A 1153433-nucleotide genomic window follows, 5' to 3' on the forward strand; every position below is an offset into this window, starting at 1 on the left:
GACAGGGGTAGTGAACCCACCCAGGCCACAATCACTACATCCAATCACCCTGCATGCCCACAAACCCACTAACAGGCTCACATCTCTCCCCCTGTGCACAGCCACCTACCCCTGCAAGGAATCACAATGGCACTACACCACCCACAATGCACCCCCACATCCCATGCAAAATGCAATGGCAACCCCACAATAGGATGGGCCAACAGGGGAATAAACTGCACAAAATAAGGCAGAGCTGTGCATCCTTATTTGAATTAGTACATTTAACATACATGTCCATTCCCCCCCACAGGCACCACCACCCATGCCACCCTGATGGAAAGGCCAAGGAGTGCCAGCGCCCCACATGGAGACAGAGGCCCCACTCAGGACACTGGAGAGGGAAGTGTGAACAGTGAGGAATACCCTTGCCCATCACACAGTCCTGGACTGTCACCCTCCAGCAGCCCCACCCAGGACACCACTTACACCCCTACCACCCAGGCACCAACATCAGCTCTGGCCAAACAACCCCACATCGGTGTCTCCAGGCCACAGACTGGTGGAACACAAGTACAGAGTCTCCACCTACTAACAGGAAGGATGACAATGGCCCCAGTACAAGTCGTACTGCCAGACCTGTGCAGGGGACACAGGCACAGGGGGCTAGGCCCAGTGGGAGGGTATCAGTGGCCCAGGGGGAAGCCAAAAGATGGATGCTGCAGCCAGGAGGTGATCTCTGAGGTCCTGGGAGCATACCACCATACACAAGAAAGGATGGGCCAGATCCTGGTCACCCTGGAACAGAGTCAAAGGCTGCAGATAGCCCAACATCAAGAGACTATGGAGCAGTTGGCAACAACTGAATGTCACCAATGCCACTATAGCAGTATTGCTGAAGCATCACTACCTAACCCAGTCTGAGACCCCCACAAACCAGGAAGCCCCTATCACTGCCCATGACACAGACCAGCCATCAACATCAGCAGCATCAACTAGACTGGTGTCACTGGCAAAGGACACGCAGGAGACCAACACCCCTACCGTGCAGCCCAGCACCAGACCCTCAAACGGTCCCTCAGAACCAGATATGGCACGGAAACACCTGCCAAGACCAAGGCCCTCACTAAGAAGTGACTCTGACATGGACTGTCTCCCAAGTGTGCCACTGTGCTACCATCCTCACCCGCCAATAGCAACATAAAAACCTGCAAGGGACAGATGGACCTATACCCACTGCCACCAATCGCTGAGCCCATGTACCTAGTATGGACATCTACCATTAGCCTACTCCCTATCTCTGTAAAGCAAACCAATGCATTTAGGAAAACAAATAAAACATATGTACACCAATTCGTATGTCCCCTGTCATAGTGATGAATCAATTGTAAATGTGAATGCATTTGCCAGTAAATTCCATAATCAGACCTTTATTGTAGGAATGGCACCCCACGCACAACATTGTGTGGAGTAAACAGAAATGTACACCATGTTTGTTTCCATGGGACATGCCACCTTATTCTCAAGGCAACAGTGTCAGTGACTAAAGACCCAATATCCCCATAGTGAATAAGTCGGACAGACATTATGCATTGCAGACAACATCATCAGTGAACAGTACCTCATAGTCACTGGAAGTATAGTTGGATCAGCTGGTTCCTGGAGTGGATATCTTCCCCCTCATCATTCTCACCATCACTCTCATCCCCTCTCAGAGGAAGCAGGTCTGGATATACAGCACCCTCCTCCTCCAGTAGGGGGATAGCTTTCCTCACAGCCATGTTGTGCAGCATGCAGCAGGCCACCACTATTCTACACACCTTCTCAGGGCCATAACAATTAGGGAATTAGGATAAACATTGGCTGTGGGAATCCTGCACCCATGCCCACTGTCACCTGAAATGAGCCCTTGGCCAAGAAATGGAGTACAGAGAGCACTTGCACTTCAGTAGGGATGGCATGCTGATTCCGATTAGCTGGTCTAAGTACTGGATCAAGCATGTAGCTTGTGGATTGTTGTACGATTGAGTGTGTAGTTGACAATGATGTGACGTTCCACCATGGTCTCCAAATCAACAAGAGGTCTGTACACAGGTGGCCCCTCCCTCGCCACGTGGGTCTGTACCTAAGGGGAGGAGAGAACACATGTGAGGGACACACATACACATGCACAACATGTTGTGTATGAATAATGCTGTACAATATGTAGGTTACACACACAAGTGATGTATGATGCACAACTGTAGAGACATCTATGAAGTGATACGTCTGGACTGTTGTGGGGAACAAACACTCATGCGGGCATGCGACTAAGGGTTGGGGTCCATAGGGCCCAAATAGGGCCCATGACCTGGAAATATCTGCGTCGTGATAGCAAAATGGCAACCTCCTGCCATCTAGATATGTAGCAGTGGAAGTGACTCCCATCCGCTGGCTGTTTTTGTTATGGCGTAAGGCAGTATTCACCACCCTGCACCTATTCATTGGTTAACATGGTTGCCAAGTCATATGGGCCACCAGAGGTGCAGGTGAGTAGGCAGATGATGTGCATGGATGTGTGTGATGGTGGCGGTTGGCTGTATGCATGTGTGGTCGGTATGTACCTGCACAGGCGTAGATTGTGTCGCAAGTACCGTGAGTGAGGTGGTAAAATGATCTTGCGATGTGTCCATCCCATAGGGAATGTATAGTCAGCGGTATCAGAAGGCTATATCCTGAACTCTGTTATTCTTTTCTGTGTGTCCCATACAGGTCAGTACCCATCAGAAGAGGGCACTCTGGCAGGCCATCTCCAGGGAGATGTGGACCCTGGGGGTCTACAACCGGCAGAGCACCCACTGCAGGAAGCGGTGGGAGGACTTGCGGCGCTGGGCCAGGAAGCCCTGCAAAGCCCAGCTAGGGAAGTCCTCCCAACGAGGGAGGGGTGCCCGTCGGACCCTGACCTCCCCCAATGTGCTACATTCTGGCGGTGGCATATCCAGAATTGGATGTGCGCTTGAAGGCTACACAGCAGCCACAAGGGGGTGAGTACCAACACCATTTCATGCCTCTTTGATGGATGTCTAAGTGTGCTGTAGTATGTATGCTGTCTAGTGCCAGGAACTCTGACAGGTGTCTACCAGCAGTCCTTCCCCCATGGGCACTTAGATGATTAGGGGCAGGTATGACAGTTCATCAGGTCCTTGTGTCATGTAGGAGAAGATTTGTAGGCTAGGGTTGTGGCCACTAGTCAGGGGCATAGGCATGACTATAGTTGTGGGTGCTGCGTGTTGGTGTGTAAGCTGGGTGGGAGTGTGTGTGCACCAAATTTGTACATCCATTCAGATATTTACAGATATCTCTCATGTTTTGTCTCCTCAACCCTGTACTCAGGGGCAACGGTGAGTGGGGATGCAGCGGCCCATTGTTCCAAGGAGGCTACCAACGCCAAGGGGATCAGTAGGTTGGAGGGCGAGGGGAGTACCACGGGGGAGGCTGCTACCACTGGAGGTAGTGACTCTGATACCTCCTCCGATGGGAGCTCCCTGGTGGTGGCGGACCCTAGTAGGCCCACCCATTCTGTGTCATCTTCTGCCACCCCCATACCATCACCGCCCTCCCAGTTGCTCCCCACCCAGGTGCCTGTGCCCGCTCACCCAGAAGAATGGGCATCTCCTTCGCCCCAGGCACCTCATCCCCTGCCCCAGTCAGCCCTGCTGCCCTCACGGATGAGGCTAGTGACCTCCTGAGGACCATTTCTCTAGGGAAGACAACCATCGTGAATGCCATCCAGGGGCTAGTATCCCAGATGCAGAATGCAATGCATACCTGGAAGGCACTCACGGTGCCACGTCTGTCCTACAGAGATCTTTTCAGGCGCTGGCCTCCTCTTTGATGGCAGCCAGTGTCCCTGGTCTTTCCGTCCCCCCTCCAACCACCTCTGCCCCTTCCAGCACCCCACTCCCTTTACCCATCCCAAGCTCATGTTCAGACAGCCATGCACACACCTCAACATACAAGAGGAACACACAGAAACACAAGCACCACACTTCCCACCACAGGCAGATACAGGCATGCACACAGCCAACAAACAAAAGCACACACAACAACATCCACTTCCCCCAGTGTGTCCACCTCTCCCGCCTCCCTGTCTGTCACCTCAACAGGCACACCCACAAGCACTGCACCTTCAGTCACTGCTGCTGGCCCCATTCTTGCAGTCACCAAAACATCTGACATCCAGTTATGCACTCCAGACACCACACCTGCACTCACCACAACGACATTGACTGACACATGCAGCACACTCACCAGACCTGCAGACACCCAGACAACATCTATGTACACTGGCAGCCTGTCATGTCCCACTGTGTACACCTCCCTCTTCCCAAAACACTCAAACTTGCCCAGACACTCACCCAACACACATCCACCACACCTCAGCATACTGTACAGGCATCTGCATCCAGGTCCAGCACACCTACACCAGTTAGAAAGCACTCCCTCTACCTCCACTCCCACACCTTCCTCCATGTCCACCCCAACAACCCCTAAAAACTTTTCCTGTCCTGTGTTGACCTGTTCGAACACACTGGCCCTCCCCGTCACGTCCCTAAACGTGCCCACCTTCTTTCTCTCTTCACTCCTTCCATGTCAAAGTCTGCCCCAGCCCACCCTTCCCATTCCCATGCCCCTTCCCCAGTGAGCAAGAAGCCCCGTGCTGGCCCAGGTCCATCTGCCACCCCCTGTTCCAAGCACGCTCCCCCACCTTCCAAGAGCAAACCCAAACCCCTCCACCTCCCAAATGTAAGCCCCCCTCCCAGACGTATGTCCCCACCCCACCACCCCCTGCACTTGTTCCCTGAGGTGCCTGGCTTCCCCATTGATGTACCTTTATGGTAGAGTACCATGTGCACATGTGGGAGTCAAGTTCAGGCCATTTGGGCCCTTCAGCCGTTTGATTGTGGGGGTGTGGTGTGCACATGTGTGTACTTTGGGCAGATTGTATTGGCCTTGTGTTGGGTAAGTACCTCTTGTTCTGGTGTGTATGGCTTGTGATGGTGTGAGGGGTTGGGGGTGAGGTGCAGGGTGGGTGGGGTCGGTAGGTGTGTAACTGTGCCCTTTCTTCCCTTGTTTAGTAGGTTGCAGTACTTACCGTCATCATCTCCGGTCAGCGGTCACAGTCGTGGAGGTATATGGCAAGGAGCAGCACTGGCATGATTTCCAAATCTCTCTCCATGTCTGCTTCGGCGTGTTGTGTGTGCCTTCGGTGAGTGTTTCCTTTTATTTGGTTTGTTTCCGCCAGGCTTTGCATGGCGGTGGTTCCTGCCCCGAAACTGATGGCGGGCTTGTGCTTCATTATGTGTTGTGCAGGTGGGTCCTTTCCGTCGGCTTGTGGGCAGCCTCTTCCATGGATGTCGGCACTCCTATGCTGGCAGTGAGTGGTTTTCACGCTGGCTGTTTCTCTTGTGGTTCATTATTTGGCAGTCCGGACCGCCAGCCTGTTTGCGGTAGTTACCACCACCGCCGGCTATGCGGTCTTCCCTGCCATGTTCATAATGACAATCTTAGTGTCAAATCATAGTCACTGCAAGTGGACAACAAATTTCAGTGTGAACTAGGTGAGAGGAGTAAGCTAGTCATCCTAGTGGAAATCAGTGCAACAGACACACCACTACGATCACACAGTGACACAGACACTCAGGTGAGTTAGAGCCACAAATTTGAATACTAGCACTGGGACAGAGACTCCTGTAGTGCTACACCCTGCAACATTCATATGTAGCATTGTCATGCAGCTGTCTGTGGGCACGACACCTTTGTTGCCAAATAGGACTGTTTGATCATGTATTTTCGATTTGAGGGTCATGCTATGGTTGTAGCAATTGCAGGACCATTGTCACACCCATGGCATTCCTGTCTGCCACAGATGTAGGTAATAACTATGTCATCATCATAGCTCACAGACACGCTACTACCATGGGATTGTGTGGGTATTGCAAGCTGTTAGGGATTTGCATTACACACCCTGCAATGAACAGAGTTAAATGTGTGTGCCATTACAAGACATACACACTTAAGGAATCTCCATGGCTGTGGACTCATGTGCATTTGCTTTGTCTACCTGCACATTGACTGCATTGTGACATGTATGTATTGCAAATACTCGTTGGCCTGCCACTGTTGCCATTGTACACTATTTGTCAATCCAGTGAGGGAGAAGTACATGGGCATAGACATAGCGTTCAGCACAGACACACTTGCTCTGTGGTTAGAGGATGCACCTGGAGTTGCAGGTTAGTGAGTGATGTGGCAAAGATGGAGCTGATGCAGTGCAGCCTCATACTGTCAGTGAGGAGCTGTACGCTAGTGGAACAGACTCTGCACATGTGTGTAGTAAGGGTGCAGTAGAGACAGTCTGTGACAGAACATGAACTTGCACATGGAACTGCCAGTAGTCTCTTCCCAAATCATGTTCAATCTACCTTACATGGCCTTGCCCAATGACACAAAGGGGCCAATAGGACAACATTGGTGCAGCACCTGGGACTTGAGTAATGAAAAGTGAGCACCGCCTTTGCATCATTTACCAACGCATATGCAATGCTTATTTACAAATAATGTATTTGAGGTTAAATTTGTGCTGCTAATGCGTAACACAATGATGCACGGGTGGTGCTACCCTCTCATGATTGCGGCCCCTAGTGCTGCCCGACATGATGTGTGCCCCTGACAACACGATGTGTGGGCCATCTACAGAAGACTGCACAGCATGGTATAAGGGGAAGTTGTGTAATAAAAACATGACACTCAGGTACTCAAGCTTGTCCTGCAAGGCACCCAGAGGCACTTTGTGAAAGAAATGTGGCTCAATTATAAGTCTGCAATGATCATGTGTTGATAAATCCATGACTAATGTGACAGAGTTGTCTTATGGTATCAAATGCCCCATATTCATTGCCCTCTAAGGCGGGTTGACTCCCTTTGCTAATATAATGACTGGGGCAGGGGTCATGTGTGTGAAATGTTGACAAAGTTGTGCTGTGCATACATTGCATCACTTTGTTGACACAATGCAGGGAAAATATGGTAGGCTGGCGGTGCCTTGGTGTTTCATACATGACACTATGCCAGGGCAGAGGTGATGCAATGGGCTGTGAAATGCGTGCCTTTATGATGATTGTGCAGGACTCATCAGACATCCGATCTGCATTGGTATCATTGTTGGACATGTGAACTCCAGGCCTAGACTGGCAAAGATACTCTTCATACTGGTTGCATACAACCTGTCCACCAGCATTGCATGCAGCACTCCAACTCATCTGTTACTGTCATTCAAGAGCAGTAAACAGTCAATAGTATGCCACTGGTAGACCCACTAGCAGTTTCGCCAATCTTGATACCAAGGTGATTGAGCAGATCCTGCTCCTTGGCCGCCAGATCTGCCCAGTGATGCCTCAGCTGGTGCTCATTCCTGCCGGTCTTGTAAATGCGCTTCAAATGGTGGAGCACCTTGCCCCACCGCAGCCACCTGGCCTCAGTCCCGTAACCGAGGATCACCCGGCCACCCATGTCAAGCAACATTGGGAGGTAGTGTGATACCAGCCATACAAAACCACCAAGCTCATCTCTGGTCTGTCTTCCCCCTTCCAGACATGCCGACTGAATTGACCCCAAAAAGTAAGAATGAAAAAAAAAATGCATTAAGAGGAGTGTGAACGTAGAATTCACGCTAAGGGCTCATGTGTCATTTTCTTTGCGTTTGTGGATGTTTTAGATGCATTTGTCTCATATTTTTTGACTCATTTCCTGATTGTGTGATTTTTTGCATTGTCCTTAGATGCACCCTGATCTACATGCATATAAAATGGACTGTGATGCAATGTGGCATATTGGGTATGGCCACATGTGGTAGTCCATGCAACAATGAGGTAAGGGTGTGATTGGTCTGTTCCACCAATGTGCGTGTTAAGGAATCAACAGCATGCAAATTTTTGCATGTCATGTGTGACAACAATGTATCCGCATATGTTTGGCATTCAATACAATGCAATAGTTCTGAAATTTGATTGTGTATTGTGTATTGGTATGTGATGTGTGATGTTGTCATACAGAGCATACTATTTGAAGTTGCATACGCAGGTCAGGCATTGTTGATGATGGGCAAACTATTGCTACCTAGGAAACGTGACCCAACATCTGTCTCTGTATTTGGATTTTGAGTTTATGGAGAGCTGTGTGAAGACAGCATATTTGCCTGACATGTGTACATCTTTGGTACATAGTGTGTATGACACACTCTGCCTACATTCCACCCTGAATATGGTCGGATCACATATTTTGGATTTCACTCATTGCATTTACCAATGCTTGTTGTTTTTGTATGGTGGACCTGCAGCCCTAGCTGCATATGTTCTCATCCATACTAATGTGCACACCACAGACGTGTCCATGCAATGAGTGAGGTCATATTTACCCTGTGTCAAGGTTGTGCCCCATGGCAGTGGCAGGACAGATTATAATGGATAGACTGCGCAGGCTAAACTTCTTCCATTGGTTAATATCCCTGGGCAAGTCATGATGACCATAGTTACCAATGATGTCCATCCCTCATCACACATGTTCCATGCAGCCATTGCAACTCTCACACTGAGTTGTGAGAGTGTTCAGTTCCAATATGACTTAATTTCTATTTTTCAAAATCCCCAACCTCAGGTGTGGGCCACTTGCATACATCCTATTGGGACATGATGTAGTTGGGTGTGATGAGCTATTGATTAGCAAGTTGGCAACGTGAATGTACAAAATATGTTGTGGTCCATGGATTGTGTCCTTCAGTCACATACCAGTGATAAGGCTGTAAATGATGTGTGTGAATGTGGCAGTACAATGTGTCACATCACATATGATGTCACAACATCACTTGTCAGATTAGTAACTGTTACATACTCCCTGAATTTAGAGTCACATTCCTATGGTATATGTAGTAGAGATTGAATAGACCAAAGCAGGATTGATTGAATATGTGAAGTGTTTATTTACAAATTCAACATGGTGATTTCAGTGGTTCTTATGTGTGAAGGTTGTCAAGAATTTGCTGTCTCCGTCGTACCCCAGCAGCTGTGTTGTGCTGTTCCCCCTCCATATCGTCAGCACAGTCCTCCTCCTCCTCCTCAGGCAGGTAAGCATCGTGGTTGTACATTGGCACATTCATTCGCAAATATATGTTGTGCAGGATGACACATGTGAGGCTAATTCTACACACAATGGGTGGGGCATAAAGAAGCCTGCCTCCTGTCAGGCCCAGGCATCTAAATCTAGATTTCAGGATGCCAAATGTCCTTTCAACCACATTGCGTGTCTGACGGTGTCCCTCATTGTAGGCATGCTCTGCTGCTGTGTTGGGATTTGCAAATGGGCTCATCACCCACGGCTGTATGCCGTGACCCTACTTGCTGCAAAGGATGAAAGATGTAAGTTGTTGTTAAAGCTTGCAACAGGTTTAGTATGAAGCACGAAAGTTGTCAGTTGGAGTTGTTTGTGACTCAGACATGAGTATGAGTATGACTTAGTGTGGTGTGAGTTCCTGGTCTTGGGCTACGTTTTACTAGCACTGTGATGTTGGACATGACAATTTTCGGAATTGGCTCAAGGACCAGGGACATATAATTAGGATTCCTAACTGATACTCAGTATGTATGTACCATGTGTTGTGTAGTGCATCTTTGTAGCAGTGTGATATCACTAGAGGGGACATGACACGTCCTTGCAACACAATGTTGTCAGTTGTAGTGACAACATGGTAGCCCTCTACAAAGCCTGGACATCCCAGCTATTTTGACATGTGTCAGTACAGATGAAGTGCAACACTTAGGCCCATTTTCATAAGTAAGTGACAGTGCACAACACAGCTCCAAAATTGGCAGCACTATGCAGGAATGCACCATGTGTAATATATTACAAGGCAACCCTTTGTTGGGCAATTTGCTCTTTCTGTGTGTGCAGCAGTATGCAGCAGGCATAGGTGGCACATTCATATGAGGTCAAATACCAGTCAATTTCCTTATTGCAATCTACAAATGCCACCCCTGGGGTGGTGTTTGATGTTGGCACTGCCTTAGGTTTCAGGTGGCACCTACATCTGAGTCAGCATCATCATGCTATGTATCTTGTGGTGACACACCTATGGCAACACACATTGCACGCCCCTTCCATGCAAAGTGCTCCATTGGAGGGGCCCCTATTTACAATGTGGCTTCAAGTCACAAAAGAGTGGTCATCCTCCAACTTTTACATAGAGTGCAGGCCATGACAATGGCACGATGGGCTCTTACATATGCTCCTTGGTGATATTGAGTGGCAGCTGATGTTTGTGCCAGTCATCCGGTGTCCAAGGGTGTGTTTCCCATTGTTTCTGGATGTTCAACATTACTACCAGTGTCTCTCCTATATTCCAATACATGAATCATCATTTATACTGTCAACACATGCACAGTGCAGGCCATGGATGGGGCTCAGCTACTTTGCAAATTTGTCCCATAATATGGTGCTTGTTAGGTCAGTGATGTCCTAAATGCTCCTACAGGGTCCCACTATAGCTTCCATGATCTGCACTGTCTAACAGTGACTCTGCCCCATGGTGGGCCATTTATTGTTTACAGTACAGAGATGATGGTGTTGTGGGTAAGTAAGTGGTGCATGTGAGGTGGCACTACAGTAAGTGTGGTGCCACTTCTCACAAATCTGGCACATAGTATGTGATGAACGTTATAATGTATTCTTATGTGTGTGACCAATGCATCAGGCAGATGTATATGCACACTACAGGTAAGTCAGGTATGTGTTGATGAGATGTAGTTGATATTGACACCAGTTGTATGGAATTGGATGTTTGTTCTGGCATAGACTTGCACGGCATAATTTAAGGGATATGTGCCTATGTTTGATTTTTGTTACATGAGCATGGTGTATGCCATTGACATTGCTGTGCTATTCTTTGTTTGGTGTAATGTGTGTGTGAAGTGTATATAGTAGCCAACCTGTGGGCACTTATAGTGGTTTGTGGACATTTTCAGTTAGCAAAGGGTACATGTCGCCGCCTGTCATTCATGTGGTGTGGCTGTCGGGTTGTGGGTGTATTACGTAAATGTGAATGTATGTGTTTAGGCTGTGCACTGACTGTGCTGTACTACAGTATGATGCATATGTATTGTTACCTGCACATCTGTGTAATCGTGGCCATGTATTTTGGAGGGTGTTCTGCTGCGTGGAGGCGGGATTTTAGGGTGTGGTGACAGACGGTGTCAAAGGCGGCTGATAGGTCTAGGAGGATGAGGGCTGATGTTTCTCCATTGTCGAGGTGGCTTCTGATGTTGTCTGTGGTGGCGAGGAGGGTGGTTTCGGTGCTGTGGTTGCGTCTGAAGCCGGACTGGGAGGGTTGGAGGATGTTGTTGTCTTTGAGGTACTGAGTGAGCTGAGTGTTGACGATTTTCTAGATGACCTTCACCGGGAAAGTGAGCAGGGAGATGGGCCGGAAGTTTTTCAGGTCCTTGGGGTCCGCCTTTGGTTTCTTGAGAAGGGCGTTGATTTCGGCGTGTTTCCAGCTTTCCGGGAATCTCGCAGTTTCGAAGGAGATGTTGATGGCTTTCCGTTGGTGTGGTGCGATGGCTGTGTCTGCTTTGTTGAAGATGTGGTGTGGGCAGGGGTCTGATGGTGATCCGGAGTGGATGGAGTTCATGGTCTTGCGGGTTTCGTCGTCGCTGATGTTGGTCCAGGAGGTCAGTCGGCTGGAGCAGGTGGTGTTCGTGGTGGGTGGGGTAGGAGCGTCCGGAGTGTGAGGGGAGTTAAAGGTGTCGTGGATGTCCGTGATTTTTTGGTGGAAGGCGGTTGCTAGGGCGTCGCATAGTTCTTGGGAGGGGGTGATGTCGTTGACGGTGGCGTTTGGGTTGGAGAGTTCTTTTACGATGCTGAAAAGTTATTTGCAGTCGTGGGCGTTGTTTTCTAGGCAGGTCTTGAAGGAGGATCTTTTAGCTAGCCTGATGAGTTGGTGGTGTTTGCATGTGGCATCCTTGAGTGCCGTGTCGTTGTCTAGAGTGCGTTCGAGTAGCCATATTTGCTTGAGTTTTCGGCAGTGGCGTTTGGAGGCTTGGAGGTCGTCGGTGAACCAGGTGGCTTTTTTGTTGATGTGGTTGTTGGAGGGTTTTCTGAGTGGAGCAAGGCGGCCGGCGCAGTCGTTGATCCATATCTTGAGGTTGTGTGCCGCAATGTTGTGGTCGGTGGGGTTGACGGGTGGTTTCTGGGCTAGCGCGTTGGTTAGTTGAAATTAAGTGACTATGTCCCATCGACGGCGTGGTGGTTGTTCGGTGAGGTGGTGTTCTGTCTGTTTCTTGAAGGTGAAGTGGATGCAGTGGTGGTCGGTCCAGTAGAGTTCGGTTGTATGGTTGAAGGTGACGTGGTTGCTTGTGGAGAAGATGGGGTCAAGGGTGTGACCGGCTGTGTGGGTGGGTGTGTTGACGAGCTGTGTGAAGCCGAGGTTGGCGAGGTTTTCGGTCAGGGTGATGGAGTTGGTGTCATTGTTGTTTTCGAGCTGAAAGTTCAGGTCCCCGTGGAGGATGTAGTCCGTGGAGGCGAGTGCGTGGGTGCTGGCCAGGTCAGCGATGGCGTTGCTGAAAGGTGCCCTGGGTCCTGGTGGTCTATAGATGAGTGTTTCTTTGAGTGTGGTGTTGGGGTCGGTGCAGACTTGGAAGTGAAGGAGTTCGGCGGTGCTGAAGGAGTCGTCCAGGGTGGTTTTGACTTTGAGGGTGGCTTTGTGGACGATGGCTATGCCTCCTCCGGTTCTGTTGGTGCGGTCTCGGCGCGCAACTTTGTATCCGTTCGGGATGGCTATGGCGATGTCGGGTGCTGAGGAGTCGTTCCACCAAGTTTCGGTTAGAAAGGCCACGTCCGGGGAGGTGGAGTTGAGCAGGTCCCAGACTTCGATGGCGTGCTTGCGTGCTGAGCGGGTGTTGAGGAGTATGCAACGGAGGTGGTTGGTCTTGATCCTAGGAGGTATGTGGGCTCTGTTGCAGGTGAAGCTGCAGTTGTGGCAGGAGAAGGGTCCATGCGTGCTCTTTGGAGAGGCCTGGAAGCAGGTGGTGTCTCGGCTGGTGTTAAGTGTGCGGAGGGTGTCGGCGTTGTAGCGAATGCTGACGGGGTGGCTGTTGCTGGGGCCAGTGGTTCTGTTGCTGGGTGCGGTCCAGGCACGGACAGGTGCAGACGGGCATGCCTTTGGCACGCCTTTGGCGCGCCACGCGGCTGCTGCCATAAGAGGAGGGGAGGGTGGGAGTGGCAGCTGGGAGGCGGGAGGGCCTGGCGAATGAAAGGGCTGGAGGGTAGGGCCGCAGGGGACACAGCGGCGGGAAAAAGGAGGCAACAAGGAATGGTGAGAAGGAGGGGGGAGGCGGGAGGGGCCGCAGGGGATGCAGCAGTGGGAAAAAGGAAAAAGGAGGCAGCAAGGAAATGGTGAGAAGGAGGGGGGAGGCGAGAGGGGCCACGGGGGACGCAGCGGTGGGAAAAAGGAAAAAAGGGGCAGCAAGGAACGGTGAAAAGGAGGTGGGAGGCTGGAGGGGCCGCGGCGCGAGAAAAAGGAAAAAGGAGGCAGCAAGGAACGGTGAGGAGGAGGGGGAGGCGGGAGGGGCCGCGGGGGACGCGGCAGCGGGAAAAAGAAAAAAGGAGGCAGCAAGGAACGGTGAGAAGGAGGGGGAGGCGGGAGGGGCCGCAGCAGTGGGAAAAAGGAGGCAGCAAAGGAAACGGGATGGAGATGGCGCGGAAGGTGGAGCGGGGAGCGACCTGTCTGCAGAAGAAGGGTCAAAGGTTGCTACCTGCTACCGTGCCGCGGCTGCCATAAGAGGAGGGGAGAGTGGGAGTGTCAGCTGGGAGGCGGGAGGGCCTGGCGAATGAGAGGGCTGGGGGGTGGGGCTGCAGGGGACGCAGTGGCGGGAAAAGGGAGGCAACAAGGAAACGGCGAGAAGGAGGGGGAGGCGGGAGGGGGCGCAGGGGACGCAGCAGTGGGAAAAAGGAAAAAGGAGGCAGCCAGGGGCAGCAAGGATCGGTGAGAAGGAGGGGGGAGGCGGGAGGGGCAGGAGGGGCCGCAGGGGACGCAGCGGCGGGAAAAAGGAAAAAGGAGGCAGCAAGTAAACGGTGAGAAGGAGGGGGAGGCGGGAGGGGCCACAGGGGACGCAGCGGCAGGAAAAAGGAGGCAGCAAAGGAAACGGGATGGAGGTTGTGCGGAAGGCGGAGCAGGGAGCGACCTGCCTGCAGAAGCAGAGTCAAAGGTTGCTCCCTGCTACAGTGCTGCGGCTGCCATAAGAGGAGGGGAGGGTGGGGGTGGCAGCTGGGAGGCGGGAGGGCCTGGCGAATGAGTGGGCTGGGGGGTGGGGCGGCAGGGGACGCAGCGGCGGGAAAAAGGAGGCAGCCGGGAGACGTGAGAAGGAAGGGGGAGGCGGAAGGGGCTGCAGGGGACGCAGCAGCGGGAAAAAAGAGGCAGCAAGGAAACGGTGAGAAGGAGGGGGAGGTGGGAGGGCCCGCAGGGGACGCAGCGGCGGGAAAAAGGAAAAAGGAGGCAGCAAGGAAACGGTGAGAAGGAGGTGGGAGGTGGGAGGGGACGCAGGGGACGCGGCGGTGGGAAAAAGGAAAAAGGAGGCAGCAAGGAACGGTGAGAAGGAGGGGGGACGCAGGAGGGGCCGCAGGGGACGCGGCGGCTGGAAAAGGAAAAAGGAGGCAGCAAAGAAACGGTGAGAAGGAAGGGGGAGGCGGGAGGGGCCGCAGGGGACCCAGCGGCTACAAAAAGGAAAAAGGAGGCAGCAAGGAACGGTAGGAAGGAGGGGGGTGGCGGGAGGGGCCGAAGGGGATGCTGCGGCGGGAAAAAGGAGGCAGCAAGGAAACGGTGAGAAGGAGGGGGGAGGTGGAAGGGGCTGCGGGGGACGCAGTGGCGGGAAAAAGGAAAAAGGAGGCAGCAAGGAAACGGTGAGAAGGAGGGGCAGGCTGGAGGGGCCGCAGGGGATGCAGCAGCGGGAAAAAGGAGGCAGCAAAGGAAACGGGATGGAGGTGGCGCAGGAGGCAGAGCGGGGAGCGACCTGCCTGCAGAAGCAGGGTCAAAGGTTGCTTCCATTTATGGAATGTGTATGCTTCTAGTTTCTGTATAAATGTTCTGTTGCTGCAGGTGGGACAAGTCGGACATGGGTGAAGTCCGTTGCCTTCGGCAGGAAGACCAAGAAAGACGGCTGTGACACACCAGCAACCAGTGCACCCGTTGTCTAGAATGAACCACTTGCCAGCATACCCAGGACAGCTAGCAACTTTGTGATAGGTGGTATTTTATGTGGTGTCTGCAGGCTGGATGTGATCTGAGGCTCAGTGTGGTGCAGCAGGCATAGTACAGCTTGCCGGTTGAGTCATTATGTCCTAATATGGTCTTTTCCCTGAGGCCAACGAGGGTTGTCCTGTTCCTGAATATCCTCTCCTGCCTTCTGCGTTGTCTTTGTGTGTGGAGTAGTGGTGTTTGTGGTTGCTGCAGTGGTGATGGTGGTTGCTGTTGTTGTCCTCTGCATTGTCTCCCGAGCTGGAGCAGTAACACTTCCATCTTGTCCTGTGGGTTGCCAATGTTGCTTCTGTGTGTTTTCCTTAATTAGTGGTGTGTGGGCCTCATTTGACGGGGTTAACGTAATTTTTTAGGTCTGCCCCCACCTGTACGTCATTTTTGCACAGGTGGATAAATATGGCACTAGCGGCTTAGAGTCATTTATGGACAGGAACGCATACCTTGCATCTCATTAGCGCAAGGTGGTTTCTTGCATCCCAAAAACTATGTTAACTCCAATATTTTGATGCTAGATAGGTCTAGCGTCAAAATCTAAATATGGAGTTAAATTTACGCTGAATTAGCATTAAAAAATGACACTATTTCAGCGCAATCTGAGTATAAATATGGGCTCCTCTGAGTCAGAACCAATGGGTGGATGCACAGAAACACACATGCACCACCCATGTAATGCCTCTGCGATGCAAGGGTTAAAATCCCACACAGAAAAATACAAACATTGATTGGCATGGCTTTTTAAATACCAACATAGATTTTATATCAGGGTTAGTCAAAAAATGGCACAACCTTGAGGCAAAATCTAGTAAATCTAGCCCCATTGTTTCGGTAAGTAATTCCTCACTCCACAAACCTCAAATACTTAAGCATTCAAAATTATTTCTGCTTGGTTTATGTCAGCTATGATAACATGTAAAATGTTCCTTCAGTGCGTTTAGACAGTGGACATGAATCTGACAATGCCTAAATAAATAAACATAGGGGCATATTTACAAGCCCCACCTTGCACCGCCCTCGCATAATCTGTTTACGCTAAGGCCATGTTAATGAGGCCTTTCTCCCGCACCATATTTACAAAGTGGCACAATGCTTGCATTGTGCCACTTTGTAAACCCTTGCGTCACATTATGCTAGTGCTAGGCATAATGTATGCAAGGGGGCGTTTCGACACAGAGAGACCCGAGAAAATGCTGCAGTAAAATGTACAACATTTCACTGCACCATTTTTATGCCTGCTCAGAGCAGGTGTTAAAATGACGCACCCATTTTAATCAATGGGCCTCCCTGTGCTTTGCTGCACTAGCATCAACATTTTTATGCTAGGGCAGCAAAACTCCCCAATAGCATCACAAATGTTAAAGCTATTGTCCTAACGACCGCCATGGTGCACTATATTGTAAATACGGTGCAACCATTGTTAGGTGGGGCAGGGGCAATGCAAGCAAGTGGCGCATGTGCCACTTTCTTGTAAATATGCCCCATAGTACACATAATATATCTTTGCCTTTTTGATGCTTCCAGTGGAATTAAACAATTTCTTTTATTTTGCAGAAAATGGGTGAAAAGGCTGATCAAGCCCTTGGTTATCCACCTTAATTAGCCTGTTTATGCTTTTCTCATACAGTGAACAGGCCATGGACAATATTTGTTTATGATAGGGCAGGAGTGCAAAAGGAGCAGCTTTGAAACTAATGACTTGTTAGTCAAACAAGTACATAAATATGAATTAAGCAGGGGTTCTATCATATTTAGGTGCACTGGCTCAACAGAGCTGAGCCTTTTAGGTCACAGCCTAACAGACAGGCTAAAGACATCTTGGGGACATTCAGAAAGCTGACCTAGCGATGCACTCTGCTTCTTGCTTGCTGTTTTCTGTGTAGTTTCTAACTCACATTTTCTTTTTTTCCATTTGCTAGCTTTATTTGTTTTAGACTGTTCAGCTTGAGTTCATACCTTCCCTTGCCCAAACCCTATTTACAGTATCCTGGAAAATGGCCTGAAAATATTGTTCTTATCTCATTACATTTGCGGTGCATTTAAAGACCAAGGTCAAATGACAGGCACTGTCTTCCAAGGGCGCTTGCTGGATACTGGAGGTAGGAAAGTTTTCTCTATCACACAACAACATTTACATGAACTGTGGAAATATTTCAGAATATATCAGAATAAGGAACACAAATGAAGCACATTTTTTGTTTTTTCTGGAGAGTGCTGGAAAACAAATACTTTAGTATCATACTAGGTGATGCAATTTCCACATATTTTAGTCTATGCGCTGTATAGTTTTAATAGTAAAACTGTATGTCTGTGCAAATGTAATGGTCATTTCAATTGAAAATGTGTTGTCTGCAATGGCAGTGTGCTAGCACACCCTGAATACTCCAATCTGTGCAACTCCACTCTATTCTATACCAATCCACACCACTGCACTCTACTCTCCACCACTCCACCTCACACCTCTCCACGCCACTGCACTCTGCACCATTCCACTATATGCCACTTCACACTACACCTCTCTCCTCTACCCTGTACCACTCTACTCTATGCCAGTGCACTCTTTGCCACTCTACTCTAGAACACTGCACTCTTTGCCACTGCACTCTTCGCCACTCCAGTCTAGGCAACACCATTCTTCTCTGCACAACTCCACTCAGCAACACTGCACTCTATGCCACTGCACTCTATGCCAATACACTCTATGCCAATGCACTTTACTCTGTAAAACTCAACTGTATGCTCCTGCACTCTATGCAAATAAACGGTACACCACTCTAATCTATTTACGCCACTGCACTCTATGCCACTCTACGCAACAGCACTCTACCATGCACTGTCGTAGGACTCTTACCTTGGGGTTAAGAGTGCATAGTGTAGGGCGGCAGCACCACTGAGTGTAGGTGACTGAGTTGGTCCCACAGCATCTGGAAGCTGTTGGCCTGACTAAAGGTGATTTGTGGCAGCCTAAAAATGTGACCCTCTGACTCCTCAGGGAAGTGGTGGTGAACAGATCATACTCATTTCTCTCAGTTATACAAAGTCTCACACATGCAAAGGCAAAGCCAAATAAGGAGATAAAAATGTATTTCAATACATTTATTGAAGTGATTGCATCCAATTTTGAAAAGCAAGAACTGAGATGATTAGGTAGATGAAACATAATGCAGTGATTATTGTTACCATTAGAGTGAAAAAATAAACAATCCCACCATTCTGGTACGATTATAAAACCTAGGGATTTCTACTTACAACCTAGGGGCGTATTATTAGGAGCCCCGAGCAGCTCCTTCCCCCACATTTGGCTCATTTTTTGGGACGCAATGTGGCCCAACGAGGCCAAAAACGCTGCGCCGTATTTTAAATACGGCGCCACCATGGTGGCGTTAGGGTAGCATTAAGGGGCGGAGGAAAAGTGGCGCTGCACCAGGTGCAGTGCCGCTTTTCATAAATCTGCCCCCTAATGTCTAAAACCTGGCAGCATAGTGGAGTTAGACTTTCTGCCTATCCCGGTCTATGAGAAGAGCCATGACTCCATACATGAAAGACAGGCAAGGGTCTGCCTGTTGTCTGTTGTCAGTCCTCCCAGTTGGCAGAAGAGTCACAGCCAAGATCAATGAAGCTGCAATGAAATGTCACATGACACAGGATGGCCATGACTGGAATGCCCTCCTTAGGCCTGTGTGGTGTTTATATCACAAATTGAATAGTGTGTACGAGTGAACATAAGTAAAGGAAGACAGTGGAGTCAATTTTGGATGCCCTTTTTCTGGCCTAGCACAAGATGGAGTGTTGGACCTGGGTCTCTCTGCAGAGTCACCCTGTTGGAAGTGCCCTTTCTGAAGGGTTATCCACAAACGTTTTGCCTTCCTCCTCCTATTTATCGGACCTTATTTATGTTTGCTTTAGCACTAAGGGCACTTTATCACTGCTAAAAACTGCTAAAGTGCATGTGCTCTCTCCCCTAAAACCTGGTATAATTGGCTTACAACTGTTTGGCATATTTAATTTACATGTAAGTCCCTTGTAAAGTGGTATACCATATACCAAGGGCCTGTAAATTAAATGATAATGGTGCGCCTGCAGCACAGATTGCACAACCCACAGAAGTAGCCTTTCAAACCTGTCTCAGGCCTGCCACTGCAGTGCCTGCGTGCTCAGTTTACTGCCGCATTAACTTGGCATTACAAACTACTTGCCAAGACCTAAACTCCCTTTTTCCTACACTTAAGTCATCCCTAAGGTAGGCCCTAAGGAGCCCTATGGGAAGGGTGCTGTGTATATAAAAAGATAGGACATGTACTTTTATTTTTTACATGTCCTAGTAGTGACAAACAGACTATTTCTTTTTCACTACTGTGAGGACTGCTTCTCTCATAGGTTAGCATTGGGAATTCCCTTATAAACCTATAAATGTGTTAATGTCTGATCCGAAAGGAGAGCATTGCCGTGTTTGGTATATTTGGACTAGTAGTGAGAAATCCTGCTTACTGGTGCAGTTGGATTTTACATTACTATTTTAGAGATGCCACTTTCAGAAAGTGTTTTGCAGCGTGACTCCAATCCACGTTGAGGGCAGAGTGACAGTTACACTTTGTGCAAATTGCCAGGCAGCCACAACACAGAAAGAGCTGGGGGTAACAAGAGAGGCATCTGCATCCATCTGCAGCCATTAATTGCCTGTATGTGCTGGCCTGCTGTCTACTCCCTGCTCTGTGCCCTGCGTGTTCTCCTTAGACTGGTGGCTGTTCCACAATTGGCACCAGGGTTCTGAGTCCGGCCCTCTCAGTCACTTTCATATCAGTGCCTGGTGAGTACTTTGTTAACTTGTAGCACAAAAGGAGCGCTTTATTATTGCTGTCAGAGCCCTGAACTTAGTGTGTGTCTCGAGCACTTCGTGCCCTCCAGCACTATCCCCATCAAAGTGTTGCCGATGGAGGCCGCCGTGCACCTGGAGAGGGAATCTAACTTTGGACCCCAATCCTAGAGGCACGCCCCTCTGGCCTTCTCTCCAAAATCCAAGGTAGTGCGAGGACCAGAGAGGGAATACCGATGTGCTGCACTCCTTCGAGGGCGGGCTGTCCATCAGTAAGGATGCTGCACTGAGTTGCTGAAAGCTACACCACACGCTCACGAGCAGCTGATTACTTTACACGAAGGGTGAGGACCCTGATAGGTCTCCCTGTGACATTCTGCCAGGTGTGCCCTCTCCTCTCTCCTTCCCTGGTGACCGGGCCCTGGGGCATTGCTCTCCAAGGTAGTGACTCTATAGCAGGCACATGGAGAGGTGGGGGATTGCTTCTGTGAAACTTTATCCGAAGTTATCGTAACGGGTGTAGTAGGTGTGCAGGAGTTCCTGTAGCCTACAATTCTTGTATAATTACTGTATAAGGTTTACTAGGAGCCCAGGTACACCGGCCCTATGTTTTCATGATGGTATCTGTGTTATGCCCCCCGAAATGCCATTACAATAATAGCACCCAGGAGATAATGTATAGGCTTGCTCTTAAATTATTACTTAACATGCCCTGATCGTAGGTTGTGTGGCATTTTTTCTTGCATTTCCAGAATATTGAATCATATTATGTATGTATGTATGTATATAGTATTTATAGAGCGAGTTCCGGCCCAAGGGCATCAAAGCGCTAACTAAGGTGAATCGTGCACACACTAAAGAGAGGAGGGAAGGCCAGATCAATGGTGTGGAAAAAGTCACGTCTTAACCAATTTTCTGAAAGTTAAGTAACTGTGCTCCTTTCTTAATTCCAGAGGGAGCGAGTTCCAACACTTTGCAGCGGCTACTGTAAAGGCTTTATCTCCCCATTTCACCTTAAAGGTACAGGGAATCTGAATGTTATAAGTTCCAGCTGACCGCAAATGCCTCTTTGGTCTGTACCAGTACAGTTTGGAGGTCAAATATTTAGAGCCGATCCCATGGGCGGCTTTGTGGGTCATACAAAGAGTTTTGAAAATAATCCGCTGGGCCACCGGGAGCCAATGTAGATATTTGAGGCTATCTCTAACAGATGCCGATCGTGGGAGGTTCAGGTTCAATCTGGTGGCCCTGTTTTGTATCAACTGAAGTTTATTTAGAGATCCTTTATCCAGGTTAAGTAATAACGTGTTGCAGTAGTCAAGTTTAGACATAACAAGAGCTAGAATGACTGTGATTTTCCATTGTCTTTGAAGATATGGAAAAACGTTTTTTAGCTTTTTCAAAATACACGTGCAGGATTTTACTGTATGGTTAACCTGTTTTTTGAAGAATAGGCAATCATCAAAAAGAATTCCTAAATTTCTCGTGGTGGTAACAGGATCAGGAAAGGTCCCACAGTCTTTAGGCCACCACCGCGGGTTCCACTGCTCCCTACCGTTTCTAAAACAGAGGATATCAGTTTTATCGCAGTTCAATTTCAGCCAGTTAGACTTCATCCAGTTGTTAACTGCTTGCATGCAATTGCTGAAACGGGCCCCCACTTCCACCCCATTCTTGTTAAGTGGGATGATCAGTTGCGTGTCTTCTACATAAGAAGTCGGGATAAAGCCAAAGGAGCGTATTATCTCCGCCAAAGGGGCGACTTACACATTAAATAAGGTGGGACTGAGTGAAGAGCCCAGCGGCACGCTGCAGGGCAGAAGGTAGACAGGAGATCTGAAATCTCCACAACTAACCGTCGTCCACCTATTGGTTAAAAAGGATTCCAGGAGCTTAAGGGCTTGTTCTCTGGGACCTGTCTGATATAAACATGCAAGAAGAATAAGAGGTGAAATGGTGTTGAAGGCCGCAGATAAATCCAGTAAGATCAAATATGCCCCCTGGCCCTCGTCAACCATTCTCCAAATAGATTCAGAAGAGGAGATAAGAGCAGATTCTGTGCTGTGTGATTTCCTAAACCTGTGTTGAGAGACATCTAACCCTCCTGATTCTAGCAAACAATTGACCAATTCTTTATTAATAAGATGCCAGAAAAGGAAGCAGAGCAATAGGACGTAAAATATTTAAATCTTGACTGTTTCCAGTTTGCTTTTTCTTGAGGGGGATCACAACGGTCTCTTTCCTTACGTCAGGAAAAATGCCTGAAATAATAATTTCCTGAAAAATAGGAACTAAAATGGGGGTGACCAAATCGGGAACCAGTTGGAGAATAGCAGGAGGACAGGGGTCCAAAGGGGAGCCGACTTAATTTCCAAAATCAATTTACTAATACTATCCTGGGAGGGAGTTTGGAACTTAGATAGCATGTGATGGCTAGTTTGGGAGTTTAATTGTGGCGTGATAGAGCAATCTGCCTTTCCCTCATAAGGGGTAAAGTTTGCATGAATGTTTTGAATTTTGCTTTTTAAGTGTTTGGCTACTTTGTTGCAAAATTCTTAAGAATTCTCCAGGTCAGGCATAATAGGGGGAGCAGATAGAGCATTGATAACTTTGAAAAGCTCTCTGGAGGAGTTTGAGGCCTCTTTAATTCTTAAGGTGTAATATTCTGATTCGCTTTAAGGCTGGATTCCTTGCACATTTTGAGTGTGCTCTTTAAATTATCTTGCTCCTTTAAAATGGGACTAAGGGGGTCATTCCTAGATTGGCGGGCGGCGACGGGAACCGCCAGAAGACCGTACCGCGGTCAAAAGACCGCGGCGGTCATTCTGAGTTTCCCGCTGGGCTGGCGGGCGACCGCCAGAAGGCCGCCCGCCTGCCCAGCGGGAAACCCCTTTCACGAGGATGCCGGCTCCAAATGGAGCCGGCGGAGTGGAAGGGGTGCGACGGGTGCAGTGGCACCCGTCGCGATTTTCAGTGTCTGCATAGCATACACTGAAAATCTTAATGGGGCCCTGTTAGGGGGCCCCTGCACTGCCAGTGGCATGGGCAGTGCAGGGGCCCCCAGGGGCCCCACGACACCCGTTCCCGCCATCCTGTTCCTGGTGGTGAAAACCGCCAGGAACAGGATGGCGGTAAGGGGCTCGGAATCCCCATGGCGGCGCTGCAAGCAGCGCCGCCGTGGAGGATTCCCTGGGGCAGCGGGAAACTGTCCCGCCGGTTTCCCGTTTCTGACCGCGGCTTTACCGCCGCGGTCAGAATGCCCTCGGAAGCACCGCCAGCCTGTTGGCGGTGCTTCCTCCGTCACCTACCCTGGCGGTCTATGACCGCCAGGGTAGGAATGACCCCCTAAGTCTCCAGCGACGCTCCTGTTGTCAATATTTTCTTTGAAGGAGTTTCAGGTCGTGGGAGAACCAAGTTTGACTGGGCTTCTTGGCAACATGTGGGGCACAAACCTTAAGAGGGACTAAATGATTTACAGCCATTACAATTCCCTGGTTGAAACAATCAAGCAGGGACAAAGAGTATGTGTTAGTCTTGTTCCAGCCGTGTTCTAGCGCCGGTCTCCGATATTCAGCTTTAATGTTTTTCAAATGCCTTATTAACTTGTTGTGGGGTTTAGGTGCAGGGGGAAGTTGCCTATGAATAAATTTAAAGATCAGAAGAAAATGATCCGCCCAACTTAAGGGGGTAGTCGTGAGTTCTAGCTGATCCTCGGTGCGAGCAAAGACCCTGTCTAAGGTATGTCCTGCTATATTAGTAGCAGTTGATACCTTTAATACCCAGTCCCAGGATGACATAAGGTTGAGAAATTCAACAGCCGAGACATTATTGATTTCATCAAAATGGATGTTGAAATCTCCTAATATAATGGCTTTCAAGGACATAACCAACGGTTCCAGCAAGTCAGTCCAGATCTGGAAAAACTTGAGGAGGGATTCGGGAGAACGATAAATCAATAGTCCTTCCGAGACTATAGAATTGTGATACAAAATTTTTATAAACATAGTTTCACAAACATCAGAAGGGAAGTTGGTGCAGTTCCAGCTGCATGCAAAATCTGAGCTACAAATAATGGCCAAGCCTCCTCCCCTGCCCGTTGTCCTGTCTATCCTGTAAAAGGGGTAGCCCAGGGGAGTGGCCTCAATAAAGTCTAGGTCAGATTCAGGTCTCGCCCAGGTTTCAGTAATGAACAGGCAATCGATATTGTAAGAATAGATAAGTTACCTAATTTCAAATTTATGTTCGGGGAGCGATCGGGCATTAATAAGGGCGTAATATATCTGTCTCCTACTTGCCTCGTAATTACCAGTATAGCTATTTCCCGGCTTGGCTCTCCTGTCATGCTGAGCTCTGTTCTCCTCCAAAGTGAGAGGCACTGGCATTTCCCATTTACATAACCTGCATTTCCAGGTAGCTGGTTTGCCAGGGGCCACTTTGTGCGGGCACGGATTCCCTGCAAAGCTACAAAGGTCTGTAGGAGTGAGAGCATCCAAATGGTAAGTATGGATATTGTCGCGTTAGTGCAGGCATAAATGGTGTCTGGACCGCTAACCAGGTGGATGCGGTCCAGAGAGAAAAACCAGAAGTCGGGCTCTGACAGACCCTACCTTCCGTGCAAGGCCATAATACCCTCAGCAAACAAACTTCCCAACACCCCCAGGTAAAGTCAAAAACAGCGATTAAAAGCGTCTAATTTGAAAAAAAAAAAAAAAGCATTTTAAAAAGTGATTGTAAGCACATCAAAGACACATAAAACATTAAAGATTAAAACTGGTTTGTAAAAAGTAAAAGTGAAAATAGCGGCAACACACGCTCACGTCTGTTACAGTAATGACAATGCATGTGCAACATTCATGACATGTCGCTTTTGGTCTAATAATATATATGTACAACACAGAACCATTTCTTATATAATCCTGTGTGGAGTCTCATTTATCATGTATTTACTGAACCACTGATGTGAATGTGTTGCGTAAACCCTTTACACATTTATACATCTGGGGATAAGCCTGACTGCTCTATGCCAAGCTACCAGGTGTAGAGGACAGGTTATACAGGTTGTATAACCCGTGTGTAACCTACATGCTCTGACTCGAGTGATGGTTTCTGCCTCACCTAGGTGCATACACTAGCCAAACAGAAATCCATTATTAACACCCCCACACTTTTGCATTTTTCTTTCCACTTTTTGCTGAAATCGTTTTTGTTGGCTTTAGGGCTGTGCGCACTTTAGTACTGCCAACCAGTACTACAGTGTGTGTACTTTCTCCTTTCAACATGGTTTAATTGGTTTAAACCAAAATTAAACATTTATTTTGCTTGTAAGTCCCTTATAGAGTGCTATACCACATACCAAGTGCCTGGTAAATTAAATGTTTCAAGTGGGTCAGCAGCACTCATTGTGCCAACCCCTTAAGTAGCACCTTAAAACACGTCCCAGGCCTGTCACTGCAACCTGCATGCAGTTTTGAACTGCCATGTCAACATGGGATTAGAATCCTCTTGCCAAACTTTAAATTCTGCTTTTCTACATTTATGTCACCCCCTAAGGTAGGCCCTAGGTAGCCCATATTGTAGGGTGCTTTGTAACTAAAAATCTAGGTATGTACTGTTATGTTTTGCATGTTCCAGTAGTGAAAAAACTTGTTTTTAACTACAGTGAGTCCTACCCCTCCCACAGGATACTATTGGAGATTCCTTATTATACTCAATAAGCTGTCATTTTCAATTAGGAGCAGGTAGCAATTTCATGTTTGGTGCTTCTGAGACTGTAATGATAAACATTATTTAATGGTAAAGTTGTCCTTTTCAGTACAATGTTGAAAATGTAACTTTTAGAAAGTGGGTTTTTTTCTGCCCTTTGTCCTTTTGTGCCTGTAGCCTGGCCTGGGTCACATGACTGCGTATAACTGACAGTTAAGACTTTGTGAACGTTTAGGCACCAGTTTTACTTAAAATATTATAAATTCATAACTCTGGCCCTGCTGATTAGATTTTTGTTGTTTTGGTGTGAAATAATTGAATAGAATTTACTCTGTTTTTCTAAACTGGTTTGGGATTTTTCTTGTGCTATGTTTTCCCTTTGTTACTGTTTGTACGCTGCTTAAATAATTCACATATTGCCTTTAAGTTATGTCTGACTGTTTTTTGTTCCAAGCTACTTCAGGCTAAGCACAGGTTGATTTGGTGGCTTTTTGTGATTTACCCTGCAAGGGAATGTGGCTATTGCTTGACCATGGCTCACACCCGACTCAACCAACCCACCTTTTCACATTGGTGGCAGCCCTGGGATCAGCACTTGTGTTTGTGGAGTACCATACAGTGATTTGTGCTACCAAAGAATCCCAGATAAATAATTTGACACCAGAATTGACCTTTTAAAATTGTTCTTGATTGGTCATGTTTTTTTCGAGATTCGATTCCTGCCTCACATTTTGTGTGTCTGCAACTCTTGCCTGCTAAGATGGAGTTGGGCATTGATGTCATTGATGGCTGAGCTGAGGACATTGTGCAGGGAGAGGGGACTGAAACTCCCAAAGGGTTATCCAATGTTTGAGTATCATAGCCCTTAGAGCCTGGGAGAAGGTCTGCAAAATGCAAGCTGCAGCACAGGATTGCCATCTTAATTAACCCAAATTTAAATTCATTTTCAAGGCGGTGCCTCTGATGTATAACAAAGCATGGTTGAGTATGCTTCGAGGCGAAATTAGCAGTTTCATATGGGCCTCAAAGGGAGTACCTATTGTTTCAAAGAAGTTAAGGAGGAAGAGAGAGAAAGGAGGGGGGGGGTTGGTGTTGCCTGATCTGCAATATTGTGCATGGGCCTTGAAAAATGCAAGAGAGTTATTGAATGAACCAGGGGACTCTGAGCTGGGGCAGATATTCAAAGTAATGGTGGAAATTAGCTACAGACCACAGCAGGGCTTCTTATATAAATTTGGAGCCCCATATGTTTTTAAAAAGTGAGTTTTAAGGTTTTGCACGATATGGCAAAACTGTGGTGTGCTGTTAGGAGAGTTACCAACCTATCTTATTACAGTAAGCATGCAACCTGGTTCACTGGAATGGATTAAAGACGTTCTGGCTGTACCCTTGAAAGAGGTATGGTTTCTGGAATGGGGGCATTTTTGAGATAACGGCGTTGTGATGTCATATGAGGGCCTCAATATAGAGACAGGTGGACGCTCTCTAGTTTTAAGTACCTTCAAATAATCAGCTAGATGAAGAAGGTGAAGGGTGAGGTGGGGGTCTCGAATGATTTGGAAGAGCTTTGTAGCAGAAGGCCCCTTTGAAGAATATAGTGACAAGATAGCGTTTGCTGGTAATGGACATTGCAAATGGTGAATTCACCTTGCCAGAAGAAGCATAGAGAGAACACTTGCCTGTGATACAGATAAAAGATTTATGGCAAGTATCTACTACACCTTTGTATGTTACAGTTAAACCCACCTCACTAAGGAGAAACCATTTGTTTTCAATCCATAGGGCCTTCTGGACCCCAGAGAAGCTGTCCAAACTGGGGCAAGGTAATGTGGTTAGCTGTAAGAAATGCAGTTTGGCTTCAGCTGATGATCTTCATATGTTTTTGATAGTCCTCAGCTCGCCCGGTTCTGGAAAGAGGTTGGTGAAGTAATAAGTGAAATTCTTTCCATAAATTGTCAGGTAAGCCCCTGTCTAGTTATTGTTGGGTGTCTGCAGGACCCACTGTTGGTTAATAGAGACGGCGCTAAATGTCTTTTTTATATGATTTTGCTGGCTAGGAGAGAGATCTGCAAAAAATGAATCAGAGTCTCCCCTCCATCTTTTTGGAGTGGAAAGATTCACTTGTGTAAAATTTAAAACTAGACATGAAGGAGAATAAGAAATACACATTTTGGGTTCCATTAAAAAGATGGCTGGAATGATAAAGGGAAAAAAAAAAATATATATATATATATATTTAGTAATTTCTGCAATGTCCTATGATTACACTAGTAGTTGGCCTCGAGACATACTCTGAAGGTGGTCGGTAAAAGCTGCACATATCAGAGACTTTGACCAACCCAGACAGGAGCCTCCTCCTCAGGGAGATTGATATTGAGCAAAAATGGTTCCCTCCTCCCTCCGTAAGATCCTTGGAGGTGACTCTCCTGAAACTGGCTGTTGTAGTGAATGAGGACAAAATAAAAGTTGCAGGTCAGGAGGATGATGAGGAGGAGGATGAAAGGGATGAGGTGGAGGAGAAAGTAGAGACTGAGGAGGGCTACTTTTCAAGAGCTCTGTGGTTAGAGAGAGAGAGGAGCTTTGCATCAGAATTGGAGGAGAGTAGGACACGTACAGGAGTGAGGTCCCATACTAGGCCAGCACAGGAAGCAGTGTGTGTGTGTTCCCCAGCCCTGCCCCCAAGGACCAGGGGGACAAGAGTGATGAAGGGGAGTGGCAGCTGCAGCTGGCCTAGCTGGAACTGGCTGCACAAGCTCAGAAGGTGGAAGTAGAGAGTACACTAGCCCTTTAGGAGAAACAACTAGCTCCAGAAGGAAAGAAACTGGTGGGAGCTCATGAACTGAGTTTGAGAGAGCTGGAGATATAGCTGAAACAAGCCTCAGAATCCAGAAGAAATGGTGACAGTGTTACCCCAGTGTGTGTAGAAAGTTGGCATTTTCCTGCCCTGATTCCTTTTGTGCCTGGCCTGGGTAAGACGACTGGATGTAAATGACAGTTAAGACTTTGTGATCTTTTAGCCGCTAGTTTTTAATAAAGACTTTGAGAATTCATAACCCCAGTTCTACATTTTTTCATTTTGGTGTTGTTCTGACATTAATTTATTAAAATTTACTCTAGTTTTCAAATTTGGTTTGGGATGTTTCTTGGGTTAAGTTTTCACTTATTACTGTTTGTGTGCTGCATAAATGCTTTACAGATTGCCTCTGAGTGAAGTATGATTGCCTTTTGTGCTAAACTACCCAGGGCTAAGCACAGGTTAATTTATTGACTTTTTGTGGTCCACCCTGCAAGGGATTGCTTGACCGAGGCTCACACCCCAGTCAACCAACAACCCAATTTCTCACATGGAGGATGAGGACTGTGCTCCCAGACAGTGGAAGTGTATTGCCTGCATTCCTGTAGCTGGAGGGTAGAGATCCAGGCATTGAAGTGAGGAGGATAGAGACAGGGCTTCCCTTTTCCAGGAGGCATTTTATTAGCAAGAAGCTGCTGATCAGTCTTCTTGAGCACTACCATTAGATGGATGGTAAAGGTGAGGGGTAGGGATGTATACATGTTGTGAAAAGTGAGAAAGTTTGTAGGAGAGGCATGCATTCTGTCTGTATCTGAATACTCCTTTCATTTGCCTGATGACAGGTGCACAAACCTCATACCTCTTTGTCCCTCTGTTGTGGGTGCTCCAGGTTGCAAACATCTGTGCCACCTCATTGAGAAGCCTTACTTTACACAAATGTTGTGTCTGAAGAGCACCTTGAGAAGGACACCCTAAACCGGTGCTACAATTTGAGAGAGTGGATCTGCATCCTGTCTAGAAGTTGTGTATACACAGACTACCTCACTGCAAATGTTTACACATACTGTACTATAGTATACACTTGCTAAGCTAAATGTTTGAGGTAGGCATACACAGCACCAGATGTAGATACCTTGAAGCAGACACTGTGCATGAACTTGCCTCATGTTATCATCATAATGGACGATTTACTCCATATTTCTATGATGACAGGTCAGGTGCTTACCCACTCTTCATTGATGGAGTTCCTAGGGTATGCCAGGAAATTGCCAGTGTCACCTTCTATTATCAGAAGAAGAGAAGCTATACGGTAGGGTTTGGGACCAGTTCCTAGGAGGCAGAACTTGCTACAGGATTTAATTTACTGTAATGATGCTGCTGATAGCGCCACAACAAAGATATAGGGGGCTACCTGCATGAATATTTAAGGAACAATGTCAGTGTTCAGTAATTGTGATGAATGTGATGGTAAACTACAGACTGGACCAATGGGTTTAGATTTTTAGGTATAGCTGGTGGCACTGATAATGACTTTAAATGTTCAGTGAAAGTGGTTTAAAAACTGTACATGTCTATATAGGTAGGCACGCTATATCTACTGTACAAATGCATCTTCCAGTTAATTCTCAAACTAGCGTTAAGTATATGGAAATAATGCAGTGCCATTACGTTGGCCACGTACGACGTATATTTGTACTGCTATCCGACGCTGTAAATACTCAGTAAATCAAAATACTTAAATAAATGAAAAAAAAAGCTTTTGCCAGATACCCCCAATGCAAGTGTATAAGATGGATAGCTAAAAATACAAGTAACCAGTTAATCAAAAACAACACAATCCTGTAGAAAATGCATAATATAGGACATAATCAAAGTTTTATTCAGGTTGACACAACACAGAAAAACATATTAGTTACAAAGGATATCTCGAGAGAGGATGCATCATATTGTATTCCTTGAAAAGAATGTGGAGGTGCTCTTGAAAACTATGGAATTCATCATTACATACACTGCGGTCGCATCACCCAGACAACAAAAAACAAACAATAAATAAGTACATAAATAAAGGTTCTTCTTACCCTATTAACAAACCCAGCAGTCCTAGCCTGACCTGAAGCTAGCAGCTGAGCAAAAACTGAGATATATGCTCGCTTGATATGCGGGATATTTGAGCATGAACTCTGAGCTTGTTGCGTCTCATACTTTATGAAAAATTACGCATTAGAAACATAAATGCCTCAATAATGCTTTGGCTATATAGGAGCTAGTTTTGCTTGGCAAAACAAAACTATTTACCATCATGCCAGGAAGTGTGAAAGCAACAGATCAATGGTACTACAAGGGCAAAGAACTACAGTGACATATAACGTATGTGACTTATACTGTGTGTTATATAAATATACAGATGTGGGAATAGGAAAAGAGAGGTGTCTAAAAATAACATTGAAAAATGTCTGCAGCAGTAGTAGTTTGAACACACACATCTTCCAGCTTCTTTTATCACGTATCACCACAGGACTGGTAATACTATATTCCGCTGTGCCATAATTTGACAAAGTAGACTTAGTTCAGGGAAGTTACGATAAATTCGGATCTTGTTCAGGACGACAATCGGAATTTCATGAAACAGGATCAAATATAGGCTCACGGTACTGTAGCTTCAACAAAGCACAAACAAACCCTGTGCGCTGTATACAACTGGACAAATAGGGATACTTTTTAAATTTACTTTTTGCATTCATGCTCTTTTTTTATTATATACTGTATGTTTCACCATTAGGCCCTGTCTGGCACCAGTCCGCAACTGTTAACAGTTTAAAAATCGAAGGGATCGCCAATGTTCGCCCAGAGGCAAAGGTGAAACCTGCTGGAACAGCTTCCTGTCAACAGGTCTGTGCCTACCATGGGAGTTATTTCAGGCGGGAGGTGAAGTTTTCTGGAAAAAGTCCCTTGTATGTTGGAATCTTTCTGAACTGAAGCCAATCGCACTCCTTGATCCCAGTCAGCCAGCCCGCTTCCTGCAGGAGAAAACAGAGAGACATTTCTTCATTGAGAGTGCATGTTATCCTTAGGTTTCACTGGATGCGTCACTGCAAATGATCACTAATGTTTTATCCAAAGGTATAGCCTTCTAACTTTATAGTCCGAGTGGGATGAGTCCTGCATGTTATTCCCATACGTTTTAACACCCTGAAGAGACATTTAGCAAACTAAAAGAGAGTCTTTTGATTTTGGTTTTGTTGACATAAGAATGTGGGCATTTTGAATAAGGGGCATGACATTTATTATAGTGCGCTGTTAGCAGTCAATACACTACTGTGTGGAAACTTATCCTCAAAGTGATATTAGGCTGAGTAAATGTGAGTTTAGCACGAGAATCCTGGTGTTCAGTGACCAGCATGTCAAAAGTATAGACTTTGGTGTTTGAAGAGAGAAACAAGGCATTTTATAAATAAATTTAAGGAAGTATTTAATTTCTCTCTGTAGTTGTATTTTCATTAAATGTGACTACAGGTGGCTTGAAGCCAACCCAAGACATGCAGATACGACCAAGCATATTCCGCAGACATTATACTGTTATTGTTTCAATTAATGAGATTTAATTGAATACATTGCTCTTCACAATCCTCCACGTCTCGGATTAGAATAATATTCCCTTGATAAACCCAACTGTTACCCCAATAATAAGCCCACAGAACTTGAGGAACACGTTTTCCTACAATGTTATCCATCATGATGAATAAAGGCCAAACGTCCTTATGCTGTTTTTTGACACAAGAATGGATAGTATTTGACACGTTCAGTAAACTCATGTTTGGTTCCATTTCAATAGAGCTGAACATAATCATTGTCTACCATTATTATGATTATCAACTAATTATTGGCGAAACTGAAATACTGATTCTTATGAACCTCTAAGAAGATAAATGTTCACAAACAAACGCATCATCCTTGATTGCCTCTTTAAAGCACAAATGATTTTATCTCTGGAAAGATATAATATGAAATATAAATTCGTTCACTTGCTTTAAATAATACATGAAACAAATAAGGATATCAGGCACTGGATGTGATATGCTGTATCCTGAATTCTATAGGACCAGCCCCTCTTGGAAATTTATTTATATGTTAATCACCAGTTTCATTGGGTTGTAGTAATGGCCTCTTCGTTTAATCCCTAAGGCCGATGGAAGAAACTGAAAAGCACACAAAAGCTTTCTTGCAACAGAGACAGGGTCAGGCATGAGGAGGGACCATTCTCAACCAAAGGAGCAGTTTCTGTTCCTGACCATTAGGTGATGCAAAAACGTAGGCTGACAAGTTATCAAGCAGCTGGCTCTCCTGCAGCTGGCACAGTCCCGCTACAGTCTTCACATGTGATTGAAGATAAGCCAGGCCCTGGGTCTCACTAGCAGGTGGGCACTTCTGCAGAAGATTGCAGTCAGCGATATTCTCCCACAAACAGAAGCCTCTCCTTGCACAGGACTGTCACATATGTTCTGCTTCTTGGGTACTTTAAATGCCACCTCCATGGACTGCACCATGCATGTGATCAGACATGCACAATTACCTCACACCTATTCACACACACGTCTGTGCATCCACCCTCCATACATTCTCCCTTTATGGTGGTTAGGGACCTTGGTTCAGGGAGACTGGTCAGTCCTTTTACACTGAAAGACCTGCAACTTAATTTTAATCATGAAGCCACAACTGCGAGTACCTCAAAGCATAGCTAGAAAGGGCAGTAGCCAGTCTCTGAAAAGATGTGTGCCCTCTGGGTAAGCCCTCTAGCTCAGACCGCAGAGCAGTGAGGTCTTTGGTCCTTTAACACTGAGAACCAGGAAGGGGTTCGGGATAGTTGGGCTCGCTCAGGAAACATAGGAGAAATCATAAGAAACCAGCAGGGGTCACAGCAGCATAGCTCTGCAGCGCATGCAGAGGGATTTCTATCCCAACAAGACCCAAAGCACAAACTTAGACCAGTACATGCTGCATGATATGATGACAATTTGGATAAGGTAAGAAGGAAAGTTTAATAGTAGGACATTTTCCTACTATGAAGAATATTGTACTATTAGAGCACGATGATAAAAATTGAAATTTATTTTTTCATGGAAACAAGGAGCCAGAATTGCCTGTGGAAGTGTTTGTGTTGTCCTAAGCAAAATAAATGTTGTGCCCCCCTCTAGCTTGGAAGCAGCATTTGATGCTGATGGCACCGTCGGCTGCTTCCTGGTGATGTTTTGCCCTATGAAGGGGCCCGCGGAGAGAGAGACGCAGTCTAGTCTCTCTGCGGGCGTTTTCGGGAGACAGGAAGTGGCGCGCATGGCGCCCCATTGGGTTATAGGTAAGTGGGGGCGGGTTTAGTTTAGGATTTATAAGGGGGGTGGAGGGTGGGGTTCGGCCTCTTCTCCGCGCCGAATTAGCGTGGGAGGGTCAAATTAGTTAAGAAGGAGGTAAGGAGGCAGGATTTTACCAAGGAGGGTTAGGCCGCGCTGGGGGCATTTGCTATAAGACCACCGACACGCGGGGCTAGCAGGAGGAACGGGGCGTCGTCGGAAGGAGAGGACGGCCCGGGGCATTTTGGACACACATTTTGAGACAGGGGAGGCCGCCCCCTTTGGGCAGTTATAAAATTTAATCGCCCGAACGGCGCGCATAATACGGGGAGGCCAGCTCCTTGGGCAAAAATATTTTCTGCATAAACGCGCGTGGAGACGCGCGTCTAAAATAGGCGGCCCCCTGGGGTTTTTTGGGCACCGCGGAAGACACGCAATACTAGAGCTGCAGGCACAGGCCTCGCCGACCAGAAGGCGCCGACACAACCCCGCGCGGGGCCCCAGGACAGCAAAAGGACATGCTAAGGAAGGGGAGGGCCCCTCAGGCAAACAAAAAAAATAATAATAATAATATATAATTTTTGAAAATCTGGGCTACAGGTTTTTAGGCAGCTGCCCACACCCCCAATACAGGGGATAACATAGGGATTTCCCAGAACACGGGTGCCAGCCAGACCAGGTACAAAAGGGAATAAAAAAATAATTAATTTAAAAAAAAAAAAAAAAAAAAAAAAGAGAAAATAATAATATATATAAATCTCATTTAATTATACAGAGATACATAAGTAAAACATCTAATAAGACCGCAGTAGAATAATAGCGGATAGCGACGTTGGCAACATGGCCTCAGGCCATGACGCAGAGGCAGTAAGGGCCGCACTACGCGTTTTAGGTGAAGCAGGCAGGGCGGACTTACTTAGACCAGGGGTCCTAGACCAAGCCTGGGTGGGGATGACAAGCCCCAGTAGGGCGGCATCAGGCCGGATTGTGGCTGCAATAGCGGCATGTGAGTCCCAGGACTCGGACGGGGAAGGGGACGAGGGACGGGTGGCCCCCGGGCAGGGCACAATGGCGCAGCACGATCTTCACGGGGCACAGAGCCCGTTGATGTTTGGTGGAGAGACGCAAGCCAATCAGGATGTAGGGACAGCCAGCGCGCAGGCAGGTATTGACCCTGCGGGCACAGGAGGCCACACAGCGGTGGGGGCCGGGGATGAAGGGCCAGGCAAGGATGCAGAACCACCCACACCGGGGCCCAGCGGGGATTTCGCCCCTTTAGATTTGTCTTACCATAGAGGCGAGGGCCCCAGCTCAAGTTTTTTCGGGGGGCCGGAAAAGAAAAGGGGCAAATACGCCGGAAGGCACAGGGGGGGCCCGGGGAGGGCCAAGTCAGCGCCAGGCCAAGGGGGGGGAAAGTAAAGGCAGCACAGGGAGCAGGGACCGCGGCAGACCAGAGCCCGCACACACATGGGACCTGGGACCAGGCGGAGACATGGGACTTGGAGGCCAGAATACGGGAACAGCGCAGAGGCCAGGTGGGCGCAGCTCTGCAAGGACAGGGATGAGGCACAGGCCCGCAGCGAGATAACCCCAAAACCCAGAGAGGCCAGAGGGCAAGCAGGAACACAGCAATCAGGGCTGGGAAGTGGAACATGGGTATGGGTGCCACAGGCAAAGGGGGAACAGAGACAAGAGGCTCGAGCGGCCGAAGGGTCAGTAGGCGCGGGGAAACCCGGTGACGCAGACGGTCACGGGGGCAAAAAGACAGCAATGTCAACGACATAGGTTGGCAAGAGACGGAGTACGCCGACTGGGAGCAATACGGCCCAAGCGGGTTGGCACGAAGCAATGGAGGGGTCTGCGGCGGCCTTCTCCACACCGGGGGACCACGGATACCGTCCCGATGACACGCGTCATGCGGGGATGGAAACAAGCGCAAGTACATCAACTAATACAAGAGATTTTGGCCAGCACAAAGGCCAGTGGGAAGGAGAGGACGAGCTGGAACTGGACTACGAGGAGGAAGGGGATGAATGGGATGATGGCGAAATACGAGATTGGGAGGTGAGCGCTGTGAAAAAGGGTGGGGGGCGAGGGCGCAAGAGCGGCGCAACCTCTTCGTGCTCTGTTTTGCAGGTGGCAGATCCGTTGGAAGGCCCCACGGGTGGTCAGCAGGTCACGCCGCGCGGCAGAAGCCTAAAAAGAGTACCAAGAAGTCTGGGAGACAGCGCTGGAGGTAAGAATTGGTGGTCAGTGTGGGGTGAAGGGGGAGGTACAACAAGGGAGGCTAACACAAGGAGGTCCATTGGGGTAGGAGACGGGTCAGTTCTAGAGGTAGCAGGCAATAGCGACATACAGAAGACGGTTGAGAACAAAGATAAAGAAGGCACAGCTACGATGGGTACGGCCACGACGGGAAAGGCAGATACGGGGGAAAAGACGGTAGAGGACAAGGAGGGGGTAGGTCACAAGAAGAGACTGCCGTACATGGGTTTAGCCATGCCACTAGGTTCGCATGTGGCCGAGAAAACAAAAAGTAAAATATGGAAACACGAATATGTAGATGTGTTTAAACTACTGCATAGGGACATACAGGCAAAGGAAGGGTCCAAAGAGGAAGAATGGGAACTAGCACGTAGGCCCCGGGTACCTATAACAATGGATAACTGGACATCGGCTTTTTTGATATTCGCCAGTATATACTGCGAGAAATACCCGGACAGGGCCATTGCACTTTTTAAATACATGGATATAATTAGAAAGGCCCAAATGCATTTTGGAGGGTTCGCATGGCTCAGTTACGATGAAGAATTCAGGGCCCGGGTGAGTGTCAATCCGGAGAAACCGTGGGGTGACGTGGACCCCGAATTGTGGATGCAATGGATGGCATCGGCGCAGACAGCGGCGTCCACTCACACTGTGAGTGGCCTGCCAGTGACTTACAAGCCCTTTCAAGCTTGCCCCGCCCATGGAGGGGCGGGCAATACCACTAAGACGACAGGGACAACGGCGGGGGCTTGTTGGAACTTCAACAAGGGTTTTTGTTCCAGAGCACAATGCAGGTTCAAGCATGACTGCTCCAAGTGCGGGGGCCGTAATCCAGTGACCCAATATTTCTCCCTGTCCAGCCCAGCTGAACAGTGAAGGGCTGCTAGAGGGAGAGGGGCGCATGGCACTACTGCGCCAAAAGGGTCCTACACCAGTTAGACTGGAATTTCTGTTGCCATGGTTACATATATACCCAGACATGGATAAAGCGCGTTTACTTGAATGGGGTTTTAGAGAAGGTTTTAGAATAGGTTACCAAGGCCCTAGGCAACGGAGATGGGCTGACAATTTGCGGTCAGCCAAAGAGCGCCCGCAGATAGTGCGCGACAAACTGGCAAAGGAGGTAGGTTTAGGTAGAATAGCAGGCCCATTCTCCGGGTGGCCAAGTGACACCTTGATGATATCCCCTTTGGGAGTGGTACCCAAAAAAGCACAAGGGGAATTTCGTTTGATACATCATTTGTCTTGGCCGGAAGGGACGTCTGTCAATGATTTCATTGCCCAAGGGGACTCTAAAGTAATTTACGCGTCAGTCGATGATGCGATAAAGTTAGTTTTAAAGTGCGGCAGGTTAGCGGAATTGGCAAAATGCGACATTCAATCAGCTTTTAGACTGCTCCCTATTCATCCAGCAGACTTTGACCTCTTGGGCATGCAGCTGGATGGCAACATCTATGTGGACAGGGTGCTGCCCATGGGTTGCTCGATATCATGTGCTCTTTTCGAGACTTTCAGCACCTTTTTACAATGGGTTTTTGTGAGAGCGAGTGGACACAGGTGGGTGACGCATTACCTAGACGATTTTTTATTCGTAGGGCCTGCGGCATCTGGGGCGTGTGGGCGGGCTCTGGACGCTTTTCAGAAGCTGGCACAACAGGCAGGTGTGCCTTTGGCTCCGGAGAAAACAGAAGGCCCCGTGCCGATTCTAACCTTTTTGGGCATTGAGCTGGATACGAAAAACAATTGGTCGCCAGGTTGCCAGCGGCAAAAGTGGGAGAGATACTAGATTGCCCGGCAGAGGTGCGCACTTTGCGCAACATGGACCTGAGAATGGCTCAGAGGCTTTTAGGCTACCTTAATTTTGCATGCAGAGTAGTTAGGGGAGGTAGGACTTTTTGTAGGTGGTTGGGACTTTCCATGTCAGGTGCCGTACTTCCGCACCACAGGATACGAGTATCATTGACATTACGAGAAGACATTAGAATATGGGAGATTTTTCTGAGACACTTCAACGGAGTGCCGATGTCTTTTGGGGAGTCGGACACGGTATGGCAGGTCCAAATTTTCTCAGACGCAGCAGGAGCAACAGGTTTTGGTTTATATTGGGACGGGAGGTGGTGTGCGGAGACATGGCCGGCAGCTTGGATACAACAAGGGAGAAGCATTGCGTTCCTGGAGTTTTTTCCCCTTTTAGTGGCACTGGCAGTGTGGGGACAGGAATTAGCTAACAGGACAGTGATTTTTCAGATAGACAATATGGCAGTTGTAGAGTTGGTAAACAGACAAAAAGCAAGGGACCTCAGAGTTTTGCGCTTTTTGCGCCAGTTCATGCTGATATGCTTGTCCTTGAGTGTTATTTTTAAAGCTGCACATATACCGGGGATATACAACGAGATTGCAGACTCCCTATCTCGTTCACAGTGGCGGCGTTTCCGCGAATTGGCACCTGGAGCGGATCAGAACAAGACTGTGGTCCCGGCAGACATCTGGGAATGGGGGGCTTGATGATCACGGGGCTGGTGGAGATGTCATTAGCAGTATCCATGCGGCATAATTACAGATTGGCATGGTTGGAGTTTCAATCTTTTGAACATTTCGGGGGCCATTTTTTGGCGCAAAGCCTGCCAATGCTCGAGGCTAGGACTAGACGTTTCGTGCTGTTTCTGATCGGGGAGGGTTTGTCTCCAGCGACAATTGGGGGGAAACTGGCTGGTGTGTCTTTTTATGGAAAACTGTTTTTCGGTTATGATCCAGCGCACAGTGATTTATTGGGGAAAATGCTGAGGGGGTGGAGCAAGGTTAGAGCGAGGGGAGATAAGCCAGCAAGAGAACCCACTACTTTCGAAATGTTGGTGGAGATGATACAGGTTTTACCAGTTTGTTGCAGGGATGAATATGAGGTGGGGCTATTTCGTTTATGTATGTTGTGGATGTTTTTTGGCGCTTTTAGAGTATCCAAGTTGTTGGGGGTGGGTAAAGAAATCGGGGTAAGGAGAAAAGAGGTATGCATGCATAAAGACAGGTTGGGAATATGGCTAAGACGGTCAAAAACTGACCAGTTAGGGAAAGGCAAGTGGATATGGTTGGAAAAAGGGGGAGTGGAGTTAGCTTGCCCGGTCGAGGAGTGGGTCATTTTCAAAGCTAGGTGGCCAGGGGCAGGTGAAGCAGGGGTTTTCATGTATGTGTCGGGGAAAAAGCTAACTAGTTACCAATTGTTACAAGTTATGAGAATGGCTCTTGGAAGGATAGGGCGGAGGGCAGGCGATTATGGAACACACTCATTTAGGATTGGCGCGGCAATGGAGGCGGCGCATTTGGGCTGGTATTGGGCTAAGATCAAGGCCATAGGGAGATGGAAGTCAAGGTGCTGTGAGCGATATGTTAGGCATTGAGGAGAACAGACAGACAGGTGGGGGGAGCTGGGGGGGGGGGTTGCGCATCCAGACAATCTGTTACAAAGTTTTTTCTTTACAGGCTGTGTGGCTGGGCCGGAAACGGGAAAGATGACGACATGGTTGGTCGGCCATTTATTCGTGCATTGGGTGGCGAAATTTGCAGAGAAGCAAATTTATGGCAGATCATTGGGACTGCCCAGCAGAAGCCATGAAGTGCATTGGTGGGGCAAGAGTGGTATGAGGTGGGGGAGCCTGCTCCCATGTATCACGGGTAACTTGCCACAGTGGGGATGCCCAGATCTGTTATTGATTCATCTGGGGGAGAATGATTTAGTGAAGCTATCGGGGCTCACTTTGATTCAATTGATGCAGAGGGATTTGGAACTTCTAAAACAAAAACTATATGGAACATGCTTGGTATGGACGGAGTTTGTGCCAAGAAGGGCATGGAGAGGGGCGATCAATCATGGAGCCATAGAGCGGGCTCGGAAGAAATTGAACAGAGCAATGAGAGTTTTCTGCTGGGCCCAAGGGATTAAGGTTTTGAGACATGGGGACATAAAAGAACAAGAACAAGTTTTGTTTCGTGACGACGGGGTCCATTTGTCACAGATGGGTAACGCGTATTATATCACAGAGTTGAGACTGATGTTAGAAAGTGTATGGGGTACGAATTTGTGTACCCGGAAATAAAAGAGGGTGGGGCAGAGAAACGCCTCACGGGTTTCTCTGGTTGGCAGGAGATGGGGGAGGGTGGAGAGCCAGGTGCGGGCTTGTCCACCCTTCCAGGGGGAAAAACAAGGAAGTGAAGGATCAGAGCGGGGAGGGGTAGGCTACAGGCAGGGAAGGCATGGGAGGAATAGGGGAGCATATAGGGTAGGAAAATTGAAGGGAGATATCTGAGGAGAAAATAAAGGAAAGGGAATTGTAAAGGTTAAAGTCTGTTTTAAAAGATGACACAGTTAAATGTTTTAAGTAATGTTGTTTAAACCCTGTTCTAATAAATTACCTTTTACACCAACAAGAGTGTCACATATGTATGTCCCGATGAAGGGGCCCGCGGAGAGAGAGACGCAGTCTAGTCTCTCCGCGGGTGGTTTCAGGAAACAGGAAGTGGCACGCAAGGCGCCCCATTGGGTAATAGGTAAGTGGGGGCGGGTTTAGTTTAGGATTTATAAGGGGGGTGGAGGGTGGGGTTCGGCCTCTTCTCCGCGTCGAATTAGCGTGGGAGGGTCGAATTAGTTAAGACCACCCACCCACCCAGCTTAGGAAGGTAGGGGGAGGAGAGGATAAATAGGTAGGGAAGCGCGGGCAGGTAGGGGCGGTTAACAGTCATTTAGGACAGGTGAGTTGAGAGAGATGGCAGGAGATGGGGGAGGGTGGAGAGGCAGGTGCGGGCTTGTCCACCCTTCCAGGGGGAAAAACAAGGAAGTGAAGGATCAGAGCGGGGAGGGGTAGGCTACAGGCAGGGAAAGCATGGGAGGAATAGGGGAGCATATACGGTAGGAAAATTGAAGGGAGATATCTGAGGAGAAAATAAAGGAAAGGGAATTGTAAAGGTTAAAGTCTGTTTTAAAAGAAGACACAGTTAAATGTTTTAAGTAATGTTGTTTAAACCCTGTTCTAATAAATGACCTTTTACACCAACAAGAGTGTCACGTATGTATGTCCCGAGAGCTGGCCATGGAGGTCAGTCCGGGATTTTGCAGGAGCAAAAACAAGCCATTTGACAGAATGGCGACTGCGATCCACTGCAGTATAATTTTTTTAAATAAAAAATATCTTTGTAAAATGGCTGAAGAAAGTTACATGTCCAATTACTGTTGGCGAGTTGCCTCCCACCTCGCTGTCAGGTTTATTAAGACGCAGGCGCACTTAAACATTTTCTTGTTAGAACCTGCAAATCACCCAGGTGACGTCTTAGAAGAGTATTGATTCACAATGTTTTCCAAACACTCTATTTAACCAAAAGAGACACCACTATTAAATTATACTGGGCTACCTTTAATGGTAAGTGTCAGTACAGACAGTTTCAACTGCAACGAAAACGAGCATTTTAGACTGTCAATAAGTGTAGAAAACTGGAAAGAGAAGTAATGCTCACCTCAAACATGCATAAGCAACAATATCAAAATACACAAGAGGTTTGCTACCTTTCAGATTACACTGCACAATTTTGAGTGTTTCTCATTTTAATGCATGCTCCAAGCCAGCCTTATGCTCTAATGCACTTTGGTACTAAAATGGAAGTTTACATTTTTCATGCCATTGCAGTGAAAATAAGTGTAAATCAAACCAATAACACGTTATTTAGAACAACCGTAATAATACAGTCACACTCATGTATTTAGTACTACGGCGCAAAGGTCAAATTTCATGTAATGACAACAGTATACCAAAATTGACATGAGCAATTGACTGTTTACTGTCTTACAATTTGCAATAACTCTCCTGATAGTCACTAGATCTCTTCAATGTGATTTTAGCTTATTGCACAAGTTGAATCCTTAGCATCATGGTTTTGTATAAACTATATATTTAAAGCAAATGCACATGGAAACATGACATATGGGAGGTGCATAGAATCTAATACGCTACTTATCACCTTTTATGAAGAGAGGGCGGAGCAGCATCATGCACCAGCGGCTTAACCTATTGTAAAGTAATGTCTCTCCCTACAGTTGGCAATAGTAATACATTGTGGATTACTCTGTGCATTTTTCTGAGTGTGTGTGTGTGTGTGTGTATGCATAAACATTGACAAAGGATGTGGTTAGCCAAAACGTGTCCGAAGCGGCAGGGTTCCGATTTCTAAAATAAGGTATTTGATGTTCAAGACTCCTAGAGGGTCCGCATCATCTTTCGGCATTGACCGAAGGTGGATTGAAATATATAAATAGATAGATAGATAGATACATAGCACTGATTTCTTTATGAAGATTATTGATATACCCTGGCAGAGTACTTATTTTATAGTAACAATGGATGTGAGCTCTCTTTACACTTGTATTAATCATGATCAGGGTATTGCTGCATGTAGACACTTTTTCAGGGATGACGCCATTTGTTATTATGACCATTCCAGGATGTTACTGGACATGTTAAGATTCTGCCTGGAGAATAATATTTTTCTTTTTAATGACAGATGGTATAGGCAAAGAACCGGGACTGCAATGGCAGTTGATTTGCTCTCATTTTTGCTAGGATTTTTATGGGTTGTTGGGGACAACAGGTAGTATGGACTGATGACAATGAGAAGTGGACCAAACATATTGGTGGTCATTATGACCCTGGCGGTATTACTACCGCAGGGCCAAAATGACGGGAGATTAATTGCTGGGATGTCAGGCAGGTGCGCTCCTAACTGTTTGTGACTTTAAAGGCTCCCTTGAGCTACTGGGCTGACGAGCTCTGGAGCAGGCACCAGCATGCCAGGGAAGAGGTACTGAAACCGGGGGATTTATGGCAGCATTCCCAGCACCCCGCAAATATGTTCTCTGCTGAAGAAGGGATTAACCCAGAAACACATGTGTCCAGAGATGCACAGTAAAGGCTGTACCTACTTAAAGGTGAAATATTTAAAAATTAATGGAGTTCGTTTTTTGAAGATACTACATCTACCATGATGCAATGGGGCAGATTAATTGCTGGGATGTCAGGCAGATGCGCTCCTAACTGTTTGTGACCAAAATGACGGGAGCACCGCCAACAGGCTGGCAGTGCCTCCCGGCGTATTATGACCGCGGCGGTTGCGCAGCGGTCGCACCGCTGGGGCCGGCGGTTTACCGCCACAATGGCCCCGGCGGATGTAATCCACCAGGGCAGCGCTGCCCAGGGGATTACGACACCCCGACCGCCAGCCTTTTTCTGGCGGTCTGAACCGCCAGGAAAAGGCTGGCGGTACGGGGTGTCGTGGGGTCCCTGGGGGCCCCTGCACTGCCATGCCACTGGCATGGGCATTGCAGGGGCCCCCTGACAGGGCCCATGCAGCTTTTCACTGTCTGCTGTGCAGACAGTGAAAAGTGCGACGGGTGCAACTGCACCCGTCGCACGGTCGCAACACCGCCGGCTCCATTTGGAGCCGGCTCCTATGTTGCGGCCATGATCCCCACCGGCCCAGTGGGGATCTCCAAATGGCCGCGGCAGGGGTGCGGCCGCATTGGCGGCCGCATGGCGGTCAGATCTTGGCGGGCGGCTCGTAATGACCCCCATTGTCTTTTGGACAAGGTTCATAGATGATCTTTTTATCATTTGGGACAAGATCAAAGATTCCTTTTATAATTTTTTTCAGGATAATTTAAAAAATGACCTAAATTTGAAATTTACTTATAAGATAGTTAAAGAGGAGATAGAACTTTTGCATGTTTTGGTCCGAATTGAAGAAGGGTCAGTCCATACTTCCTTATACTGTAAACCCACGGCAGGAAATAGTATTTTACATGGGCGGAGCTATCACCCAAGTAAACTGAAATGAGTATCTCATAAGGGAAGTTACTATGAGCTAGACTTAATTGCAGCAGTGCTGAGTCTTATTAGTTAGAGGAAACAAAAATGATTGAGAGGTTTAAAATCAGGGGGTGTCCTCACAGATTTTTGCAGATTGCAATAGAAAAGGCCAGACTAAGATCTAGAGATGATTTGTTGGTGATAAGGCAGTGCTTAATTTGTGCTTGTTGTTTCTAGTGCAGAGCACCAGCACTTACTTTTGAGGGCCGGTGCCTAATTTTCTGCCTCAAGCATTTATTGTGATCAAAAGACACATTTGAGAAACGCGAAGGAAGAGAAAACCAAAAAAAGTGTCACAAAGGGAGAGAGCAGAAAGCTGCAGGAGTGAGCCGTAGGGGCAGGGAGGGGATGTAAATGGATTAAAGAGGTCAGTGATGGCTTCAAGAGGTGTGCTTTGGGCACCGGCACTTTTTCATTTACAAATTAAGCACTGTGATAAGGGATAGGAAGAAGGATAATATGAAAAAGGTGAGGCTGATCACGACTTACAATGTAGATTCTGAAACAATCAGAAAAATGAATTCTAGACATTGGCATCTGGTTAAAACTGATTTTATGATTGGTTCTGAGTTATCACACTATGCATTAATAAGTTACAGGAAACTGCCATCTTTGAAGGATAGATTAGTACATAGCCATTTTACTACAAAGAAGGAATTTGGGAGTTGGCTGAAAGACCAGAAAAGATTTTATAAATGTGGACACTGTAAAGCTTGTAAGAACAGCAACAATGTAAAAAGTTTTCACCTTCCCAAAGGTAAAACTAGGGATATAAACAAATTCACCACATGTAGTAGTGATCATTGTGTCCATGTACTAAGTTATCCCTGTGGATTACTTTGTGTGGGGAGTACTATCTTTCCGGATGAGAAAAGGATTATAGAACATATGAGAGCCATCAAAAATGTTGATATTAGTTATCCAGTAGCACGACATTGGTCTCAAACCCATGATCGAAATGTTGACATGCTATCTTTTTATGGAATTGACAGGGTCACTCTAAGCAAAAGAGGTGGTGAGAGAGAGAAGAAGATTAGAATCATGGAATCTGAAATCATTATCCATCTAAATAGCTGTGAACCAGGAGGTTTGAACTCAGATGAAGAACTTTTTGTGCATATTTGAATTAGTGCAAACTGCCATCCTTTGAATAAAATTATGACACAGAGTTACAAGTTCATGATGTGAAAGATTTTCTAGAAACTCATTCATTATATGGCCACTTGGCCTTTATGTTATAATAAATGAAAGTGAGATTTATGCACCTTTACTCATTAATGACATCTGTCTGAAATGAGATAATTTCAAATTATCATGTAAGGAGTGCAACTTGATTGATATATATGTAAATGATGGGAATTGAGATTTATTTTTATTTTTTACATTTGTCTGAAAAATGAAATTTCCTTATTACATTGTCAGCACTACACTTATATATTTGTATATATTAATTGTTGACAGACATTTATGGGTTTATGTATTATTTGTTTCTAAATATGTGAAAATGTGAAAAGTATGTTTTCATTATGGAACTTGTTAGTCTCGTTCCAAGGAATTGATTTTTAAAGTGAGTTGGGCACAAGTGTCAATATGGCTTGGAAGAAGATTGTGTAGATCGAAACATGTTGCCAAAAAGGCATTTTTCTGGAACTCTGTGGAGGAGTGCGATCATTTGGTGTTTATGCAGATCAGCGTGGCACCTCGTTCACTGAAAAAAGCAAAGGCTACAGGGATGTTATAGTTATGAAATAGAATTTTAACAACACATAGAAATTCACTGAAAAAAAGAAGGTTATTGCATTTCCTAAATGCCCAGTTTGCATTTAGGAAAAGCATGATAGATGTGCATAGGAAATCGCATATAGGAATTCCTTATTTGTGATTCCCTATTCGGAGTCACAATTTTAGGGAATCGCTAAACTGCAATGCCTTTCATAGACTGCGATTCGCACCGTTTTCGAATGCAAAATATCTCGATACATCTGGCCCTTAACCTTTACATACTACTAAGGTGGGCGGGGCCAAACAGGGAAGCATCCGAGTGATTTCCACATGTGAGTACTCGTAGCAATTTAAAGGGAGAATCGTGCACTCTGCTCTCACCAGGACAGGACAACAAAGAATCCACTGGTCACAGCCACATACAGATAGCGCTCCAATAGATCAACCTGCAGTCAACTCCACAAAGGATTAAAGATTGTTTTTCAATATGGAATCTCAGAGAAAACACACTTGCTTTGCTTTTGCCAAGCCCAGGAATTAGGATCATTTGTCCTTTACAGAAGTAGAGCTTCAACAGGGGGGCCTGCTATGATTACATTTGTAGGTGCTTCCTTTTGAGGATTAATTTCTGAGAAATTACCATTGCTAAAGCCTAGTCCCAAGATGGCTCCAACACTTCCTGGTTGAAGTGTTGGCAGCCAATCAGAGCTCTGCATTTCCCTGCACCAGCTTGTTATTCTTCGTGAAGTTGTTGTGTAGAAACCACGGCCCTAGATATACAAATTTGGATTTCCTTACATTTCTCAACAACATCTAAACAGAGTTACACCAAATAACAAAAAACACAATGTGAGGAACAAATTTTTTCTTTCTGCAAAATTTTGTGTTCGAGATGTAGTCGCATTCCAATCTCCTATGGGAAACACACTTTTTTGCCCCCCATCTTTTTCTCAGCCCCCGCTGGACGAATCACCCCAAAACTTTCCATGAGCAACAAGAATTACTGAAACACTTTATTTAAAAAACCTTTTTGGTGAAGATCCGTCAAATGACGCTAAAGATATAGGCATGTCAAAAAATGCTTTTCCTATGGAAACACAGTCCTAACTATAAGTACATAACATATACCTATAACATATATATATCTGTTAATTACCCAGTGGCGGTCCCCCACTGGGTAGTTAAAGTTAGGTCAGCTGTTCCATACGAAAAGTGTTTTTTTTGTACTGCTAAAAACTTTGGCACCATTTGACGAATCTCCATGAAACGTTCCAAAAAGTTGCTACTTTTTCACTAGTTTGTGCATAGAAGGTTTCGGGTTGATCCATCAGCTGGGGGCCAATAAAAAAGGTGGGTACCAAAACGCAAAATCCACATGCATTTTCCATAGACTTCTTTAAGAAGGGCTACAGCAAAAACTGCTGGTTGTAATTACATCAAATTTGACAGGAAGCTAGATGTTGGTACACAGATTGAGCTTTTTGTGATTTGGTGTATATCCGTTGAGTGGTTTTCGTGATATTAAGGTTCAAAGCAATATAGATATCTGTACATTTGGGTTTAAGGGACTCTCGCAAGAGCTCCTAGGACCCAGTTAAAAAAAATAAAGTGTTCTGATTGGCACAGGGAGCTTTTCTCTCCTTGGGTAAATTTGCTCCTGAGGGAGTCAGACTCCTGTGAGCGCTGTGAGTAGCTGCCAGCAACATGAGAAAAATGTTATTGTCAGCCATTTGAGGACCTGATGACTTAGACCCCGGTCCTGAACAAGCAAATATATATATATATATATATATATATATATATATATATATATATATATATATATATATATATCATTATACCAGTTTAACACTAAGGTTAAAAATTGTGATGAATCCACTTTTATTTTCAATAACGAAACATCCCACCACCTAACACCTACGCGTTTCGACCTTCACGGTCTTGGTCACGGTAATTTGTTACTCCAAAACATGTGCCATTTATACTGTTCCACTAAGCTATGCCTTTATGTGGCATTCTGGGATCTGTAGTTGTATATGACATATCTAGTGCCATAGCATATTACCAATAAAGTAAACTTATAAAAGTGTTACTAATACAACTAAAAGAAGACAAGTGAATAAATAAATGCCCAGAATATTCAAAACAAATATGTGATAATACAGTGTAAATGAAATAAGCAATTAATTACTACTCCTCCATGCATGTTACAATGTATTCAAGATACTTTTATCATGATTTTTATAACTCATAATAAATAGAAAACAGCCACACTATAGTGTTCCAAACGCTACGGGGATGCTATTCCCCGTATTTTTAAGTTCCTGGTCGTCTATCTATGACTTTCTCTGAGTACAATTGGCTGCAGTTACTGTTACAATATCACAGGTGGCTGTATAATTCCTCATCGTAGTTAATTCCATGGGGCATCTTGGTTTTTAATTTGATGATATATTTGGACTCCAAGCGTCTTAATTTTTGTACCCTGTCACCCCCTCGTTCATGTTTATATATAGCTGCTATACCATAATATTTCATGGTCATCCAATTCAAATCTGGATGAGTTTTAAGATGTTTTGTTATGGCATAAGACATATCTTCATTTTGTACTGCCCTTATATGTTCTAAGATGCGCTTTTTTAAAGGGCATGTGGTACTGCCCACATATTTGAGACCACAGCGACATTCTAAAACATAAACCACAAAAGAAGTCTCACATGTGATTTTTTCTTTGATCACTAGATTTTTTCCTCTAAAATCAGTTACAAACTTTTTGTCACAGCCAATTTTGCATGCTTTACATTTTTTGCAACAGAAGAAACCCTTATTGCCGCCTGTTAGCCAACCGGCAGTTGTAGACGTCTCAAAATGACTTTTAACTAACATATTCTGTAAAGATGGTACTTTACGATATGTGATAGAAGGACACGTTCTGATCCGGTGTCCTATGTCACTATCTTTTTGAATTAAGTGCCAATGTCTTCTCAATACTTTAACAATTTGATGATGTTCTTTGCTATAGTCTAGAATGAGTCTAATCTCATCTACATTCTGTTCAGAATGTGCTGGCACATTGCTTCTTTTGGCCAGCACCTGATTCCGGATATTTTCTTTTGCCTTTGATTCCCCTAACTTGACAGATTTTAGTGTGTATCCCCTATTGATAAACCTCTGTCGGGTTTCACTAAATTTTTGGTTCATATCTTGTTCATCTGAACAGTTTCTTTTTATACGGATAAATTCCCCATAAGGGATACTTCTAATTAAAGATGTAGGGTGGAAACTGGTACCATGTAAGATACTATTGGTTGCGGTGGGTTTTCTATATAATGTGGTCTGTAATGTTCCTGCTACAATCTGTACTTGTACATCTAGGAATTCGATCCGGGTATCACTAAGTTTGTATGTAAACTGTAATCCTACGTCATTGTGGTCTTAAAACTTAAAAATACAGGGAATAGCATCCCCGTAGTGTTTGGAACACTATAGTGTGGCTGTTGTCTATTTATTATGAGTTATAAAAATCATGATAAAAGTATCTTGAATACATTGTAACATGCATGGAGGAGTAGTAATTAATTGCTTATTTCATTTACACTGTATTATCACATATTTGTTTTGAATATTCTGGGCATTTATTTATTCACTTGTCTTCTTTTAGTTGTATTAGTAACACTTTTATGATAAGTTTACTTTATTGGTAATATGCTATGGCACTAGATATGTCATATACAACTACAGATCCCAGAATGCCACTTAAAGGCATAGCTTAGTGGAACAGTATAAATGGCACATGTTTTGGAGTAACAAATTACCGTGACCAAGACCGTGAAGGTCGAAACGCGTAGGTGTTAGGTGGTGGGATGTTTCGTTATTGAAAATAAAAGTGGATTCATCACAATTCTGTGAGTGCGGCATTTTTAACCTTAGTGTTAAACTGGTATAATGATTTACGGGAATAGGTCCTTCCCGGATGCCGGCACCGACGAGCAGAGCGCGCTTCCTTTTGTGGATCTGTTTGAGCTTAATATATATATATATATATATAGGGGCAGGTTAGCGATACCCTGACCCTGTAGGCACCATGGGCAAAAGTTGCAGTGTTTCTGCAGGACCCCGTAGGGAATTGTAAAAAAAAACAGGCAGATGGGGCTTCACTCTGTACTATTAATGGGAAGGGAACATGCGGCCTCCGCTTTTCTAACTACGACAGACCCTAGACATCCCACCCCCTGCCTTCACAGCCGCCGGAGAGCCCAGGGCTGAAATGAATGTATATAGTGAGGGAGATCCGTGCGGCCCACCAACCACAGACCCAAGATTTTCAAAATGGGGAGGGGGGCTACGTATCCCCCTCCCTAAGATTTTAAAGGCCCTGGTATGCCCACTCCAGGGCACTGATTACTCAAAATGGGTAGTGGGGCACAGGCCCTCTCGGAGCCATTTATCCGCAGGGCCGGCCCACTAGCTAACATATTTTTACCTATCATTATTTCATAGGAATGTTAGCCTAAGCATCTGAATGGATTTACACCAAATTTGGCAGGCAGATGGATCTTGGTCCAGAAAGAGTACTTTTTATGATTTGGTATGAATCTGTTCAGTAACTGCTGAGCAAATAAGGCGCAAAACTTTGAATATTTCAAGTAATGGAGGATCCGTGCTGGATCCACAACAGATTTGGCACTCAACCACTCATTATGATTGGCTGGCCTCAACCTGAAGAAAAGTAGCGGCCACCATCTTAGGACCATCTTAGGATTCGGGAACTCCGTCAGGCAGGCTAGGACCTTGTGGGAGGTTACAGAGGAACCACCCCTTGGGTGAAATTAAAAAAAAAACATTTTTTGGGGTTCTATGGATCCACTGATCTATGTTACACACTATATGACACTTCTAGGGATTCACTCTGGAATGGCGGGCACAGAGCAAATCCTAAGAGGTGCATAGTTGGATGGCACATGGGTACATGAATCCATGGAAACCTCCCCTGCGATCCTCCTCCTCCCCCTTCCCCCTGAAAAAGGGAGTTGTGCACCTCTGGGGGGGTTTGGCCGCCTGAGGAGGTTGAAAGCAGGATGTGGCCACAAACCTGGCTCTGCAGCACATGGATGAATGCCATGTGTGGGGTGACTGCCTGCAGGGGGGGCTAGAGGCAGGTCCTGTGGCACGACCAAAGGCAAAAATAAAATATCTCTTTACAATAAAAAAAACCTAGAAATTCACTGACAAAAACAAAGGTTAATTAACAGCATAGTTACGTGAAATGTCCAGTGACAAAGTAATGTTTTGACTCGAAAAAATACAGAACACAATTCTGTAAATCTTCAATAATAGTTACCTCAAGTCACTGTAACTGTTGTTCTAGGGTAACTATAACTGGTGCCCTTGCCATGCATTGCTAATTACCCCACATATTACATCACTCTTGACTTCTTCTATGACATGATTGATAACATCACTGAAACGTGTGCAGCTAAATTAGTGATTATTCACTATATTCAATCTATATTCTTTATACCACTCATAACCCCTTAATCCCTTTTCCCATGACCACTTACACCTCACCATCATTTATCTCTTAATCTTGCTCATAGTCCCTTATCCCCTATTGCTTTCATCCATAGCCTCCTAACTACAGGTCCCTTACCCTTCAAATAGAACACCATACACCCTTTACCCTTACCACTATTTCTGAAAGCTTAACCATTATCCTTTCCCATTGCCATTACTAAAAGCTCTTAGCCCTTACATTGATGCCCTAATTCATTAACCCTTTACATTCTGCCCTTCCAGGTATCCTTTCACTCTTACCTCTATTCCCCTTACCTTTACCTCTTTGCCCAACACCCTTAAATGTAACCCCTTACCTTAAAACACCTATGGTTAATCCCTTATCTTTATAGCTGTAGACTGAAAATGTATTTGATCATGTGCACCTAAAATATCAGACAGTGGTAGTCATAATGTTGAGATCAAGGACTTCTTAGACATGATTCTGCATGCAATACTCAGAAACTTTGTGTGCGAACGTAGGTTATCAGTTGGGGTGGATGACAGATCACCACAAATAATATTGTCACTATCTTCTTAGGTCTGGTAAAGGTTTAAGTCATTTAAACTAGAGCTCAAACCCTGGTAGATATGTCACAGAGTAGACAGGCTTAACCTAGGGAAATCATTAAAGCATTAGAAGTGACACAACTGCTAAAAATGAAAAACACAACTCAACAAAAATCCCACTTCAATTTATACAAATAGACAATACATTAATTACTAAAATGACACCAAAACGACAAAAATCTAATAAGTGGAACAAGTGACAATGGGGGTTATTACAACTTTGGAGGAGGTGTTAATCCGTCCCAAAAGTGACTGTAAAGTGACGGATATACCACCAGCCATATTACGAGTCCATTATATCCTATGGAACTCGTAATACGGCTGGTGGTATATCCGTCACTTTACCGTCACTTTTGGGACGGATTAACACCTCCTCCAAAGTTGTAATAACCCCCAATAACTTTTAATGTTTTAAATAAAAATATTTCCAAAAAGCATTAAACACTATAAAGCTCATAAAGAGGTTAATTTTATGATCTTTCTTTGTTCAGTTGAATAGTATACATTTTTAGCAAAAGTTCATTGTCTAAATAATTTGTTTGTATAGATAGCCTGTTAGAGGTGAAGTACTCTTAACATGTTTCTATCTAGCATGATGGGCCCGTAATTGAAGTTTTTGTTATATGGATCATGTTAGGGCAGCTCGCTATAATTCATTAAGATTTCTTCACCAATAGGCATGTTTTTTAGACTTTCTTTAATGATATACACAATTATGAAAGCTTGTTTTTAAAAGTGTGTTTTCATTACTGAGAGTTATTGATTTTTTTAAATGTGTGCTTTTATGGTCGTACCAACCAAATAAAGAATTCACTGACCGACATTAACCACCAATGAGGGTCGAATAGTCATGGTAGATTAGGACATAGATGCTTTGAGGCGGACTGCGATAAAGTGAAGGTGGAGTACACTAACCAGGTTTGATCAGTTCAGAGATTTTACCTTTGCACTTAGTTTTGAAAATGAAAGTCAATGTCCTTCAGCGGGACAAAGTAGCAGGGTGTGTCTGAGAAGTGCTCTATGACGCTTTACATGCATTGGATGAAGTCTCAGTGAACCTGTTGGGAAATTAAAAGCTCACGTTGGGAAATTAAAAAATTCTCACAGAGAAAGTCCTCTCCCTGGTTGGTTACTTCTTAGCTCCTTCACCTGGTCGAGTTTTCTACATCTGGATGTAGTCACATTTTTGGAGCTCGGATACTTCCAGAGCGGTAAGGCTGCTAGTTAAAGCAGAAGAGGGCTTCACAAGGTTAAATGCTTTCTCCTTGAGGTCCCACTGAAATGGATTTGCTACTGCATAAAAGCTCTGAGCCGATGAAACCTGAATCTTCAAACCAACAGCAAGGCACCTTAGTTGGATCAACTTGGCAGGCTTTGCCTGGTCCTCTGGAGCTCTTTCTAATCATGAGGTCTCTAAGTACCAGGTTTTTCATGATGCTATGTGGAGTACACTTTGACACAGTCCTGGTGAGATGTCATAACAAGTACCTTCCGCTTGAGAGATAATAACAATTTGCTCAAAGAAGGAGGAAAAATTAGGTGAATTTATGAATCTCTTTCCCAGCCAATCTTTGACATCTGGTATTTTCACACTACACTGCTAAAGAACGTTTTCATACAGATACCACTTTGTCTATCCCAGTAGGAAGACTTTATAATTTGAAGGCAACTGTTAAGGGTTTTCCAACTTTTCATGATGGGAAAGCCATGTATGTGTGCATTTCGCTGGTCACTATCCTGCAGTTCATTTCCATCATCTGCATATCTTTTCTATTTTTATGCTGCCATTCCTTGGAACTATTTCTACATTTTAGGAAAGGGAAGGGTTCCCCTTTTTAGGTCAGAGCCTACCAGACAGCACAGTGTCTTGCTGCAAAGACATCTTGGAGACATACTGAGAGCGGACCTACAAATGCATTCCACCCATTGCTTATCATTGGCTTAACATTTTGTCTCCCACTTTTGCTTGCTTTCTATTTGCTGGCTTTATTTGTTTTAGCACCTCCAGCATGTCTTTGTCTTTCATCTGGAGCATAGCTTGTTACCTGTTCTCCGATTGGCTCCCCTTCGATTCTTTGATGAGTGCTTAATCTTCTGGAATTCTATATTTCTTTTTCGTGAAACTCCATGAGAGTGGTTGTGTTTTCTAGCTGTCTCCCCTACATGCTTTTCTCCCACGCCCTCCACGTCACTTCAGGCATCATGTGCTTTTGTGCTCCTTGCTCTCATTCCTCATTTCATGTGAATAGTTTGGCTCTCTGCTTCAGTCACCCACCATCCATGTGCAAACTTCAAGCTATCAAGCTGCCTGAGCAGTGTTATGATACGTAAATTCTCGGACCTGTTGATTTCATCCGAGGGAGGAAGGCATGTTGTTGTTTCACTGCTTGACTTGTTTTTCCATGGGTCCCTCATATTAAGATCCCTATTCTGTGCATCAGCCTGAGCACTAGTGATCACACATTCCTCCATTTTTGCTAGCTGCAGCATGGCTAATAGCAAAACAAAAGTGCTATGACGCAGTCAACGCTGTCTGCTTTATTAGCGCTTTTTTTACTTAGTTTTATTATTTGGCTTTTCATTGTTTTTAGACTATGTTGTACAGCTGTTTGACTTCAGTGCAGCATGCTTGAAAGTTTTTTTAAAAAGCACTATGACGCAGCCAGTGTTTACTTTGTCATAGCACTTCATGTTGACATTTTCAATCATCCTACACAGCAGGTGGGCTGATGTACAAAATCTCTAAAAAAAGATGGACAAAGCCAACAGATCTTGAATAGGCGAGACTTATTAGCTTTCAAATGTGTGTGTAAAATAACGTTTGATTATGTGTTGCTGAGGCCCCCCACACTCTTCCTGTGCCTCCCTTATGTGTCTTTCTTTTTGTTTCACAACCCATCTTTGTTGTTTTGTATATATTGCTGTCTCCTTTTTCCCCTGCCTGTTTTTGTTCCATCACTGTGCACCTCTGAGCCACCCTGTGCCTCTTTCTTGTATGCTCATGCTGCTCTGTGACTTTCCACACTGAGGAGCAGCCAGGGAGCTTTCAATGTATGATACTGCAATACAGAGCCTAATTTGTAAAACAAAAATGAGTGCCAGAGCCCGAAGCACTGCTCTGAAGCCGGCTGCCAGTGCTATAACATGTTACCACTTTGAAAATTGGGGCGTCCTAGTCTGGAATCCACCTGATGTCTTTTTAAATGACTACTAGACACTCCCTCCACCTGTATCTCTCTCTTGCATGTCCTGGCTGTCTCCCATTTTAATGATTTTCCATGCTTTGCTTTCTCCTTCTTTCCCCTTTGTTTGTTTTCCCTCTCTTGACCCAAGCGAAAAGGCACAAGAAAACATGCGTCCATACAAAAATAACTGTGAATTTAAGTGCTGAAATTTTAAGTTAAAGTGTTGACACTCGTACAAGCACCACAGAAACATCAGTCTATGGGGTGCTTGTGCTTGAATAAACATATTCTTAATTGAAACCCTTGAAATGTTCCCCTCCTTCGTGTTATAGGACTGTTTTTCAGTTTGCATTCAAATAGAGAAATCAAAGTTTAATCTTAAAACAAAATTATTTGTTTTGCTACAAAAAAAAACTTAATTTGTGGAATATGCATTCAAAATTATAATTGATATCATAGTTCACAGACTAGTGAGAATCTAATAAAGACTGGCCCCATATTCAATTTCTTTTTACATGTAAGCTTTGACATCAGACATTATTTATAATAAATTCAAATGACACTGGTCACCTCTAATAATTTATAATATAGGTACATTTCTCTTGCCAATATTACTGAACGTTCATGTAGCTTTCATTTTTTTCAGACACTGCAAATTTTGAAACATGCTCTACAGAAAAAAAGGGAAAATGCTCGCAAATTGCAACAGTGAAACATTGCTCTGGAAATCAATTTTGAGGTCTTCTGGAATTTGGCGGAACAAGCGCTGTCTTCTAATACTGGTGAGCATACACAAATCACTAGCTATAAAAACACTTTCTAAATTAAATTTGGCCTTTTTGCTCTACTTTTTAGATCTCGGCTCTAGATGGCGTGCATGTGCTGTCTCAAACCTATGCTTATAGCCTGCCCATTGGCTCCCCATTTGCTGGCACCATTGTCGCTCCATTTTTCGTTATTCCCATTTGACAAAGCCATGCATACATCACACCTCTTCCGGGTGATAAGCCCTCACCGAGAGTACTGTAACCCTGCGCAGCAGCCATTTTTTATCCATTATTTCAAGAGTACTTTTTTTTTTAAATGGGTCCCACCACACATGAAGAGCGCTGTTGATTTAATTAGACCAGAGTTAATTATTAACGTTCAAATCGCATGCTGCTGCCTTGCTCCTGCTTGCCCCGTGACTGCGCCCACAGGGGCGACAGCCACCGCTTTCACCTCCTGTGCCAGCCGCAACATGAAGACCCTGGCACTGCCCCCTACCACCGTCCCTGCACCTCGGATCTGCAAGGATGCAGCCAGGAAGGCTGCTGCTGTGCTTTTCCTCTGAAGGACTCAATAAAGCTTGTTCCTAGTTGCCAAAAGTATAATCGGAAAAACTTGTTACAGTTAAAGGGCCTCATTCTGACTTTGGCGGGCGGCGGAGGCCGCCCGCCAAAGTACCGCCGTCAGAATACCGCTGCGCGGTCAAAAGACCGCTGCAGTAATTCTGAGTTTCCCGCTGGGCTGGCGGGCGACCGCCAGAAGGCCGCCCGCCAGCCCAGCAGGAAACCCTCTTCCACGAGGATGCCGGCTTCAACTTTCGCCACAGCACCATCAATGGAGCCGGCGGAGTGGAAAGGGTGCGACGGGTGCAGTTGCACCCGTCGCGATTTTCAGTGTCTGCTATGCAGACACTGAATATCTTGGTGGGGCCCTGTTAGGGGGCCCCTGCAGTGCCCATGCCAGGGGCCCCACGACACCCGTTACCGCCAACCAGGTTCTGGCGGTCAAAACCGCCAGAACCAGGTTGGCGGTAAGGGGGTCGGAATCCCCATAGCGGCGCTGCCTGCAGCGCCGCCATGGAGGATTCCTCAGGCCAAGGGAAAACCGGCGGGAAACCGCCGGTTTCCCTTTTCTGACCACGGCTTTACCGCCGCAGTCAGAATTGGCCTGGATGCACCGCCAGCCTGTTGGCGGTGCATCCGCTGTCCCCGGCTCTGGCGGTCCTGGACCGCCAGGGTCGTAATGACCCCCAAAGTCTTTTAGCTGGTGTCTAAACTCTGATTGCTTGACTATAAAAGAGATGAGACGCTGGGAGATTAATAATCTCAACTTTCTCAGATCACACAGTGTGATCGAGTGAGAGGCCAGGATTAGAACTCGACTCTGTGTTGTCCCACTTTACCTAAACCTAGCATATCCACCATCCATACGTACAGCTTGGCGGTACTCTGTATATCTCAGGTCGTTCTTTACCCTACACACTTCCCCCACCACGCAGCAGCTGTTGTGGCCCCTAGCAGGATCTGAGACACTGCAATGTTTGTTTTGGGGTCAATAAAACAAAACACTGTTTGAGGTTAAGCCTTGGTATTATTTGGGAGAAAATGCAGTTCTAGATGCTCTGTCTACTTTATGGTAGAAACAGTACAATAACTTGAAGTAACCAGAAAGATAAATGCTGCTCTGTTCACTATACAAATGGAAAAGATCAAAAAGCAGAGGTTGGGAACAGTTTCAAATCGACTTGTCCAAGTGCCCAATTTCTGCTACTTCCCCACCCCCGTGTAAACAAACATTGGCAAAGACAATAGGTCTCAGCAATCTGAGAGCTATAGGCATTGGCAATGTTGATGCATTGGTGTATATTAAACAATACAAATCTAGAGCCATACACAAATAAATGTACTTTGCCAACGCCTATAGCTCGCAGGTTGCCGAGACCTACTGGCATTGTCAGTGCTTGTTTTACTTTGTGTTACTTTTGCACGATTCACTTGCATTAAGCAAATTTTGCACTATAGTGATCATGAAATTCCTTATCATTTATCCTTTTGATTATTTTCATTCTTTTACTGTGAATGCTAAGTTTAGGCACTCCAACTGCATAGTTTAAGTGTTTCACTGTGGACAGAAGTCACCCATTAGCCATGATCCACTATTTGGCACAACCTAGACCGTGCACCAGCATCTTTTTTATTTTTCCATAGTTCAATTTAGTTATATATCCATTTTTGTCCGTAAGATCAGGGCCGGCTTTAGCGCTAGTGGAGCCCTGTGCAACAGTCTTTTTTGGCCCCATCTCCCTCCCCATGTCCACCTCCTTAGATTCCCTATCTACCTCCCGGAAAATGTGCCCTTCATCTCTCCGTAGCACCCCGTCTTTCACATACATTTGTTTGTTTTAAAGCGCTTGTAAAGGCTGGCTTTACTAATCCAATCAGCTATCCACATCAAATATAGTTCAGTTATTTGCAGCAGGCATTTTAACTCTCTGAGCTAGTTTATTTCGAGTCAAAGCTGCCGCTAGACAAAACTCCCATCAATATCCCTAGCAGGTACATGGATCAAAATGCCATTTTAATTTCTTCCTGAAGTCTGGACACGAAAGGAACTTTTCAGCCAGGCTTTTAAATCAAAAGTTATTGCTAAATACAGTTGTTAGAAATGGGGTCTTTGGTTGGCAGTCAGGTTACCCACTGTCCAAGCAAGGACCCTCACTCTAGTCAGGGTAAGTCACACACAATCCAAATTATCCTGTGCCCACCCTCTGGTAACTTGGCTTAGAAAAATGTATAATATGTATCTGGGTATATGCAGGTCAAAACGATTAAAATTCAATAAGTATATGCTGGGATATCACTGAAAAGTGACATAAAGGTGGTCATTATGACCCTGGCGGTATTACTACCGCAGGGCCAAAACGACGGGAGCACCGCCAACAGGCTGGCGGTGCCTACCGGCGTAACCGCCGCGGTCGCACTGCCAGGGCCGGCGGTTTACCGCCACAATGCCCCGGCGGATGTAATCCGCCAGGGCAGCGCTCTCCAGGGGATTACGACTCCCCGACCGCCAGCCTTTTTCTGGCGGTCTGAACCGCCAGGAAAAGGCTGGCGGTACGGGGAGTCGTGGGGCCCCTGGGGGCCCCTGCACTGCCCATGCCACTGGCATGCGCAGTGCAGGTGCCCCCTAACAGGGCCCCGGCCAGCTTTTCACTGTCTGCATAGCAGACAGTGAAAAGAGCGATGGGTGCAACTGCACCCGTCGCACGGCCGCAACATTAGGAGCTGGCTCCTATGTTGCGGCCTCATTCCCGCTGGGCCAGCGGGCGCAAATTTGGTTTGCGCCCGCCGGCCCAGCGGGAATGTCTTAATGGGGGCCGCGGGAGTGCGGCCGCACGGCGGTTACCGCTTGGCAGGCGGCAGTAGCCGCCCGCCAAAGTCGTAATGACCCCCAAAGTGTCTTAAGTCTTTTTAAAGCAAACAAAGTCTCTTTGAAGCACAAAGTACCTGGTTTGCGTGAAAAATCTCCGCAAAGGACCGGAGAGGAGGAGATGCGTGGAAACAAAGGGGTGCGCCTCATTTTCTCAGGCCGTACACGGAGATGTGTCGTTTAGTTTTCACTCGAGTGGCTGTGCGTCGATTTCCGGCACTCGGTCATGGATCCTCTTCGGGGACGATGCTAGGACAAAGTCACAGGAGCTGCGTTGATCCGGTAGGCGGTGCGTCGAATTTTCTACCGCATGGCAGGCACAGCGTTGATTCCTCTCTGGAAGTCGGGCTGCGTCGTTCCGGCTCAGCAGAGCGTCGATCCGGTGAGGCTGTGTGTTGAATTTCTGGTCACTACGCTGGCGCTGCGTCGATCTCCTCATTGCAAAGTTAGGCTGTGTCGTTCCAGTTCGCGTGCAGTGAGACTTTCACCGCAGTGCAGGCTTTGCGACATTTCTGGCAGGCTGTGCGTCAATTTTCACAGCACAAGGAGTCCTTCTTGCAGAGATGAAGTCTTTTTGGTCCTGAGACTTCAGGGAAGAGGAGGCAAGCTCTATCCAAGCCCTTGGAGAGCACTTCTTCACCACAGCCAGAGAGCAGCAAGGCAGCAGGGCAAAAGCAAGACAGCAGTCCTTCACAGAAAGCAGGCAGGTGAGTCCTTTGAGTAGCCAGGCAGGTCATCTTGGCAGGATGCAGGTTCTGGTTCAGGAACTCTTCTCCAGGAAGTGTCTGAGTTGGTAGGGGCCAAATGTGCCTTTGAAGTGGGGGAGACTTCAAAGAGTGGCGTGGAAGTGCACAAGGTCCCCTTTCAGTTCAATCCTGTCTGCCAGGGTCCCAGTAGGGTGTGTGGCAGTCCTTTGTGCGAGGGCAGGCTACTGTCCCTTGACATGCAAGTATCAGGCCCTCCACCCTCCCAGCCAAGGAAGACCCATTCAAAATGCAGATGTATGCAAGTGAGGCTGAGTATCCTGTGTTTGGGGTGTGTGTGAGTGAATGCACAAAGGAGCTGTCAACTAAGCCCAGCCAGATGTGGATTGTAAGGCACAGAAAGATTTAAGTGCAGAGACATACTCACTTTCTAAAAGTGTCATTTCTGAAATATTAATATTAAATCCAACTTCACCAGTCAGCAGGATTTTGTATTACCATTCTGGCCATACTAAATATGACCTTCCTACTCCTTTTAGATCAGCAGCTACCACTCAAACAATGTACGATGGCAGCCCCAATGTTAGCCTATGAAGGTAGCAAGCTTCACAGCAGTGTAAAACGAATATAGGAGTTTTACACTGCCAGGACATGTAAACTACATAGGTACATGTCCTGCCTTTTGCCTACACAGCACCCTGCCCTAGGGGTTACCCAGGGCACATATTAGAGGTGACTTATATGTAGAAAAAGGGGAGTTGTGTGCTTGGCAAGTACTTTCAAATGCCAAGTTGAATTGGCAGTGAAACTGCACACACAGGCCTTGCAATGGCAGGCCTGAGACAAGGTTAAGCGGCCACTGAAGTGGGTGGCACAATCAGTGCTGCAGGAGCACCAGTAGCATTTAATCTACAGGCCCTGGGCACATATAGTGCACTCTACTAGGGACTTCTAAGTAAATTAAATAGCCCAATTAAGTATGATCCAATGTTACCATGTTTAAAGGGAGAAAGCATATGCACTTTAGCACTGGTTAGCAGTGGTAAAGTGCGCAGAGTCTAAAAACCAGCAAAAACAGTATCTAAAAAGTGGAGGGAGGCAGGCAAAAAATAGGGGTGATCACCCTAAGGCTGTCAGGTCTAAGAACAGTGTCCCCCTGAGGTCAGCCCCCCTCAATTCAGATCAGAACCCGGTGCGGCCGCACCCCCCTAAAGCTGGCCCTGCTTAAGATGGCCATTAAGTAACACTACAATGTTGAAACGCCTTCGACTCCTGTGCTTTCCGGATAGGGACTAGCTATTCATGCTAAAACAGCAGGCAAAAACCAAAATCCTGGTCCTTTGTTTTCCTTGTAGGCTGATTGTCTTTTATGCATTTTTAATATGCACCACCTCTGTGTGCTTTTCACTTTGCATTGCATGATCAGTTAAGCACTGAACATGTGACCTTAATTTAATCAATCCTATAACTATATGTTGGGGAGAACTGCTTCAAACTAAATAGAATTTAATGTTTCTTGATGTGTAATATGTAAGAAAGCTCTGAATGGATGATACAATGAGTCCATAGTGAACCATTATTTCCCGACAGAGGCTTGGTGAACAGTACCACTAGGTATGAGGTGAGTTGAACTCTCTCTTAATCTCCTCCCTTTACCCACAGAGGAAGACTGTACTATGTTGCCTTGTCATATGTGAGTTCGACATCAGAACAGATTGCAGGGTCATATATATATGTACTTATTGCTTGTGTTGCTTGATGTAATTCTTCAGACGTTCGACATTTTTAATTAAAGTTTTCAAATATATTTTCTGCGTTCACATCTCAGTGATCACAAAGAACTTTCCACTTTTATATATTTATGGACTTTATGGCCAAACTAATGTACATTGTACACACTGCTCATCGATATTATTCAGTGCACGTCTTTCCCAGTGATGTGACTAGGTCATGCCTTGTTGTTCTTTCTAGAGGTCTTAGGCACTAATAAGAGTAATGAGCAAACTATGCAGGTGTCCGCTTTTTATTATACCTTCCCTAAGCTTCTGAAGGCAGAATTTACAGAATGGCAGTATCTGGATTAGCGAACTAAGGCAGGGATAGGAAAAGGTAAATCATCCTAATAGATTCTTGGCTCCACAAGCCAGCCTAGTGGTAGAGTTCAATGCTTTGAGCAAAACCAAAGTAGACTTTTGGATGCTTGCCCAAACTGAGTTGCTGTAATCCAGCCATTACATGACTAGATTTAGGACGACCATGCAGATGCACAGAGGTTGAAGCAGATTTTATTGTGTGGTTTACATGTGGTGACATGTAAAGATGGTGATCTAGCCAGAATCACAGGGACTTCATCTTGAAGATAAAAGTGGTTCAGAAGTCAACAGAGTGCAGAGAAAGAGGATGGATTCTGTCTTATCGGGGCTGAGCTTTCGAAGGTTATTTGATATCCAGTTTTGACGTTCGGATGGCACTTTTTCAGACGACTAACACCATCAGAGGATGAGATTTTCAAATAAATTTGAGAGGCGCCAGAACACTGGGGGACAGTAACACCTGTATTTTGGGATTTGTAATTGAGGAAATTGACAAACAAATACAAACACTTTAATGATAGGCAAGACACAACCTCAGCTACCACATAAATACCCTAGTAATACCACAACAAAAATGTAAGGGCCCAGCTCCTCTACCTAAGAAGAAAGGTATTTATGATGAGGAAAAAGAACACGCAAAATGTTAAAAATATGAGCTTCATATAGTTATTCCACCAGAATACTGAGTAGAAAAATATTGTGGGGCCAAATTATTGCAGCCCAAATACTGAGGACAACAAAGCGACAAGGTAAGCATTTAAAGGTAAGTTTAAGTTCACTTTACTTAACTCAATGTATATGTGCCTTGACAAAATAAATATCTTCAAGATACAAAGATGTGCAGTTAAAAATGGTAAACATATACTAACCTACATGTACCTATTTTCTCAATACTTTCCTCCTCGATATTTAGAACTGAATGTATTGGTGCCACAATTTTTTAAAATATTTTCACATACAACTGTTGTATATACATATGGACTTTTTACATGGAGGAAGAGTTGTTTTAAACAATTTGACAGACTTTTGATGCTTTTAAGTTAGCCTTTCATTGGATTGTACAGCTGCACAGAAAATGGAAAATGTATGCATCCTTTGCAAAATGAAAAAGTATATTTTTCATATAACTTAGAAATAATATGAAATCCTGTTTCTATGTACCTGAAACCCCGCAGCCCAATCTAGACTGCAAAGAAAGCTGGTGGTAAATTTCCCTCTGACCTTGTCATCAAAAACAAAGATTATTTGAAAGGGAATGTGTTTGCTAATGGGAAAGTGCTACCACTTTTCCTACCACTTTTCCTTGAGAACCCATTCCATAGCTACTTCTCAACATTGTACGTTCATGGTTTCATGACGCAGGCTTGCTGAGTTTTGGTACCTTATGACCGTCAGCAGGATTTCTAGAGCTTTGATGGGGCTTCAGCATAGACTTAAGAGTCATTTAAAAACCCCTTATTGCATTAGAGCACAGTGTCAAAGTCTACTGAGAATAAATAAAAAATATGCTAATCCAACCAGTCCCTACTTGTGTCCTGCATTGTTGATGCTATTGCATTACCTGATCAGCTTCCGCCTCTGAAGGGATGACTAGCACAACATCTCCTCGTTTTAGGTTGAGCTCATCTGCATTGGCTGCCTCAAAATCATGTAGCGCCTCAACCTGTGCAGAAAATAAGTACAATTAGGGATTGATTCATTTTAAAAAAGTTTCACAAATATTTTACAACTGTTTTGCCATGAGGGAAGAGATTATTGCATTTTAATCTCTCAACTGTCTGTATGAAACAAAGCATACCTTCTGTTCTCTAAACGCAATTGATCCAGTTTTTTGTTAATTGATAATGGTATTAAAGTAAAAAATAAATAAATTGACATCAAGCATCTAAAGTGAAAATAACCCAAAATTGTTATAATATGTGCATCATTTTGCAACAGTCATCATTTTCCTGATACAACCTTTAACTTAATCCCACTGGAGTGTGTGGAGCACCATGGTGCGTTCAGAGTCCAACCATGGAATTCTTAGCTCGAACCATTCCCTTGGATTGCCCATACCACAAGTGCTCCATTGTCAATCTTGCTTGGTCATGAGGCACTTGGAGCTGTCAACACCAATATTCACTGAGGACTTCTACATTAGATATCTGAAGTGCCTTCAAATGTGTCCTGTTAGACATTTTCTTCTTCCAGAATTTGTTCAAAGTGCAAATATAGAAATCCTGGCTGGCACCAATGACTTGAGTTTGCTGTTTGCCTGTACAACTGATTGTTTCGTTTGTTAGGCATAGGGTCTCTCAGACTTTATTTGCGAGGTCTGTTTTGAAGCTCAGGCAAAACTAACACAGATTACATTTAGTGAAACCTGTCTACCTTTGTCGGTTCACTGCCGCGCAGTGAGGAGGTGCATGTACAGCTCCATACAAAACAGTGGCCTCTTTCATTCACTTTTTCTCTTTCCTTCTTTTGCTTGCTCTCTAAATACCTATCCCCTATAAATACTTTTAAAGGATATCTGCACACATATTAACGTTAAATGGAATTACATAACTGAAAGCATGCAGTATGTAAATCTAAAAATCTGCCAAAGTGTATTTTTTCTTGCTGTTATGTGAAGTTTCTGTTTTTCTTCACCTCTTTTTGGGAATCCATTCCTTCTGCTTTGACTTTATTTTTTTCTATTAGCTATCTTTGTGTCTCACGATAATTATACCACAATCTGTGATCTTACGGACACATCTACAAAGCATTTTTCCAGTCACAAACGGGCCGATTAGAGAAATACTTTTTGGGATGTCCAATGCCCAAATTGCGATTTGGTAACTTCTTACCGAATCGCAATTTGGGTTTTGTGATTTGGTATTAGGAAGGGGCGTGTTCAGGGCATCCCTTCCTAATACCGAATATGTATGAATGTTTTGTGATAAAAATTAGATCACAAAACATTTGCAGATTACCCACTATTTCAGATTGCTGGTAAGCCATTCACACGCAGGAAGGGGTGCCCACAGGACCCCTTCACCTTTGTGAATGCATGCAAAAATATTTTTTCAGAGCAGGGAGTGGTCCTGCAGGTCACTGTCTACTTTGAAAAAATGAAAAGAAAATTTGTCATGTCTCTTTTTGAAATGCATCCCATTTTCCATTAAGGAAAATGTGCTGCATTAAAAAAAACTGCTTTATCGCAAAGCAGTCACAGACATGGTGGTCTGCTGTCCTCAGTAGGCAACCATCCCTGTGAGTGCTGGCCATTCCCAAAGGGGTGGCAAACTGTGACCTACCTCATGAATATTGATGAGGTAAGTAATTTGCGACCCCTTTGGGAATTGAACACAGTGTGCTTAACATTTTGGTTTGCGACTCGCAATTTGAGATTCCCAAACAGATCGCAAATTGTGTTTACAATTTGTGAAAAAGCCAAGTGAGACAGAAGGTAGTTTATTACATTTATGAGCATTATTTATTTGTTCACCGTAATATCATATTTTTTGCAAAAGCCTGTAATGATCAATTTCCCAGTTGTGTGCGTTTTCTGAAGGCTTGCACTATAGAGGTATAACACCTAGAAAACAACAAATGATATTAGAAGGCCCTATATTTCTGCAAATGGGAAATAGTTCTGAATTCCTTAAATAAAATCCCTCAATATCAAAGAAAAAAAACCAGAATAAATATTGTGAATATGGGACCTGCCTGTAACTATAGCCTATGTGTCATAGCAGAAACAATATAACACTGTATTTCCTTAGCTTTTTGACTTGAAATCAGGAAAACTCCATTATTTATCTCGGAACATGCAAAAGACATCAACCAAGCCATGCCTCACATTAGATATTGTTTCATAATGAAAGATTATCTGTATCCAACTCAGCATATATATTTCATAAAAGTAGCTATGAATGTGTGTAATTATTGGTATGTTATCTGCCTACCTCTCAAAAACGAAGGGGCATATGTACAAAAGCAATAACCCTCCAAGTTGCAGAATCGTCCCATTACTGACCACAAAAATGATTTTACATATGTACAGAGAGCAAATTTCAATTCAGTAATATGTTACCGAATTGCAATTTGTGTTTAGCAATTAAGTATTTGGAAGGGGCATGTCTAGGGCGTCCCTTTCAAATACCAAATTGCAGTGCTATGTATGAATGTTTTACGACTGAATCACAGTTGCAAAACATTCATTGCTTACCGACACCTCCAGGGTGGCGGTAAACTTTCGCAAATCTGAAGCAGTCCCACGGGACCCCTTCTCCTTTGTGAATGTTGAAACAAACATTTTTTAAGGACAGGCAGTGGTCCAATTGATTTGAATGGAATTACTTTTATTTTTTTAAACACATTCCGTTTTCCTTTAAGGAAAAAGAGCTACATTAAAAAAAAGATTGGTTTATTAAATAGCAATCACAGATATGGTGACTTGTTGACCACAGCAGGTCACCATCCCTGTGATGGAAGCAATTCCTAATGGGTCGCAAATTGTTACCTTAATCATTAACATTCATGAGGTAGGCCTGTTGCAACCCCGTTAGGAATCGCTAATACTAACATGTATATTTTTGTACATTAAGAATTGCAATTTCCTAATTGCAATTAACAAAGAATTTCAGTTAGGTACTCACAATCCTTAAATTCGGTATATATGGCACTAAGCCACTGCATATAGCAGTATAAATGTATTGCATTTCAGAAAAAAGAGTTTAGCAACATTTCCATATAATGCTACTTATTAAATCACATGGAAATTAATTGTTAACTAAGCTTATATTTTTTTTCATTCTCAATCCCATTCCTGCTGACAGAAATGTCACCCCTTTTTGCAGGTTAACAATTTTCATATTTTCAGAAGACACCAAAACAGCTACCACCTTTAAATAAGCAAACACAGATTGTGTCAGTGCTGAAACAAAGCAACACACATGCTTACCTGCAATAAGGCTACCTTTGCTAAGGCCCGGGGGTGCAATGGTAGGTGTAGTCTTTGCACATTTTATCAAGTGTTTCCATTTCCCTTTATTAGTAAATCAATGACCAATTTTCAATGAGGTGATCTTTCATTTAAGCAGCTCAGTGTTCATTTTCCTGACATCATAATTTAAAATTTTCATTGTAATGTCAAAAATCTCAAAAATGTCCCCGCAATCCAGTCTGTGCATGGATTTTCAGTCTTTGGCTGCCAGCTTCACCTTTAAAGGGCCCAGGAACTGAATAGGGCACGACTTGGCAGGGCAGGAGTCTCAGCAGAGAGTCCAGGTGCTGGCAGGGGAAGTCTTTGATGGCTCTGAGACTTCAACAACAGGAGGCAAGCTCAGGACAAGCCCTTGGAGATTTCTTCACAAGCAGGAATGCACAACAAAGTCCAGTCTTTGTCCCCTTGCACAGGCAAAAGCAGCAACTGCAGGATAGCTCCGTAAAGCACAGTCACAAGCAGGACAGCACTTCTCCTCAGCTCTTCAGCTCTTCTCCTCGGCAGAGGTTCCTCTTGATTTCCAGAAGTGATCTGATTTTCAGGTGTTTGGGTGCCCTTCTTATACCCAGTTTTGCCTTTGAAGTAGGCCTACTTGAAAGGAAAGTCTTTCTTGTTTGTGAAATTTTGCCTTGGCCAGGCCCCAGACTCTCACCAGGGGGTTGGAGACTGCATTGTGTGAGGGCAGGCACAGTCCTTTCAGGTGTAAGTGACTACTTCTCCCCTCCCTCCTTGCACAGATGGCTCATGAGGATATGCAGGCTACATCCCAGCTCCCTTTGTGTCACTGTCTAGAGAGAGCTGCAAACAGCCCAACTGTCAAACTAACCCAGACAGGGAATCCACAAACAGGCAGTGTCACAGAATGGTTTAAGCAAGAAAATGCTTACTTTCTAAAAGTGGCATTTTCAAACACACAATCTCAAAACCAACTTTACTAAAAGATGTATTATTAAATTGTGAGTTCAGAGACCCCAAACTCCACATGCCCATCTGCTCCCAAAGGTAATCTACACTTTAATCATATTTAAAGGTAGACCCCATGTTAACCTATGAGAGGGATAGGCCTTGCAACAGTGAGAAACTAATTTGGCAGGATTTCACTGTCAGGACATATAAAACACATTAGTATATATCCTACCTTAAACATACACTGCACCCTGTCCATGGGGCTACCTAGAGCCTACCTTAGGGGTGTCATACCTGTAAGAAAAGGGAAGGTTTAGGCCTGGCAAGTGGGTACACTTGCCAAGTCGAACTGGCAGTTTAAAACTGCACACATAGACACTACAGTGGCAGGTCTGAGCCATGTTTACAGGGCTACTAATGTGGGTGGCACAACCAGAGCTGCAGGCCCGCTAGTGGCCTTTGATTTACAGGCCCTGGGCATCTCTAGTGCATTGTACTAGGGACTTACCAGTAAATCAAATATGCCAATCATGGAAATCCAATTACACATACATTTTACATAGGAGCACTTGCAAGTAAGCACTGGATAGCAGTGGTAAAGTGTCCAGAGTAACAAAAACAGCAAAAACAAAGTCCAGCACACATCAACAACCTGGGAAACAGAGGCAAAATGTTAGGGGAGACCACGCCAAGGATGCCAAGTCTAACAAAGTGTCACGCAAATACTTTACTCATTGCCTCTTAAGTTAAGCCTGACTCCTCTGTGCCAAGCAACCAGATGATGAGCACAGTTTAATTTAGGGTGTGCATCTAACTTAGCTGGACTAGGAATGTGGTCCATACTTGGACAGGGTGCATACCTCACCCCTACAATTCTAACTGATCCATCCTGCCTGTGAGCTGGCCAGTTTCCCTACACAGAATATCGAGATTTTTTAAAATGAACTGGTGGTCTGCAAGATCTCACTCTGGCATTTAGCTGTACCTTTGACATTACAAAACTGCTTTCTTCCCTGAAATACTTCAAAGGGAATCTGTGGTATTAACTGTTCGCTGTCTGTTTCTGGTTTGTCACTCTGAGAAGGGCATTCCCAGGCTTGTCAATGATTACCCTAAATACATTTTCCTCCTGCCCCTTCCTCAAGCAGGAGAAGGCCAATCCCATTCAAATGAGCTTTTTGCCTTGTCAAGGTTTTGACGTACCATTTGTACAGAAAACTCTTTAACTTGGCTGACTCAGGGAAATAAATCATCAATCATAAAGAATGAAGGAGCACACACATGTCCAAGTATATTGTCTATTTATAATCAGATACCTTTTAAACATAGGAACATTTACTTTAATCATTTTTCTATGTTAAATTATTACACATGTATATTTTGCACAGTTTTCACAAAAAGAGTGAATACAGTGGATAATTTATTTTTTGAAGCTTAAATAAATATGATGACTGCATAGAGTATAAACAATGGACTCTGCTGTCACCTTTGACATGCTACAGGTGCGCAGACACCAGGGTAAGTCAGACAATGGTCTTCCTTACAAATCATCCACTAGTGTGCACACACAGGTTCAGGAATAACCTGGTCCTCTGAAGAGAAGCTTAGAAAAAGTCTGTAGGTGGGTGAAGGCTTTAACTGAAGAAGCTGAGATCCAACCTCCAGCACCTCACCAAAGATCAACTGGCAAGAATCTCAACACATCCTGAATTCTAAATTCTACATTCCTACAGAACAAATAAAGTTGCATTACATAACCCCACAGCTTCTACTGCAGACAAAGGTCTTATATTTCAAAACCATTATTTGGGATAAGACTCCGGTAGTCGGTCTCACTCAATGGAGATCTAAGCATTTCAGATTGTTCAGAACAATTGCAATTGTCATTATCATTTCATTGATGGGTCCCAAAGAAAAAGTGTACTTCCATATAAAGAGTGAGTGATGCATTATTGTTACCAAAGTAAAAACAAAATGAAAAAAATAGTATGTGCTATTCCTTTATGCTGGAGAAACTCAGAACCCAGGAATACCAAGCAAAAACTGACATTCTTGAAGGTAGACATTGTGGTGTGTGTGACCTGAAATCAATGCACGATTACTGCTTTCCCAGGATGTTTGAGACCCAAATCTTTAATAAGAAATTAATAAGGACTGACTAATATAAAAATACGCTATAGTATAGGATCACAGCAAGAGGGAATATTAAGAGCTTTAAAAGGTGCCTTGGCGGTTTTGCTGGGTGTCACAAAGAGGTTGTGAAGATGGTGTTGCGAGGTTGTCTTCTCACTGATGCTACAGGTTACATGTGATGAGCTTGGCTGATTCTCCTTTGAGTTCTTAGTTGTTGCAGGGCTCATTAGCCAGTGCATGCTCCTTCTGAGGGTGGCCGTAAGTATAGAATTTATAGATGGAGTTGACTGCGAGACAAAGCACTACAACACCAAGAACGAGAGGAGGCAGATCTCATACATTTTATGGTAAATGTGTCAGTAACAAGGGACTCCTCTTGCTGGGATGGAGGAGTGTGGACAAAGAGATGAAGGGCACTCCCAGCAAGGAAGTGCTTTGAAAGCAGCACTAGAGGACCTGAGGCAGCCCAGTCTGAAGACACCTTACATTCATGCACAAAGTCATTCCACCCATGTGCAGAATGCAGACACCATACATAAGTTACGCAGGAAACTAAAATAAACCATGAAAATAACAAAGAAATAGGCTTTCATTATAAGAGTCCTGGAGCAATATCCTCCAGTGGGATATCAGTCCTAGCCATTCTGAGTAGCATGTGTTTCTATTCCCTGAATTATTGAGTATGCCAATAAGGGCTGCAACATTTCCAGGACTACAAATCCCAGGCTCCAGGCCTGGATGTGGAGCTGCTGGGACTGCAAACATCTGTGCAACTCATCCCTCGTCTGCCCTCCTTCTGCGCAAAAGCCTCCAGACCCCAGGCCCATGGCAGCCTTCCTGAGATACCCAATCCATACCACGTCTGCCACCCAATGTTTTGTACTTTTGTTGGAAGTGATGGTTGTGAATGTACTTGGGTCTCATGGTCATCAATCTGAACTTTGATAAATATATACAATGATTCTGGAATCCCCCCTTTAAGAAATTGGGTTGCTGATTGTGTAGGATGAGAGGCCAGCACGAGTAATAGGGCTGCAATTTCCTCTTACTGGGAACCAAGCACCCTATTGTAGCACTTGACTCTCTAAGGGTAGCAAAGCAGAGCAGTCCAAGGCCTACTCAGGGGAGGTGGTGTGGACTATAAATCACAATCCGTTGGCATGCAATAATAACACTCACTAAGTGATTGTCTAATCATGCTTTTTCTTTAGAAAAGGAAAATTACATTTATTACACATACCCTACTAAATACTACACATTTGACCCCTTAAAGCGCCATGACCCCACCAGTCACAGTACCCCCCCCACACACCTATACCAAACAGAACATAACAACAAGGTGGGAATCCCTTTAAATGAAGCAGGCCTATTGGCTTTGTCAGGGATCCGCACAATAACAGATGATAAGCCTACTGTCTTTATCAAATGTTCATCACATTACAAGTCAAATAATCCACCATCATTTCACTAGCAACCATAACCATATGTAAATGCAATCTATAATTGTCAAAAAAACGTTTCAACATTGATCGAAAATAGGTGTCAAAATTATACCATCAATAAACCACTTGAAATTAATATAACCTGTGTCTGTAACACACCTTCAAGTCATATAATATTGCTGTAAAAACAATATCTAGAGAGTACTGCATTCCGAGGTAAAGAGCAAAAGCTCCAGCCCAGCTCCAGCCCTCTGAGTGGTTTCAGGTAATGATGAAAATCCTGGGAGGTCAGTAGCGGCTAGTGACAAGCAGGAGCAGGTTTCGTAGTTCACACCTACAGGGAACAACTTTATAGCCCGGTACCCTGTGTCTCTGCATTTTACTGGTACACAGCACAACATGTATGTAAGCACAGGTTGTAACAAGAAAAGGTTAAATGAATGGAGGAAAATGGCACATACGCCAAAATCCCTATTTCAACTCATTCTCAACTTTCTTTCCAGATGTGTGAGATACAAGGTCTTTGTTGCGTGGCATCAAAAGCCGCCAAATCTGAACATAAGAGCTGGCACAACAAAGCAGGCATTATATATATAATTCTGAAACTGAAAGTCTTAAAAGTGGCATTCATGAAAGACTTTGTCGCAGATTTAGCAGAGCTGTGATCATGAAAGGGCGTTGGTTTAAATTATTTTTCCTTATGGTTGCTTTGTGTGCACACGATTGTATGTGATTCACAAGCTGGCATGTGATTATTTGAAAGCTAGATTAATTAAAAAAGAAAACAGCGCTAAATCTGCTCATTAGAATTCTACGTTTTCCACTGGATGACATTTAGGTTGCCTGTGACCAGCACTCAAAGACCGGCGGCTTAGGCAAACATTTCAAATGCAGGATGATGTACTTTTCCAAACTGAAACCAACTTATCAGAAACCACATTATGACTTCCTTGAGTTTGAAACATCGGAGATTCATGCCCTTTTCCAGCCTCATACATCTGCCCCCGTCTGACTGGAGCAGGATCAAGGCCGACTTGCTTATGGCTGTGTCTTTATCTTTGTAAAATTGTAATTTTTAGATTTGTGAATAAAAAAAACTGACCTCACCATTAAAAATGGCTCTATATTACAATTTTTTAGACACCAAACTCGAACTGTCTACCGGCTCCCAGTTATAAGTTACAGCGTATAACACATAATATGGTAACTCCAGTGTTATCCTATTGGAGAGTGAACTATTGCAGTAGTGAAAAACAAATGTAGGATTTTTTCGCTACCAGGACATGTCAAACGTGAAGGTACATGTCCTACTTTTTAAATAGACTGCACCCTGCCCTCTAGGCTGTTCAGGGCTTACCCTAGGGATTCTTATATGTATTAAAAAGGAACGTTTGAGCCTGGCAAAAGGTTTATTTTGCCAAGCCCAAATGGCAGTTTTAAAACTGAACACACAGGCTGCAATGGCAGGCCTGAGACGTGTTTAGAAGGGCTACTTAAGTGGGTGGCACAATCTGTGCTGCAAGCCCACCAGTAGAATTTAATGTACAGGCTCTAAATACCACTTACTAGGGAATTATAAGTAAATTAAAGATGTCAATTATGTGTAGCCCAATTCTACACAGAGGAGAAAGTCAAAGCACATTAGCACTGTTTTGCAGTGGTAAACTTTGCAGAGTCCTAAGGCCAGAAACAACAAATTCAGCAAAAAAAGTGGAGGGTAACTGCAAAACATTTGGGGGTGACCCTGCAGAGAGGGCCAGGTCAAACAGGCACTTTGGTGGGACACCACACACAATGTCACTAACTTCAGTGAAACATTGTTGAAACCTCTGTGCTTATCTTGTGCAGAAAGCAGCTCTTCGAAACAAATTCCTCTAAACCCTCCTCCATAAACTATACACAAATTGAGGAAAAAAATCTTCCTTGAGCACAACAGTTAGCTATAGAAAATTAAACAGACTTGTGCAAACATGGAGCCTCATTCACAAAGGTAAACCTACACTATTGTGTAAGTTTACGTTTTTTGTGAATTCACAAAAGATAGGGCAGGCCTATTTTTGTATCTGCAGAATTCTCTTCCCAGAATGTGGAGCCTCCTCAGTAGTAAACTTATTATTAATTTGTAATTCATGAATACCATAAAAGCGTAAACGTATAGAAAAGTGTAAGTTCACCATTGTGAATCAGGCCCCTAGTGGCAAGAATCTTCACCAGCTCACAAAGTGCAGCTCTCACCTCTATTCTCACCATCAAGTACATGTAAAAACTAAAAGAGGGCCTGAGGATTGCATCTTTATTTATGTACTGCTACATGCTGTTCAGAGAGGGACTGAAATCTGAGAGGGTGGGGATCCACAAGAGGACTTGAACAATTCAAACTAGATTGATCAGTTATTAAATTTAAAGAGGAAGGGGTTCTGTTTGCATCTTTTTAAATGGGGGGAAGTGTGCACTTATCTAAGGGCATTCTCCCCTGCCTTTCTCCAGCTGGTTCTGTGGGATTAAGATGGGAGACAGGCTCAATCCCATCCTCAAATCTTCAGCTTCCTGAGCAACAATGCAGGCAGCCAGTAGACCAGTTAGCACCCTCAATAGAACTTTGACAAAATAATGTGTTTGGATATCTGGGGAGGACATGCCTATCATGTTCCATCCACCTTTCAAGCTGGTAACTAATTGTATGCTGCCTGATTGTGGCAGGGTGAGAAGTCCTTCCCAAATGTATAACAAGAGAGCATTGTTCTTGTAATGATGAAAATTACAGATCAATAGTATCCATAACAGACACCTCAAGCCTTCACAGACACTGGATCACCCTAGTACCCTGGGACAAAGAGAACCAAACTGATCACCTCCCTCAATTATCTTAAGGGGTATACTTCCCTTTAACTTTTTACCTGGTGGGTGGCAGCAGTTGTGTAATTCTGGGTGCAGTAGTTACACCCAGGAGTGATGACAACTAGCCTCCTCTAATAAAGTAATTGTTAGACCTGACATGCCTTAGGGTGGTCACCCCTAACTTTTTGCCTGCCTCCCTCCACTTTTTGGACCCTGTTTTGCTGGCTTTTAGACTCTGCGCACTTTACCACTACTAACCAGTGCTAAAGTGCATATGCTCTCTCCCTTTTTAAACATGGTAACTTTGGATCATACCTGATTGGACTATCTAATTTACTTATAAGTCCCTAGTAATGTGCACTATATGTGCCTAGGGCCTGTAGATTAAATGCTACTAGTGGGCCTGCAGCACTGGTTGTGCCACCCACTTAAGTAGCCCCCTTAACCTTGTCTCAGGCCTGCCATTGCAAGGCCTGTGTGTGCAGTTTCACTGCCACTTCGACTTGGCATTTAAAAGGACTTGCCAAGCCTAGAACTCCCCTTTTTCTACATATACGTCACCCCTAATGTGTGCCCTAGGTAACCCCTAGAGCAGGGTGCTGTGTGGGTAAAAGGCAGGACATGTACCTGTGTAGTTATATGTCCTGGTAGTGTAAAACTCCTAAATTCGTTTTTACACTACTGTGAGGCCTGCTCCCTTCATAGGCTAACATTGGGGCTGCCCTCATACATTGTTGAAGTGGCAGCTGCTGGTCTGAAAGGAGCAGGAAGGTCATATTTAGTATGGCCAGAATGGTAATACAAAATCCTGCTGACTGGTGAAGTCGGATTTAATATTTCTATTCTAGAAATGCCACCTTTAGAAAGTGGGCATTTCTTTGCACTTAAATCTTTCTGTGCCTTACAATCCACGTCTGGCTGGGCTTGGTTGACAGCTCCTTGTGCATTCACTCAGACACACCCCAAACACAGGGTACTCAGCCTCACTTGCATACATCTGCATTTCGAATGGGTCTTCCTGGGCTGGAAGGGTGGAGGGCCTGCTCTCACACAAAGGACTGCCACACCCCCTACTGGGACCCTGGCAGACAGGATTGAACTGAAAGGGGACCTGGTGCACTTCTTAGCCACTCTTTGAAGTCTCCCCCACTTCAAAGGCACATTTGGTTATAAAACAGGGCCTCTGCCCTACCTCATCAGACACTTGCTGGAGAAGAAACCTCAACCAGAAACTACATCCTGCCAAGAAGATCTGCCTGGCTGCTCAAAGGACTCACCTGTCTGCTTTTCTACAAAGGACTGCTGCCTTGCTGTTGTCCTGCTGCCTTGCTGAACTCTTGTCTGGCTGTCAAAGTGCTCTCCAAGGGCTTGGATAGAGCTTGCCTCCTGTTCCCTGAAGTCTCAGGACCAAAAAGACTTCTCTTTTTCACTTGGACGCTTCGTGCGCCGAAATTTTCGACGCACAGCGTGTTCCGCGGCGAGAAAAACGCCGCACACCGATGCTGATCGACGCAACGCCTTCGGGACGACCGGAACTTCGATGCACGGCCTCACAAGGACAACGTCGCCCGACTTCCAGAGGAGAAATCGACGCGACGCCTGCCGTGAGAGCGAAACTTCGATGCACAGCCCCGCAGAACGACGCGCAGCTGGAAAACAAGCAGGAGAATCCACGCACAGACTCAGGACATCTGGTAATCCCCGTGACCCATAGAAAGAGACTGTCCGCGCGCCGGAAAACGACGCACGACTTCCCCGCGTGAAAAATAACGACGCAAGTCCGTGTGTGATGGGGAGAAATCGACGCACACACTATTTTTCCACGTATCTCTTCTTCTGCGGCCCTTTGCGCAGATTTTCCACTCCAAACCAGGTACTTTGTGCTTGAAAGAGACTTTGTTTGCTTTTTAAAGACTTAAGACACTTTATATCACTTTTCAGTGATATCTTTACAAATTCACATTGCAACTTTATTCGTTTTGAACTACAAGTATAGTGATCTTGGCTAACTGGAGCCCCTTTTTTGTTTAATGCTTTTCTATGAATGGACAAACGTAACTTGCATTGAGCTTGCAAGGATGATCAAGGTCACCTTTGGTGCACAAATCATTAATGTTATCTTTAATTGATTGCAAACAGATTTCTGTATGAATAGCAGCTTCTGACAGATAAACAATAGCGTTATCCTGGCCCAAGTTTTCTTCCTCTGTATTGTTATTTTGTATTCAGGACCTGTCTAAAGGGAATGCACAACTTTACCAATAGAGTTGGCTCTGAATGTGTCTGCCTAGCCTAACATAGGCACCAACCCCCAACAGTGCATTCTAGGAACTGGGAAAACCCTGCTTTATTCAGCATCATCTTTGAGGAGGGAAACTCTTAAACAATCTGAATAGATCAACTAATAATATAAAATGTCGTCCTCCTAAAGGATGGTGTAAATCTCCAAACACAGAGCGTTGTAGACCCTGTTTTGATGTATCCTGAGTTTGGAGTTGCATGCTTTTATTAAAGGCTAGGAATAAGAAACTGAAGCTCTGATGGCCTGCTCTGTTGTTGCAAATCCTGCATGGAAGTGCAAATCTATCCCCAGATATATAGACCTAATTACCAGGAATTACTTCCTACACCCTATTAGAGACCGCATTCACAAAAGCAGGAGAATTTAGTGCTTACTCTACCTGCTGAGCACATTCCCTTTCCTGTCAGTGTTTACTTTGCCTCCTCACTTTTCTGGGCAGCTCCACTTGTCCTTTGCCAGTACCAACTGCTTTAATGCAGTGTGGCATGAACACAGGGCTATTACTACCCAATGGTTCCTGGGTGCCACTGAAAGTTGTGTCAGAGAGCCTCCTCTGTAAGGCCCCCTGACACTGTCTTGCTGGACCTGATGGCTTGCCCTCTAGTTGTACCCAACAGCTTGAGCAGGTCGGGCTTAATACATGTCTCTCTCCTTTACCTACTGTCCACATTCCAATATCCTCTGCCTGATCTTTCGGTGCTACCATCTGCCCTGAAAAAGAAGCAACAGACTACATTTTGCAAAGTGATTTGGGTGACTAGATAGCCAAGATTAAAAATACTGGCAAACCCTAACCCAATTCATGAGATAAATCATGGTTTCCCAACCCCATTCCTCTTCACCAAGAACGCTGAGACCCTTGTAATTACTGCAGTTGAAAAAAACATATTTTCTTACAATTGCTTTACCTGTCCTGTGGACTTACTGCATAGTAGATTTAAACCCTCTGTTCTTAAAGTCTTAAAGTATAGCACAGCAATAGTGATCAGTTACTAATCATAAACAGTATGCATTATATTTAAAGTTGGCCAAGTACTGCAATTTTTTTATATTATGTTACATGGTGAGGAAACCAATTGGAGCACCAATAGCCATCGCTGCAGCACTGTGCAGGTGTGCAGGACCGAATGTCAGTATAATTTTTCTACAAGATTGCCAGATTTTGGATGGTGAGCACTTGTACAGGGTCATCAAGAGAGTAGATAGACAGTTTCAACCTAGGGGTTTAAGCATTAGTTGGAGAGCGTTGTAATAAAGGGCAGAAAGATCCACGTTGTGTCCCTTTGCTTGCCCCTTAAGAGCAATCCCAAGATCTGATATCAGAAGCAGATAACAAGAGATCTACATATCTATGTCGAAATATAGGTGGGTTAGGCCTAAACTGTTAAATTCCAACAAACCTTCCGGTATGAGTTTCCCACGCTCTTAAAGTCCTCAGGACTGAGCAGGCAGGAGGAAAATGACATAAATAAATGGCGATGCTTCTGGGCTGTTTATTGATAATGTCAACTTTCACTAGTAATTGGTGCATTTTACTTACCCCAGCATTCAGGCCCTCATTATGACTTTGGCGGTCTTTTTGCAAGACCACCAAAGCTGCTTCTACCGCCATATTTGGAGACGCATACGATTTCTGCCCTTTTACGGGTGGAAATCTGACCCCGTCGGCCTGGCCAAAAGAGGAAGAGAGGAGGTCCCACCGCCAGCATCGCCACGCCAACAGGACTCTGCCCGCCATATTACGATGAATAATACGACGTGGCAGTGTCCTGTATAGTAGTGCCATGCTGTTGGTGGCAGACGCCAGGACCCATCCTCTCCCGGATGACCACCTCGCTGAAACAGGTAAGTGGACCATCCTAAAGGGGCGTCAGGCGGTGTTTGGTGCATGTGTGTGCATGTATGTGTAGCAGAATTGGTGTGCGTGAGTGCATGTGTGTATGTATGTGTGCGTGGAGGATGTGTGTGTCCAAATGGGAGTGGAGGGGAGGAGGTGGAGGGGGGTGTGAGTGAGTATGTGTGTGTATTGGGATGCATGCGAGTGGGGGTGCATGTGTGCAAGTCTGCGAGTGAGTGGCAGTGTCTGTGGGCAGGTGTGCGGATGAGGGTGTATGTGTGCAAGTGTGCGGATGAGGAGGGGTATGTGTGCATGTATACATACTGTATGAGGAGGGGGAGTGTGTGAATGTATGCATGTGTGGAGGTGGTAGAGGTGTGCATGTATGCGGAGGGGGTGTGTATGATTGCGGAGGAGGATGGGGGTGTGAATCATTGCGGAGTGGGGGGCATATATGTGAGGGGGGTGTGTGTATGTCAGTGTGAGAGCAGGTGAGGATGTTAGTATGGATGTGTGCTGTGGGGGGGTGATAGAAGTGTGTGGACGGACGGGGGTGTCTCCATGTGTGTGGACGTGTGGGGGGGGGGTGCCGGCAACAGGAACAGAGATTCCTGTCGCCAGGTGTGTTACCGGCAGGGTTTTCGTGGTGGGGTGACTGCCGCAAAAAGCCTGGCGGTTTGCTGCCTGCTAATAGAGCTAGCAGCCTTAGGCCTGCCACCGGCCCAGAGGCGCTCACCACTGGCCGCTTCAGTGCGACTGCACCAGTGGGCTGGGAGATGTTGTGGCAGTTTGGCTTCGACCAAACCCCAATCTTGAAATGCGGCGGTCTTAAATGTCAGGTCTGCGGCGGTTAGACCACAGCCACGAGTTTGGCAGTCTCATGACCTCCAAACTCATAATGAGGGCCTCAGTGTTCAAAGTCTCATAAACGTTTTATAAACCTTTTTAACAAACATCTGAATGCAGTTTCTGATAAACTGCTTTTAAATTATGTCCATGGTGCACAACTAGTTCAACCAAGCTGATGTGGCAGGCATGAACTCCAGGCACACTTTCACTTCACAAGTCAGAGCTCATGCTGAAGAATTGCTTACAAATACCATATGTCTGTTAGACAGATTTATTTAAGTCAATAATGGCCCCAACATTCTACACAAGTGCCTACTCCTTCTTAGGACCTTAACTTGGCAGACGTATAATGTTTTTTATTTTGCGATTGAGGTCCTTCTAAAACACCTGTCCATTGTCCTCTTGACTGCTGGAATATCAGGTCTTCTAACTCACCCCTTAGATTAACACATGAACACACGTATGCACACACACACACACTTGATGCTGGAGCTATGGATTAATATTCCTTTCCTACTCTTGTTTGCAACTCTTGTTTACTTAGGGCCTTATTTACAGTTTGGTGGAAGGATTACTCCTACATCATAAATGTGGCTGTTATAATGGCCGCCGTATTACAAGTGGCATAGCCTAGAATGCCATTGTTATACAGCGGGCGGGATATCTGCCACATTTGTGACAGACTTAACTGTCTTCTAAACTCTACATGGGGCCCTTAGTCCATAATTTTTTACCTAAGTCCCAGAATAGTTAGAGCACAGTCCCCTCAGGGATTCACTGAATGTTATACACTAGGAAGTCCTGAGTGATAAGGCACAAACAAGCAATTGTCATCTGAGAATGAACTCAGGTCATCATCACCAACATGGACTAGGAGAATTGGTGGTTTGCATAACCCTATTGTCATTCTATTAACCAAGGCAATGCACACTAAAAACATAATATAACAAGCATTTGCAATGCCACGGGTCTCGCATTACTCCGAGTTAGAGCTATTAGCAGTTGTAAACTCCCAACAGAACTTTTTTTGCCTCATTAAATGTAAAAAAAAAAAACGAGTGCGATCGCGCTGCTAAACAAGCGAGATTGTGCTGCGAAAAATTAGATAAAGTAGTCCACAAACCAGATGGAAAACAGCGAGCCTCGTATGTTTTCGGTACTTGGTCGCTGCACTCGAGGAGGGCCAACCACTGGAAAAGGCATGATGTATGCATGCCTTCCATTAATGAAAGCAAGCAGATTTTAAAAGGCAAGCCCAGGAACCAATGAAAGACACTGACATGACATGGGCGGGGCTCCCAGCCCTTTTCTAACTACTACAGCGTCTTGCAAGCGCATGCTATGCAGGCTCAATCCTAAAAAAGAACCTTGAAACAATCATGTAATAAAAATACCTTATAGAGTAGGTTGGGTGGCATGTCATGTGATGCAGTGTGATCTTCACTAGGGACTGATGAAGCATGATCTACATCTTTTGAAGGCTCGGACTGGCTGACATCATAGCCTGAGATGGTCTTCCCTGCTGCTGAAACTGTGTGGTCATGGGCAATGCCGTCTACAAAATCCTCCTCGTCTTCATTATTTGAGGCAGGTTCTATGACTACGGAAGGGATTATTATTTTTTCCTGTAAGAAATAAACGTAGGTTAGTAAAGAGGGGAGTAAAGGATTATTTAATCAAGAAGATACTTCCTTGTAGTTTTGGCTTGAAACACACAAAAAGGAAAAACCGGTACCTTGCAGGTAATGGGTGTACTTCAACATTTACATGCATGCTTTTATCGGGTAAATCCAAAGGGCAGATTGGTATAAGCACTGAGTGAACTTTAGGGTGGTGACGTTTAAAGATTCAGCGGTGTTTCAGTGTTTTTCACACCAATTTTTCAGTTATTCCAGACTTTAGTTGCACTAGGGGAAATGTGGGTGCAAAATAATTTGGAATATGTTATGAATACCCACAAATTCATTGATTTGCAACTGTCCATAACCTTTATTACACACCCTCTTGCCTGTCCTCCCAATGGAATAAGCCTATTTCTTGGATGTCCTACTGTTGAGAAAGGTATATGCTTAGGAATGAGTCATGCTCTCGATTGAGATCCCTTTCCCATGTAAGACTGTGGTGCGCCCTACGTGAAGATCATGGGGACCTTGCCTATTGTCAGTATTATTACTCTTTGGCATGCTAAAAATATCACTTGATTTTATTTTAGGGATCACGGGAACCCTTAACGTTCACTTGCAAAGACATTACTTTTACAATGGGGTCCCACTGTGTTCTTAGCTGCATCGACGATGACCTGTTTTTTGCATGAACAGGAGCACGCGTACGCTTAGGGCATCATTACCACTATGGGACGCCTGGTTTAACATTTGTGTAAATCGTTTTAAAGGTTAAGAGCTGAAGTTTTATCGTGCAAAACAGTACACTTTCTAAAGTGTCTCCAGACTTGATAATATTGTGTAAACCATATATATATAATCTTGAAAGTGACCTAAAACGTAAGGGTAGCAGAAACATCAATATAATACTAGGAGACAAGACAGCCATGGTAGAAATATTTCCTTCCTCTTTCCAGCGCCCTCTACAGTAGTTACGGCTGCTGACTCTACGCGTCTCAAGTGGTTAGGAACACTTGCCATGTTCATGCCACCCCTCGCACCGAGCTGAATTACTTGCCATATTCGCACAACAGTTGGGAGGCCTAGGAGCTGCAGCTTGGTGTCTCCCTTGCCCACCACTCTTCAGATACTTTTTTGTTGTTTAGCTTAAGGCAATTAAACATTGATTTGGCTGAGGGAGTTCTTTTCTACTCCAGCAGTTCTGCCGAATAGCCAACACGCCTTGCAGCTCTTTACGCACAAAATATTAGCGCCTGTCTGAAGGGATAGTACCTTCTCTTAAATGGACCCATAACCCCTTACTTTTAAAATGCTAATTTTAAAAAGGATGGGTTGTTATCTGAGTCACTGTGGGTCTGGCCTGAACTGCAGCTTGCTTATACAATTTCACGAAGGGGACTGGAAAAGCGTTTACACTGGAGGGGCCCGCGGGAAGCAAGAGCAACGCTCTAGTCTTCCCGCGGGTCATTTCGGGAAAGGAAGTGACGGCGAGGGACAGGGATTGGGAAAAAGGTAAGTGGGGGCGGGTCTAGGGGGAGGAAATAAAAGGGGTTGGGGGTGGAGGGACCGGCCTCTTTGCCGCGATTCCCTCGCGCGTTTTAATTTGGAGACGCCGGTCCCTGGGGCTCTTCACTGCGGGTTTCTTTTTTGAAGTGCAGGTAGGGTGGGGCCCAGGGCGGGGAAGGGGTATGCGGGTATCTCCACTTGGGCAGTATTTATGTAGGCTGGGGCGCGCGTTTAGCCCGCGCGCCCCCCCCCCTCTCATCCTTCACAATTACGGGGGGGGCGGCCATACGCTCCTTTTCGAGCACCCCCCCCCCTTTTCACAGGAATCAGGGCACGTGTACGTGTTTGCTGGCCGGCCGGCCGCGGTAACAGGTGGCTGGTTTTTAAGCCACTGCGGACCCTGGGGGCCCCGCAGCAGGCCTTTTTTGTTTTATAGGCCCAACATATCCTTGATTGAGCAGCGGCCAGATTGTGCTGGCCCCGACCACGTGGGGGCCTAATATAAAATTAAAAAAAATAAATAAAAAAAATAGGGAAATAGGAAGAAATAAATAGAAATAAAAATATATATATATATAATTCTATGCGATAGACTCGGGTTTGGCTACTACAATTATCCAGGTGGGGAGCCTCACATCATTCAGTGGGGGCCCCCGCCGCCGGCCCTTAAGGCACAATTAAGTGATTTAGGGACAATACAGCCCCCCCCCCCAAAAAAAAAAAATATTACAATTTCATACAAGGAGGTTATCACACAAGGCAAAACCAACACACTATAGGGACTCCCCCACCCCCCCTTGCCAGGCCCCCCGCAGGACCCCACGGGAGGCGCCAGGTTACGCAGGGCCCACGTATCCTTTCTCAGCACGCCCTTTGGGGCCTGCAGCAGGGGGGTACAGGCAGGTTAGGAACTACGCCCTGGGATTTTTTGTCTTTACCTAAGGGCGGAGCGGCAGCTGGGTATGGGTTTCGGAGCAAAAGGGGATAAGAAGGCAGGGAGGATGGTGGTTTAGGCAGCGCGATGGGAGCCAGTGGCGCATACGGCCATGCGGCGCGCGGAAGGTCAATGCCAATGCAAGAGGTTGGCAGAAGGAAGGCGATACCAACGGGACGCAATACGGCCCCAGCACGTTGGTCAGAAGCGCTAGAGGGGTCTCCGGCGGCCTTCTCTACTCCGCAGGATCGGGGACAACACAGAGATGGCAGACGCCATGTGGGTCACAATGACATGTCTAATAACTACATGATGAGGAGTGGGAGTTTGAAAAACGGATGGATGTGTGTGAAGAGGTTTGTGTGGGAACTTGACTATGAAGAGGATCTGGAAGAATGGGAAGTGGGGGAGATCAAGGAAACAGAGGTTCACAGCACAAGGGGGAGGGGAAGAGGACGCAGGAGCGGCGCAACCCCTCTCTCCGTTTCTATTTTTCAGGAGCGGGACAACAGCAGTGGTCCACAGGAAAGAAGGCAAGAACAGGCACGGGGCCGAAAGGTTTTGCGGCCGGGGGCTGCACATTGCAGAGGTAAAGGGCAATGGTGGTTGGTTTGGGGGACGGTGCAAAAGGGGACGACACTCCAATTTACAAGTCGGTGGGGGTAGGAGAAGGTTCGATATTTGACACGCTAACAGGTAAAGATAAGAAAGGCGGGGAAAAAGGCACAGAGCTGCAAGCCAGAGGTACAACTTAGGGGGGACAAGGCAGCGGAGAGAAGTCAGGCACAGAAGAAAAGGAAGGGGGAGAACACAAGAGGAGGCTACCCTATAGGGGTCTGGCTATGCCATTGGGCCCACACATAGTGGAGAAAACAAGGCCAAAATATGGAGACACGAGCATGTAGACGTTTTTTAAAACTGTTACATAGGGACATACAAGCCACAGAAGGGTCTACGGAAGAGGAATGGGAGTTGGCCACTAGGCCGAGGGTGCCAATTAATATGGACAATTGGACATCAGCGTTTAATTTTTGCAAGCATTTATTGCAAGAAGTACCCGGACAGGGCTATAGCGCTATTTAAATACATGGACATCATTAGGAAAGCGCAGATGCATTTTGGGGGTTCAGAGCTGGAATGAGCATTAACCCAGATGAGCCATGGGGGGACGTAGACTCAGAATTATGGAGGCAGTGGACGGCATCATCACAATCCGCAGCAGCGACACATACGGCCAGGGGGTTACCAGTGGTATATAAGCCGTTTCAGGCACGTCCAGCCCCAGGGTGGGGGGGGACAAAGAACAACATTTAACACGACAGGAGTGTGCGGGAATTTCAACAAAGGTTTCTGCTCCAGACATCATTGTAAAAATGAAACATGACTGCTCAAAGTGCGGGGGTTGTCACCAGGTTACGCAATGTTTTTCACTCTCCAGCCCCTCCGTACAACGGAGGGCGGCAAAAGGGGAGGGACACAGGGCGCTACTGATCCAAAGAGGGCCTACGCCAGTGTAGGTTAGTTTTTATCTTACCAGGGCTGCGTATATACACGGATAGGGCAGCTGCCTTGAGTTAGCAGAAGGGTTTCAAGAAGGTTTCAGGGTCAGTGACCACGACCCACGGGTGAGACACTGGGCAGACAACTGGCGGTTGGCAAGGAATTACCACAGGTGGTAAGGAAAAAGCTGGACAAGGAACGGTCATTGGGCAGAATTGCGGGCCCGTTTTTTATGAGGGGCCAAGTCAGATTTTGATGATATCCCCTCTGGGAGTCGTGCCGAAGAAGGCCCCGGGTGAAATCAGGTTGATACATCACCTCTCATGGCCGGAGGGCACATCTGTGGACGATGTCATGGCAGCGTAAGACACCAGACTGGTGTATGCATATGTGGATGATGCCATAAATAAATAAATAAAAAAAAAAAAAAAAAAAAAAAATTGGTCAGGGCGTGCGGCCATGGGGCAGAAATGGAAAATGCGATATGCAATCAGCTTTCAGGTTATGGCCGATACACCCAAGGGATTTTTGAATTGTTGGGGATGCAGCTTGAAGGGGCAGTCTATGTGGACAGGGTCCTGCCCAGGGGTCGCGCGATCTCATGCGCGTTGTTCGAAGCTTTTAGCACCTACATGCAGTGGGTCTCTGTCAAGAGTAGTGGGCATTATGCGGTGACCCATTATTTGGATGACTTCCTTTGCGGGAAGGAAGGGTTCGTGGGGAGTGCCGGACGGCTCTGGAAGACTTTCAGGATATGGCACAGCAGATGGGACTGCCGTTGGCACCCAGAAAGACCAAAGGCCCCTCATAGGTTCTCACCTTTCTGGGTAGGGATTTAAGACTCCAGTATAATGATGGCCAGATTACCGGCACAGACAGTAACGGAGATCCTGTTTTTTCTTGTTCACATTGATAGGAAGTACGAAAAATCGATTCGAGACAGCCCAGAAGGGGTTGGGGTACCTTAACTTTGCTTGTAGGACAGTTAAAGGGGGGGGAGGACGTTTTGCAAGTAATTAGGGTTGTATATGTCAGGTGCAGTTTTGCCACACCACAGAATAAGTGGGTCAAGGGGACTCGGAAGATGTTAAGGTGGGAAATATTTCTGAAACAATTAATTGGGGTATCCAGGTGGTTCTGGGAAGAAGGGACAGTATGGCAGGTGCAGATATTTTCAGATGCGGCAGGAGCGCATGGTTTTAGTGATTTTAGGGGATGGCAGATGGTGCCCGGAGGCATGGCCAGCATTTTGGTGACAACTAAGGAGGAGCATTGCTTTGCTGGAAATTACTTTTTCCTTTCTGGTGGCCAGGGCAGTATGGGGAGCGCGAGTTAGCAAATAGGACAGTTTCTTCAGAACCAACAACATGGCTGTCGTGGATTGAGGAACGGACAGAAAGCGAGGGATGTGAAGGTTTTTGCGCTGGTTGCGCTGATTCAGGTTGCAGGGCTTATCTCTGAATTGTGATCTTTAAAGCTGTCCCTATACCAGGAGTTGTCAACGAGATTGCGGTTTCCCTGTCCCGTTCACAGTGGCAGCGTTTTTGCAACCGAGCGGCAGGAACGGAGCAGACCAAGACAGGGGTCCCCGGCAGACAAGTGGGAATGGGGGGTATGATGATCACGGGTGGGCGGAGATGTTTTTAGCGGACTCCACTCGGCGAAGTTACCGGCTGGCCTGGTTGGGGTTTTTTCCAGTTTTTTGAGCAGCTACAGGAAAGTTTTTGTCAGAATTAGAGCGGTGGGGGGTAGAACGGCCAGGGAACCCTTTGATTTGAGTCGTTACTAGAGTTGTTACACAAATTGCTGGTATGTTGCGCAGATGAATACGAGCTAGCACTTTTTCCGCTTAGGCAGGGTGGATGTTTTGGAGCTTTTAGTCAACCCTCACGGTTGTCAAATAAGGCAGCCGGGGTTTTTTGTGCACAGATCAAGGTCCAAGCTCACTAGTTTTCAGCTCTTACGAGTGTTGAGGATGGCTTTGGGACGTGTGGGCCGCCGGGCCATGGTTTTTCGGCACGCATTCATTTAGGTTTGGGGCAGCTACGGCCGCAGCGCATTTGGGTTGGGACTGGGAAAAAGATCAAGGCGAGACTCCGCTAGCGATCAAGGTGTTGTGAACTTTAAGTTAAGACCCGAAAGGTGGGGCGATACAGTTGGAAGGGTTTTTTAGAAGGGGGGGGGTTTGTTCTGTCAAAAAACACAGGTTACAGTTATTTTTCCATTGCAGGAGATGCGTTTGGTCCATCACAGAGCAAGATGGTTACATGGCTGGTCGGCCATTCATTGGTCCACTGGGCAGCGAGGTTCGCGGAGAAAACCGATATATGATTGGGTCCTGGGATTATCCAGCAGGCGGCACAAGGTGCTATGGTGGGAAAAGAGCAGAAGGCGGTGGGGTAACCTGTTTCCTTTCATCACTGCTAATTTATTGAACTGGGGATGTTGCGGAATTGTTAATCATACATTTGGAGAGGATGGCTTGTGAAATTGTCAGAACTCACGTTACTGCAACACATGCAGAGGGATTTGGAGATTCTCAAGCAAAAATGGCATGGTACATGCTTGGGTGGACAGAATTTGTTCCACGTAGAGGGTGGAAAGGGGCATTTAAGTATGGAGCCATGGAGCGGGCTCAAAGGAGTAAAGGTTTTGCTGGGCGCAAAAAAAAAAGAATTACTGAAACACGAGAACATTACAGAGCAGGAGGTTGCACTTTTCAGAAACGATGGTTTCACCTGTCCACAATGGGAAACGCATAATATTTGACAGATCCGAGATTGCTGGTGGAAGATTTGGGGGGAGAAAATTTGTGGATTACAAACAAGAAATGAGAAGCACTGGGTCGCAGTAGCGTGGCCTTTGTGGGGGTGGGGCAGCAAAACGCCAAATGGGTTTGTGCTGGTTGGCAGTAGATGGGGGAGGGTGGTGAGTCAGATGCGGGCTTGGCCACCCTTCCAGGGAATAAACAAGCAGGTGAAGGCTCTGAGTGGGGGTACGCACGAACCAAATGGGGCATGAAAGGAAAAGGGGAGTGCGTAGGGGAATGGAAACGAGATAAAGGTTTTGAAGGAGAAGGATGAGCGAGGAGAGGTTAATAGGAGGGCGTTATTAAAGTTACGGTTACGTTTGAAAGTTAATGGTTATGTTACTTATGCAATCCTGTCCTAATAAATGACCTTTTACACTAAAACAGCTGTCACTGAATTATTTCCCGAACAGTTGCTTGGAGGCCGATCTGTGCCTCGCGCCGGCGTGTATTGTTGTCTCCGCAAACTTGGGCCTCGATCATAACGGGTCTGTGTGGGCACTGAAGTGCGTAGACATGCCATTTGTAAATGACTGGGCAGACATTTGAAAATCATATATGATATTGAAAAAAATTATTATGACCTTACCTGAGGCACAGTTGGTTCTTGGCGCTCCTCCAATTTACTCTCAGTTTCGTGCTCAGCATTTTGAACGGGTTCCTGCTTTGACTCCTGCACCTGTTCTAGCACCTCCTCTGGCTTCGACCCTGACTCCGCCTCCAGCTTCTCGGCTTGCCCCTCTTCTGGTTGGCTCTCTGCTTCGAGCTCCCTCGCTTCTGTCGGCAGTTGTTCGTCATGCCTCTTGCTCTCCTCTTCATGCTCATCAGCCTTCTACGTAACAAAAGGTATACAGGAAATAACTATAAGCCGCTTAAAGTACATTATAAAATACTGCTACAACCATCAACCACTTTTCACTGGGTCTTGAACAAAGCCAACCTTATTTTACCCAACAGAGGTCTACATCAGCTGACAACCTCATGCTGTGATGGATCGACTTAGCTTTACATGTGATGGCAACGTTTCACAAGACAGTTACTCATAGTAACGTAGGTAAGAAGATACCACTACACAGTTTAGCCTTTCCAGTATAAAACTGAGATAAAAATCTTGTTTTTCTGAAATTTTAGCATATCAATGCACAAAAATGCATCATTCAGGCATACTCTTTGACTTTCAAAAATAGCAATAGTCTGGCTAAATGGGGAGCCATTAGCTGTAAATGGCTTTACAAGTTAAACATATTTTTCACTGCAGGCCGTAGATAGCTAATGAGGTGAGCACAGGATACGTCTTTTTTTAATTGTATTTATTTTTTCAGCCAATATAGTAATATCAGGTCAATATCAGGTCAATATCAGGAAGCTCAATGCAGGCTTACACCTGTATAGGTAAGTATGTTTAGTGGGACTTTGTGTCCAAAATTCCAGAAAACACTTCAGCTTACGATCAAATATTCCAGGATCCTAATAAAGACAAGATTCCCTTGTGAGAATGCATACTCTGGTGAGTATTACACAACAAGAATTTTATAGTGAGAGTTAGTCTTTTCTCTCTAGGTAGACATGCAGTAGCTTCCATTTGTCTTTGGAGCTGGAGTTGGGAGTCAACAGAAGGGTGTATGCGTCTGCAGCATCATTACAATATAAGCTGTCGCGGCTCGCTGTGTTGTGAAGGGGTGGGGCAGCACGCACGCGGACAAGATGAGATGGTCTGAAGATAAACATTAAATTATATTAAAAACAATTCAAAACAAACCTTCCTCGCTTCATCACCGCGCTGCCGCTCCTTCTTCCTGACAGGAGACACAGGCTCCCAGCCTGCCCTGTGGCCAGTCCTGACGCTGCTCAGAACAGCGTTAGGATTGGCTGGGAGCACCCAGACTGGGAGCCTGTGCCTGCTCTCTCCAGCCCGGCAACACAGTGAGAGAGACAGCTGGCCAAACATACATGCGCATGGAGGGGAGTGCACAGTGCACTCCCCTCATCCCTGTCATCCCCAATGCCCCACCCCTTTCACAACTAAACGATAATAAACATAGTTTGCAAAAAAAAGGTTGCAGCGGATGCTCCTGGTGGTGGGAGGGGGAGGGCGATGCTCCTCCTCCCAAGCGGAGTAGCTGCCTCTGAATATAAGACACCATAAACCAGCCCTTTATCAATAGATCTGGGCCACACACCATTCAAATTACAAAACAATAATTGCACCATTGCAGCATACTTGACAGTCAAAATCAGAAACTTTTTGATATAAGCTAAAAGAGCAGAAAGGCGTGACAGAGCTACTATGTGTTCAGTCATGTCTAATAGGATGGACAAAATGTCAAGCCAGTAAGTTAGTAACTTAAGACAGGTCCATGCCAAATGGATAGAGAGAGCCTCAGGGTGATGTAATCATGCACATCTGGTGTCATTGAGTGAACCAAAAGCTTTAAGCTTAAATGTATAAATTTGTAGTGAAGTAGTCAATGTCTAATAATCAATGAAATATCTCTCCGCCAGCACAGTTTCAAGATCAGCATTTGAATATTGTCTATCATGGAGAGTGCCTGTTTCTCCGATCCTAATCATGTCCCCACACATTTATGGGACTAATTGAACTGTCAGTTGTGTGAATCAACTGTGTGAGCGTTGTAAATATCCGAGGCTCTTGTGGACTGGCAAACTGTCTGCAGCACACATCTAAGTCTGAAAAGGAGTAACACAGCTACCAGTGGTGTGCCTCCAAATGCCTTGAGCTGAGAGACCAACAAAAAGGGTCCCTCCCTGTAGGTAGCATTCAGGTGTACCCAGCCCAGCTTAGCCATTAAGTGCAGAACCTTAGGTTCCAATGTAACTGGGATGTAAGGAGTATCAGCTCAAGGGAGCTCAGGTGAATATAAGGTCTCATGTTAGAGACTGTCATGCACGCACTTCCTGGGATGGGGTGATTTCCAGGTCAGCTGTTGTTGAGCCCTATGTACTCATCTTAGGAACTCAGTTGTGTGTTTCACACCATGTTGCATGGTTGCATTGGCTTTCTGATTTTCCCTCTATTTCAAACCCATTTTGGTGTTCCTCCACTCTTTGTTATTTTTCCATTTAGTCCTATAAGAGTCTTACTTGTCTGTGTTCAGCAACGTCCAAGGGCCTGGACCATATTTCAGGTCTGCTCCCGGCTCGTCACTGCTTCTGAAACTGCTAAACCTTGTTTCAGTTGATTCAGCAGCTGACCTGGTGATGTGTTTCACCACTCCCTGCTTAGTGCAGGAGTCTGGTCACTCGTCTCCCGCCTGGAACCCACAGGTTCAATCCAGCTGTTCACCCATAGTCATTACTCTGCTTATTGTGTGTAATCTGCTTCTTTTGCCTCAGTCGTTACTCTGTTCAATTTCTTGTTGTCTTTATGTGTATTGCCTTAGTTTGCTTGTCCTGCTTGGTTTTCCCTTCATCTGCCACCCTTCCCCCTGCCTGTACGGTTTTCTCCTGCCTGCACTCCCAGCCTGCCCTGCATCCCAATCAGCCTCTCCCTCCTCACAGTGCTACTTATGGACGCTATGGGGACCGCGCCCAATGCCTGAAACCATGGATCCTACAACACCTGGCACTACTCCAGAGTGCTGATCCATGCGCTCAAAATACACACTGCCAACCGTTCTTGCTGTTGCCTCTCTCCATGCTCCACAGAAGGTCCATTCACATCCTGCAACATCAGAACCTCACCATAATCAAGCACCGGCTTTCTGAAACCCAAGACAACACCTTGCCTCCTTCAGTGCATTTCGCTCTGCGTTCGTTCCCTCTTCAAACACGCCACAGAATTATGAGACACCATCACCTCCAGAGGTAGTCTTCCTCACTGAGACCTGGCTGAAGGGTACAAGAGCATCCACTCAGATCGCATAGACGGGATCATCATTATTCATAAGGATGCTCTCTCCTGCGGCACTTCAACCAAGAATGCGGCTCAAATCATGGAACACGTCCACTTCATGATCAACCTAGATCATAAAACTTCCAAAAAAGGGACCCTCACAGAGAGACCCCCTGGGCCATGACAAATGTCCGCAAAGCCATCCCCGAACTCATCAACACACAAGCCATCAACATTGAACACTACATTTTCCTCTGAGACCTGAACTTCCATCGTGACGACTCCAATGATGTGAACACCACCAATCTGCAGGACAGCATGAACATAATTGGACTCAACCAAATTGTCTTCTACCCCATGCACATCACAGGACACACACTGGACCCCTTCTTCACCTCGAGTAGCAGAGTCACCTTCTACCACACCTCAGTGCTCAACTGAACTGACCACTCCATCATGCACTTCACATTTGAATCAGACCGTTATAACACAGTCAGGCCAGCTCGCACCTCCGATCGAAACTGGGGCAAGATGTCCGAAGCTCAACGGTGTGTCAACACTCACTGCCCAGGCATCCCAACAGACAGACATAACCATCTGAAATTTCACCATGCGGATCTCAAACAGCGCAGACACTGTTGTCCCAATCACACCGAGCAAACCCAAAAACCACAGTTAGCATGCCAGTTGGTATTCACCAGTACTTAGAACCGCTAAACACAGGTGCAAACAACTCAAAGGTAGTGCTCTACAAATTACCCCATCGACCAATCCGCTTTCAAGAACTAACCCAGCCTATACCGCAAGTGCATCAATAATACCAGGAAATAAACCGTAACCAACCGCATCCCAACCAGCTCCAACTGCAGCAAGGAGCTTTTCAAGATTGTCAAATAATTCTCCAACCCATCCACATCGGAGAACTGCACCACCCCTTAACAGAACCTATGAACTCCCTCCCCAATGTTTTCTATTATAAAGTAGCCACCATCTACAAAAACTTTGCAACCCTCCATTGCCGACACCAACAATCTTCTGAGCTTCTCGACACCAACAGCCTCCTGAACTCCATGGACCCTGCCACCAACAGCACTATCACCAGCTGGAAACACCTTACTAAGCAGAACACCACCGACCGTATGAGATCTATCCACTCTGGATCACAGACGGACCCTTGCCCTCACCACATGTTCAACCTAGGCATCAGCACCATCCCCAGCAAACTCACTGACATCCTCAACTCCTCAATCAGCACAGCCACCTACCCAGAAGACTGGAAAAATACAGGTGTCAAACCCCTGCTCAAAAACCCCTCAGCCGATCCCAACAAACTCAAAAACTACAGGACGATCTCCCTGCTCCCATTCCCAGCAAAAGTACTTGAAAAAGCCATAAACCAACAGCCTACGGCCTACCTAGAAGGCAACAATCTCCTGTACACTTCACAATCCAGCTTCTGCTCAAACCACAGCACAGAATCTGCTCTGATCGCAGCCACAGATGACATCAAACACCTCCTGGACCAAGGAAACTCGGCAGCCCTCATCCTACTCTACCTCTCTGCAGCCTTCAACACAGTCTCCCGCCACACAATGTTCACAAGGCTCCACCAAATCGCAATCAGAGGAAAAGCTCTGAAATGCAACTCTTCAACATCCCGCTCTTCATCTCAGAACCCAAAGATATAATCTACAGCATCCCCCAGGGATCATCACTTAGCCCCACCCTTTTCAACACTTACATGACCCCCGGATGACATCGTCAGAAACCATGGACTCAACATAATCTTCTACACAGATGACACAGCTCGTCCTCACACTCTCCAAGGACACCTCCACAACGAAATCCAACGTCCACAACTACATGAACAATGTAGCAAAATGGATGAAGGACCGATGCCTCAAACTCAATACTGACAAAACGGAGGTACTACTGCTCAGTAACATTGCCTCTCCTTAGGGTGACTCCTGGTGGCCAGCTCAGCTGGGGCCCCACACCCACGAATCATGCCAGAAACCTAGGAATCATCATAGACAACAAACTCAACATGCAGCACTAGGTCAACATGATCTCCTATGCCTGCCTCCTCACCCTCCGCAAGCTCTGCAAGATCTTCAAATGACTCCCACCCAAAAACAGATGCGCCATCACACAAGCTGTCATAACTAGCCGACTAGACTACAGCAACGTGCTTATCCCGGACTCACCACTGTATTCATGAAAAAGCTCCAAATCATCCAGAACTCAGCCACCATACTCATTCTAGACCTCCCGAAAGGAATGCACATCACCCCCATGTAAGAAACCTCATTTGGCTCCCTGTACACAATTGTTACCAATTCAAGCTCCTGACGTCCACGTACAAATCTGTCCACAAACTAAGGCAAGCTTACCTCAACCACTGCATGAACTTCCACTCCACCAGACTCCTTCTTGCCGCCTCGCTCTCCCTCGCAATCACACCACAAATTTGCTGCAGCACTGACAGTGGTTGCTCGTACACATACCTAGCAGCAAAGGCCTGGAACACCACCCTCAACCTAAGATCATGCCCCTCCTTCCAGGTGTTCAGAAGACATCTCAAGACATGGCTGTTCGACTGAGGCAAACACAGCTACATTATCACGTGGATACCCTCACCAGTGATTAGTGCGCTCTGTAAATCTAATGATTGATTGATTGATTCAGTTGTTTTTTGTTCTTGCCATTCAGCTGATATATTACAGTTACTGAATTCCCTCTGTTGCCCAGATAGTCATATCTACCAACTATCATAACATGCAGACAGATTAGTGGCGTCCCTTGAAAAAGACAAAACCTTTGGGAGTAGGCTCCAATATGGACATTTTCTCTCTCACGCCATTCCCTGCTGCCCCCTCCCCACCCCCATTTCTGTGACTTGTGATACATTCCAAATTGCTCACCAAGCACAGATATCAAGGGTTACCAGGAGCTTTCAGCAGGCCTGCAATACTTAAACCAGACAGGCAGCCTTGTCCTCTGTCTCAAGGTAAGGCAAATACAGCAGCTGGTGTGCCAATAATAAGCAAATCGTGCTTGAGCACACAAAACTAGGGCTCAAAATAAGGTACTGAAAATCCCCCATTTGATGGGGCTGCATAAGGACCTCTCATCATATTCTGTTTTGTTTCCCTGACAATATTATTCAAATAGCATCCTTCTGTTAGTGTTGAAGAATGCTTTGATCATAGGCACTGGTATGTTAGTAAAGAGTTAAAGGTATTTGGTAATAATAATCATTTTGATGAGTGCTCTCTGACCCGCTAACAACGAAGGGTGGGACACCCATCTGTCTATCATATCATTTACTTCAGCCACCAGTTGCCCATAGTTATTCTTGACAACCTCAGTACTGTCGCAGCTAATTTTGAAAACCAGATCCCTCACCTAGTCACCGCAACATCCAGCTCAAATCAAGTCTTGGGATGTCAGCGGGAAAATCTCTGATTTATTTGGTTGAACTGGAGACCGGACACATCACCAAAACCATCCATTACACTAATAATGGAGTCTAAATTCTGATGTGGTAGTTTACATATAACACTAAATCACCTGCATAAAGTGACAGTCGGATACCAGTTTGCCAAACAATAAATCACATTACAAGTGGTATTTTCTTAACTTGCAAGTCAGAGGCCCTAGCATAATGGTAAATAATAGTGGGATGGTGCAACCATGTCAGGTACCCCTTGAGTTCAAATAAAATACATCATGTAATTATTTATTTTCACACAAAGTAAGGATATCAAGCCTTCATAGTCTCCCTCTAGGCGCAATCTCTACAGTGCTGCAAACATGCAATTTCAGTCCTGTGGGCAAAAGACATTCTCATTTTCTAAAGTGACAGCGCAGCTTTGTGGTCACGGGGTATTTAATGTTAGACTACAAAGAAGATGCTGAGACATGACATATAATAAAGAAGTCTAGTGGCTACTGTTTTACCAGTATTGGTGTATCAGTGTTAATTAAGCAGAGTGTTTGGAACGTACAAATAGTTGGGTGTTTATCTCATTTAAGCAACACAATTGCCTCACATAGTGTTGGGGGTAGTATCATTTTACGATGCACCTTTTCATACATGGCTCAGAGATGAGGGATTAGCAACTTAACATACTCATGGCGCTTTATCACTAGGCATGGATCTGATAGTGTTCATAATTTCCTTCACTGTGATAATTTGCGAAATTTGTTTTTTCTCGCTATCTTCTAGCCCGGTCAATGTAGTTCCGTCACAATAATTTCGGAAGTCAGCATTGCAGACAACAGACAAAGACATGTAGAGTAGAATGTAGTGTTCTGTTAAGGCCTTAAGGATTTCTTGGTTGCCCCTTACCATAGTTCCCAAAACTTTCCACCATCACCACACTATCATTAGATGTTTCTTATGGACGTTGGATGTTTCTTATGGATGAAATAGGGATGTTTCTTATGGATGAACATCCATGCAAGCATTATGCAAGACCTCTACCCCTAAACATGACACCTAACCGAAGGATAGCTATTCTGGAATCTGATTTCATGATCAGCTTCAGTTCTAAATTGTAAAAGCTTCTAATTTTCTTGCATAATGCTTCTTTACCCTTTGGGACTGTATCTGCTGCCCCCACCCATATAATTCCCTCTGTAGCTTCCCAAGCCTGTCTTGAAGGGAGTATATATGTATATACCCTTGATATAGGCCTTAATGGTATCCCACCCTGTGCTGGGCTCAGATCCCAAATGTAACTGGAGATACTGCTGAATGGTCTCTGACACACCTCATATATAAATACTACACCCAGTAGTGCCAGGGAAGAGAAGCGCCACCTCAGGTAACATATAAGGCAAATTTCCACATTCAGCATCCAAGTACATGCATGTTGAGCTAATAACCAGCAGTCAATGCAGGATGCTGCATCACTAGCCGAGGAGTAGTATGTGTAGTCTCTATACACAGGGTGTCTTAGGTGCCATATACCAACAAGATCCTTTTACTGCATTGTACGGGACACAGAGTTGGTCACAACTGAAAGGGGTTTCACCACAGTTGGAGACCTATCTAGGTGGGTATTCAGAGCTTAATGTAGCCCCCTACACCCCTATATTATAGTGCAAGGATCTGCTGTCAAGCCTGTAGTCTCAACTGTCTCAGAAATACAGGGTCATCTACATTAGGACAATACATATGAATGGGATTGATGTGTGTCTTAGAGGGAGCGGTTAACTATCAAATATTGACTTTTGATGTCTGCTCTCATGCTTTTTTGAGTTATGATAGGCAATGCAAACTAAAGGAAGAGAAAAAGTGATGTGACCTCAAAGTACATGCAAAGTTTGTGTCCCGGGTTAGGGGACAGATGCCTTTCCCGGAGGAGCACACCCTTATAGACTTGTGTGTGTCATTCTGTCATTTTACATTGTAGATCACAAGATGAACTATTGTTGTCCAAGAGTCATCTGCTATAACATAGCATCTGTTTTAAAAGTACACATTCACCACTTGGTGCATCTTCACCACTTGGCACATCTTGGTGTAGAACTTCATAGGTTTATTACTAGCTAACTCAATAGTGCTTATTTTACCAACCTTTGAAGGATGAAAGGATGAGTATCCCATTTGGGATTTTAGCTTGAGACCATGTGGTGTAACACATATTCCTGAAGTGGAGGCATTTGTTTATTGAGCCACTTGTCGCACCATGTATTGCTAACTACAGCTATGGTCTGACTAGTACAATCCTAAAAAGTATGCATAAGGCCTCATGACAAGATACATTCTTGGAATATTTGCAATCTAATACCTGTACCACAGAATATTACATGTTGCGTTCCTGATACCCTTCTATACTACTCTCACATTGAGTTCCCCAAACTTCAGTAAAATCTCCTACTATGGTCAATTATAAAACAGGGAGATAAGACTTAACAGGACAAATGAATATAAAAGTCAGTTTGAAATCTCAATAAAATGCAGCCTCTGTTTAGAGTGTCCATTGCCATCTATCTGTATATCTGTGTCACACTTTCCCAAGCAGGCGCTGCCTGGCACTAATACAAATGCCACTTAAAATGTCATCCTCACCCAAAGATAACTGAACGTGAGCCTTTGGCCATCACTTATTACCTCAGACAAAAGGGACATCAGGGTGTCCATGCTGTGGAGTATAAGATCCATTTAAAGTTCAAAGGCTAAATGGGTGGTCGTAATTACAGCAATAACAAAGCTACCTATCCCCATTGCCTTCTTCGTACATAGCCTTTTTGCTGTGAGGTCCATTCAAGACACTACCTGGCAGAGCCTCTGTTGTTACTGGAAATCCAGGTGATCCAGCTTGTCCAAATGTAACAGTCTTCCTGAAAAAAGAAGACTTAGATCATATGTTCCCTGCAGGTATAGCAGCACGGTAGCAATATTACTAAGAACCAACACCAACCCTTCCACCAAGCTACATAGTAAAAGTAACCAGGAGACTTGCTGCTTCTCCTGCAGTCACTATATAACAATGGTTCCAATCCTGTGGTCAGGGTCCGCGGAGCCTCCTCAGGGGGTTGTGACTGCTTAGAAAATGTAATAATTTTAACACATTAGGTACCCAGCTTTCAGTAATGACTCAGTGGCGGGTCCCCGGATTCCAGTAATAATTCAGGGGGTGTTCCCGGTATCCAGTATTGATAAAGTGGGGGTCCACAGAAGTTAAAAGATTGGTAACCACTGCCCTATAACATAGCAGTCCCTTGTATCTACCCTCAAGAAGCAATTAATAAGAGGTATATTATGCAGCACATCAGAGTACCATATCCGTTTGCCAAGATTCATAGAGGGCACTAATGATAAGCCAAATAGAAATCAACAGCCACATTATTTTAGACAGAAAAGGAGAGGGCTGTGATGCCAACGTTTGTGCTAATTTGAATATTCTTACGCATGACTCTATACTTCTGTATGTGACGTCTACAAAGCTATCACTGCAGAAATTCCAACATCAATACATGAACAATGAGGGCTCTGCAGTAGGTGGTGTGTTTTTGCAGGTTGACCTCATGACATCGGAGTGACATTTAATAAGTACAACACTGCATACGGGTCTCCAAATATATGGGCTTTCCTCTTGAAGGTAATTTTTAAGCAGGTCAAGTATAACATAGTCTTGTTTAACATGGATGTCGGTGCTCCTGTTTAATGAGATAAGTGCAGGAATCAGTTCATACAAAAGAGTGTTACAACATGCTCTGCTTAAGAAATTGATACACTGGTTGAGTTTGTGGAAGCCCCACTCAGGCAGCGCCACAATCCTTGTCAGGGTGAACCACAAAAGTCACTAAATTATCCTCTGCTTAACCCTCTGGTAGCTTGACAGAAAATCATCAGTCTTAACTTAAAGGCAATTTACAAAGTATTTTGCAGCACACAAACAGCAATAATGTAAAAACACAACACAAGAAAAATCCCAAACCAATTTAGAAAAATATACTAAATTAAAATGAATTAAATCATCCCAGAATTGAAAAAAATCCAATGGTAAAACTGGAGATATCGAATTTTAAACTTATTAGTGAAGATAGTGTGAAGAAACCATGACTTGGTGTTATCTGGTTGTGCTAGAACGGGGGAAAGCCACAAATGCAGGCAGATCACGACGGAGAAGGGTCATACAGAGACCTGGTTAGTCCCGCTGAGGAATTAACTTTTCAAAGCTGGTGCAAAAAATTCTGTTTATGTTGGAGGGGGCCACGGGGAGGAGGTTTTCAGCATGAAGAGCAGGTTGAGCATCGCAACAGTTGTTGCTGTACTGCAAAAAGATGGTGGTCACTGGAGCTTCGTGTTAGTGGTTGCAGTGGGCTGTCGTTGCTTTAGCACAAAGTGTAGGTCTCGCATTACCAGTCAACATGGATGGTCACTGCTGGCGTGAAGAACAAGTCCAGGAGGAGCTTTATGCTAGCCGTCATCATGAGCGGTCTATGTTAGGTGTGAAAAGGTCACTTTATGGTCAATAGAGAACTAAAGTTCTCGAATTTCACTTTTACTTTTGAAGGAGCTCTCACTAATGCCAGTTAAGGGCATGAACATCAATTCACCAAAATGCCAGGGGTAAAGGAAATGACACCACATGCTATTTCTCCCCAGATTATGTCATAGGCATCATACAACCTGGTGACATCACAGAAAGTGACATCATGTGACATTTGGCCCTCTATGAAGTCACAGGAAGTGACATTGCTTAATCTATTGACCCAGTGTCATCACAGGAAGTGTCCAGTCTGACCTTTGGTAAGTTACATCATACAATGAGGCTGGAAAATCTCTTGTAGATACAAATAAGATATTCCATGATCAAGCAAACATTTTTCAAATCCTCTTGAAAATGCTCTAGGATGGATTGAAGGTATCAAACAGTGTCTTCAGATATAGGGTTTAGATGATCTAGTATAGTTTAAGCACTTTTTAATACAACAACAGAAAATGTGCTGGTCACGCTGATATCACATTATCTTGCATAAGTGTTATATAATGTGTTGATAAGCATATAACACTCAGCACAAGTGTTGTTTGCCATTTGTTTTAGAAACTAACAGTACCATGTAATCAAAGCTCAGTCTTGAAAAGTAGGTCACAGTGCAATTTAATGCAGGCTATGTTCTGCCAGCAACTACTCATTCCACAACATGGTATACACCGTTCCCCAGGTGAGGAGCCGGTGCACCTTCCCATGTTTACTATTGTTCATTTTTCTACAGATAAAAATGGACATCACCGGTAGAGTAGTTTTATCAGTCAATAGTATGCGTGTTCCCTATTAAACACACCAAGAGTATTTTTGAGTGCTAATAAACCAGGCACCAGATTGATTGGAGAAAGGTTTGCTTGAGAGACAAGGGTTGTCTGTCAGGTAGAAAGATGCCATGCTGTTTCTGCACAGCTGATGAGACAAGACTAGTGGGTGTCATTACTTTGATGGCTAGAAACCAAGAGGCTAACAACATAACTATTATGCTGCTTCTGGTGTTGCTTGGCAACCCCTCAAGGGGAGAAGACACTGATTCAGCAGTAAACAGTTGTCTGTATGGCAAGAAGCTAAGCGCGCAGGCGTTCATATTTCCTGAAAGAGAATATTGTCTTCTGCCATGAGTACCTGTGGTTCTGAGGATGACTGGGCATCCTACAATGAAGAGATTGACCCTATGATTACAGGGAGTGCAGAATTATTAGGCAAGTTGTATTTTTGAGGATTAATTTTATTATTGAACAACAACCATGTTCTCAATGAACCCAAAAAACTCATTAATATCAAAGCTGAATATTTTTGGAAGTCGTTTTTAGTTTGTTTTTAGTTTTAGCTATGTTAGGGGGATATCTGTGTGTGCAGGTGACTATTACTGTGCATAATTATTAGGCAACTTAACAAAAAAAAATATATACCCATTTCAATTATTTATTATTACCAGTGAAACCAATATAACATCTCAACATTCACAAATATACATTTCTGACATTCAAAAACAAAACAAAAACAAATCAGTGACCAATATAGCCACCATTCTTTGCAAGGACACTCAAAAGCCTGCCATCCATGGATTCTGTCAGTGTTTTGATCTGTTCACCATCAACATTGCGTGCAGCAGCAACCACAGCCTCCCAGACACTGTTCAGAGAGGTGTACTGTTTTCCCTCCTTGTAAATCTCACATTTGATGATGGACCACAGGTTCTCAATGGGGTTCAGATCAGGTGAACAAGGAGGCCATGTCATTAGATTTCCTTCTTTTAAACCCTTTCTTGCCAGCCACGCTGTGGAGTACTTGGACGCGTGTGATGGAGCATTGTCCTGCATGAGAATCATGTTTTTCTTGAAGGATGCAGACTTCTTCCTGTACCACTGCTTGAAGAAGGTGTCTTCCAGGAACTGGCAGTAGGACTGGGAGTTGAGCTTGACTCCATCCTCAACCCGAAAAGGCCCCACAAGCTCATCTTTGATGATACCAGCCCAAACCAGTACTCCACCTCCACCTTGCTGGCGTCTGAGTCGGACTGGAGCTCTCTGCCCTTTACCAATCCAGCCACGGGCCCATCCATCTGGCCCATCAAGACTCACTCTCATTTCATTAGTCCATAAAACCTTAGAAAAATCAGTCTTGAGATATTTCTTGGCCCAGTCTTGACGTTTCAGCTTGTGTGTCTTGTTCAGTGGTGGTCGTCTTTCAGCCTTTCTTACCTTGGCCATGTCTCTGAGTATTGCACACCTTGTGCTTTTGGGCACTCCAGTGATGTTGCAGCTCTGAAATATGGGCAAACTGGTGGCAAGTGGCATCGTGGCAGCTGCACACTTGACTTTTCTCAGTTCATGGGCAGTTATTTTGCGCCTTGGTTTTTCCACACGCTTCTTGCGACCCTGTTGACTATTTTGAATGAAACGCTTGATTGTTCGATGATCACGCTTCAGAAGCTTTGCAATTTTAAGAGTGCTGCATCCCTCTGCAAGATATCTCACTATTTTTGACTTTTCTGAGCCTGTCAAGTCCTTCTTTTCACCCATTTTGCCAAAGGAAAGGAAGTTGCCTAATAATTATGCACACCTGATATAGGGTGTTGATGTCATTAGACCACACCCCTTCTCATTACAGAGATGCACATCACCTAATATGCTTAATTGGTAGTAGGCTTTCGAGCCTATACAGCTTGGAGTAAGACAACATGCATAAAGAGGATGATGTGGTCAAAATACTCATTTGCCTAATAATTCTGCACTCCCTGTAGTTGAGGCTCGACTAGTATGAAGAAGGTGGTTGACAGTGCAGAATATATGGTTTCTATGTATTGGAACAGGGCACTGGCAGCTCTAATGAATAGTTACTGTACCTAGGCTTGGTAGTCTTTCCGAGAAAAAAGGACTTGTTGGACAGCAGGTTTTTCTTTGATGGCAGGAAATCCAATAGTGGTCTCTAGTGACTGGCAATATGGTGGATCTTGTTTACAGAAACATACAATGGAAAGTGAGCAGGCGGCTCAACTTAAGATTAATAAAATGTACATTTTAGTCATACAAAGGAGCCCCTTTAGTGAGGGTCCTATGTCAACACAGGCCACTTTAATATCACATCTCCTTCCATGAATGCAAAAATATCATGAACACAGCCAACTCATAACAGAGCAATCTGAAAAACACCACACACAATAGTTGCTCCTGAGCTCACACCGACACACAGATACTCACAAGATACAACAACCCTCCTCAAACCTCATAGGTCAATACATTACAAGGCAATACCAATGGCAAAGAGTGCAATGAAGCTAGAACTATTGGTGCTGCAAGTGTTGTCACATTCTGAGTATTACAGTATTTAAGAGTTGTGATTGGTTCTTTACACTATGTATATTAAAATTATGATTTTATATTTCCCCATGCCAAAAGCAGTTTCAGAACCAATGGGAAGGGGCAAGTGAAAATAAAGGCGAAATGTGAGGCACAGCCAGTGAAACTGGAATGACCACATCATCAAATCTGGGAACTGCTAATAAGAAAAGAAAACAGGAAAACAGAGAGAAAAAGTGAGATGGTCACAAGTGGAAAGAAGTCAAGGTAAGTAGGCTGACTGAGGAAGCTGTAGAAGGAAGAGAAATGAAGGGAAGGAAAAGGAAGAAGGTAGAGGTAAAAATGCAGGCACGAACATGGGAGAAAAGAAAGAGAATTGTTGAAAGAGAAAATGAGAAGCTGGGATAAAGAGGGAGGATGGATGAAATATAAAGACTACAAACAGTGAGCCTAACGAAAAAAGTAATGACTGAAGCTGAAAAAGACAAGGAAGAGAGAAAACTGTCAGACAAAAGTTTCAAAAAGTAAAGCAGATGGGCAAACAAGAAAAAAGGAAGGCACAAGAAACAGAATGGAGACCAAAACTCTGAGGTTGCAAGTGAGAGAGAAGGAAAGAGTGATGTGAATGACAGAAAACGAGATGAAGGAGAAAGAAAAGCCGGGGTGCATGAAGAGAGTTGCTGAATTCTTCACACAGGGTAGCGGAGAATGAAAGGCTAGAGGGAAGGAGGGAAGTTTGGGAGGAGACACACTGCTATGTTACTCAGCAAATGACCTGCACATCTAATACTTTTCCACATATGGGCCTGTGTTATAAAAGAATGGAACAAGATATGGGTTATTTTTGGGGAATATGAACTGATATCTTTCCTCCACAAGAATGATGCTACTTGAGGAGCTCAGAAGTGGGTCTGGACGAGGGGGGCATTTAGGGAATGGGGCATTCCTTATTATGAGGTAAACACACTTATGTTCTTAACCATCTCCCAAGGTATCAGCTTGCCCATTTGTAACACACATGTACTGCAGAAGGAGGACAACAGTGCCACTGCTGAATTCAGGGATTTTCATAACGTTCAATAGGGAATTCAGAATCCCCAGTTGAAGTCGATACCTCTAAATAGCCAGGAATGGAGAGTGGAAGACAACTCTACAAATGCCTGGTCAGTGCTCATCAACAACGCAATATCTCACAGTGAATGGGCACAAACCTGATCTTAGTGAAAACTGATCACCAGTTAAAATAAATCTATAATTCTGAAGGTCTTTCAGCGCTCAGTGGTGGTCTGGGTGGTAGAGAAATAACTGCATTTTTCTTCTGACCTTTGCCGTGCGGGAGTTAGAAGTTGCACAACTTTTAGAACAGCATAGGTACTGTGCTCCGCTGCAGGTACTTGATTCTGTCAGAGATGAGTGGGAGAGAGGGACAGTAATTGCCCTTTTGCACAACAATTCCTCTGACGTGGCCCCAACACTGGAAAGCCATTTTCAAGCCTGACAATTCAACTTCTTTTTTAAATAAAATGTTGCTTTCTTCCCAAATCTTCTTGGTCAAACCTGTTGTTTTAAAGCATAGTTGGGGGTGCAGTGCACCCTGCAGTGTGCTCTGAACTGAGGATCTGGAGAGGAGACTGAACAGAGCAGATGTTTGTGTGCTACAGCCTTGATCTGGCAAACACCAAGAAAGTAGCCTGTCCATCACAGTGGTCCAAACTTGTATGATTCAACAAAGCAAGAACGGATTTGAGGTAGTCTTTGGTGCCAACTTGTTTGTGGTGGGCTGGATTACCTTGGGTCTATTTGCAAACCTCCATCCAACTCTCTTATTTACTAACAGGACAGAACAACCGTTCTATTTATCTTGTCAGAAAGCAGCACTTTTTCATGCGCCCATACTGCACAATAAACAGATATTAGGTGCACTAGCAGAAAGTGCTTTAGGTGGGATTTAAGGGGGCGTGGCTGTAGAAGCATAGCTAAAGACCCTTTCCAACTTGCCAATAATATTAAGGGCCAGGCTAAAATATATGTGAATACAATTCCTGTGCTTCACACAGAAGGTAACCTGACTAGTATTTGACGGTGAGCCGGTTCTCTGAGTTTTCTGTTATAACATTCATAAATATAAGACAACAATTGACCTATTAATAAAACAAGCTATACCTATTGGGCTTACCAATGCTTGTTAGCAGTATGAAAAAAGTAGTAGTAACAATGATTTTGTGGTGCATAATTAGTCTTGAAAGTGTTTCAATTCTGAAAATATGGCATTTTGAGTTAAGGATTACTAAGGTCTGTGTAAGGAGTAGTGTCTCATTCATTCCTAAACTCCCCTGGACACGACTTTCTGCTACAGTGTTTCACTCTGTTTTCAGACCCACAGAAACATTTTCCATCACATCTTTTTGAAAAATGTCATCTACATATCTTACACAGCATCTCTTTGCCCTTCAGCAATGTCTTTTCACTCTTGCCTTCTCTATGTCGACAATTGATAGAAATAGGGTCTCAAGTAGACAGAGGTATACACCCTTGTCCAAATAGGGACCACAATCCTATTCAGGGTAAGTTACACCACAATCCAAATGATCCTGTGCCCACCCTCTGGTACTTTGGAAAAAATAGATAATATTTATCTGAATAAAATAGTTAAAACAACAAAGATCCAATAAAAACAAGTTGAAATATCACTTTTTAAAAGAACCTCAATCCTTACAAACAAACAGTTATTTCTTTGTTACACACAGTACCTGGGATGGGGCTAAAATAGCGACACACGGAGACCGCAGAGGAGGAGATGCATGGAAAAATAAGGTGTTGCGTCGGAGTTTCTGGCGCAGCACAGAAATGCTTCATTTCTTTCTAGTCCAGGAAGATCCATTCAGTATGCAGATAAATGCAGATGTGACTGAATGTCCTGAGTTTGTGGTTGTCTGGATGAAATGCACAACAGAGCTGTCAACCAGCACAGACCAGATGTTGATTGGAGACAGGCTGTAACACACAGGTGGTTTTAAGTGCAGAGGAATGCTCACTTTCTAAAAGTGGCATTCCTAAAATAGTAATATAAAATCCAACCTCACCAATAAGCAGGATTTTCTATTACCTTTCTGGCCGTACTAAATATGAGCTGGTTACCCCTTTCAGATCAGAATCTACCAATCAAAAGAATACGAAGGCAGACCTAATGCTAATCTATGAAAGGAGCAGGCCCCACAGTAGTGGAAAACGAGTTTAGGAGTTTTTCACTACCAGGACATACAAAACACATATGCACCCTACATAGCACCCTGCTCTAGGAGTTACCTAGGGCCTTCCTTAGGGGTGACGTATGTGTAGAGAAAGGGGAGTTTAAGGCTTGGCAAGTACTTTTAAATGCCACTTCGAAGTGGCAGTGAAACTGCACACACAGGCCTTGCAATGGTAGTCCTGAAATATGGTTTAATGGGCTACTTATGTGTGTGGCACAATCAGTCCTGCAGGACCATTAGTAGCATTTAATTTACAGGACCTGGGCACAAGTAGTGCACTTTACTAGGGACTTATAAGTAAATCAAATATACTAATTGGGGTTGAACCAATGTTACCATGTTTAAGAGAGAGAGCATTTGCACTTTAGCACCGGATAGCAGTGGTAAAGTGTGCAGAGTCCCAGCAAAAACAGTGTCAGAAAAGTGGAGAGAGGCAGGCACACAGCTGGGCGATGACCACCCTAAGGCTGTCAGGTCTAACAACAATCTACCCACCCACGGCACTGCTTTTTATTTTCTTTTGGTGTTTTCCATAGTTCTAAAGCTGAGTACCTCTTTCACATGTTCCACCATTTACAATTGACACATTAGTGACCATTGCTTTGCAGAGAGGCCAAGAATTAGATGTGCATGTAGTCTTATGACCCACTTAAAGGCACTGTCAGAACTATGTGCTCTATTTAGCCTCCTCTCCATAGCTTTCACCAAGACACTTGGCGGGGATTCAGTTTGAAGTATGTATTGCACAAAACCATAAGCTGCATGAAAAAGACACAGCAGCCCTGTTCTTCAAACATTTTGATGCTGAGCCCCCCAGTGAAAAAAACATTGGTGCCCCCTCCAAACTTTTCACAATGATTCTATTAAATACAGTATGTCTACTCTTATTTGAACATTGTTGTTATGTTTTGTTATGGTTTTAAAAATGCAATCAAATACATGATGCCAAACATACTATTCTGGTCAGGCAGGCCTTAATAACATGTAAATGTACCTACAGTGTGATTATTAGAAGTGAGGGTGGGGGTTTTAAAGAGAATGTTGAGTCTCTTTCTTTTTCACATATACTCCCAGCTTGGATGTAAATGACAAAGCATGTTAGTGATGGCCCGTTTACTTTACTACTGCTCATTTTTTCAGCTTAAAACAAAGCCCTGTATTTAGCATAATGACTCTTTTGGCCAAAGCCTGGCACCCATCCTGGGATCACTTGAGGCCCCCCTAGGAGGGCCTGCCCCCTAGTTTGAAGATCCCTGCTTTAGTGAGCAGGGGGGAGTAAAACATGTGAACCATAAGCAGGATCTAAATTTAATTACCTTAAAGGTTGTTACAATCATTGTTAAGAATGCAACCAATCACTGCTTTTGCCCTTAGAGATAATGATATGAAAATAGAGACTATTAGGGACCCATTTCAAAGTCACCCCTTAAAGCCCTGCTAGCGGGAACCAGGCACCTAAAAAGGGACTTCATGCCTTGCAACACATTCCTTCCATTTACACCCAGTCTTCTTGCACTGTGTGCAGCACAGCCACCGATTGTGGACAGAGGTAGACATGCATTGAGATGAAGGCGGCTCCCTTTAAGGATGCATGCTTAGGCATTCCTTTTAAAGGTTTTAGTACTAAATAGATCATTTTATAGCTTCCTTCCTACCACTCATGTGTTAGTACTGAACTCCGGCCGTGGAGCTGGCCTGGGCATCCGCGACTTGCCCGGCTGTGAGCTGCACCCCACCAGGCTCCATTGGGCACTGTACACCACAGTACTCCCGTAAACGTCATCAAATGTTATAATCCCTCCAACTCTAGGCTGTATTCAGAGCCTCCCAAAAGTGAATGCTAATCCACCCTTCAGACACCATTTAAAATTTGATAGGATAAAGGTGTTGACACAAACACATATTTTGTTTAAATTAACGAAGAAATGAAAAGGAAATCTAAACGTGGTCCTTCAATATGAGGCAATTTGAGCTCTGCAGCTTGCAGCATGAGTTCTGAGCATTATCTCATGTAAAAATGTATTCAGACTTGTAGCTGCTAAATTGTCCACATATAAAAACAGCTTTGTTTATTAATTCGAGTTAAACTTAATGGGCGTTTCTGTCTGCAGGACATTGAAACGTGCAGGAAAATTATTCAACTTTCCTCTGCAGCAGAGACCTCCTGTATTAATTTAATTTAAATGTATATGTTCTTCCTTCCGCACGGCCTACCTGTGTGCATATTAACCGTGTGGCACCATCCTCCGGGGCTTGGTGCACAGACACAGCTTCCGAGACACGACTGACCACAAACCATGTTCCAGCTCTAACAGTGGAGCTGAAAATCCTAAATGCAGGGAGCAACTGCAGCAGGACTGCCCTACGCTCCCTGGTAGTAACATTCAAATCTGCATCAGCTCAGTGAGACCATCTAATACAACAATTATTATTTATGACAAAGTTGGGCCAGTGCGTGGTATTTTAATTAGTTCAATACATTTACTGGTGTCCTGACAAATGTCAATTGAAGCTGGGGTTGCAACTAAATCGCCAAGAGTCACAATAAGTTGCTTAAGGGGACAGGGCGTGGGGGGACATGTTGGGAATCAAGACTTAGGGCCAGATGTAGCAAAGGGTTTTTCCCATTCTGTGTCAATGGTAAAATGTGTTCGTACATACGGCCCTTAGTCCCTCAGAGGCCAGGAGCAGAGCTCTGGCAGGTCTAGGCGGGTCCTGTTGGTACTGGTGTTGGTGCTGGTCAGCTGGGCAGTTGCAGAGGCCTATGGAAGCTTTTTGTGTCCCTGTAGCTCACACAGGTCAGCCAACGGACCTTTAGAGTCACTCTGGGTAGTTTGAAATCAAGACAGACAGCAAGGCAATCTTTCTGGCAGCAGGGCAATCCTTCTCAGTCTTCCACAGGACCAGGGGCTAGATGTATCATTATCCCGGTGTGTATTTCCTAAATAGCGATTTGTAAGAAATCGCTATTTAAGAAATGCAAAATGGGATTTATGAAAATTGCGATTTGGTAATAGCGATTTCTTAAAAGTCGCAATCGCTATTACCGAATCGCAATTAGGGAATGGGACTCCATTCATCCCCATGGGCCTGCAGGCCCATAGGTGCGAATGGTTTTGCATTTCCGAATTTGAGAATTCCTGTTAGGAATTCGCAAATTAGGTAATGCAAATCCCAGGGTGCTGGGGGCCTGAAGCCCCCTTTGATGCTCCCCAAAAAATATCAGTGGACATGTGAAGCGCACACATGCCATAGAGGCATGTGTGTGCTACATGTCATTTTAAAATGCATTTTTAAAATTGCACATGGTTACCACCAAATTGGATTTGATGGTAATTGCATTTCCTAAATGCCCAATTCGCATTTAAGAAATGCATGATAAATGTGCTTTTGAAATCGCAATTAGGAATTCCCTATTTGCCATTTCCTATTTAGAGAATCACAATTTGTGATTCCCTAAATGGAGTCGCAATTTCAGGGAATCGCTATTTTAGCGATTCCTTGAAATTGCACTGCGAATGCATTTCATAAATCTTGAAAGGCATTTTTGCCTTCGCAAACGGTCTAATTTTGCGATTCGCACCATTTGTGAATGCAAAAAGCTTTGATACAACTCGCCCCAGGAGTGTTCTGAAAAATAGTTCTGAAGGTTCCATTTTTATACCTGGCGCCACCCTTTGTGTAGGGGAATTCCCTGACCTATTCCCAAAACTGGTTCTGGTCAGTCTTTCGCCTTCCCCTATTCTTGGCTCCAAACTGTCAAGGGGGACAAAGGCAAAGGCAGGCCTGGTATCAGGTTCCTTTGTGTGTGTTGTGGGCAAGGTCTTTTGAAATGTAATCAGGACAGTGTACAGCTCCTCCCCAACCATCCTGCCAGGAAGAGTTTCCCCCGGCTACACCCCAGTCTCATTGGTCACTGTCTGGGCTCAACATACATTCTTGATGGGGGAACCATTAACAGGCCCAGGCAGCTGGAAACTCCTAGAAAAGCTTCAGATATTTGAGGCAGGAAAATGCCACCTTTGTAAAAATGTTTAAAAAATATATATTCTAAAATTTGACTTTACCATTAAAGAGGATTTTAAGTTGCAATTAATTTGAATGCAAACTGCACATCTCTATCTGCTCCCAATTTGAAGGTAGCACCTAGTAAATGTAATAATGTAACCCACTGTTAGCCTATGGAAGATAGGCCATAATATAGTGAAAAAAATGACTTTAGGAGCTTTTCACTGTTAGGACAATTAAAACTGAACCACACGTCTTTTTTTTAAAATACCATGCACCCTATCCTAGGGGTGGTTAGGGCCTACATTAGGGGTGACATATATGTTTTAAAGAGAAAAGTTTGGGCCCCACAAAATGATTGGTTTGCCGGGTCAAAATGGTAGTTTAAAATTTAAGTTGAAAAACATGTTTTGAAGTGCTACTTTAATTTACAGGCCCTGGGTACATGGCATACCATTTACTAGGGACCTATGAGTAAATTAAATATTCAAATTTGAGGTAAGTCAATATTACCTTACTATAAAGAGGGATGTAAATACTGCAGTTAGCTGGGGTAAAGTGCACAGACTACTAATGCCAACAAAAATGAGTTCCACAAAAATCAGGGAGTGATAGCAAAACGTTTGGGGGAATATCATGCCAAGGATGTCAGGGCTAACACTCTGGATGAGAAGTCTGTATTGCAATAGATGGACAGACTGGGGAATCCTGGTTGGTTTTATGAAGCAGATGGCACTGGTGCTGCCTCTGACAAATATGGAAATGTGGTAAGTAATGTTCATCTATTATTCCTACCATTGTCATGTTCCACTGGTGAACAGTGACAATATATTTTCACATTGCACATTCAATGAAAGAACTGGTTTATGCTGTTACAGATGTAGGGGCAGATTAACAAACAATTAACATTTTAATCTTCATTTTTTATTTGGAATGTACTTTTAAACACTAATCTTGTTTTGTGCTAGAAGGTGTACTGTAAGTAACACAAAGCAGTGCTTTGTGCTGCTTTGCATGATTTAGCATTAGGGGTGTTTCATGGGTAGTATATAGACATTACCATGCAATCACCCATGGTTTTTCACACCCAGACCTTTCTACTAACAATAGTAAACACAAAAGTAGATGAGAGGAATATTTGCAATTTGTCTAACCACTGGCAATTGGTTGCATTCCAACTTATTGTTCTTTCTCCCACTATGCCACCTAAGCTTAGACCCAGCCATCTGCAAATCACTCTTGGCTTTGCTACAATAGGAACGGTCCAGTCCCTAATGCGAAGCCAGGACCTCACAGAGGTCCAGTTTTGCCATGATTGAGACTCATTCAAGTAGCACGTCTGGGCATACCCTTGCCACATAGGGCAGTACATCAGACACACAAAACATATTGCGAGCAGTAGTAGACAGGTTTTTGCCCCCCAAACATAGCATCCCTTTTAGGTTGGCATTAACTCAAGAAAATATTTTTAATTGTCCAAACTTTTCCAACTTTGCAAGTGCACTGCACTGTGCAGCAAACATCCAATGCAGGAAAAGCTTTAAAGTTTACCTAGGCATTTTGTATTGTAATGGTAACTTCCACACAAAACGTATGATAGATATGAAACAGATACCTTTGTTTTTTGTGCAAAGGTGTGTGCGTGGTGCTAGGCATCCTGATTGTGCCTGAATGCTAGAGAGAGAATAGGATGACACCATTTCTTATTAGATATAGCACTGTCGGGTTCTCTCCCTCTCACACAACTCAGAGCCGCAACTTTGGTTGCTGCACTGCATTGCTTGAGAACTTTGCAAATCTGCCCCGTAGTATCAGAATCTTGTGCAGAAGCCCAGACAGCTAAGGTCAGCTTTCCTATCACCTCACATTCTTTCGGAACATTATGTAATCTCTGGATTTTTAACATCAGCTGTTTATAGGGTTGGAAATTCACAAATGTGCAGGGTTCTTCCTTGGGCATATTTGTGTTGCAATAGGGTTACAGTGTACTTTTGAAATCAGATTCCCTCTAGGCATGTGAAGCATGTGCACGGAATGTAGAACGGTAGTATCAGCAGTGACTTAGCATTTTACCTCTCCCAAATGCATGCCTGTTTGTGTCTTGTGCACATCACTCTTGATGCGAGCATTAGAGTATTGGGTCCAGTGTTTTTCATGCCTGTGGATAAATATTTACCCTTAAAAAGAATGCCTATGTATCTGCCTATATATAGTCATACTTCCATTTTAGGTTGCTTAATGATGGCCTGCTCAGATGCTGATGACTGCACACACTATCATCAGGATCCCTCCTTGTTAGTTCAAGTCTATCAGACACTGCAAGCTGTCTAGTTGCGAAATACATACTGTGGACTTGCTAAGACCCTGAGTCATCCCACTGCTTGCCATTGGTTGACCTTATTGCCACTCTGATTTGTTTGCTTTCGCTTCTCAGTCAATGAATTGTCTTCCTCTTTTTGTGTAGTCCGCCCCCTAGAGCACCACCACTCGCTACCCTTTTGATAGACATGTATGTTTTGTTTGCTCAATTTTAGGGAACTATTTTTTTTAAGCAGTATGAGCGTGCATATTTTTTTCTTTGTTCTCCCTCGTGTGACCTCTTCGCCCATCATATTCCTGCCCTTTTGCACTTTCTTTAATGCTCCGCATCCCAGCTCCTGCACTGCTCCCCAAATCCTCCTGTTTTTTTTATATTTGTTTCTTTCATGAAGGGAAGAGTACAATAGTTGCAATATGTTATTGAGCCACTCCTTTCTCCCCAGCTTCATTGCACTCTTAGAGCCTCCAGCCAATTTAAAGTGAAGCACCCTTGCAAAGACACATGGAAGCAATTATGTGATTACCGTCCAGTGTATGGCTGCAGAGGGGTTCACAGGCATCTAAAGGCCTAATCACTGCTGCTTCTGTCTCCACTGGCGGCTCACTAGGTCCTCACTCTTTATGAAGCTGTAGTCTGCTGGCTTTGTGAGCTCAGTCCTTATGTACTTGCGCCCACTCTTTTACAATCAGACACAAGACTGCTCAGAATGGCGCCAGCGGTGCCCAACAAAGTGTGAAGGTTTCACAGATGATTCTCACTCAGGGTAGAAGCTAGAAAATCTATCCTCCCTCACCAAGACAAGAGGTTGAGCTCATTAAAGGGGTCAGCATCATTGCCGCCACCACTGCTGGGCTCAGGAATGTACTGGCAGTTTCCTTAATGACGCCACTGCTGTCTCCAAGAGAGAACAAACAGCCTGCTTTGGTGACAATACCTCAATAAAATACACAAAACAGGGAAAATTGTCTATTTACAAAAGACCTATTGTGTGCTTACTAAGAACCTATAGTGGGCTTACAGCCTGCTAATTGCGTACCTTAGGCTGGCTTTATAGATACTCCCATTTGATTGCTTCTTATGCAATAGATTGCCTTCTTTTTTTTGTATTTGTCCCTCCCCTGAAGTGTAGCCTTTTTTACTATTCTTTTGATTGGCTGCCTTATGCCCTTCCACTGCTCAGTTTTAGGATGTTACTTTTTTTTTTTGCTTTTTAGTTTAATTACTCCATAAGAGTACATGTGTTTTCCACATCTCTCCCTTGTGTGCTTCTTCTCCTGCCAAATATCACCTCCCCCACACCCTGTGTTGCTTTCTCGCTAGTGTACTCCTCTCTCTCTCTTGCGTGCTTTACCCCTGTAAAAATCACCGGGGCTCTGTGTGGCTCTTTTCCTTGTGCCATTCTTCCCTTGCACATTTTGCTCTCTTGAATGATGCTTTTCCCCTCCACCCCACCCTGTTCTATTTGAATTTTACTCTACCTGCCCACTCTCTATTGACCCACAACCTCTCCTCCATTAACCCCTTGATATGTTGATGTATATGACAATGTATGAAGAACTTGTGCCAACCAGTGACCTTATTGTATTTGCATAATACTGACTGTGAGCTCTTACGTGGATTGATGGCTCTCCCCGGGGTGTCACCTTTGTTATTTTTTTTTTAAATAATAAAGACATTTGGCAAAAAATATTTTCTAAGGACAGGCAGCAAATTGCGGTTGGCCCCTCTTCCTTACAAAAGTGACATTTAACTTTGTTTAATTTAATGATCCAAGTCAGATTGGTAAATAAAAAAATGGTGCTCATGCCCATTCATAGGCGCTTGTATATGTGGTGATGCTTGCGTTTACATTCATTATCATGCATGAATGCGCCTACAAAATGATATGGTAGGGACCATCATATCTTTTTTTAATTTTACCCAGTACTGTACAGCATCAGCAAACAATGTTTTTTACTGATGCTGCACAACTTTGGTAGCGCTACTATGTTCAAAAGGCAAGGCCAATTGACTTTGCCAATGCTTGTAGACATTATGCTTTCGGAAACAAAGCAATTTCGGTCTTCAAATCTAGTTTCCTGTACACCTGACACTTTCTCATAGCGCTTGGTGTATTGGACAGCCCTTGCCTGTTAATCCTATGGTTTTGATTTCTTTGTGTCTGGCACTACAGGAAGGTTCTGTATTATCTCAATTCCTGTGATTTTTAGGGTCAATCGCGCAAGAGCTCTGGACTGTTGTAATCTCTCTGTGGGCTTTTAACCACACCCACTCTTACTATTCTTTCTTTGTTGTGCTTGTCTTAAATGCTGCATTTTTATTGGTGCATTTTGTGAAATCTCTCTCCTTTGTGTGCTGAGTTCCCTCCTCAGGCGTTTTAACTAAGTAAATGCAAAAAGAACAAATGATGGACAGAATGCTGATCAATGTCAAACATTCACCCCCAGTCAAGAGATCTGGGCCTAAATCCATCTTTTTTTGCCACCCATGCCATTCCAGTTTGGACCCAGCCATATGCAAATCAGTCTTGACCCTGTTCCCCATGAGAACAGTCCAGCCCGAGCTGCCAAGCCAGGTCCTCCCTGGACTGGAAACAAGCATCCTAGGACCGGTTTCAGGGTATCACCCTTAATCAGCCAGGCTTGCTTGACTCCAGTGGCATGGGGAGCAGTTTTAACAATATTTTTGTTGGCTATTACACTATGTCACGCTTCCTCCTGTTATAGCGTGTGATGGTCCGTCCTCCGGTTTCAGTTTGCCTTTAATCCCAGCTGCGATCCTACATTCACACAGGGAGCCAATAACTCTTGCGCCTCCGCTCATGGCGGCGGCGGCGATTTGATTCGGCTTGCTTCTGTCAACTGTTTTGCTTTTCATTTTCAAGAAAAGTCCACTTAGGAATTTACAACGCTAATAGCTCTAACTCAAGCAAACGCGAGACCCATTGCATGGCAAATGCTTATTGTCTTTGCTGTTCAGATGTCCATGAGAAGGGCAGAAACTGTGCTAATCTCCTCTTGTCGGGGGTTCTGTTGGGAGGTGGTCTCATAGGGTTGTGATCTGTTCATTTAGCATTTTTTGGCTTTGCTAATGTGTTCCAAGTTTTTAAATTCCTGTAGTTTCTTTCTTCATATTTTTTCAATGTGTCTTGGTCTCAGGCATCATGAAATATGTCATTGCCTGCTTTCCTGACCACACAAGGTCAGGATATATGGATAACTAAGTTCTTGCATAAGTTGAATGTTCTATTGTCTGAAAATGTTACTAATACGTGGTTTCTTCCTCGAGGATGGAAGTGAATGTTGCAAGTGGGAAAGTTTCTTCCTGAGAAGAGAAGTTTAGACAGGATGGAACAATGAAGCTACAGATGAGATGGAAGAGGAAAAGTTACTGTTGTGAATATGTCCTGGTTAATGTGACGTTGTTGCATTTTAGGTTATCAATTAGAATTACTATTGGTTCAATCTTAACCAACCCGTGTACTGACCAATCATAAACTTTTTGAAGATTAGTATAACAACCTAAGTAGGATTTGTTTTAGTCAGGTTTTAGATGAGGAGAATTTTAGATAGAGACTCTAGAGATGAGATTTTGTGTTCAGGAGTTCCAGTTGATGGTTCGAGTCATACTAGCATTGTGGGTTTAGCTGTCGTTATGCCTGATTCGCTGAAGACTTACCTGATGGTGTCCCCTTGCTGAAGTAGACTACATGTTGTTGTTGCTTGGGTAATATATTGAATTGATAAGTTATATGTGCCTCTTTTGCTTTGCAGAAACCAGCTGCAACTTATAATTTGACTGCTGCATACTAATAATGTTTTTTTATAATAACCCCAATTAGAGTGATGTTCCTAAATTCGTCTTTCTAATTTTTTTTACATGAAGCCCAACATGTTGATGCTAATTTGTGGTTAGTGAGGGTATTAACTTCAATTGCTCAAGATTTATATTGACACTTTTTGATTGTTTGTACTAATGTATACTTTGCCATTATTATCAATTTTGGTGTTGTTGATCAGTGTTATTATTTTGGAGATTATTTGCTTGATTGTTTTGATTAAACTCAGGTATATAAGGTGTTCTAATCAGCCATTATTAATTCTATATGTTTATCATTTTGTTTGAGAATTATTTTGTGACATTAGCATTGTTAATTTAGGGAAATAATTTTTATAATTTTTCTTAATAAACTGGTGTGGTTATTGTTTGAGGTTCAAGATCTTTGATTATATTGATTATTGTTGATGATTACATTCCTCATTGATGACATCCCCCAATCCATTGTCGCTTCGATCCATTGACCTCTTGCGCAGAATCCACTATTCAGTTTAAGCAATAGCTAGGATTTCGTGACACTGCAGCATTTGCTTCAGCCTTCAGGTGCGTTGGTGCTTTTCACCTATTAGTAACACATTCTTTACACAAGTGAATTGTTTCATGGTCACATGATATGGCTTTACAGTGGCTAAGTGTTGTAGAACTAGTACTACTCCTATGGGGTATATGAGTTGTGCATGATTTATGGATGCTTGCTTCGTGGTGTATGCCCATGAGTTTGTATTGTTTGATATATTCTCATACTGTAAGAATTGTGACAAATAAGAGAGGTGGAGTGCGAACACTGTCATTCTTTTATGGGTAATCCACATTGCAAAAAATTCTATGCTTCCTCTTCCCAGTCTTTGGATCTATTCCTTCCTGCCTCTTCTGCAGTTCGTCTTTCAAACGAGGATTACCGTTAAATAGATTAGAGTTTGCCAACATACATTAAGCTGCAGACAAATGTCCACAAGGTTTCATGTATACAGTTGATGCTTAGAGTGCTTTTTTGTATCTGCTCTTCGTTTAAGGTCCGTTAATCATGCACTTTTGCCAGACAGAGTAACATCGGCTACACTGTTAAGAATCACTAAACTATTTTACATAGAGGTGCTCCCTTTTCTAACATTGCACCATGACTTTTATTTATCAGATGCTGATCCCGCTCACTGTCGCCTCCAATCGAACTCATACTTCCTTCAAACCTGTGCTCCCTCGTAAAACCTGCTGCTGTGCCCTCACCTCCTATTCCATCCTTCCCTAACAACCGAGAGATGCCCATGCAACCCTCACCATATTATTTCTCCATCCAGTGAGATGTACGTTTTTGATGGAAGATGTTTATATTCATAAGATTCCCTCTCTTTTCTTCATAGGTGGCCTTTCATATCAATCTCTTCTGTACCATCTTAGTACTTTTAGGTGGCTTATGATGGCAAAAGTGGTATACCATACTAGAACCAAATGCAACTTTGTATCATAGATAGAAGGCAGTGATGACATATAAAAAGAGCCTTCCCATACAAATGTCCCTGTGGTTCCTCAAGACTCTTTATGGAAATAAAGGACATGACTACATGCTTATTTCCTAATGTTCTCTCAAATTAATTTCATATAAGGCTTTTCTATTGATTGCTATTACGTCCGATTGTCTTATTGTCCTGGTAGGCCAATTAACTTTCTGAATTTTTTCTCCTGTTGATTTTCTAATACAGTCGAAATCTGTTATAAATCACACAAGAATGAGTAGAACAACAACATGCAAGTTACATACAGGCTCTAAAACAAACAGTGGCCTTTGCTTACCTCCTCCTAGTCAGTTTCACATAACATTCTTGATGGTTAATACAACATTTTGTAGGATAAGCTTCCCCTTTCTGTCCTCTAGTGCCTCTATTGTTTTATTATTTCTGACAACTGCTGTCTATTATCAAGTGTGCTTCACATCCAGGCTTGGCAGAATGACAAAATAGCTGTGACAATAGGCAAAATGACTAAATAGATGTGATTAAACGAATTACTATGATTTGGTGAAGAGGGTCACCCATCGTATTGATAACCTTCAACAAAAAAACCTTTTTTAGGTCTCCTAATCCTTCCACTGAGACTTTAACATTGTGCACAACCATTGTGGGTACTGCTATATTTTGCATCCAACTGGCACTGCACTCACCTTTGTGTATGAAACTTGACTTGTTACACTGAAGCAGATCAGCTGATTGAGCCAGGCATTGACCTCTCTCTGCAGACCTTGGCTGAGATGCTGTCACACTTCTATTCTTTGAAACCTGTGATACGTATATTCTTCTGTTTTAAAACTTAGAGCTGCTTACTAATGTGATCAGTGCTTTTTGGCCCCACATGTATTCTGATTTATAGGACACCGTGGTTGGAACAACTCAGAAGATTACCGGGTTCATCCTGCACATTGACAGAACAGCATTGGCACCTTCTCAGGCCTGCATCTTCTTCAAGATCTGATTGGTCATGTACAAGGGAGTGAGATCCTACACACTATTATATCTGGCCTAATAATTCACCATCTGAGGAGGCCAGCAGAGCAAAAAAAGCCGTAACATCACCAGACTGGAGATGATAAAAAAAGCACATTGACAAACCTACTGAAGCCATACAACCATGGTCTGCACAATGTACTTCAACCGATCAGTCTTGCACCATTCTACCTCCATTGTAGAAAAGAGCTGACAACATCTCGTTGCAAGTAATATCTTCTCCACCACTAATAAAGAACCCCTGCATTGCCCTTTCTTCCAGGGCTCGACTCAAAGAGAACTTCTATGATTCTTACTAAGCAGATCATCTTGAACTCTTCCCTAACTTGTACAGAGTATTTGCTATTTAATTCCTTCAAAAATGTACACATACATACAGAGGTGTCCACTGCATTCAGCTCTTGATCAGTTGTGCGTGTCTTGGTCCCGCTATGGATTTAAAGTGCGTTTGTTCGATCTCTGTTCTGAACATGTGAGCGCTACCGTAATGAAGGCCCGCCTCTGACCTTTCATTGTATCCTGATTACCATTCTACACTTTCAATCATCCTTTGCTAAAATGAATTTATCGCTCAATATAGGCAGGTCTGGGCAGTGCTTCTATAGTAAAGACCAACACTACGTCTCAGACAATCCTCACAGGAGGCGATTATTGACAGGGCTATAAACTGAGAATAATAGAAGCGAATATTATCAAGGACCAGCCAGGGTTCATAATATTGTAGAGGGCTGCTAGAGATCATAGAATAACCGTATACATCACTCAGCAGTACTTTGTTAAAGATAGTTTTCACAGCAATGAGTGATATTTAGCCAAAATAAAATATCTGTCATAATAATTGTCATGCGTGATTGATTCACAAATGTTGTGCAAACTAATTTTGAAAAAGTAAAAGTTCTTAAATTGGTGGAATCATCAATAATTTTACCGTTTTACATTTACTCATTGGAAGAAATAAATAATTAATGGGAATTGTAACATTTTTGTGAGGTGCGGAAAATAATTAATGGGGGAGACAGACTCTCCTGGGTTTGTGTGACAGCAGCAAATGAATGCAGGGGTTTAACCCCAGTGTATCTGTTGGTGATGTGGAAAATGGAGGACTCATACAGGCAGGTCTGGACTAGGAATCAAAACCAGCCAACTTCTTTCAACTTCCCTCCCTATCTCTCTCTTACCATCCATCCCTTCTCTATGTCTCTCTCTCTTTCCCTCCGCTCTGACTGCTCTCCTCTCTCTCTCCTGCCTACTACAAGTGATCTCACGAAAGTAGCAGAGGCGCGAGTTCTTCGAGCCTTCAAAAACTAGCCTCCAGCCCACCGGGGAAAGCCTTCAAATGAGAAATGTACAGTCTAGCCTTGACAACAGCTCTCCAGCCCTTTGCCTAGGTTATATCTCAACCACTTGAGCCCAATCTGTAGAACCAGCAGGAGAAAAGGATGGACTCTATATCATGCTGTACACCCAACAAGGACATTGGAAGGCCTAGCTCATGGGTATTCGCAACATTTTCCCAGGGGCCACAAAGTTTGGTCTGCTGTGTGACCGAGGGCCGGCTAGCAGAGTGGCGATCAAAGGGAGGAGGGGGGCTCTGGGTGGGGAGAGGTTATGGTGGGTGTAGGGGACAGAAAAGCATATAGATCTAATAGCTCAATCGCAAACTGTGAAACCGGAAAACCTGGCATTAATCCCAGCTTCCCCTCTTTACCTAATTGTGTGATCCTAGTCAGTTGTTTTGTTTCACCTTCCCTTTTTTTTCTTCATTATTGTATGCAAGAGGACCTCACAATGCATGGCTTCAGGATGTGCACTGAGCAAACCTTTCTCCTATGTTTAATTTAATAAATGATGAAGTTGTTCATGTATAATAGGAAATCAGGCCAATCAAAGAGTGCAGATATAACAACTGACTTGCCTCTTATTTCACTATTGGCATTGCTATGAAGGTGGGGTAAGAATTAATGTTTCTGAATTTATGTTTGAAATCTATCACTTAAAAAAAAAATACTTCTCCATGCACTGATACTATCTGATGTATTATGATGAAATGGTTTTGTGTGTTAATGAAATGCACTTTTTGAATTTTTAAGAACCCTTATCATAGTTGTAGACATTTGCTGCAAGATTTGTTAAAGAATTAAAATGTTCCTGCATTTGCAGGGCAACTTCCTTACTTAATCTTCAAATAATGTTTAAATAAAGGATTGCATGTTAATTTAACATCCTCTTAACATTGGTGCTCAGTCGAGTAAACAGCAACCTGGCCCTACTGGGGTCCTGGGGGCTGCATGTAAAGGTCAAAAGGGCCCCATGCGACCCCCGGGCCATACTTTGAGTAACATTGGCCTAGCTGGAAAAGAGCTTGTAGGAATAGATAAATGAAATACAGGACGATAACAGTGGCAGCACAGACTTCATACCGGCAAACATGCGGTGCAGTATTTACCTATGTAATTTACAGACTAGAAAGAGCAAACATCCACACTTCAGCTCTCAGGAAGGCACCCCATGCATTAGCTTTGCACCCACTCATGTCTTTGTCCCTGCCAACACGCTTACTGACGTGAAATCAATTCTCTTTATAATAAATCTTAAAAGGGGCTTACATTCTTCCCCCTTGCTTTCCTTGCTTGTCATTGGTTCTGGTGCTTGCCACTTACTTTTCCTCCGTTTCTATTTGCCTATTGCACTATTTCCTGCATTTACTGATGCTTGTTCCTAGTGTGAATGTTGTTATTGGTTTTCCGAGGCCCTATTAATGTGTTCATCCACTTTGGTTTCGCTGCATGCACTGACAGTGAAAGAGTAAGTACTGGGACTAGGAAATTATTGTTTTTAAAGCACTTAGAGTTACTGCTGCCGAACTAAAAGTAAAAACATTTGCTTCGGCCCTTTCTCCTGCCCACCCCTTCCTTCCCCGAATTCCACCCCACATCTCCAGTTTCTTCCAGCATCACATGCAGGTGTTATCCACATCCATCACCAGAAGAGTGATCCCTGAAATGTAAGCAGGGGCTCAGGCCATATGCTCCCAGGGATAGAGGAGACATTCTATTAACACTCGGCTTTCATTCCAGTGCTGTGCTGCGAGGGGGCTTTGAAGAGCCCGCCTGAGTCTGCCAGGGAGGCTGAGAAGCCGCACAAAGTGCATGCCCGGATATCGGAGCCCGAGGCATGGAAGTGGGGGTACCATGCAATGCATGAGCAGTGAATAAGTGGGGTTTATCGCATGTGACAACAGTGCGGAGCACAGCTTGAGTTTCATAACAAGGGCATCTTCTGAAAAGAAGGCCTGCAGTGAGGCATGCATGCCACGCATGCCTGAAAGGGGCATGCTGGCTGGCTTCTCGATGCTTGCAGTAGTATGATGTATTGAAATGTAGTGTGTGTTTCAGGTAGCGCATTTTCCGGGTGTACAGTTCCGGGGGTACAGGCCAGCATGCACACATGCGGCAGCAGGGTCTTGATGCACAGGTGGTACTCATCCATAACTTGCGGTGCCGCAAGAGCTGATGTTTATGCTATATTTTATTTTCTGGGTGTGCACATGAACCTCACTTTAGTTTATGCTCACATTGTTGCAAATGTCCAGCATTCTTGTCACACTACAATTGAGAGGCAATAGCTTCTCAACTCGCCCTGCGCCGACACTCAAAGTCAAATAACGGGGTAGATCTTTGAGGTGTACTTTATATGAACTAATTTGCACACCTACTCCTTATAATTGTAATGTCTATAAACAATTGCCAGCTTATTCTTAATCACATAGGCAAAACCATTGCATTTACCAATGCTTGTGTAACTTACAATGGACAGATACAGCTTCCTCATGGAGATGCCCTGAGGAAGGAGTGAGGCATGGGGCATTGCTTTTTTTTTAAAGGGCCATTCGTTTTTTTGGGACAGTTTCATTTTTTTATGTATTTTTTCTTTTATGAACCTCACATTTAATATGAATTATGGACTATAGAAAAAAATCCCCCTAAAATGATCTCATAAGTCCCTCCTCCTGCCCTCCTGCTCCCCCAATCCTTGCCATAGAGATTTAGAGGTGGGCCTGACTTCAAAATATTTTGCTTAGGCTGGGCACAGACCAAAAGAGTTGGAAGACCTCTGGTTTAAAGGGAATGGTGTCCCATAATTACTGTTACTATCTAGTTTTCAAATAATTTGCGATCGGGCAGCAGAAATGCTTGCATAGACATGAAAGGAAAGGTCTTTCCTTTCATGCCTCTGCCTGCCCCCTCCTCCTGAGTGGAAGCATGCTTCCAGCGCGATGGGAGGTGACCTCTGATGAGGTCAGCACGTGATCGCATGCTGATGGCATCAGACGTCACTGGGGAGTATCGAGGGGTTGGGGGTGGAAGGGGAAGCGATTCCCCTTCCATCCTTGGGGAGGCGTGGGTGGGAGGACCACGGGGGAGCACTCCCCCCGTGGGCCTGGTGCAGGACGAGCTGGGCTCGTCCTTGGCACACGGCAACCGTGGCCAAGGACAAGCCCAGCTCGTCCCAGGCACCCGAGGGGTTAAGGATAATATAATAAAAAGTCTGAAAAAAAGACAAAAAGGTCCCATACTAGGACATTCTCCCACGAAGCATTCTCACCTTTAAAATTTGAATTAAATTACAATAAAAAGCACCACACATTCACCACCTCCATCACAACTCGTTTGTACAGAGTGCTTAAATACTGATGGTGCTTTAGCATTTTAACAGAAAAGTTTTGACCAAAAATCCCCCGCAAAACTGAGAGCTGTTACATTTGTTACACCGGCATGTCAGTGCTGGTGCCAATGCAGCTCCCTGCATACTAATCGTACAGAAGGTCCAGGCCCGGGAGCTGGAAGTGAGGAGCCATTGTGGGAAGACACAGACTGAAATAGATAATTAGCAGCACTGCTTTGCATGAAAGTGGAAAAATGGTGTAGTGTCATTTTTACAGAGATTTGTGTGCTGATGATTATTTTACAGTTTACAAAAAAGATTTTAGCGCAATGCATAATTTTTCACTGTAGTACAAATGTATGTGGATCATCCTCCATTGCAAAATTTTATGTAATGACAATCCGTGAGGGGAAAGCCAGGTTAAATATGTAATTTTGCAGAAACTACACATTACGGACCAGATTTTCTTATAAACCACGGAAAGCAGTGCAGCAAATAAAGCTGCTGTGCTGCACTTTGTGAACAGGAGAGAGCACTTTGGGGGTGATTCCGCCGCCCGCCAAGCAGGAACCGCCAGAAGACCGTACCGTGGTCAAAAGACCGCAGCGGTCATTCTGGGTTTCCCACTGGGCTGACGGGCGACCGCCGAAAGTCCGCCCGCCAGCCCAGCGGGAAACACCCTTCCCACGAGGACGCCGGCTCAGAATGGAGCCGGCGGAGTGGGAAGGTGCGACGGGTGCAGTTGCACCCGTCGCGAATTTCAGTGTCTGCAAAGCAGACACTGAAATTCTTTGTGGGGCCCCCAGGGGCCCCGCGGCACCCCCTACCGCCATCCTGTTCCTGGTGGGAGACCCGCCAGGAACAGGATGGCGGTAGGGGGTGTCAGAATCCCCATGGCGGCGGAGCGCGCTCCGCCGCCATGGAGGATTCTCAAGGGCAGCGGGAAGTCGGCGGTACACCGCCGACTTTCCGTTTCTGGCTGCGGCTGAACCGCTGCGGTCAGAATGCCCAGCGGTGCACCGCCAGCCTGTTGGCGGTGCTACCGCGGTCATTCGCCCTGGCGGTTTTTACCGCCAAGGTTAGAATGACCACCTTTATCTACTAAGATGTGGCTCCATTCTGCTCTCTCCCTGCGCTGGTGCACATTATGCTGCATGCAACAAAGCAGACACCCTTTCCCCATAGCACAAGGGTGTCTGTGTTTATTTATTTTTTTACAGGAAGGGATCTCTTCCTTTAGAAAAACTATGCTTTAATGTGTTTCCTCTTTCTATGTGTACTGTAGAATGCAGCAAATGCAAAGAGGAAAAAAGAGGAGAAATTAAAATTAAAACATCTCTTCTCATTACCCTTGCCTCAAGAGGGTACCCGATGTGGGTGCACATTCCTGTCTATAACATTTTGTAGGTATGGATTTGCATCAAAACCCATGGATGGTTGCAAGGTTACGCCCATGGAACAATCCCTTGGTGCAGAGTAACACAAAGCAGTGCACTGGTGACAGCTTTGAGTTACATTGGATTGAAAATACCAACCCAACACTTTGCATCAGGTGTGTGCTAAAAAAGTAAAATAAACCCAATGTAAACCTGGGTCTGTTTGTTGAAATATCTTGCATACTTTGCTTACTTATTATTTTTGTCTGGTTTGCTTTGGTGCTAAGATCTTAAGCACAGTCGGTGCATTCTGATTTAATAGACATGGCTTTGCTTGGAATCCTCAAGGTATTTACTTTGTCCCTCCACTTTATGCTTCCATTCCATACATTATCAGTAGGTTTGCACTCTGTGATGCAAGCCATTTGGTGCTTATTTAAGTCAACTTTTTGCAAAACACCACCTCGAGACAAACGTACACCCACACAAAGCCTCAGTAAATCTGGGCCATAGTGTAGATATGTAACACAGTTATACATACCTCCCTGCTCTCTGCCTCGGCTCTCACTGGTGTCTCTCCTCCATCTGCTTCATTTGTTTTCTTCATAAGAAGGAAGAAGAAGACAGGCACATCAGCAGCAGAAAGATAGTATTAAGAGCATGGCGGTGCAAATAGATGATATCAGACAATGTCATGAATGGATGAATGGAATGAGAATGGTGAAGAAAGCAGACTTCTCTCACATCTATGCATAATCTGTCATTCGCACAACATGCTCCGAACCCCTGCAAAAAACACAAAGGAGTACTATGGAGTGAATGATGAAGTTGGTGAAGAATAGTGAAAAGGTAAACTATGGTATGCATGTGAAGATATGTTAATAACGTTTAAGTCAGATGTAGTATGAAAATGTTTCTTGCAATAATACATATTCTTAGGGGTGTAGTTTATGTACTGATGTATGTTTTAACAGTATATCACTGCTTTCTTAACTTGTACAGTTTTGAACATAGATGGCTTATGATGACTTGGAGCCAACATAAAATCACAGACTCACTGGTTGTGTGAAAATTGATATATTTTCCTTTGGATGCTTGCATCCCTTGCATCAAGCTGACTGCATTGTATCAAAATGCATACTTTCCTGTTTTGTGAATTAGGACACTCCTTTTACAAAATATGCTCCTGTCATCAGATTTTCTTACCTGGGTTAAATTTTCTTTCGTTCTAGTGCTCTCTGACCCTCATTACGAATTAGTTGGATATAGGTACAGAGATACTAGGGACAGAATCTTTTGATTCCAGATGCGATTCTTGCACCTAAATTCTTCGATTCCGATTTTGGCCCCAGTGTGGGAATCTGTTACCAGGTCCTTTTCTATGTGTATTCCAGGGACAAATCTGTGACATTTATCACTTTTAAGCCGGGATGCTGATGGTGATCAGAGGGTGTTGGGCAAGGGTGGTCAAGGTGTCTAAGGGCCAGATGTAGCAAAACTCCAAATTGCGAGTTGCAATTTGCGAGTCCCAGCGACTTGCAAATTGCAACTCGCAATTTGGAATGCAGAAAGGTGTCTCAGACACCTTCTGCGACTCGCTATGGGGTCGCAAAGACCCACCTCATTAATATTAATGAGGTGGGTCACAATTTGCGACCCCATAGCGAGTCTGGGCACTCACGGGGATGGTGGCCTGCTGGAGACAGCAGACCACCAAGTCCGTGACTGCTTTTAAATAAAGCAGTCTTTTTTTTTCAAAGTGTAGCCCGTTTTCCTTAAAGGAAAACGAGCTGCACTTTGAAAAAAAAAAAAAACATTTTGTTTCGGATTTTTTCTGGGCAGGTAGTGGTCCCTTGGACCACTGGCTGCTCTGAAAAAATATTTTTATGTCCAGTCACAAAGGGGAAGGGGTCCCATGGGGACCCCTTCTCCTTTGCAACTGGGTTACCATCCACTTCAAGTGGATGGTAACTGCAATTCCATTTGCGACCGCTTTCGCAGTCGCAAATGGAATTGAATTGCATTGCTAGTCGCAAATAGGAAGGGAACACCCCTTCCTATTTGCGAGTCGGAAATACATCTTGCGAGTCGGATCCGACTCGCAAAATGCATTTCTACATAGCAAAGAGGCATTTGCGACTCGCAAACAGCGATTTTTGCCGTTTGCGACTCGCAATCTCTTTGCTACATCTAGCCCTAAGTGTGCACCCTCAATATTGACACCAGAATAACGCTGGTACACAAAACTGAGCACAAAACATTAAAAATAAAATATCCATAAGCAAGTAGGCCTACATTTTTTATATCTAACTCTACATATATTTGGGACATATATAATTAAGGAAAATAACTTTGAAGTTAGGAACAGTAAATTGATACTTTCCTATATGTGCTTGCCTTTCAATATTTTGTCCCTTGATATTTTGTGCTCAATATTCTTGCACCAAGATATTCTGGGGGGGTGAGGGAAAGATTCAGTAGTACAAACAGTGTCTTCGTATCCTCTGGCCACCCTGGTGGGAGGTTTGTATATTCCCCCATGTAGTACTAGAGGGGTCATAGGTAGCCAATATGTGCCTGTTCCTGCAGCCCATATCCCTCTACCTAAATATATATATATAATTTTTTTTCACTGAAAAAAAAACAAAGGTTACAGGGACATAATAATTAGGAAATAGAATTTTTTTTAAACCACGGAAATTCACTTAAGAAAATCAAAGGTTATAGGAACATTTTAGTCATTTTAGTTAGGCTGACATTTTGAACATACAAAACCAAAGAAATTCACCAGTTATAGTTATAGTTACCTCAAGTGACTATAACTCATGCCCTAAGGTAACTATATGCCGCGGCCCCGCCATGCTCTGTTTTTTTATCAAACATTTTACTGCAAATATTACATTGATATTATCAATGATGTTATCAAAGTTGTCATAAGTGCCGTAATTCGTGGAGTAATTAGCAGTGCATGGCGAGGGCATGAGTTATAGTTATTTGAGGTACCTCTAACTATAACTGTTGAATTTCTATAGTTTTGTACACGTAAAATGTGAGCCTAACTAAAACGTCCATGAAACCTTTCTTTTTTTAAGTGAATTTTTATGTTTTTTTAATTCTATTTCCTAACTACAATTTCCTAGTAACCTTTGTTTTTTTTTCAGTGAATTTCTATGGGTATTTTAACATATAATAATTTTCAGTACTATACGGCAATCAAACCACTGCCGTACTTGGCCTTCAGCCGTGCGTGGTGGCAGTTGGCCACAGCGCATTTCTCTGCACTTACTGCCTTCTGTGCCTTACAGCCTGTCTCCAATCCAAGTCTGGGGTGTGCTGGATGACAGCCCTTGACTACCCTTGTGCATTCCAACCAAACAGTATCTGTATTCATCTGCATACTGAATGGGTGTCCCTGGGGAGGAAGGGTGGAGGGGCTCTCACTTATACTTCAAAGGTCAGTTGTCTAACTCCCACACAAAGGACTGATAACCCCCCACAGGGATCCTGGCAGACAGGGATGAGTTGAAAGGGGATGTTGTGTACTTCAAAATCACTCTTTGAAGTTTCCCCCACTTCAACTGCATTTTTGGGTATATATACTGGGTCTATGACCCTCCAAAATGTGACACTTCTGGATCTACAATTGGACTCTGTCAGGGGGACTGCCTGGCTGCCCAAAGGACTCATCTGGGCTGCTTTGATGGAAGGACTGTTGCCCTGCTTGTTGCCCTGCTGCCTGATGGCCTCTGACTCTGCCGTAAGGACTCTGCCTTCCCCACAAGTGCTCTCTAAGGGCTTGGATTGGGTCTGCCCCCTGTTCTGAAGTCTCAGGGCCTTAAAGACTTCACCAAAGAGAAGAAAATCCCTGAGCATCAGAAAATCAATGCAATGCCTGCAGAAACCGACGCAGTGCCTGCCTCACAGTGGAAAGCTGCATCGCTTACCGGATCAACCCAGTGCAAGCTCTTTCTTACTAGCGCGTCAAGGATTTTCAACGCATCTTCCCTGGGTGCCAAAATATCCCCGCATTAAAGTGAGGAACAAAGGCTGCGCTCCTGGAAATTGACACATCACCTTGCATCGTGAAAGAAACAATGCATTGTCTATGCCGCACTGAAAAATCCGAGGCAGCGCCTTATTTTTCAATGTATCTTCTCCTCTGCGGCCCCCAAGCGTCATTATTTTTCATGCAACCCAGATGCTGTGTGTTAAAAGGATACAATCACTGATTCTTAAGGAGTTAGACTCATTTAAACCTTTAAAAAATGATCTTGAATTGTGCGTATTTGATTTTGTTTGTCTCATTTTATGTAGATAAATATTATCTATTTTCCTAAACTGGTGTGGAGTACTTTTTGTGGTGTTTTTACTATGGTACTGCATGAACAAACACTTTACACATGGCCTTCTAAGTTAGGCCTGCCTGCTCTGTGCCAAGCTACCAGAGGGTGAGCACAACATAATTTAGGTTGTGTAGTGAATTACCATGACTAGGATTGTGGTCCCTACTTGAACAAGGGTGTATACCTCTGCCAACTAGAGACCCAATTTCTAAAAGGCAGTGTCTGTGGAACTGACCCCTATGGTGATGTTATAAAAATAACTGAAAGACAAAACTCACAGTGGACAAGAAACACCACCCATGGATCCTGGCGATCAAACGGGAGCAAGCAAGGTGGAACAACAAAGGTGTAAAACGAACTACAACCATGATAGATAAGGAGATATCAAAGAGGAGTGCTTAGCAATAAAGAAGGGGATACAAAGGGCACACTTAGCAGAAAGCAAGTAACAAACATACAATGAAATTAAAAGCTAGACAGTGGGAAACAGCAAACTAGGAACTGGAACAAAGAAAGGCAAGGATTGGAAAAATTAAAATACAGAAGGCGAGGTTCCAATGGAGCACAAGGTGTGCTGGTGCGGTAATCAAGGAAACACAGCAGACATAAATAGTTCAAGGAACAAGGAATAGCAGAGGTTCAGGAGTCAGGTAGCACTGCAGGGAGTGCTAGTTCAGGAACAAGGATTTGATAAGGCTCAAAAGACAAAGTAGCACCTGCGGGGAGTGCTAGTTCAGAAACAAGGAATTGCTACAGCTCAGGAACAGGAACAAAGAGCAAGGAATAAATACAGCTCAGGAACAGGAATAACTATTGCCCAGGAACTCAGGAATTAAGAATAACAAAAGCTAATGGATCAAGAGAGGAATAACTAAGGCTCTGGAACAGGAACAAGGAATAACTATGGCACAGAAACTTCTGGAAACAATGGTCAGGAAAAACAGCTACAGTAGCTACAGCTACAGTGACCAACACTGGGCTGAAGGGAGCTGAGGCTTAAAAGGGCTCATAGCAATCACATGCATCAAGTGTGTGCATGCTAGCAGCGGCCACATGTGTTCTGAATTCCTCCACCCATCCTCGGAGTGCAGGGGTGGAAATAAAGCAGTGAGCAGGGGATTCTAGGTAATAGAGTTCCCACAATAAGCAGACTGGATTTCTCAAAACCCGACATTGATTGGGAATGGATGGTAATTTGCAAATAGCATACAAATTGTGGGAAATCAGGATATGCATACAGGGGAAGGTCTGGAAGCTTATTAGTGCATTGGAAAATCCCACAATTAGGTCCCCTGGTGATGGGCACAAGAGCGCAGGGAGCGAATCGTGACAGTAGGAGCCTCTGGTCTTGACATACAATGTAGCTTTAACTAGTAATTTATGCAGGAAAGTCTTATTTTTTTTAAAGACACACAGGTGAGTTTTATCCCACTTTAACATTTGGTAATTTTTGTGTTTGCGTTCCCTCCCTGACAGCGGGTCCAGTGTTACCTCCAGCTTCCTCTTAAAGATGTCACAGTTCCTACAGGATTCTCAAAATCATTCTCTGCTTTAGCACACCATCTTGGATCACTCCCTCTCCCATTGGATCCTTCTTGAGTTTCATCTTCATTAACTTTTGCCAAGAACGTTTCACATTCACTTTGGCATTTTCTATTGTATTATCCATTTTCCCTTTGTTTTCTGGTTCTATTTAACTTCTCACTCAAGTAAAAAGGGCTGTTCGCAGTCAAGTATGGCATTTTACCTGTTAAGTATACTCTATTGGTTGATTTGGTGATTATGTTTTTTATTCTTATTGGTTAGCATGTTGCTCAGCCTCTTTCGATTTATAGTTTTTAACTGTTCTTGACAGCAAATTAAAGCAAGATAATATAGCATAACACTCACCTCCATTTCTTTAATAAAATTAAGACTTTCTTTCATAAATTACTAGGTAAATCTACATTTTGCTGCATATTGAGTGGTAGCATTATTGCATTAATTGCCCATTTAACACATTCATACTGTCTGAGCAAAAGTACCAGTTTATCAGGAGAACGCAGCAGTTAGCAAATCAAAAGTCACCCGTTCACCTTTGTTAATTGTCTTCCACTGCACTTTTTTATGGAATGCCTAGCTTTATCAGTTTATTTGGACACTTTTTGCTGAAACCTGCCCATTATGCAGACAGATGATCAATTATGTGGCAAATAGATAATTATTTTAAAAAGTGGCAGAACTGTATAATTCCAGTGGCCTGGTATATGTCCTTACACACAGAGAGCAAGTATGTCAAAAGATGTTGCAACAAAATCAATGCTTTTTAAGAGTATGTACTCTCAGGCATTCACTCACTGTCTTTCTTTAATTTGAAGGGGAGAGTAGCTTTACCTCTCAGCAGGGCCGGATACTTTGCCAGCATTTTTCAGCAGGGTGTAATACTTCAATTGAAAGAGAATCAGCACTTCATATTTGCAAGCATACTCTGGGACAGTGGACACCTGCACTTTAAGTTTCCAATAAAAGCACTAAACATAATTGTCCAGCTTTACAACCACTTATTACATGCCCGCAGGATCAGAGGCAGCTGCCCAACCAGCAGTGGTCAATGAGTGGCCGATTCTGAATGGTTTATGTGGTACCCACTCCCTATGCCCAAGTGCTCTCAGGATTTAGGGTTGGGGCCATTAGCCCCACATTCAGAGGAGACCTCCACACTGGCAGAGTAAGTACTGTAGAGTCAGTGCAGTGTACAAACAAAACAAAGGAGAACACTATGGATCTCAGGTAGAGGGTGGCAGAGCTAACCTAACTCAAGGTCCCTTATGGATCATCGTTTGGATGTTTGGACTCCATGAAAGCAAAAAAAACCTCTAGAGTGGCCCAGTCTAAATATCCTTTGACAAACAAGATATTCGGGTTATTAAATATAAAGAAGTGACCTCGGAAAAGAGGGTAGTTCTTCAGACCTAGAGGAGACAGACAAGCTGAAAACAGACTTTGTCTGGTCCCATGACGAAAAGGCACTGAGATGCTTGTTTCAGAAACTAGATAACAAAATCGTGGACTGGATTGCAAAGTGACTCTCAATGGATACAACTGTTGAGTAGGTCGTAACTAATCAGAGCATGCAGGCACGTATGTCCTGCTCTACCATCACCCAGAAACAACACTAGCGCCACAAAAAGGCATCTCACTTGTTGGCAGAATATCTCATCAAAGATCTGAAGAAGTTTGACAACATAAACTCTGAAGGAATCATGCTGTCTCCTTCTCTTAGCCTGTATTATCTTCAGTACTAGATGCACAATACACAAATCCACCAGAAATGACACCCTTGCAAATCTGACCAAAAACAAACTCTACTTCACATAGAAACTATCATACTGGAAGCCAGAATATAGCCTGACCAGAACCATGAAAAAGCAAAAACAGGTTCACAGAATCTGGAACATCATCCCCATCAATTTCAGATTGCTCCACCCTTTCTACAATACAGTATGGATCAGAAGACTCATCTCTTCAGAGAACATTACATATCTAAGCAGCAGGAATCATCACCCATGAACACACTGGCTCATTGTAAGCGCTCCTGAATTATAGCAATAGGTTAACACCTACGTACAATGGTTCATTGCTCTCTCACTAGGATCAGGCAGTGCAATACCCATACATGAACCAACACCCGTCTTTGCATAGTGTCTTACCTCCACAACTGCAAACATGCTGATTTTAAATTCATGACAGGCACAGATGGGCCTGGCATCCATCCCCGCACAATCGCATTCTGAGACAAATGTATTATGCAAACTAGAAGACAGTGACCTCACTCAAATTGGCACTTAATTAATTTTCATTGTCTTGAGCATTCTGATATTCGGAAATACTCAGAGTTCCCCAGCAATTTAAGTGAAAATTGGAAAAGTACAACTTACCCATTAACCAACGCACCGTATCTTGAAGCTGATGTTTCTGGATAAAATCACAACGTAATTTTTTTTACACTTATTTCCTATCATCCTTTAAATCATATCTTGTCGAATTTCTGGCAACTCTATCTTAAAACTGCAATGTGTTCAGAATCCAGAGAACTGTCTGCAGCGTTGCTATGGAAACCACACTTAGCTTCATCGTGTTGAAATGACTGCATTACACAATTCTCCTTCGAGCTGCCAGATCTTGACTCCTGGTGTTTAAGGTCCCTCAGATGCTGTAAAATATAATATTATATTTCTGGCATGACATAAAAACTTATTTATATGTTAATAAGCCTAGGCTTTTTACCTCTGGCACATATCTTTGTTCCCTTTGATATCCATGCCAAATAGGCGTGAATAAATCAAATCCTGAACCAATTGTTCCTTCTGGGAAGAGGGTGCAGGAAATGTCCACGAACTGTTTTTTGTATCTAATTATAATTTCCGAAAAAGGATGCCTTCAGTTGATTTATCACAATGAAAGAACTCTCGGCAATAGCTCACTAGTACAGCATGGGTTTGAATAAGTGAGCAGCATTCTCGATTCTATTACATCAACAGGTATAGCATACCATGCTTTCAACGGCAACCCCTGCAAGCCCCCTCTTCACAGTATAGTTAAGCTTCTTATCAGTGGCTTTGTTTTCCTATACCTACACACGATTCTGTGGGCAATCATGCATGTTCATGACACTGGTAAGACTAGAAGTCCTGGGATCTCAAGCCATTGGATCGGAATCTCAATTAAGGCGACTCTGTCGTTCATGCTTGAGTTAAAAAACAGTAACAATGAATTGGGCAATCTCAAAACCTTTTTTTCAATAAGCCAGAAATGATTTTTTGTTTATTATGCACGTTTTAAAGTTATCTTGATATCACCCTGCATGGCAATTATCTCAGCATCGTATTTTTTATTCTCTTCTTCTGAAGACATCAGGATTGGAGGAATGTTATGTAGCTTTCTTTCGGGATTGGTGTAACCGATGGCATCTGCTTTCCCCCGTGGCTGCTTGCATTGTTTCTTGGTGACATTTCCACCACCTAGAGGAAACGAACCCGTGAACACTGCAGCCACAGTTGATCTAACTTCCCTTGCTGGTGAGGTATCATACTTTTCCATCTGAAGTTCGTGATAACAATTCAACAGTGTAGCACTTTGAATGGTCTCTCTTGCACCTGCATCCAGTTTAATGGTCTGTGTATTGTCAATTGAACATTCACGTTACTGTTCCGCGAATGTTGAGAAAATCATTTATGGCATACTGAAATATTAGAGACTTGCATTCTCAGATGACCTTAAAACCTATATTTCCTCACACATGGAAAGAGTGCAAGAGAGGGCCCTATGTTTTTCCTTGTCACTCCGCCATATGGAACAGTTTGGCATATTCTCTTCATTGGTAGTGGAGGCTACTATATATAAAGTGGCAGGGGGCAATATCAGAATAATATAAAAAGAGCACTTACCTTATTTAGTTGCCACAACATGAGGGGAGCAGTGAGTTCTCCTGGCACTTCTTACATTCCAGCCTCTGCCAGTGTACACTTCCAGGGGTGCAGTGGGTTCTCCCTGCATCTCTTACATTGGCAGCCTCTACTACTGGAGACCTTGAGGAGTGCAGCGAGAGCTCTTACACTGCATTTATGTTTTAGCCTCTGCTGGTGGAAACTTGAGGGGTGCAGTGAGTGCTCATGGTAGCTTTTACATTCCAGTTTGCCATTGAAGGCTTCGAGAGGTCAATGGGCTCTCCTGGCATCTGATACATTCCAGCCTGTGCCAGTGGAAGCCTAGAGGGTGTAGTGGGCGCACTTGGGGTACATTTATGTTTTTAGCCTATGTAAGTGGAAACCTTGAGGGACGTAGTGATTGCTCATGGGCCGTGTTTACATTCCAGCCGATGCCAGTAGAAGCAGTGAGGGGAGCAGTGAATGCTCATTGGCAGTGTTTGCATTCCAGCCTCTTCCAGTGAAGGCTTTGAAGGGTGAGTGAACGCAACTGGAGTTGCTACGACACTCCACCCATAGACTGTGCTAACTTTTGCAGTGGAGACCTTCATCGGTGCAGCGAGTGCTCATGGGTACGCATATCTATTCCAGCCTCTGCCAGTGAAGGCTTTGAGTAGGCCAGTTAGTGGTAATGGCTGCTACTGGTGCAAGGTCCCTACCTGCCCACAGAGCCCCAGCTCTGGAACAGTTGGATTTCTCAGGGAGGTATGCAGGGCTTTCAAGCATCAGACCTTGCCATCAGCACCTTATAAGCGTTCCTTCTCGAGTCCACTTTCTAATGCCTAATCCAGGTTTCTCAAACCAGTAGCTCGTGAGCTACTGGAAGCTCTCAAGCTACCTGTGAGTAGCTCTCCTGTGTGCAGCCCACCATAATAAATTAGAATGCTTTGCTTGGTTAAATTAATGTGTACCAAAATTGAAAAGTGTGTATTTGAGGCCAAAATATGTGTATTTCCTGAACCCATAATTTCACAAATATATTTAAAGCTGATATTTATATGATAAATCATGCAGAATTGGGAGACTTACTACTAACATTATTCCCTTTCTGCTAAGGGCATTGCATCTGTGACTTTGATGTATTACCCTTATAGAGGTATTCTGAACTGACTAAACTTTTTTAGGTTTACCATAGCAGCACGCAAGCGCTGCTTTTCTGATGTGTTGGTATCTATGTGGGCTTTTAACCACACTCACCTCACGCCCATCACTTTCACTCGTTCGTGGGCTTGCCTTTCAAATATCCTTTGATGACATTGGTAGATGCATTACATTTGTCCCACCTTGGGGAGGTTTTGTTACCGCCTTGGGAACTGACCATGTTGCATGGATAATTGCACGTTTGTCAATTGTCTGATAGCCAGCAAACTTCTTTTTCCTTTTGTGTCTCTCCTTCATTCTCATGCTCATGGTGGCAATGGCGTCTTGAAGTGCCTTGCTTATGACAACTGTTTTACTTTTCATTTTCAATTTATGTGTCAAGAAAAGTCCAGTTAGGAATTTTCAACACTAATAGCTCTAACTCAAGCAAACGCAAGACCCCGTGCATTGCAAATGCTTGCTACACTTGCTATCACCATCTGGACATTGGTTGCACCTCATTAGTATCAGTTTAACACCCAAGTACAGCAATAATCAACAGAAAGGTGATCAGTCAACCTTTGTATACGACCTTTTTTCTCCATGTGAACAGATGCTGCTGTGGGTTTAGTAACTTTTGAACCATTTGAGCTAGAAACACATTTTTGTTAAAATTTGCAGATTATACCGTAGATGATCAATTATGTAGCATTTGTGGCAGATCTATAACTAAGCGAAAAATTCTGCCGCCACACAATCACATAATTCGAGTGGCCCTGTCCTTGATATGTGGTGAAGGGAGTTCAGGTTCATTCAAAGTGGTCAACTTTTTCTTTAAGTACAGCTGTCAATGTTTCCATGGAAAATAGAATTCAGGGCTTAGACCACCCTAAGATCACTGTTGGGGGAAACAGAGGACTTACATTTCTGAGCTGCCATCAATCTGGTCCAACACTTTTTGGATTTTTTCTAATTCATCCTATAGTTTGGGAAGTAAGTTTGGGTGGTTTGTCAAAAAACACAAAATGTCTTCAGCAAAGAGAGCAACATGAATCTGTTTCCCTGCTACCAATAAACCTGTGACTTCAGGCTTAGAATTAACTTTCTAGATCAGGTATTCCACTGATGGAGCAAAAATGGATAGCAACAATGGGCATCTCTGTTGCATGCCGCTTGCTTAAATTATCGGCTCTAAAATAACGGTTCCAAGATTTGGTATCTTTTGTTTGAAGGACTTTGACAGTTTGATAATATAACTGTTTGGAATTTGCATCCAAGGCTGGTGTTAGACCGGATTCTCTAAATTAATGCCCAGTCGGCAATGTAAAAAGAAGACTAATTGAGTATTATTCATAGAGGTCTTATCAACCAGATTCTGTGCTAGACATTTATCTGCTCTAATCTAGATAATATACCAAGTAAACAAAATGGAGAAAAAAACTCCTCTAATGCATTATGGGCAAGATTAATCCAGCATTACATCCCTCTGGTGTCACCTTAGCAAAACCCTAGGTAAGAATTGCTTTAAGAAACACATACTTTTTAGTTGTAGCAAGAAAATCTAAAAGTAAAATCAAACTGCAATGGGGTGTGTCAAACTGAAAATGACTTTCAAGAATCTCAGACACATTTCTCGTTCTTTGGGGTCTGAAACATTTAGCAAGCGTTGAGACAGCATCACATTGAGAGATATTGGATCTGGAATAGTAGGCAAATCATCTTTGAGTTTATGTGTTAAGTTGCTGAACCTAGCATGGTCCTTCTTTTCCTTATACAACTGGTCACTAGAGGGCTTTGACTTGTGCATATTGGATTTTTGTTGTTTTGGTTTACTTTATTCAGATAAATAGTATCTATTTTCCTAAAGTGTGTAATACTGTTTGTGGAGTTTTCACTGTGTTACTGTATGAGTTATTGCACAAATATTTTCCACATTGACTTCTAAGTTAAGCCTGCCTGCTCTGTGTCAAACTACCGGAGGGTGAGTACAGGATAATTTAGGTTGTGTTGTCACTTACCCTGACTAGGATTGTGGTCCCTACTTGGACAAGGTGCATACCTCTGCAAACTAGAGACCCAGTTTCTAACATTGGTGATCAGTGGTGAGGAGAGGACTTGTGTTAGTCCAGTGCCATATGACAGCTACACGTACACTACCTACCCACATTTGAAGACCATATCAATTTTTTTCTTTTTCTGCAAATTTCCATGCTTTGCATTTTTAATACATCCTATACATCATGTCTTTAGCTGGTTCCACAAGTGGAGACATGGAGTTTGAGCTGGCTAATCTGGAGTATTACACAGTTAACCAGCTTCAAAGCTTCTGTAAATGGATGGGAGTACCTGCCTGAGGAGCCATCTGCTGTAGTTAAGGGACACACTCACGTATTTGTACTGCCTGTGAGCGCAGGAATAGGTGTCTCGAGTCATGGCCTGACCACAGAGGAATGGAGAGAGGAGAGAGAATTCCAGCTGCAGTTGGCAAAACTAAAAACAGAGCCTGATAGGGAAGCCAAGTGAGCTGAAAAGGAAGCTGGAGTGGAAGCTGCAATAGCTGAAAGGGAAGCTGAAAGAGCCTTAGCTGAAGAGAAACTACTTCTGGCTCATGAACTGAGTCTAAGAGAGCTGGAACTTAAAGCCAGGCAGGCGGATTTCAGCAGTGATGGTGGTAGCATACATGCAGTACCTGATAGAGACAAGAATGTTTGAATACCCAAGGATTTGGTACCCAGTTATCTTGTGGGAGATTACATTGATAAGAGGTTTTCTGCTTATGAAGTTGCACTGAGGGTACACAGGGTTTCTGAAGAGCAAGTTCCAACACATTCCAACACTTGGGGGGGGGGGCACATCTAGCATTAGAGGTTGGGGACCAGACCAATTACACTCCCATGAAAGCCATTTTGATTGCCAAACTTGGACTGAGAGGTATCACGAAAGATTCAGGGGCAGTCAGAAGCTCCCTAACCAATCCTGGGTAGATTTAATTGATTACTTCAGTAAGGCACTGAATGGCTGGGTGCAGGACAAGACAGTCACTGATTATGTCAGGATGTACAATTTAATCCTGAGAGAGGACATGCTCAGTACTTGTTTTACAGAGCTGCGCCAGCACCTACTTGACAGTAAGCTGACTGATCTCAGGAGGCTTGCTGAGGAAGCAGACCTCCTGGCTAGGACCAGAGTGTCCAAAAAGATATCTGGGTGGGTGGGCACCCACAAAGATGGTCCGGGTTCCCACCAGATAAAAGGGGGGGGGGAGAAAAACTTTAAAATGAGTTCTCTAAAGGCCTCTAAAATAATTCCCAAAAGAGTAATGGTAACCAGTCTCAGTCTGAGTCTAAGAAGAAAGGGTTATTTGATCACAAGATAGGGAGGTTTGTACCCCAATGTATAGAATGCTTGAAGTAAGGTCACTCTAAGATACTCCAAATGTCCTAAGAGGGCACAGCCCCCCATTGGTGGGCAGACACATGAGTTGGCCAGTGTAGGGCTTGGGGAGCAGATAGTCCCAGCTAGTTTTGGTGAACACATAGATGTAACCCTAGTGACCATGAGGGATAAAGATATGGTGCCAAAAGCCCAGACACCTGCCAATACCTTCAAGTAAAGGCAGCGGGTCACCATTAATAGGCAACAGGTGGAGGCTCTGTGTGGCACAGGAGCCAGCATGACAACTGTCAAGTGTCATAGCGTGTCAGCATTCCACCAAGTCATATTCACCGACAATTCCACCAAGTTGTTTTTCACTACTGTGAATGCTGCTCCTCTCATAGGCCAGCAATCAGAGATTACCTTATATACTTTAAAGTGAAGATTCTGATCTAAGAGGTGTGGCATTGTCAGGTTTGGTATGGTTGGAATGGTACTGAGAGATCATGCTTACTGGTGAAGATGGATTTAACATTACTCTTTCAGAAATGCCACTTTTAGAAAGAAAGCATTTCTCTGCACTTACTGCTCTCTGTGACTTATAGCCTGTCTCCAGTCCCCATCTGGTCCTTGCTGGTTGACAGCTTCCCTTGTGCATTCCACCCATACAGCCATAAACGCAGGACACTCCACTGCATCTGTATTCATCTGCATACTGATTGGTCTTCCTGGTCAGGATGGGCTCTCACTTACACTTCAAAGGCTAGTGGCCTGCCTTCACACAAGGGGCTGATAAACCCCCACAGATCTCCCGGCAGACAGGACTGGGTTGAAAGAGGAACTGGTGCACTTCAAAACCATTCTTTGAAGTTTTCCTCCACTTCAAAGGCACATTTGGGTATATGTACTGGGTCTATGACCCTCTAACATCAAACTCTGGCAGAGGGCCTGCTGTGCTGCCCAAAGGACTCACCTGGACTGCTTTGCTGGAAGGACTGCTCACCTGCTTGTTGCCCTCCTGTCTGCCGGCCCCTGAATCTACTGGAAGGACTCTGCATTTCCCACAAGTGCTCTCCAAGGGCTTGGACAGAGTTTGCCTCCTGTTCTGAAGTATCAGGACCATCAAAGACTTCACGAAAGAGAGAAAACCCAGCGCACCTGCAGAAACCTATGCAGTGCCTGCCGCACAGCTAAAAAAACTGCTGTATGGCTTACCTGATCGGCTCAGCACCTGCTCCATCCTACCACCCTGTGTCTGGATTTTCCACGCATCATCCCTGGGTGTCAAAACATCCCTGCATCTCAGTGAGGAACCAAGGCTGTGCTCCCGGAAATTGATGCATCACCTTGCCATGTGGAAATAAACGATGCTTCGCCTTTGCTGCGCCGGAAAAAACCAATGCATGACTTTACTTTCTGATACATCTCCTCTGTGGCCCTCTGTGTTGCTATTTTTGACGCCTCCCAGGAACTGTGTGTTAAAAGGATACATCCACTGACTCTTGTGGATTAAGACTAATTTAAACCTTTAAAAAGTGAAACCTTAACTTGTGCACATTGGATTTTTTTCATTTTTGTCTTACTTTATTCATATAACTATTATCTATTTTCCTAAACTGGTGTAGAGTATGTTTTGTGGTGTTTTCACTGTGCTACTGCATGAATTATTGCACAAATACTTTACACGTTACCTTTAAGTTAAACCTGCCTGCTCTGTGCCAAGCTACCGGAGGGCGAGCTCAGGATAATTTAGGTTGTGTTGTGACTTACCCTGACTAGGACTGTTGTCCCTACTTGGGCAGGGTGTGTACCACTGCAAACTAGAGGCCCAATTTCTACCACTGCCCTCTACTTTTCTCACGTTATCAATCTCCATACTTGCCCTCTGACCTTATCTCTCAGTTCCCTGGTCTTTCACCTCATGGCTCTGTACTTTCCTTCTCTCTGATCCTTTTATTCCTTTCCTCTGTTCTTCTTCTCCCTTTCACACTATCATTTTTCTTTCTTGTCTATTACTCTATCATTTTGTTTTGTCATTTCTCTTTTCCTGACTTAGTTCACTCCAAACCTCACACCCTATCACTCTTTACTCTTCCTCTTCCCCAACAAGCAGTTTACTCTTACACCATATTACTCTGTTTGCACTTTCTCTTTCAAGTTATTAGCTTGTTCTTCGCTGTCTTGTCTTATCACTCTGTGCATTCTTTTCCATACCCATTACTCTGTTCCCACCCTTGTGCTTCTCCATTTTAGCACATCACTCTCCTTTTCTTCAGGGACTCATTGTGCTGTCGATTATAGTAAAAACAAATATTAATTTTATGCTGCAGTTATGAAATGTAGATCTACTTTTTCCTGTTCCAAACCCCACACAGCCCAAACGTCAAACCTCTGTTATCAGTCATGATAACGTTAGAAGTTGCTTCTGCTCACCGACCTCATTTATAATTCTTATCTTAAAGGCAAGGGAAGGGTTTCTGTTAAATGCAAGGCGGTCTGGGCTGCTGTGTTTCGCTCCCACCACTCTCTCTCTCAGCCTTTAACTACAACAGTGCTACATCATAGCTCCCCATTGGAAGTGCTTTTAATGTTGAGCTCTCCTCTCTCAAATTGACTCAAAAAATGGCATGTGCCAGAAATGCGTTGCTCATTGCTAGTTACTGAGCTGAACTGCTTTGTAACTGGATGGCTCCCCCTGCAGTCATCCAATCACAATGCAAATCAGCTCAAAAGCCTAGGAATTCATCAAGTGGGGTTAATTGTCCGCTCCACTACTCTACATGCTTAAGGCCTGCTACTTTTCTTTTCTAATATTACCAGATCCCCAAAAAAGAATAAACACTGACACAAGCCCACACAGGCGAAAATAAAAATCTGAGTGGATTGCCTATCAAAATAACTGCAGCTGTTGCAAGGTAGAATGGGCCCCCTTCCCTAGAAGAGGACAAGCCTCGGAAAGCTCAGGTGAGGCTCGATCTTGAAGCCTGGCTCAGCTCAAGTTCCTTTTGGAACCTTGAGCCCATAACGAGCTAAAATTTAATTTGGCATCTGCCTGCTTCCCTCCCTCTGCCCAGCATATGGTAAAAACTACCAAATGTGTAACTGGGGAACCAGGTCTGAGTCTCGCCATCGGCTCAAAATCCTTTGACTATGGACAAATAATTTAATCTACTGTGCCTATAAACAATGCATGTGACCCTGTGTAATGTAACTGGGGCTCCTGCAAAGCGTTCGGCAGTCGGTCGAGTTTGCGATATATGTTAGAAGTACACTAAGAGGTAAAAACAAAGCCTTAACATAAGGAAAGACAAATGGATAAATATTTACTGGCTGATTTGTACAAATTGAAACCAGAAAACTTAAATAAATTGTGGTGTCCCCGCTTAAATTGCCTGAATTAAGGCAAACCTTTTATTTCACCAAAGCTCTTTCTTCTTCATTATCGTGTATGAAAACACTTCCAAACATGTGAGTTCAGACTGCCACTTGTAAATAACTATCACTTTTAATAGGTACTTCTCAGTGCCACATGTTAAAGAAATACACTTGTTTGATTTTTTAAAAGGCTTTATCATATTTTTAGGTGATGTTTGTTGCATGATTTACATAGCAAAATTTTTCAGGGTTCGGATCTGGCATGGGCTCTAAGATCAGAGCTAGACCCTTGGTTGAACTTTGGCTTGGCTCTCCCTGTTGATTTGCTTGCTCGTCCACCTCTATCTTTCCCCTGTGGGCGCCGTGACTAATGCAATGGCTGCATCATTGATAGCATTGGTCCAGGTGCTGAAGAGTATAGTGCAGAATCTCATCAACTACACTGATGTATTTTGCTGCTACAAATCTATGGCCATAGTCTTGCAAGCTACAGGAAATGCGTATTCCACTTGTTGACAAGAGCCATTGGATGCTGGTTTTTGGAGGTAAACAGACACTTCCTCTATCTCCAGTTCTCCTGTTTTTATGGCAACAGGCAAAACAACAGAGGGAAATGCAGGTCATGCAAGAGAGAGAAAGAGACAGAGAGAAAGACAGAGACAGATAGGGAGAGATCGATTGAAAAGAAACCGACTGGAAAGAAACAGACAAGAAGGGAGAAGGGTCTGGTCGGAACATTTTAGCAAGGGTTTGTTTGAACATTTTTGCCAGGGCTGCTGGTGGTTCCCTGTCCACCTCTGTACTCCTCTAGACTCGCACATAGCATGAGAACAGAGGCAAGATTGCCTGGGGGAGCCTGTGCTAGTGTCCAGGGAGCCTGTGCTGGTGTCCCAGGGACTCCTTTGACACTATCAGAAAAGGAGCAAGGTGGCCAGCAGTAGCAGACAGGTACGTTTTTGAAAAAATTACTTTTAACTTTATTGTTTACCCCTATCCCAACCCCCCATTCCCCCACCCCCTTTGAGATATAAGACAGCCGCCTCTGCAAGATTGGCCAGGCTAGGTGATTCCATCACACAATGCCTTTGGATGATATCTAGCAAGAAGCATAGTGATTTGGTTAGACTTATGATAGCTGATGGCTGTTGGATGTGAATGAGAAAATTCCTTGAGTCCTGATGGGACCTTTGGAATAAATAACCAGTGATACATTATAACATCATGCAAGCTATTTCACTGTGAAGGATGTGGATATGGAAGCGGTTCCATAAATCAAGAATGGCAAACTTCACCTAAAATTTAGAGACACCTTCAATGAGAGTGTTTGCTGCTCTAGCTAAATAATGATTTCCACCCTGCCCAGGAGGCAAAGCACACTGTGAAACAAAATATTTTGGCTTCACAAGTCAAAGCCATAAAAGCTGCAAATGCTTGTGTCACATGTTCATGAGGGGCAACCGACTTTCTCATTACCAGCTAAATCGGCCTCGTGATTACTGCAAGTGAAGTATGTGCAGGAGCTTCAGTTAAATCTGTCACAAAGATACATATCTTTCTCAATAAGATTGCTTAACTTAGAAGTTGGAGTGCAAAGAATGCAGAGAGCTGAACTTTTAAAAAATATGTTTAAATGCCATACTAAGTAAAGCTGCCAGTCAGTTAGTTATTTTGGTTTATATAAACCATAAAAAGCTTCAAAACCCTTAAGTACAACAAATAAAAAATGTCCAATCACATAAACGAGTGAAAAGCAAGTAATCCAAAATGGATTAATTGATTTAGAGACCAACCTGACAGAAATTAAACATTTCATTGCTTATTATTGCCAACAGGAGACAGTTAGACAGTATATGAGTGACATCAGGTTGCGTGATATCACAGCATGTGACATCATGGTGCGTGACATCGCAAGAAGCACCACAGGAAGTGACATCACAGGAAGTGGCATTACAGCTCATAACCTCACAGGAAGTGACATCACAAGACATGGCATCTGATCTTAAGACCTCACACATATGTTTAGTAGATCTATAAGGAGTTCATTGGAGTGGATTGCAAGGTTTAGCAAAAGAGATTTTTTCATTGGGGTTGCACCAAAAAAGTGACACAGCCCCAATGCAAAATCCCGGCCTTCATTTCAACATTTATTTTTTTAAATCTCTGCGAGCAAATAAAATTAAACATGGAGAGACTTGGCAATACATCTGTTCCGCTTAATTGTTTGAAAAGACTGCATTTAAAAAATCTCATTGGGTTAAGGCACGTGCTGCAGAGATTTTCATATGCTCTGTAAATCTCAGGGAATAATAATAATGGGAAGATAACTCTGGTGGTTAACACATTTGCTGGATAGATGTGTGTTGTGTCTAGTCTAAGTTTTGAAACAAAGTAGCATAGAGGGTTAAAGTGTCTCCTGCAAAGCACATCATGGCAGATTTTTATTTTATGTAGATAGGTGGGCTACTGCTTTTAACACAGAGATCCTATTGTTACTTGCAGTTCATAAATTGCAATCCTTCTAATATAGCACAGTGAGCTATGAAGAACATGTGACTCCTACACCTTGTAACCCTCACTATCCTATGTAACACATCCTGTACATAGATTTACACTTATAAGATTTATTGTCAATGTATAATGTGTACATGCAATGTAAGGTGCTCTGACACCCTGCATTTGGATAAGTAGCGCTATAAAATAAATAAAATAGTGATATTAAAATTGCTATTTGTGTAAATACAGGAACAGACCAGCATGTCTGACATATTTACTGTGCATGCATATCTCCTATATCCAGGGACTGCCAAAAATCTAAATTCTGTCTGTCTTAAGTACCTGTGATGTGACAACAAGCTGTGTGCCTTTATTTCCCCTCCATCGCATTTGCAGGTAGGTGTGAGGCTCCAGAAACCCCCAGCAAGAACAAAACGTCAACCTTTGTTTTGACCCCAGTTCGAATTTAAAATAAAAAAATTGCACCTCACTTCTGCCTGCACGTTGCTGGTCAGAAGGAAAGCAGACAACATGCAGGTGCTGCTGAATGTGTAGTAGTATTTACACATAAAACGGGATGAGTTCAGCACATTACAGTGCAGCACAACTACTTGGCTGGGTGGACGGCATCCACCTTGAGAAAATAGTGGGTGGTCGCCGTGTACCCGTGTGTACCCCCTACTTTGGCCATTACTTTTTTGCTGTTATCCACTTATTTGAGGGTCACTTCCTTGTGTGAAATGGCTGATGAAGTGGGCAAACCTAAAATAAGCTTTAAAACAATTCCGGTCCGTCTTGACACAAGTTGTGTTAGTATAGCCGAACTTTTCTCTCCAAAACTAAAAGAAGCAATACATTTAGCATTATAGGATGTTGTAATCTAGGTCAAAGATCTTTGGCCTAAAATTGGTACAACACTGAAAAACACCCCTTTGGTCTTCTAAAAGCAAATCCTCCTATTGGTAAGAATGCCCAATCACAAAAACTTGGCATCAAACGCTATCCCTGGATACAAAAAGGCCCTCACATTGGTGACCGTTATGTAGCCTATGAACGTGTTCATGGGCTTTCTGTTTTTTGGGTCAAGGGTGATAAAATGAATTTGCTAGGCTTGGTTTCCAGCGCAAGATATTTCAAGCAAGACACCTTACTTGAAATCAACTCTTGGGGTCGATTTGATGTTTTCAGCAGGTGGAAAGCATTGTCTACATAAAGAAGGTAAGGTATATGTTTCCTATATACCCTGTTTGTGACCTGGTTGGCTCTTCACATCATGTGTAGAAACTGGTTTATGTAAAGCTTAAGCAAGCGTACAGCCAGAACAAACCCCTTGAGAATGCCTCTCATTGAGGTGATGAGGTAGGTACATTCCCCTGCTGTGCCCAAATAGACTCTAATTTTCAGGTTTTAAATGAATACTTGGAATTATGTTAATCAATGCCTGTTCGAGTCCCATGTCCATCATTATTCACCACAGTTTGAATTGGCTGAAACAGTCAAAAGCTGTAATTAAAGCTATAAAGACCAGATGAAAAGTGCCTCCAAAGACTATTTCAATAAAGTGACCAAAAAGACTATTCAATGCATTATTAACATATTTATCTACAGAGTCCAGCCTAGGTCTAAAAAACATTCTCTGTTTCAGCTAGGATACTTTTGTGTTTTGCCCGTGACTGGAGCTGTGATGTAAGAACCCTACCACTAACCTTGAAAGTTAATATGATCTTGTGTGTGTAACCAGTTCCGAAGGAATTATATAAAAAAAATACCCAACAGGGGTAATAACTCCACAAACTGTTGAGAAAATGAGTTACTAAAATAGCTAAGATAGAAATTTCTCCAACTCCGCTTAAGCTTACACTGTAAAATGTGTATGTTCACTCTGCCCAGGCTTTTACAGATCTACCAAGGGCTAGTTTTAAAATCATCCAAATATCCAAGCCACCTTTGTCCTGAGGGATATGATCAGTAATCTGAAATGACTGATATGCATCCAAAAACAAATTTTCGACTGCATGGGTTTCTTTGATTAGCAGGCTATAAGAATATTTTATCAAGCATACTCATTTTCCATTTGCCAATTTAGATTGTAAAGTCACATTATTCTAGGACATCAGCTGAAGTGCTTTGCTAAGTCCAGAACAGTGAGATGGAGCACTTTCAGGAATGGTGAGTTTCTCATTGCTACCAGGGTTCTCTGAAACATCAATATGGCCTTAGAACACGCCGTAGCGGGCCCTACCGGCCATCAAAGGCCCGCTTCCGCGTTAAAGGCCTGAGGCGAACATTGGAATGTTGGGAGCTCCATTGGACAATGGAGTGCTCTGGGCTCTTACTGGCTGGTAAAAGCCCAGAGTGTCAACATTCCAATGTTCTTTGTTCACAACAACAGCTGTGAACAAAGACCTCACAGAGCCCAAGGGGATTTTAATTCCCTCATGCTCAGTGAGGACTTTGTTTTATCTTTTAGAACATTCTGCCCTCTAGTGGCAGAATGTTCTAATAGCCTTATATCCCTTCGTAGCTGGGCTATACCAGCAATACAACTCCTGCTCCCTTGTTAAGGCCCTCACCTTCAGCTCTGGCGTTTAACTCTGGAGGGGGCCTTAAATGGCCAGTATAGCCTGCTACGGCGGGCTCTAAGGCTACATTAGAACACTGGAATGTTCAGAGCTCCATTGAAGACAATGGAGCATCAGTGGTCTATATAAACTGGTATAGGTCTGCTGCTCTCAACATTTCAATGTACTAATAACCAACCTCTGCCCTTCTTTTTCCTTGCCTTTCCAAAACAAATGGAGCGGGCAGGGGAAAGCGAAAGGGAGAGGCTGCGCTGCACGGCACACCAGAGCCTTCACTCTCCCTCCTCTCTAGCTCAGATTCATTGGGGCCTCAGAGGGAGGGAGGGATAGGTAATGCTGCTCAGCTCCTGGGTCTCTCTGGCTCAGCTGACCAAAAAAAAAGCAGTTTAGCTAAACTGGGGAGAACCAGTGGCTGACTTCAGCCTCCTTTCACAGCTCTTGCTGTGAATGTTCAAAAGCTAACAGCTGTGGCACTGTGCATGGCTCTTAACTGTTGAACAATCACAGCAACAGCTTTGAATCAAAGGCATTGGAGTTTCAGGGATTTCACCCTCCCTGAGCTCTGATGCCTTTGTTTTTATAATTAGGACATTCTGCCCTCTAGGGGTGGAATGTTCTAATAGCCTTTTAGCCCGCCGTAGCTGGATATACAGCCATTGAAGGCCCACTCCCTTGTTAAAGGCCCTCACCTCCGGCTTGGGCCTTTAACACTGGAGAGGGCCTTTAATGGATGTACAGACTGCAATGGAACATTGGAATGTTTAGAGTTCCATTGAAAACAAAGGAGTGACTCCAGGCTTATAATGGCTGGCTTAAGCCTTCTGCTCCGAAATTGCAATCTTTGTCTTCTATTCTTCCCTTTTTAATTTGGAACATTGTAACCTTTGTTGGCGGAATTCTCAAATAGCCTTATAGCCCTTCTGTCTTGGGTTATAGCTATTGTTAAAGGCCTTCACCTTCATTATAGGCCCTCTCCTTCGGTTCAGGCCTATAACTCGGGTTCAGGGCCTTTAACACCCAGTTTAGCCATCAGCAGCAGGCTTTAAGGCTATATGTGTCACACCGTTCCTGAAGTAACACAACCACAAATGTGTCAGATTTACCCAAATTTGTCTGGCTTACAACGTTGTAAAGAATGCTAAATTCTTTATAGCATTGGGGATTTACTATATTATCACTCCCGATATTGTGGGAGCCACTCTTTAAATATCAGAGAAAGGATAAGCTCCACCAATATTATTTGGCTCCCAGTCCTTATAGCCTGTACAGAGAAACAAATAAGTGGCTTTCATAATAAAGGATCTAAGTGTTAATTTCCAATAATTCAGAAAGACAAGAGAATGTATCAGATTTGAGAGCCCTCGTACATGTTTGGGCACATTCAAAAGTTTACTATTTACAATACATTTCTTAGCCTTGGGTAATTATTTGAACACTTTTAGAACACTTTGATATTTGTTTGGAATTATAACGGAAGCCAGTGCTACAGGCTTGATCTTTGTACCAAGAAACAAAGAAACAAAATGTGTTTGGCAATAGCAAGCAAATGTTTCTTGAAAGTGATGACGAGGTCACTTGCAGTAGAATTAACTGAGCTTCCAATGCACTCATGTCATCTCATCATTAAAAAATCATTAAAAAATCTGAAAATCTAATGCAACCATCTCCCACCTGTGACTGAAGCCACAAAATAGCCTTATTTTTCAGCGCACCAAAATCATCCTGTTGATACAATTTAACGTTGGAGCATTAGATAGCATCCTTCCATAAAAAGTTACCTGTGGGAGAAACGTGGATTTTCAAAATTAAAATTTGCTGTATAATTAAAGCTAGAGTGGGTTATTGCTATCACAAGCGCTGGCTTGGATCCAGCCTGGGGAGCATTAACAGAGCTCCCAGGCCAAATAAAATTGATTCACTCAGCGAATGGGATGTGATAAAAAACATCTGAAGTCTGAAGATAAAACATCATTGGTCTAGTTTTCGGCATCTTTATAACTAGGTTTTTGCTTCAAGCCTATCACAAGGTGTTTCATTTTTAAGCATCTGTCACCAAGTGAGGTGAACAAGGAGATTTTTTATAGTGAGGAGCTGACGGGCCTTGTAAAATAGTTGGAGCAGCAGGGGTCTGTCTACCTGTGACGTTCGAGGGAGGGGTCAAATATTCCAGGCCAATATTTTCGAGGACATGCCCCTCCACATCTAGATGGTGAGGAGCCCATCCACAGGCCATTTCCTTATAGGCATTTTGAGCAGCACTTATAGTTAGCTCGATATGTGTAATCTCCACATTGAACATACCAACTGCCTTTTGGAAAAAGGAGTCCAGGTGGCTATATTACTGCTTTTTTTGTGTTGTGTTTACATATTGCCAAGTTCCAGTAGACTTTGAGGGCTCTTCTAGAAAAATAGGCCAAAAAGGTGTTGCAAACCACTGTCTCTTCCTGTTTCTAACCAGTGTGGATGGGCCATCCTTGGCTCAGGCTCTGCCAGGTGTGCCCACACTTATCCTGCACATAGGACATAGGGAATACTTAACTCCTTAGAAATGTGCTGACTGGTGGAGTGGGCCCTCATACAGGGTGAAAAAACACTGATGGATTACGGGGTCTATAGTCAAACCTCAAGTTCTCCTAATGACTAAAATGCCCTCAGCACCTGAATAAGCATCCTGCACACTGGACGTCCTTAGAGCCTTTAATTATGTGCTGACTCTTGTGGTGGGTCTTCTACACTAGGCAAACTGGGTAAAACATCACTAATGAATTGTGGGCCTGTCATCACCCCTCCACTTCTCCTCACAAGTAAAATGACCCCAGCAACTGAATAAGCAGGGAAATAACTAATTCAAACTGAAAGAGCAGTGAGCCAGCAAGTTCTTACTAACATTTTGTAAAACGTTATTTAGCTCCAACCAGAAATCGAGAAAATCCCACCAGCAGGCAACAGCTTGAATTGATTCTAACGATTACTGGAAACTAGTGACAAAGGACATAATCAAGAATAAGTTGCTAATTCTTCAACTGGTAACAAAGGGCAATAGTCAAGAACAACATGTATGGGCTTTCAATTGTTCTTATTCCTACTAAGACGAGGGACCTTTGTCAAGATAAGAAGACACATCAGATATTCATCTGGCTTCTGGTGACATTAATGCCACCCTCTTCTTTACTCCAACAGCTTGATTCAACATAGTGTAAAGCAAGCCCAGGCAAAGCTTGTGACTTTAACAGTGGCCAACTGGGCCTATTTAAAGTTGATGCTCTCTTGTGGCCCTCCTTTTTGCTCACCTTCTTTAGTGCTTTTATAAAAAACAATACAGGCTTCCTCTATTTAAAAAAAAAAGTCTGTGCCTGTGCTAATTTTTTTAAAGGGAATAGAGTAAATCCCTCTTGTCTTTGTTGAATACAAGTTCTTAACTGTAAAAGCTAGCAGAATATTTCCAAAGCTTGCTAGCTAAAAATGATGCACAGAAGCCAGAGCACTCAAAACAATGTTCACAATAAAGATGTCCTCCAGTTTAGTTGGTTGTAGTGGACTCCTTTAATTAGTAGCCAAGGGAATCAAAAGAGATTGGCTGAGCATTGATCCATAAATACAGCCAAGTAGTCAGTTGAGCATAGTTCCATATACATAGCCAACACGTGTTTCGTCACAACAGGTGACTTTTTCAAGGCTATGAGACAACACAGTAAGTAGGGAAGTAAGTAAGGTCATTCACTAGTAAAATGAACAGGAAGAAGGGTAAACCCTGCTGACCAAGACCGTGGTAAGTCTTGTTCCTGGTCTATGTCGACCACATCTATGCAGGAAATGGAGTCCGACCTTCTTTGAAGCACTACCCTATGCTCTTGGGTAGTGGAGCATCTTACCGCATGGCACCATAACCCACCCCATGTTTGCACAATTTTCGACATGAACTACTGTTGACTATACTTGTTCAACGTGTAGGAAGTGCACCCCTTTCTACCACCACTACCCACCCCCTTTCTTGTCAACTAAAAGTTATGGCTCCTACCAGGCAGATTCATGTTCGGTGTAGACATTGATAGTATGTCAGAATATTCAGAAAATATATCTCCAAATATTTCTAAGTATTGTGGCCAACATATCAGCAACCAAATTAGCCTTTCTCTTGATGTTAAATCTAATAAAAATATTGTTGGTCATATATATACAGGAGATGGTGGCAAATTATGATTATTTGGACCATTATTTTGAGGGCAATGGGTTGGAAAGGTGAACAACTAGGACTTACTACCTTCTGACCCAGGCCACACATGACATTTTAACATTCTGCTGTATCTTCTCAGCAATACATAAGCCCCTGGTATGTAAGACTTAATAACTAATGCTATGGGTCAGTGATGTACTTCAGAGTTCTAGACTTATGCATATTTCTCTGTCATCCAGATAGCCATAAGCACATTTCAAGAGAGGTTTCTGGAAGTTCGTTGCTATTTAATTAGATTTCCAATCTTTTTAGAAGCATGCCACTTAGTTGTCTCATATCTTCTGTACGAATTCCCTTTAAATCGCTGCTTTAGATTTTGAGAAAACCAGGCAGGTTTGCGTTCTTGTAAACTTCAAAAAGACCAAAGAAAATGGGGGTTTCACTGGATCACTATTGGCTGTCTGTGTAAAAAAGAAGTGAAAATGGAAATGCTTAATTTTTGGTTAGCTCTAGACCAGTCATTAGAGAAAGACTGTTGTTAAGGATAATACACAAGACTAAATTCAAAGCCTGTCTCTTCATTGATGCCCCTCAAATTGAATAAAACTGACATAGATTTTGAGGATTACATGTTTCCTTCGCAAAAGGTGTAGGTCCTTTTCACTGGATTGCCACTAGACTGTTTCTCGTTAATTACACTCATAGGTATTTTGTGGTAAGAAAGACTAATCTGAGTTGTCTGTGTGATCTTTATACTGTCTTTAAGAGTGTTCTTGAAAACGTGGATTTGAATATTACTTATGCTTTTGAGTGGAACACTTAGAGCAAGAGCCAGACCCGGGCTGGATCTACTATCAACGACCTTGAAGCAATCATGTGGCAGCCCTTTATTTAGAAAAGGGGCTGTTGGCAACCTCATTTGTAGGCTACATTGACACCACCTTTTCTGTCAGACAACACACCTTCAAATCTAGCAGAAGGCCTAAACATAAATGCGCAATAATGTACACTTCAGCCTGGTGGACATGGCCCTGCTATCACAGAAGGCAGTTCTGAGAGTGACAGCATGTTACCAGCCTAATCAAGTGGTGCAAAAAGCCTAGAGAGTAGGAGGCACTAAGGACTAATATGTGCCCCATATGTACAAATATAGCAGCCAACATGTTGGTCTTGCATAACTCTCTTTATTTTTCTTTTTTTATTAAATGTGCCAATTTAAGTATTTTACCTCAACTTTTGGAAACATCATGACATCCTTCGATTATCATTTCTACACTGATGATAATCAAATCTTTGTTTCATTTCCTGCTTTTACTCCACTTATTCAGATGCAGATCTCAGAATGCTTTACACCCATTTGACAATGGGTGGCTGTTCTCTCACCCTTTGTGGACCCCTCAACATCCTGCCCAATCCTCTTTCTCTCACAAACCAAAACCTCAGCCAGCATCCTCTGCAAGAAACCTAGGGGGTTATTCTAACTTTGGAGGAGGTGTTAATCCGTCCCAAAAGTGACGGAAAAGTGACGGATTTACCACCAGCCGTATTACAACTCCATTATATCCTATGGAACTCGTAATACGGCTGGTGGTATATCCGTCACTTTACCGTCACTTTTAGGACGGATTAACACTCCTCCAAAGTTAGAATAACCCCCCTAGTGTTGCATTTCAACCCGTCAATAAGCACGGAAAAATGAATAAGGGTCAGAGCCAAAGAAGCCAGGTTTCAATTATTGCACACTCGAAAAATATGATCCAAATATCCCAAATCACACAGAGAAGACACTGATCTGCTCACTTTTCCTAAGCAAACCATACTACTGTAATTCACTACTGGCAGACTTCCCTATAATTATTTTACATAACTTGATAAAAAATAAAAGTTTTGCTACATTAACTCTTTTCACTCTCTTGAAGCACTATTTCTAAGTAATATTGAGCCAGCTGGTTCGCGCCAAAACCCAGAGCTGCATTCAATCGACTGATTATTGTTTTCAAAGTCAGAAATATATATTTCCTACACTACCTCACTACAATCGTGAGTCGGCACATAGAACACGACACCTACACTGTGACAACAAAAACTGCTAGCCGCTACCAATTCCCTATAAGCAGAATCGTGTTTCCATTAGGATCCAGAGGCCTCCAGTCAGCCCAACACTCCCCCCACCAGCTATACGCAGACCGACAATCTTACTTGTTGGAAGAAGTTTTTTATTAACACAACTTTTGTATTCTCATAGCATAAAGTCATAAATCATTTTCATAAAAACATTACACAAATATTTACAAGTCATGAGATACCAAATTAGTGACCATAAATCTTTTCTGACAGGATCCCTTCCTGTCCTGAGCCACCATTGGACCACACAAGTAACCCATATCTCACCTGTATCCTTAGTCCTTGGCCAGTCCCTCCCACCACCGGTGCGTAAGGGGAGCGTTGGGCCTCGAGGCCCCGTCCCCTAACGGGCCGCACTCCACCATGTTGGGGGGTGCTTTACCATTTGCAGTGCTAAATTTCTTCTGGTGTTTGCCAGTGCTCAGCACCAGCACTTATTTCTTGACACCCCCATATCTTTATAACAGTCTACCACAGTGTGGCACAGTCTAGTTTTAAACATCAGCACAAGTTTTCACAATACAAAATACATACAAATATTAATGTCAGCACTTTCAGGCCATTTGTACAGCTGTGGATGGCAAGGATTAGGCCATATTGTCACATCTGCAGGAGTGTGATTAAAAAAACCTGGCATTGGTACTGGCATTTGGCAGTGCTGGCAGGGATAGTGGGTGGTGAAAGCTGCAGTGGCCTCCTGAGAATCATCCTGGCCCCTGGCCCTTATTTTTCCATAAATTAAGCACTGTACAGGGACCACTACTCTGGAATACTCTCCCCGTTCAAAATCGTGTAATTCTTTTGCTGGCTTCCTTTGGAACTGCTCTGAAAGGACAGCTCATAGTACAAGAATCATTTTAGTTACTGTCTCTTGCAAAAAGAGATGTCAATATAAATATGTATTTATGCTTGTATATATTTTATGCAGGGCCGGCCTTTGCTCAGACTGCACTCTTGGAAGGAATCAAGATTGGTGCCCCTTCCTTGAGCGCATTTCGTGCTAGCTGTAGACTACAACTTGCTATATAAACAAATACCTAGAGCAAAATATTAACTGCTTTGTCTTTTCAAGTACTTTAGTTTTGCATCCCGGTACTTTTAGTCCTTCTTATAGCGAGGATAAAAGATGCATGTACTCAGGCGCGGACCCTTCGCTAGGGTGGAGGAGCGTTGCCCCCCACCCTCCGCCAGCAGCAGCAGCTGCAACCCTTTTACTAGAAAATGATAATAAACTGTGTTTATTATCGTTTTCTAGTAAAAGAGGTGGGGTCACTGGCTGTGACAAGCACTGGGGGGAGTGCACAGCACTCTCCCTCATTGCGCATGTATGTTTGGCCGGCTATGTCGGGCCGGCCAAACACACATGCGCACTGTGCTTTCTCCAGACCGGCACTGTGTTGCCGGGCTTGAGAGAGCAGGCACAGGCTCCCAATCAGCCTGGGAGCGCCCTGGCTGGGCGCTCCCAGCCAATCTTAACGCTGCTCTGAGCAGCATCAGGATTGGTCGCAGGGCAGGCTGGCAGCCGGTGCCTGCAGCAAAGGAGCGGTGCGGTGGTGGCGGCAGTGGCGGCAACAAAGCAGGTAAGTGCTTTTTTTTTTTATTAATTCCCCCCACGTGCATGCTGCCCCACTACTACAAAACACAGCGAGCCACTCCTGCATGTACGAAATAAAAAGAGAAACTGAAAAGCTTAATAGAATACCACTAAATATCTAAAACTAATTTTGTATTTGCAAACATATGAACAGAGTGATCTTCATGTTTAGAAAACAGTAATTAGAGGTTTGGGTACTCCCAACTGAGACCATCACTGTCCTATCCGACCTCATCTTCCTCACTTCTAGGTAAAACATGCCAACGGGAGGGCAAGGGCTTTGGTATTCTTTGGCTAGGTATTGGCTGTTTACTTCTCATCTTATCCATGCAGGTGCAAACTATTGGTGGGAGGCCAAAGGGGGTGAGGTGTGAAAGCAATGGGAAGGGGAGATGAGTTTAACCGGTTCTGTGCCGCGGACGTAACGGTTATGTTCTGCAGCACAGTGCTGCTGTGCCGAGGACGTAACCATTACGTCCTCGGCACACAGCTCAGAGAGAGCGCTCTCGTTCCCTCTGTGTGCTTCCCCCCACCCTCCAAAATGCAGGGATGGAAGGGGAAGCCCTTCCCCTTCCACTCCTGACCCCCCCCACCCCAGCTGTGACATCAGCGCGCGAGCTCGCGCTGTTTGTCACAGAGCCTCCCCCATCGCGCTGGAAGCTCAGCTTCCAGCGCGATCGGAAGAGAAATGCTTAGCATTTCTCTTCCGATCACATGGGGGAGGCCGAGAGAGGCTTCAAATGGAAGGAAATGTATTTTCTTCCCTTTTAAGTCTCTCTCTGCGTTTTGGCAGCCGAATTGAAAGCAATCCGGCTGTAAAAACGCCCACTAGACACCAGGGTTATATTTTTTTAAATGAAACTGGCATAAGGGAGCGACCCCTTGGGCAAGGGTCGCTCCCGGGGGGTCATTTTTTTTTTAAGGCCTTTTCTGCCCCCCCTGGGGGCAGATCGGCCTATTATTAGGCCGAACTGCCCCCAGAGGGGGCAGTAACCTCTAGGCACCAGGGATAAAAAAAAAAAAAAATGTTTTGTATTTTGCTTTAGGTGTGGGGAGCGACCCCTTAGGCAAGGGTCGCTCCCATAGGGGGCAAATTATATTTAGGCCATTTCTGCCTCCCAGGGGGGCAGATCAGCCTATTTCAATTAGGCCGATCTTCCCCCAAGGGGGGCAGAAACCACTAGGCACCAGGGATTTTTGTTGTTGTTGTTGTTTTACAGATAGGGAGCGACCCCTTAGGCAAGGGTCGCTCCCCTGGAGGGGCAAATTGTATTTAGGCCATTTCTGCCCACTTTGGGGGCAGATCGGCCGATTTTAGGTCAATCTGACCCCAAGGGGGGCAGAAACCACTAGGCTCCAGGGATCTTTTTTTTTGCGCAGTCACACAAGGGTCGCTCCCGGGGGTCATTTTTTTTTTAAGGCCTTTTCCGCCCCCCCTGGGGGCAGATCGGCCTATTGGTATTAGTCCGATCTGCCCCCAGGTGGGGCAGAAACCTCTAGGCACCAGGGCAATTTCTTTTTTGTTTTTTTTGTTTTCTTAGAGATGGGGAGCGACCCCTTAGGCAAGGGTCACTCCCCTGGAGGGGCAAATTGTATTCAGGCGATTTCTGCCCGCTTTGGGGCAGATCAGCCGATTTTAGGTCAATCTGCCCCCAAGGGGGGCAGAAACCACTAGGCACAGGGATCTTTTTTTCACGCAAGGGGAGCGACCTTGTAGGCAAGGGTCGCTCCCCAGGGGGGTGGGGGGGAATTTATTTTAGGCCATTTCTGCCCCTCCCGGGGTCAGATCGGCCTATTGTTATTCAGCGGTCTGCCCCCGGGGGGGGGGCAGAAACCTCTAGGCACCAGGGCTAATTTTTTTGTGTGTTTTTTTTTTGTTTGTTTGTTTTTTTAGAGATGGGGAGCGACCCCTTAGGCAAGGGTCGCTCCCCTGGAGGGGCAAATTGTATTTAGACCATTTCTTCCCCTCTTGGGGGCAAATCGGCCGATTTTAGGTGAATCTGCCCCCAAGGAGGGCAGAAACCACTAGGCACTGGGGATCTTTTTTTTTTTCGCCGTCACGCAAGGGGAGCGACCCCGTAGGCAAGGGTCACTCCCCGGGGGGGAGGGCAAATTTATTTTAGGCACTTTCTGCCACCCCTGGGGCCAGCTGAGCTAGAGGCCAAAATCCACAGGTAGGCACTTTTCAAAAAACACCTCTGTTTTCTGTGAACAAATGTGATGTGTCCACGTTGTGTTTTGGGCCATTTCCTTTCGGGGGCGCTAAGCCCACCCACACAAGTGAGGTACCATTTTTATCAGGAGACTTGGGGGAACGCTGGGTGGAAGGACATTTGTGGCTCCTCTCAGATTCCAGAACTTTCTGTCACCGAAAACAGAGGAAAAGTGTTTTTGGGCCAAATTTTGAGGTTTGCAAAGGATTCTGGGTAACAGAACCTGGTCCGAGCCCCACAAGTCACCCCATCTTGGATTCCCCTAGGTGTCTAGTTTTCAGAAATGCACAGGTTTGGTAGGTTTCCCTAGGTGCTGGCAGAGCTAGAGGCCAAAATCCACAGGTAGGCACTGTTTTCTGTGAAAAAATGTGATGTGTCCATGTTGTGTTTTGGGCCATTTCCTTTCGTGGGCGCTAGGCCTACCCACACAAGAGAGGTACCATTTTTATCGGGAGACTTGGGGGAACGTTGGGTGGAAGGAAATTTGTGGCTCCTCTCAGATTCCAGAACTTTCTGTCACCGAAATGTGAGGAAAATGTGTTTTGTTTAGCCAAATTTTGAGGTTTGCAAAGGATTCTGGGTAACAGAACCTGGTCAGAGCCCCACAAGTCACCCCATCTTGGATTCCCCTAGGTCTCTAGTTTTCAATAATTCACAGGTTTGGTTGGTTTCCCTAGGTGCCGGCTGAGCTAGAGGCCAAAATCTACAGGTAGGCACTTTGCAAAAAACACCTCTGTTTTCTGTCAAAAAATGGGATGTGTCCACGTTGTGTCTTGGTGCAATTCCTGTCGCGGGCGCTAGGCCTACCCACACAAGTGAGGTATCATTTTTATCGGGAGACTTGGGGGAACGCTGGGTGGAAGGAAATTTGTGGCTCCTCTCAGATTCCAGAACTTTCTGTCCCCGAAATGTGAGGAAAATGAGTTTTTTAGCTAAATTTTGAGGTTTGCAAAGGATTCTGGGTAACAGAACCTGGTCAGAGCTCCACAAGTCACCCCATCTTGGATTCCCCTAGGTCTCTAGTTTTCAAAAATGCACAGGTTTGATAGGTTTCCCTACGTGCCGGCTGAGCTAGGGGCCAAAATCTACAGGTAGGCACTTTGCAAAAAACACCTCTGTTTTCTGTAACAAAAATTGGGATGTGTCCACGTTGTGTTTTGGGCCATTTCCTTTCGTGGGCGCTAGGCCTACCCACACAAGTGAGGCACCATTTTTATCGGGAGACTTGGGGGAGCGCTGGGTGGAAGGAAATGTGTGGCTCCTCTCAGATTCCAGAACTTTCTGTCACCGAAATGTGAGGAAAATGTGTTTTTTTAGCCAAATTTTGAGGTTTGCAAAGGATTCTGGGTAACAGAACCTGGTCAGAGCCCCACAAGTCACCCCATCTTGTATTCCTCTAGGTCTCTAGTTTTCAGAAATTTGCTGGTTTGGTAGGTTTCCCTAGGTGCCGGCTGAGCTAGGGGACAAAATCTACAGGTAGGCACTTTGCAAAAAACACCTCTGTTTTCTGTAAAAAAAATGGGATGTGTCCACGTTGTGTTTTGGGGCATTTCCTGTCGCGGGTGCTAGGCCTACCCACACAAGTGAGGTATCATTTTTATCGGGAGACTTGGGGGGAACATAGAATAGCAAAACAAGTGTTATTGCCCCTTGTCTTTCTCTACATTTTTTCCTTCCAAATATAAGAGAGTGTGTAAAAAAGACATCTATTTGAGAAATGCCCTGTAGTTCACATGCTAGTATGGGCACCCCGGAATTCAGAGATGTGCAAATAACCACTGCTCCTCAACACCTTATCTTGTGCCCATTTTGGAAATACAAAGGTTTTCTTGATAGCTATTTTTTATTCTTTATGTTTCAGCAAATGAATTGCTGTATACCCGGTATAGAATGAAAACCCAAGGCAGGGTGCAGGTCATTTATTGGCTCTGGGTACCTAGAGTTCTTGATGAACCTACACGCCCTATATATCCCGCAACCAGAAGAGTCCAGCAGACGTAACGGTATATTGCTATAAACAATCTGACATTGCAGGAAAAAGTTACAGAGTAAAACGTAGAGAAAAAGTGCAGATTTTTTCACCTCAATTTCAATAAAAAAAAAATTCAGTTGTTATTTTTTTTAGGAAACTCTTGTAGGATCTACACAAAGTACCCCTTGCTGAATTTAGAATGTTGTCTACTTTTCAGAAATGTTTCTGTTTCTGGGATCCAGCATCGGTTTCATGCCCATTTCTGTCACTGAGTGGAATAAGGCTGAAAGCACATAAAATCGTAAAAATGGGGTATGTCCCAGTAAAATGGCAACATTTTGTTGAAAAATTGGGTTTTCTGATTCAAGTCTGCCTGTTCCTGAAAGCTGGGAAGCTGGTGATTTTAGCACCGCAAACCCTTTGTGATGCCATTTTCAGGGGAAAAAACACAAGCCTTCTTCTGCAGCCCCCTTTTCACATTTTTTTGAAAAAACCGAAATTTTCACTGTATTTTGGCTAATTTCTTGGCCTCCTTCTGGGGAACCCACAAAGTCTGGGTACCTCTAAAATCCCTAGGATGTTGGAAAAAAAGGACGCAAATTTGGCATGGGTAGCTTATGTGAACAAAATGTTATGAGGGCCTAAGCGCGAACTGCCCCAAATAGCCAAAAAAAGGCCTGGCACAGGAGGGGGAAAAGGCCTGGCAGCGAAGGGGTTAAACAAAGCATCTGCAGTCTTTGGAATTAAAAAAAATGATTAATTGCAGGATGGGATGGCTCTCTAGATCCATGTCAGAGGGCGAGCGCTGCATGATCTGCATGCAGACTGCTCCTGCGCCTCTCAGAAGGTCGGCCTTGGGCGTGTGCCCAGCTCGCCTGTGCTAAAAGCTGGCAGTGATTGCATGCAATATTATTATGATCAATGTAAGTAATGTTTTGATGACCACCTCCATCTGTACCCAAAACTGCTGTGTCCTTCGTCCTGCGTTTCTATTAGTATGAATAGCGTTCCTTTTCGAAGAGCTATGAGTCACTCAGTCAAATAAATACAAATAAAAAATATGTACTGTAACATCTCGACTGATGATTTTATAGCACCTGCGTTTTGCAGTTTGCTTTAAGCCCTTGTGCATCAAGAGATTAGTTCGTGTTTTTCCATTTGATTTTTTCTGCCAGAAAAAAAAAAATAGTAAAAAACCTTCGCTGGTTGCCTTCGCCTTTTAAAACATGATTTTTTAAGCTGTGAATTTACCTATGGTGTCCAATTTTCATTTGAAAGAAAATGTCTTCTTATCACGGTGTGTTTTCTGCTACTAGTTTTCAAACTACATGATTCTTAAAGATATGCAAGTGTGAATTTGCAATAAAAAGTGTCGGAGCAAGCCACGGTTTACCATAATCACCTATTACCATTTATGCTGTTGTGCTTATGTTAAACCTTCTGTGAAATTCCCGTAAGTGGGGCCGCCCAGCCAGAGCCGGGCTCGAACATCTGCAATGAATCAGTGCCCCAGCGGGAGGGAAGGCCTGGGCGCACTTAAGTCACAGAGAGATGTCACGGCGCTGTTCGCACAGCGGGAAAAACAGTGGGAGATGCCGGCAGCGCCGTGCGACTGCCACTAGTCACATTTCTATAGGAGGCAGAGATATCTCTGCACGAGGCCCTTCCTGTGGATGTGCTGTCGATTCTGGTTTTGTTATTTGCATGTTTAACTGAAAGTGATAAGGGAAATCGGTCTCTTATCGCTCTTTATGAAGACGAGAATGCAGAGATCATCTAGATCGCGCGAGCTGTCTGTACTTCATGGTAGAAGAATGATATTGACTATTGTTAAACTTCATAAAAAAAGATTGGAAGTCCTTCACTTTTACTCTGCAGAACAGAAAGTACTTCCCCAAAAATGTGCGTATCATTTACCAGAAAGTACTTCCCCAAAAATGTGCGTATCATTTTCCAGGTGAAAACGAACTCAACAGTGTATAGTTCTGTATTTACTTCTGCACAATGTTCTGCAAATGTATATACATATATATATATATATATTCAAGCTAAGATGGTGAGAAAAACTGAATGACAAAATATTGTGTTAGGGACCTACAGTTAATGACCAGATTTCATTCTTTACATTTATGTAGTCTGCGATTTATCAAAGGAATAGTAAAACTATAAATATTAGAATTTACAACAACACAAAAGCATTGGTCAAGCCAATAGGTCTGGCAGTTTCTCTACTGAGTGATTCTTCATTCAATAGTGAGTTTGTGTATGTTTGTGTGGCTGGATGAGTGGGAGGATGTGATAAAGAGTCAACGTTTGGATAGATGAGTGATTTTCTGGTTGAAGCATTGGCAAGTTCATTGGGGTATGAGTAGTTAAATATGTGAGCACACTTGATAGATGACTGGCTGAAGAGATTAATGACAGGGTATTGGTGGTTGGGGACGGGTTGAATAAATCTTATAGGCTGGTGCCTCAGTTCTATGTCAGAACATAGTTGACAAGTTATTGTTTGACCTTCATAGTGTCACTTGGACGTAGATTCTGTATTATTTACTCCAATGGTGCAATACTTTTCAAACTAATATTTATTGCACAATATTTTTGTCAGACAAAAATTTAGTCCAATGTATTTTGGTACTATGCGGAGGCCTCAGACAGAGGAAGTAAGGGTGTTATAAACATTGCATTTATATATATATATATATATATGTATATATATATATATATATATATACAGTATATAGGTGGTTAGCAAGACGTTATAGTTAGGTTCTGAATGTACTCATACAAAACCATCGAAATTCAGCAGTTATAGTTAGAGTTCTTTAAGTAACTCTAACTCACACCCTAAGATAGCTATAACTTGCGCCCTTGCCATGCTCAGTTTTCTTATCAATAATTTTTGCAAATGTTGTAGTGATAATATCAAAGATGCCATACAAGATCTCATCAGTGATATATTAGGTGGAGTAATTAGCTGTACAGGGTAAAGGCGCAAGTTATAGTTACCTTAGGGTGCGAGTTATAGTTACCTAAATGAACTATAACTATAACTGCTGAATTTCTATGGTTTTGTACGAGTACATTCAGAACCTCACTATAACGACTCTGTAACCTTTTGTTTTTTTTAGTGAATTTAATTTTTTTTTAACATAAAGCAATTTTAATTACTATACGTAGTTCCAACCCCCACTGCGCACAGCCTTTGGCCATGCGCAGGGGGGTTGATCACAAGCCCTTGCAGAAAAGCCCTTATAACCAACCAACCCCATGCCACGCATGTTCTTGGGCTGTGGGCAGCGCAGGTTGGCCACAGGGCCTGACTCTGTCAGTGTATCTGTAAGTGGGTGCATGAGTGTTTGATTAGCTCTGAAAGTGGGTGTGTGAGTCTGAGTGGGTGTGAGGGGGTGTATGAGTGTCTGAGTGGGTGTGTGAGTGGAAGCACAAGTCTCTGAGTGCATGTATGAGTGAATTCATTAGTGTATAAATGAGTCTGTGTTTTTCTTTCAAATATTTCAATATTCAAGAATAATTCATTAACATTTATGAATTTTCACAAATATCACACAGGGTGACGCAAAATTATGTTAAACCCATACTTTGCACCGAAAACACACCTATATCACACCCCTGGGGTCAGGGTAACTTCACCCTGACACCTTATGCCACTTTCAGTTTGGATTTTCACTCCCGGGGACTGAGTCCTGTGAATTTAAATTGTGGCCCCAACTTTGTAGTCAGGTTGCAGTCAGCCACTTGCAATGCTTCTTTTCGCATGTGTGTTCGTGAAAAATATGTGAATTTCGCACATTATTCGCGGCCAGAGATATACACATTAATTTGCCCTTCAATATCTTCAAAACTAATGAACAGATTCACACCAAATAAGCAAAACCCTAATCTGCATACCAATAGCTAGCTTTCTGTCAAATTTGGTGTAATTCTGTCCAGTGGTTCGGCCTTTAGTCGTGTCTAAAGAATCCTATGGACATTAACAGGGGAAACACAGTCTTTTTTGAGCCCCCTTTTTCCTCAGCCCCCGCTTGATGGATCACCCCAAAACTTTCCATGCGCAACAAGAATCACCCCAATACTTTTTTGGGGAAAATGTCATGAAGATTTGTCAAATGGTGCCAAAGATATAGGCAATTCAAAAAAAGCTTTTCCTATGGAAACATGGTCCTAACTATAACTACCTTGCTATGACCACCACTAGGTAATATATGTATATATATATTACCTAGTGGTGGTCAAAAGCTTTATATATATATATATATATATATATATATATATATATATATATATATATATATATTACCAGTAGGTAGTTATAGTTTGGACTCCAGAGTCCACTGTCAGAAAAATACACAGCAGAGTAGGTAGAGGAAGTCAAAAAGGGCAGGAGGACACATCTGTAAAATCCCTGCAGGAGATGCTGTTATTGTAAGTCACCTCTCTGACATCAGAAGCCCAGGCACAGCTTCTGTGCAGATTCCCACATATCTCATTCAGATTCCGTCCGCGAGATTGAGGATCCAAAAGATCCAGGTGCCTTTGAAAGAAGTTGCTCCTTCTCAGGCTTTTCCATCAGGTCAATGTTCTACTGTCGAAATGGAAAAGCATGAATTGGGCAATGGGACACAGTGCTTCATGCAACTGAGCCAAAAGCAACGGAAGTTGTGAACCAAGTCTAGGACACTGGTCCATGAGTCAGGAGACCTTGGTGGACGGTTGTCCACAGAATAATGAGCCTCCATCCACATCTGAAATTGTAACCTTTCCTCACTCTGCGTTGTTTTCACAAAAGGCAATAAAATCTCAACTAATTCCTCCACAATTAGTATTCTGTAAAGGCATACTTGTTTTCTACATTTGCAACAAGTCTGTATGCAGAGCCACACTGACCAAAACAGAATCTCAGAGTAAGAGAAAAGCAGTTGGAAATATGTAAATGCATGAAACAGACAACATTTTGCAGAAATGTGTACACTTTGCTAACTGTATTTCCTAAGGCAATACGTCTATTCAGAATTCTGTAAGTAAAACATTACTTTTGTAAACTGGTCACATACTCTTTTCATCTCTACACTTTCCATGGTGCATTGAAGTCCATTCAATAAAGAGGAAGCATTCTCTACAAAAGGTAAGAAAACTAGAAACATTAAATTAAGGCCTTACAACCAAAATCCTGGTTTCTGAAAACTCCAACAGTGATCATAAACAGGCTGTGGAATCTCAGAGACGATATTTACTAAAACAAAAATACACATACCACCTATTAGTTTTCCTTAAATGTTTTACAAAGCAGGCCTAACCTGCATTTTAAGACTGGTACAACTACATCGTTGGGCCTTGAATTGTTTGTCTGGAAGCTAGCAACACTGCATGACCAAATTGTATTTCCAGAACAATATTTATAATTAGAATCCTTCAATCTTGCTTATCGAGTCACCAAAGCACTAGGTTCTGAAAATCACACCTGCTCCCCTCTACAGTAATTTAGCAACCCTGCCTCTGTGAAATCCAATTTTCTACAAAGAAGAACATTAATAACCGTGTGATGACATTCAGACAGAAAAAAGGATAACTAGAAAAGGTCATGTCAAAAGACTGTGCACTGAAGAGGCCCCTAGTCAAAGCCTGTCATTAATTATTGTTCAGGGCAAATGCTATTGCCAGCATGGGAGGAGAGACAGGCCTCAAAATACCATGAAAGTAACAAGACAGGCTATGGGTTAAAATATCTGTAAATTGCAATCACATCCTGGACAACGAGTCCACAGGCATATATATCATCAGAGCCTAAGGTTAGAAAAGGAACTGGAAAGGTCTGTGCCAGTAACATTGTTTCTGGACTTTTCCAGGAACTCACCTGCTGTTAGTTTGCAAAAAAAGAAAACGAACCGATGTAAACGAGATACTTATGTGCCACACTACATTTTCAAAGGAGTACATATACACATGAATGTATATGCTCTTTTAAAAATGAGATTCACAAAAGTTTTCCAAGGGTACGCTGGAGAGCCTGTGATTGTAACTGGTTTCCGAATATAACTTGGTTTAAAAAACATGAGTACATCAGGACACTTGCAAGGTTGTAGACTGCTGGGGGTAAATTTTCAATTTTTTTTTAGTTGGGCCATTTGTCTATAAATCATACTAAGAAGCACATCAACGGCTTTTCAGATAGGTTAGCTGCTGAATCCTCATAGTATTACTGAACAGCACTGATTTACTTGAAGATTTTTCAGAAGAAATGATTCCAAGTAATCCGCAGGCCTAATAAAGGCAAAAAAAGCACAAGTGAAAGTTAAGAATGGGAAGAGCTAGAACGTGCATATGCTAATTCTTTTCTGGAGTTGACTTGCCATCTTGTGTGGCTAAGGCTCTTGATTTCCACTAACTTTCATAACAGCTGAGAGATATTGCAGCACTCCCTGCTCACTAAGGCGTATATTTATAATGCCCTAGCACCACCTTTCACCACATTAACGTCATTATTTTTTATGTTAACGCGGTCCAACGAGGCCAAATCCATGCGCCGTATTTACAGAGTGGCGCAATACATGCATTGCCCCAATCTATAATCCTCTGTGCTACATTATGCCTGCACCAGGCATACTGTATGTAAAGGGGGTTTTCATCTGTTAGGTGAGCCGGTAAAATGGCGTAAGGAAATCTATGAGATTTCCTTGCGCCATTCTTTACGGCACTTTTAACGCCTGCTCTAGAGCAGGCGTTAAAAGGGGGCTTCCAGTCTTTAGAATGGGGTCCTATGATCTCTGCAGGAGTAGCGCCAAAATGTTGGTGCTACTCCTGCAGAGTACATCAATGGCATCATGAGAAATGACGCTATTGCCCTCTACCCTGTGCCACAGTGTGCCGTATTTTAAAAACAGCGCACACAAGGTGGCATAGAGGGGTGCTAAGGGGCGCAGGGAAAGTGGTGCTGCACTCAAGCAGTGCCACTTTCCATAAATCTGCCCTTAAGTTTTATCCCTGGCTCATAACACAGAATAGCCTTTATCTTAATTTCTCAGTTGCATTCTGTTTTCTAAATTATATCAGCATTGAACACACATTGTACATCCAATAGCACCATCTCTCACCCCCCTTGAGAATGAAAATGTAAAAAAATAATGAATCAATGAAATGAAGCATAGTAATGGAAAAAATAAAAAAGGATGAAGTAATATGATGCTTTGGCAGTCAATGTAAATTATGCATCGAAGGAAACTCACCACATACTCTTCCGTTGCTTCTGTAGGTTCTGCAGCCTCCGCAGCCTCTGCACCCTCCGCAGCCTCCGCAGCCCCCGCACCCTCCGCAGCCCCCGCCTCAAGAGAAGTGGGCAGAGGTTCTGATTCATCAGTTTTTGCTTCCAACTGGGGAGTTCCTTCGTCAATCTTTTCAGATAGTTGATAACCAAAGTATAAAGAAGAACACATTGAAAAAAGATGATATTTGTAAAGTACTGTGGGGGCGGGTAGGAAAAAAGCAGGGGGTCAGAAAGCCTTTTTTGATAATGTTATTCCTCAACAAAATAGTTCCCTATTTAGACCTGGTTTTGTTTTAATCATGCAATGGTCATTCCGCAAACACTTAGTTCTGTTTGACATGTTAATGTATACATGTGAGATCAATGTCTAATAAATAGCGACAGAAAAGAAATAACGTGACAATACCTCCGTATTTTGTCATTGTAACGTGAAAACATAACGTGACGTTAGCAGTGCTTTGAAATGGAAATTTCGAAGTGCAGGCACTCAATGTTCTGAGTGTCTGTTTGCTCTTTAGAAGTGCCCGTACTTTCCCATTAAATTTATTGCAGTAGTTCTGAGAATTGCATGTACTGTCCCTTCCAAATTAAAGAAGTGCAGGTACTCAGTACCGGACAGTAGCTGCCCATATAAAGCACTGCGCGTGAGTCGTTCAGACAAAGTCAGAGAGGAACAAAGATGTTAACTGAATTGCCAGAAGGCTAGGAATATATAGTACAACAATCACAACATCAGGTGGAGTTACATTTCAGAAAAGTGAACAAAATTAAGCTGAGCCCACACACAAACGTAAAACAAACCTTCAAATTGCAACAGTAAATGTTAACAAATGGCACAGCACTACAGGAACTTTAAACATGTACCTTACATAATATTAGGCCAGAACCTTACATTGAAAGGCCTCAATTACACCTCAACTTTTATTTCCCTCCACTGGTGACATATGTTTGTCAGCTACGTTTGATTTGCAAGGCCTAAATAATCCATGAGAGAACTAATAATTTAGATTCCAGATGTAGTCATAAGAAAGGTACATCTACAAGCAAGCAACTGTTAAGTAAACAGTATTTCAGAGACCTTGCTGCCCATGCAAATAGAAGACAAAGGAAACCCAACTTGAGGTGCAGCTAACAGGCACCGTTCACAAGTATGAGTGGGAATGTGTAGTTTCTGGAGCCGTGGCTACCTAAATTCATAGAAATGTCTCCAGACCCTTAAAAGCTGAATAAGCAAGTGGTAAAGCCAACTAGATTTTCTAGAAAGTAACAGTGAAATGTTTAAAATAAAACTAGATGAACAAACTCGAATAAACCAGATTGGATTGCAAATTTTCCTTTGCCCATATTGGCGGACTTACTGTGCAGAGTCTGTCAAGAGTGTGCCCATAAATTGCCATATTTACGGACGGTTGCCAGAGTGATGGATGCTTCTCTGCTAAAGTGGCTGTATTCACCAATGACAGCTAATGCTCACTGAAATTCAATCAGCAAATGGGACATTGGAAATTATCTAGACATGAGGTTATAAAGTTAGTGTCTGCACCGGAGACGCCCTAACATGTTACTGTATATTGGTGTATGTTACAGATACTGTACCTAAATATTTTTGCAAGCACACCACCATTCACATGGAAATCTTTCATGCTGTAAACTGTTATGGAGTAGGCTGCAAGCTCGTAGTGCAGATAGATGAAGGAGCTATTGTCCTCCATTGTATAATTGATTGGGTGATTTGAAATTTTTATGAGCTAATTCCTGCATGTCCTTTATCAATGTACTCAATGTATTCAAACGTGGTAAATGGTTCTTATGGGACTATGGTGATTTACACACTTCAATGTAAATTCTTTGAATATATATGTTAAACCTGTCAGCCAGAGGGTGGATTTCCACATACATTTTTTTCTGCTTTGCCTCACTTTTGCTGATCTGTTTTTGTTGGTCTTAGGACTCTCTGCACTTTACCACTTCTAATAGTGCTAAGGTGCATGTGCTCGCTCCCGTAAAACATGGTAACATTGGTGTATCCACAGTTGGAAAGTTTAACTTACTTATACGTCCCTAGTAAAGTGCAATGTATGTGCCCATGGCCTGTAAATTAAATGCTACTAGTGGGCCCGCAGCACTGATTATGCCGCCTACTTGAGTAACCCTTTAAAGATGCCTCAGGCCTACCACTGCACAGCCTATGTGTGAAGTTTGACTATCAATGCTACTTGGCATTTAAAACCCCTTGCCAAGCCTTAGACTCCCCTTTCATTACACATACGTCACTCGTAAGGTAAGCCCTAGATAGCAGGGTGCTATAATTAAAAGGTAGGACATATACTTTTAAGATTTACATGTCCTGGTGGTGAAAAACTCTCAAATTAATTTTTCACTATTGTGAGGCCTACCTGTCTCATAGGATAACACTGGGGATTCCTTACTACATTTATTAAACTGTTATTCCTGATTGAGAAGGAGTAGACCTGTCATGTTTAGTACTTATGGAATTGTAATTAGAAATCCTCTTTAATGGTAAGGTCAAAATTACTATTACAAGTTTGAAAATGCTATTTTTAGAAAGTTTGCATTTTCCTGCTGTTAACCCTGTGTGCCTGCAGCCTGCCTCCTATACATGTTTGGTCTGGAGTGACAGCTGGTTTCCTGTATTCCCTCTAGACAGCCTCACACAAAGGAAAAGTAGGTGTGACTGAGTGACCATTTGCATGTTGATGGGTCATACATGGCAGGAAGGGAGGGACATGTACACCTGAATATGCAGTGTTCTGCTCCCACACAAAGGATTGCTTAACCCATTGTAGTGAGTCTGGAGCTAAGACAGAAAGGAAGGACTTCCTTGCACTTTAAACCCCTTGTTTGAAGTCACCCCCACTTCAAAGGCACCATTGGGTATAAGAAATGGACATCTGACCCTACCAACTCAGTACACTACTGGACCTCTGAAGAACCCTGCTGGGAAGAAGGACTGCTGTGCTGCTACTAAGACTACCACTCTGACTGCTGCTCTGAAAGAACTCCTTTTTTTCTGCTGCCCTGCTACCTGCTGCCCTCTGCCCTGCTGTGGAAAGGACTGAACCCATCTCACTTGAACTCAGAGTGACTCCAAGTGTTTACTGGCTTGCCTCCTGTTCTTTTGAAGTTTCACAAAAGACTTTGACCGATCATCACCTACAGCACCCAAACATTGCTTGCTGCAAGTCTTGCCTTTCCAAGTGGTGCCAGTCCATTCCTGGATCCTTGGAAGTGGGTTTTACAGTGCTGCAACTGCCAAAATCTACGCAGTGGTGCTGTTGCATAGTTGAAACTGATGCATCTCCTTTGACTCCAGCACATTGCTGCACGAGGACTTCACCTCACTGGCTGTGCAGCTCGATCACTTTGCATTGCCTTCACCACGAAGGGTTCACCGACAACGAATCTACAACATCTTGGATTGGAACCGACACATCACCTGCATCTTCCACATTAACGGAACATCTCTTCAAAGGTACTTTTGCAGCGGGACAAGCTTGGACCATGTATCTGACCAACGCTCCATTGCAGTCAGCCCAGACTTTCAGATTTGACATGGACAAGCACGACTAGATAGGCCCAGTTTGGTCTTTATGTTTCTAAGCACTATATTTGCAGATATCCTTTAAAAATCTGACTTCTATCTATTGGCGTTTTGTCATTTTGGTCTTGTTTTGTTCTTTAAAATAAACTCTATTTTTCTAACCAGGTGTGGTATCTATCTGTGTGGTATTTTTCCTGTTCTGCTGTTTCGAGTGTTGTACAAATACTTTACACATGGCTCCTAAGTTAAGCCTGCCTGCCCAGTGTCAAGCTACCAGCTTGTGAGCGCAGGTTTATTTATGGTGTGTATCTGACTTACCCTGACTAGGATTGTGGTTCCTCCTGGGACAGGGTTCATATCTCTGCCAACCAGAAACCCAATTTCTTACAAAATACTAAAGTGTTTTTTACAACCTAAAAACGGAAATCAGGGATGATTGTTCCAGTGCTTAGTTTATAAAATATTAAGTGAAGAATCTAAAAGTGTTTCTTAGGAATGTCCCATCCGTGCTGCCAAATGCCAGGAGTGAAAAATACATGAGGCTTCATCTCACCTCATGCCTCTTTCTACCTCCAAACTACACTTCTTACTGTTTTATTTTTTTCTGCTTTCGCCCTTTCTTACTTGTCCCCTCTTTTTTCAATTTCCTTCTTTCTCCTTTTTGTGCTTTTCTCTCTCTTACTCTATGATGATGAAACAACTCCTCAGTCCCCAAAAATAAATGCCCGTGCCTACCACGTGCAAACACTAAAACAAATTAAGCATTATTATGTCCCTGGATCAGTTTGTCCTTCTCTATGAGTTTTCTCTTTTAATGTTTCTATGCAAAATGCTTCGCATGACTACATATGCTAATGGTGCTTAAACTGCACCACGGCCCAGACTTCTGGAGAAACAAGAACTGTTCAGATTGTATTCTGTATGAGTGAAAGATCTATACACTTTTTTCAAACCTATCTTGAAAATAACATGCTGAAAGAGGATTCTGCCATTGCTTGGAAAGAGCAGTAAAGGGCCGGGGATTAGGATCTCATCAGACAACAGCAGCTGGTGTGCGGAGGTGAGGAAAGGATGGTTGTGTTTACAAATGGATTTAGCACCTTACATGTGGATTTACACTGCAAACCCACACTGTTAACTCATTGTGAATACTCATAAATATTGCTGATTTGAGGTTGATTCAGGTAACACTTTAATGTGATCCTTTAATAGACAACCCCTACTCTCTTGCAGAAAAGGAGAGCTAGTAGGGTCATAACTAAACCAAAACCGAAAGACTGATATACCTGCTACAATACTGCAAAGGCCCCTAATTTAACCCTATAATTTATGAATGAAACTAAATCTTGTTTTATCTGGACTCGATGCATCAACACTATATTTGTGTGGTAGTAAAACGTTGTGGTTGGGCTCAAAAGGACTTTGAAAATATTATCACAGTGGCCTAAATTTAGGCATGGCCCCTGAAGCAATTAATTACATGGTCTTGCCAGCTGCACCATTTGCACCCAGGGACCATTTACGTCATTGATCATCACCACTTTTGTTACATACACACAGAGATATCCTCTTGTATACCAGGGTGCACGGAAATTATGATAAAACAGTTGGTACTTGCATTCAGTGTGACTGGTACATTCTGTTTTGCACACTCCCTCACTGGGTCTCATACTATTGCAGTTGACTTTCTATTGTATAGTTTATATCTTTGGCTCACAGTATCATAGCTAGGATCTGCACTGAATACTCAATAACTGCGCTCGAGATGCCACTCTACTGCTTATTGCAGCACAGTATTACCAATGGCTCTTTTGGTGCAAACTGCATCACTGGGCACCACAGTGGGTTTCTACTGCATCCTCTATCACTGGGACCAAATTCTCACTGAAGGGTATGCTACTGCTCACTAGATCACTGGACCCCCAACAATTACTGATGAGTTCTCTGTTGCACACTGACCACAGGGCCCACCAATATTATCAACGGCTCTCTATTGCGAACTTCATTGTGGGGCCCCTCACTTCCTTTGTTGGGCTCTCTAATCCATGCTCCTTCTCTGGGCCTCAGACTTCAATTTCTGGACTTGTTACTGCACATTTCTTAGTAGGCCCCACTGTATCACTGTTTGCCTCCTCTGCATACTTTATCACTTGAGCACCACACTGCCCTATTCGCTCGATGCATTGGAAATATGCATTCAAATACTTTCATGATGGTGGTAAATGCTACACACTGAACTCTCTTGCACATTTTCAGTGCTTGGTTCTCCTCAGTTCAGTCCATTACTGGGCTTCCCCATTTCTTACAAAAACACCGGTGGTTCACAATGCTGCTCTGACCATTTACAGTTCCACTCTGTCATTACTTGGCTTTCTATTGTGCAGGAGCGTGCATGGAAGCAGAGGTCAGTCTTCATCCGATGGATCTTTTTAGTTGACTAGGAAGCAAGAGAATTAACAACATATTCACAATCGAACTTTCGTGGAGCCCATGTGGCAACACAATGAGGACCAGGAACTGGTATGTATAGTTCAGTAGGTTTATGACAAATTAGTAATCAGTCCAATATAGGCACATATCAATATCATATTATAAGGATACAGAATTAGAACTGGCAAGCTGAAGCGCCAGAATAGGTTCAGCCTAAGAGACATAAGGCATACAAAGAATACAATCACAGCAATATACATAGTAAGAAACAGAAATAGGTGTGCCTTAAAGAAATTCGGATCACCCTTTCAAACATGAACAGATTTAAGGGTCATCTGGTCCAGGCTCTGAGCTAGAATGGGAATGTTTAGAATAGAGGTCTTAAAGGATTTGGGAATAAAGGAAGAAAGCTGTCAGCATAATGAAGACTCCAGTAGACGTCTTCTGAAAAGAGAAATCAGTGTTTCGAATGAAGCTACACACTTGCAAAGTGAAAGGTAAGCAGAACCGTCTGTACCTCTCAAAGTTAAAAGGGAATCTGCTATGCTGCCTAATAGTGTGGACACTAATGTAACACCAAAAATTTCCAGGAACATCCTTATCTCTTAACTTGTCACCAAAACCCCAACTACATTTCTTTCTCACAGTGTGCATCTGCACACATCCCTTGATTTTCCATCCCACAGAGCTTGAATGACCAAGTTAACCTTAAGCACCCTCGTTCCTGATACATGATGAATAGAAGGCTTCTTCTGCTCATTTAGTCATCCTGTTCTTGCCAAGATTTCTCTTCTCAGGCCTCACTATCTCTAATATACAATATTTATTTCTCTAAACGCACATGCAAAGAAAAAGAAACATGTACAGCAAGGAAAAATATATTTTATTTTATGAAATAAAGGCCTTGTCAAGCTCAATTTAGTTAATTATTTTCAATGTGCACTTCGAATACACAATTATATGTGAACACATAATTTCAGAATAAATGCACAGCTTAAATAAATGAATTCATCATTACACGTGCAATGTACTTTAACAAACTACAGTAACTTGAAAAACAAATGTAAATATGAATGACAGCTATGAACCTTGATGTGAAGCTAAACATGAAAACACACACATATATAAAGCTCTAATTTCTACAGTGAATGAACCACAGTAATACGTTTTAGGTAGAATGGGGCACTAGTTCCCTGTTTCTGTAACTAAGCATCTAACAAGCTACCATATGCTGAAGCACACATGGAAGCGGAGGTCTGTTTTCATCTGATGGATCTTTTTAGGTGACTAAGAGGCAAGGTGATTTGGGTGATATTTAACCTTTATTCAAAATCCCTCTCTTATATTGTTCTTTTATGAATTAGAAGCTGGCCTCCATTCATACAATCCTGCAAAGTTCCTTCATAATTGAACGGTGAGACCCTTGCTTTGGTACTTCATTATACAGTGGAAGTTACATCTTTGGATAGACTGGTAGAAAAACTCAAAGGAAATCTCCCAGCCAACACTAGAGAATGATCAGCACTTACTATTATCTGCAAACTGTCTCCTGTGGAAGAGGGCATATTAAAGGGTTGTTATAAAACCCTGTAGTATTTTAAAGCATTTGTCTGAGGAACAGAGATGCCAATGGAACTGGCTATGTTGTGGTATTTACATGGGCAATAGATTCAAATGCAAGTATTTATTACCAACAACCCTGTGTTTCAGCAAACATGGTGAAATCTGAACAAGCAGCAAACATAAGGGGCCAAAGACAGGGAGGTGGTAGTGGCGAACATAAGAGCTAAGAGACAGAAATCATGAAGAACCTGGTAGTGGAAAATGAGAGGATGATGTGCCTGCTGTTTCCATCAGTGGTTGTGTCAGATAGATATTATAGAATAGTGGGGTGCTGGTTGAGGCCGGTGAAACCCTTCTAAAGAAGCAACCACAATTCTTGCCTGGGTGAAACAAAATCAAACCCCAAATTAACCTGTGCATAACCCTGTGGTAACTTGACAAAAAAGCCGAAACCTCCGCTCAGCCAACCTTGCCCTGGCCAACATCCCCCTCATCCATTGGAAATATCTTGGTGACCGCTCCTTCTCCCACCTCTTCGTCAAGTCCTGGAACAACCTCGTGCTCCACACCTCCCCTTCCCTGTAAGACTTCAAAAGACAGCTCAAGACATGGCTTTTCGACCTCCATCACCAGCTGGCAAAGGCTCACAGACTCCCACCAGTGCCTGGATACCCCTCGGGGTGACATGTTTGTGCACTACAAATCTCCTTGATTGGTTGATTGATAGATGGTGCCCACTTTGAAGTAGGAGAAGCTCCACCCTCTCCCTTACAGAGGTGTCTGGGATTCCGGCTTGGCTCCCTGCATGTCTGGTGGCACAAAAGACTAGTGAAAAACCCTGTGTAAGTCTTCTAAGGCAGAGTTTTTGTGATGAGCAAGTTTGGTGGGTTATAGCTCTGTCCTCTATCAAGCCAGAGCTGGCCCACCCTGCCAACACCTATTCCTTCTTTGTCTCACTGTCTGGGAGAAATCCACAAAGTCCATCTGCCAGCTTCACCTAGTCAGGTGACCCAGGCTGTAGGCACCAAATGGTTGAGACAATAAATGCCAAGAAATGCCAACTTTCTAAAAGTGGCACACTTTCAAAATTGTGACTTAAAATCCAACTTTACTGTTAGAAATGGGGTCTTTGGTTGGCAGTCAGGACATCAGAGAACAAAAAGCCAAATCACAAGACAAGTAGTATGTGATTACATAGTGGTCTGCATTGAAAACAGTAGTGTACACTTAATCACTGTATGTCAAGTACAAATACAAGTCCAATCCCACCGCTGCCGCCAATATTAGAAATGGGGTCTTTGGTTGGCAGTCAGGTTACCCCCTGTCCAAGCAAGGACCCTCACTCTAGTCAGGGTAAAAGAGAATCACCCTCAGCTAACCCCTTCTTACCCCCTTGGTATGTTAGCACGAGCAGTAGGCTTAACTTCAGAGTGCTAGGTGTAAAGTATTTGTACCAACACACACTGTAACTTAATGAAAACACTACAAAATGACACAACACAGGTTTAGAAAAATAGAAAATATTTATCTAAACACAACAAGACCAAAACAACAAAATCCACAATATACAAGTCAAGTTATCACTAAAAATGCAAAAGGAGTCTTCATGTAATTTTAAACACAATGCTAACACTGTTAGCGTGAAAATGTACCTTGGGTGCGTCAAAAATAACCCCGCACGGGCGAGTGGGCATCAAAAAGGGCTTGCGCTGCGTCGATTTCACTCAAAAGCGAGACCTTGCGTCATTTCTCCTTTGGTTGTGTTGGTGTGCGTTGTTTCTTCTCTCAGCAGGAGAGCGATGCAGCGATCCGGTCAGCACTCTCGGGTCGGGCAGACCCTTGCATTGTTTTTACACGCCCAGCGGTATTTGCGACACAAATTCAGCCGCACAATGGTCCGAAAACCACGCAGCGTGGGTTTCAATCTCACCAGCCTCCGTCAGCGATGCTGTGCACGTTTCTCCAGCCCCGGGCATCAATCTCCGGTTCGCGTTGCTGACAAGTGTCGATTTTCAGCTGTGAAGCCGGTGGCACGTCGATTTTTCAGCTGCAGATCGGAGTCGCAACGATCTTTTCCCTGCATGGCGTCCTGTGCGTGGATTTCTCACTCTTGGGCTGCCAGTTTCCCCTTTCATGGTCCACGGAACTAGATGGGCACCACTTGGAAGTGTAGGAGTCTCTCCAGAGACTCCAGGTGCTGGCAGAGAGAAGTCTTTGCTGTCCCTGAGACTTCAAATAACAGGAGGCAAGCTCTAAATCAAGCCCTTGGAGATCTTCACAAGAAGGAAGGCAACACAAAGTCCAGTCTTTGTACTCTAGCACTGGCAGAAGCAGCAACTGCAGGATAGCTGCACAAAGCACAGTCACAGGCAGGGCAGCTTTTCTTCCTCAGCTCTTCAGCTCTTCTCCAGGCAGAGGTTCCTCTTGGTTTCCAGAGGTGTTCTAAAGTCTGTGATTTTGGGTGCCCTTCTTAATCCCATTTTTCCCTTTGAAGTAGGCTTATTTCAAAGGATAGTCTCTCTTGTTTGTGAAATCATGCCTTGCCCAGGCCAGGCCCCAGACACACACCAGGGGGTTGGAGACTGCATTGTGTGAGGGCAGGAACAGCCCTTTCAGGTGTGAGTGACCACTCCTCCCCTCCTCCTAGCACAGATGGCTCATCAGGAAATGCAGACTACACCCCAGCTCCCTTTGTGTCATTGTCTAGAGAGAGGTGCAAACAGTCCAACTGTCAAACTGACCCAGACAGGGAATCCACAAACAGGCAGAGTCACAGAAATGGTTTAAGCAAGAAAATGCTCACTTTCTAAAAGTGGCATTTTTAAACACACAATCTTAAAATCAACTTTACTAAAAGATGTATTTTTAAATTGTGAGCACAGAGACCCCAAACTCCACATGTCTATCCGCTCCCAAAGGGAATCTACACTTTAATGATATTTAAAGGTAGCCCCATGTTAACCTATGAGAGGGATAGGCCTAGCAACAGACATATAAAACACATTACTATATGTCCTACCTTAACCATGCACTGAACCCAGCCCTTGGAGCTACCTAGGGCCTACCTTAGTGGTGCCTTACATGTAAGAAAAGGGAAGGTTTAGTCCTGGCAAGTGGGTACACTTGCAAAGTCGAATTTACAGTTAAAAACTGCACACACAGACACTGCAGTGGCAGGTCTGATACATGATTACAGAGCTACTTATGTGGGTGGCACAACCAGTGCTGCAGGCCTACTAGCAGCATTTGATTTACAGGCCCTGGGCACCTCTAGTGCACTTTACTATGGACTTACTAATAAATAAAATATGCCAATCATGGATAAACCAATTAACCATACAATTTACAAAGAGAGCATATGCACTTTAGCACTGGTTAGCAGTGGTAAAGTGCTCAGAGTTCAAAAGCCAACAGCAATAGTTCAGAAAAAATAGGAGGCAGGAGACAAAAAGATTAGGGATGACCCTGCATAAGCAAAAAAGTCCAACATTTACCATTAAAGAGGGTTTCAAATTACAAGTATTTAGAGACCAAACTTGATGTTCCCACCGGTTCCCAACTGCAAGTTATCACCGATTAAATGTAATAAGGTGACCAATGCTAACCTATGTGGGGGGCAGGACTTGCAGAAGTGAAAAATGAATACAAGAGTTTTTCACTACTAAGGCATGTAAAAGTTATAAGAATATGTCCAACTTTTTAAACAGACTGCATTTTGCCCTACAGGCTGTTTAGGGACTATCCTATGGGTGACTTTTATGTATACAAAAAGAAGGCTTAGACCAGGTCAACATGGCAGTTTAAATTTCAGACACAGGCTGCAATGGCATGCCTGAGACATGCTTATTGGGCTACTTAAGTGGGTGACACAATCAGTGCTATAGGCCCAATAGTAGTATTTAATTTACAGGCCCTGGTTACAAGTAGTACCACTTTACTAGGGTCTTACAAGTATACAAGTACATTAAGGGGGTCATTCCAATATTGGCGGGCGGCGGGCACCGCCCGCCAAGCGGAAACCGCCAATTGGCCGTTCCGCGGTCAAAAGACCGCGGAGGCCATTCAGACTTTCCTGCTGGGCCGGCGGGCGCCCGCCAAGGGAGCGCCCGCCGGCCCAGCGGGAAAGGCCCTGCAACACAGAAGCCGGCTCCGAATGGAGCCGGCGGTGTTGCAGGGGTGCGACGGGTGCAGTTGCACCCGTCGCAATTTTCACTGTCTGCTATGCAGACAGTGAAAATCATGCTGGGGCCCTCTTAGGGGGCCCCTGCACTGCCCATGCCAGTGGCATGGGCAGTGCAGGGGCCCCCAGGGGCCCCACGACACCCGTTCCCGCCATCCTGTTTCTGCCGGTGAAAACCGCCAGAAACAGGGTGGCGGGAAGGGGGTTGGAATCCCCATGGCGGCACTGCTTGCAGCGCCACCATGGAGGATTCTCCCAGCCGGGGGTAATCCGGCGGGAAACCGCAGGACCCGGCTGGGCGACCACCGCTTTACAGCTGCGGTCGGAATTCCACATGAAGCACCGCCAGCCTGTTGGCGGTGCTTCCGTGGACAGCCACCCTGGCGGTCTATGACCGCCAGGGTTGGAATGAGGCCCTAAATGTGCCAATTGAGTGTAAGCCAATTTGACCCATGTTTAAACCAGAGAGCTCAAGCACTTGAGCACTGGTTAGTAGTAGTAAAGTGCACAGAGTCCTAAAAGCCAACTAAACTGGTTCAGAAAACAGGAGGGTGAAAGCAAAATGTTTAGGCATGACCCTGCAGAAAGGTCCAACTCCTACGTTCTTTAGTGCCCTGGAAGGACAACTTCTGAGCTTCGCCCAAGTCCAACAGATATCCAAGCTGATTCTGTCTCCATCACTGGGTGTGCGTGACAGATATTCCAGCTGTTTGTAAGTCTCCATCAATTGTTAACTGTGACAGACAGCGCTGCTGTTTGTACATGTCAGCGGTTGTGTGTGATGTATAGCCCTGATGTTTGTAAGTGTCCATCAGTGATTGTGTGTGACAGATAACCCCGATGATTTAAAGACTTCACAAATATGTGTGTTTGGTTGATACCCCTGCTGTTTGCAAGTGTTCATCAGCTGTTGTATGTGGGAAATACCCTTACTGTTTTAAGTGTTCATTAGTGCTTGTGTGTGAGAGATAGCCCTGCTGTATATAAGTGTCCATCAATGGTTGCGTGTGCTACATGCCCCTGATGTATGTAATTGCCCAAAAATTGTCCTATGTGACAAATACTACAGGTTTTTGTCTGTGTTGGTCAGGGGTTGTGTGTCAGATAGCCCTGATGTTTGTGAGAGAGGGCAAAATGGAGCTTTGACAGTGGAAAAGAAGTACTCAAGGGAGACAGCTGGAAAACAAAAGCAGTCTCAAGGAGTCCCTAAGAGAAAATAAAAAAAATGTCTGTAAAGGTGAGCAATAGAAAGACACACGTAACTTGGATATGCTAATGGGACAGAAGACAGAAAATGGACAAAGGAAGGCATTGAAAAAGAAAGCAAATTAAAGTGACAGCAAAGTCAACCCATGGGAAGCAACAGGCACACTGCAAGTCCCTCTATGTTTATGGTTAGCCTACAATATGTATTTTGCTGTCCTTTCTAGTAGCTAGTTCTAAAAAGAGATTTGTCAGGGATCTCACCAACCATTATGTGGTGTTAACCAGATCAAGTGACAGCTAATTGGTCAATAGAGTAATATTTTCAATAGATTATGATGACGCAGTCAATAAAAGTAAAGCCATAGTACTTTTGCAAACACAGCTTTCTTCTGCCATTGGATAAGTTTGTGCTAAGCAACTACCATTAACAACTAATCATTTGGAGGTCCAGTGCGTGAGCTCCAATTGTAAGAATTGTGGCCTTGTAACCACGCCTACCACGCACCCATCACTTTCACTCATTTGTGGGCTTGCCTTTCAAATATCCTTTGTTACCATTGGTTAATGCTTTACGTTTTTCCCTCCTTGGGGAGGTTTTGTTACTGCCTTCCGGACCGACCCTGTTATACGAATAATTGCATGATTGCCAATACGTTTAACTGCTAGAGAACTTCTTTTTCTTTTTGCGTCTCTCCTTTGCGCTCATGGCCGCCATGGCACTTTGAGTAGGCTCGCTTATGTCAACTGTTTTACTTTTCAGTTTCATTTTAAGTGGCAAGAAAATTCAAATTAGGAATTTACAGCGCTAATAGCTCTGACTCGAGCAAATGCGAGACCCAATGCATTCCAAATGCTTGTTAAATTTAGACTGCACCAAACTCACCAAGTTTTGCACCACAGGCTGCTCTGTCTCAGTCGTGAACAAGGAAGTAGAAGCATCAGGCTACAGATAAAAAAACATCAGGAAAAGTGAATAAAAATGCAGAAATTCAAATGTAAAGAAATCACAAACATGTAAATACACAATATAGTGATGTCAATTGTTTTTAAATCGAATATGATAACATGCACCTTTATATATAAAAAAGATGAAAAAAGTAGAAAAACTTACAAAAATGAAATCTAAGCCTGGGTCCTGATAAATGTTTTTACACATGGAAGTTTATTTCCTAGAAACTGCTCCATAGGGGTCGCATAGTTCTCTGTAAAGGGATAGCCTAAAAATAACGTTTGAAGTGTTATATATAAATATTATGCATTATCCAGGCTAAAACTTTCTATGTGAATGGGATGTTTGGCCCACATGAAGTGTACTATGATACAAGGCTTTGTATAAAAACTAATTTGGAATGCTCACCTAGTAACCACATGAGACATTGAAGGGAATGCTGTGAAGCATCTTTAGAAAGTACACAAAGGTGTGTCTCTGTTACAATTGATATTCAAGTTTCTCCTACACGCTTTAACCAACTATACTGCAAACTCACATAAGGATAAAGTCATAAACTCCCAGGTCTTGGTTACATCATGCCTAGCCTCAATAATTCGAGGTTCGAGGCAATTACTTAGTGAATGGAGTGAAACTATCAGACGTAGATGAGTTGTATCTCTTTTTAGGTTTGGCATGCAATGGATCTTGAGACACTTAAGGTCAACATTTTGGGCCCAGTTTACAAAGATGCTCATGGGAGTAGCCATGACATACTCTTTAAAAAAGTCGTGGCTTACTATTGAATTTAAAGAGTAAATCGGGACTTTGTGGCTTACTTCCGGAACTCAGAATTAAGCCAGAAATACACCAAGAGCAAATCACATAGACATCTTTATGAATCTGGCACACTGTTTTGTGTACATTTTCAAAAGGGCTTTATATAACCATTGGTTTCTTTTTGACTCAGGGGCCCTCGGTCATTCGCTTGAGATATTGTTAATCAATTTGTTAATCAATCACAATACTAGCCCACAAAACTTTCATCTCACGTTATTTCGATTGGCTGTTTAGTTGTATTCTTCTGCCTCCAGTGAAATGCAATGAGGGACTATTTAACAGTTGAAAAGTACAGTCTGTCATTCAATACAGTTTGTCATCCACCACGCAGCTAATTCTTTATCTCATCCATGAACTGTACACACACAAAATCCCTTTGAAATAGTTGTGCACAGCACCACGCATTTTTATATTACATTTGTCATTGATCGAGCGAGAATGTCAAACCTCTTGACATTGCAAATGATTATTGACATCATTTCTACAGGACGCATCAGAAGCTGGTTAATGTAAATAGATCTTGAAATTTGAGTGACATAAAGCTAGGTGTGACTATGCCAAGGCTAACTGTTCTCGGGGGCAGTTCAGAGATAATCATAGATTAAAAGAAATTTGTGCTAATGTATGTTTGGTAATTAGTGCATTTTAAAAACTTCCCCATATGCAAGAAACAAGAGTTCCTTTTTGCAGCTAGAATCGTGAGCCATCTTTCAATAGCGTCATTTAACAGTCCTCATTGGAAAAGATGTAATTGCAGACATATTTAAAAAAAATAATGTATATAAAGAAAACACTAAATTATTCAGATGATTATTATATGATATTATATGCAGTGCAGGGCCTAAAAACACCATGATGGCTATTGCTCTCTGAAAGTAGCTCCTCTTACAGAAATGAAAAATTCTAGGGGGCTTCAACTTTAATAAGAAGAATGTAAACTACAACAGCTGTTAGGCCAGGGGAATTAGCCGTTGAACTGGGCAAGTTTTAATTTGTTTTTTCTGACTGCACATATGAAATTGTGGATTCAGACAAGAATGCAAAAAAAGTGACAATTCTCCAGAATGTATTTGTATGAGTTTAGATCATCTATTTAGTGAATGGATTCATTTTAGCTGTGGCATTTGTTGTCATTGATTATTTGCTTTTATACATTTCGGATACCTTTTTTGTACCATGTTTAGTTTTTTCGCAAATCATTTCTTCAGTCGTGATTTCCCTTTGCCATTTTGTCAGGGCAAATGTTTTAAATTAAATGTGGATATTGTGGATATTTAGGAGTTGACGCAAATTTACTGCTAAAAGTCACGCAGTTCAGTTTTGGGCAAAACAAACTTGCATATTCCCTGCGAGATTCGTGCTGGTTTAATAAACTGTGCGCCGAAAACGCGCCCGTTCTTAGCCAATTCTATATCAAGACCGGAGGCTCGGATTATGCTTTCTCTTTCTTTAATGAAAGTTTCACAGCAGCCAATTAAAACACATTTAAACAAAAAACAACATTTCCCAAGGTGCTCTAGTGTATAAGTCACATGCACCAATCATCCATAGTGACCTTAGTCCATAAAGTCATTAACCTCAAACGTCATATCCTCTTTCTTTGCTGCTTCGCAGCAGATAAGTAACTTTTCACTTTATCTAAAATCCATTATCTAGTGTACTGTTATATTGAAGTTTAAATTGTTAAAATTTCACTGGCGCCGTGAGTCCGCGCGCCTTAGAGTTCACTTTAACCTTTAGGTTTCGGCTTTTCGCCGAGTTATTCGAAGTTTATTGATTTTTACTTGTAAGCGGCTCGCGTTGCTCTGTGCATCTCGGCCGCCCGCCGAGTTAATTTTCTTTTATTGATTTTTTCCCTCGTCGAGGGAATTCGCTCTTGACATTCTTTTCTTTGTGAGCGCGCTGCACTCAGACGGTCTCCCGGCGAGTTAATTGTTTATTTGTGTTTCCCCGCGTGGGGAACCCGGGAGAGGACTGCTCGCTAGGCGCGCAGTCTGTTTTCTCTGGCAACCGATGTTGCCGAGCGCGTGCGTTCTGGACGAATTGATCCCATTCCCCTTTGCCTTTCCTTGAGATCGGTTCGTTCCAGAACAGTGCGTGAAGCATCGGGGCTTGCCTGGGGCAACAGCTCACCTCCTCCCTGACGCCCAGTGTAGGAAAAAAGCTATCTGGGTTGTAAAATGTATAAAAGGCTAAGCCTAGAGTGAATTAAATTTTATGTTGCAGGCATACTCCTCCTCTATCACAGCTATTTGTCACTGATATATATACATATGTTTTTTCTCTCATAGAATGTGGTTTTAAGCATATATATATTTATTTTTTGACCTACTATTTCGCCTGTTGGGGTTTTTTCACTCCCCCCTTTTATTATTTGTGATTCCTGGTACTGTATTTTATCATTATGGCTCAATGGAGCGACCAGGACGCAGGGTACTACCCTGATGACACTGACAACCAATTAGAGTTAAATTTGGTTGAAGCATTAGACTCCAGAGTGCAACAGTCGGTAAATGATGCTCTGGCAAGAGCTCTTGGCCCCTTTTCAGGCCAATTATTAGAGTACGCCCAAACGCAGGGCTGGAGGACTGGGGACCCCTCCCCCTCCTCCGAAGATACTGCTACACCTGTCCCTTCAAAATCCAAGTCAAAATCTAAGAATATCTCACAGGAGGACCCTGTTGGAGAGTTACATGCTGACATGTTTGATAAATTACGCAGGAAAAGAAGCGCAGAGCACAATTATAGCTCCCATCGTAATTTCTCCTCATCGGAAGACTCCGATGATCCAGATTCGGATGACATTACCACCCCAAACCTTAGTAAGAAATCAAAAACTTCCTCCACTACACCTCAAATTTTAGATTTTAATCCATCAGAGATCATACACCCTAGATCTTCGAGTTGGCTTCCAACCCCTGAGGTAGCACTTTACGTGCACGCAAACTTGAGGAAAGGTTTCGATAAAGAGGTGCGTTCCAGACTCAAAGCGGAATGCCCCAGACCGGCGCTAGATAACAATGTAGCGGAAACTCCAGAAATTGACCCAACAATGATTACCTTCATGAAGAAATATGCGAAAGATCCAAAAAAGGGTCTAGATAGATCCTGGCGCCTTTGCCAAGACAAATTACTAGACATGGCAGGCCCCTTGACAAAAGGAATCAGGCACCCCAGTGAACACTGATGTTTTATTGGGATGGGCCCAGAGAGCAGTATGCCTTTTAGGCAACACAAACTGTGCTATATCCACTGAACGCAGGAAATCCATACTGATGCGGATGGATCCTAAGCTAGTAGACTTGGCTTCCTCAGAAGCGGGACCAGCAGGTGAAGGTCTCCTCTTTGGCTCATCCTTTATTAAGGAACTGGCCAAATTTTGCTCTACCTTTTTGACTTTGGACAAGGCTCAACTGTCCCTTAAAAAGGTTTTTCGAAGGGGCCTTTTTATCAGGGCCGGGCGTTACGGAGGACGAATGCCCGGCCGAGGTGGCTATGTCAGTCCCCAAAATTACTATCCAAGGGGAAGAGGTAACTGGTCTGGAGATCAAGCAGACACCATGTTCTATCCTTCACGCCCCGTGGAGGAAGACCCAGGTTCCGCAGAGGGTACCGTAGAGGCCAGCAAGGAGCTATACAAGACGCCTCCTTTACCGGTAAGAATTATTCTACATTCGCAGGTTATTCTTGGGGGAAGAGTCAGTCTGTTTGTACACAAATGGAGAGAGATTTCAGGAGATTCCTGGGTTATTCAGACAGTGTCAGGCTTTCACCTGGAGTTCCTCAACACTCCGTTTCAACATGCTCCTCTGATAAACATGTGTTTTTCCCAATCAAATCAGAATTTTATAGATCTAGAGGTACAAGCACTGTTGGACAAAGGTGCGGTAACTTTTTCATCTCCACACCCTACCGGATTCTGCAATCCTATTTTTGTGGTAGACAAAAAAGGAGGCGGTCACCGGTTAGTATTAAATCTGAAAGACTTAAATTCTTGGATTGTCTACAGACACTTCAAGATGGAAGGGATTCACATGTTACGGGATATTCTTTTAGAAGGGGATTGGATGGTTCGCTTAGATCTAAAAGATGCCTACCTCTCAATCCCGATTTTCGCCCCCCACAGGAAGTATCTTCAGTTCCAGTGGAAGGGGCGTTGCCTAGAATTCATGGCTCTCCCAGTCAGCCTATCCTCGGCCCCCTGGTGCTTCACAAAACTCTTGAGACCAGTAGTGGAATGGTTGAGAACCAAGGGAGTTCGTCTTATCATATATCTGGACGATATCTTACTGATGGCGCAGGATGCAACAACGTTATTGACACACCTGAATTGGACAGTCAATTTACTACAGAAATTAGGTTTCCTTATCAATGCGCAGAAGTCATTGTTGAAACCATCCCAAACGATAGAGTTTTTGGGTTTCAGGATAGATTCCGTTCTCTCCCTATTGATACTTCCAGCTGCAAAAATTCGCAATATCAAAAGAGAATTGAGAGCGGCATTACTCAGCCCGAATATTTCTCTAAGGAGCATTGCTCGTTTAGTGGGTCTGTTAGCCTCATCCATTCAAGCAATATTTCCTGCCCCCTTACATTATCGGGCCCTCCAGAGATTGAAAATACAATATTTGAGGCAAGGTCTGAGTTACTCAGCCCAGGTTCCTCTGACATCAGAGGTCAAGGAAGAGATTCAGTGGTGGCTTCACCTCATGGAAGCGTGGAATGGCAAAGCTATTTTCGGATCTCACCCAGAGGTTGTCATAGAATCGGACGCCAGCCAGTGGGGCTGGGGAGCTCGTTGTGGTTCAATGATGACAGGGGGTCGTTGGTCCTCAACAGAGAAAGATTTACACATAAATTGCTTGGAGCTCTTGGCGGGGTCTTTCGCAATAAAGAGTTTATCCCCGATCAGGACAGATTGTTGCATTCTTCTAAGAATGGACAATATATCAGCGGTGCGATAGGTGAACAAACTGGGGGGAACGCGATCCAGAATTTTGGCGGAGATTGCCAAGGAATTTTGGCATTATTGCCTGAGTCACAGACTAGTGGTGTTGGCGGAGTATCTTCCGGGAGATCAGAACATAGTAGCGGACTGGAACTCCAGATATCTGACGGATCCCAGCGATTGGAAGCTGGATCCACAGATATTTCATCAGATTGTTCAGGCTTGGGGTATCTGCGAGATAGATCCTTTTGCGTCTCGCCTCAACAACCAGGTTCCGAAATTTTTCAGTTGGAGGCCGGATCTTCAAGCCTCGGCAACAGATGCTTTTCTTCAGAATTGGAACTCGTTCCAGTGTTATGCATTCCCGCCGTTCCTATTGATTCCCAGAGTCTTGGCTCAAGTGAGGAGGCAGAAGGCAGAGCTGATTTTAGTGACCCTGTTGTGGAGGTCTCAGCCGTGGTTCCCTATTGCCCTTCAACTGACATGTGCTCCTCCACTACTAATTCCTCCTCGTCTGGGCCTCTTGCTCAGTCCGGAGGGCCATCAACATCCCTTAATTGTATCGGGGACTCTAACTCTGATGGCTTGGAGGGTTTCAGGTCAAGATGGAAAGCCCCGGGAATTTCGCAACAGGCGGAAGGCTTTATCAAGCGAGCATGGGCAAAGAGTACCCACAAGAGATATGCTTCGGCATGGCGTAAATGGGTTAGTTGGTGCAATGGAAGAGATCTTAATCCCATGGGGTCAGGTATTGATATGATTATAAATTTTCTGGCTGAGTTAGCCTCTTCGGGTTTGGCTTATAGGACAATTAATAATTTTAGATCGGCAATTTCTTCAGGACATCCACCTATTGAAGGCAAGCAAGTAGGTGAACATCCACTAGTATGTAAATTGTTGAGGGGTATCAGATTTTCGAATCCTCCTCAGCCTAAGTACTCTGTACTTTGGGATGTGAATATTGTCTTAAAATTCTTGGATTCTTGGCCCAGTAACAAGTACTTATCCCGGAAACAATTGTCAGCTAAATTAACTATGTTACTATGTTTAGTCTCATGCAAGAGAGTCTCAGATGTGAGAGCTCTAGATCTATCGGGGAGACTTTATCCTCCGGAGGGAGTAACCTTTATTATTTCTAGAAGAACCAAGAACAATTGCAGGTCAGTAACGTACCCTTGGTTTCCAGATAATTCAAAATTATGTGTGGCACAGTGTCTTAAAGATTATGAAATGTCTACAGAAGAACATAGACAAGACATGAATGGGCAAGTATTAATTGCACTTCAAAAACCTTTTAAACCAGTTGCTTCGGCCACTCTTGCGAGATGGTTAAGATGGCTTATGAATGAAGCAGGCATTGATACTAGCCATTTTGGAGCTCATTCAGTAAGAGGAGCAATGGCATCTAAGTCTTTTATGTTAGGTTCCAGTTTAACGGACATTATGAAATCTGCAGACTGGTCGTCTGAAAGTAATTTTCGTAAGTTTTATCTTAAGCCTGTTTTGGATGTGGCCTCTGTTGTTATAGGTCAGCTTTGAACTAGCATAATCCGAGCCGCCGGTCCTGATATAGAATGAAAATTTTTCTAGCTTACGCGTTAAGAATTTTCAATTCTATTAAGGACACGGAGGCGAGGATTATCCCACCCTTTCATGAATATGGCTAATTTTATTGCTCTTAAAAAAATGTTTGATTCATTGTTACCCTCCCAAGTTTTATATTGTATAATAAGATGTGAAAGATATTAAATGGTTTTACCATTAGTTTGAAGATATTACCGGTTGTTTTTTTTTATTATTATTTGTTAGGAACGGATCAGAAGAATTCCTGAGGTTCTTTCCATCCTGTTGTCTACGTTCTTGGAAAACCGACTTGATGTTCAGTCTGGTCTCCTTCGTTGGTTTCTTCCATCCTAGATGAGAGTTGGTATCATCTAAAGACTTTGAGATCGTGAGAAAGGAATTACAGTTTTTGGTTGTTGCAAAGAAAGAGGATATGACGTTTGAGGTTAAGGACTTTATGGACTAAGGTCACTATGGATGATTGGTGCATGTGACTTATACACTAGAGCACCTTGGGAAATTTTGTTTTTTGTTTAAATGTGTTTTAATTGGCTGCTGTGAAACTTTCAGTAAAGAAAGAGAAAGCATAATCCTCGCCTCCGTGTCCTTAATAGAATTGAAAATTCTTAACGCGTAAGCTAGAAAAACTTTCATTACGGTGCACACACTCAGATAGCTCACCTGTGAGAATCCATTGAATGCACTGCTGGATGCCTAGGCGAAAGTGAGAATGACGACACATTGTGTTAAAGAATAATCATAAGCGTGTTCAGTTTTGCAGTCATGCAATGACAGAAAACAGCAGCCTTTGCCGGAAGTGTTTAAAGTGAAAGCACAGGATGGGATGTTTCACAAATCCTGAGGAAGAGCGGAAGTGCAGAAAAAATGAAATTGCAAGAGATTAACACAAACGGTGCAATGAAGAGCATTACGTCTTGTAAATGCACTGTTTTTGTGTCCGTTTAAACCATTTTTATAGTAATAGACTCGACATATATAAAAGCAGGACAGATTAGATCAGCACTTTACAACTTGAAAATCGTGATTTTGCACAATCGCATTTAATTTACGTGTATGTTCCATGACCTTTCTCAGGTTGGCATGCTGCTGTGTCCTTGAGCATTGTCTACAGCCCAGCACATGCTACCTCTCTTTATTAATTAGTTATGAATTTAGCTAATGTTTGATATCACGCGTCTCAGTCATAATATTGTTTCCTCTGCCAAGCATGCCTAGACAGTAACACTCAAGTTTAACCACTAGGTTATATGAACACCCACTTTATTTCTTTCCCATTAATATTTGTTTTGTGGTCAGAGATCTCACATATTTGACTGGTAAAATTATATATGAGAAAGATCCTGCCCAGAGGAGTCTATAGTTTGGACTCTTTTAATGAATATAATTGAGCAGAGTCATGTTACTCTGTGGGCGAAGACGAGATTTTTGTGCATTTATCCTAACCATCGTGCACTACTGAGTATCCTCCCGACCCTATCCGAGACAATGCCGTAGTGAGGGACTTGAAATCGATACCGGCATTGACGTCTGCGGCATCTCAAGGCCTGGTGCCCACTGGAGCCACCCTGTCATTGGAGAATAGTGGAGACCTAAAAGGTGTGACCCAGTGGTGAATGGCCGGCTGGAAGTGCACGCAGAGGAGAGCTGCGCGGCACATCTAAATGCCCAGAAGAGTTCTGGCGCTGAGCGTGGCAAGGTCTACCCCTGGACCTGGTCACAGGCGGTGAGTGGGGGACTCTCTGGACTTTTTGGGTCAGCTACAGGGAGGCCTGAATAGGGCTCTGCTTACCTCAGATCTGGATTGAGGTGGTGTTGTGCTGTTCCCAAAGGCTGTCCCCGTGCTACTGGTGTCCGCTTGACCAGCTGCAGCACGGGTAGGCCTTCAAGTTGGGGCTCCCCGCTGCTGCTGCTGACCTGCACTGGTATGAGGAATGTGCCTGACAGCACACCGCTGGGGAGCAGTATTGCCCTTGAGCTACCGCAATGTAGCACACTTTAAAAAAACGTAGCACCACCACGGAGAGCCTGAAAATCAACTAACTACATGACTGCAATGCTGGACTCACATAAATATAGATGTATGGTGGGTGAGCCTGTCTGCTCCTCGCCCTCCCTTCTAATTAGTATAATCAATGACCCCCTCAGGAGATCAATCTTGCCATTGATGCTGTCCTTTCTTCGTTACATTGAATAAAATGGATTGCTGAAACTGCTGCTAACAGAGCTGCTCATGCTGCTGCGCGTGGGGAAACTGAAAAGCGCAAGGAAGCGGGCCTTTACGTCTGCATCGGGGGTATCCACAGTTGCGCTGGGCCTATGACAATCGCGAGGTACTCTAGCCAAACAAATCATCACCCTGATTCTGCCACCTGGTATATTGCTATTGCCAATCAGCCTTCTGAGAAGAACATCAAGTACCACACAACTGATGAGCTGGGACTGGTTGTCCTGCTAAACCCATCATCCTGTCCAGTGCTGGCAAGCAGGTCCTAGTCGGTACAATCACATCAAGCTGGACTGCAGGAAGATCAACTTTACAATGGGACGTCTGCTCACAGGTACACAGACTACACCCCCAAAATCCGCTGGCGAACATGACAAATTGCTGGATAGCAATGACTCTACTAAAGCACCCACTTCCTCACTGTCACCCAGAGACAAGCTGGATGATGTCCTTGCAGCAGTAGGTACAATTGGCTCTATATTGAAATCCAGGTGCACATCCCTGGAAAGTAAAATTGATGTGGTCAAGGTGGATTTAACGCTACTACACACAGATCACTGTAACCTGGAGGATAAGGTACACATTGCTGAATCTGCGGTTGCCGAGCTGCAACCGACGACTCGCAAACTGAGTGAACGTCCTGGAGTGCCATATGGAGGATGTGGAGGGCCGCTCCCGTCATAATAATATGTGTGGTGGGATTGCCAGAGGCATCAGAGGGGTCATGCACAGATACATTCGTGGAATAATAGCTGAGACAACTGCTACCTACAGACTCTTTCTCACAGTTCTTCTTGTGGAGCTTGCTCATCGAGTACCAGCTCCAGGCCCTTGTTATTTTGCCTAGTACACTATAAAAACAGGAATGCTGTGCTCCATGAGACACGAAAGTTACAGGAGATCTTGGTAGATAACGCCAAAATAATGTTTTTTCTGGATTACACTATCATGGTGCAGAAAAGGCGCAGCTCCATTCTGGAAGCAAAGCGCTAACTTCGCGAACTTAACATCAGATACGCGGTCCTCTTTCTGGCAAGACTGAGGGTGATGGCAGAGGGGAAGACGCTGTTCCTTAAACTCCCCAGAAGATATAGGGATTCGTTTGGAGGGATCTGGGCATTCAACAGGTTGGATGCACAGGTAGGCGCGAGGACCCAAGGCAACTCATCTTAGCAAAGGCAAAGCAACCAACCCCAATAATGGTGCAATCTCTACATTACATCTGTACCCAACATGGAACGGATCATAAGAGAGAGGAGACAAGCTGTACAAAAGGCTGCAGCGTTAAGCGAGAATGGCCAGGGATCGGACGTAGATGATGGCATGAGCTGGTCAATGAGCGAAGATGGTTCCTCAAACACTTGTCTTTCTCGAGCAGATTCAACAGAGATTCCTGAAGTCACACCATAAACATCTGGTGTCATTATATGATATCTATAATGCTGTAAAACTATAAGCTGTTATTCCTCCTGTGAGCTCAGGGATACCAGCTGTGATGACTGCCATTGTAACATATAACTCACTTACGCTACATATCTTGCTATCGGAATGCTGTAAATGGCATGTTTCTTCTTCAGTTACAGGAACATAGGGCCCCCGGGGTAGGCTAGATGCCCGACCTACTTTTAGATAAATAGGATTATACTAGCAGGTTTTTCGATGATGGTCTATGTTGGGTGCTGGTACTCCTAATATGGACCCCTGGTTATATGCCCTTAATTGTAAGGGGAATCATCACATTGGCTGCCTAGCCCTCTCCCGCCATCAGTTCTCTCACAACTGATTACTTCCTAATGAGGTTGTTTCTCTCACAGGTTGGGTGGAGACACGTCGTTCCTCTGCTCTATTGGAATTCATAGTTAAATGTTATTATTACAAAAGGTTTATGTATTGATCCACAACTCTGCCTGGCCCAGACCTCCACTAGAAGTATTTTGTGAACACACTTTGCAAAGCTCTCTTTTGTGTATCTCTTACACTACGCCTGGTTCGCGGGCCACATACACCGTCAGCCATGACTCACTTAACATACTAACGTGGAATGTGAGAAGCATGCATACTCCTTGATGTCATTATTCAGTCTATTCCTACCTGAAGCGATGCTCCACACACATTGCACTGCTACAAGAAACTCACCTCATACATGCTGAAAGCGTTAAACTGCAGCTGCGATGGTGAGGGCAGGTATTTGCTAACAACTACTCCACCTATTCTTGTGTGGACTCATATTTGTCAAGGCTGGGACCCCATTTGTGGAGCAGGACAGGCTTCATACCCCTGGAGGGTTGGTATGTCATAGTATTGGACTACCTCTATGGCAGAACCCTACTTTTGGGTTCCCTATATGCCCCAAACTCAGACCAAGCCACTTTTTTCCTTTCCCTCTCAAACATGATATACTCTGGCTCATGGGAAGGAATTTTAAAAGTTTACTGAATACCACCCTTCACTATGACTTCCCCCGCTACCACACACAGCTGCATCATCCAATGCTCAAATACTAACAGAATGGCTATGTCACAGGGGGCTGGTTGATGTGTGGCAGTTCCAAAATCCAGACACAAAAGTATATTCCTTTTATTCCGCACCCCATAAATTACATGTTCGAACTGACAGGTTCATTGGTGCTTCATCACTACTTTTCTCTATTACACAAATAGACTACTTGGAACATACTCACTCTGACCATAACCCCCTATTTCTTCAAGTTCAGTGGTCGGCCACTCCCCCTCCTTTCACCACATGGCGCTTCCAGCCTTAACTATTGGAGGCTCCATCATTCAGAGCTTCCTCGGAGGCTAAGATTATGGACTACTTTGAAAATAATGCTGGCACCGCCTCTTCTAAGTTAATAGAATGGATGCATTCAAAGTGACATTGTGGGGACACTACCTAGGCATACAAGGGAAGACGAGGTTCCTCATTAACAGGGGCACTAAGTTAGAACACACCTCGTTGGTGCTGGACCCCAGAGCACCTGAAGAGCATGGAGATGGGGGCAGCTTTTGTCAATGAAGACTCAAACATATTACGCTACTAGAAAGATTGTACTGTTTAGGGACTATCCTATGGGTGACTTTTATGTATAAAAAAGATGGCTTAGACCAGGTCAACGTGGCAGTTTAAATTGCAGACACAGGCTGCAATGGCATGCCTGAGACATGCTTATTGGGGGTACTTAAGTGGACGGCACAATCAGTGCTATTGTAACGCCGCGCTCTGACGCGACGTCTCTTTCTGTCCTCACGGGTGGAACCCGCTACCGATATTCGGAGCGCCGTTCCCCGTGTTTTTTGACTATGCTTTCTGGGAAGCATATATTTCGCTTCCGGACGCGCTACACTTACTTGTAGCCTTTTTTCTTCTTTTGTTGTTGGTGGTGGGTTTTTTGTTGGTCCTTTTGCCTGTCTCTATCCATGTTGTGTCCATCTTGTCTTCTTCGTGTTTTTGTCCCAGCATGCTCTGTTTTTGTTTTATACTACTTCCTTTTTCCTATACTGGTCTATGGGCTTTTCCCAATCCAAGATGGTGTTACTTCCCTTTCCTGTGATGTCACTTCCCTTTTCTCAGTTTATAAGTCAGTCAGTCTTGTTCCTCCTTGCGTTGCAAACACTTCCTTCTGGTTGTGCTGTTCGCTCCTGTTCTTTGTTCCTGCTTTTTTGCCTTAAGAGATTTTTGCCTGTTCCTTGTTCCTGCTTTTGCTTTGAGAGATTTTTACCTGTTCCTTGTTTCCTGCCTTTACCCTGGATACTGCCTATTTTTGTTTCCTGTTGTCAAGTCCTGTTTTTTCTTGTTTTCCTTCAGGAGTTCCTGTTAGAGGTTTTTTCCCCAGTGTTGGGTTTTTTTCCCTCTGGGACTCCTTCTGGAGGGTACGGTCTGCTTTGGCGTAGCCTGTCAAGCGGCACCGTGGCTACTAGAAGGGGTCGCCCTTATTTGGGAGTATCCAGGACCTGTAGAAGACTTGGGGTTTTCGCCAATCCGAAATCCAGAGGTGAGAAGTCCAGTGCAGTACGTGACAGATTGCAACGCCAAAAGATTCTGCGTTGCGAAAGCGCCATGGAAGATCCACAGGGAGAGGCGTCAGAAAATGCTCAAGCCATGTTACAGACTGTCCAACAACAAGCCCAAGAGTTACAACAGTTACGGGCAGAGAACATTGCGCTACGACAGGTCTTGTCTTCCCGATCAATGGACATACCACCCATACCTGCTACTATTCCTCGATATTCCGGAGAGCCTTTAAAGATGAAGGAATTTTTGGATGCCCTGACGATTTTATTTGCTTTTCGTCCACTCCAGTTTTCTTCGGATAAGGCTAAGGTGTGCTATCTGATCAGCGCCTTGTCTGGTCCAGCGCTTGCTTGGGCGACTCCTCTGGTTTCTGCAGATGACCCAGTCCTGGCAAACTATTCCGCTTTCCTGACTGTTTTCAAACAAATGTTTGAGAGACCTGGGGTAGAAGCAGCAGCTGATGAAGCCTTACGTGACATTCAGCAGGGTAATCAGGATGTACTGCAGTATATAACCCGCTTCAAACAGCTGGCAGCTGAAACCTCCTGGGTAGAACGCACCTTCGTAACCCTTTTCCGCCGAGGCCTTCGTGAAGAAATTAAAGATGAGCTTGTACACTCTTCTCCAGCTTGTTCTTTGAAAGAATTAATGGATCAATCTATGAACATTGAGTATAGACTTCGAGAGCGCAAGATGGAAAGACATAGAACTAGAGCTCCATACCAGTCCGGTACCTTCCGTGTTAGCAGTCGGCGAATGGAAGATAGTCCACCTGAAGCCTCTCCACCTCCCCATGAAGAGCCCATGCAGATAGATCTGGTTCGTGGGCCATTGACGGAGTCAGAAAGGGAGGAACGACGATGAAGGGGACTTTGCCTATACTGTGGTAAGGCTGGCCACCTGATCTGTAGTTGTCCGGTACGTCCCTCAAGGCCTGCGGGAAACGCCAGCTCCCGTCCCCTGTAAGGAGGAAGGAGACGGGAGGAGCTGAAGTACCATCAATATGTTCCTCCAAAGAAAGCATGGCCACCCTGTTTATCCTCTCGGTCAAGTTACAAAGTTCACAAGATCAAGAAGAGCATCTTCTGGCTCTCCTTGACTGTGGAGCCAGTGGACTCTATCTGGATGAGACCTGGGCTACGAGTAAAGGAATTCCCATTTCCTAAAGAAACTCCTGAGCAGGTTCACACGGTGGATGGCTCTCCGTTAACCTCAGGACCTGTGGTGGCCTCAACTCCTACTCTTTGTTTGACATTTGGGGGGCATCAAGAACACGTTGCCTTTGATCTCATAGCCTCACCAAATCACATCATGATTTTGGGAATTCCCTGGTTAGCCCGACACAACCCCTATATCAATTGGGAAACACGAACTATATCCCTAACGTCTTCATTTTGTCAACAGAATTGTTATTCCACTACTTCTTATTGGACTCCAAAAAGGTCCTGTCAGTCAACTAAGGATAACACTAACTCTATCAATATTATCCAGGGGGTTCCAGATTGTTATCAGGAATATATCAAGATTTTTCAGAAACCTAGTAATCCGATTTTGCCACCTCATCGCAGTTATGACTGTGCTATTCCTTTGATTCCTGATGAAGTCGTCCCCTTCGGTCGAATGAATTCTCTGACAGACCAAGAAAAGAAGGTGCTAAGGGAATATTTAGATGACAACTTACACAATGGTTTGATTGCTCCTTCCACATCCCCCGCTGGGGCTCCTCTCTTCTTCGTCCCAAAGAAGACTAAGGATCTGCATCCTTGTGTGGACTTTCGTGAGCTCAACAGAATAACGATTAAGGATCGATATCCACTGCCTTTAATCAGAGATATATTGGATGCCATTCAAGGAGCCAAGATATTTACTAAATTAGACTTACGGGGTGCCTATCATCTCCTTCGGATCAAGGAAGGAGATGAATGGAAGACTGCGTTCCGTACCCCTTTGGGCACTATGAGTATCGTGTTATGCCCTTTGGACTGACCAATGCCCCTTCTGTTTTTCAACGATTTATGGATTCAGTGTTCTCTGATGTACTCAATCAATATGTAGTCATTTATTTGGATGATATCTTGATATATTCCTGTGATCCTGAGCATCATGTAGATCATGTCCTGCAAGTCCTGGAAAGAGAACCAATTGTTTTGTAAACCTGAGAAGTGTGAGTTCCATAAATCTGAAGTAAGGTATCTCGGGTTTTGTATTAATCAACACGGAATATCCATGGACCCTGACAAGGTCAGTGCCATATTAGATTGGCCTTCTCCAACGTCCATTAAAGAAACGCAATGCTTTCTCCGGTTATCAAACTTTTATCGTCAGTTTATTCATAACTTTGCCCACCTACAAAGTTTCATAGCACAAACAATTAAGAAAGAGAACCTGAAGAAGGGTTTCATTTGGACCAAGGAGGCTGAACGCGCGTTTCAAGAATTAAAGACAGCCTTTACCCAAGCGCCCGTGTTGCGTCATCCTGACAATACCAAGACATTTATCATCGAGACTGATGCCTCAGACAGAGCTATTGGAGCAGTTCTGCTGCAGAAGCAAGACAATGATGGATTGGAACATCCTATCTTCTATCCGTCTCATATTCTATCAGAGGCTGAACGAAATTATTCTGTACTGGAACGTGAACTACTAGCTCTCAAAGTAGCTTGTAAGGAATGGAGGCATTTCCTGATGGGTTCCAGAGAGCCTTTTGAAGCTAGGACTGATCACCGTAATCTCCAGTGTCTTCGGAGCTTTCAGTGTCGCAACAGTCGTCAGGCTCGATGGGCTTTCTTCTTTAGCCAGTACGATTTCGTGATCACGTACATACCTGGTTCCCAGAATTTAGTGGCAGATGCCTTATCCCGCAGATATCCTGACATAGCCCAGAACTCCTCTCCACATCTTATTGAGGCTAGCAGATCATCGGAGCTACTCAATCTTTTCAAGAATGCATTCAATCTGAGTACCAGTTTCTGTCTGCTTCAGAATGGGATAAAGTGACTCCTTTTTTGCAGAAGAAGGACAACTACTTCTATCATCAACATGCTCTTTTCCTACCTACCAAGAAAGTGCAGACAGAAGCCCTGAAAATGTGCCATGATTCTCCTATAGCCGGACATCGGGGTATCAGGAAGACCCAGGAGCTGCTTCATCGATCTTTTTGGTGGCCTTCGCTAAAGACAGACACTGAAACCTATGTGTCAGCATGTCCAGTCTGTGCCCAGACTAAGATACCCCAAACTAAGGTGGCAGGTTTATTAAGACCTTTACCGGTTCCTTCCGCTCCTTGGTGTACTCTATCCACGGATTTCATATGCTCTCTACCTACCTCCTCTGGTAACCAAGTAATCATGGTGACCGTAGATTCATTCACCAAGATGGCCCATTTTTCAGCCTTGAAGAAACTACCAATGGCCCCAGAAATGAGTCGTATTTTTCTACGGGATATTTTTCGCCTCCATGGTCTTCCTCAAGAGGTCATTTCGGACAGAGGGCCTCAATATGTATCACGTTTCTGGAGAGCCTTCTGTGCCTTCTTTAACATTGAGATTTCTTTATCCTCGGGTTTCCATCCACAAACGAATGGGCAAACTGAACGAGTGAATCAAGAACTTCAGCAGTATCTGAGATGTTACTGTAATGCCACACAAAGCAATTGGTCTGAATATCTTGCTCTTGCCGAGTTCTCCTATAACAACACAATACATAGTGCGACCAAGACCACACCCTTTTATTGTACTTATGGATTTCATCCGAGGACTTTCACTACTGTTTCTCGAACATCCTCTTCTGTGCCTGCAGTCACTCCTTTTTCACGACAGATCCGTAGAATCCAGGGCCTACTTCACACAACTCTCCTAGCTTCGAAACAAGCTATGAAGCGAAAGGCGGATCGTTATCGGCAAGCCGCACCTTTGTATCAAGTGGGCCACAAGGTATGGATTTCTACCATCCCGGTTTTCCACCAATAAGTTCAAACCACGTTTTTATGGACCCTTTCGAATTTCGCACATCCTGAATCCTGTAGTTGTGCGTCTCCACTTACCTCATACCTGGAGGGTCCATCCTGTTTTCCATGTGTCCCAGTTAAAACCCTTTGTTCCTGATCCTTACCATCGTCAGTTCCAACGTCCACCTCCTCTGTCTATCAACGGACAGCCTGAGTATGAAGTCCAGGATATCTGTGATTCCAGAATTTTTCAACGCAAGCTACAGTTTTTGGTTCATTGGAAAGGATACCCCCTCAGTGACTGTTCTTGGGAGGATGCTTCCTCCGTCCATGCTCCCCGTTTGGTTCGCCTGTTTTTTGACAATCATCCTGACAAACCTGGTGCCTCGGGGAGGGGACCTACTGTAACGCCGCGCTCTGACGCAGCGTCTCTTTCTGTCCTCACGGATGGAACACGCTACCGATATTCGGAGCGCCGTTCCCCGCGTTTTTTGACTATGCTTTCTGGGAAGCATATATTTCGCTTCCGGACGCGCTACACTTACTTGTAGCCTTTTTTCTTCTTTTGTTGTTGGTGGTGGGTTTTTTGTTGGTCCTTTTGCCTGTCTCTATCCATGTTGTGTCCATCTTGTCTTCTTCGTGTTTTTGTCCCAGCATGCTCTGTTTTTCTTTCATACTACTTCCTTTTTCCTATACTGGTCTATGGGCTTTTCCCAATCCAAGATGGTGTTACTTCCCTTTCCTGTGATGTCACTTCCCTTTTCTCAGTATATAAGTCAGTCAGTCTTGTTCCTCCTTGCAAACACTTCCTTCTGGTTGTGCTGTTCGCTCCTGTTCTTTGTTCCTGCTTTTTTGCCTTAGGAGATTTTTGCCTGTCCTTGTTCCTGCTTTTGCTTTGGGAGATTTTTACCTGTTCCTTTTTTCCTGCCTTTACCCTGGATACTGCCTATTTTTGTTTCCTGTTGTCAAGACCTGTTTTTTCTTGTTTTCCTTCAGGAGTTCCGGTTAGAGGTTTTTTCCCCAGTGTTGGGGTTTTTTCCCTCTGGGACTCCTTCTGGAGGGTATGGTCTGCTTTGGCCGTAGCCTGTCAAGCGGCACCGTGGCTACTAGAAGGGGTCGCCCTTATTTGGAAGTATCCAGGACCTGTAGAAGACTTGGGGTATTCGCCAATCCGAAATCCAGAGGTGAGAAGTCCAGCGCAGTACGTGACAGCTATAGGCCCAATAGTAGTATTTAATTTACAGGCCCTGGTTACAAGTAGTACCACTTTATTAGGGTCTTACAAGTATACAAGTAAATTAAATGTGCCAATTGAGTGCAAGCCAATTTGACCCATGTTTAAACCAGAGAGCCCAAGCACTTTAGACTGGTTAGTAGTAGTAAAGTGCACAGAGTCCTAAAAGCCAACTAAACTGGTTCAGAAAACAGGAGGGTGAAAGCAAAAAGTTTAGGCATGACCCTGCAGAAAGGGCCAACTCCTACGTTCTTTAGTGCCCTGGAAGGACAACTGCTGAGCTTCGCCCAAGTCCAATAGATATCCATGCTGATTCTGTCTCCATCAGTGGGTGTGTGTGACAGATAGCCCAGCTCTTTGTAAGCCTCCATCAATTGTTAACTGTGACAGACAATGCTGCTGTTTGTACATGTCAGTGGTTGTGTGTGATGTATAGCCCTGATGTTTGTAAGTGTCCATCAGTGATAGTGTGTGACAGATATCGTTGATTTAAAGACTCCACAAGTATGTGTGTTTGGTTGATACCCCTGCTGTTTGCAAGTGTTCATCAGCTGTTGTATGGAGGTAATACCCTTACTGTTTTAAGTGTTCATTAGTGCTTGTGTGTGAGTGATAGCCCTGCTGTATATGTGTCCATCAATGGTTGCGTGTGCTACATGCCCCTGATTTATGTAATTGCTCAACAATTGTCCTATGTGACAGATACTCCAGGTTTTTGTCTGTGTTGGTCAGGGGTTGTGTGTCAGATAGCCCTGATGTTTGTGAGAGAGGGCAACATGGAGCGTTGACGGTGGAAAAGAAGTACACTAGGGAGACAGCTGGAAAACAAAAGCAGTCTCAAGGAATCATTAAGAGAAAAGAAAAAAAAAATCTGTAAAGGTGAGTAGTAGAAAGACACACATAACTTGGATATGCTAATGGGTCAGAAGACAGAAGATGTACAAAGGAAGGCATTGAAAAAGAAAGCAAATTAAAGTGACAGCAAAGCCAACCCATGGGAAGCAACAGGCAAACTGCAAGTCCCTCTATGTTTATGGTTAGCCTACAATATGTCTTTTGCTGCCCTTTCTAGTAGCTAGTTCTAAAAGGAGATTTGTCAGGGATCTCACCAACCATTATGTGGTGTTAACCAGATCAAGTGACAGCTAATTGGTCAAAAGAGTAATGTTTTCAATAGATTATGATGACGCAGTCAATAAAAGTAAAGCCATAGTACTTTTGCAAATACAGCTTTCTACTGCCTCTGGATAAGTTTGTGCTAAGCAACTACCATTAACGACTAATCTTTTGAAGGTCCAGCGGGCTAGCTCCAGTTGTAAGAATTGTTGCCTTGTAACCACGCCCACCACACACCCATCACTTTCACTCATTTGTGGGCTTGCCTTTCAAAAATCCTTTGTTACCATTGGCAAATGCTTTACGTTTTTCCCTCCTTGGGGAGGTTTTGTTACTGCCTTCCAGACTGACCCTGTCATATGAATAATTGAACGATTGCCAATACGTTTGACTGCTAGAGAACTTCTTTTTCTTTTTGTGTCTCTCCTTTGCGCTCATGCTCTTGGCGGCCATGGCGCTTTGAATAGACTCGCTTATGTCAACTGTTTTACTTTTCAGTTTCAATTTAAGTGGCAAGGAAAGTCCAATTGGGAATTTACAGCGCTAATAGCTCTGACTCGAGCAAATGCGAGACCCAATGCACTGCAAATGCTTGTTAAATTTAGACTGCACCAAACTCACCAAGTTTTGCACCACAGGCTGCTCTGTCTCAGTCGTGAACAAGGAAGTAGAAGCATCAGGCTACAGATGAAAAAACATCAGGAAAAGTGAATAAAAATTCAGAAATTCAAACGTAAAGAAATCACAAACATGTAAATACACAATATAGTGATGCCAATTTTTTTTAATCGAATATAATAACATGCACCTTTATATATAAAAAAGATGAAAAAAGTAGAAAAACGTACAAAAATGAAATCTAAGCCTGGGTCCTGATAAATGGTTTTACACATGGAAGTTAATTTCCTAGAAACCGCTCCATAGGGGTCGCATAGTTCTGTGTAAAGGGATAGCCTAAAAATAACGTTTGAAGTGTTGTATATAAATATTATGCATTATCCAGGCTAGACCTTTCTATGTGAATGATATGTTTGGCCAACATGAAGTGTACTATGATACAAGGCTTTGTAAAAAACTAATTTGGAATGCTCACCTAGTAACCACATGAGACATTGAAGGGAATGCTGTGAAGCATCTTTAGAAAGTACACAAAGGTGTGTCTCTGTTACAATTGATATTCAAGTTTCTCCTACAAGCTTTAACCAACTATACTGCAAACTTACATAAGGATAAAGTCATCAACTCCCAGGTCTTGGTTACATCATGCCTAGCCTCAATAATTCGAGGTTTGAGGCAATTACTTAGTGAATGGAGTGAAACTATCAGACGTAGATGAGTTTTATCCCTTTTTAGGTTTGGCATGCAATGGATCTTGAGACACTTAAGGTCAAGATTTTGGGCCCAGTTTACAAAGATGTTCATAGGAGTAGCTATGACATATTCTTTAAATAGTCGTGGCTTACTATTGAATTTAAAGAGTAAATCGGGACTTTGTGGCTTACTTCCGGAACTCAGAATTAAGCCAGAAATACACCAAGAGCAAATCACATAGACATCTTTATGAATCTGGCCCATTGTTTTGGGTACATTTTCAAAAGGGCTTTATATAACCATTGGTTTCTTTTTGACTCAGGGGCCCTCAGTCATTCGCTTGAGATATTGTTAATCAATTTGTTAATCAATCACAATACTAGCCCACAAAACTTTAATCTCACGTTATTTCGATTGGCTATTTAGTTATGTTCTTCTGCCTCCAGTGAAATGCAATGAGGGACTATTTAACAGTTGAAAAGTACAGTCTTTCATTCAATACAGTTTGTCATCCAACACGCAGCTAATTCTTTATCTCATCCATGAACTGTACACACAAAAAATCCCTTTGAAATAGTTGTCCACAGCGCCACGCATTTTTATATTACATTTTTCATTGATCGAGCGAGAATGTCAAACCTCTTGACTTTGCAAATGATTATTGACATAATTTCTCCAGGACGCATCAGAAGCTGGTTAATGTAAATAGATCTTGAAATTTGAGTGACATAAAGCTAGGTGTGACTGTGCCAAGGCTAACTGTTCTCGGGGGCAGTTCAGAGATAATCATAGATTAAAAGATATTTGTGCTAATGTATGTTTGGTAACTAGTGCATTTTAAAAACTTTCCCATATGCAAGAAACAAGAGTTCCTTTTCGCAGCTACCACCGTGAGCCATCTTTCAATAGCGTCATTTAACTGTCCTCATTGGAAAAGATGTAATTGCCAACATATTTCAAACAAATAATGTATATAAAGAAAACACTAAATTATTCAGATGATTATTATATGATATTATATGCAGTGCAGGGCCTACAAACACCATGATGGCTATTGCTCTCTGAAAGTAGCTCCTCTTACAGAAATGAAAAATTCTAGGGAGCTTTAACTTTAATAAGAAGAATGTAAACTACAACAGCTGTTAGGCCAGGGGAATTAGCCGTTCAACTGGGCAAGAATGTATATGTATGAGTTTAGATCATCTATTTAGTGAATGGATTCATTTTAGCTGAGGTATTTGTTGTCATTGATTAGTTGCTTTTATACATTTCGGATACCTTTTTTGTACCATGTTTAGTTTTTTCGCAAATAATTTCTTCAGTCGTGATTTCCCTTTGCCATTTTGTCAAGGCAAATGTTTTAAATTAAATGTGGATATTATGGATATTTAGGAGTTGACGCAAATTTACTGCTAGAAGTCACGCAGTTCAGTTTTGAGCAAAACAAACTTGCATATTCCCTGTGAGATTCGTGCTGGTTTAATAAACTGTGCGCCGAAAACGCGCCCGTTCTTAGCCAATTACAGTGCACACACTCAGATAGCTCACCTGTGAGAATCCATTGAATGCACTGCAGGATGCCTAGGCGAAAGTGAAAATGACGACACATTGTGTTAAAGAATAATCATAAGCGTGTTCAGTTTTGCAGTCACGCAATGACAGAAAACAGCAGCCTTTGCCGGAAGTGTTTAAAGTGAACGCACAGGATGGGATGTTTCACAAATCCCGAGGAAGAGCGGAAGTGCAGAAAAAATGAAATTGCAAGAGATTATCACAAACGGTGCAATGAAGAGCATTACGTCTTGTAAATGCACTGTTTTTGTGTCCGTTTAAACCATTTATATAGTAAGGGACTCGACATATATAAAAGCAGGACAGATTAGATCAGCACGTTACAACTTGAAAATCGTGATTTTGCAGAATCGCATTTAATTTACTGTATGTTCCATGACCTTTCTCAGGTTGGCATGCTGCTGTGTACTTGAGCATTGTCTACAGCCCAGCACATGCTACCTCTCTTTATTAATTAGTTATGAATTTTGCTAATGTTTGATATCACGAGTCATAATGTTTCCTCTGCCAAGCATGCCTAGACAGTAACACTCAAGGTTAACCACTAGGTTATATGAACACCCACTTTATTTATTTCCCATTAATATTTGTTTTGTGGTCAGAGATCTCACATATTTGACTGGTAAAATTATATATGAGAAAGATCCTGCCCAGAGGAGCCTATAGTTTGGACTCTTTGCCCTCTTTTAATTAATATAATTGAGCAGAGTCATGTTACTCTGTGGGCGAAGACGAGATTATTGTGCATTTATCCTAACCATCGTGCACTACTGACTATCCTCCCCACCTTCCCGACCCTATCCGAGACAATGCCGTAGTGAGGGACTTGAAATCGATACCGGCATTGACGTCTGCGGCATCTCAAGGCCTGGTGCCCACTGGAGCCACCCTGGAGAATAGTGGAGACCTAAAAGGTGTGACCCAGTGGTGAATGGCCGGCTGGAAGTGCACACAGAGGAGAGCTGCGCAGCACATCTAAATGCCCAGAAGAGTTCTGGCGCTGAGCGTGGCAAGGCCTACCCCTGGACCTGGTCACAGGCGGTGAGTGGGGGACTCTCTGGACTTTTTGGGTCAGCTACAGGGCGGCCTGAATAGGGCTCTGCTTACCTCAGATCTGGATTGAGGTGGTGTTGTGCTGTTCCCAAAGGCTGTCCCCCTGCTACTGGTGTCTGCTTGACCAGCTGCAGCACGGGTAGGCCTTCAAGTTGGGGCTCCCCGCTGCTGCTGCTGACCTGCACTGGTATGAGGAATGTGCCTGACAGCACACCGCTGGGGAGCAGTATTGCCCTTGAGCTACCGCAATGTAGCACACTTTAAAAAAACGAAGCACCACCACGGAGAGCCTGAAAATCAACTAACTACATGACTGCAATGCTGGACTCACATAAACATAGATGTATGGTGGGTGAGCCTGTCTGCTCCTCGCCCTCCCTTCTAATTAGTATAATCAATGACCCCCTCAGGAGATCAATCTTGCCATTGATGCTGTCCTTTCTTCGTTACATTGAATAAAATGGATTGCTGAAACTGCTGCTAACAGAGCTGCTCATGCTGCTGCGCGTGGGGAAACTGAAAAGCGCAAGGAAGCGGGCCTTTACGTCTGCATCGGGGGTATCCACAGTTGCGCTGGGCCTATGACAATCGCGAGGTACTGTAGCCAAACAAATCATCACCCTGCTTCTGCCACCTGGTATATTGCTATTGCCAATCAGCCTTCTGAGAAGAACATCAAGTACCACACAACTGATGAGCTGGGACTGGTCGTCCTGCTAAACCCATCATCCTGTCCAGTGCTGGCAAGCAGGTCCTAGTCGGTACAATCACATCCAGCTGGACTGCAGGAAGATCAACTTTACAATGGGACGTCTGAGCACAGGTACACAGACTGCACCCCCAAAATCCACTGGCGAACATGACAAATTGCTGGATAGCAATGACTCTACTAAAGCTCCCACTTCCTCACTGTCACCCAGAGACAAGCTGGATGATGTCCTTGCAGCAGTAGGTACAATTGGCTCTATATTGAAATCCAGGTGCACATCCCTGGAAAGTAAAATTGATGTGGTCAAGGTGGATTTAACGCTACTACACACAGAATCTGCGGTTGCCGAGCTGCAACCGACGACTCGCAAACTGAGTGAACGTCCTGGAGTGCCATATGGAGGATGTGGAGGGCCGCTCCCGTCATAATAATATGTGTGGTGGGATTGCCAGAGGCATCAGAGGGGTCATGCACAGATACATTCGTGGAATAATAGCTGAGACAACTGCTACCTACAGACTCTTTCTCACAGTTCTTCTTGTGGAGCTTGCTCATCGAGTACCAGCTCCAGGCCCTTGTTATTTTGCCTAGTACACTATAAAAACAGGAATGCTGTGCTCCATGAGACACGAAAGTTACAGGAGATCTTGGTAGATAACGCCAAAATAATGTTTTTTCTGGATTACACTATCATGGTGCAGAAAAGGCGCAGCTCCATTCTGGAAGCAAAGCGCTAACTTCGCGAACTTAACATCAGATACGCGGTCCTCTTTCTGGCAAGACTGAGGGTGATGGCAGAGGGGAAGACGCTGTTCCTTAAACTCCCCAGAAGATATAGGGATTCGTTTGGAGGGATCTGGGCATTCAACAGGTTGGATGCACAGGTAGGCGCGAGGACCCAAGGCAACTCATCTTAGCAAAGGCAAAGCAACCAACCCCAATAATGGTGCAATCTCTACATTACATCTGTACCCAACATGGAACGGATCATAAGAGAGAGGAGACAAGCTGTACAAAAGGCTGCAGCGTTAAGCGAGAATGGCCAGGGATCGGACGTAGATGATGGCATGAGCTGGTCAATGAGCGAAGATGGTTCCTCAAACACTTGTCTTTCTCGAGCAGATTCAACAGAGATTCCTGAAGTCACACCATAAACATCTGGTGTCATTATATGATATCTATAAAGCTGTAAAACTATAAGCTGTTATTCCTCCTGTGAGCTCAGGGATACCAGCTGTGATGACTGCCATTGTAACATATAACTCACTTACGCTACATATCTTGCTATCGGAATGCTGTAAATGGTATGTTTCTTCTTCAGTTACAGGAACATAGGGCCCCCGGGGTAGGCTAGATGCCCGACCTACTTTTAGATAAATAGGATTATACTAGCAGGTTTTTCGATGATGGTCTATGTTGGGTGCTGGTACTCCTAATATGGAGCCCTGGTTATATGCCCTTAATTGTAAGGGGAATCATCACATTGGCTGCCTAGCCCTCTCCCCCCATCAGTTCTCTCACAACTGATTACTTCCTACTGAGGTTGTTTCTCTCACAGGTTGGGTGGAAACACGCCGTTCCTCTGCTCTATTGGAATTCATAGTTAAATGTTATTATTACAAAAGGTTTATGTATTGATCCGCAACTCTGCCTGGCCCAGACCTCCACTTGAAGTATTTTGTGAACACACTTTGCAAAGCTCTCTTTTGGGTATCTCTTACACTACGCCTGGTTCGCGGGCCACATACACCGTCAGCCATGACTCACTTAACATACTAACGTGGAATGTGAGAAGCATGCATACTCCTTGATGTCATTATTCAGTCTATTCCTACCTGAAGCGATGCTCCACACACATTGCACTGCTACAAGAAACTCACCTCATACATGCTGAAAGCGTTAAACTGCAGCGGCGATGGTGAGGGCAGATATTTGCTAACAACTACTCCACCTATTCTTGTGTGGACTCATATTTGTCAAGGCTGGGACCCAATTTGTGGAGCAGGACAGGCTTCTAGACCTGGAGGGTTGGTATGTCATAGTATTGGACCACCTCTATGGCAGAACCCTACTTTTGGGTTCCCTATTTGCCCCAAACTCAGACCAAGCCACTTTTTTCATTTCCCTCTCAAACACGATATACCCTGGTTCATGGGTAGGAATTTTAACAGTGTACTGAATATCACCTTTGACTATGACTTCCCCCGCTACTACACACAGCTGCATCATCCAATGCTCAAATGCTAACAGAATGGCTATGTCACAGGGGGTTGGTTGATGTGTGGCGGTTCCAAAATCCAGACACAAAAGTATATTCCTTTTATTCCGCACCCCATAAATTACATGTTGGAACTGACAGGTTCTTTGGTGCTTCATCACTACTTTTCTCTATTACACAAATAGACTACTTGGGACATACTCACTCTGACCATAACCCCCTATTTCTTCAAGTTCAGTGGTCGGCCAGTCCCCCTCCTTTCACCACATGGCGCTTCCAGCCTTAACTATTGGAGGCTCCATCATTCAGAGCTTCCTCGGAGGCTAAGATTATGGATTACTTTGAAAATAATGCTGGCACCTCCTCTTCTAAGTTAATAGAATGGATGCATTCAAAGTGACATTGTGGGGACACTACCTAGGCATACAAGGAAAGACGAGGTTCCTCATTAACAGGTGCACTAAGTTAGAACACACCTCGTTGGTGCTGGACCCCAGAGTACCTGAAGAGCATGAAGCTCGGGGCAGCTGTTGTCAATGAAGACTCAAACATATTACGCTACTAGAAAGATTGTACTGCCTGAACTATGCCACGCATTCAATCCACACACATGCTACAGCTGATAAAGCTGGACGACTCTTAGCGTGGCTTATACGTCAAGATCGACCTAAGCAACCTATACTAACACAATACTATGAAATGGGTTCTATCCTTTATACACAGCATGTTATCCATGAAGAACTTGCACAACATTACACTCAGGTGTATCAATCAACTACGGAAGCAAGTTTGGAAGCTTATGAACCTTCTTAGACAACGATTCCTCACATTGGCATTGACCAATATGTGGACCTGGATGAACCTATCATGCTGTTCGCAATTAAAGAGGCAATAACTGTGCTGGCCACTGGCAAATCCCAAGGCCCTGAAAGTTTACTGACAGTACTGTATAAAAAGTATGGGGCCCACTTAGCCCCTCCCCTACTGTCGATGTACAATGAGGCGGTATCTGTTGGTAGCCTCTCTGCCACCCAAAGAGAGGCGATGGAAATTTCCTTGACAAAGCCCAACAGGGATTCACTCCTTGGTGGCTTCTATAGACCACTGACCCTGCTTAACACTGACTATAAAATCTTGGCAAAAATGCCTGCGCAGCGACTGACTCCCCTGGTCCCATTATTAGTTCACCCAGACCAAAACAGTTTTGTCCCTGCATGGAACACCTCCTACAATTTGCATAGCTTCTTTAGAGTCATGACCTATGCCTGAAATGCATGGCCTTGTGCTGGGTGCCTGGTCTTAGACCTTGAAAGAGCCTTTGACTCATTGTGGAGTGGGAATACCTCTTTGCTGCACTATCGCGATATGGCTTACGCTCCAGATTTCTTCGTTTAGTGAAAAACTGCTATAAACCAGCCCTCTTATTAGAGTCCAGATGGGACCCTTTCTTTCAGACATCATTACTATACACAGGGGAACGAGACAGGGCTGCCACCTTTCTCCACTCCTATTTTCACTGGTGTTTGAACCACTAGCACTGGCCTTGCAAAAAGGAGGGATACAATGGGGCATTCCTCTGGGAGATGGGATACATGCAATATCTGTATATGCCAATGATATATTGCTTTATATAAAGGACACACATAATATGCACAACATGATCGCTCACACTCTAGCCGAGTTTGTTACCCTTTCCGGATTGCGTGTAAACAGTGCAAAATCATGCCTGCTCCCCTTTCTTCTGGATGTTCCTGACCCCTGCTTTACTCTTGGTGGAACATGATTACCTTGGCAACACAAATTCAGATACCTAGGAATACGGGTGTATCATTCCATGACCAACCTCTTTGAGGGCAACATAATTAGAGTGGTAACATCACTAAGAGCATTGATGGCCTTCCGGAACATACTGCCACTGGGTGAGGCAGGGAGAGTGGCATTGCTGAAGATGGTGGTTTTACCCAGTCTTTTTTATTTCTTTACAAATCTCCCTGTGTACATCCCAGGAGAATTTTTCAGTACATCTAGTAAACAGATGGGAGAACTTATTTGGCACAGATCAAGATGCAGGTTGTCAATAGTAAAGCTTTGTGCACCCTTGGATAAAGGGGGGTTAGCTGCACCCCATTACGAGCATTACTATCTTGCCGCTCAGATTCAATGGATAGCTTAGTGGATGGCAGTACTGTACCTATCAGCCACAGCCACATCGTTGCCTAGCTGGGAACTGCCTGCCATTTTTCATCTGTTTCACGCTTGCACAAAGGTGTGGGCTCCATATCGCTGCTTTCGTAGATGCTTACACATCACTAAACATGTGGTCCCTTATGCACCTGGACTGACACTGTTGAGCACACCGAGGCCTAGGGGCCTTATGACTCTAAACTAATTGACACCAATGCACACTGCAGGTGTGCACACACTAGGGGACCTATATAAGGATGTGGCATTGCAACATACGGACGCTCATGGAGGAGGATGGTCTACCTCTTGGACAATTTTTGCTTCATACCTTCTTACTCAATACGCAGAGAAGTCACTGGGTGTACTGGGGGGACATGTCCGCTGAACCACCTATTCACCTTAAGATCCAGTATTTGCATGTGGTGGGCAGGGGCAGATGCCTGACACACTGGTTTGCTGACTTGCTCCACTGCCACCCTGCTCTACAGCTCCTCCCCTTACAGCATCATTGGAAAGCTGATTTAACACGTCCCTGCACTGAAAAAGAATGAGCTACCTTATTGGAAGGCCCACAACAAATAATACATAATGCCCGCTTCAGGCTTATTTAACTATACATAGTGCAACTGGCTTATCTCAAACCAGCAAACAAATATATTTTATCACAGGGGGGAAGCGGCCTGCCCACGTCGCTCTCAAGTGGACGCCGATTTACTTCATGAGCTCAGGGTTTGCCCCGCTTACATGTATACTGGACCAGCATCCTTTCCAGACTCTCCGACTGCACGGAAAGACCTGACCTACATCAATGGGTCTCTTTTGCAGGAGAAAGAATCAAAAGGCGACCACTCACTTCCTGTACGTGGGCTTTATAGTGGCTAAGTGACTCATCACTTGCAGATGAAAATCCCCGGAATCTCCGGCGGTCCCAACATGGGAACGTTCGATGCTTAACTGGGCACAAGCAGAAAGCGTAGCCCTACACAGAGGAGACACGCTCGGAATGAGAACATACTCTATCGCTACCTACTGGGACAATATCATATACAGTATTCAATCTAATCATTCGCTTACAAGGGGCGGAAGCCTCGATACAATAATCAAACCCCCGGGAGCACAGACTACAGCTGAAGACACCTACTCTGTCCGTTTTTACGCCCCTCAAACATTCTTTTTGATCACAGTAGCAGCATTAATGTTGAATAGTAAACATCAGATGTGCAAGAAAGCAGGATGGGTGACAGGTAGATGCACAAAAGGGTTGTTAAGATGTTATGTTCGGGTTTTGTTGCTATATATTTATCAAATCATATGTATCTGCTTCTAATGTCAGCTATATTATTATTGACAACCCACCTTCATTACTCTTTATCACAGGAGGTGTCATAAAGTCATTCTGTTTGTTATGGGAGTATATGTAATGTGCAAACATGATCTAATTTCGGACCTAAGTTCTAGTGCTGTGCATGGCATACTGCCCTTCTGATATGTACATATAGTTGTGATTCATCTGTATTAATAAAACATGCAAGATTAACATATGATACTGTCAAGATCGCACGTCATCATGATACCTACTGTACAATATGATACCCACCACTTGATACGCCTTTGTATTGTAAAACTGGAAACATTTAATAAGTAGATTCAAACAAAAAATGAGTTATTGTTAAAACTCATAAGGAGTCGGCGTGGCATAGGCTGCAGTCAGAGAGTGCTCTAAAGAACACATGCCAGGAGGTTTGACTAATCTGAATTTAATGGGTGTGCTGGGTACTTGATTAACAGTACAGAAGAGACTGGTGATGAGTGCGACGGAAATGTGTGAGTGGTAAGCAACATATTAGTTTAAAGAGTAGGAATTTGCACAGAGCTTGTGATTGGACTATAGCTAGGGAATATGCTGTTGTCTGGTAAGGTGGTTTATACAGTGGCAGGTTACACAGTGCTTTATGTGGAGAGTTGTATAATCTTATCAAAGGTAGAAAGAGTATGTTGTGGGGTTTCCACCAACAGGCTGCAGCAAAAGTCCAATTTACTGGAGAGCAGTGCATTGATCAGCGGATTGACTGCATTGAAGGTGAGATACTGTCAGATGTTCTCTATATTTACAAGCTGAAGTGGTTCTCACAGAGATGGTTGCGGTGAATGACTAAAAGCTCGCGTTGAAGGTAAATTGTAGAGCAAGGTTTCTGACTGTAGAGGTTGGTGTTAATGTAGCAGGATGGAACATGAAATGAAACACAAATCAAGTGGGTGTCACTGATTCTGGGAAGCATACGATCTCAGTCTTAGTGGAGCTGAGCATTAGGGAGCAGAGCAACATTTGTTGTTAGAATCCAGGCAACAACTGACATTTTTTATTTTTACAAGAGATGAAGAACATGGAAAAGGGAGCACAATCTGGGTTTCATCCACAAATAAATTAAATGAGAAACCTGAGGAGGAAATTGTGTTCCGAGAGAAGTGGACAAGGACTATTAGAGTGATGGGTTGGAGACTGACATACATTACTGATCTTTATGAGGGTTATGAGGATGAGTAAAAGAAGTAAAGATTAGTTTAAAGTCCAGTGGTCTTCTGCAGAAGTGTGTGGCGAGTCATGGGTGTCGGAGAGTGAGTTGTTGGACAGAAGCTGGTTAAATAGTGAAGAACACTGGTGTGTCTGTGGGTAGAGTTTAAAGTCACTTATGACCATGAAAGAGGAGGGGGCTGGTTCTGAGTCAAGGACGAGTCAAGATTATTGACTAATGAATCAATGGCAACATAGGGCACAAGAGAATCAAAGTATGAAGCTCAAAAGTGCAATAGTTTTGTAATGTGCATTCTATAAAAAATAAGCATGGCTTTGTTGATGAAGAGGGTAACCAGAGTGTACTTGTGCGTTGAGTCGATATATTTTTCAGAGTAGAAAACGAAGTGAAGATGAGGGCTTGTCAGTGGCAGTAGTCAGTAATGTATTTATTTTTTATTAAAGAGTGATCATGAAGAGTATTGAGTGAATGGAGGTTTAGGATGCTTGTTTGTATTGACTGTTTTAAAGTGGAGTGGTGATACGGTTATCAGAGGAGAATCTATAAACAGTTTAGGGATAAAGGGCTGTGGGAAAGGACTGCTCGATTTCTATCGTGACCCTAAATAGGAATATACAGATAAGGTAAACACATGTCAGATGTTAAAGTAGCCTCTTAAAATGAAAGCACCAAAGCAAAGCAGGTCAAAGTTTACAAGTTGTATAAATAAATCTAATTGTCCAAATAAATACCAGTGTGTACAATTACAAGCCATCTTATTTAAAATTGATTTTCGTCATTTTGTATACACAACACATTTCCATACAATTAGGTATAATGGAGAGTGGAAAGAAGCAAGTGATGGCAACTAGGAGGCTACAACAAGGATAGGGGAGACATAAGCGAGTCTGTCTAGACTAAGCTACATGTTGGAATAGATACAATGTACCTCTTCTTTTTCAGCCTCTACTTCCAGGTACATTAGTCCATATCTCCGGTTTGCAATTTCATCTTCAGACAAATCTGAGCTGTTGGTCTCGTTGTCTTTAAGCGGAGGTGAGCTCGAGATGCTAAATTTCTTTGAATTTTCCATTGGAAAGCCAACCTGGGTACTAGCTAACTTCTCTTTTGGCCCAGCAAGATTATGGCCATTCGAATCCACCATTGATATCTGTTCTGAACAGACTTCCTGAATGTTTTTATGAGCAGTCAAGTTTCCATCCCCTGAGTACTGACTGGAATCTAGCACATCTCGACTGTACCATGTAATATCACTGAAACCTGTCCATGTGTGCTCCACGCCTCCTTCTGCTAAACCTTGTTGCTCATTGCAAAGGGTCCACTGGTCAAACTCAGCTGTTTGTTCAGCTGATAGACCAGCAACAGCCCAGGGGTCACCAGTAATGGATGGGTCCCAGTCAGGTGGCCAGATATGATTTGTATTAATACCCCAATTATTGGTTTTACCCCATCTAGAAATGTTAATGTTACTACTAGATTCCTCTGATAAATCTGGCACTGATGTTGTTACAAATACATCATCATCAATGTCTGACCATGGATTGCATAGGTTTGTAATCATAGTTTCATCTGATGCGTCTTCTACTTTAAATGGAATTGTACATTCTTTGATGCCTGTATTCAAGTTAACTTCACAGACTTTATCACTTGTTGGTAGGTTTTTGAAAATATTATCCTCACTTTGGCTCATTGACTCATGTGTCATAAAACAATCACCTTGGGCAATATGCTCTGTGTATCCTTCCTGTTCAGTTTCTCCCAATATGCTTCCCTTGCTAGCCATTCCTTGATCTATGTGCGTGCAGTCGTCATCACTTCTGATAGGAAATGCCTTCTTTGGCTCTTCCTCAGTTTTCTGGCCGTTTTTGACATTACATAATGTTGTTTTTATGTCACTCTTTACCAATGTATATAGTGAACTCCCACCATTGTCTCCACTAATTGCCTCACAGTATACCAATTTTAACTCGATGTTTTTTTGATATTCTGAGTCCTCTGCCCTACATATGCCATCTTCACTAAAAGCTAATCCTTCAGAGCGCCCTTCTTCTGCTCCAGTGACAACATCTGATATACTTATCTCTTCATTTTCTTGAAAAGGTATGTCGTTACGGGGCTGCACACTACTAATCTCATTATCTTCACTATCCACTACAGATGTTTTGATAGCAACAGGTCTAGCCTCAAGTTGTTCAGATTGATTTACACCTACCCCCACAGATTGCTCTTCCTTTTCATCTGCCTTTTCCACTTCACACTGGATTTCATCAGACAAACTATCATCGCCAATGGCAGACATGTCGGAGCTGCTCTCATTTTCTGTAGGTTGGTCCCAGTCAGCATATGCTACTTTTCTAATATCCAGATGCACTGGCAGTGATGTCCTCATCTTGCTATCTGCTGTGGTCAATGCTGTGGTATTGTAATCCTGCTCATATGCTGGGCCAGAGAGTATGATTTCACACAGAGGTTGCTCTGCTTCACCGGTGGGAGGTGATACAGTAATAGATCTTTTTGCAGCATTATCCTGGCCCACAGTGACACTCCTAGGGTTTAGACCCCAGGTGGCTGCCCCTACATCACTTTTGGATCTGCTAACAGTAACTTCTTTTGGCCCAGAGTTGGGGGGTTCCTCCAAGGCCAGGTTGCACATGGACAGACTTTTTGATGAATCAGGCTTTAAGCAAACAGAAAAGTAAAGGAAAAAAAAACAAGATGAAAGATGATGATGAATGTGAAAACAATATTATCATGTTATGTTAATATACTAATATAAGCTAGTTGCAATAAATAAATCGAATTATTCAAGAGAAAATAAACCTTTGAACTTCACAAGCAACAATATATAGGCAAGCCTTGCAAACACAGCAATGCAAGAAATCTGTAAGTCTATAGAAGGGCAGTTAGTAAGAGAATTATTTTATACAACAGCTGAACACGGTAAATAAGATCTGAGAACATACTTACTGGTTGAACAAGTTCATTGGTTGTCTGTATGGAAGAAATATATAGGATATGTGAGTGATAATCAAACAAGCTCTCCAGATCTCTCTCTCCCTCTCTCTCTCTCTCTCTCTCTCTCTATATATATATATATATATATCACACGCTGATTCCTTCTATTTAGAATGTTTGAACCGCACTCCAAAGTTGTTGTATGATTTTACATGCTTTAATGCTGAGCTCCATTAATCCGTTCAACAACACATCAAAAAGCCGTGATCTTTCTAAATAGTAGGAATCAGCGTGATAAATGACGGCTTGCCCGGACGTAAACCAGCACCACTACCAAAACGAAAGTGCGCCGTAGTACGCCACCGCAGCGGCAATGACGACAGTAATATATATATATATATATATATATACATATATACATTCACACACGTTTACACACACACACATACACATCTTACAGTTTTAAACCACAATTTCGAAAAAGCTCAGAAAGGAGTGAACTAAGCATCACAAGTTCAACGATTACACATTGAGGAATTTATCTGGAAGTTCAGGATGTAGGTAAATTAACTGATAAGTCGGGTGTGCTCTGGCATCAGTAATTGAGCATTTACCTGCTTGAGCTATGTGAATGCATACATTTACTGCTGAAGAGGCCATTTGGCAAAGAAACGTTAACACAAGTTGCACAATTCGAGCCCACTACACCCAAATTCCCCCAGTGGAATGTCTCCGATTTAACTGATGGCTTCCCAACTGTGCTTGGGGTCAGGCCTCTCTGCCAGTAGGGCCTGGTGTTCATTAATGCAAATATCCTGTAACCCTTAGGTCCAGCCTGCGCTAGAGAGTCATCATTTTTTAATACTTTTGTTTTCATGTCAGATCTTTTTAGGAGCTTCCCTGGAGTTTAATTTTTTGACATTAGTAGTATACAACGGTCTGCCACAGTACAAAAAAGGAGCCGATTCAAAAGATGTTGATAGTCGTAAAACAAACTTATGCGTGTAAACGTGATATGTGCACACACACAGAGTATGCATCATCTGCAAAGAGACGACCTGTGTAAAGTATAGACTTAAGTCACAGATATTTTAACTTTGTAAACTGTACGTCTCCAGAAGTGGCTGGGTAAAATAAATGTAAATTTATTTAGCACCCACACACTATTGATTTCTAGGTATTCACATTGAATGAATGCGTATTTTTTTCTTAACTATGCCGAAATGGATGAGGAGCTAATACTGCAGTGTATGAAGGCGGGGTTCAAAGTTACGTTAACAATATTCAAAACAGGATGATTACAATAAAAAAGACAACTGTACGATTTTCATAAGGGATGGCAAATTTATACTTTGCTGACATTTCACCCAGCAATGAATGAGTCGCCAAATTTTAATGGGAACTATAAGTTGCATGTATACTTTACGACGCACGAGTGGTAAGAAATGTGCAGGTATATTCATACAGTAATAAAGTACACCCCTGTGTACACTCACGTATACATTGGCTAGAGATCGCGGGAGGGAGCAGTGAGGAGGTTACTCCGTTGCCAGCTTGCAGGTTAAACTCAATTTTCTTACAGTTGAAACAGGCGTGAGATAGTGCACAATCCTTTTAGTATGTTTAACTCAGGTATATGCTAGATTTCCTCCAATAAGTTCCTACAAAAAAGATTTCTACTCTTGATCACTGGGGTGTGGTAACAGATTATCTTTGCCAGAATACTGTCTGATATAAATATTGTGTCATAAATATTGTCTACCAAAATATCGTCCCATTGTGGTTAGCAATAGAAAATCTATACACAGTGTTTGGGGAATTACAATAATGACAGACAATATTTATGTAAAGGAGATTCTGGTAGACAACCGGTAGTGAAAGCTTGAGATCTTGGATTGATAATGCACAATGTGGCTTGTGAGGTTTCTAGTTATTAAAGACGTCACCTGATGTTGGCTTAAGTTACTGTTCAAGTGACAGGATGTCTGTTCAGGGACAGAAGCAACAGATCAAATTATCATTGGACAGAATGCCCTCTTGCTAGCTAGAAGATTGAACTTTATCGACAGCACTGGGAAACATTAAAAAAGATAATAACTATCTTTAGCTATGTGACTTATCTGTGTTGTTCTCATTCGATAAGCTGTTTTAGTTACAAATGTTTGTGGAGCTGTTTGCCTTAAGCAGCTTTTTAGGTTCTGTCAACAGGGGGCCCAATCAGCATCATTATACTTTACACCTTGTAGATTTATTTTATTCGGCTGTGAACATAGGATTACAATCGAATGTAACAGTTGCAGGAATTCATAACTGTATTTCTGACAGACATAAATTCATTTGTGGGTGCAGAGTTCTGCCTCAATGGATAGGAACAACGGTTTGACAAGGTGAGGTTAGCCCTGGCAGACTGCAAATGGCCACAAAAATTTATGATTATTGGCAATCACAAACAACTCTCACTCCCCCTTCTTTTCCGGAGAATGTCGGATTTTTACTACAGTCAAGGAGTAACATAAATCCAATCCAGTTGGGAAAATGAATGGATTATCACCAAATCTGCCAGGGTGTATGGGGAAGAGTTTCTAGACAAGGAAAAAATATTTCCCTTCTAGTGGAAAAAAACCGTTAATTTTCACAGGGGATCCTAGTCCCCTCAGTGGGAACTAGGTCCAGGCCTACATGCAGATAGGGAGACCATGGAGTAAGCTAAACAGAAACAAATTTATAGCCACCCTGAACAGCCGTAAAGCCCAGTTCATGGACAGGATGGACCATGAAGCTATGGCTTTCAATGATTGGACAGCTTGGACACGGTTCTTCCTAGTAGGAAAAAAGGAGGGCCGCTCAGGAAAACCAGTGCACTATGGTTCACCCCCCAATTGTATCTACTAAAAAAAGAGTGCAAAAAGCTAAAAAGGAGTTGGAAGAAAGGTTATAGGGCTTCTTACCTCTCTGAAGTCAGGATCTCCTTTGGATCCTGCCCCTCCTGATATACTTGCTCAAGGAGCGGAAGCCATAGGTCCAGTTCTTACTGAATTGCTTAACACCTCCATCACTAAAGGAGTAGTGGACAGCTTATGGAAGCATGCGATAGTGAAACCATTGCTGAAAAAACCCAATCTGGATCCAGCAGTGTTGAAGAATTATAGGCCCATCTCCATTCTACCTACTCCTGCTAAGATATTAGATAAACACATCAACTCACAGCTCTCCACTTTTGTCGAAGCTAATACCCTCCTTCACCCCACCCAGATGGGCTTTAGACCAGGGCATAGTACGGAAACAGCGCTTTTAGCTGTCATGGAGGAAGCCAGGAAGTGCGTAGACCAGGGACATACCACAGTAATTATTATGCTGGACCTGAGTGAAGCATTCGACACGTTGACCATCAAGTGTTAATTCGAAGGATGAGGAACACTGGCATTAGGGATCAAGCTCTGGCATGGCTTACGTCCTTCTTAGAAGGTAGATCTTTTCAGGTTTTGGACCGTTCCCATCTTTCGGACAAACTACAGTATAAGTGTGGTGTCCCACAGGGCTCATCATTGAGCCCTATTTTATTCATTATATACATGGCCCCGCTAGCCTCACTGGTAGAGTCATTCGGACTAACGTTGGTGTCCTATGCCGACGACACTCTATTGGTCGTTTCCTTCTCTTCCAATGTGGTTCTGGAAGGAGCCACACTGTCCTCCTGCCTGCAAGCTGTCTCAGGTTGGATGGCTGACAGAAAATTGCAATTAAACGAGGAAAAGACGGAATTAATGATTCTGGGGCCAGAACCTAGATTAGGTACCCATCAAAGGATTCCCATGGCGCTGGGAGACCTTCCGCGCCCTAAGAAAGTGATCAAGAGTTTGGGGATTTGGCTTGATCCTCTTTTGACACTGGATACTCATGCTAAGCATATATCATCTACCTGCTTTGGCCTTCTCAGACTCTTAAGGAAGGTCTTTGCTATCCTCCCAGCCCTGGCAAAGAGACTCATTGTGTAGGCCACTATCCTGTCAAGACAAGAGACTATGGTAACGGCCTCTTTCTTGGCTCTCCATCTTATGTTAAGCAGAAACTGCAAAGGGTCCAGAACGCCGCTGCCCGGTTGCTGTTGGATATCCCTAGATGGTCATCCGTAAAGACCGGCCTTGTCTCTTTACATTGGCTACCCATCGAACAGCGGATAAAATTCAAGGCCCTATGTTATATACATAGGTCCCTTTATGATAAGGGTGCCCCTCTTCTGAAGAACCTTGCCACCTTCTACAGGCCAAATAGAGTTCTGAGATCTGCCACCTCCGCTTTTGCTACCCTACCCAAAATAAAGAAAGCCAAATGGGGCGGAGCCACGTTAGCCTTTCGGGGAGCCAAGTTGTGGAATTCCTTGCCTCTCAGCGTACGGTTGATGAGCCAAGAATATAATTTCCGGAAGGCTCTAACAACTTGGTTGTTTTAGATCTGTTATTGGATTTGCCGGGTTTCGGTCTTGGTCCATTAGCGCTGGGAAACCTTAGGGTAGCCATGTGCTCTATAAATGGTCTAATCTAATCTAATCTAATCTAGTCCGCCGGTATGGAGTTGTTGACTATGGAGAAATCCGCAGTGTGAATAGGGATCAATGGTAACTTATTGTGATAAACAAAAACATTGCCAAAATATTGTGTCAAAAATATTTTCCCCACAATATTGAAAAGGGCAAAAATAATGGAAAGGGCAAAAATACTTGTAATGGAAAGGGTAAAAATATCAGAAAAAAATATATCATGGGCATTAATATTATCAAAAAACATACAACATATTGTTTTTTCTAATATGTATACAGTTTAAAGAAGTGCATGTTAAATATTTTAATATATAGTATTTATTTAATGTCAAGTAAACAAATTCCATACATTTTTAACACTATGAGGGTCATTACGACCCTGGCGGTCCTGCCCCATCATGCCGGCAGTGGCGACCAGACTGCCGACAGTGTGGCGGTGCAGGACTGCCAAATTATGAAATCACAAGTGAACTGGCTGCATCGCAGCCAGTTCACCACTTATAGCTCCAAGGGGGTGGGACCGACCCCCTTGCCGAAGATTGACCACCTTCAACCCGGCGGTCCACCCAACACCTCTAGCGGTATTTTGAGTATCCTTACCGCCAGGGATTCCCTGGCAGCAGCCATGCCACGTAATCCCTGGTGGTAAGAATACTGGCAACAGAAATACTCATTCATGTCGCCACAACAGGACTCCCCAACTCCCCACCTCCTTGTAGGAGCTCCCCCACCCCCTGACCCCATCAGGAGCCTCCCACCCCCAAGCAGTGATGCCCCTCCTCCCCGATCCCTGTACTGACCCTCCCTCCCCGATCCCTGTTCTGTACCCCCGATCCCCGTTCTGTACCCCCACCCCCATCCACGTACGCACACACCACACTTGCACAGATGCACGCACACATCCACACTCACTCATTCACACACCCATGCACACACAGCCACACCACTCCCCCACCCCCGCATACACGCACACATACTCCTCCCACACACACGCATTCACACAGGCATACAGATACTTGCACACACACAAACACACAGAACACCCCCTACCATTGACACACACACACCCATTCACGCACACAACACTCAACATCCCCCCTCCCCTGTCGGTCGATCACCTTAATTGGTGGTCGCAGTGGTCATCCGGGAGTGAACGGGGTCCATGGTGCTTGCTCTGCCGCTAGCACCCCACCAACAAAACACCTCCACGCCGTCTACAATGGGCGGTGTTGTGGTGACATGGCTGTGGCGACGGAGCAAGCTCCACTAGACAGCTGACTGCCATAATATGGAGGTCTGAGGACCACCAACACTGGCGGTCATGTGGCGGGCGTGACTTCGGCAGTCTAAGAAAAAGACCGCCAAAGTCATAATGAGGGCCTATATCTATCTATCTATCTATCTATCTATCTATCTATCTATCTATCTATCTATCTATCTATCTAAATTTATATATATATATATATATATATATATATATATTAATATATATATTCACTGAAAAAAACAAAGGTTACAGTGCCGTTGTAGTTGGGTTCTGAATTTACTTGTACAAAACCATAGAAATTCACCAGTTATAGTTAGTTATTTTATGTCACTATAACTCCCGTGCTAAGGTAACTATAACTCTTGCTTTTGACCGCTAGTTACAGCGCTTCTATTCGCACACGCATTCGTACAAATTTGCAAATATTCACAATTTCTTTGCAGCCAGAGATCTAAGAATTAGTTTTTTTCCTGAATTTCTCATAAACTACTGAACGAATTTACAGAAAATAACCAAAAGCACAATCTGCATACCGAAAGGTAGCTTTCTGCCAAATTTTGTGTAATTCCATTCAGCGGTTCGGGCTGCAGTCAAGTCTAAATGTCCTAAGGGAATTAACATGGGAAACACAGTCTTTTTGACCCTCCCTTTTTCTCGGCCCCCCACTTGACAGAGCACCCTAAAACTTTCCATGCACAACAAACATCCCTGCACATGTTGTTTTGTCATGAGGAGTTATCAAATGGTGCCAAAGGTATAGGCAAGTCAAAAAACAGTTTTTCTATGGAAACATGGTATTAACTATTACTATCTACTGGTGACCGCCAGTAGGTAATTTATATCTCTATATATATATATATATATATATATAGACATATATATATATATATATATATATATATATATATATATATATATATATATATAGATAGATAGATAGATATATATATATGTGTGTGTGTGTATATATAAATTACCTACTTTAGGACCTCATTCCCATAGAAATTTTTTTTTTGACTTGCCTATATCTTTGGCTTCACGAATCTTCACAAAATTTTCCCAAAAAGTGCTCTCTAGGGTCTTGTTGTGCATGGAAAGTTTCGGGATGATCCATCAAAGGAGGGCCGAGAATAAGATGTTAATTCCCATAGACTCGTCAGACATGCCTGCAGCCCGAACTACACCATATTTGGAGGAAAGGTAGTTCTTGGATCATAGATCAAACCTTTGTTATTTGGTATAAATCCGTTCAGTAGTTTTTGAGATATTAAAGGAAATCCAAATTTGTGTATCTAGAACCGTGAATACTTCTCAACTAGTCCCTATCTTGTGCTGAGATTTGATTGGCTGTCAACACTTCAGCTAGGAAACCTTGGCAGGAAACAAAAAAGAAAAGGTGGCATGAAGGAATACCCTAACCCGCTATCCTCAGCCAAGGGGTCCCCCTGGGACTCTGCCAGGGCAAGAAAGTATTTTTTTTCTAATTCATGGCAAAATTCATGAATATTTGTGAATTTCACAGTGAAATAAAAAAAAAGAAATTGTAGTCTACCACACTTACTTTTAATTTTGTCCCCGGGAGGGTCAGGCCCCAGTGGCATACTTAGTTTATTTATTGGGGAGGGGGGTGCATGCCCCCCCCCCAGGGCTGTTAAAAGCCCTAGGTACTACCACCTCCTTTGGGCTATGTTTTACAAGTATGCAGGAAGGCCTGCACGGAGTCCCCTGGCCCCAGGGACTGCCACCTTCTTTGGGCTACAATGAGAATTAACAAGGGGATCCATGCAGACCCCAGGCCCTGGGGACCACCGCCTCCCCAGGGACAAAGAGATATGAAGAAAGAAGGAGGGGAGCCACGGGGCCCTGCTGCTGGAGTCATATATGGCCCTCCTGACCGTCACCACTCAAGGCTGGCTTCTGCTACCTCCCGAGGTACCCTCCCTTAGGAGGTAGCTGTTTGCTTTTGCTTGTTGGGAGCTGTCACAGTTCCTGCCAAGCAAAAATAAACATAACTCCACTCTCAGGAAGCGGGAGTGTTAAAAATGCCCCCGTTTGCTGAGAGCAGAGCTTTCATCTTTTTCCCTACCTCCTATCATTCAGACAGGGAAAGAGATGAAAAGATTGCTCCCTCACACCGGGAGCTGCATTTTTAGCAGCTCCCTGCATGCTTGAGCAATGTCAGCTCCTGCAGGAGTTGGAGAGCGGCTTGGGACCACGGTGGCCTTAAGGCAGCCTCCATTGTCCCCTAATCATTCTTAAGTTGTGTGCATGGCCAAGGTAAAACAAGTGTGTTTTCTCTGCATTTCCACCGCAAACAGTTACATGTAATCCTTGATGGAGGTGTTTGCAGCCTTGATTTTTTCGAGCGCAATATCTCATGTACTGTCTGTGATGAGTGGATTCTTTCTTGTCATCTGCTGCTGAGACTACAGATCATTTTCTAAACTTAAAGTATGTAATCTTGCCTAGAATACCGCCCATTTGGCTCCGCTCATATACATTACTGATATGCAACGTCTTCCCTCCCATTTTCCCTGGAGCACGTTTCTCGCCAATTTTGGAGACGCCTTTTTGATGCATGGGAATATGATCACATCTCCACCAAATAAAAAAGCATTTCATGAGTGCTGTGGGGTAGGGTGCAGGGCCTGGCTGCAGACCAGACTCTGAGGGCCAAACCCTGCTGAGCACATCAGAAGACATTGCATGGAATTGTGTTGGGTGGTTGTAGGCCACGCCATGCACAGCCGAAGACCATGTGTGGTGGTGGTTGGATTAACGTAAAGTAATTAAAATAACTTTATGTTAAAAAAAACTAAGAAATTCACTGAAGAAAACAAAGGTTACTGGGACGTTATAGTTAGGAAATAGAATTAAAAAAACGTAGAAATTCACTTAAAAAAACAAAGTTTACAGAGAGGTTATAGTTAGGCTCACATTTCAAATGTACAAAACCATAGAAATTCAGCTGTTTTAGTTAGAGTTATGTCAAGAAACTATAACTCATGTCCTAAGGTAACTATAACGTGCCCTCACCATGCACTGCTAATTACCCCAGATTTTACATCACTCATGACATTTTTTATGACATCATCGAAAATATCACTGTAACATTTGTAGTAAAACTATTGATGAGAAAACTGTGCATGGTGAGCGCCTGGGGAGGTGGTGGACCCTGGGGCATGTAGGGGGGTCCATGCAGCCCCTGCATGTTTTAGTACTGTAGCCCCAGGGAGGTGGTGATCCAGGGGACTTTGATAAGCTGTAAGGGGGGGCCTGTGCCCCCTCCTATATTTTGGAAATGCCCCTAGGACCTGGCCCACCCGGGGGCAAAATGGAAAGCAAGCACGGGAGACCCTGCTTGCTTTTTTTACAAGTCCACACGATTTTTGCTGTGGATTAAAAAAAAAGTTTTTTAGCCTGGGGCAGTGGTTCCAGGGGGACCTCTGGACCAAGGCTAGGGGGTGAGGGTAACAGTACTGTGGCCCCTTCTCTTTCTTTTTTCTTTTTTTGAGACTCTGTGAACTTCAAAGAGTGGTTTTGAAGTGCACCAGTTCCCCTTTCAACTCATTCCTGACTGCCAGAAAATCTGTGTGGCGGGGTTATCAGGCCACTTGCCTTTGAAGTGTAATGGAAAGCTCCTCCACCCTTCCTGCCCAGGAAAACCCATCAGTATGCAGATGAAGCTGAATGTCCTGTGTTTATGGCTGTCTGGGTGGAATGCACAAGGGGAGCTGCCAACCAGCACATACCAGACGTGGATTGGAGACAGGCTATAAGGCACAGAGAGCAGTAAGTGCAGAGGACTGCCTACTTTCTAAAAGTAGCATTTCTAAAATAGACAGTTTGAGTTTAAATTCACTAGTAAGCAGGATTTCTCACTACCATTCCAACCATACCAAACATGACAATGCCACTCCTTTCAGTTCAGACATTACCACTGAAAAGAATATACAAGTATCTCCAATGTTGACCTATGAGAGGAGCATGCTTCACAGTAGTGTAAAACGACTTTGGGAGTAGCTGGACATGTAAAGCTTACAAGTACATGTCCTGCCTTTTACTTACATAGTACCCTGCCCTGTGGGCAAACCAGGGCCTACCTTAGGGGTGACATATGTAATAAAAGGGGGGTTTAAGGTTTGGGAAGTAGTTTTAAAAGGCAAGTCAAAGTGGCAGTGTAACTGCACACACAGACCTTGCAGTACCAGGCCTGAGACGTGGTTAAGGGGCTACTTATGTGGGTGGAACAATCAGTGCTGCAGGTCTACTAGTAGCATTTAATTTACAGGCTCTGGCAACACGCAGTGCACTTAACTAAGGACCCCAACACTTGTTGAACGGACATGAAAAGGCTGGTGGAGAACAAGGTTGAAATCAGCAGGGCGGCACTGAGTTCTGCGCCACCCTGGCTGATTACAACCTGCACCGCTGTCAGCCGGTCGGGATTGGAGATCCTGGTGGGGACGGCAGTAGGTTAGCGGTAGGAGTATGTGGCGGTCTGACAGCCATCGCGAGGCTGGCAATCTTCTGACCGCCAGCCTCGTAATCAGGTCCTAGTCTAGAAATGAACATTTGCTACTTTCTTTGGGATTTGGGCCTTACGGGTTCTATTGACACAAAAAAGTAGCAATGTGAACCAGCAGGTTTATTTCTATGTGCAGGTGCTGATTTACTACTGCTTTTAATATATTTTTCAATGGAGAAAGAATTTCCCCTACACCCTCACTAAAGGTGGGTGCTATCTCTTTCTCCTACCCACCCTGGAAGGAGTTATATCAGCTCTGTGCTGGAGTGAATCTCCAAATGTTTCCATGGTTAGAAGGGTAGGATAATAATTTAGGAATGCCAACAAACTTACATATGTGTGGCCATTCTCAATCTTTCAAGGCAAGCCACACATTTAAATGCTCATTTCCCCACACCTTTAGTGGATTTATAGATATATCTCCTCACTCGTGGCCAAGCTATCTCCACCTAAGTTAATGAGCTTATTCCTGTCAAGAAATCCATTGTGATTTCCCGGCAGACATAGAAATGTTAGGTGTGGTTGTAAACCTCTGGTTACAACCACATTCACCTTTGTAAATAGGGCTCTATATGTATATTTCTGGCAATACATAGGCATTTATATATGTTTGCAAAGGTTTTAAGTTAGTATCCAAGAAACCTTTAATCATTCCTTACACATTGCTCGGGTGACACGACTACATTCATGCCTTTGTGAATTGTTTTTTGGGATGGCTGTAAGACAAATTCTACTTTTGTTTCCTGAAACATTAATTGTTTTCATTCACTTTGAAGCAGAGTCTTAATTCTCCCTTTCTGGGCACAGCATCTCTGTAGAAGCATTTTAAGTAAACTGTGTTCATACAGGAGGTTTGATAATACTGAAAGAATATGGGTTTTCTTTAAGACATGCAATTAAACTCCTCTATCTGTTAAACACAGTGGGGCAGATTTATCATTATTTTGCACAGTGCATCAAGCCACCTTGCCATGCTATCTGAAAGGGAAAGGGCAGGAATGTGCTGTATTTATCATTAAATGACTCATTCCTGTACTTTCCTTGCAGTGGCGCACAATGTGCTGCCTTGCGCCAAAGCAGGCCCCTTTGCACAAAAAAGAGGATCCTGTAGGAAATCTGTCCTGAACAAATCACAACCTGCCCCATGTCTCTCATGTGCTCACATCAATAGTGAAGTCTCTGGATAAATCTATCAACTCAATATGACTTTAGCTAAAAGTATTGTGGGTGTAGAGATACTCATGGAACCTGAATCCACGGTCACATAGTTTGAAATGAGAGACAAACATAATTTACCCCATTGGAAATTAAACTAAATTAATCAAGACAGATGAAAGACATAAATGTATTTCCTTTTTTGGACATCTAAATATAATGGCATTGAGCATGCAAAGCAAACTTGGATATTTACCACAATTTGTGGTACCATGAAAAGGATGAGATAACTAAACTAGGGAATGGAATTCTACTTTCAAGGTTCTGTTCCAAATGCCACAAAAATGACAACATGACAACAGGGATGCAAGGATATGAGGGTTTTATACACATTTTTCAAGAGCAATGAGGCCAGATGGGACAACCTAAGGAAGAAGAATGGTGAAAAATCGTGGGGTCTTTTACTACACCTTAATATTTTTGCTACTACTGGAAGTACTGGATGTAATTTTTTCCACTACTGAAGAAACCTTGAAAAACTGAAAAAAAGTTAGTAGGATGGGGTGGTGGCTGCAGCAATTGCACTATACAGATGAACTAGGCCTCCCACAAAAAGTCCCAAAACATCAATGCCTCTGCAACATCCCATATCTTAGTATGAAATCAGTGTCTGAGTTGAGGACAAGGAAGGAGTATGTTTCAAGTTCGGTCCCAAGTAATTGAATGATCAACCTACCAATCTGAACTTTTGGTGGCAGCAAAAATAACGAATCTGTATGGTAGAGAAATGGTGCTGGTCTGTTGACGTACATGGATGGCAAAAATGGCATAAAATAGTGGAACACTGCATTTAAAGAAATAACCCTATGTTAGGTAGCTGCGAGCCTGCCTCACCAGATAACAAGGGAATGATAGATTTTATGTTATGTCAGGAGCTTTAGAATGAATGATTTCCTGGGGTATCTCACGTGTGAATTTTTCCATTGACTTGAGCAATACTTGCGTCTGGCTATTTAGGAAATCAGCACTTAGAGGCCAGAGTTAGGGTTCATAAAAAGAGTGCAAAACTGGAGAAAGGTCTCACAATAAAGCCTGCTTAATCGTGACATATGAACCTAAAGTTTAAACTCAGGTAAGGTTGGATCCACAACTTTGAAGCCCTTTTCATATATGAAAACTATTTTTATATCTGCACCATCCATAAAATCAACAGTTCTGGGAATGGTTCAAATTCACAATGGTGGCCACAAAGACAAGTGGAGACCAATACCAGGTGATTATGAAACTGACACCCCAATATCAGAATTCACAAGAACCCTAAATTGTAGACAATTAAAGGCACCTTCATGCAAGACTGGTGGATTTTGTCTTATTAGAGACGATTGCAAGTGACGAATTCAAACTCGTTTACTATCACCATATATTTGAATGCCAGGATGAGAGAATATGGCACACTTAAAGAATTTTCTTGTAAATGGAAGTGAGTAGCAGGAATATCATGTCGAACCACGCCTCCCTAGAAAAGGCTACAAAGGCAGCAGTTTAGCTTAATTTCTCACCAATGAAGATTTTATCTCGGTGCACAATTCTTACAAATCATCATTCTTTGACACAGCAACACGCAGTGCAAGATGGGCTGCACCATTATTGGTTATCTTCTGACCAAAGTTGATTAATTACAAAGGTAGAAAACCTTTAAATTGTAAAGCAAAGAGGGAGCTAATGCAGTGCTATGTTGCGTCGCAGGCTATGGTTCAGCCTGCAACGCTTTAGGACATTTTAGGAATGCCGCGCCTCCAGTCTTGGTACCCTAGCTCCTATATAAGGGTCTTGATACAGTTTCCGCATACCCTAGGGGCAATATTCTTGCTGGTTCTTCTTCCCGTAATCCACAGCCTTGTTCCCAGAATGCCTGGGTAAAGTTTTGTTACAACATTCTAACATTGCAATCTTTTCTATCTCTTTTATTACTGTTTCCCTACCCAAGATGGATGTTCTTTTCTTCCTGTTACATCACTTCCTTTATATGGGTATGTAAGGGGTTGAATCTTTAATTTCCCTGCTCCTGTGTCCTCACTCCTGTTGGTGTATCCTGCTCCTGCCTGCTGTACCTTCATTCTTGTTGGCGCTTATCATTCCTTTAGGAATCCTTGGTGTGTCCTGCTATTTTCTGGAATATTCTAGTCTTCTGGTCTATTCCCTGGTCTTTTCTTTTCGCCCGCCTTTCTTTCTTAGAGTTCCTGCTTCGTAAGAGGCTTTCCCCTCAGGGTTTCATCCTCAGACAATGGTCAAACTGAACGCTTAATCAGGGGTTGGAACAATACCTCTGTTGCTTCTGCAATTCTAACCAAAGCGATTGGTCTTCCTACTTACCCTTAGCTAAGTTTTCCTATGACAACACTGTCCACAGTGCATCTAAGGCCACTCCTTTTTTCTATCTATACAGTTATCATCCAAGGACCTTTCCTTCTGTTTTACAGGACTCAAATTCTGTGCCTGCAGCAGACTCTTTTACCCAACATCTCCGAGCCGTTAGGCAAAAGATATATTCCAACTTGCAGGAAGGCAAAAAGTGAATGAAAGATACATCTGACAACCTTCAACGTCCTTCTCTTCTATATCAGGTTAATGATAAGATTTGGCTTCCCTAAAGATTCTTGCCTCATGGCCTGTCCCTTAACAAAATCAAATCAAGCTTTTATGAACCCTTCAAGATCACTCAGGTGATAAATCCAGTATCTTTTTGGCTACAGTTACCACATTCCTGGAAGGTACACCCTGTGTTTCATTCTTCTCAATTGAAACCACGTTTCTGATCCCTATATGAGGGTTTTTTCTCGAACTCCTCCAGTATTGGTCAATAATGTTCCTGAGTATTAAGTACAGAAAATCTGTAACTCTTCGTTCTTTAGGGACCACTTAGTGTTCCTAATTCATTGGAAGGGTTATCCTCCCAGTGACAGATCTTGGGAGGATGCAGACTCTGTTCATGCTCCTGTTCTTGTCTGTCATTTTTTCAGCTTTTTCCTGACAAACCTGGGGCCTCAGGAGGGGGACCTACTGTTGCACCGCAGGCTATGGTTCAGCCAACAACGATGCCCTCTTTGCCATCACTGTCCGTGGCGTGACCCGCAGTGCCTCCCTCTTCTCCTGGGGGACGCCGCAGTTCTGCATGGCACAATGCTGTGACTTTTTTGGCATCACGGATGCATTCTGTGACACCTTCCTATGTTTTGTGTCGAGCGTGCTATGGGTCTGCACGACGGCTTGTGGTTTAGTGTCTGACATTTTAGGAAGTCTTGGAACCGCTGCTCCTCCATAATACTTCTGGGGCCAAGATACACTTATCTCATGCCCTTGGGGTCATATTCTTGCTGGTTCTTCTTCCCATAATCCACAGTCTTGTTCCCAGAATGCCTAAGGTAACGTTTTGTTAAACCATCCTAACATGGTGCTCTTTTCTATCTCTTTCATTACTATTTTCCTATCCAAGATTGATGTTCTTTTCTTCCTATTACATCACTTCCTTTCTATAGGTATATAAGGGGGTGAATCTTTCATTTCCTTTGTGTTGCAATACTCCCTGCTTCTGCTGGTCTGTCCTCGCACTTTTTGGCGTGTCCTGCCTGCTGTACCTTCATTCTTGTTGGTGCTTCCTGTTCCTTCAGGAGTACTTGATGCTTTCTGCTCTTGTATGGAATCTTCTTGTCTTCCAGTCTGTTCCCTGCTCTTCTCCTTTCGCCTCCCTTCCTTTTTTGGAGTTCCTACTTCTTAAGAGGTTTTTCCCTTTGGGTTTTTTTCCTCATTGGGACTCCGTCTGGAAGGCACAGTCTGCTTTGGCGTTTCACTGTCCGCAGCACCGTGACTACAAGAAAGGGTCGCCCTTACCTCAGACACAGCAGAACCTTCAAGAATTGAAGTACGGAACTGTCCCAGCACACAAAAAGTGGAAAGAAATGTTCAGGTCGTGGCATGCTATACAACTATTCCGAAAGGAAACTACAAGCTTCATTCGTTTCCATATGGTGAGCTGACATGTATCGTCAAGGAAAAAATTGGGTTAAAAGCTGCCCGAAAGCATCAACAACTCGAGCCAGGTATTAGAAATGCAAAAGTTAGCAAAGTTTATCAGGAACAATATACATCAGCTAACGGTCTCTAAAATGAGGCTTGGTGTGAAATCCATATATTAATTTATATAAGGAATACCCTGAGTTAGTCGTGCCTCTGTTCCCCAAGCATGTTGTCGAAAGGCAAACTTCATTCTAGTAGTAACAATGGTGTATCATTATTTTGACAACAAATGATTGGAGCAAAAGCACAATGCTGGAAGCAATATGGTCTACTGCTCCATTGTGACTTTAAGGACTTTAATACAGCCATGTAAGTCTATGATGTTCGCAATGAAGAACAAAATTAGAGTTGTATTAGTGAGGGTACTGGCTTTTATAGGTTGTCAATACAGTCAACAGTTTTAATGTTTCTCTATGAAGGACACTTCCCCTGGCTGCTTAGTTGTAATCCTCCCCTACAGGGCAGGGAGGTTATCCTGCCAAAAGATTGGCAAGATGCACAGGCTAGGGTTGAAAGATGTAATGGGTGCCTAAGTGAGTGGCCCATCAATATTCACAGGAACATAAAAAAATCAATAGTCCACTCAGCCAAAGGAAAATCCCTGGGTCCTAACATGGATTCCCTGGAAGGTTTAAGAATTTGAACGGACTGTTGATTCTTCGACTATAGAGGGCAAAACTACAAGAAAGGCAAATGAAGTGGATATTCATAGGACGTGACATGAATGTGGGAAGCCTGAAGGGTGGAGACACCATTTCACTGCACAATGTTGAGCAAGCTTGTGTTCCTAAAATATCTGTGAAGGGAGCACTAAATATGATCTCAAAGAAAAGCTGCTACCAGTAGGATATTTTTTCCACATACTGCCAAGCAGCACGTGGACACAGGAGCAAGACCGTACAACCATAACTTTTAGTTGCTCACGCGAATAGAGGCTCTTAATGAGTTTGAAACCATTCCTCCCACAATAAATTGGTTAAGGTTGAAATAATCAGTAAGAGTTAAATTTAGCTGCAAATGTAAGCAAATTGAAAGCTTTTGATATGCTATTGCTCTGCAAAGTGAAGACAAAAGCCCTTATTATGAACATGGCAGTTTTCACTGCCGTGTTCAGGCTGGCGGTCATTCTACTGACTGCCAGCCCCCCCGGGATCCCGCCGGCCGCATAATAAACATTTTGCTGGGCCGGCGCCGGCCCAGCAGAATGCCTGGCCGGGACATTGCCGGCGGCTCCACATGGAGCCGCCATCAATGCCTCTGTGCGGCTGGTGCAGCTGCACCCATCGCGTAGATCACTACCTGTAAATTGGGCAGTGACCTGCGCGATAGGGCACTGCACAGGGGCCCCTGCACTGCCCATGCCAAGTACATGGGCAGTGCTGGGGCCCCCCGGCGGCCGCAGAGCACCCCTTTTGCCAGCTTTTCTCTGGCAGGGGAACCCACCAGGGAAAGGCTGGGTGCAGTAAGGATCATTATCCGAAGGGCTGCAGCGCTGCCCTGTCAGATACTGATTCCTTCCACCATCAGGCTGCCTGTCGGAGGTAGCCTGGCGGTGGAGGAGGGCCGCCTATGGTGGCCCTCAAGATGTTCATTATATGGCGGTTCAGCCCACCATGCCGGTGGTGGGCTTTTCACCTGCCGCCGGCATGGCGGGCTGAGCCGCCGGGGTTCATAATGACCCACAAAGTGTTATCCCTTTCCTAACATATGAAGGACTCTGAAAAAATCACTGGTTGCCAAGGGAGCTAAGTGAACATCCGAAGAGCCGTTGAATGCCTTTAGAAAGGGATCAGATGGTATAATAGCATTGGACATGGATTTTTCAACCACAGGAAGATGCCATAGGAGAGAGAACGAAGCATTCATTGGGTACGTGAACGGATTCAATTGAGCAAAGAAGGCCCAGATGTCTAAAAGCAGATCGGATAGAAAAAACAAGGCTCAGAGAACTTACTGTCAGAAATACTAATAACAGATATACAAGTAGGAGATCAGCATGTACAAGTTAATATTCAGGAGGCAATAGTATTAACTAAAATAATTAATTGAAGCGAGGTAATAAACTGAATGAGCCCAATATATTAATACAGTATTTGCACTGAGTAGGAAGTAGTGGGTGTAACAGTGTATTTGTAGCTTATCGATTATTAGTTTCTCTCTTGCAATAGCTTTTTTCCCTTATTTTTTCCTATGTATTCTGTATTTTATTTATTGGCCTGCCGTCACAACAAATACTTGGGTGTAGTTGCCCTTTAAACTGTTTGGTTAAGGTTGTGTGTTGTTTTCCATGAGTTTTTGTTTTTTTTGTAAATGCATGAAAGGCTCTTAGTCAAAACATTTATATAATGTCAAAAACAATCCATGGAATTGAAATCAACAAATCATACTGTTTTATGTAGATCTCATTATGTCCTAAGTGTTTCTTCTATCATGAAAACAGTATTCTCTTTAATGTGGACTGCTGCTCTTTGGAGCAAAATCCACACTAGATCAAGTACCTGAAATAAATAATGAATACCAAGAGGGACAGGCATTTGACTCAATTATCATGCAATTTTTTCCACTGAACACCACATTATGGGGCTCATTACGAGTGAGGAGGTCTATAGACCGTCACACTTGTGGTAGCTGTCTGGGCTACCACCAATGCGGCAGTCTGACTGCCACATTCCAACCACCAGCATCGCTAGAATCTTGGATCCCGGGGTTCTGGAGGTGGCGGAGATCGTAATCCGCCAGAGCAGCTCTACCCTGGAGAATACGACCTCCTTCTCCACCAGCCTTTTCATAGCGATCACACTGGCATGAAAAGGCTGGTGGAGAACAGGTGCTGGGGACCACAGGGGGGGCCCTGCACTACCCATGCACTTGGAATGGACAGTGCAGGGGTCCCATGCCCGGCATCATCACAATGTTCACTGTCTGCTCTGCAGACAGTGTACATTGCAAGGGTGCACCCTGCTACAGCATAGCATGGCTGCTACCGCATAGCCGCCGGCTCGATTATGAGCGGGTGACAATGCCTTTGTCTGTTTCCCGCTAGGCCAGCAGACAGAAACTTAGGTTTCCACCTGCCAACCTAGCGGGAAAATCTTAATCACTCCGGTGGGGAGGTCGCTGCGAGGGCGGCGGCCACTCTAGCTGGAGTTTGGCAGACAGAGTTTTCGTCTGCCAAACTCATAATGACCCCTTATATGTCTACCATTATAAACAGTTTCTTCCCTTACACCCTCTCCTAGCTACAACTAATGCTCTAGGGTTTTGGTGGATGCCTCCAAAGGAGATGCACTCACTCTTGTCTCATACACAGGATCACTTCAGTGACTGAACCAATACCCATCTGCTAGGATGGGCATCATTTGTGCTAATCTCTAGGCTACTGGGTCAGCCCTCACTCAAGAAAAATTTATCTGCTCATTCCAGTTAATAATTTGTAAAAACACGAAGTTTAACGTCTGTGAAGCCAACTATAGTTAGTTAGCCATGATAAGAGAAAGGATCCCACATAAATCAGATAATATTAAAACAGTTACCGAGAGCATACCCACATACGTAATCAAGGTTCAATAATTGTGGAACAGTAAATGTATATTTGTGTGTGGTTATTAAACAAAATGCAGCGTGATAATGACAGAGCCCAATCTCCAGAGCGTTACTAGCTTATTATTAAGATTAATTTGTCGTCTTACCGTCCAGAGATCCCATGGCAATGTCTGAAAGGTAAAAAAAAGAAAAGTAAGAATGAACCAAAGCACAATAAAGTTGTAACGCTTAAATTACACATTGATTAACAGAAACCTTTGGTTTATACTAATAGCAGCTAACTCAAAACTGCTTATTTAAAAATAGCCAAATGAGAAGCAGCTTGAAGAGTCCATACCACTACAAACACACAGATCCACGCTCCCCACAAACTACTACTTTGCTATTCTTACATCCAGTTATACAGGAACATGCACAAACATTCCAAACACACAATCAGGGGTGTGGCTTGGGAAAGTACGATTGGGTGGGTGAGCTCCAGATTCCAGTGGTGGCCACTTGTCAACGGGTGTGGCGGGGTGGGGTATATTTAAAAAAAAACACTTACCGAAATGTTGGGAGAGACGGTTCAGTCTCGTCCTTCGTCCTCCTCGAACTCCCGGAAGCACAAGGCTTCCAGACTCCCCTCCAATCACGACGCTGTTGTCAACAGCATGACAGCAGCATCATGATTGGTGTGAGAGCCCTGCTTCAGCGCTCAGACAGGGATTAGGGCCCAATGCACTTTCTCCTCCAGGCTTTTTAATACAGCCGGGTGGAGAAATGCAACACGGCCAGCCAAAGGGTCATGCACACTTATGGGCTCTCACCACTCTGCCTCCAGCCCTCCTTGTTACATTATTATCATTTTATTTTTCCCCACTGAGAGATTCTCCAACAATCACGCTGGCACATAATGTTAAAATACATTCCACTACAAGCGTGGTGCACAAGAGGTGCTTAAGGGGCAGTAGAAAGGGAGAGGAATGCGGATTGGTAGGAGTTCTATGTGGGAGAAAACACGTTATTTTGTGAAACAACCAACATTTTTTAAGTCTTTCCAAACAGAGATATGAAGCCTGTGTGTGTGCATTGTTGTCTGTGTGTGTAAAAAGTATTGGTGAAATCTGAGACACCTCACCATACTCAACTGAAAGCACCTGTACCCAACTATTTGTCACAAAATACATTTATTAGGGGGGGTGTAACACTCCAAACACCCCCTGAAGCTACACCACCACACACAATGTAAAAAGAAAAAAGAAGGGTGGGTATACCCCCATGCACTATTTCTCAACAAGCTACCTTCCAATACACTAATTCTGGATACTTTTGTCAATAGGAAATTATTGGCAAGTAATGCCCTAAATATAAAGCGGATTATATTTCTGTACTTCAAATTTAGATGTCAAATACATCTACTGGGCAATATATAACATTTTGACATTTGAGGAAAATATTGAAACGTCTTCCATGTGTGAAATAAAGCTCAGTGATCCGGGTCAGGTGGGGGATCCTTCATGTTTCTCTTTTTATTGTGTGTTTGAAATATTCATGAGTATTATGTGCATCTGCCTTATAATAACAATTGCAAACATCAAAATGTGTGCACATAAGAGATAATTCGTAATAAGTCTTGTGCACCTGTCACTAGAGTTATCTTTCTCTGACTGTAAACATTCGTATGTTTGCAAGCATAGCATGTACAAGATGGAAGCCTATAGTGGACAACAAGAACGGCTCATCCCGCACTTCGTCTGCTGTTTCTTTGTGTTTAAGGGACACCTGGAGGGAATGGTTTCCCTGTATCTATGTAGTAGTCACAAAAGTGTATTCTCGGAAGAATGAAACGGGTGCCCTTCTCAGAATGTCTTCTTCGCCAGCGTAGTTGGCTGGATTTTAAATATTTGTGGGATCCACTCACTACATTTGCAAATTGGCTCATGCCATATTGTGGGACCTGCAAATTGTAGCTCCCTTCCAGTTTATAAACACCTTTTGCAGACAGACCTATGGGGGCTCTGCGACTGTTGATGATTCTATAATGTGGAGCTCAGTGCTGCATGTTTTCTCCTGGTTAGGAACGAGCTTGGAACTTGATGTTCTGCTGTGCAGCTCTGATGTTGCTCCTGATGACCTTGCTTGTATGAAATCATTTATCCTGCTCAAGGTGTCTGTCATGAGATGCAGTCATATAACTGTAAAGTCACATTCACCAGCGACCGGTGGAGGGCTTCCTCAAGAAATTGCATCAAGGACAGGCATGCTGTGTTTACTCCTCCTGGTGGGTACACTCCATTCCTCGTAATTTTCTTTTTTTGTTAATCTTGTTTCTTTATCAGTAGTCCAGCCTACACACTGGATTGAGAGAAAATAGGGTAATCCTGAGCAAGCCCTGCGGCCTTGAACCTGTTACTGAGAGCCAGACTGCAGTCTGCCTTGCTTTTACCATCGAAACTGGTTACTTTCTCAGTAGAGATCTGCTGAACAAGAGATTATTGGGTGCCTTGGTTGCAACACATACCCATTTCAACTAACTGACATCACCTAACCCTAAGCAAGAAGATAGCCTTATCTTCCTGAATCAATTAATGCACTTCTCTGAACTTGATGTCAATAATCCATAGCATTGAAAATTGCAGAAGGATTGCAATTATCCATTTTATGCTACTGAATTTGTGGTAGCAATCATGGACAGTGGAGGTTTGAGAACATTCCTTGAACCTTTGTATGATGCTAGTAACTTCATTGCTACTGTATGATCTGTGTAGATCGTTCATCTAGTGTATGCTAACTGTACACAATGTTCACTGCCTGTATCATGGTATTGTGTTATATTTACATTATATTGTTTTTTATAGTTTATCAGTTTAACTATTTGATTCTCTCAGCTGTAAATGTGTTTTGATGTGAAAGTACTGTGCTCTCACAACTCTGGCTGAACATGCACATCATTATTGCTATTGTGGCAACTGTGTTCTACCATAACCGTGACTCTTTAAATCTCCTTCATTGAACTAAGCCTTACGTGCTCAGCCATATCTACCTGAACAGTCAAGGGGAGATACGTGAACTTTCTATTGCAGACTATGGCCCTCATTCTGACCTTGGCGGGCGGCGGAGGCCGCCCGCCAAAGTCCCGCCGTCAGGTTACCGTTCCGCGGTCGAAAGACCGCGGCGGTAATTCTGACTTTCCCGCTGGGCTGGCGGGCGGTCGCCTTCAGACCGCCCGCCAGCCCAGCGGGAAAGAGGCTTCCACGATGAAGCCGGCTCGGAATCGAGCCGGCGGAGTGGAAGCTGTGCGACGGGTGCAGTTGCACCCGTCGCGTATTTCACTGTCTGCGCAGCAGACAGTGAAATACATGTAGGGGCCCTCTTACGGGGGCCCCTGCAATGCCCATGCCAGTGGCATGGGCACTGCAGGGGCCCCCAGGGTCCCCGCGACCCCCCCTACCGCCATCCGGATCCCGGCGGTCGGACCGCCGGGATCTGGATGGCGGTAGGGGGGGTCGGAATCCCCGCGGCGGTGCAGCAAGCTGCGCCGCCGTGGAGGATTCAATGGGGCGGCGGTACACTGGCGGGAGCCCGCCAGTGGTGCCGGTCCGACCGCGGCTTTACCGCCGCGGTCGGAATCCCCATTGGAGCACCGCCGGCCTGTCGGCGGTGCTCCCGCGGTCCTCTGCCCTGGCGGTCTTTGACCGCCAGGGTCAGAATGACCGCCTATGTACTTTGAGCACATTTTTGAAGACTTTTCTCCAGTGCAAAGTCTTAAAAAATTATGCAAACCAGCACAAAGACTTCACAAAATAAAATGTATGTGCCACTAGATAGCCTGTTGTTACACCAGTGATGTGGCAGAGAGCATCAGCACCATATCTTACAATAGGTGGATTTGCAATGCTCTCTCCTCCTTGCACAATGCAGTGCAGCATCTCAGGTTGCTGCACCGCAATGAGTTATATTTTAGTAAAGGTGCCCATTACAGTCCTAGTTAGGGAGAACACCAGAGCTCTCACATTTGGTAATCTTTGGTTGTGTTTGTGACTGTGTGGGCCAGGGAAAAACCTGGAAATCCAGGGATGTCAACTGCTTTAAAACATGTTTAAAGGTGGAATATTTCATAATATCTGTAAGAAATTGGGTTACTGGTTGAGGGGGTGAACCCCTTCTCAAATAGCAACCACAGTTATTGTTGGGGTGAAGTCACAAGTAAACCCTAAATTAACCTGTGCTTATTCCTTGGGTAGCTTGGCACACAGTAGTCAGGCTTAACTCAGCGGGTCTTTGCGGCGGTTCTGATCCACCCAGCAGTAGCGATGCATCGGATCTGCTCGGGGCTGTGCTGCAGAGGAGATGCGTCAGTTCTGACGCATCCACAAAGGCTGGCAGAGCACCTTAGTCCCAATTCCACGGGTCCAAAGCTGGGATGGCATCACTTAGCAGGGTAGACTCACAGAGGGCTGAGTCCAGGTGCAGGAGCAAGGTTGTTGGAGCTGTCTGTCCCTAAGGCTCAAGTCAGATGCCGGTCCAGACCTTCTTACCCAGGCAAGAGGGCAGCAGGAAGCGGGTCAGCATAGCAAGGCAGTAGTCCAGTGGGGCAGTAGTCTGGCAGAGTTGCAGTCCTTCAGCAGCTCAGCAGTACTTCTTCCTGGGAAAGTATCCACAGGTCCAGAAGTGTACTGAAGTGGTGGTGTCTGACGCGCTGCATTTATACCCTTTGAAGTCCCCTGGCATTTTGCCTCTCCTGTCTTGATTCCAGACTAACTACATTGGGTATGCAGCCTTTTGTGTGGAGGCAGTACACAGCCTATTCAAGTGTAAGTCAGGCTGTGTCCAGCTGTTCCCTCCTATCCTGCCAGTGATGGCCCATCCGAACACACCTAATCTCCTTATTGTGTGTGGTTGTCTAGGAGGAATATACAAAGCTCAAATTTCAACTACACCCAGTCATGTGACCCAGTTACAGGCTACAGGCACTAAATGGCGAAGGCAGGAACCTGCCAACTTTCTAAAAGTAGTGTTCTCAAAATTGTAATAAAAATTACAGCTTCAACCATAATTTAGGACTTTTCATTACAATTCCAAAGACACCGAAAATATACTGGGTATCTACTCCAATTTGGACATTACAGCTTATTAAATGTAATAAGGTAACTCCAATGTTAGGCAGAGGCAGGCCTTGTTGTAGCAAAAAAACAGTTTAAGAATTTTTCACTACCAGAAGATGTAAAACTTTTAGTACATGTCCTACCTTTTAAATACACTTCACCATGCCCCTTGGGCTGTCCAATACCTACTGTAGGAATGACATGTTTATAAAAAGAGAAGATTTGGGCCTGGTAAAATGTTCAGTTTGCAAGGTCGACATGGCAGTTAAACTCCACAAAGTGGATGGCACAATCAGTGCTGCAGTCCCACTAGTAACATTCAATTTACAGGCCATGGGAACAATTGGGGATAAGACAATATTACCATGTGTTAAGGAGAGAGCACAAGCACTTTACCACTGGTTAGCAGTGGTAAAGTGCACAGAGTCCTAAGGTCAGCAAAAACAAATTCAGGAAAAAGTGGAGGATAAAGGCAAAAAAGTTTGAGGATGACCCTGCAGAGAGGGCCACATTCAACAATATCTGTGCAATATCACAGAAATGTTTGACTAGTACAATAAGGGCAAATCAGTTTTGTATTATCCTGCTGAAGTGCATCTCTCTATCAATGAGTGGATACTGAACTCTTTACCCAGTCTTTGTGATACTGGCAGTGATGATAACACGATCAATATTGAAAGGAGAGGCTTTTTCCAGCAATTTCCTTTACGAGAGATGCCTACTGTGCTGCCCGTGTGAAAGGTCAGCCTGGTTCTCTCAAGTGGGTATTTTGCTTTCATCAGTGGGGGATATGTTTGAAGGGTGTATGTGCACATCTGTTTATGATGTGGATTAGTGTTAGATCTAGGTTTACATTTGCTAATGTGCTGATGTAGAGCCTGATTCACAAAGGTAAACTGACACTTTCATACAAGTTTATGACTTTTTGCATTTCACATTTTACGAGTAGTATTTTTACAAATGCAGTGTCTGCACTCATGGTGGAGACTCTGCATGTAAAATGATAGGCAGTCGCAAAGATATTACTCATACATTTTTTTTGTAAAATTGCAAAAAACTTAAACTTATGCAAAAGTGTATGTTTATCTTTGTGAATAAGGCCTGTAGAGTGCATGGTGCAAGTGCGTGTGTGTGTGTGTGAGTGTGTGAGAGAGAGAGACAGAGACAGAGACAGGGACAGAGAGAGAGGAGTAGAGACAGTCTAAAGTGGTGGAAGACTTTGTATGGGGCTGTCCAGGTCTTTGTTGATGTAAAAGCATGCTCATTTGCATTTCTAGCCCTCCTGTCCCTAGAGGGTATTATAATGCTTCGCAGGGTGGGGCTATCACATCGTAGTCTTTGAAGTAGCTTCACAGTTTCTGCCAGAGTAATTTTAGCTTCACACAGTCATCTTTCCTCAGATACATTCCATATAAGATGTGCCCCGCTGTCTGGCAGCCAATACACAGTCTACCTGGGCTGATAATAATCAGCCTAGGAAAAGCTCCTCTTTTCCATGGCCCCTGCATGCTCTGATCATACAGTTTACATACATTGTGTGATTGGAGGAGCTCCTCAGAATTTGAACTTTGCAAGAGAGCTTATTGTTCAGCTCTACTGATCCAGTAACTGGTGCAAGAAACTCTGCTCTTGTTGGCTAGAGAAGTGTCTGCACACCAGTACAATGGAGAGGGACTGTTAATCAAAAGTAGCATCTTGTCTGACTGCTACCTTTTAATAAGACTCAGGAAGTCTGATCTGCGTCATTAGTGAAGTGCTGCTGGATTGCCTCTGAAAAGAAAGCCCCCCCTACTGTGGAGGAAGATGTAGGACTGTGCCCCACAGAGGAGCTTCCACCTACCAAAATAGTACAGAAGCCCATTTGCCTGTGATAACTTATAGTGATTGATGTGAGGTCTGCTCCACTTCAGCACATGAGGTTACTCAGCTGCTGCCTAGGGAGGATATCAAACCCTTTATCTGTTACATTATCTGCACCACCTAAGGCTCATGGGAAGAGTTCCACCTATTGTGCCTGTTGGTGAGCCTTCTTTGTCCCTAAAGCCATCTGCACTCACAGAAAGCCTTTGAGGGCCTTCCAATTGCCTCCAGGAGCCTTACAGGATGCCTTGGCTCTAACTGTGAACTGGAGAGGTAGATGGAGGAGTCCACCCAGAGTCTGTTATCATTAACTGCATCTAAATCCATTAAGTATTTCTGCAAAAATATTCACATTTGAACTCCCTAATTGTTGTCCCCCATCTTGTCTCCATCTTTATCGTCACAGAAGAAGTTGCTAAACCCTGTCCCCTTGCCACCTCTGCACTGTAAATTTTCAGATGCTACTGACAGTTTTCAATACATAAGGCTTTTTAAATATTTTTCATCTAATCAGTTATTCAGGTATATAGATGCAAGAACCATCTTTAGCCCTCCAGTGACTGACTCATAGGGTAGTTAAGTCCAGTAGTTTGTACCCAGACACTGCAAATCTCCCAACACCTCTAAAGTACTCTTTGTAGTTAGCCAGGCTTTGGTGAGTGCTACAGACTTTATTGGCCAGGTTTGTAATCATCAATTTGGTCATGAGAAACTTTGTGGCAGGTACACTAAAATCGACAAAAATGAATGTATCAGCACCTAAAACTCTAATCTATGTTGTGCAGAGAAGATATGTTTTCCTTCATGCGCAGCAAGGTGAACTATTATCATTTGAAGTGCACTTATCACATGATTGTTCAACCATCTGTTGTTTGAGTTCTGCATTCTTTGAGAAGGACTTGGGCTGACTCTAAAGACTTGAACTCACTAGCACACATGTGCCCTTGTTCCAATTGTAGTAAATGATCATTAAATGCAAAAAGAACAAATGATGGACGGAATGCAGAGCAAATCAAACTTTCATCCAAAGTCACAACGATCTGGGTTTAATCCATCGTTTTTTTGCTTGCTACGCCACCCCAGGTTGGACCCAGCCATATGCAAATCAGTCTTGACCCTGTTCCTCATGGGAACAGTCCAGCCCGAACTGCCAAGCCAGGTCCTCCCTGGACCGGAAACAAGCATCCTAGGACCGGTTTCAGGGTATCACCCTTCATCAGCTAGGCTAGTTTGAATCCAGTGTTTTCTGGGGTGACGTGGCGAGCAAAATAACAATGCATTAAACCCAGATCTGTGACTGGGGGTGAGTGTTTGAAAAGTTTCAACACTCCGTCCATGATTTTATTTTGTTTTGTGATTTTGCTTTGTGCTCCTTAAGTGGCAGGGGTATGCCCAGACGTGGGTCCCTTCCTTGCTGCGCCACTGGATTCAAGCTAGCCTGGCTGATGAAGGGTGATACCCTGAAACCGGTCCCAGGATGCTTGTTTCCTGTCCAGGGAGGACCTGGCCTAGCAGTTCGGGCTGGACTGTTCCTATGGGGAACAGGGTCAAGACTGATATGCATATGGCTGGGTCTAAACTGGGGTGAAGTGGCGAGCAAAATAACGATGGATTAAACACAGATCTGTGACTGGGGGTGAGTGTTTGAAAAGTTTCAACACTCCGTCCATCATTTTATTTTGTTTTGTGATGTTGGTAAATGGTCATTAATTCATGAGCCTGGGTTCGATATTTATGAAGTCGGGTTGCTAATCACAGTCATCTCCATTGATTACCATTAACAATAGTCTATTGTTTACAAATATTATACCAATTAATGCATAAGTGTTATAACAATATTGGAATCGGGTCTCTGGCTAGGAAGGAGCTAGAAATCTATGTTTTTCTTTGTTATTATTCCGTCTATAGTATTATTTCATTATGGGGGTTATTACAACTTTAGAGGAGGTGTTAATCCGTCCCAAATGTGACGGATATACCACCAGCCGTATTATGAGTTCCATAGGATATAATGGACTCGTAATACGGCTGGTGGTATATCCGTCACTTTACCGTCACTTTTGGGACAGATTAACACCTCCTCCAAAGTTGTAATAACCCCCTATGTGTATTAAAGTTATTTTCATTTTAAGAAGTGAAACACTGCTTAGGCATAAGGTTATTAAGGGTTAATACTGTGTAATATTGAATTCGGATGCCTAAAATTACACTACGTTCTTGAGTAAATTTCTAATTTTTGAGTAAAGTGTTGTTCTTTGAAATCCACCTGGGAACCCAATTACACGGTGGTCCCAGAACACCAGTTGTATATGACATCAGTTGTCATAACTGGAGACCTTCGCCTGCTCTTGGGCACAGGGAACTAAGTGCCTCAATATTTAGCTTCTTAGCAAAGTTATGTGAAAAATGTGACCACTATTATCAGCAGTCACAAAACAAATCATGAAGAAGAATATCCTCCCCGTCCCTAATTTCCTGAGGAAGTTGCCCTCACTCTTTTGCTTCTCTCACTTTCTGTCAAAGACCTGCAGTTGCTCTGCATTTCAGACTCCAGCAAGGCACTCACATGAAAACGTTGTTGTACATGCAGCCTCTTGGGCGATGCAAAACGTAGATAAACATTTCTTCTTGTGTTGACTATGTCTCCACTCCAGGAGGACAAATATACTTTCCTCGGTGGACATACTTAACAAGTATTCCTTACAGCGGTTTGATGTCACCACCTACTCCGAGCCGCTCAATAATGTGAGAAATTAAATCATGCTTCGGAATAGATTGTCCCTGTTATTAGCGGGCTGTGCTTTAGGCTTCTTTCTGAGAAATCTCACACCTCACATTCTATTTCTGGCAAGAGAACGAGAGTTAAGTATTGCGCCCTGAACCACACACAGGTATTGTGCGATGTTTCTCCTTTGAGAAATAAATTAAATATTTTATATAATTTAGAGGTAGTGAACTGTGAACCAGACTAATTGAACGGTTGGAATGATGTACATGGTTCCGGCAGTATGTTGTAGTTCGTTATCCTTTAAACCATCTTTCAAGACATCTAGTTCCCATACATTTTAACTTTTTCATTTTTAGGTCTCAGCTCTAAACGGACTGTCTCGAACCGAGACATGCGGTTTCTACTACATGGGATTCAGGCTGCGCCTAGGTTTCCCCTTTGCTGTCACCATCGTAACTCTTCAATTCTTGATCTCCATTCCTCCATGGCACGCATACCATGCATTGAGTACTCCCCGAGAGCACCAACCAACTACACAGCGGCCATTTATAGGTACTAATTTCAGGACTACTTTTTTAATTGTTTCATTGCTTAACACTGCTTTACACGGTGAATGCAGGCGCGCTCTCTCATCGATCTTGAAAGTGCTTGGGTAACAAATGTCCTAATGCCGATGTGCCATGCGGTGATCAGGCACATCCTTGAAGAGAGTGTTCTGTGGTTTCATTGGTTAACACTGATTTACACAGAGAGTGCAGGCGCGCTTGCTTGTAGATCTTGAAGCTGCTTGCTTGGCCAGTTTCCTGATGCTGATGTGCCATGTCTTGATCAGGCACGCCATTTATAGGATGGTTCTCTGGACTCTTAATATTGTATGGCCCGTGGTTCGTCAGTGACATATTCGACAAAGATTAGATGCGCACAAGAACACAAAAACAAACTTTGATACCCCACAGCGCTTCACAGACAACACCTCTCCGAAGTGGAAACATTATTTTTCTGTGTTGCTGGAACGTGCCTCTCAGCACGCCCCATCCGTTTTATATCCAAAACACCAAAATGCATGCGCTCCTCCCATTTTGAGCGTTTCGAGTTTAATTTTCCAACTGCAGTGTCCTTTCAGTGCTGCTGTAGCTGCAGCATTGGTTGATAGAATAACAGAAGTAGGCTTTGGGAGGCCGCGGGGTCTTTGCTAACCGCCGTGGTACCAGTGGCTGGGCTCATTACAGTACCGGACCCTTGCTGACTCCGTTGCCGAGCTTCTTTGTAGCACAATGTCATTTCAAGATCTTCGAAGTGAGCATGGCATGGCCTCGTTCATTCAAAATGTTTTTAGTTTGGTCGCTGGGTTGTTTTGTAGGTGTGTGAATAAAAAGCAAGGATTAAAATATAAAACCCTTGAGACGTGTGTGGGGAGGGTGGGGCTGTGGGTTATTGAATGCCTCGGGATGGTGTACAGTTACCGCAGTAACATAAGGAGCTCATTTATAAACTGAAGTGCAGTTTCACAATAAGCAAACTAAATGGTCAATAACTTATTTTCACATAGGAGTATGGAGCAGCGTGAGCTTGATGACTGCCAGGATCTCATCAAGTGCGTGTGTGGGGGTGGTGGTGGAGGGTCAGGCATCACAGACCATTCCTCTCGATTTGCGCAGTTGGAGGAGTCAGCTTTGTTTCCCAAGGCCTAGAACAGAGAGTTGTTTTTCCCTTCCATTGATTGAAGAGTTGCGGTCGATAACAAGCAGTGCGTCATTACTGTGTTATGGGGAGTGTTATAATAGCTGAAGCTAAGATGGGAACTGGTAATGACTCCTTGAGTAAACGCTACGTTTTTATGTCTTGGCTCTAGAGGTATTCCATGTCAGTGACGCAGTCCCTGCTTACATTCTACATGTTTCACTTCATCTTGCTTTCCCTAAGAGTATGCGGTTTTTCTGTAATTTTTTCTGCATGCAACATATGACTCTTGTACAGTACATACTTTGAACTGAAGTGCCCGAGAGGCAATATAAGTTTCTCACTGTGTCTGTTAGTGTGCCTAAAAGATTGCAAACCACATGCACGTCCAGTCCTTGGCCTCTCTACCGAGTGATAGTCGCAAATGTGGCATAGGATCCTACCATAACATAGCTAAATGACATTGCCATTGACAAAACCAACAGCTCTTGCATTGCCGAGACCAATTGGCATTCCCATTGCTTGTTTAACTAGTAAACAGTCTGTTGACAATAGTACCAGTGCTTAATTTGTGAAAAAGAGCATTAGTGCAGGGGCCTAAGGGCCAGATGTAGGAAAGTCCCAAATTGCGACTTGCAATTTGCGAGTCCCTGCGACTCGCAAATTGCAAGTCGCAATTTGGGATGCAGAAAGGTGTCTCAGACACCTTCTGCGAGTCGCTATGGGGTCGCAAAGACCCACCTCATTAATATTCATGAGGTGGGTCGCAATTTGCAACCCCATAGCGACTAAGGGCACTTAGGGGATGGAGGCCTGCTGGGAACAGCAGACCTCCATGTCCGTGACTGCTTTTAAATAAAGCAGTTTTTTTTTTTCAAAGTGCAACCCGTTTTCCTTAAAGGAAAACGAGCTGCACTTTGAAAAATAAACCAAAACCTTTTGTTTCGGTATTTTTTAGGGCAGGTAGTGGTCCATTGGACCACTGCCTGCTCTGAAAAATAATTTTTTGGTCCAGTCACAAAGGGGAAGGGGTCCCATGGGGACCCCTTCCCCTTTGCGACTGGGTTACCATCCACTTCAAGTGGATGGTAACTGCGAGTCCATTTGCGACTGCTTTCGCGGTCGCAAATGGAATTGCATACCATTGCGCCTCGCAAATAGGAAGGGAACACCCCTTCCTATTTGCGACTCGGAAATGCATTTTGCGAGTCGGTTCCGACTCGCAAAATGCATTTCTACATAGCAAAGACGCATTTGCGACTCGCAAATGGCGATTTTCGCCATTTGCGAGTCGCAAAGTCTTTGCTACATCTGGCCCTAAATGTATTAGGAGTTTGCTGTTGCTGGTGTAGAATACCAGGCTTTCAGAATAATTTGGCTGCCTACCCTTGATTTCCCCTCATGACTCTTTTCCCACCTCCCTTCACATCCTGTCTCTTTGCCTCTTGCAGGTACTTTTTGTCACTTTTTCCTATCTTTATTCTTCCTTCTTTCCCCGTTTCTGCCTTTATTTTTTCTTTCCCTGGGTCAAAGTCTGATAATAAAAATGAATAAAGTAGTCCAGGCCCTCAAAAATGAGCAGCAGTGCTTACCACTTACAATCGCTGGCACAAATTAAGCACTGGTAGGTACACAGGTGTGACACAAATGCTCATATATAAACAAACCAGCATCGAGTTAGATTATCCCATGTTAGTTTGGGTAATAGGATAGCCAGATTGGGCTGGTGGAGCTCACATTAAGTTAATTTAAATTCATCCCCTGTCATGTCTATAAATAGAATGATATCATGTCCACTATAAAGATCCCGCTCTTTGTGGTGAAGGTTTTGCCCTTGCACTGCGCAAAAGGCAGTCATGTATCTACTCCTTCAACAGCTCATACGCTACCCTAGTAACTATGACTTAATTAATAAGCTACAGATACAAAGGTTATGAAATATGGGACCATCTCCTGAACCCATTCAGTGCCCCAGTGCAGGAGGCCATGCACCCCTACTTAACTAAGTCATGCAATCCACAGTGCACATGCTAACTATTTAACTTTGTATTTGTTTGAGGTGCAGAAACTGCCGTTCAGAAATGTGCAGTGTGCTGGTTGGTATATGGAAAGGCCAAAAAGATAAATAAGCGGATGAAGGTGGGGACTCCTAACAATATCACTAGTAACATCAAAGGATACTTAGGAGGTCATTAAGAGTTTGGCAGGCGGCAGATGTGGCCCACCAAACTCTTCCTGCCAACAGACCCCCTATGCGGCCTGAACCCCTCCAGCCCTAATAGGACTTCATCAGAGAGCTGGCGGGAAGAAACAGTGTTTCCGCCTGCCAGCCCTGCGGTGAACAGGACCTTAACATAGACGACAATGTGGCAGTGCAGTGGGTGCAGTAGCACCCGTCGCGAATTCCACTGCCCATAACTCGGGCAGTGGAATGTGCAATGGGGCTGTGCATGGGGGCCCCTACACTGCCCATGCCAAGTCCCCAGGGGCCCCCAAGTCCCCCATTCCGCCAGCCTTTCCATGGCGGTATGAACCACCATGGAAAGGCTGGTGGATGGGGACTGCTAATCTCCAGGGCGGTGCTGCGAGCGGTGCTGCCCTGGAGGATGAGAAACCACCGGGACCGCCAGGCTGCCGGCTTGCGGCAGCCTGGCAGTGTTGGTGCTCAGACCATGGCGGCTCCACCGCGAGTCTGGCAGTCATGTGACCGTCAGACTCGTAATGACCATCTTAATGTTAATAGGGTTCAAGTCACAGATCCACCACCTTCATTAATTCAAACAGTAAAGTGCAGCTCTCGTCAAATACTCATATGATCATCAGATAACAGCAGCAATTAATTCCTACATCAATCATTCAAACTATTACAGAACTACTTATGATTTTATAAAGGGTTTCTATGCTGCCTCCCCAGGAGGAGGACAAGCGTTTTTTATTTTAATTTTATTTATATATTATTTATTTTAATTTTGTATTTTTAAACATTACTTATTTTAGCTTTGTCCCACACAAATGCTGGCACTTTGAAGTGTACAGTTTCTTCCTCCTCGCTACAGTGTTGCATTTTAAGCAATCTCCAATTCACTGTGGAGATGTGGCAGTACACTTGCAGCGCTTTGTAAGAGGAGTCTGAAGAAATTATATTTTTCTCTCCAAGAATGTACCTCTGTCATTGCTTTTATCAGAGTTCTGCAGCTTTACACTCAGACTGTCACTGGCTATAAATGAGAGGTCAGCCTTCATTATGCATCACAGCCCTGTGTGAGTAGCCTATATTAATTGCCATATGGATCAATGTCTTTTTTTCACTTTTGTATGCTCCAGTGTGTTACGTATGCAATGGTTTTGCTATCATTCAGTGTACTGGCGAGAGAGCTTGCAGGGTTCCAAAACCTTATTGTTGGTGCATTAGCTGTCAGATCTGCTAAGCAAGTGTGGGCCTCCTCTGCTATGTGCTTTGCCTGTCATCTTGTGACATTGTCCCTTGCAAGAGAGACCCTCTCTCAAATCCTCAATCAATGTTATGCGAAGATCTTTGCTTGGCCTTACATTTCTCAAAAATGCATATCAAAGACACTCATCTCTTAACCTTTCTTATCATTTTATGAGGAATGACACTTCTCACTGGCAACTCTAAGTGTGTTATCAGAATGTTGCTTTCTCGGGGACGTCTGTCAGATTGTTTTTTGGGCTAGTACTTTACCTTGTGATATAAAAGTCAGCAATTTATCACTGCAGTCTAGAAAATCTATGCAGTACAAGAAGTGCACCAGGGCAAAGATAAGGTGAAAGAGACAGCCAACAGCTTGCTGTCAGTAGGAAGAAGTTCCAAGATCTAAAGGGCCGCTGACACAGAAATGCAACCAGGTCACTACTGTTCCGCTAACTGCATATAATAGGATTATGAAAACAATGTGTGTTGTATAAACTCTTTCTAAGTAGGAATGGGTTCTCTCCCCTCCCCCTAACTTGTGTTGCAGCTGCTCACCTTGCAACAGTAGTTTGCACTCAGCTCTGTGTGACTCAGAATACACAAAGCTACTACAACCAGTTCCAACTGATCAGAAAATTGGATCCTTCCTCAAGAAACACACGTAAACTGGATACAAAGGGGGAATGTGGCTTGGCGCAGGATGGCCGGCTTCTCAAGAGCTCTGCGGCTGTCACAGGGAACGGACATGCCGGAGCACATATTAGAAGCGAATGTTGCTACCAATAACACGGGAAATGTCAGGAGAACTCTTGTGGACCCAACAGGTGCATTGCAGGGAGGATTCCCTTATTATCTGAGGCACATTTACTTCAAAGTTTTGGGTGGGCGCTGACGAGCCAATTGCATCCACCATTTTGCATCTTCATTCCTGTCATAAATGCCCCTTTCTGCTTAGTAAACATTGCCACTCCCTCAAAATGATTTTATAATTTCCTGAAATGAATTCAATGACTCAAGACATATTTTGAATATTACTCAAGATAGTTAATTTATATTTTCCTGCAAGTTTAAGATTTTTTAGGGAGGAATATTCCTTTGAAGATTTACTTTTTTTCAGTGAACTCATTATCTTACATATTCATTGTAATACTCATGGGCAGATCCAGGACTCTTCAGATATCCAACAATAAAACTAAGATTAACAAAAATTGAAACAGACTTCTGCTGTCTTACTCGTTCTCTGTTCTATCAAATATAGAGAATATATGGAAACTAGTTAAGACTCCGCCTCATCTTCTCGTAATTTGTCATCTGCATTGTCATCCTCTACTAATCAATTGTCCTCTAAACTTCCCATAACCTCCTCTACATCCACTAATACGAGAGCTAAGAAAGATCCTCCATCACCTATTAAAACAACAACTGCAATCTCCATGGAACCACTTCTTGAAGAAATTAGAGCGCTCAAGCCTTATATGGAGGAAACTAAAAAACAGTTACAAACATTAAATGATAAATGGTCACATGTGGAAGATAGAGTCACTCCGATAGAATGGAAAGTGGAGGTGCTCGAGGATTCTGCGAGGATTGTTAAGGTGCTGCAATCTGAAGTTGCATCTTTAAAGAAGCATGCCGAAGACATGAAGAAAGGCAGTAGAAGAAATAATCTGTGCATTTATGGCCTGGTTAAAGGAGTTGAAGGATTGGATCCCACACCTTTTTTTCAATCATTTTTGCCTAAAGTTCTTGATCTGCCCTCATTATCCCTATTGAATATACCAAGAGTACATAGGTTTGGCCACCTCTCTTATTTTTCTTCATCGTCTAAGAAACCTAGAGGAGTAACAATTTACTTTTTTGAATATTTAGACCTTGTCAAAGTTATTAAAGCTGCCAAAGCCAATGACCACCCCTTGTATTTTGCTTTATCATCTAAGAAACCTAGAGGAGTATTAATTTACTTTTTAGAATATTTAGACCTTGTCAAAGTTAATAAAGCTGCCAAAGCCAAGGGTCACATCACCTGGTCTGGTTCCAATCTCCTCTTCTCACAAAACTATGCCAAATTTATAGCGGACAAGTGGAAGAAATTCTTGGATATGCATCCGGCACTTAAGTCTCTCAACGCTCGATATGGTCTTTATCACTCCTGTTTATTTAAGGTGACTTATAATAATAAAACTAACATATTAGGACTCGGTTCACTTGCAGAAATGCATTGATACTTGCAGGGGTGAGACCATGAAGATTCACCAAACCATTGGATATTTGTTCTGCATAATGTTGGAATGTTAATTATTATTGCATCTCCGCTACTCCTATAGTTTGTCTCTCTTGTGTATATTAATATTACACATGATTTATTTCCTGAATGTTTGTTAATTGTCTTTCTTTTTTATTTTTCTACTCCTTAAATATTATCCATTTACACATCTGCCTTTGTGATAAAGTCTTGTACGGTCTGGTCTTCCCTGCTGTATCGGCTAATATGGAATTACAGTTGTGTCATCTTCCTCTTGTGGCTTTACCACCCTCATTTTTGTGTTTGTCCTGGAGTTATGTTTCTATTGCTGGCTATACCCTTTTGTTTATCTATTTTTCTCCTTTTAGTTTTTCCGTTTCCTTCTCAATCTCTCTTCTTCTATCTTCTCTTCTATTCTCTCTTCCTGATATATTCCTTCCATTCTTACTTTTTCTCTATATTAAATCTCATCATTGCCATTCCTATTAAAATTGTCTTTATCTATACTTAAATGATAGTTGAAATCTCATTGTTACATAGCATTTAATACAGATTTCTTGTTACTTGTTACTTCTTAGATGGCATTAAGAATCGTTACTTGGAATGTTAAAGGTTTGGGCTCTCCTATAAAACATAAAAGATTATTAACAAATGTATCTAAACTAAAAAGAGATTGTTTTATTACAAGAGACTCACTCATATATCTGATGCTGAAACAGCTAAACCTAAAAGACAATGGGTTGGACAAGTCTTTTTTCGTCGCCAGGCACAGTGAAAATTAATGGAACAGCCATACCTTGTCATTGGACATTCAAGTTATCTCTCAAGAATCAGACATTATAGGTAGATTAGATGGCTTATTATATCTCTATCTATTAACAAAATACCTCTAACAATTTTTAATGTCTATGCACCCACACAATCAGATAAATCATTTTGGCCTTAAATTCTATCCAAATTAATGTTTCTTATGGATAACTATTTAATAATTGGGGGTGATGCATCATTATGGATCCCTTTCTTGACCGTAATTCTAAATCTAAATTCATTCCATAATCCTCGTTTACTCCAACTATCCAAAAAACAGCGTTGACGGATGTTTGGAGAATGTGTAACCCTACCTTAGAAGAATATACCTTTTACACCCTTGCACATTCCTCTCAATCACAAATTGACTATTTATTTGTATCACAACACCTCATACAGTACATTTTGAGTTCAGAAATTGAATCTATTCTAAATTCTGATCATGCTCCTGTTATAGTAGACATAGATTTCATACCACATGGCCCGGGAAACAGGAGTTGGATATTTAACAATTTGTTGCTTCACTACAATAATTGTACTCAACTTTTTTGAAAAATTCATAACTCTATTTTTTATAGATAATGTTACATCTGAGGTATCCACTCAGACTATTTGGGGTGCATTGAAAGCAACAGCTAGATATTTTATTATTTCATATGTGACTAATAAGAGAAAATCTGCTTTCGAAAGATTACTTCAGGGAATTCCTATTTGCGATTTCCAAAGCACATGTATCAAGCATTTCCTAAATGTAAATTGGGGATTTAGGAAATGCAATTACCACAAATTCAAGTTTGGTGGTAAGCATGTGCAAATTTTAAAAATGCATTATAAATACATTTTTAAAATTGACATGTGGTGCACACATGCCCCTAAGGCATGTGTGTGCTTCACATGTCCGCAAATATTTTTTGGGGGACCGTCAGAGGGGGCCTTAGGCCCCCAGCACCCTTGGGTTTGCATTACCTAATTTACGAATTCCTAACTGGAATTCGCAAACTGGGAAATACAAAACCATTTGCACTTCTGGGCCTACAGGCCCATAGGGTTGAATGGAGTCCCATTCTCTATTTGCGATTCGGTAATAGCATTTGCAAATTTTAAGAAATCGCTAGTACGGAATCGCAAAATTCATGCATCCCATTTTGCATTTCTTAAATAGCGATTTCCTAAAATTAGCTATTTAAGAAATGCAAACCATGTCTTTGATACATCTGGCCCTTAAATACATCTTTTCCCATTCCCTACTTAATAAAATTTGGATCAAAATACGGAAATCTTCAAGAGCGGCTAATACGATGCAAGCTTTACTTTTTGTCTATAATAGACTATGGGTTACACCAATAGCATTACACAAAATAAATCCCACATTGCCCCTTTCTTGCTGGTCTTGTAATGTAGCACCCTCGTACCTTAAAGACATGCTCTTTGAATGTCCTTCCACACATCAATTTTGGGTACTATTGGGTAAAATGAATACTATTTTCAACACACATGTCCCCTTTAACTTCACAAATATATTCTTAGGGAGTCTTGCAGAAGAGTGGTCACCTCAACAAAATAAAAGTCTTATTTTAGACCTTCTTCTTACTGTTGCGTTTCATCAGATTACCAAATCTTGGAAGGATTCTTCCAAATTGTCCTTTCAGGCTTGGTGGTATGATGTTTTCTATAATCACAGACTAGATAGAGCTTATTTTACCCCATTATCTCATTCCATTAAGAGAAACATTCTATGGATACCTGTCACAAATTTCCTAAACTCTTTGGCTTACTCATCACATACTCATAATCCCTGAAATGAAGAATTCCCCATACCTCCATGAATAGCTTACTATTTTTGTTGGTAATCATCCTTACCATCTTAATAAAAATATATAGAGATTGTAATGTTTTTTTATTGCAATGATGTTGTATCTAAGTAATGTTTCAGAGAGAATGTTTTAACCCTTGTATCCTTCTTTCTCTCTTTGTTTCTTGACGCATTCATAATTCTTCTCTTTTCTCATACTGAACTTATCAATTGCATTTTTATAGTTTTGTTCTTATTCCAGTTGCTTATAATCTTTCTCTCTAAAATAATTTTGCTTGAAGGAACCTTAAAACATAAAAAAAAGGCAGCCCATTGATTGGTTCTCTTTTTCCCCTAGAGCCACTTCTTTATACTCCATCTGGATTGCCAGGGTATTGTAAGTACCAATGGAGAGAAAATGCATTGCTTTGACTGTCTGTGTCTTTGAACGGCAGTGCTGTCCCTGCAGCATCGAGTGGGTGACCCTGCACCATCTCTGGATCAGTATTTCATGGCTAGCATTTTTTACAACTTATAAAATGTCCTCTGTCCTGCATAAAGGCCAAAATCCTATTGGACAGTGGTTTATAAAACCATTCTGCTTTTAAGACCCCCACAGTATTAATTTTTCTTCACATAGGGCCTGATTCACGAAGATACATAACATGTAGTAAAGTTACAAGCATGGAGTCTCCACACTCAGGCGGAACCTTTGCACTAGGGGGGGAATCTCTACACTGTAGTACTCAGTGTGGAGATTCCACCCTGAGTGTGGAGATTCCGCCTCAAGTGAGGAAGCTCCACACTCATAACTTTACTACAAGTAAGTACCTTTGTGAATCGGGTGCATAATATTTAAGCTCTGCAGGGGACTAAGACCTACGTTTTCGTCTCACCCAAAATGTGCTTAAACACTTTGACAAGAATGCCTGTCACACAAACAAAATAAGATTGGCCTAAGGTTAGTCAAGCCTCCTAGACTGTGCTTGACATTCCATTTTAATAAAAAATACACCTTGTAATCACATTTTTGGAATGTAAGTTTATAGCATGTCACCACTGCGCTACATTTAAAAATTGATTTAAAGAGAATTGTATTCCTCCCTAATACCATTTGTATTCATGTGTGCTGGATTTTGCCACCTGATGCCGACAGGCCTCATTACTATTGAAACCCAGGATATATTATTAATATTATTCTTTTTAAATCTCTCTGATGGTGGATCCAATATACAGAAGAGAAAATAACTAATTTTTTTCTGTTTTGAAATTCCAAATTGTGGAATTGATATCTTGTTTCTAAATCATATTTTTTTAGTGGCTAAAAATACTTTATTTCAGTCACTTCAAACATCAGCCATTTAATGTCAATTAACTAAACACAAGAGTGGAACAGTCTAACTAGCACTTAAACTTGCCGTCTCTTTTCAATGTTTGTAAGTTATATACAACTGTATCAAGCTCAGTCTCACACTCAGGTGCATATTCCCCTTTGGTTCCTGTCTCTTTAATGGTCTTGGAAAGGATTTGAATGTGAGGAGAGAATGTGGTGTAACAGTCAGAGCTGCCAACTTTGGAACTGGGACACTGTTTGAGTCATGTGGTTGGGTCAACAGCCTGTCATTCTGGGCAAAGCACTCAATCCCCTGTGCTAAAAAAAATCAAAAACAAAATGGATGTGTCCTTGTTTAAATGTAAAGTGCTCCAATACCTTTGTGTCAACTTCATGCAATTTAAAACTGCAAGAAAAACTGAGTTGACACAGTGTTTCCAGAATCTCTCTATTCCATGAGTTAGCTTTTCCTGTGTAATTGTGTATCTTTTATTTACTAGCATTCATACCAAGTACTTCACATGCAGTTATTTTATATACCTCAACTATGTAATAAATAAAGTAAACACAAACATGTTGACAACTTGTAGGGCACACCGTAGGTCTGTTTATTGTAACTCGTGAAACAGAAAGCAATGTTTAGGTTTGAGATCACAAACTAAAGAACACTTGTTTAAAATTCTTTATAACTAGAATGTCTGGATCTCTCTGAGAAGCATGAAATGCCTAAGAGTACACTGTTTATTGAAGAACTCACACTTTAAATGTGCTGCACCAGTGTTGCATATGTACTTCGGCTTCTTGTATATGTTTTGTTTTAACCTAGATCTGGAGCAGTGAAGACAAGTGAAGGGCACCCACAAGAACACGGTTACTTCATATGGCTCCCAGGCGGGCACTGCCACCTTCACACAAGCACATGGTCCCCTGATATGGCTCATAATGCCTGTGAACTTGCCATATCACCCACTCAGACATAGAGACAAAGAGGCGGGTAAAAAAACACTAAATACACCCATTCACTTGCAGACACATACAGCCACTCCGCAGCCCGTCTCCCAATACACATTCCCTCTTGTTGCTTGTATTCATGTTGTGCATGCACAGCACTTGCACTGAACTTGGGAAATCTTGTGTAAATAAAACAAGCATTAGCAAAGCCAACAGGTTTTGCCCATGCAAAGTCTATTGGGTTTTTCAATGATTTTTTAGACATGTTACACAGCAGTGTGGGCTGATGTGCAACATGGTGTAAAGTAAAAAACAAACCGCTATATGACGTGGCCAGCTTTGACGGGCATCATAGCAAATTCTTTCTCTTTAAGCCATATTGAACAACATTCCGCTCTGCTGTGCAGCATGTCTAGAAACAAAGACAAAGCCAATAGATGTAGCATAGGCGAAACCTATTGGCTTTGCCAGAGCTTGTTGAAATATATTAGTACTCAAACTGATTTTGGCTTGATTCCTCACATCTCTGAAAAGCTGAGCTGTCAAAAGATTAATCAAGGGAAATCTTTGGACACCATTTGCCTTAGTGGAAACCAGCTGATATGAGTATTATTTTTTTTTGCCATAGCACACATCAAATCTTTGTGGACAACCCACACTCCTTGCTAACTGAGTGTGTTTCATGTGAGCTTCTGTGTTATATAGAATTGTTCATGGGTTGGTCTCAACAACTAAAAATGTAATGTGACACAATAGGTAGTAAAAATGATGGATTGATCTGTGAAGTGATTGACCGAAACAATACTTACATCAATGCATTATGTTGTGTGTCACTTAGCCCTTCATACCCATGCCCCACAGCTGAGGGGGCCTCTGAGATCAGCAATACATAAGTTAGAAGGGGAGTCATTAGAAACCTATACAAGCATGTTCTCCATCCAAAGATAGAAGTAAACACCTAACTTCATATTACTTTTCAAGCCTCATTCTGGGCTCTTCTCTGCCTCTCCCTGCAGTTTTTTAAATACCTGCTATAGTACCAGCCACTTTAGCTCTCATATAACTGCACTTTGCCATTGATTAACATAGTTTTTAAAAACTTGGGCCCATATTTATACTTTTTGACGCAAAACTGCGCTAACGCAGTTTTGCGTCAAAAAAATTAGCGCCGGCTAACGCCATTCTGAAGCGCCATGCGGGCGCCGTATTTATTGAATGACGTTAGCCGGCGTTAGCCGCCGGCGCCGTCTGGTGTGCGTTAAAAAAAACGACGTACACCAGGCAGCGCCGGCGTAGGGGGATATGGGGCTTGGGCGTCAAGAAATGGGGCAAGTCAGGTTGAGGCAATTTTTTCGCCTCAACCCGATTTGCGCCATTTTTTTTCCACTCCCAACCCCCATAGAAATGACTCCTGTCTTAGCATGTCCCCTGGGCATGGTCATTGGGCATAGTGGCATGTAGGGGGGCACAAATCAGGCCCCCCTATGCCACAATTTTTTTTTTTTTTTAAACTTACATGAACTTACCTTAATGTCCCTGGGATGGGTCCCTCCAGCCTTGGGTGTCCTCCTGGGGTGGGCAAGGGTGACAGGGGGTGTCCCTGGGGGCATGGGAGGGCACCTCTGGGCTCCTTCAGAGCCCACAGGTCCCTTAACGCCTGCCTTTTGCAGGCGCTAAAAAACGGCGCAAAAGCGGCCTTACGTCATTTTTTTTGACCCGCCCACTCCCGGGTGTGAATTTTGCCCGGGAGTATGAATCCGACGCACATGCCTCGGAGTCGATTTTTTAGACGGGAACGCCTACCTTGCATATAATTAACGCAAAGTAGGTGTCCACGCTAAAAAATGACGCTAACTCCATGGACTTTGGCGCTAGACGCGTCTAACGCCAAAGTATAAATATGGAGTTCGTTTTGCGTCGGAATTGCGTCAAAAAAAGTATAAATATGCCCCTTGGTTTCATACATCCCATAGTCTTAAAATATGATTCATTTTTTAAAAATACATCAGTTTTTTTCGATCCTGTGATTGTCTTCTCTCTATACTCCCCTTTGTTTTTGTTCAACTATCCTTTTCAAACGCATGCCAGTCTGCTATCCTCCCTCATTACCATGAAGGTTGCATTCACCTTTATTTATTTTGTTTTGTGTTGCAATTCATTATTAGGTTTTTAAGGTGGTGAAGGGATCAAATATTCCATACAAAGAAAAGAGTGCATGAACAACAAAAGCAACAGTGTTGCTAAGTTAAGTAACATACAACTGGTTGCACAAAAAAGAAGTCTCCAACTATAAGGTTTGCACAGTATATCCAACAGTTGAGAGAGGGGTGGGAAAGAATCACATAGGAGGAGAGGAAAAGAAGCAAAGGTAGGGCTTCCTCTCCATAACCCAATGGGAGACCACCCGGCAACTTTGCCACCCCAAAGACCTGATAGCTACAGCCCGAACCATGCATGTGGAATTCGGCAACCATCCAGCCTTTCGCCTTAAACCCTGGCCATCCCTACTGTCCTCTTGTGGCTCCTCATCCCCTGTGGGTGAGGAGCAGCGACCACACTCAGTAACTATGCTGTAAGAGTCAACAGGCTGCCTCTGGTCACAGTCTCATATCTTTTGCTTTCCACATGTCCTTATGGAAGGCAGAGGAAGATGTCAAGTGGCAGCATTACAGCTCCCATGTCCTCGTCTGCTTCCCTCCTACCTGTAGACATGTGAGGAGGTTGGGTACAATAGGTGCTTTCTAGCATCCATAAAGAAACAGAAGAAACTGATTGCACACTAGAGTTTCATGACAACAATTTACAATAGAAGTCCAAGGTTGTGGAATTACCAGAATCTAATGCATACTTGCGATATAGGCGAATGAGACTGAGCAATCCCCGGAGATGCGCCTTCTGGCTTGAAAGGGTCAAAGTCCAGGTCGAGTAAAGTTTCCTCCCTCTGTGCTTCAACTATGTCATTCTGTTCAAAGTAAAAATGAAAAAGTCACATGAGAAGATGGTCTTTCCGTGGTACCTTCTGTAATGTGTAAAGGCATGTTTGCAGGAAGCTGGCTTTTCATATACTATACAAAAATGAGGTATACTGTGCAAAGAGTCCAGGTATTACTTTATAAGTGGGCACGGGCTTGCTCTAGCAATATCAAGGTGCTCTCTTAGGAGGTAGTGTGGTAGAGTAGCCTTAGGCTTATCAGAGGGGAGTGTTAGACATTTACTACAGACACACAGTCAGTAAATGAGACACATGACTCAAGAAGGAGATCCACACCCATTTACAAAAATAACAAGTATCTTTACATATGCTTAGGTACAAGATTCAATACAATAAGGTAAGTACATTTTGCAACTTACAGCACCCATTGTCCAGGCTTAAGATGAGTATGAGGCAGGGTTCTAGGCCACACCAACAGGTCATCTCGGGTGGCACTGGGGCGACCGGTTGCAGTGGTGCAGTTCAGGTCTTTAGGTGCATTTATTAATAAATCCACCACTGGAATCAGTGCGGGTTTATTAATACAAGATGTTTGATTCTAAACATCCCTATTTTCAGTGAACCAATCCTGTAGCTGGGAAACTCGTATTTACCAGTGCCCAGCACAGGTACTCAAAATGGCTACCCTGAGCACTTAGGGCCATATTTATACTTTTTGACGCAAAACTGCGCTAACGCAGTTTTGCGTCAAAAAAATTAGCACTGGCTAACGCCATTCTGAAGCGCCATGCGGGCGCCGTATTTAATCAATGACGTTAGCCAGTGTTAGCCGCCGGCGCTGCCTGGTGTGCGTGGAAAAAAAAGACGTACACCAGGCAGCGCCGGCGTAGGGGGATATGGGGCTTGGGCGTCAAAAAATGGGGCAAGTCAGGTTGAGGCAAATTTTTCGCCTCAACCCGATTTGCGCCATTTTTTTCGATTCCCAACCCCCATAGAAATGACTCCTGTCTTAGCAAAGACAGGAGTCATGCCCCCTTGCCCAATGGCCATGCCCAGGGGACTTATGTCCCCTGGGCATGGTCATTGGGCATAGTGGCATGTAGGGGGGCACAAATCAGGCCTTACAAATTACTTACCTGAACTTACCTTAATGTCCCTGGGATGGGTCCCTCCAGCCTTGGGTGTCCTCCTGGGGTGGGCAAGGGTGACAGGGGGTGTCCCTGGGGGCATGGGAGGGCACCTCTGGGCTCCTTCAGAGCCCACAGGTCCCTTAACGCCTGCCTTTTGCAGGTGCTAAAAAACGGCGCAAAAGCGGCCATACGTCATTTTTTTTGACCCGCCCACTCCCGGGCGTGAATTTTGCCCGGGAGTGTAAATACGGCGCACATGCCTCGGAGTCAATTTTTTAGACGTGAACGCCTACCTTGCATATCATTAACGCAAAGTAGGTGTCCACGCTAAAAAATGACGCAAACTCCATGGACTTTGGCGCTAGACGCGTCTAACGCCAGAGTATAAATATGGAGTTAGTTTTGCGTCGGAATTGCGTAAAAAAAAACGACGCAATTCCGGCGCAAACGGAGTATAAATATGCCCCTTACTATGTTTGAGAATCGACAAAGACATAGAAGGGCATATCTGCCAATATGTCCACACATGTAATATAATGTACTCTCCCTTAGGGCCAGAAGGCCTGCTGTAGGGGTGACTTACATATACTGCATGTAGTGTTAGTGGGCAAGGCACACAGGCTGTGTGCCATGCCATGTTTTCACTTTTAGCTGCACCAAGACACACAGCCTGCAATGGCAGTCTGCATGTGTGGGGTCCCTGAGGGCGGCACAATACATGATGGAGCCCTTGGGACCCTCTTTAGTGCCCATGGCCTAGGTACCTGGTGTACCATTTACTAGGGACTTATAGGGGTGCTAAAGGTATTACCAATTAGGGAACAATTGAACAGTTTTAGGGAAAGAGATCTGGGACTGGGGCACCAGGTTAGCAAGAACCAAGTGCACTTTCAATTACAAGGCAAGAACTGTGGGTGACCATGCCAAGAAGGGGGCACTTTCTTACAACGTGCATAACAAACACATTAATATACAACCTGTAGAATGTATGTGATCTCACACAGTGTGAAATGCATTTGTATGCAATATATTATAGATCATGGCATCAGCACTGATAAAGTGGAAGTACTAGACTGCTAGCAAATACATTATTTGTGATCTACATTATTACGTCCCTGGCATAACATTTACTAATTCTTCTTCATATTGTATGTTCATAGTTGCTGAAAAGAGTGAAGGTCTGTGACCAAAAACCATGGACAGAGCACTGTTTCTGATAGGATAGTAGCTTTTTTTGCTGCAATACTTCAGCATAGCCACCATCGATCATGGCATCTTTAAGGAGCACAGTTTGTTTAACTGCTATTGACATGCTGGGAATGATCACCCAGGTAATCAGACTCTTCCAATAGACATTTAAATCATGGTCAGGCCCTGTTGTGAGCACCGCATATCCCTCATTGGAGGGATCAGCCCCTTCAAACCAAATTAACATTCTTTTTTATTTCTACCCACTTTCAAATTTCATGCAATCCTCACATCTGTCTCATGTCAGACCAAAGACCTCCTTCTCTTCAGGAAACTTCTCCAGACCTGGCTGTTCAAGCAGTAGCAGCACCTCCCCCGCCCCACGTTCTCCCCCTTCTCTCCTCAGCACCTTGAGACCCTCATGGGCGAGTAGTGTGCTTTACAAATCCCTGACTGATTGAATGATTGATGTCACCATCTAGCTCCAGGAATGGACCAATGGGCCTTTCTCTGCTCATCTAGCACAGCAAAGCGGCCTTGATGATATGCTTAGGGTGATACAAATACCTAACTAAAAACAATTAGAGGTCAAAAGACATTGGGTACTGTTTCTAGGGACCTGAGTCCATTATGCGAAGTGCTATTATTTTTTGTAATTGCCAAATAATGATTTATTAGAAGCCTGACACGCAACAAGTGATGATCATTGTGGGGTTTTGGAGAGGGTCTTAGAAAAGGTCCACCTGAGAAGTCTTAATGCCAGAACAAAGGTTCAGGCTATACAAAGCATTGGAAGGTATGGTGTTTGTGCTTTAACATTGCATCCATGATATTTTAGTCTAGTAACAAGAACATATGAATATTTTTTTCTGCCTCCTAGCTGCAAGATTACAAAATCAACCGCGTATTCAAATAGGTGTGTCCCAAATGTGAATTATTAGCTATTAAGAACTCTTAGAATGGTTTTTGGGTATAAAGGTTTAGTGGGAAAAAAAATGCAAAACCTACAGTTTTGCAAAGGAATTATCATGCAAAACTATTTCTACTTGACAAATGTCCACCCATAAATAAACAAAGTTTGTTACCATCCAAACATTTCACTGGCAACATAAAAATTTCACACTCACAAATGCTTATTGTCAAAAGATGTTGTTCTTCTTCCATCCATTCTTTTATCTAACATTCAACTCTTTAAAACTGGGGACCCTCAAGTTGAAATTTGTTTACGTTTCAGCTTTGTCTTGCAAAAATATAGGCTTAATGTCTATGCCATTGTTAGAAATGGGGCCTTTGGTAGGCAGTGAGGTTACCCCCTGTCCAAGCAAGAACCCTCACTCTAGTCAGGGCAAAGGAGAAACACACTTGGTTAGCCCCCACTCACTCCCTTGCTAGCTTGGCACGAGAAGGTAGGCTTAACTCAGAAACAATATGTGAAATATTTGCACCAACACACACAGTAATACAGAGAAAACAATATCAAATGGACAGCACACCAGTTTAAAAAAATAGGCAATATTTATCTAAATCAAACAAGACCAAAATGACAAAAATCCAACATGCACAAGTTAAAATATGAAATTTCAAAAGAATGAGTCTTACTCCATAGAAGACAATGGAAACGTTGATTTTGCACAAAGTACCTGGTTAGCGTCAACCAAAATAAAGCCTCACAGGCGAGCGTGCGTCAGAAAAGTCAGCAATGCGTCGATTCCTTCCTCGCAAGGGAGGCCATGCATTGTTTTTTCTCTGGTCGGGTCGGCGATGTGTCCTTTTTCTCCCTCCCAGGAGCGCAGTGCTTCGATTTCCGGGTGGGGCACATCGGATCCGCGTAGAGTTGGAATGACTTTGACCTCCGGGGCCATGCGTGGAAAATCCGGTTGCACGGTGTTAGAGAAACATGCTGCATGGGGTTTGTGTCGTTATCAGCAGCTGCAAGCAGGTGTTGTGCGCCGTTTCTCCAGCGGCGATGCATCAATCTCCCAACCACGATGCAGGTGGAGCGTCGATTTTAGCCACAAAGCTGGCGGCGCGTCGTTTATCAGCCATGTTGCAGATGGTGCGTTGAAAATTGCCCCGCACAGTGTTCTGTGAGAAGATTTTCAGCTCTTGTTCTGCCAACTTCACTTTTCAAGGGCTTGAGGACTGGATGGGACACCACTTGGCAGGGCAGGAGTCTCAGCAGAGAGTCCAGGTGTTAGTAGAGGAAGTCTTTGATGGCCCTGAGACTTCAAAACAGGAGGCACGCTCAGTTAAAGCCCTTGGAGAGTCTTCACAAGCAGGGATATACCACAAAGACCAGTCTTTGTCCCCTTTCACAGGTAGAAGCAGCAACTGCAGCATAGCCCAACAAAGCACAATCACAGGCGGGGCAGCTCTACTCCTCAGCTCTTCAGCTCTTCTCCTTGGCAGAGGTTCCTCTTGGTCCCAGAAGTGATCTAATTTTCAGGGGGTTTGGGTCCAATACTTAGACCCCTTTCTGCCTTTGAAGTAGGCATACTTCAAAGGAAAGTCTCACAAGATGCTGCCTTGCCCAAGCCAGGCCCCAAGCACACACAAGCTGTGAGAGAGCAGGCACAGCCCATTCAGGAGTAAGTGACCACTCCTCCCGCCACTCTAGCACAGATGGCTCATCAAGATATTCAGGCTACTCCCATCTCCCTTTGTCTCACTATCTAGAAGGAATTCACTAACAGCCCAACTGTCAAACTGACCCAGACAGGAAATCCACAGACAGGCAGAGTCACAGAATGGTTTAAGCAAGAAAATGCCTACTTTCTAAAAGTGGCATTTTCAAACTAACAATATAAAAAACAACTTTACTAACAGATGTATTTTTAAATAGTGAATTCAGAGAACCCAAACTCCACATTTCTCTCTGCTATCAAAGGAAATCTGCACTTAAATAATATTTATAGGCTGGCCCAATGTTAACCTATGAGAGAGATAGGCTTTGCAACAGTAAAGACTGAATTTAGCAGTATTTCACTGTTACGACATGTAACACACATCAGTACATGTCCCACCTTTAACATACACTGCACCCTGCCCATGGGGCTACCTAGGGCCTACCTTAGAGGTGCCTTACATGTATAAAAAGGGAAGGTTTAGGCCTGAGAAGTGGGTACACTTGCCAAGTCAAATTGGCAGTTTAAAACTGCACACACAGACTCTGCAGTAGCAGGTCTGAGCCATGTTTACAGGGCTACTCCTGGGTGGCACAACTAGTGCTGCAGGCCCACTAGTAGCATTTGATTTACAGGCCCTGGGCACCTCTAACACACTTTCTAGGGACTTACTGGTAAATCAAGTATGCCAATCATGGGTAAGCCAAGTACACATACGTTTTATATAGGAGCACTTGCACTTTAGCACTTGTTAGTAGTGGTAAAGTGCCCAGAGCACCAAAAACAGCGAAAACAGAGTCCAACACACAGCAACAACCTGGGAAGCAGAGGCAAAAAGTTAGGGGAGACCACTCCAAGTATGCCAAGTCTAATAGCCATCATCTCCTACTTCACACATTTGCCTCCTGACATTTTGCGACTGGTATTTGGAATTGAATGGAATTGATATATGTACTAATAGGTTTGTTTACAAAATGCCAAATCAGAGGAGCGGTCACTGAACAATCGGCCTAATTAATATTAATGTGGCAGGTCGCAAATTACAACTCCTGCCTATTCACTGCAAAAGAAGGGATGGTGGCCCGCAAGTGACAGCAGACTACCAAGCATGGGTTACATTTCAAACCTGAAGACTTTTTTTTTATCATGATTTAGTTAAAGTAAACAGAGCTGCTTTTTTTTTTAAACGTTTTTAGTTTTGAAAACGTTCAATGAGATTTGGCAGTTGTCCCCTGGTTCTCTACCTCCAACCCCTGGAGCTGCCACCCAATTTGCATGGCAAGAGCTCCAAAGGGTACCACTTACTTTTGTAAATTAGTTGTCACCCTAACCTGCGAGCTGGTAACGTATCAATGATTTACAACTGGAATTACAGTTGTAAATCATTGATATATAGGACACCAGTTCAGACTCTGGAATAGATGCCAAAAACATACCCCTTCCTAATTGTAAATCGGTATCCATTTAGAAAGTCATTTAGCGAGTCAGAAAAACCTTTCAAAATCTTTAATAGGTTTAGTACACTTCAGAAATGTTTTTAGCAGATGCTAAACATTTGATTTAGCAAATTGCTGGGTTTACAAGAGTTAAAAACATTAGTACATGTGACCCAATCCCTTCTTCCCATCATCAACATCTTCCTCTGCTTTGAGTGGTAACACACAGAAATATTATATGCATGTGACATCATCTGTTTCTACTCCTCCATTTCCAGGGCCTAATTGGAGTCAGTGATTGCAGTAGCATTCATTTTTGGAGACCGGAAATTTTGTTTTCATCATCAGACTTTGGCCCAGAATGATTCTGAGATAGGCAGAAAAAGAAACTCAGAAAAACAATCACAAAGAAAAAATGAGGGGATCAAAAAGAATATGCAAGAGTGAGATAATGGGCCATGAAGTGTACCATGGTGAATGAAAGAGGCATGAGGTGGAATCAAGAGTAGAAAGCCTTGAGGTTCAGCAATCCTGAGTTTCATCAGTGCCTGAGGCAAGCCTCTGAGAAAAAATTTGGCCACTGGCATTCTTTCTTTTACAAATGAAGCAATGCTTATTTTCTTTGGCTCCCAAATTCTGAATACCTCCCTCATGCGTTTTGTACCCATACATTAGCGTGCTTAGAAGCTTGAAATGCATTCTAGTGCCGCCTGACGACGTGCACCGAGTTTTTATCGTATCCTCCGAAACACTGTCCTCATTATACATGCTCCTTCAAGATTAGTAAAGGAATAAAATACCTCCTGCTGTACATTATAACGTTAATGTAAGCCACAGAGGAATTCCATAAACATATAGAGGAACGAGGCTAAAGGCGGAGTTCCTTTATAAGGTTATGGAACTCCAAGGTACTTTATCCCATATAATACATGGTCACACTATCACCTTTCCCACAAACCACTTGAATCGTGAAAAAGACAGCATGTTTGTTCACATGAGGAATAAAAATAGAAGTTCTAGTGCAAAAAAAACCACATCAAAACCTGTTAGAGATTTGTTCCAAAAACATATTAGAAGCAGTTCAATGCAAGCTCAGAATATGCCGAAATATGCAGAAATGTTCTGTATAATTATCTAAGAAATACAAAAAACTAAACATGTTCTTTCTGCTTGGCACTGCAACTTAGAAAAACAGAGCAGAAGGAAAAAACTCAATGTTTAATTTTCCATGCCTTAAATAGCTGCTTGGTGACCTGACCTGCCTTTTACCTGCATGCTGGCTCTGAGAACAGGCAGTGTGACATCAGAACTCAACTGTATTAAGTTATTACAGTTGGGCTCTGGTCTTTTCTTTATAATCGGCGACTAGGTGCATCACAAGTCACAGAATATAAAGAAATTAGAGATGGGCGTTTGTACAGGGATTTCAGAATGCCATGTACTAGGGCCCGTATTTATACTTTTTTTAGCGCCGCATTTGCGCCGCTTTTTGACGCAAAACGGCGCAAACCTACAAAATACAATGGGGGCATATTTATACTCCGTTTGCGCCGAATTAGCGTCGTTTTTTTCGACGCAAATTCTGCGCAAAACTAACGCCATATTTATACTTTGGCGTTAGACGCGTCTAGCGCCAAAGTATGGGCAAATAGCGTCATTTTTTTGCGTGAACGCCTTCCTTGCGTTAATGAGATGCAAGGAAGGCGTTCCCGTCTAAAAAAATGACGGCGACGCAAATGCGTCGTATTTATACTCCCGGGCAAAAATCACGCCCGGGAGTGGTCGGGTCAAAAAACCCCGCATTTGCGCCACTTTTTAACGCCTGGGTCAGGGTAGGCGTTAAGGGACCTGTGGGCTCAAAGGCCCGTATTTATACTTTTTGACGCTAAACTGCGCTAACGCAGTTTACCGTCAAAAAATTTTGCGCCGGCTAACGTCATTCTGAAGCACCATGCGGGCGCCGTATTTATTGAATGGCGTTAGCCGGCGCAAGCAGACCGGCGCTGCCTGGTGTGCGTGGAAAAAAACCACGTACACCAGGCAGCGCCGGCGTTGGGAAAAGTGGCGCTAGGGCGTCTTAAAAATGGTGCAAGTCAGGTTGACGCAAAAAAAACGCCTCCACCCGATTTGCGCCATTTTTAACGACGCCCAGATGCCATTTACATGACTCCTGTCTTAGTAAAGACAGGAGTCATGCCCCCTTGCCCAATGGCCATGCCCAGGGGACTTATGTCCCCTGGGCATGGTCATTGGGCATAGTGGCATGTAGGGGGGCACAAATAAGGCCCCCCTATGCCACCCAAAAAAAAAAAAAAAAAAATAAATTATACTTACCTGAACTTACCTGAATGTCCCTGGGATGGGTCCCTCCATCCTTGGGTGTCCTCCTGGGGTGGGCAAGGGTGGCAGGGGGGGTCCCTGGGGGCATGGGAGGGCAGCTGTGGGCTCATTTTGAGCCCACAGGTCCCTTAACGCCTACCCTGACCCAGGCGTTAAAAAGTGGCGCAAATGCGGGGTTTTTTGACCCGACCACTCCCGGGCGTGATTGTTGCCCGGGAGTATAAATACGACGCATTTGCGTCGCCGTCATTTTTTTAGACGGGAACGCCTTCCTTGCATCTCATTAACGCAAGGAAGGCGTTCACGCAAAAAAATGACGCTATTTGCCCATACTTTGGCGCTAGACGCGTCTAACGCCAAAGTATAAATATGGCGTTAGTTTTGCGCCGAATTTGCGTCGAAAAAAACGACGCTAATTCGGCGCAAACGGAGTATAAATATGCCCCAAAATGAGCCCACAGCTGCCCTCCCATGCCCCCAGCGACCCCCCCTGCCACCCTTGCCCACCCCAGGAGGACACCCAAGGATGGAGGGACCCATCCCAGGGACATTCAGGTAAGTTCAGGTAAGTATAATTTTTTTTTTTTTTTTGGGTGGCATAGGGGGGCCTTATTTGTGCCCCCCTACATGCCACTATGCCCAATGACCATGTCCAGGGGACATAAGTCCCCTGGGCATGGCCATTGGGCAAGGGGGCATGACTCCTGTCTTTACTAAGACAGGAGTCATGTAAATGGCGTCTGGGCGTCGTTAAAAATGGCGCAAATCGGGTGGAGGCGTTTTTTTTGCGTCAACCTGACTTGCACCATTTTTAAGACGCCCTAGCGCCACTTTTCCCAACGCCGGCGCTGCCTGGTGTACGTGGTTTTTTTCCACGCACACCAGGCAGCGCCGGTCTGCTTGCGCCGGCTAACGCCATTCAATAAATACGGCGCCCGCATGGCGCTTCAGAATGACGTTAGCCGGCGCAAAATTCTTTGACGCTAAACTGCGTTAGCGCAGTTTAGCGTCAAAAAGTATAAATACGGGCCAATGGTATTTTGCAAGTTTGCGCCGTTTTTGCGTCAAAAAACGACGCAAATGCGGCGCTAAAAAAGTATAAATACGGGCCTAAGGCCCATATTTATACTTTTTGACGCTAAACTGCGCTAACGCAGTTTAGCGTCAAAAAGTTTTGCGCCGTCTAACGCCATTCTGAAGCGCCATGCGGGCGCCGTATTTATGGAATGGCGTTAGACGGCGCAATCAGACCGGCGCTGCCTGGTTTGCGTGGGAAAAAACCACGTAGACCAGACAGCGCCGGCGTAGGGGGAAAATGGCGCATGGGCGTCTTAAAATGGGGCAAGTCAGGTTACGTCGAAAAAATCGTCTTAACCCGACTTGCGCCATTTTTTAACGACGCCCATCCCCCATCAACATGACTCCTATCATTGTAAAGATAGGAGTCATGCCCCCTTGCCCAATGGCCATGCCCAGGGGACTTCTGTCCCCTGGGCATGGTCATTGGGCATAGTGGCATGTAGGGGGGCACAAATCAGGCCCCCCTATGCCACAAAATATTATTAAAAAAAAAAAAAAAAAAACTTACCTGAACTTACCTGAATGTCCCTGGGGTGGGTCCCTCCAGCCTTGGGTGTCCTCCTGGGGTGGGCAAGGGTGGCAGGGGGGGTCCCTGGGGGCAGGGGAGGGCACTCTGGGCTCATTTTGAGCCCACTTGTCCCTTAACGCCATGCCTTACCCAGGCGTTAAAAAGCGGCGCAAATGCGCCGTTTTTAGCCACGCCCACTCCCGGGCGTCGCTTTTGCCCGGGAGTATAAATACCACGTAAAGGCCTGGGAGTCATTTTTTAGACGGGAACGCCTCCCTTGCATATCATTAACGCAAGGAAGGGGTTCACGCTAAAAAATGACGCACATTCCGGGAACTTTGGCGCTATTCGCCTCTAACGCCATAGTATAAATATGGCGTTAGTTGGCGTTAGTTTTGCGTCGAAATTGCGTCAAAAAAAACGACGCAATTTCGGCGCAAACGGAGTATAAATATGGCCCTAAGTATCATATTCCTCATAGGAGTCCGCACTCCAGAATGTGTTACATGAATGAGAAGTGCATCATGTAATAATGGCTGATGTCTAGGTGTTCTTTAAAGGTCGACAGGCATGTTTGTAATTATGTGATATATGGTTTTACCTATGTTGAATACGTGTCTCCAAAATAATGACTAAATAAACGAGTTAAAAAAGGTCGTACAGAATACGAGCGGATGTTCTGTTTTTCATCATGCATCCTCATAGCATGTTACACGCCTATCGCCATATTTCTGGGTCCGCTTTGCTAGAAAAGGTAGAAGGTGTAAGAAGAGACGCAGCATTACTTATTTTAGGGCAAATGTTGGATTCTCAAGAAAAGCATAACTGCGAACTGGAAATTAAGTGGCGAGATATAAATCATCCACACAATATTAATTTGAAGAAAAAAAACGGAATTAACATTTTGCTAGCATATCATCTGTCAGCGGGGTTTCAATGTTATTTCCTGGAGGTGCTGAACGTCATAGTGTGACCAGTCTGATTAAATACCGACTGCCACTAAAGAGGGAGTAATCAGAAATGGATTGACTTGTGAAACGTTGGTTGTTTCCGTTTTTAGACCCTGGAATGAAATCAGAGTGTTATTACCAGGAACACAAACCAATTAGTGCCATTATCCTCTGTAGTCACCACTTTTCCAAGAGAGAGCGAGTGCCGGAGCCATGATGTAAGTAACAAATGAGAAGCAGGTGAGTACAGCCGCTGTCAATTGCGATGGGATGCGTGCAGAGATGACCCGCAGTATGAAGAGAGGACAGAAGAAACGAATGAAGGTGGAACAAAAGAATTGTGCCAAAATGTGCGGTGATGATGGAGAGGGACAGACAGAAACCGGAAGAATTGTGAAAAGTGGAGGAAGAAGGAAAGATGAGGAAGGGGATACTATAGAAAGGGGGAATAATGGAAGGGCATGGAAAAGTGGAAGAAACAAACACAGAAGGAAGGAGGTGATTAGTAAGTGAGAAAATAGAGGAAAAGGGAAGCAATGAAGAGAGGAACGAACGAATGAACAAAAGTGAAAAGGCAGAAAAAGAGGATGGTGGGCAGATGGGAGACAGTGAAAGATTAGGCAGGAATTTTAGAAATATGGTAGAGGGAGAAAGGGAGGAAGAAAGGAGGCAAGAAAGTTAGGGCTGAGAGAAGCAATGAAGGGGTGAGAAAGGGAACATGGAAGGAAGGAGGAGGAACGAAAGAATCAATAAAGAAGAGACGGGAGAAGGGGGGACAGAAGAAAGAACCTCGTCACAGAACCTTAGTTATATGGGGAATCATAATTTCTGAGAGTGAATCTAACACATTTCGTGATATAAACAACTAACTGGTCACTAAAATAAAACAGTTTGCGGTTAGAAATGTAAGACTTTTGGGTAGGAAAACACACAAAGTTCTACTGTGGTAAGATTAGCATGACTCAAAAACGCATATGCTGGGTAGAGATAACAATGTACCCCAAAAGTACAATCCAAACAGGACATATAGGTCAGCCACATAGAGACTGGAGGAGAAGTGTGCACGATGGTAGTCCATTGTTGGATGTTTTCAGTGCTAGCTCTCTTGATTGCAGCAAGCTAATGACTTCTGGCTAGTCTAATCTTATACTAGTGAAGGATCAGAAGGTTAAGAAAAAACAGTTCATTTGTCGTATTAGCTGAAGGAAAATTTACTAGGCATATCAATTTCAATCTTGGTACTGCATTATGATCTTACTCCAAATGAACAACCCTCTGATAAGTTGATCACAAACCACAATGAGATAAATGTTTCAATAGCTAAAACACTCATAGGCTTATTTAGCCCTTGGCAGGCCATAATCCATTCAACCAGGGCAGTTTAGGAATTTATCCTGCTGCCCAGTCAGACTGCTGCCCATTGGTTAGAGGTCAACACCTGCCTGGCAAAGATCTCTGTGCCCTCAGGAAAGCTTCTGCTGTGGTGTCTCCTCTGAAAACACTGAAGCTTTGCAGTGTGGATGCCATGTTCAATGCAACTGCACAGCAACGCCTTTTCTTGCAAAAATAAAGCCCCAAAGCAGAAGTTTTTTTTTAAAACAGCAAAAAAATAAATGTTCTTGACAAGCTGAGAGATTTGTCCTAGCGTACGATGGCCATTTAACTGTTGTATATTTTAAGAGCACTAGGCTTTTCCTCGCAGTCCCAAAGTGGAACAAAGTACATTTGAATGAAACCAGTAAATAAAGTGGACAGTCTGAGGTACTTTGATTGATGGCCTGATGCAGCAGCGGCTCACTGGGGTTACAGTGGGCGGGGAGGGTGGCGCGCGTGTGGGGGGGGAGCGGAAGAGGTAATGAAATTTTAATTAATAAAAAAATAAAATGAACTTACCTCTGCGCCGATTCTCGCCAAACCGCTCCTCTCTTCCGTCCTGCAGGCAGGCACAAGCTCCCAGCCTGCTCTGAGCCAATCCTGAAGCTGCTCAGACCAGCGTCAGGATTGGCTGGGAGCACCCAGCAAGGGCCCTCCTAGGCAGACTGGGAGCAGGTGCAGTCTCTCTCAGTTGCCGGGCTGGAGACAGCCTTCAGCGCATGTATGTTTGGCTGGCCCGCAACGGCTGGTCACACATGCATGCACAGTGAGGGGAGTGCACAGTGCACTCCCCTCACTGCTCGTCACCCCATGGCCCCGCCCCTTTCACAAGCAAGGGACAATAAACATAGTTTATTGTCCCTTTCTTGTGAATGGTTTGCAGCTTCTGCTGCTGGCGGGGGCGATGCTCCTCCGCCCACACGGAGGAGCCGCCATTGGCTTGATGTCAGTTGGGTAGTTGGTCAGAGCTCCTCATTCGGTGGAGCCAATAGATGCTCCACCAGTATAAACATACCATTTTGCCTGACTCTAATTATAATATGCAAACTTGGCATTTGGTGGACAGGGTAGTCTGCTACATTTGGGACAGAGTAGTCTGTGAGCCAAACTCTAAATGAGACCTTAATTGTGAGTAATTTGAAGTGTTCCAATCCATGCACAACTGCTGTTTGCACAGGGGGCAACTTTGGTACTATATGGCATTGTCCTGCTCCCTTCCTAGTGCTGGGGTGCATTTTGTCAGGCGAGTGCCTCACACATACATTTCCACCATAGTGAAAGTTGGTGTGCTGGTTTGTAGCATAGTTTTTGCACTGGTAGAGTACCTTTCCAGTACAAAATACTATGCCTAAAGCAACTTTAAAACATTTCCTACTTAGGATGTGTGCTCTACAGTGCAGCACACTTTCATAGTCTGAAAGGTTTGGCTAAGTAAAAGCATTTCTCCAAGTTAACATCACTCTCAAAAAGGCATTATTTGTTGGAGCAAAACCATGTCTACTATTGTTAGTCAATAGGATTTTGCGTCCAAAACCATGTATGGTTGTATGGGAATGCCCAGGTACCACCAGGGGCGTAGCTTCAGGTGGGGTGTTTGGGGTGTTACACCCCCTCCCCCCAATAAATGTGTTTTCTGAAGAATAGTTAGGTACCGTTGCTTTCAGTCATGTACTGTGAGGTGTCTGTCGGATTTCAGCTGGCATTTATGCACACACACTAACAAAAACACACACATTCTCTCTCGTCTCTGTTTTGAAAGGCCACATTTTTTTTTCATTATTTTACAGAATATTGGCTTTCTCTTACTTAGTACTCCTAACAATTTGTATATCTCTCCCTTTCCACTGCCCCTTAAGTCCCTCTCATGCACCCTGCTTGTCATATATTGTATTTTAACATTATATGCCGGAGTGATTGTTGGGAAATCTGAAGCTCACACCCTTCAGTCATACTGACTAAACTATGTCTCTGGACCCTACACACATAATGCCTCACTGATGAAAAGTAATGCAAAGAAGAAGCGCAAATCAGTGTTTTGCGTTACTTTCAAATTTCACATTAAACAAGTTTTGCGCTAAAAAGTATGTTCAAAATAAACAAGCAGCACTTAGTATTAATTTCCTCATCTCTTATGCAATTGTAAAAGGGACAAGAAAACGTGGCTGCTTCTGACAGATTTCTTATTTACATTGCCAGCAAGTATGATCATTTTTTTCCCCTTAATGTTGTTCTTATTTAAAAGGCTGCTAAACATTACCTTTAACTCAAGTACATATTAAAAATGCAAGACTTTGACAGCTGCTCTCCATTGGACAGCCACAAATACCCACTCCGGATTTGCCAGCGGGCTGTCATGCTCTGTGTTATGAACCCTGATAATCTTAAAAGTCTAATCAAAGTATACTTTGCCTTGGCCCAACTATAACTTTTTTATGGTGAACCAAATAGCATCCAAGCACCATTAAACTTAAAAGAATTGCAGGAGTCTGAACAGAAACTCAAAATATAGAAATCAGTTAACAAAGTTGTAATGGGTTCATGAGCTAAGGCAAATTTGAAAGAGGAATGATTCCACAGCCTTGGAGCCTAATCACATAATTACCTGCTTTCATGAGTTTCAAATTGTGTCGAGTTACCAGACACAACCGTTCTATGGATTACATGCCAAGCATAAATCAATGGCACATTCTGTCAACTAGCTAATCGAGGACTCTCCCATTAAAATAACTGTAGATTAAACTGTTACATTTGGCCTTCATTTTGACTCACTGGAAGAGATTAGGGGTGGGCGACACCATCTTCTATGCCTGTGTGTAGTTTGAAGAGAATACTGTAAAAGAAGACTCTGTCACCTGCACATATCTTTTTCCGTGTAAATGCCTAACATGCAAAACCATAATTAGGCAATGAGCTACTTACTACGCCCACTCTATCCTGTTTTCAAGTTGCCTCTATCCCCATAGTACTTATTTGTTGGGCCACAATTCAGCGCAACCTCATCCACACATATATCCAAATTCATGAAGAAAACATAAACCTATGGGTGGATATTTACACCTCCCACCAAGCATACCTTTTTCCTATACACAAATATTCCAAATAGAATGCCTCGAAAGCTAGTACCTCTGGAAAGCTATTCTAGGGGCAGGTTCCTATGAGTACTGTTGGCAATATCTTATGAAGTTTTTCAAATATTTCTATTCCACCAGGACTGAGCCCCCAATTCATAACACATTTCTCTGCCTGGAAACCATTTTTCTTAGTGGTGAAATCCCTTTCCCCACACCCTGAACTAATCTGGTGATGACCCTATCCTGAAAGGGGAGTTATTCCAGGCTTTACCCGGAGTAAATCTCCAACCATTTCTAGGGTGGGAAGGGGTTGGAGAGACTTTTGAGAACGTCCAAAAACTTCCAACTGTCCAAATACTTTTGTGGACATCTCCAAACTTCCAAGGCAAACCACACCTTGGAATGCCCACTTCCCACCACTAAAGTGTGTTTTACTATCCTGGATTTCTCCTTTTTTTCAAAACAAATCTGCAGTAGTAAAATTATTCACATCCACCAGGAATTGCTGTGTGGATTTCTGGTGGGCATACATACTTTTACAACAAAATGTACCTCTCTGAATTAGACCCAAAATGTTTGCACTTCTATAGACAGTACCAGTGTTTAATTTATGAAATAAAATAAAGTAAGTGAAGGGCCCTAACGTTTTTCTTAGGAGCCCCTACAGACACAGCCAAATGCAAGCACTACCAAATACCTAGGAGGCTTTGGGGCAGATTTATCCTCTGTTTGTGCCAAATCTGCGTCATTTTTTTAGAGCACATTCTGTGCAAACCTAACTCCATATTTATAATTTGACGTTAGACATGCCTAACATAAAAATCTAGGAGTTTGCACAATTTTTTGGATGCGTGCACCTACTTTGTGTCAATGAGATACAAGGTAGGGATCCCCATCTAATAAATGGTGCTATCTCCATAGCCCCATATTTATCCCCTGTGCTAAAATGACGCATGGGTGGGAGGAGTGGCCAAATAATGGTGCAAAGCTTGCTTTGCGCCATTATTTAACTCCTGGGTCAGACCAGGTGTTAGGGGACCTGTGGACCCATTTTCATGGTTACACACCATGGAAATGGGTCCACAGGTGCCCTCCCCAAGACCCAGGAACACCCCCACCCCCACCAGAGGGACACCAGAGGATGGGCGACCCCATCCCCAGTAAGTCTGGCTAAGTATTTTTAATTTTTTCTGCCAACAGGGGCCCTAACTTGGGGCCCCCTGTATGGCACAGGGTGTAATGGCCAAGGCCAGGGGACACTTGTCCCCTGTGCTGGCCATTGGGGTGGTGGGCATGACTCCTGTCTTTCCTAAAACAGGAGTCATGTTTTTGGTGGTTGAGCACCACGAAATGGAGCTAGTCTGGTTAGAGGCATTTTTTTTTTGCCTCTAACCAGGCCAGCATCATTTTTTGACATACAACCCCCTCCTTCCCTACCTCCACCCTCACCAGCTAGTGTCTTCTTTTAAGACGCTAGCCCAAGTTTAGCACCAGCTTGCCCCATTCTTTTAATATGGCTCCTGGCTGGTGCTGTGGAAGGGTCCAAGCCAGCGCTATAGTTTTTGCCGTAAAACTGCATTTGTGCAGTCTTGTGGCAAAAAGTATAAATCAGGCCCTTTGTTTGGATTCTACCTCATGCCTCAATCCTCCTCTATATTAGTGCTCCTGTCTGTATGTCACAGTCTTAAAGGATATTTTTCAACAATGATTTCTCCCTTTGTTATTGTTTTCCTTTATTTCCCTCTCTTATTCTTTCTCTCCTCCCTATATTTCTCTGGGATGCCTAATGATGAAAAATAAATCCGAGCTCCTAAAATGAATGCAGGTGCCAACTATCTACCAGCACCTGCACATATTCATCAGTGAGACAGTCTCCTGGATGTGGCAGCTTGCAGTAGAATTGCTTGTCCCAGCTTTGTCACTGGCCAGCAGAAATGTATAGTAGTGGCATCACAAAAGTGTGTAGCTGATTATAAAAAATAAACATTAGGAAAAGCACGGGTCAAAGAGAAAAACAGAGAAATGGGACAGAAGCAGACGGTTTGCATGTAGGATCTCTCACATGGTAAATGTATTCTATAGGTGTATCCTTTGGCACAAGTGCTCTGTGTATTCTCTGTGGTGACCAAGGGAATAGAAAACATGTCTTTATAGGTAAAGGATCTCAAAAACTGACTCCAATATCTAACATAAACGTTTAGGGGTGTCTGACCTGTGACGGTGTTGTGACATTAATCTCTGGTACAAAGTTGTCCTCGAAGAAGCTGATGATATTCTCCTGTTGCAATTCCTTTGACGGTGTGAGTTTAGGAAGTGGTGGGACAGGCGGTCCTTTCCTCAGCTGAAAAAGAAAAGAAGGCAGTTGACAGGTAAAGAAAAAGAAAAAAATATGATGTATTTACTTAAAAAAACAAAGTATGGCAGAACTACTTGCTTCAACAGAATAAACACATAAGTGCCTATTCACAATGGCTATTTTGGAGTACGAAAAGTAGTCTTATTTTATGTTCTCTAAAATGCAGGTCACAAGTCCTCAGCCGGAGCTCTATGACTCTTCTATCTTTTCCTCTTTTCCATAACTGCACATAAGTATAGTATTTAGTAATACATTTTGGAGTGACAAGCGGAAATAGTTGGAAAATAGGGGCTAATTAATATAAAGCTGGGTGGGGGTTAATGGAACTTGAAGGAGGGGTTTGAGATTGGGCCTTCTAATATAAAAACACACCAGAATAAGCGTAAGGCAATTGCAATTCACAAAACACACATTGAAAACCGTTACAGTAGTACTTCTTACAAAACAATATCAAATACACTTAAGCTCAGCCTTGGAGGAATTCAAACGCCAAAATGGCCAACAACTGGTACTGCACCATACTCCCATAGTTATTGAAGAAGGCAGACTGTAACTCTAACACATAGGAAAACACATAAGATAAATTAAAATAAGGAACATTTTAAATTAAGCTTTATTTAAGTTAATTTCATGAATGCAGTTAATTCTTTAAAAAATAAAAGAGGTCAAATGTTAGTTTTAATGGACATATTCATAGTTTTAATAAAATTTAAAATCACAAATCAAATAACACATAGCTTAAAGCTAATGTTGTGACACATTCAACATAAATGATCCGGTAGATGGGAGAGAGATAATTAATATTTTTGAATTCATAAAATATATTGATAAAATTAAAAATGCTAAGTTTAATTGTAATTGTATGTTTTATTGCAGGTACATTGTTCCTTGTTATTCTGGTCTCAATACGAGTTAGGGTAATGTGTTTTAATATTTTTACATGAAAAAATGTTTATTTGAAAACAAACTTTCTTACGTTTCTGTATTGCTTTCTGTAGAGGGATATCCTCCCTGGTGACAGAGATCTCAATCCTATTGGTGGAGACCTCCACAAACAGACAGAAAGTAAATAATTCAATTTTTTGTCAGTTATTGTGTTGTAGGAGTCTCCACCACTTAATTTGAAGGGATGGAGCTTGTATGTCTACATCTAAGTGTAAATCAATACATGGAAATGGAGAATTCCATTTATGAGGAAATTTAAACCCACGCATAGGTATATTTCTACATTTGAGGAGAACTACACAGGCAAACTTAGCTTTACGAATAAGGCCCAACAGATCACCTATAAACTGCAATAATATCATAAGCATTCGTTTTGATGTGTAGAGAATAGTGTTTTTACTGCTACTAAAACGCAAATAATTAGTACACATCAAAAAAATATTAGTGCGTTTTCATACATATGGGGCCATCTTACAAACACAGTGCACTGCCCCGATCTGCGCCAGGGTGCACTTTTATGTGTACCGAGCGATGACAAGGGCAGTGTGCCATATCAAAGCAAATGTGCCTGTCAAAGTGCAGGCATGTGCCTATGCCTACATTGGGAACCGTGTGTTAGTGAAAGTTGGACGGGCTGTTAAAAGCCACTGGTCTGCCTTTAACTGAGGTGGCAGAACCACTCTCAGGTTTAAAATGGGGGAAGGGATCCCCTTGCAGATAACTGCAAGTTGCTACATCCACCTACAGTACTCCAGTAAGTGGACTATAGCACCTTGAGAGTGAGAGAGAAGAAAAGGAAAAGAGAGAGCGATACCCACATTTCTATAGGATCACAGGCAGCAAAGAGATACTTAGAAGCTGCAATTTCTACCACAAAAGAATTAGAGCCCATTGGAGAGAGCTATATTGTTTCCTGCAGAGTGAGTGGTAGCCCATACAGAGGAAAGTTATTATGCATCCTGTTAAGAATATCCACATGTCCTGAATCCTCCCAGCATATGCCAATTTTAAGTGCATTTTTGACCTAAAAAGACCACCTCTCCACTTAGAAAGAGATGAACAGAATTAAACCATTTTAAATGGCTATCCCTGCTCTTAAAGGGCAAGACAAGTCTGCGGTGTTGACAGTTTTACACAGGACTCTATTTTCAGATATAGCTCATACTTGCCATCCAAGCTGTGGAACCCCTCCAACCCCAATGCAGTGACAATCAAGCAAGATTGCCCCCCAAAGGCCCAGATTACTAATTGCACAGTACTATTGAGGTAGCAAGCTCCTCACTCGTAAACAATGGTTCCATGAGGAAAAACCACACATACTGTGCAATTATGAGCTAAACCTCACAAAATGTCGGAATACCTGTGCGGAACTGAATATACCGATCAAAAACTCCAGAAGGAATGCAAAATTCCATGAGGTTTAACAGACACATTTGCCACCTTCTCTAAGCAGGTGGGCAGTATGTGTAGGGGCTTATGCAAGGTGGTGGCTGAAAGATGGATGAAGGAAGCGGAATATGCTGACTGGTAAGGGGGAGCATAACATACTCTTCCAGTGTGTTTGTATCGGTTCATGTGAGGGTAGGAAAACTAGTCTATGCTCAATGAAGTCATTTCCTAAAGATATTTTACCAGATGCATTTTTAGTAAAATCGAGCCCTGTGTTCCTGTATTAGCAAAATGTTGATACAGGAAAACTAGGCCAGTGACGGTAAAAACATTTTAAAGCCATGCTCCTAAAATATTCAAGGTGCACCCTAAGCCAGAAAAGCATTCAAGTTCAGAGATGATTTATCTGATATCAAGAAAATAGTCCTGATGCAGAAGTGTGGATGCAGTGAAAGAGAATGGAGGATCCAGTTGTCTGACAAAAATTGTCTTGTGGACCTTTGGTTAGAGATGGTTATATGTGCAGTGAAGAAATGCATTTGTTTAGCCTAAAAGATGGTGGAGAACAGATAGCAAAAACTGCACTTCTGCCGTAGGTGGCGTGAGAAGGTGAACCTAGACTGACCATTCAATTCTCATCTCGCCTTTAATTCTGAGAAAAGGAAAAACAAGGACAATCTGTATTTTGCCAGTAGATCATACCCTTATTTCAGTGAAAACATTTTTCATACTTTTCCCTTTTTCAACTCCCTACTTTCCACTTTAAAAGTGATATGTCTTCATATTTCTATGCAGTTCTCAGGTGTATGAACATACAGTACGAGAAACTGCGGGTATTACGTATGCTTTATTGGTGGGCCCCATTATGTATGGATATGCTTTCTCAAATGAGAATAATGCTGTTGGAAAGGAGTACAAAAGAATATCAGGGAAGGAGCTAATTGCACAGCAATCCAAATAGAGACCATTTCTAAGCCGGGAGTGTTCAAGAATTCATTTTTTTCTTTGTTATTCGGTATTGTTTATGCCTTGGGGCTATGGAACTTGCAGATGGAACACCATATTCAATGCCTTTATGCATTTTCATGGTTCTCAGTTTTTTTGCTCTCATTTCCGTTTGGGGTTTGTTCTCAATGATAGTCACAGGTGATTGATATGCTCCTTAACAGAATAGACTACATAGGTACAGAGGGAGTAATGTCAGATAAGGACTTCCAGTCCTATTGAGAGTGACAAAATAACTGATCTTCAACTTAAGACACTAAACCGGCCTAACAGATGTATTTTCATTTCTTCAATTCCTAATGTTATTTTGCCTTTCAAGTAGAAGAGCTTGCTTTGTGCCAAAGATGCTCCTTTCAGTCTCTGAATTTATGTGTTCTGTACATTCTGAAAGTTACTTTAGAGGTGTGGGGCCCAATTCACAAAAACATTTGGAGTATGTAAAGTAATGCTGATCACATACTACAACGTGTAATTTACAAACCTATGACCAGAGATCACCAACTCTGCCTCTTCTAACATGTCTGCTCAGAAATCTCTGTCAGTATGGTAGAAATATCTGCACAAATAGGTATACATTTGTGTAGTAAGTGTGGGAGGGGCCTCGTGGAGTGGTGGACAAATGGGGAATAATTATTACAAAATGGGTGGGTGAAATACTGACTCAGGGAGGCCAGTTGTGAAAAAAATGATTTGTTTAGATATAGTACAAACAACCTTAGCCATTTCAAGCTCTCCAGCTCCTTCAGGCTCCAACTACTTCAATGGACTGAACTATAACATTTTGTTCCGTCACAGTTCCATTGACAGGTTCTCAGAATTCCAAACATCTCCCTCCTTTAATGACGGAAGGAAGGCCAAAACAAAGTCTAAGATAAATCAGACATAACATGTATAAGAACAGGCGTGAGAGCGATAGAAGCTAAAATATTATTCACAATGTATCATTTACAGCCAACAACAGGCACAATTACGCAATATCTTTTTGCAGGACCCACACGTGACACACCTTAAATTCCTGGAGATGTTACACGAATCACTGAAATTACTAGGCTCTCATTTAGTTTTAATCTCTTCTTTCCAGCACACAAACAACTGTACACTGTACCTTCTCCTTTAATACTTAAATCGCTCAACTACACCATTCACTTTTGGATGATATAGAGCAGTCTTTCTATGGCTAATGCCTTGTTTCCTTAAGGAACTCTTCCATTTCATTCGACACCAGTTGTACATCATAATCCATTAAAATATTCTTGGGAACACTTTTCATCCTGAAAATCACATCCAGAAATGTTATCACTTGCCTTGTTTCCACAGAATAATACCTGATACCTCTGCCTTCATGACAAAAATTTAAATGCTACCCATAACATATTTATACAAGCTGGACATTTTGATTGAGTCGATTATAACTAACACAATGTCTACTCATGGACCAGTAGGTAACTTCCTGGTAGTCATAGGTTAAACTCTGCACTTGGAAATTCTATCACTATTGAAACACTCCAAACAATTCTTATTGTCCTTTCAACTAATAAGCCCATGACTGCCTATCAGTACACTTCTCTCACTCTTTCTATGGTTTTTGAAATGCCTATGTGACTCTCATGAGTGACATCCACAAGGCATCTTCTAAAATCCAGGGGGAATGAATAAAGTTTCTTGTAACTCAAAGGTCATCCTTTAATTAAAGGTTACTCTTTATATTCCAAAAGCACGGGGCTCATCACTACCCATATTATCCCTTTCAAACCTTCTTTTGACTTAACCATGACCTGTTACGACACCTGAAAATCTTTCATTTCTCTCCTTTGTTCCTCTTCCTGTATAATTCCACCTGTATCCACACACACATTAATATCCTCTTCTGTTTCATTTTTAGTGCCCTTCATGTTTTAACCTTCATATTTTGAATCTTCACCACTTAATCTAGAAAACAAGTATTTGCTATGGGCACATACATCACTACAAATTCAAATTATTGAAGTGCAACCACTCATCTACTGTTTCTACTTCAGATGGCACCAATCCTTTTTAGTGAACACTTTTTTAGTGTTTTGAGGTAATTTTTACTTCAAGCCTATAGCCCCAGACACATGTTCTTAACTTCTGCACTGTCCACTGCACAGTAAGAGCTCTTTTCTCTACAACTGAATAATTTAACTTTGCTACCTTTGGTCTTTGTGAAATGAATGATATTGTTTACCCCGGTTTAAAACTCTGTAAACTTGGGGGGTTTTCCAAACTACTTTTCAATAACTCATATCCTTTCCCACAATTGTACTTTCAAGTAAATTATGTTCCCTTAGTCAACAATTTTGTTATGTTCTTGCTTCTCTCCACAAAGTGGGGAATAAGCTTTTTTGCAATATTCAGTTATCTGTAAAAATGTAACTGATTCATGGCACTGACCAACCCACTTCTTGGTCCAATACCCGCAGGAGTGATCATGTGCCCAAGGTACTCTAGCTCAGCTAGGTCGAACTTGCATTTTTCTGCCTTCAGGGCAAAGGCACTCACTTCAACATCTGAAAAGCCTCACGTAATCTTAGATTATACTCAACATTTTTACCACACACTGAGACATCATCTTGATGCATTTTCACCCCAATTATGGGCCTGATTTAGAACTCAGCAGACGTGTAACTCCGTCACAACAGTGGTGGATATCCCATCTGCCGAAATCTAAATCCCATTCTATCCTATGGGATTTAGCTTTTGGCAGATGGGATATCTGTAACCATTGTGATGGAGTAACTAGTTCGCCAAGTTCTACATCAGGTCCTATGTCCTTTAAAACCCCTTCGATAGGTCTTTGAAAAACTGAGGCTACATAATGTGAAACAAATGGCATCATCACAAATGTAAACATGAAGAATACTGATAAACGGTGTCATGTTTTGTGACCTGTAGTGCAGTCTGACCTTGTAAAAGTCAAAGTCAAATCCAGTGATTAACAACATTTCACCCCACTGAGAGTACAAAGCATCGCTCTGATGTTTGGCAGAGGATAGCAGTTGACTACAACACACTTGCCTAAGCATGTATGAGTGTCTGTCTAGGAATATATAATGAAAATGATTCCAAGATGTCCCTCAGTACCTGCATATGCATGCTCATTTATGACAGCCATCCTGTACATCTCACTGAGATTAATGTCAAATTAATTCAGTTAAATCTAAATTCAACCTGTATAAATGTATTTAATTTTTTATGATAAAATGAAGCTTATTTATTCATTGAGTTTAACTTTTTTAATCTAACAATACACTTACTTTATAAAAAAATACACTTTATAACTTATTTTTTAAATTAAAATATTAAAATCAATTTAAAAAATAACTTTTTAGCCAAGTTTATTACAAATGCAATAAAAATATTAGTGTGGGTGACTTTATTTTTGAAGTTTTGTTTAAAAATTATATCTAGAAAATAAATTAATTTACTTAAATTATATTACATTTCATACAAATGATGTAGAATTGATCGTGCTAAATCCCCTTTATGAATAGAAAGATTCTGTGGCCTGTTTTTTCCCAGAATCACATCCATCCTTAGATTTCCTTTAGGGGTAGATAGTCCCCAGCCACTCCTCCTTCAGAGTAACAGTAACATCTGTTATTTACAGCACAGATAAGTATTTAATACTTCAAAAATATAGTATTATAATTGTTATAACCCCTAGTCTACTGTCTCATTACCTTTTTATGGATATGGAGAATCCCTCCAACCCCTCTACTTTCTTTTTTCATAACTCTTCCAATACAACTTTTACACTAGGCTTTTCCCTTTTTCACCTTTTCCCCCTTTTTCACCTTTTATACTAAGCTGCCTTTTTACCCTAGTCCTCTACACCTGCTTGTACCCTAGTCCTCTCATCCTACCTCAATTAACCTGCTCAACTGTTCTTCTGCCCCTAGATTTAGTCATTTTATCACACCTATAATATTGTTTGCCTGCCTCACCTCTACCACTGTGCCTCTACCAGTTCTACTTCTACTACTGCCTCTACCCAAGTACATATACTGCTACTTAAAGCCAGTAACTCTAGCCCACCATACATCTTTGCATATTTCCCTCGCCTATACACTAGCAACTCAACCTGTGGCATTACTATAGTACCTATTCCCTACCTATATCCTTGTATTTTTACCCCTTCCTATACCATTGTTAATTTACCATTACCTAAAGTCTAGTACCGCTATAGATGCCCATACTAGTACATTTGCATCCGCCTATACCCTAATATTCCTACCAACACTATACCCTAATAATTTTAACAGTTTATCCCTTAGTACAGTGGTTCTTAACCTGTGGTCTGAGGGCCCTTGGGTCTCCAGAAGGCCTACTCAGGGGAGACCATGCCAGTTTTATAAAATTAAATAATATTAACAATAATGAATTAAAATGAAGAAAGTATATACAAATAAAGAAGCAAAATTAAAAAAACGTTTTCAATATTTTATGTGAATTTCAATATTTGAGCATTTGTTTGTTATATACTTGTTTTTTGCTTTTTGTGAACTATTTTGAGATTAAAAATCATAGAAATTGCTCAGGCCAGGGATCCACAGTTCCAAGTAATGACCCTGTAGGAGCCTCCATATTCCAGTAATGATTCATTGGGTGTTCGCAGAAGTCAAAAGGTTAAGAATTGCTGCCTTAGTACCTCTAACCCTAGCTGTATTTTAATACCCTTGTTTTCATCTTACGATCACTGCCAGTACATATAGCCCAAACCCTCTATGCCTGGTACTGCTATCCCAACCTCCACCCTATTACCTCCACCACAGCTTTTAACCATTACTCCTATAAAAACCCTTGTTCGTCATCCTTATCTCTATTACGTATGCCTCTTATTTACGTATTGCATACAGGCAGCTTTACAGGACCTATTTCCTACAATACAATACATAGATCGGACTTTGTGTGAGGACCTTACTAGTGATTGGTTGCTTGTCTTGTCTATCTCAGTATGATGCTACTGATCCAAAAGCTTTCCTCCCTATTCATATTTTTGTCAAGCTCCTGCTGTACAACTTCATCATCTTTGTGATTGTGTATTTTTTCATTTATTAGTTAGCTCTCTATTAGAGCATATGGCTTTGCTCAGCCTGATCCTCCGTTCACTCTCTTTCTGGTGCTTCCCTCCCCATGCTTGCTCTGTTACAATCCCATCCATTCCTGCCATGTTGTTTTATTAAGAGCTTTTTTGGGGGTACAGTAGCAGCACTTCATTTTCTACACTTGTCCGTTGCTCTCCTGTTCATCCCTTTCCTGCTTTACTGTTCTTTTACATTTTTTATAAATTTTTAGTGAGGGTAGTTCACTTCACATTTGTGTGGCATCTTAATGCATATTTCTTAATTTGCTGTTAAAAAATGGACATCTACAAAATCTAAATCATTACAGGATGGCTGTCATGAGTGAGGATGCATGTGAAGGTATTGGGAAACATCTTGGAAGTGTTTTGTCATACATTCCTAGATAGCCACCTGTACATGCTTATACATGCTGATATATAGCCGGACAACAGGGACTATGAAAAAAGTTCACATACAAAGTGGACATCCTGAAATACTTTTTCACAAAGTTTAAGTAAAACCATTCCAAGAATGTTGCCAAGTCTGGCATCAAGGATGGGTTGGGCCGTCGAGGTGCTCTGCCGGTTTCGAGGAGCTGCGAAGTGAAGCACTGGTGCCGTGAAAGTACATGAACCAGAGGCATTGCGTGGGTTCTGCTGGGGGTTCTGCTGCACAGAGGAGTAAGTTAGTTCTGTTAGATGCACAGGTGGGCTGGCAGGTCACCTTTAGGCCCACTTCCAAAGGTGCAGGCAGGGATGGCACCACTTGGATGACTAGGACTCATAGTTGCAGAGTCCAGGTGGTGGTTACAAATGAGTAGCCCTTGGAGTCACCCTTGGCAGTTCAGGTCCAGTCCTTCCCACCCTGATAAGAGAGCAGCAGGTCAGCACAGCAGGAAGCAGTCCTTCAGGGCAGCAGCCCAGCAGAGTAGCAGTTCTTTTAGCAGCACCGCAGTCCTTCCATGTAGAGTCTTTCATAAAAAGTACTGATGAGTTGGTGTCTGAGGTCCAATAGTTATGCCTGGTGCCTCCGATCAAGTGGTATAAGCTTCTAGCTGTTTCACTTTGAAGTGCCCAGGCTTCTTGCCTGCTCTGCCCTGGCTCCAGAATAACTACATGGGGGATGCAATCCTTTCTGTTAAGGTAGGACATGGCCTATTCAAGTGTAAGTAGGTATGTGCCCAGTGCTGCCTTCCCATCCTGCCAGTGATGGCCCATTCACTCACACCTAAGCTCTCTATTGTGTATGGCTGTCTAGGAGGAATACACAAAGCCAAACCGCTGACTACACCCAGTCATATGACGTAAAGACAGGCTACATGCACTAAGTGGTTAAGGTGGGAAAATTCTAACATTGTAAAAGTGGCATTTTCAAAACTGTCATTTATTATAAAAGAGAATTTCTCATTACAATTCCAAAGACACCAAACATGAACTGTTTACCTGCTCACGTTTGAAAGTTAAAGCTTATTAAATGTGATAAGGTAACTCCAATGTTATCGTATGGGATAGGTGGGCCTCGCAATAGTGAAAAACAAATTTAGGAGTTTTTCACTATCAGGACATGTAGTACTAAAAAGTACATGTTGGACATTTTAAATACATTGTATCCTGTCCTGTGGGCTGTTTCGGGCCTACCGTATGAGTGACTTGTATGTATTAAAATGGCAGGTCTGAACCTGGCAAAAGCTTTATTTTTCAAAATAGCTATTTAAAACTGCAGAAAGAGGCTGCAATGGGAGGACTGAAACAGGATTAGAGGGCTACTTAAATGTGCTGCACAATCAGTGATGCAGGCCCACTAGTAGCATTTCATTTACAGGCACTGGGTGCATTTAGTACCACTTTACTAGGGAAGAATAAATACCTTTAAGATGCCAATTGGGGATAAGACAGTGTTACAGTGCTTTAAGGAGAGAGCACAAGCACTTTAGCACTGGTTATCTGGACTAAAGTCCTAAGGCCAACAAAAACTAGATCAGGAAAATATGGGGCAGTAAGGCAAAACGTTTGGGGGAAGACGACTGTAAGGCTGACAGGTCTAACAATTTTTAACTAACAAAATCAATGGTACGAAAGAAAAACCAATTAAGGTTGGATTTACTAAGAATTCATGCAAAGCAGTGCAGCAAGGCAAGTTGCTGTGCTGTGCTGTGTTGTGTGAATGAGAGCTGAAGAGTTCCATATTTACAAAGATGCACTTTAGCACTGGTTAGCAGTGGTAAGGTGCATAGAGTCCTAAGGCCAACAAAAAGTAGAACAAACAATATGGAGGGTTAAGGCAAAAGGTTTGGGGGAAGGCCAGCCTAAAGGCTGACAGGTCTAATAAATGCCCCCCAGCTGAAAGAAGGGAAAACTACCCAACCTCTAGGGAATTCTCATCACTAAGGTGGATGAACCGGGATAGTCCATCAGCAGTGGCACGGTCTGACCCAGGACGGTGTTCCGTCATAAAGTCCATTCCCTGCATGGAAATGAACCACCTCAACAGTTTGGGATTTTCACTCCTCATTTGCATGAGCCATCTGAGGTGCCTGTGGTCTGCTTGAACCCGTAAGAGTGTCTTAAACAGGTGCATCTCAACTTCTTAAGAGCTAAGACCACATCAAAGGCCTCCTTGTCAATCGCACGCCACCTCTGTTTCCAGGGCAGAAACCTCCTGCTAATGAAAGCTACTAGTTGATCTAGGCCCTCCTCATTTAACTGTGCTAAGAAAGTCCAGTGCCATGCTCTGTAGCATTTTCCTGCACAATAAACTCGTTAGAAAAATCAGGAGCTTTGAGTACAGGTGTTGTACACATGCCCTCCTTGAGGGTGACAAAGGCTTTCTAACTGGCCTCAGTCAAGATCAACTTTCAGGGCTGGTTCTTAAAAGACTGCCCTGGTAAGGGGGCAACAATGGTGGCATATCCCTTAACAAACCTCCTATAGCTTCCTGTAGGACCCAGGAAGGTTCCCACTTCAGACTGTTTAGGGGTTTGCCAGACCAGGATAGTCTTAACCTTGTCCTGGAGGGACTGCACCTTGTCCCCGCCCACCAGGTGGCCCAGATATACCATGGAACCCTGCCCTATGTGGCACTAAGTGGCCTTGATAGTCAGGCCTGCCTGCTGCAGGGCCTGAAGTATCTCCTAGAGGTGGTACAAGTGCTCCTGCTGCCTAGCACCAACACAGGCCCCCTTGCTCCATGCTGAAAGGGTGTCTGCTTTACAAGCAGCATTGTATTCCTGCACAAAAGCAATCCATTTTCCTCTTTCTATGTGTGATGCAGAATTTATCACGCATAGAAAGCTGAAGTAATGAGGAGAGAGAAACACATTTCTCCTTTTTTACCATTCTGTGGTAGGTGTACAGATTTAACGCGATTCCAGCTTCACAAACCTTTGTAAATCTAAAATTGTGTGCAATCCATGGGTGAATACACAGGAATACCCATGCTCCACCCATACCACTAAGACTTCTAATGGAATGCAGCACAAGTTGCTGTTTTATGTTACATTTCTGTACAAAGTCACACAAAGGCCAAGCAAATGAGGCTTTGCAGAATTTAGAAATCACAAATAAGGCTTTGCGTTGCCCTGGGTTGTCTTGCATGACGAAATTGTGACACAAAGGCTTAGTAAATCTGGCCCCTAATGTTATACATATTCTGATAGAAGCTGAAAAAATATCTTGTCAAAAAACAATATGCTTTTTAAAGTACTTTTCAATCATTGTTTAAAAATTGTTTTTGGGTAAGATGTGCTTTGTGGTGAAGTTTGCAAAACAATGTTTTCCTCCTTGCACTTACATTTTAGAGGCTAAAGCAACGGAAATTAATCTTACAACTTAAATAGAGATTTTATAGATAGAGATATGTGTTATCAGGTTTATGAAATGCATGGTGTATAATGTAAAATAGCGTCCATGAAAATATTACATCCCTTTTATCCGACCACCATTGAACTGACGAAGCACTGCATCAATTGACAATGACAATTACTTCAACTTGCCATTGAATCAGCTAGAGCACAGATTAGCAGGATTTCCTCATTTATATATTTAACAGTCTTATATGTGTAACTATTTTTACAAGACTTATATTTTTGACTAATCTCATATTTCTAAAAGTCCTAATTCATCAGAATTGGATTAGAATAGTAAATATGTCCAGTCAACTTGATGGTCAGTCACTCTAATGTAGCTAGAGGTTATAACATACACTGAGCTTTTTACCTTGTTTGCTGCAAGGCCATCATGGAACAACTTCCAAGAGCTCTTTAATGAATAAGAGAATGAAACTTAGAGAAACTATCATGATGCTGACCCTCTGCATATTTTGCATGACTCATTAAAGGGCCAAATTTCAGAATAGGGCCTCAATTTACACATTGGTAACCTCCCTCTGTCAATGCACTGCTATCCACAACCCAGACACCAATTACAAGGCAGCGGTGGAGGCAGGCGAATCATCAATCTGAAGGCCATATCCCTGCTACTGCCTATGTCTCACCCAACCCCGTCTGTGTAAGTAACCTCCACCATTCAAGTATGGGATGGTGGTATTCACCACCCAATATTTTACATTGTCTCATTGGGCAAAATGAAGAAGGATCCGCCCCACTCTTCCTCCTTCCTGGGATTCAGGACATTTCTGGTGTGGTTGTGCAGGGTATTAGCTTGAGTGGCTAATATTCTACTGTTCAGAACTGAAAAACGTTCATGGTAAAATATTGGCATAATTAATGGGTCTTGCCTTGCCAATTCTTGTTCACTATAGGTATTGGATTTATCAACATCTGTCGAACTGTGGAGCAAGCACTGGTAAAGCCAATAGTGGCAGGCAACCATCTTGGATTGTATTTTTGTATGCATCCAATATGGCAGTCACATTGGAAATACCATCAATACACCGTTCCATGATGGCTGGAGAGATACAGGGAGGGAGAGAGATACTTCAAGTTACAGCAGTATTCAATGCCAGCACAGGGCAGATATAGAAGCAGGTAACAGGTAGTGACACATAGGTATTGTGCAGGGGGAATACCAAGGACATTTGGGGAGGTGATGTAGGGAAGAGAGAGAAACACACAGAGGAAGGAGCAGGACATGGACTTGGATTGAGTCTTGAAAGATCGAACAGCAGAGAAACAAACAGAAAGAAATATATATATATCCCTGATGGAAGCAGAGGAAGTAATTATTCAACCATAAATTAGAATAGAGAAAGAAGCCATCAAACCAAGAGCCGATATATGTTTCCTCTCCGTTTATTGCTTGCTCTACAAACGACATTGTCACAGAGTATTTTTCTCTTGCTGCAGAACGCATGAAAGGTGTATTAACAGGATGAAGTTTATATAAGATCACAAAGAGCAGTGTTTGGCAAGTTTAATCAGCTTTGAAACAAAGCTACTCATAATGTATAACTCATAGGGTACAATTGTCTATTCTACATTGCAGTCATACCCTCAGATAAAATTAGAGTTATCAAAAATACCACCATTCAATGCTGCCTAGCTATCAGTGCCTAATTTGTAAAAAAATAAAAATAAGGTCCCAAGATATTTCTCAGGAGGCCACTGGAGCTTGTACCACCTATTGCAGCGGCCAGAGCTGCCAAGTGCCAGTACTAATATAACTAGTAACCAACACACTTCTACAAGTGTCACAACCCTGTGTTTTCAAGGCCTCCAAAAGCTGTGAAATGGACTGGACTGACTGTTAGTATTAATTTGTATGTATGTATTTTAATGTATCCAGAGTGAATCCAGCAGAGTTTCATGTCCAGACGTCTGTGAGGCCTGGGACATGGCCTCTGACACCACCTGTTGCCTGTTGCTGCTAGCTCTATAAAGAGCTCCTTTGGGACCCACAGCATGGGAGTGAATTCAGTGGGACTTCATGTCCCAGAAGTCTGTGAGGCCTGGGAGGTGGCCTCTGACACCACCTGTTGCTGCTGCTGGTAGCGCTATAAAGTGCTCTTTTGGGACCCACAGTGTGGGAGTGAATTCAGTAGGACTTTGTGTCCCAGAAGTCTATGAGGCGGCCTCTGACACCACATGTTGCTGCTAGTGCTATAAAGCACTTCTTTGAGACCCACAGTGTGGTATGTGCACAAGATGTGTCCAGGCGCTGCCCGAGCAAAGACCTGGCCAATAGCAGGCTCATCTGCACCTGTCCGTGGCTGGTCAAGGCTGGGCTGGCCACACACTGGTTAGTGGTCTTTCCTCCTGCCATTTTGCCAAGTCTTCTCTGGGTGAGTGCCTCATCTTCATCATATCATTGACAAGCACAAAGCAACTGATTGGGATATAACCCCAGCAAATTGACCAGCATAGACAACAAGCTCGAGAGATCTGTAGAGGTGACTGCTAATGAGATTGCTTTAACAGAATTAAGGCTATCTATTGAACATGGGCAGGGTCCGGTTGCAGCACGTGGTAGCTCTACATTGGCCAGTAGTGCTTCAACTTTCGCTGTATTCGTTGGGGCATCTAAAAGTGATGGCGAGCAGCAGATCCTCAGCTGCAAAAATGCCCACAGTTGCCCCGCAATCTCTCCAGACATTCTGGATAATTTGAGTAACCACTAATTCCAGTGAGTATTAGCTCACTCCAAAACCTGCCATCAAGCACAAGAGGAACAGCCGCTGAGCGACTCAGCAGAAATTACAGTTTTCCTCTGCTAAACCCAGCAAGGGAGCAGCACTGTTTATAATGGGTTTGCCAAGCATTGAGGAGCTTTGTTAGAAATGTTATGCCTTGTTACAGTATCAAATTGGCCCGATTGTTGATCACCTGGCCCTCATAGGACAGCTTGTCATGTTGCTGCAAGTACCACTCGACCACAGGAGAAATCTTACTTCCAGCAGCAAAGACCGACTGGAATGTTACCCTCCCCCACCCCCACTTCCTCTACAACAGTGAGGTCTAGCATTTGTCCTACTGCTCACCAGTCTACCAAATTAACCACAGGGGATTCTTGTTCTGGCATCAATCCCCCAACTAAATTAGCAGGAGCGTGCTGCAGAGAGCCAAAGACAAGCACAAACAATGACAGCACTGATTATGCCTCTAACACCATGACACAGCATCTACCCCGGCAGCATCCCCTTATGTGTTAGACCTGCCAGGAATACCCCCCGTCAAGCGTAATCAAACTGAGTATTGGGAAAAGCTGTTTAACAAGGTCATCCACTGGCTTGGTACTCTCAAAAACTTTAATGTTAATGAATGTACTGAGATTCTAATGGTGGGCTAAGTGAGGGTCTCAACAAAAATCATAGAGGGAGATTGCATTATGGTAAATTTTAGACATCCATCCTGTGTGAAGAAACTATTAAGCTTCAATGCAGTGGGCCGATTTTCCACTGCCAATATTGTTTCCTTACTACTCGGGTACTTTTGTAAACTCACTCAGCGGCCAATGCCCCTCCCACCTCATGCGATAACACTCTGAAACTGAGTCAGCTTTGCCAGTATTGTACTGTAACAACAGGTACACAACTCTATCTGGCCTTTTTGAAGTTGACAAACTGGGGGAGCAGAAGTCATCGATGAACAAGGCTATGTCAAATCAGGTTGTGGATGTTTCTATACCTCCTATCATAAGCCCCCCCCTCCACTCCATCAGTGTGCATCCCTCATTTGAAAATCCAAAGCTGAAATATTCCATGTCTCCACTCAAAGATACATCTTCCAGAGTGGCAGTCCCTTGGAGGAGCACTTTACCAAAATGTACACAGTCCCCGAAACTACATCACAGTTTAGCCTGTTGAACAGTAATCATACAGATGGACAGGTTAACCTATGTGGAGTTGTCACTGCTAAACAACAGAGAGCAGGTGGCAAGGCACCTGGACTAGACAGGGACTCCATAGACTTGATCCAATGTAACATCAACCTTTGGGCCCCACCGCTGACTAATGTCCATAACAATCTTAAGCATTCAGCAGTACCGAGTTCTTGAGCTACATCCACTATTGCTCCCATTTTCAAGAAGGTGAATTGATGTTCGCCAAGCTGCTACCGACCCATCATACTGCTCGACTTTATACCAGGATCAAGGAGTGGGCTACAGATAATGCCATTATAAATTCCTGTCAATAAGGCTTTAGTAACCAGATTAGCACTATCGAGCAATGTCTAAACCTCAGGTTGATCATAGGCAAGTACACAATTACAAAGCAATCAGCCATATAACTGGCTTTTATGGATATGTTAATATCGTTTGAATGCGTCATTCGCCCTAGGATGTGGCAACTCCTTCTGTCATTGAGGATGGACATGGCCTTTGATCAGTTCTTAGCTTATCTACATGAGAACATGAAAGCCAGGGTACATTTGGGTAAAATGGCAACGTCTCCAAAGAAATTAACACCGGACGAGGGGTACGGCAAGGATGTGTTTGCCCTTTACTATTTATTTTATATATCAATTATCTTAGTACTCACCTCTCCTCTTGCACTCCACTCCCAATAATGCTATACGCTGATGATGCCGTGCTTAAGGAGCGTACTCCCAATGCTTTAAGTTCGCTGGTACACTCATTTGTACAGTTCATGGCCATATTAGATTTACAGACCAATTTTTCCAAATCTTATATCATTGTATGCGGCCTCAAGTGTTTCTGGCTTTCTAGCATCGCAATCGGCACAAACCACTTACAGAGCACCAGCACATTTTCTTATTTGACTGTTACCTTCGATGCAACAGGCTCATGGAGACCACATATCACTCAATGCAGAATTAAGCTTTCTAGGGCAGTCGGTTCTCTCCTCGGTCTCCCTCAGCCCTCAGGGGGAAGGACACTCTCCAGACTCCTACAGATACATGCAATCCAATGCATCCCTCTGGCCACCTACGGAGCTGAGATCTGGGGTTTTGTGGACTGTGCAGATTTACAAGTAGAGGAAACTTGTTTCTGTCACAAAGTTCTGTCTTTCCCTTTTTCTTCCTCCCACGTCCTCTGCCATATAGAGCTGGGTTTAGACTTTCTGAGCAACTGCATTAGAACTCGCCCTCTGATGTTGTGGTTATCAGTCTGGAGAACCGAATATAAAGCCTGTGCAAGGGTTATTAATTACACAGCCCGAGCCATCAGACTAAAAACAGAGGAGATAAAGTCCAATTGGGTGTGATCCAATGTTACCATGTTTAAGGGGAGAGAACATATGCACTTTAGCCCTGGTTAGCAGTGGTAAATGCTCAGAGTCTAAAAAACAGCAAAAACAGTATCTCAAAAGTGGAGGGAGGCAGGCAAAAAGTTAGGGGTGACCATCCTAAGTCAGGTCTAAAGGTCTAACATTTTCCTTTGGGCTTTCAAAGAAATCTGGAACCGATGTTGTGCCCTTGTGACAATTGATCGGGTCAAACTATGATGCACTTTACTAAATTGCTTTTAATCCCTTTTATTAAGTCACTGAATTGTCAGCAATGTGCCTTAGTTTTTAAGTTTTTTTCAACAACTTCTGATGATGGGGCTTGCTTTTATGTTAGTTCATTTCTGCCAGCCGCTGCGTGGCCCTGCAACTCTATGCACTCAGGATAAATGTTTGTCTTGCTGTTGTGATTTTTTAGGAGTTTTACCATGGTTTTGTAATGACTGTCATGATAATTTCTAACTGAAGTAATTACACGTGTATTTTTTGTTGATTTGTATCGTGTCTTCTGTGATTATTTTTATGGTTGCCTTATCAGCCGAATAAAGTTAATGTAAAATTAAACTTGAGCTTGTGCATTGAATTGCTAAACATTGCTGATGAGCTCACCACAAAAATAGACAAAACCACCATCAGTGATAGACTGCTATAAGTGTGAAGTAAATGCTGTGTTGGGCACTGCCAAACGCCGCCTTAAGTTAAACACTGCTAACTAGTTTACATTTCTATTCAGAGCTGACTAGCAACACCTGTGCACAAGAGGTCAAACCAGTTTAATGAATAAAAATTCCAATCACAAACACGCCTGTAAATACATTATACTCGTTCCTGATGCATGTAGATACGTTATGTTAGGTCCTGCTTTTGCTGTTTGTGCTCTCTGTAAGAAGTGAATAAGTGTGTGCGGAGTTTCAACTGTTTTTTTTAAATCTGCACAAACTGCTGCAGAAACCTTCAAACCTCGTGCGGTTTAAAAGTTTTTTTTCTTTCAGAACGTCCGCGCGAAAATCGCTATTTTTGATGGAAATTTACATTACATATGTCCTTGTTTAATGCTCGTTAGTAGATGTTTAAGAAATTTACTTTTCAGAAAAAAGACATATCTGGTTTATAAATGGGCGTTTAACTCTCATTGGGTTCCAAATGGCATTATGACTCAGGTCTAAATTTTGCTGATGCAGGAATTTGCCCCTTCTGTTTACAACACGTAAAACTTGCTACAATCCATATCCAAGAGTGAAAATGTGCATTTCCCAGAGGCATGGTAAATCATCAAATCGCCTGTACCTCTAAAATTCATGGAGCGCAATTTAGAATTGGGATCATATTGTACACCAAGTAATACTGTATCCTGCGGTATCTAATAAGAAGGCGTGCAAAATGCATCAGCTATTTGTGGCTCCATTGTGTTTTGCACCTTGGTATTCTTTTCTTTGCAATGCCATTGTGCATTAAAAAGACCTGCAACATGTAAACTTGCAGAGAAATATTCAGCATGCGTTTTGCAACATGAAATTATGTGTGAACTGTGCACTTCGTGTAAATGGGACTCCACAAGTCACGTTTGGTTTTGTTGGGTTCAATTAGCATCAAAAGTATCTTACTATGGGCCATATGTACGAACATATTTTCCCATAGACACAGAATGGGTAAACCCCTTTGATACGTTTTGCTCTATGTCTCAAAGACAAGCGTTACAAAGTCTGAAAGGGGACAAAACCGAGTATTATGAAACGTTGTGAGTGCACAAGCATCTTTACACACCTATGATTGTAAAGCTTTAAAAATAACAGCCTCATGCACCCAGTTCAGAAATCTACTGGTAATACATTTTTTCATATATTCCCAAGGTTGTATAAGCCTCGCCTTTACCTGTGATGGCGATTTAGGCCGTGCTGGAGCTGGTGATGCAGGTGCCAGAGAGTGGTTTGGGCTGGCTACAGGACTGGGAAGCGGCGAAGGCTCCTCTGGCGGTGACGGGGTCTTAGCAATGCGGAGTGGGCCTGAATCACTGTGGAAAAAGTCATATACTAGGTTTCATTATGCCATCAATGAATAATGACTCCCAGCAATTTTATTCATTAAAACTGCATCAGGCTAGAGAATAATTTATAGTTAATCAATGAATATGATAACAATGAAAGACCATTTTACATAATATGGACACAGTCGTGAAAACTGTGCGGTAACACATTCATAGCAGCACATTCATCACATGGAAAACAAAACAATTCAATAATTTTAAAAAAGCATATTTATGTACATTCTATTAAAATCGACAAAGCTTTCATATGTATATTCATATAATCTCATACAAACCCAAAAGAAACGAGCCATTCTACCAATACAAAAAGTACAAATATATTGTTGTGGTTTCCCGCTCATAAGCAAGTATAACATTATGTCATAATATATATCCTGAAAGCAATCTCATTGTTTACCATGTAATCAGTACATATAACAAAGCAGCCTACCAATCTCCATCATTACCGCTAAAAATGAGACAAATTTCATGGCAGTTGTGAATACCTTTTTCAAGAAATACATGAGGCAGCCTTTTTAGGTTGGGCATAGCAGTGTGCAAGCGCTGCTTTTCAGACATCTTGGTATATATTTGGGCTTTTAACCACTCCCACCTCACGCCCATCACTGTCATTTGTTTATGGGATTGCCTTTCAAAAATCCTTTGTTATCGTTGATAAATACTATGCTTTTGTCCCTCCTTGGGGCGGTTTTGTTACCGTCTTGGGGAGCAACCCTGTTACATGGACAATTGTACGTTTGTCGATATGTTTTACGGTGCACAAACTTCTATTTCCTTTTGTGTATCTCCTTCGCGAACACACTCATGGCGGCCGTGGCACGTTGAAGCGGCTCACTTAAGTCACTTGCTTTACTTTTCATTTTTCCTTTTGTGTGTCTTTTAGAGTTGCCAGACCGTAACCATTGTGCTCTTTGTATGTTTCATCAAGTTATTCACATTTGATTGGCCTGCTAAAACAGTAAATACTGCATATGATTCATATACATAGGGTAGTCAAGAAGGTTGTAAATTGTGCTCTGTCTGTCTCATGGTTAGTGATGCAAGACAGCATGAGAGGAAACACTGCCTGTTTGTACAGTGTGTTTAGTGTGGGATGCCACATCACAGGCAGAGACACTGGACTGCTTTATGGTGCTTAGTGTAGTCAGACAAAGACTGTAAACACTGGGAAGATACGGAGGGGGAAAAGCACTGACCACAAACCCTTCACTGCTTGCATCATGTGCTTAGTACAGGCAGACACCCAGAAACGGAGGAGACACAGCACTGAATGTTTGCACCATGTCCTTAACGTGGACAGGCGCAATGAAAAGCAGCATAGGCTGCACAGCTTGCACCGTGCTGCTTAGAGTGGATAGGCATACAGGGAGGAAATACTGCACTTTGCACACTATGTTATAATTGGCAGGTAAAATGTACAGAAGGAGGCAGTGCACAGGTTACAACATGGGCATAGACAGACAGGCACACAGGGGGGAGACACTGCACTGTGTGACCAGAGCTGTTACCTGCAGATATAATGGACCGGAGGAGGCAGTGCACAGGTTGCACCATGGGCTTAGTCAGACAGGCACACCAGAAGAAGATAATGAACTGTGCTAACTGAGTGCTTTTGATTGGCATCTATTAGAGACTGATGTTTTTACCTTGTGCATAATGTAGGCAGACAGGAGAGATTGCACTGTTTGTAACATGTGAACAGACACTCATGCACTGCATGTGACAGGCATTTCACACTACTTACATTTTGGAGACGTGCTGATTGTTATGTATCAAACAGAGACTTGTAACGCTCTTAGATCCTGGGTAGATGGATTACTTACTTTGGAGACCCTCGACTCATCTGTGTTTTCTTAGCCTCTCCACCACCCTCACTCACCTCACTCAGCTCTGTCATTCTCCTCTCTCATACTGAATTTCCACTACCAATAGTTCTCCAGATTTTTCGCCCATACGTTTCCTTCCTGGATCCCCCCTCCATCCCTTTTCCACCCCTTTCCATGCTTAAACAGTTATTTTTCTTTCTCTGCTGCACCTCCCCTGTTTTCCCAGTGTGTCTCTTTTGTTGCTCTTTTCTTCTCTCTCTATAATGAGCCTTCTCTTTCTGTGTCTCTGTCCACTTCTCTCTGCTCCTCTCTCTGTCTGTCCTCTTCTGTACCCTACACCCTTGTTGCTCAAGTCTTTCTCCATTTTTAGGTTGAATGGTTTAGGTTGAATGCTCAAGCGCTTTGACCTGTTGTAAGTATTGTGGGCTTTTGACCACGCCAACCTCACGGCCATCACTTTCACTCGTTTGTGGGCCTGCCTTTCAAAAATCCTTTGTTATTGTTGGTACATGCTTTATGTTTGTCCCTCTCTGGAGGAGGTTTTTGTTACCACCTTGCAGACTGACCCTGTTACATGGCTAATTGCACGATTGCCGATATGTCTGACTGTAAGCAAACTTGTTTTTTTCTTTTGTGTCTCTCCTTCTCTCCTTCATGTTCATGGTGGCCATGGCACTTTGAATCAGTTTGATTTTGTCAACTAATGTTTTACTTTTCATTTTCAATTTATTTGGCAAGAAAAGTCCAGTTAGGAATTTACACGCCAATAGCTCTAACTGGAGCAAATGCAAGACCAAATGCATTGCAAATGCTTGTTTTCTTCTAGGGGCTGGCTAGAAATGCTGGACAGATGAATCTCAAGTGAGTTAAAGATTCATTCCCTAATGACAAAATGTGCACTCCATTTGACAGTATTTATTGGCAGCCCAGGAACGTCTTTGCTTTGATCTGATATCTAGCATAGTTCAGATAGATTTTACCTTTCCATCTCCAATAATTCTCCAGGCAAATGGCTTGATCTGGTGCTTCTGTAATATCTAATATTGCTTTCCTCAAACCTCCCTTTGAACCACTGTTTTTGAGGTAATCTCCACACCATGACAGCATATTAGATGCACCACAAGCCTCTAAGAGAATATTTTACATGTCATAAGCATTTTATTACATTGTTAATGGCTGCATTGAGGATATTTTATAAACACCCTCTGAACTGCAGCACACTTTACTTGTCATTACATCTAGATTTCACACTAGATGAACCAGTCCAGAGGATATGAATGAGGGCTGACTGAATATCTATGTCTCTGACCCTTTCAGATATCTTTATTACATGAGAATGATTGGTGGAATCACAAAGCCGTTCACACACCTAAAAAGTGCACACATGGCTTGATGTTCACCAAGTGATTTAGGAAAGGTAATGTTGCACCCTTATGGTGTAATGATATTGGTCCGAAACTGTGGCCACAAAGGGAGGGAGTTGAAATTCCAGGGTAGGAAAGCACTGAGAATCAGGTGAACACCAACAAACAATGCATGGTTTTGGTTATTCGCAAACTTCTGAAAAAAATTTAGTGTTGCAATTTCTAAGAAGTATTCTTAAAATGCTGAATTTTACTCCAAATGTAGATGTCATTTCCTGATTTTTTCGGGCATTGGGACAAATTCATTTAAATAATCAAGTTTATCTTTCTCTTAGTAAATATTACAATTATAACATCTGAAAATGCTTCCTCATCCTGCTTTTCGTTTGTAAAAACTCTTCCCATGCTGGGGCAGTTTGTTCTTGTTCTACAGAGCACTCTTCAGATAGTCTACGGTACAGCTAATGGAAAATTCTATTGAATCTAACAATTGCTTATTTACATGATAACATCTATGCTATTTTATAGTAAATCTTGTCTGTGGTTATGAGAAATGGTATGTATGAATGTATGTAAATTACCCACACATTGCCTAAAATACTTCTTAGGCATACGAATGTGGGCTAAATGGTATAGCACCTGCCTAGCTAAAAAGCTGTATTTTTTCTTAGGCCTTCATTATGTATTCCAAGTGATGCAATGGCAGCTCCACATCTGGAATTCAAAATAGTGCAAATATGTTAATACCGGAAGGTGGGGATTAACAGACCATTATGAGCTCTTAACCTAAGAAGTGTTATGTAACCACCTGAATGTGCATTTCTTCACCCACTGATTACCACAAGTTATTCTGACATTTCTCTTGTGTTCTTACAGAACTTGGATCTGGTAGGCTGATAGCACTTTAAGCCCAGCGCAGACAGAACTTTCACATTAAAATTTGCAAAATTAAACTTAGGTGTTTAAGATGATTTATGAGTTTAACAGAACCAAAAAGTAAATCAGAGGTACAAACTGCCTTCTGTCATGAATACAAAGCATCACCATTAAAGCTCCAACAACAAAACTAACCCAAAGAAGAAACATATACCATTCCCAACAAACATACAACAAAAGTTATTTAGACTCGCTTCATGAACATGTACATACCTAGAGCCTTAACAAATTAACAATCACACTGCACTCGTCACATTCAAAAGTACACAGTTTTCACAAAAATGCTATAAACACTATACACACAGACAATTATTCATCATCTTACAACCATATCATTTTAAATGTACTCACAACAATAATTATTTTCATGAATGTTCACGAAATATACACTTAAAAAGCAGTGAAATTCTGTAACAATCTCATTTAATTAACAGTTCAATGTGGCAAAATAACAGAATATATGTGTAAAGAAACATAAATTCACTAAAATGCAACAGTTAAAATAAAGTTCTTAATACATCACATAACAATTGATGGCATATATCTTTTACAGTGGTACCAGAGTAGGCATGGTTGTTTCAAAGTTTCCGTAGGAAAGACATTCTTTGCTTTCGTAACAAATTTGTTTTTGTTCCAAGAACTCAAATGAATCTTTCCAAAAAGTTCATCTACTTTGGGTCTTTCATAGCAAGTTTCAGCCAAATCCGTTTAGTGGGGGCTAAGATAAGTGGGGGCCCTAAAGTGTGACATTGTGCTTTAATTCCCACGGGGTTCTTTGCTCTTTCATACAGTAAAACACCAAAGTTGCCTCAAAGTTAGCATTTACTCAAGGATTTCACTTTTTTAGTTTGGTCTATATCCGTTTAGTCATTGTTGAAAAATCAGCATCCTAAAGAGGTACTCGGGTTCGGCATGAAGAACATACATTTTAGAGACATCTTGACAGAAATGTTTAACTATCCCATAACGTTAGTGCTGTTTGACAAATATACATAAAATTTGGCAGATGGTTAGAATGTTTTACTTATTTTATTAAGCACTGCACTCTTAAAGGGCCGGGGTCAAACATATATATATATGCACTTCGAAGAGGTGGATGTGGGTGTAATATGGCAACAGTTCTTTAACCTAGATTTGCATATTTTTCATGGACCTACATTTAAAAATAAAACACCATTGGGCTTTTAGCTCCTGTGGTTCATTTTGAGGCTGCAGTACCAAACTTTGGTCTGTGAACCCATCAAACCACGGGGTCCATTAGACAAAAATGTTTTTAACTCTATTGTTCATTTTGAGTCTGCAGTACCAAACTTTGGGCTGTGGGCCCGTTAGCAAGGGGGCCATGAATAAACTACCAATCCAGTCTATGAGTTATGCCCTACAGCCAAGCTGTTCTACACATGTTTGACGGCTGTAGACATTAATTTTTGACCACTTTTTTTAAACTTTGCCCTTCACCAGATGTACTTGAAAGAGATGTTGGGCTCAGCTTGCTAAAATCCTATCAAATATCATGTCAATTCACTAACCAACACCAAAGACATTTGCAAATGGACACTTGTTTGACCCCTTCCATTTAACTCTGGCCCTTCTTGAGGATTTTGCGAGAAAGTTGATATTTTAAAAGTAAGCTGAAAATGATAAGGACCAGCCAAATTTAGTTCAGATCTGAGATGAGGCACCAAAGTTATAAGCATATCAAAGTTTTGTGACCAAACCTTCAAGTTTATTCTCCTTTGCTATATCTGCAGAAACCTAAATAAATTAAATGTTTGACATATTTAATGCTGATTTGTTTCACGATATCACAGTTTTTAGTAAATAAACAGTTTTTTGTCCCCTCATTATAATGTGCCCAGACTTCATAAACCAGCACATATTTGAAAACATTTAAGGGCATATTTATACTCCGTTTGCGCCAATTGTGCGTCAAAAAATTTGACGCACAATCAGCGCAAACGTTGCCCCATATTTAAACTCTGACGCCCGAGCCCGCGGACGACAAAAATCTGCCGTGTGCGTCATTTTTGGGATGCGGCAACACGCCCTGAGTTAATTATATGCAGGTTAGCCGTTCCCGTCCAAAAAACGACGCAAACGGCCGGGCGTCGTATTTATGCTTCCGGGCAAAAATGACTCTCGGCCGGGAGGCGGAGCAAAAAAATTACGCACAGCCCGATTTGCGTCAAAATTTAACGCCTGGGTCAGGGCAGGCGTTAAAATGGGGCAAACACACCTGTATTTAATCAGAACACACAGAACAAACAGCAGAGCAGCAGAGCAGCAACAGGGAGACATGGAGGTGATTTTTATCCAGCGTGCACGTAGACGCAGAGCCCTGCAGCAACAACAGCAGGGTCCCCAAAGGCAGCGCAGAAGGCAGGAGAGGATATTCCCCCCAAGAACAACCCTGCATGGCCTCAGGGAACACGACATCATACAGAGGTACCGGTTGAAATGGCAGGCCATTCAGCAGCTGCTGCGCAACATTGAACCGCAGTTGGCCCCCACTTTAGTGACACCCCGCACCATCCCAACAGAAACAAAGCTGCTTGCCGTACTTCACCTGCTGGCAAGTGGCTCGTTTCAAACAACTGGTGCCCTAGTTGGCAGAATATCACAACCATCATTCTCCGCATTTCTGCCAAAAGTACTGGATGCCATCATTCGCCTGACACCCCGCCACATCTGCTTCCCTAACACACTGCAGAAGCAGCAGGAAACAAAACAGGGGTTCTACGCCATCAGTGGCTTCCCACACGTCCTTGGTGCAATCAACTGCACACACGTACGCATTATGCCACCTGCTGCAACAGAACACCTCTACCGCAACAGGAAGCACACACATTCAAACAACGTGCAGGCCATAGTCGATCACCAGGGATTGATCAGCAACATCGTGGCTAAATATCCTGGGAGTGTACATGACTCATTCATCTTCCGTCACAGCACCATCAACCAACACTTCCAGGATGGACGGTATGGCAATGGACTACTTGTTGGTAAGTACAGAAACCTACTTATATACACACTGCACAGCAACCCTCTAGGACACACAACACATACACCACAACAGCAACATCTAGACAGGAACACACTGAGGTCCTTACATCACTAGCCATGTTTCTTAAGTCACCATTGAACCTGTCACACATTGGAATTTACTGTACAGCCTAATGTGAAGATATTAATGAGTGTGGTTGCCTAAATGACACCTTGCAAATTGTAGGTGTACAATGACCTTTACATTAATACATTGCATAAGTTTCAAGGTATGGGATGTACAGGGTACTTTGATATGAACGTGTTAACAACACTTCCAAATTTAAATGTGCATGGAACTATCATCTCACCCTCAATGAAGACACAAGGCCACCTGTATCACAAGTCACAATGCTAGAGAGGGAACACTGTACTGCAAATCCCAAAACATATTGATGACAAACGGTTAGCAGACAAACACTTGCTCAGCCAAGGAAACAACACAATGCAGATGGTATAGCCTACAAGTATAGGATGTCACATCAGTACACAAAAGAGTCACAGACAACACAAGACAACTACTGCCATTAAAGGTCTTTTCAATAGTGCCAGCTACATCTACATGATCCCATTCTGTGTTTTTCTTTCAGCTGATCAGGGGTATGGCATCCAGCCATGGCTAATGACACCATTTGGGAACCCGAGTACTGCTGCAGAGCGGGCATACAACGACGCCCATAAGAGGACACGCAGCATTGTCGAGCTCACCTTTGGGATCCTAAAGTCAAGGTTCCGCTGCCTTGAAATCACTGGCGGTAGCCTACTATATTCCCCCGAGATGGTCTGTAGGATCATACTCACATGTGCAATATTGCACAACATTTGTGTAAAAAGGAACATTCCCCTCCTCGAACCAGACCCATACATGCCTGAAGACGAAGAAGAGGAGGATGCTGGCCTGCAACAGGAGGGGGAACAACCAAACACGGCTGCTGGAGTGCGTAGGCGCCAACACATTGTAAATAATTTCTTTTCATAATTATCACCATCACCACTTAATGCACTATTGTAAATAAACACTGATCCCAAACACCACATCATGGTCTGGCCTATTCATTTCTGCCCACCTTTAGCTTGGAATATCTGAAGAAGAATGTTGTCTCATTGAGCAATAATTATATAACAATCATGACACAAAACTATACACCACAAATGTAATGGCCACCATATAATGGGCAAATACACACACAATGTAAATGACAGACATCCTGTACAGTTCACCTTTGAAGGGCAATAGCTGAGGACCACACATATGACTCACATACATGTAGTAAACATGGATCATCGCAGCAGATGGCACACAACTAAAACACCATCACTCAACTAGGGGAAAACAGGCCTCATACATCAGGCAGTTCACATGCTAATGGTTCAGGAACAGGAATGTAGGACTAGACTCTTGCCAACAGTAATTCAAACTACTTACTATCATTGCAATGACTATCTGTAACTAGAGTTACACATAAGCAGAACATACACAGCACAAGTGCTACACCTATGACAAGCATCCAGCACATCACATCCCATCTACATGTCAGCCCTTTTCTAAAAACATTACACACACTTGCAGCTGCTTACACCCCACCTGTCTGAAGAGGTCCCTGGAATGCAGATTTGTGTACACTGAGATTCCCTCATCTACAATCACACTCTCACAAGAGTCATCCAGTGTGCCACACCCTTTACTATGCCTACCATTGTCATACTACCATCTCAATGCATGGAACTCAGCTCATATAATACACTGGCTTGGAGTTTATAAGGCCTGGTACCACCTGTAGATTGATTCTTCTGTGAAAGGTACTGTAGGATATTTATCAGCGAATCCTATCTGACAGGACTAGTGAGACACAGATGGAGGCCACACCAGTGATCCCCTCCATGCACACCACCCAAATGTACATGCCCCGTCCCTGCTGATGCCTCCTACTGCATACATGTTGGAATTTGAGCTATTACATCATTAAGCTTTGACACTAATGTTGCCGTAGAAAACTTTATCAGGGTTCATGTGTCACCTTCAAAACAACACAGGACATACACAGTGTGACATCTCAACTGTGTACTGCGCCCTCTGACCAGTCCTAGTCAGAACACGTGATCATGTAATTACTGAAAGAACTTGCTCCTGATTGACCCAGCATCCTGTCAGCCTGACTGGCACCTGTCCGTGGGTCACTCTACAGATACCTGGGTTCCACCTATGGACCACACGTGCTGTCCAAAACCTCTTGTACCTCAGACAATTTGTCATTAGCCTCATCAATGTATACTCAAATACATAGTATTGCATCATCTGACTGTTATTTGCATCCGATTTGTGACAGTGCCCTTGAATAGCCAAATCTTGGCCCTTCCATTGTCTGGCCCTCATTAATGCCTAAACTACAAAGTGTGACAGCGGACCAGGACCATAGTGTATGTTGGTGTAAATGGCCTCCATCAAAACCAGCAACCTCGGATAATGTCCATGAAAAGGTAACACATATGAGGACCCTGACTGTTCAAACGCTGAGTAACATTTTTCAAATGATAAAGATGAGTCGTGTGTTGAATACCAGCCATTTACTTCTGCACAGAGGCTATGATGTTTCCTGATACATTACCATCCACAGAGGCCAACTGGAGTAGAAATGTTGCAATGACACATGCCGGATCCAGACACCTGAGACATTCTCTCACTCAGCACACCAAGGTTGCCCAGTTGAAAGTCTCATTACACGTTTTCAGTGACAGGGTGGGACCATCCACGTGTAGGTGACCATGTCCTCAATGGCTTCTCTCAAATTTTGCTACAAACAATACCCAATTGAAACAAGATTAGCTGCCAGTAACTCATGCAGAGACCTGGAAGTTACAGTGACAACATACACCCTGACAGTTGACACTGGATCAATATTTGACCACACACATAAACATGTACCATCCAATCAACAAATTATTTACAAGCAGCCGATCACAGTAGTGTCCCAGTTGTAACCTAGCAGGAAGAATGAAACATGCCACTAAACCAGGTAATGCATAAAGGGCCACATACATCAACAACCTATTTGCCATCAGGACATGAGGAATGTTGAGATTTAGCAAAAAATATCAATGCAAAATGGTATGTCAGATTTCTCCAAAGAATCAATAGGGCAAACGTCAAATGGGCAAATGGGATTACAGAATGGCAAACAGTGAATCATACACTATTTGCTTCCATGAGCCTGCTGCTGCAGGTTTAGCATTACTGAATTTGGGAAACCCTTGGATAAATTTGCAAGTCTGGAAGAGCAAACCCTAGGGTGCTGGGGGCCTAAGTCCACCTCTACTGCCCCCCAAATAGACATTATATATGCACATATGAATCACACACATGCATAAGGCGCATGTGTGGCCTACATGTCAAAAGGAAAACACATTTAAGATACATTAACTCGTAATTAGGACATGGTTACCCCCTTAAAAAGTGTAGGCGACAGTTGCAGTACCTATTTGGCCTTTATATAAGTTTGATTACCGTGATAAATGTGGACACATTTTTGCTAAGGTATACATCCTGGTATACCATTCATATTTTGAAATTAGCCATCAGCAATTACCCACATATGTGTACAATTATGAGTAATATCCATTCTGACCAATCATTACTATTGCACTGTGAATACCTTCTATACATCCTATAAGGGACATTTGCCATAGCTAACCCCAAATGTGTATCACTTTGCACCGTTTGGTCATGACAAAATTCTTTTCACAATTTGACAAATGAAAGACATATTTGTCATAATGCGTCATATTTCCACGCATACAGCTTGTGCGTCATAATTTTTGACGCATAGGAGTGCAGATAATGCTGAGTCAAAAAAATATCCTAAAAATATATATAATACTATCCAGCATTACATGGCCACCATTTTTTTCCATAATGCGTCATATTTCCACGCATACAGCTTGTGTGTCATAATTTTTGATGCACAGGAGTGCAGATAATGCAGAGTCAAAATTAATATTCATATTTAGATATCATAATTGCCAGCGGCTTAATTTTCAACTCTAGAACTGTAAAATAAGCCTCAAACAATGGACCAATGCTGAAAATATTTTTGACTCTGCATTATGTGCACTCCTATGCGTCAAAAAATCTGACGCACAATCTGTATGCGTGAAAAAATGACGCATAGTGGAAAAAAACGGCACCCATTTTATGTAGGATGTGATGTAATAGGATATCCTGTTTACAGAATCTGTACAGTGGGTGTACTTTCACTTTCACTTTGCAGTCTCAGATTATTCTAGACTGTGTGGCTGTGTGGAAAGTGTTCTCCTGTGTATTAGTGCTTTTGTGTCCAGTGTACCTTCTCAATTGTGCTTTTGTCATCATTGTCTTGTTGTTGAATACTGTCTGAGTCTGTGTTGTATTATTTTGTCAAGTCCAGTGTTTCATTTATTGTCTGTGGGAGTCTGTTGTGGGTAGTGTAATATAGGGGTTAGTTGGGCTCTTCTTCTTAAGTTTTCTTTGTTTTTCACTACTCTACCTTTCCCCATTTCCCCCTTTTCCTTTTTCTACAACTTTTTCCCCTTTGTCAGTGCTGACATGTCTGGTAGACCACGGCTTGCCAGGATGGGTGGGGAGGAATTGGGGGGATTTATATGGCTTGTTTGCCATTTCCTCCCACTCATGCTGGAGGCTGAGGGTAGGGTGATACAGGGGTATCACACGGAGGCCCGTAAAGTCCGGTGGGGGAAGGTGCGCCATCACTTGGTCCGTGTCTATGGTAGCCTAAGGAATGACCATCAACTTAAGCACCGCTGGGCTGATCTGATATCCAGGGAGCAAGATCTGCTGGACCACCTGGGAATCAGGATTGGTGGCCATGTTGGTGAGTACACATCAATTACATGTGCACAATTTAAAGCTGTGTGGCGACATGTGATGATTGTTACCCAATCTGCCAGATAAGTAGCTGATTGTGTGTAATGCTAGGGAAACCTACTGGGTAATTGATGCACAATGTGAAGGAAGACAAATGCTAGCAGTCAGATAGCTCATGTTTTCTACACATACCTGTTCCTGTAGCAGTATGTAATGTAGTGCTGCCTTTGTGTCAGACAAGCAACACGTTAATGACTCAATTAGAACTCTACAGGTCATAATAGCCAGTGAAAAATGGATGTTGAAACATCCAACCTACATATGTAGACGCCATAGCTAGAATGATATTTGTAAACCCAACATGATGCTATAAATGAGTGCTGCCTTCACGTCAATTGAAGTTAGCAAGTTTGTCCACACATATGTCACATGTGTGTCTGGTTGGTGTGTGGAGAAAATGACCACATAGGCTGTTTGAGTTTGAGAGGTCATGCAGTCCTCAAGTAACCAGCTTTTGGATGTGTCTCTTGGATGCACATGATGAGATGAATGCACCCCTATATTGTTGGGGCATACTAATGGAGGTGCATCTTTGACACCGCATGACTGTCCAGGCCACTGCATGTGTGTAGTAGGGTGTGTAACTGTAGCAGGACACTCATCCAATGTAAATGTTGCTCAAGAATAATTCCATGCAGTATGAGCATGTGTGAAAGTGTTTCATTACGCATGTCATATTCTCACATTGTCTTTGTAATTGCAATTGTTTGTCAGTGCACGGATTCTGAGTATATTCTTCCTTCCATGCTTTACAGGTGGACCTGCACCGTACACTGTGGGAGAGGTGGCTCATTTTGCGGACCCCAACACCTACAGTGAGTGTTGCATGTGTGCTATTTTTAATGTTTGCTGGTGATGCATGATGGACTACTGTGTGTTCCACAGAATTCAAGGTTTGATGCGCTGCCCATTCATTAGATTTGTTCCATTAGTGGGATTTCAATTATCACTTCAGTTTGAGTAGACCTATGCTTATCCATTTCTCAGATTTTGGGTCTGTAGGCCATTCCAGTAGGGTCCGCTATGGGGAATGGGGTGAGTCATGTGGAATACACTGGTTAATGTAAGAGTTGCTCTGGGCTTGTCTCGGACTGAGTCTGCATTTCAGACTGACATTCTCCCAGATAGCTTCTGCAAAAGGCTTGTCTGAAATATGCTGCTTCCCTAGTTAACGATGGACTGAGTACACTGTAGGTTGGATCTTCCGGGGGCATGTACTTCCACAAGTTGAACTAGAAGTGTGTGGGACTAGAGTGCAATGGCCTAGGTGTACATTCTACTCATGATCATGGGTGTTCTTGCTCCTCTGTGTGTGTGGTAAAATATGCCTCACTGGTAGTATGTGATGTTGGCCTAAGTCAGTACATTTTGATATGTGTGGACCTTGGATAGGACAAGGTTTAGCTGACTCCAATTTTTTGCTAGGCCTTCACTGGTGTTGTGTGTGTGGAGGCAAAAACTTGTTGAGCTTTCTAGACACTCCTGGGTGTGCATTGATTATGGGATTGTTGGTTGTTCTTCCCACCCCACCCTCAAAGACTGCCATGTGTTTGGGAATAGGGTACCTAGGACTGTAGCAACCAGTATGTTACACATACTTGTGACCATTTGCAACTTTGTTTTGAACCTAGTGTACACACTCGGTTATGGCACATGAGTTCTATACTAGCAAAAACAATGACAAATGACAGATATTGAGGGTTGTGATTGTTATCACATAGACTGACATATGTAGTGAAGGCAGTAGGCGGAGGAGGTGCAGCCATAATGTCAGCTGTATTACCAATTATTTTGATGAGAAGTTTAGGCTGATGTCACCCATCATGTAGAGACATGTATATGCTAGGTGTGAGATGCCCTTTTGTATGCAGGCTTCCCATGTAATTCCTCTGAGACTTTCAATGATCTATGTAGTGAAATTAGCTGTTACTACTACAGTAAAAGTAATTTCCAATGGACCCATTGTGCTATTCCACCCAATGCATTTCCTATGGTAAATAGTTGCCCTTTCTCTTCACAGCTGCAAACATGAGTGCCGCACAGAGGCATGATTTTGAAAGGCGGGCAATGAGATACCGGCACATCCTGCAGGTGCAGTCGGGCTTCCGACGGATGGCCCGAAAATACCAGGCGGATCGGGCCTCCGGAGCATGGTGGGCCTCACCACAGGGTGGCCCAACATTGCCCACTACAGCCACCACCATCACATCCACCAATTCTCCCCAAGTGGCCCCAGCAACGGCGGGGACAGTTGTCCCTGCCTCTGCAGCACGACCTGGACCCAGCAATTTCAGAGCTGCAGGAAAGTCCAGTGGGCTACAAACAACTCCCACACCGAGCACCTCTGCCAGCACACAGACAGCAGCAGCACCTCCTATTGACCCTGCGGCATTCCAGGCTTTAGACAGGAAAATGGACAAGTTCATTCGGAAGGTGGACAAGCTGAGCCAGGATGTGGCGTACATTAAGAAGCGGGTTAGGTCCATCAGGTGGACCCTACGGAGGGCCAACCTCTAGGACTTATTTGATTCATTTACATTTATCCCTCCCCTCTCTCCTCTTTCCTTTTTATCATGATAGGTGGGTTTTGGGGATTAGTGTTAGGTTAGTATAGGTTGTTAGCTTAGTTAGTGTTAGGGAGGAGGGTGGGGGGTCATTATTCTTTCTATTTTTCATTTTTGAGTGTGTGGGTGTGGGTCAATGTTGGGATTCCTGTCTGTTTAGAAAAAAAAAAAAAAAAAAAGAAATTACGCAAAAAAATACAAAAAAATATATGATTGTTTAGGATAGTATAGTATGTGTGTAGGTTAGTATGTGTTGTCCTGCATGTGTCCTGTCTCATAATGGTGGGTGGGGGGTTGATGTTTAGATCGATTATTATATGTGTAGAGTAAGTTTAGATTAGGTTAGTTAGGGACAGTTGTGGGTTAGGAGTAGTCAGGTTAGATTAGTGTAGGTATGACTTTTCCCTTAGTTGCCTCTGGTGTGAATACATATGAATAAATATATAGTTAACCCTTAGCATTATGTGTTAACTGCTACTTGATCATGGCCTTGACATCAGTGTAGGTGATTGTTTTTCTATGACATTTGGGTCCTATGCTACACACCGAAGAAAATAGAGGTTTAAAATGGCAGCTACCCCTGTGCTAACTTGGTAAGTATCCACCATTTGATAGAACCACCATTAGTAGTTTACATGGATCACCAAGGAATTGTGTTGATGAGTATGTATTCTACATCACAAAGTGTGCTTCCTGACTTGGTATTGTGGGTAATTTATTAGGTCGGACTGCAGTGTGATGTTCAGGGACATCTTTGAAGATGAGGTGTTGTTAACACTCTTGTCTTGTTGTCTTCATTGCTGACATAGATCATGTGTGCAAAAATTCAGCATGACTTCCCTTCATGGAAGTATACTCAGAAAGGGTGATTGATGCTGTGTTTAGTTGTGTTTGCTTAGATTATACTGCATAATTTCATGTTTTAGTATTGCATGGTGCCTACATTTATCAGCCACCATTAGTTGACTTTGATTGCATAGATGGAGCATTATTCTGTCCAACACAGCATGATTGTGTGTGGTTTGTCCCTTCATCAGTTATTCTCCTCAGGATGGTCAGGCTATGATGCAATCCTGCCCACTGCACAGATGTATCAGACTACATGATGTCAGGACAGTTGTATTGACAAGCTACATGGTTGTCACACAGGCACTTTAGAGTTATCTTCTGCACAGTTGATGTGTCAAATAACACAGAGACATATTAGGTGGGCAAGTGCTATTTATTGATAGGTGCTGTAGTGCAAAATGTACATTGTCCATGTTTGCTGAGTCCGTTCTGGTGCATTCTTACATGGTGATCCTACAGAAGGGGTGTGGATGATGCTCCTGACATGCTGGGGTGATGTTACAAACAGTGCAGAGGGACAGGATTTGCCGATTAGTAGGAGAGAGACATTCACTGGCAATGCTGACAAGTCATACAGTGGTTAGCAGAACAGTCATTGAGTATAGTTGTAGTGAGACTGGCATTTGACAAAACGTAGGACCTTGGTCAAAGTAGGCCATGATGCAGGGACTAGTGCTTCCGGGTACTCTTCCGTGTGAATGTGATCTGTTCCATGTCTTCTTCTTCTGATGTGTGTGTTGCCTGCTTTGTCCTTGTTGTTGTTGGTTGTGAAGGAGCAACACACACCTCAGTGTTAGAAGATGTGGAGTCCGACATCCCAGTGGCTGCTCCCTGTGAAGGTCTTAAGGGAAGTACTGCAGCAAGGAGGGCCTGCTGGTTTTTGAGAATAGCAGCTACATCACAATGGTAGGCAGCCAGGTCGGCCCTGAGGGAGTCATGATTGCATTCGTGCATGCAGTGGAAAGTTTGAGGTGCGAGTTGTTGTGGCAACTCCCTTACTGCAGTGGTGAATTCCTTTATAGTTTCTTGTAGTCCATGCAGTATGGATGTTAGGGCTTGCATAGCTGCTGCCTGATCTGCAGATGACATCATGCACGAGCGCACCCCCTCAAGGCTGGCTGCCATATTTTGCATCCCCACCCGCACCTCCTTGGCCAGCTCCCGCTGTACTCCAACTACAGTTCTTTCAAAGCTGGTGCCAGTGTCGTCAGAGTCCTCAGCTGTGTAGGAGCTGGCAGGTCTTGCAATTGGGGTGGTGGGTGGTTCTTCTGTGATGGCTGCTTGTTCTGTGCTCCTCCTTGTGACTGAAGGTGGGGTCTGGAGGGTTTCAAGGACCTTTTAGATGGTCTCCTGGGGAATGTTTATGGGCTCGTCATCCATGTCATCAGGGAAATCAGGGACAGGCATATCGGCAGGAGATCCATGTTCCTCGTCAATGAAACAGGGTACAATTAGTGTGTCTGTGTTGTGACAATTTTGCCGTAACATGCCAGCCTTTTGATGAATTCACTTTGTGATCTTGTTTGGTATTGGTATCTGCTGTCCTTCATAGGGGCATTGTTATAGGCCTCTGGCCCACCTGTGTGTCACATGTATGATATAGAGTTATCTGACTTGTCTGCCTAATCGCCTCTAGGTGTTGCTTTGTACCAAATAGGGAATAGCCATCTTTTTGTCCTACTTGACCCTCCGTGTATATCTATTCTTATGGTGAGACCTTTCACTGGCTGTGGGTGTTGTGATTGCCCTGGCAGCACACTTTCCTCTCAGGACCTGCCCCAATCCCTGATTGTTCACATTGACTTAATTGTAAATGACATGTGGCATATCCTATGCATGGCAAAGTTATGATGTGATATGGATGTAGACATTGTTAATGTGTCCAGCTGATGTTGGGTAATGTGTGTTTAATTGTATTGCCCTGTTTATCGTATCAATGTCCTATATGGTCCTCTAACTGTGCAGGTGTATTACAGTGACCAGTTGCATGTGTCCCCTCCTCAATGCTGTTGTCTGAGCAGTATGACATTTGTGATGTTGCCTTGTTAGCCAGGCACGTGAAGGACCCTGACATATGCTGCATGTGTGTGTCCTTAGTGCTGTGTGGCTCCTATTGCTGTTTACTTTGGCTGATGTATGTGACAACTATGGGCATTGACATATGAGTGTACTGGGGCCTTTGTCTTGTTTCAGGAGATTGTTGCAGATGTCATCCTCACCCCCTAATTTAGGTATGTATGTTCCATGGGGAGGTTACTGCCATTGGCTACTTGTGCTGCACAGAGATCAGAGGTGGTAGTGTCAACTGTTGTCGCAGTTACATTGCAGTTGTTGTTTTGGCTACTGGATTACTGATAGGGACCTAGTTGATGTAGCAGATATTTTGTCTGACGAGTGCCAGGATGTAAGTTTGACATAGTGGCCTTCCCACCTGTCGAGGCTTTCCCTTTGCTCCATTGTTGTCATGACAGGATGCCCTCATGGGACTGTTGTTGGTGTTGTGTAATGTCGTGCCCCAGCTTCTGTATGTGCAGGGCATGCCCCCCTGCCGAGCCCCTTTACCCATGCCACTCCATGTATATGCTGACTTACATGCAATGTGTAGTGGTATTTCCCCCCTGCTTACAGTCAACATTATTGCATGTGCGTTGTCTCGTGGTAGTCTGCGCTGTCCTGTCCTTGAATCCCTGTGACGATCTCCTCAGGGATGACGGCTGCGACCATCTCCTCCATGTGGTCCAGGGCCTCCTGGTGTGCTGGACTCCCCCCTCCAGTCTGCAGTGCTGCCTTCCTGTTCCTGGCCATTTTTTCCTTTGTCCTACGTTTGCAGTCATGCCAGCGTTTCTTACACTCAGTGACTGTTCTGCGTACTTCAGCCACACTGTTGATCATGTCAACAATTTGTTGCCATATGGCCTCTCTCCTGCTGATTGGCAACTTAGAGGTGATGAACAGTTGGTGCTGGTGTTCCGTCACCTCTTTAACCAGGATTTCCTGCTCCTCTGCACTGAAGCGACACTTTCTTTTTTTTCTATATATGTCCTGGTTCCTGTATGGATCATCCTGGCTGGTTCCTGGTCTGCTGTCATCTTCCTGGGGTCTGTAGTGGCATCTGGGATCCATTTTGGCTCTCCTCTGCTGAAAGGGCAGTGTTCGCGGGTATTTTTGATGCTATTGCGTCAAAAAAAACTGCGCTTTCCGGGTTGCGCTGTCGTAAATCGACCCACAGTAATTTACGTCGCGTTAACGTCGTTTTCCTTTACGACTTGACGCCGCGATGCGCGTAAAAAAAAATGACTCCCACCTCTTGGTTGCGCCGCCGTGCGTCAAAGTATAAATTTGACGCCCGCACGGCGCATCGAAATGGCGTTAGCTGGCAGTAAAATTTTTGACGCAAAACTGCGCCGGTGCAGCTTTGCGTCAAAAAGTATAAATATGGCCCTAACAGTGATCTGACATGATAAATGTCTGCCTCATACAGATTTGTCAAATTTTACTACATTTATACGAAATTTAATATACGTTATACTAGTGGAAATTGCTCCAGTGTAATTATGGCTGAGTCAACATTTCCGTAGGAAAGACATTTTTGGTATTTTTTAATAAGGTTGGTTCTATTCTACAAATCTGCATGAAACTATTCAAAACAAAGTTCAGCAAGTTTGGATCCTACGAGGGACATTTTGTGCATATCCATCAAAAGGAAGTGGCAAGGAAAAGGTGGCTGTGGGGATCCCAAAAGTGTGATTTCACTATTTTATATTCCCATAAGGCAGTTTGCTCTTCAAAACAGAGAAAACGGCTGAAGGAAATTAGCCAAATCTTGATACAGTGTTCAATTTACTCAAGGTCTGTGCTTTTTAGGGTCGAGCCTGCGTCACATGCGCTTGCGCATGCGTTTCGCTTGCGAGACGCTTTAGGAATTAGAAAAGGGCTCGGAGACCTGTTGACGTCACGTCAGTTGTCTTTCATAGGTTCGTGGGCTTGCCTGTTAAAATCTGCTTGCTTTTATTAGTGGAAGGCACGCATACGTCATGCCTTTTCCGGTGGTTAGCCCTCCTCGAGCGCAGTGACCAAGTACTGGAAACATGCGAGGGTCGCTGTTTCCCGTCAGGTTTGTGGACTACTTTCTATCTTTTGTTTGCAGCGCGATCTCGCTTGGCAGAAGTCGAGCGCTTTGCATAACATCGACCCTGTTACAGTTCACTCGTAATGAAACCTATCGGCAATAGTGCTGTTAAAGGTAGAGTTAATTGCACTTTTGCCGATCGGTTTCATTATGAGTGAACTGTAGCAGCGCAATCGCGCTGTTTTTTCTTTCAATTCTGAAAGAAAAATCCGGTTGGGAGTTTACAACTGCTAATAGCTGTAACTCGGAGAAATGCAAGACCCTAGTGCATTGCAAATGCTTGTTAGGTTTGGTTTAAATCTGTTTCATAGTTCTTGAAACAGTTATTTAAAGAGGTGTTTGTGATGGACATAAAGATGTTAAATGTTAGGCATCCCTGCATCTTTAATTCATGGAAATTGGTGGATTTGGATCAGAGGATATTCACAAACATTTTAAAAGTAAGCCTACTTAATGGATTAGCCAAGAAAGCTTATACTCTTATCAGCCATTTTTGATCTGGAGATCAGAATCCTCACATCTGAAATGATATGATTGCCTCCCCCCAACACTGATAGAAAACACTGCATTCACCATTTTAGGACTAAGGGATATTTTTCTGTATTATTTCAAAATCATAACTGCACATTAAGTGTGTTTTTTGGTGAATTTTTCAGGGTCTTTTACAAACATAACAAAGTCAACCAAACCTCCACTTTAATTGTTCATTTTTATAAGAATTTCTAACATTCCATGACCACCGTAAGCTTTTCTTTAACTTGAATGAACTCATCATTAGTGAGTTTGGAGTATGAAGATTGCACACCCACCAAGTGCTACAATGCAACAAAGGTCATGAAACTTTGCCGGAGCAAACTTCAAACCATGAGGAAGTGTCAATATCGGATGCATTCAACTCACATGATCAGCTTCTAGGCACATCATTGTCTAAAACTCCAACAAGACAAATGCAGAACTTGAAACCCTTTCTTGAAGTAGGTTATGTGAGTCCAGTTTAACTTATCCACAGGTTTGGTGTGTAAAACTTTGCAGATTCAATCATTCTATCTTATAAGGGAAGTTTTACCACAACTTAATTCTTATTGAAAGCTTTGTAGCCTGTTCCTTCCAATCCAGTTCTAATTGAGTCTGGGTTGACAGCTCTGCTGTAGCAAGACATAGTGATACAAATTCTTTAAAAATACATGAATTGGACTTTGGCACGTCCAACCGGGTTTTTCCGTCTTACCTTATGCTAATGCTTTTTTGGTGCATCACTCCACCTCCTATGCAGGGTTTCCATTTCAATGCTTGAGGAACTATTTTACATCTCCAATGTACTCTGAATCATCAAACACAAAATGCTTCATCCCACAAATGCATTGTATATAGAAAGGATTTCATATTTAGTGTTATCTGCAGCAGGCTTTTGAAAACAAATGAGTAAGGATTTAAAATGCAAGCTTGACATATTGGCTTTGATGATGCTTTCTTTTTAGTCTTACCCTTCTGGTGTCTCTCACCCACTCTCATTTGCTTAGCACAGATCCATAATAAAGTTACCAAGAAGGCAGACTGTTCCCCACTACGTTACATTCCAAATGATGCAATAAATATGATTAGGTGCCTGAATTTTCTCTGTTCATGGGAGCAAGTCTTAGGGACTAGATTTTCAAGTCAGAAGTAGGAACATCTCATCTAATTTCTGACAGGCCAAGATTTCTTCAGAGATCTGACAGTATCTTGTTTCTAGTTTTTAAATGGTTTTGTAGTGAGACAAATATGGGGTCTTAAAAGAAATCTCTAATTTGTCATGGTAGGTGTTCATTGTTCCATTCATAAATGAATCCCTCACTTTGCACTTCTCCTTCCACTACTGCATGATATGTACTATTTTATGGGATCATGACTTGTAGCACCAGAACTCTTCCATGGGTTTTATAGAAATACCCAAATATTGTTGAATTTTCATAAAGGGTGTAGGGATGTCCCATGCCTTCCAATTCTGCCTCCTAGAAAGTATATAATCTGAGTCAATGTCAAAGGCATTCTAGTGAATTATGGTATCACTCCAGCAGGATGTCCCACAAAGCAGGAAAACCAAAAGGCCTGAGGAGGAACCCCCTAGTTCAAAAGAGCTTTGTGATAATAGAGCCCGTCAAATGTAAATGGCTGGCCCAGATTCTGCTCCATCTCTTCCTGAGCAAACAATAGGTATTGTCTATTACCCCTTTGAGGCTTTGAGACATGGCAGGTGGTCAGCAAAGCCTGTTAACCAGTCTGGATGGGTGTCTTTCACAACCCCCCTGGAGTGGTAATTACTGCTTCGTATTATTGCCACTGATAAGTGTACACAATATTCCATGCCTCATATCTTGAACATTGAAATAAGCAACCCAAAAATCACTTTTTTATTTCATCTTCTGGTATTGGCTGTATTCTGCATGATTGAATGGTCACTACCATCGGATGACAGACACTATAGTTTAGGTCAAACTTGAAAAATATTCTGTCAGATATAGCTTCAGCAGAACTGCTAGCAGTGCCTTTGCATGCTTAGCAACTTAAAACACTTAGGGCAATAATATGTTCAGCATGATCAGCGCAGGACTGTAGCAACACTGCACTCTCTCCTTACTACTGATCATAACATTGCTTCCACACTATGCGTCTGCCTTTCAACTAATGGCTAATGTGCAGTAAATCACTCCAGCTCCACTGAAGTATTAATACTATACTGTCTTGATAGTTCACTGTTAAAGTGTAGATGGCAGATTAATTACTGCACTCTCACAGTATTCACTGTCACTCAGTTACAACTTTCATGGTACACTGCATTTACTGTTCATTTACAGAATGAATTGGTTAGTCCATTGTTACTGCTCAAGAACAGAAATATTGGCATACAAACATATTGGTAAAGTTTATATATAACTTTACACATCATAAATGTATTATTATTCAGCTAAGTCACCTATGGGATCACCACTTCTCATGGACAGGCTTACTCACAATTGAATGGAAGGATAATTGTAGAAAATGTGGATAGAATTTCACTGATCTCAAAATAGCCATGGTTTTTAACGTATTTCAAAAGCAGCTAATCTCTTTAAGGAGGTTACCTAAAAGCTTCAGGAGACTACAGCTAAAATAAAAGCATCTCTGGTCCTCTAAAGTACATATTGTAAGCATGTAAGGGGTTGCAAACTACTCAGCAAGCCTTATTCTGCTAGGACAGCTAGCTCTTAGCATAGCCGGGAGAGCATAGACATGACATGATGGAGAGATCATCGTACCATCATAAACACATACAACTATAGCCATCCTATCTACAATATGCTTTACGGTGTAAATTGGATTTCACTCACCATCTCGCTCTGCAGAAAGAGCATAAAAAATATGTGTTATAGGCTGAGTTGTTTCCATTAGTGTCTGAATAGCATGCAAGTCTGACAGCACTTTTTTGAATAATCTTAAAAGTGATCAGTTTTAATGATTTTCTAATATATTCTTTAAAGGCATCTGTGTAACACCATACAGACCAAGAGTGGGAATTCCTCATATTGTGTTCTTGCTGACTTTCAACAAAGAGAACCAAGTGACAAACTACAATCTACTCCACATACTCATTTGAATGAGAGCACTGGAGGAAGGGGCATTACTCATTTTTTCACCTCTAGCAAAAGTGTTTAAGACCCCACACAGAGGGGAAGTTCACCCGTATTTTACAACATCTTCTAAAATATTTCTCCAGTTTGGAATACACATGCCATAGCCTCTCCTCTTAATCGTGACCAGGTCACCTCCCCTCTTAGCTGTTGTCTGGTCACCTCTCCCCCCACAGATCCCACCCCTTGCCCTTTTCAGAGACATGAGACTCCATTGGAAGATTGTTTCTAACCTAGTGTGACACGCTGCTTGTAATGTGCATGCTTTTTTGGTTCTCCTTCATTCCTCTTTCTGTTCAGTTGTTAGGAAGGGGTTTTCCAACAATGATGCACTCGTACTCGTTCGCTATACCTATGCTCCTTGACCACCTATTACTACATGTGAAAAATGAATCTGTTTTGTCTGCTGTGGTGGCTTTTATTCACCTAATAAACTGGGTTATTATGGAATTTGTTCTAGTCTTTTCACCACAGATCTTCAATAAAGAGAAGTTTTGCAAAAAAAATACATTTTAGCACAGGTACATGTCCAGAATCAGTATAGGCAAAGTCTCCAAGCTTCTCTGGTTTACTGAAGTTGAGATAAGCAACACATTAATGTCTATGAGGACATACATCTTGGAAATTTGACTGCTTCCCATTAAGTGGGAAAGGGTGACATTTTCTCACAAAGTTGACCTAGTGAAAGCAACTAATTTTTCCTTGCAGATGGAATTTTGTTTCATAAAACCACTGAAATCTATTCTGCAGGTAAGTTAAATTAAAGGAACAAATTCTGTGACAGAGGGCCTAACCTACTCCATCACTCCATCACAAGCATGATACTCCATCACAAGCATGACGGATATCCCATCTGTGGTATTACAAGTGTCAAAGGACATGGCAGTCGAGATATCCGTCATGTTTGTGATGGAGTATTCCATATGCCAAACTCTAAATCAGGCCCTGAATGTGGAAAACCATCAGTATACAGGCTACTCATGTCTCCTTGGCTTGCACACCAGTCAGAGAGACACAGGCTGCCCACAGCTATTCTCACTGGATGCTCAGTAGCCAACATGAGTGATGTAAAAATAGGGACATTTTTCAGGTTGCTTCAAGCGTGTCAAATCACTACTGTTGAATCAGTAGGTTGTTTCAACCATAGTAATTTGTTGTCTTTCAATTAATAAAAGTTGGAGTCTATGTACAGTAAAGTACCAGAATACTAAGGGGCTGATTGGTATCTGGCCAAAATATTGGTTATTTTATATTGGGAGATAGAAATATCGGTAAAAAAATATTGTGATACAAAAATATAATGAAGCAGAAATATTGTTGTTCAAAATATCCTTTTCTAGGGTAAGTAAAATTGCTATTAAGAATATTGTTCTGAATATCATTTTCAATAATATAGTTGTAAAGAATATCATTTTGTAAATATTTAAATGTGTTTTTGTTTAAATATGAATTATATATTAAATGTATTAACAATTACAATTAATTGATTATTAGTTATTTAATTGATTATTAATTATGAAAATTGTGTAATGATTATGTATTTTAGTTACGTTTTTGTTGAGGCCTGCTGTGTTTAAATGAGTATAGGATCGGAAGTTAAAAGTAATAATATTGATTAATAAATAATGGTGACTGTATTATTAATGTATTAATATTATTGTATTATCAATTATTGGGGTGATTCATAATTATGTAGACTATGTAATACTGATACAGATTTAATTTAGTTATACTTTAGTTGTGGGTTGCTAGGTTTGTAGGAGCATAGGGTGGGGAGATAAGTAATATTTAAAAAATAATTATTAAAATAAAATTAGGTATTTAATTGATTAATAAATATGTAAGTTGTTTAATATTTACACATATTAGTTATATTTTAGATGTGGGCTGCTGGGTTTTTAGGGTTGTTGCTTGGGAAGTTTAGTAATTAATAATTAGCAATTTATTTGTTATTTCAGTGATTATCTATTATGAGAAATGTGTTATACTTTTTTGTTTTAGTTGTATTTTAGGGGTGGGTTTCTAGGCTTGTATGGGTATATGATGGCAAGTGATTAAATTATAATTAAATAACCATTATTTTTAAATTGAAATTTAAATATTACATTATTTATGAATTTTGTAAAATGGTTAACTGTTTTTAGATACGTATCTATTTTATGTTAAATAATAATGTTTATAGTAAGAGTTTTGTATATTTTCTAAATTAATATGGTTATGCAAATATGTGATGTGTTTAAGTGAAGCAGTTTTACTTACTGTTTCTTAAATTGGAGCGGGAAGAATACATTTTCCTCTGAAGTCCAACACTTTCCCTACTGTTGCCAAGACTGTAGTGGGAATAATAAATGTAACTGTTAGACTTGGCATCCTTGGCATGGTCTCCCCTCACTTTTTGAGTCTGTTTCCCAGGTTGTTGATGTGTGCTGGACTCTGTTTTTGCTGTTTTTGTTACTCTGGGACCTTTATCACTGCTATCCAGTGCTAAAGTGCAAGTGCTACTATATAAAATGTGTATGTAATTGGCTTTCCATGATTTGCATATTTGATTTACTGGTAAGTCCCTAGTACAGTGCGCTAGAGGTGCCCCGGGCCTGTAAATCAAATGCTACTAGTGGGCCTGCAGCATTGATTGTGCCACCCACATGAGTAGCCTTCTAATCATGCCTCAGATCTAAGGCCTAAACCTTCCCTTTTCTTACATGTAAAACACCCCTAAGGTGGGCCCTAGGCAGCCCCATGGGCAGGGTGTAGTGTGTGTTTAAGGTAGGACATATACTAATGCGTTTTATATGTCCTAATAGTGAAATACTGCCAAATCGTTTCTCACTGTTGCAAGACCTGTCTCTCTCATAGGTTAACATGGGGGCTACCTTTAAATATGAAGATTCCCTTTGGGAGCAGATAGACATGTGGAGTTTGGGGTCTCTGAGCTTACAATTTGAAAATACATATTTTAGTAAAGTTGGTTTTAAATTGTGTGTTTGAAAATGCCACTTTTAGAAAGTAGGCATTTTTTTGCTTAGACCATTCTGTGACTCTGCCTGTTTGAGTATTCCCTGTCTGGGTTAGTTTGACAGTTGGGCTGTTTTGCACCTCTCTACTCAGTAAGACAAAAGGAGGCGGGGTGTAGCCTGCATATCCTGATGAGCCATCTGTGCTAGGAGGGAGGGGAGGAGTGGTCACTTACACCTGAAAGGGCTGTGCCTGCCCTCACACAATGCAGTCTCCAACCCCCTGGTGTGAGTCTGGGGTCTGGCCTGGGCAAGGCAGGATTTCACAAACAAGAGAGACTTTCCTTTGAAGTATGCCTACTTCAAAGACAGAACTGGGTATAAGAAGGGCACCAAAACCCCTAAAAATTAGATCACTTTTGGAAATCAATAGGAACCTCTGCCTGGTGAAGAGCTGAAGAGATGAGGAGAAGTGATGCCCTGCCTGTGACTGTGCTTTGTGGAGCTTCTGCCTGTGCAAGGGGACAAAGACTGGTCTTAGTTGTGCATTCCTGCTTGTGAAGAAATGTCCAAGGGCTTGTCCTGAGCTTGCCTCCTGTTGTTGAAGTCTCAGGGCCATCAAAGACTTCCCCTGCCAGCACCTGGACTCTCTGCTGAGATTCCTGCCCTGCCAAGTGGTGCCCTATCCAGTTCCTAGGGCCTTGAAAGGTGAAGCTGGCAGACCAAGACTGAAAATCCACGCACAGACCGCCATGCCGGGAAATTTTAGACGCACCTTCCGAGGCACGGCTGAGAACCGACGCGCAGCCAGCTTTGCAGCTGAAAATTACGCTTGACCTGTATCGTGGCTGGAAGATCAACGCACATGGCTGGAAAAATGATGCGCAACACCCGCTGACGGAGGCTGATAACATCACAACCCACATACAGCAGTTTTGCTGATACCGTGCCGCAGGATTTTTGACACAACCTCGCTTTGCACGGAAAAACAATGCAAAGCCTGCAGGGACCCGAGGTGCCTGTCCGGATCGACGCATCGCTGGATTATCCACCGGAGGAGGAATGAAGCACGGTCTCACTTGCGAGTGAGAAATCAACGCATCACTGGATTTTTTCCGATGCACACTCGCCTGTGTGGTGGTATTTTGACGCAACCTAGGTACTTTTTCATGCTAACAGCGTCAGCACTGTTTTCTAAAGGATTTAAGACTCTTTTTGTTTTTTAATTTAAAACTTGACTTGTGTATGATGGCTTTTTGTCATTCTGGTCTTGTTTTGTTTAGATAAATATCACCTATTTTTCTAAACCTGTATTGTGTCATTCTGTAGTGTTTTCACTGAGTTACTGGGTGTGTTGGTACAAATACTTTACACCTAGACTCTGAAGTTAAGCCTGCCTGCTTTTGCCAAGCTACCAAGGGGGTGAGTGGGGGTTAACTGAGGGTGACTCTCCTTTACCCTGACTAGAGTGAGGGTCCTTGCTTGAACAGGGGGTAATCTGACTGCCAACCAAAGACACCAATTCTAACAGTAATCAATCCGAAGTCAAATGCTTTCCCTAAAGTTGCACAGACTGGATTGGGAATAGGGATTTTAGCCTGTCTGAAGTCCAGTGCTTTCACTACTGTTGCACAGACTGGAGTTGGGACAATAAATTTACCCTTCAGAAGTCCAACACTTTCCCTACTATTGCACAGATTGGAGTGGAAATAGTAAAGTTAACCCTTCCAAAGTCCAACACTTTCCCTACAATTGCACTGTTTGGAGGGGGCATAATATACTTAAGTTCTACACTTTCTCCACAGCTCCATAACAGTGGGAATAGTGTATGTAATATCTGCAGACATATACATTTTCTAATATTGCCTAAATATATTTATTATTAATATTTGTTTATAACTTTAATTTTATATTATTTGTTTCAAATGTTTGCAAATGTTTTTGCGAATGTTTTTTGTTTTTTATTTTATTTGTTTAGAAATGTATGTAATATTTTCAAATTTACATTATTTTCAATGTTTCATGATATGTATATATATAGAGCAGTATATTTAAATAATTAAAATAATTTCATTTTTTTTCTTTTTAATTAGGTTATATTATACAAAATATAAAATGGAAAAATTACCTGGAAGTGAGCTACACAAACTATTATATGAAGACATGAAAACTGGCCATTAGGAAAACAAATCTTAAACTAATGATTGACTTCATATGTAGCACAATCATACTAAAAGTAGCAAGGAAGCCCACAAAAGAAACTAGATTGCATATGTAAACTTTCATAATTACTGCATGAAGAACTAAAAACCACATTTATGGCCACGTGATTATGGAAACCAAAAAACAAATATATAACAAATACGATAGATAAAAAGAAAGGAATCTCATTAAATCTGATTGCCACTTTGTAGTTTTATTTAGTATTCCCAAAGATAGGAATTCCTCGGATAGTAGCTCCCTAATAAAATTTCACCCATTTGACTTATCAATCCAAACATTCCAGATCTATAGCATTTTCTCCATTTTGAGATGATGTAAATTTTTGATGAATCTCTAAGGGGGTGCAAGGAGAAAAGTGCCCCCCAAAATGCGTTTTTCCACCAATGCATTTCCATAGACTATTGCATTTGACAAAGTGCAAAAATGACTGAATGGATTTACATGAAATTTGTTAAGATTTTACATTATGGTGCAGAGATTATGTTTTGTGGGCACTGCGGGTAAGTATCTTTTAAGTTATGGGGCATTTACACTTAGTGATATCTGTCACTGCAGTACTTTCATGGAATTTCACAAAATGTTGTGAAACTATAGTGGTACATTGCTGAAAACTTAAAAAAATATATGAAAAATATAAATACATTTCCCTACCTAGTACCACTTTAATAAACCTACTACTTACCTACATCCAAGGCCCTAACACTGAGTACAGGTAAAGTGTAGTAAAAACAATATGGCCACATTTTCATTCTCTAAAAACAACCATTACCCAGTTGTATACTGGCTTGCCACCATCATGTACCACTTTATACTGCAAAGTTATCACAGTAATCCATTATCGTATTACTGGATTATGGTAGCCTTGCGTCACGCACTTTGTCACATGGGCAAAGCAATACTTAAGTCAGATTTACAGAACAACACAAGGCCACCATGCATGGCCCTGCGTTGGTTGGTAAATCTGGAGAAATGCAAGGCAGCACAATTTGCTGATTTGAGTTACTCTGCACAACATAATCTACATTGCTGCTAAATTTCACATACATCCATATGCCAAGCCACTGTAGCCACACCACTATATGTTATTCCACTCTATGCCACTCCACTCTATGCGTCTCCACTCTATAAGACTCTAGTCTACATAACTCCACTCTACGCTATTACACTGTACAGAACACCACTGTACGCTACTAAATTCTATGCTCTTACATTGTATGCATCTCCACTCTATGCCACTCCAGTGTATGTCACTCCACTGTACACCACTCCACTGGATGATACTCTACTATATGCTATTCCATTGAACGCCATTCAACTGTACTCTACTCAGCTCCAGTCTATTCCACTGTATGCCACTCCATTGTACGCTAATCCACTCTACACCACTCCAGTGTATGGCACTCCACTCTACTCCACTTCATTCTACAATATTCGATTGGACACCAGTCCACTGTATGTCACTTCACTTTATGCTACTATAGTTCACCCTGTATGCCACTGCAGTCCACACCACTCCACTACATGCCACTCCACTGTACGCAACTTTACTATTCTCTGTTGCACTATACACTGCTCACTATACAACACTCCACTTTACGCCACTCCACTCTTTGCTGTTACACTGTATGCAACTCTACACATCTACACAGTGTCATAAAGTGGCATGAAGTACAGTACAGTGAAGGAGAGTGTCGCAGAGTCTAGTGTTGTAGAGTGGAGTATTGTAGAGTGGAATAGAGTTGAGTTAAAGAGAGTAGAGTGACATAGCACAGAGTGGACTAAAATGTTAAGCAGAGGTTTGGAGTGGTGTCTCATATCATGGAGTAGATTACCGTAGAGTGAAGCGATGTGTTGTACAGTGCAGTGACATGTCGAACAGTTGCTGAGTGTTGTGCAGTGGAGTATAGTGACTGGAGTGTCATTATCGAGTAAAGCGTCATAGAGTGCAGCCGAGTGTTGTAGAGACTAGATACATGGAGTGGAGTTCAGTGATGTACAGTGTTGTATAGTTCAGTGTTGTCAATTGTAGTGTTGTGCAGTAGAGTGGCAGAGAATCTCTTACAATATAATGCTGTTTAGTGCAGCATCATTATTTGTGAGAGCACAGTGCATGGTAGAGTGTCGAGATCTCCACAATCTGGACTGTGATCTTCTTATGGTAAAGTAAAGAAAAATTAAAAGTTTATAAAGTTTAAAAAAATAACATTTGGTATGTTCAATATTAAAGTAAAATACTGCTATAGATGCTTATTTTAAATAGTTACTGCAATAGTTACTGCACTATTAACCATATTTAAAATTACATTTTAAATAAATGTAAGTATACTAGTTTGAATTGCAATTATTCTTTAAAGATTTTCTTTAAAGTTAAACCCACCTAAAGTAAAATGTTTATATTTATATTATATTTTTAACATTTCTAAACATTGTGTATAAAATGAATATATTGTAAGAAAATAAAGTAACATTTATTTTTTAACTAGAAAAGGTCATTGCATTATTTGTAAATTAAATAATATTCATTTTGTAATTTACATTTAATAGTTAACATAAAAATATTTTTAAATATATTTTTTCAGCAATTAAGGGGGTCATTAGAGTCTGGCGATCTAAGGCCAGTTAGACTTGCGGTGATGGTCAGATCTGCCACACTCTAGGCTGTCCCCTCCATTATGACCCTGGCAGTAAGACCCCAGGTGAACGCCGTCATCACCGGGAACATGGTTCTAGATGGGCTAACGGCGGTCGGGGTTTTACTCAACCACGGCAGTTCTGAACTTAGCACCACTGTGCTGATCACAACCCCACTTACCGCCAGCCTTTCCATGGCAGGTTCCCCGCCATGGAAAGGCTGGTGGTAGGCCAGTGCTGGGGCTCTCCTGCCCAGTAAAGTCAAAATGTGCACTGTCTACTTTGCAGACAGTGCGCATTCTGAGGGTGCTGGGGTGCTGAGGTATTGGCCTCTCCTCCCTCAAGGGAGCTGACGCCAATACTGTAGCACTGTTCCCACTGGTCAACCCAGCGGGAACGTCATACTACAATGTTCCTGCTGGTCAGCTTGGCGGGTACACTGTAATACGAAGGGGGGATGCTATCAGCACGACAGTGGCGTCCACTCTGCTGCTTTGGCCATCCTGTGGGGGGACTGATAAAGTGGTAATGAGGCCCTAAGTCACTACCTCTATTGTTCTCTATGAGAGGGTGTCGGACTACCTGTGAGTGACAAAGAGTGGTGCTGAACTTACTTCAGGGCCAAGGTGGAATACATTTACTCCTTTTCGCCTGTAGTAAGTTGTTAGAAGTGCAGTTTAGGAACAGCAATGGTCTTAGTCTTTTGTGGGAGGGTGCATGTTCTTCCTTTAACACCCCCTACCTCTCCCTTAACCCATCTTTACTTCCCCTTAAACCTCTCCCATTTAGTAGTATGCAGTCCCCATTTTTCAGTCACTCCACCGTCTCACCCACATTTACAGCTATGTGCAGAGATCTCCACAGTCATGGCTGAAATTTCCACATATAAAAGATTAGAGAGGCATAGGCATATATGTATGAAGGTTTTTGAGTAGAATTTTTAGTAGGTCAGTAGTACTTCTATAGTACTACTAAACATACTATACAAAGTATAAGCCTAGGCGTCTGTAGTTGTTCTCTTGTTCCTTCTCAAACTTAGATGATCCACAGTCCCACTCATAGTTAATGCTAAAAAGTAGGCCTATATGTGCAGAGATCTCCATAGTCAGGGTGGAAATTTCCACATATAAAAGATAAGAGAGGCATAGGCATAGATGTATGAAGATTTTGGAGTAGCATTTTTAGTATGTTAGTAGCCTGCTGAAGTAATTCTAAACATACTATACAAAATATTAGCCCAGAAGTCCTCATATAACGATTCAATAATTTTATTAGGTTCTCTTGCTTCTTCTCAAACTGTGAAGATGAAATCAAAGCAATGGCATCAAATTAACATATTTTGATACCAATTTGAGCAACACAGGATTTTTGAAATGGTCGCATATGCTTTAGTATATGTCCCGCAGTATTCTTGAACCTAATGCACTGAAAAACAGCTCTCTCACATTGTCATACAGTCCATGTAGTTTCACGTGAAACAACTTCCCTCCGACTTTCATACTGTAACTCCTTTCATGTCAAACATTGTTGCCCCTGGAGCTCTGTTCATGCTATACAACTTTCACTTACAAATACATAAATATATAAATGAGAAAACTCTTGACTGTTGTTAATAAAATACGTTTGTTCACTACCTTCAGCCCTCCAAGTATGATAAATAATCCATGTTATCTTGAAGGTAAGAAAGGGTGTCTCAGTTTCATCAAATGTTCCAAAAATATGAAAGAAGTCTTAGACCTTTTTGAAAGAGTCAATAGGATCGATCATTGCATATTTACCTCGGTGCCCCTTGAATCGTGAATGCCTTGTCAGCATGCTGTTCTCCCAACTTGGTCATCACCTCATAGAGTTTGTGGCAAAGCTGGGGAAACATGGAAGTATATCATTATTTACATGTTCTTTCAAATAGCTCAACGTACCTATAAATTATGAATTATTGGCTTATCTGGATACAGATTGCAAAACAACACAACATACCTTAACAATTCATACAAAGTACCATATGGGGAGTGGAGTGAATCAAATTACTAGAATACTGAAACCCTTATTTAAATAAGGTTTTCCAATGCATAGTTGAAATTTAAAGGTTCTGAATTTGCTGTATGTAAAGTTCCAAATAAATATACGGAGGTGTTGCTGAGGAGCACTTTGGTGCTATTGTTTTATTAGGATGTTGTGCATCGCAATGCTTAAGACAGCAGTTGGCATAGGATAGCCATCTTGTTAACTACTGAAGTGAACAATTTTTGGTAGGGGTGGAGCACAGACCCTGCAGCCTTTGCAGTGCAGAGAGACCCTAACCCTTCAGGGGGCCCCATTCTGTATTCAGTTCAAAGCATGTAAATATTTATGAAATATGGGAGACTCTGGAAACGTGACATTCTGCACAGGGGTCCCATCATTTTGCATAATGCCACTGATTTGAGGAGCAGTGTCTTGTGGAAAATTCTTAGGAATCAGAAGGAAAAATGCATTTGCATGACAGGACAGAGAAGGCAATTCTTAGCTGATCTCCAAACATTAAAGATTAGTGCAGTGGCTATGTTTTGCATACTTTTGCAGCAATATGGTATTCTTTTAGAATCAAGTATGACGGACTCATGCTGTGGCGCAGGGTGAAAAAGGAGGCTACTTGCTGAGCGAGTTTTAAGCAGCCAAAAACACATTTCTAGAGGTCAGCGACCTATGATGAGTTGTGTAACAGTTAAACATATTACTGCAGCACTTAGAAAAGGTATCAAATGTACAAAGTATGCTTTGTGAGCAGGAGCGGCTCGCTTGGCTTGAGTTGGGAGGGGTGGAGGGTGCGGGGGAGGCGCGGGAGTCGCAGGAGTCGCGGGAAAGCAATAATTAAATAATAACAAAAAACTCACCTGCTTTGCTCCCGCGCCGCGCTCCTCTCCTGTCGCTGCCTGCCCTGCACCAATCCTGGCGCTGCTCAGAGTAGCATTGGGTTTGGCTGGGAGCGCCCAGTCAGGGCACTCCCAGGCAGACTGGGAGCCTGTGGAGGCTCTCTGCAGCCCCCAACCGTGTTGCTGGGCTGGAGAGAGCCATGTGCGCATGTGTGTTTGGCCAGCCCAAGACGACCAGCCAAACACACAGCTCGTCACCCCTAATGCCCCACCCCTTTTACATGGAAAGGATAATAAACAGAGGTCAGACCACCAGGGTTCCACTTTCTCCGCTGGGATTGTTGATCCAGACGGGTTGACGGCAGGTGGAGGTTTCAATCCGCCATGGCAATGCTGCATGCAGACCTGCCCTGCCCTGCTGATTATGACCTTGTTCTCCACCAGCCTTTTCATGGCGGTTACACTGCCATGAAAAGGCCGGTGGAGAACAGGTGCAGGGACCACAGGGGGCCCCTGCACTGCCCATGTCACTTCCTAGTCACTTCCTTTATTTAACACCAATTAACCTTTATATAAATGCTTGCCTGTTTAACGCCCTTTTGTTAGTGCTGAGTTGAGTAAACAGCAACGAAGTGCTGCTGACGAACTGGGTGGTCCATGTAAAGGTCATGAGGGCCGCATGTGGTAATGGGCTGTACTTAGTACCAATGCTCTAGACTGACAAGGATACTTGTATCTGGTTACCAAATTTTACAAAAAATGCCTTTATCTACAGGACACTAGATATCAGGCAAACAGTTTTGGTTAATTCTATTCACCAAATAACAAAGTACGTTTGTCAGTGTTATGACAAATTAATTAAGAAGTGATAAATGACACCAAGTTATCATCACAACAGCAAACACCTACAGGAACAAATAAATCCAGATTTCCTATTGTATCCAGTACTTAACTGCCACACTACCTACAGTGTCTTGACCACTGTGGGTCAACTGACTGCATATTGCTGAATGCTTAATGAGCATACGGGAGCTGCATACAGATTTGTTTTCCACTACCGTGTCTATCAACAATAGGAGTGAGCTATATTTAGGATGCTTCAGATCCAGGTTGTGCAGACCATTCTATGGATGCCTTTTCAAAAACCCATCAAAGACTCCCAGGACACACTAATGAGACAAATCATCTTATCTGCCTATGCCTTCATTCAGGACATGCATTTGTGAAAATCAAAAAGTGCACTTGTACTGGGATAGACAAAGCCACAATCGAACCTTTTGTGTACCTTCTGACAAAAAAAGGCATTTATGCCAGTGCATGTCCCAAAGGAAACACGTCTATTTTATGAATCTGCACAGCAGAATCTACAGCAAAGTCCTCATCATAGCAGAGGTGTTCACATGCGTGGGAATCCCTCTAGCATTAAACTAAGAAGCATTGCCTACTAATACTTGATGATATGTCATTTACAATATTTATATATATGTATTCAATTTAACATTGCGGTGGCGGTCAGGACCGTTTCTGCTGTGGTGGTCAGACCACCACATTAAGACCCTGGAGGTCGGACTGCCAGAGTACCACCGTCTTCACTGTGATCAGTGATCCTGACAGGCTGAAGGTGGCAGAGCTCGGAATCAGCCAGGGCGGCGCTGCGTGCAATGCCACCCTGCTGATTATGACCTGGTTCTCTGCCAGCCTTTTCATGGTGGTTTACCATGCTTGGGAGATACAAAATGAAATTAGGAAATTAGATGCAAGTTCATCTGAATGTACTGGAATTGTACAGAGTTTGAGAAACCTATGCAATGGAATGCGCTGTCTTTGGGGTATGTGTCTGTCCTTTGTTCTGTACATTCAGACCTCCAGTTTAATTAACATGTTAGAATTAAATTATTCTATGCTTGTATGACAGACTATTAGCTCAAAAACATTCCAATACAAAAATATAGCAGAGACAATAATGAGGATCAAAATATCAACTTTACATACTTGTGATACAAGAATGTCAGCTACCAATTTTTTGTGGATGAAAATATTGTCATGTACACATTCACCCACACACACACACACACACATGTATTAACATTATTGTAACTTTATGATAGTAGTTACAATATTTTATAAAAATGTAATGCATTTATAAATTAACAATCATTTAATAACTATAAACTTTAAAAAATGTAAAATGTAAATTCATACAAATACATGACCCTCCAGGTCACAAAAGATCCCTAACACGTGGGGAATTACCCAGGGTTCCATACTGTCTCCTGTCATTTTCAATCTTTACTTGGAGCTGCTAGGGACCCTACTCACAGATCACAACATCAAGATTCACCAATATGCGTATGATACACAACTCTACTTGAAAGTCTCCTGTGTTTCTGACATCCAATGTCTCACTGTTTGCTCATCATCCAGGCTTGGATGTCCAATGCCTACCTGAAGCTCAACCCAAGGAAGACTGAACTTCTATTATTTGCTAAGAACAACAAACAAGATACATTACAAACGTGGCTCAATTACATGAACCTTGACTGTTTTGAACCCTAACTCTCACTGAATCTCAAATCACTTGGATTCACTTTGGACACCAGCTTCTCCCTTAAGGAGCACATTGCAAACAGCAAAGGTGATTTTATTTTCCTGGAAACTGACTTTAGAACTTCTCTTCAAGCCCTTGTTCTTGCTCATTTCACACTGGCACCTCTTGGGGCATCCCACACAGCGAGGCATGTCTCATCCAGGGCCTGAATAAAAATGAAAAACATCACCCCCACCCTGATGAAACTCCATTGGCTCCCCATGCCAGCCCCCAGCATTTTCAAAACTAGCAGCATCATTTGCAAAGTCAAATCAATCAGTACCCTTACTTATGTTGTAGCACGTTTCCCCCTACTGATGGTTCTAGGCAATCCTGTGCCAAGACAGTATCAGACTGCAAACTAAGAAGTGTAAAAAATAAAAACCAACATAATCTGCCTTTTCCATCTATGCACCAAGGATCTGGAACAACATGACTGTATCCATCAGGCATGTCCCAACGCTGCTCCAATTTAGGAAAGGGTTGAATCTCTTTAAAGAACACTGCATCACAATGCATTAACAGTCCACAACTCAGCTTTCTTTCCTATTACTTGCCAACTTTAAACTTGCCTTTGACCATGGACAGTGCTCCACTGCCTTCTGGTTAGGTCGCACTATACAAATACCATAAACATACATACTTAAATAACCTTAAAAGTTACAATATTTCAAAATTAAATTATAAATTAAAATATAAATAACAACTAGATTGTACATAAAAAGATAATAATTATGTATAATGTATTATAATAAAATAAAAACTATTATTATTCATTCTAAAAATGTACTGTTCTAACATCAGATTTACTACTCTAACCACAGTCAGATTTACTATTTTACCTCCAATCTGGCAATGGAGAAAGTCCATACATTGGGGGTGGAGCAGACTTACTATTCCAAGTCAAATCTAACAAATGGTGAGGAAAGTGCATACATTCAGAGTGTCAGATTTACTATTCTAACTTCAGTCTAACAAACATAGGAGAAAGTGCATACTTTGTCGAACATCAAATTTCCTATTTTAACTCAATTTAGCATTTTTTGGAAAAATGTCATATATTTAAGAGTCACATTCACCACACCCAAATAATATAATTTCTTTTTAAAAATGTATAAAATTTAAAAAATAATTAAAATATATTATTTTCTAAAGAAATTAATTTACTTAAATTATGTAAATTAATTAAAAAACATAATAAAATAGTATGAATATCTTAAAATAAACAACACACCAATCATATATTTAATAAATGATTTCTATCAACAAATAATTACTTTCAAAACAATTGTTTTCCTTTCAAATTTAAACCAATATAAAGAACTACAAAGAACTGTAAACAGAAAAATGCATACCCCACAAAATACCAAACAAATTGTCAAAGTAATTACATTATGATTTATATTTATATGAAATAATGTTTTTCAATGGAAAACTACTTTGAAAATACAATTAACTAAGTACCAATTTAAAAAGTAATATAATCAATACATGAAACAATTATTCTGTTTTTAAATATCTTATTTACATAACTACCCATGCAATCACCTGATAAACCCCACCCAAAATGTAAAATTTAATACAAAACTCAATAAACTATCAATACATTTAACAAAACAAATAACGATTTAAACATTTAAAACATAACACGCTAATCAATGAGCATAAATCAATAAAAGATTTAAGGAAAAAGCATCTTCCGATTTCCATTTCAAATCCCATAAACCGAACTTCAGTATTGACATGTAAATACAAAATGTAATTTAAAAAAACAAATGACTAACAATAAACATTTGAAATAATCAGCAAATTAGTTCATTAACTTTTATTGAGATATGATTAATAAAAACTCTATTTACCCAATCCCCCAATAAATCTAATAACCGAAAATAAACATGTAGCATATCATTTAAAAATGCATTAGACCACTAATGGAATAAACAAGAAACCATAAGACTTAATTACCAAATCGATTAACATAAAATCAAATATAACTAACAAACAGGCCCCATCCAAACCCTCAAATAAACTCAACAACTCGAAAAAAATATAAATAGGTATAGTATTTTTTCAATTATAATAGTTTAATATAAAATATGTAATGAAAGATAAACCTAAACAATACCATAACACATCGTAATAAAACATTATTGAAATAAACAATATTTTAAATTTCAATATAGTCGTAAAATATTTAATAACACATTATAGTTACCTTGGATAGTTTGGTTCATGATATATTTGCAGTCTGAATGATCTGACCAAAATGTTGTGATCAGAAAATATTTTTGAGTCAATATTTATCTGCAACATGTATTTTGTGCTCCTTTCAGTAACGCTTTATAACTTCAATGGCTTCGCTTGTGTTATCTCTTGTTGCCCTCAGCAGGGCAGGTTAGCCCTTGTGGTGGCTGAGTTGCAATGTTTTGGCTTAGAATGTCCATTGCTCCCCTGAAAACCAGACTGTCCTCTCTACTGTCTTCTGTTTTCCAAGGTGGAAGGCCGTCATTGTAGAGGAACGCCTTCATTGTGGCGGTCGGCCTGGTTCCGTAGTTGCAGATTAAGGTCTGAACAGACATGTAGCTTTTGCATGGATTCAAGAATGGATGAGTGGGTGACTGCCGTGGATGCAGCAAAAGTATTTTATTGATGTCAACTCTGCTCATCCACTAAGGATCCTGCTGACTGGTAAATAGCTGCAGCAAACCAGAAGAAATGTCTTTCTGGTTTGGAAGAAATCATATTTAATGTGTATATGGGCTGATTTTTTTCTCATATTTCAGGATTTTAATTTCTTTCTTTCTTCGTTTGGGTTGCTGCACAGGAGCTCTATTAGGTTGCCATTCTATCACATTTTCATATTTTCCATGTGCCTAGTTTGTTTTTTGAGAGGGCACTTTTCTGAAAGCCACAGGCATTTCAACAGGGCTCTTTTACTTTTAAAAAATCACAAACATGTTGCACATCTTGTACGTCCTATGCATTGAAACCCTGAATTCCAAGATACCCCCTTCTGGAGCATACACATAATCATTATGCATGTGTTTCAGTAAGAGTTACTTTACACTACTATAAAGCATTTTTAAAGGAAAGAGGAATAGCCTTATTTCTAAGCGGATTGTGTTTCCTTGCGATATAATTTAGTCAACCCTCCACTGCCCCAATATTTCACTGACCCTGGAAATAGCTGAATATTGTGATGTCAATCCTGCAGCAATGTAAAGAAAGAACCTTGGAGTCTCTGTTAATATGCATTTGCCTTTCATTAATCACACAGACAAATGTAGGACCAGTCCAATAGAGGCGTAAGTGTGTCTAGCCTAGGGGAAATCCCGTGCTAAAGAAGAAATTGGGGAGCACAAAAAGACAATAAGTTAGACAGGCAACATGTGTGTTGAGAATAAATGCGAATTTCGTTATAAATTATGCCCTAAGTGTTAACTTATTTCTGCTGGGCAAATAAGTCACCTAATAAGACACTCATTAAATCCAAGCTCCTTCATCGGTCATTCATGTCACAAAATAGTTGTCAAAGTATTTTCCATGTTCACAGAACAAATAAGGTTCCATCATGGTTTAGCCGTTGCACACTGTGATTGATCATTATGACATATTACATATTTTAATGGACAACGACACATAATTTGTGTAATTTTTCTTTTAGTGAATGCAGATTGTGCAGCTGTCTTTTTTAAAGCACAGTGAGTAATGTGCTCCACAGGTGACTGGAGTTTGCTAAGCTTGTTTTATAAATGTTCACTTTAAGTCGGACAATGTACTGCATACACCAATGGAAGGTCATTCTAACTCTAACTTTTAACACTGTGTTGATTGGAAACTGTTGGTACATCACCAAAGAAAATATTTCAAATGCTTTAAACTAAGCATGGAACCAGTACCTCTCTCCTTTTAGAACAGGTATTGAGTAAATTTCACATAATTAGAACACATAATTTAAAAATATTTAAACTTGAAACTGATTAATTTTACATGCATAATAATCAGAGTGATTGTGTAAACTAGGCATCATAGCTAATGAATAAATGGAGGGCATAGGTCATTCCTAGGGGCATAACTAGTCAAATGCGGACTGTCAGAGGAATGGTCAAAGACATACAATACACATTTTGTCAATACCCACAAATTATTGGAGTTCTCACCAATGCCCCAAAATGTTGAATTGCACCCCAACACTACCTTAAAAGTAAATTACCTCAGTTAAGGGGGATAAAACATGCAGAAAGTGCTTGAATGAACCTTTAGGTTTAAAGCATTTTGGATTGTTGTAACCGCAGTATTTTTTTTCACAGGAAGAAGGAAACAGATAAATACATTTCACATTCTAAGATTCAAGTAACTCCACACATGCTTTATGCACTCAAAGTGGAATTACACATTTATGGTTAAAGAAATAAATACTGTCATTATTTTTGAAATATCACACATACCCATGTTTCTTTTCAACAATGCACAAATTCTGTATGTGTAGACATTATACACACTGAGATCTTTGCGGACTGCCTAAAAGTACTTCCTTACTTTGCTTTCAATGCCCAATTGTTAGAGAGTTATGATACCTTGAAAGAGGCTGGCATCGTGAATTAATAGTGTCTTGGGCAAGAGGGCGATTCCATGGCTTAGGTGCATCTGGTAGCACCAGATACAAAAATCCCTGCCTAAGGTCTTCTTGCGCGACTCACCTAGAGACTGAGATTTCCCGGAACAGGACGTTCTACCGTAAAAGCCACCAACAAAGCCTCAAACAAATACAGGAAGTTGGGTGGTGTACTTCCTGACTTCACAAACAATTACTGAATGAGAGATTGAACAAAACACAGGAGCCGAAATCTGTGGTACGTCCTCATTTGATGGTTAAGAAAAAGAACATATAAAGTACTGTATCCAGCACTGAAGTCTAGCTAAAAAATGGCAGGAGAAAAAGAAACATTAGTCTTGTACCTTTAAATGAAGTCCAGACCATTAACAAACTGGAAGATTAAACTAAGAATTAATACTTCATTTAGCTTCCACATGCTACCATCTGGGTAGAGACAATTACTGTAAAGGGACATCAGACAGTGTATGTCCATGTGTACATTAGGAACAAAATTTCGAATAGGTGAACATAGAATAGCACCTTGCCCACAAAAGGACAAACTGCTAATCTGCCTTAGTAACACACTGGGCATGTGTAAAGGTCACCATCAGGCACACTTCGGAGGCTGACAGAGTGAGGCTGAAGAGCTCAGTGTGACAGGTTCTTGTCAGATCACTACAAGTAGTTTCATTCGGACAGACCTACTGGTAGGATTTACTGATAGCTGGTATGTTTACATGTTTTCCCCATCGCGCTGAGATTAGTGCCATCTAAATGTTGGTTGTTTTTAAGTAGTAAAGATAAAGTACCACTAATAACGTCTGAGAAGACTAAACATTTGGAAAAAAGATTTCTATTGATTACTTAGGCACATAGGGCACTTCTGCTCTTCTTTTGCCAAAGAAGGCTGTGGGTGGGGTGTGGTGAGCCAACCATGCAGGGTAGGAAAGAGTAAACAGTTTTTACACTTGAATGGTCAAGCTAGGTGTAATAACTTGTTTTTATATATTGCTCCATATCTCAATTTGTACAGCCTCTATGTTCTGTACATGTCATATGTAATTATAGCCCAATCTCATGGTGTTTAACTTACTAGTCTCACAAGGATGGAAAGCAGAGTTGCAAGGATTCAAATTTATGAAATATAGGTCAGAGCAGTGGTCAGCTGCAGACTTTTAACTCATCAAGCAAAATTCCTTTTCAACGTTGTCTCTATTGATTCTATATTTCCTCTACATATTGACTCAGTTGTCAAAAGTTGGTTCCCTGAACTGGAAGTAGCAGGTATCCTATTTTACTTTTTTGCAACTGTTTTTTGCAGTGGTCAATATATTTAGGGGCAGATTTAAGGAAAGTGGCGCTGCACCTAGTGCAGCGCCACTTTCCTTGCATCCCTTAGCACTCCCTTACCTCCACCATGTGTGAGCCTATTTAAAATCCGCCGCACTATGGCACAGGGTAGGGGGCAATAGCGTCATTTTCATGGATGCTATTTGTTGGAAATGACCCTTTTTGCAGGGTCATCCCTAAACTTTTTGCCTCTTTCCTCCTATTTTTTCTGACCAATTTCTTTTGGCTTTAGGACTCTGAGCACTTTACCACTGCTAACCAGTGCTAAAGTGCATATACTCTGTGTATTGTTGATTGGTTTATCCATGATTGGCATATTGGTTTCACTAGTAAGTCCCTGGTAAAGTGCGCTAGAGGTTCCTCGGGCCTGTAAATCAAATGCTACTAGTAGGCCTTCAGCACTGGTTAACCTTTCATAGACTTGTCTAGAAGTCAATGTTATTCATTGATCCCACTGGTTATAATATGAAATTTAAACCCCATTTTCTTACCTTTGCCTTCATTATTTTCCTCAACTACTGCTTACCTACTGATTAATAAATATATTTATATTTGCTAAAGTGCTTTGAAACTTTATTCTTTGGCTTTATTGTTCTTTATATTGATGCACTCCCCAAAACTAGTTAAAGGGCCTTATTTAGAATTAGGCACACTGTACTCCACTCCGCAAGACAATGGAGGGATGCACTTAAGTGCAGTAGCAAACTACAGCCACTGTGTGTAGAGATCTCTATCTGCCTTTACTTTATAGTCCCTAAAGTGGCTTTTATGATAAACAAAAAGCATAAATGTTCCTAACATGCTAGGAGCTTTCTCCCTAGCGTCTGGGTGCCATTTATTCATTTCCTCTTTGGGACAGTTAGGCTTTACAAGGCAGTCCCAAACAAGAAATTAATACCATGAAATTTCAACTCTAAATAGGGTATAATGTACTTTACTGATAGCCCAGTGTCAATTAGGCCATCAGTCGAATGTTTCCTCTGGCAAAGCAAGCGGAAACTCTACCGAAGGAAAAATACTTCTCACTCGACCTTAAATAGGATGGGTGAACTAGGAGTTTGTGACGGATTACCCTGCCCACCAAACTGTAAATACAAATCTTCAACATCGATCCACACTATGAATTGGTGTTCTAGGGTGTTTTTAAGAAATTAGTTCTTTGCCTCTATGGAGTTCTCATTCAAGTTGTTGCGCGAGTCTGATTTTGACCACATCCCGTCTTCAGTATCAACTTTTGGGATACATCTATCCAATAATCCACAAAATCAGCTTTTCTCTACTTACCCCTGTAATTTCTTTGTGGAATTTAGATTCAATGCTGGAAATATTTTGGAAGGTATTCACATAAAAGCCTATTCGTCTAAGAAATAAACACAAACATGAAACAAATTAAGGCTCTGTCAAAACACAAACAATACAAATATTTAATAGCTGCAGTACTTTTGAGAGACGTTGAAAGGTAAATGACTTCACTAAAAATCACACTTTGAGCTTTTCAGTACAGATATAATAGGATGCTAACTGCTTCCTGCCACTTACAGTAAATGTATTTGTATGAGTTTACAATGGGAGTTTGCTGCTCCTTTGAAATGCACAAGTGTCACTCAAGTACGAATGTACACAGCAGCGCTCACTTTTAAAAAGCAGATATCCAGGTAGAAAGTAATAGACAAATACTCAACAGGCTCTTTTTTCTTTTTAACTAAGGCATACTTTAGAAATACTTTGGACAGACAGCCAAAGTTTTGTGAATTTTGGTAACCGTGGGTGTGCAATGAACAAACATGTTATTTAAAAACAAAATCCGTAATTCAGTCTTCCCTACATTTGCAATGCAAAGTTTAAAGTTTCAAGTATTCTTCAGATGACCCTTATTTTGCCGAAGGGAATGCAGTCTGCCTGTTTTCAGACATACACTTAAGCTATCCAGACAAGGAAGGGAGTGAGGTAGAGCACGGCAATTCAGGATAGAGAGGGAGACGGTCACAAACACCAATTAAGGGGGCAATCCACACACGCACCCTGATTGTGAGTACGGGAAGGTGTACTACAGAAGGATTTATTTCTGTACTCTTATATGTCATTGTGAATCAGTACCAAAAGTCCAAATCCCAAAGAGTGAAAGTGAAGAGAGGGCCAAGTAAGCTATATTTGTAATTACTGAATATTAATATTCCCATTTAATGTTTATAGGTAAATTCAGAAATGCGTGGAAGACAATGAAACAAAGTAACAACAGAGTACTATTTTTAAAATATTTTTTTCTGAATATTTTTATTGACCATTTTACATTTTGCTAAATCTTATTTGTTGTACGCATTCGCAATAATTGAACAACAGTGCATAGCCTTCACATTTCTTACCACAATTCATGGATCAATCAGTTTTCATTCCTCACAATTGTAAAGCAGGGCGATGTTCATTACAGTAGCTTTTGCATATCCCTGTTGATGGTTAATGATAACACAAACAATTGAATAATCACAGCGATCCTAAAGCCCAGCTCTTACCAGTATACATAACCAAGCATTGCAGAGGGTGTGTGTGTCCCATTGGGAGTTTTAGTTAGACTAGCATGTTTATTGTGCAGGTACTAGTTTCGTGGTAAATTGTATGTATTCAGATCCTGGCATGAATCCATTGTGTGTTACTTACATGTGGCACAACCCTCTAGAGTTTTCAGATCACGTCATTTCAATCAATTTGTAATGTCACTAGCGCAGAAGTGGCTGTCAGTATGTAAAATCAAAGGGAACCTTTCATCAGTTATGACCGGACTGCTGGCAGCAGTGTTTCCCATCCATCGAGACATTTGGGCCCATATTTATTCTTTTTTAGTGCCGCATTTGCGACGCTTTTTTGATGCAAAAGCGGCCCAAACTTACCAAATACAACTGTATTTTGTAAGTTTGTGCCGCTTTTGCGTAAAAAAAATAACGCAAACGCAGCGCTAAAAAGTATAAATATGGGCCTTGGTGCCTTGTGCCTATCTTGCCATAATACATTTCTTGCTTTTCAGACACTTTTCAGCATCTAGCATCTGGGGATTGCAGCGTCTTCCACGCTACAGCTATTGCGCGTTTAGTCAGGACAAGCCGCAGGTCTATAAGCCTGGCTGTGTGTTTGTGTTTCAACAAGCATGGTAGGAGGCCCAGCAGCCACGCCCTGATGTCATGAGTTATCTGTCTGCCTGTGAGTTCCTGCAATGTGGTTGTGATGGGCAACCAGTAACGTGCAATCATATCAGAGGACCACAACACGTGTATAGAGTCCACACCAGGCGATTGGCAATGTAGCGAAGTATCTGGTAATCCGGGAAAGATTTTTGTCATCAGTCTCTGCATCGGGTAAATTTGGTGTAAGTAATTGAATTGGGTGTACATGAAGCAAGGGTTTCTCATCATGCCTTCCTCATGCATCACCTTGTCCATTACATGAAACACTCTCCGGAGCCTCAATGCGGTGTTTTGATCAGGTATAATGCCTCATTGGTCCATATGGACCAGCATTGACAGGTATTGTTGTATATGTGTGCAGTGCTAGCAGTTTCCTTAGGGTTTTCCCATCATAGCTGATCTCTGTGGTGACTCTGTCTCCTTTGGTTAACATCACTATCTGGGCCTCCCCGTGCTTAATTTGTGTTGGTGGTTTCCAGTGCTGAGCACCAGCACTTATTTTTGAGGGCCTGCACTTATTTTTCTGCCTCAAGCATTTACTGTGAGCAAAAGACAAAAATGGTTAAAGATGGACGAAGAGACAAACGAAAAAGCCTCACAAAGGGATAAAGGAGAAAGATGCAAGAGTGAGCTGAAGGGACAGAGAGTGGCTGTAAATGGACTAAAGAGGCCCGAGTTGGCTTCAGGATTACGCTACCTCAGTATTCTGTGCTCGTACATTCAATTGCAGCAGCTGCAAGTTTCAGAGGAGAGCGTTGGGCACCTCTTTTTATTTACAAATTAAGCACTGGCCGGCCTCTTTAAGACTGTAGGAGTCCCTGACTCAAGCCCCTCACTGAACATACTGAATGGTCTTGGGGCAGGTTGAGTGTTATATGCTGAGTTGAACTCAGCCAGGAGGCCATGAGGGCTGGAGGCTTTCCCCATCGTGAGTTATTTGATTACCATCACTACTTGTTCCAGCAAAATGGGGGCCTTAAGAGTCATCCTCTGAGTCTGGTTAAACTTTGGGAGGTACAAGTCCTCTAGGTACCTTGCCAACTCCATCTCGGGCTGTTCAGTGGCAGAAGTGATTGGTAGTCAATAAGCAAAGATATAATTTATTTCAGTATGGGTATGTTTGAGCTCTCCCATTTTATTTTAGATCATGCCAATAGAAGTTTTAATTTTTTCGGCTTTGAGGAGCCATGCCAGAAAGCATTCTGCCCTGTAACATTCACTGTGCTGTTTGGCTACATATTCTAGGTAATGGACATTGTGGAATCGGGTTAAGTGCGCGTCATATTGTTGCCTTGCGGCCAGCAAGATCTGAAGGTGTGTGTGGGTCTGTGGCGGCCTCTTCAATATTGCACATCTTCTGTTCAAGAGCATTGAGCTCTGGCTGGAGCTCCTTTTGATCCTGTCAGTGATGTGAATGCAATGGCCATGTTGCGCCACCTTGTAAGCAACCCTCTCTACACCTGTTCAATGCAGAGACTCCAGATTAATAGTAGTGATCTATGTGTCTCCCAATCCCTGTGTGGTGGGTCATTGCAGACCTCTTCTAATGACACACTCAGACCCATCTCAAGGCGATCACCAAAAACTTATGCTCAGAAGCTGTTCGTGCCAGGTACTGGGAGGTGTGACCTATCCTTACCACAATCATGCACCATGTGAAAGTCTCCCAACAAACGTTCTGATGCAGTATAGCAACAACAGAGTTGGGTTAGTGTGTCCAAAAATTGCATTTATTACATGTTTGGGATGTAGAAACTAGCTGGCACCAGCACACTTGTCTCCAATGTGCCTTTCAATACTGTGTTGCAGCCTGCAGCATCTATATGTGAACAATATGTGTGACATATGAGACTCCCTGTGCTGTCCACACCACTGTCCATCTGGAAAATAAGGAACTGGTTGTGTCGTAATGCTGTCCTTGTCACTTCTTTCACAGTTTCACCAGCCAAGAGAGGTTCAAATGTGTTTGATGAAATAAGGATACCTGCATCTGGTGCCTTTTGTTTTATGAGAACATCTGATGTCTCTTAGGGGGTGTGCCCAGTTCTTTAAAGTTCCAAGTAATACACGAATAGCCATCAGCATACAGTGTAATGTTTGTGTTGTGTCCTTACCCCTCCCATCCAATTCGCCCAACAACCATCCCCCCATCAGCAAAGTGGTGCTCCCGCCATCCTCACCCCGACATAAATTCTGCTGTGTCTGAAAATCCATAAATAGAGGGCAAATTGGACAACAGGGTCTGAGTAAACTCCCTCCCCAAACAAAGGAATATCAACTTTCCAGACATATAAAACATTTAACAGAATAACAAAGAACGTCCTGTGTGAATAGGGATATAAATGGGTCCATTCGGTTGGTGTTGATGTCACGTATCACATGGGGCAGATGGGAGTTCGCATAAATCATCCATTAAGTGAGTTCACTGGCCATTCCTGGAGGCACCACTAGTCACAGAAGAGCCCCTTGGCATTTGCTCCCCACTTTCACCACCTGCATTACCCTGTGTTGCATCATCTGAGTCTATTGAGGTCCTGGGGGAGTGCTGATGGGTCAGGAGGTCCAGGATAAAAACACTTTCTCTACTTTGTAGTTTTAGCCACCGCCCGTTGATTGCCTGCATGGGTCTCAGGTGTCTGCTTCCTCTGCGTGGTCTCGGCCGGGTCTCATCTGGGATGTCGACTCTGATGTTTTGCCTTCTCCAATGCACCATGGATCATGTTTCCCTGTGCACTGAAGTTTCAGGTCCCTGTCCCTGTAGTTCAGCAGTTGGGCAACCATTGCACGTGGCAATGCTCTTGTGGAGGGCCCTCTCTAGGATTCAATGGGCCTGCTCCACAGATACTAGTGTTGTGGAGCAGCTGCCATATAGCTCAGCTATCAGCAAGTTCTTCAAATATAATTCTGGGCTGGGACCTTCTGTTCCTTTCAGTAGTCCAAATTTGCATACATTGTTTGGCCGTGACCTGCCAGCAGCCTCCTTGGCTTGGGCCTGCAGTTTCTTAACGTCTTGATGCTGTTCCTCTACTGTGTGTAACAGAGCTTTGGTGGTTGAGGCAGTGTTGGACCTGACACGTTCAGGTAATGATGGTACCAAACTTTTTAATTTGTCTAGGACAGTGGTTCCTAACCTTTTGACGCTGGAGGACCCCCACTGAATCATTACTGGAAGCCAGGGACCCCCAAGCAATTTGTATGATTTAAACTTCAAACATTAAAACAGTCATTCACAAAAATACACAAACAAGTAGACAGCAAATATAATTATTTTATATTGAAAACATGCAAAAATCAAAAAAATGTAATGAGAAGGTTGGCGATGCATCTCAGTGACTAACTTTTCAATGTTTCATTTTATTTAGAAAAGCTGAATCCTCAGGTCAGATTCAACATTTCCAAAGTGATTTCTGTTTTTATTTCTTAGGTATGTAAGAGCTGAGAAAATCTTTTCACATAAATATGTGGTGGGAAAAGGAAGTAAAATCATAGGGGCCTCTCATATCCCCATAGCCTCTCTGTCACATGTAATTCATTTGTTTTATAGCACATCTCATACTAGTGAAGTATGTCAGAACACTTTAAAGGGGACTATAAGGTGTAGGATTCACATGTCATCCACACTGGTAGGCATTTTTTAAGAGTGCTTGGTCTGGAGAAGCACAAACTCAGGATTTGGAACACAACACAGTGGTTAGCGTTGACTTTTTATAATCAGAATGTATTTCTACACAAGCAAACCTTTTTTAGCAGTATAAGGAAAATGAAAGACTGGAAAAAACAACTTTCTCATTTGTGCCATGCAGCTCTTTAATGGCAGTTCATATCTCACTGTGCTAGATTATCACTGTAACTTATAAAGTGCACAGTAACAAAAGAATCTCTGTGACAAAAGCAATAATTCACTGTGCTATGCGCATGTAATACTTTTCTTTGCATGTTAGACTTCCATTGCAGCAGGTATATCTACTTTTGAGTCAAAATTGCCACTAGACAACTCCCATCTATCTCCTGCAGGTATGTTAATCACTAGAGTTATCTTGACACTTTTATTTTGCCTGAAAGCTATTGGATGTGCAAGAAACGTTTCAGTGCTTTTATAACTTCTACACAAAGGAAGTAATAAATGTAAAAACATGCACATGTTTTGAGAGGCCCCAGCTGGATCAGTGCCTTTCCACCAGGCCCAGGCCTGCGAACCCCCTGGGAATGAGTCATGGACCCTTGGGGGTCCGCAGAACACAGGTTGGGAACCACTGTTCCAGGAGGCTTTGCTGATTCTCTTTGAATGGCCCTCAGGCCACTGCACTTTCCCACTGTAAGTACAGTGTAAAAGTCTGCGCGCCCTTCCTACGTATTTTAGGAAGTGGCACCTACCAGTATGTGCACATTTGCACATTGGTGTTTTCATGTATATACTGAGCCTGCCATAGTTTACCAGTATGCACATATTTGCACAATGGTGTTTTCATATATATCCTGAGCCTGGCAGAGCTTGACAGTATGTGCACACTTGCACAGTGATGTTTTCACAAATATACTAAGCCTGCCACAGCAGGCATGTATGGGTGAACTTGCATCTTTGTGGTGCCCCTGCAGGCTTGTGAGTGTGCCAGGACACTGGGAATGAAGAATACCCATGTGTGTTTTCACTACTATTGACAGCTGCTTTGCCCATAGGTTAATATGGAGGAACGTTTACAACTAATCCTAGATGCAATAGTAGATTGCAGTAAAGCAGCCTCACAATGTTTACTATCATTGGTCTCACAATGACAAACCCTTTCCATTGGTAAAGGTGGCTTTGTCAATAATGCATTGGAAATGCCACTTTTAGGAAGTGGGCATTTATAGGCTCTAAAACTTCTTTTGTGTGCCTTTTTAATTCAGCTGCATTCCTCTGGATGCTGGGGAGAACACATTTGTGCATTCCCCAGTAACAGCTATAAAACTTGTGCAACAGGAACAAGAAACGTCCGCCATTTGAGGGCCTGGCTAGATAGGCTGGAGGGAGAGATTTTAATCCTTCCCCCCTCAGAGCCAGATCATAGCACTACTAAAGATTAAGCTCTAGCAGACAGGACTGAAATTTAGTGAAGACATCTGTGGCCCAAAGGAGAAATATTTTGGTCCACCCCCAACTTCAAAAGCACATTTCAGTATAACTAGAGGCACCACACTTCAGCAACTTAGAGATACTCTAACAGGAATGCAAGATGCAGACCTTGAAGTGCGTGGTGCACACTGACAGAGGGATCTGTTCTACATAGGAGTGTTTACAGCCCTGGGAAGGTACTGAGCATCCTTCCTGTATCGTGGCTGGCCTGGGAAAACTGCTAGCTTCAGTGTGGCACGCTGAAGTGTGCTCTCCAAGGGCTTGTTGGCTTGCACCCTGTTCTTTGTGGAGGTCCCAGGAACATCAAAGACCTCCTGCGAGGGACCTACACCTTCTACCTGTGTCATCTGGAGAGCGGTGCCCTCCTATGAGTGTACGTCATCTGCTGGATTCCACAGGGTAACAGCAGTGTGAGAGGAGAACCAAGTATTGCACATGGAGACCACATTTGCTTTGTTTAGAGCCCTCAAACTACTGTCCACATTCAAAGAGTGTGGCCCTTCACAGAGGGGCCATGACACGTTTAAGCATCTGGTTGGTAGAGGGCGCATTCACTGATTACGGGACCCCATATGGCCCTTTTTTGTCGAGCATACAGCATTTCTCTCATGCAACACCCAACTGCATGTTCACTGTGTGTGGTGTCTGTGTCACTGGTTGCGACCCTTAGAGGTGGGTAGCATGCCAGGAGCAGTGCCACATTCTACCTTGTACGGCACCACCAAACCTGCGTTTCTGTTTGTTTGGCCTCATTTTCTGGTGCTGCTCAAGTTATTGTGCACCAGATATTGTGCCTTGTTCCAGGGAGGTACAGGATTGGAACTAATTGTGTGAGAGTGAAATTGTCTGGTACAACTCAAGTCATCACACACCAGGCATTGTGCCTCATCCCAGGGAGGCGCTGCATTGATACATTTTGGTGTGTGATCAGAATCATCTGGTGCAAGTGATAAGTGATATGTTTTGGTGTGTGATCCTAATCTTCTGGTGTAACTCAGGTTATCATGCACCAGACACTGTGCCCAAACCAGGAGAGCACTGAAATTGGTAACTCTTCGTAGGTGATCGGAAGTGTCTGGTGTAACTCATCTCATCGCTCACCCGATGTTGTGCTTTCTTTCAGGGAGGTACAGATTTGGTAACTCTTTGTGTGCAACCGGGGTGCCTGGGACAGCCAAAGTCATCTCGCCCAGACGTGGTGCCTCCATTCCTGGGAGGTACGGAATTGGTAACTATCTGTAGATTGGAGTGTCTGACTTGGCTGGGCACCACTGAGAACAGCATGTGTCCCTTGGTGACCCTACCCCTATGCTCTGCAGATCAGGGCGCACACCAGAAGGCCAGTGTGGTGACCCCTGAGTGAACTTCCAGAGTTGTGACCAAACTTCCATTTGTTCGCTGTTGCCTGATCAGCCATTCTCTCTTTCCTTCCCACTTCTTTACTGCAGGATCCTGAATAAATGCAACCACTGGCCACGTGCAGCATAGTATACAGGTAAACTCTATTACATCTGTAACTCTTGGGGGTGGGAATTGGTTGGAGGGTGGAGGAAGGTTTGGGTCCAAGAGAGGTCTGAAAACTTATTGACAACTTACCTCTAGATGTCAGAGCACTGCATGAGGGTGCTGGAACCGAGAGTATGTGAGTGCATGTATACTAGCCTGCCTGATATCCATGGCATCACGTAGAACTGCAGAGTGAGTGTGTGGGAGTGATTGCCTGGGATTGACGACACCATACGGTGGCAGTGCCATAAACGTTGTTTACTATTACGGTTGACATTGAAGTTTACCTGCGCGGCCTAGGCTGCAGGTCTATTTTAAAAGTGCTGAGATTCTCCGTATGTACACATTGCTGTTATCTTTGGGAACTGGGATACATCCTATAACTGTTTGATATTAATTTGTGGGTAATCTCTAGGATGGGTCTTGTGCTGCCTAGGTGGTTGCACCACGTGAGGGTCCTGGGAGGGAAAGTATTTTTTTTCACACGTGTATATACTGCTAATGTCGTATTAACACAGTTGGGCCTAGTACTTCTAGTTATATTTCTAAATGTGATGGATGAGCAGATTTACATGATGTTCATGTTGTGATAATGAATGTGTGTGTTGAATACAAACTTTATTTACATACTCCTCGTGTGAGGTCTCCTTTGGGTCGCTCAGTGTTTTTGTTGTGTTGTAGTCTGTGCCATTGCTTTACACATTGCCCCTGTGAAGAGCCTATCTGCTCTGTGCCAAGATGCCCAAGGGTGAGAGCAGGTTATACAGTGAGTGGAGTGGTAGGTTCTGTCTGGCTATGGCCATGCCTCAGCCAACCAGAACGTGCGGCCTCCAACAGATGGTCTCTCACATTGTTAGCTCTTGTCCTTGCATCTGCGCTTTCACTTTCTTGTGGTCTTCCAGCAGCAATGCAATATTGATTGCCACTGTGTCAATCTTTATTTCAAGGTTGCCGTTCATGTCAAGTATTTCTTGTAGTATTTCTGTGTAGTTGGAGGACTGTGCATCTAATTTGGCTTCCATCAACTGGAGGAATGGCCTGTCCAAGGCCTGTAGCTGTATTGCTTTAATGTCAGGCATCTAGTCTAGGCCCAGCTTTCTCTGCCTGGGCTTCTCCATGCTGATCAAAGTTTAGTGTGGCTCTCTGCCTGCTCTGGGCCTCAGGAGGATTTTTGGCGGGAGGCTTCAGTGTCCCAAGGATGTCTCTGACAAGCTGTCGCAGACATCACGGGGGAGGTGAGGGCCCCCTTGGCGCAGCCCGACTCCACCCTGAATTCTTGTGCCTAGTGAAACCTGCTCAGTCCTTGGGTGGGGGAAAAGGGGAACTGTTCCATGTCCAATTCTTTGGCTTAGGGACACCCCAATGCTGCCAGCTGCAGTGCTAAAACTGTCTGCTGGGTGACCAGGCCCCAGAATCTGCTGGGTATGAGCTTGGTGGTGTAGTGGGCGATCGTCCCCCATCTTTCTCTAGGCCTGCCCTTTGTGCCCACTCATGTGAGCAGCCTACAGTTGCTCCTATGAAACCGCTCTTTCACCAGCTCACCTTTGCTTTTTCAAGGGGAGAAGGGGACCTTCCTGGTAGTGTGGGCAGGGTTCAAAGTCTCACCGTTGGTCCCAGGTGCCATGGGCAGCTCCTTATTTGGGGCCCGGCTCACCCAGCTACAATGGCAGCAAGCAGCTTTCGTGAAGGCCCGACCATGGTTCAGAGACAGAGTTTCGTGTTGTGTTGGGTGGCTAGTGTCCGCCGGCTGCTCTAGTCCTCATTGCCCCCTTTGTGCAGGCAGTTGTATACGGCACTCTGCAGATAACTTGTGGAGTGGGCCGTATGATCAGGAGCTCTTCTACATTACTGCCTATGCCAGGGGACCTTGGCCACCAGCGGAGTACTTTTTTATGTTCTACAAATGTCTTTGTGAATATGTCTCATTAGGTTCTGAAGTCCCTGACAAATACTACATTCTTTTTCCCTGCAATATGATTTAATGGAAGCATCACTGAGGATCAAGGAGTAAATAATTATTTCCTGATACTCTACATTCCATGTTACTCTGATATATTGTGTACCTTGTGTTTTATTTTATTATAGGCAAAGCAAATATGTGGTTATAAATAGATGCAATGTAGATACTGAAATCTGAATAAGGTATCAAACATTGCTGATATTTTATGCACAGTGTGATGTTCAAACATACCACACAATTTCAGGGCTCTTATGAAAGTATGAGGATGACCACCTTCATGTGTCTAAGTTATAACAAAACAGCTAAGTAATGGCCATTATGGCACAGGCTATACACAATGGCAATATTGTATTACCAGCCTGCGTCTTTTGTAATAATTAATGCACTGGTGCTAAGCTGTAGCAGGGTAGTTACAGCAGATGTTCCCCCCAATGTCAAGAAATAATTTATTTTAACCCACATGCATATTTGCCACACAGAACATGTTCTTGCACAAATTATATGGAAAAGGAATGTAGGCCAACAAGAAGAGTGTACATTTAGTGACAATCCCAAATCTGCATTAGGAAGATGTTTAGAGGATCTTACCACGACTCACAGGGCCTACCACAATGGTGAGATTGACGGACTACATCACTCTGGGGTTTCTTGCAAAGTCAGAAGTCCCAGAAGCCTGTTTGGTCAGGACAGTAAAACCTTAAGCTGTACAAGACGTCTTCCACAGTTGGCTTTTTACAAGGGCACTCAGAGCAATTACAAGGATACATAAAGTCAAAGACGGAGGCTAGAGTCAAGGACGACCCATAACTTTGTGGACAACTTTGGGGCATCCAAAAAAGCAAGAGCCATAGGCATTCCATGAGAGTGTAGGAGTAGGTTGCTGTTTGCTTAGAGGACACTGCGTATGTTGGGTGCACACATGCACATATGTTAACTGTGTACTGGTGTCCACAAGGGAATAATATACCAAGTACAGAAACCCAATTTTTATGATTAAGGTTGTGCAACCAGGCTCTTGGCCATCAAGAGCCTGCAGAAACTGTTGGATCTCCTCAGACTGAAACACTGTGATAACAGCACAGACTACCAAAGGTGTGCAGCAGAAATTCTCTCTCATCACTGACTGACCATCAGAGCTGGAGACTCTCTCTCCTTTTCCACTGGCACAATTACATCCTGGACTGTAACCTCAGCATGCTCCTTCATGCAGATGTATTAAGTTAATTTAGAGATGCTCTAAGAAGTTGCTGGCACTGCTAAAACGTGTCATGCAACAGGGTTTCAGATGAAGCATCAAGATATACATATTTAGCTTAACTCGCAATAAGTGCTTCCAACAATAATGCTGTTACAGCATAAGAGGGTGCTAATAATATTTGAAGACCAAAACATGTATTTGGTAGATCTTACCTAGGACCCACTGAGGTGTGTACCGAGTCAAAGACATGTTTTGGAAGGATGGAGAATTTTGTGGTGGAAAGTAAAGGTTTGTGTATCTGCTGTGGAATCTGTGTATATGCCTGGGATTTCTGGATCTGTAGATCCCATATGTTTAGAATTGTTTTTGTTTTGATTGCGTGAAAGATATGTCTTAGTCAATAATTGAATGTGGAGAATTCAAGGCTTTCAGGCATAGTCATTTGGAACATATTAAAGTTTGCATTTTTTCAGATTTTTTCAGAATATATGTTACATGGTCTTAAAAGAGACTTTAGTAAAATTATGTGAAAGGTATTAGGGATGCAGAGTAATGAGTGAACTGAATAGAGTGACCAACTGAGCCTCACTGAATCACAAGGTATTGATGAAATTGTGCAGTTTTGTTTGGCAAGAGGAATGGTCTAGACCAGGCTTCTCCAGCAAATAGCTTCCTAAACACAGCTCTCCTATGTGCAGTCTACTGAATTAGAAGATTTTCCCTGGTTGAATTATTATTATATATATATGCCAGTATTGAAAAGTGTGTATTCGGGATGAAAACATATGTATTTTCAGAACTCATCAGCTGATGTCTGGAGAAAAGTGATTGAATTACCAAAATCCATTCAAACAGATACATGAGTGATAAATCACGCAAAGCTGTGGGTATCTGTTTCTAATATTATCACCTTGGTACAAGGGACATTGCAGCTATGGCTGTTGGGTATTACCTTTGTAGATACATTTCACATTGACAAAGCCTTTATTAAATTACTTTTAGCAGCCATGTCTGATGAACTGAGGTGGTCACTGCTTGTATGCTTGCATATAGTGGCCACCAATGTAATCTTGTCTAATCTGAGAACTATTAAAGAATTACTAAGTAGCTCAGGATGATTTTCATTGTGCATAAGTAGCTCTTATTCCAGAAAAGGCTGGTGACTCCTGTTCTAGACAATTTTGGACTTCAGGCAATTGTTACACTCACAGATGGACTGGCATACAATTTCATTCTCAAAATGAAAGAAATCTGCCTAACTCAAGTTTTAAAGCACAACTTGCATGTTCTGAAAATGACTGGGAACACAGAAAGTGAAATGTTTTGTTTACCTTGCTAAAAGCATTACACGGTGGCAGTCACCACTGTGTAGTTACATTTATGTGAGAGTTTCGATAGCAAGAGTGTATCTGTTTTAGCTCATAACTTTGATGCTGTCTGAAGAATCTACACACAACTTCCCCCAAAAAACTTTCTTTCACCTTGGCTCCTTCATGGAAACTTTCAAGATGATCCATTAAGCAGGGGCCAAGAAAAAGGGGCGTCAAAAACATTGATTACCAGTGTCAATTCTAATAGGAAACTTTGTTCCCTGATACAGAAAAAATGGTTGAATGTAATTGCAACAAATTTGGCAAATAATCTAGAACTTTACTCAGAAAGCATGCTGTTTGTGATTTGGTATAAATGTGTTCATTTGTTTTCAAGACGTTTGCATTTAAAGAGAGGCTCAGGTGGGCATGAAGGGGTAGCACTCCGAAAATGTTAGGTATATCTGGATGGTTGGCCCAGTGGGAGTCCGCAATACCCAAAAATAAAAAAAAAAAGGTTCTTTTGATTGGCAAAGGGAGCTTTTTCTCTTGTTGGCCATTTCAGTACTAGCATATTGAGCTATCTGATTGGCATTCCACAACTGTGAACAAAACATATTAAGGCTGCCATTAAGGACACATGGACTCTGTCCCAGCACCCTGAAAAGGTTGATGAACAAGGGCATAAGGGGAAAGGCTAGGCACACCTTGATCTCCAGGTTTGTGGACTCAGAGATACCCCCCATAGATTAACATAAAAAAAGATTGGGCTGCAGGTACTGTGGTACTTTCACAGGACCCAGCATGGCCCTTCGATGGGGCACTGCAGTCCTCCAGTAGAAGCTGCTGTACAAGCTTCCACCTGATCATACTGTGGTACTGTGCAAGCTTCCTCAAGGAATCTTGCATGGGTCCTTGGTACCTAGTGGTGGACGCTTAAGTGTGAGGTACAGTGGGAGTTTCTGTAATTCAGCCCCATAGTTTGGAAGTTCACTGTAGAAAATGTCCCAGGCTGTTCCTTACTATTCTATTCTTTGTGAAATGTACAAGTGAGGAGGACATTTGTCCCATGAGTTCAAACGTTGCACCTCATGATAAGATTATCTTTTTTTTTTAACATTAAATGCATTCAACTTCAGTTGTTTTTGGGAAATAATTAATTTAATTTATTTTGTTCTAAATCCAGACAGTACCTGGACCACAATGATGGCAGTTCTTCTTGTAAATCAACATTGAAGTCTTCAAATACTTTCTGGGCCTTTTGAAACTCTTCTTCTGCCTAAAGGAATTAAACATACCAACTGTTATTCTAACAATATAATCACCTGCAGGTTAATTCGAGCAAGATTCACCTAAATATAAATTCAATTGTACAAATTCATCTAAAAATAAAACCTTTAAATATCTCATACAGAAAGAGCAATATTATTTACAAAATTAGTAGAGTCCATCACAAATCCGTGTGTTCTGCGTCAAAAATGAAAAAATGCATGTAAGTCATTGGAATCAAGTGTAATGAGTGAGGAGGAATGAGAGAAATTGCAGGTCTTTCCTTTAGTAAATTGTAAGGCGATTTCTTAACACCTTGTAAAGTCATATTTTCATTCTCATTATTTGGACACATTGTATCTCGGAACTATGTTTACGAAATAAATGTGGCAGGTAAAGTTATGAAAAGTACATAGAGTTATCAAGTTCATGAAGACTTGAAGAGCACATTCTTTCAGAAACAGATGTGCAGGGTTTTGTTGTGGTCTTCTTCTATGTAGAAAATGTTTTTATACAATTTAGAATATTGAAAAAAGTGCTTATTTATAAAATGAGTTACTGTTTTGTAGGAGCAAACTAAAGGAAAAATTCAGTTGGTAGAAGACGTGGCTTGGCAGCAAGCATGGCGGTCGCTCTGTTAAGAGCTCCGCATACAGAGCAGCTAATCTACCTTTTCACCGCTGCTCCCCGGAGCCAGCCATCACAGTTCGGCGTGTCTGGCGTGCCTATATACCTAGAGGGCTGCAATAACCGCCTGGCCTCTGCCGCCATTGCCCACGGCATGAGGTCATCTACGGCGGTTCGCAACTCACACAGGCTGGGAAAGAGGGAGGCATATCAGAAGATGATCCAGAGGTGCCAGAGAGACACGACACGCTGAGTGGCGGTTCGGGCCTGCCATCCAGGACTGTAGAAACCCAGAGGAAGTGCTGGGCGTGGTTCATTGACGGCGGGGTGAGGTGGGCCCTACTGGCTGTGGTGGTTACCAACCCGGAGATGGCGGTACTGCTGTAGCAGTCAGTGGGGCAGGAAACGGCGGACAGTGGCCCGTGCCCCTTGGTGAGCATCAGGGGGCCCCCCATGGTAGTGCTCGTGTGCTGAGAGTAAGGGGGGCCACCCTATGACTGAGACTGAGAGGGGTGTAAGGTGCTGGGACAGAGCTCGCCCCCAGTTGGACAAAGACCTGAGAGAGCACTTTCATCTGCTGGGCTAGGGAGTCAGAACCCCTCCACATTACCGTTTCATGGACTGTGGAGTAAAGTGGCAAGGCCCCAACTAGGGTAGACATTGTAGTACTTCTGCCATCATAGGCATGATGGCCTGGATCAAGTGACCGGCACCTGGGAGGGTCGAGGCCTCTTCTGTCGACATTCGCCATTCACTTTGGCCTCAGGGAACTATGCTCTCACTAATACTAATACTGTGGGTGCATAGCAGGGGTTGCCCCTCCCCCTTGAGGGGGACTGGCTGGAACTATGAGGGGGATCTGCCTAGACTTGAGATTGGGGTATGCCCTGGCCCGCTTGGAAACCAGACCCCAGGGGATAATATTGTGGTGTGGTGCCAAGGGGCAAAGCCAAAATAAAATGATGGACAAAGTGTTGAAACTTTTCAAACACTCACCCCCAGTTACAGTTCTGGGTTTAATCCATCATTATTTTGCTCACCACGCAATCACAGTTTGGACCCAGCCATATGCAAACCAGTCTTGACCCTGCTCCCCATGGGAATAGTCCAGCACAAACTGCCTAGCCCGGTCCTCCCTGGACCGGAAAGAAGCATCCTAGGACCAGTCTTGGGGTATCACCCCTCATCAGCCAAGCTAACTTTAGTCCAATGGTTCAGTGAGCAAGGGATCCATGACTGGGCATACTCTTGTCACTTAGGGTGCACATAACAAAACCAAAATAAAATGATGGATGGAGTATTGAAACTTTTTAAACACTCACCCCCAGTCTCAGATACAGGTTTAATCCATTATTATTTTGCTTGACACGTCACCCGAGTTTGGACCCGGCCATATGCAAATCAGTCTTGATCCTGCTCCCCAAGGGAACAGTCATGCCCGAACTCCCAAGCAAAATCCTCCCTGGGCTGTAAACAAGCATACTGGGACCAGTTTCGGAGTGTCACCCCTCATCAGCCAGGCTAGCTCGAATCCAGTAGTGCAGCGAGCAAGGAACCCATGTCTGGGAATACCCTTGCCACTTAAGGCGCACATAGCAAAACCAAAATAGAATGGTGGACGTAGTGTTGAAAAGTTTCAAACACTCACCCCCAGTCACAGATCTGGGTTATTTTGCGTGCCACGTCACCTGAGTTTGGACCCAGCCATATGCAAATCAGTCTTGACCCTGCTCCCCAAGGGAACAGTCACGCCCGAATTCCCAGGTCACTTCGGTAGTCTATTTGCCGTGGGTCACGTGAGCTCTGCTCTTTGACCCAGCGGCAATATATTTGCTTTGAATGCAGGCGTGCAGCAGGCGTGCCGATGGTGTGCCGGGTCCGAGGGCTGGGGACTATGCCCATTCTCAGACCAATTTAGATCACCTTACCTATTCTTCTCAATGTTTGCTTTCATTTGCAGAAAGCTCTTGCCAGCACAGCATGGTTTTAGACAATTTTATCAGTTGGGGCTGCAAGCAGTGTAATTGAGTGGTTCAGGTGCCCCAGAGCTTAGAGGCGGTTAGGGCACTGAGTGCGGATTCAGTTAGGGCAGGTAAAAGGCAAATAAAGGATAGGACCTCTATTAGGGGCTCATTAAAATGCACCTTGCTAAATGCCCGCTCTTTAATTAAACATAAAACAGAAATTGCGGAATTAATTGGACAATATAACGTTGATTGCCTTTTTATAACAGAAACCTGGGCAAAAACAGACTCTAATCCTGATTTTCTTGACACTCCTCCACTGGGATATGCATATCACAGATTGGATAGAACAACTGGCAGAGGAGGAGGATTAGCGGTTATCTGTAAGTCAGATTTTATGTGTCAATGGAATGGATCGATCCCCTCCTCTGAGTTATGTGAAGCTATGTACTTTAAAATTCATCAGAATAACTTTTTACTCTTTGAAGGATTATTAGTCTATCGGCCACCTGGTCCTTTCTTAAACTTTCTACAGCATTGGCCAGGTTTACTAGAGCCTTTAATTATGTCAACTAAAGCCATTATATTAGGGGATTTTAATCTTCACTTCGATGACATTCAAAATCCTCATATTGAAGAATTCATAAATCTTATGTCAGCTTTAGATTGGGAGCTGAAAGTCATATCAGCTACCCACATAGCTGGACATTTGTTAGACGGGATTTTTGCCCGCTCTGATGATCAGTTGTTACTAACTAATGCCCCGCTTAGCTGGACAGATCATTCTCTCCTAACCTTCAGATTTATGAAGGTTCACCCATTTCAGCAAACAAGTTGTAAAGGAAAATGGATTAGACACTGGAATCGTATCAAGAAGGAACATCTAGTACCTGCGTTGGAGGCAGGTTGGGAAGAGGCTAAAAACCTGTCCCTGTCTTCGGCAGATAGTTTTAATCAGTGAATCTCCATTGCCATTAATCAATTTGCCCCTCTTAAGGCCTTTGATTCACGGAAAATGAAAAAACGTAGCCATCCCTGGTTCACTAAGAATCTTAAGATGCTCCAAAGAAAATATCGCCAACAAGAGAGGCGATGGAAACTGAATTCTAATTTAATTGAGAAAGACAAATTAAGCCGCTCTTAAAAACTACAAAGACGCAAGCACTAAAGCTAAATCTGAGTATTATAGCCAAAAAATTAAAGATGCATCTAATGCCTCCAGAGAATTTTTTAAGGTCATTAGCACTTTGACCACTCCCCCTTCTCCTTTACTGCTGGAGAACTCACAAGAATTTTATAATAAGGTGGCTACTCAATTTGAAAATAAAATTCTACAAATTTATGCTAGCTTTAATCATTCTGATGAGAGGGATGGTTGCTCTGATGCAGTTAACGATGATTTGGATAATGACCATCCTCTATTTACTAATTTTCAATCATTATCCCCTGAAAGAATAAAAAAGTTAATGCTAGAAATCAAATCAGGCTCTCCCTCTGATCCTTGTCCCCCTTTTATCTTACAACTGGTCCCGGATCCTGTTTCAATAGCCCTAGCCCTGATTTGTTGTGAGGTTCTTGCCTCTGGAGTCTATCCCCCATCATGGAAGGATGCTACAGTGATTCCTCTGAGAAAGAAACCAGATGGAATTAGACAAGATTTGAATAATTTATGACCCATTTCCCTACTCTATTTCCAGGCCAAGATCTTTGAGAAACACATTAAAAAGGAATTAGCCAACTTTTTAACCGCTTCAGGAGGATTAGACGCCTCTCAATATGGCTTTAGGAAGGCTCATAGCACGGAATCAGCGCTTATTGCCACATCTGTTACGATTTGCAGAATGGTGGATGAAGGACATGGGGCCATATTAGTCCTATTGGACCTATCTGCAGCATTCAATACTATCTCTCCTCAGATTATGATATCCCATCTATATCAAGCAGGGATTAGAGATGTTGCTTTGAAGATGTTGGAATCCTTCTTGAAAGACAGATTGATTACGGTGAGCTGTGGTGCCTTTAAGTCCCCTGCATACCACTTACCTTGTGGTGTCCCTCAAGGCTCATCATGTAGCCCCACCCTATTCAATTTGTATGTTGCTCCTTTAGCCAGAATGATTTGTACTTTTGGCTCTATGCCGACTTCCTATGCTGATGATACCCAACTTATCATCACAGTAAGAATTGGGAGGAAGTGGCAGACCGCTTTAATGAATGTATGCGAGAAGTCAGCAGATGGATGAGTCTAAATTGGCTTAAATTAAATGGTGACAAAACTGAAATGTTATGCTTTAGATCTGGAAAGTGTTGGAAAATGGGTTATTGGTAAGGGCAGGTAGGTACCTACACTTAGCAATAGGCCACTAACCTCCACTAAGGTCCAGTTAGGTCTCAGTAAATTAACCCCAGCTCAACCCTTGGTAGCTTGGCAACGAGCGCCAAGGCTTAACTTAGGAGACAGAGTGTAAAGCATTCAAATATCACAAAACAGTAATTAAATAAAACACAGGAAACTGTTTAAAAATCCAAAACCAATTTATAAAAATATATTATATTGTTATCTTTAAAATGACACAAAAACAAATAAAATTGGATAAGGGGAACCGGAGATATGGATTTTTAAAGAATTATTGTTTTTTAGCGCCTAAAAACAAAGAGCGCCAATTGGGTCATCTGGTTGCACCTCGACCGGGGCAAAGTCAAAGTTTAAGGCCGACCGCAATGGAGCCCTGCTCGGCTACACGCCGCGGGAGGCCTCGGTTAAAAGTTTACCTTCAAACTTAGGGGATCATTCTGACCCTGGCGGTCATGGACCGCCAGGGCCAACGACCGCGGAAGCACCGCCAACAGGCTGGCGGTGCTTCCGGGGGCATTCTGACCGCGGCGGTAAAGCCGCGGTCAGAAAAGGGAAGCCGGCGGTTTCCCGCCAGCTTCCCGCTGCCCCAGGGAATCCTCCACGGAGGCGCTGGGGATTCCGACCCCCTTCCCGCCAGCCGGGTTCTGGCAGTTTTCACCGCCAGAACCTGGCTGGCGGGAACGGGTGTCGTGGGGCCCCTGCAGCCCCTAACAGGGCCCCACATAGATTTTCAGTGTCTGCGTGGCACCTGTCGCACCCCTTCCACTCCGCCGGCTCCATTCGGAGCCGGCATCCTCGTGGAAGGGGGTTTCCCGCTGGGCGGGCGGCCTTCTGGCGGTCGCCCGCCAGCCCAGCGGGAAACTCAGAATGACCGCCGCGGTCTTTTGACCGTGGTACGGTCTTCTGGCGGTTCCCGCCAGACCGGTGGCATCCGCCGCCGGCGGGGGTCAGAATGACCCCCTTAGTCTCTTTTTCGAAGATTTTCTTCAGCGGGACGAACCTGCCAGTCCAATCCGACATCCTGGAGCCCTTCTCCGGATACGCGATGAGGGAATCCTCAGTGGAGGTTTTTACCTTCGGACGTAGTCGTTTTTTCGAGGTCAAAATCCTTCGACCGGGGTGAACCTGGATCTTGAGCCGACGTCCCTGGAACCCTCCTCGGATACGCTGGCTGGGAGGTCCCGGTCAACTTTTTACCTTCGGGCGGCGGTTGAGGCAAGCCGGCTAGAGTTGCCGCGGCGGGTCGGTCCCTCTATGGAGCTTTTTTTTCAAAAGTTCTCCAAACTTCTCCAAACTTCTGGGGCTTCTCCCAGATGTCCTTTTAAGGTTCTTTTGAGTTCCACAGCTCACCCCAAGGGTCCAGAAGTTCTGAGATGGTCCTTGGGGGTGCAGACTACAACTCCCAGAATGCACCTGGCGCAAACTCCTTTTTGGGCACTGGACAGTGGTCAGCTGGTCGCTTTCTTCAGGAGTTGGTGCAGGGAACTCTGGTTAGCAATTTTTCACCTGTAGCAAACAGGGAGTCCCTTCTTGAACCAGTTGAAGCCAGGCAAAGTCCTTCTTGTGGTGAAGCCCAGGTGTGCAGCTGGTTCAGTTCTTCTGAGTGCAGGCTCCAGGTGCAGGCCAGGGGTCCAGCAGGGCAGTCCTTCTTCTTCTGTAGTTCTTCCTTATTGGATGTGGTAGGGAACTGAGGTGTGGGTGCAGGTCTGCCAGTTTTATCCTTGCTCTTGGGTGAAAAGCAGGGGGGTCCTGGTTCTCCAATCAGGTGCAGGGTCCTTCCCCCAGTGATGACCACTTCCTGGGAAGTGTGGCAAAAATCAATCCCAGGAGGCAACATTCTCCAAAAATCCATCATGGCTGAATCTAATTTTTAGAGGTTACATCTGGCTGAGCCCACCCACTGGTGTGGCTAAAAATCATAAACACACCCCTCTCCTGCCCTCTCTAATCAAGGGGGCACCTAGTTGTCTGGGGTTGCAGGATGTGGGGGTGTTGCTGGTTGCTCCAAATGTCCTTCTCTGCCTTTGAAGACCAGTTTGGCAGCCCTCCCCCTTCCTGCCTCACCATCTGCTGAGGGGAGATTCCCTCCCACAGGCACATTCCTTTGTGTGAAGCCAGGCCACTTCACACCTCATCAGGCAGCCTGGCCAGGCTTCTAGAGGCGGGCCAATCAGAGCACAGCAGCAAAAACAATGCAGGGCTGAAATTGGCAACTTTTCAGGTAAAGTTTAAAACTCTTGAATACCTGAACAAGATATATTAAATCCAACAACTGTAAGTTGTGGGATTTATTATAACAATTGTTTTGATACCAAACTCTTGGTATCCATCATTTAAAGGGACTTTAAAAATTAAAATAAGGTCTCCCCATTCTAGCCTATGAAGGCCATTTACTACAATGAGGGAAAAACAAATTTGGCTGTTTCTCCCTCACCAGGGCTTATAAAACTATTTTTATAAGGTCCCTTCTTATAGTTACATGGCACCCAGCACTATGGGCACATAGGGCACACGTTAGGGGTGACTTATATGTAAAAATAAGGTAGTTTTAAACTTTGGAACTACTTTAAATTCCAAAGTCGAATTTGCATATAACTTTAATTTAAAATCAGCCAGCAAGACAGGCCTGCCTTTAAAATGACACTGGGCACCTCAGCAGTGCATCTTTGGGTGCACTACCTATGCTGTGGTCCCTAAACTACATGCCCTACCATATACTAGGGACTTATAGGTAGGTTAACTTAGCCAATTATAATTAGCCTAATTTGCATATCCATTTTAAACAGAGCACAGGCCCTGGGACTGGTTAGCAGTACCCAGGGCACCATCAGAGTCAGGAAAACACCAGCCAAAAGTGGAAAATGGGGGCAAAAAGTTAGGGGGCCTCTGCAATCAGCCCTGTTTTCTCACAGAAAGGAATTGTGGAACTCTCGCTGGTGGCCGAAAGAATGTGGAACTCTCCCGGCTCCCATTATTGCCACAATAAACTTAGGTGTTACTTTTGACAACTGTCTCTCCTTTAAGTCGCATGTTAACTATATTGTTAAAACCAGCTTTTGGACACTGAAAACACTGAAAAAGATTTTCCCTTTTTTACAAAGGGAATGGAGAGTTACAGTGACCTTAGCATTGGTAATTTCTAAATTGGATTATTGCAATGCTTTGATGCTGAAATTGGATAAGACATCACTGAAGAAGCTTCAGCTGATTCAGAACACTGCAGCTCGGGCTATAATAAATCTCCCTCGTTCTGCCTCTGCCAGTAGTAGTTTAAAACAACTGCACTGGCTCCCAGTGGCTAAACGTATTACCTTTAAGACTTTATGCTTGACTTATAAAGCAGTATATGGAAGTGGTTCTAAATACTTGTCTTCTCGGTTATGCTGGTACAGAACCAATCTGCAACTTCGTTCGATGGGAGCATTCCGTGTTCAGGTCTCCCGCACCTATAAAGCTAAATGGGGTGATAAAGCATTTACAGTGGCTGTGGCCAAATTCTGGAATTTTCTCCCACTGTTTATTAGGGAGGAACAAAACTTTCTGAGCCTTTAGGAAGCTACTTAAAACTTGGCCCTTTCCGCGTAAATTTTTCTCTGATTTTTCCTTTGCTCTCTCGGCACCTCACTTCCCCTTCTGAGTGCTTCGATGCCTTCGCTGGAATGCGCTTTATAAATACAAATACAGGTACAAATACTTCCTCCCTGGGCCGTAAACAAGCATACTGGGACAGGTTTTGGGGTGTCACCCCTCACCAGCCAGGCTAGCTTGAGTCCAGTGGTGCAGCGAGCAAGGGACCCATGTCAGGGCATACCCTTGCGACTTAAGGCACACTTAGCAAACCAAAATAAAATGGTGAATGGAGTGTTGAAACTTTTCAAACACTCATCCCGAGTCTCAGATCTGGATTTAATCTATTGTTATTTTGCTAATCATGTCACCCCAGTTTGAACCAAGCCTTATGGAAATCAGTCTTGACCCTGCTCCCCATGGCCACAGCCCAGCCCTAACTGCCAAGCCAGGTCCTCCTGGGACCAGATACAAGTATTCTGGGACCGGTTTTGGGGTATCACCCCTCATTAGCCAGGCTAGCTTGAATGGACTGGTGCAGCAAGCAAGGGACCCACATCTCGGCATACCCTTTCCACTTACGGCGCACACAGCAAAACCAAAATAAAATTGTGGACGGAGTGTTGAAACTTGAAACACTCACCCCTAGTCACAGATCTGTGTTTAACCCATTGTTATTTTTCTCACTACGTCACCCCAGTTTTGACCCAGCCAGACTTGGCAACCAGACCTCAGAAGCTTGGCCCAAACTGTACCAGAGGGTTGGTGTGATCCTTGTGTTTGGCCAGAGGTAATGCCCTAGAGGCTTGGGTCCCCGGTGTCGATTTCTCCTGACCCACCAGAGTGCCAAGAGTAAGCCAGCTGCTGCGACCTCCCAATTAAAGATGGACAAATACCCTAAACAACAGACCCCTACGAGGGGACAAGGGCAGGAGGGGAAGCTCCAGTGCTGGACGGGAATCCACACACCTCATTTATCCTCAATGCCATTTAGGATCTCAAGGTCATCTTAGGAGGCAAGCTGGGGGACCTTAAGGTGGACCTTGCTCTGATCAGACATGACCTACATAGCAGCACACAAAGAGTGTCCGATATGGAGGGCAGAATGCTGGAGGCCGAAGACATGATCCAATCACACAGGGAAGGATTGCCCCTGCTGTAGCGCCTAGTGAACCAACTGGAGGCCTGCTTTGAGAATGCAGAAGGGGGATCCGCACTAATCTGCATGTAGTGGACATACCGGAGGGGGCGGAAGGATCCACGCCAAATAATTTCATGGGGGACTTGTTGAACAGCTGAGTCTTCAAGGATGAGATTTCAGGTTGTTTCAATGTGGAGCGGGCATACAGGGTGATGATCTCCGGGCTGTCGGTTGGGGCTCTGCCCAAGATTCTTCATTGTGTGCATCCTTAACTACTCTGACAGAGATGCAGTCGTCCTCTGGATGTCCAAAGAGCTGGCCAGGTGACTTCCCAATCCTGAGGCGGTATGGAAGAGAGACCCCCATGATGTCTGGTGGTGGCTTCCTCGCCTGAGAGAGACAGGGAGACCCGTAGAGATGGTGGCGGCCCAACACGAGAATGGTGTACGGCCCTGCACAAGCAATCTAAGAAAAGGGGAAGAAAGACCGGGTGGTTGGATACTGAATGCATGGTCACCGGTAAAGGCCCGTCCACGGCAAGAGATGATCACTCAATGCTCTTCAGCACTGAGGATCCCCTGCAGGAGGTGCCTATTACACCATAACACTCTTGGGCTATATCTCATTTGCCAGGACCCTCATCTCTGGTGTTAGTTGTAACTAGTTCTTTCCAGGGGAGGGTGAGGGTTTGGGCATCAGGGACGGTATGCACCACACAACAGCCCTGTTAGCTTTAGTTCCTAGCCGCACCACAACAGGTACTTCTACTTCAAGACATACAGATGCACTCAAGTCTGACACTAATTCTTAAAAGGGCTCTACACAGGGACACAAAGCCCCGGGTACATTGCCCATCCTGTTGTGGAACGTGAATCGAATGCTGGATAAAATCAAACTGGAAGTGGTGCTCAGGGCAGTGCTGAGGTCCAATAAGGACATAGTGCTGCTTCAGGAAAGCCACCTCTTGGGCAGCAAATGTCCTTTCTTGGCCAGTAGGAGTTTCACGCAAGTGTATAATTTGGGGTTTCACTGGGGCTCTCGAGGCATGGCTATTTTGGGTATGGGGTATACCCCTTTGGTGGTCTCCAGGGATGGCACAATAGATTGAGCTATTATACTGCTGTAACTGGCATTCTTCATGGAAGCCCCATCCCTCTCATCAAGGCATATGCTCCGCCTCCATTGGCCCCAGATTTCCTTGTTGAGCTAGGGGAGCTCATATGGGAACTCTAGCTTGGTCTACTTTCTAATGCAGGATAGGGAAGGTCACAGGGTCATTGATTCCCGTTTGTTGACTCAGAGACTCTCAGATCACTCACTGGTGGTGTTGGAAATGGCCTGGGGTCCGCAGAGGGTATGGAAGCAATGGCTTTTGGACAGATGGTACCTCCAAAAGGACGATTTCAGAGAGACAAAGATCAGCAGAAGGACAGGGACCTTGAAGACTGCATACTCAAATTAGAGAACCAATGCACAATATCACAGCAGGGATCTCTTCTTCAGGATTCATTACACACTCAGACGTTGATTCCATCCGTGTTTGGCCACCCACAGCAGAGTCAATCAATGGCACGATAAAGCCAGTAGTACACTGCACTGACTGTGCACCCCGAGACAGGTGCCCGCCCTGGTAGCTTACTTGCTGGCAGATGATGGCTCCCGGGTGATGGGAGTAGGCCCATCGTACTTTTGCAGCTTATTACTGACAGTTGTATAGTGCAGAAACCCTGAGTCCCTGTGCTGATCTCCTTTAATTCATATTGGATTTGCCAATGCCTTGCCTGACCCCAGAGGAAAGGGAAGCGTTGGAGTCAGATGTTACAAGTGATGAGCTGAGTGCGGCCTTGCCTCAGCAGCAGACAGGGAAAGCGCCAGGCACCAATGGCTTCCCAGATGAATTCTGGTGCCTAGTGTGGCCAGAGACTGGCCCATTACCACTAGGGACTTTTCAGGAGACCTTGGAGAGGGGCGAGTTGCCACCAGATCTAAGGAAGGCTGAGATTGTGGTGATTCCAAAGCCAGGGACGATGGGTATGCATTGAGGGGACTGCAGACAAATCCCACCCTTGAACTCAAAAGTGAAAATATGGTCTAAAATCCTGGCCGCCGGTCTAGCAACAGTAATTACTCACCTTGTACACCCTGACCAGTCCAGGGTTATGTCCCATTGGACAACCAGGCATATTCTTCAGAGAGTTTACAATGCCATTGCACAGAGTGAGGCCTTTGGGGGTCATAGAGCCCTTTTATCCATCAATTTTCAGAAGGTTTTCGGCTCAGTGGACTGGACATTTATGTTTGCCCTCCTTACCCGGGTGGGGTTTGGCCCATAGTTTGTGAGCTATGTGCGCTTTCTCTATAGAAACTCAGAAGCTGGTTGGAGGGGTGGCATCGGAGTGGTTCCTGGTGGAGCAAGGCACCCGGCAGGGTTGTCCCTTGTCACCTCTGCTTTTCGCATTGGTGAATGAGCATCTGGCAGCCTGGATTAGGGTTGATGTGCTTTTCTGGGGATATCGGTGGTCAGAAGGGGTGAGCGACAAAATATCATTGTACGCTAATGATGTCCTCATGTTTTTGGACGATCCTGAGGTGTCATGCCCTAGAGTTCTCCAGATTCTGGGTATCTTTGGATCATACTTGGGCCTTCAGATAAATGCCCAAAAATGTGTCCAACACCCCATAGCTCCTTTTCCTGTAGACATGCAATGGGCAGCGGAGATACCAATCCTTCCCCTGGGTTTTAAATACTTGGGGGTCTATGTTGCTGGTGATGCGACCTGATCCTTTGATCGGAACTTGGCACCACATCTGGTTGCCTTGGGATGGGACATCAAGTTTTGCTCCACTCTTCCTCTTGCCCTCTTAGGACGCTCAGCCATATTTAAAATGGTGGCCCTCCAATGCCTACTATACCAACTACAAACCACCCATTCCTGATTTATACAATTTACTTCAGTAAGATCAATGCACAACTCCAGCTGTTGCTACGGGGTGGAGGGGAGCCCCACATCGCTTTTGCAAAATGTTTCCAGCAACTGTTGAGGGTGGGGTAGCCAAGCTGGACGTGCTCCTTTACTACCGGGCGGAGCAGCTGCTGGTTGTGAATGAGTGGTGGTTTGGGGGCTTTACAGACCCTGTCTATGCTGTATGATCAGCGGCCGACAACTTCCACATTTACTATGTGGAAGGAGGATCCTGGTGGCTCTCCCCCCTGCCACCCATGTGGTGTTTGAGGTGTGGATGGCAGCCCTGAGATGCATGGGGTAGGCCGATCACCTCACATTGGAAACTCTGTTATGGCAGAGCACTGGACTTCCGCAAGTGACAGGCCTGAGTGGTTTTTTTTTTTGGCCTGGGATGCTATAGGCATCTCAACGTTGGGCGATATGCTTCATAATGGGACGCTTAAGTCCTTTCAGAACCTGCAGGAGGAATATAACATGCACGGCATAGTTCTCTAGGTACCTACAGCTCTGTCGTGCCCTCTACGTACCATACAATTAGTATATCACCAAACATTCCCAGATAGAAGCCAAAATACTCCTCACAAACCTTAAGGAACACAAATTTTCAGAAATATACAAAATGTTGCTACACAATGTGTCACAGCTCAGGGGGGAAGAACTGCGGGCGTTGTTGGAGGAATTGGGCAGACTAGAGGATGAAGATTGGAGGGAGGCGATTGAAGCCCCCAGAGAAGTGGCGCTAGCCACCCAATTTAGATTAATTCAATTAAAGCTACTTCACAGAGTGTACCTCACTGGGTCTCAGGTCCATCGCATGGGCCCGATCCCTATTAGGAAATGCATACAGTGTGACAATCCAAGGGGAGATCTACTTCGCTCGTTTGGCACTGCCCAGGGTTGACTCTCTTCTGGAATGGAGTTCTGAGATGCCTCAAAGGGGTGCTGGGATCCTTGTGAACCTAAACATATTCTTTTACACATCATGGATGATCTGAGGGGAACACAGTACCAGAAGGCACTTCTTTGGCTGGGCCTCATTGTTGCAAAGAGGGATATTTCAAGAGAATGGATGGTGGAGGAGGCCACCCAAGTCTGTTATAAGGGCATGGACCATTGTATGGGACTGGAATGTCCAATTTACTTATCAGGGGTCTGCCCCCAGAAACACTTCAGGCTCTGGAAGGACTGGGCGGAGTACAAGCGGAATCAAATACAGCTGTGCTCGGATAGGGCATGGTCTGGGGGTGGGCTCGCAGGATTACAGGAGGTGGACACTCTCAATGTAGAAAAGGGTTGATTGGGGCATGGCCAGATATTTTGTCAACTGTAGCTCAGGAGCAGTGGGTAGGGTGTTAGTCTCCCTGCCTTTCCTAAGAAGAGGTTTGTGTTATCGTATTTTATGTTGGTACTGCGCTTGAAGTGCTGCCTTTTCATTGGAAACTGTAAAATCACCAAATATTTTTCACAAAAAAAAATCAGTTGTGCAGAAATTAGTGTGGGGTGATGAGGGTTTCGGGATGAGAATTTCTCTCACCTATTAGGGTGATTTTGTTTGGGGAAGCACAATTTTGAGAAATCTTTTGTTATTTATAATAGAAGCCATGTAGGGAACATCTCATGTCTCAATAGTAATTGAGACAGTGATTACACACTTTAAAAGCATTAACTGTCAGTTATATAATTTGAAATTAAAGCCTTTTCAAGGTTGGAGGGGGAACTGTAAAATGAATATAACAGAGAATGTTGCATTTAAGATGAGTTTGCTAAAATAACATCAAGAGATCTTTCAGATGAAATTATGTACTGAACTGTACGGGGCTCCCAGGCTATGAGGGAAAAGTCAAATAGCCTAATTTACATTTTGCTGGAAGGTTGCTTCATCTGAAAGGTGACAGATGCCCCATCTTCCACACTTGCTCTAGTTAGAATCTGGGGAAGTGCCGTATATCCAGTGGCATAGCTAGGCTGAGTGAATCAGATAAAAACTTTGACCAATGGACCATCAGTTATTGGGACGTTAGGTAAATAATCTTAGAGTGGCCGCCCTATTTTAGGGTGGATGTTACAATATACCTTTTCCTGTTCTGACTGCCAGGGTACTCATGATCGGGAAACCAAAGAAATAACTCCCCAACTCTTAGAGACAACTCCCAGATTGTTAAGGAGATTTATTTTTTTCATTAGCAAACTCCTAATTTGGGGGTTTGTTTTTGAAAAACAAAAACACTTGCTGAATTAGCACATTATTCATGGCACTTGCTCAGCAAAGCTTTAATGCTTTCAGTTGATCTTCTAAAGAGGAGGCAAAGAGATCTCTGCCTAACTGGCAGAGATCTTTACCTTGGTGGTTTGTAGGTTTGTATTCCACCAGCTCAGTGGCTACACATCCTTAACCCTGCAGATGCCATATCCAAAGATTATATTGCAAGCTGTTGCTGCTTTTTCCTCACAAATCTTATCTTTGCAGAAGGTTTCAACCATTATTGTTTTAAATATCACCAATTTTGTGAAATTAGTGAAGTTGGCAAATACTAAACAAATTCTTCAGTTTGTGAGAACTAACATAAACAGCCCTTATACCTTTCCTTTCTGTCTATGGAGTAGAACAGGAGATACAAATTTTGAATTAAGAATAGCACCACAAAGCACAAAGCGGCAACCGTGGTAATCTAGTTGCACTAGAAAATGGATGAGAGTCAAAAGTTAAGGCAGATCAGTGATTCAACATGGACGCTGTGTCTTTGATTGTGGTTCTGGTCTCCAATGGTTATTCACACACAAAGTTGGCAAAAGGTTTTTGAGTCCTACGTCTTGCTGTATGGTGACAGAAGTACACTCTATCACCAGCCAAGGATCCAGGACCTGTGGTCACCACTTGGGAGTTAGAACTCTCAACAGAAGCCAACAGTAGGATCGAGGGCAGATCCAGTTGGTCAGCTTGGAAGTTGTAGGGAAAGGCCTCTGAAAGTATGTTCTGCCCCTGTAGATCAAACAAGAGGTCAGGTAACTGACCTTTTGAGTCTCTTCTGGGATCCTGGATTCAAGGTAAGCAGGGCCAGTCTTCCATCAGGTTTCAGACAGCAAGGCAGTCCTTCTTCTGATCTCCACAGGTCCAAGATTGTTCAGATGAAAGGTTCAGGAGTTGCCACTTTTATACCCAGTGCAAGCCTGTGGTGAAGTGCAATTCCATTGTCCATCCTGTAAACCAGTCCTCATCAGTTTTTTTCCCTACCTCCGGGTTTGGTGCCAGGCTGTCTAGACCAACAATAGAGAGGTAGGCCTAGGTGTGAGCTGCATCTGCCAGTGACAGAGTCTGTATCCTTTGAAGTCAAGAAGGGGCTGGGCACAGCCCTAGGCTATCCTTCAAATCTCAGGAAGGGCTGAGTATAGCCCCTATGGCTATGCTTCTCAGAAGGGGAACTTCCCTCTGTACACCCAAGGCCCTTTGTCCACTGTCTGGAAGCAATACACATCTCACCTCAGGGAGCCGTTCACAGTCAGCGTACACTGAATCCTAGGAGGAAAGCCCTTCTGGTTTAGGTAGAGGAATGCCAGCTTTTCAAAAGAACCATTTCTAAACTTATAATATAAATTGGATTTGACCATTAAGTTAGATTTTAATTTACTAATAAAATAAGTCCTTGAATTTTGGTTCTAATTGCTCCAAAACTGAAGTTATGCATTCTAAGGTGTTATAATGTAACCCAATTTTTTCTTTGGGAAAGCCAGCTTTCCTATAATAAAAAACAACTTTGGAGATTTTTCACTGTCAGGGTATGTAAAAACATTAAATCTACTTCTTTAATTACCATATGACCTGTACTATAGGCATTTAGGGCCTACCTTAATGGTGTCTTATAAGTATTATAAAGGAAGGTTTGGGCCTGGCAAAAGATGTATTTTGCCAAGTCGAAATCGCAGTTTCAAATGGCACACATAGGCTGCAAGGGCACTGCAGGCCAACTGTAGTGTGTGGCAAGATGAGTGATAGAGCCCACTTGTAGCATTCAATTTACCGGCGTTAGATACATATATCACCATGAGAAAAGGGACTTAACAATAAATAAATGTAGCAATTAGGTGTATGCCAATTTTATAGGGTTTAATAGAGAAACCATAAGCACTTTCCTATTGGTTAGCAGGAGTAACCTAAGCAGAGTCTTATGGTAAAAAAAAAACAGGTTCAGTCACAGAAAGCTAAAATCTGGGGTGACTCTGCAGAAAGGGCACATTTCCAACAGGCACTTTTCAAGTACTACAGTACAGTTAGTGAAAGTTACAAGATTGTTCTCCCCAGTCAAAACAAATCCACAAAGTCCACAAGAGTTAACTTTGATTTGTTTTGATGGCGACAAGTTATCTCTACTGAGTACTATCAGATCTCAGAAAAAAGGCTCCTCAGCCGTGCACAGCAAACCAATTCTCCTCACATAACTTTTACAAATCCATTCAATATTACCAGTACCTCCAGTTAATTTGATATCTATTGCTAGTTAGCATCTGTTCGGGACCTTTTCTAAATGCAGATAATGGAAGTGCTACGTTCTCGAACAGCTAGCAAAACTGACTGTCTTCAGCAGTTTCAAGCCTCAGTAACCCTGAAAGTCAAATCATGAATTTTGCTTCCTTGAAATAAAAATTAAAGGACGAGCAGCATTTCTAGTGTGCCTGCAGATACACAGCAATGCTTCACTGATGTAGTGGTGGTGTCTTTCTTTCAATTCATATTTTAAACTAGGGAAATGTGGTTCAACTGAGTATTTGTGGACAAATCCTGGCAAACTATAGATAGGTACATTCCAATCTTTGCTGCAGCAGTACCTATACTCTAATGTCATCTACACTTCTTTACATGTCACTGCAGTCTTGTAAGATGTAGATCCAGAAAAGTCTGACCAAGAGCTTCTGGCAAAGCAACCTCCTAAACAAAGGGCTCTTTCAAAATAATGAGCCCTAAAAATTGCCAGAGAAACTAAACCAAAGATATTTCTTGCCTCCTTGTAAAACAAATAGGGAAGAACTCAAATAGAGCATTAGATACAGAATGGATTGGTGTGATGCCATTTTGAATGGAACCTGTAATAAAAAAGAATATAATAATCCTTCACAGCTCATCTTTTCAACCAAGAAACTGTTTTAACTTTGACATTGCTAAGTCTCAAAACAGGGCTATTAGTACATAAGATTCATTTCCAGCTCAGGAGAGGCAACTAACTCAGTAATTTCTCTTTGGTTGAGAAAATATAAAAATGTAAACTCTCATATGTCAAAAGGTAAAACAAATATTACAAAATATTTTTCAGGAAAAACCTATTTACTACAAATGTATTTTAACCATTGAGACTCAGGTCCCTTTCTAACATTTTATTTTAATTTAGACTTATCCAATTGGTGAATTTAATTTAGACTTGTCCATATGCTTAAAGCCTCCATTCTGACACTCCTTTCACAGACACATGGCTCTTGACAGAGGATACTAAAATCACATTTCACAATCTCAGGACTATATCAAATATAGTGATACAACATTTGGATACACAAAGTGGATTGGTCCTGGTCTCTGCTTAACTTCGGACTTAAATTTTCTTGTCAAGAAAAATGTCTGAGATTGTAAAGTTCAGTATAGCAAGGCAGCCAGTGGTGTCTGCAGAGGAGGAGAAGGCATCGTCAATGGTGAGCTGCTGGACAAAGTCACTGTGAAGGTTTCTACATTCAGACTTAGGACCTGATTTAGATCTTGGCGGTGGGGTTACTCCATCGCAATGGTAACGGCTAACCGGCAGGCCAAAATCTAAATACCACTGATTTCTATTTTGTAGAAGTCAAAATCTCCAGTGGGACGAAGCTGTAGGCTTTAACTGACAAGCGCTCCAAGAGGCCAGATACCACTTCTGCGAGGAGCAGCTGAAATAGGATTTGTTGCTGCAGAGAAGAACATAGCAGGAGGTGCTGCAAAGTCAGTCCAACTGGCAATGCACCTTGGGTGGATCGGCGAGCAGGTAGGTCCTGGTCTCCTCTTGGTCCTCAGATCACTTTTTGTCAGAACATTTTCTAAATCCCAAGTTTTGGATTTGATCTATTTGGGCATCTTTCACTTTACTAGGTACTGGTTCAAAATGGTTGCAGCCATTCTATCCCTGAGGGTCTGATCAGGAAGCCAGCCAACTATACCTTGGAGTCAATCTTGGGATTAAGCAACAAAGGAGGTCTCCAGAAGCAATGTAGTCATCTGAGACCAGGGCAGCCTTTGGTGCAGCAGGGAAGTCCTCTCAAATAAACAGCAGGCCACAGGCAGGACAGAAACATCTGACTTCCTGCTCTGGTCCCAGTCAGGCTGGAGGCACAATAGGCTAGTGGGAAGTCCTTTATGTGTGAGCAGAGGCTTTGTCTTTGAAGTGCAAATAGGGCTATGCACAGCTCCACCCCCCATCCTAAATTGGATGACCCATGCTGCCAACATCCAGTCCCTCTATTGTGTGGCTGTCTGGGAAGAATACACAAAGGTCTACTGCCAACTACACTAAGGGCCAGATGTATCAAACATTTTTGCAGTCGCAAATGGCCCAATGTGCCATTTGCGATCGCAAAAATACATTTTGGTACGTAACAAGTCCAATTTGCGACTCGGTAACTTGTTACTGAATCGCAAATTGGATTTGCAACTACATACTGATTCGGTATTAGGAAGTGGCGTGTCAAGGGCGTCCCTTCCTAATACCGAATCACAGAGGTATCTATGATTGTTCTGTGACCGTGAATGCGGTCGCAAAACAATCGCAGTTACCACCAATTTCAAATTGGTGGTAACCCATTCGCAAAGAGGAAGGAGTCGCCAAGGTACGCCTTCCCCTATGTGAATGAATGCAAAACTGTTTTTTATGAGTAGGCAGTGGCCCCACGGACCACTGCCTACACTTAAAAAATAAAAATAAAACTTTTCATTTTTTATTTTTAAATGCATCCTGTTTTCCTTTTAGCAAAACGGGCTGCATTTAAAATAAAAAAAGATTGCTTTATTGGAAAGCAATCACAGGCATGGTGGTCTGCTGAGCCCGGCAGGCCACCATCCCTGTGATTGTAGCCATTCGCAATGGCTCGCAAATTGCGACATACCTCATGAATAATAATGAGGTAGGTGCATTTGTGAGCCCTTGCGAATTGCAGTATAAAACTCCGGGAGTTTCATACAATCCAATAGCAATTACTTAATTACGGTTCACTAAAAATCGCAATTAGGTAATTGCTATTGTGAAGAATGGTACATCTGGCCCTTAGTCATGTAACCCAGGAAACAGTCTGCAGACACCAAATGGTTAGGACAAGAAAATGGCAACTTTCTAAAAGTGGCATATTCAGAACTGTGATTAAAAACCTGAATTTATAATTGCAGATGATTTTAAATTACAATTCCCTGGACACCAAACATGAAATTGCTGCCTGCTCCCAAACAAACATTATCACTTATCAAATGTACTAAGGTAACCCAAGGTTGTCCTATGGGAGAGGTGGGTGCCAAAGCAGTGAAAAACAAAGTTGCACGTTTTTCAATACCAAGACAGGTAAACTTAAAAATACATGTCTATTTTAATTACAATTCACCTTGCCTCATGGGTGACCTATATTTAACCAAAAAGGATGTTTTAGGCTTTGCAAGGGGATTATTTTGGCAAGTTGAATTGGCAGTTTAAAACTGCATACAGTATGCAATGGCAGGCCTGCGATATGTTTTAAAGGGCTACTTAATTCGGTTGCACAACAATTGTTGCATGTCCACTAGTAGCATTTAGTTTACTGGACCTGATTTTATGGTATACTACTTTCCTTGGGACTAAGTATGCCAATTAGGGGTACGCCAATATTACCATGTTTTAGGGATTGAGCACAAGTACTTTAGTACAGGTTAGCAGTTGTGAAATGCACAGAGTCTTAAGGCCAAATAAAACAAAATCAGCAAAACAGGAGGGGAGGTGGGAAAACATTTGGGGGAAGACCACCCTTAGCCAGCCAGGTCTAACAGTTTCTATTCTGAGCATGGATGCGATTGAACTTTGTGAAATGAATATTGTCATGCCCTTCCTCACTCATGTTCATATCTGTGTTGTGGCAAGCTACCTACACTGGCTGCATTCTAAATAACATATGTGTTGTCACCCAGTTAGTATAACTAATTTTGTCTCTAGAAAATACTGACAATATACAAGATTGCATTGTCTGATACATTTTAAGTAACCATGCATGTTGATAGGTAATTCCTAAAACTTGTTCTATTTTTGTTATTGTTTATGTTTGTCTTTTTTATCAAGTTGACAACCACAATATTGATAGGCTATATACATAGATGACAAAACACATGAGCACCAATAGAAATGTTCTGAGAAAAAAGCAAAGCATTGACACTGTGCACCTAGGTCTAAATAAAATATATACATGTAGCCAGAAGAATAATAAAGCAAGAATTACATTTTAAGGGGGTCAAAGCCTGAGGCACAGGAGGAAATGTTACCTTTCAAAGTCAATGAGGAAAACACCGCATAAGACATCAATGAAAACATTAAAGAGGAATAAAGCTGTTAAGTGACCTTCACAGAGCTTACAAGACACCACTTGTAGGTTCCCCTAGTAAATGTGGTTGGATACAAGATGGGGTGTTGTCTGGGTGAAGGATTCTGTGTACTGAGAAAAAATTTAATTAAGGAGCAAAAAATGTCAAGTAGTATCAGTCTGTAGTCTCTATCTTTTCAGGGCTCCAGTAAGTATGTGGTGTAAGAGTTGTTATTAAAGTCCAACTAACCGACTAAAATAACACTCACTGATATAAACTTGTAATAAGACTGAACTGAAAGCGTCTACAGACAGCATGATGTTGGTGGCACTGCCAGAATAGAGGTTTAACTCAGGCCAAATATCTATTCTTGAAAATTTTCAGCGAGGTCTAAATGAAGCTCTAGGTCGGCAACGGGATGAGGTAAACATTTATAAAGCCTGTACATTAGATATAGTATGCTGCAAGTAGGACTAAGTCACAGAGACCCAGATTTTGGCTGATTCAGACTGGATGGAGACACAGCCTCCAGCCAAACGTAATTCACATTTCCTTGTCAAAAGTATACCGGTAGTAATTGCCCTAGCTTTTATGGTTCACTCTGGGAAGAGAAAAGTGAGCAGTGACTGGCCTCAAAATGGAGGTACACGCACTACTGTGATGGTGGTCCTGCCCTGCTTGGAAGTAATACTTTTAATTTCTTTCCCTAGAGTGCCCTTTGAATTCCCCTTTGGTCTAGGAGTGAGTGCACACCCCAGAGAAGGTAGTCCTAGAGACTGCCATAGTACTTTACAACGTAGGGGTGATGGGACCTGTTTCCTTCTCCTTGGGGTGACCTATCATACATATGTGGAAGGCCGATGAGAATCCCCTTTGATTCCCTGAGCCCTGAAGAAGAATATAGCTTGGACTACTATCTTTGTATTGATGTATAAATTAGTCTCTTGTCCATCTCTTAAACGAATGGAAATGTAATAATTTAGAGCCCTGTACTGACGTAGCACCTCAACTCCTCTTTCTCATAGAATTAGGCAGGACCATTGGCCCTACTGATGCCAAAAGAACATGGGGTGTATTATTATTTTACACCTCCAGAGTCAGCTAGTGGTCTGACCTCACATCAGGTCATTCCTACAACAGTAAAGTCTGCACAAAAATAAATTTGCAGTAAAACATGCAATGGAAGTGACCTGCTTAAAAGGGCTCAGCCGAGGGCTAACATTTTAGGGTTCAAAATCAATGACACTGGGGAAAACAGAGGAGACGACATTTCATACACATACTGTGATAGTTGCACAATCAAATATGGTTTTGGTTCAGCTTATTAAAAGAGACCTAGAAACAACTAGGCTGAAGCACAAAACGAAGCCTGATGTGTGGAGAAGGTTGATAAAATAATAGAGCAAAGGGGATATTTAAATTAACAACCGGTTTTCCAATCACTTGATCTTATCAACAACATTTGTTGTCTCTTTTCCAACACTATTCATTTGAACCTATAGAAAAGCAGAACTGAACTATGTATTTGGTGCATTCCTTGCCCCTCCAGTCCATAGGACAGAGCTCTACTGAAGAATGGGGGAAGACCATTGACATAATTTTAGTGATACACAAGCTCATCCACAGCTCTGTAGGATGTTATTACAAGTTTTAATCTAAAACATCTGCAAAGCTGGGAACACTCTCTTTTATAAATGCTGTGTTAGACGACACTCTTTACCTTTGTTATTCTCCCCTCGTCTCTCCTCTTTGCGTTCTGTAAGGCTTCCAGGTGGTGTCTTGCACTGTCGTAGTCAACCAGTTTTCTACTCCGCTTTGCTATGCGAATCTGTTGAAAATTACAATAAATCATTTAGAATGTTACTTTTCTTTGAAGTTTTACTTAAAATTATATATTTTTTTAGGGAATGGTAAATTCTGGATCTATTTTCATCTACATATGGACGCTTTAGCATCCTAGTATGCTAGAGGAGTTCATTTGGAAATGCAAGAAGCCTTAGCAGAGGGGATTACTCCAGCCCAAAAGTGACAGATATCCCGTCTGCCATTTTAAAAGTTCCATAGAATATAATGGAACTTGTAATACGGAGGGCGGGATATCTGTCACTTTTGGGACGGAGTAATCCCCTCCGCCAAGGACGTAATGAGGCCCATAGTCTTTTGCATTTATAAGGCTGGCTTAGATGCATAAAGGGTGTGCACCCTGAATAGGGATGCCAAAATATCAATGACACAACATCATGGACAAAATATTTAAAAAAATACATTCACAGGCAAGTCTAAATTTTGCATACTTAACTCCACATATAAGTAACTACACAGTACACATATCTTCAAGGTATGTAGAGATGGAGTTAGGAATAGTAAATCTATGCTTCCCAATATCTACTTTTCAATATTTTGCCCCTTGATATTTTGTCCTCGATACTTCTGTAGCAAAATATTCTGAAGGTTGATTGCATAAACGGCTTGATTTGCAATTGCAACATATTCACTAACAGTGACCTTACTATATGATTGTGAAATATTGCACGTGAGAAAATCTCACTGTATGGTAGCGTATTCCAGGTCCTAGTTTCCTGGAAAGTTTTGTATCATCTACAAACTCAAGAATTTGTAGCCATTCTAAAACTTCTGCCCACCCTACCTCCACCCATCATGAAAATAGGCAAGGATTAACTTTTGTGCGAGACAAACGTTACATGTGCCTCTGCAAAAGAAAACAAATAATTTACAAAGGTTTTCCAGGATTACGCCTACAAATCTTTGAGTTGTGCAGGTTTCCAGGTGTAATCTGGAAAGGTTCTGTGAATTCCAGAAAGTTGCACACTTTCACCCATCCATTGTAAGAGTCCTGTAGGTTCAATTTTACAACTTTCTCTGTTAATCATGCTCATACATTTATAATAAGGTCCTACAACTCCTGCAACATATGCTGTGTCACATTACACATATGGTATTTAAGATGGGACTGTGTTACTGTATTTGTTACATAGATCAGACAGTACTTGACAGCTCTGTGTACTTTTGATAAACCTAAATATAACTGGTTAAAACAAAAAGAAGGTCATGGTGTATTCGAAAATACCTCTAGCAGGAAGAACTTCAGTTCAGAATAGGTGTGGGCAAAATGTTTATTTCTCCTTTTCACCAAGGGCCAGATGTACTAACATTAGAAATACCAATTTTCTAATTCTGATTCTCTCTGAATCGCAAAATGGAAATCAGTATTCCCAATGTATGAGACTCTTTTGTGTTTCATTAGTTAGTCCCTTCCCATTTGCGGATGGATTACCACCTCCTTCAGGAGTCACCATAATATGAATGATCAGTGACCATAATTGGGTCACAAGACCTTCATATATTGCATTCAGGCACACCACTTCCAGATACCGAATCGCAAACACAAATTGCGATTCGGTAACGTAATACGGAATTGCAATTTGTATTTTGTACATAGCTAAAAGCATTGCTTTGTACATGTGTCCCCAAGTGATGCCCCTTTTTTCTTGGATTCACTTTAGCTTCCACATGGGATTTCTAGCTGCCCCCCTCCTCAAAGACTCCAGGCTTGGTGTGGTGCAACCAATCAGATTGGTTGCAAAAGAAACTTGAGTTTTGTTAGGTTGAAATGAATTTAAATTAAAGTAGGGCAACCCAAACACAAGCATTTTTCAATGTTAAGTGCAGACACGTGCCACACATTTTAATAGCTTTCCGCAGGTGGTTGAAACAATGCTTAATTTTTATAAGAAAAAGTGCCAGGGCCTAAAAGTTTATTTAGAAGCCCATGGGTGGTGCTGTTCATGGTTCTGGTGCTAGATACCAATGCTGCATAGTCTCCAATCCACCTCATGCCTCTTGTATGCACCACCAGACACTCCCTGTCTCTTTATCTCACTCGTTCAGGTTCTTTCCATTCCTGATTTTGTCTCTGAACTGGTTTTCCTTTTTTCTCTTCGTCTCCTTTCCTCCTTTTGTGTTTTCCTCTAAATTGCTCTGGATCAAAGTATGATGAAGAAAAATAAGTGCTGGTCCCCAAAAATGGGTGTTGATGGGCCCCATCTGCAACCACCTACTTAAATTGAGCACTGGGTCTAAACAGTAAGCGAACTCCACTACACCAACATTTTAGCAATTACCTATCCCTAATGGTGATCTAAGACATCATTAAAATTATTAAAGCTTGCAAACATCTTATAACATTTTTCAGGACAGGAGCTGCAAGTATCACTGATTTTGGTGTGATAGAGGGGTGAAGTTTTAAATCCTCCAGCTGAGAATTGGTGTTAGATAATTTTCAGTGTACACATGTACATGCACCTACATAGCTGGCAAGTTTCCCAAGTCCTTTCATGGGTAGCTGGTGCAGTCCAGATTTTTGCTTTGCAGCCTATGGATTCTGAACATGGGAGACAAATATGGACACTGAGCAGCTCATAAGATCCAGCATCCCTATACCATAAAAGTTGTAGAGTGCCCTGAATTCTTAAGGCCCTGTTCTCTGAAAGACAGAACCAATTTCAGTCCATGGAATCTACAATTTTCCATAATGGCTCTGTAGATTCACCCCCCGTGAGGGCAGATTTCTAACAAATCATGCAATTCAGCAAGACAACTTGTTTGCTGCGTTGATAGGGAAAGGGCAAGAATGTGCCATGTCTACTAAGATGGTACATTCCTGCCGTCTCCCTGCATTGGTGCAAGGGAGTCTGTGCTACAATCAGCATTGTTTTAGTGCTGGAAGGGATACAATACAGCAACAAACACAATCCTCTGAGATGTTTTCCTCTCTCTCTCTACTGTAGAATGCAGCACAAGTAGAATGAGGAAACATGAGGAGAAATAAATATATTCCTCCTCTTTACACTTCACCTGGGAAGGCACAGCATTTTGACACATGCCCAGGTTTGTTAGTCATAGTAAATCTCGGAATGCACCAAACCCATTGGTGTATGTGTGGCAACACCCAAGGTCCACTCATGGAATGCCTTCCCAGGGCAAAGTAATGCAAGGCAGTGACTTGCGCTGCTTTGCGTCACTTTAGATTTATTAGGCCACACAGAGCCACGCAAAGTGGTTTTGCGTGGGTTAGTAAATCTCACTGAAACCCTTGCATTGCCTTGTGCCGCCTTGCGTTATGCCATGGCAACGCAAGGGCTTCATAAATCTCGGCTATGGTGTTCACCTAACTCACCATGATTGCTGTATCTATATTAATCCACGATTCCCTTTGTATGTATCAAATGCCTTGAATCAGCTGCAGGGCAGCATTAGGCCATTTACAAAAAGAACAAAAATGACATGATCTATAGTTGCTTTAATTGCTGATTGATTTCAAATTGCCTGATCTCAGACTTGCCACATTGATTAAAGACCCCAGGTAAGGCTGCAAATAGAAGGCTGACCATTTCCCATTTTCTACAGGATGTGGTGATAGTAAAGATCATGTTCAAATGTTTAGGAGATGGTTTTGTGATATAATACCTCTGACTACACAAATATATTTTGCACTTTTGATGGAAAGGATGTAATTCAGCTATTGCAGTTAGCATTATTAGAAATAATTAACATATTTTGAGCAATGTAGTTTATGATGATCTGTACTGTGCATTTAATAAACTGCAACTTATTTCAGCGCTATACTTTTATTCCAAGCATTGCAGCGTCATATTGCCAGTGTGTTTTTAGTGTTACTGCAGAGAAGTGGCCCAATATGGATAAAATGATGATGACTGCAGTGGAAAACTTTAAGACTGTCCCAATTTAATTATGTGCCTTTGCCGTTCTCTATATGTTGGCTCCTGTTCAATGGTATCTGTCGTCATATGTATAATTCATGCTTGCATTAGCAGACAAGTTCCCAGAATCCGTAGGCAGGGCCTTATGCAGCACTTCTGGAAATATCTGCAGTGATTTCTCAGTACATTACTGGCCAGGCACAGAATCAGGAGAAACACTATCTCCCTTTGCACCGTGTTCCAAGGTAAAAATAAACTGTTTTTTTTACCCGTAAACATCTTCTTGATGGAAATTGTCCGGGAATTGCTTTTTCGCACTTTGTATGATTTAAAATTTGGCCAATTACTGAAAAGTTTAATTTTGTACTCAGACACATCATTAATGATGATGGTGAGTGGTACAAATTGCATAAGCCTTTTCACTATCTCACTGCACCGTATGGCTACACATTTGCACAAGGGCACAAATAACCAGTTGTTTGTAATTTTCACTGGAATCCAGTTTATTCTAAAATAAACAGCCTATTGCTATGACCTCAAAGAAGTGAAGGAAGAAGAAAAAACATTATTCTCTTGAAAAGGTAATCTTTAATGTTGGCTAGAAGATTGTTCTCTTGAAAATATGATTGTAGGAATCATCCCAGAGGCTCAAGCTTTCACCTGGTCACTGTTGTTCTCATCAACCACCCTTGGAATCCCGTAGAAGTGAAGATGACATCCTCGACATTTCACTTTCATGAACCTCACTGGAGAACATTCTAACTCAAGGCTGCTTACTTCCACAATGGAACTGAAGACCATGTGGTCAAGAACACAACTATAAATTACCTCATGAAGTGTTCATATGATGGATAGGTTTAGTCAATCTACAAGCCAACAAACCTCTAGCAGCTCAATTATGAGACTGGAACAATGCTGTCACACCTTTCCCACTGGGCTAATTGGTGGGAACCTTGGATCCTTGGATCCCACTAGTCAACCCAGTGGGAAAGTTGTAATAGGCCGGTGGGGAGACCGCAACCTCGACTGTGGTCTCCTCACCACGGGTCTGGAGGCTGGGTTTTCCAAATGCCAAACTCGTAATCAGGCTCTTAATGTAAGGGTACAATCAATGAATGTGAGACATTTGATTGTGTTGCTTCTATAACTGGTGAATTTCAGTGCTTTTGGGTTTTGTGTGACCATAAAGCAGCTTAAACTAATGATCTGCAAAGGAATTTCTACGTTTTTTCGAACAGATGTTTTTTCTGTACCAATTGTACCAATTTTGTACTAAGTGATGGTGGTGCCTGTAAACAGTTGATGAAGTAGCTTGAATAGTTGATTCACCCGAACTTTGTATTGATGATGGGCACAGTGGCAAGGGTTTGGTGCCCATGGGCCCGTTTGTATTTGAGAGAGCCCCAAAATGAGGCCACACCAAGGGTGCAGGACATGAGGGGGACCGCTGAGGGTCAGGAACAGACTCCAGCAGAGGCCAGCAGGGGTCAGGGAGGTCCAGTTGTACGTCCAGGCCACAGGTCACCTAGGCAGTTCCAGGAAGCCTCTGGAGCTTCTTATGTCCCTGTAGCTCAGAACAGAAGGTCAGCTGGCTGGGTCAGCTAACTGACCCTTGGAGTCACTTAAGCCTTGGATGATGGGTACAGGTCCAATATTCCTTCAAGCAGGGCACAAGAACAGCAGAGTAGCAGGGCAGCACGCTGACAGTCCTTCTGGCAGCAAAGCAGCACAGCAGTCCTTTATCTGTAGTATCCACAGGTCTAGGAGTGTACTGAATAACTGATATCAAATGGAAGAGGTAGGCCTTGCAATAGTGAAAAATGAATTTCAGAATGTCTCACCATCAGGATATACAAAACTTAAAATTACATGTCTTACTTTTTAAATATATTACACCCAGCCCTGTAGGCTGTTTGAACAGTCTTTACAACGAGGCTGGAACCATGCAAAGCCATTACAACAACTCAATTACAACTTGCGCCGCCCGCCATGCACAGCTGGTTCGTCAAAACTGTTAGTGCAAATATTACACTGATATTATCAATGATGTTATCAAAGATGTCATGAGTGTCATAATTTGTGGGATAATTAGCAGTGTATGGCGAGAGCGCAAGTTATAGTTACCTTAGGGCTTGAGTTATAGTTACTTGCGATAACTTTAACTATAACAGGTGAATTTCTATGGATTTGTATGTTTAAAATGTGAGCCTAACTGTAACGTTCCTGTAACCTTTGTTTTTTAGTTGAATTTATATGTTTTTTAACTCTATTTCCTAGCTATAACATCCCTGTAACCTTTGTTTTTTTCAGTTTATTTCTATGTTTTTTTTAATGTAAAGTAATTTTCATTACTATACGTTCATCCAACCACTGCAGCGCATGGCCCTCAGGCCCTGAGGCTTCCCACTATAACCACCCAACATTGCGCCGCACCCGTCCTTCGCCCTAACCACCCAACCCCACACTGTGCACGCCCTTTGGCCATGCGCAGCGGGAGCAGGCCTCAGGTTCACCCCCCCCCCCCCCTCTTGCCGATTTCATCTCCGGAGACCCCATTCCAGGGGCCTGCTCTTCAAAAAAAAATTGGGTGGAGAAGGGACCTACAGCCCCACTACCCCGGGTGAGTTTGGCCTGGGGGATCCAGGTAAATGACCACAGACACACATACACTTTAACCCTCAACCTTCAGTGTACGTGTCTGAGATCCTAACCACTAAGCCTAGACGTTCCGAAGACGATTCACCGCGCTTCTACACCCGACACTGATCAGGTTTGACTTAAGGCTTATTAGGGCCTCCTATACCTGTTACAACCGACGTGCTCAACACCCAATTCACCTGCTGCTGCTCGGGCAGCTATACTACTCTTAGTTTCACTATTACAACAAGATCTTCTTTTTTCGTATTTCAGCTTACTTAGCTGATTACTATATACTACTCTGGCCGGACGGCCCAGCCTTGATGAAGTCACTTGTGTGACGAAACACGTGTTGGCTGTATATCTATGATGATATTAAGATTTCTAATCTCTACAAATAAAGACGCCATCTACTAACAAGACTCAAGATTTCGCTTTACCTAATACTTCTTCTAGACCTTCAACACACCACCAGGGATTTTTTTATCCTCACTACATGATTGGACAATATACTCTGTGTGCTGTGGCCAATTTGTTCTAACTAAGCCAAAGTGACTCCTTAGCATGTGGTGTCCAGACTTAGCTATAACATTAAACTCAAAGATTTAGAGTGGAAGAAGACTTCAATGTTACATCACTTGAAATGTTTAACAGTCAAAACACTGGAAAATAAACAGACACATTGCCATGAGATACATTGATTTGAACCTTCAGCCTACTGAGTGACAGTCCAAGAGCTCTACCATTAGGCCAGAACTGACCGTGGTCTGCTGTGGGAGCTGGCATTGCTTCCACAAGCAGGGAGCTGTTTTAAATAGCAGCTTCCTGCTTTTAAAGCAGCTCCTTGCTTGTGGGAGCAATGTTTTAATCTGCTTTCCTGCATGCATATTTGCGTGCAGGGAACCAGATGAAAACTCTGCTTTCTGCAAGCATGAGCTGTTTGAGAGCTCCCGTTTGCAGAAAGCGGAGTTATGTTTGCTTTTGCTTGATGGGAGCTGTCAGCTCCCACCAAGCAAACAGCTATGTCCTGGGGTGGGCATCCCGTGAATTAACAGGAGCCGGCCCTAGGGGATTGCATTTCCCAGGGCCATCATTGGCTTCACAATGGGGGCCGCATGGCCCCGGGGACATTGTGATCCCCAGTGTTACAAGGGGCCGGGTGACCCCCCCCACATTCACAAATTTTACCGATCTTATGCAGAAAGCTGATTGGCTGTCAACACATTAACCAGGAAGTGTTGGCAGCCCTTTTGGCACTCAGACTCAGCCGAGTCCAAAACAAAACGATTTAAAAAAAAAAGAGGGCAGTGTATAAGTACCCTGACCCCGTAATCTTGGAGCTGGGGCCTCCTGGAACACCTCTGAGGCAATAAGCACTTTAAAAAATGTTTTGCTGTGAATTCACAGCAAATCCACAGAACCCCCCCAAAAAAAACACAAGTGCAGGCTCCCTTGCTTATTTTCTACAAAGCCCCATGTGGGCCAGGTCCTGGGGGCATGAAAGTGTATATAAAAATAAAGGAGGGGCATATAGGGCCCCCATCCTGAGGCTCTTATGAGCCCTGGAAACCACCACCTTCCTGGTGTTTGCTTATTATTAAGGAGGGGAGCCATGTGGACCCCCCTTCATTAGGCTTTTTGAGCCCTGGGGAACACCATCTCCCAGGGGCTAAACATTGAAGTGCCGGGCCGCACCAACTCCCCTGGACCCAGAGACCACCACCTCCCCGGGGCCATTTGAATTCTTTAAAGAGGAAGGGGGTCCACGTGGCTCCTCCTGGGCCATATACAGCCTTGGACCACCACCTCCCCAGACCAGCACAACAAAGGAGCCGGTGGGGACAGCGGGTGCCTTAAGGCTCCCCCCTTGGTCTCCATCAAAGGATAATGGATGCCCTGGGTGAGACCACATAACCCAGGTAGTAGTGGCCAGGCCCCAGGAGATGGGGTCCTCTGGGCTGAAATCGGCCCTGGGAAGGGGGCCTTGCACCTCCTCCCATTTTTAGATATAAATTTGGCCCCAGGGAGACGGTGGTCCCCGGGAGGGTCCACACTGCCCTCACTAATGTTTCTTTAGCTCCGGGGAGCTGGTGGTCCCTAGGGCATATAGAAGTCCCAGGAGTGGAGTCTGCAAGCCCCCCTCCTTTATTAAAGAAAGCCACAGGGAGGTGGTGGTCCCTGGTGCTAAGGCTGATTTTGATTTTCCTGGTGAATTCCTCCACGTTCAGGCTTGGAAATGTTTCTGGAAACCATGATCTTTTCAGTGGGGCAAACCAGCAACTTGCAGTTCAATGTTAGCAGCTGCAGGCGGCAGACTGATGGTAGTCTCTGGCTCTTTTGGCAAAAAGTTTCTAAATGTCTAATATTTCAATTCAGAAGGTGGAAGGAGCATACCCTAACACCAGCTAAGGGGGCGGGAAATGTGTGGACTACTTGGAGGCTAGAATTCAATCTTCCTGAAGCCAGGCAAATCTAGTTGGAACTGGGCAGCTGGGCTCAGCAGAGATTTGGACTTCTTGAAGATTTTTTTTCCTGGAACTGAACAGGAGGCTAGCCAACTTGCCCTTGACATCCAATATTCTAGGTACAAGTGGACAGCAGGTGCAATCTTTGGGTATCTTCCCACAAGTTCAACAGCAATTGCAGTCCTTTTTCTGTCTTCCACAGGTCCAGAAGTGTTCTATAGAGGGTACCGAGGATGCCACTATTATGCCCAGTGCCAGCCTATGGATGTGGGAATTGCCTGGCCCCTCCCTAACCAATGGAGTAAAGGTTCCTAGGGGTGCCCCTACTGACTTTTGCAGCACTTCCTGGGGTTTTACTGTACATTATCTCACAGTGCCCCTTTCCACCTATAGCTAGTATGGCATAACCTTTCTTCCCTTGTGCAGAGCTGTCTGGGCCCTTCCAAAGGCATGGCTAGTTTAATCAGCACACCATCCCTTGTGGTCACTATAAACTGGCTCTAGAAGCAGTTGTTTCACCATTGAGATTGGAGCCCAGATGACTTGCAAGACAATGAAGGGGCAGGTCTATGTGAGTTACATCTACCAGTAACAAGGTAGGCACCTTTTGAAGTTTAATTAAGTTATGAGCACAGCTCAGATGGCTAACCTGTCAAGGATGAAAACATCTCCTCATCCCAAGCCGTTTGTCTGCTGATGGGAGCAATACATATCTCATCGCAGGAGAGCCAATAACTTTCAGATAACACTGAACCCTGACAGAAATGAACATCTGGCTTAGGCATGGAAAATTTCAACTTTCCAAAATAGAAATTTAAAATCCGACTCGATCATTATGTTGAATTTTAAATTGGTATTTACTTGAGTCCTCCTATGACAATGATTCTAGCTATTCCCAAACTGGAGGTATTCATTATAAGGTCTTATATTGTAACTCAGGGCCTTTCTATAGGAGAAATAGGCTTGTCGCAGTGAACAAGAACAACAACTTTGGAGATTTTTCGCAGCCAGGACATGTAAATCTTAAGTACACATTTTCTACATGTTAAATACCATGCAACTTGCCATGTAGCCAATCATGGCCTACCATAGGAGTGAGTTATAAGTATTCTAAAGGAAGGTTTAGGCTTGGTAAAGGGTTTTTTGGCAGGTCAAATTTGAAGTTTTAAAACTGCACAATCAGGCTGCAGAGGCAGGCCTGGAGTCCTTTTTTTTTACATTGCTACTTTATTGGTGGCACAATACGGGCATTAATCCACTAGTTACATTCACCTTATGGCCTGGGTACCACATACGAGGGATGTATAGGTAAATTAAAGTGGCCAATCAGGGATTAGCCAAAGCTGCATGCTTTAGGGGTCAGAGCGCATTCACTAATGACAGAAGTGGCCCAGTGTTCAACGTCCATGCAACAGCAATACAATACAACAAAAAGTATGTGTGAGGGGTTACCGTGCAAAAAGTGCATTTTCATACAGGGGAGTTATGGTAAAGCCTCCAAGGGCACAGCTTAGATGGGATGTTGCACCCTGTCAGACTTTTCATCCTTGGCGTGGTCTCCCTTAACTTTTTGCCTCTGTTCCCCAGGTTGTTGATGTGTGCTGGACTCTGATTTTACTGTTTTTGTTACTCTGGGCACTTTACCACTGCTAACCAGTGCTAAAGTGCAAGTGCTCCTGTTTAAAATGTGTATGTAATTGGTTCTCCATGATTGGCATATTTGTTTTACTGTTAAGTCCCTAGTAAAGTGCACTAGAGGTGCCCAGGGCCTCTAAATCAAATGTTACTAGTGGGCCTGCAGCACTGGTTGTGCCACCCACACAAGTAACCCTGTAATCATGTCTCAGACCTGCCACTGCAGTGTCTGTAAGTGTATTTTTACACTGTAAATTCGACTTGGCAAGTGTACCCACTTGCCATGCCTAAACCTTCCCTTTTCTTACATGTGAGACACCCCTAAGGTAGGCCCTAGGTAGCCCCAAGGGCAGGGTGCAGTGTATGGATAAGGTAGGACATATAGTAATGTGGTTTATATGTCCTGACAGTGAAATACTGCCAATTTCGTTTTTCACTGTTGCAAGGCCTGTCTCTCTCATAGGATAATATGGGGGCTACCTTTAAATATGATTAAAGTGTAGATTCCCCTAGAGAGTAGATGGACATGTGGAGTTTGGGGTCCCTGAACTCACAATTTAAAAATACATCTTTTAGTAAAGTTGATTTTAAGATTGTGCGTTTGAAAATGCCACTTTTAGAAAGTGAGCATTTTCTTGCTAAAACCATTCTGTGACTCTGCCTTGTTTGTGGATTCCCTGTCTGGGTCAGTTTGACAGTTGGGTTGTTTTTCACCTCACACTAGACAGTGACACAAAGGGAGCTGGGGTGTAACCTGCATTTCCTGATTAGCCATCTCTGCTAGGAGGGAGGGGTGGAGTGGTCACTCTCATCTGAAAGGACTGTGCCTGCCTCTGACAATGCAGACTCCAGCCCCTTGGTGTGTGTCTGAGGCCTTGCCTGGGCAAGGCAGGATTTCACAAGTAGGTGTGAGTCCCCTTTGAAGAAAGGTGACTTCAAAGACTAAAATGGGTATAAGAAGGGCACCCAAATCTACAGACTTTAGAAACACTTCTGGAACCAAGAGGAACCTCTGCCTGGAGAAGAGCTGATAGCTGAGGAAGAAGTGCTGCCCTGCCTGTGACTGCGCTTTGTGGAGCTTTCCTGCAGTGCTGCTTCTGCCAGAGTAAGAGGGCAAAGACTGGACTTTGTATGCCTTCCATCTTGTGAAGAAATCTCCAAGGGCTTGATTTAGAACTTGCCTCCTGTTGTTTAAAGTCTCAGGGACAGCAAAGACTTCTCTCTGCCAGCACCTGGAGTCTCTGGAGAGACTCCTGCTCTGACAAGTGGTGCCCTATCCAGTCCCTGGGCCCTTGAAAGGAAAGCTGGTGGAAATCCAAGGAAATAGACTTCGGACGACTCCGGACCGACGCCGCTGCTGAATCCGGTGACGCCGCCTGCACCCGACGCCGTAACCTTCGCTGGAACGCGACGCTCTTCGCAGGCCTGATGCCGCCGCAGCCCCGCTGAAGTCCGCGACTTCGTGGAAGTCGCCGCACCACGTCGTGACCGACGCCGCTCAAAGTGTGTGGACTCAACGTTTCGCACAGACGCCACGATCCCCGACTTCGCGCATCAGCTTGTTTTCACTCTTCACCAAAGGTACTGTACTTGGGGGTCTACACGACTCTGTGTCCGGCGCCGCTGGTGTCGGCTTGTTGGGAACGACTCCGTCACAACGCCGTGTTAACATCTCATCGAAGCATTTTTGTTTCTAAACGCTATTTTTGAGTTTAATCGTTAAAAATTCATAACTTGACTTGTGTATGTCGGATTTTTGTCGTTTTGGTCTTGTTTTGTTTAGATAAATATTTCCTATTTTTCTAAACTGGTGTTGTGTCATTTTGTAGTGTTTTCATTAAGTTACTGTGTGTGTTGGTACAAATACTTTACACCTAGCGCTCTGAAGTTAAGCCTACTGCTCTGCCAAGCTACCAAGGGGGTAAGCAGGGGTTAGCTGAGGGTGATTCTCTTTTACCCTGACTAGAGTGAAGGTCCTTGCTTGAACAGGGGGTAACCTGACTGTCAATCAAAGACCCCATTTCTAACCCTTTTAAATTAGTTTTCTGATAAATAGTTGGGTACAGATGCTTTCAGTTTAGTATGATATGGTGGAATGTCTATCGGATTTCACCAAGAACATTTAAATATATTCAGACAAAAACACACACACTCTCTCCCTCTCAGTTTTTAAAGTCATCAGAAATATTGGTAATTTGACAAAATATTGTGTTTTCCCTCGCTTAGAACTGTACTAATGTGAATTCCTCTATCTTTCCTCTGCCCCTTAGGCCCCTCTCATGCACCCTGCTTGTGTTATAATGTATTTAAACATTATGGGGGTCATTCTGACCTTGGCGGTCCATGACCGCCATGGCGGAGTGCGGCGGAAGCACCGCCAACAGGCTGGCGGTGCTTCCTGGGCGATTCTGACCGCGGCGGGAAAGCCGCGGTCGGAAAAGGGGAGCCGGCGGTTTCCCGACGGTTTCCCGCTGGCCCAGGGAACCCGCCATGGCGGCGCTGCTTGCAGCACCGCCATGGGGATTCCGACCCCCTTCCCGCCAGCCTGTTTCTGGCGGTGTCCACCGCCAGAACCAGGATGGCGGGAACGGGTGCCGTGGGGCCCCTGGGGGCCCCTGCACTGCCCATGCACTGGCATGGGCAGTGCAGGGGCCCCATAACAGGGCCCCACAAAGATTTTCACTGTCTGCTTTGCAGACAGTGAAAATCGCGACGGGTGCCACTGCACCCGTCGCACCCCTTCAACTCCGCCGGCTCCATTCCGAGCCGGCTTCATTGTTGAAGGGGCTGTCCCGCTGGGCCGGCCGGCGGTCTTCTGGCGGTCGCCTGCCGGCCCAGCGGGAAAGCCGGAATGGCCGACGCGGTCTTTTGACCGCGGAGCGGTCTTTCGGCGGGAACCGCTTGGCGGGCGGCGACCGCCGACCGCCTATATGCCAGCCAGCATGATTGTCGGAAAATCTGAAGCTCGCACCACCCCAGTCTTACTCACCAAGCTACCCCCTGTTCCTCGAGATGTCGGGCGGGGAAGGAGGCCTCATCGGAGGCTCCCCCACCCCACTGGGACCCCTTTCTCCTTGTTTTGGGAAAGGCAGGGGAGAAGGAAGCCTCTCCCTGCCCCACCGGAGCCCTGAAGGAGTTGTTCCAAGACAGTGGGTGGGGCGGAACCCTCGTCAGAGGGTCTCCCGCACCACCGGTATCATTTTTGTGGCCCCTTGTGGGCCAGTGCCATTGTGGTGCCCCCCCGTGAGTGAAAGGGCCAGTGTAGGTCAGAGGGGGGCCCTTAGCGATCGTGGGCCCCAGGAGGGGCCTGTTACAAATCAGAGGGGGTGCGTGACTCCCCCCTCCTCCCTAGTTACATTGGCTGACTTTGGTCCCCCTCATGAGGGCCGGTTGAGGCCCGGGGGGGGCCCCAGTGATCACCCAGGAGGGGCCCGTCATTAATGTAGAGGGGGTGCGTACCGCCACCCTCATCTTTGGAACTCCTGGGAAGCCCTCATTTGGCGCATAGGAGCGCTGAGGGCCCCATTTTCATTCCACTGGCACTGGAGGTGCCCTCATCTAAACCAGGTACTACTATGAGACAATGTATATGATATAAGTTCTTTCTAGAGACTTTATTGGTGTACATGTTGCCTACCTGTTTTTATGATGTTTTCATATGTGTATGCAAATGTTCCTTTTATGGGCATAACATGCTAATATGTTTTTCTGACTTGCCATATGTTTTATAAGGTTCCTAATATGGGCATTTATGATATTCTTATGACAAGTGCTTTTGTGTAATAACGTGTTTCCTGACTACTGCTAATGTTGCAGAATACTAAGTAGCCTGTGTGTTATATGTAACTACTGCTAGTTCTGCAGAGTAACTAATATGGAACGTTATGACAACTGCTAAGGTAGCAGGATATTACTGATATGTGATGTTTGATCTAATAATTGCGTTGTGTACAATACATTATAGTTTCATATAACTTGGTGTTGTGTTTCCTTTGTGGTGGGGATAGTGCGTCACGTGTGTTGTGTGTGTTGTGCAAACGCTTTACACATTGCCTCCGGGTTAGGCCTGACTGCTCGTGCCAAGCTACCAAGGGGGTGAGCAGGGGTTATCTTGGACGTGTAACTCCCTTGCCCTGACTAGAGTGGGTGGGTTCTGCCTGGCTTAGGTGCATACCCTAGCCAACCAGAAACCCCATTTCTAACAGTTATCATTTTCTTGTAAAGGGGCGGGCCACGGGGTGACGTAGTCTGAGAGGGAGTGCTGGGGTGAGTGCCCAGCACTCTCCCAGCACTCCCCCTCAGAGCACATATGTTTGCCCAGCCGTCTTGGGCCGGCTAAACACACATTGCTGGCCTGGAGAGAGCCTGCACAGGCTCCCTGTCTACCTGGGAGTGCCCTGGCTGGGCGCCCCCAGCCAATCCTGACGCTGCTTTGAGCAGTGTCAGGACTGGCCACAGGGCAGGCTGGAAGTCTGTGCATGCAGCCAGCAGAGGAGTGGCACGTGGCGCGGGAGCCAAGGTAAGTTTTTTTTTTTTTCTTTTTTCATTGCTATTCCCCTGCCACCGCTCTGCTCTCCTTCTCCACGCACGCGCCACCCCATCCCCTTTGGCAACCGCGAGCCGTGACTGCCTTTAACCCAAATAACAGTTCAACATGTGCTTTATTTAACTCTTGGACTGTTAAGTGCAAAGAATTCATGGCTGCAGGCTCAACATAGGTTTACCCCTGGACACCACATGTAGCTCAGCAAGATGCAGCTCTTGTGTTGAAACAGTATTCCTGGACTAACTGCACTGGCACATCTGGCAATATATTTTTTATTATTTAATGTGGTACCATGCATCAAGGGAACTTGCTGTGCTACCTTGCAAGAAAAGAAGCGAGCAGAAATGCTCCATATGTACAAAAACATTGACTAGATTGAGCATTTCTACTCTCTATGCACTGCAGCACTGGGTTCTGCCTAGCACCAATGCAGGCATCATTGCATCAGAGTTCAAGGGTGTCTGTGTTACAGGGAATCTTTAGAGGCATATTCCTCTTTATAGGTGTGCTGATGCACGCCGCACACATGGAAAGAGGAAGGCATATCATGTTGGCCCAAACCCAGGTATACGTCTTTGTAAATCTGGCTTTGCATCAAAATACATGGTTGGAAGTATGGGAATGTGCATGCTCCACATGTAATTGTTACCCAACACAAAGTAATGGAAGGCAGCACTTTGCACTGTGTTGCATTACTTTATACGCACTAAACCATGGGAAAGCCATGTCAAGTGCCCTGCGTGGATTAGTAGATTCCAAAAATGAGTTTGCTTTGGGGCTGCTCCACAAAATTGACACACTACAGATGCAAAATCATAGTAAATCTGGGACAATATATTCAAGTGGCTGGAAACAGTATTCTTCATTACTGTTATGCAACAATCTTAGGGAGCGTAGACGGGAACAAGTAACAGAATAAAAAAAAGAATAGGCCTGTTATCAAGGAGCAGCTGCCCTTTTAACTCAAAATGGAACCAGGAAACAACTCTTGTTCAGTTTACAATTAGATGTAAGTACAGAGAAAGATGTCGTTATTTATCAAGATTAGTGGGATTTTTCATAAATATTTAAATACACGATTAACTGTATTGATCTGCTAAGTTATTTTGTGATGTTTTCTGGGACAATACCCATTGAGGCAAACAAAAAGTATCCTACTCTGAAATGGCCAACATTTGTGTATACAATTAATTAAGCGCCAATATTTTTTTCTGCTATTTCAGTGTATTCGGCACGAGGTGTTCTTGATACTATTACAGACTGTGAACAGCCATGTAAAAAAAAAAACTGTTACTTTTTAACCGTGTCTTGAAGTTATTAACAGTGAAGTGGGGTAGTTTGTGCCTCAACTCACTGCCTCACTGCAGTGAGTTGAGGCAGAACGTAAGAGACGTGCGCGCCGGGTGACTTGCGGCAGGCTGCGTAGGTAAGACCGTTACAATAACGGTGAGTTCCCTCTAAGTTGCGGTGAGGACCTGAGCAGCTTGAATCTGAAAATCAGAGTGGTGGTCAGCTACGAAAGTGCAGCGTAAAGGGGCACAGGCAGCCCAAACAAGGTGGACGTTGAAAGCATCGCGGAAGGGGGAATTCCTTTTAAGAAAAGTGTACTCCACCACTGAGGACAGCCTTCATCGTCAAAATGTAGTAAATGAGAACGTAGTCCGATAAGTTAATTCTTTGGCTTGTTTGTAAAAAGCGTCCCCATCAGCAGAGGAATGGCCAGCCAAGTAGATAGTCAAAGTCCGTCTAAATACAAAGGATACATTTCAAAGAGAATAGAACTACAGTGAAGGCGCGTGCACGCATGTGCCCCCAAAGATAACATGTGCAGTAATTAACATATTACCAGGCAAACAATGAAAAGAACTTCTAGCATAACCTACTATAAAAAGAAACAGATTACTACATCACAACAACTATTTGCAGAATGCATTCCTTTATTTACTCATGTTTAACTGATTGAATGTTTCACTAAATTTACCATACTTTTATGTCCGGGAACTGTCCGAGGTACGTATCGAGGGTCAACAAAGCCCCGTCCACTAGCTTTTGGTGAAAGTCTTCCCAGAGTACATCACATTTCTGCAAAGAAAGAGGAACATTGTAAGCACTAGCGGACTGAGTGGCAAGTATCAGCTACAGAACTATAGGTCATTCCGCCATGAATGACTGAGTCTGCAGGTAACAAACAGGAAGTAAGACAGTGGTATGAGTAACGTTGCACAACATTTTGTCAAAGGTTGGTAAATATTGCACTGGTAATGGCTTGGCTGGCATAATTCCTCTGACTAAGTACATCAAAAGCAGAGATGGTTTGAGAAGCACATAAGACTCCAACAAGGTCTATGGTCAAGTGACCACCACTGCACCAGACAGTTCCACCAAACCCTAGCCGTCCCACCACCAGATTATCTTTGAAATCCTCACATTTTGGCACAGAACAATGTAAGAAAAATCCCAAAAAACAGTGTGCGCAATGTCAACTGATTGGTAAATCCACTAGAAAATCTTTTAAAATTTCAATTCAGGATAGTGAATAAAGCAACATAAACTCCAAGGCAGACAAGGGTTATGTAACTCCTGTGCCATCACCCACTCCCAACAAACGCCACCCTGACAAGCTTGATAATGTACACCCTGAATACTTTCAGGATGTCCTCACTGGATGATCCTAAACTAATAATACAAGAAGAGAAAGCCTTCTGACTTTCTAAAATCAATGTATCAGTTTAGTTATCATCATTATCCTGTTGTACATCACCCTGTGCAATGATCACAGAAACAACACAGCCACAAAAAGCAGCACATCCACAAATCTAATGCCAACATCATTAACATCTGACTTATCACTTATCAGATCACTGTCACAATATTGTCATCAAAATGTAGTTAACAAAAATATTGTGTCACAAATATTGCTACTACATTGTATTCCTATACTTAAGATGGTAAATGCAAAAATATTGGATCAAATATTGGTGACACTAACATTGTTCAAAAACACACACAAATAATGATTTTTTTTAATATATACAGTTTAAAGAAGTAAATCTAAATATTACAACAAATAACATTAATATATTGTAAAATAACAATTATATTATTGATATTTATTTATATAAGAGAGGAAGCAGGGAACTCTGGGTACTTCCAATGTTTAGCTGGAGAGATGCTCCTTTTTAGAACACACTACAACACCAGCAACATTGAATCTGCTCACCTCAAATTTCTGTTCTAGCAAACTTTTTAAGCATAGGATTGTCACAGTGCTATCCATGCCGAGGTGGAAAGGGACAAAGCTTGTTGCCATTTTCACATCAACATCTTTAATCATAGTTTTAGATAGTGCCATCCTAGCCCAGCTGTAAAATGACAGAAGTCTTTTACTACTCCAGGCACAGTATTACAGCTTGGATCTGTAAAATACTATCCAAGCCAACATGGAATGCATAAAAGCAACACTTGACCCGTTTTGCTATTATTAAAGCTCTTCATAGAGGTATAGCTTTGTCCAGGCACAAGTGAGTACCCAATATAAACCAACACAATACCCTAGTGGAAATACTGATTGATATCAATTATATTAGAATATGTTACAATATTATTGATGAATGCTTTTGAGATTGCTATTTTTCTAATAATTTACAAGAAATGATTCTGTACTAAATACTGTAGTTAAAAATGAATTTGGGACATTTTGATGGTCTTTTACAAAGAGATCAGCTACAACGTGGTTTTTATGATCTTCTTGATGTGTGGCATATGAAGTGTGTGTATGAAGTGAGTGAGTATGGGGAGTTTTTAATGATGGGACAAGAAGGTTTTCTTGAATTATTAAATGTGATTAAAACAATATGCATTGATACATTGATAATAGGAATTAATTGATAAGTACAAATTAATATCAGCATTTTCTGTTGCATATAACGTTTTTTTCTCTATTTGATGGTTTTAGACTCTTGTATTAGAGCTTTGGTTAGAAGGTCTTTTTTTTGGCTCCTTTGTTCTTTGCTCCCTGTCCTGCTCCTATGTTTGTTGTTTTCAGGGAACCCTTGATGAGAATAGTTCTGCAAAGCCAGAGCCTGCCCTTATATTGACTTGTAGCACTGTTTGCTGTCTAACAATATAGGCCCTAGTATGCGTTGACTTGCAATATATATTCTGGTAACTTACATCGGCAAACCAATAAGTCTTCCTATTTTATATGTAAAAATACTTCTTCACGGATTAGTAAATTGGTGTGTGTGGTTGTGTCCATGGCTGAGTAGATGACAGTGAGAAAGTGTAAATGGATAGAATAATGAGTCAATGGATGGATAAATGAGAGAGGGACCCCTTGCACATAAGGCATGCATTCATTTTTTGTACTAATGCATCCATTCATCGGCATATTTACACACTGCTGCATTTATCCACTTAGCCATCCATCATACAACACTCAAAAAGTCAATAATTCACATAAATCGGATTTATTGGCTTTCTTATGGTTAGATGGTTGAAGTGCTTTAACAAAATGGAACAAGTAATTCATCAAAAAACAGTGCTATTTTCCCTTTAAATTCTGGGTCGGCCTGGCCGGTGGAAAAATCTGGTAATTCAGTAGGGCGGGTGTGACAGGTCACTGTGTGGGCTAGTTTGTGGCTGTTTAAGTGCCATGTTATGATTTTGTGGGCCGGTTTCTACTATTGTTTTCTCTTTTGCATGCAGTCTACCATACATTGCAAAACGCCTACGCATCCTGTCATTACATGTGCAAAACTGCCCTGATTTATAAATGTGGGTCACTTTTTAAGCAATCTGATTCGCTCATGGCAGTAACTTTTATTTTGGTGCCCGGACCTATCTCCGGTCCCAGTCCTCCTGTTTGCATTTCAGTTAGTTGGTTACCCGCCTTGCTTAACTGTTAACTGTACTTGCATTTTATCAATCCTAGCTGAACTGCTTGCAAGATGTAGGGATGTAGAGGCTGATTTCCCCTGCTTGTTTTGCTCAGAAACCAGCGTACAGGCAACAAATTAGCTATCAGCAATCTTCTAATGCAGCGCTTTCTGTGTTGTACATAAATGAGCGTAGTCTACCTGCGGCTTAAAATCAGGGGACTTGGGGAAGGGCCTCCAGTGAAAGGAAACGGTGAGAGGGTTATGTAGAGGAAGGGAGAGGACACGTGGACAAGGAGGACACAGATTAGTGAGACGCCACAAACGGGTACGGGGTAAAAAATGGGATTAGAGAAGCAGCGGAATGACAGGGGACGTGATGGTCGTTATGGCACAACAGGGCGCAGCCAAGCAAGAGTTATCCAGAAGATTAACTTGCACATGAATTAAGCTGATTGGAAATCAGTGCGAGTGCATGGTTTGTGTACAAACATGGAAGAGACAGCTATAGAGTCTAGGCTGGGAATGCAGGATTAGGAACATGTAGGCAGGAAGTGTTGCAGGCAGGTACAAGCAATGGCAGGGAGCAAGAATATGATCAGAAAGAAAAATGATGCAGGCTGAGGCAAAGTACCGAAGCTAGGGAAAGGGCATATGCATTGGTAGTAAAAACACAGAGATTGTCAGGCACGTCATCTGTGCAAGTAGTGAGAATTTTTTTACTGAGATAAGCTAGAGCAGTGGTTTTTAACTTTTTGACTCCTACGGACCCCTACTTAATCATTACTGGAACCCCGAGATCCTCAATGAACCACTATTGGTGTCTGAGAACCCACCCCCACTAAGTCATTACATGAAGCAGGAGGTCCCAGCCTAAGCATTTTCAATGATTTGAACCGTAAAAGAATACACGAAAATACAGAAACAAGCCTTTATCAAACAAATACACAACATATTTAATCATGTATTTAATTCACAAACAAATATAAAAAAAAAAACATTTTAATTGGAAGGTTGGACCTGTTCTAAATTCAATTGAAGCCACTATTCGTCCACCCTACGTTCTGTTTGATGCACTTGCACTGCCTCCACTAACCAAAATGAGAACACTAACTTACTTTTTAGCCTTCAGTTTTACATTCCTTCACATTTATAGAACATTTTAAAATGTTCAGATTTTCATTTTTGCTTTTTAAAAATGATTACCCTATATTAATCTGTGAATAGTATTTAATTTCCTAAGCACTCACGGACCCCAAGAGTAGGCTTTGCAGACCCCCAGGGGCCCCTGAACCGCAGGTTAGTAACCACTGACCTAGAGAGCAAAATGTGCAGGCAGCATGGTGTACCAGAGGGACACACTGCAGGGAAATAGGTGGAAGTAAAGGGAGTTGCTACCCACAGTGACAGAACAAACACACAGTGCTTGTTGTGAGGCAGTGCAGGCAGGGGCATCCACCAGAAGAGGCACTGTGTGGAGACAGATAGTTCTAAAAGAGAGAAAGGAAGACTGAGAAGGTGTGGGTAGAGAAGCACAGGCCAGAAAAAAGCTACAAAGGTAGATAACCAGTTGAGGCAAAGAGAAGACACAGACAGTGGGATGTGGTAGTGACTGAAATGTTCTATAAGTACAGAACTGAGCTGGGAGTACACCTACGAGAAGAAATACAGAGAAGAGATGGTGCAGGTAAAGAGAGAATCAATATTGTAAGAAGGTCTCAAAATGAATGAGTAGGACAAAGTCAGAGAGACAATGCAAGCCTTGAGACGATGCAGGGTCTGGGGCCACTTCAGATGGCCAGTGGGTGGTGCAGACGTACAAACCAGAGAGGCACTGCACAGTCTGGGAAAGCGGTACAGGTAGGGAGAGAAAGAGAAAGTGTGGCTAAAAGTAGAGAGAATGGTTGTACGATGGAACACCGATTTCCTAAACAACTAGTGCCTTAACAACGTGGTCGGAACACCGACCTCATTGCTACTACTAATGATTTTACCACGAATGCCTTAACAACGATTGTAAGAAGGTCTCAAAATGAATGAGTAGGACAAAGTCAGAGAGACAATGCAAGCCTTGAGACGATGCAGGGTCTGGGGCCACTTCAGATGGCCAGTGGGTGGTGCAGACGTACAAACCAGAGAGGCACTGCACAGTCTGGGAAAGCGGTACAGGTAGGGAGAGAAAGAGAAAGTGTGGCTAAAAGTAGAGAGAATGGTTGTACGATGGAACACCGATTTCCTAAACAACTAGTGCCTTAACAACGAGGTCGGAACACCGACCTCGTTGCTACTACTAATGATTTTACCACGAATGCCTTAACAACGATTTTCGTTGTGAAGGCATTCCTGATAAAAGCATTACCCCCCCAACCCCACCCCAAAACCTAATACCCCCTGACCCCCACCCCCTCCCCAAACCCAAAAACGCCCCACCCCCCAACCCTACCCCAAAACCTAAAACCCCCTGACCCCCCACCCCCTCCCCAAAACCAAAAACACCCCACCCCCCCAACCCCGCTCCAAAACCTAAAATCCCCTAACCCCCACCCCTCCCCAAAGCCAAAAACGCCCCACCCCCCCACCCTGCCCCAAAACCAAAAACGCCCCACCCCCCCAACCCCACCCCAAAACCTAAAACCCCCTGACCCCCCACCCCCTCCCCAAAACCAAAAATGCCCCACCCCCCAACCCCGCCCCAAAACCTAAAACCCCCTGACCCCCCACCTCCTCCCCAAAACCTAAAACCCCCCACTTACCTTAGTCGACCCCTTGTCACCTGCATCCTCCTCCTTCGCCAACTCCCTTCTTTGTACCTTAACCACGCATGTTCGTAGTTCAGAAAAAGTTGTTGCGCTTTCGTTAACCACGACTTTGTTAAAAATACTTTGTTGAAAAGGATGTTTCCCGAGGGAATTAACCACTTAATGCTGCTAGGATGACACAGACAGGGAGTGACCTCTAAGGAAAGAGGGTGAGAAACAGTCAGCTGGTGTATAGTAAATAAGGTGCACAGGCAGGGAGAATGTCTTGTAATGCGGCTACTGGGGCTGCTGCTCACTGGTGTACACAAGACCTCGTACTGTGCTAACATCTTGAGAAAAAGGGATAAGGGATATGTCACCTACGCCATTTTGAATACCTTCTCATAGATGACGTCTTTCCTCCTGTAGGACGAGGGAGGGGTGCCATTCTTTGCGGAGGGCCAGTGCCCAAAGGAGAAGGTGGGCATCTTGTCCATAGTTGGGGGAACAGACCATCGGAGTAGAGTCTGGAACCTCCACTGAGCTTCTAGTAATGGAGGGCGTGGAAGGAGAGAGCTGGCATTGGCATTAGAAGAAGTGTGTTTTTAGCTCCATCACCAGTGCTGAAACACGATGCAAAATGTATAACGGAGCAAAGCAACATTGAAAGCCTCACTTTATTCTATCAATACTCAGTTTTTTGCTATCAAATGAGTTCTCACGAAAAAATGTAAGCTGTCACTCTCCAGACCCAAAAATGATAATGTGACAGGACAAAGAAGGCAGACCTACTTCAGAAGGAGCAGCTGTTGCTGCTATACTTCTGAAGTAGCTCACTCAAACTTATTTCAAAATATTCAACATACAAAATCAGAAAACAACAACGGCTGCAGCTGAACAACAAAACTCTCAATGTTTACAGCATCAATAATTTCCATTCAGTAGTACAAATAGGTTTTGAGGAAGATGTGCCATGGCACACTGCACAAACACGAATCGCATTTATTTTACGATCTATTTTTGCTGTTATAATGCACCCCTTTATTACAGCCCTTTATTCACACGTTTAAAATCGATCGTCGTTGCAATTAACAAACAAGCTAAAACAACATAGCCATTTTTCCGAGGAGTTGGAAAGATGTATGAGTTAGCCGGAGGCAATCACTGGACACCTGCACCGGAATATGTCTGGGGAAATATTTCATTAATTTCATAGCGGTTACATTTATTGGAAACGAGAAATGTTTTTTGAATAAATGATGTGTGTTCAGAATTGAAGCCATATGAGCTAAGTTATTTGATGCAATTGGCTTCAGGCTCTTATGAACCCAGATGTATTCGGAAATAGAGGTCGTGGGTCTTCACGGAGCACCATCAATCACTCGTCCTGATGTTTTTAAAAACATTTATATTCAGTTTACTGGTTTCACTGTTGCAATGTGATTGAACATCCACTTCCCCCAACATCTCCACTGAATATAATGCAGACGACAGAACCCTCGGCGAGAAGCTGAAACTGTTAATGGACCATCCTGGCCAGATTGGCCATCGCACAAACTTGGAGCCCTAGATTCAGTCAATGATAAAAATAAGCTCTGCCACGTTTCCTATTTCCATGTGTATTGTGTTGCTCTAGTCCAGTTTTTATTCTTTGAATTGTGGGACTTGAAGTCTGGTTTATTCCAATATAAAACAAAACTACAAGTCCCAGAATTCAAAGAAAAAACGGTGTTGGAGCACCACATCATGCATAGACACAGGAAACATGTCAGTTTTGGAGATGGGGTGTAGTGTCTTTTGTGCCTCTCAGTTCTCATTGTCTGTTTTGCTGTGTCTTGCTACTGGTCGTTGTAGGAAAGTGGAAATTGGCACCTCAAGCAACAACCACCATTCCTGTCAGAGCAAACTCCAAATTACCCTGTGCTAACCCTCCCGTAGCCTGGAACAAAAGCAGTCAGGTTTCACTTAGAGGCAATGTGTAAAGTATTAATGCAGTAATCAAACAGTAATGAAGTGAAAACACAAGAAAATCCCTACACCAGTTTAGAAGAAAAGAGTAAAATGTTATAAATTATATGAAACGAAAATTAAATTTTTCTTTAATTAGAACTGGAGATATGCAATTAAAAAAATTTAAGTGATAATAATGCTTAAAAGCACCAAGTGGCAAATGAGGTTATCTGGTCATGCCGGACTGGGACAATGTCACAAGCTCAGGCTGACCATGGATCAGATACAGGGACCAAGGGGCATATTTAAGCTCTGTTTGAGCCTTTTTAGCATCATTTATTTTGACACTAAAATGGCGCAAACTTAACTCCATACTTATATTTTGCCGCTAGACACATCTAGCGTCAAAATATTGGAGTTAGCACCTTTTTTTGGATGTGTGAACTCACCTTTTGTCAATGAGATGCAAGGTAGGCATTCCCATCCAAAAACAGACTCTCCTAGCACCATATTTATCCCCCAGTCAAAATTTCACACGAGTGGGAGGCGAACCCAAATAATGGCATCAAGCCTGCTCAGAGCCAATATTTGCTGCCTGGGTCAGACTAGGCTTAAGGGTAGCTTTGGACCCATTTCCATGGCTAAACACCATGGAATAGGCCCACAGATGCCCACTCCATGCCCCAGCAACACCCACATCCACACCAGAGGGACGCCAGAGGATGGAGGACTCCATCCTGGGTAAGTATGGTTAAGTATAGTTATGTATACACTTTTTGTGGCTGTGCCATTGGGGGCCCCTTACATGGGCACCCCTCCATGGCACTGGGTCCAATGGCCATGCCCAGGGGCACTAGTCCCCTGGGCATGGCCATTGGGGTGGTGGGCATGACTCCTGTCTTTACTAAGACAGGAGTCATTTTTGGGTGCTATTGCATCAAGGAATGATGCTAGGCTGGTTAAGGCCATATATATTGGCGTTAACCAGCCTAGCGTCATTTCTGGCACCCTAACGCCATTTCCCCCTACCACCCACCCCCGGCTGGTGTCTTTTCTTTTGATGCTAGCTGATCCTCACTGCTGGCTTGCTCCATTCCATAAATATGGTGCCCGGCTTGTGCTCAGGAATGGCGCAAGCCAGCGGTAAACTTTTTGACGCAAAACTGCATTAGCGTGTCTTACCGCTAAAAGTATAAATATGGGTCCAAGTTTGGCCCGCTGAACATAGTATATTAAATTCTGGCTGCGGAACATTGCAAGATCCTGTGTCGAGGATACATCGTACTGCAGAAGTTCCAAGGGGTTGTGGGCTGCAAAGCTGGGTCCTGTGTCGAGGAAGTGTTAGCGTTGATTCCAAGGAGAGGCTGAGAGGGGATGTGTGGCGTTGTGTCGGATCTGCCCAAAGGGCCACAGTCAGGCTGGCAGAGCACCTTCAGGCCCACTTCAAAGTGCTCAGGATTGATGTGGCTCCATGTGCGGGGCAAGACTCACAGCAGACAGAGTCCAGGTGCTGGGTTCAAGATGTCTGGGGCCTTTTCTGTCCCTGAGGCTCTGATCAGAAGACCAGCCAACTAGTCCTTTGAGTCACACTGGTGGTCCTGGGTTCAAGTTGCAGATCCAGTCCTTTTCACTCAGGCCGCAGGGCAGTAGGCAATAGGGGAGGAGAGCAGCAGGGCAGTGGAGTAGCAGTCCGTCTTGCAGTAGAGTGGCATAACAGTCCTCCTGAGTCTTCCACAGGTCCTGCAGTGTCATGAAGAGTTTGGGTTGAGGGTCCAATATTTATACTGCTGCTAGCAGTGAAGCAGGAAAAGCTTCTGGAAGTTTCTACCCCCAGGAGTGTTGGGAATTTGCTGTCTCCCTACCCTGGCCTCAGCTTTTCTGAGGGCACAAAAGACTAGTTTCATACCTTAGTGAGTGTGCTGCGTGACAGCAAGTGTGATAGGTGACAGTTTCACTCCCCTATCAAGTCAGAGATGGCCTGTACAGCCAACACCTACCTTCATTGTCTTATTGTCTAGGAGCAATGCACAAAGCCCAACTGCTGACTAAACCTAGTCATGTGACCCAGGATGCAGGCTGCAGACACCAAGGCCCATATTTATACCCTGTTTGCGCCGGATTGGCGTAATTTATTTTGGCGCAAATTCGGAAAATTTAACTCCATATTTATACTTTGGCGCTAGACCCGTCAATAGCCAAAGTTATGGAGTTTGAGTCATTTTTTGTACGTGAAAACCTACCTTGCGCTAATGACATGCAGTGTAGGCGTTCCCGTGCAAAAAATGACTCTAAGGCATGTGCGCCTTATTTATCCTCCAACGTCAAAATGGCGCACAGGAGGAGGCGGGCCTTAAAACATGCCGCCCAGCCAGGTTTGCGCCGTTTTTTAACACCTGGGCGTTAATGGACCTGTGGGCTCATTTCCATGGTGGGAGACCATGGAAGCAGTCCACAGGTGTCCTTCCCTGCACCAAGGGACACCCCCTGCCACCCTCGCACACCCCTGGAGGACATCCATGGATTGGGGGGACCCATCCATGGTGAGTGCAGGTAAGTGCAGGTAAGTATAATTTTATTTTTTTATTAAGTGGAATAGGGGGGCCCAAGTGGGCCCCCCTACATGCCACTGTGCCCAATGGCCATGATCAGGGGACACCTGGGCATGGCCATTGGGCAGGGGGGCATGGCTCCTGTCTTTGCTAAGACAGGAGTCATTTCCATGTGGGTTGTGCGTCAAAAAATGGCGCTAGTCAGGTTAGAGACAATATTTTTTACTCTAACCTGACTTGCACCATTCTTTGGCACACAACCTCCAGTCTTCCCTTCGCCTCTGCTGTCCGGTTACCGTCATTTATTTTTACGCTAACCTGGCCGCAGCGTTGGCTAACGTCATTCCATAAATAAGGCGCCCGGCTGGTGCGTTGGAATGGCGTTAGCCGGCGGTAAACTTTTCGACGCAAATCTGCGCTAGCGCTGATTTGCGTCAAAAAGTATAAATATGAGTCCAAGGCCTATACTAATACTCTGTTTGTGCCGGATTTGTGTAATTTAATTTGGCGCAAATTCGGCACAAACTTAACTCCATATTTATACTTTGGCGCTAGATCTGTCTAGCACCAAAGTTATGGAGTTTGAGTCATTTTTTGTATGTGAAAACCTACCTTGCGCTAATGACATGCAAGGTAGGCGTCCCGGTGCAAAAGATGACTCTAAGGCATGTGCGCCTCATTTATCCTTCAGCGTCAAAATGACGCAAAGGAGGAGGCGGGCCTTAAAACATGGCGCCCAGCCGGATTTGTGCAGTTTTTTAACGCCTGGGTCAGGGCAGGCATTAAGGGACCTGTGGGCTAATTTCCATGGTGGGAGACCATGGAAGCAGTCCACAGGTGCCCTTCCCTGCACCCATGGACACCCCCTGCCACCGTCACCCACCCCTGGAGGACACCCATGGATGGGGGGACCCATCCTTGGTGAGTGCAGGTAAGTATAATTTAATTTTTCTATTAAGTGGCATAGGGGGGCCTAACATAGGCCCCCCTACATGCCACTGTGCCCAATGGCCATGCCCAGGGGACATAAGTCCCCTGGGCATGGCCATTGGACAGGGGGGCATGACTCCTGTCTTTGCTAAGACAGGAGTCATTTCCATGGGGGTTGTGCGTCAAAACATTGGCGCTAGTCAGGTTAGAGCCAATATTTTTGACTCTAATCTGACTTGCACCAGTCTTTGGCGCACAACCCTCAGTCTTCCCTTCACCTCCGCTGCCCGGTTACCATCATTAATTTTGACGCTAACCAGGCCGCAGCACTGGCTAACATCATTCCATAAATAAGGCGCCCGACTGACGTGTTGGAATGGCGTTAGCCGGAGGTAAACTTTTTGACGCAAGTCTGCGCTAGCACTGATTTGCGTCAAAAAGTATGAATATGGGCCCAAATGTTTGGGATAAGAAAATGCCAACTTTCTAAAAGTGGCATTTTCAGAATTGTGGCTTATAATTCAACTTTACCATTGAAGAAGGTTTTAAATTACAATCCTTTCTACACCAAAACTGGACATTCCTACCTGCTCCCAAATAAAGTTGTTGGAAGGTGGGTCTTTAGTTGTGTGGCCTGCACAAGTAATGGGTTCTCACTGGACCACCACTGGGAATCAAACACCCCATTGTAGCACTTGACTCTCATAGGGTAGCATTGCAGAGCAGTCCAAGGATTACTCACAGGAGGTGGTGTGGGCTAGTCCTCCCAATTCATTAGCAAACAAGCATGCCACTCAATAAATGATTGTCCAGTCTGTGCTTTGTCTTTTGATAAAGTAAAAGTACATTAATTCCACACACAATTCTCAATACTACACAACAATTTACAAATATACACAAATTGATGGAATTACTCATGAATTACATTGTGTAATCATTCTTGTCTCCCCCAAATGGAAACATAATCCAACAACCCACATGGCAATACATTTCCTGATATTCCAGTGCAATATTTGACTGTAACTTGGAGTGAGAGCACCTTGCAAACAAGTACATCTTCTTTGATAAGAGATGGTTGTCAGTCTCATTACTCAAATCAGCATCAACAAAAACATGTAGAAACAGGTTGGAATAATTTAAAGATCATGATTACTTTTGGACTATTCTTATATTACTTCCTAGTTACCCTTAATTAACTGTGTGTAATACCTTCTTACACCCCCTAGAAGATACAGTCCCACTAGCAAAAAAACAAAAGTTCCAAGAAGCTTGTGGTTTCCATTGTACTGGAACCCTTGGGGGGTTATGATTCCTTTGTCCCACCCAACCTAGGGTGGGGACACAAATGTTGCGTTGGAGAGATGCTGCACTGTTCCTGGGGTTCCCCCTGTGAGTGGGCACTTGGTTGGTAGTGGCCCCATCTTCCTGGGGCCACCACGAGCTGAGAGTTGGGCCTCACAAGGAATTGTGGGCTGGGATGCATATTGAATGAGCAACTCTCCTGCTGTGTCCAGGGAGAGCCGCTTTGTATTTCCTTTCTTCTTCATTTTTCGGCAGCCTGGTGCTGTGTTTCCTGGTGTTTTTGGGGGGGTGTCCGGTCCCACCTGGACACCCCCAGCGTGCTGGCTTGTTGAAGGGCAGCGTGGGGAGCCCAACCATGGCTGCCCTTGTGTTTGGGAGTGTCTGGTCCCACCCGGACTCTCCCATCAGGTGAGTAACATTAGAGAGAGGCTCTGCACTTGGTGTCTGCCCACTCCTGCGGTCAGACCTGAGTGGCTGTACAGGCCAGTTGGGCCACCTGGAGGAGTGCAACAGCATTCCTCCGTCCTGCTGCATTGGGGCCCCTCCTCACCTTTCCGGGAAGGGACCTGGGACAGGGTCCGGGGCCCCTCTAGATGACTTCATGGGGGGTGCGACGGTGCCCCTCGACTTTGTCTTCCATGTGGGCCCCCGGGATGGGGTCTGGGGCCCCGGGGGGTATTTTCTCTGGGAGCGTGATGGCGCTCCCTGGCTGGTCTTCAGCCACCATCCTCTCCCACAGCCAGCGGCCATCTTCGCATGGGACGCAGCAGCCTTCCCCAGCTTTTCTGCATGGTGGGGCCCTGGATGGTGTCCAGGGCACCCTTTAACACTTTTCACGGGAAGCGTGGCAGTGCTCCCCGACTTACCCTTCTCTGTGGGCCCCCTGCCAGCATCTTCACGGGGCCGTGACGGCAGCCCCTGGCTTTAGTTCTTTTCGGAGGCATCCTGGGCCCTAGCCCACCATGGGGCATCAACCAGAGCAGTGGCGGAGCCCCACGTGCTTCACCGCTCACTCTGACTTAGGTCAAAGGTCGCATAGCTTCTCCATTGGATAGTTTGGGCCCCAAGGGCCAATTTTGATGCTCTTGGTGTTGTTTCGCTCCTGGTGGTGAGCCCTTGCCACTAGAAGCACTTTCATTGAACATTCCCAAAAGGTAGGAAGCCGGTACCACTGACTCCCTGCGCCAATTTATCCTCTGGGTGCCTCCTTTTCATCTGGGCAGCATTCTCTCCATGTGCCAGCCCAGTCTTTCCGCCGACTAGTCCTCAGGGGGGACTCCCTATAAGTGAGTGTAAGTAAGTAAGTGAGCCTTACTTCAGGCCTAGCCTCGCTAGGCCTGAAGTAATTCAGGGTCAGAGTCCCTGCACCACGGGGTAGTCAGGGGGTTCTTCTTTCTAGTTGTCCATGATGCCCGTCTTCAGTCCCATGTCCAGCAGTAAAGCACAAACAAGAGAGAGAGAGAGCTCTCCCCTTTGCAGGACCTTTTAAGTGGGGGTGGAAGTGTCTAGCAGGACTGCACCTCTGGCCTATCCAGATGTGCCACATTACTTCCTTGCCCCTGTCCCCTCTTTCCTGCACAGTCTTCTGGGATAGCTCAAAATGGTGTCGTCCAGGAGCTAGAGTCACATGTGCTCTGAAACTCAACCCCTCCTCCCTGACATTCCTTCCAGGGCCTCTCTGCCCATTTCCTGGCAGGGGCTGACAGCTGGCTGATTGATGCAAGGCCCTGCTCAGGAAGCTGGATAGAGCAGTAATTGACCCTAATCCTGAGCTGAGTCAGAGAAAGATGACATTCCTGGATGCTTTTGTAACCTACTGCATCATTCTTTTCATACAGGTTACAGTGTACATTGGTGTGACTCTGGTCTCTGTGGGCCCTAAGGGACTTGAGTTAATCCCTAGGCCACTCTTTCCCATTTACATTTGATTGAGTGTCTCTACAGTGAAAAGACAGGCAGCACACTGTTGTTGTAATTTAATGGTGTGTTCCTACAGTAAAAAGAAGGTAAGCAACCTGACCGTCCCTCACATGTGTACACCCATCTCATGAGGCCTACTCCAGGTCACCACCTACTTTGCATAGTTCCTTTTGCATCAGGCTACCTAAGTGCAGGTCTTGGGTTGCGCACTCCAGGAATCCTCCCCACGCAGCCCTCATAAGGGGTGCACAAGTGTGTGCACACATGATCACGTGTAATGAGCCCTGGGCTTCCTACTCTTGCTGTGCCACAGCAGCCTTTCCTTAGCAAGGTGGCACCAGTGGTAAACATGCACAGTCCATTTTACCATGAGTTTACTGTGGGTGAGTCCCCGACTAGGAGGTTCCCTCACAGAAAATGTAAAAAATCAGGTGGTCAGAAAGGGAAAAATCAGGGTGGACCAGATGGTCAGAACCATCCTCTCTCAAAAGTTAGCACTTATTAAATGTAATAAGGTAAGCCAATGTTATCCTATAAGAGAGGTAGGCCTTGCATGAGTGAAAACAAATTGTATAGCTTTTCACTACAAGGACAAGTAAAACTTAGACATATATGTCCAGCATTTCAAATACACTGCATCCTGCCATATGGACTGCTTAGGGCCTACCTTAGTGGTGCCTTATATGTATTGAAAAGGGAGATTTAGGCCTGGTAAAAGGTTTATTTCGCCAGGTCAACATGGCAGTTTAAAACTGCACTTGCAGCCTCAATATCAGGCTGGAGACATGTCTAAAGAGCTACTAAAGTGGATGGCACAGTAAGTGCTGCATACCCACTAGTATCATTTAATGTACAGGCCCTGAGTACATGCAGCCGCACTGTACTAGAGACTTGCAAGTAAATAAAAGGTGCCAATTTGGTGTAAGCCAATGTTTCTATACTTAAGCGAACAAAAACAAGATCATCATAGAATGGAGAAGTAAAGCAACAAGTTTGGGGGAAGAACACCCTAAGGTGGAGAGCTCTAACAGTTTTGCACTTTGCAGCATGTTTAGCATATTGGCTGCAGGAAGGTTTGGTAGATAATGGGTGGGCTGGATGTGGGAATTCATTTGGCTGTAATTACTTATGTTATAAGGATGTTCAGCAAACTTCTCTGTTCATTCAGACTGATTGAGCATCATTACACAGTTTATTTGACAATTAGGCAGGCAACCAACCGAGTTTGTTTAAAGTAAGTAAAATTAGGGAGTAAGAACATCATTACAAGTAGTTAAACCCCTCAAAATCATTGTCTGCATTAACAAGGCACCCAGTATTACTGATAATAAAGGGAATAGGAATACTGGGTTGTAGATTTACTGGGACATTATTCTTTAACCCCCCCCATTGGGCCCTATGGATTGGGACATAAAAATGGAAACCTGTACTATCTAATCGATTTTAGGAGATGAATCCATAATTCTGAGATTTTTCTCTGGGAACAAAATCTTACTGGTTTGCCCTGAAGAATGTGTCCACAGAAATGAATGTGGTACTACTGGATGAGATAACACCTCAGGACCTTCAAAGGAGTTTCTGTTGGATTCTCATGTTTCCATAAAAAAATAGTACTAAGGCCAACCACGGCCAAACTCTTGCTGGGGGTCTAGGTTTCTAGAGCATGCACTCATCTCACCTGTGTTGTGTGACTCTTCAAGGCTGAATCAGAGTGGTAGGTCTTTTTAATGCACTGTCCCCGGAGCTAGTCAGTCAGCAGGTGTGAGCAGCAACTTTGTTGAAACCACTGCACTGTGAGTATCACTGATGCTGTCCTATCAGAACTGCATCTGTTGACTGGAGACACACCACATTCTAATCTATCCCCTGCCACACTGTACCACAAGTACTGAGGAATAAAGGTTTACTGTGTAACTCTTTGGGATCATTTCGTAAATGCCACACTCCTGGATGCAGTGGATTGGCACTGAGGGAATAATGTTCAGTTTACAAGTTTACTAATTAAAGCGTTCAGTTCCTCACCACAGGAAGAATAGTTCCACTTCTCTGCTATGAAGTTTTTCATGTATAAAATGCTTCTAAAGGGGAAGAGAAATGCATGCTTGGCAGTCATGTGAGTAAAATGAGGATTGTTTACCATGGAGCTAAATGTCTTACATGACTAAATATTAACTGTCGAGATGCCTTGCTAGAAGCTATTATTGATCGTTTTACCAGCATTACATTAGTTTAAACATCAGTTTAGAAACGACCAACTGTTTTTGGTAAAAGCGCATTTTAAACCTAAAAATATTTTTAAGTCAGTTACTGGCCCCGATTCACAAAGGTAAACTTAGACCAAACTTATAAGTTTAGACCAGAAGTCTAAAATTTAGATTAAAAGTCTAACTGTACTATAAGTAGACTTTTGGTCTAAGTTTAGACTTTTAGACTGAAAGTATGACTTTATTACGAGTAAAGTTAGACTTTAGGTCTTACTTAGGCTTTTGGTCGAAACATAGACTTTTGGTCTATGTTTACCTTTGTGAATCTGGCCTATCATGTTTATTTGGGTATTACTACCAGTTACCTTTAAGCAAAACATTGAGCATTGGCAGAAAGAAGATAAAAAATAAATAGGTATTGTGAAATATCTCTATGATTTTTTAAGGGTTGAAGGATCACACTCCATCAATACAGAGAGAATCTGAAGACGGCTGAGGTGACCAAATACAAGTCAAGAAGTGAATTGGAAACTATTTTGATGCAACAATGAGCGTCATCACAGAGCAAAACAATTATCACTAACACTATTAGGCAATGGGGAAGAAGTTGAATATGATCCTGGATGGTCGTGAATTTGAGCATGTTCTGTATCTACAAATTATGATGGAATGATCAGAAATCAACTTGTCATAGACACTACATAAGGTAAGAAGGTGCAAGATGCTGTGACACAGAAACTCAATATCAGAAAAAGTGACTTTAGTATTAAAAAGCAACATCAAACATCCTTCACAAGGCACTTGATAAACACAACTACAAATACTCATGCTAAATTCATTTGGAAAAATGAAGTTAACATGGACATTTTAAAATGGCAACCGAAGTGACCAGAAAGAATGAAGAGAAGCAGCATGAAACACAGATCCTGTGGGCTAATAATCTTAGTGAACCACATGATGACATACAAGGCATGTCCACCTACTGCTAAAGAATGGTATAACTGTGGTGAAAAGGATATTTTACGGCAGTTCGTAAAATATCAGAACAAAAACAAATGTACAGTCTTAAATGATAGAAATAATGACAACCCCTTGAATGAAAATATGGTAGACCTGTTTGACCTGTCATGTGAATTTTATAGCAGACACCAGCTCAACAATTATCATAATTTCAAAAGACTGATGTCAACAGCTTCAATGTGAAAATACATTGCATATGTGTTATACAGCACCAGGCTTGAATGGTGATGAAAAAATTCACTTTAATGCAATTCGTTCAATTCAGTTTAGGAAGAATCAGAGTAAAACCATGGTGGTATGTATTTAAGAAGGAAATTAATATACTAGGGTGGAACAAGCAGAACATGTTGGCCATGAAATTGTATCCCTGTAAAATAAGTTTATGTATTTTGCATGGAAGAACATGCTAGGAACATTTTAATTGAATATACAAATTATATGATGAGTTTGGAGAGTTCAACAAATACAACATTCATTTGTCTTTAAAGATGAAGTGGTCCCTTTGAAACATAAGGTCCGGAAATTCCACTGTTCTCAAAAAGGGAAGATGAAGACATGTTGAACTAATGATGATAAGCCGTCATCAAACTGTCCATCAATGCATCTCTTTGGTTATCCCAAGTGGTCATCACCCCTAAGAAAAGGAGGATTTTAAGCCGTTTGTAGACTTGTAGAGCTTAAAATGCACCATCATGATAAATCTCTACCCTACATACAAGAGACGTTTTCCACATAGAGAATGAAAAAGTATCATAGCACCAGTAACGTTACCAGAGAATACAATATAGACAGGCTGCCAAGAGCTCATAGCCGTTAAATGCATGTATTACTCCTAAGTGGGCATATTAGGTTTGGTACATATCATATGGCCTAAGCTTTGCTCTGGTTGTGGTCCAAAGAGTCATGAATGCACTGCTCTGGATGTTAGAAGGCATGCAAGATTTTCAAGATGATGGTTTTGCATCAAAAACAGATAGAGCATAAAACATGTTAGAGAAGTCCTCAATTGAACTGAAAGCAGTAGACTTGCATTGCTACAAAGAAAGTATAAAACTTTGAAGCATAATGCAGAAAATTTGAGACACACAACTGGGGAAGGTAGTGACACCCAAGTCCATTTCGTTTTCTATAATTACAGAGGATAAACCTCTAGGAAGCAAAGAAGAGTGCATATGCCAATCTGTGACTGTGTGAGTTTTCTGGGTACAGCCAAATTTACCTGAAGTAGAACCCACTGTAGCATTGTTAAAGGAAAATTCTGAAAATGTTGAATCATGTAGCATAAGTAGTTCTGGGAGTCTCCACACAAAGAATTCCCAGTACTACAGATATCAGTGTTCTGAGGAGTCATATGCCATGGAATTCCACCATGAACAGATGCTGAGAGATAGAGAATCGTTCTGACCACCAGCATTTCTGCACTTGTTTACCGTGGTAACTCTAACTTTTTTGCATTTCTCAATTGGACATTTCAGCAACTTTTGATGTGTAATGCTCAGAGAGGGATTAATTAAAAATGTGGTTTAACAGCATGTATGTAATTCTAAGGAAAATTTGTTGGTACCCTTCTTACTATGTTCACTATTACATAGAAAAGAAGCAGGAGGAGCAGAGCTGCATGGGCGAATGAAGAACAGACACCGAGAAGACAGAAAATTAAAGTAAAGTCAAGCGGAAAGTCAAATGGGGTAAAGGAAAATTTTGAAGAGAAGACAGTGATACATACAAGTGAAAAAGTATCAAGAAGTGGCAGAATAAGGGCTGGCGAGGAAGAATGCAAGAAGATAAGTGGGACTTATCCAGGGAAGTAGGGAGAAATGTTGGGTTACTGTATGGAGGAGAGTAGTGGAATTGTATAAAGGATTGTCAATAGTGTGGGCAAAGGTGTTTGGGAAATCCACCATGAAAAGCAAAAAGGGGCATGTGATGTAGAGCATGTATACAAGAATGAGGATTTTAGGCCCTTGCCTCCAAACTCTCCTCCTCCTCTATCTCCCTCCCCGCAAGAAAGAAGTGAAAGCAGAAAGTTATTAAGAGGATGGTGATCCATCTAAAAAACAGGAAAAGTGAATTCAACTGTAAAGAGTAAACAGAACCAGTGTTCATTAGTTATTTTTGTTTTACCTAGATTGCATAGTACCTACATCCCACTAACCAATTGTACACGTGTATGTCGTTGATTCACTACGCAAACAAATCAGAACCATTTAAATAATCATATGTAAATATTGTCAAGAAGATTATTAAAAACTGCTATGGAATCATTTCAATTGATAACTATGAATAAACAAACTCACTGCATAAATAGGCCTGGGCAAAATGTAAATTACATCAATGTAATTTACATAATTTGACAAACGTTGTGGTATGCTTTTTGTAGCATTTCTTAAATTACCTCATTATGGCACTTCATGTAACTATGTGCCATTTGCACTAAAATATTACTGCAAATGGCACATTTTGCTGTAAAAATGTACTTCAAATGCACAGGAACAACAGAAAGCGAGCAACTGTTCTTCGATACATTTATTTTCAACATAGAGCTGGCAAAATGTTAGTTGTGATATTGCCAAAAAAAGCCAGCCTACCAGCTGTATCTTCTAAAGTCTACTATCACACAAAGATATATATATATATATATATATATATATATATATATATATATATATATATATATATATATTTACCCACTATAGTTAGGCTCACATTTTAAATGTACAAAACCATAGAATTAACACCTGTTAATAGTTATAGTTATCTCAAGTAACGATAACTCATGCCCTGACCTGAGGTAACTATAACTCACAGTTTTTTTTTGTCAAAAAGTTTACTGCAACTACTACATTGATATTATCAATGATGTTATCAAAGATTCATGAGTGCCGTAATTTGTGGGGTAATTAGCAGTGCATGGCGAGGACACAACTTATAGTTACTTTAGGACATGAATTATAGTTACTTGAGAATAGAATTAAAATTCTATTTCCTAACTGTAACGTCCCTGCAAACATTGTTTATTTCAGTGACTGTCCATGTTTTTTTAATGTAAAGTAAGTTTCATTACTATAACACTGGCGTGTACGGCATTCGCCTGTGAGCGGTGGGGGTTGGACACAGGCCCTGCGGCCAACCCCTACTACAACTCAATCCCATGCTGCGCACAGCCTTTGGCTGTTTGCAGCAGGAGTTGACTGCAGACCAACCCCTATGCTCCCCCAACCCAGTGCCACCCAAATGCACACTGCGCATGGCTGAAGGCTGTGGCCAGGCCCTGTAGCCAACACCCATCACCACCCAACCCGCACCATGCACAACCAAACTTGCTGTCGTTCTCTATGTAAGAATAAGTGTGAGAGGGTATTTCTGGGTGTGAGAGTGTCTGTCTGGGTGTGAAAATGGATGCACGAGGGTCTAAGTGGTTCTGTGAGTGGGTGCATGAGGATCTGAGTTGATCTGTCAGTTGGTGTGTCAGTGTCTGAGTGGGTCTGTGAGTGGGTGTGTCTGTGTTTAAATGGGTCTATGAGTGGGTGCATGAGTGTCTGAGTGGGTCTGTGAATGGGTGTGTCAGTGTCTGAGTGGGTCTGTGAGTGCATGCATCAGTGTCTGAGGAGGTCTGTGAGTAGGTGAATGAGTGTCTGAGTGGCTCTTGAAGTTGGTTGGGGAGTTCATGAGTGAGTCTGAGTGGGTGCATGAGTGTCTGAGAGGGTGAGCCAGTGGGCTCATGAGTCTCTGAGTGCACATATGAGTGAATGAATTAATGTCTGAATGAGTGTGATTTTTAAAAACTTTTTTTACTTATTTGCGATTAATGTCAAATATCACGTGTGGTGAAGAAAAATCCTTTCCAACTCATAATTTGACCCTCAAGCACCCCTATATCACATTCCTGGGGTTAGGGTACCTCCAACCTGACTCCTTATGCTACTTTTCAATATGTTTTTTAGCCCCAGGGATTGTGTCACGTTACCTTAAAATGGTGACCGCAACATTCTGTTCAGGTTGTGGCAAGCCAATTACAGAGCTTTTATTCACATGCCCATTCGAGAAAATTAGCTAATATTCGCAAATTATTTGTGACCTCAGATATACAAATTTGGATTTTCTTTAAATTCTTGTAAACTACTGAACAGATTTACACCAAATATGCAAAATATTAATCTGCATACCAAAACCTACCTTTCTGCCAAATTTCGTGTCATTCCAGCGGTTCGGGCTGTAGTTGTGTCTAAAGGTCCTATGGGAATTAACATGGGAAACTTAACTTTTTTGACCCCCCCCCGTTTCTCAGTCCCCGCTTGATGGATCACCCTGAAACTTCGCATGCACAGCAAGAATCACCGGTACACTTTCTTGAGCATTCGTCAAACGCTGCCAAAGATATAGGCAAGTCAAGTTTGTATGGAAATATAGGAAACATAGCTAGTCAGTAGGTAAAAAAAAAAAAAATATATATATCTATATATCTATATATACATATATATAGATATATATATATATATATATATTAACCAGTGGTGGTCACCAGTGAGTAGGTATAATTAGGGTCATGTTTGTTGCTAATAACTTTGACCCCTATTTGACAAATCGCCACAAACTTTCCAAAAACGTGCTACTTTTGCTTAGTTTGTGTATGGAAAGTTTCGGGGTGGTCAATCAAGCAGGATCTGAGAAGAAAGGCTACAGCAAAAACTGCTGCACAGAATTACACCAAATTAGGCAGGAAGCTTGATCTTGGGCAACAAATTGTGTTTTTGGTGAATTGGCGTAAATCCATTCAGTAGATTTTCAAAAATGAGGGTTAAAAAATATTTGTATATCTGAACGAATTGGTCTCTTGAGCCTCTCACGGGAGAGCCAGTTCACAAAATGAGTGTTTTGATTGGCCCAGGGAGCTTTTGTCTATTGGGACAATTTGTTGTGGGGGTATCAGACTCCCACAGGAATGAGCACTCTTATTGGCTGCAAGCAACCTCAGATAACTGTTGCTGGCAGTCATTACAAGACTAAGGGAGTTAGGTGGTCATTACAACCCTGGCGGACGGTGTTAAAGCGGCGGTAAGACCGCAAACAGGCCGGCGGTAAAAAATTTGCAATTACGACCGTGGCGGAAACCGCCAGCAAAGGAAGCCACTTTACACTCCGACCGCCACGGCGGTACAAACAAACAGCGCGGCGGTCACCGCCAACAGACAGGCAGGAGACAATGTACCGCCCACACTATTACAACCCACCAATCCGCCACCTTTTCCGGGGCAGATTCACTGCGGATAAAAACACGGCGGAAACAGGAATTCCGAAGAGAAAACGCTCACCTCTACACACCCCACAAGGAACGAGGACACCAAGGACCCGGAACTCCAAATTCTACCTGCGATAGTCTTCCTGCTCCTCTACCAGGAGCACGAACGCAGACGGCGAAGACCACGGTGGGTACTGCACCTACGACACAGGGGAGGGGGACGGAAAAAACAGGGACACACACATGCAACACCCCCCCCCCACCCTCATCCACTACAACACACACACTAATGCATATTAATACATCACAGTTACACCCCCCAACCCTCCCGGAAGAATGCAAAGACAATAGAAAATGAGTGTAATCATTGTAATATATTAAAATCAAGTAGGCAAAAATATATATATATACACCATTTACAAAATATATACCAAGCATAGTAGTCCAGGTAGTGCTCCAATTAAGTCAGTGGAACACTGGGCCCACACGGTATGGGCGAGGCCCACACAAGGTCCCCGACCATGGAGAGAACACTGCAGGGGCATCAGAGAGCAACTAAACAGGCACCTCAGGGGGAGGGAAAGGAGGGGGCACCTCAGCCGGTTGAGTGCACGATGCCAAATCCACGAGGGGGGCCACATGCCCACTGTTCAGTCCTGGGGAGTGCAAAGCCACAGTCTCTCCAGTCTCTACAGTGGGTGGCTTGTTCACTGCTCCATCCTGGGGAGTGCAAAGCCACAGTCTCTCAAGTCTATACAGTGGGTGGCTTGCCCACTGTTCCATCCTGGGGAGTGCAAAGCCACAGTCTCTCAAGTATCTACAGTGGGTGGTTTGCCCACTGTTCCATCCTGGGGAGTGCAAAGCCACAGTCTCTTAAGTCTCTACAGTGGGTGGCTTGCCCACTGTTTCATCCTGGGGAGTGCAAAGCCACAGTCTCTCAAGTGGATAACAGTCTCCACTGGTTCTGGAGGGGGCATGGTGCCCAGAGTGCTTCATCCTGCTAAGGACAGAGGTAGTGGATGGATCTCTCCACTGGTTCTGGAGGGGGCATGGTGCCCAGAGTGCTTCATCCTGCTAAGGACAGAGGTAGTGGATGGATCTCTCCTCTGGTTCTGGAGAGGGCATGGTGCCCAGAGTGCTTTATCCTGCTAAGGACAGAGGTAGTGGATGAATCTCTCCACTGGTTCTTGAGGGGGCATGGTGCCCAGAGTGCTTTATTCTGCCCGTGACGGACTCAGTAGCGTCAGTGCCCTTGGCGCTCATGGGCCAGTGGTACTTGAGGTGGCGGTGCCCTTTTCAGCGGTTCTTGAGGCGGCGGTGCCCTGGTCAGCGGTGCTTGAGACGGCAGTGCCCTTTTCAGTGGTGCTTGAGGTGGCGGTGCCCTGGTCAGCGGTGCTTGAGGCGGCGGTGCCCTGTTCAGCGGTGCTTGAGACCATGGTGGTCTCCATTGCAGGGACTCAGCTGCTGGCTGTCCTTCATGGCCCAGCAGGGCTTTTGCCAGCGGTCCTTCATGGCCCAGCGGGGCTTTTGCTGGCGGTCCTTCATGGCCCAGCGGGGCTTCTGCTGGCGGTGGCCTCCTGGGCAGCTGGGCTGGTGCTGGCGGTGGCCTCCTGGGCAGCTGGGCTTGTGCTGGCGGCGGCCTGCTGGGCAGCGGGGATGATGGCGGTCCTCTCCGCCGTGCTGCTCTTCCCAGACTTGCCGGGTTTCTTGAGGCCCTTCCCCACCTTGGAAGGTGTCACAGCTGACTCCACACTCCCACCGGGACCCCTGGGAGCGGCTTTGGTGGCTGGCGTCTTCCCCCTCTCCCGCCGGGCACTGGCCAACTTCTGATGCTTCACAGGTGGGGACTGTCTGTGCTGTGGCTCCGTGCCACACTGGCTGCCCTGGTGGCCGGTGCACTCCAGATTCCGGTGACTACAGGCACCACTGGTCCGGAGGTGTTGTGGCTGAGGTGCTAGTTCTGGACCTATGAGACGGACAGGGTGGGGGAGGTGTGGGAAAGAGGTCAAGGTTGGACAGGAAACGTTTTTTTGACACGCTGGGAAGGGTAGCTGGAGGGGGTTTGGAAGTGGAGGAAGAGGTTGTGGTTGTAGGAGGTGTTCGTTTGCTGACTTTGGGTGAAGGTGCATGCGCTGGAGGCTGTCGTGAGGTGGATGGCTGTTGGGTAGGTGTGTGCCTGCATTTGTGTATCTTTGGAGGGGGTGTCACAGACACACTGGGAGAGGACACAGGGGATGTGTGAATGGTAGGGGGGGTGGTGACTGCACGTGAGTGGGGTGTGGTGGTGGGTGTGCTGGAGAGGGACGCAGTGGCTGTAGAGGTAGTGCATGCAGGTGTGAGTGTAGACGAGACAGGGAGGGAGGAGGGAGATGAGGAGGAGGGGGACACAGTGGAGGCAGTGGATGTTGGTGTGTCTGCATGTGTGTGATGCTTGCGTGAGTGCCTGTGGGATGTGTGGTGCTTATGTTTGCCTGAGCTTCCCTTGTGTGTTGACGTGTGTGCATGCTGGTCTGTAGTTGTGCTTGGGATAGGCTGAGGTAAAGGGCATTGGGTCGGGTGGAGGAAGTTGGAGGGGGAGGCTAGACACAGGGACAATGGCTGCCATCAGTGCTGAGGCCAGAGTCTGAAAATCTCACTGAAGGGCCGCCTGACCAACATGAATGCCCTCCAGGAATGCATTGGTTTGTTGCAACTGCCTGGATGGCATTCAAAATGGTAGACTGCCCAACAGTGAGGGACCTGAGGAGGTCAATGGCCTCCTCATTGAGGGAAGCAGGGGTGACTGGGGCAGGGCCTGAGGTGCCTGGGGCGAAGGTGATGCCCACCCTCCCGGGTGAGCGGGCACGGGGCGAAGGCTGAGGGGCTGCTGGGACGGCGGTGCTGGAAGGGGGGTGGCGGCTGTACCTGTAGATGGGGGGGTACCGGTGTTGCCGCCACCACAAGGGAGCTCCCATCAGAGGACGAGTCTGTGTCACTGGTCTCAGCTCCTGTCCCCGCCGTGGAGCTCCCCTCGCCCTCCGTCCCACTGGTGGAGTCCGATTCCGTAGTGTGGCCCTCCATGGCCATGTGGGATGCAGCCCCCTGGTGCTCCGGTGCCACTGCTCCTCCGCCTGATGATGCTAATGCACACAAGAACAGGGAGACCACAAAAAGGGGGGTGACGACAGAAGAAAGACATGTTGAGTGCATGCATTACCGCTACCGTTGGCGGACATGACAGACACAGAAGCCCCCTGCACTACGCCACGCTCTTGGGCTCCACTGTTCAATTCCTGGGAAATGGCCTACAAGGCTATGGACGACATCTGCACACATAGATGACACAGGGGCATGACTAGGTGTAGTTGTCATTCTACAGAGGTGGGGTGGGGTGCCACATGGCCTGCCTTACGGAGGGACCTTGCCTACGGAACTTGCCCTGGCCTAGGGAAACCCACAGCCCACCTCCCCCACCCAGACCCCTCCACTGCGCGCAAAGTCAGAAGAATGCGATTGTACTCACGCCCTTGTGGCTGCTGTGATGCCCTCAAGCGCCCATCCAACTCCGGGTACGCCACCGCCAGGATCCTGAACATCAGGGGGGCCATGGTGCGACGGGCACCCTCCCACGTTGGGAGGCCATCCCCAGCTGAGCCTCTGCCGTCTTCTTGCTCCAGCGGCGAATGTCCTCCCATCTTTTCCGGCAGTGGGTGCTCCGTCTGTGGTAGACCCCCAGGGTCCGGACGTCATTGGCGATGGCACACCAAATTAGTTTTTTCTGGTGGGCGCTGACCTACATGATTTGTACAGGGGGAAGAGAAAGTTATTACCAACTGCACCGTCAAAGTGATTGGCCCCCATCCCTACCCTTGCCATGTGGCACATGCATTCACCCTCATTTCATGCACACCACACTCTCCCCCCTTCCTTCTTACATCCACCCCTCTCCACACAGGCATAGCCCATACATCATGCTCCCAGTGTACTTACCTGTTTGTCTGGAGGACCGTAGAGTAGCGTGTACTGGGGGAGGACCCCGTCCACGTGTTTCTCCAGCTCCTCCGATGTGAAGGCAGGGGCCCTTTCTGCAGACACTAGAGCCATTGTCTCTTCCAGACCGAGGTCACAGCAGCACTTGCAGTGTAGGTCCACTCCTGTCGAAGATCAGGTATCGAGTGATTGAACAGATAGAAAATGGTGGTCACGTCTGCGGCGGTGCGTACCGTCACCGTTGGCGTACATCGTCATTGGCTCCTGGGACCCATAGGGTCCAATGTTAACAAATGCAGCATTGCGCTGCGGTCTTCGACCGCCTACTGCGACGGTGTACAACGCCAGCGCAGTTACCTCACATCCCATTGTCCCACTTTAGAGGTCAGGCAGCTGCCATTTCAGGGGCCCACATGGCTTCATTTTCAACTGCGTCACACATACCTATGCCCAGACTCAACACACATACAGGCCACTTTTTGAATATGAATGGTGTTCTGTGTAAGCTGTGGGTACATACCTCTGAGTTGTTTGACTCTGTGCTTGCTGTTGTCCTTCATAGGCACCGTCCACTGGGACATGTGAGGAGATGGCGGCATCCTCCGGTGTATCGACCGTTGGTGGACCTGTCGACAATGGAGGAAAGACATTTGATAATCACATAAAGGCTTCACCGTGCCACAATCCAGGAACTGTGTACCCAGTTGGAGCCAGACCTGATGTCAGCTATCCGCCATCCCACAGGAATCCCCCCTCAAGTGCCGGTGCTGTCAGTGCTCCATTTCCTTGCAAGTGGGTCATTTCAAACAACAGTGGCCATAGCATCAGGGATGTCCCAGCCTATGTTTTCCAACGTGTTGTCCAGAGTGTTGTCTGCCCTGCTGAAACACATGGGGAGCTACATCGTTTTCCCTAAGGTGGAGGATTTGCCTACAGTGAAAGGTGATTTCTATGCCCTGGGAGATATCCCCAACATCATAGGTGCCACTGATGGGACCCATGTGGCATTGGTACCCCCCCACAGGAGTGAAAAGGTGTACAGAAACAGGAAGAGTTATCATTCGATGAATGTACAGATTGGAATGTTTGGCAGACCAGTACATCTCCCATGTGAATGCCATGTTCCCTGGCTAAGTGCATGACGCTTACATCCTGCGGAATATCAGCATCCCTTATGTGATGGGCCAACTCCAGAGGCACTGTGTGTGGCTATTAGGTGAGCACCTGGAAGCTAGTCAGTGGGAATGGTTGTCTGGGTCTGGGGATATCCCTCCAGGTTAGTGTGTGTCTAACAGTTGTCCCTCGCCATTTGCAGGTGACTCTGGTTATCCCAACCTGTCATGGCTACTGACCCCAGTGAGGAATCCCAGGACAAGGGCAGAGGAATGCTACAATGAGGCCCATGGGCGAACTAGGAGGGTGATCGAGCGGTCCTTCGGCCTCCTAAAGGCCAGGTTCAGGTGCCTCCATATGACAGGTGGATCCCTATTCTACTCACCAAAGAAGGTGTGCCAGATCATTGTGGCCTGCTGTATGCTTCACAACTTGGCTTTGCGACAACAGGTGCCTTTTCTGCAGGAGGATGGTCCAGATGGCGGTGTTGTTGCAGCTGTGGAGCCTGTGGACAGTGAAGACGAGGAAGCAGAGGAAGAAGACATGGACAACAGGGACTCAGTGATCCAGCAATATTTCCAGTGGCACACAGGTAAGAATACAAACCTGCCTACTACATGTACTTAAACACTACTACCTCTCTACTGTCTGTCGTTTTCACCCAGTGTATGGTCACTGAGTTGTCACTTTCCTTTACGAGTTCACAGATGTAGGTTCCCACTATGTGACATCTGCTTTGATTCCTCATGGACTAGAGCTGTGTGACATAGGTATGTTGCCATTACCAATGAAAAAGCTTTTTGCCACAGTTATTGCTAATACAGTATTCCGAAATCACAGACAGACTCCAGATTTTGTTGTGCTTTAAGGGTGTTTATTTAAGTGCTCAATATTGGAGGGGGTTGTAAAATGGTGAGGGGTGATGGCGGAGGAATGTCCATGGCAGAGTCCAGTCTATTAGCCTCACAGGTGCATTGCCCAAATGGGCATAGGGAGTGGAGCTAAGGCAGTTTGAGGATGGACAGGGTGACAAAGTGGGACTTTAGGATGACTATCAGGGTGGTCTCATTTCTTGGCGGGGGTCTTGGCATTGTTCTCTGTCTTTGTCCTGGATCTCAGGGACCGTTTGCGAGGTGGTTATCCTTCTGCAGGGGGTGGGGTGCTGGTGTGGTGGTCCTGTGGCGGTGCCTCCTGTCCACTAGCGCCGGCGGAGGTGGTGGGCAGTTCATCATCCAAGCTAGTGTCAGGGGCCCCTTGTAGTGCCACAGTGTCCCTCCTGGTGTTGAGTACTTCCTTCAGCACCCCTACAATGGTGCCCAGGGTGGAATTGATGGTTCTTAGTTCCTCCCTGAAGCCCATATACTGTTCCTCCTGCAGGTGCTGGGTCTCCTGAAACTTGGCCAGTAACGTTGCCATTGTCTCCTGGGAGTGGTGGTAGGCTCCCATGATGGAGGAGAGGGCCTCGTGGAGAGTGGGTTCCCTGGGCCTATCCGCCCCCTGTCGCACAGCAGCCCTCCCATTTCCCCTGTGTTCCTGGGCCTCCGTCCCCTGGACCGTGTGCCCACTACCACTGCCCCCAGGTCCCTGTTGTTGTTGGGGTGGTACGTTAGCCTGGGTTCCCTGTAGTGGTGGACACACTGCTGATTGACGTGTCCTGGGGACGGAGGTATGGGCCCGCTGGGTGGGTGCTGTGCTGCTGTTTCCAGAGGGGGGAAGCTCTGTAGTGGCCTGTGACTGGGTGTGGGGAACCAACTGTCCCGAGGTCCCCGATGGGCCGGGCTGGTCATCTAGATCCAGTTGGACAGAGGTGCTGTCATCATTGTGGGCCTCTTCTGTTGGTGGTGTGGACATGTGTGGACCCTCCGGTCCGGTGACGGTGGGTAGGGGTCCTGCAGGGGTATAAAAGCATGATTATTGCATCTGTGTGTGTCAAGGTGTGCAATGGGTGGGTGACTGTGTACCCCAGTGCTAGCATTCCTATGTGGGACCTTGTGTGATGATGGTTTAGGGGGGTGTATGGGTATGTGCAGTGGACATGCTTTAGTGAACCGTGTCCATGCTTTGGTGTTGCATGCAGGGCTTGGTGTTGGGATGGGTGGTTTGTGATAGTGGGACATTTGTGAGGAGTAGGAGTGATGGGGGTGAGTGTGAGGGTGGGGGTATGTGCTGGCATGCAGGTAGGGTGGGGATGTAATAGTAAAGCTTTGACTTACCAGAGTCCATCCCTTCCCCTACTCCTGCGAGGCCCTCCGGATGCAGAATCCCATGTTGTTAGTTGTGGGGGAGGAAGTGGGGGTCCGCCACCAGTCCGCTGAACCGCCAGGTGGTGTCTGGAGACCACGGAACGCACCTTCCCCCGTAGGTCGTTCCACCTCTTCCTGATGTCCTCCCGATTTCTTGGGTGTTGTCCCACTGCATTGACCCTGTCTACTATTCTTTGCCATAGCTCCATCCTCCTTGCAATGGAGGTGTGCTGCACCTGTGATCCGAATAGCTGTGGCTCTACCCGGACAATTTCCTCCACCATGACCCTGAGCTCCTCCTCCGAGAACCTGGGGTGTCTTTGCCGTGCCATGGGGTGATGTAGGTGATATGTAGTGGGGTGTTGTGTGAGGTGCGTGGAAGTCATGTGGGTGATGGTGTTGTGTGCCTGTGGATGATAGTGTTGTTGATGGTGGTGTCTCTCTCTGGCTTTCGTTCATGATTTGTGGTCGTAAGGGTTTGTGGGTGATATGGGTGTGTGTTTTATATTGTACTGAGTGTGTGCGAGTGGTGTGTGTATGTGTATCAGGTGTGTGTATTTCGAATTGTCAAATGTGGCTGTGTTTTGGAGATGTGTGTGTATTTTGAGCGCAGCGGTGTGTACCGCCAATGGAATACCACAGTTGAAAGACCGCCGCGTGGATTCGTGTGTGGTGATAGTGTGGGCGTATTTCTGTTGGCGTGACGGTGGAGGTTTTGTTATCGCCAGTTTATCACTGACCTTTGGTGTGGTGGACTTGTGTGGGTGTTTGAATTTTGGCGGATTCTGAACTGTGGGTCATAATAGCTGTGGCGGAATTCCGCGGCCGGGGCGGTGTGGTGGCGGTCTTCTGCACGGCGGTAAGCGGCTTTTACCGCCAATGTCATAATGAGGGCCTTAGTCTTCTGTCCTAAAGTTTTTTTTTTTAAAGTATTTTTAAAAAAGCCTCTTTTTTTGTAGCGATCCAACAGGACTCCTAAATGTTTGGGAAAAAATGAAAATGGTCACCAAGGGCTGCATTGTTTAGTTCAGGGGAGGAAGGCATGTAGCCTACCTCCCAAGCTGTATTCAGCCCCAGGGATCCCATTGCCTGGGGCCTGATTCATTAATATGGAGGGAATGTGGGGGGAATGTGGCCAGCCTCCCTGAGCCATATTCGGCCCTGGGAACCCCATCACACAAGACCTGGTTCATTAATTATGTAGAGGGCACCAGGCACCTCTTCCTGAGCTGTATTCAGACCCCGAGGATCCCACCCCCAAGGGCTCACAGTATTTTTTAAGAGGAGGGGGCCACGTGCCCGTTCTCCAAGTCTTTAAAACATCCTGGGACCCCATTCTCCAAGGCTGTCACTATAATTTAAAGGAAGGGGAATGGGCCACCTCCCTTCCCTGAGTCTTTAATGGCACTGGAGACCCCATCCCCCAGGGCCAGCTCACTTGCTCTGTTCCAGGAGCCTACCACAGGACACAGTAGTTTTCCTGCCTGCACCGGCTATAAACACTTGTGTTTACTCCTGCTTGGTGGGAGCATTTTTTAAACTTTTGACAAACAGGAGAAAGCACAAAGTCTGCTCCCAGTGGGCAGGAGTTTTAAAAATGCTCCTGCCGGCTGGGATCTGTTTCCCTGCCCACACTAATGAAGGCAGGGAAACAGATCAAGATATTGCTTCCATCTGGAGCAAGCAGCTTAAACAGCTGTTACCTGTAGAAGGGTGCAATGCCAGCTCCAGCAGCATGCAGGGAGCCCGCTTAAGTTGTGGGTGGTCCTGGCGATTCCCCACATACTGCAACATCTGCATGGTGGGTTCCCTGGGTAGGCACTGGCACACCCTCCTTTTTAAAAAGGAGGCCCCAGGCATGGTTTTCCCAGGGCCATATTAGGCTTGGGGAGGGGAATGCACAGTCCCCCAGCCCTTTAAATGAAAAAGCCCTGGGGCATGGGGGTTTCCCGGGCTTAATAAGGCAGATGCCCCCCCCTAAATTACATGGGTGTTCATGCCTTCTGGGGATGAGTTGGAAACAGAGCTTGACTGCAACACAGGCCCTGTGGCTAACCCCACACCACGCTCGACCAAAGCCATACATGACATGGGGTTGGCTGTCTCCAAGTGACTGTCTGCAGGGAGTTGGAGCTAAGGCTGGGCTGCAAGCCAGGTCCTCTGGCCAACCCTACATTGCCCATGATGAAAGGCTGTGTGCAGCATGAGTCTGACTGCCTATGGGGGGGGTCAGCTGCCCATTGCCATATAGGGCCAAACCTGTACACAGCGAGGGGTTGACTTTACGTATGGTAGTAAAATATTATTTTACATTAAAAGACTATAAATTCACTGAAAAACAAAGGTTAAAGTAATGTTATAGTTAGGTGAATATGTCAGTGACAGCATTAACATTTTGAACTAAAAAAACACTGAAATTCACCAGTTATAGTTTGCAGAGCGAACTATAACTTTCATCCCATCCATGCACTGTTTATGACTGCAAATATTACATAATTCATGACATGTTCTATGACATCATTTATGACATAATTGATAACATCTGAAACTACAGCACTGATGACTGCACTGATGACATAATTTAAACTTCTTTTTCACACATTGATTTATAAACTAGTATAGCACTAAAGGCCTAAGGGTAACTGCAAATAGCTCAGAATAATATGAAGCATCATTCCTGCAATCATACACATGGGTGAAGCACACTTGTGTTATGTGCACCATTGATTCTATATCAAGCACTTCATCTGAGTTCATCTTGACTATCAACCAAAGATATAAGGGTAAGATGTAATGCACATGGTTATTTTTTCAGTGACTATTTATACAGTGCCTACTGGTTGCCAGTAGGTAGGTCTAGATAGGACCAAGTTTCCATAAGGAAAATATATTTAGTTTTCATAATAACTTTGGCACCATTTGACAAATCTTCCTAAAAATTTTTAAACTAATTTGCCACTCACTTCATCTACTATCTGGAAAGTTTCAGGGTGATTTGTCTAGCGGGGGGCTGAGAAATAGGGGGGTCCCAAAGGATGTTTATAGCATGAAATTTCCCTAAGGGATTTTAGATACGACTACAGCCCGAACCGCTGGACAGAATTTACACCAAATGTGGCAGAAAGCTAGATCTTGGTCCAGAAAAATCTCCTCTTTAATCTGCTGTAAATCTGTTCAGTAGTTTGGGATTTATTCATGAAAAAAGGTTTCTGTATATCTAGCGACACGGATCCACTGCAGATCAACCACGGTGGATCCACAGATCCATCTTCAACAGCAATGCACTGATTGGCTGGGTGCAACCTGATTGGAAAGTTGGGGCTGCCAATTTGTGTACTGGCACTCCATCAGAGGGGTAATAAAGATGAAACTGGATATAAAGGATCAGGACAGAGGTGTCTGGACCCCATAGGGCTGATGGCGGGGTCTGTGAGGGACCCTTATGGGCAAAGAATTCCACAAAAATGTGTTGTTGGGGTGCACAAGGATCTGTGTATCCTCTGCAGTGCTCAGCATGGCCCTCTGTAAATGGATCCGCAGATCCAGACCCCAATCAAAAAAATACACCTACTTACAGACCCACTCCCATACCCACACACCCACTCACACATCCAGTCACTCACACACCCATTCACACTCATTCCTTCACTCACACACCCACTCACAGACCTACAAACCACTATCACACCCACTCACAGATCTGCACACCCATTCACACATCCATACAGACAGACACCCACTCACAGACCCACAAAACCACTCAGATACCGACAACAGACCCACACACCCAATTACACATACACTCACTCACTCAGATGCCCACACAACCACATAACCACCCACACATACCCTCACCCACCCATGGAGCCACTCACACACCCACTCATATACCCACTCACACACGCATTCACACACCCACTCACACACTCACACATTTACATTCACTTACACACCCACACAACCACACACCCAGTCACGCACCCATACAGCCACTCGCACACCCACCCACTGACCCACATCATAGAGCTAGCTGAATGCAGGAGGTAGGCCCTTCAGTTAAACACCTGCCGCACACAGTAAAAGGGCATGCATAGCGTGGCTGCATGCAGGGCGTTGACCGCCATAGGGCAGACCCTGTGGTCAACCCTCTACCATGCACAGCCTTTCGCCATGCATGGTGGTGGTTGGATTGACGTATGGTAAGTAAATTTTACTTTATGTTAAAAAAAACTAGAAATTCACTGAAAAAAACTAAAGGTTACAGGGACATTATATTTAGGAACTGGAATTAAAAAAAAACTTAGAAATTCACTAAAAAAACGAAGGTTACGCAGAGATTATAGTTAGGTTCAGATTTTATACACTGAAAACCATAAAAATTCAGCAGTTATAGTTATACCTATTTCAAGAAACTATAACTCATGCCCTACAGTAACTACAAGTCTCTCCTTGCCATACACTGCTAATTACCTCACATATTACATCAGTCATGACATCTTCAATTACATCATCATCCCCTCCGCACATTTACACACATACACGCACATACATACACACCCATACACACGCGCATATAAACATTCACCCAAACATTCATACATTCATACACACTCACAGCAACACTCATTAACATACATCCAGGCACACACGCAATCTCACAACACAACATGCACGTACACTCACACCTACACATGCACACAAGCATTACACATGCATGCATGTATTCATACACAGTCACACACACCCCCAATCATGCACACAACACCCCTCACCACCTCTCCTGTCGGAGAACCCGATTTACCTGCTTGCAGGGGGTCCTCCGGCAGGACATGGGACACAGAGCTACTGCCAGCAGCAGTGTCTGCCAGCAAAACACCGCCAGGCCGTATCATGGAACATGATACGGTAGGCTGTGTTTTGCTGGCGTGGCGCTGCTGCTGGCAGCAGCACCACCTTACCGCTGTCGGCCGCCATGACCGTAGATGGAATACCACCAGCCTTCTGGTGGTATTCCATCTACGGTCATAATGCCATGGACGGTCGGTAGCCACGGCGACGGTCTGCTGGCGCCCGTCGTCATGGCGGTAGGCGGCATTTGCCACCAAGGTGCTAATGAGGGCCTTATTGTGTAAAGTATCGTTAGACAGCAACTTATGGCTATATTTTTACAACAAATGTGTATGGGAAGCCATTGACGTCAAAATTACAGATCCCCATATAGGACACCTCCTGAAATGCATAATATGCAGCAAAATTAATATAACACATGAAAGAATGAATGTATTATGTGTCAAAACAAATATGATACCTGGCAGAATGAATCAGACTTGTACCAGACCAAATATGACACTTGGCAGAGTGAATATGCTACTTAGTGATTAATTTGAATAACACACTCTGAATTGAATAAGAGATATACTGAAATATATATCAGCTATACAGAAATGAATATGGCCCTCACTGTAAACACTAGAAAGCACTGAAATTAATACAATATGCATCAAAAAGAATGGGACATTTCTTGAAAATAAAGACATATGCCAAGAGGAATATGACATGAGTTGAAATGAATATTACAGATTGAAATGAATATCAATTACAGTATTGACCATTTTATATTAAAAAAATAATATATTGCACACTAAAAATAATATCATATACCTTAAAATGGACATTTCACATGTTGCAATGACTAGGATTTGTGTTGAAATAAACATCACCAATATTGGAATGGATATGAGCTACCCAGAACTGAATATGGAATAATTTAAAATGAATATGACTTGTGTTGAAATTAATATAAGTCCCATTGAAATTAAGCTAACATGCTTTTAAAGTAATATGATCAACACTGAAATTCTCATGACATTCATCAAAATGAATATGGCATGCTTTGAAAATAATATGGTTCATGTTAAATGGATATGACATAGGTTTAAATGGTCATGATGCATGGCAAAAATTTATATGGCAAGTGTTGATATGATTATAACATCAGTTGAAACAAATATATGTTAAGATGAATGTGACATTTACTAGTATGAATATGAGCTTAATTGAAATTAATTTAAAATGAATATGAGTAACGTTGACATGAACATAATATTTATCAAGATGAATACGCCTTTCACTGAAAGTGGTATGATACACATTGGAATTAATATTATATGTGATGAAATTGATGCTGCTTTTTAAAAAAAATTACATGAGAGGTGTTAATAAGAAAACAACATCAATTGAAAGGAATATGATACATGCTAAACTGAGTATGAAATGTGTTGAAATGAATATGAAACTCATTGAAATGAATTCAACATGTGTTAAAATGCATATGACAAATGCTAAAATACACTGACACTCATCAAAATGAATATGGCTTGCTCTGAAATTAATATGATACGCATCAAAATTAATGACATTTATTGACATAATTATAGCATATGTTGATATGTATAAAACCCATTCTAAAATATATAGTTTGTGTCACTTTTTTTCAACATCCTAGGGATTCTAGAGGTACCCGGAGATTGTGGGTTCCCCTGGAGGAGACCAAGAAACTAGCCAAAATATAGCAAAAAATTTCGTTTTTTTAAAAAAAAAAATTCAAAAAAGAAGGCTTGTGGTTTTTTCCCTGAAAATGGCATCAACAAAGGGTTTGCTGTGCTAAGATCACAATCTTCCCAGCTATCAGCAACAGGCAAACTTGAAGCAGAAAACCACATTTTTCAACATAATTATGGCATATTACTGGGACATCCCCATATTTACTATTTTTTGTGCGTTTAGCCTCCTTCCAGTTAGTGACAAAAATGGGTGTGAAACCAATGCTGGATCCTAGATAGATAAACATTCCTGAAAAGTAGACAAAATTCTGAATTCAGTAAGGGGTCATTTGTGTAGATCCTACAAGTTTTTCCTACAGAAAATAACAGCTGAAATAAAAACAAATTTAAATTGAAGTGAAAAAAACCAACCAATTTTCTCCACGTTTTACTCTGTAACTTTTTCCTGCGATGTCAGATTTTTGATAGCAATATACTGTTACATCTCCTGGACTCTCCTGGTTGTGGGGATATATCGGGCTTGTAGATTCATCAAGAACTGTAGGTACCCAGAGCCAATAAAGGAGCTGCACCTTGCAGTGGGTTTTCATTGTATACCGGGTATACAGCAATTTGTTTGTTAAAATATAAGGAGTCAAAAATAGGTATCAAGGAAGCCTTAGTATTTCCTAAATGAGCACAAGATAAGGTGTTGAGAATCAGTGCTTATTTGCAATGTTCTGAATTCTGGGGTGCCCATTCTAGCATTTGAATTACAGGGCATTTCTCAAATAGACGTCTTTTTACACACTGTCTTACATTTGGAAGGAAAAAATGTAGAGAAAGACAAGGGTCAATAACACTTGTTCTTCTATTCTGTGTTCCCCCAAGTCTCCCGATATAAATGGTACCTCACTTGTGTGGGTAGGCCTAGTGACCGCGAAAGTAAGCGCAACGTGGACACATCACATTTTTACATTGAAATCTGACTGGTTTATTGGAAAGTGTCTAGCTGCGGATTTAGGCCTTTAGCTCAGCCGGCACCTAGGGAAACCTAGCAAACCTATGCATTTTTTTTAACTAGACACCTACGGGAATTCAGAATGGGATGACTTGTGAGGCACTCACCAGGTTATGTTACCCAAAATCCTTTGCAACCCTCAAATGTTGGCAAAAAACAATTTCTCCTCAAATTTCAGTGATAGAAAGTTCTGGAATCTGAGAGGAGCCACAAATTTCCTTCCATCCAGCATCCCCCAAAGTCTCCCAATGAAAATGGTACCTCACTTGTGTGGGTAGGCCTAGTGCCCACGATAGGAAATGCCCCAAAACACCACGTGGACACATCACATTTTCCCAAAGAAAATTGACCTGCTTTTTCCAAAGTGCCTAGCTGTGGATTTCGGCCTCTAGCACAGCCAGCACCTAGGAAAACTTAGCAAACCTGGACATTTCTGAAGACTAGACACCTAGGGGAATCCAGGATGGGGTAACTTGTGGTGCTCTCACCAGGTTATGTTACTCAGAATCCTTAGCAAACCTCAAAAATTTGGCAAAAAAAACACTTTTTCCTCACATTTTGGTGCTGCAAAATTCTGGAATCTGAGGGCAGCCACAAACTTCCATCTACCCAGCGTTCACCCGATAAAAATGGTACCTCACTTGTGTGGGTAGGCCTAGTGCCTGCGACAGGAAATGCCTCAAAACACTATGTGGACATATCAAAATGATCAAATACAAAATTACCTGTGTTTGCGGGGGGCACCTGCGTTTTTGGTCCTGTGCTCAGCAGCCATCTAGGGAAACCTACCAAACCCAGACATTCTGAAAACTAGACACCCGAGGAAGCCCTGACAGGTGTGCCTTGCGTGGATCCCCCAGTGTTTTCTTACCCAGAATCCTCAACAAACCTCAAATTTAGCTGAAAAAAACAAATTTTTCCCACATTTCCATGTGGAATCACTACACCAGCACAAATTTCCTACCTTCCAACATTCCGCTCAGTCTCCCGATACAAATGATACCCCACTTGTGTAGGTGGGCTAAGTGTCTGTGACAGGGAAGAGCCAAAAACAGGTCAAAAATGAGGGAGAACCAAAGCGGGTCCTAAAGGGCAGTTTGAAAAAAAAAGTTTTGAGGTTGACAAGTAGGGCAGAATTTTTATTGGTATAGATGTGACAATGCTGAGTAGTTTGAATTTTGTGGATTCCTGCAAATTCCGGGTGGTTACATCACAAAAATGTGGAGAAAATGTGTGATTTCAAGCAAAGTTGGAGGCTTGCAGGGCATCGTGGGTAAGAAAATTGTGCGGGGCATGTGAAGCACACCACCCTGGACTCACCCAGATGTTTAGTTTTCAGATGTGTCTAGGTCTCGTAGATTTTTCTAGATGGCAGCATCCCAAAGTCCAAAAAGTGCAGCCCTCACCATTCCAAGTGGGACATTTATGAGAGTTAGACAAGCTCTATTGGCCCACATGTAAAATTGAAACTCAAAATAATCAAATGTCCTCTTGCTTGCCATGGGATAAGATGTTTTAGTGTGCGGGGCAAGAGCTGAACGACTGTTTCCCCCTTCATCTTCATGCCCATACTGGTCGGTAGCCACCACCCCATTATTTTTTATTTTCTTTGAATTCCCTGGCATCTAGTAGGCTTTCTGCCCCCACAGGGAGTGGATCGGGGGTAATTGCCCCATCTGCCCACCGGTGGGCAGAACAACTTTGTCCCCATTTATTTTGGGTGGTGCGATGGCCATATCCCCCACCCTCTTTTTTGAAAAAAAAATCTTCCTTGGTCTCTGGTGGACATTCTGTCCCCCTTTGGGGGCAGATGGGCCTTACAAAAATAGGCTGATATGCCCCCAAGGTGGGCAGAAATGGACTAAAAAACAATTTCTCCTGATTGGGGCGACCCTTGCCTAAGGGGTCGCTCCCCTTGCTTGAAATTGGCGCCAAAAAAAAATCCCTGTTTTTTTTGTGGTTTCTGCACTCCCGGGTGCGGATCATCCTAAATAATATAGCCCGAGCTGCCCCTGGAGGGGGAGAAAAGGCCTAATAATAAAATTGCCCTCTGGGGAGGAACCCTTGCCTAACGGGTCGCTCTCCTTATAAATATAATATAAAAAAAAATCCCTGGTGTCTAATGGCTTCTGCCCCCCATGGGGGCAGATCGGCCTAATTAATATAAGCTGATCTGCCTCGGGGGCAGAAATGGACTTAGAATAAATGGCCCTCTTGGGGAGCGAGCCTTGCCAAAGGGGTCGCTCCCCTTACGCAATTAAAACAAAAACCCTGGTGTTTAGTGGCTCCTACCCTCCAGGGGCAGATCGGCCTAAATAATACTGTCCCCAGGGGGGGCAGAAAAGGCCTAATAATGAAATTGCTCTCTGGGGAGCGACCCTTGCCTAAGGAGTTGCTCCCCTTATAAACGTAAAAAAAAACATCTCTGGTGTCTAATAGCTTCTGTCTCCCCTGGGAGCAGATCAGCCTAATCAATATAGGCCGATCTGCCCATGGGAGGGGCAGAAATGGCCTTAGAAAAAATGCCCCCCTTTGGGGCGCGACTCTTGGCAAAGGGGTTGCTCCCCTTATGACAATTAAAAAAAAATAATCCCTGGTGTCTAGTGGCTTCTACCCCCCCTTGGGGCAGATCAGCCTAATTCATATAGGCCGAGCTGCCCCTAGGGCGGCAGACAAGGCCTAATAATAAACTTTTTCCCTGGGGAGTGACCCTTGCCTAAGTGGTCACTCCGCTAATAGAAGTAATAAAAATTTTTTTAAAAAATGGTGTCTAATGGCTTCTAGGCCTAATTAATATAGGCCAATCAGCCCCGGGGGGCATGGAAGGCCAAATAAAAAAATTGCCCCCTGGTGAGTGACCCTTGCCAAAGGGGTCGCTCCCCTTATAAGAATAAACAAAAAAACAAACATCCCTGGTGTCTAGTGGCATTCCTGTAACAATCTTTCCCTTTTTATGCTAAATGCCTTCCCCTGCCCTTGTACCGAGGAGAAACAAATCTGTTCGAGCTTCCAGCGCAATGGGAGGCAACCACTGATGAGGCGATTGCGCGCTGACATCATTAGACGTCACTGGGGGGGGTCGGGCGGTTGTGGAAGGGGAAGCAATTCCTCTTATATCCCTGTCCCAGGGAGCAGGGGGAGGCTTATGGGGGGAGCGCTAGTGCTAGCGCTCCCCCATGCTCCAGTACGAGGACGTAAAAATTACATCCTCTGCACAGGAGCACTGTGCTGCGGAACGTAACCGTTACGTCTCCGGCACAGAACCTGTTAAAAGGGATTAGGAACTGCATGTTTGAAGGATGACGAGTAAAGAATGATGGATGAGGTGTGAGAGATGAGAAGTAAAGAATAAGATATGAAATGTGAGCACTGAGGACTGACGATTCACAGGTAAGGCTTTAGTGAGGGATGAAGAATGAGGGAACATTGAGGCATGATGAGTGAGAAATATGCGTTGAATATAGAGAACTGTGTCATGAGGAGGGAGAGATAAGGATAGCCTAAAATGGTCAGGGTGGGGGACATTTTCTGAAAACATAATTTGTCTAGTGTCACTGTTGAAGAAGGGATGGGTGTGCAGAGATGGATCAGGGCTGTACAGTAAGAAATCGAGTGAAGACTGTGGAAAGAAGAGTGAGGGAAGTGGGTGAGTTAGTGAGGCATTAGGAGAAAGGAATAAGGAATGAGGTTTGAGTCATGAGGACTGAGGGAGAAGGAAAGGGAGAGTGAGGAATGAGGAGTTACACACACTTTTACACTTTATTCCACTCCATTCTATGCCACTACACTATATGGTATTACACTCTACCCCATTCCACTATATGCTACTCCACTATATGCTATTCCACTCCATGCCACTCCACTGTATGCCACTACACTCTATGCTATTCCACTGTATGCCACTCCGCTGTACGAAACGCCACTATACTCTATTCCACTGTATACCACTCCACCCTACTCTGGTCCACTAAACACCAATCGACTCTATTCTATTCGACTGTTTGCATCTCGAATCTACGCCACTCCACTGTATGGTACTCTGCTCTACCCACTCCACTCTGTGCCAGGCCAGTCTATGCCACTCCCCTGTGCACCTCTATTGTACATTAAATCCTAAAATTACCCCTAGCTCACTTTACCTCTACCCACCCTTAAACCTTTACCTTTAACTGCACCTAAAAAGTATGTTATTTAATAAAATACTTACCTGTGTAGTAAAGTACTGTGTGGTAAAGGTAGAAATACTTATCTGTGTTGTTCTTACCGGTGTGGTAAACCTATGTGTGGTAATGGATGCACAGTAGAGGGTGTTTCCTTCTTTTATATTTAGTTAAATATTTGTTATATTCATTTTAATTAATTCATTTTAGTCCATATCATATACTTTCAGAAATTGTGATCTTAATTGCAATATCTAACATTAATTTTAAAGCACATTTACATAACTTCAATGCATGCCATTTCCGTTAAACATGACTCATATTCATTTAAACATCGCTCATGTTCATTTCAATATGTGCTTTATTCATTGCAATACATGTCACATTTATCTTACATAGTTTTATTTTATTTTCAACAATTTTGATGTGGTCCATATTCATTTCAACTGGTTTCATACTCATTTAAAAATGGTTCATATTCATTGTAAGATGTGACATATTCATTTCAATGGATGTCAGATTCACATTAACACTTAACATATTAATTTTAGCCTGGGTCATATATATTTCAAAGTATGTTGTAATTATTTCAATACATGTCATATTCATTTCAATGTGCATCATAATAATTTCAGAGCATGCCATATTCATTTTTCATTTAGTTTAACAAGTGTCACTATAATTTTAGCATTTGTCATATACATTTTTACACATGTTGAATTAATCTCAATGAGTCTCATATTAATTTCAATGCATTTCATATTCAAGTTAGCATTGTCATGTTCCTTTCAATGAATGTTTCATTCATATTAAAGCTTCCTATATTAATTTTAACAAAAGTCACATCCATTTCATACATAGAATATTCATTCCAATGTGTATCATATAACTTTAAATGTGAGGCGTATTCATTTTGTTAAATATCATGTTAATTTCAGCGTTACTCAAATGCATTTTAAATCCATTTCAAATTAATTTCAGTGATGCACATTTTCATATTTGTACATCATATCCATTTTAACGTGTCATATTCCTTTCAATCAATGTTATACTTGTTTCAATAGAAGTCATAATCATATTTGCACGTCATTAGTTTGACCATGCATCATATTAATTTTAATGGGAATCTCACTGTTGGTCATATTCATTTTAAGGCATGCCAAATTCATTTAAATGGGGCTCATATTAATTTCAACACGTCATATTGATTTAAAATCATTTCATATTCATTCCTGTATATATCTGATAACATTTCCAGTAGAGGTCATGATGTAACAACTGTGCCCATTTTTTGTTGTATCCAGTACGAGTCATTTAGAATCTTCAAATACAGGAATTTTATCCTGAATTCCCTAACGAGTTTCTTGTTTCTTGTGATCGAGCAGCAATGTTGCATTATACTCGGGTGAGTATTCCTTGCCCGAAATCGTCTGACATACCAATCTGGTTGACCTGAATGTGGGTCTGGAGCATATGGTTTTAATAAGAACCTCACAGAGCCTGGAGACCACTCCCTTAAACTGATTCCAGGTCCTCAGATACTGGATCATGGAGGATATCTGCAGCTCCACTAGTGCAGGGCAAGGGCAGTCCAGAGACAGCGAGTCAACTGGCGGTATCGCCACTAATCAATAAGAGGAGACCAAATTCAGTCCTTTGTGTCAGGAAGGAATTAAGGAGGCCTTCACTAAACAGTTGATTCATGTGCCTCACTCCCTCTATGTACTAGGACTCCCAGTGGAAAGGTTTGTCAACCATGTGTTGTGCCATGTTCTAGGACAGTGGAGCCATACTATGGAGAAGTGGGACATCAACTAATAGTTTATGGATGATGCCCCATATAGTGGCATTATATGAAAGTCTATCCACTGGCAATCACTCCGGGGTAGCATTGCAGCCCATTGTTCATCTGCCTCCAAAGTCACCTCAGTTTAGACCCGATCATATGCAAATCAGTTTTGACCCTGCTCCAATAGGAACAGTCCAGCCTGAACTGCCTCTTCAGGTCCTCCTTGAACTGGAACACAAGCAACCGAAAACTGATTTCTCTCTGATTGTGTCTCCTTAGTCAGGTGTAGCTTGGTTCCAGTGGCACAGTCAAGTAAACAATCAATACATTTTTGTAAAGCGCGGCTACTCACCCATAAAGGTCTTAAGGTGCTGGGGGGAAAGGCGCGGTGCCTCATACGAAGAGCCACGTCTTGAGGTTCTTCCTGAAGATGGTGAGCGATGGGCTTTGTCTGAGGTGCAGGGGGAGGTTGTTCCAACTCTTTGCTGCAGTGTAGGCAAAGGATCGTCCTCCGACGGTGGTTTTGCAGATGCAAGGGATGGTGGCCAGGGCCATTTCGGCAGAGTGGAGGGATCTGGTGGGGGTGTGGAAGGAGACGCAGTGGTTCAGGTAGGCTGGTCCTGCGTTGTGTATGGCCTTGTACGTGTGGGTGAGTAGCTTGAAGGTGATTTGTTTCTTGACTGGTAGCCAGTGGAGAGTCCCCAGGTGAGCAATGGGCCCACATCTGGGTCCAGTGCTTAGGGTGTTGCATGAAACACACAACTTGGACACTTAGAGCATTGCATGAAACATACAAAAGGTGACAGGAGGATGCTGTGGCTGGCACATTGAGAATGGGGTTCCTAGCTATGGTGTAAACCGATAAGGACATGTTGGGGCATCCCAAAATGTGATGTTCTATTTGAACCCACATCGGGGCATCTCTTAGACCAACTAGATAAGGGGATAACTGTGACAAATATAAAACTAGGCAATATGATGCCATGTGCAGGAAGCATAGACCCCGAGCTGTGGTTTTTGCCCATTATCTAGATGCTCACAATCTGGGCTTACGCCACTCCAAATATAAGATCCAATGTCCCTGATGAATCTCAAATGTATGGGAAAAAGGCTCCACAGCTGACATCTGCCATAGGGGAATCATAAAGAAGGCAGGCATTACCCATAAAGTCCTTGCCCAGGCCCCTTTTGGACATCACTCATAAGAGTTACAACCATTCTACAAAATCAAATGCATCCAATAGGAGTTCCAGTTTTTCCTCAAGATCACCCTTTGTTTGCCAAAGTAGATGTGCCAGCATCCAGAGGTTTTTATGGGAGAAGCAGCCTAGTACAAAATACACCTGTGACTTACTGATTAATTGGGGTATCACTTTGCCTAGCCATGTTGCTAGGATTTTGGTGATGATTTTTAGATTGACATTAATCGGTGAGATAAGATGATAGCTAGCACACTCTAGTGGGTCCTAATTCTCCTCAAGGAGGACAGTGATAATGGTTAAATCAGATATGGCCCTTAGGGAGTCTGACTCAGCAGTCTTCTGATATACTTGCATCAAAAGTGGGAAAAGGAGAGGTTTGCCAGTCTTGTAAAATTCACCAGGATACCCATCCACCCAAGGAGCTAAAATGCAGGCAATGCTGAGATGGCCTTATCTACTTCCTCCTCTGTAAATGCTTCTGAAGATACTCTGAGTCTTCTTCTGTAAGGGTTCAATGAGCCCCTAAAGGCAACAATTTGTTCCAATGTTAACTGGGTCTCTGAGGTATAAGGCGATGAATAGTATGAGGCAAGGTTACCTGTGATGTCAAGTGGATGGTTTAGTAAGTCACCAAGTGCATCACAAATTGTTTGTACGTAGAGTATCAGGTTCAAACTCTTTCTGGAGAGTGGGGGAATGTGATACAATTTAACAATTATTGAGGTCATAGACCATTGTCTCCAAATGGTGTAGGTTTGCACAAGTCCTATGTTTCACCACAGTTGAGTCTTGTATCATTATTCCTCTCAACTTAGCTTTTTTTGTCACCAACAATGTCCAGTGAAAGCCCATTGAGCCCTCATTATTCATGAGTTAAGAGTGAATATGGTGTCAGAGTTGTTCTTTCTGGCCAGGTTTATTATACGCAAATGCTTTTGTGTCTACCTAATCAGGGGAGGTTCCAAAAGTCCCATACTGAGTTCCAGTTGGACAGGGTTGTGGTCGGAGAGGCTGACCTGTAATACATCACTGTGTGTCACATCCAAGAGCATCCAAGAGGTACTAGGTACCATGAGGGCATGAGAGAAATGTAAAGTCCTTGTCTGTGGGATGAAGCAAACTCCATACATCCAATAAAGTATGATCTTCTAGCAGGTTCAGTTCTGGTGTAGGGTCCTTTCAACATGGTTGTGGATTTCAGGCCATCCAGTTCTATCTACAATAGGGTCCAGTATCAGGTTCCATTCCTCTTCCACGACAAGTGGTGTTTGCCCAGATGTAGTTAGAAGCCTGGAAATGTGAGCCACAAAACGAGTCTTTTCTTCATTAGGGTGATAAATCAATCCTATGACAATGATCTTGTCTAATATGTGCGTTTTGGCAAAGACCCACAGGCCCCCATCAACTGTCCATGTTTTTAGGACTTTTCAGTGGAGACACCAGACATTTAGTGTAGCTACTCTACATTTCTTGGAGAAGCTGTGGGAGGGAAAAGATTTATGAATGATCCCTACCAATCTATTATTACTAATGACAGTACCCACCCAAGCTTGACCTTTAGGTACTCTTATGGGGACAAGTGTGTTTCTTGTATTTGAGCAATGACCATGTGTTCCATGCGCAAATAATGTACTTTTTGCACTTGATGTAATGAGATAAACCATTATCATTTAAAGTAATCAACAGGAGATTGGACATCCTAATGTGTTAACTATTGATGGTCAGAGCAACTGATAATATGTGTAAACTGCTCTTTAGTGTCACAAGAGATAAGGGTTGTGTTCAAATTGGTCAAGGCCCTGATGCTCCCAGGTGGGAGCTGCAAGGCCGAAGAAGACAAAAATGTGATGGAACCAGAAAAGTACTGGGAATCTTCATTCTACACTGATTGCCATGGGAGAGAGCAGAAGGTTGAAAGTGTATCATAGATGGCCAGGGGAAGTTCCTTTGGGTTCAGTTTTTATCTGCCTGAGGGGAATCTGGTGTGGAGTCTGCAGGTATTGGATGGGAAGGGAATATAGCCTAAAAAAAAGGAAAGCAAGGGGTAGGGAGTTGCTGCCTCTGCAAAAAAAAAAAGGAAAAAGAAACAAAGGGGGATGAGTCCTAGGGGCGTTAAGAGGATCAGGGAAGAAGGGATATAAAACCTTTGTGTCTTGAGCTAACTCCTGCACTGAGTGGCGCTGACTAATGCCCCTCACTCAATTAAGGATAGGGTGGATGCAAATGCACATGGGGCCAATCTCTCTCTAGCAGCAAGTGGTATGGAGCAGTAGCTGACTGAAGATAGAATAATAATATGCGGGGAGGGGGATGCATCTCGGGTGCTTTACAGAGTACGATACTCATTGAGGAAGTAGGGCAGGACAGACCCAACACTCAGGTATCTCGGTTGTGAGTAGCTAATACAGATGACTTCCACACTCACTTTATGGTCTCTAGGGTCAAATAATGAGATTCACGGTTGGGCAGTTTAGGAAATGGGGAGGGTTAAACTGCATATTATATGCATTCAAGCTGCTGAGCCATATCTATAGGTCCTTTCCTTCATTTGGTATATCATACAGCGCCTGTTTAAGCAGTGACCACAATTTTACATTATTTGTTTTTGTTTTAATGCTTCAATTTTAACTTTTGAAATATAGCACCAACTGAGTGTGGGCACCAGTATTTTTTTACACAAGTAACACATACTCCATGCATCACAAAAACTGATGTAATATTAATTTCTGAAATGTTTAAGAGCCTGATTACGATCTTGGTGGATGGAATACTGTGTCACAAATGTGACGGATATCCCGTCCGCCATCTTTCAAGTCCCATAGAATATAATAGCACTTGCCCTATGGTAGATTGGATACCCGTCACAACTGTGAGGGAGTATCATATCCGTCAAGATCGTAGTCAGACCCTAAGATTTGTAGCTATCTAACGCCATCTCAGAGGACCATATAGTTATATATTTATATATATTTACTTATTTATTTACAGTCTCAGGTCTTACCTCTCCAACTACTTTAACATCATCCCGGCCATACCATTCCGGCTCATATACTTCATGCAGTGATTCTGTAAGCTTCATGGAGGCCTCCTGCATACCTAGAACATTGTAAAGAAATGCAGAAAGAAAATATGATGTCAGGCATTCAAAGTAAGATTTTTCTCTCCTCCTCAAGAAAAAGGTGCTGGCATCATCACTTAAATTTCAAATTAAATTCAACAGTTTTCAGCATCAGCCTTCCAGTCCATCAATGTAAAACTTAAAACACATTCAATGGATGCAAAACTATGTTTCCATTATAACATTCTTTTTTTAAGAAGAATATAGGTTCCTATAAAAAGCACACTGAAAATAGACTACTGAAAATGAATAAAGTGGTTGTTACATTATTATTACTTGTGATAAAAATAGTTATTTAAAGGGAGCTATTACCTCAGAGGGTTTTTGCATTTGCAAAGGGTTATGATTAACAGATAGCAGCACAATAAAAATGCCCTTTAGAGAGACACCTCAAAGGGGGTTATATGATATTTTCAGTCAGTACGGTAATTACCTTCTCTTGACTGAGAGGAGCTTGAAATTCTGACCTTTCAAGGACACTACAAGCTCAGGAAGGGTCATGAATAACTGATTTTGTTTTGAGGTCTGAGCTACTCGGTCTGTCTTCTTCTCTCTGAACTGTAATACAGTCCTCTGTAAAAGTCCATTTGCCTATACACAAATCAACTTCTTTAGCCTTAAGAGACCCCTCTGGGGTGTATGTCATTGTTGATATTAGATTGATCAATAAAGATGCGCATGACATCACACCATTTTTATACACGAACAATAGATTTTCATACGCAAATGAAGTTGCATCACCATTCTTAGATCCCCCCATCGTAAACTGTCTGTCAACTCCAGGATGTGGCTACGTAGTCAGGCAGTCTCTGAGACCCAGGCCTGAAGGTTAATGACTGACAGGTAACACTTAGCTGGCAGTCAAATGCACAAACAGGAAAACTTAGATCAAATCCCACAGATAGGCAGCAACACTACAATGGTCCCCGGAGATTGGCCCCAATGAAGCACACATGCCCAGAGGAGTGCGTGCATTCCCAAAACACCATAAAGTTAGATGCCAAATGTAGTTACGTACACTTAGCCAATCAGGGCAGAGTACATACAGCATACACAGTGATCCAGTGCCCCTCAGGCCAGACATCTGGACACATACTCGCTGGCCCACATTGTGCCAGTGCCAGGTCGAGGCCCACCTGCATTCCCTGTCTGGAATTGTATCTATGACTATGTTCACATTTTTATCATTTTATTGCACCCAGAGAAATTTACAAAATTTGCTTCAATATGATGTACAAAAAGAGACAGCCCTCACACCCCGGTTCTGTAACTGCTCTCCCGGCTGTAATGTTTAATTAAACAAACCTTTCCCGTTTTTGCCAGACACCTCTTGTCTTTTGTTTTTTAAGGTAGATTCTTATTCGAGCAACACCAAACTCAGGATATGTTCATATAGATGGATCATCCATTTCTTTAACATCCATGTTTCTGTGTTTGTTAATCAGATCTTGAACTTTATTACATTTGACTGTATGCAGTGAAATGGCTGCTGTTATTTCATAATTCTCTTCATGTTTATTCATGATCTCCATTTTGTAAGAAACTGGGATATTAGTTGAGGTGGGGGTGATGACCCACCTGATGTAATAGTCACAATTCTTGTTAGGGTGAATGTTAGGGTCACTAAATCGACTTGAACTTAACCCCCTAGTATCTATTGCACAGTACAGGCAGGCTTAAATTAGAGGCAACGTTTAAAGTATTTAAGTAGTACCAAAACAGTATTAAAGGTAAAACACAACACAAGAAAACTCCCAAACTGATTTAGAAAAATGGAGCATATTATGAAAAATAAAATTATGCCAAAATGGCAAAAATCCAATGAGAAACCAGATATATGAATCCGCAGAGACGGAGGCAGAGGCAGAGACGAAGCTGGATGCAGAGACGTAGCGGGACACAGAGACAGAGCTGTGACAGAGCTGACGTATTCGAGGAGCTTGCCGGAGGGCGCGAGGGCGCTGCTGCAGATGCGGAGAGGGCAGCTGCTGCTACCGCCGCCGTAAAGGTTATTGAGAGAGGGGAGCGTGAGGGAGTGGCGTAAAAAAGGGAATAACTGCTCCCGCTGCCGCAATATTGCAGCTCTATGGCAGGTGAAGATGAGCGGTCAACAGTGGTTAACGGTGGTTAAAGGTGCTTAACGGCGGCCTGAAGGTTCCCTGGAACTTAATATTGGACCTCCAGATACACCAGATTCACCAGATTCATCAGGTTACCAGGATGCCAGGACATCAGGACGTCTTTTGAGGAGGAAGTAAGGTGGTGGTGGGGGGGCTGGTTGAGAATTTTTAGAGGAACGTGGCACCCCTTATAAGGAGACAGGAGGCAGGTCCCCCTCCCCCTCTCTTGTTGGGTGCAGGAGGGGGCAGAAGGGGTGCAGGAGGGGTGGTGCTGCCAACTGCTTGCCCCTCCCCCCTTTTCATCTTCGGCCTTGGTTCACCCTCAGTCCCAGTCTCAACCCGCTACAGCTACAGCTAAAGTGTACAGTTTGTTATTGTTGCCACGATCTGTTACAGCTGCTGCTACTCAACATTATATACTGCTACTGTATACTACTGCTGCTGTCGCTGTCGATACCACTGCCGCCACCACCATCATCATCACCATCAGCACCATAATTACCACCTCCGTTATCATCGATACCACTGCACATTATTGCCAGAACCTGTTAGAACCTGCCAGAATTCACATGTCTAGTGCCTAGTACCCTTTCTTCCTTTCTAGTCTGGTCCTGAAGAGCTACTGATGCAGCAAGACCTGAGGTGGTTGGTCAGTCGGAGTGGGGATTGCGTGGCTGGGCATTAGAGCCCTGGGCCTCAGGGTAGAGCTGGAGAAGGGGTGGAAGCGGCCGGACTAGGTTTTGGTGCGGCTTGCACCCTCCGTGTGCTCCCCTGCCACCTGGATCGAGTACGAGCAGCGTATATTGTGCGATCACTGCAATCACTGAAGCCCAAGTCCTTTTTAGCATGCTGCAGCCGGACAACAAATTAATAACAAATTAACGACAAACCACCTGATCTCTGTCAGAAAAGCAACCTAGAATGACGCAGAGAGACAGACAGAAACTTTACGCAAGGCAAACAGTACCAAGGCGCTCAATGAGAGTAGGTGGGCTGTCAATACCTTCTACCCTCAGTGGTCCCACGCTTGCAGGACTTGGACTTTCCCCTCCTGCATCTTCGATGCCCACTGCACCCCCTACACCTCCTAATGGTGCTAATAGCAAGGCAGCCCTTAGATCCCCCAGTAAGTTAATCACTAGCATCTATAAGAATGTGGACAAGGCCCCACTATTGCTGGCAGGGCACTGCTGGCACTATTGGTGGCAGTGCACCCCACCCCATGACCACCTACTCGGATTCCCTCACTACCACCCGCTGCAAAAGTGCCCCTCATCTCTCCATAGCCCCTCTCACATATATTTCATTTGATTTAAGGCGCTTGTAAAGGCTGGCTTTACTAATCCACTCAGCTACATAAAGCATAGTTCTGTTCTTCACAGTAGGCATATTAACCCTCTGTGCTACTTTATATCGAGTCAAAACTGTCACTGAAGAAAACACCGGTCTCTCTCTCTCTAGCAAGAGCATGAATGAGGTTATCTTGGCATTTTAATTGCTTCCTGAAGGCTGGACACACAAGGAATTTTTCATCAGGTGCTTTTAAATCGTAAGTTATTGCTAAACACAGCACCCCCCCCTTAGGTCAGACCAGGTCAGCACCCGGTGCGGCCGCACAGGTTGCACCACCCTAAAGCCAGCACTGATTGCTGGATACGGCACCATTACAGCAGCAGTCCACTAAACAGATAGAAGTAGAGAAGGAGAGACCAGGGCTGCAGGGGGCCGCTTCAGATACAGGCGAAAATGACAATGATGGGAACGGAGAGGCCCATGAATGCCTGGAGAGAGACAGTGAGAGAGAGACAATGAGAAGAGAGCTGTTAAGAGTGCTAAATTCATCTTGGCTGGATCATTAGAGACCGCACTGGTGGATGAGGAGCAAATTTGCAAGAAACTATGCCTTGAACTAAAGGGTCAACTCAGTGCATTGGTGTTCCCAATACTGGAGAGTCCAGGGAGCAGACCTAAGGCACTGTCGGGATGGGATGGCCATGATGTTCTACCCAAGCCCCTCCCCCACAGCTGCTCTACCAGTGAGTTACTGCCACTTAGTGGTGAACCCATCAACATGAGTGGCGGCATCTAAGGAGGAAAAAACAACTACCTAAGTGAAAGTTCCTTGATGTTTCTGGATTATATGCTTCCCGATATACCATGCAGTGTAGCACTGACCAGAAATGAGATGGAATCCTGTGAACCATCTAACGCTCGGCTGGCATCCGATGGCAGTTTGGCGGAGGCTGTTTTTTACTTCAAGTTTCAATAGTTACTCCCCTAGTGGGTGGCTCTGCTCGACAGACTCCGTATATCAGCACCCTTCTCCCTGCCCGCACCAAAGGACCAACCTTGTTTCCACAGAGTCCCCTTAAGGGTTGATAATTTCTGAAACCATGATTGCGTGAAAAAATGTCTTAGCATTGATTCTTGCATTGATGGAGATATTTTTTGGGTATCAGAGCACATAGAGTCAACCATGATATTACAGGCTCTAGTCCCGGGCAGAAGCACAGACGGAGCAAACCAGGACATTTCTTACCAGCCACCCTGGTATGCTAGCCATAGCCAGTCACACTATCCTCAGCCACAAGGAATACTGTGCAGATGCAAACTGTTGATCTCACCACTGCCCAACCAAGGAGCTTACCACGTGTTAGTGGGCCTCTGGCTATGGCTTCTTCCCATGGCGACTCCACCTATGGCAGTAAAGAAGGTACCAGGCATGCTCAAATAGGTATGGACAGCACCCCCATAGAAAAGCACCAGGTTAATATAGGAGATAGAGCCATAACCACATCTATTATACTCCAGGATCTGCCAGTGGGCCCTCTGGATTGTGGAAGGAAGTACAGGGGGCTGCAAGACAAAACCCTGGGCGGAGCAAGTGTGAACCCGAGTAGGGATATTAGGAAGGAGAAAACACGAAGAAAAGGGGAAAGAGAGCTATACCATTCCCAGTGTACTCCCTTAAGTGGCTGTTCTCTAACCCCAAGGAGGGTGTAGATAGAGGGACAATTCCAGCTGAAAGTCCTGTGGACGCGCCAAGGGGGGCTAGTACAGTTACCAGTAACTTGGCTGTTCCTGCACCTGCACACTTCCTGGCAGGCAGAGGGATGCCCCCCCCCCACTATGAGCTCAACCCTTACACTGTGAGGCTACGCATAATGAGGGTGATGGAATGGAAGGAGCCGAATGTCAAGTTTATCCCCTAGGGTAGGGGAGGCCTAGGAACAAGAAGAAAGGCCCAATAAAGAGGAAGAGAAAAATAATGGCGGTGGGGATGGGCCCATGGAGGACACCCGAGGTAGGCAGTCCCCTGTCCTGCACCAAGGGGATGGTGGTAACTTCAACTGAACAGGGTGATCTGCGAATACCCAGTGAACCAAGGGTCCTTCCTGACTCAAACTCAAACATGAACCCGGATGCTGTACTATTTTCGGCGCCCTTAGGAACCAGATGAACAGACAGTATGGATGCTCGTGACTTACATCATGCTGGCACAGCCGCAACTCCTGGTGCTGTGCCAGCGAGAAGATATAACAGGCACTGTCTGGTGTTTGTTGATCTTTTTCCGGATGTGGGACCTAATCTACTCTTAAATAGGTCACGGGTACTAAGCCTCTTCTATGCTGTACCGGAGGTGAGAGTCCTTTCTTCCAGCGATATGAGATTAGTAAAACTGGGATATAAGCAAAGATAGACTAATTATGGCAGGAGGTATGCTCACCCTGTAGCCCCCCAGGACGAACTACTTCACTCCTGCCCTTCTGCTTTGGTCAAATTCACCCTACCAGGTGCAGGCAGCCTAATTCTCAACCACTGAGACTGCTTCCACATAATGGGGGTCGATGTGCAGCCATGTTACAACTTTAACCAAGAGGAACCCAGGGGGGCTGAGAAGTGCGGGACTAGCCCAGACATGTTAAGGACTGGGAGTCTGGACCGATACTATAGCAAAAAAATATGAAAATCACAGCCAGGGGCAATGGAGTACAAGAATCACTGACCATTACTACTCACAAGAATTGTAGACAAAGTAGTATTCCCAGCCATGGTGAGAGGAATAAAGGGAATCTGTGAGGACTGGTCATGGTAGCAGCTGTACTGGCCGGGAGCTCCGGAGCACCCTCTGGAACAGGTGCAGATTGAACGACAAAGTCACCCCTCCAGCATTCTACTATCCCCCTAGTATGCTCTTCCCTGTGTAATAATTTGAAGTGGGGCTGCCTGCGAATCCTGCCTTGGAACAAGGCAGGGTTGGCCAGCAAGGTGGAAGACAATGACTCATTACAATTTGTTAGCCTATTTGACATTTGCTGCTTTCAAGAAACTTGGGCTGTTGAAAGAACTTGTATTAATGGGTTCCTGGGGTTTGACATGCTGGCCGCCCAGTCTAGGAAAGGATGCCCATCAGGTGGGATTTCAATCTGGGTCTCGTGCAGGTTAAAATGCAAAGCAGAACAATTAGATGTGCAACTTTCGACGGCTCCTGCTAATATCCAGCATGCGAGACATTCAGCAGGTAGAGATAAAGGGGGTGTGATGGACATTTTGCATGTATATATTCTGCCAGGCTGGTCCCCTGGGGCTCAGTTAATTTTGAAAGAGTGTTCTGCATACATTAGTAAAATTAGAAAAGGCAGTGTAAGTGATAAAAAAAACAAGTGGCTACGAAAGAGATGGGGATGTGATACTGGTCTGCCTGTGATGCCATTAACAGTAGTGAAATCGTGAACCAAGACCGCAGCATGGAGATTCCTGAGACAGCAATGAGATGCCCAAAGTCCACAAAAAAGCTGAGGTCTTTGCTGATCTTATGTTTAGTAATGGCTCCGCTTTGTCAATGGCCGCTCCAAGTTGGATGGTGCCGCAAAGGCAACCTTCGACAAAGTTAGATCTTTATAGGTCATCGACTACGTTATTGTTAACGTGGAAGCTTGGCCAGCTGTCCTCGACATGGCCGTGGTCAGTAGAATGGAAAGCAACCATAATCCACTCGCTCTTAATATGAGGTCAAGTGTCCTAGGGATAGGAAGCATGATAAGGCAAGCACCTGGGATATATGAGAGGGAGATCGTCCCATCCAATTGCAGAAAGAGAATACGGTGGGATGGCGAATAGTACCTGCAGGGTCTTCCGCAACTTAAATCTAGGATGGTTATCTATGGGCAGTTTATTATAGATGCTTTGCCCAATGACAGACCCCTGATCTTAGCGGCATTTGACGCAATGATAGGGGAGTTGAGGGCTCTGTGGTCTAAACCTGTAACATACAAGCCAAATGATCACAGCAGAAAAAGACAGACGGGTTGCAAAGGCTGGTTTGATGAGGATTGCATGAGGGCGAAAAGAGAAGTTTTGCTTGCCCTATCCCGGCGCCATGATAGTTCCGCCAGCGAAGATAAATTTAGAGCATATAGAAGGGGCTATAAGCATCTACTGGTAACAGAGAAACGGTTGTACAAAAGTACACTCTGGGCTGAACTTAGAGAAAGTACTGTTGTCCATAACCCAAAAAGATTCTGGGCACTGGTGGCCAAAGTGGGGAAGGGGTATTAAATGTTGTAGAAACCTGCATAGGCTCCCTTGCCTAGGTGGACCATTTTAGTACTCTATATAGTACCTCCGCGGTTGATTTACTAGTCTCCAGGTGGGCGCAAGATGTCCTTTCTACTGCCCCCAGTGAAATAGGAATTCTGATCCCAGAAGTAATTAGAGCACTGGGAGCAATGAAGAGGAACAAGGCTCAGGGCCCAGATATGGTGCCGGTGGATCTCTACCTTGAGACATCCCTTTATTGGGCTAAAATCCTTACAAGTGTTCAACGTAGCCCTTGTGGGGAATACAGTTCTGCAGTCATGGCCTTCTGCCATCATAGTCCCGATTTATAAGAAGGGCAACCGAGGATGCCCTGCCTACTGTCGGCCGATCTCTCTGTTAGACAGGCCTGGGAAGGTTCTAGGGAAAATTCTGCTTAATCGCCTCCAGGGATGGGTTGACACCCAGGGTGTGATAACAGAAATGCAAGCGGGCTTTCGTTCCGGGGTTGGAACCATCGACCAGATCATCCGTCTTTACCTGATTGCAGATAAGTTCACAGTAATCAGGAGGTCCTCGCTGTACCTGGTTTTTATCGATCTGAAGGCTGCCTTTGATTCAGTGGATAGGGGAAAACTATGGAAGTCATTGTTAGGCATAGGAGTTGATGCCCCCTAGTGAAAGCCACAGTAGCACAGCATTCAGACAACAAGACTAGAGTGAGATACAGGATGGGTGGGTAGTGTACATACCCCATTCACGTACAAAAGGGTGTTCGGCAAGGTTGTGTCTTGGCACCCCCTACTCTTCAGCCTCTTCTTGAATTATGTGATCCAGTTCCTCTTAGGGCCGCAGCTACATGTCCCTCTCGAAGTCAGAAGGAGGGTTCCAATACTATTATTTGCGGATGATGCAGTCCTTATGACATATACTGAAAATGCGGCCCATAGGCTCCTTGCCCGCTTTATAAAATACTGAGAGGAGAAACCATTAACTATCAATTGTATGAAGACCTTGGGGATGACTTTGCAGCCTTTCCTAGCCTGTGGAAGAAACTAATGATTAATCATGCCCCGGTTGAGGTTACCAAGCACTTTGACTACCTAGGTGTGTGGTTCTCTGAGAACCTAAACTGGGATTGCCAAGTTCGGAAGGCAGCCAAGGCCCTTAAACAGACAGCCGGGGCAATATTGAGATTCAAGCATAAGGCCAGTGGACGAAGTATCAGTATTACCCTGAGATATATGTTTGGAAAGCAGTGGCTGCAGCACTCTATGGAGCGGAACTCTGGGGGTATACAAATATTAGAGTGCTTCAGGTTTCTGAAACCAACTTTCTCAGAACCCTATTGGGGTTCGGGCAGGAAACCCCCCTGCAAGCCCTCCTTGCAGAATTAAACCTGATATTGATATTGGAGCTATCAGCCCTAAGGCCAATAATGTATTGGGTGAGGCTAGTTCATAACCCGAGGGCGGTGGTGTACCTAGAAACCTTAGAAGAGGTCATTGCATACGTGGATCCGTGGGGCGCTCCTAGGGAGCCCATGTTAAAAAGACTCTGGGAAACCTCCGGCTGGAGGACCAATGGGCAGACCCGGGGAGAGTCAGCAAGGATACGGTGGGTCTGGTAAAAGATCGTCACCAAGAATTCAGCGGGATGAGGATGTACCAGGAATCTAGGCCGGACTCGATCACACATTATTATTTTAATAATGTTTATGATATAGTCCCCCAGGTATATCTGGATATGCTATATCCTGGGTGAGATGGAATTATGGCTCTCCCCACACTAGCACAAGGCCTTCCCTTTCTTCATTGTTGCTAATATACAACGCTGCGAGCACAGGTGCTTTTCTTCAGGGCTCCCCTCCCCAGTAAGGGTAGCAGCTGATAAGGGGTTGCTGTTTTTTTTTTTTTTTTATGTGTATGGGGGGTGTAGCGGTTTATTAATTATTCATATTAATTCTTCAGGGTTTGTGATCTCTTTATCAGATTAGCGTTGATTGTTGCTAATGTGCTTTAAATCATGATTATGGTTTTATATGGATTTAAGTACATTGTTGTACGTATTGTTTTATATTATTGTAAGGCTTTTTGCTGATACAACTTTATAAATTGTATATGAACATGTAAAATTTAAGGTTAGAAATAGCTCCAAAAAGTGGTAAGCACCAACTGTTGTCAACTCTTTGCGGTAGATCGAGACTTATGCATGATTTTAGGCTGACCACAAAGGAACACAGGTTGGATACAGAAACCAAGTATGACACAGTTGAAAACTTTACTCTCTGACTTAATCTATGAAATGGAATGCAAACATCTTCAGCTGTGGCTAAACAATGGCTCCACAATGTTGATTAGCCACTAAACGAGGTCCCGCTGAAGCTGTTGAATTTTGGCAAAAAAAGCTCAGAGCAGGAGAAATTTGAATTTCGGATCCTACAGAGGTCTCTTGTTGGCCAGATACTTTGGCGTCTTCGCCCTGTCAAGATTTCAACATTTGGACTTAGTCGTTTTTTGGAGTTCAGATTCTTCCAGTAGGGCATGACTGCTGGTTGTAGCTGGACAGCTCCACAAGGATGGATACCTTTTCCATGTGGTCCCGCTGAATCAGATTTACTGCTGCAGAAAAGCTCCAAGCAATGCACCTTAATTTGATCAGCTTGTCCGGTTGGTCATGGCCCCAGGGAGTTCTTTGGACCCAAAAAGTTTCACAGTCACAAGTTTCAGGAGATGTTTGGAGCAGTATAGCATTTAGGGGTCAACAGTCACTCTGGCAAAGGCAGGCAGCAGGGTTCAGGGCAACTCCGTTTGGAGGTGGTCAGGTGCTCAGTTGCAGGAGAGGCCTGTTGTAGCTTGTTGTTGTGTCCCTGTAGCTCAGGCTGAAGGCCATCTTTATGACCCATGAAGTCCAATGTGTTCTCCTGTACACAAGAGGGAAGCAGGTCTCAAACAGCAGGGTCACTCCTCTTCTGATATTTCACAAGTCCAGTAGTTTGCTAAGGAGGGTACAGTCGGTGCCATATTTATGTCTCATCTCCCCGCAAGGCTCATCCTCAACTTCCCCAGACAACCCACATCACAACTCACCTCAAGAAGCTACACTGGCTCTCGAACCAGAAGAGATGCCAATTCAACATGTTGACCTAAGCACACAAAGCCCTGCACAATGAATGACTAGCATACATCAACAAACACCTGACCTTCCACCAACCTACCAGACAACTACAGTCAGCCTCCCCCTTCCTTGCAGACACCCCCCGGACCTGTCAAAGTAACAGAGGGAGGGAGCTCCTTCACACACCTGGTGGCCAAAGCTTGGAACAACCTCTGAACCTCATGGCCGTCTCATCGCTCCGGAAATTCAAGAAAGAACTCAAGACCTGCCTGTTCAAATGAACAGATCATGATGCAGCAGCTAGCAACTCAGGCACCTTGAGACACACACTGGTGATTTCCCACACTTTACAAACCCCTGATTGATTGATTGATTGATGCCTGGGTCCAGCCTGTGGGTATTGTGACTCTTCCCTAACCCGTGATGTAGAAGTTTCCAGTGGTTATCTACCCACTTTAGCAGCATTTCCTGTATGTCCTACTCTAAACAATCTTACAGTGCCCCTCTCTACCTAGAACCGAGATGGCAGAACCTTTCTTCTCCTTTGAAGAGCTTATGTGACCACCCTAGAAGTACAGCCATGGAAATGAGCAATCCTTTCTTTGTGGTTACTCCAAACCAGTTTTGGTAGCAGCTCCTCTCCCACTGGTATTGCTGCCTGCTTAACTGGAGAAACAAAGGATGAGAATGCACAGTTGCCAGCTAACATTTGCTGGTAACAGCGTAGGCCTTTTTGAAGTTAATCAAGCTTCTGGTACAGCCCACTGGCCATCCTGTCAAGGGAACAACAACAACCCCCCCATACCCAAGGCCTTTGCCATACTCTGGAAGCATTTTTCATACCTCATCAGGGGCAATATCCAGAGGCCAGTAGACAGCTGGAGTGCATGAAAACAGGTTCCAGAGGTCTTACACAGGGAAAAGGTAACTTTCTAAAAGTACCTTTTCCTTAATAGTTATTAAGAATTCAATTTTATCATTACGTTAGATTTTGAAGAGCTATTAAAACAACATTTAAATGAGATTTCTATCTGCTTCCTAACTGAAATTAGCATTATTACAGGTAATTAAGTGACACAGTATTCCTCATGGAAAAGCCAGCCTTCCTATAGTGAAAATAGGTCTTGGGGCTTTTTCACTGTAAGGAAATGTGCAACATTAAACTTTTACATGTCCTACTTCCAAATACAATGCACCCTGAGTTACAGGCAACAAGACCTAGAAAGGGGTGGTTTATAAATATTTAAAAGGAATATTTTAACATGTCAAAAGGGGACATTCTGACAGGTTAAATTTGCTGTATAAAATTGCAAGAACTACGCTAAAATAGTGGGCCTAAAGACATGTTTTCACAGTAAGTGTAGTAGATGGCACAATGAATGTTGAAGTCCAGTAGTAACACTTAATGTATAGGCCCTGGGTACACCTGATACCATATAAGTTAGGGACACATAGGTAAGTTAAATATGCCAACTGAGGTTATGCCTATGTAATCATGTTGAAAGTAGGAGCACAGGCGCTTTATCACTGGTTAGCAGAGTTAAAGTGCACAGAGTTCTACCACCAGCAAAAAACAGTCAAAGCAAAAAATGGTGGGTAAACCACACAAAAATGGTAATTTAATGCTTCCTCTGTTATTATTTTCTTCCTTTCCTTCTCCTTCACTGCCTCATTTGCAATTTTAGCAGATTTGGCTATTATTCACTTACTACCTACTTAGTGCCTGATACCCCTAACTGCACCACAATGTTTCTGTTTTTCTTGCCTTAGTTTGGATGCCCAATGTGTGTGCACATTGTCAGAGATTAACGCTAGCGCAATTTTTTGATCCTCTTGAAAGTGATAATGCAGTCATACTATAATTCCATAGATGATTTTGGTACCTTTCCATTTTGTTGATAGTCTCTTTCTTGGAGAATTCATGGTTCCTAATCATAAGACTTTATGGAATGTATTCCTATCTGATTTTAGAACACCAGACTTATCTTTTCTTCATTGGCTTTCAATCTTAACTCTCACATGTGGCCACTGTACAGAATTAGTGGAGATCTTAGTTCTTTCTCACATTAACATTTTGCTTTATAGAATAACTCAGGTGCATCCTGAGATCAGGTTCCAATTTTTAGTTCAGTTCCCTCTATGATTAGAGATAATGTTTTTGAGGGGTACAGAGGTGCTTCTTCATTTAAGTTGGTTCACTCTGTTGTTATGACCATGGGCTATTCTGGCATAAATTATATGTGATCTCTCTAACTGCCTGGTTCAGTTTCACTGGCATATGCTGTTTTGTTTAATGGATCCCAAGGGAGTAGAAGAAATGAATGTCGGGAGGGCAACCATATCATAGTTACCCTCTTTGCATTACTTTTTGTTTTTCAGAAACAAACAATAAACTGGGTTTCCTTTTTGAAAAAGAAAAATAATGATGGCCCTGACACATCTGCACTTCTCTCCATGTGCTTGAGGTCCATTTTTCATTTTGTATGTTACACATGATAGTGCCAGATAGGGAATATCTAGGTCAGGAGACCCATGCCAAATCTTGGAGACATCATGATGAATTAATTACAACTTTGTGGTGGAGTATATGCTGTTAGAATCTCCACAAGAGATATATGATACAATGAGTGTGTGCTGTTAGCATCTGCACAAGAGCATAGTCAGCAGTATGTTCAGCCTCTTATATGTGGGGGAACCATGGGTTTGTAGTGGGGTTTCTGGTTTACTAAGCTCTAAATAACCCTCTATATTTCAGGTAAATTAACTCTTCTTGGCCTTTTTATGTATATATATTATTTCAAATGTATAAATACAATATATATATGTGCTTTGCTTCGAAGACTGCGTTGAGGTTGAAAATATTTATAAGCAGGAGCACCCGGTTGTGTGAAAGGAGGATATAATTTACAACAATATTGGCGAGGAGAAACATTTCCCCTGCGTGTGTACTGTACTTGGAAGATTGGAACAGACTGTGAAGTAAATAACTTCCAAAGCGCCTTTGAGCCAACTTGTTTGTGGAAGAGATGGACTTATCCAAATTATGGTGAGCATATGTCTCTTCATTTCATGATTCACAGCACCGATGCGACCCTTTTAACTACATAGAGGGTCCGGGGATAAAGCATTTGAACACCAACAGTTATTGTGCACAGTGGTTAAATAAGACACGAAATGGATTTCTGTGAACTAACCGTGCAGGTATTGGAGCATATGCACGAATGTTGAAGTGCGGAGAGTTGAATTATTGAAATAATGAAAATGTGAACAGATTTTGGGAAGATTAATGGTACAAACTACTTACTTGTCACTGCACCAACATTATTCGTGCCACCTGCCTTGTCTTTTCAACTGCTCACAGAATAATGAAGTTCACAAGTGTGGGATATGAAGGTATAAATCCCACAATGCCTCTGCGCACTGAAGACAGACATTTTAAAATAGCATTGAAAAAGACTTTAAACCATTTGATAAAGACAAGATGTCGAAACGCGTCATGGAGCTTGATTTATGCTGCTTAAGAAATTCTGCCTGTCATTAAATCATCTTGCTAAAGAATTCCCGGGAGTGCAGTGTTTTTCTCTTGTGTGATTCTATATTAAGGGTCGTGGTCTTGACCCTTACACCAGCACTAGAAGCCAGAGTGCTTTGCTTCGAAGACTGCGGTTGAAAATATACATATATATATATATATATATATAAAAATCTTATATATAAACAGCTAAAACATAAACAATTTCTAAAACCAGAGTTTAAACATTTGGTCAAAACAATTAAAACCCACACTGGATACAAGTCACGAAAAGGTCAGAGGGTTATTCACATAGATTTTCCTCTAGAGCAAAAAGTTTTTTCCACATGCAGAAACCCCTTTGTCTGCACGTCCAACAATATGGGCTGTTCACTCCTTATTTTCTCCTTTGGTACAGATTTGCTCCAGCTCTTCAAAGTAGTAAAACTAGACAATATGCAATATGCACCCATGTGAGCATACTTACTCAGTCGATAAATACATCTTTTGAGAATAGCAAATGGGGATTTACACTCAAGCGTGAATACTGGTTCCCAAATGGCTTTGTGAATTGGGCATTAATATGTTCATACATTCAACACATATTTTTCAACAACTACAAATGTTCATTTAAAGTTCACAAAGTATCTTTTCTTAAGGAAAGACATACCCAAAAGCAAATAAATCTGATGCAAATATATTTATCTACATTTTACTTATGGTTGTTCTTTCCCTATGAGGACAATATTTTTTTCTCAGGAGAAACTCCTTTCTCTACACTCAAAACAAATATGCAAGTGTGACCTTCCCATTCCTAACAGTAATACACAATGGGCCCTATTCACAAAAGTAAATATACATGTATATATTTGCTCACATGTAAATCTACTTAGGTGAAAGCCCACGCTTTCTTGCTATTCGGCATTTCCAAGTGTAGAATTACACATAAATGTATACTTCAATGTGTCCACACCCTCGGTTCAGGGTCTGGAAACTTCTAATAATGAATTTACAAGTGTAAAAATGCTACCAAAAACTTTTCAGAATTAGGTGATGATCTCCTCCACAGTTGAAGAAATGTAAAATACACTAAAATATTATTTTTACCTCAGAACTAACAAAATAAAATGTAAGACTATCTCAATTATTAACACTAAATGATAAATAAATAAGGTCAATTTATTAATTTATTTTATAAATATTAATTCAAAAAACACCCTGACTAGCATTTTAAATTGAACTAATATTCAGTCTTTTTACTTAAAAGTTGTGTTTAATTAATGTAAATATTTATTATATTTTTAAATTAACAATTTATTACATAACTTAACAATTAATATTTAAAATGCAACTTTAAATTTTTTGCAGTTTTCTACTTATCTATCTATCTATCTACTCTATCTCATAGCTTTCTTTCTCTCTCTCTCTCTCGCTCTGTATATATATATATATATATATATATATATATATATATATATATATATATATATATATAAATAAATAATTACTGTTTCTTAGTTCATATTTAAAAACTGCCACTTTTAATAATTGTCTGCCTACACAATGACATAAGTTGAAACACTTAAAATACTGTTTAGAATTTTAAAGAGATAGGACCATATTTATATATTGCTTGTTACATGATACACATGCCAAACATTTTCATGGCATGGCTAGTGCACGGACTCTTGGCTTGGTTCGTCTTGGCTCTGGCTCGACTTGCCCTATTACATTGCTGATGCTCCCACCTCTATTTGCAACTATTTGCAACGTGGACTTGCTACAATGTATCATCAGGACTGAAAATATGAAGGCCTGCCTATGTGTGCCAATTTGACAACTGTACCATTGAGGCTTCTTGTAGCAGAGGCCAAGAAGAACATGTGCAGTGTTTTTTTTTTTTTTTTAATAGGTTTTCCCATTGTAGGGACTCCACGCTGCTGTATTGTACGTGTCCTAGTCATGAGTTTCCAGGGAGAACTACTAAGCCAGGGGGCTTAGGAAGAAGTACCCGACAGGGGTGTATATCCAGGAGGATGTTTGGGGTCTGAAACTTCCAAATGCATTCTTGCATTGGTAGTTGGGTCTGGGGGCCCTGAGTCGCGTCTGCTATGTCCTTCTCAGTTTTTCTCATCGTTCTCATTTGCCTTCAACCTATTCATTTTTGGAGTGGAAACTTAACTATATCAATGGCGCTTAGTTTACCAAAAAATATAGTAAATCTGCACCCATGGAAGTACTCATTGAATGGATGCAAATTTACTACCATTTGGAATTCAAAAACATTGGCAGTAGTAGGCTTGGAAAACTGCCCCAGTATCAAGTTTTGAGGCATATTACTTTCAATCAAGCACCCAAAATGTGATGGGATGAATGTTTGCAAATAATCTAACCAGTGACAATCACTCAGGGTAGCATTCCAACCCATCAATTGTCGTCCATTGTGCCACCTAATGCAAATTAGTTACTGACCTGGTCCTCAAGGAAACAGTCCATAGCGAATGTTGGTCATCTCACCACACCACTCTGAAGCCCACTGCTTTCTTTGCTGAAAAATTTGAGATTCATACCCCCTGAATTTCAGTGACTCAGCTATGTCCCTGTTTGGTGTAAATCCGTTCAGGCCTTTTCATGACATTTGTGTTTAAATAGGGACTCTTGGGGATGTGAAGGGGTTAAAAATTAGTCAGGGCAGTGAGAATCCCACGGTATGGGAAATTTAAATAAATAGGTCTTTCTGGGTGGCAGAAGGAGCTTTGTCTTCTGCCAGCCATTTCGGTATCAGGATACCAGTACCGCTTCTGCAGTATTGAGCAGTCTGGTTGGCTGGCCACAAACCAAAGAAAAATGTTGAAGCTGCTATTACAAGTCTTGGAGACTCATCTATGTGGCCCACATTAGTATAAGGCCACAGGACGGTGACACCCTGAACCCCGGCACCTGAGGTGGGGATCTGGGGGCAGAGGACCCACTTCCCTCTCCGAGGCCAAAAGCTAACAAAAATGTTGTGCTGTGGTTATTGCAGTACTCCAGTGGGACCCAGCACTACCTTCCCATAAGGTACTGCGCTACTCCCTCAGAAACCGCCACTTAAGCTTCACCCCCACTTGGTATTGCTTTCCTGTGCAATCTTCTCTAGGGAAGCTGGCAGTTTGCGGCAGTATGATGGAGATGATACATGAGCACTGGTGATAGAGAAAGGGCTATCAATCTGTTAATCCTTTCCATGTCCAAGGCAGGTGAGGGTCCAGTGTTGAGTCAAATTAAGCCACAGGCTCCACTCCTGTTGGTGACCTTCCATCAATTTCTTTAAGTTTCAACTTTACAAGCATACTTCCCCAGGAAAGCCAAAGACTTATTTTTACAGAAGCTGTTCAGCAAGTCATAGGAATAATGCCTTTGGATCACTAGTTGGGACCCCAGAATGCTTAGGGACTGATTTAGATATTGGCTGATGGGTTACTCCATTACAATGGTGACAGAAATACCGTCCACCGAAACCTAAATCCAATTGTTTCCTGTGGGATTTAGATTTCAGCGGACAGGAGATCCATCACCGTTGTGATGGAGTAACCCATCTGCCAATATCTAAATCAGGCCCTTAGTGATGAGCATCAAGGGAGCACTGAGAGGCATGGCCTCAGACAGGCGATAGTTCACCTCGTGGTGGATCGCCAGCTCGATCCCAAAATCCAACTGAGTTTTTAACTGCAGCAAATTTAATATCCACTATTGAAGCTGGAATTACTGCAACTGCTGGCACCAGACATGCCCTCAATAAAGTCATTCCAATTAGAGGGCCTCAAAAGAGTTCTTGTCTTGTTATTTTTCATCACTACTTCTTCGAGTTCGGAGTGGGTAATTGGTGCACCAGCTGCCTAACTTGGATGTGTTATCTGTTTTTAAAGCTCCCTCTCCAAAATTGAACGCATAATCCTCCTTAACTACAGTCACCATGGCAGGCACAGAAAGCACATTTGAAAGTTTATAGGGCAGACATCCAAATGTACTGTCGTCAGTACAGTGATGTGCGATCAACCTGAGGTTTACGATAGTCACCAATGAGGACAGGCAAGCCCTGATTGGCCTTGGTATGAAAAATGCACGCATCCCAGGAGATCAGCACTTGCCAGCATGTATTAGCTCAGGTATTACAACAGTGAGTCATTTGCAGTTTCCCTGTACCTAACATGTGTACCTACACATGCATGGCTTTAATCTTTGAAACAAGAATACGATGCTGGCAGGATCAACTAGGTGGAAGAAAGAGGTGGAGCCATGTGCTCATCCTGGACCGACCTTCACAACCCTCAGAAGCATGATGCTGGAGCTCCTGCTTGCCTGCAGGTAGCTGGAGGGACAGGGCAATCAGAAGGGTACCAGTGAATCCAGCCTAGTCCACGATGATGGAAGTGAGAGGCAGGTCACCCTGAGCAAAACACAGGGATACTTGACTGGGTGGTGCGGACATCCTTCAGAATAGTTACCCGGAGCTGCTGTGGAAATGCACTGGGTGGAGAAGGGCAACAACACGGCACATGGGCCCAGACCACCAGGCACCATTCAGGACTAATGTCACTCCACCTCCTCCACTCTTGTCATATAGCTGAGGTGGCACAGGCAGCCAGACGGGGTGGCCTCCATGAAAGGCAGATCTGAAAATCAACCAGTCCAAGCAGGGTAGAAGCTCTTTGCTTCAAAAAACAGATGGACCTGGCCAATGACTCCATTCTTAAACAGACCAAGTGTGGCTAATCAACTAAAGAATTGTGCTGGCTCTGCACAGGGTTGCATCCCTGCATGCTCTCTGGGAAGGCAAGCTCAAGTAAAGGCCCATCAGACAGTGCTGAAAGGAAGCCACATACCTGGGACATGGGGGCCCGGGCAAGCTGGCCTGGGCCCTTGTAATGTCTGGGTAGAACAACCAGTTAACATGGGGAGTCCTAGTCCTTTGTCCCTAATAATCCGGAAGAAGGCCACCTGTAAATGCATTCAACCTTCTGGTACACGGGCTATACTCAGAGAGTGAATTGAACCCTCATCAAGACTTCCAGGGCAGCCTTTCTATCTGCACACACCATAAGAATACATGCAGTGTGACTAAATGCCTGGACTCAGAGTGACCTGATAGTCGGGCTTGAAGGGCAGCCATGGGATCACAGAGTGTCTTCAATAAAGATTCTACTCACCTTTGAGGGGGCTCAGGACTCTGTGGGCTGGGTTCTCGGAGTCCAAGGTGAGCCTCATGCAAGAGACTGTAAGGGTCCTCTCAGAGCCCTGACTTGGGCCCAGTCAGAGATTCTTAACCCGACAAAGAGAGAGAGAAAGTCATTCCCTTGCCTGGGGACACCAGCCCATGCACTTTGAGACTTAGCAGGCCACAGCAGGAAGCCCAAGGTCACTGGCTTCCACACTAAGGCCAGTCAGAGCTCTGACCTGGGGTCCAGTTACAGCATCTTACCATGGTCAAGTATGGAGATGTCCCTGGGCCTGTGGGACCCCATGCCAGGCACTTTGAGACTTGATCAGCTGGAACTTAGTGCCCAAGGCCATGAGCGTTATCCCCCACGGGCTGTCCAGAGATCTTACCTAGGGTCCCGTCAGAGCTTCTTACCCTGCCAAGCAGGGGTGACTTCTCTGGGCCTGCAGGTCCCCATTCTGGGCACTTGGCGACACAGTGGGTTGGTGAAGAGAGCCCATGGCAGAAGGCTTTCTCCCAGCAGGCCAGCAAGAGGTTTCACCCAGGGCACAGACCGAGCTTCTTACCCTAGACAGACTGGAGTGACCTCCCCAGGCCTGTAGGACCCCATCGTGGGTAATTTGAGACATGGCCAGCTGGAGCATGCAGCCTAGGTTAGGGGGCTTCTACACATGGACCAGCTGGAGCTATGACCCTGGTCCTGACCAGAGCCTCTTCACCCAGCAAAGCAGGAGAGATCTCCTCAAGCCTGCGGGTGCCCCATTCCATGATTATTGACACATGGGTAGGTGGAGAACAGAGGCCAGGGCCAGAGGTTTTTCCTCTGGGTAAGCCAGTGTTCTCATCAGGGTCTCATAAGAGCTTCTTGCGCTAGCCAAGCAAGGGAGATGTCTGTGGGCCTGTGGGACCCCATCCTGGGCACTCTGCAACACAGCAGGTTAGGGAAGGGAGCCCAGAGCTGGTGCCCTTCACTCCACAGATAGCCTGAGGTCAGACGCATGGCCAGGTCAGAACTTCTTAACCCAGACAGTCAGGGGTGTCTTTCCTAGGCCTGTGGAACTCCATCAGGGACACCTTGAGTCACAGCCGCATCTTGGAGCCATGGGCTGCGGACTTCCAACTCCAGGACAGCCAGAGAGCTTCTTACCCCAGCAAAGCAGAGGAGACCTCCATGGGCCTGCGGAATCCATCCATGACACTTTGAGACACAGCCAAACAATGCATGTTTTCCTGTGTTCGGGGCTTTCTCCCTTTGGCCAGCCAGAGCTCTGACCAAGGGCTTAGCCTCAGCCTCTTACCCAGCCAGGCAAGGGGGACTGCTCCAGGCCTGCGGGCCGCCAACCTAGGCACTTTGCAACATGGCCATCCATGAAAGAGAACCATGACCCGCTCCAGCCGGAGTCCTGAGCTGGGGGCTAGTCAAATTGTTTTACTGTGGGTCCATGTCCCAGGCAATTCGCAACAAGGCAAGCAGGATAATGGAGCATAGGATAGGGACCTGTACCACAGGGCCAACTAAAGCTCTGATCCAGGGCCCAATTCCAAGATTCTTCACCCACTTAAACATGGAAGACAACCCTAGGACAGAAGAACCCAGTCCCAGGCACTTTGTGACACATTGGACTGGTACACAGAACCCAGGTCCTGGGGTCCTCACCTGGGGCTCATAAGAGCACTACCCATTTTCATAATTTATGTACACTAAGTGACAGAGGGGGACATTCAAAAGAATATAGCCAGGGGGGTCTTGGCTGGAGGTCACGCAAGATGGCCGCTGCTCTTTAGAGCTCTGTGAGGCTTCAGCACTTCCTGGAAAGAAGGAGAAGTTTTCACATCAAAATGATTAATTTCTTCAGCATTTTTGAGCACTGGAGCTCTGCTGCTGCATAAATATGCCTTTATCTTACAGAGACATTGAGTTTTGAAGTCATTTCAGAGACTTCTTGTGAGGGCCTGAGGTAATTATTTATCTGCGTCATTTGCATTTCACTCCATAAGCCTCTGCACAAACCTAAACTTTCACAGAGGTGTTTCTATTTGACTTTTAACTGCTTGCCTGGATGTGATTCTACAAATCTAATTTCCTCTGCAATGGAATATTTATTACCTTCTGACAGCCAGCTGAACTTTTGACCTCTCTCTTCAAAAACGTTTAGCTGAGGTTTTCAACTTTCAGTATTCTCTGGCAGCTCTTGTTGTCAAGGAGCTCTTTCAAATTGCTCTTCATAACATGGTAAATACTTTCCTTTGATGGAGGGGATTTTTCCTTTTCAGAGGGTTCCCTTAAAACTAGTAACCAATTGTTTGACTATGTGTCGTAAAGTGCTTTGCTCTTGTGGTATTCTGTCATGCCTGTTATGAGAGAATAATTTAGGATTTTCTATTTATATATTTTTTATTATATTTTGCTCTGTTGTTGGAAACTTCTCGCAGCAGCTTCTCATCGTAATATAATTTCATCAACACCTCACATTGCTGGCTTCCTATTACCAAACTGCTGCTGGCTTTTATGGGGAGACCACATAATTCTCAGAGTAGCCAGTCATCATCTTCCTCCAAGTCTAATAATCCTCTTTGAGTGGTGCGCACACATATAACTAAATCTTCTCTACCATCAGCTTTAACAATGGACAGTGCTGCAGTCTTTTTAAAGGATAGCGCCTCCTCATCTCATGCTGCTGACGCAATTGAGAAAAAACCATCTAGCACCTCCTCTGCCAAGCGCCCAAAAAAAGACCTTGATTCTCCCTCAAAATCACCTACACATCTTACTCTAGATGATGTCATGGAAGAATTGCGTGCATTAAAGCCCTTTATGATGGACACTAATGCCTCTTTGCAACGTATTGAGGAACAACTCATTTGTACTCTGGAACAGAGAGTCAGTAACCTTGAAGATTGTAACACTGTCAATCCTCAGATCTCCAAGGATATAGCTCAACTTAAAAGGCTTACTGAAAACTTAGAAAATATAAATAGGAGAAATAATCTTCACCTTTTTGGGATTCCAGAAGGTTCGGAAGGCTCTAACATGATTGCATTCCTTCAAACAGCAATACCTTCAATTTTTCGCTTGCCTTCTACCTCTCCCCTCTCTATACAACGGGCACATTGTTTAGGTCCACAGACTTCAACTGGCCCTCGTGCACATCCTAGAAGCATTATTACTCTCTTTCTCCAATTTACTGACTTGATGCAAATACTCTCGGAAGCCAAAAAGATGGGCTCTTTGCTATGGTCAGGTCATAAAGTGTTTTTCACACAAGACTTCTCTCCTGCTACAGCTGCACGTCACAAACAGTTTTTGGACTTATGTCCACAACTCAAATCCTTGAATATTCGATATGGTCTTCTTCACCCATGCCTTTTCAAAATTACATTCAAGGACAAATCTTACTCGTTTGAGGAACCTTCAGCAGTACAAACTTTTATTAACCAACACAAAACAGAAGCAATGGAACTAGGAGCATCTGCAATTACTTGAAGTTATAATTTAATTTGTCTTTAATGTCCTTTCTTTTTTTTTTTTCTGGACAGTTTAATAGTAATGGTTATGTTTAGTATTTATATCCATGGTTTTCCTTCTCTGCATCTTCTTATTTTCTTATATATATTTTTTCGATAGTGTTCTTTGTGCAATCCTCATGTTCCTTTCCCAACCGTACACCTTTCTCACCATCCAAATTGTTCTCCTACACGTTCCACTGGTAAGCTTTGATTTTTATTGTTCTTCATGTCACACTCCTTTACTGTAGTTATTACGTTATTTGGTCTCCTGAATGGTACATTTTTCGTTTGTATGGTTTTTTAATTCTTCCATGAAACTCGCCTTCATATGTTTTAATATCTAATATCACTTTTCTTGTGCTGAAGCCACTCTTGCCTGTCTTTTCAGGTTCTCTGCTGTCCCTCTACCTTATGGGGTATTCACTTTCTATCTTGTCTTCTTTAGCTTTCGTGGACTTTAGTCCCTGTATTGCCACATCCATGTATATACAACTTCTGGAGGTCAACTTCCTCCTTTTCTTTTCCTTTACTATCTTGTTTCTTTCCCATTTCTTTGCTTTTGCAAAATTGATATGCCTAGTTTTTTCCTTGTTACCGCAGTTGTTTATTAATACTTCTTGTTATGCAATTTAGAACTGTTACTTGGAATGTTAAGGGGCTTAAACACCCCATTAAACCTCAGCGTGTCTTATCTCACCTAGCTCGTTTGAAATGCCACATTGGTTTGTTGCAAGAGACTCATCTCAACGACTCTGAGGCAATTACCCTTAAAAAACAATGGGTGGGGGACATTTTCTACTCCCCTTCCACCACAAACAAAAATGGGGTAATTATACTCTGTCATAAATCTCTCAAACCTACCATAATTTTCACAACATCAAGATACAGAAGGTCGCTGGGTACTTGTTACATTTACAATTAATAATATTTCTCTTACTATCCTAAATATATACAGCCCCACACATCCGTATCCACATTTTTGGAAGAATCTTTCACATATTGTCTCTGAACATTCCTCAAACAATTTACTAATAGGTGGTGACTGCAACCAAATTCTCGATTCATTTTGGACAGACGTTCCATGTCACGTTTCATTCCACATGCCTCCCACAAAGCTTTTGAAAACTTTATTTCACAGCATTCTCTCTCTGATTCCTGGAGAGTATGCAATCCCGACCTCTTGGGATACTCCTTTTATTCTCCTACCCACCATTCCCATTCTAGGCTTGATTATATCTTTCGGAGTAAAGGTTTATTGCAACATATGGTCAACTCTGAAATCGGTGCTATTTTGATCTCAGATCACGCACCTGTGATTACTGACCTTGATCTTTTTCTTAATGGTTCTAAAACATCTTCATGGACGTTTAATAACTCTCTACTTTCAGATGCTACTTTTATCACTTCCTACAGTAAGTTTATTGAAGAATACTTCCACATCAACAATAGTGATCAACTATCATTTCATTTTGTGTGGGATGCATTCAAAGCAGCCTCTAAGGGTTTCATCATAAGTTACGCTCACTCAAAAAAAAAGTCTGCTCAACAAAAATCGACTTCCATCCTTGAAAATATAAAGTCCCTAGAACATGAATACTATACTCACAAAACTAGTAAATCACATCTTGAAGCAATAGTCTCAGCTAAAATCGAGTTTAACCAATATACCACTGAACAAGCATGCAGCACCCTCCTGAAAATAAATGCCAGATATTATGGTGGTAACAATAAAGCTGGTTCTCCTCTAGCTCGATATTTGAAACAAAGAAAAGAAAAAACAACTATTAAATCTATCACAGATAACAATGGTGTTAAACACTTTAGAGATAAAGATATAGCATTGTGTTTCGCTTCTTACTATAAGGACCTGTACACTCCAGAACACATACCAACAGTTGAATCTCTCAACCAATATTTCTCTAATCTCAAACCAAGAGACCGATTGCAGATTGACCTCTCATCTTTAGGCCAAACGAAGACCAACCCCTACAACTTACCAAACTATTTACAGCTTTAAAATCTCTCCCCAAGGGTAAGGCTCCAGGCCCAGATGGCTTCACAGTAGAATTCTTTATTCAGTTTGATAAGTCTCTCTTCCCCAAACTCTTTCAATTACTTAATCACTTTATAATGTCAGGTTCTGCATCTGGCTCATTTACGGAGGCCGTGATTTGTCTTATTCCCAAAAAAGATCGGGATGCGACTGACTGTAAAAATTATAGACCCATATCTTTAATTAATAATGATTGTAAACTCTATGCCAAAGTTTTAGCTCTCCGTTTACTCCCATATATACCTGACCTTATTGATTCTCATCAATCTGGTTTTATCCCTAATAGAAATGTAGCCGATCATTTCCGTACTTTTTAAAATATTATTAACAAGGCATCTAAACTTAAGATTCCTCTGGCAGCTTTATCATTGGATGCGGAACATGCCTTCCATAGGGACTACTGGGGTTTCTTGTCGAAAGTATTGGAATGGCATGGACTAGGTACTAAATTCCGACATTTTATATCCATTCTTTATTCCTCACCATGTTCCTCGGTTATAACAAATGGTATCTGATCTCCTTTTTTCCCTCTTAAAAGGGGTACTCGTCAGGAAAGCCCATTTTCTCCTTTACTATTTATTTTGGCTCTCTAACCTTTTCTATACCAATTAAAAACGCCTGAACAATTTACGAGGTTTCAAATTAATAATGCACACATCAAAGTTATGGCATATCCTGATAATATTCTTTTGTTCATGTCTCACCCTGACACTTCTCGTCCTGCATTCCTGCATGAGCTCAACTTATATTCTGATGTCTCTGGCTATAAACTTAATATAGACAAAACAGTGGTCTTACTACTTAATGCTCATTGCACTGGTTCTGTAATCCTTGATGCAGGATTATCTTGGAATTCTTCTAAGATTAAATGCCTGGGGGTATGGTACTGCACTACTCTCAAGGATACATTAAAAACTAATTTAGAAATCTTATTGGCAAAGCTTGTAGATCTCACACAGAAATGGTCTCCGTTATATCTCACATGGTGGGGCCGCTTGGACACCATTTAGATGATGTTTCTCCCTATCATCAACTTCTTCCTTATGATGCTTCCTATTACGATACCTAAACTATTTTTTAGTTCAATTGATAAAATTCAATCCAAGTTCCTGTGGAATGGTAAACAATCCTGAATCTCTCTCTTGAAATTAAAACTTCCTAAAGTACAAGGTGGAGTTAATTTTCCTGACTTTTTAACTTATCACAAATCTTTTGGCATTAAGCAAATACATCCCTATTTATCTACACTCAATGATACCCCTCAAAAGCCATGGTTCTCTTTGGAAGAAACATTTATTTCTCCCTTTCCCCATAAACACATTATATTTATGTCTAACCCCCCAAAATTCTGGTTGCCCAGCACTATCTCCCATTCAGTCAACTTACTGAAACCTTCTTTTATTTCGCATCTTACCCCCATTAATCAATTCTTTAACAGTCCTATTTGGCACAATAGTTCGCTTAGGAAACAAGGTAAAACCTTGTGTTGGAAGGCTTGGATGACTAAAGGGATTCTTCTCATTTCCCAATTATATCATCAAGACTCTCTCATCCCTTTTACTACTCTCTCATCAATTTATAATCTCCCTATTCGCATGAAATCCCAATATATAATTCTTTCTGCTCTAGCCCAAGAGGCCCTCAATAAACTTATACATCATAATCATTCTTCTCTTGCATCATCTCCACACCCAATCGTAACTTCTAATTATCCAAGGGCAGCTAAAATTTATAAACTTTTAAGAACGTCTGTTTCACCTAGACTCAAATCGTCTATTGAGACATTGTGGGAATCAGATCTTGGTGTTGTTTGGCCAACTTTTTTATGGGATACAATATGGTATAAGATACATTCCACTGCACGCACTGCAAGCCTCACACAGACCCTATATATTTTTTTATAATAGACTTTTCTACACTCCTGTACGCCTTTATAAACTCAAACTTGCACAAAATGACAATTGTTGGCGCTGCTACACTCAGCAGGGTACTTACTTTCACATGATTTTTTCTTGTCTATCCCTATCTACTTTTTGGTCCTCAATATGGTCTTGCATTTCAGCAATAGCTCAGATCTCATTACCAATGTCATATGAATTACTGTTTTTGGGTGGCATACACGATATCTAGAGTTCATTCAGGCCTCTTGGAAAATTGGTGGAACTTTTGCTTTCTATTGCAATCTCTATTATTACTTCTAACTGGAAATCTTGGGTTAATTTGTAGTGCTGAGAGCTCATTCCAGGCTGAAAAATCAGGGTGAACTGCCCCATGCGGCGCACAAGAAGGTGCTGTTGTTTGAGTTGATTTTGCTGTAGCTTGAGTAGATTTTTACTCAAGTGGCAGCTTTCTCATTGCGAACGGTTGTTACCACCTTTGACCATTCACAGTGAGCAAATCTCACCAGGTGCCCCTTAGTGCCTGAAAACATTAATCTCAGACAGGGGTTGAATTCTGTATGTTATCATCATAGACTTGACAGCTACAAGCATGATTCAACAGGAACTTTCTTCAAACGTCTTCAGCTATGGTTGCCATTAGGTAACTATCTCTCACGCACTGCGAAGGAAATTGATTTTTCTCCTCCTTTTAAAAAATTTGACTCAATAAAAAACATCTTTTAAAAAAAAGAGAATTTAGCCAATCTCCTGGAGCTGTGACTGGGCTTAAAGCTTCAAATGAGCCCTCATTGAAACTTTCAGGACATCTTGGAATTCTGTGTTTACTTAAGTACAAAATATCACCAGTGTAGCTTACATATTACAAAATATGTAATTGGCATTCTCGCAGCATGGAACTAACTATAAAAAGCATTATTTTACACTGACACAGCAACCTCTTGAAATGTAATGTAATATACATGTCACAATATATTTTCATATATTACATTCTACGTAGCATTGTGCGTGAGAGCAAGGTCACAACTAATACTGGCAACTGATGTACTGTTTGTCATGGGTAATGTTTTTATAGGAAAGTTTTATAACAGCTGATGCTGTGGTTGCTATTCTCCCTCCCACCCTGTAAAGAACATGTAAATCCCAAGGAACCAAGAAATACAGCAAGGCACACATCTGTACCAGCAATACAATGGTAAGAACATTTGTCATGCTGAAGAGCAGGTTGTGCTTCCTGAGCCAGACCACTGGTGGCCAATCGCATAATCCATTTAAGATACACAATTTATTTGTCAGTTACTGTGCACATGCAATCTAGCAGTAAGGCCCCATGTACCCATGCAAAACATAGAAGACATGGACACACCAAGCAAAGTTGAGGAAAAAGACCTTGATCACTAACCAAACAAAAAGAAAACTATAACTATCCTACCATATCCATAACCCAAAATCCATCGGAAGCCTAAACCTGCATATCCCAAACACACTCCATCAAAATCTGGTATCAATCGTATCCCATTACTAACCCTAGAACACTTCATACCAAAGCCATCACAATTATATCTCTGTCCTAACCTCAGCAAATACTATTATAGTCCATTTTATCTACTTCCTCACTGACCACAAAATACCCTTTCACCACCGCACCATAATCCACAATATGATAGGTTATAACAAACCCACCCCCTCCACAACTCCATTGCACCACCAATGTGTGTATATTAATCTTTTTGGGTGGCTGTTCACTTCTCTTAGTCATGCTATTGCCAAACTTTCAAACATGCATGTGTGAGGCTTCCTATTTATCATGACACTGTATGACAACATACTATTAAATGACTCATCATTAAGAGGTTTTGCTCCACTGATGCCCCTAGTGCTCTATCAAACTGAATGACACTTGCTAGATCTATTATGGAAATGGTTGCATATTCCCATGGCATGAGCAAAAGTTGGGGTGCAAGCCAACCTACTTTGGCAAGAGAGATCCTTGTAGAGGTGGGCGGAACTTACGGAGTTTTACTTCATGGAATTCCGCAGAGGTACATGAAAACTCTGCAAGATTCCATGGAGTTCTGTGACCGGGCAGAAATCAGCACATTGTGCTGCTTGGGTTAATTTGTAGTGCTGAGAGCTCATTCCAGGCTGAAAAATCAGGGTGAACTGCCCCATGCGGCGCACAAGAAGGTGCTGTTGTTTGAGTTGATTTTGCTGTAGCTTGAGTAGATTTTTACTCAAGTGGCAGCTTTCTCATTGCGAACGGTTGTTACCACCTTTGACCATTCACAGTGAGCAAATCTCACCAGGTGCCCCTTAGTGCCTGAAAATCATGCTAGTAGATGCTAGTTCTTGCTCGACTCAAGAAAAACTTCTGCCACACACTGGTTGGCGGAATTTAGCTGGAACTCCACATTACAAGCATAACATTGAGGTGCCACAACTCTGCAGACTCCGCCAGCGGAGCAGAATTTATCGCCCATTCCTAAACCTCTGTTGTTTCACAACTTTGCTCCACATCCAACTCTTTACACATCTTTTTTCTGGTATTTATGTTCCAGGTTATTATTAGTAGTAGTATTAGTATTTATAAAATGCAATGGTTACTCAAAGAGTGCCCCAGCGCTTAACAGTAATATTTGAACCCAACAAACAAAACATACTAAAAGACTGAACCAAAGAGTCATGTCTTGAGAAGTTTCTCAAAGAACAGCCAGTCCTCGGTGGCACAAAGCTGTATTGGGAGAGTGTTCCATGTCCTGAGAGTCAGGTAGGAGTAGGAGCTGCCACCCAACTTTTTCCTTCTGAGTCGCGGTATTACACCAGTGGGGAGTTGGAAAACCCAAGTGGCCTGACTGCTTAATACAGGGTAAATCTGCTGGACAAGTACTGAGGCCCTTTAAATTAAAAATCTCTATGAGTTGGGACTAAGCCTTTGAACCTCACAGTTTCTTTAATGGACAGCCAGTGCAGGCCATTTAGAGCTGGCTGGATGTGACTTTTCCTGGGGAGTTGCAGCAAGAGCCTAGAGACGACATTCTGCACCAGTTGTAGCCTCCTTAGGAGGTACGCAGGCATACCCCAGTAGAATGCCGTGACACAGCCCAACCTAGAGATGATCAAGGCCTGGATCACTATTTTATGGTGCAGGAGAGGAAGAAGACACAGGATTCTTTTTAGCATTTTTCACATGTCTAAGCAGGTACCTACTACCTCCACCACCTGGGGAGCAAAAGAAGCACTGTTATCAAATTTCACCCCCAAATTATGCAGTAGTGTAGCCGGGGAGCGGGAGGGGGAAATCCTTTGCCCAAAGGCCAATGCCCCATGTGGTGGGGGGGACACAAAGAGCAACATTTCTATCTTGCTGAAATTACCTTGGAGACTGTTGTCTCCATTGAAATACGACGGTCACACATGCATTAAAGTTACTCCATGTATTGGGAGTTTTTTGGTCCAGAGTGAGGAACAATTGCGTATCGCCAGCATAAGAAACAATTTGTATGCCAAATGATTCTGTCAGGGTCATCAGAGGGTCATATACACATTGAATAATGTAGGGCTCAATGAGGATGTCTGAGGAACTCCAAAACTCAATTGTTTGGATTCTGAGGCGAAAGGGGCCATCCAAACTGATTGGGATCTATCTGCCAGAAAAGAATGCAACCACGCCAAGGCTGCACGACAGACACCTATAGCACAGAGATGCTGCAGGAGTGTGGAGTGGGAGACTGTATCAAAAATTGCTGATAGATCCTGTAGCACCAGTGCAACCGGCTTCCCCGATTTACTGCTAGGCTGATCGTGACTGTCACCTCCAACAAAGTAGCGTTGGTGCTGAAGCCCTGTTGGAAGCCCGACTAGGAGGCATAGGGTAGCTTATTCTGCTCTAAAAAGGCAAAGATCTGTTTGTTAATGACCTTCTCCACTATTTTGGCAGAGGCTGGAAACAGAGAGACAGGGCGATAGTTGGCAATATCGGATTTATCAGCCGGTGGTTTCTTTAAGACTGGGTTCAGCTTTGCTTGTTTCCAGCCACTAGGCACTGCAGCCAGTCAAACTGACTGATTTAAAAGCTGATTTAGAAATGGATTAATAGCGCAGTTGGAGATCATGTTATCAGGGGGACATTGATCATCTGGCGACCCAGATTTACAAGATCTTAAAGCATAAGCAGAGTCCTCTAGCAAGATGGAAACAAATCCCTGCAATAATTGGCAACCAAGTGGTGAGAAACCTCCTGCTGAGCTAAACAGCCATCATTACACATGGGAATGGTGTTTGTAAAGAATAAAGAATCCGGAATGGTTCTGACTTTGGTGGTGAAGAAATATGAAAGCTGAGTGAAAGTTTAAGAGAAGTTATTAGGGGCTGAAGCAGGTCATCCGGGTGGGTAAATGTTTTAACAATTTTAAAAACCTTACCTGGTTTGTTGTGGGATAAGTCTTTCTGTGTTGTGAAAACGTCAGCTTGAGCTTTCTTAAGTAGTCTATGATAACCATTTAAGTCCTTGTATTTCGATTTGTCATTCAGGAGTTACTTCTGCATCCAGCTTCTTTTCAGTTTCTTATAAGTTTTTCAGAGCTTATTAAGCTCTTCATTAAACTAAGGGGCTGACTGTTTTTTTTTTTGGGGGGGGGGGGAATTGGCATCTTTGGGTTTGATGGGTGTGATGCCATCAGATGCCTGTGCAAGCCAGGTATTGACTGACCTGATATCGACCTGCATGTCTCCACTTATCCACGGAGAATGCACACTCAGAGCGAGACTGTGCTCATCTAAAGAAACGTTAGCCCAGTTTCTATGCGATAAAGTGAAATCTATTCTATGAGCGCGGGGGAAGTACATTAAGACATGGCCAGACCAAGATTTTATGTCAGATACCGAGACTTTGCAGTTGTAGTGTCTAGGGTGTGACACGCTAGGCCAGACCAAGATTTTATGTCAGATACCGAGACTTTGCAGTTGTAGTGTCTAGGGTGTGACACACTCTATGAGTGGGTTGGGTCACAAACTGTTTCAGTCCCAAGAAGACATATTGCCAAGGAGGATATGACCATAGGCATCAGTGGATGATTTTAACTGTACACTGAGGTCCCCAAGGACCATAAAATTAGAATATGTTAACATCTAGGTTGAGAGGAACTCATCCAGCGAAGACAGAAATTCACCTGCCTGTCAGTGTGGTGGGGTGATAAATAAATACACCGTTTTGGCTTTTGTTTATGGAGAGTTGTTAGACTTTTCATCCTTGGCGTGGTCTCCCTTAACCTTTTGCCTCTGTTTCCCAGTTTGTTGATGTGTGCTGGACTCTGATTTTGCTGTTTTTGTTACTCTGGGCACTTTACAACTGCTAACCAGTGCTAAAGTGCAAGTGCTCCTTTACAAAATGTGTATGTAATTGGTTTACTCATGATTGTCTTATTTGGTTTACTAGTAAGTCCCTATTAAAGTGCACTAGAGGTGCCAGGGCCTGTAAATCAAATGCTACTAGTGGGCCCACCCACATAAGTAGCCCTGTAATCATGTCTCAGACCTTCCACTGCAGTGTGTGTGCAGTTTTAACTGTAAATTCGACTTGGCAAGTGTACCCACTTGCCAGGCCTAAACCTTCCCTTTTCCTACATGTCAGACACCCCTAAGGTAGGCCCTAGGTAGCCCCAAAGGCAGGGTGCAGTGTCTGGTTAAGGTAGGACATATAGGGCCTGATTACAACATTGGAGGACGGTGTTAATCCGTCCCAAATGTGACGGATATACCACCTACCGTATTACGAGTCCATTATATCCTATGGAACTCATAATACGGTGGGCAGATTATCCGTCACATTTGGGACGGATTAACACTATCCTCCAATGTTGTAATCAGGCCCATAGTAATGTGTTTTATGTGTCCTGACAGTGAAATATTGCTAAATTTGTTTTTCACTGTTGCAAGGCCTATCCCTCTCATAGGTTAACATGGGGGCTACCTTTAAATCTGATTAAAGTGTGGATTCCCCTTGGGAGCGGATGCACATGTAGAGTTTGGGGTCTCTGAGCTCACAAATTAAAAATACATCTTTTAGTAAAATTGATTTTAAGATTGTGTGTTTGAAAATGCCACTTTTAGAAAGTGAACATTTACTTGCTTATACCATTTCTGTGACTCTGCCTGATTGTGGAATCCCTGTCTGGGTCATTTTGACAGTTGGGCTGGTTGCACCTCACACTAGACAGAGACACAAAGGGAACTAGGGTGTAGCCTGCATATCCTGATGAGCCATCTGTGCTAGGAGGGAAGGGAGGAGTGGTCACTCACACCTGAAAGGGCTCTGCCTGCCCTCACACAATGCAGTCTCCAATCCCCTGGTGAGTCTCTGGGGCCTGGCCTGAGCAAGGCAGGATTTCACATTCAAAAGAGACTTTACTTTGAGGTAGGCCTACTTCAATGGATAAATTGGGTATAAGAAGGGCAGCCAAAACCACAGACTTTAGAAACGCTTCTGCAAACAAGAGGAACCTCTGCCTGGAGAAGAACTGAAGAGCTGAGGAAGAAGAGCTGCCCTGCCTGTGACTGTGCTTTATGGAGCTTTCCTGCATCTGCTGCTTCTGCCAGAGTAAGAGGGCAAAGACTGGACTTTGTGTGCCTTCCATCTTGAGAAGAAATCTCCAAGGGCTTGATTTAGAGCTTGCTTCCTGTTGGTTGAAGTCTCAGGGACAGCAAAGACTTCTCTCTGCCAGCACCCAGAGCCTCTGGAGAGACTCTTACTCTGCCCTGTGGTGCCCATCCAATTCCTGGGACCCTGAAAGGAGAAGTTGGCAGCCTAAAGAAAAAGAAATCCACTCACAGAGCGCCGTGCTGGGAAAAGATCGACGTGACTCCAATCTGCGGCTGAAGAAACGATGCGCCACCAGCTCTGCGGCTAAGATTCGACACTCGCCGGAAATGCAGCCGAAGAATCAACGCACGGAGCAGGAGAAACGATGTTCAGCATCGCTGACGGAGGCTGGGAGATCGCAACCCGCGCTGCGTGGTTTTCGGATCATTGTGCGGCTGGATTTCCAACTCAAGTACCGCTGGGTGTGTAAAAACAACGCAAGGCCTGCCCGGACCCAAAAGTGCTGACCAGAATGACGCATCGCTCTCCTGTGGAGAGAAGAAACAACGCGCCCCAACCCGGCGAAATGAGAAACAACGCAAGGTCCCGCTCGTGAGTGGAATCAATGCATCGCAAGCCCTTTTTGACGCGCACTCGCCCGTGCAGGGTTATTTTTGACAAACCCAAGGTACATTTTCACACTTACAGTGTTAGTGTGTGTTTGAAACTACTTAAAGACTCTTTTTGATTTTTAATTGATAACTTGACTTGCGTATTGTGGATTTTTGTTGTTTTGGTCTTGTTTTGTTTAGATAAATGTTTCCTATTTTTCTAAACCTGTGTTGTGTCATTTTATAGTGTTTTCATTAAGTTACTGTCTGTATTGCTACAAATACTTTACACCTAGCACTCTGAAGTTAAGCCTACTGCTCTGCCAAGCTACCAAGGGGGTAAGCAGGTGTTAGCTGAGGGTGATTCTCTTTTACCCTGACTAGAGTGAGGGTCCTTGCTTGAACATGGGGTAACCTGACTGTCAATCAAAGACCCCATTTCAAACATTGGTGATCAGCGGTTGGGATTTGGACTTGCGATTAAGTGTACACTACTATTTTGAGTGCAGACCACTACGTGACCACATACTACTTGTTTGGTGATCTTTTGATTTTTTCTCTTTGGGACTGTTTTGGTCTACTTCCATTTTTTTAGCTGATTCCTTGACTGACCTTCTCTGGAACTACATTTGGGAACTTGTTTTTCGGCCTTTGGAACTTTGCACTTGTTTTTGAATCTTCATCATGTCCCAAGCTAGAGATGCATCAGTTGGAGCCGACTTTGACCTTGAGAAATTGGAGAGTTATACCAAGACTCAGTTGAAGCAGTTCTGTAAAAGTTTTGACTGTCCCATTAAGAGCTCATCCAGGAAGGAGGAGCTGAAAAAGGCACTGAGGGCCTGGGTGACAGCCAAGAGAACTGAAGGGCACACAGAGACTGAGGGAGATGAGGAGGAGGAGGAAGAGTGTTCCGTACACAATGGTATTGTGGGTGGGCCTGTTATGTCCAGGGAGAAGGTCTCCAGGGCAGGTAGCAGTGTCTCATCTAAGGGTCTGACACCTGAGGAGTTACAGGACAGACAGGCAGAATGGGAGTACCAATTGGAGCAAAGAAGGCTAGCCCTTGAGGAGAGGAAGTTAGTGATGGCTCATGAGCTTAGCTTGAGAGAGATGGATCATAGAAGCCAACCCAGTAGAGATGGTGGCAGCAATCCTACAGTGCACCTGAGAGGAGGGTGCATATTCATAAAGACCTTGTGGAAGATTACAAGAGGGAGGATGACATATACTTGTGGTTCAAGGGGTATGAGTCTGCTCTCCACATGAATCTGGTACCTGAAGCTCATTGGTGGGCGGGTCTGTGGAAGCACTTTGAGGTAGAGGGGAGGGATACAATTACAGCCTTAGGAGATGCTCAGAGTCTCACCTACACTAGCATGAAGGATGACTTGCTTACAAGGTATGGGGGGTGATTCTAAGTCTGGCGGGCGGCGGAGGCCGCCCGCCAGACTTCCCCCTCCAAAATACCGCTCCGCGGTCGAAAGACCGCTGAGGGTATTTTGGGTTTTGCACTGGGCTGGCGGGCGACCGCCAAAAGGCCGCCCGCCAGCCCAGTGCAAAACACCCTTCCCACGAGGACGCCGGCTCAGAATTGAGCCGGCGGAGTGGGAAGGTGCGACGGGTGCAGTTGCACCCGTCGCAAATTTCAGTGTCTGCAAAGCAGACACTGAAATTCTTTTTGGGGCCCTCTTACGGGGGCCCCTGCAGTGCCCATGCCATTGGCATGGGCAATGCAGGGGCCCCCAGGGGCCCCGCGACACCCCATACCGCCATCCTGTTCCTGGCGGGAGAACCGCCAGGAACAGGATGGCGATATGGGGTGTCAGAATCCTCCATGGCGGCGCAGCTTGCTGCGCTGCCATGGAGGATTCATTTGGGCAGCGGAAAACCGGCGAGAGACCGCCGGTTTTCCACTTCTGACCGCGGCCGAACCGCCGCGGTCAGAATGCCCAGCGGGGCACCGCCAGCCTGTTGGCGGTGCCCCCGTCATTTTAGCCCTGGCGGTCTTGGACCGCCAGGGTTAGAATGACCCCCATGGTCTTATCCCCGATCAGTACAAGGATAAGTTTAGGTCCTACAAGAAGAAGGAATCCCAAACATGGTTGGAATGTGTTGATTCTTATTGCAGGCCACTGGATGGTTGGGTGAAGGGCAGTAAGGTAACTACGTATGAGTAGCTTTGCAATCTGATTGCTTGGGAGCACTTGTACAGTTTATGTTTTCCAGAGCTGCGCCAGCACCTGATTGACAGCAAGCTGACTGACCCCAGGAAGCTTGCGCAGGAAGCAGACTGCTGGGAGAGCACCAGGGTCCAAAAGAGGTATGAGGGAGACCACGCCAAGGGTGGGCAGGGACCCTCTCAGAAGAAATGGGGGTAAGGGTAAACAGGGGGAGTTCTCTAAAGGGCCCCAAACTGATTCCCAGGGTAAGGATTCCCAACCCCCCAGTGAAAAGAAGCCATGGTTCTCCAAAGGGAAGCCAGTGGCAGGTGGTCCCCCAAGTAAGTGCTATGCATGTGACCAGGTGGGTCATGTGAGGGGGGGCCCCAAATGCCCCAAAAGTACGCCGGCACCCACTGGTGCACCGCCCCAGGGTTTGGCCAGTGTAGCGATTGGGGAGGAGTTGGTTTCAGGTGGTTGGGAACTAGCTGGGATGACCCTTGTCTCACTAGGGGACAGTGAAATGGTCCAGAGAACCCTAGTGCCTGAAAACACTAAGAAATACAGGCAGTGGGTGACCATTAATGGACAGAGGGTGGAGGCTCTGAAAGACACAGGAGCCAGTGTGACTACAGTGAGGAGTCAGCTGGTGTCTGAAGAGCAGATAGATCCCTGGGTACTTCACCAAGTAGTTGCAGTGGACAACTCAGAGCGCCTGTGCAGAGTGGCGCAGGTTCCCTTTGAATTGGGAGGGTCTCAGGTTCCTTGAAGGTAGCTATGAGTCCAACCATGCCTGTTGATTGTTTGCTAGGCAATGGCCTGGAGGATTCCCCTTGGAAGGAGGTAGAACACAGGTCTCACTTGGAGATGCTGGGTCTGCCTGGGTGGGTATGAGTATCCATCCGATCAATGGCAGCCGGTCAGGGTAATCAAGAGCCCCTGGAGCTTGAAACAGTGGCCCATGGGACCGCCAAGAAGAGGAAGGGCAGGGGGCACAGGAAACTGGCCCCAGAAGTTCCCATGGTCCAAGAGGAGGCAGAGCCTGAGGGTGACGCCCTGGAGCCTACAGGGGAACAGTTGGCTGAACTGGGGGAGGTCCCTGAGTTGTTGCAGTGGCAGCAGGAAGGGGGGCCCACCAGGGAAGCATTCTGTGCAGCACAGAAGACATGCCCTACTTTGGAAGGTTTGCGGCAGCAGGCTGCAGACCAGATGGCAGGCAAGGAGCCAGGATCACAACTGATCTATTGGGAGGATGACCTCCTGTATAGCAAGCCTAAGGTTCCTGAGCCTGGGTCAGCCTGTGTGAAGGTGGTACCCCAGTGCTTCAGGGCCCTCCTACTGGGGTTGGCTCATGATGTGCCTTCAGCTGGACATTTGGGGCAGGACAAGACCTTTTGAGAGGCTTGTCACCCACTTTTACTGGCCCCTAATGCACAGGCACTCAGATGCACATTGCAGGTCTTGTCAGACTTGTCAGGCAAGTGGCAAGAGTGGGAGGAAATGTAAGGCTCCCCTCCAGCCTTTGCCTGTTGTCAGTACTCCCTTTGAGAGAGTAGGTATTGACATTGTGGGGCCTCTGGATCCCAAGACAGCCATGGGCAACAGGTTCATCCTGGTCTTGGTGGACCATGCCACCCGGTACCCAGAAGCCATTCTGTTGAGATCAATCACTTGCCCTGTAGTGGGTCGTACTTTGATGGGGGTTTTTACCCGCATGGGGTTCCCCAAGGAAGTGATATCTGATATGGTTACCAACTTCATATCCACGTATATGAAGTCTCTTTGGAAGGAGTGTGGGGTGGCCTACAAGTTCACCACCCCTGACCACCCCCAAAGTAATGGTCTGGTTGAGAGATTCAACCGCACCTTAAAAGGCATGATCCTGGGCCTGTCAGAGCCCTTGAGGCGGAAGTGGGACGTCGTCTTGCCAAGTCTTCTGTTCGCCTACAGGGAGGTGCCTCAAAGGGGACTTGGGTTTAGTCCCTTTGAGCTGATTTATGACCACCCTCTGAGGGGACCTTTGAGTCTGGTAAAGAAAGCTTTGGAGAAAGCTCCTAGTAAACCCCCCCAGGATGTATTCAGTTACCTGCTGGCTTTGAGAAACCAGACTGCCCGCTTCAGGAGTCTCCCTCAGGAGAACCTGGAAGCAAGCCAGGAGGACATGAAACACTGCTATGACCAGTATGCACTCTGGTCGAGTTTCAACCTAGACAAAGAGTGTGGGTGATGGCACCAGTGGAACCTAGGGCGCTCCAGGATAAGTGGACTGGGCCATTTGAGGTGGTGTAGCGCAAGAGTGAAGTCACCTACCTGGTGGACTTGCGGTCTCCAAGGAACCCTTTAAGGGTCCTGCATGTCAACCACCTCAAACCTCACTTTGAGCTTGGACTGAACTGTCCATACTCCTTGTGACAGATGATGGGGTAGAGGAGGAGAGTGAGCCTCTTCCTGACCTCCTGTCTGCAGGAGAAAAAGATGTGTCAGTGGAGGGAGTGATCCTCTCCCCCCTCCCTGACTGAGGAGCAGCAAGGTGACTGTCGCCACGTGTTGGGACAGTTTTCCTCACTGTTTTCCCTGATTCCAGGAGCCACACACTTGTGCACACATGATGTGAAAACTGGGGACAGCACACTTATTAAAGAGAAGGTTAATAGGGTAACTGACAGGGTCAGGGCATGCATTAAGGATGAGGTATCCAAAATGCTTACCCTAGGGGTTATTGAGCACTCCAGCAGTCCTTGGGCCAGCCCAGTGGTATTGGTCCCAAAGGCTGCTGCACCTGGTGCCACTCCAGAACTCAGGTTCTGTGTAGACTACCGGGGAGTCAATGCGGTCAGCAAGACTGATGCATACCCCATCCCCGAGCTGATGAGCTCATTGACCGGTTGGGAGCTGCCAAGTACCTCAGTACCTTTGATTTAACATCTTGGTACTGGCAGATTGCCTTAACTGAGGGGGCCAAGGAGAGGTCAGAACTCTCTACCCCAGATGGACACTTTCAATTTAAGGTGATGCCATTTGGGATGAAGAATGCCTCGGCCACCTTTCAGAGGTTGGTCAACCCGGTGTTGGCAGGACTAGATTAATTCAGTGCCACCTACCTGGATGACATTGCTGTGTTTAGTTCCACATGGGAGGATCACCTGCAACACCTCTGGAGAGTGTTAGAGACCCTGCAGAAGGCAGGACTCACTATTAAGGTGAGCAAGTGCCAAATAGGGCAGGGATCTGTGGTGAACTTAGGACACCAGGTGGGGACTGGCTAGGTGGCACCCCTATAGCCTCAGATTGATACAATTCTGGCTTGGGACACATGTTAGACTTTTTATCCTTGGCGTGGTCTCCCTTAACTTTTTGCCTCTGTTCCCCAGGTTGTTGATGTGTGCTGGACTCTGATTTAGCTGTTTTTGTTACTCTGGGCACTTTACCACTCCTAACCAGTGCTAACGTGCAAGTGCTCCTTTACAAAATGTGGATGTAAATGGTTTATCCATGATTGGCATATTTGGTTTCCTAGTAAGTCCCGAGTAAAGTACACGAGAAGGTGCCAGTTCTCTGTAAATCAAATGCTACTAATGGGCCTGCAGCATTGGTTGTGCCAACCACATAAGTAGCTCTGTAATCATGTCTCAGACCTGCCACTGCTGTAAATTTGATGTGGCAAGTGTACCCACTTGCCAGGCCTAAACCTTCCCTTTTCTTATATGTCAGATACTCCTAAGGTAGGCCCTAGGTAGCCCCAAGGGCAGGGTGCAGTGTATGGTTAAGGTAGGACATATAGTAATGAGTTTTATATGTCCTGACAGTGAAATATTGCTAAATTTGTTTTTCACTGTTGCAAGGCATGTCCCTCTCATAGGTTAACATGTGGGCTACCTTTAAATCTGATTTAAGCGTAGATTCCCTTTGGGAGCTAATGGAAATGTGGAGTTTGGGGACTCTGAGCTCACAATTTAAAAATACATCTTTTAGTAAAATTGATTTTAAGATTGTGTGTTAGAAAATGCCACTTTTAGAAAGTGAGCATTTTCTTGCTTATACCATTTCTGTGACTTTGCCTGATTGTGGAATCCCTGTCTGGGTCAGTTTGACAATTGGGCTAGTTGCACCTCACACTAGACAGTGACACAAAGGGAGCTGGGGTGAAGCCTGCATATCCTGATGAGCCATCTGTGCTAGGAGGGAGGAGAGGAGTGGTCACTCACACCTGAAAGGGCTGTGCCTGCCCTCACACAATGCAGTCTCCAACCCCCTGGTGAGTGTCTGGGGCCTGGCCTGGGCAAGGCAGGATTTCACATTCAAAAGAGACTTTACTTTGAAATAGGTCTACTTTGAAGAGCTGCCCTGCCTGTGACTATGCTTTATGGAGCTATCCTTCAGTTGCTGCTTCTGCCAGAGTAAGAGGGCAATGACTGGGCTTTGTGTGCCTTCAATCTTGAGAAGAAATCTCCAAGGGCTTGATTTAGAGCTTGCATCCTGTTGTTTGAAGTCTCAGGGACAGCAAAGACTTCTCTCTGCCAGCACCCGGAACCTCTGGAGAGACTCCTACTCTGCCCTGTGATGCCCATCCAGTTCCTGGGTCCCTGAAAGGAGAAGTTGGCAGTCTAAAGAAAAAGAAATACACGCTCAGAACCCCGTGCAAAGAAAAGATCGACGCAACTCCAATCTGCGGCTGAAGAAGAGACTCGCCACCAGCTCCGTGGCTAAGATTCGACACTCACCGGAAACGTGACCGAAGAATCGACGCAAGGAGCTGAAGAAACGATGTGCAGCATTGCTGACGAAGGCTGGGAGATTGCAACCCGCGCTGCATGGTTTTAGAATCATCGTGCGGCTGGATTTCCGACTCAAGTACCGCTAGGCGTGTAAAAACAACGCAAGGCCTGGCCGGACCCGAGAGTGCTGACCGGAACGATGCATCACTCTCCTGCGGAGAAAAGAAACGACGTGCCCCGACCCGGCGAAAGGAGAAACAATGCAAGGTCCCGCTCGTAAGTGGAATCAACGCATCGCAAGCCCTTTTTGACGCTCACTCGCCCGTGCTGGGTTATTTTTGACGCACCCAAGGTAAATTTTCACGCTAACAGTGTTAGTGTGTGTTTGAAACTACTTAAAGACTCTTTTTGATTTTTCATTGATAACTTGACTTGTGTATTGTGGATTTTTGTCATTTTGGCCTTGTTTTGTTTAGAGAAATATTTACTATTTTTCTAAACCTGTTTTGTGTCATTTTGTAGTGTTTTCATTGAGTTACTTTGTGTATTGGTACAAATACTTTACACCTAGCACTCCGAAGTTAAGCCTACTGCTCTGCCAAGTTACCAAGGGGGTAAGCAGGGGTTAGCTGAGGGTGATTCTCTTTTACCCTGACTAGAGTAAGGGTCCTTGCTTGAACAGGGGGTAACCTGACTGTCAACCAAAGACCCCATTTCTAACAAGAGTGATATACAAAAGCCCATGGATTCCGCTCTAAGACGTTCCCTAGTATCAAAGGTAGTACAGTTAAGCCAGTTGTGTCCCTCAAGGTGCACCATAGAGTAGCCGACTGGGATAGCCAATGCTACATATGGTGCAGAGCTTTCTGACATCCAAGTTTCAGTCAAGAAAAATATATCACATTTGTCCTCCCTCTGTATGTGATAAATATGCAAGGCATTTTTATGTAGTGACCGAATGTTAAAAAGTAAGACACATGTCACTTGCCCACTTCAGGAACATTGGGGGTTGCGATGGGAAAGTAACTTGAGGGGAGTTTGCTGTAACTGTATAGTAGCGAAACAGTGATGGCAGGTATGGGGTAGAGGATGGCCCGGGGAGTTGGACCTACAAGGGCAGAGTGGCTCCAGTCTCAGGGAAAGAAGTTCAGCAACCATGTAGATGATGTGCTGACGATGGGTGTTAAAATGGGCAGAATGGCTGGTGCTGAGCACGGGCCGAGCGTGGACGGGTGCAGATGGGATTGCCTTATATGTGCCTTCAGAGTGCCTGCTGCACATTCATGCACCAGCCCGCTTTACAGTAAGAGCAGGCATTAACAACTGGCTCAGCACTAGACCGCTGACTGGCCCAAGACGGCGACTCGAGTGGTATAAAACTAAAAAAAAAAACTTCCACCCACCTCAAATAAAGTGCAATTGTGACTATAAAAAGTGCAACTAAAATTGTTTTCATGTAATTTTTAAACCGCTTTCCTAAAACAAGTAACTGCAAATGCAGCAAAAATGGCGGATAGGCTCAGATTCAGCACAACAATCACAGCAAAGTTTCCAAAAATAATAAAAACAAAGCGCTTTAAGAACTTTTTAAGTTTCTAAATTTCAAAAGTTTTTAGAGCATTTCATTCAAGGGGAATCAAATCTTTATTGGCGGCATCCGCGCGCAGGCCCGCTTTTTAGTAATACCGGCATTAACAACTGGCTCAGCAATAGATCTCTGACCAGCCCAAAATGGCGGCCGTAGCAGTATGAAACAAATAAATGCACCCCTTCCACCCACCTCAAATAAAATGCAATTGCAGCTGTAAAAAGTGCAAATAAAACAGATTTTCATGTAATTTTTAACCTTGTTTCCTAAAACATAGCAACTGTGCAATTGCAGTAAAAACGGCAAATAGGTTCAGACTCATGTGCATGAAGAAAATGTGGCAATGGTATTTTCTTCATGCAGACGGTTTTTCAGCACCTGATGTAGGATGAGGGCCTTTGTGCTGGTCACACAATGTGTTCCTCAATCTAAATAGAGTCACATCAGCCAGGACTTGAGCTCTTCACTGGAGAATTTTACCTTGGACCAGTGCCCAAAACTAAACATTTTCCTGTTGTGCTGATCCAGTGATTACTGTTCTGTTAATCGGACAGGGACTGTTGAATTTGTGCTTTTTAACACCTCTTCCAGTCCAGTGGTGGCTGGTGACTGAAAGCAGTGGTGGGGCACAAATACAAGACGGAATTGCACCTTGTGAGAGAGCCTCACTACCCACGTATTTCCATTCACCTACTCACCCACTGCCTTTGGTCACCTACCCATTTACTCATCCACATTGTAATCCACTGTCAGTCACACAACTCTTATACACAGACACCCACATTTTCTCAGCCACTCTATCAAGCCCTGCAAACACATTCAAACAAACACACATTGCTTCACCCATCCAGTATCCAGCAGTTTCAGTGATAAAAGGTACACGTTTATTTGAGCTGCAGATTATATGTTTAATATGACATTTCACGTCATTAGTCTGCAGAAGAAATAAAACAATAACTAGCCATGATAAATTACTGGAACCATTACTGCCTTAGAGAGACGAAATCACCTACAGAGGCAGTGAAAGGAGAGGAGAGGTGAGAGAACAGATTATTTTCTTATTGTCTGTAAAAATGATAGAGCTCCAACTTACTTGTGTGCAGGGTTGTCTTTGGCATATTTATGACTTGAGGTCTTCAGGTCACACTCCTGTCTCCCAGAGGGTCCTGGATGGAGTTATTTATTGTATTTATTCCATTTCTCTGCCACAGACTGGGGATTTTCTTTGCGCAATGCCACATTCTTTTAATAAAATGTGACCTCTGGTACGTAGACCCTTCTGATCACACCCCACCATTTGAGTAAATAGGAAAGGGTGGAGAATAATATCAGAGTGACATGACGTTTTCAGAAACCCGTGCTGGACAAAAAACGCTCCAGGCTGTTTACAATCAGGGCTCCTGGTGGAGGAGGAGAGAAGCCAGGGATGTCACTGCGTTCTGAGAAAACGTAAGGGCTTTGAGCCCTGTCAGCCCTACTGTGCAGCTTTCAGCCACATACTAATGCAGGCGCAGTGGGGCTTTTCAAAGTGCACAACTTTCACTCCGAAAATGTTGTGCAGAAAATGTTTTACTTTCATCATGTAATTAAATTTATGCTTCCCTAGAGAGGCCAGAAAGGATAGGGGCGCAGCCCCTTAGCCCTTGAACACCAGCCGCCACTGCTCAAGTCACAGTTGATTTGAAGCAATTTCGGTAGTTCATATTTTAAAGATTTTCTGTACTTGCTGGAAGTGTAGAGAAACCTCATTCACAATTACAAAAGCAAATGCACAAAAGTTATAGTTTTATGCAGGCTTGAATATCATTTGTGTGGCACGTTTAGCATTTATTTAACTCAAAAACAATCTAACAGCTTTAGCATACTGAACTAAAACATGGGCACATTTCCCAGTACTGTAAAGGAGGGTGTGGATATTCAAATTCGTTTAATTTATAATCAATGAAGCTTTATTGACATGTAAGCACAATAGAAAATAAAAAAAAACATAAAAATTACTTTTACTAATAAGAATGCAAATATTGCATAAACTAAGCACCAAAATTGGCTCTACATTTTCCCTTACCACATTGTATTCCTGCTAAATGCAATTTTCTCTTCTGCTTGGACCCTGCTTTTGCCCACATATTTGTTTTCATCTCATTGTGTTGTGCACCACCTAAAAGCCAAGGCAATGTCTACTGTATGATGGCCTTACATCTCCTACAAGCATTTCTGCAGTAGTCTAGTAAGGGGCTAATTCATACTAGTGTGTCTGTGCCATCCTGTTGTTCCGCAGCCCTCCTGTGTACATACAGTTTGTCTACCTCTGTCTGTACGCTAACCTGATTCATATGTCATATACAGACTTTCTGCTGGGAAGTCGTTGACCCTACTCAAAAAGCACTTTGGAAGAAGACAGAGCCTTAAACATAGAATTTAGGGATTCACTGGTTTGAAGGTTCCTACCTGTGCTCATGAGCAGTGGCATAACGAAACTGAAAGGGCCCCCCCTGAACAGAACATGGAGGGCCCCGCATTCCGATCTCACGCAGGATCTCTCAGGCTACAGTATTATGCTGAGGGGGTTCCCTGGAACTGGGGCCCTCTCTCCCCACACCGCGTGGGCTGCGGGCCTTTTTTACAACCACTGCTAATGCGTAGATTTTAGGTGAAGCAGGCTAACGTAGCACAGAACATATCCTCTGTGAGGCTGCATTACTTTTGGGTCCAGTAGACATTTGAATCATTAAATAATGAGGGAGAGAAACTTCAATAATATTATAAGCTGTACTCAGCTCTCAAAAGGCCAAAGCAACCAGACAATTAAAGATGTATATACTTCTGTGAGAAGTCCTAGATACCTACTTCACACCTCCGCTCAAGCACCAAGGCTTTTTTTCAACAAATGTATTTGATAAATGGACAACAGCCAACCAAAACAACAACACAGTTAAGGAATAAAGGGCCAGATGTATCATCAAGGCCGTTTGCGATTCAGTAATAGAGATTTTTAAGAAATCGCTATTTCCGACTCGCAAAGTGCCATGTATCACATTTGCGATACCGTCCCCATTCGTAGCTATGGGCCTGTTGGCCCATATCTGCGAATTTTTTGAATTTCCAAAATTGCGATTTCTGAACCAGAAATCGCAATTTTGGAAATGCAAAACCCCAGGGTGCTGGGGGCCTAAGGCCCCCTCTGCTGCACCCCAAAGTTGTTTTTGGGGACATGTAAGGTGCACACATGCCAAAAGGGCATGTGTGCTTTACATGTACAATTTAAAAATGCATTTTAAAATCATTTTTACATTTTGCACATGGTTACCACCAAGTTCAACTTGGTGGTAATTAGCGATTCCTAAATGCCAAAATCGCATTTAGGAATTGCTTCATACATGTGATAAGGAATCGCAAATAAGGAATCATTATTTGCGATTTCTAATTTAGACGCAATTTGCGACTCTCTAAACAGGGTTGCAATTTTAAAGGAACGCTATTTTAGCGATTGCTTAAAATTGCGTTCAGAATGTATTTCATACATTATGAAATGGCATTTTGCATGCGCAAACGGGCATTCGCACCGATTGCGAATGCAATAAGCTTTCATACATCTGGCCCAATAAGCTTAAAAGGTTAAGGCTTGTGACAGTGTGAATTTTCTAATACATTTTAATAATAATTTTAAAGTATTAATCATGTAGTAAATTAACATATGAAAACGGGTGACATTAGAAAATGGTTGCCATAATTCATTTCTGTTCTTTGGCTAAGCAAAATTCTAACTAAAGATGTGGTTATTTTCCGTGGTTGAATGCTTACATAAAAGTGTGTGTTAAATAGCTTAATAGATGTGTACACAGCTATCCTTAGTGGGTTGCTGCTTTTTTGTCTTACAAGGTCAAGTTCATTACAGTTCTTGCATGAGTTGAATGTTCCATTGTTTGAAATTGTCACTAATACGTGGTTTCTTCCTCGAGGATGGAAGTAGATGTTAAATTGCGAGAAGTTTCTTCCTGAGAAGAGAAGTTTAGACAAGATGGTACAATGGAGCCACAGACGAGATAGAAGAGGAAAAGTTACTGTTATGAATATGTTCTGTTCGATGATGATGTCACAGTATTTTAGGTTGTCAATTAGAGCAACTATTGGTTCAATCGTAAACCACGCCATGTACTGACCAATCATAAACTTTTTGAAGATTAGTATAACAACCTGAGTAGGATTTTCATCAGTCAGACTCAATGACAGCCTCCAAGACAGATTCTACAGAGAGACTCTAGAGAGGGATTCTGAGATTCTTAGTTCGAAGTTCCTGATGATTTGAGTCATACTAGCAGTGTGGGTTTAGCTGTCGATAGGCCCGATCTTGTGAAGATTTACCTGATGGTGTCCCTTTGCTGAAGTAGATTGCATGCTGTTGTTCTATGGATAATGTATGAAATAGCATTGTTATATGTGTCTCTTTTGCTTTGCAGGTACCAGCTACAACAGATAGTTTAAATGCTGCATAATAACAATAATGTTTTTTTTTTCCTTTTAATAACCCGAGTTAGTGTGTTTTTCTAAATTTATGTTTCTAAATTGTTTTACATGAAATCCAACATGTTGATGCTAATTTGTGGTTAGTGAGGGAATTAACTTTCAAATGTTTAAAATCCATATTGACACTCTTTGATTGTTTGTATTAATGTATACTTTACCGCTAATACCAATTCTGGTGTTATTAATTAGTGTTATGATACTGGAGATTATTAGATTATTTGCTTGATTGCTTTGATTAAACTCAGATATATAAGACATTCTAATCATCTACTATCAATTTTATAAGCTTATCAATTATGTTTGAGAGTTATTTTCGTGAGATTAGCATTGTTAATCTTGGGAAATGAATTTATAACACTTCTTAATAAACGGTTGTGGTCATTGTCTGAGGTTCAGAATACAAAACATATTGTTACTGTTGATAATCACATTACTCATTGATGACTTCCCCTCATTCATTTGTCGCGTGGATCCATAGACCTCTTGCGCAAAATCCACTATTCAGTTAAAAGTAGTAGCTAGGATTTTGTGGTGCTGCAGCAGGCTTCTTAAGAAGATGAGAATGTAATACGTAAAATGTTATATTAATGAAAGCAGACTGATGTGGGAAGCAAATGTGTTAGAAATGGGGTTTCTGGTTGGCTAGGGTATGCACCTCAGCCAGGCAGAACTTACCCACTCTAGTCAGGGCAAGGGAGTTACACGTCCAAGATAACCCCTGCTCACCCCCTTGGTAGCTTGGCACGAGCAGTCAGGCTTAACCAGGAGGCAATGTGTAAAGCGTTTGCACAACACACACAACAAATGTGACGCAATATCCCCACCACAAAGGAAACACAACACCAGATTATATGAAAATATACTGTATTGTACACAACGTAATTATCAGACCAAACATCACATATCAGTACTATCCTGCTACCTTAGCAGTTGTCAGAACATTACACATTAGTTACTCTGCAAACTAGCAGTAGTCACACATAACACACAGGTTACTTAGTATTCTGCAACATAAGCAGTAGTCAGGAAACACGTTATCACATTAGAACACTTGTCATAAGAATATCATAAAACGCCCATAGTAGGAACATTAGAAAACATATGGCAAGTTAGGGAAACATATTAGCAAGTCATGCCCATAAAAGGAACATTTGCATACACATATGTAAAAACATCAAACGCAGGTAGGTAATATATAAATCAAACAAAAGTCTGTGGAAAGAACTTTGGATTGCAACTATATTGGTCATTTAAACAGTACCTGGTCGGATGAAGGCACCGCCAGTGCCTAGAAGGCGAACCATGGGGCCCCCGGCGTTCCTATGCGCAAAACGGGGGCCTCCCTTATACTCTGGGGTCAGAGGAGGGCGACATGCACCTCCTCTCTTTTATAGACAGGCCCCTCCGGGGACCGTGATTACTGGGGGCCCCCCAGGGCCTCAACCGGCCCTCACGAGGGGGGCCAAAGCCAGCAAAAACAACTTAGGGCAGGAGGGGGGCACCACGCACCCCCTCCGGTTTAATGACAGGCCCCTCCCGGGACCCGTGATCTCTGGGGGGGCCCCCGGGCCTCCACTGGCCCTTCCACCAAGGAGGGGGCCCACAATAATGCCCGTTTTACCTAACAGCAGAAAAGGAGCGTCCTGCTCCTAACGCAGAGGCCAAGAGGAAGGGGACACTCCCCGCGCCTTCCCCTGGTCCTGCCGTGAAGCCACAAGAAGATCAGACCCCTCCTGGGGCCTGAGCAGACACTCGCCTGCACCCGATGCGGTGCGCAAGTGTTCTTCCAGCTTACCGGGCTGCTCCGGTGATCTTATTCAAAGGGGCACAATGCAGCAAGGAGCCTACGAGCTCCCAAGGCTCCATAAGCGCGCTGCAATCAGCGCTATGGCAGCCGCAACCACGGAGAAGCACCCCTTGTGAAGAAATGGATGCAGGGGTCAGGGGCCACAGCACCCTGCCCCTGGGGAGCAGAATCTTAAGACAAGGTCATCAGGTGGAGGGCCCAGCTACAGGCCAGCACAAGGGAAAGGCAGCAAGTGGCAAGTCCTTCACAGTGACCAGGCAGGTCACAGGTCAGCACAGCAGCAGCAGTCCATGGCGGTTCCTGGTGAGTCCTTTCAGCCTTTGGTGTCCAGTTTCAAGATGATTCCAAGAGTCTCCAAATTGTGGGGAAAATTCCCCAGTGCTCATAGTCAGTTCTTACAGTGTTTTACAATGGTAGGGAGAGGAGGTTCCAGCCAGTTACAACTGGTTCTGGGAGTACCCCCTCTCTCCTTTCAGCACAGGCTCCAAACATCAGTGGGGGGTTAACGACCCTATTGTGTGAGGCCAGGGCACAGTCTTTACAAATGCAGGTGTGCCCCGCCTTTCCCTTCTCTCAGCCCAGGAAGACTATTCAGTATGCAGATGCACCTCTGTGACACCTCCACCCTCCCTGTGTACAGGCTGTCTGAAAAGTATGCACAAAGCCCCCACTGTCACTCTGCCCAGATGTGGATTGGAGTCAAGCTACAAAACACCAGAGTCATAAGCACAGATAAATGCACACTTTCTAGAAGTGGCATTTCTGTGATAGTAATAAAAAATACACCCACACCAGTAAGCAGCATATATAATCACCTCACAACCATACCAAACACGCCTACGCTAACCCTCATAAATCAGACAATACCCCTTACACATAAGGCAGGGCATGTCTAATGCAATCCTATGAGAAGGCAGCACTCACAGCAGTGAGACACCAAGTTAGGCTGTTTGTCACTACTAGGACAGGCCATGCAATATGGCACATGTCCTGCCTTTCTACATACTAGCCCATAGGGCTAGCTACGGCGTACCTTAGGGGTGACTTACGTGTAGTAAAAGGGGAGTTCTGGGCCTGGCAAGTAAATTTAGATGCCAGGTCCCTGTGGTAGAAAACTGTGCACACAGGCCCTGTGCTAGCAGGCCTGAGACAGGTTTTGAAAGTCTACTAGTAGTATTTAATTGACAGGCCCTGGGTATAGAGATACCACTGTACAAGGGACTTATAGGTAAATTAAATATGCCAATTAGGTATAAGCCAATCATACCAACTTTAGATGGGAGAGCACCTGCACTTTAGCACTGGTCAGCAGTGATAAAGTGCTCAGAGTCCTAGAGCCAACAGCGAGAGGTCAGAAAAACCAGGAGGAAGGAGGCAAAAAGACTGGGGATGACCCTGCGTAAGGCAAAAAGTCCAACAAAATGTGATAGCAAGAACATGTTGTAGTTATTTAATGGAGAAAGCAGTTTCATGTATTTGAAACAAATTGTTTTTTTCTCAGAAAAAAGCCGCAAGGGATGCAGGCAGTGGCGGCTGGTGTTCAAGGGCTAAGGGGCTGCGCCCCTAGCCTTTTCTGGCCTCTCTAGGGAAGCATAAATTTAATTACATGATGAAAGTAAAACATTTTCTGCACAACATTTTCGGAGTGAAAATTGTGCACTTTGAAAAGCCCCACTGCGCCTGCGTCAATATGTGGCTGAAAGCTGCACAGTAGGGCTGACAGGGCTCAAAGCCCTTACGTTTTCTCAGAACGCAGTGACATCCCTGGCTTCTCTCCTCCTCCACCAGGAGCCCTGATTGTAAACAGCCTGGAGCGTTTTTTGTTCAGCACGGGTTTCTGAAAACTTCATGTCACTCCCATATTATTCTCCACCCTTTCCTATTTACTCAAATGGTGGGGTGTGATCAGAAGGGTCTACGTACCTGAGGTCACATTTTATTAAAAGAATGTGGCATTGCGCATAGAAAATCCCCAGTCTGTGGCAGAGAAATGGAATAAATACAATAAATAACTCCATCCAGGACCCTCTGGGAGACAGGAGTGTGACCTGAAGACCTCAAGTCATAAATATGCCAAAGACAACCCTGCACACAAGTAAGTTGGAGCTCTATATTTTTTACAGACAATAAGAAAATAATCTTTTCTCTCAGCTATCTCTCCTTTCACTGTCTCTGTAGGTGATTTCGTCTCTCAAAGGCAGTAATGGTTCCAGTAATTTATAATGGCTAGTTATTGTTTTATTTCTTCTGCAGACTAATGACGTGATATGTCATATTAAACATGTAATCTGCAGCTCAAACAAACGTGTACCTTTTATCACTGAAACTGCTGGATACTGGATGGGTGAGGCAATGTGTGTTTGTTTGAATGTGTTTGCAGGGCTTGACAGAGTGGCTGAGAAAATGTGGGTGTCTGTGTATAAGAGTTGTGTGACTGACAGTGGATGACAATGTGGATGAGTAAATGGGTAGGTGACCAAAGGCAGTGGGTGAGTAGTTGAATGGAAATACGTGGGTAGTGAGGCTCTCTCACAAGGTGCAATTCCGTCTTGTATTTGTGCCCCACCACTGCTTTCAGTCACCAGCCACCACTGGATGCAGAAAATTCATTTTTGTAATTGAAAGCAACTGTAGACCTCCTGCCGCTTCTTCAGCTGACAAACATCCTTTAAACACATGTTTTGAAAAGAAGGAAAATAATTCTCGGAGTTCTCCTCATGCTTAGCATTACCGCCCCATTTTGCATGAAATGTTTTTGGTGAATTGTACCCTGATCAATACACATTCAAATCTATAAGACTGGTGCTATAAACCAGAGTCCAGCATTGCCAGTTGCAGGTGACTTCCCACACCACCAATTTAGCTTCAGACTTAAAAGCAGGGAAGTTGTCTTATATTAATCTGTTCCAGGTAGGTCACCTTTGGGAAAAGGTCACTCAGGATATTTTGAAGGGTAAACTAGTCAGCTATTAAAGACAGAGCTTTAGCAAATAGGATTAAAATTCCAAGGCTTTCCACTTTCACTTTTTGTGTGAGTATGATTCTGTTTCTGTCCCAGGCATACGCTTTAAGAAGGCAAAAAACTAATATGACACATTTTTTGTCTCCCATGCTAACCTACCTTGTCTTCTAACTCTATCCCTAGTTTCCCCCTCCCAGCTCTCCAAACTACAAAGAATAACTCTATCACATACTTCATTATAATACCTAAAGCTACCATTAAGCAAAATATCTTTTAATTGCCACTTCTGTAGGATCATCTTCAAAGAATAATACAGAGCAAAAATACAACTATCCAGAACTGGAACTTTAACAACCCTTAAGTAAACCTCAAGTAGAATGTTCCTCTCTTTTAAATGCTGCTCCTGAACAGATAAGTTGTGTTTATTAACCTCTTCGTTGCGGGCGTCGGCCACTGGCCGACGCCCACACACCCTCCCTGGTGCGGGTCACGACCAGTGGCCGACACCAGGAAGGGTATCAATAAATCCTCGGGTGCGTCGCACCCGAGGATTTTTTTTTTTTTTTAAACCCCCCCCCGGGAGACACGGAAGCTTCCGTGTCTCCCCCCGCACCCCCACCCGCCCCTTTGTGACGTCAGCGCGCCTCACGGCGCGCTGACGTTGCAAAGGTGTTTTCCCCATCAAAGCAGGAAGCAGCCTTGCGGCCGCTTCCTACTTTGATGGGGAAAACGGCCTTTCCCACGTTCGGGAAGGCCTCGTAAGAAAGGGGAGACACTCCCCTTTCTTACGAGGCCTTCCTGAAAGTGTTTCCTGGGCCAGGAAACACTTTCAGGTTTCCTGGCCCCCCGATCGCAGCACAGCTGCGATCGGGGGGCCAGGAAACACTTTGAAAAGGCCTCGTAAGAAAGGGGAGAGTCTCCCCTTTCTTACGAGGCCTTCTCAAACTGTTTCTGGCCCCCGATCGCAGCTGATCGCAGAAACAGTTTGAGAAGGCCTCGTAAGAAAGGGGAGAGTCTCCCCTTTCTTACGAGGCCTTCTCAAAGTGTTTCCTGGCCCCCGATCGCAGCACAGCTGCGATCGGGGGCCAGGCAACACCACTAGACGCCAGGGATTTCACTTTGGGGGGGCGGACCCCTCAGAAAACGGGCCGCCCCCCCCGGGGGCATAATTAATTTTTAAAAAAAAGGTAGGTGCCCCCTGGGGGGGGGGGGGATTGTTTTTTTTTCAAAAAAATAAAAATAAAAAATAAAAAATAAATAAAATGACGGGGTCGCCCGTGGGCAGGGTGACCCCCTGTGGGGGCAATTTGTTTTTTAGATGTTGTAGGGTTTCCCTGGGGGCCATTTTGGCCCCCAAGGAAACCATACAACAACTAAAAAAAATAGATCTATATATAGATCTATATTTATATATCTATGTAGATAGATATATCTATGTACATGGATATATCTATAGATATATCTATGTACATAGATATATATATATATATATATAGAGGTAGATCTATATATACCAAAGAGATTTATAAAGTGTGCTACTCACCTGTGAGGGTCTCAAGGCGCTTGGGGGGGGGCGGGGGGAGGGAAAGGGGCTGGGAGGTTCACTGTTCGAAAAGCCAGGTTTTGAGGCCCTTCCTGAAAAGAAGTAGGTTTTGGGTCTTGCGAAGGTGGGTTGTGAGGGCGTTCCAGGTTTTGGGTGCAAGGTAGGAGAAGGATCTGCCCCCGGTGGTGGTGTGTTTGATGCGGGGGACAGAGGCGAGAGAGAGGTCAGCTGAGCGGACGTTTCGTGTGGGGGTGTGGAAGGTGACTCTCGTTGAGGTAGGCAGGGCCTGTATTGTGGAGTGATTTGTGTGCGAGGATGAGGATCTTGAAGGTGATCCTTTTGTCAATGGGGAGCCAGTGGAGGGATTTGAGGTGTGGAGAGATGTGTTCGTGTCGGCGGAGGTCGAGGATGAGTCGTGCTGCTGAGTTCTAGATGCGTGTAGTTTGCGCTTGAGTTTTAGAGTGGTGCCGGCGTAGAGGGCGTTTCCGTAATCAAGCCTGCTGCTGATGTGTGCGTGAGTGACAGTTTTTCTGGTCTCTGTGGGGATCCATTTGAATGTTTTTCAGTATACGGAGTGTGTTGAAGCATGAGGAGGTGAGAGCGTTGATTTGTTGGGTCATCGAGAGGGAGGAGTCTAGGATGATGCTGAGGTTGCGTGCGTGGTTGGCAGGGGTGGGTGCAGGGCCTAGCGTGGTGGGCCACCATGAGGGGTCCCAGGTGTTTTTGTGTGGGCCAAAGAGGATTATTTCGGTTTTGCTTGAGTTGAGTTTCAGGTGATTGGCTGTCATATATATATCACTTTTGTCAATATGTGTGTGGTTTCCCTGGGGGGAAAAGGGTCCGACTTGTCTAGTGGCAGTTTTAGTGCCATAAAGAAGCGCAGAAGGTTTATATGCCTACTGCAAAGAGCAAATCTGTATTTTATGTAAATAGCTGAGTACATTAGCAAAGTCTATGGAGAGATGAAGGGCACTTTTGCTGGGTGGTAATGAGGGAATCCGAGGAGGAGGGAGTGGGAGCACCAATAATGATTGTTGGACTGGGCGCAGGAGGTGCTAAAGACTGTGACGAATGGTATGTGACAAGGTGTTTTTTGAGTGTCTTGAAAGTACGTGCTGATTGAGGGAAGAAGCGCAGGTAAGGTGGCCTCTACTGTTGCACGTATCTCACACACCATCGATTTTGTGACTGTCTACGTAGGCTAGTGTTTTAGAGCAACAGTTTAGCCAATAGCAGAGATGGCATCTTGATGGATGACTGCTGCCTGCACTCGGGTTATAGAGGACCGCTCTGACATAGGATCAGAGACTGAGACATCAGATACTGAGACATCATCTGAGGGATAGGACAATGGCGCAGACTCTGGGAGTGATTTTTCAGTCAGAGGAGTCCCATTCGATAACTCCTCTTCCAGTACATTATGAGGGAGGTGATGAGGACAGTCCTGCTGTCCCTTCGCAAGCTGTTTGTGCAACTGGGTAATAGTGGGTTAGGCCAACCCAGAGAGCAGGTGAATGCGGCGGCAAGCAGAGAGAGAGTGCTCTCTTGGGAGCTCCCCAATTTAGTTCAGCCCCAAATTCCACCACCCAAATCATATTGTGGAGACATCAAAATTATCCATGGCAAAACAAACTGGTTTTGTAAGGCAGGCACCTGTGTTTTTGGTCCTGGATTCGGCGGCCATATAGAGAAACACACTAAACCCAAACATTTCTGGAAACTAGACATTCGGGGGAGTCCACAGAGGTGTGACTTGTGTGGCTTCCCCAAAGTTTTCTTACCCAGAATACCCTGCAAAGCTGAAATGTTGAAAAAAAACTCAATTTTTCTCGCATTTCTGTCACACAAACTACAGGAATATGCTGGGATCCACAATATTCCTACCACCCAGTGACTCCTCACCTGTCCTGATAAAAACACTACCCCACTTGAGTGCCTACACCTAGTGTCTGTGTCAGGAATGGATCACCCCAGGGTCAACAGCTGCCTCACGTAAGGACCAACATTGACCGTTGTGTGATCTATTCCTGTCGCAGGCACCAGGCCTAACCACACAAGTGAGGTATCATTTTTATCGGGAGGCTTGGGGGAACGCTAGGTGGAAGGAAATTTGTGGCTCCTCTCAGATTCCAGAACTTTCTGTCACCGAAATGTGAGGAAAACTTGTTTTTTTAGCCACTTTTTGAGGTTTGCAAAGGATTCTGGGTAACAGAACCTGGTCCGAGCCCCGCAAGTCACCCCTCCTTGGATTCCCCTAGGTCTCTAGTTTTCAGAAATGCACAGGTTTGGTAGGTTTCCCTAGGTGCCGGCTGAGCTAGAGGCCAAAATCTACAGGTAGGCACTTTGCAAAAAACAGCTCTGTTTTCTGTGATGTGTCCACGTTGTGTTTTGGGGCATTTCCTGTCGCGGGCGCTAGGCCTACCCACACAAGTGAGGTATCATTTTTATCGGGAGACTTGGGGGGACGCTGGGTGGAAGGAAATTTGAGGCTCCTCTCAGATTCCAGAACTTTCTGTCACCGAAATGTGAGGAAAACTTGTTTTTTTAGCCACTTTTTGAGGTTTGCAAAGGATTCTGGGTAACAGAACCTGGTCAGAGCCCCGCGTGTCACCCCATCTTGGATTCCCCTAGGTCTCTAGTTTTCAAAAATGTACAGGTTTGGTAGGTTTCCCTAGGTGCCGGCTGAGCTAGAGGCCAAAATCTACAGGTAGGCACTTTGCAAAAAACAGCTCTGTTTTCTGTGATGTGTCCACGTTGTGTTTTGGGGCATTTCCTGTCGCGGGCGCTAGGCCTACCCACACAAGTGAGGTATCATTTTTATCGGGAGACTTGGGGGGACGCTGGGTGGAAGGAAATATGAGGCTCCTCTCCGATTCCAGAACTTTCTGTCACCGAAATGTGAGGAAAACTTGTTTTTTTAGCCACTTTTTGAGGTTTGCAAAGGATTCTGGGTAACAGAACCTGGTCAGAGCCCCGCGAGTCACCCCATCTTGGATTCCCCTAGGTCTCTAGTGTTCAAAAATGTACAGGTTTGGTAGGTTTCCCTAGGTGCCGGCTGAGCTAGAGGCCAAAATCTACAGGTAGGCACTTTGCAAAAAACAGCTCTGTTTTCTGTGATGTGTCCATGTTGTGTTTTGGGGCATTTCCTGTCGCGGGCGCTAGGCCTACCCACACAAGTGAGGTATCATTTTTATCGGGAGACTTGGGGGGACGCTGGGTGGAAGGAAATTTGAGGCTCCTCTCAGATTCCAGAACTTTCTGTCACCGAAATGTGAGGAAAACTTGTTTTTTTAGCCACTTTTTGAGGTTTGCAAAGGATTCTGGGTAACAGAACCTGGTCAGAGCCCCGCGAGTCACCCCATCTTGGATTCCCCTAGGTCTCTAGTTTTAAAAAATGTACAGGTTTGGTAGGTTTCCCTAGGTGCCGGCTGAGCTAGAGGCCAAAATCTACAGGTAGGCACTTTGCAAAAAACAGCTCTGTTTTCTGTGATGTGTCCACGTTGTGTTTTCGGGCATTTCCTGTCGCGGGCGCTAGGCCTACCCACACAAGTGAGGTATCATTTTTATCGGGAGACTTGGGGGGACGCTGGGTGGAAGGAAATTTGAGGCTCCTCTCCGATTCCAGAACTTTCTGTCACCGAAATGTGAGGAAAACTAGTTTTTTTAGCCACTTTTTGAGGTTTGCAAAGGATTCTGGGTAACAGAACCTGGTCAGAGCCCCGCGAGTCACCCCATCTTGGATTCCCCTAGGTCTCTAGTTTTCAAAAATGTACAGGTTTGGTAGGTTTCCCTAGGTGCCGGCTGAGCTAGAGGCCAAAATCTACAGGTAGGCACTTTGCAAAAAACAGCTCTGTTTTCTGTGATGTGTCCACGTTGTGTTTTGGGGCATTTCCTGTCGCGGGCGCTAGGCCTACCCACACAAGTGAGGTATCATTTTTATCGGGAGACTTGGGGGGACGCTGGGTGGAAGGAAATTTGAGGCTCCTCTCAGATTCCAGAACTTTCTGTCACCGAAATGTGAGGAAAACTTGTTTTTTTAGCCACTTTTTGAGGTTTGCAAAGGATTCTGGGTAACAGAACCTGGTCAGAGCCCCGCGAGTCACCCCATCTTGGATTCCCCTAGGTCTCTAGTTTTCAAAAATGTACAGGTTTGGTAGGTTTCCCTATGTGCCGGCTGAGCTAGAGGCCATAATCTACAGGTAGGCACTTTGCAAAAAAACAGCTCTGTATTTTGTGAAAAAATGGGATGTGTCCACGTTGTGTTTTGGGGCATTTCCTGTCGCGGGCGCTAGGCCTACCCACACAAGTGAGGTATCATTTTTATCGGGAGACTTGGGGGAACATAGAATAGCAAAACAAGTGTTATTGCCCCTTATCTTTCTCTACATTTTTTCCTTCCAAATATAAGAGAGTGTGTAAAAAAGACGTCTATTTGAGAAATGCTCTGCAATTCACATGCTAGTATGGGCACCTCAGAATTCAAAGATGTGCAAATAACCACTGCTCCTCAAAACCTTATCTTGATCCCATTTTGGAAATGCAAAGGTTTTCTTGATACCTCTTTTTCACTCTTCATATTTCAGCAAATGAATTGCTGTATACCCAGTATAGAATGAAAACCAACTGCAGGGTGCACCTCATTTATTGGCTCTGGGTACCTAGGGTTCTTGATGAACCTATAAGCCCTTTATATCCCCGCAACCAGAAGAGTCCAGCAGACAAAACGGTATATTGCTTTCAGAAATCTGACATCGCAGGAAAAAGTTACAGAGTAAAACATAAAGAAAAATGGCTGTTGTTTTCAGCTCAATTTCAATATTTTTTTTATTTCAGCTGTTATTTTCTGTAGGAAAACCTTGTAGGATCTACACAAATGACCCCTTGCTGAATTCAGAATTTTGTCTAGTTTTCAGAAATGTTTAGCTTTCCGGGATCCAGCATTGGTTTCATACCCATTCCTGTCACTAACTGGAAGGAGGTTGAAAGCACCAAAAATAGTAAAAATGGGGTATGTCCCAGTAAAATGCCAAATTTGTGTTGGAAAATGTGGTTTTCTGATTCAAGTCTGCCCGTTCCTGAAAGGTGGGAAGATAGTGATTTCAGCACCAGAAACCCTTTGTTGATGGCATTTTCAGGGAAAAAACCACAAGCCTTCTTCGGCGGCCCTTTTTTCCCATTTTTTTGGAAAAAACTAAATTTTCACTGTATTTTGGCTATTTTCTTGGTCTCCTCCCGGGTAAACCACAAACTCTGGGTATCATTAGAATCCCTAGGATGTTGGAAAAAAAGGACGCAAATTTGGCGTGGTTAGCTTATGTGGACAAAAAGTTATGAAGCCCTAAGCGCGAACTACCCCAAATAGCCAAAAAAGGGCTCAGCACTGGGGGGGGAAAAGGCCCAGCAGCTAAGGGGTTAAGTAGTGTGTGACGGAACGTTTTACAACTTCTAATTTATAGAAGTAGTGTGTCTGTGTTTATTACCTGCTTGGCATGTGAATTTGAAATATTTTAACCTAGGTGTTACTGTAATTTTTATCATACAGCTAGGAGATTTTGAAATTAATGGGCTAATCAATTTGTAACAAAAGGGTGTTTACATGATTTGGGATCCTTACAGAGAGGAGCGTGTAATCAAGAAATTCAAGCCAGACCATGAAGGACACTGTTTGTATCGGCTTCAAACTAGGCTGCATGCACGTGCAGACTCATTGCCGGGTGCATGCCACACAGTTAGAAACAGCTTTGGGCTAAGCTGCATGCAAACACTGTTTCTTTGTAGGGTGCAAGCAAACATAACTCCAGGGCCAATTGTAACGACATGGTCAATTTACCACAAAAGGAGATTGTGAAATGCTGTAACTCGAGTCTCAGAATAGCTGAGGAGACTCCAGTCATGGCTACGAGAGGTGACTGGGTGAATAGGCGGTCATTGTCAGTTGGGCAAAAATCAGTTAAAACCAATGAGAAACAAATGAACGCATTAAGAGCAGGGAAACTGTCGTTTAGCAACGGTGAATAGCTCTGATTTTTTCATATCGTTTATTCAGTGCGGTGTTAAAAAGGAGCATTGACAGGTTCATTTGGCTGGGCAGTAAAGACAGGAATGACATCAGAAGAAGGAAGTAGTGTGCAGGTAATTTCAGAAGGGAAGATAAATCAGGATATTATTAGAAGATTGATACAACAAGATGCGAGGACGACAGTGAGAAAAACTGTTGATTCAGTCTTAGATAAAACAAAGTAAATAGTTAGGTTCAGGCAAAGAATATTGGTCATTATCAGATTATGAGGTAAGAAATAGCATTAACAAGGAAAAAAGGCTTAAAAATGAAACATTTGGAAAATGAGCCATTAAGCAAGTCAAGTAAGGATGTATTGAGCTCCAGTAAAAAGACTGGTGTCCGAAGAGGCACACAAAAGCAAAGGTGTCCAAGGCGGCACGCAGGAGAAACCAAATGAGGAATATTTCGATTTTGAATATGTGTGGCGCCAACAAGTTGTCATAGAATTTAGCCACTTTGCTCTGTTTAGGTTCATGGAGTATCTCAAGTTCGGGCTTTGGAGGTTACCAGCAGATTTTATCAATCAGATGGGGTATTTTTTTACGATATGGAGAAGGACAAAGACTATGTCGGAATCCATTTTTATCCAAAATTTGAGCGTTATCGGAAGTTTTGTGTGGTTGGTTTCATGAAGGAGTATGAATGCAGAATGCAAGAATTCAGAAGGAAAAGATTAAACATTTTCATTCTTTGGAGTTGACTGCAGGTTTTTTGCTCTACACAGTTTCAGGGACAGAATACAGGGACATTCTGTTTTACTGAAAATGGACAATCTAACAACAGTAGCTTACATACACATGTTGGGAGGAAGCAGTTAAGAGAAACTGTCAGAGATTGGGAAGTAGTTATGGGAGTTTTGTCAGGAGAACTAAATACATGTGTTAGCCTAGTACTTACCAGTGAAGGAGAATTCAGTGGTGGATTGGACTTCTCATAATTTAAGACAGTCCAGTGATTAGATGCTGTGGAGAGATTTTTTTCTAAGGATAGAGTCATGTTTAGGTCCAATAGAAGTAGATTTATTTGCATCCCGTTTAACAATTCAAAGGGAGAAGTATTTCTGCCCGGCGTCCAGATCTGGGGACAATGGCAGTGGATGCGTTCATTTAAAAGTGCAAGGATCTGAAAGGATATGCTTTCCCACCATTTGCCATGATACACATAATCCAAGTGAGAAGACAGAAGTGTCAGATTGTGAAGGTAACACCCTTTTGGTAACACAAGTTTGGTTTCTGGCAATGTTGGAGTGGGCTGTAGAAAAGCCTCTGTTGATTCAGTCATACCAGCGAATGTTGGAAGATTCAGAAGGAGGGGAGCATCCTCTGGTAGAATCAGTTTTACTCAATCTTCTAATCTGGAAGATATCAGGGGATCAAGAAGATTCCAAGAGCTTTCTGGGGTAGCTTCATATTTGCACAATTAATCATGAACACCAGGAACAAAGAAGAGAGATAAAGGGGCATGGAATGTCTGAGTTCATTTGTGCATGGAAAGGGATTTGGATCCTATGGAGGCTGATGAGGTAGAGGTCGCTAATTGTTTGGAAGGGTTATTGTCAAAATATTTTTCAAACAGGACTGTTAATTGTTGCAAATAAGCTGTCTGAGCAGGTCATTCACTGGTGCATGGTTTCTCTGTTGGGAAAAGTCCATTGATTTGCAGAGTATTAAAATGAATTTGTCTGAAACAGACCTCCTAGGTTTCATTATGAGAGTGCTTGTTTCGGACGTTACAGTGGTATTAAGAATGCTTGCATCATGGTCAAATTGGCAATTTTGTTATGTTTGGTATCTTGTAGAAGAGTTTTGGATGTAAAGTCATTAAAGGTAAGTAACAGAGTGTACAGTCCCGATGGAGTATTTTTTTTAAATTTGGAAAAGAACCAAGACAATGTCAACTTCGGCATGTTATCCAAAAGTTGATGAGTGCAGGAAAGTTTGTGTGGTAGAATGTTTGAAGGAGTACAAGAATCGGATACATGAATACAAGAGAAATGGTAGGTCAATTGCTGCTGTCATATGTAAATGCTTCTGGAGCAATGAGTACCCTTACTATTGCAAGATGGATTAAATATGTGATGGAGCATGCAGGTGTGAATGTAGAAAGATTTAAAGCACATTCCGTGAGAGGTGCAATAGCGAGTAAAGTTTGCTGATCCAGTGGAAGTTTACAGGGAATGATGAAAGCGTCAGATTAGTCTAATGTAAGTTTGTTTGCAAAACACTACTTTAGACCAATAGATCATATGGCAACTGCGGTATTTGAAGGGCTTTCGTCATGCATAATGGTAGCCACCGGTCTTGAAATGAAATTGCGATTCTCAGATTAAAACGAGTAGAGAAACAGGACTTCATTAAAGACACAGAGGATATCATCACTCCCTTCCCTTCCTCACTATACATAAAAAAAGAGGATGGATAAGATTATAAACTGATTCCTTGGATTTATATTGTCACTTTGTAAAAGCTGCTACAATTAAACACAAGTTAAAGGTAACATTGCCAGTAGTGTTTTAGATCATATTGTTTTTTTCTATTTAGATGTACAGTCTTAAAGAAGAAAGAAAAAAGAAGATTGAAGAATTTGTTTGGAGTAGAAGTTTAAGAAGAATGGAGTGTTACAATTTCTCTCTCATTTAAAGGAGAAGGAACATTCTACTTGAGGATTACTTATTAGCTGCTAAAGTTTCAGTTCTGGATTGTTGTTCTGAAGTATTCTTTAAAGGTGCTGCTGCAGAAGTAGCAATTAAAAGATATTATGCATAATGTTAGCCTCCGTATCTTGGATCCGTTACAGATTCTCTACTTATACTAATCTACAAATTGTCTTTCTCCGTCTGCTCCATTCCTTCTTTGATGTTTTGCTCCACAGTTCTGTCCCTGTGATACAGTCTGAAGGATACGATGTTGACAGGTTTGCTGGAACAGTATTTAGAGTAGGGGTGCTGCCATCAATATTACATCACTTAAGTCTGAAGAATTGTGAATATTTCAACCATCACAAAAAGCAGATGTGTTCAGCAGGACAGTAGTAAGGATGTTGTATGTAGCTGGTGGTGGCTGATATGGTGGTGACTTGAAATACATTACAATAGCATGTACCACAGTATCATTCATAGACAGCACATTTCACATTGAAATGACCACTAAATGTGTTCAGGCATACAGTTATAAACACACAGACGATAATGTGTGGAAAATGGATTTCAGGAAACCAGTATTTCTTGAATTAGTTTGATCCTATTAAAATCTTTGTTTCCATCACACTTTGGAATTACCCAATAATGTGCTTCATTTGCGCTTTCCCAACAACTGATATGATCTGACACATTTTTACAGTTCATTTACCGGCATTTAAATGTTATTATGTGTTATAAAAATGACATTTACTGTAACCCTTCAAGATTGTCACATAGTTCACATTAATAAAATCAACTTGCTTTGCAGTTAGAGGAAGTAAACACCAATCTCCATGTTAATAGAATAAAGAGAAAGAAGTTATTACATGACATTTGATTTCTGTCTTTGAAGCAAAACAAATGTTATCAGATAAAACAAAATTTAAAGGCACATTGATTGCTCATTCACCTACTGATCTCCATCATAGTTATTTTGGGTGTGCTGCAGCACCCCCAGCACTCATACTTTCAGCGCCCATGGATGTTGAATGTAAAAATTAAAACTGATGAATAAGCAGAGACATAGCCATATAGAAGAAATATAATTCTGGGATTTTGTGTTTGGGCTTAAAATGCTTAGAACAAAAGCAGAAGTGAATAGAAAAACAAAAAGTATTTCACAAAGACGCACATACAGATATGAAGCAGTACTAGATGAACCCCATTCATGTTGGCTTGTAGCGCTATGCAGAGCTTACTTTGTTCCAGTGGTTACAGGTGGTGAACACCAGCACTCATTTGTGGGGATTTGGATATGTTTTTCATCACCATGCTATGATGAGGGATGTTACACAGGCCCTTGCAGCACCTGCAGTGCAGTGGGCCTGTAATGCTTCAAGGCCCCCATATCCCTTTAGGGGGTCATATCCGTCCTGTCAAAGGTCAAGGGACATCTCTGAGATATGAGAGACTCAGAGGTCCCTCTTCACACTCTGCAGGGGTCTACATTTTACATTACGCCACCAGCGTTGATTTAAAGCAAAAGAGAGGAATTAAGGAACCCATAGCTTTTTTGCCTGATTGAGTTCAGAATGGAGTAGAACTGACAGGTGTCCATATACAACAGGGACTTTGTCGACATTTTATTAGATAAGCAGGGAAGCCCATTAAGGTGTTCTTTAATTTTCCCTGGCTTTTTGCTGTGGGAGATATGTGTTGGACTTGACACTTTCTGAATGGTCATTTTCAATTGTTTGCCTTTACCCTCCTGTTTTCCGAATCTGTTTCTGTTGGCATTTAGGACTCTGTGCATTTTACCACTGCTAACCAGCACTAAAATGCTTGCACTCCATAATGGAAGCATGGAAAACTGGGGTACACCAAATTGGCACAATTAATTTACTTATAAGTCCGTAGTAATGTGTTGCCTGTACCCAGGGCCTGTTAAATGCTACTCATGGGACTGAAGCACTGATTGTCCCAACCACTTAAGTAGCCCTTTACGCATGTCTCATGCCTGCCACTGCAACCTGTGTGTGGAGTTTTAAACACTTTCCAACCTGACAAAATAAATCTTTTACCAAGTACAAACCTTAATTTTTAATACATGCATGTCACCCCTATGGGGGGCCCTAAACAGCCCAGAAGACAGGGTGTATTCTTTTTAAAAAGTTAGGCATGTACTTTCACCTTTTACATATCCTAGTAGTGAAAAACTTGTAAATTCTTTTTTCACTGCTGGTAGGCCTGTCTCTCCCCTTTATTAACATTGGGTGAACTTGTTACATTTAGTAAGTAATAACTTTCAAGTGGGAGAAGGTAGGAATGTCAAGTTTGGTGTCTAAAGAATTGTAATTTAAAACCCTCTTTAATAATAAATCTGGATGTTAAGTCACAATTCTGAAAATGCCACTTTCAGAAAGTTGACATTTTGTTTTTACAACCATTTGGGCATTGCAGCCTGTTTCTGGGGCTCATGACTAGGTGTAGCTGGCAGTTAGTCTTTGTATATTGTTTCCAGATAGTGAGGCAAAGTGCAATAGTAGTTGTCAGAATGGGTCATCTCTGACCTGATGAGGGGGAGGAGCTGTCATCTACCACACTTGCACCTCAAAAAGGCTCTGCCTGTGCACATTCACAAAGGGTTTTGACACTAGTCGTGTGTTACCCCAGATAAGCTGGGGACAGGGCAGAGAGGCAGAAAATCCCAAACAAGTTCGGGATACAAACATCCAGAACTTTCTCACACTTCAAAATCGGCACCAGGTATAAATAATTGACCTAAAGTCTGAAATCTTCAGTACATCTCTGTACCTGTTGAAGACTCAGAAGAAGAGCTACTGTGCTACCCTGTTGCAGGAATGACTGCTACTCTGCTGCCCTGCTAACCTGATGCCTGAGTGAGAATGACTACACATGCATCTTAAATCCAAGACCCCCAGAGTGACTCCAAGAGCTAGTTGACTGGCCTCCCGATCAGAGCCTCCAGGACAGAAAAGGTTCCAAACACCTTGAACCCTGCACCTGGACTGCAGTGAGTCGTGCCCCCATGTAGTGCCCCTTTCCAATTCTGGACCCACAGAAGACCACGGGACCACTGCTATATGAAGAACCTCATCTCAGGACCTCACATCATAGCCTGCAGCTCCTCGGAACTGCTGATGCATGATGCATCCTTGCAATCGCCGCCGCACGACACATCCTCCACGTGGGACATGACAACCTTCCGCAAACAGGATTTAGGGTACTTTGTTCAGTGCCCCTCACTTGGTCTTTGTATCTGGCCCATTCTCCATTGTAATCAGCCTGAATTTGTAGCTTTGTCTCAGTCGGTACAACCAGATAACCATAGTTGGCGCTTTGTGCTTTTAAGCAATATTTGTAACTAAATCTTCAAAATTGCTTATCTCCAGTTCCTCTGATTGGATTGTTTACATTTTGGTGTCCAATAATGTATTAAAATGTATTCTATTTTTCTAAATTGGTATGGAATTTTGCCTGTGTTATGTTTTCATTTTATTTCTGTTTGTGTACTGCATAAATACTGTGCACATTGCCTCTAAGTAAGCGTGAACGTTTTTGTGCCAAGCTACCTGAGGGTAGAGCACAAGTTAATTTGCAGGTTTGCTTGTGTTTATCCCTGACAAGAATTGTGGTTTGTGCTTGAGTAGGGTTTTACCCCCAGCAACCAGTAACCCAATTTCCTACAACCAGTATTAAGAATAGCATTCTAGTTTTGTGCACATTTTCGTTTAGTTTTTTTTTGGGAACATAAAACTCTCTGATATGAGGTGATGGACGAGGAGTATGAGACCCTATCAGCAGAGCATCATCCACCAGCTACCCCTCTGGTGAAGACAATCACTGTGGCAAATTCCTCTTCACGTCTACTACGTCTAAGGATCTTTCCTCAGCACCCATTATTGCGTAAGAACAATTTTCAGAAGAGCACGATTACAGTGCCGTGTTTTAATATAGCATTATAGCCCATTGCCGAGGGGTGTACTGTTAGTTGAAGGTTCTCTACGCCAGTTGCATTCTTGATAAGTAACCATGGTTGATAGCAAGGTTAAGCACGGTTAACTACTTGACCAGCACGAGTCAAAAGGGCTATAAAGCTATTTGAACATTCCACCTTTGAAGAAGAGAATGTTATAGATCAGTGGTTCTTAACCTGTGGCCAGGGGACCATTAGAGGTCCGCAAAGTCTACTCAAGGGGTCCAAGATTTCTTAGAAAATTAAAATTTTGACTTTTCTTTTATTTGTTTGCAAATTAAATATAATATTTCAGTATTTGTCTATTTGTTAATGAATACTTGTTTCTGTATTTTTGAGTAGTGTTTTGTGGTTCAAATTATTGAAAATGTTTAGGCCAGGGTCCCCTGCTTCCAGTAAGTGTCTCAGATTCCAATAATAATTCAGTTGAGGCCCCCTGGTTCCAGTAATGATTAAGGGACAGATGTATCAAAGGATTTTGCGTTCGCAAACGGTGCGAATCAGTAAGTTCCACGTTTGCGAATGCAAAATCGCCTTTCATGATGTATGAAAGGCATTCGCAGTGCAATTTTAAGGAATCGCTAAAATAGCGATTGCTTACAATTGCAACGAGATATTGTGAATCGCATACTGCGATTTGCAAATAGCGACGAAATATTGCAAATCGCATACTGCGATTCGCAAAACCCGATTCACAAAACCTGATTCGCAATGCAATGCATCAACCAGTCGCAAATTGCTATTATTCTCAGAATGGGTTTTTGCACGTGCAGTTTACCACGAATTGCAATCAGGTGGTAAACAGGTACAACCTATATAAAGAGTGACTCAGCCTCTTTTCCACAATGGCTGCACTCTACATCATGGTGAGGAGGATGAGGATCCTGGCAGATTTGAGGAGAGGGAGGAGGAGACAGGAGCGCATTTACAGAGTGCGCATTACTCTTTTTGACCAGATAGAGGAGGAGATATTTAATAAGCACAGGTTAAACTCAGCCATGATATTTGACCTGATAGCTGATCTACACCCTCTACCGCAGCAAAACACACACAGGACCAATAGCATACCCACCCATGTGCAGGCATTATTCTCCCTGCACCTTTTAGCCTCTGGGAGCTATCAAGTGGTCATAACAGCAGCTGGAGGTGTCTCACAGAGTGCGTTTTCCCGCTTCTTCAATGCATCCCTTAATGTCATGCTTAGCAAAATCCATCTGCACATAAGATTCCCCAACACCCCACAGGATTTGCAACAAACCAAATACAATTTCCACCAGATTGCCCAATTCCCACGTCATTGGCTGCATCGATTGGACACATGTAGCTATCTGTCCACCATCTGCCACAGAGTATGTTTATCGGAACAGAAAGAGTACACATTCCTTGAACATACAAGTCATAACCAATGCCTCTAACGTTATAACGGATCTTGTGGCCAGATACCCAGGTAGCACACATGACTCCTGCATGGCGAAGGATACCTACTTGGTAATGTAATACTTGACAATGTCTACCACTCCATATTTCCATGAAAGACTTGAGTCAAATCCACTGCACTCATGGGCTGAGGCAGTCTTCTACCTATCACAAATCAGATAAGATTGTGCCCATCTTATGCAATTGACTAACTGCTGTTACACGTTAGCTGGTGCCTTGGACAATGGTGCACTACCTATTCTAATTAAGTTGAATATTATTTGTAGTCTTGGGCACTATAAACCACGAAATGCTTCTTCCTTGCCTTTAAGACTGGCTCTCATCGATTAAGGCCTTTGGATATAAGTGCTCCAAGCAAATGAAATTGCACCATGAAATGCTTCTTCCTTGCCTTCAAGAATGCCTCTCATCGATTAAGGCCTTCGGAGCTAAGGCCCAAATTTATGCTTTTTTAGCGCCGCATTTGCACCGCTTTTTGACGCAAAAACGGCGCAAACTTACAAAATACATTTGTATTTTCTACGTTTGTGCCATTTCTGCGTCAAACAATGACGCAAATGCAGCGCTAAAAAAGTATAAATATGGGCCTAAGTGCTCCAAGCAAATAAAATTGCACCCTCACCCTTCTCCAGCCAAACGTCTGGATGCGGAGGCCTACATGCCTCTTTACTAGTCCTCTAATTCTTCAATGCCTGCATGTTGGCTTTACAGACCATCACACATCTTAGGGGCATATTTATACTCTGTCTGTGCCGAATGTGCGTCAAAAATTTTCACACACATTCGGCGCAAACCTTGCCCCATATTTAAACTTTGACACCCGAGCCCGCGGACGTCAAAATCCCGCCGTGTGCGTCATTTTCTGGATGCGAGAAACCACCTTGCGGTACTCATACGCAAGGTAGGCGTTCCCATCTAGAAAATGACTTAAACACCGGTGCGTCGTATTTAGGCTTCCAGACAAAAATCATGCACGGCCGGGACGCGGAGTCGGAAAATAACGCACCTGCCCGATTTGCGTCAAAAATTAACGCCTGGGTCAGGGCAGGCGTTAAAATGGGGCAAACACACCTGTATTTAATCAGAACACACAGAAGCAACAGCAGAGCAGCAAAAGGGAGACATGGAGGTGCTTCTCATCCAGCGTGCATGCAGACGAAGAGCCCAGCAACAACAACAGCAGCTACCACAACACCAGCAGGGACCCCAAAGGCAACGCAGAAGGCAGGAGAGGATATTCCGCACCAGGACAACCCTTCATGGCCTCAGGGAACATGACATCATCCAAAGGTACAGGTTGAATTGGCAAGCCATTCATCAGCTGCTGCTCAACATAGAGCCACAGTTGGCACCCACCTTGCTGACACCCTGCACCAACCCAACAGAAACCAAGCTGTTACCTGTACTTCACATGTTGGCAAGTGGCTCCTTTCAAACCACTGGCGCCCTGGTTGCCGGGATATCACGGCCATCATTCTCTGCCTTTTGCCCAAAGTACTGGATGCCATCATTGGACTCACACCGCGCCACATCTGCTTCCCAAACACACAGTAGAAGCAGCAGGAGACAAAACAGGGGTTTTACCTCATAAATGGATTCCCACACGTCCTTGGTGCCATTGACTGCATACATGTGCCACCTGCAGCAACTGAACACCTATACCGCAACAGGAAGCACACACACTCCATCAATGTGCAGGCCATGATGGATCACCAATGATTGATCACCAATATTATGGCAAAGTATCCTGGGAGTGTCCATGACTCATTCATCTTCTGTCACTCTACCATCAATCAACACTTCCAGGATGGACGATATGGCAATGGACTACTTGTTGGTAAGTACAGAAACCTACTTATATACACACTGCACAGCAACCCTCTTGGACACACAACACATACACCACAACAGCAATATGTGGACAGGAACACACTGAGGTTGTGACACCGCTAGCCATATTTGATTGGTCTGCAATGAATGTGTCACACATCTGAAATTAGTGTACAGTCTAATGTCAATACGTCAATGATCACAACGTATGGAGACGTTTGGCTAATTGTCACCTTGCAAAATGTAAGCGTCTCACTGATGTTTAAATTAATCCATTGCATATGTCTAAAGGTATGTGATGTCCAGGGTACATAGATGCTAACGTGTTACCACCACTGTCAATTTGAATCTGTGTATGGAACTATCATCTCACCCCCAGTGAAGACACAGGGACACCTGTATCACAAGTCACAGTGCTAGGGAGTGCACACTGTACCTCAAATCCCAAAACATACTGCTGACAACCGGTCAGCAGGCAAACACTTTTTCAGCCAAGGAAACAACCCAATGCAGATGGTACATCCTAGAAGCCAAGGAATCAACACAATAACACAAAAGAGCCACAGACAACACAAGACAACTACTGCCATGCAAGGTGATATGAATGGGGCAAGATACATCAACATGATTCCTATCATTTTCTCTTTCAGCTGATCAGGGGTATGGGATCCAGCCATGGATTATGACACCATTTGGCAACCCAAGCACTGCAGCAGAGCGTGCCTACAATGAGGCACATAGGAGGACACGCACCATAGTCGAGAGGACCTTTGGCATCATCAAGTCGAGATTCAGGTGCCTCAACATCACTGGTGGCAGCCTCCTATATTCACCAGAAATGGTCTGTAAGATCATTTTAACATGTGCCATCCTGCACAACATTTGTACACGAAGGAACATTCCCCTATTAGAACCAGAGCCATAAATGCCTTAAGAGGAGGAAGAGGAGGATGCTGGCCTGCAACATTAGGGGGAACAACAAAACACAGCTGCTGGATTGAGTAGGCGCCAACATATTGTGAACAATTTCTTTTGAAACAACTCAGCATCACCACTGTATCAACATATGTAAATAAACCGATCAGGACACAGAAAATTCCAAAGCAATTGTGATGCATATAATTCAACAGTCACAGTCACACACACTGTAAATGACATATATCCTGTACATTTCACCTTTGAAGGGCAATAGCAGAGGACCACACCTATTTCACACATACATGTTGGCAACATGGTTCATTGCAGCATATGGCACACAACTAAGACACCATCAGTCTATAAGGGGAAAAAATGCCTCAGACATGAGGCAGTGGATGTGCTATTGCATTGGTAACAGGAATGTATGACCAGACCCTTGACAGCAGTAAGTCGTACAGCACCTATCTTTGCAAGTACTATCTGTGACTAGAGTTCCATATAAGCAGAACATAGAAAGCACAACTGCCACACCTATGACAAGCATAGCGCACATGACATTCCATGTACATGTCAGCCCATGTCCTAAATCCTGACACACCCATGCTCCTGGTCTCACCCCACCTGTCTGAAGGGGTCCCTGGAATGGTAATATGTGTACCCATATATTCCCTCATCTCCACACACAGACTAACAATAGTAATCCAGTGTGCTTCACCCTGTCGTATGGTATGCCATTGTCATGGTACATCTGACTGCATGGACGTCAGGCCAATTAATACACTGGCTTGTAGTTTCTAAGCCCTGCTATCACCTGTAGATTGCTTCCCATGTGAAAGGTACTGTTGGCCATTTGAACTCAAATCTCACCTACAGGTCTTGTGAGAAACTGATGCAGCACACACCTGTGAGCACCTCCATGCAGACCACCCAATTGAACATGCACTGCCCTTGCAGATGCTTGGAACAGCATAGAAGCTGCCATTTAGTCTATTACGCTGTTATGCATTGCTAGAAAAATAAGCCGTGTAACACAGCCCTTGGGTTTATGTGTCACCTTCCAAAACACAGGACAAACACAGTCTTCCATGTCAACTGTCTTGTTCTTCTTCCGACCAGTGTAAGTCAGACCACTGAGTATGTACCTTGTGAAATTGCTGGATCCTGATTGACCCTGCATCCTGTCAGCCTGACTGGCACCTGTCTGTGCGTTACCCTAAAGGTTCCTTGTGTCTACATATGTACCACACTTGCTTTCCCAAACCTCACATTCCTCAGGGGGTATTTTGTCAGGTGCTTCCTCAATACATACTCAAATACATTGTATAGCATCATCTGCTTTTTTATTGTACCATAATTGTAAATTTGTCTCCAAATACCATCTCTTGTCTGGGTCTCATGTATGCATGAATGACAAAGTGTGACAGTGTACCAGGGCCGTATGCAGTGATTGGGTATGGTGCCTCCAGCAGAACCAGCAACCTCTGATAATGTGCATGAAATTCCACACATGTTAGGACCCTGACAGTTCACATGCTGAATCAGATTGCTCACAACATATTGATGGCCTGTGCATGCTGAATAGCTGCAAGATTAATCAACACAGAGGCTATGATGTTCCCAGATGCAGTGGGAACTTTATAGGTCAACCTGTGTACAAATGTTGTAATGATACCAGCCGGAACATGACTCCTGAGATCTGATCTCACTCAGCACACCAAGGTTGCCCTGTTGACAGTCTCATAACACGTCTGCAGTGACAGGGTGGGACCATCCCCATGTAGGTTCTCATATCCTCATCGACTTTACTTCCATTGATCTCCGAAGGATACTCAGTAGATACAGGAATAGCTGCCACTGACTCATGATGAGACCTGGACGTAACTGTGGCAACATAGACCCCTAAAAATATACAGGATCAAAATTGGACCACACACATGAACCAGACACCTCTGTGCAATTGATCACTGGAAATATGTGGCCACTTGCTGCCTCGGTTGCTGGTCCACCACTGCCACAGGAGAGTTGTGGCTCAGTCATATGACCACAACTGTGGGGTGATATTACAGTTGTGAGTCACCTTTGGCTTTCCCTGTCAATAACATGGTACCCACTTAGTCTGTACATGTGCCTGACTCACGGTGGGTTCACCAACAAGTGCCTAGGAAGCAGTTTCCAAATTTCCAGGACATGTGATGGGCAACTTTTGGACCATTGACATGAACAAGCGCCTGCCATCTATCCTTGTCATGCTTTGTCATTTGTGGTGTCTACGTTACCCAAAATCTTGGAAGTGCACACAACAGATGTTGCTACATATATGACTAACACATGTCCTCTCTCATTTCCACACTGACTTGCGTCTAAGTTTTGGACACATCGACTTCACATTCATACAAGCATATTTTCAATAATACATCTTGTGATGCACACACACTGGGTCAACAACTACATTGGTAGCCAATGCACACACATTGAGCCATAAGCATTGAGGTATTGTACTTATGTGTGTCACCTTACTATCCTCTCCTGACGCCAAACATGCCCAATTTGTGCAAAACATATATGTAGGCCACACATATGTCCATCTAGTGCGTCAGCCAAGAGTGAAAATCCTGTTAAGGAAGTAGCGGATCATGGTCCGCAGCAGTATGATGTCTCACATGTGCCTATGCACCGTCAAGACCAAAGTGGGTGCAATCAGCCTATCTCAGTTGTGTCACAAATGTTACATAACATGAAAATAGTAAAATGACCCAAACCCAGTTAATGCCCTGAAATTTTTACGCATACGCGTCAAAAAATTACGCTTATCCCCGAAAACGACGCAAAATGCCCTGAAAACACCAATGACTCTTCCACACAGTACCTCAGAAAATTGGTTAAGTGTTAGACTATTTCCAAATATACAGATGCGGGCTAATTTTTACTCCTGTGCGTTGAAAAATATGACGCCCAGACTGTATGCGTCAAAAACTTTTGACGCCTTACGAAAAAAACGACGGCCATTTTAGGCAGGAAGTGATGTAATAGGATATCCTGTTTACAGATTATGTGCATTGGGTGTACTTTCACTTTCACATTGCAGTCTGTGATCCTTCTAGACTGTGTGGCTGTGTTGAGAGTTTTGTCTGGTCAAATTGTGCTTTTGTCTCCTGTGTGGTCCATTACTTGTCATTTTGTGAATAAAATATTGTTGTTGTATCCTGTCTGAGTGTTTATTGTGTACAATTGTCTAGTACTGTATTGTCTTTGTTGTTTTTCGGAGTCTGTAGTGGGTAGTGATAGTTTGTGGATAGTTGGGCTGTTTTAGTTGTTTAGTTTAAATTGTTCATATTCTACTTTCTCCCTATTCTCTTTGTTCTCCTCTATCACCTATTTCCCTTTTTTCTACTAAGAGTTTGGGTAGGCCTCGTCTTGGCAAGATGGGTGAGGAGGAGCTTGGGGGTTTCATATGGCTGGTGTGCCATTTCCTCCCCCTTATGATTGAGGCAGGTGGGCGGGTGATACAGAGGCAATTCGTCTATCGGACCCCAAGGAATGACCACCAGCTGAAGCACCGCTGGGCTGACCTCATCTCCAGGGAGCAAGATCTGCTGGACCACCTGGGAATTGTGATTGGTGGCCCTGTTGGTGAGTACAAATCATGTAAATGTGCACGATTAAATGCTCTGTAGTGACATCAGATGATTTGTACAATATCTGCCGGCAATGTTGTTGAGTGTGTGGAATGCTTTGGAAACATACAGGGTCATTCATGGACTATGTTAAGGACCACAATTGCTAGCTGTTAGGAAGCAAGTGCTCTGCAAACCTACTGAATACTTTTGCTTAATGTAAGTTGGTGCCGCCTTTGTGTCAAACAGCAACACAAATCAGGAGCCAATTATGTATAGATATAGGTCACATTTGCCTGTGAGGTATAGATTTTCAAAATCATTACCAACATTTGTTGATGCAACAGCTAGACTGACTTTTGAAACAGTACATAAGGCTGAAAATGAGTGCAGGCTTCACGTCAATTGATGATAGCAATGTGGCCCAAACATATCTCTCATGTGTGTCTGGTGAGTGTGTAAGGAAAGCGATCACGGAAGTTCTATAAATCTTAGGGATTATTGTGGCCCTTCGTCATTTCGGAAACATGTCAGATCTGGATTTAGAGACATAGGGAAAAAGTTCAAGGTGCCCTCAGCTAACATCTTTGACTGGTATTTGGTGTTTGTTGTTCCACCTTTCGTTTACGTATGGCTGGCCAAAGGTTTGCACATGGGTTCATATCTCTATGGTTGGTGCAACTCATCATAGCTGGGCCACATCAAATGAAGAAAATGTAACAACATGAGGGCTTACAACTGTCCCTGCCCCTCTGTACATTGTACCTGTGTGTCATAGATTTGTCATGGCCACGATGGCTGGTTGAATGGTAATGCACTCCCCAAGGAAAGTGGCTTTGGATGTCTCTCTTGGGTACACATGATGAGACAAATACACTCCATTATTATGACTGCTCACTAATGAAGGAGCATGTTTGCCACCACATGATAGTTAGGGCCACTGCATGTGTGCAGATATGTGTGTACAATTCACAGGAGACCCATGGTATGTACATGTTAGCCGTGCTATATCGGATGCAGTATCATCATGTCTGAGAGGCTTTACTTACTTATGTAATCTTACACATAGTATTTGTCTTTGTAATTGTTGGACATTGCACAGAATTTGAGCACATTTCTCCCTTCCATGCCTTACAGGTGGACCCGTACCCTACACTGTGGGCGATGTGGCTTCATTCGAGGATCCAGACAACTCCAGTAAGTGTTGATATGTCTGTTATGTGTTGTGTTTGCTGGTGATGTGTGATGGACTCCTGTGTGTTGAACACATAGCAAGGTGTGATGCACTGGCCCATCATTTGTCTTGTTCCATGAGTGGGATTTCATTTTATCACTATTTTAGAGTTGGCCAATGCTTATCCTATTGTCTTATTTAGGGATTCTAGGTCAGTCCTGTAGGCCCCGCAATGTGAATGGGGATGAGTCATGTGGATAACACTTGTATCAGCAAGAGTCGCACTGGACCGAATCTGTGATTTAGTCAGCCTGTCAGACCCACATTCTCCCAGAATGGGGCTGCTAAATGCTTACCCACAGACTTCGGCTTCCCTGTTCACTAATGTACTTATTAAACTGTAGGTTGAACTTCCTAGCAGCATGTAGCTCCACATCATGGCCAGGGGTGTTCTTGCATCTCTGTGTTAGTTGTAAGTCATGGCTTACTGGAAGTATATGATGTGGACAAAGGTCTGCATTTCCAGACATGTGTGGCGCTGGGATTGGTCAAGGGTTTGCTGTCTCCTATTTGTAGATACACCTTACCTGTGGTGTGTGTGTAGAGCCAAACACATGTCGAGCTTTCATAAGCTTCCTTGGTGTCCATGTTGTTTGAAATTGTTAGTTGTTAGTCCACCCCCCCCACCCTCAAACACAGGCATGGGTTTGTGAATAGTGTATCTAGGACTGATGATACAAGTCTGGTACACAGACATGAACATCAGTGAATCTTTTGTCTGAGCCTAGTATATACAACCATTTTTCCCACATGAGTACTATACTAGCAAGTCCATTTACAAATTGCAGATCATCTGGCCCTAGATTTCCATCCCGTACAATGACATTTGTAGCCCTGGCATTGGCGGAGGATGTGCTGCATGATTGTTAGCTGACAACTGGCAGAACTCTGATGCCAAAACATGCCAGTTGTTACCCATCTTGTAGGGTTTGGATGTGCTATGTGTGATAGAACCTTTGTAGGATGGCCTGCCATGTACTTCCTCAGGGACATTCAATGATCTGTATGATGATATGAACTGTTACAAGTACAGTAGATGTATTGTCTGATTTACTTCTTGTGCCATTTCACACAATGCAGTTCCTAATGTTATTTTTTGATTTGTCTTCACAGCTGCAAATATGACACCCATCCAGGTGCCGGAATTCCAAAGGCAGGCAATGAGGTATCAGCATATACTTCAGGTAGAGTCTGGGTACCGAAGAATGGCCCACAGATACCGGAACGAACGGGCCTCCGGAGCCTGGAGGGCATTCCCACAGGGCGGCCCCACTTTGCCCACCACAGCCACCACCAGCACCACAACCACTACCACCCAGGTGGCACCACCAACAGCTGGGACAGTTGTGGCAACCACATCAGCAAGTGCTCCAGGCCCTAGCACAGCACCACCTGCAGGGCAGCCCACAGACATGGACACTACACAGCCCCACACTTCATCAGCTGGCACCCAGACCACCCCAGCTGCAGCTATTGACCCTGCTGCTTTTGTTGAGATGCAGCGTAAATTGGACCTTGTCCTGCGAAAAATGAGTCGCCTGTGGCAGGATATGCGACATATAAACCGGTGGGTGCGGTCCATTAAGCGGACCCTCCGGAGGGCCAACCTATAGACATTTTGACAGACATGATTCCCTCCCCTCCCTCCTCTTTCCTTATTCTTATACTTTGTGGGTTTAGGGGGCTTGGTGTTAGGTTAGTATAGGCTGTTAGTTTAGTTAGTCTTAGTGGGTGGGGGGGTCCTGGTTATTTATACTGTTTCTTTTTGAGTGGGTGGGTGGGTGGGTGGGTGGGTAAGGGCAATGCTGGGGTTCTTGTGTGTTTAAAAAAAAAAAATACTAAAAAATATATATTTGTTTAGTATAGGATAGTATGTGTTTAGGTTAGTATCTGTTGTCCTCCATGTGTCCCGTCTCATAAGGGGGGTGGGGGGTTGATGATTAGAACATTTTGTTACATGTGATAAGTAAGTTTAGATTAGGTTAGTTAGGGACAGTTGTGGGTAATGAGTAGTTAGGGTAGATTAGGGTAGGTGAGGCTTTTCCCCGAGTTTTCTCTTCTGTTTTTACAGTTTAATAAATATGTAGTAAACCCTTTACAGTGTGTGTGACATGCTTGTAGATCAGGGCCTGGGCATGAGTGTACATAATTTCTTTTGTATTACAATTTGTGTCCTATGCTACAAACAAATCCCAAATTAGCTGTAACATTGGCAGCTACCCCAAAGCAACCTTGCAAAGATTAGACCATTCATTGCAACCACCAATCACAGTTACTATGGATCCCAACGTGTTTTTTTCAATAAGTATATTTTCAATGTCACATACAGTGCTTCCAGATTTGGTATTGGGGACACTGTGTTATGTCTGATGTTCAAGGAAACCCTTATAAGCTGAGTGGTAGTAAGCACTCTTGTAGTATCGTGTTCATGACTCACATAGAACATTTGTTACACTGTACACAGCATGATTACGCATTTGGATGTAAACTCAGACACCTCCATTCATGCAGTTTGGTGACTGTTCGCTTAGATTTGTGGGCAATGTTATATGTGTTAGTTTTGCATGGAGGCAACATTTTGCAGCTACTATTTAATGGCTTAGATATCCCTTGAGGAAGCATTATTCTGTCCAACACAGCATTATGGTGTATAGTTTCTCTTTTCATCAAATATTACCCTCAGGAAGGGCAGAGGATGGTAAAATCCAAGCAACTGGGCATAGTTAGCAGACTACATTATTTCAGGACGGTTGTATTGACAAGCTATGTAATTTGACAGGAGGCAAAATTCAGTGGTCTACTGCACGGTTGATGTGTCACATTACACAGAGACAAAGTGGTTGTGGAAGTGCTATTTATTGAAAAGTGCTGTAGTGCTATATGTACATTGTCCATGATTGTGAGTCCATTATAGTGACATCTTCCATTGTGATCCCCCACAAGTGCTAAAGGAAAATGCATTTGACATGCTGGGGTGATGTGCCAGATAGTGCAGAGGGACAGGATTTGCCAATGAGTAAGTGAGAGACAATCACAAGGCAGGCTGACAAGATATACAGTGGTTTGCAGAACAGTCGTTGAGTTCAGTTGTTGCAAGACTGGCATGTTACAAAGCACAGGACCGTGGTAATAGGTGGCCATGTGGCAGGGACTAGTGCTTCCGGGTACTTTTACGTGTGAAGGTGATCTGTTCCATGTCTTCCTCTTCTGATGTGTGTGTTGCCTTCTCTGTCCTTGGTGGTGGTGGTCGTGAAGGAGCAACACACACCTCAGTGTTTGAAGACGTGGAGTCAGACATCACGGTAGCTGCTTCCTGTGAGGGTCTTAAGGGCAGTACTGCTGCAAGGAGGATCTGCTGGTTCTTAAGAATAGCAGCCACATCACGATGGTAGGCAGCCAGGTCGGCCCTGAGGGGTTCAATGTTGCATTAGTGCACGCTTAGATAGGATTGCTGTTGTAGGTGTTGGGTCAACTGTATTACGGCTGTGCTGATTTCATTCAACCTTTTTTCTACTTCCTGCAAGATAGTTGTTCGCCCTTGCATAGCTGCTGCCTGTTCTTCAGTTGACATCATGCACGAACGCACCCCCACTAGGTTGGCTGCCATATTTTGCATCCCCACCCGCACCTCCTTGGCCAGCTCCCGCTGTACTCCGACTACAGTTCTCTCAAAGCTGGTGCCTGTGTCATCTGAGTCATCAGCTGTATTGGAGCTGGCAGGTCTTACAATTGGGGTGGTGGGTGGGTCCTCTGTGTTGGCTGCTTGTTCTGTGCTCCTCCTTGTGACTGAAGCTGGGGTCTGGAGGGTTCCAAGGACATCTTGGAGGGTCTGGTGGCTGATGTTTGTCAGCTCGTCATCCATGTCATCAGGGTAGTCCTGGACAGGCATATCCGCAGTTAGTAATTAGACTTGTCAGCATCATCTCCTCTAGGTGTTTGTTTTGGCCAACCAGTGATTTGCCACCTTCTTGTCCTACTCAGCCCTCCGTCTACATCCATTCTCATGGTGAGACCTTTCACTGGCTGTGGGTGCTCTGATGGCACTAGCAGCACACTTGACAATCTGGACCTGCCCCAGTCTCTGATCTTTCACATCCACTTATATGTAGTTGAAATGTAGCGTATATTATGCATAGCATTGTTATGGCACGATATGGATGTCAGCATTGGTAATGTGTACAGCTGATGTTGGGGAATGTGTGGTGCATTGGATTGCTCTGATAGTCGTAGCAGTGTCCTATTTCCTTCTCTGACTGTGCAGGTGTATTTCAGTGACCAGTTACATGTGTCCTCCCCCTCAATGCTGTTGTCTGAGCAGTATGACATTTGGGATGTTGCATTGTGTCCCAGGCACAGGATGGACCGTGACATATGCAGCATGGGTGTGACCTTAGTGCTGTGTAGCTCCTAATGTTGATGACATTGGCTGATGTTTGCGGCAACTATAGGCATTCACAATTGACAGGACTGGAACATTTGTCTTGTTTCAGGGGATTGTTAAAGTTGTCATCCTCAACCCTCTAATTTAGGTGTGTATGATCCATGGGGACGTTACTGCCATTGGCTACTTGAGTTGCACACACAGCGGAGGTGGTAGTGGCAAATGTTGTCACTGTTACATTCCAGTTGTCGGTATGGCTAGAGGTTGTTAATTGGGCCCTAGTTAATGTAGGGGGTATAGTGGCTGACGTGTGACAGGATGTCAGTTTGACGTTGTGCTCTTCTCTCCTGGCGTGGCTTTACCTTTGCTACATTTTTGGCATGGCAGCATACCCCCATGGAGCTGTTGTTGGTGTTGTGTTATGGTGTGCCCCAGCTTTTCTCTGTACAGGCCATGCCCCCGTGCCGTACCCCTTTACCCATGCCACTCCATGTATATGATGACTTCCATGCATTTTGTAGTCGGTATCCCCCACGATTGTAGTTGACATTAGTGCATTTTAATTACCCATGCGACTTACCCTGCATGTGCGTTGTCTCCTGGTAGTCTGCGCTGTCCTGTCCTTGAATCCCTGTGACAATCTCCTCAGGGATGACGGCTGCCACCATCTCCTCCATGTGGTCCAGGGCCTCCTGGTGTGCTGGACTCCCACCTCCAGTCTGCAGTGCTGTCTTCCTGTTCCTAGCCATCTTTTCCTTGGTCCTGCGCTTGCAGTCATGCCAGCGTTTCTTGCACTCGATGACTGTTCTGCGTACTTCTGCCACACTGTTAATCTTGTCAACAATTTGTTGCCATATTGCCTCTCTCCTACTGACTGGCAACTTTGAGGTGACAAACAGTTGGTGCTGGTGTTCCGTCACCTCTTTTACCAGGATTTCCTGCTCCTCTGCACTGAAGCGACACTTTCTTTTCTTCTTCTCCCTGTCCTGGTACTTGTGTGGGTCCTCCTGGCTGGTTCCTGTCTGTTGTCATCTTCCTGGGGTCTGTACAGGCATCTAGAATCCATTTTGGCTCTCCTCTGCTGAAATGGCTGTGTTTTGCGGGAATTGTGATGCTATTGCATCAAAAAATGCCGCATATCCGGTTTGCGGTGTCGTAAATCGGCCCACAGTCATTTCCGCCACGTTAACGTTGTTTTCCTTTACGATGTGACACTGCGGTGTGCGTAAAAAAAAATGACTTACACCTGTGGTTTGCGCCGCCGTGCGTCAATATAAATTTGACGCCCGCCCAGTGCAAAGAAATGGCGTTAGCCGGCGGTAATATTTTTGTCGCAAAACTGCATTGGCGCAGTTTTGTGTCAAAAAGTATAAAAATGGGCCTTAGTCTTCGATTTCAAATAAATGCCAGTAAGAGTCAACTAAAGGTCCTCTTAGGCCATTCAAAGGAGGTATCAAATACTGTGGGCCTTGTTGCAGACCAAAATATTTTCACAATGGGTGGTTTCAGAGGGAAATGGCGCTTCCTGCCATACAAGTGTTTAAATTATACCACTTTAGATATCACGTTGCCAGACGGTGCACTTCACAAAGAACACATACAAAACCCTGAACATCAGCAATCAATGATTGTTGATAACCAATTGTACATAGTGAGGCACACGCCAAGGTAGTCTCAACAAGCCCCTAACTAATACCCAGTTTTGATTACCAGTAACAGCTGTCCTTCTGTGATGGGTCTATGGAGATCGTCCTGCATGGCATCTAATGGAGACCTGACAACCTTCAAGATATGGGAGTCTTATTTGACATCAAAGTCTATTTAGTGCACCAAGTCAATCACCTTATAAAAACATTTGATTCTCTGTGGGAAGGTTACCACATTTCTTTTTTCCTTCATTGGGAGCCAAGACAGCTCAGTACTTCTTACTTTCACTGCTGATCTTTGTCCATTGACCCTGCACAGAGCTCCAGTACCTTTTTCCTGGGTTCCTGCTATACCACATACATACATACAAACTGACATCAGGTGAGGCATGGAGGTCGCAAGTTAAAACATTGGCAAGGCTAACTCAGCCTCCCATAACGCTGATATCATTAAATTGAGCGTTATGAAGTTGAGTACTGGTCCCATCTTGTTCTTTACAGTACTTAGAAGAGGTAGAAGTGTGGATAAACTATATACAAAACATGATCACTTTCATGACCATACTGGATATAAACAGGCGTTCTCTCATCCTTCACTCAGAAGCCACAACACATCCAAAATAAAGCTAGCAAATTAGTCTTCAGCTCAAGTCTCCTGACCCCATCAAGCCTGCTGTACACGCACTTGGATCAAAAGTATGTTTGGGCAACGTTTCCTTTACGCTGCATAATTCACACAATTTCTGGCATTTTGTGCTTTTACAAGTATTTCTGTAAAATTACACCATCATGCTACTTAAGCTAATTGGGGATTGCTGTGTGGGAAAAAATCCTTTGAGGACACCGGAACAACGCATGCGCTGCTCATGTTTGCAGTACTTAAACGTGAGGACGTTAACATAAATAATGAGAGATGCCAGATTTGTGTTTCGCATAATTTTTAGAAATTGTTGTCCAAACTTTGGCATAATAACGTGAATTTTGCACATCCCAAATTAAGTACAAACTGACTAGGCAACTAAAATCCATTAACTCTATGTTACTTGCCTGTTCCTGGATTCCCAGGCAGACCCCCAGAGGCTCTGGCCAACTGCGCTGAAATTCATTTCTATTAACAGTCAGATGTACGTTATGTCTAGATGTTAAGGGACAGTGGGCCAATTGCTTAGTTTTCCTGATTTCTTCTAATGTAAAACTTGTCGTATTTGATTATTGACTTGTATCTGTTGAACAGACACTATCTAAGCCACTAATGTGTATGTGTTGTACTGTTAGAAATGACTAAAACGCTGTTTGCTAAAGTTTCATGCACCGAGGCTGGGGACAGGATCTGTTCACCGACGGTATTTGTTGTGTTGAACGAAAATCTTCAATAATAAACTAAAAGAATGAAAAAAAACGAACATTTCAACGTAATCTAAACAGCACGTCTTCTCGTTAGACTTGTGGGTAGGCTTTAGAGCGCCACCCTTTTTCCTTACCCCGCCATCCCCTCATTTCCCATTTCATCCCATATGTGAATTCACACCAACACAAGCACTTGATAAATTCACGATAATTAACTTTGGAAACAAACAGTAGCCAGTTAGAATCCACTAACATGATTTCAAAGTGGTCACGTATTTTTTTGTTCCCTTTCAGGGCCTTTATTTGGTGTTCTGTTTGCTATTCATTTTGGCTATTAAACCCTTGTGGAAATTTCACTGCATATTACCAGTGAAATGCTGTGCCCCGTTGCCTTTGATTGCATAATAACAAGTACAGTCAAATACAACTATTTGTTGCATGTTGTGTAGTGAATCCTAGTTTGTTTTAATGGGATAAGAGGAGTTAGCTTAGCCTCTAGCTTGCAGACTTGTGCCCCGTCACCTAGTGACTTTTAACCTACTTAGCTTGCTCTGTCTTAGCCCATTAAATTATTTAATTAATCTAAGATGGCTGCCTTGTTTATAGATATGCCACTTGTTATGCTTTGCATTATCAGTGCCACCGCGCTAAGGTGTCAAGATCAAGCAATGAAGACAAACAAACAGTAGGTGTTCACACTTAGGGATTTTCCCTCTCTATACTTTCGAGGGATTGTTTATGTTAATTGCCATCCCAAGCATGTCTGTTATCTATTGTTTGTGAACACACCTACGTCAGGGGTCCTGGTAGATCTGTATAAATACATCGCACTTTAGACAGATAATCAGAGGGATTCCGACCAGAGGGCATCACCACCATCACTGATTCCGATGCTGCATGTCGTCTTGACACTGACCCAGTCTTCGTGTTGATGCGGAGACTGAGATAGAGACCTCATTCCAAGGTAACGAGGGGTGGGGGCTCCTCTCATGGACATGGCATTGACAGATTAGGTTTAACAAACCCAGCTCTCCTTTAGGTAGGAGGTTAGGCCTATCACATTAGGGTAATAGGGCATATTACACCTCGTATGTCTTTTACATACATTGAAAGGTGGTGGGGGTCTTTGTAATAATGACTCTTGTCTTCACAATTCTGTTTCTTGCATTATTCATTATCCTAGTCATTGAAGCCCATGCATCATATCGCAAATTGCAGTTGTGTTAAATAAAAACTACTGAAACTTTACTGCATCTTTGTCATTGCCTGTGTTTGTATGGGACATGATATATCTGTGAGAAAGGGGTAATCTCCGTTTAACCACGACACTCCCTGAGATGTCTTGAGTCCATGAGTAAATGCTGCCACAAATCACCTATTACTATTGTGTTTCTGGTGAGGTGCTGCTAGTGAGCTGGTAAGGTTGGGACAACAGTTGCGATTTGTTGTAGGATAGGCATAGTCGCCTACAAACAAAAGTACTGTCATCCTCTAACCAGCAGTCTTGCCCAGAGCAAGAGTCCAAACTACGACATGGCGCCACCAACAATGGTGTTTGGGCACTAATTTACGGATACCCTGACTATCACAGTCTCACAGACAAGTACCCTAAGTACCATTATACGGAGACGTATGTGGTCTTTGGGAAATTCCTCCTCAGCTGAAAAGGTAACACCTGATTAAGCTGTAGGTTGTTCGAACTCAAACTCATAAAAGGACTTATACTCCCCATTTTAGTGTTCCATTTTTCTAAACAAAAATGGCTGCTGATATTCCTGAAAATGCTAGACAAGCTCTAACACAACATTTATTAGCGCACGGCCTTACAGATGAGGGAGGGGATGTCACTCTTATAATAGAAGCTAATGAAGCATGCCAAACAGAAACATTTTATTGTTGGGTCACCTTTCCTGAGGTGGGCCAGAGAACACATACATTCAACACATATGAAATTGCAAATGTACCTCCACGGTACCGAGTGTACCAGTATCATGAAATATCGCTCGCATACCAAGAGCACCAGAACTGGTTTGAAGGCACCCTACCACATGTACTACAAAGAGTGAGGCTAGGTCCCTTAAGTAATGACGGACCAACGTGGCCTATGTTTGCCACATACACACCTCACCTAGACATACAAAATATGACAATAGCAGATCTGCGAGATTTATACAATGAATTAGTGACATTATATAGACGAATAGTTCAGTTTGCAATGCGAACATTGAACACCGGACCAGCGCGTCCAGCACCACCAGCAGCTGGTGGTTACCAATTGGCTACTGGGATTAATCCACAAACAGTGCATACTATCATGGGTAAAGTACCCATAGAATGGGAAAAAATACAGTTCTGGATTGCCAAGAAAACAAATCAGCTGGAAGCTGTGTTTCCCCATATGGGACCACAGGAAAAACATAGACTGCTCACTATGTGCTTGCCCTTTGGGATGGCTCCCTCAGTGGATGACTGCGCCACATGGGGTACAGTCTTCGCTGCCATATACACTACCACACATGGTACAATCTCAGAAATAGGGAGAACATTAAAACTCCAGACAGATATACAGATTCACGTCCCTCTCGTTCCTTTCAGGACGCACCGGATAGACGTAGCGAGAGAGGGGGCCGTCCAGATCGACGTCCTGAATACGTGAAACAAAAGAAAGACTTGCCGCAGTCTACCATTAAAAAAGAAGAAAAGACTCCTCAGCAAAAGCCACAGTTTAAAAAGAAAAAGGTGGCAGCACTGACAGCTAAAAATGCCATTAATATTGAGAACACTGTTGAGGAACAAGAAGTGGGCAGTGACTCTGTTAGACAGCGCAGCAGAGGTCACGATATGTCGCCAGATTCTGAAAGATCATCTGGATTCGGCAACAACTAACGATTTTATCGCAGTTGAAACTGCGGACGCCCGCGTTCTTCCACCAGACAGGGTTTTTGACTTAAAAATTCAGATAGAGAGAGACATGGAGCGCACCATTAGTGTGATATTTTGGGATGAACTTACTAGTGACATCCTATTGGCCGAAAGAGACTGGCCACCTGAGCACGTCCGTAAGCTCCCGCATGGGGAAGATGTAATTTTGCCTTCCGATCTTGTTCCGGAATCAGAAAAAGAAGCCTATGCTGTTGAATGGGCTTTAGCGCAGGCACCTGCATTATACCGCAATCATGTAGGTTGGGACAAGGAGTCTCCTTGTCATGTTATTCCCGTTAGGTCTATACTCACCCAGCTTGAGTACCAGGGAGTAATTGAGCCCTGCACATCTGCAATGAATAACCCGTTATTCCCCGTTGCAAAGCCGGACCATTCATACAGAATAGTCATTGATTATAGACATTTAAATAGTCATACACGCACATATGCCATATAAAACTCAAATAACACAGCACTAATAAACAATATAGTGCGTAAAAAATGTAAAAACAACATTAGACATATCTAATAGCTTTTTCTGCCAGAACTTAGCACACGAAAGTCGGGACCTAAGTGCATTCTCATTTGGCTCTCAGAAACGCTTTTGTTGTTCACCTCAAGGCTATAAAAACAGCCTGGGGCTATTTTCCGCCCGTGTAACATCAATATTACATGATATTGATTCCAAGGCATTATCCTATGTGGATGACATATATCTCACAGACGACGACCTCGACATTCATCTTGCAAGGGTCGATCGGATAGGGTTTGCAGACCTCGGTTACAAATTCAACTTTAAAAAGAGCAAAATAGCCTTTCTCAGTGTACTGTTCCTGGGATATGAGCTATCAAATGTGGGAAAGAGCCTGGCCCCGCACTTTCTAGAAAAATGTGCTCAACTGCACCCTCCCAACACACTCAAGAAACTGGTCACTACTAAGTAATTTAATTTTGGCAGAGCATACATTCCAGATTATGCACAACGTATCAAGCCACTTTATGACTTGGTCCAGCCCAATTTTTCTAGCAGACACTGGACAGTTGAACATACACGAATCCTTAGGGAAATGCAGCAGGACATGCTAGAAGCTAGACACTTACACACATGTTATAATGAAACAAATTTGGTCATCAGAATAATTCCTGGTGCCATTGGATTTACCTATGTCACCTTCAACGAGGGTGACACGGTACCCATAGCATATAAATCTCATTTAAACTCTAATGCACAACAGCATTTTGCAAAGATTCTGATGGCAGTTCAGATGGCCGTCATAAAGAAGAGGCCACTTGCCCAGGGGAAACGTATTATTGTTGTCACCCCGGTGCCGGCCTTAAAGGCTGTCACCTAAAGCATTGTATCCACGTTGGATTCAATGGGCAACGTCTCTGACCGCCACTGATGTCTATTATATTTTGGCAGATACAGGGTAGGGAAGCTTTATTTTGAGCATGCCTGATTCCTGTGCAAATGATTTTCTTAAATGATACTATTCAGCAGATGTCATGTCTGGGGTTAGCAAAAATGAAAGACATGAACACGCCGAGTATCCCCACTCCGGCAAGGTTTAAAGATTGGCAATATTCCCATAATATCACTGAGGAAATGCTAGGTGGAATGGTTAAGGCTGGTACCTATAATTCTTCACTTTCCAGTTTCGGCGGGTGGTTAATACGGCCCACTGACACTAATGAGTGTCAAGCACATTTCTTGAACTCTTCAAGGGTTTTTTCAATTAACAGGCCAGACCCTCGCTTTGTATCGGGTCAACATACTGGTATAATTACGACATACAGTGTGGGAAAATTGTGCCAGCAATGGGTACAGACTAACACGTTAGCCGCAGTTAAGAAACATCTGAACACTCTTTCTGAAGATGTAGACTTGCAGGATTTTCAATGGGGTCCTAGAAAACAGCGCTCGAAAAGGTTCCTATATGCTATGTACAATGAAATTTGGAAACTTTCACAGATTGAGGCTGCTGCACGTTTAAGGCAATTGGATAAGGAAAATTTAGAGAAGGTTTTAGCAGTTGTCGATAACGGCATGAATACTCTGTTCAACAAGATTAATTCACTATAAATATAGTGTTGTCTGCTATTGATATTACTCAAACAGACTTGTGCCAGTTATATCATGGACAGACACAGCTACGTTCTATCATGCAGCTGGGTTGGACTCTACAGACACTGAAAAATGGTGGAATTCCATGGAAGTATATTAACGGGAGTGAATACTTTACTACTTTTAATTTTTCCAGAGAACAACAGACAATGGCTAAAAGGGAGGCTGGTTTCACCATGCTTCACGTAGAAAAATTAGATACGTTGCCCTTCACGGTAGTAGAGAGTCATTCAACTATCTGGCTCTTACATGGCATAATTAATGTACCCATTTCGACCTTTCGTTTCTCAAGCTGTCTGAAACATTTTGCGGTGGGAAGGTACGAGCAACTAGGAGATAGCTATATTAAGGAAGAGTGGGAGTTGCCCTTTGATTATAAATGTCTGAATGGCCAAACAGAGGTCTTTCTTAGCGGAAGCGAATTTGAGACTGTTGTTAGTCATTGAATGATGTGCAAGCAGGTGTCCCTTCACGGTCTTTGCAATGCGGGGATCACAAACTTGGCCTGTTTACTGAAGGGTACTCCCATCCCTTTGATTCGCCTGGTATTTCATGAACTTTCCAATGGAAGTTATGCAGTACTGAACGATCAAAGTTGTTGCGGCATGTGACCAGGAATTGCCTACACAATCTCGGTCTCGAAGGCTGTTACATGTTCTGGACATGTTTTATTCCCCCCCACACAAGAGATAAAAGTATCTGACATGTGGCCTCACATAGATACTATTAATGTAAACTATGACAAGCTGAGCAGGCTAAAGGTGCTATTGTTTCAAAAACAGGTCGCCTTGACATCAGCAAAAGAGACGTATGCTCTCCAGATTGCGAGATCATCAGCCGAGATACAATCCCTATTAAATACCAACTTCCCCAAGCACTTTGAGAACTGGTATCCAGAATATTCAATGCTTCGAGCACTACTGGGATTGTTTATTTCTTTAAGGCTGTCAGGTCCGGTTTCGTGTCCATCTTCCAGACTGTCTTCGGAGTCATCCCTTCGGCCATCCATTTGCTCTTTTCAAGTGTGTTTGGTGGCTTTCCAATTATTTTGGCTTTGATTGGCGGACTACTACTGCTATTTCTTCTGATTTACAGTGGTTGTTTCTTTACAGCTATGCAGAGCAATGGAGCCACTCCCACCAACTCCGCTGTGCCGTGAACGCCTGGTTCGGATCTTCGGTGCACCCTTGCTGGTGGAACTGGAGAATGACTGGTCGTTGTAATTTCGGCCCCTTCTCTGGTGCGTACAACCAGTTCTCCGCTGCATATGGTGCCTCTTTGAACATCTGCCTATGGTCTGTCTTGCTGTTGCACTGACATATCCTGTGGACCACGAACTGCTGATGTCCCCGATGAGGGTTCATATATGGTCATGCCCCTGAGGTTGCTCCGCAAGGCCACCTATGAGCTTTCCGTTTTGAGATCTAACATGGACGACGGCACTGCAACGGATGACTTTACACCAGAAAGTACTGCTCACTGCTGCTCTGTGGATCCGTTTGTCCATCCAGCACTCGATTTAACATCAGATGATGTTGACTCATTTTTGAGGTCCTTGGTTGGTGACTTTGACGTCACTCTTCGAGATCACGCGTACAGCAAATAATTTGAGGAATTGGCCTGCCATTCCCGATTAAAAATTATGCATTTAAATTAACTTGCTTTGGCACGCTGTGCTTGTCATGGTTGACATTAACTTCTCTGTATGCATTTTAGCTGAACTGTTTTTATTACTTTTTTAACATATTTTAAAGAGTTTTTTAGCTAGTTTTTGATGCTTTTACATGCATTGCAAGATGGTGGGGGTCTTTGTAATAATGACTCTTGTCTTCAAAATTCTGTTTCTTGCATTATTCATTAACCTAATCTGGACAGGATTAAAATATTGTTGGTGGTGTTTTAGGAACTAAACACCTGTACAACCCAATATCTGAGACCCTTCTAATCTGTCCAGGCTACACTAGAATAAATTAGTGAAGTGATTAGCCTGAGTCAGTTTTAGATATTTTTTCTGTTGTTCGTCTGTGATCCCTGTACCATAATTGTTGGTCTTGTCTTTTGTGCTTATATGTTCCCCCACCCTTACTGCTCCACTCCAAAGGGGATTTATCATTTTGGAGTGTGTTAGCAGGGCCCTATGATGAAGCATGCCACAATTTGTGGGTAAGGGCCGTTTTTTCAAATATTATAGATTTTTGTTGGAGTTTGACAATATTTCTTGTCCTTTTTGTGTGATGACGTATTGGTTTAGGGAGGTTGGACAGGGAATTCCTCTCACCCCTTCATAGTGTTTTGAAGGGACAGAGGGGAACCAGGACTCCAGTCATCTCGGGCCGGCCAAACATACATGCGCACTAGGCTCTCTCAAACCTGGCAACGCAGGCAGAAAAAGGTATGTTTTTTTAAAATTATTATTTGCTGCGTGCCCCTCCCAACCCCTTTTTCCTCCCGCGAGCAGCAACTGCCTAAAACATGTTACACAAATACAAGAAAGAAAGTTTTTTAGATCACCTTTAATGGCTGCTAAATATCCTTTGAGTTCTCGTTGAAGCCTTGTTCCTTCTGTCTGTAAAACAAAAAGAAAGGGAAAAAATAAATGTTTGTGATAAAAGATGAGGGTTTCTAAATGAAAAAAAGTAAAAATGCACACAAAGATTGCCAACTGATATTTCTTTCCTGCAAAAAAATTGCATACCAAAATGAATACTAATCTTGGTGTTTCAGTGCCTTCTCTCATGATTCCACTTAGGATTTTTCAGATAGCAGTAAGCCATTTTGTAGCTATGCCTACTTTTTCTCTTGGACATTACAACAAATGATAATGTCCAAGGAAACATCTTTTGTGAAGTTGGATATGCCTTGTGATGTGCTTTCAGACTTGGTCCTAGGATGTCTACACACTCTGCAATCGGAAGTCATATGTACTAATGTACCAATGGATTTCTAAGAAGACCAAAACGAATTGACTTTTTTAATAAAAATTATATCTTCCTTTTTCGAAACTGACAACAATGTTTAGAGTAGGCAACAACGTACAGAAAGTACACAAGTTCTGAAACTTATAAAGGTATATATGTTTTATCATTTTATAGCCACCTTTATTAATCTTGTAACACACTACAGATCCTCAAATACAGCACAATAACTTGTATTGAACTGCGTCTAAAGATAAATAAATGGCTGAAATACCTTTTGACGAAAAATACGTGTACTTTTTACATTAACTTTTTAGCTGACTATTTGTGTTCAAAAGCATTTCGTTCACAAACTGTCTTTTGCCGACAATACTTAAGAACTTGATGATTTCTATCCTAATTCTCGTACTGGTAAATTCGGCAAGGTGCTTGCCACAAAACCTTAGTTAGCATAGTACAAATCACTGTTCATAAATGTATAATAAACTGTTATGAGTAGCTGTTAAAGCATGATAGCCTTAACGTAGTTTCAGTGTTTCCGGTGAAGAAGCTGTCTTCCAAATTATCTTCATTAGAAATATTTAAATCACCTTTTTTTATCAGTAGTTTCGTACGTAAAACTTTTATAGAACATACATGCAGCATTCTAACATTGCTTTGTTACACTTTATTAAGGCTTGTGCTTAATAGGTTATAATATTTACACACAAAGATGATTTAATTTAAGCAGCCAATACTGTTGCTGAGGATTTTATGACGATATAGGGCCAGATGTATCATCTAACCCTTTTGCGAATCGGTAATAGCGATTTTTAAGAAATCGCTATTTCTGACTCGCAAAATGGTATGTATCATATTTGCGATTGTGTAATAGCGATTTCTTAAAATTCACAAATGCTATTACCGAATCGCAAATTGCGATACAGACCCCATTCGCACCTATGGGCCTGCAGGCCCATATTTGCGAATTTTTTGCATTTCCCAAATTGCGAATTCCTAACTGGAATTCGAAATTTGGGAAATGCAAACCCACGGGTGCTGGAGGCATAAGGCCCCCTCTGCTGCACCCCTAAAAAATATTTTAGGACATGTAAGGTGCACACATGCCAAAGGGGCATGTGTGCGTTATATGCCAATTTTAAAAATGCATTTTTACATTTTGCACATGGTTACCACCAAGTTTTACTTGGTGGTAATTGCGATTCCTTAATGCCCAATTCGCTTTAAGGAAAAGCTTCATACATGTGCTTAAGAAATCGCAAATAAGGATTCCTTATTTGCGATCTCTTATTTAGAGAATTGTAATTTGCAATTCTCTAAACGGGCTCGCAATTTTAAGGAATCGCTATTTTAGCGATTCTTTAAAATTGCATTGCCAATGCCTTTCATACATACTGAAAGGCACTTTTGCATTCGCAAACGGGCATTCGCACCATTTGTGAATGCAAAAAGGCTTGATACATGTGGCCCCTAGTTAGCAACTGGTAGCCACTTAAACCTTCCCAAAGCTGGACACCTTTAGCTTCATTTTTCTAAGGTAACATTCCCAGTTATTGTAGCTCATCAAATTGACATTGTTTGGATTTATCAATTAGATGCAATCATGCTTACATCAGTGATGCAATGTATAATGATGCCAACCCCCCCACTGCAGAAAGTGATGAGGGTGCCCCTGAGTCTCCCTTATCTCCAAGATAGTAATTGGCCTTCGGCTGAAGAAGTCCCCTTGAAGGGGCCTGTTTTACGCCGTGCTACACATAGATAATTCAGATATATTATTAGCTTTGTGAATATCTTCTCTTATGATTAAAAATATGATAATGTTCAAGCAACGTTTGGTGAAGTTTGATATGCCTTATGTCCTGCATCGGATTTTATGCTAGGACATCTAAATATTGTGTGAGTAGTTGAATTCAAGTGTACTCATGCACTAATGATACTTAGCAGGATCAACTGTAGCCACTTCATAGTGCAGAAATTACAAAATATATAAAGTCATGCATGTTGCAGTCTACATAACCACACATTCAACACTATAAAAACCATTTCATTAAGTCTAAGAATACTAGACTATTTGTATGTTTTAAAAGCCCATGTACTTTTTCGTCATTTGTTGTTCGGAATAAAGGCATAATAAGTGAAGGCTTTCTGGCTAGCCCTACAATATACAGTACACAATTCTAACATAACAAATTAAAAGTTCTTGCTCTCCCACTAATATATGCCTAATCTCTCTCAGTATTTTTGCCCAGGCATTCTAATTTTATTGAGACTAAAAAGGTGTTACACAAATAATTGTCCTATGTGACTTTAGTGCACCATAGATGAAAGGCACAGATAAAAGCAATATTTAGAGGGAACAATTTTCCAATTCACATCAGATGTTACTGAGTGAAAGGTGTCTTCAGTTTACCTCTTAATAATGAAAGTGATAGTCACAGCCATAATGGGAAAATGATTGAATACAACTAAAGGACCCAATAACACATCACCTAACATTGTGAGTGTGACAAATTCCAAGACAATTATGTGATACTTTGTTTCTTCACAAGAACGTAGTTGTTAGTTTGCACCTCTAGTTTAAAAAAAAAAACATTTAGAAGTATGTACTTTTCTAGTCTGCAAAAACAAAGAAAATGTTACCCTACAATTGTCCAGTGAACACGCTATATTAAATGTAGCTAGCTCATGAATGTGTCTGAGATTCTACAACTTTATATCACTCTTGGTCTTTGAAGGACAAACTTCAACTACCAAATATTACTGACCTTTAGGGTTTATGTCAAACCCATTTTGGCTAAGAATTGGCAGAGACTAGAAACAGTGAATATCATAAATGCAGTGTACCAACACTTAACACAGTATTTTTGTCAAGGTCCCATATTTCTCAGTCACCTAAAGCAGAAGTGGAAGGGCCATATCACGGTGAGGGAGCCCAATTGATATACATAGGCAGAAATCAGTAGTTTGATATTTGTCTAGTTAACAGAAAGAGACAGGATTTCAATGGCAGATTGGGATAAGAGATGTGATGCAACCCACATTTAATCAATGAGAGATTGGACGCAACTCTTCTATGATGAGTGATAGATATGATGAAAACCGTATGAGTCTATTGGCACTAACGAGGTAATTCAAGCAATGCACCATGACACATAGATGCCAGTTGATATGTTATTAAACGACAGCCCACACGTCTTTAATTTTGCCATTATCAGTAAACCACATTATCCAACTGGATTTGCTAAATATGTAAGCTGGTGTATACATACATAATATTTTCACTAGATTTGACTCTGATTTACATAGTCTAGAAAGTGCATTCTTTGTTTCTTGTGATTGAAATTATGCTTTATAAATTTGTTGCACATTGTTAGTATGACCCAAGCAGTCCCAAGCTCAGTAAAGACAATGTGAGCTGAATTAGTCAAACTACCTCACTCACAACTAAGGGTAACAACAGGATCCACCCACATTCAGACGAAAATACCAAAAGCCAGGGTAATTCTATTTTATCGGTAGTTGATTTTAAGGGAGATAGCATGATGCCGTTCTTACTTCTGTTCAACAAAACACACATAGATGTAAAACTAAAAGTGAAAGAAAATTTAAGGGAAGTAAACTATCAAAAGCAAATTCAATAAAATCAACAAACCAGCTTTGCAAATAAAAGTCTGTGGAAACAAAATACTCTGTTGTGTTCTTCTTCCTACCTGTCTGTAGGGTTCTTCTGTCCCTCTCTTGGTGCCCTTCAGACAAATCCCATCCAACAGTAGGTTAACCAAACTTACGCAGAAGCAGCATATGTTACAATTGTTTTCTTTGAGAGTCAGGGAATGTAGTTGACTTGACTCCCATCAGAGATTTGATATTTGTGATTGTCTCCTGAAATATTTATTTTTTGCCTAAAACTTCATTAGGGGATCGTGCACTAAGATTGGCACCTTCAAATTCTGACCCCACTTAATTGGGATAGATGATAAATCACTATCAAAGAGTACTGCATTTTCTTAGTGGCATTGGACCCCAAGATATCACCACCAACTTACCAGCTGGGGTCTATGGAGGTTAGTCCTAGGTATTTCTCTTGGGGGCATCATGTCCTTTTTTGGCTTCTCCTAATATTTTTACTCTGATTTTCTTACCTTCTAACCCCACACTCAATCACTTACCTCTGACTGCTTCAGTGATATTTTACATTACATGTTCCCCAGAACCCTGATGCTGAAGTCTATTCTTTACTATTCTTTCTTTCACCTGTCGCTCCAAAATCATTCTGTCCATTCACCCACTCCCCCCAGGCACCTTGAATGTCTCCTCCACTGCTACAAATTTAAATTAATTTTTCAAATGGTCAATGCCTGTGGAATAGTTTATTACTACCAACACTATGGAATTACTTTCTCAAGTACTGTATTTAGGAAAAATGCACGTATGTCTTACACTGAACACCATAAATAAACGAATGAATTTCCAACCATTTGTTAAACTGGATTACCGCAAAGGCCTGCTCGTAGGCCTCTATCAATATTTCTTCTACCAAACTTCTTAGACAAAGGACAGACACACTCACACCATTCCCTCTTGTCACCAAGCCCGGACGTTCTCAAATAAAAATAACTCAGTGAACGGAGTTTTCCTTTACACTCTTACCTACAAACTGACCTTCTTCACTACCTCCACCGCCATGATTTTATGATCTGCCATCTTATACTTGCTGGTCACACCTAATCCACTTTTTGAAGGTTCAGATACAAATTTGTCTGATTCGTCTACTGTTTTCAAGATACGCACCACTGAAACCCACTGCCCCTTGAGCTTTGAGCCTGCCCGTCACTAACATGTGTAAAACTATCCCGAAGTGGTCTGGATTTTAAGGTAAAGGACAAACAACTAATGACCCTCAAACTATAGAGAGACTTTTGTCAAAATGGTTTTCCTTCCGGTATCTGTCCATCACAAAACAGCTTACTTGTACAGTACTTTAATTACCCACTTTAGTGGGTATTATCCACTCTATCTACCTATCATGCTATGTTCCTTTACTGTCCTTTCATACAAACTTTCTGATTGAAATGTTACACCCCTCATGGAAGTAACGAGAATAAGACAATAATTATATAAAAAATAATGGCACTTACGATTAAGTGCCAGAAAAGAGGTTTTCTTATATTTAAAGGTGTAATTTTTTAGGAAGGTATAACGGTTAAGCCATTTAGCATGCAGACAATTATTTCCTGATATTTGTGAACCCTAAAAGGAAACGATTTGTTATTCGGCTTTTCCAAACTCCCCAAATACCTGAGTTATTTATTTTCTCTATGTGCACAACATAGAAAATCTCCACCTCTACTTGGGATTTTGTTACCTCGAAGCTTTACCATCTTGATACAGAAATGCTAGAAGCAAAAAAGTTGCTAAATTCACATCATACTATTTAACATTATTTGCAGCATCACCCTTTGCTGAGAAAGGTGAAATGGCTGGTAGCTCTGTATGTATGCTTGATGCTATATATATATATATATATATATATATATATATGTATATATATATATATATATATATATATATATATCAGAAGGAGGCTGTGGATGCTAATTTATGCACTGTTCCTTGGCATTCTGCTGCAAGTGTAACAGTGTGAATTTCTTCAGCCTGATGAAAGCTCTATAAATTGACAGTTTTTTAAAGCACCTCTTGGCTTGGCAATTTGCAGGAAGACACTTACCACGCTGGTTGGATGATAGTATTTACCATCCAGATTATTTGGTTGTATATATTAATGACACTTTCACTACATGCTATTCAACAAGTTCCAATACTACAAAACTCCACTTTGACGCATCTTGTTCGATCGTGCTTTCTCACTTTCTGTATGCATATGTATGATATACAAATGCTACTAGTTTTAGGACATCAAAGATATGACCAATGCCTACCCCACTGCCCACTGTATGTAGTCTGTGGTTAATGACTGACATGGAGCTCTTTCTTGCACCCCTGGTACTGGTAGAGGCTTTATCCTGATTTTCAAACTTTAAGAGGAAACACATCTATCCTATATCACTCCATAATGCAGAGTATTGCTATAACTAATATAGTGGGATCAAGACTCGATTATGGCAATTCACCTAATCTTAGCCTTTCAAAGCCACTCTTCACTAAACTGCAGGTAAATCAAAATGTGCTTTTGGACTCCTCCTTCCTGTATGCAGGTCTGGCCATGTAGTGTCAATCCTAGCGAATTCCAATGGATATTAGTATATTTAAACATGGCATTTAATGTATGTGTGTTTGTCATTCACTGGGCACCGTATGGCACTGCACCATCTTTTACTGTAAAAGGTGTCTCACGTAATCCTAAGTAAGCCCTTTGTTCTTCATCAGTTCACTTCTGAAAGTCCCTCACTTCCTTAGGAAAAACAAGAGATGGATTTTCTTTCTCAGTGCTGCCCTGCACAGTGTGAATTTTTTTTACCTTTGAGATTTCAGCAGACATCTTCCACCCTATCTTCTGTAAACATTTTAAATTGTGATGTTTACTCCTCTAATTGTTTTCAATTGGCATCTTGCGGCATATGGGTTTCATGTTGTCCTCTTTCTTTACAGAATAGTTGCAACATTACCATCCTATACCATACCATACCATACTATACCATACAATACCATACCATACATACCATCGATGTATCAAGATACTGCAGCAATTCTACAAGTCTCATATAATTATATTTTTTCATTGGACCTTGCCTTTTATCTCTGTTTGGATTCTCACTGTGGTGTTTTAGCCCACCCGACATTCCATTTTTGAATGTGGCCTCTAGCACCTTCAGACCTAATTGTGCCTGAGGATTGTTTGTGTGACAGTTGTTGAGGAGCTGCTTGTGGCTGAAGTTGAATAAAGAGCCTGTTCGCCTTTCTTCTAACCTTTTCTTCATTATATGATTATTTCTTCAAAGTGGCAATATTCTGCTGGGATTAGAGGGATTCTTCACCTCAACACAACTTTAGGGCTTTGTTTTTCCTTTGCTATATTGCTCTGCTTGAATTTTATGACCCTTCATCTCAGTTATAGGGTGTGTGGATAGAAGCTTGGTGATCAGACTACATAGCAGGAGGTAGGGTCAGTGTGACCATGTGGTGAGCAGTCAACAAGAATATAAGTGAGGTGGTGCTTTGACTTGATATTATTGACTCATTCAAGATGCTTGGCCTAGCAACAATTGGAAACACAGTCTGGGTGAAGTTGTGAGCAGGGGTGTATCCATAAACAGCATCTCGCGACCTATTTTCTAAGCATTACTGGAATGCACTGCCTTCCTGCGAATATGATGCGAGAAAGGCTGGCCTGTTCAGGGGGTGTAGTGTGATGTAACTGTGACCTGGGACACATTTTCAAGGAGTCACTGGAATGTGGAAGTACACAGTTAGAACGTGCTTCTCTGTGAGAGACTCATCAGCACCATTTAATTTTAATACACCAATGCCTGGGCTGGGTGGTGAGTAACATGAGGGTGTGAGGGAGGAAAGTGTTGTAGATGGCATTTACGTTCTTTGCATCACAAGCATCTTAACCCAAGAACTGTACCTTAACCACAGAGTGGGTGAGTGCATCAAAAATATTGCATTCACAGAGCATTTTAGTTGATGTATGTATGTATGCATGTATGTATGTGGTATTTCTATAGCTTGAACCTATCCAAAAAGCAGCAGAGCGCTTCTCATGGTCATAGACAAGTGAAACGTCAGTGAGTAAGAGAAGAAGCTGGGTAGTGTATAGTTAATTCTTTTTGTTATGTAGTTTTTTTTGTAGATGCAAACCTTCAATTCTTCCCTGAATTGGAGCAGCTTTGCAGCAGTCTTGGTGGATACAGGGATGTTATTTCTGATTCTGGGTGTATAGAAGAAAAGGGCCTGCTGTCTTGTTTTTTCCTTTTCATCCTTCTTGATCTGCAGTCTGATGGTGTCCTGGATATGGGTGTGCCGAGATCCACCAGAGATGGTGACCTTCTCTGCAAGGTAAGTGCGGGTGGTGGTCGTTCCATCAGGATGGCTATGATGTGATCATGATTCTTCAGGCCCTGGATGATACGTGCTGCACTATGGAGGATGTCCCTAATCAATGACAATGCGGAGTCTGGGAGTCCATGGAGTAGAGCATTACCATAATCAGAATGCAATAGTACAAGGTTTTGAACAGCAGCTCTAAATAATTTTTTTGGAAGAAATGGTTTGACTTTCTTTAGAAGGGAGAACTGGTACAAGACCATGTTTGTGTGTTTTGGAAATGTGATCCTTGTGGATGAGGTTGATGTCCATGGTAAATCCAAATGACATGGCTTTCAGTAAAAGTTGGGATTGAAAGCCATCAAGTTTCACGTCATTGAGCAAGGTTGTAGTGTATTTTGTTCATTGTTGTTGGCAAATAACAAGAACTCTATCTTAGTTGGGTTGAGCTGGAGGTAGGCACTAGACATCCCAGTCTGGGTGATTTCTAAGCAGTGTTTGAGGCATTGGATGTCTCAAGCAGGGGAGACTTTCAATGAAATATGTGTACTGTTAAAAATTGGGTTTCAAGTTGGCTAGGGTATGCACCTAAGCCAGGCAGAACTGACCCACTCTAGTCAGGGCGAGGGTGTTACACACCCAAGATAACCCCTGCTCACCCCCTTGGCAGCTTGGCACGAGCTGTCGGCCCTATCACACAGGCAACGTGTAAAGTGTTTACACAACACACACAACACATGTGACATACTATTCTTACCACAAAGGAAACACAGCACCAACTTATATAAAAATAAACTGTATTGTAAAAAACATCATTAGACCAAACACAACATGTCAGTAATACCCTGCTACCCAAGCAGTTATCAGAACATTACACAGTACTGATACCCTGCAGAAGTCACATATAACACACAGGTTACTCATTATTCTGCAACATAAGCAGTAGTACGGAAAACATTACTACAATAATGCACATCATAAGATCCTCACAAATGCCCATATCAGGAACATTAGAAAGAACATGGCACATCATAAAAAGAAACAGGATAGCATAACATTTTCAGCATGCCCATGAAAGGCACATCCGAAAACATATGGCAAATTATACCAAACAGGTTAGCATCAAATTCCCAGAGTATTCATAAAGAACATGTGGCCATCCTAAGTACCTGTTTGTATCCTGAAGGCACCTTGAGTGCCACAAGGAAAACTGGGGGGGGGGCCCTGGCACTCCTCTGTGCCAAAACAGTGGCTGTTTTATGATCAGGCGTAGAGGGGCGGCACACACCCCCTTTGTTTTTATTCTGGGGCACCTCCTGGGGCCCACTCCCAACCTATGGCACCCATGGTCTCTGCGGATCCCCCCGGAGCCACGACTGGCCCACTGGTGGGGAAGGCAGAGCAGCAACATAGGGGCCGAGCGGTGCAGGGGGCCTCCGATGAGGCCTCCTCCCCACCCTTGACCTGCTAACAAAGATGAGGGCCCAGTGAGGTGGGGAGCCTCCGATGAAGTTTCCTTCCCTGCCCGGCCTCGCAAAGCTTACTCGCCCTCACATGATCTTGTGCACAAGTAGTTGCAGCCTGCCCAGGCCACAGTGGTGAACCTCCAACAGTGGGGGCTGGTTGGTGCACTCGCTCAAGTCTCCACTCTGTGGTGCCTCAGGGGCACAGGACATGGCACTCTTTCGAACACGCTCGTGTTTTGTAAACGCCCAGGTCGCGGTGGGGATGTAGACACATAAGCAGCTCGTGAGGCGCACACAAGGCACTAGGGTCAGCAAAGATAAAGCGCTCTCCAAGCCCTAAACTGCCCACAAGAGAAAGTGCTCTTCAGGTACTTCAGGAAAGGGCATGGAGGCGCTCTCCAGGCGCTACGTCATGAAACATGAAGCGCTCCTCATGTGCTTTGGGTAGGCAGTCACAGGGGCCAGAACACCCAGCCAGTATCCAGTTCCAAGTATGTTTCAGTGTCTCAAATTGTGGGGAAAAATCCCCTGTACTTATACTCAGTTTTGCTAAGGTTTAACAAAGAGGAAGAGAGAAGGTTCCAACCAGTTACAACTGGTTCTGGGATTATCCCCTCTCTCCTCTAGCACAGGCTCCAGACATCAGCTGAGGGTAAACAAGCCCTTTGTGTGAGGCCAGGGCACAGCCTTTACAAATTCAAGTGTGCCCCACCTCCCCTTCTCTCAGCCCAGGAAGACCATTCAAAATGCAGATGCACCTCTGTGACACCGCCACCCTCCCTGTGTATAGGCTGTCTAAAACGTATGCACAAAGCCCAACTGTCACTTTTCCCAGAAGCGGATTGGAGTCAAGCTGCAAAATACCAGAGTCTTAAGCACAGAGAAATGCTCACTTTCTAGAAGTGACATTGCTATAATGGTAATAACAAATCCACCTACACCAGTAAGCAGCATTTCTCACTATCATTACAAACATACCAAACATGACTACGCTACCCCTCATAAATCAGACAATACCCCCTGGACATAAGACAGGGCATTTCCAATGCAATTCTATGAGAAGGCAGCACTTACAGCAGTGAGGAACCAAATAGTCTGTTTGTCACTACCAGGACAGGCCACACAAGCAGGAACATGTCCTACCTTCTACATATATAGCACTGTGCCCATAGGGCTAGCTAGGGCCTACCTTAGGGGTGACTTACATGTAGTAAAAGGGGAGTTATGGGCCTGGCAAGTAAATTTACATGCCAGGTCCATGTGGCAGAAAACTGCACACGCAAGCCCTGCGCTAGCAAGCCTGAGACAGGTTTGACAGGCTACTTCTTTGGGTGGCGCAAGCAGCACTGCGGGCCCACTAGTAGCATTTAATTTACAGGCCCTGGGTATAGAGATACTACTGTACAAGGGACTTACAGGTAAATAAAATATGCCATTTAGGTGTAGGCCAATCATCCCAACTTTAGAAGGGAAAGCACTTGCACTTTAGCACTGACCAGCAGTGGTAAAGTGCTCGGAGTCCTAGAGCCGACAGCAAGAGGTCAGACAAAATATGAGGAAGGAGACATAAAGTCCAGGGATGAACCTGCAAAAAGGGCCAGGTCCAACATGTATCATCAGCATATTGTTGAATATTGATGTTATCTGTGGGTAGGGCACGTATAGGTTGAAGATGACAGGAGACAGTCTGGAGCTCTGGGGGATTCCATAAGTGACAAGGATCTTTTGTGACCTGATGTTGCCATGTGATCAAACTGGTGCCTATTGGAAGGATGGAAGAAGAACCAGTGAAGCTCATTGCTGGTGAATCCCATGTGAGACTTCAAATGTATGTTTGCACATAGGATGGTTGACTGTGATGAAGGCAGCTGAGAGGTCCAGCAATATCAAGAGACAGGAGTCGTCTTCATCTGTGGTCAAGAGGGCATCATCTATGATGTGTAAGGTTGCTGTCTCAGTGCAGCAGCATGATCTGAACCCAGAATGGTAGTCATGCAGAAGGTGGTTAGCATTGATGTGGTCTTGGAGTTCAACATAGACTGCTGTTTTAATGATCTTACTGATGAATGGTAGGTGAGTGGTGTGCCAACAGTTGGCGAGGCCATCAGAGTCTAGTGTAGGTGTCTTTAGGAGTGGGAGGATCTCGCCTACCTTGAGAGCTTCTGTGAAGATATCTTGAGTGATTGAGCTGCATAACAATGGTAGGTCTGGGTAAGAAAGTATGCCCAGATACAACTTTAATGAAAGACAATGGTAATACATCATCTACATAACAAGTAGCTTTGAAGGATTTGGGTATGCCAGTGATACTTGCAACAGATAGAGCTTTGAAGACTGGCCCTCGCAGGATTATGCGGGAAGTGGTGGGTGTATGGATTGAAGCAGGCTTTGTGTTATAAATGTGCTTTAAGAACTTCTGTATTTTTTCAATGATGAAGAGATTGATGGAATTGAACTTTTCTGTGGCATGAGGAATAGGTAGGTCCAGCAGGGATTAATGCAGTAGTTGATTGTCTTGAACAGCGTTCTGCTTCTAGTGGTGGTGGATCTGCCTGGATAAGGAGTAGTGTCATAGTGTGGTTACGAGTTATAGGAAACTGCATGAAGTTTATTTTCATGTGTAACTAACAGCACATGAGAAACTCCTTAGACATTTGTAGTTTAATCAAAATTCAGCTACCCATTTTATCAGTGGTCTCACTAGATCAGACCATATTTCACCTGTCTAAAGAACACTTTATTGACTTACAATCTGTAGTAGGGTGATTTGTCAGACCATGGTTATTATTCAAAGACCAAAATATGTCATGGCAGATTTCATGGCCACTAAATTTAAGTAGAATAAACCTACCTAGTAACTTCAGTCAGCACAATATTTCTTTATCATTATTCCTTAATCTTGAACTGTTACATTTAATGAAAGATCCACTGCTGCCAACAATGCCTGTAACACGCTCCTTTTAAACTTGCAAAGTGCACCCTCTTTGCTTCATTTTAGCAAGCTATTGAAATATTTTTATTCAACTAACAAGAAAACATGGATGAGTTGCTGTTGGACTTTTTTGCTTATGCAGGGTCATCCCCAATCTTTTTGCCTCCTGCCTCCTATTTTTTTTTACCTATTGCTGTTGGCTTTTGAACTCTGAGCACTTTACCACTGCTAACCAGTGCTAACGTGCATATGCTCTCAGTGTAAATTGTATGTAATTGGTTTATCCATGATTGGCATATTTGATGTACTAGTAAGTCCCTAGTAAAGTGCACTATAGGTGCCAGGGCCTGTAAATCAAATGCTACTAGTGGGCCTGCAGCACTGGTTGTGCCAGCCACATAAGTAGCTCTGTAATCATGCCTCAGACCTGCCATTGCAGTGTCTGTGTGTGCATTTTTAACTGTAAATTCAAAGTTGGCAAGTGTACCCACTTGCCAGGCCTAAACCTTCCATTTTCTTACATGTAAGGCACCCCTAAGGTAGGCCATAGGTAGCCCCAAGGGCAGGGTGCAGTGTATGGTTAAGGTAGGACATATAGTAATATGTTTTATATGTCCTGACAGAGAAATATTGCTAAATTCGTTTTTCACTGTTGCAAGGCCTGTCCCTCTCATAGGTTAACATGGGGGCTACCTTTAAATCTGATTAAAGTGTAGATTCCCTTTGGGAGCGGATGGACATGTGGAGTTTGGGATCTCTGAGCTCACAATTTAAAAATACATCTTTTAGTAAAGTTGCTTTTAAGATTGTGCGTTTGAAAATGCCACTTTTAGAAAGTGAGCATTTTCTTGCTTATACCATTTCTGTGACTCTGCCTGTTTGTGGATTCCCTGTCTGGGTCAGTTTGACAGTTGGGCTGGTTGAACCTCACACTAGACAGTGACACAAAAGGATCTGGGGTGTAGTCTGCATTTCCTGATGAGCCATCTGTGCTAGGAGGGAGGGGAGGAGTGGTCACTTACACCTGAAAGGGCTGTGCCTGTCCTCACACAATGTCATCTCGGACCCCCTGGTGAGTGTCTGGGGCCTGGCCTGGGAAAGTCAGGATTTCACATTCAAAAGAGACTTTACTTTGAAGTAGGCCTACTTCAAAGGAGAAATTGGGAATAAGAAGGGCACCCAAAACCACTGACTTTAGAACACTTCTGGAAACAAGAGGAACCTCTGCCTGGAGAAGAGCTGAATAGCTGAGGAAGAAGAGCTGCCCTGCCTGTGACTGTGCTCTGTGGAGCTATCCTGCAGTTGCTGCTTCTGCCAGAGTAAGAGGGCAAAGTGAGGAAATCTCCAAGAGCTTGATTTAGAGCTTGCCTCCTGTTGTTTGAAGTCTCAGGGACAGCAAAGACTTTGCTCTGCCAGCACCTGGAGTCTCTGGAGAGACTCCTGCTCTGACAAGTGGTGCCCTATCCAGTCCCTGGGCCCTTGAAAGGAAAGCTGGTGGAAATCCAAGGAAATTGACTTCGGATGACTTCAGACCGACCTCGCTGCTGAATCCGGTGATGCCGCCTGCACCCGACGCCGTGACCTTCGCTGGAACGCGACGATCTTTGCAGGCCCGACGCCGCTGCAGCCCCGCTGAAGTCCGTGACTCCGTGGAAGTCGCCGCCCCACGTCGTGTCCGACGCCACTCGAAGTGCGCAGATTCAACGTTTCGCACTGACGCCGCGATCCCCGACTTCGCGCTTCGACTTGTTTTCACTCTTCACCAAAGGTATTGTACTTGGGGGTCTGCGCAACTCTGTGTCCGGCGCCGCTGGTGTCGACATTTTGGGAACGACTCCGTCATGACGCCGTGCTAACACCTCATCGAAGCATTTTGTGTTTCTTGGTGCTATTTTTGAGTTTAAGCTTTAAAAATTCATAACTTGACTTGTGTATGTCAGATTTTTGTCGTTGTGGTCTTGTTTTGTTTAGATAAATATTTCCTATTTTCCTAAACTGGTGTTGTGTAATTTTGTAGTATTTTCATTGAGTTACTGTGTGTGTTGGTACAAATACTTTACACCTAGCACTCTGAAGTTAAGCCTACTGCTCTGCCAAGCTACCAAGGGGGTAAGCAGGGGTTAGCTGAGGGTTATTCTCTTTCACCCTGACTAGAGTGAGGGTCCTTGCTGGAACAGGGGGTAACCTGACTGCCAACCAAAGACCCCATTTCTAACAGTTGCCAAGGCTGATTTTTCATTTTAGGGCAAATCTGCTTTTTGCATAAATGCTCTAAACAAATATTATTTAGCATATTCTAACAGAATATAACATAAGCCTTGTAGCATGGCGTGTTAATTACGATCATCCAATAGATGTTAACTGGGATGCTGAACTCTTAGGGAAGAGCTGGGGATAACGACTCACGGGAAAAGCAAGGATGGTTTCATTCTTTTAAACATTTCTGATGATATCACTACTCTGAAGCATGACCAGGTGGACTTGGTTTTCTTGACTGTACTATAACAGTCAAGTACCTTCAGGAGGCAGAAAAGATAGAGTTCTATTTTTCACACCATGTCCTCAAAGAAGGAGGAGCATGTTTATAATTTATATCAATGTATATCAATAAATAGGCTTACCATCCATAAAATCTTTAAGGGTGATTTTGTGCTGAGTAATCTCCCTTTCTTGAAAGTTGCAGACTTAACTAGGAAAATGTGTTGTATCGCACAATCCTCAGCTTTGTAGCATCATAGGTAAATAATTCATGAGCCACTTTGCTTTGTCACTCTAACAGCTTAGTTGTCTTTGTTTATGACCTCTGAATACAATTTCATTGATTTTAATGGACTGTAATCTTTGTAGTTATGCTGGTCATACACCATCCATGACTCTTGTCAAGAATTCTGAGTACTGATTTGCAAGCTTATTTACATTTGGTCTGGTGGAATGAGGCTATTTTATCTACTAGTGTGGCAAGATCATTGTTATTCAGGTCTGTTACTCATTGTTTGGGTGCTTTGGTTGGCGTGAAAATAGGACATGGGAAGAAATGACAGATAATAGCATAAGAGGGTCATTCTATTAATTGAGAGAGCTCAATTTCTCAACCTTACTCCTCCCATCAAGAGACATAAGTTTTGTAGAATTTAACCTTTAGAGTGGGACTGAATCTAACTTCCTTGTACGTAGCTGTCATTTCACAAGAGAACTGTGAAGCAGCTATCTTTCTAGGATCTCCCCAGTGTAGGCTGAAGTCTCCCAGAAAGATACTGTTACCTAAAGAGATTAAGTTATCATCTCAGGAATTCAATAAATTGCTTCACAAAGTTAGTTTGTTGCCCGACCCGGGGGCCAGTGGGACGGGGGAAGGTTGGGAAGGTGGGGAAGATGTGGAGGCAAATGGCATGTAGTTTATTGGGGATTGAGTTAATCCTTTTGATTTGCATATAGTGGCATTCAAGTGACATGAATCAGTTGTTTTTTATAATCTCATATTTAATATGTTGTTTGTGAGCAACTGTTACACCTACCATCACACAGTTGTGCTTTATTGCTGTCTGCCATAAAGTAGAAGATGTCCATTTCAGTCTTAATTTATAGCAACCTATTTTGGTTAATATCTTTGCTAGTGAATGACGCAGCATTTTCTTATTGATCTTAACGAAGGGAATGATAGACGTCCCTTGTGAGTTTGTGGATGATTTGTCTTCTACTTATAGTAGTATTGCATTCTATTTTGTGGTGAAGAGGACTGGTTCTGGAAGATCTGCAGCCGTCAGATTTGTTGCTTCTCCTAAGTATGGAATAACGTGCATAGGATTTTGAGATTCATGGTTTCCTCTGTGCTGCAGTACACAATGTGATATCGAGGACTTTCACAAGAGATCTCACTTCGTCCAATTGGTTGTCATTTGATGTTGATGCAACATAAACATATACACACCTGAATGTTTAATTATTAACTATTAGGGAAACCTGAGGGTGCTACCTCTATGTACCACACTGTATAATTGAAATGGCTGCAACTTAACTAAATGGCAACTAGTAAGTCAATACACTGATGAACAATCTTAAAGCCTGGTACCTTAATTTGGCCAAGGCCAAAGATCATATGTGGAGAAAGAATGCATAGTAGACAGATCGATGATTGAATTAAGATTTACTGTAGTGTAACAATTTCACATTTTTTTGGTCTGAATTCGTAGAAAAAAATGTAAATGTGGGAGCTATGCGCAGGCACGGGCATAGTTTTATATGGTTTAGAATTGGGAGTACGCCCAGAAAGCTGCACCAGACACAGCTTTCTAGGCGGACTCCTCGGGAAATCAGGTGCCTTTTTCACGTTGGTATTTATTTACGTGTGTGCGTACTGTAATTCTGCTGTAAGGGAAGCCATCATTGCTGTGCACATGTACATCTGTTTATTTTTTTCTCCATAGGCAAACATTTTCCCTGCAGTGAAACTCTTTTCCTAACCCTCCACAACGTCTGAGGGTTTTCAAACTGTAGCCCATAGAAAGGTTTGTGACCAGCCACAAACGCAGGTGCTTGTGGAGGATCACAAACTTTCAAAGCAACTCACTTCTTGAACCAACCAATCGCCACCATTTTCATTGGATTTGCTGTGTAAAATTATGCTAACACAGGATAATATTAACCGTAGTAAATTGACTTAAGATTGCTAGGTTCCCTTAAGTGGATACATAAAAGTTGTGACTTTCAGTCATTTTCAATCGCAAGCACTGTTATGCCTGAAAATAGCTTTGTGAATCTCTCCTTTAGTATTTTAGTTTAGCTCATAGAGTGTGCATCCTGCCCCACATGCAGGAAACAGCATAAGGTTTAGCCTCCTTCAATACCCCACCACAGATAGCCAAGTTACACCAGGAAGTCCCTGAGATTGCTGTTGGGACCAAATACATTGCGTTGGTTAATTCTCTCTGAATCCCTCAAATAATATTATAAATAAAATACCTCCTGGGGTAAACGTCCTAAACAATGCACACATTTCCCTCGCAAGCAGAAGAACACTTGCCTAAACAACGACTGCTTTTTTCTCTGCCTTAATCATGTATGTGTGGTTAAGGCAGAGAAAAGGCAAAGAATGGTCTACTGGTTCGGGAGAGGACGCACTAAGGTAAGTGGAGCTGCGCAGGATTTGGGGCTAGTTTTTAGGGGTGGGGTGGATTTAAAGCTTAGAGTTTAGTTTGTGTTTTAGGGGTGGGGGTTGGGAAAATTTATTTTTTAGGGCTTAGGGTGGGGGGTCAGGATAGTTTTTTTCATTAGGGGTGGGGCAGGGTAGTATATTTTTAGGGCCTGGGGTGGTGAGGGAGGAAAGTTTGAGGAAGGCCTGGAGGATGGAGGAGAGAAGGAACGATCGGCAGAGGACGCAGTAAGGTAAGTGGGGCTGGGGCAGGGTTTGGGGGTAGTTTTTAGGGGTGGTGTGGATTTAGGGCTTTGGTTTTTTTTGTTTTTTAGGGGAGGCGGTTGGGGAAGTTCTTTTTTTTAGGGCTTAGGGTGGGTGGGGGTCGGGGTAGTTTATTTTTTAGGGGTGGGGTAGTTTATTTTTAAGGGGCTGAGGAAATTTTAAGGAAGGGCAGACGAAGAGGGGGAGAGGAGAGGAGGAAGGATCAGGAGAGGACGCAATGAGGTAAGTGGGGCCGCGGCATGGTTTGGGTGGGGGTGTTTTTGGTGGTGGGGGTGGATTAGGGCTTAAGGTTGTAGTTTATTTGTTAGGGGTGGGGGTAGGGAGAGGGGGTAGGTTATTTTTTAGAGATTAGTGTGGGTGAAGGTTCGAGGTAGTTTACTTATTAGGAATGGGTGAAGGTTTGAGGGCTAAGGGCAGGTGGGGGTGTCGGGGTAGTTTATTTTTTAGGGGCAGGGGTCGGGTAGTTTTTTTAGGGCTTAGTGTGGGTGGGGGGTCTGCCAGTTTAGTTATTACGGGTGCAGGAATGTTTTAGGGCTCAGGGCAGATGTAGGTGTCAGGGTAGTTTAGTTTTTAGGGGTGGGGAGGTTTAGGGCTTAGGGTGGTGGGGCTCGGATTATTCTTTTTATGTAAACAGGGGCCAGGGTGTTTGGGGGAGGTGTTTAGGGGAGGGGGTAGTTTTTTAGGTTAAGAGGGGGAGTTGTATGATACAATCACACATGCAGTTTCCACATATACCTTTACTAAGCATGCTTTTACAACAAAATCAGTTGTAAAGGCATGCATGGTAAAGGCAGATGTTGAAAAGACGCAGTTGTGGTTCCAACAGCGTTGTTAAGGAATGCGTAGTTCCGGCATGCGTGGTTGTGACATACAACAACCTCCTGGTCCTTTTAGCCTGTGTCAGTGCATCTGCAATATGCCACTGAGAAATGGCCATGTATTTTAGGGAATGCCCACTTCCATGGGTGATGCAGAGTTGAGTTATTTCAGTGCAAGTCTTGAATAGAAAGAGATCTGTTTGTATTTTTAATTATCCATTAAATCCAGCACTTTTTCCAATCAATGCCTTGTTGTGGCATCACAAGGGACAAGAATACAGGAGAGTATCCGCTTTTCACAAATGCATGAATTACTAACTTAATATCAGATCGTTGAGAAGAGAACAGTTATTTATGCAAATAGCACTTTCACAGACAATTTGTGAATGACTGCTTTTTTTTCCTTGGATAGAACTGCTTACACAGCAATGAAGTGTAACCGGAAATTATCAAACATATCCGTTTATCATGGGTTGCTTCCATTCCTTTTAAAGAGTCACTTCTAACTCCTTAATTTATTTAAGACAGAGAAACCCGTGTGAACAACTCTTCAGGTCAAACTAATTATGCAGCCAAATGAAACGCACTGCTCGGCCGAGGTGTCTATTTTTACTTTATCAGATCTCAGCAAGTCATTGTCAGAAACCCAGTTGGCTCAAAGAAGTGAAATTGCTTCGGGTCTCTAATCTTACGAACAGGCTATTCCTACTTAAGATTCAAAAAGCAACATTTGGATTTTGATTATCCTCACACTAATGTAAGTTCATTTGTTGGCAAGGACACCATGCCTCTTAATTTGAGGCAATGTGTGAAGTATTTATGCAGCACTTTGAACAATAATAAAATAAAAACACAACACAAGAAGAACCCCACACCAATTTTGAAAATTAAAGTGAAATGTGATAACTTATTTGAGACCAAAACAACAAAAATCCAATCAGTGGAAAAAGAGCTATGTCATTTCAAACTTTTAAGTAAAAATAGTGCATTGAAGCACTAAGCGCCAACTGTGGTTATCTGGTCTGGAGTGGGACAAAGTCACAAGTTGAAACCAACAGTGATGGAGCATTGGATGGGTACAGAGACCAAGTAAGGCCCACTGAACAGAGTTCCTTAAACCTGGGTTGCTGAGGGTTATGAGATCCTGCATTCAGGATGCGTCCCGCTGCAGCGGGATCTGAGAAGCTGCGAAGTGGAGTCCGATATCGCTGTCGAGGATGCCATTAAGGAGGGGCTTGTGATGTGAAGTGCTGCTTGAAGATGTGTCATACACCAGCGGTTCCGAAGAAGCTGCAGGGGTTGCATCGAACTGCATTGGTTCTGACCACAGCTGTGCTGGCAGAGCACCTTTACATCCACTTGCAAGGGTCCAGGACTGTGATGGCACCACTTGGGAGGTAGGGCATGCAGCACACAGAGTCCAGACACTGGTTTGAAGGTGGTTGGAGCCTTTTATATCCTAGGGAATGTACTCAGGAGGCCAGCGAACTAGCCCTTGGAGTCACTCTGGTGTCAACGGTTTGAGATGAAGATCCAGGCCTTTCTCTAAGGCAGCAGAGCAGCAGGGCAGCAGACTGGCAGTCCTTCTTGCAGAGTAGCACAGCAGTCTTTCAGAGTCTTCCACACGTCCAGAGGCGTACTCAAGACTTGAGTCTGAGAGTCCTATATTTAAACCTGGTGCCCACTTGGAAGTAGCGGGAAGTTCTGGAGGTTTCTGCCCCAGAGGTGCTTGGAATTTCTGCCTCCCTGTGCTAACACCAGCTTGTCTGGGATCACAAAAGACTAGTGTCAAACTCTTTGTGAGTGTGCTGAGGCGGAGCCTTAGTGGTGTGCAAGTGTGGTAGGTGGCAGCTTCCCCCTCACCATGTCAGATAGCCAATAATCCCTACAGCAATTCTCTTTTGTCTCATTGTCTGGGAGCAATAAACAAAGATCAACTATCAGCTACAACTAGTCTTGTGACCCAGGATACAAGCTGCAGGCACTAAATGGTTAGGAGAATTTCTAAAAGTGGCATTTTTAGCATTGGGACTTAAAATCTAGAGTGTTTCAAAATACATATTTTTACACTAAACTCAACATCCCTGCTTGCTTCCAATTGAAGGTTAGCACTGATTCAGTGTGATAAGTCAACCCAATATTGTCCTATGGCAGAGGTAGCTTTGTAGTAATGAAACACATTTAATAGTTTCTTTCTACCAGGACATACAACAATTAAAGCTGCACAGCCAACTTTTTAAATACACTGCACCCTGCCCTGTGTGGTATTTGGGCCCTACCAAAGAGGTGATCCTATATATGTATTAAAAAGGAAGGTTTAGGTCTGGCAAAGGTTTAATGTGCCAGGTCGAATTGGCTGTTTCAAAACTATACACACAGGTTGCAATAGCAGCCCGAAGACATGTTTTAAAGGTTATTTAGGTGGGTGGGACAATTAGTGCTGCAGGCCCACTAGTACCAATTAACTAACAGGACCTGGGTACATGCAGTGCCACATTACTAGGGACTTACGAGTAAATTATACAGGAGGTAAGACAATTTCCCCAAGTTTAAGGGAGACAGGCACATGCATTTTAGCACTGGTTAGCAGGGCTAAAGTGTGCAAAGTCTTAAAAGCTCAAACAAAATAGGTTCAGAAAACAGTAGGATGAAGGTATAATGTTTGGGGATGACCCTGAAGAAAGGGCCAAGTCCAACACGTACAAACACACTTGATATAATTTTGTCTACACGAATCAGAACCAGTGAAAATCAAATTTTTCTGGCATATCCATTCCATACAGAATCTACTGGTTGATGTATCAAAGGGCTTTCCTGTTCTTTATGGGAAATTGATGCAAGAAATAAATTGTAAGTGCCCAACAGAATCAATGCAAAGGTGATATTTCTTTTCATGAAACTAAAGTAATACAATACTTGCAATAGTGCTACATACAGGTTAGAACATCTGATGGTGCCTGTTTCACTTGTCATCATGTATCTAAACACACTGTGATGAGGCACCTGAAAAAATGCTTTTGCCTTGATTGGTCGCAGACTGAATTGAAAAGTGTGCCAAATTAGGTCTTCAAACTAAAATCAAAGAGCTCCAGTTTTGTTTTGATGTCATTCTGTTGCATGTGCTTTGTTATAAGACATCGCAAACTCTTTGTGAAGTGTTCAATGAGGGTAAAATATATTCAAGTAAACAACTCCAATCATGATGGGTGAGATACACAAACCTTTTTTCCATGAGTGGTTCCCAGGTATGCCTTAATAGATTTTTCCAGTTGCAGACACCTGTGAAAAAGTGTCAGATATCCCACCCACCCTATTTAGAGTGTATAAAAGCCGTATGCACTCTATTAGTTCCATTTTGAATTTGACCGACAGGGTGTTCAGCCACAAACTTGGATCAAACTTTTGGTCTGGCACTATACTGTATTATGAGTCAATCAAACCTTCATCTAGTAGTGGTGTCCCAGTTAATTCTGCCATTGAAATACTAAGGGCCTGATTTAGAACTCTGCGGACGGGCTACTCTGTCACAACGGTCACAGATATCCCATCTGCCGAAATCGAAATCCCATTGTCTTCAATAGGAGTAGGACATCAGACAGCCTGCCCTATTTGAAATGAACAGACTGATGTATTTAATTTCTGCCCATCACATCCAGGAAAAACCTGACGGTCTTGATCAGAGAAAAACAAAAATGACTTTCAGACTTAAGAAAATGCCAGATGAAATAAAAGGCCTTTCCAGCCCGAGTATAAGAACTAATTTGCAATAATGAAAAAATGAAGGAACCGCCAATCCCAGTAGTTACGCTACCTTCAATCTCTGTAGAAAACCTTTGACATGTCTATAATGTTTTCACTAGAAAAAATAAATGAGGTGAGCAATAGTTCCAAATGGACTACCATTTAAAGCCATGAATCTCTGCAATGATAGTCAATCAATGCTATATTTGTTACTACCTCTACAGGTGTTATTAATGGATTTCTTTGCTTAAATCTACATGATTTAAGAGATGATGAGAGGTTTTGTATGTCATAGAATCAACAGCCTGAACTATGAAATATTCAGACAGCTTAAGTCTCGTCATTTGGGATGATGCACAATTCTGTTTCTTTGTTGGGCACAACTCTATGTCTGAAAGTGACATGATAAAATATGCACAGAGGATATAAGATTTAAAAAAGACATTTGCATTTCTGAAACGTTTATTCCTCACTTATTTTGCTGTTTCTTCTACCATGGCAGCACCACGCACAAAAGAGCACATTTCTGATATTTGGGAAGTCATGCGTGATTCAATGAAGTCCTAAATATGTGTTAGCTCTTTGTCTTTCAAAATATTACCTCCTTAACCCCCTCCTCTGTGAGGTGGCATCCACCTCATGCAGACACCTACCCCACCCTACCAAAAGCAAAGCTAATGCAATTGTATCTCTACACTCATCTCTCCTGTGAATTTTCACCTGGCAGTAACCTTACAGGATGGATGGGCTCTTTCCACAATCCTCCTGTGTTTTTGTTGCCTGCTTTCAACAGGCACTTGTGGTCTATGGTGTTGCTGGGTTGATTCCTGGTGTGCGCAAGACTGAAGTGAGAGGTGAGACGTCAATGAAACACTTTCCTTTCTCCAGTCCTCTGCAGGGCAGTGGGTAGGGGAGCTGGCAAAGGTGTGACCCACTGGTACCGGAGCCGACTGGGAAAGAAAATATGCTCGGGCACCAAAATTAAAGCGACCTCGTAGCAAATTAGATAGCTAAAACGTGATCAATGTATGCAAACTGCAGTATTTTTGAGCTTGTGAAAAGATGCTGTATAATTGTTCTGCAAAGTATGAAAGACTGCACGGATTTGTGCTTTCTGCAAGCATTGTTGTTTTTTATATCAGAAAATCAACAGCAAACTAGCCCAGCAGACTATAAAACAGGCCCACAAACAGTCAAAAAATGTGCCCACACACTGTCGAGTCAGACCAGCACGTCGGGCACTGTCTGATTGCCCTATTAGCCAGTTCGACCCTGGCTGCCACCTGTGTTGATCCTGCATGTTAGAGAACAAGATTAGTGGTGTGGCTGCTATTTTCCTTCACGTACCTGATCTGGGAAAGTACTGGGACCGGTAGGATACTGCTGTGGTTTAGAACCATGTCAAATGCTACTGTCCTGGAGACTTTCTGGTATCTTGGTTGGAAGGTTCCTTGGGCTGGTGATGGCTGGGACTGAGGCTGCAGCAAGGGCATTTGAGAGAAATTCTCAATTGTAAAGATGCCTTTCAAAAAAAGAGTGCCCTTTTAGGGTTGAGCCTGTGTTGCATGAGCTTGTGCATGCGTATTGCTCGCGAGACGCTTTAGTAGATATAAAAGGGCTCGGAGCCCCGTACATGTCACGTCAATGTCTTTTATTGGTTCGTGGGCTTGCCTTTCAAAATCTGCTTGCTTTCATAAAGTGGAAGGCACACATACGTCATGCCTTTTCCAGTGGTTAGCCCTCCTCGAGAGCAGCGACCAAGTACTGAAAACATGGGAGGCTCACTGTTTTCCGTACAGTTTGTGAACTACTTTTTATCTTTTTTCGCAGCCCGATCTCGCTTGGCAGATGTCCAGCGCTTTGCATGACATCAACCCTGTTACATAGTTAATTGTACTTTAGCCGGCTACTTAGATAATTGCACTTTTGACAATAGGTTTCGAGTGAAGTGTAGCAGCGCGATCGCGCTCATTTTTTTGCATTTTCTTTTTTTCTACCTGCATGCCGTCTTCAACTGTCCATACGGGTGAACTGTAGCTGCGCAATCGCACAGTTATTTTCCATTTAATGTGGCAATAAAAGTCCGGTTGGGAGTTTACAACTGCTAATAGCTGTAACTCTGAGAAATGCGAGACCCTATTGCATTGCAAATCCTTGTTTCAATTATCATAGCTAGGCCCTCACAACATGTTAACATTTCAGCAACACTGCGCGGTAAATCACAGACTGCGAAACGACTGAGATATTCTCACCTCAATAGTCTAAATAAAAAGACACTCCTATTCGTAATAAATTACTCTCATGCATGGCTGGGTGTGGAGAAACCGGAGCTAAAATATTCTGTCAATGTTATGTGTTCCTTATTTGTCTCGCTGATTCTGATACCGTTCCTTCGCTGATTACATTTCATTATTCCACAAGACATCTTGTTCCCTGAATGATGGACGGTGACCTTCGCTGCAATCAAGGCTGATTTCAAAGCTCCTCATTTGCATTCATTGACTCATTTACAGCACTTAATAAATTCCTCTTGCTTCCAATTACATAAGTATGTATGTTTACTTTATTAGTATGTTGACATTAGTATTTTAGTTGCACAGATTTTTTTCAGTAGATTGCATGCTTATATACTCACAAAGATAGCAGAGCAATGATCACAATATTTTAGACACAACTAGGAAAGAGGTACCCCTATATGTAATAATTGTACTTACACATTGGCACATCCATATAAAGGCCCAATTTCGATTTGGCTTGGATGGGGTGGGGTATTTTCTGTGCCCAGTAAATTTCAATATCTTTGAGTGAGATATTTACATATGCAATAAATACCTCCTATTGCAAGTCGCCCCAAGAAAGTGGTGAACTACATGATAAATTGATAGGTCCCCACATCAGATTCTGCGTGCAACTGAATTTACCAGGGGCCATAGCTAGTGAAGTCAGAATTGGAAGCGCTAATTTAAAAAATGGCCTCTGTAGCACATGCACTGTGGCAGCAAAATTTTACCACCTTAGACAGTGCTAAATGTCACACTGAAACGTTCAGTGAGTGTCCTACTTTCACCTAAAATCCAGCAGCATTTGCTGAAATCTCCAAAGTAATTGCAAAACACAACACTACTCAATAACATAACACAAACGCAAACAGTAACAGGACATAACGCATCAAACTGAAAAAATAGAAGGCAGTGCAATAGTATACAGTACAACGCAATAATCACAGTCATAATGCAGTACAAAAACACTCCAGCACAAAAAATAACAGAATACTTCACAACAAAACCAAATGGAACCAACACAGACGCACACATATTCTTATCGCATAATACCATCCGTACAAATCTGCTTTCATAAATCAAAAGCAAAGGAGTTTGCCGAATGTATTGCCTTAAGTTCCCAGCAAGAATATGACTAAAGAAAGATTTGTGTTCTGGCTTTGGGCATATTAATCTGATAAATCTTTGCAGGTTTGATCAGATGACATTTTCCTGGGGCAAATAGCACGGGTTGCACCATTGGCTACATAACTTAGAATTGTGTAGAAGTGCAGACAATCCTTTGTGCAGAGACTGTAACATAGGCTCATATTCAGAACCAGCAGATAACCTTCTAAACATCTCTAGTGAAAAAAATCAAAACAAAATGGACATAGGTTGCACTGATTCTAACAGAAAATTACAATTAAAATGTATTGTGAATTGCGTGTCAAAATCGAGTACCTCATAATAAGATATTTAGTGAAAAAGAACAAATTAAACTCGAATTTAAGCGATTGATCATATTCCGGGGCCCTTGTCATTCTGTTGATTTAGTGTCTAACTTTGTTGAAATTTTTACCAAGATGTAGTGAATAGTCCCTACAAAGAAGCATAAGCATTTAGGTGCTATTTTTTTGAGACGACAGTCCCCTTTCACCCACTCGTCGTTATATATCATCATGGACGTCAATTGGTGGTCGCGCGACCCCTAGCTTGCCACTTGCGAACCCTGGCCTCAGAGGCGGCAAATTCAGTTCCAGGAACACAGAGACAGCTCGTGCTTACCGAGCACAGTTGGGCCTAAAGCCTCCATGTTTCTGTCCATTTTTATCACACTAATAGTGAACAATAATATATCATTCACTATTAGTCTAATTAAAATGGGGTACAATTTGCTGGAATATGCCCTTCTATGAAAGCTAAGGTAAGTAAAGTGCTTTTAAATGTATGTTGTGTGGGTGAGAGTGTGTTTACGCTTGTGTGAATGTGTTTGAGTGTGTGTAAGTGTGAATTTGTGTTTATGTGTAAGTATGTGTTTGTGTGTAAAAGTGGAGGTCAAAAGGCGCCTGATGTTACTTCTGCTACCCCTGGCATTTTGCTGAACTGACTTCCATGTATATCATCTTACATTTAGTGGTTTGCTTATTGTGAAGGCAGGAATATTTCAGCTCTTTTTCAACAACAATATTTTATTGAATACTTATACTGTAGATGGCTAGTTGTTTCTTACCATTAAGAATGGGGTTTGCTCTGTGATATGATTTGATTTCTTCGTCAGAATTTCTGGTGAAAATTGGTATGCCTAGAAAATATTTATTGCTTCCTAAATTCATGCTTCCTTCCCGTGAGCAAGTGGTTCTTAGCCTGGGGATTTCGAAACCCTGAGGGTCTATGATGTCTACTTCAGAAGTCTGACTGTTAAAAAAATTAAATCATATTAGCAGATTAAAAATATTTATATGCATAACAAAGGCAAAATGTAATATTGGAAGTTGTTAAACCCTTCATATGGAAGAACTTCGAAATTAGATGCTAAAAACTAAATTGATACCGTTAACTTGATTCGTCTGAGCTGTGCAAGCACAGAAAACAGCCCAAGAATGTAGTATAGACGATTGGCAACCTCAACAGAAAAACTAATATGCGTTGACAAGAGGAGTGCATATGTTAGGAGCAAAAAACAAAAGGCATATGCTATAGTCTAACATATTGAACTGCCTTTTAGAAATAAAACCACATTTTTTAAAAGCTCCAACCTTCCAAATGTAATTAAAATTTTGATATTTATATATTTTTTGGTGATTTAAATAAAATATTTTATATTGTATGTATTTGCTTGATATGTACTTGTTTCAGTATTTTTGAGTATTTGTACGAGGGTCAAATAGTATTAATTAGTAAGGCCAGGGTCCTCAACTTTTAATAGTGATTCTTTAGAGGTCCACAGGTGTGAAAAGGTTTAGAATCGCTGCCATAAAATATTTTGGCTTATCTCCTGACACTTTTATCCTCAGATTAAGACATATCCCAACCCATACACCTTGGCCTATTTCAAATGATATTTTCTTCCCGCTGGGCAATCTCCAAGCTCAACTGCTATTTACAAGTTTCTGGAATTAATACTTGGGCACAAAGCATTGCCTGATGAATGCATCTTTGCAGTAATGGTCAGTTATTCTGAAATAATAACACCTTCATAAATATTATTTTGTGACAGGGTACCCATGGTCGGGCTCGTGGGGATAGAATGGTGCCATGTTATCATGACAAAGCCTATAGAAAATGACTCCTATTTATTTTAAGTTTATGCAAATAGTTTCTCTTCTGAATCCACTGAAAATTTGGCAAGAATGCAGCCTTACAAATCAATGTTGGATGCCTACGTTTTGTACAGTATTGGTAACACTAAACCCTTCTCACTGATTGTTTAGTTTTATTCAAAAAATGTTACAAAACATAACGTCTGACCATGTTTGGTAACTGTTTTTTTTATCCTATCACACTCTTTCAGGCCTGCTTTGGTGCACTGGTGCTTTACCGCTGCCTTCTACCCACAAAGCAAGCACAGCTCAGTATGTGCATTTTTATTGGACTTTTGCTCTTTTTAAACAGCTTGAGCTGTGATGTCCTTATTCCTGCTTTTGAGAAAGTAGTATGGAATAAAAGTATTAATAACTTTACTGAATAATACTTTCAAATGAATGTATGTCCTAAGAACTTGCCTTTAGATGGAATGGATGAAATGGTCAAAATGAGCCAAGATAATTCCATTATTACTAAGCCCTCCGACAAGAGGGTACTACTGCAATTATGTCAAGAGAATATTATCTTGAAGAAGATCATATACAATTGAAAGACAATTGAATAGCATAAGTTGTTACAGAAACAATCTAATAATCTTAATAACTTACAGGCTAAACTGAAAAAGATGATTATGAATTAGTTGGAAATTAGCATTATCAGCAAGACAAAAGATATGGTCTTATGTACAAAAGTTCCAGTGACACTGCAATGTAAAACACCCACACATGTTGAGATACCACCAGGTAGACCTATTCTTAGTACTGTATGGATACTGACTGAAAATGTGTTTAGCTACGTTGAGGGCTCAATATCAAACCTACAGAACAGGAGGGGTGCTTGAAGGCTGACTAATAGAAAAAGGGTGGCTTATTGCCCCTCTGAAAGTATGCTTCATGTGTACGTTCATAAACATAAGGATATTATTTAAGCTATGAGTCTGTTTCTGTCTGCCAGACAACATGTTTAATGAGATTGCTAATTTTATTCTAAATATTGATCATTTTTTGTTTGAAGGCAATTACTATATATAACAACAGGGCACAGCCATGGTGACGGAATTGACTCCATCAAAAGCCAACCATTTTTTAGAAAAATGTGTCTAATCTAAGAATCTGGAAGAATACAGTTGTGATATTCAAATCTGGATGACATATATACATGATTTACTTGTAGAATGGAGATCATCCAAACAAAAGCATGTATAAAGTGTGCAAAAAATCAACCAAAATTTGAGGTTTCTAAAATGTACTTATGCTATACCAGTAACAGTGTTGAATGTTTGGACCTCCGTGCAACAATACAAAATGACAAGTTACAAATATCTCACCTACTTCTTCTAACTAAATACATTTAGCTGAAAGTTCCCATTCACAGAGTACTACTGCAGCAATATATTATGATGAGCTACTTAGGGCAAAACTAAATTGCACTGTCTCTGAAATTCAAAATAAGTGGCTATATTTCTGATATTACAAGAAATGCAAGGGAGAAAGCTGATGCAAATGATAGAAAAGAACTCATATTAACAAAAAATAAAAAAATAGAAACCTTAGACACTGCTCAGAACACATACCCCTTTTTACAAGGTTCTGTAGAGAAAGTGGTAAACTATGATGTCTTATTAAGAAACTTTAGCATTTAGTGACCTTTCAGCCTTTCGATAGTCTTACCCCAAACATTTTTTTACATTGGTTACCATTATTTGGTTATATTCTATTTTACTCCTTATTGTGTTAAAATATATATATCTGTATACAATATAGTGTTTCACAAACCTGATAATCAATCATTCTCAGTTTGAATCTATTCTATTTGAAAATGGTACACTAGAAAGTATTATGAGAACTGTAATTACTAGGCCATATCCCCAGCTTACACTACAATAAACAGGAGGCTTATTTGGAACTACTTGAAAGGGCATTCTTCGGTGGTTGTGTATTTACTTGATTACATGTCATATACATGTATATTAAACTTTGGTGGTCTGGTGGCTTTTGCCTTGATGGATTTTTTACAATCTTCTTTGGATTGAACTTTTGGCACTAATTTGCATTTTGTTGGAGAGACAAATGAAAAATAAAATAAAATCTTTATGTATATTTTCACACGTGGCTCGTTAACTCAATTTTCAACAACAAACAGGGTTTTAGTGAGTGATTTATGTGTGTAAAGTTATCAAGTGAAGAGGCTTGACTAAGTCTGTGCATTCTCATGGGTGGGCCAATGACTTATTATTGATATTGACATGAATTATTCTACGTTAATGAAGCTGCATTACTGTTTTCAGAGCAATGATCTGTATGTGTTTTCAGTATTAAAATTAGTGACTCTGAGCAAGTCTGCATGTCATCAAGAACAGATCTTTGAGTGAAATGTGATATTAACATGAACTCAGTTTTAATACCTTTAGCGTTATAGCTCTTCGAAACCCTTGTAGTTAGGAACATATCTGTAAGAGAAACTGTGCACTTTCAAAACCAGAGCTCTCAGTGACTCTGAATATTATCATGAATACTCCTCAGAGTGAGCATGCCACCTTATCAGGGAGAAATCAATGAGCCTATCTCAGTATTGTCATGACTAGAGGTCATTTTAAAAATCAGACCTCTGAGGACATTGAGATAGATTTAAGATTGAGCCATTATAACAATTAAAAAAGAACTATAGAACATTACAAGTTCATGTGTGAATTCTTTCAGAGTCTACTCATTTTAACGACCCTACATCAAAATCAGTGAGAAAGCATTTCAAAGTACACTCTATAGGACGTACTGGTAGTCTTAGATAACATTCTACGTGCCTGCAGGCCACATTAATAAGCTGGAATTATTTATGCAGCAAATATAATGATGAATAAAAATTATTGTATCTTATTTTTGGAGGCCCTATTACATAGCATAATGTTCTTAGAATAAGGAATGTGCCTGATATTGTGAGGGTCATTGTTCCATGGTCCAATACCTTGACATGCATCAAACCATGCATATCACTACTTTGACAGGCATTGTTTTAAAGTGTTCATGTGCATAGTATCACTTGTGGCTATTACTTTTTCCTTACACAATTTGTCTGATGCTTTTGCTCAATGTTTTAATTAATCTATGTTTCTGCTGTCCAGGGCTTTAACTGGCTGCACACTGCTTCTGATGGACATTTTGCAATTTGTAGATCAGCATTTACGTCTTATTATGAAGTGTTATGTGAATCTATCCTTAAATCACAATTTCAACATTGTTATTTGCAAAGATCTGAGTGATCTAGAACATATATGTGGGTAAATTATTCTAGGTGTTATCATTAGCAGTCCTGTCTTTGAGTTTGGATTGCTTTCAGGTGTGACCTTTGCATGAGACTGTGTATTATCAAAGGATTAAAGTTGAAATCATCTGAATAGTATAATCAATAGGGTTAATCATCACACATTTTATTAAATGTTCTGGCAGGCACTAGGGGCTTAAAATAAAGTCTTCAGTGAGTTTGAACATCATGGTGAATCACCTTCAGGCCTATCTTTGAAACAGAATAGTCATTCTGTAAATTGTGAAATGCAAATAAGATCTGAAATTTAACTCAACAAGACGAAGTTGGTTTTCCAGGGGTTGTTTATGCTGATTTAATTGCACCAAGTAGCCACTCAAATTAAGAATATGCTTTTAATAAACAAACATAATAATACACAGTGTTCTCTTGTTTTGAGGATTTTTTGGATGACATACTGCTTAATTTAAAAGAAATGTCAAGTGGAGGCAACAAAGGGAGGGGAGGTCACCAGGCACCTTTCGAAAGTGTTTGGCTATTTCTACACTTGATTGTTTGGTAACACCATTTTTGCTCATAACACTCAGTGACTTTAGTGAGTTGGCATCACTGGCCAGCATCCCTACTCTGAAAGTTATTTTCAGCACCACTGAAGGTCCTGTTTGTGTGTAGCGCAAATGGTACAACTCACACGTAAACCAACATTCCTGTAAATAAATTCCACTATGTACTCAAGGAATGAAAATTAAAAAAAACATACCTTGTAGCTTACATGGAAATGTAAGCTTGTTAACATACAAGTATCACACATTTACCAGTCTAGCAAACAAAATTGTGTTTTCTCACATCTGCAACTGCAATTCTGTTGTAAGGAAATTAGAACTATGTCAAAATTAAGGTTGACTCACATCTCATGGCTGTTGATCAAATACTTTTACGTAGTAATACGAAACATAAAACTTTTCAATATATAATATCAAATAATATCTTGCAGCTGATGCTGTACTACCTACTGATTAGCGATGGGGACAGTGTTCAGTTAAAAAACCCTACCACTTCAGTCCTAAAGTTCACTCCGAACATATTGATCACTGATATGTGGTTACATACTAAAAGTACAGGCTATTCCAAAATAGCAGTCTAATGACTACTACCTTAGTGATTAAGGCACACATTATTTCCTAATGATTCCTGCTTGGCTTTATTCATCATGGTGAAGGTTAGAATACAATGTGCCTCTTTTTTTTGTTTGCTTTCCTTTAGACCTGGCATCCTTGGCATGGTCTCCCCTGTCTTTTTGCCTTTGCTTCCTATGGTTTGACTGTGTGCTGGACTCTGTTTTTGCTAGTTCTGTTACTCTGGGCACTTTACCACTACGGACCAGTGCTAAAGTGCAAGTGCTCCTGTGTATGTGTAATTGGCGTTTCCAGGACTGACATATTTGATGTACTAGTAAGTTCCTAGTAAAGTGCACAAGAAGGGCCTAGAGCCTGTAAATCAAATGCTACTAGTGGGCCTGCAGCACTGGTTGTGCCACCCACATGAGTAGCCCTGTAAACATGGCTCAGACCTGCCACTGCAGGGTCTGTGTGTGCAGTTCTAAACTTCCAATTCGACCCACTTGCCAGGCCCAAGCCTTCCCTTTTTATACATGTAAGGCACCCCTAAGAGAGGCCCTAGGTAGCCCCATGGGCAGGTACAGTGCATGTTAAAGGTGGAACATGTACTGATGTGTTTTACATGTCCTAACAGTGAAATACTGTTGCAAGGCCTGTCTCTCTCATAGGTTACCATGGAGGCTGCCTTTAAATATCCTTAAAGTGCAGTTTTCCTTTGAGAGTAGATAGAGATGTGGAGTTTGGGGTCTCTGAACTCACAATTTAATAATACATCTTTTAGTGAAGGTGGTTTTTAGTTTGTTAGTTTGAAAATGCCACTGTTAGATAGTGGGCATTTTCTTGCTTAAATCATTCTGTGACTCTGCCTGCTTGTGTATTCCCTTTCTGACTCAGACTGACAGTTGGGCTGTTTGTGAATCCCCTCTAAACAGTGACACACAGGGAGCTGGGGTGTAGCCTGCATATTCTGATGAGCCATCTGAGTTAGAGTGGAAGAAGGAGTGGTCACTTAAACCTGCATGGGCTGTGCCTGCCCTCGAACAATGCGGTCTCCAACCCCCTGGTGTGTGTCTGGGGCCAGGCCTGGGCAAGGCAGGATCTTGTGTACCACAGAGTCTTCCCTTTCAAGTTTGCCTACTTTAAAGGCAGAAAGGGGTATAAGTAGTGGACCCAAAACCCCAGATTTTTAGATCACTTCTGGATTCAAGAGGAACCTCTGCCAAGGACAAGAGCTGAGGAGGAGTGCTGCCCCTGCCAGTGACTGTGCTTTGTTGGGCCTGTGAAAAAGGACAACGACTGGACTTTGTGGTATATTCCTGCTGGACAAGAATCTCCAAGGGCTTGGATTGAACTTGCCTCCTGCTATGAAGTCCCAGGTCCATCAAAGTATTCCTCTACTAGCACCTGGACTCTCTGCTGAGACTCCTGCCCTGCCAAGTGGTGCCCCATCCAGTCCCTGGGCCCTTGAAAGTTAAAGCTGGTAGAAAAAGGACGGAAATCCACATACAGGAAGCCGTTCTGAGAACATTTCAACACACCACCTGCAACGGGACTGAAAAATTACGCCCCACCTACCTCACGACTGGGAGATTGATGCATCGCAGCTAGAGAAATGACGCAACACCCGCTTGAGGCTGCTGATAATGACGCTAACCCCACATGATGTGATTTTCCAACACCGTGCAACCGGATTTCTCACGCATCATAGCTGGGCGTCAAAGTCATCGTGACCCTGCGCGGATCTGAGGTGCCCTATCTGGAAATCAACACATCGCTCTCTTGAGGGAGAGGAAAACAATGCAGCGCCAACGTAACTGGAGAAGAAAGGACAAACAGCCTCATTTGCGAGTAAGGAATCAACACATCGCTGACTTTTCTGACACACTCTCGCCAGTGCGGTTTTATTTTTGAAGCAAACCAGGTACTTTGTGTAAATAAGACTCTTTTTACTTATTCATATTTTAACTTGTGTATGTTGGATTTTTGTCGTTTTGATCTTGTTTGATTTAGATAAAGTTTACCTATTTTTCTAAACTGATGTGGTGTCCATTTTGTGGTCTTTTTCACTGTATTAATGTGTGTGTTGGTACAAATACTTTACACATTGCCTTTGAGATAAGCCTGACTGCTTGTGCCAAGCTACCAAGGTGGTGAGTAGGGGATGCCTTAGGAGTATTACTCACTTACCCTGACTAGAGTGAGGGTCCCTGCTTCGACAGAGTGCAAACTGACTGCCTACCAAAGACCCCATTTCTAACATTTTAACACACACAAGAGCTCCCACTCCTTCTAAACCTATACTGTTCCATTTCTAACTACTTGATTGTATTACATAATTCATGGTTCACTTTATCCATAATGTCTTTGACCTTTTTGATCTGACCTAGAAACAGATTAGTTGTTTTTCCAGTCTCCCATAATTCAAAAATGTATACAAATAAATGTAAATTATACACATCTACACATATATAAAGGGCCTTTCCATATGCACTCTGTTAGAAATTGGGTCTGTAGTTGGCAGAGGTATGCACCCTGTCCACGTAGGGACCACAGTCCTAGTCAGGGTAAGTCACAACACAACCTAAATTATCCTGTGCTTACTCTCTGGTAGCTTGGCACAGAGCAGCTAGGCTTAACTTAGAAGGTAAGTATTTGTATATAACGCATACAATAACACAGTGAAAACATCACAAAAAGTACTCCACACCATCTTAGTAAAATAGTTAATATTTATCTAAATAAAATAAGACCAAAATGGCAAAGATCCAACATGCACAAGTCAAGATATCACTTTTTATAGGTTTGGATGGGTCTTAATCCATAAGAATCAGTGGTTGTGTCTTTTTAAACACAGTACCTGGGATGCGCAAAAAATAACGACAGAGGGGGGCCACAGAGGAAGTGATGCATCAGAAAGTAAATCAGTGGTTGGTTTTTCTGGTGCAGCGGAGGTGATGTGTTGATTCTTTCCTCGCGGGCAAGGATGATGTGTCGATTTCCAGGTGGCAGCCTTGGCTCCTTACTCAGGTGCGGGGATAATTTGATGGCCAGGGATGATGCGTCAAAATTCCAAAACATGCTGTGATGATCAAGCAGGCACTGCACTGATTTGGGAGGCAGTGTGTCAATTTCTTTTTAACAGGAGGCAAGCTCAGTCCAAACCCTTGGAGGTGACTAGTGGGAGAAGGCAAAGTCAGGGGCCAGCAGGGCAACAAACAGGAGAGCAGTCCTTCCAGAAAAGTCCAGATGAGTCCTTTGGACAGCATGGCAGACCCTCTGACATATTCCAATTGTAGGAGAAGTGTCTGATGTGAGGGTGTCACAGACTCAGTATATTTACAAAAATGTGCCTTTAAAGTGGGGGAAACTACAAAGAGTGGTTTTGAAGTGCACCGGGTCCCCTTTCAACCCACTTCTGTCTGCCAGGAGAGCTACGGGTGGTTATCAGTCCTTAGCGTGAGGTCATGCTACTAGCCTTTGAAGTGTAAGTGAGGGCCCTTCCTGCCAAGGAAGACCCATCAGTGTGCAGATGACTGCAGATGAATATGAGTGTCCTGCTTTTATGGCTGTCTGGGTGGAATGCACAAGGAGAGCTGTCAACAGAGCGCAGTAAGTGCAGAGAAATGCCTAATTTAAAAAAATGCACAAAAGAAACAAGGCCCAACATTGTAATTGACTTGGAAAAAAATATTATTTACAATGAGAATGCAAAACCAACTACCTCTTCCTAGTATTAATACATGACATGTTATGTTATGTTATTTTTATTTGTACCGCGCAAAGCTGCCCCAGCAAAGGGGCGTCCCGGCGCTTTGAGAAGGTAAACACAACACAGCACTAAAAACGGGCAAAAGAAGAAAAAACACAACAAATAAGCTTACACAAATAAAAAGGTCTTAATAGCACGCCTAAACTGAAGGAGCTCATCAATGGCCCGGATTTGTGGAGGAAGAGAATTCCACCAACACGCTGCGAGGACTCGAAAGGAGCGGCCCCCAATTCTGCTCAGCTTAAAGCGCGGAACCACTGCTAAGTTCTGGCCTAACGATCTAAGAGTGCGAGAGGGAACATAAGGAATCAGCAATTTCTCCATGATTTGCGGGGAAGTACCCTTTAAGATTTTAAATGCAAAAAAGAGAACCTTAAATCTAATCCTCTGTTGCACAGGGAGCCAGTGGAGAGAGCGCAGAGTATTGGACACCGAACATCGCCTGGGGAGACCAGTCACCAGTCGGGCCGCAGCGTTTTGAACCCGCTGGAGCCGCCGAAATTCTGACTGGTTTATCCCCGCCAATAGGGAGTTGGCATAGTCCAACCTAGACAGCACTGATGCTTGAACCACCAGCTGTCTTGTAGGTGCATCAAAGAATTTGAGGATAGGTCGAAGTCCTCTGATGATGCCATAGCAAGAAGCCGCCACCTTCTTGGTATGACAGATGAAACTCAGAGAAGAATCAAACCATACCCCCAAGTTTTTTATCTCAACCGCTGGAAGGGGAGTCACACCCAACTCCGAAGGCCACCATTTATCATCCCACAAAACCACCTGTTTACCAACCACCATAATCTCCGTCTTTTTGGTGTTTAACTGGAGACAGTTGGATTTCATCCAGTTAGCCACTTCCCGCAGACCATCACAAAACCTGGGAGCCTCCAGGTCTGAGTCCCCACTCAGTGTGACCGCCAGCTGCGTATCATCTGCGTAGGACACCATGGTTAGGCCCCACCGCTTGACGACTGCAGCCAACGGTCTCACATACAGATTGAAAAGGGTGGGACTCAGTGAAGACCCCTGTGGGACTCCCTGGTCTAACGGGTAGAATGACGACTTACCGGGCGGGATCGCCACCTGGAATGACCTATCCGTAAGGAAGGAACGAAACCAGTACAAGGCGGAGCCAGAGACGCCCACCTCCTCAAGACGCCGAACCAGAATTCCGTGCGAGACCGTGTCGAAGGCGGCACTAAGATCTAATAACAACAGTGCCGCCGTCCGACCGGAATCCATCACGGAGCGCAGATGCTCGACCATCGAGAGGAGGGCCGTCTCTGTACTATGACCCGCGCGGAACCCGTTCTGGGTAGGATCAAGAATGTTAAACCTACCAAGGTGGTCTGTAAGAGTGGCATTCACATGGGCCTCTGCTATTTTCGTGGCCCAAGGAAGAAGGGAGATAGGGCGGTAGCTTTCAGGTTTAGGGTGTCAAGGGTCGCCTTCTTCAGAATTGGCGTAACTACTGCCTGCTTCCATCTAGCGGGAACCACTCCAGAAAAAAGGGACAGGTTGATCAAGGACAGTACCGGGGAGTGGAAAACCGGTGCCAGAGTCTTAAGTTGGGCCGGTTTCAACGGGTCAGCCGGAGAACCAGACTTAATTTTGGCGCTGAGATAGTCAAACATCTCCAGAGATAAGGGGGGTAAGATGGAAAGACATTCCCCCTCACCTAAGGTGCGACCAACCTGCTCTAGCATCAGGGAACCCGTTGGGAAAGTGCGATAGATGGCTTGCACTTTTTCATAAAAGAAAGAGGCCAGACCCTCACAATGTGAATCCGAGCATAATTCCCCTGCAATTACTCTCTTCGCCATCAGGTCCTTTAATACTTTAAAAATAAGTTTTGATGGATTGGTAGAATTCTGAAACTGTTGAGCATAAAAGGAGGCACAAGTTTGACACACTGCCCTGTGATAAATCTTAATTTTAGCAAGATAACATATTTTCAGATCAGAGTCATATGACTTCCTCCATAGTCTTTCGGCCTGTCTACAGACCCTCTTAAGAGATGCCAAGGAAGTGTCATACCAAGGGCTCGGCTCCTTCCGGTGACACTTAGACCAACACATAGGAATCAGAGAATCGAGGGCACCAGAAATCCACTCACAGAAGGAGTCGTATCCACAATCGACCTCGGTGAGCGGACCTAAAGGAGCCTTCTCGAGCTGATGATAGAAATCCTCCAGACTTAATTTGTTCCAATGTCGTTTAAGAACAAATCTATCCTGAGATACAAAAGGAGAGTCAGACAGAGAGCATGCCATTTTCACCAGCATGTGGTCTGTCCAGACCAACTGAGAGGAACCAAGAACTCTGAGACCTTCTAAATTTGTGAAGAACGGGTCAAGAATATGACCACCTTTATGTGTGGGGAAGGTAATCATCTGCGAGAGCTGAAAGCCTCAAGATCCGCCAAAAAGCTCCTAATAGTAGGTAAGGAAGGACAGTCCAAATGGAGATTAAGATCTCCCACAACATTAAAATTTGCTCATCCTAGTGCCTCTATGCTAATATATTCAGGAAGAGCAGCCCTAAAAACAGAATCACAGCCCGGAGAGGGTAAACTGATGACTAAACGCTATTTTAAATAGGGCACCCTCACACCCCAAAAGTTCAGCGGCTTTCCACTGACAGGGATAACACCGTTTGGTGACCATCGCAATACCTCCACCTCTAGTCGTACGATTTAAAGTAAAAATAGCATATTCTGGGGGAAAAGCTAAGTTAGTTATCGAGGAGTCAGAGTCCTGGAGCCACGTTTCCGTCAGAAAAAGCACATCCGGCGAACCATCAGCAAGAAGGTCGTAAATCTCCTGATAGTGCTTTACCACAGATCTGACGTTTAAGCTCCAGATATTCAAGTCCCGTTGTCCTATCCTCTTTACAGCAGGCCCTAAGGAGGGTATAAGGGAAGGGGGTTCTAATGACCATACACCGCACCTACAGTGAAATGGGCCACACAACGGGCCTACAGGCGAACACTCGCAACGTGTACATTGACCCCGAAGGGCCAATAAATCGGACCTACTATAGGTTCTCAAACGAACAGTCATGATTACCAGGTCCAGAGTTCTGCCACGAGCCGCGCTTCCTTAGCGCGGACGGGCGCAGACGGGCAGGACTCTGGCACGACTCCGGCACAGCGAAGGCACACCCGCTGCGCGTATCCGCTGCGCGGTGGGGGGGAGCTTTAAATAGGCGTCCCTCCACTCAGCTGGAGCGCTAGACCGCTCGTCAGCAACCCCACCCAGAGTGATCACCACTCCAAGATGGCGCCCAAAATCAATACCCCAGAGCCCGGACCCGCCAAACAGCGGTGGGAGAACCGATTAGAGTGCAGGTAAGGGGGTTACAATAAGTCCTATAAAATCAGGACAATAAACAACTAAAAGAAAGAACACAAATAGTTATAAAGGTAGCTTTTAAAATAATATCGCAATATAGAGGCGCATAACGCGATGCAAAGCGCGAGTACCTTCTCAGGACAGCCCCCAGGGCAGGTCGCCTTAAATAGGCGTCCCTCCACTCAGCTGGAGCGCTAGACCGCTCGTCAGCAACCCCACCCAGAGTGATCACCACTCCAAGATGGCGCCCAAAATCAATACCCCAGAGACCGGACCCGCCAAACAGCGGTGGGAGAACCGATTAGAGTGCAGGTAGGGGGGTTACAATAAGTCCTATAAAATCAGGACAATAAACAACTAAAAGAAAGAACACAAATAGTTATAAAGGTAGCTTTTAAAATAATATCGCAATATAGAGGCGCATAACGCGATGCAAAGCGCGAGTACCTTCTCAGGACAGCCCCCAGGGCAGGTCACCTTAAATAGGCGTCCCTCCACTCAGCCGGAGCGCTAGACCGCTCGTCAGCAACCCCACCCAGAGTGATCACCACTCCAAGATGGCGCCCAAAATCAATACCCCAGAGACCGGACCCGCCAAACAGCGGTGGGAGAACCGATTAGAGTGCAGGTAAGGGGGTTACAATAAGTCCTATAAAATCAGGACAATAAACAACTAAAAGAAAGAACACAAATAGTTATAAAGGTAGCTTTTAAAATAATATCGCAATATAGAGGCGCATAACGCGATGCAAAGCGCGAGTACCTTATCCAGAACAATTGTAACTGAATAACATTTATCGCACACAGAAGAACAAATACAAAAGTGAGCAATTACCTCATATAAAAAAAGGTTTTTTGGCACTGCACACACATTACATACATCAAAAACATATTACAATATACAAATTGAAGAACACAAATTGACACACAAAAAACAACCTAAAATTCAGGTTCTGCACCAACTTGATAAAGAGGGAACTCAGAGCCTAACTCATTTGCAAACTTTCTAAGGCTCCTCTTTAAAGAGCAGAAGGGCTCGGAGGCGCTAATTATAAGTCTTTGTAGTAGCTCAAACAGGAATGATGTACAATACAACACAATACTTTGAATTCTCCCTGAAGGCCTTCTTTAATAGCGCTCACCTCTGCTCCCTATTGTCGACGCATTTCGTACCCACTGGATTCAAGGGTTCTCTTCAGGATACAGAACACCAAAACACAACTGGTCAGAAGGAACTGCCCTTTTATGAATGGCTTATCACCAAAGTAGGGGTCTCACGATTTGAGCAGAGAAACACTCCTCGACTTCCTTCAGTATAAATCACTTTCATTGCTTGTCCTTTTGCTTGCTCACGATGCATTCAAACTGATGTTAATCCAGCTTTTTCCGAGTGTTGGCTCTTGTCCCTTTTGTGTAGTTTGATTGGCCTAGCCTCGCTGTTTTATAGGCCATACCCCTTTTGTATTACAGTACTTTCTAAAAATGACATTTCTAAAACAGTACTATTAAATCCAATTTCACCTGTAAGCAGGATTTCTCACTATCATTCCAACCATACCAAACATGACAGTGCCATTCCTTTCAGATCAGAAATGACAACTTAAAAGTATATAAGGGCATTTCCAGTGCTGGCCTATGAGAGGAGCAGGCTTCACCGTAGTGAAAAATTAATTTGGGAGTTTTTCACCTCCAGAACGTGTACAACTTACAAATACATGTCCTGCCCTTTTGCTTACATAGCACGCTGCCCTGTGGGCTACCCAGGGCCTACCTTAAGGGTGACATTTGTAATAAGAGGAGAGTTTAAGGCTTGGCAAGTAGTTTTAAATACCAAGTCGATGCGGCAGTGAACCTGCACACACAGGCCTTGCAATGGCAGGTCTGAGACATGGTTAAGGGGCTACTTATGTGAGTGGCCCAACCAGTGCTGCAGGCCCACTAGTAGCATTTAATTTACAGGCCCTGACACATGTAGTGCACTTTCCTAGGAACTCATAAGTAAATTCAATATGCCAATTGGCTATGAGCCAATGTTACCATGTTTAGAGGAGAAAGCACTTTAGCACTGGTACGCAGTGAAAAGTGTGCGGAGTCCTCAAATTAGCACAAATGGGTTCAGAAATATGAAGGGAGGAAGGCAAAAAGTTTGGGGAAGACCATCCTAAGGCTGTCACTCTCTTCATCCATTGGTCTTTTCAGCTGTCATTCACATTTTGTGGAGTAAATGTACAGCAGTAACCAATATTGCTGCTCTTAAACGGGTGGATATATTTTGCACATCATCATCTTCATTATTGTGATCCACTGCCCCTCTTTCTGTGTAGAAACTTAAAAATATGCAAACAACTAAATGCCTGACAGCAATAATTAATTCATACTACAGCACAAATGGCAAGAAACACACACACCTCCAAAACAATGTATTCAACAACCTGGCATAGATCCAACACTAGACAAATATGCATGGTTGATTACCAATGTACACATAGGAGTACATCCAACCATGAGATGCCACACATTAACGTCCATTAGAACACACTGAACAGAAAGTGTAACATAAATCCAAGAGGACCGGTATACACCAAGGGCTTAGTGTAATTGAGGGAAACACCTAGGAATAATTGCAATGCAACACCTTTTCAATCACACATACTATTTGCCTTTCTCAAATGGAAAATGTTAGAAGAGGCCTGACTAACTGTGTCATTAAACACAGCTGGCAAAATGCTGCAAAGTGAGCTGCACAATACCAATATAGAATACTAGAATAATTTAGAAAATGTTACCTTGACATTTCACATTTTCACATGCAGAGCACTGCATCATAACTAATTTACCCAGCTTGCAAATATGTCTCAAACTATTTTTTTAGGCCAGCAATAGACAATCGACGACCCTATCCAATAAAATAGCTCACATTTCTTGACACACTGTTCATGTTGTAACAAATTGGGTTGTTTGTTGAGTGGGGTATTAAACTTGCTTAAGCAACAACCACCATTCCTGTCAAGGTGAACCATCCAAGCCACTAAATTAACCAGTGCTTAATCCTCTGGTAGTTTGGTACAATGCTTAACTTAGAGACAAAGTATAAAGTATTTATGCAGCACACAAACAGTACTAAACTGAAAACACAACACAAGAAAAATCCCACATCAATTTAGAAAAAAAGGTAATAAATTGTCTGACACCAAAACAACAAAGATCCACTTAGTAGAACCAGAGATATGAATTTTTAAAGTTCAAGATAAAAATAGCTTCTAAAAGATTTATGCACAAACCGCGGACATCTAGTCACACAAGACCAGGTCAAAGTTGAAAAATATGGTCGACCGTGACGGAGCATGAGTCGATTACAAGTAGTGGATTGCGCCAAGTTGGCACTTACCTTTTGACTTAGAAGAACTTTGAAGAAAATGTCTCTGAGAAGGTAGAATTTCAGAATGGCATGGATGCAGGAGGTATTTGAGGAGTAGGTGTCATCGTCAGAGAGTCCTTTGATGAAGCTACAGTGACAATTTATATGTTCAGACTTGGGGCCTGATTTAGATTTTGACGAAAGGGTTATTCCATCACAATGGTGATGTATATCCCATCCGCTGAGATATAAATCCCATTATTTCCTATGGGATTTATATTTCTGCGGACGGCATATCTGTCACCATTGTGATGGAGTAATCAGTTCATTGACATCAAAATCAGGCCCTTATTCTCTTTTTTGGAAGTTGAGAATCTCCACCGGGGCAAAGCTGCAGTCTGACTGCCAATGAGAGTTCCACAAGACAGGATACCCCTTCAGCAGAGGACCACTGAACAAAATTTGCTGCTGTGGAGAAGAATGTAGTGGGAGCTGCCACTAAGTCAGGATGCGTGGCGATGCACTTTGGGTGGATAGGCAAGCAGGTTTGTCCTCATCTCCTCTCAGTTCTCAGAGCAGTTGTTATCCAAAGTTTTTCCAAGTTCCAATTTTTGGATTTCCGCTAGCTGGGCACATTTAACGTCACTGCCAAGTGTCCAGGATTAGAGGGGCACCGCTTTGGGGTTAGGACTCACCCAGGGTGGGTCCAGATGTGGGTTCAAGATGGTTGGAGCATTTTCTGTCCCTGAGGCTCTGATCAGGAGACCAGCCAACTAGCCCTAGAAGTCACTATGGTAGTCCTGGTTTCAAGCAGTGGATCAGGGCTCTAGTGGCAGGGCAGGCCTCTGAGGGTTCAAAATATGCCTAAGGCAGCAGAGCCAGGTGGAGCAAAGCAGTCTTCCAAAGTACATAGCAGGCTACACCATTAGGTGGTCCGTTGAGAGTCCTTCTGCAAGTTGAGAAAGTGAACTAAAGAGTGGGGGTCTGAATGTCCTATATTTATACCTGTGCCTTATTTGAAGCAGGAGAAGTTTATAGAGAATTCCCTTTGAAGTGCTTGAAGTTTCCTGCCTCCCTCACCCTGCTTCTAATCTTGCTACATGAACAATGCAGTGGTGACAAGTCCTTTGTGTGCAGGCAGGGCACAGCCTATTCAGTTGCAAGTGGGGCTGTGTCCAGCTGTGCCCCCTGCCCCCATTCTTCCAGTGACGGTACATCCAGGCACACCTAAGCCCTCTATTGTGTGGTTGTCTGGAGGAATAAACAAAGTCCACTGCCAACTACACCCAGTCATGTGACCCAGGAAAAGGCTTCAGACACCAAATAGTTAGGTAAGAAAAATGCCAACTTTCTAAAAGTGGTATTTTCAAAATTGTAACTTAGATCCAACTTTACCTTTAAAAATGATTTAAAATTACAGTTTCTTAGACACCAAACATGAGATGTTTACCTGTCCTCAATCAATCACTTTGATTCATCTGAAGATCTTTACCTATGTATATGTGTTAGACATCTCATCCTTAGGGTGGCCTTCCCTCAAACATTTTGTCTTCACTCTCCTATTTTGTTGAATTTGTTTTATTTGGACTTAAAACTCTGTGGGCTTTACCTCTGCTTACCAGGGCTAAAGTACTTGAGCTCACTTCCTAAACCTAAACATGGTAAACTTGGCTTACTCCTGATTGGTGCATCTAATTTACTTATAAGTCCCTAGTATATTTGCATGCATGTACCCAGGGCCCGTAAATTAATTGCTACCAGTGGGTGTGCAGCACTCATTGTGCCACCAACTAAAATTGCAGTTTAAAACATGTCTCAGGCCCGCCATTGTAGCCTGCAGTCAGTTATAAAATGTCATTTCAACCTAGCAAAATAAACCTTTTGCCAGGCCCAAACCTTTTTTTAATACTTATCAAATCACCCCTAATGTAGTCCCTCAAAGATACTAGTGTAGTGTTCATTCTATTTAAAAAGTAGGACATGTGGATTTAATTTTACATGTTATGTCAGTGAAAAACTCATAACATCATTTTTGTAGAGTTGTAAGGCTATCTTTCCCAAAGGCTAACCCTTGTTTCCCTTATTACATTTAATAAAGTGCTAACTTCTGATTGACAAAAGATAGATAAATGCTTCTTGAACTCATTTGAATTGTAATTTAAAATCCTATATAATGGTTTATTTGGATTTTAACTAACAATTCTGCTGTCTAAGGAAGGAAGACTGTACCTGCTCCCTTAAATGCAGGACCACCAGAGTGACTCCAAGAGCTAGCCGGATAGCCTCCTGTGAGAACTACAGTGACACAACAAGCTTGCAGAGGTCTCTGCCGAGCTGACCAGCACCAATTGGACCTGTCTGGTCCTTTCGGAACCCTGCTGCTGGGCTTGGCCTGTTGTAACTCCTGATGCTCAAGGGATGCCCCCATATGCCATGAAGCTTTGGCTTCCATCAAAGTATACTCCTACTGATGAAAAGGTGAATATCCTGAGGTTTGGGCTCTTTGCGACCACAAACTAAGCCTTTTACGCCAAGACTCTGCCACCCACCACAGCTACCAAAGTGAAGTTCTGGTGAGACCTGCTCTTTATGTGACAGCGACTGTCCATGAAAGAGACTGTCCACAATGATACACCACTGCAAAGCTTCAGTGACGATGAGATCTTCATTATACAGTGATGACCATCTATGACGCTTGACCTGCTCTTTGTGCCAAACGCTTCCTCATTGCAGCCTTCTCCAGTGTGAATGGAAATATTCGCACCTGGCTTGAGAAGGTGACTCTTTAGTGGGACTAACTGTGTCCCTATGTCTGGCCCAATCTCCATTGCTGTCTGCCAGAACTTGTGACTTTCCCCCTGTCTAAGGCAACCAGTTACCTACAAGTGGCACTTTCTGGGTCTTGGATTGCGTTTCTATGCTATAAAATCCAGTAGCATGTGGGGTTGGTATACAGACATCAGTGAGACCCAAAGGACCTCCTCTCCATTAAACAATTTTTTGTTCATGCTGTTACAATAGAAGTCACTCTTCAAAACATGTTCAGGTGTGTGCCATCCTACTGAGCTAAGGCTTTTCAAACAAGCATATTAGATCCCTTTTGTTGCTAGCCAGATGCTCGATTATATCAAAAGGTAGTTTCACAGCTGTCTGGGACTTATTATTCGGCATCCAGAGTAGCGGCTCCGCACACCTGTGTCTCATTGCTCCTCATTAGACATCAGGAAGGGACTACCTCAAATGTCCAACCTAATAAGCTCACAAACACTAAACCACTTATTTCACTCAAACATATTAGTTATTCTGCTATTTTTGATCAGATAAAAGATTATGGCAGGTTTTGTTTAGGCCTTGGTAAGGAATAGGTGTATTTGTTGAATAATAGTCTCCTGTGGCACTTGAACAACAACATAGTTTTGAATATGCCATGGGAAAACGTACTAGCCCATATTTATACTTTTTTTGCACTGCATTACCGTCATTTTTTAATGCAAAAGCAGCGCAAAAGTACAAAATACAATTATATTTTGTACATTTGCGCCGCTTTTGCGTCACAAAATGACGCAAATGCGGCACAAAAAGAAGTATAAATATGGGCCTAAGACCATAAAGAGGAACAAGGAACACAATGTAACTGTTGTGATGACCATGCAACACTGCATTCATAATAGTTTGTCATTCATGCCTCCTATTGAAGATGCTCACGACATCGAGAAAATATATATATTAGCTACACAGTCACAAACATTCACTATTTAAGATTAATACTAACTAATATTTTGATCGGTTGCTTCTAACTTTCCCAAAATTGTGAAGGCACTTTCTGTTTACTTTTGCATCCTGTTAGCGTTAGTGCAGCTTCAGGGTGGTGAGAATTAACTGGAGTCCCCGCCTGTAGTTTTTTTAAGAATAACCTGGAATTTTTAAGAGGACGGATGCACCTATTTGCCCAAACCTTCGTATGGAGCAAGTCCCGATGTGACGCTACCGTGCATTTTCATGGAGTAGCGCAAAAAGGAAAAACTGTTATAAACAAAAACGTTTTTAGAGTAAAAATGTACCTGAATTCTGATTTGTGTTTTGTATTATTTGTATTTTGCAGAATAAGAGGCTTATTATTGGCTCCATATTTTGCATTGGCACGGATTATGCTTGCTATTCGACCACAATGCAACTGCACATGAAACACCGTCATTCGCTCTATTTCAGTCAAATGAATTTTCGACACCACGAAGTTTCAAGAGCTTCCCTATTTCCACAGCACAAAGGGGCATATTGCTGATGCGCCACTTTTCTTAAATTGACCTGCGCCACTCTAACAACACCAGGTGTGCTTCGTATTTAAAATACAGCGCACCATGGTGCACGTTAGAACAGTAGTGTCAAAAATGTTGATGCTATTGTGGCGCTTTGCAGGATTAGTGCCAAAAATTATGGCGCTAAGGGGCATATTTACAAGAAAGAGATGCAACACTCCTTATCCGCCACTTTTCTTGCATTGTCCTGCACCACTCTAACGACACCATGTGTGTGTTTACAATACCTCACACCAAGGAGCACATAAGAACAATAACATCAAAAATGTTGATGCTATTGTGGGGCTTTGCAGGATTAGTGCCCAAAAGTATAACGCTAATCCTGCCAAGTAAAGGGAGGCCCATAGATTAATATGGGTGCATCTTTTGACGCTTGTCATAAAAAATGACCCAAACAAATGGTGCAGTAAAATCTTGTAGATTTCACTGCACCATTTTTTAGGGCCTCCCAGTGCCAGAATGCCCCCTTGCATACATCATGCCTGGCTCAGGCATAACGTGGCACAAGGGATTACAAAATGGCAAGCATTGCGCCACTTTGTAAATATGCAGAGCCGGAAATGACTACCTAATACCATATTAGCGTAATAAAAATGATGCTAATGTGGTGCAAGGAGGCGCAAGGGGTTTGTAAAGATGCCTCAAAGTGTCTGTGTTTGTGCATGTGTATTTGTGCCTGTGTGCGAGCGAATGTTTTTGAGAGAAAGAGATTGGTCCAGAGAGCTTCATTTGAGAAAACAAAACTGTAATAAGAAGGACCATGAAAGAAAATGTGAAAAATCACACCTAGATCTCATCTGTGTGACTAAAGATACAGAAGAGGAAGAAAGAAGAGATGCTAGTTAATTTATTTTTGCAGACAGTAATCACCGGATTATGTGTATGCTCAAAGGAGCTGTCCTATTTTTGCCCTTGTGACACAAACCTAATCAGCCAGCAAGGAACATACTTTGCCTGTCAGCCCTACAAAGTGAGTGCAGCTTGTCACCACAAATTATAATTAAGCATCATTGGAAAGATCATATTATTCCCTGTTTAGCTAAACGTCTACATGCCAGAATGCTGAGAAAGGATAAAATAAGAACCATAAAGTCTTACAGGCTAGTGCGAAGGGTTGGGTGGATGGAACTTCGCTTTGGCAGGCTGTGCTAGTGATGAGGCTTCTGTACCAAGAGCCCATTCTTGGTCGTGAAGAGCCCAAAAACTTTAATTCGGACTCTCTGAGGCCACACCAAAGATTCAAGACCTGAAGTACCCCACTTGGGAGTCAAGGGTTTGCTCCAGCTGGATCTTGTTGCTGGTTCAGGTCTTTGGGAGCCTGTTATCTCCCTGTGGCTCTGAACAGGATGCCAGCAAACTAGCCCTTGGAGTCCTCTTGAGAGTCCTGGGTTCAGGTGCAGGTCCAATCCCTCTGACTCAGTCAGGAAGGCAGTAGGCCAACAATCCAGCTAGGCGGAAGGCCAGCAAGGCAGTAATCCAGCTGGGCAGCAGTATAGCATGGTGGTAGTCCTTTCAGCAGCACAGCAGTCCTTCTTCCTAACAAGTCAAGAAGTGTACTGAACAGTTGGTGTCTGAAGTCCAATATCTATGCCAGGTGCCTTCTTTGAAGTGGGAGAAGCTTCTAGAGATTTCCCTTTAAAGTGCACAGGTTTCCTGCCTCTCATGCCCCTGCTCCAGACTAACTACAAGGGGTATGCAGCCTTTTGTGTGGAGGCATGGCACGGCATATTCAAGTAGGGCTGTACCAACTCCACCCTCCTATCTTGCCAGAGATGGCCCATCAGGTACACCTAAGTTCTCGATTGTGTGTGTGAGTCTAGGAATACACAAAGCTCAGCTGTCAGCTACACCTAGTCATGTGACCTAGAGGCAGGCTGCAGGCACTAAACCGTTAACGCAGGAATGTGCCAACTTTCTAAAAAGCGGCATTTTCAAAATTGTAATTTAAAATCTGACTTTACCATGCAGTAGGATTGTTTATTTCAATTCCAAAGACATGAAGTACGAACTGTTTACTTCCATTTGGAAGTTACAACTTCTTAAATGTAATAAGGTAACTCTAATGTTATCCTGTGGGAGAGGTAGGCCTTGCTGTAGTGAAAAATGAATTCATGTTTTTTCGCTACCTGGACATATAAAAAAATAAACGTACATGTCCAGATTTTTGTAATACACCGCACCCTATCCTCTGGGCTGACCGGAGCCTGCCCTAGGGTTGACCTACATGTATTAAAAAGGAATGCTTGGGTCAGGCAAAAGAGTCCATTTCCTAGGTCGAAATGGTAGTTAAACACTGCACATACAGGCTGCAATTGCAGGCCTAAGACACATTTAAAGAGTTACTCAAGTGGGTGGCACAATAAGTGCTGGAGGCCCACTAGTAAGTAGCATTTAATATACCGGCACTGTATACACATAGTACAATGTTACCAGGGACTTACAAGTAAATTAAACATGCCAATTTGGTGTAAGCCAATTCTGCCATGTTTTAAGGAAAGAGCACAAGCACTTTAGCACTGGTTAGAAGTGGTAAAGTTTGCAGAATCCTAAAAGATAACAAACATAGGTTCAGAAAACAGGAGGATGAAGACAGAAAGTCTGGGGATGACCTGGCAGAAAGGGCCAAGTCCAACAGTGAATGTTTCCTGAATTCCAATGATGAGTTTGTGCTTAAAGTGAATCAATCAATTCTGACATTGCATCTTAGAGTATGTTGGGCAGCATTCCCGTATACAGAAGATAATTTGTATAAGGTAAATGAAAAATGATTCTTAATTTGCATGTTGCTGTTTATTCTTTCTGTGATTTTATTATCACTGGTACTGAACTTACAGAAAAGCATTTTCTGTGCTCGTAGTGGAAATCGTGTGACTTTTAGTTTTGAAAGAAATTGAGTGTTCATCCAGCAAGAAATATGATTCACTAAATATTGCAATAAAAAATGAAAACGGTATAGTATGTAGTGAGGTATATGTGAGACTGATGAGTTGAAAAACACACTCTACTCAGTTCCGAAAAATGAAAGGATGTAGGTTCATATTTTGCCAAAAGATTTTGCGCGTCACTTTCATGTTGACCAAATGAAACTTTTATTTAAATCTGTGGAAATTAAAGGTCTAGTTAAACACAGTGAAAGAAGCAATCACTAAACAACCAAAAATACATTTCAGATGGAAGGCAGGGCTGAGCGCAGAGGGGGCATATCGACTTATGAAGACCTCCGCAGTAGCACATGAAGCCAGTTTATTTAGATGACAATTCTTTGACCTTTCTCACGATGCTATGTGGCCTTGAGAATGTAAAGCACAAACTTAGATCCTCAATTCCTTGGTTTGAGCAGGTTAAGGGACCAGTCATGAATCTTCAAATGGGAGTTACGCCTCACAAAATGCTATTTGGGCCCAATTTACATATCAGGTGCACTGTCCCAAACTGCGATGCACGGCACCCCTCAACTAGGTCTGCCCAGCGCAGAAATAGGCAGGTTGTGTATTGCACAAAATAAATTGCTGTCCACAGCACAAACTCGAACTATGACAGTTGGAGCCTGTGCTGAGGAGAGCACATATGTGAAACGCATAACCTCCTCTTAATATTGGAGGAACACCAGACTCACTCTGAAGGGATTTTAGGGATCCCACTGCACACCGATGGCATTTGTTAGTGTTCCATGGGATGCCGGGGGAGGGGGAAGTGCAAAGATTCCTGTGACCCCCCTCCCAGGGTAGGTCATGGGTTCCAGCTTCTACATCCTAAACACATTTTGGACACTGATATTCATTCTCTTTTATTCAATTTAACTGCTGTCTATATGTTTTAGCTATCTCCCAGGCAAGAAAATTATACAGTTCTTATATATTGGTTTTATTTTCCTCCTCTTTCGATTCATATTGAATGCAACCAATTATTTATTCTGTTAATGTAGCTCCTTTTATCCCCGGAAAGACAAAATTTCCCAAATGGAATGAAAATTGATCTGAAAGGATCTTGACACTGGTCTTGTAAGCTATTAATCTTGTCACTGCTCATAAAGACCACACTATGTGTCAATGCACCTCATAACTGCTTCTTGTCATTGTGCCTGCATCTGCAGTACAGTAAAGGGTCTCTCATTTGCGTAGGTCCATGCTCCCATGCAAACGAATGAACATTCCCTCCTGATTGTGCCAGTGCTAAATGTGCGCTGGTGTGATATATATTATAGAAGGGGCAAATCAAACTCCTGTGGCCCATTCCATATCACCAAAATGCCCCTCGGGGCCAAAGTAACAGCTGCAAATGCCAGGGGTACCTTAGGTAGTAGGGGCTTTAGTGGTTAGCGGTTTATCAGCAACATAAGAAATTTACCATGCAGTTTACTAGAACTAGATAGTAACCCCTACCGGCGTAGTCCTACTGGAGAGACGGGGAATGGCCATTCAGTTCCCTGAACCACAGTGGGTTGATGCCACAGTGAGTCAAATCAGTGAGTCATGGAAGAAAGCCAGGAAGAAAGGAGATAGGACTGTGTGGATACATGCACCTAAAACTGCTAGTTACAGTTCTATCAACTGATATTTTATTTCCTGGTCATTGAAAACTGTCAATCATCTTTTTGCCAACTTTCCTTCATGCTCACTGCGTTTACCCAGACACCCTAGCTGTGTAAGATATATCAGCATTATTAATAATTTACAATCACAGTCCTGAGCACTACCTCACAACCTATTATTTCTGCTTTCTAAAGTCGAATTGTGGAAAGAAACCAAGCCAGAGTACAGCCACGTTTGCGAATAAATAGCAGTAGCAAAGCCATCGGGCCACTTTGCAAGGCCCCATGAATATGGATGAGAGGGATCAGTGAGTGACATTGAGTACTAGGCGAAAGGAAGGTGGACTAAGGTGGGCAGCATCCCTGTCTGGGGGTTTACGCATTGACCACTCACCAGACAAGAGCAAACTAGTTGACCGATTGAAGAAAAGTAACTCATCCCATAATGGGCTTTCTTCATTGGATTCAGCTGATTGCAGTAGTTTGTTTATTATAATAGTCGGTGAGTTACAAAAAAGAAGGAAAATCAGCACTGGACAAACTACTTACAGATACATGGCATATCTTTGGCTCATTTCACTACTGTGTTATGCTTCTTTTCCGAACGACTAAGAAAATATAATGCACTCAGCTGCATTTTAATATCACTGCACAATCCTAATTTGGACCAGTGGAGCAATGTATTTTGCTCTAGGGCTGACACAAGGGTTATGTCAAGGAGAGGGATGAAATGACAGGGAGACACAGGTGAAGCTATGCAAAGCTCTAGCAGAAGATGGCACCAGCTTCAACATTCAAAACACATTTTTAGACCCCCAACATTTCTCTTTTTTATATACATTAAGTACTGCTTATATGCATTTGCCCTCTGCCAGCCAAGAAAATTCTACAGTTGTTACATATTTCTTTTATTTTCTTTCACTTATGATTCACATTGATTGTAACCGAGTACCTATTCCTTTGTTGTAGCTCCCTTTTTACCCTTCAAAGATACAATTCCACAAATACTCCAAAATTGATCAAAAAAGATCTTGGCACTGGTCATCTAAACTAATATTTTTGTGACCGTTCTCTAGACCTACAAATTATAGATTACAATTAATAATTTTAGTTAAATGTCTTCAAGTGCAGTTAATATTAATGAGTACCAAAAATGGGGGCGACCTTTAAAATGATGCTTTTAATTCTGCTCACAGCGGTTCTGCTGTCTTGCTGTCCCCAGGAGGCTACAGGAATGCGATGACTCAGATCTTGCATATGAAATACAATTGGCTGGGGTCTACGGCTGAAATATGCGTTTGCTTTTAGAAATGCTTAATTCCCTATCCACTGTCCCTCAGTCCCATTTCTAACCCGTGCATAAATAGTCCGTTGCGCTGGCAGCTCTTGAAAAACCGCAGTGGCCCCTCTTGGTTCAGAGTCGACATGCAATCATATTGTACATAGTCTTAGGGTGGTATGAACTGGGAATTATTACGGAAATGGTACTGGTGTATGGCAACATTCCGCTGCTTTGGACAATTTTTCAGTAAAATGTGTACTGGTGGCCACTGTAAGAAATAATGTTTGCCCCAAACAACCACTGCAAAAATGTTTTTTTTTTTCAACCGTCTGTTGATGCAAATGTAATTTCAAAACTGACTTCAAATTGCCCAGAGACGACAGCAAAATTAGCCAGTACTGGTAATATTGCCATTATCCGGGATATAAATTCAGGATTAACAACTAGTGGAGAAACATTTAACACCAGGAATGTATCCTTAGCAGAAGTAAGCCTTACACAAAAGTGCAATAAGAAATGCATTCACTGGACAGACTTTTATTCAAACCCCGCAAAGAAATATATGGGTCTGAATTACACATAACGTTCCACATTCCCAAAGCAGAGCATGAAAACAGACTGCTCTGTACATCATTAAACGTTCACCTTTATCACTGCCGTGTGCTGCAGCAGAGCACAGAGTGGAAGGGTCTCCAGTTATTGTCTAAGGTTTTAAGGTTACCAGCCCATCCAGGTTACCAATCCCTCAGAACCCACTCACATCATCTTCTGGTCCCACCCGGGGATTGTGTGTCCATCCACCACCGTTCCCCTAATACAAAAATTGCGTTTTCCACGGAGATGGTAGTGGCAAAAAGGATTTGCATGGGGAGGAATGCAGTCAAACAAATCCACCAAGCTTACTGCAATAGTCTACTGGATGTGGCTGGTGGAGTGTCCTGGGAGCAGATGGTTCACTGCCAGAAATGTGCAACAGACAGAAGCTACAGTTCATCAGCATCCCCACCTGCCACCAAGAGTGTATTTTTGCCCATTATATGTAATAAACCCTCTATGTCTAGTTTATCACTCCATCAACACATTTTATGGATGGATGAAGGGGCAAGCAATAAGCAGCTTTCTCACATAGCCGTACATTTCTAAAACTAGGACAGAAAAAGTGCAGTACAGGCACCTAGAAAAACCATATTCCAGTAGCCAAACAACTCGAAGTAATAAGAGCAGTATTCTTAGAACTAACCACTCACCATCCAGCACCTTCAGCACCTTAAAGCTCATCAGCTACCAGCTAAGTTCTGTATAGCTGTAAAAATTAGGCCCAGAAGTATTTTAATTATGCCAGTTTAATTGGAGTAATTTTGGTAAATATGCATTACTCTTTGATGCAGAATTACAGATAATAACTCGATTATGCCCCCTCATGTAATTACAAGTTATTTGGGGGTGGTAAAAAACCCTACAGCAAGACCACATTTAGTGAGCATGAGTGGCTGCTCGCACTGCTGTTTATGTTTTGTTGCATTTATTGCTATTTTTATGGCACAAACTGCATCCTCACATTAATTTTGAATGCAAGGATGAATTTTGCACTAAGAAATTAGCTCTAAATGCCTGGAGTAAATTGGGGCAAAGTCTTACCCCAAGGGCACATTTAGTGGACACGAGCAGCTGATCGCTTTTTATGCTCTGTTCCATTTAGAGCTATTTTGTAGAGCAAAATGAGTCTTCACGTCCATTTTGGAGGCGAAGGGAGCATTTTTTGCATTAAGAAAATATCGCTAAATGCAGAATTACTCTTCTTGCATAATTTAGCATAATCTCGTAGGATTTCTATGACATTTCACTACATGGAATTACGCGATTTATGCCCACCCTAGTACAAATTAACCTAAAAACAACTCAACACTGATGTTTGTGAGCCGTTTTGCATTTGAAATTAATCAAGGCGGATTCATTAAAGGGAAACCAGCTCTCCAGAATAACTAGCTTTCAGGCAAGTAATTGACCAATAGGTCAATTTAACTGGCCACAAACTATACAAAAGAGCAAATCGCTACTGATATTAAATTTAGTCACCGTTAAATTGAGACCAATCAAGCTCAGGGAGCGCAGCGAACAACAAGTGCCCATGGATATAATAAATATCTTCTAATACCCACAAAAGGGTACATTTAAAAACATGTCTGCTGAATCATGAAAGACAAGAAAAATGCTTGGGCATTTTTCAATACAGTAAAATGCGCCCGTTCCAACCTGCTGTAAGTACAAAATGTAAGCATGCAACTCGGATGAAACAACTGGGAGTTTTCCTATTATTCTTTTCTAACAGACAATCTCATGGGCTCCTAAAAAGCCCACCTTTGTAACTGGAGGGAAAACATTTTTCAATAAAATAAGTTGCATTTTTCCTTGCACTTCTTCCGAAGGTGGAAATTTTACATGTGATTCTGCTGTTCCTTATCAATTACTGATAAAGTAATCCACATCAAATTCTTTGACCTTGTATAATTTTTCTGCTCAAGACTTCCAGCACAGCCTGTTTCAATGGGATTATTTTGTTATTGAATCCCAATCATTTGTATTTTGGCATTTTATATTAAAAATAAGGTAACTCTGAAATTCAGGAGAATGTACATTAGACAAAAATGAGTAATTGAAATGTATGTCTAGGATAACGTATATTTGGAGGAAAGTATAAAAATGTTCACAACCATTTTGAATAAACTTTCCAGAGCAAGGAGCTAAATAGCAAGATAAACACAAATCGGATCTAGATGAATACTGAGATGTGTTGTTTTTCTAGCATCTAAATAGTTACAAAGAATAGAACAAAATAGAATAGAATAAATAGAATAGACTAGACAGCTATGGAAAGACAGCGTGTAAAGAACAGTTACCATGTGTGTAGTCTGGAACCTAGCAGTTTGCTGATGGTAGTATGAAATTAATAAGGTGAAAGAAACGCATTGTCTTCAATAAAAAAACATTTGAAAAGGCTACATTTCAGATATGTACCTGAAAAGTGAGAGAAGAGTCCAAGCCACAGGAGCAAATGAGGGTGAATGTCAAGTACAGACAAGAACCAGAATTGCTGGAAAGTGTGGCAAAATAATGAATTAGTGGGAAGAAATTTAGGTTTTTACTAGGTTATACATATGGTGGACATGAACGTCAATTCACCAAATTACCAGGGCAAGTGGTTGGAAGTGACATCACTCGCCCTTTGACCTTCAGTTTCACTCACACACACCTGCTTACACATACACACATTCACACTTACAAACACTCTCTCTCACATAAACACACATTCACCCGAAAGCACGTACACAACATACCTCTAAAAGCATTTATTTACTTACGTCAGCTACCAGGGGCAGCTAATTGTACTCCATTTTTTATTACACTAATGATGACTAATGAAACATTACTCATTCTTAGTGTACTAAAAATGAGAGAAATCCAAGAGAGTGTAACCTCATCTGATGTCCATATGGAAGGGCTGCCACTATGTCCTGGCAGTCATTTTGGCACCTCTGAGGCCCTCAGTTGCAGAGGTAGGTCCAGGGGTCCCAAGGGGAAAGCCAGAGGTGTCAACTGCAACCCCTAGTGACCTCTAATTGACATCCATGATGGTGGAGTGAGGGCTGATCTTAACTAGCAATAGGGCACGCCCTAAACTGGAGAATGCCTGAATTCGTTGACAGCTGTATTATTAGGTATTATTTACTTACTTGTATTTGCAGATGCCTAACCAATTATGATATCTCCCCGGAGAACATTATAACATAATAAGTTATAACATAACTTGAAGGCCAATCTCAGGCCCTCATTACGACTTCAGGAAGCCGCTGCAGCCAGCAAACTACCAGTTCTGGTGGTCTACTGACTGCCATATTTCGAGTCATTGGAGGACTTCCACCCATTTATGGGTGGAAGTCCAACTCCGTCGGCCTGGCCGACAGAATTGAATAGGCGGGTGCATCGTCTGCACCGCAACGGCAGCATGACTTCGCCCGCCGTATTGCAAGCCGTAATACGTCTTGGCTGAGTCTTGCTGGCATGTTGGTGCTGGCGGTGCAAAACTGCCAGAACCCATCCCCTCCCAGATGATTAGCTTGCTAGAAAAGGTAAGGTGATCATCCGAAAGGGGGTGGGGGATGGGGAGTGCTAGGTGCATGTGTGTGGTGTGTGCGTGTATGTGTGCAAATGGGGGTGTATGTGTGCAAATGGGGGTGTATGAGTGCGTGTTTGTGAGTGAGTGAGTGAGTGGGAGTGTCTGTCTGAAAGTGTGCAGATGAGGGTGAGTATGTCTGAGTGTGAGTGTGGGTGTGTGAATGGATGTGTACAGTTGGGGGGTGTTTGTGGCTGCGTGTATTCGGTGCAGGGGGTGTCTGTGTGTGTGTATCTGCATGTGTGAGTACGAGTATGCGGAGGGTGAGGGTGTGTAGTATGAGTGCGAGTATGTGGCAGGGAAGGGGGTGTAGCATGAGTGCAAGCATGTGGAGAGGGGTTATGAATGTTTGTGTGCGTGTGCATGTGAATTGGAGTGTCATGCGCATGTTTGCATGGGTGTGTCTGAGTGTGTGTAAGTGCATGCATGCGTGTTCCAGTGTGCATATTTGGGAGGGTGTCTCCGAGTGAATGGGGGTCTATGTGGCGAGTGCGTGGGTGAGTGGGGTGCCTGTTTGTAAGAGTGTGGACGTGTGTGGGTGCATGTGTGCATATGTATGGACATGTGGGGGTGTGTGTGCAAGCGACAGGAACAGGGATGCGTTTCTGCCAGGGTTTTCATAGCGGGGTGACTGTCAAGGAAAGCCTGGTGGTCTGCAGCCTTGTAATCCATCCACCAGGCTGAGGTCTCAAGCCAGGCTGGAGGTGCTCAACACCGGCTGCGTCGGTGTGACCGCACTTGCGGGCCAGGCGGTGTTGTGGAGGTTTGGCTTCTGCCAAACCCCACAACTTGTAGTGCGGTGGTCTTTACCACTGGCTCAGCGGCGGTAAGACCCCCGCAGCAAAGCTGGCCAACTGATGACCACCAGCCTCGTAATGAGGGCCTTAGTTCCTAGAATGCACCATACAGCACAGACGTAGAAAATTGATCTGGACGTACTTATATTGATGGATTGCATTTGACCAGAAAAGAAAGGATTAAACCCCCCAGCAACGGCATATTGCTTTTAAAAATCTACCATAGTTAGAAGTTACAGATGAAAAGGTAGACAAAAATAGCTGTTTCTTTCAACTCAATTTCAATATTTTTTTTATTTTAACTGTTACTTTCTATAGGAAAACCTCAAAGGAGCTACACAAATTACCTTTTGCTGAATTTAGAATTTTGTCTACTTTCCTGAAATGTATAGCTTTCCAGGAACCACCATAGGTTTCACACCCATTTCTACCACTAACTGGGAGGAGGTTGAAAGCTCAAACAATAGGGAAAATGGGCTATGTCTCTGTAAAACGCTAAAACTGTGTTGAAAATGTTAGTTTTCTAATGCCTGCTGCTGAAAGCTCGGAAAATGGCGAGATAAGCACTATACACCCTTCATCTATGTCATTTCAAAGGAAAAAAACTGATGCTTTCTTCTGCAGCACTTTTTCCCATTTTTTCCCCCCAAAACTAAATTTTAGATGTATTTTGGCTAATTTCTCAGTCCCCTCCAGGGAATCAACAAACCCTGGGTACCTTTAGAATCCGGAGGATGTTTGAAAACAAGGACACAATAGCTTATGTAGATAAGGATTTATGGGGGCCTAATGGCAAACTATCCCAAATACAAAAAAAAAAGGCTTAGCACAGGAGGGGGGGGAGGCTTAGCAGCGAAAGGGTTAAAAGCGAGCTTGTTTATTTTAAACACGTGTAAATGTTCTTTATTAAAAAATAGAATGTAATTTCTCTTTTCAGTGAGAATTTTAAATGTTATTGATATTATTTCAATGTCAAAATATAGTGGATCTTAATAACATTTCATTTTCTTGGTTTGTCCTAGCCTGTGTAAGTAATTTGACGCCTGGCGCTAGCAGCGCTAGAATGAACCCGTTACGTCAGGTCAACGTTAGCAGGGCTGGTGTCAGCTGGAAAAGCAATGAGCGATACGGAATCGCAAATTCGATGTTCGAGTCTTGAAACCTATCCCCTTCCACTGAATAGGCATCACTTCACTCAGGAATATACACTTTCTGTGGTACCTTTGTGCTCTCCATATTCCCTGCATTGGTGCATGAATTATTTAGCAAAACAAAAGGCAGGGTGTTGGAACACGTCATTAATTTATTTCATGGGAAATCTGCTTTTTCTGAAGGTGACTCATCGACAAGTGTCTTTGCAAGGTTTTTATGGTTAGATCTATGGTTATGTTCTGGCGGTGACTGCCTTCAATGATGCAGCTCTGTGTGTTTTTTACAACGATGAACTTCTTCCTTTTCTTTGTTATTTCAGTAGCATCGTGCTCGTTTTATTGTCATATATGCTATTCATTTTAACAAATTCTTCTGTCAACCTCCACAGGAAATCTCTTCCCTATGAAACTAATTATCTGCTGTGGATAAGAAAATGCATTCAGTAGGCAGGGTAAAAGATCAGGAAATATCAGTAAACAGTCTTGCCTAATAAAATGTACCAAAACTTAACAAAACCAAGCTAATAATAACTGTCATAGAAACAGGTAAATTACAAAGGAACTAGAAATGAGCTTTAAGATGTACCATAGATTAGAATAAACCCCTAAGAACAAAAAAGGAGGCAAATAGCTAGAACTAACTCTAGGCTCACAATTCGACAAAGAATTACCATATTCCTAGCAAATCAAACATGATTTTTTCAAACTGCAGATAACTAAGAAATGAAATACTTTTCCTTCTGTCGTCAACATGAAATTCCAAATAAGGATTCCTCTGTTACACCACTGCAACTCAGGTTATTTATGCACATAAACCGGTCTTGTAAAAATAATGCAGACACCTACTTTTCAAGAGTGCTCACTGTCAGGTTTTGAGACTCTGTGCTTCTTTCAGGGACAGACCAGCACCTACTAGGAGGACGTCAATCAGTCTTTAACCTAGTCTAAGTGTATTGGTCCTAATTAAAAAAATGATGATTCTTCAAGATTTTTATTTTCGCAGCTAGTAAGTAAGTGATGTAGTGAATGCAATAGTCCAGGCTTCTCCAACGAGTAGCATGTGAGCTACTGGTAGCTCCCCAGCTACCTGTAAGTAGCTCACCTGTGTACAGTCCACCTTAATAAATTAGAAACTTTTGCTTGGCTGAATAAATGTATATATACCAAAATTGATGTGCGTATTTAAGTTGAAACTGTGTGTATTTCAGAACTCAGCAGCTGGCGTTTAGAGAGACTTATTACTGTTACCTTGGGGCCAATGACATTGCAGCTATGGGTGTTATGCATTACCCATGTACAGGCATACAACATTGACAAGGTATTTTTACTGCGGTGAACACTGCTTATAATATTGCCTATTGTAGCCACTAATGTAATCTTCTCTGATATGGTCCGTATAAAGACTCTAAGAATAATAGTAACTCGGGTCACTTTTACTGAGCACGAGTAGCTCTTGCTATAAAAAAGGTTGGAAACCCCCTGTGCTAGCCAGTGGAAAAGGGGTTTGTCACAGTAGAAGGTAGAAATGTAACTGCCGTAAGGACCCTCGAAATAATATATTTGTGGGGGTCTAAGTAAACATTTTGAGAATTATTTCTCCCCCTGAAATTCCATCTATGATTACTAGTGCTTAAAGAAAGTGCAGGCATATTGCTAGAATCATAAAGGGAAGTGCAACTATAATTATGCAGCAATTGTAGAACAAATTATGAAACAGGTTTGACTAGTTTGTGTGGCAAAGAGAATAAATTATTCAGCATGCTGTCTGGTATTATTAGCAGGCTATTTTGGCATTTTAACACGCGTTTTTTAAACTAAAATGCTGCCACTGCTATAGTAAACAGAGATTTCTTAAGAAAACCATACAGATTCAGCGGATGTTATTGAAGGCAAAAAGAGCTGGAAAATATTTGGCATTCTTGGAAAATCTGGGAGCCCTCTTGAAATACTGCTGTTTTTGCAGCCTGGCGATGCAACTATAATTTGTGATTAATATATTGAAAAAAGGAATCCCTCTTTTCACCCTCTTAGAATTTTTTTTTTTAACTGTGTAGGGTCAGATTCACAAACTCCTTTCCAAATCTTGGCTAAAGAAGATAAGGAGAAAAGATGCTCTTTGCGCAAGTACTCATTCGCAAATGAAAGTCACATGTAAGCAACACTCATTGTCCACATGCCTCTCATCACATAACGGATATTATTCTCAGGGGCACATTAGTCCTGCGGAATGTGCAAAACCAGTGCATCTCTTATTCACTACAGCACTCCCTGTAACATGTACAACTATTGTATGGGTAGGGAACAGAAATATAGGGGCCGTTGGTGGGATTAAAAATGGGTTGGGTGTTACATACATTTACTTTACATACATTACACAATTACATCAAAGCACATTACGACAAACAATGAAAAAATAAAGTTTCACTTCCCCGTATCCTGCAGCACATCCTCAATGCTCTCCAGTCCGGGTCTCCAGACTCCTCTGAACGTGAGGTGACATCACAAAGCCAACTACTTTTTCCAATCCAGACGCTGCTGTCATGCTGTTAAGCAGAATGAGTGAAGCGTCTGGATTGGCTGGAGTAGGCTGGCCCAGCGGAAAGCACTAGAGCCCTGTGCCTGCTCTCCAACACAGCTGTCTAAGACAGCTGGGTTGAGAGGTTTGAATTGCACGTCGGTTTGGCCGTAGTAAGATAGCAGGCCAAATCTACATGCGCACTTCAAACTGAAGTGGCCACTACTCATTGTTGCTAATTGGCAGCAAAGAAGCACTGGCCCTGCCCCACTCTCCATTTAGTACAAATTAAAATAATACTAAAATCATGTTGTTACCATTTTGTTTTCACTCTTTCTGCAGCAGCGTGGGGGGGGGGAGGGGGGTGACACTCCTCTGCTCATATGGCGAAACCACTGCTGCAGAAATGTCCCCTTGCTGCATTTCAGGCCCTGCACTCTACCGCTCATATACAGGACTGACTGGTGGATTTACAATTTGTATTCCCAACCCTACTTTATATAAATCTATACATCGGTAGGTCCAAGGAGCCCTGTAATGGCTGTACCTGTCAATGTGACTCCCGTGGGTGTCATGAGTGTAGAGTCAGCGCCTGCTGACATCAACAGGCCCCCTCACCTTGCCCACATGACTCTGAAGACAATCAACATCAGAACAGTGGGCACGCTCCCACTACTTTATTATGCATGAAGGGCCAGGTGGGAAATCAAAGTGCAGCATCTAAACTTGATACTCAGCCTTCCAATGAGATGCTGGTCACATTTGTAAATTGAGACCTATGGCTACAAAATTCTATGGATGCATTGGACATCTTGCAACTTTTTAAACTTTCAAATGTTGTGTGATGGGGAAATTGTCAAATAGACAAATATGATCATTTGAGTTGGGAATAAATGAGTGCCATAAAAAAGGGTTGGGGTCAAGAGGATAGAAGTCGTGAAAAGCAGAGCACGACAGTCAACTTCTGCATTTATCTTTTTAAAACTTTGCTGAAAATACACTGCAACAAGGAAAAATGTGACTGACTTTCTTCTTTGGTCACAAGCAGGCTGCATTTTAAAATATCATATGGGGCCAAGGCACCTGCTGCAGAGATATCTGTGTGTCCAGCAATTTATAGGGGATAATAATAACTTTAAGATAACTCAGGTGGTTAAAGCACTTGCAGGAGACATCTCTTTTTTGTCTAGCCAAATCATCATAAAGTAGCATAGTGGGCTACACTGTGTGCTGAAAAGCACTACGTGTAAACATATAGATCACAGATTGGTATGTTACGTGGATAACAGTGTAAATGCAAATGTAACGATCGCCCATTTTGCTGCTGACTCAGGCATGGTGCTTAATTTGTAAAAAATATAAGTGCCAGGGCCCTCGTCAAGAGGCCACTGCAGCTTGCACCACCAATTACTACTGCCAGAGCTGCTAGTGACACTACCTACAAAACTACTACACAAAACACTGCTACAAGTGTGACAATTCAGATTGTTTGAGGCCTCCAAAGCTATAAAAATGGCTTTGCAGCAGGTATTTGTTGTTTTTCATGTATGCTGAATTAATAAACAACCATTGTTCTGCGCATCTGTAAATCACACAAACAGGCCACCATGTGGCATCTGTCATAAGTGCAGTGTTGACAATTAAGTGCCGGTGTCGAGCCCCAGAAAGCACTGGCTGAAATTAAGCACTACTCAGGCATCATGGGAGACATCATCAAATCTGCTCTGGCATTCTCTGAAATAGCACAACAGATAAAGAAATCTGATCATGGTATAGAATCCGAGGCAGACCTGGACTACTTTTAACAGAAGTAAGGGTAAGGTTATAATGAGTGCACTGAGGAAATGGAACAACATTAAGAGAACTACTAAGGAGTGTGGGTGATGTGATTAACATCTACTGTTATACTTGCAGCCTTCAGGAGGAATGTGGATGATGTATACATGGTTCAACTTGACTTTAGAGTACAGTGGTAAAACAGGAAGAGCACTAGTGAGAGGAATAACAACCAAGCCTATGCTGAAAAACACCCCTATGGAATATAAAACCTATAGTAGTTTCTTACCAAGTTGTTATAATTTTGTAAGGCCACATGCTGGATAGCTGGGGTTGTTTTTTATTCCCCCATCTTATTTGATTTTTCTGAGTGAAAAGAGATTAGGTTACAGAAAGGGCCCATGCACTCAAGTAAATTAACTTGGTGTGCCTACATTCTGAGCTTCACGTGAAAGGCATGCGCTATTACAGCTTAACACTATAGTAGCTTTCAGGAGCCAGAAGGAAGATTTGAAGCCTCTAGATTAAGCAGGCAATAAGCTCCTGGAGATGCTAAATCTTCATCCTGGATTATACGGGAGACCACAAAGCTCTAATCGCAGGTTGAGAAGTCTCATAAGTGGCCGCAGGGTGAGGAGTATCCAAACATAAATTTCTGAACGCCAGATAAGAATTTAAAAAACGAAAGGACTGAACTGAACATGAACTTGTAGGATGGCCAAAAGGCATAAACATTGTTGTGAGGCCCAGAAGCCTGTAAAATGGCTACGATTTTTATACGGAGATATGCTGGCAAATCTGTGCGATCAAATAAAATGTATTGTATTACAGCAGTGACTCCACAACGAGTGAACCCAAACCCACTACTACTGACATGTAGATGGGCAACCGACTCTAAACGAAAGGGCGAAGTTACAAGAAGCTTGTGCAGCTGCTGCGTAATTTTTTTGTGATGCCGCAGAAATGTATTCAGTGCTCCATATTTACAAAGTGATGCATTAGGCATAATGCGTCACTTTTCCCTGCGTCATTATTTTAGCTGCTGTACAACCGGCTGCGTCAGTTAATGTTAATCATATGCAAGGGAGGAGTTCCCTTTTAAAATCTCATGCAGAACTGACGCATCGATATTTACAAGACATTATACTGTAACTCACTATGTCACAAATACTCAGGTCTGAACATACACATAAGTACATTATGCCTCTGGTAGTGTGAAACATAGACTACATGCGTTACCTCTTACATCCAGGACCAATGTAAAAGTGTAAAAGGTGATATTCCACCATTTTACAGTCTTTTCGTTGACCCTAAAACATTAGGCTACTTGCGTCAATTAGAACTGACGCAGCACCTCTGACCTTTGAAGCATCGCTAAAGTTGCATCAGTTGTGAGGCGAAATTCAGCAACGTGCCACTTTTGAGGCTGATTTATTGCACCAAAGTTCCCACAGGTGTGTCAGAATTTCTGACGCAACATGGGTCCTTGCGCCATGGTACCCCATATTGTAAATATAGCGTCATCATGGATTCCTGCGTATCGTAGCTAATTTCGATGCATCACTGCCACAATGCAGTGATGCGTAATTTCTTGTAAATTTGTCCCTAAGTTTCATGAATAAGTAACTACCCAGTCTCTGGAGACTAGACTAAATCATTTTAAATACTTAAACACTTCTAATTAAACTCCAAAACGTACAGGAAAAGGAACTGCCAGTACCAGAATCTGATAGAAGTATATTTATTAAATGCCTGCATAAAAAGAAAGAGCTATAGCTGTAGCTGGATTGTATTGTAAATTGCATTTATATAGCACTGATGAGGCTCTGAAGTGCTTTTGACAGGTAGGACACCACTTGAGAACCCAAGGTTAGTGGTCAATGCATTTGTTATTGGCTTATCTTGATTACTGGTTGTTTGGTATTGGGATTATTTTTGCACTCTCAAGGAAAGCATTCAATGGAATTACTCCATTTTTTTTTATTGTAGATTAAATTAAGAGGAGGTATATGTGGTCATTAGTGGGATATGTGAATTCCTGCAAATCGTTGGTGGGATGTATGGGTGACGAGAAAATATTAGATATTTGTTGGAAATGGCCTCTCTGCAGGGTCAATCCCAAACTTTTTGCCTTCCTCCTCTTCTTTTTCTGACCTCATTTTTGCTGGCTTTAGGACTCTGGACACTTTACCACTGCTAACCAGTGCTAAAGTGCATGTGCTCTCTCCCTAAACATTGGCTCATACCCAATTGGCATATTTAATTTACTTGTAAGTCCCTAGTAAAGTGCACTACATGTGCCCAGGGCCTGTAAATTGAATGCTACTAGTGGGCCTGCAGCACTGGTTGGGCCACCCACATAAGTAGCCCCTTAACCATGTCTCAGGCCTGCCATTGCAAGGCCTGTGTGTGCCGTTTCACTGCCACTTCGACTTGGCATTTAAAAGTACTTGCCAAAGCCTTAAATTTCCCTTTTTCTACATATATGTCACCGCTAAGGTAGGCCCTAGGTAACCCATAGGACAGGGTGCTATGTGGGTAAGAGGCAGGACATGTACATGTGTGTTTTATATGTGCTGGTAGTACAAAACTCCTAAATTCGTTTTCCACTACTGTGAGGCCTGCTCCTTTCATATAATAGCATTAGGGCTACCCTCATATATGGTTTGAGTGGTAGATTCTGATCAGAAAGGGGTAACCAGGTCATATTTAGTATGGCCAGAATGGTAATAGAAAATCCTGCTTATTGGTGAGGTTGGATTTTATATTACTATTTTAGAAATGCCACTTTTAGAAAGTGAGCATTTCTCTGCACCTAAAACCCATTTGTGCCTTACAGCCTGTCTCCAATCAATGTCTGGGCTGGACTGGTTGACAGCTTCCTTGTGCATTTAACCCAGATAACCCCAAACACATGATACTCAGTCACACCTGCAATCATCTGCATGCTGAATGGGTCTTCCTGGGCTGGAAGGGTGGAGGGCCTGACACATTACAAAGGCTAGTGGCCTGCCATCACACAAGGCCTAACCACCTACGGGGACCCTGGCAGACTGACCAGTACTGAAAGCGGACCTTGTGCACTTCAAAACCACTCTTTGAAGTCTCCCCCACTCCAAAGGCATTTTGGGGTATATAAACTGGGTCCCTGTCCCCACCAAATCCGACACTTCTGGGCCGGAACCTGCAAACTGTCAAGAGGAACTGCCTGGCTGCCCAAAGGACTCATCTGGACGGCTTTGCTGAGAAGGACTGCTTCCCTGCTGTTACCCTGCTGCCTTGCTGCCCTCTGACTTTGCTGACAAGTGCTCTCTAAGTCCGTGGATTGAGCTTGCCTCCTGTTTTCTGAAGTCTTAGGGCCAAAAAGACTTAGGGCCTGATTACAACTTTGGAGGAGGTGTTAATCCGTCCCAAACGTGACGGATATACCACCAGCCGTATTACGAGTTCCATAGGATATAATGGACTCGTAATACGGCTGGTGGTATATCCGTCACATTTGGGACGGATTAACACCTTCCTCCAAAATTGTAATCAGGCCCTTAATCTCTTCAGAAAACTCCTTGTGCACTGAAAATCGTCACACAGCCTGTTGGATACGATGCACAGCCGTTTCGCGACCAAGAAATTGCCGCATAGTTGAGTCAGAACAACGCAGCCTGACTTCCAGAGTGAAGAGTCAATGCAGCGCCTGGCTTGCAGCCGGAGATATGACGGACAGCCCTACCGGACTGACACAGCCGAACCGGAACGACGTAGACCGACTTCCCAAGTGAAGAATCAATGCAGTGCCTACCATGCGACAGAAAATTTGACACATTGCCATACCAGATCAACACAACACCTGTGACTTCATCCTGTATGCCCAGGATTTCCCCACATCGTCCTTAGGTGTCAAAAAGATCCCTGCATTGCAGTGAGGAACCATGACTGCGCACCGGAAATCAATGCAAAGCCCCTTGCAGCATGAAAAGAATCGACACATCATCTGTGCCTCCCTGAAAATCTGACTCACACCCTATTTTTCCACGCATCTCCTCCTCTGCAGTCTCCGTACATGTTATTTTTTACGCGAACCAGGTACTTTGTGCAAACAAGAGCCAACTGTTGATTTTTAAGATTGAAGACTCTTTTTAATCCTGCAAAAGTGATATCTCAACTTGTGCTTATTGAATCTTTATCATTTTGACCCTAATTTAATCAGATAAATATCTTATATATTTCTAAACCTGTGTGGTGCATTTTTGTGGTGTCTTCATTGTGTTACTGTATGATTTATTGCACAAATACTTTACACATTGCCTTCTAATTTAAGCCTGACTGCTTAGTGCCAAGCTACTAGAGGGTGGGCACAGGATAATTTGGATTGTGTGTGACTTGCCCTGACTAGGATTGTGGTCCCTAGTTGGACAAGGGTGTATACCTCTGCCAACTAGAGGCAACATTTCTAACAGTATTGTTGGGATATAGGAATATGGTTTCAAAAGAAGGTTGTGATCTACGAGGTGTGGGCAATTTGCACAAATACAACATTTGAGAGTAATACAGACAAGCATGCATCTTGGTGTGGCTACACTCAGAGTAAGGTATGTCATGTAGAGAATAGAGGGTAAGGAGAGGGTCGTTCAACAGGAAAGAGACAGCACAGTTGCTAGTTTTAGGTTAAAGTTTTTTTTTTAATGTATTATTTTAGACATTTATAGGAGGCTTTTTAAGATAGCTTGCAATCTGAGGATATTAACAGTAGAAAGAAGCAACATTGTTTGCATGTCGGATAGCATATTTTACAGAGCTAGCTTCCCCCATGTGGGACACCTAAATGCCTATCCATGCAGATAGCGCACTACACTGAGACTTTTAACATATGAGAGGCAAATACCTATCCTACAACAACAAAAATTAATGGAAAATTGTAAAGTACTTACTGATCTGTTTCCTCTTTGATCTTAGAAAGGTGGTGTTTGTAAGGTGTTTGGCCCAAACTGGTTCTCCCTTAGTCATTAATTAGTCATTCAGGGGTACGTGTAGACTGCAAGGCCAGAATTTGTGTTGGCATCCCTCTTTGTGAGCAAGATCATACACATTCTTTGATAGGCCATGTTGGGAATAAGCAATTATTAATCAACTCTCGTCTTTAATAGCTGTTTATAACAGGTGTGAACAGAACAACGAGAGAAGTAATAGAGAATATAATTATGTTTCAGAGTAAGAAAAGCATACAGAATCTTTCCTCCTTCTCTGTGGTTTTCCACAGAGTAGGATGATGATGTGAGCATTGTGTGTTCATGTAAAAATCACCCATTTTGCTGCTGACTCAGGCATTGTAGGTGACATCATCAAATCTGCTCTGGCATTCTCAGAAATAGCACAATAGATAAAGAAATCTGATGATGGTGGAGGCAGACCTGGACTGTCCTTAACAGGAGTAAAGAGAAGGTGATAGTGAGTGCGCAGATGAAGTGGAACAACATTAAGATAACAAATAAAGAGCGTGGGTGATGTGATTAACATCTACTGTGATACTGGCACCCTTAAGCACTTACCTTAAGCAGGAATGTGGTGTGGATGAGGTATACATGGGTAAACACGAATTTACAATGCGGTTGTAAAACAGGAAGAGTGTCACAGAGAGGAATAACAAACTCTTTACAGACCAGTAGAAAAAGCAAGGCACAAGTTCATAGACAGAGCCTACCATGTGAAGGTTGCCGAAAATAGATATACAAGAGACACATAAGGATGTCATACTTCCAGAGACCTATCTATAATCAGAAGCAACTACTTACTTTTTAAAAGAGAACCACTCCTCATGTAGAGGATTGCACTACTTAATATCAACATCAACAATGTTGTGGTATAAGAATATCGAGGACAAAAATGTTGTAGCATAGATTTAGGGGAAGATTCAAGAGCCCCTAGTGCCTCCTTGTGCCACAATAGCATCATTTGTTTACGCTAATGTGGCCCAACAAGGCCTTAATCACCGCGCCTAACTTGCAAAGTGGCGCAATGCACTTTGTAACCCTTCGCATTACATTATGCCTGCGCCAGGCATAATGTATGCAAAGGTGGCATTCCCCTGTCAGGGGGGCCGAAAAAATGACGCAAAGAAATCTAAGAGATTTCTTTGCGTCATTTTTTTCGGCACTTTTAATGCCTGCTCAGAGCAGGCATTAGAAGGAGGCACACCATTGATTACAATGGGTCTCTATGGGCTTTGCAGGATTAGAGTCAAAGTTTTTAATGCTAATGCTGCAAAGCTCCGAACTAGTGTCCAACATTTGGACGCTAGTTCCCCTAACTACTGCCATGGTGCGCAGTATCTTAGATACGGCGCACACATGGTGGCATTGGTGGGGGGCGCTAAGGGGTGCAAGGAAAGTGGTGCTGCACTGGGTTCAGTGCTACTTTCCTTAAATCAGGCCCTTACTATTCTTAACTTCACATCTATGTACCTTCAATATATATGTACCGTGTAGGTAAATATATGTAGAATTAAGTATTGAAAATGAAGGATGGAGAGTTGTATGAAGCTGTTTTTCTGGGGTGTTTTTACTGAAATGTCATGCATAAGAGGTTACAAGGTGATGAAGTCTACACTACGACGATTTTCCAGCTTCCTTTGCCCCTTTCATACCCTTTATTAATCGCAGATCAAAAAGAAACTGCTGGAGTAATATAAATGGAGAAAGAACATTATTTACAGAGGACAGTTGTGTGGTGTAATGATATGGAGCAGCCCCTTGGACTCTCTGGCACTTTCTCAGGGGGTTGCAAGGTGGGGCCTGCTTTCAAGGCTGAATAGGTTTTCATCATCTCATCATGAAAATGCTTAGCTAGTAGAGTTGTAGAAGATTTGCATTATTTAGACCCATGTTGTAAGAAATTGGGTTGTTGGGTGAGGGGAGTGAAAGCCTTCTCAAGCACAAACCACAATTCTTCTAATGGGGATGTCTCAAAAAACCCTAAATTAACTTGTGCTCATCCCTCGGGTAGCTTGGCACAGAGGGGTCAGGCTTAACAATGTGTAAAGTATTTGTGCAACACTTCAAACAGTAACACAGTGAAAACACACCACAAAAGGAGCCCACAACATTATTAGAAAAATAGAGTAATTTGTAATAAATAAAACAACAAAAATCCAATTAGCAGATTTGGAGATATTCAATTTTCAAGATTTTATGAAAGATAGTGCCCAAAGGTGTAAAGCGCTAACTGTGGATATCTGGTTGCATCAGTCCTAAAAAAAGTCATAAGATCAGGTCAACCATGATGGAGCATGGGCTGGCTACAGGGACTCAGGCTTGATCAACTAAATACCTTCAATCCAGGTTTGCGTAGCTTTGTGAGGCTACGTATCAGTTGCTTGGGGCGGCCAGGCTGTGGTGCGAGGTTCTTTTGCATCATTATCGATGATCCTGTCGTCTAGGGCTTGCAATGTGGAGTCGGGGATTCGACGCGTAGTTGGGATGATGCATCGGTTCCAAGGAGATGTGAGGCTGCAGTGCGGAGTCCGGCATCATCATTGAGGCTACTGTCAATGAAGGATGTGACGGTCTGCCAACAAAGTTGTGTTGCACAGTGGTGGTCATGATGCGGTGACAGGCTGCGATGTGATTCAGGTCTTTGCAGCAGTTTTGATCCACCCAGAAGCAGTGATGTGCTGGTTCTGCTCGGCGTTGGCAGGATAGACTCACAGATGGCAGAGTTCAGGCCTAGTGGCAAGCTTGTTGGAGCCTTCAGCCCCTGACGCTCATGTCAAGAGGACAATCAAATCACACTTGGAGTCACTCTGGGGTACTGGGTTCAAGAGATGCAGGTCCAGTCCTTCTCATCCACACAAAAGGGCAGCAGGTCAGCCCAGCAAGGCAGTAGGACAGCAATGCTGTAGTCCAGCAGGCCAGCAGTCTGGCACAGTGGCAGTCCTGCAGCAACTAAGCAGTTCTTCTTCCTGGCAAAGTATCTCAGCCCAGAAGTGTACTGGAGAGGTGGTGTCCAGTATTTGTACCCAGTTTTGCCTTTGAAATGTGGGAGAAGCTTCCAGAGGTTTCCCTGTGAAGTCCCCAGGTGTTCTGCCTTTCCGTTTTTGGGTCAGACGAACTACAGGGGGTATGCAGCCATTTGTACAGAGGCAGGACATGGCCTATTTAAGTGTAAGTCGGGCTGTGCCCAGCTCCTCTCTCCCATCCTGCCAGTGATGGCCCATTCAGGCACACCTAAGCTCCCTGTTGTGTGTAGCTGTCTAGAAGGTATACACAAATCACATCTGTCAGCTACACACAGTGATATGACCCAGGTATAGACTGTAGCTACCAAATGGCTCAGACAGGGAAATGCAAACGTTCTAAAAGTGGCATTTTTTAAATTATAATAATAATCCAATTTCACAATAATTTGATTTAAAAAACAAACCGGTTACCTGTTCACATGTGCAAATTACACTTACAAAATATAATAAGGTAACTTCAATGTTATCCCAAGGGAGAGATATGCCTTGCAGTAATGAAAAACAAATTAAAGATTTTTTACTACCAGGACATGTAAAACCTAGTGCATGTCCTACTTTTAAATGCATTGCAACCTGCTCTCCAGGCTCTCCAGGGCCTACCTTAAAGGGGACATGTATGTGTTAAAAAGAAGATTTGAGCTTGGCAGAAAGGTTTACTTTGCCAAGTTGAAATGTCAGTCTATAACTGCACACACAGATGTCAATGGCAGGCCTGAGACATGTTTAAAGGACAACTTAAGTGGGTGGCACATTCAGTGCTGCAAGTCCACTAGCAGCATTTTAATTTACAGGCCTTGAGTACATGTAGTACCAATTTACTATATACTAAATTAAATATGCCAATTGGGTATAACCCAATGTTACCATGTTCAGGAGGGAGAACATAAGCATGTTAGTATCAATTAGCAGTGGTAAAGTGTGCAGAATCCTAAGGCCAGAAAAAACATCAGCAAAAACAGAGGGGGAAGGCAAAACGTTGTGGGAGAAGATCACCCTAAGGTTGACAGGTCTAAAAACGCCTTTAGAAGAGGATTTCTCCCACAAGTGCTGGGCAGGCCATTAGTTTCACCAGGTTGTTCCCTTTGAGGCTGGTTTTGAAAGATAAAAGCTGCACCTGGTGACTTTGTCACTTCCCCCAGGTCCACTAAGTGAATTGCAGCACTTAAGGGGAGGCCTCAAGGAAGACAGAAAGAGAGGGAGTGAGGTAGCAAGAAAGCCATAACAGAGGGAACAGAGAGAAAGAATGGATGAAAAAAAGATACAAAAAGGGAGTGGGGCTGGTTAGAACACTTGTGCCAGGGCTGCTTTTGGTTCCCCAGTGACCCTGCCCCCCTACACACAACACAAAGAGGAAGGCTTGCTTTCTGAGTTCAACGGATGAAGCAATATGTGGCTTGTTTGATCATTGTTTGCTTGAGCTGATTTTACAAAGACTATGCTGAAATAAACGTTTACAGCGATCAGTACAGAAATGTCTCGCTTTACACTTGCTCACACCTGCCAGAGCAGAAAACGCAATTGAAGGTCTCTACCACGAACTGAAAAGCGTTTTTGTTCAGAAATATTGGAGCAAGAGCCTCGTCCGAAACCCTCTCTTGCCTGCTTGGGTCACCACGTAACGTGGGTGGAGCATTACCACTCTCAGAATGAATGAGCGCTTGCTGATTTCCTAAGACTGCCCATTACTGCCAGGACAGCACACAAAAGTGCAGACGCCATATGCATCTTTATTATCTGCAATCACTCCTATTGTAACAGGCACAGCAGTCATTCGAAATCCATTACTGTCATTCTGCATCTAGAGCAAATGTGGAGAAAATAATTAGCCTGGGGTTCTATTGTGACATGATGACACAGCAGACACTGGCGGGGTTTAGCAGTTGTTAAATACGTTAATTAGGCAGAGAAGATGATTGATTAGATGAACGTTTTGCATTCCTTTAGGCAAAATTGAGCCCATTTTCTAAAGGGTAAATGGGAAAAAGTTAAACAAAAATACAAAATTAAACAAGAAATCTAAATATCCCCATTTACCTCTATGTCAAAGCTAGTTCGCAAAAACTTTGCCTGGTAGAAATATTGTGTCCTAAATATTGTTTACAAAACTATTGACCCGATGGGTGTACATCTTCTAATATTAACTCCAGTGGGGTAATATATGTTTGTAAAGGAAGAGGCTATTATTCGGCCACCAGCCAAATAGTACACAATTTCTGCTGTTTAGGGAGTGGCTGATAAAATAGTACGTAATCTCTGCTATTTAGAGAGGGACGACTCAATATCTGAAATTTTACTGATTATACGGTCACAGGCTAAATAGCAGGGATTATTACTATTAGACCAGTGACCAGTTAAATAGTGTGAAAGAGGTCTTTATTTAGCCAGACATGAATATAAAAGGGACCCCAAGCAACAAGTGCATGGTGGGCATCTTGTAATAGGAGTACAGGAAAGTGTGCTGCATTTTAAAAGTGAGTGCATACACAGATGCAGGAGCTTCAGGTTATGGAAAAAAGATATTTTGAACTGCAGTTTGGGAACATTTAGCTGACTTTAATGCTATGTCCACAAGTATAAAGAGTATGGGCCTGATTTAGAGTTCGGCGGAAGCGTAACTTAGTCACAAACATGACAAATATGTAGACCGCCGTATTATAGGTGCCAGGGGATATAACACACTTGTGAAGATGGTATATTTGTCATGTTTGTGATGGAGTAACCTATCTGCCAACTCCAAATCAGTTCCTGTGTTTTAATGTGTGTTGCATAAATATTTTGTTTACGTTTGGTGATTTTTGATGGTGGGAGACAGTTTGGGATTATTGTTGAAGCACAGCTGCTTGTTTAGCACTTCTTTTTTAAGGGGGATGTGTTATTTCAGACTTGGCACCACAGCAGTGGAAGACAGGGAATGCAGAGAGACAAGTGGTATCTGGGCCACGGAAGGAGGAGCCCTTACTCCCAAAAATTAGTGCGAGGGATGCAGAGCTTTGGGGACCCTTGCAAGAGGTGCAGTAAGGGGGCTTGTATGAAAAGGGGAAATCGAAATCAGGGTACAGGTAAGCAAAGCTACTGGGTAATTTATGAAGTAAGTGTCTATTCATTTAGCTGCCACATTTTGTCATATTGTTTCCCAGCACAGTGTATTTCAGTCATGCTTGCTTAGTGGTTCCATGCCATGACTGGCCCCTTCAATCACAGGCATTTTAATCACTTGTATTTAGTCACTTTAGTCAATGTATCTTGGGAATTATAGTTTTGTTTTTAACACGCTAAGCAGTGTTTTAACTTGACTGGGTCCTATGTCGACTGAGCCCTCAGTTTTGTTGTTGGCATCTGCGAGGCCTGTCAGCCTTAGCCTGGTCTTCCCCCAAACGTTTTACCTCACCTTCTTCATTTTGCTGAACTTATTTATTTTGGCCCTAGGACTTTGTGCACTGTATCACTGCTATCCAGTACTAAAGTGCTTGTTCTCACTCCCCTAAGACATGGTTAAATTGGTTTGTACCTAACTAGCATAGTTAATTCACATATAAGTCCCTTGTAGAGTGGTATGCCATATACCCAGGGCCTGTAAGTTAAATGCTGCCACTGATCCTGCAGCAACTATTGTGACACCCACTTATGTAGCACTGTAAAACATGCCCATGGCCTGCCACTGCAGCCTAAATGCAGTATTAAACTGTCATGCCACCTTGCCAAGCCTTAAACTCCCCTTTTATTACATATAGGGCACCCCTAAAGTAAGCTCTAGTTAGCCCATAGATAAGGGTGCTATGTAATTAAATGGTTAGACATGTACTTTTATGTTTTGCATTTTCTGGTACTGTAAAACTCCCAAATTTGTTTTTAACTATGTGAGGCATAACTCTTCCCAAGAATAACATTGGAGTTGTTAATTATTACTTTATATATGTAATTTCCACATGGGACCAGGTAATAATTTCATGATTGGGGTCTCTGGAATTGGAATTTAAAATTCTAATCATGGTGAAGTCAGAATTTAAGTTACAATTTTGAAAATTCCACTTTTTCCTTCAAATATGAATTTCACAATGTGAATTTATTAATCCATTAATAATTAATCCAAATTTATTAATTTATTAATCTTGCCAAAGCAAGCAGGCCAGAAGGCTGCCATTGTGACCCCCACCACAAATCTTCAAGAACATTCTTTTAACTAACTCTAATGCCAAACCAGTAAGAAAAATCATCAATAATTCTTCAACTATGGGTATCTTTCCAGAAGATATAAAAATGCCTATTAGTAAAGAAAACAAACCTAGGCCCACATGACCCCAACAACTACAGACCGATTACAAATGGACCTTTCCTGGGCAAACTGATAGAAAGAGCAGCATTTGCCCAGACGTCACAATTCAATGAAGATAACTCCATACTTTCTGACTACCAAACAGGATTCTGACCAGGAAGAGGCACAGAATCTGCCCTCTTTGCTACATGGGGTGACTTGAAAAACACAGTAGACCGGAACAGGGTCGCTGCACTACTTCTCTTCAGCACAGTTGACTGTCACACTCTAATACAAAGACTCTATGAAGCCGGCATAGAGGGGACTGCTATTGATCAGATCCTACCTTCAAAACTAAACAAATGTCATCCATGCCCCCCCTTTCTCATTCAAACCGTACTGCACAAAGCAGGGGTCCCACAAGGCTCTATCATCTGACCCATGATTTTCAACATCTACATTAAGTCATTACTGGCAATGATCAATGAATTTGAGGTCACATGCTATAACTATGCAGATGACACACACACACTCCTTAAACCGGAACGCATCAAAGACATTAGAAACTCAAACATCTTCAGTTGCCTCAGAGCCATTGATCAGTGGATGACATGAACCCATCCCAAAATGAATGTTTCCAAAACTGAAATACTCACATGTGGCGAATTGAAAAACTATGACCCACTCTGCACCTGGCCTGATTATTCTAGGACCACCTCCTAAACTTTCTAAGGAAGTAAGAAACCTTATAATTACCATGGACTTCATGTTATCAATGAATGCCCAAGTGGATAAATTACCAAGATCATGCTTCATTACTATGAAAACTCTGCAACACATCTTCCCCCACCTGGGATTTCCACACATGGTTCAGGATACTACCTCTCTTGTACTGTCTAAACCTGATTACGCGAATGGCCTCTACCAGGGATCATCTTTATCAACTATAAAAAGACTACAACACATTCAGTACTCCACTGCCAGACTTCTCCTACATGTAAAACCACCAGCCCATATCTCCCCTGCTTTGATTGCCCTACAGTGGTTAGAGAGTGACAGAAGATCCACCTTCAAGCTGATTTGTATCACTCACAAAACAATACATGGAACAGGATCACTTTTCTAAAGGAATAAAATCACCAAATACATTCATCAAAGGAACCTCCATTCCAGATTGGCACCTTGCCTCAAAACCCCACGATACACAACCCCACCATACAAGAAAAAAAAAATGTGTGGTACATCTTTCTCTGTTAAAGCAGCCAATCTATGGAATTCATTACCCACAAACATAAGATCCACAGATAACTATCTTATCTTCAGAAGACTACTGCAGAGTTGGCTCTTTCCTACATGACCATTATACTCAAACACTTCTATACAGCATATACCTGTGTATGTAACCATTTATACTTTGATTATATGTTTGTATTTAAATGTGTGCATTTCTTTGTACAAATACATATACTAACTATGGTTTTTAAAAATATGCAGATATACTTTAAGACTGCTTAACAAATGTATATGTTACTTATGTTTAAATATACATATTATTTTATGCTTAACATCTATATAGGTCATTGCATAGTTTTCATATAATTTATTTGATTTGATGCTTATGTGTCTCTGTTTTATGTAAATATTATCCTAACTATTTTATCTAGCTATTAAGTGTATCACTTTTGAAATATGGAGGAATATATAAAATGAAAATAATATATAATAAAATTAAACAAATAAATAATTTATAAAAATACACTAATAAATTAGCTTCAAGTACAGCAACAATTGAAAGTCTGGGTTTATACAATACAACTTTATATCTCTGATATATTATCTCCCTTATACATGTATATCCTTTCTATGTAATTATGTATCTATATATGTATTGCTTTACTCCAACTGTAGAAGAAGAAACAATCTTTGACTCTCTTCAATGCACTACTCTACGTCTCATCCTATATCTCTCTCAATGTATTCTCTACCTCCACTCTCTTACTCATCCCAAACCTCATTCTACGACTATGATCTCCCAAATAACACTTTCTAGACTTCCCTCCTTTCTGTCTCCATTATCATATTCAATCCAACTAACAGACTTGCATGTCTACCACTCAAATTAACTCACATTTCCCTATACTTATCTGCCACTAATCCATACTGGATAAGCTGCCATGTAGATCTGGCCAGTTAATCCTCTTGCCAGGCCCAAATGCATATACGTTCCCCCTACAGTAGGCCCTATACAGTCTCAAGGGCAGCATGGAGTGTGTTTAAGAAGTTGGACATATACTTTTGAGTTTTACACATCCAGCTAGTGAAAGATTGCCCCATAGGATAACATTGGGATTATCTTGAAACAGTCTGTAAGTGTAATTTCCAACTGAGACAAGATGGACGTTTGGAGTTTGGTGCTTTTGGACTCACAATTTAAAATCACAACTTATAGTGAAGTTAGATTTTAAATTGAAAGTCTGAAAATGCCACTTTTAGAAAGTTGATATTTTCTAACTATAACCATCCTGTGCCTCTGCTTGTCTTTGAATACACATTTGAGATGGGCAACAACTGGGCTTTATGCATTCCCTCTAAACAATCACACACATAGGGAGCTGGGGTGTGACATTTACATCTGAGTGCCCATCACCAGGTTGATGGGCCTTCCTGGGCTAGATGGGAAGGAGGAGCTGACAGTTCCACCTGAATAGGACTGTGCCTGTACCAACACAAAGAGCTGCATAACTCCCTGTAGGATGTCTGGAGCCAGGGAAGGAAGGGCAGGGACCGTGTGCGCTTTAAAGGCCTCTCTTTGAAGTCTCCCCCACTGCAAAGACTCAACTGGGTATTATTACTGCACACCCCACCCCACCAAATCAGTACACTTCTGGACCTGAGGGTACTCTGACAGGATGAATGGCTGCTGTGTTAAAAGGACTGCCACTCTTCTGAAACTCTTCTGGACTTTGCTGCTAACCCTCCTTTCCTGGGAGTGAGAACATCTGGATGTGCACCTCTTCATCTTCAGATCCAAGAGACTCCAAGGACTTGCTGGGTTGCCTTCTGTTCTGAAGTCTCAGGAACATCAATGACATCATTCCAACTCTGATACAGCTCCTGAATTTGTCATCGCGATGCAGGCTGTGCATCATGTCTGGCAGGCTGTGCGTCGAGTTTTGCTGCACAAGGAGTTCTTTTGGAGGAATGAAGTCTTTTTGGTCCTGAGACTTCAGGGAACAGGGGGCAAGCTCTTTCCAAGCCCTTGGAGAGCACGTTTCAGCACGGCCAGAGAGCAGCAAGGCATCAGGGCAACAGCAAGGCAGCAGTCCTTCTCAGAAAAGCAGTCCAGGAGAGTCCTTTGGGCAGCCAGGAAGTTTGTTTTGGCAGGTTGCAGGTTCTGGTTAAAGGATTCTTCACCAGCGGTATCTTGTCCAGAAGTGTCTGAGTTGGTAGGGTGAGAGACCCTGCTTAAATACCCAAATGTACCTTTGAAGTGGGGGAGACTTCAAAGAGTGGCTTAGAAGTGCACAAGGTCCCCTTTCAGTTCCATCCTTTCTGCCAGGGTCCCAGTAGGGGGTGTGGCAGTCCTTTGTGTGAGGGCAGGCTATTGTCTTTTGACATGTAAGTGTCAGGCCCTCCACCCTCCCAGCCCAGGAAGACCCATTCAATATGCAGATGTATGCAAGTGTGACTGAGCATCCTGTGTTTGAGGTTGCCTGAGTGAATGCACAAGGAAGCTGTCAACTACACCCAGCCAGACATGGATTGAAAGGCACAGAAATGCTCTCTTTCTAAAAGTGGCACTTCTAAAATAGTAATATTAAATCCAACTTCACCAGCCAGCAGGATTTTGTATTACCATTCTGGCCATAATAAATATGACCTTGTTACTCCTTTCAGATCAGAAGCTACCACTCAAACAGTGTATGACGGTAGCCCTAATGTTAGCCTATGAAAGGAGCAGGCCTCACAGCAGTGTAAAATGAATTTAGGAGTTTTACACTACCAGGACATCTAAACTACGCACGTACATGTCCTGCCTTTTGCCTACACAGCACCCTGCCCTAGGGGTTACCTAGGGCCCACCTATGGGGTGAACTATATATGGAAAAGGGGAGTTTTAGGTTTGGCAAGTACTTTTAAATGCCAATTCGAATTGGCAGTGAAACTGCAAACACAGGCCTTGCAATGGCAGGCCTGAGACGAGGTTATGGGGCTACTTAAATGGGTGGCACAATCAGTGCTGCAGGCCCCCTATTAGCATTTCATTTTAATCTACAGGCCCTGTGCACATATAGTGCACTTTACTAGAGAGTTATAACTAAATTAAATAAGCCAATTGGGTATTAACCAATGTGATCATGTTTTAAGGGAGAGAGCATTTGCACTTTAGCACTGGTTAGCAGTAGTAAAGTGTGCAGAGACCTAAAACCAGCAAAAACAGTGTCCAAAAAGTGGAGGGAGGCAGGCAAAAAGTTAGGGGTGACCACCCTAAGGCTGTAAGGTCTAACAATGTGAAAATAGAATGATGAGAAAACAAGGAGTATGAATATCAAAGAATAGGAGGAACTGGGCCAGGAGGTTTCAGAGGATCACACCAGGGACCTGGGTAACCAGATCAATAAACTTTAAGAGGACCAGGTCATAGAGGACCGGGGGTTTGGAGTGAGGGGACCTGGACCTGGTATATGAGGGTGAGGAGGACCAGGGCGAGGAGGAAAAGAATGATCAGGGCAAGAGAGACCATGACCAGCATTATCACAGCCAGAAGGACCAGGCCAGAAGGCTAGGAACTTGATTTCCAGCCACGAGGAGGAGGAACAGGATAGCCAGATCCAGGATGACAAGGAAAAATGAAGACAATGACATAGAGGTGTAGAACCATGAGAACAAGGTGCAGGTGATCTGGGACCAACAGGATTAAAACCAGATCAATGAGGACTAGAGCGATCAGGATATTGAGGACTATGACCAGTAGGACCATAGGATCAGATATACCAGGAGGACAGCAGCCAAGAGGAACAGGATAAGAGCAAGGAAGACTAGAAGGATCATAACCAGTAGGAATGGGAACAGGGCTACAGGTGCCAGAGGGACAATTGCACCAGGAGCAGGACCCAGAGCACCAAGTGAAGTAGAAAGAACAAACCCTTGGGCAGCAGGACCGTAGTGAGGAGGATCAGTAGGACCATGACAGCAAGAGACAGAGAGACAGGAAGATTAAGAGGACAGGACCCTAAGGGTCTAGAGGATCAGAATAAAAATGGCCAGGCATAGGAGGACCCAAACAAAGAGAACCAGGACCAAGAGCTCCAGGATAGATCAAAGTTGTGCCAGAAGGACTGAGAGGACAATGAACATGGCCCAGAGAACTAGGACTAAACAAACCAAGAGGACAAGGACTAACAGGGCCATGCAATAGAGGACCAGGACATAAAAGGCCAAATGTATCAAGAAAACCTCCAGGACCAGCAGCTGAGGGACCAGAAAATGCATGAACAGAGTGAGCAAGATTATACAGACCAGAAGAAGGGCACCAGGCTCAACAGGATCAGGAAGGGTCAGAAGAAGTGGGTCTTGAAGACCCAGGATGGCCAAGAGGGCCACAAGACGTGGCAAACAAAGACCCAATCAAAAGGCTAGGAGCAAGAGGTTCAAGTGCAGAATGCTCAAAGTGAGGAACAAGGACTGAGAGGATCAGGAATAGGAAGACCAGGGCTAGGCAGACCAGACAATGGGTGAGGAAGACTTGGAAAACAGGAGCCAGAAGACCAGGAGCAGATGTTCATAGACAAAGAACAAAAGGTAAGAGGACTAGGGCAAGAAGGACAAAGGAGACAAGCAAGATCAAGGCACAGAGGCCCAGGAGGATCATGACCTGGCCTGCCAGGATGAGAAGGTCTGGGGTGAGGAAGAAAAGGGGGACCAAGACCGGGATGACAGGCACCAGAAGGTCAACGCTGGGCAGCTAGGGCCATGATATTCAGAAGAGGCAACAGGATGAACACAGCAAGGAGGATCATCACTGTTGGACCTGGCCCTTTTCACAGGTCACCCCCAAACGTTTTGCCTTCCTCCTCCTATTTGTTTCTGACCTCTTGTTGTTGGCTCTAGAACTTTGAGCACTTTATCACTGCTGATCAGTACATGTGCTTTCCTTTCTAAAGTTGGTATGATTGGCTTACACCTAATTGGCACATTTAGTTTACCTGTAAGTCCCTTGTACAGTGGTATCCTTATATGCAGGGCCTGTAAATTAAATGCTATAAGTGGGCCTGCAGTGCAGCTTGCGCAACTACATAAGTAGCCTTACAAACCTGTTTAGGGCCTGCTTCTGCAGGGTCTGTGTGTACAGTTTACTGCCACCGGGACCTGGGGCCTGATGTAGCAAAGGGTTTTTCCCATTCTGTGTCAATGGGAAAATGTGTTCGTACATATGGCCCTTGATATCTAATTTACTTCCAGGCCTGGAACTCCCCTTTTACTACATGTAAGTCACCCCTAAGGTAGGCCCTAGCTAGCCCTATGGGCAGGGTGCTATGTATGTGAATGGCAGGACTTGTGCCTGGCTGTGTGGCCTGTCCTGGTATTGACAAACAGCCTATTTGGTTTCTCACTGCTGTGAGTGCTGCCTTGCTCATATGATTGCACTGGAAATGCCCTGCTTTGTGTCTAGGGGGTATTGTCTGATCTATGAGAGATAGTGTAGGCATGTTTGGTATGGTTGTAATGGTAGTGAGAATTGCTGCTTACTAGGGTAGGTGGATTTTTTATTACCATTATAGAAATGCCATTTCTAGAAAGTGGCCATTTCTCTGTGCTTATGACTCTGGTGCTTTGCAGCTTGACTCCAATCCATGTCTGGGCAGAGTGACAGCTGTACTTTGTGCATACTTTTCAGACAGCCTGTTCACAGAGAGGATGAAGGTGTCACAGAGGTGCATCTGCATATTGAATGGTCTTCCTGGGCTGAGAGAAGGAGAGGCGGGGCACACCTGAATTTGTAAAGACTGTGCCCTAGCCTCACACAAAGGGCTTGTCTAGCCCCAACTGATGTCTGGAGCCTGTGCTGGAGGAGAGAGGGGACACTCCTGGAACCAGTTGGAACTGGTTGGCACCCCTTTTGTGAAAACTTGTGCAAAACGTATTATAAATACAGGGGGTTCCCCCATATTACCGGGACATTAATAGACTACTGAACTGGACACAGGATGCTGATGGAGGGTCTTGCCAGGAACTGCCTTGGACTGCTGCAGTTCTGCTGGCCTGTGACCTGCTATTTCACTAGGAGGAACTGCCACTTCCTGCAAATCTTTGTGCTGGCCTACTTGCTTGGGCCCTGCTGCCCTGCCCCCTATTCATTGTCTCCAGGGCCTGGGTGGTGTACCCCCTGTTCCCATGCAGCTTTTCCCTGTGCTGGCTGTTGTGCATAAAGAGCACTTTTTGTTGACTCCTGGAAGTGCAGCAAGAACACTTTGTTGTCTTTGGTTAAGCATGGACAGAGTGCTTTGCTTTATTGGAATACAGCGTGCGAAGAGCGTTTTGTCCTTGCTGCCTAACGGATCCTGGAAGCGCAGGAGGAGCACTTTGTTTTCTCTGTTTAGAGTGCTTTACATTATTTGATTCAAGTGCATGCAGAGCACTTTGATTTATTTGGGACAAAGCGCATGAAGAGCGTTTTGTCAGTGGGGCTGGAGCGAGACTCAGCACCACGACCAGGGAGGATCAAGGAAACCCGGCGTGCATGCTGCGTTATCTTGGATTGGTGCCCGTGGGGCACAGGAGCGCACAGGTGCGTGCCTCTGGGGTACAGGCAGGCACCTGTTTTGGTCTGATCACCACTGCGGCCCGGGACAGCTGGTTGAGGATGCTAGCACACCAGATTGGGTGCTGGTGTGCAAGCCAGTGGAGGTGCGGCAGCCAGGAGGGAGGGAAACCTCATCGGAGGTCCCTCGCTCGGCCTCTCCAGGGCCCATGCAGGAGAAGCATTGGGCCTGGGGGGAGACACCTGGTCCCCCAAGGTGACGTAGGGAAGCCTCGATGGATGCTCCGCCCGAGGGTGAAGGAGACGAGGTGACCCCCATCTGAGGAGGGGGCACCTCAGGTGTAGGACCCTGGTGATCAAGGGTAAGTCCCTCTGCTTAGGTCTCTGCAATAAGAGCGCATGAGCTTCTTGTGATCATAAGAGTGAGGAGAACTTCCCCAGTGAGAGCCAGCCATGGCCCCCGTGACCGATCATTGTTGCATTCTTTGTTTCTGGGGAGAAATCTCCCCACCGGAGACAAAGGGGTGGATGCTCCCCCCTCCCTCATATTCACAGGACAGCTTGCAGGACGGGAAGGGGATCCTCGACGGAGGTCCCGTCCCCGCGAAGCCAAGTTGGGCTGCGTTCAGTGATGAAGGAGCACTGGAGCTCCTTTATGTAGTACAAGGAACTTGCCATGTACCATGCAGGGAATGTTTCATTTTAATGTGCATTCATGATGTCGTGGTGACATTTATACAATGTAGTTTCTGATATGTGCAGTCATGATATTGTTTGACCTTTCTGGTAACGTGTTTTCCATCACATGTGCATTTCTAATGATATTGTTTTCCTGACTACTGCTTAGGTTGCAGAATAATCAGTAACCTATGTGCTTCATGTGACTACTGCTGGCTTTTGCAGAGTACTAGTAACTGAGTAATGTTCTGAAAACTGCTTGTGTAGCAGGTTATTACTGACATGTTGTGTTTGGTCTAATAAGGTTGTGTACAATATAGTTTTTTTTTTTTATAATGCATCATGTATGTTGTGGGTGTTGTGCAATTGCTTTACACATTGCCTCCGGGTTAGGCCTGACTGCTTGTGTCAAGCTGCCGAGGGGGTGATCAGGGGTTTTCCTGGGTGTGTAACTCCCTTGCCCTGATTAGAGTGGGTGGCATGGAAGGACCAGGACAAAAGAGACCAGGAATAGGGCTAGGAGCACCAGGGGGACCAGGAACAAGGAGTCTAGAACCTAGAGTACTAAGTGGAGAAGAAAAATCAGGACCTGGGGTATGAGGATCAGAATAATAAGGACTCCTAAATCAAGGGAGACAAAAGAGACTAGACCAGTACAAGAGGATCCGTCAAGAGGATTCAATAATGGGGACCAGTAACAGTGGACACTGTACCAGGTGAACCAAAGGGATAGGGAGATAGCCTGGAAAATCAGGATGACCAATCAACTAGGAGGGCCAGACACAGGAGGATCTGGATATAGAAGGTCCAGATGGAAAAAGAAACCGAAGACCAGCAGGCTAACTTCACTGTGAGTAACAGCATTCTGCACTTTCACAAGGTAAACATCCATGCAAAATGTTGTTCCCTTGAGTGTCAGAAAATACTGTGTCAGTGAGTGTTTTGAGACCAACAAATGTTTGATCTTTTTGCCAGTTTTTTCAGCTTACCCAACAGCAAAGCAAAACAGAAAACATTGACAAAGTCAAAAATGCTGGCAGTCAACACCCGACTATTGGCTTTCCCAGTGGTTCTTTATACTGAAATTAAACTTAAGTTTGTGCTTAAAGTTTATACAATGAGGACTGGCCTATTCTTGGCTACATATATACATAGTAATAGCCCCTGCAGAAAGTATTCGGGAACCTCTTTGCTGGTGACAGATATGATTCAAGAAATTCACTAAAAAAAGACACAACTTTTCTGGCACATCTCAAATGATTTATTTGTTTATATATATATTTAGCTTTGTGGTGTCTTGCACCTACCGTATTCAAGGGTGCCTAGAGACTATTAATTTGCCCGCTGTATGAATACATACATGAACCACTGTCCTTTCCCTTTTCCGGAGCTTTAACAGATGGAACAGGAATACAGCTCAATGGTCCCTCCTGCCTGCACATTTAGATGGTCATGAAAGTTGATGGTGGCCAACAACTGTATCGCTTTGGGGGACATACAAGCTAGCTTCTAGCAAAGCCCAAACTTCCTACACTAATCCCTAAAAAGTGATATAAACAACTGTAGCCCCACTTTAACTCCAAAAATGAGTGAGCATGTACAGCAAAATTTACACTATCTTTATACACCCTGGGTACAAATCCACCTCTCTAAATCCCAAAGAAGGTCTACTGCCAAGAAGATAGGAAGTCACTTAGGGGAAGTGAACCTGGAAAGTAGTATTTGAGTAGAACCTGCTCTATTGTGCATCAGGAAAACACATAAACAGAATCTCTGATTGAGATGTCAGGGATATATGCAAAGACAGGTTCTAAAAATCTTAAAACCTTTAGCAAATTTGCCTGTTTCCTTGGCATTGCTCACTTTAATACTATAAAGAACCATGGTTCTTTTTGCTACTATAAAGGACGAAGACCAGGGATGCATTGGTATTGTTCTGATAAAAACTTGACAATGAGCAATTTGGGGCAATTACTTAAGTTGCCTTCACTTCATGGGAAATATAAGAATAACTCTGTGAGGTAGATTTGTGTAATGTAAACATCTGAACTGTACTTTATGATGTCATGCACTGTCTCAGGTTCTCCCTCTCCAGGATATTCTGGTTTCTGTAATCCAGCCTCAGCTGACCAACACGATGTACTGTTTTACATACTCCACTTCAGATTTGAGGTTCTCCTGGAACAGTCTTTTTGAATTAAAATACAAAAAAATCATGTAATCATGTAACAGTAACAGAAATTGAAAACATTAAAAATTATATAAGCTTTTTATTTTGATATTTTTTTTATTAACTTTTTTTTGTTTTTTTAACTGAACTTGCATTACACTTAATCATGTTTAAATCAGTTTGTTCATATAATTGGAATACAATACAATATTCAATTACAAAAAAAGCTGAATTTTTGCAGCTCTTATTTATTTAAAAAGAGGATTCAATGAAAATCTGCATCTGCTTCAATTAATCAATGCTTTCTACAGTTATTAAGAAACATCGGGTTACTGTTGATTATAGAGTATTGCCTAATACTTTGTATGACTGGAAGGGCATTCAATGTAAGTTCCTTAGTTGGTTTTGTTGTTGGCAAGAACAGCAGGTGAATACTCTACCCACCATGAGATGTACTCCCTGGCTCCCTCCTTGCCCCACACTGTTTAATGTTTACCTTGGGCCACTTAGTGAGGTTCTTTGGGAATTGGGCATTTCTTACTACCAATCTTCAGAGGTTATGTAGACATAACCACAATTCTCTGCAGCAAATGCTTCACCATATCTTCCCCTTACTAGGGAAAATATCCACTCTTTGGTAACGTAACATCATCCAAATCTCATTCCACAAAAAGTGAGATTCTGCTCAGTCCAAACCCTCTTCTATTTGCCCCGCCCTAGCTTAGTTAGATTTCCTTGCTACTCTAAAATTCAAACCCTTTATCCGTGACCACATCAAATCAAACCTCTATGCCCCAAGAAACAATATGGCAAAGCATGCCTAATTCCAATTCATGCTTCTGAGAGAAGTAAAATACAACATCTTTGCGATGGCACTCCCCGACTTCCCTTCTGCTGGGGGGTGCGCGACGGCGCCCCCCATCTTAAACCTCCACTGGACCAGGCTTCACGGGGCCCCGGAGATGGGGTCCGGGGCCCCTTTTCTCTTCAGAGAGGAGGAGTGCTACGACACTCCCCTTTTCTCCACTTCCTCCTGGGCAGCCCCCAGGCCCTGGCCCACCCTGGGGGCACGGTCTCAAGCAGCTGCGGAGCTCCACGCGCTTCGTAGCTGCTTTCCCAAAGGTCAAAGGTCGCCATCCTTTGTCTGGTGATATCTCGGGCCCCCAAAGGCCGATTTTCATCATTCTTGTGTCGTTCCGCTCCTGGTGACAAGCCCTTGCCACCAGGAGCACTTTCCTTAGGCCTCCTGGCCTGGAAGGGTCCCAGATCATCAGGGAGCCAGTCCCACTGACTCCTGCGCCAATCTTTCCTCTGGGTTCCCTCTTTTCCTTCTGGGCAGCGCGCTCTCCTTGCGCTAGCCCAGTCCTTCCCCCAACTAGTCCTCTGGGGGGGCAAGGGGGCCAGCTTGCCTGGCCCTGGCATTCACCTCGCTGGCCTGGGATCCTTCAGGGGCAGAGTCCCTGCCCCAAGGGCAGTCAGGAGGTAATCCTTCCAGTTGTCCATGACGCCCGTCTGGAGTCCCAGTGTCCAGCAGTGAAACACAGCCAAGAGAGAGAGCTCTCCCCTGTGCAGGACCCTTTAAGTGGGGGCGGAAGTGTCCAGCAGGTCTGCACCTCTGGCCTATCCAGATGTGCCACATCACTTCCTTGCCCCCGTCCCCTCCTTCTTGCACAGTCTTCTGGGATAGCTCAAGATGGCATCCTCCAGGAGTTAGTTGCCATATGTGCTCTGAAAGTCTCAGCCCCTCCTACCTGACATTCCTCGCAGGGCTTCTCCAGCCTTCTCCTGGCACGGAATGACAGCTGGCTGATTGATGCTAGGCCCTGCTCCAGCAACTGGACAGAGCAGTAATTGGCCCTAATCCTGAGCTGAGGCAGAGAAAGATGACATCCCTGGATGACCCATAAGTTGTACAACTATGCTCCTGTAACCTACTGCATCATTATTTTCTTACAGGTTACAGTGTACTTTGGTGTGACTCTGGTCTCGGTGGACCCCAGAGAACTGGAGTTGCACCCTAGGCCCTCCTTTCCCATTGACATTCAATGGAGTATCCCCCCAATGCAAATATCTTAATCACCCGGACATTGGCATTGAACTGGGTGTCCCTACAGTGAAAAGACAGTAAGCACACTGACTCTCCCTCACATGTATACACCCCTCTCATGAGACCTACTCCAGGTCACCACCCACTCTGCATAGTTCCTCCTGCACCAGGACTATCTAAGCGCAGTTCTTGGGCTGCGCACACTAGGAATCCTCCTCCCACAGCCCTCACATGGGTGCACATCCATGCGCACATATGATCACATGTAACCTGCCCGGGGCCTCCTGCCCTTGCTGCGCCACAGCAGCCTTTCCTTAGCACGGCAACACCAGCAGGAAACACGTGCAGTCCATTTTACCATGTGTTTACTGTGCGGGAGTCACCTCATAGGAGGCTTCCTCACAGTAAACAGTCAAAAACCAGGTGGTCAAAAATCGAAAAATCGGGGCAGTTCTGATGGTCAGAACCGTCCTTTAACAATGCCTCTTATGAATTTCTCCTTCCCATGTATATTTGATCATATCACGTGCCTGATGTTCTTCACGTGATACCTGGAGTTAATCTATACCAACAGTTATCTTAGTTACTGTTAAGTGCTTTGCTGCCCCTGTGGCTATGTCTGTTGTATATATGTTTTGCAAAGGACTACAAAAATAACATAAATGAAAACATTTGATTGTAAAGGCTGCTTTTGCAAAACAGGCTATATCCCATTATTCTGTGTTCTTTTCCACTAATGCTCTTCAATACAAGTGGGCTTGGAAATTGACTATTATGTACCCACCCACAGAAGTTATTGAATCCGATGATATGTGTAACTCCAGGGCATGGAGAATCGGCTGATGACACTTGTTACCTAAGAAATGAGAAATTCGGATCAGACGTCCCCTTATTCAGTGCCATATATGTAACCATAATGGTACCAGTAGGCATTTACATGCTCCACTGGAATTAGGTTGTCACTCCTAATGAGGGCCTAAAAGCTCTGGACTTTGATAACAGCTTAATTTTGCTCTTATTCTTTCAGTAAAACTGCGTTTGTGCAGTATTTTTGATTTTGATTTCTCATTTTTCTTCTTCAAGCACTATTGTGCGGGCAGTTTTTATGGCGTTGGTTTCATGTTTTCTAGTGTGCAAGTATTGCATTTATGCTCCTTCAGAATTAACAAGCAGAACACCCCTTTCTGAATGTGCCCTGCTAAGCAGAACAAAATCCCTTTTTGATGGAGGTGTTTTATTGTGAAAAGCCATTAAAGGCACATTTTTATGAATGTTCGGGGAGCCAATACCACTGCAAGGGATATTCCGTTCCACATTATGTTTATTACGTTTTTAAAAATAGAAAAAGGCAAAGCAATAACACTGAAATAAAATTGAGGGGTACATATTGTATTATAATATGTTGTTTTAGTTTTAAATGTGTGTGCATGTTATCTGTTCAAATCCAAACAATTTTGCAAAACAGATAGCAAAGCTCATTGATTGACTAAACCATGCATGGCATGTGCTACTAGCACTGATTAATTTGTTCTGAAAAGTTTTGGGATAAGCTCTGGGAAAGGATCGGGGTGGAAGGTTCCACGTTTTTAAGAACGGCTCTTTTGTTCTGCAGCTGTGTTGCTCCTCTATAGTCTGCATACCCCTCCTTGCCCCTACCACATGAAATTTCTGATAGGAGGTCTGGCCATGGACGTCACTTCGGGGTCGCCAGGGATCACAGCTGCGACCTCTGACTTGCCTTTTGCGACCCATGACGCTGCCTTTGCGACTCCTGGTCTCAGAGGTGGCAAATTCAGTGCTAGGAACGCAGTGATTGCTTTATGGGCATCAGTTGAGGCTCCACTTTCTTGGTTTTCTGTAATTTTTTGTTTTGCACTAACAGTGAATAAAAGAGTGAATAATATTCTATTATCCACTATTAGTGTAATAAAAATGGAGTACAATTAGCTGGAATATGCCCTTCCATGGCACCTGAGATCAGTAAAAAATGCTTTTAAAAGGATGTTGTGTGTGTTTGCAGGTGAGTGTTTATGTGAGAGACAGTGTGCGTAAGTGTGAATTTCTCTGTATGTGTAAGTATATGTGTGTGTGAGTATAAGTGGAGGACCAAGGGCGTGTGATGTCACTTCTGCTACCCCTGGCATTTCGGTGAATTGACATCCCTCGGTCTATGTTGCCCCAGCAGTTAAGCCCCTGACCACAGTATTATATATTGGCACTTTTGATTCATTATTTTCCGCATTGTTTCTTTCATGTTTACCTTTTCCCAGACACTTTTCAGGGCATGGGCAAAGTGGCCTTTGGCCCCAGCCACTGAGAGTACCTGTTATGTGTAGGCAAAAGGATGGGAGAATATTTTGATGAGTTTGTGACTGCCTTGAGGGGTCTTGCCTTTGGGACCTACTGGCTTTGGCAATTGCATTTGACAGAACTGTACAGCATCGGGAAAGATACTATGCAGTATCTTTGAAATAAAAAAGACCTTGACAAACATAATAGCTCATGCATAGGGAAGACCTATTGGCTTTGCCAAAGCTTGCTGTAAATAGTGAGCGTGTTCCTTATAGTGCTGACCTAGAAGAACATTTTCTAAGTAACCATGTGGGGAGACGAGGACTGACCTGGGCCCAGGGGCCGTTGTATGTTACTGACTTTCAAGAAAAATAATTAAACAACTTAGCCACACTCTGACGATTAGCAAGCTGCAAGCTAAAACGTGCAACCACGCTTTGAGCTGCTGGCACCATTTGCTTTATAAAGTGTGACATAGCATTTTAGTGCACAGATGTGGACACCAGCAAGAGGCATGGTTCTTAGAGGGGTTTCAGTTGCAGATTTACTGCAATCTCTTTTGTACTTTCAAATGGAGTTGTGTGGGAGCTTTGTGTGTTTGTGAGGTAGGCTTGTGGCAGTGCACAAGGCAGAGTGAAAGGTCTGAGAGTCATCTAGGGAGTTGAACTTTCCACATACAGATCATACATTATGGACAAGATGCACCAAGGCTTTCAAATTCATAAGGTTGATAAAATGCATGTTGGGAGACAACAACAGGCAATATTTAAGTACAAAGAAATAGTAAATATTACAGTCTGTGTTCTGTTAAAATGCAGAGTGGAGCACTTGGATTTATGTAGCGCAACTAAAATCTGTACTTGTCAGATATAGCCAAACTTCACATTAAGGAGTCCATATGCCACCACATTTGGCATCCCCCAATTCTCTGGGCCAGCGAAGCTACTAGAAAATTGCTCCTGCTAGCAACCTGGCCACTCATGCTGTGTGTTCAGTGTCAGTACTGCCACAGCAGATACCATTATGAAATGTTGAGACAGTTTTTACAAAAGAATAATGTGTTCCTTGGCCTGTGTCTAGACAGCCTAATAGAAAACAGATAAAGCAAGCCCTCAGATGGTATGAGATTCTTAGCCCCTTCACTCTCTCTATCTCTCTTTCTCTCTCTCTCCTATTCTCACTTGTATTCATATTGTTACCCTGCCCAAATGAGATTGGCGCAACAGCCCAGTCTCATATTCACAGCTAGTAATACACCTCATTCACTTTCACACTTTTATAAAAGGCTCTGGGCACTCAAACTGGGTGTTTGTTCCAAAGTACAGTCAATAGAGACAGCTCTTCACAGTTGTTAAAACGCGTAAGCAAGGAGGCGGATGAAAGCCAGATTCCCAGACCCCAAGGCCAGTGTTCATCAATGATCCCTGATATGGCCAAACTTTTAGCAAATGACAATGGCGTGAAACGTAGGTGAGAGAAAAGGCCTAACAGACTCAGGTGTTCTATTGAATTGCCTTTTCTCAATTATAGGTCGCTAAGGTGTGCCTTGGCATCCCTAAGTTGGCATGGGCCTCCTCCCAACAGATATAACTTATCAAAGTGTTACCAAGGGGTTAGGGATGATAGCTTTTAGTTATTTAAAGTTTCCATAAGCGTAGCCAGTGTAGAGATGAAGGAATTTACAATTAGAAACAAAAGTTTGTTTCAGATACTAAGCACAGTGAGACAACCAAATTGCTTCCACCCTCGCTTTACCAAATTCTCCCTGCCCCTGCCTCACTGTACTCGGGTCGCCTCCCATCTTATGCAAGCTGGCTGGCTTTTAAAAATGAAACTCTGGCTGCAGAGCCTCTGTGAGTTATGTGAGTTGCCCTTCTACAGGCAGCTTGGCGTCAGATTTGCTCAGGGTGGGTGATGCTGAACAGGTGAGAGGCAATGCTGTCTAGGGCCCATGGACTGAAGAGAGGTCAGTGCAAATTCAGGCTGATTCTGGTGACGAGGTATAGCTGTCAATGAAGTTAAACTCTAGTGACCAGGAATAGCTGAGGGCAGGTAAGACAGGATGTCTATGTAGGGCTGGAAAGGAAAGCCAGCAACCTGAATGCATTTTAAACAGCCTCTTATGTGCCGCAAGCTAATGACATCACTAAGGAAGAAGTGAGGAGGAGGACGCATGTGAGCAGGCAAGACACTAAGGGCCATATGTACGAATACATTTTCCCACTGACACAAAATGGGTAAAAGCCTTTGATACAGCTGGCCTTAATTTTCTGAGCATTCTCCTCTGATGCTTTTTTTCACTGTGAATGCTGCCCCGAAGAACAGGCATAATAATGGTTACTGACTGTGCTTTCTCTTATTTTCCACATGGTGGGTCACATGGAGCGGTCTGACAGGCCATAAGTGGCCCTACAAACCATACTTTGAGTACCATGGAATAAAACCAAGATGCCAGTAATAAGGTTAGGCAACAGTGCACTAAACAGATTAGATTTTAGTTAGGTGTTATAAACAGGTTTCTTCAATGTTCAGTTCCCTGGGTGGACCGGGCTCCGCACCAGTAACAAATACGGCAGCAGTCTATGGCTGGGAGAGAATCAGGAAAGCATGCTGCCACCCCAAAAGAGGGAGATGGACATGAGTGGTAGAGGACCTAGAGTACCTCCCGATCACAGACCTCGGATCAGTGGAATGCCAGTGTAATGAAGCGCCCGGTTCAGTCAATACCTGTGACTGCCCTGCAGAGTGCCTCCTGTATACCCTTGCTCCTCATCCCAGCACTCTAGCTCTCAGACCCCGGCAACACCCGCCATAAAACCAACGATTCCTGCCACAAAGCAGGTGAAGGAATCATGGCCATGAGGGCATACCGGGGCTGTACAAATTAAGCCTTTCACAACAACAAAGAAACACACTAAAAAAAACAAAGTAGCTTCCACAAATACATGATGGGAATGCACAAACATCTCTTTGATTTGTCACCAAGGCAAGGAGGAGCTGCAAACAAGTCATACACTTACAACACACATGATCATGGAAGGAATTTTTTTTCTCCAAAAAACAAACACTTAAACACACCGGTGAACGAATGCCAGTAGTTCGTCCCTGCTCCCTGGACTTTGACAACCAACGAAAAGAAGGGACAAAGAAAGCAACCATTTTTGAACAACAATCCAAGTTACCAATAAAAAGCTATGGGGTGTGATGTAAGCCCATACAGTGAATACAACATGTCTCAAGATAGCGCATGTGCGCTGCCTAGGCTCAACCTAAAAATGGTGAAGTGTGCACCTTGGTAAAATAACTAAAAGGTAAAATTTGGAGAATAAGTGAATGGCTTCTAAACCCAATGGGCACCGTTGTGGGAGTTCCTTCCAAGTAACCTCAGTCAAAGGATGTCCAGCATTAAGCAGATGTTTTAGCTTATGTGGCAAAACTGGATATTTTGCCAAAGTTTGTAAGGCAGGCAGGTGTCCAGTAGGTTCCAGAATGGCACAAGTTCCAGAGGCTACTCATGTAACTAGTGAGTTGAAGGATTAGGGGGCGTGTAAGAGTATAAGCAAGATGGCTCCCATGTACCATTACTTCTAGAGAAAGATGAGAAGAGCCTGATGTCAAGGTGGTATCATTTGAGGGCAGACTTATAGACTTGGTGGAATATTACTCAACACTTGTTAGTTTCAAGGGTAGGCATTCTAAAAACAAAAACTACATCACCAACAAGGGAGTGTGCCATTTGAGCTGGCAGGATCAAAGGTTTTTGAAAATAGTTTTAGGTTTGTCATCTCTTGATCCCATTTTGGTGAGTCTCAATGTGTTTAACAAAGGATTCAGAAGACTGAAATACTTGTTCATAAAATCCAGGTTAAGGAAAATATACCAGTTAAACAAAAGGTGACATGTGTGCAAATATGTGTGTGCAAGGAACTTTAAGATCTATTTGATTCCCTCCTATGAGAGAACATAATTGAGGAGCCAGAGTCCTCTGAGTGAATTTCCCTCATTTTACTAGCTAAGTGGAGCAATGAGATGTTGTGTTTATGTGTTGATCTAAGGGCAATAAATGTAAACATATTTTCTAATACGCATTCCTTGAAATTATATCTGTGTTGGAAGGGGCTACAGTTTTCTCCACTCTTGTTTACTCTTCTCTACTCTTGACTGTCAGACATATCATAAGATAGAGTTTTCAGAAGTAAGATCATTAACCATCTTGTCCTGTATTGGTACAAATGGAATGCCATTTGTGCTGGCATCCACTTCATTAGTGTTTCAGTCTGCAATGTACCACATTTTCATGGGAGACATTGTCAAGTGCTTCCAAGATGATATTTTGATCTTTACAATAAATTGAATGGAACATTATCTGGTGCTTAGAGAAGTGTGTGCCAGCTTGAAAAGGAATGGTTTAGTGCTTGAACCAGAGACATGTAACTGATATTGTTCCAAATGGATTATCAGGGGGGAACAATATCTACGTTCAGTGTATTATAGCAAAACTCTCCCTCGTGCAAGCCATAAATCAAGCACCACAAGATAACGATAAGGAAAAGTTGTTTTCCTTTCCTGTTCTTTGTGAATTTTGAATGACCATCTTTTCCATTATATTCCCCCAGATTTTGCATTCTTTGACTAAACCCTTTTTTGTTGGCAATAGGACTCTGCTCACTTTACACCTGCTAACCACTGGGAAAGTGCTTGCATGCTTCCTTCTCAACAGGTAAAATTGGCCAACACCTAACTGGCACATACTTATACGTCTCTGGTACATGGCTCTACATGGACCTAGGGCATGTAAATTAAATGCTACACATGGGCTTTGACACTTGTTGTACCACATCCCACTAAAGTAGCCCTGTAAAATATGTCTCAAGGCTTATCCTGCAACCAGTGTGTGCAATTTTAAACTACCATTCGACCTGGCAAAATACACCTTTTGCTGAGACTAAACTTTCCTTTTTAAAACTCATATATCACTCTTAAGACAGGCCCTAAATGCCCATAGGATATGGTGCAGGGGATTTTTGTACATGTCCTGGAAATAAAATACCTCCAAAGTCATTTTTTAATGTATAAGGCTGGCTCTCCCATACTAAAACACTGGGCTATAGTATAACAACTTTTAATGCCTAATTTTAGATTGAGATTAGAGAGGAAAATGATCTAAGGACTCATTTTAATTGTAATTTAAATTCCAAGTCAATTGTAAAGTCAGATTTTCTATTACTAATTTCAAAATGCCACTTTTAAAAAGTTGTAATTTTCCTGCCTAATCCAAATGTGCCTTTCTCACAGTGTCCAGGGTCATCTAACTGGTGAATGGCTCCCCTATACTGAGATGTGGATTGCTCCTGGACAGTGGATAAATGGCTTGGGTGTGGAGAGTTTTTTTTCCTCCTAGAGCAGGATGGCCTGGTGGCTGTTCCAATGCCCATCATGAGCTTCAAGTGTGCCAACTCTGTCACTAGCAGATATAGCTCACACTAAAGTCAACTTCTGTTTGTTGTCCTAATAACAACAAAAAGAGGTTCAGATTGCGATCAGAACCCCTTAGGTGGCACTTTGTGCTTTTTGGCACTATTTTTCAATTCAAACTTTAAAGATGCATATCTCTAGGTCTTCTGACTAAATTCCTGTCATGTTGCTGTCATTTTATTTATTAAAAAATACTCTCTTTTTCTAAATTGGTTTGAGATTTGTCTTAGTTTGAGTTGTCAATTTATTACTGTTTGAGTGCTGCATAAATACTTTACATCAAGCTACCAGAGGGTTAAGGATAGGTGCATTTAGTAACTATAGTGGGTCTCTCTGACAAGGATTTTGATTATTATTTGAAGTGGGTTCTTACCCCCTGAAAATAATACTACAAATAATTTTTGACAACTTTTACTCTACGTTTGTGCAAAACTTTGCAACTTTTATGGAACCTTTGAGGAAACCCCTACATAAGGGGATGGTGTACCAATTGGGTCTTGACCAACAAGTAGTTTTTGAAAATGCCAAGAAACATTGTTTCCCCATCCACCTTGAAACTTTTTTTTCTGTTTGGAAAATATGTCTTATTACTGTTGATGTTATCACATATGTTTTTTGGATATGTACTTTCCCAGAAAGCCACTAACAATGGCAGTTGGGTGTAGCCTATGCCTCTAGATCCCTGAATGATATGGAGAGTCACTATGTAGTCAAAGATAGGGAGCTACTTGCATTTGTTTGGGTTGTGAACTATTTTCATCATGTTATTTGGTGAAGCAAATTTACCTTCCAGGCTGACTACAAGCCCCTTGTTCATATCCTGTCCCAAGGAAAAGGTTTACTGCTACTGCACATATTGCAAAGTTGTGTTCCATGTTACAGGAATATTGTGTTGAAGTTATGTATGTACCTGGTAAGATCGTTGCACTGCAGATTATTTGTCTTGTCTACCTGGCATGGCTAAAAAAATCATGATGAAAAAGATGAGGGGGACCTGGAGGTAGTTGTGAGTGTCCTAGATGAGTTTGCTATTAGAGAACCTCATTTGACTGAAGAAATGTGGCAATGAGGAGATTCCAAAGGTACAATTCTTCAGTTAGTTAGCAAATGTCATCGAGAGTTGGCCTTTAATTAAAACTTTGCAGGCTCCCTTACACCTCTATCACCACGTTTCTAAGAAATAGAGTGCCAAAAATGGGTTGTTTTCCATTAGCATAAGTATATTACTTCAGAATGGATTCACACCCTAATCCTTAAAGCTAGCCATTGTGGTCATATGAGGATGCCTGATTTGAAGAATCTAATTAGATCACATGTTTGGTGGGCACATAAGGACGCTGAGGCAGAGTATATTGTTAGGGACTGTAAGGTTTGTCTGAGTTGTGACAAATGTGCCAAATATCATACCAAACCTATGCAGCCTATTAAATAGCCTCAGAGTCTTTGGAAGAAAATAATTCTCGACATAGTAGGGCCACTTAAATGGCTTTCCCCTTCCTTAAGATTTGCCATGGTGCCTATGGATTACCACTTAAAGTGGCTGGAAGTAAAATTCATTGAGAATGTCACCACTCAAAATGTTTATTGACTCACAAATCAGTTATCCTGACTAAGATAAAGACTATGGTCTTCTAGGATTTCATCCAACTCTATTAGTGGGGTGGACTCTTTCTTTTTATGGAAAGGCGGGCAACCTGTGTCTGATTTTGGTCCGTGGTGGCTCAAAAACAAAATTTCAGTTAGCAATCGATGAACTGCATTGTCAACTCTGAGAAGGTCTCTGACAGAGTGAACTCCTATCACTTTAAATCGAAAATGCAATATGACCACAAACCAGTCTCATGATTTTCATGTAGGAGTATTGATCAGAATTAAAATTCCAGGGCACATTGAAAAGAGAATTTAAAATTATACCAAACCTATGAATATTGTCCAAATTAACAAAGGAAGAGGGATTGCCTAAAATGGGAAATGTTGGAGCATGAAACGCTTTGCTAAAAATGTGAGTAGCGTTTACATGAATGTTGATCTAGATAACCATAGGCCTGACTCAGAATGTGGTTTTGTGATCAATAAATTTTACTGCTGAAGAACCCTGACCTGTTTCTTCTCATGCCAATAGGAATGGTTGTGATATGCCCAACCTTTTTTAAACTGTTTGTGAATCTCAAACTGTTGATGATTTACCTCATGTTAACATTGCCCAACAGCTAAAGTCATCTGCCGGGATTAGAACTCCTTCATTGAGGATTATTTATGCATGATCATTAATTGCTTACCCTTTCATTCCCTCATTTTTCCATCCTTCTTCCCACTAATTCCTCTTCCCTTGGTCTGGTCATAGAATGGGAATATTCAGGTTGGTGACATTTGGGGACAATTGGGGATGTGGCTCCTATAGCTTTGCATGCAGAGCGTTTGTTGTAAAATAAACTTTGCAAATTTACCTAATTTTCTGGTCTGCCCTAACCACTGCTACTTGCATTGTCATAGCCAAGCAGAGGATCAGGATAACAGCTTTAAAAGTGGTTGGCATCCCTCTAATGATATACTCAGTGCCCTCAGCATTGCAGCACACCCAGCACACATTGCAAGCACCCATCTCTGTTGGCAGACTGCTGACATTCCTTCGTGTTTACCCACACATATGACTACGTCGTTCAAACTGTGGCTGTGTATAGATGTATTGAAAAGAGGTGACACACTATGCACGCTTGGAAAATAGATGCATGCATGATTGGGGCAGCCATCTTGGATTCACACAAAGTGATCCAAACAAAAGAACAGCAAGAATGGGATACAGTACTACTAGCTTTGCATGGTTATATAAAAACTGCAACAGATTAAACATTTACGTAGTTTCCTATTGTAAACTTCAAAAGGCTAGCAGTAAATATAAACACAAAAAATGAGTAAATAAATGCAACCCAATACATGGATGTGCTAGTTGTTTGAGTGTTTCGGACTCTGTTTCTATTAGGTGCCTTTTTTAATGCTGGACACCGCATGCTGTAGTAGTAGAAGAAATCTTTGAATAGGACTGGGTTAAGTTCCACAGGTGGGGAGGATAGTGTGTGGTGGAATTTTCCCTTTTGCAGGGTCATCTCCAGACTTTTTTCCTCCTTCCTCCTATTTTTAATGACCTGTTTCTGTTGGCCTTTGAACTCTGAGCACTTTACCACTGCTAACCAGTGCTAAAGTGACTATGCTTTCTGTGTAAATTGTATTGTTGATGGTAGCCATGATTGGCATATTTGATTTACTAGTAAGTCCCTAGTAGAGTGCACTGGAAGTGCCCTGGGCCTATAAATCAAATGCTGCTAATGGGCCTGCAGCACTGGTTGCGCCACCCACATAAGTAGCTCTGTAATCATGTCTCAGACCTGCCTTTGCAGTGTCTGTGTGTGTGCAGTTTTAACTGTAAATTTGACTTGGCAAATGTACCCACTTGGCAGGCCTAAACCTTCCCTTTTCTTACATGTAAGACACCCCTAAGGCTGGCCCTAGGTAGCCCCAAGGGCAGGTTGCAGTGTATGGTTAAGGTAGTACAACTAGTAATGTGTTTGATATTTCCTGACAGTGAAATACCGCTAAATTCGTTTTTCACTGTTGCAAGGCCTGTCCCTCTCATATGTTAACATGGGAGCTACCTTTAAATATGATTAAAGTGTAGATTCCCTTTGGGAGCAGATAGATATGTGGAGTTTGGGGTCTCTGAGCTCACAATTTAAAAATACATCGTTTAGTAAAGTTGATTTTAAGAATGTGTGTTTGAAAATGCCACTTTTAGAAAGTGAGCATTTTCTTGCTTAAACCATTTCTGTGACTCTGCCTATTTGTGGATTCCCTGTCTGGGTCAGTTTGACAGTTGGGCTGTTTGCACCTCTCACTAGACAGTGACACAAAGGAATCCGGGGTGTAGTCTGCATTTCCTGATGAGCTATCTGTGCTAGGAGGGAGGAGAGGGGTGGTCACTCACACCGAAAGGGCTGTGCCTGCCCTCACACAATGCAGTCTCCAGCCCCCTGGTGTGTGTCTAGGGCCTTGCCTGGGCAAGGCAGGATTTCACAAACGAGAGAGACATTTCTTTGAAGTAAGCCTACTTCAAAGGGCAAAATGGATATAAGAAGGATACCCAAAACCACAGACTTTAGAACACTTCTGCAAACCAAGAGGAACCTCTGCCTGGAGAAGAGCTGAAGAGCTGAAAAAGAAGAGCTGCCCTGCCTCTGACTGTGCTTTATGGAGCCCTCCTGCAGTTGCTGCTTCTGCCTGTGCTAGAGGACAAAAACTGGACTTTGTGCTGCCTTCCTTCTTGCGAAGAACTCTCCAAGGGCTTGATTTAGAGCTTGCCTCCTGTTGTTTGAAGTCTCAGGGACAGCAAAGATTTCTCTCTGCCAGCACCTGGAGCCTCTGCTGAGATTCCTACTCTGCCAAGTGGTGCCCATCCAGTTCCTGGGACCCTGAAAGGAGAAGCTGGCAGGCCAATAGTGAGAAATCCACACACAGACTGCCGTGTGGGGACAAGATCGACGCAACTCCGATCTGCGGCTGAAAAATCGATGCGCCGCTGGCTTTGCAGCTGAAAATTGACGTTCGCCTGCAACGCGACCGGAAGATCGACACCCCCGGCTGTAGAAACGATGCGCAGCATCGCTGATGGAGGCTGGTGAGATTGCAACCCGTGCTTCGTGGTTTTCGGATCATCGTGTGTCAGGATTTCCGACGCAAACATCTCTGGGCGTGTAAAAACCCGGACCCGAGAGTGCGGTTCAAATTAACGCATTACTCTCCTGCAGAGAGAAGAAACGACGCACGCCGACTCGACTGAAGGAGAAACAACACAAGGTCTCGCTCATGAGTGATATCGATGCATCTCAAGCCCTTTTTGATGCACAGTCGCCCATGCAGAGTTATTTTTGACGCACACAGGTACATGTTCATGCTAACAGCATTAACGTTGTGTTTAAAACTACATGAAAACTCTTTTTGGTTTTTAATTGATAACTTGACTTGTGTATTGTGGATTTTTTTCGTTTTGGTCTAGTTTTATGAAATAAATATTTTTTATTTTTCTAACCCTGTGTTGTGTCATTTTGTAGTGTTTTCATTAAGTAACTGTGTGTGTTGCTACAAATACTTTACACCTAGCACTCTGAAGTTAAGCCTACTGCTCGTGCCAAGCTACCAAGGGGGTAAGCAGGGGTTAGCTGAGGGTGATTCTCTTTTACCCTGACTAGAGTGAGGGTCCTTGCTTGGACAGGGGGTAACCTGACTGCCAACCAAAGACCCCATTTCTAACAGTGTGGAAACACTATACAATTCATTGCCTGTTTCAATGGGGGTTTAATTTGTTAAAGTGTTCTGTATTGGGTTATTTAGGTCCCTCATTTTGGGTCTGTGCTAAAGCTTAGGCCTCATTCTGAGTCAACACATAATTTACTTCCACGCTATCCCAAATATGGTATGCACTGAAGAGCACTCAACTTTCCCAATTACATGCACGAGTCAGCTCATACAGCCCGGGAGTTTTTCAATGGATTTGGGGATTTTGTTGAATTAGAGTCCACGCAAGAAGTAAGTATAATGACTTTTATTCATAGTTCATACAGAGTACGAAGAATGATGTCACCCACGCCAATGTTCTAGTATTAACTGCCCTTAGAATCCCCTCCGACCATTCTACGTTCTACATTGTACTTCTATGCTCCACAAGACATTTACCACACATTTCTTTGCTCATTTATCCTTTTACAAATTCAGGATTACAGATCTATTTTTGAGCAAATAGGTTTGCTCACATTATTCACTGGCTGCAATTTAGCTTTGGTCAGTGCTCATGCTGGCAGGGGGCGCTGTTATTGGTGAAAATGGGCAGCACCAGTGAAAGAAATGGGCAGCTGTATCCTAAAAACTGTTTTGGGTGCCAAAATGAATTTGTAATGTATTTGGTTACAAATTAATCACTCGTTGGAAATGTAAAACATTGACTGTATATAAGACCTGAAGCTCTACAATATAATTATAAAGCTGTCTTACTGCTGATAATGCAGATCTGGCAAACTGCATTGCTTCTTTTCTCCCAAAAAACGCTGAAAACTCATCTTTACAAGCAACATATCTCTGCAGTATTGAGGCCTAGTTGAATAACTCTTAAACATTGAAGGAAACCTGCAGATAGGCAAATGTCTTAGTTTTGCCCCAAAAAATTGAAGGAAGTTCTGATGGAGTCAGATATCTGAAGACAGCAAAACTTAAAACTCAAACTTGAAATTGACTCAAAATATCTCGTAGAAGTTTATTTTTACAGCTGTCGTATTTCTCCCTTACCTCTGCCATTGCTTAATTTGAGCTGGTGGTTGCAGGTGGGGCCCATCTGCACTCTTTATGGGACCCTGTACTTGTTTTCATGTTCTAACGTTGACCCAGAGTGAACACAAGAGTGGGATAGAACGCAGGAGAGAGAGATGCAAAAATAGTGTCAAAGTAATAATGCAGGAATGTAAGATTGCGAAAGAGCGAGCTGAAAGGGCAGGGAGTGTCTGGTGATGAAAACAATAAGCCTTTGATAAAATAGGGAGCACAGAGTCTTGGTATTCAGCACCCCCACGTTTGATAATTAGAGCTACGGGCTTCTGCTCAAAGCTTTCGGCCCCAGCTCCTATTCTTTTACAAAGTCAGCAATTCATCTACATCTAACAAGTTCCACTCTTTGAGAGAAGAAACCTCTTGAAGAACTTTCTCATGAGGTCATAAGAGTGGAACTCAATCTGATAACCTTGCACTAACTTCCAAAAGCAGACATATGGCACTATAAAATCCCATATTTAGACAAACCGTGTCTACCTGCGTTCCAATTTTCATTGGACTGCTTCTGTCTCCAATCTTTTGCATGGTTTCCTAAAGTTTGGTTGAGGCCGTATCATTGACCTTTATGCAATGCCACACCACTGACTGGGGACATTTTCACAATGATTAGGAAGTTTTTTTTTTTTTATTGTAGCTCACTCTACTCTTCTTGGGCATTCTAAACAGTTTCCTACCAATAGCCCACCTCAAAGAAAAATTAGATCTTTCCAGAAACTTAGCAGTTAGCACATTTAAGCCTCACTGCTTTATGAAGTCAGCTTTAAACAAACAGGACATCCATCTCCGGGCCTTCCTCCTTCTTAATCGGCTTACCAAGCCAGGGATCCAGTTACCGTAGAAGGTTTTTTACTTTTCCATACTTCAAATCTCACAAAAAGTTACCTGTTGAGCCCAGTTGGTTAGTGTCACACGGGCCACTTCACTGGGTTTTATAAAGCCTCCTTTGACAACTAATGCATCATAGAACTTGGACCCATAAAATTTAATTTAATGTCCTGTCGAGGCAGACATAGGGGCTCATTCTGAGCCCGGCGGGCGGCGGGAGCCGCCCGCCTGGAGGGAGCCGCCAAATGACCGCACCGCGGTCAAAAGACCGCAGCGGCCATTCAGACATTTCCTCTGGGCCGGCGGGCGCTCTCCAAAAGAGCGCCCGCCGGCCCAGAGGAAATGCCCCTGCAACAAGGACGCCGGCTCAGAATTGAGCCGGCGTAGTTGCAGGGGTGCGACGGGTGCAGTTTGCACCCGTCGCGTATTTCAGTGTCTGCATTGCAGACACTGAAATACACAGTGGGGCCCTCTTACGGGGGCCCCTGCAGTGCCCATGCCATTGGCATGGGCACTGCAGGGTCCCCCAGGGGCCCCGCGTCACCCCCTACCGCCATCCTGTTCCTGGCGGGAGACCCGCCAGGAACAGGATGGCGGTAGGGGGTGTCAGAATCCCCATGGCTGCGGAGCGCGCTCCGCAGCCATGGAGGATTCCCCCGAGCAGCGGGAAGTCGGCGGGAGACCGCCGACTTTCCGCTTCTGACCGCGGCTGAACCGCCGCGGTCAGAATGCTCGTGGGAGCACCGCCAGCCTGTTGGCGGTGCTCCCGTGGTCAGTGGCCCTGGCGGACCCCCATAATGTCTTTTCTGTAATTCCACTTCATTCCACAGACTCAGAAATCAACAATAATTTAGTTCTTGCCTCGTAGTCTACAAGATCTTATTCTTTTCTGCATTTCGTTTCCTGCAAATTTCCCTAACTATACCCACATGCATGCCCACATGCATCTCATATATTTAAATGTCTCTTTTTTTTTTTTAAAGTATTCACCCTTGCAAACAATAACTTCGAATCATAAGCCAACCCGTGTTAATAATATATTTCTGATTCTCATCACGAGTCTTCCCTGGTCATTTTCGAATAAAGTGAAAGACTGAAGGTCGTATTAAAATGGCAAATAAATTTACATACGATCTTAATATTCCAACAATATCTGCTCTGTCTTGCTTTGTACTTCCAGTTTCACTTTTGTGTATTCCGTTTCGTCCTCTGACATAAAGTATTTTCTCTCACCTCTCATTTTACTAATGTTACTACTTGCACAATACATCATCTTCCCTGAATGAAAAACAAACACGAGTCTGTTGACCTACCTATTGATTTCAGAAGTTAAGTTATGCATAAGCTAAGTAATTGTGCTTTTGATGCAATCTCTAGACAACATGCTCATACCTCTTGAGACCTGACCTCGTACATAGGCCATTTTGACTGGCCCACTGATCTACCATGGACATAAATCATCCACAATAAAACACATAACAAGAAAGACCCTACACGTTTTGTTTTCAGATTATGATTTTTTATCCGCCCTCCTTAAGTGTTCTGAAGCAAAATATTCGCCATAGTCCTATGAAATAATATTTGTATTCACAGTGGAACTATAACTCAAAGTAACTACCCACAAACCCATTTGATGGTTCATGCATCGATGTCTGATATCATCAATACACAAAAAAGTGAGCTATTGCGTAGGCACAATCGAACACTGGTCCTTGCATTCTCACAGTTAAGCATTGAAGACAATCAGAGTGTGTGAGGATGCTGCCCAAAGAAACAATAATAGATGCCAAGGCCACCAGTGCCACCTATAGTGCACAACCCACATGGCCCCTAAATAAAAATGTACACTCAAAACAAGTTCAGCCATTACACCTCACCAGCGCACGCACAAAATGATCCAAAAATCTTGTCATTGAAGTCAGTACCCAAAAATAAATAACAGTCCAACAGTAAACGCCAAAGAAACAAAACATAAAATCAATAAATTTTTCAGTTACCTTGCTATTAAACTATTTCCGATTCAAAATAATAATATAAAAACACACACACAGACTTAAGGCAAGAGAGGCCACATTCGTGAAGAAGACAGAAATATAGACTACAACCTTTTACTTAAACAAGTTGATTAGTGGTTGTTAGAGTTTTGTAGCACATTCCACTGAGGTGTTTATAAAATGCAAAAGATCTATACAGAAGGCTGCTTTGCATACACTAAGGGCCAGAATTATACTTTTCGGTGCAAAACTGTGCTAATGCAGTTTTGCATCAAAAAGTGTAGCGCCGGCTTGCGCCACTCCTGACACTAGCCGAGTGCCATATTTATGGAAGGGTGCAAGTTGGCGCTAAGCTTGGGCTAGCGTCAACTAAAATGATGCTATCTGGGTGGGGGTGGCGGTATGGGAATAGGAGGAGGTGCGTCTAAAAATTATGTTGGACAAAACAAATGCTGCTAACCGGCCTCACCTAATTTCAAGGCGCACAACCATCCCAAAACATGACCCAGCACAGGGGACCACTGTCCCCTCGGCATGGCCATTGCACCCAGTGCCATGCAGGGGGCCCCTTGTGAGGGCCCCCAGTGGCAATTGAAAAAATAAAAGAATACTTACCCTTACTTACCTGGGATGAGGTCCTCCATCCTCTGGTGTCCCTCTGGTGTGGGTGGGGGTGTTTCTGGGGTTTAGGGTGAGCACCTGTGGACCCATTCTATGGTGTTTGACCCAAGCACTAAATAATGGTGTTAAACAAGCTTAGTGCCATTATTTAGTCCTGCCTCCCACCTGCGCGTCATTTTTGCACATGGGATAAATATGGCACTATGGGGATAGCACCATTTTTTGGATGGGAACGCCAACCCTGCATCTCATTGAAGCAAGGTAGGTTCACACATCAAAAAAATGGCGCAAACTCCAATATTTTGACGCTAGACGCATCTAGCATCAAAATATAAATATGTAGTTAGGTTTGCGCCAAATTTGCGTAAAAAAAAATTATGCAAATTCAGCGCTAACAGAGTATAAATATGGGTCTAAATGCATCTACTGTTGCACATGATCACATGCTCAGCAACAGGACCTGCCGCCTCTGAGCCACCCCAGACTCCTCCTCGACTCTGCCCACTTTGCACTGCAGTGTTCATGAAAACACAATTTTTGTGTTTTCATCATCACTGCCAGGGTCCAGGTCAGCACTCTTGGCCTCTCCAGACTTCTGATGACAGGAGAAGGAGCAGAAATGAGGGAGCTGAGCCATCCATTTACAAAGTGCTATTTAGGAACACAGCACTCTGCCCTATGGTTCGGCCCCCCCTTCTCGAAAGGAGGGCAATATGGCTGGACCATGGGCCTTAGTGGAGGCCACCCCCAGGGAGCAGAACCCGGATTGGACAGAGTTAGGGGAAACGGAAAAAAAGCAAATTAAGACAAGAAAGTGACTGGGCAGGGGAGTGGGATACTGGGTTCAGCACAGTCGTAAATCTAATCATAGGAATGTGGCCTTGGGTTTGGGGTGATTTAACCATAGGCCTCTGTCTTGGGTCCCCCTTTCTCTGGGGGATGCTGCAGAGGAAAGAGGTGCGGCAGCACCATTGTGAGAGGTGAGGGAGAGAGGATGGGGAGATAGGAGGGAGGGCTAGGTGGGCGGAATTCACTCAAGAAGGATAAAAAGGTATGCAGGAGTAGGTGTAACATTACAGGGGCTAGGGGAAGATGGCACAAGGGGGGGGTCAGAGAGCTTATCAGGGAGTGGCTGATCTGGGGTAGCAATGTTTTGTAAATGTTTTGGAGAGATAGCACCTTTGTTTTTGCAGCACTAACCAGAGAGCTCTCCAAGCACCTGCAATGAAGTTCCTACAATTCTCTCCTCCGCACCGGGGCACCAGGGGTGTCTGGGTGTGGGAAGAGCGCCCTTGCGGGCTGCCCCAGCATACGTCCACTCTGATGGTAATTAGGGAGGGTGTATCCCATAAGCTTAGTGGCGAGGGCCTGCCTGTCACTTCCATGGGGCTCAGATCTAAGGGGCTCACCTCTTCTCATTCTCCTCCCTAACACGCACTCTGGAGCCGGGAGGTAAATCGATGGGTGGTGACCGAGCATAGTGTCCACTAATTCAGAGTATGGTGCAGTGTTTTATGTTGGCACCAAGGTGGCAGCACTTCCCATGAGGCAGGTGGGGCAATAATCTGATAGGACAGGGGGATCAGGCTGGGTAGCCTTGGTTTGATTGGTGGATTGGCGGAGGGGCTAATTGGGTAGATGGCGGGTCTGATGGGGCAGGATTAGCTCAGAGAATTTGTGGGGGGCATTACACTATGACTAAGGCAATGTTCTGAGGTACAGGACGACTCTACCAAACATCATGTTAAATCGCCCAGCGGTCTGCACAAACAAGGGTGGCGATTTCAGCTGGTTTCTTGCCATTACTCAAGTTGTGTACAGACGTCTATGGCCTTGGTGGGTTAAATTGTGCACCGCCTCTAAGACCTCTAACATTAAATGTGGCACACACCAAGCCCAGACTTGCGGAGGCTGCCTTTCACTGCGTGTAGCCTTGAGGCCGATGAAAAGTCCTGTTTCGTAATAGTCCCATAAACAGAACACCAACCTCACAACAGTTGTGCATGCACTAAAAGGACAAGTGTAGGAAAAATACAACAATCCAGCACTACACAACGTTATACACATTATAAATGAAAGTGCACTAGGTTTTCAGTGCTGTGTGTAAACCTGGGTAATTCATAGAATGTGGAGCACAAACTCATCTGCTGGGTGCACAAATTGATTCGGTTTCCTTTCACTTTAAATGGCAGTGTAACCCACCTGCAAGATGGGCAGCTGAATTATACCAGTGGCCAGGACCAGGGTGGCTCAGTTAGTTGAACAATCGACATTGACAAAATGTGGTAGTCTGAAAGGCACAAGATCTATCTCAGCAAGGAGACCTGACTACCATTCCGAGGTTTTGAGTGCTTAGAAATGGCGATTGTGCCTTAGTAAACACTATGAAAACATTATTATTTGGCATAAAATCATGTGGACAATAATGTTAAACACAAGTGAGGACAAAACACAATAATCAATAACAAACCACCCATTCCAGGTGTCCGCCCATGAATATTTCTTTTCAGCCGGGGACCTGTCGATCATGATGGATTTTTCCACTTTGCAAAATCGATAGATCCACAAGCCGAGGTAGAGGGAAGCTTCAACATTGTCTCAAAGGTATGACAATAGGATCTGTGTGCTGCTTGTTAGGCAACTAAGTGGATAACAGCTGGAGTTGTGGTGCATGTGTGGGGGAGTAGGGGATATAGTTCAAGGACTATGTATGTATTTTCATGTATAGCTGAGTATTCTAGAACCCTGATGCGATACCCAGGGTTCTGAATTTTCCCTCAGGTTGCTCCCACCTCCCCACACATCACACACCATGGCCACGCTGTCATTGTATTACATCAGATGGTTAGCGGAAACCAGAACCAGTCAACTCTAACCAGGCCACTCTGAGCACTGAAGCACCTGGACTTGCAAGAGGCAATAAACGAAAACAGATTCTCTCCACACAATGCCCCATTGGTTGCCCCCGTAGGAAAGTAGTCTCTTTCTAGATTTATTACCCCCACATTTGGCCTGTTTGTCAGTGTGTTTGACTGTGCCTACTGGGAACCTGCTAACCAGGACCCCAATAGTTATGCTCTTGCCCTTAAATTATGGTTGTTACAGACTGTTAAGTCTTTCATCCACAATTGGCATGCAGGTGCCCCCTTATAAATCTCTAGTATATGGTACTTGGGTACCCAGGGCATAAGGGTTCCAGGGGATCCCTATGGGCTGCAGCATATCTTCTGCCACCCATAGGGAGCCCATCCAAAGGCTTCTGCAGGACTGCCATTGCAGCCTGAATGAAAAGGTGCATGCAACCTTTCACTGCCATTTACACTGCACCTGGTCACTTATAAGTCACTTACAAGTCACCCTTATAGCAGGCCCTCCAGCCCTGAGGGCAGGGTGCAGTGTACCTGTGTGTGAGGGCACCCCTCCATTAGCAGAGGTGCCCCAGCGACCTCCAGGACCATTTTCCCAGACTTCGTGTGTGCAGGGCACTTTTCTACCCGTGTGCTGGATATAGGTCACTACCTATGTCCAGATGCATAATTGTAACTCCGAATATAGGCATGTTTGGTATCAAACATGTAGGAATCATAGCCCCATGCTTTTGCAAGCATTGGTTGTATGATCCAATGCACTCTGGGGGCTCCTTAGAGGACCCCCAGTACTGCCAATACAGCCTTCTGAGGTTTTCCAGGCAGTCCCAGCTGCTGCCACCTCTCAGACTGTTGCTTGAGAAGCTCAAGCCCAGGCCAGGAAGGCAGAACAAAGGATTTTCTTTGACAGAGGGGTGTTACACCCTCTCCCTTTGGAAACATGTGTTACAGGCTTGGGAGGGGTAGCCTCCCCAAGCCACTGGAAATGCTTTTAAAGGCACATTTGGTGCCCTCCCTGCATAAACCAGTCTACTCCAGTTCAGGGACCCCCAGTCCCTGCTCTGGCATGAAACTGGACAAAGGAAAGGGGAGTGACCACGGCCCTGTCCATCACCACCCCAGGGTCCCTGAGTTTTGCAATCTTGGATTCCAAGTTGGCAGGGAACTCTGGGAGCATCTGATTGGCCAGTGCCAGCAGTTGACATCAGAGCCGTCCCCTGATAGGGGCTTACCTGTTTAGCTGACCAATCCCGCTTTCAGGGCTATTAAGGGTCTCTCCTTTGCGTGGTACTTCAGATTCGGATTGTAAGGCTCCAGCAGGAATCCTCTGCATCCTTTACTTCACCTTCTCACTGAAGAAACACCACCCAGACCCTCCAGGAACTCTACAAACTGCAACAAAGAAGCAAATATGACTTCTGCAACATTGTATCTTCAGCTCCTGCCAGCAACTGCAACTGGTTCCCAGTCGTGCATCCTCAGAGGACAGCCTGTCTTCATCCTGCACCAGAAGAACGAAGGAATCTTCCTTGGAGTGAAAGAGTCACTCCCCTGCTTTGGCATGCACCTCTCTGCACTGTCGAACGGCTGCGTGGGTCCCCTCTCCTGATGAGTTGCATGGTTCCTACATCACTGGTGGTAGACTGAAGTGGTCCCAATGGTCCTGACGTCCTACTGTCCAACTTTGGTGGAGGTAAGATCTTGCCTCCCCACGCAAGACAGTACCCCTGTGCTCCACGTGTTTTGCAGTTGCCAAGGCTTGTTGGCATCCTTCCATGAAATTCTTCATGCACTGTGCAGCTCCGGCCCTCAGCATTCTATCCTGCGACGCGCAGCTTCCTGCGTGGTTCTATGGCGGCGTGGGATCCTTTGTTGTAGTGCTGCATGGCCCTCCTTTTGCACTGTCTTTGTCCCTGTGCTGTGGGACTCCTGTGCACCCTGCCTATTCTTCTGTGGGCTCTCTGAGTTGCTGAGAGCCCCTTCTGAATCCCCCTCCTGGGTAGAGTCCACCAGGTCCCTTCTAGTCCCGGGCAGTGCCATTTTCTGCTAACTGCGAGCTTTGAGTGTGCCAAGGCTTGTTGGCAGAATCCAGCAACGCAAACCAGACTGCAATCTTCCACCTGGCGTGGGACAACACCTGCACCAACCAGGAACCCGCACCTGTCTTCTTGGGTGCAGTACTGACTGTTGTTCTTCATCGGTGGTTCTTCTTTTGCACCTGTCTAATATGGTCCATTTTACAGCTTCCCTACTAGTAATGCACATCAAAAAGGTACACTGTTTCTCAAGGAAAGGCAAGGATCTACCAGGCACTTCTAAAAATATAAGCAAGAGCCCTCACACATCCATTGGATGTCATGCTTCATCACAGGGCTTGCTACTCATCAGACTGGCACTGCAATATCAGACGGGCCCCACAAGGGGGCTCTTTGCCGGAGATCTTAATTTGTAATGCGTGCTGTGGTGAAAGAATGTAGGAGTAAATTTGAACCTACAATCGGAGAGGAGCTGGAGAAAGAGAAATTTAAATTGGCTCAAAAACCTCAGAAACCTATATATTTTATTGATAATAAGGGATCTCGATCAATGTTAAAAACACTAGGGAGTGGAATGGAGATAATGTTCCGCCACTCTATCAACGCACAAGAGGGTGAAAGAAAAATCTTCCTTCAACCACTATTAAAGGTCAACATGTTTCACACCTAAGAAGTCCCTACTGATCAAATGGCGTTTCATCAGGACCAAAAATACAGAATGAAGGTCTCCTAAGCTACACTTCATACCAAATTGAGTAGGGGGATTTATGATAGAAATTTTGAGTTAACTTACTCAAAGAGCTACACATCTAACAGTCTAGATGGATGAGAACCTGTGGAAAAGAACAAAAATAAACAAACCAACAAATGTATGTGAAGATCAAGTGTTGTGGCACTCTGTGATGACATGCTGCCATGCTTGGAGCAAAGGCAAACTCAAGGTGACAGCTGCTTACCCTCCTCTATTGGGGATGGGCTCCATGGGAAAATGCGTACCAATGGACTATCGTCGCTTCTACATAAATACAAAAAGTACATTTATATCACTCCTTGTAAAGTACAGGGTGGGGGTATGTCTCCAAGTATATGTGTGATGCTGATACAATACCACTACTAGTAAGAAAGATGGAGACCTTCCAATGAGCAAGACTGAACATGAGAAGAACTATATAACCTGGACAGGTAATATATGTGTATCCACAAAGGAGGCCAAGTGCCTTATCTCTGCCCAATCTAAGTTGTGGATGTAAGCTGATGTAGTGAAAAATACTGGCCAAAGAAAAGAAAAATTGCGTAGTACAAAATGTTGTCACAACCTATTGGTTTGTAAAGCATGGTCATAGTGAATGCGGGTTGAGTAAAGTAACTTCCTTTAACTCATGCATACTTTTAACAAAAACATCAATAAAGCGATCTTAGTCTAGTGATCGCGTGGAGCCACAAAAAAACTCCAGTTCCTTATCTTTGCCTAACCTCAGTCATGAATATAAACTGATGTCATAACAGATATCGGCAAGAAACAAAAAAACAGTGTAGCGCAAAATGCTAAGGCTCCCTCTTGTTTTGTCACATAGAGCAATATAACTCCCTTTAACTCATGCGTACATTTAGCGAATACAATAAAGCAATAATTGTCTGGTGATCGTGGGGTGAAAAGCAAACCCTCTCAAGGAGCGTCAGTTCAGTACTTACGAGTTGGAAACGACAGTCTGAGCTCCTTGACCTACCCAGCGGCCACATTCTCAAAAGTGGAAAGGTGAACGCAGCTGGTGGGTCAAATACTGAGGTTAACAAACAGGGCTCCAATCACATATGGACCTCGCGTTGTGACATAAATTGGTGTCACATGCTAAAGATCGGGTGTCCCGAAAGTCACCATAGTGAGGTGAATCTAGTAGGACACCAATGTCTAGTGCAAGAACTACACAGTGGTCATCACATGATATATTGCGATAAAGAACCAAAGCCTTAGTACTAGAAAATACTTATTTTGCACCTTCATCCCGGTTAGCAGGGGCTCCTTGTTCCCCCTTGACTCTTCTGTGCTTCTTGGAGTTGGTTCTTCCACAGGTCTTCAGGTCCAGGAATCCACTGTTGGTGTATTGCAGTCTCTTCTGGTTCTTGCATAATCTTCTTTCTCGTGTTCTTGTGTGTTCTAGGAAAGTTGCTGTGATTTACTTCTGCTTTCCTGGGCTCTGGGGTGGGTTCTATTACTTACCTTTGGTGTTTTCTAATACTCCTACTTACCTTTGATTTTTTCTAATAATCCCAGTGCCCCTCTACATACTACACTGCCTGGGTGGGAAACCAACATTCGCATTCCACTTATATGGTTTGTGTTCCCCCTAGGCCCATTTCTAACTATTGTGATTTTCACTAATTGCACGGTTTTCTAACTGTTTTTACACGTGTTTTTGCATACTAGTGTATACATTTTGTGTATTAATGATCTCCTAAGGAAGTAAAGTTTCTGTGGTATTTTTGGCATTGGTATCACTAAAATAAAGTACCTTATTTTAGTAACACTCAGTATTTTCTTTTGTGTGTGTGTGAGTACTGTGTGACTACAGTGGTATTGCATGAGCTTTACATGTCTCCTATATTAGCATTGGCTGCTCAGCTACATCTAACCCTAAAGAGCCTGGTTCTAGACACTGCCTACATTTCACTAATAAGAGATAATTAGACCTGGTGTAATATGTAAGTACCATAGGTACCCACTACAAACCAAATCAGCCTCCTACATCCCCTTCCCACCCATGGCTGGGTGGGACAGCAGTGCTTAAATTGAGCCGGTAGTTTCAGGTGTGGGGGCTACAGCACTTAATTTCTGCATCAGCCATTTACTGCAAGCAAAAGACACATATAGGAGAGTTGGAGGAAGAGAGAAATGAAAAAATGACAGGAAGGGAGTACACAGAATGCTGCAAGAGTGAGCTGAAGGGGCAGGGAGGGCTGTAAATGGATTAAAGAGGCCAGAGTTGGCTTTAGGATTATGCGGCCTCAACATTCAGTGCTCGCACAGTTAATTGCAGCAGCAATGTATTTCAAAGGAGAGCTTTGGGCACCAGCACTTTTTTATTTACAAATTAAGCATGTGTGTACAGCATTATTATACAATGTGCAGGAGTGGTTGGGTGAGCCGTTTAATTCAAGGTTGTGTAATGTACTTGTGTGGTTGTTTGCGTGGTTTCATGGTGGGCCTTGTACCACGGTGTACAGTATTATATAATGTGCTGATGTGGTGGTGTGACTAGGGAACAAGGGTGTGTGCAATATATATGGGGCGTTGCGTGTACAGTTTTGTCATTATGTGTACAGTTTCATGGTGGGTAGTGTACCTCTGTGTATACTGTTAGACAAAGTGCAGATGTGGTTGTAAGAGCGTGTAATATGAAGGGGTATACAGTACATGTGTGGTTGTGTGCACTGCTTCATTGTACAGTATTATTATACAACATGCAAATGCTGTTGTGCGAGCGCTGTAAAATACAAAGGTCTGTAATGTAAATATGTGGTTGTGTGCACAGTTTCATGGAGGGTGGTGTACTGCCTAGTGCAGTATTACTATAGAACATGCTGATGCTGTTGCATGAGCTGAGTAATACGAGGGGGTGTAATGTACACATGTGGTTGTGTATACAGTTTAATTGTGGGCAGTGTACTGTGGTGTTCAGTATTATTATACATTGTGCAGATGCGGTTGTGTGAGCTATGTAACATGAAGGAGTTTAATGTACACATGTGGTTCTGTGCACAGTTATCGGTGTACAGCAGTGCTTAATTGAGGGGGTCGACGTTGGGGGGCACCGGCACCTATTTTGGGGACTGGAACCAATGTTTCTGCATCAGGCACTTACTGTGAATAAAAGATATATATGGAAAGATGGAGCAAAGAAAGACGAAATCGCAACACAAAAGGAGAAACAAAGCTGCAAAAGTGAGCTGAATAGGCAAGGAGTGGCTGTAAATGAATTAAAGAGGCCTGAGATAGCTTCAGAATTACACTACCTCAGTAGTCCGTGCTTGCATATTTCAATGCAGCAGCCACATTGTTTCAGAGGAGATCTTTGAGGACCAGCACGTTTTTATTTACAAGTTAAGGACTGTGGGAGTGTCTGGTTTTCAAAGGTCTGGAATATGAGTTAAGAGGGAGGACTGTGGTATATGTAACAGCATCTACCAGCATGATGGACATAGTGCACTTGAATCTAATTAATGTATGGCACAGCAATAGCATGCAGCTGCATTATAGCACAGCAGAAAGCAGGGGATGAGCAATGGCGTGGAACAAAGTACAACAGAATTATTTTATATTACCTTGCCTCCAAAGCCACTGAAGTATACGTCACTCAGACTGCACGGGGACTGCTGGAAATGATGTAAGATATGCGAATGTAGCAGCACAGAGCTGACCTCACAGGCCACAACCTTGGAATTCGCAAGACCCCTTCTTAAAGGACCCATTGTCCCTAACTGCGGCACAACATCCCATCCTCTAGCATGACACGAACCTGGGCAATCGCTTCTTCACCAGTTGCGTTGATGATGGGTGTGTTACTGTGGCCATTGGGCAGACGAGGGTGAATAGATGGAGCCGCAAAAAGATAGAGTATTCGCCAATGTGGGGAGGGGCGGTTGCCTCGGGCAGGCTAGCTCGGTCTGGAAGGAGTTGGTGGCATGTGGCGTCGATATATAGGCAGGTGCCCTTGGGTTACCGGCTTGTGGCACGGTGCCAGATGGGGGCTGCCATGCATTGGAGAAGTGTTTCCGGGCATCACTTAGTTCGTCCAGTCATGTAAACGAGAGGACCATGCACCTCCTCAAGTAACCAAGACAAGGACCACCACCCACCACAGAGGCCCCAGACACAAGGATGCAGGACACGGATTGGCGCCACCCTACCAATGACCACCTCTGTCATGAATTCCCTCACTAGCACCCCTTTAACAGTGCCCGTCAAGCTCCAAAGCCACGATCCCTTTGATGAATTTTATTCATTTTATAGCACCACTCCTAACAGTGCAAGGTGTCAGAGCACTTTACATTGCACACACATTACACAGAGACAATCAATCATAGGTGTGTAAAACAGTGTATAAGAATTGTTACGTAAGACAGAAGACCATAAGGTGCAGGAGTTGCATGTCACCCATACCAGCAGGCAGTAAAGTTTAAGACTGCTTGGTCTGGAGAAGCACAAACTCGGAATTTAAGAAGTAACACCATGGTTGGGGGTTCTCTTTAATGAGAATTGAGGTTTACCCAAATATCTCTTTTTGCAACGATAGGATAAGGAAAGGCTGAGGAAATAAATCATACTGCTCTATCTAATTCATAGCTTGCAATATGCGAGCAGTTCTTTGATGGCAGTTAATAGCTTACTGTTCTATATTAGTATTTTAGCTTATAAACCGCAAGTAACATAATTACTTCACCGCTGACCTATTTGCATTATATGCACTTTGTGATCTGCATGCAGCTGTCATAATAACCCAATGAGCTACCTTAAATGTTCCACTAGAGGAAACTCTGATGTCACTCAAGGCAGAACATTAATTGCGTAGCTTGACACATGTATTATTGTCTAAAAAATGGATGGAGACAAGGAATGTTGCAGTAGGTACTTTTAAAACCATAAAATACCTGCAAACACGGTGCCCCCACCCAAAGTCAGCACCCGGCATCTGGCAGGACAGGTTGCTGGCTTGGGGAGGGGGCTCATTATTTCATCTTGCTGAGGTTGATGCATTTGAGCTTCATTGCAGACATCATGGCTGGTGGCACGGTGGGCCTGGGTCCCTTTGTGGTCAACTCAGCTTTTGTCTTTCCTGGGTCGATGCATTGTGGGCCATTGGGTCTAAGACATTGACGCCTGTGGTTTACCGTGTTTGGAACCAATGTTTTCACTGTGGAATGCTGTGAAAGTGTGGGTGTTGTTGCAGGCACAGCCTTCTGCCAGGGAGTGACTGCAGTACTCAGCCAGGGCCTGTGGGGCCTGCCCCTGGAGGGGGAGGTTTGGAGCTGTCTGGTGCAGTCTGACCTCTGGGTGGTGCGGGTATTCCACAATGTGTTGTGCGCGATGTGCGCCCCTCATCTTCGTCTAGAAGCTGGGAAAGCCTGGCCTCGTATCGTCACACAGGCTGCTAGGGATGTGGGGCCCCACCCAGGGAACAAGGGCACCCGAGGCCCTGCCCAGCCCCCTACCACCTCACCATCCCATAAGGCATTAACCCTCTCCTAGCCGTGTCAGTGTCCCAAACAACCAAGAGTGCTAAAGGGGCCTAATAAAGGGCAGAGGAGGGCATTGTTGGAAAACAGCAAGGGGGCATTAATTCTTAACAGAACGCTCATTGCAGCCTGTATGCCCCCTCTAAAGAAAAGATTGAAATCTGAAGGGCCTGTTAGTGCTCTCCGTAAAGTGTGAGCATTAGGTAGGAACAGTCTGCATTTGAGGTACCCGTTTTATTGCCAGAGAACACAGATTAATTTTTTTTGCAAATTATGAAAATTAAAAAAATTCTGAAGGTTTTGAAATTTTAAAAAGTGACCTGCAGATGTTCTGTCTATCTGAACTTAGCCAGAATGAAAGTGGATACAAATATCCGACAAGAGGACTGACTGAAGCCAAGGGGGGTGCACACCTCACTGGTAACTACCACCAGTTCCTTAGATTGGACGGTACTATCGGTTACTGAGTACCTCCAGTCCTTTGTGTTTAGCTGTGGGCCTTTGCATCGTGGGCGTCTTTAAGGCAAACCGAGGTAGTTAGGGTGGGGGAGACACAGGGGAGATACCGATAATAGCGTCTATTCATCATCATGGGTAGTATCAAAGGAAAAGCCCGTTTCTAGATTCACTATGTGGGAGTCAGCTATAGTTCGAGACGTGTGAACCAACTGCTCGCACACGAGCAAAGCGCCTGAAAATATCTGCTATGCAAATAATACAATGCACATCACGTAAAATATGATGCATTTTCTATGATTTTTTTTTTTCCCTGAGATACTAGCTTGGGTTAGCACTCGGGAAACAAATGCAATATCATAAGAAGGAAAAGCCATGCATATGTTTTGTTCGCGTTTGAGGAAGACGCATTGACAGAGTTAGGGAATAGCATAGAAACACTGTAACATGGCCGTTCGTATGCTGGGACTTTTCTGCTATCGAAACTGCACTGTTTCTGGAGATGTGGGGAGTTGCTTACACAATGTTTCCAGGGTTGGGCAAGACAGCCCATTGCACAACCTCATTGTAAACTCGTTAGTGCTTTTTGCTGCATAATTTGGTGTTCCCGAGCTGCATAATTCCAGTGGCCCTGCTCTCAGTATATCTCAGACAGCGTAAACATGCATGATAATAAAGTGTTTGGGAAGGCGGGAGATTTTCAATATTTGGTGTTATTTCAGGAACAGGCAAAGCATTCGGTGGAGCGTACCTATTGGATGTATTGGGGCTGCTACCACTACCGAAACTGATTAAAGTAATGTAGAAAGCAGCTAGGTTCTCCATGCAAAGAAAAATAAAAAGTATGAGTCCAGGAGTCATCATTGCCACAACACCAGGTCAATAAACATACTAACTTCAATACCCTTAGTTTTAAGGTCAGAGATGATGTGAAGAGTTGCATCCCTTGGCCCCTCTCACCTAGGGGTGGGTGTACAAGACATTGAATCGGGGGTGGGGGAGTTGGGAGAAACAGAGCACTCCTAGCTCTCTCTTCCTCCTTCCCCAGTGTGCCCACTCTGGGGAAAGAAGAGGTCGAGGCAAGGGGGTCAGCAGTTGTTATAAAGGTCTCTACAAAAGGCAGAAAGCACTTGCACACCAAGCCATCGGATGGGGCACAAGAGTGACAAATAGGACAATAATGTTTTAAAAAAAAATTGGGATGAGGTGGCATGGGATCCTTACCAGGACATATGGGGTAAGATGGCGAAGGTCAGGATGTTGGGAGGACAGGTGGTGCAAAGCCAGTGGCCAGGTTGACATTAACATAAATTCTAACATTTGGTTTTCCGCTGTAGGATGTAAAGAAGGAGGAAGTCCACTAGGAGAAGAAGCGGGTGGTGATCACCAAAAGAAAAGGTGGTGACAATAGTTGGGCAAAGTTGGTCATCACTAGCTAGCAAAAGGGACCATGGGGAAACATAAAGGATCAGGGACATAAAAAAAACGCAAGGTAAGTCTGATGCACCTGGCAGTACACGCCAAGAAGGAGGGGTAAAGTAAAGATAGGTTATTGGGGAGGGGGTGCACTTCCCACTCCACCTCTTCTTCTAGGATATTATGACTATCCAATGGTCATTATATGCTAAAGGTAAATGGTAAGTTGGTTGCAGATCATATTTCTCTCTCTTTCAGCTGGCTCCATCTACAGTGGGAGGTGCTTGCACTCCCTTGCCGGTCTCATCCCCGTGGCATTTGTTCTGGCTGCACAGGTTGCAAGAATAGGAAAGTTACCCCCCCACCCCCACACCCCTGGTACCCCACAGTCCATCAAATGCCATGCCCTTCTCTTTAATGCTTAGTCCTATTACATTAGTGGTCTGCTGCAGAAGGGGGCGTGCACCAGGCCAGTCTAGAGTAAGGATGGTGTGAAGAGAGTGTCCCCACAGCGTTAAAGTTAATATGGGCACAGAGCTGGAGACAAGAACAAGAAGTGGTGGCCATGGAGGTGAGTAACCTGGAGAGTCAGAAGGAAACTAAAAGGACACGGGAAGAAATGAGGGCAGATAAAGGGGATAGTGCCAAGAACAATGCTGAATCTTTCTTGTGCATGCAGCAATGACAGCAGGGCTGGTTGTAGACTGGAGAAAACAATCTAATAAAGAGGGCATGCTAGCACCACTGACAAGTGAATCGGGGTAGGGTCCCAGAGGCTATGCTATGACTTCTCCATGAGTGGAAGGGGCAGACTGGAGCACACAATCAGGGAGAGGAGAACGTTCATAGATATTTCACTTTACTGGAACGTGTACGCAGGAGGTGCGGATACATTCTAAAGACCCAGACATGGCAAGCAGAGCAAACATAGATAGAGCATTAGAACACAGGAGAATATAGTGAGCTAATTGGAAGCATTTGCTTTATTAGCAGCCAAAATATTAGAAAAATGCCTGAAGCAAAGTCCAGCTTTCATTAGGGACAACCAGACTATTTAAGAGAGGTTCAGGACTGATGGGGAAATGGGGTGGCTCCAATATGATTTAGCCTTCCGCCAACTATGGAGTGGACAAAAGTCATGTCTTGGGATCAGGGTGACAATGAACAATGGATGTAGAATAGGGAGTCCAGTTCAGGATATGGGGTAGGGTTAGCTGGGACTGGATTTGGTTTACAGCTGGGGCCCTCGAACCTTGGGGTGCACCTGTTGGACATTAGGGTGAATGTAATTCTATAGAATATGAGGGCAACATAAAATGCAAAGGCTTATTGGTAGATTTGAAGAATTAAGGTGCCTATATGATGGGGAGGGCCTTGCCGGCCGTGGAAGCTCCCAGCAAGGCGTGGCAGTACTGACAATTCAATCATGAACGAAAATGGCAGGTTGCCAGTGAGGAACAAGCCCCAAAGAGGTGACAGTCAGGCCCCAGGGGATACTGGCAGGCTACCGTAATGTCTTTGTGGGTTTAACCAGAAGGAAATGATCAAGGGCAGAGCCTGTGGCCCAGAAGAAGATGGGGTGCAGGTAACCGGGTCACCTTGCAAGAGAAGTTGGTGCCGTTCATCCGGGATATCAATTCATTCATGGGCTAGAAGTGGATGCTTGCCCTGAAGGTAATGATTTCTTACACCAGAAGTGAATGGTCATCCCATGGGCTAGAAGCAAATGCTTGCCCGAAAAATAGAAGGCTTGGTTACACCAGAAGTGAAAGGTCACCCATTTGGGTTGGAAGCAGATGCCTCCTCTGAAGAAAATGTGTGGTTGCACCAGAAGTGAAAGGTCACTTGGTCAGGCTGGAAGCAGATGCTTGCCCGGAAGTAAATATGTGGTTGCGATGTAAGTGAAAGTTCACCTGGTCGGGCTGGAAACAGTCGCTTGCCCGGAAGTAAATATGTAGTTGCCCCAGAGGTGAAAAGACACCCTATTGGGCTGGAAGCAGATGCTTGCCTGGAAGAAAATTAGTGGTTGCATCGGAATTGAAAGGTCAACCAGTGGGGCTGGAAGCAGGCGCTTGCCTGGAAGTAAATATGTGGTTGCACCAGAAGTGAAAGGTCACCTGTTTGGGCTGGGACAGACACTTGCCTGGCAGAAAATGTGTGGGTGCACCGGAAGTGAAAGGTCAACTGATGGGGCTGGAAGCAGGCTCTTGCCCAGAAGTAAATATGTGGTTTCACCAGAAGTAAAAGGTCACCTGGTCAGGCTGGAAGCAGTCGCATGCCCGAGGTAAATGTGTAGTTGCACTGGAAGTGAAAGGTCACCAGGTGGGGCTGGAAGCAGGCACTTGCCCGGAACCTGAGTGAATGGTTACCCCCAAGGTGATAGGTCACCCGGGCAGACTAGCCGGCACTGAATGTTGGGCACAGTGCTTGTGGCTACGGTAAGGAGGACACAGGCTCACCAAATAAATAATGAAATGGTGGTTGTAGGATCGCTTGTAAATTGGAAAATTGCCTAATAAACTGCAGCTCCAATTCTTCCATAAACATGAAATTGGTTTAGTCTGAGTATATGGGATCTGGGTTAGTGACCAGTTGGAGGGTGCCACCGCTATGTAGCTGGTGGGTGCCTACATTGCATAAGTCAAAGAGTTATAATTCAGGTAAGGTCCACTCACACAAATAAATGTATTTTATTTAGCAGATTTACCACACATGCCTCAGGCAGCACAGTATGTCTGTTAAAGTGGGGGTGGCAGGGCGCAGATTAGAACATCCCAGTGGTCAATAACAAGCATCATAGAGCAGAAGGGGTGGGATCCCAAGCCCTGCCACAGCTTCTAATAGCTCTTGGATTCAAGCTGTATAGGAATCTTGGAAGTCTTGAAGCATGTCTTCCTCATGCCTGTGCATGGTCCCTAATTCCTCATTAGTACTATGCACTGTTGTATCCTATGTCACGCTTTGGCCTTCTGCCCTGCTGCTGCAATGGATTAGTCACCAATGGAGGTAAGGTAAATACAAAAAAATCTAAGGCCCATATTTATACTTTTTTAGCGCCACATTTGCGTCATTTTTTTACGCAAAAGCGGCGCAAACTTACAAAATACAATTGTACTTTGTAAGTTTGTGCCGCTTTTGCGTTAAAAAGCGGCGCAAATGCGGCACTAAAAAAGTATAAATATGGGCCTAAATTTGTTGCTCTGTGCATTTATGAGTGATACTGTGTGAGAGTGAATGTGTGAGAGTTTGCATGAGTATGCATATGTGTGTGTGTGAGAGTGAGACTTGAAAAGCGTGAGCATATGTGTGTGTGCATGTGTTGGAGTGAGTATGTGAGTGAGTGAGTATGGCTGAAATAGAATGAGGAAGTTAGGGGAAGTGAAAAAAATGTTATAGAGTGAGTTTATGAGTGCCTTTGTGAGTGTGTGAAAGCGAGAGTGAATGAGTGTTTGAGAGCAAGACTGACAGTGACAGACATGGATGGCATGTCGGACAGACGAATGAAAGTCAATGAGCGTGCGTGGATGAGATTGAGTCTGTGAGTGTGACCATGTGTGTTTGTGGGTGTGTTTGTGCATGAATATGAGTGAGTGAGAATCAGTATCAGTGAATTAAATGAATGTGGGCGTATGAGTGCATGTTTGAGCCAGTTTGGGAATTAGAGTGAGCATGTGAGTGTGTGTAATTGAGAGTGAGTGAAAGAGTGAGTGAAAGTGAGTTTTGGAGAGAATGCGTGAGAGAGGGAGAGTGTAGTGAGTTAGAGGGGCTGAAGCAGAGTATATGTGAGCTAGACGGAGTGAGTGAGAGAGGGAATGAGAGATGTCGTGTTAACGACTGTGTTTGTGTGAGTGTTTTGAGAGTGTATGAACGTGAGAAAGGAAATCAATGAGTGAAAATGAAAGTGTCAGAGACACTGAGAAAGTGAATGTGGGTGAGTGTGTCAGTATATTTAATTTAGTGAGTAGGAGTTACAATGAGAGAGTAAGAGTGAGGGAGTGTGAATGTGAGTGACTAAATGTGAGTGAGGGGGAGCGAGTGTGAGATAGCAAGTGTGTGTGTGTGTGTGAGTGTGTCTTATGCTTCTGAGTCTGCTGCTTGCCATGGCATACTCAATGTAATTCTTGTCTTATACAGAAACCTATGGCACCCTACTGGCACTGGTCTGTTGGAGGCAATTCATTTCAAGGAACGGCAAACATGTCAAAATGCAGTCAGTGGCATACTCGATATAATTCTTGTAATAAGGTGGCATCCATGGCAAAATGCTGATGCTGGCACATTGGATGTAATTCTTTGCCTGATAGAGACCAACCATGGAATTAGGCCGTGGGCAACACTCAAGAGGATATGCTGGCCTTGATATACTACAGGCATTTTTGACATAAGAAGCAGTGGCACACTCGAGGTAAATCTTATCATATAGGAGGTACCTCTTAGCATTTTTTTGTAAAAAAAAAAAAACACGATTAAGTCCTCAGGAGCGTTAGGCTTTGTTCGAACACCAAAAAATAGTGTAATATTTCGTTAGTGACTTTTCAGAACATATGGCTTTTTAAAAAATGCAATTGAAAATTACTTGAAAACGCATCACTTGAACCCTTTTTTAAAAATGTTCTCAGTGAAATCCCAATCATCCATAAATAAATCGGGTTTGCTTGCCACACTCACTGGAATTATTGGCATGCATTATGTCTTACTACTTTCAAAACCCACTATCCACCACCGGCAATCGGCCATATCCACCCATAACTGCTAAGGTGTCTTATGCATTGTTTCTATTGCTATGCACAGCATTTCTCGTGGAAATATTCTCTTGTGTACAAATGAAGAAAATGGTGTGCGCTTTATCCTGAATTGCGGTTTTAATTTAATAAAGAACCGATTTGCACAGAAGAGTCTTCTGCATAAGAAATGACACATTTAAGCAGTTATCTTGTGGACATCTGCTGCAACAGCTTGATACATTAAGCTAGAATGGAACATATAGACTTAAAAACAGACAGGCGCGGTTAGGAAAAGCAATCTGGCAAATCTCAGAGGACTTCCCATACAGCCTCTGCCATCAGGAACTTAAAGGAGTAGTGGCATCAATGATCTACTGTTCTCCAAAGAATGTCAAGGGCCCAAAGTTCAGCAAGGCAGCCGGGAGTGATGCAAGCTCTGTTCATGACAGCTGAACAACCCTGCAGCTTCTGCCCTTGATGCAGCGAGACAGTGAGATATTGTACAACTGGGACTACGTGGATGGAAACCATTCGGACACAGTGGTTTTATTTCTAGTTTTTAGAATTTTATACATTTGTACATAATGAATGGTTCTTTTTTGAGGACAGAACATTTGCAGAAACATTGTAATAGACATTGATATCATTATTTATTTTTATAGTGTTCTGCAAATGCAATTTGTGTTCCTAACCTAAAATGCCATCTCAACAGACATCAATGCACGAACAAGGTCGATTTAACAGAGTGTGGGCCTATCAAAAGCAGTACCAAACTTCTAAGGCTCCCTGCTTTTAAGACCTTGCAAATGAAATGAATAATGAGTTTACAATTACAGGGCAAGGTGTGTGTAAGGAACAGCTGACCACTGGAGGCAGTGGACTGAAGGAATGTGGCACAGTGTACGCGTACTTTGCCATAGGACGATGGTTTAAAAGTCTTGGACTGTCATTCTTATGGGTGTGTGTGTATATATATATATATACATATATATATATATAAAATTCTATGCTTAACATGTGTGAAGCTCACTGCATAGTTTTCATATGTTATTTGATTAGGTGCTTATGGGTCTATGTTTTGTCTACTACAATATGTAAATATTATAATAACTATTTTATAAAATACAGCTTTAAATCTTAATATATTATCTTTCTTACATGTTTACCCTCTCTATGCACATAAATGCACCCAGACCACATAAAGGGAGTCTTTATGACCCTGGCCGTCCTCCTCCGCCACGTCGGCAGTGGCGGCCAGACCACCGACAGCGTGGCAGTGCAGGACCGCTAAATTATTACAACGGTAGTGAACTGGCTGCATTGCAGCCAGTTCACCACCTGTACCGCCAGGGGGGTAGGGTAACCTTTGACCCAGTGGTCCACCTAACACCGCCCACGGTATTTTGAGTATCCTTACTGCCAGGGATTCCGTGGCAGCAGCCCTGCCACAGAATCCATGGCGGTAACAATACTGGCGACAGGAATACTCATTCCTGTCACCACTGCAGGACTCCCCAACCCCCTCTCCACATAGGACCCACCTCCCACCCCATCAGAAGCCCCCCAAGCAGTGACACCCCCTCCCCGATCCTCATTCTGAACCCTCTGCACCCGTACATCCACGCATGCACATATCACACATACATACATATGCACACATACACGCACCTCATTCACACACACATGCACACATGGCCACGACACCCCCCCACCCACTGCATACACGCATTCACACAAGCACACAAACACTTGCATACACACGCACACAAACACACACAACACCCTCCCCTCCCCTGTCGGTTGATCACCTTACGCGGTGGTCGTCCAGGGGAACAGGGTCCATGCCGCTTGCTCCGCCGCCAGCACCCCATCACAACACTGCCACGCTGTTTACAGTGATGTAATACGGTGGGCGGTGTTGTGGTGACATGGCGGTGATGGTGGAGCAACCTCCACTAGACCGCCAACCGCCAGTATGGCTGCTGGCTGCTTCCTCACCTAATAGTGGTGGAGAGCAGCCAGCAACCATTATATGGCGGTTTGCAGACCACTAATACTGGCAGTCATTTGGCCGGTGTGACATTGGCGGTCTTTGCAAAAGACTGCCAATGTCAAAATGAGGACCAAAGTCTGTTGTTGGTCTGCTTGTCCAGCAGGTCCAATTTATTGGTGAAAATGACTGATCCAATGATGATTATAGTTCCAATTTTAGAATAATAATCCATTGCAAAATCCATTTTAAGAAGACAGTTGACACATGTTTCATCAGAGATTATTTTTTCAAGGCTGTTGGTCCAATAAATACAAGAAATAAGTAAATTATCTAATATAAACCCAAATAGGTGTGACCCATAACCAAACAAACGTGGAAAAACATAGGGCCTGATTTATGAAAAGTTAGCCGTGCCTTTGCGTCATTTTTTGCTGCAAAAGTGGCGCAAAATTACCAAATATAATTATATTTTGTACGTTTGCACCGCTTTTGCGTAAAAAAATGATGCAAAGGCGGCGCTAACTTTTCATAAATCAGGCCCATAGTGCAAGGAAAGCTTAGTATAACACATGGTCAAAGAACACCGTCCACCATCAAGGAGTAGAGAGCCCGTACAAACAGTGTCCATCTGACCACTGTGGGGGTTTGTAGGTATGTAGTCCCCAAGAAAATAAAGCAGAAGAGAAAGGCCCTAGGAATCACCCCAAAAATGTAATTAAAACAGGGATGGATAACAGCACATAACAGTCCAAAGCGGGTGCACAACCCGTCATACGCAGTAATGTGAGCAAGCGACTGGGATAGAGGCCGGCAAGGAGCCCACCAGGTAAAAAAGTGCCTTTAAGATCAGACCCGGAAAGAAAACTAAAAGTGCGCATACCTCAGAGGTTAAGTCAAGTAAATTGAAGATACTTTCATGGTACATTATACCTTTTTGTACCCTTTCTTTGTCTGAATATATTGAGGGCCTCCTGAACCACACCCTCTTTGCCTGCCTCTACCGCACTCTCTCGCTCACATGACGGTGTGCTCCTCGATTTTGACAGTTTGTGGTATACTAAGCTTTCCTTACACTATGTTTTTCCATGTTTGTTTATGGGTCACACTTATTTGGCTTTATTTTAGATTGTTGACTGATTTCTTGTATTTATTGAACCTACAGCCTTGAAAAAGTCATCTCTGATGAAACACATGTCGGCTGTCTTCTTAGTTTGGATTTTGTAATGGATTATTTCTAAAATTGGAACTGTAACCATCATTAGACCAGTCATTTTCACCAATAAATTGGACCTGCTGGACAAGCAGACCATCAACGGATTTTATGTGTCAGGGCGGCATTTATATATTTCTGATATGTGGGAATCTTTCTACATACATTGTGCACTGTTTGGTAACATAGGGGGTCATTACAACCCTGGCGGACGGTGTTAAAGCGGCGGTAAGACCGCAAACAGGCCGGCGGAAAAAAAGGGAATTATGACCGTGGCGGAAACCGCCAACAAAGACAGCGACTTTAACACTCCGACCGCCACGGCGGTACAGACAAACAGCGCGGCGGTCACCGCCAACAGACAGGCGGGAGACAAAGTACCGCCCACAGTATCACAACCTACCAATCCGCCACCTTTTCCGGGGCGGATTCACAGTGGATAAAAACACGGCGGAAACAGCCATTTCAATGGGAAAACGCTCACCTCTACACACTCCACGAGGAACGAGGACACCATGGAACCGGAACTCCAAATACTCCCTGCGATAGTCTTCCTGCTCCTGTCCGATCATCATCAACGCCGGCGCCGAAGACAACGGTGAGTACTGCACCTACGACATAGGGGAGGGGGGAGGCAAAAGTCAGGGACACACACACGCAACACCCCCACCCCCACCCCGACCCTCACCCACTACAACACACACACCAATGCATATCCAAACATGACAGTAACAACCCCAAAACCCCCCGGAAGAATGCAAAGACAAAAGGAAATGAGTGCAACCATTGTAATATATCAAAATACAGTAACCAAATATATACAGATATAATTTCACATTCAACAAAATATACATCACCATTAGTAGTGCAGGTAATGCACCATTCAATGTCCGTGGACCACTGGGCCCAAAATGCATGGGCGAGGCCCATACACGATACCTGAGCAAAACGGAGAGAACACTGCTGGGGCATCAGATAGAAATACAACAGGCACCTCAGGGGGAAGGGAAAGGGGGGCACCTCAGCCGGATGACAGCACCACGCCAGATCCACGAGGGGGATCCATGCCCATTGATGTATCCTGGGGAGTGCAAAGCCACAGTCTCTCAAGTCTCTACAGTGGGTGGGTTGCCCACTGTACCATCCTGGGGAGTGCAAAGCCACAGTCTCTCAAGTCTCTACAGTGGGTGGGTTGCCCACTGTACCATCCTGGGAAGTGCAAAGCCACAGTCTCTCAAGTCTCTACAGTGGGTGGGTTGCCCACTGTTCAATCCTGAGGAGTGCAAAGCCACAGTCTCTCAAGTCTCTACAGTGGGTGGGTTGCCCACTGTACCATCCTGGGGAGTGCAAAGCCACAGTCTCTCAAGTCTCTACAGTGGGTGGGTTGCCCACTGTACCATCCTGGGGAGTGCAAAGCCACAGTCTCTCAAGTCTCTACAGTGGGTGGGTTGCCCACTGTACCATCCTGGGGAGTGCAAAGCCACAGTCTCTCAAGTGGAAAACAGTCTCCACTGGTTCTGGAGGGGGACTGGTGCCCAGAGTGCTTCATCCTGTTAAGGACAGACGGAGTGGATGCATGTCTCCACTGGTTCTGGAGGGGGACTGGTGCCCAGAGTGCTTCATCCTGTTAAGGCCTGAGGTAGTGGATGCTGTTCTCCACTGGTTCTGGAGGGAGACTGGTGCCCAGAGTGCTTCATCCTGTTAAGGACTGAGGTAGTGGATGCATGTCTCCACTGGTTCTGGAGGGGGACTGGTGCCCAGAGTGCTTCATCCTGTTAAGGACAGACGGAGTGGATGCTGTTCTCCACTGGTTCTGGAGGGGGACTGGTGCCCAGAGTGCTTCATCCTGTTAAGGACTGAGGTAGTGGATGCATGTCTCCACTGGTTCTGGAGGGGGACTGGTGCCCAGAGTGCTTCATCCTGTGAAGGACTGAGGTAGTGGATGCTGTTCTCCATTGGTTCTGGAGGGGGACTGGTGCCCAGAGTGCTTCATCCTGTTAAGGACTGAGGTAGTGGATGCATGTCTCCACTGGTTCTAGAGGGGGACTGGTGCCCAGAGTGCTTCATCCTGTTAAGGATAGACGGAGTGGATGCTGTTCTCCACTGGTTCTGGAGGGGGACTGGTGCCCAGAGTGCTTCATCCTGTTAAGGACTGAGGTAGTGGATGCATGTCTCCACTGGTTCTGGAGGGGGACTGGTGCCCAGAGTGCATCACTCTCCCCGTGACGGTCCCAGTTCCGTCACTGCCCCGCATGGGCTAGCGGTGCTTGAGTTGGCGGTGCTTGCCCTGTTCAGCGGTGCTTGACTTTGCTGTCTCTGACCTGTTCAGCGGTGCTTGCCATGGCGGTCTTTGCCCTGTTCAGCGGTCTTTTCCCTGTTCAGTGGTGCTTGCCCTGTTCAGCGGTGCTTGACTTTGCTGTCTCTGACCTGTGCAGCGGTGTTTGCCATGGCGGTCCCTCATTGCCCTGCCGGGCTGTGGCTGCCGGGGCCCTCCTGGGCACTGACTCTGGCGGTGGCCTCCTGGCCACTGATGATGGGACTGCCCTCCTGGGCACTGACTCTGGCGGTGGCCTCCTGGCCAGTGACGATGGGGCTGGCGATGGCCTCCTGGGCAGCGGGGATGATGGCGGGCTTCTCCGCCGTGCTGCTCTTCCCAGACTTTGGCGCTTTCTTCTGCCCCTTCCCCACCTTGGGAGGAGTCACAGCTGAGTGGACAGTCCCCCCGGGACCCTTGTGAGCGGCTTTGCCAGCTGGAGTCTTCCCCCTCTCCCGTCGGGCACTGTCCAACTTCTGGTGCTTCACAGGGGGGGGGACTGGCTGTGCTTTGGCTCTGTGTCACACTGGCTGCCCTGGTGCCCGGTGCACTCCACGTACCTCTAACAGGCACCACTGGTACCAGAGATTTTTTGTCGGAGGTGCTAGTACGGGACCTATGAACTGGAGGGGGCGGGTGGTGGGAAAGAGGTCAAGGTTGCTCAGGAAAAGTTTCTTACGAACACTGGGACGGGGAGCTGGAGGGGGTCTGGGAGTGGAGGAAGAGGAGGTGGTTGTAAGAGATGTAACTTTTGTTGATTTGGGTGCAGGTGCATGCGCTGGAGGCTGTCGTGAGGTGGATGGATGTTGGGTGGGTGTGTGCCCGCGTTTGTGTACTTTGGGAGGGGGCGTCACAGACACACTGGGAGAGGACACAGGGGACGTGTAAATGGTAGTGGGGGTGGTGAGTGCAGGTGAGCGGGGTGTGCTGGTGGGTGTGCTGGTGCGGGACCTAGTGGCTGTAGTGGTAGTGCATGCAGGTGAGAGTGTAGACGACACTGGGAGGGAGGAGGGAGACGAGGAGGAGGGGGACACAGTGGAGGCAGTGGATGTTGCTGTGTCTGTATGTGTGTGATGCTTGAATGAGTGCCTGTGGGATGTGTGGTGCTTATGTTTGCCTGACCTTCCCTTGTGTGTTGACGTGTGTGCAGGCTGGTCTGATAGTGTGCTTGGGATATGCTGGGGTACAGGGGATTGGGTCTGGGTGGAGGAATATGGAGGGGGGAGGCTAGAGACAGGGACAATGGCTGCCATCAGTGCTGAGGCCAGAGATTGCAGGGTTCGATGAAGGGCAGCCTGACCAGAATGAATGCCTTCCAGGAATGCATTTGTGTGTTGCAATTCCCTTTCTACACCCTGGATGGCATTCAAAATGGTAGACTGCCCAACAGTGAGTGACCTGAGGAGGTCAATGGCCTCCTCACTGAGGGCAGCAGAGGTGACAGGGGCAGGAGCTGAGGTTCCTGGGGCGAAGGTGATGCCCACCCTCCTGGATGAGCGGGCACGGGGCGAAGGCTGAGGGGCTGCTGGGAGGGCGGTGCTGGTAGGGGGGGTGGCGGCTGTACATGTAGAAGTGGGGGGCACAGATTTTGCCGCCACCACAAGGAAGCTCCCATCGGAGGATGAGTCTGTGTCGCTGGTTGCTGATCCTGTGACCGCCGTGAAGCTCCCCTCGCCCTCCGTCCCACTGGTGTGTTCAGAGTCTGTGGTGTGGCCCTCCATGGCCATGTGGGATGCAGCTCCCTCGTGCTCCGGTGCCACTGTACCTCTGCCTGATGATGCTGATGCACACAAGAATGGGGAGAACACAAAAAGGGGGAGGGGACGACAGAAGAAAGACAGGTTGAGTGCATGGCTTACAGCTACCGTTGGCGGACAATACAGACACAGCAGCCCCCTGCACTATGCCGTGCTGTTGGGCTCTACTGATGCAGTTCCTGGGATATGGCCTACAAGGCTATGGTGGACATCAGCACACATAGATGACACAGGGGCATGTATACGTGTACTTGGCACTCTACAGAGGTGGGGTGGAGTGCCACATGGCCTGCATTACGGAGGGGCCTAGCCTACGGAACTCGCCCTGGCCTACGGAAACCCACAGCTCTCCCCCCCCACCCAGACACCTTCACTGCGCGCAAAGTCCGCTGAATGAGAGTGTACTCACCCCCTTGTGTCTGCTGTGATGCCCTCAAGCGCCCATCCAACTCAGGGTAGGCCACCGCCAGGATCCGGAACATCAGGGGGGTCATGGTGCGACGGACACCCTCCCACGTTGGGAGGCCATCCCCAGCTGAGCCTCTGCCGTCTTCTTGCTCCAGCGGCTAATGTCCTCCTATCTTTTACGGCAGTGGGTGATCCGTCTCTGGACGTCCTTGGCGATGGCACGCCAAATATCCTTCTTCTGGTGGGCGCTGACCTACATGACATGTACAGGGGAAGAAGAGAAGTCATTACCAACTGCACCGTCAAAGTAAGTGGCCCACATCCCTACCCTTGCCATGTGGCACATGCATTCACAGTCCTTCATTCTCGCAGAACTCTGCCCCCTTCCTTCTTGCAACCAGCCCTCTCCACCCAGGCATAGCCCATACAACTTGCTCCCTGTGTACTCACCTGTTGGTCTGGAGGACCGTAGAGTAGCTTCTCCAACTCCTGTGCAGTGAAGGCAGGGGCCCTTTCCCCAGACGCACGAGCCATTGTCTCTTCCAGACCGAGGTCACAGCAGCACTTGCAGTATAGGTCCTCTCCTGTCGAAGATCAGGTATCGAGTGATTGAACAGATAGAAAATGGCGGTGACGTCCGCGGCGGTGCGTATCATCACCGCCGGCGCACTTCGTCATTGGCTCCTGGGACCAATAGGGTCCAATGTTAACCAATGCAGCATTGCGCAGCGGTCTTCGACCGCCTACCGCGACGGTGTACAACGCCAGCGCAGTTACCTCACATCCCATTGTCCCAGTTTAGAGGTCAGGCAGCAGCCATTTCAGGGGCCCACATGGCTTCATTTTCAACTGCGTCACACATACCTAGGCCTGGACTCAACACACATACAGACAACTTTTTGGATTATGTTTCGTGTTCTGTGTAGCTGTGGGTACATACCTGAGTTGCTTGACTCTGTGGTCGCTGTTGTCCTTCCTAGGCACCGTCAGCTGGACATGTGAGGAGATGGCGGAATCCTCCGGTGTACCGACCGCTGGTGGACCTGTTGACAATGGAGGAGCGACATTTAATCATCACCTACACGTTTGACCGTGCCACAATCCAGGAACTGTGTACCCAGTTGGAGCCTGACCTGATGTCAGCTATCCCCCATCCCACAGGGATCCCCCCTCAAGTGCAGGTGCTATCAGTGCTCCATTTCCTTGCAAGTGGGTCTTTTCAAACAACAGTGGCCATGGCATCAGGGATGTCCCAGCCTATGTTTTCCAACGTGTTGTCCAGAGTGTTGTCTGCCCTGCTGAAACACATGAGGAGCTACATCGTTTTCCCTCAGGTGGAGGATTTGGCTACTGTTAAAGGTGACTTCTATGCCCTTGGACATATCCCCAACATCATAGGTGCCATTGATGGGACACATGTGGCTTTGGTCCCCCCCCCACAGGAGTGAACAGGTGTACAGGAACCGGAAGAGTTATCATTCCATGAATGTACAGATGGTATGTTTGGCAGACCAGTACATCTCCCAGGTAAATGCTATGTTCCCTGGCTCAGTGCATGACGCCTACATCCTGCGGAATAGCAGCATCCATTATGTGATGGGTCAACTCCAGAGGCACCGTGTGTGGCTATTAGGTGACTCTGGTTACCCCAACCTGTCATGGCTACTGACTCCAGTGAGGAATCCCAGGACCAGTGCAGAGGAACGCTACAATGAGGCCCATGGGCGGACTAGGAGGGTGATAGAACGCACCTTCGGCCTCCTGAAGGCCAGGTTCAGGTGCCTCCATATGACAGGTGGTTCCCTATTCTACTCACCAAGGAAGGTGTGCCAGATCATCATCGCCTGCTGTATGCTTCACAATCTTGCTTTGCGACGCCAGGTGCCTTTTCTGGAGGAGGATGGTCCAGATGACGGTGTTGTGGCAGCTGTGGAGCCTGTGGACAGTGATGAGGAGGAAGCAGAGGAAGAAGACATTGACAACAGGGACTCAGTCATCCAGCAATATTTCCAGTGACACACAGGTGAGAACACATTCTTGCCTACTACAAGTACTTTCACACTTCTACCTCTATCCTGTCTGTCAATTTCAAGCAGTATTTGGTAACTGAGTTGTACATTTCCATTACGGTTTCACAGGTGTGGTTACCAACGTGTGTCATCTGCTTACATTCTTCATGGACTTGTGATGTGTGACATAGGTATGTTGACATTACATTTGAGAACGGATTTTGTCACTGTCATAGCTAATGCACATTTTCAAAATCACAGACTGACTCCAGATTGTTTTGTGCTTCAAGGGTGTTTATTGAAGTGCTAAATATTGGAGGGGGGGTTGTAAAATGGTGAGGGGTGATGGTGGAGGAATGTCCATGTCAGAGTCCAGTCTATTAGTCTCACAGGTGCACTGACCATATGGGCATAGGGAGTGGAGCTGGGGCAGTTCCAATATGGACAGGGTTACAAAGTGGGACAGTGGGATGACAATCAGGGTGGTCTCATTTCTTGGCGGGGGTCTTGCCATCGTGCTCTGTCCTGTTCCTGGATCTCAGGGACCGCTTGTGGGGTGGTTCTCCGTCTGCAAGGGGTGGGGTGCTGGTGTGGTGGTCCTGTGGCGGGGCGTCCAGTCCACTAGTGCCGGCGGAGGTGGTGGGCAGTTCATCGTCCATGCTAGTGTCAGGGGCCCCTTGGAGTGCCACGGTGTCCCTCATGGTGTTCTGCATGTCCTTCAGCACCCCTACGATGGTGCCCAGGGCGGAGCTGATGGTTCTGAGTTCCTCCCTGAACCCCAAATACTGTTCCTCCTGCATGCGCTGGGTCTCCTGAAACTTGGCCAGGACCGCTGCCATCGTCTCCTGGGAGTGGTGGTATGCTCCCATGATGGAGGAGAGGGCCTCGTGGAGAGTGGGTTCCCTTGGCCTGTCCGCCCCCTGTCGCACAGCAGCCCTCCCTGTTCCCCTGTGTTCCTGTGCCTCCCTCCCCTGGACCGTGTGCCCACTACCACTGCCCCCAGGTCCCTGTTGTTGTTGGGGTGGTGGGTTATCCTGGGTTCCCTGTAGTGGTGGACACACAGCTGATTGACGTGTCCTGGGGACGGAGGTATGGGCTCACTGGGTGGGTGCTGTGCTGGTGTTTCCAGAGGGTGGAAGGTCTGTGTTGGGCTGTGCCTGTGCGAGGGGAACTGACTGTCCCGAGGCCCACAATGGTCCGGGCTGGTCATCTGGATCCAGTTGGCCAGAGCTGCTGTCATCACTGTGGGCCTCTTCTGTGGGTGGGGTAGCGATGTCTGGACCCTCCTGTCTGGTGACATTGGGTAGTGGTCCTGCAGGGGTGTAAAAGCATGATTATTGCATCTGTGTGTGTCATGGTGTGCAATGGGTGGGTGAGCGTGTACCCCAGTGCTAGCATTCCTGTGGGGGGGCTTGTGTGATGATGGTTGGGGGGGTGTTATGGGTATGTGCAGTGGGCATGCTTTAGTGAGGGGTGTCCATGCTTTGTTGTGTCATGCAGGGCTTGTTGTTGGGATGTGTGGTTTGTGTTATTAGTACATTAGTGAGGATTTGGAGTGATAGGGGAGGGGGTGAGGGTGGGGGTCTGTGATAGCATGCAGGTAGTGTGGGGGATATGATAGTTAAGATTTGACTTACCAGAGTCCATTCCTCCACCGACTCCTCCGAGGCTCTCAGGGTGCATAATGGCCAAGACCTGCTCCTCCCATGTTGTTAGTTGTGGGGGAGGAGGTGGTGGTCCGCCGCCAGTCCGCTGTACCGCGATGTTGTGTCTTGAGACCACGGAACGCACCTTCCCCCGTAGGTCGTTCCACCTCTTCCTGATGTCGGCCCTATTTCTTGGGTGCTGTCCCACTGCGTTGACCCTGTCAACTGTTCTTCGCCATGGCTCCATCTTCCTAGCTATGGAGGTGTGCTGCACCTGTGATCCAAATAGCTGTGGCTCTGCCCGTACGATTTCCTCCACCATGACCCTGAGCTCCTCCTCGGAGAACCTGGGGTGTCTTTGCCGTGCCATGGGGTGGTGTAGGTGATATGTGGGGTGGTGTATGTGGTGATGAGTGTGGTGATGTGTAGTGATGTGTGGTGTTTTGTGCGTGGATGTTGTGTGGGTGATGGTGTTGTGTGCCTCTGTGTGGTGGGGTTGTCTATGCTGTGCAGTCTCTCTGGCCTTCGTCAATAATTTTGGTCGTAGGGGTTTGTGGGTGATGTGGGTGTGTGTTTTATATTGTGTTGGGTGTATGGTAGTGGTGTTTGTATGTGTATCAGGTGTGTGTATTTGGAATTGTCCAATGTGGCGGTGTTTTGGAGATGTGTGTGTATTTTGAGCGCGGCGGTGTGTACCGCCAATAGAATACCGCGGTTGAAAGACTGCCGCGTGGATTCGTGGGTCGTGATAGCATGGGCGTGTTTCTGTTGGCGTCACAGTGGAGGATTTGTTTTCGCCAGTTTATCACTGACCTTTGGTGTGGCGGACTTGTGTGGGTGTCTGAATTTCGGGGGATTCCGAGATGTGGGTCATAATAGCTGTGGCGGATTTCCGCGGCCGCAGCGGTGTATTGGCGGTCTACTGCATGGCGGTAAGCAGCTTTTACCGCCAATGTTGTAATGACCCCCATAGTGTCCATTGCCTATTGAGCACTCATTACATTGTACTGTATTTTACTAACGTTGCGTTGGGAGGTGCGGAATATCTTGAGATCACTGCTACCAGTACCCTCTCTATGTACTTATGTATCTGTACACAGGGATAAACACCATGGAAAATGAAAGCTCATTGCACATATGCTTTATTGATTTAAGCTGCACCTTTGACCTGGTCAAAGATGGCAAACCTTGGGTCTGCATGCACAAATTGGGTGCCCCAAAGGAGATAAGCTTGCTGTTGTCACACTTGTATGCCAAACTCAGAGCTAAAGTCTGATATGGGACAAAGGGAGAGCTGACCCCACCATTTGACCTTAGAGAGAGGGGTTCAGCAGGGATGCATATTAGCTCATTTGCTCTTCTCCCTAAATATATATGAAGTGGAGGAAGCACTACAGCCAGTGGGTGCAGACTCCCCTAGAGTTGAGAGTCAGCAAATTCCCATTTTTCTCTATGCCAATGAGGCAGAAATTCTGTCCCTGTCCCTTAGAAGCCTGCAGAACTTGATTAATTGCTTTTCTGACTTATTGGAAGTGAGAGATTTGAAAATAAGTATAGCAAAAACCTTTACTATGAGTTGTGGCCAAACAATAGGCACGTCCAATATTTTCCGTATTGAGGGAAGTAAGGTGCAAACCACCAAAACCTTTATTTATCTAGAAATACAGCTACCCTCAAACTGGAAATAACATAGGGAGTCTTGCATATCTAACATGATTAGACATAACAAAAGTATATTTAGGTTTTAGGCTCCAAACCAATCAAAGAACTGTTAACTTTATATATTGCTAAAACCACCTTGGCAGCCACGTAAGGAGCAGGCACATGGGGTGGGAGATAATGGAATTATTCGGAAGCAAGAGAACAAGTTTCCTAGGAGGCTTTTAGCTGTTCCTCAATAAACTCCAGATTCTATTATTCATTGGGAACCGGGAACTGATTTTCTGAAAGATGTTTTGGAACGTAACACCCTTTTATTATGGTGATCTGTATAGTGCAAGGAAGAGACACTCTTCTCTAGATTAATCATTACGGACTGTATGGGTCTTGATCACACCATCAAAATTCCTTGATTATGACAGATCAATCATAAGCTGAGGGGCCTAGGACAGGCGGAGGGGGACCCCTGGTTGCACCCAGATATCATCACTCAGTACTCCAAAAAATATCTAAGGGAATATATACTCAAAGCCTGTCATGCGAATGGTGCCCAGACAGATGCTGATAAGGTGCCAGTGGGAAGATACATTGCACTGAGTGAGCATCCGAGATGTAAATTGTACCTCATGTTAACAAACAATACTCATCACAGATATCTCCTGACATGCCTTAGTCTCATCTTCCATCATATGGTTTTATTTCCTAGGGAGGAAGGGTGCCCATGTAAAAACACACAGGAGTCTACTATGCACATCATACTTTTTTTGTGGGTTCTACTTGGCACACAGAAAATGCTACCCTAAAATCAGTCTTTTTAAAAGAAGGATTTTGTTATCATCAGGAGGCCTTCCAGCATTTGCATGACTTGAAAGTTGTAACAGTATGCCATTGGGATGCATTGTTTTTTATCTAAGGTACTTTACACTAGGGAGCATTTGAATGCGATGGAAAGTGAATTCACTCAACCTATGAGCCCTATACGATAAGCACCCATCATGCACCCTAATAGCTTCTTACTGAAATAAGGTTTTGGTATTGTATTATTATTAATTTTAGCAGTGGTGTTTTAACATGCAGATTCACCTTTTTCATAATTTTATCTTGCATTGTGAATCTGTATGTTTAACCTTTTTATGCAATTTTTGTATTGTATTTATGTGTTACCTTTATGGTTTACTGGTATAAACCGAATAAAGTTATACATGAATTGACTTGTGTCTGAATTTTTATTACTTTACTCCTACTGTAGAAGAAAAAAACCTTTGGCTTTCGCCAATGTACTATCCTATGTCTCACCCTATACCTATCCTCTACCTCCACTCTCTGACTCATCCCAAACCTTATTCTATTACTGTGATCTCCATAATAACACTTTCTAGACTCTTCCCTCATCTATCCTTCCTTGGATCACCCCAAACCTTATTTTACCAAAATGACCTACCAAACAACACTTTCTAAATTCTCCCCTCATGTATCCCTTTTCCATCTCTCCTTTTAATCATCACAAACCTCAACTTACTACTATGATCTCCCAAACTACACTTTCTAACTCTTCCCTCTTCCATCCCTCCATTATCCTATTCAATCCAACTAACAGACTCTCATGTCCTCTTAAATTAACTCATATTTCCCTATACTAATCAACCACTAATCCTATTTGAATAGTGTGCTTCTTGCCGAAAAGTGCTTTGACACCTCATCAGGAGGTAGTACGTGCTATATAAATACAATTACAATCATAATTCCTCTCAGGGCAGCAGTCCAGATTAAAGCTCAAAAAGGAGCTGGTTTGGCCATCTTGCAGCTTGTGCAAAAAGACCACCTCAGGGTTTTTCCTGCAAATATTTCTCCAGTTAAATCTATTTCAAGTTATGAGGGGGAAAAAAACAGCATAATGCCATATTTTGCAGCTTTAAACAAGGGGACACATAGGGGGTCATTCTGACCTCGGCGGTAAAAGGCGCTTACCGCCGGTCAGAAGACCGCCATAACACCGCCGCGGCCGCGGTAAACCGCCACGGTCATTCTGACCCGCAACTGCCGAACCGACGAAAACCCGACACCTTCAATAATCTGCCACACCAAAGGTCAGCGAAAAAATGGCGCTGACCAAACCTCCACCGTCATGCCAACAGAAATACGCCCATACCATTCCGACCCACAAATCCACGCGGCGGTCTTTCAAACGTGGTATTCCATTGGCGGTACACACCGCCGCGGTCAAAATACACACACCCATAGAAAACTCAGTCACATTGGTCACTTCGAAATACACACACCTGATACACATACTAACACCACTCCCACACACCCAACACAATATAAAACACACACCCACATCACCCACAAGCCCGTACGACCCGAAATCATTGACGAAGGCAAGAGACAGAGCACAGAATAGAGAATCCCACAACACAGAGGCACACAACACCATCACCCACACAGAATCCACGCACCAAACAGCACACACCACCACACGCACCACACTCATCAACACAAACGCCACACCACACCTCAACCACACCACCCCATGGCACCCCAAAGATACCCCAGGTTCAGTGACGCAGAACTCAGGGTCATGGTGGAGGAAATAGTCCGTGTAGAGCCCCAGCTCTTCGGGGCACAGGTGCAGCACACCACAATTGCCAGGAAGATGGAGCTATGGCAAAGGATAGTGGACAGGGTCAACGCGGTGGGACAGCATCCACGCAATCGGGAGGACATCAGGAAGAGATGGAACGACCTACGGGGGAAGGTGCGTTCCATGGTATCAAGGCACAACATAGCGGTGCAGAAGACTGGCGGCGGACCCCCACCTACTCCCCCAGAATTTACCGCGTGGGAGGAGGAAGTCTTGCACATCCTGCATCCTGAGGGCCTTGCTAGAGTAGGCGGAGGAATGGACTCTGGTAAGGCAAATCTTCACTACTGCTTCCCACCCCACCCCACCTGAATGCCAAATCATACCCCCACCCCCACCCTCACCCCCTCCCCCATCACACCAACCCCTAGCAAAAGCCTCACCATCACAACCCACCCATCCCAACACCAAGCCCTGCATGCGACCCCAAAGCATGGACACCCATCACCAAAGCATGCCCACTGCACACACACATCACCCCCACAAGCCACCCTCACAAAAGCCCCCACAAGGAAATGCCTGCACATGGGTACACGGACACCCACCCATCACACGAAATCCCACACACAGAAGCAATAACCATACCTTTATACCCCTGCAGGACCCGAACGCCACCACACCGCCACGGAGGGTCCAGAGATGTCCATCCCACCCCCGAAGAGGCCCCCAGCGATGACAGCAGCTCTGTCTCCCTGGAGCCAGACGACCAGCCCGGCCCATCGGGGACCTCTGGACAGTCGGTTCCCCACAGACAGCCACAGGCTACACCAGACCCAACCCCCTCTGGGAACACCAGCACAGCTCCCACCCAGCGGGCCCATGCCTCTGCCTCCAGGGCACGTCAATCAGCGGTGTGTCTACCACTACAGGGCACCCAGGTTGACCCACCACCCCAACAACAACAGGGACCTGGGGGCAGTGGTAGTGGGCACACCGGCCAGGGGACAGAGGCCCAGGGACACAGGGGAACTGGGAGGGCTGCTGTGCGACAGGGGGGGGACAGGCCCGGGGAACCGACTCTCCAAGAGGCCCTCTCCACCATCATGGGAGCATACCACCGCTCCCAGGAGACGATGGCGACGGTACAGGACAGGAGATCCAGGAACTGCAGGAGGAACGGTACATGGGGTTCAGGGAGGAACTGAGGAACATCGGTTCCGCAATGGGGACCATCGTCCTGGCCCTTACCCAGATCGTCACCACATTGCGGGACCATGTGGCACCCCAAAGGGCCCCTGTCACTAGCCCAGGCCAGGAACAGCCTACCACCTCCGCCGGCGCCAGTGGACAGGAGGCCCCCACACAACGACAGGCCACCAGAACCCCACATCCTGCAGAAGAAGAACCACCCCGCAAGCGGAACCTGAGATCTCACAAGAAGACAGAGTAGGATTGCAAGACCCCCGCCAGCCTAAGATACCCCCTGATGTCATCCCACTGTCCCACATTGTCACCCTGTCCAACCTTGAACTGCCCCTGCTCCATCCTTCCACAGGCATATGGACAATGCACCTGTGCGACTGAGAACTGGACTCTGCCATGGACATTACTCCACCCCCACCCATCCCCGCTTCCCAATCATTTACCTATATCTAGCACTTTAAATAAATCACTTATTCCACTTAAATAAACAGGAGTCTGCTTGTATTCTTAACAAATGTATCACACATAACGGTTCAATAATGTCCAGTTACTTTGTGATGACAATATACCAATTTCAATAAGCTTTAGTCCATGGGCAAACAAAGCTGAAATCAGGCAGTGGGTCACACAGCTCTGAAAAGGGAAGGGAAAGTCACAAATCAGTTAACAGGAACTGGGGGGAAACACAGACAGTGGAGATGCATGAGGCCTCAAGTAAATGTAAATTGGGGTGGCTGTTCCTTACCTGTGTGCTACTGAAAGTATTGTTGTATGACTGTATCCCTGTTGTCCGTGTCGTCCCCGTCGTCCTCCTCTTCTTCACTCTCCACAGGCTCCACAGCTGCAACAACACCACCATCTGGACCATCCTCCTGCAGAAAAGGCACCTGGCGTCGCAATGCAAGATTGTGAAGCATACAGCAGGCCACGATGATCTGGCACACCTTCTTTGGTGAGTACATGAGGGATCCCCCTGTCATATGCAGGCACCTAAACCTGGCCTTCAGGACCCCGAAGGTCCTTTCTATGATCCTCCTAGTTCGCCCATGGGCCTCATTGTAGCGTTCCTCTGCCCTTGTCCTGGGATTCCTCACTGGGGTCAGTAGCCACGACAGGTTGGGGTAACCAGAGTCACCAATTAGCCACACACGGTGTCTCTGTAGCTGTTCCATCACATAAGGGATGCTGCTATTTCGCATGACATACGCGTCATGCACTGACCCAGGGAACTTGGCATTTACATGGGAGATGTACTGGTCAGCCAAACAGACCACCTGGACATTCATCGAATGATAACTTTTTCTGTTTCGGTACACCTGCTCACTGTCTTTGGGGGGAACCAAAGCCACATGGGTCCCATCAATGGCCCCAATGATGTTGGGGATATGTCCAAGGGCATAGAAATCACCCTTCACTGTAGCCAATTCGCCCACCTCAGGGAAAAAATGTATCTCCGCATGTATTTCATCAGGGCAGACAACACTCTGGACAAAACCTTTGAAAACATAGGCTGAGACATCCCAGATGATATGGCCACTGTTGTCTGAAACGACCCACTTGCCAAAAAATGGAGTACTGACAGAACCTGCACCAGAGAGGGAATCCCTGTGGGTTGGCGGATGGGGGACATCAGGTCTGGCTCCAGCTGGGCACATAGTTCATGTATAGTTGCTCTGTCAAGCCGGTATGTAAGTATGAAGTGTCGTTCTTCCATTGTCGACAGGTCCACCAGCGGTCGGTACACGGGAGGATTCATCCTTCTCCTCGCAAGTCCCAGCGGACGGTGCCTAGGAAGGACAACATGGAGCACAGTCAAGCAACCCACAGGTTCGTTCACACAGCTTGCACAGTACACGAATCACTATGCATGGAACGGCTTGTATGAGTGGCAATGCAAGGCCTAGGCCTGTGTGACGCAGTAGAAATCATGCCATGTGGGCCCTTGAAATGGCGGCTGCCTGACCTGTGAAGTGTGACAGTGGGATGTGAGGTTACTGTGCTGGCGTGGCACACCGTGGCGGTAGGCGGTCGAAGACCGCAGCGCAAAGCAGCATTGGTTAACATTGAACCCTATGGGTCTCAGGAGCCAATGACGATGTGCGCCGGCGGGCGCGGTACGCACCGCCGCGGTACGCACCGCCGCGGGCGTGACCGCCATTTTCTATCTGATTAATCACTCGAGACCTGATCATCCACAGGAGAGGACCTATACTGCAAGTGCTGCTGTGACCTCGGTCTGGGAGATACAATGGCTGCTGCGACTGGGGATAGGGCCCCTGCCTTCACTTCCGAAGAATTGGAGAAACTTGTTGATGGGGTGCTCCCCCAGTATGCGCTACTCTACGGTCCTCCAGACCAACAGGTTAGTACACAGGGTGCACGCTGAATGGGCTATGCCTTTGTTGAGTGGGGTGTATGTAAGATGGTGGGGAGGGGAGCGAATGAGGAGTGCAACGCACGACAGATGGGAACATGTGCCACATGGCAAGGTTGGGGAGGGGGGGCCACTCACATCTACCATGCTGAAAAGTGATGATATTTCCTTTCCCACCCTGTACATGTCAAATAGGTCAGCGCCCATCAGAAGGTCGACATTTGGCGTGCCATCGCCAAGGACGTCCGGGCCCTGGGGGTCCACGACAGACGGGGCACCCACTGCCGAAAGAGGTGGGAGGACATCCGCCGCGGGACCAGAAAGACCGCCGAGTCTCTGCTGGGGATGGCCTCCCAACGTAGGAGGGGTGCCAGCCGCCAATTGACCCCCCTGATGTCCCGGATCCTGGCGGTGGCCTACCCCGATTTGGATGGGCGCGTGAGGACATCACAGCAAACACAAGGGGGTGAGTATCAGCACATTCTGCTATCTTTGCGCGCAGTGGAGGTGTCTGGGTGGGGGAGGAGGGCTGTGGGTAACTCAAGGCCAGGGCGCTTTCTGTAGGCTAGTCCCCTCCGTTAGCCATGGCCCTGTGCCCCCGCCCCCCACCTCTGTAGGGTGCCAAGTACAGCTATCCATGGTCCTGCATCACCCATGTGTGCATTTGTCGTCCATAGACCTGTAGGCCTAGTCACAAGAACTGAGTAGTGTACCCCGAATGCGCAGCGTAGTTCAGGGGGCTTCTGTGTCTGTCCTCTCCGCCAACGGTGTTGCCAATGCATGCACTCAACCTGTCTTCATTTTTTACCCCCCACCCATTTTCTTTTTCTTCCTGTGCATGTGTGCATTAGCATCATCAGGCGGAGGAGAAGTGGCATCGGCGCACGAGGGAGCTGCATCTCACATGGTCCCGGAGGGCCATGCAACGGACTCCGAGTTCAGCAGTGAGACGGAGGGCGAGGGGAGCTCCACAACGGGGACCTGTGGAGACGTCAGCGACACCGACACGTCCTCGGAAGGGAGCTCCCTTGCGGTGGCGGCAACATCCGTGCCCACCGCAACTACAGGTACAGCCGCCACCCAGCGCACCAGCTCCGCCCTCCAAGCAGCCCCTCAGCGTTCGCCCCGTGCCCGCTCGCACACCAAGGCGGGCATCTCCTTCGCCCCAGGCACCTCAGGCCCTGCCCCAGTTACCCCTGCTGCCCTCAGTGAGGAGGTCATTGACCTCCTCCGGACGCTCATTGTTGGGCAGTCTACCCTTTTGAATGCCATCCAGGGGGTGGAAAGGGAGGTGCATCTGAGCAATGCATACCTGGAGGGTATTCATTCGGGTCAGGCTGCCCATCAGCGATCATTCAACGCTCTGGCCTCAGCACTGACGGCAGCCATTGTCCCTGTCTCCAGCCTCCCTCTTCTAACTGCCTCCACCCAGTCCCAGTCTCCTGTTCCTCAGCCTATCCCATCCACACCATCAGACCAGCCTGCACACACCTCAACACCCAAGGGCAGCTCATCCAGACATAAGCACCACAGATCCCACAAGCATTCACACAAACAACATCCAGATGCAGACATGCCAACAGTCACTACCACCTCTGTGTCCCCCTCCTCCTCGTCTCCCTCCTCCCTCCCTGTGACGTCTCCACTCACACCTGCATGCCCTCCACCATCAGCCAGTACTTCCGTCACCAGCACACCCTCCATTAGTCAGCACACGTGCAGTCACCACCCCCACTGCCATTTACACGTCCCCTGTGTCCTCTCCCAGTGTGTCTGTCACCCCCTCTTCCAAACCACACAAACGCAGGCAGCCACCCACCCAACAGCCATCCACCTCACGACAGCCTCCAGCCCAAGCACCTGCACCCAAAGACAGCACACTTGACTGTCCTACAACCACATCCTCTTCCTCCACTCCCATACCCACTGCACCTACCGTTCCCATTGCTCCTAAAAAACTTTTCCTCTCCAAAATTAACCTCTTTGCATCACCTGACCCACCCCCTCCATCTCGTAAGAGTCCAAAGAGCACCTCAGCCACCACCAGCCCTGTATCTAGTATCACCATAGTGCCGGGCTACTGGAGTCCACCAGCTCCTAGGGAAGGAACATCGGCCAGCAGCAAGGGGCCAGCCAGCCCACCCCCTGGGAAGAAGACAAGAAAAATTAAGGGCCGGCGCGAAAAGCCTGAGACGGCTGCCACCACGGAGAGTGGCCTTGCCACGTCACCTGCCACATAATCTAAGGGAGGCAAGGGCCCCAGAGCTGCAGCGAAGGAGGGCAAGGGCAGCAGGGCGGAGAAGACATGCAGCAGCCGAGCGCACCAGGAGGGCCCCACCAGCCCCATACCGGGTGTGACGGACGACACCCACGGGCACAAGACTCCATCACAGGAGGGCCCGCTACCGCAAGGTCGGAGGGCGACTAAGCGGGGAGTCTTGGCCAGGTCTGGGTCCCTTGAAAGACAGGACAAGCACCGCTGAAGAGGGCCCCGCCAAGACAGGCACCGCTGAACAGGGCCCCGCCGTGAGGAGCACCGCTGAAGAGGGCCCTGCCAAGACAGCCACCGCTGAACAGGGCCCCGCCGTGAGGAGCACCGCTGAAGAGGGCCCCGCCAAGACAGGCACCGCTGAACAGGGCCCCGCCGTGAGGAGCACCGCTGAAGAGGGCCCCGCCAAGACAGGCACCGCTGAACTGTGCCCCGCCGTGAGGAGCACTGCTGAAGAGGGCCCCGCCAAGACAGGCACCGCTGAACAGGGCCCCGCCGTGAGGAGCACCGCTGAAGAGGGCCCCGCCAAGACAGCCACCGCTGAACATGGCCCCGCCGTGAAGAGCACCGCTGAACAGGGCCCTTCATCTCAAGCACCGCTCCGCTGGGCCCTTCCTGTCAAGCACCGCTCCCCTGGGCCCTTCATCTCAAGCACCGCTCCGCTGGGCCCTTCCTGTCAAGCACCGCTCCGCTGGGCCCTTCCTGTCAAGCACCGCTCCGCTGGGCCCTTCCTGTCAAGCACCGCTCCGCTGGGCCCTTCATCTCAAGCACCGCTCCGCTGGGCCCTTCATCTCAAGCACCGCTCCGCTGGGCCTTTCATCTCAAGCACCGCTCCGCTGGGCCCTTCATCTCAAGCACCGCTCCGCTGGGCCCTTCATCTCAAGCACCGCTCCGCTGGGCACCGCCGTCTCAAGCACTGCTCCGCTGGGCCCTTCATCTCAAGCACCGCTCCGCTGGGCCCTTCCTGTCAAGCACCGCTCCGCTGGGCCCTTCCTGTCAAGCACCGCTCCGCTGGACCCTTCCTGTCAAGCACCGCTCCGCTGGGCCCTTCATCTCAAGCACCGCTCCGCTGGGCCCTTCATCTCAAGCACCGCTCCGCTGGGCCCTTCATCTCAAGCACCGCTCCGCTGGGCACCGCCGTCTCAAGCACCGCTCCGCTGGGCACCGCCGTCTCAAGCACCTCTCCGCTGGGCCCTTCATCTCAAGCACCGCTCCGCTGGGCCCTTCCTGTCAAGCACCGCTCCGCTGGGCCCTTCATCTCAAGCACCGCTCCGCTGGGCCCTTCCTGTCAAGCACCGCTCCGCTGGGCCCTTCATCTCAAGCACCGCTCCGCTGGGCCCTTCATCTCAAGCACCGCTCCGCTGGGCACCGCCGTCTCAAGCACCGCTCCGCTGGGCCCTTCATCTCAAGCACCGCTCCGCTGGGCCCTTCATCTCAAGCACCGCTCCGCTGGGCACCGCCGTCTCAAGCACCGCTCCTCTGGGCCCTTCATCTCAAGCACCGCTCCGCTGGGCCCTTCCTGTCAAGCACCGCTCCGCTGGGCCCTTCATCTCAAGCACCGCTCCGCTGGGCCCTTCATCTCAAGCACCGCTCCGCTGGGCCCTTCATCTCAAGCACCGCTCCGCTGGGCCCTTCATCTCAAGCACCGCTCCGCTGGGCACCGCCGTCTCAAGCACCGCTGGTCCTTTGACAGTGCCGGTTTTGTGTCGAGCAGGTGTTCACGAAGCACTCTGGGCACCATGCCTCCTCCAATACCAGTGGAGTCGGTTATCCATCTGATGGACTGTGGCTTTGCACTCCCCAGGATGGTACAGTGGGCATGGAGGCCCCTCGTGGATCTGGCGTCGTGGACTCATGTGGCTGAGGTGCCCCCCTTTCCCTTCCCCCTGAGGTGCCTGTTGTTTTCTCATCTGATGCCCCAGCAGTGTTCTCTCCAATGGTTTCCGGTCTCCTGTGTGGGCTTTGCCCATGTGTTTGTACACATTGGCCCACGGACTATGGATATTGAAAGGACTGTGCAGGACTTATTGACTATGTTTATACTTTGCACTATGTTCATTATTTCTTTTGTATATTTCATATGGCATATTTACCATGACTTAAATGAACCTATTTTATTCATAAATTTTAAACTTCATTTGAATTATGTCTTTGCATTCTTCCGGGGGGTTTGGGGGGTGTCACTCTGACTTGTTGCTCTGCATTGGTGTGTAGGTATTGGGGGGGTGGGCTGGGGGGGTGGGTGTATCGTGTATGTGTGTGCCCGTAAGCTTTCCTCCTCCCCCCTCCCCTGTGTCGTAGGTGCAGTACTCACTGTTATCGTCTGCGCCGGCGTTCGTACTCCTGGTAGATGAGCAGGTAGACAATAGCCGGTAGGATGTGTAATTCGGACTCCATGCTGTCCTCCTTCCTCGTGGAGTGTGTATAGGTGAGCGTTTTCCCGTTCGTAGTCTGTTTCCGCCGTGTTTTTATCGGCGGGGCTCCCGCCCCGGAAAAGGTGGCGGATTGGTGAGTTGTGATAGGGTGGGCGGTACATTGTCTGCCGCCCTGCCTGTTGGCGGTGACCGCCGCGCTGTTTGTCAGTCCCACCGTGGCGGTCGGAGTGTTAATGTGGCGGCCTGTGTTGACGGTTCCCGCCAGGGTCAGAATTCCATTTTTTGGACCGCCTGCCTGTTGGCGGGTTGGCCGCCGCTTTATCACCGACCGCCAGGGTCAGAATGACCCCCATAATGCCATAATGCTATTTTCCATTATAGGGTGCAGAAAAACGCATTTTTGCCATTCTGATCAGAATTAGACTCCCATGCTGAAATGAATTTGCTGAAGAAAGTGACTAATAATGAAAAAGGTTATTAGAGGATTGTCCCTGTGTGAAGTGCCATTTGGAGCAAATAAACAGATGTACTGGAATGCTACTAATCTCTCATTACGGGTTGAGTTTTGATTCCATATCTGTTCTGGACATTACCAGAATTGGGCTGGAATGACTTACTACCTATCTTTCACATCTATATCATGACTTTCCAGTATTAACCACTCCATAGTTTAGGTATATAAATAACCATTTGGGAATAATTTTCACTTACCAAATCAACAGCAATTTTTATGACAAACCATGCACAAGATCTGAATTGAAGAACAAATTCATAAAGACAAACACAATATTCACAAGCATGAACTACACAAAAAGGCATTTAAAAGCAGATACGCAATAAACCAAACAATGGAACACCTATCCAGAGAAGATAAATAATATAATATTTAGGTTTCTGGTTAGTATAGATCTTGGGTAAAATGATCCTCACAAGTCTACACACACTTACCCACAACAAGTTATCAACCTTGCGAAAGGCTGAACCTGGAAAAACAAGAAAACCAACTTACCTTCAACACAGATCGGGACACAATAAATTCAGATCTAAAACTGTATTAATGGCACCTTGAAACTTATGATACGTTACTTCCACAGAAAACATCAAGACACAACAAACAAATGACAGCCCCTTAAATGAATGCAGATTTAAATAAGATAAAATAATAAATCACATAACTTAAACTGACCTTGCTCAAAATAAATAAACCTCAACACAAAATACACCTACATAAACCAAACAGAATGTACAGGTTATCAATAAAAAAGCTACAACTCAGGCAGAATCCACAATGTAAAATGCCCCAATAAAGATGTAATTAATATGCTGTTAGAATTTTGCAATCACATACACCACAGAGACCGATTCCATTTCTCAGGAATTTTGTCACAAACTAGTAACTTATTACACATACTAAAGACACAAAAAACAAACAGCACAAACCTACAAACCCCTTTGAGGAATGGTTAACACATCCTCTGCTCTTTTTCAAAGAACTATCAATAACCGAATTTCAGAATTTTAACAAAACTAGCAGGCCAGCGAGTTGCCCTTCCGACCCTTGTTCACCACACATTTTCAAAAACATTCTTCTAACAACTCCAGCAAGCACACCGATCATCAACTCCTTAACCACCAGAGTTGTTCCGGAAGATGTAAAAAAGACATACATTTGCCCATTATTAAAGAAAACAAACCAGAACCCTTAGGATCCCAACAACTATAGATCAATAGGAAATGGATCATTCCTAAGCAAATGTACAGAAAGAGCAGCCTTCACCTAGGTGTCAAAATGCATTGAAGATAACTCCCTACTGTCCGACTTCCAAACATAATTCTGTTCAGGAAGAGACACTAAATCAGTACTAGTCTAGATCTGTGGTAACCATAAAACCCAGTAGACAAGAAAGGGGTTCCTGAACTACTTTTTGAGGACCATTAAGCAGCCTGATTATAACATATTAATCCTAAAACTCCAGACTGCTGGCATAGAGGGTATAATTTTCTTGGATCTCATCTTAACTACACAATAAGTCAAATGACAGCAATACTTCTTCTTTTTATCAAAACTCTACAGGATAGATATAGAAGTCATTCAAGGCTCTATTGTCACACCACTCATTATTAACATCTATAGGAAATCCTTATCAGACATAATCAATGTTTTTGAGTTCAGCTGCTATAATTACACAGATGATACACAAATATATCTTAAATTGGAACGCACCAAGGAAATTGGAAACTCAAAGTCTTCAGTTCCCTCGGGCCATTGACTAGTGGATGACATTAGTGCTACCTCAAATTAAACATCTCCAAAACTGAAATACCTGTAGTGACTGGAAAACGTATGGCCCTCCCTGCACCCGGCCAGACGACCTAGGACCACCAACAAACATATCAAAGGAGGTAAGAAGCCAAGGCATTACAATGGAGTCCAAGGTGTCCATGAATGCCAAATGGATAGGCAATCTAGATCAACCTTTCTTACCATGAAAATGATGCAATGCATCTCCCCATATCTCAGATTCACTCACAAGGTCTAAGCATAAACTATCTTGTCCTATCAAAAGTAGATTACACTAATGGTCTATATCACAGTTCACCTTTGTCAATCATGAGAGATTACAGAGAATTAAGAACTCTGCCGCTAAATTACTCCTCCTACATGTAAAGCTACAAGCCCATATGTCACCTATCTTGAAGGCCTACCACTGGTGTGCAGTTTCCAGAAGGTGCTCTTTCAAGGTGCTTTGTATCCCCTGCAAGTCAATAATTGGCAAAAGGCCAGTTTCCATTAGGAAAACTATCACAAAATACATCCAAATCAAGAAACTATGCTCTAGACTAGCACCCTGTCTCTGGATCCAACCATAAAAGAAAAAAACATAGGCAGCACATCGTCCTCTGTGCAAGTGGTTACACTATGGAAATTGTTACCACCAAAAATAAGGTCTGCTGAGAACCATCTTGGCTTTAGAAGACTAGTCATGAACTGGGTCTTTCTTACATGACCACAATATTCATAACACAACAATCTACAGAAATAGCATAAACACCAAAGATATGTTCCTCTGCTATCTATATAAGGGTTTATGCTGTGTGTAGTTTGGAATGTATGTTCTGCCAAAATTGAAAAATCCTAACAAGGATTTCAGTTTTGAATAGTGGTTTGTGGTTGGCATAGGGCACACTTCTCTAGGAAGTGTGGAGCCAGGCTCTTTCCCTCATTTGATAAATCATATCCCAAAAATAGGACATTGATAAAAAAGCAATTTTAGTAAAAACTAAATAAATAATTGGATTTGTAGCAATGATCAGAAATTCCCAGAACAATGCCATCTACACTAGCTAGATGTATGTTTAAATCATCATCCATGAGATATATATCATAAACATAGGACAATGCTTCTGAATCAATATCATGCAATATTGATGTTATAAGGGCTGTAAACAGTCCTGGACTGTTCTCATACTGTTGAGGTAGTCAACAAAAACAGCATTGAGAACCGAGCATGGAAAAAGCAGTTTGATCCCTGCTTTCAGGTGCTCTGTTTTGGCAGAAAAACCTATAGCAATGTCCAGCAGTATTTTGTCTTTTTTACAGACAATATTGCTCATTAAAGCTGTACACTGTGTATTGCAAATGTGAATGTATGACTGTTTAGATGTTTATAATCTAAGACTATTTTATAGGAGATATTCAGCCTAGCTACTGGAAACAAAGGGTTATTCATAGGAGATACACAGGGTTCACTTAGTCCCTGGTACTCGAGCTATGAGAGAGTTTCTCTCACTGAAGTTTTTGCTTCATGTTTAATTAGGTATTATAGTTGCACTTACAGCGTGGACTTTATGGGTATTACATAATAAGGTGAATTCCTTATCCCTGCTTACATTGTTGCATTATAGTGCTGTGGCTTGGGCAAGAGCCCATTCTACTGCATACACTTGTTTTCCTTCCTGAGGAACAAAGAACAAAAAATATGGTAGTATTACTTCTTACCCCTGGGGAAGTGTTCTAACAGACTCTAGTGGCCAATCTTTTTCAGTCAAGCATGTCGTAGCTAAGTGTTAAATTTCCCCAGAATATTACTTTAATTGGATACATTATGTCACCCTCAATCTGTATGTTTAATTTGTATAATCTGTCTGGAGAGCTAACGCATTGGTCTAGTGTTTCGACTTCTATAAAGTCATTAATTGCTTTTGCATCCAGAAAGAGTTAAAGATTCTAGTGAACTACTGTGACCTCTCCTGAGCAGTCTAGGAGGCACTGCCCACGTCCTGTTCTGAAGTAGTGTTCTCAACATGTGTAGCTTATTTACCCAGCATTCCTGCTATCTTCTTTTTGAACTGGGGATTTTGTTGAAGAGGTTTCTCTTCCTTTTTTACGAGGCTGTCAGTCAAGCATTGTGAGACCTTTTTTGGGTTCAGACACCATTCATGTCTGTGCTCTGACCGTCCTGCTCTCTCAGACTATTTTTCAGATGAGTCCTGAAAGGAACAAGGAGGACGTGTATCAGTGTACTGATACCTGTCAGGTTCTATTACATTTTAACAGTTATGTCAATCATAATGTTTGTCAGAGGTCTCCGGATGTGGAGATTCTCCCTGTGATTTAATTTTAACATTATTTTTTTGTTTATCCCAGCGTTTTTTAGAAGACTCAGGGGCTTGCTTGGTGCTGTCCTTGTTAGAACTACCCTTAAGCTGCGGCTCATTTGATCCACCCCCCAAATTATCTCAATCTATAGATGTATAGGTGTCCGCAATAATTTTTGGTAACTTGCGCTGCTGGTCTGCCACTGGACCTGCGCGAGGCGTTGGCGAATTGCCAGTGCTGTTGCTTCCCATTTATTCTTTCCTGAAACTGTGGCAAAGTTGCCAATTCATTTCTTCCCTAAGTCCAGGGCAGGGACAGCCCCATTTTCATTTTGAATCTGTTTTAGTACATCAGGTAAAACAGCAGGTGAAGGTGTACCATGAGTTATGGTATATAGCGTAGCAAAGATTGTACCCCATGCGGCACAGTTATCTATGGAGGGAACCATTCCGAGTGGCAAGCCCATGGTAAGAATTCTATGTTTATCCGGGGGTTGCAAATGGGGAAACACTGCATCAAGCTGGTTTGTTTTTTGTGCAATCCATAATGGAATTTCCTCCCATTTGTAGGGTACTTTACCTATGATAGCAATATTAGTTACTGGCTAAATCCTATGCATAGCCAATTGTGGTTAAACAGCTTGAGCCGCCCTCGCTGGGGCAGCTGTTAATGTATGCCTAAGAAACTGCATTAACCATCTATGTAGTCTAACTAGACCAGTATGTAGCTGGCATAAATTGGCCACATTTAATTGCTGTTAGCTGGCTAAGACTGGCCATGTAAACCCGTCATTACTGAGGGGTCTCAATCTAATGTTTGTATTGCATGTGGTAGGGCACCTTAGAACCAATTTTGGTGTTCCTGAAATGCTAATAGTATTTCTAAATCATTGCAAGCTCTGTATTGGCCTGTTAAGGCTGCTTCAATGCATGTGTGGAATGTGTTTGTGTTAGCATTGCCTGCAGGAAAAGTGTCTCATAAGTAAAATACTTCAGTTTTATAAGCTTTGTGAGCCTCAACCAAGAAGGTAACGTTTCCACCCCAATTAGGTAGCCCATGTAATGTTGAATGTGCTGTTACAGTTTGTCTGCAATTAGCAGGAATATAAACAATTTACGTCATTTTAATAAAATAAATTCAGAGAGTGGATTACTAAAGTGAGGGTAATCTTTTAAATGTTTAAGCTTGAACAACTACAGGCAAATATAGGTGCATCCTATAATGCTGAAGAGGATTTAGCCCTAACAATATGGATCTCTTCATTTAAGGCAAACAGGGGATTTTGGGTACACACACAAAAACTACTCAGGAGACCCATAAAAAAGTACCTGACCTATGAAAGTTGGTGGCGCCATGTTATATGTCCGGTTCCTACTAAGATAATAGGACTGTATTTTAGGACAAGAGAACGTCAGAATGTGGGGACTGAATTCTTCCACACCATCAAAAGCTGTTGGCCCAATTCCTGGCTAGCTCACAGTGCCTTAAACAAACCCCTAACGTTACTGGGGTAGAAGGTAATAATGGAATCCTGAACATGACATTCTGATCCCCAAGGGACTCGAAGAAAAATATCTTATCCTTTTGTTGTATTACCCATGCATGCCCAGGAAAAACACAAGAGAAATACTTTTAATATACTTTTTGAAACAAATGTAGTCTTGCATAAAGAGAATGAGTTGCAATGATTAGGAAGATGAAACAAAGCAATGTTATCAGCATTACAAACAGGGTAAAGAGAATAAATAATCCAACCATGGTAAATGATTTCTAGATATTTTTACCAAAATCTATCTAAGCCTATACTGAAAGCAAAGTGTGTGTACCCGCTGCATTTTCCCAATCTAAAAGATAGCCTTTGCCCCCATACCTGAAGAACTGAATCAGGAATCAGCCTGTAGTGTGGATGGCAATCCTTTCTGCAAACTGGAAGATCAGCGGCAACAGAGCTGTATGTCAAACACAGCATGCCTCCCAGGATGGTCATGGCGGGACTGCATCTCTGCCTCTTCTGGGTCAGTGCATCATTTATATAATCAAAGTGGTGCTGCGTTAGAGGTGCAGCTCTAATGCAATGATATGTCTAAGTGTTAGAAGCTGTCTCCGAACGGGCAAAGCAAGCACTAGGATATCTTGTACTTTCTGACCCTGGACAGAATGTACTGAATATATGCTGAGAAAGGCTAACTAAAACAAGCAACATGTACAATGTATTCTTAAAATAATATTGTGCAAGGCCAAGTGTATAAAATGTCACTGCTAAAAGCAAAGTTACCTAAAACATGTAAAATGTCAAATATAAAACAAAGGTCCAAACCTAGGTTCCGGAAGGGTCTGACTACGAATTCATGTATATTTATACCTTACACATTTACATATGGCTATCTATATAGACATCCTAATGTGTATGTACATATGTGTATGTTTATTGGTCTATGTACAGGGCTGCACCTTTTCATTTATGTATTTGTACATGTATGTGTGTGTATGAATATGTATCTATGTCTATATTTAAAAAAAATATGGCATGTATGGGACAATGCATAAATATTTATGCATCCCATGTATATATGGATCTGCATATATAACTGTTGCTGTATGTATATCCATGTGTAGCAACAATATGGGTTTAGCCTTTGAATAGGTTGATATGGAAATGTATAGACATATGCATGTAAGAACATGTATCTGTTACATGTATTACAATGAATGTACATTTATATATTACATATATGCTTGTCATAGTATGTAGATGTAGATAACATACATGTTTTTGGGTTTATGCTCCTCTGTATAATAATACATATACATATATGCCAGAGAATGTAAATATGATTATAGGTAGGTCCCTATGCCTATGTATTTCTATAAGAAGATAATAATATACCTAGATACTTAACAAAATAATGACACTGCATGTATGTTTAAACCTGACAAATATATGTATACACACACACACATATATATATATATATATCTATATATATACATATATATATATATATACATGCATATTTGACATTCCTAATAAATTTATGTGAACACATAACATCTACTTTTGCCTTTTCCTCCACACTCTAACACATTCTAAGTCTTTTAGACTACAATTCACTCCTCTACATGCTTTTCAAACTCCTCTCTACCTACTTACTCATCCAACTAACTGGTAGACGCAACAATATCACACAACTTTCCTTCAATAGTTCATTTCAATTAATGTGTCTCTATTCAAAATGTGAATGTAAATGAATGAGATATTGCGTGCATAAACTTTACACAACTAATCCTAAAAAGAAAAGAGAACTCATAATACTAATCTACTACCTAGTTACCTCTAACCTTGGGTTCCGGAGTAGTGTGCTATTTAATGCAAAGCACTTCAGCACATTGTCAGGGATACTAAGAGCTGTTTACTATATACAACTAGAATTACAATTCCAAATGTTTGTTGGAAAGGTTGATGAACACCAAAACCCTTGTCTTTTACGGTAATTAGTGACATTTCTTGTAAGAAAATATTGCTCTATAGAGTTTAACAAAGTGTAATTATAACCCACCTACAAATGCTTAGCACAATAAATAGCTCAGGGTTACTCTTTCAGTTGTAACTTTTCATTGGGCTTAGATTCTTCCACAGGAAGGAAGAAGGTAAGTTACCTGGGAAGAACTGAGAGGGATGGTCCACGAGGGCCGGGGTTCATCAGGTTCAGCTAGCTTCAGAACCCACTCAAGCTGACATGAGGCTGGGAGGAGGTAAATAGGGACTAGTGATTGAGTTGCAATTTATTGGGCATGAGTCTGTTAATGATCAATATTACTAATAAATATTCATGTATTCTGAATGTTAAATCGGTATAGGAAATAACTTAATATAGGGAAAATAATATACAAGTTTGAAAATGCGCCTACTTGAATGACCACCAGTATTCACAAAGTGTAACTGCTTATTAATGTAAAATGTGGTGTTCATGTTTAGATTAATGTAGTAGTATGTTATATTAAAGGTCATGTATTATGTATTTGCTTTATTGATTATAGGCCTTAAATTAGCAAGGTTTTGTACTTAGTTGCACGGGCTCATATAAATTGCATTGCTTAGAGAGTCACAAAATGGCTGCTTAGAGAATTAGATTTGTAGTTTTCCATCGTGGGGACCAGATGCTAGTAGCTAATTTTCTTTCCAATGAGAACTGCTTGCAGAATATGCTGTACTAACTATTGATACTTTGTAGAATTTAGTGTGTGTAAAGGTGATGTTCCCAGGAACTAACAATGGATGCACGGACTGGAATATAAGGCGATACAAAGTTGTTACCTGACGAGCCCAACAACGGGAACAGGAGAAGAGGAGCCAATCATCGACATGTGAAAGACAATTTAGTTATATCTTAGATGTGAGGTTCTGCTTACATTGAACTACTCTTTGACCAATAGCAATGTGGGAAGATGTCCTAGGGAATCTAACTTAGCCAGAATAAACGGAGAGGAGACACCTCACTTTTTCCTAACCATCCTGAGAGGAGACCTCTTCACTTTTTTCCTAAATCATTACGGAGAAGTACCCTTCTTATTTTGTCTGTTCCTGAGACATTTCTATCTTGAACTTTATTACTAAGTCCCGATGCCATACTGACCGAACAGATGTCCAATTGACTAAGACTGTTGCAGCTTGCTGAACAATATTTAGGCAAGGAATAAGATAAGGCTATGTTACTGATTGCCATGTCTATTTGCTTTTGTCTTTAGGTACCAACCACTAATTTTGATAGAGCCATAACTAAATGTTTTTTCCAAATTTGTGTTGACTAAATTGTTTTGCATAAAGCCCAAACTAATCTGAAGGTTTGTTAGGAGACTCACTGATGACGCTTGCTAAATATTAACAGCAGTTGATGTCTTTTATTTGCTAAATCTAAATGTATGCTATTTCTATTGTGCTGTTATTCTTGCTATTGATTTGCACTGTAACTCTAGAATGTGTTGTGATCCACGCTTTGATTAAATTGAGATTCTTTAGAAAATTCAGTCAACTAGTGCTCTTTCTGTATGTTTACCATTTAATTCTGAGACTACGTTATGAGATATTAGCATTTTTAATATAGGGAAATAAACATTCTATCTTTTACATAAAGATGTGGTTATTCATGGCCAAGGGGTCATGGAGTGTGGAAATTATTGACTCCCAAGATTATTGATGTTATTGATTGTTATTGTTATTGATTGTTATTGAAACTGAGTCTTATGGTGGGAACTACTCGAAGTGCAGTCCAAAGGTCCATTGAACCTCTAACGGGTCCCCTTATAAATTAATGAGAACAAACCAAATAAGGTCACATGCACTAACAGAGATGGTAGCAGAGTATGATGGTTAGTCTCCTTAAGAGCCCATCATAAAAGCCTGGTACATGGTTTGTCTTTTTAAGAGCCCAACATAAAGTTTACGAGAAATAGCAGGCACCCAGAGAGCGTAGTGGGGTAATGGTTAATCCCCTAAAGAGGAAATCATTTGCAGATTTGGTGGGAAAAATTGGTGACAGTTTAGATTTTCAGATTCAATGATATTAAGTGGAGAGAAAATGTGTCCCTAATACTTAGGAGGACTTTCCCAGAACCTTGGAGCTTGCCAATGATTGTTTGAGGATGTTCTCAGCGTTCTAGTGACAGTGTGAATGGAATAGGTTTTGCGTTTGCACAGCTTATGCAAATTGCAGGTGTATTGTGATATTTGTGAGGGTTGAGGGAGTTTGCGTACTCCAAATGAAGTTGTTGAAGGAGTTTGCGTACTCCGAAGTGTGAAAGTAGGGAAGTCGTCGAACTTCAAATGTTTGTGGCACTTTGTGCTAAAAAATTGTCCACATGTTTGTTGGTATACGGACCCTGCGAGGTCTAAGACTCCAGAGTATTTTCAAAAGTGCAAGAGACACTTGTTTTTTGTTGTAATTTGTCTGGTTTAATAGGTCGATCGGGCATGGTCAGAGTGTGAGTCAAAATGAGTGAAATAATTTTTTGACTGAGATATGGTGAGTTCTATGTGTACCAGAACAGACCCAATGATCAGTTGAGAGTGAAATTTGCAGGTCGAATTTTGCTCTGGAATCAGGGCAACTGAGAAAGAAAGAGTAGGTGCTTAGAGCAAAAACTCCATCAGTGAAAAATCTGTAAGATTTCTGACTCGACTGTGTCACCCTACCTGTAGTAAAGGGATAAACTGGATTTTGATTTTGTTTAATGCTCGCATTAATTCTGCATTAGTTTGGTGTGAATCTGAGTTTAGGAGGACAAGCGGCAAGACTTTGTCAGCCACTGTATGTGTGAATGTGACGGCACTGGAGCTGCGCTGGGATAGGTTGGTTAGTGAGAAGGGTCGCGCACGGATTGGCAGACAACCCTGAAGCGCAAATGCTTCAGAAGGTCGGTGAAAAGGATTCTGAGATTAAAAGTCACTTCCTGATTTAATTTTAGAATAACATAAAGGTCACAGAAATTACATTTTTCAAAGCTTTAAAGAGTGCCCTACAGGAATATACGTATATTACAATGAGTATAGGAGACATTGCACCACCAGAAGGTACACCTGCTTACATTGTATTTGAAGAAAAGAGTGCTGCGCCATGTCTTTGGCAGAAACAATGGTGTAAAGTGACAGAGAAAGATGGGAGTTTAGTGTTTCCTGCCCATGGAATATTTCATTTGAGGAGCTTAGAGAATCTGAGGAGGGGGCTACATGATTTCAACCCCCCTCCGAGACCAGCACAGTTCGAGGCATTAGCAATCTGGGAATTAGTAGCCAGAAATCAACAGTACCAAAAGTTTGAAAGGAGAATGACAAAGACAGAAAAGACACCAGTGGAGGCTAGATGGAACAGTGATCGTAAATTTTGGAGAACCGAGACTTTACAGGGAATTAAGTTGTTTACAGTAATTACACAGGACAGAGAGAGAGAAGAAAGGAAAACTACCAGAAAGACATAACCAAAGTCCCTCCAAGAGTAGGGAGAAGAGATCAAAGGAGTCTAGGAGATCTTTAACACTTGATGAAGAGTCAGATGATGATGAGTTCATTTTACAGCTACGGAGAAGTCGTCCCCCACCATATGCAGCACAAGAGATCAGTCTGAGCACTAGTGTAAACTCTTCAGCGCCAACACCAGTTAACATGACGACGAGTCCAGTACAGGTTAATCCTAATATGACACAGCCCAACGCAGAGCATTCCAAATCTACCTACTACGTCGGCAACCCAAAACCCATTACCACAGCTGAATATCCCTAGAATTTAACCTCATGTACCTATTGTAGATACAGCAACCAACCGCCAGGACAAGTTTTCCCAAAACCAACATTGGCTCAGACAGAGCCAACTCCACTCTTACTGCCTCGAGTGCAGACAAATACAATGCCAAAGTACACTCCTATAACAAGAACATAGACAGATACGTCCGTACTGATGAGTCAGAATGCGGGGATCATGGACCCACAAAACCCGAATGTTAGACCATATCCAGATGCAGTGTCCGTACCTGTCACCATTGGTCCAGTCATACCATTGTGTGCCCAGAGAAATAACAGCACTAGCAGACAGGGAGTCCTGAATCAAAGTTCAATGAGCGGTGGACTCAATGAGAGTGCCAGAAAAATCTCTCCTGTGGGACAGACCGCTGAAGGGACAGGATCATTGTTAGTTTGTAGTCCTTTCGGAGTCCCTCCGTATACTGGGATAGTGTCAAACATCAGTCATAGCCTGACACTGCAATCTCCAAAGCTAACTGCACAACCGTTGCCAAATACCTAGCCCAACAACATTTTACTGTAAGGTTTGACAGCGCAACAAATGACCGAATGGTTAGATAAGCTGAATAGTCCACAAAATACTTCTAGGGTAGAAGAGTTCTTGAACTATACCAGACTAGGGAGGAATTATGGGTGTGAACAGACTGGAATCCTACACAGAATCACAATTGCGATACTTGTGCCTGAAAAGTATACAAGGGAAGCGAGTAAGGTGCATCAAAGGCTAGAAGACTCAGCAAAGAACTACGGCATAGAAATTGAGAAAACAAAACACTTGAAGAGGAGTTACAGATTAGATTTCGACACAAAAGATTTCGAACACATGATGTCCGCAGGAACAATAGCACACCTTAGAGAGTTACTTGAAAGCATTCAAACATGGGGAGCATTAGACAAATGGGAAGGCAGATGGGTAAAGAAAAGAGATAAGAAGAAAAGGAATTCTGCAAATCGTACTGCAAATGTGCAGCAGGTTGAGGACCAAGTGAAAATTCTACCAATGAGGGAAATTCCAGGAGGGAATTTTATCCGTGTCCCTCATTCACCAATGATTATCCCAGGATGAGAGAAAAACCAGTAAAATGGTACCAGCGGACAGACAGGTTTGTGAAATTCGCAAAACTCCTGTGGGAAGATTTGAACACCCTGTTAGAGACAGTAGTTCCAGCAGATTTATGGACTGAATGTAAGAGGGGCATAGATTGGCCGACAAAGGAACCAGAGAGAGACCCAATTACTGGTGCACCATCTCCCGAGGTGATGAAATATTACTATGAAGTGACTGAATTTTTGAAAACCAGAATTTCGCCTAAGAACATTGACTGGCAGAGAATAGACAGGACAGCCCAGGAGGTGAAAGAGTCAATACATGCATATTATGAGAGATTGTTGCAGGCGTTTAAACTTTACAGTGGTTCAGAAACAATTGAGCCTAAAGACATGATTCATTTTGTGTTCAGATTTGTGGAAGGATTGAGACCTGAAATTAGCCAGATGATTAAGAGTTATTTGATTTGCTGTCAAGCAAAGCCGATTGATGAGTATTGCAGTATGCAAAGTACTGTAGTGACAAGATTGAATTAAAGCAGAGAACGTTGAATGAAAAGGCAAAGGTAATGCAGATTAAAGCGGCACAAACAGGGATATGTCAAAATCAGGTGAGAGGTCGCGGAGGAACTGGAAACGGAAACCGTAGTCCCGATTTGGGTACAGTAGTGGTGCAGAATGGTGTGCATGGAATGAAGAGACTGTTGCCATGTCACGCTTGTGGAGGGATCGGACATTGGAAGTGGGAGTGTACGCTGTTCGTACAGAAATGTGTCGTTCAGCAAACAAGTGACATCAATTCTTTCCAAAACATGAGAGAACCTAGAATGAGAGGTCATAATCCAAAATTTCTAAATAATGTGAATCAGATGCAAGGTTTTCAACCCATGCAACAGGTGCAAATGCCATGTATGCTGATGGCTCATTCACCGCCAATGCAACAGCAGGTTCAAATAATACCTAGACAGCAAATTCAAATACCTCAAGCCCCAATGGAAACGCAACAGGTGATGCTTCCTCAACAGGTCACAGGTCAAAGGTTTAATCAGAGTAATAACACAGTGCACCAATTCCCGTTAAACAGTGAGAGTGGAAAAAATGATGATTGGGTGAGCGAGAATTTGGACGAAGAAGAATGTGTGCTTGCAGCTTCACTAGAGGTAGGTCAGAAAGGTCCATATGTGGAGGGAAAAGTAATGGGTCATAAGGTATCTTTCTTGGTTGACACAGGAGCTACACACTCTATAGTGAGAAAGAACTGCAGAAGTTCCAAATTTGCCCCTTTCATGAAAAGCAGTCCTTATTGTAGGAGTAGCGAATCAGTATTCGACCAACCCAATTACAGAACCAGTTCAGGTTAAAATTGGCAACTTTAAGGGATTACACAAATTCGTATTTTGTGACTCAAGTCCGGTATCCTTATGGGAAGGGACTTGTTGTATAAAACAAGGTGCTCGATTACTTGCTCAAAGGATGGAAATGAAATTCAGATGAATAGTGATGATTAGGATGACCCAGCTCCAGAGACACAGTGTGAGATGATAAATGAGGAATACCCTTTGATTAGTTTCTTTCCAGTTTTCGCAGTAAAGGATCTTGCTTTTGATTGACAAGGAACAGTTAAATAGAAAGTTTGGGATTTGACAGGAAAAGACATTGGTCTTATAAAATGTGTTGAGACAGTTAAGGTTCCAATAAAGCCAAAATCAATTTTTCCCCAGATTTCCCAGTACCACATGACACAGGACATCACCGAGAAAGTTGCTCTTATAATTTCAGAATTTGTGAATCAAGAGACAGTCCATGTAATTCACCAATAATGGGATTGAGAAAGCCCTGTGGGAAAGTTCACATTTTTCAAGATTTGAGAAAAATAAATGACATTGTGATTAAGTGTTGTCCTGTGGTGCCAAATCCAGCAGTAATTTTGTTTCAGATCCTGTGCGATGCTGAGTGGTTCACTGTAATTGACCTGTCACAAACATTCTTTCTGTACCTCTACATGAGGATAGTCAATTTCTTTTTTGCTTCAAATTTTTAGATCAAGTCTACTGTTGGTGTAGAATTCTTCAAGGGTTTTCAGAATCACATTCCATTTTCAACCAGATCTTGAAAAAGAACCTGGAGTCATTGGAAATGTCTTTCCAATTGGCATTGGTACAGTACATTGATGATTTGTTGATTACGTCCAAAACAAAGGAAGAATGCATATACAATACGATTGCCTTATTGAACCATTTAGGAAGGAATGTGGCATAAAGTGTCTCCAACTAAATTACAATACTGTCAGAAAAAAGTGAAATATTTGGATCACCAGATTGAGAAGGGAATTAGGAAAATATCCAGAGAAAGGGTTACAGCCATATTGCAGATCAGTCCCCTAGCCACACATAGAGGTGTCAGGATGTTTTTGGGGATGGTAGGTTACTGTTGCCAGTGGATTCCCAACTTTTCAGTCATTTCGAAGCCATTGCAGAAGCTGACTCACAAAGAAGTCACTGATCCCCTAGTGTTAGATCAGGCCTGTATGAAAGTGTTTTCTGAGTTGAGTGAAAGGTTGTGCAAAGCTCCGGCTTTGGGAATGCCTGACTACACAAAACCCTTCATGTTGTTCAGTCATGAGCGTGATGCATGTTCTTTGCCTGTCTTGACTGAGGTCCATGGTAGTGAAAACCACCCAGTGGCATACTTTTCTGGTATACTTGAAGCATCCTGGCTTCGAGTAGTATATTCTGCACAAGTAGCATTACTGGTAGCCCTTACTACAATAGAGCATGCCATGTTTCTACACAGCTTAAAGTCACCATCTATATGACTAGCCAGTATGGATTTGAAATAATGCATGATTTGGGCCAGTGGAGGTCACAGAGGTGTTTCCTGACCTCTTCTGGTTCACCAGTCTGAAATGGCGAGAGAATACATGAACTGTTACAAGCTATTCAAATGCCTGAGAAGATTGTCGTGGTGAAACGCAGTGCACTGGGAAATGGATATGGGATCGTCGCAATGTTTTGCGCATTGAACTGTATTTTGTTAAAAAATAAATGGGAATTGTTACCTGAGGAAGATGAGCCATGTCCAAGTTATGCATTACGTGTTATAGATACATTGGAAGAATTGAAAACATTGAAAAATAATGTTTAGAGAAAGGAGAAAAGGTAATGGGTCAAAATGAAATGTGTACAGTGTCAGGATCCACTATGGATTTCAGAAAAGGGTCAACTGGTATTCCTGAACAGTTTGTTGACTCATATGGCTAGATATTATCATGGTCAGGTACATGTTGGGAGGGATGCTCTGATTCAATTGTTTAAACAGAATTGGTTCAAACCGAAATTCAGACAAGTTGTTGAAGCAGTTTGCCATGGTTGCGTCATTTGTCAACAAAGGAACGCGGGAAAGGGGACAGTGGTCAATTTGAGCCACATTTGAAGAGCAGGAGGTCCATTCAGCAGAATGCAGATGGATTTTTATTGAGATGCCTGTGTGTGGATGATTGAGATATGTGTTGGTGTTTGTCTGTAGCTTTAGCCAATGGACTGAAGCTTACCCTTCAAGAACAATTGACAGCCTTACAGTAGTGAAATTACTGCTTAGGGAACTGATATCACGTTTCAGGTTTCTGATCTCTTTAGAATCAGATAGAGGAAGTCACTTTAACAATGAAGTAGTTAAATTACTATGTTCAGCCCTAAACATTGAGCAGAAGTTGCATTGCAGTTACCTCCCTGAAGCATCAGGACTTGTGGAACAGATGAATGGTACACTGAAATCAAGAATGGCGAAAATGGGTGTGTCCACAAATTTGAAATGGCCAGATGCACTACCAACACCCGAGAGGAAAACAGGACTGTTACCGCATGAGATCCTCATGGGTAGAGCGATGAGGTAGCCAGCGGTTCCAGCAAATGCTCTTGTGAACATAACAGATGATATGGTGTTGGACTACCGCAAAGGTCTGGCTGATGTGGTTCGCTGTTTCTCTTATCAGGTGGAAGCCATCACACTGCAACCGTCTCAAGATCAAGGATACAACCTGAGAGCAGGTGACTGGATTGTGATCAGAAAGTACATGAGGAAAACATGTTTGGAGCCTTGGTGGAAAGGCCCTTACCCGGTAGTGTTTATCAGTACCACAGCTGTGAAGTGTGCTGGAGTTCCAAACTGGATCCACGCAAGCCATAAGAGAAAAGTAGCATGTCCTTTGGACAATGAAGAGTAGTTGTTGAGAGATCTCACCAAACTTAGAGCTGAGAAGGGGAGAAAGAGGAACTGAAACTGATTCTGAGAATATCAACAGCGGTTCAGTCACTCTTGTGAGAGACAAAGGAGAAGACCTACAGGAAGGTGGAAGTGAACCAACATCAAATGAGGCAGCAGGAGAGTCTAGACAGAGGAGGGCTCTCCCAGAAGCAGATGGTCTTGAGAGACAAACAGAGCAAAAAACAGACCCCGAAGGGGAAGGAGTTGAGGCGGATCAAAGCCACTGTGGTCTGACTCCTCTTAAACCAGTTGCAGGTCCGTCAAGAGTAAGTCCTGCAGAGCAAGAAGAAGTTAAAAGTTTGACACTGAAAACAGCATTAACAAAAGGTCCACTGAAAGGAAATAGGTGGCCGGAGTGCCAAGCGATAAGAAAAGAAGCAATTACAGTGACAACAATTGAGGTGGAAGTGGACACGACAAAGAGAGAAGATTTGAGTGAAGGAGAATTAAATGGAGATCGAAAGTTGAAAAGAAAAAGAATTGGAAGTCGAAGATATGCAGATCCTGAAAGGGTGAATGCAATAACAAGTGAATAGCAAAGATAATTTTTTTCTTTTTGTTTTAATGAAGATATTCCAGGTCAATATTTTGGCACTTGAAGGAAACTAATGAACTGAACTGTTGAAACTATAATCTGAGAGAAATATAAAGAAAAGAGACTGTTGAAATCAACCGGAAAAGTTTTTTTGACAACCTGATTTGATAAAATAACCCGATTTGACAAACTGCTAAACCAATTTTGACAAAAGGATCCTGGAACGAAGACTGAAAACTGTAAATAATTGCTGAAGAAGATTGAAGATTTTTGTTTTTGATTTTTGGTGCATAGTTGTAATTTTTCTCTTCTACTTTCTGTTTCTTTACAGATCATGAGTAACATTAGCCAGCAGGGTAGGAAGAATAGGTGCTGTAAATACTTGAGTACTGGTTTGGTGATTGTATTCTTGATATTGTGCCTGGTATTTATTTTGGGAATTACTGTTCTTGACAAGAGTAAAGCCAACCATACATTAGCTTTAGAGGCAACTACTGAGCTCACAGAAGTAGAGAACTTTAGGTTAGAAGAGAAAAATATGCACATAGATAATGACCAAGGAGAGCTTTCTTCTAATGTTTTCTATTGCTTATTGAGTGAGAATGTTGAGACAATGGATGCAAGAGATTGTTGTTTTTGCACGCAGATTCCTTCATCAGTCAAGGAAGGAGTTACCTATCATCATTTGCCCCTCACTTATGGGATAAGTTGTAGTCTGTTACTAACAAGGTTCTATAATCAGGAGTACATCCAGAATTTCTATTGAAATTACAATGTTGTATTTTTGTTTGTCCCTATAATTAAATACCTGAGTAGAGTAGCTAAGCAAAACACTATAGAATTAGGGAGAGGATTCTTTGAGCCTACATTAACCTTTGACACTGCATATGCGCATAGAAACAACCTGACATGCTTGCTTACACCCATAGAACAGAGCTTCTTAGATCAGATGATGATAGGAGAAAGGCATTAAAGGAGAAGTTAGAAAAGGGCTTAGAGAAAAGGACTTTTAGAAATGACTATGTATTTATTGAAAAAAACACAAAGAAGGTTAGCTTTAGATGTGCAACACGTAGGAAAGCTTTGTGTACATAGGCTGAAATATAGTACAGATACATTGTTTGTGGGTACGAGTGAATGTAGACATGTGTTTTTGTTTCAGAGTAAATGAACGTTCATGTTGAATGGACAGGATCCAGTGAATCCTGGAGTTTATTACATCTGTGGATCGAATTTGAAGCATTGTTGTTCATATATTCTTGATAATAGTAAAGAAATTAGAAGTGTACTTGCTAATCTGACTAATGACAGTGCTGATTTGAAAGAGCTGAAAGAACCAGGGGTTTGGGAAAAGGTTGGCAAAAGGATTTGCTTCAGTGGGAAATTGGCTCAGCAACATTGGGAAAGGGATAATATTGAAAATAATACAAGGGATATTGATTATTGTGATTTGCATAATTGAAGCATGGGGAGCATGTAAATTGTATCATGTGATTAAATCAAAGAAAATGAAAAATGATCAGAGGAGGGAAGAGATAAAAAAAATTTAGGGAAAATTCGAAGAGGGAGCAAAAAATTAAAAGAGATAGGGTTGACAAATTGTAGCTGAAGCAAAAATTTGTTTGGGAAGATGTAAGTGTGATTTCATATTTAGTCATCAGAGGAGGGATTGTTAACGCTGAATTTTACTAATAAATATTCATGTATTCTGAATGTTCAATCTGCATAGAAAATGACTTAATAGAGGGAAAATAATACACAAGTTTGAAAATGTGCCTACTTGAGGGACCGTCAGTAATCACAAAGTGTATTTATTAACTTCTTATTAATGTAAAATGTCATCCTCATGTTTAGAGTAATGTAGTAGTATGTTATATTAATATTCATTTATTATGCATTTGCTTTATTAATCATAGGCCTTAAATCTGCAAGGTTTTGGGCTTAGTTGCGCAGCCTCATTTCAAGTTGCATTGCTTCGACGAGTCATAAAATGGCTGCTTAGAGAATTTGATTTGTAATTTTCCATCGCGTGGATCAGATGCTAGTAGCTAAATTTCTTTCCCATGAGAACTGCTTGCTAGAATTTGTACTGTAACTCTAGAATGTGTAGTGATCCACGCTTTCATTAAATTGAGATTCTTTAGAAGATTCGGTCAACCAGTGTTGTTTCTGTATGTTTACCATTTGTTTCTCAGGCTAAGTTACGTGATATTAGCATTGTAAATATAGGGAAATAAACATTCTAACTTTTACATAAAGGTGTGGTTATTCATGGCCAAGGGGTCATGATGCGTGGAAATTATTGACTCCCAAGATTATTGATGTTATTGATTGTTATTGACTGTTATTGAAACTGAGTCTTATGGTAGGAACTACTCTAGGCACAGTCAACAGGTCCTTCGAGCCTCTTACGTATCCCCTTATAAATTATTGAGAAGAAACCAAATAGGGTCAGACGCGCTAACAAGTCAAAAATAAATTTTACCCCCTGGTTGTACTATTTCACCAAAAAGCTAATTATAAAAATAGATGGCTGTGCAGGTCTATTCTGCAAACAGTTTTGAAGTGGTCTCTGAATAATGGTGTCACTGAGAAACAGACTTTTTACTGCATGCCACAGCCTTCTCCAGCCACCTTCTTGATGTCAGTTTTTTCAAGAGCATAGATTGTGTCCAAATGGTCATCAAACTAATATCAACCATTTCATGTAAACCTGAACAGATTGTTGCATGTGCCTAAATGCTGATGCTTTCCAAGAATAGGAAATTGTGTGATCGATTACAAAAGGGTGAAGCAAATCACACATTTTTAGTAAGGGAATGTGGGGATTATAAAAACAGTCTTTTGGCGTGACTCTCTTACAAGTGCATCCACTGTTTTATGCCGCATAATTAACTTGGGAGGGTTTCCTTTCAAACGCCCTTTCCAGGATGCTCTCCAGACATAGCTTTTTTAGTGATTTCCCTCACAAGAGGGTAGTCTCGTACTCAGAACACCCATAACAGAGGCAAAAAGTTGTTTGTGCTTGGTTGTCATAAACCCAACTCAAAGTATAATCAGGTAAGACAAATGACTGGGCCTCACCTTAAAGGGTCTCCTTCATCTTGCAAACAAAATCTGCAGTCCCAACCCTCACCTCTACTATTTACCGAATAGCAGTGTTTCAGAAAGCCTAATCAGCAACTCTTTGCTAACAAAGTCTTCATTCAATTTCTAAAGGAAGTCCAGTCACCATCCTCTTCATCTCAGTGTTTGGATCACCACCCTCCAGCCACGGAATGAAGACAATACACTCCAAGTATCTGGGGAAGCTGTCGTCACCCTCCATCTTGTGCCATGCTAAACCGGGCCATCAAAGATGGATTTGCTTTGTAATTGATACTTTGAACCAAATGTGTGGAATAACATCAAAAACATTCATTCCAGTACTTGCAGGATCTCCTTTTCAATGAATGCATTTTCCCCATACTTTACCACATTTCTATGATGCTTCCTTGGAGTATAACCTTAAACTCTTGATATTTTCCTCAAATGCATCCATATATTTCTTTACGCTGGTCCTTGCTGGTGTGCTGGACTAGTGGTTGCATAGCAGTGGAAAGACTGCTCACTTAATTCTAGAAAAAGTACCCAATATAGCAATATCTTCACATGCAAATAATGCTGTTTCTTTCTACAGCCTTGCATCCTGAATTTACATGATATATCAAAAGGCATCCTCTAGATTCCTACAATTATAAAACAAATCCTTTACTTAAAAACATTCAACTGTCACATCTTTTTTCTTTCAAATTGACTTATCCTCCCTTCAGTCCTCTGCATTTCTTCTCTCTGCATACAACCTGCTCTAAGTCACATGCATGTTTGCCTTACTCTCCTTTAAAATATTTCTGCACACTGCCCACAATTAATTTCAAAGATCACATGCGCTCCTTTGAAAGTCATACCCCTGCAACCTAAATATACCTAATCTCCTCTAGGGCACCTATTAATGCCACCAATCTATCTGCATCACATTACCTCAACCTCCACACTAATGCTCACATCTAATTCTTCTTAACTTAATCTACCACAAATAAACTGGACTAAATGTATGGAATGGTTTGCCTGGGCACCAAGACTAATCCTGATAAGAAACAATTCCCCTAACACTGCATTAACCACAAATCTTGAATTCCAAGCAGTGTGCACTTCAACGCCTTATGAGGAGTAGTAAGTGATTTAAATCTAATAAAATTAAAAATTATATAATAAAAATATCAGATTCATGGCATCTGACATGTTTCCCAAAAGACTAATGAGGCAAATAATCTTCACCAGTGGCTTGTCACTATAACAGACTCATGGCTAGTGAAATCTGCACAAGGGAACCCTCAGGCAAACAGTCAGTAAGGTATAAACATACACAGAATTACAGATTGCAAAACAATATTCATCCGCTCTTAAGAGGTTTAACAAAGGTTATCAAAATACCCTCATGGTTTGTGAGAGGAAAAAACAAGACCCAACATGCTGTCCACTGCAGTAATCTGTGAGTATTTATGTAAGGCAATACCTTTTTCAGCTGAAGCACACAACGTCTTCCCAATCAAAATCTGTACTCCAAGGAATCAACATTTGGGCATAACCAAAGCCCTCTTTCAGTGCTCATAAGATTAAAAATATGTACAAAACCACAGTTGGTAAAACAATATACAATCTATTTTAAAACACAAACCAAGGACTCACCAAGTGAAAATCTTCTACCTCGAGGATTTGTCTCAGAGAGCAACCCCATCAAAAACCCTTGCCTACTATTGAATTATGTGAGATTTCCTATAACAAAATGTTTACACGTTTTTATATACTGTAATGACAATCCACTTGTAAACATTAAAAAGCGTGATACACACAAGCTATTATTTTCAGTAGAATCACATAATTTCCGCTCAATCCACATCTATACTCAACGTAGTCAACATGTTGGTGGATCTCAGGCCTCTCTCTTCTTGCTACTTCTTAAAACTTTATTTCTGTTGATCACATAAGGTGTGTCTACAGCTGCTCCATGAAGCCAGACCTGAAAAGAAGCCCATCAAACAGGAAAACATGGCAGGAGCACCAGTAATGGTGTGCATTGTGTGTTACATACCAACACTGGCGAATTGCAGGGCTTTTCGTTGTTGTGTTCGCTGAACCACAACAAACATTTAACTGCCAACTTGAAAGTTACTCATATAGCACTTGCTTCTCAGGTTAAATCTGCAAAATACTTTTCATTTTGCCTCAGTGCTTGTCGATGGATCCCATGAGCAAAGAGTGTGAGGTGGAGGTAATTCTGCTTTCCCAGCTGCACAAGGGGACTTTCCAATATCTCATAGCCTGGAATGATTACAACTCATCCGAGCGTTCAGTCAGTTTCTGTACATACCCTCCTTTGGTAAAGACCTTGCATTTCCCTCATCCTGACAAGCCTCTTGGGAATTCAAAGGAGGTCTGTGTATCACGGCACTGTCAGGATCGGAGGGCTCAGGCAAATACACAACAAGCTCTGACAGGGTCCTGTGTGTCATTGGTTTTATATTGTTCCATGGAGATTATGAATAACTCATCCATGATAGTGAGGCAAACAAAAGGGGAGAAAGAGATTTTTGTGTTTTTATTAAATATCTCTTTATTTAGATTTTACAACGTTTTACAGGTATAAGAATGTATTCTATGAACTGCATGATGAGTATCAAAATTATCACTGAAACCTAAACGTTCTCATGTGACTAATACTCAATGTTTGATCACCAGTCCTTACTTCCAGTTTGTTTTTAAGAACACAATATTACAATTAAACATTTTGACAAACTGCGCCCCTGAGCAGACATCATCATCTTTTGTCAATGATCAATGTAGACACACATTTATATGGTCCGCAGCAAACAAGTTGACTATGGGGCTGAAATACTTGCTCGTAACATGACAGCATAGTACATTTCTACAAGGTTCTGGTAATAGCTGCCTCACAATACCGTAGGCTTAGGTGTGTAATTGGTATCGCACGCTTGTTTAACACTTACCTTCTACCATTAAGAAGCAACATATTTAAGCACTCCTGGGCAGGAGCAGACTTGGTCAAAGACGCACTCACTGCTTCCGGCTCCCTATAAGGAGCAGAACCTGTGGATAGGATGCCTGACTCTCATTCACCGGCTGCGTGTTTTGGTTCTTGTCGTTGATGCCTCCACAGCGACAGTTGGCCATTTTGGGTGTGCAAACTATTATGAAGAGGTGCTACAGTGGTTGGTCCTCTGAGTCCTTCAGGTACCTTATTAACCTATTGTACCTATTTTTGCGTAAGAGACGCCCAATAGGGCCCATTCTTTAAACTTCATTATGAAAAACTTCCAGAGACATGTATTTATACTCTTCTAGCGCCGCATTTGCGCCGCTTTTTAACGCAAAAGCGGCGCAAACTTACAAAATACAATTGGGGCATATTTATACTCCGTTTGCGCCGAATTAGCGTCGTTTTTTTTTACGCAAATTCGGCGCAATACTAACGCCATATTTATACTTTGGCGCTAGACGCGTCTAGCGCCAAAGTATGAGTAAAGAGCGTCATTTTTTAGCGTGAACGCCTTCCTTGCGTTAATGAGATGCAAGGTAGGCGTTCCCGTCCCAAAAAATGACTGCGACGCAAATATCGTCGTATTTATACTCCCGGGCAAAAATCACACCCGGGAGTTGGCGGGGCAGAAAACCCTGCATTTGCGCCACTTTTTAACGCCTGGGTCAGGGCAGGCGTTAAGGGACCTGTGGGCTCAAAATGAGCCCACAGCTGCCCTCCCATGCCCCCAGGGACCCCCCCTGCCACCCTTGCCCACCCCAGGAGGACACCCAAGGATGGAGGGACCCACCCCAGGGACATTCAGGTAAGTTCAGGTAAGTATAATTATTATTTTTTTTTATATTTTTTTGTGGCATAGGGGGGCCTGATTTGAGTATAAATAAGGGCCGTAGTATCTGATAACAAGCAGTCTCTTTCGTTCATCCTCCATTTTCTAGCCCCAATGTTCCCTGAAGTGGTCTCTCAGACTTGGAAGTACAGACTTTAGGGAAGACGGCGGATTTTTCTGAAATTCAGCCATTACATTACTCGCAGTTTCAACAGACCTGACATGAACACAGACAGAAATCTTTCAGCGGCTGTGGAATGTATTTCATCAGTTGGTCTTACATGTAGCACAGAGGCCTCTCAAAGCTGTGGACTGGTGTTTATTGGACGCATACTAAAAACCTGAACCCCAGTTGTAAACTAGGCCTGGGTGAAATTTAAATTCGGCAGGTGTAATTAATGTAATTGTTGGAAATTTTGTTATGCATGTTATGCAAAGTTCCTGAAATTATGCTGTTTCACCACTTGACATAATTATGCGCCGTTTGCTGTAAAAGAAATTAGATCAAAAAATGCCATTTGTGGCAAAAATGTACCAAGAATGCCGGAAGCAACAGACTACCAGTGGCTGTTGTTCGTGGTGCTTTTGTTTATGCACCCTCGGACTTAAAACTGACATGAGAACAGATTTCACTCTAAAATGATCAAAACGATTGATTTGCATTTTGCATAATTCTGCTGAATTTCATGTAATTTTACCAAAATTTCACTTCACAATGGGAAAGCAGATTTTGTTTTGATTTGACAGTGTTCACAGAATTTGACAGATCATCACGAGCCCGTCAAATTTTTCTTTCCCAACACTCTTGCCTTCTCTGGTTTGTCAAGTTCAATCAAAGTGACGCCTGTCACTCTATGGTCTCAGAGTGCAAATAAAACCATCTGCTCCTCACAAACTGAAGTGAGATATTTCCTATTAGGAGTTTTCACTACTCGCAGGTTTATAGGCAAAGCGTAACCCTGCCCTTTGTGTCTTTATAGTATTTATTTTATTTAAATTCATTCGGTCTAGAGTTCTAGACCATTTAAAATTACAAGATAACATTCTTACATAATAAATAAAATATGTTAAAGTTCATGATAACAATACAAAGTGCTGATAAAACCAATAACAATCGAAGAAATATAACTGTGAAATCCTCAAAACTAAGCTTTTGATCATAGATAAAATGCAATGGATAAGACATAGATAAGATAGTAATAATAAAAAAAAGAAAAAGCTATGATAAAAACTTATGTCTATCATACCAGTGTGTGCAGCTATTTCTTTTCATAAAACCTGGCCTTCGCCAGTCCAAAAAACAGATTAAATTCACTTCCAGATATAGAATATTTTGTCAAAAAGCATGACAAATTTCGAGTGCAGAAATGTCTCTGCATCAATAACAATGATATCTTATTGAATCTCCCTCTGTGGGCTATTGCCAAACTAAATCAGATGCCCTTTGCTACAATAAACCTACGGCGGATGGACCAAGCCTCCAATAGATATTTGGTAACTGTAATAGCTACTAGAGAAGATGTATCATATGTGCAGATTCTGGTGGCATTAGCTCTGTCCTGCAGTAATACATTTTTGCAGAGGGGAATGATCCACCTCCCTCTGGGACTCTTATACAAAGGGCAGAAGAATAGTATATGCTCTGTTGTTTCTTTACAATGTTGGCAAAAAATACATCTATTGGTTGAAGAGATGTTAGATGGCCAGTGAGCCGTGTAACTATTGGTGGGCAATGTACCATATCTTAGCTTGAGATATAAAACACGGGCATACGGAGGCATAGAAAGATTCAAAAAGTTCTCGGGCCAGGGCTCATGCTTAAGTTGAAGAAATTTCATTGTTAGCCTGCCTTTGGTGCAAGGAATCTTCATTAATTTTCTCCCAATATCTTCTTGTAACTAAATGCCTTGCATTGTTGGGGATTAGTCCTGGATATTTCCAGTAATGGGGGAGTCCTATTATATCCCAGGCGGATTTCATCTCCTTCAACCAAAGGATTTTTTCAAGGGCTTGGGGGGCGGCTATGAGCTCCCTTATCGCCAACCTGTATGGTTCAAGTTCAACAGTTTTCCATAGACGAATCCAATAGGAAAGAGGTCTTAGGGCCGCTGTGGTTTTGATACTATTTAAACCTAAACCTAAATCGAGCCTAAGAGGGGTCATTGGTGTGCCCATACCTAACCGAGACACCTGTCTAAGGAAATGGTTTTCTTTAGTTTGCAGAATGGCAAAAAAATTTGTGCGACCCCCAAAGATCCGCTCCATATAGGGCCGCCGCACGGACTTGGACATTGTAAATCTCTGCAAGTATATTCAAGGGGGTGCTCGGAACCTTTCTAGACCTACGGACAAGGGCCCCACCTCTTTGGCTTATAATAAGTGCCCCTTTGTCAATAGCTGCCTTCCATTTGCCTGTAGTCGATAGTCTGATACCCAAGTAATCGAACTCTTCCACTTTTTCCAGCGGAATTGAGTTCATTTCTATTCTAACGCGCAGTCGTTTCCTTGAAGTACTGTATATCATGAGTTTTGTTTTCTTGACATTTACGTCCAGACCATAGTCACTACAATAGACACAGAATTGGTTAATCAAGTTTTGGATTCCCATTGGCGATTTCGATAGCAGAATTGTGTCATCTGCATATAGCAGACACAGGATTTTTTTCCCTACCAATTTAGGTGAATCATTTGTGCAATTCTCTAAGTAGTGGATACAGTTATTAATATAGAGCGGGAAAAGAGTGGGCGCCAAGACACATCCCTGTCTAACTCCTTTTTTAATAGCTACGGGGTCAGTCAACTCACCCCCCTTACCACATCTAATTTGAGCATAGGTATTATCATGCAGTTGGGCAATGAGTTTCAAAAGACCTGATGGAACCCCCATATTTGATAGTGTTGACCAGAGCATGTTCCTGGGGATCAAATCAAATGCGGCTCTAAGATCTATAAAGACCACATACAGATTACCCCCCCCATGTCAACATTCTTCCATTTAATTGACAGGAATCTCAGGGCTTGGTCTATGGTACTCACTGCAGGTCTAAATCACGCTTGTAGGTCAGAGAGGGCTTCAGACTCCAAAATCCATTCATCGAGATGGAGCAAAAGATGTTTTGCATAAATTTTTTGGGAATTATCAAGAAGACTAATCGGTCGATAATTGGCAGGGGTGTTGGGGTTACCTTTTTTAAAAATGGGTACTATTTCAGCCCCTTTCCAAGTAGGTGGAGCGGGAGCCCCCGCTGCAATTGCATTACAGATGAGGTTAAGATATGGTGCCCATATATCAGGTCTTGACTTATATAAATCGCCTGGAATCTTATCTGGGCCCGGAGCCTTTCCCCATTTCAGTGAATCTATTGCTGCTCTTGTTTCGGTTAGAGTGAATATAATCGGGGTGGTCTCTTGGGTTGTTGAGGTATCAGGGGCCCAAAAAGATGCTTCAGATGGTCCTTCATATAGTTGCCCAAAATGCTCCACCCATGCTGCAGAGAGAATTGGGGAGCCGGGTACGGCGGAGGAATCTCTGCAATCATCAGCTATTAGCTTCCAAAACCTGCATGTGTTGTTGGATTTAGCAGTCTCCAGGATAGTGACCCATCTGGCCTCTTTCCAGCTTCTGCGCGCCTTGGAACATTCCTTCTTATAATCCTTCCTGGCTATTCTTAAAGACTCAGCAAGACTTATCGCTTTCAAAAGAGTTAGTTGTGCTTCCCTGCATAAATTGTTGAACCAGGGAGCACAGTGCTTTTTATTTGGGATGTTGGAAATCTCTTTTGTAAAGAGATACTTTAGAGATTAAAACAATTCAGTGTGGGCTGCTAAAAGTCTGTCACCCTGACCCTCCTCATTCAGCCAAATCATACACTCCATTTGATTGGCTAGCAGATTGTATATAGATGCAAGGTGTTTAGGGGATGAAATAACAGATTCCCATTTTAGGTTGCGTCTATTGTTTGTTAAGGCCAGCTGTAGGGCATAAGCCTTAGGGGGGGGAGCTTTGAGCGAAGGAAAGAATCCTCTGGTCAGTAAAATCAACGGGTCGTGATCACTCTCAACATGCTCTTGGACCCTCATGTCAAACATGTGGCACCATAGTCGGATGTCAAGAAGTATGTAATCAATCTGACTCTTATGCCCTCCGCGCCTAAAGGTGGGTTGCAAATTGGTATCCGAGCGCGAGCGGCCATTACAGGCTCGGAGACCATGCGCTAGTGTGATATCAGCCAGTAAGCACGCAGATTTATTCAGTCTTGGTCTTTTGTTGGAGACTAGCTTAGGGATACCCCAATAGGCGTCCTCTTCTTTGCATATCCCTTGGACCAGGGGATTGGGCTCGAATGTGACATTAAAGTCCCCTCGAATCAAGACAAAGTAGGAAGAATTGTTTTTAAGAAAACTATCCAGAATAAGCAGGGCTTCAGAGTCGGGATGGGAGCCCGCGTTCCTATTATAGATATTAATTAATAGTAGGGATCTCTCTTCGGAAGTCGTTATTAATAAGGCCTGCAAATCAGGGCAACCCATATCTATTCCTTCTGTCTTGCACCTAAGAGAACTGCTTAACCAAACAAGCAGCCCCCCCGATGGTCTCCCAAAAGATGACTTGCGTGCTGCAACCCAGTAGCTTTTGAAGCCTGATCTGTATTTAGGTTCCAATGCCCACGTTTCTTGAAAAAGACAAATCTGATGTTCGTCAATAAAATTGCCCCATCCAGGGCTTTGTAATTTACTTTCCAGCCCTGCTATGTTCCAGCTGAGTACCTTATCAAAATCCTCTGTTTTTATAGACCCTACTTCATTCTGGGGGTAGTTCCTACTGGGGGGGGGGTACAGCTAAGAACCATACTATTTCCCTCAGGCTTACTGTGACCTGTAGCTTTCTCACTCTGTGCTTTGTTCACCTCGCTGGATGCTACGCCGGCTATGTTCATATCTGGTAAATTAGCCGTACGGGTGAACCCTAGATTACAAGGAGCGATTGTCAGACTAGGAACCCCTTCCTCATTAACTTGATACATGGTGCTTAAAGATGATCCCTGATTGTCAAAGTCTGCCAACGTCGATGGAATAACAGAATTAGGGACGCTGAGGACAAGATGGTGGGTGTCCTCAACTTCACAAATACTCAGAGCCACTTCCAAGGGGTCATCTCTTAGTCAATCTATCTCAGAAAGAGATGACGAAAGGCATCTAAGGCCAAATTCGGGGACAGGCTGTGTTTGGGTAACGGGGGAAACTCCATGCGACGACGACAGTTGTCTACTCGCAGATAGCATAGAGGGAGGATAAAACACTTGTAACCTGCAAAGGGAAGCTTTACCTATTGGAGGGTAAGGTCTATTGGCATTTGAAGAGAGCCGCTGTACAAGGTCAGGAGAATTAAAGTTAATAACAATACAATCCCCTGGACCGTTCTTCGCTAAGGAGCCCACCCACCCTACCCTTCTCACCATCAATATCGAGGGTATCATGGAGAATGCAAACTCCGCATTAGCGTGCAGCCAGTGAATGACCTTGTTTTTAAGTTCGATAAAAGATTCAGTGGAATTAGGATTGAGTTCAGGTACATTAGATATAATAAGAACATATGGGCATGATTCTGGTGGTAGATGCAACACTCTTGGATCAGACAAACCACTGATCTGGCCCCTCTTCTGAAGTCCTAATTGAGGGTGCTCACAGTTAGGGTTGCCTTCTACCATGTTGGTTACTGAGCTGTTCCATAGAGCGGTTCCTTTTGGGAAGGGAACTGAGACCGTAGGGGGCTTATTCTTTGAAATGCTAGCTACTTTGACAGAACTGGGCCAATCTTGGTTTATAGAGGGAAAAGGGGACTTGGCTATTTGGCCAATTGGTCTATTGGCAGTGATGAGGTCATGATTAAGGGGAAAATGGGATTGAGTTTCTACAGTTGGGGCAGTTGTTGGTAGTTGGCTATTGATAAGACTTTCCAGTTTGTCCTCTATTGTTTGGAGACGAGTTAAAATAGGAAGAAATAGTTTTGACAGCTCGTCTCTTATGAGACCCCTGGTATGCTCATTTGCCTGTCGTTCGTTGGTGTTGTGTAAGGGGATTAAAATCACATCCTTGTTAGAGGGCTGAGCCAAATTAGAGGGACTCAAAGTCTTTATAGTACTTCCTCCCAGGGTTCTCATGTGGGCACAGACAAAAGACTGTGGGATTATTAAGCAATGCACTTTGATTGAATCAGAAACCGCTCAAAAAGAAACATTAGACCAGAAACACGGAGAAACCCAAGGAGTGTTGACCTACAGAGAAACAGGGATCGCAGTTGTACAGTTTATATTGAATGCGTGGGTATAATTTACTCTTAAAGAAAAATAATGTTTAATGTGTAAACAATTAGAATGCAACTAAGGCGAATCCTGTAGTATTGGCAAACATTTAGGGGCATATTTAAGAACCCCTGGCGCCATTCCAATGCAGCATTAGCATCATTGCAGATGTGCAGAGAATCTAGATCGAGCCATACTGTTACCAAACTATGCCAATCAACTACGGCATCTACCCTGAAAACAGTGCTGAGGAAGGGTGGCTCCTTTGTACAATGGGGAAACATGAAAGTGATTTAACTCTAGGTGATAAAAGGGTTTTAGAATAGTTTTAAGGTGACCAATGTAATTCCACAGCGTAGTTGTATATTACGTTGTGCCAATTTTTTCAAACACAAAGACCTCATTGTAGGAGGCTGGACTGGCTTGTAGTGGGTACCAAGGGGTACTTACACCTTGCACCAGGCCCAGGTATCCCTTATTAGTGTAGAGGGGTGTCTAGCAGCTTAGGCTGATAGAAAAGGTAGCTTAGCAGAGCAGCTTTGGCTGAACTAGGAGACGAGTGAAGCTCCTACAGTACCACTAGTGTCATATGCACAATATCATAAGAAAACACAATACACAGATATACTAAAAATAAAGGTACTTTATTTTTAGGACAATATGCCAAAATATCTCAGTGAGTACCCTCAGTATGAGGATAGCAAATATACACAAGATATATGTACACAATACCAAAATATGCAGTAATAGCAATAGAAAACAGTGCAAACAATGTATAGTCACAATAGAATGCAATGGGAGCACATAGGGATAGGGGCAACACAAACCATATACTCTAGAAGTGGAATGCGAACCACGAATGGACCCCAAACCTATGTGAGCTCGTAGAGGGTCGCTGGGACTGTAAGAAAACAGTGAGGGTTAGAAAAATAGCCCACCCCAAGACCCTGAAAAGTGGGTGCAAAGTGCACCGAAGTTCCCCAAAGAGCACAGAAGTCATGATAGGGGAATTCTGCCAGAAACAACAACACCAGCAATGCAACAATGATGGATTTCCTGACGAGAGTACCTGTGGAACAAGGTGACCAAGTCCAAGAGTCACGATCAAGTCGGGAGTGGGCAGATGCCCAGGAAATGCCAGCTGTGGGTGCAAAGAAGCTGCCACTGGATGGTAGAAGCTGTGGATTCTGCAAGAACGACAAGGGCTAGAAACTTCCCCTTTGGAGGATGGATGCCCCACGTCGTGAAGAGTCGTGCAGAAGTATTTCAGTGCAGAAAGACCGCAAACAAGCCTTGCTAGCTGCAAGGGTTGCGGTTAGGGTTTTTGGATGCTGCTGTGGCCCAGGAGGGACCAGGATGTCGCCAATTGCGTGAGGGGACAGAGGGGGCACCCAGCAAGACAAAGAGCCCTCTCAGAAGCAAGCAGCACCCGCAGACGTTCTGGAACAGGGACTACAAAGTGGAGTGAACCGGAGCTCACCCGAAGTCACAAAGGAAGGTCCCACAACGCCGGAGGACAACTCAGGAGGTCGTGCACTGCAGGTTAGAGTGCCGGGGACCCAGGCTTGGCTGTGCACAAAGGAAATCCTGGAATAGTGCACAGGAGCCGGAGTAGCTGCAAAACACGCGGTTCCCAGCAATGCAGTCTAGCGTGGGGGGGCAAGGACTTACCTCCACCAAACTTGGACTGAAGAGTCACTGGACTGTGGGAGTCACTTGGACAGAGTTGCTGAGTTCAAGGGAACTCGCTCGTCATGCTGAGAGGAGACCCAGAGGACCGGTGAAGCAGTTCTTTGGTGCCTGCGGTTGCAGGGGGAAGATGCCGTCGACCCACGGGAGATTTCTCCGGAGCTTCTAGTGCAGAGAGGAGGCAGACTACCCCCACAACATGCACCACCAGGAAAACAGTCGAGAAGGCGGCAGGATCAGCGTTACAAGGTCGCAGTAGTCGTCTTTGCTACTTTGTTGCAGTTTTGCAGGCTTCCAGCGCGGTCAGCAGTCGATTCCTTGGCAGAAGGTGAAGAGAGAGATGCAGAGGAACTCTGGTGAGCTCTTGCATTCGTTATCTAAAGAATTCCCCAAAGCAGAGACCCTAAATAGCCAGAAAAGGAGGTTTGGCTACCTAGGTGAGAGGATAGGCTAGCAACACAGGTAAGAGCCTATCAGAAGGAGTCTCTGACGTCACCTGCTGGCCCTGGCCACTCAGAGCAGTCCAGTGTGCCAGCAGCACCTCTGTTTCCAAGATGGCAGAGGTCTGGAGCACACTGGAGGAGCTCTGGGCACCTCCCAGGGGAGGTGCAGGTCAGGGGAGTGGTCACTCCCCTTCCCTTTGTCCAGTTTTGCGCCATAGCAGGGCTGGGGGATCCCTGAACCGGTGTAGACTGGCTTATGCAGAAATGGGCACCATCTGTGCCCATGAAAGCATTTCCAGAGGCTGGGGGAGGTTACTCCTCCCCTGCCTTAACACCTTTTTCCAAGGGAAGAGGGTGTAACACCCTCTCTCTGAGGAAGTCCTTTGTTCTGCCTTCCTGGGCCAAGCCTGGCTGGACCCTAGGAGGGCAGAAACCTGTCTGAGGGGTTGGCAGCAGCAGCAGCAGCAGCTGCAGTGAAACCCCTGAAAAGGCAGTTTGGCAGTACCCGGGTCTGTGCTAGAGACCTGGGGAATCATGGGATTGTCTCCCCAATACCAGGATGGCATTGGGGGGGCAATTCCATGATCTTAGACATGTTACATTGCCATGTTCGGAGTTACCATTGTGAAGCTACACATAGGTAGTGACCTATGTGTAGTGCACGCGTGTAATGGTTTCCCCGCACTCACAAAGTCCGGGGAATTTGCCCTGAACAATGTGGGGGCACCTTGGCTAGTGCCAGGGTGCCCACACACTAAGTAACTTAGCACCCAACCTTTACCAGGTAAAGGTTAGACATATGGGTGACTTATAAGTTACTTAAGTGCAGTGGTAAATGGCTGTGAAATAACGTGGACGTTATTTCACTCAGGCTGCAGTGGCAGGCCTGTGTAAGAATTGTCAGAGCTCCCTATGGGTGGCAAAAGAAATGCTGCAGCCCATAGGGATCTCCTGGAACCCCAATACCCTGGGTACCTCAGTACCATATACTAGGGAATTATAAGGGAGTTCCAGTATGCCAATGTAACTTGGTGAAATTGGTCACTACAAACAGTCACGAGCGTTTCGGGAACGTAGCCTAAGGGTAGGTGCTACATCGGACACCGACTCACATGCAACTCTGTTGTGAATCGGGCAACAGACCTACGTGATCCCATGAAGCCCGTTCTCTAGTGGAGATGGGTGACTGATAGGAGAAAGCCAGTCCTGTTTCTTTCTTTTTAGTAAGTGACTGATGACGTCTTGACTGTGAGCGTTTGATTGCAGGAGTCTATATTTAATATTTTTGCTCCTTGGTTTCAAATTAAGAAGTCCAATGATTCAGTAGGTCCTGAAGAAGCGTCATAGGATCCTTTTGGACCATCAGAGACGCGAAACATGTCGACCGCATACTGAGGAACATCGGATAATTACCGACTTCCTCTATCCGATTGTCTTGTGTGAGTGTTTGAGCATTATCTCGATCTTCACTCCCTTGTCATTTTTTTTATCTTGGCCATCTCCCAATATCAAAGAATAAAATATTTAGTGAGGGTCCTGAGCCAATTTTACCCTTTACTCTTGTGTCTTCTTCTCTCCACGGACCCACATCTGGCTCCGCGGCATCATTGACAAACAAAAGATCTCCGGCAAAGAGCCCCCCTTCGGGGGGTGCCGGTCAGACATTGCAGTGCCGGTCTGACGAGGAGCTGTCCGATGATGAAGCATGACACCTAGTATGGTGTGTGAGGACTCATGCTCCTAATGATTAGGACTCCTTTATTCCCCCTCCCTGTTTTCTTGAAATTGGTCACTAGCCTGTTAGTGACAATTTGGAAAGAAATGAGAGAGCATAACCACTGAGGTTCTGATTAGCAGAGCCTCAGTGAGACAGTTAGTCATAACACAGGTAACACATACAGGGCACACTTATGAGCACTGGGGCCCTGGCTGGCAGGGTCCCAGTGACACATACAACTAAAACAACATATATACAGTGAAATATGGGGGTAACATACCAGGCAAGATGGTACTTTCCTACACTCATGTCCTAAATCACTTCCAAGTTTTTTTTCTCTCTGTCTGTTGCAGGAAGGCTCCACAGGGGATGAGAATGTGTTACTGTTTTACTCGCAAACGCTCTCAAACTTTACCACAGTTCCACCACTTTCTCTTTTTCAAGATACTGCAGGCTCCTTCTGACACAGATGGAAATGTTAAAAGGTAAAATGACCAGGGTTAAACCAATACCGAACCTGAACCTTGTTGTATTTCTTCAGGACGGTGTTGTCTTCCCATTCTGAGTTCTCAAATTCAGAGTGCTAGTGTTAAGGCAGAATTTTTACTAATGAATATTCATGTATTCTAAGTGCTGAATCTGCATAGAAAATGAGTTAATTCAGAGAAATAATACACGCATTTGAAAGTTTGAGTGAACACCAATAATCACGAAGTGTACTTATTAACAGCTTATTAATATAAAATGTCAAGCTTATGCTTGGATTATTGTAGTAGTATGTCATATTAATGGCCATGTATTATGTACTTGCTTTATTAATCATAGGCCTTAATTTGGCAAGGTCTTGGACCTAGTCGCACGGCCTCATGTCAAGCTACATTGCTTAGGCAAATTATAAAATGGCTGCTTAGAGAATTTAATTGTGATTTTCCATTGCATGGACTGAATGTTAGTAACTAGAATTATTTCCCATGAGAACTGCGCGCTAGAATATGTTGTACTAGTTAAGGATACATTGTATAAAATAGTGTGTGTAAAGGCAACCTTCCCAGGAACAGACAATGGATGCACTGTCTGGAGTACAAGCTGATACAAATTTGTTACCTGATAAGCCCAAAGATAGGAACAGGAGAAGAGGAGCCAATCATCGACATGTGAAAAGTGGTCTAGTAAATTCTTAGATGTGGGTTCTACTTTCATTGGACTAAATGTAAACATATTATTCTTTGACCAATAGCAACGTGGGAAGTAGTTTTAGGGAATCTAACTTAGCCAGACTGCACCGAGAGGAGATGCGCCATTAGCCCCATTCTTCCTAACCGTCCAGAGAGACCATTCTCCCCATTATTCTCGAGTGTTTAGATATTATTCTTTCTGAACTGCATGAAGAGACTTTCCTTCCCTAAATTTTAATACTGAATTCCGATGCTTGCTGACCGAACAGATGTCCAGTTGATGAAGACTGTCATAGCTTGCTGAACTATACTGAGGCAAGGTATAAGACGATGTTAATGATTGTTATGTCTATTTACTTTTGTCCCTAGGTACCAACCGCTAATTTTGATAGAGCCATAGCTAGATGTTTTCCCAAATTTGTGTTGACTAAATTGTTTAGCATGACGTCCAAAAATGCTGTTCTAATCTGAAGGTTCGTTAGGCTATTCACTGATGATGCTCACTATGAATATGAACAGTTGATGTCTTTTCTTTGCTGAATCTAAATGTATGCCATTTCTCTTGCACAGTTATTCTTGCTATTGATTTGTACTGTAACTTTAGAATGTGCATTGGTCCAAGCTCTGATTAAATTACTATTTGTTAGTAGATTTGGGCAGCCAGTTATGGTTATTCATGACGAAAGGTCATGGTGAGTGGAAATTACTGGGTCCTAAGATTATTAAGGTTATTGATTGCCAATATTATTGATTTCTATTGGTACTGTGCCTTATGGTGGGAACTACTCTAAGCGCAGTCAAAAGGTCCATCGAACCTCTAACGCATCCCCTTATAACTTAATGCAAATTAACCAATATAAGGTCAGATGCGCTAACTCTAGCTAACGAGGGATTCCCTTTACAGCACTTTTTTCCTCGCTCAAAGCTGAAAACATGCTACCTGGCCATTTATTGCAAGTGAAAAAATGTCCTAGTAGAACTTATGGGTAACTGAGTCAGGAAAACAAATTTGAGTGTCAAATGTCCACACAACTCAGAATCAGAAATCAGGATCAAACTGTGTTTACGTCCGACCTCCAGTTCATCAAGAGGATCGAAATGAGCCCCTAAGTCCAATCATATTGTACCATTAAGCAATGGAAAGAAAGTGTCTTCTGAACATCTCCCTAGACAGTCATTGATGACATTCTTGACCTCAGTTACTTTCTCTTTAGTGCCAGTAACAATAAACAATATTAGCACCTGGAGCAGATTGTTCCAAGCTGACCAGCCAGTCATAATGCTCACTTTAAGGGCTAAAGTTACCACTGCAAGCCCGCAAAGGGAGCATAATGTGACTGCCAGCTTCCCGCTCCTCTGGTGTGCTTGTCCGAATGGACCTTCAACTCGCCCTTAGTCCAAGGTATCAGCACTGACATGAAGGCTACAGCAGCTGTTTTAATCGGAAGCTGCTCTCACTTCCTCTGTGTTGGACCCTCCCTTTCCTTGTCGCAGTAGACATATAAGCCTTAACAACAATAGAAACGTAGAACAAATAAAACACCAACAAACTGACTTGTTTATTTTTTTCCACTGCTCTTCTGCATTTGGGCTTGCGTTTCCACTTTGACAAAGAAGCAGAGGAGCAGGTATGAGGTGAAAACGAAAGCAGAATCTGATGAAAGAGTTAGGGATGTAGCCTTCAAAGAGGTTCCAGAGCTGGCGTCTTGGACAAGAGGTAAGTTACATTTAAAACTAAGAAAAGAGCAGGGTGTGCTAATAGCCTTAGTGTCTTTTCCTGCAGAGCAGAAACAGTTTAGAATTACTCTCCCCTCATTGTGAGCCTTCACTTGTAGCTTGGGCCCATATTTGCAGGGGAGGGTAATTAATAGCCATTATTACCTACAGGTGCAGGTAATAATGTTTAACAATATAACAATATTATAGCAATCTTTTAGTATTGAAGATTTCTGACTCTATTCATGTCGGTGTGTACTAAGCATATTTACACTATTTATAAATTTAGGGTCCCATCTATAACATTTCTTCTTTCTCTTTCACCACTCAAAAACACATTAGAACCTTTGATTACAAATATTGAGAACACACAGATGAACATATTTCTTATTAACGCCCAATCAGCAGTACATTCATCTTGCATATCTATTTTGTGAATGCAAATTATGTAACTATTTCCTTCAGTGGAATGCATGTAATTCCTAGTTGTGAGCAAAACGTAGCTGACAAATTACTAATTTAATTTCCCCACCATTGCCATAACTTTGATCTCAACCATGCTTATGCTCCTTTGAGACACTATTGCCATCGACTATCCACAACTCATGTCCAGGTTTAACTTTACAAGTGTGTCCACACAAGAATGCCATATATGTCTGTGTTCATTGCTCCTATGGCTTTGTTAAGCTATCCTTATATACCTAGTCGATTCACAAAGATATCTGTCTTGTAAACTGCAAATATTATACCTAACACCTTTTCATATAATCAAATCAAGAACCTATGTGCTAATAACTGTATAAGGAAAACACACCAAGAATTATGAAATCTTATAATATCAGTATAGTGCCAAACTGGGTGGAAAAAGTTTAAGTGAAATAAATGAGAATTTCTAATAATGTACTATAATATGTGGGAGACCATGGTCTCTCTATGATGTATTGTATTTTATTTTATTACAGACACATTCTGACAATGGAAGGTGCCTATAATAAAGAAAATGACACACCCAGTTGCATGTAGGAAGAAAGTACAAGCAACTTGTAATGATACAGTGCTCAACAGTCACAGAGTGCTTCCCAAAGAGGGAAAGAAATAGGTGTGCATATATCCAAACACCTATTTACCAATACCAATTTGTAAAATAAACACTCACTTCCAAGGGATAGTGCTTGGAGCCCTACATTCCACCTTCCCCAATTTCTAGATGGTGCAGGGAGCCTGCAGGAATGGCAGCACAAGTCTATTAAGTTATTTCATGGGCGAAGGGTAGAAGAGCAAACAATGGGCACCTCTATGTTTCACCTGTGACAACAAACATATTTTTGTTTCTTGGAAGTGCCAGAACTACCCATTCCTAGAGGCTTCTTAGAGGCTTCTTAGATATAGCTGCCAAGAGGTCCACATTATGTGTGACACTGTATGAAGGATAATACTAATCACCTGCGAGTTCCGTGACCAATAAAGTCGCTCATCCTCGTGCCTCTCTATGATCACAGAACTCCTTGGTGACTTGAAATACCCTTTATAGGTACAGAATGGGGTGATGTATTAAGTATATAGCATAGCATTATAGACCACTGCCAAGGTGTATACTGATTTCTTACAGGCTTGTTTTGGGTTGGACCAATAGGACAGAAGGGGCAATTATTGACCAGTAAAATCCGAGGCAGATAGACTATAATGGCATTAGAATCTTCCTCTCCCTGAGAGTAGAACGATCTAAATTAAAGAGGGAGAAAAAAAACAAAGATTGCAATTGTGGAGCAGAAGGTGTACATTGCTTTTATAGGCCCTCTACCACTTCATAGTCTGCAATTCTAACACTTGAATATATATCTTATATATCCTTCAAACAATATGCAAGTCTGCTCTTCTCTATACACAGGTGTAAATTGAACTGACTTGTTTTATTTTCAGTTTTATGACTTAAGATCTGTGTCAACAGATTGTGCGCACAAACATACATATCGACAGTCAAACAAAAATCACTGGAATGCAGCTAGAGTAAGTATCAGCGGCTTAGATTATTTCAAGCAACCCACCCATTTCGCCCGTCAAAATGATGATTATTCCTATAAGTTGGCCCACAACAAACAGAGCCATACCATATTTTTAGGAAAACCACTAAATAAATGGTTCCCTTATAGAGTTTTGATCTGTAAGTTTATCTTATGAGAGGTTCTTGGAAATCTAGACTTTGGAAGATCCATCATAAAGGTGATAGATAACTAGTCTACCTTGTTACAAGGGCTATAGGACAGAATGCTGTTGTAATAAGACAAATGGGATAGTTGTCATGCTTTAGACAGAGTAGCCCATCTGCAAACTCTAAATAGGGCCCTAAACATTGACTGCCCAATGTAATAATTAAGTCCTTAAATGTAAGGTACTTGTAGTTGACTGCTGAGATATCATTAACGTACTCAAAAGAATGAAACCTCTCCAAGTATTATCCACGTCGATCCACCTGATAACATAACATGGATCCAAGAATATTTTCCTTGTTTTTTTATCCCTCACCATGCACTGCTTCAAACTCTTACCTCTTGTCTCTTGAAATTAGTTACATATTCCTCAAACTGTTCGTCTTTGGTTTCATCTGCTTTTCCGAGCTTTTGAAGTACCTGTGGACACAAAAAGGATAATAGTGTTGAAAGAGATTTTTATAGGTGACACAGAATTTAATCTGTGCAACACATTTTAACACTAATTTCTAATAATGTTTTTACATAAAAAAGATATATTGTGCATTTTAATAGTGATTCATTACTTGGATATAACAAGACTTAATGCGTAATACATTCCCTTCGCATAGTTTGCACTACGTTTCTGAAAATAAAGGCACAATGCACTAACATTTTATGTATGTGCAAAGTTCAGATTCCACCTTATGAAACCATATTTTCTCTTGACAGAGCGTGATCCCATGGGTACAATAGTATGGAATAACAGAAGAACATTAGAATCCTTATGGGTATCACTCAAGTGGAGTTAATGAACCAGAAACTGACACTGAGAGTGGATCCACCAAGTGCCTAGTATATCAAAGCTATTGATCTCCCATTCCGATGACTCCAGGGAAGTCACTATTGATTAACAAGGGATTTCACTTTAATACAGGCATCACCAATTTCTAACTCTTTTCACAAATTCACTAAACTTATTATAAGCACCCCATCATTTGGAGCCTTTTTTAAATGCTGTGTGTACTGTCTGTGGGAAATTAAGATAATGCTTAGAAAAGTGCCATAAAATACCAAAATGTAAATGTGCAATATCATTTAAACTATTTTAAGCTGTTTTAGTAAAGGATACAATAACTACCTACAAAATAAATATTTATTGCAGAGCTAAAGCTGCCAGAAAATGTTTTGATCCAATATTAAAATGGTTTCAAGTACTTAATTGAGATTCTACCAATTTAGACAAAAACAACCACTATATCGGCCTGTTTCACTTGATAGCCAAACTCAACCTAAAACTTTCAGTAAAATCAAATGAAAGTAGGTGCAAATATTTCCATATCTTGCCTTTAGAATTATGGAGACCAACGTCATGCATACAAGAGGCCTGTTCTTGGGACATCCATATTGGAAGGATAGATAGTTAGAATGCAATATCCATGGGTAAATCATATATTACTACACCCCACACACAAAACTAATTGGCCCTAACCCTAAGGATGTTTGCTAGTTCTCAAGCCTTTGAATATCTGTGAGCCGGCCAGTTTAGGTGAAAAGTTATGGGTCTTCATATAATTTTTCAGGGAAGCATTATGCGTACAATGAAACATTTTCTGCACCTCGACCCTGATTCCTATTTTAATGATTTGCTCCAAATATTTTCCCCCTTGCAGCAAATGGGAAAGGATCATGGCTGCGTCAGTGTCTTTATTTGTCTGCTCTTTGCTTCTCATTGTATGTTTTGGGCTGTAATAGAGTTTACTATAGCCTCGGAGAGGTTTGACTGCCGAACTCATTTGGGTGTGTCAGCACTCAAACCTGTCACCTGCTCGACACACACATCTCTGCAATGGATGATAAACCAACCAAGCTACTTGACAGATTAAGGGGTCAGTCTTTTAAAAAAAAAAAAAAGCCCAAGCAGCACAACTTGTCCAGTAATCATATTACCAGGCATTTATTCCACCCTGCACCATTATCCACATTCAGGGAAATTGTTGGATTCCTCAAGTTGTGGGCCAAGAGCTTTTTCTGTCATATTTACCAGCGGGATCAGAACCCAAGACAGCAAATTCTACATGTTGACCAGACAACATGAAATATTTTGTGTCTAGGACACATTTACTACTAGAAAAGGTGAAGATGATAAAATCACAGAACCAACCAGAGGAGCTAATGAAAATGTCAGATAAAAAGGGATCCTGGTAAATATTGGGAGGGAAAGCACTAGGTGTGAGGCATAATTTGTGGTTGAGATATAATCATAATCCTGCTTTGGGACCATACTCGTGTTGACACTCAAAATGGGATCAGAAGCCCATTTATAGCCAGGGCCTTAGTCTTGCAATAAAAGTTTCTGAGAAAATAAAGCTTCAGTGCTTATCTTTCAATATTAAAGGTTTAAAAGATCATGGCAAGACATTGAAACATGTTGGAATTGTGAGCTAGATGCCATGAAGCTCGCTTTGTGTAGTATTTACTTCATTGAATTAGCACTCATGAAATCCCAAAACAGCTGGAAAATACTTTGGCTGAATGTAAATTACAAGGGCAAAACGAATTTCAGTGCTGAAGATCAGGCAATATTGAGCTAGGGATTTGATTTTGCAGCACTAGGTACTATTGGAGGAATTATCCTAGTAGAGGTAAGGATTTTCTGTCAAAAAGACACGTTAGGGAGAGTACAGATCGATTATTTTGGAATAATGACAGAAGACTTTAGGTGGCTAAGAAAATATTGAACACCCTCGAAAAGCAGTGCTTCAATCAAGGCTGCAGCTTCAGGCTGCGTGTTTGGGGGGTTACAACCCCCCTAATAAATGTCTTTCCTGGTAAATAGCTGGGTACAGGTGGTTTCAGTCGGGTATGGGGAGGTGTCTGTCGGATTTCACCAGGAATTCTTACTAAGACACAGACAAAAACGCACACACTCTCTCTGCTTTGAAAGTCTTCAAAAATGTTGGTTATTTTACAAAATATTGTTTGATCTCACCTAGTTCCCTTGCTGTTCCTCATTCGTCTCCCTTTCCACTGCCCCAATCATGTGTCCTGCTTGTTGTATAAGGTATTTTAACATTATATGCCAGCGTGAATGTTGGAAAATCTGAAGCTCTGAGCACTCCAATTACTCCATAATAAGTAAAGCACATATCTGACAAGCCCACATTGGAATGTCCCCTTCCATCCCTTTATTTGGAATTTATGATTGCAGATATCTCCACAATCATGGCAGAGAAATCCACAGTAGTAAATACCAACCAGGAAGTCCTTCTTGAATTCCTGGCAAGCTAAATTAGGTATTTCGGTCATAAACCCACAGCAAAAGCAAAAAATAACTTTGTAAATAGGCCCCTTTGTTTTAAGGTAATACCACACTGGTTTCCTCATACTTACAGAAAAGAGAGCAACTTTGTTCAATGTGCAATTAAACAAACACATTTTTTCCAAAGATAAAATGCATTGTGGAATTATTGGTAACTATCCTTGGCCCACTGGGTTTGCCCATGCATTTTCGTGGGTTATAGGCATTTAAATATTGAAAACACACTTTATGAATATACTTAAAAAAAAAAAAAATTAGACCAAACCTTTGCTTCGTTCACTTGAAACATAAGATAACAAATATTGGTTTTCTCTTTCACAGTTCAAAATAGGAGAAAATACATTTTCTCCATTTCTTATTTGACAAAGACAGCAACAATAAATAGTGCGAATCTATTTAACCCACGTTTTCTGATAAATGCTACACAAAGAGTGAAGATATATAAATAGCGATAATTGAATGGTAGTGTTTTTTCTCATGGCCCATAGACTTCAAGAGCTTAATAACGAACAATATGAAATTATGCAAAATAAAATGCAGACGGGTTGCTATGATTTATAGACCCAATCACTTTGTGCACATAGTGTTATGATTAGCACTAATGCGTTAATTACATTTTTTGTCAGCGTGTAACATTTAAAGTAGTTGTTCCTGACAGAAAATATGACAAAAACAAGCACCGTTTCAGATTATTTCAATAAATGTTTCTGCAATAATCTCAGTTAAGCAAAACTTTAACAATGTGTTTTAACTGATAAAAAAATGTACAGTGGATTGGCTCCAATCACAACAGATTGGGTTAGGCATATTACTCAACGCAATGCGAAAGCACATGTGCAAACAGTGGCTCACAAATTAATTTTTGGATTGGTGCACAATGTTCATGATACCGTTTAAGTCAGCAAAGATTTATCTCTGTATTAGTCGGTGCATTCGTTTTCACTCTGTTGTTTTTGCAGAAAAGCCTGTCTTCGAAGCCCATCTAGCTAGTCTGTTCTAGACTGCACACTGATTGTGCGTATGTTTCATTTGTAAACAATAATGTTAAATGACATCATCAACTCTGGTAAGGCCCAATGACACCTCAGCCCCCTAGCGAATAGGATTTCAGATGCATGTAGCTGTATTTAAGGTACTTCTCACATTCGGAGGAAGGTTAGGGCAGAGGGGCCCCAAGCGCCCCAGTGCGTCCCATTCCTTCAATGGTCCCCCATTCAGACCAAAGTCAATGAATATTTGTGAGATATGGGAGACTCAGGGGGCCCTTATCACATTCTGCCTCGTCATTTTGAGTTACGCTACTGTCTCTAAGATGCAATACATTCAGTGAGATCTGTAACCAATGCCTCTGGAATAATGCGACAGGGGAGGACCAAATTATGTGGCAGTTTTAAGTAAATGATGCAGCAAGAAAAGGCAAATTATGCAGCATTATGCAGCACATTTTCTGATACTATTAACTCATTCTTTTTTGCTTTTTGAAACTTGTTAACACTTTCTGGGGATTAATTGCACTTCATTAGTACCAGTTGAACACATAAACATAGCTATAAGCTTCAGAAAGGTGACCAGTCATCCTTTCCAAAGAGCTTTCCACTGCATGGCAACACATGTCGCTGCGTTTTTAGTAACTTTTGAACCTTTTGAGCTCGAAACATTAAAAAAATAAAACTGCAGATTATGCTGCAAATGATAGATTAGGTGGCAAATGTGTCACATCTACAACTATGCGAAAATCGCTGCAGCTGCGAAATCACATAATTCAAGTGGCCCTGTGTCTAACATTAAAAAAAGGTACAACATGCGAATGCAAAGATATCTCCTTGCGTAAGCAAATAGCTACACAACATCGCAAACACTTGAGCTATTTTAAAATACACATCTAGCAGCAACCTTTCCCTCATGCTTCCAGGTTACATTAAATGTCAAAACACGAATTCATTATCTGCTAGATTTGCTGAATGTGTCGTTACGTGTCTATATAAAGGAAATCTGCCACACCCCTGTCCCTTGAGTCTCTTACTTAATATTTTTCAACTGATGTTACATGGAGTGGCTAAAAATCCGTAGCACGAGCGTAGGTATGCAACAAGAATCAAACAAGCAGTACCGACACATTCAACAGGAAAGATGCAAATATGAGCTTTAGCAACATAAATTATTGATGAAATGCCAGTTGCAATCTCTCTAGAAGGCCAGCCACTGATCTCGCCAGCATGGAGAATGTGAGTGGCTAACAAGGTGAAGCAGTCACACTGGCATCCAGAAGGACAGTGGCCATAAATGATGACCTTTTACATCCTCACATGTGATGCTCACCACTGTGAAAAATACCAAATGTGGAGCTACGTCCAATAAGCAATTTACCGTGAAATCAACAAAGTTGTCTAAACCGATACTCATCGGCCGTAAAAGACCTAGCAACTGAGATTGCCAATGAGGTTTGCCATGGAATTTGTTAATGTCAAAATGAGCCCCACTGCCTCATGATGCGTGTGTACAGATGCGGACCCCTCAGGGGATGGATTTTCTGTTAAAGAAAAGCCATTCCAAGTTGCTGACCAATATGTTTGCATGCTTATATGTGTGCTGTGACACAGGCATGAACTATAACACGTCTGTGCGTGCGGTGTGATTCCCTAGCAGCCATTTTTTAATTTACTACTGTAATTGTCTGACAGACGTTTTAAAACAGACCATTCAAAGAAAAAGATAAAAAGTGGCTTAGAGTACTTTGCATCAGTTAGGCCCTTATAAAAACATAAATAAAAATTGTGAGCAGGGCTTGCAGCAACAGATGAGCAGAGGATAGGAAAGGCCTTTATTCAAGCGCCTCCTTCCAGGCTGTGGCTAGGTTAATCAACCTCCGCTGTGCATGAAAAGAGGAATTGGGGAGAAATGGGGGGAAAAGAAACACTTAGCTTAAAGGGATACAAAACAGAGAATAAGCACATGAAAAGAAGAACAGGAGTGGCAACAGGGGAGAGAAAGGGGGGAGAAAACAGAAACAGAGCAAAATGATAACAGAGAGTAACATGGAGAGTTAAACTGAACCCCCCCTCATTTCAGTAGTGAAAGTATGTAACTCATTCAGTCAGAACACTGCAAGAAGAATAATCCTGGACAGGGCGACACAATAAGAGGAGGGAAAACCATTAAATCAAGAAAAAATAAATGAGGCAGACAACAAAGCCATCCAATCATGGGCAAGGGGCTGAACAAAAACACACTCTAAGTATATGTGATGTATTTGAAACAATAGGTCTATAACAGACAGCTAACGCTTTCTTTATCTCAGATGTAAAAACCAACCAGAAACCTAAATGTGCCTGAGTCCGTGAAACCAACAAAGGGTGGAAGCCATATTCAGTGAAGGCAAATTATTTACCAATTTACACAAGAAAACTCTTTGAATGCACCACATTGTACAATAATGATGAAGGAAATGGGTAGAAGTTAAACAATTGGTTTACAGTACAGCGTCGGAGTGCGCTACAATTATGTTTAATTGATCAAAATTAAGATTATCAAAAGAGAGACATGTAATTGCTTTCTGGCTGCAACGATACTTTTGTTGGGGTTTTCTTCTCTGGCAACAAGCACTTCAGGATATAGTTATCCAAGGTAATATGAACTTAAGACAAAAGTTCATAAATCAGGGTTCTGTGCACCTCGGATGATAGAAGTCTCAGCATTTGGTTGTAGATCCTTCTATTGTGCTAATTTATCATTTAGTTTTAGACGTGAAATGGCCTTTAATTCTAATATTTACCAGGGCCTTCGTCTACACTTAATGGCATTTGCTTCTTAAAATATCAATGTTGAGTGCCGTATCAAATACAACATGTAACACACCATGAAAATCCATGCAATCCCGGCGCCTCCCGTAATGCACTAAAAGTGGAAACCAATATTGTTTAGCAAGATGCACATAGGCAAAAATGTTTGACCTATCTTCAAAACAGCTTCCTTGAAAATCAGTTACTAATTAAGAATTTGTCGACATTGTTAGTGGAAACTTGGCATACTTATAATAACTGACATCCAAAAATGCGTTATGCCTTACACGGTCAAATGAAAATGAAAACCTGGATGCATGCACCTAATATTTACTGAAGTCAAACAACTTCCTAAAAACACATTTTGAGAAAAGACACACTTTAAGTAAAACATTTGAATTTTACAGTACAAAACACATTTTATGAAAGAGAGCAACGGACTGATGTGGTGTAACTTGAAGTGCTGATGTCGAATATTGGGTTATTATTTTGGGAGGGAATATACTGAGCAACTTAATAAATACAATGCGGTTACATTACAACCCAGTTCTAAAACAAATTCTGCTCAACCCATAGTACGAATGACACACAAGCAGACATTTCCCCCCAGAGAAATGGATGTTCAGTTCAAGACGAATGAAAGAAAGTCAAGAAAACAACATAGAACATTTCTTAACCTAATTTAGAAAAATAATGAAAAATTAGTGAACTAAAATACATTAAAATTACTGAAAACAGATAAGGGGAACTGGAGCTATGGATTGTTCTATATTTAGAAAAGGCCTCAGGAAAATCCAAAGTACTAAAAGGAAGTCACAGTTCGATGATGACTGGGTCCTAGATGTGAACCTGGCCAAACGTAATGGAGCAAAGGCAGTGTAAGCCCGGCAAGTAACACAGGTTAAATTTGTTACCGTCTGTCTGGAGCTCCCAGTTCTGAGAAGGAAGATGTGTCAGGAATCTAGAGCTGCAAAGGTTTCTTCCAATCAGACCTGTCACTGCCAATCCCCTACTGAAGCGTTGATTTTTGCCACCAACAATCCGAGCAAAATACATCGGAATTTCATAGCCTCAAAGATTGTTTTACCACTGGGTTAGATTGTATTTCTACAATTTTAACTGTGGTTTTAGTCATTTTTTTTGTTATCAAAATCCTCCAGTATAGCAATGATGGAAAGCAGGACAGGGCCCAAGGATACCACACTCCTCTGTGTCCTATAGTAGCATCAGGGGTCCAACTAGCTGAACTTTGGACTGCAATTCTAGTGCCTAGGTAGTAGCAGGAAGCAGACGTCCTTGGGTTCTCTTTCTTCCGGATTTCAGGCAGTCTTTTTTTTTCTTCAGATAATGACTTGCTAGGTTCAAGATTGTTCCGAAGGGGTGGTAGTGAGATGGTAGTGGTATGCTGTGTGCCAGGCAATGAGTGGAGAATTACCTACACTATAGCCAGGCACATTTCTCACACAATCCCAACCTCGTTTTGTAGCACATCCTTTCTCAATTTACTGGAAACCTTCCCAGAGCCCTTCATTCGAAATGGTCTTAGTTTTCACCCAGCTACAAGAGGCTTACATACACACTTCATGGAGCATATGGGTTTTAAATACTACAACGTACACTGAATGGCATTGTCATAGTGCATAAAGTAACAATAGCAACAAAAAATAAGGTCATAATATGTTTAAAAAAAAAGCAGAGGAAACCAAGCAGAAAAAGCTATTTTTCTATAGTTGCCACAGACAACCATCTGATCTGAAATTAATCAGGAGAGTAAAGACCATGCGAAATGTGTGGGAAGTCTATTTCTGTGCTTTTGACATGATTTTACAATTTAAAGAAAAGTGGTGCTACCATCTCAATAATTGCAGTAAATCCAACTATATGTAGGCATCTCTAAATTTAAATCTGAATCTGTAGTAATGTCAAGAATTTGGCTGCAGGCTGTTATATGAAATGTTTCTCGTTGCTTAATTAACACAGGTTGATGTAAAGACAGTCTAGGACATAGCATTACAAAATATTGCAGAATACATTAACACAATTGCCAAGAAACACAGCGCGATCACCCTGCCTATAATAAACAATAATTATTTCCACACCTGGGCTTCATAGCTTCCCTAAATCTTCAACCAAAAATACGTTCTTATTTACTACCAGGTTCTTCTGAGAACAGCAAGATAACAGAGATGAGAACCAGTCTGCCCACGCGAGGCTGAAGTCAGGAAAAAAATAGCAGCCAGGTAAACCCTTAATTTAGGAAAGATTTAGGTTTTACTGTAGACATTTCCAATGATATGCAGAGGAATGAAGAAGGAGAATATTGCTACATAAGGTGCTGGCAATTTTCATATTATTCAGATGTTGTTCTTTTATATTAAACACAATAGGGTTTGATTCTGAAAAACGTTTAGATATATTCTGAGCTAAAACTGGGCTTTAATAGTTTAACTAAGCCTTTATAAATAACGTTGTGGATTTCTTGTGACTGTACATACTCTGGGGAAAAGAGTACCAGCCACCTAGTACTATTATAAATGTATTCCTGACAGTCTCTGACAAGATCGAATTGTTTGCCTGATAAGCATTATCTACAAATAAGTTGTGGGACTTGCATGGGTCACAGCCTGTCTTTTCCTTCCACTTGAGCTGGTAAATTGGTACATACCTGCACTTGTCTATGGGCCAAGAAGAATCAACTGGGCAGTGTATAAGAACACTTGTAAAAACATTTCACTAGGTAATGACACAATGGTGAGTGATATAACTTACATCAAGCCTTTGTTAGGAACAAAGCCTTGAACTCCAAACTCCCCACCTTAATCCAGATGAAAATCTTTCAAAATGACAGAACTCCAGGGCTCCAGTGTGGAGCTCAGAATTCCCTCCAAGTGGCTCACTTTCTTATGTAAGCATCTGCTGTCCTTGTCCGCTCCCAGCTCCAACATTTTAACAAAAATAGCCGGTAACTACTCCTCCCATTCTTTGTGTCAGCAGGCCCAGGTCTGTTGTCTTCTCCCAGGTTGCAGTATTCACATCTTATTGAATAGCTGGCACTAGAGGCAAAATAATCTAGCAGACCTGGATTAATACTGTCCATGCTTCCAGTGGGATGAATTGAATGGAAAAGAGGGAAGAGTCTAGAAAGCATGTTTTGGATTCCATAGTAGACAGAAAGGTTTGGGATTAGTTGGAGGGGAAGAAAGAGGTGATATATGTTATAATTTTCTTTAAAAAAAAAATATATATATATATATATATATATATATATACACACTTTATTTATATATATATATATATATAAATAAAGTGTGTATATATATATATATATATATATAGATATCAAACCAAAACCCTTTCAGGGATAGAGCGACGCATAAATTATGCAAAAAACAAAGGAGAACTCTGGGAAGTTCCCAATTTTAGGTGGAGAGCTGCTCTAGTAAGGAGCACCCTGCAACACCAGCGACACTCTAGATTTGCTCACCTCAAATGTCTGCTTATCTAGCAAAGTCTTTAAGCATAGGATTAGCACAGTGCTATCCTCGCCGAGCTAGATAGTGACAAAGTCTTTTGCCATTTGTACAGCAAAATCTTTAAGCATAGGATTGACATAGTGTCATCCTTGCCGAGCTGTAAAATGACAAAAGCCATTTACCACTCCAGGCACAGTATTACAGCTTTGGACTGGTCAAATACCATCCAAGCCAACCTGGAATGAGTAAAGCAACCCCTGACACGTGTTTTGCTCTCATTAGAGCTCTTCAGAGGAGTATAGCTTTGTCCAGACACAAGGGAGCAGCCTGGAGTGGTAAATGGCTTTTGTCATTTTACAGCTCGGCAAGGATGACACTATGTCAATCCTATGCTTTATGTGCTAATTGTTTTTGGAAACAGAACAGGCATTGATTAGTAGACAGTTTAAAGAAGGTGTTTTGGAGGTGGTGTGATTTTGTGCTATGAGAGAGTATTGTCTTTGGAGACTGAAGATAGTGTGCTATTGCTGATTTTGTTTGCTTTAGCAAGACACAATCTGGGTGGTTTTAGTGTTGTCACTATCCTCTTCTAACAGACTGAGAAGAAGGCCTGGGTGAAATGTATATTACTCTGGAATAATCGGGGTCCTTTTGGTAATTTTGCATTACTCTTGGCACATGATATTACTAATAATTACGCAATTACACCTGTTAATGAAATGTTGTGTCATTTTGGACAAAATGCTTACACAAGAGCACAGGAATGGTGCGCAAGTGGGTGCTGACTGCTGCTCCTGTTCTAATACATTGAACAATATTTTATTAGCACAACATGCATCCTCTGCCCATTTGGAACATTAAGGTTCATTTTACACTAACAAAATAGATCTAAATGCAGGGTTATGCTTGTCACATTTTCTGTGTAATCTTAAATTAGTTTGCTGTACTTACATGTAAATTACACTACAGCAAATTATGCAAGTTATGTCCACTTCTACTTAGAAGATAGCTATTAGGGTCTGTGTGTACTGGTGGTAAGGAAACTGGTTGAAATTGAGGGGGTGAAATATGTAGTAATCTTTGAATAGTATCACTGTTGTGTGATAGACAAGGGAATGCAAAATTATGAAGTGTGTGGTGGGGTGACTTTCTTTAACATATGATGAAGTTGGATCGGGTATGGTTGAGAGGCAGTGGTGGAGCACGAGGTTCTGGTTTTATGACTCTCAATTCTGCAATGGATAATAGATGGGCGAGTGAGTCATGTTGTTGTATGTTTGTGGACTGAGTGGTTGATGTCTTTGTTGCTTGGAAACTGTGAGGTAGAGATGGGTGAGAATTTACTTAGCTTGTACTGGTATTAAGTGTGTAGGAGGTATGTGTGGGTATATTGGGATGGGTGGGACACTGGGGATGTCTGAGTTGTTTTAAAGAGAAAGGTTGCCTGGGTTTATTTTATTTGGTTAATTGTATGTGACATTGGTGTAGTGACTGGTTTGAATGTGAATGATTGTGCTGTTGTGGAGGTTGAAGGAGGTGGGTACAGTAAGTTATTAAAGGAGAGTTTCTGGGGAGTGGGAAATGGGATAAAAATGGATTAGAAACTTTAGCTGTTCAGCAAATAGGGGAAAAGGGTAGGTTTACTGAGGAAAAAGAGTTTTAAAAGAGTGCATGAGGGTCAAGAAGAGAGGGCTGGGTTGTGCAGGGAGAAATTATGAAGGTGGTTTGAGAGGACTGGTATGGGCACTATTTAGAGGTGTCAGCAGAAGCATAAGGTCTTAGTGAGACAACAGAGAGGATGTATAAGATTGAGAGGATTATGTATATGTATTGTGTGTGTTAGTCCTATAGTGTACATAGGTGTTTGGGACAGGGGTTTAGCCCAGAATGGTGGTTTGTATAGAGGAGAGGGGGTTCTTGTGTGTCTGGAGGGGCAGAAGGGTATGAAGGAGTGGTTTGTAGAGCTGCATATTAGTTGAGTGGTTAAGGTTGTTTGGTGAGACCTCGTTTACTGGGAGTGACGGGTGTGTGTCTGTTGACAGCATCGGTGCATGTTAGCTGCTGTGGGTATCTTTTGGTTCATTTGTATTTTTAGTAGATAAAACCAGCAACATTTCTGGTTCTAAACCATTCCAGTCCTGAGTAGGCCCTAATGGAAAAATCATTGTTGTCGTCTCCATCCTCAGCCTCGACGTCCAGGCTGAGATGCCAAGGAGGCAGGCTAGTAAATGATGGTGGTGCAGTCTCATGACCCCATCTCAGGTTCTAAGGCTCACCTTCAGGCCAGCCTAGTCTTCGCACAATAACCACCAAACGAGTGTACCTGGTGCAGGGATGTGTCAAGCTATATAATCTACAACATGTGTCTTAGAGAGCCAGTAGGCAGAAGGGAATTGAAAAGGAGCAGAGCAGGGAGGCTGGAAAACCTGGTCGTGCAGCAGAAGGCAGAATTGCACAAAATTCACAAACTTTTGTAATCAACACAAGCACAGTTTGTCACAAAATGCTGATTTATAGCCCACAAGTCCCCTTGAAACACAGCTATAGGGCTGATAAGCAGACTCAGGAAGTGAGCAGGGGCATGTGAGTGGAGAAGCAAGGGGGCACACAGAGAAAAAAACAGAGGCTGCAAACATGGAGGGCACAGCAAATAAAATGGAGCACAGCCAGTAAACAGTTGGGGGTTGAGGTGAAGTGCAGGATCACACAAAGGGTGAGTGGAGAGAAAAGTGGGGTCTCAGAGCAAAAGATAAACCAAAAAAACAGAGACTGTGCAGAGGGAAAGTAGAGCAAAGAAAGTGGAGGAGAGGCAATAAATGGTCAGGGGTGACAGAGAGTGTGGGATAACACAGGCAGTGAGCAAAGAGGAAAGAAGGAGTGCAGAGTGGAGTTGAACCAAAAATAAGAGGGTTTAGGGGGTGCAGGAGTACATGGAGTGTAAGTGGAAAGGAAAGTGGGCGTGCAGAAGATAAATAGAAAAAACAGAGGCTGTGAAGAGGAAAAGAAATGGGAGCAGAGCCAGTAAATTGTGAGGGGGAGGAAAGGTATGGGATCACACAGTGGAGAAGAAAGAGGGGGTTGAGGATAAACAGAAAAACAGAAGCTGCAAAAAGAAGAAGCACAGAAAAGGGGATAGAGCGAGTAACACGTGGGGTCGGGGTGCAGAGGGGAGAAGTGCAGCATCACACAGGTGGTGAGTGGAGAGGAAAGAGGATGCACAGATTAATGCAGGGCCTAGAGCCAGAAATGCTACTAGTTTATAGACTTCAGCAAGCAAAACTGGTACACCTTGGCCCATATTTATACTTTTTAGCACCGCATTTGCGTCATTTTATGACGCAAAATCGGCGCAAACTTACAAAATACAATTGTAGCTGCAGGTGTGTCTCAAGGTGCCACTGGCTGAAACATGTAGGAATTGAATATACTGTACTAAAGATATATAAAACTTATTTGATGCACATTTATAGGCATGCAAAATTCCAAATTGCGTGTAAAGCTTGGATGAAACATACTGTGTTTTCCCTCATGAAAACAGTTAGACTGATTACTCAAGCATTTATTTCCAGGGAGGTGTTAACACAAGCCCTATCTAACCACCTGAAAAGAAATCAATGGCATGAGCCTTCCACAAATTGATCTTGTTGTTCTTGCTCTTATTTATCGCTGCAATTATAAAAGCATTTTACTGAAAATAAATATTTGGATACTCCATTCTGCCTCTGTATATTTTAATCTAATTATTGGCAGCTTGGCAGAAACTTATTAGGTTAGGACATTCAGAGCATGCAGAATCAGAATTGAGAGCAAATTTTGCATAATGTGTCAATCGGACTGTTGGAAATATCTGTGCATTCACGGATGTCATTGGAGATCCAAGTCCTTGGGATTCATTTTAGGAGTTTGCACAACATTGTGACTGACTAGTAACAAGAGGCATGTGAGTTATGTCTTAGAACTTTGATCTGTGAACAATGTCATTGCTATTTGAAAAATACTTGAATTCTTTAGGCAAATGCCCATCGTTTGTCCAACTTCCTATTCCAAGACTCCTACTCCTTGATATAATTATTTACGACTACTGCCTTTGCTATTTAGTTGCAGTTTAGCAGCAAACAGATAAGGAATAGCTCATGCATTGCATTCATGTGTCTCTTAGGTCGAGGTAAGTCTGGCTTCACAGTGTAACAGTAACAGTAAACTATACCTTGTTGGAAAGAAATGTCACCAAAAAGAACTAATTTGTAGATTTTACAATAAAAAGGTATGAGCTGGAGGCTGATTTAGAGTTACCAGCTTGGCGTATTCAGGGCCTCCACAACATCTGCAGTAGAAAATGCACTGCGTTTTGAATTTCCTTCCAAGGTGATAGTGGACTCTCTATCAAAGTGGTTATCTTGGCCATGGAAGGGATAGTTTGCGACAGGCCTGTAAGAAGTTAGTGTAAGGCCTGGTGCCAAACATTAAAGCAGGGCCCACATAATATGTCTTCCATTTGGCCAGGTGTAGCAGGCAGCATCTGGCTGTAAGTACTAAAGAAATGTAATTCAGGGAACACACTCGGTGGAGGAGTCCCAGCTTGTTAGAAACTCAGTATATACCTTTTTGTAAAAGTACACCATTTCATTGGTGGTCTTCAATGTTGAATTATACACCTGTACCACCATGGATGAGTCAGTAGATTGGCAACAATCATTGGTGGGGTTGGCCTCACACCCTTGCACACACAATTGCAGAGCCGGCGGAATCGAAGTAGGGGGATGGCTGGCGTACATGCTGGTAAATACCAGTTAGGCCACTAACAATACAGCCTGACAATTTGCTGGGTTCTGGCACATTCTCCATAACCTTCCTTATTGCAACCGGACCCTTATTATTCGAAGACTCAGATCCTGCTTTACTGTCAGGGCTGGCTTTAGCGCTGGTGGTGCCCTGTGCGACAGTCTTTTTTTGGTGCCCCCATCCCATGATCACCTCCTCGGATTCACTCATTACCACTCGGCAAACGAGCCCCTCATTTCTCCATTGCCCCCATTTCACATACACTCATTTGTTTTAAAGCGCTTGTAAATGCTGGCTTTACTAATCTACTCAGTCATCCACAGAAAATATAGTTCTATTCTTTGCAGAAGGCACATTAACGCTCTATGCTATTTTATGGTGAGTCAAAGTTGTTGTTAGACAAAACTCCCATCTCCCTCCCTAGCAGGAACATTAATCACAAGTGGTATCTTGACTTTTTAATTGTTTACTGAAAGCTGGACGCACAAGGAACTCTTCAGCAGGTGTTTTTAAATTGCAACTTTCCTATGTTACTGCTGAACACAGTGCCCCCCCTGAACACAGCGTCCTTCTGAGGTCAGCGCCCCCAAAACCGCTCACACCACCCTAAAGCCGGCACTGTTTACTGGTTGCCTTTGTAAGTCAGGGATGACTGGTTTGCAAACGAGGATGTAACGGTTGTACTTATATGTCAAACTGCATACGTCTCCTTCAAGGAAGGTAATAAAACAACCTGCCTAATGAATATTAATCAGGCAAGTTGTGTTTTGCAATAGTCTGTGAATGACAGAAAATGCAAAGATGGTGGTCTGCGAAGCCTAGTGGACCCCCATCCCTGCATTTGCTTTTCAAAACAGGAAAGGAAGTTTTAAATATGCCCACGTTTAAAAAAAAATGAAAAATGTTACCCATCTGGGAGCACATCCGAAGGGGCAGTTAGAGGCCCCTTGGACCATTACCTGCTCTCCCCGAGGTCATTTAAAATCATTCCCAAAATGGAAGCTCTCCCATGGCACCTCTACGTCTTAGCCTCTGTAAATCAGATACAAACGCAACTTGACAGGCAGGTATCACACCAATGGATTTGATGATGCAAAATCAGCCAGAAACCACTGGTACATACCTTGACGATTCCCACAGGACAGGGACATCCCTATTCACAGCCTTCACTATTTGCAATTTCCAATGGGGAAGGGGTTTCAAAACCCCTTTTATAAGTAGGAAAGATTTTTCCAACTCATAAAAGGGTTTTACTAACTAGTAAGGTCTTTTGCAACTGCAAACTCTGTGATTTTGTGAATTTCAGGGTTTACTACTGCAGAATAGCTTTGTATATTAGGCCTCAGATGACCAGTAGGGTAAATCTTCCTATTACTGATCAAAGATTTTTGGTAATAATTTTTCTGCTGGCAACTTAAGGGACAGCTGTGTTGTTTTTCACAAACGCTGTGCACTCTCCTCAAATGTTATGTTTCGTAGAACTTTATTGTGGGACTTTGGCAGTCTCTTTACTCAAATAAGTGCTCCATGTATCTCAATGAATTATGAGAGGGTGAAGAAGACTGTTCCTTGAAAATAGTGTATAATTATCATCTGAAAGGATTCACTCATGTGTACCTGTAAAACTCAAAGAACTCAGAGATGAACATTTGTTTTATGAGGCGTTTTGACATAAGATAGAAAGAGGTATCAATTTTTTAATTTAGAAAACACCAACAATGGGCCACAAACTATTTTCAGCAATAGGTTTGCATACAGAAAACAATATTGAGAAAGCGAGAGCAATCTTATATAACTTAGACTCAGACCACTGTGTTGTCTTACAGATAGAACCTGCCCGAAGCTGCCCTTGTGTCATGCCTCAGACACTAAGCCTTACTTACCGAAGAAAAAAAACAATTGGTTTCTCCTCTACATTATTTCGATTTTGTGGTTTGAGCTCTCATTCTAGCAAGCACAGTTAATATATTTTTTTACAGTTCACCCCAAGAGAGCGTGCAACGAAGGATATATAGGGAAGCAAAAGTCACACAGCATGTTCGGAAGAATCTGTGAATGTGCTTAGGGAGTATTTCAGAATACCGACAAAACAATTATTGATGTGCATAAATATTTTGACCTTAAAATCGACTACTTAAATATTGTGAAGTTCAGTATATATAGGTAAGTATTACATGTTTCGTTGCACTTATTGTAAAATAAACCCAGCTTCGAAACCCATTTCCAGTCATTTATCATTGTCAGGGCTCCTAGGATTATGTAACATAGAGGACCAAATTATTTGGCTATGTTTTCTAATTTATGTGGCAAAAAGTCAACTTATGAGGCACATCGTCTGGCAGTGTTACTTTTATCTGTTTGAATTCAGAAAAACAATTTTTGTGAGATCTACAAATTAAGTCACAAACTAAGGCCCTCATTACGAGGCTGGCGGTCATCAGACCGCCAGCCTCGCTGTGGCGGTCTTACTTTCTGCGGACCCGGCAGTAAAGACCACTGCATCATAATTTGTGGGGTTTGGCAGAAGCCAAACAGCCATAATGCCGCCTGGCCCGCTGTTGTGGTTTCACCAACGCGATCTGCGTTGCGCTCCTCCAGCCCAGTGGCAGGCCTCTGCCTGCCAGCCGGATTACAAGGCTGCAGACCGCCAGGTTTTCCGTGGCGGTCACACCACCACGAACACCCTGACGGTAACGGACCTGGTGACAGGAATCCCCAATCCTGTCGCCAGCACATGCACCCCCAAACGTCCACACACATGCAGACACCCCCAGCCCCACACATTTACAAACACCCCTCCACCCGTCCACACACTTACAAACTCCCCAACCATCCACATTCATTCTAAAACCCCACCCGCTCTCACACTGACATTCACACACCCCCACTCACACATACGCACCCCCCTCCGCAAGCATCCACACCCCTCTGCAAACATTCACACCACCTCCGTAATCACCCACACCCCCTTCATGAACGCATACATTCACACACACCCCTCCGCATTCATTCACACATACACCCCCACTCACTCACAGACTTGCACACATGCACCCCCACTCGCATGTATCCCAATACAAACACCTACTCACTCGCACCCGACACACCTCCTACCCTCCACATACATGCAGACACACACCTCCAACCGCACGTATACTTCCAGATACCCCCACTCACTCGCTCACAAACACGCACTCAAACACCCCCATTCGCACACACACACACAGACACCACCATTCACACACAAACATGCAGTCAGATACCTCCATTCGCACACAAACATGCACACAGACATCCCCATTTGCAAACATACATGCACACACCACACACATGCACCCAACACTCACCACCCCCCATTTCGGATGATCACCTTATCTTTTCCAGAAAGGTGGTCGTCTGGGAGGGGATGGGTCCTGGCGGGTTTGCACCGCCAGCAACACCACGATTGCAAGACTCCGCCAAGCTGTATTATGTCTCGTAATACGGTGGGCGGAGTCTTGCTGGCGTGGCAGTGCTGGTGATGCTCCCGCCTCTTCAACTCTGTCGGCCATGCAGATGGATTCGGACTTCTGTCCATAAATGGGCAGAAGTCCCCACAGAACTCCAAATATGGCGGTCAGCAGACCGCCAGCACTGGCAGTCTGATGACTGCAGTAGCTTCGGCGGTCTTTGAAAAAGACCGCCAATGTCATAATGAGGGCCTAAGTGTCAAGTGCAGTAACAATAATTATGCAGTAAAATGCTGCAGCCACAGAATTGCATAATACATTGGTCCTCAACATCGTCCATTATTTGATCACCAAATTATTCATGAAAGGTAAAAAACGTTCTAATCAGTGCCCATTGTTAGCTGCATTTTGATGAAAAAGCTTATTCAACCCAAACTAAGCATTTATGTACAGCTTTATAACCATAATAATAATATTCAGCTCTGTGGGGACCCGCTGTGGGGTACAAATATAGGGAAAATCAATCAATATAATTATTAAGCGTAACCCAGTTCCACAATATCCTTTTTAGGTGCCATTGTATACATTTATTGCTTGGTTATTCCCTCTATACTTTAATTGCATAAGATGTATATACGAACAGAAGAGGTTGTAAAATGCCTAGAACATTGTCGAGAACAGATTAAATAGTGTGAATATTAGGTACTTGCAATGGTGGGATGAGCTCTGAGCACAGTAACAAAGATATAAATTAGAAGAAAGGATACTGCCCCCTTTTGAGTTCTCTGATGCCCTTGTGGATAGGATGGTGTACCAGGAGTTAGTCCAGTGCTTAATTTGAGACGGTGGTTGCCGGTGTGGGACACCGGCACTTATGTTTGTGGACCGGCACTTAATACTCCACATCAGGCATTTCCCGAGGCCAACAGAGGGAAAAACAAACAAAAAGTACAGAGGAAAAAAAAAGAAATAAAGAAAATTTGTCACTGAAGGAGAAAACAAAAACTTGTAAGAGTGAGATCATAGGCAGGGAGTGCCTTCTAGTGAATTATTAGCACTGACACATTTTGTACGCCAGCCGCGTCTGTCTAAGCAGCGCTTTGAGCTCTGGCACTTTTTATTTTACTAATCAAGCACTGAGTTAGTCCACTGCTCATGGGTCCACTGACATTGGCCATTTAAGGTGAGACTCTCACAACCCTCTGGCAGGGATTACTGAAGGGAAAGGGTCAGACTCTCACAACCCTTTGGATTGGATTGCTGAAGACAAAAGGGTCAATCTGTACACACAGATTCCCAATATTCCATCCTCGACGGGCAGAAAAATGGCTGTGTTTGGGATAATGTACTTATGATTTTGTCAAGAGCTACAAACCATCCAGTTAGTGACCTAAGAGTGATTAAAAGTGTAGTACGTATGTGAACAGGAGGTATTAGCTATAATAATGATTTCCAATCATGCTTTCAGTTGTAATGTCATATAGTAGTCTAAATAAAGGGTTTATTCTTTTGTAAAAGCCGTAGGCATGCAGAAGCTCGAAGCCTGTGTGTAAAGGGCAGATCATTCTTAGGCATCTGGCATGTGCCTGGTGCAATTTTGACATGGGGAACTGAGGAAATCAATGTAGAAAGGGCCAGCTCCATCATGGTGCATTGCACAGATCACTCACAGTTTGAAATGGCACTTCTCCATAGCAACCAAGTGGTGCCACCTCTGCACACAATACTCACTGGTTTCAGTATAATTCCCGGAGCAGAGGAAGCCTGCCTTGAAATGCAGTCGACTGCATGTGGGTGTTCTGGCAAACGTGCATTTGAATTGGCCAGTTTCGGACAGTGAAAAAAAACACCACAGATGAACTTTATCAGGCAGAAGTTTTACATCTACAATCTGCTCATATCAAAGACATTTTATCTTAAAGCTATAGGTCATTCAGAAGGCAGCTGATAGGTAGTTCTCACATGCATGATGTGGGATTGTACAGCGTCATGTGTCTTCGCCATTGAGGACGCAGTCAACACTTGATAGAAAACAATATAATGCATTAATGCCAAACTACCCTTTCACTTTTAACATAGTCGTTCACATTATTAATGCCCTTAATCTGTAGAACCATGTATTCAACAGTCTTACTATTTTAGGCCTCGTGTTAGCCAAGGCCTTTTAGTTTTACACAAATAATATCTATAATGTACTTACTTCTGGGGACTTTCAGCCATGCCCTCTTACTCCATTGGTCTGTTCGTGTGTCTTTCACATTTTTGTCCCCATCACAGCTACAGCTTGCAGCAGTGGGTCAGCCCACGTCTGCCATCATCTAACTTCACTCTGAGTTACAGTATATTTCCCTTTCACAAGGAGCGTACTAACACAAAAAATACTAGTAGGTACTACTAGAGTAAAGTAATACTAGACCAAAAAATATTTAAAGTTTTATCTAATTTTATTTAGATTAATGAAGGCTCAGCAGCTTCTCAAACAATAAAGTTTTACAAAAACCATACTAGCACTGACAAAGCCAAAATCGAATGCAGATCTATTCGCTCTGCCAAAGGTTATTTAAAATCAGAGGAGCATGCAGCAGAGTTATAAATACTTTTGGTTCATTTCTTAAGAATCTACCACTAATACTTAGAAAACACTAAAGAGATTTATTAAGACTGTCCTCATCTTTCCTTTCATTACTTGGAATCGCTGAAGTAGCCTACATACACATCATGAACGAAATGGGAACCCGAAATACTTTTTTTGCTTTTATCTTTTTTAATTAAATTGATTTAAAAGTTAATTTTAACTCCTCCATCCCATAAAATATCATTTGTGTTGAATGTGTCACACAATCGTAGAACAAGCTGTATTATTTTATTTTTGATTTACATTTAAAACAAAAATATGTTTGCAATACAGTTTATCGAATTGTACATTAAAAACATCTATTTTTTTATTGAAAAAACATTTTAATAATAAACTTAACAATAATGTGCATGAAGTTTAATTTAAATTGTATTTCACTTATTTTATTTTACATGTCCCCTATATATTAGTGCTATTGCCTGCTCCCATTGATTTCTATGGAGATTTGTGAAGAACCAGTGCTTTCCCACGTCTGCTACTGGAATTTCTCCAAGCATAGGCTAAAGTACATTTGAACATGATTTGTCAGTAGTAGTACTGGAGCAGATATAAAACTGTGTTTTGCTAAGCGCATTTGTATTACTCTTTTGGGAGGGGGTGTTTTGTATTCTCATGTCCCACTACTAAACCCTATACCTATGTGGGCAGAGATCTCCGACACCAGGGTGGAGATCTCTGCACAAATAAGATAGGAGAAGCAGTTAGTGAATTTCCTTTTGGAGTACAAGGAGTAGTACAACTTTACATATACCAGAACATATTCTGTGAATAGGCCCCTGAGCTTTCTCCTTTATTGCTTTTTATTCACACCTGCCAGATAGAATGATTCAATTGTTTTCATCATACAACAAAAAGTTCAATATTTCGCATCTCCTTTGGTTTGTGGGTTGTAACAAAAAGGCAAGTGTGCTAAGACAATCATAACAGAGACACGATAAAGTTTTCCAGAGCAATTAAATATAATTTGCAGTGTTGGTTGTCGCTAATTTCTTCTCGGGTTACTGCACTTAAATGCGACTGTTAGATCTTCATTACTCCAAACCAATTTTGTCTTTCTTTAATGTCGTAGAAGAAGAGCGAAATAAGTGTAGACGCCTTGGACGTGCTAGGTGAGTCAGAAAAAAATACTACGGGGAGTTTATTGGAGTACTCGATCAACCTCCAGCTGCTGTAGACAGCAGAAAACAAGTCTCAGCATCAATATAATGATAATCATATTTCTTGCCTCCTAAACCAATTAAAGTTATTGGTCCTCATCCACCACAACAATGGGCTGCTGCTCTCACTGCCCAAAGTAAGGCAAAGCCTGAAACACAATCATTTTAACCCGTTTTTCTGGATTATCCAAACTACAGTTTCTATCATTTCCACATGAATTAATCCGTGCAATATCATTATGCAGGTAATAAGTAAGGTTGTGTAAAGTGTATATTGTCAAAACGCTATCCTGCAGACATGTTGACTCTTACTGAGTTTTGAGTCTTTTTCACACTTTGGGCCTGATTACAACTTTGGAGGAGGTGTTAATCCGTCCCAAATGTGACGGATATACCACAAGCCGTATTACGAGTTCCATAGGATATAATGGACTCGTAATACGCCTGGTGGTATATCCGTCACTTTACCGTCAGTTTTGGGACGGATTAACACCTCCTCCAAAGTTGTAATCAGGCCCTTTCTGTTTTCCTTACACCAAATAAACAGATGAATCACCACAGTGCATCACTCCGAAGAGCACCCATCTGCCGTAGCCGGGCTGCAGTTTAAAAGCCCTGCAGTACTGAATGGTAATGAAGCATGAGGGGAAAAACACTTTTGTATTTTAGGTCAGTCTCCCTTAACTATGCACAGGGGTGAGTATTTAATATATAAAAGTGTGCCATGCTAAGTATTACCAAAAGGAATGTCCCCGGCAAACATTCAAGCAGTGGGTATTACGGTCAGTTTGGACTTTTATAGTGTGACGCCTTGTATGTTGTTTTTAAACTTGAAAATCGTATTTTACCTATCAAGATGCCCGTGTTCAGTGGCATCTGATAGGCATATCTTTTTAAACCACTCAGCCGACGTTAGGTTAGGGGCCTTCCTCCTCCCTGTTACCTTTTAGGACCACCATTTTTACTCCCCCCTGGTGCCATTATAGAGATGCCATTTTGGCAGGTGCTCTAGTTGTTCTCCCTCGCCTAATTAAGTCCCTCATTACAAGCCGATGAGTCGGACGCGCAGCGGACCGGCAAACATTTAAGCAGTGGGTACTACGGTCAGTTTGGACTTTTATAATGTGACACCTTGTACGTTGTTTTTAGACTTGAAAATCGTATTTTACCTATCAAGATGCCGGTGTTCAGTGGCTTATGATGGGCATATCTTTTTAAACCAATCAGCCGATGTTAGGGGCCTTCCTCCTCCCTGTTACCATTTCGGACTGCCACTTTTACTCCCCTTTTGGTGCTCTTATAGAGACACTATTTTGGCAAGCACTCTAGTTGTTCTTCCTTGCCTAATTAAGTCCCTCATTAAAAAGCAGATGAGCCAGACGCCCCTAAGGTAAGCCCGTCTGCGCCCGTCTGCGCCCGTCAGCACCCGAATGGGACCAGGGGCCAGAAATTCTGCCCCAATTAACTCAGGTAAATTGACTTACTCCTCAAAGGAATTGTTAGACATTAGGAGTCACTTCAATCATCTTAGTAAAGCTTGTCAGCACTCTTTTCACCCTGATTTTTCTACTATAAAATGCAACTCCTGTCAATGGCTCCCTCAGCTTAAATTTTTTCCTGCTCTCATGAAAGTTTCAGAGCGTACGGGTAATTTTTTTCTAGTCAATTGCCATTCTTTTCCTGCACACAAATTGGATTGGATATTTACTCATTATTGAGCGAACGTGCCCCAGAAGCTCTTTTTTTAACTGAAACTTGGCTCTCTAAGGAATCCTCACCAGATGTGGTCTGGACACTTCCCCAACATTATCTAATACATTGCTTGGATAGGCCTCTTTCTAAAGGCGGAGGAGTAGCAATCATTTATAAAAATTCTATCAAATTGCATTTCCCAGCCCATTGCTTTATCTGATAGTGAGAGCCTATTCTTTTCTTTAACAATCAGCGCCACGTTTACATTCTCTGGAATTATAACGTACCGTCCCCCTGGCTCACATGGGAGGTTTCTACAAGCTCTTTCAGAACTGGTTGCAGATTTTGCCTGCAAACACCCTAACATTACTATCCTGGGTGACTTTAACATTCATATGAATGAAATGCAAAGTACAACTAGCTAACCTCTTTTGATGGATATGGCAGCGTTAGACCTTAGACAGTTGATCACTGCCCCTACTCATGCTAAAGGTCACACTATTGACTTAATCTTTAGTAACCTTTGAATGTTAGTTGCACAAGCCCCCCCTTCCTCTGGTCTGATCTGATCATTTCTTAATTACCTTCAATATTACACTCACATACTTTTCATCAACATACCACCCTTCTAGGAAGCTGATTTTGCGGCAGTGGTCTAAACTTAACTGTAGGGAGTGGTTAGACATACTAAAATATACCAGCTCTTTTCCAATAGAATCCTGCTCTGCAGAAAGATTTAACAAATGGATTTTTAGCTCCCTAGATATCATTTTACCGACTAAGACGACGGTCAAAAACAATGGCCACAAAAAGCCACTTTGGTTTTCCCCTCAACTGTGTCTTTTAAAAAAGGAGTGTAAAAAACTTGAAAGGAAATTGAGGAAAACCTACAATGATGTTTCCAAATTGGAATACAGAAAATCTATCAGAATATTTCATATGGAAATCAAATCCGCGCAGACAGCTTACTATTCCTCTACAATAGAACAATCTTCTAATTCTCCTAAGGAGATTTTCTCTATATTTAAGGAAATGGCCCAGGAACCTGTCATCCCCAGTCTGATAGAAGCCTCTAGAGAACACAGCAATAATTTGGTTTGGATATTTTATCACCAATTTTAACTAATATTTTCAACAATTCTTTTATAATTGGGAGTCTACCTCAAATTTGGGAATGCGCTATTATTAAATCTCTTCTAAAAAAAAACTAAGCTGGATGCATCTCTATTAAGCATCTCTATTAAGCAATTATAGACCTATTGCTCTTCTTCCTATAGCATCCAAAATAGCTGAAAAGCATGTTAACAAACACATTTCTGGCTTCCTGGTAGAACATAAGTTTCTACACCCCACTCAAATGGGTTTCAGACCTCACCATAGCACGGAAACTGCCCTCTTGGCAGTGACAGAAGAAACTCAACAACGGCTAGATACTGGTGGCTATGCAGCAATTATTCTATTGGATTTAAGTGCTGCATTTGACACAGTTGATTATAAAGTTCTTCTTCAAAGAATTACCCAAGTGGGACTCGAAGGCACTATTTTTAATTGGCTTTCTTCCTTTTTAGAAGGTAGGTCCTTCCAGGTTTTGGACAGGTCTTTCTTCTCTGGTATTCTTTCCTTTAGCTGTGGTGTTCAGCAGGGCTCTTCTCTAAGCCCTACTCTTTTTAACATTTATATGTCCCTCTTGCCTAAAATTGTGGAACCCTACGGACTCTCTCTGATATCTTATGCTGATGATACTCAGCTGGTTTATTCTTTTAGCACCAATGTAAACTCTGATCAAGAAGCGCTATCTTCCTGCCTTACTGACATCGGTGATTGGATGTCACACAGTAAACTCAAGCTAAATGATGAAAAAACTGAAGTAATATTGGTTGGAAACTTTCCCCTACTTAAATCTCCCATCCCAATCTCAATTCCAGAAGAATTGAAAAGACTCCCCCCCCAAAGGATACTATAAAAAGCCTAGGAGTATTGCTGGACTCCCGTCTATTGAAGGAACAGCATGCAAACAATTAGCACCCTCTTGCTTCCATCTCATAAGAATGCTCAGAATTTTTTTTACATCTCTCCCTTTTCTTGCCAAAAGACTTATTATTTAGGCTCTTATATTATCCCGCCTAGACTATGGGAATGTTCTGTTTCTGAGCTCTCCCATCGGTGTAGTAAGGAGATTGCAGATAGTGCATAATGCAGCAGCCCAGCTATTCATGGCCACTCCCTGAACTGCATCAACCAAACCAGCCCTAGCCTCCCTTCACTGGCTTCCTATCCAGCAAAGGATTAATTTCAAAGCTTTATGTATGGTACATCGAGCTCTTCATGATAAGGGACCTTTGCTTATCAAGCGTATGATTACACCCTATACTCCCCACAGATCCCTTAAATCTTCATCTGCCGCTCAAATTAACACCTGTCGTGTTACAAAAACAAGATGGGGAGTCAGGTCCTATGCATTCAAAGCAGCTAAGCTATAGAACTCCCTCCCCTTATCACTTCGGACAGACAATTCTGAACTCTCTTTTCGAGGTAAACTGAGGACTCTACTTTTCCCAGCATAAACTTATTTCTACTGTTATCTCTTCATCCTCTTTCAGCGCAGGCCTTCGGTTAGCCATGCGCTTTATAAATCTATTAAACTAAACTAAACTAACAGTAAGAAAAGTACAAAGGCTGTTTATTTATTTTCCATGAGTAATCGTACTTATGAATAAAAGTTATGTTCTGTAGGATCACCAGGGTAAATCATAGGTCTTTCATGCAAAGTTTTTGTCCCCTTGGTATTTTAAAATCTAAAACAATGTTAACAGTAGACTTTTCCAAAACGTTTAAGGAAAAGCAACTGCTCGAAACGCTGAACTTTGTTCTGCTTGAGAGCAAACTGGTTTTAAAGTGGTTTGCCCAGTCACCTTGCTCCATATACTTTTATACATTTCCTAGACTTGCTGCGTGTGAATGTCCTTTTGAAGACACTGTGCTCCTTTTGAGAGCAGGAAGGCTCAAGAATGACCACTTGTACATGGCAACCATCTAGGAGGTGGTCGGGAAAAGACAGTAACGCAAAAGGGCACGCTTAACAGTTATTCATTTTGAGGTGAAAATCCCAAATGGGGATCAGAGGAACTAAAACCATTTCTTCCCAGAGCCACCCTAGATTTTCTTTCTGACTTCCCAGCAGGAAAGAAGAGCACTTCTGGCATATGGAGATAGGAAGAGCCCACATATCCATACTTGAGTGGCTTAAGGGCCAGATAGGGCTACTACAGGTAAATGAGAGAGATGGTAATTTCGGAAGAAGGACTATGAGAAGAGTTTCATTCAACTGAGAAGGAGATTACTTAAAAAGGATCTTGAATTTTGGATGAAATGTTGCCAGGATTGGGTGGAAGAAATTCACCTATCACTGGCTAGTGCACAGGATAAAATTGGAACCTCCCCACCACATTCTCAGAATATGTCTGGACCCATTCTCTGGATATGTCTGGGAGAAAGAAGAGTTTGCTTGGCTGTTGAAGGAAAGAAGACCAAAGACTCCTGACCCTTGGTAATGCTTATGTACTGAAACCTCTCTACAAGGTAGAAGTGGTTGAGTTTATGTTGCTACAACAAAGCAAAAAAGTGCAGAATGACTACCTGATTTGAAGAAGGCCTGTCTGATCAGTTTCGACTAGTTATGAGAGATCTCTGGCTAGAGAACGATCTAGTGTGAAGAAGTCTGTCTTGAGGGAGTGAGGGCTGTAACAGTGACCAGGAGGAACTTTTAAAACATGAAGAACGTTGTGCAACATCTTAATTTTCCTTCCACCCCAAAAGACTGCAACAAGTTGCTGAACTTGTTTCAGGGACGGTGCACCCTTGATGGGTAAGATATCCAGATTCATACCACTTGGATCTGTTTGCCAGAAAGGAAAAAAAACTGCAGCAGGATCTCTCAGTTAAAGTATTTGGCCTGTGGAACCCTGCCTGGCTACAGCTTCCATCCTTTCGCTTCTGGAGGACTTTGAGATCTAAATAAGTAACTAAGGACCAGATGTATCATCACGGCCCTTTGCGATTCGGAAATAGCGATTTCTTAAAAATTGCAAATGCTATTACCGAATCGCAAATTGCGATACCGGCCCCATTCGCAGCTATGGGCCTGTTGGCCCATATCTGCGAATGTTTTGCATTTCCAAAATTGCGATTTCTGGACCAGAAATCACAATTTTGGAAATGCAAAACCCCAGGGTGCTGGGGGGCTAAGGCCCCCTCTGCTGCACCCCAAAACATTTTTGGGGGACATGTAAGGTGCACACATGCCAAAAGAGCATGTCTGCTTTACATGTACAATTTAAAAATGCATTTTAAATGCATTTTTAAATTTTGCACATGATTACCACCAAGTTCAACTTGGTGGTAATTAGCGATTCCTAAATGCCAAAATCGCATTTAGGAATTGCTTCATACATGTGCTAAGAAATCGCAAATAAGGAATCCTTATTTGCGATTTCTAATTTAGAGAGTCGCAATTTGCGACTCTCTAAACAGGGTCGCAATTTTAAGGAATCGCTATTTTAGCGATTCCTTGAAATTGCGTTCAGAATGTATTTCATACATTCTGAACTGGCATTTTGCATTCGCAAACGGGCATTCGCAAAATGCTTTCATACATCTGGCCCTAAGTGTAAGTAAACCTTTGGACCTCAGTGGCAAATCAACTGAAGCAGTGAAGGCACCTCAGCAGCTAAGAAATCCTTCTCTATTCCACTTTCAGCTATTCTGCTTTTGACACTTAGGCCCTCATTCCGACCCTGGCGGTTTGAAACCGCCAGGGTGGAGGGCAACGGAAGCACCGCCAACAGGCTGGTGGTGCTTCCAGGGCTATTCTGACTGTGGCGGTAAAGCCAGAAAAGGGGACCCGACGGTTTCCCGCCGGTTTTCCCCTGGCCCAGGGAATCCTCCATGGTGGCACTGCTTGCAGCGCCGCCATGGGGATTCCGACCCCCTTCCCGCCAGCCTGTTCCTGGCGGTAAAACCCGCCAGGAACAGGATGGCGGGAACGGGTGTCGTGGGGCCCCTGGGGGGCCCTGCACTGCCCATGCCAGTTTTACCGCCAGGAACAGGCTGGCGGGAAGGGGGTCGGAATCCCCATGGCGGCACTGCAAGCAGTGCCACCATGGAGGATTCCCTGGGCCAGGGGAAAACCGTCGGGAAACCGTCGGGTCCCCTTTTCTGGCTTTACCGCTGCATGGGTCGGAATCCCCATGGCGGCGCTGCAAGCAGCGCCGCCATGGAGGATTCCCTGGGCCAGGGGAAAACCGGCGGCAGGGCCCCACAAAGATTTTCACTGTCTGCTATGCACCCATTCGGAGCCGGCTTCCTCGTTGCAGGGGCTTTCCCGCTGGGCCGGCGGGCGATCTTCTGGAGATCGCCTGCCGGCCCAGCGGGAAAGTCAAAATGACCCCCGCGGTCATTTGACCGCGGTGCGGTCTTTGGGCGGCGCCCGCCGCCCGCCGGACTCGGAATGGGCCCCTTAAACTTGAAGCTTCCACAGGAACGCAACACCAATGTATCAAACTTCAATGGACCAAACCAGCTTTAGAATTTTGCTTTGTCCTGCTGAAAGTCTATGCAAACTGAACAATCTTTTTCTTCTCAAGGTAAAAAAATGTAACTGGTTTGACCCAGGTGTCCTCTCTGACCTCTGCTCCATTATGATCTGACTTAAATTAAACCTAGGTCCAGGTCAGGTACAAACTATAACTTTTAATATGTTATTTGTGCTTTAATCATGCTTTTTCTATGAAACCTTTAAAAATCCACATCACTGATACCCCTTCTCCATTTTTAATAGTTTATGCGCCTTTATACTCATTAACTTTGTTGTCTTTTTCTACATTTGTTTGGGAATTCAATTGTGTTTTGTTCTTAACTGTACTGTATTCTTTGATAATGCATTAATATAGCACACATTTCTCTGGGAATTGCCGTCTGCTCATACCAGTGCTATGAAGGGTTGAGCTGATATTCTCTTAGAACTGTGTTGCTCTCTATTCAGGGCTTAGGAATATCCCCTTCCAAAATAATAATCAACTTTCTGGCAATGGGTTGCAGGCCTGATTGGGATGAGTGTGTTTATATGAGTGTGTATTCTTGACTGTGTTGGTGTTGTGTGTGCATGTACTGTATATGTATAGAGCGGATAATCCTGTGTGCTTATATGAATGTATGTGTGAGAGAGTGTCTGCATGTACATGTATGAGTATTTCTGGAGGCCTTTGCATATGTAAATGATTGCGGGCACAGTGCTACAATAACAGTTCTAGAATAAGATGACACTCATTGTGTATTTGTAATTTGGGTATTGTAAGCATTATTGAAGATCCAGGCATAAGTTGTAACTCCTTGGCATATGATAGGCATCCTGATCATGATGGTGGCTGTGGGATGAGATGACCTTCCTTGCATATTATGTACATTCTAGGCATTACGATGTCTCTTCTTGACATGCTGTGGGCATTTTAGGCACTATGGTGACCATGTCAGAAGATGTCCCCAATAGCATATTGTGAACATCTTATTTATAGGCATTATGCTATTGCTCCCATATTCTAACCACATATGGTATTTGATGGGCATCCTAAAATAAGGTTGAGAGCTAACATATGATATCTGTCTGGTGTCTGTAATTGTAAGGAATGTTTAATAGATTATGTTAATGCAAGGCAGGAGTATATGTAGGTATGGACAAAAACGACAAGCTTTTTGCAGGTATAAAACTCATAAATGTACTTAAATAAATGAAAGGACACTGTGAGTTCCTTAGGATCGGGTGGGGGTGGGGTTAACTGGATGCTGTGGATATGAGTTCACTACTCATGTGGAGGCATTTCACCATTTATATTGAAACATGTGTTTTGACAATGTCTTCAATTTTGCTGTGTAAGGTGACAACCTGTATGACTGGTGTAATCGGATCAATCATTCTGATGTCTCAGCTTCTAAATTTTCTGTTACTTGACTTGATAGCTTTGAAGCCGGGCCCTGTAAAATGTGACTAAAGTATGGCGCGTCTCTGCCAGTTAAGATTAGGAGATTTGCATGACTTTTAATTCCCCTTCACATTAAAATGGGGATAATAGATGTGAACAAGATACTATTAATAGCTTGAAATGAACTGAGGCACTGTCAAATTGCATATCCAGTGTATTTGAACCACTTTTAAAACTTGTGCAACACAAAAACAAGATGGACGGAATGCTGTATGCTGTCATACATTCACCATCAGTCACAGATCTGGGTTATATCAATCTCTTTTGCTCACCACCCCATTCCAGTTTGGGCCCAGCCATATGCAAATCAGTCTTGACCCTGCTCCCCATGCATTTGTAGAGCTTGTGGCATTTTAGTTATTTGTTTGGAAATTAGATTGAAAAGTGTGGGTCTTTGCCACAGTTTTTACCCTGCTTTCAGTGGGGTGTACCACACATACCAGTGCTTAAAATAAGTATTTTTGGCACACTGTGAGAGTATTGAAATAAACCACGATTTCCCCTTAAAACTGCTATAAAAAATCTAAAGTGCTGTTAGAAATGGGGTCTTTGGTTGGCAGTCAGGTTACCCCCTGTCCAAGCAAGGACCCTCACTCTAGTCAGGGTAAAAGAGAATGACCCTCAGCTAACCCCTGCTTACCCCCCTTGGTATCTTGGCACGAGCAGTAGGCTTAACTTCAGAGTGCAAGGTGTAAAGTATTTGTAGCAACACACACAGTAACTTAATGAAAACACTACAAAATTACACAACACAGGTTTAAGAAAATAGAGAATATTTATCTAAACAAAACAAGACCAAAATGACAAAAATCCACAATACACAAGTCAAGTTATCAATTAAAAAGCAAAAAGAGTCTTCATGTAGTTTTAAACACACACTAACACTGTTAGCGTGAAAATGTACCTTGGGTGCATCAAAAATAACCCCGCACGGCCGAGTATGCATCAAAAAGGGGCTTGCGATTTGTCGGTTTCACTCACGAGCGAGACCTTGTGTTGTTTCTCCTCTCGTCAGGTCGTGCGCATTGTTTCTTCTCTCTGTAGGAGAGTGATGCGTCGATCCGGTTAGCACTCTCGGGTCCGGGCAGACCTTGCGTTGTTTTTACACACCCAGCGGTGCTTGCGTCGGGAATCCAGCCACACGGTGATCCGAAAACCAGGCAGCACCGGTTGTGATCTCACCAGCCTCCGTCAGCAATGCTATGCGTCACTTCTCTAGCGTCACGCGTCGATTCTTTGGCCGCATTGCAGGCAAGCGTTGATTTTCAGCAGCGAAGCTGGTGGCGTGTCGATTTTTCAGCCGCAGATCGGAGTTGCGTCGATCTTTTCCATGGACGGCATACTGTGCGTGGATTTCTTCCTCTTAGGCTGCCAGCTTCTCCTTTCAGGGTGCCAGGAACTGGGTGGGCACCACTTAGCAGAGTAGTTGTCTCTCCACAGACTCCAGGTGCTGGTAGATAGAAGTCTTTGCTGCCCCTGACACTTCAAACAACAGGAGGCAAGCTGTAAATCAAGCCCTTGGAGATCTTCACAAGATGGAAGGCACACAACGTCCAGTCTTTGCCCTCTTACTCTGGCAGAAGCAGCAACTGCAGAATAGCTCCACAAAGCAGTGTCACAGGCAGGGTAGCTCTTCTCCAGGCAGAGGTTCCTCTTGTTTCCAGAAGTGTTCTAAAGTCTGTGGTTTTGGGTGCCCTTCTTATACCCAATTTCTCCTTTGAAGTAGGCCTACTTCAAAGCAAAGTCTCTTTTAAATGTGAAATCCTGCCTAGACCAGACCAGGCACCAGACACTCACCAGGGGGTTGGAGACTGCATTGTGTGAGGGCAGGCACAGCCCTTTCAGTCGTGAGTGACCATTCATCCCCTCCCTTCTAGCACAGATGGCTCATCAGGATATGCAGGCTACACCCCAGCTCCCTTTATGTCACTGTCTAGTGTGAGGTGCAACCAGCCCAACTGTCAAACTGACCCAGATAGGGAATCCACAAACAGGCAGAGTCACAGAATTGGTGTAAGCAAGAAAATGCTCACTTTCTAAAAGTGGCATTTTCAAACACACAATCTTAAAATCAACTTTACTAAAAGATGTATTTTTAAACTGTGAGCTCAGAGACCCCAAACTCCACATGTCAATCTACTCCCAAAGGGAATCTACACTTTAATCAGATTTAAAGGTAGCCCCCATGTTAACCTATGAGAGGGACAGGTCTTGCAACAGTGACAAATGAATTTAGCAGTATTTCACTGTCAGGACATATAAAACACATTACTATATGTCCTACCTTAACCATACACTGCACCCTGCCTTTGGGGCTACCTAGGACCTACCTTAGGGGTGCCTTACATGTAAGAAAAGGGAAGGTTTAGGCCTGGCAAGTGGGTACACTTGCCAAGTCGAAGTTACAGTAACAACTGCACACACAGACACTTGCAATGGCAGGCCTGAGACATTATTACAGAGCTACTTATGTGGGTGGCACAACCAGTGCTGCAGGCCCACTAGTAGCATTTGATTTACAGGCCCTGGCACCTCCAGTGCACTTTACTAGGGACTTGCTAATAAATCAAATATGCCAATCACTGATAAGCCAATTACATACACATTTTGTAAAGGAGCACTTGCACTTTAGCACTGGTTAGCAGTGGTAAAGTGCCCAGAGTAACAAAAACAGCAAAATCAGAGTCCAGCACACATCAACAACCTGGGAAACAGAGGCAAAAAGTTAGGGGAGACCATGCAAAGGATGAAAAGTCTAACAAGTGCTCAGTAAATATATTTTAAATTTGTGTTGTAAAATACAAAATGTGCCCTATTTCATCCACAATCCTTGTTGAAAGAGCCACCCAATGCCGCAAACCTTACAAAAAGAAATACTTGTAGTTCCAGGTTCACACTTCATTCGTTTGCACTTTGGGGCAAATATTAATGCATAGCAGGGGTGGCTGGTAACATTAAACATTGGAGGGGCACAGCGTGATGCCGGAAAACTCACCAAAATGCTGATAGGACTCAGTCCGTTTTCTCTCCCCTCCCATGATAGATGAGCAGGAAAGGGGAGGAAGGTGGTTGACTTCCTGAAAGCAAATCCAACCAGCATGAGAGCAGCTCCAGGATTGGTTGAAGCAGGCTGACCCAGCTCCCATTTTCAGGTCATGGAACTGTGTTGCTGTTTTACAGCACTGAGATTGCTGTGTCTGAAGTGCGCATGTCAGATAGGCCAGCTGTAGATAGCCGGCAAATCCAATGTGCACGAAGCACTGGCAGCAGTCATCCTGCAATCCGTGGGAATCTGCCCTGCCCTCCCCCTCATGTTCAACTGTGCAGGCCGGCCGCACACAGAACAATAAAACGGTAATGGACATTTTTTCTATCTGTGTTTACTGCTGCACTCGCAGCAGGCGGTGCAACGCTCCTCTGCCCTTTAGGAAGAACCGCTACTGGTACATAGCCCTTGACCTACCATTTTCCAAACTGCCATTCACAACCACCAAATTGAGGCACCACAAGATACTGCACGCATGTGATTATATCATCTTTAAAATGAGTTAACAAAGCGCCTATATTAAAATTGCATTGACGTTTGCATAAAAAACACCATTATCTTTCCAGAAATGTGAAAGTTAAAAATTAATAACTTAAATTATTTTATATGATTCAAATTAGTGTGTTTCAGTCTGCTTCTGTTTCTTTGTTAATGGATATTGTTAGAAATGGGGTCTTTGGTTGACAGTCAGGTTACCCCCTGTTCAAGCAAGGACCCTCACTCTAGTCAGGGTAAAAGAGAATCACCCTCAGCTAACCCCTGCTTACCCCCTTGGTAGCTTGGCACTAGCAGTAGGCTTAACTTCAGAGTGCTAGGTGTAAAGTATTTGTACCAACACACACAGTAACTTAATGAAAATACTACAAAATGACACAACACATGTTTAGAAAAATAGAAAATATTTATCTAAACAAAACAAGACCAAAACTACAAAAATCCACCATCCACAAGTCAAGTTATCAATTAAAAATCAAAAAGAGTCTTTAAGTAGTTTTAAAAACACACTAGCGCTGCTAGAGTGAAAATGTACCTGGTGCGCGTCAAAAATAACCCCGCACGGGCGGGTGTGCGTCAAAAATAACTCCGCAAGTCGGTAGGCGAGTCGAAAATCCAGCCGCACGATGATCCGAAAATCCTGCAGCGCAGGTTGTGATCTCCCAGCCTCCGTCAGCGATGCTGCGCGTCGTTTCTCCTGTTCCGTGCGTCGATTCTTCCGTCGCGTTTCCTGCAAGCGTCGTTTCTCAGCTGCGGAGCCAGCGGCGCGTCGTTTTTCTCAGCCGCAGATCAGATTTGCGTCAATCTTTTCCCCGCACGGCACTCTGTGCGTGGATTTTCTTGTCCTTAGGCTGCCAGCTTCTCCTTTCAGGGTCCCAGGAACTGGATGTGCACCACAGGGCAGAGTAGGAGTCTCTCCAGAGACTCCAGGTGCTGGCAGAGAGGAGTCTTTGCTGTCCCTGAGACTTCAAACAACAGGAGGCAAGCTCTAGATCAAGCCTTTGGAGATTTCTTCTCAAGATGGAAGGCACACAAAGTCCAGTCTTTGCTCTCTTACTCTGGCAGAAGCAGCAACTGCAGGATAGCTCCACAAAGCACAGTCACAGGCAGGGCAGCTTTTCTTCCTCATCTATTCAGCTCTTCTCCAGGCAGAGGTTCCTCTTGGTTCCAAAAGTGTTTCAAAAGTCTGCGGTTTTGGGTGCCCTTTTTATACCCAATTTCTCCCTTGAAGTAGGCCTACTTCAAAGTAAAGTCTCTTTGGAATGTGAAATCCTGCCTTGCCCAGGCCAGGCCCCAGACACTCACCAGGGGGTTGGAGACTGCATTGTTTGAGTGCAGGCACAGCCCTTTCAGGTGTGAGTGACCACTCCTCCGCTCCCTCCTAGCACAGATGGCTCATCAGGATATGCAGGCTACACCCCAGCTCCCTTTGTGTCACTGTCTAGTGTGAGGTGCAACCAGCCCAACTGTCAAACAGACAGGGAATCCACAAACAGGCAGAGTCACAGAAATGGTATAAGCAAGAAAATGCTCACTTTCTAAACGTGGCATTTTCAAACACACAATCTTAAAATCAACTTTACTAAAAGATGTATTTTTAAATTGTGAGCTCAGAGACCCCAAACTCCACATGTCCATCCGCTCCCAAAGGGAATCTACACTTTAATCAGATTTAAAGGTAGCCCCCATGTTAACCTATGAGGGGGACAGGCCTTGCAACAGTGAAAAACGAATTTAGCAATATTTCACTGTCAGGACATATAAAACACATTACTATATGTCCTACCTTAGCCATACACTGCACCCTGCCCTTGGGGCTACCTAGGGCCTACCTTAGGGGTGTCTTACATGTAAGAAAAGGGAAGGTTTAGGCCTGGCAAGTGGGTTACACTTGCCAAGTCGAATTTACAGTTAAAACTGCACACACAGACACTGCAGTGGCTGGTCTGAGACATGATTACAGAGCTACTTATGTGGGTGGCACAACCAGTGCTGCAGGCCCACTAGTAGCATTTGATTTACAGGCCCTGGGCACCTCTAGTGCACTGTACTAGGGACTTACTAGTAAATCAAATATCCCAATCATGGATAAACCAATCACATACACATTTTGTAAAGGAGCACTTGCACTTTAGCACTGGTTAGCAGTGGTAAAGAGCCCAGAGTAACAAAAACAGTAAAATCAGAGTCCAGCTCACATCAACAACCTGGGGAACAGAGGCAAAAAGTTAAGGGAGACCACGCCAAGGATGAAAAGTCTAACAGATATTATTTTCAGTTTTGTTCTTTCAATAGAGATATAAAGCTATGAAATGGAAAGCTCGTCATAATAGAAAGTATACAAAAATACCCTGCAGTGAAAATGCTCTATAGTAGTCAACAAACAACAAAGTTTCCCTGGAATAAAAATGTTAAGTTTCTGGTATTTGTGCGGATACCTTTAAAAGGAAATGGCACCTACATTTCTACCATTTGTGCAAGACATATGGTGTCACGTTTCTCACATAAATATGGGACAGCGCTTATAACTTAGCGTTTATGTTCTGAAGATCTTGTAGTCAGAAACACTTGGACAAACGTTTTAAATCCACAAAATGTTTCTTTCTTGAAGTATAAAGGCTTGAAAATGTAACAAATAGGTGGCTTTCCAGCACAGCATTGCGGCATAATCAGACCGTCGAGGACTGGAGTTACTTAAAAACTTCTGTAGCTCCTTGAAGCCTAGGTGCAATAACAAATGTAAAATATTTGCTTTTTATCGCTGCTATAGAATGCACCTGAATACTCACGAGAGTATTAAACTATAGGACGTTCTTAACCAATCAGATGGGGAGAGAGCAATCCACGTCTAGATTGTGTCATCATAGACAGGTGCAGCCATCAGAAGTTGTTATGAGTTTATTGGATTTTTTGGGGTCCACATAAATAATACTAAAATGGAGATGAGCATATTTATCGTCTCTACATTCTATTCAGTGACAGCAAAAAAATACTATAATTTGCCTTGATACCATACAGAAATAAAATAGCATTCTTTATAATACATCATTTAAAGTTGGGCAGTTTTTATCTCACAACGTTTAAGTAGAATATCCACTTTTTAAAACACTTTACATCATACACTTTGCATGCGATCCCTATTAAGAACTCTACTTTTAAATTCCTTTTAGTCAACTCAGAAGTGCCTATTTCAGCGCTCTCATCTGTAGACACGTGGCGCAGCGCTGCATGCAAAGACCACGCACAGACCCTTTCGTGTTGCAGCCACACTCGGAACTGCGTCACCACAGTTCCGTCCTTTATTTGTACCCTCGTGCTCCGTGCCCCTCCCGGACACGTTGAGCACGTTAACGTGATACAGAGAGCCCGTACGGCTCTCAGTTCCTCTTTACATCTCCCCCATGTTTTACTCCACATGGGGAGAGCTTAATCACCGGAGTTTAAATAAACAATAAACGTAATAATGCTACACACTTTTAAATGCCACTTTTCAAACTAACTCGTTCTCGCTACTAACACATTTTTTTTTTTAAAACCACCCCCATTCTGTTCATCATGCAGGGTATTTATGCTGTAGCAAACTGTTCACCAAACGAAATCTTTTAGATGACTACTCGGCGCCGGATTAGGGCGTAAGTTATATCTTCCCCTTCTGGTGTTAACACTTCCATGTTCCGGAACCGAACCAGGTCCCACCGGGTCAATCCCAGCAGGCTCCAGGCCATTTTTCCTCTCTTCACTCAGAGTAGGTGACTCCTCAAAGGTGTCCTCCATCTCTTCACTTTCGCTGGTGAACTCTCGTAGACCAGCCCTTTTAAAATGTGACACATTTCTCGTGACTCTTTGTCTCCCTCGCGCTGCTGTTATCATGGATCCTTTTATGCCGATCACCTCCCACACCTCAGGCTCAAAAGGCGTTCGGAACTTCCATCCTCCGCGGCGACATCGCACAACCACTCGATCTCCTTCTTGGAAACCCCTAAACTTTGATCGACGTTGGCTACTCGCCCTCAGGTTGGTGGCTTTTCGCTTGTTTTGAGTAGCTTTTATATCTAATGCTGGAGGTTTCCATTTAGGGTAGGCGGGAATGTAATCGCGGGGAGACACCTTGAACATCAACGATGAGGGAGCACAACCAGTCGTGCTATGAGGGGTTTGACGGTAAGCACTTGAAAATTGATAAAGACATTGTTCACTGTTCTCATTCTTCTCCACTCCAATCCTAAGAGCCCTATTCAGAGTTCGCATGAACCTTTCTACGTCTCCATTGGCTTGAGGCCAATAAGGCATTATCTTACGATGACGAATCGCCAGTCCATCGAGATATGACTTAAACTCTTGTCCATGAAAAGGGGGACCATTATCCGTTCGGATTTCATCCGGCAGACCAAACAAAGCAAAAGTCTTTTGTAGAATGGGTCTTATATTTTCAAACGACGTCGACGCCACCACCTCCACCACTGGGAATTTGGTATAAGAGTCGATTAACACTACCGTCAGTCTTCCATCTGGGAAACTCCCAAAGTCCATGCTTACTTTAGCCCACGGTTTCAGAGTGGCCGGTTCAGTTATTACTGGGCAAGTCGGAGGTTCTATAGACGTGATGACACACGAATGGCATTTCCCTACCATCTCATCCACCTGCGTATCCATTCCTGGAAACCAGACCTTAGCTCGTAACCTCGCTTTTGTTTTGGCAGCCCCTTGATGTCCTTGATGAGCCAAATCGATGACCCTTGACCAGAGACACTGTGGAAGCACAATTCGCCGTCCTCTTAGAACTAACCCATCACCATCCGTAGACAGCTCATCTCGCACCCTCCAGATGCTCTGCATGGCCACCTTTTGCACAGGGCATGACACCTGGGTCTTCTCTAGAAAATACTTCCATTGTTTGCGACCTAAGGCCTCTTTGACGCTATTCAACAGCATATCGTCCTGTGTGGCACTCACAATGTCAGACACGAGGAGAGCATTTGGACATGCCGACTGTACCACCATGCTCACAAAAACTTCCGTATTCTCTTCTTCTTGTTTCTGGTGACCATCAACAATATCAGGAGACGGATGTCGAGACAGATAATCCGCCGGATTATTAGCACCAGGCCGATACACCAGTGTGAATCTATACGGCTGAAGCAAAACAGTCCACCGCTCTATTCTCGGAGGTGCAAGACGCGGACTTCCCATAAACAACGGGACCAGAGGCTTGTGATCGGTTACTACTGTAAACTCGTGTCCATACAAATACAGATGAAAATGGCGGCATGCCCATCGAATTGCTAGCGCCTCCCTCTCGATCTGAGCATATTGGGTTTCCACCGCCGACAATGCCCGGCTGGCGTATGCAACAGGGATCCACTCCTGATGTCGCTGTTCCTGTAAGAGCACGGCTCCAAGCCCAACGGGGCTCGCGTCAACTACCACTTCCGTTTTCCTACTTGGGTCAAAATATGCCATTGTTGCTTTATCTAGTAAGGCTGCCCTTTCGTGAGCTGTCTAAGCGGTTCAGACATGGTGGCAAGTTGGGGTATGAATCTTCCACAATAAGTAGCCATTCCCAGAAAGCTACGAACTTCTGTTGGGTTCAGCGGAACAGGGGCTTGACGGATGGCTTCAGCCTTCCTGGGATCCACTTGCAAACCTTCTTTAGAAAACACGTACCCAAAAAAACTCTACCGAGTTTTGAAAGAAAGCACATTTCTTCTTATGAAGTGTTAGCCCTGCTCCAGCCAATCTTTTCAAGGTCGCCCTCAGATGACGATGGTGTTCTTCTCTAGTTTTAGAGTATATCAGAATGTCATCACTCAAGTTAATTACTCCTGGTAATCCGGACAGCGTTTCTCGAATTGCATTCTGAAACACTTCGGCAGCTGACAACACTCCAAAACTTAATCGTTTGTACCGTCGCAGCCCTACATCCGTCGAGAAAGTAGTAATGTTCCGACTTTCCGGCTCTAGCTCTAGCTGATGGTAACCGGCATTAAGATCTAATTTGGAAAACCATTGGGCTCCGTTCAAATCGGCAATAATATCGTCCATAGTAGGGGTTATATGTCTCTCTCTCTTGATAGCCTTATTAGGCAAGCGCATGTCTACACACAGACGGATCGCCCCCGGCTGTTTGGGTTTCGGCGCTATCACTAACGGTGACACCCATGGTGTCGGCCCATCCACTTTTTCAATGACTCCTTGTTCCTCCAAAGACAGCAGCTCTTTCTCAACAATCGGGCGAAGATGAAACGGCACTCGACGATGTCGCAAAGCCACAGGGACTACATTGGGATCTATGTGCAATTTGATGCACCTTCCTTTCAAACGACCCAGTCCTTCGAACAGCTGCGGAAACTCCTGGAGAAGGCGTTCCACTTGATTATCATATATTTGACGCGCAAAGAACACCAACTCCAAATCTTCGGCCGTGTGACATCCTAGCAACGTGCCACGATCTCCAGCTACCACATAAAACTTCGCCTCTGTCGATCTGTTTCCACTACTCACAGCCACTTCTACCGTTCCTTTAAGGGGGAGTGGATCTTTACTCCCATAATTGTATATTTTAGTTGCTGTCATGGTAAGTGGCGGGGCAGGTACCAGCTTTTTGAAGAGGGTTTCATCCATGACATTGACAGACGCTCCCGTATCAATGAGTACAGACACCAGCGTGCCATTGACGTGTACCTCACTCATGGGTGGGGGTCTCCTTTTCCCCGGCTTTCCTCCCGTAAAGGATATTACAAAAATGTCTTCTTCGTCGTCCTCTTCACAAACTGGACCACTCGCCATTGCTTGATCCCTTGCATCCTCCACACTTTTCGATACAGCCCGGACATTCGTGTCCCTTCCTTTCGGCTCTCCTGGCTTGTTCCTCCTGGATCTGCACACCTTCGCAAAATGATTAGCTTTCCCACAGCGATTGCACGACTGACCTTTGGCCGGACACCCCGCATTCTGTCGATGTTCATAACCACAACTCCCGCAGACTCTCTCACCGGGTTTGCTGGGGTTCATCTTGCGAGGTGTGGCCGGACGTGTCTGGATAGCCTCTACTTGTTCCTCTTTGACTTGAACTGCACGAGTCGAAGAAGCAGCAGCCAACGACTGTCCTCTCACCGCCGCCATCGCATCAGCTCGCACTGCCGATAACTCATGTGACCTCGCTAAAATCAGAATATCGTCAAGGGACATGCCCTGTTGCCGAAGGATAAGCTTTCTTAAGGCATTGGACCGACATCCTTGAATAATCTGCGCTCTGATTTCTTCTTGCTGGTTCAGTCCCGTGCACGAACTCGCTAGTTTCCTCAATCGGGCGTAAAACATATCCATAGACTCTACTTCAGTCTGTTGCGCCTGTCTCAGTTTGAACCTTTCATAATCCGAGTTAAGCTGAGGATCAAAATATCTATTCAACGCAGTCACTGCTGCATCAAAGTCCGACCTTTCACCTGTATCCGGCAAAGAATCAAACAACTCTTGTAGCTCGTCTCCCCCCATCAGCAGCATCACCGACCTGCGCACTTCACCATCCGTTTCTCGGGTTGCACAAAAATAGTTTTCTAGGCGATTAATCCATAGACGCCACCTTGGCGCAGCAGTGGCCGGGTCAATCAGTTGGCTAAACGGTGGCAAAGAGGTAATCGAGGAGTGAACGCTATTGTTTAGTGGAGCTGGCAGACGGGGATTCCCTGGTGGTTGAAGGGGATTGGCATTGTTTGCATTGTCTGGCGGTGGTGCACTCATTTTTACACCCCTTCAATATAGTGTCTTTCCCGAGTCAATAATGTTCTTTTCTTTTCTTTTCTTAACTGTGTTTAAATTTGTTGTTTTGTTTGTTGTTTTTTTTTTTTTTTATTCAACACGCTCCCACATGCGTGTCAGTTTCACCTCAGTTATAGCTGAGACGCTGTTATGGGCAGCGCTCAGCTTACAGTTTTCTCTTCAGCACATCCGCTGCCTCCTCCAGCAAGCGGAGTGCTTTTTACGGCCTTCCAGCCCCACGTGGCAGACGCGCTGCCTCGCTCCAGCGAGCTGAGCGCTCTTCAAGGCCTTACAGCCCCACGTGGCAGTCGACACAAAGGCGGGGCCGGGGCCGGGCTTCAATTTTCAGCTGCTCCGATAGCAGCGAGGACACGCCCGACGGGGCGGGGCAGGGCTCACCGTCTTGGGCTTCCCCGATCGGGAAGCCAAACCGCACCACCTTCGCCGACGTAGGACTCCACACGAGGCGCCCGGGCACCACCAGCGGCCTTCGCCTCCTCCCAGCGGCCGACACCGCACCACGTGGTCTTCTTTGGGTTTTTTTCCGGGGCCAACACCACACCACGTTTCAGGTATGTGTTACACCTCACCCACCTTACGATATTCGCTTAAATGTAACGCAATGTCTTCGATCCCACTCGTCGCCATTGTAGACACGTGGCGCAGCGCTGCATGCAAAGACCACGCACAGACCCTTTCGTGTTGCAGCCACACTCGGAAGTGCGTCACCACAGTTCCGTCCTTTATTTGTACCCTCGTGCTCCGTGCCCCTCCCGGACACGTTGAGCACGTTAACGTGATACAGAGAGCCCGTACGGCTCTCAGTTCCTCTTTACATCATCTAAAACAGAAGCAACCAGCTCCTGCTATCAGCAGTAGTATCAGGCGAAGTAGTGTCAGGAGAAATCCTGTTATTAATATATGGAATCCGGCCCATATGGTGTTCATCGTGTGATGAAGACGTGCCACATTCATTAGTCAGGTGTTGACATTAGATGTTGAAAACCCCTCATACCACTAATGTTGTATGCTGTGGCACTCAAAGTGTATCCTGCAATGACCCACTCGGATCTGGCATGAGCACGCTTGATGTTTACAGTTATTTTCCTTTTATTATTCACTATGTAATTAGTAATTTCAGTGTTCCCATGGCTGCATGGAGTAGAATTTAGCACCTGGCTTCATCCATGCATTGTGATCCTGTATTTTTTCTTCAAGATTAACCGTGCACGGCTGTTGCGGAATGTCACTTTCTTATGATAATAGAAATTAAGAAAAAATGACAAGATCTTCTTTGCTGTTGCTACTCCATATTTTAAAATGTCATCGTTTTGTAACGTGTACAGTTTTAATCTAAATAGCATGTGTAATTTGATTCAAAGTGGCAGTGCTTAATTTGTAAATTAAAAATGTGCCGGTGCTCAAAGCCCTCCACTTAAACACGCGGCTGCTGCAATTAAATGTGCGAGCACAGATACTGAGGCGGCGTAATTCTGAAGCCACCTCGGGCCTCTTCAATCGATTTAAAGCCACCCCTGCCCCTTCAGCTCACTCTTGCAGATTTCAGTTTTCTCCCTTTGTGACGCTTTTTCGTTTTTCTCTTCCTCCATCTTTCCCATACCTGTCTTTTCCTCGCAGCAAATGCTTGGGGCAGAAGAATAAGTGCGGCGTTCAAAAATAAGTGCCGGAGCTCAGTCCCGGACACAACAAGCACAAATTGAGCACTGAAATTCGGATGTTTAATATACGGAGAATATCATATGGTTTTACGAAATATTGAACAAAACGTTTTTGGGATGTGAAACTAAGCATGTGTGATATGGATTGATATTGCAAACAAACTTTACAAACTGATTAAACAATAAAACATGTATTAACAATAACAGGGACTATTTCAGAATATACATTTATCATTACAAAAGTGCCATGCTGCAATAGGTGTGCACGTTACTCCTGCGTAAAATATACAGGTTCACAAATCACAGTATATTGACATCAAACAGGGGTTGGTGAGATTGCCAATAGAATAAAGTGCTCCATAAAAGCATTGGGAAAACTGCATACAAAATCGGTCAGAAAGTGGTGTTAACAAAAACTAAACTTTCCGTTTCAAAACTCAGCTTAGAAAAAAAGGAATATATGTCTCTGGGCAACTGAAAGACTGTCATATCTATGATTCATCAATCTAACTTCCAGATTGTTTTGAAGATTTTTAGAAAACAGTTGAAACCCTGTTTTTTTGCTCTTCCACTGTAGTTTTGATCTTGGTTGGTGTAGTGGACTTGTCTGTAGACTCCTAGCACCAAGACGCCTCCCGGCAAATGCCGCGTTTTCCAACATAAAATACGTCAAAATCATTCCCTCGGGCATAGTGCCTCAGTAAAGCGGTGAGTGAAGTTAAAATATTTATTTTCTCAATGAGGTCTGGCTACTTTAACTGTCAAGAAGAGCTCATCTTGTCAATTCCTTAAATGAAGTACAGTAAAAAGAAGGAGAGTGGGCTTTAAGTCACCCCCTTTATTTGGTAACTTTCAAATGTTTTCATGGTTTGCCATTGTCTGCATGGTTTTGATCAAGGACATGGTATTTTGAGAATAGTTGTAGTCTCATATGTGTTTCCATTAGCCTTTTGGAATGGGGAATCAAGTAGTCCTTTTATTACACTGCATATTCAAATTGTAGCTTGTTATTAAGAGCCACTTTGTGTTCTCTGATGTATTTTCTTTGCCAGAAGAATGAAATTGTATTTATTGATTTATAGCTTTTACATTTATTAAGTGCTTGCTGTGTGGTTGCCTTCACTTGTCATAATTTGAGTGCTACTCACTACTCACTCTTGCACATGCATTTGTCTGACCTTGCTGTCATGATAACATGTTGCTTCTACTATTTACAAAAAGAGTGCTTTTATATAGGCTTTTTAAATATGCATAGGAAATACTTCCCCTTTGTCAAAAGTATTTGCCAGGCGATATTTGCTGTATTTACCTTTTAAGTTTAAAACTTGAATACAAACTTCACCTTCACTCTTCTTTTCATGACACTCTTTTTTACGGTGTTTCTTACCTATGCTAATGCAGTCTATTCAGCAACATTGTCCTACTCCCACCTTCCACATTACATTTTTCAAAGATTTTACTTAATTTTGGGAGTTTCCTTCTGGGACAGCTGGAGATTATACACAAAATCAAGCAATAATAACCAAGCACTTTCACTAAGAAAAGCCTGAACTGTCGGATTTGTCAATACGTGTCGCTGCCTATGCATTTAGCTTGCATCCATGTTATGCAGCTATGGGTGGCTTGAGTGCTCAGGTCCAGGTACAAGGCAAGTGGAGCAGCACCGCTATCAATGCCACTGCAGGATGCAAAGAGGGTCTGTCTCTCTTGAATGCTGTACAGAGAGTGTTTTTGTGTGATAAGACATATCAGCGTTTACCCGAATTTGTGAGTGTGAAAAGCTCAAACTTCTGCTTCTTGTCCCCATCGGAGTGGGGGGATGAACTTGAGTGTGGGGGGGGGGGGGGGGGCTTGCATTGCTCCTCACTGTGCTCCAGTTGTTCCTTATGTGTGGTATTTCCGCACTTTTGTTTGTCTGGTATGCTGTACCGGTTCATTACGACGGCAGCTTGCACATCTTTTAACATTTCTACCTCTTTGTGTCTGACCTGCATATTGTAAACTTCAGTCACTGCTTCTGTCTGTGCTCTGTCTGGGCTTGTGCTATGAAACCTAACTTCGTTGCTGTCATTCTGTATCTGTGTTATATGTAAGGAAACCGTCTTCTTCTGCTTTTGTTACAGCCAGTGTGTGCGAGAGAGGCATGCGCTACACTACAGGTCCCCCCACTCCCGCGGTCCATGGTATGTTTTCTCTGTCCCAGGGACAAAAAGCTTGTATTGTAGCTTTCTGTCCGCCCCCTCTGCTGGTATAAACAAACTTTTACTGTTTTTACTGCAACCTTTACCACTGCTGCCACAGGTTTGAGTGATTGCTGGGAAGATTGCACTGCTGCAGTCAGTGTTGTGCATTCTTACACCGTGGCGTTGATGTTTTGATTCACTTCTCATGCCATTCCCCACAACTGGCAAATGACATCTTGACAACATGCTTCATGGAACACACAAGATGCACTATTTTCAGTCAAGTGGGACACATTGCCTTCCCTCCTTCTAGCTTGCATACAAATGAATGATACTACATTCATAGCCATCTCTGCCAAAGTGGTGAGGGTAATGTGATATGTTATCTAAACTGTAGGGTGATTTACGATATTTATAATTGCATCTTCTTCTTTAAGGGTGCATCTGCTTCTTCAAGGGTGAGGTCACGACCATTTCATTTCATGTGCAGTTATGATTGGAATAGGCAGATCTTCGAGGTATGGATTGTGCTCCTAACTATAATTGGCAAATCTCAGTGGTTTTTCAGTTGGAATTCGCAACCATTACTACACATTATCTGTGCTTTTAGGCAATTTTCTGTACCTTACTTTGCTAACTATAACTTCACATTAACATTTGTTATAGCAGCAATACTTCATCAGAGAGGCAGACATGCTAATAGATGCATGGAAAGGTAGATAAATAGATAGATAGATAGATAGATAGATAGATAGATAGATAGATAGATAGATAGATAGATAGATAGATAGATTTCAGTCGTTTGTTAACACAATGCCAAGGACAATTCAAATTCCATGTTATTACCACATTACAGCTGATGTGACTTGAGAAAACAGAGCCTACTGTCATCCAGATTTCATTGTATTATCTATCTGTCACAGGACACAACTAGGACTTGGCTCACAAGGACTAATTCTTAAATTCTAGTTTATTGAGAGATTTAACTCCTTGTTCTCTGAATGCAGCTAAGTACGTTTTTATAAATATTGCACAAGAAAAAACAGAATAACAGAACATGTTCATACGGTTTAATATGTATTATTGTTCAGGGAGCGGAAGGGCATCTAAACCCACTCAAGGACTCTTGTGAGTTAAGACTTCTCATTACACAGAAAAATATGAGTAATTATCATATTACAATATGTGCATCTGCCTCTTTAGAATGTCCAATTCTATTCTATTCCATTCTCATCATATTATCACTTCAATACTGCATACTATTATTTTGCTATTCTATCCTTCTTTTATTATATTCTTCTGTATTTCTATTATTCTCTTATATACACACAAACAAAAAAGGTAAGCAAGTCACATATCAGAATCAGTAGGGGCAACGCAGCTCTTAGGTTTCCTCATGTTAATTGTGAGATGTTGTGATCTTCTTCAGCGTTCATTGCTCTGTATCATGTTACTTGTACTTCTGATTTGAATGTATAGTTTCAAGTCAGAATGCACTAAAATATTAAGCATTGGTAAAAAAGCCACAACTGTCTTAACATCTCCCACATGACATGGGACCCCCCGTAGACAGTCCCTAAATTGTTAGCATTACAAATTGTCAGTAGTTATATGTTGGCCAGCAGACAAATTGGATGGACACTTAGATCAAAGTCTCAAACTTTGGAAGTTGGACTTAGTGAAATTTGTGCCACAAACAGCATAATCAAAAAAAGCAAAACCTAGCCACCATCTGGTATCATTGTAGTCCCCTTCAGTACTCCCAAATCTGGGGTCTCTATTTTTGCTTTTCCAATTTCATGTATGTGTCTACAGTTCTCAGGGCGTAGAGAGATGTTAAAAACCTTTATGTGAAAAGAGAGAACAAGCAACATGTCCCTGAGGAGAAGGCATAATTCTGCTATTCACAACAGAACTTAATGATGAGGGATCACAAACAATAAAATGTAATAATTGGCTGTTTAGGGTCTTTTAAGATGCGCCAGTGGGATATATGAAGACCATGAAAGTAATGGAGCTCAAACAGAGAAAGCCTCAGCACCATTAACAACCCTGATCAATTCCTCACTAAACACAGGAAAAGGGTCTGGAGCTGGAGAGAAGTTGGGGCTGCTTTGTCTCATTCTTCCATGGTCCTGTAAGGTGGTGGGAGTCACAGAGGCCAGTCGGCCTGACCTCAGTGATGGTGAAAGAAAAACAATAACTATTGTTAAATCAGTAGGTTACAGGATCTGTGGTATTGGGGATCCACAGAAACAAAACAAACATAATCTAATTTTTGTACTGAGTGAAAAGGGAAAAGTGTGAAAGTAGCAGGTGTTCTTGGGAAAAACCAATAATATATTAAAGTCCAGGGAGGGATAAACATGTAGTATAGTTATACATTCAGGTTTGGCAGTGAAATAGACTTCAACTGATCGAATCCAGATGAAATTTGAGTAACAAAGAGCTTATAGAACAAATAATTGTCAATCTCCCTTCATACACGGATGGGTAACCCAAACACACCCTGGGTTTGAAGTACTTGAGTAGATTTTCACCAGTCATTTCATACTCTATTATCCAAACTGTGAAATTCTCCTTTGCGGAGTGGTCTATAGGAGTGGTGTATAGAAGATTGCTGACTGGTGCAATCTAGTGAGATATACCATGCAAAATAGCACAGTGTCAATTAAGCTCTTAAAAGCAGTCTCCCTCATTTTACGTTCATACTACAGCCATAAGACCGCCCAACCACTATCGAGGCAGGTAATACAATGAATTAGGACATTTAAAGATGATAAAATATGATTTTCATGCAGTTTGCACTAAAGAAAAAATATTTGAAATAGTTACTAAAGATGTGGAGACCCCTGGCACTATTTGAATTCTGAATGCCTAATTGGTAAAGACAGTAGAAGTAGACACCACTGAAAATAAGTTATTGTCAGACATGCCAACCTAAGAAGTTATTGTCAGACATGCCAACCTAAGAAGTTATTGTCAGACATGCCAACCTAAGAAGTTATTGTTAGACATGCTAACCTAAGAACAATTTTCGCCATGTGAGTGCACAGGAAGAAAGGGGTGCAGCCTTGCTTCGGGGACAGGGCCATGGTGGGTTTAGCAGCCCCTGCACTGCCTAAACAGCCACGGCTACCGTCCCATGCAGCAATAAGGAACTCATCTGGCGCTACTGCCCATGTCCTGGGGAGATTTCGTTTGGAGCCAAGCTGTGCATAATGTTCACACCCGAGCTGGAGTCACCTGCAGTGTAAGGTTTCAGCTCACCATGTAACTGAGCCCCTTTGCCATGCTGCCGTGTGATGAGGCATGAAACCGTGTGTCACACGCGAGTTGGCAGGCTTATATCTGAATATGAAGGTAAGATCTTGGAGTAGTACTGAAAGCATTGTTGGTGTAGAGGGAAACACCAGGAATTACAAGCATTAACAACAGCTACATTAAATATGGACCACTTCTTTGCCATTTAATTATAAGATCGATGTTTAAAATGTGGTCAGAGCTCTGAAATCATTTGCCTTCGAGTGTATAACGTAATTGTAATTTCTTTCGAAGGAAACGAAGACTTTGAAGGTTCAATTCATGAAATGAGTGCCGTTAAAAGTGATAATTATTTGTTACATTGAATATTACCTCCTTAGATAGCCATTAAAACTGGTAATTAGTTGATGCATTATATAGTACTGGCCTCAAAAGATTTCGAACTTGATTATCCAGAAGCTATTTGGAAAAAGGAGAGGTGCGTTTGAAAGGTTGAACAAGGGGAAACCCGCTAAATCAGTCGCAGAAATAGAACATCCAGACTGATTTTTGTGTCCACATATTCTACAGCACGTACCTCCACGTACCTCCATTAAAAAAGAAAAAAAGAAAAACATTATCAGGCATTGGGAGATACTGGAAATTGAAGAAGAGGTTTCACTTCATTCTCAGAAATACCTGTTACCATACCAACGTTCTAAGAATTTAAGGGAGATTTTGAAAACCTCCGATAAAAATAAAACGAACACAATCAAGGGTCAAGGAAATGCAATAATTGTATCCACTACATCTGTGTAACACTTGCAACACGGTATTACATCCTACCAAAGGACGTAAGATCCGATTAAGACAATCGAATCGGCAACTTGTGACAGCAAGAACTGTATCTACGCAATGAAACGTTCGTGAGGAAAATTATACATTGAAAACCAAAACGAAAAATTAAACTGCGGATTTCTTAGTTCAAAAGCAACAAAATAAATCACATTGTGAAGCCCAGTGTAGCTACACATTGGCTTGAACATAAGCACAACATTAGCCAGCAAAGATTTCAAATTGTAGAATTAGTCGTGACTCCTCCAGGTGGATTGTTACATAAGAAACTATATGGATAAAAAATGTACACCCTATTCAAGCCGAAAGGCCAAATGACAGATTGGAAATGCGTTGTTGTTTTATAAGAGCAAGCTTATTATTAATATCAGTTTCCAAAACAGAATACAGTGAGGGTGTTTGTTTTCGGAGATGATTTCTTTCATGGTTCTGTGGAAGGTTCTTTCTCCCTGACTTATTTGGGATCATTGATTACTGACAGGGTGTCCCCAGAATTAAGCGATGATTCTTTCCTATCAGTGATTCATACATACACATCCCATTCACCACAGTAACATGTTATAGCCTCATGACGATTTCTCGGTTCTGCCATTAGTTCTAAGGGTAAGATTTGAATTTGGTCACAAGAGGTGTAGCCACTGGCTTTTGATTTACTAATGTGATGGGCGTTGATCCGATTTAGAATTTTAGATTAACTTAATGTCGTTTTAAAAAAAGCTTTTTTGATATGCTATGTTGGGTGATAAAGCTTGTAGGAAGTGATTGTTACGCGCAGGTTTTGTTTTGTTGCTGGACTATTCTCGCAATTGGGAATACCACGAGTTTCCACATTATATATCACCACCACAGCACTGAACACGAAATGTTCATTTAAACCTGTTTATGAAGAAACAACAATAGCATAAGGCAATATAGCCAGTCACCTCAAGTTAACATTTAGGGCCATATGTACGAACACCTTTTCCCATAGACACAGAATGGATAAAAACCTTTGATACATCTGGCCCTTAGTGCGTAGTCATGTTTGAGAAGCTTAAATCTTCACAGAGATTCAGCGATTTTCAATAATTATAAGGTAAAGCATAGACTTTAACCACAGCGAATGCAGCAAAGAAGAACCAGACTGAAAAACATGGCTAAGATATGGGAGGCATCAATTCAGTAATGTTTCATAGTGAGCTAAATGATGAGAAGGGAGATCTTCCTGAATTCGGTGTCTCATTCAGTGTATTTAATTTTCATTATTTGATGTATTAAGGTGGCCAAGTGAGGGTAGGGGGTAGCAAAAGATGATTAATTGAGTTTATGTGGCCATTTAAAGGCACAGATGTATTCTTTTTTCTTTCTAAAAATGAAGATAGGTATGGTGAGATTAGTATGTGAAGTTCATTTTTCCAGGAATATTAAATCTAAGGTGGTTTGGCAGCTGCACTATATTTTTTTAAATGCCTGGTCCGAAATATACCACTGATATTGCATCTTTTTCTACATCAGTTAACATTGAGCAATACCTCTCCAAGTGGTCACATCAAACAATGTCAATTTGTGTGTTGTACGTTATCTTTGCTGATTTATACTTTCATAAATATCACAAATGTCTTGTGATCCTAATAAAGCAGATCATTTACTAAAGGAAACTGATGATGCATGTTGGACTTTTTTGCTTATGCAGGGACATCCCCAATCTTTTTGCCTCCTGCCTCCTATTTTTTCTGACCTGTTGCTGTTGGCTTTTGAACTCTGAGTACTTTACCACTGCTAACCATTGCTAAAGTGCATATGCTCTCTGTGTAAATTGTATGGTTGATTGGTTTATCCATGATTGGCATATTTGATGTACTGGTAAGTCCCTAGTAAAGTGCACTAGAGGTGCCAGGGCCTGTAAATCAAATGCTACTAGTGGGCCTGCAGCACTGGTTGTGCCACCCCATAAGTAGCTCTGCAGTCATGTCTCAGACCTGCCATTGCAGTGTCTGTGTGTGCAGTTGTAACTGTAAATTCGACTTGGCAAGTGTACCTACTTGCCAGGCCTAAACCTTCCCTTTTCTTACATGTCAGACACCCCTAAGGTAGGCCCTAGGTAGCCCCAAGGGTAGGGTGCAATGTATGGTTAAGGTAGGACATATAGTAATGTGTTTTATATGTCCTGACAGTGAAATATTGCTAAATTCGTTTTTCACTGTTGCAAGGCCTGTCCCTCTCATAGGTTAACATGGGGGCTACCTTTAAATATGATTAAAGTGTAGATTCCCTTTGGGAGCGGATGGACATGTGGAGTTTGAGGTCTCTGAGCTCACAATTTAAAAATACATCTTTTAGTAAAGTTGATTTTAAGATTGTGTGTTTGAAAATGCCACTTTTAGAAAGTGAGCATTTTCTTGCTTATACCATTTCTGTGACTCTGCCTGTTTGTGGATTCCCTGTCTGGGTCAGTTTGACAGTTGGGCTGGTTGCACCTCACACTAGACAGTGACACAAAGGGAGCTGGGGTGTAGCCTGCATATCCTGATGAGCCATCTGTGCTAGGAGGGAGGGGAGGAGTGGTCACCTACACCTGAAAGGGCTGTGTCTGTCCTCACACAATGCAGTCTCCAACACCCTGGAGAGTGGGGCCTGGCCTGGGCAAGGCAGGATTTCACATTCAAAAGAGACTTTGCTTTGAAGTAGGCCTACTTCAAAGGAGAAATTGGGTATAAGAAGGTCACCCAAAACCACAGACTTTAGATCACTTGTGGAAATCAAGAGGAACCTCTGCCTGGAGAAGAGCTGAAGAGCTGAGGAGAAGTGCTGCCTTGCCTGTGACTGTGCTTTGTGGAGCTATCCTGCAGTTGCTGCTTCTGCCTGTGCAAGGGGACAAAGAGTGGACTTTGTGGTATATTCCTGCTTGAGAAGGATTCTCCAAGGGCTTGGACTGAGCTTGCCCCCTGTTCTCAAGGCCATCAAAGACTTATCTTACCAGCAGCTGGACTCTCTGTTGAGACTCCTACCCTGACAAGTGGTGCCCTATCCAGTCCCTGGGCCCTTGAAAGGAAAAGCTGGTGAAAATTCAAGGAAATAGACGTCGGACGAATCCGGACCGACGCCACTGCTGAATCCAATGACGCCACCTGCAACCGACTCCGTGATCTTCACTGGAACGCGATGACCGCTGCAGCCCCGCCGAAGTCCACGACTTCGTGGAAGTCGCCGCACCACGTCATGACCGACGCCGCTCAAAGTGCACGGATTCAATGTTTCGCACAGACACCGTGATCCCCGACTTCGCGCATCAGCTTGTTTTCAGTCTTCACCAAGGTACTGTACCTGGGGGTCCGCGTGACTCTGTGGCTGGCGCCGCTGGTGTCGGATTTTTGGGAACGACTCTGTCACGATGCCGTGTTAACACCTCATCGAAGCATTTTGTGTTTCTAAGCGCTATTTTTGAATTTAATCTTTAAAAATTCATAACTTAACTTGTGTATATCGGATTTTTTTTCGTTTTGGTCTTGTGTTGTTTAGATAAATATTCTCTATTTTTCTAAATCTGTGTTGTGTCATTTTGTAGTGTTTTTCATTAAGTTACTGTGTGTGTTAGTACAAATACTTTACACCTAGCCCTCTGAAGTTAAGCCTTCTGCTCTACCAAGCTACCAAGGGGGTAAGCAGGGGTTAGTTGAGGGTCATTCTCTTTTACCCTGACTAGAGTGAGGGCCCTTGCTTGAACAGGGGGTAACCTGACTGTCAACCAAAGACCCCATTTCTAACAATGCATGATGGAGAATTACTTCATCCTCCCCATTGCTTCTGATACAGACAGGCATGCGAGTAGATTTTAAATAATAACAAACTGCAGTTCATGCTTGGTTTTTATTGCTTGCTGAAAACTGTGTTTTCGTTCCTCGATTTATTTAGATTTAACAAAATGTTTTATCCCTGGTAATTACTAATCTCCCTTATTTACACCTAATTTTCTCATTGGATTGTTCTATGATCTTGTACTAACTACATTCTAAATTAGGACACTGCGAGGCAACCTCTGCTGAAAATCTTCTGTTGAATTGTAATAACATTTGAGAAAAATAACAAGCATTTTCTTGAGGTGAACTGTCAAGAACAAACTGACAAACCTTAGTTAGATGGTGTTGATTTAATATCATCTTGAGGGGAGAGTGTAAGCATTTGAGAGCCAAAAACAGCAATCAAAAGAAGACATGACTAGCAAAACTAACTAAAAAAGATAGATCCTCATTCCAACTTTGGCAGAGTGGATCACACGAGAATACTGCTGCGGCCCACTACAATTGGGCCAGTGTTTCTGGACCTGACATTGCGAGTTTGAAAACATTCTACTATGTTTTACCAAGTCCTGATCTGCATCAGGTAAAACCATTGCAGAACAGCTCCCGTGGCTGCAGGAAGAGGCATGTCCTGGCCCCTGCCCGCCTGCTTAAGGACCATGAGAAAGGAGACAATGCTCTTCCCAGCCAAGGTACAGCCTTTCCTTACTCCACAACCCCTTCTTGCCTTCGCTATTCTATCTCTGACTCACAGTGGCCATTTTCTGAGTGCAAGTGGTAAAAGTCAGTGGATTTGTCCCCATAATTAAGGAAAACCAGAGAAAAGAGGCCCAGCAATCCCTGGTCTGCATGATTATTCCCCATTCAAGGGACAAAAACGTGGAATGACCGGACCTGGCTACAGGGTTATCAGCCAGAAACAAATATTCCTAGCCCTTGGTATCGAGACAACTTACAACGAGGACCCAGGAGTCATGGTGCATTTAAGAAAAAATATTATAGACATTTTTACTCTAACAGTAAGCTAAATGATCTTATATTTTACTAACTGAAATCAGGTTTGTTTTAATTAAAATCAGGTACATTTCCCATGCTGTGGTTTAAAGAATTAAAGGTGGGTGGTAAAATTGTACTTGAAGATTTGAACACATTGGAACAGAAAGGCATTCTTCTTAAATATTGACCAGCCATGACTTAAGGTACCTACACACATTGAAATAAATGATTTATTCAAAAGTATGATTAATTACTGCATGCTAGGTCTTGTCCTACATCTCAAAGGAAACAACTGATATTTGGAGGAGGTGGAAGGATTCTGAGGAAAAAAACCTATTATGGTGTAAGAAACATAGGGGCATATTTATAAGCCCCTAGCGCCTCCTTGTGTCACATTAGCGTAATTTTTTTACACTAATGTGGCATTAAGGAGTCATTTTTGCCGCACCATATTTCCAAAGTGGCATAATGCTTGCATTGCACCAGTTTGCACTACCTTGTGTCACATTATGACTGCGTCAGGCATAATGTATGCAAGGGTGGCTTTCCGGTGATGGGAGGCCCTCAAAATGGCGCAGTGAAATATTGTAGATTTCACTGCGTCATTTTCGGCATCATTTTTAACACTTTCTCAGAGCAGGCATTAAAATGAAGCATCCCTATGGGCCTCCCTGCACTCTGCTGCCCTTGCGTCAAACGTTTGGATGCTAGTGCAGCAAAGCACCACAATGGCGTAAAACATTCTGAAGCTTTTGGCCTAACGACCACCATGGTGTGCCTGATTGCAAATACTGTGCACCCATGTTGTCGTTAGGTGGGGCAGGAGCAGCTCAAGAAAACTGGCACATCAGTGCTGAGGTGCCAGTTTCTTGTAAATATGCCCCTAAACATCCTAATAACCCCATTTGAACACAGATGAATTCCCATACATGTGTGTAAGAATAATACAGAGTTCAAGACATAGTCCCTGCCCAATGTGTTAGACAGTTTTCTCCCAGCTATTTTCCAGCTACCTTTACTACGGTAATTACATGTTTTATTTACATCAAATGGAAAATCCATCCATACAAACAGAATTATTGATGACTGTAAGGAATGGGGTTTTTGGTTAAGGGGGTGTGAGTCCCTCTCAAGCAACAACCACAGTCTCTGTCAGGATGAAACACAAAAAGTAATTAGTTCTACCTATGCTTAACCCACTGATAGCTTGGCACAAAAGCAGTCAGGCTTAACTTAGAGGCAGTGTGTAAGGTATTTATGCAGCACAAAAACAGTAATAAAGTGAAAACACAAGACAAGAAAAATCCCACACCAATTTAGAAAATTGAGAAACATTAAATAAATTGACACAAAAACAACAAAAAGCCAATCAGTAGAATTGGAGTTATGAATTTTTAAAGGTTTTAGTAAGATCTTGTGCCTAAAAGATCAAAGCGCCAACCATGGGCAGCTAGTTCTTTGAGACCGGGACAAAGTCAAAAGTCATGACCAGCCGCGATAGAGCATGGTTGAGATACAGAACCTGGATTCAGCCCTGTCTAGGCTTCCCTTCGGACTTTGAACAAATTCTGAAGAAAAATATCTGAGAAGGTAAAGTTCACTGGGGCACAGCAGCCTGTGGTATGTGAGAAGGAGGTGACATTGTCGGGGAATGCTAGATGAAGATAGCTACGTTCAGACTTTCTCACTTTTTAGAAAGTCAAAAATCTTAGGTGGGACAAAGCTGCAGGCTGTAGCAGATGACGGCTCCATAAGGCAAGATAACCTTTCTGCGTGGAGCTGCTTGCCAGGACTTGCTGCTATTGTGAAGAATGCCAAACTCAATGCACCTTGGGGTGATCGGTGAGCAGGTAGGTCCTGGTCTCCTAGAAGTCCCAAGTTTTTGGATTTGGCTGTTAGGGTACCTTTAGCACCACTTCAAAGGGTCCAAGAGTGTGTTGGCACCACTTGGAGGGTTGGAATCACTTCAGGCATGGTCTGTGTGCAGAGTTCAAGTTATTGGAGCTTTTTTGTGTGCTAGTTGCTCAGAACAGGAGGTCAGCCATCTAACCATTCAAGCACTCTGGTGGTCCTGAGTTCAAGCAGCAAGGCAGTCCTCATTCAGCAAATCAGTCCACTGAGGACTCAAGAAAGGCTTTGAGCAGTAGGGCAGTTCTCTGGTAGCAGCTGGGCAGTCCTGTAGAGTGGAAAGCACTACACAAGCAGTAGGACAATCCTCTGATGTACACTGCAGGCCTTCTGAGTGTCTTCCGCAGGTCCATGAGTGAAATGAAGAGTGGGTCTGAGGGTCCTGTTTTTAAACTTGCTGCCAGTTTTGAAGTGGAAGAAACTTCTGGAGTCCCTTCTCCCACAGTTGGCTCTGGAATTCCCTTTCTTCCTGCCCAGGTCCCAATAGGTCTAGGGTGACAAAAGATTGAGGAGAGTCCTTTGTGAGTGTGCCAAGGCAGCACCTTTGAAATGTAAGAGCAGCAGGTAACTGATCTGCTTCCATCCTGGCATGGTGGCCATCTTGCCAACACTATTACCTGGCAATAATTCACAAAGGCAAACCGCCACTCTAATCACAGTCATGGGACTAAGGACACAGGCTGCATTCACCAAATGTTTACGACGTGAACATGCCAATTTTCTAACCATTACATTTTCAGAATTGGGACTTAAAGTCTGATTTTGAAATTAAACAGGATTTAAAATTACAGTTCGTTTGAGTTTAAACATGGCATTTCTTACAGCTCCCAGTCAAAGGTTTTCACTTATTAAATGTAATATGGCAACCTAATATTATCCAGTAGGAGAGATAGGCTTTACAGCAGTGAAAAATGAATGTAAGAGTTTTTCACTATTAAGATTTGTAAAACTTATAAAAGTACATGTCCAACTTTTTAAATACACTGCAACCTGTCCCATGGGTGACCTACATGTTTTAAAAAGGGAGGTTCAGGCCTGGCAAAAGGTTTATTTTGTCAGGTTGAACTGGTAGTTTAAAACTAAAGCGCATTACAGGCTGCAGTGGCAGGCTGGAGACATGTTTTAAAATGCTATTTAAATTGGTGGCACATAAATTGCTGCAGGTCCACTAGTGGCAGTACAATTACAGCCCCTGACTACATTATACCAGTTTACTCGGGTCTTATAAGTAAATTAAATGTGAAAATTAGGTGTAGGCTAATTTTATCATGTTTAAAGAGTGAGTTAAATTACTTTAGCCCTGGTAAGCAGTGGTATAGTGCAAAGAGCTCTAATGCCAAAAGCCAACAAAATGAATTTCATAAAATAGGAGGGGAGTAGGAAAATGTTTGACAGAAGACCACACTAAGGTTGACAAATCTAACAATGACATACATAGCTGTAAAATTACTTGCCATTAGGTGATAAAAGTTGCTTATAGGATGACCAATAGCAATCAAAGTGGGTTAGTGAATGATAGCCCCGTGTCTAGTAACTTTACATTTCACTATGAAATTGAATCATCTGTGCAGGATAACACAATTCCTTACCACAATATGGATGTCCAATTGATCATGGCAAATGTTATTTCTGGATAAAATTATAAGAGGTCTATGTTGGTTCTAAATTTAGTGTTTGACCAAATCTGTTTTTAGGTTGGGCCCTACTAGACCTGCCTGGTTGAGAATGACCTATTGGTAGCTTACTAAGAACTTACAGGGATTTAGAGCCTGCCCATTGCCTACCTTTGGTTGACTTAATTCTGACTCTCATTTGCTTGCTTTTTATTTGATAGCTTTCCTTGTACACTCTGCATATCCTCTTTACCTTTACCTTCACTGGCTCACTTGTGTCCTTCCACTGCTCACTTATATGGAACTACTTTTTTCTTTTGGGGTAAGCACTCCATCAAGTACATTTGTTTCCAAGCTTTCACACTCTTGTGTTTCTCTCCCCCCAAATACCTACCTCCATTCTTTTTGTGTGCACTCTCTCATTTGACTAACTCTGCACCACAATATTCCAACTATATTTCTACTGAAAGCATTCTGTCACCTCAGAATCAAGTGTTTTTCATCCAAAAAGGCACAGATGTTAGGTACTGGATCACTGGAATTATTATAACCAGAAACATTTCAATTTCTTAATCTTCTGGTTTTAAATTGAAAGTTCTCCACTAGCTGCAGATTGTGTTCCACTTGATCACACCGCAGATTTTACTACCATAAGAGACATCCACAAATGATAAATGTGACAAATACAGCTAGATATCGCATATGTCACTTTTATCTGAGCAGATGTCTCTTATGATACTAAACTTAGATGTGATCAAATGGAACCTGTTCAACAATTATTTTACTGATTGTATTCAGCTTACATGTAGGACAATATGCTATTCTTTTGCTCGTAGAATAATTGTGTTTTTTTAAAAACAACATGTGATACATTGTGCATACAACAACATTGCGTGATCCGGACAAATTTTGATTTTTGTATTTGGAATTGCCTATAGCAATTTCCATACATGCATTTCGTAGCAGCGGAAGTGTAGTCTGTTGTTGCACTAAAACTAATTTGACCACACTTAAAACATACCAGATTATTTGAGGATTGTGCAGGTATTTTGTTTTCACTGCTACCATTGTGATAATCCATATAATTCACTGAGGTATTAAAAAGTATGTGCAGTACTACTCATGTAATACCACTTAACAACATTAGTTCTATCAGTCTCCAGCAGGGGTGGCTCCTCCGCTATGGCGGTGGAGGAAGAGCGTCACCCTTCCCGTGCCAGCAGTAGCATCTCCAAAACTTTTACAACAAAATCATAATAACTATGTTTATTATGATTTTGTTGTAAACAGGACGAGCCAGGGGGCATGACAGGGACCTAGGGGGAGTGCACAGCACTCCCCTAAGTGAGCATGTATGTTTGGCCACCCATCTCGGGCCGGCCAAACACACATGCACAGTAGGCTGTCTCCAACCCGGCAATGTGTTGCCGGTTTGAAGACAGCAGGCAGAGACTTCCACTCTGGGTGATAGGGTGCTCTGTCCAATCCTAACGCTGCTTTCGTGCATGAGTCTGAGGCAATTGTACTCACCTCAGACTCAGTTGATAGGGTGTTCATAAATTTACCTGCTGACAATACAAAAAACAAATGCATTTCAGGGGAATTCACATCAGCAGGGACACCATGTTCCAGACTTCTGCTCCTCTTTTTCAAACCAGTGTTCTGAGGTACATTAATTTATTTCAGTTTATGTGAACCAGGGCTTCTCCTTCCAGAATGAAATATGTTGTTAAAAGAAAGCACATGACTGGAAAATGAAGTTATCTGGTTACATAATAACAACTTGCAGACAAAGGCTGAGAAACAGACCACAAGCAACATCTTGTTCCTAATTGCTGTTTGACCACCTGGTGTTCTAAACAGTTTCTTATTTAATTGATGCCCATTAGGTAGGAGCAGGGAGGGCTCCTTCACTATGGTGAAGGAGCGTCGCCCCCCTGGCCAAGAGCCAGGATATGAAAAATAAAACGATAGCTACACTATCATTTTGTTTTTCATCTGCTGGCTCAGCCAGCAGTACAGGGAAGGTGGAGCAGGGCCGCGGGAGGGAGGAGGAGGAGAGAGTGCACCTAAGTGTGCATGTGTCTTGGGCCAGCCATCTCTGGCTGGCCAAACACACATGCACAGTTATGTTTCTCCAGCTTGGCTGTGTTTAACAGCTGGGCTGGAGAAACTGCACAGGCCACCAGGGTTGTGTCTGAGCAGCAGTCACTGCCATTCAGACCAATCCTGATGCCGCTTTCATGCTATGTTTAGCACGAAAGCAGCACCAGGATTGCCAGGGAGCCTGTGCCAGTGTTCCATGCTGGGACACCACATGGAGGAAAGAGGAACAAAGCAGCAGGAGGCGGAGATGGCAATAAGATAAGTTTACTTTATTTTTATTTTCCCCCCTTAACCTCCGTCCCCTCCCCTACACCTCACCTCCCCTTGAGATTTGCGGCGGCTGCCACTGTAAAGGAGGCCTTCTTAGTTTATGGACTTTACGCACCCTTCAAACATTTTGCATAAGTAGACTCCTTCCAAACAAGCCCCAATGCGTTGCTGGTCTGACTCCCAGTTGAGTAGGATTGTTTCACAGTGAAGAGTGCTCACTTAAGAAACATTTCCACAAACTTGTATTCGTACATTTGTCCATTTTGTCTTCCTTTCATCTTCGAAAATGCTGTTTCTCTTATAGTACAGTTAGTAATGCCCTTATAACGGTTTGAGGTGAATGGAAGTATTTTATGTTACTTTAGGTAGCTTAGTGGTTTTGAAATGTAATATGTCATTGGCCATATTAAGTTTGTTAATTGTTATATTCTGTAGATGGTGTTTACAGATGAATTAATCCTTTGGTACATTTTATATACTTGTTTTTGAAAAATTTAAAAATGACTATTTGTTAGGAACAGGCGTGAATTTTAATTTTCTTTAGTGCAACATGAAACTGAAAGATATGCTATTAACCAGTTAATACCTTTGATGTGGTGTAAAATAGCCTGTTTCTTTGATGCATAAATACATGTGGCTAGTAAATTCCGCAGATTCCGAAATGTTGCCTAACGACTATGAGCTGCTCAGTTTTCAAACCAGCATGTTCCTCTTCGCTTGTTTTTACGTTAACTTATATGCCACTAAGGTAGCCCAATAGACAAATGCATTCACTGGGCATAACACGGAGCACCTTGAAGGTCAAAGGCTGAATCCCAGGGAATCCAGTTAGCATTTCTTATTTCAACACCGACAATTAAACAAGCATTTGCAATGCAATGAGTCTCACATTTGCTGGAGTTAGAGCTGTTGCTGTTGTAAATTCCTAACTGGACTTTTCTTGCCACGTAAAGTGAAAATGAAGTGTAAAACATTAGTTGACATTAGCGAGCTGATTCAAAGTGCCATGGCCGCCATGAGCATGAGGGTGAAGGCAGTGCTTAATTTGTAAATAAAAAGGTGCAGGTGCTCAAAGCCCTCGTCTTAAAAATGTGGCTGCTGCAATTAAATGTGCGAACACGGAATACTGAGGCAGAGTAATTTTGAAGCCATCTCGGGCCTCCTCAATCCATTTAAAGGCACTCTGTCCATTCAGCTCACTCTTACAGCTTTCTGCTTTCTCCCATTGTGACGCTTTTTCGTTTTTCTCCGTCTTCCCATTTGTGTCTTTTGCTTGAAGTAAATGCTTGAGGCAAAAGAATAAGCGCCGGCCCTCAAAAATAAGTGCTGGTGCTCAGCACCGGAAACAACAAGCACAAATTAAGCACTGAGTGAAGGAGAGACATAAAAGGAAAAAGAAGTTCGCTCACAGTCAAACATAATGGCAATCATGCAATTATCCAAGTAACAGGTTCGGTCTGCAAGGCGGTAACAAAACCGCCTCAAGGTGGACAAACGTAAAGCATTTACCAATTATAACAATTGATTTTTGAAAGGCAACTCAACAAACTAGTGAAAGTACTCGGCGCGAGGTGGGCGTGGTTAAAAGCCTACAGTTCCTACAATAGGTCAAAGTGCTTGTGCGCTCGACCGAAAATACACAATTAAGATGGGTAATAGTAACACCTTTTAATACAAACCTAAATTTATCTTGCAGCCTATTTTAAATATTTAAATAGGCCGATAGAGATAAAGACAGTGCACATTGCTGTAGGTTTCACTGACTGTCAAGCATAGTGCCTGTAGAACACACGAATGCTGCAATGAATAATTGATTGAATGTTTATTTATGTGGTTTTAATGAAGTGGGTACTTTGTTTTTAAATGATAAACTTAGACGATGTTTTGTGGTCCTCTGACACACAGACCAGCACTCTGCGAAAATTGTTAAAAGGATGCCATATGCGACCATTTTGGAAATTTCCCCTTGGCATATGCATCCAAACCCCCCCCCACCCATTCCTCTACATACACAATGAACCGCGACCTCTCAAGTGCATGCGAGAGCACCTGTGTATGAAACTCAATACATTATAGAGCACGTATGAAGAAGAGAGTCAAAAAGGAAAAACGTCACAGTAATTTGCTTGCGTACCATTGTGTTGCTAGTGCTGTACAGCATTTCTTGTCATAATAAATACCAAAACTAAAGTATTCCATAATGAATTTGTTGGTATTTTTGACACGCTCCCTTGGCGAACGCTTCGTTGTAAGATGTCTGCCCGTTTGACCATTGAGCAGATAATCTAGAGTAGTACCTCTTCCATTTCCTGGCTGCAGAGAGAGCTCTGCACTCCATTCATTATGGATTCCTCTGCCTGCAGCTACAACTTCAGGTTGCGTCACAACAGTGCGATGGAATATACGTATGCTCAGCGGAGTACTGAAATTAAGAGTTTTTGCTTTCAAGACGATTGTAAGAGCAGGAAAGAAATATTAAATTAATAAGATTTGTACATGTGATGGGAGAGAGATGAGCAATAGCCTCTACTTCCTGGGGGAATATTCAGTCTCTGAATATCGTTTTAATGAAATACCTCTCGCAGAATGTTTTCAATGTATTTCCCTTCCTTCAGATTGACACAGCCTTACGTCTTGTTTTTGATTCATGGACCACAAGAAGGTCAACTGCTGAGGAAATGTCAGACGGTGATATAATACACTGCGCTAATTGTAAACACCAGCGAGAGGTCCATCTTAAGGGCTTGCTCATTAATAGAAGAATGAGAAGAAAGGTATTAGTCGCACCACTCCAGACTGGTGAGATCAGTTCTTAAAGGGGTACACCCCTCAAGAAGAAAGGCTTTCTTAGGAGTAAGATGACCAGATTTTCTTAACAGGGAACCGGGACATGCTGCCATTCGAGAAAAAAAAAGTAAAATTTTGTTATCAAGATAGTCAGTAGACCTCAATCCGGTCTCTGACATAAAAAAAACGATAATTTGCACTCTAATGGATAGGCAGTCCCTTTCCTGTCGCAAGCAATTATTCTGAAACTATCTAATGATATACATATCAGTGCACAATAATAGTTCTCGAATCTTGATATTCACAGTTTTGCCCCTGTAACACATCATCCTCTGCTTCATGTGGACAGATTACAAAAAATGTTTCTCATCCCACCTTCTTCTAAGCACATCAGTCACAACTTCCACTAGCACACCATACAAACTTCCCAATAGTGCATCAGTCTACAAACTTTACAACACCAAACCACTTTGAGCGAATTACAATTGTAACTTCAAAAGTGTAATTGCATTTAACATAGGGGCAGAGGTACCTAATCTTCATCACTGGCTTCAAATATCAATTTGCCACTTTCTAATCGTGGATATCCATGAACCAGTCAGATTGGAATCTGTGATTAGTGGGAAAGCCAACACTTGAAACATGCTAAACGGCTACTGAGGAGAGTAGAGACATCCAAGTAAGACAAATAGTGACCATTGTCTACTTGTAATGATTATAAAAGATCAAACATTTGCTATTACATATCGAGACAGTGGCCTATGAAAAAGAGCCTCGTTCGCAAATAAAAATGTGATAATCAGAAAACTGCAATTTAAATTCCTCCAAAAATTTGGATAGAATTTGGACTTCCTGGGAATTCAAGTCTCCTTAATTCAAGGATTTCTCCTCATACACCTCCTCTACATTTACTATTGATGTTTTTTTGGGAGCAGATCTATGCCTCTCCCACAAAAACATTTTTTCCTAATCTCTCGTGCACCGCCTGAAAAGTGGGGATCTTTGAGCATATTCAGCACCCCCATTAACCCACTTAAAACCTTTTTTGAAGTAGGTTTTTATATAAATGCAGTCAAAAAGGGTTGTGAACACCCACAGAGTTGCGACTTTGAGGGTGTTCACAGCTGTGCCAATTGCTGGACTTCACCCATCTTTGAGAGCACTGATGTTCCCACTCGAGCTCCTAAATAGAATACCGCACAGAATATGTCCCGTTAACACATTTTTGTTGTAAGTTAGATATATATGCACCTGAATCTATGAAACTCTTGACTACATTTGTTCCTGCTAATGTTTTTATGCACCTAAGTGGATATTACAACCAGGACTCAGAATTGCCCGCTTTGAAACAAGGACACCTGAGCATTAAAGTGCCCTCTCTACCAACATTCTATGTATTTTTCAAATATCTTTATGTTGTTACACCTCAGTTCCCTCAACTTCTACCATTAAAATGTTACAAAATAAATATCAGCGGAGCAAGTGACTCAAAGCTAATGTACATTAAAATATTAAAACAGTTCATTGTGTCCAGTCTGGGGGCACCTAGTGCTAATTTAGTCGGGCTAATACCCTACACATTCACCCTATTAGCTCACTTGCAAGGAGGTATTGAGATACTGTTATGTTTTCCCCATTTTTTTTACCTTAATTCCAGAAAGAATTGACAGAGAAATGCCTGCTCACGTATAGCACATTTGTAGATTTTTCCTTCTGCGTGTGGTGTGTGTTCCCTCAGTTGCAAGATAGCAAGACCCAAAGTGCCTGCGCTTGGGAACACTGTTTGTTGCAGCTACCTTCAACATACGAACAGACGGAGGCACCAACATGCTGACAATTGGCCACATGACAAATATTGCAGAATGAGCATAGATATAGGCTTAGGCAGCCAACCCAGCAACTCAACCAATACCATAATGTCAGGGGTGGGAATAATTCTTTCAAAGATCATTATAGGAGATAAAGATGTATCATTTGATTCCCATCAACCATTGGAGTCACAAATAAAAGACAGTACCTCCAAGAATAATAGCAAGTGACAGAATGCACCCCAGATGGATGATTATGAAAGAGCGTATCAAAATCAAGTGAACACAAATTCATTTTTTCCAATCAAAAACTAAAAGCAACCAAATCCTCTCACTCTCGAAGTTGATTACTTACCACCACATGTGAAGTTGCTTAGAAAATAATAACAAATAATTTAAAGTCCCCAGTATCTCAAGCCTAATATAGCTAAAGGCTGAAAATAACTATTTTCGAGTTCACAGGTGACCTTGGTTTACTTCAAAACCCTCATTTGATAGTAATCCCTTTAAACTCCAAATTATTGAAACTTTCTGATGGTGAGTAAGTACTCTAAAAGAATTTTAACTAGAATTTTCCATGTCATGAAGAACATTCACTTTCACTAGTTCCTTTGGTACCTGTACCATGGTTAGCGTACACAAACTTGTATGCCTGTATTTTCTAACAACTATGTTTTAACAACAGTTGGACTCAGCCCTTTTTGCAGAGCCATCCCCAAACGTTAAGCCTTCGCCCTTCTGTTTTTTTAATCTGTTTTTGTTGGCTTTCACAGCTCTGCACATTTTACCCCTGCTAAACAGTACTAAAATGCTTGTGCTACCTCCTTTAAATGTAGTAACATTAGCTTACACCTAAATGGCACATTTAATTTACTTGTAAGACCCTAGTAAAGTGGTGCTACATGTACCCAGGGCCTGCACATTAAATGCTACTAGTAGGCCTGAAGCACTGATTTTGCCACCCACTTAAGAAGCCTTTTAAACATATCTCAGACCTGTTATTGCAGCCTGTGTGCGCAGTTTTAGACGTCCATCTCGACCTAACAAGTCACCTCTTGTCAGACTCAAGCCTTTCTTTTTTATACATATAAGTCACCCTAGGGTAGGCCCTGTACAGCCAAGGAAGCAAGGTGCAGTGTATTTAAAACATTTGACATATTCTTTTTGTTTTTACATGTCCTGGTAGTAAAAAACTCCTAATTCCGTTTTTCAATACTCTGAGGCCTACCTCTCCAATAGGATTACATTGGGTTCTCTTATTACATTAAATAAAATATATCCTTTGGAAGCAGGTGGGAATATCATGGTCACACTGAATTTAATTGTAATTTAAAATCCTTTTTTAATGGAAAAGTCTGTTACATTTATTAAGTGGTAACTTTTAATTTGTGGGCTAATAGAAAGGATACATTTGGTGTCTAAAGGATTGTATCTTAAAACTCTCTTTAATAGTAGTTGTATTTTAAGTCACAATTCAGAAAATGCCACTTTTAGAAGGTTGGCATTTTCGTATCCTAATCGTTTGGTGCCTGCAGCCTGTATCCTGGGTCACATGACTAAGTGTAGCTGGCAGATGATCTTTTTGTATTTCTCTCAGACAATGGGACAAAGGGAGAATAGGTATTGGCAGGATGGGCCATCGCTAACGTCTTAGGGGGCAGAGCTGTCACCTCCCACACTTGCACATCACAAAGATTATGATAAATATTAAACTTGATGCAGTGCTATTCCTAAAATTTGCCACTGACAGACTTTGATTCATCAAATAGATTCTTAAACAACAAAAAATCAATGTGAACATGGGAATTAGTATGAGAAAATTGTATTAATCATGGGTTATGCTTCAGAATATTGATGTATCCAAAGATTAAAAAGTAGATCTGATTTATGTGCACCCAACACCACTATATTTAGTTCCACAGATTAAAAATTGAATCAGAAATCAGATTACCAATGCAATATTCACAACAAAATGTGGCATTTCCTGAAATCATTGAGACATTGGTATCTGTTAGAACAGAAACTACTCTGAGGTACAGTATTTCTCTAGACCCCCTATTTGACATTGTTACAAAGAGATAATTTCAGAGGAAAGCTAACTAGCAGTCTTCCTCATCCCAGTTTTCCGCAAATGTAGATTGGTTGACAACAGTAGGGTTTTAAAAGTGTGGAAATTGCAGTGCCTATGCATTATCTTTGAATAAGTAAAATAATGTTGGGGATTCAATGGCATAGCAATTTTCGACTTGGTTCTTTATTAATCATGGAAGCATGCTTATGATTTACACATTAAAATGGCCTGATGTGTATAGGCAATACAATCAGGCCACTGTGACAAAGCATAGTGGAACTTATATGGGCCATCAGAGAAGGAGAGGAGAAACGCCCTGTGGCAGCCTTCTTCAAACAACATCATAACTCAGATTGTGTTAATAATCTGACAAATGATATCAATATCTTCTATTTAGTAAAATACTAAATATCTTTTGTACATATAATTTTATTAGAACCACATAGTCTCAAATCTAATTGGCAATCCTGGCATTTAAACACACTATCAGTAGCGTTTGTTCAGTTTCCTAATGTGTACATCAAACCCTATTACTTCATATGTATAGAATGTGGAATTGTACATTTGGAGACCGATGTGTGTGTCGGTATGTATTGAGAGATACACCCGTACCATACAGTAAAATGTGAATGTATTGTACGGACTAAATAATTTATAAATTGATTTTTACCAGCCTAAATTGTTACAAATATACTTTCATTCAAGATGCACATAACAAGAGTAACGCTTCCTGGAGAAAACCCATGGAGATGAATAAAAAGTTAACAGTTTACTGGTTGCCATCGCTCTTTTATTTTATATTTTTACCTAAGCAGTTGTACTTAATAGGAGGCACTTCCAACAATGGATGTAGTATAGATCTTTGCATTAATTACAAACTTTGACTCATTACTTCGGAAACTTGAGATTGGTAAATAGTGTGTGTTACCAATACTTTTAGTACTCAGTGACCTCTTGTATATTGTTTGATATGATGATTACATATTGTTAGAAATGGGGTTTCTGGTTGGCTAGGGTATGCACCTAAGCCAGGCAGAACCCACCCACTCTAGTCAGGGCAAGGGAGTCACACGTCCAAGATAACCTCTGCTCACCCCTTTGGTAGCTTGGCACGAGCAGTCAGGCCTAACCTGGAGGCAATGTGTAAAGCGTTTGCACAACACACAGAACACACGTGACGCAAAATGTACACCACAAAGTAAACACAACACTGAGCTATGTAAAAATAAACTGTATAGCACAAAACATAATTAGACCAACCTTACATGTAAGTAATACCCTGCTACCTTAGCAGTTGTCAGAACGTTACACAAGTTGCTAATACTCTGCAAGAATAAGCAGTTGTCACGTCAGAACACGTAAGTGCTCAGGATTCTGCAACATAAGCAGTAGTCAGGAATTACAGTAAGAATTCTATGCACTTGTCATGAATTCCTCATAAATACCCATAAAAGGAACATTAGAGAATGTATCTCAAGTCATAAAAAGTACATATCAGCATGTCATGCCCATAAAAGAAACACTAGCACATATATGTAATGTCACCAAAGCAGGTAGGAAGCATATAAACCCCCCAAGGTCCATACTAGGCTCATGGAGCCAATATCTCAGAAAAAGTACCTGTTTTTGTGAAGTCGAGGCACTCCCAGTGCCTAGAAGAGGAGCATAGGGGCCCCCGGTGCGCCTGTGTGCGAAACGTGGGCCCCGCGGTGCTCCTGGGGGAGAGGGGCGGACTGCACCCTCTCTGTGGTGAATGAACGGGCCCCTCCTGGGGCCTGCGGTCTCTGTGGGGCTCCCCTGGGCCTCCAATGGTCCTCTCCCAAAAGGGGGGAGGGGCCCAAAAGCTGACAATATTAAGTAACTGGGATGATCGTGCCCCTAAGGCAGTGACTGGGAGGAAGGGAACTCCCTTTCCGCCCTATGTCCTGCGTGGTGCTAGGCAGCCGCCTTCGTCCTCGGTGTGGCTGCCAAAAAGGAGGAATGAAGCAGGGGCCTCCGATGAGGCTTCCCTCCTGCTTCAAACAGCAGCCACACCCAGTTCGGTGCACGAGCCACTCTCCAGTCCGACCTGGGTTGTTGCGTGGAGCCGGCACCAAGGATGGTGCCTGCAGGTGCCCCGGTGGGTGCGTCAAAAAGCGCGAATCACCCCGGGGACACTGTTGGAGCGCGCTCGCTCCTGTTCTTCTTTTCTGGGTACCCTGGGGGCACTAAATGGAGCGCGACGCGCTCAGGCCACAACTAACCCCCGGGCTGCAGCAGTGAATCCCAGCAGGCAAGACGCGCTCTGAAAAGCACGAGGGGCACCCCAGTACTCCCGGGCTGCGGCAGTGATTTCTCCAGCAGGCAAGACGTGCTTTGACAAGCGCAATAAGGTCACACAAGTGCGCTCTCCAAGTGCTAAGCAATAAAAGCAGCACTCCTCGTGCTGGAGGGAGCTACAGAGGTCAGGGGCCACAGCACCCTGCCTCTGGAGACACAAAATGAAGAAGGGGGAGCAGTGTTGGCGAACCCAGCATCAGGTCAGCACAATAAGGGGGTGCAAGCAGTGGCAGTTCCTCCTTGTGAACAGGCAGGTCACAGGTCAGCACAGCAGCAGCAGTCCAAGGTGGTCCTAGTGAGTCCTCTCTACAGCATCCTGCGTCCAGCTCCAGGTAAGGTTCCTGGAGTTCCAAGAATGTCCAAAATGATGTCTAAATTGTGGGGAAAATTCCCCTGTACTTATACTAGGTTTACAGTGTGTTTTTCAACAATGGGGAAGAGAGGGGGTTCCAACCAGTTACAACTGGTTCTGGGAGTGCACTTTCTCTCCTCCAGCACAGGCTCCAAACATCAGTTGGGGTAAACAATGCTATTGTGCGATGCCACGGCACAGCCTTTACAGATGCAGGTGTGCGCCGACCTCTCCCTTCTATCAGCCCAAGAAGGCTTTACAATATGTAGATGCACCTCTGTGACACCTTCACCCTCCCTGTGTTCAGGCTGTCTGAAAAGTATGCACAAAGCCCCAACTGTCAGTCTGCCCAGACGTGAATTGGAGGCAAGCTGCAAAACACCAGAGTTATAAGCACAGATAAACGCGCACTTTCTAGAAGTGGCATTTCTGTGATAGTAATAAAAAATACACCTACACCAGTAAGCAGCATTTCTTATCACTATCACAACCATACCAAACATGCCTACGCTACCCCTCATAAATCAGACAATACCCCTTACACATAAGGCAGGGCATCTCCAATGCAATCCTATGAGAAGGCAGCACTCACAACAGTGAGACACCAAGTTAGGCTGTTTGTCACTACCAGGACAGGTCATGCAACCTGGCACATGTCCTGCCTTCTACATACATGGCACCCTGCCCAAAAAGCTAGCTAGGGCATATCTTAGGGGTGACTTACATATAGTAAATGAGGAGTTCTGGGCCTGGCAAGTAAATTTAGATGCCAGGTCGCCTGGGCAGAAAACTGTGCACACAGGCCCTGCGCTAGCAGGCCTGAGATAGGTTTGACAGGCTACTTCAGCACTGCAGGCCCACTAGTAGCATTTAAAGTACAGGTCCTAGGTATAGGGATACTGCTTTACAATGGACTTCTAGGTAAATTAAATATGTCAATTAGGTATAAGCCAATCATACCAATTTTGTAAGGGAGAGCACAGGCACTTTAGCACTGGTTAGCAGTGAAAAAGTTCTCAGAGTCAAAACGTCAGCCAACAAAGGTCAGAAAAATAAGGAGGCAAAAGGCAAAAAGTCTGGGGAATTACCCTGTAAAAGGGCCAGGTCCGACACATATCATCAATAGTGCCTCACTACATGCTCAAACTAGTGTTTATAGCTATAGAGATTGCAGTCTCAATAGTTAACTCTCAACGGAAGTACTTCTCCAAATCAGTTTAAAGTTTCACATTTGAGTACTTACCACTTGCAATTTCATCTCATGCAATGCAGTAAAGAGTTCTTTTTGGACAATCATTTTAAATTGTTGTTATATGTTAACAAGTGACTGAATATTACAAATTTGTTTAGCTGGTTTATGGAAATGTGTTTCTGCAACACGCTTCGGAACGGTAGGCTTTGTCCATCTGTTTTTAAGTTTGTTATTCAATGTGTCAGGCAGTGATGACAAGGTAAGCATCGGCTGTAAGGATAGTTCGACCTTGTCAAAAGTTAATAGCAACCTACTACCACACAGGTTGCCCTGATCTTTCTGTGTCAGTGCCATTAACATGTCAAATTGATATGTGTAAAAATAAAGCTGTCAAGAGATGCTGCTTGAAGACACTTTCCAAGCAATTCAGATAAAAGGAAGGTTGAAGGTTCGAAGGGTATATAGGGATGCAACAAACTTAAACCATGCATTTTAATTGATTGTGTTGCTTAATTATTAGGACGTTATACAGAGACGTATATGCTTTTTGGAAACTGCAGAGCACAGTAAAGTGGTTATAACGCAGGTAACGAAACACCCTGCTACTTCATCAATCAGTCTTCTTTTATTGAATACAAAGGGCACGGTATCTCATCCGGAAGGGGCTGATGACAAACAGACAGCGGGTGGGTGACAAACCGTGCTTTCAAACAGTCGAAAAGGGTGCTCAATGGGCTGGTCCTATTCTTGCTTTGCAAAATACTGATTCAAATACATTTAATAGTGTCCATTTTAAAGAAGCCATAGCCTCTTGGGATGGGCAAGGCACCGGAAATCTGTCCATGAGCCAGTTATTTACCCTTTTTGTTTGAAATTAGCGCTCATAATGAAAACTCAATAGAAGGCAAAGAGCATAAACCTATGTAGGGGCACCTGGGCCAGCTCTCCATTGGAACTCATCTACTCTTTTCCTCAACATACAACCTATTTAGCAAAGGGATGGAAAATGGGCACTATACAATGATGCACATATGAATTAATTCACAAGTATTCACCAGGTGCACTTAGTGCTTGCTTCTCAAGCCACCCAGAAGAGGTACCACCTCCTTCAATCCGTTCTTCTCGGTTTCTGATTTCAGTTTTGGAATGTATCTGCATTGTACCTCTTATACCTTTAAAAACTTCCCATCCCTACTTCTATGTACCTTGCCAAAAGAAATAGAAAATGGACTAGGATCACAACTGGGCAGCAAGGCTTATCATAAAGCACTAGTCCCTTATCTTCTAGGTGCAAAGCCTTTATTGGTTCCAAGCAAAGCAAATCATTTTTTTCAAGGTTCACTGCCCCACTCACAAAGGCCGAGGAGCTTTTGCAACTAAGCACCTTCAGAACAAGATCTAATGTTGCAATGTTCCTACCCACTGTACTCTGACTAAACAAATGGGCTCTTAGTCAATAAAACCATGTGCAAGAGCCATGCTTCAGGAAGTGCTTCATCACTGGATATCAATTATTTCCCAAAATTGTGTTATTTAGTGAACAGTCAAAACCAACCTTTTTGAATCTCATCAATGTTTGAGCTTATTACACAATATCACAATAGTATTTGATATGGGATTCAATGTTTTATGATGTGGACAATGTAACACAACAGACTTAACGTCAAGTAAATGTAATGCTCTAAGACAACTATTCATAATCTGTCTTCTCATATATGTACCTCTTACCTCTCACAAAAAAGTTTACACACTGTCCTTTCTGCACTATGCAAAGAAAATAAACACAAATGTACACATAACATAGTCATTACCAATGACTGAGAATGAGGTGGTCATCTCACTAGTGGAATCCCCCTATTTTAATAAGCTCTTTTTGGAGTCATATTTTCTCCTATTGATTCTAACTGGAAAAACAAAGTAAATGGAAGGTTATAGGGGATACCTATAGTGTGCAAGAGCTAAAACACCCATTTTTGTATATTGTACATATTATATTATTAGTGGGGAGGAGATGTGGAGAAACCTCTAGAGCTGCTGACTTTGGAACTGGGAACCAGGTTTGAAACTCGGCTTCGGCTCATCCTCCTGTGATTCTGGAACACCTCCCATACATAAAACTGTGTAACATATGGTTCTCCTATAAACTACTTTGATACTTTCATGTGGTTTATAAAACTGCAAAAAGGAAACATTGGCAGTCACACCTAGTCTCCCATGATGACACGCATTGCACTTTAAAATATAAGGAAGACTGATTATTAATTCAATTTTTGAAACTGATGTTTGTACCAGTAAATATGATGCCATTTTTTAGTCCTACCTTCCTTTGTGGCAACATGACAACCCAGGGTATGCCTTATACCCCTGGAAAGCCAACCCTTATTGAGTTTTTAGCTTGTTCTGTATGTGTGCTGAAAAAGCTCCTTCTTTCATGTGTGCTGAAAATGTCAAAGAAAATCAAATACCGATAATCCCTTTCTTCTCAGATCTTGGAACTTAACACTGTTTCTCTCAAAAACAAACATTTGTATGTGCCGACAATGATCATTCAATGTTTTACATCACAATATTTACAAGTTTTGAAAACTACAAGAGGTTCCACCTTCAGATGCCTTTGAGTCAATAATACATTTTCTGTCTTAGATAGTCTGTTTGATAAGCAAAGGTGTTAAGCAGAGTTAGGTTGTTAGAAATGGGGTTGCTGGTTGGCTAGGTTATGCACCTAAACCAGTGTTTAATTTGTGCTTGTTGTTTCCGGTGCTGAGCACCGGCACCTATTTTCGAGGGCCGGGGCTTATTCTTCTGCCTCAAGCATTTTCTGCGACCAAAAGACACATATGGAAAAGACGGAGGAAGGGAAAAACGAAAAGCGTCACAAAGAGAGAAAGTAGAAAGCTCTGGAGTGTGCTGAAGGGGCAGGGAGTGGGTTTATATGGATTGAAGAGGCCCGAGATGGCTTCGGGATTACGCTGCCTTAGTATTTCCTGCTCGCACATCTAATTGCAGCAGCTGCGTGCTTAAGAGGAGGGCTTTGGGCACCGGCACCTTTTTATTTACAAATTAAGCACTGACCTAAACCAGGCAGAACACACCCACTCTAGTCAGGGCGAGGGAGTTACACACCAAAGAGAACCCCTGCTCGCCCCCTTGGTAGCTTGGCACGAGCAGGCAGGCCTATCCCTGAGGCAATGTGTAAAGCGTTTGCACAACACACACAAAACACACCTGATGCACTATCCCCACCACAGAGGAAACAAAACACCAAGTTATATAAAAATGTATAAAAATAAACTGTATTGTACACAACATTAGACCAAACGCAACACGTCAGTAATACCCTGCTACCCAAGAAGTTGTCAGAACATTACACAGTACTATTACCCTGCAAAAGCAAGCAGTCGAACTCATAGGTTGCTGATTATTCTGCAACATAAGCAAGAGTCATAAAAACATTATTAAAATATTGCATGTTATAGTAAACATAAATGCCCATAAAAAGGGACATCAGAAAACACAAAGCAAGGCATAAAAAACATATCACCCTAGCTGCACAGATCATAGGAGAACACATGACCATTGTGGCAAAAACAATCAGCAGGAATGCATATGTTATTTGTCAATATTCTCACCAGATCTGGTGAGTGTGATGTGTTACCTATCCAGGCACAAAGCAAGGGGATGCTGGCAAACACGAGGATGTTCGTGCCACAACTTGGGAGCTCTCACACTCCATTCCTGCTCCTGGGGTGCAGTAGCATAATCGTTGACAGAGCCGGGGACCTCCGTCAAGGGTTCCCATCCTGGTTTGCTTTGATGCCACCAAAACAACCAGTAGATGGGGATCACCCGTCATCCCCCCTAGCCCGTCAGGCCCATCACCAGCCACGAAGAACAACAAAAGGAGCCCGCACCTTCCTACCCGGCGGTGAGACCTCTCGGGATCTCTCCCCGAGGTGGGAATCTAATTGACAGTTGCCCGCGTCCTTGTGGCGGGACTACTGGATCTTGGGGCCCCCCAGGCTGAGGTGGATAGCGGGTCCAACAGAGGAAGCCCTCCAGGGCCTCCTTTGTCACCACCTGCCTCCTCGCTGGGAGCTGGCTTCCTCCTTCTCCGCGGCTCGGCTGTGGCAGCCCCAGGCTCCAGAAATGGATGTCTGCTTGTGGCCTGGGGGCACTCCTCTGTATGCTGCACCCCAGAGTCACCACCAGGAGCACGCCTGCTCCCGCCTCTATCTTTCCTGTACCCCGGGGGCACGACAAGGAGCTTGTTTCGGACGCATTTAGGGATTCTGGGGTGCAGCAGTGATTTCTGTTGTTACACCTGATCCAGCGCTCCTTGTGCGCTGCAACTTCACAAAAATAAAAGCACTTTACTCGCCCTTACAGATCAATCTGCAATAATAGAAAAGTGCTCTCACGACTCTAAACAAATAAAGGACAAAGCGCTCTCCAGCTGCTTCTGCCCCAGCACAGGAGCCTCAAACACAGTGTGTCCTTGTGCTAGGAAGCCAATGGTTGCAGAGGGCAGGGGCCACAGCACCCAGCCCCTGGGGACACAAGTGAAGCACAGGGCGGCAGGGCCCATCAACAGGCCAGCACAAGGGGGATGCAGTCAGTGGCAGTTTCTTCTAGTGACCCAGCTGGTCACAGGTCAGCACAACAGCCCAAGGTAGTGAGTCCCTCCAACAGCATTCTGTGTCCATTTCTTCAGAATTTTTCTTACATGTCAACATGGGGAAAATCCCCTGTACTTATACTTAGGTTTGGGAAGCACTTTCAAAGAGGGGGAGAAGAGGTTCCAACCAGTTGTCACTCTGCCCCAAACATGGATTGGAGTCAAGCTGCAAAACACCAGAGTCATAAGCACAGAGTAATGCTCACTTTCTAGAAGTGACATTTCTATAGTGTTAATAAAAAGTCCACCTACACCAGTAAGCAGCATTTTTCACTACTATTACAACCATACCAAACATGCCTACACTACCCCTCATAAATCAGACAACACCCCCTAGACATAAGGCAGGGCATTTCACAGCAGTGAAAAACCAAATAGGCTGTTTGTCACTACCAGGACAGGCCACACAAACAGACACATGTCCTGCTTTTTATATGCATAGCACCCTGGCCGTAGGGCTAGCTAGGACCTACCTTAGGGGTGACTTGCATGTAGTAAAAGAGGAGTGCTTGGCCTGGCAAGTAAATTTAGATGCCAGGTCCCTGTGGCAATAAACTGTGCATGCAGCCCCTGTGCTACCAGGCCTGAGACAGGTTTGAAAGGCTCGAGTGGGTGGTGCAAGCAGAGACCACTAGTAGCATTTAATTTATAGGCCCTGGGATACCACTGTACAAGGGACTTAAAGGTAAATTAAATGTGCCAAATAGGTGTAAGCCAGCCATACCAACTTTAGAAGGGAGACCACCTGCACTTTATCACTGATCAGCAGTGATAAAGTGCTCAGAATCTAGAGGCAACAGCAAGAGGTCAGGAAAAAATAGGAGGAAGGAGGCAAAAAGTTTGGGGATGACCCTGCAAAAAGGGTCAGATCCAACCTAAGCATTCTAAGTGATTAATGTTATTGGATGCAACACTTCTTGTGCGCAGATTGTAAATAGGAAACAGCAATTCTATAAGGTGAGATAAGGTATTTGGTCACCCAATAGTGATACCAAATTCATTCCAAGAGACCCAAATTGCCTCTTTTCGCTGTATGGGGAGCGCTGAAGGAAGTAAAGTGTAATTTTGCATGGACAAATGGCAAGTTTCACACATTTGAAACAATCCACACATTTCAATGTATGCAACAAGTATGAATACAGGTCCAAGAAACTTAAAGAAATAAAAACGCCTATTCATAATGGTAGGTGCCAAGACTTGTGTAATTCACATTTAATGGCATACGCAAAAAGATGAGTAAATCAGCTGGAAACTCAAGGAATAATTTCGACTAACACACAAAGCCACTTGACTTCGTGATAATTATTGCCTTCAGAAAGAGTCATGGGGCGTCAGCATCAGCGTGGCACTTTTCACATACATAGCAGGTTTCATTTTCTACCAGCGCCTTCATTTGTACTTCCGCCTCGGCATTATGAGCCAGCTGTTTTTAACACGCCGCCTATTGTGTGGGCCGCCTTGACGAGGCTTGCCTCCAGTCAAAGAAATGACTGATGCAAAGTTTGGGGAGCTGGTCAGGCTGCAGTTGTACTGAAGAAACGTTTAAACATAGCCTGGATGTGTATAATGTTAATTGATGCCCCAACTCAGCAAACGTTTTGCACATTTACATGCCACTTGGGCGTCTAAAAAGATATGAGCATAAAATGCAAACTCTGGTTCACTGAATTCTGAATGTAAATCAATTTTCTCAAGAACTAAACTTGGCGGGATTTGTGTGTATGAAAACAAATCTGCTTTAAGAGACGAAGGGTAACAACAGTGGAAATGTCATTAGTAATGAGTGCCACCAACAATGGCTACAAACAACACACTTAAGTCCCAGTTCTATAATCCTAACCATTGCCATTGGCTCGCCCCCTACTCCAATATATTTACAACTTCTTAAGAGGCCCAGTTGATAGTTATTGATATGTCAGTTGGACAGTGATTTAGTCAGGGTATGTGCATTTGTAAAGCGCACTATCACCTGCAGGGGTAGCCTGGCGCTGAGTAGGTGTGTGCCTAGCCCTACTTATGGTAGGTTGGTTAGTTGAAAGCCAAGTCTTCAGACTCGTACGGAATTCAAAAAGAGAATAGAAGCCTCTGATGTGGTTGGGAGGCTGTTCAGTGCTTTGAGAGAGATGTAAGATAACACCAGTCCTTCTAATCTGGTTCTGAATATGCATGGGATGTATGCGAGAAGAAGTCCTGTGGAGCGGAGGTGTCTGGAATTGTCAGATGGACAGTGATTTAATGAGAATCCTAAATCAGTCCAAAGCCCACACATTGACAGTAGTGAACTAAAATGAAATTGCTTTTATAAGGATATGTCTATTGGTTTGCAGGGAAAGAAGGCCACAAACCTGATCTGTGCTTTGGCTGAGCTCCCACACTGCCCAAATGGGAAGACCCATATAGGGTAAAAAATATTTCTCCTCATTTGGGATTGTTGTGGACAGTGCTGGACTGGTATTTCAGGCAATTTGGCAACCTGGCCTTGCCGCATGGGCTAGCTTGAAAGGGCAGCTTGAGGTGTTTTCTGTTGTACTTTTTTGTTCTGGCCTGCTGCTTGCTGCTTCTGTCCTGGGATTGAAAGGACTGGACTTTGCTTTCTACATCTTGCTTTCCAAGGTTCTCCAAGGGTTTGAACTGAGCTTGTCTCCTGTTAGGAAGTCTCAGGGCCATCAAAGACTTCATCTGTCAGCACTTGGGCTCTCTTGCTGAGGGTTCTGATTTGCCAATTGGTGCCGAAACCAGTCCCTGGGCCCTTGGAAGTGAGTTCTGTTGATCTTAAGGAGAAAATCTGACGCAGTGCCTTCTTCACCTTATTATTGTAAAGACACAACACAACACCTTCACTCATCTTTGATTTTTGACACACCTAAGGTAAACATATCCATTGATTTCTACAGACTAAACTTTTTTATTCTTTTAAAAGTGATATCTTGATTTGTGTATGTTGGATTATTGTTCTTTTGGTCTTGTCCTATTTAGATAAATATCTATTTTTCTTAGAGTCCTTTTGTAGTATTTTCACTGTGTTACTGTGTGTGTATGTGCGTGTGTACAAATACTTTACACATTGCCTCTGAAATAAGCCAGACTGCTGTGCCAAGCTACCAAGGGGGTGAGAAGGGGTTATTTTAGCTACGTGACTCCCTTACCCTGACTAGAGTGAGCGTCCCTACTTGGACAGGGAGCAAACCATTGCCATTGCACCCCATTTCTAACAGAACATTTGTAATGATTACACTTGATTGATGAATAATGTAGGTATGCTTAGGAGGCAAACATTTCTAAAATATATTGGATCAGAATATCGCTGATGTTTCAGCCAAAGAGTTATCAAGGTTATTAAAAGACCGGAGACATTTTGAGCAAAAAGTGATAGCTATTAGTATAGATAAGTAGCTATAAAGCAACCCCAGAAAAAATGAAAATGAGTGAACACCAAGTTTATCAAAAGAAAATCAAGAGAACCAGCAGAATCAAAAGACAATACAGACAACTGTAAGTAGCCCTGTGTCCCCAGTGAATAAAAAAAATGAATGCAGCTTTTTATCATTATCTGTGAATATAATCAACACAGCCAAATGTCAATTAGAGGGTGGGTTTATAATTGAAGAGGCAAGATCAGCTTCATGGACACTAAAGGATAGCAATGGCAATTAACTACACAAATTGACCAAAACTACTAGGCCTGATTAAAAACACTGTTGGACCTGACCCTTTTTGCAGGGTCATCCCCAACCTTTTTACCTCCTTCCTCCTATTTCATCTGACCAGATTTTGTTGGCTTTAGGACTCTGGGCCCTTTACCACTGCTAACAAGTGCTAAAGTGCATATGCCGTCTGTCTAAATTGTATTGGTGATTGGTTTATCCTTGATTGGCATATTTGATTTACTAATAAGTCCCTAGTAAAGTGCACTAGAGCTGCCCTGGACCTGTAATTCAAATGCTACTTGTGGCCTTGCAGCACTGATTGTGCCTCCCACATGAGTAGCCCTGTAAACATGTTTCAGACCTGCCACTGTAGGGTCTGTGTGTGCAGTCTTGCACTGCCAAACCGACCTGGCAAGAGTACTCACTTGCCAGGCCCAAACTTTCCCTTTTACTACATGTAAGTCACCCCTAATTTAGTCCATAGGTAGACCCAAGGAGAGGGTGCAGTGTATTAAAAGGTAGGGCATGTACTGCTGAGTTTTACATGTCCTGATAGTGAAATACTGACAAATTTTATTTTTCACTATTGCAAGGCCTATCCCTCCCATAGGTTAAAATGCTTACTGCCTTTAAATATCTTTTAAGTGCAGTTTCCCATTGAGAGCAGATGAAGATTTGGAATTTGGGGTCTCTGGACTCACAATTTAAAAATACATCTTTTGGTAGAGTTGTTTTTTGGATTGTCTGTTTGAAAATGCCACTTTTAGAAACTGGGCATTTTCTTGCTTAACCATTCTGTGCCTCTGCCTGCCTGTGGAATCCACGTCTGGGTCAGACTGACAGTTAGGCTGTTTTTTAACTCCCTCTAGACAGTGACACAAAGTGATCTGAGGAGTGTCCTGCATATCCTGATGAGTCTCCTGGGCTAGAGTAGGGAGGGAAGAGCTGACACTTACACCTGAAAGGGCTGTGCCTGTCCTCAAACAATGCAGTCTCCAGACTCCTGGTGTGTGTCTTGGGCCAGGCCTGAGCATGGCAGGATCTTGTGAACAACAAGGACTGTCCTTTGAAGTCTGCCTACTTCAAAGGCAGAAATGAGTATAAGTAGTGGACCCAAAACCCCAGACTTTTACAATACTTCTGGATCAAAAAGAACCTCTGCCAAGAAGAAGAGCTGCGGAACTGGAGGAGTCGTACTGCCCCTTTTCTGTGCGTTCTTTGCTGGTTTGGCCTGCATTTGCTGCTTCTGCCTTAAAGAGGAGAAATACTGGACTTTGTTGTGTATCCTGCTCTTGGACTGAGATTGCCCCCTATTCTGAAGTCTCAGGGCCATCAAAGACTTCATCTGCCGGCACCTGGGATCGCTTGCTGAGATCACTACCTTGCCAAGTTATGCCACATCCAGTCCATAGGCCCTTGAAAGAAAAAGCTTGTGAACCCAAACTGGAAATCCAGGCACCGGAGCCGAGCGGCAGAAAAATCGACACAGCGCCTGCAGTGCGGCTGAAAAGTCAACGCTTCACCGGTAGAATCGACACATCGTCAGTTCAGCAAAGGTTCATCACTGCCGTGCATCCAGATTTTCCATGCATCACCCCTCGCCATCAAAACCTGCAACATCACCGTGCAGGCCTGAGGCTGCTTGTCAGGAAATCAATGCATCTCTTCCCTGCAAGGAAAGATTCAGCGCATAGCCTGCCTGCGGATAAAGAATCAATGCACGGACTCACTTGCGAGTAATGAATCGGCGCATCGCTTTTCCAATGCATGCTCACACGTGCAGCTGTATTTTCGATGCATACCAGGTACTTTGTGCTAAAAGAACGCATCCATTGATTTCTATGGACAAAGACTCCTGCTGCTTTAAAAATGATATCTTTGCTTGTGTATGTTGTTTTGGGTGTTTTTTGGTCTTGTTTGATTTAGATAAATATTGGCTAATTTTCTAAACTGGTGTGGAGTCATTTTGTAGTGTTCTCACTGTGTTACTCTGTGTGTTGGTACAAATACTTTACACATTGCCTCTGAGATAAGCCTGACTGCTTGTGCCAAGCTACCAAGGGAGTGTGCAGGGGTTATCCTATGTGTGTATCTCCCTACCCTGACTAGAGTGAGGGTCCCTGCTTGGACAGAGTGCAAACTGACTGCCAACCAGAGACCCCATTTCTAAAATAGACCAAAATGCTAGAACAACAACTTTTCACGAACTTTTGGCGTAGAGTTACACACATTTGGAATTCGAAAAAAATCCAAGAATATTCCTAAAAAACAATGACTCTGCACCTTTCTGAGGTATCTACATTTGCAAGTACATGATGTACAATGTACAACTACCTGCGTATAAATGCTTCATTAAGGTGCATTTACAGGTGCTATTTTTTTATTTTTCTTAGCAAACCATTTATCCTGCAGCCTCCAAAATTTGGATTTGCAAGCTGAATAAGCATTTTAATCCTGCCCATGATATTCTTAAATCACCAACCATATCAAGGATGGGAATGTGTCTTTGAAAAGTATCTCACTATCCCTAGAAGCCGATCTATCCCCATGTACTATTAGGTCATGTTGCTGTCATATTATGTGGGTAAACAGTTTTACAAGCGTTACTCTAATTCTTGTGAATTACAAAAACGAATTTGCACCGTAAATCCCGCCATATGCACATGAAAACTGAGTTTATGTGTGAAAATATATTTGTGAATCGTCCTATTGGTTAGGTATTAATGTTACTAAAATACTTCTAAGAAGAGAGAAAAAAATGTGTTTTCTACACTGTGCAGCTATGTAGGAATGCTTTGCACAAACGTATACTGACCTAATCACTTATAGGGTGGTCAAAATACTCCTATGAAAATCATATAAGGAGCCACAGAGCTACCTGCTGTTTCATTCATTAACCCTGCCCAAGCCACACTAATGAGGCATTGCAAGTGGTATTGAGGTCATTACACAAAAAAGGGCTTATGCAAGTATTAAACCAGTACATTCCACTTGGTTCTTAAGTTGTTGTGAGGAAAAAAAATTAGACTGAAACAAACAATATGCATTAAATACAATCAAATTATTGAACAGTTTACTGCCTAGTAAGATGCTTGTGCCCTCCTGTCTCATTATTTGCATGATGATCACCATGGCAATTATAAAACAATACAATGGTGGCGCTAAGTAGCACTCAAATCACAGCACAATTTTCAATGCCAATTTTTTAATGTTGCCAGCATCCATAATGTTATCCTGCTCTCACATTTACACACAAAAGGTGATGGGAGGCAATGCTTGCAAATAATCTAAACTGTTGGAAATTGCACTGGGTAGCACTCCAATACATTATTTTTCACCCATTGTGTCACTCTAAACAGAAGTCTGCCGTATGCAAATCAGTAGTGGTCTTACTCCTCATCGTCAGAGTCTATCCAGACCTGTGTCAGGCGTAGCCCCTCAAGAAGGGAACACTAGCACACCGGGTCAGATTCAGCCTTGTTAGGCCTTGTCAGTGAAGTATAGCTTGGATCCTCTGGCACAGCAAGTAAGGGTCCCATGTCTGGCAACTCAAAGCGTTACTAGACTAAGACTATTTGCAGGTAATCCTCCCATTGCCCTATTTGCGTTTAATACTTGCTGTTGGAAGGGCCTGCCGGAAAAGCAAAACATGTCAAATTAGAAAAAAATGAGGCAAAACTCTGCCCCATACACACCACTTTTGCTTAATTCCTAAATAATCACCAATATGTGATAAGAGATACAGAAGTATAATTGTGTCCCCAATGAAGACTCCGAAATCGGGCCTTGAAAGCAAAGCAAGAAATACTGCCATGGAGATATTGTTGAAACTCTGTGGTCAGAAAAGGGGAAGTCATGTAACATTATGTCAGTGTTTTTATGACAGTGACAAATGGATGACAGAAACATCTAGCAGACAAAGCACCATCCCTGCTCTGTCCTTCATATTAAAAAAAAAAAAAGAATTATAGATGTGCTTCTTCCTCCAAAAACACCTAGCACTAGCTCAGCTGCATGAGAGAAACTGTCATGTCTGATCTTGATCCAAAATGTAAACGTGGGCAGAGTACTGCAGCCGAGTTGCTATGGTATTTGATTAACATTTAGATTGGATTAGAGAAGATCAGGTCTCAGGAAGAGCTGGTTCAGCCGAATTCTTATCTCAACTAAAAGTATGCGCAGCAGAAATTAAATTCACCTCTACCAATAGCATTCAATCTGGTAGGGTCCATGCACGCCTCGGAACGTATTTATTCATTTCCTTTTTGTAACCCACAGGATTACTACAGGTCACCATTTAGTATGTCTTTAGATAGGTCCGTTGTTAGGTAAACCCAGACCATTTAGGATCAGTCACAGATTGAATTTGTTGTAAATCAGAAAATATTTGTTTTTTGTATCCAGTATTTTGCAGATGGGCCCTGTGCATTTTTAGAGAACGGACAGCCTTAATGATTTTGATAATGTCAAGTAAACAATTCTTTGAAGTGGTGGTTTTGTTGATGATAGCTAAATGACTCTTTGAGGAGGCCTGCCTTCTGTTTTACTTTAAATGCTACCAGGTTTGGTTGATTCCTTACATTTGGCCAAAAAGTGTTCTAGTGCTGGCCGCTTACAGCACGGATAGCCATCTCTCATGGGGTCTTGTGGCTGAATCTGGCCTGTGTGAGTAAAATTGGGTTTTTGGACATCAGGTTATAAGTGGGTGTGCAATTGCAAAAGAGAGAGCAAAGATGTCTAGGGCAGGGTTCTGCAAAGTCGGTCCTGGAAAGCCGGGTCCATGCCAGGTTTTTAGCATATCCACATTTAGAATAACGTAGATTTCTGAAACATCTTTTTTCTACATGTGGATATGCTAAAATTCTGGCAAGGACCTGGCTCTCCAGGACCGACTTTGCAGAACCCTGGTCTAGGATTATGGCTTACCCAAGCTTTAAAGCAGGTGCATGGAATTTAAAGCTTGGATCTCTAAGACACAGAAAGGCAATATGTCTAGAGAGATGTGAGTTAGAGTGCCTCAAAGATGCAATTTACATCATATGGACTTGCTCCCAAGTCTCACTCTCGTAGGCAATCCTAATCTCGGTAGGAAGAAAAGTGTGTAACTGAATGGTATTGGTGAAAACGTTATTTTTTCCCATTTTGAAATACTTTTCGCCAATATTTTCACTGAATCTTTCACACTATTGTTGAAAAATGGCGTAATCAGAGGACTTTCCTGCACTTACTTCCAGATTTATGTGTGGGAATGGATTTACACTTGTTTGTGGCGGGAGGTTCATGGCCAGTTTTGTGGAACATCGCTTGGAACGCCTACTAGAGTCACTTCAGATCAAAACTCTGAATTTGATTGTTATCGTTTTATAGCACACGCTTTGTCATTCATTTTGTAATCCACTCATGAGTAATGAAGTACTCAGGTGAATGTCCCGTGTATTTACACCATTTTCACGCTGTGTGTATTAGATGGAAGTTACACATGTGTATGTTGCAACTTTTCCAACTGTCAGACTTGCCTCGAGAAACAAAACAACGTTGTGCATCATCCCTTACCTCCTCCTGCCGACCAAGTCTTCACTCTTATTTAATAAAAAGGCCATTTGTGCCCCTGCTACCATCATACCAGTCAAAATAGTGTTTGCTCAGTTTTGCAGCCTGTCTGTTAAAATCGCAGCCTTTCTTCTGATGTGAATACAACTTTGTCGGCCGAAATCTGATCTGAGCATGTGTTTAGGCTAAAGTCCTATTTCTGATTATCAAAGACTATCTGAATTGTTAACTTTCCAGGTGTCTTAATAGAGAACATCAATGAAGAACTTTCCTACCTTGAAGTCCAGAGCCGGCACGCAGAATCATCTGATATTACATTTCCAGTAAATTCCCTTTTCCCTCTCATAATCACCCCTTGTGCCTCCCTTTTCCCTTGAAACCGTTATATGGAGCTCATGCTCTATTTATTTCTCAGTGCGTTAGCTGTTTCCCTCTGTTTTCGGAAACTAGAAACTTGAAACTCGATATTCTTCTGCGAATCATAGCACTTTATAAATATACAAATCCAATAAAATAGGCATATACTGATGCACTAAAATAAAAATAAAAAACAGTAATTGGTAAGTCACCACTATGCAGAAATATCTAATAACACGACATGGGTCTATTTATATCGTGCTTACAGGCACATGGCCAATTCCTACACAGCACCTGGGGAAAAAGATGGCAAATCCCTGCTTGTAAGGTACACTATTCATATTCCTCTCTGTTTATTGCGAGTGCCGAGTCTTTGTGGGACTAAAACAACACTGGAGCTTTCAAGGCAAAGGGACCTGAAAATCTTTGGCCTACATTTGAGTCCTCTATTTAGAGGACCAAGCAACTCAATTGCAAGGTGTGAAGGTGCTGCTGCCCCCATAACACTGCACAGCGACATTAAGCACACAACGTCGCACACAACCCAATATGTATCACATATGCCAAACTGCAAACAACTCCCGAGCATGAATCCGACTCAAACCAGAGCGCTTCATTACCTCCCTAGTGAAGTGAAGCACTATATAAATAGTGCAGTAAGACCAACCAGAAAAGCACTTTAGGCCTCACAAACGGAATGACAAACACTACATCAACACCATCAGTCTTTTTACTTCAAAATCACTTCCAGATGCACAAATGTAGATAGTAAAATATTATTTTCAAATGCCTCGTTCCAACTGGTCATTTGTGAAGTGTGACTCCTTGCGCCAGGCCTGACATTTTAGTCAGCAGTACTTTGTATGCAGGCTGTTTCAAGAACTTACTTGCAATAGCACAACAGAAACTAAAAATCCCAAAATGAAAAGTGATGCAGCTTAAAAGGCTATGAGTAGCTGGAGCTGTCACTCATCATTAGGGCTGCTTAACAGCTACATGTTCCCATTTGCGTTGACAGCAGCCATTTTGTAGCATACTGATTTAGGTTGACATTTGTTGCAGCAATTTACATTTGCTGCAATTGCCCCTTTATCCTTTAACGGGAGAAAGAACAGAACAATGTGCTACAGTGTATGGGCTACTTACTGTCAGCAACAATGTTAAAAAACGAATTGTGAGTGCAGGACAAAGAGGGGACTTGTACTCTGTCAATCAGCTTCCTCTCTTGTTTGCATTAAAGGGGACTTACGTGTGGTGAATGCATTAATGGCAGCATCGGCATTTGGTATACTGACAAGACGTACTTCAAGAAAATATGGGGATAAGGAGTTGTTGCTAATTACTGACAAGATATTGTACTGCAAGGCAACATGGGGATAAGGGATAGTTGCTAATTTCAATCTTTAAGTGGGAGAAGTGCACACTCACCCAATATGTACACTTGTTGAGTTGTGGAATATGGACAGATCCGACCTGTGCATGATGAGCCTTCATTAGTATTTCAGTAAATCAACTAATTACAAAAAGCAAAATTCAACATATTGCTCTCTGGTGCATTTGAATAAAAAGTGTCAGTTCCAGCATGTCAGCATCTTCAGAAACAGACAAATCAAAAACGATTTTCATAAAATGACTGCATAGTGATAAAAGTATTTACTGATGATATAGCCACAGCAAATCACAATAATGGCTAGACCCATTCTCTCAGAACATCTGCAAACAGACCGACATTTAAAGGTTCAGTGAAATTGCCACCAAAGTAACAAAAGGGACGGATCACAACAGAAAAGCTTCAAATATTGATAGATGAGGGCGTGAGAGACATAGGTGGTCATTCTGACCCTGGCGGTCTTTGACCGCCAGGGCGGAGGACCGCGGGAGCACCGCCGACAGGCCGGCGGTGCTCCAATGGGGATTCCGACCGCGGCGGTAAAGCCGCGGTCGGACCGGCACCACTGGCGGGGTCCCGCCAGTGTACCGCGGCCCCATTGAATCCTCCGCGGCGGCGCAGCTTGCTGCACCGCCGCGGGGATTCCGACCCCCCCTACCGCCATCCAGATCCCGGCGGTCGGACCGCCGAGATCCGGATGGCGGTAGGGGGGGTCGCGGGGCCCCTGGGGGCCCCTGCAGTGCCCATGCCACTGGCATGGGCATTGCAGGGGCCCCCGTAAGAGGGCCCCTACATGTATTTCACTGTCTGCTGCGCAGACAGTGAAATACGCGACGGGTGCAACTGCACCCGTCGCACAGCTTCCACTCCGCCGGCTCGATTCCGAGCCGGCTTCCTCGTGGAAGCCTCTTTCCCGCTGGGCTGGCTGGCGGTCTGAAGGCGACCGCCCGCCAGCCCAGCGGGAAAGTCAGAATTACCGCCGCGGTCTTTCGACCGCGGAACGGTAACCTGACGGCGGGACTTTGGCGGGCGGCCTCCGCCGCCCGCCAAGGTCAGAATGAGGGCCATAGTCAAGCTTTCTGACAAGCCCTCGCCCATGGTTTCTGTAACAATAAACACTATGCAGTGCCACATTCAGAGGAAAGTCAGTTTCTTGAGCAAGCACTATAGAAATATTGACTTTATGTGTAGGGGACCAAAGATCATCCTTGTTTGTTGGGTTTTCAAAGAAGAGAAATGGGACCCCACACCTTAAAATCCACTTTACTGTACATTGTGAAGCAGTACAAAGGGGATTGCTATCTCTTATGGTTCAGGAATCCTCACACTGAACCTAAAGTTGCAGGTCCCATCACATGGCAGTAAATATCACCATTAATGGTAGCACCATACTTAAGTTCCTTTGCATGCTGAAAAATAGCCTGTGCCTCCTTACCTTTGGCACAGTATATAACAATGGGTGTAATCTGTAAAAACCCGAATTCATCAATGTGTCCTTCTGAAGCTCTTTTTTCACTACCTTACAATCATCACTGATGTCACTTAGGAGCCAGCAGGTGTAGAAAATGACAACCCCTTTGGTTTCACTAGCAAGCGCTTGCCTCCTGAGATCACCAAAATTAATTGAGACATGTCCTGCATCTCTAGCAAATAAGATGAAATGAGGCTGCTGTCATAAACCCGACCCTTCTGGCAATGAGCCAAAGCCGCCCTTAACATAGTGGCCAGATCCACCCAGGAGCTTGGGCTAAGCATTCTGAGGCAGATTGGTTGATGGTAGTGGAACACTGAGGGGTCACAAGGACTAAAAGAAGTCCCTCTGGTCAATATTGTGACTCAAGCACAAGCGTTTTAATTACGTCTAAGAGAATGTGAAGGTACACATGAGTTTTTATCCAATTTATTTTATTACATCTGGGCCAATCCATCATGATGACACTTCCTGTGATGTCATCTTGGGAGTTGTATGTCCATTTGATGTCACGTGTGCAACCCTAGGATTTTTATGAATATATTTTAGCATTCCTTGCTCCACTCCATGCTCATCTGTTTCAGAATCTTAGCCCTCCCCCTCCACTATTGGACTGCCCCTCATATCCTCCAACTTGACACTGTACAGCACTGGAACGGAACCGTTCGCTGGTAGACTTTAAAGAAAAGGACATTTTAAAAAAATGAGCACAAAACCTCTTTTCGACACGTTTATTGGGGACTATAAAAGCTGCGAACGCCTCCGACCCTAGGCAGGCGCGTGTCTGTGATAAAGCAAGCCGCGCTCACGCTGCCAAAGTGTCAAAAGGCAGCGCACCGTTAAAAAGGTAAGAGATTACTATATTGAGAGTTCCGCGGTGTCGGCGGAGTCCCTCAGAGGTGAAGGGCAGGGCTTCTGCAGAAATCTCTTGGACATCTGAACTCTCGTCACTATCCGGGCACCCAAACAAGGCGCTAGATTGGCTGGCAGAGATCAACATGCAGCTTCCGCAGAGGGGGTGTAAAGAACTGCACATCCGCAGAACTGGCTGTCTTTAAGCGGCGACACAACATTAGCAAGATTAGAACCCGGGAGACCCAGGCTGCACTATTAATCCCCCCGCGTGGGCGTCGGCAGAGACGCACCAAGGAGCATGTGAGTGTGGGTGGTTCCCGTACATTCACACACAGTCAGGTTCAGAGAGCTCCACACTGAGGGCCGAGGAGCAGGGTGGGCCCGGGCTGCTGGCGCGGCACCAGGGGCTGCAGCTGGGTGCTCTAATGAAGTCAGCAAGAACAGAGGACTGCTGATGAAGGGGATTGTTCAGCCCAGCTTCCCGCTGCCTCTGCAAGCAGATATGACGAGGAAAGGGCACGCGGTATATTTATTCATCCTCGCAGAGCGAACCAGTCGACGAAAGGCATGCACGCATAATGAGGCGGACACACTGGGCTGCCTGGTTGAGATCGAATAGTTCGGTACCTCGCAATAAGAGATACTGAGCTAAACATATTGGTTTGTAATCCTGGCAGCAAATACTGAAAAAAAGATCACTCTTTTGCGTATCACCCCTCCTCTCTCTCATGCATACTACACACAGAGGGGGTCATTACGACCCTGACGGCCGGCGGTAAGGCAGCGGTAACACCGCCAACAGGCCGGCAAAAGCCACGGCCATACTGCCGGCCCCTCCAAATTACCACCAGGTTTCCGCCTGGCGGTCATAATCCCCAGGGCAGCGGCGGTAAACACCGCCACTGAAAGGCTGGCGGTAAGGGGACTTGGGGTGCCCCTGGGGGCCCTGCACTGCCCATGCACTTGGCATGGGCAGTGCAAGGGCCCCCCGGCATAGCCCCGTCGCGCATTTCACTGCCCGAATTTCGGGCAGTGAAATGCACGACGGTCATTGCCGACGGCTCTATTATGAGCCGGCTGCAATGTTGATGTGACATTTCCGCTGGGCCAGCGGACGGTAACACTGTTACCATCCGCTGGCCCATCGAAAATGTCATAATAGGGAAACAAGAATACCGCCGGCAATGGCGGTATTCTGTCTCTCGTGGCCTCGGCGGTCTTTTTCCAAGACCGCCGAGGTCGTAATGACCCCCAGAGTCTCTTCCTCTCTCTCTCCCACTCCAGCTCTTTTTCTCTCTGCTGCTCTCTTTCTCTGTCATTCTGTACGCACTCTCTATTTTCTCTCCCCCTTTCTCTCCCTCCATCTCTCATTCTCTGCCTGCCTCCCTTTCTCCCTGTGTCTCTCATCCTCTTTCATTCCTATGTCCCTCTCTCTTGTCTTTCACTCTCTCTCTCGATCTCTATCTTCCCCATCACTCTCTCTTTGCGCTTCAATCCTTTCCATATTAAATATCTCACATTTCTCTTTTCTCTGTTTCTTTCTTTATTACATACTTCTTCCTCCTTCTCTCTTGCTTTGCATATTTCTCTCACCGTCCTCCCTTTTCATGTCCTGTCCATCCATTCATCCATCCACCTATCCATCCAATTTTTCCCTCCACATCACCATTTGCTTATCACTGTATTCCTCAAGCCCACTGTCCCTCATGTCACAGACGTCACCTATATGGGACAGTTTATGAATTATTTTAACCAAAGTACTAATAGTTGGTCTGTAGAAAGATGCACTGAGAAGTCATTTAAATGTGCATTCACTTAGACTAATGCTAGAAACCCTTGTGGTATTACAGTTTCATTAAATATTTAAAGGATTTAACTGACATTATGATGTAATTTAGGCTGTAAACTAATTGTATATATTGAATTTCCAATGATTAGTGACAGAGATTATTTTGTTAAAAGTCATTGAAATCCAAATGCTAATGAGGAATTATTAATGAAGAATTGACAGTTTGCTTATTAAAATGTGTTTGATTTGATGTATCAATGTGCTGTATAAATACACTTGCACTAGTCTAAGTGAGGCCGACTAGGTTCTGTTTTTCGTGACGGTGCAGAAAATGTTGTCATTTTCATAACATGAACTTTTTTTCAGACTTCGTTCCCACGAGATGACTAGATTTGGGAATAGACTTCTATTTTACACATGGAGAGTTATACAAATTTGACCGACCTTGAGTAAGGCACATCCTGTATTGTGGACTAGGAATTTAAACATTTGTTTCAATCTTGTGTGAAGCTACATGGATCATTTCAGTTCTCATGACAGACATGGGAAGAAATGTGAATGTCGCAGTTTGAAGTCATGTCATCGATTTCTATTGGATGATGCCCTTAAACGTCAAATGAACTGTTGCCCTGAACAAATTAGATTATCATATGAACTTTAAAATGTCATTGACCAGTTGGGCTTTGGTCAATTTTTATTTTTGATCAAAACCCTTGCATACGAAGAACCCTGCATGCTGAGCCCTTTGGAGAGGCATCTTCCTCTCTGAATCTGCCCCTTTGAAATGCCTTTCTGAGACTTAAAACGTTTCTTCCTAACCCTTGCAGGAGACTCTTGATTCTGGCATGCTGATGCTTTCCCTTTTTACCTATCTTTTGCCCACTTTAGTTTGTAGCTTGTTGCCTGAGACTACCTTTTACCATATTCTTTTGTAGGATTTCCTGTGACCAGTTAAATTGAGCTCCCGCTGATCTGAAATCGACTTCTTGCTTATCAAAGCTGAGCAACACTTATTTTCTGTTTCTCAGATAATCTTGTTGATGTGTGCATTGTCCTTGTCAAATATTTATTTTTATTAATGTTAGTTCATCTAAATTTAGTTAGTCCCCTTGGACAACTCTTGGTGATTTTGTATATTTATAAGCTTGTTGTGCGAGTTGTGCACATGACTTTGAGCTTACGTTTGTAATAAACCCCTCAACTTTATTCCTGACTACAATGTTCCTCGCATGGCCACATTGGTTATACTGTGTAACTTAATTGGTTTGAATTCAAATTGTCTTGATGATTCTACCACATCCTATGCAGAGTCCCATGATTTGTTGACCTTGATGAGCATTGATTCCTGCAGAGGATGAAAATGCTTCAGCACCACTTACATCCTCAGCTCTTTCCTGAAGAGTTAAAGGTTGGTAGATTGTCAGAGGACACAGCTGTCTCTTACAGACAAGCAATTTTAAAAAGCCTGTTCTCCCTTTCAGATAATGAGCTAGTATTTACTTTATGAGATACCTGAACAGGCTCTATTGTCTCTCCTCTTCAGAAATGGCTTCATGCTGTCCTTCCACAATGAGACTGCAATGAGTTCCGCTCCCCCATGAACTGTGACACAAGAGCTGCCAGGGCTGTGCCTGTATCTGATGGACCATCGCCATAGGGCCTAACACCATCCTGAGGACCTGTGTTTTTTAGATTGGAGGTTACCTCATTCATTTTTATTCTAAGTAATATATCTTCTGAAGAAGCACGCCTTTTTTGGACCCAAACGCTCATATGTATCGGTATTATCCATACATCATGCAAGTTGGTCCAACAAAATGTGTCATACCCACTCCACAAACTATTTTCTTGATGATAAAGGATTTGGACACATTGTGCTAAAACTTTTATTTTAACTGTATAATAACTACATACTAGTGGCCGCTCGGCTACCATGGACCTGACCTGCTGGGCTGGGGCTATGTCCCCTAACAGGCCTCACTCTCTGACTAGGTAACTGAAGTAGGGGCCACAACCTGTTTGGCACTATTAAAGTGTACTTTGAACCCTTTGGCGCGGGGCGCTTGGGCACCACAAACCTGACCTGACATGCTGGGGTGGAATACATCCCCCAACAGGCCTTACTCTCTTCCCCACGTGGCTGAAGGAGGGACCACTAGCTGTTTGGTGCTATTGAAGTGTACTTTCAACCCTTTGGCACGGGACGCTCGTCCACTACGAACCTGACCTGACCTGCTGGGGTGGGACTACGTCCCCATGCAGACCTCACTCTCTGCCCAGGTACCTGAAGGAGGGGCCACAACCTGTTTTGTGCTATTAAAGTGCACTTTCAACCCTGCAGCACAGGACTCTCAGCCACAACGGACCTGACCTGACCTCCTGTGGTGGGACTACGGCCCCCGGCAGGCCGTACTCTCTACCTAGATGCCTGAAGGAGGGGCTGCAACCTGTTTGGCGCTATTAAAGCTCACTTTCAACCCACAGTGCGGATCCATGGTTGGACAAGACTGGCCTGGGCCAAACCTCTTGGATTTTTAATTCAGCAAAAGTCATCTAAAGATACCTGGGAAGGAGTTCTATCACATGAGGCAAAGTGGGTTGCCACACTGCTCTTCCTGTGACTTCTGTCTGCATGGGCTAACTTTAGGGTCCATTACAGGATGAGCTTGATTCTCTTTCACAGTTATTGTGGCTAATTAAGTGGACTAATGATCCTCAATGGGCAAGAAAAGTGCTTTGGGTCCTAGGAGGGGGGAACTGGGACACATTCACCCCCCTCAATCCCCTCATAACGTACCTTCTTAACTTACCTCACAATCTTAAATGAACTAAATCTGGTAGAGGATCAAATTGAGGTGGTGCAAAAGTTGTTCACTGACCCCTCATCCATTATTCAGACTCAACAGAGGCCTCCTGATACAGCCTTCAACTCGACCCTAACTGCCACTAACAAGAGAGACTGTCCAGTGACCACCACTTTGACCTAGAAAGGTTACTAGACGAAAAAAGAATAAAATATTTAACCCATGTGTAGCAAATGAGAAGGCAAATGCAATAAATTTGGGATTACCAACTCCTAAATTGCCACGACAAATAATCTGCAGCTACTAAAAAGAAAGTGAAGCGATGGAAGTAGAATGAGCCCACCCGCAACAGTTAGCCTCCCACCCCTTGCATCCCATGGTGTGCCACAATCTGAAATTGTGCCTTCACCAGGTATCACTCAGGCTGCAATTATGGGTAACATTAATGATGCCACCCAAAAGAACTGTCAAATGATTGGTGGACTAGTAGAGTCAATTATGTCTTCCTTTAGAGATGAGGTGAATGGGCAAATTAACATCTTGATGAACAAACTCCAAATTGTGGTAGAGGCTCTTCAAAGCTGTACACTAGGTAAGGTGGGTGGGGTTTATCCTACAACTTTACATACTCTTGTAGACTCCCGCCCTGGCCCTGGAGTCCAAGTGAATGCTCAAGTCCAAGGCATGAAGGATCAACTGACTCGAAGCAGGAACCCTTCAAGCTCTTTTACACCTAGGAACCAGGAATATCCCAAACCTTTCTGGCGGCCGTCACTTTTTGCATCAAAGAGGCAAATAGACTGTTTACATTTACCCCTTGAAAGTAACCTGTACACCATGTTCTTGGAGGGGGTTCTGCCCCTGAAGGAAGGAGAACAAGAGGACAATCACAGCTTGTTTAATAAAGCAGCCCATTGGTGCAAGAAATATGCCAGCTGTCAATCTGAAGTAGTGGATAAAATCCTCATGGCACGTAGGGTGAGCTGGGTGGGCGCTATACCTAAATCCTCAATGGATGACTGTGTGGTCCTAAGTTTTAAAGACCCAGCTTGTGACTTTTTGTTGTCATGTCTGCGTTGTGTGTCCCCCAAGCAATCAAATGTGTGTGCTCGCCAACTTTGTCTTTTTCTATTACCCATTTCATGCCAACATCCCTAATGGAGGTATTAAAGAAGGTACAAGTCCCGGGAACAGTGGCCCCAGGCGAGACCTCCAATCACTACAAAGTGTTAAGGAGCCTTTCAGACATTGACTCATGATTCATGACTGTTATCCCAGATGGAGACGTCAGTCCCTCAGATCCCATGCCCTTCTTGCCTCAAATTCCCAGTTGACACTAAACAGGAGTACACCTATTAGTCAAGCAAAGGGGCACTCAGACCTTCGGCTGCTTTCATGGAACATTGCTGTGATTCACCTGAAATTGGCAAACAAAGACTTTATCAGTAGCTTCAATATAATAAACTGCCAAGAGACATGGGCCTTTGACTCTATCCATATTGACAACTCTAAATCTTATTGTTCCCCGGCGATTCCAGCAGCCACAAGAAGAGGGAAAGTGGGTTTAGGTATCTTCGTGTCAGTTGCTGTTAGAAACTTGAAGGTTAAGATTCTGGTTGCTAAACCCTGATAACTGATTTTAAAGTTTTACCAGCCTAAATCTTTTAATTTAGTTTTTATTAATTTCTACAGCAACTTTTTTCAATGCAATCAATAGGCGTTACTGAAGAGTTGGGGAATTATATCATGGAATTTGGGTCCAGTGAGAGAAATCGTGTTTCAACTATTTGGGCGGGCAATTTTAACATTATGAAATGCATTTCTAGTGGAAACCATATATGTGTGCCGTCACTGATGTTTTAGGGGCAGATGTTGCCCATTTTAATCATTCAACCAATGGGGAAGCCTTAAACCAGATAGTCATTACTCACAACTTGTCTTTTTCATCAGATACTCACATTGGCAACATTGCCCCCTACCAACATTTGTAGAAGAGGAAGGGAAGTATCATAGAATGTTGTATTATCAGATTTCCTTATTCAAAAACAGAAGAGTTACGAGGTGCGCACTCTGAACTTTAGTAATCATAACCCCATCCTTGTAAGTCTTTCCCTTTCCTTACAACCTAGTACAAATAGCCCGACTAAGCTCCTCATACATTTGTTTGTGAATAAGGTGACCCGCGAGAAATGGGAACATGTTGAGCCAAACAATTTTTTAGAAATGTGATTACTATTGTCCCTGAAGATATTGCCTGTTGTCTTTCTCCTAGTGCAAATCCCAACAAGATTCAAGAGTTTTATTGCAATCTGTGGTGTAGCGTTTCTCATGCTAATGAGAAACAAGCCACGTAAAGACCGCCCTCCCTATTCGTGGTTCAGCCCAGAATTTACTGTAGCACTTAAGGCCTTACAAAAGGCCACCAATGAGATCCCTTTGGATGTTGCAGCAATCAGGGCTTCCAGGAAGGAATATAAAACGGTTCTGGAGAACAGGAAGCAAGAAATTAGACTAAAGGTCTGGGATGATCTGGAGAAAGTGCCCCAGTTGAAAGATAGTAGAGCATTCTGGGAAGTGGTAAACCGGTCTTTCTTCTCAAATTTGCCAGCATCTGGGATAGCTTGTCACATACCCAAATGTGTCTGGATTACTCACTTTCCCCTCATTTTTGATCCAGGCCATCTAACAACAGAATCCCTGCTGAGAACCAGCGTAGACCCTCATTTTTAGATGACGTTTGGCTGAGCCAGTATATCAAACTCATGGATGCTATTAAAGCCATCCTAAGTGCAGCCGTCAGTCAGGTACCAGGCCCTGATGGGGTTCCAACTGATCTGTTTAAACAAAACTTGTTTTTTTGGGCCCAATTAATTATAAACGTACTCCGAGCAGTGGTTAAAGTGGGACCAATTGAATCTTGGAGGGAATCCATTATATTGCTGATTTTTAAAAAAGGGATAGGAAACTCCCAGCTTGTTATCACCCTCTTTTGCTATTAGATTCCACAGCAAAAAGTTCTAGGTCATGTAATCTTAGGCAACTTGTAGCAGAATATGGCTTCAGGGGTGGCCTAGGTACGGTAGACCAGGCCCTAAAACCATCCTTACTAATGGAGAAATGTGTCAAAGCCAGGAGAGGTGCCCTTCATATGGCTTTTATGGACCTCTCCTGTGCTTTTGACCTGGTAAATATGGCAACCTTATGGGATCTAATAGAAAAAGTGGGAGTCAATCCCCCTTTGCTGAACCTAGTCAGGCGTTTACACTGGGACACATCCACAAAAGTACACTACGCACAAAGTGGTGATTGTACAAACCCTATCAAGGTCTCTGGAAGAGTAAGGCAGGGCTGCATTTTACTCCACTTCTATTTTTGTTTTTTTTTGTTTTATAAAAACTCATTAGATGCATACCTGGTATCCTGTAGTAAGGATCTTGATTCTCGCTGGGTCTTAATACTTTTTTGGGCAGACAATGTGGTCCTTATATCCCAAACCGCAGATGGAGTGCAGAATCTTTTCAGTGGTTTTAATAACTTTATGAATAATTTGAACCTTAAAGTCAACCACCAAAAATCTTTTATCCTGACTGTTGGCCCCAAAAACACCAGAACTAAAATCTATCATATTGAGTGGCACACCTATTGTTAAAATCTCTACTTTACTATCTGGGCTTTCTGTTCAAAGCAGATATGCCATAGGAACAGCTAAGTAAGCAGAGAACACAGAATATGGGGGGCTTCTTGTGAGTCAATCCCTATCTTTGCAAAAAAGCTATCCCATAGACCACTCAGATGACCAACTGTATAAAAAGCAAGTGTGTTACAGTTGGCACTTATAGAGCAGGAGTCTGGGGATATGCCCACCTCGGGAGCCTACAGGCAGTGGGGAATACATGTATTTGTAGGCTCCTAGCCATTGCCAAATGTACTTCAAATGATATCTCACATCTAGAACTGGGCATGGGCTTTTTGGAAGACCAATCTAGACTGGCTCCTCTCCCATTTTGGCTCAAGTTATGGAGTGCCTCTGAGCGTGTTTTTTTTCTAGAAGAGTTTTGGAGAATTGCATAAGCTTCTAAAATAAGCTTGCCATCCCCTGAATTGCTTATGTTAAGTCTTCTTTGAATGGCTTAGGTCTGAGCCTTCTTTTCGATTCTCCAGGGTCCACTGGGCCCAAATCTAAGGACCTGGTCAAACAAAGAATTCTATCATTTTGTGAGAAGACCAGAATTGTTACGCCATTAGATAAGTCCTCAGTATGCAGATATATGTCAATTATTACTACCCTTGTGATGGAATCATACCTGTCATGGTTGGGAGCCCTGTACATAGATTTTATCTTACTAGGCTAATGCTAAATATACAAAGGAGCCCTGCAACTACTTTCCGAGAGCACAAAATCCACCATATTACTGCAATGCACTTTGTGCATAGTCAGTTGTACCAATGCTATGGAGTGTATAAATTAGAACCAGTAACTTCTGTGTCGCAGTATATAATGTGCACCCTTGAACTGAGCTTATCAGTAAATGATGAATGAATATGAATAATTTGATTCAATTACTTAAAATTGATACTCCACAAACAATAAAGCCAGATAAAATTAATGGGGGACAATACAAATATAAAATTAAACGCCGAGCAACCTCTACGTTACTCAAAGTAATTCAGTTGTGATACATAATTCCTTTGTTTACTTTGAGCCGTGGCTACATCTATAAAATACCCATGATAAATATTTTATTTATAAACCTGCCAAACTAGGCTGAATCCGAAGGGGTGATAATCCTCAAGCCGGTCTAGGGCTTCTTTGCACGTTATAATCCTGTGCTTTAAAAACATTGGTTTCAATAAAGTGCAGCGTGCTTGTACACATTCTGGGAAGCACAAAGGGACATATTTATACTCTGTTTGCGCTGGATTTGCGTCATTTTTTTTCCCGCAAATCCGACGCAAACTGAACTCCATATTTATATTTTGGCACTAGACATGTCTAGCGCCAAAATACTGGAGTTAAAGTAATTTTTTGCATGCGGAAAACTACCTTGCGTCGATGAGATGCAAGGTAGGCGTTCCTCGGCAAAAAATGACTTTAAGGCCTGTTAGAAATGGGGTTTTTGGTTGGCAGCCAGGTTGCCCTCTGTCCAAGCAAGAACCCTCACTCTAGTCAGGGTAAGTCACACACAATCCAAAATCAGCCTGTGCCCACCCTCTGGTAGCTTGGCACGAGCAGTCAGGCTTGCCGCGGAACAAGCTGTGCGTCGAACATTTCGGCGCACGGAGCGTCCAAGTGGAAGAGAGAAGTCTTTTTGGTCCTGAGACTTCAGGGAACAGGAGGCAAGCTCTATCCAAGCCCTTGGAGAGCACTTTTACAGCCAGACAAGAGTTCAGCAAGGCAGCAGGCCAACAGCAAGGCAGCAGTCCTTTGTAGAAAAGCAGACAGGTGAGTCCTTTGAGCAGCCAGGCAGTTCAGCAAGGCAGCAGGCCAACAGCAAGGCAGCAGTCCTTTGTAGAAAAGCAGACAGGTGAGTCCTTTGAGCAGCCAGGCAGTTCTTCTTGGCAGGATGTAGTTTCTGGTTCAGGTTTCTTCTCCAGCAAGTATCTGATGAGGTAGGGCAGAGGCCCTGTTTTATACTATGTTGTGCCTTTGAAGTGGGGGTGACTTCAAAGAGTGTCTAAGAAATGCACCAAGCCCCCTTTCAGTTCAATCCTGTCTGCCAGAGTCCCAGTAGGGGGTGTGGCAGTCATTTGTGTGAGGGCAGGCCCTCCACCCTCCCAGCCCAGGAAGACCCATTCAAAATGCAGATGTATGCAAGTGAGGCTGAGTACCCTGTGTTTGGGGTGTGTCTGAGTGAATGCACAAGGAGCTGTCAACTAAACCTAGCCAGACGTGGATTGAAGGGCACAACAAGATTTTAGTGCAAAGAAATGCTCACTTTCTAAAAGTGGCATTTCTAGAATAGTAATATTAAATCCGACTTCACCAGTCAGCAGGACTTTATATTACCATTCTGGCCATACTAAATATGACCTTCCTGCTCCTTTCAGATCAGCAGCTGCCACTTCAACAGTGTATGAGGGCAGCCCCAATGTTAGCCTATGAAGGGAGCAGGCCTCACAGTAGTGTAAAAACAAATTTAGGAGTTTTACACTACCAGGACATATAACTACACAGGTACATGTCCTGCCTTTTACCTACACAGCACCCTGCTCCAGGGGTTACCTAGGGCACACATTAGGGATGACTTATATGTAGAAAAAGGGGAGTTCTACGCTTGGCAAGTACTTTTAAATGCCAAGTCGAAGTGGCAGTGAAACTGCACACACAGGCCTTGCAATGGCAGGCCTGAGACAGGGTTAAGGGGCTACTGAAGTGGGTGGCACAACCAGTGCTGCAGGCCCACTAGCAGCATTTAATCTACAGGCCCTAGGCACATATAGTGCACTCTACTAGGGACTTATAAGTAAATTAAATAGCCAATCATGGATAAACCAATCAATAGTACCATTTACACAAAGAGCAAATGCACTTTAGCACTGGTTAGCAGTGGTAAAGTGCCCAGAGGTCAAAAGCCAACAACAACAGGTCAGAAAAAATAGGAGGAAGGAGGCAAAAGGTTTGGGGATGACCCTGTCAAAAAGCCAGGTCCAACATGACCCCCTACCAGCCTAAAGCCAGGGGAGAACAATCACTATCCTGATGTACTTCCCTGTTTGAGGCGACAGAACAAGGACCCAGGCCCACAACAGCAGGGGCATGCTCCAGTTCTTCGCCTTCCTGACTCCAATTGGATCCCTCTGTCCATACTCTCAGGGCCCACTAAGCCAACCCATGGGGAACCTTTCTCCTTACCTGCGGATCCCATCTGTGCAGCACCTAACCTTACTTTGCTCACAGATGTATCCCAGGAGCAGGACAGTACCACCATGACCAACACAGTGGTGTTGCCCACTCTACCCCCGGGGTGTGACACTTGTCCCCTCCCCAGGGATAACTCTGTCCACCCGGACAGCAAGCCACAGTGATTACTGACAACTGCCAGGGATGAGAGCCAGGCCCCAGGCCTCTCAAAGCTCTCCCACCACTGTGGCTGTGGAGAGTGGGGGCGGTAGCCCCAGGTGCTGGGCACCCTTTAACCACTCTCCCTTCCACCAGGTCAGGGATGACAGCCTGAACCTGGTCCTCCCCTCTGGGGCTCTGTACCCTCCCTCCTGGAGCGGTACCCCCAGAGTCCAACATGGTCAGGGTGCTTATAGAAGTCGCCCTGTACCATTCCTCCACCAGTGCAGGGCTGTTAACCTGCAACTGGCCCTCCAACCTGGGGACTGTACCTTCAGGTTGGACTAGGTCCCGGGGTGAGGCTTCCCTCCCCCTGCCCTCCCTTCTGGGGTCCAGCACCCTCCAACTAGGAGTGGCCTCCTCAGAAGCCAACATGGTAGGGGCACTGTTATCAGTAGCCCCTCCCTCCAGGTCCGGGGGGACACCCTGAACCTGGTCTTCCAGCCCAGGGTCTGTACCCTCAGACTGGATCCCTGCCTGGCAAACCAGGACTTTCTGGGAGGCACACCTACCCCCCACCAGGTCAGAGTTTAACCTCTGCACCTGACCATTCAACTCAGAGTCACCACCCTGAAGTTGAACAATTGCCTGGCACGCCAGGACTTCCTGGAGGGCACACTGACCCTCCACCAGGTCAGAGTTTAACCTCTGAACTTGGCCATTCAACTCGGAGTCACCACCCTGAAGTTGAACAATTGCTTGGCACGCCAGGACTTCCTGGAGGGCACACTGACCCTCCACCAGGTCAGAGTTTAACCTCTGAACCTGGTTCTCCAACCTAGGGTCACCACCCTGAGGTTGGGCAACTGCCTGGCACACCAGGACTTTCTGGGAGGCACACCTACCTCCCACTAGGTCAGAGTTTAACCTCTGCACTTGATCATTCAACTCAGAGTCACCACCCTGAAGTTGAACAATTGCCTGGCACGCCAGGACTTCCTGGAGGGCACACTGACCCTCCACCAGGTCAGAGTTTAACCTCTGAACTTGGCCATCCAACTCAGAGTCACCACCCTGAAGTTGAACAATCGCCTGGCACGCCAGGACTTCCTGGAGGGCACACTGACCCTCCACCAGGTCAGAGTTTAACCTCTGAACCTGGTTCTCCAACCTAGGGTCACCACCCTGAGGTTGGGCAACTGCCTGGTACACCAGGACTTTCTGGGGGGCACACCTACCCCCCACCAGGTCAGAGTTTAACCTCTGAACCTGGTTATCCAACCCAGAGTCAACACCCTGAGGTTGGACAACTGCCTGGCATAGCAGGACTTCCTGGGAGGCACACCTACCTCCCACCAGGTCAGAGGTTAACCTCTGAACCTGGTTAGCCAACCCAGAGTCACCACCCTGAGGTTGAACCATTGCCTGGCAGGCCAAGACTTCCAGGGAGGCACACCTACCTCCCACCAGGTCAGAGTTTAACCTCTGAGCCTGGCCATCCAACCCAGAGTCAACACCCTGAGGTTGGACAATTGCCTGGCACAGCAGGACTTCTTGGGAGGCACACCTACCTCCCACCAGGTCAGAGTTTAACCTCTGAACCTGGGTATCCAACCCAGAGTCACCACCCTGAGGTTGAATCTTTGCTTACCATGCCAGGACTTCCTGGGGGGCATTCTCACCCCCCACAAGGGACACACCGTCCCCAAGGGCCATACAAGAGTCTGGTTGGCGCAGGTCTCCCGACCTCTGCCCATCCGGCAGAGTCTGGGTTTCCCCCAAACCAGAAACGGTTTCACCTGGGTCATTCCTGGGGGGCTCTGCTCTCAGAGCTGACCCCTGACTCTCAAGGTCCTCCACTGGGGTCTGCAACCCCCTCTCAACCCTATGTCTGGACTTCTGCACCCCCTCACTAGGAGGGGTACTGCCAGACACCAGACCTGTTGGGATGCTGGCTACAGTCACCCCCCCAAGTTCTTCTGACACTGCGGGGCTTCCCCCAAAAGGTGGCCCTACGGTACAGGCTAGGCTTCCCTCCTGGTGTTCCCTCATGGAACCCTCTAGGACCTGGGACCTACCTGGGACACTACAATCCTTTCCCACCTCACTCGGTTGGGAACCACCTAGACCACTCCCTTCAGGAGCACCCCCAAATGCCTCTTCAGACTCTCTGGTACTCACCCAGAAGTCTGCCTCCATTGTAAGTTCCCTGGGGTCAGAGAACTCACACTCCACCTGGTGTTGGCGTAGCTCTGGAAAATAAGGACCAGACATATGCTCTCCAGCAATTACATCACTCTGCCCTTCACATGTATTAACCACAGTACCCTTCACCCAACCATCCAGTAACTCAGCCTTGGAAAAGCACTCTACATCACCCTCCTGAGACTGGTGAGACAGTATCTGCCTGTCTCTGACACTCAACCCATACTCTTCTGGGATGTCTCTACACTCTATATCCAGGACGTCCACCAGGGGGGAACCCTTTTCTCTGTCACTCTCTGCTAGAGTCAGTAAAGTGTCCCTCCCCCAGTAGGAATATGACTCCCTGTGCCAGTTCCACAGTCCTTCTCAGGGACCCTGTGCATAACGGGAACTACCTCATACTCTTGAACCACCTGGGGTGTGTCAACTCCCTTCTTCAAGTTGGGCACCACATCTCTGGCCTTGTGCCCTTCTTCAGCAGTACCGGATGCAAGATTTTTGCTGCCACCATCTGAACTGGACTCAGCCCTTCCGGCCTCCAGTTTCAGCTCTTTACAGCTTAGCTCTTGAGCTGCAATCTTTTCTTCTTCCAGGGCTAAGAGTCTTTTTGCCTCAACCCTTGCAAGATACTCCTCTAATTGTTGCTCCTGTCGCCTTTGACCTCGGAGCCATTCATCTATCTCTGGGTCTCTTTCCTCATCTGAGTAGTCTTCCTCCTCATGTGAGCAGTCTTCCTCCTCATGTGCGTAGCCCTCCTCCTCATCTGAGGGGTACTTAGTCATTTGGTTTCTTGCTGCCTCTCTCTCTGCCCATCTTTCCTCCCCCAGATTATGTAGTTATGTAGCATCTCCGCCTTAGTAGATCTCCTTGCTACAGGAAGGCCCCATTTTCTGCAAAGCTTCCTTAGGTCAGCCTTAGTGAGGTGGTCAGTACGAACAAAGAATGAGTAGGTAAGCAATCCCATTCTGATAAGATCTTACCAGCAAAAAACAAAATCCAAAGTCCAAAATATCAATATTATATCCAGGAGGACATCAGAGAATCAAAAGCCAAAAAAGATGAAAAATCAAGTTGACCTTCAACTGTGGGTAGGTAGTGAAATACTTAGCTACTGTATGTCACTGCACAAACACAAGTCCTATCCTCACCGCTGATCACCAATGTTAGAAATAGGGTTTTTGGTTGGCAGCCAGGTTGCCCTCTGTCCAAGCAAGAACCCTCACTCTAGTCAGGGTAAGTCACACACAATCCAAAATCAGCCTGTGCCCACCCTCTGGTAGCTTGGCACGAGCAGTCAGGCTTAACTTAGAAGGCAATGTGTAAAGCATTTGTGCAATAAATCATACAACACCATAGCATAACACCACAAAAATACACCACACAGTGTTTAGAAAAATATATAATATTTATCTGGGTATCTTCAGGTCAAAACGATCAAAGTTGCAATACGAATTTGTAAAGATATCACTGAAAAGTGATATAAAGTGTCTTAAGTCTTTAGAAAGCAAACAAAGTCTCTTTCAAACACAAAGTACCTGGTTTCTGGTGGAAAATCTCCTCAGAGGGCCAAAGGAGAAGGGATACATGGAAAACTGGTGTGTGCGTCGATTTCTCCTCAGCACACACGGACTTGCGTCGTTATTTTCCACGCGGGGAGTCGTGCGTCGTTTTCCGGCGTGGACAGTCTCTTTCTGTGAATCGCGGGGAGTACCAGATGTCCCGGGTCTGTGCGTGGATTTTCCTGCTTGTTTTCCGGCTGCGCGTCGTCCTGCGGGGCTGCGCGTCGAAGTTTCGATCTCACGGCAGGCGTCGCGTCAATTTCTCCTGGGGAGTCGGGCGGCGTTGTCCTTGCGAGGCCGTGCGTCAAAGTTTTGATCTCACGGCAGGCGTCGCGTCGATTTCTCCGGGGAAGTCGGGCGGCGTTGTCCTTGCGAGGACGTGCGTCAAAGTTTCGGTCGTCCCGAAGACGTTGCGTCGATCAGCGTCAGTGTGCAGCGTTTTTCTTGCCGTGGAACAAGCTGTGTGTCGAACATTTCGGCGCACGGAGCGTCCAAGTGGAAGAGAGAAGTCTTTTTGGTCCTGAGACTTCAGGGAACAGGAGGCAAGCTCTATCCAAGCCCTTGGAGAGCACTTTTACAGCCAGACAAGAGTTCAGCAAGGCAGCAGGCCAACAGCAAGGCAGCAGTCCTTTGTAGAAAAGCAGACAGGTGAGTCCTTTGAGCAGCCAGGCAGTTCAGCAAGGCAGCAGGCCAACAGCAAGGCAGCAGTCCTTTGTAGAAAAGCAGACAGGTGAGTCCTTTGAGCAGCCAGGCAGTTCTTCTTGGCAGGATGTAGTTTCTGGTTCAGGTTTCTTCTCCAGCAAGTATCTGATGAGGTAGGGCAGAGGCCCTGTTTTATACTATGTTGTGCCTTTGAAGTGGGGGTGACTTCAAAGAGTGTCTAAGAAATGCACCAATCCCCCTTTCAGTTCAATCCTGTCTGCCAGAGTCCCAGTAGGGGGTGTGGCAGTCCTTTGTGTGAGGGCAGGCCCTCCACCCTCCCAGCCCAGGAAGACCCATTCAAAATGCAGATGTATGCAAGTGAGGCTGAGTACCCTGTGTTTGGGGTGTGTCTGAGTGAATGCACAAGGAGCTGTCAACTAAACCTAGCCAGACGTGGATTGAAGGGCACAACAAGATTTTAGTGCAAAGAAATGCTCACTTTCTAAAAGTGGCATTTCTAGAATAGTAATATTAAATCCGACTTCACCAGTCAGCAGGACTTTATATTACCATTCTGGCCATACTAAATATGACCTTCCTGCTCCTTTCAGATCAGCAGCTGCCACTTCAACAGTGTATGAGGGCAGCCCCAATGTTAGCCTATGAAGGGAGCAGGCCTCACAGTAGTGTAAAAACGAATTTAGGAGTTTTACACTACCAGGACATATAACTACACAGGTACATGTCCTGCCTTTTACCTACACAGCACCCTGCTCTACGGGTTACCTAGGGCACACATTAGGGATGACTTATATGTAGAAAAAGGGGAGTTCTACGCTTGGCAAGTACTTTTAAATGCCAAGTCGAAGTGGCAGTGAAACTGCACACACAGGCCTTGTAATGGCAGGCCTGAGACAGGGTTAAGGGGCTACTGAAGTGGGTGGCACAACCAGTGCTGCAGGCCCACTAGCAGCATTTAATCTACAGGCCCTAGGCACATATAGTGCACTCTACTACGGACTTATAAGTAAATTAAATAGCCAATCATGGATAAACCAATCAATAGTACCATTTACACAGAGAGCATATGCACTTTAGCACTGGTTAGCAGTGGTAAAGTGCCCAGAGGTCAAAAGCCAACAACAACAGGTCAGAAAAAATAGGAGGAAGGAGGCAAAAGGTTTGGGGATGACCCTGTCAAAAAGCCAGGTCCAACAAGGCCCCAGCACCTTATTTATCTTCCCGTGCAAAAATCATGCATGGGAGGACAAGGGCCTTAAATAATGGCGCCAAGCATGCTTAGCGCCATTATTTAATACCTGGGAATGGGCAGGCGTTCGGGGACCCGTGGGCCTTTTTCATGACCAGAGACCATGAAAACAGCCCAGAGGTGCCCTTACCTTCCGCCAGGGACACCCCCACCCACCTGCACCCACACCTGGAGGACACATAAAGATGGGGGGGGACCCATCCCAGGTAAGTCCAGGTAAATATTTTGAATTGTTTTTTAAAGTGCCATGGGGGGTCTAACTTGAGCCCCCACTTCATGGCACTGTGCCCAATGGCCTTGCCCAGAGGACCATTGGGCTGGGTGGCATGTCTCCTGTCTTAACTGAGACAGGAGTCATGTTCATGGGGTTTTAACGTTAAAAAATGACGCTAGTCCTAGCAGAGAACTAGCGTCATCCTCTGACTCTAAACCCCCTTATCCCCCCTACTCCTCCCGCATCCAGCTAGCGCCCTTTTCTATGGTGCTAGCTGGACCTTACCGTCGGCTAGCGTCATGCCATAAATATGTTGCCCAGCCGGCATCTTAGTTTGGGAAACTTTTTTACGCTAAACTGCGTTAGCGCAGTTCAGCGTAAAAAATTATAAATATGGGCCAGAGAATGTGCAGCATTGTTTATTTTTTGTAATCACAGAATCTCCATTTAGTTATAGAAGGTGCTGATTTCCAGCACTCCCTGCTTAGGGATGCTTTCATGTATGGTTGCATTCTTGTACCGCTGCATGATTGGCCAATCGAGAAAGCTTAGATAGCTAATTTTATTTAATCTAAGACTGCCTTTCGGGGTAAGACTATTTTTAAGTGGCGTTTAGACTTACTGCTGAAACTGGAGTCAATATCATTGCTTCCAGGTTCAATTTCAGATACTTTGTGGCAGCATTTAGACATAGGACCAACGGATTGTCTTTTTTTTTTAATAAAAAGATCTCTTTCAAAGGGCTTTTTAGGGCTACAAACTCAGATTCATGAATAGAATAAAATATTTACGAAAAGAAGCCTTGCATTCAAGATCTGTGCTATTAGACCAAACTCAAGTCAAATGAGGGATCGTCGAGTGTACCTCAGAAGATTAAAAATTCTTCTATACAGTGAAGGTTGTCCAAAGCTGGGGCAGTTTCCCCGAGTATGCTGGGGAACCATATTAAATTACCAGCAATAGTTTTGCTTAGATAGTTCTTATTATAGGTTTTGCCAATGGACTATACAGAAAATTATGTAGCTTGCATAACATAAATGTTACGGCAGAGGCTTTACCTGTGAGATGTTTCAAATGTAGATTTGGTTTACCGTTCTCTGAGAACCAGACACCTAGATAACTATGCTTTAAGGTTGATGCAATTTTGAGATTCTCAAGCTTCCAGCTGCATGTTGATTTGTGCTTGTATTTCCTGAAGACCATTTCCTTCATCTTTGCAGCCTTTACCACCAACTTATTATCTAAGTTATAGTTGTTTAATTAATTCAGTGCACAGCGCATGCCATTTTTGGGGTGGTCCAGGATGACAAGATCATCAGCGTATCCTGGGGGAATTATATTTATAAGTGCCCTGCCCAAATTGGCAGAGTACAAATTAAATAGCATTGGGGCCAATATGCACCCATGTTTGAGGCCTCTGCTTGTTGGTATTTGGCACATGGCAGTGTTTTCAGCCCCTAATTTAATACCAACCAAGGTAATAACTGAACTTAACTGTGCAATATGCTTTAATTCAGGATCAAAGTTCTTCCATATAATTAAGTAAAATTGGCCATGTACTTATTTTTGTTTAATTTTATGGATTTGTTTTTCCTGTGAAGCATGGATCTGAGTACTTTACATGAGAACATTTCAAGGCATCAATACTTAAGCTCAATACTTAAGCTTCCTTATGCTACCCAGTAGTGAGGTTTCAGATTTGAAAGATGCAATCAAGCAGGATAGGCAGTTTGCACAGCAGTTCCATAGAAGGGGTCATTACGTGTCTGGCGGTCACTAGACCACAAGATTTGCGGTGGAGGTCGAACTGCTGCCAATGCAGCTGTCTGAGCACCACATTATGACCACAGTGTTCGTGCAGTGGTCGGACTACCAGCACTGCCAGGATCAGAGATCCCATCGGTCTGGCAGTTATGGTGGTCCTAATCCTCCAGGGCAGCGCTGCAAGCAGCACTACCCTGGGGATTATGACCTCATTCTCCGCCAGCAATTTCATGGCGGTAGCACTTGGCATGGGCAGTGCAGGGGTCCCCATGGCCAGCACCATTGCAATGTTCGCTGTCCGCTTGGTAGACCGAGAACATTGCGAGGGTACTGGTGCACACTGCATCCTACAGTATTAATGCTGGCTCTATTACAAGCCAGAGACAATGCTGTAGGGTGTTTCCCGCTAGGCCAGTGGGCAGAAACGTAGGTTTCTGTCCGCTGACCTAGCGGGAAACTCTTAATGGGCCTGGGGGGGGGGGGAGGTAGCCACTATGGCAGCAACCTCCCTGTCGAAAGTTCAGCGGACGGCCTAAACCATCTGCCAAACTCATAATAAAGCCCATAGTCTATCTCTTCATAAATCAGAAGCCACCCATTGTTGTGGAACTGCTAGATGATCTAACCAGGCTCATTGACCAACCAGATGTCAGGAACATAGAATTGCCAGTCAGGGTCTAGCAGAGTTACACCCCCATCTCTGCAGCTCCATGCCATCTCATCAGCATATCAATATGTTTTGAGGTTCTCAGGGTTCTCTTTTGGGCTAGGGCTTGTTGCCTTTATTTATAAATCTGCGATGAGTGGGAGCCATTTTCACTTCCAACACACTCACTGCATTGAGGATATACTGTAATGTGAAAGGAAGCATTCTAGATATTGAAGTCATTTCAGAGCAGAACATGACGGCCTCCTGGGGATCTGCGAGATTTATCTGTGGACCTTGCCCCCCCTCAAGAACGCCCTTGACACTTGATTCTGGAGCCTTTGCAGCCTTCTGGCAAGACTCCAAAGCTCCATGGAGTCATTCCAGCCCTGCCTCAATCACCTAAGTGTGAACAATAAATACATGAATACATTTGAACAAAGAAGCGCCATTAACACCATCAATCACTTCTTCACCAAGAAAATTAACTGCATCAGATCCCTCATCAACAACATCAACATGAAACAGACATTCACTCCACTGCTCATACCATGCAGTCCTATAATAATCACACTTGCCGGAGCAAATAAAATTCGGCAGGGTGGTGTATTCTCTTGATACCTCAAGAATAGGTCACTAGTGCGGTAACCACTGAATCATCAACTCTGATTCCTTTCCAGATAATTACTAGAAGCATAAAGCCTGTCTTGCCAAGATTGCTTACTTTGTTAAAGGTAAAAGCTAGTTGCCGCGCTTAATGGCAATATGACATTTCAGGGTGGTTTCTCTCTGTTTCCTGTATCTGTACCCGTCAAGACACATCACACAATCCTTCACCATTTGTTATTTTCACATATTTGTGAGATTTAAAATACTCTAATCAAAGTAAATCCCTTTCTGCCCCTCCCCAATCGTTCAAATAACACGTTCTGCCCCGCTCCTTTACTATGCAACGTTCCTCCGAAACTGTCACTTTCTGACTGCTGCGAACAGGTCTCTCGGCGGGCCTGTTATCATTACTTCGTACGTGTCTATATTCACTCTCAGTGGAGTTTTCCATCTGACCTACCTTCTTATTACTTTCACTCCTAGCAAGAAAATAAATGAGCTGCATTGAACTGATTTCTTTCCTCTCCTGTGTGATTTGATTTGATTGAATTCATTATTTGTTTAATGCATATAAACTCTTGGTAGAACCTCGGCCATGTGGAGAGAGATTGTGAATGAAACAGCAGAGAAATGTAAAAACAGCTGCTTAAAAATCAATCTTCAAGATATATTTCTTGAGGCCTTTCCTGAAAGAAAGATGATTTTGAAGAGGATAGAGATAAATAGGCAGATCATTCCAAAGTTTCTAGCCTAGATACCGCAGGGATCTGTCTCTGGCATTCAAGAGCTTAAGCTAAAGGACCCACACGAACGGGAGGGAACTTGAGAGTAAAGTCTGTTAAGTGTCTGGTGGTAATATGGCTGGAGAATATTTCCCTGAGTCAGTAATGGTCAAGACCATAAAAGACCCTGTGCATGAGGCAAAATGCCTTGAAATGGATACCACACGACCAATTATCTGTTTAAATACATTAAAAATATGATTTAATTGTTTTATACATGCAAAGTTTTGGACACTCTCCAGCTTTAGTAAATGGAGTCCCAAATGCCTAGGAAATAACCACTGCAGAAGTCGACGAGGCTCATCAAACAAGCAGAGGTGACCTTCGAACGAAGAATTTTAACTAAGGTTGAAACGAGCTTCCCCAGGACATAAAGCACACCAAAACAAGAAGAGGAGACCAAGTTAATCTGTAAATTGAAGAAGAGACCCTCATCTAACAAAACACCAAGGATTTCGCCTTAGCTGTAGATATCAGGAGCGGAGGGTGGACAGGGGCGTTTACTGCAGAGACACAGTGGAAACTATTCAGCCAGTGAAGAACATTTAAAACAAACATTAGCAAAGCCAATAGATATAGAGCACCATTTTGGCATTATTTTTTGCTTTGTCATAGTTTTAGCAAACTTAAATTGTTCAGCAAGCTGCCCGGTCCCCATCAATGAAAAATAAAATATTGACTGAAGGCAAAAACGTGTTCTGGTCTAAAAAAAAATCCCCCGAAAAAATCACACATTACCATAGTAATCCCTGACACTGGCGGGAACTACCGTGTGTGTAGATGTGCTACTTTTAAAAGGGCAACATGCTGTAACTCTTAGTGAAGTAAGCAAATGGCTGCAATGGGCTGAGGCATCGTCCCTTGACAAATGTGAACAAGACAACCACAGACCAATGGAAGAAGACTGTCTGAAACCCAGTGTAAGTAACTATGTTATATATATAATTTTAGTAAAAACAAAATGTATTGGGTACACACAGATCTAATTAATCTGGGATTGTCTGCTAGCCTGTTGTGTTTGAGACAGAAGGCATGAAAGAAAAAAAGGCAGGAAAAAAGAAAGAAATAAGGAAAGAAAAAAAGAAAGAAAGAAGACATAACTTAACACACAACAGTTTTAAATGGACAATCTGGTATGCCTTGAAATAGCAGTAAGTACATAGAACAAGGGCAGCCATTAAACCAGTGGGAACCTGGGCAATCAACATGGACAAAAACACAATAGTTCACCTGGTGTATCTTAACACATATATTTATGTATCAGCAAAGTTATACCGGCAGCACTCATTAAAGACAATACCGCATCACCTGTCAGTCGGGTGTAATGTTAGTGCATTTAATGTGAGTTCATATGTTTATGTATTAAGATACAGCAGGTTAACCACTGTGTTTGCCCAAGTAAAATAACAGTAGTTATATAAACAGAAGGCACTTCAGAAGCATTTTAAAACACCAGTGTCAAGGGACATGAACTGATTGGGCTGGTATGTGGTTACATCAAAAGCGTCCTGCTTTAACATGAGGCTCTAAACACAAAGGCAACACTGAAGTAATTATAAATTAAAAATACAACCACTGGAAGTGAAGGAGATACCTTGTGTGCAGATGTGCTACTTGTGAAAGAGCAACATGAAGTCAACAATAGTGAAGCTAACCAGTGGCTTAAGTAGGCTGTCCCACTGCACCATGTTGTATGCTATAGTGGACAGAAGCAACATTTGAATGACAAAACATCAGATCAATGGGTGGAGGGAGTTGTCTGAAATCCCCTGTAAGTAACTGTATTACACATATAATCTTAGTAAAATCAAAAGATCTTGGCTAGCACCAGCCCGGAAAAATTGCTGCTCATCTAGTGCTGGACAATCAGTTAGCTATAGACCCAAACACCTAGGGGCATATTTATACTCTGCACCGAATTAGCGTCTTTTGTTTTTACTCTAATTCGGTGCAAAACTAACTCCATATTTATACTTTGGCGCTAGTCCCATCTAGTGCCAAATTAATGGAGTTAAAGTCATTTTGTGGACCAGGAAGCCTACCTTGCCTTAATGAGATGCAAGGTAGGCGTTCCCGTGCAAAAAATTACTCTATGGCCTTAACGCGATATTTATATTCCCGTGCAAAAATGGTGCACGGGAGGGAGGAGGGGTCAAAAAATGTTGCAAAGCTTGCTTTGCCTCATTTTTTAACTCCTGGGTCAGGGCAGTCATTAGGGGACCTGTGGGCTTATTTCCATGGTGGAACACCATTGAATAAGCCTACAGGTGCCCTCTCCAGGCCCCAGGGACACCCCCACCCACACCTAAAGGACAGCGAAGGATGGGGGACCCCATCCCAGGTAAGTACAGGTAAGTACAAGTAAGTATTTTATTTTTAAATGCCATAGGGGTCCCTGAAAGGGGCCCCCATACATGGCGCAGGGTTCAATGGCCATGCCCAGGGGACCCTGGTCCCCTGTGTTGGCCATTGGGGTGGCGGGCATGACTCCTGTCTTTTCTGAGACAGGAGTCATGTGGTATGGATGGTTTTGGGTCAGAAAATGACTCTAGGCAGGTTAGAGTCATTTTTATTTACTTTAACCTGCCTAACGTCATATTTTGATGCAAAGCCCCCTTCTTCCATACCGCCAGCTCCACCGGACTAATGTCATTTTTTTTTTACTCTAGCCCACCCTTTGCACCGGCTTGCACCAGTCCATAAATAAGGTGCCCAGCTGCTGCACATAAATGGTGGAAGCCGGTGCTACACATTTTGGTGCAAAACTGCGTTAGTGCAGTTTTGCCCCAAAAAGTATAAATCAGACCCCTAATGTGCAGTGTGTTGTCTATACAATCTCATGCAGCTGAGAGATCTAATCAGTTTGGCCAGAGGTGTTACATAATCATTGAAAGTAACAGGTGACAATGAGGAACTCTGCAGAACCTCACACTACATAGAAAACCTGAGAGTCCAGCAATGTGTTAAAGTCAGCAAATCAGTTCCTTGATATCTAGGAGATTCGTTCTGTCTGGGGAAATAGCTTCCTTTTCTGAATTTGTACGGTTAGAAAGGGTAAGTTAGTTGCCTCCTTTTCCCTTTTAATATTTTCTCCCAAGAATTGCATTCAAAATTTCATTTTCTATTTGTTTAAATTGCGCATTTACGGACTTGTGGGCCAATTTAGATTTTGGCTGGTGGCCTATTTCTCTGTCAGGACGACTGAGTAAATTACTCTGTCGCCCTGACAGAGATGCTGCCTGCTGAATTTGTAAGTCACCACTAAGCCGGTGGTCATTATAAAGTATTATCAGTAACCACTGTCCTGGCGGTTCCTGTCAATGCCTTTTGCTCTTCACAGATGGAGCCCTACACCAAACTGTTTTCTTTTTTTTATTTTCAAAAAGAAAATACTGACACAGTACTTTGTTTAAAAAGAAAAAAGAAAATGCTCCCCTTGCCATTGTAGTGCTTTTTCCCGATGAGGGGGACCATATAGCAGTTTTCACTGCCCCTTACTGCAGGGTTTCCTGGCAGTGATGCGCAGTGAAAACTGACCTCTAATTCCACCCATCTAAATGAGTTGGCCAGAACTGCATGTCTGCCTCTGACAGCCCTTACACCACAGGGCCATTGGAGAGGTTTATTCATAGCAGAGAACCAGTAGTCTCCACTGTGATTAAAACTATGTTCCGCCAGCATCTAAATCTGGTGGCAGACCATTAGCTTGATGGTATCTTGGCGGCATAGATCTCTATGGAGAAACCACCCACTTTTCATACAAATCAACTATTTGTGGTTGTTGCAGGCTTGCTGCCAAACGATGTTACCGTGCGCCCTACAGTGGGGCAGAGACCAGTCTATGCACAGGGACACTCTGAGTTCTGTCCCTAGAGCGAGGCTTGGAAGGAATCTCATTAGCATGAGCGTATTATAGGACTTCTTCCACACACGAGGCCCTGGTTATCCCCTCTCAGGGTCCAGGGTGCACCTAATCAATGGAGCTGGTGAATTGCAGCTGTGCGTCCCTCAGTAACTGTAAAGCAAATGTATTTGTGAATGGCGCGTACGTCCACTGTTTGCACATAGCACACCTTGGTCTAGATTTACAAAGCTTCACCCAGTCCTGAGCTGCATGAGAAACAGAAATGTGGTGTTGGTGAAGTGTCAAAAATAGTGCAGCATCACACTCAATAATGACATCGCTCACCAAGACAAACAGATTAATGCAACAGCCATTTTCTGTCACATTAACAAAAAGAGAATTTTGCGATGGTGCACTAAATTAGGCAATATAAAAAAATGAGCTGTGAGGGTGGATGGCAGCTGGTTGTACTTGAAACTACTCCTGAAAATGTCAGATTCTGGGTGCCAGGAAACACCACAAAGCGCTGAAGGGAATAAGCACAAATGAAAGTTCACTGAAGGAATGGGCTTAAATTCTCATACACAAGTCACAATATATCAGGACCAACTGCAATCCGTGGCCAATGTGGATCAATGTAGGGGCATCTACTTGCAGGACAGTAGAGGATTAGAAAAAGGTAGTTCACGATGGAAGTAAAAATGGCTCAAAACCGTAGGGCAACCATGGCAACCAGGGATATGCCAGACAGCATAGAACAGCTTGCTGCCATGGAGGAGCAAGCAGTCCCTGTTATGGCCCTGAGTTGGTCTGCTTGCTGCAAACCCAGGACACCATTAAGACAGATCAGGAAACCAGAGGTGAATAATGTATCGCATCTCAACATGGAACTAAGACCTTTATCAACACCACGCATGAACCTGAATTCATGTTTATGTGTGAATGCATACCCTCACATGTGCTCCAAACCTTAGATCCATCCACTGAATCACAGTGAAAGAGGTTGTAGGACACATGCCATACAGGCTGTACATAGTACCAATAAGTTAGCGAATTATAATATGCTGTCATATTAACACATCACATAAGTGTAATTCATTTGCAAGTCAGTGAAAGGTGCACAGCAGCAACGTTGCTGTGTGTGAGTTTACTTCTAGAATATGTGAGAGATCATTAAGGGGCCCTTTTCAAATCAGTATGATACAGCCATATACAAAAAACAACAGGGGCTGTGCCAATGCATTTGTCAAGTAATCAGCAGACAGTGTTGAACAGAATATGGCCACTGACCATTCAAAAATTTGCCATGCCCATGCCTGTAACCTGAATGCACAAAAAAATATGGCACCTCTAAAAGGGTAGACACAGATGAGCAAGGCATAACATCACTTCACATTGTCTTATGATGAGACAATGTCATGTTATTATATTGTCTTATTTCCTTAAGTCTAGGTGCAGCCATATCAATTGAAAATTACATCTAACAACTAGATGTTGGCAAGACAACACACACCCTTTCCCCTGGACAGATGATGGAACTATCATGCGCTTGCCTGAAACTTTGATGCACCTAGAAACATAAGCAACTGACAACAGCATGGCAGATGTACTGTGACAGGAAGCATTAGAACTCCTTCAACATAAATGTCTTCTAAAACCAAGCAAAAATCCAACATCCAAAACTACAGAGAGTCATTCAATTTCTATAGAAGATAACTCTCAAGCAGACACATCCAAAGTAGTTGAGGATGGCCTGACATTCATATATGATGACATGCAGCAAACCACAGAAAATCTCCAGCAATTAGTTACCCTGGAAGAACATGGCCACAACATCGGCTCGCCCCTGATTGTGTGGCTGACACACATGAATATAAGGGAGGTATTTCAACTCAATAGCTTAGGGATCTCACCACACTTTGTGTTAGAGTCAGATTACATATAGTTACCTTTGAAAGTTGGTTGTCATGTTTCACTGTTGTTAAATGGTTAACATTTTCGTCAGGACTTAAAGACTTATGGTTCAGCCACCACTCTTTGCACTCAGACAACCATGGTAAGTACTATGTTGGCATACACAGATGATCAATGTACGTGTACGCTAGCTCCCCTGAATCCTTCACTCTCTAAAAGGAATTTGATGAGGGCAAATTTGTTGTGTCTGAAATTGCACTCTTCTAAATTAATTGTTGGGTATTTATCGCTGGTATCTTTCTTTTATGGTCTGCATTAAATGGTGCAAAGTGTTCTTAGCTGCTTTCACTGCACACTTTTTTCATGCTCGTTGCACATGTGCTTTTTTTGCTTAACTTTAGTAGGTTACAGTCACATTTTTTGTTCATGACCATCCGCGCAGTTCTAACCCTCACATCTCATTTGTTACAGGGACATTTGCTCTATTTGATGCAAAGAGGTTTTAGAGCAACATTCGCATAGTCTTTCGACAGTAAAACACTAGCATCAAAATGTTGTTTATGTCGCTTTGTATTGTGAAGCAACATTTAGCATGAACCGAGTAGCAGCGCTTAAAAACAGTAAACATGCCCCTTATGTGGTTATGTGCAAAGTGGGGTTTCAGTAACACTTCATAATTCATTCCCTAGAATAGAATATAAAAATGCAGAGTCTGTAATTAGTATTACCAATAGAGGATAGAGACACTAGCCAGTGATTTATTTTCATTGCCAATACAATTGTCTGGCTAAAGAGTCCAGGTTCCTAAGCCGGGAGCATGTGTCTGTCTTTGAATATTTCAGTTTAAAGACTGTCTGATCAAAGTGTGTTTGGGACTTTCACAATGACTTCATTTCAGTGAAATCTGCAAGAGCTGTAATGGAGTTGATGACCCACTGTCAGAGCCAATATTGCGTAATTATTTGTACAATGTGTAAATCAGTGAGGCAGAATTAGATTCTATTCAGACTAATGAAGTTAAAAAACAACTTCTCTTGTATAATTCCTCTTAGTAGTATGGCAGCTCTGGCTAGCAGTGCGAAGGGTCAGGCAAACCCATTAAAACACTATTTCTTATAAGAAATGATTCACTTTTTGAAAGTAATATTTAGAATAAAAGGCAGAAATGCTAAGTGAGAAGTGTCTAATTACCCTCTCTCATAAGAACAGTCAGACAAGAATGATTTCTAAATTTTTGACATGCAAACGATAAAAATATGGAAGCAGTATCAAAAATATTAAATTACGTAGTTCTTTAGGTTCCTAAGAATGATGAGATTTTGCGAAGTGTAAAATACATTTTCATTTAGAAGAAACCGGCATCATAGCACTGTTCATACCTGGAATGATGAGGAAAACACCTTTTTCATATGTACTCGCGTTACTGTTTTCCCCTAACAGTTCTATATTTATGTGGGAGATTTAACAGGATCCCTTTATTTCGACTGTAACGATACCAGCCACACACCCCTAGCAATTGTTCTACCATTTGTCCTTTGCACTAGTGGTACCCCTGAATGTCTCCCACCTTTGTTGAATTTGAGGTGGGTCTAATCACAAGGAATCAACCATACTTCAGTTTTAAAATTCATTAGGGCACCATTAGTGAAACGTGAGTCAGATTAACTAAACGTGTTTCCTCTTTTAGTCACAAATGAGCATCCTTTCTCAATTCCTTTGTCGGAGCAGACAGCAATATAAGTATTTGATTTGTGGTGACTCCACTCAGAGATGTTGCCTGCTCGCATCTCCATGTAAATAAAGTTCAGTGACCTGTGGCAAATGGAGTGTTCTTTGAGTTCATGTTTTTCCCGTGATTGTAGATGATCACTATCAGTCATGAGCATTATGTTGTGATAATCAGCACGAGCATTGGAGCGAGTAAGGAAGAAAGACTGTAATCAAATTCAGTACACCTATTGTAGGGTTTCTCCTTATCTGATGGAGGACATCATCAGATGAGGTCATTACTGATTGCTTTTCATATTTGTTATATTTTGAGGTCATGAGCATTACATTTGGTGTGTGATGTATGAGCCCCATGTAAAGTGTGTGATCCCTGCTATTTGGAACTAACCATAAGTGAAGAACCTCAGGGAGATTTGCTTTTATTTCATAACAATAACTGCAATTTAATTGTGTTTTTGATTATTTCAAAGTTTTTTAAAACAGACATTAACATTTTTGGTGACAGCTAACCATAACAGCATGTTAACTGTGTTTCATTTTTAGGTGGAAAAGTAAATATGTTTTACTGGTGCTTGTGTAGTTATATGTCATGTGTGTGGCTGTGTGGTGAATTCTAATGCCCCAACAGCATGTTGAAAGCTAATCCCTGTTCAGCAAATAAAAACGTTATGACCCCCATTGCCCCTTTCAACGCTACTTTTCTCTGCTCAATGTGACATACCAACATAAAACTAAACATGCATATTCCTGATTAAATTTGTGCAGACTTGATAAAATATGCCAGTTATGAGCAAATTAACAAATTAACAAATGTATCCCATTGAACCCCCAATCTAATGATGTTCCTTTAATGGGCCTGCTGGAAACTCAACATATCAGAAGTAACATAAGAATCATAGATTGCTAATATTTGTGGTATGTTTATGTTACTTCTGTAGTAACATAAACGTGTCACAGTTTATGAACAAATCAATGATTTTTTTGACACACCCCTTTAATTTAGCCCCCTTATCATGTCTCAATGAATCCTGAAATCCTTGCAAGAAAGGCTGAAAGACTGCAGGTGTTAACTTAATTCAAAGATTCAAGACCTAATTCAAAGACGAGCATTGTAATTTAGTAACACCAGCCAAATCAAGGAAGGAATTCGATACTGCCCTTGTAAAAATCTGAAGGGTACCTTGTGAAAAAGGAAGAGTGATTGAACAACTACAAAAAATTAGAAGCTATAACATCAAAGTGCAGCTTTAGTTACCATGGGAAAGAAAGGTGCCTCATCGGTTAAAAAAAAACAAGTAATATTTCGTACAATACACATAGGAAAATACAAAGAGCCTTGCAATACAGTATTCTTGGAACAATGCTGGTTATATTGCTTTCTCACAAGGTAGCAAAAATGGTAAAATAAACTGCATTCATTACTGAAGTACTGGAAGGCACAGTAGGAACAAGCATTGACAAAGCCAACGCGTCTAGCTTTAATGTCCCAACAAATGTAAATAGGGGCATTCACAAATGCTGATTACAAATATTGCATTCCGAAATGCTGTTTATCACATTAAGGTCTGCCCTCTTTGCTATGCCAGTGCTAGGAAAAAATAGCAAGTAGGCTTGCTTGGTGGTTTGAATGTATTTAAAGTAAGTAAAGAGTTGAACCACACAAGTAGCATGATGATTGTGTTTACATTTGAGATGTAAAACAGTCCGTCAAGCAGTCCTGTGCAAGGCGAATATGGTAAACCAAATAGCTAAACCATGCGTGAGAGAGTAATACTCCAGTGGGTGGAGCCAAAGCCCACTCTTAGTATATTTGAAAGAATTGGTAACAATTCATCCTCCAGATGGCCGCACTGTCAAGCTAAACCTAAAAATGACACCTAAAACCTAGCAATCGTGATCCAGTAAGCAGAGCAAGATCCATTTCCTGAATTGTGTAACAGTAGAAAGACCTGAAAAATCCTGGCAAGCAATTTCAGTTTTCAGTTTTATTACGAAGGTGATCATATTTATTTCTGACCATGTAGCATAATGTGCATATGCTTGATAGTTCAAATACACAGTTTTGCCAGGCAGAGTAAAAATACAGAGAGAAATACAGAGAGATAGATGGACTTATGCAACTTAACAGGCCCGTTGCATGCCTCAATAGTCTCTAGTAAAAGGTATTAAAAGTACATATTAATGAAATTCAAGTGAGCTGCCAAAAACAACAAATCTCTGCAATCATTAATCTCCCAAAACTCTTTCAAAATAACATCTGATATGCCATCTAGTAACACAATAACATCTCTTCTTACCTTCATCTGTTGAGTGGTTGCAACCATATTAACAAATGTACTTACAGTACATCGGGATCATAGATTAAAGGAGTAAACATATGGATAGAATGGTGACTTTGAGGGATGGATTGCACTCTCCTTGGTGGAGAGCAAGAGGCTGGGTGGGTGATTTGAAATGTGCTCAAGGAAAAGGTGGTCTAGCATCATGTTGCTTGTGATATTTCATGGAGCTGCTGTGTTATTGAACGTGATTGACTTTCTGCAAAGTTAGAGCCCTGAAATACTAGCAAATCTCATGGAAAGGAGTGGAATAAGTGCTTGCCCAGTGAGAAAGCACAGATCTGCATTTTCAGTGCAGTGATAATTGCCTAATTTGGGAAAGGATGGCCTATAGTTTCTAATTTAAACAAAACAGAGTTAGCAAGGGTTTTCATTTTGAACTATACTACGCTAGACTACAAAAGCAGTAGATAGTTTCATCGTCCAACAGTGGCTCTTGTGAAAGTAAGTCCTTTTGAAGAATTCAACTTTATTCACCAAAATCAAGCACAGACTGTTATGATATTGTGTAGATCCCTAGAAGCCTTGACTATTGTGAATATCTTCATATCTGTAATATACTGAGACTGGAATAAGTCATGATTCTTTTTCATATTATTTCAATAAGGAGACTTCTCTCATTGGTCATTTTTTCCTGTGTTCCTGTCAAATCACACGTGGAGGCACAAGCGGACATTAGATAACGGAGATGAAATATCCCACAGAGGTATGTTTCTAGCTTCGAACAAACGTGACTATAGTCATCTAGTTATGTATATGGTCATTTCGAGATGACCCAACCATATAAAGCTATAAAATATCTCTAGTTCAGAAAAAAACGTGAAATACAACAGTAGAAATGTCAAAAGCAATGAAGACGAACAAATATTGATTTCTCCAACAAAACGAGTAAAATAATGAACTCGGACACCTGTGCTGGTTTCCAGCTTTCCATTCCTATGTATAAGACCTCGCCTCTGTTATTATCTAACAATACAGCTACAATTAAACGCTTCATAAATAATAATAACAATTTGTTACACAACAAGGACGCTTCGGCTTTTTCAAAACGCTATAAATAACATGTGTTCGTATTACTCAGTTTAATGGTTTTCATTTCCAAGTCAGTGATTTCCTAATAGGAATTCCCAGATTAGGAAATGCAATCCCAAGGGTGCTTATGGGCCTATGACCCCCTTGATGCACCCCAGAAAATAGTGGTGCACATTTATAGCGCACAAATGCCTAGGGGCATGTCCGTGCTACATGGCACTTTAAAATATGCATTTTGGGTGCATTTTGTGAAATTGCACATGGTTACCATCTAATTGGAGTTGATGGTAATAGCATCTCCTAAATGGCCATTTCGCATTTAGAAAATGCTTTGTACATGTGCTTAGGAATCACAGTTAAGAAATCCCTATTTGCAATTTCTTGTTTTGGGAATCACAAAATGCAATTTCTACTGGGTTGACATCGCATTTTGCAATTCCTTAGCTGCCTTTCTACATATAGAAAGGCAATTTACCATTTCTTATTGGTCGGAAGTTGTGATTTAGGGCCAGATGTAGCAAAGGTTTTTACCCATTCTGTGTCTATGGGAAAAAGTGTTCGTACATATGGCCCTTAGTTTGTTAAGATATGCTAAATCCTTTAGTACACATGGCACTAAAATTCTAATGCCCTTGATATTCGGATTAAGAGGAGTCAAATTTTGATGAATTTCACATATCTTCCCATGTTACGAATTTGAAACATAGTTTTTCTCTTGCTTTTGGTAACATTAAAACAAGAGTTTGTGCAAGGTAGTGCCTGTGATTCTCATGGAAATAAAGAAAGATAGCACCCAATGGTAGCTTACACACCTACACGACTGTTCAGCGCTTTTCCATTGTTATCGTCATTGTTATTGTTTGTTTATTTCAAAAGAAACTATAAAACTAATTTTATTCGTGTAATTTCTGCACTGCAACACTTTATTGCATTATACCCACCACAGCACACTGAGTATATAGGATAATATATTCCTTGCTATAAATAATAAGGATATTGCAAGTCACTTTGGAGTTCTGTGATAATATAGAGGAGTGAGGCTGAAGGTTGAGTTGCTTTATAAGGTCATGTAATTCTGGAATGACATGCAGGATCCCATAAATGTAGAACAGAATGTACTTCATTGCTTATAATACATTGTCACACCATCACCCTCCCAAACCCTGCTTAACTCCTTGTTGTGTTGCTCTTTCATGTTCATTTCAGATTTCAAGAATAGAAGTAGAATCTGTATTGCTAAATTAAACACACCAAAATACAGTTTGTAATTTTTTGTAATAGCAAAGCTGTATAAAATCTATTTAATATAAGTGTGGTTAAAAATACAGTGTCTCAGATTGGGTCGAAACACACACCGATTCCTGTACTGACCTATAAGGTGTAAACAAAAAGCATGTTCCCATAAACATCTCCTTTCTGCTGATCACATCTTCTTTTCAGAAAAACAGATTATAAAAATAAAAAGCCGGGTCAACTGTAATAATTTATAACAGTTGAGCATCTGTGTAATTTTTTTTATTACAGGTGACTAGAGATATCACAACTGAACTGCAATACGGAAATTCGAGATTGGCTTTTAAAGATGAATTGCTGGCACAACACAGACCCTCAAGGCAGTATCACAGTCCTTATACAATACACCACTAAATCGTTGCATCACAGCAGACCACTCCACACAATCTCAACTGCTAATACACCATCCAAAACTATACACTCCACTCCTCATACGATATGACAACCAGCACAGTACTGTGCCATTACACATACAGACATTTCACCAAATATGATATTACACCGTATGAAATAGCATATCATGATAAAGGAAGATGCTACAATTCCTTGCCATACCATACTCACTATACCAGCAATACGACATCACAGTAAACACCATCAGAACACAAATTGATACAAACAAATTACTATGTCACACAACACCGTGCACAGGGGCAGCTAGTGGATTCTAAGAGTGCTGGAATAGAAAGTTGAGATCGGAGTTTAATGTGCGAGCAAACATTGCAAATGATTCCAAAGTGAAAAGGGGAGAACCTTGGTTGCAGGTGGGGTGCTGTCCCCCCAAATACAATGTCTTCCTTTAAAGGTCCGACATACTGATAAGCTGTGGTATCGGTAATCACTTAAAATCTTCAATAAAACACCATTATAGCATCAGAAGTCAAGAAAACTGAATCGTTGCCTCATCCAATTGCGACATCTGATTGATAGGTCACAAACGGTGCAAGGTCACAATCCCATTCTAATGTAGTTAGTAGGGATACACAGACACTTCTCACAACAACACTTATGTGTTTTCAGTGCAAAGGGGATGACTGAACAAAGAAATATATCTAGCACAAGACAGCACTTTAAGGTGGCATCGCACTTTATGGGGTCTATTCCACTGTCTGCTTATCTAATGCTTTTGACCAGCACAACGACTCTTGCTGAAATTAGAAATATTAAAACAGGGTGTTTTGGAGAAAATGACAATGGGTCCCACTTAGAGTTCGGCAGATGGTCGTACGTCAGGTAGGGTGGCGAGGATCATTACTGCTACCCTGACAAATTGCTGGTTACTAACCTGGAAGATCACCGCTGGCCCAGCAGTGGCATCTATACCTTAAGTGGCATACACCACTCACTATGCAACCGCTCTGGCTTTTATGACTTTGGCATATAGTTTGTCACCCTGTACACATACAGTGCCCTTCTTCAACTGCCCTAAAAAAATATATATATATATATATATATATATATATATATATATATATATTGCCTCTGACTTTACAGATGCAGCCAGGTAGTTCATGCTTCTCTATTTTCTTTGATGACAACCTTCTCTTCTTCCTTCTAACATCATTGGTGTGTCACCACCCATGATGCCCCCAAATACCATCTGCCACTGACCATGCTTTGGAACACACTACATAAAGCCACATAAACAGTACACCAAATAAATTAAGTCACACTGCATGTAAATAGTACAGTATGTGACAAAATGGAACACTATACAATATCAAACACACACACACCACCTCAGTACTCCAAACAACATAAAACATAGAATAATATAAAGATTTTTCACATCTCAATACCCCCCTCTGCACAGGGTCACCAAACAACACTTCAAAGGCACACTGGCCACCAAGTCATCAGATAACGTGAAAAACCACAATTAGTCAGCAGCTGATTGCATAACACTATACCTCACCATGCAACGCCATGTCCCACATACCTTAACACATCATACTGCACATATTATAAAGCAATTTACACAATAGACATACAATAAGGAATGGTGCAACCATAACACATGGGACCATACCACTTGCATAAAACCACTAAACATTACTGCATTCCCCATGCAAAACAAACCCATCATATTCCCACACCACTTCACATTGTTCTCATTTTTGCCCTTGCTTACAGTAAAAAGGAAACAAAAATATTGTAGCATGTTATCCACCTCAATACTGCCCCAATGGGAATACGGGACAGAATATTCCACAAAGGCATTTATTATTTCAGTATATGAAGATGGTTTTACACATTCAGTGATAAGATTTTTTAAATGGTGGCAGTATGCCTAAAATGTATATATGTTTACTAAATTTGAAAAGGTTACCTGCTTGAACTATAACACATGCATACTTTCTAACCAACATTTCACTATCTGTCGATCAGCAAAGGACTGCTGTACGAGGATTGGTTCAAGAAGTATTGTTACTGCAGAATGCTGTTTGGTTTACTTCATTAGATGACCAGCTGCCTGCTTATATTCAGGCATATCGGTATGAATGGGATGCCCAGTAGGACATCTGGAACCCCAACTACAGAACTCTATATCCATTTATCCAGAGAGGGGCTAGAAACAATGAACATAGCCTGAAAACGCACAAGTAGGAGCCCAATCCATTGCAACACATAGCTGTGTCCAGCGAGTTTGATGTTATACTTGTTTTTTGGATGTCCCATCAGCAGAGTGGAAATCTTTACTAGTTAGAGGACATATATGAAAGCGTATTCCAAAATATTGAATAGGGCAGCCACAGCTTACTCACCAGGCTATAGAGAGAATTGGTGATAGCTGGGATTATAATCAGTGGCATCAGTGGCACAGAGTTTTTACCTGAGCACATGTGAATGGTGTCTAATGACCTACATGTAAAATATGTTCATTTGACTACTGATGGGGAGATTACATTCTAGTAAAGGTCTGGGACCCTATAGGGTGGCTTCACTCTCAATTCATGTGTATGGTGAGATGAAACAGGTGGCCTCAACATTGGACATGCTGTGCTCATGTGTGATGTAGATGATGTTTTCCCCGAAGCTAGGCTAAGCAGTTTACTTGCATACAGTCAACCTAGTTGGGGAGTGATGCTGCATGGCAGTTCCCCTCCTTGTTGCCATTTCACACGATTTTTTCCATAAGAAAATTTTGAAGAGCATCATTTGGTATGCCTGAGAGGGTATTTGCACAGCCAGAATTCAGCCCTCTTGGAAATGAGGAATGGCCAATGCCATTTTTTATGCTTTGGTGGACCTGCTTGCAGACCAGCCCCCCACCAAACTACTCTAGCTTGGAGCACCTGGCAGACCAATCTTGAAATGCACATCTTGTGACCATCGTTGGCTTTTCCCTGTTGTCCTGCGCTGAGAGCTGTCTTGTCTAGAAATCACAGAGGGGGCAAATCACAAAGCATTTACATGTATGAAGTAGTAATAGAGGGGAATTACTTCATGTACTAATAAATGCCACTTGCGAATTTACGAGTGCAAGGAGAACGGGCCTTCCGGGGCAGGTATGTCTGAAATGTTCGGGAACACCCACAATCCTGAGAGTTTTGTGATTATTCATCGCTCTCTTCATGACCATTCACACCCTGGAAACAGTGCGATAGTTACACCTATCAAGGACAGCAGTGAACCTGTTTTAGGACCGGAATAGGAAGGGGACATTCCCAAACTGTGCAGGGCAGTAGGAGAAAGGGTATTTTGACAGGTCGAAATATTTCTCCTGGAGAAAAAAATATGAAAGTCCACTTGTAGTGAAGCAAATAATTTTTTGCATACAGTACAGTGCACAGTGTACAATTATGCATGCTGAACCACCTCCACAAAGACGTAATAAGGAATTCATAAACTTTCCCTAAGGTACCCCATAAGCCTTCGACAGTCGCACTCCAGGAAACCTTTGTGAATTCTTGTATTCTGTTATCAGTCCCCATCAGGCAGCACACCCATGGGCTCGCATACACAGATTCCTTTGTGCATGGAGTCCAGGAAGTCATACATATTTTTGCGAACACAAGATCCTTTGAAATGATGTGACATGAATCTGACAATGGTAGCGAAGCACTGCAGTTTAAATTTTATATATTTCACTCAAGCTGGAGATTTTCTGCAGTAACAACTCCTATTGCTCTTTCAGTGGGTGGTGGGATGAAAGCCATGCAGGTGTCATACAAAGTTTGTGGTTGTACCACCACTGGTCAGATACCTCCCAGAATACCCTTGAGTCTGCCAGCTTCCATACGGGCCACCTCCTTCACCCCCAGAACTATGAGAGCACAGATACAGGTGCACTGGGACATGCTCCATTTCCTCTGCTCCCTAACACTGCAGAAAGCAGCAAGAAACTGATAGCCAAATATTTTTGGGTTTGAGATTGAGATCCCTATGCATCCATTCCCAACTCCAGTGGCTAATTTTTATCTGCTTCTGTAATATTTTGAATCGATGTATTGGGTTTACATTTATTGTTTTTTGACCATTTTCTGTGATTTCATCATGGTTAATTCCACATGATGTTAGTTCTTGTAGTCAGCATTGTCAATGGATAATTTTATGTCTTTCGGTTGATGTCAAATAGCTGCTTTTGTTAAAAGTTATACAACACCATTTGCAGCCTGATTTAGAGCTCTTGGACAGGTCACTCCACAAACGTCACGGATATCCCATCCTCTGTATTACAAGTGCATTATACCCAAAGCTCTTGAAATATGGCAGACAGGATACCCGTCATGTTTGTGATGGAGTAATCCACCCGTCAAAGTCTAAATCAGTCCCCTAGTTACTTCACAGCTTTGCAGAGCCAACAAAATATTGTTCAGATCATACAGAATAAGTTGACCAAGAGGTAATGTCAATCGCATCAGAAAGCCTGTGGAGTTCTTCACCTGGCTACAAGATGTTTATGATCTGAGGTGAAAATATATATTCCTGTACCTTGGTTCCATCAACTTTTACATTAGAATTTGGTTCAATCGCAGTAGTAATTGCTATTTAAAAACTATACACATGCATTTCTCAGGAATATCTACTTTGTTGTATTGTGTATTCATGAATTAATTTTTGTCTGAAGGTTAAACAGAGAACACCCAAAAGGTGACAGATGGAATGCTTGTGTTAAGTCTAACTAATGGCAATTGCTCAGGATAATATTCCAGCTCTTCATTATTTTGCATATCATTCCACCTGTTTGGACCCAGCCATATGAAACCCAGTTTTGACCCAGCTACAATTGGAACAGTCCAGCTCGAACTGTCAGGCCAGGTCCTCCCTAAATCAGAACACAAGCAATCCAAGACTGATTTTGGCCTGATTTGGGTTCTTCATTCGAGTAAAGCTTGGTTCCAGGGGCACACTGAGCATGGGACCAGTGTCTGGGCATAACCTTGCCGTTTGATGGAATAAACAACTGCTTTAAGTCTAACTACTGGCAATTGCTCGGGGTAATATTCTAACCCTTTGTTCTTTTGCACCTCGAGCCACCTCAGTTTGGTCCCAGCAATATATACACCAGTCCTAACCCTGCTCCAATAGGAACAATCCAGTCCGAACTGCCAGACCAGGTTCTCCATGAACCGGAACACAAGTAACTCAAGACTGGTTTCACCCTGATTGGATCTCTTTAGGTGGGTGTAGCTTGGTTACAGTGGTACAGTGAACATGAGACCCATGTTTGGGCATACCCTTGCCACTTGAGGGAGTACATCAAACGCACTAAAGGTTTTGGGAGGAATGCTTATATTTTGTCTAACCACTGGCAATCGCTCGTAGGATGTATGATGGAACAACACATGCACTTACAACGCATGCCTTCACAACACGGTAAGTATAATGCATGGTCATTTCCAAGCATGCACTTACCATGAAATGTTTTTACAATGCATATGCTTTTACCACGAATGTCTTTACCATGAAAATGTTGTAGTAAAGGCATAGTTGGTAAAGGCATATGCATGGTAAAAACTAGAGGTAAGTATAACATACATTATTATACATATAACTATACATATATGGCTATGTAAATGTGTGTGTATATATATATATATATATATACATATACATGTAATATATATACATTTATATATATGTGTGTATATATATATATATATATATATATATATATATATATATATATATATATATATATATATATATATATTCAGACAAACACACCTTTCCACCCAAAAACCCTACATACCCTAAACCCTAAAAATTACCTTACCACCCCAGAAATCATACCCACCCGAACACATAAACACCCCTTACCACCCCAAATCCCATACTCACCCTAAAACCCAAAAATGCCCTTACCACCCCAAAACCCATAACCACCCTAAAACCTAAAAATAACCTTACGACCCAAAAACCCATACCCACCCTGAAACCTAAAAATACCCTTACCATCCCAAAACCCATGCCCACCCTAAAACCTAAAAATACCCTTACCACCCCAAAACCCATACCCACCCTAAAACCTAAAAACGCCCTTACCACCCAAAAAGCCATACCCACCCTAAAACCTAAAAATGCCCTTACCACCCAAAAAGCCATACCCAGCCTAAGGCCTAAAAATGCCCTTACTACCCCAAAACCCATACCCACCCTAAAACCCCAAAATTCCCTTACCACCCCAAAACCCATACCCACCCTAAAACCTAAAAATGCCCTTACCACCCCAACACCCATACCCTACCTAAAATCTAAAAATGCCCTTACCACCCCAAAACCCATACCCGCCCTAAAACCTAAAAATGCCCTTACCACCCCAAAACCCACACCGACCCTGTATTTTGCATAATTTATGCGTCACTCTAACCATGAAAGGGTCTTGTTTTGGTTTATACTGGGTGCTCCCTTGTGTCTGGACAAAGCTAAACCCCTTTGAAGAGCTCTAATGAGAGCGAAACACGTGTCAGGGGTTGCTTTATACATTCCAGGTTGGCTTGGATGGTATTTGACCAGTCCAAAGCTGTAATACTGTGCCTGGAGTGGTAAATGGCTTTTGTCATTTTACAGCTCGGCGAGGATGACACTGTGTCAATCCTATGCTTAAAGATTTTGCTGTACAAATGGCAAAAGACTTTGGGGGTCATTACAACCCTGGCGGACGGTGTTAAAGTTGCGGTAAGACCGCAAACAGGCCGGCGGAAAAAAAAAGGGAACTATAACCATGGCGGAAACCGCCAACAAAGACAGCCACTTTAACACTCCGACCGCCACGGCGGTACAGACAAGCAGCACGGCAGTCACCGCCAACAGACAGGCGGGAGACAAAGTACCGCCCACAGTATCACAACCTACAAATCCGCCACCTTTTCCGGGGCGGATTCACCGTGGATAAAAACATGGCGGAAACAGCCATTTCAAAGAAAAAACGCTCACCTCAAACACTCCACGAGGAAAGAGGGCACCATGGAACCGGAACTCCAAATGCTCCCTGCGATAGTCTTCCTGCTCCTGTACGATGACCATCAACGGCGGCGCAGAAGACAACAGTGAGTACTGCACCTACGACATAGGGGAGGGGGGAGGCAAAAGTCAGGGACACACTCACGCAACACCCCCACCCTCACCCACTACAACACACACACCAATGCATATCCAAACAACACAGTAACAACCCCCAACCCCCCCGGAAGAATGCAAAGACAAAAGGAAATGAGTGCAACCATTGTAATGTATAAAAAAACAGTAAGCTAATATATACAGATATATATACACATTCTACAAAATATACATCACGATTAGTAGTGCAGGTATGCACCATTCAATGTCCGTGGACCACTGGCCCCAAAATGCATGGGCGAGGCCCACACTAGATACCTGACCAAAATGGAGAGAACACTGCTGGGGCATCAGATAGAAATACAACAGGCACCTCAGGGGGAAGGGTAGGGGGGGCACCTCAGCCAGATAACAGCACCACGCCAGATCCACGAGGGGGCTCCATGCCCATTGATGTATCCTGGGGAGTGCAAAGCCACAGTCTCACAAGTCTTTTCAGTGGGTGGTTTGCCCACTGTACCATCCTGGGGAGTGCAAAGCCACAGTCTCACAAGCCTTTTCAGTGGGTGGTTTGCCCACTGTACCATCCTGGGGAGTGCAAAGCCACAGTCTCACAAGTCTTTTCAGTGGGTGGTTTGCCCACTGTACCACCCTGGGGAGTGCAAAGCCACGTTCTCTCAAGTCGATAACAGGCTCCACTGGTTCTGGAGGGGGCTTGGTGCCCAGAGTGCTTCATCCTGTTAAGGACAGACGGAGTGGATGCATGTCTCCACTGGTTCTGGAGGGGGACTGGTGCCCAGAGTGCATCACTGTCCCCGTGACGGTCCCTGTTCCATCACTGCCCCTGCCGCACATGGGCTAGCGGTGCTTGAGTTGGCGGTGCTTGCCCTGTTCAGCGATGCTTGCCATGGCGGTCTTTGCCCTGTTCAGCGGTGCTTGACTTTGCAGTTTCTGACCTGTTCAGCGGTGCTTGCCATGGCGGTCTTTGCCCTGTTCAGCGGTGCTTGCCCTGTTCAGCGGTGCTTGCCATGGCGGTCTTTGCCCTGTTCAGCGGTGCTTGACTTTGCAGTTTCTGACCTGTTCAGCGGTGCTTGCCATGGCGGTCTTTGCCCTGTTCAGCGGTGCTTGACTTTGCAGTTTCTGACCTGTGCAGCGGTGTTTGCCATGGCGGTCCCTCATTGCCCAGCGGGGCTGTGGCTGCCGGGGCCCTCCTGGGCACTGACTCTGGCGGTGGTCTCCTGACCACTGACGATGGGACTGCCCTCCTGGGCACTGACTCTGGCGGTGGTCTCCTGACCAGTGACGATGGGACTGCCCTCCTGGGCACTGACTCTGGCGGTGGTCTCCTGACCAGTGACGATGGGGCTGGCGGAGGCCTCCTGGGCAGCAGGGATGATGGCATCCTTCTACGCCGTGCTGCTCTTCCCAGACTTTGGCGCTTTCTTCTGCCCCCTCCCCACCTTGGGAGGAGTCACAGCTGAGTCGACACTCCCCCCGGGACCCTTGTGAGCGGCTTTGCCGGCTGGAGTCTTCCTCCTATCCCGTCGGGCACTGTCCAACTTCTGGTGCTTCACAGGGGGGGGACTGGCTGTGCTTTGGCTCCATGTCACACTGGCTGCCCTGGTGCCCAGTGCACTCCACATACCTCTAACAGGCACCACTGGTACCGGAGATTTTTTGGCTGAGGTGCTAGTACGGGTCCTATGAATCGGAGGGGGGGGTGGTGGGAAAGAGGTTAACGTTGCTCAGGAAAAGTTTCTGACGAACACTGGGACGGGTAGCTGGAGGGGGTCTGGGAGTGGAGGAAGAGGAGGTGGTTGTATGAGGTGTAACTTTGGACGATTTGGGTGCAGGTGCATGTTCTGGAGGCTGTCGTGAGGTGAATGGATGTTGGGTGTGTGTGTGCCCGCGTTTGTGTACTTTGGGAGGGGGCGTCACAGACACACTGGGAGAGGACACAGGGGACGTGTAAATGGTAGTGGGGGTGGTGAGTGCAGGTGAACGGGGTGTGCTGGTGGGTGTGTTGGTGCGAGTCCTAGTGGCTGTAGTGGTAGTGCATGCAGGTGAGAGTGTAGACGACACTGGGAGGGAGGAGGGAGATGACGAGGAGGGGACACAGTGGAGGCAGTGGATGTTGCTGTGTCTGTATGTGGGTGATGCTTGTGTGAGTGCCTGTGGGATGTGTGGTGCCTATGTTTGCCTGAGCTTCCCTTGTGTGTTGACGTGTGTGCAGGCTGGTCTGATGGTGTGCTTGGGATAGGCAGAGGTACAGGGGATTGGGTATGGGTGGAGGAAGTTGGAGGGGGGAGGCTAGACACAGGGACAATGGCTGCCATCAGTGCTGAGGCCAGAGATTGCAGGGTTCGATGATGGGCAGCCTGACCAGAATGAATGCCCTCCAGGAATGCATTAGTGTGTTGCAACTCCCTTTCTACACCCTGGATGGCATTCACAATGGTAGACTGCCCAACAGTGAGTGACCTGAGGACGTCAATGGCCTCCTCACTGAGGGCAGCAGAGGTGACAGGGGCAGGGGCTGAGTTGCCTGGGGCAAAGGTGATGCCCACCCTCCTGGGTGAGCGGGCACGGGGCACACGCTGAGGGGCTGCTGGGAGGGCGGTGCTGGTAGGGGGGGTGGCGGCTGTACCTGTAGAAGTGGGGGGCACAGATGTTGCCGCCACCATAAGGGAGCTCCCATCGGAGGACGAGTCCGTGTCGCTGGTTGCTGATCCGGTGACCGACGTGAAGCTCCCCTCGCCCTCCGTCCCACTGGTGTATTCGGAGTCCGTGGTGTGGCCCTCCATGGCCATGTGGTTTGCAGCCCCCTCGTGCTCCGGTGCCACTGTAGCTCCGCCTGATGATGCTGATGCACAAAAGAACAGGGAGAGCACAAAAAGGGGGGGGGATACAGAAGAAAGACAGGTTGAGTGCATGGCTTACCGCTACCGTTGGCGGACAATACAGACACAGCAGCCCCCTGCACTACGCCGCGCTGTTGGGCTCTACAGATGCAGTTCCTGGGATATGGCCTACATGGCTATGGTGGACATCTACACACATAGATGACACAGGGGCATGTATACCTGTACTTGGCACTCTACAGAGGTGGGGTGGAGTGGCACATGGCCTGTATTACGGAGGGGCCTAGCCTACGGAACTCGCCCTGGCCTAGGGAAACCCACAGCCCTCCTCCCCCACCCAGACCCCTCCACTGCGCGCAGAGTCAGCTGAATGAGAGTGTACGCCAAATATCCTTCTTCTGGTGGGCGCTGACCTACATGACATGGACAGGGGAAGAAGAGAAGTCATTACCAACTGCACCATCGAAATGTGTGGCCCACATCCCTGCCCTTGCCGTGTGGCACATGCATTCACAGTCCTTCATGCTCACAGAACTCTGCCCCCTTCCTTCTTACGACCAGCCCTCTCCAGCCAGGCATATCCCATACAACTTGCACCCTATGTACTCACCTGTTGGTCTGGAGGACCGTAGAGTAGCGTGTACTGGGGGAGGACCCCGTCCACGAGCTTCTCCAACTCCTGTGCAGTGAAGGCAGGGGCCCTTTCCCCAGACGCATGTACCATTGTCTCTTCCAGACCGAGGTCACAGCAGCACTTGCAGTATAGGTCCTCTCCTGTCGAAGATCAGGTATCGAGTGATTCAACAGATAGTAAATGGCGGTCACGTCCGCGGCGGTGACATCTGCAGCGGTGCGTATCATCACCGCCGGTGCACTTCCTCATTGGCTCCTGGGACCCATAGGGTCCAATGTTAACCAATGCAGCATTGCGCCGTGGTCTTTGACCGCCTACCGCGACGGTGCACAACGCCAGCGCAGTTACCTCACATCCCATTGTCCCAGTTTAGAGGTCAGGCAGCCGCCATTTCAGGGGCCCACATGGCTTCATTTTCAACTGCGTCACACATACCTAGGCCTGGACTCAACACTCCTACAGACAACTTTTTGGATTATGTTTCGTGTTCTGTGTAGCTGTGGGTACATACCTCTGAGTTGCTTGACTCTGTGGTCGCTTTTGTCCTTCCTAGGCACCGTCAGCTGGGACATGTGAGGAGATGGTGGAATCCTCCGGTGTACCGACCGCTAGTGGACCTGTTGACAATGGAGGAGCGACATTTAATCATCACCTACAGGTTTGACCGTGCCACAATCCAGGAACTGTGTACCCAGTTGGAGCCAGACCTGATGTCAGCAATCCGCCATCCCACAGGAATCCCCCCTCAAGTGCAGGTGCTATCAGTGCTCCATTTCCTTGCAAGTGGGTCATTTCAGACAACAGTGGCCATGGCATCAGGGATGTCCCAGCCTATGTTTTCCAACGTGTTGTCCAGAGTGTTGTCTGCCCTGCTAAAACACATGAGGAGCTACATCGTTTTCCCTCAGGTGGAGGATTTGGCTACAGTTAAAGGTGACTTCTATGCCCTTGGACATATCCCCAACATCATAGGTGCCATTGATGGGACCCATGTAGCTCTGGTCCCCCCCACATGAGTGAACAGGTGTACAGGAACCAGAAGAGTTATCATTCCATGAATGTACAGATGGTATGTTTGGCAGACCAGTACATCTCCCAGGTAAATGCTATGTTCCCTGGCTCTGTGCATGATGCCTACATCCTGCGGAATAGCAGCATCCCTTATGTGATGGGTCAACTCCAGAGGCACCGGGTGTGGCTATTAGGGGACTCTGGTTACCCCAACCTGTCATGGCTACTGACCCCAGTGAGGAATCCCAGGACCAGGGCAGAGGAACGCTACAATGAGGCCCACGGGCGGACTAGGAGGGTGATCGAACGCACCTTCGGCCTCCTGAAGGCCAGGTTCAGGTACCTCCATATGACAGGTGGTTCCCTATTCTACTCACCAAGGAAGGTGTGCCAGATCATCATCGCCTGCTGTATGCTTCACAATCTTGCTTTGCGACGTCAGGTGCCTTTTCTGCAGGAGGATGGTCCAGATGACGGTGTTGTGGCAGCTGTGGAGCCTGTGGACAGTGATGAGGAGGAAGCAGAGGAAGAAGACATTGACAACAGGGACTCAGTCATACAGCAATATTTCCAGTGACACACAGGTGAGAACACTTTCTTGACTACTACAAGTACTTTCACACTTCTACCTCTATCCTGTCTGTCAATTTCAACCAGCATTTGGTAACTGAGATGTACATTTCCCTTACGGTTTCACAGGTGTGGTTACCAACGTGTGTCATCTGCTTGCATCCTTCATGGACTTGTGATGTGTGACATAGGTATGTTGACATTACTATTGAGAACGGATTTTGTCACTGTAATTGCTAATACACATTTTCTAAATCACAGACTGACTCCAGATTGTTTTGTGGTTCAAGGGTGTTTATTGAAGTGCTAAATATTGGAGGGGGTGTTAAAATGTTGAGGGGTGATGGTGGAGGAATGTCCATGGCAGAGTCCAGTCTATTACTCTCAAAGGTGCATTGCCCATATGGGCATAGGAAGTGGAGCTGGGGCAGTTCCAATATGGACAGGGTTATAAAGTGGGACAGTGGGATGACAATCAGGGTGGTCTCATTTCTTGGCGGGTTCTTGCCATCGTGCTCTGTCCTGTTCCTGGATCTCAGGGACCGCTTGCGGGGTGGTTCTCTGTCTGCAGGGGGTGGGGTGCTGGTGTGGTGGTCCTGTGGCGGGGCGTCCTGTCCACTAGCGCCGGCGGAGGTGGTGGGCAGTTCATCGTCCATGCTAGTGTCAGGGGCCCCTTGGAGTGCCACGGTGTCCCTCATGGTATTCTGTATGTCCTTCAGCACCCCTACGATGGTGCCCAGGGCGGAGCTGATGGTTCTGAGTTCCTCCCTGAAGCCCAAATACTGTTCCTCCTGCAGGCGCTGGGTCTCCTGAAACTTGGCCAGGACCGTTGCCATCGTCTCCTGGGAGTGGTGGTATGCTCCCATGATGGAGGAGAGGGCCTCGTGGAGAGTGGGTTCCCTTGGCCTGTCCGCCCCCTGTCGCACGGCAGCCCTCCCAGTTCCCCTGTGTTCCTGTGCCTCGGTCCCCTGGACCGTGTGCCCACTACCACTGTCCCCAGGTCCCTGTTGTTGTTGGGGTGGTGGGTTATCCTGGGTTCCCTGTAGTGGTGGACACACAGCTGATTGACGTGTCCTGGGGACGGAGGTATGGGCCCGCTGGGTGGGTGCTGTACTGGTGTTTCCAGAGGGGGGAAGGTCTGTGTTGGGATGTGCCTGTGTGAGGGGAACCGACTGTCCCGAGGCCCACGATGGTCCGGGCTGGTCATCTGGATCCAGTTGGCCAGAGCTGCTGTCATCACTGTGGGCCTCTTCTGTGGGTGGGGTAGAGATGTCTGGACCCTCCTGTCTGGTGACGTTAGGTGGTGGTCCTGCAGGGGTGTAAAAGTATGATTATTGCATGTGTGTGTGTCATGGTGTGCAATGGGTGGGTGAGCGTGTACCCCAGTGCTAGCATTCCTGTGTGGGGGCTTGTGTGATGATGGTTGGGGGGGGGGGTGTTATGGGTATGTGCTGTGGGCATGCTTTAGTGAGGGGTGTCCATGCTTTGTTGTGTCATGCAGGGCTTGGTGTTGGGATGTGTGGTTTGTGTTATTAGTACATTAGTGAGGAGTTGGAGTGATAGGGGAGGGGGTGAGGTTGGGGGTGTGTGATAGCATGCCGGTAGGGTGGGGGATATGATAGTTAAGATTTGACTTACCAGTGTCCATTCCTCCACCGACTCCTCCGAGGCCCTCAGGATGCATAATGGTCAAGACCTGCTCCTCCCATGTTGTTAGTTGTGGGGGAGGAGGTGGGGGTCTGCCGCCAGTCCGCTGTACCGCGATGTTGTGCCTGGAGACCACGGAACGCACCTTCCCCCGTAGGTCGTTCCACCTCTTCCTGATGTCATCCCGATTTCTTGGGTGCTGTCCCACTGCGTTGACCCTGTCGACTATTCTTCACCATAGCCCCATCTTCCTAGCTATGGAGGTGTGCTGCACCTGTGCTCCAAATAGCTGTGGCTCTACCCATACGATTGCCTCCACCATGACCATGAGCTCCTCCTCGGAGAACCTGGGGTGTCTTTGGCGTGCCATGGGGTGGTGTAGGTGATGTGTGGGATGGTGTATGTGGTGATGAGTGTGGTGATGTGTAGTGGTGTGTGGTGTTTTGTGCGTGGATGTTGTGTTGGTGATGGTGTTGTGTGCCTCTGTGTGGTGGGGTTGTCTATTCTGTGCTCTCTCACTGGCCTTCTTCAATAATTTTTGGTCGTAGGGGTTTGTGGGTGATGTGGGTGTGTGTTTTATATTGTATTGGGTGTGTGGGAGTGGTGTTTGTATGTGTATCAGGTGTGTGTATTTGGAATTTTCCAATGTGGCGGTGTTTTGGAGATGTGTGTGTATTTTGAGCGTGGCGGTGTGTACCGCCAATGGAATACCGCGGTTGAAAGACCGTCGCGTGGATTCGTGGGTCGTGATAGCATGGGCGTGTTTCTGTTGGCGTGACGGTGGAGGTTTTGTTTTCGCCAGTTTATCACTGACCTTTGGTGTGGCGGACTTGTGTGGGTGTCTGAATTTAGGCGGATTCCGAGATGTGGGTCATAATAGCTGTGGCGGATTTCCGCAGCCGCGGCGGTGTGTTGGCGGTCTTCTGCACGGCGGTAAGCGTCTTTTACCACCAATGTTGTAATGAGGGCCATTGTCTCTATCTAGCTCGGCGTGGATAGCACTATGCTGATCCTAACTTTGCTAGATAAACAGACATTTGAGGTGGGCAAATCTAGAGTGTCGCTGGTGTTGTAGAGTGCTCCTTATCAGAGCAGCTCTCCACCTAAATTTGGGAACTACCCAGAGTTCAGTTCTTGTTTGTATTTTGCATAATTTATGCGTCACTCTAACCCTGAAAGGGTCTTGTTTTGATATATATATATATATATATATATATATATATATATATATATATATATATATATATGATTCAACAAAAGTATTCACTGCACTCCATGAAGTTCCAATAGTGCTTATTTATTCATGCCAATGTAACAACCACCTACGCGTTTCAACTCCACCAGGAGTCTTGTTCATATATATGTAAATGTGTGTATATATATATATATATAATATATATTTATATACATATACATGTAATATATATACATTTATTTATTTATATATATATATATATGTGTGTGTGTGTGTATATATATATATATATATATATATATATATATATATATACAGACAAACACACCTTTCCACCCAAAAACCCCACATACCCTAAACCCTAAAAATTACCTTACCACCCCAAAACTCATACCCACCCGAACACATGAACACCCCTTACCATCTGAAACCCCATACCTGCCATAAAACCTAAATACCCCTTACTACCCCAAATCGCATACCCACCCTAAAACCAAAAAATGCCCTTACTACCCCAGAACCCACAACCACCCTAAAACCTAAAAATAACCTTACAACCCCAAAACCCATACCCTCCTTAAAATCCAAAAATGCCCTTACCACCCCAAAAACCATACCCACCCTGAAACCTAAAAATGCCCTTACCACCCCAAAACCCATACCCCCTGAAACCTAAAAATGCCCTTACCACCCCAAGACCCATACCCATCCTGAAACCTAAAAATGCCTTTACCACCCCAAAACCCATACCCACCCTAAAACCTAAAAATGCCCTTACCACCCCAAAACCCATTCCCACTCTGAAACCTAAAAATACCCTTACCACCCCAAAATCCATGCCCACCCTAAAACCTACAAATGCCCTTACCACCTCAAAACCCATACCCACCCTAAAACCTAAAAATAACCTTACTACCCCAAAACCCATACCCACCCTAAAACTTAAAAATGCCCTTACCACCCCAAAACCCATGCCCACCTTAAATGTAAAAATGTCTTTACCACCACAAAACCCATACCCACCCTAAAACCTAAAAATGCCCTTAGCACCCAAAAACCCATACCCACCCTAAAACCTAAAAATGCCCTTACCACCCAAAAAACCATATCCAGCCTAAAGCCTAAAACTGCCCTTAATACCCCAAAACCCATACCCACCCTGAAACCTAAAAATAACCTTACCACCCCAAAACCCATGCCCACCCTAAAACCTAAAAATGCCCTTACCACCCCAAAACCCATACCCACCCTAAAACCTAAAAATGCCCTTACCACCCCAAAACCCATTCCCACTCTGAAACCTAAAAATACCCTTACCACCCCAATACCCATGCCCACCCTAAAACCTACAAATGCCCTTACCACCCCAAAACCCATATCCACCCTAAAACCTAAAAATAACCTTACTACCCCAAAACCCATACCCACCCTAAAACCTAAAAATGCATTTACCACCCCAAAACCCATGCCCACCTTAAATGTAAAAATGTCCTTACCACCACAAAACCCATACCCACCCTAAAACCTAAAAATGCCCTTAGCACCCAAAAACCCATACCCACCCTAAAACCTAAAAATGCCCTTACCACCCAAAAAAACATATTCAGCCTAAAGCCTAAAACTGCCCTTAATACCCCAAAACCCATACCCACCCTGAAACCTAAAAATAACCTTACCACCCCAAAACCCATGCCCACCCTAAAACCTAAAAATGCCCTTACCACCCAAAATTCCATACCCAACCTAAAAATGCCCTTATTGCCCAAAAAGCCATGCCCAGCCTAAAGCATAAAAATGCCCGTACCACCCCAATACCCATACCCACCCTAAAAAATACCCTTACCACCCTAAAACCCATACCCATCCTGAAGCCTAAAAATGCCCTTACCACCACAAAACCCATACCCACTTTAAAACCTAAAAATGCCCTTACCACCCCAAAACCCATACCCACGCTAAAACCTAAAAATGCCCTTACCACCCCAAAACCCATACCCACCCTAAAACCTAAAAATGCCCTTACCACCCCAAAACCCATACCCACCGTAAAACCTAAAAATGCCCTTACCACCCCAAAACTCATACCCACCCTAAAACCTAAAAATGCACTTACCACCAATAACTCTTACTCACCCTCACTCAACCCACTTAATACTTAACTGTACTTACCTTTAAAACCTTTACCACACATACACCTTTAATACCATTCATGTCTTTACAACGAAATTCATTATAAAGGTATATTTGTGGTAAAGGCATGCGTGGTAAAGCCATGCATGGTAAACGCATATGCGTTGTAGATGCATCGTGGTTAATGAATTTTGTTACATTCACCACGAAGTAAGTGACGTTTCCCTCGCTCGTGGTAACATCCCAACCTTTCATTCTTTTGCACACCATGCCATCTGAGCATGAATCCAGCCATATCCAAATCAGACTTGCCCCTGCCTTAATCGGGACAGTCCAGCCCGAACTGCCAGGCAGGTCATCCCTAAACAGGAACACAAGACTGAGATCACCTGCATCAAGTGCTAGTGCCCAAAACATAATTCAAACATTTCCTGTACAAATCCCGAAGAATAGTTGTTTCGAATTCTGAAAGCATACTGCTTTGCCTCTCTGCAGAAGAACTCTCTCATTTAACTCAGGACTGCAGCACCGATGTCGTTGTTTCCCCCGACCTGAATGATGAACATCCTCAGATAAAAACAAGGCACGTTTGTCATTAGCTGGTGAGGAAAGGTTTATATCTCAGATCTCCTGTGGGCCCCCTTCTTCAAACATAGCCTGTCTGACATACTGTTTTATTTAATATCGTGCATTTTCCTAAAACCTACTGGAAGGAGACGTGCAGCTCTATACAATTAATTATTAAATGCTAAATTAAAAAATAAGTTCTAAACCGAACTACTTGTGCAGAATTTATATTCCGCTTTTCCTCTCAGATTTATTTTCTTTCCCTCCTTCTCTTGTACTCTATTTGTTTCACTCTCTCCCTTTTCTGTCTCTCTTTCATTTATCATTCTCTCACTTCCTTTTTTCACTCTCTTTCACAAAATCACGCCCTTTCTCTCTGTTTTCCTCACTCTTTCTCTTCTACTGTTTCTCTTCACTTCTTCTTTACCTCACATTTTCTTTCTTTTTGTCTCTTTCCATTCCACTGTCTCTTTTATTCTGTATTTTCCTTTCGCTTTGTCCTCTCTATCGTTCCCTTCTATCACCCCTTCCTTTCCTCTCTCTGGCTCTCTCCTTATAGTAGTTTCTAATCTTTCCTTTCCTATTAGATGTTTATTTGCCCTCGCTATATTGGCAATGAGTAATCAGAAAACCTGCCAATGTTCTTGAGCACTCTCTGTGGATAAACTTTGGGGTCTTGTCTATACTGCTCCCATGGAAGCCAGTAATATATGTGTCTGCTTTAGCACAAGTAACTATAAATGGCCTGATTGTAAGTCAGGTGGCTCTTCATCCACATGTAAGATACCCCTTGATCTGATCATGAATGGACGGTATTCGAGTTTTCCTGGGTATGGGATTACCGGATGCAATGTAAAACTGCTGGAAACTCTGGCTGGGAAAATTGCATGAAGTTTTGGCAGCAGTAGCAGCTCAGACTCATTCCTTGTCTCTAAGAAGCTTTTTTGGCAAGGCATGCTTTCCCTTGCCAAAACTATTTGTAAACACGCTCAGGTCCTGGGGACCACAGGCCGCTAGCGCGTTGAAACAAATGACACACTCCACTGCCCTATGCCACTGCCCTATGCCTCAGCCCCAGACATTCACTCCCATCTTTATTTATAACTTCAGCGGTCGAGCCCGGCCTCCGAGTGAATAGGTCACAACATTGTATGACAGCATCCGGGTGGTTATCTACATCCCTCCCATGTTTTAGACAAAGGCATCACAGCATCCAATTGCATAAACAACTAAGAAAGAAAAAAGAAAAGAACAAGAGAGGCAACAGTACTACAGCAATGCACTTTGTGACATTAGCACACAAAGTTTCTGAGTCGCTGGCTTGGTGTCGGGTTGGGTCACAGGTGATACCTCTCACTACGATGACCAGCCCCTCTTGGCAGTCACTGCTCAGCCCAGGAAGTTTGGATCCACTCCTGCCGGGTGCCGGATCTGCTCTGTTCTGGCCTAGTGCGTCTGCCGTCATCGGCCTGGGCTTCACTCCTTCTAGACTCGGGTGGATGATCACCAACACATCCTCCTCCCACTTCTCCAAGGGGTCATCAGTGCCCCCATCACCATTTGGTGCTACTTGCTTGAATCAGGAAACATTGCAAGTGATGTATCTTCCATTCCTTTGAGCTGTTATCATAGTTCCCTTGATCCAGTCTACCTTCCAAACATCGGATTCGTACGGGGTCCAGAATTTCCACCCTGGGGGACGGTCTTTCAGAATGACTTAGGTCAGGGTGCTTGGCTCACCTCAAGTTTGTTTGCCTTCTTTTCTCCTGGATTGCTTCTACGTCTATGGTTGCCGGCTGCCACTGCATATAATCTGGGATGCAGTCATGTGGGGGCTTCAAGAATAGGAGGGCTGCCGGAGCACAGCCTGTTGTGCTTTGGGGCGTTTGCCTGTGCGCACGAAGGAACTTGAGAAGACACCACTCAGCATCATCCCCTTGATCAACACCTATCCAAACGGTGTTGTTGAGTGTCCGCATGAAACGTTCGACCTTCCTTTTTGCCTGGTGCCAGTGCAGAGCGATGTGGTGGTGTCTTATTGTGAGTGAGGTCAGGTACTACTAAAATTATTGCCAGTGGAAGAGTGGGCCATTATCCGTCCTGATCTCATCAAGAGGCCTAGCATGGCAAATGTCTTCTCTAATACTGGACGGACGTGTTCAAACACCGTGGAAGTAACCAGTTTGAGCACGTGGAACAGGGTGCATGAATCAATCATCACAGCAGTCAGCCACCCATCAGGGAAACCTCCAAAGTCCATGCTAAGCCTGGACCATGGGCGAGTGCGAGGTAGCTCAGTTATTACAGAGGCAGGAAGCTGGTCCTGGGCGGTAATTTCACAGGGGTGGCACCTTCTGACATGCTCGTTCACCAGAGCGTCCATCCCCGGAAACTACACCTTTCTCCAGAGGCGAGCTTCGGCTGTCCCTTGATGCCCCTGGTGGGCCAACTCGACCACACGGTCCCACAGACATCGTGACAGTACTATCCTCTGCCCACTCAGGAGTAGGCCTTCTTTGCTCTCTGACAATTTTCTCCTTTCCCTCCACATCAGCTGCATGGCCACGAGTTCCTCAGGCTTGAGTAGTCTTCTCTTGTCTAGTAAATGCTTCCACTGCCTCTTTGCCAGTGCATCTTTGGCTTTACATATGACAGGGTCTCCACCAGAGGCCTCTGCAGTCCCGAGTACCGTCATGGCCATGGGGCATGCTGCCTGGACCACCATACTCACAAAGCTCTCCATGTGCTCTTCTTCCCCATAATCGGACTCACCCAGCGGCTGCTGCAAGGGATGTTGGGACAGGTAGTCAGCCGGGTCGGTAGATGACTTGGAATTGGTACGTTTGGGGGAGCACTGCCCAGTGCTCCATTCGTGGAGGAGCAAGTCAAGCGGTACCAGTGAAGATGGAGACCAAAGGCTTGTGGTCAGTGACCACACAGAACTCTTATCTGCACAGGTACAGGTGAAAGTGCTGGCAGGCCCATCGAATGGCGAGTGCTTCCCTCTCAATCTGGGCACACCTCATCTCTGTCACTGAGAGGGCCTTGCTCACGTACACCACAGGAGCCCATTCCTGGTCTCGTTGTTCATGTAACAGGACAACGCCCAGCCCAATGGGTCTGGCATCAACTACCACTTCAGTTTGCATGTGAGGATGGAAGTATGCCATGGTGACTTTGTCCAGTAGTGCCCCCTTTATTGTATGGAACGTCTCGTCAGCCTCCGGGCCCCACTCCCACTGTAAGCTGCCGGAAGGGTTTGGCTATTGTGGCCAATCCAGGAATAAACCTCCAGCAGTAAGTCGTCATTCCTAGGAAGTTCCTTACTTCAGTGAAGTTTTGCGGGATGGGTGCTCTCCGAATGACGTCCAACTTTCTGGGATCAACCTGCAGCCCTCCATGAGAGAAAATGCAGCCAATGATGTCAACAGAGTTGCAGTTAAAATGCACACTTTTTCTAGTGCAGGGTGAGGCCACTTTGGAGAGTCACTGAGCATGGCTCGCAGATATCGATGGTGATCCTCAAGTGTTTCAGAGAACATGAGGATGTCGTCGCTGAGCATGCCAACTAAGCCCGACAGCATCTCACGTAAGGCGTTCTGAAATACTGTGGCAGCAGAGGATACCTCGAAGCTGAGCCTCTTGTAGCGCCGGAGCCCCACATGCATGGAGAACGTGGCAATGGTGCAGCTCTCCGGGGCTAGCTCCAGCTGATTTTAGCCAGAGTTCAGGTCCAGATTCAAGAACCACTGGGCTCCATTAAGATCTGAAATTATATTGTCCATTGTAGGGGTGATGTGCTGCTCTCTTTTTTATGGTGCTGTTGGGCAGTCCCATGTCCACACACAGGCGGATGGTGTCTGGCTGCTTTGGAGCAATTATAAGAGGTGATTACCACAGGGTGGGGCCTGTGACGGGAAACATCCTGAACAACTAGGTCTAAACCACTACTTGCCTGAACCACTACTGCTAAACAACTAAAAAGTCTCTACAACTAAGTACTGAACAACTACTGTCTAAACAACAATTGTGCCTGAATAACAATTGCCTGAACAACTAATTTTAAGGGAAGGTTTTCTTTTTGGTTTTTATGGTTTATTAGTTGTTTAGAATATATGTGTATATATATATATATATATATATATATATATATATATATATATATATGTTGTTCAGGCAATTGTTATTCAGGCACAATTGTTGTTTAGACAGTAGTTGTTCAGTACTTAGTTGTAGAGACTTTTTAGTTGTTTAGCAGTAGTGGTTTAGACTATAGTTGTTAAGGACCTAGTTGTTCTGTCACATATTCCTTTGATTGCCGTGCCAAGGGCGCTTTACTCATGTGGACTGAAGCACTTTGATTGCCGTGCCAAGGGCGCTTTACTCACGTGGACTGAAGCGCTTTGATTGCCGTGCCAAGGGCGCTTTACACATGTGGACTGAAGCGCTTTGATTGCTGTGCCAAGGGCGCTTTACTAATGTGGACTGAAGCGCTTTGCTCGTTATGCTAAGGGGCGCTTTACTCATGTGATCCGAAGCACTTTGATCGTCGCGCCAAGGCTGCTTTACTCTTTGAACTGAAAACGCTTTGCTCGTTGTGCTAAGGGGTGGTTTACTTTTGGAAGTAACAACTCCCTTCAAGATTGGGCTCATCAAGACCTTACCGCTCCAAGTACGACCTACTCGTATCTAAAACAAGGATACTCCAATTTACTGTCAATCTGCCATGCAGGAAATCTGCTCTTCTTCAGAGGAACCCCCCACGAGGTCTGACTGCATCGAAGTCTTCAAAACAGTGATCAATGTGCTTGGGTGTGGCTGGGCTTTAAAGGCCTGCCACACCCAAAGATGGCTGATGCCTCTAAAAACCTGGGAAATGTAGCCCATTCCTAAAATAGCACTGATAAGTGCATTTTGACCTCCAATGTCCTGACCCTGCAGCTACATGAGCTTTACCACAGGGCAGGCTACGCTGATTACCACTTTTAGAACAAGAGGGGATGACAAGTGGTGCACATGAAGTGGCTGCAAATACGCGCAGCAGAGTTTCGGGCGGGACCTGGACCGCACATGGCTTTATTACTGACACCCTAATTCTCTTGCCAGAATTGGTTGTAAGATGCCATGCACTATGTGGACTCCTTAGAGGACCACCAGTATTGCTCCTACCAGTCTCCTTGGGTTTTCTGGGCAGCCTGCCCTGCTGCCTCCCCTCAGAGAGGTTTCTGTCCTCCTGCTTGACCAGCTCAGGTAGGGGAATGTAGAACAAAGGATTTCCTGTGGGAAAGGGAGGCAACACCCTCTCAATTAGAAATAGGTGTGACAAGGCTTGGGAGGGGTAGCCTCCCAGAGCCACTGTCTTGCTTTGAAGAGCACATTTGGCACCCTCCTTACATAAACAGGTATGCATCAGCCCAGGAACCCCCTGGAGCAAAACGGGTCAAAGGAAAAGGGAGTGACCACTCCCCTGTCCATCACCACCCCAGGGGTGGTGCTCAGAGCTCCTCTAGGTGGCCACTCGATTCTGACATCTTGAAACAAAGATGTCCAGAGGCCCTTGGAAGCATCTAAGAGGCCAGGTCAGGCAGGTGACATCACAGACCCCTCCTGGTAGGTGGTTACCTTGCTAGGTGACCAAACTCCCTTTTAGGCTATTTAGGGACTCCATTGAGGGTGGGTCCCCAGATTCGACATGCAAGACTTCACCAGAACTCCTCTGCATTGTTTACTTTGACTTCTGGCCACTGGAGCCGCAACTGGACTCTTCAGGAACCAACAAAGCTGCAACTCTGGGGTCAGCTTCTCTTTGCAACACTGTTTCTCTGGCTCCTTCCAGCAACTGCAACTTTTTCCTAGGCTGTGCATTCTCTGAGGTCAGCGAGATTTCAGCCTGCACCAAGAAGTACCAAAGAATCTCTCTTGGAGTGAAGGAGTCACTACCCTTTATCTGCAGGGGCCAACTGCAATGATGTCCGGCTGCGTGGATCTGCTCTCCCCGGGACTGCATGTATCCTGCATCACAGGTGGTGATCTGGAGTGGTCCCCTTTGTCCTCTCTGCCTGCATTCCAATTTGGGAGACAGTAAGCCCTTGCTTCTCCTTGCAGGACAGTACCCCTGTGCACTGCAACTCTTGCAGCTACCAAGCTTGTTTACTCCTGTTAAGCACTTCATCCTGCCAAGCACAGCCTCCTCTTTGCTGCTCCAGCGACATGGGACTCCTCTTCAGGTGTGCTGACTGGACCTCACTGTGGCTGACTGTGCCTACTGCCAGTGTGTTGCCGGTGGAGGCTGTGACTACTGCTGTTGGCCCTCCCAACTGCTAGAGGTCACTTTGGGCTCCCCTCCAAGGGTCGAGTCCCCTGGGCCTTGCTGGTCCTGTTCAGCCTTGCAGCTCTTTTTTTGCTTCTCTTGCATTTGCCAAGGCTTGTTGGTGGTTGTCCTGCACCACTGAACATCTGCGACCCAATAACTGATGTGGGACACCATCTGCACCACTCCAAGGACTACACTTCAGCTCCTGGGCTCCACAGCTGGTCGTCTTCTTCCGTTGTCGACCTGGTTCTGCATCCACAGAAGGGTGGGTAGTGGCTCCATCATGGACTGGACTCTGTCCCCTTCTTTTGCAGGTCCTCTTCTACCGAATCCACCTTTTGTTTCTTCTCGTCCGGTCCTGTTTTTGTACAATCCCTTTTCCAAGTCCTCCTGTTAGTCCTGGGAAAGATCAGGTACTTACCTCTGCTCTTCTGATAGCTGGGGGTCACTCAGTTACTCACCTCTTGGGGTTCCTAATTCTTTAAGCTCCCCTCTAACAACTCCACATCCTTGGATGGGGGATTGTATCTCTCATTCCACTTTCTTAGTATATGGTCTGGCCTTCCTATAGGGCCCTTTCTATTTTCACTAATTGTCGCCAATGCTTGTTGTTTCTATGCTAATTTCTGATTGCTATTGTGTGTATAACTAGTGTGTACTTACCTCCAGTTGGGGGGCCTGCCTGTTAGTAATCTAGTGTTGCATTACTGTAATAAAGTGCCTTTATTTTTGTAACTCTGTGTGGTTCTTTCACGTGTGATAAGTTGCTGTGTGACTATAGTGACATTGCATAAACTTTGCATGTCTCTTACATAAGTCTTTGCTGTTCATCCACAGCTACCTCTAGAGAGCCCTGGCCTCCTAAACACTGCCAACACTTCACTAATAGGGGATACCTGGACCTGGTATAAGGTGACAACACCATAGGTGTCCACCACACTCAAAGCCATCACCCTACATACAGTTACTAAGAACAAGAATAAAACCAAGCCGACAGACAATGGGGCCGTATTACAAGTTTGGCGTAGGGGATTACTCTGTTGCAAATGTGACGGATATCCCGTTTGCTGTATTACAAGTTTCTTAGGATATAACAAAACTTGTAATACGGAGGATGGAATATCTCTCACGTTTGTGAAGGATTAATCCCCTCTGCCAAACTCGTAATGAGGCACATAATGTTAAAAACTGTTAACTATAGTCTAACCCGTTCAACTTTACAGTATGAAATAATGCGCATTTGAAAACGGCTCAGTCATTTGGGTTACCTATACCTAGTCAGTCTGTCCTGCAAGTTAAAGCATTAGGTTAATGCACTGTAAGATGCGTTTGTTTTTAGTGGTTTTCTCTTTCACTAATCATTGTATTTGCACATAGCCTAAAAGAGCTGCCCTCCGAACCATAATGAAAGTGGGAAGACGTTATTACTATATATCGGAATAGGTCAAAATTCACTTCTGTAAAAATAACATGCCGCTGAGCAGACACCAATGCTAAAAGTTCCTAGTTTGGTGGCGAATTATATCAGCTCCAGTTTCTCTTAATGGAACATTACCTCATACCTAGCACGTATGCTGACATTCCAATCTAACACCATAGTTATGCCCACTGACGTGCCGTTAAGAACAACTTTAATGGATACAGAGAGAAGAAACACTTCCTACGGTATGCCACCCAGCACAACAGCAGATGACAGAGACCTGCATACTTTGTTCTCTCGGGGTCCGTGCTCCTAAAATAGTCAGTGAATCACCCCCGATTTACAGTTTCCGCTGACAGCCTTCTTTTAAGATATCTGCGAATCTCAACACAGTCGTCTTAAAATGATATAACAAGAGGACGCATATTTTCTTCAACAGAGCGGCAGCGATAAATATGAGTTTGAATGGTGTACGAGGAAGATTGCGTTGCCTTGGTCACACCTTTGAAACGGCAGATGGTCAGATCTTTCAGCACAGACTAGATAATGAGAACATGTCTTCTGTGTAAAAATGTCAACATATTGCATAGAAAATAGAGACAAGTATATCTGCCTCGAATTTAAATATAGCGATAGCAGAATGAGAATGATATCATATTTTACAACTGAGAGTGAACCGTAGATCACTGAATATTGCCATCACCTAAAAACTGGTGTTATTTGCGAGGTCTACTGAGGCATAGCTCTAAGGCACTGATTACAAATTGGGTGGAATTGCGTGTGGAGATTCCCAGCAGCCCAATTATTTTGGCCGGTCAGAAGTTCCAGATGGAATTCGGTCTATTGCGAGTTATATCTCACGGAATGGTGAGAAATTGTGGGACATGGGATTACTTTGTGGGACTCTGAAAAGTAGTGCTTGTTCTAGGACACTAAAGCTTCCATTTGCCATCAGCCAGCAGATGGGAGCAGTTTCTTCTCTGTGGGGATGAAGGGAGCGGCTGGAAGGTTGACGAGGGAATGGGAAGTATGATGTAGACAGCCACCCGTGCGCCGTCATACACTGTTGCGACCTATTTGCTCGGAGGCGAAGCTCGGCCTCCAAAGTTATAAATAAAAGTGCAAGTGAATATCTGGGGCTCTCGTCGAGGCATACGGCAGTGATGTGGTGCTGTTTCTTTCAATGCGCTAGTGGGCTCTGATCCCCAGGGCCTGAATGCGTTTACACTGGCGACGAGGACGGAGCGTCCCACAGCGTCTTCGCCGATCTGCTCTTTTCACCATCTCGTCCCGAGCCACCCCACACGCCCCGTGAGTTTGAGCCCGCACCTCACATCTCACTAACGGTGCGGCACGCTGTTCTCGGCTGCCCGCCGGCCCTTGGGCAGAACCGGAGTTTGGCCAAAAAGGTGAATGCATGTGCTGCTCACTGTGCGATGGCCCCTGCAGAGGAAAACACATCAGGCGAGTGTTCCTGCCGCGCACCATCACAATGGCTCTACCACTTGGCGTGTGGCCTCTAACCCACCGGGGCGACATCCATGTGTCTGGGTGTCCCACCCATCCTGCTGCTGCCATGCCGGTACCCTGCTGATTGGGCCTCATCCTGGCTGCCACGTGCTGCACTCCCCAGGGCCTGCATCCTGCTCCTAGGCCCCCCTTCAAAGGCAGTCTTCCATCGTGCCTGCAGGGTAGGCAATTTCTGGATCGCCTGCTGGAACAACAGTTGTATTCCTTTGCAGTCCACCATAGACTGGGCACAAAAAAAACAAAGGCCGGTGGTGAACGACATTGAAAAGTACAGTGGTGTGTCAGTCAGCACACACACACCTAAAGCATGGTAATGAGGACACAGCACAATGAGCTCCTCACCCCAACATGATGAACCGCACCCTACTCCCAACCCAGGGGCCCACCCATCAGTCATGGGGCTACCCCTGTTCAGTCAACTGGAAGACCCTGCCATGGCTGTGCCACAATGGCGTCACTGGCTCGGTCGCCTACGACACTACTTTCACGCCACAAAGGAGACAGAGGGCTCCGCCCAGAGGTCCCTCATGGTGCACTTTGGGGGTGATGAGCTCTACAAGCTGTTCGAGATGCTACCTCACATTGGCGGGGATGACGACTTTGACGCGCCCTCAACCGGTACTTTGACCCCCCCAGCTGAGCCCGAATTACGAGCGGTTCAAACTTCGCCATGCAAAGCAGACTGACACGGAGTCCGTGGGCATGCTCTAAGCAAGTTTGCGAAAGCTAGGAAGCACTTACACCGGTCTCAACCAGCATGAAGAAATTTGGGTGAAGATCATTCGGGGTGCTGCTCCAACTTGCTGCGCAAGCGCATCCTGCAGCAGTTGGGCATCTCACTGGGCGAAATCCTGATCTTGGCCCTATTGCATGAGCTCTCTGCCAGCCATGCAGATGACATGGCTGCCACCCCCTGTACAGCTGTCCTCGGTGCATGGTACAGCAAAACAAGACATGGTGAAAAAGGAGCAGGTCAATGCTATCTAGATGCGCCAGAATCCCTTGCGCCTGCCACGTTCGCAGAAGACAGACACCAAAGATTGCGGCCTTGATCATAGGACACCAGGGGTCTGCCATGTGAAAGGAAAAACCTGCTTGAAGTGTGGGAAGTTGAACCACTTCGCCAAAGTCTGTCGCGGGGGACGACCCAGGCTCAAGACTGTACCAGCCATGAGGGCAGCCATGAGGCAGATCACGTCGGACAAAGGCACGGGAAAGATGGCAAGGGAGACCTGCCTTGGAAGCGCCCAATATGAGGATGAAGAAGATGAGGTAATTTCATTTGCCAGACAGCCCGAGCAGAAGTGGTGTCCGCCCCCTATGTGCATGGTGGACATCGACGGTGCCCCGGCAACAGTCCTCATCGACACCGGCGTCTCCCTCCATGAACATTATGGACACAGAACAATACCCATGGCTGTCACCCTGACCGCCCCTCATAATCTGCAACACCAAGATCTACACGTATGACGGACAAGACCCTCTGCCCCTCTGAGGCGTGATTGAAGTGACCATCGACAGCATGAATCGCTTGACAAAAGTGAAATTCCACATCACAGAAGGGAACAAAGGAACCCTTTCAGGGTGTCACACTGCGGAGGACCTCGAGCTTGTGTTTTTCGCACGACAAATCCATGACTCACATGCCAAGGCTATGCTGGAAGAGTTCATACCGGTCTTCAAGGGACCGGGCAAGCTAAAGGGGAAACAATTCCAGCTGCACATCGACCCCACAGTGAGACCCACCACTCTATGGCACAGGCGCATGCCATTCTACCTGAGGCCCCTGGTTGAAAGAGAGTTGAGGAGCCTTGAAAAGCAGGGAGTGATCAAGAAAGTCACAGGTGAATATGTGACAGAACAACTAGGTCCTAAACAACTATAGCCTAAACCACTACTGCTAAACAACTAAAAAGTCTCTACAACTAAGTACTGAACAACTACTGTCTAAACAACAATTGTGCCTGAATAACAATTGATAACAATTGCCTGAACAACTAATATATATATATATATATATATTCTAAACAACTAATAAACCATAAAAAAACAAAAAGAAAACATTCCCTTAAAATTAGTTGTAGAGGCAATTGTTATTCAGGCACAATTGTTGTTTAGACAGTAGTTGTTCAGTACTTAGTTGTAGAGACTCTTTAGTTGTTTAGCAGTAGTGGTTCAGGCAAGTAGTGGTTTAGACCTAGTTGTTCAGGATGTTTCCCCGCGTATGTACTTCAAGTCTGGGTTGCATCAAGATTGTCAATGGATTTATTCATGTCAGCTGCCTTGTTGAAAGGGGAAGATGGGTGAGTTTGGCACAGTTAAAAGCCAGGTTGTCTTTTTTGAGGTCTTGACATTTTACTTCATGACCACTTGTAGATGTCTTTGGGGTGCTATCTCTGGGATGGGAATATGAGTTGGTGAGGAGTTTTAGGATTTCTCACTGATTCCTTCTTTCCATACCTATTCTGAAGATCAACAAGGTGTGTGGTCCTTCAGTCGTTCACTTGCAGAGAACTTCAGGTCTGCTTCTTTAATCAGAAAGTACAGTAAAATGAATGACTAAACATTAAAAACCTGCATTTTCAAAGCTGATTTTTGATGCTTTTTTGTTTGCATGGCCTGTTTATGGGCACCTTGCTCGTTCTGTAACCATAAGGATGGTCAACCGGGAGTATGGCGTGATTAGGTAATGGTTTAAGGTGAATATTGCCTATTGGTTGCTTGGCCCATGGCTTATCCTCTAATTAAGATTGATTACCTTGACCAATGTGTTTGTTTATCCATCAGACATATATGGTGCTTATTATGGGGATATGGTAAACATTAATAGCTTTCAAAATAACGAACTACTTTTTCTATCATGTATTGTGCGATGGGCTTTACTCTATTTTGAAATTAATTTGACTTACGAAATACAACAACATTGTAGCAGAACCAAAGCGCACTTGTGATATAATTGCATGCAATTACTAATTCTACTGATTTAAAAGGCCTCACACTCACTGGAAGAAATAACTGGTATTCAAATCGTTATGGTAATTATTGTTTTTGTTCATCTCATTAAGTGTTTACAATACAACTATTCTAACATCTTCGTTCAACAGGACAAATATTTTTTCTCCTTCGCCTTCAGCAGGAGGACAAATTGCATAACAATAGCCTGTATGAGAAGACAACATAAGACATCCATGAATGAACATCAAACTTTGTGGAACTGATTTCATGATCTTCTCTGGGAGCATTTTGGGATGGGGAGAAGTACCTAAGATGACATTGCAGTCTGACAAGTGACCTTTATTTTTTACTGTGTATACTTGTGCAGATGCACAAACAAGATGCAGTATACATCTGAGGGTCTGTATGGTTAGTAGATGTGGGCCACTGTGGTCAAGCTCCTCATTTTAAGGGATTGAAAAGAAGTAAAGGGGTAACCTAAATACTGTGCTCTTTAAATCCTTTACCCCTCAAGTGAAACTAACAATGCACACACCAATTACGGCATGATTGTGATGGTGCATTTGTATGTACATTAGCACCTGTCTACTAAATGGTAGCTGGAATGAAGCCTTGAATTCACTTGTCATAGCTCACAAGACAGCCACTGTACCAGAACACATTTCATTTACTACCCAGCTTACCTACTTCCATACAAGTGATATGAGGAAGTGAACTGATTTTTGATAACGTGCCATACATGCCGAGCCAATTGGCTACCAACCAAACACAAGATCCCCTAAACACTATCCTTCAGGAAAGATCTACCTGGATTTCAGACTTAAAAGTGCAGTGCTCTAGTAAATTTGCAGCTCTTTTGAGAGGTGGTGCTCTCGCATGCTAGCACTTCTCTTGAGACATAATGGAAAGGATTGCGTCCTTTTAGACCACCAGAACACACTAAACATACCATAAAAAGATAACTCAGACCCCGATCTGTGATGGAAATGCTGGAATGGTGTGGCAACTTATCCCCAAATCTGTAATAACAACTCTAAAGATTTTGTGAACATTTTCATGTCATAACCCATCTGCATTGCACTTGTCTCAGCATCCTACAATGAGCCATCAATAATGAGTTAATATGCACAAGCAGACAAATAGAGTCATTAATTTGTTATACACCTGGACAAAGGTATTGTCACATAGTGGATTATTCATTTGGGAACAAGGGATCCTTAACAACATAGTAAATACATCCTTGTTAGGTCTCCACACAAGTCTCAGTGAAACTCTCCTCAATCCCCAACATCTATGGCACAAGCAGAAGACAACTTAACAGAGAAATGCATGTTAAATTCAAGCAGTATGAACAAGTTTATTATCAAGAACATAACAAAAAAAAAAACCTACCTAAACAATTAAATTAGATAAGGGGAACTGGAGATATGATTTTTTAAAGTTTTTAATGGAAAAGCCTAGAAAATGCAAATTGCTAATGTAAAGTCTAATTCCGTGACTTAGATTTCAGGATGATTGATGTGGAGAAGAAATTGAATACACAAAGCAAGCCACCTTGGTCAAAGTTGTTACCTTTTGACTTAATGTCAGTTATGAAGGTCAATGTACTTTCAGGGGGCAAGGTCCAAGGCTGCACATTTTAAGGTGGTTATCACATTCAGATACATCATCATTGAGCTCCTGCTGAAGCCATTAGTTTTGACTCAAAAATCTCCAACCAGGATAAAGATGGTTTTATTGCCTCTGATGATGTTTTGCTGCTTTGTCGCCTTGCCAAGATTTAATCTTGGCACTTTTTTGATTCTCAAAATCCACCAATAAGGCAAGAATGGAATTTGGAGCCAGGCAGGGCTCCAAGAGTCTTAATGCTTTCATTGTAATGGCCCGATTGATAGTTGTAGTTGTTAGCTGCTGAAGCTAGATTAGGTTGCAGAGCTGAAGCAATGGATCTACTGGATCATGTTTATTTCAATGTATTTGTTTTGAATACATTATCTGACACTGATGAAATTTGGAGTATCTGGTTAGATTGCAGTTTACAGCCTCAATTACTAATTGCTTGTGGAAGGTAGCTTACTCAACCTCCCTTCCATATGTCCTCCCCCTGTTCGGCAGCCCATCTCTCCAAGTCTTCTTCATATCATGGCATTGTCTCATCTCCAAAATCACTGATTAAGCAAGCCAATTTGTTTGTTTTCCTTGACATCTCAATCCATGGACTTTAATATTAATTTTCCATATTTGTAGATCTGGTGTTAGCCCCATCACTGTTCCACAGCTGAAAGAGTTGATGGCTCACCTCTTGAAAGAACACTACATTACAATCCATTATCTTCCCACAAAGCAACTTTGTCTCCTATTACTCATTGGCTTTATGCCTGTCTTTGATCATGTACAGCGCTCCACTGTCTTTTAGCTAGGTTCACGAAACAGAAATATCATACACATACATACAACCTTTTGATTTTACTAAAATGTTTAAGATAGTTAGATAGATAGACGAACACAACACACACACACACACACATGCATTTTTTTACTTGAGGGCTTTCAGCCATCTTTCCTTTTTCATTGGACTGTTGTATCATTCACATTTTTCTTCTACACACTAGGGAATGCACCATGGGGCAGTCGGTCAGCTAACATCAGCCATTGGCTTTCTTCACCGCAAGTGTTGGCATTCTGGTCATTTATAAAGAGCACATCCACATACAAAGTTGTTCCCTTAATTGTAAATGCTACCATGGAAATGTGTGCATTTGAGATTAAAATATAATTTCTTTTGTAGGCATATTCTTATATTGGCAGAGACTCAGCAGCTCCCCTGTACAATAAAGGTTTACAAAAGCAGTGGTGAAACAAAACAAGCATTGACAAAGCTAAACAAATGACAGCAGCTGCCAGCATATTGGCTTTACCAACGTTTATTTAAAATTCTGTCTTTGGAATAGCATCTTATTAGATTTTGTAAAATGCTGTAATGCATCCGTACATGGAAGAAGTTAACACTATAAACATAAAAGTGGATGAAAAACGAATGAGCATTATGCAGATATCCACAGATGGCTGACCTCTTCAACTTAGCTTAAGATGATGAAGCATACATGACAGCAAACTAATTCATATCGCACTCAAGAATGCAGCTCTACTCAATATTATATTACTCGGTCATATAAAAATAAGTCAATGTCAAGGACTTAAGCTATTTACGGAATCTGATTTGATACCCAAGGCTATTTTGTTTCCCATTGAACTGAACACCCCACTGTAGAAAATGCAAAGTTCCCCTGACATTGTTGCTGGCAGGATATTGGTTGAAGTAGCACTTCTCACTTAACAGCAATGATTCAACAGCTTCGAAGAATTAAGCATGCACTGTCAGCAAAGGCCAAGAATTGTCTCACGAACATAGCTTCTCCTCTGGAAACCTGTCCTCACATGAAGATGAACTAAACAGCGTGGATGCAATGATTATCAGGATATATGTCCTTGCACACTCAGAAAAAACGTGGGATTGTGACAGTAAGTTTGCAAAACCTTGTGGTTGAAAGATACTATGATTTTTCATTATTGACAGTACATATTGTATTTTTACTGAATCATGCTAAATATTTTACATTCATGTCGGGTAAAGAAACTATCTAGTTTACGAAAGAGTGATAAGTCAGCAAACTGACATTTGTTTTGAAGGGTGGATACATTGTTTTTTTTATTTCAAATACATGTGTAAACTGAACAATTTACATGAGTTCCATTTATTGCCGCCTTTGGGAATGTATTCTAAAGCAATGCTTTTCTGAAATATAAGCACCGTTTCTAATAATATAAATCATATGGGAGGGCCAATTACAAGCATCCTCATTGTATATTTCTTGAACATGCTGAAGATAAATTAAGATACAAATGTTCCAGCTTCCTTGACTTCTGTCCCCTCTCCACATTGTCATATTGTATTGATTTGATGGCATTTATTCTACTGACAAAGACTATGTGAGACTGGGGAAGTTGATATAAAGATGGCCCATCATTTATGTTATTTGGCCCTTAAATATTTTATTTTGCCTGAGATGTACTACATTTTATGCTATTTTATATCTCTTAATATTGCCCTGTTTCATTTCGGCAGTTTTTCTTTTTAGTGCAATCATGTGTGCACTCTAAACATTAATGACCCTCCATTAGGAAGGAGCGGATGTCAATCAGCATTGCCACTTTCTGTTTTCGCTCGAAAAATATTTTTTTTTCTGCTGTGACCTTCATATTGATTGTCTGGTGTAAAAATCGCCCCTGGTAAACCAGGCGTGGGGGACTAAATTAAGAGGTTAAGGGCCTCATTACGAGTTTGGCGAAGAGGATTACTCTCACAAACGTGACGGATATCGCTTCTGCTGTATTGCAAGTTCCATAGGATATATTGGAACTTGTAACACGGCGGGCGCAATATCCATCACGTTTATGACGGAGTAATCCCCTCCACCAAACTCGTCATTATGCATGCCTTAAGAGTTGTTTTCTAAAACCTACCAAGTCACGTTCCACTCCAGATTTCTTCCATTTATCGAGTAAAAGTCCCTTCAAGCCATGGAATAACCTGTGATTTTTAGAGCTATCTTATACCGGTTTGACGTCTCACTAGGATAAACAGCTATTGGTGCCTTCACTTATGTGATTTCAAATTGACGGTTCCTACAGAATAAAACTAATTATAGACTGGTTTATTATTTTCATATGTAACACAAAATATATTGAACAGATGGAGTTACCCACAGATCCAAACATGCCATATGTCTTTTAATTTCCTTAGATTCCTTTTCGCTCATCTATTATCTTACTCTTTTATTTACATGTGCTATTGTTCCTGTACAGAGCTTCATGACTACTGTGAAAATAGTTAATAAAACTATTTGCTGCTGTTTTAGTCACTGAAATTGTATTATGGTGATTCAAGTTTTAATATATAAAAATCAAAACATTTGCTAATATGATCTTGCTAACTAACAGTAGCAGGGCAATGTGAATCTGTTGGATGGCACCAGGGGTGTCACAGTGCTTTCAAATGTGCATGTCTAATCCATACAGGCCATGGCGATATCACCATTCTGTGCCTGTTTGACCCCAACCTACCACTTGATAACCTGCAAACCTCAATAAACCAATTCGTTTTCCAGCCCCTTGTCTATTTGTACACCCAGAACCCCCTCCATTCATTGCAAGGATGCACACTGGAGCCAATGTTACAATGTTTAGGGGACAGAGCGCAATCACTTTAGCACGGGTCAGCAGTGGTAAAGTGCGCAGAGTCCAAAAACTAGTAAAAACAAGATCAGAAAAATGGAGGGAGGCAGGCAATATGTTGGGGGAAGACCACCCTAAGGGTGTCAAGTCAAATGCATACTAATTTATTTTCTGAGCCCATTCAGTGTTCACCCTGGTTTCTTGGCTGATAAAAAACTAACATTTATTAAAAGAACAGCAAATTGGCACCCTGGCCTTGACATTGCATGAATACTGTTCTCTGTCGATTACCAAAAAGCACACAAGATGTCAAGAACTTAATGGACAGTACTGTGCTGCAACCACTACCAGAAACCTTCGGGGTGGTTTCATACTGATTTTGCGCTGTCCCCACTCACTTTAACAGCACGAGACTGGGAACATTGAACAATACAAGTATCGGAATGCTGGGGAAGGCAACAGCTGTGCCAGGTGTGTATGCTGCCAGAGTTTGCTACATAGCCATGAAGACCATTTCAGAATTGTGCTAGTCCTTAGTCCTGTTGAGAACGACATACAAGGAAGGGGTAGCGAGCACTAAAACCAAAACACTAAAGGCCATGTTGTGCTACATGCCAGGATAAAAGTATTTGTAAGAAATACATTAATGTGGAAACATCCTAGCTATAAGAATTCATGAGTGAAAAAAGAAGCAAAATAAAATTTAGATTTCATTTGACACTTGACTTTTTCAGTGGGAGGAAGAAATAAAATGTTGTTGGGAGGCCCAGTGCTGACATCACCAGCCCATTTAAAATATGTAAGTGGTTGATTCTCTGAACATAAAAGATGTTGCTCCAATTATGTGTCATGTAGATAGTATGTCCTCAGTAAAAGTGTGCCCCTCCAGGAGAAGTCTATTCTGTACTGAAGAGAATGTGACCCAAAGAATATGTCAGGTTCAGAAATACAAACATTTTCGAAAGAGGTACCATAACATTGAAAAAAAAATTAAACTGGAAATGAGGACTTTCGGGAGAAGGTCATAGGACTCTGGTACTCGTACATGCTTGTGGCTTAACCACACGAATTTTCATGATGGCCAATTGGATAATTTTATGGCAAGAATGGAGGCTAATGTTATGCCTTCTCTTTTCTTGTTTATTAAATAGCAGCACAGTCAAAACTACAAATCCCAAAAGGCAAACAACAGTAGCCAATGGGAAATGAAACATAGTCATAAGTAGCCCACCAATAAGCAACCAATCCACCCCCCTAGTAGTTATCTTGTCTGCGAACAGCCCTCTTTTCTTGCTGCTCGCAGTCAATATAAGTATTTTTCATAACGTTTCCCAATACTTCAGTCACATTGTTTTATTTATATAGTTATACGTGTATGTTTAAACAAGGCGCTGTTTCTTGACGCACGCTCGTTTTAGCCGGCTTGTAGCTGCACACTTTGCAGTTTCTTTTGCGCTTTGCTCGAGCTCCTCAGAGCCGTCTTGCGACGTTCTCCTCAACTCGTGTCACCATTTTAGGACGACAGTTGAGGCGTACGTTGCGTTTCCACTTACCTGTCACTTTTAACCACATTTAAGGAGCGTGTTTTCATTTCTGCTCCGGTTCTTCTTCCTTTGTGAGCACTCGAGGCTGCTTCTTCATCCTTGGGGAGTTTCCTGGCTCCAGTTTCAGGTCACTCCCTTTTTTCCCCACCCATAGGTGGAGTTTGTTCCCTCTGTGCCGGCAAGTTCCGAATTTAACCCTTCCAGTGCTGTTTCTCTTAGCTGGTGTTTTTCTTTTTCATATTTTCACAATGGAGATTGTTAGTTCTCCTATGGCTGACAATTTAAATGATGAGGATGAATTTGTCAAAGACAATTTGAATTACTTTATTCAAGTCTCAGTTGAACAGGCAGTTTCTGCCTCTATGAATAAATTATCAAAAAATTTAGAAAAATCAGTGTTTGATCTAGTATCCAAGACAATGATTGGCCCAGTCTGCGGGGGATAGCAGAAAGCGCCCTCTCCCAAAAAATACCTCAAAGGCGGCGCTGTTGATTGGTGAGAATTCCTCACAACTGACGGAGGACGTGGCTCCTCACAGGCCTCCCTTAAGGGAGGGGATTACTAATATCAAATCATCTCTCAAATGTTCTAAGAAATCCAAACCTATTTCATCCCTTATAACTCAGTTTTTGGGATTTTTGCCTCCAAAACAGAATCTCGGTACATGCAGAGTATTTACCAGGCGACCTAAATGATGTAGCGGATTAGCACTCACGTCATTTCCACGACTCGAACGACTGGAAACTCCATCCCGACATATTCAACTCTATTCATCGCAAGTGAGGTCCCTTCAAAATAGAACTCTTTGCTTCCAATCTCAATGCCCAACTTCCTCAATTCTTCAGTTGGCACCTAGATCCATTAGCCTTGGCATCCGATGCTTTTTCTCAAGACTGATCGACCTCTCTCAATTACGCTTTCCCTCCATTTATTATAATCAGCAGATTATTGGCCCAAGTCAAACGTCAAAGAGCAGTTCTGGTTCTCATAGCCCCTTTCTGGCAATCTCAGGTGTGGTTCCCCACTCTTCTGGAACTCTTGATAGAATCCCCATTTCTTCTTCCTTCTTTCCCTCACCTTCTTTCGAATCCTCAGGGTCTTCTACACAACCTGATTACAGACAATCTTCTTACCCTCTCAGCCTGGAAAATCTCGGGGATTCCCATTCATTCCCACTTATTTGGGAAGAAGCTTCAAACTTCATTAACCAATCATGGGCTCCAGGAACTAAAAAAGCATAAAGATCTGCATGGTCCTTATGGGATAGCTGGTGCAGAGGAAAACATATTGATTCCCTTTCAGCGGATGTATCCTCTATAGTCAACTTTCTGGCCGCAGAAGCTAGCAAAGGTAAATCTTATCGCACCATTAACCTATACATATCTGCTATTTTCTCTTCACATCCTTACATCAACGGAAAACCAGCGGGAGAACACCCTTTAATATGCCGGCTTTTAAAGGGAGTAACATTTTGTAATCCTTCTTTACCGAAGTATAGTTCTGTGTGGGATGTCACTCTAGTATTAAACCTCTTTTTGTCATGGCCTGATAATACAGTTCTTTCATTGAAAATGTTGTCTGCAAAACTTACTATGTTGTGATGCCTGGTTTCTATCAAACGTCTTTCAGATGTCAAAGCACTCAATGTTACTGCTTGCCAATTTACTCCTTCATGTGTTTTATTTTCAGTCCATAGGCATAGCAAAACTAATTTGTCTACTGTGTTTTATCCATATTTCCCTGACCATCCTAAGTTATGTGTAGGCAAGTGTTTAAAGGTTTATGAACAAAAGACATTCGATTTGAGATCATCCTCAGCATCCCAACTCCTTATTTCCTTTAAGAAATCTTTTAAGCCTGTCTCATCTCCTACTCTAGCTCATTGGGTTAAGTGGGTTATGTCCTTAGCGGGCATTGATACCTCTTCTTTTGGGGCTCATTCGTCCAGAGAAGCTATGACTTCTAAGGCCTTTTGGGCTGGTTCCCGTCTGGAGGATATTCTCAAATCGGCTGACTGGTCTAATGATGTTTCAAGGCATTTTATTGCAAACCTGTTCAACATGCTTCTTTAACTGTGATTAATTTGCTTTAAACAAGCATAATATGAGCCTCTGTTCTTTCCGTAAAATGTAGATTTTCCTAGTATGTTATGAAGGAAATTCTTAATTTTATTAAAGATACGGAGGTGAGTATTATCCCACCTCATTGTACTTCTGTTTTCTTCCTCCCTAACATCATCATCTACCACAACACAACCTTCATCTCAAGGATAATATTCCTCTTCGTTTCCAGAGTCAGAGCGATACGTCTACTTTGGTCTGCCTCCTCAAACCTGTTCCAGAGACTGTTGATGTCTTGCAAAGTCTTCATCAAGTTGCGAACTTTCTCCAAGGACTTTTTTCAGTTTTAATGGTTTGCTGTATCATTTTATCTATTGTGTTAGACCTGACAGCCTTAGGGTGGTCACCCCTAACTTTTTGCCTGCCTCTCTCCACTTTTTGGACACTGTTTTTGCTGGCTTTTAGACTCTGCGCATTTTACCACTGCTAACCAGTGCTAAAGTGCATATGCTCTCTCCCTTTAAACATGGTAACCTTGGATCATACCTGATTGGACTATTTAATTTACTTATAAGTCCCTAGTAATGTGCACTATAGGTGCCTAGGGCCTGTAGATTAAATGCTACTAGTGGGCCTGCAGCACTGGTTGTGCCACCCACTTAAGTAGTCCCTTTACCTTGTCTCAGGCCTGCCATTGTAAGGCCTGTGTGTGCAGTTTCAGCGTCACCCCGACTTGGCATTTAAAAGTACTTGCCAAGCCTAAACCTCCCCTTTCTCCACATATAAGTCACCTCTAATGTGTGCCATAGGTAACCCCTAGAGCAGGGTGCTGTGTGGGTGAAAGGCAAGACATGTACCTGTCAACAACAAAAGGCAACTCATAACTTGAAATAAATGCACATTCTAAACATATAGGAAAAAACTTTTGAGTGCTCATACACTGACACACATCGTTGCCTTGATATGTACTTCCGGGTTTACAATAGTAGACCCGTTTTAATAATGAACAAACAATTCAGTGGGGCACATCAACAATCAATGTCTAAACTATTATATTATCAAAATGAGATGACATGAGAGAATCTAGTATGATCAAACTAAATTGCTAATTGATAAATCTTCCTTTTCTGAAAAAAACAATAACTAACCAAAGAGAAAAACCATGTACTCATATAAAACTAACCAAACAGAAATGTCCATGCAAATAGAGAATTTTAATACAAAAGAATATATCATATTATACACATAGACATATAAACATATATACACAACATGTAGAAAAAGAATGAAAAGCCATCAGCCTACACATAAACATATAAACATATATACACAAAATGTAGAAAAAGAATGAAAAGCCATCAGCCGACACGTGTTTCGTCCTGACTGGACTTCTTCAAGGCTGAGAGAATCACAACATATAACAATCAATTAAAACAAATATATATATACAAATATTACAATAAATACACATCCAATATTTTATCCTTTCCCTTTCCAAAATACAAAAAACTGATAAATTCTTTGGTCAATTAAGTACACAAGCTCTTAAAAATGCATATTATTTATACTATTTCTCTTGGTTTGAAGTTAAACAAGAAAATTCAAAGAAAAGGAAGAAAACCACCACCACAACCTCAGTGGTGAAGTGTTTATTTGAAGTATCCAACAATATATTTCCCATGTCCCCAAGAATAGGTCTGTTGAAGCCACAGCGATAGTTACCCATGCAACATGCAAGCCCAAGTGTAAATGAATTTCTTTTTCGTTGGCATTCGATCAATTTATGTCTAAAATTTCTTTTCTTTCAAACGTAAACTACTTATAGCCCAGAATAACCCCTCATTGTGTAATGGTGAGGAAAAAGAGTCTAATAAATATATACCTTTATTTGCTTCTATGTCCGTATAATCATATACCATTTATCATCCTCTATGAAGAAGGAGGGGGAACGTGATAATTTAGTTACTCCCATTTCACTTGGCAAAATTTAGGGAATGCCAATAAAGTGTACTGTAGTGCAATTACTGACCTGTTTTAATCATAATCAGTCACTTCCTTGCTGTCTTCAAAATGAATCTAAATTACAGGAACCGTAAACCTCATGTATTGAGGAACCAACTGAAATATAAATAATTACAATAAATCCAATGTCCTCCCTAAAAGGAACTCAATTCCTATGTGATCATCTTTTATACCAATGTCTCCACACTATCCTGGTAATGGAGCCAGCATTCTAATAGTGCTCCGTTTTTCATTGAATTCGCAAATCTCATGTATTGAGGAACCAATTGAAATACAAATAATTACAATAAATCCAATTTCCTCCCTAAAAGGACCTCAATTCCTATATAATCATTTTTTATACCAATGTCTCCACACTATCCTGGTAATGGAGCCAGCATTCTAATAATGCTCCATTTTTCATTGAATTACATAGAATAAATTTCCCAAACTTCTACCATACACTTACCTATATGCCTCTCTCTCTGTTCTTAAATCTCGTCCCTGTTCTATTTCCCGATGTATCTCGGCGAGAGCATCGAGGGCCTCTGTACCTCGTCTCACTCTCCCCGACTTTTCCAAAGGAAGTGTACATCCCTCGCCGGCATTTTGCGCGCCACATTAGTACTCAAACCGAGTTCATTAGCACTAACAACGGACAGAAGCTTACTCATAGAACCACGGCGGCCATTTTGAAGTGGTTCCTATTGAGTGAAAACTAACACAAAGTCAGGACGAAATATCGTCTATATCGTATGTAGACATTCTAAGACGACGATTTCAATACTTCAAATCCTTCGCCGTTATTTTAAACACCGCGTTAGCACTTAAACATAATTCATTAGCCGGAAAAAAAAAGAAAAAGCACCTGCCTATGCAACCGCGGCGGCCATTTTGAAGTGGTTCATATTTTGTAAATATTACCCCCCAATAAAGACAAATTGTCACCTATTTGCCAACCAAAGAAATAAATTTTCAACCACCCAATATCATGATGGTAAAGTAATTTCTACCCCCAGTATGTACACAAATGTCACCTCAGTGAACATATAGAGTGAAGTCGTAACCGGTCTTCCCAACATATAGAAAATTCAAATGAGAAGGGAAAGAACCCTCCCTATCTTTCAAGGACACGAAATAGAAAGGTTATTGACAAAGTTAGTAACTCGTATCAATTGTGTGTTGTTCTACATTCATAGTATGCCAAATGGATATATTCAGAGGAAATGGTACAACTCATCATCCAAATTCATGCCCATTTCAATCGTTCTTAATTTGATAATCCATTTTGCTTCATTTTTACGCAAGTCCAATGTTCTGTTACCACCCCTAGCGTTCACCGGGATTTGATTTATACCCATATATTTTATTAATGGAACCTCAGTTACTGGATGTTTATCTTTAACATGCCGTACTAGCGGTGATGCTATGTCATAATTTCTTAGGGCTCTGATATGTTCTTGAATACGTTCCTTCAAGGGCCTTATTGTGCTGCCCACATATATCTGGCCACATATGCATTCCAATATGTATACCACAAATTTCGTATTGCAGTTAATAAAAGTGGAGATTTTATATTTGTCACTACCATTGTAGCTGAATTCAGTGGTTTTATGCAATGCCATACTGCACATATTACAATTACCACACCTATAGAAACCCGCAATTTTATTCGGAAGCCATGTTGTTTTACTTTCCATTAGAGGTGGTAAGAAACTTTTACAGACTTCATTTCTGATAGTTTTACCTCTTTTATGAATCATTTTAGGTTTCCTAGGAAGTAAAGCAGCAAGTGTTTCATCTGTCTGTAGAACATTCCAATGTTTACATAGAATGTGATATATATTGTGACTGTTTTGGCTATATGCCGTACAAAAACTCATTGCTCTGTATGGTGAACTGTCTCGCATCTTTGTCTTTTGACCCAGTAGGGTGGTTCTACATGTTTGATCAATCTTTTTCCTTGCTGTTTTGATGACACGCTTGGAATAGCCTCTCTGTGTGAATCTATCTTCCAATTTATTTAGTTCTATGTTGCATACATTGGGATCGCTGCAATTTCTTTTCAATCTGGTCATTTCCCCAAATGGGATGGCTGAAAATTGACTTTTAGGATGCGCACTTTCTGCATGTAATACCGAATTGCAGGCTGTTGGTTTGCGGTAAACTTTCGTATTAATCTTATTATCTGTGACGGATATCTCTAGATCTAAAAAACAGACTTTGTTCTTGCTGAATTCATACGTCATTTTAATATTGAAGATGTTACAATTGATGTATTCATAGAATTCCTTTAATAGTTGTTCCGATCCAGTCCAGATCATTAAAACATCATCAATATATCTTCCCCAGAAGAAAATGTTGTCGGTAAATACAGAGGGGCCCTTCTTCCAAACATGTATTGCTTCAAAGAAGCCCATATATATATTCGCATATGAAGGAGAGAACCGTGAACCCATAGCTACTCCTTGTGCTTGCTTGAACCACTGCCCCTCATGTAAAAATACATTGTTTTCCAATGTAAATTCAATCATACATAGTATCATATCAGTATGTTCCATGTATGATGCAGATCTCTCAGACAGAAAATGCCGTACTGCTTGTAAGCCCTTATCTTTGGGAATACATGTGTATAAGGAAGATACATCTAAGGTAACCAGCATCATCTCTGGAGTCCAGTTCACGTCCTCCAGCTTACAAAGAACATCCTTCGTGTCCTGTAGATATGAAGGAATGTTTTTCACAACAGGCTGCAGATAGCTATCAATGAACTCGGAAAGTCTCTCCGTAGGCGCTCCTATTCCCGATATTATGGGTCTGCCTGGTGGTGAAATGGCACTCTTATATAGTTTAGGTAATACATATATACAAGGTGATGTAGGATAAGGATTGAAGATATATTTGAATTCAAAATCAGAAATTAACCCCTGATTGCACCATAAGAATAATAGTTTTTCCAATTCATCAACAATCTTTTTAATGGGATTACATTGCAATTTAATATATGCTCTACTATCAGATAGTTGTCTATCTATTTCTTGAACATAGTCTGCTCTATCTAAAATCACAATGTTTCCCCCCTTGTCTGCCTCTTTAATCACTATATCGTGATTGCTTCCTAGTTCCTTGAGAGCCAATCTCTGTTTATTTGTTATATTAAACGATTTGTGAAAGTTGCCACTTTTAATTTGTTTTTGTAGTTTTCACAAATCTTCTTTCACCAATCTCCCAAATACTTCTATGACATTGTTACTGGGTAATTTGGGGGTAAAGCTAGATTTGGGTTTGAGGCCACTATTTAAAGATGTATCCTGAACAATTTTGAGGTCATTTAATAGGTCTAGCCTGTCCATGTTGTTATCATCCATATTTTCTAAGGTGAGTAAAAGTTCAATGTCTGCAATATCTTTGATAGTATAATTACTCACTGTAGTACTCATTGTGGTATCTAAAATTGTCTCTGTATGTTTTTCTGTCTTGTCTGCAAAATATTTTTTGAGTTTCAACTGTCGAAGAAATTTAAAGAAGTCAATATGTACTTGCGTCATGTCACAAAGATTAGACACACAAAAACCCAATCCTTTGCCTAACACCTTAAGTTGTTCTTCAGTAAGAATATGTTTGGATAAATTCACAATCGAAATGCTGCTACAATCCTGCGCAGCATCTACTAACTTTTTGTTAGATGCCAATATCAATTGTTCTTGATTCTGCTCCTTGGTGCTCTGGTTTGCATCCCTATAGTTGATTGGTTTTTGACCTCCTCTTCTCCTTTTGCCTCTACGTGTTTTGGCCTTGCATTTTGAAAAGGCTGGTTGTAAGCATTTCTCTTGTTTCCTAGTCTGTACCTTTTTGCTTCCTGTAAAAAACTATTGGTGGGCATTTGGTCATCATTGGAATTTGAATTGGTATTATCACTTGATATGCTAGTGCTATCTGATTCATCTGATGTTATTGAAAAATCCGATTCATGGGTCACAACTCCCAATGTGCCCTTCTCATTTGTAGCTTGTCCTTTGTGAATGAAATTATCAAATTTCCTAGCGAACGTATAAATTCTGCCACTTTCATAATCTCTATCATCTCTTCGTAATTTTGCCATTTTTTTATTCCTGATATACAACTGATGTTTATCAAGCACTTCTTTCAAAATCTTGTCATTTTTTATTTTAACATCTGGCAAATTTAGGGCCTTGATTTCATTTTCTAATTCCTGTATGTCTTTTAATAATTTTTCCCTTTTTTCCTCCGCATGTTGTATTAAAATTGTCATCATACCTTTCGAAGTCTCGAAGAGCAATTGTTCCCACTCCAGCATGTGTTTAACCGACAAGTCGTCAAAAGTAGGGAATATAATTACTCTCAGGCCCCGAGGGACCTTTTTTTCTGTGATGTATTTTTGTAAAACTGTGGCATCCCACCATCGAGATAATTCCTGTTTTTTCAATTTTTCTAAATGTAGATATTTAGATCTCATACCTTCTGGGCAATTACCTATACCTTGGGAAACATTACTAGTATTTGGAGTATGTGAGAACATAGCATGAAAGATCTTGTCTCTCTCATCATCAAACATTGCCATTTTTTCGGAGTGCCTATTCAGCAACCCCTGTAGTATTAATCTAGTACTTTACGAAGTGCAAATAATCAATATGAACATATACAATCAACAACAAAAGGCAACTCATAACTTGAAATAAATGCACATTCTAAACATATAGGAAAAAACTTTTGAGTGCTCATACACTGACACACATCGTTGCCTTGATATGTACTTCCGGGTTTACAATAGTAGACCCGTTTTAATAATGAACAAACAATTCAGTGGGGCACATCAACAATCAATGTCTAAACTATTATATTATCAAAATGAGATGACATGAGAGAATCTAGTCTGATCAAACTAAATTGCTAATTGATAAATCTTCCTTTTCTGAAAAAAACAATAACTAACCAAAGAGAAAAACCATGTACTCATATAAAACTAACCAAACAGAAATGTCCATGCAAATAGAGAATTTTAATACAAAAGAATATATCATATTATACACATAGACATATAAACATATATACACAACATGTAGAAAAAGAATGAAAAGCCATCAGCCTACACATAAACATATAAACATATATACACAAAATGTAGAAAAAGAATGAAAAGCCATCAGCCGTCACGTGTTTCGTCCTGACTGGACTTCTTCAAGGCTGAGAGAATCACAACATATAACAATCAATTACAACAAATATATATATACAATATATACAAATATTACAATAAATACACATCCAATATTTTATCCTTTCCCTTTCCAAAATACAAAAAACTGATAAATTCTTTGGTCAATTAAGTACACAAGCTCTTAAAAATGCATATTATTTATACTATTTCTCTTGGTTTGAAGTTAAACAAGAAACTTCAAAGAAAAGGAAGAAAACCACCACCACAACCTCAGTGGTGAAGTGTTTATTTGAAGTATCCAACAATATATTTCCCATGTCCCCAAGAATAGGTCTGTTGAAGCCACAGCGATAGTTAGCCATGCAACATGCAAGCCCAAGTGTAAATGAATTTCTTTTTCGTTGGCATTCGATCAATTTATGTCTAAAATTTCTTTTCTTTCAAACGTAAACTACTTATAGCCCAGAATAACCCCTCATTGTGTAATGGTGAGGAAAAAGAGTCTAATAAATATATACCTTTATTTGCTTCTATGTCCGTATAATCATATACCATTTATCATCCTCTATGAAGAAGGAGGGGGAACGTGATAATTTAGTTACTCCCATTTCACTTGGCAAAATTTAGGGAATGCCAATAAAGTGTACTGTAGTGCAATTACTGACCTGTTTTAATCATAATCAGTCACTTCCTTGCTGTCTTCAAAATGAATCTAAATTACAGGAACCGTAAACCTCATGTATTGAGGAACCAACTGAAATATAAATAATTACAATAAATCCAATGTCCTCCCTAAAAGGAACTCAATTCCTATGTGATCATCTTTTATACCAATGTCTCCACACTATCCTGGTAATGGAGCCAGCATTCTAATAGTGCTCCGTTTTTCATTGAATTCGCAAATCTCATGTATTGAGGAACCAATTGAAATACAAATAATTACAATAAATCCAATTTCCTCCCTAAAAGGACCTCAATTCCTATATAATCATTTTTTATACCAATGTCTCCACACTATCCTGGTAATGGAGCCAGCATTCTAATAATGCTCCATTTTTCATTGAATTACATAGAATACATTTCCCAAACTTCTACCATACACTTACCTATATGCCTCTCTCTCTGTTCTTAAATCTCGTCCCTGTTCTATTTCCCGATGTATCTCGGCGAGAGCATCGAGGGCCTCTGTACCTCGTCTCACTCTCCCCGACTTTTCCAAAGGAAGTGTACATCCCTCGCCGGCATTTTGCGCGCCACATTAGTACTCAAACCAAGTTCATTAGCACTAACAACGGACAGAAGCTTACCCATAGAACCACGGCGGCCATTTTGAAGTGGTTCCTATTGAGTGAAAACTAACACAAAGTCAGGACGAAATATCGTCTATATCGTATGTAGACATTCTAAGACGACGATTTCAATACTTCAAATCCTTCGCCGTTATTTTAAACACCGCGTTAGCACTTAAACATAATTCATTAGCCGGAAAAAAAAAGAAAAAGCACCTGCCTATGCAACCGCGGCGGCCATTTTGAAGTGGTTCATATTTTGTAAATATTACCCCCCAATAAAGACAAATTGTCACCTATTTGCCAACCAAAGAAATACATTTTCAACCACCCAATATCATGATGGTAAAGTAATTTCTACCCCCAGTATGTACACAAATGTCACCTCAGTGAACATATAGAGTGAAGTCGTAACCGGTCTTCCCAACATATAGAAAATTCAAATGAGAAGGGAAAGAACCCTCCCTATCTTTCAAGGACACGAAATAGAAAGGATATTGACAAAGTTAGTAACTCGTATCATTTGTGTGTTGTTCTACATTCATAGTATGCCAAATGGATATATTCAGAGGAAATGGTACAACTCATCATCCAAATTCATGCCCATTTCAATCGTTCTTAATTTGATAATCCATTTTGCTTCATTTTTACACAAATCCAATGTTCTGTTACCACCCCTAGCGTTCACCGGGATTTGATTTATACCCATATATTTTATTAATGGAACCTCAGTTACTGGATGTTTATCTTTAACATGCCGTACTAGCGGTGATGCTATGTCATAATTTCTTAGGGCTCTGATATGTTCTTGAATACGTTCCTTCAAGGGCCTTATTGTGCTGCCCACATATATCTGGCCACATATGCATTCCAATATGTATACCACAAATTTCGTATTGCAGTTAATAAAAGTGGAGATTTTATATTTGTCACTACCATTGTAGCTGAATTCAGTGGTTTTATGCAATGCCATACTGCACATATTACAATTACCACACCTATAGAAACCCGCAATTTTATTCGGAAGCCATGTTGTTTTACTTTCCATTAGAGGTGGTAAGAAACTTTTACAGACTTCATTTCTGATAGTTTTACCTCTTTTATGAATCATTTTAGGTTTCCTAGGAAGTAAAGCAGCAAGTGTTTCATCTGTCTGTAGAACATTCCAATGTTTACATAGAATGTGATATATATTGTGACTGTTTTGGCTATATGCCGTACAAAAACTCATTGCTCTGTATGGTGAACTGTCTCGCATCTTTGTCTTTTGACCCAGTAGGGTGGTTCTACATGTTTGATCAATCTTTTTCCTTGCTGTTTTGATGACACGCTTGGAATAGCCTCTCTGTGTGAATCTATCTTCCAATTTATTTAGTTCTATGTTGCATACATTGGGATCGCTGCAATTTCTTTTCAATCTGGTCATTTCCCCAAATGGGATGGCTGAAATTTGACTTTTAGGATGCGCACTTTCTGCATGTAATACCGAATTGCAGGCTGTTGGTTTGCGGTAAACTTTCGTATGAATCTTATTATCTGTGACGGATATCTCTAGATCTAAAAAACAGACTTTGTTCTTGCTGAATTCATACGTCATTTTAATATTGAAGATGTTACAATTGATGTATTCATAGAATTCCTTTAATAGTTGTTCCGATCCAGTCCAGATCATTAAAACATCATCAATATATCTTCCCCAGAAGAAAATGTTGTCGGTAAATACAGAGGGGCCCTTCTTCCAAACATGTATTGCTTCAAAGAAGCCCATATATATATTTGCATATGAAGGAGAGAACCGCGAACCCATAGCTACTCCTTGTGCTTGCTTGAACCACTGCCCCTCATGTAAAAATACATTGTTTTCCAATGTAAATTCAATCATACATAGTATCATATCAGTATGTTCCATGTATGATGCAGATCTCTCAGACAGAAAATGCCGTACTGCTTGTAAGCCCTTATCTTTGGGAATACATGTGTATAAGGAAGATACATCTAAGGTAACCAGCATCATCTCTGGAGTCCAGTTCACGTCCTCCAGCTTACAAAGAACATCCTTCGTGTCCTGTAGATATGAAGGAATGTTTTTCACAACAGGCTGCAGATAGCTATCAATGAACTCGGAAAGTCTCTCCGTAGGCGCTCCTATTCCCGATATTATGGGTCTGCCTGGTGGTGAAATGGCACTCTTATGTAGTTTAGGTAATACATATATACAAGGTGATGTAGGATAAGGATTGAAGATATATTTGAATTCAAAATCAGAAATTAACCCCTGATTGCACCATAAGAATAATAGTTTTTCCAATTCATCAACAATCTTTTTAATGGGATTACATTGCAATTTAATATATGCTCTACTATCAGATAGTTGTCTATCTATTTCTTGAACATAGTCTGCTCTATCTAAAATCACAATGTTTCCCCCCTTGTCTGCCTCTTTAATCACTATATCGTGATTGCTTCCTAGTTCCTTGAGAGCCAATCTCTGTTTATTTGTTATATTAAACGATTTGTGAAAGTTGCCACTTTTAATTAGTTTTTGTAGTTTTCACAAATCTTCTTTCACCAATCTCCCAAATACTTCTATGACATTGTTACTGGGTAATTTGGGGGTAAAGCTAGATTTGGGTTTGAGGCCACTATTTAAAGATGTATCCTGAACAATTTTTAGGTCATTTAATAGGTCTAGCCTGTCCATGTTGTTATCATCCATATTTTCTAAGGTGAGTAAAAGTTCAATGTCTGCAATATCTTTGATAGTATAATTACTCACTGTAGTACTAATTGTGGTATCTAAAATTGTCTCTGTATGTTTTTCTGTCTTGTCTGCAAAATATTTTTTGAGTTTCAACTGTCGAAGAAATTTAAAGAAGTCAATATGTACTTGCATCATGTCACAAAGATTAGACACACAAAAACCCAATCCTTTGCCTAACACCTTAAGTTGTTCTTCAGTAAGAATATGTTTGGATAAATTCACAATCGAAATGCTGCTACAATCCTGCGCAGCATCTACTAACTTTTTGTTAGATGCCAATATCAATTGTTCTTGATTCTGCTCCTTGGTGCTCTGGTTTGCATCCCTATAGTTGATTGGTTTTTGACCTCCTCTTCTCCTTTTGCCTCTACGTGTTTTGGCCTTGCATTTTGAAAAGGCTGGTTGTAAGCATTTCTCTTGTTTCCTAGTCTGTACCTTTTTGCTTCCTGTAAAAAACTATTGGTGGGCATTTGGTCATCATTGGAATTTGAATTGGTATTATCACTTGATATGCTAGTGCTATCTGATTCATCTGATGTTATTGAAAAATCCGATTCATGGGTCACAACTCCCAATGTGCCCTTCTCATTTGTAGCTTGTCCTTTGTGAATGAAATTATCAAATTTCCTAGCGAACGTATAAATTCTGCCACTTTCATAATCTCTATCATCTCTTCGTAATTTTGCCATTTTTTTATTCCTGATATACAACTGATGTTTATCAAGCACTTCTTTCAAAATCTTGTCATTTTTTATTTTAACATCTGGCAAATTTAGGGCCTTGATTTCATTTTCTAATTCCTGTATGTCTTTTAATAATTTTTCCCTTTTTTCCTCCGCATGTTGTATTAAAATTGTCATCATACCTTTCGAAGTCTCGAAGAGCAATTGTTCCCACTCCAGCATGTGTTTAACCGACAAGTCGTCAAAAGTAGGGAATATAATTACTCTCAGGCCCCGAGGGACCTTTTTTTCTGTGATGTATTTTTGTAAAACTGTGGCATCCCACCATCGAGATAATTCCTGTTTTTTCAATTTTTCTAAATGTAGATATTTAGATCTCATACCTTCTGGGCAATTACCTATACCTTGGGAAACATTACTAGTATTTGGAGTATGTGAGAACATAGCATGAAAGATCTTGTCTCTCTCATCATCAAACATTGCCATTTTTTCGGAGTGCCTATTCAGCAACCCCTGTAGTATTAATCTAGTACTTTACGAAGTGCAAATAATCAATATGAACATATACAATCAACAACAAAAGGCAACTCATAACTTGAAATAAATGCACATTCTAAACATATAGGAAAAAACTTTTGAGTGCTCATACACTGACACACATCGTTGCCTTGATATGTACTTCCGGGTTTACAATAGTAGACCCGTTTTAATAATGAACAAACAATTCAGTGGGGCACATCAACAATCAATGTCTAAACTATTATATTATCAAAATGAGATGACATGAGAGAATCTAGTCTGATCAAACTAAATTGCTAATTGATAAATCTTCCTTTTCTGAAAAAAACAATAACTAACCAAAGAGAAAAACCATGTACTCATATAAAACTAACCAAACAGAAATGTCCATGCAAATAGAGAATTTTAATACAAAAGAATATATCATATTATACACATAGACATATAAACATATATACACAACATGTAGAAAAAGAATGAAAAGCCATCAGCCTACACATAAACATATAAACATATATACACAAAATGTAGAAAAAGAATGAAAAGCCATCAGCCGTCACGTGTTTCGTCCTGACTGGACTTCTTCAAGGCTGAGAGAATCACAACATATAACAATCAATTACAACAAATATATATATACAATATATACAAATATTACAATAAATACACATCCAATATTTTATCCTTTCCCTTTCCAAAATACAAAAAACTGATAAATTCTTTGGTCAATTAAGTACACAAGCTCTTAAAAATGCATATTATTTATACTATTTCTCTTGGTTTGAAGTTAAACAAGAAACTTCAAAGAAAAGGAAGAAAACCACCACCACAACCTCAGTGGTGAAGTGTTTATTTGAAGTATCCAACAATATATTTCCCATGTCCCCAAGAATAGGTCTGTTGAAGCCACAGCGATAGTTAGCCATGCAACATGCAAGCCCAAGTGTAAATGAATTTCTTTTTCGTTGGCATTCGATCAATTTATGTCTAAAATTTCTTTTCTTTCAAACGTAAACTACTTATAGCCCAGAATAACCCCTCATTGTGTAATGGTGAGGAAAAAGAGTCTAATAAATATATACCTTTATTTGCTTCTATGTCCGTATAATCATATACCATTTATCATCCTCTATGAAGAAGGAGGGGGAACGTGATAATTTAGTTACTCCCATTTCACTTGGCAAAATTTAGGGAATGCCAATAAAGTGTACTGTAGTGCAATTACTGACCTGTTTTAATCATAATCAGTCACTTCCTTGCTGTCTTCAAAATGAATCTAAATTACAGGAACCGTAAACCTCATGTATTGAGGAACCAACTGAAATATAAATAATTACAATAAATCCAATGTCCTCCCTAAAAGGAACTCAATTCCTATGTGATCATCTTTTATACCAATGTCTCCACACTATCCTGGTAATGGAGCCAGCATTCTAATAGTGCTCCGTTTTTCATTGAATTCGCAAATCTCATGTATTGAGGAACCAATTGAAATACAAATAATTACAATAAATCCAATTTCCTCCCTAAAAGGACCTCAATTCCTATATAATCATTTTTTATACCAATGTCTCCACACTATCCTGGTAATGGAGCCAGCATTCTAATAATGCTCCATTTTTCATTGAATTACATAGAATACATTTCCCAAACTTCTACCATACACTTACCTATATGCCTCTCTCTCTGTTCTTAAATCTCGTCCCTGTTCTATTTCCCGATGTATCTCGGCGAGCGCATCGAGGGCCTCTGTACCTCGTCTCACTCTCCCCGACTTTTCCAAAGGAAGTGTACATCCCTCGCCGGCATTTTGCGCGCCACATTAGTACTCAAACCGAGTTCATTAGCACTAACAACGGACAGAAGCTTACCCATAGAACCACGGCGGCCATTTTGAAGTGGTTCCTATTGAGTGAAAACTAACACAAAGTCAGGACGAAATATCGTCTATATCGTATGTAGACATTCTAAGACGACGATTTCAATACTTCAAATCCTTCGCCGTTATTTTAAACACCGCGTTAGCACTTAAACATAATTCATTAGCCGGAAAAAAAAAGAAAAAGCACCTGCCTATGCAACCGCGGCGGCCATTTTGAAGTGGTTCATATTTTGTAAATATTACCCCCCAATAAAGACAAATTGTCACCTATTTGCCAACCAAAGAAATACATTTTCAACCACCCAATATCATGATGGTAAAGTAATTTCTACCCCCAGTATGTACACAAATGTCACCTCAGTGAACATATAGAGTGAAGTCGTAACCGGTCTTCCCAACATATAGAAAATTCAAATGAGAAGGGAAAGAACCCTCCCTATCTTTCAAGGACACGAAATAGAAAGGATATTGACAAAGTTAGTAACTCGTATCATTTGTGTGTTGTTCTACATTCATAGTATGCCAAATGGATATATTCAGAGGAAATGGTACAACTCATCATCCAAATTCATGCCCATTTCAATCGTTCTTAATTTGATAATCCATTTTGCTTCATTTTTACGTAAGTCCAATGTTCTGTTACCACCCCTAGCGTTCACCGGGATTTGATTTATACCCATATATTTTATTAATGGAACCTCAGTTACTGGATGTTTATCTTTAACATGCCGTACTAGCGGTGATGCTATGTCATAATTTCTTAGGGCTCTGATATGTTCTTGAATACGTTCCTTCAAGGGCCTTATTGTGCTGCCCACATATATCTGGCCACATATGCATTCCAATATGTATACCACAAATTTCGTATTGCAGTTAATAAAAGTGGAGATTTTATATTTGTCACTACCATTGTAGCTGAATTCAGTGGTTTTATGCAATGCCATACTGCACATATTACAATTACCACACCTATAGAAACCCGCAATTTTATTCGGAAGCCATGTTGTTTTACTTTCCATTAGAGGTGGTAAGAAACTTTTACAGACTTCATTTCTGATAGTTTTACCTCTTTTATGAATCATTTTAGGTTTCTTAGGAAGTAAAGCAGCAAGTGTTTCATCTGTCTGTAGAACATTCCAATGTTTACATAGAATGTGATATATATTGTGACTGTTTTGGCTATATGCCGTACAAAAACTCATTGCTCTGTATGGTGAACTGTCTCGCATCTTTGTCTTTTGACCCAGTAGGGTGGTTCTACATGTTTGATCAATCTTTTTCCTTGCTGTTTTGATGACACGCTTGGAATAGCCTCTCTGTGTGAATCTATCTTCCAATTTATTTAGTTCTATGTTGCATACATTGGGATCGCTGCAATTTCTTTTCAATCTGGTCATTTCCCCAAATGGGATGGCTGAAATTTGACTTTTAGGATGCGCACTTTCTGCATGTAATACCGAATTGCAGGCTGTTGGTTTGCGGTAAACTTTCGTATGAATCTTATTATCTGTGACGGATATCTCTAGATCTAAAAAACAGACTTTGTTCTTGCTGAATTCATACGTCATTTTAATATTGAAGATGTTACAATTGATGTATTCATAGAATTCCTTTAATAGTTGTTCCGATCCAGTCCAGATCATTAAAACATCATCAATATATCTTCCCCAGAAGAAAATGTTGTCGGTAAATACAGAGGGGCCCTTCTTCCAAACATGTATTGCTTCAAAGAAGCCCATATATATATTCGCATATGAAGGAGAGAACCGTGAACCCATAGCTACTCCTTGTGCTTGCTTGAACCACTGCCCCTCATGTAAAAATACATTGTTTACCTTGTCTCAGGCCTGCCATTGTAAGGCCTGTGTGTGCAGTTTCACTGTCACCTCGACTTGGCATTTAAAAGTACTTGCCAAGCCTAAACCTCCCCTTTCTCCACATATAAGTCACCTCTAATGTGTGCCATAGGTAACCCCTAGAGCAGGGTGCTGTGTGGGTGAAAGGCAAGACATGTACCTGTGTAGGTTACATGTCCTGGTAGTGTAAAACTCCTAAATTTGTTTTTACACTACTGTGAGGCCTGCTCCCTTCATAGGCTAACATTGGGGCTGCCCTCATACAGTATTGAAGTGGTAGCTGCTGATCTGAAGGGAGTAGGAAGGTAATATTTAGTATGGCCAGAATGGTAATACCAAATCCTGCTGACTGGTGAAGTTGGATTTAATATTACTATTCTAGAAATGCCACTTTTAGAAAGTGAGCATTTCTTTGCACTTAAATCTTTCTGTGCCTTACAATCCACGTCTGGCTGGGCTTGGTTGACAGCTCCTTGTGCATTCACTCAGACACACCCCAAACACAGGGTACTCAGCCTCACTTGCATACATCTGCATTTTGAATGGGTCTTCCTGGGCTGGGAGGGTGGAGGGCCTGCTCTCACACAAAGGACTGCCACACCCCCTACTGGGACCCTGGCAGACAGGATTGAACTGAAAGGGGACCTGGTGCACTTCTTAGCCACTCTTTGAAGTCTCCCCCACTTCAAAGGCACATTTGGGTATAAAACAGGGCCTCTGCCCTACCTCATCAGACACTTGCTGGAGAAGAAACCTGAACCAGAATCTGCATCCTGCCAAGAAGAGCTGCCTGGCTGCCTAAAGGACTCACCTGACTGCTTTCTACAAAGGACTGCTGCCTTTCTGTTGCCCTGCTGCCTTGCTGAACTCTTGTCTGGCTGTAAAAGTGCTCTCCAAGCGCTTGGATAGAGCTTGCCTCCTGTTCCATGAAGTCTCAGGACCAAAAAGACTTCTCTTTTTCATTTGGACTCTTCGTGCGCCGAAAAATTCGATGCACAGTTTGCTCCGCAGCGAGAAAATCGCCGCACACCGACACTGATCGACACAACACCTTCGGGGCAACCGGAACTTCGACCCACGGCCTCGCAAGGACAACGCCGCCCGACTTCCAGAGGGGAAATCGACGCAACGCCTGCCGTGAAACCGAGAATTCCACGCACAGCCTCCCGGAACGACGCGCAGCCAGAAAACAAGCCGAAGAATCCATGCACAGACCCCGGGACATTTGGCAATCCCGCGACCCACAGAAAGAGACTGTCCGCGTGCCGGAAAACGACGCACGACTTCTCCGCGTGAAAAATAACGACGCGAGTCCGTGTGTGCAGGGTTAGAAATCGATGCACACACCATTTTTCCACGTATCTCTTCTTCTGCGGCCCTTTGCAGAGATTTTCCACTTTAAACCCGGTACTTTGTGCCTGAAAGAGACTTTGTTTGCTTTTTAAAGACTTAAGACACTTTATATCACTTTTTAGTGATATCTCTACAATTTCACATTGCATCTTTATTCGTTTTGACCTACAATTATCCTGATAAATATTATATATTTTTCTAAACACTGTGTGGTGTATTTTTGTGGTGCTATATTGTGTTATTGTATGATTTATTGCACAAATACTTTACACATTGCCTTCTAAGTTAAGCCTGACTGCTCATGCCAAGCTACCAGAGGGTGGGCACAGGATAATTTTGGATTGTGTGTGACTTACCCTGACTAGAGTGAGGGTTCTTGCCTGGACAGAGGGTAACCTGACTGCCAACCAAGAACCCCATTTCTAACATATTGTTCTTATGTTTTTGAACTTTTGATCTCTCGCACAAGAAAGGAAGGCTGTTCACAGACAAAATAACTACTAGGGGGGTGGATTGGTTGCTGATTGGTGGGCTACTTATGACTACGTTTTGTTTCCCATTGGCTACTGATGTTTGCTTTTTTGGGATTTGTAGTTATGACTGCGATGCTATTTAATAAACAAGAAAAGAGAACGCATAATACTCGTCTCCGTATCTTTAATAAAATTAAGAATTTCCTTCATAACTTACTGGGAAAATCTACATTGTTGAACAGTAAGAAAAAAGAACCACCTGTTGCTGGAACAGGGCACGGTCCATTGTGCCTGAAGGGTTTCATCTGTTTTGATGAGAATCATAAGCATTTGTCATTTCATCTATCAAGGTTTTGAATTCCATTAAAGTCCTGAGGCATTCACACCTGTCCCAGTCCTGGTAGGTGTCTGTTGATAGAGATTGACTTTCAGTAAGGTGCCTACCCACCTGGCGCAGTCAGAGATACGTGGCTCCTGCCAGGCCTAATGGGCTGTTCAAGAGCAAACTGTTTTCATAGCAAGTGCTTCTTTAAGATTAGTTTCCTGGCATGCATTTCTACAGTCTCTGCCAACACTGCGTTATTTTAAAAGCTGGGAAGAAAATTATATTTCTTCATACTGCGTATTTGTCCCAGCTGTGTCGCCAGATGATTGCATATCCTGGTTAGGACCCATAATGTGCCAGCTTCTCTCTGTACGGCTGGTGCTCGTGCCAAAAAGCCCTATGTGAGGCACACAGCACACTAGGCCTGATTTACAAAGATTGCCTTACTGTTGTAATACGTGTGGCTTGCATCTGAAATTCTGGAGGTTTATTCCTGGAATACAGGACTAAGGAAGGATTACTGCAAGAGTATGGCACAGCAAAATCTTTGTGAATCAGACCCTTTAAATTTCATTTTGACCTCCACAACAAGGCTTTGAAATGCCGTTCTTAGTGGATTTGATGTGATTCTACCTCTATTGTCACCTGATTTCAGATGTTGAAATCTCTGAACTACAGCAGAATACCGTGTAAGTTCAAGCTTAATGCTGAATTTACTTGCTTAACACCTTGTAGAAATTCACATAGAGATTCCTGACAGACATAAATGCCTTTAAGTGTGGATTTCTCCACCACATGTATGTATATCTCACTCAAGGGGTGAGTAGTGGCATTTCAAGGCATGGATTGCCTGCACACATATGCATTTGTGGATATGACCCTAGATATGTTAGAGGCTCAAGCAGGATCTTTCTCCAAGGGAAATGTTTTTCTCTACAGAGAAAAAAAATTACATTTTCAAGGAGGACTTTCACAGAGGGATCCACCTCCTTTCACCCTCCCCTGTAAGTAATTTTCAGCCACGGAGATATCTGCGCAGGGGAAATAGGAGCTTTTTAAAGGCGTCACATCACATTCTTAGAAGTATGCTGTGAACCCTGCGCCTGTTATAGCTATCCAGGAATACTTCTGGAAATGTTAGTGGGCTGTAAAAAAGAGAAAAGATCACGCAGGCGGAGGCATAAATCTAGGGGCGGCTCCTCTGCTAAGGCTGAGGAGCATCACCCCACTGGATTATGGGAAAAGGAAAGATAAAATGTTATTATCATTTTATATTTCCTGGGAGAAGGGGCGGGCAAGGCTGGATTGGAGGGAGGGGGCTGGAGGAGGGCTATGTGCACACAAAGTGCGCATGTCTGCTTGGCCGGCCATGTGGGACCGGTCATACAGACATGCGCACTTTGCATGTTCTCTACCCGGCTGTATTGCACAGCTGAGTGGAGAACATGCCTAGGCTCCCATTTCCAGTCTGAGCGGCGAAGCAGGCCGCTCAGACCAATCACAAGCCTGCTGTCATGCTGCTGACAGCAGCGTCGTGATTGGCTGGGAGCCTGTGGAGCCACACCACCCGGAAGAGGACGAGGGCGGAGGGGAGACGAACGTGTCTTCCCCACAGGTACGTTTTTTTTTTTTTTTTTATTGACACACACCCTTGTCCTGCCCCTCCTGCCTCGCCACCCCCATTGAGTGGCAGCCGCCACTCCATAAATCTTAACATGTTCCTCTCTGTGCCTTGTGTGACTAGAACTTTACATTGGTAGGTAGAGATTGCTTTAGGATGATTTAGGATGCTGAGTCCAAGTGCTTTCTTCTGATTATAATTGTACTTGCAGTTTCTTAATATTAATAATTACATGTATGAATATACTTTAAAAGGATCTATTAATTTACATGTTGTTTAATTCTTAACGACCAAGAGGCACTTGAAGACAGGTTTTAATGACCGGAAAATATTTTGGCAATGCACCAGTAGTCACTTGCAGACGGCGGAATTTTATTACACATGAAATATATACCGGAAATTTTAACTGAATTATAATAGCAAATGCGACAAAATCTACATCCTGAATGTGCTCACTGCGGGGTCCTGCTGACAAAGCAGTAGGCAATTAGATATTCCAAAGATGTATAATGTTAATCTTTCCCAGGAAATGTACCAAACACTGAAGCCTGTTTCTCTTGCCTAAAGGTTGCACATCCTTTCTCGCACAAGGACCACATTTATTGGATTCTGTTGATATAATAATATTTCTGCAATAACGTTTCTTTTATTGTTTTCTAAAAAAAGATTAAAACGATTACATAGCAAAACAAATGAACAAAGCACACATGCAGTCTTCGTGCTTTCAGTGTTGTTTAATTAATGCCCAGAACTACTACCAATGACAGTATCTGTGTAGGAAGCACTACAAACCGACCGAAATGTCTCCTTTGGTGTAGTTGTTATCTTTACCAAGCTCAATGAAACTCATTTTATCAGCCTTGGAATGAGAAAAGGTATGACTCACATCACTGGAATTTAAAATCATAGCCATCAAGCTTCACACATCTACTTAGCACACCTGTAGTATTCAGCACCACATATGTTTTTTTTTCCCTTTTCACACGTTATCTTGTACTCTCAAATAAGTGAAGTATACTGATAGTTGCTTCCTTTTTATTGTGCAGTTTTATAAAGCACGAACTCGACCCAATGGGATTGGAGTGCTTTACATGAGCAGTTAAACAAGGACACATTCATTTGTTAGCATGAGTAGATTAGGTGATTTGCCCGGATTGAACTTTAAGTATATGTTTATACAACACATTAAACAGCCAGAACGTTTTTTAAATGGCTGTTGAAGATATTCTCTGAAAGATCGTAGTATATTCCGCTCCCGGCTGTTCAGCTCTTCAATTTTGTATGAATTGTTCGGAGGCTAGGAGAGGTCAACTAGGTACAGTGAGATGTGGTAGGGAGTCTGGCTTCATCGCCACTTTTGAGCATGCCTGGGAGGCTTGTACCCTCAACACCTCTACCTGTCCCTCCTGCTCCATTTTGCTACAACAAAAGACGAACCCCGGGTTTTCCAGCACTAATGGGGCATCTCCGAGGCTGCCTCAAGCATAATTTAGGGTGTAGTATGCCTCCCTGTGTACTGGTAGGTATACTTTTAGGAGCTAGGCACATAGTCCATTCCTTGTGGCAAGGAGGGGGTTGATAGATCCGGAAGAAGCTCTGCCAGACTTTACAAGATGGCTAAAGATCCTAACCTATCCCTCCCCTTTTGCAAATCACAGCCACACTGAGGGGATTGTGCTCTTTACGCTAGGATCAGAATAGACCTAACGGTCAACAAAACACAGTGAGCCCGAGCACAGCTAAGCCATTGGTTCAAGTCAGACAAAGGTATAAAGCTACATTTCAACTGGTGGAATTCCAAGTAAACTACAGTCTATACATTGATTCAACACATAAACAATGAAGCAATCTTCCTCAAAAATAAATTTAAGACAAGTATTCTCAAATCTTCAGTGGGTTATCTGAAAACTCGCATGTCTTCTGCCGAGATGTGGGCAGTTGTGGCCAAAAACATCAGCCTCTTACTGTTACTTCACTGTTGTACATTCAACTCAAAGTCAGAGAGAACACCATGACCGGGAACAAGGCCAAACCTCTTTCATGCCAAAGGATCCAAACATCCATCCTACACAGAAACAAAGTGTTAGAAATTGGGCTTTTGGTTGGCAGTCAGGTTACCCTCTGTCCAAGCAAGAACCCTCACTCTAGTCAGGGTAAGTCACACACAATTCAAAATTAGCCTGTGCCCACCCTCTGGTAGCTTGGCACGAGCAGTCAGGCTTAACTTAGAAAGCAATGTGTAAAGTATTTGTGCAATAAATCATACAATACCACCATATAGCACCACAGAAATACACCACACAGTGTTTAGAAAAATATATACTATTTATCAGGATAATTGTAGGTCAAAACGAATAAAGTTGCAATGTGAATTTGTAAAGATATCACTGAAAAGTGATATAAAGTGTCTTAAGTCTTTAAAAAGCAAACAAAGGGGGTCATTCCGACCGCCAGGGCCGCGAATGACGGAAGCACCGCCAACAGGCTGGCGGTGCTTCCTAGCCCATTCTGACCGCGGCGGTAAAGCCGCGGTCAGAAAACCGGGGCCGGCGGTTTCCCGCCGGTTTACCCCCTGCTGGGCGAATCCGCCAGGGCAGCGCTGCAAGCAGCGCTGCCTTGGGGATTCTGACCCCCTACCCGTCGCACCGCCGCAACACCGCCGGCTCCATTCGGAGCCGGCTCCTGTGTTGCGGCCCTCATTCCCGCTGGGCCGGCGGGCGCTAACTTGCTTAGCGCCCGCCGGCCCAGCGGGAATGTGAGAATGCGGGAAGCAGTATTTTGGCCGCGTGGCGGCCAAATGGCGCTTCCCGCCTGGCGGGCGGCAACCGCCGCCCGCCAGAGTTAGAATGAGGGCCAAAGTCTCTTTCAAGCACAAAGTACCTGGTTTGGAGTGGAAAATCTCCGCAGAGGGCCGCAGAGGAAGAAATACGTGGAAAAATGGGGTGTGCGTCGATTTCTCCCCAGCACACACGGACTTGCGTCGTTATTTTTCACGCGGGGAAGTCGTGCGTCATTTTCCGGCGCGCGGACAGTCTCTTTCTGTGGATCGCGGGGATTACCAGATGTCCCGGGTCTGTGCGTGGATTCTCCTGCTTGTTTTCCGGCTGCGCGTCGTTCTGCGGGGCTGTGCGTCGAAGTTTCGCTCTCACGGCAGGCGTTGCGTCGATTTCTCCTCTGGAGGTCGGGCGGCGTTGTCCTTGCGAGGCCGTGCGTCAAAGTTCCGGTCGTCCCGAAGGCGTCGCGTCGATCAGCATCGGTGTGCGGCATTTTTCTCACCGCGGAACAAGCTGTGCATCGAAAATTTCGGCGCACGAAGCGTCCAAGTGAAAAAGATAAGTCTTTTTGGTCCTGAGACTTCAGGGAACAGGAGGCAAGCTCTATCTAAGCCCTTGGAGAGCACTTTCACAGCCAGACAAGAGTTCAGCAAGGCAGCAGGCCAACAGCAAGGCAGCAGTCCTTTGTAGAAAGCAGACAGGTGAGTCCTTTGAGCAGCCAGGCAGTTCTTCTTGGCAGGATGTAGTTTCTGGTTCAGGTTTCTTCTCCAGCAAGTGTCTGATGAGGTAGGGCAGAGGCCCTGTTTTATACCCAAATGTGCCTTTGAAGTGGGGGAGACTTCAAAGAGTGGCTAAGAAGTGCACCAGGTCCCCTTTCAGTTCAATCCTGTCTGCCAGGGTCCCAGTAGGGGGTGTGGCAGTCCTTTGTGTGAGAGCAGGCCCTCCACCCTCCCAGCCCAGGAAGACCCATTCAAAATGCAGATGTATGCAAGTGAGGCTGAGTACCCTGTGTTTGGGGTGTGTCTGAGTGAATGCACAAGGAGCTGTCAACCAAGCCCAGCCAGACGTGGATTGTAAGGCACAGAAAGATTTAAGTGCAAAGAAATGCTCACTTTCTAAAAGTGGCATTTCTAGAATAGTAATATTAAATCCGACTTCACCAGTCAGCAGGATTTTGTATTACCATTCTGGCCATACTGAATATGACCTTCCTGCTCCTTTCAGATCAGCAGCTGCCACTTCAACAATGTATGAGGGCAGCCCCATTGTTAGCCTATGAAGGGAGCAGGCCTCACAGTAGTGTAAAAACGAATTTAGGAGTTTTACACTACCAGGACATATAACTACACAGGTACATGTCCTGCCTTTTACCCACACAGCACCCTGCTCTAGGGGTTACCTGGGGCACACATTAGGGGTGACTTATATGTAGAAAAAGGGGAGTTCTAGGCTTGGCAAGTACTTTTAAATGCCAAGAGGAAGTGGCAGTGAAACTGCACACACAGGCCTTGCAATGGCAAGCCTGAGACAAGGTTAAGGAGGCTACTTAAGTGGGTGGCACAACCAGTGCTGCAGGCCCACTAGTAGCATTTAATCTACAGGCCCTAGGCACATATAGTGCACATTACTAGGGACTTATAAGTAAATTAAATAGTCCAATCAGGTATGATCCAAAGTTACCATGTTTAAAAAGGGAGAGAGCATATGCACTTTAGCACTGGTTAGCAGTGGTAAAGTGCGCAGAGTCTAAAAGCCAGCAAAACAGGGTCCAAAAAGTAGAGGGAGGCAGGCAAAAAGTTAGGGGTGACCACCCTAAGGCATGTCAGGTCTAACACAAAGGAACCCAGAACACAAACTGCCACGGCTAAAGATAAGGGCAACAAGAAATATGAAAACAAACTCACATGTCATTGTAAATCCAGCAGATGAAAGGCGAGATTAACTTAGCTTCAAAACCAATCTCTGTGCTTTTTCAGCTTTAAGATAGGCGCCATTACCACAAATCCTTTCTTCAATATGTCGGTATTTTGCGGTTCTGACGTTAGCTACTTCCAAAGTTAAATTAAAAAGGGACGTTTCTGATCCTTTGTAATAGTTTACCTGCACCACTAGGTGGCTCCCAATAGTGCTGGTTTAATTAAATTTGATGTAAGCGCACGCCCTAACCAGGATAGACATTGCTGAAATCTGCCATTGCCTAAACATATATTTAAGGCACAAATCTTACAAGGATGCTCCATATTAAAAAAGTATATATGTTTATATGAGTATACTTGAGTATGTCCATGGGATTAAGTACACGTTGGGAAAGTTGAAAGATCTCCGTATAGTAGATGGCCCATTAAAAACTTGAGTAAAGTGTCCTTGTTAAGCACATCTGTTAAGGTGGATGCTACTGAAGCAAGGGGAAGTGCTGGTTACAAATGTGTATATCACTGGAAAATAATTTCTATAAAAGTATGGAAAGACTAGTTTTACTATCGAAATTGAAATGAGTCACGTTGCAACCAAATATAAACAGCAAACTAAAGGTCACATTTTTTCGCAAAGTAGCACCCCTTAGGTAATCTCCAGGATGGTATTTCATTTTTAGAAGATTTTATTGGTTATTAAAACCAGCACTGCAACTTTACAGTGGGAAGGTTACTGCGACCATCACACCTGCAGCAGTATAATGACAAGAGTACCAATGTCAACGGTGGTAAGGTACAATCCTGCAACAGAATGTGTCGAGATTGGAATACATAAGACCAACCAGAAAGATGAGCGGTAAGAATAACATGCATAATATGTGCATAACATACACAGATCCCATATTACATCATTGTGACCCAACAACACTGCTTAACATAATATCATCATGTAGAACAAGCAACGAGTATGTTAGAGGGGCATCAGTGAAGAAGAGATCTGGGCGGGGGGAAGTCTAGTTTTTGAGGCTCTTGGGATGAAAGACATGCTCATGTTGTCACGTTGTTAAAAGCAAGGTCTCTACAGTGGCCCATAAAGAGTCTATAATAAGACATCAGGATGTGTAATCCACTTAGTATTTGATGATACAACTCATCAAAAAGATAAAGAAAAAATTGTTGGAGTAATCATGTATAGAGATCCCTCCCTTTTTCCTTGAGTCAATCAAGTTGGGGAGAAATTGCTTTCTGACCATAAGCAAACTGAAATGGAGCCTGCCATTCAACATCGGAAGAACCAACCAATACTGGCATTCACAATAGTAATTCAAATTGTATTTATATAGCGCTTACCACCCCTGATGAGGTGTTTAAGCAGTTTTCTGCAAGTAGCACGCTATTCCGGAACCCAAAATGATTAGTGGTGGATTAATTACAAATTCATGATTACATCACTGCAATGTACTGGGTCAAGAGCTGCCCAAGTATCAGACCCATGGACTTTAGAAGTCACATAACCGTGCTGTGCATCTTGCTATGGATCTGAAAAAACATGGATACATTGGTTAAACCAGAAAATAACCTGCATGGATTGATGGTGCAAGGAAAAAAAAACATCAAAAGAATGAACTTGAACTTTAGATGCCTACTAAGAGAAGTTCCTGAGTCTCTTATTCATTCAATAAAAAGTCACTCTCATCCCCGGGTCTTACAGGCGTTAGAAAAATTACTACTGCAAATGGTCCTAATAACTTAAACAAGCTGCCTCAATGGTAGAGCTATCAGTGGTGCAGCCAGTTCAGTGGCACTGGGGCCAAGAGGCGGGACCAGTGTGCTCTGCACAAACTTTAGTTTATTTAAGAGGCCGTCTCTCTCATTCAGAATGTTTTTTTCCTTGTGACTCGCTCCGTTGACAATTTCTATTGGCAATTTCTGAGAGGCATGTGAAAGTCTCGGAGAGTGATACAGACATGGACTCAGAAAACCACCCTAAACCCCATTAAGTAGAGGAGAGGCAGGGAAACATTCAGAGACTGCATACATGGAGCAAGGCATAAAAAATACAGAAAGACGAGGAGAAAGAAAAGTAAATAGCGTGATAGAAGAGGAAAAGGGAGACAGCAAGAAAGGATGAAGAAAACGGAGGTGGAAGGAACGAAGTCAAGAGGGGTTATAAGAACAAGGACAGAAGGGAATAGGAAAGAGAGGTTTAAGATATAAAGGAGAGAAAAAAAGCAAGGAAGCAATCAAGAGGGTGAGGATATGGACCTAGGGCTCAGGAAACAGACAGCATAAAGGAAGAACATAGACAGTCAGGGAAGTAAGACGAAGGAGAAAGGAAAGCAGGATTGTAAGCAAGCAAGTGGATGAGAGATACAACAGAAGAAAAGGAGGACAGAGTGAATGACAAGAAGGAGAAAAGATGTTGAAAAAAGGAGAAAAGATAGAATGACAGAAATAATGGAAAGAAAGACGTGGCGAGTGAGAGGGAGGAAAGATATATAAACGAGAAAGAGCAAGGAAGAGGTGCGACTTGAGTGTGCAGAGAGAAGGGGGGTCATTACTAAAAAAGAGAAGGGACCAGAGAGAAAAAAACAGAAAAAAACAAAGGACAGAAATTACAGGAGAAAGGAGATGGGGTGATAGAGGGACGAAGGAGATATGAAGAAAAGACAGGGAGTTGGGAGATTTGAACATAGCAAGAGCTAGAGTTCAAAAATGGAGCGAACAAACGGAGAAACCGAAACTAAGGAGAGCTTTGGAATTGTGATAGAAAGAAGGAGGAAGAAAGGCAGAAAGGCAGGAAGGACATTAGGGTGAGTGAGAGGGAGGGCAGGAATGAGAGACTGAGAGCATAGTGAGCGGAGAGAAAGTGAAAGGTGAATAGGAGAGGACATAGGGATTGAGTAGAATGAGGGACTCTGAGAAATTTAAGCAGATGCATAGCTATTATTAGTGTGCACCAGTCCACAGAGTAGCAAGGAGCTCATTACACAAATTGAGTCTGTCTTTTAACATGGACATTAGTTGCACGTGGTTCCATTTTCTTTGCTTGTATTACGGCCCGTGACAACATCTATCAATGGACACTCCTTGGTTACCAATGCCTAAAGCATGGTCAGCCATGAATGACCACTCTTTGGCCATGTTTTGGTCACAGGTTTGAAGAAGCCTCGTACCTCTCAATCTTCCACAAAGTTTAAAGCAATATCTTTACAAGTAAAATTAACTTCCACGTATTTTAGGAGTATTTTTTCTGTGACATTTTGCATTCTTTTTCTATTCAACTTGGAGCACTGCCCCTCCTAGAAGTAATTCATTTTGCAGAGGTCCTATGCAAAAACACCATAAATCTCACACCTCCCTGACATGAATTGTCATTCACTGTCTCGCTCACTTAATGGATTTCAACCTAAAAATAGATACTAAACTGTCCTCCGACCATTTAATTTGAAGAAGCTAATATTGATTAGTTCAGAAAACCTGGTAGTCACCAACAGTTTATCCTGACTTTAGCATCACACACGTTTAACTATTAATGTATAATTACCCTTGTTAGGAGTCATGTAAGTAATTAACCACATGTCAAGAAGTTTACTGTAGTTCGGAATTTTCTGTGTATTGAGTATGGAGTGTATGACACTTTTTAAAGAAAATAGCAGAAAAGTGCATCACAAAGCCACAGTGCAGGAGTCTCGTGCACAGAGTTATTCAATGGGAATATGGAAAACGGTGAGGCTGAATGTAGCATTGCTATCTGCATGTTTAGAGATGTGCTGTTAGTGGTTTCAAGTCATCCATCACCTAGACATGCAACTGTATTGAAGAGAGTGTAATAAATCCTGAAAGTTGATTTTCCTTTCAAAAAGCTCACATCATCTGGACCTTTTAATCAGTGCTATAGTCTTCAAAATAACAGGAGAAAACAGGCACAGGTTGCAGGTGAAGTGGGGTTGGTCTTGCAAATCCACTTCCTACCCTCTCAACATGACATATTACTAGCAACAGATCTGCTTGAATTGGTAACTACGTATGGACTTTATGACACTCTTATAAGATATACGTGCCCAGGAGGTGCTGCTCCAATAGAAACAGATTTCAATGGTTGTTTCTCAATCAAGCATAACATTTGATGAAAAGAAGCATCACAGAACATTTCTTCTTAGCCTTATGGGTTAACGAGAGACTTGACATAGCTCTAAAAAGTGCTTTCTCTGTTTATTCATTGATACCACTTACAATACAGATCAAAGTATATTGTCATTATGAAGAGGTGCTGCGGTGTGCTCCAGCCAGCTCGGACACCGAGTGGTGCACCATCGAACCCAATGGCTGACGCCCTCAGTGCAGACTATGCACCCGCTGCATGCTTTAGGGCTGTAGTCTGCACACGTCGCTTCGCACAACTAGAGTGACGCATTCCAAACACAGCTCTTCCGCACAATATTTACAAAGATTGTCATGTTAAGATCAAAAACCTCTTTGGCTAGTGTTTTAAGTTCTCTTTTAATTAATATCTTGGCAGCCAAGCAAGTCAACACTGCGCTCTAATGCATACAAGCTGAGGGTGGTTTCCGTAATAGATGCAAGAAAGCACAGGAAGGAGGGGGATATTTACTGCAAGGACCACTCGTGAGTGATTGACACCAGAGTCTCTGGGGACTATTTATGTAGGGTAATACCGCTTAGAAGCTATTTCTCAACATGCTCCAGTCATCTTCATTCGCTTTGTATGCTGCTTTAGCACAGCCACAGCTGCAAAGAGTATATTCGTAAGGAGTCTCACACAGAATTTAACGCTAACTCCAGGGTCATCTGTATCCATGAACATCACTTTTTTTCCCTATCTAGTTTATTATGAAGTGCATATCCGCCATCGACAACAGTAGCTTTTATAGGTAGGAGCAAAATTGCGTGAAAACGTATTCTAATAAAGCCTTTCTTTCTTGGTTTATTTCTCTAAAAATATGGGCAACATATTGATCAGAATGGTGTTTTTAGTTCCTAGCGAAATAAAGAGGAAGATGCTTCATCTTATTACCACTAGAGTCTACCAAAATTGATCTTTGTCTTCAAAAAGTAACAAATATCTATTGTCTTTAAGATACCTTTAAATATTTTTCATAGTGCATCAAGGCAGACTACCGAAGAAGGACGGGAAATAAAAAAGTGAATATTGCTTGGCCTATATTATCCCAAATACCCCAGGTTAGATGATTCGCATTTTCAGTCGAACATTTCTAGAAGAAAGCCATAAGGCTAATAAATCTGAAATCTCCATACAGTTAAACAGAATATACGACTAAACCCGCACACCGAAAAAGGGTATGTATTTTTGCTCTCTGCACTGAGATCTCACACATGCAGTCTTTAGTTGCAAAAAAACAGCACGGCTAGCTTTACCTCACAGGAAACAATACAAAATCATCAACATGTCCCGGGTTACAGCCTTTTGAATATATTGGGTTTTGCTTTCAACATAATACAGTGATTCAGAAGCATGGACTCTTAAGTGAAAACACTACCACATATTGATAATATTGCCACATAATAGTTTACAATATGCCTTCTTGTCATTGACACAATTTAGATCTAAATTTGTATTGTAATTGATGGCAATCATAGCATTTACCCTTATGTCCCATTTCAGTCATCAGAGCCAGAACACTATTCTACCAGTCTAATCGTATCAAGGGAGTTATATATTTATATATATATATACTAATGTTTCCTATGGATGGTTGTTAGACCTGACATGCCTTAGGGTGGTCACCCCTAACTTTTTGCCTGCCTCCCTCCACTTTTTGGACCCTGTTTTGCTGGCTTTTAGACTCTGCGCACTTTACCACTGCTAACCAGTGCTAAAGTGCATATGCTCTCTCCCTTTTCTAAACCTGGTAACTTTGGACCATACCTGATTGGACTATTTAATTTACTTATAAATCCCTAGTAATGTGCACTATATGTGCCTAGGGCCTGTAGATTAAATGCTACTAGTGGACCTGCAGCAATGGTTGAGCCACCCACTTAAGTAGCCCCCTTAACCTTGTCTCAGGCTTGCCATTGCAAGGCCTGTGTGTGCAGTTTCACTGCCACTTCGACTTGGCATTTAAAATTACTTGCCAGGCCTAGAACTCCCCTTTTTCTACATATAAGTCACCCCTAATGTGTGCCCTAGGTAAGCCCTAGAGCAGGGTGCTGTGTAGGTAAAAGGAAGGACATGTACCTGTGTAGTTATATGTCCTGGTAGTGTAAAACTCCTAAATTCGTTTTTGCACTACTGTGAGGCCTGCTCCCTTCATAGGCTAACATTGGGGCTGCCCTCATACATTGTTGAAGTGTCAGCTGCTGATCTGAAAGGAGCAGGAAGGTCATATTTAGTATGGCCAGAATGGTAATACAAAATCCTGCTGACTGGTGAAGTCGGATTTAATATTACTATTCTAGAAATGCCACTTTTAGAAAGTGAGCATTTCTTTGCACTTAAATCTTTCTGTGCCTTACAATCCACGTCTGGATGGGTTTGGTTGACAGCTCCTTGTGAATTCACTCAGACACACCCCAAACACAGGGTACTCAGCCTCACTTGCATACATCTGCATTTTGAATGGGTCTTCCTGGGCTGGAAGGATGGAGGGCCTGCTCTCACACAAAGGACTGCCACACCCCCTATTGGGACCCTGGCAGACAGGATTGAACTGAAAGGGGACCTGGTGCACTTCTTAGCCACTCTTTGAAGTCTCCCCCACTTCAAAGGCACATTTGGGTATAAAACAGGGCCTCTGCCCTATCTCATCAGACACTTGCTGGAGAAGAAACCTGAACCAGAAACTACATCCTGCCAAGAAGAACTGCCTGGCTACTCAAAGGACTCACCTGTCTGCTTTCTACAAAGGACTGCTGCCTTCCTGTTGGCCTGCTGCCTTGCTGAACTTTTGTCTAGCTGTGAAAGTGCTCTCCAAGGGCTTGGATAGAGTTTGCCTCCTCTTCCCTGAAGTCTCAGGACCAAAAAGACTTCTCTTTTTCACTTGGACGCTCCGTGCGCCGAAATTTCGACGCACAGCTTGTTTCGCGGTGAGAAAAACGGCGCACACCGACGCTGATCGACGCGACACCTTCGGGACGACCGGAACTTCAACACACGGCCTCGCAAGGACAACGCCGCCCGACCTCCAGAGGAGAAATCGACGCGACGCCTGCCATGAGAGCAAAACTTCGACGCGCAGCCCTGCAGAACGACGCGCAGCCGGAAAACAAGCAGGAAAATCCCCGCACAGACCCGGGACATCTGGTAATCCCCGTTATCCACAGAGAGAGACTGTCCGCGCACCGGAAAACGACGCACGACTTCCCCGCGTGGAAAATAACAACGCAAGTCCGTGTGTGCTGGGGAGAAATCGACGCACACACCATTTTTCCACGTATCCCTTTTTCTGTGACCCTCTGAGGAGATTTTCCACTCCAAGCACCAGGTACTTTGTGCTTGAAAGAGACTTTGTTTGCTTTTTAAAGACTTAAGACACTTTATATCACTTTCCAGTGATATCTCTACAAATTCACATTGCAACTTTATTCATTTTGACCTACAGTTATCCTGATAAATATTATATATTTTTCTAAACACTGTGTGGTGTATTTTTGTGGTGCTATATGGTGGTATTGTATGATTTATTGCACAAATACTTTACACATTGCCTTCTAAGTTAAGCCTGACCGCTCGTGCCAAGCTACCAGAGGGTGGGCACAGGCTGATTTTGGATTGTGTGTGACTTACCCTGACTAGATTGAGGGTTCTTGCTTGGACAGAGGGTAACCTGACTGCCAACCAAAAACACTATTTCTAACATTGGTGATCAGCGGTGAGGATAGGACTTGTATTTGTGCAGTGACATACAGTAGCTAAGTATTTCACTACCTACCCACAGTTGAAGGTCAACTTGATTTTTATCTCTTTTTGCAAATTCCTTTTTCCTGACAATTTTCAAAAACTAAATCCTCACTCAACATGTCTCTGACTGGGTCTCAAATAGGAGACTTTGACCTAGTCCTGTTGGATACATATACGGTCAAATAACTAAGAGGGTTCTGCAGGGCAATGAGGGTACCCACCCAAGGGGCCTCCAAAAAGGAGGACTTTCAAGTGGTGCTGAGGGCCTGGGCAGAAGCCCATTTAGAAGAGGATAATGAAGAAGAGGAGCCAGAAAATGGCCCCTCAGAGGATTTGTTGCTATCTGTGGATGATGTTACCACTGCAATTATGCCTCCTTCCAGACCAGGGAGCAGTGTCTCTGTGCAAAGCCTGACCGCAGAGGAAAGGAGAGAGGAAAGGGAGTTCCAATTGCAAATGGCAAAACTGAAAATTGAGGCTCAACAGGAGGAAAGAAGGGCAGAAAGAGAAGTCAAGCAAGCTGAGGCTGAAAGAGCAGCCAAACAGATTGAAGCTGAAAGAGCAGCCAAACAGATTCAAGCTGAAGCTGAAAGGGCAGCCAAACAAGCTGAAGCTGAAAGAGCAGCCAAACAGATAGAAGCTGAAAGAGCTTTGGCTGAAAATAAACTATTATTGGCTCGTGAACTGAGTCTCAAGGAGCTGGAGATCAAGGCAAGACAGTCTGAATCCAGCAATAATGGTGGCAGCATACAGACAGGACCTGCTGGAGAAAAGAAGGTTTGTATACCCAAAAATGTGGTGCCCAGTTTTATGGTGGGAGATGACATAGCTAAATGGTTAGCTGCTTATGAAGTTGCACTAAGGGCTCATGAGGTTCCTGAAGGGCAATGGGGGGTAGCTATGTGGGGTTATGTGCCGCCATTGGGGAGGGACACACTTCTCACATTGGATCAACCTGATCAAAACACATATCCACTTCAGAAAGCCACTTTACTTGCCAAATTTGGGCTGACCCCTGAGGGATACCGTCAGAGGTTCAGGGACAGCACCAAACAAACCACACAAACATGGGTAGATTTCTTTGACTTTTCCAGTAAGGCACTGAATGGATGGGGGCGGGGCAACAAAGTAGATAATTATAAAGGGCTATATGACTTGATTCTGAGAGAGCATTTACTCAATGTTACCTATATAGAGTTGCGCCAGCACTTGGTAGATAGTAAGCTGACTGATCCCAGGAAGCTTACTGAGGAGGCGGACCTCTGGGTTAGCACCAGAGTGTCCAAAAAGGTACCTGGGGGGGACTCCCACAAAGGTGGTCAGGGTTCCCAACAGAAGAAAGAGGGGGGAGATAAACTTACAGATAAGGAACTCTCAAAAGGCCCCCAAAAGAATTCCCAGGGAGGGGGTGGCAACCATTCCTTTTCCAGATTTGGGAAAAAGCCGGTGACATATGATAAATCAGGGAAATCAAACCCCAAATGTATGGAGTGTTACCAGTATGGTCACTATAAAGGCGGCCCCCCAGTGCTCCAAAAGGGCACCGTCCACTACCGGACAGACACCTGGTTTGACTAGTGTAGCGCTTGGGGGGGAGATGGACCCAGATAGCTTTGGGGAGCAGGTAGAGATTTCCCTAGTGTCCTGGGAGAAAGAGAAATGGTGCCCAAAGCCCACATGCCCCGAAATACTTCCAAGTACAGGCAGTGGGTCACCATTAATGGGCAGAAGGTGGAGGCTCTGCGTGACACAGGAGCCAGTATGACTACTATCCAGAGTCAGCTGGTGTCAACAGAGCAGATAGTCCCTAATACATTCCACCAGGTCATAGTCGCTGACAATTGTGAGAGTCACCTACCGGTGGCTCTGGTTCCCTTTGAGTGGAGGGGGGTCTCTGGTACTCTGAAAGTAACTGAGTCCTGCCATGCCTGTAGATTGTCTGTTAGGCAATGATCTTGAGCATACTGCTTGGAAAGAAGTAGAGCTCAGATCTCACCTGGAGATGTTAGGGTTACCTGAGTGGGTCTGCATGACCACACGGTCCATGGCTGCCCGGGAAGGGAGTCAAGGGCGTCTGGAGCCTGAAAAGATGGCCCAGACAGCTGCTAAAGAGGGGGGCCAGGGGTGCTGGAAACCTGCCTCCAATGTTCCAACGGTGGTAGACGAGGCCCCTGAGGAAGAGGAGGCCCCTGAGCCAACCGGGGAGGACATAGCTGCCCTGGGTAACCTACCTGAACTTGCTGGCTGGCAAGTAGAGGGGGGGCCAACCAGGGAAGCATTCTGCAAGGCGCAGAAAGAATGCCCCACCCTTGAGGGTCTGAGGAAGCAGGCCACAGACCACACAGCAGGTGACGCCTCTGGCGCTCACCATATTTACTGGGAGAATGATCTCCTTTACAGTGAGCGTAGGATTCCAGGCCCTGGGGCACACCGCGTGCTGGTTGTCCCCCAGTGTTACCGGAAATTCCTACTAGGTCTCGCTCACGACATTCCCCTGGCAGGACACCTGGGCCAAGACAAGACCTTTGACAGGCTTAACACCCACTTTCAGTGGCCCAGAATGAGGAAAGCCTCAGATAACTTCTGCAGAGCTTGCCCCACCTGCCAGGCTAGTGGGAAGGCAGGGAAACGGCTTAAAGCTCCCCTGCTCCCACTCCCAGTCGTTGGCACCCCCTTTGAAAGGGTGGGCATCGACATTGTTGGTCCCTTGGACCCCAAAACTGACTTGGGCAACAGGTTTATCCTGGTTTTGGTGGACCATGCCACCCGCTATCCAGTGGCAATCCCTCTGAGAACAGTGACTGCAAAGGTGGTGACCAGAGCCCTGTTGGGAATATTTACCTGTGTGGGGTTCCCTAAGGAGGTCGTGTCTGACAGGGGCACAAACTTCATGTCTGCATACATGAAGACCCTGTGGGATGAGTGTGGGGTGACCTACCGGTTTACCACCCCTTATCATCCTCAAACCAATGGGCTTGTTGAGAGATTCAACCAAACCCTGAAAGGCATGATTGGTGGCCTGACTGAGGCCATGAGGCGTAAGTGGGACGTCCTCTTACCCTGCCTGTTGTTCGCTTATAGAGAGGTGCCCCAGAAAGGGGTGGGCTTCAGCCCCTTTGAGCTTCTCTATGGTCACCCTGTCAGGGGACCCCTAAGCATCGTTAAGGAGGGCTGGGAGAGAGCACCCCAGACCCCTTCCCAGGATGTGGTCAGCCACATGCTGGCCCTCCGCAAACAAACCCAATGCTTCTGGAAGCAGGCCCAGAGTAACCTCGAGGCCAGTCAAGAGGTGATGAAGGAGTGGTACGACCAGAAGGCCACTCTAGTTGAGTTCTCACCTGGAGACAAAGTTTGGGTGATGGAGCCAGTAGAGCCCAGGGCTCTCCAGGACCGCTGGACTGACCCCTTTGAGATCAAGGAGCGTAAAGGGGAGGCCACTTACCTAGTGGTCCTCAAGACCCCTAGGCAACCCCTCAGGGTCCTCCATCACAACCGGCTCAAACCTCACTTTGAGAGGTCTGAGGTCAGTATGCTCCTAGTCACCGATGAGGGCATGGAAGAGGAGAGTGAACCTCTCCCCAATCTCCTCGCTGTCAAAGAAGGGGGTGGCTCAGTAGGTGGTGTCATTCTCTCTGACTCCCTGACTACAACCCAGAGAGGGGACTGCTATGAGCTGTTAGAGCAGTTCTCCCCCCTGTTCTCCCTTACTCCTGGACTAACCCACCTCTGTGTGCATGACATTGACACAGGTGACAGTGCCCCTGTAAAGAACAACATTTACAGGTAATCAGATAAGGTGAATGCCAGCATCAAGGAGGAGGTCTCCAAGATGTTGACTTTGGGGGTTATTGAGAAATCCAGTAGTCCCTGGGCCAGACCTGTGGTATTGGTTCCCAAGGCTACTGCCCCAGGTGCGAAGCCAGAACTCCGGTTCTGTGTGGACTACCGGGGTCTCAATTCAGTCACCCGGACTGATGCTCACCCCATCCCCCGAGCTGAAGAGCTCGTTGACAGGCTAGGCGCTGCCAAGTTCCTGAGTACGTTCGATCTTACTTCCGGGTACTGGCAGATTGGCCTGACTGAGGGGGCTAAAGAAAGATCCGCTTTTTCCAGCCCTGATGGCCATTACCAATTCCGGGTGATGCCATTTGGGCTGAAAAATGCCCCCGCTACCTTCCAACAGTTGGATAACGGGGTCCTAGCTGGTAAAGATGCCTTCTGTGCAGCTTACCTAGACGACATAGCTGTCTACAGTTCCAGCTGGGAGGAACACCTGCTCCACCTCAAGGAGGTGCTCCAGGCCCTGCAACAGGCAGGCCTGACTATCAAGGCTAGTAAGTGCCAGATTGGGCAGGGTTCCGTGGTGTACTTGGGACACCTAGTAGAGGCTGGCAGGGTGCAGCCGCTCCAGGCCAAGGTTGAAACTATCAAGGCCTGGCAACCACCTAGAACACAGGCTGAGGTGAGAGCCTTTTTGGGCCTCACTGGATACTACCGCAGGTTCGTCAAGGGCTATGGTACCATTGTGTCCCCCTTGACAGAACTCACTTCCAAGAAACAACCTAGGTTGGTGAATTGGACAGAGGCCTGCCAGAAAGCCTTTGATTCTCTGAAGGAAGCCATGTGCATGGCCCCCGTGCTCAAGGCCCCTGACTACTCCCAGGAATTTATTGTTCAGACAGACGCTTCAGAGCATGGCATAGGGGCTGTTCTAGCACAGCTGAATGAGGAGGGCTCAGACCTACCAGTAGTCTTTATTAGCAGAAGACTATTACCACGGGAACAAAGGTGGAGTGCTATTGAGCGAGAAGCATTTGCTGTGGCTCATGCAGATGAGGGGTGAGAATCCAAAACTCTTGAGATGGTCCATTTCCCTACAGGGGATGGACTTTACGGTGGAGAATCGCCCAGGGGTTGACCACACCAATGCTGATGGTCTCTCCAGATACTTCCGCCTTAGCGATGAGAGCTCCCAGGAGGTCGGGTAGCTCTCCCCACTTTCAGCTGGGGGGGACACATGTTAGACCTGACATGCCTTAGGGTGGTCATCCCTAACTTTTTGCCTGCCTCCCTCCACTTTTTGGACCCTGTTTTGCTGGCTTTTAGACTCTGCGCACTTTACCACTGCTAACAAGTGCTAAAGTGCATATGCTCTCTCCCTTTTTTAAACCTGGTAACTTTGGACCATACCTGATTGGACTATTTAATTTACTTATAAGTCCCTAGTAATGTGCACTATATGTGCCTAAGGCCTGTAGATTAAATGCTACTAGTGGACCTGCAGCACTGGTTGTGCCACCCACTTAAGTAGCCCCCTTAACCTTGTCTCAGGCTTGCCATTGCAAGGCCTGTGTGTGCAGTTTCACTGCCACTTCGACTTGGCATTTAAAATTACTTGCCAAGCCTAGAACTCCCCTTTTTCTACATATAAGTCACCCCTAATGTGTGCCCTAGGTAACCCCTAGAGCAGGGTGCTGTGTAGGTAAAAGGCAGGACATGCACCTGTGTAGTTATATGTCCTGGTAGTGTAAAACTCCTAAATTCGTTTTTACACTACTGTGAGGCCTGCTCCCTTCATAGGCTAACATTGGGGCTGCCCTCATACATTGTTGAAGTGGCAGCTGCTGATCTGAAAGGCGCAGGAAGGTCATATTTAGTATGGCCAGAATGGTAATACAAAATCCTGCTGACTGGTGAAGTCGGATTTAATATTACTATTCTAGAAATGCCACTTTTAGAAAGTGAACATTTCTTTGCACTTAAATCTTTCTGTGCCTTACAATCCACGTCTGGCTGGGCTTGGTTGACAGCTCCTTGTGCATTCACTCAGACACACCCCAAACACAGGGTACTCAGCCTCACTTGCATATATCTGCATTTTGAATGGGTCTTCCTGGGCTGGGAGGGTGGAGGGCCTGCTCTCACACAAAGAACTGCCACACCCCCTACTGGGACCCTGGCAGACAGGATTGAACTGAAAGGGGACCTGGTGCACTTCTTAGCCACTCTTTGAAGTCTCCCCCACTTCAAAGGCACATTTGGGTATAAAACAGGGCCTCTGCCCTACCTCATCAGACACTTGCTGGAGAAGAAACCTGAACCAGAAACTACATCCTGCCAAGAAGAACTGCCTGGCTGCTCAAAGGACTCACCTGTCTGCTTTCTACAAAGGACTGCTGCCTTGCTGTTGGCCTGCTGCCTTGCTGAACTCTTGTCTAGCTGTGAAAGTGCTCTCCAAGGGTTTGGATAGAGCTTGCCTCCTGTTCCCTGAAGTCTCAGGACCAAAAAGACTTCTCTTTTTCACTTGGACGCTCCGTGCGCCGAAATTTTCGACGCACAACTTGTTTCGCGGTGAGAAAAACGCCGCACAATGACGCTGATTGATGCGACGCCTTCGGAACGACCGGACAACGCCGCCCGACCTCCAGAGGAGAAATCGACGCGACGCCTGCTGTGAGAGCAAAACTTCGGCACGCAGACCCGCAGAACGACGCGCAGCCGGAAAACAAGCAGGAAAATCCCCGCACAGACCTGGGACATCTGGTAATCCCCGCGATCCACAGAGAGAGACTGTCTGCGTGCCGGAAAACGACGCACGACTTCCCCGTGTGGAAAATAACGACGCAAGTCTGTGTGTGCTGGGGAGAAATCGACGCAAACACCATTTTTCCACGTATCTCTTCTTCTGTGACCCTCTGAGGAGATTTTCCACTCCAAACCAGGTACTTTGTGCTTGAAAGAGACTTTGGCCCTCATTCCGCCCGCCAAGCGGAAACCGCCATTTGGCCGCTCTGCGGTCAAAAGACCGCGGAGGCCATTCTGGCTTTCCCGCTGGGCTGGCGGGCGCCCGCCAAAGGAGCGCCCGCCGGCCCAGCGGGAAAGGCCCTGCAACAATGAAGCCGGCTCCGAATGGAGCCGGCGGAGTTGCAGGGGTGCGACGGGTGCAGTTGCACCCGTCGCGATTTTCACTGTCTGCAATGCAGACAGTGAAAATCTTTATGGGGACCTGTTAGGGGGCCCCTGCACTGCCCATGCCAGTGGCATGGACAGTGCAGGGGCCCCCAGGGGCACCACGACACCCGTTCCCGCCATCCTGTTCCTGGCAGTAAAAACCGCCAGTAACAGGATGGCGGGAAGGGGGTCGGAATCTCCATGGCGGCGCTGCTTGCAGCGCCGCCATGGAGATTCAGCCCATGCAGGGGAAATCCGGCGGGAAACCGCCGGATTCCCTTTTCTGACCGCGGCTTTAACGCCGCGGTCAGAATGGGCTGGGAAGCACTGCCAGCCTGTTGGCGGTGCTTCCGTGGTCGGGTCAGAATGACCCCCTTTGTTTGCTTTTTAAAGACTTAAGACACTTTATATCACTTTCCAGTGATATCTCTATAAATTCACATTGCAACTTTATTCGTTTTGACCTACAGTTATCCTGATAAATATTATATATTTTTCTAAACACTGTGTGGTGTATTTTTGTGGTGCTATATGGTGGTATTGTATGATTTATTGCACAAATACTTTACACATTGCCTTCTAAGTTAAGCCTGACCGCTCGTGCCAAGCTACCAGAGGGTGGGCACAGGCTGATTTTGGATTGTGTGTGACTTACCCTGACTAGAGTGAGGGTTCTTTTTGGACAGAGGGTAACCTGACTGCCAACCAAAAACCCCATTTCTAACAATGGTCATGTGGCACGAAGCGACACAAAAGATTGTGTCAGTTTACTGACCATTAAAAAGGTCCAAGTGGGCAGTACCATGCAAGCATCCATGCAACCCTTAGTAAATCACAGCCATAATCTGTTGTGTCGACCACGGTGCCTAGAAATCTTGAAACTGACAGAGAAAAATGAGGCACAACATGTTTGTATGGAATATGCTCTGCATTGTTTGACGTCTATGTGCCATTTTTCATGAATATATTCAAAAAACTGTTTCAGCAGCAAATTCAGTAGTTCTACCTCCATGTTCTATAAGCCACTTCTACAGTAGGGCTGTGTGTGTTCCCTAAATGAATAGTGCCTTTGTTGAGATCACAGGTCCTGAAAAAATAGTTTGACAACCTACTGAAGTTTCAATTAAGAGTAAATGATTTTTATGTTATTTTTGTGCAACATAAGGGTGCATAAGAGTTTGGAGTGATCCATACTGAAAACCTCATGCTGGTCCTTCAGGTTACTTTTGTGACCCTTTCTCAAGTAGGTATATGCCAGGAACTTTAAAATAAAAAAAGAGGGCAAAAGGCTGAATTGTTTCTATCCTCTTTAGACTAGTGCTATTCCTTCTGGCCTCTTTTTTATTTTAACAATTATTATTTTCATAATCGTTTTTCATTTCCATTTTTTTTAAATAAGTCATATAATGATTTAGAGTCCTTCCTAGTTCAGTTTTCGTCCGGAGTTTCATTTTCATTTGATCTGATTTACTCTACTTATTTATTACCTAGGTTATTCATCATCAGTGTAATGTCTGCACTCGAGAGAGGATGCTATTTCCAATAATAAACAAACTATTTTCATGAAGTTGGCAAGGGTTCCTTTGAATAGTTGGACATTACATTGACTATGTTCTATAGCTGTTGATGTTTGCACTGATGAACCGCTCAACAAAACTGTTGCCTTTTTCACTCATTTCATCATGATCGTTTCAATGATAAGATAATATTGCATTTCCCTTTGTATTTATAAATAGTTATCTTCAATGTGATGAAGTTTCTCAAATACATGGATGGCTGTAGAAGGACACTTATTTGTAGGGTAGGTACTTAGTGAATTTGTACAACATTTGCCACCAACTTTTTGTTTACGTTTCTTTGGTGATGACCAAAACACTCTGTCCTTTCTAGAACCATTTCTATATACATCAGGTCATCACAGATATAACTGACATAGCAAAACATTTCTGAAATTACTGTAACCACTAATGTAATGAGTTTGAGTTTCTAAAGCGCACACATGCCCTTGGGCATCTTGGTGCTAGCAACATGCTATGTTTTACAGCAGTCAGAGGATTATTTTATAAAGCTTCTACAAATAACCATGTTTTCAACCTCATAGGAAAGAAGCCTACATTTTCTTGGCATTTTGGTGTCAAAGGCAATCTATTCCAGAGCTGACCAATGTTGTAGAAAAAAACGACGACCTTCCCAGCTCCCTTTCTTAATTATAGGCATCTGAACTATTCTGGCTGTGGCAGATCACAGATGTCTTGATGGCACATATCACAAACATTTCTTTTTGAGACACTCTGTACCATTTCCATGGAGTGCTTTATGTGCCAAACATAGGGCCCCATTATGAGTCTGGTGGTCACTAGATCGCGACATTACAACACTGGCAGTCGGGTCGCCAGATAACCTCTAGCTCCGCCAGGATCACCTGGCGGTCTGGAGGTGGCAGTGGTCCTAATCCCCATCCGGTTGTGAGCAGAGTTCCCAGGGACATGGAATTCCACACATGTGTTCATTGTGACCTGCCTTCTTACAGCCAGCAACCACATCACTAATATAAATAACAGGTCTCTGTGCTTATTTTTCCATATGTGAAGTGTGTTTTGATGGCGAATGCCTAAGGATGGTGTGGGGTTCACAGAATAGGACACTTTTGTCACAAATGTCAGCTTGTCCCAGGGCAAATTCAAGATGGCAGTTGACTGAAGCTGTCAGATGCAGAAGTATGGGACTTTAAGACAAAAGTGCAAATCGATAGTTGCTATTGAAGCAAAATATAGTAGGCAGTAATGTGCTGAGCCATTTGTTTGGCCCTTTTTGGAGTGGAATATCACATTTCAAAAGGATGTCTTCTTCTTAGTTCTCCTCCAGAAACCAGCTGTATGTTGGTGACTAAAGAGGCTGCAAGATGACCCACGGGTGCCAATAAGTACAATTTCGTTCTGAAGCCCAGTTCATTGAGGAGAGAGTATTAAAATCATGGAGTACACCATGTATGCACAAGTTGTCATCACAATTATATTACATGGGTTGATAAGGGCAAGATGAAGCATTTTCTGAAAGAGACTTGGATGCACAAGACATATCAGGGAGTAGGACGCAATGATGCATAGACCAACAAATGTGTCTGCAGCTAGCATCTGTGGATGTACAAATGAAGAGGAGCTGACTCTTGACACTTTTTCCACACAATGACACAGAAGGATGTGGAGTGAGTTAGGTGTCATTTCGATGAATGGAGTTCAATTCTGCATGTCATTGTTGAATATTTAACTGCGAACTCGCCTTCTGTTCTAGGATACAACAAAGACCATCTGGGAGAGCAATGCCTTTAGAGGATAATGCAAGTGTGTCACATCCTGGTGCAAGTGACAACCATTATCGGTCACTTTGTCCTTAGTTTGTATAACTTTGTATTACTCTGCATACTAGTTTGATACAGAATGTCTAGGTTGGTGTTAAGAGGTCCACTACATGCTAGAAAAAAAATCTGGGTTTCTTGGTGGCAATGATATTCATGTGTGCACCATCTGTTACAAAAGTCAGAAATATCTCACAGTGCCCATTTAATTCAGGTTAATAGCAATTGTGAGGCAGAATAAAGGTTAAACATGTGGGGTCTAATTTACCAGCACCCGGTTTGTGTAGTACTGCATCCAAGGTGCCAGGGGACCTTTTTATTTAACCTCAGTTTACCTTCACGAGTTAATCTTATAGTGTGATCAAACTATTGTCTGCTAAACTGCTGAGCAGATCCTGCTGTACCATCAAGAATCCGAAAAAAGACAAACCAAGAATCATAGACAGGACACCATCTTCAGAGCTGTTGGGGACCGCACCTCTACAACCGATCTTCTTAGGACCATGGAACTCTGCGGGTGTCTTCACTTATCCCACTTTACTGCGCCCCCTCCTGACACTGTGGCAACAGCCAGCACTGAGGTGGTATTAGCAGAAGCCTCTTTACAGCCTCCCAACAAGCTACATCAGCCTCTACACTGATTACGGCTTAATGGTGGGTGCCACTCAGTGTGCCAAGTCTAGGGTGAGCAAATGGCATGGGGTGCTCATTTAATCACCAATATCCCGTCCACCTACCATTCAATCAAGTGGCTATTGCAACCTTTGCTCAAGATGATGTAAACTTTCATCTGCCATGATATAAGCAGCTCTGTTGTTTGAAATTAAGTAACAACGTGCCAGTTCAGAAACTCGCCAGTAGGTGATGACACCTTACCCATACAGACAGAGAAGATCTGTTAGTGTGGAACAGTTTACTTCAGCAATCGCGGTTTTTATTTCTGTACCGTGTTTTCGAGTGGAACAACGTACATTTTACAACAGGCTTGTTTTTTTCACGTTGTGCAAATAATAACCGTAAAAATGCCCATTTTATCTTCTTGTTGATTCATAGTGGAATTGTTTTTTCACACTTCATGAAATATTTCCACTAACACAAATGTCAATTTCAAGTGCAGGAGAAAGATACACGAAGCATATTGAGCAATTACTAGCACAAAGTTACATTAAAAATACGGTGGTTGTGTGAGGGGGAGGAGGGGCAGCTCTCGAGTAACTCAGAAACATCTAAATGACACCTACCGAGGGTGATCATTGCCAGGCCAGACGTACTTTTCATTATTCGAAGGTAATCTCCCGTAGATCCTAATTATTGGACTCCCTGTATTTTACTTATGCTTTCATCGACCACGCACTACTTCCCCTCGAGGAAGAGTTGGTTCGAGCAGAAATGTCTGATCACAATGCACAATCGCGAGGGAAAGGTTTGTGCAGATAAATTGGATTCAAGAACAAGAGGTGAAAATGACGATCTGAAAATAGAATGTTCTCACCAAAGCCCTGGGCTTCCTGCGGCTGCCTCAGTGCTTAATCTGTAAAACAATAAGGGGCAGATTTAAGGTAAGTGGTGCAGCGCCACTTTCGCAGCGCCCCTTAGCACCCCACTACCGCCACCATGTGTGCGCCGTATTTAAAATACGGTGCACTATGGCGCAGGGTAGGGGGCAATAGCGTAATTTCTCATGATGCTATTGATGTACTCTGCATGAGTAGTCCAACATATTGACGCTACTTCTGCAGAGTACACAGCGCCCCATTCTAAAGACCAGAAGCCCCTTTTTAACGCCTGCTCTGGGGCAGGCGTTAAAAGTGCCATAAAAAATGGTGCAAGGAAATCAGATAGATTTCCTTATGCCATTTTTCCAGCTCCCCTAATGGGGGAACGCCCCCTTTTCATACATTGTGCCTAGCGCAGGCATAATGTAGAGCAAAGGATTACAGAGCGGCGCAATGCATGCATTGCGCCACTCTGTGAATATGGCACAGGGATTTTGGCTTCATTGGGCCACATTGAAGTAAAACATAGTGACGTTAATGTGGCCAAGGTGGTGCTGGGGCATTATAAATATGCCCCTAAGTGCCAGGACCCTTGTCAGGAGGCCACTGCAACTTGCACCACCCGTTGCCCCCGCCAGTGCTGCTGATGACAAACAGTACCAACAAAACTAACCATCACACACACATAAGTATGGCAGTTCAGATCTTTAATATACATTAAATATGACTAATACCTGCCGTCCAAGCTATTTTTATAGGCCTGGGTGGCAGGTGTTAGCCGTTTAAATGTACACTGAATTATTAAACAACTATTGTGCTCATCACAAAATTAGACCCATAGTGGCAGCATGTGGCAGACTGTCATAAATACCGGCGTTGACAATAAAATACCAGGGCAGAGCGACAGAAACCACTGGCTCAAATTAAGCACTGGGCCACCACCTTCACACCAGTAGTTATCACAAGAATCACATGTTACATGAGCATAAACCTACACAAGTCAGCCTACCCATAGACATTATCTCAATAAACAATAACAAACCCTGACTGCCATATTGAATAAAAGTCCTAATACGGATAGGAAACTGTAATGGCTGTAGCATCTGTTCAAGACAAGGTTGTTATAGAAAGGATAATTAGCTGTCAGCCTCGATGTGAAATTTTAATGCTATTTTGGCATACTCATACCCATGACAGAAGGATTTCTGACTTGATTTTTCTGATGCACATTACACCTCTGTACGTCTATGGTGCTATCCATCTTAGGACATGACCATAAGTATATACAAAACATGATAAAAGCAGGTACCACTGTGATATGAGCAGAGAGGTAGGCTATAGTCTGGGAGTGTAAATAAAAACACTGCTTTTTCCTTATTTTGACGCTTGGTCCAAAATCACTACTACACATAGGAATTAATCAAATTTGTATACAACTAATCAGGAGCTAAAAAAATATTGTGGTATCCAGGGTCTCCTAAATGTGGTTATGCCAGCGCTCTCACAGAGGCACAGCTGTGTGACGTCATTGAGCTGCATGAGCCACTCGCATCAGGATCTGAAGACAGTCAACAGACAGGCGTACAGGTAAACAAAATATTTTGAAAAGAGGGAAAATGCTTCTCAGGTTCTGCCTGGAAGAATTTTCCAGATTAAAACATGCCTTTTTGGCAAAGGTTACTGAGCGTCGAAAGGTAAAAAAGCTAAATGTAAACCCAATAAATCTGAAATGAATATTGGTGCATGTTCAATCAATCTCGTTAGAAATCCAATGAATTATCTCTGAAACTTTTGGAACTTCTTAGCTTGATGTATGAATAGGTCGATGCGCTCAGTTACTTGAAAAGTGCACTCTTGCAGTTTTTACGCATTTGAGATAATTTTCAAAATAATACACTATGCTATGTCTCAGCATCTTTAGGGATCTCTAGGCCTGACCCGCTAGGCGCGATTACTCTTAAAAGGGAAAGATCAACCAAGTGGACATATGTAGGTAGTATTGGCTGAACAGCATAAGGCACAACAAGACAGAAAGAATAACCTGAGTAAAAAAGGGTTAATATGATAGGCAAGCATTAGTACTGTAGCAGAGAATCGAGCAAAGATCAGTTGCACCATGGCAATCATGTAACTAATAATCTTCGAGTTATTTTTATTGTGATTAGTAGAAAGCTTTTTTCTCCAATTTTCAAATTAAAAAAATGGACTATGAGGCAAAATGGGTTTGCCACATTGGTATTGCTTAATGTAGCAAAAATGCAAAATCGTTTTTTTTTTACAACAAAAGGGTTGTTCTTAGACTAGGCTTTCTTTATCAAAAGCTCTAGCACGTACGGAAAAAATGATTGATTTATCAAGCAAAGATGTATTATGTATGCTTAACAGTGGGTCGCAATTCATGTTCACATTTTTGTCCTAATGCAAAATAATTTATAAAATAATGACTGGGTAACATGTCTTTGCTCCTTTTGGTTTTACACAAAATTATTTGTCCATGTTTTTTCACAAGTACAAAATACCATATTACGACTCTTGGCCTGGTTCACTTGTGTTTTGCCCATGTAATGACTACGTCAGAACACATATAATATAATTTTCACTCATAAAATGTGCAATTTTTTTAGTTTTAAGTTAAACTCTTACTTCAAATGTTCGTCCAAAAGTAAAACGTGTAAGTACTCAAGACACAAATCACTGATCGCATTTTCTGGCTCTTTCATAATACTGGCCAAAAGGAAGAGCAAACCATAGCCAATAATGACGTGATAGAAAAATATATGTAAAATATTACTTATCTCACAGTGTTAAACTCTAGAACATGCAACGGAGTGTGCTAAAACAAGATCTAGCAAAAATGAGGTTAAAAGACTCAAGCAAACTAGACTTTTGGAAAAATAACACCGGTGAACAATATGATCACCTATGAAAGACTGGCACTCATCCAACTCCAGAAATGAATCAGGGCCTACACTGGCATTCAAAGATCATACAAGCTAGTCTTCCAAAAAGCGTGTCTCTGTTGAGTGCCTGATGCTGGCAAGAGTCATCATGAGGGTTTTTGGAGCCCCAGGCAAAACATATTTTGAGTCCCCTTAAAGAACAAATTTGAATTGTATTACCCATTTCAAGCCCACAGGATGCTAAACAATACAACATTGTATTCATGTTTGTATTAGGTCTTATAAAAACAGATGAAATGTGTCTTGCCCGTACCCCAAAAATCAATAACATGACACTGGTTGAGAGAGATAGAGTTAGAAGTAAACGTAGACAGTGAGGGGGAAAAGGTTTCGATCGAGAAATAGAATAGAGAGAGGTCAAATAGAAAATTATGTTTCCCAAGGGGCTTTTTGGAATTGCCCAGGGCACCTGCCAACTTTGTCCATGTCTTAAACAATTTCTGATGGCTCTAAATCCATAAAAAACAATGGGCAGGTGCCTATAGTTTTTTATTGGCGCCAAGCACCGTTCCTGACAAACGCTTGGGTTATTAAATACCAAGGATGACTAGTTGGGATTCACCCTTGTCCCTCTTTCTGCAAACCTACATTTGCTGTTTATCTTTGTGGCTCTTGCACGTTCTTTTTCATCCTTTCTCTCTCTATCACTGTTTATCTATCTTACCTTACTCCTTCTTTCTCCCTCGTCTTCTGTTCTCCCCGTACTATTTGTCAAAATGTAAAGATAAAAAGGGTTGATTCATTCAAGCACACACCTATAGTCTATGACTAGGTGTTTCAATAATTTTCCAAAATCCAGAACTTGGTCCAAAACATCTTTATTTGGCAATCGTGTTCTATGCCATTCAGTTGTTCCAATGTAACCAACGAAGTTCTAGCCATAGCGTTGTCCTAGTATAGGCAACACATGCTTCGATCAACTTCACCAGGGCTCACCAATTTCAAACGTAAGTATTGCAAAAGCAAAGATATTCAAAATCTTCAAATATGTAAATATTTTTCTCTGAATCAAGGTTCAAATTCATAATGTGTCATCTCCCCAAGTCCAAAAATCTTAAATCAGAGTGAACTCCAATTTAGCTCCACTCCCAGGTTTAGTCCTACAGTTTTGAAGGTCCAACTCTTTTTGGTAACCACATGTGCTCGAACACACAAGGTTCACAGAAAAGGTTGGATCTCCAAGACTGCTAGAACACAAATGGTGACAATGTTGCTAAGACAGGAGTAGAAGTTAGGCAGCTTGGTCTCACAGGCAGCAAGCTGGCCACTAGGGCACTTTAAATGTATTTATTATTTATTGTATTTAAAGTAATTATAGATAGCAGAGCTCACCAAAAAGATGGTAGCAGAGCACTGCACTGTAAGTATAAAACATTGTTATTCTCCAACAATATAATTTTGTTGTTGAAAAAGCAGAGAGTAGCCTAAAACAAAAAAAAAACATAAAGTAGGAATATCAGACAGTAACTAATATGTTTCGACTTAATGGGTAAAGCATAGTAAGCAAAATATGACAATAGAAGAAAAGTCTTTAAATAATGGAGCCTGTGCACAGCAAGACTGAAAGAGAATTGCAATGTTTGTGTGGCTTTCAAGGCACCTAACACCATCTGCTTCAACCAGCTGTCACTCACATACCTCTGTCAGGAAAGTAGCATGTGTACTCCTCAAAAAGATATATATTGTATTGTATGGCAACATTTATATAGCTCTTACTACCCCAATGTAAGGCGCCGAAGCACTTGCTAACCTGGGTTGCACAACCTGGGTTGCACACTACAATGAGTAGGGCAGTGGTTATTAACATTTGTTCTTCTAAGAATTCTCATTTAATCATTACTTGAACCTGGGGACCCCCACTAAATCTTTATTGGAATCTAGGAACCCGTAATGAGTCATTAGTAGAGGCCGAGGCCGGAAGCCTAAGGATTTCCAATGGTTTGAACTGCAAAACAATACACAAAAAATACAGAAACAAGCATTCATGAAACAAATATACAAATTATGGTATATTGTATTTAATTCGCTAATTAATATAACAAACAAATCACATATTTATTTTTAATGGAAAGGGTGGAGGTTTTTTAAATTCAGTTGAGGCCATTCATTATCCATATTGTATTATGTTTTTTATGCACTTGCACTGCTCCCATGATTCAATATGATGGTACTAACTTACGGGCATACTTAACTAATATTTCACACAAAGCAAAGTATCAATCAAAGTTGCTGTGCAGTGTTGCATGAAAGGGAAACAGCAAAATGCAATATCTCCACCTAGATATGGCACATTTTTGCCATCTCATAGTGCTAGCACACTATGCACAGTGACAACTCAGGCATCCTTGCACAATGGTGCAAGAGTGCTGTGTTGCAGGCAGGATTGTTTTTGTGCAGGAAAGGATACCTTCCTGTACAAAACAATCTTTAGAGGAATGTCCTCATTCTATGTGTGCTGCAGAATGAAGTATGTATAAAAAGGGAAGTAACAAGGAGAAATAAAGATATTTCTCCTAATTACGCCTACTTCAGGGAGGCATAGCTTCTTGGTGCAATCCCAGGTTTATTCACTTTAGTAAATATGGGATTGCATCACAATCCATGAGTCAAATCATAGTAAAGTCCATGCTCCACCCATTGAATGGCTCCCCTTCCAAGGCTGCCTTGCCTTACTTTATGTTTACTAAATCACACAAAGCCACACAAAGTGGCTTTGTGTGGCTTAGTAAATGCTAAAAAAAGATTTTGTGTTGTGCTACGCCAATGAAGTGACTCAAATCTGACTCAAAACTTTAGTAAATATGGCCCTAAATTTTAGCACCCAAATTCAAATCGCTCCTTATTTACAGAATGTTTTACATTTTTAATTTTGCTTCCTTATTTATATACACTTTATTAATTTGTCATTACTGTTTAACTTTCTAAGCAGTTTCAGACCTCCTAAGTAGGCTTTGTAGACACCAGGTGTCCCCAAATCATAGGTTAAGAAAAACTTGTGTGGGGTGTTTGATTGGAAGTGTGTTGTTTTTGTTTTGATCCTATGTGGGAAGTGTTTGCATGTTGTGTGTGAAAGGCACCAAGCTGCGGTTATTGTGTTAAGGGATACAGCCCTTAACAGTGTTATGGCCACCTCGCTATGCCAGACCCAGGACCTCCTCACCTTCAGGAGACTCCTCAAGACTTGGCTCTTCGAACGCTAGCAGCTCCCTCCCCCCCCCTCCCCACCCCTCAGCGCCTCGAAACCCTGACGGGTACATAGTGCGCTTAATAAGTTCTCTGATTGATTGATTGATTGATATGGCTGATGGAGTGTGAGAGATAGGTACATTTTTATGCTGCTTACTGCACTGGCAGCTTTGAGCAGCTCTGCAGGTCCCTTTTTGTTATTTCTTATGTTCATAATCCACTTAGCTGATTACTGTACTGAGCTGTCCATTCTGAGATAAATTAATAATTTGCATCAGTCTCTTCAGTATAAACTGCAATAACATTATCAGAATCTTTTGGAACATCATCTCCAGGCTACTGAAAGGCACTGCAATGCCATACAGTTTGCAGCTTGTGGGTCATATAAATACCAATGAAAAATTACACCAAAAGGATTTTAAGATTTGGGTTTACCACATGCTAAGATGCATGCACATGTTGAACAAGAGATTTGCTGTAGGTGGCATTTCATTCCAATTCATTCAAGTAGCTTTTTGGCTTAGTAGGCAGGCTTCTTTAGAAATTACTTTGTGTCAGGCCTCCTAAATGACACCAAAATCAGACATTTATAACATAACACTAATTCATCTCGGAGGGCATCTTGGCACTGAATAACGGGTGTTTATTGTTTCTCAGTACAACAGTACTCATTTTATCAACCTCATGTGATGGAAAGTTGAGTTATCCCACTGAGCTCTAGACCCGGTTTGCTTTATTTAAAATATATTCATATTTTACTAATCTTGCATGGGTGGTGTTGCCGCTGTCTGCATGTGATAAATTTAAATCTTGAGTAATGGACCGATCAGTGTTTGAGGAATAGGAGGTCTGATGCAAGAGTGAGCGTTCAAATGATGCAGTTTTTTGGCATGTTAATTTTGGATCTTGGTGGAACCCTGGTGTTAGACCTGACATCCTTGGTGTGGCTTTCTCTGACTTGTTGACTTCAGACCTCCTGTTTTGCTGACCTCGTTTTTTGCTGGCTTTAGGAATCAGGGCACTTTACCACTCCTAACTAGTTCTAAAGTACATGTGTTCTCTGCTTAAAACATGGTAACATTGGCTTTTCTGCAATTGGCATGTTTAAGTTACTTTTAAGTCCATAATAAAGGGCACTACCTGTGCATAGGGCCTGCAGATTAAATGCTAAATGTGGGCCTGCAGCACTGATTGTGCCACCCACTTAAGTAGCCCTTCAACATGTTGCAGGCCTGCTTTTGCAGAGCCTGTGAGTACAGTTTTAAACTGCGATGTTGACCTTGCAAGTTAACACTCTTGCCAGGCCCAAACCTTCTGATTCTAATACACATACGTCACACCCTAAGGTAGGCCCTAGACAGCCCACGGGCAGGGTGCAGTGTATGTAAAAAGTAGGACATGTACTTTCAAGTATTACATCTGTGAGTATTGAAATATCACTCTTAAATGTGTTGTTCACTACTGAAAGGCCTATCTTTCCCATAGGATAACATTGGGATTCTCTTATTACATTTTATAAGTGTCATTTCCATTTCAGTAGAGATGGGACCTCCAAGTTTGGTGTCTCTGTAATCACAATTTAAAACCCAAACTTATGGTGAAGTCAGATTTTAAATGGCAATTTTGAAAATGACACTTTTACAAAGCTAGCATTTTCTTACTTTAACCAGTTGATGCCTTCTGTCTGTCTCTGAATATACTTCTCGGTGGGTGATTGCTCGGCGTGTGCATTCTTTCCAGACAGCCACACACAAAGGGAGCTTAGGTGTGACTGATGGGCCACCCACAGCCTGATGGGCTATCCTGGGCAGGATCGGAGGAAGGAGCTGACACCTACATGTGAATGAGCTGTGTTCTGTCTCCACACAAAGGGATGCATGCTCCCCTATAATGAGTCTGGAGCCAGAGCAGGAAGGGCAGGCTCTATGGGCACTTCAAATGCCTCTCTTTGAAGTCTCCCCCACTTTAAAGGCGCAACTGGATATAAGTACTGGACCTCAGACACCATCAACTCAGTACACTTCTGCATCTGTGGATACTCTGATAGGAAGAATGACTGCTGTGCTACTGCTCATCTGCTATAGCACTTGGCCTCTAGCAAATGTGAGTCTTGCCTTGTCACGTGGTGCCAATCCAGTCCTGGGCCCTTGGAAGTGGGTATAAAGTGCTGTTCCAGTAGAAATCCATGAAACAACGCCATTGCATGAGTCAGAACCAGAAAATCAACGCTGTTGTGGGAATCAGCACTGGCACATCAACTCCATTTTGCGGATCCCATCTGGCGCATCGCACTTGGAACCAGCGCATTGCACTCTGAATCAACGCCCCCTCTGCTGCAGGAGCCACAGCAGCGCATCACATTTGGAACCAGCGCATCACACTCAGAGCAATGAATCACCATGATTGTGGGGAGAAGTTCAACGCATTGCCTTCACTGCATGGCCTGACACCAACGCATTGCTGCGGGTGTGTCACACACCCCTTCAATGTCGATCTAACTGGGATCAAGGTACTTTAGGTCAGCGGCCAAGGCTGGTCCGTGTACGCGACCCATGCTGTTTCACGGTCGGCTTGAACTTTTGACTTTGTCCAAGTCCAGCGTGACCAGATACCCACATAGGTACTAATTTCTTCTAAGCGCTATTTTTCAGTTAATTGTTTAAAATTTGCTCTATGGCAGCCTACCAGAGGGTGAATACAGGTTAATTTAGGGTGTGTATCTGACTTACCCTTACTAGGATTGTGGTTCCTGCTTGGACAGGGTGCATACCTCTGCCAACCAGAAACCCAATTTCTAACACCTGGGGACATGCCCTCAAAATCAAGTGCAAGTAACAGAGTAATTCTTTATAATAGACAGCCATTATGGAGTGGGGGTGCTGCCTCTCTTTATAAAAACACTAAGGGCCATATATATGACAGCATTTTCCCATAGACCAGAATGGATAAAACCCTTTAATACATCTAGTCCTAAGTCCTTGTTTTGCCAGGACTGGGTTTAAGAAAAGGCCATGGTCGAACTGGCTCTGGTCATTCAGTGACAACTCCTGAGTTAGGGTGCACCAGCAGCAGAAGCTTTATTCAGGCATAATCCTGCGTTGATAGCCTACTGGCAAACTGGGACACATACACAACAGTAAGATTGACAACGCCTCTCTGTACAAGACAGAAATCAAGTCAGAGTTTAAGGACCAATGGTAAAATCTACAAAACACTAGTAAGGGGACTGGATCCTCCGAGGAAGCCAATCTAAACAAGGTGGGACTCATCTGAAATTAAAATACAATAGCAATTGACAGTTATAATTTTCTCTTGCTTGTCAGTGCTGTTGCCCAGTATGTAATCCTGCTAAAACTGATTCTCTCATTGACTTACTACTGATCTCTTTCGGCTAGAAATGTTTTACTCAGTGCACTAACACATCTCAGTGACCGTACGACACTGATTACCTGCACATCTCTCATTTCATGTCTTTTCGATCAGGCGGGCCCTTTCTCCCCTCTCCCCTTCACAATGTGAGAGGATTGTATTGTACATAGTGTACGGGCTGATTTTTAAGTTGCTTTTATGTTTGGGATAATTATTAGCATATAAAACACATTCCACATTTCTATGAAATGCGCGTGTGTCTGCCTTTCAGTCCGGGTATGAACAATGATTAATACCATCTAAATAGAGCATTAATTCTTCTTGTCGACCCACAGTTATGTCCACGAAACAAATTGCCTGTATGTAGTTCATGCCCTTACCACGGAACGAGGAAAGATGGCCAATCGGAGTAGCTAGTCAAAAGGCTCCAAGCATTGTGATTGGCTGTGCCACCCTCAGCAATCTACACTGGCAGCTAAGTTTTTTGTATTTCTAAATAGGCTACACGTGCAGCACTTCGTAAATACCAAATAATAATTATACGAAGAGGCAAGTCGAAAAGCAAGTATAGGTGGGCGTTGCCTCCAGTCACACACAATTAAAGCGCCTCTCTTCTTACATGGCTGCCTGACTCCCGTAACGTCCTTATTGGAAATATTTAATAATGTTTGAAAACGCTGACTCAAGATTCTCTTGCTCCTCTGGTTAACAATTTCACTCGATGACGCAGTTCTTTAATATCACCTCGTATCACCTCGCCTCCCCAGGGGCGTAATGGAAGTCCCTGCAGCCCATGCGGCGTAGGGGGTCCCCAACTCTCTATGGGTACCCAACCCTTCAAAGGGAGTCTCATTCTTACCATATGCAACATGTGGGACACTCGGGGACCACTCATCAAATTCTGAAAGGGGCGGGGCTTTCATTTTACGTTACGCCACTGCCTCCCCCAATGGGGTGAGAAGAGCTGCAACGCTCCTGTCTTATATATCTAGAAAACAGAAATTACTCCACTGTGGTGCAGTATGGGTCCTATGTGCCACCAAATGAAATGTATGTTTCCATGAAGAAATACCTGCACATTTAAAATAAAAATGCAGTGATCTCCCCCATGCTATTTTCCACAGCACGGCAGGTAAAAAATATGTTGAAAATGGTTGTAGGTACGGATAGGAACGAAGACCCAGATGTTGAATGGGAGACACAAACAGCACAGCAAATAGTAATTACTCGTAATAACCGTAATCCTCAGCACTGAAAATGGTTTGGGTGTCACTCCTAACTAGGGTCAGGTGAATTATGGGAATTTGTGCACCATGCAGACAGCAGAACGCTCATTGTTCAATCACAATTCACGGAATAGTCTTTTTTTGCCATTCTTTAGTCATTACATGCTAAATTCCATAAGAGGAATCACGAAGTATTTACCTGTTGACATTTTTTATTGCACGAGGTGCTCAGAAGAAATGACTGTTTCCTTCATTTTTATGCAAATCAAAGTTCACAGCATACCATATTGAGAAACTAATACTGTGTGAAGATCAAAGGAAATCATTTCTAATGCATTTTTAGAGAGGTTTGGCAATCAGATACCAAAGCACACTTACAGGAGAATTCACATTTTTATATTTCCTTTGGGGTTTTCACTTTTACCTAGATTTGCAAGAATAGTTTGATTGTGGGTACAGGAATGTTGCTAAAACTTTGCACACTATGACCCCTAAACATGACATGTCAGGAGCTAACTCAGAGTGGCAAATATGAATCTTCAATAAGGCCAAAAGCAAGTGGCTCATAAATTGCATCGATGGCATAGTAAAATGTTACATGTGCCTGCAGTTATGAGTTACAATAGTCACATGGGTGACCCTAAACATATAGCATTAGGGATTCCCCTGGACCCTGATTGGCTGCAGGCCAAGCTGCAGCAGTTTCATGTCAAAACACAATTACCGGCGTGATAGCCTACATTTAACATTAGTAAGTTAACTTTAAAACATGCATTTCAGTTGACAAGTTCTAGATGGATAATGTGTAGACGTGAGACATGCCAACCATGAGGTGAAATGTGTCAGAAGTAACTGGATACAACAATCCTATTTAATGTCATAAGCTAAAGCAGCCTTTTTATTTTGTTGATGCCTGCTGCAAGTACAAAAATCACTAACTTGACTTCAGGAAAACTAGAAAGTCTATTTAGTAACATGTTTACACTGATAAACAAATACATATTCATTGATGAACTTTGACTTTTAGTATATATGCCACTACGATGCTTTTTTATTTTTGACAGCCTCCAAATTGCTTTGGCCAGATGCTACAGTTTTTGTAATAATTCAATAGATTTCTCTGCTGCCTTTGGCAAGGTTTACACTATAGAAATACCATATACATACATACATACATGCAGGTCGAGACAGGAGGTGTGAATAATACCCATCAGGGATATTGTAGAACTTGAGGGGCAAATGGAAGATTTCATCCACCTACACATATCTCAAGAATGTGAAGTGAGGAGGGATAAAAGTTCACCCCAGATGGCCACACCAAGGGAAAGCAGGGTCCCTCATAGTAGCTTATTGATACCAAAAAATGACCGGCCCATAACTGTCTGAGTAGGTTCTCCACTTGGGGGGGGCGGGAAGGGTAGCTACCCCTTTATAAAGGGCCATCTCATAGGTTGGCTGAAGTAGCTTAAAAAGCAGAGCTGCTCTTCGGTCATTTTTGAAAACCACAGAATAGTGCTTTCTGTGATTCTTTTGCATTAACATTAGAGGAAATATGACAAAAGAGGAATTGCCTGAACGGGGAAATGTTCTTAAGATAGTCATTAGCCAGTGACTGTTAAAGAAAGGCTTCCTCCTGAGAGACTTTGGGGCACAACTTGACATACAATAAGAAGGAGAAGCCTATTGCTGTCTGTCTGGGAGAAGAGTGTGTCATTGGATCCTATTCATCGAGTACCGAAGCTTAGCAAATGCTTCTAAAGAATCAGAACTCCTGTAGTCTCAGTTAGAAAAATGACTAAGAAAAGCACCTTTATGACCATTTGGCAATGTAATTTGGTGATTCCTGGCTGGAAATATTGGTGTCTGATGCCTTGTCAAGGGATGTGTTGTGGTCGCTTGGCAAAGATCTTGTGGGAGTTTATTTTTGAAAGACAAACATAAATGACTTTGCAACAAAGGGAGTTTTCTCCCTGAGTGTGGGAGTCACTGAGTGATTTTCATGCTCGAGAAAGCCATGCATCTCATGGCATCCCAGGTAGAGAAACCTAGTGATAGGCGCTCTAACCTGAATAGGCAGGCAGCACTATCACTATGACCACTGACCTGACAGCCCTTTGGAAGTTGAGCAATCAGATCAGAGGTTTCTGACAACAGATTCAGGGGAGACTACCATATTTAAAATTCAGCACTCCCCTGACAGTAAGTAGTCTGGGGGAACATTGAGTTTGGTGAGGCAGAAGAATAATCGATTTATGGTGGTCCTGCAGTTCTGCAAAACTATGAATGGCCAAATGATCCTGGCAGCAAAGGGATCTCAGGTGGCTAGAAATTTCATGTTGGGTCTATCTCTGAGTATTTGCCATCAAAACTAAAAGCATGATTGGGTGTCCATGTTCTCTGCGAGAATTCTGGTGCCATGAGCCATAGCTACAAAGGGTAAGCCTATGGCTTGTCACTGAAAAACGCTCTCTTCTTTCTAGGAACTGGGTTACTTGACTTTGTGAGAGGTCAGCTCTTGATTTGACACTGGTTATTAATTAAGATTCTTACAGAACTGAGCAGAGTTCAAGAAGGATCCAGAATTCACAGATCAGACGACTGAGCCGAAGCACTACTCTCAGAAAAACTGGTTAACAAGCACTGCCAAAAACCCAATAGGTTTGGTGTTTCTATAGTGCATGCAACAAGAAGCACACAAAATATTTCTGAACATGCACTCATAGATTGTATGTAGCTGCCCAGAAACCAATACACCTATAGACATCAATGTTCTTAAAGTCCATCAAACATCAAACATCAAGAACCCATACAACAGGCATCAATGTCCACAGACTAAAAGTCATACAGAACAAGAGACAACAGGGGTATTGATTGATATATGTAAGTGGAGCCCAGGTAGAGGTGCAGCAAGGGTCAGATGGTGAATTACAGCAGATGAGTAATGAGTGACTCATGGAAGCAGTAGTTGTGCAAAAAGTGAGCACTAAGAGTTATGCATCAGGGGTACACTAACTAATGTGCACTTTAAGTGCAAGGGCCTTTGGGTATTATGGAGGCACAAGATGATTTGCAGCAAAGGATACAAGATGATGTAGAAAGAGGACACCATAGGATGAGAACAATGTACTCTCTGAAATGCGTGATAAGTCTGCCAATATTGTGTTTTGGCAGCATCTTGGATTTTTGAGCCAGTGCTTACAGTTTTAAAAAGAAGTATACAAACACCAAATGCAAGTTCTATTGCCTAAACATAGAGAATTGTCAGAAGCAGTTAAACATGACATGGACCATTTGGCAGCTATACATATTCATTTCATTTTCTCTTTGTGTCAAGTTGACATGTTTAGGTTGTGCTGCTTTAAAGTTTTCTCCGATTTTTGATGGTCTCCATTCTGAGCAAATAATGTTTCTTAATCAAGAATAATATTATATATTTCTATTTAGCAACCTCCACTGAAATTTTGACAAGCAACTGTTTATATTTACAACCAGACACAAATAAATCCATGCACGAAATCATTCCAATGGGATGTGCAAAAAACACTTGCCGACACGTGTAGCAAAATAGCCATGCACTGCCTAAATTAAATGATTTTTGTAAAGACTAGATTTTATCTCTATCAGTGACATTCCCAAGGGAAGAGCAGAAAGAACTCAACGAACAAGTACAACTACAGTCTAAAATCATGAGGAGGCAGCTCAATCATTCGCAAAAGAAGCAATTCCGCTTCTCGCATCACAGATCATTTTATCATTATTAGCATCTGGACGAAATACAAATCTGCAGATTACATTCAATTAAACCTAAACAAAGAGACAGGCATTTAGACGGCTTCTATAAATAAGGGGGAGCCCGAGAAGCTTGGGTTTGATAGTTGAGAATTACATATGACTACCACAGTCATAAATATTGCCCTGCTATGAAAGGATCATGAAAGATGCTAATAAAGAGAAAACAGCCCAATCCCTTTAAGAATCGAAAAAATGTAAACAATATTTATAAGCGTGTTCTTAAGCTCTTTTGAGACCAATTTAATTTTGCAGAATTGTGGTAGAAACGTGCACTACTGACGTGGCTTGTCTTGCACGACTGTATGTATGGATGTATGTATATGATATTTCTATAGTGCAAACGTAGCTAAAAAGGCTGAGGAGCTCTGTGCATGGTCAAAGGTAAGCTTAAAGTCGGCGAGTAATAGGAGAAGCTGATTTGTGGTTCATTGAGATCTAACAATCTTTAAAGAGGTGAGTCCAACTCTTTCCTAAATCGGAGTGGAGTTGGGGTGGTCCTGATGTAACTGACATCTTATTCCAAAGACATATCATCAGCACAATCCAATTAGAGTCTAGGACAGCTAGGACCATCATCATTAATTTGCCAACATAGCAGTTTAAAACAACCCTGATTCCTTTTAAAGGGATTGTCTGGATGGTTGTAAAGTAATTGATAGATTAATATTAATATCCTAATAAAGAGGATGGTGGTAAACGTAAATCTGATATAAACATCCGTATAAACATGCTATTTATGGTACCATATGTTGCAGAGCTACCTCTGTTATAGACACCTTTGTCTCTACCAAAATCCAGAGTTGACTTAACAAGTTGTGGTGGTGGAAGACCCACCAAATTCTAGGGCGAAGGGCGAAATGTGGGGATATAATGGAAGTGGACTTTTAATAAAAGTTTAGTAAGAATCCTCATCTATACCACAGAAAATGTTTGAGATATATTTCCACAGCAATGCCGATTGTGAAGTCCATTTTGAACGACTGGTCCATCGCCACTTTTGCTAGAAGAATGTCTGTAAGCATTGACAGACATTGGTGCATTTTCCACCCAATGTTTTTCTGACAAAGTGATTTCTTCCATGAGGATAAAGCCACAGTAATACAGAAATTTCCTGAAAAAAATGAGAAATCTTGTGTGGAAAGTGAAAACCCAGGGGAACGAATTAAGGAGGTGGCTGATAGAGTTGCTAGTAAACAAGAGAAGATAAAAATATGGTATGATAAAACAAATACTGTGAAGAAACCTGACTTTGTTGCAGAAGATTGTGTCAGAGTTGGTAAATCTGATCTTGTAAAAAAGGAATGTCCAAATGTGGGAAACCTGTGAAAGTGGTGGAGGTAAATACGAGGAATCTTATGACTCAGGATGGTCAAGTATGGAAAATATGGAAAATTGTAAAGTGCACAAGTGTCAATGAGCCTCAACCTTCTGTTGAATATTTGGTGAGGATTCCCATAATTAGGGAATCCATTCCTGCATGGGATTCCATGTCACCTTCACCTGAGATGATTGAGTTTCCACATATGAGTAACTGGGTCAGAAATGAGTCTGTAGAGCAAGTTCAGGAAAATTCTATTGCTGAGCATTAAGTCTATGGTTGGCAACAGGACTTCATTTGTTAAACTTAAAGACTGTGGCCCTCATTTTGACATTGGCAGTAAAAACCGCCTACCGCTGCGTAGACGGCCACCAAAAGACTGTAGCTGCGGCTACCAGCCATCCACCGCATTATGACCACAGCTGGACTTCTGCCACAAGAAGGGTGGAAATCCGGTTGTGGCCATGCCGATAGATGGCGGTAAGGTGGCGCTGCTGCCACCAGCAGCGCCACGCCAGTAGACCGCCGCCAGCCGTATTATGACCAATAATACGGCCTGGCGGTGTTCTGCTGGTGGGTGCTGGTGGTGGCAGCAGCGCCCGTCCCGTCTCCAGCAGAGGACCCCGTGAAAACAGGTAAGTTGGGTCTCCAACAGGGTAGGTGGTTGGGGTGTTTTTTGTGGAGGAGTGTGAATGTTTGTGTGTGTGTGGATGCAGGTGTGTGTTGCATCTTGAATGAGTGTGTGCATGTATGGAGGTGTGAGTGCGTTTATGTTGTGTTATGTGAATGTGTGTCTGCGTGTATGTTTGAAAGTGTGTGAGGATGTGTGTGTGAATGAATGTATGCATGCATGGAAGCATGTGGGAATGCGTGTGTGTGTGTGAGGGGGGCGTGAATGTATGGGGGGTTGGAGGGCTTTGAAGAGGTGGGGGTGTTCCTGGAGAGGAAGGGGAGTGAGAACCCTATCAGTGACAGGGAAGGAATTCTCTGTCACTGATGTGGCCTACCGCCATGGTTTTTGTGGCGTTACAGACGCCACAGAAACCATGGCGGTATGCGGGGTCATAATCATACAGGCAGAACAGTGACGGCCGCCGGGCTGGAGATGGATATCTCCAGCCCAGGCAGCTGTTACCACTGTGGCGGTTGGAGTGGTACAATGGCAGGTTGGCTTCAGCCAACCCGCCAATGTCATAATATGGCGGTATGTACCGCCAGCCTGTTCGCGGTACTTACCGCCATATTAACGCCGACCGTTGTAATGACCCCATGTATTTCCTTGTGCTCTAATTTAGTTTTGCTTCACTGGATTATACTTTTGTTTTTTTTTCCATTTTTGTTCTATTTCTTTTTTAATTATTTTTTTCTAAAGGGGAGGGTGTGTTAGATGCTACCACTAGTTCCTCCGATAATATTAAAATATGCTACATATGTTTAGATAATCACATGCTTTTATGATTTTACCGCATGCGTGAGCCCACACGCACAGGGTGTTCGGCTGGTAATGTTGAGCTGGTGCACGGTGCGGTTTAAAAGCTGTTTTCTCTGATCCTCATTCGCTGGAGTCATCCAATTTGCAGCATTTCCACTGTCCTGTTAGACAGCTATAGATATGGTATATTTTCGACTGTGCGCTTTTCAGAGGTTGCAAGACCTCCAAAATGATGGGTGAATCATCCGTTGACCAAATTCTACGTCAGGCAGTGAATGTGCTCTTTCTTGTTAGGTGGTGCAGATTGAATTACATAATATCCATAGTTATTGGAATCAACAAACCGAGTGTCAAAGTGTTTCTGAAAGACACCCAAATCTCTCTCAGATCTCAAAAATATCTGTGATGGCTTGAAAGACAACATTTGACTGGCAAATTTCCAAACACCTTAACGGGGTTCAGACTGAGTTTCTGCTTTTGAGTCCTGTGGCTGCCTCCACTCCGCCACTAAAAATACAAGGAACAATAGGATTCTAAACAGAGAGTTCTGTAATGTCAACCACGACTCAATGTTGACTGAGCGACCGCTTGTATTTGTTAAGTGCTTCTACAAATGTAATTGCCTTTTGGCACTGGTTGCCTAAATGGTGGAGTATTGTGATTAATTGTTGCATAAACAGACTTATTTTCTTGTATTTCCCTAGAGCACTGAAACGATGTTCCCTAAAGCCTTTTTGGAAAATGGCATTGGAAGGGTAATTTTTCAGGTCAGAGGCATGTTTTCCAAGTGGTTGCACTTTACACAGAGAATCTTCTGTCACACTTCATATTATATTGTCTTGTGGATATTTAAACCCCTTACCTTTTCTTCACGCTTCTAGTAAGGATTTAATGATTTCTTGAATAGGCCCTGCTATTAAATTTGCTTGGGCTAACAATACCCACATTAGCATGGCGCCAATGGAGATTTAGCTTTCCCATGTTGTCTGAGCAGCTTGAGAGTGCAACTCCCCAATTTTAATGTCTGGAAGAGATTCATTCCTTTTAATGTTTGGCTGAGAAAATAACCCTCCCTTGAGTAAGCATCTTGTTGTACCACTTTTGTCTGTTCTGGGACGAGTCTGCGCTTCGCCAAATGGATTTCTCTAATCTTCACAGTGGTAAAGTACTGCCTACATACTGCACCAGCGTTTAACTTGGTATCCCAAGTTTAACACTCCTGAAAATATAGCAGACTCAGAACTGTACAAATTGCCTCATATCCACCTGAATAGACTTCCGTATGACTATCTAAGTATGAGAGCTCTGCAATGGTTCCAGATCAAAGTGCACCAAGCAATGTACAGCTCAGATCCTTTAAAGATCACTTCCTATCAGGCATCTACACTCATTATTGCAAAATAAACCCAAATGACATACCGCACTTCAACAGGAAAATCCATGTTTAAGGATCAAAGTTATGTAACTCTCCACCACAGAATGTGCTTTTTTAAATAGACTTTGGAGACTCCAAAAATTGATGAGCATTGCTCTTTCTGCTCTTCACATTGGCTATAATATCTTAATGTGGCACATGTGGTGACCTCCATTCTCCATATTGCACAGCTCTTTGTTGCGGTATTGCTAATTTCACTTTTCTGAGGTAGCTTGGAGGTTTTTAATGGTAATATTAGGATGAAGTTGGATCTGTAATCATAACAGTGTGTGTCTCCAACATCCACAATATCTAGACAATACCAGATGCAACAGTCCTATTTTATCCCTATCAGGTGGTGTAATCAAGGGAGAAGCCAGAAAACTAAAATAACCCCCACTTTGAGCCATACCTCTGGTCACACTGAGCATGCAAAGGCAGAAAACCTGGCCCTCCTTAAATGAGTTCTAGTCACATTATCTTCCTTCTTTCAACCATTTTATCTATCCACCCTCTCACCTGTCTACCCATTCATCAACCTGTTCTTCCTTTCATCGTTCCATCCACTGATACATCCAACTATCTATCATTTCACAGTTTCATATATACATTGATTATTGCACTTATCAATATATCCCTGTTTCTGTCCATCTTTCCATCCATCAATCCTTTGTCTCTTCCTTTCTCATCATATCATATACTTGTTCATTTTTCCCTTCACTAAGACTTTCACTCATTGAACCTTTCACTCTTCAGTCCATGCTTCCCCTTTCCTATATTCCTCTTTTCACCCTTCTATTTATTGTTTTACCCTTGCATTTTGCACATTCTTTCATACTGCCATGAATTCATCACCTTGCCTTTCCATTCATCCTACCTTTCACCTTTTTTAATTCTTCCCTTTCATGTTTTCTTCCTTTCGTTCAAGCTTCCTCCATTTCTTTATTTCCTCTTTGCATCTACTCATCTTTCTTCTCCACTTCCTTACATTTGCATTCGTTTTTATCTGTCTCACTTACACTTCCCATTTCCTCTCCCTGTATTTCCATATTTTTTTTTGTTTTCTTCACTGTTCCTGTCAGCCCTAGGAAACAGCCCTCTGTCGTACTATTTCCTAAGATGTTATTTATGAACCTCTTCCTGCAAACATGCAGATTCATGAGGCCCATAAATAATGATAATGAATTTTTTAGAAGGAGTTACTCCACCAGCCCATGGGGCCCAGTGACACCCCAGCTTAAGCTGCTAAAGTGGGAGCTTCACTACGCCACTGGGTGTGATTCTTGCTGGAATGATGGCACCGAGCAGTGGTACTCCACCTGTCTCAGCGCTTAGCTGCTGTACACTAGACATGAGTTCTCCAGAAGACGCTGAGGCCTAGTGCAATTGAGATTTGGTGGAAGGTAAACATAATAGTAATAATTTCGCCTTGATGGAGTGAATGGATAGTCCTCTAGCGCAAGCTTTTCAAACATCCCTGCCCCTTGTTTTCTTGAGCCTACTGGCTCCAGAGTACAGAAAAGTGCTCTGAAACACAACATGGAACAATTACCATTCTCAAAAGACATGGGCCCATATTTAAGAAAAGTGGTGCTTTATTACATGAAGTGCCACTTCTCTTGTACCCCATTGCGCCCCCTAGCGCAGCCATGTGGGTGCCATATTAATGATACGGCGTACCATGACGCACATTAGGATCAATAGTGTCACAATTTCTGACACTACTGTGGTACTTTGCAGGATTAGCGCCAAAAATATTGATGCTAATTCTGCAAAGTACATTGATCCCATATAAACAATTGTGCGCCACGATTTAATGCCTGAATTGAGCAGACATTGAAAATGATGAGAAATGTGGTGCAGTGGAATCTCATAGATTTTTACCTAACAGAGGAATGCCCACCTTGCATACATTATGCCTGGCGCATGCATAATGTGGCGCAAGGGTTTACAAAGTGGCACAATACGTGCATTGCTCAACTTAGTAAATTTGGCGTGGCTTTGCATTTTTGCCAACCTAACGCCACATTAGCGTAAAAAAATGACGCTAATGTGGTGCAAGGCCCTTCTTCAATTTGAGCCATGATTTCTTACTATGGCACACTAAACATTAATAAAGTTGATTGAGTCAGGGAATTATCTGGACTGTTCTCAGACCATTTTGAATGACTGTGTTGATTAAATCTTGCACTGAAAAGTGTACTGGAGCTCTCATGCTTGTGTCATATGAACATAACCAAAAGTTACTTTTTTTCTTCATTCGAGAATATTATTTTACAATTTAATTTGAAAGAGCTTTTATTAATAAGATTCAGTAAACCAGGCATCTTCCCCATTTTAACGCACCTCACATATTTTAGACACTGGTCTGAATCCCAGACCTTTTTCAACCATCTGCCTGTACTCTTTTTATCAGAGTTTAATAGAATAAAAATTACTACATGCTATATTTTGGTGTTGTATAGAATGATGTGAAGTGGTAGCTTATATTAATATTGTGATGTGATGGGATGTGATAGTTATGTGGCACAGAATAAACTAAGGGGCATATTTATACTCCGTTTGCGCCGAATTTGCGTCGTTTTTTTCGACGCAAATTCGGCGCAAAACTAACGCCATATTTATACTTTGGCGTTAGACGCGTCTAGTGCCAAAGTATGAGGAAAGAGCGTCATTTTTTTGCGTGAACGCCTTCCTTGCGTTAATGAGATGCAAGGTAGCTGTTCCCGTCCAAAAAAATGACTGCGACACAAATGCGTCGTATTTATACTCCCGGGCAAAAATCACGCCCGGGAGTAGGCAGGGCAAAAAACCCTGCATTTGCGCCTCTTTTTAACGCCTGGGTCAGGGCAGGCGTTAAGGGACCTGTGGGCTCAAAATGAGCCCACAGCTGCCCTCCCATGCCCCCAGGGACCCCCCCTGCCACCCTTGCCCACCCCAGGAGGACACCCAAGGATGGAGGGACCCATCCCAGGGACATTCAGGTAAGTTCAGGTAAGTATAAAAAAAATATATATATTTTTTTTTTTGGCATAGGGGGGCCTGATTTGTGCCCCCCTACATGCCTCAATGCCCAATGACCATGCCCAAGGGACATAAGTCCCCTGGGCATGGCCATTGGGCAAGGGGGCATGACTCCTGTCTTTACTAAGACAGGAGTCATGTAAATGGCGTCTGGGCGTCGTTAAAAATGGCGCAAATCGGGTGGAGGCGATTTTTTTGCGTCAACCTGACTTGCACCATTTTTAAGACGCCCTAACGCCATTTTCCCCAACGCCGGCGCTGCCTGGTGTACGTGGTTTTTTTCCACGCACACCAGGCAGCGCCGGTCTGCTAGCGCCGGCTAACGCCATTCAATAAATACGGCGCCCGCATGGCGCTTCAGAATGGCGTTAGCCGGCGCTAAACTTTTTGACGCTAAACTGCGTTAGCGCAGTTTAGCGTCAAAAAGTATAAATACGGGCCTAAGTGTGATTTGCTGTAAGAGTGTATGCTATGCAGTGGTGCGGATGTTAAGGCACAGAATGGTATGGTACAGCACGACTATAGAATGGTGTCGTGTGTCAAGGTGTGGCTTGGAATGAAATAGATATGATATGCTACAATGTGGTATGATATGGTATAATATAATATAGTATGGTATGCTATGGTATGGTACAGTACGTCTGGTACGGTACAATATTGAATGGTGTTACAAAGCTCAAAACCTTTTCCTAACTTTTTTAAAAATCCAGTTCATTGGTAAAGTCAGAAATGTAACTTTAAGAAAGGTTATACGTAGTGGCCTGATCCACTATAGGGTAACTAGCCTTCTTTTGAAGTTGCTGGATGTCCCTGCCTGTAATGAGGTGTGAAATTTCATCGAAGAACAGAACAATACATCACTTTGATCGACAGATTAACCTTAATGGGCAGTGATAGCCCCTCTGAGCTCAGCAGATACACAGAGGGTGGGCACTAAAACCCCTCCTGCGGGTACAACAGTGTCAAATCCTGCAAGAGAGGTCTAATTGAGGCACATGTAAATCTTTTGCGGCTTTCGAGGGGATTCAAAAGGCCCAATTCTTGTGTGTCCACTGTGTGATTACTGAAGGACCCTGCTTTGTCTTTCTAGAATGCTGTTGCATTTTATGTTGTGCGTCCACGGCCTGCTTAAAGTTGGATTTTAGTGTTAGAAGTGGAGGACACTAGTAATTTTCATAGTACACTTACCCCCAGCTCTCAGAGCCCAAGTATAGAGTGGCTGAAGACTATGGTAACCTTGGATTCACCCCGACATGTCGCAAGTTGGGCCTGTTTGCAGAAGGCAAACACAAACTACTGTAAAATTAACATAGGTAGATGAATGCTCAGGAATATTTACTCAGCTGGTCAGAGAGGGACTAGGAGTGTATTAGGGTGTCACCCACCCACAGACTGGTGAACACTACAAAGCTGGGCCCCTGAGCAGCCATCTTCCGTTCTCACTACGCATGTCATTCAACAATGTACAGACAGCCATCATTGCCCAGGTTACAGTATGTTTAATAGTTGAGCTAGTCCTGTCCAAGAAATTGCCTTTCTTTCCTGTCCTACTCGGCTTTGACATCAATTCAGCACTTAGACCATTACACGCTGAAAATTGTATTTATCTTCCTTGGGCGACTTCCTATGAGGAGCTACTAACGCAAAACTGAGATATTAATAGAGCCTGAAAACTCAGTTGTGATCTCTCTTAAACCTCTTTGAAATCAGTATGCATCATATTCTAATTTCTTTTTTGAAAGAAAGTGAATATATTAATAAACCTTGAAGGTCTCCAGTTAGCATAGCAAATAAAACAGCATCCTGCTTGTTAATAGGCTGCTTAAGATGTAAACATATCTCCCCAGTTTTAAGAATGTGTAACGTATGACCATATAATTGGTCTGTTGGTATGTCATTTACATTTGTCTTCAGTTTATTACACCACAGAGTAAGCGGCAATGGATCAGTCCACTTCAGCCATTCACTAACTTCACTGTAAGTGATAGTATCAGCTCGATTGCAAAGAGCATCTCTTCTCGTTAAGCAGCTACCTTCAGTGCCCGGGACAAGCACTAAGAAAGCCAAAATGACCGGCAACCAATGCCAGACTTATTGTCTATGGGCTGTGAGAACGCAAATATTTTTTGCTTTATGCCAATGTCTTTTCATTTTGATGAGGGATCGGCAACTCCTCGATCAAGTTTTACATAAAAATTGACTAACCAAAATAAGCATTGACAAAGCTGGGAGGCTGGCAGCTAGGGCCAGACATATTGACTTTGCCAATGTTTGTTAAATCTACGAAACTGATTGATAAAGCCACTCATCAGAACTCCCTAGACTATTTTGGTTCAACTCAGATGGCATCAAACGACTCGAAGCTTGCCACTTGCGGATCAAATCTTATTGTCAAAACCCAAAGTCAGACTTTCTACATTTGGCGAAAAAGCTGTGCCTCTGATAAGAAACCTATCTCCCTCAGTTCAGAAAAGTGCTAAACGCCTGCCTTTTGTACCTGTAACCCTTTTGCTAGTTTGTATCCTCTTTTTAGTCTCTGTTTTGGTACTGAAGTTATTCCTTTTAGCTAATATTAAGAGGAGTGGTTCATAAAGTGCGAGGAAGTTCTGGATCATGTACTCTATTCAAATAAACGTAATATAACAAAAGTATAGGCACAAGTCATGTTAACAAAGTGGGATTTGTTATTGGTTGTCTCTCTCGTGACCTTGCTGACCTGCTACTGTAGGACTCTGGACTTCCTATGGTAAGAGGTTACTTTTCATATTCTTTATATTGACATGTTGTATGCCTTTTTATGATTGGAGAAATGTACTGAGTGTGATTAACAGTATTGCATCTGAGTGGGCGTTTGCAATTACATCTATGTGGCTGCTTGTATAGAAATGTGTGCTTCGCTAACCTAACAAAAGAAAGCAACTTCATTTGACGTTAAGGCCCCATTACCCAGAGTAAAATAAAGGGAGACTTTAGCAACTTTCAGGCAAATTCTCACTGTGTGTGTCTGAATAACCTTATGCATGAGATAAGATTACATAGCACATTTACATAGGGAGGAGGAAGACAAAAGATTTAGCAGCCAGGTTGTTTAATTCGGCCAGAAGAGGTCCGGCTCTAATCCTGGCATCGCCTCGTGACCTCTGTGAGCCTCACTAAAGTCATTGTTGCCTCAGTTCCTCTCTGCAGTGCTTGGAAGCACTTGCAAACAGGCTATTCGTGGCATGTTGGAGGCAGATGCCTAGTACATATCTTGGCATGCCACCAGTTGGAATTTAAACTGGGGAAAGCAAATAAACCATGTAATAGGTTGAGTCTCTGCTGTGGAGAAGGGCGTTCATTTTGAGATAAGCTCGATGTCACTGAATGTAATTGTAAAATTAAAATATGTTCTGACTTTGAAATAGTCAGTAGGTTAATCATTGGCTAAGATAACATTCACAAAACATCTTAGAGAAAAGGGGCTATGCAGATCAATAGTTCAGCTACTATCTTGAGTTGCTATACATTAATTATCCAGAGTCGTAAAATGCTTACCACCTGGATAGCCATAAACCCTAGAGTGTTCTGAAGACTATGGGGGTCATTCGCCGCCCGCCAAGCGGGAACCGCCAGAAGACCGTACTGCGGTCAAAAGACTGCGGCGGTCATTCTGAGTTTCCCGCTGGGCTGGCGGGCGACCGCCAAAAGGCCGCCCGCCCGCCCAGCGGGAAACCCCCTTCCACGGGGATGCCGGCTCCGAATGGAGCTGGCGGTGTGGAAAGGGTGCGACGGGTGCAGTTGCACCCGTCGCGATTTTCAGTGTCTGCTATGCAGGCACTGAAAATCTTTGTGGGGCCCTGTTAGGGGGCCCCACGACACCCGTTCCCGCCAGCCAGGTTCTGGCGGTCAAAACCGCCAGAACCAGGCTGGCGGGAAGGGGGTCGGAATCCCCATGGCGGCGCTGCCTGCAGCGCCGCCATGGAGGATTCTTCAGGCCAGGGGAAAACCGGCGGGAAACCACCGGTTTCCCTTTTCTGACCGCGGCAAATTGGCCTGGATGCACCGCCAGCCTGTTGGCGGTGCTTCCACGGTCCCCGGCCCTGGCGGTCTATGACCGCCAGGGTCGGATGACCCCCTATGTGTCCAAGATTTACAAAGAGGGTTTCTGCTGATCAGAATGATGATATTACCTATTTGACTGGAAAAATAAACCTGGAAGCAAGTCGTTCATGGGGGACAGTGTATCACTTTTCAAATGCACTCTCTTTGTTACAGAGGCTGGCAGTTGGCCAGCTTTTGTTGGTCATAAAAAAAGACGTTGGATGTAGCAATGAGTCGTTGATAGAGTTACAATGTATAGAGGTTTGCATTATTCTGCTAGGAAATGTAATAGAAGGGAAACTGATAAGCACAAATCTGTGATAAAAAATGATAGTATAAAGCAGAATGTAATCTTTAATAGATGTTTTTATGACAACAATGAGATGTAATCTGTGACTTATTTGCTGGCTGACATAGTTTGAATGAATGCTTTATGTAAATAATCTGTGTGATATTTTAATTTGGAGCTCAACTTCCTTAGAGATTTTTCGGCCCGATGGATCAGCAGCATTCAACTGTCTGGACCTCCTCTTGGGAATGTTCGGATATATAATCGATAAATGTTTTTATTGCATACACCGCAAGGAGTCAACAAAGCTTGTGGACAGCCTCACTGCATATAGTCCAAGACTCAATCCAAGATTCAAACATAAGCGTGTCTACCTTTGTGGCAAACTGCTTTTTACTTCATCATTGAAGGCTTGCTAGGACGTGATCAGTACAACTGTGCTTATGCACTCCACATCAGTAGGTACCATAGTATGGGGAAACATCTACGACCTGGACATTTCATTATAATGCCCACAATGCAAAGGTAACATAACCTGGAACAGTCCTTGTGTTGCCTGGTGTAGAGTGCTTTCACCAGGCCTGGTCAGAATTTTGATTACTCTGGAGTGTTCAGAGTAATTTCTGTAATTCTGCATTACTCTTTGATGTGGGTCACCAATAATTATGCAACCACTCCTGCTTGCATAATTACATGTAATTTAGAGAGAAAAAATTCTACAGAGCAAACTTGGCTGCTACATTTAGTACTGTCTCACAGTGAAAAATGCATTCTCTTGTCCACTCTGGAAGTGAGGGTGCATTCTGCGCTATGAAAATAGCATTAAATGCTGGTAGCAAGTTGAGGAAAATCCTACACCAAGAGCACATTTAGAATTCTTGTATTCATGTTCTGTTGCATTTAGCACTATCTCTTAGCACAAAATGCAACCTTATATCCATTTTTGAAGCGTGGGGGATTTTTTTGCACTAAGAAACGGCACTAAATATAGAATTACTCTTCTAAGGTAATTCAAGTGTAATCCTGCTGAATCATTTGGTAATTCCACGTGTTTATGCTATAAAGAATTACGCAAATTAAACCCACCCCTAGTTTTAACCCAATCATGCTGCTCCTAGGGGTGCTGCAACTCTGGGTGTATTGAGGGGTTCTACTATATCTTCAGCTCTGACGGCAGCGTGTTAGAGAATGCTCTAGCATCACGCAATGTCTGGAGAAAGTAACAAGTATCAGCAGTGTGGACACAGTGTTAATGACGAAAAAGGTTTTCAGGTCAAGTTTAACAGCACAGCTGCCTGTAAAGTCTTTTGTTACTAACCCCTCTTATACTAGTGGGCTGTGACTCCGCCAAGAGGGATAGTTCTCTCTCATCATATGCTATTGTTTAGAGAAGCATTCCGCATCTTAATGAGTTATTGCACTACAATGCATGAGGGACTATTTTATGTCTCAGTAGTATAGTCTACCATAAAAATTTTAATTATTTAAGTCCTAGATGCTTTGTACATAGATATCAATGTTTTTTTTTGTATTTTTCTTCACTGCAGCAGGCAGTTTTTAATGCTTTAGTTGGGACCCAACTGCAAGACAGGCCTGTTGTCTTTGTCACAGGATGTTTAATACTATGAATCCTGCTATTCTGAATATCCAGCGATCCTCTGTTATTGGGAACAAATTCATCTTAACTCCGCTGTTTTTGATTTCGCGCATGCATTTTTTAAATGTTTCTGTATTTAAAGAACAAAAAGCATGTTTTAATAGTTACGCCTAGACGGGGGAGATGTACGACGACACATATTTTTTTTTCTTAAAAAGGTTCTCTTGTTTGAGAGTGATTTTTTAACTCGTGCAGGGTGAAGGAGAACTTGGAACAGAGTGGTGAATGTTTCTGAAAATTAAACAATGAAAGGCTGCACAAGACAGAAGGTGGCCTCCTGGGATGAGTGGCTCACGTGAAGCGGAGATGGGTGTGCCCGCACATGGGGCAACTCCGTTCAGCTGCTAGGACCCCCCGGGAGGGTTCACCGTGAGTCAGGGCTAGGCAGACAGGATATTAAAGGAAATACAATCCGCTTACTCCCGTGGGCTCACGGTGTGCGACGCTCAGATGTAGCAGGCTCCAGTACTCGCAGCGGTTGCACATCATAATAACAAGGGCAGATCACATGCTGTGCAGGGGGTGCACTGCCTCTCAACGTGTTTGCCCTCACTGTCTGCGTTTTATTGTTTCAAGATCTAAATAATAATCTTAGGCAGAGGACAGGCATGGCTCAAACTCTGTATCAAGCGTGCAGTGACACCCATCCACCTTTTGTGTTTGCTTTTGCCGAGCAAGCTATGCTCTATAACACAGCGAGTACACGTGATAAATAGCTCGTGCGTGCGCGCGTGTGTGAAGAGGAGAGACAGAAAAATGTGTTGCCATTATTTCACTAACGCGTGTGAGGCACACTGTCAGTGTGTGGGTGTGCTGCACGCACGTGATGGCGTGTAAGAGGAAGATGGCATTGTAGCTGTTGCAGTATGTGGGGAGGTGGTGTGTAGGTCAGGCTGTCTGAGACTAATGGTCTTCAGTTTTGTGTGTTTATGTATGTGTGCGTGTGTGTTCGTGTGCGTGCGTGTGAGCGCGCGTGCGATTATTCTGATGGCTTGCTGAGTGCAACACATTGAACTCAAGCGCTTCCGCAACATACATTTGTGCCCGCCTCTCTATTTTCCAGTCTCTATTACTACTTCCTTCTCCCCCCCCACACGCATATACTACTAAGTCTGCTATTCTTTCATAGAGGCCTTCTCTTTCTCTTCTAATTCGTTCACTCTATTTCCCACGCAGTTCATGTTCCCTTTCACAACCTACTCGAAAGCCTCTGTAGCCGTCTCTGTCTCTCTGTAGTACTCGCTGTGTCTTTCCTCCTCACACACGCTCATGTCCGGGCGAACCTCACCCATCTGCTTTTTCCCCACCTCATTCCTCCACATACAGTGAGGATGAGCACACTGCACGGAAACACGCCGGTCAATGGACGTGGGCACAAGGTATACATTACTTAACTCGTCACAATAAAAAAATGTTTTTTCCATTGAAAACCACAACATAAATGCAATCAACCCCTTACTGTAAATTTCACACAATGACATTAATGTGTGCTAACATTACGTCCATTTAGCAGGAGTTCAAAATATAAAGTGTCGAGTTTCATTTTTTGATGGGCGCAAACAGCTCTGCTCACGTGCCCACGCTATAAATATTCATCCTTTGTCTGTACTCTGACGGGCCTGACAGCCCGGGGAATCCCCAGAGGTGCTGTCTTTTTTATTATTTCTCTGCATCCCTTGGCAGTAGCGTGTGTGCATTTGGGGCTCTTTGGCCCAGCTGCCTCGCTGACCTCCAGCAGAAGGACAGCTCATTGTAGGACATGCTCGCTTCTGCTGCTTCGTAGGAAGCGTGCACTGAAACCCCATCCCAGGACACTCTGGCAAAGACGATCCTTCTCTTCCTACGCATTATTGATTGGTCTCAGAACAAAATCGACCCCAGACCCGTCCTTGCCCCCTCAGTCCTGCCTGTGAATACACTGAGGCGAACTGGCAGGAAGCCGCTGCACATGCCGGCCTGACATACTGGGGGGCTGCAGCAGACAGTCTTAAAGGATTACAGTGAGGCGGATTGGTCTGCCTGCACAAGAGTGGCTGCTGTCTAGGAAGGAGGTGTAAGGGCCACCCTGGCACAATTTACCCGCAGGGAGGATGGCCACCTCCCGGACATTCATAGCCACGTAAGATGCGCGGTAGCACCGCACAACACGGAATTATAACACTAGCACAGCAACAACATTTTCAACACCACATCCTTCCTGCACATCTCATGGCAAGCAGCTTAACCGGCCTAGCCTCCGTGGCACCTGCTCCACTGAGGTCCCTGCACATCAAGCCTCGCGTGCCCAGTGCCAGCGACGACTCCGCCCCCAGTCCCTAACCCCCACACGGTGTCCACATTGTAAACGACAAAGAAGGCGGCAGCGTCCCCTAAATCCTGCCCTTTCCCCTCTCCAGTACAACCGTCTCGGGTTCAGCAGCCTACGCGCCCCTGCTTTTCGGCACTTGTACCTTTTCCTGAGCCCTGCTCAGCCGCTTCTGGACGTTTTTGGCAAAGACGCCTGTTTTCATGTCAGCCATGGCTGCTGCCGTTGCTGGTCCAGGGAGCCTAGTGAGGGAGAGAGCCCAGAGGCTGAGAGGCAGCAGGCAGAGCTGAGGAAAGGGTGGGAGGAGCAACCAGGAGCAGTGGGCGGGGCCACTAACACTTTAAGGGTACACAGAGGCAAGAACAAACGGTCTTCTGCGGAGACACCAGCTCACTCGTGCACCCAACAACGAGTGTGTGGGTGTAGGTCTGAGCACAGTGTCTGCTTTGGTATTCAGTCCCCCGCTCTCTCCAGCACCTCCTTGCCCCGCAGCGTTCATAAGTACTCTGTGCTCTCCATGGTGCTGAACACGGCTACAGCCGTAAACGCTGTGCTTCGGTGGACACGCGCTGTCCTCGCTATAGACGGGCGCCTGGTTTAGTACAAACATCCACAGAAACCAATTGCCCCGGCGTGGTTCCTTGTACAGTAACAGATCACACTGCGACGACCTACAGTACCTAATGTTAAGACGTACCTGACAAACCTGCTGGAAATGCAAAGAAGAGTTACTCCGGATCTCACAAGTTGGGACTCAAGGCGGGGAAGCACAAAGGGGTTGTAGCCACGAGGGCCGGTGTCATGAGAAGATCAACCAGACAGTCAACTAATATATATTTTTTAAACTCTCCCCCAAATAAATTACCAGCAAGTACAACTGTGACAATAAAGCTACTCTGACGTACTCATTGGTCTTAAAGAGGTTGCATTCTAAGACATCATGCACGGTTAGCTGATATTTGTGCATCCAACAATTACGAGGGTACAATAATGGTAAGATAACTCATGTGGTTAATGCCCTTGCTGGAGATATCTATTTAATTATAATTGTATTTATATAGCTGTATGTGCTGTCTGGTCACAGATGTGACTCATCATAAAATAGCATAGACTACTAATGTGCCTTCTGAAAAGCGTAACTTGTAAGGTACAGGTAGAGGTACAGGCCTTGTATTTTATGTTACTTAGCTCAGATGGTTACCGCTTTTGTTGCAGAAATCTTTATGTTACCTGAAGTTCATTAGTTACAATTCTTGTTATAAACCACAGCGAGTTATTATGAATCATCATCAATGAGCTGTATGCAAACATCAAGGCATAAGTTTACGACCTTATTGTTTTTTCTTAATCTTATGAAAATTCGAAGGTTGCTAAAATGGGTTCCTCTGGATAGTAACAAAGCCCTACCCCTAATGTTCTGTAGATTCAAGACATGTTTTAAATCACAACTTTGTGTTTCTTCAGGCTAAGCACTTATAATATGTAATGCCTCTGTGTATGGCTGATGTGTGACTCCTTAGCCTTGTACTCTCATTGTGTTATATAATATTTCCAGTATGCTGTTCTACACACTTAGATTCATTTCCTCTGTATATCTGTGTAATGTAATGCGCTCTAACACAAAACTGGGATACGTAGCTCTGTTAAAGAAACAAATGAATGCTATATAAATGGTTCTTAGACTAGTTACTCCGACATACAGATGCAACTGACGTTCTTAGAGTGTATGGGTATCTCTTACATACAAGGGTTGGAAAAGTCAACAACCTTTCTCCAAGTTATCATTTATCTCTTTAGCACATGTAAAGTGAAAAGGTGAACATCTCTGTTCCCTCGACAACATTGGTATCAAGGTGGTAAGGTCCAACTAACTCTCAACCAAGTGAAGACTTGAATAAAAGGAATGAAGTTGGCCCTCTAAGTGGGGAATTTGTGGATTGCATTGTTTTGTATTATTTTTATTGTATTGTATTGCAGTATTTATATAGCACTTACTAACCCCTATGTGGAGCACTGAAGTTCTTACCTATATGGGTAGCACTCTACACCGAGTAGGGTGTGTGGGTGGATAATGTCTTTGATCCTCTGTGGGAAGTGTTTCCATGTCGTGCGTAATGAACAATGATGTGCAGCTACGTTACAGGACACAGTGTGTAGCAGTGTGACAGATGATGAAGTCTGAGCGACAGACACAATATTGTATGGTTTTTAGTCTGCTGGTAGCTTTGAACAACACAAAAGGATGATGGACGGAGTGTTGAAACTTTTCAAACACTCACCCCCAGTCACAGATATGGGTTTAATCCATTGTCCTTTTGCTCGCCATGCCACCCCAGTTTGGACCCAGCCATATGCAAATCAGTCTTGACCCTGTTCCCCATGGGAACAATCCAGCTCAAACAGCCAGGCCAGGTCCTCCCTGGACCAGAAACAAGCATCCTAGGACCGGTTTCAGGGTATCACCCTTTATCAGCCAGGCTAGCTTGAATCCAGTGGCACAGTGAGCAAGAAACCCACGTCTGGGCATGAATGTTTGATTTGTTCTGCATTCCATCCCTGGATTGTTCTTTTTATATGTGTTGCCCCAAGTGGGAAGTGTATGCTCAGACGTGGGCCCCGTGCTCACTATGCCACCAGATTCAAGCTAGCTTGGCTGAAGAGGGGTGATACCCCGAAACCGGTCCCAGGATGCGTTTTTCTGGTCCAGGGTGGACCCGGTCTGGCAGTTTGGGCTGGACTGTTCTCATGGGAAACAGGGTCAAGACTGATTTGCGTACAGCTGGGTCCAAACTGGAAGGGCACGATGAGCAAAAAAACTGATGGATTAAACCCAGATCTGTGACTGGGAGTGAATGTTTGATTTGTTCTGCATTCCGTCCATCAACTGTTCTTTTTGCATTTGTCGCCCAAAGTGTGAAGGCTATGCCCAGACATAGGTTCCATGCTCACTATGCCACCAGATTCAAGCTAACCTGGCTGAAGAGGGGTGATACCCCGAAACTGGTCACAGGATGCTTGTTTCTGGTCCAGGTAGGACCTGGTCTGGCAGTTCGGACTGGACTGTTCTCATGGGGAACAGGGTCAAGACTGATTTGCATATGACTGGGTCCAAACTGGAAGGGCATGGTGAGCAAAAAAACGGATGGATTAAATCTAGATCTGTGACTGGGAGTGAATGTTTGATTTGTTCTGCATTCCGTCCATCAACTGTTCTTTTTGCATTTGTCACCCCAAGTAGGAAGGGTATGCCCAGACGTGGGTCCCGTTCTCACTATGCCACCAGATTCAAGCTAGCCTGGTTGAAGAGGGGTGATACCCTGAAACCGGTCCCAAGATGCTTGTTTCTGGTCCTGGGAGGACCTGGTCTGGCAGTTTGAGCTGGACTGTTCCCATAGGGAACAGGGTCAAGACTGATTTGCATATGTGTGGGTCCAAACTGGAAGGGCATGGTGAGCAAAACAACTGAAGGATTAAACCCATATCTGTGACGGGGTGAATGTTTGATTTGTTCTGCATTCTGACCATCAACTGTTCTTTTTGCATTGGTAGCTTTGAAAAGCTCTGCTTAGCTGATTACTACATTTGGTTGTCCAATCTGAGATTTTCTGTATAATTGTGGTGCAGAGCTGGCATGGATGGAAGGAGCGAGAAGTGGAAAGATCTGTTGGGGTGGACATTTTTATTAGCATCCAATATCTGAAAGTCTGTGTGAGATGAAAAGAAGCGGTCAGATTGTAAAGGATGTTTGGGACCCACAATGTGGACTATATTAAAGTACTCTGAATTGATCAGCGATATGTGAGATACCTCCTCAGCTATTCCATGCCTGTCCATTTGGTAATGTGCGTTTTTTTTGCTGTAACTGCTGGTGATGGACAACCCTCAGAGCAGATAAGTCCTTTGTGAGTTTAAGAGGTATAAATTATATTTTGCTGCTGACAGTGTACATTATTGTTTTAGTATTATTGTGGACAATCATTTTTTTATATGAAAGTACATAAATAAGTAATGCCACAGCAAACCATAGGCTAGCCCTTCTTAGCTTACCTGCATACCAAAAGCATTTTGTTGGTTGAGTTGTTTGCAATTTTTGGGTTGTAAGCTGAGGATTGCATTTGAGATAGTGACTGTTTTCTAGGCTCTGTTGCCAAGAGAAGTGTAGTGCAATATTCTCGGAAATAGCCATCTCTTCTAATGCCTTCAGACGTGTATATGTTTCTAGGTTTTGACTGGTAGTAAGTTCCAGAGCTTGGCAGTTTGTAGTAAGAAACTAGTGGCTCCTGCATATGTCTTATGGTAAGGTGGTAGGATGATAAGTGGTCAAAGCATGGAGCACAGTGCTCTGTTTGGTTTGTATTTCTTGAATTTAACTTGTAGGTATAGCTGTTTTTTTTCCTTGGGAGGCTCTCTAGACAACGCAGAGTACCTTGAACATTGCCATTCCAACTATAGGTAGCCTGTGGAGTGATTGTAGTGCTGGAGTCATATGCTCTATTGGGTAAACGTAGAGAAGTTTTAAGGCATCATTTTGAATGAGTTGTATTTTGATAAATGCGAGTAAGCCAAGTTTTAGGCTGTTTGCATAGTTAAGCTCAGAGAGTATGAGTGCGAGGATTGCTTGCAGTTTATGTTGGTGTGAAATGTATGTGAAGATGAGACATAGGCCCTCATTATGTCACTGGTGGTATAAACCGCCTACCACTGAGGTGAAGGCCGCCAAAAGACCGTCGCCGTGGCTACTAGCCGACCGCCGTATTATGACCACAGCAGATTTCCACCTGAAGGATGGCGGAAATCCGGCTGTGGCCATACCAGCGGATATCGGTAAGGTGGCGCTGCTGCCAACAGCAGCGCCACGCCAGTAGACCGCCGCCAGCTGTATCTTGACCCATAATACGGCCTGGCGGTGTTCTGCAGTTGGACGCTGCTGCTGGCAGCAGTGCCCCGTCCTGTCTCCTGCAGGAGGACCCCCTGAACACAGGTAAGTGGGTGCTCCAACAGAGGGGGGATGGGGGTGTTGTGTGTGAGTATGGGGGTGTGTGGGAATGTTTGCGCGTGCGTGTATGCGGGTGTGTGTTTCTTGTCGAATGTGTGTGCATGTATGGATGTGTGAGTGCATGTATGTTGTGTTCTGTGAATGCGTGCCTGCATGTATGTATGAAAGTGTGTGCTGATGTGTGTGTGAATGGATGTATGCATGCGTGGATGAATGTGGGTATGGGTGTGTATATGCCTGTGTGCGTGTGTGAAGGGAGGGGCGTGAATGAAGAGTGGTCTGTGTGGTAGCGCCAACGTCATAATATGGTGGAACGTACCACCAGCCTGTTGGCAGTACTTTCCACCATACTACTGCCGACCACTAGGGTCATAATAAGGGCCGTAATGTTTTCATTATGTAGAAATCACTCTTTGGCTTGTTGTTATCATGCAGTATGAAGAATAGTTCTGAATCCAGGGTTACTTATAGGTTTCTGACCTCTCCCATGGTTCTTGGAGGTTCCTTAGGTTATATGATCGTAGACTGGTACTTTTGACATTGTCCGCAGGTCATAATCCCTATCTCAGTGGTACTGAGCTTTAGATGGTTGTTCGTCATTCATGTATTAATGGCAGAAAGGCAGTCACTGAGTTGTGAATGACAGAGATCTTCATGGCTGTCCATTGTCATCTGCATAGATTTAACAGATGAGGTTGTATGGTTTGAACAGATTTGGTAAAGTAGATATTGAATAGTAGAGGGGAGATGATGGACCCCTGAAGAATGCCACATTGTTGTATGTGAGGAGGTGATGTGAAAGGTGGAAAAGAGACTACACTTTTTCTGTCTGTGAGATAAGAAGCAATCCATTTTAGAGCATCTTAACATATTCTGAGAGTAGTGGAGTCTTTGCAGTAGCCAGTGGTGGTGGACAGTGTCAAATGCAGCTGATAAACCCAGAAGCAACAAGGCAGTGACTCTATGGGGCATATTTATACTCTGTTTGCGCCGGATTTGTGCCATTTTTTTGGCGCAACTCTGGCGCAAACTTAACTCCATATTTATACTTTGGCGCAAGACCCATCTAGCGCCATAAATATGGAGTTAGAGTCATTTTTTGGATGCAGGAAACTACCTTGCGCTAATGAGATGCAAGGTAGGCGTTCCTGTTCAAAAAATGACTCAAACACCCGTGCGCCATATTTATCCATCTGGGTGAAAATGGCGCACGGGGGGCCTTAAAAAATGACTCTAAACCTGTTTAGAGTCATTTTTTAACGCCTGAGTCAGGGCAGGCGTTAAGGCACATGTGGGCTCACTTCCATGGTCTCTGACCATGGAGGGAGTCCAGAGGTGCCCTCCCCTGCCCACAGGGACACCCCCTGCCACTCTCGCCCACCCCTGGAGGACACCCATGGATGGGGGGACCCATCCCAGGTAAGTACAGGTAAGTTGAGATAAGTATATATATATTTTTTTTAAAGTGGCATAGGGGGGCCTAATTTGGGCCCCTTTCCATGGTGGTTAGGTCATGTGTTGTTGTGGTATTGGCTGTATTCTCCTTAATATAGTTTTCAATCTTTTTAATTTTTGATATCAATTCTTTCAAGATTTTGTCCCAGACGTCTTGTGATTGTGGTTTTTCTGTGTTTAAGCACTTAGTTTTGCAGAATTCTATTAGAATTTTATGGAGTTCTTCAGAAGGGCAGTTGGCTTCAGTTATGCTCTTGGAGTAGTGGTGTCTTTTTGGGTTTCTGATGGCTCTTGTGTAGGCTTAGTGGCATAGTGTGCTTTGTCTTGCATTTCCTGATTTTCTCCATTTGCGTTGCAATTTGTTGTGCACCCCCTGCAGATTGTTGCTCCGCATACAAAGCAGGCAAATTGCGAGCTTAGCTGAATGTTTCCTGGTGTCAGAAAATTACACCTAGAAAAAGTCAGGCTGTCCCAGGTTCAGCTCAGAAATTGATGCTGGGTCTGCAATCCAGCTGGACCCCTTTCATCACCCGCACTGCCTGACAATGACGTGCATCTTTTGTAAAAACACTAAGCATTCTTAATAAGTAGCCCAAATGAGAGTGCAGTGTCTCAGCAGGGCTTTATGCTCTGGAATGAAGTAGGACAATATACACATGTAATGCACACTTCTTTGTCTGTACTTGTAAAAAAGGCCTCTTTCGTCATGGTTAGCCCTCACTTTTTGCCTGGTATTTAATGGGGTCTCAAAGTTTTTAGTTCCCAAGGACCCTACTATTCAGATTGCCTGAGCCAAATCTCTTTCCCGAAACTGTTGTGATGCATTGGCACAATTGAAAACACCTTTAGCTGCCACTATAAATCCCTAATAAATGGTTCTTAGATACCCAGGGCATGAGGTACTAATGGTAGGCCCCAGACGGCAGCAGAACAGAGTGTTCCAACTCTCAATGGCCATGCATTCAGGTACTCCCAGCACTGCCACTGCAGGTTGAGTGTCCTGGTGCAATCCTAAAATGCAAACTCAACATGCCACAGAGCCTTTTTGACTTGTCCACTATACACTGAATGCACTATATGTAATTCACCCTTCTTGCAGACCTTCCAGCCCTAGCGCAGGGTGCACTATACTGTATGTGTGGGCATAGATGCATGAGCAATATGTCCCTACTGTGTCTGTGGCAAACCTGGGACATTTTAAATGCATTTGCTGGACACTGGTCAGTACAAGCTTCACAGCTACAAGATGGCCACTCTGAACCCTGGGCGGTTTGGTATCAAACAACTCAGAAGAACAAATCCAAACTAGTTCCAGTATTGGAATTATTGCAAAGTGTACCCAGGGGTCACCTTGAAGGTGACCCCTGCAAAGCTAACTAACCCTGGCATAGTTGCTGGACAGTCACAACCAGCCTGTCACCACCAGACAAGATTCTGGAACCCTGGGGTGAGAGCCTCTGTTCTCTGGGTCCAGAAACAAAGCCCTTTCTAGGCAAGGGTGTTACACCTCCTCCCCCAGGAATGTGCACTGCCCTACTGGCGAGCTTCAAAAGGCTTACCATCTTTAAAACTCGACCCCAGGCCTGCTGCTAGCAGCAGATGGCTAACCCCATTGCAAACCCCCACTTTTGGTGGGAGCAATGGTGGGAAAATGCACAAAGGACAGGAGGAGTGGCCACACCCAGCTTGCACCACCCTGAAGCTGTTGCATGCGAGGTGACCCCTCCATTTCATTTTCCTCCATCTTGTGTGGTAGGAAAATAGCTAATCAGGGCTAGGGAAGTGAACTCTGCCCACAGGAAGTGGTCACATAGTGGGTGTAGCCACCCTGAGGTAGATGACCCATTGGTTACTACTATGTACTCTCCTAAATGGGCACTAAATTCAATATTTAGTAGGGGTGGTGGCAAGCTCAGCTGGCGGATCCAACAGAGTTTTTGGCACACCGTGCTCAGCTTAGAGTGTGGAGTTTGACCAAAAACTTCGCTAGCCCAGCCAGCGGAGCAGACCTCACAGTGTGCACACTGCAGCCCAGTAATGGGCCACACAGCGCAAGTGCAGACAGTCTGCGCTTGTGCTGTGTGGCCCATAACTGGCCTGCAGTGCGCACTCAGCCCGACGTCAGAGATGGAGCTGCTTGCCAATGCCAGAATCTCTGGATCTAGGCCTCCCTCCACCAGCAGCCTGGGCGAGGTCCGAGAGCAGGGGCAGAAAGAGGGAGAGCGCTAGGCCACTGGCAACGAGGACCCCTTGGGAGGACGCAGGTAAGTCCTCATGTTTTCTTCTTAATTTGTGCACACACTGGTGCACAAGATGCCTGAAATAGCAGCTTTCATTGCCTACAGCCCTGGCCTTTTGCTGCCTAAGCTGCAGTTTCAGGCCTCTTGTGCACCTGCCTGCCCTGTGTGCATTCACTGACTGGACACGGGGCAGACCAGTGCACAAGAGGCCTGAAAATGTCAGCTTTTGCTGCCACGTGCCTGGCCTGAATGCACCCAATCTCAGAACCGCTAAGCAGGACTGACCCTCCTTAGTGTTTCCGAGATCAGGCACATTCAGGCCAGGGCAGGTGGCATTCTGCTGCTCACGGAACTCCGCAGAATTTCATGGAGTTGTGAACCAATTCCACAGAATTCTGTGGAGTTGAACTCCATGAGCTCTGCTCACCCCTGATATTTAGGGGGCACCCCTAGTCCTGCAGATTCAATGGACACAAGAAGGCCAGTCACAAAGAAGACTGAAGGCACAATCACTGAAGCCCTGTTGCACAAAGAAATAGGTGTCAAATCCTGCCTGCTGCACCCAGGACTCAACAAGTGCTGCTGAAGGGTCAACTGGACATCAGAAGGACTCTACAAAACCCCAAAGGATGTCCAACCTTCTAAAAAAATTGCCAAGGATCTCCCTCCAGAGTGAAGGCATCATTTTGTGCAACAAAGACACAGAAGCCAGTGAAGTCCAGTTCACTGGCCCGCTGCTGACCAAGGAACCACACACCGCAGCCAGACCAACATGTTCTTGTCAAACCTAGAGGACAGACCCTGCAAGTTTGTCAAGTTTGGTGACACTGTGACTTCCTGTGGCTGAATCGTTCATTAGCCAGCGGTACTAGACCCTCAATGTCAGACACACAGAAGGACAGTCCACTCTAAACTCTAAAGGACCAGTCAGAATCCCTAGTTAAGATACTTTAGGAATCACAAGAACTACCCACCAGAGTGGCCCTGCTAACATGTAAATTACCCTCAAAGTGACCTACCTCCTGCTTCCAAGGGCACCTTTGCACACAGCTCTTGGCTCACCTATTCGCTCTACATCCGGCCTCCCGAGCCCCTGCTTCAGAGATCCATCTGTGTTTCAAGGGGCCCCTACTCCTTGCGACCTTGACACTCCAAGGGGACCCACTGGACTCACTTTCATGTCCACCTATGCAGTAGTTTTCCAAGTGGTCCCCCACAGTGGTCCTGTGCCAGCTCCAAAGACTTACTGCAGCTGCTCTCATGGAAACCAGGATCCACTCGAACTTCTCTAGTTGGTCTGTAAAGCCCACCAACAACCTCAATCTAAAACCAAGAGGAGACATTGGTAAACACCTTGCCTGATTTTATATGCATTTTAAAGTGTTCTTCCATTGATTCCTATGGTGCGCAATTACGCACAGAAACAAGACATTTATTAAACTTTGAAAAATCATAACTTAAAAAGTACTTACCTGATTTTGATGATCTTGGTCTTAATATTTTTATAAGAATCTGAATTATTTTCGTAAATTGTTCTCAAGTTATTCTTTTGAGTGTGTGTCTAGTTTTATGATACTAGGACTACAACAAATGCTTAGCACATCTCCAAGATCAGTCTAAGTGCTCGTTCAAGCTATCATAAAAATTTGAGCATTAGGTGGTCTAGTTTTTACCTTTGTAAACCAAGGTGGGGTTGCCTGGACTCTATACACAGTGCAAATTATTTTTGTACGCTATATATATAGGGCCAGCCTCCTAAAGAACTATGGAATGGCACAATCACGTTTTGGTTCATCCTATATTATAGAAATATTTTTCTGCAAGTAGAGTTAGTGGATGCTGAAGGACCAGTGCGAAGCTTATACAGCATATATACTACTCATTCATTTTTTTCTAGTCTGTAACAGAGATTTTAATAAAGAGATCATGGGCTATTCATAAACTAAAAAATTGCAAACTTTGTAATAATTTTGCTACTTGTAGAATAAAAAGTTTAACAAACTGATCTTTTACCAATTATTGACTGATCTTTAACAACTAAAAATGTAGATTTTTTTAAAAAATGTAATATAATTCCTCACATTAATACAGAGTGACATCAGTTTTTTCCAGTTTTCTGCTGAGGAACTAAGGCCATCATTACAACCCTGGCAGACAGTGTTAACTTGGCAGTAGCACCGCCAACAGGCTAGCGGTAACTACCGCCAAATTATGACATTGGCGGTTTGGCTCCTGCCAAACCACCAATGTACCACACCGTCCACCACGGCGGTAACGACCACCAGGCTGGAGACATCAGTCTCCAGCCCGGCGGCCGTCACTAGTCCACCCGCGGGATAATGAACCTGCATACCGCCATGGTTTTCATGCGGCTTTACTGCCACGAAAGCCCTGGCGGTAGGCACTATCAGTGCCAGGGAATTCCTTACCCCGTCACCACAACACCGCCACGCCAAATACTGTAATGTAATTCGGTGGGCGGTGTTGTGATGACGTGGCGGTGACGGTGGAGCAACCTCCACTGCACCGCCGACTGCCAGTATGGCTGCTGGTGGCTCTCTGCCCAAATTATGGCAGAGAGTCACCAGCAGTCATAATATGGTGGTTGGAAGACCGCCAACATTCGAGGTCTTTGATCTGGCGGGACTTCGGCGGTCTTCTTAGTCATAAGTCATAATGAGGGCCTAAATGTTTGTTGCTTATTTAATAAACTACATTCTATATTAAATAAATAGCAAAAATTATTCAAATGTGCATGTGCTCTTTTTTGGTGGCATCAGTATAAAGTTTTTGTAATATATTGCCTGCCTCAAACTTCAGCATTCAACTCCACCTCTGTTTGCATCTAGCACACTTTAGGATCTTGCATCTCACTAACAAAAAATAGCTGCTTAAACATACAGTAATGGTTCACCCATGACCCCTTGTTTCTGGCAGGCTGGCCCACATCCTTGAGGCTCGCCCTTACGTAGACTACACACACACTTGTGATCAAGAACCCCACAAGAAAAGCACAAAGCAATGAGTGAATAAGTGTTCTATGTTTATTAGCACTTTTGCGACATTATCTGAATTCATTTGGGCTGCAGAGCCCCATTAATAGTAGTGGTTCAGTATGTTCTTCCGCAGAGAATGAATGAATGGCCCTGGGCTGTTGCGCTCTGTGCCTATGACATGGCACAATTTAACTGCCTATGGGGGGAGGATGCAGGAACCCTCAAGGAGAGTTACACACTAGAAGTAGCCAGTAGAGTAGCTCAGCAAGTTGAGTGAGCACTTCAGAAATCTGTGTTCAACATGCAATAACAGGATTGAAGCTCGGCAGTACCAGCCTTTATCCTAGTGAGGGCAATAGATCTCAAACCATTCAGTTGAGTTGACAATAAATACATCAGCTCTAAGCACCAAGATGCCGTTCAGGGTTGCATCATTTTTAGAAATGTTATGACCTCCGTTTAAGGGAAAGTCTCTCATATCCCCTCCATAAGAGAACTCAGCAAGGAGGACTAAATGTGCACCATCCTCTGTATGAAGCACTTTTAGCTGGTCCCAAAGGGCCTATTTGCTTATGCTAGTGTATCAATTATATGGAGTGTGAACACCTTTGCAAATATTCTCTCGTTTGCCCTATCCCCTATACCCTATGGAGATGAGAGTACACTCACCTACTATTGTGTGAGCAATACCTTTTCCCCCTGCTCATTCAATATTACAGAAGGGCAACAGAAGCTTGAAGCAGCCTCTTCAGTAATACAAAGCTTCCAAGTGAGTCCTCTCCCATATTGTTTTGAGGGTAATTAGGAGTTCTTAAAATGGAGATGACAAATTTATTCATACAAGAGCAGTACAAAATACCCTCCAAAACATAGTATTCCTATATTGCTATGCAATGCTATAACCCTAAAACAAATGGCAAAATTGTCTACATCCAATCAGCTTACTCAACTTTTAAGTAAGACCACATCTGTTGGCTCAAGAAGTGCACTAGTGACACAAAGTCATGTATGGGTTAAAATGTACTATTACTTCATGCACATGTGTGACTGGGAATACATAGCTCTAGGGTCACCATTATGGCCTGGTTGAGTGCTGCTTAAAACAAACAGCCTCACAAAGTACTCTGACTAATAGAACATCCTAATATTATACAATAGTCACCCCTAAGGGTTGATTATGAGAAGGCTAAATATGGGTGTGAGGATAGTGGATGTTGGAAATAAATGTTTTCGGATGGTAACCCCACCTCTAAAGTCAGCTATTACAAGGTTTTATGACTGGATCAGCTATAACCTTCTGACCAAGTTTTGCAGAGTAACAGCTTAATCTACCACCTTCTTCGAGTGTACCCAGACATTGGCATCTCTTCCATTTCAGTGGGTATCATAAAGTCCTTTGTAAATAACATCCTCAGTCATATTACTGGGGTCGCCTCCAATCTGGCTCCACTACAGTCACTGCGGAATCTTCACTTCCAGGGAGATCCAGATCACCATGCATCTGCTGCTGCCCATAAAACTTGCCCAACATGCAGTGCCTGGGGCACCTTTATCTACTTTGAGCAGGCAGTAAATGAGAGTAGAGTGATCGCTGTGGGTCAGTGGTGGCTGTGGATCAGCGGTGGGGGACAGATGGTAGAGAAGGCCTGAGGGCTCATGGCAGCTGTAGGATGGTTGAGGGAGTGTTCAATGCTTCCCTCTTGGTGTTGGTTTGTGTAGGGTGGGAGTCCAGGTGTGCCTCTGCCCAAGTGTCCTTGACTCTGACTGGCATGCAGTTTTACTAGGTGCACTTCCACCCAGTGAAATCAACCAGCACATAGTAATCACAGGTGGATGAACACAACCAGTTGTGATGAAGTAGACTGGTATACATGTGGAGATACCACTCCACACGGCATGTAGTCGGACCCTTAATATATCTTGTTGCTTACAGAGTTGGGTGCCTAATTTAACAAAGTTTGACAGGTTAGAGAAAATGATGTTCCAGTATTGAATGGCTACAAAATGCTGTTTTATTTTGTAGGTAAAGTGCAGTTTGTCTAAGAAGACGACACATGATTAAAACTTAAATTTTAGAATTTCAGCCAGGATAATGTTAAAAACGTCAAAGTTCCTATTTAAAAGGAAATAGAAAATATTGCTCAATGATGATAGGAGAGTATTTATAATTATATTGGAAGGTTAACTTTTAAAAAACATGCTTTGTGCTATTTGAGGCTGAAGTAGTAATTGATTGAATTCTGTGGGGCTTTGCTTCAGACAGTAATTAGACCTTCATGAGGCATGAAAAGCTTTTCTCAGTTAAACAAAAAACCTGCTTCTGAGAGCATGAATAATAGGTAGAATTACTAGATGTGAGGAAATATCTCTTTGTGCATGTTCACCCCTACATTTTTGGACTTATACTGCTGTTTTCTTTTCTGAGACTGCACAAAAGGCCTGCTAATCAGACCTCAGTGCCAGTGTTGTAACCTTATGCAAATTATATGTCAAATTGGCCATATCCAGTTGTCAAGGACTGACTTTCTTATAAGTCTCTAGTATATGGAACCCAAGGTACCAGTGACATGTAAGGTAAAGGGTCCTCTCAGGGCTGCAGCAATGTGTGAGCCTTGTGTGTGAAAAAGTACAAAATAGTTCCCAGCCTGCCACTGCAGACTGGAAAGACAGTATTTACAATGTCAGCTCGACTTCGCCATTCAAACCAATGAGAAAACCACCCCTTCTCTTAACAATATATGTGAGTCTCCCATAAGGAAGGCCTATAGAGTCTTATGGCAGGGAATCATGTATTGTTAAGTAGGACATATATTTTTCAGATGTCTTAACTGCAACACTTTCAAATTGTCATTTTGCCATAAATAAGTTAATAGCCTAATTGGCTAACATAGGGTTACCAGTTGGCACCTCAGCCTGGCTACATTTTGAATGGGACTACCTAACTGGGTCATGTAAGGTATCAAATTAATCATAGCATTAAACTTGACCTGATGTTCAGGTTGAATCTAAAGTCATAATTAAAGTTCAGCAACTATTAGAAAGTTGCCACTCTGTACTCCAGCTAGCCCAGGGGCTCCACAAAGGCCCTGCCACACGGACAACTATGTGCCCACCTGACAAGAAAAGTAAATGACCTCCAGGCTTAGGGAGAAGGGGAGTCCCTGAAGAGTGAGGCGTTACCTCCTTTCTAAGGAAGGCCACTCAGGGTGTGAGCCCAAAAGGTACGTTTCAAAGAGGAATCTGCCTTTGTGAGGGAAGTAGAGACAATACCCATGAGCTAGTTGCCTTTTGTTCATGTAGACAAAGTGGAGACAGAGCCAGAAAGGGAAAACCCATCCCTGAACTGTTTTTTCTGTAGGCGTGTAGTCCTCTTGTAGCCATACCTCTAGGGTGGGCTACCAAGCTCCTCGTGAGCAAAGAAAGGTTGCATCACCTTGAAAGGAGCAAGAATGTTGCACTCTGGGATAGCCAGGTGCCATACATCACAGAAAACATATCACTAGGGGGTGGCTAGTAGCCCATTGACTAGTGACCACATGGTCCCCTCGAGGCTCTTTTCAGGGATAAATATGGGACCCCTGGCACCCTGCCCCTCAGATCATGTTGGATTTGGAGAGAAGACCAAAGAAAGACTGCCAAGCCGCCCAAGCTGTCCTTGGAACTACACAAAAAGAGTCTGCACTCTCAGATGGAATGCACCTTCTGCACTTTGGGCTAGTGAAGTTTGGAATGTGCTTGTGGCTCCTGGTTCGGGGAAAAGTTGATTCCCTGCCCCAGATCAAAGCAGTGACTTCAGGGATCAGTTGGCTGATCCCCTAGAACCAGCTCCAGGGACACAAGAGCTGAAGAAGCCAAAATCGACAAGTTGGTAGAATTTTTGCTGTTACTACTTGCCAGGCATCCAAAAGGACAAGTCTGAGGTATCCAAAAGTTGCACCCAAGTCAGCCAGACCCGGTTATTCAAGAATGCTATTAAAATCCATATTTGTTGCACCCAAGGGATACTAGCCCTCATCTAAGGATTTCACCCCAACCGCGGTGCAAGAAGACCAGTAGAGCCCAGCATCAGCTGCCCTGCTACTGCAATGTAGAGGACTTTGAGAGACCCCGATCCCTGTGGCCAAAGTCACCCCACTTCCCCCGTGGGCCGAGGAATACCCACAAAGACACTCCTATCCATCAACTGCACCACAACCGGAGCATCCTTTGAGGATCTTTTGCCTGTATCCTCAGCATCAGGGCCACTCCATTGATGTCTATGGCAGTCGTCGTGTAAAGCTTAGAACTTGCATTAAATTTGCTCTAGGGGCCAGGAACTGTCCAGAGTATCCACTCCCCCCCCTACACATCTGTCCAGCTGTAACTGATCACCCAACCCGGACTGGAGTAGTTGATCCAACTCTTTAAAACTTTTCAAAAGTTTTCAAACTTTTTGTTTATCAATGCTTGTATGCGGTTGCATTTAAAAGTGATAATATTGTTTAAAATCTGTATCTCTGGAACCCTCTGGTGGATTTTGTTCAACAGGGTCTATAAAAATTCATAAACATATAATCTATTTTCATAAACTGGTGTCCAATTTCATTTGTGTTGCGTGACTTTCTTATTTCTTTGTTTGGTGCTTTACACTAAGGGAGAGATTTGCCAATTTGTCACGCAGCGCAGTGCAACAGCCTCAAATGTTGCACTAAGCTGCATAAGAAGGAGAGAGCAGAAAAACAACATAGTTACAAAAATATGGCACTCTCCCCCTCTCCTTAGCAGCGGTGCAGAAATGTGCGGCTGTGCCCCACGGACATACCTCTGCACTTTAGTGCAAGGGTGTCTCTCTGAGTCTAGCATATATTTTATACTGAAAAAATACCCTTTCGGTACAAAATACTATGCTTAGACTAACTTTAAACATTTACCCCCTTTGTATGTGTGCTGTACAGTGCAGCAGACATGAAAATTTGGAAATAAAGGTGGAAAAAGCATTTTTTCTTCAGAGTGCCTCTTTGAAATGGGCTCTATTTTCTGACACTAAATCTTGTCTACTTTTTAAGTAAATAGGGCTTAGCTTCAGAAACCTTGAGTGGTTGCATCGGAAAGCCAATGCACCACCCACGGTCCTACCCCTTGGTGCTAAGGTATACAAGGCGGCACTATGCAGTGCTCTGCGCTACAAGAGTGAATTTCCAGCTCTAAACAAGGTTAGCACTGGAAAGTAAAACAGTCAAAAAAGATTTAGCGTTGTTTTGCATCACTTTTGTGACACAAACACAGGGCTAAAACTTAGTAAATAGACCCCTAAATTCCTTTGCCAAGCCTTACTGCTTGCAAACACAGATACTGACGGTTGAGATTAAGGTTAAGTAAATGAGCCTGACTGGACCCAAGACAGAATTTGCAAGTCTACTGCAGGATAGTGCCCCACAGCTATATCATATACTACACCCAAATTCCCTCACTAGTCACTTATCTGGGAATGTGACAGTTGGGAATGGGCAAGACCACATGGTCATACAAAGGTCTGAAGCAGAGCCTGGTATGTCAGATGATGATACCAATTCAGGAATTTTGTGGAACAAGCCCTTCATTAGGGAAACACTATCAAATATTAACCTCTGCTCTCAGTAGGTGAGAAAGCTGTTCTATATCAGGCAGTCGGTGTGGATTCTCATTTGCAGGGCAGAACCTCAGATGCAACTAAGAACTCTGACCCTGGCTACTGCCACTTTGTACAAAGGCTTCTGGGATAGCCGCAGGAAGGTAAGATAGGAAATTCTGCAAACGTGTGATAGATGTTGAATATGGGGACCCTGAAGGGACCCAAATAAGAATATCACAAATTCTGGCTAGTGCAAAATTGAACCATATTACTGGCTCATCAGAACTCTCCTGAATGTGTGAAGATTTAGATGTAGGAAGACTCCAGCATGGATCTGCTGATGAAAAAGCCTGTTATCAGCTTGGACCAAATGACTGTAGTGCCATGCAATGGTCAATTGACTTGCCTCTTGTACTGCTTCAGAGATTTTAAAGGCGAAAAATTTAACAATCTTGACTGGCAAAGCTACCCGCCCTGCCCAGGTGGGAGTGGAATGTACTGTATCCTGCATGAACCCTGGATGAAAGAGATCTGGAGCATTGGATCCTTCCTTGGAAGACTAATGGCCTGATTACGACCTTGGTGGATGGGATTACTCTGTTACAAATGTGATGGATATCTCGTCCGCCGTATTACAAGTTCCTTAGGATATAATTGAACTTGTAATATGGGGACAGGATATCCGTCACATTTGGGATGGAGTAATGCCCTCTGCCAAAGTCGTAATCAGGCCCTTAGAGTGAGTGGTGGAGAGACCAGCGGTGAATTTCCAATATCTTCAAAGAGTGGCACATGATCTTCGTTTCAGCCCCTGAATAAATCGGACAAAGCACTGATGCTCCCTGAGAGGTGCACAACAATGCCAGCTGAAAATTGATAGTTTAGTCCTCTTGGAGCTTTATCCAGTAAGCTATTGCCAAACAGAAGGCACTTAACCCAGTGGAGCAATCATCAGCTACAGACTCCCACTTTGCCTCAGAGGAGATTTCTGATAAAAAATAGACTAGAGGCCAGATTTATTATTTTTTAGTGCAACCCAGAACAACAGCTAATACTGCTGCACTGTGCAACGGAAAGAAAGCAGCACACCACCATATTTATAAAAAATGGCCTGCCATTCCCTCTGCTCGTACACTACAAAGGCTGTCTAGCATCATACACAATCTTTGCACCCTGGTGCAAGCGTGTGGGCGTGCTGTCTAGCAAAAGACATGTACTGAAAGTATACCCTTCTTGTATAAAATCCCATGTTTAGACAAATCCTGAAACATTCTACAGATTGTATGTGTACTGTGCAGTGCAGCATACATGCAATGTTTAGAGGAATGAAAACATTTCTCGCTGTTAGCGTCTGTTAGTTTTTTACAGGAATCCTGATTTGCTATCTTTGTGCATCATGCTTTGCATCAAAAGCTATGGATAGCAGTGCAGATGTACCCAAGCAACACTCAAGTAATGACCCCATAATAGAAAGTGGCACAATGCAATGCATGTGCTGTTTCTGCTGTGAAAAGGCCACCTTTAAAGTATAAAATAACTTTCGCCCTTATGAACAGATGTCCTTTCTAAAATTATCTTATGCAGCTAAGGTCCGGCATGCCAATGTTTGTGCACTTCTGTGCAAGGTAAAAAGGTTACGGGGAGGTAAAAATAAAAGATGGGTTTGCCCATTTTAGCCCACATAGAATTTTGATCCCAGCTACTGCAAACACTACACAACATCTGGCAGGTGCTTGGAAGGGTTGGTTTTCTATTGGCATGTCAAATTTTGTGCCAATCCCACAAGGATGAGCAAAGTTAGAGGGGGCAGTGGCAATCCATTTTTCTTTTGCTCAGAACTTTGACACTGTTTGATTAATCGGAATCAAATGAGGTAGACAATTTGCAAGTTAGACCAAGTGAAGTATTTAAAGTTTTGTGTCAATCCAATAGAGGAAGCAAAGTTAAGGGGAGGGCATTTTTGATTTACTTATAACATTTGCACCATTTACCGGACCTGCACACAATTTCACAGAAACTTCTTATGTTTAGCCTACTGTCCATTTATGCTGGTACATTGAGGGGCAGATTTAAGGAGAGGGAGGCTCAAAGAAGGAGCTTTTTGCTATTAAGTTTAGGAGGGCTTGATAAATCTGTACACGATTGGGCAGATGTGTAAATGGTTTATCTTTCTTTTAGTTACATAAAGTTTTAAGCAAATTAGTTAAAGTGGCAAAGATAAAGGACAATACAATTCTTGTTCACTAATAACGTTGCCACCGTATAATGAATCTGAATGAAATTTGTAGACAGTTTGTAAATTATGCCCAGTGCAAGGCCAGGCAAGCCCTGCGAATAACCTCAGTGGTACAGGTCTCAATGCAGATGGGATGTACAGCAGATGAATGTGGTACAGTATAAAAAAATGTAATTCACTGAAAACAAAACAGTTAAAAGTTACATAAGATTCAGTAAACACAAAACCAGGAATTTCTTAAAACATACCAGGTGTGGTGTGCAGCATACAAAGAACATGATATACCCTCTCCCCTACCGTCATTCTCAGTACACCCTTTAGCACATGCCACATAAAAAGTCTATTTACAAAGAGCACAACATAGTGTAGGGGCATGATTTGTGGTGTGCATTGTCTGATAGTACATAGTGCAATAATGCTTCAGTACATGTAACACACCTACTTTTGCAAGTGGGTAATGAACAGTCAGGACACCACCACAGCCATCAACAGGTGAACATGTTTAATACATCAACCAATCACAGAACACTTGGCCACATAACAAAGGAAGTCACAGACCTCAAAAATATTTTTGTCAGTGGGTATATTTGCTGGCTTGCTCCTCATTTTTAGCACCACTTATTTGAGAAAGAGAGCGAGAGATTTTTACAGGCAGAGATCAACATCGTTGGGATGTCCAGGGAAGCACTCAGTATTAGGTTCTGCATCTTACACCTTGTGATTGTTGACATAGTTTTATACTGGGAGCAGGAGCTTAAAATTAGATATAACCTGCTACCCTGACCACCTCTGAATATGTAAACTACCAGCTTCCCTCAATTTCCTAGTCGCTGGATCTTTCCAGAGTGGACACGGTGGGCTTCACCATGTTTTCAACAGGTACTGAGATGCATCCCCAGCCTAGTGCACTAGTTTATACCCATTCCGCAGTCACAGTTTGAAAGGCAAAGGGTGGCAATGGAATTTTATGCCACTGCCCACTTCGTTTGGGTTTTAGGTGTCATTGATTGAACCTCCATGGCACTTCAACCACCCTGCCATAAGGAAATATCTCGTCCACAACTGATGCATCTCCCCAACAAGTAAACTGTCTGTGAGCCAAGCACTCCTTCATTAATGTGTATGCTACCTTTCCGAGGTGCACTTACACTGTTTAGACGGTGCCACTCACCCGAAAAGCAGGATGTCTGCAGGGACGATGGTAGCACCCCCCCTCCCCCCACCTCCCAGAACACCTCTCGGCACTTCCTGGTGGACACAGAAACACCGGCAGGTATCCCAAAAGGAAAGTAGGGAGTAGAAGAGAAAGAGACAAAACACTGCCACGTCTTGCCGGTCCAGCCAGACACCCTGTATCTTCGGGGGGAGGTGGTCGTTGTTGACAGAGTGATAGTAGAGTTAGTGCACTCAACTTCCTTGAAACTGAATCTCTTTTTCTGATATGGGCACAGGAGTGGTAAAAGAACACCGGGATGCTCCAGCACTTTTCTAGGATAATAATAACTGTTGGCACAATTACTAACACTGCATTACCAAAAACCCAAACTGAGTACCATAACAATAAGTACTGCAACATTAGGGCTGGCTTCACAGAGATTCACTGTTGCACACTACAATTAGAACTGTGGTTGCACTTATCATGCACAAGAAAGACAAACAAGGGCATTCATTATATCACTTATAACTTTCCTGCATGCATAGGGTTGAACTAAAAGGAACAAAACAATCCAAGAAATACAAATGTCCACTCTGGGTTTAGACAGTTAGGGTGGCACAGTTTGGTTTGGTTTCACTGTGTGTGTGAAAAACCCTTCAAAAGCAAATTCCTCACACCTGAAACACAGGCATGAATGACAGAATTTAAATCCAAGAGTCATGCTATTAGAGAAAGAAAAGCCATGTAAATGCTCTTTTAAAATTACACTGTCACTTTTTGTAGTACTTGAGCTAAAGCAGATTTCCTGAAGCACATTTAGGTAAGTAACTACAATAATAATGTAGAATGTTCAGAAATGCATTTGTCTCTTCAAAATAAGCACTCTGCCAAAATACGAGGTCTGAAATACACCAGCAGTTCTAGGAAAGCGCGGCGCTCAAAGAACAAACTCCCTGGAGAATACTAGTCACTTAGCTGCAGTCTTTTCCGGAGTGCTGGAGGAATGCCTGGTGTCAGCTGGTACAGGCACGAAGAAAAGAATTGTCTCAAAAGTCCTGGATATGAGGATGACAGCAGGGGCTGGACTGCCAAATCAGATGCTGAGATCAGGAAGCAAAACAAAGCCAAGCAGGGAGGCATGCTTCACTCTACTATTCATAGCCAATCTGGAAAGCAGTTGAGTTTCCACATGTGGATGAGTCACCACACCCAATTAGAAGCACATGTCTACACCACACCCAATTAGAAGCATATGTCATGTCTACACCTGTTCACAGTAGCCACCAAGCATTGGTAAAACAAGCTTTGATAAAACCAATTGTGTAACACAGCACATTATGTTTACTTAGAAACATGAAGGTTTAACCAAGAACAGAGATATGATTTAACCCTAATCCCTAGGGATGCTGGCAGATAATGCAGGAGGCACCTTGGGGATTCCTGACATACACCAGCTACATTTTCAGACAGTCACTTCTACATGGTCATGTCGGTTGAGGGGGATTTCAGAAACATGTGGCTACTAGACAAATATCAACAAATCACTTTGGCAATGCATGTATATCTAGAGATATGACATCATAAAGTTACTCATAACTTCACCAAATCACAATATACATCCATACCATAATGTTAAATGCCCGCATGATTAGAATGTGTATTACAATCAGTAGGAAACTACAATGAAACAAATATTTCATGTATTTGTTGCAGGTGATGGTGGATATGCCCTCCCTTTCTATCTTCTCAATCCTTTACAAAGTTCCACCATAGACCCTCACCACAAGTACGGTAAGGCAAATGTGTACATGATCCATCAGTGATTGCATTTTTGGTATCCTCAGGTCGAACTTGAGGTGTCTTGACTACATTGGGGGCTGGGAAGGGTGCCACATTGTTCTCCAGACATTTTGAGAAAAATGTTTATCTTTAGCATGTTGCATAACATCACCATGTGTCAGGGCTGACATGTAGGTCTTATCCTTGAATTGCAGCCCACCCCAGGCACCTGGGGAAGAACACAGAAGGGTCTAAAGTTGTGTGACAAATGGCTGGTCTCATTCTAAACGACTGCATTAGAATGACTAAACATTGTTGCATCAATGATGAATGAAGGACTCTGATATGAAGGGCACCAATTCACGAAAATGCCAGGGGTACTGTAAGTGACATCATGCACCCTTTGATCTTCACTTACACTCTCACGCACACAGACACTCACACATATACAAATTCACACTTACACACACACTCTCTCACATAATTGCACTCTCACCCCCAAGCACATACACAATGCACATTTAAAAACATTTTTTTACTTACCCCAGTTGTCAGGAAAGGTCTAATTGAGCTACATTTTTTTATTACATTAATAGTGAATAATGTAATAGTATTCACTGTTAGTGTAACATAAAAAAGATAGAAAACAAAGAGTGGAGCCCTAACCAACATCCATAAGGACAAGCTGACACTGTGTCTCTGGCATTGATTTTGCCACTTCTGACGCCAGGGGTTACACATGCAGTGCCAGGGGGTGGCAACGGGCAAGCCAGGTATTGCAGCTGCAACCTCTGGCGACTTCTAAATGATGTCCATGTCTGATATCATCCACATATACCCTCCCAAGACACCACTGCTGCATTACTACAATTTCACATTCAAACTAGCAAGTCTCAATATAACATGCGTTCACCTCATACATTCACTAATGTATTCACAGATTACATGTTATAACAATATATACTACTCCTACACAAACACATTCAATATTAGTTGCCTTACATAAATACATGATCATAAACAAATTAATCTAATTATACATGTGTTTGATTCATTATTAATTTAATTTTTAAACTGCACTTGGGATAATTTAAAACTACAGACATGCATTTACCTTTTCATTTATATAGTACTTATTTATTCTGCCTAAGTACCATATTCCTCAGCCTCCACTATGCACTTGGGGAACTCCACTATGTAGGTGGAGAACTTTCCGCTAAGGGGAGATATCTGCACCTACTGTGGCAAACAAGATATGACACATAGGAACAGGAAGAAGGCAAATTCGGAGTAATCCAAAGGTTACAAACAATGCACGACCATACTGTTGTTACTTTGACTGCAAATACCATTAGGCGTCTGAGCATCATAAGGAAGTGGCTCCCAGTTTCTCACAAGAGGAATTAGGCATCTTTGAAGGTGGGGGTCCTTGAGAAGTATCCACAGCTATATGGGGCCCTAAGACCAAGCTGGGCCATGTAGATCAGACAACCATATGGCAGGCAGTGCCACATGCTGCAGTGCAATATGTGTTCACACCCGAACAGCCAGGTAGTGCAGCAAGTGAAGGGAGGTTATCAGGTGCATGGAATATTTAAAGGCACAGCATGTCCTCAGTCCCACATATAGTACTCCAGTCCTACTGTCCCAGAGGGGTCTAAAACAGCATAGCCTACCCTCCATGCGAGCAACAGCAAGATAGTACATCATGCATTAATAATTTCTTAAAACTTGACCACAATATTATCTAGAATGAATGTAATATTTGTATGTATTTCCACTGACAAGATGTATTCTTAAAACAAAATTTATATTTTTCGATATATTGTATTAGCACAAAGGATTGTTTTTTCTACAAATCATATTTTTGGTACTAAGTTGCCCTCACTATTGACCTAAGCCCTTATATCTCACAATGACTTTCTTTTTCAACACACAAGTCACAGTTAGTCTAAGTACTATTTTTCTATTTAAACATTTATACTCTATAGTTTGTCTATCTATCTATCTATCTATCTATCTATCTATCTATCTATCTATCTATCTTTGTATATTTATATCTATTTTTTTCTTGCCTGGTATTTGATGTGGTTTCAAAATTGTTAGTGCCTAGGGCCCCTGTTAACCAGGTTCCCTGTGTCATATCTCTTTCCAAAAACTGTAGTGATGCATTGGCACAGTAGGAGATTCCTTTGGTGCCCCTATAAGTCCCTAGTAAATAGTACCAACGTACCAAGGGCATGAGGTCCTAAGGGTAGGCCTCTGAAGGCAGCATCACAGATGGTGCCACCTTCAGGTATCATGCAGCCATTGCAGGCTGAGTGTCCTGGTGCAAACCTAAATTGCAAAACTGACATGGCACAAAGCCTGTGTGCCCTAGCCACTACACACTGCATGACATATGGGTAAGTCATCCCTCTGGCAGGCCTACCAGCCCTACGGCAGGGTGCACTATACTGCATGTGTGGGCATATTCATGCACAATAGTAAGTGAACAGAGCAGCCATTTCACATGCAAGTGCTAGACACTGATCAGTACGGGATTCACAGCTACATGATGGCCACTCTGAACCCTGGGCTGTTTGGTATCAAACAACTCAGGAAAATAAATTCAAACTGATACAAGTATTGTATTTATTGCAAAATATACCCAGAGGTCACCTCAGATGTGCCCCCTGTAAAAGCTAACTACCCTGGCATGGTTGCTGGCCAGTCAGAACCAGCCTGCCACCACCAGACAAGATTCCAGAACCCTGGGGCAAGAGCCCTTGCTCTCTGGGTCCAGTAAACAAAGCACTTCCTGGACAGAGGTGTTACATCTCCTCCCCTAGGAATGTGCACAACCCTGACTAAGAGCTTCAGAGTGATTACTGCCCTTGAAACTTGACCCCCAGCCCTGCTGCCAGCAGCAGATGGCTGCCCTGATTGCAAACCCCCACTTTTGGTGGGAGTAACGGTGCGAAAATGCACAAAGGACAGGAGGAGAGGCCAACCTCAGCTTGCACCACCCAAAAGGTGTTACATGCGAGGTAACCTCTCCATTTAATTTTCTTCCATCTTGCATGGAAGGAAAGCAGCATATCAGGGATAGAGAAGTGACCTCTGCCCACAGGAAGTGGTCACATAGAAGGGGGAGCCATCCTAAGGTAAATGGCCCATTGGTCACCCACTGGTCCCCTAAATGCAGTATTTAGTGGGCACCCCTAGACCTGCAGATCAGATTCCAAGAACACAAGAGAACCAGCAACAAAGAATACCTAAGGCCTGAGAACTGCATTCCAGCAGCACAAAAAAAATGGCTCTAAACCCTGCCTCCTGCATCCGGGATTCGACAATCACCATCTAAGGTTGCTTGGACATCGGGCAGATTCTAAAAATCCCTAGAGGACCTCCACTCTTCTGAAAATCGCTGAAGATCTCCCTCTAGAGTGAAGGTATCAATCTTTTCCAACAAAGACCCAAAGACCAGTGAAGTCCACTTCACTGGCTGGCTGCTGACCAAAGAACTGGATGCTGCAGCCAGACTAAATTTCATGCAGTGGACCCAGAAGACAAACTCTGCAAGTGTGCAAAGTTTGGTGGCACTGCAACCTCCAGTGGCTGAACCATGTAATAGCCAGGGGTACTGGACCCTCAACATATAACACCCAGAAGGAAAGTCCACTCTGGACTCCAAAAGAACCAAGAAGGAGCCCCAGTCAATGAACTTTAGAAACCACCAGAGCTGCCATGCTGACTTGCAAGTGACCCTCAAAGAGACCTACCTCCTGCTTTGAATGGCCTCTTTGCGCACCGATCTTGGTTCATCTATTTGCTCTGCACCCAGCCTCTCTTGGCCCGGCACCACAGAGCCAGGTGTACTCTAAAGGCCCACCACCCATTGCGACCTCTACACTCCGAGGGGACCCACCGGACCCACCTCGAAGTCCACCTGTGCATTGCTTTTCCAAGTGGTCCCCATGCTTGGTTTGTTCACCACCTCCAAGGACTTTCCAGCAGCTCTTCCCACCAAAACCGGGAACCAGACAAACTTCCCCGGCTGGTCCACAAGATTTCTTGACAATCTCGACCTCAAAGCTAAAGGAGATACTGGTAAAAGGATTGCCTGATTTTATAGGTATGTTTAATGTTTTCTCCGATTAATTCCTGTGGTGTGTCATTACACATAGAAACAAGGCATTTCCTAAACTTTGAAAAATCATAACTTAGAAAGTAATTCCCCAATTTTGATGATCTTGGTCTTAAACATTTTATAAAAATCTGAAGTATTTCTGTAAATTGGTCTCAAGTTATTCTTTTGAGTGTGTGTCTTGCTTTATTGATACGGTGTGTACAACAAATGCTTTGCACTTCTCCAAGATTGGCTTAACTGCGCAACCAAGCTACCATAAAAATTTAGAGCATTAGGTGGTCTAGTTTTTTACCTCTGTATACCAACGTGTGATTGCTCGGACCCTCTGCACAGTGTACAATGTTTTGCACACTACATAGAGGGCCAGCCTCAAATATATATATATTCAGGAGTTAGAGTTATTTCAATTAACTATAACTCGCACCATAAGGAAACTCTAATTTGCGGCCAAGCCATGCACAGTTAAACATAATTAGACTGCTAAAATGTTTAATTGGCACTTTTAATGACATTATAAAAGTTGTCATGAGTGATGTAATATCTGGGGTAATAAGAAGTGCATGGTGAGGGAGCAAGTTATAGTTACCTTAGGGCGCGAGTTATAATTATTTGAAATAACTCTAACTATAACTGCTGAATTTCTATGGTTTTGTGCGAGAAAATTGAGTACCTAGCTGTAACATCCCTGTAACCTTTGTTTTTTTAAAGTGACTTTCTATGTTTTTTAAATTTTATTTCCTAAATTGAACGCTCTTGTAAGCTTTGGTTTCTATGTCTTCTTTAACGTAAAGTAATTTTAATTTCTATACATTAATCCAACCTCTGCCGCACATGGCCTTTGGCTAGACATTACAGGCAACCCCCTTTAACCACCAAACCCCACACCCTGCACAGCCGTTGGCTATTCCTGGTGGGGGTTGGGTGCAGAACCTCACCTGGGGCAAACCCCCTGTAACCACCCAATCCCATGCCACGCACGGCCTTTGACCCTGGGGCCAAACCCCTAGAACCACCCAACCCCAAGGAACTTACAGTGAGAAATTTTCTGACAAAAAGAAATAATTTTTTTATTGACAATTAAAAAGAGTGAGATCACCTTTCTTTATGTAGCTTACATTTTTGAAGTTGAAAAGAAGTCAAAGCTGAGAAATGAAAACTGACACAGCAAGACTGGAACTTTCAATATTCTGTGTGAGAGTTTGGGACCTTAGCCACTAGGACAGAGATGTCTCTTTGCTGGGCAGTATCCAGACATCTCTATGACATTCAACCCAGAAATGGTGATGGGGAAAAAGACGTAAATGTTCCATTACTATGAATGCTTATTGTTCTAAACATGAGTAAATATACAGACACACTGTCATGAGATACAAGGATTTGAACCTTCAACCTACTGAGTGACAGTCCAAGAGTTTTACCAGTAGACCAGACATGACTCTGCTCTACTGTGCATCTAAATCTAACTATAAGATCCGTACCAAACATCTTGCTTGTGTGCAGCTTTGTAGTCATTCTAATGAAAGACCTTTGCTATTATAATAGTGTGTGCTCCAGGGCCTGGCTGCAGCCAGGTCCAGTGGCCAACCCTTTATGAACACCCAACCCCACAGCACTCACAGCCGAAGGCCGTGCTTGGTGGGGGTGAGCTGCAGACTCTGTCTTTCTGAGTGTGAGAATAGGTGTTGGATTGTGTCTCTGGGTGTGAAAGTGGGTGTGATCGCATCTGTCTGTGTGGGAGAGTGGGTGGGTCCGTAAAGGTCTGAGCGGATCTGTGAGTGGGTGCCTCAGTGTCTGAGTGGGTCTATGAGTAGGTGCATCAGTGTCTACGTGGGTCTGTGAGCAGGGGCATCAGTGTCTGAGGAGGTCTGTGAGTGGGTGCGTGAGGGTCTAAGTGAATTAGAAACGGGGTGTGTGACAGTCTGAATAGGTCTGTGAGTGGATGTGTCAGTTTCTGTGTGAGTCTGTGAGTGGGTGTGTCCATGTCTCATTGGGTCTTTGAGTAGGTGTGTCAGTGTCTGAGTGAGTCTGTGAGTGGAGGCATGAGTCTCTGAGTGGGTCTGTCTGTGGGTGCGTCAGTGTGTGAGTAGGTCTGTGAGTGGATGCATCAGTGTCTGTGTGGGTCTTTGAGTGGGTGTGTGAGTCTCTGAGTGGGTCTCTCAGTGGGTGCATCAGTGTCTGAGTAGCTCTATGAGTGCATGCGTTAGGGTCTGAGTGGGTCTGTGAGTGAGTGTGTCAGTGTCTGATTGGGTCTATGAGTGGGTGTATGAGTGTCTGAATGGGTCTGTGAGTAGCTGCATGAGTGTCTGAGTGGGTGTGTTAGTGGGCACATGAGTCTCTGAGTGCATCAACGAGTGAATGTTTAAAAAAAATGTTTTTGCCAATATTTGAGTGTTCGTGGTGACGTTACATGCGGGGGAGGGGGGTGCTGACCAACATATTAATGAACATCGCATGTCGTGAAAACAAATCTTCACACGGTCATAATTTCACCCTCAAAGATCCCTATCGCACCTCCCTGGGTCAGGTACTTCCACCCTGACCCCTTATACCACTTTTCTTTTAATTTTTTCAGCACCATTAAAATGGTGGTCGGAACTTTCTGGTCAGGTTGCAAATAGTCAATCACATCATTCCTGTTGGCAGGCATGTTCGAGAATTGGTTACAATTGGTGCAAAAAACGCTGTGACGAATCTGCGGCCCTAGATATTCACATTTATTTCCCCTTTAATTTCTCGAAAACTACTGAACAGAGTCACACCAAATATTAAAAAGTATAATCTGCATACCAAAGCCTACCTTTCTGCCTAATTTGATGCAGTTCCGTCCAGCAGTTCAGGCTGTAATCATGTTCGAATTTCCTATGGAAAATAACATGGGAAACACATGTTTTTTTTTACCCCCTTTTCACCCTGAAACTCCCTGTATGCAACAAGAATCACCAGTGCACTCAAAAAAAAAAAGTCATGAAGATTCGTCAAACGACACCAAAGATACAGGCACATTAAAAAATACTTTTCCTAAGGAAACATGGCCCTAACTATAACTACCTACTGGCAACTGCCAGTAGATAAATATATATATATTATATATATATATATAGAGAGAGAGAGAGAGGAGATAGATAGATAGATAGATAGATAGATAGATAGATAGATAGATAGATAGATAGATAGATAGATAGACAGATAGAATGATTGATAGATAATCACTGTTGACTATTGCTCATGTATTCCATATTATTTTAATACTTTGAAATTTGTAATTTTAAATACGAAAAATAATATGTAGTATTTGTTCATCTCTGTGCAGCTTTTGTTTTAATTCCTCAGGAGAAGCCAATGAATGTGTTGCACATTATCATAGGTTTAAATTGTAACAATTATACCCAAGTAAGATGGGGCAGGAAAGGTGGGCTTCTAGAACATATAAATGTTAATAGGGGGTTCGACAGGGCTGTGTTTTAGTTCCAACCCTGTTCACCCTATATATTAATGGGCTCATTGAGACACTAAATGACTGTAATGGTGATCCCCAAAATTAGTAGATCAAGGAATACAGGCCCTACTTTCTGCAGATGACGCATTACTTAATTCTTAAACACCTATGGGAATCGGTTCTCATCTTCCTGCCAGAAGGATGGCATGGAAATGAATGTGCCCAAAACAACATTTATGACTTTTCTCTCACATAGGGCTTTTAGAAGGAAGGTCAAGTTAGGATCTATTTATTTAGAACAAATGAAAGAATTTGATTACCTGGCTGTAAGAATTGCTAGTACCTTATCCTGGGCACCACAAATAGCTGAGAAACAGTTGATTCCGCAAAATGTAGGGTCACTGGTAGTGAAAAAATTAAGCAACTCAAACTATAGATCGATATCACCATCCCTAGAAATTTACCATGCAAGAGGACTAAGGGTAGCTTTGTAAGAGTAGAGAGTTTGACATTGCAGATTGAATATTTTTTATGTTTAGTACATTCCATATTTTTAACCACAGTAAACTGCGACCATGATTCTGGTTCTTTACTGTGGCTGTGATTTGTTACTGATCGATAATGTTACTTTATTCAAATCATCATGCATAAACTTTTGCATTTCACATAGTGCAAAAATGGTCAGTCGGATTTTGATTACATTTGGCAAGACTGAAGATTTTGGTGTGCAGATGATTCATTTTTTTACAGTTATTTACATTTAGGATTTAGTGATACCTGTTAGTGCGGTAGTTTCAAGGTGGTGTCAAGATAGTACTGCGGTACATGGTGATGACAAGGCATTATCTGACAAGATAATGGCTGTCCTTACAAAAACTACAGATAGCTATGTTGTTTTAATGACATTTATGCTCTGCCTACCTATTACCACTTAGTTAAGTGGTGATAGGTAGGGAAATATGATCATAAATTTGTATCCCTTATTACCACTTACTAAAGTGGTAATAGGTAGGCAAATATGATTATAAGTTTGTACATATTTTAAAAAATATATAATTGAGTACCAGAGTAATCTCGAACTTTAAAAAAAAGATATGTAAACAATTGAAAAATATATGTAATATACAATATTTCACAGATATAGGGCCTCATTACAACTTTGCCAGTCTTTTCACAAGACCGCCGCGGTGGCGGCCACCAAAAGACCACCTTGTTGGCGGTCATCTGACTGCCGTATTAAGAGTCACACAGTGAAGACCACCAAAAACAGCCAAAAATCCGAGACCGCCAGGACACTGATGGGTGGGAGAGAGGCGGTTCTACCACCAGCACAGCCAGCCCAACAAAAATCCACCCACCAGATTAGGAGCCACAAATCAGCACAGTGGTACCTTCATGGTATTAAACGATTGGTGGTGTGAACCACTGTGGTCAAAACTCACATCAGGCAGAACACCACACCACATTGGATAGTTTGAATACCCCACACCCCACACACCCAGCACACCTACACACTACACAATAAAACACACCCCCACACAACCCACAAGACTTTGCATCAAAAATGCCATACAGAGAACTAGAGACTTGCCAAAATTGTAGATGTATCACCTTTAAACAATAGGCACACGTACATCACACTCAGCTCACACCCCACATCAGCACAACAAAAACATTGCACATATCACAAGGACACACAAATCACGACAACCATCACACCCTACAACGCAACACCCACACCTCACAAATTGCCCAACACTGCACGTTTCACTCACAACACCCACACACACTGTATACACAACCACTTCGGTGTACCCACAAAAACACCCAGTATCACTGATGTTGAGGGTCATGGTGGATGAAATTGCCAGGGTACAGCCACAACTGTTTGGAGCACAGGTCCAATAAATATCGATTGACAAGAAAATGGAGTTGTGGCAAAGGATAGTCGACAGGGTCAACTCAATAAGCAGCCATCTACGCACAAGGGACAACATTAGGAAGAGATGGAATGACCTACGGGGGAAGGTGCGTTCCATGGCATCACACAGCCAGATCACTATGCACAAGACTGACGGTGGGCCCCACCTCCTCCCCCACAGTTCACATCATGTGAGGAGAAGGTCTTGGACATACTGCATTAGGAGGGTTTGACTGGAATACATGGGGTAAAGGTAAGCACCTACAACAGTCATGTCACACAACTGTATTTTCCTGCATGCCTCCTCACCAACCAAATCCTCCCTATTTAACAAAATTACCCACTGCACCTCCCACCTATTCACCTAATTCCCCTCTCCTGCATGTCACCACTCCACCCAGCCCAACTTCCCCACAGTGTTGGCAGAGTGACCTAGTGAGGACCAGTACATGGCAATGACAGAAATGCAATGGCACACTCACAATTGCATACAAAATAACATACAGCTACAGCTCAGTGATCATTCCTAATGGAAATATCCTAAGCCAGAAATAGACCGACCTGGGTTGGAAAGTCGATGCACATGCATAACATCTAGATACAAGAATATTTTCCTTGCATACTCACATAGTGTATTCCCACTAGGTCATAATTGTGCATTGTACAGCTATAATTTGTGACATCTAGCAAGCCTCACAAATCACTAGGTAACAGAGGTCATCTCAATTATCAGACAATGACAGAACTCATCTGCAGTGCAATCTGTACCAGACCTGTAAGACATCTTCCAACATGGAGTATGGCAATCAAGTCACAGAGTAGTATGTACAACAAAGGTATGCTGTGCTGCATCTGTCAATGGCATTTCAGGGAATCATGTAGATTCACTGTCATGCATCTCATTAAGAGGTAATCTAACACACATTCCAGCCTGAACTCTGTGTCTCACTCCCTCCATATGTAACCCAACCATTGCCACCATGGAGAGGATACCATACACTGCCAGTCCCCCTCAAATTGAAGGCCCCAATGAGGACAAAAAACCTGGATGTCTGGACAACGACAAACAATCCGGCCTATCTGGGACACCTGGTCAGTCAACGAATCCCTGCCTCACCCTGCCCACATCAACACCCGACCCCTGGTGCAACCACATCACAAGCAACCATTTTCCCTCCAACCTGTGTCCTAAGACCAGTTCAATCTATTGTGTGCCCCACAGTACAGGGACCTGAGTCAAACCTTGACATCCCTGACAATGAAGTCCTTGCTACCACTGGGAGTAGCCACACCATGCCAGGGGCACAGACAGCTGGGAGTAGGGTGCATGGGAGGGATGCTGTGAGCCAGAGAGTAGGGCCTCATAGGGACTCCACTGACCAGAAAACCATCTCCCAAGTGCTGGAAGTATACCAAATTTCCTAGGACAGGATGGGTGAAATAATCACCATGTTGGGGGAGAATCAAAGGCTACAGAGGGAATACCACCAGGAAGTCATGCAGCAGTGGCAGACACATAATGCCACCATTGATGCCATTGCAGGGGTGCTGAGGGACATCAATACCACCCTCATTGGTCCCTCAACACACCATAAAGCCCCTTCCACTAGCAACCTGACATCTGTCCCATCTACATCTGTGGCAGCTAGTGGAATGGAGGCCCTGCCATGGGAACCACTAGTCTCAGACACCCCTCCCTCTATAGCCGAAGAACCCCCACAAACATGGAGGACCACCCAGACATCCGGCTGGAGCAGATGCCAAGACCAAACGCACTACCAGGAAATGAACCTCGCCTGATATGTCACCCTTGTGTGCCACTGAGACACCCTGTAGACTGTTCTGAGACATGACTCCATTTTCCAACGGTACAAGGACACTGGACCTGTGTAACAAATTGGTGTAGCTGCTACTCTGATGAATCCATCTACCATGCCCTAACTCATCATACCAGTTTTCTTTTCACCACTTTGATTTTGACCTTATTCATCATTTTTTGCGCAATAAATCACAATTGGGCACAGCTACAGTATATGTGTCTTTATTAATACCTCAACAATTGCCATGCTTGCCAACTGTGGTGAGGTAATGCCCCTCTGCTTCGAACAGCCAGTGTAATGGTCATTAGACAGAGCCTCCCACAGCATGAGAATTATTACAAAAGAGATGTCACAGGACTAGTGTCAAAGAGGTTACAATCAAGGCCAGCACCATAGCATAGTCAGTATTCCAATCTGCAAATAGAGCACGACAGAGAGTACTATCAGGATGGAAGGCATGGTGGCACACAATGCATAAATATAGGTAACAGAAGTCATGGCCATGGTAACCCACCTACAAAGCAGGGGCACTCAGAATGGACCCATATTTCACCAGGTACAGTCTCTTCCCATACACCTAACATAGTTACATGATCACATATTCCATGGAACACACATATAACATCACAGAGGACTCAGTACATTAACATACACAAACATAGGGCCTATACCTGGGGTAATGTTCTTACTGCTTTGTCACTATACAGTAATCTGTACCTTGTACAGCAACGTCAGAATACAAACACAGATAGGCCCCAATGGTCATCATAAACCACTCTACCCACTGTGTAGCCAGAGGCCATGATCCATACACTTCACACAAATGCCACATACTTCAACTGACATGAACAATACCATTTCACATCCCCCAACCCCACTGGTATTAAGAAAGGATGAAGCTGTCACATTTCCACATGAATAAAGGGAGTATAAACAAGTTTACATCCCACTGTAACTATATCCAATTTACCTGCTATCTGTCATTAATGACTCTCATGTCTGTCATCTGCTAACATTGGCTACTGACAATGAATACCTCAAGCCTCAAGGTTGCAGATCCATACTGGAAATTGCAATTTCAGTAAGTGGAAGAAAAAGAGAATAGGAGAATGCAACTAACATAGCTAAATACTGAATAGTCTAATCCAGAAGTGAATGTTAGGATCAGATGTAACAATACATGTTTGAGCTGACCCTCTATTAGTGTATACCTCACAATCTATCAGTCAGCTTTCCTAACTCATGTATAGGCTTTGGAGCTCATTACACCTCCACTGATTAATCTAGTCAGGAGTAGGGCTGGACGAAAAACTCTGCTCCACTGACAGAGTTTGCAGAAATTGGCAACTCTGAATTCCGCAGAGAATGCGTAGTTCCCTATAGACTCCACTCTTTGGAACGTTACAGAGTTTTTTTCTGATTTTCCCCAGTTGGTGCACGCTTTCTGTCATTTTGCACGCGCAAGATGTGAGACGAAAGACTTTCGCTCTCTAGCGATCACAAACGTGATTTGTTTACCCTCTCGCAAGAATTAGCCCCACGCTAGCAACTTCCAGTGCAACTTTTTATAGGTAGGCGAGCGCGAGTGAGCACGATCGACTGCAGCTGCAACCTGGCAAAGCTGAAGCAGATAAAATCTACCCTAATTGACCGTTCGCGTTGCTATTGTTGTGCGAGGAGTACAATTTATTTTATGTTTTCCCAACAACAGGAAGTGCTCCAGAGACTCCAACTTCCTGTTCCTGTCCAACAGGCCCCTCTTATTGCTTTGTCCATCTCCTGGCCACTTTTCACTTGGATTTCAAGCTGGAAGGATCACTTTTTTGTCTTCTAGATATATCATTGGATTTAAGGACAGTTGTATTTGAGTTTTCACAAGTAAGGTAAACAACACTTGCATGAGGGTGTTGTACAACTTGTTTGTTTGACAGGGTGCATGCCCCATGATTTATCTGTACTTTTATTCCTTTTTTTAATTTACATTAGTGGCCTAGGTATTTTACTTGTAACATTTGTCCTACAAAGGAAAAATGTTTAACAGTGCACTGTATTTGCTCCATGTTCTGTTTTGTAAAGTTGCAATATTCATTAAATTGAATATTAATGTAAAGTGGCTTAGCCTGCAAATGTAATAGGCCTTTCAGCTGTAGGCCCAGTACTAGCCATAGGTGCTTGATCAAAAACAACTGTTTGTGGTGTCTGTGGAACTGAAACACCATGGATGGCATTGGATTAAAGATAACAAAATGTTGTTTGATGATATTTCTCATTTTGTTCTGCAAAGATTATATAGTACGTGATGCCTTAGTAGGATTTGTGTTGTTGTAAAATGTTGTAGCCCCTTTAATTTAAGTTTTTGAAATTACTAAGACTGACTTAATGCTGTTTTTTCTCCTGCACTAATACCTTCTTTGTCTAGCCAGTGCGTGAGAGTGTTGGTCATAGGCCACCATGTTTTCTATTCATCCTGCTTGTTGTTTGATGTGGTTGGTGGCCATTTTGTTTAGGCAGCCAGTAGTCCTGCATGTGTTCTTCTTTGTTGTGGTAGCCATGTCTCCTTGCTGGTTGGTGTTTGACCATGTGGCTGACGGTCATATTGTGTACGCAGCCAGTGTACTTTAGGCCTGCATGTGTTCTTCTTTGTTGTTGTGGCCATGCCTCCCGGCTGGGTGTTATTTGACCATGTGGCTGGCGGCCATTTTGTGTAGGCAGCCAGTGTGCTTTAGGCCTGCATGTGTTCTTATTTGTTGTGGTGGTCATGCCTCCTTGCTGGCTGTTGTTTGACCGTGTGGCTGGCGGCCATTTTGTGTAGGCATCCAGTGTGCTTTAGGCCTGCATGTGTTTTTCTTTGTTGTGGTGGCCATTTCTCCTTGCTGGTTGTTGTTTGACCATGTGCCTCGTGGCCATTTTGTGTAGGCAGCCATTATGCTTTGGGCCTGCATGTGTTGGTGGCCATGCCTCCTTGCTGGTTCTTTTGACCATGTGTCTTGCGGCCATTTTGTGTGTTGTTTATTCAGGCCTTGTAGGTCAATTAGGCTTATTACTAAATGTAGTGTGTATGAGCAGTTTTTTCTTTGTATATACTTTTTTTTGCATCACTCCTTGCCTCCCAACTCAATGTGGATTTTCATGCTAATGCATCTCTAGTACATTCCCAAATTGCAATCTATTTAAAAAAAGTTTATCTTTTTCTTCTATTTTTACGCAATCTTTAATTTTATAATATGAGTTTAATAATAATATTTTATTTTTTTCTATACTTTTTTCTTGCTTTTTGATTTTTTTTTAAACAAATTCATTTTTTAATCAATTTTTGCCATTAGCCCCATGTCTGCCATAGGCGTGCAGTTGCCCTACGTTTCATAACATTACATTATTCAAGGATTGTTATTATTCCATTTGTCACCAGTGCCTCCCTGAATGCCACATGCCAACTTGATGCAGATAGATAAAGCTAACAGTTACATTGTGTATGTTGTAGTTGTTGCTCTTTTTTATCCTTCATGATTTACCTGCTAATGAAATGTTGGTGTGTTGTTTTTACAAATGGTTATACTGTATTTCATAATTATTTATACATTTATTTAAGTAACCATTCTATGATATTGTTTGTTTCTATTACTTCTGCAACAACAGTGCCACATTTCACTGATCCATTCTTGCATGTTTGCTTTTAGGTGCGCGAAGAGAGAGAGACATCACCCTCAGTACTGCCAGACAGAAGGCCTATGCCCGACGTGACCACACTCACAACCACACAGACATCTCTTCAGCTGCTGAAGCTAAGTGCTACTACCAACTGACAGCTTCAAGATGGCCCCAAAGAGAGCTGCTATCAAGAAAGCGGCCAGTGATAAGAAGGAGCTTCCCACTGGTATGTTACTTCAGACCTTTTTTGGGCAAAGACATGGGCCTGCCACACCAGCCTCTGAGGAGCAAGCTGGGAGCACCACTCCTGCATCAGTGGCCCCATTCCAAAGTAGGCCCAAGCCCATGTCTGACACAGAGACAGCCTCTCTAATCACAGGAACGCTGACAAGCAGTGATGTTGAATTGGACTTATTTGTTTCTCAAAGAAGTACCCAATCGTTGCCGGAAACTCAGGGCAGTGAACAACAACAACCGCAGCCAGCAATAGCAGTTCCTCCCAAAGCAGGAGCACATCAGGATGTTGAGCTTCAAGCACAGAAAGCAAAAGAAGCCCCTCTTTCACAAGCTCCATTGTTTTCCAGATCTCCAACATCTTCTTCCTCAAGCCCCTCTTCTGATGATCAGGCTCCACTTGGATGCCACCTCAGTCTGAGACACGCCAGGAGAGGTAAGGAGTGACAAGAAAGGTTCCTGAAAGCTTTAGAGTTATGGATGAAGAAGAGGAGAATGACAAGTCTGACGATGAGCCAGTCATCATGGATATTAGCCCAGCCCAAGTGGAGTCAAACATTACCCCATCTTCTCAACCTGCTCCGAGAGATGTGGCAGCGACACCACCACCTCCACCGGCTCCATATTTACAAGGTCCCGGGTAAGAGCAACATCCACACCCACCAATGAATATGTCATGCAAAGAGGGGATGCAACTGTGAAAGGTATGATCGTTGAGATGGATCAATGGGACCTGGTCAAATGCCTGACAGAGATGCTGTTTCCCTTTGAAATGTTTACATGGGAAGTCAGCAAGGAGGAATGTACTCTCTGTCAAACTACCCCATTGGTGCATATGCTGCAGAAACAGCTAAAGAAGATGTCTGAAATGCACGCAGGTGTGGATGAAAAAACAGATGCACAGGAGTTGGTGGAGAGCTTAATCATTCACTTATCTGTTAATAAAAGGCTTCAAAGAGACATAGTTTTATCCAAACATTAAATCTGTGCAACAATTCTTGACCTACCATACAAATCAAATCATAAACATTTATAAAGCCCGCTACTCACCTGTGCGGGTCTCAAGGCGCTAGGGGGAAGGGGTTACTGCTGCTCGAAGAACCAGGTCTTCAGTTGCCTCCGGAATGCGGAGTGGTCCTAGGTGGTCCTGAGGTTGGTGGGGAGGGAATTCCATGTTTTGGCCGCCAGGTAGGAGAAGGATTTCCCACCTGCCGTGGTGCGGCGGATGCGAGGGACGGCGGCGAGAGCGAGGTTGGCGGAGCGAAGTTGACGGGTGGGTGTGTAGAAACTGAGGCGACCGTTGAGGTATTCGGGTCCCTTGTTGTGGAGGGCTTTGTGTGCGTGGGTGAGGAGTCGGAAGGTGATCCTTTTGTTGACGGGAAGCCAGTGCAGGTGTCTCAGGTGGGCGGAGATGTGGCTGTTGCGGGGTATGTCGAGGATGAGGCGGGCGGAGGCGTTTTGAATTCGTTGCAGACGTTTCGGTAGTTTAGCAGTGGTTCCTGCGTATAGGGTGTTGCCGTAGTCCAGGCGGCTTGTGACAAGGGTGTGGGTCATGGTCTTTCTGGTGTCAGCGGGGATCCAACGGAAGATCTTTCGGAGCATGCGGAGGGTGAGGAAGCAGGAGGATGATACGGCGTTGACTTGTTTGGTCATGGTGAGAAGTGGGTCCAGGATGAAACCGAGGTTGCGTGCGTGGTCTGAGGGGGTTGGTGCGGTGCCAAGGGCCTTGGGCCACCAGGAGTCGTCCCAGGCGGTCGGGGTGTTTCCGAGGATGAGGACTTCCGTTTTGTCTGAGTTCAGTTTCAGACGGCTGAGTTTCATCCAATCTGCGACGTCTTTCATTCCATCTTGCAGGTTGGTCTTGGCGCTGGTGGGGTCCTTGGTGAGGGAAAGTATCAGCTGAGTGTCGTCGGCGTAGGAGGTGATGATGATGCTGTGTTTGCGTACGATGGCGGCGAGGGGGCTCATGTAGACATTGAAGAGAGTCGGGCTGAGCGAGGAGCCTTGTGGGATGCCGCAGATGATCTCGGTGGGGTCTGAGCGGAAGGGTGGGAGGTAGACTCTTTGGGAGCAGTTGGAGAGGAAGGAGGTGATCCAGTCCAGGGCCAGTCCTTGGATCCCGGTGGAGCGGAGGCGGGATATTAGGGTTCGGTGGCAGACGGTGTCGAAGGCAGCCGAGAGGTCGAGGAGGATGAGGGCGACTGTTTCTCCGTTGTCCATCAAAGTTCTGCTGTCGTCAGTGACTGAGATGAGGGCGGTTTCTGTGCTGTGGTTGGCTCAGAATCCGGACTGCGAGGGGTCGAGAAGGTTGTTGTCTTCAAGGAAGTTGGTAAGTTGCTTGTTGACGGTCTTCTCTATGACTTTGGCAGGGAAGGGGAGGAGCGAGATGGGGCGGAAGTTCTTCAGGTCCCCGGGGTCCGCCGTAGGTTTCTTCAGTAGGGCGTTGACTTCAGAGTGTTTCCAGCTCTTGGGGAAGGTGGCAGAAGAAAACGAGCTGTTGATGATGGTCTGGAGATGCGGGGCGATGATGTCGTCGGCTTTGTTGAAGATGAAGTGTGGGCAGGGGTCCGATGGGGCACCGGAGTGGATGGAGTTCATGGTGGCTTTTGTCTCTTCCGTGTTGATGTGAGTCCAGGCGTTGAGGGTGATGGCTGGGGTTGTAGGTTCTGTGGTGGTTGGCTGGGTCTGGTGTCCGAAGCTGTCGTGTAGGTCGGTGATCTTACGATGGAAGAAGGTGGCGAGGGAGTTGCAGAGGTCTTGTGAGGGCGTGATGGCATTGGCGTTGGGGTTGGAGAGCTCTTTGATGATGTTGAAGAGTTCTTTGCTGTTGTGAGTGTTTTTGTCCAGTCTGTCTGTGAAGAAATTTCTTTTGGTGGTGCGGATCAGTTGGTGGTGATTGCGGGTAGCGTTCTTGAGGGCAGTCAAGTTATCTGCGGTGCGGTCCTTGCGGCAGGCTTTCTCGAGGGTGCGGCAGTTTTTTTAAAATTCCTTGAGGGTATCAGTGAACCAGAGAGGTTTTTTGGTGTTGGTCTGACTTGGGAGGCGTCTGAGGGGAGCGAGGTTGTCTGCGCTGTTGGTGATCCAATGTGTGACGCTGAGGGCTGCGTCGTTGGGGTCGGTGGAGAAGGTGGGTTGGTTGTCGCTGAGAGTGGAGAGAAGCTGTTCCGCGGGGATTTTGTTCCAATGTCGGCGTGGGATGGGTAGAGTGCGGAGGTGGCGAGTCTCGCGTCGGAAGGTGCAGTGGACGCATCTGTGGCCGGTCCAGTGTATAGTGGAGGAGTGGCTGAAGGATACGTGGTTGCTGGCGGAGAAGATGGGGTAGAGTGTGCGTCCGGCGATGTGGGTGGGGGTGATCACCAGTTGCTTGAGACCGAGGTTGGCGAGGTTGTCGAGCAGGGCGGTGGTGTTGGGGTCGTTGTTCTGCTCCAGGTGGAAGTTGAGGTCACTGAGGAGGATGTAGTCCGGTGAGGCAAGGGCGTGCGGGGAGATGAAGTCAGTGATAGAGTCGCTGAAGAGGGCGCGTGGTCCAGGGGGTCTGTAGATGAGAGTTCCTCTGAGGGTGGTCCTGGGGTCGGTTTGGATCTGGAAGTGCAGGTGTTCGGCGGTGAGGGGGGTGTCTTCGGTGGAGGTGGTGACGTTGATGGAGTCCTTGAAGACAATGGCGATTCCTCCCCCTACTTGGTTGGTGCGGTCTCTCCTGGAAATCTTGTAGCCGTTGGGGATGGCTATGGCGATGTCGGGGGCCGAGGAGGCGTTCATCCAGGTCTCAGTGATGAAGGCGACTTCCGGTGCGGTGGAGTCCAGGAGGTCCCAAAGTTCAACGGCGTGCTTGTGGACGGAGCGTGCGTTGATCAGGATGCATTTGAGGTGGTTGTTGGCGCGTGGGCTGGCGGGCGTGGTGGTTTTGTGGTGGAAGGTGAGTTTGCAGGTATGACATACGAAGGGTCCGTGGGTACGTTTCGGGTTGGCTTGGAAGCAGGTGCTGGAGCGCCCCGGGTTGAGGGCGTGGAGGGTGATGGGGTTGTAGCGGTGCTGCGGGGTTTGGAAGTGCTGGGGGCCAGGGGTCATGGCGCTGGGCGTGGTCCAGTCGCGGACAGGCGCAGACGGGCTTGCCTTTGGCGCGCCAGCGGGCGCCATAAGAGGGAGGAGGGGTCAGCTGGGGGTGGGGGGCGGGAGGTGGGCGACGAATGGGAGCAGGGGGGCGGGGGAGAGCAGGAGGTGGCAGCGGGAAAGCGGAGGGTGGGGGGGTCAGGTAGAGGGGAGGGGAGAAAAGATAGGGGAGGGGGGGTTAAAGGTGGAGGGGAGTAAGGAAGAAAGATAGGAAGATAGGGGAGGGGGGGTTACAGAGGTGGAGGGGAGTAAGGAAGGACTGAGAGAAGAGCCAGGAGCAGAAGAACAGAAGAGAGAAGAGCCAAGAAGAAGGTAAAGAAGAAGAGGAGCGAGGAGTCAGGAGCAGAAGAGCAGAAGAGAGAAGAGCCAAGAAGAAGGTAAAGAAGAAGAGGAGCGAGGAGTCAGGAGCAGAAGAGCAGAAGAGAGAAGAGCCAAGAAGAAAGGTAAAGAAGGAGAGGAGCGAGGAGTCAGGAACAGCAGAACAGAGGAGAGAAGAGCCAAGAAGAAGGTAAAGAAAAAGAGGAGCGAGGAGTCAAGAGCAGAAGAGAGAAGAGCCAAGAAGAAAGGTAAAGAAGAAGAGGAGTCAGGAGCAGAAGAGCAGAAGAGAGAAGAGCCAAGAAGAAAGGTAAAGAAGAAGAGGAGCGAGGAGTCAGGAACAGAAGAACAGAGGAGAGAAGAGCCAAGAAGAAGGTAAAGAAGAAGAGGAGCGAGGAGTCAGGAACAGAAGAACAGAGGAGAGAAGAGCCAAGAAGAAGGGTAAAGAAGAGGAGGAGAGAAGAGTCAAGGAAGAGGAGTCAGGCAGAAGAGGAGAGACCTGAGAAGCAGAGGATACGAAGAACACAGATGAAGAAAGAAGAAAGCACACGCAGGTCGCGGTGCAGAAGAGAAGGAAGAAACACAGATGAAGTACACAGAAGAAGAACACAGATGAAGTACACAGAAGAAGAACACAGAAGAAGGACAAAGAAGAAGAGAGAACACGCAGGACGGGGTGCAGGGAAGAAAGAACACAGATGAAGAACACAGATGAAGAAAGAAGAAAGAACACGCAGGACGGGGTGCAGGGAAGAAAGAAGAACACAGATGAAGCATACAGATGAAGAACACAAAAGAACACCAAAGATGGGGAAAGAAGCAGGAGGAGAACGCGGTGAGGAAGAGGAGCGGGGCAGAGGAAGAGCAGAACACGCAGCAAGAGGGCTGCAGAAGAGGAGCAGAGAGCGAAGGGAAGAAGGACGGTGGAGGAGCGGAGAGAGGTAGGAGGGGAGAGCGGAAGGCAGAAGACAGAGGCACAGGAAAAGAGGTGAGTAGCGCGGGGCAGGGCGAGGGGCTGGGCGGGGGGAGTACTTACTGTATTGTCGCAGGACTTGCTTGGAGGTTTCAGGAGCCTGGGCTGGTGGAGCTGCAGCGGCAGGGGGAGCGACCTACCCTTGGGTCAAGGGTCGCTAACTCTGTCGCGCAGCGGCCTCCATAAGAGGGATGAGGAGGGGAGGAGGGGTCAGCTGGGGGTGGGAGGGGGGTGACGAATGGGAGCAGGGGGGGCGGGGGCGAGCAGGAGGTGGCGGCGGGAAAGCGGAGGGTGGGGGGGTCAGGTAGAGGGGAGGAGAGAAAAGATAGGGGAGGGGCGGTTAAAGGTGGAGGGGAGTAGGAAGAAAGATAGGAAGATAGGGAAGGGGGGGTTACAGAGGTGGAGGGGAGTAAGGAAGGACAGAGAGAAGAGCCAGGAGCAGAAGAACAGAAGAGAGAAGAGCCAAGAAGAAGGTAAAGAAGAAGAGGAGCGAGGAGTCAAGAGCAGAAGAGCTGAAGAGAGAAGAGCCAAGAAGAAAGGTAAAGAAGCAGAGGAGCGAGGAGTCAGGAGCAGAAGATCAGAAGAGAGAAGAGCCAAGAAGAAAGGTAAAGAAGAAGAGGAGCGAGGAGTCAGGAACAGAAGAACAGAGGAGAGAGGAGCCAAGAAGAAGGTAAAGAAGAAGAGGAGCGAGGAGTCAGGAACAGAAGAACAGAGGAGAGAAGAGCCAAGAGGAAGGGCTGGCCACTTTCATTCTTTTTTCTGATGGGAATGTATCAACCTACAAAACATGGATTGCTAAGCAAGATAGAGACCTAGAAAAAAAACATCTGGAAATTAGAGGCCCACTCATGGGCAGAAGTTTTGGGGTGCAGCCTAAAGCTTCCATAGAGCCTACAGAGAGGGCTGTTGGCTCACAGCAGCCAAATTCAACACCAGCAAAAACAACAACAGGAGCAGCAGCCCAAAAATATGCATTTGACTAGTTTCTAAAGGCAGGGCTTAAGTCCACTGCATAGGCGAAGGCCACAGAGCTCGAGCAAGGTGGAGTACCAATGACTAATGAGTGGATGGTCCAGGCTTACCTGGATGACCCAAAGGAAGTCTACCTGGATCAAAACCCATTGGTGTATTGGTATGGGAAGAGGCACGAATGGACACTGCTCAGCAGGCTGGCATTAAAGTATCTGGCTTGCCCTGTAGCCAGTGTGTCTGCTGAGCGTATGTTCAGTGCAGCTGATGCAGTTGTGACAGTGAGAAAGACCAGTCTCTCACCCCAAAATGTCAAGAGATTGACCATGACCAAAAAGAATCATCCCTTTATACCACCAAATTACAGCAAACCTGAAGTACAACAGGAGGTGGATGAGGGTGATGATTGGGCAGACTTAGGTCATGGTAGTGTGTTAGCTGACCAACGTCTGGGTGAACCACCTGCGTTTGAGGATGAACTCTACTTCCCTGACTAGACCTGGGGCACCATAGAACTTTCTACTTTCTATTATGAACAGCTTTGAGAAAACAATAGCTAGCTGTGGGAACCTTGTTAGTGTATATTGTTTGTTTCTGTCTAAATGACTAATGAACAGCAACTGTTTTAGGGACATGTATGGCCGAATTGTAGTTGGACCAGTGTGCATTGACAAAGCCCCCAAACCCACCAAAATCACTTCAAGGAGATTTGAGAGAGAATGCCTACCTCCATTCTGTGCCTATCCTTTCTTTTGTCCTCTAGCGGGACTGGCCCAAATATGCGATTTACAACTTACTGTCCAATGTGTCTTTCATTTCCTGAATCGTAGAGGATCAGCAATGTGCTACTATGCTTGATTGGAACAGGTAAGTCATGCTATACATGCCTCATCAATTGATATGAGGAATACTTGTTTCAATGTTGAGAACTGAGATGGTTGGTGTGACTTAAAATGTCAAGTGGTGGCAGATAGTAAGAGTGGGTGTTTATATTGTTTAAATATATTACGCTGGCTTGAGTTTGTGTCTGATCAATTTACAATGTTGGTAGCATAAAAATAATAATTGGTGATTTTTTTTCCTGGACATGATTTTTTCCCCCTTCCCTTTCACACTTAATGAAATTTGTTTGCTGGCGTTTTCACACTGCTTTGTTTTCTGGTGCCCTGATTTCTGGTTCACATTTGTCAAAGAAGACCCGACTGGTCCATTTAGCTAACAAACAAAATTCTAGTCTATAAAACAAAAAATACTCAGTGTTTCTCTTGTTGAACAGTTACAGATCTCTCCATCTCAATTGGGTCGTGACTGAGACTTTGACTCTCATGAGCAGTTGGTATTGACTGGAGTTGGACATACTAATCTTTAATCAGAGTCTGAACTTGCATATGATGGAAAGAATCAGAGCATGATTTGATAACTTTAACAACAGCCAGAAGAAGGAAGTTATTAACTTCATGGAAATCAATAGAGATGATGTGAGGAGGAGTCAAAGAAGCCTCCTCCAATCTGTGGACTGGTGGTGAGAAGTGCGTCAATTACTTGATTTGAGAAAGGCAATGCAGCTTTGTGTGTCTGTTCTCCCTGGCTCAAACTTGAAACTATGTAGTTGGGTGGGGAGCCTGTTGTAGGAAACTGGAGGAGACAGGCATGTGATGGATGACAATAATGCCGCATTATGCAGTGTTCTAGGATTAATGTTATAATGAGCATTACAGTTGTGAATTAGATCATCCCGATACATGCTGACACCTGTCTGTGATTGTTGCTTGATGATTGCAAAAGCCTTTGCTCTTGCTCTGCCGCCTCTAAGTCTTCTTAGTACACTACTCCTCAATAAGCTTACCGTCCATTCCATACTTCTTTATGCTACGATATCATGATGATCATTTCCATTTTACAATCAACAGGCCTTCTCTTCTCCTGCATCATAACAATCATGCTTACCTTATCGCACCGCTTCAGGCTGACACCCAAGTAGATTGATGGGGCAATCCCACAAGATTGCAGATGCACCATCCAGTTTGGCAATACAGACTAGTATGATTTTTCTTCAATATTCTTTTTTTTAGAACTGTGTGTGTTACCTTCACCCCAAGATTAATTATTATATGTGCTATTTTGCAAAAGTAGCTGACCGCACATTTTTTATATATATATATGACTTGGGTCTCACTGGGGTTGGCAGAATGTTACGTTATCTGTGTCATACATATTCATGTTTTTCTTTTTCTATTCCTCCCACAACAGGCTGATAATCATTTCCCAGGTGAATATTGTGTTTGTGTTGTGTTTGTCTTTTTGTCACACCTTTCCCAAAATTCCTTCTCCATCCATTCATCAAATCCCTAACCTTCTTCCCCCGGACTGTGTGATTGATTGAGGTGTTACTTCATAATTTACACCATTGATTAATCTCACACTTGGTGGGGTGGATGTGGTAGAAGCAACCTCAAGTCAGTGTTCAGAATTCTCATTTAAGTTCACCTACGTGGAGTGGGACCTCGCTTCCGATACCTTCACTCTTAGTGCACTAGCATGCTATTACTACACCACCATTGTACCTTGAGAAACCATGTAGCCCTTGCTTCATCCATTCAGGTAAGATAATTATGGAGCACTGTTGTACCTTCAGTTTCGGCAATATAATTGGCAATGGAAAATCTCTCCAAAACACTCCTATTGGTCAAATTTTTAAGAATGCACTGCAGAGACTGGAAGAGTATTGGGACAAGGTTACCTAACGGCATAAATAATTCTTATACACTATCAGCAGATTTGTAAAACATGCTGTGCTAAAAGGAATACACTATCAGTTTATTTAGAAAACACACTGCGTAAAGGCAGTAGTGCAAAGTAAAACACCCCAAAAAAATATTTTAGGCATAAAGAACTGTACATAATTATTTATTTGACCCCGTACCTAACAAAATAATAATAAATAAATACCTGCCTCTTCCACCCACAACTTGCCCACCACTATCCCCAAACAATTATCCTTTTCCCCAAAGAATGTCCAAAACAGAAATATGTCCAATTGTCCGTGGCATATTTAAAAAAAAAAGAAAAGTCCAGCAAAAACCCATTCCCACCTTCTCCACCCACAACAATTCCCACATACCAAAATTAAAGATTAAAAAAAGGGCAAAGAAGGGCACTACTGGTGGGCCAGTATTCTCCTAAGGAGCTGCTCCATAAAAGCCTGACAGGCCTCTAGCTACGCCAGACTCTGCAGGACGTGGTGTTGGAAGATGGTCTCAGGGTGGCAGCAGGCATGATGTGGTGGATGGCAGATGCCCTGGCACTGCAGCGTAGGTGTTGCTGGGTTGGAGGCACTGGGGCCTGGCTGGGGCCCTGACTACCGGGAGCAGTGACTGCTGCAGGCTCCTCCTCCTCTTCCTCGGGAACCAACAACCGCTGGTACTAGGCCTGTGTGGCCTCTAGTGTATGGCTGCTATTTTCTGCTGTGATGGTGGAACAGCAGAAATAGCTATATCAAGAAAGAAAAACCTGAAATTGCAAACCATGCTCTGAGCAAAGCACTAGTTTAAAATCATCTAGTGTAGTAACACCGTAGCAGTACCATTGGTGGTTTCTTCAGGCCATTCAATTAAGATGATAACTGTCACAGCCATAATATGCACTATGGATTACACATATTCTTCTCTCTACTGTTGTGCTAAATTAATGGTGGCATTCCTAGCTCCTCTGATGCCATAGTCGTACTTGTTACTGTCTGCAGCTGTGGCAGCTGTACTAGAAAATTATTTTATTCCAATGGCCCTGTTTTTCTTTGTACCTGGACTACAAGGCTGATGAATACTTAGGATGAAACACGCCAAATAATATAATCAGTCATGCAGATACCCTGTCTGCCATTAGTAGGCAGTGGGAGAAGTGAATCACTGCAGTAGAGGGAAGGGATTAAGGAATGGGATTTAGACTGTATGTGGCGCATTCACATCGTCACAGACTATCCCATTCAGGAAAATCAAGGCACTTAATTATGGAACACTTTACTTACTATCCCCTGGCCCCTCCTCCACCAAACATTGTAATAACTACTTTTTTGCAAAAATAAATACATTTGCTTAGTTTGCAGTAAGGAAAGGAATCTTCTTAATGTACTCAATGGCAGGGTAAGTTGATTAGGATAGGTAGGTAGAGTACACACTTTACAGATCAATCAATTCCTCATCATCATCATCATGTGCCTAAGGTTTGGCTAGTAGTGTGACTCACTGTGATTGGCAAATGCTGAAAGTAAAAAATTAGAACATAAGTAAATCCCTTATGGATGCAATAATGAATTATATTTATCACGTCTTGAAAAATGTGTTGCAACCAAAGATTCAGTATCCCAAATTATTCCAAAATCTGGGACAGAACTTAAGGAAGATTAACAGAATGAAGTACTAGGAAGTGACTGACACAGTGAGCACTGGGAGGAAAATGGAGAACACACCTTTTTTTAGTATTGGCATGCACTGAAAAGTGTTTGACACATTAATTTAACTTAAGCTGATAGGTGCACATTGCACAACTAACATTGCAGTGCCGATTCTGCTGAATTGTACAATGCAGCGGTTAGGTCATCATGGGTGGCACTGGTGAAAGGCCATAGGGAGGGAGGCAGTGGTTAATGGATGCTGGGATACGTATTACCTGCTTCTCTTGAAAAATACTGTGAATCCAGGGAATATTCTGAAGTACCATCCAGAGATTTACATCAAAACTCTGATAAAAACCATTCCAAGCGAGTAAAGTGGGTGAGCAGAATGCCCCTATCAAGGAGAGCTCCCTCGTTTCTTCATTCCAAGCATTTATCTAGTAATCATCATTGCAAATGTCTTCTTCTATTACTCTTATTATTCTTCACCCTTGGCTTTGATACACACCATTTCAGCTAAGCTTTACATTCTCTCACCCAGTCCTTCGCCATTTTCCAAATTTCAAACATGGCTCTCTACCAACCTTTCGTCAACATACATTTAGCCAATAACCACCCTTTCATCCTTTCACCCATTCACCCATCCAAGAGATCTAACCCACACAAGGAGTCCATTCACCCATCCAGGCATGGAACACTTTGACCCATATCCTTTCACACACATGGCCTGGCATCGTTAACCTGTATATCCTCCTTCACTCACACATGCATCCTACCATCCTCTTCATAACCCACCTATATGATTATTATTAGGCACACTTTCATCCACACACACATCCAATCACTCATATTATGTTTTACCCATCCATTCAACTTCCATCCTTTTTTCAATTTTCCAAAACACGGAGTTCACGTTTATTTTATAAGCCTTAGCTTGCTGAGTTGCAGATAGAAGAGCCCAATACTTACTTAACTTCCACTGCATCTGCAAAAGCAGGGTGTTGATGAGTGAGTCAACAACACTAGTACACCACTGTAGTGACTATATTACTAATTGTCAATAAGGAAGCAATAGGACTTACTACCGCCTGCCACTGCCGCAGCAGAGACTTCCCCATATCCACTACTGCAACTGCATCACGTCTGACACTGACGCTGCTGGCCCCGGACTTGGGGCCGGTGTTGCTAGAAAAACAATTACACAATTTGGACACCATATGCGCCTCACCCTACTGTTTTTTTTTCTAATAGCAAAATACAAAAATACATCACTATATTTCGGGTACAGATTCTCTTCTATCAAAATATCAGGTGGGCATTTTGTTGTTCGGAAATTTGGTAAAAGTAGGGGTGTGTGGGAAGCTCCGCTCCTTGGTGCAGCTCACTGAGTTTTTAGAACTCTGCGCTCTGGTTGGAGCATGGAGTTGTCTAAAAAACTCCGCTAGCCCTAAAATCAGAGCAGAGCTCACCCTGTGCTTGTGTTGTGCAGCCCATAACTGGGCTGCCGCGTGCACCAGAACAGAGGAGGAAGGCAGCCGTGCTGAGAGTAGGACTCATCAAAGAGGAGGACCCCCGGGGTAGTCCCAAGTATGTCCTCTTCTCTTTTGTTTTCATTGTTTGTGCACACAAACAAGGTCTGAAACAGCAGATTTTGCTGCTTACGCCCCTAGCCTGAGTTCAGGCCAGGGCCGTAGGCAGGAAAAGCTGCCATTTCAGAATTCTGTGCACCAGCCTGTCCCATGTGCAGTGATCACGGGGCAGGCCGGTGCACAACAGGCCTGGCAGTTTTCGCTGCCAGTGGCCCTGGCCTGAATTCAGGCCAGGGTGGTAGGCAGCGAAAGAAAGGTGCAGTTTCAGGCCTCTTGTGCACCAGCTTGTCCCACCCAAGAGGCCTGAAACGGGCATTCTGAATGCACCATCTGGGTGACCAGGCCCAACCCTGCTTAGCGGTTCAGAGATGGCCACATTCAGGAGGACTCCACGAGGAATGGAACTCTGGCTTTGCGGAATTACACTGAGTTTTTTTTTCAACTCTGATAAGCTGGACTCCGTTCTGTCCACCCAGGCCTACTTCTCATGAAACATGTGTAGAATACCTTACATGGGCATGCAACCTTCAGTACATGTGTTCTCTGAGCCTTACCACCCCTCCACATGATAAGATATATGAGGGGAGAAGGAAGCTATAAACAGCTTATCATAGCCAGACAGTTTGAAGTAAAGAAACGTGAAGTATAGAAAATAAGTAAATAGGATGATGCAGGGATAAGAAGATTTTACGAAACAGATAAATCGAAGTGGAGTTGGAAAAAAAATAGGAGACAGGCACAGAAAAAAGGTAGAAAATAATTCTAAGTGATGAGCGGCAAATGTTAGGGAAATAAATATTAATACTCACAACAACAGGAGGACTTACAAGGGCCAGCAGACCCATCTGCCTCGGCACTTGTGGAGGGACCCCCTTCAGCTGCCCTGCCCGTCCCACAGCCCTCGTCCTGCCCCTAGATGCTGGATAATGTAAGAGAAAAATTAGAAAAGATTAGTGGTACTGTTAATAAATAATCTCTCCAAAAATATTACTCTTTTTAAAGGAAAAGGCAAACGCAGCAACATTTCTACTTTAGAGGTTCAGGGGGCATTAATAATGTAAGAATATTAGTATAAAGGAATATTCTCCTATTTCAAATTTCCTAACTCTATTCCTAATTTCCTAAACTACATTTTGAAATTACTAATAACTTGCAATGAATGATTTCTACAGTTTTTCATTATCAATCTCTCAATGCATTAGATTGGATGCACTGTACGAGCTACAAAAAAGAAAGGCACAGAGAAGTGAGAGAACATGCAAAATCACTAATAATATTATGTTAACGATGACTATCTTTCACAGGACACAGGACTCAGGAGGAGATTCTGCATTACTTTTAATCAGCCCAAGCAAACGGCAAAAAGAAGTGCAATTAGGTAGCGCTGAGCATCTGTGTAGATGACAATCACCCAATATTATATTTGTAACATAAAGTCAACTTACCTGCGTGTTACTGAGCAGCATGCTTGCTATTTGGGAAGAAACTATTAGCATAGAGCACAACCAATAATAACTGATTTTTACTCACCGAGCCATGCAACCTCGAATCCTAGCAGGTCTAAGAGGTCTGTCTCGTGATCCAGGACGCAGGCTCACCGGTGCGTCAGCTGTTGCTGGGTGTGCTGGACCCTCTCCCACTGCTGCTGGCACTCCCAGAGGTGTACCCAGAACTGTGCGTGCTGCCAAGGTGGAGGGGAGGTGGCGCTGCACATGAAACACCAGGGAAGCCACCTCCCCCACTGAAAATATGGCGTGGGGCTGCACCCCTTGACGTTGCCGCCTTCCACAAGGAAGGTGGCTGGCAGATAGGGGCCTGGTGCTCCCCTGCTGTGCCATGGCACTGGGATCTTGGGGAGGGGGGGAGATAAGGAAGGAAGGATTAGGAAAAAGGAAGGAAAAAAAAGTAAAGAAAACAATAAAAACGTAAAAAGTCGAAAAAAAACCAAAAGAATTTGGAGGAAAGTATAAAATATAAAAAGAGAAAGGTAATATAATAATAATAATAAGAAACTAGGCGAAAAAAGGTTTTAAAAGTGGGAGAGATATAGAGAGGATAAAAGTATGCCCTAGCACCGTAACAAACAAAAAAAAACAAGATGGCTGGACCCAGGCGAACCACATGGTGCAGTTCGCATGAGAATTCCAACGCGAGATACAGCTTTGCATTGCCAGTGGCTTTAAATGTCACACAAACAGGCACAGCAAGAAACTCCGCCCGCATAGTGCAACAGAGTTTTTTGAACTCCCCATAGCACTGCTATGCAAACTCCACCCAGGCCTAGTGAGGAGGTGTTATGGCAGCCATCCACATCAACATGTGCACATGCAACACTTGTAAAGGTCCACTTCACATACATGGATGTCAGTGGAAGTACTGATTGTGATGAGCTCTGTCCTAGAGTCAGCTGCTCCTTCTTCCTCTGGTTCTTCATCACTTGTAATATCAGCATTACCAGCCACTGGTTCTGCTGCCTCCCCCTCATCTGCTATCAATGGTATCCAACGTCTCAGGGCTAAATTGTGGAGAATGCAGCAGGCAACGATTATTTGGTATACCTTGTGGGGCGAGTAGACGAGGGCACATCCAGATAGGCCAAGGCACCTGAATCTTGCCTTCAGGAACCTGAATGTTCACTCGATTACATGCCTTTTCCTCCCGCGGGCCTCATTGAAATGGAGTTCCCATGTTGTGGCTGGGTACCTTACTGGTGTCAACAGCCAAGGATGGTTTGTGTAGCCAGAGTCACCTGTGAACACAGTGGTAGAACAAAACATAAATGGCTTCAGCGACTGCCTATGATGTGATGACATAACACTTAAACACACAATACAATGCATATTTACCAAGCTGCCAGACGCTCTCTGTTTGTAGTCGTTCCGTCAGATGTGGGACATTGCTGTTCCGCATTATGTAGGAATCATGCACTGATCCAGGAAAATTGACTGTGATTTGTGAGATGTTCTGGTCTGCCAAGCACAGTAGTTCTTCCTGTTCCTATACACTTGTTCATTGGCACTGGGAGAGACCAGGGCTACATGGGGGCGAACGATGGCTCCTACCACATAAGGAATGTGTCCCATCTATTAAAAGTCTGTCTTCACAAATGCTAAATCCGCTTTGTGGGGGAATCTGATGTAGCTGTCCAGGTGCTTCAACAAGGCACACGGTACATCCTCAACACCAGACTGAACATGGGCTGAGATATCCCTGATGTTAAGGCAACAGTATTCTGAAAGGATCCTGATGGAAGGAAGTGTAGCACAGACAATACTTGAACTATGGGAGGTATGCAATAGGGGTTGGGAATGGCTGGCATCTGGCTCCGAGTGTATACATAGTTCCGTGAGGGTATGACGATTCTGACGATATGTCTGGGTGACATGCCTATCCTCCATGGTTGCCAGATCAACAAGTGGACAGTACACTGGTGGTTGTCTCACTCTCCTATGGCAGGATAACTATGTTGAGAGGAGAGAATGTACAATAAGTAATGCAGTATGCACACATCACCAACACATTGTATATTACCTGACAACTAACATCTGTAGAGGTGGCGTAGGACTGCTGACATAAAATATACAGTCCACATATATGCACCTAATTAACTCTCATTGCTGCACATTGGCTTACATGTAGATTGGAATGTACATATGAAACATATGTCATTATACATGTGTGGGTGACTGTGTTGTCATGGACTCATTACATATATGTTTTGGTATCTTCCTATACCTAGCTGTGGCCTATGTACCTCAGAGTCATTTTACATAGTTTTCAACATGTAGACAGCCCAAACACGTCATTGTATAGAGATTGTCATAATATGTTGCACAACCATGATAGCCTAACAGACAGTTACCTTGAAATTAGGGGGAGTAAGTGACTGACGCAGATAATTATGCACATTCATTGTTTACATGTGCCTAAAATGGCAGACACCTGACCTTCTGCAGTGGAAAGTTGGAAGTGACTTAAGTCCGCTGGTGGAAGCCGTCATGGCAGTAGGATGTCTCAACCGCTGTGCAACTTGTCATTGGTTAACACAGCTGCCAATGGTCATGACCGCCGGGGCTGATGGTCCTGTATATAGCGACCGTGACCGCCATTTTCTGCAGTTTTGCTCACTTGACTCTTGACACTGTTGCCAGCAAAACCTCCATGACATTAGCTGCTGTGTACTGCCTCTGGGAGGCATCATGCCACATCCTGCAGGTAATAGGGCTGCTCCCTTCACCCCAGAAGGCCTGTGGAGGAGGTTCTACCCTTGCATGGACAGGTATATGGGGCACTAGAGGAGCAGGTGAGTTCAATGGCCCAGCCATGTGTGATAGGTGTTTGTGTGACGTTTATTTGAGCATGTGAACTGGTGAGGGTGTAGATGCATGCAAATGCAATATTGTGAAGGTGTGTGAGGAGAGAGGATGGGTATGTATGCCTACTTGCACCGACAGATGTGTGGTGACCACTCCTATTGGTATGGAGCATGTATATGCATGACTTTCTCCTTTTGTCTGTGTCATCTATGCAGGTGAAAGCCCATCAGAAGAAGGGGATCTGATGTGCCATCGCCAAGCAAGTGTTGCCCAACTGGGGAAGTCATCTCAATGAGGGAGGGGTGCCCACCAGACCCTGATCCCCCTAATGGCCCACATTGTGGCAGTGGCCTACCCTGAGATGGATGGGCATTTGCAGACAGCACAGCAGCCACAAGGGATAAGTGCTGACTTTATCCTTGTACTTGGCTCTGGTTGTATGGTGTTTGCAGTCACACTGTGGCAGCTATGACAATGTTGTAGGTGCTACATGTATGTAGATTAGTGGGAATAAGTACTACCCACATTGTCTTTTAGATGTAGATCAGGCATACATGGTTTACAATGTTTGCATTTAGTTCACCTGTGGAGATGTTCAGATGACAATGCCACATGTCTGACTCCACCCAGCCATTTTTATGGATGTAAGCTGCTGTTTCATCCTACCCATAGAGTATGTCCTGATCCATCCTTCGGCATATGTGTTTTAGTAGCTCTAAGGTGTCTGAACACATCTGTTTTGATCACCTGTATTTGCAACTGGGTGCCTGACATGTTTTGTACAGGGGCTATGTAATATTTTTCCTGGTACAGGTATTGACTTCATGTGAGGTAGGCATCTCAATCTCTCCACAGATATGGCCAGTATAGGTCAGTACATATGGGTCTGTAGATGTATCCCCATTGTCTCATCATCTTCATACTATGGAGTACGTGGAGGTAGTAAGGGAAGGCTATACTAATTTGGGTGTCTGATTTTGTCTATTTGTGCTTTACACGCATTTCCATGGCATTGCCATATGGGAAAATCACTGATATCCCAATGGCTTTGTTCTTGAGGTGGTAAGTGGCTTGGCAGAGCTACCCTTTGACAATATGCAATGTCTATGCTATGTGTGCCACTGTCCTACCAATAACAGTGACACATATGCCATTATCTGCCTACATCATGTGTCAATGGTTACGGGGGGGCACGCGTAATAGAGTGGGTCAATCATTGCTTCCTTTAGCCTAGCTGATGTGGCTAGTTTGGATAGGAATTGTTATTGAATGACTTCTATTTTCAAGAGTTAATGGTTTAGCTGTACTAATATTTCTAACACAGGTGTTAGTGTGGCACAGGTTGTCAGTCCAATGGCAGTTGTGTAGTTCCATCTGTGCATCACATACTTCCTCAGTGGGATATGTGTGTAGTCTGGACTTAGGTATAGGTAATCAAGTGTCAGGAATTGTGTGAGTGGTGTTGCTGTACTCATGTAGTCTTGTGGTGGTACTGTAACAGCATGTCAGGTGGAATGTTAGATGCTCTATGATGTATTTCATGAATGGCTAATGCTTAGGTGCTCTTACACTGCACTCAGTGATTGTCAGTGGATGTCTCATGTGTGCTATGTAGCCCACTGTAACTGCACATGTGATGTGATGTGGTGTGTCTGTGTTCATTGTCTGCTGCTGTGCCTCTGGGATTTGGTCCATGTTGTGACATGCCTGTTCTCCAGACATGTATAATACACATCAGATGTCACCTGTAAGGAAGTACCTCATGTTGTGGCTACATCAGTGATTGTATCCATTATGGCATATATGTACAGAGGGTTCAGCCAGGCGTGTTATTCAAATGGCAGGTGCTGTGTGGTCTGTGAATTGATTTTTCTTAACTATCATGGGACATTACTTATGGACATGGACTGGTCAGGTGTAGATTCAGAACATGCATGGTATGTTTTGATCAGTCAACTGCTTTTCCTAAAGGTTATAGAAGGATGGAGAGTTATGATCCAGATTAGGACAGATGTTCTGTTTCACCCAGGGCATGATGATCATGCTGACATAACTTTACAGGTGAATTCTTGTAAAGCTCCAGTCAGGCTACCTTAATTGGATTATGATGTGGGTAGAAGGGGAGACATAAAGGGGTGGATAGGAGTAACATATTGTGAAATGATGTAGGTTATGTGGGTTACTAAATGACATAGCCTAGCCAGTAGATGTATACCTACAGTTGTCCATGTTGTAATGTGTGTATGTGAAGAATGTGATGACCTTCTCTCTAACTCTCTATCCTTCCCTCCCTCCCTTTCTCTCTATATGTGTGCATCAGCATTGGCAGGTGAAGGAGATGGGGCACAGGCAAGTGGGGATGCAGCTGGCCACGGGACCCGGAGTGCTGATACCACCAACAGCGAGGGACCCAGTGGCCCAGAGAGCAAAGTGAGTGCCACAAAGGAGACAAGATCCACATCATCATCTTTGGAATCCTTCTCCAGTGAACACTCCCTGGCGTGGTGGACCCTTCTAGGATCATCCCAGCACCATCTTTGTCTGCCACCCCCCTTACTACTTAAGTCCTCCCTGTAGCTCCCCACCCAGTTGTCCGTGCCTGCTCACCCAGGATGGTGGGTGCCTCCTTCGCTGAAGGCACCTCTGCCCCTGCCCCTCTCAGCCCTGCTGCCCTCAGTGAGGAGGCTATTGACCTCCTGAGGTCAAGCTCTATGGGCTATTGGACCATTGAGAATGCCATCCAGGGACTGGCAACTCAAGCCCAGCAGAGCAATGCGTTTGTGGAGGGCATTCACTGTGCATTGGCTGGCATGCAGAGATCCTTTCAGGCTCTTGCCTCCACACTGTTGGCAGCCAGTCACCCTTTGTCTTCCGTCCCCATTCACCTTCTTCTTCCCAATCCCATACCCCTCTTCCCCGTCCCAGCCAAAGCACACAGACAGACAAGCATGCATTCACTTCAACATCCAAGGGTACCGCTGTCAGGCAGAAGCACCACAAGACCCACCACCCACCTGCAGACACACCAACACTCACTACCTGCACTGACTCCCCCACCACCCCCACCTTCACAAACACTACACTGGACACACCTACAGACACCACACTAACATTCAGCCACAACTCCTATCCTACCCACAGTCACCACAATAGCAGACCCGCAGACATCCACCCCAGTCTCCCCATCTGCTGACACCTCAACCACAGACAAGCCTACATGCAGCACATCCACCATACCTGCAATTACCACCCCAACAGACAGTCACCCATCCACCACGGCATCTCCCAGCACCTCCACCCCCCTATTCCCAACACACATAAATGCCCACATTCACCCACCCAACAGACACCCAGCACACACTAGCAACCCTTACACCCAAGACATCCACAAAAACACCTCTTACAACCACTCCCTCTCCCTCCACTCCCAAACCCTTTTGCCAAGACCGCCCCTGTGTGTCGAAGACATTTTTACTCTCAGAGTTGTCCCTTTTCCCTACTCCTCTCCCACCCCATGTGACCCCCAAAAGATCTGTGTCCCTCCCCAAGTCAAGCCCTTCCACCTCCAAGTCCTCCCTTGGCTCCCCTACAAGTAACATTGCCCCCGCCAAAAAGTCAATCCCTCCTAAGAGTTCCCAGCCCTCTCCTAAGCCTTGACCTAATCCTCCCCCTCCCAAGCCCAAAGATCCACCTCCCAAAACGAAATCTAAACCCATCCTCCAGCCACCCCCCATTCCCTGAGGTGCCTGCCTTGCCCCTTGATGCCCCTACCTGTGTAGGTTGTATGGCAGTCAGTAGTCAAGTAGGGGCAGTGGAATGTGCCATATGTGCCTGCAGCACATATGTGTTTGAACTGGCCTATGGCCTCCTATAATGTACATAGTTCTGCATATATATTTTATTATTTATTGCCATACATCTGGGCCAAATTGCTGTTGGTTACAAGGTTACATTTTTGTCCTGCCTTTCATTCCTTATGGCTGTTTTGGTCTTGGCTGCTTTTGTTTGTGTGTGAGTAAGTTTTGTGTGTGGTGTTTGTGGTACCTGTTGTGTCTGCCCATAATGTGTGGGCATTGCTTTTGTCCCACTATGATGGCTGTATATTGTGTGATGGGCATGTATGGGTTGATATTGTGTGTAGTGATTGTTTTGATGTGTTATTTGGGGAATTGTGTGCCCTAGTGAGATTGTACTCTGTGTATGTGTGTGTGTGTGGGGGGGGTGGTTGGTATGTCAGATCTGTTGTGATGTGTGTTGACAGGTTATAACGTATGCCTTGTTCTGTGGATGTGTGATTGTGTGTTGGATCTCTGGTGTTGTTAGTTTGTGGTGTATGTTTGATTTGTCAAGTGAAGGTGTGTATTGTGGATGAATGATGGTGCTTTCGAGGTGTTGCAATTGTGGTGCTGTTGTGTCATTTGGTTGTGTTGTGTATCTTAGTATTTGACTGTGCCGGTATTATATATCTGGGTGTTGGTGTGTGTTTTGGAAGAGTGTGTGTGTGTGTGTGTGTGTGTGTGTTGGCTGTAGTGTATGTATGATGTATGTGCGTGTGTGTAGTGGCTGTGTGTGGGTAGGCATGTCAGTGTGAAGCTACCTGTGTGTGTGGTCATCGCCACCCATTCACGATGTGTATCTTGTGTGTGTGTGGATTCATTGGCATTATTCAACGGTGACAGGTTAGTGTGCGTACTCACAGTTGCTATTGTCATCGTCGCTGGTTGCTATGGTATTTAGATTTTGGTGGATGAAATATCCATCACCGTTGTGAGAGAGTAACCCCTCTGCTGAGATCTAAATCAGGCCTTGTATCTTTTCTAAGTGAGTCCCTTCAATAACAAAACGTTTTGACTTAGTTTTGACTTAATACTTGGTCGACCACAGGTCATAACATAGGACTTTGAGTGATTAACCTGCAAATCCAGGTCACCCATGTAGGTTAAAAAGAATTCTAGTAAAATCTGTAGGCCATTTGCTGTGCAGTTGAGGAGTACTGTGTTGTCCGAAATACAATAAAAGAGGTATAAAGTGGCATCCCATTCAAGGCACATCTTTCCCATTGTCCACTAAGTATTTATTGATCCTATTTATATCGAGAAAAAAGAGGAAGGGGGCCAAACTACATCCCTGTCTGACATTTCACAATGAGCTAATATAGAGGGAACATATGCCTAAAGGTTCATAACAGACTCTAACTATTAAGTCCCGATGTAGGCATCTAAAAAGCATGAGGAGTTCATGATCGACTCCCATTGATTCCATTATGTCCTATAGCTTCGAACAGTTGACTAAGTCGAACACACTTGATAGATTGATAAAAGCCAGATGTAAAGAGCCCCCTCTAGCCCTAACATACTTTCCTGCAATAAGGTGGGGGTTTAAAGACCTATCAACAATGCTGGTACCTGGTCTAAAGCTATATTGGGCTTTGGTTAGGATATTTGTATCCTCATCCCAACTTCCCAAGCGGGACATAAGGACATGGCACAAGATCTTTACACTGGAGTCCAGCAGTGAAATAAGTCTATAACAAGAGGGCAAAAATCTATCTCCTTTTTTAAAAATTGGGACAATAATAGCTGTTTTCAAGGAACTTAGGATAGGGCCCAATACAACAGATTGAAAAATGTTATTCAGCAGAGGAGACCATAAGTTAAGTTAAAATTGTCCACAGGGATGCCATCAGGTATGAGGGTCTTCCAAGGGACACATTTTTTAATAGCCAAGGCCACTTCATAGATCCCAGTCTGATTCAGAAGTCCTTGGGAATTTTGGTATATTAGATGCTTACCATTCCCTGAATTAACAATCTGCTCTCTAGAATCAAAGACTTTAGGAAAATTAGTCATTCAAGTATCTGTGATTAACGATTCAACCTTTGAGGCATCCAGCTCTGAGACAAAGGGATGGATATATATTTCTCGAATAGTGTTGTCCCTAGTGTAGTGTCTTCCCCAGCCTGCTACTTGCCAATCACTAACCCACACACGGGACTGTAAATCATGCATCTTTAATTCTCTGGTGTACCTGTGAACTCCTCAATATTCTAAACTAAGCCTTCATTACATTCTATTCTAGTGATTAAGGGCCAGATGTCTGAAGGTTCGCATTTGCGAATATCAAATAGCTATTTTTACTGAATCGCTAACTGGGATTCACAAAATCCGATGTAACAACACCGATGCAGAATTTGTTGTGATTTCTTAAAACTCGCAATCACAAATAGTGAGTACCAAATAGTGATTCGGTAAAATAGCGAATCAGTTTTTGGAAATCGCAAAGTGCGATTTTGTGTTCTGGAGCAGCATGATGACATCACAACCAGGAAGTGAGTCAGTGCATGCTGTTTCCAGAAGCCTGAGCCACAAGAGGAGGTAGAGACACCCAGCACAGCACCAGGGAGGCACCCAGGAGAGTCAGTCAGGACCAGGAGAACACAATGGCCACTGCTGGAAATGGTAAGGATGGGGGAGGTAGAAAAAGCACATTAAAATTCAGTGAGCAGGAATTGGGGGTGCTCGCAGAAGAGGAGTTATTTGGCAAACACTCACTGCAGGTCCCAGAAAGTGTGAAGAGGAAAATGTGGATTGACATCCAGACCAAAATTTACACTGTGAGTTTTGTGCAGTGTTCAATCGAGGAGATACGCAAGTACGACTTGCGAACACATGCCAAAGAGAGGGTAGCAAGCAGGCTGAGAGAAGCAAGGAGCACTGGCGGAAGACCCTCCACCCAGACACCGTCCACTCCCTTGGAAGACATTGTGGAGTCAACACTGCTGCCTGAAGCAGTAGGTGGTGTCTCTGACATTGACACCTCAGGCACACCTGGTACCAGCAAAGGTAAGAGCAGTAATGATTTGAATCACCATATGTGCATGTACAAAAGTCCCCTAGAAAATTGCAATGGTACTATACACTGTGAGAAATATTCCTTGCCACATATTCTATTCAACACAACAATGCCTTATGGAAGTGCTAGTCCAAACCCCAAAGTGCATCTACTACATATACAGCAGTAAAGTGCAAAACCAAAGAGAGAAACAGCACAATAGACGATCAGAAACAACATGCCAGGGGAAATGTTTATAATGACAGTAACTGTAAGAATACAAATGCAAAGTGAACATCAAGAATGACATGATGTGCATTGTTGTTGCAGATGTTCCAGGCCCTGACGCAGCAGAAAATGGAAAAGGGGGGAATGATGAAAGTCCGCCACTGTTGGATTCAAACACCAGTGAGTCCATCACACCAGCACCAACCAGACGCAGGGCCAGAGTGCTACCCCTCCCTGAGTTTACACTGGACTCTGATGAATTACAGGAAGAGGTATCCACACCACCTTTAGAGGGTAGAAGCACCGACAGAGACCATTCCCTGTTCCATGTCAGTCTACTCCCCTCAGGAGGCATGGTGAAGAAGGGAGACAGAGCACAGAGGAAGGTGAGGGTCCATTACTGTTTGTTGGTCTTGAGGCATCTATGTTGAAAGTGCAGTGCCTGCAATGTAAACACATGAGATCAATGCACAGGCAGTTGGTGTCTCTCAATCACAACATGTGCAAGCTGCATGAGGGACGCAAGCTACAGCACAACACACAAGTGAGATGACAAATGCCATTAAAGAACTCTGCACTGTAAGGCAGCAGGAGCATGTCACCCACCGTAGGCACCCTCACCAATTGATGGGTAGGTTGGAAGGGTTCCACAGATCTGTCAATCGGGTCACTAACACTACTGCTTTGCTGTCACGACGTGCTGTGGGCATGCAAGTAGTAATGGTGCATTGCAGTTGGGACGTTGCACTTCTGCCTCTGAACATGCAACAAGAGGTGCCACTGAGCCTACTGAGTGTTCAAGTGGAGTGCATGGGCATAAAAAGTAATGTTGAGAAGTTCAGGGCCTTGCATATTATGTAGAAATGTATTGATACTATGATGTTAATAGTTTCACACTGTAATTGGGACCTGAGTGTGTCTTTTGATTACCTCTGGCCTATTCACACATACATTTCCTGAAGTAAAGACAATAAATGTGATACCTACAGCAATAAATAAAAGTAGACATGGTGTTGTCATTACTTACATCAGAAATAGTTGTGCGTAATCTTAGCACGTCTTTGCCTGCCCCCTGCTGCCCTGGTTCTGTCTGATGGGTGAAGGGGTGGCAAGGGGTTGTCATCCTCATCTGAGTCCATGTCTGTGGGCTCGACTAATATGCCTCTTGTTGTTGCAATGTTGTGCAACATTGCACATGTGGCCATGATCTTGCAGGTGGTCTGCATTACAGTGCGCCCCCGCTCTTATGCAGGCGGAAACGACTCTTCAGCAGGCCAAAGGTTCCTTCAATCATGCCTCGTGTCCTCCTGTGTGCCTCATTGTATCTCCGTTCACTTGGCGTGGCAGGATTGAGGTAGGGTGTCAAGATGTAGGACCGCACTGTATATGCACTGTCTCCTAGAATGACAGGAGTGCAATATGAGATTTTTGTTATCTGTGACATCACACAAATGTTATATGACATTGTTCACTGTTACATTACCAAGTATGTACCCTTCGCCAAACTAGCCAGCAAGTAGTCTTGTGTGTATTCCACTGTGCCTAAAGATGTATGAATCGTCTGCTACCAGGGTATCTGGGCACAAGATCATTTATTATGTTGGGCGCATTTCATATGACCTGGATGTTCATTGAATGTGTACTTTTCCTATTCCTATATGTATACTCTGTTGCAGATGGTGGACAGATTGCTACATCTGTCCTATCAATGCAGCCATGACGTGTGGAAATTGGGCTTCCTGATAGAAATCTGATTTAGTTTTTTGTAAATCCTGTGTGGTGTTGGGGAATAATATGTGCAGATGTAGTTTTGTCAATATAGCATTTAGGAATGCATTAAGGAAGCGTGGAAGCGCACTTTGTGATACACCTCCAGCAGCTGCAATGATGCATTGATAGCTTCCTGAGGCTAAGAGGTACAGGGAGCATAATACCTGCACATGAGTCGGTATGGCATTGGTTCTGTGTGTGTGTGTTGCTTCAGTAGGGGTTGTAAATCAGCTATTAGGTGAAGTGTAATGGCAGAGTTCAACCTGTACTTGTCAAAAAGCTCCTTCTCTGTCTGATCAAATAGGGTAATGCACACTCTAAAAATGTGCTCCTGGCTCCTCCTCCCTCTCCTCAAACCTGCCAGGATCCTCATCCTCCTTGCCATGACGAAGAGTGCAGCCGTTGTTGATAAAAGCTGATGCATTCTGGGTCTCTTTCTATAAGTTGCACCTCTTTACCACTTGATTTCAATTTCTGGTAAATTGCACATGCAAAAAACAATTTTGTGACTAATCGCCATTTGTAAATGCTTCATACATTCTGCTGCAATTCATTGATTGCAAATCGCAGTCTGCGATTCACAAAATCTAGTCACAATTTTAAGGAATCACTATTTTAGCGATTCCTTTGAATTGCACTGCGAATGCCTTTCCTACATCGTGAAAGGTGATTTTGCATTCGCACACGGTGGAATTTACCGATTTGCACCGTTTGCGAATGCAAAATCATTTGATACATCTGGTCCTAAGTCACACTGATACGGAGTCTGTTTGAAGCCAAAAAGGTTCTGTCCTAAAAACCTAAAAACCTGCAAGACTCTACATCTCAACCTCTATTAAATGAAAAATTTAAATTTGTAAAAAATCAATAGACATACACCTATACAGAAACATGTACAACCATATCTCTTCAATCAATCTCTTTGATGCTTCAATCATATGGCCCAATCTGGTTTCTATAAGCTGTAAACTGTAAGCTGTAAGCTGTCATCTTTAGTGTCAGAGACTGCCAAGGATGGTAAAGAGGAAGCAGCAGTCACTGAGTGTTCAGGGCCAGTCTTTCTTTCACCGTTTTGAGTTGAAGGCTGAAGAATCACAGACCAAAAGTGAAAAGAGTATCTGGTAACAGACTTCCAAGGGTGCTGGACAGTCACCATGTGCCCATTGGTAGACACCACTTGGAAAGGTTCAGCATCATAGGGAGTATCAGATTTTCTCCTACTCATCTGTCGGGAGATCACTATATCCCCATTTCTAAACAAGATGTTATTTGCATGTTGCCTTTTGTCTGCATACACTTTCATTTTCTGTTTGTTAACCAAGTCCCTTGTATGAATCGTGTTTTCATTGTTATCTCTCTTGGTGGTCCATTGAATTAACCAGGTTGTCATTGCTCTCCCAAACATCAAAGTAGCAGGACTTCTCTCCTCTGGTCAAGGGGGTGTTGAATGATAAGCTCTCAGAGTTGAGTTTAGTACTGTTTTCAAACTGAGCTTCCTAAGAGTTGCACGCTTTCTTTAGGGTGCTCATAAATCGCTTAACAAGTCCACTGGCTTGCGGCCATAAAGGTGTACTCTTTTGATGCTTTATGTTCAGATGCTCCAGGAATTCTTTGAATTCTTTATTTTTAAAGGGTAGGCCATTATCAGATTTCACAATGGCTGGAATATCCCACGTCGCAAAGATGCCATTAAGATTTTCAATTGCTCGTTTGTGAGTCATAGATGAGAGATCAGGGAATGTGGAATATTCATCTACAATCACAATTTGGTGATGCTCATTATCAAGTGGACCAAAGAAGTAGATGGCTATTTTCTCCCATGCATGTTTAGGGAATTCTGACATTTTGAGTATGTTGAGTAACATTGGTAGAAAGGAGGATGCCTACATGACAGGCCTTTAGTTCCTTTTCATTTTGTTCATCTAAGTGTGGACATCAAACTCGGTAACCTCATTACGAGGCTCGTGGTCCTAAGATGGCCAGCCTCGTGATGGTGTTCAGGACTGCCGTTGCCATGGCGGTCCAATTGCCACATTAAGATCCTGTGGGGTACCGCCAGCATCACCGGGATCCATGATGGGCAGGACCCCTGCACTGCCTATGCACTTGGCTCGTGGCAGTGATAATCTGGGCTAACGAGATAGCAGCTGGTGTATTTGACTTGACAATGAAATAAATGTAAACTTCACTCGTCTTGGAGGGAGTACCGTGAACTTGCGTAGGGACTCTCAAAAAGTAGTCAGCAGGACATTGATTCTTTCATGGATGATGTACAATTGTATATTCGTACTCCTGCAATTTTAGTACCCATGGTTCAATGCGAGGAGGCATTTTAGCTTTTGGATTGCCAAGTATGGTCAGTAAAGCTTGAAGATCAGTTACCAGTGTAAAAAGCTTTCCGTACAGGAATACATGGAAATGTTCACAAGTCGATACCACAGGCAATCTTTCTTTCTCAGGTTGTGAGTAAGCGTGTTCTGTTTGGGACAAACCTACTAGAATGAGCCATAATATGCTGCCATGCATTTGGGTGTCCACTATGCTGTGTGAAAATAGCACCTAACATGACTGAGCTAGCATCAACTACAATCACTGTATGAATCTTTGGAATGAAGTATGCCATTTCAGTAGCTTTTTAAATGGCATGTTTGATTCTCTTGAAACTTATCTCACATTCTTGTGATAATTGAACAGAAACATGTTTCTTTGTCAACTCTTATAATAATGCAGCGCTAACAGTGGCAAAGTCTTGTTTGTACCTTGAACATTAACTGGCTATGACAAGGAAAGAACATCCCATTGAAACATCTTGTGGGGGTGATCAGCATTTGACAGAGCTTGTACTTTTGTAGGATCCGGTGTCATACCCCCATCAGAAAGATACAGCCAAATAATTTCAGTTTTGTCTGGTTGAACTCACACAAGTCTACATTCAAATTGAATCCTGCATCAATGAGTAAAGAATATACTTGCGAGAGAGCTCTATTGTGCTCTTTCTGCATAACTCCGAAAGCTAATATGTTATCGCTATAATTGCATTAATTGTCAACAGGCTGTATGAAACATCAAATGACATGTTGAAAAAGTTCTGCAGCTGATGACACACCAAAACTAAGGGGCTAATTATGAATTTGAGGGTCAGAAAACCCGACTTCAAGACTCACGGTGAGACCTCTGTGGAGCTGGTGGTCTCCCCACAAGACCCATTACAATTTTTCCACTGGGCTGACCAGCGTAAACCAAGGTTTCAGCCAATCAGCCTAGTGGAAACTATGTGGAGGCATTGGACTCAGTTCCACATGGAGCCGGGTCCAATGCCGTCGCACAGGGGAGCCGTCCAGCACCCTCAAAATGCACACTGTCTGAAAAGCAGACAATGTGCATTCCAATGGTGCTGGGCATTGCTCAGGGCCCCCCATTGCCACAAGCACACCTCTACCGCCAGCCGTTACATGGCAGGATGACCACCTTGGAAAGGCTGGCAGTAAGGTGAGTTGTAATCAGCCAGGCTGTGCAGAGTTCAGCATTACCCTTGCTGAGTACAGCTCAGACCGCCATCACCCTGTGAGGAACAATGTTCCTGGTGGGAACAGCAGTCCCCTGGCGGTTCGACCACCAGGGTTACAATGTGGCAGTCGGACTGCCACAGTTGGGGCGCTCCAACTGTCACCGCAAGTGTGCCGGTCCTTGGATTGCCACACTCGTACTGAGGCCCTAGGCCTTTTGTATTGAAACAAACCAACATGTGTTGAAAAGGTTGTAATTTAAAAGCAATTTTCTAACTGATGATAACCGTTATTTAAATCAAGATGAGAAAATATCTTTGCACCAGTCAATTGCATTATCATGTCAGCAATGTGTGGACCTGGATGTCTTTCTCCTCAACACAGTTATTACAAGCACTCACAGAGGACTGCAAAGTGCCACCATAGGATTACTGTCCTCTAGTGGGAAGTGTCGCCCTTTTCTTGCTGGGAAAATTGCTTTAAACAATCTACCAAACTGTGCGAATTCTGCCATCATTCATATTTTATTATACAGTAAATGCATACTTCTGTAATGAAAAACAATCATTTTTACTTCCAATTTAGTCATAAATGGTGCTCCCAAGGTGTTGGGGCAGTGAAAGTGAATAAAGTGACAGGACATTTGTGCAAATGTGCTCTATACAATATATACAAGCTATGGTTAAACATAAGTCTCTGCGATCCTCTATCAGGGGACTCAAAATAATTCTGAAGTCCAGTGCAGGGACCCCCCTGCCCAGCACCATTGGAATGCACATTGTCTGTTTCTCAAAAATCCACATCAACATGTCGATGTTTTGACCCCATCTGTGTAGACCAATTTATCCGGGGTCATCATCAAGACTTAGGGGGTCATTCTGACCCTGGCGGTCTTTGACCGCCAGGGTCGCGAATGACGGAAGCACCGCCAACAGGCCGGCGGTGCTTCCATGCCCATTCTGACCGCGGCGGTAAAGCCGTGGTCAGAAAACCGGGACCGGCGGTTTCCCGCCGGTTTTCCCCCGGCTGGGCGAATCCGCCAGGGCAGCGCTGCAAGCAGCGCTGGCATGGGGATTCTGACCCCCTTCCCGCCAGCCTGTTTCTGGCGGTTGTCACCGCCAGGAAGAGGCTGGCGGGAACGGGTGTCTTGGGGCCCCTGGGGGCCCCTGCACTGCCCATGCCACTGGCATGGGCAGTGCAGGGGCCCCCTAACAGGGCCCCATGAAGCTTTTCACTGTCTGCCTAGAAGACAGTGAAAAGCGCGACGGGTGCAACTGCACCCGTCGCACGCCCGCAACACCGCCGGCTCCATTCAGAGCCGGCTTCTGTGTTGCAGGCCTCCTTCCCGCTGGGCCGGCCGGCGCTACCATGGGTAGCGCCGGCTGGCCCAGCGGGAAGGTTGGAATGCCGGCAGTGGTCTTTTGACTGCGTAACGGCCAAATGGCGGTTCCCGCCTGGCGGGCCTCAGAATGACCGCCTTAGCTTTTTATAGATAGCACCTACAGTAAAACAGATTGCATTATTCTCAATCTGCAAAGGCTAATCTCGAAACCTCCATTGTGGGTATGAAGCCCATTATTTACATCATGTCTGAGAATACTCACCAGTTAATCAACGTATTCTATCTGATATACTTCACCCTCCATAGGCCTTATATTCTGTTTTCCTTTGAACCTCTATACGGTCTATAAGGTAAATAAAAGATACTTAGCCCATCCGTAGTCTATGGCAAGCACTGGTAAAATATGTACCATGTCATCTGTTTTCAGGCTGTATTCTGGTTTAAAAATGTTATAACGACCCCTTCTAATCACATGGAGGTCTATTAACCACTCAGTTTTGTGGCCTACTATATTAATTAAAGCTGCTTGTATATTATTTTAGTGTGTATGCAAACAAAATATTTGACTAAAAACAAATCACAAATGATTCTAATGTAATCCCACAGACAGCTCCTAACCACTTCGTTTTTCAGCCTACAATATTTTAAATGTTTTAAGTTATGCCGACTCGCAGGCAAAAGCTTAAAAGGTCATATTACGACCCATTACTTATCTATTGTTCCTGTTAATGCTCAAGTGCTCGATAGTTCAGCGGCCCCTTAGAAACTCATAGATGCTTTTGACAGCTCACGTTCTTTTCTCGAGCTGCTTGTGAGTTTACTCAGCGTGTAGATAAAGCAATTAGTTCAGAAAATAGCTTATTTAATGGCCTAAATGTTTCTTTTTTGTACTCTTTTTTATCATTCCCATTATCTCAAAAACATTTAGCAATTCAAAATCGAAAGCAGACCCCACTCACTTGTTTTCAGTAATGGAGGACGCCTGCCTTCATCTCTCCAGTCCCGCTGCAAAAGCTCAAGCGTGCACGTCTTGGCCATCGAGTGCCCTTTGGTGACCTGATTTACAATGAGTTGACGAACGCGATATATCAATAATCCTATCCTCCTCACACTAACAAGGGCCTTTCAGTGTGTAAGTAAAACATTTTTACAACTAAATAAAATCGAAAGTGATTCTAATAACCACATAACTGATTCCTAGCTACTCTGCTCGGCATTATTTCTGGTGATGTAATCAGGAGGTAAATGTGCAGGAGCCCCTTAAATACATGCTTATTAACCTCTCTCTTTGTCAGCCTACAATGTTCACTCAAGCTGCTTAAACCACCCCAATCCATTCTGTGTTACTTCAGTATTTGCAACTCCACTGTACACAACTCCAGTGTGCCTACTACACTGAGAACAAATCCAGTTTATGCCACTCCACTGTACGCAACTCCACTGTATTATACTCAGCTATATGCTGTTCCACTGTATGACACTCTACTGTATGCCTCAACACTCTATGTTGTTCTACTGTATGGCACTCCACTGTATCCCACTCAGTTGTACACCAAACCATTCTACAACACTCCATTCTACGCTACTCCATTGGATGTCACTACTTTGTATGTGACTCCATTGTATGGTATTCCACCTTACCACACTGCACTGTATCACACTGTTGTCTACACTACTCCACTGTATGCCACTCCTCTATACCCTACTCCATTGTACACTAATCCACTGTACACCACTCCACTGTACTTCACTACACTGTACTCTATTCCGAAGTATGGCACTCCACTCAATAGCACTCCAGTTTACATCATTCAACTTTAAATCAAACCACTCTTCAACAATCCACTGTTCGCTATTAGACTGTACAGTATTCCACTGTACTTTATTCCACTTTATGCTACTCCATTGTATAGTTCTCCACGGTACGCTACTACAGTGTATACCACTGCACCGTATGCAGCTCCACTGTACGACACTTTGCGCTGCTCTCTAGAACTGCAGTTTATAAAACTATACTGCCCTTTATAGCACTCTACGAGACTCTATTCCACTTTTTCCACCTACACTCCACTGTCCAACTCTACAGTCCAATCTATACCTGTACACGTTATTGTACAACACTGTATTCCCCTAAACAACACCTTTCAACACTCTACAATACATCATTTCACTCTATGAGATGCCACTCAAGTTTATGAGAGTTTACTCATCTATACACTACGCAACTAGACTATAACGAACTCCACACCACTCTACTCTATGACATGCTAATCAACTGTATTATATTTTACTTCACACTATGTTATGCAACACTACTGAACTCGACCCCACTGTATTAGAGTTTACCTTGCTGCATGCCACTGCCAATCATCTGCTTTATGCAGCTCCACTGCACAACACATTAGGGTACTTGTTGGACTTTTGCTTATGCAGGGTCATCCCCAGTCTTTTTTCGCCTCCTGCCTCCTATTTTTTTCTGACATGTTGCTGTTGGCTTTTCAACTCTGAGCACTTTACCACTGCTAACCAGTGCTAAAGTGCATATGCTCTCCTGTTTAAATTGTATGTAAGTGGTTTATCCATGATTGAAATATTTGATTTACTAGTAAGTCCCTAGTAAGGTGCACTAGAGGTGCCAGGGCCTGTAAATCGAATGCTACTAGTGGGCCTGCAGCACTGGTTGTGCCACCCACATAAGTAGCTCTGTAATCATGTCTCAGACCTGCCACTGCAGTGTCTGTATGTGTATTTTTACACTGTAAATTCGACTTGGCAAGTGTACCCACCTGCCAGGCCTAAACCTTCCCTTTCCTTACATGTAAGGCACCCCTAAGGTAGGCCCTAGGTAGCCCCAAGGGCAGGGTGCAGTGTATGGATAAGGTAGGACATATAGTAATGTGGTTTATATGTCCTGACAGTGAAATACTGCCAATTTCGTTTTCACTGTTGCAAGGTCTGTCTCTCTCATAGGATAATATGGGGGCTACCTTTAAATATGATTAAAGTGTAGATTCCCCTAGAGAGTAGATGGACATATGGAGTTTGGGGTCCCTGAACTCACAATTTAAAAATACATCTTTTAGTAAAGTTGATTTTGAGATTGTGAGTTTGGAAATGCCACTTTTAGAAAGTGAGCATTTTCTTGCTTAAACCATTCTGTGACTCTGCCTTGTTTGTGGATTCCCTGTCTGGGTCAGTTTGACAGTTGGGTTGTTTTTCACCTCACACCAGACAGTGACACAAAGGGAGCTGGGGTGTGATCTGCATTTCCTGATTAGCTATCTCTGCTAGGAGGGAGGGGTGGAGTGGTCACTCTCATCTGAAAGGACTGTGCCTGCCTCTGACAATGCTGTCTCCAGCCCCCTGGTGTGTGTCTGAGGCCTTGCCTGGGCAAGGCAGGATTTCACAAGAAGGTGTGAGTCCCCTTTGAAGAAAGGTGACTTCAAAGACTAAAATGGGTATAAGAAGGGCACCCAAACTTACAAACTTTAGAAACACTTCTGGAACCAAGAGGAACCTCTGCCTGGAGAAGAGCTGATAGCTGAGGAGAACGTGCTGCCCTGCCTGTGACTGTGCTTTGTGGAGCTTTCCTGCAGTGCTACTTCTGCCAGAGTAAGAGGGCAAAGACTGGACTTTGTGTGCCTTCCATCTTGAAGAAGAAATCTCCAAGGGCTTGATGTAGAGCTTGCCTCCTGTTGTTGAAGTCTCAGGGATAGCAAAGACTTCTTCCTGCCAGCACCTGGAGTCTCTGGAGAGACCCCTACTCTGCTCTGTGGTGCCCTTCCAGTTCCTGGGACCCTGACAGGAGAGGCTGGCAGCCTAAGGACAAAAATACACGCACCGAGCGCCGTGCGGAGAAAAGATCGACGCGAATCCGATCGCGGCTGAGAAAACGACGCGACGCCGGTTCCGCAGCTGAGAAACGACGCCGCAGGAAACGCGACCGAAAAACCGACGCCCGGAGCAGGAGAAACGACGCGCAGCATCGCTGACGGAGGCTGAGAGATCGCACCCTGCGCCGCGGGACTTTCGGATCGTCGTGTGGCTGGCTTTTTCAACACGCACCGCCGTGCCGAGTTGTTTTCGACGCACACAGCCGTGCAGGGTTACTTTCGACGCACACCGCCCGTGCGGGGTTATTTTTGACGCAAACAAGGTACATTTTCCCGCTAGCAGCGCTAGTGTGGTGTTACAACTACCTAAAGACTCTTTTTATTTTAAACCTTTAAAAAATCATAACTTGACTTGTGTATGTTGGATTTTTGTCGTTTTGGTCTTGTTTTGTCTAGATAAATATTTCCTATTTTTCTAAACTGGTGTTGTGTCATTTTGTAGTGTTTTCATTAAGTTACTGTGTGTGTTGGTACAAATACTTTACGCCCAGCACTCTGAGGTTAAGCCTACTGCTCTGCCAAGCTACCAAGGGGGTAAGCAGGGGTTAGCTGAGGGTGATTCTCTTTTATCCTAACTAGAGTGAGGGTCCTTGCTTGAACAGGGGGTAACCTGACTGTCAACCAGAGACCCCATTTCTAACATTGGTGACCAGCGGTCGGGATTGGACTTGTATTTGTACTTGACATACAGTAATTAAGTGTACACTACTGTTTTGATCTCAGACCACTACGTGACCACATACGACTTGTTTGGTGATCTTTTGATTTTTCTCTTAAGGACTCTTTTTATTCTACTTCCATGATTTTGCTGATCCCTTGACTGATTCTTTTTACTTCATTGGGAAATTATTTTTTTCTGCCTTTTGGAACTTTGCACTTGTGACCATCATGTCTCAATCTGGAGATGCAACAGCTGGAGCTGTGTTTGAAATGGAGAAACTGAAGGAGTACTCAGTAGCTCAATTGAAACAGTTCCTTAAAGATCTTGACTGTCCCACTGAGAGCTCCACCAGGGAGGGGGAGCTGCAACAGGCACAGAGGGCTTGGGTGACAATCAAGAAGGCTGGAGGGCACACAGAGGAGGAGAATATGGGGGGGGAAGTGCAGAGGATACACAGTGGTGTAGTGGAGGAACCTGTCACGCCTGGGGGGAGGGTCCCCAGGAGGGATGGCAGGGTGTCACCCAAGGGTCTGACTCCTGAAGAGTTACAGGACAGACAGGCAGAGAGGGAGTACCAATGGGAGCTGAAAAAGCTCGATTGGGAGTTGGAAGAAAGGAGGAGGAACTTAGAGATTAAAAAAATGATTTATGCTTACGAGCTTAAATTGAAAGAGCTGGAAGTCATGAGGGCTGAGTCCAGCTGGAATGGTGGCAGCAACAATTGTATATCCAGTGATGCTGCAGAAGTGCACATGCCCAGAGAGGTGGTGCCCTACTTGAAGGAGGGAGTTAACACACGCCAGGAGGTTCAGGGGTATGAGGTAGCTCCAGTGATGCACAGGGTCCCTGAGGTGGATTGGGGAACTGGCATGGGGAGTCATATTCCTACTGGTGGGAGGGACACTCTACTGACTCTAGGTGAGAGTGACAGGGAGAGGGGTTCCCCCCAGGTAGAAGTCCTGGTTATGGAGTGTGAAAACATCCCAGAAGAGTGTGGGTTGAGTGTCAGGGACAGTCAGGTACTGTCTCACCAGTCTCAGGAGGGTGATGTGGGGTGCTTCTTCAAAGCAGAGTCACTGGATGGTTGGGTGAAGGGTACTTTGGTTAATTCATGCGAGGGGCTGAGTGATGTAATTGCTGGAGAGCATATGTCTAGTCCTTATTTTCCAGAGCTATGCCAACACCAGGTGGAGTGTGAGTTCTCTGACCCCAGGGAGCTTACAATGGAGGCAGACTTCTGGGTGAGTACCAGAGAGTCTGAAGAGGCATTTGGGGGTGCTCCTGAGAGGAATGGTCTAGGTAGTTCCCAACCAGGTGAGGTAGGGAAGGATTGTAGTGTCCCAGGTAGGTCCCAGTGTAGTGGGATGGGTGAGGGACCCCATGTCCAGTCTCAGAGGAGAGGGAATGGGGATGGGTTGAGGCCCAAGGTGCCCGAGATCCGGTCCCAGGTCCTGGAGGGTTCCCTGCGGGAACACCAGGAGGGGAGCCTAGCCTGTACCATAGGGCCATCTGTTGAGGGAGACCCCACAGTGTCAGGAGAACTTGGGGGGGCGGCTGTAGCCAGCGTCCCACCAGTTCTGGTGTCTGGCAGTACCACTCCTAGTGAGGGGGTGCAGAAGTCCAGACAGAGGGTTGAGAGGGGGTTGCGGACCCCAGTGGAGAACCTGGAGGGTCAGGGGTCAGCTCTGAGAGCAGAGCCCCCCATGAATGACCTTGGTGAGACCATTTCTGGGTTGGGGGGAATCCAGACTCTGTCAGATGGGCAGAGGTCAGGGGACCTGCGCCAGCCAGACTCTTGTGTGGCCCTTCGGGACAGTGTGTCCCTTGAGGGGGGTAAGTGTGCCCCCCTGGAAGTCCTGGTGTGCCAGGCAGTGGTTCAACCTCAGGGTGGTGACCCTAGGTTGGATGACCAGGTTCAGAGGGTAAACTCTGACCTGGTAGGGGGTAGGTATGCCCCCCAGGAAGTCATGGTTTGCCAGGCAGTGATCCAGTCTGTGGGTACAGACCCTGGATTGGGAGGCCAGGTTAAGGGTGTCCCCCCTGACCTGGAGGAAGGGGCCACTGCTAACAGTGCCCCTACCATGTTGTCTTCTGGGGGGGCCACTCCTAGTTGGGTGGTTCAGGACCCCAGAAGAGAGGGCAGGGGGAGGGAAGCCTCACCCCTGGCCCTGGTCCAACCTGAAGGTACAGACCCCAGGTTGGAGGACCAGGGTCAGGTTGTCATCCCTGACCTGGTGGAAGAGAGAGTGGTCAAAGGGTGCCAGGCACCTGGGGCTACCACCCCCCACTCTCCACAGTCACAGTGGTTAGAGAGGCCTGAGGTCGGGCTCTCATCCCTGACAGTTGTCTGGGGCCACTGTGGCTTGCTGTCCTGGTGGACAGAGTTGCCCCTGGGGGGGGGAGGACGAGAGTCACACCCCGGGGGTGGAGTGGGCAACACCACTGTGTTGGCCCTGGTGGTACTATCTGCCCATTGCAATACATCTGTGAGCAAAGTAAAGTTAGGTGTTGCACAGATGGTGTCTGTAGATGTGGAGAAGGGTTCCCCATGGGTTAGCTTAGTGGGCCCTGAGAGTATGGACAGAGGGATCCAACTGGAGTCAGGAAGGCGTAGAACTGGAACATGCCCCTGCTGTTGTGGGCCTGGGTCCCTGTTCTATCGCCCCAATCAGGGAAGTACATCAAGGTATTGATTGTTCTCCCCTGGCTTTAGGCTGGTAGGGGGTCGTGTTGGACTTTTGCTTATGCAGGGTCATCCCCAGTCTTTTTTCGCCTCCTGCCTCCTATTTTTTTCTGACATGTTGCTGTTGGCTTTTCAACTCTGAGCACTTTACCACTGCTAACCAGTGCTAAAGTGCATATGCTCTCCTGTTTAAATTGTATGTAAGTGGTTTATCCATGATTGGCATATTTGATTTACTAGTAAGTCCCTAGTAAGGTGCACTAGAGGTGCCAGGGCCTGTAAATCGAATGCTACTAGTGGGCCTGCAGCTCTGGTTGTGCCACCCACATAAGTAGCTCTGTAATCATGTCTCAGACCTGCCACTGCAGTGTCTGTATGTGTATTTTTACACTGTAAATTCGACTTGGCAAGTGTACCCACCTGCCAGGCCTAAACCTTCCCTTTCCTTACATGTAAGGCACCCCTAAGGTAGGCCCTAGGTAGCCCCAAGGGCAGGGTGCAGTGTATGGATAAGGTAGGACATATAGGCCCTCATTCTGACCTTGGCGGTCTTTTCGCAAGACCGCTGAGTTACCGCCGCGGTGAAGACCGCCGACCGCGGCGGTGTGCCGCTGTGCGCATTCTGACCGCTGGGAGCGTTCCGCCGGAAAACCGCCAGCAGCCACACTGGCGGTCGGCGGGAAAGTGGAGACTGGTCAACCTCCACCGCCACGCCAGCAGAACACCGCCCACAGAATTACGACCCACATTTCTGTGTGGCGGTCTTCTGTTGGCGGTCACGTCCCTATGGCTCCCGTCGCCTCCCGGAGGACCAACGCACAAGGTAAGTTGATCGTCCGTGAGGGGAGGGGGTGGGGGGTGTTGTGTGATGTGGGCGTGCATGGGGGTGTGCGTGTGAGTGTGTAGAGTGGGTGTGTGAGTGCGTGTATGCGGGCGGGGGGTGCTGCTGTGTCTATGGGTAATGTGTGCTGTTCGGCAGGTGCGCATGTCGGCATGTATGTGTGCGGGTATGTGTCCCCGTTGTGTATGTGTGTGTAGGGGGCGTGTATATGTGCATGTTGGGGGTGTGTGCATGTCGGGGTACATGTATGTGCATGTCGGGGTGGGGGTGGGGAGGGGGTTCGTACCACCTCTGGGGGGTGGCAGGGGGGTGGAGGGTGTGGGGGGAGGACTCGGGTGGGTAGTGGGGGGTGGGGGAGACCCCTATCAGTGCCAGGGAAGGAATTCCCTGGCCCCGATAGTGCTTACCGCCATGGTTCGCACGGCGGTTCCCGCCCGCAAGAAACCGCGGCGGTAGGCAGGGTCATAATACCCTTGGCGGTCTTGGGACGACCGCCGGGCCGGAGTGCGCAAACTCCAGCCCCGCGGTCATGACCGCCGCGGCGGTCGGAGTGGAGAAGTAGCGGTCGGTCGCGGCGGGGACCGCCGCGGTCAGAATGCCATTTTTAATACCGCCGGTCTGTTCGCGGTCCGACCGCCGTCTCTCCGCCGACCGCCAGGGTCAGAATGAGGGCCATAGTAATGTGGTTTATATGTCCTGACAGTGAAATACTGCCAATTTCGTTTTCACTGTTGCAAGGTCTGTCTCTCTCATAGGATAATATGGGGGCTACCTTTAAATATGATTAAAGTGTAGATTCCCCTAGAGAGTAGATGGACATGTGGAGTTTGGGGTCCCTGAACTCACAATTTAAAAATACATCTTTTAGTAAAGTTGATTTTGAGATTGTGAGTTTGGAAATGCCACTTTTAGAAAGTGAGCATTTTCTTGCTTAAACCATTCTGTGACTCTGCCTTGTTTGTGGATTCCCTGTCTGGGTCAGTTTGACAGTTGGGTTGTTTTTCACCTCACACCAGACAGTGACACAAAGGGAGCTGGGGTGTGATCTGCATTTCCTGATTAGCTATCTCTGCTAGGAGGGAGGGGTGGAGTGGTCACTCTCATCTGAAAGGACTGTGCCTGCCTCTGACAATGCTGTCTCCAGCCCCCTGGTGTGTGTCTGAGGCCTTGCCTGGGCAAGGCAGGATTTCACAAGAAGGTGTGAGTCCCCTTTGAAGAAAGGTGACTTCAAAGACTAAAATGGGTATAAGAAGGGCACCCAAACTTACAAACTTTAGAAACACTTCTGGAACCAAGAGGAACCTCTGCCTGGAGAAGAGCTGATAGCTGAGGAGAACGTGCTGCCCTGCCTGTGACTGTGCTTTGTGGAGCTTTCCTGCAGTGCTACTTCTGCCAGAGTAAGAGGGCAAAGACTGGACTTTGTGTGCCTTCCATCTTGAAGAAGAAATCTCCAAGGGCTTGATGTAGAGCTTGCCTCCTGTTGTTGAAGTCTCAGGGATAGCAAAGACTTCTTCCTGCCAGCACCTGGAGTCTCTGGAGAGACCCCTACTCTGCTCTGTGGTGCCCTTCCAGTTCCTGGGACCCTGACAGGAGAGGCTGGCAGCCTAAGGACAAAAATACACGCACCGAGCGCTGTGCGGAGAAAAGATCGACGCGAATCCGATCGCGGCTGAGAAAACGACGCGACGCCGGTTCCGCAGCTGAGAAACGACGCCGCAGGAAACGCGACCGAAAAACCGACGCCCGGAGCAGGAGAAACGACGCGCAGCATCGCTGACGGAGGCTGAGAGATCGCACCCTGCGCCGCGGGACTTTCGGATCGTCGTGTGGCTGGCTTTTTCAACACGCACCGCCGTGCCGAGTTGTTTTCGACGCACACAGCCGTGCAGGGTTACTTTCGACGCACACCGCCCGTGCGGGGTTATTTTTGACGCAAACAAGGTACATTTTCCCGCTAGCAGCGCTAGTGTGGTGTTACAACTACCTAAAGACTCTTTTTATTTTAAACCTTTAAAAAATCATAACTTGACTTGTGTATGTTGGATTTTTGTCGTTTTGGTCTTGTTTTGTCTAGATAAATATTTCCTATTTTTCTAAACTGGTGTTGTGTCATTTTGTAGTGTTTTCATTAAGTTACTGTGTGTGTTGGTACAAATACTTTACGCCCAGCACTCTGAGGTTAAGCCTACTGCTCTGCCAAGCTACCAAGGGGGTAAGCAGGGGTTAGCTGAGGGTGATTCTCTTTTATCCTAACTAGAGTGAGGGTCCTTGCTTGAACAGGGGGTAACCTGACTGTCAACCAGAGACCCCATTTCTAACAGTACTCTATACAACTCCATTCTACAACATTCTACTACACTGCTTCCTGTCACACTATATTGTACTACACTGCACTTAATGGTACTATACAATACTCCACTCTACGACACTCAACTGTATGACACTCTCATTCATTTTACTGTACGACACTCAAATTAACAAGACCTTAATAAATGACACTGAGTACTATGACTTGAAACACATTTTCATAAAAAATATAAAAACCAATGACATTCGATGAAAAAACTAAAGTTTAGAGATAAGTTATAGTTAGGAAAATTGTATTTATTCTTTCTATACACACCATAGTGAGAGTACACAAACATTAGACATTCTAAGGTTATAGTTATAAGTTAAATTTAGAATTTACATACCATCTTCTAATTACTTTAAGTCACGCACCTATGTACACAGTTACTTATAACTGACATTTTAACTTAATATACCATGTTTAAATTATTATAAGTTGCGCACCTCCGTACACAGTGTTCTCACCTCACTTGCATACTAACCTATAACTTGTGACTGCTATGCACAGCGTTTTAAAAGTCAAGTAATTTGAGATGTCATAAGTGTTACTATGAAAGTTATGATTTTACATGGTATAAGTGATGTCATATGTAAGCGCATAACCAGTGCATTGAGAAGGCACAAGTTATAGTTAATGTAGTATGGTAAGACCCTATATCTTAAAAGAAGGAGGAGGAGATTGTTAGTCCTTTCCAAGATACCGTCACCAAAAGTACAATATTGCTGGCCAGCAGGCTTGCTCCTGGAAACCTTCTATGAATTGAAAGTTCCCAGCCAACAGCTACTAATGCACAAATGTCTATACTGGCTCACCACATCTCTCTTCAACCCACACATCAGCCTGCAGGTGCCCTGGTTGACTCCTCTGCTTAACCCTCCAGTGCAGGAGCACCTCTCATCTTCTCATAATTGTCCAAGGGTGAAGAAGGGATGAACCAACGTGGGGGGGGGAACCTCTCCTAAATCCAACAACCTACCTCCTACATCCTACAATCTCTCAGATGACATCTATCAACAAAATGTACACCCTTCTGGCACTGTTACACTGCCATGCAGCCAGGGAGTTTGGCTTGAGAGAATCCTGTGCCTGGTGTGGGGGGATGAGTTTTTCAAGCAAAAATAATTTGTACAGGGGTGAGGATGAAGCTATTTGTCAAATGGGATACCCTTTATATTATTATAAAATATTATTAGGAGGAGGTGCCAAGGTTGATGGAGAGACTGACCCGTGTCTTCGAAGTGATTAAAACGTCTCACCAAGGCGAAGCCAAGTTGCACAGGGATCATCTTTGTTTGGCAAGCCAGGAGAATGCAAAGCAAGATGCTTTGGCCATGTAGATGATACAGGCTAGATGACACAGGTGCCTGTGTCAACTGGAAGGCCAAGAGGTATGCCTCAGTCAACTGGGGCAAAACAGCAACTTCTAAGGCTCACCCCTCCAACAAACATTAACAACATCCCAAAAAACACACCTAATCTAAAATAAAATCTTATCTGCCCTTTCCATGAATGTTTCCTTTGTGGATGGCCCCTTTGTTGTCAGTGCTGAAACTGCACCGTGGAAGTTGATAGCAGCAGCTGATGTTAAAATAAGGAAATTACTGTTAACGTGGCTGGGGTTAATAGTGGTTTTAATATTAATTGATCCCAAGCATTTAAAAGGACTACAGTTCTATTTATTTTTCTACTATAACAGAGAATTAGTCAGTAGGCCAGCATTTGCTAGAAGTGATAAAAAGTAAAAATAAGTTAGTCACTACTTTAATAGTAGTACACGTATGTTTGTTATTATCTTATGTCACTAATTGATGGCAGAATACAAAATTGCTGCTTGCAAGATTTCCTCTTATGTCTTACGGTTGGTAAGTAGAGTTGAAGTCATGGGCCATTGGATCACCAAAGATGGGAAGATAAAAATATACAAAGAAATAATATAAGTATACGCAAGTCGCATTAAAGGTATATTAAGGTATCAACCATACATTTGGCGAAGAGAAAAAGTTTAAAATCTCGATCAAGGCTAACGATTGGAAGGTATTATTAGTAGGCCCATACTAATCCAATGTGAGAGAACGCAAGGTAGTATGATTTATAGTATATCATTCACCTTTTGCATGTAATGAGGACATGGGTGACTAGAGTGGATGATAACAGACACATACATATACTTAGGAATATATCTGACCAATGGAAAGATGTATTTAGTGACATAAAGACACCAAGATTAGACCTATACATTCAAGCATGACAATTCTCACTTAATGGATGCAGAACAAGGGACTTATAATAATTTTATAAAACATACCATATCCAGACACTTAAAAAGAAAGAAATATGATTATATATATTGACAATTATATTCTTGAAGATTTACCAGTGTGGGTGCAGGGGACTCCACAATTTTGAGACCCCAAAATTTATCTCAAAAGGATCCCAACAATTTGTTGAATTGGAAATAGTGCCGAACCTCAATTTCATGAGGTAATGTGGGCCTGAGGTAAGGTGCCTCCTAACACATCAAGAGAGTAACAGACAGGCATCCCTAGCAGCATCTAAGTATTCAGGAAAATCTTCTGCCTCACCCCCACAATTGAGGAATTTATATTCATTGTTTTCACAAATTAAATTACTAAAACTGCTGAATCACTGTTGTGTGAGCAAATGTTTCATTTCTTTAGCAAATCAGAACACAGAAACATCATATTGCCTTAACACCTAAGAACTTTCCTTTCATGTGAACAATTATTCTGCTCACTCTTTGCTAATGTCATTGCGCAATGGTAGAACACACTTGGTACATGAACAACAGCAAACTATTATGGATGAATAGGATACAGTGAACTAATGGAAGGACATTGAAAAGTAGCTACAGTTTGTGACTGAGCCAGGGAAAGTTAATTGAAAACAGTATGAACAATGACAATGGAAATAAATTGACACGATTTTGCTTGACCATGCACTGCAGAAATAATGAATGATGAGAAGTACCTGGGGACAACAAAGGTGACATCCATTTTGAACATGATCGCTGCTAGGCCCAAATTGAGGCTTAATTAACAAGGTTCAGAAAAACACACTTCTACAGGTCATAGGAAGTATGTTTCAAAAGCAATCTTACTAAATGAGTGTACACATGTGTAATCATAGGCAAAACATTCTGTACATTGTGAATAATGCACAAAAAGATATTAGCACAAAAATCCTCCATTTCAGTCTCTGCCATCAGTCTGTGTTTCTGGCCAGTCCACATATCAGTGCACTACTTGTAGCAGAAGACGAGGTGGTGGCAGTTATAGATGAGAAGACAAAATCGGACCTTCAAAAATAAATATGACTCAATATGAATGAGCACGATAGATGCCTACAGAATCATATTTGTACATTGAGGACAATGTATACAAGCACATATAATAAAGATACAATGATATCATTCTTGCGGTAAGAAAAACCTAGATACAAAACTCTAGAGTGTGTTAGTATTATATGGCATACATGTTTATAGTTGTTTAGATGCATTCTCTGGTTGTCAACCTGCCACAGTAGATGATACTCTTGCTCCTTCTGATGCTACCAATCTACTTGAAATAGGACTGTGTTAAAAAGAAGTACATTAACTCTAATCATTTAAAATCTAAATAAGGGTGGGTTTAAACTGTGTCTGTATGAGAAATGCAGGATATGTCCATAGTGGGTACAAAACCAGGAAGGGAACACAAACAGGGAGGACCAGGAAAAGGAAGACATTGCTAGGCAAACCAAACTGAGATTGAGGAGGAAGAGAAGAACACAACCTAGGGAATCAGAAGGAGATGGCCAGACAACCAGGGCTAGTAGGATAAGAACTAAGAGGACCAGGGCAAGGAGGACCAGTGGATCACAAACACGGGGAAAAGGAAGATCAAGTCACAGAGGCCCACTAATATCAGGACCTGGCATACCTGCACAATGAGGACTAGGACATGGAGAAGAAGGAGGACCGGGAAAAGGAGGGTCAGGGTGGCCAAGCCGCATGGCTAAGAACAGGATGTCCTGAACAAGGAGGATTAGGACTAAGTGGACAAATTAATGGAGAAAGAATGACAAGGAGCAGAAGGACCATGGCAAGAGAAATTTATGCCAAGTGTGGCACCTGGCTTTTTTGCAAGGTTATTTCCCAAACTTTTTGCCTTCTTCCTCCTATTTTTTCCATCCTGTTTCTGTTGGCTTTAGGAATCTGGGCACTTTTCCACTGCTAATTAGTGCTAAAGTGCATATGCCTTCTGTTTAAAATGTATTGGTGATTTGTTTCTCCATGATTGGCATTTTTGATTTACTAGAAAGTCCCTAGTACAGTACACGGTGTGTGCCCAGGGTCTGTAAATCAAATGCTTCTAGTGGGCCTGTAGCACTGATGTGCCACCCACATTTGTAGCCCTGTAAACATGTTCAGGCCTGCCATTTCAGTGTCTGTGTGTGCAATTTTAAACTGCCCCCACTTGCCAAGCCCAAACCTTTCCTTTTATTACCTGTAAGACGCCCCTAACGTAGGCCCAAGACAGGTCCATGGGCAGGGTGCAATGTATTTAAAAGGCAAACACGTACGGGTGACTTTTTCATGTCTTGATAGTGAAATACGGCTAATTTCATATTTTACTATTGCAAGACCAATCTCTCCCAAAGGGTAACCAGGGGATTGCCTTGAAATATCTTGTAAGTGTAATTACCCATGGGGAGCAGATAGAGATATGGAGTTTGGGGGCCTCTGAAGTCACAATTTAAAAGTGCATCGTTTGGTGAAGTTGGGTTTTGAATTGTAAGTTTGAAAATGCCACTTTTAGAAAGTGCTTAACCGTTCTGTGTATCTGCCTCTCTGCTGAATACACGTCTAGGTCAGTATGACAGTTGGGCTGTTTGTGCATTCACTATAGACAGTCACACAAAGGGAGCCTAGGTGTGCCCTGCATATCCTGATGGCCCATCACCAGGCTGATGGGCCTTCCTGAGCTAAAGTGGTGAGAGGAGCTGACACATGCACCTGAATAGAGCTGTGTCCGTCCTCACACAAAACAGTCTCCAACCCCTTGGAGTGTGTCTGGGACCAAGGCAGGGAAAGGAAGGGTCTTGTGCACTAGAAAGACTTCTCTTTCAAACTTGCCTACTTCAAGGATAGAAATGGGTATAAGTACTGGACCTCTGATACTACATAGTTAAAACACTTCTGGACTGAGGACATTCTGCCAGGAAGAAGAGCTAGATGCTGTAGGAGGGACTGCCACTCTGCCTTTTATTTTGTTGTGCTGGCATGCTGCTTGCTGCGTCTGTCCTAGGAGTGAAAGGGCTGTACTTTGCTTTCTACATCCTGCTTCCCAAAGTTCACCAAGGGCTTAAACTGAGCTTGCCTCCTGTTAAGAAGTCTCAGGGCTACCAGAGATTTCATCTGCCAGCACCTGGGCTTTCTTCCTGAAAGTCCTGACTTGCCAAGTAGTGCCACATCCAGCACCTGGGCCCTTGGAAGTTATTTCTAGTGATCTTAAGGAGAAACTCTATGCATCGACTCCCAGCGCTGCTGTAAGCCCACACATGACATGAAAGATCCAATGCAGCATCTGCACCACTGCTGCAGAATTGATGCAGCACCTGCACCTCTGCTGCAGAATCAAAACAACGGCTGCTTCGCCACTGTAGACCAACACAGGTCACCTGGATTTTTTAAAGCATCACCCCTTGGTGCCAAAATCTTGATCAACACCGCACCGCAGTAATGAACTGACCCAACACATCACCTCCTCATACAGTAAGGAATCAATGCATCACCTCCTTGCAATCATAAGGTACTGGCGCATCACCTCCCCTGGCAATAAAGAACTGACGCATAATTTGCTTTTCCGGAGCCTCACCACCCTTGCGCCTGTTCTTGTCTTTGACTTTTTACACACCTAAGGTACATTGCCCTAAAACAAATGCATCAATTGGTTTTTATGGACTAACCTTGCTTTAACCTTTTAAAAGTGATATCTTGAATTATGTATGTTGGTGTTTTGTCGTCTTCATCTTGTTTTATTCAGATAACTATTGGCTATATTTGTAAACTGGTGTTGAGTCATTTTGTAGTGTTTCCACTGTGTTACTGTGTGTGTGTGTATACAAATACTTTACACATTGCCTCTGAAATAAGCCGGACTGCTCATACCGAGCTACCAAGGGGGTGATCAGGGGTTACTTTAGCTGTGTGACTTCCTTATCCTGACTAGAGTAAGAGTCCCTTTTTGGACACGGTGCAAACCACTGCCAACTAGAGACCCCATTTCTAACACCATGTTTGAGGAGGACCATGAGAGCTAGTCAGGATAGCAGGAGGATGACTCATGCAATTAAGACCAGGGACCAGATTGGGGAGAAGTAGATGGACTAAAAGGATCAGAATAAGCAGGACTAGGGACAAGACCAGGATAACCTGACAGACATTAACCAAAGAGACAAGGACATGAAATACCAAATGGAGCAGGAAGACTAGGACTAGGATGTGGGGTATCAGAACCAGTCTGTTGAGGATCAGTGGGGCCAGGACATGAACCAATGGGACCAGATCAGGAATCAAATGAACAGGCTCATGTATTTGTGGCAGAAGTGTTTAGAGGCACAGCAAAGAGGCAATGAGTGTCAAGACCGGTAGAAAATCTGTGTGGTTCCCAGACCTTTGACTTGACATTGCATGTGTATGTATGTGAGGTAAATATGTAGAACATGTGTAGTAGTAAGACTCCATTTGTGGTGTAACTCTAAGTGCATGGTCTAGTGGGATACATTTTGCATGAGGTGATGGAGAGTAGATACAGCTTGCCTAGACAGTGGAAATTCATTGACTGCATCCCTGGGGCTGGATGGTGGCAACCCAGACAAGTAAGTGAGGGAGGATGGATTGTCAACACCATGGCTGCGCACGCGCTCTAGGGCCCACCTGATGCCAGAGTCAGTGCATTACTGTTTCCACCACACAGTCTTGTTCCAGAGACTGACATTTGCAGAGTCTAGTGGCTGCTGCAGCGCACTGTGCGCGCATTGTCTTTATTTCATGGCATTGGTCCCAAGTATCTTTATGGCAGCCATCTTGGGCGTGGCATATTGGGTGGGGCACTTTGGGTGTGGCACTTGGGGCAGGGCACTTTGGGTGTGGCACATGGGGTGGGGCACAAGTCTATCTAAGTGATCCCGCCCAGTTCTCAATGCCCACTATTCTTAGGATCTGGTGAGGACCGGAGCTTTTCTGTTTGAAGTCGGGTGTTTCCATGTTCCTGCTTGTTCACGTGGGATTTCCCCGTGTTGAGGCATTTGAAGCAGCGAGTAGCAGACGCTCAGGGCGGTAAGACGGATGGTGGTTTCTAGCTTCCATCATCCGTTTTCCTATTTGATAAAACTGTTTAAAGGTTGATATTCTTTTTTTTGGAGAAAGTAGTAATCTTTGGCAATCAGCTGTAAATATTTAAATTGATAGCAAACTAAGCGAATGATTTGCTGTTACAGCGTTACTGCTTTCTCACGGTCACTTTTCAACTTCAGCTGCTTACTTGTGGAGTCACTCGGTAGCGCCAGAAATACATTGTATAAGCGCGGTTATTCAGAAAAGGTTTAAATGGTTATGAATAAATGCTAAGGCAATATTTTGAACTCAAGGGAATATTTGATTATGGTTAAAGTAAAATACGGAAACAAACTGAAATTGTGTATCTTGGAAAGTTTTTGAAATGTGAAGTAACATTTCTTTGAGTGAATACCATGTTAACCTTTCATTTCTTGAAACCTATGAAAGGTGCTATGATTTACTATTGTTCCAAGCGACTGCTGGATTTATAGTTGACAGATTCCAAAGAGTTCTGTGATTGATATTTCTCTGTAGTATCTGTGATTCTTTTTTCCACAGGTCTCCTTCCCCGCTATACCCTTCCTTAACTCCCTACCCCCCACTTGGCCACTCTAAGACTCTGCGCTGTTAAGGCTTGTAGATTTGGAGCTGCCAGGAGGTGGGCCTATTGACAACAACGCGTGTACCCTGAGGATTTGGTCTCGCTGACAGAATAGTGAGCCCATGAATTTAAATCCTCCTGGTTTACGCTTGAGTTGTCAATATGGCCACCTTGGACGATTTGTTAAAAGTAATTACGCGAATACAACTTGATTTGGTTGAGTCGAGGAACTCCACTGCCGCCTTAGCTGAAAAGTTTGCTCAACTACAAGATAAAGTGGGAAAGAAGGAACAAAGTCCTTTGGGAACGGGTTGGCATTCTGTTCCACCACAAATCTCAGGAGTGAATCCCCCAAATAACATTTCACTCACTGTTCCCACACCAATTCCTTTAGCTGCACCGAGCGGTTTTCTGGTGATCCCAATAAAGTTCAGACTTTTCTTACACAAGTGGAACTCCATTTCACTTGTAGACCAAATACCTTTCCAGATCCACAATCCCGAGTAGCATTTCTAATTTCCTATTTATCCTGAGATGCTGCCACATGGGCAGTTCCCTTAGTTCGCCAAGATAGCCCATTACTCTATAATTGGAGGAGGTTTGTGCAAGAGTTTGAAAATGTCTTTAACCGAAGAGCAATTACCTTGTCAGCAGATCAAGAGTTGCTAGAGTTACGCCAAGGAAATAGGGATTTAGGTGGTCATTACAACCCTGGCGGTCGGTGTTAAAGCAGCGGTAAAACCGCCAACAGGCCGGCGGCAAAAAAAATTGAATTACGATCATGGCGGAAACCGCCAACATAGACAGCCACTTTAACACTCCGACCACCACGGCGGTACAAACAAACACCGCGGCAGTAACCGCCAACAGACAGGCGGAAGACAATGTACCGCCCACATTATTACAAGCCACCAATCCGCCACCTTTTCCGGGGCGGATACACCGCGAACAAAAACACGGCGGAAACAGGACTTGGAAGGGAAAATGCTCACCTCTACACATCCCACGAGGAACCAGGACGCCATGGAACCGGAACTTCAGATTCTTCCAGCCCTTATATTCCTGCTCTTCTACCAGGAGCACGAACGCCGGCGGCGAAGACCACGTGAGTACTGCACCTACGACACAGGGGAGGGAAAAAACTGTGACACACACGCAACACGCAACAACCCCACCCCCACCCTCACCCACGACAACACACACACTAATACATCATGAAACATCACAGTTCCAACTCCCAATCCCCCCTGGAAGAATGCAAGGACAAAAGGAAATGAGTCGAATGACTGTAATATATACGAAGACAGTAATCAAAAATATGTACATATATTAAGATATTCACACTATAAACAAATATATACACCAAGAATACAAGTCCAAGGTATTCCACTATCATAGTACGTGGACCACTGGGCCCAAAAGGCATGGGCGAGGCCCACACTCAATACCCGAACAAGACGGAGAGAACACTGCTGGGGCATCAGATTGAAATAAAACAGGCACCTCAGGGGGAAGGGAAGGGGGGGCACCTCAGCCGGATGAGTGCACAACGCCAGATCCACGAGGGGGCTCCATGCCCACTGTTCAATCCTGGGGAGTGCAAAGCCACAGCCTCTCAAGTCTCTACAGTGGGTGGGTTGCCCACTGCTATATCCTGGGGAGTGCAAAGCCACAGTCTCTTAAGTCTCTACAGTGGGTGGGTTGCCCACTGCTATATCCTGGGGAGTGCAAAGCCACAGCCTCTCAAGTCTCTACAGTGGGTGGTTTGCCCACTGTTCAATCCTGGGGAGTGCAAAGCCACAGTCTCCCAAGTCTCTACAGTGGGTGGTTTGCCCACTGCTTTATCCTGGGGAGTGCAAAGCCACAGTCTCTCAAGTCTGTACAGTGGGTGGTTTGCCCACTGTTCAGTCCTGGGGAGTGCAAAGCCACAGTCTCTCAAGTCTCTACAGTGGGTGGGTTGCCCACTGCTATATCCTGGGGACTGCAAAGCCACAGCCTCTCAAGTCTCTACAGTGGGTGGTTTGCCCACTGTTCAATCCTGGGGAGTGCAAAGCCACAGTCTCTCAAGTGGATAACATTCTCCACTGGTTCTGGAGGGGGCTTTGGGCCCAGAGTGCTTCATCCTGCCAAGGACAGAGGTAGTGGATGTGATACTCCACTGGTTCTGGAGGGGGATTTGTGCCCAGACTGCTTCATCCTGCCAAGGACTGAGGTAGTGGATGTGATACTCCACTGGTTCTGGAGGGGGCTTTTTGCCCAGAGTGCTTCATCCTGCCAAGGACTGAGGTAGTGGATGCCTTCCTCCACTGGTTCTGGAGGGGGCTTTGTGCCCACAGTGCTTCATCCTGCCCGTGGCGGCCTCAGTAGAGTCGGAATCATTGGCGCTCACTGGCCTGCGGTGCTGCTGGCGGCAGTGTCCTGGGCAGTGGTGCTGCTGGCGGCGGTGTCCTGGGCAGAGGTGCTGCTGGCGGCAGTGACCTGGAGAGGTGGGCCCTAGGAGACTGAAGGGGTGGGGGAGGTGAGGGAAAGAGGTCAAGGTTGGACACGAAATGTTTCTTAGGAACACTGGGACGGGTAGATGGAGGGGGTTTGGGAGTGGAGGAAGAGGTAGTGGTTGTAGGAGGTGTACGTTTGGTGACTTTGGGTGAAGGTGCATGGGCTGGAGGCTGCCGTTAGGTGGATGGCTGTTGGGTGGGTGTGTGGCTGCGTTTGTGTACTTTGGGAGGTGGCCTCACAGACACACTGGGAGAGTACACAGGGGACATGTGAATGGTAGTGGGGGTGGTGACTGCACGTGAGCGGGGTGTGGTGGTGGGTGTGCTGGTGATGGACGTAGTGGCTGAGGATGTAGTGCATGCAGGTGTGAGTGGAGACGAGACAGGGAGGGAGGAGGGAGATGAGGAGGAGGGGGACACAGTGGAGGCAGTGGATGTTGGTGTGTCTGCATCTGTGTGATGCTTGCGTGAGTGCCTGTGGGATGTGTGGTGCTTATGTTTGCCAGAGCTTCCCTTGTGTGTTGACATGTGTGCATGCTTGTCTGATTGTGTGCTTGGGATAGGCTGAGGTACAGGGGTTTGGGTCTGGGTGGAGGAAGTTGGAGGGGGAGGCTAGAGACAGGGACAATGGCTGCCATCAGTGCTGAGGCCAGAGTATGAAAAGCTCGCTGATGGGCTGCCTGACAAGAGTGAATGCCCTCCAGGTATGCATTGGTTTGTTGCAATTGCCTCTCTACACCCTGGATGGCATTCAAAATGGTAGACTGCCCAACAGTGAGGGACCTGAGGAGGTCAATGGCCTCCTCACTGAGGGCAGCAGGGGTGACAGGGCCAGGGGCTGAGGTGCCTGGGACGAAGGAGATGCCCACCCTCCTGGGTGAGCGGGCACAGGGAAAACTCGAGGGGCTGCTGGGAGGGCGGTGATGGTAGGTGGGGCGGTGGCTGTACCTGTAAATGCGGGGGGCACAGATGGGCCCGCCACCATAAGGGAGCTCCCATCAGAGGAGGAGTCCGTATCGCTGGTGTCAGCTCCTGTCCCCGCCGTGGAGCTCCCCTCACCCTCCGTTCCACTGGTAAATTCAGACTCCCTAGTGTCGCCCTCCAGGGCCATGTGGGATGCAGCTCCCTCCTGCTCCCGTGCCACTGCTCCTCCGCCTGATGATGCTAATGCACACAAGAACAGGGAGACCACAAAAAGGGGGGGGGGAAGACAGAAGAAAGACATGTTGAGTGCATGTAATACCGCTACCGTTGGCGGACACTACAGACACAGAAGCCCCCTGCACTACACCGCGCACTTGGAGTTCCCTATTCAATCCCAGGGACATGGGTTACAAGGCTATGCCCGATTTCTGCACACATGGATGTCACAGGAGCCTGACTAGGTGTAGTTGGCACTGTACACAGGTGGGGTGGGGTGCCACAGGGCCTGCGTTAAGAAGGGTCCTTGCCTACTAAACTCGCCCTGGCGTAGGGGAACCCACAGCCCACCTCCCCCGCCCAGACACCTCCAATGCGCACTGAATCAGCAGACTGAGAGTGTACTCACCCCCTTGTGGCTGCTGTGATGCCCTCAAGCGCCCATCCAAATCCAGATACGCCACCACCAGGATCCTGAACATCAGGGGGGTCATGGTGCGACGGGCACCCCTCCCACGTTGGGAGGCCATCCCCAGCTGGGCCTCCGCCGTCTTCTTGCTCCAGCGGCGAATGTCCTCCCATCTTTTCCGGCAGTGGGTGCTCCGTCTGTGGTAGACCCCCAGGGTCTGGACTTCCTTGGCGATGGCACGCCAAATGTCCTTCTTCTGGTAGGCGCTGACCTACAGGAATAGTACAGGGGAAAAAGATAAGTTATTACCGTCCGCACCGTCACAGTCATTGGCCCGCATCCCTACCCTTGCCATGACGCACATGCACTCACCGTCGTTTCATGCACGCCTCATTCTCACCCCCCCTTATATTTCATCCACACCACTCCATACAGGCATTGCCCATACAGCATGCTCACAGTGTACTTACCTGTTTGTCTGGAGGACCGTAGAGTAGTGTGTACTGGGGGAGGACCCCATCCACGAGTTTCTCCAACTCCTCCGTGCTGAAGGCAGGGGCCCTTTCCCCAGACACACGAGCCATTGTCTCTTCCAGACTGAGGTCACAGCAGCACTTGCAGTGTAGGTCCTCTCCTGTCGAAGATCAGGTATCAAGCGATTGAATAGAGAGAAAATGGCGGTCACGTCCGCGGTGGTGCGTACCGTCACCGCCGGCGTACATCGTCATTGGCTCCTGGGACCCATAGGGTCCACTGTTAACCAATGCAGGATTGCGCCGTGGTCTTCGACCGCCTACCGCGACGTTGTACAACGCCAGCGCAGTTACCTCATATCCCATTGTCCCACTTTACAGGTCAGGCAGCCTCCATTTTATGGGCCCACATGGCATTATTTTGGACTGCGTCACACATATCTAGGCCTTGCCTAAACACTCATACAGGCATATGTCAATTTGCTAATATTTCTGAGCATGCTGTGTTTACGTACCTCAGAGTTGGTTGACTCTCTGGTCGCTGTTCTCCTCCATAGGCATCGTCCGCTTGGGCATGTGAGGAGATGGCGGAATCCTCTGGTGTTCAGACCGCTGGTGGACCTGTCGACAATGGAGGAGCGACATGTGATCATCACCTACAGACTCGATCGTGCCACAATCCAGGAACTGTGTGCCCAGTTGGAGCCAGACCTGATGTCAGCTATCCTCCATCCCACAGGAATCCCCCTTCAAGTGCAGGTGCTGTCAGTACTCCATTTCCTAGCAAGTGGGTCATTTCAAACTACAGTGTCCATTGCATCAGGGATGTCCCAGCCAATGTTTTCCAACTTGTTGTCCAGAGTGTTGTCTGCCCTGCTGAAACACATGCAGAGATACACCGTTTTCCCTCAGGTGGAGGATTTGCCTACAGTGAAAGGTGATTTCTATGCCCTGGGACATATCCCCAACCTTATAGGTGCCATTGATGGAACACATGTGGCCTTGGTCCCCCCCGCAGGAGTGAACAGGTGTACAGAAACCGGAAGAGTTACCATTCGATGAATGTGCAGATGGTGTGTTTGGCAGACCAGTACATCTCCCATGTGAACGCCAAATTCCATGGCTCAGTGCATTGCGCTTACATTTTGAGAAATAGCAGCATCCCTTATGTGATGGAGCAACTCCAGAGGCACCGTGTGTGGCTATTAGGTGAGGACATGGACCCTATACAGTGTGACTCGGTGTCTGGGTCTGGGGTTGTCCCTAAGGGTTAGTATGTGTTTAACAGTTGTCCCTCGACATTTGCAGGTGACTCTGGCTACCCCAATCTGTCATGGCTACTGACCCCAGTGAGGAATCCCAGGACAAGGGCAGAGGAACGCTACAATGAGGACCATGGGTGAACTAGGAGGGTTATAGAGAGGACCTTCGGCCTCCTGAAGGCCAGGTTCAGGTGCCTTCATATGACAGGTGGTACCCTATTCTACTCACCAAAGAAAGTGTGCCAGATCATCGTGGCCTGCTGTATGCTTCACAACTTGGCTTTGCGACAACAGGTGCCTTTTCTGCAGGAGGATGGTCCAGATGGAGGTATTGTGGCAGCTGTGGAGCCTGTGGACAGTGAAGACGAGGAAGCTGAAGAAGAGGACATAGACAACAGGAACACGGTGATCCTGCAATACTTCCAGTGAGACACAGGTGAGAAAACAACACAGCCTGCTACATCTTATTTAACTCTACTACCTCTCATCTGTCTGTCATTTTCACCCAGTGTATGGTCACTGAGTTGTCACTTTCCCTTACGATTTCACAGATGTGGGTCCCACTGTGTGACATCTGCTTTGTTTCCGCATGGACTAGTGCTGTATGACATAGGTATGTTGACATTACATTTGATATAGCATTTTGCCACTGTTATTGCAAATACACATTTTCTAAAGCACAGACTGACTCCAGATTGTTTTTTGATTTAAGGGTGTTTATGTAAGTGCTCAATAGTGGAGGGAGTTGTATAATGGTCAGGGGTGATGGTGGAGGAATGTCTATGGCAGAGTCCAGTCTATTAGTCTCACAGGTGCATTGTCCAAAGGGGCATAGGAAGTGGAGCTGGGGCAGTTTAAGGATGGACAGGGTGACAAAGTGGGACAGAAGGATGACAAACAGGGTGGTCTCATTTCTTGGCGGGGGTCTTGGCATTGTTCTCTGTCTTTGTCCTGGATCTCAGGGACCGTATGTGAAGTGGTTCTTCCTCTGCAGGGGGTGGGGTGCTGGTGTGGTGGTCCTGTGGCGGTGCTTCCTGTCCACTAGCGCTGGCAGAGGTGGTGGGCAGTTCATCGTCCAGGCTAGTGTCAGGGGCTCCAGGCTAGTGTCAGGGGCCCCTTGTTGTGCCACAGTGTCCCTCCTGGTGTTGACGAGTTCCTTCAGCACCCCTACAATGGTGCCCATGGTGGAATTGATGGATTTGAGTTCCTCCCTGAAGCCCAAATACTGTTCCTCCTGCAGCCGCTGGGTCTCCTGAAACTTGGCCAGTACCGTTGCCATTGTCTCCTGGGAATGGTGGTAGGCTCCCATGATGTTGGGGAGGGCCTCGTGGAGAGTGGGTTCCCTGGGCCTGTCCTCCCCCTATCGCACTTCAGCCCTCCCAGTTCCCCTATGTTCCTGGGCCTCTGTCCCCCGAACCGTGTGCCCACTACCACTGCCCCCAGGTCCCTGGTGTTGTTGGGGTGGTGGGTTAGTCTGGGTTCCCTGTAGTGGTGGACACACTGCTGATTGACGTGTCCCGGGGACAGAGGTATGGGCCCGCTGGGTGGGTGCTGCGCTGGTGTTTCCAGAGGGGGCAAGCTCTGTAGTGGCCTGTGCCAGTGTGAGGGGAACCGACTGTCCCGAGGTCCCAGGTGGGCTGGGCTGGTCATCTAGATCCAGTTGGACATATCTGGACCCTCCTGTCCGGTGACGTTGGGTAGGGGTCCTGCAGGGGTGTAAAGGCATGATTATTGCATCTGTGTGTGCCATGGTGTACAATGGGTGGGTGACCGTGTACCCCAGTGCTTGCATTCCTGTGTAGGACCTTGTGTGATAATGGTTTAGGGGGGTGTAGTGGCCATGCATTGGTGATGGGTGTCCATGCTTTGGTGTTACATGCAGGGCTTGAGTTTGAGATGCGTGGTTTGTTATATTGGGACATACGTGAGGAGTTGGAGTGGTGGGGGTGCGGGCGAGGGTGGGGGTATGTGATAGCATGAAGGTGGGTGGGGGATGTAATAGTTAAGATTTGACTTACCAGAGTCCATTCCTCCAGCTACTCCTGCGAGGCCCTCAGGATGCAGTATAGCCAAGACCTGCTCCTCCCATGTTGTTAGTTGTGGGGGAGGACGTGGGGGTCTGCCGCCAGTCCTCTGAACCGCGATGTGGTGTCTTGAGACCACGGAACGCACCTTCCCCGTAGGTCGTTCCACTTCTTCCTGATGTCATCCCATGTTCTTGGGTGCTGTCCCACTGCGTTGACCCTGTCCACAATTCTTCGCCATAGCTCCATCTTCCTAGCTATGGTGGTGTGCTGCACCTGTGATCCGAATAGCTGTGGTTCTACCCGGATGATTTCCTCGACCATGACGCTGAGCTCCTCCTCAGAGAACCTGAGGTGTCTTTGTGGTGCCATGGGGTGGTGTGGGGGATGTGTGGGGTGGTGTGTGTTGTGATGTGTGGGGTGATATTTAGAGGTGTGTTGTGTGAGGTGTGTGGATGTTGTGTGAGTGATGGTGTGGAGTGCCTGTGGATGCTAGTTTGTAGGTGGTGGTGTCTCTCTCTGGCCCTCAGTCGCAATTGTGGTCATAAGGGTTTGTGGGTGTGTGTTTTATATTGTATTGGATGTGTGGGAGTGGTGTGTGTATGTGTATCAGGTATGTGTATTTGGAATTGTCCAATGTGGTTGTGTTTTATATATGTGTGTGTATTTTGAGCACGGCGGTGTGTACCGCCAATGGAATACCGTGGTTGAAAGACCGCCACGTGGATTCGTGGGTCGTGATAGTGTGGGCGTATTCCTGTTGGCGTGACGGTGTCAGTTTTGTTATCGCCAGTTTATCACTGACCTTTGGTGTGGCAGACTTATGTGGGTGTCTGGATTTTGGAGGATTCCGAGCAGTGGGTCATAATGACCGTGGCGGAATTCCGCTGCCGCAGCGGTGTGTTGACGGTCTTCTGCACGGCGGTAAGTGGCTTGTACCACCAATGTTCCAATGACCCCCTTAGTTTCATATTTGGCTAATTTCAATCGGTTAGTGGCAGAAACAGCTTGGTCAGAGGAGAAAAGAGCCGCTCTTTTCTATCAAGGTCTCAAAGATTAGTTGAAAGATGTTCTTGCACAAATTGATCCTCAACCAACTGGCTGTTCAGAGTTAATCAACCATGCTTTAAGATTGGATCATTGCCTTGCTGAAAGGAAAGGAGAACGGAGAAAACCTGAGAGAAGCACTTGGCGTGCAGACAGGAGTAAAGGTCCACAACCAAATAATGAAGTTAGGAGATAGGAGCAGTCAGGCAAACTTTAACTACAGAGGAAAAAGAACAGCGCCGAAAAAATGGACAATGGTTGTATTGTGGCCATAAGGGTCATTTTATGAAAGAATGCTCAGTAAAACCAAAGAGCAAGATACCTGTAACAAAAAGAACTGTAGCATGTGTAGATACCGAAAAGGAAAACTAGAACACCCAAGGTGTAAAGAAGGGTTACTCTTGGGTTTAGTCATTAACCCTTACCAAGGCACAAATCAAAATCAACAATTAACAAGGTCACAACATTTAAGAATCGATCCGGAGATACAGGTACAAGATCAAGTTCATCTAGGCAAGGCTTTAGTGGACTCTGGTGCTACTGGCAATTTCATAGATGCACAGATAGTTCAATCATGGAATATCCCGTGTGAGAAAAAGGAAACACCATAGGTGGTGCAAGCAGTAGATGGCAAACTACTATCTGGAGGACCAGTGGTTCTAAAAACTGTTCCATTGTCAGTAACTTGTCATGGACAGACCAAAAGAGTAAACATGTTGAATTGATAAAGTTTGATGTGATTTATGCTCCTCAGTATGGGATGATTCTTGGAATGCCATGGTTGAGTTATCATAATCCCTAAGTAGACTGGAAAGAAAGAAAGATAACGTTTTCATCTCCTTTCTGTAAAGCGAAGTGTCTTAAGACAATGAACATTAAAACTCCCATTGAATCCTACGTAGCCACAGCAGCTGAGAAGGATATAGTATTACCCTCACAATATTCATCATTTACTGATGTGTTTGATGAAAAGGAAGCAGAAGTTTTACCCCTGCACAGACCATATGACTGTCAAATTGATCTCATGCCTGGAGCCGTACTTCCTAGTTGTCGTATATATGCCTCATCTGAACAGGAAAATCAATATCTCAGAAAGTACTTCGACCAATTTCTAGCTAACGGATTCATTCGCCCTTCTAAATCTCCAGCAGCCTTTCCTCTTTTCTTTGTCCCCAAAGCAAATAGAGATCTTAGAACTTGCATAGATTATACGGCGCTTAACAAGATCACAATAAAGAATAAGTATCCGTTACCCTTAATTCCCATCCTTCTAGACCAAGTAAAAAAGGCGGCAATCTATACAAAACTAGATTTAAGAGGAGCATATCATTTAGTCAGAATGAGAACTGGTGACGAGTGGAAAGCTACCTTTAAAACTCGGTATGGGTTATTCGAATACACTGTCATGCCATTTAGACTTTGTAATGCCCCGGCAGCCTTTCAGTTCTTTCTGAAATATGTCATGCAAGAATATTTGGATCTTTTTGCAATAGTATATATAGACGACATTCTCATTTATTCCGATAATGAAGCTGAACATGAGCAACATGTTAAAAAGATTCTTCTAACGCTAAGAAAACATCATTTATGTTGCAAACTGAGCAAATGTGAGTTTCATGTCACTACCGTTGAATTCTTGGGTGTAATACTTACCCCACAAGGAATGACCATGGCCGAAAGAAAAGTTCAAGCTGTCACCAATTGGCCAATCCTAAAACTGTGCGAGATGTACAATGTTTTATTGGTTTCGCCAATTTTTATCGCATATTTTTTGATAATTTTTCTCAAACAGTATCACCCATTACCAAGTTGCTGAGGAAAAAAGAACCCTTCTTGTGGTCCCCAGAAGCTGATAAGGCCTTTTTGAACTTAAAGAAAGATTTTACTACCACGCCTATCTTAGCTCATCCAGATACCGAACTCCCATTTGTTGTAGAAGCAGATGTTTCTGATATAGCGATAGGTGCAGTACTCTCTCAACGCAATAAAGAAACTGGTCAACTTCATCCAGTGGCTTATATGTCGCAAAAGTTGAATGAGGCAGAGCAAAATTATGTAATAGCAGAAAAAGAGCTCCTAGCAATTCGTGTCGCCTTAAAAGAATGAAGACATTACTTATTAGGTGCAAAATATATAATCACAGTCTACACAGACCATCGTAATCTACAATTCATGAGCGCAGCTCGCCTCTTAACACCCAGACAATTACGATGGATGTTATTTTTTGCAGAATTTGACTTTGTGGTAACCTTTTGCCCTGGTAAAGCAATCGTAAAGCTGATGCTTTATCCAGACAAGATTCTACGATATTACCCATAACTCAACCACCACAAGCCATAATAGCCCCAGAAAAGGTTCTATGTATTATAAAAACTGAAGACTTTTTTAAAAACATCCGTAACTATTTTACCATTGAGAAATGGCAGAAATGGGTTTAAACAAATCATGATAGAACTATCAAACAAGGCCTGCTCTTCCACGAATCTTGTTTGTTTGTCCCGAAAACGAGCCTACGTAAGTTAGTTTTTCACTGGCTACACACCGTCCCCATAGCAGGACATCTAGGCATCCCAAAGACACTTGAATTAATCCAAAGATATTTTTGGTGGCCGACCCTAGTAAAAGATGTTAAACAAATGATAACAGACTGTGAAACCTGTTCCCGAACAAAAACAAGTCATTCAAAGCCCAAAGGACTTTTACAACCTCTCCCAACTCCAAATAAACCATGGGAACATGTATCTGTAGATTTTATTACAGGATTACCGTCAGTACAACATCATTCTGTAATTCTCGTAGTTGTAGACAGTCTCACTAAATATGCACACTTCATTGCTTGCAAAAAATTATCTAAATCAAGTGGTTCGTCTTCACGGACTGCCTAAAGTGATACTCTCTGGCTGAAGATCGCAATTTACCTCACGTTTCTGGCAAACATGGTGCAAAACATTACAAGTCACATCCACCCTGTCCATCAGTCATCATCCACAAACAGACAGACAAACCGAAAGATTAAATCAATCATTAAAGCAACATTTACGAGCTTATGCAGAAAAGGCTGTAACTTCTTGGGTATCAATGCTTTGGCTAGCTGAATTAGCCTGTAATAACTCTTACCATACATCCACAGGATCAACACCTTTTTATGGGATGTTTGGGTATCACCCAGTTACATTACCTATCAAAATACCCCAAGAAACCTCCCTTAATCCCGCAGTCTCAGATACTATACAACAACTTCATCAGGTGCAAAAGCAAATTCAACAACACCTGGAAAAAGCGAAACTAAAATATAAAAGACATTATGATAAAAAAACATTGTGAAGGTCCATTAAACAAGCCAGGAGATAAAGTGTGGCTCTCAACTCGTCACATCACCTTTAAGAAAAAACATATGTTCCATCCTAAATACATTGGTCCTTACACAGTACTTCAGCAGATAAATCCAGTGACATACAAACTGCTTTTACCTACACCATTACATATTCACCCTGTTTTTCATACTTCCCTTTTGAAAAAAGCACATAAAAAATCCTGTTCTCGTCCTTCTCCAGTTCTACTGCAAGGAGAATGGGAATATGAAGTGCAACAGATTTTAGATTCAAAATTCCGAGGCCGCACCTTATGGTATCTGATAGCATGGAAAGGCTACGGACCAGAAAATGACTCCTGGGTTCCTGCACATGGAGTGCATGCCGCATGACTCGTGCAGCATTTTCACCACCTCTATCCTCATAAACCATGCCCTAGAGCGCGCTAGGGAGGGGGGAATACTTTCAACACCATGGTTGCATGCGCGCTCTAGGGCTCGCCTGATGCCAGAGTCATTACTGTTTCCACCACACAGTCTTGGTCCAGAGACTGCCATTTGCAGAGTCTAGTGGCTGCTGCAGCGTGCTGTGCACGCATTGTTTTTATTTCATGGCATTGGCATTGGTCTTTATGGCAGCCATCTTGGGCATGGCACATTGGGTGGAGCACTTTGGGTGTGGCACTTGGGGCGGGGCACTTTGGGTGTGGCACATGGGGCGGGGTACAAGTCTATTTAAGGGACCCCGCCCAGTTCTCACTGCTCACTATTCTGAGGATCTCGTGAGGAACGGAGCTTTTCTGTTTGAAGTCGGGTGTTTCCATGTTCCTGCTTGTTCACGTGGGATTTCCCCGTGTTGAGGCATTTGAAGCAGCGAGTAGCAGACACTCAGGGCGGTAAGACGGATGGTGGTTTCTAGCTTCCATCATCCGTTTTCTTATTTGATAAAACTGTTTAAAGGTTGATATTCTTTTTTTTAGAGGAAGTAGTAATCTTTGGCAATCAGCTGTAAATATTTAAATTGATAACAAACTAAGCGAATGTTTTGCTGTTACAGCGTTACTGTTTTTTCGCGGTCACTTTTCAACTTCAGCTGCTTACTTGTGGAGTCGCTCGGTAGCAACAGAGATACATTGTAAAAGCGCAGTTATTCAGAAAAGGTTTAAATGGTTATGAATAAATACTAAGGCAATAATTTGAACTCAAGGGAATATTTGATTATGGTTAATGTAAAATACAGACACAAACTGAAATCGTGTATCTTGGAAAGTTTTTGAAATGTGAAGTAACATTTCTTTGAGTGAATACCGTGTTAACCTTTCATTTCTTGAAACTTATGAAAGGCGCTATGATTTACTATTGTTCCAAGTGACTGCTGGATTTATAGTTGACAGATTCCGAAGAGTTCTGTGATTGATATTTCTCTGTAGTATCTGTGATTCTTGTTTCCGCAGGTCTCCTTCCCTGCTGTATCCTTCCTTAACTCCCTACCCCCCACTTGGCCACTCTAAGACTCTGCGCTGTTAAGGCTTGTAGAGTTGGAGCTGCCAGGAGGTCGGCCTATTGACAACAATGCATGTAGCCTGAGGATTTGGTCTCGCTGACAGGATGAAAGGCTACTCTCAGAAATTCTGAGAGGTTCTTGTTAGCAAATGGTTGCTTATTAGTTCTTCCTGAGTGATTTCATGAGGTAGATGTTAGGGGCATGGGGAATGTTTATGGTTTCTTTTGTTAAATGTGACAATGTTTCAAAGTAAGGCTGCCCTTTTGTGCATGACAACTTCTCAGGAAGGCTGACGACAGCCAGGTGCTCAGATCTCACACTTTAGTTTGTCCTTGTTTTAGAAATTCCTGCTTCTAGCCAGCACCATTGCTACGTCTGTAACATCCATCACAGCTCAATACTGGATTCACATGACCTGCCTGGAAAAAGTATAAAAAGTGCAGCTGTAAAATGATTGACTGGTAGGTCACAAGAACGGAGTCAACAAAACATCTCTGTTTATTCAGTGTCTTATTTTTTACAATATTTATAATAAATTCAGTGAACAAAATATCTCTATTTGTTTCTTTCGACGTAGGGGTGGGCATAAGTAGCGCAATTTGCTGCAGCAGAATAACAGCAAAAAATATGTGGAATTACACAAGAAGCATAGCCCAGTATTTAGAACTATTTCCTAAGCACCAAATGCACTGTTGCATCCAAAGTGGACCAGGGGATGCATTTTGTGGTAAGAAAATAGAGCACTAAAAGCAACAGAACAGGAAAAGCAGCAGTCACTTTTGCTCACTAAGTTTGTTGTTCTTGTGCTCCTGTGGTAGGATTTTTGCAGGTGTAAGTGGGTAATTTTGATTAATTTCCCATTACAAGAGTCATGTCAAGTTACTGAAATTACTCAGATTACTCCAGCATAATAAACATTTTGCCAAGCTTTATCTACAAGTGAGCCAGTTTTAGCACTATGGGTCTCATCAGGGTTTGTGACCAGAAAAGTGCTTATGATTTTGCACTAAACCTCTTTTACAGGTTGGATTTTTTTACCGACTAGTTAAAGGACTTTTGTTATCGTTTTGGATTTTCAAATAGGAGGGACCATGAAACAGGTTTCACCCTCCCTTTTCCAATTCAGCAAGGAATGTATTGATAGTTTATGACTATACTTGCTGTCACAAACCATTGATGAGCTAACGACCCCCAAGCTGGGGTGACAATTAATTTGCAAATCGGAAAAGGGTCCCATTAGGAGTCACGATGCAACTTCAAGGGCAATACGTTCTCTGAAACAGAAAACATTTTTTTCTAAAAGTAGCACTGGTAATTTAAGAAACAGGGGCTGCTTCAAAAAAACAAGCATTGGCAAAACCAATGGGTCTGATGTCGCCCTCCCCCGGCATTTTGGCAATTTTTGTTTTGTTTTGTCATGCTTTTGCAAAACATTATTGTTTGGGAAGCTACTGGGAGTTTCTCAATCTAAAAAAAAAAAGACTAAATATGTCATAACTCATAGCAAAGCCAGAGCCAATGCCTATGTCAGCCAGGGTGGGATGACGCATTGTCCCTTGATGAGTGTTCGAGAGGGTTGGAGAAAAATGTGAATGGCACAACCACAGACAAATGGATGAAGGTTGGCTAAAAAAAACCTAAAAGTAACTATGGTATACATATAAGTTCAGCAACATCAAAAGGACTTGGCTAACACAGACCTAAAAAAGCCAATCATTGTTCCATTGGATGTCAGCCTTTTACCTTAGAAAAAGAAAGCAAGAAAGAAAGAAGAAAGGAAAAAAAGAAAGAAAGAAAGAAAGAAAGAAAGAAAGAAAGAAAGAACATAACAATGGAAAAAGAAAGAGAGATGGCAAGAAAGCAAGGAGACAAACACAGAAGGAAGGAAGAAATAAAGGCCAGAAAGACAGAAAGAAAGGAAGAAGGAATTAAAGCATGAAATAAAGAATGTAGAAATTAAGGAAGGGGAGAAAGGAAGAGAAAGAGAAAAGAAAGAAAAAAATTAGAAAGACAGAAAAAGAGAGAAAGAAAGCAAGAAAGAATGAATGAAGAAAGGAATAAAGACAAGAGAGAAAAAGGAAAAAGGAAAGAAGGAAGGAGAGCAAAAAAAGAAATAAGTAATGAAGAAAAAAGAAGGAATGAAAATAAGAACAAAGGAAAGAATGAATTAAATTAAGTTATCTATGAATCCCTGCTCTCATCTTATCACACTTATCTACCCATCATCGTATGTCATGTCTCTAACAATCTATCTTCCATTCCCACTCTGACTCATTCCAAATCCATTCTACTACTTTAATCTCCTAAATAACTCTGCCTAACATCTTCCCTCCGCTTCCACATCTAACTCACCAAACCTCACTCTACTACCATGACCTCCCAAACAACCCTACTAAATTTGCCCTCATTTATCTCACCCTGCTACTATGATCTCCCTAACCCTTCCCTCCTCCATCCCCCTTTACTCATCCCAATCCTTTGGGATGAGTAAATGAGGGATATACTCCCAATTAACACTTCTGGATTTCTTTCCTCCTCCACCCCTCCATTACTCGAGTCAATCTAACTAACAAACTCTCATATCCGTGGCTCAAATTAACTCATAATAATACTAAAACTGTACTCATATTTCCTAATACTAATCCATCACTAATTCTTGTTGGGTTCTGGAGTAGCGTGCTTCTCGCCGAAAAGCGCTTCGACGCCTTGTCAGGGGTAATAAGCGCTATATAAATACTATTACAATACAATTACAATACAATTGGGCTGACCCCTTTCCCCATGCTGTTGCTTTCGTGGGCGGAAGCAAAAAGTTAATGACACACCGTCTGAGTGACAGACCAATGGATGAAGATAGCTGGCTGAAAGTCCTTTTGAAGAAGTAAATTGTACGTATATTGTTTTAAACATCAACATGTCTTGGCTAACACCAGACCTAAAAGAGAGTTTTCAATTTTGGAATGCAGTCATAATGAAGGTGGTGTGCTGCCCCTTGCTGGCCATGATCACTGTGACTACAGCCTATCACAAAGGGTAGTTGCTGGCTCGTAATAGAGCAATGCTGATGTGCAGCGGGTGCAGTTGCACCCCTCACGCATTTCACTGCTCGCAATTCGGGCAGTGAAATGCGCGACTGGGCTATGCCTGGGGGCCCCTGCACTGCCCATGCCAAATGCAGGGGCCCCAGGGGCACCCCGAGTCCCCTTACCACCAGCCTATCCATGGCAGTGTCTACCGCCATGGACAGGCTGGCGGTAAGGGGAGTCAAAATCCCCAGGGCAGTGCTGCCATGGCGGATTGTGACCACCGGGACCGCCATGGCGGTATTCCCCTGGTCCCGGCGGTGTTACCGCAGCAAAACTGCTGCGGTCATAATATGGTGACTAATACCGCCAGCCTGTTGGTGGTACTAGCTCCACTATAGCCCTGGTGGTCACTGACCACCAGGGTTATAATTAGGGCCTTAATCTCTACAAGAAGGACTCCTTGTGCGTCAAAATTCAACACATAGCCTGCCCGAAATGACGCACAGCCTGCACCGCAGTGAAAATTTCACCACACGCCGAACCGGAACAACGCAGCCCGACTTTGCATCAAGAAGATTGATGCAGCAGCAGCGTAGCGACTGTAAATTCGACACACAGCCCACCGGAATGATGCACAGCCGACCCAGAACTACGCATCCCAACTTCCAGAGAGGAATCGATGCAGCGTCTGCCGTGCTGTAGAAATTTCGACGCAATGCCCACCGAATTGATAAAGCTTTACACATTGCCTTTGAAGTTAAGCCTGGCTGCTCAGTGCCAAGCTACCAGAGGGTGGGCACAGGATTATTTGGATTGTGTGTGACTTATCCTGACTAGAGTGAGGGTCCTTGCTTGGACAGGGGGTAACCTGACTGCCATCGAAAGACCCCATTTCTAACAATATATGTATATAATAAAACCATAAACATGTAAACAATTGAGTAAGAAAAAATATAAAAAATTAATGCAGGTAATACATAAATTAATAAAAAATTGTAAAATATAAACACCACATTTACATAAACCTGTAAATATTAAAATACATTTTTAAATAAAAACAAATAATAGAAAATATAAAACATAAACAATTAAAGTTATAAAATCTATCAAACCAATTTTATGAAACTATTGAGAATATAGAATATACTATTTCCACATTAATTTATGCAGTAGTAGGCAAAGTGTTGGATTTCATAGGGATTAGATTCACCACAATAAAAGGGAAAGTGTTCAAATTCGGTTGGCGTTAGATTTCTTATTCCTACTCCAGTCAGTGCAACAGCAGGAAAAGCGTTGGACTTCGAAGGGGGTGAAATGTACTACTTCCACTCCAAACAGTCTAATAGTAGGTAAAGTGTTGTACTTTGAAGGGGCAACATTTAGTATTCCCGCTCCAGTCTGTGGGAAACCATTGAATATCAGAGGGGTTGAAATTTACTATACCCAACCCTAACAGTGCAATAGTACGGAATGTATTGGACTTTGGTGTTGTACTTTTGTGGGGTAAAATTTACTATATCCACTCCAGTCTGGGAAGCAGTGGGGAAAGCGTTGGATTTCAAAGGGGTGAAATGTACTGTTTATATTCTAGACAGGCCACCAGTAGGGAACATTTTGGACTTTGGAGGGGTAACATTTACTAGTTCCATGCCAGTCTGTGCAACAGTGGGGAAAGAGTTGGATTTCAGATGTGTTGAATTTACTATTCCCATTCCAGTCAGCACAATAGTACGGAAAGTGCTGGACTTTGGACTGGTAACATTTACTATTCCCACTCCAGTCTTTGCAACAGTTGGGAAAGCATTGGATTTCAGAAGGTTAGAATGGTGAACTGTACTATTACACTCTAAGTGAGTGACCCCACGAATGTAGAAACATTTTAAACTCTTGGTAAATAATATTAAAATAAAAATATATATTAAAAAAAACTAAAAATAATTCATCAGCTTCCATAAATACTATTCAATAAAATAATTAATTATCAGCTATTAAGTTATTGTTATTCAATTATTAATTAATTGATATCCCACCCTGTGCCCCTGGAAACCCAGCAGTTCACACTTAAAATGTAACTCAATGTTATTCCATAACTTGCATATTTGAACTAAATCAAATAATTAGTAATATTGTTAATTAACTATTATGTAATTAACTTCCCACCCCATACCTCAAACCCAGCATCCTGCATCTAAAATAAAATAACATTAAATAATTATTCTGCAATTTACATATCTAAAATTCAATAGCATCATTACTTGATAAATTATCATTAATAGTCAATTAATTATTACCTAATTAACTCCTCACCCTACACCTCTACAAAGCTACCATCCTGCATCTAAAATATAAGTAAAATAAATCAATATTCCATACTTGAAAATAAGTTAATGTAATTAAAATTAATAATAAGTTGTTAATCATGTATTACTGAATGAACTACTGACCCTAAAAATCCCTACAAACCTAGCACCCCACAACTAAAACAAAAGTAAAATAATACCTCTTCTGTAAGTTAAACAATTAAAAATCAATTAAATATTTATTAATGCATTTTTATTTCATTAACTTCCCGCTCTAGACTCCTACAAACCTAAAAGCCAGCAAATAACATATAATGCAAATAAATCAATATTACATAAATTACATAATAGATATCGGCCATATAATTAAATACAGTCTATTAATCTTAATTATTTATTACCGTATTATCTCCCACCCTATTCCTCTACAGATCTAAGAGCCCACTACAACACTATAAATTACTATTAAAAATGAATAACAAATTCCAAATCACTTAAAATTACAAGCTATATTTTAAAAAACAATTAATAACATTTATATACACAATAGTAACATAAAATTATTATACCAACTAAACCACATTCAAATAATTTAAAAAATACATATTTAACCACTATGTTAGTGAAAACAATATTAACAACATCAAGATCACTTACAACAATATTCCACACCTTAAAACACTATGGTATTGTCAATGATATTTCTGCATCACAATATTTGTGTATAATGATATTTAATTCCTCCCAATATCCTTAAGTCAAAATGTTGTCCAAACACCCTCAAACTGAACAGAGACTTGTCTGTTTCACCTCTAAGCAGGGGAGTAGCTGGATCTACTACTCACACTCTCATTGAAGTAGGTTGAGAGGACACTTAAAAATATCCAGGTGGCCAGGTCTACCATGAAGATGGGTACCCCATCAAGGTGAACTTGGGTAAGATCATTGGTGTAGCCAAAACCTCTTCACTATTTTGGAACAATTTGCCGTTGTCTACCATGAGCAGAGTTGCCTTCTCTAAAATAAATCTGCTGCCTTACTTGCTTTACTTTTCGGCAAATGTACCGGTAGTAGTGCCGAAAGACATATTTTCAATATTGCATACCTTGTTGCTCGATCTGGTGTGGGGTAGTTCGTGGTGTAAAACAGCATTACCAAAACTTCTGTTCCCTTTCTCTAGGGGTGGTTTTAATATCCCTAATTATTAGAATTACTACATAGCATTCCACTTGTAATGGGTGGTATGTGGGACCTTAAGCAATGGAACCTGAATGCATAAGTGGATAGGTGGAGTTAGTCGGTGGGTGCCAGGCAGGAATGTTATGAGAGTGGAACAATTTTGAACTACTGGCAGTTGCAAAGTACTGCTAGATATAATGCTTGTCCAATACAAAGACTAATGTGGCCTCTATGCTGGAGACACTGCTGTGGCTCTATCCTGAGAAAATGTGTAAGCAAACTGACCCTTAACTCTGGACAAGAGCTGGCCTGGTTAACCTCAGAAACACATACCTGAACACACTTAACTGACTTTTAATCAAATGTGTCAAGCATGTAACTTACAGTTAGGCCAGTTTACCTCTGGTGCTATTTCTCAGGCTCCTAAGAAAGTCTAGAAGGGTATAACTGCTGCACCAGAAGTGTACAGGACACTATAAGTGGTGCTGACACTAGGGAAAGGCTAAAATGCCACAACTATACTTTTGTACATTGCTCTCTGTGAATGGACTAAAGTTAGCCAGAATGTGCTTTGGGAGGATGGGAATAATGCAAAGCACACACTGAAAATTGCGACGAGTGCCACTGCACCCGTCGCACCCCTTCGACTCCGCCGGCTCCATTCGCTATGCAAAGAAACCGGAGACCTGCATCCTGTGCCCGACTGCGATACAAGTTGAAGAATGGCCGCGCCCGACGCACAAAGGAATGCCCAATAACCCAAACACTGGCGGGAGCCATGTGCCCAATGGTAAACTGAGAGATCCTGAGAACAGAAAGAAAAACCGTTACACATGAGGTCATTGACGTGTGTCAAAAAGGTGTTCCTAGATCATATGGAGGCGTACATAGCGTTTATAGCAATCTGACTTCCACCTCCCAATCCCTTTTACCGTCTCTGTATTGAGCCCTGCCCCTGCTGCCGATGTTGCTGCCCCTATCCTAAAGGAATGGGCAGTAAATTTGCCATGCATGCCAATTGCCAGTAAGGCTTTCTGCAATACTTGGGAAAACTGATACCTAGTAAGTGGTACCCCAGATGCATGGACTAATAAAGAGGTGGAAGAAACCTGGGGACGAATCTGCAGGTACTTGTTAACTGCACGTACTGGGCAACCACTGAAGTCACCAGCCCTCCCCAGTATTAACTGTTCACCCCTTCCTGCCTGGTCTGTCTTGGACCATGGTATAGTAATTACCCATTTTTTTTTTTTTTTTTTTTAACAAACACGTGACGTACTCGGCAGGATTCGAACCTGCGCAGGGAATCCCCAATGGATTTCAAGCTCATCAGCTTGGCCACTCGGCCATAACTACGAGCTTGATAAGAAAAGATCGAGAATGGTCAGCCCCGCCCACTAGTTTGGTAAAAAAGGCTACAGCTGAGAAGGGGGTTTCCCGCTGGGCCGGTGGGCGGCCTTCTGGCGGTCACCCGCCGGCCCAGCGGGAAAGCAGACCGCCGCCCGCCAATGTAGGAATGACCCCCTATGCCATTATGACTTGTTGATGCACCAATCCTATTCGTTGAAGTGATTAGCTCTCTACTTTTGCACTTGTCATGGATTGCGTGGGCAGTCATCATGTGTAGCAGAGTTTTCTTTTTGCTGTGATGTAATTTATAAAACATGATTTGGAAAAGACAGTATATTTGCACAGCATAATCCTGTCAATTTAATGGATTATTTGCTTATATCTTAAAAGCTATCATCAATGTTGTTGGCTTCTGTTCCAAACTCAAGAACTTTAGTTTCTAACAGTTTTGCTTTGCTGATATTAAACAATGATGTAAAAAAAATTCTAGGTAACTCCCACTATTTGCGGAACTCTGAGGCCTCATAAAATTTATCATTAAGTCCAAAATCTTATTTTTTCAGGATGTTTTGTTAAAATAGTTCCTGCTAATTTTACTGCATCCTGTAATCTTATTTTGTCAGCAAATACTTTAGGAGTCGTATCAGCTGAGGACACCATAAGTAGCTCATTCTTTTTCCTAGAATGACAAAAACAAATTATTTTATTGTACATTTTCACCAGAAAAATCTTAATTTCATTACTATGGATCAATACAGTGTCATCAATGTTGACCATTATTTCTCTGATCTCAGTGAGTGTGACCCTGAAGCTTCATTTGCTTTTTCAAAAGAGTGATAACTTAACTGAAGGCTGGTGGTTATGATGCCACTATGACCTCATTGTACATTCATATTTTCAAATGTATGCACGCATGCAGTTCAGGTGGGGATACAAATCCGCTGCAAAAAACTCCCTCTTGGAAGAAACTAGCTGCAGATAAAAAATGTTTGCCTTTTGAGACTCACATACTCTATACTTTGTTCTTTCGTAAATCCTATTGGCCCTTGTTCTGGCTAAACCACAGATGACACATTGAAGATCCTCTGCTTTCTGATCAGTTGTTGGACGAGGGGTAGCCATCAGTCTTCTAAGTGGATTGTCATTGGGTTTGGTTGTCTTCACTTTCTCAGAAGACTCAAATTGTTGTGATTCACAGGTTTCTCCAATTTTTTGACAATTTTTTTCTAGGATTTTTTCCATTGTTACAACTCGTATCACTTGTTACAATGATAAAATATTTGATCCTCATCACCCATCAGTTTCAATCTTTTGTGAAGAGGCTGGCTCTCTAAAAAGTGTACACAAATGATGATACCTGTGCAGAGAGTCAGAGCAACCCCATGTTGGTTTACAGAGGTAAAACTAGACCACCTAATTCTCTAATTTTTATGGTAGCTTGGTCGAGCAGTTAGGCCAATCTTGGAGAAGTGCTAAGCATTTGTTGCACCCACAGTATCAATAAATGCGGGTACGCACTCAAATGAATAACTCAAAACCAATTTACAAAAATACTTTGGATTTTTATAGATTTTATAAGACCAAGATCATCAGAATCAATAAGTACTTTTTAAGTTATTATTTTTCAAAGTTTAGCAAAAATAGTCATTTTGTGTGTAGTTACGCATCATAGGAATCAATGGGAGAAAACTTTAAAAATGGATATAAAATCAGTCAATGTATTTATCCAATGTCTCCTTCTGTTTTTAGGTCAAGGTCATCAAGGTGTGATGCGGGCCACTCTGAGTAGTATGGGCTGTTCCCTGTTCAAGCGTGAAAGGCTGCTGAAAGTCTTGGAGCTGGTGCAGGACCGGCAAAGGAAACCACTTGGCAGACTTCAAGGTGAGTCCTGTGGGTCCCCTTTGAGTGTAGAGTTTTCAAGAGTTGGGGAACCCTTAGAGCACAGCTGGTTCACCGATACAGGGGCCAGTAGAGGCCGGGTGCAGAGCAGATTGGTCATCCAATAGCTGTGCATAAAGGTACCCGTGGACCCTGAAGGCAGGTCACGTGGAGGGTAGATTGCAGGTCAGCAGGACCCCTCTGGAGGGATGGTGCTTATATGTTCTGAAGTCCCTCGGCTGGTGCTTGCTTCTGGTCCTCAGAGAGTCCTGAGTGGACTTTTCTTCGGGGTGTCTGATGTTAGGAGTCCAGTACCACTGGCTATTGCACATTTCAGCCACTGGAGGTTGCAGTGCCACCAAACCTGGCACACTTACAGGATTTGTCCCCTGGGTCTGTCAGGTGGATTTTGGTTCACATACTATGTCTGGTTTCTCAGTCAGTAGTCAGTCAGTGAACTGGGCTTCACTGGTTCTTGCTTCTTAGTTGCAGGGAGTGATTGCTTCACTCTGGAGGGAGATCCTTGGCAATTTCATAGAAGGTTGGAGGCACTCTGGGGTTTCTTAGAGTCTGTTCAATGTCTAGTCGACCCCTCATCGGTGATTGTCGAGTCCTTGGTGCAGCATATAGGGTTGGGCACCTTTTTCTTTGTGCAGAAGGGCTTCAGTTCTTGAGCCTTGGGTTTTCTTTGTCACTGGCCTTCTTGTGTCCACCCAATTTCATCTGCAAGTCTAGGGCTGCCAACTAAATACTGCATTTAGTGGGCGTTTAGGGGAGTACATGGTAGTGACCAATGATTCACCTACTTTAGGGTGAATACACCCACTATGTGACCACTTCCTGTGGGCAGAGGTCACATCCCTATTGGCCATTTTCCTAGCATGCAAGATAGAGGAAAATTAAATGGATGGGTCACCTCCTAGTCTTTGTGCATTTTCCTGCCATTGCTCCTGCCAAAAGTGAGGGTTTGCAAGGGCTGCAGCCATCTGCTGCTAGCAGCAGGGCTTCTGGTTGAATTTCACAGGTGGCAAGCCCTTTAAAGCTCGCTGACAGAGCTGTGCACATTCCTGGGGGAGGAGATGTAACACTTATACCCAGTAAGGGCTTTGTTTTCTGGTCCCAGAGAGCAAAGGCGCTCACCCCAGGGATCTAGAATCTTGTCTGGTGATGGCAGGGTGGTTGAGACTAGCCAGCAACCATGCCGGGGTTAATTAGCTTTGCAGGGGTCACCTCTAAGGTGGTACCTGGGTATATTTTGCAATACATCCAATACTGGTACCAGTTTGGATTTATTGTTCTGAGTTGTTTGATACCAAACAACCAAGAGTTCAGAGTGGCCTTCATGTAGCTGTGAAACTCGGACTGACGAGTGTCCAGCACATGAACTTAAAATTGCTGTTCTGTACACTTACTATGTCCCATGTTTGGCAAGGACATAGTAGGGGCATAATGCTCATGCACCTATGCCAACACATGCAGTATAGTGCAGTATAGTGCACCCTGCCTTAGAGATGCAGTGTGTAGTGGACAGATAACACAGGCTGTGTGCCATGTCTAGTTTGCATTTTATGATTGCACCGGGACACTCAGCCCCTCATTATGACATTGGCGGTCATGAGACCACCAGGGTCGCAGTGGAGGTCGGACCACCGCCAAAGCAATAGTCTGGCCTCCACATTATGACCCTGGCAGAGCCGCCACGGTCCAACCACCGGCACTGCCAGGTTTCCACCAGTCGACAGCCTGTCAGTGCTGGCAGTCTTAATCACTTGGCACGGGCAGTGCAGGGGCCCCCATAGACAGCCTTAATAAAGGCCTCAGTCTGCAATGGCAGTGCTGGTTGTACCTGGATGCAGGGTCCCTGAGGGTGGTACAATCTGTGCTGCTGCCCTCAGTGGCCTACCCTTATAACCCCATGCCCTAGGTACCTAAGTGCCATTTACTAGGGCTTTATAGTGGCAGCTGAAGGTGTTGCCAATTGTGCCAATGCATCCCAACAGTTTTGGGAAGGAGATCTGGTGTAGGGAACATGTTTAACAGGGGCTCTGGACACTTACAACTTTGAAACTACATCAATTACCAGACAAAAGGTGGGGGCTAACCATGTCAAAAGAGGCCCTTTCTCACAGTCTTGCCGTATTTTTGCAGCATCTCAAACTCTCTTCTGTGCAGCCACAGTTGATGTTAGTTTTTATTTTGGAATAGTTTGGCATATGACATGTTTTACTTTGTTGAAGGAGTACTCAGATTTTATAGTTAGCAACACTGTCAGGAGGAAAAGATCCTCTGCTACCACCTGCTTCGCTCATGTTTACGAATTTGAATCAACGGAAAACCTGAAACAAAAACAATATCAAAGTAAATTATCAGCATGATGGCTAAAATACATCATTATAGAGCTGTCATCTTGGAAAGTGGCGGAAGGGTTGCTCTGAGGAGTTATTTTCTGTTTCTACAAGACTTCTTGACCCCCAAAACCTATATTTTGATCCCAAAATGAAGTATATACTGTAGGTCTCATGGTCCCCAAAATATTACATCATCACTGCAACACATCCGCTATGTTTAAAAATGTCATCCACAAAAAATCAGCCAGAATTATCAATGTCTACCCAAGCTAAATTATTTCTCTAATGATACAAAAACGCAAATCAAAAATGAAAATTTCTGGACAGCAATTTTTTTAAAGAGGTATATCAAGGTGCCAGGACTATATTTTTTGCCATATGTGCTTGTGGTAATATTTTCCCTCCTAGTGTCAGTTCACCCTTTTTCGTTTTTCACATTAAAGGAAAAGATTCTTGCAGCACTGTATCTTTGTCTGCATGATCCGTGCATCATGTTGGAAAATCAAATAAATTCAGTAATAATATGACAGTTCAGTTTAGTGGGCCGATGGTGGAAGTAAAAGGCATAAAAAGTTGAAAACGCATCTTGTTTTTGGTTGTAGGCATACATGGGGGTGAATGCAGATCAGAGCAGACCCATGTTAGAACTAAGGAACAATCACAAGGCGCAATTTGTATTCAGCGGGCGTTTTTATTGACAACTGGGATGGTTTGCTGTTGGGTTAGGTGTGTTGGTGTGATCACTGATTATTTCTTAAGTGTTCTAGCATTGTTCTAATCTCCCTGCTTGGGGTCTTGGTGTATGAGAAGATTTATAGCGCCGACAGATATTTTCCACAACTTCTATAATTTTTTTCAATCTTGCTGCAGGTGTGCTGGTATTAGTGGTCTTGTGGAACTCACATATATTTTACCAAATGTTTTTAATTTCCTAACAGCTTTTCCATTGGAATTATAAGTGTTGTAGGGGCCGTATTGATTGTCACTGATTAATATTAAAGAAATTGGGATTTTTAATGCAATTCATGTCCTTTGAGGGTTTTGTGAGGCGCTCCTGGCTCATATATTGGAAAATCCATGTACTTACATTATATGTTTGCTCTAGGACTCGGCGCCCCTATTTGTGAGAAAGAGAGAGAGAGAGAGAGACTCTATTCAATTTCCTTAAGTTTTCTTCAATTTTTTAAAACTTTACACTGGTCTTCGTGGATGTGTTAAAGGCTATGTGAGGCTCACAAATATTCCCCTGTTTCTTTTAAATCTCTAGTTTTTCTGCCTGTGTCCTGGGTTTGGTAAAGCCTGAAGTGGTCATATATCTTTTTTTTTCAAATTTCTTTTTTTTATTGTTTCATATGACATTCCTGCCGGTGTCTATTTGAGTGTGTTGTATGTCAAGAATGGAAATCCAATCAGCCAGTTATTTAAGGTTTTCAGCATTATACTTTGCTATTACTCACCCAGAGTATGCTGCTTTTGGCAGAGGCCTCTATGTAGATGTAGTAGGTAATTGTGAATGGCAGGTTCTCAGCCACGCTGCACATTTAGTTATTGGAAAATAATTTTAGACATAAAATTGCACAGTAGAGCACCTGGGTAAACTAATGGAGATGTCGAATACCACTAAATGGAAAGTGTAGAAAGCACGTTAATTTTTTAACATCTGTAGGTATTACACAGCTGTGTACAAGACGCTATGAAACATAGAGATGCCTTTGCTTTAGGATTATCCAACACTCATATGACTTCATGAAAATTCAAATATGAAGTATTGCAAGAAGGTTTCCAAATCTAATGTTCAGCATGGGCTAAATATCTTTCAAAATAATATGATACTCCCAAAACCATACCTGTCATTATTCTGCAGAAAATAAATTCAGTCAATGTTGAGTAATCATCAGACACTGTACACAGGTGGCTTTCCTTCTCAGGCTTTGTCCACATTGAGTTGAGAAAGCTGTATTATTGGATTTCACATACAGGAGACCTAAAATTGCAAAGTTTACTACAGGTTTATTTGATGTAAGAGCATCTTTTCGTTTCTCAACAACTCATCATGTTAAAAAATGCTTGAGAAAAAACCATGCATGAGCCCTAGAGCAAACATTTCTACGGAGTAATTGTTTTACATTCCTACGTGAATTAGAAATGCATACACTGGTCTCAGTAAATCAAGAATATTTTAGAATCAGTCCCCAGCCTATTTCCTATCACATGCCTGCATACCCCGTCGCCATGGTTACACAGATGCACAGAGACCAGCAGTTCATGTTAATTACAGCAGGGTTGCAAAGATGCCATTTAGCGTCCTGCATGCTGAAATTATTGCTAGCTTCAAACACAAGTGTTTATGTTCCTCCGCTAAGTGCTTCTGATTCTAATTTAAATTACTACATTCCAATTTAACAAGAAACACCTGTTACGTTATCAATTATAAACCACGAATGGAAAATTAAACAAACCTTTTTTTCAAAATTATTAATTTTGTCGATTTTTTTTTTTCAGTTAGTCATGTTGTGCAAATTTCATTTCAAGACGTTTAGAGCTTCATCTTACCAGTCCAAATTCAAACGTTACTGCTTTGCGTGAAAAGGAGAGAACAGAATAGTGCCAAATCTACTAAGACACGGCGCTGTCTCTCTCACCCAGTGCCCTGGTGCACTTTGGCTGCTGTACATCAACACAACACACTTTTCCACCATAGTGCATGCCAGTTGTGTCTTATGAACTATGCTAAAGCAATTGATTATTTGCACATTTGATTACATTATTGTTTTAAATTTGGCGTTTCAGTTGGATGCGAGAACATTTTTAATGGAAAGCCAATAACAGTTACACTAGGGTTGCTTATATCGAAAGCAAAGGAACTGTTTTTAATGCTGATTTACTGTACATTTATGATAAAACAAATAGCTTGGTCAACACCTGCCTAGTGTAAAGTTTGCATCTGGAATGTCAGTACACTGGACATTAATGACAAGACCTAATTCACATCATGAACATCTGCTTTCTCGAATGAGAGTCCAACAAATCGATTTAATATCAAAGTTTCATTGTTGTTCTCTGAGACCAAATTGTATTGTACATATCAAGTTGTTAGGCCCTGTTTTTAAAACCCTAAAAGTTCAATATATTAAACCTGCATTTATTGAGGGATAGTCTCCATACTGTTGATGCATCATTTAGACTTGTAACTGAACTGAAAATAGAAAGGATTGTAATAGCGGCTGCTTTGTATCTAAATATTTGCAAGGAGGCTGTGTCTTTATTTTTATTTTTTTACCTTAGATTAATGTTCAGTTAGTTTATGTACATTTTTAGCTGTTTTTTCAAGACTCTCTATCATGTTTTAAGCTGCTGCTTGAAATTTATTAAATGTATTTTATTTGTTTTTATGGACTAAAAGCTCTAAATACAATTTGAATTGAATTGAATATGGCCTCTTACTGCATGGCTTCACAGAACAGGGTTTGACTCAGTAGTTTCCACTATGTATATGATCCAACACAATGTTGAACAATAATAGTCATCCATAACTATATGACTGCCACAAAGCACTAGCTTGTACTCTGGATCCAGTCTAACTGCAGTGATGTATATTTCCACCTCTTGCCACAATCACTACAGACAACACACAGTATTATAGGGTGGACAAAAAGTCGAAGTGGGCAAAAGTGAATAGGAAGACACCAGATTTCACCACTGTGCTTTTGAGTCTGCTAGGCACTGACATTTGCATGTTGAAATGGTATCTAAAGGCAAAAAGAAGCCCTTTGGTAATCTGCCATGAATGTTCTGCATCAAAGTTTGACAGTGAAAAGATATAGCTTAAAGAAGTCTTTATGTAACAAAATCTATTTGCTTTTGATATTTAGCTGACTTTCCAGACACTGACATGTTGCAAGATATAAGTACCTTCCAACTCTGTTGACGAAATAAATAACTTCAGCTTAATGCACATGTGCCTTATGATATTGTCTGAAGTTCTCAATTTCCATTGGTGCAACAGGAAAATAATTAATACTGCTATTACTTTTCATAAGCACATACATATCACTTACTAAATACCACTTAAACCTTAATTGCACATACACATATCAGAATCAATGATATTTGATGCCAGAATCCTTTCTGTTCCTTCTCAAAGAAAGGAACTTGAAGTTTCAAAATAATAAAATTGATTTCTATGTCTTTAGCTACTAAAGTCTATGGTGGTCATTCTGACCCTGGCGGTCTTTGACCGCCAGGGCGGAGGACCGCGGGAGCACCGCCGACAGGCCGGCGGTGCTCCAATGGGGATTCCGACCGCGGCGGTAAAGCCGCGGTCGGACCGGCACCACTGGCGGGGTCCCGCCAGTGTACCGCCGCCCCATTGAATCCTCCGCGGCGGCGCAGCTTGCTGCACCGCCGCGGGGATTCCGACCCCCCCTACCGCCATCCAGATCCCGGCGGTCGGACCGCCGAGATCCGGATGGCGGTAGGGGGGGTCGCGGGGCCCCTGGGGGCCCCTGCAGTGCCCATGCCACTGGCATGGGCATTGCAGGGGCCCCCGTAAGAGGGCCCCTACATGTATTTCACTGTCTGCTGCGCAGACAGTGAAATACGCGACGGGTGCAACTGCACCCGTCGCACAGCTTCCACTCCGCCGGCTCGATTCCGAGCCGGCTTCATCGTGGAAGCCTCTTTCCCGCTGGGCTGGCTGGCGGTCTGAAGGCGACCGCCCGCCAGCCCAGCGGGAAAGTCAGAATTACCGCTGCGGTCTTTCGACCGCGGAACGGTAACCTGACGGCGGGACTTTGGCGGGCGGCCTCCGCCGCCCGCCAAGGTCAGAATGAGGGCCTATGTTTTTTGAAGAGTTCCTTTTGCTACTTGACTTGATTTCCTGTATTCCTCTCTAAAACATGAATTTCTTTCAGCAAGCTTTCACGATGAAATCGTTCATCCAATGTGAATCACGAATCCATGAAGCAAATGTCCTAAATGCAACAATACTGTAGCTCGATTACTTAACAAGGACATAATGACACACAAGTATTTTGATACCCGACAATCCAAATGGACTCTGACATCTCAAACCTCAAAAACGAGCAGATGGCGCAAGAGGGCCTCCTTGAAAGATCCATTCAGCCCAAAGTCAATGAACATCTGAGAGATAGGAAAAACTAAGGGGGCCCTTACCGCAGAGGGGCTCCATCATGTTGCATTATTGCAGTGCCTTGGAAATGCAGTTTATTATTAGACAACATCGTATACTGCAACTTTTACTACTGGGAAGCCATTTTCAGGCTTAGTCAACACTTGATGCACACTGCCAGCCTCTCTGACCTTGAAATGTACTCATTGCAGGCAGGTTTAGAGTATGACACCCCTCTTCCCCTGAGTAGCTAGTGGTATGTGCTACCCCTGAGTCTGCCTCCAAACAGTGATGCAGGACAGGTCCAGCATGATGACATCAATGCTTTTCACCCCTCAGGAATGCAGACTCATAAAACATACTGCAAAGATACTCACACCCTTTGAGTTTACCACATCAGCAGCGATCAAGGGCAGGTCTACCATGAGCCAGCTATTCCTCTGATCAGGTCTGGACTGGCTGTAATGAGCATCAGGTGTTTGCCCTGTAGGCTGGAAGGGTGGGGGTCGTTTTTTTCACAGTGGGACCAGTTTTGGCCCCTAGTAACAAAAAAACAAAAGCAGCAGTGCCCCCCTCCCATCAACCTGGTAGCTGGTCTGACAAAAGCGCCAGGGCTGCTTTGGGTTCCCATTCCGGCCCTGTCTATGATGCAGGTGCTGTCTGACCAAATGGGGATGATGTTAAGTTCTATCAACTGGTGGTCCAGCCAAGACCCCATTCCGTCACCTGAAGACAAATGCTAGAATCAAGAATGACGTGTAGGCCTCGCCAGGTTACATCCATATCACAATAATGGATCCTTGCAACTACTTATATTTCTGCTCCATTAAGTGGACAATCTCATACAGTAAAAGTTATTGATCTTGAACATAATGGTGCATAAATGATAATGGTTGCATATTAAGGGACAAGGAAGAAACAAGGGCCCTCTCTCTTTTCACACAGAAATGAGAATAGCAGCACCAGAACCTCCAGCTCACTACCAGTAGAACACCAATATGTACTGTGCTGAAGAGTCATCGTTCCAAACAGCAGCACACGTGCAAAGCAAAGCTTCACTTTAGAGACAGATCTGGCATGTCTGGGTTGATTCAACATTAACCCCTTGGGTGCCCTGGAGGTAACGGTTACGTCCTCGGCTACAGCGCTGCTGTTCCGAGGACATATTATGTCCTGCACCTGGCCCACGGGGGGAGTGCTAGTGCTCCTCCCACCCCCATCCCCTGGGCAGGGTTGGAAGGGGAATCGTTTCCCCTACCACCTCCAATCCCCTCGACCCCCCCGTGATGTCTGATGACGTCAGCGCATGCTGACCTCATCAGAGGTCGCCTCCATGCTTCCAGCGCGATCCGAGGAGAAACTGATTAGTTTCTCCTCAGGACGGGTGCAGGGGAGGTCGGAGAGGCATGAAAAGGAAAGGAGAGGATTTTCCTTTCCTTTTCATATCTCTCTGAGCATTCCTGCAGCATGATGACATAGCAATCGTGCTGCAGGAATGCCCACTAGGCACCAGGGAGTTTTTGTTTTTTTTGTTTACTCATGAGGGGAGCAGCCCCTTGGGCAAGGGTCGCTCCCCTGGGGGACAAATTTATTTTAGGCCATTTCTGCACATCTTGGGGCCAGATCGGCCTATTTTAATTAGGCCAATCTGCCCCCAAGGGGGCCAGAAACCACTACACTCCAGGGATTTTTTTTGCGCCAATTTCATGCAACGGGAGTAGTGATCCCTTTGGCAAGGGTCGATCCCGTGGGGGCAATTTTATTTTAGGCCATCTATGCCCCCATTGAGGGCAGTTTGGCCTACTTTTATTAGTCCAATCTACCTCCAAGGGGGACAGAAATGAATTAGGCACCAGGGATTGGTGTGTGTGTGTTTTGTTTGGGGGGGCAGCCCCTTGGGCAAGGGTCACTCCCCATGGGGGCACATTACTGTTGGCCATTTCTGCCCCCTTAGCCTATTTTTGTAAGGTCTGTCTGCCCCCAGGGGGAGCAGAAAGCCCACTAGACACGAGGTAAGAATTTTTTTTTTTTTTTAAAAGAGGGTGGAGGTATGGCCGTAGCCCCTCCCCAAGTAAATGGGGACAAAGTTGTTCTGCCCACCGGTGGACAGATGGGCAAATTACCCCCAACCCATTCTCCGGGGGGGGGGCAGAAAGCCTACTTGATGCCAGGGAATTTAAAAGAAATAAACAATAGTGGAGTGGTGACTACCATAGTTATGCCTCCACCACAACTGAAGGGAGTAACAGTCATTTAGCTCTACCCCTGCACACTAAAAGATCTTATTCCAATGGCAAGCAAGAGGACATTTGATTATTTCGGGTTTTGATTTTACATTTGGGCCATGAGAGCTTGGCTAACTCTCAAAATCGTCCCACTTGGAATGGTAAGGGCTGCACATTTTGGACTTTGGGATGCTGCCATGTAGAAAAATCTATGAGACCTAGACACATCTGAACACTAATCATCTGGGTGAGTCCAGGGAGGTGTGCTTCACATGCACCCGCACCATTTTCTTATCCACAATGCCCTGCAAACCTCCAACTTTGCTTGAAATAACGCATTTTCCCCCCATTTTTGTGATGGAACCTTCCGAAATCTGCAGGAATCCACAAAATTCCTCCCACCCAGCATTGTCACATCTATACCAACAAAAAGTTTACCCCACTTGTCTGCCTAAAAACATTTTTTTTCAAACTGCTCTTTTGGACCCACTTTGGTTTTCACCTCAATTTCGACATGTTTTTGGCTCTTCCCTGTCACAGGCACTTGGCCCACCTACACAAGTGAGGTATCATTTTTATTGGAAGACTGAGGTGAACGGTGAGTGCTAGGAAATTTGTGCAGTGATCCCACACAGAAATGTGGGGAAAATGTGATTTGTTTAGCTAAATTTGAGGTTTGCCAAGGATTCTGGGTAACTAAACACTGGGGGATCCACGCAAGTCACACCTCCCTGGACTCCCTTGGGTGTCTAGTTTTCAGAAATGTCTGAGTTTGGTAGGTTTGGTAGGTTTCCCTAGATGGCTGCTGTGCCCAGGACCAACAACGGAGGTGCTCCCCCCTGCAAAAACAAATAGTTTTGTAATTGATCATTTTAATGTGTATAAGTAGTGTTTTGAGGCATTTCCTGTTGTGGGCACTAGGCCTACCCACACAAGTGAGGTACCATTTTTATCGGGAAATGTGGGGGAATGCTGGGTAGAAGGAAGTTTGTAGCTCCCCTCAGATTCCAGAACTGTGCATCACCGAAATGTGAGGAAAAAGTGTTTTTTTTGTGCCAAATGTTGAGGTTTGCAAAGGATTCTGGGTAACAGAACCTGGTGAGAGCACCACAAGTTACCCCATCCTGGGTTCCCCTAGGTGTCTAGTTTTCAGAAATGCTCAGGTTTGCTAGGTGTTACTAAGTGCTGGATAAGCTAGAGGCCAAAATCCACAGCTAGGCACTTTGCAAAAAACAGGTGAGTTTTCTTAAGAAAAATTTGATGTGTCCATGTTGTGTTTTGGACCCTTCCCTGTCACAGGCACTAGGCCTACCCACACAAGTGAGGTATCAGGAGACTTGGGGGAATGCTGGGTGGAAGGAAATGTGTTGCTCCTCTCAGATTCCAGAACTTCCTATCACTGAAATGTGAGGCAAAACCTTTTTTTGCCACATTTTGAGGTTTGAAAAGGATTCTGGGTAACAGAACCTGGTAAGAGCACCACAAGTTACCCCATCCTGAGTTCTACTAGGTGTGCAGTTTTCAAAAATGCACATGTTTGGCAGGTTTTCCTAGGTGCCGGCTGAGCTAGAGACCAAAATCCACAGCTAGGCACTTCCCAAAAAACTCATCAGTTTTCAATGTGAAAATTTGATGAGTCCATGTTGTGATTTGGGGCGTTTCATGTCGCGGGTACTAGGCCTACCAACACAAGTGAGATACCATTTTTATTGGGAGACTTGGGGGGAATGCTGGGTGGAAGGAATTTTGTGGCTCCTCTAAGATTCCTGAACTTTGCAGCACCGAAATGTGAGGGAAAAGTATTTTGTTGGCCACATTTTGAGGTTTGCAAAGGATTCTGGGTGCCAGAACCTGGTGAAAGCACCATAAATCACCCCATTCTGAATTTGCCTAGGTGTCTAGTTTAAAAAAATGTATAGGTTTGATAGGTTTCCCTTGGTGCCCGCTGAGCTAAAGGCCAAAATCCACAGCCAGGCACTTTCCAAGAAACACGTCAGATTTCAATGTTAACATGTGATGTGTCCATGTTGCGTTTTCTGTCACGGGCACTAGGCCTACCCAGACAAGTGAGGAACCATTTTTATAGTGAGACTTAGGGGAATACAGAATAGAAGAACAAGTGATATTGCCCCTTGTTTTTCTCTACATTTTTCCTTCCAAATGTAAAACAGTGTGTAAAAAAGAAGTCTGTTTGAGAAATGCCCTGTAATTCACATGCTAGTATGGGGACCTCAGAATTCAGAGATATGCCAAATAACCACTGCTTCTCAACACCTTATCTTGTGCCCATTTTGGAAATACAAAAGTTTCCTTTATACCTATTTTTCACTCTTTATATTTCACCAAATGAACTGCTGTAAACCGGTACACAATGAAAACCCATTGCAAGGTGCAGCTCATTTATTGGCTCTGGGTACCTAAGGTACCTGATGAACCTACAAGCCCTATATATCCCCACAACCAGAAGAGTCCAGCAGACGTAATGGTATATTGCTTTCAATAATTTGCCATAGATGGAAAAAGTTATAGAAGAAAACATGGACAGAAATGGCTCTCTTTTCACCTCAATATTTTTTTATTTTAGCTGTTGCTTTCTGTAGGAGAACCTTAATGGATCTACACAAATGACTTATTGCTGAATTCAGAATTTTGTCTATGTTTCATAAATGTTTAGCTGTCCAAGATCCAGCATTGGTTTTACATCCATGATGTCACTAACTGAAAGAAGGCTGAAAGCACAAAAATAGAAAAAATGGGGTATGTCCCAGTAAAAAGCAAAAATTGTGTTGAAAAAAGTGCCCTTCTGATTTAAGTCTGCCTGTTCCTGAAAGCTTGGAAGATTGTGATTTTAGCACCACAAAACCTTTGTTGATGTCCCTTTCAAGGGAAAAACCCATGCTTTCTTCTGCAGCAATTGTTTTCCCATTTTTCTGAAAAAACAGAAATTTTAGCTGTATTTTGGCTAATTTCTTGGTGTCCCCCAGGGGAACCCACAAACACTGTGTACCTTTAGAATCCCTAGTATGTTGGAAAAAAAGGATGCAAAATTGGTGTGGATAGCTTATGTGGACAAAAAGTTATGAAGGCCTAAGCATGAACTACCTCAAATAGCCAAAAAAGGCTCGGCACCGTGGGGAAAAGGGCTGGCAGCGAAGGGGTTAAAGAAACAAACTTCTTTTGATTTTTTTTTAAATTTGAAATATTGTCAATGCGATTCTAACTTTAACAATGATAACAATATAAAAAAGGCCAGGATAAGAAATTGTGCCGCAGTTGGGTACAGTTGTCTCTAGGCCAATTGCCACTGCTCTATTTAAATGGGTTTGTGGTCACTTGTCACCATTGAACTTTCTGGCAAGCAAATATGTGTAAGATATTGCCACCAGCATAACTTTCAAATATTTCCTATGTGAGGATGGGGCAAATTTTGGTAACAGAAAGGCCTGTCTCTTCACATAAAATATCAAAAGGTTAGCAAATCTTAAGGCTAAACAAGTATATCTTAAAAATTGAGTATTCTTTCCCAACAAATTGCCGCAAATTGAGCTCCCAAAATTAGTTGGCCGATCTCCAGATTGTTAAACCTATATATCTAAAGGAAAGGAGCTTAATTCACTATTATTTTTCTATACAAACAATATTGGCACTGTCCAGAGTCGGATTGGGATCACAATTAGTCTCGTGCACCCTTAAAAAAAAAGTGGGCCACATTCCCGGATCATGCCCTTTCATAAAGCATCAATAGATCAGTCTCATTGGACTCATTTTTATTGAAATGTTTGGTAACTTTTGCATTTTATAGACCCAGTAACGTAGGTAAAAGCTAGAGGCACTGCATTTTGGCCGGGCGGGCAATGTGAAATATAATGGTCAAAGCGCCACAAAACCTAATCTAACGGCTATTTTAATATCATGATTGGTACGAAAATGAAGAAAACTATCCAAATCCAGAACTTTATTCCCGAATCAATATGCACTTTAAAAAGTAAACGTAAGGAAAATGCACTTTATAATGATTGCTAAAGCTGCTTTAATAATCCGTAACAGATTGTCAAATTAGCAAAGGCAGAAAAACTATGTTAAAAGGGAATAAGGTTTTTATATAAAAAGACTGCTCTTCAATTATCATGCTCTGGCCTTTGCAGAATTTTAAAACTTGAACAATGGGCGGTTATTTTTTCATTTTTTTATGGTTATATATAGTGTGAACTTGTCCCAATGGCATTTGAGTGATTTACATGAGTACCAGTTGTATTACAAGAGATCCAATTTCTTTTTGATTTACGCCTCAGAAAATTAAGTGAGAAACACGCGGATTCCAACCTCATTTCGAGTTCCAAAATTGGCAGCTCTGGTCAAGGTGGCCTCACAGCTAGACCTATGCCAACAGACTGGCCCCAGGGAGGCTGCTTCCCACTTGCCCATCCCTAGCCCACTATAGCCTCAGGACTATGACTGGAAGAGAAGGAAAGAACAAAGCTTCTGGGCTGTCCTCATAGCAGTGCTTAATTTGTGCTTGTTGTTTCCGGTGCTGAACACCGGCACTTATTTTTGAGGGCCGGGGCTTATTCTTCTGCCTCAAGCATTTGCTGCCACCAAAAGACACATATGGGAAAGACGGAGGAAGAGAAAAACGAAAAAGAGTCACAAAGGGAGAAATTAGAAAGCTGCAAGAGTGAGCTGAAGGGGCAGGTAGAGGCTTTAAATGTATTAAAGAGGCCATAGATGGCTTCAGGATTACGCCGCCTCAATACTCTGTGTTCACACATTTAATTGCAGCAGCCACGTGTCAAAGTGGAGGGCTTTGAGCACCGGCACCTTTTTATTTACAAATTAAGCACTGCCTCATATGTGGGGGAGCAATGCATAGTATCTCAATTCCCTGCCCTGACAATCAGGCTGCCTCACATTATAGTGACTTGGTGACGATATTAAGGCTCTGTGGGCCGGGTGACAGAGGGCTTAAAAAACTCGACCCACAGGTGACTCTTAGGCGCCACCCCATCAGCCAACGCCCCTTTCATGACGTTAGGCTCATATAACATGTCATCAGTCGGTTTTAGAGATGGTGCACACTCAAAACTAAACGGTTCGTCACAATGAGCTTGGAAAGTGAATGTGGCGGTGTTCAAAACATCATTTCAAAGTAAGTATTCAAAATTTGAATGAGACGGTCTGACACGGCACATTCTAGAAGATAACTGTGAAGTAAAAATCTTGTGGACAAGTGAACCGACTTGTCTGCAATGTGTGCAATGACACACTGTGATTATATTACACATAGAACAAGAGCAACCCCGTCAGAAGTTTGCCTCTAAATCCCAAATAGCAACAGGATGTGTTACCAGGTTTCTCCCTGCAGGCCTGTGTTTCACATTTGGTTCTTAAATTGGCCTCAATCATGATTAAATAAATGCATACGATCAAAGAGATACAAAGAAAGTATCTCAGTGCCTCTGCTGTCTGCTGTCTTTCCCCTACATATTGTAAATCCTTGAGACCCTAATGGTCGGTAACCCATTCACAAAAAGGAAGATTCCCTAAGGGACACCTTCGTGTTTGGGAATGTCAAAAATGTTTCTTTGGGGATAGGGAGTGATTCAGAGGACCACTGCCAACCTTTAACCACTTCGCTGCCAGGCCTTTTCCCCCTCCTGTGCCAGGCCTTTTTTTGCCTATTTGGGGCAGTTCGCGCTTAGGCCCTCATAACTTTTTGTCCACATAAGCTAACCAAGCCAAATTTGCGTCCTTTTTTTCCAACATCCTAGCGATTCTAAAGGTACCCAGACTTTGTGGGTTCCCTTGAAGGAGGCCAAGAAATTGGCCAAAATACAGTGAAAATTTCGTTTTTTTCAAAAAAATTGGAAAAAGGGGCTGCAGAAGAAGGCTTGTGGTTTTTCCCCTGAAAATGGCATCAACAAAGGGTTTGCGGTGCTAAACTCAGCAGCTTCCCAGCTTTCAGGAACAGGCAGACTTGAATCCGAAAACCCAATTTTTCAACACAATTTTGGCATTGTACTGGGGCATACCCCATTTGTGCAATTTTTTGTGCTTTCAGCCTCCTTCCAGTCAGTGACCGGAATGGTCATGAAACCAATGCTGGATCCCAGAAACCTAAACATTTCTGAAAAGTAGACAAAATTCTGAATTCATCAAGGGGTCATTTGTGTAGATCCTACAAGGGTTTCCTACAGAAAATAACAGCTGAAAAAGAAAAATATTGAAATTGAGGTGAAAAAAACATCAATTTTTCTCTACTTTTTACTCTGTAACTTTTCCCTGCAATGTCAGATTATCGAAAGCAATATACCGTTACGTCTGCTGGACTCCTCTGGTTGTGGGGATATATAGGGTTTGTAGGTTCATCAAGAACCCGAGGAACCCAGAGCCAATAAATGAGCTGCACCCTGCAGTGCGTTTTCATTCTATACCGGGTATACAGCAATTCATTTGCTGAAATATAAGGAGTAAAAAATTGCTATCAAGAAAACCTTTGCATTTCCAAAAAGGGCACAAGATAAGGTGTTGAGGAGCAGTGGTTATTTGCACATCTCTGAATTCCGGGGTGACCATAGTAGCACGTGAATTACAGGGAATTTCTCAAATAGATGTCTTTTTTACACACACTCCTATATTTGGAAGGAAAAAATGTAGAGAAAGACAAGGGGCAATAGAACTTGTTTTGCTAATCTATGTTCCCCCAAGTCTTCCGATAAAAATGGTACCTCACTTGTGTGGGTAGGCCTAGCACCCGCGACAGGATATGCCCCAAAACACAACGTGGACACATCACAGAAAACAGAGCTGTTTTTAGCAAAGTGACTACCTGTAGATTTTGGCCTCTAGCTCAGCCGCCACCTAGGGAAACCTACCAAACCTGTGCATTTCTGAAAACTAGAGACCTAGGGAAATCCAAGGAGGGGTGACTTGTGTGGCTCGGACCAGGTTCTGTTACCCAGAATCCTTTGCAAACCTCAAAATTTGGCTAAAAAAACACATGTTCCTCACATTTCTGTGGCAGAAAGTTCAGGAATCTGAGAGGAGCCACAAATTTCCTTCCACCCAGCATTCCCCCACGTCTCCCGATAAAAATGATACCTCACTTGTGTGGGTAGGCCTAGCGCCCGCGACAGGATATGCCCCAAAACACAACGTGGACACATCACAGAAAACAGAGCTGTTTTTAGCAAAGTGACTACCTGTAGATTTTGGCCTCTAGCTCAGCCGCCACCTAGGGAAACCTACCAAACCTGTGCATTTCTGAAAACTAGAGACCTAGGGGAATCCAAGGAGGGGTGACTTGCGGGGCTCGGACCAGGTTCTGTTACCCAGAATCCTTTGCAAACCTCAAAATTTGGCTAAAATAACACATGTTCCTCACATTTCTGTGGCAGAAAGTTCTGGAATCTGAGAGGAGCTACAAATTTCCTTCCACCCAGCGTTCCCCCACGTCTCCCGATAAAAATGATACCTCACTTGTGTGGGTAGGCCTAGCGCCCGCGACAGGATATGCCCCAAAACACAACGTGGACATATCACAGAAAACAGAGCTGTTTTTAGCAAAGTGACTACCTGTAGATTTTGGCCTCTAGCTCAGCCGCCACCTAGGGAAACCTACCAAACCTGTGCATTTCTGAAAACTAGAGACCTAGGGGGATCCAAGGAGGGGTGACTTGCGGGGCTCGGACCAGGTTCTGTTACCCAGAATCCTTTGCAAACCTCAAAATTTGGCTAAAAAAACACATGTTCCTCACATTTCTGTGGCAGAAAGTTCTGGAATCTGAGAGGAGCTACAAATTTCCTTCCACCCAGCGTTCCCCCAAGTCTCCCGATAAAAATGATACCTCACTTGCGTGGGTAGGCCTAGCGCCTGCGACAGGAAACACCCCAAAGCGCAACGTGGACACATCCACAATTTTGGGAGAAAACAGTGCCTACCTGCGGATTTTGGCCTGTAGCTCACCCGGCGCCTAGGGAAACCTACCAAACCAGTGCATTTCTGAAAACTAGAGACCTAGGGGAATCCAAGGAGGGGTGACTTGCGGGGCTCGGACCAGGTTCTGTTACCCAGAATCCTTTGCAAACCTCAAAATTTGGCTAAAAAAACACATGTTCCTCACATTTCTGTGGCAGAAAGTTCTGGAATCTGATAGGAGCCACAAATTTCCTTCCACCCAGCGTTCCCCCAAGTCTCCCGATAAAAATGATACCTCACTTGTGTGGGTGGCCCAGGTGCCTGCAACATAATAAGGCCCAAAACCTGAAGGGATAGAAGGGATAGCACAGCAAGTTTATAAGGGCATATTCTTTTATACATCTTTAGACGGACTCTGCTTTGGGGACCCACATAAGTGAGGTGTCATTTTACTTGGGAGACTGAGGGGAAAACTGGGGAGTAGGAATTTTGTGCTGGAGCGGTGATCCTACTAAGAAAAATCAGGAAAATATGCTTTTTTATGCAAACTGTGAGGTTTACAGAGGAGTCTGGGTAAGAAAATGTTGGGGGAGCCACACAAGCCACACCTCCCTAGACTCCTTGGGGTGCCTAGTTTTAAAAAGTTTCTGGGTTTTGTAGGTTTCCCTACATGACGGCCGCACCCAGGACCAAAAACATAGGTGGGCCCTCCCCCCCAAACACAGGTATTTTTGGAATATATCACTTTGATGTGTGCACATACGTCCGTGATGTGCCAAACACTAAAATTGTGAAAAGAAACACACTTAGGTTATGTGAAGAAGACCCCTCACCCACCAACCAAGTTGGTGGCATGCTTCATCATCGGGGTCCCACCTGAGGCACCTAGCGTGTCTCAAGTGTGCTGCGACGCCTGATTACAGCGGAGCAGGTTTTGTCATTTGTACCACACATACTGGTTGGATTTGGCACGAGGGTGAGTGATGGTTCAGTAGATCAAATTTTATTAACAAGAGATTTCACAAAAGTGAAATGCACTGGTAATAACTGAAAGGCCAAAAAACTGAACCAATGACTCACAGCTCGTGAGCTGTAAAGCCACGACAAGGCACCAACCGCTTTACAGTCCATTCACACACCTTTCATACATGACATGCACTAGACCATTCACGCCGCCAGCCACGGGCCCAGCACATTACAAGACTCGCATCCACAGACAGCGCCAGTCAAGGGCCCATCACTTTCATACGCCCACATGCCTGATACAGCAATCACACCAGCTGATGAGTGTGTGGACTGGCGTTTGGCCGGCACTGCCAGCCAAGCGCCACCCCACCCACACCACCAGCCAAGCGCCACCCCACACACACCGCCAGCCCAGCACCACCCCACACACACCGCCAGCCCAGCGCCACCCCACACACCCCGCCAGCCAAGCGCCACCCCACACACACCGCCAGCCAAGCGCCACCCCACACACACCGCCAGCCAAGCGCCACTCTACACATGCCATCCCCTTTTTTTTGTTTTTAAACAACAAAGAAACCACTAATCATAAATTAGTACAAAACTACAAACACAAAAGCTCTAACTGAATACATGACTAATGCCAACCGTGAAACCGAACATATAAAAATATAAAACACCAGTTTACGCTCACGGAATTTCCCAATAATTCTTCTGTGTGTGGTAGCTCCTGAAACAGCCACCCACACACAGCCCAGGCTTTGAAGGACAATCAGGGCAGTACATCCTAGTCTCCTTCCTGATACCTCTTCGAGCACAGACTCTACATCTCTTAGCAGGAAAGTTTTTTTGGGCCGTGGGAGGAATGTGCTCAGCAAAGTGACGATCTTTCAATCTAGCCACATCCTCCACCACTGCTTCTCTAGGAACTCTCTCCTGTTCCAGCACAACAAGGCTAGCTATGATAGACTCCTGAAATTTCACAAATGTCATCCTTGACTCTGGAGAACTATCCTTAAACACAACAAAAGCATTAAAAGTTGCCAAGTGGAACAAGTGAAGCGCTAATTTCTTATACCACACATAAGACTTACGAGCAGCAGTGTAAGGTTCTAACCTCTGATCTACTCTATCAACACCACCCATGTGCTTATTATAGTCTAAGATGCACACAGGTTTGCGCACTTCGGCAACCTGACCCCAAACAGCCACAGGTGAAGTACTCTCATCATGGATGGTGCTTAGCATGTATACATCCCTCTTGTCTACAAATTTCAGAGCTAGCAGCTCATCATTCCGCAAGGCACTGCACTGTCCCTTCTCAAGTTTTTTACAGACAAGCTCTTTTGGATAGCCTTTCCGATTAGAGCGGATTGTGCCACAAGCAACAGTGTCCACTCTGAACAACTCCTTGAACAACCGAACTCCAGTGTAGAAGTTATCTACATATAAATGGTGACCTTTGTTAAACAGTCGTCTACCAAGTTCCCACACAATTTTCTCACTAACTCCAAAAGTGGGAGGACAACCAGGGGGGTCAATATTGTAATCCCTACCAGTGTAGACCCGGAAATTATAAACATATCCTGTACTACTTTCTGACAGCATATACAATTTAATTCCATACCGTGCCCTCTTGCTAGGAATGTACTGCCTAAAAACCAAACGACCCTTGAACAGGACCAAAGACTCATCTACAGATATTTCTTTCCCTGGAACATAGATCTCTGAAAACCGATCTACCAAATGATCAAGGACAGGTCTAATCTTAAAAAGACGGTCAGAATCAGGATGATCTCGTGGCAAGGCTAAAGCATTATCTACAAAATGCAACATCCGAAGAAGAAGCTCATACCGGTTACGACTCATGATGGCAGGAAATATAGCAGTTGCCATCAAGGGACTAGTAGACCAATATGAAGACAGCGACGGCTTCCTTATCAGCCCCATCAAAAAAGTTAAACCCAAGAACTTTTTCAACTCTTCCAGATTTGTGGGAATCCACCGGCTAGCTCTAGAGTGTGGCCTAAGTCTGGCAGCGTTGTCCCTCAAAAACTGCTCTGCATACAAATTAGTCTGCTCAACAATCTCTTCCAAAAATATATCGTCCATAAACAACTCAAAAAAGTTGACGGGCAAAAAGTTTTCCGTATTAACTCGACACCCTGGAAAACCAGTAAACGCAGGCAACTGTGGCTGCTCCATGTTTGGTGCAACCCATGCGTCAGGTCTTCCAATGGGAAGCCTTTCAGCCGCTGGCTCCTGCACCATTGGCACATCACTGTCCTCCTCTAAAACAGGCCCTTCATCAGCACTGAGAGTGGCTTCATCATCAGATGATTCATCTCTGACAGAAAATTCACTTCCAGAATCCTGCACTTCCTCCTCTGCCTCAGATGCAGAGTCAGTCTCTAATTCATGGTCAGAAGATGACTCAAAAAGCACACTAACAACCTGCTGAGCGGTCATCCTACGGCTGGCCATGATCCTTCCTACTAAAATTAACTGGACAAATACACCACCAACAACCAGCACTGTGTAAGATAAGTAACAAAGTATAGGTTTATCACTAAGAATTATAAACTCAAAAACTATACTGCTCACTTGCCTGAAAAAGCTTGACTCACCAGCAACTACTCTGCACAGCCACAGCAATCACCAACGATATCCCACTAAAAAGAGAAAAAAAAAAGCAAATTAGACATAAGACAACACAATAATCATTGTGCATAACTCTAAGGACAATTTCACACACAATCCTGCATTCAGTACACCACCTACAAACATGTCATTCATGCATTGCAACAATACTCACTTGGAGTAAATTTATTTACTTACCTAAAACATGCAACTACGCAAACCGCAGGACAACTACTGCCAAAACTGCAACAAGCCACAGCAAAGTCAGCAAAAGCTTTGAACTAAAACAAAAAGGAGAAAAACTGTTATTATCATAAAAGTAAATACTTCGCCAGTTGACAAACACTCCGCCACTAACCATTTTTTCATTTTCCCGTGTCTAGTCTTCTCTGCTTGGGGGAAGATGGGCCTAAAAAAAAAATAGGCCAATCTACCCCCAAGGGGAGGGGGCAGAAATCACCCAGATTACATTGCACCATTTGGGGGGGGCGACCCTTGCCCAAGGTGCCACACCCCCACACAAAGCACACACACACATACATAGTATCCCTGGCGCTATGGGGATTCTGCCCCCCTTGGGGACAGAAAGGCCTAAAAAATAGGCATATCTGCCCCCTATGGGGGCAGAACTGCCCAAAAATACATGTGGGCCCCTGGGGGCGACCCTTGCCCAAGGGGCCACCCCCCCAACACAAAAAATAAAAATCAACAATAAAATCCCTGGTGTCTAGTGGCTTTCTGCCCCCCTTGGGGGCAGATCGGCCTAAAAATAGGGCCAATCTGCCCCCAAGGGGGGCAGAAACGACAATTAAAACATTGCGCCCCTGGGGGGAGCGACCCTTGCCCAAGGGGCCACCCCCCAACACAAAGCACACATACATACATACTATTTCTGGCACTATTGGGATTCTGCCCCCCTTGGGGGCAGAAAGGCCTAAAAAAAATAGGCCTCTCTGCCCCCAAGGGGGGCAGAACTGCCCAAAAATACATGAGGGCCCCTGGGGGCGACCCTTGCCCAAGGGGCCGCCCCCCAACACAAAAAATACACATCAACAATAAAATCCCTGGTGTCTAGTGGCTTTCTGCCCCCCTTGGGGGCAGATCGGCCTAAAAATAGGGCCAATCTGCCCCCAAGGGGGGCAGAAACGACAATAAATACATTGCGCCCCTGGGGGGAGCGACCCTTGCCCAAGGGGCCACCCCCCAACACAAAGCACACATACATACATACTATTTCTGGCGCTATTGGGATTCTGCCCCCCTTGGGGGCAGAAAGGCCTAAAAAAAATAGGCCTCTCTGCCCCCAAGGGGGGCAGAACTGCCCAAAAATACATGAGGGCCCCTGGGGGCGACCCTTGCCCAAGGGGCCGCCCCCCAACACAAAAAATACACATCAACAATAAAATCCCTGGTGTCTAGTGGCTTTCTGCCCCCCTTGGGGGCAGATCGGCCTAAAAATAGGGCCAATCTGACCCCAGGGGGGGCAGAAACGACGTAAAATACATTTGCCCCCAAAGGGGAGCGACCCTTGCCCAAGGGGCCGCCCCCCAACACAAAAAATACAAATCAACAATAAAATCCCTGGTGTCTAGTGGCTTTCTGCCCCCCTTGGGGGCAGATCGGCCTAAAAATAGGGCCAATCTGCCCCCAAGGGGGGCAGAAACGACGTAAAATACATGTGCCCCCAAAGGGGAGCGACCCTTGCCCAAGGGGTCGCTCCCCTACACTAATATTCACTCACACACACACATACAGAAATCCCTGGTGTCTAGTGGGCATTCCTGCTGCCCGATCGCATCGCGATCGGGCAGCAGGAATGCTCAAAGAGACATCGAGGGAAAGGAAAACCCTTTCCTTTCCCTCGATGCCTCTCTGAGAGCACCCCCACCCCGCACGAAGGTGAAATACTCACCTTCTCCCTTGACGCGCTGGAAGCAAATGGCTTCCAGCGCGTCATTCCCCGTTTCCATGAAATCACGTCATGGGGGGGGGGGGGCGGGGGGGGGGGGGGGGGCGTGAAAGGGGAAGGGATTCCCCTTTCAGCCCTGGCCTGGGGGTGTTGGGGGGCGGCCCTCGGGGGAAGCGCTAGCGCTTCCCCCGACTGCCAGTCCCTGGACGTAATGGTTACGTCCATGGCGCCACACGGGCGCTGCCATGGACGTAACCATTACGTCCGTGGCGGGGAAGGGGTTAAACAGACTTTCTGAAAAATACTATTTTTTTACATGTTTCCCTGTTTCCTTTGAGGAAAGTGTACTGCATTGTTAGAAAAAGTTTTCTTTACTTAAATGTAATCTCAAACAAGGTGGTCTGCTGACCCAGCAGGCCAGCACTCCTGTGAAGGCATTCAATCTGTCAAAATTTGTGACCTACATCATGAATTGTAATGATGTACGTCAGACTGCGACTCACTTTGAATCCTTATTTTGTGAACCAATGTAGCAATACATAGGGCAGTTCATCAAATAATTAAGTGGTCCCAAAATACTGGTCACAAATTGTGAGTGATATTGTGTAACCATATTTATGTACAGCTGGCCCTATGTCCTCAAATTTAAATTCTGTTGCCATTTCCACAGTCTTGCACTGCTATCTCTGGAAATATTGTGGCAGTACTGGCATTTTCCCTGATGAAGCTATTTGAACACACCCTGAGGACTATTAGGAGCCATCAGAAATATGAGGGTCCCGCACCTCTATGAGCTCTGGAGGAGAGGTCTTTGAGGCAGATTGTAAATGGGACTAGGAACTGCACATTCATCACTCAAGAACTTTAAATTTCGTTTTTATTAGAGTCAATATTGAGAGTCTGGGTTCTATTTACAAGATTTTATTAAATCATTAGTTCATCAATTTCTTTATTAGCAAATCATTGAGCTCAATAAAATTACAGAACAAAGCATATTGTATGTCCCATAAAAATCTAGTCCCTAATCTAATCCAATTTCAGTGTAATTAAAGATCATCAGTAGAACCCATAAAGAGCTCTTGTCTCATATGTAAACGCCTATAGTTTTCGAATAAAGCATCTCATAAGGAAGAGACTGAGAGTTTTGGTAGAATCTCTCAGCAATAAGCTTGGGCAGAATAATGCTGGTTGCAGAATGAATCCAAGACACATCAGTAAAGAGAGTAAGACTAAGGGCCTCATTACGAGTTTTGCAGACCATCGACCGCCATGACGGTGGTCCGACAGCCATCGGGTTGGCGGTCGACCACCAGATTACGAGTCATGCTGGCCTATGGAGCAAAGACTACTGCGGTTCCACTAGCACCGCCAGTCAGCATAGACCACCACGGTCTTGAGGCAGCACAAACAGGCGGGTGGAGCCTGTGTTTCTGCCGGACATAATACGAGGTTGCACACTGCCAAAGTGACCATGGCGGTCCAACCACCACATTCCAGTTGGTGGAAATGGGGACTTTAGAGGGAGACACTACTCACCTGTAGGCAGAATTACACATCTGGTGCCACCATGGAGCCCATCACGCACCACCTGCTGTTGCTGTTGCTCATCATGGATGGAGACCAAGGTCCACGGCGTCATGGGCACATCCGACCGTAAGTACACGCATCTACCTGTCTCATCAACCGTTACAACAGATCGTTGCACCATCATCCACATGGGATGGGGTTCATGCTACGGGCACCAAGTACACGTCACATTGTGTACGCAGTCGGAAACAGACATAAAGATGGACACATTCACATACACAATATGCCCCCTTTGGGCAAGTCTCTCACACTGCATCGCAACACTACAAAAAACACACCTCTGCTCACCTCAGGCACTGGGACAGTGAAGGGTACCCAACATTCTCTCACACAACACCAACAACACATCAACATCACATCTACAAAAACAACTCACGCACTCAAATTGCACACATGCCATGGACTCTCATCACATTCAACAAATTTTTGTATGGATGTGGCATAGAACACAAACAACACTAACACTAAACAGCACTGCAATGGACAAACAATTCACACACAATACAGCACAATAGAAAGACAATGGCATGCACAATACACAGAGATACAAATATACAATGATCTCTATGCAAACAATACTCACACAAGTGGGATGGGGACACCAGGAGCACTCATGGAAGAAGGCTGCACTGGGACACAAATCACTTTGTACATGCCCATAAAACAATATTTGCAGAGGGAATGGCCCTACATCTATCTCAGGGACAAACAATACAGGTCACAAATTATATGCCTATCAGCACAATGTGGAAGTGCAAGAAAACAAAGCACAAAACTCCAGCTGCATGGGACATACATCTACAGGAACTAGCTGAAAGGTTCACACAGCTAAATGGACACATGCACATACAAATACAAAAAAAGCTAGCACAACTGAACACACTCCATCTCTGCACAAACAAAACTCAAGCTGACACACATCAGATGAGTAAACTATCCATATCAGGGGGACAAGTCTAACACCATACATGCTCACATTGGACAACACAAGACGAAATACTTACGACAACAAACAGAACACAATGCCATGCCGCCACCATTGCATGAACACCCCATACGCTTAACATATACCCTTGTCTTGGGGGACAACAGCACTGCCCACAAAGTCACATACTGCAAACAACAGGAAAAGGATCAGCAAGCAGGCTGAAACACACACAACTGTGGTCACACAACCAAAGTCACTCAGGAACAACATAAGGGTAGCAAAGGAATTGTACCCAATAAAACAACAACTGTTTGGATTGATTATAACAAACTGAATTAGAATAAGGGCCATTTGCCAGTCCATATTTTGTTCCGTAATAGCACAGTATTGTGCCAAAACTTGAATCCTATCTACCATGTAACCTCCACAGGAAGGGGCATTGCGTGGGCAGGCAGGCACCTCATCATTGGGGGGGCATTAAAGATTTGGGGGGGTTTGGTCTTGAGTTTGGGAGGGGTGGTCTGCATTTTGGGAGAGCTATGGGTGCTTGCATGGGAGCAGGGCAGGCCTTGAAGTGAAAGGGAGGAGCTGGGTGGGAGCCTCCTGGGTTTGAGAGGGGGTGGAGAGAACAGGGGAAAGGTTAAAGTCAAACATAAACAAATTCTTTGGGACATGGAGACGGTCATCAGAAGGGGGTCAGGATTTAGAGGTTGAGAGAGTAGTTGTCTGCTGTGTAGGTGTGGATGTTGTGGGTGTGTGCTTCAGGGAGGTATGCTTGTGTTTGGTGGGTATCTGTTGGGTTAGTGAGTGTGTTTTTGTGCCTGAGGGGTCTGGGAGGTAGAGGTGCTGGGGGATGGAGTGGTTGGTATGTCTGTTGGGGTGGTGACTGTGGGTATGCTGGATACAGTGGATGTCTCTGTGTCTGTTGTTGTGGTGTCTGTGGATATGGTGCTTGTAGTGGATGTCTGGGGGTCTGCTGGGGTGGTATCTGCGGGTATGAAGGGTGTGGTGGGAGTGTTACTGACTATTGGTGTGGTGCCTATAGGTATGCTGGTTGTGGTGTGTGTAATGCTGGGGTGGTGGGGGTGTCTGGGAAAGTGGTGATTGCTTCTCCACCTGTGTGTTGCTATTGTTTGCGTGCATGCCGGTGTGTTTGTGGTGCTTGTGTTTGTGTGTGCTGCTCATATGTGTTGATGTGGAAGCATGCAAATGTGTATGTGTGCTTTGGCTAGGTAGGGGAAGGGGGATTTGGAGTGGGAAGATGGAGGTGGGGGGCAGAAGGCGGGGGTGACTGGCCGCCGTCAGTGTGGAGGCCAGGGCCTGAAAAGATCTCTGTAGGCCAGACATTGCATCATTAGTGCCTTCCAGGAATGAATTGGTCTGTTGTAGCTGACTTGCCAATCCATGGATGGCATTCACAATGGCTGTCTGACCCACAGAGATACTTCTCAGGAGGTCAATAGCCTCCTCACTGAGGGCAGTAGGGGTAACAGGGGCTGGGGTGGAGGTGCCTTTGGCAAAGGATGCACCCACCCTCTTGGGTGAGCAGGCACAGCCAACTTGGTGGGGACCACCAGGGAGGGCGGTGATAGAACGGGGTGGCATATTAGGATGGTACATGTGGGTGCCCCAATTGGTCCGCCACCACTAAGGAGTGTCCACTGGATGAAGAATCCGATGATGAGGAGGATGTCCCAGTCTCCACCATGCATTCCCCTCGCCCTCCACGCCACTTGGTCCCTCTGTGTCAGTGGTATTTTGACCTATGGTCCCATGGCCAGATGCTTCCCCACCAAGCTGTGCCCCGTCGCCTTTGCTTACCAGTGCTGATGCTGAAAATACAAAGAAAAATAGGGTTATCTATTGTCCATGGTCACCCTTGAACAACAGCTCTGATTAGCATACATTATCATGATGCCAAGTAGGCCCCATCAACAAACTCCACTTATGTGGCTCATACGTGTGCCTTACCATATGCATTCATGCCATCTGAACTATCAACAGTTGACCGCAGGACAACTAGGATCTCAGACAACTACAATTGCATTGCTGAAGTTGTGCAATCACAATACCCATTCAACCATCAGGAGACACCACACCCACAAAGATTTGCTCCATGGAGCAGACCTCAGTCACCTGTTGGCTTACAATAGGACGCAAATACCAAATGCATTTCCACAGATCCCATGCAAGGTCATTCACACATCTATTTGTCAGATATATATTGACCCAACAATAAGAAAGGATGATACAAAATCATGCCATGTTGATGACAATGATACAATATCCTGGAGAAGGGGACATGGAAATACCCATCACTCTGGAAACATATTAACAATGCACAGTGATATTTAACCCAGTAGAGTCATGGAGGTAGTATTGATGTTGCCAAGATAGGTCACATGTGTGGCATGGATATGGACACTGTAGACATCATGTGCAGTATGTCAGGGAGTGATGCCCCCAAAACACACAACACAATGAATCAGCACGCCCCAGGGTTATCATTACTAATGTCTGGCACCCCTTATAATTACATATTATGTGTGCATCAGTAAAAGCCATTATTCTTTTACATGTTGGAGAGACACAGAGATTTGAAAGTACTTGTAGAAGGCCTTCAACATGTTCCCCAATTGGAAGCTACATCACTGTCCCCATTTTGGTCATGCAAACTCAGATGTCTTTCTGTGGATGAATGCCTGTACTCAAACACATGTGATTTCAACATAACTGCAAGTCACTCCATGATGCATGCCAAATTTCAGGGCACAAACCTTACCCATTATACATGCACAGTGCACTTTTCCACATGCTGCCACATCAAGGGCATAGATATTCACATTGTGGCTCTAAACTATAGGCTTAGCTGTCATGTACCTCATTGCTGCTGCAGTTGTACACGCCAAATGATATGCTGTGATGGGTGAGGGTATGTGTCAGCCAATAAACAATGGTGACACATTCCTGTATGTGGCACAACATGAAATGTATCCCTATTGTAAATGTACTAATCCACAGTTTGCCATGCACATATATGTGATGGAATAGAGACATCATCCCATCGTCAAAGGTTGGCCATGCATGACAGCGCAGCTTCCAAATGTTTTCTAAAGAGAAAGGGACAGATGCTGACATATACACAGACACAAGGCAGAGGGCAGTGATCCATCCCCCACTTACCTTTGGCCTGGAAGCTTTAGAAGTAGTGGTCTGTTGGATAGAATTTACACCCACTACAACAACAAACAGTACTTGATTGTTCAATGTACACAGCCATATGTCATCCCTGTAGAGCAAGTGGTTTGTTGATTCACCCAGCTGGGTCCTAGGTCCCTGGGCCAATACGCAAGGCACATCAGTGTACAACACATGACATGTCCACACAATCACTCATCTACTGGGTGACACATTGTTCATCCCTAATTGTCAGGGTGAGCTGTCAGAACATAAGTCAATCAATTGGCAATGGGACAGGCAGGAATATGCCCTGTGTTCATCCCCTTGTGACTGCTGTGCTGCCATCAAACGCCCATCAAGCTCCAGAAAGGCCAAACCCCAGAATGCTGGCCATTAGGGGTGTAGGAGGCAGGTCCTCTATTTAGAGTGCAAAACCAGGCATACTGTGCAGAGCGTGCTGGCAACCACAAGTTGATTTACAGAGGTAAAAACTAGACCACCTATTGCTTTTATTTTTGTGTTAGCTTGGTCGATCAGTTAGGGCAATCTTGGAAAAGTGCAAAGCATTAGTTGTACTCACAGTATCAATAAAGCAAGAAAGATACTCAAAGGAATAACTTGAGACCAAATTGAGTGATTTCAACATAACTGCAAGTCACTCCATGATGCATGCCAAATTTCAGGGCACAAACAGTGCCCATTACACGTGCACAGTGCACTTTTTCACATGCTGCCACATCAAGGGCATAGATATTCACATTGTGGCTCTAAACTATAGGCTGAGCTGTCATGTACCTCATTGCTACTGCAGTTGTACACGCCAAATGATATGCTATGATGGGTGAGGGTATGTGTCAGCCAATAAACAATGGTGGCACATTCCTATATGTGGCACAACATGAAATGTATCCCCATTGTAAATGTACTATTCCACAGTTTGCCATGCACATATATGTGATGGAATAGAGACATCATCCCATCGACAAAGCTTACAAATGTTTTCTAAAGAGAAAGGGACAGATGCTGATATATATACACAGACACATGGCAGAGGACAGTAATCCATCCCCCACTTACCTTTGGCCTGGAAGCTTTAGAAGTAGTGGTCTGTTGCATAAAATTTACACCCACTACAACAACAAACAGAACTTGATTGTTCAATGTACACAGCCATATGTCATCCCTGTAGAGCAAGTGGTTTGTTGATTCACCCAGCTGGGTCCTAGGTCCCTGGGCCAATATGGAAGGCACATCAGTGTACAACACATGACATGTCCACACAATCATTCATCTACTGTGTGACACATGGTTCATTCCTAATTGTCAGGGGGAGCTGTCAGAACCTAAGTCAATCAATTGGCAATGGGACAGGCAGGAATATGCCCTGTGTTCAGCCCCTTGTGACTGCTGTGCTGCCATCAAACGCCCATCAAGCTCCAGAAAGGCCAATCCCAGAATGCTGGCCATTAAGGATGTAGGAGGCAAGTCCTCTATTTAGAGTGCAAAACCAGGCACACTGTGGAGAGCGTGCTGGCAACCACACGTTGATTTACAGAGGTAAAAACTAGACCACCTATTGCTTTTATTTTTGTGTTAGCTTGGTCGAGCAGTTAGGGCAGTCTTGGAAAAGTGCAAAGCATTAGTTGTACTCACAGTATCAATAAAGAAAGACAGATACTCAAAGGAATAACTTGAGACCAAATTGAGTCATAACACCCAATACTATGGTTACTTGGCACAATTGGATCAACTGCAACTTAACTTTGAACAAGGTCTCTACTTACTGTAACACTAAACTGTTGCAGGTAGATGTCACAATACAACAGGTAACATTGTATGTTTCACATTAACAGGTTAAGCTACCACTGGGCACACAGAGGCCACATGGAGACTGCCCCCACCCTGGACGAAGCCCTCAGTGAGAACAGCACTCCTGGACGAGGAGGACGCCCTTAGCCCATCTGAGCAACCTAGTCAGATGGCTACAGTGAGTCTCACTGTACCCACATCAACACCTTCCAGCCTGGTTGCCACAAAAACTCAGTCAGCCATTCGCCCCCCAACATGTGTACCAAGCACAGTGTTGACAATCTTGTGACCTCCAGTGCTGGATCCTGGGTTGTGGTGCAACACTTCAGACAATGAGGATTCAGGAACAAGTGGGACTGGGTAGCCTGTTGCAAGGGCATAGGTCTGAATGCTATGGGCCAGTGGATTGAGGTCACTGAGGCTGCCGTCAGACAGGACACCATCAGCCACGTCTTGGGAGTATATCATTAGTCCCAAGGCATGATGGGCCAGATACTGAATGAACTCCAGGAAATAAAGCAGTTACAGAGGGACATACAGTGAGACAGTCAGGAGCAATGGGAGGACCAGAACACCAACATGACCTCCCTAACAGGGGTGTCGACGGACATCAACACCACCCTGGACAGGGCTATTCAACATCACTCCATCCCTTACTTTGGAGCAGCAACACCAGGCCCATCAACATTGATGCCAGCTACTGGAAGGGAGGCCCTGCCAGGGGTACCACCAGACACCACTGACTCTCTTACAACAGATCCCCCCGCAAGCGGGGACCTCAAGCAAAGAATCCATTAGTTGCAGATGGCTAGACACCCACCACTGCCAGCAAGTGTCCTCTTCCTAAGGGACCTCCTTTATGTGCCACACATTCACTCTGTTGATTGATCCTGAACCACCTACCTGTTCAAATGGGCGAAGTACTCTACACTTTGGACTTCCAATGGTGTGACATCTCCTCAGTTGATTTCATGCACCATGACTGACCCCTTCACTTTACTTTTAAGTTCATGTCTGTCCATAATTTAACATGTGTGAAGTTTGCCTATTCATTTTGAACCAAGCAGCTGATGTGATGTTCAGATTATTTGCACTTTGTAGGATGGCCGGGAAATGCCATCTTGCCACCGGTGCAGGCAAAACAGAGTCTGTACAGAATATGGCTTTTGTCATTTTGTGGCCTACTTGATTGAGATGCAGGCAGAAGCAGGAGTATGTTGTATATGTGACTGCAGTGGTCATGTGGTGAGTGTAGCGTGAATGTGTTTGCTGCCAATATCATTCTAGTGATGCAACTTGAGGGCTTGGGACTAATTTTTTGCACACTGTGTAAGGTGCCCTTCCTCTCCTCAATATTTTCATCTTGGGTTAGCATGTCAAGATGGAGCTAGGTAGGCAGACACATCTCTGAGTTGAGCATGACATGTATCTTCGTCCTTCCCAGGTGAGTAAACTTCAATTGAGAGTGAGCAAGCAAGTGTATTCTGACAAGTGAGCACTGGTCTGGTGTTTGGAATAGCAGTTACAGGGCCTGCATTTTGGATTTGACAGACAGGTGTTTTTGGCCTGAGGTAAACTGGGCTGGTGTTAGGAGTTTGAGGAACGGTGCCTCCTGGGAGTTGCAGTTAGGTCTCTCCCTCTTCTTCACACAGTATACAAATGGTATCCCCCAGGTGAGTAAACTTCATTTTGGAGTCCAAACAACAGGTGTATTTGGGCAGGATTCCACTGGTCTCGGGGTTGGAGTGACAGAAACAGGGCCTGTTGTGAGCTGTAGTCAGTCCAGTCCCCGTACTTCACACACTAAACAGATGGTATCCCCCAGGTGAGTAAACCTCATTTAGACTTAACAAACAGGTGTATTTGGGTAGGAGCACACTGGTCTGGTAGTTGGAGTGACAGAAACAGGGCCTATTGTGAGCTGTAGTCAGCTCAGTCAATGCACGTCACACACTAAACAAATGGTATCCCCCATGTGAGTAAACTGTATTTTGGATTTGACAGACACGTGTTTTTGGCCTCAGGTAAACTGGGCTGGTGTTAGGAATTCGAGGAACGGTGCCTCCAGGAGTTGCAGTCCGATCACTCCCTCTATTTCACACAGTATACAAATGTTTTCCCCCCCAGGTGAGTAAACTTCATTTTGGAGTCTAAAAGAAGGTGTATTTGGGCAGCAGTACACTGGTCTGGTGATTGGTGTGACAGAAACAGGGACTGTTGTGATCTGTGGTCAGCCCATTCCCTGTACTTCACACATTAAACTGATGGTATCTCCCCAGAAGAGTAATCTTCATTTTGGGGTCTACAGACAGGTGTATCTGGACAGGAGTACACTGTTCTGGTGGTTGGAGTGACAGAAACAGGGCCTGTTGTGATCTCCAGTCTGCCCAATCCCTGTACTTCATACAGCATACAAATGGTATCCCTCCAGGTGAGTAAACTTCATTTTGGATTTGACAAACAGGTGTATTTGGGCAGGAGTGCACTGATCTGGTGGTTGGAGTGACAGAAACAGGACCTATTGTGAGCTGTAGTCAGCTCGGTGCCTCTACTACACACTCGCTACCAATGGTATCCCAGGTAAGTAGACTTCAATTGGGAGTTGACAACAGGGGTAATTTATCAAGTGACCACTGGTCTTGTGTTTGTAGTCACAGAAACAGTGCCTCCTAGCGATAAAAGTCATGTCAGTCCATCCACGTCCGGACACTTGACAAATCTAACCCTCCAAGGTGAGTGTAGAGCATTGGAGTGATTAAAGACAGGTGTATTTGGGCCTGTAAAGCCTGTGCTGTTGTTTAGAGTCACAGACCCAAGGCCAACTGGTAGGTGCAGACATATCTGTCCTACACACACTTTACAAATGTCATTCCCTTAGGTTAGTCCACTTCAATTAATCTTTGTCAATACAGATCTCTAGTATCATGAGACCACTGGTAGTGTTTGGAGTTACAGGAACAGTGGCTCCTGGGAGTTGTAATCATGTCAGTCCCTGTACTATTCATACTATACAGATGTCATCTCCCCATGTGACTCCACTTGAATTTTGATTTGCCAAAAGGTAGACTTTGAATAGGTGGACCCTGGGCGGGTGAGTGGAGTACCAGTAAATGAGACAAAAGGTGACTTATGTTCATACATGGCATGGCATTTTGGTGACCTATTTAGTGTTATGACTTACCAGATTCCACTCCCATTCCCCCTGGTATTTCTGTCAAGCCCTCAGGATAGGCAAGACCTTCTCCTCCCAGCATAATTGTTATAATGGGGCACTGGGAGGACCACTACCAATCTTCTTGTTGTTTTCAAATGCATCCAATTTGCAGTTGTGTTTTACTTTGCAGACTGTGGACCGCCATGGTTTGTACTGCCATTGGCTGACCACCATTGATGGACTACCACGGTGGCTGTGTGTTTATAATATGCTCTGTGGTTGGTCACAGGGCTGGTGAGGAGGGAGGATAGACCGCCTTTTTCCACACCGCCGTGCCACTGGTGGTCAGTCATTTTTGGTTGGCGATCAGCAGTCCTGACTGTGTAACTTGTAATAGGGTAGTCTAGGAGACTGCCAACATGATGGTCTTTTCAGGATTGCCAACATGACAGTCTAGCATTCTGACCACCAAACTTGTAATGAGTGCTAAAACGTGTCAGAGTCAGAGTGATCTCAAAAGCCTCTCTACCAGGCTGTGTCTGCTACCTCTCAAAGCAAAGGGTCTCTCTCTGTTTCTCTGCCTAGTCTGAAAACATGCTTTTCTAACATTCTAGAACATTCTAACATACAATAGGTTAAATATTATCTAAAGTGGTGTGAAACATGCTGGTTTCTTCTTATCAACTGATGTCCATAAGGCCAAAACAGTCAAGGTAAGTGTAATGCAAATTTGAGATGATCTCACTTCTGTTCTTTTATGCCTTTTTTTTAGGGTCCAATCATGAAGAAACAGTTTTTAAGATTAATCTAACACTGCAGTAATTCTTTTCATAGGTTGAATGACCAGGCAAAAAACTTTAACACTCTCTCTATTCATTTATCTTAGCTCTTAACATAGAGCATTTGCGACATGAAATGTTATACTTATGATAATTACACAGGTTAAAACTAACAAAGATGAAAGAAAGAAGTAAGGAATGAAATAAGAATGTGTCCTTATCAGCAGTTCAAATCATGTTGTTGTGCAAGCTTCAAATGCAAAGTCATGGTTAAAATGGAAAATCCGTTTGTACAGGTTAAAAATATAAAAAAATATATACTTATAAAAGACTCTCTATCATCTCTTCTACACATATGCTTACATCCCTGATTTGCCAGTCATCTTGGAAAAATAAAATCATATCAGAGAAGAGGAACATGTTATGTGTGCAGTATGGAATTGTATGTGAGGTACACTTGGGATTTTCAACGACATCAGCCTCCACATATTCACTTAACAGTGGTAGTTGCTGTGAGAAAATGTCACTTTTAATGGTTTTTTCAGCTATTATTTTGGTTTGATAGCTCAGCCTCTTTTTGATGATGATCAATTTCTGAGCACTGCTATCAACTGTGATCAAACTATTTGGTTTCAAGAGAAAACCTGTTAGATATGGGGTCTTTGGTTGGCAGTCAGGTTACCCCCTGTCCAAGCAAGGACCCTCACTCTAGTCAGGGTAAAAGAGAATCACCCTCAGCTAACCCCTGCTTACCTCTTTGGTAGCCTGGCACGAGCAGTAGGCTTAACTTCAGAGTGCTAGGTGTAAAGTATTTGTACCAACACACACAGTAACTCAATGAAAACACAACAAAATGACACAACACAGGTTTAGAAAAATTGAAAATATTTATCTAAACAAAACAAGACCAAAATGACAAAAATCCACAATACACAAGTCAAGTTAACAATTAAAAAGCAAAGAGTCCTCATGTAGTTTTGAACACACACTAATACTGTTAGCGTGAAAATGTACCTTGGGTGCGTCAAAACTTACCCCGCACGAGTGAGTGTGCGTCAAAAAGGGCTTGCGATGCATCAATTTAACTCACGAGCAAGACCTTGCGTTGTTTCTCTTTTCGTCGGGTCGCGTCATTTCTTCTCTCCGCAGGAGAGCGATGCATCGACCCGGTCAGCACTCTCGGGTCCGGGCAGGCCTTGCATTGTTTTTACACGCCCAGCGGTACTTACATCGGAAATCCAGCCTCACAATGATCCGAAAATCATGCACCGCAGGTTGCGATCTCCCACCCTCCATAAGCGATGCTGCACATTGCTTCTCCAGCTCTGTGCGTCGATTCTTTGGTGGCGTCACAGGCAATCGTCAATTTTCAGCCACAAAGCCGGCGGCTCATCGATTTTTCAGCCGCAGATCGGAGTTGTGTCGATCTTTTCCCCGCACACAGTTCTGCGTGTGGTTTTCTTCTTCTTAAGCTGCCAGCTTCTCCTTTCAGGGTCCCAGGAACTGGATGGGCACCACAGGGCAGAGTAGGAGTCTCTTCAGAGACTCCAGGTGCTGGCAGAGGGAAGTCTTTGCTCTCCCTGAGACTTCACACAACAGGAGGCAAGCTCTAAATCAAACTCTTGGAGCTCTTCACAAGATGGAAGGCACACAAAGTCCAGTCTTAGCTCTCTTACTCTGGCAGAAACAGCAACTGCAGGATAGCTCCACAAAGCACAGTCACAGGCAGGGCAGCTCTTCTTCCTCAGCTCTTCAGCTCTTCTCCAGGCAGAGGTTCCTCTTGTTTTCCAGAAGTGTTCTAAAGTATGTGGTTTTGGGTGCCCTTCTTATACCCAATTTCTCCTTTGAAGTAGGCCTACTTCAAAGCAAGGTTTCTCTTGAATGTGAAATCCTGCCTTGCCCAGGCCAGGCCCCAGACACTCACCAGGGGGTTGGAGACTGCATTGTGTGAGGACAGGCACGGCCCTTTCAGGTGTAAGTGACCACTCCTCTCCTCCCTCCTAGCACAGATGGCTCATCCGGAAATGCAGACTACACCCCAGCTCCCTTTGTGTCACTGTCTAGTGTGAGGTGCAACCAGCCCAACTGTCAATCTGACCCAGACAGGGAATCCACAAACAGGCAGAGTCACAGAAATGGTATGAGCAAGAAAATGCTCACTTTCTAAAAGTGGCATTTTTAAACACACAATCTCAAAATCAACTTTACTAAAAGATGTATTTTTAAATTGTGAGCTCAGAGACCCCAAACTCCACATGTCCATCTGCTCCTAAAGGGAATCTACACTTTAATCATATTTAAAAGTAGCCCCCATGTTAACCTATGAGAGGGACAGGCCTTGGAACAGTGAAAAACGAATTTAGCCATATTTCACTGTCATAACATATAAAACACATTACTATATGTCCTACCTTAACCATACACTGCACCCTGCCCTTGGCGCTACCTAGGGCTTACCTTAGGGATGCCTTACATTTAAGGAAAGGGAAGGTTTAGGCCTGGCAAGTGGGTACACTTGCCAAGTCGAATTTACATTTAAAACTGCACACACAGACACTGCAGTAGCAGGTCTGAGACATGATTACAGAGCTACTTATGTGAGTGGCACAACCAGTGCTGCAGGCCCACTAGTAGCATTTGATTGACAGGCCCTGGCCAGCTCTAGTGCACTGTACTAGGGACTTACTAATAAATCAAATATGCCAATCATGGATAAGGCAATTACATACACATTTTGTAAAAAAACACTTGCACTTTAGCACTGGTTAGCAGTGGTAAAGTGTCCAGAGTAATATAAACAGCAAAATCAGAGTCCAGCACACCTCAACAACCTGGGAAACAGGCAAAAAGTTACAGGAGACCACACCAAGGATGAAAAGTGTAACAAAACCCAACACATCTCTGCTGTTCTTCTCCCACTGTTCAATTCAGACAAATCACAATTATATTTAATACCCAACAATGGCACATCCAGTTGATGCATGAATCTAGGTTACATCCGAAAATGTAATCCTACTAAATCCTAATGACCTAATTTATGGCCTTTTCAGTGCCCATGCTCTCAACCACCTTAGAGTCAGTAGTTTGTTCTTTTATTGCCACATATAGACACTTTGAAGGGCTAGCTGACAAAAGTAGAGAACATCACATTTCCTGAGAATTACCAAGAATCACCGAGCTACCACCCTCTGTGACAACAGAATAGATGCAGATGCACAAGGTTCAACAACTTTTTGGTGGAGAGCAATCCAAAGAGGATGTCCGCTTTAGTGAGGGGTAGGTGAGAGGACAAGTTCTTCGTTACAATGAATAGAGTTTCCCTTTTGCTCACCCCATGCAAAAGGGAAAGGAGCAAAGAGATTAGGCTCTAAAGATTCTGACACTGTCACGTGCAAAGACAGCAGATCCACTAAGAGACCCTGCCATCCCTGAGCACATAGGCAGGTGAGTGAAGTTAACAACACACCCACTGTAGGGATTGGGGGCAAACAAGGAAAGGGAGTGAGAAAGACACAATGAACTGGTCTCCCAGAAGGGATTTGTCATGGCCGGGAAACAGCACTGAGTAACCTGAGCGGGGAACTGTTTAGAACCAGACCAGCTTCTATAAATATAAGACTACAGAAAAGTAGACTTGTACAGCCCAGAATGAGAAACCAAATCTTAAGAGAGACTTAGGTTTTTTAGTATCAGCAGTGGATGTTGCTGTACTGAGTGCCTGGAAGGTCGGGATACCAGACAGAAACCCCAGGATGCCACAATAGTAAACCCAGACAGGAGCTGAGGAAGTAACATGGAGCTTCAATACTTGAAGTTACCACTTGCATCAAAAATAACATAAATGGAGAGAAATAAAGGGTTTCCTGTACAAAAGGAGACTGATACAGAACAAAAGAATAAATATGAGCAATGCATAAATGGGTGTGAACTAGTAAACAGTGAGGAGCCACACCTAACGACACGTTGCCAAGTTTAGGGGCAGATTTAAGAGCCCCTAGCGTCTCCTTGCGCTTGTCATAATTTGTTTTACACTAATGTGGTCCAACGAGGCCGATATCGCCACAGCATATTTACAAAGTGGGACAATGCATGCATTGCGCCACTTTGTAACCCTTTGCGCTACAGTATACCTGCTCAGAGCAGGCGTTAAAAGGAGGCTCCCATTGGTTTCAATTGGCCTCTGGGTGCTTTGCAGAATTAGTGTCAGAATCCTGCAAAGTGCTAAAATTGCATGTAAAAAGTCTGACGCTAGTTCCCTAACCACCGCCATGGTGCGTTGTATATTAAATATTAAATACAGCGCACACATGGTGGCGTTAGTGGGGACCGTGAGGGCTACAAGTAAAGTGTGCTGCACTAGGTGCAGAGCCACTTTTCATAATTCTGCCCCTTTCCACTTTTTATAAATCTGCCCCTTAGACTCCACGTCAGAGACAACATAAATACTTGTGCTACTTCTTACTGCCTGCAAGTCAACTAAAGGTGTGTGTGCAAATGTATTAGTCTGTTCCATAGTCTAATGTGCACTTTTTTCAGTTTTCACTGTCAAAATATCCATAATCTGCAGCTTGAGCTACCCATACACTTGATCCCAAGTGTGTTTTGAGCCTAAATACTAACACATGGACTGCAGTACACAGAGGCCAGGCTCCCTAGCAATGACAGGGAGGGGGCAGAGCGGCAAATCACCTTACTCAAGGTACCAAAAGAAGGCATCAGAGTGGTAAGGCTTTAACAGTAGGGTAAAGAAGACACATAGGTGAGGGTCATGGAGTTTAATATTAAAGTGATGCTAAAGAGGCCTGGAAAGATCAGAGTCTGCATCCAATGCAGCAAGGGAATGGAGCAAAGAGGTCAAGCACTTGGGCCATAGTACCTGGAAAAGGAGGGAGAGAAGGGAGGCTCTGTACTGTGTGCAACACCAATAGATGCTGATAGGTGTAGCTCTGTTGCCAAAAGAAGATCAAGGATTATCAGTGTTTCAGGCAAAATAGCAGTTTGTCATCGGAGTGCTGCCTGATCCTTAAACAAAAGGGCAGTGTTTCAGGCCTTTTCTTGTAAATAGCAGCAAGTTGGTGATGGCACCTTAAGGACTGGACCAACACACCCTCGTCTCATGGGAGTGCCCACACCATGACCACCTAGTATAACAGGAGAGAAGAGGATAGAATGAGATTGCTACAGTATGACTAGTAACGATGCTAAGGTGAATAAATTAGATATGCCAGTGAATATCAATGAGAATTCCTACACTGACACCCAAAGAGAGATAATGCAATGTGCAAGTGAAAATGTATAAAGAAAGTTAAAGTAGACCTACCAGAATGAGACTTTTACCATCTTCCGGGAGCTTCACTAGTAAAATGTAACTCTACAAATGTGTATCCACATTACAGAGATTTATGACTGTGTAGCTGATTCAGAAACTTCCCTGGTGTTCGCTTGCACTGCCTAAACCTTTAGCATTTCACTAAATCATTGTATTTTAAAAGCAAACATTTTGAGGAAAATGTTTTTCTGATTCCTACATGTCAATATTTTCCACACAGAGGAAAACCATCATGCAGTCTGAAAAGGAAAATTGGTGGAACGGATTTTTTTTTTTCATTTGGAAACTGTTCTTTCCCCTGCAAAATCTTTGCTTCCTACTGTCTTTTGATCCCTCCTATGTTTCTATTTTATCCATCGTCTGCCCTCCTGCTGAAAGAGCAGACACTGGAATGTCTCCTAATATGTTTTGTTCAGCCGCAGACAGTTGTGGCAATTTCAGAGGATGATCAATTAGGGCCGCCAGCTGCTTCTGCCTGGCATTCATCATTTCACATAATGTAAGCCATTTTGTACGTCCATGGCAACTAGCAGCTTCTCTGATGTACAATGACTCCTCTGCCTTTGAACATTTTTAGCATGTGAATTCATTAAACAAGTGGCCACATGGAAAGGGGCACAATTAGATACATCTTTTGTTCAACATTTAAGCATTCTTGCCAAACGCGGATGTTACCGGTACCAATAAGAAAGGAAAAGAAAGAAATGAGTGAGGTGTGCACTTTCGTACCATGCTTAGACTCGGGAAAGCTGCCAATTGGGTGCTTAGGGCCTGATTTGTACTTTTTTAGCGCCGCATTTGTGTCATTTTCTGATGCAAAAGCGGGGCAAACTTACAAAATTCAGGCCCATATCTATACTTTTTGACGCAAAACTGCACCGGCGGAGTCTTGCGTCAAAAATATTACCGCCGGCTAACGCCATTTTGGTGCGCCGTGTGGGTGTCAAATATATACTTTGACGCATGGCGGCACAAACCACAGGTGTAAGTAAATTTTTTTACGCACACCGCAGCGTCAAGTCGTAAAGCAAAACGACGTTAACGCGGCGGAAATGACTGTGGGTCGATTTACGACACCGCACACCGGATATGTGGTGTTTTTTGACGCATTTGCATCAAAATTCCCCGCGAACACAGCCATTTCAGCAGAGGAGAGCCAAAATGGATCCCCGATGCCTGTACAGACCCCAGGAAGATGACAACAGACCAGGAACCAGCCAGGAGGACCCACACAAGAACCAGGACACTTTTAAGAAGAAAAGAAAGTGTTGCTTCAGTGCAGAGGAGCAGGAAATTCTGGTGAAGGAGGTGACGGAACACCAGCACCAACTGTTTGTCACCTCAAAGTTGCCAATCAGTAGGAGAGAGGCTATATGGCAACAAATTGTTGACAAGATTAACAGTGTGGCAGAAGTACACAGAACAGTCATTGAGTGCAAGAAACGCTGGCATGACTGCAAGTGCAGGACCAAGGAAAAGATGGCCAGGAACAGGAAGGCAGCACTGCAGACTGGAGGTGGGAGTCCAGCACACTAGGAGTCCCTAGACCACATGGAGGAGATGGTCGCAGCCATCATCCCTGAGGAGATTGTCACAGGGATTCAAGGACAGGACAGCGCAGACTACCAGGAGACAACGCACATGCAGGGTAAGTCGCATGGGGAATTATAATGCACTAATGTCAACTGTAAGCAGGGGGGGAACACCGACCATAAAATGCATGGCAGTAACTTCCCCATGGATCATACACACCTAAATTAGAGGGTTGAGGATGACAACTTAAATAATCCCCTGAAATAAGACAAAGGCTCCAGTCCTGTCAAATGTGAATGCCCATAGTTGTTGCAAACATCAGCCAATGTCATCCACATTAGGAGCTACACAGCACTAAGGTCACACCCATGCTGCATATGTCAGGGTCCATCCTGTGCCTGGGTCACAATGCAACATCCCAAATGTCATACTGCTCAGGCAACAGCATTGAGGGGGAGGACACATGTAACTAGTCACTGAAATATACCTGCACAGTCAGAGGAGGAAATAGGACACTGCTACGACTATCAGGGCAATCCAATGTACCACACATACACTAACATCAGCTGTACACATTACCAATGCCAACATCCATATCGTGCCATAACAATGCTATGCATAGGATACGCTACAGGTCAACTACATATAAGTGGATGTGAAAGATCAGAGACTGGGGCAGGTCCAGATTGTTAAGTGTGGTGCCAGTGCCATCAGAACACCCACAGCCAGTGAAAGGTCTCACCATGAGAATGGATGTAAACGGAGGCCTGAGTAGGACAAGAAGGTGGCAATTCACTATTTGGCCTAAAACAAGACTAGAGGAGATGATGCTGAGAAGTCCAATAACTTAATACTATACATGTGACATGCAGGTGGGCCATAGGCCTGGGAGAAGGCCCACCTGAAAGACTGGAGCAATGAACAGGATACAAGATCACAATGTGAAATCATCACAAGGCAGGCATGTCACATCACAAATGCCACAACACACACACACTAATTGTACCCCATTTCATTTCAGAGGATGATGGATCTCCTGCGGATATGCCTGTCCCGGAATACCCTGATGACATGGATGACGAGCTGACAAACATTCCCAAGCAGACCATCCAAGATGTCCTTGGAACCCTCCAGACCCCACCTTCAGTCACAAGAACAAGCAGCCATCGCAGAGGATCCACCCACCACCCCAATTGTAAGACCTGCCAGCTCCAATACAGCTGAGGACTCAGACAACACAGGCACCAGCTTTGAGAGAACTGTAGTTGGGGTAAAGCGGGAGCTGGCCAATGAGGTGCGGGTGGGGATGCAAACTATGGCAGCCAGCCTAGAGGGGGTGCGTTCGTGCATGATGTCATCTGCAGATCAGGCAGCAGCTATGCAAGCCCTAACATCCATCCTGCAAGGACTACAACAAACTGTCAAGGAATTCACCGCTGCAGTAAGGGAGTTGCCACAACACCTCGCACCCCAAACCTTCCACTGCTTGCACGAATGCAATCATGACCCCCTCAGGGCCGACCTGGCTGCCTACCATCATGATGTGGCTGCTATTCTTAAGAATCAGCAGATCCTCCTTGCTGCAGTACTGCCCTTAAGACCTTCACAGGTAGCAGTGACCGGGATGTCTGACTCCACGTCTTCTAACACTGAGGTGTGTGTTGCCCCTTCACAACCACCACCACCAAGGACAGAGAAGGCAACACACACATCAGATGAAGAATACATGGAACAGATCACTTTCACACGGAAAAGTACCCAGAAGCACTAGTCCCTGCCACATGGCCAACTATTACCAAGGTCCAGCGCTTTGTAACATGCCAGTCTTACAACAACTGTACTCAATGGCTGTTCTGCAAACCACTGTTTATCTTGTCAGCCTGCCCAGTGCTTGTCTCTCTCTTACTCATTGGTAAATCCTGTCCCTCTGCACTGTCGGACACATCACCCCAGCATGTCAAAAGCATTTTCCTTTACCACTTGTGTAGGATCACAGTGGAAGATGTCACTATAATGGACTCACAATCATGGACAATGTACATATAGCACTACAGCACTTTTCAATAAATAGCACTTACATAACAAATTTGTCTCTGTGTAATGTGACACATCAACTGTGCAGTAGATAACTGAAATGTGCCTCCTGTCAAATTACGTAGCTTGTCAATACAACTGTCCTGAAATAATGTAGTCAGATAAATTTGCACACTGGCCAAGATTGCATCATACTCTGCCCTTCCTGAGGGTAATATCTGATAAAGTGATAAACCATACACCATCATGCTGTGTTGGACAGAATAATGCTTCCTCAAGGGATATCTAAGTCATCAAATAGTGGCAGCAAAATGTTGTCACCATGCAATACTAACACATATAACAGTGCACACAAATCTAAGCAAACACTCCAAAAACTGCATGAATGAAGGTGTCTGAGTTTACATCCAAATAGGTAATCCTGCTGAACAGTGTCACAAATGATCTATGTAAGTCATAAAGACGACACTACAAGAGTGCTTACAACAACTCACCTTATAAGGGTGTCCTTGAACATTACAGTGCAGTCAGACCTAAAACAGTTCCCCCAATACCAAATCTGGAAGCACTGTTTGTGACTTTGAAAACATACTTATTGACAAAAACACGTTGGAATCCATAGTAACTGTGATTGGTGGTTGCAACGAATGGTAGAATCTTTGTAAGGTAGCTCTGCGGTAGCTGGCAATCTTACAGCTCAGTTGGGATTTGTTCGTAGCATAGGACACAAATGTAATAGAACAAAATTCATGTACACTAATGCCAAGGCCCTGATCAACAAGCATTTAACACATACTGTAAAGGGTTCACTATATATTTATTAAACGGTAATCACAGAAGAGGAAACTGAGAGAAAAGTCTTACCTACCCTAATCTACCCTAACTAGTCATTACCCACAACTGTCCCTAACTAACCTAACCTAAACTTACTTATCACATGTAACGAAACGTTCTAAACATCATCCCCCCCACCCCCCTTATGAGACGGGACACATGGAGGACAACAGATACTAACCTAAACACATACTATACTATCCTAAACAAATATATATTTTTTTGTATTTTTTTTATATTTTTTAAAAAGAAAACTGATTTTTTGTAATTTTTTTTTTTAAACACACAAGAACCCCAACATAGCCCACAACCCACCCACCCACACACTTAATAAGTAAAAATAGAAAGATTCAGGACCCCCACCCACTAACCCTAACTAAACTAACAGCCTATACTAACCTAACACTAAGCCCCCTAAGCCCACTAAGTATGAGAACAAGGAAAGAGGAGGGAGGGGAGGGAATCATGTCCATATCCAAAAGTCTAGAGGTTGGCCCTCCGGAAGGTCCGCTTTATGGACCACACACACCTGTTCATATGTTGAACATCACGCTGCAGGTGACTGATTTTCCGTAGCACACAGTCCATTTTACATTCCATTGCCTGAAGAGCTGCAGGGTCAACTGTAGCAGCTGGGGCAGTCTGGGTACCGGCGGAGGATGTGTGTGGGCGTGTAGAGCCAATGCCTGTGTGCTGCCCTGAAGGTGTTCCACTGCTGGGGCCTGGAGCAACTGCAGACGTTGGGACAACAGTCCCAGCTGTGGGTGGTGCCACCTGGGTGGAAGTGGTGGTTGTGCTGGTGGTGGCTGTGGTGGGCAAAGTAGGGCCACCCTGTGGGAAAGCCCTCCATGCTCCGGAGGCCCGTTCATTCAGGTATCTTCTGACCATCCGTCTGAACCCCGACTCTACCAGCAGGATATGTTGGTACCTCATAGCCCACCTCTGGAACTCACGGACCTGGATGGGTGTCATGTTCGCATCTGTGAAGACGAAGGCAAACAATTTACATTAGGAACTGCATTGTGTGAAATGGCACAGGAAGAAAATCAGACAGTACATCTACTGTACTTGTAACAGCTCATATCACCATACAGATCATTGAATGTCCCTGAGGAAGTACATGGCAGGCCAGCCTACAAAGGTCATATCACACATAGCACATCCAAACCCTACAAGATGGGTAACAACTGGCATTAACTTGGCATCTGAGTTCTGCCAGTTGTCAGCTAACAATCATGCTGCACATCCTCCGCCAATGCCTGGGCTACATATGTCAGTGTACGGGATGGAAATCTAAAGCCACATGGTCTGCAAGTTGTAATTGGACTTGCTAGTATAGTACTCATGTGCCATACCTGAGTGTGTATACTAGGTTCCGACCAAACATTCACTTATTCACATGTATGTGTAACATACTGGTAGCATCAGTCTTAGGGACCCTATTCACAAACCCATGCTTGTGTTTGAGGTTGGGGGGTGGAGAAACAACGAACAATTCCAAACAACATGGACACCCAGGAGTCTAAAGAAAGCTCAACATGTGTTTGGCTCTACACACACCACAGGTAAGGTCTATCAACAATTAGAAGACAGCAAACCCTTGACCAATCCTAGCACCACACATGTCAGGAAATGCAGACCTTTGTCCACATCATATACTTCTAGTAAGGCATGACTTACAACAGACACAGAGTTGCAAGAACACCCATGATCATGATTTGCATGCACACCTAGGCCATTGTACTCAAGTGCCACATTATTGTACCACTACATGTGGAACTACATGCTGCTAGGAAGTTCAACCTACATTTTAATAAGTACTTTGGTGAATAGGGAAGCAGAAGTCTGTTGGAAAGTGATTTGCAGTCCCAATCTGGGAGAATGTGGGTCTGACAGGCAGACTAAATCTGAGATGAGTTCCAGTGCGACTCTTGTTGATACAAGTGTTATCCACATGACTCACCCCAGTTCTCATTGCGGGTATACAGGAATGACCTACAATCCCTAGATAATACAATAGGATAAGCATTGGCCAACTCAAAAATGGTGAGAAACTGAAATCCCACTCATGGAACAAGACAAATGATTGGCCAGCGCATCACACCTAGTTATGTGTTCAACACACAGGAGTCCATCACACATCACCAGCAAACACAAACCATAACAGACATATCAGCACTTACTGGAGTGGTCGGGGTCCTCAAATGTAGCCACCTCTCCCACAGTGTAGGGTGCCGGTCCACCTGTAAGGCATGGAAGGAAGAAATGTGCTCAGAATCTGTGCACTGACCAACAATTCCAAAGACAAAAACAATGTGTAAGATGACATAAGTAATGAAAGCCATTCAGACATGATGATACTGCATCTGATATATCACGGCTAACATGTACATAGCATGGGTCTCCTGTGGCAATTACACACATATCTGCACACATGCAGTGGCCCTAACTATCATGTGGTGGTAAACATGCTCCTTCATTAGTGAGCAGAAATAATAATGGTGTGTAACCGTCTCATCATGTGCATCCAAGAGAGACATCCAAAGCCTGGTTACTTTAGGACTGCATTACCAGTCAAACAGCCTATGTGGCTGTGACACATTTATGACACATAGGTACAATGTACAGAGGGACAGGGACTTTTGTAAGCCCTCATGTTGTTACAGTTTCTTCATTTGATGTGGCCCAGCAATGGTGTTTTGCACCAAACATAGAGATATGAACCCATGTGCATACCTTTGGACTGCCATCCCTAATTGGAATGTGGCACAACAAACTCCAAATACCAGTCTAAGATGTTAGCTGAGGGCACCTTACACCTTTTCCCAATGTTTTTAAATCCAGATCTGACATGTATCCAAAAAGATGAAGGACCACAATAATCCCTAACATTCATAGAACTTCCAAAAACTCTTTCCTTACACACTCACCAGACACACATGAGACATATGTCTGGGCCACATTGCTATCATCAATTGACGTGAAGCCAGCACTCATTTTCTGCATCATGTAGTGTTTCTAAAGTCAGTCTAGCTATTGTGTCAACAAAGGTTGCCAATATTTTACTAAATATATCCTTCACTGGCAAATGTAACCTATATAGACATGATTGGCTCCTATTTTATGTTGCTGTCTGACACAAAAGCGGCACCAAATTACATTAAGCAAAAGTATTATGTAAGTTTACAGAGCACGTGCTTCCTGACAGCTAGCAATTGTGGTCCTTCACAGGGTCCATCAATGACCCTGTATGTTTCCGCAGCATTCCACCCAGTCAGCAACTTAGCCGGCAGATATTGTACAAATCATCTGATGTCACTACAGAGCTTTTAATTGTGCACATTTAAATGATTTGTACTTACCAACAGGGCCACCAATCACTATTCCCAGGTGGTCCATCAGATCTTGCTCCCTGGTGATGAGGTCAGCCCAGCGGTGCTTCAGCTGGTGGTCATTCCTCTGGCTCCCATACAGGCGCTGCAAATGATGCAGCACCTTTCCCCACCGGATTCTTCGTGCCTCAGTGTGATACCCCTGTATCACCCTGCCCCCTGCCTGGATCATGAGTGGGAGGAAATAGCACACCAGCCATATAAAACCCCCAAGCTCCTCCTCACCCATACTGCCAAGACGTGGCCTACCCAACATCTCAGCACTCAAAAGGGGAATAGGGAATAAAGAAGAAGAAAGGAAAAAAGGGGGAAAGTAGAAGTACAAAAAAAGAAGTAAACTTAACAACTAAAAGAGCCCAACTATCCCCAAACTAGCACTACCCACAACAGACTCCCACAAACAACAAATACACTACAATACCGGACAATTGTAAACAAAACACAGTCAGACAGTATACAACAACAATATTTATTTCACAAAGTAACAAGTAAGATAGCACACAGGACACCAAAGCACAAAATCACTGGACAACACTCTGAACACAGCCACACAGTCTAGAAGATTCACAGACTGCAAAGTGAAAGTGAAAGTACATATTCTGTAAACAGGATATCCTATTACATCACTTCCTGCATAAAATGGGTGCCGTTTTTATCGTTATGCGTCATATTTTTTAACGCATACAGATTGTGCATCATATTTTTCGACGCACAGGAGTGAAAATTAGGCCGCATCCAAATAATAGTAAATAGTCTTTACAAAAAATGAATGGGATCATGTTGACGTAGCTTGCCCCATTGAAATCACCTTGCATGGCAGTAGGTGTCTTGTGTTGTCTGTGACTCTTTTGTGTTATTGTGTTGCATCCTAGGCTTGTAGGATGTACCATCTGCATTGTGTTGTTTCCTTGGCTGACCAAGTGTTTGGCTGCTGACCGGTTGTCAGCAGTATGTTTTGGGATTTGCAGTACAGTGTGCGCTCCCTAGCATTGTGACTTGTGATACAGGTGTCCCTGTGTCTTCACTGGGGGTGAGATGATAGTTCCATACACAGGTTCAATTTGACAGTGTTGTTAACACGTTCATATCAATGTACCCTAGACATCACATACCTTTAGACTTATGCAATGGATTAATGTAAACATAATTGAGACGCTTACATTTTGCAAGGTGACAATTAGGCAACCCACTCCAAACGTTGTGATCATTGACGTCTTAAGATTAGACTGTACACTAATTTCAGATGTGTGACATGTAAATGGTGACCTATGATACATGGCTAGCAATGTCACGACCTCAGTGTGTTCCTGTCGACATGTTGCTGTTGTGGTGTAAGTGTTGTGTGTCCTAGAGGGTTGCTGTGCAGTGCGTATACAAGTAGGTTTTTGTACTTACCAACAAGTAGTCCATTGCCATACCGTCCATCCTGTAAGTGTTGATTGATGGTGCTGTGACGGAAGATGAATGAGTCATTTACACTCCCAGGATATTTTGCCACCATGTTGGTGATCAATCCTTGGTGATCGACAATGGCCTGCACATTGATGGAATGTGTGTGCTTCCTATTGCGGTAGAGGTGTTCCGTTGCAGCAGGTGGCACAAGGCGTACATGTGTGCAGTCGATTGCACCAAGGATACGTGGGAAGCCACTAATGAGGTAGAACCCCTGTTTTGTTTCCTGCTGCTTCTGCAGTGTGTTAGGGAAGCAGATGTGGCGGGGTGTGAGTCCAATGATGGCATCCAGTACTTTGGGCAAAAAGGCAGAGAATGCTGGCTGTGATATTCCGGCAACCAGGGCACCAGTTGTTTGAAAAGAGCCACTTGCCAGCATGTGAATTACGGCAAGCAGCTTGGTTTCTGTTTGGATGGTGCGGGGTGTCAGCAAGCCAACTGTGGCTCAATGTTTCGCAGCAGCATCTGAATGGCCTGCCAGTTCAACCTGTACCTCTGGATGATGTGATGTTCCCTGAGGCCATGAAGGGTTGTTCTGGTGTGGAATATCCTCTCCTGCCTTCTGCGCTGCCTTTGGGGACCCTGCTGGTGTTGTGATAGCTGCTGTTGTTGTTTCTGGGCTCTGCGTACACGCTGGATGAGAAGCACCTCCATGTCCCCCTTTTGCTGCTCTGCTGCTCTGCTGTTGCTTCTGTGTGTTCTGATTAAATATAGGTGTGTTTGCCCCATTTTAATGCCTGCCCTGACCCAGGCATTCATTTTTGATGCAAATCGGGCTGTGCGTCATTTTCCGGCTCCGCCTCCCGGCCCTGCGTCATTTTTGCCCAAAAGCATAAATATGACGCACGGGCGTTTAAGTTACTTTTTGGACGGGAACGCCTACCTTGCATATGATTAACGCAAGGTGGGTTGCCGCATCCCAAAAATGACGCACACGGCGGGATTTTGACATCCGCGGGCTCGGGTGTCAAAGTTTAAATATGGGGCAAGGTTTGTGCTGAATGTGCGTCAAAATTTTTGGCACACATGCGGCGCAGACAGAGTATAAACATGCCCCTGAATTATATTTTGTAAATTTGTGCCGCTTTTGCGTAAAAAAATTATGCAAATGCGGTGCTAAAAAAGTCTAAATCAGGCCCTTATTCCCTAAGGTGCATGAGCATTTAAATTGTTACCAGATATTTCAACAGTACCTTCAACGTATTTAGTACTACTCAAGTCTAGGGTCTGATTTTGCAGCAGTGCTGCAAACTCTCCCCCAGTAACAAAAGCAGCAGTACTTCACACTTTGCCCCCTTCCCCCGACCCAAGGGCTGATCGAACAAAATTGCCAGGGCTGCTTTGGATTCCCAGTCCAGCTCTGGTTTTGATCCAAGGAGTTTGGGCTCAAACAGCAGAACGGCTTTCAGCACAACCTCAGATTCATTGCTAGAAAACGTGGGCTTGCAGTATCAGTACCCACACAGGGATGGTGGGAATTACCCGAAGAAATGAACATGCCCAAAAGTGCAACAGCATGAAGTACAAGAGTTAACAGCAGTCACTCACTACCATAACAAAATTATGCAGTCTCTCACTACTATAGCCAAATGATTGTCGCACAGTATTTGTTTTAAAGTGATATTTGCAAATTTACACATATAGGCATGTTGACATTTATGTAAGGGTATTTGAAACACATTAGCCTTACAAAGCTGTAAGTTGATGTGAACTTTGTTTATTGAGGTAAAACACATGAGCATTTGTTGATTCAAGGCTGTGATTCACACACAAATGTTGAGGTTTTCTGTGGTCTTAACTGTTGTTAATCAGGCCTGCTATCATTGAAAACAGAGAAGAGGGAGATTTTATAAAAAATATTAGGACACTTTACTTTGGGCCTGATTTAGAGTTTGGCAGAGGGGTTACTCATCACAACCGTGACGGATATCCCGTCCGCTAAATAAGCTATAATAGAATTGTAATAGGAGGATGGGATATCCATCACGTTTGTGACAGAGTGACCCTTCTGCCAAACTCTAAATCAGGTCCTTTGTTTAATGACTTGCACTGCAGTGAGGGGAGATGTGAACTGCATAAAAGGTAAATGAAGGCCAATTATTAGCTTTAAAATCATTGCTCAACTTTATGGAATGTTGGTGTATATGTTAGTAACGTGTTTTCAAATCTCATTTTGGTGTGCTGGATTAAATAACTGTTGAGCCCCCCAGCGCTGCAAAACCCACCCTTCCAGCCTCCCAAGGAAATGCTGATGCCCGCTACAGCCAGTGCGTCCCTGATCACAATATCATCACACACCACTTTTTTTCAAAATAATTTGAGCATGGTCAGAACAGTGAAAAATGATGCCGAAGTCTGCAGAATTAAGTAGGTCATGATCATGATGTACCCACACAGTATTTCACACTTATTCAGCTGATCAAGTGTGCTACTTCTACTTTCTGTTAGCGGCATAGCAGCATGTTGAATCAATGACACTCACCAGCAAACTTGACTATGGCAATGTACTCAATGCTGGAGTCAATGCTCAACTGACCAGAAGACTCCAGACCATATAAAACTCAGTGGCAAGGCTCGACCTCCCACCCTGCACTAACATCACCACACACCTCAAAAAGGTCCACTGGCTTCCAATCCACAAAGGAGCAGTCTTCAAACGCCTCACTCACACACACAGAGCCTTACACAACATTGGCCCCACCTACTTCAAAAACTGCATAAACTTTCACAAACCTGTCAGACACCTACACCAGCAGGACTCCTAATTGCACACTCAAACATACAAAGCATTACACAACATTGGCCCAAAATAACGCAAAAACTGCATAAACTTTCACAAATCTGTCAGACACCTACGCTCAGCCGGTCTCCTACTTGCACACAGGCGCATGCACATACAGAACTTGATCCGACCATCATACCTTCTCCAGCCTCACTCCTACAGCCTGAAAAGACCTGCTTCTGCACATCAGAGCCACCTCTGCAGTTTTTAAATTCTGTAAGAAACTGAAGGTCTGGCTCTTCACAAAGCCCTAACCCTGGCTCTGCCCATACAGCTCCTGTTTCAGGGCCAGGATACTCTCCCAGGTGCGTATAGAAATACACATAACATAACATGAAAGGATACCAAATCAGGGAATAGGTTATACTTTTCCATTACAACACAAAATTGTAAGGAGAGACACTCGGGGCCTCATTACGAGTGTGGCAGTCTATAGACCGCCACACTCGCGGTGGCGGTCTGGACCACCACCATGCAGCGGTCCAACCGCCACATTACAACCCTGGCAGTCGGACCACCATGGAACTGTCAGCTCCACCAGGATCTTGGATCCCAGTGGTCTGGAGATGGAGGAGGTTCTAATCCACCAGGGCAACACTGCAAGCAGCGCTGCCCTGGGGATTACAACCTAGTTCTCCACCATCAGTTTTCATGCTGGTGGAGAACAGGTGCAGGGGGCCACAGGGGGGCCTCTGCACTGTCCATGCAACTTGGCATGGGCCGTGCAGGGGCCGCCCTGGACAGCGCCTTTGCAATGTTCACTGTCTGCTTTGCAGACAGTGAACAATGCGAGGTTGCTGGTGCACCCTGCATGCGACAGCATTGCGGCCAGCTCAATTACGAGCCTGAGACAATGCTGTAGCTTGTTTTCTGCTAGGCCAGCAGGTGGTAACTTAGGTTTCTGCCCGCCGACCTAACAGGAAACCCATAATAGCTTCTGCGGGGAGGTCGCCGCATAGGCGGCGGCCACCCTGTTGGGACTTTGGCGTTTTCTGTCCATCAAACTCATAATGGGGCCCTCAGTGTTTCAATTTAGACACCTTACTGTAGAGAACACCAATGATTGTTGTGAAGAGTAAGATAAAGCAGTCAGAACACTGCTATCAAATGCATTGCAAGTGCTCTAGAGGCACTCAGTATGCATGTACATAAATATAAACATGAGGTGGTAGAAATCTATGCCGGAATGCAGTCCAAGTACTGCTCGTGCTCTGCGCAAAAGACATTGTATAATCAGTACGATCTTTGCTGACATCAGGACACTGGTTTACTGTTGCTACGTTTCACTGGACTTGTTGACATCCACCAGACCCGCCACAGCCTTGATGCAAGTGAAAAAAAGACAGAGAGAAGTGATTCATTTTTGTCCGTGTCTTGCTGGAAAATTATTTTGTTTCCTACAAAAAAACTACGCTCATGGCAGGGTGTTTTTACACTTTATTCACATTATGACTCTTTAGTTTTCTGAGATTTGGAATGAACCATGTGAATAACAAAAATATAGGTTCTCAAACCAGAAAATAGGTATTACACACATTTTTTAATTATTTACATTATTTGCAATCCCTGGAAAAGGTACTACATCAAACTCAGGACTAAGGCTTCGATATAACATTCAGGAAAAGTGCATGTAGTACTCAGCCAGCCCCCAAATTGGTGTTCTGCTGAATGCCCATGATGATGCATCGAGTGCTTTTACTCAGTCTAATGTTTGAGTCATATAAGGAAGGACCCAAGACAGTTGGTGTAGGACGATGATGATTAAATATGCATTACAAATCATTTGCACATTCGAAGAGTACATTATTTTTCTGTTTTGGAGCATTTGCTCCTTTGCTTTTGGGTGGATCATATTTTTGTGGGCATACATGGGGATATGAAAACAGCACATAGAAGATTGTTTTAATAGTGGTAATTATTTCATTGTCATTTGCAAATGTGAAATAATGTATATGTCTTGCAACATGGCTTATAGAATTGATTTGAGAAGTCTGGATGTTAGTTTTGATATGCCAGCCGAAATAGCAAGTGTCCCATGGAATGACGTGGTCATTTACTCATAATCTTCATTGCTCTGAGTCCAGGTCTTCTGAATCCCAGACCTTACTTATGAGTTAATCTCTCCACATGGCAGACGTTTGCCAAGCCTGACTTTTCGTACCTTCGTTATTTGACCGAGAATTGCTGAAATATATCACTTCCTCCTAGGCACTTCCTGTAGTATTTAATCTAGTAGGAATAAATCAGTGAATGAAACTGGGAGGGTGGGAGGAAGTTTAGGGCTGGGATGAGGAAGACCTGAACTCGGGGCGACGCACAGAAGCCCAAACACCTGACCCAAATCTGCAGGTACATGCCCTTCCAGCTGCAGACGAGAATGGAGCATGAATGAGTGAGGTGATGCCTAGGTTGCAGAGCCATAGATATCCTTTTGTCAGGAAGGCAAAATTTACCACGATTACAGAGAATAAAAACACAGCAAGTGCCTAGGAGGAAGTGGCATATTTCAGTACTTCTGGCTAAAATGGATATTTTGGGAAAAGATGTGAAACTCGGGCTTGGTAAACAATGTGAAGTGGAGAGATGAACTCATATGTAAGGACTGGAAGAAGGCCAAGGAGGTAATGTACCACTTGCATAATAACAAAGAATATGTGATAACTTCATAATTATGCTTTCTTCTAGTTGTGTATTCATCAACCTCTACATGGAACCTGTAATATGTAAATATTGAGCACCTGCTTTAAGATCCTGTTTAACAAATCTACATAAATACTCTGCTTGGCATTAACATGGTTAAGTACTCCCTGAGCAAATAGTTGCTAAACTATGAATGATTCATATTTGCCGTGCAAACTGCCGCACAATTCCCAAACTACTAACCACTACTTAAATTCAAAGCATGGAAAAATCATGGAGTTAAGAATAAGAAGCTACCAAAATTAAATATTTATTAATCTACGAGTGTATGCAAATGGAGAGTATGATACAAAATGTCAAAAATAAGCATACAAAACAAACGTAAAACTGGACCTCATTCTCATATTTGTGAATGCTTGGGGCTCCTTCAGGTTCCAGCTGATGTCCCACATGATTTTTTTCTGTTGTTCTTTCCTAGTTCCAGAAAATGCTGATTTTCAAAGAGATGCGGATAAATGGAAATTGAAATGTACGAGTAGGAGTTTGCATGTGCACATAGCTCCACAAAAGTGCAAACAACAACTAATCAAAATGTATGCATTTCTGCAAATAAGGGCAGAATTAGCAAATCACCATAGCAGAACAAATACGGATTAAAAACATAGGGCCAATTTTTACAGCTATTTGTCCTTATAAGTTTAGAATAGACCAGCCAATTAGCCTTTTTACAATTGTAAAGTCACTTTTGACATTGATATGTGGATTGTCATGTGAGCAAATCTCTTTCAACAGGCACACTGATCATTCTAGGGCTGGAACAGCCAGAAAGTTTGGAAACACCCACAAATGTACTTGTTGATTAGCATTAACACAGTCAGACCATTTCACCCAGAAAGCAGAGGGTGACTTATTCCTGCCAAGGGCAAGAGAAAATTAGTTTCCTCTAAACTAGATGCGTACAGTGCTTGTTTTGTAAAAGAATGAGTGCTGATGCCCAAACCTTTGCTCTGGCTGTGCTAATAAAAGTCGGTGCGCAAAATCCCATGTTGCATAGCATTGAATTCACCTCAGGCCTCTCTAATCCTCTACCAGACAATTCTGCCCCTTTATCTCACCCTTACTAGTCCCTGCTTTTTCAATTTGTGTCCGGTTTTCCGCATTCTCCTCTTCCTTCCTTCCCCTTAGTGTGCTTTGCTCTCTCGCTCACAATCAATATCTCATGGTGGAAAAATTAGTGCCAGTCCACACAAATGAGTGCCAGTGGTCCCCAGAGGCAACCACCATCTCCAATTAGGCACTGGAGAAGTCTAGAGGTAAAATTTTCAGAGTACAAATGACACATGCTAAGGCATTTTCACATGTACAATTCTATTCTGGAGTATTACTTTTCTACAAATGAAACTACCTTGGCTGCACATTGAAGTGAATGCCCAATTCTTTTAACAAATGCTCCTGGGAAGCTGTGACAGTCACAGAAAACCACGAGTACTTTTAAAATTTGAAATTCTACATGTTTACATGTGTAAATGCTCAGAGCAGGCGTTAAAAGGGGTCACCCCATTGGTTACCATTGGTCCCTATGTACTGTCCTGGGTTAATGGCAAACGTTTTTTGCTAACCCTGAACAGTACATCATTAGCTTCAAAACTTTTAACGCTATTGCCCCTACCCTGCGCCATGGTGCTGCGTATTTTAAATATGGTGCATACATGGTGGCGGTAGGTGAAAGAAAAGTGGCGCTACACGGTGCAGCGCCACTTTTCTTCAATCTTCTTAAATTTTGGCAAAAGCATTTCAGTAAAGTCAGCATAACATTTCAACATTGTGCTTCTGGAAAAATACTAAAACGTAGGCCTTTTTGCTGATGCTGATACATAAAGAATAAAATAACTCTAATATTGAAACCATATTTAGTACATTCAAATCATTTGTTTCCTCATTATTATTAATAATCTTTTGTCAGTACATGTGATTATAATGCATCAAAGACATTTTCACAGACATTTATTGATTCACATAGAACTTGTGGTGGCGGATGCCATGTCAACCACATTTCAAACATGCATGTTTTATTTTTCTAACACACATTTTTCTAATTAAACTCTTTCAGTACATGTTCCTGACATGATTTGTTCAATCGTTATTTTCATTAATAATGTTTGCTCTCTAACAATCCCTCATCTGATGGCAATATATGCCATTAGTAATGAACATACACTAACGAGACAATTCAAAATTTAGTTTACTTAGTATATCTACAGTTAGACTTTCTTGGTTTTCTCCATTCTTCAAAATTTCTCAAATCACGAAAGTATCTACTTCTCATCTTTTCTATTACTATTTCTTCCCTCCTCTGTTTATTTTTCATCCTCTGTAATTGTCTGAATCTATACAGTTTGTAAATTACGATTATACAAATGGGACCCACAACCACTATTATGAATGGTTTCAGTATCATCCCCGCAGCACCAAGATGTCCTCACCAATTTCCCATTTCAGTAAAACGTTTCCCATATTTTCCCACACACTTGGTTGTTTCAGCTCCTTTAGGTCAGAATTCAAATTTGTCAAATTTATAATATAGCTTCTAATTGTAATTGTAATTCTTTACTTTTGTCTGGGATAAAAGTGCAACAATGTTGTGCCTTAAGCTTCCGACAGACATTGCCCTATTTTGTAAAAAGGATGTCTGACGCAAGACGGTTCTGAAGAACCAATGAACGTACCACAACCATTTCTGTGTCCATGAGAATTATTTCCCCATAAAAATCTGTTAACATTTTGTCCACAATAGTTGACAGCTTACTTATTTTCATGTCATTCGGAACAATTCCTATGGAAGGAATAATTGCTCCAGCTATAGCCCCAATTATTTCAGAATAGCTTGCCCTTTTTGATCTTGGTCTTAAGTCCTCATGCGTATCATCTATGTTGTCAATCTGGTACATTTTAGGGAAAACCATTCCCAGGTAAAAAGTCTCATACCATCCCATAAGGAGACGATAATAGGCATTTCTTTCACAAATATAGTATATACCAGGAATCGCAGGATCTTGTCCATTTAGCATAAAGTCCCATGCATTCCTAAATAGAAAGAAATGTTTGCATTCACTTGTTCTCACAAACGTAGTATCTGTTCTGGATTGAGGCCTATTATATACAAAGCTTTCCAACACATCGGTAATCGAAAGCAAGCTTTCCTTGTATGTTAGTTACGCTACATGCATCGTCATTCTTATAATTGTGTTTTAGGAAACACTTCCCGATTTGTTCCTTCATTGGTTTTCTTCTGTCATCAGCCCAATTCAGGAAACGTTTCTCAATTGGTGAAAGTATACATGTCAGATGATTTCTATGTACATAGGCAGTACCAAATGTCAATGTAGGTTCAAAGAAACCTCCTACAATGTCTATGTTTCTAGCTTTAGCAATACTACTCAAGTGTCGGTTAACTGGAACAAAAGAAAAGACTAAGGGGGTCATTCTGACCTCGGCGGTAAAAGGTGCTTACCGCCGGTCAGAAGACCGCCATAACACCGCCGCGGACGCGGTAAACCGCCACGGTCATTCTGACCCGCAACTGGCAAACCGCCAAAAACCCGACATCAACAAAAGTCCGCCACACCAACGGCCAGCGCAAAACTGGCGATGACCAAACCTCCACCGTCGCGCCAATAGAAATACGCCCATGCCATTCCGACCCACAAATCCCCGCAGCGGTCTTTCAACCGCGGTATTCCATTGGCGGTACACACCGGCGCGGTCAAAATACACACACCTTTACAAAACACTACCACATTGGACAAATCAAAATACACACACCTGAGACACATACACATACCACTCCCACACACCCAATTAAATATAAAACACACACCCACATCAACCACAAACCCTTACGACCACAATTGCGACTGAAGGACAGAGAGAGACAGCACAGCATAGAGTAGACCATCACACAGAGGCAAATCACAACATCACCCACACAATTTCCACGCACAAAACACCATACACCACCACACTCACCACACTCTACAACACATACACCACCCCTCACCTCATCCACACCACCCCATGGCACCCCAAAGACACCCCAGGTTCTCTGACGCCGAACTCAGGGTCATGGTGGAGGAAATAGTTTGTGTAGAGCCCCAGCTCTTCGGGGCACAGGTGCAGCACACCACCATTGCCAGGAAGATGGAGCTATGGAGCAGAATAGTGGACAGGGTCAATGCTGTGGGACAGCATCCACGCAATCGGGACAACATCAGGAAGCAGTGGAACGACCTACGGGGGAAGGTGCGTTCCATGGTATCAAGACACAACATCGCGGTACAGCGGACTGGCGGCGGACCCCCACCTACTCCCCCAGAATTCACAGCATGGGAGGAGGAAGTCTTGCACATCCTGCATCCTGAGGGCCTCGCAGGAGTAGGCGGAGGAATGGACTCTGGTAAGGCAAATCTTCACTACTTCATTCCCCCCACCCCACCTGCATGCCAAATCATACCCCCACCCTCACCCCCACCCCCATCACACCAACTCCTTGCAAATGCCACACCATCACATCCCACCCATCCCAATACCTAGCCCTGCATGCGTTCCCAAAGCATGGACACCCATCCCCAAAGCATGCCCACTGCACACACGCATCACCCCCACAAGCCACCGTCACAAAAGCCCCCACAAGGGAATGCCAGCACTGGGGTACACGGGCACCCACCCATTACACGAAATGCCACACACAGAAGCTATAACCATACTCTTATACCCCTGCAGGACCCGAACGCCACCACACCGCCACGGAGGGTCCAGAGATATCCATCCCACCCCCAGAAGAGGCCCCCAGTGACGACAGCAGCTCTGTCTCCCTGGACCCAGATGACCAGCCCGGCCCATCGGGGACCTCGGGACAGTCGGTTCCCCACAGACAGCCACAGGCTACACCTGACCTAACCCCCTCTGGGAACACCAGCACAGCTCCCACCCAGGGGGCCCATGCCTCTGTCTCCAGGACACGTCAATCAGCGGTGTGTCCACCAGTACAGGGCATCCAGGTTGACCCACCACCCCAACAACAACAGGGACCTGGGGGCAGTGGTAGTGGGCACACCGTCCAGGGGACAGAGACCCAGGGAATCAGGGGAACTGGGAGGGCTGCTGTGCGACAGGGGGGGGACAGGCCCAGGGAACCGACTCTCCAAGAGGCCCTCTCCTCCATCATGGGAGCATACCACCACTCCCAGGAGACGATGGCTACGGTACTGGCCAGGTTCCAGGAGATCCAGGTACTGCAGGAGGAACAGTTCATGGGGTTCAGAGAGGAACTGAGGAACATTAGTTCCGCAATGGGGACCATCGTTGTGGCCCTTAACCAGATAGTCACCACATTGCGGGACCATGTGGCACCACAAAGGGCCCCTGTCACTAGCCTGGACCAGGAACAGCCTACCACCTCCGCCAGCGCTAGTGGACAGGAGGCCCCCACACAACGACAGGCCACCAGAACCCCACCTCCTGCAGAAGAAGAACCACCCCGCAAGCGGAACCTGAGATCTCACAAGAAGACAGAGTAGGATGCCAAGACCCCCGCCAGCAAACGATACCCCCTGATGTCATCCCACTGTCCAACATTGTCACCCTGTCCAACCTTGAACTGCCCCTGCTCCATCCTTCCACAGGCATATGAACAATGCACCTGTGAGACTGGGAACTGGACATTACTCCACCATCACCCATCACCGTTTTACAATCATGTTCCCAAATGTAGCACTTTAATTAAATCACTTATTGCACTTAAAAAATCTGGAGTCTGCTTTTATTTTGAACAAATGTATTAGACATAACGGTGCCAAAATGTTCAGTTACATTGTGATGACAACATACCACTGTCACACAGCTGTAGTCCATGGGCAAACAAAGCAGAGGTCACGCAGTGGGGCCCACAGCTCTGAAAACGGAAGGGAAAGTCACAACTCAGTTAACAGGAACTGGGGGGGAACTCAGACAGTAGAGAGGCAGGAGACTTTAAGTAAATGTAAAATGGCGTGGTTGATTCGTACCTGTGTGCTACTGAAAATACTGTTGTATCACTGTGTCCCTGTTGTCTGTGTCGACCCCGTCGTCTTCCTCCTCTTCACTCTCCACAGGCTCCACAGCTGCTACAACACCACCATCTGGACCATCCTCCTGCAGGAAAGGCACCTGGCGTCGCAAAGCCAGGTTGTGAAGCATACAGCAGGCCACGATGATATGGCACACCTTCTTTGGTGAGTACATTAGGGATCCACCTGTCATATGCAGGCACCTAAACCTGGCCTTCAGGAGGCCGAAGGTTCTTTCTATAATCCTCCTAGTTCGCCCATGGGCCTCATTGTAGCGTTCCTCTGCCCTTGTCCTGGGATTCCTCACTGGGGTAAGTAGCCACGACAGGTTGGGGTAACCAGAGTCACCTAATAGCCACACACGGTGTCTCTGTAGCTGTTCCATCACATAAGGGATGCTGCTATTTCGCATGATGTACGCGTCATGCATTGACCCAGGGAACTTGGCATTTACATGGGAGATGTACTGGTCAGCCAAACAGACCACCTGGACATTCATAGAATGATAACTTTTTCTGTTCCTGTACACCTGCTCACTTCCACTGGGGGGAACCAAAGCCACATGGGTCCTATCAATGGCACCAATGATGTTGGGGATGTGTCCAAGGGCATAGAAATCACCCTTCACTGTAGGCAAATCGCCCACCTCAGGGAAAACAATGTAGCTCCGCATGTATTTCATCAGGGCAGACAACACTCTGGACAAAACCTTAGAAAACATAGGCTGAGACATCCCAGATGATATGGCCACTGTTGTTTGGAATGATCCACTTGCCAAAAAATGGAGTACTGACAGAACCTGCACCAGAGGGGGAATCCCTGTGGGTTGGCGAATGGGGGACATCAGGTCTGGCTCCAGCTGGGCACACAGTTCCTGTATAGTGGCTCGGTCAAGTCTGTATGTCAGTATGACATTTCTTTCTTCCATTGTCGACAGGTCCACCAGCGGTCTGTACACGGGAGGATTCCTCCATCTCCTCGCAAGTCCCAGCGGACGGTGCCTAGGAAGGACAACATGGAGCACAGAGTCAAGCAACCCACAGGTACGTAACCTCAGCTTGCACAGTACACGATTCGCTATGCATTGAATGGCTTGTATGAGTGGCAATGCAAGGCCTAGGCCTGTGTCACGCTGTAGAAATTAAGCCATGTGGGCCCTTGAAATGGCGGCTGCCTGACCTCTGAAGTGTGACAATGGGATGTGAGGTCAATGCGCTGGCGTGGCACACCGTGGTGGTAGGCGGTCGAAGACCGCGGCGCAAAGCAGCACGGTTAACATTGAACCCTATGGGTCTCATGAGCCAATGACGATGTGCGCCGGCGGTCGCGGTACGCACCGCCGCGGTCATGACCGCCATTTTCTATCTGCTTAATCACTCGAGACCTGATCATCCACAGGAGAGGACCTATACTGCAAGTGCTGCTGTGACCTCGGTCTGGAAGAGACAATGGCTGCTGCGACTGGGGAAAGGGCCCCTGCCTTCACATCTGAGGAATTGGAGAAACTTGTTGATGGGGTCCTCCCCCAGTATGCGCTACTCTACGGTCCTCCAGACCAACAGGTAAGTACACAGGGAGCACGTTGTATGGGCTATGCCTGTGTTGAGTGTGGTGGATGTAAGATGGTGGGGAGGGGAGCGAATGAGGAATGCAACGCACGACAGATGAGAGCATGTGCCACATGGCAAGGTTGGGGAGGGGGGGCCACTCACATCGACCATGCAGAAAAGTGATGATATTTCTTTCCCCACCCTGTACATGTCACATAGGTCAGCGCCCATCAGAAGATCGACATTTGGCGTGCCATCGCCAAGGACGTCCGGGCCCTGGGGGTCCACAACAGATGGGGCACCCACTGCCGCAAGAGGTAGGAGGACATCCGCCGCGGGAGCAGAAAGACCGCTGAGGCTCTGCTGGGGATGGCCTCCCAACCTAGGAGGGGTGCCACACGCCAATTGACCCCCCTGATGTCCCGGATCCTGGCGGTGGCCTACCCCGATTTGGATGGGCGCGTGAGGACATCACAGCAGACACAAGGGGGTGAGTCTCAGCACATTCTGCTATATTAGCGCACAGTGGAGGTGTCTGGGTGGGGGAGGAGGGCTGTGGCTATCTCTATGCCAGGGCGGTTTCTGTAGGCTAGGCCCCTCCGTTAGGCATGGCCCTGTGCCCCCGCCCCCCACCTCTGTATGGTGCTAAGTACAGCTATCCAAGGCCTGGGCACACCTATGTGTGCAGTTGTCGTCCATAGACTTGTAGGCCAAGTCACAAAAATTGAGTAGTGTACCCCGAGTGCGCGGTGTAGTGCAGGGGGCTTCTGTGTCTGTCCTCTCCGCCAACTGTGCCGCCAATGCATGCACTCAACATGTCTTTCTTTCTTCTCTCCCCCCTTTTTTTTGGTTTTCCTGTTCATGTGTGCATTAGCATCATCAGGCGGAGGAGAAGTGGCATCGGCGCACGAGGGAGCTGCATCTCACATGGCCCCGGAGGGCCCTGCAACCGACTCCGAGCTCACCAGTGAGACGGAGGGCGAGGGGAGCTCCACAATGGGGACCCGTGGAGACGTCAGCGACACCGACACGTCCTCGGAAGGGAGCTCCCTTGTGGTGGCGGCAACATCCGTGCCCACGGCAACAACAGGTACAGCCGCCACCCAGCACACCAGCTCCGCCCTCCCAGCAGCCCCTCAGCGTTCGTCCCGTGCCCGCTCGGTCAGGAAGCCGGGCATCTCCTTCGCCCCAGGCACCTCAGGCCCTGCCCCAGTTACCCCTGCTGCCCTCAGTGCGGAGATCATTGACCTCCTCCAGTCGCTCATTGTTGGGCAGTCTACCCTTTTGAATGCCATCCAGGGGGTTGAAAGGGAGGTGCATCGGAGCAATGCATACCTGGAGGGCATTCATTCGGGACAGGCTGCCCATCAGCGATCGTTCAACGCTCTGGCCTCAGCACTGACGGCAGCCATTGTCCCTTTCTCCAGCCTCCCTCCTCCAACTCCCTCCACCCGGTCCCACTCCCCTGTTCCTCTGCCTACCCCAGACACACCTACAGACCAGCCTGCACACACATCAACACCCAAGGGCAGCTCATCCAGACATAAGCACCACAGATCACACAAGCATTCACACAAGCAACATCCACATGCAGACATGCCAACAGCCACTGCCTCCTCTGTGTCCCCCTCCTCCTCGTCTCCCTCCTCCCTCCCTGTGACGTCTCCACTCACACCTGCATGCACACCACCATCAGCCAGTACGTCTATCACCAGCACACCCACCAGAACACTCCGCACACGTGCAGTCACCACCCCCACTGCCATTTACACGTCCCCTGTGTCCTCTCCCAGTGTGTCTGTCACCCCCTCTTCCAAACCACACAAACGCAGGCAGCTACCCACCCAACAGCCATCCAACTCACGACAGCCTCCGTCACAAGCACCTGCACCCAAAGACAGCACACTTGACTCTCCTACAACCACATCCTCTTCCTCCACTCCCATACCCACTGCACCTACCCTTCCCATTGCTCCTAAAAAGTTTTTCCTCTCCAAACTGAACCTCTTTGCATCACCTGACCCACTCCCTCCATCTCGTAAGAGTCCAAACAGCACCTCAGCCACCACAAGCCCTGCACCTACTAGGACCATAGTTCAGGGCTATTGGAGTCCACCAGCTCCTAGGGCCGGAACATCGGCCAGCAGCAAGGGGACAGCCAGCCCACCCCCTGGGAAAAGAAACAAAAAAGGGTAGGGCCGGCGCAACAGGCCTGAGACGGCTGCCCCCAAGGACACTACCCTTGCACCGTCACCTGGCACATCCACAAAGGGAGGCAAGGGCCCCAGAGATTCGGCGAAGGAGGGCAAGGGCAGCAGGGAGGACAAGTCCGGCAGCAGGCGAGCTGGCCAGGAGGGCCCCACCAGCCCCATTTCGGGTGTGACGGAGGACACCCAGGGACCCAGGACTCCAGCACAGGAGGGCCTTCTAGCGAAAGGTCGGATGGCGACTGAGCGGTAATTATTGGTCAGATCTGGTTCCCTAGGAACACAAGACAAGCACCGCTGAACAGGGCCCCGCCAAGACAAGCACCGCTGAATAGGGCCCCCCCAAGACAAGCACCGCTGAACAGGGCCCCGCCGTGACAAGCACCGCTCCGCTGGGCCCTTCCTGTCAAGCACCTTTCCGCTGGGCCCTTCATCTCAAGCACCACTCCGCTGGGCCCTTCATCTCAAGCACCGCTCCGCTGGGCCCTTCATCTCAAGCACCGCTCCGCTGGGCACCGCCGTCTCTGAACTGCTCCGCTGGGCCCTTCCTGTCAAGCACCGCTCCGCTGGGCCCTTCCTGTCAAGCACCGCTCCGCTGGGCCCTTCCTGTCAAGCACCGCTCCGCTGGGCCCTTCATCTCAAGCACCGCTCCGCTGGGCCTTTCATCTCAAGCACCGCTCCGCTGGGCACCGCCGTCTCTGAACTGCTCCGCTGGGCCCTTCCTGTCAAGCACCGCTCCGCTGGGCCCTTCCTGTCAAGCACCGCTCCGCTGGGCCCTTCATCTCAAGCACCGCTCCGCTGGGCCCTTCATCTCAAGCACCGCTCCGCTGGGCCCTTCCTGTCAAGCAATGCTCCGCTGGGCCCTTCCTGTCAAGCACCGCTCCGCTGGGCCCTTCATCTCAAGCACCGCTCCGCTGGGCCCTTCATCTCAAGCACCGCTCCGCTGGGCACCGCCGTCTCTAAACTGCTCCGCTGGGCCCTTCCTGTCAAGCACCGCTCCGCTGGGCCCTTCATCTCAAGCACCGCTCCGCTGGGCACCGCCGTCTCTGAACTGCTCCGCTGGGCCCTTCCTGTCAAGCACCGCTCCGCTGGGCCCTTCATCTCAAGCACCGCTCCGCTGGGCCCTTCATCTCAAGCACCGCTCCGCTGGGCACCGCCGTCTCTGAACTGCTCCGCTGGGCCCTTCCTGTCAAGCACCGCTCCGCTGGGCCCTTCATCTCAAGCACCGCTCCGCTGGGCCCTTCATCTCAAGCACCGTTCCGCTGGGGCCTTCCTGTCAAGCACCGCTCCGCTGGGCCCTTCCTGTCAAGCACCGCTCCGCTGGGCCCTTCATCTCAAGCACCGCTCCGCTGGGCCCTTCATCTCAAGCACCGCTCCGCTGGGCACCGCCGTCTCTGAACTGCTCCGCTGGGCCCTTCCTGTCAAGCACCGCTCCGCTGGGCCCTTCCTGTCAAGCACCGCTCCGCTGGGCCCTTCATCTCAAGCAGCGCTCTGCTGGGCCCTTCCTGTCAAGCACTGCTCCGCTGGGCCCTTCATCTCAAGCACCGCTCCGCTGGGCCCTTCATCTCAAGCACCGCTCCGCTGGGCCCTTCCTGTCAAGCACCGCTCCGCTGGGCCCTTCATCCCAAGCACCGCTCCGCTGGGCCTTTCCTGTCAAGCACCGCTCCGCTGGGCCCTTCATCTCAAGCACCGCTCCGCTGGGCCCTTCATCTCAAGCACCGCTCCGCTGGGCCCTTCCTGTCAAGCACAGATCCGCTGGGCCCTTCATCTCAAGCACCGCTCCCCTGGGCCCTTCCTGTCAAGCACCGCTCCGCTGGGCCCTTCATCTCAAGCACCGCTCCGCTGGGCCCTTCATCTCAAGCACCGCTCCGCTGGGCCCTTCATCTCAAGCACCGCTCTGCTGGGCCCTTCCTGTCAAGCACCGCTCCGCTGGGCCCTTCATCTCAAGCACCGCTCCGCTGGGCCCTTCCTGTCAAGCACCGCTCCGCTGGGCCCTTCCTGTCAAGCACCGCTCCGCTGGGCCCTTCATCTCAAGCACCGCTCCGCTGGGCCCTTCCTGTCAAGCACCGCTCCGCTGGGCCCTTCATCTCAAGCACCGCTCCGCTGGGCCCTTCCTGTCAAGCACCGCTCTGCTGGGCCCTTCATCTCAAGCACCGCTGGCCCATTGGCAGGGCCGGATCTGTGTTGGGCAGGGCTTCACGAAGCACTTTGGCCAACATGCCTCCTCCATAACCAGTGGTGTCTGTAATCCACCTGATGGACTGTGGCTTTGCACTTCCCAGGATGTGACAGTGGTCAACCCACCCACTGTAGAGACTTGAGAGACTGTGGCTTTGCACTCCCCAGGATGGTACAGTGGGCATGGTGGCCCCTTGTGGATCTGGCGTCGTGGACTCATGTGGCTGAGGTGCCCCCCTTCCCTTCCCCCTGAGGTGCCGTAGTTTTATTATCTGATGCCCCAGCAGTGTTCTCTCCAATGGAATCGGGTCTCGTGTGTGGGCTTTGCCCATGTGTTTATGCAAATTGGCCCACGAACAATGGAAGGTAGCCAATATGTGCTGGACTTTTGGCCTATGTATATATTGTTCATGTTGTAATATATTTTATTTAGATATTTCATTTTTCACTTAACTTCAAATATGGTATAATATACTTCAATTTTAATGATCAATTTATTTTGTCTTTGCATTATTCCAGGGGGTTTGGGGGGGGGTCACTCTGACTTGTTGCTCTGCATTGGTATGTAGGGATTTGGGGGGGGTGGGTGTGTCACGTATGTGTGTGCCCGTAACCTTTTCTCCTCCCCCCTCCCCTGTGTCGTAGGTGCTGTACTCACCGTTGTCGTCTGCGCCGGCGTTCGTGCTCCTGGTAGAGGAGCAGGTAGACAATAGCTGGTAGGATGTTTAATTCGGGTTCCATGCCGTCCAGATTCCTCGTGGAGTGTATAGAGGTGAGCGTTTTCCCGTTCGTAGTCTGTTTCCGCCGTGTTTTTATCGGCGGGGCTCCCACCCCGGAAAAGGTGGCGGATTGGTGAGTTGTGATAGGGTGGGCGGTACATTGTCTGCCGCCTGTCTGTTGGCGGTGACCGCCGCGCTGTTTGTTTGTCCCGCCGTGGCGGTTGGAGTGTTAAAGTGGCGGGCTGTGTTGGCGGTTCCCGCCAGGGTCAGAATTCCATTTTTTTTACCGCCTGCCTGTTGGCGGGTTGGCCGCCGCTTTAACACCGACCGCCAGGGTCGGAATGACCCCCTAAGTAAATTATTTAGTAAAAATACTGTATGGATTCCTGATTTTAAAGCCTTGTTAATAGAAGACTACAACTAATCCCATAAATTAGTGGTAAACTATAATATGTAATCCCTTCTTGCACTGAGGAAGGAATATGTGTACACACATAACATCCTCTCACATCCATAGTTTTAACATATTCATACAGCAAACAATAGAAAACATTAGAGGAAATATCTCCTTGAGAACTGTCTAAGTGTAAATAACTCTCAAATTTGTAGAACTTGTCTAACTCAGAAAGTATGGTAGTCACTTGTATTGGAGAAAACGTATAAGTAGTTTCAGCTTTAACAAAAACATCCATGCTTATAATTAATACCAAACTTATCAACACACATGCAAATGCCAATCCAACACACTCATACTTGCACCCATTGTTTCTATTGTGATTGGCATTCATGGCCTGCAAAGAATAAAAAAGTGGAAGGAAAAGAACAATATAAACTTAACTATGCAGTCAAAAACAAAATTAAAAATAGTCTTCAGTTTTCTTTGCGATTATATACAGCAGCTTTCAGGCTCTCCAGAATTCAGCAAAAATCAGTTTAGAACCTTTGTCAAAATCAGTTTTGAATGTCTCTTAGTAGATCACAATCTGCTGATCACTAACTATTATTTCCAGTGTATAATGTCTTTCTTGGTCATTTGGAAATATAATATCAGAATTCAGCTCAAATACAATTTCAGGTTCCAAAATGTTGAACTGGATTCTCACGACCAAAAGAAAAGGCCAGAAACTCATGTTCCCACTCATCAGCTGCAAGGTATGCCAATTCAGGACATGTATATATTCGACTTGCAATTATTTTTCTCTTTGATGATAATCTTGCACTTCTTTCTTCTTCACTCAGATCTGTTCCTTCTGTTGTTTCTGCTTTCTCATTTATGCTCAACAAGACATCAGGAACTTTTTCAGTTGCATGCAAAGAAGGCCACATCTCCTTTCCTAGTTTTTCTAGACAGTGATGGCACAACTGGACCTACAATTCTTCTTGGTTTAGCAGGAATTTGACAAGCTCTTCTTTGACTTTGACTTGCTTCAACTGCACCATTAGCTACTTCAGGAGGAGTCAAATCTCGATGACTTTGATTCAACTCAACTCCACTTTTGACTACTTCAGGAAACTGGATATGCTTTATCTCTTTTTCCCAATCGTCTGCTTCTGGGAGAGTCCTCCAGCTCAAACTTTACTCTCCTGCTTCATCCACATCCATCTCTGCTGATAAAGGAATATCAGGATTGTCCTCAATTTCATCTTTTAGAGGAGTACCTGGATCTCGATCTTCACCAGTTTGCACTGTCTTTACTTCTAAAGTTTCTTGCTCTGTCTTTGTCACTTGCTCTTCTTGAGACTTTACAGTTTCTGCTGGTGCTCTCAAGAACATTGGATCTTCATCATCCAAAGGATATGGCAATTTACGAGTGTGGCTGGCATGGATCCAGTTTGGAATTCCACCACACGTCACAGCAGTCATCGTCACAAGGATAACCTGGAAAGGTCCTTTCCACCTAGGCTCCAAGCAAGTCTTCCACAGGTGCTTCTTGATCACCACCCAATCACCAGCCCAAAGACTGTAACACTGGTCTTAGGATGGTGGCACAGCTTTAGCTTCCACCTGGTGAGACAAAGAGTGAACCACATCAGGTAGACCCTTGAAGTAATCCAGCACCAAGTTATCTGTTATGCTTACAAGCGCATTTGCAGGAACAGCTGGCAATTTCATGGCTCTGCCCATTAGTATTTCATGTGGTGAGAGACTAGTCTTTCTGTCAGGTGTACTTCGCATGCTCATCAGAACCAAAGGTAAAGCATCAGACCACTTCAGATTAGTAGATGCACACATTTTTGCCAGTCAAGCTTTCAAAGTTCCATTCATTGCAGCTTCTGCTCAATGTTTAAGGCTGAACATAGAAATGTTAACACCTCGTTACTGAAGTGACTTCCTCTATCAGATCCTAAAGAGGCCTGGAAACAAAATTGTGGGATCAACTCTCTAAGTATCAGCTTTGCTACTGTGAGGCTAATATTTCTACGTGTGGGGTAGGCTTCAATCCAATGAGTAAATATACAGAAAATCACCAACGTGTATCTCAAACCACCAAACACAGGCATTTCAATTAAATCCATCTGCATTCTTTTAAATGGACCACATGCTCTTCCAATGTGGCTCAAACTGACAACAGTCCTCTTTCCTATGTTCATGTGCTGACATATAATGCATCTGTGACAAATTGCTTCTGCAACACGTCTAAATTGTGGATTGAACCAAGATTGCTTAAATGCTTGAAACATTGCATCTCTACCAATGTGTGTTTCACCATGGTAGTATCTAGCCATTTGCGTAACTAGACAGTATGGCAAGACCACTTGCCCTTCACTTGAAACCCAAATTTCATCAATTTCTCTTTCATTACAACCCAATTTTATCCAGCTTCTTTTTCATCTTTTGGAACCTCATCTTGCAATCTTTTAGGGCCAGATGTAGGTACAAAGCAAATTGCGACTTGGGGGTCGCAAAGACCCACCTCATTAATATTAATGAGGTGGGTCGCAAATTGCGGCCCCATAGCGTCTAAGGGCACTCACTGACATGGAGGCCTGCTGTAGTCAGCAGACCTCCATGTCCGTGACTGCTTGCTAATAAAGCAGTTTTTTTTTTTTCAAGTGTAGCCCGTTTTCCTTAAAGGAAAACGAGCTGCACTTAAAAAAAAAATCCGAAACCTTTCGTTTCTGTATTTTTTCAGGGCAGGTAGTGGTCCCTCGGACCACTACCTGCCCTGAAAAAATATTTTGGGGTCCATTCACAAAGGGGAAGGGGTCCCATGGGGACCCCTTCCAATTTGCGAGTGGGTTACCATCCACTTCAAGTGGATGGTAACTGCGACTCCATTTGCGACCGCATACGCGGTCGCAAATGGAATTGCATACCACTGCGAGTCGCAAATAGGAAGGGAACACCCCTTCCTATTTGCGAGTCGGAAATGCATTTTGCGAGTCGGTCCCAACTCGCAAAATGCATTTCTGCATAGGAAACTCCGGTTTGCAACTCGCAAACGGCAATTTTTGCCGTTTGCGAGTCGCAAACTGGTTCCTACATCTGTCCCTTAATTTCTTCCCAAGTGTCAATCACTTTCAACTGAAAGCTTTGACTTGTCTCATCAGTATTTGTTACATTTTTTCACTCATCAATGAAGGTAGCACAAATAAGTCCACAGAATCTGGCAATTCGATCAGCACATGCATCACCTATAGAGATAAAATCATTAGCTTTTCGTTGGGCATTACATTTCACAACTGAGCCTTTCTCAGGTAATTGTAAAGCTTGTAACAATTCATGAATTCTGTCCCTATTTCTTATAGGGGAGCCAGAAGAGGTCATGAAACCTCTCTGGGACCACAACGGCCCAAATTCTTGTACAACACAAAATCCATACTGGCTGTCTGTAAAAATCATAATTTTAAGCTGTAATGAAATATAGCATGCTCTAGTAAGAGCAACCAATTCAGCCACTTGTGCAGAAAATACTCCTTGAAGCCATGAAGCTTCGAGTACACCAGAGATGGTGCACACAGCCTAACCAGATCTCAGTGTTCCCGCATTGTCTCTTAAACAGGAACCATCAACAAAAATATTTGATAATTTTTTTCTAACAGAGTATCCTACTATCAGGTACACAGTTCAACAACTTTCAGGCAGTCATGTTCCCCTTCATTTACATTTTCAGATTCAGTAGTGTGTATAGGTAGCAAAGTAGCAGGATTAAGTACCCCACACCTTCTAAGGGTTACTTTTGGGGGCCACAAAATCAGTAACTCACAGTGAGCTAACCAAGCTTTTGTCAGATATTGAGTCTTGGTCCTGGTAAGCAAGTCCTCAACTGAGTGAGGGACCCGAACAGTTAAAGGATGTCGAATACAATGCTTTCACTTTGGGCAAGACTTACACCAACCGCAGCAACCTGTTTCAGGCAGCTGGGTAAAGCAGCAGCAACCGGATCCACTGTAGCTGAAAAATATGCTACAGGATGATTTACACCACCATGTACCTGTGTTAGGACAGAAAGAGCACAACAATCATGTTCATGACAAAACAGTGAAAATATTTTCATGTAACTAGACATTGCCAGAGCTGGTGCTCTGCACAGACTCTCTTTCTGCTCAGTAAAAGCTTTCATACAAGCTTCATTGAAGGGCACAGGATCAGTTACGACTTTGTGGGTCAATCTCAGTGAAGGCTTAGAAATAATAGAAAACATAGGAATCCACTGGCAATAGTAAGTCACCATTCCCAAAGACTTTCTGACATCTCTTCGAGTAACAGAGGCTTCATTTGCAATATAGCTGTAACCATTTCTCTGGACACTTTCCTTGCACATTCCTCTATTTGATGTTCCAAGTACTTCACCTCTTTCTGACAGTACTGTAGTTTTGCTGGATATACTTTATGTCCATTTTCACTCACATGATTCAGTAAAGCAATAATATCTTGTCTGCATGCTTCTCGTGTCTTTGAAGCAATCAGTAAGTCATCAATGCACTGAACCAATGTAGATTGGAAAAGCATTTTCAATTATTCTAAATTCATTTTCAACATCTGATTAAATACTAAAGGGGATTGTGAAAAGCCTTGTTGAATTCTACACCAGGAATACACATGATTGCAACATTTTAAATAAAAGAGAAACTGGCTATCCTCATGTAGAGGAACTGAGGAAAATGCTTGTGACAAGTGCACTACTGTGAACAATTCTGCATTACATGGAATTTGGAACACAATCACTGCTGGATTGGGTACCACTGGACAACATTTGACCACTGCCATTAATGTTTCCCAAATCCTGAACTTTGCCAAATCTCCCACTATGTTTTCGCAAACCCATATTAGATTAATTACATGGGATGCTCAGCACCTCTTTCAAAACCCCTTGCTCAACAATATCTTCAATTACAGGAGTACCTTCTTCAATTACATCTGGTGCCACATGATGTTGGGGAGTTTTCAGGAAAACTGCAGTAGGTTTAACTGTGACGTTGTCTGGTTCCACTCCTTTAATTAGACCAATATCTTTTCCAGAAAGATCCCACACTTTTAAAATAACTGAGTCTTGTAGGTCACTTGGCAAGTCTAGAGCTGTACCAAATGCAGGAAAAAGAGTAATCGATGAAAACTCTTCATTACATAGATTACAGTCAATTGGTATGCACAATTCCTCATCATCACTATTTGATTGGATGGCAATTCCATCATATGTGCAAGTCATTAAGCATCTTGATTTGCACAAGAAATCTCTTCCCAATAGGATTACTGGACTTGAGTCACAGACTACAAACTTGTGCATGCCTTCAAAGTATCAATTTTAACGGTAAGCGTTTCAGTAATCGGATTTGTCAGGTGTTGATTTGCTATTCCTTCAACCTGTACTATTCTCACAGAAAGTGGCACATTAGGAACTTCTGCAGCTCTGACAGTAGAGCGTGTAGTTCCTGTGTCAACCAGGAATGTAACTTCATGACCCATAACTGTTCAGTTTAATTAGGGACCACTCTGATCTACTTCTAATTAAGTTGTCAACACCCATTCTTCTTCATCTAAACTCTCACGCACAATTTCATCACTCAATTCATCCCCACTGTAATGGAAATTGAAAATCAGTGGTTGACTTAACCTTTGACCCACTTTCCTCTGGTGAGCCACTACCTGCCACTGTGCCGTTGGAGCTCGAGGTATTTGCATTTGTTGCTGTGGCATCATTTGCATCTGTTGTTGCATTTGCTGTTGTGGTACCTGAAAACGTGGCATCTGCTGTTGGGGAATTTGCATTTGTGGAATCTGCATTTGATTATTCATATTCTGGACATTTTCATTAGGATTCCGATTTCTCGGTCCTCTCAAATTTGGAAAAAGATTATGTTCATTCATCTGCACAACACCTTCCTGCACCATCAAAGGAATTTCCCGCTTCCAATGTCCAAGACTCCCGTCCGCGTGACGAGGTAACATTTTCTTCATTGCCTGCATATCATCTGAATTAACATTAGTATTCAAGTCAACACGATTTCCATTTCCACCACCACCATGTTCTCTTCCTCTCACCTGTCCCTGACCCGGAATCACTTGCATCTCTTCCTGTTGTTGTGGATTTCCCTGTTTCCCTGTTTGTACTGCTCTAATTTGCATCACCATTGCCTTTTCTTTCAATCTTTTCTGCTTCATGTCAATTTCGTCACTGCAGTATTTAGCAAACTGCAATACTTTATCAACCGGTTTTGCTTGCCAGCAAATCAAATGACTTTTAAGCATGTTACCAATTTCACGTCTCAGCCCTTGAACAAAACCTGAACACAAAATGAATCATTTTTGGGTTCAATTGTCTCTGTACGACTGTAATGCTTGAATGCCTGCAACAATCTTTCATAATATGCATGTATTCACTCCTTTGCTTCCTGAACTGTCTTATCAGTTCTCTGTCAATCAATATCTTTAGGGGAATTTCTCGTTTAAAAAAATGCAATCACTTTGTGGAAGCTTTTCATTCCTTCAGTAAACGATGCACCTGTAACTGGATCTTGTGGAGGCTTTCTTGTTGGCCAGTGAACACTCCTTTTGCATTTAATCCATTAATCAGCTGGGACCACTATTTCTAAAAGAGTAATTAAATCCTCCCATGAACATTTTGCAAGTTTCACAAACCTGTCTGTCTGCTGATACCATTCCATTGGCGTCTCTCTCAATCTTGGGAAATCATTTATGAATGACAAAATATCACTCTTGCTCCAAGGGACATTAACATAATTCCATCCACAAATTGATATTTTTACTGGACTATCAGTCTGCTGAGTGTCAGTAGAGTTTGAAGTCACAGACTCTCTTTTCTTCTGCTATCTTTTCATAACCCATCTGCCTTCTCATTTATCTAATGTTCCTCATGTTTCAATACTTTGGATTCATTCTCTAATATGAATGTTCATTCTAGGCGATCTCATGTTTGCAATATCTTTTGAATCAAATTTTAATCAGTAACTCCTCTTCAATTGTTTAGATTTCTCAATCTCTACTTCATATTTTTCTGCAAGTTCTGATAATTTCTGGTGTGCCAATCCTGCTCTGTTTGTGACATCTTTACACATAAAACATAACTCATCTTCATTTTGTGAATCAATTCTATTTAATTTAAGTGTTCCCTCAATCATTTCATTTAATTCTTATTTTAATCTTGCTAGATTTAGGGGGTCATTCCGACCCTGGCGGTAAAAACCGCCAGGGCCGGGGACCGCGGATGCACCGCCAACAGGCTGGCGGTGCATCCTTGGGCATTCTGACCGCGGTGGTACAGCCGCGGTCAGAAACGGGAAACCGGCGGTGTCCCGCCGGTTTCCCGCTGCCCTGGGGAATCCTCCACGGCGGCGCTGCTTGCAGCGCCGCCATGGGGATTCCGACCCCCTTACCGCCATCCTGTTCCTGGCGGGTTTCCCCGCCAGGAACCGGATGGCGGTAACGGGTGTCGTGGGGCCCCCTAACAGGGCCCCACCAAGATTTTCAGTGTCTGCCAAGCAGACACTGAAAATCGCGATGGGTGCAACTGCACCCGTCGCACCCCTTCCACTCCGCCGGCTCCATTCGGAGCCGGCATCCTCATGGAAGGGGGTTTCCCGCTGGGCTGGCGGGCGGCATTCTGGCGGTCGCCCGCCAGCCCAGCGGGAAACTCAGAATTACTGCGGCGGTCTTTTGACCGCGCAGCGGTATTCTGACGGCGGGACTTTGGCGGGCGGCCTCCGCCACCCGCCAAAGTCAGAATGACCCCCTTAGTGTTATTTCTCCTTCAGCAACTATTTTCATTGTTGATGCTCTACTCACTTTCCCCAACTATTCTGTTAATTGCTGAACTGTCAAACCTTGTAAAGAAACATTATTATTTACATTAGGCACACATTGCAGCATATTAAACGGCGGACCCATCACTCTTTCAGGTGTCACTAGAATTGTATTTTGAGACACTAAAATTTGTGAGATATCAGGACAATTTATGTCTATAAGTGGACCTGTTTTGTCAAAAGTCAGATTTATTGGAGACATAACTCCCACAGTAGCACTGAGTTTCTCCATTTCTGCATTTGAGTTAAAAAAAATTCTACATATTGCTCTCAACATTTCCCTGAGCATATAATGGATCAACTGGACAAATTGTGACAGGAACTGTTAATGCTTCTGGACCATCATTGGTTTCTGAATAATCTGTGGTGCCACTGGTACTGTAATGTAATACTTGGTGCAGAACTAACAACAGTAATTGTAGAATATGTCACAGTCTGAGCTACAGTTTGAATCACAGGAGTCTGAGTTACTGTAATCGTAGGAACATTAGTTACGACCTGTGCTAGACTCTGTGGGCTAGATTTCTACTTTTTGATGCTAAACTGCAATAATGCAGTTTAGCATCAAAAAGGTTAGTGCTGACTAGCGCCATTTTTTAACACCACTCGGGCGTCAAATTTATCCTTTGACCCTGGCTGGCGCAAAAAAAAATTGAGAGTAATTTTTTCTGACGTTAACCATTGCGTCTTGTCATAAGGCAAAATGACATTAATGGAGGAAAAATGACTGTAATCTGGTTTACGACATAAACACTTCGCAAAACGGAAATGCACCATTTCTGTCCGCAATAGCGTCAAAAACAGACGCTAACGGTGAAAATAGTGCAAAGGAACCCCAAAATGGATATAGGAATCCAGGAGAGACCCCAGGGAGACCCCATTCAACCAGGAACCAGCCAGAAGGACACAAACAAGACCCAGGGGAGGGAGAAGTGAAAGAGGAAGTGATGTTTAAGCGCAGAGGAGCATGACATACTGGTGAGAGGGTGATGGAGCATCAAAATCAACTCCTCGTAACCTCTAAATTGCCTATTGGAAGGAGAGAGGCAATCTGGCAGCAAATTGTGGATAAGATCAACAGTCAGGAGAACTGTGACTGAGTGCAAGAAATGCTGGCATGATTGCAAGAGAAGGACCAAGGAAAAATGGCATGGAACAGGAAGGCAGCACTGCAAACTGGAGATGGGAGTCCAGCACCACAAGAGGATTTGGACGAAATGGAGGAGATGGTTGCAGTGGTCATCCCGGAGGAAATCGTCACAGGGATATGAGGACAGGACAGCGCCGAATACTAGGAAACACCACAAATGCAGGGTAAGTTGTATGGGGGAAATATATACTTAAATGTCAAGTGCAAGAAGGGGAGGCACATAGGACTCATACAATGCATGTCAAAGGAGCGCAGAGGGATACAATGCACATTAAGCAAGTTACACCATGCCAACGTAAGCCACATATGTACCTATGCCTTGGGAGTGCCATGCACCATTGACACATACACAAACTGGCCACATTTAGAACACCATACCTAAATACCTACATGTACAAATGCAGCACGTGGGATGATGGCATGAATAATCACTGTGCCACTGGTTGAGACATCACAATTGCATGTAGTCGCATCAACACCACTAACACGACCAAGACCTCAGAGACCAGGTAGTCAGTCAACACAATTCCTGGGGTTACTTCATAGTGGTGTCCCTTGCAGTAACACTTTGCAACTACTTGCTTCATTGCCCAAACGCATGTGTGCTGCATCTCACAGCACACAAGCCATTGCAACTGTCCAAACAGTACCCAGGCGTGTGCTGGTTGCACCACCACACCACACATAGACAACACATGAGGCAGCCATCCCTACATCACTCAGTCAGGGTGTCCCCTGAGTGCATGGAACAATTAACTCAACAGGTGCTGGGGGAATAGCAGGCTGGACCAGTATCATTGGTAACATGCCATTACCCAGACCAACTAAACTGAAGTTGTGTTCAACCACACATATTGATGCTGAACTAAAATGTGACACTACAGAAAATATGTTCCACAGATAGCATACAGTAGTTCACAACAGTCACATACTGAGCCAACAACTATTTGGACACAACCATGTCAGACACATGGGAATGGGGAAATAAACACACACATACTGTATGGCTGTCACATAATGGCGGTAAATTCCACATCAACGTGTGGGGGATGGTGCATGGGCAAGCCCGGTGATAGTAAGAATACCAGTGCAGCGTACCCTTTGCACTTGGCAGTATGAGTCACACATTGGGATGGCGGCTGGAAATATGTCTGCACATGGTAGCTCTGTGGGGCACTTACTAAACATCATTGATCGATCAAATAGAGTCAGTGCTAGTTTTGGCCTGCATTGGGTGTAACAGGACACACTGCACTCAGCCCTGCAAATTAGGCAGTGGAAAGGGCAAAGGGCCAAGGTATGGGAAACCCTGCACTGCCCATGCCAAGTGCATGGGCTGTAAAGGGGCACCCAGGGGCACACCACACCACATCACCAACAGCCATTTCATGGGAGTTGCACCTCCATACAAAGGCTGGAGGAAAAGTGGAAACATACCTCGAGGGTAGTGTTGAACATTTCACTGGTCTGGTGTCACAGGACAGATGCCATAGCCAGTCTGTAAGCTGCTGGTAACCTGCCATGTCCAGGCCATTGGCTCATGAGGCATTCCACATTGACAACAATTGCCACTACCACCTGTGCTGTTGGGGGAGGTCAATCACACAGAGGAGGTCAGGTGCCCCTTGGACTGATGCACGTGTAATATGAACTTGCCTCAGGCCCTGACCTAAGTACAACTCCTGTGAATGGCTATGTCCATAGACACATTTACCATCAGGCACTGTCACAAACAGAATGATGTACACAGCAGAAATTTCATACCGATACTGCCCATCCCTGGGTTCAACCCTGTGCTTTTGTCAGATGAGCTGTACTGTCACCATGCTGCACTCATGTATCTTAGTGCAAGGAGGGCTGCATGGAGGGGGAGGACATAGGTGTTTAGTAAGGCAAACAACCTACACAGACAGGAGTTGAAACAGTACTCGGCCAGGTCCATGAGTGCTATGCAATGTAGCACACAAACACAAACGACAACATGAGGAGCCATCAATGGCAACAAGAGCACAGTGTCCCGACAATGCCATCCCTGGGGTGGTGCAAGGTCTCAGCACAGCATGGGTGTATTTGAAACATGTAAGACTGTGACAGGTGAAAATAGCCATGTGTGGTGCTGTGGCATGAGCACAGCAACACACATTGCAAGGCCTCACCATGCAAATGGATGCAAATGGAGGGTAGAACAAGATAAGATGGCGTCAAGCCACAATAAGGATAGACAACACACTTAGAAGATATGACGCAGCCAATAATGGCAACTGGGCTTCCATTCATGTGACATGCAGGTGGGGCATAGGGCTGTAGACTGCAGCTATGATGTACTGGAACAATCCTTTGGAACTAAGAGACGCATCATAGACCCCTAGCTCCACAGGAGCGTCACTTTCAGCAACGCTTCTATAGCGCTAAGCACTGCGCTGTATTGACAAGGTAGCGTTGAGTCACTTTTTGTGGCATTATCTCACCTTGTAGATATGTACCCTCCTGATCATGACTGTGCGTAGAAAGTGATGCAATGGGTGTTGCTGTGGGTGTGCCACAGCAACAACCATTAAATTATGATGCTGCCTTAGATAAATGGAATATTGTAAACTTGAGGTAGGGCCAAAACTCTAATGCCAGCCCCAGGGGTGGCATTAGCAGGGTGCAACAAGGAGGAATACATTTATACTTAGTCCTTTTCTGGTTTTCCAATGTGTGCTGCATTCTGCACCATGCATAGGAAGAGCAAAATGCCAGAAATTATAGTTTCTGAGCATGAAGGTGTTCCTTCATGCACATAAACAATCATATGTAAATGATGATTTGGCTCTTCAGTGTGTGCTGCATTCTACAGCTCACACAGAAGTGCCAAGGTGCCATTAGTGATTGTTAATGTGCAGGAATGGATACCTTCATGCGCATAAACAGTCACACCCCTCAACGCATACATCCTTGCACAATGGTGCAATGATGCCTGCGATGATCCTGGCAGCTGAATCTTACACTTGCACAGGGGACAACAGCACCATGCCTCACCACATTTACATCAACATGGGCCTAATACGACAATGAGCCTCAAATATCAAGTCAGTGACGTGACTTGTCAACTGCCACAACACAGATAGAATGATTTTACACCATCTCATTGCAGAGGATGATGGCTCTCCTGTAGATCTGCCCGTCCTGGAGTACCATGATGACCTGGATGATCAGCTAGCAACTATCAGCCAAGAGACACTCCAAGAAGTCCTTGTTCACCTGCAGACACCACATCCAGCTGCAAGGAGGAGTATTGAAGTAGCAGACATCCCACAGGCCCCACTTAGCACCCAAATAGTACGACCTGCCAGCACTGACACAGCAGAGGACTGCAAGGACCCAGGCATCAGCTTTGAGAGGACAGTGGTAGGAGTCCAGCGGGAGCTGGCCAAAGAGGTGCGGTGGGAATGCAAACTATGCCAGCCAGCCTTGAGTGGACGTGCATGGTCATGGCAACAGAACAGACTGCAGCCAACCAACGCACACACTCCTCAACGCGTGGAGTCCAGGAGTGTCTGAGGGACATAGCTGTTGCCATGAGGGAGAGGCCACAACAACTGCCCCCCCAAACTGGCACTAGCGTGCATGAGGACAAAATGGACTCCATGCACCGGGAAATGGTCTCACTCAGGGCAGACATGGCTGCCTACCACGTGGATGTTGCAGCTATTCTTAAAAACCAGCAGCTCCTCCTTGTTGCAGTGATGCCATATGTAGTGCCACAGATGGCAGCTGCCGGTATTTGGGAGTCCACATCTGCAACCACTGAAGTTGTAGTTTCTCCCCTCTACCTCCCCACTACCAGCATCAAGGGTAGAAGAGGCACCACACACATCAGAGGATGAAGATGTGGAACAGATAATCTTCAGCCGTAGGTGTTCCCGGTAGCACCAGCTTATGCCACATGGGCATTATTTTCCTTAGTCCTGTGCTTGACATCATGCCAGTGTTAGCGCTGTTACAGATATGCACTCTTCCTCAAAACGCTGTTGACCTTCCTGCTATGGATTGCTATTGTCCCTAACTTTTCAATTGGCAATTTATGTTCCCCTGCACTAATAGACACTTTACCTAAACATGTCCGATGACATGTCCCTCGACCCTGGACTTGTGCTGTGTCACAATTGGCTGGATTCCATGAATGGGGTCACAGACCTGGACATTGTATATATTTAGCACTATTACACTTGTTAATAAACAACACATACACACAAGCATGTTTATGTGTGTTGTGACACATCTACTATGCCTAGGATTTGTGATGTGTGTAATATGTCTCTAGCCACAGAGTGTCAGTACAAAAGTTCATTAATATGTGGACACATATCTATGCACATTACCTACATGTTGTACATCGATGTTGGCCTCATCCCCTACAAACAATTCACTGAATATGTGATACATGTTGAACACTTGTATGCTACACCCACTACATGAGTGTGAAACAGTAGTCGAGCAATATCGTCAGCTGGGAGTACCAGTAGAACACATTGGTGTGAAGCAGAGGGACTCAAACTCATTTATTATTGCCACTCGTCAGTTTAGCGGGATAGGAATGAAATGTAGGCTGTTGTAAAATGTCCCACAGTGGCCAACATTCTAAAACAAAACCCATACAATGTCAGCTGAATTCCCACTCCTACCTGTTCTATACATGGTCAACATAGTCAGCTTGAGTGGTGAGTACACTGCATGGCAGGTGCACAGGTAAGTAGATGTGTCATAGTTGCCAATGGGACAGGTCAGTCATAAGGAGGTGTTGAACATGTCAAGAGAAGGATTTGAATGCAGGACTGAGTACCCAGGACACCACACAATTTTCACTGTACACCCATGGGAAGACCCTGAGACCCAAGCATATGACACATGAAGTAAGGGAGTACCCAATATAATTTATTATTATTATGAATATGAAAGAAATACAACAATTATTAACATCTATCCTAATCTAACCTATCCTAACTATACATTACCCAAAACAGACCCTAACTACTCTATGCTACACTTACCTAACACATTTAACACACTCTAAACATTCAGCCCCTACCCCCCTTATATCACAGGACACATGTAGGACAACATACACTAAACTACACATTTACTAACTATGACTAAACACATATATGTTTTTGGGTATTTTACTTTAATATATATATATTTTTTTCAATAAACACATAAAAGCCCCACCATCACCCCCACCCACCCACATAGTAAAAATGAGAAGTAGAAAACCCACCCCTAAACCTACTTATCCTAACTAACCAACTCTAACCTACAACTAACCCCCCAATACCCACAAAACCCCCTGAAAAAAATAGGAGGGAGGGGAGTGAACTTGGGAGGAGTGACATCATGCCATTCAAAGGTTGGCCCTTTTCAGTCTCCTCTTAATGTTCTTGAGGACCTTATTATTTTTTGCCACCTCCTTTTGAATGGAGTCCAACTTTTTGAGGACCTGTTTTACATCCCTCTGTAAATCAGTAATGGCACTCATGTCCATGGAAGCAGGTGTGGGTGGCTGTGGGATGGTAGTAGAGGGTGCAGCAGCTAGATCAATAAGTGTGTTGGCAGCTGTAGGCCCCTGCACAGCTGTGGTGCTTGGTCCAGCCTGTGTGGACAGTGTGGGTCCCCCTTGGCTGAATGGCTGCCACTTACAAGTAGATCGCTCCGAGCGATAGAGGCGTGCCTTCCTCCTGAACCCAGATTCCACTGCCAATATATGCCTATAGCGCACTGCCCTCTTCCAAAAGGCATGGAGTTGGTCATTATTCATGTTGGCAGCTGTAAAAATGAGACAGGCAACCATCTGTATCAGCATTGTGTGGAGTATGTACAGTAAATTAGCTTACTATCTACATTGATTTGCACATGCGCTCCTACTCACATTCCGGATAATACAATGGCCCTGTGAATGAAACAACAATGCTGCCTTAGCACCATTTCCTTGACACCATAGTCACCCACAAGATTATGAATCAAGCCAAGTTAGATCTGCTTAGTTTTTGTACAATGTGTGGTAATGCTAAGGCAGCGTCAAAATAAGATTGATCAGGGCCACTATTCCTCATCATCTGTGTCAAATTTTCTAATCTACATCACCAGAAACTTGCATCTGTTATTGGGAGTATGGGATGCTGTTGGTAACCATAAGGGTTCAGTGTTGATAGGTACACAGGCAAGCCTGATCAAAATGACTGTCACCTACACTGTGAGCATCACATCTACCTACAAATTTGTTCTTCCTACCCTCTGTGCCTCAGTGGGTATGGCCATGCAGTTCAACAGCTCAACTGTCCAGGTCATCCACCAATGCATGCCCACTCATACATGGAGTCAGGGAGTGGACCATATGTTAAGTGATGACAAAAATCAAGTTGGTATCCATAGGTTATCACTTCTACATTCATGTGTCCAGGTGTAGACCTCCATTAATGGTCCAGAAGATCCTGCTCCCTGGCCACCAGATCAGCCCAGCGGTGCTTGAGCTGGGGATCATTGCCACTGCTGTGGTACACCCGCTTCAGGTGGTGGAGCACCTTGCCCCACCGCAGCCGCCTCACCTCCGTATGGTAGCCCTGAATCACACGGCCACCCATATCCAGCATCAATGGGAGGTAGTGGGCAACCAGCCACACAAAGCCTCCCAGCTCCTCAGCCCCTCATTAGGGTCTGCCCCCGCCAGACATTGCACTGGTGTCCAGCTTGAAAAGTAAAATGTTGTAGTAATAAAAATAAATAAGGAAAGGAAACATAACAACCAAAAAATTTCTAACCCAACTAACCCACCTAATCAACTACCCTAGACAGACACCCCACAGCACAGGTACAAGATAAAATACAGTTGACACACAAATTCACAGACACTGGGACAAATAACAATCAAAAACAACAGAAAACACAACAGGAGGGACACCACAAGATACAAAAAAGAGCAAGAAGACACCACCAACTCCAAGACACAACCACACAGTCAAAAGAGGCACAGAATGTAAAGAGAAAGTGAAAATACACCCACTGTAACATGCCTGTAAACAGGATATCCTATTACATCACTTCCTGTGCCATTGCATCACGTTTTCTGTTATGTTTGAACTTTTTGACGCATCTGATATTTGCGTGAATTTTTTCTGATGCATTAGTTACATGCAACTTTTTATAATGACGCTTTACCTATATGCATATATTTTACAGTAAATCAGCATTGAAATGCGTGCGAAGGTGTAAATCATGCTAAGGGCCCATGGGCCATGTACTTTGCATTTGCGGATATTTTCAACACATTTGCGTCATTTCTTTTTACTCAATTCCTGATTGCGTGATTTTGTCATTTGTTATTGGATGCACCCTATATCAATTTTATAATTTAATTGGCAGGGCTGTAGTTTGTCATTTTGTGTATGGCCACATGTGATAGTCCATTTAACTATGTGATTTGTGTGTGAGTGGTCTGTTACACCAACGTGTGTGTTACAGAATCAACAGCATGCAAATGTGTACATGTCATGCATTTGTATGTATGTGTGACAACAGTGTATCCACATTTGTATGGCAGTCAGTACTAAGCAAGAGTCATGGTATGTGATTGTGAAATTTGTTCACTTATGTGCTGTGTGTTGTTGTTTTACAGAGCATCACATTTCAGATGACATGCACAGCTCAGGCATTGTTGATGATGGATGATGAATGAAATTTGGAAAGTGTTACCCAACAAATGCCTCAATTTGTTACTCTTGAGTATATGGATGACTTGTGTGTGTACTTCACATATGTTGGACATGTGTACATATTTGTTACATACTGTGATTGACACACTCTGCCTAAATTCCAAACATATAATGTATTGAACACAATAGACAGTTGAAATTCATGACATTTTGCATTGCAATAACAATTAATTTGTGGTGGACCTGCAGCCCTAGCTGCATATGTTCTCATCCATTCTGACGTGCATTCCACAGATGTGTCCGTCCAAAGTGTGAGGTCATGCGTCCCCTGTGACAGGATTGGGCCCCATGGCAGGGACAATAGTGATTTCCATGGATGTACAGCTCAGGATCCATTTCCCCCATTGCTTGTCATACCTGGCCTAATCATCTTGAGCATTGTCACCAATGATGTCCAACCCTTGTCACACATGCTCCATACAGCCATTGCAACTCTCACACTAAGATGTGTTAGTGTCCTATTCAAACATTACATTTTCACCATATTTTGGCATCCACTGCCTCATGTGGGGCCCCCTTGTTTACCTCCTATTTGGACATGTTGTTGTTGTGTGTGATGAGCTATTGTTGTACAAGTTGGCAACGTGGATGTTATGAATATGTTGTGGTCCATAGACTGTCCTTCAGTTGTCACATTCAAGTGATGAGGCTAATTGTGATGTGTGTGATGGTAGCAGTTCACTCTAACACTTCACATGTGAGGTTGTTACAGTACTCTTCAGATTAGTGTATGTGACATGCTCCCTGAAGTTAGACTCAAATCCTAAAGTATATGTTTAAGAGACTGAAGACACCAAAGCAGGATTGTGTGAATAAGTGAGGTGTTTATTGACAACATCTACAAGGTGAGGTATTGAGTGAAGAAGTTATCAACAATGTGCAGTCTGCGGCGTATCCCAGCAGCTATGTTGTGCTGTTCCCCCCTCATTTTCTTCTCCACCATCCTCCTCCTCTTCCTCAGGCAGGTCATCTACCTGCTCATATAAGGGGACGTTCATCCGCACACATATGTTGTGCAGGGTGGCACATGTCATGATTATCTTGCAGACGATGTATGGGGCACATAGGAGGCTGCCTCCTGTGATGTCCAGACCCATGAATCTGGACTTCAGGATGCCAAATGTCCTCTCCACAATAGTCAGTGTAATCTGATGTTCCTCATTATATGCACTCTCTGCTGCTGTGCTTGGGTTGGGAAATGGGGTAATTATCCATGGCTGTATGCCATGACCCTGATCCGCTGCAAAAGATTAAAGGAGTAATTTGTTATTAGGGCTTGCAAAAGGTATGTAATGTAGCATGGCAGTTGATATTAAGAGCTGGTTGTGGCTCATTTGCATTCATGGTTTTGTGTGAGTTACTATCCTTGTTTAATGTTTCCTCAGCACTAGGTTGTTGGACATGAAAATCTTGTGTTTGGCTCAAGGAAATGGAACATATGATTAGGATTCCACACTAACAGTCATTATGTATGTACCATATGTTGTGTAGTGCACCTTTGAATCAGTGTGCTATCACTAGAGGGGACATGACACATTCTCACAACACAATGTGGTCGGATGTGGTGGCAACATGGTAGCACAAAAGAGCCTGAACATCCCATCTCTGTTGACATGTGCCATTGAAGATTAGGTGTGACACTATGGGCCTTTGAAATTGGTTAGTGAGAATGCACTATATGTCTCTAACATTGGCTGCACGGTCATGCAACATTTCAACTATGCAAGAATGCCCCATGTGTGACATGTTACATGGCAACCCTTTGTTGTTCCCTGTGCCAGTTGCTCATGTGCAGCCGT

The 1153433-nt window shown here is 43.8% G+C and overlaps 1 protein-coding gene and 3 long non-coding RNA genes across 15 annotated transcripts; all 4 read right to left on the reverse strand.

Annotated features, from left to right (window-relative positions):
* Window positions 1-30478: 30478 nt before the first annotated feature.
* Window positions 30479-957679, reverse strand: AMPH (amphiphysin). Of its 12 annotated transcripts, none has more exons than XM_069215738.1 (24): window positions 957552-957679; window positions 721064-721144; window positions 533054-533108; window positions 442867-442961; window positions 395084-395179; window positions 377794-377901; window positions 354835-354920; window positions 340663-340738; window positions 329771-329853; window positions 296738-296876; window positions 277158-277286; window positions 259161-259274; window positions 234546-234569; window positions 215308-215331; window positions 203619-203651; window positions 201381-201440; window positions 188889-188921; window positions 180812-180871; window positions 166950-167114; window positions 125460-125519; window positions 88395-88637; window positions 80829-81059; window positions 63717-63818; window positions 30479-31637 (listed from the first exon to the last, which is right to left on the reverse strand). In XM_069215738.1, the coding sequence occupies exons 1-24, from the start codon at window positions 957618-957620 to the stop codon at window positions 31530-31532; spliced, it is 2274 nt and encodes a 757-aa protein (XP_069071839.1). In that variant the 5' UTR covers window positions 957621-957679; the 3' UTR covers window positions 30479-31529. The 12 variants fall into 12 exon arrangements, with proteins under 12 accessions (XP_069071839.1, XP_069071830.1, XP_069071804.1 ...); XM_069215729.1 differs by having other exon boundaries at window positions 166950-167129; XM_069215703.1 differs by lacking the exon at window positions 203619-203651 and adding an exon at window positions 214553-215017.
* Window positions 884939-885569, reverse strand: LOC138259046 (uncharacterized). The gene is made up of 3 exons (XR_011198625.1): window positions 885509-885569; window positions 885068-885156; window positions 884939-884967 (listed from the first exon to the last, which is right to left on the reverse strand). It is a non-coding gene; the product is annotated as an uncharacterized lncRNA (long non-coding RNA).
* Window positions 890755-891548, reverse strand: LOC138259052 (uncharacterized). Its single transcript, XR_011198627.1, has 3 exons — window positions 891325-891548; window positions 890884-890972; window positions 890755-890783 (listed from the first exon to the last, which is right to left on the reverse strand). It is a non-coding gene; the product is annotated as an uncharacterized lncRNA (long non-coding RNA).
* Window positions 896571-897758, reverse strand: LOC138259056 (uncharacterized). The gene is made up of 3 exons (XR_011198628.1): window positions 897141-897758; window positions 896700-896788; window positions 896571-896599 (listed from the first exon to the last, which is right to left on the reverse strand). It is a non-coding gene; the product is annotated as an uncharacterized lncRNA (long non-coding RNA).
* Window positions 957680-1153433: the final 195754 nt, after the last annotated feature.

The sequence above is a fragment of the Pleurodeles waltl genome, chromosome 2_1 (genome assembly GCF_031143425.1).
Source record: "Pleurodeles waltl isolate 20211129_DDA chromosome 2_1, aPleWal1.hap1.20221129, whole genome shotgun sequence".
Lineage (NCBI taxonomy): Eukaryota > Metazoa > Chordata > Amphibia > Caudata > Salamandridae > Pleurodeles > Pleurodeles waltl.

Excerpts from the sequence above, each read along its gene's own strand:
- AMPH (XM_069215693.1), bottom strand. The coding sequence starts at position 957,620 with ATGGCTGACATGAAAACAGGCGTCTTTGCCAAAAACGTCCAGAAGCGG. Across the intron at positions 354,921-377,793 it reads ACGAGGGGAGAATAACAAAG|GCAGAAGAAGAGTTTCAAAA; the intron begins GTAAAGAGTGTC and ends TAATTCCTTTAG. Across the intron at positions 215,018-215,307 it reads CCAATGAACTTGTTCAACCA|CCTGATTCATCAAAAAGTCT; the intron begins GTAAGTATGTTC and ends GTTTGCTTAAAG.